General features: G+C 40.2%; 3 protein-coding genes and 3 pseudogenes across 6 annotated transcripts; 4 read left to right on the top strand and 2 right to left on the bottom strand.

Moving 5' to 3' along the window:
- The first annotated feature begins 42,854 nt into the window (after positions 1-42,854).
- ZNF800 (zinc finger protein 800) lies at positions 42,855-98,810 on the top strand. Of its 4 annotated transcripts, none has more exons than XM_059711704.1 (6): positions 42,859-43,492; positions 43,981-44,099; positions 50,808-50,903; positions 65,848-65,991; positions 68,428-70,123; positions 97,728-98,810. In XM_059711704.1, exons 2-6 carry the CDS (start codon positions 44,039-44,041, stop codon positions 97,906-97,908), a joined length of 2,178 nt encoding a protein of 725 aa, XP_059567687.1. In that variant the 5' UTR covers positions 42,859-43,492; positions 43,981-44,038; the 3' UTR covers positions 97,909-98,810. The 4 variants fall into 4 exon arrangements, with proteins under 4 accessions (XP_059567689.1, XP_059567688.1, XP_059567687.1 ...); XM_059711707.1 differs by lacking the exon at positions 97,728-98,810 and adding an exon at positions 71,331-73,087 and having other exon boundaries at positions 42,862-43,492; XM_059711706.1 differs by lacking the exon at positions 65,848-65,991 and having other exon boundaries at positions 42,855-43,492.
- Positions 98,811-157,118: 58,308 nt separating this feature from the next.
- GRM8 (glutamate metabotropic receptor 8) lies at positions 157,119-908,568 on the top strand. Its single transcript, XM_059711703.1, has 11 exons — positions 157,119-157,546; positions 167,245-168,066; positions 315,869-316,085; positions 513,337-513,472; positions 513,926-514,080; positions 515,272-515,409; positions 638,749-638,949; positions 783,817-783,953; positions 828,789-829,724; positions 900,491-900,737; positions 908,040-908,568. Exons 2-11 carry the CDS (start codon positions 167,557-167,559, stop codon positions 908,087-908,089), a joined length of 2,727 nt encoding a protein of 908 aa, XP_059567686.1. The 5' UTR covers positions 157,119-157,546; positions 167,245-167,556; the 3' UTR covers positions 908,090-908,568.
- LOC132211273 (integrator complex subunit 3-like) lies at positions 528,251-545,904 on the top strand (annotated as a pseudogene).
- Positions 908,569-984,229: 75,661 nt separating the features above from the next.
- LOC132211332 (fibroblast growth factor 12-like) lies at positions 984,230-992,805 on the bottom strand (annotated as a pseudogene).
- A 63,357-nt stretch (positions 992,806-1,056,162) lies between these two features.
- Positions 1,056,163-1,057,825, top strand: LOC132211419 (calmodulin-A-like). Its single transcript, XM_059656103.1, has 2 exons — positions 1,056,163-1,056,425; positions 1,057,617-1,057,825. The coding sequence occupies exons 1-2, from the start codon at positions 1,056,163-1,056,165 to the stop codon at positions 1,057,819-1,057,821; spliced, it is 468 nt and encodes a 155-aa protein (XP_059512086.1). The 3' UTR covers positions 1,057,822-1,057,825.
- Positions 1,057,826-1,110,896: 53,071 nt separating this feature from the next.
- Positions 1,110,897-1,111,908, bottom strand: LOC132211331 (acyl-CoA 6-desaturase-like; annotated as a pseudogene).
- Positions 1,111,909-1,131,681: the final 19,773 nt, after the last annotated feature.

Genomic DNA, 1,131,681 nt, shown 5'->3' with positions numbered 1-1,131,681 from the left:
AAACAAAAGAAACCAGTGGTACAATTTACCAGCTTCTATTCCTGACTGCCAACTCTCTTAGCTCTATACTCCCTGTCTGGATAGTGTCACAATTCTTGCATCGTCCTATGTATATGATACATGATTTGACTAAGCTGTGAACACTTGTGGGGTAGGTTTTGCCTAAAATATTTTAATCACGTGAATTCTGTAATCAGTACAGCGTCCAGCACGTCTTTGCGCACCATGCTAGTAGTTCCCGGATTTTGCTGCACATCGGACGCCGCTGACTGATGCTTAGCTCCACTTGCAGATATGTGGCTAAACAGGTATGAGATGCAGTGTGAATTCTGCAGACGGTCTTCATGTGCAGCAAACTGGGCGCCACTGCACTGGGTCAGTATTTCAGGACTCTTAGCTTAAGCCACTCCCTAATGAAAAGGGAAGTGTTAACCCAACCCATGCAAGTCACCCGTACAAGGAGACTAACTATTAAATTAAGCAGTAGCATGCAAGGGCAAGAAGTAAGAGATGTTCCAATGACATCATTTAAATAATTTTTACTAAATTTTTTTAGTTCTTAATTTTATTTAATGCCGTTATTCTTAGCTCTAGGCCAGTGATGGCGAACCTTTTGAGCTCGGCGTGTCAACATTTTGAAAAAACCTTATCTTAACTCTGGTGCTGTGTCACATATAGAAATTTTTTGATATTTGCAACCATAGTATAAAAAAGATTTATATTTTTAATATTTATTTTATATATTTAAATTCCATTTAACAAAGAAAAATCAACCCCAAAAAAATGAGTTCGCGTGTCACCTCTGACACGCGTGTCATAGGTTCGCCATCACTGCTCTAGGCTAAATGCTTTCTTTTTCGTTTTGGCATTAGTACCTTTTACATAGTTTTGTAACTTTATCTCTACATTCTGTCATCTCTTGGAAGGTTCTGCATATTTCATTTTTTTCTTTTATTTTTTTTTTGATGAATGAATCCCTGAAGGCTCCTACTTACATGCTTTGCTAGACCTACTGTTCACAGGTCTCTTGTGTCCCCAGTTGGAACGTTACGTGGGACTAGACAGTCCCGGCTGGGTAGGGAGGAAAGACAATCTTGCCTGGATGCCTCTTTCAAGTCAACACTGACCTGTTTTCACTTACGTCATTGGACACTAATCTCTAATTTGTTTCCCATTATCATTCCAAGATCTCTTCCCATTTCTCTGCTACTGTTCCTCCTTGCCATTTGTTTCTTTCCAGGCTTCTCTATTATTAAAGAACTATGCGGAAAAGAATTTCTCCAGAGGTACGGGGTTAAATATGTTCAAGATTTAAAAAATGTCCTCGTTTATTAATGAAGTGTGTGGGCAGTGTGATGAACTGGGTTGGCCTGTTTTTGTAACCCTCCCTATACTTTGCCAGGATACTATTTGAAATATGACTTAATATGCCTTGAACTCCTTTTGGAAACTATTAATAAATGAAATAACATCAGAACAACAATAGCCCACATCACAATGGCCTTAAATGGATAGGTTTACAACTTATTTTTTTTCACACACAATTCGATTTAATGCCTGCTTTTATTTTACTCACGTTTTCTGAGTATGAGAATAATATGTGATAATTAAGAGAAAATTTGAAATGACAGAATATCAATTTTTTTTAATTGATAGGGAAATCATCTATAATTATGCTGACACAACCACTGCCAATATTTTGTTATATTTCCTCTCAGTCTTTTTTCCTTTATATTGAGTGTAGTGTTTCTTCAAGCTTTTATGATACAGATTTCAAAACTATAGAAAAAAAATGCAAGACTAGCACAAGGAATACCCATATACTTACTCATCGTGCAAGAAATGCCTGTTGATAATGGTGATTTCATGATATTTTGACTTCTCGTGGCAAACGTAGTAGCCTTAAAGTGATTAGGCTTATGTCTAACGGAAGGCTCACTTACGTCTGTTCCTGCCTCTAGCAGTCTCCATCATTTTGGGTTTGAAATATGAGATTGAGGAGGGTGCTGTTAATGTGTTTCCTCAATTACTCCCAGGCCCCGGATAAGACACTGTTAGCTTGGTGCTGTGATTGTTTATTTTAGCACAAAATCTACCGCATGCCCTATGCTATGCTGCTGAGAGGTCTCAGGCCTGCGCCAGTCAGTGAGTAATATGGCTGGATGATCTCTCCGTAGTGTGGCAGTATCTTTTCTTGTGAAGATTCCCTTGACACACGAGTCCGCACCTGAGAAGTAAACATTTATCTTGGGACAGCCATGGTAGGGGACATAAAACCTTTATCACCTACAGTGATTATTATTTATTTGGAATTGCTAGATATCAGTAATGCCTCCAAAACAGCTGCTTGATAATGGCTTAGTTTCATAAAATGACAGCTTATCAATGACAAACTTGTTCTTCGAACATTCATTGGTTTTATTTCAGTTAAAGTTGATATTGAATTGAACATTAATACTTATAATCTATTCCAGAGTCTTTTTTATTGAATAGATTATAAGTATTAATGTTCACAGTAAAAAAATTTTTTCTTTTTTTAGTTTGAAACACTTTATATTCAGGAATTTTCAGACCTGGAAGTATGATTTGTTTTTTAAACAAACACTAGCATATGTACAGAATTATTCTTCTCTACAAGCAAACTATATCTCTTGTATAGACCACAGAATAAATTGTGAAATGTATATTTTTCTTTTTTACTGTTTTAAAATGGGAGAACGTTTCTTTAATAGAGTTTATCTACATTGAGGACAGGAATCATGTCTTATTAATGAAATTGAATCTCTAGAACCAATATAGTATATAATTGGTATTCAATAAATTTTTCTTGAGTCTAAGAATGAATTTTTCCCTGTTGCTATTGGTAGGGCCTAATCAAAGAACAAATAAAGTAGTTCTACTAGTCTGAATAACATCACACCCTTTGTTCTAGGAATAACTCCTTTAGCTAAAAATAAAGGAGTACTTTCATCTCTGTCTTTTGGGCCAACAAAGTGGATATTGTCGTTTTTCTTTTCAAGGTTTTTTTTTTTTTTTTTTTTTTTTTTTTTTTTTTTTACAAAAAACACAAGCACTAACCATGAAAAAACATATCAAAATTAATGAATTAAAGTACCTTCAGTGCTTTATAAATGTTAGTCCATTCACCATTATAACATCCTTATAAAATAAGTATTACTATCTTCTGCATAGAGTTGGGTAAATTGAGGGGCCATGTCTGCAGTGAATGTGTTGAGTCATTTAGTGTCATAAGAGTTTTCTCTTTTTAGACTGGACAAAAATCGTGCACCTATGGATGAGGACAGTGGGTGGGGAGTGAGGGCGGAGGGTAGGGTGGGAACTGGGAGGAGGGGAGTTATGGGGGGGGGAAAAAAGGAACAAATGTAATAATATGAACAATAAAGATTTAATTAAAAAAAAAAGAGTTTTCTCTTTTTAATTAATTAACTAATTAATTAATTAAGTTAGTTAATCCTCACCTGAGGATATTTTTTCCATTGATTTTTAGAGAGAATGGAAGGGAGGGAGAGAGACACAGAAAGAGAAACATCGTTGTGAGAAAGATACATTGGTTGGTTGCCCTTCCAATCCGCCCCCCACCCCCACTACCAGGCTGGGATCTGGCCTGCAACTGAGGTGCCCTTCATAAGAATCAAACCCATGACCTTCCGTCTGTGGGCCAGCGCTCTATCCACTGAGCCAAATGGGCTAGGACAAGAGTTTTCTCATTATTTTTTTAAAAATGTTTTAAAATTGATTTTTAGAAAGAGAGGAAGGGAGAGAAATAGTGAGACAGAAACATCGAAGAGCGTGGAGCAGCATGTGCCCTGACTGGGAATTGAATTGGGTCGACACTCAACTGCTGAGCCACACTAGCTAGGCAGTTTTTTTGTGTGTGTGTGTGTTTTTTTAATTCTTATGTTAGGTACACAGAATCCATCTGTCCTTTTGATGGAATGCTATTTTCCATCATTATTATTAATTGTGTTAGTACAAAGTAATTTCTTAATTCTTGGAAATATAATAAGATATTTAAAAAAGAGAATAAAGCATCCTCTAATGGACAGAGTTTTTTTAATTAGCAGAGCAAAAAACAGTGAAATAAGAGAGACTACAGTGAATGCAATCCTTCCTGTATTTGTATTTAACCCCCGATCCCCCCGTTACTTCAAATTCCCATCCTAGTGGCCTAGAGCTATTGCTGATGTTCCCTTGTCTAGTTATCCTAAGATTGACCTCCCTACACATATGTTCCTGTCGGCTTGTCTAACTCCTAGAAATTGTTCTGGAATTGCCTTTCATCCATTTCACAAACTCCATCTGTTGCTCACCCTTCCAGTACTCCATTTACCCTATGAACGTAAGTGACTCTCTGTATAGCTAACCGAACACCTGCATAGCCACCCCGCTATTTTATCCCTATGACAGAATCCCTCTCTGTCCCCAAACTGGCTTGAGGGGCTCATGCCCCTCATTTCTGGTGGGAAACTGTAAAGGTTGAACAAATAGTTGAAGTGCTAGGGGAATGTTTAGATTTTGTGTCCTTCTGGGTTTTTTATTTTTTTACCACCAGCCTCTAACCCAGCCGTGGGCAAACTACGGCCCGCAGGCCGGATCCGGCCCGTTTGAAATGAATAAAACTAAAAAAAAAAAAAAGAGACCGTACCCTTTTATGTAATGATGTTTACTTTGAATTTATATTAGTTCACACAAACACTCCCTCCATGCTTTTGTTCCGGCCCTCCGGTCCAGTTTAAGAACCCACTGTGGCCCTCGAGTCAAAAAGTTTGCCCACCCCTGCTCTAACCCCATCCTAGGAACTCTTTCAGTGGAGAAACTCCCCCCAGGCCTGGTTACAAACCTCCTGAACCAAACAGCTGAAAAAGGCATGCAGTGTGTAAGTGAAGGGTGTGTATGTAACAGAGAAAATGAGACAAGGACAAGCCCTAGGCTCAGTTCTGAAGACAGATTTTAATTCATTTGAATTATACTCTTTCTGTGCCCTTCTTTAGTTATTTCATACTACCTGGGGCAGTTGAGTCAGGACAGAAAACAATAAAAGTAATTATTATAAAATTTCATTGTCTCACTATTACACTATTTTATAACCCTGTGATGTAGCTGATACTCCCATTTTATAGCTGATAAAAGTGGAGTTCAACGAAGTTAAGTGATTCATAGGAGCAGGAAGTGGCAGAAATTAGACTTAATCCAGGCATTTTGACTCTAACTCTGTGCCTTCTTTACGAAACCATAATGCAAAGGCAATAGCACAGTATAAGGGAGATGACAAAAATGAACATAAAAAAAGACCTTATTTAGGATTTTAAAAAGTTAGTCTAACGGCATCACACACACTCATTATTTGGGTAGGAAATTGTAGAGAAATAGGATGTCAATTTTTCTTCTAGCTCAGTAGATTGGTACAAGTCAATCCTGCAAAAGGCTATGCTTCGTTGATTTCAGAAATGACAACTACAACAATAATAAGAATGGAGGCCCATAAAATTCACAGGAAGTACCTAAGGGGTATCTAAATGAAAAACATTTAACAATGAAAACAATAGATCGATGTTAAGGAAAACACATCTTAAGAATGAAAGTGGGGAAAATAAAAAATTTCAATCTCGGTTGCTGCAATATAAACTGAGCAGCTGAAATATGAATCCCTTTTCATTACGGCATAACTGCCCATCAACCAAAAGAGAGTAACAGCCCATGGATCTGAGGACCATTCAGCATGACAAGGGGTTTTATATAGTGACTCCATGTATTGTAAAAAGGATTTCTCTGTAGATTCCAAAGCATATTTTTTGTTTAGGAAACATTTGAACATTTAAAAAACTCTCTTACAATTAGACTAAACCTATTTGCACGTGTTTCCTAGAATAATTTCTGTCTAATTCTCATGTAACATAGTCAGTCCATTTATGACATGTAAGAAGAAAAGCAATGGGGAAAACGTCTCTGTTCAATCTTGTTTACTGAAAATGCATCCTATGTCAAATTATAAAAAATATTTCTTCACCTATCAGTAATGGATCTTGCTGTAGTCATTCTGAACAATAGATTTCTCCTGGGTTTAATGGAACCTTCTATGCTTATCTAACCTTACCTTAATATTTAAAAAAATTAATGCAAATAAGTAAAGAAAAGAATAGAAATTTGTCTATAATTCTTCTGCCCAGAGATAACCACTGATAACGTTTTGGTGTGTTTCTTATTTGGATCTTAAAATGCTAAATGGACTAGGTCATACCTCAGAAGGGTATTTTCATAGGAATGACATTTTTAAAAGAGAATAGAAAATCAATACTTTCAAAAAAATTAAAGTGCTAATTATCTGTAATTATATAATTATTTTTTTTGTACTCCCCCCCCCCTTTTTTATTGCTTAAAGTATTACAGAGGGTATTACATATGTGTCCTTCCCCCCCCCCCCGCACCCTTGACAGTCCCCTAGCCTCCCCTATCCCCCAGTGTCTTATGTCCATTGGTTATGCTTATATGCATGCATACAAGTCCTTTGGTTGATCTCTTACCCACCTCCCTCCTGCCCCCCAACCCTCCCCGGCCTTCCTGATGCAGTTTGACAATCTGTTGTAATTATATAATTATTTAATCAGGAAATTGTTCTTTCTCAATGCTCACAGACTCTAGGTGTTAATAGGTACCCAAGAGGCTAAATACAGGGATCACCTCAATAGGTGGTGTTGAATCTTTGACAGAACATCTATACTAATAAAACGGTAATATGCTAATTAGACCGGGAGACCTTCTGGACGTCCTTCTGGACAAAGCAATGGTGGCGGAGCTGAGGCAGAAGTGGTTAGGGGTGATCAGGCTGGCAGGGGGTGCAGTTGGGGGAGAGCAGGCCGGCAGGCAGAGTAGTTAGGGGCGATCAGGCAGGCAGGCAGGTGAGCGATTAGGAGCCAGCAGTCCCGGATTGCGAGAGGGATGTCCAATTGCTGGTTTAAACCAGCAGTCAGACATCCCCCAAGGGGTCCCAGATTGGAGAGGGTGCAGGCTGGGCTGAGGGACATCTCCCCCCCCATGAATTTCATGCTCCGGGCCACTAGTGACTTAATAATTGGCTTGAATCATTCTGACAACTTTCCCTTTTAAATCATTTCCTTATTAAAGATTTTGGAGTTCCATGTTTAAGGACTTTTTTAAAAATTAAAAGATATTTATTATAAAGCAGTGGTTCTAAAACATATGTATACATCAAAATCACCTGGAGGGCTTATTAAAACACACATTGCCAAGTTTCCTATTCAATACTGTGCCTGGGGTAAGTCTTCAGATTTTGCACCGTTAACAAGACTCACCCCAGATGACATTAGTGCTGCTGGCTTGGGTACCTCACTCTGAGAATCACTGATATAGGGTATACTTACAAGAACACAGCTGAGAAGAGGCCATTCCCCCTAACACTACAGAAATACTTCCATGCTTACAACTTAGCATCTTCTATTGGGGATATTTCACACTACAGTGATGGGCTCTGGGTTTTATTCAGGATTTTTAAAGTGCAATTTTGTAGTCTGATTTTAATGAGACTGTCAGGAACAGGCTTGAGTATAAACTATAGGACTTCAACCTAACAGCTCTATAAGCCTAAGAGAAGAAAATCAATTCCTTCACAAGAAAACCTCCTGAACGGCAGGAGGTTTTTATGTGAAGACGGTCTAGAAGAGTATTTAGACAGCGGTTCTCAACCTGTGGGTCGCGACCCCTTTGGCGGTCGAATGACCCTTTCACAGGGGTCGCCTAAGACCATCCTGCATATCAGATATTTACATTACGATTCATAACAGTAGCAACATTACAGTTATGAAGTAGCAACAAAAATAATTTTATGGTTGGGTCACAACATGAGGAACTGTATAAAAGGGCCAGAAGGTTGAGAACCACTGATTTAGGATGTGTGCCAGCTTATGAATTGGTATGTATGGTGAAAACGTCAGTTTCTCATGTTCCAAACCCCTGCTATTTGAGTTTTCCTCTTCAAACCCTAAACCTTATCAGCATAGCCTCTTGCCCTTCTCTGCCCCATGACCAATGTCCAGCTACTCTCACAGGTATTCCTGGTCTAGAAGCCTTGCACATTGCCTAAAGTACTCAAATCCTCTGACACTTTATAAAATATTTGCAGAGCATGAGACACAAATAAGAGTTCCAGTGGGTCTCAGAACTTTCCCAGCCAACCATGCACATGAACTCTACATAGCTTTGTATTTAAAAATGTTTTTGTAATAATTGAGGCAGGATAGTGGTTTGGGAGTCAGGTGACCTCTATTTCACCTCTAGTTCTGCTGTGACTCAGTTGTTCACTTCAGGCAAATGTCTTCCTGTGTAACGTTCAAGCGTTCAGGATCTTGAAATACATCAATTTATTAAAAACTACTTTTGTAAGAAAAAAAAACATTCAGGACTTTGGTGTCAAGCAGATCTGGGTTTGAGTCCTAGTTTCTGGTAATTACTGGCTCTGGGATCTGTAAAACTGAGGATGATAACAAATACACAGAGCAGGGTTGATATAAATATCAGGATATACGTGCGTGTGTGTGTGTGTGTGTGTGTATATATATATATATATATATATATATATATATATATATATATCCCACGTTCAAAGGCTGTTAAAATCGAGTTGTTTACCCATATCTTCAGGAAAAAGTCACTTCTACTGTCATGGTAAACAACCTGCTTCCCTATTTATAATGGTCTGGCCCTCTAGCAATTTCAGCGCGAAATTATAGCTAATTTGCCTACAATCGTCAGGTAGTCATAATAATCTGGCCACTCAGTGTATATGCCCCACACAGTAGGCATTCAATACTGCTAGTTGTTATTACTATACATAAAATGATAGGGTTGGACCGGATAGTTGGTGGGCGCTTTTCAGCTCTACATTGCTATGATTTTAAGTGAAATATATAGTTAAAAATAATGATAGCTGTATCAGGCTGCTAGGGCTGTCATAACAAAGTATTGCATGCTAGGTGACTTAAACAAAAGAAATTTATTTTCTCAGTTCTGGAGGCCACAAGTCCAAGATCCAGGTGTTGGCAGGATGGGTTTCTCCTGAGGCCGCTCTCTTGGTCTTGCAGATGGCTGTCTTCTCCCTGCGTCTTCACATGGTTTTTCACTGTGTGTGTTTGTACTCAATTTTTTTCTTGATTTAAGGAAACCAGTCACATTAGATTAGGGCCCACACTAATGATCACATTTTAACTTAATTGCTTCTAGAAAGACACCATCTCTAAATACAGTCACATTCTCAGGTACAAGGGGGTGAGGACTTTAACATAGGAATTTTGAGGGGACATAATTCAGCCCATAACAGTGGCTAAGCATGCTATTTGGGCCTTTTTACTTCTACTGATTTGATAAAGAATTATGATCATTTATCCTTAATTTTGGGTTTTCAGTTTCTGTTTCAGTGAGTCATTTCACGGTGAACCTTTGGCTAGCCAGAAACAAAAATCAAAAGAAACTAAAAGCACCACCACCATCCCCACCATCAAACCCAGGTGAAAAAGCAGTGGTATCAATAATATCAAACAAAATAATTCTAAAGCACCATTTGACATTAGAATGTATGTTTTAAATGCCAACAGATTTCCCTAATCATGTCTTGTTCTCTAAAAATTATTGGCATCATTCCATAAGATCTGGCTTTTTCATGAGTTAATAAAAGTTGTGACTTTGTTTTGGGTATTGATGTATGTCTCAGAACCGATGTCCTCACTTTCTGCAAATGAATATTGATCATCCACAAATTAAATACAAGGTGGCAAGAAACAGTTTTCACCTCCCATGTTTTCTGCTGTATGGCCATTCATTAATCAACAAGTTAAGGCCTTCATGGGCAGTTTCCTGGCACAGCTCTGAGAGCCACTGGACCTCTTTTTTCTGCCTCATGCTCCTAATTCATGACACACTAATGACTGCCTGGTCAGGGAGTGTACTTGTTAAGATGTATTTAAACATATTTGAAAGCTAAATTTTTGCCATTGGAGTTGGAAAGAATACACCAGCTTGCGTTGGCTAGGGAACTATTTCATCAAGGAAGCACTCCTAGGTGTGAAAGAGGTAACATTTAAGTAAGTGCTAAACTTAGTGCTTGGGAAGTACCTGGTGCTCAATGAATGTCAATTTATTTTTCATTCTACCAAAAAGTCTCAGTTCATTGTGGGTATAAGTATAAAATGATTTTACCATCTCAAGTTAAGCTCTGCTTCTGGGCAATGGGCTCCTTTGAGATACTGCAGTGCATTACCATGACTTTAAAGACATGTAGTTATTAAAATAGTTTCTTGGCCATGTTTTAAGACTCAGTACTATTCACTTCCAAATATTAAACTCATACTTAGCCCAAATCTCTACCCACACCCCTCACCATACAGGTAAGACCTTTGGTACAGGGAGTGATGGTGGTGGTGGTGGGGGTAAGTTTGGGGGTGGGGGGATGATAGTGGTGATGGTGGCTAAGATGGTGGTTAGAGGAATGATGGTAGTGGTTGTTATTGGTGGTGGTTATGGTAGAGGTGATGGTTGAGAGCTGCTTAGTGGCTCAGATGGGAGCACTGTGTCCTGGCTGCCTGGAGTGGGCGGAGGCCACACAGTGTACACTATCTGAGGCAACTTCTCTCGTACCTACCTTCTCACTGCTTCCGCCATGGTGCTGGGGTGGGAACCAAGTAGGAAAGGCAGAGGCCACAGTTTCCTTATAGGATGGCTCCTAGAGACACAATTACTATTCTGTTGATTGTGACTGGTGCTTATACATTTGCATTTTGCAGTAGTAACAAATGCTGATTCTCTCTGAGTGTAATTGTTGATTCTTTGAAGGATGATGATAGGGACATCCTCTTTGCAGAGTCCCTAGATGGGAGATCTGACTTGGATGTCACTGGTACCATGGCCAAAGCCCTGCCACAGGTAGTACACTTCACTTGGGGTCCCATCAACTGTTGGGTGATTCTTCAGTGCAGTCAAAGCAAGATGGCTCAGGCTCAGGCTCCTTCAGCAGTGTCACCTTGACCCACAGACATTCAAGAATCTTTCTTTCTCCAAACAGTAGAAATTCAGGTTGCCTCTCCCAGACAAACCCTCTCTCAGATCTGTCATGATTCTCTGAAGCAGTATCAGGCATGTGGCTAATCTAGTCCTTGATCTACTTTTAGACAAGATACTAATCTCTATTTCCCCCCACATCCACCCCCCACCCCCACCCCACCCTTCATGAGCTGAGGGAGAGCGTTTAGTAACCCTCTATCTTTCTGATTGCCCTCTTCCGGTTTTCAGGAGGTAAAGATAATCATCTCGTTTCAATAAACTTGTAGCCTCCCAAATTGTGACCTCTTCTTTTCCAGTTTTTCCCTACTTAGTTCTTCCATAATGGCAGCTCTACACAAGCTCTGTAATATGGTGGCTTGCCCTCAATACTAATACCTGTGGCTTTGAGCAAGAATGTGGGGATTTTCTGGACCTTTTCTTTCAGCTCTGGGAGTTAGTGGCCAATTCTGTCATTCAGAATCTGAAGACATACTATTGCTCTCACTTTGATCTTCTAAGCAGAAATAGAAAATAAACCAGTTAGATTAGATGGTCTTGAGCATCTCATATCTATGAGATAGGATAAAGAAGGGGACTACATTTCAAGAAATAGTTTTGCTAAGGAAAGTGTGATACTACATTTTATTTACTGCAAATGCATTAGGTAATGTTCCAAACATCAACAGAGTAGGTGACTACTTAAAGAACAGTTCTTCATTTACTGTGTACTCTAAGCTAATATTTACAGTCTCCTCTCTTCATATTGTATGGAGAGTATCATCAATTCTATACCTTCTATGGATGAAGAGATTGAAGTTTAGAGCAGTTAAGTGGTTGTGCAAATGATGAAACCTTACAAAGTAACAGTGTCAGAACTTGAACATGAGTATTCTAATTTCAACATTTGTATTATGTTTCATAGTTAACAAAATGCCTTTACTAAGTGTGTTAAAGTAGTCTTAGCTGTGGTAATAACAAATGGAACCAAGTCTGGACCCAACACAGAGTTTGTTTCTCTCTAAAATAACAGCGCTGGACAGTTGTTCAGGTCAGTGGGCAACTCTCCTCCATGTCTTCACGCAGGCCCCTTCCATTGGTGATTCTGTTATCCCCTAGTAGGGTCTTCTTTTAAAAGTCATGTTTATTTACACATAGTGGAATTCTCCCTTTTTAGGCGAACAGCCCAATGAGTTTGGCAATATATACAGTTGTGTGAACACCATCACGTTGGAGACATAGAACATTTCCTTTGCTCCAGAGAAGTACCCTGGTGCCCTTGGCAGTCAGTCTCCTTCCTTCCCCCACTGATTCCTGTCCTTATGATTTCTCTCTTCCAGGATGTCATATTGATGGGGTCACATAGTAAATAGCCTTATGTATCTAGATTTTTTTTCTTCTCCTTAACATAATCTTACCAGGGGCCCCAAACTTTTTGTGTCTGATTGAGTCTATAAACCTTTTTTTGAATAATGTTTATAAATGCATAAAGTTGAAATATAGACATAAAAGATTTGAAAGAGCTAATTTGTGATATAATAATATGTGTGCTTTTTATTAATACATTAAATAATAAGACCTAGCAGTGGTTCTAATAACTACTATAATATCAAAGTAGTAATGAGCATACATTGCATTTTGAGATGTCTTATAATAAAACATGACAATATTGGGATTTCTATTGATAAAAGAATCAATAATTGCTCATAGTACTGTGCTTTGTTGCCTACATTAATAATGAATGGAAAAGCAATGTTTCAAATAGAAGTTAATGAAAAGAAAAATTTAAAGGTTTTCCTCATCTAAGTCTCCCTAAATGATATCTACAGATCCTTGGGGCTTCGCGTACACCAGGTTAAGAATTCCCATTTCTAGGGCCGCATCATCATTCACAACCAGCCTGCAGAATGGGAAGGGAATGGAGAAGCAGCTGCGGGAGATTCTTCTGGGCCTGGTCTGGGAGGGGCACATGTCCCTTCTGCTCACATTCTGCTGCAGAGGACTTAGTCATATGGCTCCACCTATCTGTAAGAAAGACAAAGAAACATAGTCTGGCTCTGTACCCAAAGACGGAATGGGTGGATTTTAGCGGCTAGCTTGTAGTTTGTGCCACAGCTAGCCTTATTTAATATAACCCTTACAGAACACCACCTCATATGATACCACCACAAACAATAAGCATGGTTTAATCACTGTATAAAGTTTAATATCATTTAGCAAGTTAGAAACTCAGGACACAAACCTGGATCTTCTGGTTCCAAATCCTATCACTGCACGATGTCTTGGTGTCCTTATGATGCCATGTGATTGAAGGACCAATACAAAGATCTACTTGCATGAAAATATTGCTGCCTTTTGTATGGCTCGTCATTGCACTTGGGGTTTAATGCTCTTGTGGCTACTGTCTTGAAGTAACAATTTTATCTTTGAAGTTGTATTTTGTAAGTAAAGTCTGGTGAGACATTGGAGCATGCGCTGAAGATTTGTAGACCTGGCTCACATGCAGTACAATAAAACTCAATAGAAGGGACTAATTTGGGCAAGGGAGTATCCGTTAAAGTCGAAAGTTTGTTTTATAAAAAAGCAGGTTTCCCCAATGCGTATGTTAAAAAATTTACAAATTAGTTTACATGTTCTTACTTATGTAGACACATTTGTGTAGCTAAAATTAAGTATGTATGAGAAGTTTAACTTCACAGAAAAGTCTTCTATATGTATTATTGTAATTTTAAATTTATTCTAAATAGGTCTAGTAAATGCGTGCAATCACCAGTCACCTCACGTAAACACACACAGCTGGGGCGTGGCTTAGCAGAGATGGGAACATCAGCCAGTGAGTGTTAAAACTGCTGCAGAGCCCGGCTGGTGTGGCTCAGTGGTTGAGCATAGATGTATGAACCAGGAGGTCGTGGTTTGATTCCCCGTCAGGACACATGCCCAGGTTGCAGGCTGTTCCCCAGTAGGGGGCGTGCATGAGGCAGTCCATCCATGATGTTTCTCTCCTATCATTGATGTTTTTCTCTCTCTCCCTCTCCTTTCCTCTCTGAAGTAAATTTAAAAAAAAAACAAAAACTTAAAAAAACCATAAGCTGCTCCAGAAAGTCACGCCACTCGTTACTGCACATGATGCAGTGTGATCACGTGCTAATCAGTCCCGAGACATTGTTTGTGAGCGGCGACTCTGGATTTAAATATGTAGACTGTAGTTGTCCATATGTAATATTTACTTATGTAGGCAAAATTACCAGTGTTTTCTCTGACATATGGCCTATTCACTAAAATTTATTAAAAATAACAGTGAATTAATAACAAAAAATAACCTGTTATTTTAACTATTAGCAAATCTTGCTTAAAAGTATTTTAAAATTAACAGGGTGTTAATTTTCACATAGGACATACGGAACAGAAATTTTGTCATTGAATCTGAAGTCCGTTAAATCGAGGTCCACAACATCGAAGGTTTACTGTACTGCCTGCCGCTCCTTCCCTCCCCCTGCACCGCCAGACAGGTTCCGGGCTGCCTGCTCGCTGCCCCCACCAGCTTGCCTCCCCCTCCCCACTCCCATCCCATGACTACCTGGCCCAGCACCCAAGTCTCCTCAGCAGCAGAGGGGGGCTGGGGGGAGGCGTATGCATTCTGTTGTCCCCTCTGCCCTAGTGGCAGCCTGGGTTCAGGGGCAAGGAGGGTCCGAGTTAGCACCAGGCCCCTTTGTCAGGTGACTCGGAGGGGCCCGCTTGAGCATCCCTAATTCAAGCACTGAATGTGCATTGCTGTTGAGGTCGCAGTCCTCCAGGGGTTGCCTGTGCCTGTGGCTTGTGGCCTTGCACTTTCACTTGGTACTGTTATGTAGCTATCCCTGTCTGAGAATCCCAATGAGAGCCACCAAGCTGAATTACACAGCGGAGGCATCCACTGTTGTCTAAGAAGTTCTTTTTTTAAACACAGGTTTACCCAGAAGGGATGGAAAGTCCCTTTGTCTGTCTCCCACTACCACATTGTCATGGATAAAGCTTCTTAGTTTCGAAATTTGTGATACCAGATGGTGTCCTAGAGAGCCTGATGTGGAATAGCTCCAGAATAGCAGATTTCTGCAGGAAAATTCATACCAAACCCTGAACTGCGGTAGCAGAATGGGCCAAACAGCGAGGGTGGCAGGCCCAGGTAGAATGTCTGCAGGACCCCAGAGGATCCTGGCCAGGAAAGGCATTTGCACACAGTCAAGTGTCTGAGGGAAGCTGTGCAAAGGGAGGGAGCAAGGGAAGGAAGAGAAGAGAATAGCTAGAAGGGCAATACTCCTTTACTTAATATAATTTTGCTTGGGATGGGTTTGGCTTTGAAGATTTTCAAACTCGAAAGTGGCAGCAAGAAGCTGAGGGGCAGTGCATGTCATCATGTTTTATATGAGCAAATCTAAAAGTAGCAATTTATTGACATTTTGAAGCTTTGCTGACAATTTCGCATATTTTTCTATGACTGGTCGTTGTATCTCTATTGGTATTGTCTCCCTTGTAAAAACATTCAGAGTGACTCATGGATGCTTAGAATTGTCCAAGAGTTCTGATATCTTACTTCCTTAAAATCAAGAAGAAATATAAGTAGGAGGGCTTAGAAATTGAAACTAGAAGTCGTGGTTGCCATACCACTATTCAAAACCACTATTTTACTTCCTTTCCCACAGCTGTAATTTCATAGACAAAGCATATTGCTTTAAGCAAAAAGGTAAATGTTACAGGTTGAATTGTGTTCCCCCCACCAATTTATATGTTGAAATCCTAACCCCCCAGTACCTCTGAATGTGAACTTACTTGGAAAGAGGGTTGTTGTAGAGTAACTGGTTAAGATGAGGTCCTACTGGAATAGGGAGGATCCCTAATCAAACATGTCCCATAGAAAGAGGAAATTTGGACACAGAGACACGTACACAGGGAGAACACATAAGAAGATGGCTATGCTTCCATGAGCCGAAGAACTACCAGAAACTTGGAGAAAGGCCTGAAACAGACCCTTCATCCCTAGTCCCTTCAGAGGGTGCATGGGCCTGCTGGCACCTTCATCTTGTATTTCCAGCATCCAGAACGGAGACAATAAATTTCTGTGTGTTTTTTTAAAGCCACTCAGCTTGTGGTATTTGTATGGCAGAAATGAATACAGTAAGCAACAGGATTGCTGCATCTGTGTGATAAGGTCACATTTTATAAAGTTTCTCTATTTTATTCTAAATATATTTTTATTGATTTCAGAGAAGAAGAGAGAAGGAGAGAGAGAGAGATAGAAACATGAATGATGAGAGAGAATCATTGATTGGCTGCCTCATGCACGTCCCACACTCAGGATGGAGCCTGCAACCAGGGCATCTGCCCTGACTGGGAATCGAACTGTGACTTCCTGGTTCATAGGTCGATGCTCAATCAATGAGTCACACGGGCTGGGCCTCTGTTTTATTAATAAGTGATTGTTCAGGCCCTGGCCGGGTAGCTCAGTTGGTTAGAGCATCTTCCTGATAAGCCAAGGTTGCAGATTTGATCTCCAGTCAGGGCACAAGAATCAACCAGTGACTGCATGAATAAGTGGAACAACAAAACTCTTTCTCTCTCTCTCCCTCCCTCCCTCCTTCCCTATCCCCCCCCTCAAAAAAAAAAAAGTAAAAAAAATAAAGGTTACTAGTCAAAAAAGAGGAAAGATACAGAAAGCATGTGTTACTAAGGTACACTGAATAAACCAGCAATTTTAATCAAGGAGTTGGCCAGCAAATGACACCCCCCTTCAAAACCTCATTTGATTGTAGTTATAATTCTTTTTAAAAAAAACATATTTTATTGATTTTTTACAGAGAGGAAGGGAGAGGGATAGAGAGTTAGAAACGTCGATGAGAGAGAAACATCGATCAGCTGCCTCCTGCACACCCCCTACTGGGGATGTGCCTGCAACCAAGGTACATGCCCTTGAACGGAATCGAACCCGGGACCCTTCAGTCCACAGGCCGACGCTCTATCCACTGAGCCAAACCGGTTAGGGCGACTATAGTTATAATTCTTAATGAATCACAGAACCTTCTGTTTGAAAAGAACAAAGAAATCCAGTTCATCCAGTCTTCTCTCTCTAATTTCCAATAGATAGATATTTTTCTTAATGAATATTTCCCATAAAAAGAATCTATGATCCTGCTCAGGAATGTCTTGTTGGCCATCTTGGTTTAGGTATTCCATCCTATCCAATTTATGCCCACATCCTCCCCACAATAATTGGAGGCAGTTGATGACCCTTTCCTTCCATCCAGTCTGAAATGCCATGGCCATATTGGTGGCTGGCTCAATAATACAATATTCATTCAACAGTTCACATGGATCAATGTTACTCTTGCTGATATAATACCATGTGTTAATTATGGGCGATGTCTTGATATTGGACTTAATTCAACTTCCTCAAATAATATATTAAAACTAAAATATAATGGGAGGATTCAGATTGAGAAAGCAATGCATATCGCCTCCATATTTTCCTGTTCATGCAGACTCACATTCCAACACCTTATTAGCTAGAAGCTGTAGAGACCCAGACCACAGCTGAGCAACTATATTACTTAAAGAGAGTCAATACATAAAATTAGAATATAAAGGAATTAGATTCTTAAGATCATTAAGCCACTCCCCAATTATGTTTCATTTCTTCATAAATTATACTATTATGCTGTTAATCTCTTAAGATCCCAGGTGATTTTTAATGATAAAAGATTAATTTAATGATACTTGAAACCATAAGGGAGCATGGGGAAATACTGGCCACATTTGCACTAGATTTCAGAGAAAACCAGAAAGGCTGTTGTGTTTCCCTTGAGTCCATACATGAGCCTCTCACAGTCAGTTATCTACACAGTAGTTGGAGTTTGTAGCACCCAAATATGATTAAGTGACCCCTCCTCGATCCTTCTTAAAATATTTATAGTTATCAATAATTAAAATAACACATTTTTATTTGTCCTTTGAATTATGAGTTTTATCATCTACATTTGAAGCTGAGCCTTGAGGTTTACTGCTCTGGGGTTGAGAGGGAAGTTACCTAACTTCTTTCATCCTGAAACTAGGCTTGAGTTAGGGATGATTACCTAATTCCTTTGGTATATCAAGAACCAACCCTACTCACTTGAGATCATAGCACCTGCATTGTGTAGAAAAGATAGCCCTTCCTCCTGTAATCACCAGGCCATGACACTTGCTGTGCTGCAGGGAATAGGATATGACGTAGAGCCATGGTTCTCAATGGTCTGAGAGCCAATGTTCCATTTTCATAGCTAATGTTTTGTAATGCTTCTTTTATTATCCTGAAATGAAAGTCATAGATAATATAATTTATCTTCACATATAATTCCAGGAAATCAATATAATAGCCTAAGCCTAATATAATGGAAAAGTAATTTATTATAAAATAAGTTTTGCAATGTGTAAATGCCTGGACATGTCTAGACTAGAAGATATAATGATGGGGTCAGGTGCTTGAGTCTGGTTATAAAGAAAAAGTTTGAATTTAAGAGAAGTAACAAAGTGAGCTGTACAAGAAATACAGGAAAATGAAAGAGGAGAAGTGCAAGTGGAAATGAAAATATACACTAGAATTAGGATATATAATACCAGATCAGACTTATTTGTATATGATAAGAGAAAGAGAAAAACAACCATAATTGAAATGTGGGTAATAGCCAGGACAAATTACAGACAGTGTAATGAAGAAAGTGCGGAAGTATGACATTTGTACAAATGCATTGTATCTTATTTGTTAGTACAGTGTAGAATAATTCCCTTTATTATAACAGCAGACAGGCAGTGATAAGGTATCACACACACACACACACACACACACACACACACACACATCTCCTGTCTTAAAATCCCTATGTATCCAATCTTTGGTATTTATTTATATTTTTAAAAATATATTTTATTGATTTTTTACAGAGAGGAAGGGAGAGGGATAGAGAGCCAGAAACATCCACGAGGGAGAAACATCGATCAGCTGCCTCCTGCACACCCCCCACTGGGGTTGTGCCTTCAACCAAGGTACATGCCCTTGACCGGAATCGAACCTGGGACTCCCCAGTCCACAGGCCGACGCTCCAGCCACTGAGCCAAACTGGTTAGGGCCAATCTTTGGGATTTAAAAAGACCTTGAATACTGGTGTCTTTAGATAAAGAGGATGCAAGCAGATTGGAAAACAAAACTCTCAGAAGAGGCTACCAAGAGGGTTGTTTCACAGGCTTCTGGGAACAGAATCAAAGTAAGATTGAAAAACAACAGACCATTACAAATTATATAATTTTAATATTGTAATTTTTAAAAATTTTATCCTTATTGTTGAAAATACTACACGTCTCTTCCCCCCTCCATCATTGACCCTGTCCTCACCATTCCAGGCCTTTATCACACTATTGTCAGTGTCCATGGGTTATGCATATATGCATATAAGTTCTTTGGTTAGTCTCCCTAAGGATCATCAGTCTGTTGCATGCTTCCATGTCTCTGGATTTATTTTGCTTGTCAGTTTCTTTTGTTCATTAGATTCCACATATAAGTGCGATCATGTGATATTTGTCTTGCTCTGACTGGCCTACTTTGCTTAACATAATAATCTTTTTTAAAAAATTCTTTATTGTTTAAAGTATTATATATGTTTCCTTTACCCCCCATTGACCTCTCCCCAGCCCCTCCTACCCCCTAGCACATGCCCTCACCCCTCTATATGCATGCATACAAGTCCTTTGGTTGGTCTCTCCCCCCACCCCCTAACACCCCCCCCCCCGGCACCGTCTTCCCTTTGAGGTTTGACAGTCTGTTCGATGCTTCTCTGTCTCTGGATCTATTTTTGTTCATCAGTATATGTTGTTTGTTATATACTACAAATGAGTGAGATCATGTGATATTTATTTTTCTCCAACTGACTTATTTAGCTAGCATAATGCTCTCCATGTCCATATATACTGTTGCAAAATGGTAAGCGTTCTTTCTTTTTTACAGCATCATAGTATTGCATTGTGTAGATGTACCACAGTTTTTAAAAAAATATATTTTATTGATTTTTTACAGAGAGGAAGGGAGAAGGATAGAGAGTTAGAAACATCAATGAGAGAGAAACATTGATCAGCTGCCTCCTGCACACCCCCTACTGGGGATATGCCCACAACCAAGGTACGTGCCCTTGACCGGAATCGAACCTGGGACCCTTCAGTCCACAGGCCGACGATCTATCCACTGAGCCAAACTGGTTAGGGGTGTACCACAGTTTTTTCATCCATTCATCTGCTGATGGGCACTTGCACTGTTTCCAGATCTTAGCTATTGTAAATAACGTGGCTATGAACATAGGGGTGCATATTTTCTTTCTGGTTGGTGTTTCAGGCTGCTTAGGATATATTCCTAGCAGTGGGATGACTGGGTCAAATGGAAGTTCCATTTTTAATTTTTTTGAGGAAACTTCACACTGTTTTCCATAGTGGTTGTACCAGTCTTCATTCCCACCACTATAGCCATATTGGTGGCTATATCAATAATATAATGTTCATTGTATTATTGTTTAAAATATTTATAGTTATCAATAATTTAAAATAACATATAAATAATTCATGTTGTCCCAAAACTCCCTTACACTCTCCTCCTGCTTTTTAATTTTTTTCCCCCAATTGCTGCAAGGAATGAGTGGTTTTTTTTCCTATTTTGTCTTCTAATTTGCTGAGTTGGTCCTCTGCTTCTTCTGGTCTACTGTTTATTCCTCCCAGGATAGTCTTTATTTCAGTTGTCATTCTTCATTTCCAGTTGATTCTTATTCCTGGTTTCTACCTCTTTTTTTCATGTTGGTGTAGTTCTCATTAAGTTGTTTGTAGTTCTCACAAGGTTGTTTGAGCATCATTACTAGAATAACCATTACTTTGAATTCCTTATCTGACAAATTGCTTGCCTTCATTTCATTTAGTTCCTTTTCTGGTGATTCCTCCTTTTATTTCATTTGGGGGTTGTTTCTTTGTCTCCCCATTTTGGCTGTCCCTTTGTTTCTATGTATTAGATCAAACTGCTATGCATCCCAGTCTTCGTGGTGTGGCCTTATGTAGTAAGTGTTTTGTGGGACCCAGTGGTGCAATCTCTTAGATCTTCTGACTGGGTACTCTAGGAAAGTCCCTTGTATGAGTTATTTGTGCTCTCCTGTTATAATTGGGTCTTGAATGTTGTTGTCCCATTCATGGGTGGAATCTCTTCTCAGGCTGGCTGACTATAAGGCTCACCCCTGACCACATCATGCGAGCTCTTGTGCAGGTGCTGACAGAACAAAACAAAACTCAACAAAACCAAAAAAATAAAAATAAAATACATAAGACCCCCTACAACAACAACAAAGCAACCACAAAATAAGAGAGAATTAGTAAAAAGAAAAGAGAACAAGAATGATAGAAGAAAAGAAAGAAAAAATATAAGGAGAAAAAACAGGGGAAGAAAAGGGAATATGAAAAGGCAGAGATGAAATAAAGAAAATAAAAATATAGAAAAGGGGGAGAAAAAATATAAAAGAAAAGAGTTAGAAAAATTTGAAAAGGAAAATAGAGAGAAAGCAGATAGACCAAAAATAAGAAAAGGAAAAAAGATAAGGAAACAGGCAAAAGAAGAAAAAGAAAGAAAAAAAATAGAGTAAGCAAAGGGAAGAGAAAAATCCTATCTAATAAAAGAGAAAAATGGTAATTGGCGTACGACCGATACCTTTTTCATTGGCTAATCAGCGAGATATGCAAATTAACTGCTAACTAAGATGGCAGTTAACCGCCAAAAAAGATGGCGGCTAATTTGCATATTGCAGGCAGGATGGTACAGCGCCATCAGAGAGCGGGTTGGGGGTGTGAGTGCCAGCAGTCGCCCCAGACCCAATTCCGCCGGCAGACCCGGACGCGGCCGGCGGGGCGGCTGCGGTGTCCGCCCACACTCACGCCCTCAACCCGCGTTGGGGGCGTGCGTGCCGGCGGTCCCCCAGGACCCGATCCCGCCAGCTGACCTGGACACGGGCTGGCGGGGCAACTCGCCCCCAACCTGCTCTCCCGCCCAGCAGGGGACCCTCATTTCCCCCCATCACTGGTTCTGCCCCCAGCCCAGGCCTGATGCCTCTGTCAGAGGCATCAGGCCTGGGCAAGGGGCCGATCCTGCGATTGGAGGGTGATGGGGGTCAACGCCTGAGGGCTCCCAGTATGTGAGAGGGGGCAGGCTGGGCTGAAGGACACTCCCCTCCCCCCCCCCCCCACCACACCCAGTGCACGAATTTCGTGCACCGGGCCCCTAGTTAGATATATAAAAGAAAAATAGAGACTAAAATAATAACAGATCAATAAAGAAGATAATGAATATAAAGAAAAAAACAAAAACAAAGAAAAAGAGAGCCCAGCTGGCATGGCTCAGCGGTTGAGCATTGACCTATGAACCAGGAGGCCATCTTTTGATTCCCTGTCATAGCACATGCCCAGGTTGTGGGCTTGATCCCCAGGAGGCAGCTGATCAATGATTCTCTCTCATCATTGACGTTTCTATCTCTCTCTCGCCTTCCTCTCTGAAATGAATAAAATATTAAAAAGAAAAAGAGAAAAATAGTGGCGTTCTTCACTTCATAACTGTGATTTTGCTACTGTTATGAATCTTCATGTAAATATCTGATATGCAGGATGTATTTTCATTGTTACAAATTGAACATAAAGCATAGTGATTAATCACAAATTCAATATGTAATGATATATGTGTTTTCTGATGGTCTTAGGCAACCCCTGTGTAAGGGTCGTTCGACCCCCAAAGGGGTCGCGACCCACAGGCTGAGAACCCCTGCTCTAAGGCCAGTTGGCTAGGAGCCAGGGAGGGGTCAGCCAACTTCTCTAGGTTCCCCAGCCTCCTCCTCCTCCTGAGCCCCGCCTTTGCCTGCCAGCCAGCTGTCAATTTTAATCACTCAAAAGTCTGTTTCTGAAAGGCCTTCAGGCAGAATCAGGAGTATAGACCTCTGGGTCTCCCAGGAGGGGGAGGTACTGTTCAGATTTCAGGGAAAGTGGTGGGCATGTTTCCCTGTCCCAGAGCTACTCCTGAGAGCGTCTCAGAATATACTTACCTGCCATCAGCTGGATGGAGATCCTATATGCAGTTGAGTGGGATTAGTTGGATACCAGGAGTTTCTATCAGTTCTCCCGTGAGGGGGAGGCACCAGTCAGGTTCCTGGGATAGTGGGATGAACTGCCCACCCCCAAGCCAGTCACTTATGCTCCCTGAGACTGTGCAAACCCGTAAACTTGGCCTCTGCTGTAGTCTCCTCTGCAGTTTGAGATGCAGGGGGTGGCAGGCAGGGCTCCTGAGGGCGGGCTGTATCACCTGGGCTGGGGGGTGGGGGGGGGGGTGGGGGGCGTGGGCAGGATTTCCTTTTCCTGAGCTGCAGCTTCTGAGAGGGGCCAGCACCTCTCAGGAAAAATGGACCTTTTGATTTGGGGGATATGACTGCACGCAGGTCTCCTGGCCGCCTCTTTTCCATGTCTCCCCACCCCAGTCTCTCCTTAGGCACCTCGAATCGGCACCACCACCCCTCCACCAAAGCCTTGGGTAAGGAGCTGCAAATGAAAATCTTGTGCTCTCCTTTAAAACACAAACAAAAAACCCTGAGGCTAGGATCCAGCCTCTCTAGCGGCCAGAAGCCCTGCTGGTTTTCACAGTTGGGTGCTACATGGGCTGCTGGGCTTTGGTGCTCCAGGCTGTGCAGCCCAGCCTGGGTTCTGAGCCTGGATCTTGTCTGGGAAATAATCCTCCTGTAGCTGAGAGATCCCTCCTCACCTTCAGCCTGCTGGCCATGGGAGCTGGGTTAGCCCCTCTCTCGACCTCGCCCTTCCCACCAGTCTCTGGGGGGTTTCTGTTCTTCCTTGATATGTCTCCTCCTCAATTGGACCTCAGTTGGTAATTCCGGGTGAATGTTCCCCAGTTTAGTTTTATTTTTAGTCTGGCCCTGGGAAGAGGTGCATGAACGGTTTGCCTATTCAGCTGCCATCTTTCTCTCTCTCTTTTAAAAAATATATTTTTATTGATTCCAGAGAGGAAGGGAGACTTTAAGGGAGAAGCTGACAGCAATACAATCATAGTAGGGACTTTAACACCCCGCCCTGACTTCACTGGATAGATACTCCAGACAAACAATCAACAAGGAAATAGTGACTCTAAATGACACACTGGATCAGATGGATTTAATTGACATCTATAGAACATTTCACCCCAAAGTTGCAGAATATATATTCTTCTTTAGTGCAGATGGGTCATTCTCAAAGATAGACCACATGTTAGGACACAAAACAAGTCTCTACAAGTTCAAGAAGATTGAAATCATATCTTCTCAGATGACAATGGAATGTAATTAGAAATCAACTACAGTAAAAACACTCAAACACATTCAAACGCATGGAGGCTAAATAGCCTGTTATTAAAATATAAATGTATTACCAATGAGCTCAAGAAAGAAAGAAAAAACTTCCTGGAAACAAATAAAAATGAACACTCAAAAACCTCAACTCTCTGGGACTCAGAGGACACAGTCCTAAGAGGGAAGTTCCTAGCACTACAGGCCTAGCTCAAAAAACAAGAAAAATAAATAATGAACTATTTAACCCTACAACTTAAAAAATTGGAAAGAGAACAAGAAAAGCCCAGAGTAAGTAGAAGGAAGAAAAGACTAAAGATTAGGACAGAAATAAATGACATAAAGGCTAAAAATAATAATAATACAAAAAATCAATGAAGCCCAGATGGCGTGGCTCAATGGTTGAGTGTCAACCTGTGAACCAGGAGGTCATGGTTTGATTCCCGGTCAGGGAATATGCCTGAGTTGCAGTCTCAGTTCCCAGTGGGAGATATGCAGGAGGCAGCCAATCAATGATTTTCTCTCATCATTGATGTTTCTATCTCTCTCCCTCACCCTTCCTCTCTGAAATCAATAAAATGATATTTAAAAAAATAAATGAAACCAAGAGTAGGTTCTTTGAAAAGATAAGCAAGATTGATGAACCGTTAGCCAGACTCATCAAGAAACAAAGAGAGAGGACCTAAATAATAAAATCAGAAATGGCCAAAACCGATTTGGCTCAGTGGATAGAGCGTCGGCCTGCGGACTGAGGGGTCCCAGGTTCGACTCCGGTCAAGGGCATGTACCTGGGTTGCGGGCACATCCCCAGTGGGAGATGTGCAGGAGGCGGCTGATCGATGATTCTCTCCCATCGATGTTTCTAACTCTCTATCTCTCTCCCTTCCTCTCTGTAAAAAATCAATAAAATATATTTAAAAAAAAATAAAATCAGAAATGAAAGGGGTGACGTAATTACTGATATCACAGAAATCCAAAGGATTGTAAGAAAATACTATGAACAACTATATGCCAACAAGCTGGACAATGTGGATGAAATGGACAAATTCCTAGAAAAATACAATCTGCTGAAACTGAATCAGAAAACCTGAATAGGCCAATAGCAACTGATGAAATAGAAGCATTAATAATAATAAAAAAAACTCCAAGCAAACAAAAGCCCTTGTCCAGATGGCTTCACAGGGAGGTTTTATCAAACATTCAAAGAAGACTAACACCTATCCTCCTCAAACTATTCCAAAAAATCCAAGATGAAGGAACACTTTCAAGCTCTTTTTATGAGGCCAACATTATCCTAATTCCAAAACCAGATAAAGACACTATGAAGAAAGAGAATTACAGGCCAATATCCCTGATGAGCATAGGTGCTAAAATCCTCAACAAAATATTAGCAAATCAGATCCAGCAATATATTAAAAAGATCATACACCATGACCAAGTGAGATTTATTCCAGGGATGTAAGGTTGGTACAATATTTGCAAGTCAATAAACATAACTCATCACATAAACCAATTGAAAGACAAAAATCACATAATCATATCAATCAACACAGAAAAAGCATTTGACAAAATCCAACACCCATTTTTTTTTAGGGTGTTACTCTAGTAAATATCTCATTTATTTCCTAAACAATTGTTGTTGTTTTTTTATTGCTTAAAGTATTACAAAGGGTATTACATATGTGTCCATTTTTTCCCCCCGCCCTAGACAGTCCCCTAGCCTCCCCTATTCCCCAGTGTCTTATGTCCATTGGTTATGCTTATATGCATGCATACAAGTCCTTTAGTTGATCTCTTACCCCCCTACCTCCTGCCCCCCAACCCTCCCCGGCCTTCCCGCTGCAGTTTGACAATCTGTTTGAGGCAGCTCTGCCTCTGTATCTATTATTGTTCAAAAGTTTATAATGGTCTCTATTATCCATGAATGAGTGAGATCATGTGGTATTTTTCCTTCATTGACTGGCTTATTTCACTTAGCATAATGCTCTCCAGTTCCATCCATGCTGTTGCAAATGGTAAGAGTTCCTTCCTTTTTAGAGCAGCATAGTATTCCATCGTGTAGATGTACCACAGTTTTCTAATCCATTCATCTACTGATGGGCACTTAGGCTGTTTCCAGATCTTAGCTATGGTGAATTGTGCTGCTATGAACATAGGGGTGCATATATCCTTTCTGATTGGTGTTTCTGGTTTCTTGGGATATATTCCTAGAAGTGGGATCACAGGGTCAAATGGGAGTTCCATTTTCAGTTTTTTGAGGAAACTCCATACTGTCTTCCATAGTGGCTGCACCAGTCTGCATTCCCACCAGCAGTGCACAAGTGTTCCTTTTTCTCCACATCCTCTCCAGCACTTGTCGTTTGTTGATTTGTTGATGATAGCCAGTCTGACAGGTGTGAGATGGTACCTCATTGTTGTTTTGATTTGCATCTCTCGGATGATTAGTGACTTTGAGCATGTTTTCATATGTCTCTTGGCTTTCTGAATGTCCTCTTTTGAAAGGTGTCTATTTAGGTCCTTTGCCCAGTTTTTGATTGGATTGTTTATCTTCCTTTTGTTAAGTTGTATGAGTTCCCTATAAATTTTGGAGATTAGGCCCTTATCAGATATGACATTGGCAAATATGTTTTCCCACACAGTGGGTTTTCTCGTTGTTTTGTTGATGGTTTCTTTTGCTGTGCAGCAACACCCATTTTTGATGAAAACTCTCAGCAAAGTGGGAATAGAGAGATCATACCTCAACATAATAAAGGCCATATATGACAAACCTAAAGCCAACATCATACTCAATAGGCAAAAACTGAAACCATTTCCCCTAAGAATAGGAACAAGATAGGGATGTCTGCTTTCTTTACTGTTATTAAACACTAGAGGCCTCGTGCATGAATTCGTGCATGGGCGGGGTTCCTTGGCCTGGCTGGGGATCAGGGCCAATTGGGGCCATCTCACCCAGTCCCGATCAGGCCGATTGGGGCCGGCTAGCTGTGGAGGATGGGCGTGAGGGGGAAAGGGGCTGCGGGAGGTTGGCCGGCCAGGGGGAGGGGCCGTGGGAGGTTGGCTGTGGGAGCACACTGACCACCAGGGGGCAGCTCCTGTGTTGAGCATCTGCCCCCTGGTAGTCAGTGCGTTTCATAGCAACCAGTCAACCGGTCATAATGGTCGCATAGGCTTTTACATATATAGAGAGACAGTACTGGAAGTGCTAGCCACAGGGATCAGATAATAAGAAAACATGAAAGACAAATATCACATGATCTCACTTATTTGTGAAATCTAATTAACAAAAGGAATTGACAACAAAATAAGACCTGAAACAGAGAGGCATGGAAGAGATTGACATACTTCAATGTGGGATTGGGAGGAAAAGAAGAGATAAACCAAAGAACTTTTATGCTTATATGCATAGCCCATGGACACAGGCAATGGGGTGGTAAAGACCTAGGGGTGGGTTGGTAGAGCCTGGGAGGAGTGGGGTGGGGGGGGGAAGAGGCAGAAAATGGGATATATCTGTAATACTATCAACAATAAAAAATATATTTTAAAAAAATGAGCAAAGGACCTAAAAAGACACTTCTCCAAAGCAGACATACAAATGGCCAAGAGACATACGAAAAAATGCTTAATGTCACTGATCATCAGAGAGATGCAAATTACAATGACAATGAGGTAGCACCTTACAACTGTCAGAATAGCTACCATCAACAAATCAACAAATGACAAGTGCTGGAGAGGATGCAGAGAAAAGGGAACACTAATGCACTGCTGGTGGGATTGCAGACTGGTGTAGCCACTATGGGAAACAGTATGGAGTTTCCTCAAGAAATTAAAAATGGAACTCCCATTTGACCCAGTGATCCCACTTCTAGGAATATATCCTAAAAAACCTGAAATAGCAATCAGAAAAAAATGTGTGCCTCACTGTTGATAGCGGAACAATTTACAATAGCTACTAGTAAGATCTGGAAACAGCACAGTGCCCATCAGTAGAGGAGTGGATAAAAAAGCAGTGGTATGCCTTAGCCAACTTGGCTCAGTGGATAGAGTGTTGGCCTACAGACTGAAGGGTTCTGGGTTCAATTCCAGTCAAGGGCACATGCCCAGGTTGCAAGCTCCCTCCCCGCCCCCTGCCCCCGCCAGCCCGGGGCCTGGTGTGGGGAGGGTGTACAGAAGGCAAACAATCGATGTGTTTCTCTTACATTGTTATTTCTCTCTGTTTTTCCCTCTTTCTTCCACTCTCTCTAAAAATCAATGGAAAATTATTCTCAGGTGAGGATTAAAAAAAAAAAAAAAGCTGTGGTACATTTACACCATGGAATACCATGCAGCAGTAAAAAAGAAGGATCTTTTACCCTTTGAGACAGCATGGAGAGACTTGGAAAGTATTATGCTAAGCAAAATAAGCCATTCAGTTAAAGACAAGTATCACATGATCTCACTCATATGTGGAATCTAATGAACAAAATTAACTAATGCACAAAATAGATCCAGAGACATAGAAGCATGGAACAGACTGATGAATTTCAGAGGGAAGGTGGGGTGGGTGGGAAGAATTCAACCAGAACTTGTATGCATAAATGCATAACCCATGGGCACAGACAAAGGGTGGTGAAGGCCTGCGGCAGGGGCGGTGGCGGGCTAGAAGGGGTCAATGGGCTAGCAAGGGGACATATATAATACTTTCAAAAATAAAGATCAAAAAACACATGCCCACATGAAAACTTGTATATGAATGTTCTAGCAGCACTATTATGGAAACAACCCAAATATCCATCAACTGATGAATAGATAAATAAAATGTGGTATACCTGTACAATAGAATATTATTTGGCAATGAAAAGAAATGAAGTACTGATACATGGTACAACATGGATGAACCTTAAAAACATGCTGAGTGAAAGAAGTCAGACAAAGGACCACATATTGTACTCGTTTAGTGAGACAAAATGTTCAGAATAAGCAAATTCATAGAGACAGAAAGTAGTCTGTGGTTGCTTAGGGATAGGTAGTTGAGGTAAAATGGGGAGTGATTGCTAATGGGTATAGGATTTCTTTATGGGGTGATGAAATGCATTCTAAGATTGATTGTGTGATGGTTGCACAACTCAGAATATACTAGAAACCATTGAATACTACTTTAAATATGTGAATTTTATAGTATTGAATTTTATCTCAATAAAGATGTTATTTAAAAACATCAGGCAGAGTGTTGCATAGGGTGAGACATCTGGTATCCTCAATCCAGCTCAACTAAATGCTAGTTTTACCTCCTAATCATTGTGACAACCAATAATTCCTCCTCAGAGTTTCAAAATAACCCCTAGTGAGGATCACTGAAGTATGGAAGAAGTAAAATAATGTCCACCCATTTGGGTGGACTAGAAGGGTGAAGACAGAATTGAGGGTGGGAAGATTTTTGCACAAATTCTCATCTCTTTATTCTGAGGTCCTGAAACAGGAGAGGAGATGAGCTATGCTGGCCTTCTCCCAGCCTCAACAATTGTATATTTGATCAGTTGGGAGGAATACCAAGAGAAGATGAATTATTCCTCCACTCACTATTTTTGAACCTGGGAGTAAACTACAATTACGAAGGCAGTAGTCATTTCCCTACAAAAAATTCTAGAACAAATACTCCAAAAATTTATTTGGAACCAAGAAAAACCCCCGAATAGCTGCAGCAATACTAGGCCTGCACGAATATAGGAATTCATCTCCTCATAACGTAGCTGTGTATATGGCAGGGACTTGGGGCTTCATAGCCTTTCCCTTTGGGGTTTTCAAGCTATTCAGTCAACTATATCATGTAACTTAATCCTACTACCTACTACCTAATCCTACTACCAGACTTCCTGCTCACCTGTAAATTTAATTTTGTAGTAAATCTAACTATTTGGATATGTAAGAACTATACTTACCAAAAAGGTTTCATTCAAATACTGATCTAGTCTGCACTATCCACCTGAAAACTGCAAAAAAAATCAGCTAATTAATTTTCATAAATGATTTTAAATTATTCAAGTAATTGTTTTCTCTTAATGAATCATGCAAATTCATTTGTCCATATAAATTAATCATAGCAAAGAACATCCTTACATATTATCTGTATTTACTAACTCTATAAGTATAAGCACTTATACTTGTGTATTTTTGGTAGACATATGGTTTCTCAAATTATATAAATTGAGTCCTACGTTGATAATCATGATTTTTCTGCTGAATATTTAATAGAAGACATTTTTTTTTTATTTTGGCATTTTTAATCAGAAAGTAAATTAATGAAAGCATATGCATGAAAATGGTAAACTTCATATAATCTGTAGGGAGACAATTGTACTAGACTGTAAACTTCATGAGGATTTTTGTTCATCATTATATCTCCCATGCCAACTCCTAGCATATAGTAAGTGCTCAATATATACTGTTACTGGCATATAGTAAGTGCTCAATATATAATTGTTCCATTAATGAATCAAAATACTCTAATTCCAGTCTTGATATTTGTAGAGGGAAACTAACGATGCCTGACTAGTGTTGTCATTAAAAGATCAAGTTGTTGGTTCATGTCTCAGTTTAGGAAAGAAACCAATGAGTAAAATTGAATTAGGAGGGGCAAGAAAAGTCTAATTTCCTATTGCATGGTTCATATAAGAAAAGTGTGTTCTGATTTACTGACTTTCAGACTATATGAGTTCAGAGGTACATGAACATTGGTTCAATGACCAGTCATTCTTGCACGATGTCAAGGTTGGCAATAACTTCAAAGTCATCTTTTTCAAACCAACCTAACATCTAAAGCTTGATTCTCCTTTACAATATTTCTTCCAAGGGCCTGGCCAAAGAGGGAACTTACCACCTCCAGATCAGTCCCTTCCATGTAGGACAGTTTGGTTAGAAAAGTCTTCATTCTATTGCATCCAAATTGGCCTTCCTGAGCTTCTCACACCAAGCAAGGATGGGTAGAACACATATACTTCCTCTTCTATCAGCACCCCCTATGGATTTGAGGCCTTCGTTGGCTAGGTGTAATTTCCCGCTTTGTACAAACCCTCCAAACTAGGATATGATTCCTTTTTCTGGTCACTCTCCCAGTGAATGGGCCTCTGTTTATATCTCTTTTAAAGTGTAGTTCAGACAGAACCCAGTATTTTAGCTGTGTTTATGTGCAACAACTGTGTTCCTGCCAAATATTGGATTTGTAGATAGCCAGGAGCGTCCCAGACATGTTTTCCTGGGAGTGTAGTGGCAATTCCTATGACTCTGCAACAATCTCTCTGTGTCTCATATCAGAGGTAGAGCTTTAAGGTTGGAGAAAATGATTCTTTCCTAGGTCACAGAAAACAACAACAACAAAGAGAACATGCATTTCTTTCACGTCCATGGTCAGGAAACACATGAAGGCTAACAAAGCTGTTTAATGGTTTTGCTTTGCTAATAAGTTAGCTAATGACTGTAAGGTGTCTAGCCTGGTGTCTGGTTTAGAGTAGTGATTCAACAAATATTAGTTACTTTTTCCTTTCCTCTTGCCACCTTTTTGAATTTTTTTTTGGAATTTCCCCCACTTTTAAACACAAGGATGATGCAGGGATGAATGAACAGACTATAAAATATTTTAGTAGACTCTTTTTTAATTCCAAGAAGATGTGAGTTTTGTTTTCTTTAAGTAAATTCCGAAGTGACAGATAAGATACAAATATCTCAGATGTTTTCCAAATAAAATATAGCACGTAAGCTGAACATTCATTTTATTAATCTAGTTGACTTGTGCATTATTTTGCATCTTCATTCATCTAGCTGGGTTGTGTGTTTAAAACGATCTTCCTAAGACTAGAAATACAAGAATTTAAAAGTGAGAAGTTTCAATTAGATCCTCTCTCGCCTTATTGTATTATAGTTCTCAGTTTCACAAGTGATTAAGAAAAGAGAACTAACATTGATGGGGGAATTTTTGAATATCCTATAGCAACTGTTTCTTTAAAAACATTTTCTGAGAAATGTAAAGTAACCTTGTTCCCATAAACGAACCTGCTGTTCCTGACAGTGTGGGCACACCGTCTCTTCTAGCAATAAGAAACACACTGAACTTTGACTCGCTTTTTTACGAAGCCATTTGTTTTAGAAAAAAGAGTGACACTAGATGTAGGTATTCCTCCACAAGGTACTAAGAAGAAAGTGTCATACTATGGCATTCAAAACAGTGCGAGCGTCAAGGTGTCACTTGACGATTTACTACTGCCTAGCAAAACAGGTCTTGCCAAGAATGTCGACACTCTGGACTCTGTGGGGCTTTCTCTACTGATGTGCTTTTTCAAAAATGTTACCAAATCTAACTCTTTCCTTACTACATGACGATTACAACACTGAAATTGCTTTATAAACAGTCTGTTTAGGATTAATATCTGATGAAATACCCAGCAAGGTTCCTGAATTTATATAAAACCCATCCTAACTTTTATGTGCTCCAATTCTAGAGATTTCTCAGATTCAAGATATACAACTGCTATTTGAAAAATGTGGAAAGTTTGAATGGAAAAAAATGTATCTCTATATTCATTGCAGCATTATTTATTTATGTATCCATCTATTTATTTAAAATATCTGGTCTTAGGAGTCAAATTCTTGTGTTGGATAGGAACTTGGGAGGGGGATGTGGGGCGTGGGAATAAAAGAAGATGATGAGAGGCAAATGTAACCTGAAGAAAGGAAGTTGATCCATCATGAAGGCAATAGAGGTAAATAGAGATAAATGCCCCTGGCTCCTTATAGAGTAGGACTGGTCCCACCAACAGGCTAGAGATATCAAATAAGAAAAAGAGCGATCAGGACATGGATTTAAATAACTACCTTCTCACTCTACATTGCAGCATTATTTACAATAGCCAAGACACGGAAGCAACATAAGTGTCCATCAATGGATGACTGGATAATGTAATATATAGTGTGTCCCAAAAATGTATACACACACTTCAAATAATTATACAGGCAGTGTTTATTAAAATACATTTCATTGTCAAAATTGGGCTATCAGCTGTTAAAGTGTGTGTACATTTTTTGGGGGGGGGGACCCTGTATATAAAATACTAGTAAAATATTATTCATCCATTAAAAGAAGGATATCTTGCCATTTGAGACAACATGTATGGACCTGGAAGATATTACACTAAGTGAAATAAGTCAAAGACAAATACCATAGAATATTTTTGTCTCACTTATATGTGAAATCTAAAAAAAACCCCAAACCCCCAAATTAAACAAAACAGAGCTCATAGACACAGGCAGCAGATTGGTGGTTGCCACAGACAGGGGGTGAGATTGGGTGAAATGGGTGAATGAGGTAAAAATATACAAAATTCTGGCTATAAAATAAATCAATCCTGGGATATAATATACAACATGGTGACTACAGTTATTAATATTCGATAGTATATTTGGAAGTTGCTAAGTTTGTAATATACACAAATATTAAAACAGTATGTTTTGTATCTGAAAATAATATAATGTTATATGTCAATTATACCTCAATAAAATATTAATAACAAATATTACATGTTTCTTGATGTCATATCCTAAGAAAAACATCACATTACTTATGTTGCATTCCATTAAAAACATGTAAGCCCTAACTGGTTTGGCTCAGTGGGTAGAGCGTCGGCCTGCAGACTGAAGGGTCCAAGGTTCGATTCTGGTCAAGGGCATGTACCTTGGTTGCGGGCACAGCCCCAATAGAGGGTGTGCAGGAGGCAGCTGATCGATGTTTCTCTCTCATCGATGTTTCTAACTCTCTATCCCTCTCCCTTCCTCTCTGTAAAAAAAATCAATAAAATATATTTTTTAAAGAACCATGTAAAACATCAATGTAATCATGAAGAAACATTAGGCAAATCCAAATGAACTCATTCTACAAAACAACTGGCCTGTATTAATCAAAATGTCATTGTTAGCCCTGATCGGTTTGGCTCAGTGGATAGAGCCTTGGCCTGGGGACTGAAGGGTCCCAGGTTCGATTCCAGTCAAGGGCATGTGCCTTGGTTGCGGGCACATCCCCAGTGGGGGGTGTGCAGGAGGCAGCTGATCGGTGTTTCTCTCTTATCGATGTTTCTGACTCTCTGTCCCTCTCCCTTCCTCTCTGTGAAAAAATCAATAAAAAAATATTTTAAAAAATGTCATTGTCATGAAAGACAATGGAAGGCTAAAGAATGATTCCAGGTTAAGCAAAAGTAGAGAGACATGACAACTAAATGCAATATGTGGTACTGCATTGGGTCTTAAATTGGATAAAAAAAATTCATAACAGGCATTATCAGTATAACTGACAAAATTTTAATATAGACTGAAGGTTAAACAAAAATATTCTATCAATGTTAAATTTCTTTTTTTATTGTTAATCCTCACCTGAGGATATTTTTCCATTGCTTTTTAGAGAGAGTGGGAGGGGGAGAGACAGAGAAAAAGAAATATTGATGTGAGAGAAACACATCAGTTGGTTGCCTCCTGCATGCACCCCAACCAGGGCCTGGGATAGATCCTGCAACTGAGGTACCTGCTCTTGAACAGAATCTAACCCAGGATACTTAAGTCCATAGGTCACTACTCCATCCACTGAGCCAAATTGGCTAGGGCAAAGTTCTTGGATTTGATAACTATACTGTTCTTATGTAAGAACTAGAGGCCCAGTGCATGAAAATTCATGCACTGGAGTGGGGGGGGGGGTCCCTCAACCCGGTCTGCCCCTTCTCACAGTCTGGGAGCCCTCGGGGGCAGGAGGTGACCTGGCGATCAGGCGAAGGTGATGCCCCCATCACACCTCTGCTGCTGCCACTGCTGGCAGCACAAGCCTCGGGCGGCCCTGGTTACCTGAGCCTCGGCTGGCCCTGGGGCTTGCCTGTGCCTTGGGTGGCCCTGGGCGGCTGGGGGAGCTGAGGGGACTGGGGGACTCTGGAGGCAGACACCTTGGCGGGGCAGAGGGGACTAGGCGCCACCATCTTGTGGCTGTGGGCGCCGCCATCTTTGAGGGTGGGACAGTCAATTAGCATATTTCCTCCTTATTGGCTGTGGGCACTGCCATCTTTGAGGGCGTGGCAGTCAATTAGCATATTCCCTCCTTATTGGCTGTGGGCGCCACCATCTTTGCGACGGCATGAGGGTCAATTAGCCTGTTCCCTCTTTATTAGATAGGATAATGTCATTGCTTTCAGAAAATACACATTGAAGTAATTAGGGATAAAGGAGCATGATATATGCAACCCATTCTCAGATGGTTCAAAAAATCATAAACGTATTTGGACTTGGAGAAAGAAAGATGTGAGAGAGAGAAAGAGTGAGCGGGAACAGGTATGCAAATCTGACAAAATGTAAAAAAAAATTGGTGAATCTGGGTAGAGTATGGAAATTACTTGTATTCTTGAAAGTTGTTATTAAATTTGAAATTATTTCAGAATTGAAAGTTAAAGAAAACCAATCAAACAAAAAAACCAACTTCATACAAACAAAAACAAAATCATGATGAATAGTTTTACATGATGGATGATTAGTAGTTTTAACTGTCCATTTATAGTATATGGTGTATAGTATTAGCAATTCTATACAACAGTCATTCCTTTTATTGTCCTTGTTGGTTGTTCTCTACATAGAAAATGAATGTTTTAATTAGGCCAAGGGCCCAACTAAACCAAGCCACTAGAACTGACTTTTCCTACACATTTTCTTATTACGTTCATTGCAAGAATGAATGTTGTCAATATTTCTTCTAGCCCAATTTTTTAAAAAATATATTTTACTGATTTTTTAACAGAGAGGAAGGGAGAGGGATAGAGAGTTAGATACATCGATGAGAGAGAAACATCAATCAGCGGCCTCCTGCACACCCTCCACTGGGGATGTGCCCACAACCGAGGTACATGCCCTTGACCGGAATCGAACCTGGGACCCTTCAGTCCACAGGCTGACGCTCTATCCACTAAGCCAAACCGGCTAGGGCTCTTCTAGCCCAATTAAAATGAAAATGTATGCATTTAATCCCATCCAGTAACTTTTAATGGTTGCCTATTATGTGCCAGGTTGTGTGCTAGATGACGATAAAAGAAAGAGGAATAAATTATGGTCTGTTTCTTGATAACTTCACACTAATGGGAGAGTCAGACATTTAATCAGGATGATGTACAACAGGAGCAGGAAGATGGAGCAGTTATTTGTCTGTGGAAACTAGTTTCACAGAAGTGACTTCTGAAATGGGTCTTGAAGGATGAGTATGAGTTTTCCAGGTGGAGGGGCAGGATATTTCCAGGCATGAGGAGTAGCATATGCAAAGCCTTGAACAGTTCAGTAGTCATATCTAATTGTATGCTAGATTTAGTTCAGAGGCATTGAAGCCTAGGTTAGCTACTTTAAAAATATTTTTATTGTAAAATATACAGATTCATAAAAGTGCATACCTATCAGCATATTAAATTATTACAAAGCAAATAAATATGCAATGACAACTGATGTCAAGATCTATAAAATGGCCAGTAATCCAACGTTGGCACTCCTCTTCAGTACACTTCCCAACCCTCTCCTTCCTTCAAAGGTAGTCACTATTCTATTCTTTTAATAGTTGCTTTAACAAATGGACACACCCACATAACTAACACTCTATCATCTCTATTTAAAGCTCCCTTGTATCCCATACTCCCTTCCCATACAATGTAACTACTGTTTGCTTTGTGGATTTCTGCGAAGGATGAGAAATCAGGGTGTTTGGTGCATCAAGTTGTGAAGTGGTAGGAGGGCCGGATATCATAAGTGTTTATTATTATTCCCTATACTGTGCTCTAGGTTCTTTTGGATGCTTTATTCATTCATTGATTTCTCACGACACTGAAAGTAGCATGCAGCTGAAGCAATGCAGGCTCAGAAGGTTCTCACAGAACTCATGAGTGATGGAGATAGGACGAACACCCAAATTCTTTGGACTCACAACAAAACACATGCTCCTTTTACTAATGCTTCTTAAGATTTGACTTCTTCATGTAGAAAATTGGTCAACAAGGATTTTAAATTGGAGAGTAGTAGTATTTGATTTGTTTGGATTATTATTCTGTTGATAGTGTGGAATAATGGAGTGAAGAAGAGACTGGTCTTAGGGACACTATAGAAGTATTTATTGTAATGAGGTTTGGGACTAGAAGATTGATGGTGTATATGGAGAGAGGAAATTGTATTTCCTAGACTTTTCCGAGGTCTAACCAAATATTTATGGTGATAGGTTAGGCTGGGATAAGTGAGATGAGAAACCTTGTACACAGTAACTTGCATTACTTTGCATCTTTGCATATGCTCCTCTCTGACTCCTGAATAGACAGCAACAGTGTTGATTAGATTTTGGAAGAGGAAGAACAGGTTTGGTGAGAAGATAAGTCCAGTTTGGGTCCAGCTAATTATGTGATGCTGAAGAAATTCAGATGGTCTGTCTCATGGGTAGTTAGAAATAGAGCTTAGAGGCACCAGGGACAAGTCTGAGCTGGAGATAAAATTTTAGGAATAATCAGAATATATATAACTTAAGGCAAAAGATCTGCATTCAGACAGACCTGCATTTAAATTTTATCCCAGACACTAATGATCTGTTTTCCTATTTGTAAAATGGGATATCTAACACAGAATCTTTGTAAAGATTCAGTGAAAACTAGAAAGCACTTAGCACATTGTCTGAGTTCAACAACAAAATTATAATTAGCTATTATCAGATTATAATACAGATTTACTTACAAATTCTACAATAAAAAATCTTTTTCATTTATTTTATTATTTTTTCCATCACCATTTATCCCTATACCTTCTTCTAATTTCCCCACCCCCAAAGTCACCACGAGTTCTTTTTTTTTCTATTTTGCTCAATCCCTTCACCAGCCCCACCCCCACCCCCACCCGCACCAGAGCTGAAAAAGCATTTTTTTATGGAATTCATTTAAATGCTATCTGAAATGCATCTGAAAGGAAAATCTGTAAGGTTTGCTCACATGTCAGCATGGTGCATGCATTGTGTAACCTGGCTCGCAAGACCTAACTAAGTGTGTGTGTCTTTAGCACCAGGAATGGAAGACACAAGTCCATGTCAGGGTTTACTAGTAGGCAACATATCTCCAGGGGGCAACCCAGGGGCAACTACTCCCTACCCTCTTAAAAATAAGCATTTTAGGGAAAAATTCTCTTCTTTTTCTTATCATGTTATTTGCACACTGTTGGGTGTTAAGTTCTAAATAGTTGATAATAGATCAACAGTATAATTAATGTTTGTCCTTTTAAATAAAAATTTCTATGACTCCTTTTAAACTGTCAGTCTCGCCGAAACTGGTTTGGCTCAGTGGATAGAGCGTCGGCCTGCGGACTGGAAGGTCACAGGTTCGATTCCGGTCAAGGGCATGTACCTGGGTCCCCAGTGGTGGATGTGCAGGAGGCAGCTGGTCGATGTTTCTCTCTCATTGATGTTTCTGACTCTCTATCTCTCTCCCTTCCTCTCTGTAAAATATCAATAAAAATATATTTAAAAAAAAAATAAACTGTCAGTCTCTTGTGGCCCATAATTCAGTGATGGTGAACCTTTTGAGCTTGGCGTGTCAGCATTTTGAAAAACCCTCTCTTAACTCTGGTGCCGTGTCACATATAGAAATTTTTTGATATTTGCAACCATAGTAAAACAAAGATTTATATTTTTGATATTTATTTTATATATTTAAATGCCATTTAACAAAGAAAAATCAACCAAAAAAATGAGTTCGTGTGTCACCTCTGACACGCGTGTCATAGGTTCGCCATCACTGCCATAATTTAATTTGCACATAATTATGAATTTAATTGTGTTGTAAAATGCCACGTTATAATCAAAGGTAGCAAAATCTGAACCAAAGTATATATGTCCTTTAGGAACAATAATTGCTTCAACTTCATTTTTTTTATGCTGTTTTAGTGGAATCTGTTTAGAACAAGTAGGAAAAGCTTAAAGAAAGGGAAAAAAAATGATGATAAAAAGGAATCTAGTGATTAAAGTTAAGGAATCACAAAAGTTTATCCACACAAGGCTACCAAATTGAGCTTAGTTTAAAGAATAAGTTTGACTAGCATTTCCTTGTTTTGATGTTCCTAATGGCATAAGCAAACGTTAAAAAAAATCAGTAGCTTTAATTAGCTACTATTGTTCTTGAAGTAATTATATATTGTAATACGCTGTTGCAACAATTCTTCCCATTCTTATGTGCCCATATCCCTTTGAAATATGAGTTTTGCTGTTCTTCCTATCAAGAAGGGGAATCTGTCTCTCCCGTTCTTGAATCTGTGCTGGCCTTTTGATTTACTTTGACTAATAAAATGTGGTGGAAGTGATGCCACTCATGTAGCTCTGCCAGTCCAAATCATTGATCTAGAGCAGCGGTTCTCAACCCGTGGGTCGAGACCCCTTTGAAGTCGAACGACCCTTTCACAGGGGTTGCCTAAGACCATCAGAAAACACATATATAATTACACATTGTTTTTGTGATTAATCACTATGCTTTAATTATGTTCAGTTTGTAACAATGAAATTGGGGGTTACCACAACATGAGGAACTGTATTAAAGGGTTGTGGCATTAGGAAGGTTGAGAACCACTGATCTATAGAATTGGGAGCACATAAAATGGCTCTAAGACGCTAATTCTAGGGTAATTTGTTATGCAGTAATAGTGTGTTTGTTTTATAATTCTCTTATCTTGAAGATGAGAGGATAATTTTAAACTGTAAAAGAGTCTTAGGTTAATCAATCATTGGGATGTACTTCTAGACTATTAAGGATCAAAAAAGTTCCTCAGAGCTGCAATGTGTCCCAATGGTTGCTGCAGTGCATAATGAAAAGGAAGGGCAGATGATTTTTCTGGGATGGTTTGTGCTCAGTGTTTTCAGAGGTAGGGCAATATTCTAGATGATGGTCAAAGTCTCTGTAAACTCTAAAGTCCCGCAAAATTCCAATAAAATTCTTGTGATTTTAGCAACTCCATTTTCACATCATGAACTTGTACACAGCATTTTTAATGTTTTTGTAAAAATTGATGGAGAAACATCAGTGTGAGAGAAACATTAGGTATGTGCCCTGACAAAAACTGCACCTTTTAGTGCACTGGATGATAATCCTAAATCATTAAAGTCCAGGAACTAGAAACTAATATTATCCCCATTTTCCGGATGAGGACGCCATGGTCCAGAAAGAATAAGATCCCATCACCAATGAGAGGAGTTTGTATTTAACCCTACATCTATTTCATTCTAGAACCCGAGCATCTAACTGCTATGCTATACTGCCATAAAAGTGGGCTTTATCTTTGGATGACTTAGTGCTATTTGTGTCTAGCCAACAGCTCTAAATTTTTTTGCTCTAAATACTGTCCAAAATAAATAATCCCTCTAAAAAATAAAATTCTATGATTCAGCATTCAATATCTGTTTTACCCACATGCACATTCCAATCTTATCTAAATTTTCAAAGATTGTTGAAAACTTTATTAGCAAGCAATTTGGAGCACTCTTTCATCAGGTCTACTTAGAAAGTAAAAATAACACTGCATTTACTCAGGAAACAACATTTTTATTTCTAACTAGCAAACATTAATAAGTCACATATCTGAAGCAATGCCTTTTTAGGTTTATGGAAAGTTAAAACTGTACATTTTAACTTGTGATAAATATGCTTATTAAGGTAGGAAAAAAATCCTCCAAAAATGAAGAAAATAGTTCACTTCAAATTTTACCAAAGATCTCCAATGTTAAATAAAAATCACTTATAATTCCAGTTATCACATGAAACTTTTTCATTATTTTTTGCTTAAGCATATTGCATACAATTAAATATTACACAAAATGTGATTTTTACTGGCTGTATAACCAACATCTCCATATGGACATTTCATAATTTATTTTACATTAATTTATAGATTGACATTTCATTACATTCTAGTTTGATGTGTGATGTTTCTTGACAATGGAACAGAAAAAAACAATCGCCTTGGCCGCTGTGGCTGGTTGGTTGAGTGCCAACCCATGCACCGAGGGTCATGGGCTGGGTGGGTTCCATTGGGGCGGGCGTGCGCCAGGCTGCAGGCTCAATCCCCCAGTAGGGGGCACGCAGGAGGCAAACAGTCAATGGTGTTTCTCTCTTTCATGGATTTTCTCTCTCATGGATGTTTCTCTTACTCTCAAATCAATAAAAACATTTTAAAAAAAACACGAAAAAATCTAACATATTATCTACGTGACTGGTTAATGTGTGTAGAATGAACAGTATGTGGACTTCCTTTTAAAAAGTTAGATTTTCCTGTCCTTTTCCTGTCACCCCACAATCAAGCTGCGACAACCCCCCCCAAGGCGTATGCAAATGCTCCATTCAACATTTTTACAACAAATTTATCAATTACTGGGCCTGCTACAAGCTTTCCTTTGAATTTTGACAGCGGACTTTAGCCACGCGTTTACTCTTCCAGCACCCACAGCGGGCCTCCCTACTCAGCTTTGCTTTCTCCAGGACCCCGAGCGCTGCCGGATGAGACAGGTGTTAAGGTTTGCCGTGGGTCTCGAGGGCGGCGCATAAGCGAAGTGCACGGACTCGTTCGCCCTCCAGGTCTCCCGACACACATTTCCTGAAGATTTCCAGCCCAGGAGCTGGCGGACGGCGGAGGAGGGGGCTCTCCCGCTCCCAGGGAGCGGCACACGGGTTTGCGCCGTTTGACAGCCGGCGACAGCGACGGCGGTCGCGGTCTCCTCCGGGGCTTGTCCAGGCGGGATGCGGGCGCCGAGGAGGGAAGGGTGCGCGCTGCCCACGTGACCCGACTCCACTCTCAGGTTCCAGAGCGCAGCGCCGCCGGAATCCACACCCATCTCCCGCCACCGGCCTGCTCCCCACCCCAGGACCCGATAGAACCCCTAAGGCGTGAGAGGCACACGACGAAAACTACTGGCGGGGGCCGGTCTGCGCTGACCATCCCTCAAGGTACCGACCGCCTTCTCGGCGTCGGCGCCCCTCCCTCAGTTTCCGTTCCACTCCCGGGAGAACGGCGACAGCAACAGTTTGGTGGCTGCGCAGCCCATCTCCCGGGCGCCAAGGAGGCCTCGTCCTCTCCGCGCGCGCAGCCTCCGCGCGTTCGGCTCTCAGGCGGGGCCCGCGGGAGGACGCGCCGGCGAATGGCCGGTCCGAGTCCCCGGCCGCGACGCGGGCCCCGGCGCCCCCCGCCGCGGGTCCCTCCCCGGCCGGGCCCGGCCCAGCCACCTGGCTCCGCCGCCCCGCAGCCGGGGGGCCTCGGGCGGGCGCATGCGCGCGGCGCTCCCGGGCGTGCCGGCCACACTCCCCCCACCCACTCGGAGAGCTTGTCACTTCCTGCCCTCGCCCCATCTCCGTCCGGGGTCAGTCAGTCGCTCCCCGTCGCCGCCGGAGAGTCTCTGCTTCCCCTTCGGATCCGCGCCGCGGCGGTCGCCCGGGCTCTCCGGGGAGGGGGAGACGGAGACAGAGAGACCGACTCCATAAAGTTTCCAGAAACAACCGCTCAGAAAGGCCCACGGTGCGGGAGGCTCCCCGTCTTCCCCGCCCCTCTCCAAAGCCTGCGGGACCGTTGCAGGTGGAGCGGTGTCGGGGAGCCGGCTTCGCGGCAGCCGTTGCCCCGGTGAGGCGCTCCTCGGGTCCTGCCCGCTCCGGTTCCGGCTCCGGCTCCTTCGGTGGCGGCGGCTGCCGCTGCGGGGCGGTTCCTCCTGTCAACTGTCTGCGCCCGCGCGCCGCCCGCCAAGCCGCGCAGCGCGGAGGGACGCCGTGAGCCGCCGCCGCCGCCGCGGGCCGCGGAGGACGTGGTGAGCTGTGGCGCTTCCGCGTCGGCGCCGGCGGGGACTCTTTGGAAGCGCGTCGGGCCCGCACCGCGGGTCCCTTCGCGCGGTCCGCGGAGGCCGCGCCAGGTGGGGCCGAAGCCGCCTCCCACGCCGGGCTGTCCCCGCGGCCGCCCGGCCGGCCTGGCTTCCTTCCGCCTGCCCGCCGGCCCGCCCTCGGAGTTGAGTAAGTTGGGCGCACTGGGTGGTGGGGACGGGGGGCTCCGCCGGGGCGACCCCGAGGCACGTGCGAGGCGGGAGGCCGTGGGCCGGCCGCGGCGGAGCAGCCCCCGGGCCGCCCCTGCCGCCGCGCCCCCGGCCCGGCCGCCCGCGGGCCCCGGCGCCGGCCGTGCCACCGCGCTCCGCGCCTTGTCCCCGCGCGCGCCCGCCGGGGCCGGCGAGGCCGCCGCCGCCCGCGCAGCCTGAGTCCAGGCCCGAGTCCTGCGTCCTGCGTTGCGCGCCCGGGGCTGCGTTTCCGGGTCGGGCGAGGAACCTGTGCGGGGGTTCGGCCCCGGGAAGACCTTCGTGCGTTTTCCTTTTTTTTTTTTTTTTTCCGGTTCCAGGAGAAGGAGCGGGCCCGCGGAGGCTCCGCGGAGGGCGGGCGCAGGGGACGCGCCTGGAGAAGGCCCCCCAGGAAGTTCAGGGCCAGTGACTGGTTTGTGCTTCTTCCCGCAGCCAAGCCGCAATGAAGAGCTGCTCACAGTGAAAGGAAAGTAGGTCGCGCCCACTGAAAATGCCTTTAAGGGACAAATACTGTCAGACTGACCACCATCATCACGGATGCTGTGAACCAGGTACCTACCCCGTTCTCTTCTCCTCCCGTCACTTTGTCCTTCCCCCGGGCCGCTCCGCCTGCTGCTTGCTTCCAGCTCGCTTTTCCTCCTGCCCAAGCAGCCCTGCCCAAGGAAGCAGGCTATAATTTCCTCCCAGCCCAGCATAGAGCTAGTGGCGAAGCTAACTGCTTGCGCAAACAGGTCTCCCCTCCGATCCCCTGAAAAGGGCACTGCGGGTGTCACCTTAAATCTTTTCCACAAGATCGGTTACCCCCGTTTCTTTCAAGGCAGCCTCCAGTTAGTGTACCCTATGCTCTGCAAATGTTTAGGATGGAAGAGGAAGGGGGGGAAAAATAGTAGCACACTAGTATTTATCTTCATGAAGGTTGTTTTATTTCAACTTGAAAAAATTAAGTTTCGTAGGCATTTTTGATCAGGGGCTAGCGCTTTAAAGCCTACACATGATTCAGTTTGAGCGAGAAAAAGTTGGTTGAACTCAACTTATTGGGAGAACCAGGCTTTGCCAAACTCAACCTTTTAAAAATTTTCTTGGACAGAACATACTGTATTGCAAAAAAATAAAAATAAAAACCTGGTTATTTGCATAGGATGCATGAGTATTTTTAGGACATTTGATTCAGTGGAACTTTCACAAGTGGAATTTGTGAAATGAACACTTTGGTTTTTGTAGTCTCGTGAAGGATACTTAGAAAACTTGAATTTGACAAATGTGATCTGTAAACTATTGGTAGTTTTTCAACTTAGAAGTTTGATGTGCTTTGTCATAAACAGGTACGACTTAAAAGGAATCATTGAATACACACCACCTCCTCACCCAATAAATGCTAACTTATTCTAGTTAAAGACAGGTATTATTATTTTTGACCTAAAAGTTACTAGGACACTATACTTTTGCTTGCTTTTTGCTGGAGAATTTCAACTGTCTTAATGTACTCAGTTTTATCACAGTAGAGTTTAGAGTACTCTCTTGCTTAATGGGAAAAATTGGCCATGGTAAAGGGGAAGAACTTCCACTTTCAGAAAACCTTGGTACACTGGAGAATAAAATGTGTGCAGTGACGCTGTCCCCACTGATTTGCTGAAAATCAGTAACACCTCTGCTAATACAACAGTTAATCCCATGACGGGATCCAGTTTCTATTCGCCTGTCCCCTTACCTATCGTAACTCTCAGCACCCTTTCACACTGCATATTTTGTGTATTATTTGAAGTGAAGATATGTTTTAGCAAGTGTTGAATGGAATTTACTAGTTTTTTTTTAAAAATATATTTTATTGATTTTTTACAGAGAGGAAGGGAGAGAGATAGAGAGTTAGAAACATCGATGAGAGAGAAACATCGATCAGCTGCCTCCTGCACATCCCCCACTGGGAATGTGCCCGCAACCCAGGTACATGCCCTTGACCGGAATCGAACCTGGGACCTTTCAGCTCTATCCACTGAGCCAAACCGGTTTTGGCGAATTTACTAGTTTTGAGGTAGAAGGCTGTGAATGCCTTGTATCCCACTGACCTTTTGTTTATTTTTTTTAAGAGTACTTCAAGTCATTTAGGTTGAACTAATAAATGAAATAATCTTATTCAAGAAGAAGTTCATTGATTCATTTTCTTGACAGGTTGTTATTAAGCACCAGCTAGGTGGCTAGACACTTTCCAGGCAATGGGAATAGAAGTGATGAACAAAACAGATAAGGTCATTCCCTTATAGGACTTTTGAGTGGAAAGAGGTAGACAGATAAAAGATGACCACATCTTATTTAGTGTATTCTGGTAATTAGAGTTTTCTAGAGACCTTAATGTCATTTTAAAGATGCTTTCCAAAGTTGAACTTTTTTTGTTAATTGTCACCGAAAGTTATTTTTTTCTATTGTTTTTTTAGAGAGTGGAAGAGAGAGAGGGGACACACACACACACACACAGAGAGAGAGAGAGAGAGGGAGAGGGAGGGAGAGAGAGAAACAAACATCGATGTGAGAGAGAGACATTGATTGGTTGCCTCTGGCATGAGGCCTGACCTGGCCTGGGATCAAACCTGCAACCCAGGTATGTGCCATTGGGCGGGCAGACGCTCTAACCACTGTACTGTGCCAGCCAGGGCTCTAGAGTTGAACTTTTAAATCTGTATTAGAACTTTTGTGATTCTTTTTCCCCCCGTATTAACAAGAAATGAGACAAGTTGAGTTAATTAAAAAATTTCAACTTCCTTTTACCCTAAGCTTTCTATGCAGTTTTTGTTTCAGACTAGTAGGTCAAAAGTAGTTGGTGTTTCTTTGCTTTCTTAGTTATAGTAATTAAACACTTTTTGAACATTTAGTTCAGTGGAAGCTAGAAGTTTGTTAGCTTAGAGAGTAGTTAATTGACATTATTTCAGAGGAAAGTAGGTGCTGAGCGGGAGGATGTTTCCAGCACTGAGAGGAATATATTATGATAAAAGATGACATGATGTTTGAAACATTCTTTTAATTGGCTCTCCTGAGAAGTCTGTCCTGGTTTGGATTATGAATAGTGGGTAAGTTCCTTGGATGAGAGCAGGCCTTGATAGGATGGGTCAATTTGTAGTGAAAGGTGGTATTGTAAGCCTGTCAGTGTATGTATTTTCTTAGTTATTTAATATATATATATATATATATATATATATATATATATATATATATATATATATATATATGTATATTTCAGAGAGGAAGGGAGAAGGAGAGAGAGAAACATTTAGGATGAGAGAGAATCATTGATCAGCTGCCTCCTGCTTGTACCCCACTAGGAGACTGACTGGGAATTGAACTGTGACCTGGTTCATAGGTTGACGCTCAACCACTGAGTCACACCTACTGGGCAGTTGTTATTATTTTTTTAATTAAAATTTTTTTTAAATCCTCATTCGAGGATATGTTTATTGATTTTAGAGAGTTGAAAGGAGAGGGAGAGGGAGAGAGAGAGAGAAACAGATTGGTCATTTTCCGTATGCACAGGACCAGGGATGGAACCCACACCTGGTTATGTGCCCTGACTGGGAATCGAACTGCCACCTTGTGGTGTACAGGACTGTGCTCCAACCAACTGAGCCACACTGGCCAGGGCCTTAGTTATATTTTAACCATGTTTTTTTTTGCTATAGAAAATTTTAAACATTCAATTGTAGAGAGAATGGTATAAGGAACCTGATATAACCATTGCACAACTCCCATCAGTTATCAATATATGGGCAATCTCTTTTCATGTCTATTCTCCCCTCCCCATGATTTCCTTCTTTACCCTCCAACTGCTCCAACACCCTCTATTATTTGAAAGCAACTCCCAGACATGATTAGTAGAAGGATCTTTTAAGGGGCTTGTTTTAAGGTAGGAGACAATACTCTATTTTCATTTTTATTCTGAAAGTGTGTTCTTGGAAGGATGTAAAGAAAGATGATAACTTCTGAGGGTTTGGGTTTTTGATTGGAGGGAGATGTTGTTTGTTTTGTTTTTCCTAAATGGTTATATAACCTGATCTTGGGAGGGGATGGCAGGATATGTAAAAAATTTTATGAAAATATTAATAAAGTTTTTGTATTAATGAAGAACGACTAGTTTCTTAAATGGGAACTACACAGATGTATATACAAGTGGATGCGTCCTTGTGTAACTAAGCTAATCCTGGGGTTATTTTGAATGGTATCTTAAAAGGTATATGTGTTCTGGTGATAGCAGTGTTCGAAGGTGATGGGTAACAAAATTTAGTTTAGCTTTAAAGTCAGATGTTGTCACATGGAATGGAAGTTGATGTATTATAGAAAGTTTTCTGGAGCTTGTACCTAGATGAGAGGGGGCTCTAAGGAGAAGTTTCCATTTTTTTCTTTATCCTTCCCTTATTTATTGCTGTTTTTTCATTCTCCCTTTCTAGAATTCTTGCCACAGAGCCAGACCTTGAAGCTTTTGGTTCTTTACAATTGTACAATTTTTACCTTCTCTTGTGTCGTTATTACTCTTTTTAAAACAGTTATGAGTTATAAAGTACAAGTACTGGAAAGAGATCTATCTAATCCAAATAAATGGTATTACCAGTCTATTTACAAACTTCTGATATTGGTTCTCTAAGGGTTGAATTCTACTTCTCTTGGATTTTGGAAAAGATTTCAGTTTTTGGTGTCAGGAAAGCAATTGATTTTGCACATGGTGGTGGTGGTGGTGGTGGTGATGATGGGGATAGAACATTTATTGAGCACTAAGTATATTCCAGGCTCTTTTTTGATCAGTTTACCGCTATTAGCTAATTTGATTCTCATACAATCCCCATTTTAGAGATGAGAAAAGAGTGGTCAGAGATTTTCATTTTCCTTGGTTGTATCTAGTAAATGGCAGAAAGAGAATTTCAACACAGTCCAGGTCTGGAGTCTTAATCAGTGCAGTTAGTGACAGTGTCAGATGTTCTCAAGAGTTGTATTTGTGGCCCTAGCTGGTTTGGCTCAGCTGATAGAGCGGCCTGTGGACTGAAGGGTCCCAGGTTTGATTCCGGTCAAGGGCACATGCCCAGGTTGCAGGCTCCATCCTCAGTGGGGGATGTGCAGGAGGCAGCCAATCAATGATTCTCTCTCATCATTGTTTCTATCTCTCCCTCTTCCTTCCTTTCTGAAATCAATGAGAACAAAAAAGAGTTGTATTTGTGTATGTTCTGAATTCATTTAAAATACCCCTATACTGTCTCTTCAAACTAGGAAAATTTTGCTTAATGAAATGGCTTGGTTTTGAGACATCGTTCCTCCCATTTGTGTGCACTGAGCATAAGCCTAAAAGAGAATCTAAGGCTGCAGAGTCTATATACATAGGACTGCAGGCTTTAGCCCCTTATCAGAGAGCTAAATGCTGTCTGAGCCCAGGCCCTGAAGTAGTAGCAGCACACATGACTGAAGTAACCGTCCTTATCTCCCCACGCTGAGCAGATGATCCTGCGTGAACATGGTAATTAATAGTTGAGTAAAACATTATAACATTAAAAAAAGAGGTAATTAAAGTGGCTGGTTTTCTCCAACATAACCATCTCTCTTCATTGGATATCTGATAGAAAATTCAGTTTTCCTTTTCATTACCTTGTTTCATATTAACATCATCTAATTTATTGCATATTTATACAGCTGATCTGAGAATTTTGGAAAGCAGGGATCATCTAAACCTCTTTATATGAAAAAAAATTAATTTTTAAAATGGGCATATTCTTACAAAAAATGTATACTTTCTCAAATGCACACGTATAAAAGCCCAGACTCTGAAGTACTAGTGAAGTGTGAGGCAGAAAGTGAAAATTGCCACCTTAACAGAATCTTTAAGTTTTGTTGGTAACCCGTCAGACCTTTTGTGTTTATATATACATGTATATGTTAAATTTATTTCTTTGTGTATGTATTGAAATATATATTAATATAAATGAGATGTTCTATAACCTGTTTTTTGTTGCTTAATCTATTATTGACATCCTTTGTTGTCAGTATATGTAGATCTAGCTCATGCTTTCTAACAGTAATCAGATTCTGCTGTATGGATGTTTATTAGTTTACTTAGTCTGGTTCTTTTTGAGACTCTTAGGTTGTTTGAAATTTTTCTCAATTATTTACAGTGCTACAGAGTGCTGCAGTGAATTCTTTTTAAATATTTTTTTTAAAAAAATAATTGTTGGAAGTATTACATATGCCCCCCCCCCCCCCCATGATCCCCATACAAGGTTTTTGGTTGATTACCTCCTACCCACCCACCCTCCCCCGCCTTCCCTCTGAGATTCTGCACTCTGTTCCATGCTTCAGGTCTCTGGATCTACTCTGTGCATCAGTTTATTTTGTTAGATTCCACATGTGAGGGATCATGTGATACTTGCCTTTCTCTGACTGACTTATTTCACTTAGCATGATATTCTCCAGGTCCCTCCATACTGTCTCAGAGGGTAAGAGATTCTTCTTTTTTACTGCTGTATAGTATTCCATGGTATAAATGTACCACAGTTTTTTTTATCACTCATCTTGCAGTGAACATTCTTGTACATCTATCATTGTGACCAGTTCTTTCCTTAGGCCAGTGATGGCGAACCTATGACAGGTGTGTCAGAGGTGACACGCGAACTCATGTTTTTGGTTGATTTTTGTTAAATGGCATTTAAATATATAAAATAAATATCAAAAATATAAGTCTTTGTTTTACTATGGTTGCGAATATAAAAAAATTTCTGTATGTGACACGGCATCAGAGTTAAGTTAGGGTTTTTCAAAATGCTGACACGCCGAGCTCAAAAGGTTCGCCATCACTGCCTTAGGCAGTGGTCTTTGAATTTTGCTCTCACAGTTGCCCAGAGAGCTGTACTAAATTGTCCAGAGGGTTTTGGAATGGTTTATGAGGTGTGGTTAGGCCATCATTGTCCTAAAACTTTGGTTAAATATAGTGGTTCCTCTCAAGGACAATAAGAAGGCAAACATGCCAAATATGTATTAAATAATACCAGGATAGGACAATCTTTGCATTTAAACTTATTATCTAGCTTTAAGTAGTCTTATTTTAGCCTTGAATTGAGAATGATTTTAGTTATTTTCCCCCATTATTTCATTTTGTCTTACAAAGATGATGGTGAAATATATACAAGTGTGATTGTCTTTTACATGATTATAGCAAACCATTGTTTTTCTTCAATAGTAAATGATTTAAATAACCCTTTTTTTGTGGGGGTTGGGGTGGGTGTTTGTCTTCCATGTAGTTTATATCCTGGAACCTGGAGATGCTCCTTTGTTACAGCAACCACTACAGACATCCAAATCTGGTATTCAACAAATAATTGAGTGCTTTCGATCAGGTATGAATGATTTAGTATGTATTTTTTCAATCTTCACATAGTAGTTAAAAACTACCTAGAAATCTTTAGAAATAATTTTTTTAAATTAAAATGTACACACTGTTTTAAAATATATTTTCAATGTATTTTTAAAAAGTGGATGAATTAATATGTGATCTAGAGATTCTTTTTCAGTACTATATATTATATATTGGTTTTAAAAATAAACTTATTTACTATGGTTTAAAGAAATATATTATGTGGTATATCTGCTGATAAAGTGCCTCTTCCTCTTAAAGATTCATTGTTATTTTTTGACATGTTCTTTATAAACTCTCAAAGGGCAGTAGTAAATTATATTGGGTTTTTATAAGTTTTAGAAGAGTGGGTTATTTACTCACGATGTCTCAGATGTCACTTGTCCTAGATTAATTACTTTATCATCTCTGTGACTCACCTTCTTCTGCTTAACCCTGGAGTTTATAGAGTTTTAATATCTATAATAGAGCACAAGATGGCTAAAATAAGTCAGCCACATTTGTTTAGTGTTTCTTTCCATTAGATTATTATAATAATTAGATATATAAGTGTATTTGTGTAGTTGTAATTCATTGCTTTAAGGAGATGTTGCTTACTACATATAAATGATTAAGAGCTATTTATCAGTAAGATCTTAAGTTGCTGTGATTCTTATGATTCACTTGTTCACTTCAAGTGGATTTGGCTTCTCTGACATTTTAGACTATTGAGTCAAATATGAACAAGCAAACTGATGGACACCTAAAGGATTATCTTTTGTTATTTTATTTATCTTAATGAAATTATTAAGGTAAATACTAACTTATGTTAATATTTATCTTAATGAAAATATACTGAGATTCAAAAAAAAGATAATTTATGTGCAACCACATGTTCTGTATTGATGAGAACTTTTTTGATGTGCTTGTTTTTAAAACATTGTTAAGGAAAAACATTAATTTATTTTAGGATTCTAAGAAATAAATTGTTTCTTAATCTAAAAAGTTTTTTTCTTTGACTCTTTAAGATCCATTATACTTTTCATCTATAGTCCTCATGGTATTGCTTTTATGTATATTTAATTTAGTAAATATTGTGTATATACCATATATCTGTGCTCAGGTTGGCTAGTGGTATAACCTAGGTGTTTCTTGTTGTTTTTTACTTTTGATAATTACCCTTGGCTAACAGTAATAATTGATAGACTTAAATTCTCCTATGGTAAATACAATTAAAATTTTAGTTATTAGGGACTGTATTTAAATATATTTCTGGCATAACAGAATGGTTAATTTCTGTTTGTAGTAAGAGTTTCTGTTAGCTACTTTTAGTATAGCAATAAAATTTCTTTTTGTTCTTATATCATGGAAGTGAAGGTAATAGCTTTTCACACTCAGTAATATTCCTTGCTTTTTAAAAATTCATAATATGGGATTAATAAGGTTACTTTCTACTACTTCAGTTTTATAGTGTTATTTGATTAAGAAGTTAGAATTGGTTCATTCATAAATGCTTTGTCTTATAAAAAATACCTTTTCAGCAAGATCCTATACTCAAAAAGGATATATTTTTTAATTTTGAAAGATGAATATAAATGAAATTATTTGTTCCTTGTTGAACTGTGGTCATATCTGTTTTCTGTGTTTGGCATTTCTTTACTGTCTAAGCCAGTGGTTTCCAATGTGGGGCACATGACCCACTGGGGGCAATTTGATTTTTAAGGGGGGCAATTCGAGAATGAGTTATTAACAGTGAATTTTTTGCATTTCTTATGGTTCTAGGGGCCTCATAACACAGTATGTAAATATATATTGTGACATATTTATGCATTTCCATTCTCTATTATATGTTTTGAAACTTTATTTGCTATTTTTCATATCACTTCATGTTTTTACTATTTTTTTAAACAATTTCTTAGTGATTTCTTCCTCAGTACTTCAACTGTCCTTTCATTCTTTTATTTTTCTCTTTCATGGATGCCATGTTCTTTGGAAGCTTGTTTACATCAAGTTAATGGCCTTTTAGGCTTCTTTCACATGAATAGGAGTTTACTTTTTGAATAATAATTATGTGTCACAGAGGGGGCATCAGGATGTTAGAGATGCTTAGGTGGGGCGTGGCCAGAAAAAAAGGTTGGGAACCACTGGTTTAAGCTAAAGAAAAGTGACTGAAATTTGTAGTATGTTCCTTTTAAAATGTCCCCAGCAGCCTGGCTGGTGTGGCTCAGTGATTGAGCATCAACCTATGAAATAGGAGATCACAGTTTGATTCCTGGTCAGGGCACATGCCCCTGTTGGGGGCTCAAGCACCAGTGTGGGCATGCAGGAAGCAGCCGATCAATGATTTTTCTCTCATCATTGATGTTCTATTTCTCTCCCTCCCTCTCCCTTCCTCTCTGAAATCAATAAAAATATATATAAAAATAAAATATCCCCAACAGATTTGCCTTCTCAGTTATTTTTTATTTAGGCAAATTGTGAAAATACTATAATTTTAATTCTTTAAGTACCCAATAATTTAAATTAGAGATTATTTAGAAATATGCTGACTGATATAAGGAAACTAATTATGGATTTAAAAAGGAATTTTTTAGCCCTGGCTGGTTTGGCTCAGTGGATAGAGCGTCAGCCTGCAGACTGAAGGGTCCCAGGTTTGATTCTGGTCAAGGGCACATGCCTGGGCTGGGGGCTCGATCCCCAATAGGGGGCGTGCAGGAGGCAGCCAATCAATGATTCTCTTTCATCACTGATCTTTCTCTCTCTCTCTCTCCCTTCCTCTCTGAAATCAATAAAAACAAACTTTTTACTTTATTAATGTATCTCATAGCTAAGCATTTTTAATTTCTTCAAGATAACCTCTTACATATCTGGATAATCTAAAGTCTACGGAGGTAGCTCTTCTTTAGCATTGAGGTGTTCAAGCTGTGCCTGACTAAAACCTTGGGAGGGTAAGATGGAAGTTTGGAGGGATTGAGATCTCTTCCCAACCTGAGATTTGCAGGTTCCTCCCAGTTCCTCTACTCCCAAGCCCGCCTTGAGTAACTCATCTCTTTCTAGGTTCTTTCCAGTAAGCTGGGTCACACACATTGCATTTAAAGAACTATCATGGTGGTATTATATATCTGACAGATATTTGAAGGTAAAACTCTGAAGTCCTTGCTTTTGTTCTTGTTAACCCTAGAGGCTAAGTCAGGTTGGCAGTAGTCATATTAGGATATCTCCCTTTATCTTCAAGCTCAAGTAATTGTCTGCAGCTATGGTATCATCTCTATTTAAGTGACTCACCTTCTCCTGCCTACACTGGGCTGTCTGTGACCTGGTATTAATTCCTATCCAAGCTGGAAGTTCATAAAAGGCTGAAGGAGTTGACTCATTTTTAGGTCCACCCAACCCCATGTGTGCTATACTACTGACTGCATGACCAACTTTGACCCATTCTCTTTGCCTCACACTTCAGCTTTGCTTTAGCCTTTTTTTCTGGCTTTAAATTACAAATCTTTGTTTACCTTTGATAGCTTTTTATTTCAGTGTGCTTGACTTGTAAATTAATTTGAATAGATTTTTCTTTTTTGGAATTGTGCTTGTGGCTTAAAAAAAATAAAGAAGTACAAAACAATATATAAAAATAAGTTTTTTTTTCTCGGGCAACCACTGCTACATGGTTTGTGTCTTCTTCCAGAGACCTTCTATGCATATATAAACATAAATTCCTCATTTTCTTCATAATATAAATGGTAGCCAAGTGTGCATATTATATATCTTTGCTTTATTAATAATACAATCCACTATTGTTTGACATGTGTCCATAGATCTCTCTCTCTCTCTCTCTTTTTTTTTTTTTTAGAAAACTCTCTGTTTTGCTTCAACGTACAGATTTTCTACTCTGACATCCCTGATGGTTGGGTGATTGGAGACATGTCATTTGCTCTGAATCCCTGACTTGTGGTACCACCTTTACTGTACCCTGCTCTTTGCTGGAGCCTTGCCTTGGCTGTTATCCTCTAGGACAGGGGTGGGCAAACTTTTTGACTCTAGGGCCACAATGGGTTCTTAAACTGGACCGGAGGCCGGAACAAAAGCATGGATGGAGTGTTTGTGTGAACTAATATAAACGGCCCGCGGGACCGTAGTTTGCCCACGGCTGCTCTAGGATCACTTCTGTAACTTGCTGTCTTCAAATTTCCCTCCTTTCTATTCACACTTGTATTTTAGCTTCCTTCCTTCCTGAGCTTTCTCCCTAAACTGAAATAAATATTTAAATAAAAATATTTATACTTTCTTTTTTTTTATATTCTTTTTTTTAATTAAATCTTTATTGTTCAGATTACATTTGTTCCTCTTTTTTCCCCCCCATAACTCCCCTCCTCCCAGTTCCCTCCCCACCCTACGCCCTCACTCCCCACCCACTGTCCTCATCCATAGGTGCATGATTTTGTCCAGTCTCTTTCCCCATCTCCCACACCCCTTTCCCCCCCAAGAATAGTCAGTCCATTCCCTTTCTATGTCCCTGATTCTATTATGATCACCAGATTATTTATTCACTTGATTCTTAGATTCACTTGTTGATAGATGCATATTTGTTGTTCATAATTTGTATCTTTACCTTTTTCTTCTTCCTCTTCTTAAAGGATACCTTTCAGCATTTCATATAATACTGGTTTGGTGGTGATGAACTCCTTTAGCTTTTCCTTATCTGTGAAGCTCTTTATCTGACCTTCCGTTCTGAATGATAGCTTTGCTGGATAAAGTAATCTTGGTTGTAGGTTCTTGGTATTCATCACTTTGAATATTTCTTGCCACTCTCTTCTGGCCTGCATGGTTTCTGTTGAGAAATCAGCTGACAGTCGTATGGGTATTCCCTTGTAGGTAACTGAGTTTCTTTCTCTTGCTGCTTTTAAGATTCTCTCTTTGTCTTTTGCTCTTGGCATTTTAATTATGATGTGTCTTGGTGTGGTCCTCTTTGGATTCCTTTTGTTTGGGGTTCTCTGCGCTTCCTGGACCTGTAAGTCTATTTCTTTCACCAGGTAGGGGAAGTTTTCTGTCATTATTTCTTCAAAGAGGTTTTCAATATCTTGCTCTCTCTCATCTTCTGGCACCCCTATAATTCTGATGTTGGTACGCTTGAAGCTGTCCCAGAGGCTCCTTACACTATCTTCATATTTTCGGATTCTTTTTTCATTTCGCTTTTCCAGTTGGGTGTTTTTTGCTTCTTCGCGTTTTGAATCTTTGACTTGATTCTTGCGCTCCTCTGGTCTGCTGTTGGGTGTCTGTATAATATTCTTTATTTCAGTCAGTGTATGCTTAATTTCTAGTTGGTTCTTTATCACAACATCGAGGGTCTCATTAGATTTCTTGAGGATCTCACTACATTTATTGGCGGTCTCACCAGTCTTTTCGAGGGCCTTACTAAGTTTATCGGCAGCTTCTAGACAGTTCTTGAGAGACCTTAAAAGTGTGGTTTTGAGCTCTATATCTTCCATTTCTGACATTTGCGTCCTGTTTCTTTGTCTCCGCATTTTTTTTATCTTTTCTTGGTGCGCCCCCTAGTGGTCTTTGTGCACAGTCTTGTAGTTAAGCCTTGATTGTTGTCGGTAATACCAGGGGTGATTTGACCTCCAGGCTAACTGGCTATGAGAGTCAACTGTGTCTGTATTTGGGAGAGCTTCTGTGCTGGATCTCTAGGGCGGTGCTAATCTAGCCTTTGCCTGAGGCTATCCAGCAAATGGTTCTTCGCAGGGCTTGGGCGGGGCGGGTCCCAGGGGATCAACAGGGTGGGCCGGAGCGAGCAGTTATGGCTGCTCTCAGTTTCATCCCTAGGGGCTCTGCCTCTCAGAGTCCCAACCGAAGCCAGACAGTCCTGCTTCTCCCGTTTGAGTCTGGGTCCCCAGAGACTCGCCCGGATCTGGAGCTCAGAGTCTGAAACTCCCTCCTCGCCCTCCGCCGCCAGCCCGCTCCGCACCAGAGTATTTCACTTCAGCACTGCGCCTCCTCTGAGTCTGGGTATGATATTCTCTTTCCTCCTAGTTGTAGAATGTCCACTCAGCCAGCCTTCCTGTGGTTCTGGATGATGTCTGTTCTGTCCTTTAGTTATATCTCTGAAGTGGTTGTTCGAGGCAGCAATCTCCGGCGTTAACCTATGCTGCCATCTTGGTTCCTCCAAAAATATTTATACTTTCATGAGACATTTATTAAAATGGATTTAATTCAGTTTAATATTCTTTCTTAGTCTTTTAGTCTTATGGTAGAGGGAAAGCTATGGATTATCTTAAGGTTAGAAATAGAAAAATAGGGAGAAAGAGAAGGATAATAACTGTCCAGTATTTAAAACTGGTTTAATATGAAGTTGACAACTTTTTAAATTCTTGAAATATATAATACTGTAAAGAGATAATGTATAGTATAGGAAAAAGATTCTGCCTACAGAATATAATACAGCTATGTACAAGACCCAACATCTTTTTTGAATTTTAAGGAGGAATAAATTGTAGTGAAAATGAGAATTAGCTTTGTATATTTGCTATTGTCATTTTCCTTCTTTGAAGGTTTTTTTTTTCCTACTTAAAGCAACATTAATGTCAGTTTAGTATAAGATGTGACTGGATGATGACGCCTCAGTCCTGTCTCTGTAAGCAAAGGAATTGTGATTTATCAGAGATACCTAAGGGAGTGCCTTTTTTGTTTGTTGTTACATAGCAATTTTAGGAAATTTGCAATCTAGATATTTTAAAGATCAAATAGTTTTTGGATGAATAAAAAAATAGATTTGTCTGTCCTTGTGATTTATTAATAGTCATCACAAATGCTGGCATCACGGGTAACTGTCTTTGAATCAATTTAAATGGGAGGCTAGTGTCAGATGGGGACAAATTAATTCTTGGAATCAGAACAACCTCTCCCTCTGCAGATCCTGTTAATACTTCAGCTTCAATAATGCTAGATCGTAATCTTTTTTTTTTTTAATATATTTTATCGATTTTTTACAGAGAGGAAGGGAGAGAGATAGAGAGTTAGAAACATCGATGAGAGAGAAACACCAATCAGCTGCCTCCTGCACATCTCCCACTGGGGATGTGCCCGCAACCCAGGTACATGCCCTTGACCGGAATCGAACCTGGGACCCTTCAGTCCACAGGCCAACGCTCTATCCACTGAGCTAAACTGGTTTCAGTGGTCGTAATCTTTTGATAATAAATCTGGTACCATTACAAAGACCCCATTTACTATTGAGATTTCTCAATAGCATTATGATTGCACCCACTTTCAATTTTAATTTATGACATGGCATTCCCGAAGGAGTAATACTATTAAGAAATTCGATGGGAAAATTTTCCTTTTCAGCATCATCTGTTGAATCAATGGAATCATCACTCAAATATGTGTGAAAATGTCCATCGAGTATATCCAAAATTTCTTCATTTAATTTTTGAATATGCTCATTTTTTGGACAAAGAATTGCGTGTTTAGATGTATTTTTAATATTATCTATAGATACAGTATTTCCAAACGTAGCTTCAATAATAGATCCATTACAAATCATTTCACAGGGGATTTCAATAATATCCATTCCTAAATGAAAACTGTTATCAAGTTTGCCATCTCCAAGTTTTACTAACCATCCACTATAAGCAGACTCCTCTGATCTCATATTTGTTGTAAGAGACAACTTTCTGAAACATCCCCAAACATTGCAATACTTTAAACTCGTTTGTACTATGGCTGATTGCATATCATGCCGTACAATACTGAGACATTGTGGAAAATCCCCTCCTAGAAGGAGAACTTTCCCACCAAATACAACATTCAAATTCATAATTTCTCTTAGTAATCTGTCTATGGCGTTTATAGCATGACTTGATGCCATAGTGTATTCATCAATAATGAGAAGTTGGGCCTTTTAAATAGTTTTAGCAACTTCACTGTTTATATCGAGTCTAGAAATTGAAGTTTCATTTATGGAATGGGTAATTTATATTGGGAATGAGAGGTCCTTCCACCAAGAAGTAAATTTGCAGCAATTCCTGTAGATGCTGTGGGTAAAACAGTACCACCATGACCTCTAATATAATGTATTAAAACTTTATAAAGATATGCCTCCGCACTCCGAGGGCTGGTTCCTGCCTCAGACCTCACCCTCCTGGGAAACAGCCTTGGCAAGGCGACCCAGGACTCAGTGCGTCCATGCTCTGAGGGCCGGTTCCTGCCTCAAACCTCGCCCTTACCGGAAACAGCTCGGGGAGGGCACAGCTGTTGCTAAGAGGACCCAGGATTCAGTTGCGTCCACACGCTGAGGGCGGGTTCCTGCCTGAAACCTCGCCCTTGCGGGAAACAGCTCAGGGAGGGCACAGCTGTTTCCAAGATGACCCCTGCAGGACTGACTTCCTTCCGGTTGGTTGAGCTTCGGATGTGAGGCGTTACACCCAGGGTTTTTATATAAATAGATGGGTGGTTTTTTTTTTAATATTTTATTGATTTTTTTACAGAGAGGAAGGGAGAGAGATAGGGAGTTAGAAACATCGATGAGAGAGAAACATCGATCAGCCGCCTCCTGCACATCTCCTACAGGGGATGTGCCCGCAACTCAGGTACATGCCCTTGACCGGAATCGAACCTGGGACCTTTCAGTCCGCAGGCCGACGCTCTATCCACTGAGCCAAACCGGTTTCGGCAAGATGGTTTTCTTAAACATATAAAGAAAGCTCTTCAACTGGGAATATATTGGTGAGCATTAAAGATCTCTTTTCTCTTCTTTTAGAGCTTCCAGGTAAATGGGGATACAGAAAAGTAATTAATTATAAGGTAGGGGGGTAATAATATCGATGTATAGGATACTATGAGGGTATAGATAAAAAATTCTTCACAAAAATAATAGGAGGGGTCAAAGAGGTTTCCTGGAGAATGTGACATATAACCTAAGATCTGAAGGATTACAAGTGAGTCAGACCAGGGAAATGGAAGAATTCATAAGAGAGAGAGAAAAAAAGGTGAAGGCCTGAAAAGTAAGAGAGATAGAATTTGGTATATCCGTCAACCTGAAAGACATTTAGTATGCCTGGATCAACACAACTGTTTTGTATGTGTGAGTGTGCAGAGGTGGGGGGAGGTGAGAGTAGGGGAGCCTTTGTGATCAATAATTAAGGTTGATTAATTAGAGCCAAATACTTTTCTGGTTTTGGATGCTTATTGGGCACTCTAAACTGAATATTACTCTATAACTAGAAATATATGAGAAATTGGTATTGGTTTTTTTAATGGTCGATTGAGAGCCTGGTAGACAGTGATATGTCTGATTTAATAGTAGGAATGCAGTCTTATATTTTCACAAGTAGCTTTTTAAAAATGTATAACCTCATGCTGTACTTTTTATGTAACTCTTCAGTTGAATTCTTATGTTAACCTAGTTCAGGTTATTTTTGTGTTCCTCTTCAGTCCTTTTTGACTATCCTTAAAGGCAGAGTTGGATCTTTAGTGTAGGTCTTTTTTTCTTTCTTTCTTTTAAAAAAAATATTTTATTGATTTTTTTACAGAGAGGAAGGGAGAGAGATAGAGAGTTAGAAACATCGATGAGAGAGAAACATCAATCAGCTGCCTCCTGCACACCTCCCACTGGGGATGTGCCCGTAACCAAGGTACATGCCCTTGACCGGAATCGAACCCGGGACCCTTCAGTCCGCAGGCCGACACTCTTACTCACTGAGCCAAACCGGTTTTGGCTTTAGTGTAGGTCTTGAAGGTCTTTTAATTAGAATTAAACTGCAAAAAGTTTTTGTGTGTTCTTCCTACTGGTACTACACTCAGCAATACTTCCTGAGAACTTTATGTAGATTAGTAGAGAAGTTTATATAAAGTACTTTTTTAAATCTACCACTTATATTTTGTCAGCCACTTAGGAGTTTAAGTGTGAACTAGAAATAGAGTAGCAGTTTATTGCCAGTATATTTTGTAATGTGAAATGGACTATGCAAATGTGTGTGTATGTATGTACATACACACGCACACATATGAATTTATTTTTTTATAAAGAATAATACCCAGGCTATCTTCTGAATCTTTTTAAATTTATGTTTTCTGATTTTGTGATAATATGGTCTAGTACAGTGGTTCTCAACCTTCCTAATGCTGCAACCCTTTGATACAGTTCCTCATGTTGTGGTGACCCCCAATTTCATTGTTAAAAATTGACCATAATTAAAGCATAGTGATTAATCACCAAAACAATATGTAATTATATATGTGTTTTCCGATGGTCTTAGGTGACCCCTGTGGAAGGGTCATTCAACCCCCAAAGTGGTCACGACCCACAGGTTGAGAACCGCTGGTCCAGTAGAATAAACATTAATTTAGATTTGGGAAGGGGTGGAAATTATTTCATCTAATAACGAACTATAGAAATGATCCCTGAAAGTATAGTCTTATTATTTCATCTATAATAATAAAAGAATAATATGCTAATTAGACTGGATGTCCTTCCAGACGTCCTTCTGGACGACCTTTCAGACGAAGCTGGGACTTCGAGGGAAGCTTGGGTCCCGGGTGCCAGAGGGAAGCCAGTGCTGGCAGCTAGGGAAAGGAAGGCCTACTCATGCATGAATTTCGTGCATTGGGCCTCTAGTTATTTATATATATATATACACACACACACACACACACATATATATGTATATGTGTGTGTGTGTGTATGTGTGTATGTGTATGTGTGTGTGTGTGTATATATATATATATATATATATTTTTTTTTTTTTCCAATAGAAACCCAAATGTATAATTTGGGGTGGATTTAGGTTCATATCTGCTTTAATAATTTCTCCAAGATAGGTTTGGTTTGTTCATTTTAAATATGGATAAGTCAAAGTGCAAAGATTATACAGCTCTTTAAGGTCACATGACTATCAAAATTGGAACCTCTAAAGACAGTAAAGTTTTGATAATCTGCTAATCCAGTGGTTCTCAACCTTGGCTGCACATTAAAATCACCTGGGAATCTTTTTAAAATCCTGATTTCTCGGCCTTATCCTCCGGAAATTCTGTCTCTTTGTTACTAATGTTGTGGCCCCACCCCATAACAAAGAAACAGAATTTCCAGAGGATGAGGCCCAGAAATCAGGATTTTAAAAAGATTCCCAGGTGATTCTAATGTGCAGCCAAGGTTGAGAACCACTGTGCTAATCAATCTTTTTTCAGTAGAATTTTGACGGTTGGTCTATTTTCAAAATGATGATAAAATACAAAATGATGATTTGAAAATTAAATGTAAACAGATTGCAAAGGTTAAATCAGAAATATTTTTATGGACCCGCCAATATGAATTATATTAGTAAGATTGTGTTTACTCTTTAGTAGTTCCAGAGCTTACACAGAGAGTCAAATAGTTGTTGAATGAAAGAACACTTTACACCTAGATGGTCTTAAAGGTATTTCTCAGGACACTTTTGTTTTTAATTTAAATCAATATTATCATTTCCTTTTATTTGAGAAAACTGAAGGCTCGTTAATTAGTAAAGCATTGTAGGTCAATTTTTTTTTAAATATTTTTTATTGATTAAGATATTACATATGTGTACCCTCTACCCCCCCCCCCCCCCCCCCCCCCCCCCCGCCGCTCATCCCCTCACCCCCCCGTTGTCCGTGTCCATTGGTTAGGCCTATATGCTTGCATATAAGTCCTTTGGTTGATCTTTCCCCCTTGCCCCCACCCCCCCTACCTTCCCTCCAAGGCCCGACAGTCCAATCAATGCCTCTCCGCCTCTGGATCAGTCCTTGTTCATCAGTTTATGTTGTTCATTATATTCCACAAATGAGTGAGATCCTCTGGTATTTATCCGCTCTCCAGTTCCATCCATGCTGTGGCAAATGGTAAGAGTTCCTTTTTCTTCTTCCTCTTCTTAAAGAATACCTTTCAGCATTTCATATAATGCTGGTTTGGTGGTGATGAACTCCTTTAGCTTTTTCTTATCCGTGAAGCTCTTTATCTGACCTTCCATTCTGAATGATAGCTTTGCTGGATAAAGTAATCTTGGTTGCAGGTTCTTGCTATTCATCACTTTGAATATTTCTTGCCACTCTCTTCTGGCCTGCATGGTTTCTGTTGAGAAATCAGCTGACAGTCGAATGGGTACTCCCTTGTAGGTAACTGACTGTCTTTCTCTTGCTGCTTTTAAGATTCTCTCTTTGTCTTTTGCTCTTGGCATTTTAATTATGATGTGTCTTGGTGTGGTCCTCTTTGGATTCCTTTTGTTTGGGGTTCTCTGCGCTTCCTGGACTTGTAAGTCCATTTCTTTCACCAGGTAGGGGAAGTTTTCTGTCATTATTTCTTCAAAAAGGTTTTCAATATCTTGCCCTCTCTCTCCTTCTGGTACCCCTATAATTCTGATGTTGGTACGCTTGAAGTTGTCCCAGAGGTTCCTTACACTATCTTCATATTTTTTGAATCTCTTTTCTTTTTTCTTTTTCGGTTGGGTATTTTTTGTTTCTTTGTATTTCAAATCTTTGACTTGATTCTTGGGATCCTCTTGTCTGCTGTTGGATCTCTGTAAATTATTCTTTATTTCAGTCAGTGTATGCTTAATTTCTAGTTGGTCCTTTTTCATGTCCTCCATGGTCTCACTATACTCCTTGAGGGATTCATTAAATTTATCGGCGGTTTCCATAAAATTCTTGAAGAACCTTATAAACATGGCCTTGAACTCTATATCCAGTCGTTTGCTTTCCTCCGTTTCTGCCATTTGTGACCTTTTTCTTTGTCTCCGCATTTTGGCTACTTCCCTGTGTTGATAGAGTGGCCCTGCGCGCCAGGTGTCCTGTAGGGCCCAGTGGCTCAGCCTCCCCAGTTACCTGGGGTAGACACTCTTGGTGCACTCTTGGTGCCTTGGTTGTTGTACAATTTTTTCAATTTATCTATGGCAATGACCTGTAGGAAGTAGTGACAGAAGACCTTCCAGTTGTGTTTTATTCCTGGTGGATGTTTTTATTTTAAAGATTAGATGCTTGCTGCCATTTATTTTTTCTCTGCCTGTTGATCTTTTGTCACAATGCTTAGAATCCCTAGATCACTGCCACTTCTTTAACGAATATTTATTGAGCACTATTAGAGCTGAATACTTTGTAGTTATCGGTAAGACATACTTGGTCTTGGCTGATTTGGAGTTTATAATCTTAGTGGAGAAAGGCAGGCTTTAAACTAGTATGTCAATATTGAATTAATTGCAATTGGGGTAACTTTTTGAGGGGAAAAAGGTTTTGAGTAAATTTATAGTGGTGTCAAGAGGCTTAAACAAAATTCAAAATTATGGACAAGATCTACTCTCACATTAAATGGCCATAATCCTTTGTTGGCCCAGAATCTGAAGTAATTTGAGCTGATTTTAAAAAGAAAAGTCACAGACAATCCTGTGACACAGTTTTGACTTTTTTCTTTTCTTTTTTTTAAAAATTTTATTGATTTCAGAGAGGAAGGGAGAGGGAGTGAGAGATAGAAACAATGAGAGAGAATCATTGATCCGCTGCCTCCTGCAAGTCCCACATTGGGGATTGAGTCTGCAACCTGGGCATTTGCCCTGACTGGGAATCAGACCTGCGACCTTCTGGTTCATAGATCGATTCTCAACCACTGAGCCATGCTGGCTGGGCAGTTTTGACTTTCTTTAAGGAATTGGGAAAATGTGTTACAAAACTCCATGTTCACTTCCTAATGCCAAAGTAAGCTTGAAGAACCAGAGCAAAACTTTGGCAGAGAGTGAGAGGGGATGGGGACATTTAATTTTTATGTCCCACTCCAGATCTATAGAATCAGAATTTCTGAGGGTGGATCACATACATCTTTATTCCCAGGTCATTTTGCTGATCAAACAAATAGATGTTGGGACCACTGTTGGGATATCCCAAGAATTGATTGACTTCAGAATTAGAAAAATAGCATCAATTTTAGTTGTCCCTATATCCAAACTAGTGGCCCAGTGCATGAAATTTGTGCACATTAAAAGGGGATTAATTATAGGAAATATTTTAATATTGCTATTTGCCCTTTCTCTATAATAGAAGTGTCAGAAAAAGAAAATAAGTAAAATGTATATGAAAATCTTCCTCCTGTCAGAGTCTGGGGAGTGCTGCGGGACTCAGAGTTAAGTTCCCGCACACTCGTGGCGCCTCAAAATGGCACAAGACCCAGACCCAACTGGCCCCACCCTCACTGGGTGAGATCCAGACCCGGCTGGCCCCACCCTTGTCAAGCCCCGCTGGGTGGGGGACGCAGCCTCAGGTCCCCTGTCAAGCCCTGCTGGGCGGGGGGCGCAGGCTCAGGTCCCCCAGAGCACCCTCAGATCCCCTGGCCTGGTGCCGGGGCGAGTGGAGCGGCCTGAGGTCCCCTGTCAAGCCCCTCCAGGCGGGGGGTGCAGCCTCAGGTCACCCAGGCTAGCATGGGGGGTGTGCCTTGAAGTCCCTGTCAAGCCCCATGGGTAAGGGGTGCAGCCTGAGGTCCCCTGTCAAGCCCCGCCAGGCGGGGGGCACGGCCTCAGGTCCCACGGCCCCGCACTGGGGCATGGGGTGCGGCCTGAGGTCCCCATGCCCAGCACTGGGGTGGGGGGGCGCGGCCTGAGGTTCCCCAGCCTGGTGCCATTGCTCGTTAAGGCTCATTACGGGAACTTGGCCTCCGCTGTGAGCGCAGCTATCTTGTGTTATGGGATCTTTGCCTCTCTGGGTGCAGCCATCTTGACCGTTATGGCCTGATGGTCAATTTGAATATTCCCTCTTTATTAGAAAAGATAGAAGGATTTTTGCATAAAACTTAGTTTATAAATAAATTGTGAATAATACACTGTGGTAATAATTGGAAATGTCTATATAACATTTTTAACAAGTAAAACTACACTTTTGGATTCTCAACAATGGTTGTTCAGTTTAAAAGTACATATTGAAGTTACCTTTTGTGTAAAGTTTTCTTTTTTCCCCCTCCTTAGGAACTAAACAACTGAAACACATTTTATTAAAAGATGTGGACACTATCTTTGAATGTAAATTATGCCGAAGTCTCTTCAGAGGATTACCAAATTTAATTACCCACAAAAAATTCTACTGCCCACCAAGTCTCCAGATGGATGATAGTAAGTTTCAGTCATTTATTCACTTATGCATTTTACAATTAAGTATTCTTATATTACAACTACGTTTGTGTTAAATTATGGATATCCATTTATGGATAATTTAATGATAGAGAATAAAATTAAATACATGACTCAGTGTATATTCAGTTTCTTAGATATGGACTTTTATACTTGTGCTTTTCACTTGAATTTTCCTATAGATATATGAGGTTAGATTTATGAGTATATTTATTTGTATTAAAATAGTGAATATTGTTTCTGAATGTTCATATGGATCATACAGTTTATAGTTAGGATTTATGTAAGTTATAATACTAATTCTTGAAGGGAATATTGGTATTTTTCTTCTTTAACATCTTGTTACCAGATATGACTGATAATTTACTAAGATTCCTCTTAAGTAATGAGAAGGTTGGGAATAGAGCAAAGAAAGAATGAGTAAATGATTTCATGGGAGTGTTAATCTTTCTACTGTTTTCTGGGTCTTGATTTGAAGATCAATTTTGTTCTCCGTGAAATTTATTTAGATCAGTCATTTTACCAGAAATTAGATTGTATTATGGGCTAACTTGAGATCTGAAATAGCTTAATGTGAGGAATGCAGATAGTAGGCCAATAAAGTGTTTGTGGAACCAAATGTTTGTTGAATTAAGTGTATTGCCCCTGTATAATTAGGTTGCTGTAATGGTGTTGTTTTCTTGCTTTAAAGAACTCATGTAAATTCCTTAAAATATTTTAGTAATAGCTTACTTTCATAATTTTTTGTTCATGGATTTAACTCTTTGTGGGTTTACAAAATATAGAACTTGTTTTGCCAGTGTGATACTATATTGCATTATGGATTTTGTGCGTTTTTCAACTTAAACTTTTTGGGATGGGATTGAAATACAAACTTCAAATACCAGCATGAGACTGATTTAAAGCATTAGAAGACATAAGTGAAATAAAAATTTCATATTTGGATACTGCTGTTAGAGCTACATACTATTTTTTAATTGAGACATAAATGAAAAGATTATAAAAAGATATCACTGAGATATAAATGAAAAGTCTATAAACACTAGTTTCAAATCTAACTTTTTAATTAAAGTACCATTAAAAATAAATTAATCCCTAACTGGTTTGGCTCGGTGGATAGAGTATCGGCCTGCGGACTGAAGGGTCCCAGGTTTGATTCCAGTCAAGGGCATGTGCCTTGGTTGTGGGCATGTCCCCAGTGGGGAGTGTGCAGGAGGCAGCTGATTGATGTTTCTCTCATTGATGTTTCTGGCTCTCTATCCCTCTCCCTTCCTCTCTGTAGAAAATCAGTGAAATATATTTAAAAATATATTAATTTTCTGGTAGTTAATCCTTTTTATTTTTTAGTATGACTTAGAGAGGGAAATACAGGGTGTGGCAAAATTAGGTTTACAGTTGCGAGTATGTGAAACGAGTTTATTCTTATATTATTAATTAATTGTATTATTTCCATACAAACAACATTTGCCCAAATGCTGTAGGTAAATGGATTTACAGGATTATTGTGCTCTCTTCTTGGCAATACTCATTCTAGAGATACTGTTGTGAAAGTGTTACTCTTCTTGTAGACACTTCATCCATTTTATAAAGGAAGTACATGAGAAGAGCTATATTGAATCATATCTTGTTTTCTAAACCAATAATTTGATGCTATATTTAATAAGTAACAGCTAGAATTTAGAGTTGTATGTGGAAACCTAACTAGTGTTAAGACAACTCTGTTCCAATAGTAATATTTAGTTGCCTATAGAGGGTGTAATTATTGTACAAGTAAATAAAACTAACTGTTTTTGGAATAAATCTATAGTTTTTAATCATTTGTTTTAATAGAATTGTTTCATGTTAAGGAGGCACATAATAGGACTGGGTTTAGCAAATACTTCTATATATCATGTTACTCATGTTTATATATATTTTCCTACAAATTTTCTTTTTCCTTTCTATAAGTATGTCTCCATGCAATTAGAATAGTTAATTTATTATGGATAAGTTTAATAGGAATGCTGTTATATTTTCTAAAAAAATTATTTTTATATATAGTAACATACTTCATTATGTTTTATCCATTTTGGGTAATGAGAACTTTGATTGCCTAAAAATATGAAATATTTTATTGTTTAGGATGCCCATGTGCTTATATATTTTATATTAAGGGCACTTAAAAGTGGAAGTAGTTCTTCTGTTGCATCTATTTCTTATCATTTGCATACTATGTTGAGGTCTTAAAGCAAATTTTAGTTTAATACTAGTTTTTATCTTCATAAAATACTGAAAAGAGATATTGCTGTAATGAAAATGAACATGAACCAGAAATATAAATTTTAAGATAGCCATTCATAATACATTAAAAAATATTAGAAGGCTATATATAGCAGGCTAATTATTCCAGATTAAAATGTTGTTATTTTTTCTTAACAGACCTTCCTGATGTAAATGATAAACAAAGCCAAGCCATAAATGATCTCCTAGAAGCCATATATCCTAATGTGGACAAGCGAGAATATATTATTAAGCTAGAACCCATAGAAACTAATCAAAATGCAGTGTTTCAGTATATTTCAAGTACTGATAATCCTACTGAAGTCACAGAGTCAAGCAGTACTACTCCTGAACAAACTGAAGTTCAAATACCAGAAAGTGACACTGAACCTTCTAAAACAGTACCAGTTACAGTTACAGAGGTGGAAACTGTAGAGCCCCCTCCTGTTGAGATGGTTACAGATGAAGTTGCACCCACGTCTGATGAACAACCTCAGGAATCACAGGCTGACTTAGAAACTTCTGACAATTCTGATTTTGGTCACCAGTTGATATGTTGTCTTTGTAGAAAAGAATTTAATTCCAGACGAGGTGTTCGTCGTCACATTCGAAAAGTACATAAGAAAAAGATGGAAGAATTAAAAAAATACATTGAGACACGAAAGAATCCAAACCAAACCTCTAAAGGACGCAGTAAGAATGTTCTAGTTCCATTAAGTAGGAGTTGTCCAGTATGTTGTAAATCATTTGCTACAAAAGCGAATGTAAGGAGGCATTTTGATGAAGTTCATAGAGGACTAAGGAGGGATTCAATTACTCCTGATATAGCAACAAAGCCTGGGCAACCTTTGTTCCTGGATTCTGTTTCTCCTAAAAAATCTTTTAAGACTCGAAAACAAAAGTCGTCTTCAAAGGCTGAATACAATTTAACCGCATGCAAATGCCTCCTTTGCAAGAGGAAATATAGTTCACAAATAATGCTTAAAAGACATATGCAAATGGCCCACAAGATAACTCTTTCTGGGACAAACTCTAAAAGAGAGAAAGGCCCTAATAATACTGCCAACAGTTCAGAAATAAAAGTTAAAGTTGAACCAGCAGATTCTGTAGAATCTTCACCCCCTTCCATTACCCATTCTCCACAGAATGAATTAAAGGGAACAAATCATTCAAATGAAAAAAAGAACACACCGGCAGCACAGAAAAATACAGTTAAACAAGACTCTGAAAGCCCTAAATCAGCCAGTCCGTCTGCTGCAGGTGGCCAGCAAAAAACCAGGAAACCAAAACTTTCAGCTGGCTTTGACTTTAAGCAACTTTACTGTAAACTTTGTAAACGTCAGTTTACTTCCAAACAGAACTTGACTAAACACATTGAGTTGCACACAGATGGGAATAACATTTATGTTAAATTCTACAAGTGCCCTCTTTGCACTTATGAAACTCGTCGGAAGCGCGATGTGATACGACATATAACTGTGGTTCATAAAAAGTCATCCCGCTACCTTGGGAAAATAACAGCCAGTTTGGAGATCAGAGCTATAAAAAAGCCCATTGATTTTGTTCTAAATAAAGTGGCAAAAAGAGGCCCTTCGAGGGATGAAGCAAAACATAGCGATTCAAAACATGATGGCACTTCTAACTCTCCTAGTAAAAAGTATGAAGTAGCTGACGTTGGTATTGAAGTAAAAGTCACAAAAAACTTTTCTCTTCACAGATGCAATAAATGTGGAAAGGCATTTGCCAAAAAGACTTATCTTGAACATCATAAGAAAACTCATAAGGCAAATGCTTCCAATTCACCTGAAGGAAACAAAACCAAAGGCCGAAGTACAAGATCTAAGGCTCTTGTCTGGTGAGGAACAGTTAACAGAGTTTTGCTTTTTTCTCCCCATCGAACTAAAAAAATCATTTGACCATAATTTATAGCTGGTTCCATTTTAACACATTTGCTTCCATATATCTTATGGCAATGGGAACTGCAAGAGTGATGCACATATTGCATTTCCTCTTCAGTGACCTTTATTCCAGTGGCTTGGGAACAAAAGTTAACTTCAGAACTTACCTTCCACAGGACAATGCAATATAGTTAATAGGTAGATGGCACAGGGTCAGTGCTTTCCTCTCTATGTTGTAAAATAATACATTTATATTGGCTTATGTTTACAATAGAAGTCTTCTGTTTAACTTTGCACAGGTTTAATTTGATTCAGTGACTTAGTCTACTAATAAATGCATTGTAGAAAAGTTAAATATATTAGAATGAATTTGTGAAGGCGATAATTATAGGAAAAAAGTCCTTTGAGGCACTGTAATTATTGTAAAAATTAATCTGTGACAGCTAAATAAAGTGCTGCACTCAGAAAAAAACTCCCCAAATTGAATTTAAAATGATTAGCATTATTATTTACATTTAACATAGTGCTTCTAGGCAAAGGGGGAAACGATAAAAGTTTGGAATTTCTTTTTCCTTCTCCTTGGGAGTATGTGTCAGTTACCATTTTTAAGTTTGATCTATAAGAAGAATGATTACTTAGATCCCAAATCCTCTTATTTTTCCCTTTTTGCTTAAATAACCTTTTTGGTGATCAGTTTAAAAATATAGTTAATATTATTAAATAGGGATTAAAAAAATTTTTTTGTGTGTGTGGTTGTGCGTTGCAAGAAAAGTGAAATCCCTGTTGGGAAGAAAGAAAAAATAATACTTAGGAGGTTTTGGAACAAATGTAGATTTTTAAAATGGCAATATAAAATAAGGAGTAGATTCCCTATCCTTGTTTTTTCAAGTCTCTTTATAGTTTTAATTTAAAGTTTACCTTCAGTACCTGTGTCCCCCGAGTTAAGGCAATTAATATATTTAATTAGTATTAAATTAGTTTTGGATTCAGGTTATAAAGAGTGCTGAGTAGGTTAAATGTTGTGGTTTGATTATAACATTTTTCTATTTTTGTGGAAAACTTGTGATGAAACCATTCTTTAGAAGTCATTTACTATTGTATAATTTTAAAAGCAAGCTTTGATTGGTGAACTCAAAAGTGTTCATTTATTCCATTTCTCCTCAGATAACTTCAAGTGATGTACGAAAAGGTTTGGAGTTCATATTTGTGGAAAGACTTTAAATTGGTGTTAGAACCACTAAACGTCTTCAAATGGTACTATGAGAAAAAAAAAAGAAAAACATTTTCATAAATATTTGACTGTAACTGCTGTTTTCTCACTAAAAGGATAATTATCTAACCACTGTTTCAAAGGCACTGCCTTTCCCAGCACTTTCAAGTAGCTGTGATATTTACATATTGTCCTCACAGTACATCAGCTAACCAGTGTCTACAAAAATGTTGCAAATTTTGTTTTTCAAACAATTTGTTGATTAAAGCGATCAACAGCCTGAAGAAAATAATCACCACTGGTGATTTTTAATTGACAAAGACTTTATATCTTAGTGATTTTAGTTTTGTTCCACTTTATTTGGCAAAATTGTCATCTGGATTGTACAGATACCTGGTTTCCTAGTGAGTGGATGTTAAGACCAAAAGACAAATTAGTACCAACACATACATATTTAGCTTACTAATTATCGGTAATTATTTTTACGTTCATTTATTTCTAACTTGTTCTCCAGCACTTAAATGTTTGGAAGTTTCATTCGAAAATATATACTTACAGGAAAGTTCCAGTTCATTTTCACCCATGATCATTACATTTTTCATTTGTAAACATCTGAAGTTTTTATGAAAATTTAACATTCCCCTATTTTTCTTTAAATTTTATACAAAGCACTTTAATGATAGATGCAACTTAATTTTTCAGTTTCTATTTTTTTAAAAGACCACACATTTACTAATGTTAATATGAAGGTAGTAAATAGCTTACCGATATTTTATGGATGCAGACAATCCATGCACAACCACTTCTTATGATACTAGTTTATTTCTTTAAATATTGCTAAAAAAGGCAGGTGGGGGTGTAAACCCTGATTTTCTTCTCCCAAGTAAAATCTGAAATGACCACTTTAGATATTTGATTCCTACTGTAAAATTTGGAAAATAATGAATTCTTGTTCATTTTTATAATCAAGATTTTAGGAAAAACAGAAGTACACCTATCTTTATGAAATTTTGGACAGGTTTTGTGTATCAATCTTTTGTACTTTTTAGGGAATATTTTATTTTTTAGTAATTTTTGTCAAATTATAATTTTAAAAGGTACAGCAGAGAATATACCATGTTTTTATATAGGTTCATACCTGTACTTAGGAGGGACCCTGTCCATCTATATACTTTTTGTATAAAATTTAAAAATGTTGAAGATCCACAAGGTCGTAATAAAATACTTCTATAGCTAGAGAAACATTTACCCTTCCCAGTGCTTTGCACTAAAATATACTGTGAAAGGAAACTAGAAAGACTGTAACTGTTGCTGGAAATGTTCTATATTGAATGTACATGCTCTTGTTGGAAAAATGTACTATATGTGATGGAAATAAACCAGACTTGGAGTTATTTCAGCTAAATGTGCTTCAACAAAGGTGCATTGGTTGAAACTTAAATGTTCTATTATCAAATTTAAATTTATTCAGTGACTATGAGCAGCTACACTTGAATTATATCTTGATAGTTTTATTTTTAAAAATTAGAGTTATAATTTCTCTTTAATTTAAATACAGATTTACTTTTCCACATATGGAAAACTTGTACTTATAGGTCTAACTTTAATGATTAATAGTGTAATATATTTAGGGAACTAAATGTGTAGGTGGTATTTCATTTATAAACCATCTTCATTAGTTGCACATTATTAAACATGTATGTTTGACTTTTGCAAAGTGTTATCTTTTATGCATTCCTACACACAAGACATATTCCAAAGATATTTTCCAGACTTAAGTACCTATAATAATCAGTGAAAAGATAAGAGAATTCTTAAAAAGCTTGGGTTAGCTCTTTACTACAGCCTTTCATCTGTATGTCAGTCTTTTCTCTGCTTTTCTTCTTAAATAGTGTATGGAAGAAAGAGGGGAGCCCAATTGCTGGAATTTTCTTACTTCACTCACCTGTTTCCACATGTTTTCTCTGTCATAACTCTAGGGTTACACAGCAGGAATTTAAAAGGAAAGACAGAGGGTTCAAGGACTGTCAAAAATATGTGGGTCATTGAGAAAAAAATAGAACTTTGTCAGGACTGGTTTACATTAGAAGGGCCTAGAGAGATTAGGAATATTTGTCGTAATAGCCAAACTAACAGATCATGGCAAACATAGAAGTTAGTGGCTAAACTGGGACCAGTTTAAAAAGGTAGAATGAACAAGTAAGAAGTGATTTAAAACTCTTTGTTCTTCCTATTCCCTTCTGGTGTTCATTCTTCTTTTTTGGTTTTATTTTGACTCTTGAACTCTGTCATCTCAGAGGCTTAGGGTTGAGCCTCCTGAGAAGAAGCCTAGGAAATTGGTGCTGGAAGCCATTTTGCATGCATGCTATATAAACAAATATTGATAGCACTTTTTGTTCTTGGTGTAGGGAGGTAAAAGAACCATCAGAAACTGCTTATAATACATTAAGACGTATCTCTGGCTACAGATAATAACCACCTTTGCTGCTATTTGCTCAATTAAGAGTTTTTCTCTAGAATTTAACTCATCTTTCTTCCTGAAGATATGGTCCTCTCCTAAGTGTGATGAAAAGTAGAAACAAAAGATATGGCTTACACTTCAGTTTCCTAAGTTTGGATAGTACAAGTGAGGGCTGGATGAGGTATGGCCGACACTGGGCGGGTACTCATTACAGATGTACCTTGAATACACAATGACTTGGTTCATGTCTCTTATTTTTTCTTCTTTATTCCCTATTTCAAGAGAAAAACCTTCTTGAAGAATATATACATATTCTTGAAAAATATATAAATTACCCATATTTAATTTTTAGCTTGGTTTTGTATATATGAGTCAAGTTTTCTGTTGACACAGATTGCTTGCATTGTTTAAAAGTACCTTAACATTTTTTAGGAATATGTTTGTTATGTTGTTTTATGATCAGTAGGCTGTTCTCATTTTGGTTTAAAGAGCCTGTGGATGCAGTAGCTGGGGGAAGGGTTCGTTCCTTTGCTATGGCTTGAGGCTGTGAGTATAGAAAGAGGAGTTTCCCAGTAGGTGTTATGACAATTAGTTATGGAGATAGAGAGGCATAAGTGGATATCATTTACTGTTGTGAAGTTGTAAAAGATCTCTTCAAATAGCATGACCACTGAAGATGAGATAGAAATACTTCTAAAACTTTGGAAATGAGGTTTCCGGGTTTATTGCAGTGGCCTGTGGAAGTATTCCAGATCCTTAGGAGTTTTAGAAGTTACTTATCTAATAGACTCCATAGTTTACCAGAATTATGATTTAGCCATGGTTCTGTTAATTGATCTGAAACCATGCTGTAGGACAGCGGTTCTCAACCTGTGGGTCGCGACCCCTTTGGCAGTCGAACGACCCTTTCACAGGGGTCACCCAAGACCATCCTGCATATCAGATATTTACATTACGATTCATAACAGTAGCAACATTACAGTTATGAGGTAGCAATGAAAAGAATTTTATGGTTGGGTCACAACATGAGGAACTGTATTTAAAGGGCCAGAAGGTTGAGAGCCACTGCTCTAGGATATGTGTAGCGTGCTGTTGGCTGTGCTGTTAGACAAAATCCTCCAGTACTCTGTTATTCTTTTCCTCTTCTCTTACTTTAAGAGCTAATGGAAACCTCAGGATTGAAGAGGAGTAGGGATCAGCAGTCTAAGAACTATTATTAGTTGTTTGGTTTCTAAGTTATCAGGCACATGATAGAATGCAGAATAAAACATGTTTCACTTAAACTCACAATTATTTTGCCTTTTTAACTTTCCAGATTTATTTCTCCTCTCTTATAATATGTTTCTGTAGACTTTTCCTTTGACTCATGTTTTGAGATTCCACCTCTTATCTTTCCTATTTTCTCTTCTGGTTAACAAGAGATCTTAGAACCAAGATAGCTAAAATATGTTCTGAGAAGGTAAGAGGTGTGAAGTCAGCTCATTTCCTCCTGAATCTTAATGTTCTACATTCTATTTGTCAGGTTTATTATTTAATTTTAGACTTCTTCCTCTGCATATATTCACCACTAGTGCACCACAAACAGAGGGGAACACAGGTGCATCTGGTTGGGAAAATGCCCAAAGTTGGAGGTTTTGCTGTTGGTGCCCACTCAACAGGATTAATTTGATTGATTGTGTATTCTTGAAATCAGAGTCTATGCCTTGATAATTTTGTTTAGTGCGTAGCATATTTGATGTATACGAGGCTATTTAAATAAATGTTTGATAATGATATTAAAGTAAGCAGTAGCCTTTTCCATCTTAAAACCATGCTGTCATATACCAGTGATGACGAACCTTTTGAGCTCGGCATGTCAGCATTTTGAAAAACCCTATCTTAACTCTGGTGCCGTGTCACATATAGAAATTTTTTGATATTTGCAACCATAGTAAAACAAAGATTTATATTTTTGATAATTTATTTTATATATTTAAATGCTATTTAACAAAGAAAAACCAACCAAAAATATGAGTTTGCGTGTCACCTCTGACACACGTGTCATAGGTTCACCATCACTGTCATATACTTTGACACTTTGGGTCTTAAGTTCATAAATTTTTACTATCTCAATATTGATAGATTTCACTTATTTTAGAAAATATCACCAGTACTAAAATGAGAGTTTATGATAATAAAGAGAATTCTTAGCTAATAATAATGAATGCTCACGGAGTGCTTATTGTATACCAAGCACTCTGCTAATCCTTTACATGCATAGTGCCCCGAATTCACCAGCAGCCTCTGAAGAATGGTTACTTCATTTTCTCATTTTATAGAACAGAAAATTGAAACTTATAGAAGTTCAGTGACTTATTCAAGTTCACATTGGTAGTATATTACAGAATTGAGACTTGACACTAAGTCTGACTACAATGCATGTGCCCTTGATCAGTACACCTAACATTTGCACATTTTACCATTTGCAAAGCACATTCACGACATTACCTGATTGGCAGTTTAGTGTAATGCTTTGGAGCCAGATTAGTTGGTGAAATTTCTGGATCCACAAATTATTTTTTGTGTGACATTGTGCACACATTGTGCAAGTTACTTAACCATTTTGTGCCCTAATTACCTCACCTATAAAATAGGGGTCCCAGTACTTCTTAACCTCTTAAGTTGTGGTGAGGATAAAATGAAAAACACATTTAAAATACTTAGAACAGTGCGTGGCATGTTACAATAAATGTTAGGATTACTATAAGTGATCAAAATGTGGGAATTTTTTTATTACCTCTTAAGTTTAGAAAGTTGTTTTTTTTTTAAATATATTTTATTGATTTTTTTTTTACAGAGAGGAAGGGAGAGGGATAGAGAGTTAGAAACATCAATGAGAGAGAAACATCGATCAGCTGCCTCCTGCACACCCCCCACAGGGGATGTACCTGCAACCAAGGTACATGCCCTTGACCGGAATCGAACCTGGGACCTTTCAGTCCGCAGGCCAAGGCTCTATCCACTGAGCCAAACCGGTTAGGGCAAGTTTAGAAAGTTTTAGAGAAAACTTTATTGCTACACATCATATTTTAACTCCTGCTTTTATTTAATTGAAACAATGAAAATAACTATATAATTTTCTATCAGTTCTTTTCTAATCAGATATTACTAGTTTATTATTCTTACCCATAAGTGTTTGTCTTGCAAAAGGTTAAGCACATTCATTGTAAGTTGTAAGCACATTCATTGTAAGTTACACTTTATTTTTATGGTTACTCCCCAGAGTAACCTGTCTTAAAATTTTCATTATATGTTTTCTGTCACACAAATATTTTATTCTTGGTCATGTGTAAAATATTGATACGGAATACAAATTAACATAGCTGGAATATTTCTGTAAAACAAAAGTAGATATGTATTATTTGAGAGAAAGCATTCAATTATGGAAAGTATGGATTCTTCAGAAGAGCACGATTTAGGCTAAGTCAGGAATTTCTTTGGCGAATGTGTCATGAAAAGATAAGAAGAAATGACACTTTTCAACAGTCTTGCCAATGGTAGTCATTAGTGGCAGTACTCCAAATTTCAACTGAGGCCCAAGTACTGTTAAATTATCTGCTGAGAGAGTTTACCCACACACCTGACTGTTACTGATTTAGCTTTTTTTTTTTTTTTTTTTTTAATCCTCTCCTGAGGATAAGTTTTTTTAGGGAGAGGAATGGAGAGAGAGAGAGAGCACGCGATTGGTTGCCTTCCATACAAGCCCTCACTGGGGAGCGAACCTGTAATCTAGGTACATGCCCTGACTAGGAACCCACGACCCTTTGGTGCACAGAACAACACTCCAACCAACTGAACCACCCAGCCAGGGTTGATCTTGCCTTTTTAACAATAAGATGATGATTTTTAGAAATTTTAGTGTTAGGGACTGGTATAATTTGCAACACTGGAGAACCTTGTTTCTAGGTTTGGATGAACCTTCATATCCTGAACTTCAGATCAAGTGTGTGGCTTCTTAATAATTCTGATATTCAACTACTTGTGTCTGGTGTTTGGAGCATATTTCTGGCACACGGAATATTGTAATGTTTAAGCAATAGAATGGTGTGGTTGAAAAAATGGCCAGACCAAAATAAACAAAAAGTCCCCATTTGGAATACTTGAGCAATAATAACTTGCAATGTATTTGGGTGCCCTGCTCTACATAATCTGGTAACACTTTCACTACAAAAGTATGTAATGATGATATTCAGAGGAGAAATTACATCAAAATGAACCTTAAGTGCATATAACTCATATTACAACCCAGGTTTTTAATCCCTTCTATCTGTGGGATTATCCTAAAAGTAAATTAGTTCTGAGAAGTGGAACTGTGACTGTAGTCAAACTTTCTAAGCTGTACAAAATTTGTGTTTTTTTTTTAAACCTGAGGCTGTTTTGGGTGGTTTGGTAGATCTGAACCCCAAAGTACCTGCTAGTTGTGACTGGTAGCTTTTATTTTGGGTGGGAACAAAAAACTAGAAATACTTTTCTAAGAAAAAACAGGGAAGCACTAGGAATATTGTGTGCTCAAGTGACTGAATGATATGGAAAAAATAAACTTAGGGAAAGGATTTTTATGTAGTTTCTTTGGATTTTTGAGAGATAATTTGTTAGGGTTGTTTTATATAAGCTGTAGGAGAGTGTTTATGTCATTTTCATGCCTTTTGATCATTAGATGTTTATTGAGTTCCAACCAGTTAACTAGATCTAAGTAGCACAGTATCTTCAAACCACAGATGCTACAAGATGGAAGTACTAGTAAAACCCACAGTGGCTTGGATCACCAGCCACCAGACAATTTGCCAAGTCTTCTGATTGCAGGTGTGTGGCTGCATATGCATTCATGCATACAAATTCTGGGCTATGTTGTGGATGTGTTTTTTTGTTTTGTTTGTTTTTTGGGTTTTTTTTTGGTTGCAAATAACAGAGTTACTTGGTCTGTAGCTTGTAAGGAGGGATTTATTGGAAGGTTTTATGTGGGGAAATAAGGGAGATAGAAGTGGCCAGGCCTTCTAGGAATCTAGGAGTATTAGTTCAAACTGGCTTCACCATGTAGATTTCATAGACCGGGGGGAAAATGCAGTTCTAGTGATTGGATGTCGCCCTTTTAGCAGCAGTAGTAGTATTGCTTCTCTGCTGCTGTTGGCCCTTTTCAGACTCTGCTTTTACTTTTTAAAAAACAATTACCATATTCTATGCCTTCTCAATATGGTTATTACTGCCTCATTACTTCTGCTGCATATCTTCTCTGTGTCTTTCAGCTACTTTCCCTCCCCATAGAGCTTGAGTTCAGACTCCTGTAAGAGAAAGTATGATTGGTTCAGTTAGGTTGGGCAAAGCTCCTATGCCAGGCCTCTTTATCGACTGCTAGCCATAGGCTGTTTTTCATTGATTGGCTGCTCTTGGAACAGGTGCTCTTCGTTGGTTCTGTCATTGATCATGGTGGTAGAGTCAGTGGAGTAAAACATGGCCCTGGGCCCAATAAAAGGAGTCCTTTAAAAATATATATATTATTGATTTCAGAGAGGAAGGGAGAGGGAGAGATTGAAACATCAGTGAAGAGAGAGAATCATTGATTGGCTCCCTCCTGCACGTCCCCTACTGAGGACTGAACCCACAGCCCTGGCATGTACCTGACAGGGAATCTAACCGTGTCCTCCTGGTTCATAGGTTGAGCTCAGCCAGTAGCAACTGGCCGGGCAAAGGAACCTTTCAGTGGGACTCTTTTACAGAAGGACTCTGGATAGCCTTGTAATAATCTTTCTAGTACATGTCTTTCTTCCATTTTAAAGGTGATAGAATTAAAGGTAACCTGTGGGCTTAACTTTAATATCAATGCATCACCAACAATCCTTTCCGTGCTGAGAAAATGTGAGAAAAAGTTTGCTGATCAGCACCTGCAGCTCCTTTCCTGAACTGCCTGATGCTGTTTCCATCTTTGGCTTTGCAGATTCATGGACAGCCTGAAGTTTTCACTGAGAAAAAGCCATTACATTTCCTGTAACAACATATTAGGCCATTCTGTCAGTTGCTATTTTCCAGACATCCACAATGCACAGTTTGAGTTGGCAATTTAGTGAATCCTTAAAATATTGCTTCTGCTTTTCTACATGTACTTTCCACATTTAGGCTTACTCTGCAATAGCTACTTTATATCTCAATTCCTTCAACAGCAGACACTATTGAGTGTCCTTCATGTACCTGGCACTATTCCATTCTTTTGGGGATACAGAATCCTACTGTGGCTAAAGCGTGGTGTTTTAAGTATCGGACTCCTTTACTTACTGTCTGTGTAGTTTGGGCAAGTGAATTATTTTTTCTAAGCTTTACATTTCTTGTCTGTAAAATGATATTAGAAACTACCTTATAGGTATGTTTGTTGTGGGAATTTATAAAAGTTTAAGTATATATTGTGTATGATATACTTAGCACAATGCCTGGCTTAAATAAGAGCTCAATAAATATGTATTACAGTTGTAGTGATCACTAAAATTGTCACTTTGCTGCTGAAATACTTTTTAGAACTTAGTTTCTGGTTATCTTGCTTTGCCATTTAATGTTCGTTGCCTTTTTGTTGGCATTAATCCAAATGTTTAATGAAAAGTCAGATGTAACATCTGTGATAAAGCCAAGATATACACAGTTTATTAAGTTAAAACATTTTATGGGTCTTCAGTATGTTGCCATTTTTTTTTTTTTTGCAGCACCTTTGACTAATTACAGAAGGATTTGTTGAACTTTTTGATATAATTTTGCTTTTTTGTGGTTAATGTCTCATAGAACAATGCATAGTTTAGGTAGTGAAATTCAGAGCACTTTTTTTTTTTTTTTAATAAACATTAGGCTATGGGTACATGAACATATTCTGAGTTTACAAGCAAGAATCATGTCTTCTCATTGTCTCATCAGTGCCTTGCAGTATACCTGGCATATAACAGGTGCTAAGAGCATGTTGAAGGAAGGAAAGAAGGAAGACAGGAACATTAATATCAATTATCTTATTATTAAGGCTTATCATTAGTCCACAATATGTTTTTGCTTTTAAGCTTCTTTTCCCAGTACCTCATCATCTAATATACAGGGTATCCACCAAAAAAGTATACACACTTTAACAGCCAATAGCTCAAAAAATTTTAATATGTTTTTATTGATTTCAGAGGGAGGAAGGGAGAGGTAGAGGGAGATAGAAACATTAATGATGGGAATCACTGATAGGCTGCCTCCTGCACACCCCCTACTGGGGATCGAGCCCACAACCCGGGCATGTGCCCTGATCAGAATCGAACCGTGATCTTATGGTTCATGGGTTGACACTCATCCACTGAGCTATGCCGCCCAGGCTGATAGCTCAATTTTGAAAATGAAATGTACTTTAATAAACACTGCCTTTATAATTGTTCAAAGTGTGTGTACACACTTTTTTGGGGGATACTCTATATATTGCTTTTCTATCTGCAAGCTCCTCTTTGTTTCTGTTACTGATGGCTTCTGTTACCTGCCTTCATGGCTACTACTAAGCACCGGTGACAGATTCAAACTCATGGGAGTGCCGTATTGACTGTATCCCCTGATAACTAGTCCACAATCAATTATACACTATATGGGTATATACTTAGTGATTTTTTAATAATTATTTTAAAGATTTTTTTTTTTTTAGGAGATCTGTGTCTTGATCACTGTTGATTCCCCAGGGCCTAGGATAGTTCCCAGTTCATAGTTCATAGGCACTCAGTAAATATTCGTTGAATGAATGAACAATATAGGCCATGTTTATACCATTCACTTGTGAACCATCTGCAATTGTTTTCTATCTACATTTGTATTGAAAGTTCCTGTGAAGGGCATTGCTGACCATGTAAATGCTCAATCTGATGGCTTCTTGCTTTTCATCATGTTTGACCTTTCTACAACCATTAATGCTTGCAAATATTCCTTTCCCAGGTTTTCATGCTCACTTATAACTGGGTCATCTTGGGCCAGTCTCAACATGGTATTACATCCAAAAAAACCAGACAGGCTCAAAAATCTTTGGAAAATAATGAACGTTTTTACTGTTAACAGAAATCTTCTAAGGTGGTCCAAAAGTACAATTACATAAAACTTAAGCAAACTTCATATAAGTTCTCTTTATTCATCGCTCCTCCCAAATTCTCATATAGTTTGGCAGCTTCCTCCAATCTCTCTTCTGTAACCTTTTCCCCCAAACCTGTAAATTTTCTACAAAAAACCCCTTGTCCACTTTTCTCATCTTCTGGTCTCTTACTTTCTTCAAAAAGTAACTCACTCTTTGCAGTTTAAATCACTTTAGTTTCTTCCAGGTTTGTTCGTTTTGCTTCCCCACCTCCCATTCTCCTGCTCAGCATTCCAGAAGTCTGGGAATCTCCTCTTGATTCATCTGGTTTGCCTGTACCAACTTTCTTTGTATGACTTTAATCAATCTAAAAGCCTTATATGAGATACTATGTCCTTCAGTGTGTATTTCTTGAACTTTTGGGTTCAGCTGGGTTTCCCCCTGGTGTGTTTCTGGAGTGCCCCACCTATAGCAATATTGAAATGATCTATTTGTGTCCCTCCTCTAGGCTAGATGCATCTTAAGGGGTAGAGCTCCTGTTATTTACTTATATACCTAGTATCTAGCATCATATCTGGAATGTAGTGGATGTTGATAAATATTTATTGAACTCATGCTCCTGTGAACTCTGATTCTTCCTCTCTTGCCACTGGCTTTTATTTTGTTACTAGGTTTTTAAACATGGATCAAAGTTTTCTTAGCCCCTTTCTTATTTTATACTCTCTCAGTGATTCATCCACTCCCAGAACATCACTTACCACTTCTGTGAAGATACCCTAGACTTATTTTTCTGATTCTAAGACCTTTTTAAAAAAAAGAGCACTTGTTTTTAAAGTTGCATGTCAGGCATGGATATTTCTCCAATATCTTCAATGCAACAGAAACTCAATAAAACGACTAATTATCTTCCCTTTATGGTTGTTTCCTGTCTTGTTGTTGTTGTTGTTGTTGTTGTTGTTTCCTGTCTTAATTATTCACATTTCTACCCTCCTACATACCTAGGCTAATTAGAATCCTAGGAAATACTTTGACTTCTGTCTCTCTCTCTTACACTCTTACCTAGTCAGTGATCCGTGCCTGTCCATTTTACCTTTGGTTTTTCACATTTGGCTCCTCCCTTGGCATCTCCACTTTTAGTAGTTTAGTTTGGACTCTTATCTCTTTCCTACACCATTGCAATAGTCTCTTTACTGACCCTCTTTCTAATCTGGCTTCCAAGCTGCTGTCAGAACTGTCTTCCTAAAACAGATCTATCATTACTGTATGTTCATCGCTTTTGTTCATCACTTGACTAAGCTTACTCATTCTCAGGTCTCAGCTTAAATGTCACTTCTAAAGAAAGACAATTTAAACTACATCTCCCTTGTAGTTTTCATGTTTCTTTATTGTCATCCAACATAGTTTGTAATTATGCTTATATCTGCATTGTTTTGTTCAATGTCTCGTCCCACTGGAGAGATTTATGTAAGAGACTGGGAGGAGGAAAAAAAAAGACCAGGGAGAGTTATGTAGACCCTGTGTGTACCACAATGCTTGGGACATAGTAATGCTTAGAAAACATGTGCTGAATGAGTGGATAGATGATAGATAGCTTATCAGTATAGGCAAGCAGGAGATAGCAAAGGCAGAGAAGTTGCAGGGTCCTGGAATCTTCCTACATTCTCAGAGTCCTTGGTTTGTGTTCTAGCTATTCTGAAATAGTAATCAGCTCTCCCTTCTGCATTTTGCATTTATTTCCATGAGGATGGGAGTCAAAAACTATATTACCCACACTCATGCTTATGCTGATGTAACCAGCTGATTAGGGGGCCTTGGTGGTGGCAGCTAGCTTTGTTTATCTGTTAAATTAATGCATAGGTGGTACCATAGACATGCCACCAAACAGGTATTAGCTAGGTTGCATTAACCCAGATTCCTTTAGTCTCTTGAGTGATGCAAGCCTTTGTACTATATGCTAATTAAAGTGTTTATTACTTATAGGACAAGTTGTGTTTGAAATGAGGTATTTATTTGCCTTTTAAGGATTGAAGATTTCATTTTAACAAACTTTTATTGCCAGAAGATGAAATAAGTTAAAAATATCTAGAGACAGATTTATAATAATAAGCAAATTACCCCCCCTCCCCCATTGAGCCTGCTCAGGTGTCAAAAATCTAAGAATTTCATGAGTATTTTTTAGATTTCACTGTTTTAGGCTGACTTGCTTCATCCATTCAGTAGACATGTCGAGCTTCTAGTTTGTACAGGACAGAATTAGGAGCTAGGGTTACAGAGGTAAGACTTGCAGTTCCTCCTCTCAAGTTTGGTGGAAAAGATACATTATAAGATACACAGCAGTGGAATGTTAATTATGAAAAGCTTTCCCTGACACTGACGGAAGGCTTCTGGTGATTCCTAAATTCATTCTTGAGTCAAGTTTCACGTTAGCTGGGCAGAAAAACTTTCCAAGTAGGTTCAGAGACATGAGACCACATGTAGACCAAGGGGAGGAATATGAGGCAAGGCAAGGGCCAAATCAAGAAAGAGCTTACGTACCAAGTAGTAGTTTGAATTATATTTTCAAGATTAGGGGTAGCTGTTGTAGGGTTTTAAGCAGGGATATCAGATAGCATTGAGGAGACTGAATTGGAGTGGAGGCAGAGGGTGATATTTGTGGTGGGGAAATAAAATGGAAGCCAGTTTCAGAAATCTTAAGTGTTAGCAGCCTAAAAGTAGGTAATGCCAATGCGAATATGGAGATGGATACAGATACTGTACTATAATTATTTCAGAAGTGGAATTTCCCAGACTGGAGATGAAGAAGGAATTTAGTGTGATTCTCAGGGTTGGGCATTTTGTTTGGGCAGGTGAGTGGTACCATTCTTTAAGGTAGGAAACGGGAGGAGGAACACTCTCTAGGGGGAAATATTGAATTAAAGTTTGGGTGTGTTGAAGGTGAGGTGTTTGTGGGACATCTAATTGGAGATGCTTAGTAGGAGTAGGATGTACAGACTAGAGGTCAGGAGAGAGATTGCGTGGGGCTGGAGATTTAGGAGTCATTTTTGTCCATGTGGTTGTTGCAGCCATAGGTTTCGAAGACATTACCGGGAAGAATAAATAGAAACAACATAACCTAGCACTTCTCACATTCTTTTAGGTTATGTGATTTAGTTCAGTGTCTTCCTATTTTAGCTTTTCATTATGAAAATGGTGTTTGGCTAGCACTGGGTTTCTCTGTCTCCTTCCCCACTCTACCTCCCACCCTCTGCACCCACCACATGTATAAAATCTATAATATAACATATATTTGATAATAGTATAAGACAGTGGTTCTCAACCTTCCTAATGCCACGGCCCTTTAGTACAGTTCCTCATGTTGTGGTGACTCCCAACCATAAAATTATTTTCGTTGCTACTTAATAACTGTAATTTTGCTACTGTTATGAATCGTAATGTAAATATCTGATATGCTATATGTGTTTTCTGATGGTCGCGACCCACAGGTTGAGAACCACTGGTCTAAGAAGTCCTAGATAGTTAAGTTATAATAATGTGGGCCAATCTATGTGTTGATTTTAGAGGGCTTTTAAAAAGACTAAGACCTATTTTAAAAGATTATTTATTTAAAAAGGAAATATCTAATTTTCAAAGGTAAAACAATCTATTAGTTTTCTTGGATTGGCAAGATTTGTTGAATCCCATAGCTGTGATCTGTCCAGGAATTGTTTGTGACTTTTTCCCTATGCCTCTGACCAAGGCAGAAACTATTTCTGAAAAGTAGAAGAAAGCCATCTGGGTAAATTAACAGAATCTGACAATATATATGATAAATTTAAATAATTTAGTATCCATTGCCCGATTCTATAAGAAAAACAATATGCTATTAAACATTGAACAGATGATTGAAATATATTAATTTTACTTTGTCAAGCTGCACTTTTTGGACTAGTGCATATCTACACTAATAAAAGAGAAACATGGTAATTGGCGTACGACCGCTACCCTTTTCATTGGCTAATCAGCGAGATATGCAAATTAACTGTCAGCCAAGATGGCGGCCCCAGGCAGCTTGAAACTAACATGAGGCTTGCTTGCTTCAGTGACGGAGGAAACCAACATTCCCCGCCTGCCGCTGCAGGCCTCTGAGCCTGCAGTTTAAGAAACTCTGTAACAAATACCACCGGCCTTCAGCCAGCAGATTCGCAACATTGTAAGCAAAGGCCAGAAACCTAAGAGCTGGAGCCAAGCCTCAAAGCTAAAGCTGGCCCAGAATAAAAAAAGAAAAAAAAAAAGAAAAAAAGGAGCGGTTGGGAGCTTCAGTCACCCCAAGCCTGAAAACAGCCCTCAGCCCCTCACCCAGACTGGCCAGGCACCCCAGTGGAGACCCCTACCCCGAAGGGTGTGTGACCAGCTGCAAACAGCCATCATCCCCTCACCCAGGCTGGCCAGGCACCCCAGTGGGGACCCCCACCCTGGTCCAGGACACCCTACAGGGCAAACCAGCCGGCCCCCACCCATGCACCAGGCCTCTATTCTATATAGTAAAAGGGTAATATGCCTCCCGGCACCGGGATCAGCGGAGCCGAGAGGCCTCCCGGCACCGGGATCAGCGTGACGGGGCAGCGCCCAAACCCCCTGATCGCCCTGTGGCTCTGTGTGTGACGGGGCGAGGCCACAACCTCCCTATCCACCCTGCTCTGTTCTTGACAGGGGAAGGCGCCCCAACCCTCTGATCAGCCCTGCTCTGTGCCTGATAGGGGAGAGCACGGGCCCTGCTCTTTGTGTGACGGGGTAGAGCCATAACCTCCCCATCGGCCCTGCCCTGAGTGTGAGAGTGGCAGTGCCCCAACCCCCTGATCGGCCCTGCTCTGGGTGATAGAGGGCGGTGCCCCACCCCCTGATTGGCCCTGCTCTGTGCGTGACAGGGTACAGAGCCCCAACCCCCCTGATGGGCCCTGCTCTGTGTGTGACGGGGGCAGCACCCCAACCCCCTGATGGGCCCTGCTCTGTGAGTGACAGGGGGCAGTGCCCCAACCCCCTGATCGGCCCTGCTCTGTGCGTGACGGGGTGGCGCCACAACCTCCCCATGGACCCTGCCTTGAGTGTGACGGGACGGTGCCCCAACCCCCCAATTGGCCCTGCCCTGATCGTGACTGAGGGTGGCATCACAACCTCCCAATCTCCCTGCTCTGTGCATGACAGGGGGCGGCGCCCCAACTCCCCAATCGGCCCTGCTCTGAGCCCAACCAGGGGCTGCACCTAGGGATTGGGCCTGCCCTCTGTAACAGTAAATAAAAACTAGGTTCTGCATTGTCATACATGTTTCCGTGACCCTCCCAATTTCTTTTTATTGACTTTATTGGGGTGACACTGGTTAACAAAATTATACAGGTTGCAGGTGCACAATTCTACAACACACCATCTGTACACTGTATTGCGTGTTCCCCACCCCAGGTCAAGTATCCTTCCATCACCACTCACCCCCTGTACCTCCACTGACAGCTGCCAACCTGCTCTCTGTCTATGAATCTGTCTCTATTTTGCTTGTTTGTTCATTAGATTCTACATATGGGTGAAATAATATGGTATTTGTCTTTCTCTGACTGGGTTATTTCACTTAGTATAATGCTCTCCAGGTTTATCCATGCTGTTGCAAAGAGTAAGATTTTCCTTCTTTTTTATGGCCAAGTAGTTGTGTAAATGTACTACAGCTTTTTTATCCATCCATCTACTGATGGGCACTTGGGCTGCTTCCAAATCTTGGCTATTGTAAATAATGCTGCAGTGAACATAGGGGTGCATATATTCTTTTGAATTAGTGTTTTCGGGTTTCTTCGGATAAATTCCCAGAAATGAAATTGCGTTCTTTCACCTCCTTTTTGAAGGGAGAACCTAATAATAAAACTAGATTTTTGCCATCTAGATAACTACCAGAGTTCAAGTGGAGATTTTTGTCAACTTTGAAACTGAAATGAAGCAGCCTATCTACCCTGCCTGGGCCAAGGGATACTTACAAGGGTATGCAAAATGACTTCTAAGAAGGCAGCCCTGTTCAGGATACAAACCATTAATTTAATACTGAAAGCATAGGTCTGTATCCCATCCGAGCTATCCAACTTTTGATTAACTTAAAATATGCCTTTAAAGGGAAGATAATCCAAGGAGACTGTCAAATTTCTATAGAGCAAATTATATGGGTACCTTATGTCCCTTGAAAACTGAAGTCAATAGAAGTGCTGACAGACTTGAACTAGAAGAGAATAGCAATAATAAAACAACATTTTATTATAATCTACAGTAAAATGAGGAAAAACCTTTAAAGTTTTCTGTTTTGCTTTGAAAATGGTTTCCTTTTGTTTTTTTGAACTTCAAATTAATAATAGGCATTAGCATAAACCTCATATCTATGTCAAAATAACACAAGGCGCATTGCTGTAGCACAGAATCATTTTAAAAATATATTTTATTGATTTTCTACAGAGAAGAAGGGAGAGGGATAGAGGGTTAGAAACATCCATGAGAGAGAAACATCGACCAGCTGCCTCCTGCACGCCCCCCAGGGGGGATGTGCCGGCAACCAAGGTACATGCCCTTGACCGGAACCGAACCTGGGACACTTGAGTCCGCAGGCCGACACTCTATCCACTGAGCCAACCCGGTTCGGCGAGAATCATTTTAAATCAAAACTTAACTGATACCTGTATCAAATATTTCTTTTTAAATAATTTGTTTTTAAACATTGATTTTTTTTTCTAGCAAGCCTCTTTATACCCATTTTTACCTCAGTAAATCACTAAGAGGTTATTGAATAAAGGTAATATCTATATTTAGGTTTTTCAAGGATTGTAACATAAATGAACAGTGGAATGTGTTTAGAATATATACTTTCCACATTGAGGACTTCATTTGCTTAATAACTTCCTTTATATTTGTTAATATTCTTTCTCATCCTATGCCAACATTTTACAGGTAAATTTTATTTAGAAATCTCTCCCAAGATTTATCAGTGTTATAATTAAACACAAACACAATTTTTATAAGATAATGAATTCCTTTATATTGCATACAAGATTGCTAGATCACTGAGAGATAGAGGATAGTTTTCTTTGTTCTGATTTGACTTGTGTTTTTTTTTGTACAGCGCAATCCATAGCACTCTATTTCATTAACCAGACCCAATTCCAGACTTAATCAATGGAAAAGTAAAACTGGTACCTCTTGAATTAAAAATTACATCTAGATGCATATTGATCTTGTATTTGAGCCTGTTCAATCACTTTTGATATATTACTAGCATGTCATTGTCACTCCTTTGTATTCTATGAAGAACATTTGGCAACCCAGTATTTAAAAAATATTTCTAACATTTTTGCCAAGTTACTATTTAAAATCAAACTGTGTCTAAATTTATCATCCTGCTACCAGAACTGACTCCCTTGCTGACTTTGTTTTGTCCATGCTATCATTGTCATTTTGCTTATCACAGATTTTAAAGTTCTGTTTCTCCTATGAATATGTACTTGACTACTCCAAACCATGCTGACCCCTTCCTCTGATAAACTTAAAACACTTATCATTTATTTTTCGCTATCATTTTTTGTTATTATAGCATTATTGTGTAATCACAGTGTCCCCGTTTTTAGACTAAAGCCTTTTGAGACCCAAGACTGACAGTTTTACAGTGTAGCATTAGGTTATGAATGAGGGGGTCCCAGGCCTGTCTGTCCCCATTCTCTGTTCCTGAGGAGTCAGTCATTTGGTTTCTTCTCAGTGTCCTCCTCATGTCCTACTTTTATTGGTCTAAACTTCATATTGCTCAACTTTTGGCTACTGTGATTCTGTTAGTATCTTGTGTTTATGAAGATTATGGATGATTTTTGGAGATTCTTGGGATAATTTTATGGGGATACAGGGGAGATTTTTTTTTTTAGCTTTTTTCTACCTCGGGATTCATTTTTAAACTGTACCACAACATTTCTTACCTCTTTATAATTCCTTCTAATAATATTTATTCATTTGTCAAAATATGTTTTGACAGTCTATATATCTTAGAAGCAATAGTCTGGATATATAAAAAAGGAGGATTAACCAGACTTTTACTTTTGGTACAGAATAAAAAGAAGAAAAACTATCAATTTCATAAAAATACATTTTCTTCCCATACTCTCTTGCTTACTATGTTGCTTTTATAGCCTGATGGGAACAGAGCAGGCAGAAATGTAAATAATTATAATGTCATATTATATATGTCACTGCAAAGTAAAGCTTATTTTATTTAGCCACCTGGCACTTTGTACATACCTTCTTTTGAGCCATAATTCTGTTGAATTGTAGATGGGACTCTAGAGATTTAGTATAATCTCATTTTAAAACGGAGAAAATTGAGGTAAGTGATTGCACAAGGTCACACATGTAGTTAATGAAGAAGTCAGGAATAGAGGCCACCTATCTCTTAAAGATTACTTTAGTAGGTGATAACATGTACATGTAAAAAGATAAAACAGTACAAAAAGGTGTACTGTGAAAGGTAAGTCTTCATCCTACCCCATCTCCCACTTCTCTCATTCTCTTCCCCAGGGTCAAGAACTTACCAGTTTCTTGGGCTTTCTAGAGCTGTTTTATGTATATGTACCCATATAAATGTCATTCCTCGTCACGCAAATGCTGGCATATTGTACACACTTTTCTGTACCTCATTTTTTATCTTGTTTTAACAATATGTCTGAAAATTGTAGAAACCAGGTATTTTTATTCCTTGGTCCATGAACTTTCCATTTTTTACTGTATTGCCTATCATTCAGACATCCAGTTTTTGCTAGTGGAAATAAAGTGTTAAGTTGTTCTTTGTTTCCAGCATATCAATTTGAATACCACATGTGCAATATAATGTGTTCCACATTTTTATCAGAAAGAGATCATGGTCATTGATTTATTCTATGATAAAGGTTGAAGTTAAAAAATCGTAAGTGAAATATATATAATTACTGCTAGTTACAAAACATAGCTGATTGGAATATTTGCTATTCCATTAGATAAAGAAATGGCAGTGAAGTTTTTAGGGAAGTAATTTACCTTTGGACTTGTGTAAAAACCTGTGTGCTATGTGCAAAAACAGTTTAATATCTCAGTGCCAGTGAAAAGCAATGATTTTATAAATATCAAACCACAAATGTTTACCTTCTAAATTTTAAAATCTTCACCTTCATATAAAAAAATCACAGAAATAAATTATTTGTTAATTGAAACAGTTTTTAACTATTTTTTAATGTTCTTGGTAAGATTAATAATCTGTATAAAAATATATCCTCAATTTTGATCATTTTGGATTTATTTTGGCCAACTTACCTATCAATGCAATTACTTTATTTTTCAGAGTTATTGATAACTATTAGAACTCCTTGATTTTAGCACTTTTGCATCAAACTGTATAAAAAATGACAAATTCTTTTTTTAAAAGTGTCCCATGCCAAATGTCCATTATAGGATTCATAGAGTAGAGATTAAGTATTTATATTTGGGCTAAATAATTTAATTATTCAGTAACCCAACGTTCTCCCTAAAAATTTACTGAGTATTTCTCTCTGAAAAATAGTATCAATTATAACTTCATTACTGATTAGAAAAAGTTAATCAGATTAAAAGTGTTTTTTTTATTTTTTAAAAATATATTTTATTGATTTTTTACAGAGAGGAAGGGAGAGAGATAGAGAGTTAGAAACAATGATGCGAGAGAAACATCGATCAGCCGCCTCCTGCACACCTCCTACTGGGGATGTGCCCGCAACCCAGGTACATGCCCTTGACCGGAATCGAACCCGGGACCTTTCAGTCCACAGGCCGATGCTCTATCCACTGAGCCAAACCGGTTTCGGCAGTATTTTTTAATAATACTGTCACAATAGTTAAAATTTAGTAGTAGAACAAATAAAATTGTATCCTGGAGGTTTGTAGCATTAGTGCAGCTTTTGTGTGTGTTATCCTCAGCTCTTGACATGAGGTCCTATTGGTTCTTACTGTGCTCTGACTTTGGAATTCTTGGTGTAAGATTGTAAGATTGTGACCTAAAATCTTGTCAAGAATTGTGATAAGTTATGCTAGGACCTGGCTGTACTTATAGGTCTCTCTCCTATGGAGATATTATCAGAAAACAATGACAAGCAAAACACTCCAAATAGGATAAAACAAAACAAAACACCCTAAGTAACTGCATATTGTGTATATTTGTGGACATGGGAAATGTCTTGATATATATTTTTTTAAATATATTTTATTGATTTTTTTAAAAAAATGTTTTATTGATATTTTACAGAGAGGAAGGGAGAAGGAGAGGGATAGAGAGTTAGAAACAGCGAATCAGCTGCCTCCTGCACACTCCCTACTGGGGATGTGCCCGCAGCCAAGGCACATGCCCTTGACCAGAATCGAACCTGGGACCCTTCAGTCACAGGCCGATGCTCTATCCACTGAGCCAAACCGGTCAGGGCGGAAATGACTTGATATTTATTCTTTAGTAAAAGTTTATATGTCCAAGTTCTACTTGAACTTTTTGTTTAGGTGACTAATCCTTTTGATAAGTGAAACAATACTTATTTGTGCCATTAAAAAACATATTCAACTTCTCTGAACACTATGTTTTGTTCCTCCTTTTCCCATCATTTCCATTTCTAATTAAATGGTTCTACTGTGCATGTGTGTATGTGCACGTGAGTGGGTGTGCATATTTGAAGTCACATAACCATGTAGTTTGAGGATGGTGAGCAGGAAGACAGAGGGCAGGCTAGCCTCCCTGCCAGGCCTCACAGGTAACTTCGACATGGCTACTTTCTAAGGCTGGCCCTGATTATTCACCTGGCAAGGTGATTGGGTGGGAGAGGACTGTCACTCTAGCCTTGTAGATACTGGTGTATAAATACCACAATGCTAGTTTTTAAAATTTGCAATGAGAAGTATTAGGCACACTTACTTCTCATATTTATGGTTCAATGTATTTTCTTAGTGGACAAATCTACATGGAAAACTAAATTACATTCATAAGATTGCTTGATGAGCATTGGGTCAGCTCTCTGATCAATATCAGGAAGCTCTGGTAGTGTGATACGTTCATCTTTCCCATAGGAAGATAGAGGGTGGGGCAAAAGTAGGTTTGCAATTGTTAGTATAGACTATAATATAGTAAATAATATAAGAATAAACTCTGTTTTGCGTACTCACAACTATAAGCCTACTTTTGTCCCATCCTGTACTTGCCACTCAGACCAGATATTTTTCAATTTTTAGAATTATCCTTTCTATTAGACCAGGGCGCAGGCACATGGCCAGTTTTTACTTTTTTGGTTTCATTTCTTACAGAGTTACTGTAGACCAGGGGGTCCTCAAACTACGGCCCGCAGGCCACATGCAAATACAAATATTGTATTTGTTCCCGTTTTGTTTTTTTACTTCAAAATAAGATATGTGCAGTGTGCATAGGCATTTGTTCATAGTTTGTTTTTTTGTTTTTTTTTTAACTATAGTCAGGCCCTCCAACGGTCTGAGGGACACTGAACTGGCCCCCTGTTTAAAAAGTTTGAGGACCCCTGCTGTAGACTATCTCCTTTAGTACTTTTTCCTATTAGAGTTTATTAAAATTGCACTAATGTATGTAAAACACTTAATCTAATGCCTGGCATATCAGTAAATAAATGATAACTAATATTAATAAGTGTAACTGGTGTTGAATTCAGGTCATCTTGATACTTGTAATGTCAAAGACAGTCTTTTATGCCACTTATATAGATGATTGATCTATCTCATCTTTTACATTTTTTTATCCTTTAATTCTTTTTAACTCCTTAATGTCATTTACTCTTAATATTGAATCCATAAGCTAATTAGGACAGTCAGTTTTGGCTCTGCATGATTTTGCTACTATTTTGTTTTTGACATTTTGATTTTTTCAGAATTTTAGTTTCTTGTTTCAAAATACTCTATTCCCCATAGTTCCCCTATCTGTAATGTGAATTTAATGAAAGAGATGACCTTCAAGTTATTGCTCCGCCTTAGGGGGAAAAATATACCTTTATATCTTATTTGAGTAAGTGATGTCAGTTGTAGTCCTTTCCGTCTACTCATGCTTACCTCCATTCCAGGCTCTGCTTGCATTCTTTCCCACCGAGTGTGACGGTATTTAGAAAGTGGTGGCAGCAGCTGAGGCCTCAGCACAGGGGGGTGGCCATGGAACTGGGAGGCAATGGTTGAGAAACAGAGGTGGACGTTTGATGATGGCGAATTCAGCAGTCAACAATGACATTACAGATCTGACAAATACACAATTGACAAATAAAAACTTTTTGTGTGCGAATGAGAACAGAAAGGAATAATTGAGATGAGTCCGTGGATCACTCCAGCAACAATAAGCCTTGTCAGCCTTCCCCTCTCCATGATGTGGCGATTACTTATTCTAAGAGTGGCAAAGGAGATTTGTGAGAACAGTGGGAAAATTGCCAGAGCTCCTTCTGGCCTTTGTAAAAATACAGATTATAGTGCATTTTTGAAGCTGGTGGTCTCAGAACCACACTCTGAGAACAGTCTTAGCAAACATTGTGGACGTTCAGAAAATGGATACATCATTTCAGACTGCAGTATTCAGGGAAAGCTTATCAAAATGGCTTTGGTCTGGGTCTTGAGGGATGGACATCATTTGACTAGATGAGAGGAGGGAAAAGACATTTTGTTGATGGGTGAAATGCCAAGAACAAAGGATCAGGTGGGAAATAATAGTGTATGTAGGGAGAGGGGAGAGTCAAGTAATTTGGTGCAAAGGTTCTTAAATACAGTCCATGAAGGAGAATTACGGCAGTGCCTCTATTAAGTTATTTCACTCCAGAGTTGGAAAAAGTGGGCACTATGCCATTTTTGTTCAGCACATGACTGGATGAAACTAGTATTGATGCCTCTCAGTGCACCAAGCTTCATGTTTTCATGTGCTCTCTGATGTCATCAAAGAATTCCATTTTACGATGTTTTTTGGAAATGGGAAAGAGTGTCAGCATCTTTAAAATTCTCTTGTTTTTCTCTCAATAAATATTCAAACAGGAGAAAAAATGATGGCACTTTGGGGGCAGATGTATACCTGGTGATGTTCATTAAGGACACATCATGGTGTTCCTGCTTTGGTAAGGAAAGGATAGCCACTCGTCATTGTGTCTTTTTATTTTCCATATAAGCAGCTGTCACCAGAGGTATTACCAAGAGGTATTACCAAGAAATAGGAACAGAATATGATGTTTTTCTCTCCCAGACAGAAATTTGCTGCCTTTCCAGAAGGCAGAGGAAAAAAATGTGACTTTAACTTGAGAGTCTTGGGGGAATGTAGTGTTCCAGTATAGAGGCTACTGTAACCTGACAAAGCATGCTATGGAATTCTGCATTTGTTCTATGTACCTTTGAGTCAAGGATTTCAGCACTTGTTGCCACGGAAAAAAATGTTACACTTGATTATCAGAAATGATGTCTGTGTTGCTGTCTCAAAGACCATATCACAATTTCAACTCAGTGGGCCCAAATTCACTGGAATTTACTACTGGGCAGAAGTATTTTTAATTATTTTTTTCAGGAAGTCACCTCTATTTTTCATGGAAAATGTGAGGGAGGCATCATCCTTTGTAAATAATGTTTTTATTTATTTCTTATGTTCAGGAAGTCAGTTTCCAGTGCAGTAAAATAAAGTACGTTGTGGATGCATTTCTGTGCTCGGGATGAATTTGAGCAAAGGAATGACAGGAAATTAGCTCATCTGAAGAATATGGTGGAAAGGGAAGTTTTGGCAGGACTGGGTGGGATGGTTTAGGGAGTCAGGTTAGCCCCTGTATCTGAGTTATTCTAATAATCTGAAGGTAATTTTCTAGATTGAGCTCGTGTGTTTGTGTGTGTGTGTGTGTTTGTGTGTGTGTGTGTTTAAATGTCTGCGACAATAGGCACTCAAAATGTCAAACAAATTGCTGTATGGATAGAAAGTTGGGCGATAGCCCCCCAAATAAATACTCTTCTGTTTCAAACCTGTTATGATAAATCATTTGGTGATAAGGTTTTAGGGGAGAAAATGCTTTTAAAAAAAGTTCATACAGCTTTCTTTTTGTTCAGGAGCAGTTGGTTAACACAAACTTTTGGCTTCTTAGGATTTTATCTTCATAAATTATATTTCTGATCATTTTTTTTTTTTTTACTAAAGGTATGCCTTTAGACATGATAACTTTTATTCAGTACCTTCAGAGGGAAGGAAACTTGCAGGATGGTGAGGTTTAAGTCACATTCCAATCAACATCGGAGTTTAGATTTGTTCATCATTAAGTTAAACCAATCTGACAACTCTGAGGTCACTTTGGCTTGAAATGTCACTGGAACTTGTGATGGATCTTCTGTCAATTCAATAACAGCCCTGGAACCCTGCCCCCATGTCATATTAGTATAATTTTATTTTCAACCTGTGTATTTTCCTGGAATATAGGTTAGCTAAACAGATTCCCTGCCCCCAATTTTTAATCTGTTATGTTTGGAAGACCAAGATGTTTAAATTCAGGCCCTAGTTCATTGTAATATTTTAGTTTTGCTCCTACTAAGTTCTTTCAAGTTAAAGAGAAAAATTATTGAATACATTGTTAAAACATTGGTATTATCTAAATATTTCTAAAATATGGTAATGTTTTTGTTTTTAGCAAACGTTGTGTTCCCAGGTCTGTGGAGATAATCAAATTAAGTGTGTTAGAAACCCAGAAAGCATTCCCTCCCCTCTCCCCAAAGTAGAAATGTTTAATAAAGGTGAGGTAGAACTTCAAAAAAAGATGGTTTTGATAAACTGTAATGGTTAAGGGATAAGTTGCTCTGTAATATTGTGATTACTTAGTAGAACTTTGAGGAGATAAACTAGTTCTGTAGGCCATTCATTAATCCTTAAAATCTTTTTATTTCCATCACTTTGCTGCACAACATGAAATAATTATTTTAATAAATTTGAATTGGGAGAAAGAATGAGTATATAAGAATAGAGAAAAATTCCTTTGAATTATCCTGTTTTTAAAATTTATTTGTTACTTTAATATTTTTTTATTTTTCAGTTAGAGTTGAGGTACAGCATAAGCCTGTATTTTTATTATAAAAATAAAATATGCTTATTGTTTACAATTTGGGCAATAAAGGTTACCTGCGGCCTCATCACCGGAGATAAGCAGTTAACATCTTGGAGTCTTTCCATTATTTTATACAGGTGTGGTGTGTTGTGTATGTATACACGTGCACACACAAGCATACACACACCACAATTGGGGATGAAACTTTTTTTTTATTCCATGTGGTACACTTTCCCAGATGATTGGGTATCATTTTTCATCACTATAGATTCTGCACCGAATACCCCGGGTGAAAATTTTGTATGCATTCATTATTATTGAAGGGAAAATCCTGAATTGGAATTTCTAGGGCAAAGGGCACTAACAAATGCGAGGGCGCGGATACACGTTCCTAACCGGCTGGAACGCGCCGCCTGTGACGCGGTCCCGACGGCACAGGTGCACCTCCGGGGCCGGCACAGGTGCACCTCCGGGCCGGCACAGGTGCACCTCCGGGCCGGCACAGGTGCACCTCCGGGCCGGCACAGGTGCACCTCCGGGGCCGGCACAGGTGCACCTCCGGGCCGGAGTGGCAGCCGGACCGGACCGCCTGTTGGGCGCGAGTGGCGCGCGGAGCTGGGGTCGCGGCTCTGGTGGCGGGAGGCGCCGGCGTTGCCCGTTTCTAACCGGCGTGTCTTTGTCTCTCTCCCTGGGGACCGCTGCCGCCCGGCCGAAGCCTCGGGAAGCCGTCGCCCCGCAGCGCCGCCCCGCGCCCCGCCGCCCCGGGGAGCCGCTGCCCGTCGGCGGCCGTCACCACGCGCCAGGCCGCCGCCAGCTGCCGCGCGAAGCTCCGCGGGGGCGCCGCCCGGGAGCGCCAGCTCGCCGCCCGCGGCCTCCGCAAGCCCGCGCCCCCGTGAGCCAGCGCCGCCGCCGGCCGGCGGGACGACGCCAGCCCCGAGCACAGCTCCGATACCTCAGGCGCCTCGCCGCGTCCCGCCCTCCAGGCCCTCCTCCTCCTCGGCGAGCTCCGCGGCCGCGCTCGCAGACCCACCCCCGCCCCGACGGCCCGGGCTCCCCCGGAGCGGGGCCCGCAGCCCCGGGGGCACCTGTGCCTTAGGGCGGCGGGGGAGGAGGCCTCGCCGGTGCCGCTCGCCGAGCAGGACTTCCTCCTCCCGCCTGCCCACCCCTGGCTTTGAGAACCCTGCCCCGGGCGCTGCCCTCCTCCCCCTCCTCCACGTAATTTATCGACTCCAGCAGTTCTTCTCGTTCGTTCTTCAAAGCCTAGACCCCGCGTTAGTCCTCGCCACCGCCAGCCCTGCCCGGAGCCCGACGATGGTGTCCATGGTGTGCACCCCCCCAGGGCCCCGGCCGTCGGCACGGTCTGCAGCTGCGGATGCATCGCTGCGGCGGGCCTTGAACTCCTGCTGGGCACCTCCTCTCCGGTGGCCATTTCCCGCTCCGAGTCAGCCCTGGCTCCCTCCCGCACCTCCCCGCTGCCCTCGGGGAGTGCACTGCGCGGGGGTGGCCGCGGGTGCTGCCCGGCCCGGCCCCGCCGAGGCTGAGCGCGGCCAGGTGTCCAGGACGGCCCTTCGCCCTCCGGTGAGACGCGGGCCCTCCAGCAGCGACCTGGGCGGGGCCGCAGCAGCCTGGCCGGACTGGCTTGGAACCGCTGCGCGGAGGCTGAAGCCCTTCCTGCCCGCCCCTGTCTCCTTTCACGCGTCGGACTTGCATTCTGGTGTGAAGGCCGCCCCTCCCTGCTTCTAATTCCTTCCCCTTCCCCTTCACTGATGTTACCTCAATAAAACTCTTGCAAGCTGAACCCTGCCTTGGAGTCTGATTCTAGGAGGACCTGAGCGGACACCTTATCAGACATTCCACCCTGATCACCATTGTCCTATCCTGCCCGATCCTTGGTCCGCTGACAGCTAATTCACAGACTTCATCTTTCCTCTCCTTATGAGCCCTTCCTGGATTTCCTCCCTTCCTTCCTAGCCGAGATCCCACGGCCCACCACTGTAATCACCTCCTGGAACGACAATGGTTTCAGCAGTCTTGAACCTGAATTCCTTCCAATGCACTTTTCTGTAAGATCCCAACCCTGACTGGGACAATCGGACATTTTCTTCAAGAAACGCACACAACGCAGCCAGCCAGTACTGCTTTCAGTCGGTTACCTCAACCCTCAGATGGGTGCCACTGTTCCTACGGCAGTGTCAGTTTCCCCCAAACGGCTCTTTACACCTCTCATCTCCTCAACGTTTTCTGACCCCCTCCTCCCAGTTTACTCCAATTTCCCTTGGAAAATAGAAGACACTATATACGAACTTCCTCATCTTTCACCGCAAGACCCGCCTCCAACCCATCTACCTCGGTAACCATCCTCTTTCTGTGGCTCGGGAGGAGGCTTACCCCCTTTCTCTCTTCTGCATCATCAATCTCTGGTTCGAATGAATCCTTACCAGAGTGCAGAGATGCTCCAGCGACCCCCATCTTAACCAAACCTTCCCTTGTGCACATCTTCTCATCCATGAGCCATGTTCTCAGCTGTCCTTCATAACCAAATTCCTTGATGGAATTATCCTTCCACCTATATTGTTTTTACTTTCTAATCTTCTATTCACTTTAAAATCCACAATGTGACTTCCCCATCACCAGCACTGAAAGTGTCCATGTTAGGGTCACAGTCACTTCCATATTACCCTGCCCCCGAAAGAGTACTTTCCTGTCCTCGCCTTGATCACTCTCTGCTTCGTTAAATCTTCTCTCTATATCTAAGGCCCTATTCTCTCCTGGTTTTCTTCTTGCTTCACTGATCGCTCCTCAGTGTTATGCTACATCTCCTGACTAACTTTGAAAAGTTGAGGTTTCTCACGTCCATTTGGGCCCTTCTTTTCTTTCCATGTTCTTTCCCAGGGTGATCATATCAATTTCTAGAGATTTAAGTGTATGTTTTAAATGTATGTTTCCCACCTTGACCTTTCCTATAAATTCTAGACTCAAATGTCTAATTGCTTGCTCAATATCTTTCGTTGGATGATACAGATCTCTCAAACGTAACGTGTCCAAAATCTAATTCCTCATTCTCACCCCAAACTTATTTCCTTCATTTCCCCCTATTATAATAAACTAGAGGCTCAGTGAACAAAATTTGTGCATGGGTAGGGTCCCTAGGCCTGGCCAGCGATCAGGGCCGATTGGGCCTTCTGGCTGCTGGCCTGGGACTTCCTTCGTTCCATGCCACCCCTGGTGGTCAGCGCACGTCATAGCGAGCGATCGAACTCCCGGTCTCCTGGTCGAACTCCCAAGGGGTCACTTTGCATATTAGCCATATATCTATATAGATAGATAGATAGATAGATAGATAGATAGATAGATAGATAGCACCACCATCCGACTAATTGCTGAAGCTAGAAACCTAGGCATCATCTTTGATTCTTTTCATGACCTCTCTCTTACATCAAATAGACCATCATAAGCTATCAGTTTAATCCTCAAAAGATATCTTTAATCTGTCTGATTCTTTCCATTTTCAATGCCATCAGTTAATCCTGATGAATATTTTTTTCTTAACTGACAGCCAGTCCTTCCTGGTCTCTCTGCTTCCACTCTTGACCCAAGACCCACTTCTTAATAGAATGGCAACAATGACCTTACTCATAAATTGAGTAAAATGTTCTCATTAGATAACATCTAAACTCCTTCAGTGATCATAGAACCTGCACAATCTGGCCCTTACCTATATCTTGAACCCCATGTATGCTCTGTTTATTGCCCATGATGCAGCCACACTGGTTCCTCCAGCATGCCGAGACCTTTTCTGCACCTCAGGGGCTTAGTAAATGCTGTATCTCTGCTTAAGCTGCTCTCCTTGGCTATCCTCTTCCCCCATCACAACCTTGTCCTTTAGGTAGTTAAATACAACATCCTTTTGTTTGTTTGTTTGTTTGTTAATCTTCACATAAGAATATTTCCCCATTGATTTTTAGAGAGAGTGGAAGGAAGAGAGATTGAGACACATTAACTGGTTGCCTCCTGCAAGCACCCTGACCAGGGCTGGGGATCGAGCCTGCAACCGAGGTAGGTGCCCTTGACCGGAATCGAACCAGGGACTCTTCAATCCATGGGCTGACACTTTATCCATTGAGCCAAACTGGCTAGAGTTAAATACAACATCTTAAGAAAGGCCTGCCCAGAGCATTGATTGAAAGTAGTCTCTCTCCTGCCCTTCGTTCAGTTCTTTACTCAAATTCCTTATCTCAATTTGGAACATCATTTATTTTATTTACTCTGTGTGTGTGTGTGTGTGTGGTTAGCAGTTTGCCATACTGGAATGAATGAGGAAAGAGACTATGTCTGGATGTCTAGATTCTTCAGCAATGTTTTCCAGCCCCTAAAACAAAACTGGGCACATATTAGGTGCATAATAAGTAACTGTTGAAGGAATGAATAAACACATTTGCTAATTTTTCTTTTGGGAGTTCACTTTTTATTGATTTGTAAGAGCTCTTTATATATTAAAATCACTAACCATTTGTTCTCTATGCTACAGACATTTTGCCCCTATCATATGTGTACCAATTTAATTCATACTGTCTTTGATATACAGAAATATTACATTTTTAATTTAGATAAATTTATCTTTTCTTTCATGATTTCTGCTTTTGGTGATACGTTTTTAAAAGTCTTCTCCATCTCAATGTTATATAAATATTTGTCTATTTTCTTAAAAAATGTTTAAATTTAAATCTTTAAATGAAATTTATTTTTCATATAGATGTGACTAAGGCTCTAAATATTTATTTAGTTGTTGCATCATCAATTACTGAAAATTCTCTTTCACTGTTTTGAAAATTTCATGTTTATCAAATATTTGATTCTTATATATGCTTGGAGTGCTTCTGGATTTTATTTGTTTGTTTTTTTATATCCTTCTCTATTCCTGAACCATGCTGTCATTTTATACTGTGATTTTATAATTTGCTTTATTGTGTGATTACCTTTATAATGGGGTAAACATTATTCTTCTTTTTCAAAATATTTTTAGCTATATATATGTACATTTATATTTCAAGATAAACATTAGTTACATTTTCATCAAGTTTCAAAAGAAATTCTACTGACATTTTGTTTAGATTTGCTTTAATGTTATAGATTAATTGGGGGTAGAATTGCAATCTTTGTCATATTAATTTTTCCATTCAGGTAATTGTCACATGTCAAGGTTATTGAAGCCTTTTTTATATATTCCTCAGTAATTTGTAGACGCTGCATATTTCTTATTAATATTATTAGGTATTTCATATCTTTGTTGGGATTATTTTCTCATTATGTTTTATAACTGGTCACTCCTTACAGGGTCAACGTGTTGATTTCTGTATTTGGCAACTTTTGTGAACTCTTTCATTAATCTTGCTAGGTGACTCTCCTTTAGGTAGACTATCATTTGAAGTGTAACTAATGATAATTTTCTCTCTTCCTTTACAATATTTATACCGCATATATTAAATAAATGATGGTATTAATTTTCCTCTTTTCCTGACTTTTAAGAAATGCCATTAGTATTTCATCAGTTTCTAATGTTAGCTGTTGGAGTGAAATAGATGTCTTTACCAGGTGAAGGAGGTGGTTTCCTGGTTCAAGTATGCTAAACATTTATTGAACATTTTTGCTGAATTGTATTAAACATATTCTTGGAAACTAGAAATTATCGCGTGGTTTTATTCCCTATTATTACAATAAATTATTTTAATAGATTTTTCAATATTGGATTATTTCTCCATGAGATGCATCCTCTTTCATCAAGGCAAGTTTTTTTTTTTTTTTTCTCTCTTTCAGTATAATAATATTGAATTCAGCTTTTTACATTTAATTTAATTTAATTTATTTTAAATTTTATTTAGGGTAATTAGATTTATATTCATGAATAAGATTTGACTATAGTTTACATTTTTATATTCTTCTTTTATCAGATTCCAAAATATGTCCTATCCTCTAGATTGGTATAGAGTATAGAAATTGCCTATTATTTGAAAGTTTGGAGGAACTCACCCATAGTATTGTTTAGGGCCCAACCTATTTTTAAGGGCAGAAGATAAATTTCTGAAAACAGATTATATTGAAGATAAATTTCTAGACAGGTTAATTACTAATGCTTTATAAATTTAAAAAATAATGTTTAAAGAAAATTATGCATTTTTACAGCATTTGAAAGTTTATTAGTAGATTTCTATGTGTAATTAAAATATTTTGTCTATATTTGTAGTTATAAATTTTTTTTCATTTCTAATCTTTTTAGGTACATTTTTAAAAAAATTTAGTCTTGCCAGTCTTTTAAAGGAGCCAACACTTAGCTATTTTAGAAATTACATTTTTGTTTATATTTTCAACATCATTGATATAACTTTTACTCTTTATTAATTTCTTCTTTATTATTTTCTTAAGTTTATTTTGTTGTTTTCTGAATGTTTCTTTGTAATTAATGACTTAGTTCATTTATTTTAATTTTTTCTTTAGTAATAGGACACATAAGACTATAAATTTACCTCTCAACACAGCTTTGCATCTCAAAAGTTTTGGTATGTAGTCTCTTAATTGTTGCTATTTAAAACAATGGATTATAATTACTGTTTTTATTTCATTTTTGATCGGTTTTATTTAGGTAGTATTGGGAGGTTTTTGTTATTAATTCTGATTCCTTTTAATAAAGAATAAATTTATTAATATTTATGTTGCTATTTTAATAAAGAACTAATTATGTTTGGAAAAAGTGAAGTTATCTGTGAAGTGGTCTTCTCTGAACTTATATGCAAGCAGTACCTAGAGTTCCTTGTTACAAGAGCCAATTAAATGTGCCAACTAGTGGTGATCTACTAATTCCTGACAATTTACTGGAATTATAATTTACTGGAATTGTGATTTCTATATAATGTCCTAGTTACTTAAGTAAAAGACAAGAAAGAGCTTTAAAAATGTTTATTGCCCCCAGCCAGGATGGCTCAGTGGTTGAGCATTGACCTATGACCTGGGGAGGTCATGGTTTGATTCATGGTCAGGGCATATACCTGGAGTTGTGGCTCAATCCCCAGTGTGGGGCATGCAGGAGGCAGTCAATCGATGATTCTCTCTCATCATTGATGTTTCTCTCCCTCTCCCTTACTCTCTGAAATCAATAAAAATATTTTTTAAAATGTTTTTTGCATCAAACCCCCCGGTGATATAGAATTAAATAATCATCTAATAATTAGAAAAACTCATTATCAAAGTTTATTGACTCAGGCCGGTGTGACTCAGTGGTTGAGTGTTGACCCATGAACCAAGAGATCATAGTTCGATTCCCAGTCGGGACACATGCCAGAGTTGCAAGTTCCATCCCCAGTAGGGGGTGGGCAGGAGGTGGCTGATTAATGATTCTCTTTGATCATTGATGTTTCTATCCTCCTTTCCCTCTCTCTTCCTCTCCCTGAAGTCAATAAAAATATATTTTTAAAAAAGTTTACCAACTCAGGAAGTATTTGAAAATTGTGAACATGGACTTAATAAGAAAATTTTGGCATTAGAACACTTTTCTTTTAGACTTGACAAACGTAGTTTTAAAAATACGTAATTTTATAATTACAAATGTAATTCATGCACATAAATAAAAATTACTTATTACTATACCATCCAGAAAAACACATACTTAACATTTTGTTGTATTTCCTTCTAGAACTGTTTCTGTGGAATATTCTTTCTTTTTGATAAAATTGGGCTCATATTCTTTTGTACCATGGTTTTGTTTTGTTACAGACTATTTGCGAGTATTTCCCTATTATGTAAGGAAATAGAGATGTTTGGGAATTGGTTTATTTCAGTATTAGTAACATTAGCATTGGGCTGTTTGTGCTGTGGTTTCTATGCTGAGACTGCTTGCTTTTCAGGTTTGGTCCTTGAAGACTCCCCTGATAATCATCCATGTAACTCCTTTGTTCCTTAAACTAGATATAGTTTTTGTCACTTGTACTCAATTATGACTGCTATAGTAACTTTGTTTTATTTGATAGTATTTTCAGAATTCTTGTGCCAGGAGACATACTATGCATGTGTGTGCAGGCACATACCACACCCTCTCCCCCAGTACATGTTTGGGAAATATCACCTATTTTATTTGCCTATTTGGAGATTCATAGACCATACTCTTTTTTTCAAAGCATTTTATTTTTTTAAAAATATATATTTTATATTTTTATTGATGTCAGAGAGGAAGGGAGAGGGGGAGAGAGAGAGAGAAACATCAATGACGAGAGAGAATCATTGATCGACTGCCTCCTGCATGCCCCCAACTGGGGATCGATCCTGCAACCCATGGCCGGAATTGAATCCAGGACCCTTCAGTCTGCAGGCCAACACTCTATCCACTGAGCAAAACCGGCTAGGGCAACCATATCCTTATATTAAAGTCTCTGAGAAGTTCTCCATTAAAGAAAAAAGTTTGCCTTAAAATATGTGTTTGAAATATTTTATTAGAGAAAACTTTTCTTTTAATAGAGCCTGGTAATATTTTTTTTAAAATAAAACTTCAGGAAACATTGATTTGCTTATTAGCTTAGCAATATCCTACGGCCCTTTTGCTTGGCTCCCACGCCTCAGTATTATGTCATTGAATTGGTATTGATAGTATAACTTTGAATTGACTTAACATCTAGAATAAATTGGTGTTCTGGTGCCTCTTATCATTGTGTACTGAGAAGTTGGTCCCAGCATGGCCTGAGGATCTGATCTCAGATTACTCTCAGGCCAGTGAGGAGAGGCCCCTCCTTTGGCCACTCTTGCTCTGCCAGGGTGAAGAGTCAGAGGAGCCACGGGACTATGCCCACCTGGACCCTGCGTCCTGTTATGTAGTCTACACTCTGGGTGCCCGGGACCCAGAATTCTCAATCCAAACAGCGTTCTGGAGCCTCTTCAGGTCCATTTATTATGCCATCAGTTGAGCACTCCTAGGCCCTGAGGGTGGCCAAAGGGTGGCCCGGGGTGTGGACAGTCTTCCCCCTTCCCTGGCTTAGTGCTCCCACCCTTCCCCAGCTTGCCAAATCTGGGGCTGGAACATGAGGTAGAGGAGGGCGAGGGGTCCGGAAAGTTCTTACTGGACTGGTAGTGCCCAGCGTTGGTGAGGGGGTCACTGGCCGGGGAGGTGCTCACAGTTAGTGCCGGCTGCTGGGCGTTCCTGGCGGACCTTCCGCCTGGAATTCCGGTCTGTGAGCCATGCCTTCTCCCCTCGCTCGGGGTTTCTTGAAAAGCAGTCGTGGCGAAGAACGAGGGTTGTCTGCGTGGGCATTAAGGAAAGAGAAAGAGAAAGAAACAGTCATTTTCAGTGTTTTCCGATCTGCCATGGACCGATGGATAGTTTTGAAAATAGACAATAAAATGAATTTCTAGTAAAATGAAATAAAAGGAGGCAAACAAAATATAAACACCTTATAAATGATCACATGCCACAGACATAAAGTTACTCTGTCAAACTGCTATAAAATGTTCTGAACGCTTACTTTCGATAGCTGTTTACAGTTAAGAAACAGCCCGTGGAGCAGAGCCAGTCCTCACGCCAAGGAGCTCACTGCTGGCTCCTGCGGTGCCTGAAGAGGGCTCCGCATGGCCACCTCTGAGGCCTGTCTGCCCCTGGCACTGCCTGGGGCTCCCTTCTCTCTTACTCAGGTTGCCCACATCATTCGCTCCATTGAAAACACCAAGGCAGCCTTTGCTCTGACGTGGCTTGGAGCACTGATTGCCCAATGGGGCTGGTCTTCTGGCTCATCTCCCAGCTGCCAGCCAGCAGCTACCCCTCAGGTGTGTCTGGCAAAATAATGAGCCCTTGAACCTGACAGATGCCACACCCAATCCCTAGAACCTACCAACGTGTTACTTTACAAAAAGGACCGTGTAAAAGGGATCTTTTTTTAAAATATATTTTTTATTGATTAAGATATTACATATGTATCTTTATCCCCACGTTACTCTCTTCCCCCGCCCCGCACCCCCCTCATGCCCTCACCCACCTCCCCCCCCCTCACCCCCGTTGTCCGTGTCCATTGGTTAGGCCTATATGCTTGCATATAAGTCCTTTGGTTGATCTTTCCCCCTTACCCCACCCTCCCCTACCTTCCCTCCAAGGCCTGACAGTACAATCAATGCCTCTCCGTCTCTGGATCAGTCCTTGTTCATCAGTTTATGTTGTTCATTATATTCCACAAATGGGTGAGATCATGTGGTATTTATCTGCTCTCCAGTTCCATCCATGCTGTGACAAATGGTAAGAGTTCCTTTTTCTTCTTCCTCTTCTTAAAGAATATCTTTCAGCATTTCATATAATGCTGGTTTGGTGGTGATGAACTCCTTTAGCTTTTCCTTATCTGTGAAGCTCTTTATCTGACCTTCAGTTCTGAATGATAGCTTTGCTGGATAAAGTAATCTTGGTTGTAGGTTCTTGGTATTCATCACTTTGAATATTTCTTGCCACTCTCTTCTGGCCTGCATGGTTTCTGTTGAGAAATCAGCTGACAGTTGTATGGGTATTCCCTTGTAGGTAACTGACTGTCTTTCTCTTGCTGCTTTAAGGATTCTCTCTTTGTCTTTTGCTCTTGGCATTTTAATTATGATGTGTCTTGGTGTGGTCCTCTTTGGGTTCCTTTTGTTTGGGGTTCTCTGCGCTTCCTGGACTTGTAAGTCTATTTCTTTCACCAGGTAGGGGAAGTTTTCTGTCATTATTTCTTCAAATAGGTTTTCAATATCTTGCCCTCTCTCTTCTTCTGGTACTCCTATAATTCTGATGTTGTTACGCTTGAAGTTGTCCCAGAGGCTCCTTACACTATCTTCATATTTTTGGAATCTTTTTTCTTTTTTCTTTTTCGGTTGGGTCTTTTTTGTTTCTTCGTATTTCAAATCTTTGACTTGATTCTTGGGATCCTCTTGTCTGCTGTTGGATCTCTGTATATTATTCTTTATTTCAGTCGGTGTATGCTTAATTTCTAGTTGGTCCTTTTTCATATCCTCGAGAGTGTCACTAGATTTATCGAGGGTCTCACTAAATTTATCAGCAGTTTCCATAAAATTCTTGAAAAACCTTATAAACGTGGCCTTGAACTCTATATCCAGTCGTTTGCTTTCCTCCATTTCTGTCATTTGTGACCTGTTTCTTTGTCTCCACATTTTTTATGCTTCCCTGTGTTGGTAGAGTGGTTTTGTGTGCTAGGTGTCCTATAGGGCCCAGTGGCTCAGCCTCCCCAGTTACCTGAGGTGGACACTCTTGGTGTACCCCCTTGTGGGCTTTTTGCACAGTCTAGTTATGCCTTGATTGTTGTAGGATCACTGGGAGGAATTGACCTCCAGGCCAATTGGCAGTGAGAATCAGCTGTGTCTGCAGTGGGAGAACTGTGCTGAAGACACCCTTCTGGGGCAAGACTTGCTTCAGTGGGGTTTTGGTGCTCACTGAGTCTGCACCCTGAATGTGTCCCTTATGGATCTGAGGAGTTGTAATCTGGATGGTCCCCCTCTGACCACTGGGTACACTGGCTCTTGGATCTAAGGAGGTGCTAATTTAGCCTCTGCCTGAGGTTACACAGCAGGAGCTATGAAGAGAACTGCAGATTCCCCTTCCTTTTTTGGAGTTTGGAGGTACCCTGATGAGGCCCAGCTGTGAAGCAATGCAAGCCGCTGTGGGGCCTTGGGCCTTCTCTTGGAATTTCTGGTTCTGTCTGACCCAGCTGCAGTTAGGTAATTTTCAGGTTGCAAAGGGCCAGGGCATTCATATGCAAAAGCCTCTGCGCAGCCTGGGTGGGGTGGGGTCTCAGGGAATCAAAGGGCGGAGCAAACCGCTATGGTGGATTCTCAGCCCTGCCCTAAGGGGCCGAGTGTCTCAGTGTCCCGGTAATTGCTGCAAGCACCTCTGAGGGAAAGCCGACCTCAAGTTCTGAGTTCTGCCCGCTGCCAGACAGTCCAGTTTCTCCCTGTATGAGTCCTGTGTCCCCAGAGACTTCCTGGAACCGGAGTTCAGAGCAGTTGGGAACTTGTGACTCCCTCCGGATTCAAAAAGACAGCCATGTCCTCAGGTGCCAGTCCCTTTCTGCGCGCGCGAGCCCCTGTACCTCTGCACTTTACTTCCGCAGCTCCTCTGAGTCCAGTGTGCTTTTCTCTTTCCTTCTAGTTGTAGAATTTCCACTCAGCCAGCCTTCCTGTAGTTCTGGATGATGTCCGTTTTGTCTTTATGTTGTTTTTCTGAAGTTGTTGTGGGAGGCAGCAATTTCCCAGTATTTACCTATGCCACCATCTTAGTTTTTTTCTAAAAGGGATCTTAAATGGGGAGGTGATCTCGGATTATCCAGGCCCAATGTAATCAGAGAGACCCTTACAAATAGAAGAGGCAGGAGAGCTAGAGAAGATGTGATGATAGAAGCAGAGGTCGGAGTGATGCACCAAAGAATGTGGGCAGCCTAGACGCTGGAAAAGAAAAGAAAAGGACGTTGATTCTCCTTGACAGCCTCCAGAAGGAACACAGCCCTGCTGGTACCTAGAATTTAGACGATTGAGCCTTCTGACCTCCAGAACAGTAAGATAATCATTTGCATTGTTTTAAGCCACTAAGCTTGTGTTTTTTGTTGCAGTAGCAACGGGAAACTAAGGCAAGTAAGAGTCAGACCCCAGCTCACTGTAGCCCCAAATTTGTAGGGACACATAATAACTGGGTGGTCTCTTTAAAGTCCCTCTACTTTGACTTGTCACAAGTCAGATTTCACTTTTATTTATTATTATTCCATCCTCACCCGAGGATACATTTTTATTGATTTTAGAGAGAGAGGAGAAGGAGAAAGAGAGAGAGAAACGTCAAACGGTTGTCTTCTGTATGCACCCTGACCAGGGATTCAACCCAAAACCTAGGTATGTGCCCTGACCGGGAATCAAACCCTCAACCTTTTGTTATATGGGACAAAACTCCAACCAACGGAGCCGCCTGGCTAGGGCTCAGTTTTATTTTTACACAACATGGTGCTTAGATGCTTGACGTAACTCCCTTCGAAGCCGTTTCATTGCTTGTTTGGGGCCAGGGCGAGAAATGAAAGCCTTGATTTTAACTGGCAGTGCTTAATGACCGGTTTATCAATTTTGAGCTGAGTGAAAATTATTCCCCAAATTACAAACCTTAAATTTGCAATTTTACTTTTATGTCATTCTTTAACAGCATTCATTGTTTCTAAGTAAAAGGGATATGCAATCAGCAATTTATTTGATTGCTTTGATAATTTTCTCTGACACTTTCTTTCATCCAAATACTACAAAGTGCTTTGTAGAAATTAGATTTCATGCAAATAATATAATTAATCCTCCTTTGTAGGCTTTTGTTTTATCATTAGGAGAAATCTGAAAATGATATATGCAAAGTCAAGTTTCCTAGGATAAAACAACACTTAAAAGCAGTTGGCTATTGTTTTACTTACCTGACTTTCACTATTCTGTGGTATATGATTATTTATCGTTGTGCATAATGAATCAAACACAATGGCCTGATGCTAATTTTCTGGAAATACTTCAGCTGTTATATAGCTCTATTTAAGTCAATAGAAATTCTGTATTTAGTAAATGTAGGCTGAGTTTCAGGAAGAAAGAACAGTAAGGGCAAGAGAAAGTTCACAGCCCTCGGAAATGTTTCTGTTCATACTGCAGAATGTAGACATTCACTGACTATTTAAAATGTAAGACAGCACATTAAATTCAACAGGATGTCAGAAATTATTTCTCTTGCTTAATTGCCCAGGAAATATCTCTAAGTAATTGGGTGATCAGCCTCTGGAATATACTATTTCCAGTAGTTGCCCACATCAACACTATATCATCTACATAAAAATCAAAGGGATCGAATGAAGAACTAGAGATATGTACCTAGAGAAAATCCATTTTAAAAGGATTGATTTTCTGGCTGAAGCAGATGCTATAAAATAATTGAACTTCTAAAAATGTCATGCTTTCTTTAAATGTTTTTCTTTTCGTCCTCTGGGTTCTCATGTAAGTTGAAAAGATGATGATAAAGGCACTAAGAGGAGAAATGGTTTGCTTTTGAGCGGTCACTCTTCTGGGCCCCCCATCAAAGACACTCAGTTCACTTTGTTTGAATAAGTTAATAGAAGTGAATGAAGAGAATTGAATTGAAGGATAGCTGAAAAGAAAGTGTGGTTTAATAGGACATGCAAAAGACTGAGACATGAGTCTTGACATCTTATAGTTTGGGCCACAAACACTAATTTTGGCTTTTGGTGCAGACTTCTTGGTTATAAATAAAGTGGAATCTGTGGAACTCATTTAACTCTGTGTTCTTGGAAAACATGTTAATAAAAGTGAACACTCGGACAACATAACGAGGCATAGAAACTTCAACTACATTACATATTATTTTTAAAGTTGGAAAGAAGGCTCTTGACAATTGGGAAAAGCAAAATGAAACCTTGAATTCATCAGTTAGGGTACTGTTCATACTTCTAGTTTCAAGACTAATCTTTTAGTTATTTTAGGCAATATTTTTCGTTTTAATTACTTATAAACCTGGAGTAATTGATAATAAGTTTAAATATCTATAGCAGATTCAAATTTCTCATCTTTGTTTTGCAGAAATGCAAGTCATCAGCAGTTTTCCAGGCTGCCACCAGAAATCACATTTCAAGTAGTCCCTTAAGTTAACAAATGCATTCTCAACAGAAGAATAAAGTCTAAATAGGACTCTATTATTTCAAGCAATGTATATTGGTATTAGTCTTTCAGTGTCAATCTATAGGGTATCCCCCCCAAATGTATACACACTTTTTTCTGATAGGTCAATTGATGTTTCGTTCTTTTCAGATTTAACCCATTGGGATTAATAATTATTCAAAGCGTACATACATTTTTGGGACACCCTGTATATTAAATTTATTCCCATTTTAGCTGTAAAATAGGAAAAAGGGAATTTTAAAGATGATTTTCACTGATGGATAAAAATCCCTGAAATGATGGTTGACTGCACTCTTTTCAGAGAGTTTGTAGACTTGGAGGAGATAAGCTACTTCCTCAAATCAGGGCTGTTCCTGACCATGTTCATCCGTTTCTAGGCGAGGCTTTCGTTAACACCCTCACATTGGTGGCCATGGCGCTGCAGTGTCACTGGTGTTGCAGCACAAACATGACCATTGCTTTTCAAACAGTCCTGTCATCAGTCATGTGATGTACATCATTGGCTCTACACGTTGAGTTTACTTCAAACAAAAGACATTTCCCTTTGTAGCATTGTAAAGCCTGCATAGTATCAAGCCACGGAAATGGAAAGGTCTTTACAGCTGTCAAGAGATACCAGTTGAAGTTTAGAAGAAGGAGGAGGAGAAAGAATGGCCCCCATCCTTAGGGCACTTGTAATCCATGAAGGCGTACATGTCACCCAAATGCAGAAGGACAGTTTGTGGTTCCAGTGGAGGCCGACTTTCCAGTTTGCTTCTGCTCACAGACTCCCCAAGCAGGGGCAGCTGGCTTCTAAGCCAGGCTGCAGGAGAAGGCTGCAGGAGTGGGCGTGGCCTGTGAAGGCCAAGTGAAGCGCAGGTGCTGGAGAGGAATGCAGTGTGGAAAGGCCTGGTAGTCAGCTCTGCCTTCATGTGCTGGGCAGATGTGGGCCTTGCCAGACCACCGCTGAGAGCAAAATTTTTGAGACAGAGGCAGCTCAGGATGTGGGGTGTCCTATCCCTCACAGGTACCAAGTGATTTTCTGGTTACGATACAGAAGACAATAAATTCCACACGTGGAAGTACATGGTCAACATATTATGGGTGATGCTTTTATTTTAATACTAAAAGGAAAACATAACTGTGGGCCTGTTGGAAGAGGTGTATTAGAAAGTGTATGCTGCTACACGGGAGAACTCTAACAAAAAATCTAGATTTTAAAAGAAAAGGTGGAAGTGTCCTAAAATCTCTCTCAACTAACCAACACAATCTCAATTCTCCACAGCGATATTTTTTTAAGCCAAGAAATTTACTGATTAAAAATAGTCTTCAAAAACATTACTCTATGATTCAGCATTGAAAGTTACAATCTATAAAGAAAGGCATAGAAACAGAACAATATAGCATACGTTTTATATTAGTGAAGCAGATCGTCACTGTTGGAGGAATACTTGTAATTCTATACTTTCTTGTACAGCAAAACCAAGTGTGTTGTAAGGTACCCAACACAGGAAGTCCCCTCATGCAAATGAAACTATGGTATGTTTCTTTCTAAGATGTGTGCAAAAGCACTCCCCATCGCAGGCCATGCCAAAATCCTAACTGGTCACATCCCTCAGAAGAGGTGATAGAATTTTGTAAAAAATATATTTTATTGATTTTTTACAGAGAGGAAGGGGGAGGGATAGAGAGTTAGAAACATCGATGAGAGAGAAGCATCGATCAGCTGCCTCCTGCACGCCTCCTACTGGGGATGTGCCCGCAACCAAGGTACATGCCCTTGACTGGAATTGAACCTGGGACACTTATAGTCCGCAGGCCAACGCTCTATCCACTGAGCCAAACCGGTTAGGGAGAGGTGATAGAATTTTAAAGCAATGAGAGAGGCTGGTGGGGTCCGCCATGCCTAAGGCAGGTCTGTGGGTAAGGCATCAAATGTGTGTTTATGAGAAACTTTTTGCCGCCTTTGAGTAGAAACTCCTTAATTTCCAATAATGTGATTTTGTTGAGGGAGAAAAGTTAAACTATGAGTGGAGGGAGGCAAAGTGACAATTTGAATAAAACTTAGGCGTTCTTTGATGTGTCTTGAAATTATACTGTCAATGCAATGGAAAGGTCAAGATCAGGGGAGCAAAGGTTGTTGATGCCTTTAAGTACAAAAATAATTCTTTTAATAAGTATAAAATAAAAATTGCAAGTAATAAGAAAACAGTGCTATTTCTTAGTAGTACATGAAAGAGTGGCACCTTAGAGTTTGTGAAATTCGTTCATTTTTCTGGAACCCTGAGTCCAGCACAGCATCAGGCACCCTTGGGTGGAAGGGAACGGCCCACTAAAGAGTAATTGGCCGATTGGGTCAATGAATGGCACAGTGACCCCTGGAACTGGGTGCACTTCTCGTGGGCACTCGGGTGGGTGATCTGTGGCTCTGTGGGTTCCTACGAGGTTTGGAGTTTGCTCTAGTTATATCACACTATCCAAGGCCACTTTTCAATGAATGTGTGTCAATGTGTGCTTGATGGTGTTACACACGGTAGCCTCTGTTTTCTTCCTCTAGGAATTGGAATATGTGATCTATTCCACAAAGGACAGGGGCTGGTCCATTGGCTTTGTAGCGTGGAAAGGACGCCAGTCTGAAAGGGAGGAGGACTGATTTCTCCCGCTGCTTTTTCTTCCACTAACTCTAGCCCTACAACCCTAAATGAATCACTTGCACTTCAGATCTCAGCCCCATAATCGCTAAAATGAGGGGTTGGATTAGAGATCATGTACAATTGCTTCAATCCTAAAATTCTGAGTCCAGTTGTTTAGGTCTGGGTTCAAACCCTACTTTACCACGTATTCATCATGTGAACTTAGGCAAATTCTATTTTTTGAAGCCTTAGTTTTATTATCTGCAAAATGGGAATAATAATAATAACAATAATTATTTACCTCTTAGAGATTTCCCTAAGGATTAAATTAAATAGAGCAAGTACAGACCGCAAGGTCCCGACACCTAGTAAGCACTCCCATGCTAGCTGCCACCACTGTCACTACTATTGTTACTATTGTACTCTCCTTCTCCTTCCATTGGGGGAGACCGGAAAGCTACCATGAATACATTTAGCTGCAAAACTCCTCCAAAGTCTTCATGTTTCTTGTTCTCTTTTGTAGAGAATTTTTTGTTATAAACCTCAATAGTTTTTCTTTGATTTAGATTTGCTAGCTGTATTTGCAGTAAATTTAGGGGGAAGCTGCTCTTTTACATTTTTCGCCATACTAATTTTTCAGGAAGAATATCATATTAAAAATAAGGATTCATTTTAATTTCACATTCTCTTCATGATCTTCTAAAGGCAAAGATCTTCATATTCTTTCTTCTGTGAATCATGAGGACTAAACGGAAAAATCAATTCTTCCTAAGAAAGGAGAAAATGAACTATTATTAAGAAGTAACAAGGAGTCTGAGGATGGCGTGAACAGATCAATGGAACCATCGGAGATATTTTCTTACTTTAGTTTCTTACTAAAAACTGGACAATCACCTCAGGCTGTTGATGATGGATGTCCATCCCCATCGAATCAATCCACAGAAATGTAGGCAAGTCCCCATCAGCCTCAGCTCTCAGGATAGGATCTCTTTTAGTTTTCACTCTTTAAAAATATATATATATATATATATTTCAGAGAGGAAGGGAGAGGGAGAGATAGAAACATCAATGATGAGAGAGAATCATTGATCGGCTGCCTCCTGCACACACTCTACTGGGGATTGAGCCTGCAACCCAGGATCCTTCAGTCCACAGGCCGATGCTCTATCCACGAGCCAAACCAGCTAGGGCAAGTTTTCAGTCTTAATAAACAACAACTGAGAATATTAATCTAGTTAGAGAAATGCAATTAAAAATAAATCAGAACGTGTCCAGAGCTGTGCAAATATCAGCATTAGCTGCAACCCTTCTCTCGGTGCCGCATGAGATTGTCTCAGAATCTAGCAGCCTGGCATGAACTGCTTTCCAGCTACCCAATAGTCTATAATAATTAGACATATTTAACTAGGACTTTTAGAAGCCAGAGAGTACAATTTTATCCCAACGGATGAATTATATTTATAGCATAAATAATAACCAATTTTCCAGAATGCGAGGGACCTAAAACATGAGTGAAAATAAGATACTAGTAGTATTTGATCAGAATCCCTGATATAGATAAACTTTGTTTTGAAGCAATTCAAGGAACTTGTGGGAAACATGGGCACAGGGGGCAGAAGTCTGCCAGTGTGCACCCGTTATGACTCTGGTGCCCAGACCTCCCAGTGCAGGATTCCACCGGAGCCATAAGAGGCAGCTGTGCATCTAGTACCAGGACAGGCAGAAAGACAACTCTTTCTCTGAAGCTCACTTCCAAGTCTCAGGTCTCACCACCAAGGCCAAGGAACGCCACTTTAGAGCAGGCCCTTCGCGAGGTCCTGGGTCCTTCGCGAGGCCTGGTCAGGCTGGTGCGGAAGCTCCTTGGCCGGGAGGTAGGCTGTGTTTCACCTTGGGAGGCATGGGGACCCCAAGTCCCCCGGAACACTAGCTGTAGTTGGAAGAAAAGAGCATGGGGTTGGGGGTGGAGATGGGGATGGTTCCGCAAGAGCCCCGCAGCTGTAGCGAGGCTGCTGGATTCGGAGTGAGACAATCTCATGCCCCAGTGAGAGAGAGGGGTTGCAGCTAATGCTGATATTAACACAGCTCTGGACACGTTCTGAGTTTACAGCTGGAGGCTCTCGGTGGTGCAGCTGTGGGAACAGGCAGCAGAGAGCGTGAGGCAGGGGTCAATCCATCCCAACCACCTCTTTGCTTTCTAAAAACATTCTAATGCCTCGGCCAGGAACTTGAAAGTGACCCCATTTTGAAAGGGACCCCAACAAGAGCCTCATGGAAAACACTGTACAACTTCTCTGGTGATCAGTCTGAGGAGGCATTCATTCTTTTGTCAGCCAAAGACCGAACTGACATTACAAGGCTAAAACAAGGCCACCTTAGTTACATGACTACCATTGCTAGGGCGTCAGATTGGGAATATTAATTTGACACAGGTGCAATTTATATAGGTTTACAAAAGGAATATAATTTTTTTTTCATTTATAAAAGATTCAGTATAGAGTATCTTTCAGAAACAAACTACCAAAGTGCAGTTTAAAATTTGAGTCAGTTTACACTCAACTTTTCAGTAATAAATGTTTATCACATATGGCAAAAATTATCCCTAGGACATACTTGTTTTGCAAGCAGGCTTTAGGCCTTGGTTAAAACTACAACAACAAAAGCCCCCAAATCTACCAACAAATCAAAATTACCACCAGTTATAAATGAGAAGGTTTGTCTTAGCTCCAAAGACCGGTGACAGCACAATTCCCCTATTATTCCTAAAAGTCAAGTCAATAATTTTTTATTTGTTCCCTGCACTCTGCCTATTGTACTAGGGCAGTGGTTCTCAACCTTGGCTGCACATTAGAATCACCTGGGACTCTTTTTAAAATCCTAATTCCGGAGGATGATATGGGGACCCCAAGTCCCCCCAGAACACTAGCTGTAGTTGGAAGAAAAGAAAGCATGGGGCTGTGGGTGGAGACAAAATCCCAGAAATCAGGATTTAAAAAGATTCCCAGGTGATTCTAATGTGCAGCCAAGGTTGAGAACCACTGTGCTAGGGAGTAGGGATAAAAGACAATTCCTAAAACTTTATAGAGTATTAAAGACCAGCTTAAATATGAGACTAGTGTGATTTAGAGATGAGCTCTGAACTCACCAGCTGACTGGCCTTATTTAACCTGTCTATGCCTCAGTTGTCCCATCTATAAATTGGGGTTAATAATGGCAGTTGTCTCATAGAGTTGCCAGAATTAAATGAACTGATTTATATAGAGTCTACAGACTAGTTCCTGCCATAAGAAATGCTCAATAAGTGTTAGCAAATACTATTACTATTAAAACAACCCCACAGAGCATTGTGATGTCAGTGCCAGGTTATGTGAAAGGAGAAAGGTAATACAAAAGGCTCTGAATTTTGTTAAAGCCACTGCTCGGGTAGAGCAGGGAGCTAAACTACTAATTTGCAGGAAGAATCTACATTTTGAAGTGTTAAGATTAAATATCTATATACATAAAAGCCTAAGTGACCGAACAACCTGTTGGCTGGTCACTATAACATGCACTGACCACCAGGGGGCAGACACTCAATGCAGGAGCTGCCCCCTGGTGGTCAGTGTGCTCCCACAGCCGGAGCGCCGCTCAGCTGACCAACGGGTGCCAGATGCAGGGATCACGGGTGGCCACCGCAGCCCGGAGACTGCAGCAGAGTGGCAGTGAGCCTACAGAGCAGCGGTGGCAGGTGCAGCAGCAGCAGGGCCAGGATGAGCAGGAGTGGCAGGTGTCGTTGGACTGCCGGTTTCAGCCTGATCCCCGCAGGCTACGCCCGGGGACCCCTCCGTGCACAAATGCGTGCACCAGGCCTCTAGTAAACCCATAAAATGAAACATTTCTTATTTTGTTCCTTAAAGAACACACACTATGGACTCGATACTTTACCCAAATCACTCTCACCTTGGGAGAGGACATGTGGTCGAGGAGAACTTGGTCCTTCCATCACTAAGATCTCCAGGGTCAACCCTCCAGGACGATTGTGATGAAGTAGTCTTCTCTCCAACACTGGCCACGCCCTCACCATCACGCTGGACCTACGTGGCTGGTAACTGGTTCTCTGTCACCTGCTGCAGATCAGGAACACAACTTGGTAACTAATCCCTTTTATTTCCACTTCCTAAACAACCATGCGTGACTAGGTTTTTCTAAAAAAATATACTACTCGTTACTCTATGAGAACAGACTGAGTAAAAGAAATAGGAAACGTCCACAGTTAAAAAGCAAAAGTCTGAAGTCTTTCAAGGTTAAATGTCCCTGATTATGGAATTCCGAGCTTGCGGCTGAAAGAGAGGTGAGACGGGGAAGAGACACCTGAGAAATACATAATGAGCATTTGGTTTGTGGTAAGCATGATATTCATATGCTTACAGAATTGAAGTGTGAAAAGAAATCTAGTGGTTTTCAGAAAAGAAAAATCAACAAGGCAAAGGTAATCTTGCCAATTCAAGGTAATGTAATCAATAAATAGAGACCTCTTCCTCCGCTCCTCCCCTTCTCCCTGGCTGTGATCCCCAGGGGGCAATGGTCCTGGCATCCGAGGGTGGCATCTGGGTTGTCTTGCTCCTGTGTGGGCACGCACATTTTCATTGGCTTTTGCACGCAGTGTATGAGCTGCTGTGCAGGTGCTGCCCACATGAAGCGGACTTTGCCTCAGCAGGATCTGGTGCCTGCTGAGGTCTCCCTCTGGATATGCCCATTGTGAAGCTAATTGGATGCTGCTCTCCTGTCTGAAGCTGGCGAGTGGTTCTGGGGGTCTTGGGACAGACTCTAGTGCCAATGTCAAACACTACCTGTGACTTCCGGTAGGAAATCTGTTTGGAGCTACAAACTGATCCACAGTGTTGGGCCTGAGTGTGCTCTTTAAGGACTAAGCTGTACACCAAGGCCAGCTTTTACCAGCACCAGGCCCATGGGCAGGTTGGCAAAAGTCCTAAGGTGCCACACCAGCACGGACAAGGGTGGCCCTGAGTGGGGGTGGTGAAGGATTTAGAAAAGACAGACAAGAGAATAAAGCTGGGTCTGAGGGGAACGCTACCCTCGCTGATGAAAAGACAGCACCTTATTTTATAGCCAGATTCCACAAGGCAAAGTAAGGGCGTGGTCAAGATGTTTACAACATTCTCGTGGGTTTCAATCCTACTCTATTACATGCACCTGAACTCTATCAAGCCCACATCACTCAGGCACGTGGGGCCACGTGTTCCGACCATAGGTTCAAGCTTACAACTACAGCTGTTGGCTATAATTGTGCTGGGAGGGCCCTGCCCGCCTTGCCGGGACTTGCACGTGGCAATGAGAGAACTGTGCCCTCTCATTGGTCCGAGGCTTGAACCTGTCCGAACACTGTAGCCGCTCTCCACACTAAGGAACCCCAAGATCTGCCTCTGCCTGCCTGCTGCCTGCTAGACTCCGTCACTGAAGGGGCCCCTGGTGGTACTCAAGTTGTACGAGGTAGGTTCTCAGTGAGTCAACAGGTAGGGGGGAATGGTATTCACCAGGTTGATTCAGGTTTAAAGTCTTTGCCAGTGCCGGGTCTGAGGCCACTCAACAAATGTCCCAGGGTATTCCAGGACTAGCTGCCACCTGCCTGGTTCCCGCACACCTTTGTGGTGGGGCGGAGTCTCAGGGGTATCAGGGTGAGGCCAGCAGGGTTAATCAGGTGCCCAAACTGACCAAGATTTGGCCTTGTGAAGGGTGGGTTCTGCACTGTTTGGGTGTGAAAACAGAACTCAGTTTGTCTAAGATTCTGCCAGGAGCCTGAGCTCAACAGTGTGGGTTCACCAGGAGCCAGGAGTATTGGGCTAGTTTGCCGTGGTCGGCAAACTGCGGCTCGCGAGCCACATGCGGCTCTTTGGCCCCTTGAGTGTGGCTCTTCCTAAGCCTTAGGAGTACCCTAATTAAGGTAATAACAATGTACCTACCTATATAGTTTAAGTTTAAAAAATCTGGCTCTCAAAAGAAATTTCAATCGTTGTACTGTTGATATTTGGCTCTGTTGACTAATGAGTTTGCCGACCACTGGTCTATGCTCAACCACCGAGCCACACCAGCTGGGCCATTTTTGATTTTTTTTTTTTATATTTTTATTGATTTTTTACAGAGAGGAAAGGAGAGAGATAGAGAGCTAGAAACATCGATGAGAGAGAAACATCGATCAGCTGCCTCCTGCACATCTCCCACTGGGGATGTGCCCGCAACCCAGGTACATGCCCCTGACCGGAATCGAACCTGGGACCTTTCAGTCCGCAGGCCGACGCTCTATCCACTGAGCCAAACCGGTTTCGGCCATTTTTGATTTTTTGAGGAAACTCCATACTGTTTTCCACAGGCTGCACCAGGCTGCACCCACCAGCAGTGTACTAGGGTTCCCTTTCTCCACATCCTTGCCAACACTTGTCGTTTGTGGATTTGTTGATGATGGCCGTTCTGACAGGTATGAGGTGATACCTCATTGCCATTTTAATTTGAATCTTTCAGATGATTAGTGACTTTGAGCATTTTTTCATAGTCTCTTGGATTTCTGTATGTCCACTTTAGAGAAACGTCTATTTAGGTCCTTTGCTCATTTTTGTAATTGGATTGGTTGTCTTTTGTTGAGTTGTATGAATACTTTATATATTTTGGATATTAACCCCTTATCGGATGTATCATTGGCAAATATGTTCTCCCCTGTAGTGGGCTCTCTTTTTATTTTGCTGATGGATTCTTTTGCTGTGCAGAAGCTTTTTATTTTTATAGCGTCCCATCTGTTTATTTTCTCCTTAGTTTCCTCTGCCCTAGAAGATGTATCGGTAAAAATATTGTTAATGAGAGATGTCTGAGATTTTGCTGCCTATGGTTTCTTCTAAGATTTTTATGGTTTCATGTCTTACATTTAAATAAAAAAGGTAAGAATTACTATAGCATTATATGGCTATTCATACTTTGTAAAGACTTGCTTTAATTTTCCAAGTACCTTGTAGACCCTAATGGATATAAGTATTATGGTAGAGGCATTCTGTGATAAGGAGCTTGAGTCTTTTGGCATTTAAAAGGGGTCAGAGATTTCTTAAGGTGAAAGGAAGCAAAGAGATATGCTAAAAGGAGGGAAAGAAGAAAAGACATTTCAAAGAGGAAACTCTAACATCTATTCAGGGTCAAAAATCATATTTGGTTTTATCAGGGCTGAAAGTAGAGAACGCAGTCTCAATTTTTGATTAAAGTATGTAGTAAAGGCAGTGGTATGGCCTGGTGGGGGTTGAATTGGGCTCTGAAATTAGACAGACCTGAGTTTAGTTCTAGCTCCACATTCGTGAGCTGTGTGACCTTAGAAAAGTTCCCAAACTTTCACGAGGCTTAAGTAAAATGGCAATGTTTGTAGTACCAAATTGGATAATACTCTTAAATCAGTGGTTCTCAACCTTGGCTGCACATTAGAATCACCTGGGAATCTTTTTTAAAATACTGATTTCTGGGCCTCATCCTCCAGAAATTCTGTTTCTTTGTTACTAATATTGTTGCCCCACCCCATAACAAAGAAACAGAATTTCCGGAGGATGAGGCCCAGAAATCAGGATTTTAAAAAGATTCCCAGGTGATTCTAATGTGCAGCCAAGGTTGAGAACCACTGTCTTAAGTAGAGTAGGCCATAATACTTCCCCCTACCCCCACACACCCTGTACACATGAGTTATTACCATGACCTGAGACCAAACCACTGGGCAGTCATTTAATTACACATTTAATATCAGTCTGAGGCTCTTATAATGGAAGTGATGCCAATGAAAATGATCAATAGTTTTGCGGTTTCACAGAAACATGGACCAGGCTCCATTTACATACATAAATGAATCTGAGATTTTAAAAGCTGCCTGCCTGGGGCCTTCTAGGATCCTGCCTCTCATATATCAAAATTAATTCAGTTGTAACCACTGGGCTGAATCTGTGGGTTCATTAGTGTCTGAAAAGCTGACATTTAAAACACGTGTATGGAGAGGATCAGAAGGTGGAAGGACCCAGATTGCGGTCGAGTACAGCTGTCGAGGAAAAAGTGTTACCTTTTCTCACACAAAGTCTGATCACTTGAAGTTCAAATGAACGTGGGTTGATTTAAAATGCCTGGTGGTGTCCTTTAGCCGTTGCTTACAAAGGCTTTGAAGACTTGACTTGAAGCTGTAACGTTAGAGCCTGTGGAGCCAAACTGATGCTTTTGGGGACTCAGTGTGAGTAATATCCCCTGCAGCCTGGGTCATCACTCATCAAATATTGCTCTCGTGGCCTGGAAGAGGCAATCTATCTCTGCGAACGCACAGAGGATGTACTTAATGCCGGAGGATCTGGTTCAGTGACCAAAAACATATTTAGAGCTTAAGAGGAAAATCCCAATGGGAAAGCTTTGATTTAAATACATTTCTAGAGGCCTCTCCTCAGATCGGCGAACCACCAGCTCCCAAGGTGTGGATGCCATTTATACTCAGAACCAAGTTCTTGTGGGAACACACTGATCACTGATCTTAATTTTTCTGTGAAGCCATTACCATCATTGCTCTGATGGTAGCAGTAGCAGCTGACTCCTGTTGGTATGAGTCGTTTTTGTGCAGGTGCTTATAGCACACCTGTTTTAGTGTATTTTTGCATTTTTCCATGAGTTGCCTCAACTAATTAGTTTAGCAGGATATTGCCTTGGCTAAAGTTTAACGGCTCTCACGATTACCGGAAATATTTAAAGCATGGGACAGGCGTGGCCAGCCTAGTTACTGTTCTCCCCACAAAATGCTCAGACTAGTAGTTCAATTGAGAGAAATGCTAACTTAAAAAAAAATTTTTTTTTAAATTCTCACCCGAGGATATATTTTTTTACTGATTTAAAAATATATATTTGTATTGGTTTCAGAGAGGAAGGGAGAGAGAGAGAAACATCAATGATGAAGGAGAATCATTGATTGGCTTCCTCTTGCATGCCCCCCACTGGGCACTGAGCCCACAACCTTGGCATGTGCTCTGACTAGGAATCGAACCTGCAGTCTTTTGGTGTATGAGACACGGCTCCAGCCAACTGAGCTACCCAGCTAACTTTTTAACTCACAATTTTTCCACTATATATACCCAATAACAGGACTCAGGGTTACTACCTGAGGGGAAAGAACAAAGTGGGAGACTAATACTTGACTTTGAACTTCCAACACAGAAGATGTTCTGCTGGAACACAGCGGAGCAGGCCAGCAGAGAGCAGAGCTGTTTACTCAGAGAGGGGCCTGGCTCCAGGGCTGCTTCCCGCAAGCTATTCTGCACTGAATAGTTTGCTTCTTCACCGCACCCCACATTGGGGATTCATGTTGGCGTTGAATTGGCACCGATGACAGTGGTGGACAGTGGTATGATTCTAGGAGCAGGATATCCCATCCCAGCCCCCAGGAAGCACCAGCAACAGTAACACTATCCAACACGTCTAGGACTTTCTACTGCCAAGCATCATTCTAAGCGCATTACATATTTTAATTCACGGATCCTGCCAACAGCCTTATGAGATCCCATTTTGCAGATGAGAAGCCTGAAGCACAGAGGGGCAGGTGACGGGCCCAAAGTCACACAGTTAGTAAGTGGCAGAGCCGGTGTTTGAACACAGAGAGTTTGGCTCTAGAGCAGTGATGGCGAACCTATGACACGTGTGTCAGAGGTGACACGCGAACTCTTTTGGTTGATTTTTCTTTGTTAAATGGCATTTACATATATAAAATAAATATCAAAAATATAAGTCTTTGTTTTACTATGGTTGCAAATATCAAAAAATTTCTATATGTGACACGGCACCAGAGTTAAGTTAGGGTTTTTCAAAATGCTGACATGCCGAGCTCAAAAGGTTCGCCATCACTGCTCTAGAATCCTCCTGGGTTGGCAGTGCCCAAACCCCAGTGAGGAGGACAGGAAGCTCAGCTTGCTTTGGAGGTTCCAAGAGCAGGGAAGGTCTGTGCCTTGCCTCCTGGGTGAAGCCTGAGTGTGCAGCAAACCTCCCGGACACACTGGAGCCACAAAGCAGGGATGGCAGCTGGCCGGTCTAAGCAAGAAGGATCTGACCGTGTTGAGTCTCCTGCAGCCCAGACAAGAGCCCACAAGATCTTTCATTGTCCCTGAGAGGGTTGTGGACATGACTGAGAGGCTGTGATGAGGACTCACAGTTAGCAGGAGCAGCATGGAAAAGCCAGAGGCCATAGTGGACCCACACACAAGAGCAGGTGAAACACTGTGGACATGGAGACCAATGTCCAACAACCAGTTGGTGGAGGTGCCCTGATCAGATGCCTCCCTAGTGCTACGACACTGTCCCACCCCCACCACACCCCCTGCCCCACAGCATTTCGCTGCCATCTCAAGACAATACAAGGGGAATGGTGAGCCCTAATTTATCTGGTTTTATCCATGAAATGACTGAAGAATCACTAGTTTGAATTAAATTAGGAAGATTAACTTTCCTGCTACACAGAAGATTGAGAGCTTGAGATAGAAGTTAAGTTCACTTACAGGAAAGGTAAAGGTTATACTTTTGTAACCCTGACTATTGGTTTGTAAAAACTGTATTTAGTATGTAATTCCAGTGCAATTATATAAATTCAACACAAGGAGCTGCCTTAGGAGCTTTCTGTCATGTTTTCAAATAGAAAGAGCTCAGTCTTGGGCCTGGTTTGATGAGATGGGCTCTCAGTCCCTCACTTCACATTTCTAGTGTGGACACAACCCCTTGAAAAGCAATTTCCACTCAATTGCATTTGCTTTTCCGTGGGTCGGAAGCAGTTAAGGGAAATGAAGGACATTTCAGTGCCAATGTTGTGCTGGTTACTGACACCAAGTTGTTTCTGGAGTAGGAATGCTGTGGTTCATGATGTGGCAGTAAAAATACTTTACACCCCGTCTGTGGATGAGGCTAATGTGTCAGTTTATAGATCTCATATTCCCTAGAGAGCCTGGTAAGTCTGTGACTTGTTCCCAAGTGCTCTGTTTTGCATGTGGATCCCTGAGAGAGCTGGAAAATCAAATGGATGAACACACACATGCAAAGAAGTACCTGGTTAATTATGTGTCACAGAAACAAGACATGCTCCATTTCTTTTTTGTTTCTTTCATAAGTAGGTTTCTTTTTTGGTTGAATTTTTGTCAGAGAAACAACAGGGGCTTCTATTTTCTGACTAGAGGTAAACAAAATACTTTAATAAGAACTTATTGGCTTTGAGCCAGGCCAGTGTAGATCAGTGGTTGAGCATTGACCTATGAACCAGGAGGTCACGGTTTGATTCCTGGTCAGGGCACATGCCTGGGTTATGGGCTGGGTCACAGTAGGGGGCGTGTAGGAGGCAGCCAATCAATGGCTCTCTCTCATCATTGATGTTCCTATTTCTCTCTCCCTCTCTCTTCCTCTCGGAAATCAATTTTATATATATATACATCCTATCTAATAAAACAGAAACATGGTAATTGGCGTACGACCGCTACCCTTCCCATTGGCTAATCAGCAAGATATGCAAATTAACTGACAGCCAAGATGGCGGCCGGCAGCCAGGCAGCTGGAAGCTAACATGAGGCTTGCTTGCCTCAGTGACGGAGGAAGCCAAAGCTTCCCCGCCTGCCTTGCCGGGCTCTCAGCTGCACTCTAAGCAACTATGTTACAAGAATAGAAGCTAAACAAAACCCCGGGCTTCAGCCAGCAGGACCGCAACATTGTTTCAAATACAGAAGGGTAAACAAAGGCCAGAAACCTGCTTTCAGCAGTGGAAGTCTCATAGCTGGAGCCGAGCCTCAGAGCTAAAGCTGGCCCAGAATGAAAAAAAAAAAAAGGAAAAAAGGACAGGTTGGGAGCTTCAGTCACCCGTCAGCCTGAAAACGGCCCTCAGCCCCACACCCATGCTGGCCAGGCACCCCAGTGGGGACCCCACCCTGGTCCAGGACACCCTTCAGGGCAAACCAGCCAGCCCCACCCATGCACCAGGCCTCTATCCTATATAGTAAAAGGGTAATATGCCTCCCAGCACTGGGATCAGCGGAGCCGCGAGGCCTCCCAGCACTGGGATCAGCGTGACAGGGGGCAGCGACCAAACCCCCCTGATCGGCCCTGCTCTGTGTGTGACAAGGTGCGGTGCCCCAATTCCCCCTACCCCCCCGCCCCCCACGGGCCCTGCTCTGTGTGTGATGGGGTAGAGCCATAACCTCCCCATTGGCCCTGCCCTGAGTGTGACAGTGGCGGCACCCCAAACCCCTGATCAGCCCTGCTCTGTGCGTGACAGGGGGGAGCTCCCCAACCCCCTGATTGACCCTGCTCTGTGCGTGACAGGGGGCAGCGACCCAACCCCCTGATTGACCCTGCTCTGTGCGTGACAGGGGGCAGCGCCCCAACTCCCCAATCGGCCCTGCTCTGAGCCCGACCAGGGGCTGCACCTAGGGATTGGGCCTGCCCTCTGCCACCCGGGAGCAGGCCTAAGCCAGCAGGTTGTTATCTCCCGAGGGGTCCCAGACTGCGAGAGGGCACAGGCCGGGCTGAGGGACCCCCCCTCCCCCCCCCCGAGTGCACACATTTTTGTGCACTGGGCCTCTAGTGTGTGTGTGTGTGTGTGTGTGTGTGTGTGTGTGTGTGTGTGTGTGTGTATTTTTTTTTTTTAAATAAACTTAGAAGAAGAGTAAATGGCCAAAGGGGTTTTGGAATGGGCTCCTAAGCATAGAATAACCAGATTCTTGTTGTTGCTGCAATAATGTAATATTTATTGAGAATTACCAATACAAATTCTGTTATACATTTAACACAATTAATGATGTCTTTGTCTTCTTGCTGGTAAGTAAGCACGTTTGAGGTCTTTTCTGTCCAAATGCTCTTCACTAAACTTATATGCATGGTCCTTTGCCAAATCCACCTGCTACCTGGGAGCAAGGCTAGGCTCCAAGTTGCTCTATGACTCTATGCTTCCATTGCTTTCTCGTTGCTAAAATGGAGATATCTACAGCACACACATGTTGCAGAGGTGTTAGGGCAATTTGTGAGTTATTACCTGAAAAGGATCTTGAAAGATAGTAGGAGAAAAGAATCCTAAAATGTAGACCATCATTGCTTTCACACTGCCAACTAGGAGAGCTTTCACCTCCAAACAGGAATAGCCACTTAGCATAGGAAGTAAAGAGTCATAGATCTCTGAACATACCTCACAGCTTTCACTGTCTCTTCACCCTAAAGCATGGAGCTGCAGGACCCAGGAGGGGCAGGCCCTCAGCCTGTGACATAATCTCCGTGTTCTAGTTCTCTGGTCTGTCAATTTAGAAAATGCAATTCACAGAATTGCCATATGGAGTAAGTAACCAGGACAATTGTGAAGCCCTTTGCAAATAAAATAGTATTACATGTAAGTGAAGACTAGCATTCAAGCACATGCATTCTGAATGCAGAGATATGGGTATTTGTCTGTTCAGTCCTTTATTCGCAGGAAATGAGTATGCTGGCTGAACTAAAGCTGTCTGCAGCTTTTAAGATGACAGCTGTGAGATACTTGAAAGCATATGCTCCTCCACATTTTGCTGCTTGACACTGCTGCCAGATTGAAGATTTATACTGAGCTTCAAAGACTTCCCACGGTATTGCATGTTTGGAAGCCTTTTTCATGAAGGACACAATTATTAACAGTTTACTTTGCCAAGCCACCTCTAGGATATGCCTGCCATGGAAAATTCTACCAAAAGAACAGTAGTGACTAGAGGTTCCTGGACATGTAAGGACTCCTTCAGTCTATAGCAGTGTCCACTGTCATACCAGCTCAGCAACAGGCCCCAGCCAGTAGCACAAATATGAACATTGTTATTTGGTAGACCATGGCTCCTTTTACCCTTTATTGTGTTATAAAAACAATATTCTTACTCTAGCCAGTTTGGCTCAGTGGATAGAGCATTGGCCTTCAGTCCAAAGGATCCCGGGTTTGATTCCGGTCAAAGGCACGTACTTTGGTTGTAGGCTCCTCCCTGCCCCAGGCCCTGGTCAGGGCAACCAATCAATGTGTTTCTCTCACATAGATATTTCTCTGTCTTTCCCTCTCTCTTCCACTCTTCCTAAACAAAACTAAACAAACAAACAAAAAACCCAAATATTTTCTCATTGTTTTTCTGAAGAGTTGGGATCACACACTGACTGCATTCTGGAGAGCTAGTCAATGCTTAATGTTATGGTTGCCTAGTAAACTCCAAGGAGTACCCACCATGATAAAGAGCGGGCACAAACAGGCATTTCTTTCCTTTTGCACTTTCCAAATTCTCCTCAAGTAAAGCCTTATGTCATTGATGAAGATATTTTTATTCCCTAACTGAATTAGGAGTATGTGTTGAAAGGCGCACCACCCGCCTCTCCGGGCGGTGCGGGGGGAGGAGTCTGACCGCCTGGCTCTGAAATCCCTCCGCGCCCGCCGTAGGGCCTGGCCTCCCCGGAGCGGTCGAGTCTCCGGACCGGCTGCGCGGTGGCCGGCGGCGGGCCGAGGGGTGGGGGCCTGGCGGCGTCCGACCACGGGGGAGGTCATGGGGGCGGAAGGCCTCACCGCCTCACTCTTTCCTCCCTTCCCCCGTGGTCGGCTCCCCGCTTGCCCGCGCTGAGGCCGAGGGTCCATGCGGCCCTCGGGGCCCAGTCGGGGGGGACCGGGGCCTGCGTGGGCCGACCGCCGGGCCCCATGTGGGGGGCCATCCTGCCTTGTGGCGAGTTCGAGCGGCAGCAGCAGGAGCCAGACAAGGACTGCGCCCTCCATCTTGCCTTGGGGTCTCCATCTTGGGACAGGACCATGTGCACCCTCCATCTTGCCTTGGGTCCTCCATTTTGGGATGGGGCCACGTGCTTCCTCACGGGAAGAAGCCGCTGCTAGCCACACCCAGGATTTCTCTGAATTAACCAATGGTGATCAAGGGAAGTGCACGCCATCACTATGACCACATCCTGTACCGACTCGCGCCTGGCCAATCAGCCGGGCCCACAGTGCCCTCTCCTGCCCCCACTCAACCCCCCTTTAAAACCCCCTGTCCCATCAGGCCTCGCTCTCTCTGCCACTGGACTTTCCGCTGTGTCGGTGGGTCTGGTGAACGGGGAGCGCAGGCCGGCTTGCATAATAAAGGACTCTTTGCTTTTGCATCGGACTGACTGGCTCCCTGGGGGTCTTGGGAACTTTGAAATCTGGGCACAACATTTTGGGGGCTCGCCCGGGGTTCCCAGGACCATCGAGGGACCCGCAATCCGGAGAGTCTGACTGACCGTGGCAGGGGTAGGTGTGTTGTTTGTTTTGTTTGTTGTGTGTTTTGTTCAGTGTGAGCTCATTTCTGGAATCTGTAATTGCCTGAGAGGGTCTAGGTGGACGCACCCCAAAAGACCACAGGCGGGGGGGAGTTGGAAGACGTTCTGCCCCCCCAGGAGGGATGGATATGCCCCTCAGAGGGATGGATATGCCCCTCGCGGAAAGCAGGTCGCTCCTGCTAGCTAGTTTGGTATAAGGCCATTGTCTAGCGTTCGGGTTTGGCTTCCATGGAATTGGAAGCCTGTTTTGGTTCTGCTTCCATGGCGTTGGAAGACTGTATTTTCGGGCCCGTTTGTTGTTTGTGTTTGTGTCTTTTTGGTTTTATTTTGTGGACTCACTGGACGGACATTATGGGACAGACTCAAACTACCCCTTTAAGCATTATGGTCGATCATTTCAGAGAGGTAAGGGAAAGAGCCAGGGACCTCAGTGCAGAGGTTCGGAAAGACCGGTGGCAGACTTTTTGTTCCAGGGAGTGGCCAACTTTGGACGTTGGGTGGCCGCCGGAGGGGACTTTTGACCTCCCCACCATCCGCCGAGTCAGGGATGTCGTCTCCCGACTTAGGGGGGGACGTCCTGGTCAGCTTTCTTACATTGTTACTTGGCAGGACCTCGTGGAAGACCTGCCATCTTGGCTCAGGCCCTTCCTACCTCCACGTCCTCCCGGGCCGAAGCCCATTCTTGCTTTGCAGAGAACGGAAAAGGAGGAGAAAAGGAAGACTCTCACCCAGCCTTCGGCCCCTCCCCTCCCTATCCTGCAGGGGGGGACTGAAGAAGAACTAATCTTTCCTCCCCCATATAGCCCATGGAGGGACGATCCTTCCACGCCGGGAGTGGCTGGGGGCGGAGTTCTGGGAGTGGCTGGGGGCGGAGTTCCGGGAGTGGCTGGGGGCGGAGTTCTGGGAGTGGCTGGGGGCGGAGTTCTGGGAGTGGCTGGGGGCGGGGTTCCAGGAGTGGCCTCGGTAGGAGGCCCGCCTCTCACCCGGCAAAGGGCTCAGCGGGAACTGTCTGCTGCAGCACCTGACTCCACTATCAAGACCCTGCCCTTACGGGCCGCTGGACCCCCGGATGCGGATGGCAACCAACCGTATCATTATTGGCCTTTTTCAACATCCGATCTCTATAACTGGAAGGCACAAAACCCCAAGTTTTCTGAGAAACCAGGGGGACTTATTGACTTGCTAGATTCTGTTCTTTTCACCCATCAGCCCACATGGGACGACTGTCAGCAGCTTTTACAGGTTCTGTTCACGACGGAAGAGAGAGAAAGGATCCTCAATGAGGCCCGGAAAGTGGTTCCAGGCGTGGATGGAAACCCAACTGCCAACCAGGTCCAGATAGATGTCTCTTTTCCCTTAACTAGGCCTGAATGGGATTTCAACACGGCAGAAGGTAAGGAGAGGCTTTCGGTCTATCGTCAGACCCTAATGAGAGGTCTCAGAATGGCTGCTAGAAAGCCAACTAATTTGGCCAAGGTGGGGAATGTTCAGCAGGAAAGGGATGAGTCTCCAGCTGCCTTTTTAGAACGGATCATGGAGGCTTACCGTACCTACACCCCCATGAATCCAGAAGCTCCTGAAAACAAGGCAGCTGTGATCATAAGCTTTGTAAACCAGTCGGCCGCGGATATTAAAAGGAAACTACAAAAAGTAGATAGGTTGGGAGAGAAGAGTTTACAGGATTTACTGGCAGTGGCAGAGAAGGTGTACAATAACCGAGAGTCTCCAGAAGACAGGCAAGCTCGCGTCGTGGCTGCCTCTAGCAGTAGGCAAGCTCGGGACCTGGCTAGGGTCCTGCTGGCTACGACCATGGACTTCCCCAAGGAGCGAGACCGTCGCTTCCGACAGCTTGCAAGCAATAAAGGAAGAGGTAAGCAGACCACCCAAGAGGGGAGGCGGGGGCTACGGAAGAATCAATGTAAGTTTTGCATGGACATAGGGCACTGGGCTCGAGAGTGTCCGAAGAAGGCCGGTGAGAAGGGAGACAGGACTGACCGAGTCAAGGTCTTAGAGCTGGGTGAACTGAGTGATTAGGGGAGTCAGGGTTCGGACCCCCTCCCCGAGCCCAGGATAACTCTCAGAGTGGAGGGGACTCCTGTTAACTTCCTTGTTGACACCGGGGCACAACATTCGGTCCTCCGTACCCCGCAAGGAAAACTGGCGAATAAAAAGTCCTGGGTGCAAGGAGCAACTGGTATGAGCCAGTATTCATGGACTACCCGAAGGACAGTAGATTTAGGAACAGGCCAGGTATCCCACTCTTTCATGGTAATACCGGAATGCCCCTACCCACTATTAGGACGGGACCTACTGACCAAAATTGGAGCTCAAATAACTTTCAGACAAGGGGGGCCTCAGGTCACCGATGAGGAGGGCCGCCCCATTCAGGTCCTGACCATGAGGCTAGAGGATGAATATCGCCTCTACCAGAAGACTTCCCTGGTGGAGGGCAGTATGGACAAATGGCTACAAGAATTCCCAACAGCATGGGCAGAGACAGGAGGGGTGGGGCTGGCCGCCCACAGGGCCCCAGTCCTAGTAGAACTAAAACCAGGAGAAGGTCCGGTAAGAATCAAGCAGTACCCTATGCCTCAGGAGGCACGGAAGGGGATTCAGCCTCATATCAGGAGACTGAAGAGCTTGGGGGTGTTAGTTCCCTGCCAGTCTGCATGGAACACTCCCCTACTGCCGGTTAAAAAGCCCCAGACAAACGACTACAGGCCAGTACAGGACCTCCGAGAAGTAAATAAAAGAGTTATGGACATACACCCAACAGTCCCAAACCCGTACACTCTCTTGAGCTCCTTGGCACCCTCTAAAGTCTGGTACACGGTATTAGATCTGAAAGATGCCTTCTTCAGTCTACCCCTAGCACCTCAAAGTCAGTCCCTGTTCGCCTTTGAGTGGCATGACCCAGAGGAGGGCTTCAGTGGACAGCTGACTTGGACACGCCTACCCCAGGGGTTCAAAAACTCGCCCACCATCTTCGACGAGGCGCTGCACGAGGACCTGGGTGAGTACAGAAGGGAACACCCCAACCTCACCCTCCTCCAGTACGTAGATGACATCTTGATTGCTGCAGACACAGCCAAGGACTGTGAGCGGGGGACCCGAGATCTATTGGCCACCCTGGGGGCCTTAGGGTACCGGGCATCCGCGAGGAAGGCTCAGTTATGTCGAGAAAGGGTGAGTTACCTGGGATACATCCTGGAGGGCGGGCAGCGGCGGTTATCGGATGCCAGGAAAGAGACTGTTTTGAAAATCCCTACTCCCACCTCCCGAAGAGAAGTAAGGGAATTCCTAGGATCGGCCGGCTACTGCCGCCTCTGGATACCGGGTTTTGCCGAAATCGCCAGGCCCCTATATGAAGCTACCAAAGAGGGAAAGGCGTTTGACTGGACTGAGAAAGATGAAGCTGCCTTTAGGCAGTTAAAGAAGGCCCTTCTAGGTGCCCCAGCCCTGGGCCTGCCAGATATTACAAAGCCCTTTACGGACAATAAAAAATAAGCAAGAGATTCTCGATCTGCTTGCAGCCTTATGGCTTCCTGCCAAGTTAGCCATAATCCACTGCCAAGGGCACCAGAAAGCTGATGACCCGGTAGCAAGAGGTAACCAAAAGGCTGACCAGGCTGCGAAGGCAGTAGCCCTTACCTCGGTCCCTACCATGGCCTTACAACTCCCAGACCCAGGGGACCCAGTCTTACCAGACCAGCCCAAGTACTCCCAGGAAGAATTGCAACGCATCAGAAAGCTCCCCAGAGCCCATGAAATAAAGGGATGGTGGCATACACCAGAAGGGGAACTCATACTACCAGACCGGCTCGGGGACACGGTATTAGAACATATGCACCGGTCTACTCACCTGGGGACCCGGAAAATGAAGGACTTAATTCGACATGCTGGGATCAAGATTCACCAGCAGGATACCAAGATAGATCAGGTTGTATCTGCCTGCAAGACCTGTCAACTCACAAACACAAGAGCTGGATCAAATGAAAGAGGGCTCCAGAAGGCACATGAGGACATTTGGCCACGCCTCCGCGCCATCTACGAAGCCAGCCCAACCCCAACTCCTCATCAGCACAGACCAGGAGATTGGGTCTACGTCAGAAGGCACCGCCGGGAGACCCTAGAACCACGTTGGAAAGGTCCCTACACTGTGGTGCTGACCACCCCCACCGCTCTCAAGGTAGATGGCATCGCGACCTGGGTCCACCACACTCACGTGCGGTCAGCGGATCCATCCATGACCCGGAAAGACTTCATCACCAAATGGAGCATCGATCGAGATCAATGCAACCCGCTCAAGCTCAAGCTACGGCGTGCTCGACCTGCCTGATGCCGGTAACATGGCTCGCGATCACTCCTGTCACCAGGAGCCCCCACAATACTGTGTAATACACGTAGATAATGCCTGCATCTTCATGGACAAGGCTCCAAAGAGACAAGGACAATTTATGGGGTCACATGTTTAGTAGCAGAAGATTCGGCTGCCTAAAGCAGCCATGATGTTTCATTGTATTGATATGTTATATTAACCTTTGATTCTTTTGCAGGTTTCGAATGTATGTTGGCTGTCCTGGAAGGGAGCTGTGTGGGGTGGCCCCCAAAAGTAAAGGGTGTCTAGCTGGCAAGGGGGCAGGTGCCCAACTGGGCAGGAAAGGGTGCCCATCAGGTTTTGGACTCTGTTGAGAGACAGCTAACAGCTGGCAGCCTATATACTGCCTTGCAGGCCTGAGTCACCATGCCCATGTCAGGGGTAGTAAAGCTAAAAAAAAAAAAAAAAAAAAAGAAGCCTGTTTAGAATAGAAGGTTAGGGGGATAGTTATGCATAGGTAGAAGGTTTTATGCCAACAGTTACTGTTTTGTTTTAAATCTATGAAAAGGAAGTAGCAAGGAAAGTCAGAAAATCTTAGAGTAGATCAGTATGTTCTTCTCCTTATGTAATTCCTCCAGAATCTGGCGATATGTGAAGGGATTTATTCCCTCCTGAGAAGGCACTTAAGCATTCTGTATTGCCAAAAGGATCCCAATTGTCTACAGCTGTTGTCTGAGCTCTCCGTTCAAGCTGGGTTTATGAAAAGCTGGTACCGTGGATCTGTCTCTTGCCCAGTGGCGTAAGCTGGGGCCTCTCTGTAGACGAAACCTGGACTCCCCAAGAGATGTGATCAATGCCGGGACCCCGCCAGCAGGCGAGGGGAACCCAAGGCAGTTGCTGGGCATGGAGGCCAGAGGGACATAGGCTATCAAGGAGACAGAACTGAACCTCACATCACCCTACTTGGCCCAGAGATAGCTGGTAGTCAACGACGGGTAAGATCTCACAGGGTGGGATGACCTAAGACAGGCACAGCTGGGGGCCAGTAGGAGAAAACTTGGGGTGCAACAAAGGTGGGGCACAGATCCTCACCCCCCCCAATGGTGCACGGGCTTGAACACTCGCCCCTTCTGAGGAAGGTCTCCTGTCCCCGTGGCTGCTTCTTGCTTCCCATGCCCAGCCCAGACCAGGAACCAAATAACAGAAGAGACTTGGTCCAGCTGAAAATGGTGCCCAGAAAAACGGAGGCTTAGTTCAACAGACTCTAAATTTAAACCTAGCCTAACAAACAGGAATGCTTGAGCCTCTTCAAGGCAAATAATACTAAATCTTGATTTGTTTTTTTTATGATAACCATGGAGGAATTCTAAGAAGAAAGATCCTATTTCAATAGAAGTTATTAAATCTAAAATGGTTTCTTTCACTTCCACCGGACCATTTGTTAGCCTTATAGGGATAGTTCAGTTGATAGTTTTGGTGGAATAGAATTGCAGCCCGTCTCATGATTGAGCCGGAAGTTCCAAGACAAGGGGGGAATGAAAGGCGCACCGCCCGCCTCTCCGGGCGGTGCGGGGGGAGGAGTCTGACCGCCTGGCTCTGAAATCCCTCCGTGCCCGCCGTAGGGCCTGGCCTCCCCGGAGCGGTCGAGTCTCCGGACCGGCTGCGCGGTGGCCGGCGGCGGGCCGAGGGGTGGGGGCCTGGCGGCATCCGACCACGGGGGAGGTCATGGGGGCGGAAGGCCTCACCGCCTCACTCTTTCCTCCCTTCCCCCGTGGTCGGCTCCCCGCTTGCCCGCGCTGAGGCCGAGGGTCCGTGCGGCCCTCGGGGCCCAGTCGGGGGGGACCGGGGCCTGCGTGGGCCGACCGCCGGGCCCCATGTGGGGGGCCATCCTGCCTTGTGGCGAGTTCGAGCGGCAGCAGCAGGAGCCAGACAAGGACTGCGCCCTCCATCTTGCCTTGGGGTCTCCATCTTGGGACAGGACCATGTGCACCCTCCATCTTGCCTTGGGTCCTCCATTTTGGGATGGGGCCACGTGCTTCCTCACGGGAAGAAGCCGCTGCTAGCCACACCCAGGATTTCTCTGAATTAACCAATGGTGATCAAGGGAAGTGCACGCCATCACTATGACCACATCCTGTACCGACTCGCGCCTGGCCAATCAGCCGGGCCCACAGTGCCCTCTCCTGCCCCCACTCCACCCCCCTTTAAAACCCCCTGTCCCATCAGGCCTCGCTCTCTCTGCCACTGGACTTTCCGCTGTGTCGGTGGGTCTGGTGAACGGGGAGCGCAGGCCGGCTTGCATAATAAAGGACTCTTTGCTTTTGCATCGGACTGACTGGCTCCCTGGGGGTCTTGGGAACTTTGAAATCTGGGCACAACAGTGTGACACATCACCGGACTTCCAGAAGAGTTATTGTTATTATTTTGGTTAGCAGTAGGTGGAGATTCCCTGGTGGTAGATTCTGGGGAGTCAAAGGCCTTCCTGGAAGGCCCAGGCTATTCCTGCCAGGGTTGTCCTTGTTGGAGAGCTACAGCCCTGAGCCCAGGAGAAAAGTTACTAATCGTAGTCATGGCAACATTAAGCCAGCAGGGAATAAAGGGAATGAAGTGGTGAATGAGGAAACAGAGGGGCAGGTAAACTGGGGTGCCAGAACTGGCATCAAGGTGTGGTCAGATGGGAGGATGGGGAGAAGGCCCCGGGGACTGGGTGCTGATATCGGGAGGAGGTATGGACACAGAGTAGGAGTGGTCCCATTAAAGAAATAGATACAAAATACATTAGAAACATGGCCAGTGGTGGGAGAGGGAGATGGAAACAGGAATAGGGGATAGGGATTAAAGTCAAAAGTAAAATAAAGGCTAGGCCTTTCCTGGAGTCAAGGAAAACAATGTGCCATGAACTATGGGGTATGATGGACTCAGTCCTCTGCTCTGAGGTTCAACAAAGAAGAGCAATAAAACAACCCTGATAATATGAAAGCCTGGTCTCTGCATCCTTTGTATATGCAGCTACAGAATGGGGACTTAGTTCCCCACGAATGGGGACTTAGCATTCTAGATTCCCCTGATACACGCAAGGAGGAAGCAAGCTGTCTGGGATGGGGTCTTATGTGCCACTTCTAAGATAAGATGGCCTCAAAATAGTTATTTTCTTTTGTTCCATTAAATACTCTACACTTGATACTCAACAAAATGGCAAGACTTGTTCTACTAAATGCAACTCTATAACTGAACCAAATGAGTAAGATTTAGACAAAAAAGTGTAAGTTTTAAAGTAAATGATTAATTATTAGAGTAATATTTCTATTATTTTTGAACTTTGAAATGTTGTTCCCCCTCTTTTAAATCCTCAACCAAGGATATGGTTTTTCAAAAATTGATTTTTAGAGAGAGAGAAAGAAAGAGAGAGAGAGAGAGAGAATGAGTGTGAGAAGGAAAGCGAGAGAAACATTGATGTGCGAGAGATACATCGACCAGTTGCTTTCTGTACTCAGCCCAATTGGGGATGGAACATGCAACCTAGGTATGTGCCTTGACGGGGAATCAAATCCACAACCTTTTGGTGTATGGGATGACACTTCAACCAACTGAGCCCACCTGGCCAGAGCTTAAATGGTACCCATTTTGAAGCTGCCTCAGACACGGGAATGAAGGTGCAAACATTAATAAGTATATAAAACCAGAACGAGCAACGCTGTTAAGGGGGTTTCAAATGGCAGCCAAAGGCTCATTAAATAACATTAATAGGAGTGAGCACAGAGATAACGCCTGAATTGGAGCAGAAGCATGGGATTCCATCCTGCCATCTCATTTGAGGGTCAGAATCCTTTTCCTTAATATTTTGTGTCTCCCAAGATTCTTAAAGGACAGCTGTATCCACACCACCCCCTCTTTTTTTCTTTCACTGTTTTCTGTTGTCACTGAGAATAGTTTTCCCTAGAACAGTTTGGGTCATGGACAGAGGTGAATAGGAATCACCTAATTTGACTTTTTCCCCTCACCCCCTGCCCCCGCCCCCCTGCCCCATTTCTTTCCATTGCAAAAAATTTTTAAGAAGAAAAAAGAAAACAATGAAAATCATCGAAGTGGCACCTGTACAATTTTCTTTTCTTTTACTTGAGTGCTGGCCTTTCCATTTTCAGTTTTTATTCCATGAGCAATAGATATTTTAATACCAAGTGATATTTCCTCCCACTCTCTGTCTACAACTGGGAAAAAGGCACCTTTTTGCAAGTAGTTTGATATCCAAGATTTTTATGAAAAGATATTGTATCTAACACAGCCACAAATTTAGGGTATATATCCATGCTAAACGCAGCAATGTTTATGCTTTACTGTCATAAGAAATCAAACATTTAATTATAGAAACAGTGATTCATAATTTCAGTCCTAGGAAGATGGGATGAGATGTTTCAAGCTTGAGAAGACCACCAGAGCACCCAATGAGGCTCAGGGTGAGTCTGGACCTAACGCTGTCTTTCTGAAGGCAGGCTGCCTGGCAGTTTCAGATTGGCTGCTACAGAGCCCACCTTGGTGCCAGAGTGGGATGAGATAAGTTATTTGTGCCTAATTTCTATCATCTTTGTCTTATTAGATAGAAAACTTAACAAACTTGTCCCCCCGTTCTGAATTTCTGATGAAGATCCAAAGACATAGTTGAATTGGCTTTTTTTTTTTTTTAAAGTCATGGTGAGAGGGGTTTGTGGAGCCACAGTGAGTTTCCAGTGGGAGCAGAAGGCTTGCTCCCCTCAGTTCCATGAGAGGAAGGGAGCTGTGATGTGGGTCAGGGCTAAGACGCAGATATTGATTAGTGAGAGGAGTATGTCCTCAATGTAACCAAGATGTCCCAGGCTCGTTTGTCATGAGGGTCCGTCTATGATAGCTGAAGCCGCTCACCTGCCTGAACACGTGGCCACTCAAGGTTAGTTGTGTTATTTCTGGGCGCTGCCCTTACCATGGCTTTAGCCATACGTTCCGACTAGCCTGGTAGTCACCTCGCCTTCCATTTGGATCTTCGCTATTAGTTCCCCAGTAGGAACTCCCCTATGTTTCCCCTGCTTCTGGGGCTCAGGTGTTCCGATTTCCTAAAGCGGCTGGGATAATGGCCCCCATTACTCTGCACTTTGTCTCCTGGGCCATGGAAGCAGCTATGCTGGTCTGGGGCTGCACCACGCCTCTGTTGAACTCTCGCACCAGTTTCTGGCTTTATCTCCCTCTGAGCATGGAGGGGAGGAGTGAGAGGCAGAGACAGAATAAATACTTGATCCTTTGCTCCTTTCTCTTCTTTTTTTAAAAAATATATTTTTTATTGATTTCAAAGAGAGAGAGAGAGAAACATCAATGATGAGAGGGAATCATTGATCAGCTGCCTCCTGCATGTGCCCTGACCGGGAATCGAACTGTGACCTCCCGGCTCAACCACCGAGCCACGCTGTCTGGACCTTTCTCTTCTCTTCAATTTTTCTCCCCTTTCATCACTCCCATGCTGCCTTATCTGGATAGGAAACATTAATGCTATGCATAATGCACATTGAGTGGACAGAAGCAAGTATTGGGCTGGGTAGACAGTTTAGGAGGAGAGTGGAGGTGTTGCTGCACCCAGTATTGGAGGCTCCACTCAGCCAGGTGAGAATATTGTTGAAATTAATTGGCTTGTAGATGGAATATCGCTGGATTCCGTCATTCTTCCCTTTCTGCTTCTTCTGATTTTATCCTCTGCCCTCTGTGTTGCGATGGGCCTGCAGGTGCCCATGGCTTTGGGCGGGGGGGGGGGGGGGGGGGGGGACACCAGGGAAAAGTCTCTGGCTGACAGATGGCTCTATCTCCTCACTAGAGGTGATGAAAGAAGGCCCATCTGTGTCTGCTGCGCTTCGGCCCAGGTCTTGAGTAAGGAGAGAGTGTCTGAGGAGCTCACCCAGGCCAGGGCAGCCCAACAGGCAGATTCAGAACTTGGGCCTTTGAGAAGAACAGACGTTTGTCTTTGGGTCTTTCCAGCACCTCCCCCAGAGGCTGGTGACTGCCATCATGTCCAAAATACCTTGATGAGATCTGGCAGGCACAAGTAATACTTCAGAGAGGCTGTTGGAACTACTTAAATAAACTTCTCTGGCATCCAAGAAATGCTCATTTGCAGAAAGTCAATAGGCTAATTATTCTTGGCCATTTATAGAAAGACTCCCAAGGGCAGAGATCTACTTGACATCATTTTGTTTGATTATTGCATTTACTTAAATGGTAAGGAAACAACATTTCTTCTAAAATATCTTAGAATTTTAATCGTCCTTCCCTCAGTGAGAGAAAAACTGTCTGCAGAGCTGTATAGTTGGCAAAGCACTTTCCAATTTACCATCTAATTTAATTTTTACAACAGCCCTGTTTGATGATGAAACACAGGGCTGCTAGGGGTTTGCCCAGGGTCACACAGCCAGCAGGGAGCAGAGAAGGATCACCAGTTTTTAATATTTCATGGTTCTTTGGTGCAACTTAAACTTGGAGTGAACTTGAACAAGGTGAATGCAAAGTCCCTTAGCTCTTCCCAGCGTCCTTAAGCCATCTCAAATACAAACTATGGCAGCTTTAACCCCTTCAGAGGCCTTTTCCTTTTCTCTAGGAAACCCCCCAACATCTTCCCTCCCCATTTTTTCTATTTTTTTTTTCTGTGAGAATTTTGAGAGATTTCTATAATTTTGTTCTTGAGTTATTTGGCTATGAATAACTCATTTAACTTCAAAATTGGCAGTCATGTCTTAGCAAGCACAGTAAATATACACTCAGGTATTCCTACAAGTGAGAAAATTTTTTCCTACAAGTTGTTTTTAGATATAATTAAGATTTAGAAACATTAGATTCAATAATTAATAGAAACTATGGAATACTATATATGGTAGACATTTTATTAAGGATTTGTTTTTATTTTGCAGTTTTCTTTTCATATCTTTGAAGGAGTCACATATTTTTATAGGTCTTTATATGCACACTTTCAGTTTTCTCATCCATAAATTACATGTACTATTACCTGTCTCATAGGGTTGTTATGTAGATTAAATCCATGTCAATTAATAAACTTGAGGCTCTCAGAACAGTACCTCGCACATGATACTCAATAATGATTAGCTATTATTATTAATCCTATTAGACAAATGAGTTTTCATTATACTTTTCATAACAGAACGAATTTGTAGAGTGTCAGTAATTTGACAATTTACAAGCCATGACTACTAGTTTATGCTCAATACTCAAATAATTTTAGAATATAGCTCTTAAGAAATGACACAGTTTAAGAGAAGAGACCGTATAAGGTAATTACAGTAAAATATAGTGAGATGAATGTTTTGATGAGAGGTGAACATCAGCTCTTTCCAGTAGAGTAGACTAGAGTAAGATGATCAAGAGCATGAATGTCCCTTTTAAAAGCTTGGCTTTGAGTTTACTTTCTGTGTGATCTTGGGTAAGTTATTTGAGCCCTCAAAGCATCCATTCCTTCATTTATAAAATGGAGGTATAAATAGTGTGTACAATGACGGTCAGGGGAGGGTTAGATAAGATGGTGCCAGAGTGCTTAGCCTAGAGCCTAGCACAGAGTGATGGTCAAAATATTGGCTCTTAGAGCTATGATTATGAGCTCAGGGCAGGAGCCCAAACAGAGACTGACTGACTGACTGACTTACTTACTTACTTACTTACTTACTTACTTACTTACTTACTTATTTATTTATTTATTTATTTATTTATTTATTATAGAGCCTCACTTGAGGATATTTTTTTCCCATTGATTTTTAGAGAGAGTGGAAGGGACAGGGAGAGACACATAGAGAAACATTCATGTGAAAGAGACACATTGATTGGTTGCCTCCTGCACATTCCCTGACCAGGGCTGGGGATCCAGCCTGCAACTGAGGTACATGCCCTTGACTGGAATTGAACCTGGAACCCTTCAGTCCATAGGCCAATGCTCTATCCACTGAGCAAACTAGCTAGGGAAGAGACGGGTCACTTCTTTAGCCCAAACAGCCCCGATATTCATTCACACTCTTATTATCTCCCCTATGCCAATATTGCTCAGCCCTTTAAAATCCTCCTTCACCACAGTTGGTGATAAAAAATTCGCATATTTTTCTGCCTTTATTCTGAGATTCTGATACCCCTCCCAGGAGTGAACCTCCATTTGAAAAACAAGTGTATTTTGCATATTTATTCCATCTAAGAAAATGTTGTCAGGCATTGGTTTGCTTTCTATAGTTTCTACTTTGAAAAATATATGCACATATATTTATATATGAACTAGAGGCCCGGTGCACAAGATTTGTGCATTGGAGGGGGTTGTCCCTCAGCCCGGCCTGTGCCCTCTTGCAGTACAGGAGCCCTTGAGGGATGTTCAACTGCTGGCTTAGGCCTGCTTCCCGGCAGTCGGACATCCTTAGCGCTGCCTCTGAGGTGGGAGAGGCTCCTGCCACTGCTGCTGTGCTCCCCAGCTGTGAGCCCGGCTTCTGGCTGAGCAGTGCTCCCCCTGTGGGAGCCCACTGACCACCAGGGGGCAGCTCCTGCGTTGAGCGTCTGCCCCCTGGTGGTCAGTGCATGTCATAGCGACCAGTTGTTCCGTTGTTCAGTTGATTTGCATATTACCCTTTTATTATATAGGATGATATATATCTAGTTTCTGTAATATAAACATATAATATTGACTAGATTTTTAAAAATTACAGTTACATTTTCTGATATCTCTATCTAGTTTGTCTGAAAGAAGCCTACCTGTAGTTAGAGAAAAAGTGCAAAGGATATTCTTCATTTCAGTTGGCCATAGGTTGGGGAAAAAACCCTAAGTTTTCCAAGGCAATTTACTACTTGTGTGTGCAAAATTTTTTCATATTTAAATGCATAACTAATATTGTTATAATTCACTTTTTTGAATACTTTTGTCAAAAGTAATCTATTTTCCTTTTAAGAAAAATGTACCGGCCCTTGATCATTAAACTTCTATTAAGTACTTTTCTTTTTTCCTTGTGTAATAGTTTTCTATTTCATCCCCAACTTCTTTTATTTAAATGTAAAATTTGTGAGTCAAATATGGCAAGCACTATAAAATACAAAATTATCTCTAATCCATTACTCTATAGTTTTATTCATTTGCATAATAGGCTTCAAGGTGGGAAAGTATTGACTGTAAAAGTCAGTTAATTTAGAAATAATTCCTATTTCCAAGACAAAGCACTGGTCCTAACCTATTCTGTGGTTCATTACTTTTAAGCATGGGTGACCCTGAAAGAAATTTTGTAAAAGTTGAAAATCTGAAAATGGGGATGAAAGAAACAGGGAGAGCCCTGCCCGGGTGGCTCAGTTGGTTGGAGTAGCGTCCTGTACATCATAAGGTTTTGGGTTCAATTCCTGGTCGGGGCACATATCTGGTTGCATGTTCAATCTCTGGTTGGGGCATGTATGGGAGGCAACCAATTGATGTTTCTTTCTCACATCAAAGTTTCTCTTTCACTCTTTCTCTCGCCTCCTCTCTCTCTCTAATAATAATAATAATAATAATAATAATAATAATAATAAATCAATAAACATATCCTTGGGTGAGAATTGAAAAAAAAAATAGGTAGAGATCCGTAGTGGGTAGAGATTGATATGGCACACTGCCCCTCCCCCCGCCCCCCAAAAGGAGGATAAGACAAGTAAAAGAAAGTGTCCTGGAAAGGAAGAAAGGGGGCAGTCATGGCTTCATGCAGTTGTGTGGGTAGCCAATAAAGGAATGGGACATCAGAGTCCCAAACAGCGTAATTAGATCTGAATCACGTAGAACAACGAGATTTTTTATCCATGTCAGTAGTTTCAGGAAATGATCAAAGGTTAAAAGTGGTTCATTGGTTCTAAGAAGTCTTCTGTGCTCAAAATTCATTTTCACACTGATGTTAAATATAAAAATACCCACAGGTCAACACAGGCGTGTTTCCGAGTCTCTCCCCAATATGTCCTAAACCCTAGCAAGGTTATGTGCTCATGGGCTTATCTACAGATTTTATATTTAATTGCTTTGCACAGCAAACAGTTTTCTGAAAACGGAGTTGCAAAATAAATTCTTATAAACAAAAAGATGATAAAGACTGTCTTTTTAGCTTTATGCCTTTTTGGCTAGCACTGTTTGGCTTTGCGAAGAGAAAGTTCATTCATTCATCTATGTTTAGCTGTCTATCTTGTGCCAGCCTTTGTTCTGGGCATTAGGTTGACTATAGAAGACCTTTCTTTCTTTAAAAAATATATATGTTTTTATTGATTTTTAGAGAGAGAGAGGAAGGGAGAGGAATACAGAGATAGAAACACTGACGAAAAACATCATTGATCACGCCCCCACTGGGGATCATGCCCTGACTGAAATCGACCTGGTGACCTCTTGGCTCCTGTGTTGATGCTCAACCACTGAGCCACCCCAGCCAGGCAGAAGACCCTTCTGAGGAGGTAATGTGTGAGCTGGATTAGACTGTGCCAGATAGAGGAAGGGGGCCGAGAACCCCCAGGAGGGGAAGGACAAACCATTTTTCAGTGAGTGGCCACCATGTGTGTCCCTAGAGCACATGTGTACCTGCACATCCTTCTGACTTTGGTCCATTTCAACAGTGACCCACACCTCTGGGAATGGCAGGACTGACACTCTGCCAGGGTGCCAGAGAGTGGTGCCTGTAACGCCATTTCAGATATATATTTTATATTGATCTTTTACAGAGAGGAAGGGAGAGGGATAGAGAGTTAGAAACATTGATGAGAGAGAAACATCGATCAGCCGCCTCCTGCACACTCCCCACTGGGGATGTGCCTGCAACCAAGGTACATGCCCTTGACCAGAATCGAACCTGGGACCCTTCAGTCCACAGACCGATGCTCTATCCACTGAGCCAGACTGGTGAGGGCTGTAACGCCATTTCTAACTTCTATTTCTCAGACCCCCAGGGTCTGCCACTCTGCATAGCCTCCACAGACACCACAGATAACACCTGGGAAGGGGCATATTAAGTTTCCTTTCACCCCAATAAATTTAATAAATTTTTAAAAAAATCTTAAGTTTTTTTTTAAAACTTAAAGATCGGAAAGCAACTCACGGAAATGTAGCAATAAGACAGTTAGTTAGAAGTTTTAAGAGGTTATGTTGTAGTAAAAGTTTGGAGTACCTGAGAGATGGGTCAAACACAACAGGGTCTTCAAAGTGAGTACATATAACTTCAGCTCAGAAGAGAGTAACCTAAATAGAAATAATCAGGACAAAACTATTTCTAAGCTGGAGACACCTCACTCAGCAATTAATATTAACCTAAATCAAATGTCGTCTTAGCGTCAGCTTCTTTTCTCACTTTAAGTCTGTGCTCACCAACAGCATTCGCAGCAACAGCAGCCATAGCATCCGAGAACAGACTAGCCATCCAACGACCTGGACCAGGTGGCCCTTCCAGTGCAATGAAGTAAACTGGGATTCCCATTTATTAATAAAGCATCCTATGAATCCAGCTTGATTTAATCAGCCCAAGGCACATTAAGCTTCATGAAGTGACAAATTTAATTTCATAAATTTAAAAAAGTGAGGATGTCACCCTGGGATAAACTGACATAATTCCAAAGGTGCAACCCATGAAGTTCTACCTAAAGCCGCCAGCCAGCCACAGCCTAACCTGCCGCGCAAGTGCATGTGGGAGGATTTAACCAAAATTTACCTGTAAACAGGAAAATACTATGAACAAGCTCATTGTTGAGGCTTCTTTTAATGACGTGTTTGTTGAGGCACAGCTCCCAACTGTATGGTGACAACGAAAATATTTCAAGAAAAAAAAAAAAGGATTTTTCTATACAGCGAAAGGCACTGATTCAATGCTTCCACCCCTCTAGACCTCATAAGTTGCGGAACTTGGGAGAGCAGACTAGGGATAGGGACGCTTAAGACATTAACATTTAAACTTAACGACAGTAGTGAGAATAACTGCTGCATTTCATTTATAGAGAGCTCTTCAAGAGAGGTTGAAGAGCACTTGCATTTCAAGGTATGAATATTTTCAGAAGGTGCGTTGCACCCAAGAACTGCGCCTTTCAATCACCATCTCTGTCAGGAGGTTCCAGTCACTAACCAGCCAAATGGCAAAGGCTCCTTAGAGAGCAGTTAAGCCAATTTGAATGTCTTAATATGACAGAATCCTCCATTTTCTAGAGAAAGAGATGAAAATGGAAATATTGAATATTTTAGGGATTTGACAAGTGTCTACAGTCATTTTTTCACTTATAAACCTTAGGGACAGATTTCTGGCTGTGCTCTCTGGATCACCCACTTTGACACCACAGAGAGCTTGTTGAGAAGGCAGATTTTGGGTCAACAGGTTTCCTAGACGAGTGCTTCTGCAGTTGGGCTTGTGAATCTAAATTTTTAATACACTTCCCAGCAAGTTCTAAGCCTACTCAGGGTTGAGATATAGTATCATCAGACATGTTGGGTGAATAGGAACCTAAACATCAAAACCAAACTGAGCGCCGTATCATTCACTACAGATCCTTTCGACCTACATCTACTGACACGCTCTCCTTCTTTAAGTTAGTTTTTACATGTAAATTCAAGAATGCTGTAATTCAGTTTTTGGGGATCATCGTGTCCCTCTGATCCTCAAATTCACCCCTCAAGACCTTAAAACTGCATAAAAAAAATCATATTCAAGCTTAGAATCACAAACAACAACAACAACCCATAAGCCTCTCCCTATTTGTATAGGGTTCCCTTCATCATATCATGATAAACCATAACTCAGTCTGTTTTTATCAACTATAATCCCATGTCAGAGGATATAATGCTGGCACCGAAGAAAGCACAGTGGCTTTGGTGACCGACAGACCTGTCACTAATCCCGTCGCTGGCTCTTGGTAACTCCTTTTATTTGGACAAGATAATCTCTCTGAGCTCCAGTTTCCTCATCTAGAAAGTGTGAATCATGGTGCTTGGGACTGTTAAGAGGATAAAGATCATTTCAGTGATGTATTTGTTCAGTTAGTTCATTAATACATTCAACAAATATTTCCTGAGCACAAACTGTGCACCTAGCACTCCTTCTAGGCCAGGGGTCCTCAAACTACAGCCCGCGGGCCACATGCAAATACAAGTATTGTATTTGTTCCTGTTTTGTGTTTTTACTTCAAAATAAGATATGTGCAGTGTGCATAGGAATTTGTTCATAGTTTTTTTTAAACTGTAGTCCGGCTCTCCAACGGTCTGAGGGACAGTGAACTGGCCCCCTCTTTAAAAAGTTTGAGGATCCCTGGTCTAGGCCCTTGATGGGTCCTCATGGAACCTGCAATTTTAGAAAAAGGAGCTAAATAGTAAACAAATAAAATTAATAAGTAAATTATAGCATAGGGTAGAAATGCTAAATAAAATGTGTGTGTTTGGGGGGGGGGGGATGGTGGGGCGGGTAAAGGCAGGGTAAATAGGATCAGAATTGCAGGAGTGGGGAAGCAGGTCAAGGTAGGCTTCTTTGAGAAAGTGAGGTGTGAGCTGAATTGATGGAGGGAAGGGCGTGAGCCAGAGGAAGAACGTTCCAGGAGGAAATGGCTGGAGCAAAGTCTACTCAGGGAGAAAGGCGGAGTGGCCGCAGGGTGTTGAACAAAGGAATGACATGAGATCATATTCCTAACCGATCATTAGAGGTGATGCGCTTCAATTATACTAGCGCATCTAAGAGAATGTAACAGATGAGTCCTTTTCAATGGGGATAGATTCTGCTTGGGTTTATAGTGATTATTCTTTATAACAACTTTAAACACAGGACCAGATTTGCCAAAGGATTCTCCCACAGTTGCATAATAATGTTTAGACATGCTATCTCTGGAGATGAGTGTGTGTGTTGTGTGTATGTATGTGCATGGATATGTGCCTGTGTGCGCACATGCTAATACCTAAATCAGTGGTTTTCAATCTGTGGGTCACGACCCCTGAAAATACATCCTGCATATCAGATATTTACATTACGACTCATAACAGTAGTAAAATTACAGTTATGAAGTAGCAACAGAAAGAATTTTATGGTTGGGGGTCACCACAACATGAGGAACTGTATTAAAGGGTCACGGCATGAGGAAGGTTGAGAACCACTGACCTAAATGCTACTGCCAGCCCTACCTGGATCCCAGGCAAGTCCCACCCTCTGCTGGTATTTAGGTGCAAACCTATGTTCCTAGGTGTAGAGCGGGGGTCTGAAGAAAAAGCAGTGGTCCTAAACCTCTGGTCATGAGCCATTATACCTGTGCAAGACAGGAAAATTCAGCTCTAGACACACAGCTCAGGCCACTTGACATTCTAGTGAAAGATTTTATAAATTATGCATTTTCTCAATTCTGCATAGTTAAATGAGAGGTGATGCAATGTTAGATCTGTGCGTGAAGGAAATAGGCAGGCCTTTAGGAGGAACCACACAATCTTCAATCGATTCAAAAACAGCTAGCAAGGGCAAAAGGGTATCCTTTTTTTTTTTTTTTTTTTTTTTTTTTTACTTTTCCACAAAAGCCCTGTCACGCATTTCAAATAAATGTTACTACTAGGACTTTGTGATACATTATAGGGATCTTAGCAGCAAGAGTATTAACTTTCCATATTTTACCTCATTTCTGATCTCTTTATCGAAAGTTAATGTTTCTTTACAGCGCATTGTACTTGCTAATATTGCATGAATAAAGTGTAATGGTGCAATAAAATAACATTTGTCCCTTGGGACAGATAAATGCCAGGCTATTGAAGGGGGACCTTGAGCTATCCACCTTCGGTTTGCTGTTCCATTACAACTGCATGCTGATCTTCATAGGTGCTTTAACTATTAAAACTTCATGTCCCACAATGACAAAATTGCACGATTTTAACATGTCTTTCTAATAAGAGATGAGTTCACTATAATAGTTCCCTGTGTTAATTTCCTTTTTTTTATTTGTCTGGAAAATTGAATTAAGCCAGGTCAAATATTCTAATTGACTTCCCTTTCTATGTTCCTTCTAATTGTAATGTAATCTTCATTGGCACTCACTATTATTAAATTATTTGTATCAGTGTTCAAATAGGATGGAAATCCTTGAGATGACAGATGTGGAAGTTTAAATGTATTCTTTGCCGATATAGTCAATAAGGGCATGGACTCTGGGCCAATGTGCCTGCATTTGAAACCCAGCCCTGTGCTCACTAGCTGTGTGCTCAAGGGCAAGTTATCTAACCCCCGTGTGACTCAGTTTCACTGCTAGTGAAGGGAGAGGGATAGAGAGTTAGAAACATCGATCAGCTGCCTCCTGCACACCCACTGGGGATATGCCTGTAACCAAGATACATGCCCTTGACTGGAATTGAACCCAGGACCCCTCAGTCCACAAGCCAATGCTCTATCCACTGAGCTAAACCGGTTAGGGCTAGAAAATGATATTTTAGTGGGATTTTTTTTGCACTACCTGGGAAGGGAAGGCTGTGATTCCCACAAGCACTGGAACATAGTCATGATTTCTTCTCTACCCATTCTTCTTAGACCAGCTTGGCCGTATCTTCTCAAAACCTCCCAAAATTCCTACAGCACCTCATTCTGAACTATATATAATTTATCTGTCAGTGGTTTATTTCCTGCATTTTATCAATTTTATTACAAAGGCTGGACTGTATAATTGTCTGATGTAGTGGCTGTGCCTTTACTTCATTTCCTGGGTCAAGTAAGTAATCATGAGTTACTTGATTATTAATCTTGGAAAGAATCAAATAGCTTATCTGGACTCAATATTGATTTCATACGCATCTGTATACCTGGTCAGTTGATGACAAGTAGCAAAACGAACCAACGTAAATTGTCACTGGAAGTCTCATGAACTCATGCTCTTTTCTGTCAAGATTATCACAAGAAGCTTTTGTTATGAATTTAAGCCCATATGAAATGTAACACAAATTGTTTCCTGGACAATAGAAACTGTTAGGTTAGGTGGCTCAGGAGGCGGCGCAAGAAATAGAGTCCAGTGAATCAGAAAAGAAAGGAAAGGAAAAGGTTTATTTCTGCGTCCCCGGGAGACCCACGTACCCCCAGGACAGGGCACGTGGATTCACACCAACAGGGAGGGGGGCGCTTTTTTTATACTGCGGTTGGGTGAGGGGCGGGGACATGAGCTGAGGTATTCAGTTGAGGAAGTTTCAGCTGCAGGGGGTCATGGAGAAGCCGGTATCTGTGTCTGGCACGTTGATCTGTGAGAAATTCCAGGGGAAGTCCATTGTCTCATCACATGTCTGCATGTATCCGAACCTGGGCTCTCTCCGACCTAACAGAAACTAGTTGCTAACACATTCTTTCTACTTGCTAAACACTGTTTTAAGTATTTTTTTTCTATAAGAACACAGGTTTCTGAGATTTAGATTAAAAAATCTAACAAATAATTAAAGAGTAAGGTGTAAAAACTATTTAATATTAAAGAACTGAAATATATAAATCAAAGTCACATTAGGGCTTGAGTTGCACACAGCAATTTTTACAAAGTAATTAATAAATATATATATTAAGCTTTCTCTAGTGCAGCGGTTCTTAACCTGTGGGTCATGACCCCTTTGGGGGTCGAATGACCCTTTCACAGGGGTCGCCTAAGACCATCGGAAAACACATATATAATTACATATTGTTTTTGTGATTAATCACTATGCTTTAATTATGTTCAATTTGTAACAATGAAATTGGGGGTCACCACAACATGAGGAACTGTATTAAAGAGTCGCAGCATTAGGAAGGTTGAGAACCACTGCTCTAGTGTTATCTTTTAGCCTTGGAGGGAGCTAAGTTGTGTGTGTGAGGGTTGGTAATGGAGGTGGTGGCTATTTGATTCTTTCTAAGGTGAACAGTCAAGTCACTGAGGATTACTTACTATATATGCCCAGGAACCCAAATGAAGTCATTGCTACTAAAACATAAGACAGTACAGTCCAGCTTGATGGATGTGCAGTAAGAGAGAAGATGTAAGAATATAAACAACCAGTAGCTCAGTTGTGTAGGTCATGTTAGGGTGCTCTAAAGTTTGGGAAGGGTTTTGAGGAAAAGATGGGGCTGAGCTGGTCTAGGAAGGATGGGTAGAGAAGAAATAATGAGTATATTGCAGTGCGAGGAAGCATAATTTCTTCTTTCCAGGTAGCTAGTTCAAAAGAATATACATACATGTATATATGAACTTGAAATAGGTCATATAAAAAAAAGTGAAAAGCAAGTATTCTCTCATCAGTATAGTCTCCTGGGTTGAAGATGTCCCTGGTCCCAGCAAGTGGCTATCAGGGAGGAGGCAAACACCACAGGGATGTGGAGAACTGCATTATCTTTTCCTTCTCTTGGGCCAGGCTATGCCGGATATAGGGAGGGATGGGTTTCAGAAGGCATGGTCATGGCCCTGTGCCTCTGGGTGCATAAATGCTGCTAAGCACGGGTATGTATGTGCATATGGGAGGCTGGAATTGCTGGAAAATTAGCCACCTGGAAGCAGTTCTTACCAACTGAAAGCAGTGGGTGTCTAGATATCTCAGCTCCCTCACCCCTAGGTTGGGGCAACTCTGTGGTGTGTTCTACCCTGGCTTCCCGAGTGAGTTCTCTCCTGGGGTTAAGCTCTGGGTGCCCACAGTGGCAGCTGACTTGACAGTACACTCTTTATTGGCTCACTTCCCCATCCGACTACTGCGGCTTTCTTCACCTTTAAGATAAACTACCTGCTCTTGAATTCTTGTCTCAGGCTCTACTTCTGGGAGAACCCAAACAAAACTGAAACAGGAATTTTGGGGGGTGAAAAAGACAGGTTTTAGGAAATTTTAGAAATGAAGGGGACCATGGAGGAAGCACAGGGCTGCAGAGCAGCAGAAGGTATATTTCCATAGAATAGGGAAGCTGAAAAGCTGCAACAGGTACATTTCCATAGAATGAGGGAGCTGGGAACAGCAAAAGGTCTATTGTTACAAAATAAAGAGAAAGAAGTCCTTCATCTAGAATGAGAAAAAGAAAGCCCAAAGGGAATAGGAAAACAATAAGGAAGGAGGTGGGGAGAACCTCACATGTCCCATGTGAGGTCCGACCTTTGAGCCCAGGAGTTACTGTAGTAACCAGTCCAAGGGAATAGTGACCAATCAGAGGGGATATCAAGGCACCAGGATCTGCAGCCTTTATAAGCCACAGGGAAAAGGGAACTCAGTGGGACTCTTTTCCCCTCCCTACCTGGGAGTCCATTCTGTGGTGCCAGGAGCCAGTCCATCCTTGCTGTTTCAAGGGATCTGGTGTATATGGCATACTGTTCTTAATATGTTTGCTCACCTTCTTGGCACTATGTGTTTTAACCAAGGTCACCTCTCTGAGAAAGGTTGTTTCCCCAGGTAGGGATTTTCCCCTGAAGTTAGGGAGGGAATAAAACCTCTTAACTAAGTGCCAGGTGGGTAATTAATCACTTTAACTACGAACAATCATGCTTAAGCTACATAATCTTTACTCCCTGGAATGGAGATAAGAAACGCCCTAACCTTTGGAATAGAGATTGATAGGATTGGAATCAACTGGTATAAATACAGATGTAACAAGACAACAGAAACCACAAGAACCTAGACACAGAACCTACACAGAACCTAGAGACAGAAGAACTTCTCTGGAGAGAACATGGCAAAAGATCCTGGACAGAAACTGAAGACAGAACCTAGAGACAGAACCTAGCGAGAGAACATGGCAAAAGATCCTGGACAGAAACTGGCCACAGAACCTAGAGACAGAACCTGGCTACAGGACCTGGATAGAACATGGCAAGAGAACCTGACTAGAACCTGGTGACTGAACCTGGCTGGAGAACCTAGCGAGGGAACATGGCTATAGAACCTGGCTGGAGAACCTGGCTGGAGAACCTAGCAAGAGAACATGGACACAGAACCTGACTGGAGATCATAACCAGAACTTCGCTGGAGATCCTGACCAGAACTTGGCTGGAGATCCTGGCTAGGCTGCTGATCAACTGAACGCTGTCTCCGTGTCATTCCTTCTTCGCTGACTCCGTCCACACCTTTGGGGACCCCTGGACCTGTTGGGGTTGGACCCCAGCACTGTGGGACTCTTTCCCTCTCCCCATGTGGGAGTCTGTACTTGTTCTTCAATAAATCTCCACCTTTGCTATACCACTTTCTGTCCATGGATTCATTCTTCGATTCTGGTGGACAAAGAATACGGTTTCCAGTCCAAAAAGTCTGTATCAAAACCAGCGGGAATGCATGTATACTGTGCCATATGTTCCCTTTCAGGAAATCCTTCCCATGACTCCTGCATATAGAAGTGTGAGCTGGGGGTGAGTGGGGCAGTGCTGTCATGAACCCATTGGTCCTGTCTGTCAGTGTCATATGTCCACTCTTGCGTTCAGTAGTAGCCAGTGCCTTAATAAACTGAGCAAAACCCACATGGTACACTTACCACCACTTGCAGATGGCTTAGCAACAAAAATCTTGTCTTATTTTGCAAACGAAACAAATCCCATTCCCACTTTCCCCTGTCAGCTTTGCTCCATGTGGGAGCTTCATGCTGTCAGTATTCCCCGTGTGTGAGTAGCCTTCAAAAGTTCTGAGTCTTAACGATTACCCCAAAGCAGAAATTGTGGCATAAATTTCCATGTGTGAAATACATATAACAGCTTGAGTTAAACGGACCCTAAACATATGGCATTGTTTTCTGTATTTTCTAACACATGGGCAGCTTCTCACATTTCAAGTCAACTGAATATGAGAAGACTATAGGCAAATCTTCTTGGAGGATTAACCACCAGGAAATATATTTGGTTTGTATAAATATTTGGGGTGGGATGGATGATGAGGTTAGACACCTTTCAAAGCTACACTGCATATTGCGGTGTGGTAGGCGAAGGAGAGACCTGGTGGAGGATTCTGGGTTCACCTGTATCTGGACTGGCTGAGCTTCAGAACCTCTCCTCTGACACAGGCTGCAGCAGAGAGGGCAAGTAGAGCCGTAAGACTAGAGCTGGAGGAGTAGGTGTTGGCCAGCCTAGTGCCTTTTTCATGTGTGACTGACAGGGACCAACGAGACACGAAAACATCTCTCTTTCTATGCCCTGATGCTGCTATCATTCTGGATGGTTTGTATCCTGTGTATAAGCTTATGCCACTTGCTCAAGGGCCACCAGGTAAAGTCCTTGGAAACAGTCCAGAATATATCAAATATATCAAATGGATCTAGTCCCTAGTGACCAGATTCCATGTAGGAGTGGGGTGAGGCCCCATTCTGTGGTTCAGGAGTTAAAGATGATGCAAAACCAAACATCAGAATTATACTCTCCCTAGGAGAGATCAATTCTACTCACCTCTCAGGGAGCTGCACTGGAAGAGGCAGTGATGCGCCTGTAGTTCTCTTCAGGTGATGATTGACAGGGAAAGGAAAAACGCAGGCTCGATAGCCATCTTTCCCGTGAGCAGCTCACTTAGCTTTGTCAGGCCTCCCCAGCCACAAGCAGCTCTGCTGTCCTCATTACTGAAATGGGCCCACCAGAGTGCCAGGGTGCTGCCCTCCCTGCTCACCCTGGGGCAAGAACACTTAGTCGGCCCATAGCTGGCCTGTAGGAGACCTGAAGACCAGGGTGTTGTCAGCAGGTCTGTGGGCTCAGGACATTTTCAGGCTTGCTCTGCCTGTCCTCTCCTTCATTCCCTCCAGTGTATTAATGCACATATAGTGAAGCGTTTAGAGGGACTTACTCATATACCCGTGTTACCTATATTTCCTCTGAGATAGGCGTCACCAATCTGCAGTTTGGGGTGAGCTGTCTACCATTGGAACCAGGCTGTTGAACTTGCCCTCACACTTCTGGGGGACAGGGAGGAGCTCTTTCAGTTGGTAAGAAAGTCCCTGTCCCCAAGCTTCATGTGCAGACGTGTGACCAATGAGGCCACTAAGCCCTGTCTTTGCATCAGTTAGGGGTTCTTCTGTCTTTGCACCTTCCCTGCTCCAGGCTGGTCACCCCCATCAAGGCTGTGCTGTTCCTTCACAGTGAATGGAGATTCCCTCAGCAGGGACTTGAGGACAGGGGACCCAGCCTATTTTTCTCTCTCCAAACCCTTCTTCCGACCTCTAGGTGGTTGTGGCCATAAAATAATGATTCTACAATCAAAAAGCCCCTAACGTGGAGGAGAAGGGGATGAAAAAGGAAGAGGTTCCCTGGGCCGGAAACCTGTAGATGTTCCTGTGTCAAAGGGCGAGGGTGGCTTTATGAAGCTCGGAAAGTGAGGGCTGGCTCCTCAATGGCAGCCCGGGGAAAAGCTACAATCCCGGGGAGAAGGGTACACGGGGTTTGGAAGCCAGGCAGCTCTGATTTCTGGCACATTCCAGCTGTGTCTCAAACACAGCGTTGGTGTGAGAACAACCAAAAAGTTGGTCATCAGTGCATCCTTTGGATTCATTGATGACCCAAAGGGGGAAGTGTGGACAAAAAAAAAAAACAAAAAAAAGCCAAATGCTAACCTGACTAGCTCAGGGAAGGCCTGCATGGCACTTTTGCAAACTCAAAGATCTAAAGTAACCACAAAGGATGGTCTGAAATTAAAACTTGAACTAAAAGCAGTTTATAGTGGGTAGTCATGTCCTAGTCCAGTATCTTCCCTGACAAAGGTCAATCTTTACCTTAACTGAACCTATTGTCTTTTTGCATCCGAGATAACATACTTGTGAAACGTCAGGGTAACTTGTAACTTCCCTTTTTCCAGACCCTGCAGGGCACAGCCAAATGCATCTGGGCTCCTGGACAGAGACCATAAATTCCTTCATTGTTATCACGTTAAGTGTTGAGTTTTAACTATCCTGCCTCCGTCCACCTAGTCCACCTAAGTAAAAGAAGTATATGTCTATCATTTTACTTTTTATCCAATCCCAGAGGTTTCCCCTCTTTGCTTTCTCCCGCCTCCCTAATCTATCACCAATGGATTTCCTTTAACCCACTTAGGTCTCCTTCCTTGATTGTAATGTATAAAACAAGGTGAAGAACTGCCTTTCTCTGGAGCATTATCCCAGTCCGTTGAGATTCTGCTTCCTGGTAATTGTCAACAGTTAGGCTCGAATAAACTCACAAAAATTCTTTTCTTTAAAAAGCCCTAACAGGAGAAGCAGTGTACAGGATAGTGCAAGATACTGCTGTGAGGCTTTACGAAGTTCATGATGCTTAGGCAGTTGAAGTTCATTGCAGAGATGCCGAAAGGGGAAAGAGGACCTGCCTTGAGAGGGGTCTGTCTGTCTTCCCTTCTCCATCAGCTCTGTCTCCCCAGGGCTGTCCCTGTCTCCCCCCTGCTCCCACTCCATCTCCTCGGAGGGGAGAGGCATCGCCCTGCGCCGCTGCAGTTGCGCGCGGCCGCCTCTAGATGGAACTTTCTCACCAACACAAGGCCCGGCTGCGGCTGCCCCGGCGCCGGGAGGCGGGCGCTCTGGCTCTCTCCGGGGCAGGTGCGGGTTGCCTGGGCTGTAACTCGCGGGGAGGGCTGCGGAATGATTCTAGTCAAAAGCCCGAAGGGTTTCCATTAGCTAGAGGCGAAGGGAATCCCGAGGTTTCCCTCAGACTCGGAGCGGCGTAGCGCGAGTCCGCAGCAGGTCCTGCGCGCGCCTGGGGCTCCTTGATGAGCTCAGTGCAAGCCGGTCACCGCGAGCGACTGCGTGCCCCCTTGCGTGCCCTGCCCGAGCGGGACCGCCTCGGGTCCAGCGGGAGCTCGGTGAAAGGGGCCCCTCGAGTCTCGAGGTCGAGGGTGGGGAGACTCGGACCAATGGCCGAACCGTGGGCGCGGGGGGGGGGGGGGCAACTTTGCAGGGCACCGCGCGACCGGCGGGCTCTACTGGGAACATCCCCGGAAAGAAAACGGGTGGCGGACCCTTGCCCTCCGCTACGTCTTCTTCACGGGGACCCTTTCAGAGCTGGGCTCGCGGCCTCGACAGCGCGCTCCGGGTGGGTGGCCTCGCGCGGCGCCTGCCCGCGCGGGTCCCCGCTCGGGGGGCAGGCTGAGCGGCTCAGCTCCTTCCCAGCCACGCTGCTCCTGCCCGCCCCCTCCCCGCCACTCCTTCCCCTCCCGCCGCCTTTGGATCCTCCCTTTTCCGTAGGCGGGTGGGGTGATTTTAAAATCAGAACTGTTGACATTTCTGGTCCCCACGTCGCCCAGGGCTGAGTGATGTAGCGCGGAGGGGACTCCGCCGGGGCGAGTGTCCGCCTCCCTGCCGCGCCGGGGCAGCGCGGTGACCCCGAAATCCGGGGCCTCCCGCCCCTCGGGGTGCCTCCCTGCTCCCGAGGTGACTGGTTGGCGCGAAGGGATTGGCGACTCGGGGCGCGATCCTGGCCGCGGCTCCGCGCGCCGCACCGGGTGAATGGCCGCGGGCGGAGGACTGGAGGCGCCGCGCGCAGACCAATCGCGGCCGCGGGTGGGAGGATTTGTTATTCACATGGAAGAGACTTGGCGCCCGGCGGCCCGGCGCAGCCCCGCAGCCCCAGACCAGCCACAAGTGCGCCGCGGTGCTCGCCTCGCGCGGCGGTGGCGGCGCGGACATGGAGCTGCGGCCCCCCGCCCGCTTCCGCACCGCGCCCTCTGCGGGGAGCAGGGTAAGACTGGCCGAGCGGCAGAGCGAGGGAGAGAGGACAGCAAGTGCCGAACCACAGGGGGAAAGCTCCCACCCCAGCTGCCCCGCAACGCTGTGCTGGAGGAAAAAGGAGACCCCCTCCCCCCAATTCACCCCTCTCTCCGTTTTCCTCTCTCAAATCGCTCCGTGGACGGCCGGCCAGGCGCACGGTCCCCGCTCAGACCACTTTAGAGAGGCGCTTTCCTGGGCACAGCCCCCTGGCCTGCGCGCCCGGAGTCCGGGGGAGAGCTGGCGGGCAGAGGTGATGGAATGGGGGGCGCGGGGGCGGAGGCAGCGGGGGGCGAGGGCTGGCCGGGCATTGGAGCTTGATTGGGTGTCTGTTGATCCTACGTTGCGAAGAGCCAGGCAGCCACCCCTCTTGTCTTCGCGTGATGACATTCCAGTGGAGAGGTTCAGAAAAGGGGGAGGCTTAGCTTGGAACTCCCACGGCTTGGAGAGGTGATCCCCCAAAAGTTTCTCCGGCGACTGGGAGCCTAAAGGGCGAGGGGCGGGGGCCGCGCCCGGGCTGCTCATCCGGAGAGCCGGGCTGCGCGTTTCAGGCGCCCTTGCTCGGCGGGCGCGCCCGGCGACCTCCTGGACCGGCCCTGGCGGAACCGGACCTGCCCGCGGGGATGCTGAGGTACCTCCGTTCCGCGAATCTAGCGGGTGGTATTCCTAAAGTTAGAGGCTGCTGGGATGCGTGGGGGTAGCCCCGGTCTCCCGGAGTGTGGGGCTGGGCGATGAATGCCTCCCGGGACCCAGGGCAGGTGGGGGTCCCGGGGCGAGCCTGGCGGCTTGGGGGCCGTGGAGACCCCACGTCCCCGCACAGAGTCTGCCTGCCAGGAGTTTGCGTTCTCCGAGGGAGCGTGGCGGGGCTGGGATTTCCGCGCCCCCCTTTTGAAGCTTTGGGGAAAACACTGGAGTTCCCTGTTCTGTTGGGGGAGGGGAGGGGAGGGGAGGGATGGTTTTGAGGATCTCGAGTTTAAGAAACAAAGGCAGATGCTCGTGACAGCTCCCCGGGAGCACCTGCGGCCGGCGGGGCCCCGTGTCGGGCAGATGCGCGCGGGGCGTGGGCGCTCGGGGCGGCCAGGTGCCGGCTTCCGGGCGCGCCCGGGGACGGGCGGCGGCGTGGGAAAGGCAGGAGTCGCCCGGACTTCTCCCGAGACCCGGAGGGGCTGCCAAGAAGAAGGCAGGTGCAGCGGGGAGGAGGGGAGCCGGGCCGGGTGAGTGGCTGCGGGCTCAGAGGGAGGTAGAGGCAGGGAACCTTCGGAGCCTGCCCAGAGCCAGTCCATCTGCTCGGCCAAGACCCGAGATTCCCTCGAGGTTCGTACAGTTGTCGAAAATGTAACACCAGGGGCGAGGGTTGGCCCCTCCCCCCTTCTCTCTCTCTCTCTCTCTCTCTCTCTCTCTCTCTCTCTCTCTCTCTCTCCCTCCTCTCTCTCTACCTCTCTCCCTCCCTGCCTGCTTCCCTCCCTCCCCCTCGCCCTCCCTCCCTCTCACACTCACCCCAAAACCGTCTATCTGACAGGTCCCTTTAGTCCAAATGAAATACAGAGGGACCTGCGAGTCACCCAAGTGCACAAGGCGGCACCCCCACTCTTCATGGAATTGTTTTCCTCGGGGCCCAAACTGCAGAGCCGGGGTCAGAGGGTGCCTGCGCACCCAGGATGCGGGGTGAAAATAGACCCACCCGACAACCGCAGAAACCCAAACCTAGTCCTTGCAGCACAACCCGTCCGGGGTGGCGGGTGGGACTGGCCTGTTTGCTATTTGGGGGTGATCCTTTCCCATCGACTTGGCGGCGTGGGAGTCTCACCATTCCGAAGAATATGTTACGGTCTCCACCGCTTACCCGGGTCCAATACAAGTCCTGCCAACGAACAGAGTTGGAAAGCAGGGCTGGTGGTGGAAATACTGACAAGGAAAAATCATAAACCGGAGAACTACATTCCGATGATAGCTTGTATTTTGCTTGAAAGAAAAGAGAAAAAGAGCCACCAGCAGGTAGATCTTGGATAAACAGCTTATTGCACTTGACTGTGATTTCCATTTTCCGTTATGAAATTGTTTGTCAATAATTGCAAATGGCTACAGAAACCACTTCAGTTCCCCTCGGTCACTTGCTTGTGAGCAATGTCCTGGAATATCCCCAGAGGAGACTGAGCCAGCTGGGTGACGCTCATTGCCTGCTTTTTGAAAATAGGTGCTTTGATAATTTTGAAGAGAAAAGCCATCCCCATCGGGGAAAACGAGTTAAGGTTTTTAAATGTCACTTTCTCATTTCAGATTCAACTACCTGAGGTAGAGACAGAGGATTCTTGCCTTTAAACCAGGGAGCCGGGGAGGAACAGCCGAGGGAGGGGGGGCTCTCCGGGAGAGGATTGCCCAGAACAAGGAAAAAGATGCTGAGAACACAGTTGCATTGTTCTGTGTGGGCTTGATTTGGTCCATTTGGTTTGTTAGCTAGCTGGGCCCTTCCCTGCTTCCGCTGTAAATGATGAGGACTTGAGTAATTCCCAAAACTTCTGAATTTGAAAGGAACAGATAAAAGCATCGAGGAGGGCAGGAGAAAGTTAGAGGTCTGGAGCGGTGTGCTCTTTTCAGAGTTGGCTGCGCAGATTGGCACTGTTACAGAGCTGGTGTAATTGGTATTTATGCAGCAAACAACCAGCGGACGTTCATGTTGGCAGGATCACATGCCAGTCTTTGTGGGAAAATGTTCCATTGTCTCCAGGGCATGAGGCACAGAACACTGCACACACACACACACACACACACACACACACACACGCACACACTCCTGGCAGCAATGATGTTTCTCCTTCTGAGTTTCCTTCCCAACGTCTTCCTCCTGTAGCTAGAGGGCCCGACGCGAAGGGGACCTTGCTGTAGTCTGAGGAGTGGAGTTACTCTGTCCCAGTATCTTAAGAAGATGCTGCCTGGATTTGTCTCTTAACTGGACTCACAGCAAAGACCTGGCTATGTCTCCACCTTTTGAACAGGTTTCCCAAGGTTCAGGAAGCTGTTGCTGTTTTCCTGATAGAACCCGAGGAGTGTGTATCACCAGATGCACGCACGTAGTTTGCTCAGAGGGACAGCCACTCCATGTTGTTCCAGGAGAGGATGTGAACAGAGAGCCAGTTGGATCCTATTGTTTTTATCCCAAGAGGGGGTTTTCTGTCTGCTAGGAATTTAGATCCCTCCCTCCCTCCCTTCCTCCCTCCCTCCCTCCCTCCCTCCCTCCCTCCCTTTCTCCTTCCCCCCTTCTCCCTCCCTCCTTCCCTCCTTCCCTCTCTCCTTTCTTCTTTCCTTTTTACTTGGCTCTGAGAGGAGTTTTCTTTGATTTTCATTTCTACTTGCTGTTTTGACAACTTGTGACAAACTCATTCACTGACGAAGGACCTTGAGCATGATGCATTCTCATCCCAGGACCCGCTGATTTCCGGGCCGCTGTGAAGAGGCTCCTGACTCATGGTGATTCCCTGCTTTGGCTTGTTCCATTGCAAGTCTTTATCATTATTAGAGACTTTTCTTTGGTAAAGAAATGATGGATCTCCTGGAAAATATCTTACCAATGCAGATGTTCTAACTGGGGAAGATATTAATGCATCTGCAGGTTTTGATACCTGTTAGTGAATCTATTCACTCCCTAGGCAGGGCCAAGGGAATGAGAGAACCTGGTCTTCAGATCATGACTTGTAGGACACATTAGCACTGAGGGAGGGAGGAGATCCACCTGGGGGAGGAAGGAACAGGTGAGCAGAAGTGGACGATGTGGGACAGGCCAAGAAGAGTACGTGGAGATTATTGAGCACCTGCGTTGCCACTTGCATGCTTTTTCAGACAAGGTTATGCCTAAAGATAGAAATCTGCTGGCTGCTTATTGACTAACGCTTCCAGTGGTAATGACCCTTAGTGGTAGACGCCCTGCATTGTATTCTGCATATGACTTAGGAAGGTTTCTTGTTGTCTCTTCTCACTGTGGAAGAATATCTTGTCACCACCTCCTTCAGCATAGACATTGGATGCTCTAAGTGTCCATGACCCCAGCTGTCCAGGTCAGGTATTGCAATTCTATTGACTTTATTTTCTTGTGTCCTTTCCAGTTTTCCTTCAATTTCCTTTGATTTCTTGGACACATGACTTGTTAAGATCTCATTAGCCCTGAGTGTGATGGGAAAGTGACTTTTTTAGCTATTCCAAGCACAATGCACCTGCAAAATATGTGAGTTCTAGGAATGATTGTTTCAAAAAAATAGTACCCCAATACATTCTGAAAGTATCTACATACTTTTACATACATTTTATCATTTTATTTCGCAACCCTGGGAGGCGGCCAGAATTCATTCCTCAGTTCCGAGAAGAAGAAATTGATCTCAGTTGAAGTGACTTGCCCAGTGCCATGTAGTGAGTACTGGGGTGGGTGAGTTTGGAATTGGGGACTTCGCAGATCCCAGGGTGCCACACTCACAGTCCACATTATCAAATCAGGGTTGGCCCCATATCCGTCAATGCTGTCCTGCACACAGGGCATGAAGTAAAGACCCACTGATGAAGGGAAAGAACACAGCAGCACTTTTGCGTTTGAATTTTGGCTCAAGATTTGAGACAAATTCATATAACATTTCTGTTTTTAGGTTCCTTGTATCCCAAAATGAAGGCCCGATACCAACCTCATATGTGTATTTTGTGAAGGAAATGAGGTAATGTGTGTGAGGCTCCGGGCACACTGTGGGCATTCAATAGATGTTGGTTTTACCCCTTTTCCCTTTTCTGATACACACTATAAAAGTGGCTTCTCATTACTTTAAATATGGTCTTTTTAGGCAATAGCTGTAATATTGAAAAAAAGAAACCCCTGTGAAAATTGAATTCTACTAAATCAGATTATATTTTAAGTGCACAGGGGTTTTAGCTATTTATAGGGAATCTATGGTGAATTTCGTTGTAATGCACATAATCACTTTCTCCTTTATCTGTTTAGTAAGTTGAGCATCTCATGTATCAGATTTTCTTAATATGAGGCTTGCTTGTACAGAAGAGCTTTCCGAACCCCCTCTCACTGATGGAAAAGTCACTCAGGTTGCAAACAAAATCAGTCATTGTGTTCATTTGGCAAAGCCTTGCTGTAGTGTTTGAGCATAACCTCATATTCCTTTATTATTAAATAATAGATTTTCAGAATGGGAAACTGGAAGACACCTTAGAGATCACGTCACATGGTCCATCTCTCTCATTTCCCTGATGAGGAACTAGAAGCACACAGAGGTAAAGTGTCATGTCCAATGATGCCAGCCAGTGACTGTCAGACAAGGATGCACTTCCAGACCTCTGTTGCCAGTCCTCACGCTCTGTCTGGCCCGTCCTCACGCTGCCCCCTCCATGATCCCTGGGCCATGCACACACGTTTTGGTGTAGGAGATGATAGACGAATATGATGCATTTTCTAAAACAACCAAAGGAGCTGCAAATGTGGGCAGTTTCAAGGGAAACTGCTGGATTTGCAGTTTTGTGAGTTGATGACAATATACAGCTTAACCTTTTCGTTAAAGAGCTGAGTGGAATCCAGTATAGAGATGCTGCTTGGCCCATTATGAGAAAATAAATTACAATTCTTGGCTAATGTTATTCCTCAGTGAGGATTTTACCATATCATGTCTTAAAAGCAGGTGCCAAGTGCAACGACAGACCCTGATAGATCCTCCATGGTTTGAAGGCTTTCTTCTCACTGGCATTAGGCAGGTCAGGAAACTTGATTTGAACCAAGTTTAGACAAACTGTATTTGATAGTCTCAATTTTTTGAGAGATTCATAAATCACCCTGCCCTTGGGGGTGGGGGGGTGGGTGGGAGGTAATCAACCAAGGACCTTATATGCATATACTAGTATGCATGGCCCATGGACACAGACAATAGGGTGCTGAAGGCCTGCAGTGGGGGGCGGGGAGGGGCGATTTGGGGAGGCTCAATAGGGGAAAATAGGGGACATATGTAATACTTTTAACAATAAAGAATTATTTAATAAATAAATCACCCTGCCCTGGAAATGCCTTCTGCCCGCCCAGATTGTCTAGTGTACTCTTAATTAGTACATAATTATTCTTAAAGAGCTAACCATGGAAGATATACACATTTCTGGAAGATTTCAGTGGGCAGGCAGGGCCTTTATTCTCCGTGTGAACTGTCATAACCAGCCTCTGCAGCCCTGGGGACTTTCTCAGTCCTTGGGGCCTGAGGATTTGGACTGCAGTGCCACTTACTAGCTCAGGGCCTTGGGCTATATTCAACCTTTCTGAGCCTTCTTATTTATACAAAAGCTAATCTGTGAATGAAAATTCAATAAGATACTCTCTTAGGTAGTTGGGACCTTGGTACAGAGAAGGTACGTGGAAAACAAAAAGCAGAATTCAAGGCCCTGGCCCTTGAGAAGCTGTTCTTACCACTGGCCTTTCAGGGAAGTTGTTAGGGAGCCACAGAATCAAGTTCCAGTGTGTGTGTGGAGGGGGTGTGGGGGAGCTGCTCCCCAGCAGACCCAGGTCTGAGAGACTTGCTGGAAGTGCGAATGACATATGATGTACCTGTACTTAGGCTGGGGCGGGAGGGAGTGACCAGGAAGGGCTCCAGGGCGGAGTTAAGCCTCCTCCAGGGTTGGAAGCACCTCTTGTGAGCTCAGAAATAGTGCAGGGCATCTCCTCTCCCCACGGGTAGGCTTCTGGAGTGTAGACCTCACACCTTGAACGAGTCCATCAGCAAAGGTGAGGTTTATAGCAAACCCTAGAGGAAGGTCAGTTTGAGAGGAAAAACTCTTATTTTAAGCCAAGCACGGAACAGGAAGTAGAGCTATTTGCTTCTGTAGCACAAAATGGTCATTATTTCTTTAAAACTCACCAACTCCTTAACTAGGACGAGTTCAGATCGAAGCTCATGAGAATTGCCTAAGAGCAAGGTTAGGCAGCACAAGTTTATACAATGAAGCCGAATTTATGTAGGTTTTTTTTTTTGTTGTTGTTTTTTTTTTTTTTTACAAACTTTCAAATATATTTTTTTCTTAGAATTTAAAAGGGAAACTAAAGGTTCTAGCTGTCAAGAGTCTGTGATTTTTATAACAATGTATCAGATTTTGAAATAAGCTCGATATCTTACACGTAGCTCTGATTTTAATTTTAAAGTGAGCGAATTCAGGGAACACCTCACCGAATGGGCAAATATGGAAAGAGTCGCTCAGCTTCAGTGGGAAACGAGCTGCAGACTAGATTAGCGCTAGTCGCTCCTCTCACCCTGTGCCAGGTACTGTGCTTTCTGGCAGGTTCCCTCGACCCTTTGCGATAAGAAGACCGAGCTTTATTTAGAGAGAGTGTACCATTCGTTCCATGCTGCAGAGGAGGGAGCTTAGGCAAGACTTCAAGTGAGCTGTCCAATAAATAATAAGCAAAATGAACCTCTTGTTTTCCATTTAAGGGCATTCATCTAATATAACTCATTCCTCTCTCACTGCTATTTATCCTTCAACCTTTCCTTAAAGCTCTAAACAGACCTGTGAGAAGCTAGAGAGACTGAACATGATTGTAAAGACGAATACTTTGAAAAGAAACTCAATTTTATTTCTTCAGGACTGTATAGCAAAGGCACTAGGTTAATGCCATGTGCGTATGTAAGGATGATTTGTAATTAACAGATGGACTGTTTTTATGTTCGCCTATAATTGGAAATCGTTTATTCTCTGAAGTGGTTTAAGTACTTGGGAGGCAGCCCCATGAAATGAAGAAAGACTGGTCTTTGGAGAACAATAGGCCCACTTCCTTTCCCCCATAAAGATCCCTCCTTCACGTATTCTTTTATTCTGTGCTCTGTCAGAAAGGATATGCCAAGGGTCAGCCCAGCCATGTGGACTTGGTCTCAAGTTCTGAATTAGTGATCCGAGTTAATAAGGTTTTACTATCTTATAACTGATCTTCCTTGTGAAACTGTAAAACACAATTCTACTTCCCTGTGGTTGGTGCAATTTATGGTCCATCGCTTACATGGTTTCAGCCAGAAAGTCAAGTTGACTTTCTAAGTGTTTCCTTTTGTGGACTGCCTGAGGTCAAGCTGTTGTTGAATTACAGATTTTCTGAAGGAGAAGCAGCTGCCAGGAGAATTGCATGTGAGAAACATCAGGAAAGGACTAAGTAGATTGGGGTAGAATAGAGGAAATCTTGGGTTTAGCATATGCCAGGAGGCAGGGAATGCCTGTCGTAGGCAGAATAGAACTATCTCAGCTGAGTGGCTGCATGTCTGAATACCCTCCAGGTGTCCACTCGGAAATCCAGGCCAGTGGGCTGTGATGGGCCCCCTGTTCTAATCTGAAAGTGGAGAAAGTGCAGATTTCTCCGAAGGCTCTTGGACATATGTTCCATTGTCCTATAGGGAGGCACCATCCTTTCCTTTGGGACAGGAAGGATGGAATGAAAATTTTATGAACTGGAAATTGAACATATGAATGGAAAATACAAGCAGATGTTGGTTGTCTAGGGTAGAGGAAAATTGTCAAAATTTCAGGTTTCAAATCTCTCCTTGCAAGTAGGTTAGAAATGAGCATTAGCTTAACCATCCTGCCAAAATAAGTCGGTGCTGTTTATTCTCTCAATTGCGTGTGTTTCAAATACCTGATTCCCTTATGTTAGGTCAGTTCTAGTTTTCAGTTAAACCTCCTCAAAAGTCCTTTGAAAGAATCTCATGGAATTCTTTAAGAGCCAAGGTCCTAGAATAAACTTTGTTTTTAATTGATTTGATTGTAGACGTTTTCACTCCAGCTTATTTCTCAGTCTTGATGAAATAACTGTTTTCCCCACGGAGTCAGATGAAATTAAGAAGCTCTTCAATTGATTTCCAGCTCTGATTTGCTCCTAGTGATTCTAGGATCAAGGAATGTTTACTTTAGGACTGTAAACATGCCCATTGCTTCCACCCTGACACATTCTATTGGAAACTCCCACAGTGGTAATAGGAATATCTTCACCCATAACCCTCCCTATGTGCTTAATTTTCAAGTCTTTGTTTTGTTATCACAGAACAATAAGATAATTTATATGAAATAACTGACATTGTATGGGAAATATTTTCAAAAGCTATGAAACTTACACACTGTGGGTTTCTGGAGTAGATTTCTTCCGTGTGTGTGTGTGTGTGTGTGTGTGTGTGTGAGAGAGAGATTGAATAATCACTTTTTTTTCTACTGGGAAATCTGAGGCACCAAAAAAAAATGTCATTAACGGGCAACTGGCTTGTTGAATACATCACAGAAAAGAACCTTTCATGATGATTTTGTGGTCAAAATTTAAATGCTAAATTCAGACAGCTATGAAAACTACAAACAGATTTGAAAAGAAAGAATGTCATCAATCACAGGATTTTTACCTTCACGGAAATTAGATTTATTGAAATATACTGGTAAATAAAAATACTTTCTGGCTTGGGAGAATCAACCTAGTTTCTGATACTCCCCCCCCAAAAGTATCATCAATCTCTCTGTTTAGATGCTGTGCAGCCAGGTGTTCAGAATCATAGGGGGACAAAAAGAATTAGCTTCTTGCTGAATAGGGGAAGTTAAGCCCCCCCCCAAAGCTGGTGTAAAAGGGCTTAAAACTATGAAAAATGTAGACCTATTGAACTGAACCCCCTTTTCCCTTCTCCTGCCCCCCAGGAATAATTCTGCTGCAGGGCTGATTTCAAGGACATGGATTGTTGACCTCATCCCAACACCAGAACCTCAGCGGTTATTCTGATTTTTGCACCATTCCAGGCAAGTTGACTTTATGTGGAAATAAAATTGAACCTTAGAGGTCTGATGGAAATTCACTGTGACATTCCAATCAGGAAAACTTGCTGAAGCCCACAGAGCCTTTCTCAGGGGGCCTGATGGTAGCCTCCAGAAGGTGCGGTCTCAGGTGGTCCCCCTTCTTCTGTGGCAAGAATAAACTTTGGGTCTTGGATTGCAACACCACCCGTGGAGAAAATGGTATGCGAGGGAAAGCGCTCAGCCTCTTGCCCTTGTTTCTTCCTCCTGACCGCCAAGTTCTACTGGATCCTCACGATGATACAAAGAACTCACAGCCAGGAGTATGCCCACTCCATACGCGTGGATGGGGACATCATTTTGGGGGGTCTCTTCCCTGTCCATGCAAAGGGAGAGAGAGGGGTGCCTTGTGGGGAGCTGAAGAAGGAAAAGGGGATCCACAGACTGGAGGCCATGCTTTATGCCATCGACCAGATTAATAAGGACCCTGACCTCCTCTCGAATATCACTCTGGGTGTCCGGATCCTTGACACATGCTCCAGGGACACCTACGCTCTCGAGCAGTCCCTGACGTTTGTGCAGGCGCTGATAGAGAAAGACGCTTCGGATGTGAAGTGTGCGAATGGAGACCCACCCATTTTCACCAAGCCCGACAAGATATCTGGAGTCATAGGTGCTGCAGCCAGCTCCGTGTCCATCATGGTTGCTAACATTTTAAGACTTTTTAAGGTAGGTAAAGGCATTGTCTTTCTGACCATTCTGAAAGAATAATAAATTGTTCTGACACCAACGGCAGGTTTAAGAAGCAAGTGAAGATGATGAAGGTGCTCATTGATCCGCCTTCAGGGTCCCTGGGTTTCCCAAATAGAGGATTCTGTGTCTGGGTTTCTACACGTGTTAATGTAGTTCCATTGTTTAGAACTAATCGTGACTGTTCTTTTTCTGAACAAACAGAAAGATGATAATTTCTGTGACATGTTGAGTCTCCAACATCCTGGAATATCTTCTTTACTGAGGCTCATTTAAAATCAAAGCAAGTATTTTTAGAGAGTATAATGAACTCTTCACACATTTAGCATAGGAAACACTGCTATGGTATTTGAGATATTAGATCATTTACTTGGTGAAAGTTCTTTAACACTAGAAAGACTGAAACTTAGTATATACCTATATTGCCCAAAAGCAGTCAAAATGACTGCATTGTGAAAGAATAATATCGGAGCACTCTTCACTTATGTTCCTTAGCTTTTCCAATAACTCACTTCTATTCGACATTTCTTTCATGAATTTAGGGCGCAAAAGAAATAAAATAAACAACTTATTAGAACAAGTATCACTGCATAAAGATTCGAATAACAAGTACTAGTTTAGCTTATTGAGCAACTGCAACTTATCAAGTATCGACAATTTATCATGTACTTGTATGTTATCATGTGACGGTAATCGAAAAAAAATGAAAACTGTTATTTCAATACAGAGCCGAACTGGTCATATAAGAAATTTACTCGATTCAATAATAAGAGTCATTTGATTATTTAAAATTTCCCCAAGCAGTCAAAATGACTGCTTTTGGGCAATATAGGTATAATATATATATATATATATATATATATATACATATATATATATATATATATATATACTGGAAATGAAGGAGGAGGGGAGGTAACTACAATTATTAATAAATGCATTTATATGTTGTACAAAAAGCCACAAAATTCTAAGACATTGTGTCCTTATATACATAATTGTTTTTCTAATTGAAATTAAAAAGCAGTCAAAATGACTTCCTTGGGCAATCTAGTGTTAAAGTGGGATGCTCTGTTATGACAAAAGTTCCTGTGTGAAGAAACAGTATTTATTACTAATATGTAGATGGGAGTGACACTCTGGGCTAAGGTGGCCATAAAATTGTCAGGTTTATTATGGCTACAGAAGAGCAGAACCTCATTAATTCAGACTGCCCTGATGCAGCCTTGGGATAATTATATATAATTCTTATTGAGTTAAAAGTTCAAATTTAGCAAGATAATTCAATACTTTTTGACTTAGATTTCTATTCAGATGATCTATTACCTATAAATTACATTTACATATTGAATAAAATTGGCAAAATAAAATGATGTGTGTAACAACACCTTGAGAGTATAAAGTGCCAGAAAAATAGTTATTGTAACTCACCATCTTTCATTAACTTTCTCATTTTATTTGTTAATATCCATTATGTAGTCTTTTGTAATGACAATTTTTAAAATTGAAAATACTTTTCATTCTGATTTCCTACTCTGGAACATGCCTTTTTCAACTTACTCTGAACTAATGAGGCTTTGCTTGGTATTGAGAAACTGTTCCTATGCATATTACGCTTAAACATATTAAAAGAATATGGAGAATTAGGTGACAGATCTAGTGACAAAAGTGAGCAAAGTGATGGAAAACCTGCTTCACAATAAAGATAAAAGGAATTGAATCAAAGGCTTTCTGGTTGGGAAGATATCTTGGAGGACCATCTAGTGTGGTTCACTTCGTATGCTGTAATCTTCTCTGTAACACCCTTCACCCCCAAAGGGGCTGTCCAGCTTCTGAATGAATTCCCTTAGTTTGGAGAAGAGAATGCTAAGAGGCAGCTTAATGAGTCTTTTCAGGTGGATGACATTTTCTCAAATGAGGATGCTGCTGAGCAGAAGCAGCTCTGTGTCTGAGGAGGTGCAAACAGGCTTTAGGGAATTCTGACACATTTGAGCAGGACATTAGGAAGAGCCCCATGCCGGGAGGAGGACACCGATTAAAACAGGCTGCCAAGGGCTCTCTAATTCTTCATCTCTGGAAACTTTCAAGGCACACTGGCAAGTTGTTAATAACTTATCCTGGGCTTAGCTGACCCCTTGTCCAGAGGCAAGATGCAGAACCAGGACTCTGCAGGGTTTCCTCACATCCTGGGACCTAGGACTTCTCCCAGCAGTTCCCACTCCGAGCCACATGGCATTTTCTGCTCGGGGTGATGTCCCACTCCAGCCACCTTCCCACTTCTCTTCTCTGACTTGATCTCCTTCCCTGCTTTCTGCAGAGCATCTCTTTCTGTTCCCAACTCGGCAACTATGGCCCAACAACACTCACTTTTAGAGAAGAGGTAAACCGTCATGAAGGTTTTCTCCCTTCCTTCTGTTACCTTCCCCTAATGGGCCAATTCTGGTTCCCATCCATCCTACCAGAAATACTCTGAATCCTCCTTCTTCCTGTAGTCTTGTGCCCCGTTAGGCAAGGATTTGAGCATGGGGTGGAAGCGGTTAAGTGCTTATTTGAGATTCTCAAAGCAAGCCTGTTTACATCAATTGTGGCACAGAATCAGCTTATCTGTAAAATGGGAATATTAACATTGTCTTAGGTTTTTGGATGGATTTAATGAGAAAATGCAGGTGAAGGGTTCTACTAGGATCTGGCCATGTCCTTTGCCTCCTTGGACTGCCAAAGGGAACCTGGGCACCTCCTCCGGCCACCTGAAGGGCGGGTTTTGCTTTTATGCAGTCTGGACCTGGCTTCTTTTCTGCTCTGTTCTTCCCCTATGGACTGGCCGGTTCTCTCCTTACTCTTTTGGGTAACCCAGTGGGAGAATTCCCATGGACCCTTTGGGCAGAGCCCAATGCTCCAGCCAATTTCTGAGACATGGTCCGCGCATAAAGGGGCAAGAGCACAAGGAGTGAAGGACTTTTCGCCTGGAGGGGACATTGGTTATGGTGAATGTCATAACGAAGATTAGTACTCTGGCACCGAGTGACCATTTAATTTATAGAAGTGAATGTATTTATCAATCAAATTACCAGGCTTGAAAAATTTGTGTCTTTTAAAAGTAAGGGAGAGGATATAGGTGCTCAGCCCATCTTTCAGCCCAGCATGAAGCCACATGAATGTGAAAATTACAACTTGTTGTGTTACTTTGATTGACTTTGATGAATTCTATGAGACCTCCAGGCAGCACTTCACAATAATATCAATTATGAAATGATGATGATCACTTTTAGAATTAGAAAATGTTTCCATTAATGTATACATATGTCCTGTTTAAACACACAGATGCTGGGGCTGACATGAAATATTAGAATAGCTATTAAAGTTATAATTATAAAATTAACACTTTGGGATTGGCCTATAGCTCCATTTTAAAAATTAATAATTTTATTAAGTCAAGTGCTCTGACTTGAATACAGGTCAACATTTAGGACAGTTTTATGGAGCTTGGGCTCCTCCAGGACAGCGTAAGACCCACAGAATCTACAGTGATGAATGGGTATCAGTATATTGCCACTTATTCCTGGATTGATGAAGTTAAAGAAGGGAGAGCATCTTGGTTTGAAAATATACAAATATTTAACCCTGACGATAAGGGATGTGAGCAAGGTCTTGATTAATGTATCTACTCTCTATCATGCTCAACAATAAATGTTACTTGGGGGTTTTTAGAATGCAGCTGGGATCTGTTTAAAACTGTATAGAAAATATTTGGGCTAAAATTGTAAGTAATCTCCAGATTTCTCAGTTCCCCCCTTTTTTTTAGACAGTCCTGGTAAAGGCATGCAGTAATTTAGTGTGGGCTCACTTGTGAAGGAGTCAGTCTGCTGGCCTCTCCATCTTCCCGTCCTTCAGTCTTGCCCCTCCGGTGGCAGCCTGTCCTGGTATCCCTCTATGTTCTCTTAATTGAAGTCTGGTTTCCGGAAAGGTTATCAGTCATCTGCATATAGTATGTCTGTGTTGAAGTCAGAGGAGGATTCTATCTTCTGCAGGATCACTAAATATTGAATGAAATAATTTGTGTTTGTAAGGCGGATCCAGGCATCAGTGGGGGGAGGTTCATTTAGCTCCCAGGACTGCACCTGGAGGACAGTTGGGCAGGGGGTTAGAGCCGGACACCTCTGGGTGCAGAAGCTGCCCTGCAGTCTGCGCCCACAGGACTCTCCTCATGCCCCGGGGTGGTGTGTGTGGCGTAGCAAATGACAGGACCCAGTGAGTGAGTGCCTGCCTCTAAGGCCCTCTCTAGGAACCATTTTAATGATTGAAGTGTCTCACATTTCCCAGGTGAGTTGGGAGTGAAAACAAATTTGAGAGTTACAGAACAAGACTTTAATGAACTGAATCTTTTAGAAATACGACTGTGTCTCCACACACACACACACACACACACACACACACACTCACTCACTCACACACCCTTTATATATAGCTTAACATGGGGGCAGAGTGGTCACCTGGGCGATTGTTTAATCTCTATAGCAAGTTAATGGTTTTAGATAATAGTACTATCAATTATGATAATGTGACATGTAACTGCAGAACCGCAAAGCCAGAACTGCTCCATCCCACACAGAGGGGGAAATGCCAGTGTGGTGGCTCCTGGATTGCAGGGAGATGGAGGAAAAAAGGAAGCCGCTCTCAGAGCTGGTGCAGTTTGAAAAGAATTTAAAAAAAAATAATGAGAAGGCCTTTTGGAAATGTTGACGCGGAAGCCCATAATTTAAATTTGTTTCATTAAGTTGTTTGGAGGAATTTGCGTATGTTTTATAAGGAGCTCAGGTTTTTTTTCCCCATTTTCTAGAACATTTCCACCTCTCTCCTTCAAATTAGAGCAAATCTGTTCCTCAAAACACCTTTCTGACTTTGAGCAAAGATCGAACATTCCATGTTAAAAATGGCACATTGGTGCTTGGAGGTGATGCACATTCATGTCTACATAGATGCATTGGGGTTATAAAAAGCCAGTGTCAGGTTTAATTTCTCTCGCTCATGTTTTCCTAGTCAACTTTACCCAGGGAGTTAATTTTCTACTCTTGAAGGATAAGAGTTACATAGTCTGTAGTGTATACTTCGCAGAGCAATCAAGTGAGTCTTTCAAATAGAAGTCTGCCTGTGGGCGGGTTAGAAAATTTCTTCCTACGTGGCAGTGTCCTGGCTATAACTGGCTAACACTGACCTTTGTGTAAGTAAATGAGGCACTGAGGCACCCCGTTACCCTGGTGGAAGCCTTTGCCTGCCTGGCTATGTTTACAAAGATGTATTTTCTTCCAAGAGACTCTGCTAATTGTAGCAACCACTTCCATAAAGCAAAACGTTTTGTGAGTTATTTATTGCATACAATGGGCTTTATTAACTGTAAACCCTGAAAAGGTAAATCTTCCATAGCCAAGCTCACCTAGTGAGATGGACAGATGAATGAGCCCAGCCAATAAACTCAGCAGGAGGTAACATTTGATGTCAAATCCTACTTGATGGCACATAGATAAGTGGGAAATTGAAAGATAGACCCCTTCGGTCAATTCTTTGCTACTGTGGCAAGCTCTAAATTAACTTTGTAAAGCAGACTTGGTAAAGTCACTCCCCTTCTTAGAACTCTGATAATGGCTACCATTACCTCTAGAATGAAGGTCCATCTGTACTCTGGGAGGCCCTTTTTCACCTCTCTGGACAGATTAACTTTCTTTGTTAATGTAACAAAACTCAACAAGGGCAGCATGATTTCCAGGATCTCCATGAGGGCACGTATAGCTTGTTTGTTGTATTTCCAGCACTTAGTGCGAACCTGTCTGGGAACCTTCCAAAATGTCTGTTAAATGAATGAATGAAGAAATGAACGAATGAACCATATTTCTCCTATCCCAAGTACTGGAAATAATAGGCTTTGGGCAGGTAGGAAAGAAGTGGAATTTTGTGTATTTTACTTTTATACTCTGAGAAAAAGGAATACTAGTCGAAGGAGGGAGAAGGGGAAAAAGAAGACATATATTTTGGAAGTTCTCATTTTCATGTGTTTCCTCACTTTTAAAAAAACCAATTCACATTTTCTCTAAACAGATTTTTAACTTTATAAATTAAATAAGTTAAAAATAAGCACATTTTCATTTTTAAAATAAGCAATGAATAAGCAAATAGTGTAAAATGGGAAGAAACCACACATCTATTAATAAAATCACACACACACACACATACAAACAGAATTTTATTAATAGATATGTGTCTTATGATTTTCTTTTTCATGTAACAATATGTCTGGGAGAGATTTCCATGTTGGTTAATATAGATCTACCTCAGCAATTCTCAACCCTGGAGGCACATCAGCCTCATGTGGATAGTTTTTTTTGTTTTGTTTTGTTTTGTTTTGTTTTTTAAAGTGTGGATGCCCAAACCCTATCCAAGACCAACAAAATTGGGGTGGAGCCCTGAACTGGTATATTTTAAATAATCACCAGGTTATTCTGACATTTGTCCAGGATTGAGAACTATAAAGCTTAATTTTTAACAGCTGCTTGTTTTTTAATTATAAGAATAGACCAGTGATGGCGAACCTATGACACGCATGTCAGAGGTGACACGCGAACTCATTTTTTTTGGTTGATTTTTCTTTGTTAAATAGCATTTAAATATATAAAATAAATATCAAAAATATAAGTCTTTGTTTTACTATGGTTGCAAATATCAAAAAAGTTCTATACGTGACATGGCATCAGAGTTAAGTTAGGGTTTTTCAAAATGCTGACATGCTGAGCTCAAAAGGTTTGCCATCACTGGAATAGACCTTAATTTATTCAATAATTCCCTTACTGATAGCTTACTTCCCTTTCATTTCTTAAGATCATTTATCATTTGAAAAAAAGTGGAGACCTAACCGGTTTGGTTCAGTGGATAGAGCGTAGGCCTGCAGACTCAAAGGTCCTAGGTTCGATTCCAGTCAAGGGCATGTACCTTGGTTGCGGGCACATCCCCAGTAGGGGGTGTGCAGGAGGCAGCTGATCGATGTTTCTTTCTCATTGATGTTTCTAACTCTCTGTCCCTCTCCCTTCCTCTCTGTGAAAAAAAAAATCAATAAAATATATTTAAAAAAAGTGGAAACAATGTTAGAGGCTCATTCAAGCACTATTTGCTCTGAATTTTGTGATGGTAGAGCTCTTTCTTGGGCCAGCAAAGGGCCTGAATTAATGAATTACCACTAACACCTTGCTATAAGGCTGACTCACAACACAGGCGCACATCACAGGTTGTGGCTCCTCATGCCATGTATTAACTCGGAATCAGTGTAGTGATCATATGCTCAGACTGCTAAAGGAGCATCGCAACTCTCATTGGGTGGAGAAGGAACAAATTTTTAGCTAGGTGAATTGAAATTGAATCTTTCTTTTCCCTTGAAAGGTCTGAAATCCTACAGTGAATACTGGAGACATCTCAAGAGCTTACTTAGTGATTAATGCCTACCTTGTGGGTGTTTTAAGTAATGAGGTTGTTTAAATAATGAGGAGTCTTTCCAAGAGTGACTGGATGCTATATATATATTTTGTTTAAGAAGTTGTCTGAAAACCTTTCTAGAGGAAATCTGGGTGTAGGTAAATAAAGAAAGAAACAAATTCGCATCAGGAAAGTCATGTGCTCTTCTACTCATTCACCCTAAAGACTGCAGTGGTTTAAAAAAGATTTTATAGACTTAATTTTCTTAGAGAAAGTTTTAAGTCTACAAAAAATTGAAGATTGCAATGGCTTTATTTGGTTTCAGGACAGGTTTCCTCCCAGAGTCTTCTGAAGATAGTGTTTTGCAACCGAAGGTCGTACCTTCCTAGGAAGTCTTACAGTCTGAAGGTTGCCCCCGGGCTCCCGCCCAGCAGTTCTCAAACTTTAGCATGAATCAGAATCACCCAGAGGACTCGTGAAAACACAGATTGCTGAGCCCACCTTCAGAGTTTCTGAGTCAGTAGGTCTGGTTGGGGTCTGAGACTGCATTTCCATCAGTTCCCAGGTGGTGCCGACGCTGCTGTTTTGCAGACCACACTTTGAGAACCCCTGCTCCCTACAAATCGCTCGCTGGCTGACTTTGCAAGTCAAAGGACACAAAGCAAAAATGAGATTGAACCATGTTACGTCTGGCACAGTCGTTCTTCTTTTGACTCATGCCTGGTTGGATTTCTGTTTGTATTGGTCATAATCACAGCAGCTGCTGTATGGACCTATTTTTAACTGTGTGCCCTTTTGGAAGTTGTGTTTCTTACTAAATAATGCATGGCTCAGGAGTAATGGTCAGTGTGATGGTTACTTGAACACAATTTCTAAAGCAGAGTCACTCAGATGACCATTTTGACTACCTGTGACAGTAGAGCTGACTGATTTAAGAAACCTAGACTGTAAGGTCCACATTAGCTGGAAAGTGAGAACAGTCAGAGACGGAAGAGGCTATGATTTGTCTCAGCTACCAGCAATTTGTCTTCAGAAACCATGACAGCTACCTCCTGATTTCCATTATGCAAGGAGATTGCAAATGGCATTCCACAGCAGTCTTCATCAATAGAGGGTCACAAGAGGCGCTGCTTTCCCCACCGTGGGGAAAACGGCCTATTTACCCATTTAATTGAAGAAACACATTCTCTGGCAAAAGAGAGACATCTCTTTTAGCTGTAATTCGGCACTTTTCCTCTCTTTAAGCACTCTTAATAACCTAAAAATATACGTGTCATCTCTATGTATTTTAAATACATAATGAGCACAAGGCTGGTGGGGTGGGAAGGGGTCCAGGCACAGCATTGTTCAAAGCCACCGTCATCTGTTTCCAGAACGAGGCCAGTCTCTGCTGCTTTACTCCGTCAGGCCCAGCACGCTAACAGGCGTGTGTCCTCAATGTTGGCCATCCGTCTTCCAAAACTCCCCCAGTCTCCCTCTGAGCTTGGGGAGGCTGGGTTCCTTGGCATAATGTAGCCTCAGAGCTAGGACTTACTCCCCGCTTTGGAGAAGTCATGGATGTGTCTCTGTGTCCCACATAGTGACACTCTGGGCTCTCTAGGGATGTGAAGATGGTGACATATTCTTGCTCCAGCATCTCACCTTGCTTCCTTTCACGTGGATGGAGTGTGACCTCCAGCTTTGATTAGTGCTTGTACTGTTTCTTACCCTTTAAGGGTTGACATTGTAACAATTCTGTACATTAGAGTTCTCAAAATTATTTCTCATCTCAGTTCTGAGAATATTTGCATTTATATTGCTTATAGAACAAATGGCATGTCATCCTTATGCAGATGTGTTGCATAGACATTTGTGGCCTATCGATATTTATCATCAGGTGCTATCTATTCAAATTATTGATTATTATAATATACTTATCTGGTGGTGCTGGTTTTCTTTTGAATAAAACAGATGAATATGAGTTATATGAAGTAGGTCAGGCTCTGTAGTCAGACTGCCTACAGATTTTGATGTAATGCTTATTAGCTATATTACCTTAATCACACTAGTTCATCTGTCTCTATCTTAGCTTGCTTATCTGAAGAGTGGATGATAATAGCAACTCCTTCATAAGATTTTAAATATCTTTTTAAATAAAGATAAATAAGACAAATTGCACGGAGTCCTAAGCAAGGTCCCTGGCACATAGCCCCGTGTTTGTTCTGATGATGAGAACGAGGAGGAGGAGGTTGATGGTCACCATCAGTAGGATATTCATTTGGAGTTATACCTCTCCAGTTTCTCAACATCCTTAGCGAATTGCTTTATTTTATGGACAATGGCAGATTAGCATGAAAGGTGTAGTCATTGGCCAAGAAACAGCGCAACTGATAGGTCCAAATAGGCTCTGGCAGGGAGCAAGGGTATCTTGTTTGTCCGAAGGCCAGACATGAGCCTGGCACCTCACGAACTCCATGTTCCAGCCAACTGAGCTAAGAAAGTCATGTACCGCTGTTCTTTTGAAATCCCTGTTGTTCGGTGGTAAGAGTTTTCTGAAAGAACGGATGACCCAAAGATAAGCTGTGCTAAATTTCAGTGCTGTTCCAACACCCAAACAAAAGTGCCACTAGAATTCAGTTTTGAAACAACAAGAAAAAATTCTGGCTCCTGTGGATTCTTTCCCAGGACCCCAGTTTGATGGTAGAAGAGGTCGAGTTGTGAATGAGGATAAGCAGCCGCCTCACCCCAAGTGTGGATGGCAGCCTTTACGTTAGTCTTTTGGGTTGGCATTCCCTTTCTTCGCTGTGTTTGGTACAATGACCTAACACAGGCCCCCTCTGGACAAAGAAAACTATCCTTGTATTGAGGGAATAATTTTCCTCTCTCCCAGGGATCGACCACATAACACTTACACCTGTCACCTTCTGGTATAGATGTCAGAATGTAAGCTCTAAAATAATTCAGAAGTCACATTCATTTTCAGACAACTAGAAAAATATAGGGTGTCCCCCCAAAAGTATACACAATTTGATTAATGATAAAGGAAGTATTTATTAAAATACATTTCATTTTCAAAATTGAGCTGTCAGCTATTAAAATGTATACACATTTTTGGGGGATACCTAAATACTCAATTTTGACTCACACTGGGACTGATCTTGCTCTATCTGTTTGTAATTATGTCCCATTAAATTTTCACTGTAATCAACTGTGGATAATGTACTCAGTGTAAAAGGACTTCACAGGGAAAGAGAAATGATATTTTCACAACGTAGAATTCTGTGGTCTGGTTAGGAAGTGCAGAACCCTATCAGAGTGTTGTGAGATAATGCTAAACAATTCCTGAGATAGTCTTTAAGCTCAGTAAGTATTAAATCTCTTTTTTATTTTCCACCAAGAGAAGCAGAATAAGATGAAAAAATGCCAGCATACTATCCACTTACTCTCCTTCGTTACTTAGATAGGTAATAATCAATTCCCCAGTAGGTATGTAGTCAGCATCCATGAGCATATGCGTCGTGTTTGACACTCTAGGCAGCGGTTCTCAACCTGTGGGTCGCGACCCCTTTGGGGGGTCGAACGACCCTTTCACAGGGGTCGTCTAAATATATCCTGCATATCAGATATTTACATTACAATTCATAACAGTAGCAAAATTACAGTTATGAAGTAGCAACGAAAACAAATTTATGGTTGGGTCACAACATGAGGAACTGTATTTAAAGGGTGGCGGCATTAGGAAGATTGAGAACCACTGCAGGGGATAATTATGAAGGAAGTAGAAGATTCTAAGCCTTCACATCCAAGCTCAGAATCTAGTTGGGGAGAAACCATGAACACCTATACAATAACAATGAACAATATCAAAACCATGTAAGGCTACAGTGTGGTGCCAGGCTGTAGAAGACCAGCTTCACCTCCAGAAGCTGCAGTGATCAGGGAAGGCTTTGTGTGGTAATGTGGGATGGGGCTTGGCCTAGATGGGTAGCAGGGTATAAACCGAGAGGCCAGGATAGGAGAAGGGCTCTTCCAGGTGTAAGGAAATCCCTGCGTCCTGGACCTGAGGATGTGAAAATGGAAGTAAGTGGAAACCTCATTTCTCCCTCATGGCATCTCTCCTATGACAAAACTTGAAAGGATCACTTTCTGTGTCTCCTAGGAGAATTCAAAAGGAAGGTTGGAAGGCTCTGTCCCCAGCTGTCACTGAATACAAAACTCGAGGCCTCAGTTAAAATCCAAGCAAGTGGGTACAGAGCATCCAAAGGGCAGGATGCTACGCCCTCCCATTCAGGGGCAGGAATGGATAAAGGAGGTGAATTGCTGTGGGATTCAAGGAAGGAGCTAGGCAGCGGTTCTCAACCTGTGGGTCGCGACCCCTTTGGGGTCGAACGACCCTTTCACAGGGGTCGCCTAAGACCATCGAAAAACACATATATAAGTACATATTGTTTTTGTGATTAATCACTATGCTTTAATTATGTTCCATTTGTAACAATGAAATTGGGGGTCACCACAACATGAGGAACTGTGTTAAAGGGTGGCGGCATTAGGAAGGTTGAGAACCACTGCAGAGGCTCCAGGAGAAGCCCTCCAGCCCCCCATGCTTTGCACTTTGGAAATCGAGTAGCTTCAGATAAAAAAGAAACAGTTCTCATTTGCCACATGCATATCTTGCATATCCTGTTTTTTTTATTCTCTTCTCATTAAACATGGATACACAATTTAATTGCCGAGAGAGAAATTAAATGCACGATCAGTGAATTGATTTTATTTGCTTTATTCCAATAAGAAAAGCCACCGTCTTTGAGAGGCTCACACTTGCTTCCTTCTGTCTTCCTGACCTGGAGGAAACTGGGAGCAATCACATGTGTACTTTCTCTGTCTGACGAAATGGTCAGAGATCTAAGTAAGGGAAAGACTTGGAGGCTTTATCATATTCTAAATATGAAGTGTTTTGAGAGATTTGGAAATAGGTTCTGTATTGTAAATAGCATAAGTGATTATTTTTCTTAATGCTGTGGCTCTTGAACTTGGAATTTCTACTCTCATAACCCACAATTTAAGTGGGAGTTTGATGTGATGTATTTTCTTGTCTTTGAAACCACTGGGATGAAATTTTAAATCCTTGGAATTTTTTTCATTGTGCCTGAGGAAAGAAGATACTAGAAATCCCATTTTTTTTTGTTTGGATTACTTTATTTTGTTTTTATGCAGCTAAAGTACCTAGTTAAGTTTTGTGTATTTATACATTAATATTTACAGGTAACACCTTGCTGAAAATAAAATAGATTAAGTAGAGGATATTTCCCCCACAGCTTCCTTATCTAACAAAAATAAAATAACTCAGCATCACTCCTTAACTGAATGCCCCACCTGTCACCTCCATGCTGATTGTGCCAACACTGTCCGGGGGCCTGGGGGTAGCGTGGGGGTCAAGGGTCTGCATGTGAAACAGGGTGGGTTTAAGCACATGCGGGGAGACTTGGGATTTTAAGCGTCACACCTATATTAACCCTTAAGTATTTTTCTGAATTATGAGGAACTAAAATGAAAACCAGTATTTTTGGCCCATAATTACAGTTAAATTTCAGCCATAACATGTGATAAAAAAATAGATATTTAACCAAATGATTTAAAATATTGTAGTGTTCCAAGCTTGATGAATAAATATTATTTTAACATCATATTTTAAAAATTTCATGATGTTTAAACTACTAGCATTAGTATTTCATTCTAGTAAAGTGGTACAAATTTAGGATTTGAAGTATAATAAGTGTAAAACATATAAATAATGCTGACCACATCTACATGATAAGAATTACCCTTAAATAATCTATCTTCAGTTAGAAAATGGTTTTTTGTGAGGAAAAAAAAATGCTGTTTTCCATTGTACTTTGTTTTATATTAACTCAATTAAATTCAGTAGCAGAGTTCCACTGTTTTTACTATTTTTATTTATTTTTTTCCTTTGTGCTTTCTTTTATTTATTTTTAAATTACATTTTATTTTTTAAATAGTTCTTTATTGTTGAAAATATTACACATGTGCCCTTTTTTCCCCCATTGGCCCCCTCCAGCCCGCCTCCCCCACCCCCCTGGCCCTCACTGCCCCATTGTCTGTGGCCAGGGGCCATGCATATATGCATACAAGGTTCTTGGTTAATTACCCCCCTCCACCCTCCCCACCCAGGTTCCATACTCTGTTCCATACTCCCACGTCTCTGGATCCACTCCATTCATCAGTTTATTTTGTTAATTAGATTAAGCATGTGTGAGATCATGTGATACCTGTCCACTGTTTTTAAATATCATAAACACAAAATGTTTTAGGAAGTTTGGCACAAAGTAGTTACTTCTTTAAAAAGTTGTTTTTTCTAATTCTCCTAATACTGGGCATTATGGAAACTTAGAGAAGGAAAGAATTGTTGAGATCTTCTATGATAGCCTTTCATCCAAAGCAAAATCTAACCTATTAAAACCCTTGATCTATAGTGATTCAGGGCTGCCTTTGTTCCTCTTAGTTGTGTTAAACGTATGTCTTCACCCAACCCCAGCCTAGAGCACAATGCTCTTGAAGGCAAGAAACATGTCTTACTCATCGCCATGCCCCCGAGAGTCCCATAATTGGTACCAAATGAATGCATCCAGGACTGATTTCATTTAAACATTGTCAGAGATGGGGTGCCAGTAATCTCACAAACTGGCCTCTTCATTTTGTAATGGCATTCATTTTTCTTCTTCATTCTGACCTGAAATATTCATCCCCCTTGAAGTTTTAGGAATGTCTTTAATTCCAGAAAGGGTGGGGAAGCTCCCTCAGACAGCTGGACCCGAGGGAGCAATGCTGGTGCTCAAGAGGGGACCGGGTGCTGTGGTCAGTCGCTTCCACCCATTGGCCCTGCTCCTGTCTCTGATGCATCTCTTGTTCATGAGACTGTCCTTCACACGTTTGAAAGATCCCAGTTGTTGGTGAGTCTTGAGTGTTCCAGGCTAAAGGTTCTATTGGATTACCTTCTCCTAATAGTAATAGCACAAGAGCTAACATTTATTAAGCGCGTCCTATAGGCCAGGAGTTGTGCTAAGCACTTAGCATGTCTGCTCTGGTTTGATCCTCACAGTTTCACCAGATGGCTTTCAGATGAGGAAATGAGGCTTAACTAAAGTTTCTTAGAGAACTTAGTAAGTGGCCAAACCAGGTTCAAATCTTGGTCTGACAGATGCTAGAGCTTATGCTTATAGCGCCTGCTTTGTACAGCCTTTCATACAGTATGATTTCAAATCCTCTGTCTTATGGCGTCCGTCCCCTGAACACACTCCTGCTGTTAATTTAACTCTGTTCTAAGCAAATCCATTTTTCCTTGCCATTCTAAAAGATTGCCTTTGAGCAGCAAAGTTAACACCGAGGGCTTCAGCTCTGTAAGCCGCACACTCTCAGTGCCGAAGTGGCTGTAATGGCAAATGGCTAACCTGATACCAAGATCAAGTCTGTGTGCCCATGACCCCATGCACCGTCCCTGCCTGTGGAGTGGCCACATGTCTCCCTGGGAAATGTTGGGAAAATGTATATCCCTTTAGCAGAGTTGATGGGAGTTTCCTATCGTTTCAGATGTTTTTTTGAGGCGTATATTCGGTGGGAAGAATTTGTATGATTACAGATGGCCAGAGCAGTTTATGTATCAGGAAGTTTTCCATGGAAGGACTAATGTATCCAAAATTATCCTCTGAGGTTAATGGCAGGATGTGGTGAAATTACTCAGGAAAACACTGAGAACATCAAAATAAATATATGTGGTTTGCTGCTACTCCTTTCCCACACTGAAACATGATCCATGACAGCCTTTCCTCAACACATGGGATCAAGTTCTAGATCAAGTGGTGTTACGATAAAATGAACATATTTATAGTAAGGTTTTTTTTTCAAATTTGAAGAATGGTTGATATACAATATTATATTAGTTTCAGGTGTACAACATAGTGATTCAACATTTACATACCTTTTGACATGATCACCATGATAAGTCTAGTAACCATCTGTTCCCACACAAAGTTACACTGTTATTGACTGTATTCCCCGTGCTGTACATTACATCCCGGTGATTTATTTATCTTATAACTGGAAGCTTATACCTCTTAACCCTCTTCACCTATTTGCCTCCCCACCCCCACTCCCATCTCCCTTCCCTCTGGCAGCCATCAGTTTGTTCTCTATGTCTATTGGTCTGATTCAGTGTTGTTTTTTTCCTTTTTTTAAATTTTAGATTCCACATATAAGTGAAATTATACACTGTTAGCCAGATTATTCTGACCACCCCATCAGTACAATGAAGTGAATTAGTTATGCAAATTATAATAATAAAACCTTGAGAGTATTTGCTTGGGAAGTTTTCAATATTCAGTATTTTTTGAAGTGTCAATGAAGTACTGATAGGGTGGTCAGGATAATCTGGCCGGTCATAATAATCTGGCCACTCAGTGTATGTATTTGTCTTTCTCTGTCTGACTTATTTCAATAAGCATAAAACCTTCTAGAGCTGTCCAAGTTGTCGCAAATGACAAGATTTCATTCTTTTTTTATGACTGATTAGCATTCATTTTATATGTCACATCTTCTTTATCCATTCATCTATTCATAACACCTAGGTTGCTTCCATATTTTGGCTATTGTAAATCGTGCTGCAATGAACATAGGGGTGAATATATATTTTCAAATTAGTGTTTTTTTATTTCTTTGTATAAATACCCAGAAGTGGAATTGCTAGATTGTATGATAGTCCTATTCTTAATTTTTTGAGGAACCTTCATGCTGTTTTCCATGGTGGCCACTCCAATTTGCAATCACACCAGCAGTGCACAAGGGTTCCCTTTCCTCCATATTCTTGCCAGCACTTGTTTGTTGTCTTTTTGATAATAGCTAATCCAAGAGGTGTGAAGTAATATCTCATTGTGGTTTTGACTTGTATTTCCCTGATGATTACTGATGTTGAGCATCTTTTCATGTGTCTCTTGGCCATCTCTTTTTCTTCTTTGGAAAAATGTCTATTCAGGTCCTCTGCTTATTTTTTAATTGGATTGTTCATTTTTTTAATACTGAGTTGTATGAGGTTTTTATGTATTTGGATATTAGCCCTTATTAGATATGTCATTTGCTAGTATCTTCTTCCATTCAGTAGGTTGCTTTTTCATTTTGTTGATGGTTTCCTTTTCTGTGCAAAATCTTTTTAGTTTGATGTAGTCTCATTTGTTTAGTTTAGCTTTTGTTGCCCTTGCCCAAGGAGACTGATCCCACGGCCCCCCCTCCCCCCACACCCTCCAATATTGCTAAGACTGATGTCAAAGAGTTTACTGCCTATGTTTTCTTCTAGGAAGTTTATGGTTTTAGGTCTTACATTAAAGTCTTTAATCCATTTTGAGTTTATTTTTGTGTATGGTGAAAAAAAAGTGGTCCAGTTTTATTTTTTTTGCATGTAGCTGTCCCAATGCCATTTATTGAAAACAGTGTCTTTTTTCTATTGTATATTCTTGCCTCCTTTGCTGCAGATTGATCATTTAAGTGTGGGTTTATTTCTGGGCTCTGTATTCTGTTCCATTGATCTAGATGTCTGTTTCTGTACCAGTCCTATGCTGTTTTGATTACTATAGCTTTGCAGTATCGTTTGAAATCAGGAAGCATACTACATCCAGCCTTGCTTTTCTTTCTCAGTATTGCTTTGGCTATTTAGGGTCTTTTGTGGCTCTATACAAATTTTAGAAATATTTTTTTCTAGTTGTGTGAAAATTGCCTTAATATTTTGATAGGGATTTCATTGAATCTGCAGATTGCTTTGGGTAGTATGGACATTTTAACAATATTAATTCTTAGCATCTATACCATGGTATATGTTTCCATTTATTTGTGTGACCTTCAATATCTTTAATCAGTGTCTTATAGTTTTTGGAGTACAGGTCTTTTGCTTCCTTGGTTAAATTTATACTAGGTATTTCATTCTTTTTTTGCCACAATTTTAAATGGGGTTGTTTTCTTAATTTCTTTTTTTCTGGTAGTTTGTTATTAGTGGATAGACATGCAACAGATTCTGTATATTAATTTTGTATCCTACAACTTTAATGAATTCATTTATTAGTTCTAATAGTTTTTTGGTATAGTCTTTAAAGTTTTCTTGATGTAATATCTTCCTTTCCAATTTGGATGACTTTTATTTCTTTTTCTTGCCTGATTGCTGTGGCTATGGCTCTCAATACTATGTTGAATGGAAATGTTGATAGTGGGAATCCTTGTCTTGTTCCAGATCTTAGAGGAAAAGCTTTTAGCTTTTTACCATTGAGTATTATGTTAGCTGTGGATTCGTTGCATGTGGCCTTTATTATGTTGAAGTGTATGCCCTGTATACTCACTATGTTCAGTATTTTTCTTTTATAATAAACTAGAGGCCCGGTGCACAAAAATTTGTGCACTCGGGGGGGGGGAGGGGGGGTCCCTCAGCCTGGCCTGTGCCCTCTCTCAGTCTGGGACCCCTCGGGAGATAATGACCTGCTGGCTTAGGCCTGCTCCCGGGTGGCAGAGGGCAGGCCCAATCCCTAGGTACAGCCCCTTGTCGGGCTCAGAGCAGGGCCAATTGGGGAGTTGGGGCGCCGCCCCCTGTCATGTACAGAGCAGGGTGGATCGGGAGGTTGCGATGCCACCCTCAGTCACACTCAGGGTAGGGCCGATTGGGGGGTTGGGGCACCGCCCCCTGTCACACTCAAGGCAGGGTCGATGGGGAGGTTGCAGCGCCACCCCCTGTCACGCACAGAGCAGGGCCAATCAGGGGGTTGGGGCACTGCCCCCTGTCATGCACAGAGCAGGGCCGATCAGGGGGTTGAGGAGCTCCCCCCGTCACTCACAGAGTAGGGCCGATAGGGGAGTTGGGGCACCACCCTCTGTCACATAAAGAGCATGGTGGATCAGGGCGTTGGGGCGCCGCCCTCTATCACCCACAGAGTAGGGCCGATCAGGGGGTTGGGGTGCCGCCACTGTCACACTCAGGGCAGGGCCAATAGGGAGGTTATGGCTCTACCCCGTCACACACAGAGCAGGGCCCGTGGGGGTGGTGGGGGTTGGGGCGCCACACCCTGTCACACACAGAGCAGGGCCGATCAGGGGGTTGGGGCACCACACCCTGTCACAGAGCCGCAGGGTGATCAGGGGGTTGGGAAGCTCCCCCCTATCAGGCACAGAGCAGGGCTGATCAGGGGGTTGGGGCGCCTTCCCCTGTCACGAACAGAGTAGGGAGGATAGGGAGGTTGTGGCCCCGGCCACTGTCAAAGAGCCGCAGGGAGATCAGGGGGTTTGGGCACTGCTGCCCCTTGTCACGCTGATCCTGGTGCCAGGAGGCCTCGCGGCTCCGCTGATCCTGGTGCTGGGAGGCATATTACCTTTTACTATATAGGATAGAGGCCTGGTGCACGGGTGGGGGCTGGCTGGTTTGCCCTGAAGGGTGTCCTGGATCAGGGTGAGGGTCCCCACTGGGGTGCCTGGCCAGCCTGGGTGAGGGGATGATGGCTGTTTGTAGCTGGTCACACACCCTTCAGGGTGGGGGTCCCCAGTGGTGTGCCTGGCCAGTCTGGGTGAGGGGCTGAGGGCTGTTTTCAGGCTGGTGGGTGACTGAAGCTCCCAACTGCTCTTTTTTTTCTTATTTATTTATTTATTTTTTTTATTCTGGGCCAGCTTTAGCTCTGGCTCCAGCTCCGAGGCCTCTGCTGCTGAAAGCAGGTATCTGGTTTGTTTGGGTTCTATAATTGAAACACTGTATCAACTCCAGCTCTGAGATCCCGGCTGGCTGAAAGCAGGTTTCTGGGGTTTTGTTTAGCGTGTGTATTTGTAAGAATGTTTCAAACTGCAAGCTCAGAGGCCGGCAAGGCAGGCGGGGAACATTGGTTTCCTCCATCACTGAAACAAGCAAGCCTCATGTTAGCTTCAAGCTGCCTGGCTGCCGGCCGCCATCTTGGCTGGCAGTTAATTTGCATATTGCCCTGATTAGCCAATAGGAAGGGTAGTGGACGTACGGCTAATTACCATGTTTCTCTTTTATTAGATAGGATGGCTATTGAATTTTGTCAGATGCTATTTCTGCTTCTATTGAGATGATCATGTGATTTTTGTCTCTGGGTGTTTAATGTGGTGTATCATGTTGATGGATTTTCAGATATTGAACATCCTTTCACCCCTGGAATAAATCCCACTGATTTAATGTATATTTTAATTCAGCTTGCTAATATTTTTTTGAGGATTTTGCATCTTTGTTCATCAGGAATATTTTCTTTCTTTTTTTAAAAAGATATTTTATTGATTTTTTACAGAGAGGAAGGGAGAGGGATAGAGAGTTAGGAACATTGATGAGAGAGAAACATCGATCAGCTGCTTCCTGCACACTCCCTACTGGGGATGTGCCCACAACCAAGGTACAGACCCTTGACCGGAATTGAACCTGGGACCCTTGAGTCCTCAGGCCGATGCTCTATCCACTGAGCCAAACCAGTTAGGGCAGGAATATTTTCTTTTTTTATAGTGTCTTTGTCTGGTTTTATAGGTTAATACTAGCCTCATAGAATGAGCTTGGAAGCTTTCCCTTCTCTTCCCTTTTTTATGATAGTTTGTTTTAATGTTTGGTAGAATTTACCTGTGAATCAATTTTTTTGTATTTTCAAAGAGTCACCTCATCTGAGGATATGTTTATCAATTTTAGAGAGAAAGGGAGGGAGGAAAAGAGGAAGAGAGAGAGAGAGAGGGAGGGAGGGAGGGAGGGAGGGAGGGAGAGAGAGAGAGAGAGAAAGATACATCAATATGAGAGAAAATCGATCTGCTGCCTCCCTCACATGCCCTGACCTGGGATTGAACTGATAACCTAGGTAAGTACCCTGACTTGGAATCAAATTAAACCCGCAACCCTTTTGGGTGTACTGACAGCACATCAACCAATCGAGCCACCCAGGCTGGGTTCAAAGAATCAACTCTTAATTTCATTGATTTTTTTTTTTTTTAGTCTCTATTTCATTTATTTCACTCTGATCTTAATTATTTTCTTGTTTATACTGATTCTTGGCTTTGTTTGTTCTTCTTTTTCCAATTCCTTTAAGTGTAAGGTTAGATTATTTATTTGAAGTATTTTTGTTTCCTAAGGTAGGCCTGTATTGCTTATAAACATCCTTATTGTAGTTGCTATAGATTTTGGAACATTGTGTTTTCATTTTCATTTGTGATAAGGTTTTTCCTCTTTTATTTTTCTGATGACCCATTGATTGCTTAGTAGCATGTTGTTTAGCCTCCATGTATTGTGTTTTTTCCAGTTTTCTTCTGTAATTAATTTCTACTTTCATCCCATTGTGGTTAGAAAAGAAACTTGCTATGATTCCAGTCATTTTAAGTTTATTGAGGCTTATTTTGTGGACTAACAAATGATGTGTCCTGAAAAATGTCCCATGTGTACTTGAAGAATGTGTATTCTGCTGTTTATGGATGGTATGTTCTGCATACAGTCATGTGCCACATAATGACATGTTGGTCAATGACAGACCACATATGATGGTGGCCCCATAGGATTAAGATGGAGCTGAAAAATTCCTATCGCAAGTGATGTTGTAGCTGTTGTAAATGTGATAGCACATTGCTTTACTCTTGTGTTTATGATGATGCTGATGTAAACAACTTACTGTGCTGCCAGTCATATAAAAGTATAGTGAATATAATTATGTACAATACGTAATACTTGAAAATGATAATAAATAATGATGTTTCCACTTTATATAGTTACTAGAGGCCTGGTGCACAAAAATTTGTGCACTGGGGGTGGGGGGCGGGGTCCCTCAGCCCGGCCTGTGCCCTCTCGCAGTCTGGGACCCCTCAGGAGATGACCATATGCTGGCTTAGGCCTGCTCCCTGGGGGATTGGGCCTAAGATGGAAATCAGACATCCCTCTGGCAGCCCGGCAGCCCTCGGGGGATGTCCACTTGCCAGCGGGGAGCAGACCTAAGCTGCAGTAGGACATCCTTAGCACTGCTGAGGAGGCAGGAGAGGCTCCCACACCACCCCTGCACTGGCAGCCATCAGCCTGGCTTGTGGCTGAGCAGAGCTCCCCCATGTGAGAGTGCACTGACCACCAGAGGGCAGCTCCTGGATTGAGCGTCTGCCCTCTGGTGGTCAGTGTGTGTCATAGTGACCAGTCATTCCCAGTCTATCTGCTGTTAGGGTCAGTTTGCATATTACCCATTTACTATATAGGATAGAGGCCTGATGCATGAGTGGGGGCTGGCTGGTATTCCCTGAAGGGTGTCCCAGATCAGGGTGGGGGTCCGCTGGGGTGCCTGGCCAGCCTGGGTGAGGGGTTGATGGCTGTTTGCATCTGGTCACACCCCCTTCAGGGTGGGGTTCCCCACTGGGGTTCCTGGCCAGTCTGGGTGAGGGGATGAGGGTCGTTTTCAGGCTGGCCTGCGACTGAAGCTCCCAGCCTCTCCTTTTTTTCTTTTTCTGGGATTTATTTACCTTCTATAAGTGAAACTCTGTTGCCTTCACTGTTTGCTCCCAGCTCTGAGGCCGCGGCTAGCTGAAAGCAGGTATCTGGGGTTTGTTTGGGTTCTATAATTGAAACTTTGTTGCTTTCGGAGCTCAGAGCCAGGCCGCGGCAGGTGGGGAACCTTGGCTTCCTCCATCACTGGAGCAAGCAAGCCTCCTGCTCGCTTCAGCTGCGTGGCTGCCGGCCGCCATCTTTGTTGGCAGTTAATTTACATATCTCGCTGATTAGCCAATGGGAAGCATAGCGGAGGTATGGTTAATTACCCTTTTTGTCTTTTATTGGATAGGATTACATGCTATATTTTTTCTCATTTTAGAGTCTACTCTTTCTACACTTACAAAGTAAGTTTGCTGTAAAACAGTATGCTGTGTTATGCTGGCAGCAGTTTCATATATCGCGTGTTTACTGCATCTCTTGATTGTATCCTTTTCTCTTGTGCTTGATTTAATCTTGTTTTGTTCATCATGGCTCCATAAGCATAAAAAATCCAGTGCTAATGTTGCCAGTAAGAGGCCACATTGAGTGATAGACCTGGAAATGAAATTAAAATGATTAAGGACTACAAATGTGGAAAATTAGTGACGTTATTGCTTGCCAGTCAGGCATGTCCCATTCCACCATTGCTGCAGTCTTGAAGAACAAGAACCAAGAGATGGAAGCTGTTAAAGGACTTGCTTCATTGCAGGCAAAGAGACTAACCAAATCTGAGAAGGCCTATATCAGACCTGGGGAAACTTCTGATGACCTGGATTGAAGGCCAGACCAGAACTGTATCCCTCTCAGCACCATGACAATCATGGCCAAAACAAAAAGTTTGTTTTTTTTTGTCCATTCTTTCTCTGTTAACTTTCCTCGTTATTTCAGTCGAAGGCTTCTTTAACTTAAGCTGGAATGTATTTTGTTATATCTTTACTCTACAAACACTTCTGATCTTTTTAGAGTCCCTTTAGGTTTTCCTATTAGATAAAAGCAGCCTTTTATACCTTTGTTTCCATGGTAATGGATTCCAGGTCTACTTTAGAAAACCACTAGCTTTGTATACCAGTGAAAGTTGGAGCGTTATGAACTAACACAATAAACATCCTACCTGTTTGGGGAGAGCAAGCCTGATAGAAAAACTTCAGAACCATGGTCATGAAGTGATGAGAAGATATATAAAATTACATTTAGATTTATATATATATATAACTTATTGCAATCAGCAGAATTTAGAAAGTGAGTCCTGCAGGCAAATGGTTTGGGAACATTAGCATGAAATTTGGTGTTCACTAATCAGCTCAAGGCAGAGAGAGCCAAATTCACTTGAGGCATTAATTTCAAATTTAGTAGTATATAAAGAAGCCACGGATCCCTGTTTCTGAATTTCCAGCAATCTTCATGATTTTTTTTCAAGTGCCAAGAAATAAAAGATGGAGGAGAAAGGAGGTGGATGAGAGCCTTCCTTGGGCTATTTGCCTTTTGGTGGAAGAAAGGTTGTTTCCCAAAGCTCAAGGGAATCTACTCGGTATTGTCTGCAAATACACCTTTTCAGAATCTGGGGTACAGAACAGAACTCAATCAAGAAATCTATTAGAGTTGGCTAAAGACAGGGCAGACATAAAAGCAGAGATTTTCTGGGAGAAATAGAACTACTTTTATAAAAAGCCTTGGGTTTCTGAGTAAGTGGAAGGAGAGGGAGTAATCAGATTTTGGGGGCCAACCCTGACTCTGCCCCTACTACCCTGTCCTTTGTTATCTCATAAGGGAGCAGAGCAAGAGGAGAGAGAAGACAGAAGGAAGGGAACAGGACAGGGCACTGGGGAGGAAGCTTGCAGTCGTGTGCCTAGTGGATTGTGCTTATTTGGAAGCAGAGAATGAATCAAAATCTCCTTTTCCCAAATGTGGATGTTAATGCTTAAAATTACCAGTGCCGTTATTGAGGATATTAAGATGCTTTTATGTTGAACTGATTAAAATTACATTTAGAGTAATGAATGACGTGTAATGTATAAATACCCTACCTAGATAGCTTTTTTGCTCTTTTTAAGGCATAAAAATTATGAACAACTGTAATGGAAAGTTTTCAGAAGCATTCTTCTAAGAGACAGGGTTGGGGGCCAGAAACGCAGCGCCATCAGGTCCTATGAAATGGTTTAAGATATGACTAGGGCTTCCCCATATGCTTGGAAGTATTCAGGGCTCTTGCCTTCAATAAAATTAAAAGGAGGTGAAACTACTCTGGAAGCCAGCATTCGTTTCCTTCTTAATCTTTCTAAGACTGAAGACGCCTGCTAAAACAGGTTTCTATATCCGGTAGGGAGAGCTTACCAAGGCGGACTGACTGTGAACTCAGCTCATTTCTTGAAGCATCTGGGATCATGCTTGCTGCTTCCCCTTGACTGCATGGCATCAGACCTTCATCAAAGGCATCGTAGTTCTACTTTCCTGGAAGTAGAGAATGCACAGGCAGGGAGGCTTTGGACTCTTGCAATTGGAAAGTAAATGTACTGCCCCCGCTCTGGAGGCAGTCTCCACGGTGCTGGAGGTTAGCTGCGATCCAAGTCTTGGCAAGGAGCCCGTGGGGCATGCAGGCAGGTCAGGCCAGTGCAAACGTTCCTGTGGCAGAGCTCTCTGGAACTGCCTGGGGGTTCCTCCGCTGTCCCCTTCCCAACAGATAGATGGTGCTCCCTATGAAAAGGGTCTAGTTAGCTCTAGAGTGACTCTGGCATAGCGGTGGAGATGCCTCCACCCACCCCCACTCTCTTCTTTTCAGTCTCTCCTGTTTTCTGTGGGTTGCGCAAACATTTCATAGAATACCATTTTGATTTATCTATTGTGTTTTAGAGTGTATCTCTTTATACAGCGTTTTTACTGTTTTCTTTAGGTATTATATTTATACTAGAGGCCCAGTGCATGAAATATGTGTGCTCTTGGGGGCGTCCCTCAGCCTGGCCTGCGCCCTCTCACAGTCCGGGAGCCCTTGGGTGATGTCCGAGTGCTGTTAGGACCTGTGGGGAGCAGGTCTAAGCCAGCAATCAGACAATCATAGTGCTGCCATGGAGGTGGGAGAGGCTCCCGCCACCACTGCTACACTCGCTAGCTGTGAGCCCGGCTTCTGGCTGAGCGGCGCTTCCCCTATGGGAGCACACTGACCACCAGGGGGTAGCTTCTGCGTTGAGCCTCTGCCTCCTGGTGGTCAGTGCGCGCCATAGCGACCGGTCGTTCCGCTGTTTGGTCGATTTGCATATTAGCTTTTTATTATATAGAATATACACTAGAGGCCCAGTACATGAAATTTGTGCACTTGGGGGGGGGGGTTGCCTCAGCCCGGCCTGTGCCCTCTCGCAGTCCAGGACCCCTTGGGGGATGTCCACTTGTGGCAGACAGACATCCCCTGAGGGGTCCTTAACACTGCCCCAGAGGCGGGAGACCCGCCACCGCTGCTGTGCTTGCCAGCCATGAGTGGCGCTCCCCCTGTGGAAGCACACTGACCACCAGGGGGCAGCTCCTGAATTGAGCGTCTGCCCCCTGGTGGTCAGTGCATGTCATAGCGATCAGCTGTTTCCCCGTTTGGTTGATTTGCATATTAGCCTTTTATTATATAGGATAATGTATCATAGTCTACTGGTATTAACATTTTACCAGTTCCGTTGAAGAGTAGAAACCTCCCATTACCCCCTCCTTTTATGGTTGTTTTAAATATTTTCCCTACATACCTTGAGAGCCATAGTAGACAGTGTTATGGTTTTTGCTTTAATCACCAAACCTATTTAGAAAACTAAAGAGAGGAAGTAAAGTCTGTTGTACTTATTCATATTTTTGTTCTTTTCTGATGTTCCAAGGTTCCATCTTTTACTTTTTCCTTTCTGTTTAAAAAAACTTCCTTTAGCCATTCTTTTAGGGTAGGTCTGTTAGCAGCAATAGATTTTCTTAGTTTTCTTTCATCTGAGAATGTCATTTCTGAAGAATATTTTCTCTGGACATAGAATCCTGGGTTGACAGTTCTGTTCTTTCAGCACTTGAAAAATATTGTACCACTTCCTTCCGGCTTCCTTAATTTGTTATGAGAAATCTATCACCGAATTTGTCATTCCCTATAGTTAATGCATCATTTGTCTGGCTACTCTCAAGATTTTGTCTTCATCTTTTGTTTTCACAGGTGTGGCTATGATGTTTCTTGATGTGGATTTCTGGGTTTATCCTGTTTGGCATTTGCTGAGATTCTTAAAACTGTCTTTTGCCAAGTTTGGAAAGTTTTCAGCCATTATTTCTTTAAATACTTTTTTCAGCACCACCTTCTTTTCCCTCTTCTCCTGGGGGATCAGATGACTTAAGCTTTTATAATCTTTTGTTTAATCCCACAATTCCCTGCTGCTGAACCCATCCATTGAGTTGCCGTTGTTTTTTAAATTTCAGTAATGGTATACTTTAGTTCCAAAATTTTCACTTTTCTTTTTTAACATCTTCTCTTTCTTTGCTAAGAATTCCTACTTCTTTGCTAAATCTTCCTAGTTTTTCATTTGTTTTAAGAATGTTTGGAATTGCTCATTGAAGCTGGCACTACTCCGGCTATGAGAAGGAAGGGTGCCTTGGTGACGCTACCCTGTGGTCTCCACTGACTTTTGGGGATTGGCACTGCTGAGTGGTGATGGTGAGCTCTGGACTCTCCTAGGCTTGTCCAATACCAGAAACCCCACCTAGTCCTCTCAGAACCATCCTGGTGGGGGTGTTGGGAAACCTCATTACAGCCTAGGTTTTCCACCAGGCCTTTGCTGTTGAGCCGAGGGTGGGACTGCAGTCCCCCCACCCACCTGCAGTATTTCACTGGAATAGAATTGTTATTATGTAAAAATTTTCTATCTGAAAGGGGCTAGGCTGTCCCTTTCTTGGTTCTTTGGATAGAGAGTGGAGTTTTTATTTTTTGCCTATGCCTATTGTCTATTTCTTTAGTATTTAGTCTGGAATACATGAGGAGAAAAGAAAATCTAGGAACTCACCACCCTGTCATTTTTTGGGTCCTGAGGTCTATAATCTTCCTTACTTTTCTCTACCCTTCAGAGTTTTCTTGTGTTTGTTTTAGCTATCTTGTGGGGGGAATAGGAGCCAATATATTTACTGCATCTTTCTGTGAAAGCCTCTTTGATCCTTATCATTATCTACACTAGACACTGTTTATGTTGCTTCACTCTCTAAAGATCTGAGAACTGGAGAACAGGGTGCATCTTCAAGACCATCCAATGATTCTGAAAGAGGCTTAGCTTGGACCAGCAACCGCTGCAGGGTAGAGCCAGCCTTAAGCGCTGGAGCAATGGCAAGGAGAGTGGGAGGAAGTGGCCCAATGCTATGTTTTGTAGTTGGATGGACTTCGGTTCAAATCCTATTTCTACCACAAAATTGTTACAGAACATTGATGTCATCTCACCTCCCAGAGCTCGTCAGTCCTATCTGTTGTGAAGATTAGATGTGGCATATTTCTGGTAACTGGCACATAATCAAGTTCTATAAAAGAATAGCTGTTATTTTTATAAAGCAGATTACAGATTCTCTAGCTATGTTGTCAATAATATGACCTTTGCCAGGAAAGAAACAAAGTAAGGGGGCCTGTTTTATATAAGGAAGTTATAGTTAAATAATAAGCCCCAGAAATGATGTCTTTCTATCCCAAATACTACATCCCAATAAGAATATCATTTAGGACATGGAGCAAGCATAGAAATTCCACTAAGGAAGTGAGGCACAGTCAAGCAATGGGTGGCTTGCTGTTAATATTAATGCTGTGATGAGGCCCTATTCTTTCTTTTTTATTTTAATATATTTTATTGAATTTTTACAGAGAGGAAGGGAGAGGGATAGAGTTAGAAACACCAATGAGAGAGAAACATCCATCAGCTGCCTCCTGCACACTCCCTACTGGGGATGTGCCTGCAACCAAGGTATATGCCCTTGACCAGAATTGAACCTGGGACCCTTCAGTCCTCAGGCTGACGCTCTATCCACTGAGCCAAACAGGTTAGGGCCCTATTCTTTCTTTAAAATATTTCACACTGCACGAAGCAAATTAAGGGACCTGGGGGATTCTCTGCTCCCTAAAGAGAACAGGGAGAGTGAATCATTGACGGTGTTTTAGGCAATGCTCTGCTGCTCCTAACCTCAGCTTGATTGCTCACTGACTTCAAGATGTGTCTGTCAGCTCCTGACTACAAGTCAGGTGAAAGCTGCGAGGGCAGGAGGAGGGACTCTGTGCTTTTCCCAGAGGGAGGGTGGGCTTCTAAGCTGGAAGGGACCAGGGGCTATTCCTGGTTGTCTGAGTCGCTGGATCTGGATGGATCTGGATGAAGATAGTTCACAGAGGCCTTTTGACCACTGTGAGGGCTGAGCCATTATGTCAGTTTGGAACAGTTGTGGAGACGCACAGGATTAGGTCTGCTTCCCTGGACAGGGGACTCCTACACAAGCGATTAAAGAGTCCTCAGGGGAAATACTGTGGTTTCAGGTGAAGTCTAGTGTCAACCTGATCCTGTGAAATACCCTTTGGCACCCATTGCATCCGAGCCTGTTCTGTCTAGAACAGTAGTTCTCAACCTTCCTAATGCCGCGACCCTTTAATACAGTTCCTCATGTTGTGGTGACCTCCAATTTCGTTGTTACAAATTGAACATAATGAAAGCATAGTGATTAATCACAAAAACAATAAGTAATTATATATGTGTTTTCCGATAGTCTTAGGCGACCCCTGTGAAAGGGTCGTTCAACCCCCAAAGGGGTCGCGACCCACAGGTTGAGAACCGCTGGTCTAGCGGCAAAGAAGTGAAGGCTTTGGACCCTTGTATCAATCAGTCCTTAGCTAGGGATAGTCCGGCCCTAAATCAGGGGTAATTCCCAGGCACATTTGGGCAATATGGCTCTGTCACCCAAGGGCAATTCTTCAGACAAGGTTAGAGGTGGGAGGTTAGCAGTGACACTGTCAGTAGCTGGAAGAAGGATCCTTGGGAATATAGGCAGGGCTCCAGAGCCTCTATAGCTCCAGGCTTTATCATTAACGCCAAGTGAAAACCGTTGGCTTGGCTTCTCCCTAATTTGCTATGTGACCTTGAGCAAGTTATTCAACCTTTCTGCCTTACCTGTAAAAAAAAGAATTGGCACCCATGGACTCTTAGGCCTGGTTGACTCAGGTAAGTTAATTGAGAATGGTGGTTTTAGTGAGACCTGGCCTCCTGGTCTATGGACTATGGGGACTTTCAAGAACAGCAAAGGAGACAACGGCAAGGTTATTGCCCCCTGGCCTGAAGCCCAGGGAGGCATCTTAACTTTCGGGGCTGAGGACTAGAATTAGACCTGCAGAAGCCTAAGACCACGGACAGAAGGGCTGTGTGGCTTGGCGACCAAGGGGACAGCAAGAAAGTCCTTAACAGGGACTTAGTCTACAAAGCAGATTCTGGGAGGAACCAGGGTCCTTGTTCTTTGTCTGAGTAATTGCAATGGGATTCTGGTAAGTTTGGGTAAATGTGTTCAGCATCTGGACTTCAGCTCATTGAATTCTATAGACGTTTTCTTGCTTTTAATTTCATCCACCTAATAAGAGCCCTTTTTGTGCATTATTAGTAATTTTTTGCAACATTCTTTGGCTCATAACTGTAGCTTGTGCCTAGTCAGGGGAAAAGGCAGAAGTTTCTGCATTTTCATATGTGCTCAGATGCAGGAACTGGACAGCTGTTGGCAGTGGTAGAGCAGGTGAAATTAGGAGAATGAAGTGAAAACCTCAGTAATGTCAGCCCTTGGACTCTCTCAGGATAGTGGAGCTTGTCCCTCTAATGCAAACTGTGTCTTTCTCTAGAGTAGAAGTTCCTAATGAGAATATTTCGTGGTTGTATGACATAGTGGTTACTGTTTCGCTCAGTTACTCTGGCGGAAATAGTGGCATATTCACTTGATCTCCGAAACTTGTTTGGATGTTGACTTGTTTGAGCACAGGCTAACACCCATCAACATAAACTTCTGCGGAGGCTCCTTCTTTTATGCAGGCCTCTGATTGCAAACCTCTTACCCCTCAAACTTTAGCTCGTCCCGGAACCCTCCCAGGCTGGAAACAATGTCACAGGGCAGATGATTCTTAAGCCAAATGGCTTCCTAGTAGGTTAGGGAAGGAACCCTGAGCAGGCTTTTTCTTTGGTCACTGTTAACCTATGTTGTTGGCTTTTGGTGAAAGCCAAGCATTTACTTAGAGTTGGATGTTTTAAAGTTTTCCATCTTGATTAATTTCTTATTAAAATGACTGGGTTCTTATGGGACCAGTGTCTTTTTCTCATTTTTCTAAGGGCTCTTCAGTCCCTTTCAGAGGGAGGAAGGTCCCCGCTTGGTTTAACAAAAGGAAGTCCTGCCGAGAAGTGGGTTTGCCTCTTTGTGTGGGTCTTGCCCCATTTGGGTGTTGCTTAGTAGACTGACTTTTTCAAAGGAGGAGGAGTTAGTTTGCTGCGTGGTTGGCAGATTCGTGTTGTGCTGGGACTTTGTGCATCTCCCATGCCTTGTTTCCCTGGGTGGAGCTTTGGGGTGGACGTGGAAGCTTACAGGCACATCACTGGACCTATATGAGGATAGTGTGGTAAGGCTGCTTTTTCTGCTGACTCTGGGTGCCTGAAATACTTTCGGTCATAAATAGTGGCTTATTTGAAATTCCATGCATGACTGTAAAATATTTTCATTTAGAAAGGAAAATGAATAATTTAAAGTACCTTCGTGGGAGATTTAGTAAAAACATGACTTATGGGATAATTTTTCCCACGGAAGAAAAACGTCTTCACTCTATTCCGTATTTCAGTCTTGCTGTAGCTGACATTCTAAGGATGAAGCTTTCTTCCTTGACGGAGATGTCACCCGGACAGATACCACCATTTGCTACTAATGATGATTGATGGCAGTCAAAAAAGTTCTATGTCAACAGGGCACTTGGAAGGCAGGTTAGAAAGAGCACCTCTCGCCATCCGAAAGCATTTGTTATCACTCACGCTTTGATGCAGCAACACATTGCAGTTCTTGGCATAATGAAAGTCAGGCTTCATGGGTTACCACAGCCACCAACTCTTACTTGCCGAACTATAAAGACAAACTATTTTGAGGATTAAAGGATGGAATCCCTTTGTGCTTTGTGGAAGCAGAACTGAAGGGTTCATAATGACAGACAGAACCATTAGGAGGCATGAAAGAAAGACAAGCAGCAAGGCTGAAAGCGTTCTGTGCTAGCAAGGAATTGGCGCCCTTTGAACATTTAAGTTCAAATAATGCGAGGTCCTTTATCTCCAAAGATCACACTACTGACCCACTGTCGGTGGAGCGTGTGCTCCGATGGGTTGTTTTTCAGCAGATGGGATAGATTTTTTTCAGATCTGTCTCCCCAGGCTTGCCAGCGATCTCCTTTGGGACAGTGACAAGCACCGAGAAGCCTGCAGGCTGGAGAGAGCGGAGGCTGGATTGTAATGGCTAATGCCTACTGAGCGCTTGTGATACGCCAGGCTCCCTTCTAAACACTTCGTATCAATCACCTCTGTTCGTTTTCACAGCCAACCACCCGATGAGGTAGAACGGTGACTAGTCCCACCTTATTACAAAAAGAACTTGCCCAAGGGTACACAGCTATTAAATGGTGCAGCTGGGATTTGAACTCATCGAGGGTGATGCCAGGGTGGCAGCTCTTAAGCATCTTATCCAGCCATAGTTTAGTTAGCAGTTGAGAACCTGGACTGTGGAGTCAGGAAAGCAGGACTCAGGTCCCGACTTCCCCTCCAATTGTGTGAACTTGGGTAAGTTATGTATCACTGTTGGGGCAAGAAAGGAGGTCAGTCAGAGAAGCCTGCTACAGATCATGGCATAATACGCCCTCAATAGGTGCTAGTCGCTGTTATTGTTAATGTCTTGTTTTTGTCACAGAACAGAGTGAACCTAAGAGGGCTGGTGTTCTACCTGAGGGTGCATAAGAAGGAATTACCAGGGTTTTCCTTATTAACAGCGCCGAGTTCTGGGCCCCACTCAGATGCTAGTTCTGTTGGGCCTGGGGGCATGGTGGCTGGTTGCATTTTTAACAAGGACTGTAGGTGATAGAAAAGGGTGGTCTGCAGAGCCCACATTGAGAAGCTCTATGGTGTGGGAATCACGGGTCTGAGTCAGCCTCCTGGCCCTGTTCCCCTCCTGGCAAGGCTGGCAGGCCACAGGCGGTGTGCAAAAGCCTAGAATTTACCAAAATCCAGAGCTGCAGTTCGCAGTGTATTTATGCATTGAGCCATAATCAAGCAGTGGAGTGAAACCCATTCTGTAGACTCTCTCTCTTAATCATTAAACAACAACAACAACAACAAAACCCAGCAAAAAAACTAACCAGCGAAAGAAATTTATGTTTTACTTTAGTATCGGCAGTTTCAGAATGTGTTGGAGCAGACACAGGACTAAGAGACTTCTAGGGCGGGAAGGGATCTCAGAGATCCCCGAGTCACATGGTAGTTCTATAGATGCTGAAAGTGAGGACTGGAGGGGTGACATAACTGGCTTAAAAACCATGCAATTACTAGGCAGCAAAGTTCACAAAAGGGCTTTGATGGTGGGTACCCTGGCCCCCTCTGGACAAGGGGCCAAACCTGAACCCTCTGGGAAGGAGGACATTCTCTGGACTTAGGGTGACAGCATAAAGCAGCGGTTCTCAACCTGGGGGTCGCGACCCCTTTGGGGGTCGAACGACCCTTCACAGGGATCACCTAAGACCATCGGAAAACACATATATAATTACATATTGTTTTTGTGATTAATCACTATCCTTTAATTATGTTCAGTTTGTAACAATGAAAATACATCTTGCATATCAGATATTTACATTACGATTCATAACAGTAGCAAAATTACAGTTATGAAGTAGCAACGAAAATAGTTTTTTATGGTTGGGGGTCACCACAACATGAGGAACTGTATTAAAGGGTCGCGGCATTAGGAAGGTTGAGAACCACTGGCATAAAGGAAGCCGGAGTCTCTCATCACCCGCTCTGCACGTGCGCTTTCTCTGTCCTGTGGCTTTTCTCCGCCATGTCTGGCCACTCACTGCCACTCATTCTTCAGGGTCTTTTCTGGGACAGTTTCTCTGCCTGTTTTCCATAATTGCTCCCAACAGAGTTCATTATTTCCTCTTTAGCTACTACTGAGCCTTCTTGCATTTATTGCACTTAATTAAAACTTTCTGCTACTTATTTCCTGGGATGCAATCAGGTGACACAAGTTAACGCCACATTCTTATTTTTCACTCTTGTAGGGCATCATTGGCCATTCATTCATTTATTCTCCTATGTGAATGGAGCACCCATTATATATACCAGGTTCATTAAGAGGACACGGAGAAATGCAAAGTATGGCTTTAATAAATGAGAAAATACACAAAAACTAGGTCATGTAAAATACTGATATGCACTATGAAGAAAACTGAAAAAAAAGGGTGATATGATAGATAAATATGTTGGTGGGACTCCTTTCCTTTTGACTGGTGGTCAGGGGAGGATCTTCTCAAAGGGTTTCTTGTTTGAGCTGAGACCCAGATGATGAGACATAGGATCCATATAAAGATGTGAGAGAAGAGTATTCTAGATGAAAGGAAGAGTGTGTGCAAATGAGCTAAAATGAGCAGGTGAAGACTGGGAGACAGGCAGGATCGTATCTTGTGGGGCTTTGGAGACCACCAAGAGTTTGAATTATGGTTTAGGGGCAATGGGAAGCTGTGAGAGGTGCTGGAGCAGGAGCGTGGCCTGGTAAAACTCCCATTTTTAATCACTTTTATCTACTGAACTTTGCCTCGTCCTCATATTTTTAGCACAATACACCAGGCAATCTTTCCTTATTGATCAGTTTGTACTTAGGAAAATGAAATATTTTTTAGGCATTCTTGCTAAACTCCTTGAGGGACAAGTTCATGTTTTCATTACTCTTTTCTGCCGAGAACTTTGTACTGTGCCTGGTAAAGAGTAGTCTCTTGGTGAATATTTGTTTGATGAGTAAATGGCTTCTCAGTTATTTTGTCCTTTGGAATAAAGAAGTCGCATGGTTCTCTCTGTAAGGTGATTTTTTTTTTTTTTAGCAAGTCCCCTAAAAGGTAGGTGGTAGCACATCCTGGGAATTAATTGGTTGATATGCCAGCTTATCTCCGCTCACTTCAAACATTTTTTAGTTCCTTGAAATTCAGGCAGAGCCAAGCTGGGAGGTGACAGAGTGGAGCCCTTCCGAAGCCTCTGAAGTTAAGCTGTGTTGTCTCACTTGCCTTGCAGCCTCAGATAGGGAAGGCCTGGCGGACTTCTCCCTCTGGCATCATGAAAGGCTGAGTAATTTGAGAAACTCTTCTAATCACACACACTGAGAAATGCTGGATATCATACAAAAATGTGTAGCTTAGCTCGTTAAAATGGAAGGTATATCCACAGGGGCAGAAAATGAACAGAGAGCTGACATTAGGGTGTGAGTGGGCACCTAAGCTATGGGCTGCCTTGGGAGGGTGTCTGAAGGTAACAGAATCCTGGACCTTGGTATTTAACTGCCACACACCTGGAGGTGAGAGTGGGTTGGAGAGTGGGTTGTGAAATGGGAGAAAAGGTCTTGGGAACTACAAGGTGGGGAGTCAAGACTGATTAAGAGACCGCAAAAACCAGGAGTCTTGAAGATCTATACCCTTAGTGAAAAGATGGACTAGAAAAATCTATCTGGCAAAGTTGCTTTGAAAAGTTGTTAAGGGGAAATAAAAAAAATTCTCTTGAGAATTCTGACCTCATGAATATTTGGGGTTTGAATATACATTACCTACCTATGCTGTCCAGGATACATCAAGTGAAAGAATTACGTTAAGATGCGTCTAGTGTGAGGGAGACTCAGAGTGCATGGCAAAATCGATGAGAATCCTCTTTGGAGGATTGTACCCACAGCTGAGGCCCTTAGGATTCCCACGGACTGAGGTCAGCCCCATGAGCTCACAATAAAACCATTACCAATTACACACAGCACACAGCCAAAAATCAAAACAAAATCTAAAGTTAGACTTCCCTCAGACTTCAATATAAGAATTATCAGAGTATAATATAAATTATGTATCCTTAAATGTTTACTGAAATAAAAGATAGCATTTAAAACACGAGCAAGGAATAAGAGGCTATTAGAAATGACTAGGTAGAATTTGAAAAAGCATAAAATTGAAATCCTGGAAATAAAGACTATTATATTTGAAATTAGAAACTCAAAGAGAAAAAAATGTCTAACCATCAAATATATATTTTTGAAAATCTGATAAAGGTTTTGAATTTAGAATATTGTTAAAAGAGTCTTACATATAGAAAAGGGAAAAGTCATTAGTATATAACCCGATGAATTTTTCATAAATTAAATGTGCTATGTAACTAGTATTCAGTTTAAGAAACAGAACATTATTAGATCTCAGAAACCCCCTTCATGTGCTCTTCCAGATAATCTCCCCACTCCAAGAACAACCACTATCCTGAATTCTAATACTATAGTTAGCTTGCCTTTTTTAAAAAAAAAACTTATATACTATATTAATTAGCTTATATAGTATAATAAATTAGTTTATATAGTATATACTCTTGTATATGACCTTTATCTCAACATATGAAAATGATAAAAATATAAAATTCATTCATATATTTCTATATAGTTAGAATTTGTTTCTTATTACTTAATACTAGGGGCCTGGTGCATGAAATTCGTGCATTTGGGGTGGGTCCCTCAGCCCAGCCTGCCCCTTCTCACATACTGGGAGCCCTCAGGGGATGTCCTATTGATGGCTTAGGCCTGCTCCCAGCTCCCCTTGGAGCTGGCTCTGTCCCTGCACCATCCTATCGCTGACTCTGCCCCTTGGCCTCCCACCCCCCCCATCTGCCTGGCCAACAGGCCTGGACACTTCAGCGGGGGGCTTAGGGGACTGGGCTCCACCGTCTTGTGGCTATGGGTGCTGCCATCTTTGTGACCGAGTGACAGTTAATTTGCATATTACTATTTTATTAGATAGGACTAGAGGCCTGGTGCACAAAAATTAGTGCACTTGAGGGGGGAGGGAGGGTCCCTCAGCCCGGCTAGTGCCCTCTCATAGTCTGGGACCCCTCGGGAGATAATGACCTGCTGGCTTAGGCCTTCTCCCGGGTGGCAGAGGGCAGGCCCAATCCCTAGATGCAGCCCCTGGTTGGGCTCAGAGCAGGGCTGATTGGGGAGTTGGGGCGCCGCCCCCTGTCATGCACAGAGCAGGGCGGATCGGGAGGTTGCAATGCCACCCTCAGTCACGCTCAAGGTAGGGCCAATTTGGGGGTTGGGGCACTGCCCCCTGTCACACTCAAGGCAGGGCGATGGGGAGGTTGTGGTGCCACCCTGTCATGCACAGAGCAGGGCCGATCAGGGGTTGGGGCACTGCCCCCTGTCACTCACAGAGCAGGGCGCATCAGGGGGGCTGGGGCTCCGTACCCTGTCACGCACAGAGCAGGGTCAATCAGGGGGTTGGGGAGCTCCCCCCTGTCATGCACAGAGCAGGGCCCATCAGGGGGTTGGGGAGCTGCCCCCTGTCACTCACAGAGTAGGGCTGATAGGGGAGTTGGGGCACCGCACCCTATCATGCACAGAGTAGGGCGGATCAGGGGGTTGGGGTGCCACACCCTGTCACACTCAGGGCAGGGCCGATGGGGAGGTTATGGCTCTACCCCGTCACACACAGAGCAGGGCCCGTGGGGGGGGCAGGGTTTGGGAGCCGCCCTCTATCACTCACAGAGTAGGGCCGATCAGGGGGTTGGGGTGCCTTCCCCTGTCATGAACAGAGCAGGGTGGATAGGGAGGTTGTGGCCCCACCCCCTGTCACAGAGCCGCAGAGCGATCAGGGGGTTTGGGCGCTGCCCCCTGTCACGCTGATCCTGGTGCCGGGAGGCCTCGAGGCTCCGCTGATCCCGGTGCTGGGAGGCATGTTACCCTTTTACTATATAGGATAGAGGCCTGGTGCATGGGTGGGGGCTGGCTGGTTTGCCCTGAAGGGTGTTTTGGATCAGGGTGGGGGTCCCCACTGGGGTGCCTGGCCAGTCTGGGTGAGGGGCTGAGGGCTGTTTTCAGGCTGGCGGGTGACAGTGACTGAAGCTCCCAACCGCTCCTTTCTTTCTTTCTTTTTTTTTTTTTTTTAATTCTGGGCCAGCTTTAGCTCTGAGGCTTGGCTCCAGCTCTTAGGCCTCGGCTACTGAAAGCAGGTATCTGGTTTGTTTGGGTTCTATAATCGAAACACTGTTTCAACTCCAGCTCTGAGATCCTGACTGGCTGAAAGCAGGTTTCTGGGGTTTTGTTTAGCTTCTATATTTGTAAGAATGTTTCAAACTGCAAGCTCAGAGGCCGGCAGAGGCAGGCGGGGAACGTTGGAGTCCTCCATCACTGAAGCAAGCAAGCCTCATGTTCGCTTCAAGCTGCCTGGCTGCCAGCTGCCATCTTGGCTGGCAGTTAATTTGCATATCTCCCTGATTAGCCAATGGGAAGGGTAGCAGAGGTACGGCTAATTACCATGTTTCTCTTTTATTAGATAGGATAGTATGCCATTGTGTAAATACACCACAATATATTTATCCATCCCACTATTGATGGGCATTTGGGTAGTTTTTGGCTGTTATCTGTTTGTTTATACCTAGCAGGGGAATTTCTAGGTCATAGAATATGCATGTGCCTAACATTTGTAGAAACTATAACAGTTTCCAAAACTTTTCTAATCCAGGTGAAATCTTGAATGGAAATTCAACAGATAATACCACACCCAAAATAATGGTCAGAATAAACATACAAAAGCTAATGGAATATGAATGGATTAACAACAGGTTAGACCAGGGGTGGGCAAACTTTTTGACTCGAGGGCCACAATGGGTTCTTAAACTGGACCGGAGGGCCGGAACAAAAGCATGGATGGAGTGTTTGTGTGAACTAATATAAATTCAAAGTAAACATCATTACAAAAAAGGGTACGGTCTTTTTTTTTTTTTTTTTTAGTTTTATTCATTTCAAACGGGCCGGATCCGGCCCATGGGCCGTAGTTTGCCCACGGCTGGGTTAGACCCAACAAAGAAAAAAAAAAATCAGTGATTTGTAAGATAAAATGAGAAATTACCTATAATGCAGCACAGAAAGACAAAAGGATTGTAAAAAGAGATTAAGAGACAAAGGATAAAATTAGAAGACTCCACTTATGTCTAAGTGAAGGAGGCTCAGTGGAATTGAGTCAGAGAAAGATAGCCTAAAAGTATCTAACATTGTTCAGTAGAGAAATATCATGTGAGCCACACACACAGACATTTAAAATTTCCTGTCTATATGTTTTGTTTAACCCTATGTATATCCCAAACATCCTTATTTTGACAGATAATCAATATCAAATTATTGAGATTATAACATTATTTTTTCATACTAAGTCTTCAAATTCTGGTGTGTAATTTTACACTTAGTATCTCAATTTAGACTCGCCACATCTCAAGTGCTCACATATGACTATCACACTAGACAGTGAAGATTTAACTAATGAGGGTGTACAGGGAAGAGAAATTGACTGAAGGACCCTAGATCTCTGGAGAAGTGAGCTAGTTGAAGCAGAGGGCTGTGTTGTGAGGAGGAATGTGGGTTAGTGTAACACCACAGTGGTGGCATCAGCTTTGAATTTACACACATTCCTACCCCTCTGTATACTTTTATACCCTTCAACACCCACTGAATTGTAATAGGACAGCTGTTGAGTAGTTCAGAGCAATAGTAAACAATAGCTTAGTACAAGAAGAAAAATATATCTGTTAAATTTAGAGAGGGGATTTGGAAACTCAGAATTTAATTACCCTCATGCAAGTTTGACCAGATGCTTAAAGTGAGCATGTCTGACATTTACATCAAAGTTCACCGTGTGTATTAATAGCAGGCAGGTTGGAAGTGGTTTTCATTTCTTTGGCTGTAATGATATAAAAACTTGAAAATGAATACAAGTAGGTTGTTACCTTGATTTTTATGTCTCAGTTAAAAGATAGCACCATGTCCTCTTGTGCTCATACAACAAAAACGCTATATTAGCAGGCTCTGAATAAAAAACCTTATGCACTTGACCCAAATAACCTCAGACGTCCTGGGAAAGTCTGTGTTTGGGTAAGATACATGACTGTAGTCAGTTGGGTCACTATTGCAACAGCTTCAAAAGCAGTGAAGCAAGGTGCTTGGAAACTCTGTAGCCTCTGCTATTTGAAGAGCAGTAATGAAATTGAAAACATATTTTTATCCTTTAAAACACCTCTGAAGTGATGTATTTATTTGTGTAATGATAACACCTTTTATGCCAGCTCTGCTAGTCCAAAAATAGGGGGGGGGTGACTATTATGCAAGGAAGAGCATTATGTAAGGTTGTGATCTTTATGCTAAAAAAATTCTTGTTTTTCCCATAGTCAAAGTATGAGACTATGGGAAAAATAAATGCCGTCATTATGTTTGATTATAAAGCTAGCAGTGGAATTATTAGTTTAATCCAGTTATGCCAAATATTGGAATATAGTGTTCTAGAATGTATTAACTTTGAGATATTCTTTATATTGGCTTTCAGAAGTTTATGAAACAGTCTCAGTCTAATGTTGAATCTACACTAAACTGATCATCTTGCACAATATGTGGAAACATATCTATCAGATGCTGAGCCTCTTATTTGTGGCCATTATCTTTTTTTAGGGCAACGCCAGTTTCCTCCTGCAAACTCATGGGGTTGAGTTGACAGGTGATCATCTGGTAGAAAGCATGCTAGGAGCTGGAGTGTCTGTCTACTTGGGTGACGAGGGGAAAGTCACTAATCACTTTAGTTTTGGGTGCTTTTGCCATGAAAAAGATTCCTCATATACATTAGGATTGAAAGAAATCTTAGGGGTCCTTTATACTCACCTCATATCCAAATCACTAGACCTCCCTAAAGCAGCGGTTCTCAACCTGTGGGTCGCGACCCTTTTGGCGGTCGAACGACCCTTTCACAGGGATCGCCTAAGACCATCCTGCATATCAGATATTTACATTACGATTCATAACAGTGGCAACATTACAGTTATGAAGCAGCAATGAAAATAATTTTATGGTTGGGTCACAACATGAGGAACTGTATTTAAAGGGCCAGAAGGTTGAGAACCATTGCTCTAAAGCATCTATGACATATGACCAACCAGGTTTGGTTTGTGTGCTTGACCACAGGTTACTACACAGTTTGCCCCATTGCTTGGTATTTCACGGGGGTAGAGCATTCTCTTTTGGACTGAGGCAAACCTTTTCAGCCAATGCCAACTCCTAAGGGGCCAAGTCAAATATCATGAATATGAAAGTATTTTTAAAAAAATATATTTTATTGATTTTTTACAGAGAGGAAGGGAGAAGGAGGGGGAGAGGGATAGAGAGTTAGAAACTTAGATCAGCTGCCTCCTGCACACTCTCCACTGGGATGTGCCCACAACCAAGGTACATGCCCTTGACCGGAATCGAACCTGGGTCCCTTCAGTCCGCAGGCCGACACTCTAATCCACTGAGCCAAACCGGTTAGGGCTGAAAGTATTTTTTAAACAAAGCAGAAGGATAGTATGTAAATCCGTATCACTGTTTTACTGATGTTAAACTATATGGGTGGATCTACTCTAATTTGTAATGCCCAAATTATTGCTTTCCTTTCAGCACCTCCCCAAACTGAAAGAATCAACATCTTTGTGGTGTGGCTTCATAATCCAGGCACTGAGCTACGTGGCTTGGCCTTGAAAGTAGGAAAAAGAATTTTGCCTCTCTAGGTTGACCAGGAGCCCTCACATTTCTAAAAGCTGGTTCCATTCTAATCCTCAGAGTCTAACATTCAAACTCTGAACAGGGTTAGGAATGATCCTACTTTTAATGGGGTGCTTGCTTGCCTGGACTTGAGAGCCTTGTAGCTTTCTAGGGGGTGGAGATAGGGGGTGAATTACATGTGTGGGAATGCCACTGGCCAATGGGATCCTACAACCATAGTGTGTCCCTGACTTGCTGCCCTGTTTATATAGAATAGTCACTCATTATTCAGCTCGTATTTGTTGAGAGTTCAGGGTTAGTGCTTAGCACCATTTTTCTTAGGAAGCCCTTAATATCCTGTTCATTCTGATGTGTCATGGCAGAGGACCCTCAGTGAAGATGCAGCTATTCCAGGCTAGTTGCAGAGGTCCAGGTGACCTGGACCTGGACTTCAATGGGATTTCCCCTTGGGCCGATTAGAATTCCTAGAGGACTTCCTTCACCATCTTCCCTAATCCCCCACGCTGGTCATTGTCTCTACAAGAGCCATTATGCAGGATGCTGAAACCCCCTTGGCTCACCGTAACTGCTGCCACCCTGGAAGCTGAATCCAGCTCTCAAGGTTTGGAATTTAGACCTAGGCAGGGAGGAGTGTGGCAAATAGAGCAGAAGAGTCAGGCAGAGGCTGCAGAATTCTCAGGGTTTCTGGGGGGTGGGTTCCCTTCTGTTACCTCAGAGTTTCTCACTGAACACCCAACAGCTGAGAGCTTGGCTAAGTTTCATACTGGGCAGCATGTTGTTGACTTTGGCGGGGTTTTAATGAGCTTCCTTTCTGATTTAGCACTTGGCCTGTTTCTAGGGTAATTTCTCCCCAACAGCTGCTATGTGTCCCTGCTCCTTCTCTAGTGAAGTCTCCAGGTGAATTCACTCCCTCCATAGTATTGGAATGCAAACGGAAGGTGCAGTGTTTTGTTCTAGGCGCTAAATCTTTTGGGGGTAGAGCCAGGGGAGAAACCTGAGCTATATTTAAAAGAGCACACTAAGTCCCTGGGCCCATGGTTGGCTGGCTCTTGCTTTCTCCCAGCAGCATAGCAGCACCAAGCAGAACCTCTATTTTAAGTATTTGTATCCCTGATGTTGAAACAAACACACGCTAGTAGACCCTCCAGGGTAAAACTTCTGTGGGAAATAGAATTGGGAACTAGGAATCCCCCAGGCATTCAAGGCAAAAACTCAAGTAACAGGAAAAAGAAACAGAAATTCAGGCAAGCTGGAAAACTCAATGTCACTCTCTAATGAAATGACCGAAAACAAGTGATTGCTACAATTACAGGCGGAGAGAGGGGCGGAGAGGCCGGTAATCATAGGTCATGTCAGGTGCATAAATCAAGTGGTAGAGGCCTGGAGAATGGCAGGTCTGGGAGATGTAAGGTGAACAAGCATGGTGATCATTATAAAAGCTTTATGATTATTTACTTACACTCTGCCTCCGGAAGGGATCCTGGGTCCCTTGAGGGACATGGGCACAGCAGAGACTGGCTCTGGAGTCTCCGTATTGGGTACAAATCCTGGCTCCTGGCTCATTATCCAAGTTACACACAGGCTGCTGCCTCAGTTTCATCATCTAAATGACAGCCATTGCAGTAGCACCTTCCCCACAGGGTCATGGTAGGGATCACTAATGGCAGATCAGATGCTCAGCACGGTGGCTGGTACTTCTTACCTGTTAGATATTATGATTATTATCTGTTCCTATAGCCCAGAGTGGTACTTGGCTCTAGTTGACATTCAATAAATGTTTGTTGAATAAATAAGTGAGCATTTATGACTGGTGATTTAATGAAAGTTTTATTTTTATTTAATTCTTCCCTCCCTTCCTGGTTAATATAGTTGATGTCCTATTAAGACAAACAAGACTTTGGAGTTATGAAAATAGTGAAGGATCCAACGCATAGATAGTAAATACAAATATTTTTTCTTAATGAAGAATATAATAAGCATTTTATAAAAATATATTCCTTTCCATATGCTTCATTTTGCAAATACAATAGAGGAGTGTGCAATTAGTCATATTTCTCTCTAGCTCTGCTCCTCTTCCTGTGCGTAATGAAAAGTGGCAGCATTCTCTCCAACATCTGAGCCAGAAATTGGGGAGTCATCACTGCCTCCTCTCTTTCCCTCACTCCCCACACCCGTTCATGCTCATGGACACACAAGTCATGTCCATTTCTTTTACTGATTACCTTATGAATCTGTTCTCTGTGTCCATCTCTGCTATTATTGCCTTAGTCCAGCTACTGTCATCTCTTGTCTAAATTAATGTCATAGTGCCCTGACTGAAATTAAGGCAAAGTCTTTACGAATGTCCAAGGCAACCAACGTTTGAACTTCCTGCTGGCAATCTCTCCAGTGTCATGCAATAGGAGTTCTGAAAGATGTTTAAAAAAATATATTTTATTGATTTTTTACAGAGAGGAAGGGAGAGGGATAGTTAGAAACATTGGTGAGAGAGAAACATCGATCAGCTGCCTCCTGCACATCTCCCCACTGGGTATGTGCCCGCAACCAAGGTACATGCCCTTGACTGGAATTGAACCTGGGACCCTTGACTCTCTATCCACTGAGCCAAACCGGTTAGGGCTCTGAAAGATTTAAGCAGCTTGGATTTCTATGGGTTTGCAGAATGTTGGAGATGCGCTTTCTATTCTACTGAATTACATGCAAGAATACTGCTGCTGAAGCTAGTGGGACATGCATTTGAGGTGCAAATGTCTTAAAGTTTTTCTGAAGTTTGCTATTATGGAGGCATATTAATTCCAAGGCAATAAGATTTCTTAGGGTTACATGAGATTTACCTGTGGAAAAATTCACAAAGATGGAATATCATTTTTATATCTATTAAAGAAACATAACTTATTTAATCCAAATTTATTTAGCAAGCCCACATGCCCTCCCTTAGGCAGGAATAGTCACTTAGAACAATAGAACCAGTCCTTCAGAATTCAGAGGTTAAAAGTTTCTATATTGATTAGGAAAACCCATGTTAAATGGATTAATAGTCTCAACTCAGCTGTTCTAAGAGATGACTTAAGCACATTTGGCAAGATTATCGGCAGCCTTACTAGAATGGGAATCCAGCTTTGTAAGGAATTTTAAAGCACATTGGTGTAGCCAGGTGCCTGCACCTCACCCATGAGATCCAATTATTCTAAGTCTGCAGGTGGAGGTTGAGGAAGATGCTATATCCCAGTGGCTGGGTGGCAAAGTACATTTGTCAGGAAATTGAATTGAGTGGTTTAAAGACTGGTTCTGGTGCTGGTGCCCTTGATGCCATGGCTCTCAGTTTTCCTGTCCATCATATCTGGCAGGGCTTCCTAATGGGATCCAACATGGATTGTGGCTTTCTGAACATCACGACAGTCACTCTTGTGGGAATATAGTTGTGTGTGATGATTGTCGTAAACACTTCCGTCTGACAGAAAAGGAGGGACCTGTTTGTGCATAGTGCCTGGAGAGAGGTGGGGCTGGAGGTGCTAATTAAGGGGAATATATAGAGTCTAACTAGAGAGAGTTAAAGCTCAGAAGAGAAAGGAGTAGCGTTTGTGAAAGACCATGTGAAAGTTGGGCAGGAAAGAGCTGTTGGTGACCAACGGTAACATGAGCAAGAGGGTGAGCCTCTGTCTTTCTCTCCTCACCTGCCATAGACCCCAGGGAAGACTGACACCCTGGATGCTTCTGGTGCCCCTAGCTGAGCACACTGGAGAGATGGAGAGCAGCAGTGCAGAGGGTGACTCCTGAGAGGCAGTGAGCTCATGGCAGCTCTGGAGACATGGCCACCCACCGGATCTCTCACCTGGCTCAGGAGGACAAGAGTAGATAAAAGGCCAGAGTGGAGGGACATAAGTGTTTAGTTTGTGCTTATTGAATGTGAAGCCACATCTGGTAGTGCCCCCACATAATTGAGGGGGACTTCAAAGGAAGCCCGAAGCCAAGTAGTTTGGGCATTAATGAAAATGTGACTACATTTGTATTCAGGGGCTGGTGAAACTTGCAATATTTGGAATATATACGGTGCCTTAATTCTAAAATGCTATGGTAATATTCTATTTAATAGCATTCATACGTGAGACAAAAAATTACTTAGCACTTGTTTATGTACAAATGAATGACAGAATTGTTAGCCCAAGAAGGAACTTTAGGAATACTCTACGTCAACCCCCATGCTTTACAAATTAAAGTCAGAACAAAAGTCAGGAAATGACTAGGCTCTCTGATGCTGGGCCTGTTGGTGGCAGACTTTAGGCTGTATCTGGAACTCTTGGGCCCTAGACTTAACCACTCCAGAGCAAAAAGGAAGAGGAAGAGGTGAGATAGAAAAAAATAATTTGAGACTTGGTTTCATAGCAAGTTAAAATTGTACATAATTACATTTTAACTATAGTTATGCACCAAATACATTAGTACTTCTACTGGTATATAGTTATCTGAATAATCCTATATAATAAAAAACCTAATATGCTAAGTGTCCAACTGTTCATTCTACTGTTTGACCAGTCGCCATGACATGCACTGACCACCAGGGGGCAGACGCTCCAGTCGGTAGGTTAGCTTGCTGCTTGGGTTCAGCTGATCGGGACTGGGCGAGACAGGCCGGACATGCCCTGGAGCCCTCCTGCTGTCTCTCCCCGGCCCCAATCTTGCACCGGTGGGGTCCCTCAGCCTGGCCTGCACCCTCTGGCAATCTGGGACCCCTCGGGGGATGTCGGAGAGCCAGTTTTGGCCCGATCCCTGCAGGCCAGGCCAACAGACCCCACCAGTGCATGAATCCATGCACAGGGCCTCTAGTAGTGTATATTTAAAGAAAGTTTTGAAATGTCAGTTCTATGATTAGATATCAACGTAAATTGTGTCTTTGATTACTCCATCTTTGGCATTTCCTCTGATAACGAGAGGAATTGAGTGGCGGTTTTGTTGTGGGACTCAAACACAGGCCTCAGAGGAGCCAGCTCACTCTCATCTCAGAGCATTGCTCTGACTGGTGCCTGTACTGTAACCACCCTTCTTCCAAATCATCCTGAAACTGTCTTCTCATCTTTTATGTCTTAGCTCAAGTCACCTCTCCTGAAAGACTGTCACTCATCCCTCTTCCCTCCCCAGGCTGGTCTCTCCCACTGGCACTTAACCGAGGGTGATTTTACCGCCAGGGAACATTTGCCAATGTCTGGTGACATTTTGACTGTTACGACTGGGATGCCGGGGTGCTAGTGGACAGAGGCCAGTGATGATGCTAAATATCCTGTAGTGCACAAAACAGCTCCCCGCAACAAAGAATTACCTGGTCAAGCCTTAGCTATGTTTTTGCCAAGGTTGTACCACAGTCTTATTTATTTGTTTACATATTTTTTCGGTTTCCTGCCACCCCACCCCCTTGAATGAAAGCTCTACAAGGCCAGGAACTGGGTTTTGTTCATTGTTATATAAGTAACTAGGAAATTATGCAGCACATAGTAGATGCTCCATAAATATGAATGGAATTGATTAACTCTCTCTTCATGACTGAAAATGTAACATATAGGCCAGCTATACTGTGGTGCAGCATTTCCACTGATGAAATCCAATGGTAAAATCCAATGTTTTTTTGTTTGGTCTCATACAATCAGGATCAGCACAATTTTGTCTTTCACAAAACCAACAAGTGAAGAAAGGCGAAGGTTATTGACAGTGAGTGGGTACTGCCTGTGTGACAGCTGTCAGTGTGATCCTGTAGCTCCTGTAACAGTGGCTGTCCAGCCACAGACTGCAAAGAGGAATGGAAATGAAGCCATTTGTACATAAGCTACATTTGCCAAAGAATAACAACTTATTGATTCAGGCTGTCCAGGAAGGCCATGTTTCTTCTTCATGTCTTTTCATTCTTGGTGTGGGTTGAATTGAGAACACAAATTCTATTCAAATGGATGAACAGCCTTCTAGTGCAAGCCATTGGTCATGAAGAAATAAAAATAATTATTTGAAGCACCCCAGAAGGCCAGAGCTTCAAGCTGGTTTATTTTACCTGATATATTATTTTTAAAAAGGAAGAGCAGCCTGCATTAATGCCAAGTCAGAGATGCATCAGTACCGTTTTCTCAATAGAACGGAAAAATGTATTAGTGAGCACATCTACCTAGCAAATGTGATCAGGGGCATCAAGGAAATAAAGACTGAAAAGTGTCTTAACAGCTTTAAAACCCACAGATGGCAAATCAAGTAAAAGATCTGTTTATCACCTTCCAGACTCTCTAAAACGCACATCCGAGGGCTAGGAGGTTTCTAATGGCAACTGCTGCACTTTTGGAAACCTCAGTGGGGCCCCTGGCCCTTCTATGCCTTGCTGCAGAGCTGGGAAGCTGCTTTCCCGACCACGCTGCTTTGCATGATAAAACTGCAAAGCTATCGCGCTTTGTTGGGAGTGTCTGAGGCAGAGATGAGAGTCAGATATGTGTAATAATGCATTGGAGACTGTTATGCCATGTACTGCGTTTCATAAAGTCTTGCATAAACAGCTTGACAAAGAATATTACGAAATTGTAAAAGCTGCTTTATAGTGTTTATGCTCTTTCTGTTTACAATTCAGGGGATGTTACGTACATTAACTGCATGGCTTGGCTACCACATTCTCTTATGCCAGGAAAATGTCAATGAATGAATGAAGTGCACAGTCAGTTAGAACTCTAATACGTTCTTGACCACGACGCATATTTAGCGTGGTATATTTTAAAAAGCATTCCATTTAATCTCCCTCTATTTGAATTACATACATTTAAATAATTTTATAAAAAAACATTTAAAAATTATACAACTGGGACATTCCTTTTCTAGTTATGATTAGTTTCCTCATCCTCCTTCCTTCCTTCTTGCACTCTTCTGTTTCAACATCATGCACAGTTTCAGCCTTTAAAATTCCAAGCTTAATCACTTGCTTTCTTAAATATTCATTATTTAATACAAAAATGTAGAACTATACTTGATAATATTTACCTATCAATAGAATAATTTCAGTGGTAACATGAATCTCTATTAGATGTCCAGCTATAATATGGATTTGAAACCATGTCTCTGAAATGTAATTTATGGTGAAAATATGATATGTAACATTTGGCTTCTAAGACAAGTCTTAGATCTGTCTTCTGACTGGATGTGAGGAAATCGTCAAAATAGTATAGGCTCGAAAGCTCTGGCTTCAGTGAGCTAAAAAGAAAAATGTATTCTGAAGATGAGGATTCTTGACCCTCTGTGTGTTAATCACTGCTAGGTCAGAGGGAATCTCAAAAGAAGAGGATGGCTGATTAATTTTTAAGAAGGCAAGGATGAAACGGGGCATACTTGAAGAGGTTCACAAATTACATCAATGAATGAGTGAACGTCTTACTTGTGTGCAGGCAGGCTTCGGAGTTATGTGAACTTCAGTCCAAATGCTGGCTCATCCGATTTACTGGCCTTGGATGTCTAACTAGTTAAACTTCTCGGAGTCTATATTGGTAAAATGGGGGGACTAGTAACAAGTACCTTTTAGGATTATTGTAAGGAATAGGAATATATACGGTAAGTGCTTTTTTTTTTTTTTTTGGTACTCAGGAGGCATTAAAAGATGGTTGCTGTTAGCAACATTTATTTGTAAACAAGTAAATTGTGCATTAAGAACCTGGAGAATTCTGTTTCTGTAGTCATGTTTATAATATGTATGAGAGAGAAATGATGATTAAGTGTAATATACACACACAACACACACAGACACACATTTTCTCTGCCACTTTGTTCCTGAGACATCAGATTCAGGATGTCATCTTTTGACAATGGATTCTGGATATTGCTTTAGCTTGAAAAGAAAGACTTTTAAAATAAAGTAAGAGATCTTAGACTTTACTGTAATCCTGCTGCAAGTGGAAATTAAATCTGACATAGCTCACAAAATAGTGATTATTTTTGGAAATCCACCAAAGAAATTGGGATGAACTCTGAGTTGGGGCAAAGCTTTGAGCTTCCAGTGAGTCCGCCCTACCCAAGTGCTAAACAGGTAAACTTACACAGACGAGAAAGGGTGGGGGATCGGAGAGTGGGAGTCTAATGAAACTTGATAGGGAGACTCTCATAGTGAAATTATTCTTTTAAAAAAATTAAAATCATATTGGGTGTTCTGACGATGGCCACATAACTGATCTGAAGTTTTATTTTACCTCCCAAACAAGTTTGGGCTATCAGATAGGCTGCAGAAGGCAGGGAAATTGGGCAAGTTTAGCCTATGACTGTGTTAGCATTTATAGGGAGGGATTTTATTTTTTTCTTGGTGCACCCCCCTAAACCAAGTGTAGGGCCTCCCCCAGGCCTCTGGGCAACATTGGTTGAGTCGATGTGTGGTTGGATATAGGGGATTGTGTTGATATCTTCTGTGGGAATTACACCAGAACATCTCAATTACTGCTCAGTCTGAGTTCAATGTAGAAGACCAAAGAAATGCACAGGCGTTGGTGAGGTTTCAATCCGTGCAGTCTTCCCATGTTTCTCTGAGCTCAGGCTCGCAGGCTGTGGTTAGTTGGTAGCAAAGCTGTTTCTTTCTTTTCACTAAGAAAAATGGGCACATGATGGATATCACTTCCACATGTAACTTAAAGTACCCCTGGGTCATTGACCCACACCCACAAAAAAGCAAAGCTGACGTTAAATATTCTTAAAATCAATAGTAAAATAAACTGAATAGTATTATGTCTGAAGCCTGCCCCCCCCCCCCCCCCTCGATTTAGAGGATCTTTCAGCTTGACATAGGCACCCACCCCATCGTCATTGTGTTCCTCTGGCTACTTTAGATCTTGTGCAATGCTTGGACTTGGGAAAACAAGGGATAGTTTGTACTTTTCTAAATGGAGGCACAGTTTGCATCATCTTTAACAATAGGCAGCGTGGTTTCAGGCAAGGGTGCTGAATGAGGGAGGGATGGTTTGAGGACAGAGTGGGAAGCAGTCCTGTCCTCATGTGCCTCTTCTCTCATAATGTGGCAACATATTTTAAAACCCAAGGCCTGGAACTGCTGTGGCTGCAGCCTGAAGGGAGGATCGCCATCCAAACCAGCAGAATCGGACTTTTATCACATGTGACATCTGCTAGGATAGAGGAGGCCTTGCTTCTCATGTTCCATAGAGCTTTACACCTGTAAAAGAAGGGACCAGCTGCTAGCAGGGTTTTCACTGTTACTCTGTCATGTATGTAAACTTGGAATAGGCCTGACTTTCTTCATCTATTCTATGACATGTTTTCATTTTATTTGAAAGTAATTTTACTTTCTACTCGATTGAACATGTTATCCATTAACTATCTTTAATCAGGATTGAGTAGAAAATCCAGCAGAGAATATGAAATGAAAAATAGCATACTTCTTTAGTACCCGACAATATAAACAAAAGGTCAAATTCTAGAATAGGATAGTGGGCCAAAAAAATTCTATATAGTATCTCAGCGAGAAAAACAGTAATGGCTGCTAGCATTTATTTTTATTTTTTAAATATATTTTTATTGATTTCAGAGAGGAAAGGAGAGGGAGAGAGAAATAGAAACATCAATGATGGGAGAGAATCATTGATCGGCTGCTTCTTACATGCTCCCTACTGGGGATTGAGCCCGCAACCTGGGCATGTGCCCTTGACCGGAATCAAACCCAGGACCCTTCAGTCTGCAGGCTGATGCTCTATCCACTGAGCCAAACCAGGTAGGGCGCCAGCATTTATTACAGGCTTACTAGGCACCGGCTGCTTTACATGAATTAGCTCATTTAATCTTCTCAGAAGATACACAAAGACACATACCACAATTGCAACTTTCACTTTTTAGGAAATTGCTGCTCAAGTTGGTTCAGAGAAGATACAGGTTTCAAATTCAGCACCAACTGCACATACTTGTGCTCACTGTGACATAAAGACCTATTGATTTTTGTCCAGTTTGCATGCATCATGTTGTGATCTGTTTCTGAAATAGTATTAATGTTGCATAACCAAATGAACTATTTGTTAGTCAAGCATCAAGGAAAACCTCATGATGCCCAGATAAGCACAAACATCTCTTCTGGTGATTCTACATGTAGAAATCAAAACACATATAGTATGCATTGGATTTCAAATGTTTTCTGCTAAAGTAATGGTCCTGAGCCTACATGTATGATTGTCCAGAGGAAATAAATTTACTGAGTAAAAATGTTTAATTTGCCCACTTTCTGTGCCCCTAATCTTGAGTGGAAATTCAACAAATAAGGCCATATTGGTTGATGAGAGAGAGAGAGAGAGAGAGAGAGAGAGAGAGAGAGAGAGAAAAAGAAACATCAATTTGTTGTTCTACTTATTTATGCATTCATTGGTTGATTCTTGTATGTGTCCTGACTGGGTATTGAACCCACAACCTAGATGTATTGGGACAATACTCTAATCAACTGAGGTACCCTGCCAGGGCTATGCCCCAAATCTTTTGTGTGTGTGTGTGTGTGTGTGTGTGTGTGTGTGTTTTTTCCAATTCTCATCCCAAGGAAATGCTTGGAGAGTGGAAGGAAGAGAGATAGAGCGAGAGAAACATGGATGTGAGAGATAAACATCAAACATCGATCGGTTGCCTTTCATACCCTCCCTGACTGGGTATTGAACTGGCAACCTTTTGGTGCATGGAACAGTGCTCAACCAACTGAGCCACTCTGTCCACACACCCAAATCTTTTAATATTAGATGCCTCTAAATAAGAACAATGACAAATAATGTCCCTTTTAGTTATGCCAACTCATTCCATTCTGCCTTTCCACAAATAAATGGGCAGTATCAAGAAGTTCCTGGCATGTTTTCTTACTTCCCTTCCTATTTGCTCCTTTCTCTGAATGATGCTTTCCCTTTGCTATTTTCCCTTTTTTCTTTCTCTGGCAAACATCTTTCCTTTCTCATCGAGGAAATAAAGGAAACTTTTTGTTTAGTGACAGCAAAAAACAACAACAAAAACACCTAACAAAGCACAACAAATACATACATAAATTAACGATTTTGAGTTGTGAAGCATGTTAGGAGGTAAGTACTATAAATAAGTACTATTGTTTCTTTGGTTACAACTCTCTCTCTCTCTCTCTCTCTCTCTCTCTCTCTCTCTCTCTCTCTCTCTCTCTCTCTCTCTTCTCTCTCTCTTTCATGTCCATAGAGATGGTTGATTAATGATTCCTTTGAGACAAAAAGCTTAAAATAAAAACCAATGTTTTGGGTTCATCCAATTTCTATGACAATTGTCTGTCTGCACAGTTTTTTGAGGTTTTGAGAAAATACCTTCTTAAAGAGTGATTTATAAGTAAGTATATAAAATTAAGTAACTTTGCATTTGATTATTTGAAATTGAATTAGAAGCCCTTTTGGAAATGGGCTAGATATTCTGGGAATTTGTTCTAAGGAAGTAATCCTATTGAAGCAAAACCAACCAATGAATCAGATAAATATCCTCAAGTCCTTATGCTTCAAAGTGCTACTGTGAAATAGGTAAACTATCTAGAAGCCATCTAAATGACCAATAATAGTCATGAATCAGAATAATAATTATTATAAAGCAAATACTTAGAATGCTTACCATATAGCAAACACTGTTCTAATCACTTTACATGATCTCATTTACTCTTTACCCAAACCTTATAAAATGGGTACTATTGTTACCCTTCCTATGTTGCAGATGAGGAAGCTGAGGCACAAAGAAGTTAAGTGACTTGTCCAATGTCAAACAGCTACAAAATGATAGAATTAAGATTCCAAACCAGGCAGTCTTGCTTGAAGCTGTGCTCTTAAGTATTCACTTTACTGCTTTCCAATTACAATGAATTAGATTGGTTATTAGGTAACACTAAAGATGACAATTGTGAAGTAAGTGTGATAATGTGGATCATATACAACACATGTACTGTGTTAATAGCCAAACATACTTGGCTGTTAAGTACATACATAAGGTGTTGATACAGAATATTTGTAGGTACAGGGATTGAAAAGCATTATGCAATAACAAAGTGGTAGTATCAGGAGATGGGAATTCCCTCTCCCCCCAAAATTAAATGCCATGTTATTTCTTCATCAATAAATTAAAGCAGATTAAATTCTATTAAAGCACTCATTCTTTATATTTTTTATTTATTTTGCTGCTGGTACTGTAGGTGATGCCATTGCAAAGGTTAATTAAGAATTTATAATGTAAAGAGAGACTTAACAAATGCAGGTGTTTTTTAATTGAAAGGTATTTTTTGTTATTTATTTGCCATCCACTCATTTATTTATCCAACACTTATTGAATGTTGGGGTTTTTTGTACCATGTCCTATTTAGGTACTGGGGAAGACAGAGGTGTATAAAAAAAACCCAAATATCTTTTTGTCAGTTACTTTGTTAATTAGATTCCACATATAAGTGAGATCATATGGTATTTGTCTGTCTTTGACTAGCTTATTACGCTTAGCATAGTAATCCCCAGGTCCAACCATGCTGTGGTAAAGGGTAAGAGATCCTCCTTTAAAATAGAAGCAAAGGCTTGGATACATGGAACAGACTGACAGATGTCAGAGGGGAGGGGGTAAAAGGGGACAGGATGAAAGAAGGTGAAGAGATTAGCCAAAGAACATATATGCATAGCCTATGGTCACCGACAAGCAGTATGGTAGAGGCCAGGGCGGTGGTGGGGGCTGGGTGGAGGTGGGCAAAGGGGGGATGTTGGGGGACATCTGTAATAGTGTGGACAATAAAACATAAAGCAAACAGAGCTGGGGTAAAGCTCCGTTTTTTGACTGAGCGTTCTTGGAGGAACTTGGAGCTTGTGGGCCTGCTGGTGGTCAAAGCTGGTCTTGCTCCTCCCCGATGCTGTCACAACAGTGGGGGCTGCTCATCTTTGAGATGGGGGCTCACATGTCTTTCTCGTGCTTGATGTTCTGACAGGGATGGATGTTAATACTAACGGGATTTTAACTAAGTTGTATTCTTTCTCTGTTTGCTTTCTGATAACTTGCATCAGTGATGGAAATGTTTCCTGAAAACAGATATTGCAGAGCAAGCTTTTCAGATGGGTCAGGCTCTGGGCTTTTAGAGACACAGAAGCTTATAGAAGCAGCCCCCTAGACTACGTTACCCCCAGTCTTCTCTGCAGGGATGTAGTATTTGAGAAGGTGATGATGAGGGTAGGTTCTGTCACCACTGTTTCTTACCCAGGGTATGAAAAGCTACCCTTAGTTTTGAAGTCTCAGGAAGACGTGGAGCCTCTTGGAATGCCCTGGGAGCGTGGCTTCAAATACGGGGACTTATTTCATCTCACATTCGCTTTGAAGTTTTGTCCTGTGGAGTTAACCCTCTTAGGGATCCACTCCTTGAAGGGAAAGTAGGTTTTGGTTGAATTGGGCCTTTCAACAGATGAGATGAAAATTTCAAACCACTATAGCCTGAAACACCTGCCAGCATCCAGGGTATAAACTCTTCCTCTTCCACTAATTAACTTAAGGCTCTTGAATGGACATGGATGGAAGTTATGGCTTTTACATTCACATTTATAGTTGAAGTTGTATGTCCGGATGGCACTGTGTTATTTTTGTAAGAAGAAAAATATTAAAAAACAAAATATAAAAAATCTTAAAAGCATAAACAACAAATGCGTGTTATGCATTTACCTCGAAGAAGGCTCAACGTGCAACCTATGAGGGAAACTGCAAATATTTACGTAAGTCATAGGGTAGATATTTGGATGGAAGACAACATTAAAAGCTGGCATTTCTCTAAAGCAGTGGTTCTCAACCTTCCTAATGCCGCGACCCTTTAATACAGTTCCTCATGTTGTGGTGACCCCCAATTTCATTGTTACAAATTGAACATAATTAAAGCATAGTGATTAATCACAAAACAGTATGTAATTATATGTGTGTTTTCCGATGGTCTTAAGCGACCCGTGTGAAAGGGTTGTTCGACCCCCAGGTTGAGAACCGCTGCTCTAAAGGGAGAGTATTGACTTAGGATCAGAGTATTCAGGGAAGGTTAGAGGTGGGAAATGAGTTGGACCTTAAAATGTGGGTAAAGTTTAGGCGTGAGAGGCTTGAACGTAGGAAACCCAAGATACATTCAAGGACTGTGTGGGCCAGTATGGACAGAGTAGGTCAGAGTGGTGAGTGTTCCCAGGGGACGGGGGAGTGCGAGCAGGAGGTAAGTACATGCCTGTGTCCCAGCCTGATGCCTCGTCTCCAACACAGGCTTTGGGAAACTTCTCGTATGATTAGACATTGTTTTAACCACATGAAGAATGTGAGGACGACAACCCTGTCCCTGTCCCTATGCAGGCCATGACCTTCATTTTCAGGAGTTCCAGGGGTTCTTATGGCACATACACTAAATTGCTCCCTGGCTTGGTGTCAAGTATTTTTTTATGCCTCTCAGACTGCCTTTCCTTTGTAAGCCCTGCTGGGCTCTCTGAGACCAATGATAAAGTGCAGACCCAGTGGGTGAATGCAGGTATGTCACATTAGCGTGTAAGGAGTATGGAGCTTTGTTTAGAGCAGTCTGCAATCTGAGATCATGGTTTGCAGTGTCTCCCAGAAACAGATTGTCAAGTTCAGCTCCCTAAAGAGGCCATTCTCCTAAACCCGCACCTTGGGAATTTGAAAAAAACTACAAATGGCCTAAAATGTAAATGGAGCTTTAGTACCTACAACACACTCTGGTTAGCTACTCACAATAATGATGCATAATTTGGTAGCATAAAACATATGCTCCTCTTTTATGCATTTGACCTATTTACGTCCTTCATGTTTTTATCTGAAAACGCACTTCACGTATATTCTGTGCCCCAGGTAGCATTTCCCAATCAGAATCTTCTGCAGATATTTTCATGTTGAGTTTACTTGCGGTGTGGTAATTCATTAATGATAGCAGCAGTTGTTCAGCACTATTTTACAAGAGAGGAGAAACGTGTTTCATCACTTTGTTACCACAAATTGAAAAATACATGAAAACCCGTGACTTTTAATAAATGTGACATAAGTTAACAGAGCATGGAAGACAGAAGAATGAAAGATGGTGTCTCTAAATCAATTAATGTGGTAACAATCCCAAACAAACAAGAGATTGAGCTTCTTTACCAAAACACACTAGAAACACAAAGGTTGTAGAGAATTGTTACCACATATTCTTCATAAAATTGCAGAGGAGATAATGCAACAGAATTAAGTACAAAGTCAGTTATGAGAAATTTGTCCTCTTGGAAGCTAATGTTGAGAATATTATTTATATGAATAGGCAAAATAGGCTGGCAATCCACAAGCAATTATCTAAATTTAATGAATGTGGTTCTACCCATGAATCTGGGTAATGATGGCATATCTCTTATGGGACTACATTAATTTATGGGTTACCATAATTGTATTGAATCAAGGGAATGTCCACTTGAAGATTGAGGCATCAGAGTACAAGCTACCAGCTGATAGATAGACAGGTGAAAAGGCCCTTGTCTTCCACAGCAAAAGAAACTTTCCAATTAACTATAAACGAATGTGGTGTGAACACAGACTCCTTTTATATTCATTATATTCTCTAGAACTGCTTCATTGCTAGAAGGTTAAGGGATGTGAAATTAAAGTAGTCTCTTTTTCACATGATAAAAACAATGTAGGTAGTTAAACTGTCAAATGCAGTGAACCCAGAAATAGAGATTCTGATTTCTGCAGAGATGCAATTTCATTGTAACCTTCTTTTATCTGAAGCTTCTTCTGATATAGCAGAGTGACTTAGTCTTGGTCCTGATGTGAATGACTTGACATTTCCAAAATATAAACTTATCTAGTTGAATCAGATGAGAAATACAAATCTAAGAATCAGATTTTGCATTTGTTTTGTCAAACAGATGAAAGTATTTATTAAATTTAAATACTAAATGTCTTATTTATTCATAATCTTTGTTATATCAGATGAGATATTTCATTTCTCCTCTCTAAAAATTAGAAAAATTTGCCCTTCTCATAGACTTAAAAAAATGTTTAAAGCTTTTATTAGCTCATAAAAATGTTTGACCAGGCTACTGGAATAAAGAATACCCGTAGAAGAAAGAAATCAATTAATTCTCAGAATAAATGTTGCCTACCCCAAGCTAATATTTAACTGATTATAATTCAATAAGAATGGAGTTAAAAAATAATGTTTGAATTCTATATTTATTAGAAAAATTAAGCACCTTCTTTCAGGTAAGTTTCCTAGTTTAGTACTTGTAAATATGCCTGGGTTCCATTTCTGAATTAAAAGTACCATAGTTTTTATTTTTAGGTGAATATATTTATGGTCATCTGCATCATTGGCCTCAATTCTCCACCTCTCCCTAGATCACTCCCTTTGCCATTGAACCTTACAGTCCATTTCCACTGAGGCAGGACATACTTCCCTGTCTCTGGTTTCAGCCACAAACTTGCTTTGGCCAATAGAATTGAGGTAGAGGTGAGACCTGAGCTCTGAGCTTAGGTCTCGGTCCTTGTTATTCTGATGGCAAGCTCCCCTTCTATTGCCAGGAACCCACGCCTGGCAGAGTCTGCAGGAGGATCAGAGACCTAGGATCAGAGCTGAGTAATCCCAGTTGCCCAGGCCAAGGCCAGCTGGTTTCACCTACAGTCCGTGGCTCACATACATGTGAGCAACCTTGACCAAGACCAGCAGAGCCATCTAGTCAAGCCTCTGCTGACCCAGACATAAGCAGTACATACTTATTGCTGAATGCTACTGAGGTTTTTGAAGCTGTTTGGCTGCTATTATGTCAGTAGATAGTTGAGATATTATGAATGCTGATCTACCTTCAGAGATCAAAATATGTTGACTTGTATTTTTCCAGTGGAGACCAGTTGTTCTAAGCTGGTTGCTGTCTTTCTAAAAGTTTTCCTAGTAGTAAAATTCAAGTGGTGGAAGCCACGTTTAGCACTTGAAGTGACAGAAAGGTGTCAAACCTGTAAGGTTCAGTGGCTCATGAACCAGACAGAGATGTAGTTAATGACCTTGATTGTTTTTCATTTGCAATTACCAACTTTAATGTTATTTTTAAAAATTTAAATATATTTTAATTGATTTCAGAGAGGAAGGAAGAGGGTGAGAGAGATAGAAACATCAATGATGAGAGAGAATCATTGATCGGCTGCCTCCTGCATACCCCCCACTGGGAGTCGAGCCTGCAACCTGGGCACGTGCCCTTGACCAGAATCGAACCTGGGACCCTTAAGTTTGCAGGCCGACGCTCTATCCACTGCGCCAAACCGGCTAGGGCTGCGGTTACCAACTTTACCTACCTTCCTTCTTGCTTCTATTTTTCCTTTTGTCTTTATTGCTCAGTAAATATTAATGAAACATTTATTTACTGTCTCCTATATGTTGGTTATTGTGGGGTCACACAAACTAGACTGAGGGGGGATTTGCAAAGTGTACTTTGTTTGAACCAATTAAGAAGAAATAGTTCAGGTAACTCATCCATTTGGGGGTATTTGCTTAATATGTAGGATGCAAGTCTTATGGGAAAAGGAATAAACTAGACCTGCTAAACAAGGCAAAGCAGAGCATTCTGCAGATCCTCTATCAAATGGAATACAGGGATGGCCCTCCTCCCCTGGCCAGTTCTAAATAAAGCCACTTCTCTGCGCGGAGATGAATCACTGCATTCATGATAAGGCACTTGAGAATTACTGTTGTTTACAGAAAGCAGCACCAGCGGCAGGGCTGAAGAATCCTCCACAGTTAAAACACAACATTTACAATGATGAGTGATGAAAAGTAGTCTTCCTGACAAACCCCTGGCACTAGTGTTGGCTGGTAGGGGAGGAAATTCCACCACTGGAAAGAGAACATGGAGGGTAGACATTTGACCACAATCCAAATTCCCCTAAAGGTGCTTTTGAGGCTTCTAACTATTATGACAGTTTTGGATTTACAATATAATCTTAATGCCTGGGCAATGGAAACCATGAGAAAATAAAAGTTACTTTCACTGTTTTGGAGGCTCAGTGTTTATATTATCATTTAAGACAAGATAAAAGTCAACGGGCTAGGAGTGTGGCATACTGATTGGAGAAATGTTGTCAACTTTGTCCTCGTGGATTGATGGGAAGGCTTTGCCAGGTCAAGGTGAGCCAGCTTCCTCGGACGGGTCTGGATGGCTTCGGTTTGACTCCCTGGGTAAAATGAATTTTTTGATTTATTAACAAACTTTGCTTGCTATTTGATATGCACTGTACCAGGCTTGGCTGGAGGTGCCCTTGAAAGATTGGTTGGGGAGATTATACATGGCAATGAGAACAAGCTATAAAAAAATGATGTCAGATGTAGCATTTCTACAAACAATCTCATTATGTACAAAATAATAAAGCACAGATAGGAGTTAATTCATTGAAGATGGCTCTTCAGAGGTGAGTGCTGGGCCTTTGCACAGTGCTTGAGGTGGAAATGACTTGACTAAAAGTATGTGATGACGATTCCAGATGGGACCAAGACATTGACATGGGGTGGGGTGAAAAGCATCTTAGAACTCATGTAGTCCCTCATCTGGGAAATCTTAACAGAGCTAAGATCTTCCTGTTTGGTGTTTTATTCATATCTTTAAACTAGTAGCCCAGTACATGAAATTCATGCACATTAAAAGGGAATTAATTAGAAGAAATATTTTAATATTGCTATTTGCCCTTTATAATAGAAGTGTCAGAGATGAAAGAAAATTAGTAAAATGTATATGAAAATCTTCCTCCTGTCAGAGTCTGGGGCACACCACAGGACCCAGAGTTCAGTCCCCGCTCAAGCGCACATGCCTTGGAATCGCATGAGACCCAGACCTGGCTGGCCCCACCCACATTGGGCAAGATCCAGACCTGTCAAGTCCTGCCAGGTGTGGGGGGCGCAGCCTCAGGTCCCCGGGCGCACCCTCAGGTCCCCCAGCCCAGCGCTGGGGTTGGGGGCATGGCCTGAGGTCCCCTGTCAAGTCCTGCTGGGCGGGGGGAGGAGGGGTGCATCCTCAAGTCCCCTGCCGTGGCCCAGCACCATGCAGCCTTAGGTCCCTGCTGATTGCTCGTTAAGGCTCATTACGGGAACTCGGCCTCCAATGTGGGTGCAGCCATCGTTCTGACAGTGTGATGGTCAATTTGCATATTCTCTCTTTATTAGATAGTATAAGAACTACTCAGTATTACTACTTAAGCCCAACTACCTAGGTTTGATTCTTGGTTCTGCCACTTACTAGTTACACGACTTGGGCCATATTATTAACCGGTGTGTCTCAGTTTTTTCATCTGTAAAATGGGGTCAATCAATAGTGCCTTGTCATACTGTTGATATGAAGATACAGTGAGCCCTGTTTAAAGATCCCAGATATAAGTGCTCAGAAGTGGTAACTGCTTTACATATCAAGGGCAGGAATACTTTTTGTAGTCCTAGCACCTAGCACTCTGCTGTTCTCATTGCAGGCCCTCAGTAAGTGTTGCTAGATGACCGTGTGAAGAATGGCTGATACCAGGGGGCCAAACACGCAGAGGATTATCACATGAGATCAGAGGAGTGCAGGGAGGAATAATAAGATCAGGGCTAAAAGAGCCTATGGATATTGCTTAGTTTTAACCTATTATCATTTTGCAGATGAGACAACAGGTTGAAGTACCCATGTTGATCTGAGCCATCTGAACTTGGCAGACAGGGGAACGAGATGAACATGTTGCATTGTAGAAAAAGTGGGCTTGAGTGTGAATGTGAAAGGAGCCAGGAAACTGAGGGCAGAAGCTGTGGGCCGCAAGGCCTGTGGCAGGGAGACCTGACTGAAAGGGGCTGTGAAGGAGGGACATGTACAAGATCATGAAAAGGAAGGTCCAGGAGTTCAGGACTCAGAACAGAACACTGAATGCAGATTTATGACAAGGGCGTTGGTGCCAGTTCCGGTCCATTAGCTGATGGCTTCGGAGGTCATCTGGGTGCACTCCTGTTTGCTATTCATATAGAAAACCCTAAGTGTCATGTTCTGACTTCACAGGCTCTCAACTCACTTTGATTTTACAGATAGACTTGCAGTTCTTCTTTGATGAAAAAGAACCACTCCTGCTTGCTTTGACATGAACATTTTCTTAAAAAACAAAAACCAAAAACAAAAATCCTCTCTCAAAATAGTTTGTCTTGGCAATAAAAAAAAACCCACAAGTGTCTACATAACATCTCAAGGTACATTATGTTGGGGTTATTGTAAACTAGATATTTTGATATTAAATCTTTTAAACAACTTGTACTTGTCAGGAAATACAACTTGGCAGGTACTTTTGAGTTCATTAATAAATGCTGATGTGTCCTTATTGTGTAGTCACAACTAGAGTAGGAGACCAACAGATGCTTATTGAGCAGTGGGCTAGAACTGGGATTAAAAAAGATGATGCAGACTCTCCTCTTGATCGCCCTATCTGACTGACAATACAGGTGTACTGAAAGAGGCCTCACTGAAGTGTGCAATGCTTGATACCTCTCGGTTGTGTACAAATGTGGAAGCCAACTGTTGGACTTCAAGGGTTCCTGTACTTTTCAGATCCCTTACTTAATAAAGGTATCCCCATATGTGGCCCACTACAATTCCACAATAATTATACACTAAGTATAAAGAGCAAGGAGGCCCTAGCCAGCTTGGCTCAGTGGATGGAGCATCGGTCCTAGGACTGAAGGGTCCCAGGTTCGATTCTGGTCAAGGGCATGTACCTTGGTTGCAGGCTTGATCCCCAGCCCTGGTTGGGGCACCTGTGGGAGTCAACCAATTGATGTGTCTCTCTCACACCGACGTTTCTCTCTTTGTCTCTCCCCCTCCTTTCCACTCTCTAAAAATCAATGGCAAAATATCTTTCGGTGAGGATTAGCAAACAAAAAACAACAAAAACAACAAAGCAAGGAGAACATAGAGTCATAACCAACGCTTGGGATTGAGAGCTCCATAGAGGAGGCAAATCCTAGTTACACTACTTTTGTGTCAGTAATATCTATTTCATTAAAACTGAAAAGTCCTTGTCAGCAAGTCATTATATTTTATAGTATCTTTGTGTGTACATATTTTATACCTGTACCAATCAACCTAGGCAGGTAATAGACAGGGAGAAGTAAACAAAGGGACTGTTTCAAAGATGTGGACAGGGTAAGGGAAGCCAATAAGAAATGACTCAAAGCCATAGAATTGTACCACCTTGGGGCGGGGGACCGTAGGAGATGGTGGTCTGCCAGGAGCTGTGGCCTTTGGTAGAGGAATGTGGCCATTTCCCACCCACAGCATAGCAGAGAGGGAGCTAAGGAAAGAACTGTTTTTGTCTCACTCTCCTCCTGCCTTCTCTGAAGACATAGTGCAGGCACTTTTAGTGGAGACCATAAAGGTCAGCCAGCTGGGGCAGGGTGGAGAAGGTTGGAGAGTGTATTGAAAATATCTAGCATGACACCTGTTGCATTTCTTGGTTTGAACTTTCATCTGTGGCCTTGTGAATTGAAAATATAGGGCCATTCCCCCCCTCCCCCAAGATAATACTAACTCAGCATATTTCTGATTTACAGCTTATCTAATTACATTTTCTTGCCCAGATATGTCTCCCACTCATCTCTGTAGCCATTGTTTACATGATTTTGATGTCTCCGTTCCCCAGAGTACCCCCTTCACTTGTCCGGCCCAGAGCTCTGTTTGTTTTATGCTGCTACAGCACATCTATCATGATACTATATTCTCCATAATACAAATATATACACAAGGGATTTCTTTAGCTCTTTTCCCCTTAAGGCTCAAATCAGTACATATTATTAATTAAACCTCAAAATACGGCAGCGAGGTAGATAGTAATGCATACATAATGAGAAAGATGATAAGAGACAAATATTTATTAAGATGATTAAATGGATAAAAATTTTCATGTGTGGAAGAGTGAAAGATTAAAATACCCACACCTACAATCTCTGTGAATCATTAAGTGATATACTACATAAACAAAATAAAGGATAAAAACACATGATCATGTCAGTAGGGGCAGAAAAAGCATTTGATAAAATCCAGTACTCATTTATGATAAAAACTCTCAGCAAATTGGAAATAGAGGGAACATATCTCAACGTAATTAAGGCCATATATGGCAGACCCACAGCCAATATATACTCAACAGGCAAAACCTCCAAGTGTTTTCCTTAAGAACAGGACAAGACAGGGCTATCTGTTTTCATCACTCTTATTTAACACTAGAGGCCCCGTGCATGGAATTCGAGCATGGGTAGGATCCCTAGGCCTGGCGGGCACTCAGGGCCAATCTGTGGGGTGACCAGCGGGGCGATGGTGGGGAGGGGTCGCCCCCTGCTGACACCCACCTTGGCCAGCCTGGCGCTGCCTGCTGGCTGGCCCTGACCCCACCAACATCGCTGGGCGCCTCCCTCTGCAGAGTGACTGGTGGGGTAATCGGGGGGGCCCCCACTAGCACCCGCCTTGGCTGGCCTGGGGCCTGCCAGCTGGGGGAAGCTCCTGCATTGAGCATCTTCCCCCTGGTGGTCAGTGCATGTCATAGCGACCAGTAGTTCTGCCGGTGGTTCTACCATTCCATCTACAGTGGGGCCTTGACTTACGAGTTTAATTCGTTCCGAGACTGAGCTTGTTAAGGAGCTCGTTAACTCAAATTACTCTGTCAACTCAATGCAAAAAATCGGCAGAGAGACAGCTGGTATCTCAAAAAACTCGTTAGTCGGGACACTCATAAGTCAAGGCCCCACTGTATTTGCATATTAGGCTTTTATTACATAGGATAGTACTGGAAGTCCTAGACACAGCAATCAGACAAGAAGAAGAAATAAAAGGCATCCAAATTGGAAAGGAAGAAGTGGAGGTGGTTGGTTGGTCTGAAACTGGCCACTGGGTGTATTGGTTCTGGGGCTTTTGGGCGGGGGGGGGGGGGGGGGGGAGGGGGGGCGGTTCTGGTGCAGGCCAAAGCTCTGTGCCCTGGGGCCACCTGGCATGAGCTACAAAGTGATCTGCAGATGGCGCTGCTTGAGCTGGGCTTGGATGGACCTGGTAGGGCTAAGCTGTAATCCAAATTGGCTGCCGCTAGTGCCGTACTTGGGCCACTTAGTAAGATATTTGGGGCATGCCGAGGACAGAGTGCTTGTTTGGGGTATCTGAACTTTTAATAGATTTTAGTAAAGTCCACAGCAGGAGCCAAGACAGGCTGTTTGCATAGAAAAGCCACTGGCAGTGACTTAGGAGGGCCTGCGTGTTGGATGGGGTGGTTGGTTTCGGGAATCACCAGGGCAGGGGGAACTGTGTTAGCCAGGTTGATGGAGATGAAGACTTGGCGCCTGCCTGTGCCTGCAGGCTTGTTGTGGGAGGCCTCAACAAAGGAACCGTGGCCTCTGCCAGAACCTCTGTGTGGGAGGAAGCTGCCCCTCCAGCCCTCACCCTGAAGCCAGACCATTCAGGTCCTGCTCCATATGTCCCTGGCACGTCTTTTGCTTTTCCACCTGCCTCCCCAGCACTGGAGTTCAGCCTGAGTCTGTCAGAGTGCTTGGGCTTTTTAAGAGGAACACAGAGTCTCCAGCAGCCCTCTGTCTCGCTCAGCCATAATCCCCACTGGTTTTCACAGCTAGATTTGATGGGGACTTCTTTTCCTGGCACTGAAACCCTGGGCTGGGGGGCCTGGTGTGGGGCTAGGATTCCTCACTCCTCAGGGAGGACCCCTGCAGGGGAGATATTTCACATCTCTCCCCATGTTTTGTTGTTGTTATTGTTAATCTTCACTTGAAGATACTTTTTAAGAGAGAGTGAAAGGAAGGGAGGGCGGGAGTAGGGGGGGGGAGTGAGGGGGAGAGAGAGAGAAAGAAGAGAGAGAGAGAGAGAGAGAGAGAGAGAGAGAGAGAGAGAGAGAGAGAGAAATGTTACTGTCAGAGAGACACATTGACCGGTTGCCTCCCGCATGTGCCCTGACCTGGGGCAGGGAATGAAGTTGCAACTCAGATATGTGCCCTTGATCGGCAATTGAACCTGTGACCCTTTGGTGCGCAGGCGGACACTCTAACCACTGGACTACACCCACCAGGGCTCTCCTGATTTTTAATGGCCACATGTGGGTGTGGGGCCAGCCCTTTCCTTGTCTCTCTTCCTCCTACCGGTCTCCAAGTGGCTTGTTTATATCTTTAGTTATAGGGGCTCTGGTTAGCGAGCTTTCAAGTTGTTCTCTATGACAGTTGTTCTACAGTTTGGTTATAATTTTGTTCTATAGTTTGGGTCATGGGAGGAGGTGAGCAGGGTGCTGACCTACTTCACCATCTTGACCAGATGTCAGCAATCACTCTTGTGTGTATTGATTTTACATTTTAATAGTCAACTCTTTTTGCATAATGTTTGCCCCATGTTAATGATGTTACGTCACTGGTGTTTGGGTGGGGAAACTTTGTGGGTGGTGGCGTCAGGCAAGCTTTCTAGTGTCCTTAAATTACGTCAAGTGGGGAGTTGCCATTTCCTTCTCATGAGACTCGCTGGAGTAGAAGCCATCAAGAGGGAAAAAGAGGCTCATACATTACGCTCAGTACAGAGCTCCCTGGGTGTCCATAGCTGACTGTCCTAAGGGAAAGAAGGCGTTTGTAATGCAACCATTCCAATCTGGGTGTCTGTAGTACACACCAGCTCAGCGCTGTGAGCGCTGGCAAGACACTTGGTGTTAGCAAACATGAGAGAAAACTTTTAAACAGCCTTTTCTACAGTGTCAAGAAATAGTATTTTTTGGAATGTTTGTTCAATCTTGACCTCAAATTCAACTTCCAGTGGGAAGTGTGGGTAAAAAGTGGTACCCATCTTGATTCTTTCCATTTCGCTTCTGACAGTGCTACTACTGGAGGATACTTACAGAAAAGTAGTTGAGAAGTGAAAAGCCTTGCAGGGAGACAGAGAAATGCTAAGAAATTTTACTGAAAAGAAGATCTAAGCAGAATAAATGTAACAATAGTCTTTAAAAAACCGTGTTCAGGGACCAGGAGGCTCAATTAGCCTACAAAGAGGCATCCTTTATTCGCTTCTCTGCGGGTGAGTGTCAGGGGCAAGGAGGGGCACACCTAATTCTCACCTCCTTCAAGTCTTTGATCAAAAGGCATGTTACCAGTGACCCCCCCATTAAAACTACAACCTCTTGGCATTCCTGACCTCTTACATCATGCTGCCTTTATTCTTTCCTCCATAGCACTTCTCACCAAGGGACACATATGTAATACCCTTTGTAAGACTGTAAGCAATAAAATAAAATTAAAAAAAATACTATATAATTTATGTGTTCATTATGTTTGTTATTTGTCTGTGTTTTTTCATTATGATGTAAGTTCTCAGGGGCGTGTCTGATCCCAGCCTGTAGTCTTAGTGCCAAAACCATTGTTGGCACAGTGCTGGATGCTTACTCGCTCTTTACTGAATGCACAAAGGAGTAATCCATGAATGCATATCATCATTTTCTCTCTTTTCTATCCCTCCTTAGGAGTTATTTTCTTCTAACAATCTTAGAATCCAAAACCTCAGGCCAGTTCACAATTTTGATGCAAAATTGTGTTAGAACCTAGACTCAGATGAAAGTTAGAAAGTCATAAAGAATCTAAGAAAACCCCAGAAAGCCAACGCTGTGCACAGCATGCTTGCACTCAGAGCAGACCATTTTTTCTAACCCTCCTCTCCACTGTGTGACAAAACTATCTCCAAAATTACTTCATATGAAATTAAATGTGTGATAATAATTGCCATAAAAGAAATGCAGATGATAGAAATATTTTTATTGGACTTTATACATATAATTATGCCCATAAAAAGTGAACAATGGAATATAAAATAAGTGTTATTTACACAAAGGAGAAAAATAATACACTGTTACACCTTAAAATATTAATATAAATTTTTGAAAAAAGGGTAAAGACTTATTCATTGGTCTGTGGCAATAATGAATACGAATAGAGTTTAATATCAATCAAGTGACAAATAAGGATAATTGAAAATAATGTTTCAATTTTAAAGCTATTATTGCAATTCAGTAAAATAATTTGTCTGTAAATTAAAATTTGTACTTTCCAATTAAAAATACAACATCTCACATTAGCCCTCTTTCATGCTTTTATATTTTGACACAAATAAAAATTCAGTGATCACATGGGATGATGATTCAAATGAACACTTTTTATATAATTAATATCCTGTTACTGTTTATTTCAAGTCTATTGTTTAAATGTAAGAATAGAATATCAGCAGGGTTGGAGACACAAACTGTACCCAAAGTGAGCTGGAATGATTCCTGAGTCTTCATGAACTTACGGAATGAACATGTGTATTGAGACTGCATATGTGTGGTGTTAGCTCCATACTGCGGGTTCTCTGAATTAACTTACTTGTAGCCTATAGTATATATTAAAAAATTAGTAGTAAAATCTGCTTATTTCAAGTTTATGTACATATATTCAAATCCAACTATAACCATAGCAATTGTTAGGACATATACAACTATATATATTACCAGAGGCCTGGTGCATGAAGTTCGTGCAAGGGTCTCAGCCCTGTGGCCCCCGCCCACTGCCCACTGGTCATTCCGGAAGGTCGTTCTACTGTCCGGTCTAATTAGCATATTAGCTCTTTATTATCTAGGATTTTATTATTATTTTTTCTACGGAGTAGTATTTTGTCACTTACATTATTTTGAATTGCTGGCATGTGTGATAAGAAAAAAAGAAACCGTTTTTTAGTCAATTTAATTATTATTCTAAAATTTCCTACAGACACCTCTGTCAAACTGGCCCCTGATTCAGGATGCTGCTGGAAACACCAGAACTCTTTTTGAAAATTTCAGATTTTAAAAGGATGTTTCCAAGTAATGAGCTGCTTCTTTTAGTTAAACTCTCAGTGTTGTTCAACTCATACCTACAGATTATAGTTTTTAATCCAAACACACAAGGAGGAAAAAATTCTTTCCGTTGATCAGGGTCAAGCATTGTCGGAAAGATGAAAGTGGGTCACACCAGAGGCCGCTTGAAGGAGAAGCAACATACATTTTAACATGTCACTTAAGAAGAATTATAAAAATCCTTAAACCATTAAATTAGGACAATGCAGGATATTTTCATGAGGGAAATCTGCGTATAAGGATGTGAGAGAGCAAAAGGCTGGGCCTTCAGTATCTTTTCTTCTCTGTGAGTTTAACTTGAGAGATAATGAAACTGTATTTTGATTATCACTGAAAAGCAGGCCGTGTTTCCTGACATGATCATTGTTTTTCGTATGTAGGACAGTCAGTGCTGCCCGTGCTAGAGTGCTGCCCACACAGACAGTGCCAGTCTCCATCCCTGGTACCAGGAATGTTGTGGGCATGAGCCACTCTCCGCACAGTGGCCCCGATCCGATCCCAGCACTCACCGGGGGCATGCAACAGCATGGAAACCAGGCGGCTTTGTGTGGCTCATTTATCACAACTTCAGAGAGCTCCTGGAGAGGGAAGGCTCTACATTCTTGTGGTCTCCATGAATTCCTTAGAGGTCAATCTGAAGAGTTTAATTTTTTAGCTTCTTAAGCTTTCTGTTTTTGAATGACTTGGGGCCCTATGTAGGAAGGAGGGGCAAATCACAGCAAAGGAGCAGGAGGGAAAGAAGGATTTTCAGACAGTTATGTGCGTGCAATTATTGCTTCGGTGGGAAAAGCCCGGGACTCAGGCTTCCACTGTCCACTGTTACTTTGTGTAGCTAGAAATAGTTTAAAAAATAATTCCATTAACCCACTTCCAAAGATCTCATCAGGAGACGATTTTCATTTCACTTTTCCCCCCTTGGTGGGCATCAGCATCATATTTATCTACCTGAATCTCCTGACACTTTCTAATACAAATCCTTATTTTATTAATTCTCAGACCTGAAATTGTCAGGACAAGGATGATGGATCTCTCCAATGATGCTACCTCGTCCCACCCACATCTAATTTCTCTGAATCCTCTTCTTCCACCAGTGTAACCTTTCACCTCTCTCTCTCCAACACCCCCCACCCACACCTCTCCCTCCCTCCAACCCCTTCACCCATTCCCCTCTCTCCTTCCAGTACCCCCCACTCACACTCAGGGTTGGCAGCTTCTTTTGGAATCTCCTCTCCCTTTGGCTAAATATAGGAGTGAAGAGAATAAAGAAGAGAGAGTAAAAAAGTAGGAGAGGAAAGAATTTGTGACAGTGACTTTGATATAAAAGGAAAACAGATGAACGGTAGCATGAAAGCATTGGAAATTCCCAAATTTATCTGTTTATCTGTCTCTGCTGTAATTCAGATTAAAGGCCATTTCTTCGGCAACGATTAAAGGTGAAGAAATTAAAAGGCCAAGTCTGTGAAATAGCAGCAAGAGAAGAATCTGTCAACAGGGTGAAAAACTTGTGATGACAAAGCCCTGTGTTTGAAAAATTAGGTCAGTATAAAAAAGACAACACAGGAAGTTGACAACATTTAACAGCAATGAAATACAGCGTGGGAAATGGATACTAGGTCTATCTCATGAATTTGTCCATTGAAAAGTCTACCAATCCAGGTCGGGATTCTGGATTATCATTACTACTTAGTTGGGAAATATATAGTGCCAAAATATTTGCAGTTTTTTGATATTTTCCTAAGAGTTTTTCTTAGGCAGTGATACTGACTTAATAACTAATTTCCCTATGTGCCTTTTCATCAAACTATCCCCTGCTTAGAGAGGCCATTCCAGATCACCTCATCTATATATATAAAAGCCTCAGCGGCCATTCGACCGGTCCACCATTCGACTAGTAGCTATGATGTTCACTGACCACCAGGGTGCAGATACTCAATGCACAGGCATAGAAACATGGAACAGACTGATGAATCTCAGAGGGAAGGGGAGAGGGAGGAGGGTGGGAAGAGATTAACCAAAAATCTTATATGCATACTAGAGGCCCGGTGCACGGCACCTGTGGGATCCCTAGGCCTGGCCTGTGGGGATAGGGCCAAAACTGGCAGTCCAACATTCCCCAAGGGTCCCGGATTGCAAGAGGGCACAGGCCAGGCCGAGGGACCCCACCGGTACACAAATCCATGCACCGGGTCTCTAAATCTAATAATAATATCTTCTACCATTTTTACTCTGTTTTAGTTTCTTCATAGCACTTAGCATTATTGGAAACCCTAAAATTTATCTGTTTAGGTGCTTATTATCTGTTTCTGCTGTATAAAGGAAATTTCATGAGGGCAGGGGCTTAAGTTTGTTATTTGTATCCTCAGGACACAAATAACTCAGAAAAAAACATTAGGCACATAGTGGAAGCTCAATAGACATTTGTTGAATAAATGATAGGTAGTAGCTAACATTAACTGAATGCTTAGTATCAGCCAATCCCCAAAAGATGCCCTTAATATTCATATAAATCCTAGTAAGTGCAAACTGTTAGAGTTCCATTTTACAGATGACAAAACTGAGGCATGGAGAGGTTATGTACTTGCCCAAAGTCACTCAGTGACTGATGAAGCAGAAATAGTAATCCCTAAGAAGCAGAGTTCATTTTGGCCAATATGGTCAAGTCAGTCTTTAAAGACGTTAAAACAAGTTGAATTTTGAGAAGAATGAGCTATGAAGTAAAGAGGAGAGGATCAGGAACCCTATGTTAGTGTGAGGGAAGCATGTCTAATGTGGCTATAAAAGAACTTTCCCATAAAGATTTGCAGAAAGGTGCATTGTGAGATAAGATTGGAGAGTGCATGGAGGCCAGCCTGAGGTTGTAAGTAAATAAATTACTCAATTAGAAATAAAATTTCTTAATAGCTCTTTTCTGAGTTAGATGGAATAGTTCTCCTAATTAAGGTGGATTAGTGAGGCTTTACTGAATATTCCCAGTTTAGAAAGGACCACAAACACATTATTTGGAACCTTTACTTTTGGGGGATAGTTCCAGGCAAAATTGTATAATGAGCCATGTTTGACTTGCTAATGTTCTCTACTCCTTCCTCCTCTATTCCTGTATCAGTCCAGGTCCCCATGGGAAACTGGTACCATATGCAACAGGGGTGATTAAAAGGAGTTTATTTTCCATTAAAATATTTTTTCAATGGAAAAATTCAAACATCTGCAAAAATAGAAAATTTTAAATAAGTCCCATATATCCATCTGCCAGTCTCTTAGCTTCAAACGGTGATCAACTTGTGGCCAAAGATGCTTCATTGAAATATCTTTATCTCTAAGTTTTTTAGGATGTATGTCTCAAAGAGAAAAATACTTTAAAAAATAATTATAATATTATCATTACTTTCAAAGAAATGAATAGTTCTGAAGAAAGTTGTGATTGGAGGGCCTATGTGTAAAAGGTTATGGGTTGAGAGAATTCAACAAGGGCTGGTGAGGCAGCCGAAGGTTAACTACAGTAGGAAGCCACCACCACCTTTCTCTGGGCTTGAAGAGATCCCTGAAACCCACGGGGACTGGAGCTGCAGGCGAGTTCTATCTGACAGGAGCTGTGGCTGTGGGCAGGGAAACAGCCACCGCCAACCCAGCTTTACTCTGTGTCTACCATTTCATCCCCGGCAAGTCCTTGCTGTCCACTAAACTCAATAGGAAGCCAGAGGGCAAGGGCAGGCTGGTATGGTTCATAGAAGCCAACCTTCCAGGCACACAGCAGGATGGAGGAGGTCAGAGAATGGGGTCGGAACTGCAATTGATTCCGACTTAGCGATGCCTGTCTCCCTCTATGCCACACACCTTCCAGAGATGCTTTTGAGGCGTGCTGTACCCAGACCCTGGACCTGTTACCTTGGACCCTACCCACTGCCCAGACAACTAAGGAAAATCATCTGTGCTGTCAACACTGATGCGCCAGTGAGGTCTGATATTTTGGCAAAGAAAGTCCTTTCCCTTTTCCCTTCCAAAAGCTTTCCTATTTTCAGCCGATCTTGATGCGGTAAAACAGGAGCTATATTTCCACACAGCAGCCCCAGACGGTGATAGATCAAGGCCCAAGGAAGCTACTCTAACTGCTTTTTGAACTTGCTTTGCTTTGCTGTATTCCAATTAGGTTTAAAATATTTAGATGAGAAAAATAGTTCTGGTCCATTTAAGACAAGCCTCCAGTAAGAGACAGTTTGGAATTGGCTGTTGGAAACTGGCAGGGGTTATAAAACACAGAGTCTGGTTAAGGAAATCCTTTTTCTACTAACTCCCTAGTAAGACAGGAGGGAGGAATCAGAAGAATGGTTAGTCTAACACATAGTCTAACACACACACACACACACACACACAGACACACACACACAAACACAAACGAGAGAGAGAGAGAGAGAGAGAGAGAGAGAGAGAGAGAGAGAGAGAGAGAGACCTCTTGCGCGCAGGAATTACTTCCTGTTAATACTTGGTTACCAAGGCAACCATTCCCTGACTGGAAGAAAGCCATCCGGGAGTCCGGATTAGATGCAAGAAAGGGACCTTGAGAGTCCTCCTTTCTGCATCCCTCTCTTCTGGCCTGGGAGACAAGGGCCCAGGAAGTAGCTAACAGGCCAGAGCAGCTGGGGACCAGCCTGGAATGGAGGTGTGGCTGAAGGAGGGGCGGTGGCTGCCTTTTCCCTGCTGCCTCTTCCCTGCTGCCTCCCTGGAGGAGCTGACCTGAGGGAGCTCAAAAGTCTTGGAGACACCGGAGGCTCTCCGAGCAGCAAAACCCACCCAGAGCTCCTGCTCCTCACAGCCTGAAAGGCCTCAGGGCCCCAGAGAACCTTAATTTGGGGAGAAACTCGGATCCGGAACCATAGAATTTTTTTTTAATGTATTTTATTGATTTTTTTACAGAGAGGAAGGGAGAGGGATAGAGAGTTAGAAACATCAATGAGAGAGAAACATCGATTCAGCTGCCTCCTGCACACCTCCTACTGGGGATGTGCCCGCAACCAAGGTCCATGCCCTTGACCAGAATCGAACCTGGGACCCTTCAGTCCGCAGGCTGACGCTCTATCCACTGAGCCAAACTGGTTAGGGCAGGAACCATAGAATTTTTACAATGCAAAGGAATCTTACCAATGATACGAAGGATAAAAGTCCAACTCATTGCTGTAGCTGCAGAACAGACCAGGAGGGCCAAGAGCTCTGTCAAGATTCACGCAACTGATGCTGGTGTGTGAGGGCTGAGTGATACTGCATTTCGTCTACTCTAAGTTGCCCCTCTGAGCATCCCTGTGCTCAGAACCGTCCTGCAGTGGATGTGATAAGAAAGGATTGAGTTACAGTTTAGCGGATAACATTTTTTCTTACATCGTGGCACATAAAATAATGGCGCCTCATTTAATCAGCGATCCATTGGAAGATGATGACAAGCGGCCAACAGTGACAGAGAGAACATCGTTCTGCTGCACTCCCTTTAAATCTGCTCATCATCATGGTTCTTACCCCCCCCCACCCCCCCCGCCCCCCGCCCCCCATCATGGTTCTTGTTTGTTCACATCTCACAGATTAGTTTTTATTTTTTATTTATTTTTTATTTTTTTTCACTAGAAGACACTTGCTTTTATTACTAAGAACATGAAGAAAAGCACAATACAAACAGTTTAATGACAGATTCATTTCAGCCTCATTGACAGAAGTCTAATCACTGAATCTTAGACTCTCAGAGATAAGATTTCTTTTCAACTTCTCTCAAAACACAAGAAACCCTTTGACAAAAGCCTCACAGGTCATTCATCTTTTCGTGACAACTTCTGAATCTCTTTTGACAACTGCTGTAACTGCATATCTGGCAAATGCACTGATTAGCCTCCTTATTTGTTAAAATTAGCTAGAAAAGCAAAAATAAGCAACAGTTTTATGGTACCATAAATGCACGAACACAGATCATGTACCTGATAAACATTTCTCAAGAATGGCTTTCTCAAGCTGGGCTGCATGCTGGAACCCCCGGACCTCTGAGACAGACCCTTGGTCCCACTCTCAGAGATGCTCATTTAAATGCTCCGCCCTGTCGCCTGGGCAATGGGCCCTTTAACCCCCTAGAGTGCCAGGGAGCACAATCGCGCTCCTCCTGTCTTTTGCCAAAAGTGCTGGGAGCGCTATCGCACTCCTCCTGCAGTGTCACTATTAGATGCTAGTAGTTCACTCTTTATTGACAGATGGCACCTAAGTGCAGATTACTTATGATGCCGAATGTTTGTAGTTCAAAAATTGACCACTGGCATTTATCTGCCTAATTTTTTGGGTACTACGATTTTATGAAGTTTACTCAGATTTTATGTTTTGTTCAAATTTTTTTTCTACTAGTATTTTATTTTATTTTATTTTATTTTTTTAGACTTTTTTTTTATTGATTAAGATATTACATATGTGTCCTTGTCCCCACGTTACCCTCTACCCCCCCCCCCCTCATGCCCTCACCCCCCCCCCGCCCCCCCGTTGTCCCTGTCCATTGGTTAGGCCTATATGCTTGCATATAAGTCCTTTGGTTGATCTTTCCCCCTTACCCCTACCCTCCCCTACCTTCCCTCCAAGGCCCGACAATCCAATCAATGCCTCTCCGTCTCTGGATCAGCCCTTGTTCATCAGTTTATGTTGTTCATTATATTCCACAAATGAGTGAGATCCTGTGGTATTTATCCGCTCTCCAGTTCCATCCATGCTGTGGCAAATGGTAAGAGTTCCTTTTTCTCCTTCCTCTTCTTAAAGAATACCTTTCAGCATTTCATATAATGCTGGTTTGGTGGTGATGAACTCCTTTAGCTTTTTCTTATCCGTGAAGCTCTTTATCTGACCTTCTATTCTGAATGATAGCTTTGCTGGATAAAGTAATCTTGGTTGCAGGTTCTTGCTATTCATCACTTTGAATATTTCTTGCCACTCTCTTCTGGCCTGCATGGTTTCTGTTGAGAAATCAGCTAACAGTCGTATGGGTACTCCCTTGTAGGTAACTGACTGTCTTTCTCTTGCTGCTTTTAAGATTCTCTCTTTATCTTTTGCTCTTGGCATTTTAATTATGATGTGTCTTGGTGTGGTCCTCTTTGGATTCCTTTTGTTTGGGGTTCTCTGCGCTTCCTGGACTTGTAAGTCCATGTCTTTCACCAGGTAGGGGAAGTTTTCTGTCATTATTTCTTCAAAAAGTTTTTCAATATCTTCCCCTCTCTCTCCTTCTGGTACCCCTATAATTCTGATGTTGGTACGCTTGAAGTTGTCCCAGAGGTTCCTTACACTATCTTCATATTTTTGGAATCTCTTTTCTTTTTTCTTTTTCGGTTGGGTCTTTTTTGTTTCTTTGTATTTCAAATCTTTGACTTGATTCTTGGGATCCTCTTGTCTGCTGTTGGATCTCTGTAAATTATTCTTTATTTCAGTCAGTGTATGCTTAATTTCTAGTTGGTCCTTTTTCATGTCCTCCATGGTCTCACTATACTTATTGAGGGATTCATTAAATTTATCGGCGGTTTCCATAAAATTCTTGAAAAACCTTATAAACCTGGCCTTGAACTCTATATCCAGTCATTTGCTTTCCTCCATTTCTGCCATTTGTGACCTGTTTCTTTGTCTCCGCATTTTGGCTGCTTCCCTGTGTTGATAGAGTGGCCCTGCGCGCCAGGTGTCCTGTAGGGCCCAGTGGCTCAGCCTCCCCAGTTACCTGAGGTGGACACTCTTGGTGCACTCTTGGTGCCTTGGTTGTTGTAGGAGCACTGGGAGGAATTGACCTCCAGGCCAATTGGCTGTGAGAATCAGCTGGGTCTGAAGTGGGAGAACTTCTGTGCTGAAGACACCCTTCTGGGGCAAGACTTGCTTCAGTGGGGCTTTGGTGCTCACTGAGTCTGCTCCCTGAGTGTGTCCCTTATGGATCTGAGGAGTTGCAATCTGATGGTCCCCCTCTGACCACTGGGTACAGTGGCTCCTGGATCTAAGGAGGTGCTAATTCAGCCTCTGCCTGAGGCCACACAGCAGGAGCCACGAAGAGGCTCAGCTGTGAAGCAATGCAAGCCACTGCAGGGCCTTGGGCCTTCTCTTGGAAGTTCCGGGTCTGCCTGGCTGGGCTGCAGTTAGGTACATTCACATGCGAAAGCCTCTGCCGCAGCCTGGGTGGGGCGGGGTCTCAGGGAATCAAAGGGTGGAGCAAAGAGCTATGGCTGATTCTCCGCCCAGTCCTAAGGAATCCCGGGTCTCAGTGACCCGATAGTTGCTGCAAGCACCTCTGAGGGAAATCAGCCCTCAAGTTCGCCTGCTGCCCGACAGTCCAGCTTCCCGTATGAGTCCTGGGTCCCCAGAGACTTCCCGGAACCAGAGTTCAGAGCAGTCGGGAGCTTGTGATTCAAAAAGACAGCCGCGTCCTCAGGTGCCACCCCCCTTTTCGCGCCACTGTACCTCTGCACTTCACCTCTGCAGCTCCTCTGGCTCTCCGTGTGCTTTTCTTTCCTTCTAGTTGTAGAATTTACACGCAGCCAGCCTTCCTGTTTTTCTGGATGATGTCTGCTCTGTCCTTCGCGGTATTTTTCAATTGTTGTGGGAGGCGGCACTTTCCTGGTGTTTATCTATGCCGCCATCTTAGTTTCTCCTCTCCACAGATTAGTTTTTAAATTTGAATTATTAACATACATTTTTTTTGGGTCTAAAAAGTACACTCCAGTAAAGAACTGTATGTTTTCTTTCAGATAGTGGCCTTTCATGCTTAGAACAAGTCTGTCTGCTCACACACACACACACACACACACACACACACACACACGTTTCACAGAAACCTAATTCTCACTCAGCCCCCTTGCATTGCTGCCCAGGCCACAGGTGACTGGACCCGGATGTCAGGGCTTGGTGCTGACTGGGGTAATGGAAGAGTCACGTGGAGGCGTGTGGGCTGGGAGGGAAGAGCTACGACCCGCTGGCGGACCTCATCGCCCCCAGCTGCTCTAGGAAGGGCCTCCCTCTCCATGCCTCACAGATCAATTTCCTCCTTTGCTTTTCTCGTTTGTTCCTCCCCCCCCCCCCCCGAATCTTGATATTTGCCTCCTCTTTCCTCTTCTCTCAAAGATCAAAGTACCAAATGGGCTGGGTTTATTTGATAAAGATGGGAACATTATACGGTTTGTTATATCTCAGGTTCCTGGTTCTTAAAAATTTGTGGTGAGATAAATACCACAGTCACATTTCTTGCCTTCATTATTATTATTTTTTTTAAACCTGCTTCTGTCTTATACAAAAACTTCAAGTTCATTATAAAAACTAAGCAAATCAGAACAGTATAGAGAAGAAAGTAAAAACAACCACCCCGATCCCAGCATTCATGCATGAGACCTGCTTATTTCCACTAAGGAAAGACAGCTCAGGCTTTGTTTTTTTTGGGGTTGAATCCACTTTATTAATCCCTGAGAACGTGGCAGGGGGCAGGCAGGCTCAGCTGAGTGGGCTCAGTGGTTAGATTGTCTGGATTCCACTCTCGCTTCTGACCGAGGTGATGCTGAATGTCTACCTGGTTGAGGGGTGAGCTCCAATCCCAAGAGGGGTGTCTCCACGTGCTTAAGGTCCTTCCCTGGTTTAACTTGGGGTCCGGAGGCGTCCTTTTCCCTGAGAACTGCAGGTCCTCTCCCAACAGCCTTTCTCCAGCTCCCCAGAGGGGAAAAAGGGGCAGCCCACTCAGCTTGCCATTCCCCAGATTTGTTATCGATGCGAGGCCTCAGGATTTTGCAGCTCCCCAGTGTAACATGCGAGGGCCGTGTGGAAGTGTGCATGTGGGGTGTGTGTGTGTGTGTGTGTGTGTGTGTGTGTGTGTGTGTGTGTGTGAAGCTCCTTACACAGTGATACTTTGCTCCACCCCCGAAACTTCTTTCTTTCCTCACTATTTTCTGAAGTAACAACCTTAGGTTGTAGACTTTTCTTTGTTTGCCATGTGCTGATCAATTTCTGTTTTACTTTTTTTTTTTTAAATGAGTTTTTGTGTCATTAAGTTTGGGTAGAGGGAAATGACATGAGCCAGTTTATTCTGTTTTTCAAACTTGGACATTCCATTGGCAGGTTTCCATGCCAGGTTAGTGGGAGTTTGGAAAATTCACTACCCATCCTTTTCCTGCCAGAATGAGCTGCAAGTATCAGAGAGTGTACTGTGTTGGCTGGGGAAGGGTATATATGCTACTTCTTTGCTATAGTATTAGATTAGTGTTTTCTTGAAAGAGATCTATGTTAGTAGGCTTTAAAATACCATTTTCTAGTTTTCATATGCTTAGCCAATGCTTTTATAAAATCTCTCTATTACATATGCTGTTCTCTTATATTCCATTAGAGTATTTGTTCTTTAGTATAGCTTTGTTTTCCAGCTGTGGAAGTAAAATCAATGTTTCATAATCATCTTTTATTTGCCAAAATAATAAAGCCGTGTGCTTTAGCCTTTCAAGCATGTTTTAACGCACCGATGTGCAATACCAGTCCTTCAGGGGAATCCAGCATTTGGGTTATTTTGTTGAAGTTTTAGAATGCTCTAATTTAAGAAAAGGCAAGCCTTCTTTACCTTTGATCTATTTGCCATTCAATACCATTAACTCTCATTAACAAAACAAAATGAAACAAAAAAACAGTGGAAAGATCAGTGACTCCACACACAGGTACAGTGGGGGGAGGGGGAGGGAGACCCGTGGTAAAATGATTACAATCTGATTTACTAAAATGAGGGCTAGGGTGGGAGATACATACTACATACAGATTAATAATTACCGAAATAATTTTTTTTACAGTCACTTTTCAGTCCTATTCTCCCCCCACCCCAGTGACTTACATGGTCCTCTGTTCTCATGTATTCATCCTGACGTGTTTGACAACTGTGTTAAAATCATGCCATAAGCGTTTGTAGAATGGCTCCAGCAATGTCATACACTTAAAATTGTTGGTGGGTTTGTCTTAAAGCTATGCCTGGGTTTCTTTTCTCCCCATATTCTATGTAACAACTAATTAGGTCATCTTTAAAAATAGATTCTGGTGGCTAAACTCAGCATCCACTCAGATGGTGTTTCCTTCCCATTAATTTTCTGTGTTCACAAGTACTTTATTGTGCTTCTTATGATCAAACAGTGGCTCAAAGACTTAACGTAGATAAGTAATTTTAGACAAGGGAACCTGTATGCAGATCAGATCTGTTATTATTCGTTCACAAAAAATTGCCTTGAATGCCCAGGAGAGCCGGAGCACGGGCTCCCCTTCCCTTCTCGCCGGCGGTCTGCTCCAGCTAAGCAGCTCTTCGCGCTTGCCCACCGTCCCGTGTTTACTGCTGCCAAACCCGAGTGCACGAAAGCATGTGTCAGCATGATTTCCGTATGACCTTTCTACTGTGAGGCGTGCTTTATGGCGTGTTTGGGACCCAGAGGGCTTGGAGAGTTCGGATTGCTGTCACTCTAGTTTGGGTAAGGCCCTTCGGGGAGGGTGCAGCACAGGTACAGAAAGCAGCAGAAGGGAGGATGCCAACCAGCTGTTTATTACCACTGCCTACCGCTAGGGGGCAGTGAAAAGACTAGGAGAGTACAGTCCGCCTATTTGGGTATGGATGCGATGTCCTGTCTGTACCCAAACGTCTGGACAACCCCTGGATTCCTGAGTGTGCCCTGGGTTCCACCGGCAAGAAAATAAACAGCGAGGGTGTCATATATCTGAGCTGGAAAAGACAATCTGTAACTAGCCTTTCAGAGGCCAGTTCTGAGTACTGTCCCGTGTCCTTTACTCTGTCAGGCTATTTATTATCTCTGACCTGGCCTAAATGTTATACTCTATTGAGATGGGGTAAAACAGCAACCTTAGGACTATTCAACCTGACAAAAGGTCTGTGTTTATTTGTACAAGCTCTTTAGTTGCTTTCTTACTTTTTTTCTATTTATTCTAATACATGCCAATTACGTCTTACTTTCAGCCTCCGATCATCTGTAATGGTGTTTGTTTTAATCAGATTTCAGGTAAAGAGAAATAAGGTAAAATTTTCCCCCCTCAGGCATAGTGAGAAGCATTTATTCAGGAAAAAATAAAGGAGCTGAGTGAAACATTCCTGAACCATGAATAACTAAAAATATTATATCAGATTAAATGGTGAAATATGCATCTGAATAATAAAATGGTTTGTATTTAAAGGGTTAACACCACCTAAAACTACTGAAGCTGGTATCTAACTGATAAAATCTCAGGCTGTAGCATCTTAGCAGAAAAGTTAAGTAGTACAATGTACCACAAGGATCAGTCCTGTAATCTCCTGCTCCAAAGATTTATTTTTTTTAAATGTTACTGGATTTATTGGGGTGACTGACATTGGTTAATAAAATTATATAGGTTTCAGGTGTATAATTCTATAATACCTCATGTATATTGTATTGTGTGTTCACCACCCAAAGTCAGGTCTCCTTCCATCACCATTTATCCCTCCTTTACTCTCTTCTACCTTCCCCAAACCCCTTTCCCTCTAGTAATCACCATACTGTTGTCTGTGTCTAAGAGTGTTTTATTTTTTATGTTTGCTTAATCCCTTCACCATTTTCTCCCAATTCCCCAATCCCCCTTCCCTCCAATAACTGTCAGCCTGTTCTCTCTGTATCTATGAGTCTGTTTCTATTTTGTTTGTTTATTTTATTCGTTAGATTCCACTTATAAGTTAAATCATGTGGTCCTTGTCTTGTTATATGAAATCACTGGCTTCTTTTACTTAGCGCAATGCTCTCCATGTCCATCCATGCTGTTGCAAAGGGTAAGATTTCCTTCTTTTTTAATGCCTTAGTTCATCATGCATCATCATCAATGATTAGTGCAAAGACCTCTTGTTTTATTTTCTTTCTCTTTCATCTTTTCTGATCACTGCCCCAATTCCTTCCTCTCCCTTAGCATTCTCTCTGGTGTCTTTAATGTATGTCTTAAATGTATGGTGACTGAAATATGTGTGCATCCCTGTTCAGTCTGCGGTGTTGTTTTGCATGCGAATGTGTTTTTAATTTTCATCAGTGACATTGGACTATAACTCTTGCTCTGTTTTCTACTTTTATTATTCAGCTCCATCCATGTAGTTGTATGTATCATTAATGTTTGCTGAGGCTGCAGTTACAACCAATTCCTTAAGTTCCAGTGTCAGCGACAGCACAGGTTTTCTTATTCATGCTACAGGCTTGTTGTAGGTTGGCTGTGGCTCGGTTAGAAAACTACCGTAGTTATTAGATCTTCCACTAAATCTTGTTACAATCATCAATAAAGGAGAACATATTCCTAACCCATGTCAGTTCCTAGTTTGTGTCATCCTGGTGGGTTTAAGGAGGGAGGTTGTGCCCTGACTGGTTTGGCTCAGTGGATAGAGCGTCGGCCTGCGGACTGAAGGGTCCCAGGTCAAGGGCATGTACCTTGGTTGCGGGCACACCCCTAGTAGGGGGTGTGCAGAAGGCAGCTGATGTTTCTCTCTCATCAATGTTTCTAACTCTTTGTCCCTCTCCCTTCTTCTCTGTAAAAAATCAATAAAATATATTTTTTAAAAAAGGAGGGAGGTTGACAGGGTGCCTTAGAATAAGAGAGTTCATGGCAAAAGCTTGAACTTGCACTTCACATTTGCTCCACCTCACTAGGAAACTGCCTGGGTGAACTTCTCTGTGCGTCTGCTCCGAGCCCTCTCTCTTTCTACATCTTTTCTACCTTGGTTGTGCAGTCCTAGGCTGTACAGGGGCCAGGCAGGTGGAGGGGCCCGTCAGGAGCAGGCTGACTAGCTCCTTCCAACACCAGCCAGACTGTAGCTCTGCCCTGAAGTTACCCCATGACTGCGGCAGGGTGGGCGGGTGCAGCTGCTCTTCCATGAGTAATAACGAGTAGTAACGGGCAAGGAAGGTTCTACAGTGTGAAAAGAACACAACTCATAGGCATCCTCCCAGCCTGTCTGTCCACACATCGCCCTGCCCCTCCATACTGGCAGCCATTTTTCCTCCTCACGTGGTTACCACCCATCTTTTTCTCCCCAGAGTTTCTTCGTAATTTTTATAGTAGGTCTTTAGATTCACACACTTTACTTTTCCATTGTGACTTCTCGAGGGCTGGGCTAGGGGAAGAATTCAGTAACTCTTGCATGCTGAAAGGACCAGTCATTTCACAGAATTCCTAAAATGTGCCAATACAAGATTTTGCCTGTGAAAGGTGGAAAATCTTAGTAAATGGTTACCTTTTCGCAGACATTCCTGTTACAACATGGCAACCCTATAAACCAGGGGTCCTCAAATGACGGCCCGCGGGCCACATGCAAATACAAATATTGTATTTGTTCCTGTTTTTTTTTTTTTTTTTACTTCAAAATAAGATATGTGCAGTGTGCATAGGAATTTGTTCATTGTTTTTTTTTTTAAAACTATAGTCCGGCCCTCCAACGGTCTGAGGGACAGTGAACTGGCCCCCTGTTTAAAAAGTTTGAGGACCCCTGCTATAAACATTAGTCACCCTGCTAGAGTGAGCCACATCCTATAACAATGGGCACTGGTGGGCACTGACGTGTGTCAGTCATCAAGAGCGCCTCAGTGCCAGGTCACCTACCACCTCCACTCCCGGGCTGAGCCGTAAGCTCCTCCTATTGTTACCCATGTTATCAAGCCAAGAGATCCCTCTGTTTCCTCGGATTGCACAGACAGGACTGATTTCATTGTCTTTCTTGTTTTGTTAATCCTCACTCCATTGATTTTCAGAGAGTGGAAGGGAGGGAATGAGAAGGAGTAAGAGCAAGAAAGAAAGAGGAAAACATTAATGTGAGAGACATGTTGATTGGTTGCTTCCCACACTCACCCAGACCAGGGCTGGGGATCGAACCCGCAACGCAGGTACGTGCCCTTGATAGGGAATGGAGCCTGTGACCCGCTAACCACTGAGAAAACTGGCCAGGGTTTATTGTTTTTCTCTACCTCCTTAAATATTTCTGATATGTGATCCCAGCCATTTGTATAGAGTTTGATAAACATTATATTCATTGAGTAAAATTTTGGGGACAAAATTTGTGAATAAAACTTTTGTGAACCAAACTTGACATTTGGTTCTAGATAACATCTTCCTGCTTTTTCCTTTTACTTCCTACATGAGGCAATATGGCTGAGCATACCAAATACCTACTTCAGTGTATTTGGTAACTCAGTGTTTCCCTCCCCAAGTTCAGATGGTTTAGAACAGTGATGGCGAACCTATGACACGTGTGTCAGAGGTGACACGCGAACTCATTTTTTTGGTTGATTTTTCTTTGTTAAATGGCATTTAAATATATAAAATAAATATCAAAAATATAAATCTTTGTTTTACTATGTTTGCAAATATCAAAAAATTTCTGTATGTGACACGGCACCAGAGTTAAGTTAGGGTTTTTCAAAATGCTGACACGCCGAGCTCAAAAGGTTCGCCATCACTGGTTTAGAAAGACCAGCTCTTGGTTTGGGTACACCTTTTTTGACCGGTTTCATGTACTTGTTCAATGAAGTAACTATGTTGGAAGGCATTTATTTACTTTAATCCTCACCTGAGAATATGTTTTTATAAATTTATTTAGAGAAAGGAAGAGAGAGAGAAAGAGAGAGAGGTGAGAGAGAAATGTCGATTGGTTGCCTCCCATACACATACTGACTAGGATCAAACCTGAAACCTAGGTGTGTGCCCTGATGGGGAATTGGACCCACAGCCTTTTGGGGCATGGGACGATGCTTCCACCAACTGAGTCATCCAGCCAGGGCGAAGGTATTTTATTTTAAATGATTAATGGCAGTTAAGCTATATAGGGTGAATCAAAGAAAGAAATGCATCTTGTTCTAAGAAAGTAAATTTCCCCAAACAACAGAGTTGTGATTTGAGAGTGTGAAAGCACCAGAAATGCCAGGCTGGGTTAGATCAGCTCAAACTGGATGTATCCTGCTCAGTGGAACAGCTATGACAAGGATGCTCATGGCAATTGGTGGGTAAGCGAGGGGTGGGTGCATCCTGCTGACAAGGTAAATAGCTCTCATTTCTACTCAATGACATGTTGGAATCATCATCCTAGGTGATAGCTAAATCCTTCTTGGAACCTACTTATATTTTCAAGTCTCAGAATAAAGAGTTTCATGTTTGCCACATGCTGTGTAAAGTAGCACTCCTTTTATTTATTCTAAAGCTACCTTCTGGCTTCTAGGCCTGCCTCTAATTCTTATGTCTCCGAATTTGGAGAATGAGCAGATTCTTAATTCTGTAACCCTCTATGTTTTAGTAATATTCGAGGCATCTTTAAATCAATACCAACTTCCTGTCTCTAGACTGAGTTAAAAAACACACCACACACCTGATAGAACAAAGTAAATAAATCAGTGTTCATTTAAAATATTTTTCTCTTTCAGGAATTTATTCAAAACCCAATAGTATATAGTATGAGGTTCTCAAATGAGTTTAAGGAGAAAAAATGATTTAGTGCATGGATTGGAAAAAGGAAATGTCAAAATGAATACCTAAGAACTTGCCATTTGTTTGCAAGGTAGATGAATGCGAAAACTCAATTCCGCAAACACGCACTGAGCATCTTACTATGTGCCAGTCACTTTTCAAGTCACTGGGAGGAAAGGTTAAATCAACGTGGTTTCTTCCATGCCTAAAGGTATGCTCAAGGAATGAGATGGGAACCAGGGGTGGGGGGGGTGCAGGGGTGGGTGGGGGTGGGGAGGCTTTTCTACTATGGGAAAGGCAGCCTTTGCAGAGTTTGTAATAGATGAGATGGGAAGAAAAAGACCTAGTGAGAGGGGACATCCTGTACAAAGCTTGGAACTTAAAGCAGGAGGCATTTTAAACCAGGAAATAATTTGGAGTAGCTGGAGTGTAATGTGCTTGGCGAGAACAAGAGCTAGACATGCTCTATTATTTTTCTGAGTTCCAGGGAATAATGCTCTTTGTAAAACTCGAAAGCTGGACTGTTAGAATGATGGGTTTCCTTCAAAGCTTTTCTCCAAATCCCAGCATAAGTTTCCTAGAGAACCAGGGTCACGTGGAGCGGCTGCTGATCCCCTTGATCCTGTTTCTGGAACTCAGCTGCCCTTCAGGTGGCACTCAGAGGTGACTGGGCAGCCATGTACTGTTCACACTCCTGTTCCCCAGGCCCCTGGACTTGAACCTCTTCTCACCTGGCCTCCTCTGCACCACTGACTGACCTCAAATGCAAAGTCTGAAACTTGGATTTTTCTTCATGTGTATATTGGACTTCATTGACAAAGCAATTGTATTTTGTAAACTTAAAGAATTCTAGTATTTAAAGTTTGCTTGTGCCCTAGCTGGTTTGGCTCAGTGGATGGAGCATCGGCCTGCTAGCTGAAGGGTCCCAGGTTCAATTCCGGTCTAGGGCACATGCCTGGGTGGCGGGCTCGATCCCCAGTGGGGGCGTGCGGGAGGCAGCCAATCAATGATTCTCTCTCATCATTGACGTTGCTATCTCTCTCTCCATCTCCCTTCCTCTCTGAAATCAATAAAAATGTATTTTTTAAAAAAGTTTGCTTGTGCTCAGGCAATCAGTTATTTGTTACATCTAATTGAATTCACGTAACATTTCTGAGTAACTGCTTTGTGCCGGGAGCTGTGCTAGGTGCTGGTGACACTACACCAGGGAAGGCAGCCAGGAGTCCAGACTCACAGGAGAAAGGGACAGAAGTGGGCCGAGCCATCTTCCTAGTTCCGACTCACCAACTTCAGACTGCCTGACCGGACTCTGTGTCCCAATTAACTCGCTTTACCACATCCACAGTGACTGTTTCAAATCTCCACACTCCTTCCCACCCTCAACAGTAGTCTTTCTACTCTTCACAGAGAACGTCGAAGATAATCTGCCCAGAACCATCTCAAAGTCAACCAAACCCCAAACCAGCCTACAGCCAAATCCACCTTTACGCTTTCCCTCCTGTTGTGGTGGCAAAGGTGTTCCTACTCTGAAAGTTCCAGCGGTCATCTAGATTTGACCTTCTCCCCCATTCTCATAGTCCCTCTGCTATCAACTAAAAAAAAAAAAAAGAATTTCTCTTTCTTTTACTGTGGTTCTGACTGCCTGGGTCTCCAGACTGGACTCGCACTAGCTTTGCATGACACTTGGGTTAAGTGTGACTTCTTGGCTGAGGAAGTGCTTGGCTGATGGTCATGAAATGTGCCTTTCCCGTGGACTATAAATAAAATGAGCCTCACACTTCATTAATGAATGTTTCCTTCCAGTATCCCAGGAGATCCAAATGCCAAAGATGCAGTATTTCACAGCAGGTGGGGCAAACTTGTATGTGCTATACCCTCTAAGTAAGTGGGCTATGGTCTTGTGATTAATGTGACCTGATGTTCACATTGAGAAAATGGGAGGTGTTAAACGCCTTAAGAAACCCAAGATCGTTAAGAAGATTTTTGTGATTCATGTTAATAAGATTGACTAATTTGTTATTCTGCAAAGAGAATGCCTACAATTTTTAAAATCCTCACCCAAGGATATGTTTATTAATTTTAAAGAGAGGAAGAGAGAGAGAGAGAGAGAGAGAGAGAGAGAGAGAGAGAGAGAGAGAGAGAAAGACACACACACACACACACACACACACACACACACATACATACAGAAACATCGATTGGCTGCTTCCTGTATGTACTCCTATTGGGATTGAACCTGCAACCTAGGTATGTGCCCTGACCAGGAATTGAACCTGCAACCTTTTGGTGTATGGGATGACCCTCCAACCAACTGAGTCACCTGGCCAGGGCTGGAATGTGTACAATTTAATTTTTGACTGACAAATGGTTCCAAACTGTTAAGTATCACCCAGCATTTGAACTCTAGTTCTATAAAACATGTCTGAAAAACAATTTAACTCATCGTTTTCCTCTTTGGAAAATTTCTTCAGGGATCTTTTAATTGTTTTCTCCAAGTGTCATCAGCTGTGCTTCTAACTTCAAGAAATGATTTCTGCCTCATAATACCTGTGTTCCTTTAAAAAAAGAGCTCAGCAGCAAACTTGCAAAGGAAAAAGCCACCGAAGGACACGGTAGGGCCCACCTTCCCCTGGGATCAATGATTGATTGCTGTGAGTTTGAATGTGCAGATTAACTGCAGTCAGATTGGATCCCAATGGAATTTACAATTCAGTTGGTCTTTCAAAGCAGAATCAAGTTGTTAATCAGATTGGTAGAATACCTTGTTATAGGTATTCACTTTTGATCATTTCTATATTTTAGGATAAACTGTATCCAGTGTTGTTTTCCCACTTTACTACCTTTACCCACTCTGCTTTGTCTTATCACTTTTGCCCATTGTGGTCACCATCACCACCACCACCATCACCTTTGTTGTAATTTGAATTTCTATACTGTGCCAAGTGCTTTACCTCCATTGTCTCTTATTTATACTTACTTAACAAATGGAGAAAATGAAGTTTATAGAGGTTGATGAACTTATGCAATTTTACTCAGTAAGTGGTAAAACTTGCATGGCAACTTGGGCTTGAATGACTACCTTGTTCTCTCCTATTTCCTCTATGGGTCACGCCATTCTAACCTGTTCCTGTAGTTTCCATACTATATTTGTTCACTTTTCTCCTGAGGTGATGGAAGCGGAGGAGAGATAGCAGCTTCCCTATTTTCAAGATTAAAAATAAACATGAAAATCCAACAATTAGCAAGTGACGAATAGGGAGAGTAACTTAAAAGTGGCCTAGGAACATCCGATATTAGAACTTTTTTTCGAACTGTAGAATTAAAAGGCTTCCATGCAAACGAGGAACCGATTAACCTTCAGAATGTAAGATACAATCTACATTTCCTACTGCCAAGAGAAGAAAGGGTGGCATCTAGCGCTCTCAAGACCCCTCCGGGTTTGTTATCTGTAAACCACATGGAAGCAGCTTTTCCTCCAGGTGCGTCCTAGGCTCCTCATCACACTGAAGAGCCAGTTCCCCGAGAGTCTTTGTAAATACACAAGCTCAACTTTTGAAATTCTCTATGTATATTTCTTAAAAGTCCATTAGAGAGCTATAAACTCAGAGACCCAAGGAATATGGGCTGACGATGATGAAGGACAGAAGTTGCAAGGTGATTGAACACCTTTCAGAAGATTACCTGATGTGTTTTTTTGTTGAAAATGTTGTTGATGGCCCCTTAGTTTCATGTGGATTTTCACAACCTCCTGTAATTGTGTTTTAGGTGGTGTGCTTTTTTTTTCTTTTCTGACTCAAGTAGATCCTGGGAGGAGATGTTAGTTCTTACCAGGATGCTGGTCATGGGGCATTTTCTGAAGGTGAGTGGTCTGTATACACAGGAGTGACCAGAACCCTTGGGTGATTGAACTCACCGTAGAAGTGTGGAAGATACAATTTTCTTTAGGCAGGTCTGGGCTGGAGAAGAGTCTGGGGTAGCACATGCTCCAAGGACTTAAACAGACCCCCATCCAGGCAGAGAGACCTTCAGAGTATAATCTCTAGTGCTGCTGCAATGACATATGACCTCCCACAAAGGGACCAGGTGGCCACACACTTAGCCATGCCAGCATTTGTTATTCCCCAGGGAAGGAAAAGTGCTTTATTTTTGCTAAAACCTGATGTCCGTTGTAATATATAACAAATGCCAGTTGGGAAAGAGAAGAACCCACCCTGTGAAGGCAGCGTTTCATAATGCCAGGCTCCTTAAGCTCACTGAGATGCTGACCTTGTTTTGGAGGTAAGGTCTACCTATTTCAGACGTGAGTGTGTAGTAATATCTGGAGGGCTTTATCTTCATTTCTGGACTTTCTGAAGGCCACCAAAGGGTTAACTGGGCTGATTGAGTTCACCCTGTCATGAAAACCACAAGCACTTAACTCATCTGAACAGGAGGAGGCAGTAGAGCGTGGAGGGTCAAGTGCAGGTCTGGGAGCCAGGCTGGTTTTAAGTTCTTTGTATGTCTTGGATTGAGGTTCACAACTTCTCTGGCTTTCGGATACCCCAACCTGTGATATGGAATACCAGTACTTGTTGTCTATTATAGTGGTGGTCAAATGAGGTGACAAAGAATGGAGTGCTTAGTCTAGTTTCTGGCACACCAGCGCTAGGTACAGAAGAGCCAGTGGGCTGAGATTTAAATTTGCAGTTCTTCCCCATTAAGACCTGGGCAGTCTACACTTTTGTCTTCTTTTCTGGCCTCGTTATGGTGACTCCCAGCCCTGCTGGGCACTCCTGTGTACCTGTGTGCTCCCGTTCCACTAAGTACGCTCCCTGATTTCAGGGGCCTGCCCACCCCGTGGTCCCTGCTATAGCGAAGACTCCAACGTTAAGTACCAATTCCATATCAATTGTTTTCCAGGAGGTGAGTTGTCCTTTCTCATCTGAGCCCTCTGTTCTAGGTCTGTTTTCTTTCCTGTTTTACTGAGGCAACAAGAAGAGGATATTAAACTTCTTCCAAATTGATCGGTTTGATTGGACAAAAATAGAGACATCTGTGTTGACTGTTCTGTTACAGTCATTCAAGAGATATTCTTGGTAGATTTTTTTCATGTCTGGTATGGGAAAGTCAGTACTTCTCAAACTTACTGTGCATACAGATCGATGGAGGAGTCTTGTTGAAATGCAGATTCTGATTCAGTGTGTCTGGGGTGGGGCCTCCAGAAAGTTGCCAGGGTGCTGGTTCACAGACCATTGTCTGAGTAGCAAGTGGTGGGCCGCATTAATGTGTTGAACAGTTGAGTTCCAAGATAGGCAAGAGGAGACACATTATGTCTCAGAACAACAGAGCTGTCTGTGCTCCTCTGTATGAATTTTCATTTGCTTAGCCCCATTTATTTATTTATTTATTTATTTATTTTAAAAAATATATATTTTTTAAAATATATTTTATTGATTTTTTAGAGAGGAAGGTAGAGGGATAGAGAGTTAGAAACATCGATGAGAGAGAAACATCAACCAGCTGCCTCCTGCACACCCCCTACTGGGGATGTGCCTGCAACCAAGGTACATGCCCTTGACCGGAATCGAACCTGGGACCTTTCAGTCTGCAGGCCGACGCTCTATCCACTGAGCCAAACCGGTTACGGCTATATATATATATTTTTTACGTATTTATTTTTCTTTTTTTTTTAACTTATTGCTAAAAGTATTACAAAGGGTATTACATATGTGTCCTTCCCTCCCCCCCCCCGCCCTTAACAATCCCCTGGCCGCCCCTACCCCCCAGTGTCTTATGTCCATTGGTTATGCTTATATGCATGCATACAGTCCTTCGGTTGATTTCTTACCCCCCTCCCTCCTGCCCCCCAATGCTCCCCGGCCTTCCCGCTGCAGTTTGACAATCTGTTTGAGGCAGCTCTGCCTCTGTACCTATTGTTCAAAAGTTTATAATGGTCTCTATTATCCATGAATGAGTGAGATCATGTGGTATTTTTCCTTCATTGACTGGCTTATTTCTTTTTTTGTTTGTTTGTTTGTTTTTTTGTTGTTGTTTTGTTTTTAATCTTTTTATTTTTTTTAAATATATTTTTATTGATTAAGATATTACATATGTGTCCTTGTCCCCACGTTACCCTCTACCCCCCCCCCGCTCGTGCCCTCCCCCCCCTCCCCCATTGTCCGTGTCCATTGGTTAGGCCTATATGCCTGCATGTAAGTCCTTTGGTTGATCTTTCCCCCTTTCCCCCACCCTCCCCTACCCTCCCTCCAAAACCCGACAGTCCAATCAATGTCTCTCCGTCTCTGGATCAGTCCTTGTTCATCAGTTTATGTTGTTCATTATATTCCACAAATGAGTGAGATCATGTGGTATTTATCCGCTCTCCAGTTCCCTCCATGCTGTGGCAAATGGTAAGAGTTCCTTTTTCTCCTTCCTCTTCTTAAAGAATACCTTTCAGCATTTCATATAATGCTGGTTTGGTGGTGATGAACTCCTTTAGCTTTTTCTTATCCGTGAAGCTCTTTATCTGACTTTCTATTCTGAATGATAGCTTTGCTGGATAAAGTAATCTTGGTTGCAGGTTCTTGGTATTCATCACTTTGAATATTTCTTGCCACTCTCTTCTGGCCTGCATGGTTTCTGTTGAGAAATCAGCTGACAGTTGTATGGGTACTCCCTTGTAGGTAACTGACTGTCTTTCTCTTGCTGCTTTTAAGATTCTCTCTTTGTCTTTTGCTCTTGGCATTTTAATTATGATGTGTCTTGGTGTGGTCCTCTTTGGATTCCTTTTGTTTGGGGTTCTCTGCGCTTCCTGGACTTGTAAGTCTATTTCTTTCACCAGGTGGGGGAAGTTTTCTGTCATTATTTCTTCAAATAGGTTTTCAATATCTTGCCCTCTCTCTTCTTCTGGTACCCCTATAATTCTGATGTTGGTACGCTTGAAGTTGTCCCAGAGGCTCCTTACACTATCTTCATATTTTTGGAATCTCTTTTCTTTTTTCTTTTTCGGTTGGGTATTTTTTGTTTCTTTGTATTTCAAATCTTTGACTTGATTCTTGGGATCCTCTTGTCTGCTGTTGGATCTCTGTATATTATTCTTTATTTCAGTCAGTGTATGCTTAATTTCTAATTGGTCCTTTTTCATGTCCTCCATGGTCTCACTATACTTATTGAGGGACTCATTAAATTTATCGGCGGTTTCCATAAAATTCTTGAAAAACCTTATAAATGTGGCCTTGAACTCTATATCCAGTCGTTTGCTTTCCTCCGTTTCTGCCATTTGTGACCTGTTTCTTTGTCTCCGCATTTTGGCTGCTTCCCTGTGTTGATAGAATGGCTTTGTGTGCTAGGTGTCCTGTAGGGCCCAGTGGCTCAGCCTCTCCAGTTACCTGAGGTGGACACTCTTGGTGCACCCCCTTATGGGCTTTGTGCACAGTCTTGTTGTAGCTATGCCTTGGTTGTTGTAGGCGCACTGGGAGGAATTGACCTCCAGGCCAATTGGCAGTGAGAATCAGCTGTGTCTATGGTGGGAGAACTTCTGTGCTGAAGACACCCTTCTGGGGCAAGACTTGCTTCAGTGGGGCTTTGGTGCTCACTGAGACTGCACCCTGAGTGTGTCCCTTATGGATCTGAGGAGTTGTGATCTGGATGGTCCCCCTCTGACCACTGGGTACAGTGGCTCGTGGATCTAATGATGTGCTAATTTAGCCTCTGCCTGAGGTTACACAGCGGGAACTATGAAGAGAACTGCAGATTCCCCTTCCTTTTTTTGGAGTTTGGAAGTGCCCTGATGATGCTCAGCTGTGTAGCAATGCAAGCCGCTGTGGGGCCTTGGGCCTTCTCTTGGAAGCTCTGGGTCTATCTGGCCAGGCGGTGGTTAGGTAATTACAGGTTGCAAAGGGCCGGGGCATTCATATGCAAAAGCCTCTGCTGCAGCCTGGGTGGGGCGGGGTCTCAAGGAATCAAAGGGCGGAGGAAGCAGCTATGGCGGAGCCTCAGCCCCGCCCTAAGGAGTCGCGAGTCCCAGTGTCCCTGCAATGGCTGCAAGCACCTCTGAGGGAAAGCTGCCCTCAAGCTCGCCCGCTGCCAGAGAGACCAGTTTCTCCCCGTATGAGTCCTGGGTCCCCAGAGAGTTCCTGGAGCCGGATTTCAGAGCCGTGGGGAGCTTGTGTCTCCCTTGGGATTCAAAAAGACAGCCGCGTCCTCAGGTGCCAGACCATTTCCGCGCGGGCGAGCCCCCGTACCTCTGCACTCCACCTCCGCAGCTCCTCTGGCTCCCAGTGTGGTTTTCTTTCCTTCTAGTTGTAGAATTTACACTCAGCCAGCTCTCCTGTAGTTCTGGATGAGTCCGGCTTGTGTTTTTGATGCATTTATCAATTGTTGTGGGAAGCAGCAATTTCCCGGTGTTTATCTATGCCGCCATCTTAGTTTCTCCCTACTGGCTTATTTCACTTAGCATAATGCTCTCCAGCTCCATCCATGCTGTTGCAAATGTTAAGAGTTCCTTCTTTTTTACAGCAGCATAGTATTCCATCGTGTAGATGTACCACAGTTTTCTAATCCATTCATCTACTGATGGGCACTTAGGCTGTTTCCAGATCTTAGCTATGGTGAATTGTGCTGCTATGAACATAGGGGTGCATATATCCTTTCTGATTAGTGTTTCTGGTTTCTTGGGATATATTCCTAGAAGTGGGATCACAGGGTCAAATGGGAGTTCCATTTTCAGTTTTTTGAGGAAACTCCATACTGTCTTCCATAGTGGCTGCACCAGTCTGCATTCCCACCAGCAGTGCACAAGTGTTCCTTTTTCTCCACATCCTCTCCAGCACTTGTCGTTTGTTGATTTGTTGATGATAGCCAGTCTGACAGGTGTGAGATGGCACCTCATTGTTGTTTTGATTTGCATCTTTCGGATGATTAGTGACTTTGAGCATGTTTTCATATGTCTCTTGGCTTTCTGAATGTCCTCTTTTGAAAGATGTCTATTTAGGTCCTTTGCCCATTTTTTGATTGGATTGTTTATCTTCCTTTTGTTAAGTTGTATGAGTTCCCTATAAATTTTGGAGATTAGGCCCTCATCAGATATGACATTGGCAAATATGTTTTCCCACACAGTGGGTTTTCTCATTGTTTTGTTGATGGTTTCTTTTGCTGTGCAGAAGCTTTTTATTTTGATGTAGTCCCATTTGTTCATTTTCTCTTTAGTTTCAAGTGCCCTAGGAGCTGTATCAGTGAAGAAATTGCTTCGGCATATGTCTGAGATTTTGTTGCCTTTGGATTCTTCTAGAATTTTTATGGTTTCCTGTCATACATTTAAGTCCTTTATCCATTTTGAGTATTTTTGTGTATGGTGTAAGTTGGTGGTCTAGTTTCATTTTCTTGCATATATCTGTCCAATTTTCCCAACACCATTTATTGAAGAGACTATCTTGGCTCCATTGTATGTTCTTGCCTCCTTTGTCAAATATTAATTGAGCATATTGGTTCAGGCCGATTTCTGGGCTCTCTATTCTATTCCATTGATCTATATGCCTATTCTTGTGCCAGTACCAGGCAGTTTTGAGAACAGTGGCTTTGTAATACATCTTGGTATCTGGTATTGAGATCCCACCTATTTTGTTCTTTCTCAGGATCGCTGCAGCTATTCGGGGTCTTTTTTTATTCCAGATGAATTTTTGGAGAGTTCGTTCTAGATCTATGAAGTATGCTGTTGGTATTTTAATGGGAAGTGCGTTGAATTTATAGATTGCTTTGGGTAGTATGGACATTTTAATGATGTTGAGTCTACCAATCCATCAACACGGTATGTTCTTCCATCTGTTTATGTCTTCCTCTATATCTTTTTTCAACGTCCTGTAGTTTTCTGAATAGAGGTCTTTTACCTCATTATTAAGTTTATTCCTAGGTAGCTTACTTTTTTTGGTGTGATGGTAAATGGGATTGTTTTTATAATCTCTCTTTCTGAAAGTTCACTATTGGTGTATAGAAAGGGTCATGATTTTTTATCCATTCAGCCACTTGATGTCTTTTGGTTGGAGCATTTAGCCCGTTTACATTTAAAGTTATTATTAAAAGGTACTTGTTTGTAGCCATTTCTTTTTTTGTTTGGCTGTTTTCTTTCTGAGCTTTTTATTTCTTCTTTTTACAACAGTCCCTTTAGCATTTCTTGCATTGCTGGCTTGGTGGTGATAAACTCCCTTAGCCTTTTTTTTTTGTCTGTGAAGATTCTTATTTCCCCTTCAATTTTGAATGATAGCCTTGCTGGATAGAGTATTCTTGGATTCAGTCCTTTGCTTTGCATCATTTTGTAAATTTACGTCTATTCTTTTCTGGCCTGATGTGTTTCTGTTGAGAAATCATTTGATAATCTAATGGGAGATCCCTTTTATGTAACTTTCCGTCTCTCTCTTGAAGCCTGTAAGATTCTCTCTTTGTCCTGAACATTTGCCATGGTAATTATGATGTGTCTTGGTGTGGGTCTTTTCGGGTTCATCTTGCTTGGGACTCTCTGGGCTTGTGTGACTTTTTTCTTCCCCACCTCAGGGAAGTTTTCTGATATTATTTCTTCGAATAGGTTTTCTAATCCTTGTTCATCTTTCTGTTGTTCTGGCACCCCTATTATTCGTATTTTGTTTCATTTCATGTTGTCCCAAAGCTCCCTTAGACTCTCCTCCTGTCTTTTAATTTTTTTCTCCAATTGAAGTACAGTTTGGGTGTGTTTTACTTCCTTGTCTTCTAATTCACTAATTCGGTCTTCCACTTCTCCTAGTCTACTGTTGATACTTTCAATGGTGTTTTTCATTGCAGCTATATCGCTCTTCATTTCTTCTTGGGTCTTACTTAAGTTGTTGATTTTTTCATCTGTTTCTTCTAGCTTCTTGAATATATTATTGATTTTTTCATCTGCTTCTTTTTGCTTCTTACATAAGTTGTCGATTTTTCCCTCCATCCAGTTTATGCACTCTAGGACCCTTATTCTGAATTCTTTTTCTGTCATGTTGCATGCCTCTGTATCACTTAGCTGCTTTTCTGGCGAGTCCTCCTTTTCTTTCCTTTGGGGATTTCTTTGTCTACCCATGTTTGATCTCACTGACATATATAGATATTGAGATGTTCAGTGGCTGCTCCCTAGGTGGCATTGGCTCCTCGGGCTGTGGTTGCTCCTTGGGCGGTTGTGGTAGCTGCTGCTCCTCTGTTGGTAGCAGGTCCTCTGATGGGTGCTGTTCACAGCTGTTGTGGCTCTTCTGGCTGTTAGAGAGAGGCTTCACACACAGAAGCTGTTCCTCAGACAGAGTGTGTGGTGATCAGGAGGTGGCTGTTGCTTGGATCTGCTTTCTGTGGGGAGAAGCAGGGCTCCTCTGAGTTCACGTAGTCGCGCTGCTTGAGAGCCGTTGTTGCCGGGTTAGTAGCTGGTCTCTGGATGCAGGAACAGCCACTCAAGATGGCATGGTCTCCGCGGCTGAGCCGGCGCACATGGAGAGGTTTCAGCCTCAGCCTCTAACCGTTCCCTTTTTCTAGGAGTTCTCTGTCTTTCCTGGCTGCAGACTGTCTCTCAGCTGAATCTCCTCTACTTATTCGGGCTGTATGTTACCCGTTGCAGCTGCTCGCCCTTATCTGCTCTGGGACAAGGCACCGACACGTCCGTCTAAACCTCCGCCATTTTCTTCCACCCTAAAAAATATATTTTTATTCAGAGAGGAAGGAAGAGGGAGAGAGAGATGGAAACATCAATGATGAGAGAGAATCATTTATTGGTTGCCTCCTGCCCGCCCCCCTCCACCCCCCCCGCCCCCCCACTGGGGATCAAGCCCACAACCCAGGCATGTGCCCTTGACCGGAATCAAATCCGGGACCCTTCAGTCCACAGGCTGACACTCTATTCACTGAGCCAAACCAACTAGGGATGCTTAGCCACCTTTTAAAGCACCAGTAACATGCAAAGCTCTGACATTCTTTTTTGCACAAAAATATATGCTTGACATAAGTGAATAAGGGCTCAGGAATTACAGATAAAAGAAGAAAACAGCACAAGTAGATTGTGTGAGTTAATCTAGAAGAGGTGTTTTGAGCCCAGCTTGAAAGATCTGGCAAATGTAGATGAGAGGATATTGAAGATATGCTAAGTCAGTGCACTTGTGAGGGACAGAGGGTGGATTTTACCCCTAGAGACAGCCAACAAATGGTGGTGGGAGGGACTTGTCTAAAACTGAAACCAGGAGAGACTTGCTGCTGATTTGTAGTTAATAGAATTAGCCAGTCAATACATAGAACATTACGAGGAAGTTCGACAAGTGTATTAGGAAAAAGATCTCTTTATTATTTTTTTAAAAATATTTTTATTGATTTTTTACAGAGGGGAAGGGAGAGGGATAGAGAGTTAGAAACATCGATGAGAGAGAAACATCGATCAGCTGCCTCCTGCATCCCCCCCCCCCCCCACTGGGAATCTGCCCGCAACCAAGGTACATGCCCTTGATCGTAATCGAACCCGGGATCCTTCAGTCTGCAGGCCGACGCTCTGCCCACTGAGCCAAACCGGTTAGGGCAGGAAAAAGATCTCTTTAAAGTGTACCCTGTGGCAGAGGGCCTGTCTGAGGACCCTCATCCACAGCAGTAGGAAGGCAGCATCCTTACTTTCTGCACTTAACAAATAATCTTTGTTGATCTCAGAGAGGAAGGGAGAGGGAGAGAGAGATAGAAACATCAATGATGAGACAGAATTATTGATCAGCTGCCTCCTACACATCCCCCATTGGGTATTGAGCCCGAAACCAAGGCATGTATGTGCCCTGACTGGGAAACAAACCATGACCTTCTGGTTCATAGGTCGATGCTCAACCACTGAGCCACACTGGCCAGACTGCTCTCTGCATGTTTGCCAGGCACTTCAACTCCAGCTTTGCCTGGTAGGAAAGGGGGAGGCCTTTAGGCCTCTTGGGAAATGTTGATGAACTCTGAGGGTTTCTGTGCACTGCCTAACCTTGACTCATTGGTCCATTCATTCTGTTTTTTTTTTTTAAAATTTAAATTCTTTATTGTTTAAAGTATTACATAAGTCTTCTTTTCCCCCTATTGACCTCTCCTCTGGCTGCCCCCACTCCCCAACACATGCCCTAACCACCCCTCCCCTGTCTGTGTCCATTGGTTATGCTCATATGCATGCATACAAGTCCTTTGGTTGATCTCTTGCCCCCTCACCCCCCCACCTTCCCTCATAGGTTGGACAGTCTGTTAATGATTCTTTGACTCTGGTTCTATTTTTGTTCATCAGTTTATGTTGTTCATTATATTCCACAAATGATCCATTCATTCTTATATTCAGTATTGTTGAATTGAGTGCCTAGTATATTTGAACTTCATGCTAGTCGTGTCCTGATTGCATGTTCACAATTAAATAACAACAACACTAGCATATGACAAAGTAGCATCTAACATAGAGGCACATGCTTTCCCATGCCTGCCAAAGACGTTCTTACATTGCAGGTAGACAATGGTGTTAGGTGATTAGTTTCTGTTCCACTTTTATTTCTCCAAGCAACCCCCCCACCCTCCCCTCTTAAACTGGAGACCCTTTTAGGCCATGGAAGTTTTTCACAAGAGATGTAGGGATTGCAGAGGTGCAGTGGGGTAGAGAGTTACGGTGCAATGAGTGATTCCAAAATTATATAATTGGGTGTTGAATAACGAGAACAGAGGGATGTTTTTGAATGAGAGCGGATTACTAGCCCTCGTTATGTCCTATTGGAACTGATACTTCTCTCTGGTGAAATATCAGGAAAATATAATTAGAATATTCAGTTCTAATCCTCTTGTTGAAAAGGCAGGGATTTCCGGAGATGATCTTCATGTCCCTTCAGAATTCTCAGCTGGGAAGAAACACTTTCACTGCCAAAGCTAGAATTCATTCTCCTCCCTCTCCCCTCTCTGGTCTCAGATTGTGGATGTCTCTGTCTCCTTGTTCTCCTGTCTTCCTGCGCCAGGAGACCCCCACTCTTTTATCGGAGGCTCCCTTGGCACTCAGAACAGCTGTAAGTCTTGTCAAGCTGTTCCTCGGACACCTGCGTGCACGTCCAAGGATTGCCTCACAAGAAGCCTTCAGTGACAGAGCGCCCCCACACAGCTTGCTGTCCCCTCAGGCCCGTCTATTACTCACAGTTCAAAAGCAGTTAATGTAAAGCAGATTAAACAACAGGGAAGTAACTTCTTAATTTCAGGTATGACATTAAATAAAGTATTTGTCTCCCAGACACACTCTCTCTCTTATTTTTCTTTCTAAAACATATTTTATTGATTCTAGAGAGAAAGGGAGAGGGAGAGAGAGATAGACACATCAATGATGAGAGAGAATCATTGATTGGCTGCCTCCTGCACGCCCCCTACTGGGGATCGAGCCCACAACCCAGGCATGTGCCCTTGGCTGGAATTGAACCTGGGACCCTTCAGTCCGCAGGCTGACGCTCTATCCATTGAGCCAAACCAGCTAGGGCCAGACACGCTTTCTTGATGGTGCTTCAGGGCCCATCCTGGGACCCTCCCAGGCCCAGAGCACCATCTACCACCGAATGCCTCCTTTTTGTCAACAGCTCACTCTCTATCGGAGGCCGAAAATGTTTTTCAAGGTAAGTTTATCTTACAGACACTGCTCTTTTATAAGTAGGGTTGCCAGGTAAAATACAGAACACCAAGTTAAATTTAAATTTCAGATAAATAATGAACAATCATTCAGTAGATATACATGGCCCATGCAATCAATAGGAGACAAAAAAACAAAAAACTATCTATCTATCTATCTATCTATCTATCTATCTATCTATCTATCATCAACTTATCTATCATCTATCTATCTATCTATCTATCTATCTATCTATCTATCTATCTATCTATCTATCTATGCTAAATCTGGCAACCCTGAGAGCAAGGCTTATTTTGTTATATTGACAATTTAATGTTTGCTAATGTCTTAGGTAACATTTTTTTTATGTTACTATAATCTGCTGCAAAGTGTTGAATGGCTCATATTTATTGTCAAAAATAAAATGAATTAAGCCTTCTTATTTTGCTTTGAGAAATAAATGCCACTTGGCCCAATTAATTACTGCTGGTGTGTTGCAAAACCAGGGGCAGATCTCACTGACTGATGGCAATATGAAAATTGGGTATCATGGACTAGGGTTGCCAAGCTTGGCAAAATGGTTTATCTGGATTTAACGACCAAGCATGAATCTTTAACTATGGAATATAGCCTTTAACTACATCAGCTCTATGTTTTTGCATAAGACATAAACAAATGCTTTGCAACATGTGATGATTATGTGACTATGCTGTTGTTTGCATACCACATAGAGAATAAGACTCATAACACTGAGAAACTTTATTGGGAAACTTACTTAGGGGTATGACATTATGATTCCCTAAGTGCCATAAAAGGGAGATATTTCTGATCATGGGTAGTTTGAGGTCACTGTTTTTTTAAGGAGAAATATTTAAATTAGATTTAACAATAATTTCCATTAGGTTATTTACAGTTGAGAAAATTAATTATAATGTCATCTGTTTAATTATTGTTTATTTTCCTTAATTAAAATGTTAATTGAGTACATTAGTATGTGGAGCATATCTAACGTGTTGTTGAGTTTTTGACAAAGGAAATGGCAGTGTTTACTACTTTCTACAGTCAAATGCTCAATTGTTCACGTGAATATTTTGGAGAAAAGACTAATATATTTAAGCCATGTTAGGAGCATAGCTTGAAAGATCGGTTTTCTGCTAGGGCTGTAGGTAGCAGCAGATCTGCAGGAAATCATCGCTGTAATCAGCAGAAAGGTAATGTGCCAGAAGCATGCTTTTTGGTCTTGTATTTGAATATGAGAAAAAGGGACAAAAGTTAACCAGCAGTAAATGTCCATTTAGAATGACATTTTTAAATAGAGAAATTGATTATGAGGAGATGTACTTGCCTCACTAACAGAACAGGCTAAAGGATGATGAAAACCTTTACATTTTTTATATTGATGTACACTTGGCCTTTTCATAAAAACATAAAGGCTATGGTGTGAAATTGGTTTGAATTTTCTTTTAATAATAATGGCTATGATTTCTCTTTCCCATGCAAACCTATGGTCCAGACCTCTGCTCAGTAAATAAACATGCCCGTTGTATTTTGCAATGCAAAGATGTCATATATCAGCATAAAAACAAAATGGGTTCCTTTTCAAATAATTTATGAAGTGTAATGCTTTCCAAAAACAGTGCCATTTAGGCAATAGCATCCACTGCACACCAATCAGCAACCCAAGCAATTGGGGGAATGAGGGACAGTGATAGAATAGATACAATTCTCTGTCTTTACAGAGATTTGACTTTAAAGATGTTTTTATTCCCCCAGAACTTACTCTTTTGTCTTTTGATAAACTCCAAGACTTTCAGGCTTGGTGGAATGAGGTAAGCTAGTACTTTTTAGGAAGTAATAATCATGAGGATAACAAATACCTCATTTTTATTTAGTGACCACATTGTTCTAAGTGCATTACTTATAATATCTCATTTAATCTTCAAAACAATCCTCTAAGTGCTACCATTCCCATTTTACAGATGAGGAAACTGAGGCAAAGCTTTCCCAAGGCCATACAGTTGATAAGCAGTAGGGCTGGGAGTTGAGAGCAGGCATTCTTGGACCCAGAGTCTGTCCTCTTAGCCTCCTACTGTCCTTACCAATATTAAATAAAGGGCTTCATGCAAGAAATATAAAAATATTTTGAGTGACCAGATATTTAAACTTATTGCATCAAAGGTAGGAGAAAGTACTTGTGTTGGCACTTCAGTTCTAAGCCTAATGGTTTATTTATAATCTTCCTGAACGACCATTAAAATATTAAAGAGTGATTAAGAGCCAACTATGGGAAGCATAGGCTTGTAATGTAAGTTTTCTAAGAGTTAATAATTTTCATACGTAATAAATACTCTGCCCTTAATGGGATAGGATCAGTAATTTTGTGGAGCTACATGACATTTGCTAGAATTTCAACTCTGCTACTCACTAGTCAAATGATCATGGACAAATTATTTAACCTCTATAACAAAATGCAGCTAATAATTCCTCCTTCACAGGGTCGCTGTGAAGTTGAAAGACCAAGTACATAGCACAGTGTTGGGCTCATACTAGACATCCAGTGAATGTGAGCTACAGCTGCTACAAATTAAATATGCAGATCATTTTGTTGAGAAGTATTAAATTAAACATATTAGGATATCTCTGAAGAGATTTAGGAAGAATATATGTAGAATTGTTGTTTAACTGGTCTAAGAGAATAGGCTATTACAATTTCAATGATTTGCCTATTACTAGCAGTGAATATTTATTAAAAGTTAAAATGAAACTTCTCCATCTGTTATACTACCGGGGAATAACCACCAAGAGCTGGTTCACTTTGCTGTTTTCCTTCCCTGTCAACAACTTTATCTATTAGAACTGTAGGAAAGAGATACAATTAAAGGGGAAGATGCAAAATAGAGGAATGAGAAGATGGCTTCAAGAAGCCATGCTAGACTTTGAAGGCAGGCTTGGAAGGGGAGAGGGGAGTAACTGGGACTATTCTTTCCACTTCACCCCTGACCAGGGCTTCCCAGTGTGGCAGGGCAATTATTGGATGGGTCTGCCCTTGTTGGAGTAATGGAGAGAATGCTTGGGCATCTCTGTACTATAAACGGTGGCTTTCACGTTTAAAAGTTATCTCTAGCACACTGAAATACATTTTACATTTCTATTTAGTCTGCTAGTATGTAAGCATCATGAGTGCAGGGGTTTGTATGTGCTGTAGTCACTGATGTATCTTAAGTGTCTAGAAAAGTACCTGGTCCGTGGGAGGTGTTGACTATCTGTATCCATATCAATCAATAGATCTTCTATCTACCTAGGAAAAAAGTTTCTGGAACATTCTTACACTTACTATTTGCTTGCAGTGCATTCTGAAACTTTCTATTCCATTCCATAAAAAGAAGAAAAAATGTAGCCAAAGACCTACTAAATTAATTTCCGTACATTCACTGGAGAGAGAACTTTAATAGGTCATTCTTTCTAGTCTTTTGGATTATGATCTACAATTTGAAAAGCACTTCTTATTATTGGGAAAAATTGAGTTTGTGTGTAAATTGGCTTATGTCATTGAGAATTATCTTTCTTGCTGTCACAATGCCTTATTTGGAGTGTATTTCCCCATTCTGTGGCTTGGGTACTCACCCTAACCATGCTGTGGGCTGGTAGAATAGTCAGCTAGTATTGAGGGCTCTGGGAAGTTCTGAAAATATTTGCCACACTCTCCTGGGTCTTGTTTTGGTGAAGCCCCATGTAATTATTAATTGTTGGGTAGTGTGATCGCCTAACCAGGGTCTATATGCCTGTCTAGAACGGTTTGGATGCAGCTCTCCACAAAGGTAGAGGACTGGAAAGAGTGACCTGTAAAGGTTCCGTCTAAAATGAGCATCCATATCTTCCATGTAGATGCTGAAGATAAAATTAATTGCTTGGTGGATTTTGACACTTTTAAAATCTTTATCTTTGTTTCTGATTTCTTCCTGAGTTATTGTACTTAAATTTTATATTCACTGGAGTTATGAAGAACGAAGGAGGTGAGGTAAAGAGCTTAGATGCAATTAAGTGTTTTGATGGGAATGGGAAATGCAAAAGCCTTTCATTTCCTGAGAAAAATATGTGGGAGTAAAAAAGGATAATGTATTCAAATATTACATTCCTTGGGAAGGAGCACTGGAGAATCTGTTTCTAATGCTAGGTTTCTAATGTTCACCCCCTTTTGGATAATGCAATTAGAAAAACTATATTCTAGCTTAAGGTTTAAGTCACATTTAGGTAAGCTATCTTGAAGAGCTACTTGGATATTAATTCTAGTGCCCACTCTAGGTCTGAGTGCCACAGACTACCTAAGGTACCCACAATGTCATGAGCAAAAACCTGGAGTTGGAAACCCCCAGTTGTGTGGGTGGAATGGACACTGGGCAGTTGGCAGGGTTACAGAATGAAACTGACAGGCTGAGGATGGCATCCAAAGAGGTTGCTGAAATAGCAGGTGGTAGCAGCTAATGCAGTCTTTGGCATCTTGTAGGTATAATAATGGCTAATGAGCATGTGTTGGCTGGTCATTGAATTTCAGTCATGGCCAGCTCAGGAGGAGGTGATAGTTGGAATTGCAAGGAGCAGACAAAATAATATTGGGCTATTCCATCAGCCCTCAGTCACAAATTCTGTTAGGACTGGTCAGAAACTTTCAGAGTCCTGATCCTAGGGAATCATGGCTTCTGAAACTGCTTATTAAGTATAGCAACAAGACAGAACTTACATTGTCAACATCAAGTGGCAAGTGGGGAATTTTATTTCCTGTTCAAGGCACATGCCTGGGTCACAAGGATGTGTGTGGTTCAATGACAAACAGCTGGAGTAACCGAATATTGATAATGAGAACACTTGTATTGTCAAATCAAGATTGTTCCTTGAGAGATGAGGTTGGAGGTGAGTCTAAAGCTGGGTAGAGTTCAAGGGTTCCAGGTGTTTGGAAAAGGAAGATGGGAAGATGGAAACAAGGCAGGGCCTAGCATGTCATCCAAGTAACAACACTAGGATGTGAGGGCGATCTGGCTGCGACATCTGTCACCCCATTGATCGCCAGGGTTGATTCGGCTGATCTGGCTGGCTAGGCGGGTGTCCCCCTCCTCCCTCACCAATCCATGTGCTTCCCTCCCGAAGCTGCGCGCTGGGTCGAAGAGGACTACCTTCCCCCGCCCCCCCCCCCCCCCAGGAGAGGACCGGTCTTCGGTCAAGGGTATACGAGTAGCTGCGCTCCCCTGCTAGAACCTCCAAACAAGCTCCCAAGTAACAACACTAGTATAAGAAAGGCAGGACACTTGATGCCCAAATAAGTCAGAGTCACAGAGACTCATAGTATTGTGGGATATGAAATATCTTTTAAACAGTTGCATTATAGGACATAGAATTACATTTGCCTTTTAAAGACCATTGGTATGGGACGAATTGAGCCACTAGAGCAGTGATGGCGAACCTATGACACGCGTGTCAGAGGTGACACGCGAACTCATTTTTTTGGTTGATTTTTCTTTGTTAAATGGCATTTAAATAAATAAAATAAATATCAAAAATATAAATCTTCGTTTTACTAGATTTTCAAATATCAAAAAATTTCTATATGTGACACGGCACCAGAGTTAAGTTAGGGTTTTTCAAAATGCTGACACGCCGAGCTCAAAAGGTTCGCCATCACTAAACTAGAGCCTTGATTCTTAACTAGTAGTGCTTTGCTCTCCATGGACACTGGCAGTGTCTGGAGACATTTTTTTGGTTTTCATAACTTGGGAGGGGGTTTGCTATTGTTATCTAGTGATGCTACTAAACATCCTATTGTGCACAGGATTGCCCTTCACAACAAAGAATTATCCAGTCTAAAATGTCAATAGTGCCGAGACTGAGGAAACCTAAAATAAAGTAAGATCCTACTACATAGACTTGATTGAATATTGAATTTTTATGAACAATATAATATATTTCGGAGTGTTCCTAAATTAGTTCTAACTTTGTTTTTTGGCAAACCATGACTCTACTAGGGAGTAAGTATGAGTAGGAGTATGTCGCCCTTGAGGTGCAGAGCAGCCCACAGCTGGCGGGGTGGGGCCAGGGAGGTAGCATTTGAACATTAATTTATGTGCCTATGAGAGAACCTGTTTCCAGTATGAATGGCAAGCTGTCCCCCCTCCCCCCCCCCCGCCTTTGTGGCCTGGCATCTATGTGATTTTGTATCCTGTTTACTAGGGTTACTCAACCTTTCCAGCCACTCTGACTTTTGTCCTCTTTGTAACTGCTGATGATTAAGAATCTAAAGTTAGGCCCTGACCCGTTTGGCTCAGTGGATAGAGCGTCGGCCTGCGGGCTGAAAGATCCCAGGTTCGATTCTGGTCAAGGGCATGTACCTTGGTTACGGGCACATCCCCAGTGGGAGGTGTGCAGGAGGCAGCTGGTCGATGTTTCTCTCTCATAGATGTTTCTAACTCTGTATTCCTCTCCCTTCCTCTCTGTAAAAAATCAATAAAATATATTTAAAAAAAAAAGAATCTAAAGTTAGAACTGACTTTCCCTCCCTCCCCTCACCCTTTTCCGCCCCAGACACTTCTGCCCAGTGCGCCAACCTTGGTCTATTCTGACATGGACTTCCCATGAGCTACAGAGATTTAGTGCAGACAAGGGGAAAAATAGTAGTGATGAAGCTCTTGCAATGGAGGGTGCTGATGGGGTTGATAATTCTCTCCAGAGAGTCTGGCAACTTTTAAACAAACAGCTGATTCTAAAGCTGAAACCTACATTTGTTGTCCTGGAGTTAGTGAGTATTTTGAAGAATATACCCAGGATTATTTCTTAATCAATGAGTCTATTTAGACTTGATTATCAGGAGTTTGCTCACTACTATTTCCTTTCTGATATTGTTGCTTTCATGACTGCCTCCATTATTCAAGATGGTACCATATGGAAGTGACCATTGTGAGTTACAGCCATCTGATGGTCTCAGGTTACATTTTGCAATCTTTATCCTGAAGAAGGCAGAAAATGAGCCCCTCAATGAGCCAACAAACTTGGCATCCCAGCTGCAGAGTCCTGGTTCATGGGAGTGGTTTCTGGATAACTCACAATCGAGAAACTATGAGAACACATTCCTCTTCTACTTCCACCAAATCTGGGCTGATGGGCTGGAAACCAGCACAGAAACTTAATCGGTGTTTGTGGGCTCGGGACAGACATACCCAAGCTGGAGTCCTAGCCATTTCACTTAAGATCTCTTAGACCTTGGCCATGGCCTTACATCACGGTGACTCAGTTTCCCTATCTGTGAAATGGGGGAAATTGTTGTGAGGATTGAATAATATATGTGGTGGCTCATTTGACAGAGTGCCTGTGTCAGCAAGGACAAAATAAATGTTGATTATTTGTGATCACTGTTACTGTTAATTGTGTTGACCCATCCATACACTTGCTTCTGATTTTCTTATTGCTAAAGGTAGAGTGTGAGCGCTGAGGCTTGGCTTTTAGGTATGTGGGGCTGTTGGACACTCTTTAGTGCCTTTTCCACTAAAGATAGATAGACTTGATTGAATATTGAATTTTTATTTTTCCTTTGGGGTTTCCTTTAAATTGCCTTGGTATGTGTGGATGAGTTATACATAAAAATTGTAAATTTGTTTCAAAATCCAAGAGACAAATGCTTTATTCAGTTATTATGAAATGGAAATGTGACTCCATTCAGAGTTGTGCTTAAACACTAAGTCATTCCAATCTTGGCCCTGAGATCAGGGACTGGGAGGGAGTCTTTAGCATGTTTATAACAAGGAAGAGCCATGGAGAAAGAGTGCCTGGCTGTGCTCAAGGCGAACAGCTGGAGCTGAGGTTCTCAGCCTTGACTGTGCATCGGAATCACCTGGAGGGCATGTGAACTCAGGTTCCTGGGCTCAGGCGGGGGATATAGAGGCTCTGCAGGTTGCTAACTGATTGGACTCGAACAGATACAGGACATAGGAAATATTCAAGCCTCTGGGTATATGGGACTAATCATAGAAAATTTAAAAATATTTGCAAAATATTTCAAAAGGAGAGTGGGTGTGTATGGGGGTGAGCATTGGACTACAGGGTTTATTTGTTTGGAAAAGGTAAATTGAAGAAGGGGCCTGGCAGCTCTGCATTGAAGGGATCAGAAAGGTTTAAATTTGGGTTGTGGAACTTGTTTGGCGCTACCTGTTATTGGCACCTGTTATGGAGAGGAGACTGTAGTTGCTGCCTATATTTCTAACTGGGATTGGAGCACCAATTTGGAGGAGAAAGAGGGATGGTGGGGAGGGAGAGAGACATGGAAGAGAGAGAGAGAGACAGAGAGAGAGATATCTGACTTATGCCAAATGGACTGCTGCAATCTTGGCAAGTTGTTAGACATTAGTATCTCATCTTTAGAAAGGAAATGATCTTGAGTGAATAGTATAAACTTCAATCTGTAAATTTCCTCTGGGTTTTCAAAATGGCAAGAAGTTATTGTTATTATTGTTATTATTTTACTTTTTAACACATAATTATAAACAGGAATATTGCCACTAGTAGAAATCAGTTATTTAAAAATTTTACCCAGAAAATTTATTGCATTAAAATATATTTTTATTGATTTCAGAGAGGAAGGGAGAGGGAGAGATAGAAATATCATTGATGGGAGAATCATTGCACACCCCACACTGGGGATTGAGCCAGCAACCAGGCATGTGCCCTGACCGAGGATGTGGAGAAAGGAAAATGGACCATAGTGCACTGTTGGTGGGAATGTAGACTTGTACAGCCACTGTGGAAATAGTATGGATGGAGTTTCCTCAAAAAATTAAAAATAGAACTGCCTTTTGACCAGAAATCCTACTTCTGGGAATATATTCTAAGAATCCTGAAATACCAATCAGAAAGAATATATGAACCCCTATGTTCATAGCAGCATTATTTACAATAGCCAAGATTGGCAACAGCCCAAATGCCCATCTATAGATGAGTGGATAAAAAAGCTGTGGAATACTATGTGGCTGTAAAAAAGAAGGAAATCCTGTGACAGCATGGATGGACCTGGAGAGTATTATGCTCAGTGAAATAATCCAGTCAGCCAGAGAAAGACAAACACCATGTGATCTCATTTATATGTGGAATCTAATGAACAAAATAAACTGATGAACAAAAGAGAAACAGAGGCATGGACACATAGAACAGACTGACAGCTGTCAGAGGGGAGAGGCAAGGGAAGGACTGGATGAAAGAAGGCGAAGAGGTTAAGCCAAAGAACATATATACATAACCCATATACATAGATAGCAGTGTGGTGATGGCCAGAGGGAAGGGGGTACGAGAGCTGGGTGGAGGCGGGCAGAGCGGGGGAAAATGGGAACATCTGTAATAGTTTCAATAATAATAATAAAAAAATCAAGACCTTCCTACCAAAGATAGGGAGGGAGGAAGAGAGAGGGAGACTCACCTGATATTTAGGACCCACAATTCTGTTATTATTCTTTTTAATAGATCTCTTTATTGATTTCAGAGAGGAAGGGAGAGGGAGAGAGAGAGATAGAAACATCAGTGATGAGAGAGGAACATTCATTGGCTGCCTCCTGCACACCCCCTACTGGGGATCAAGCCTGCAACCCAGGCATGTGCCCTGACCAGGATTTGAACCATGACCTCCTGGTTCGTAGGTCGATGCTCAACCACTGAGCCATGCAGGCCAGACACTGTTATTATTATTTTTTTTAAATAACAAAGCACATTTAATTGTTGTAAAGGTACCCAGATGAACCCAAAGATACTAAAGCAATGCAGAAATTTAAAATGTCAAACTTTAAGTAGAAAAACAACAGCTGATTGTTTTCACCTACTTAAGTTTAACAAAATCAGAGGGAGAGAATCAATAGGTTAAGAATGAACACTCTGCATTTTCTGTTTGATTTACTTGATAAAATCTGTTAACATGTAGGAGAAACAAAATATAAGTAGCAGTTGATTGGTTTCTACTGTATGCGAGGCGTGTGTTACATACAGAATTGAATATGACACAGCTCCTGCCTGTAATGGCTCCTAATGTAGGGAGGAGGAGAGAACATGAGCAGATAATGCTTCTGTAATGTGGGAAATGGGGCTGTGGAGATGTCCACACGTTATTATGCATGTATAGCTATAATTTATAGAGTGCCTGATCTGTGGGATTATGCTGGAGAATGACCTATATGGGGTGTGTGTGTGTGTGTGTGTGTGTTTGTGTGTGCAAACTCCAACTTCCACAATAGTCCAAATTTTACCCCCATTTTCACAGGAAAGAATCAAGGCTTAGAATGATTAAGTTGTCTAAGATCATGTAGTTTTTATCTGAACTGAGATTTGAACTTGGAGTTCTGAATGACTTGGAAATCTCTGCCTTATAACGCTGATTTTTACCTGCTGATCGAATTCTTGTACACCTTCTGTCAAGGTAATATGAGATTATTCATTTTTCAGCTAGATCTGGAATCCTCTTTAGATTGCAGATATTTTAGAAATTGCTTACATACGATGGGGATTTTCCCAGGAGTGAAATATTAAAAAGGAGAGCTAGAATTCATGGCACTCTCAACTCGAGCTTTACTGCCTAGTACACATTTCTCTGGAGGAGGAAGTGTGACTGTCCATTACACTCTCAAATGCAGACACATCCTCCATGTTAAGTGAACAACAAATTTGTTCTTTGTAGAAATGTCCATTGTGTGTGCAGATATATGTTTACAGAAACAGTGCGTTGAGCCTCAGACGTATACTTCTGGGGTTGACACTTTCCCCCACAGTCCTGGGTAAGTTTTGTAGCTGATCTCAGTTACTAGGATTTGAAAGATGTGAGTCAAAAATACATCCCTTTAGTGGGAAGAGAGAAGTCTCTAATCTTCCACAACCCTACTAAATTTATGTTTTAAATATGTTCACACTTTTTGTTATAAAGGTTTTGCTGGGCTGTGCTTTATAGCACACGGTTGAATGCTACTATTATGGATGTTAGCTTTCTTCCTGGAGGTAGAATGAGTACAACATAATCCATTCTGCCATAACATGAGCTATTAGAAGTGATGCTTCTGGCTATTAGGGGGTAAATCATATCTGCAGAATGAATTAAGAGTTGGGCTGTTTGCAGCATATTGAATTTGCCCATTTCACAACTGCATTCATTAAATCCAAATTTGATGAAAGCTGTTCATATTAAATTTGATAACCCTAATCTAGCAACTTATACAAATTATAAAGCTCCTTTGGAAATTCTCTGACATGTGTGTTATTTTTGTCCTTTAATAATTAAGTCATTTTAAAATTAGGTACCTGTACTTAACCAGTATATTGGTGGAAGCACTTCATAATTTACGACTCTGATGGCATTAGTTCAGAATTCAGTGCTCTGGTCTAATTTTATCTCTATGCTTTGGCATTGAAGAATCTACTAGTAAGACGAGTGAATAATCTTAGTTTCAGTGGAATTCACTGAACTTTTGAGGGATTCCTATGATGTGCAGAGCACTGTGCAAAATGTAGTTAGAGTAGGAAAAAGAATGAATCCTCTCTCTCTAGAAATTACTGCCTCCTGAGATAATAAGAGGCAGGAGTGCTGTATGGGGTTCCTCCTGTCATTTGCTGGAGAGGGGCAACCTCCTTCAAGCTAGTCAGGTGGGGAAAATGACATATCTTGTCATACTTAAATTCTCCTTGGGAATAAGTACAACAATTCCAGATGAATGTAAATAGGATCTCTTTATCCAACTACTTTAAAAGTATTATGCCTGCTTCATTTAAAAAATAAATTACCATTCATTATTTTCCAGTTCTGACATTGGAAGTGAATTCTTCTCATCTATTCCCTGGCCCAGTCTCACCATGAACTGCAGAACAAAGCTGCCTCTGGAGAGAAGGGGGAGGAAAGCTCTGTTGGAATTAGTAAAAACCCTTTACTATGGATATTTTAGAAGTTAGTGTCATTATTTCATTATGTCTTTAATGAATAGCTAAACATTGATTTATAATTATTTTCAATAATAATCACATGTATTTATAAAGAAATTGACAAGCTTAGATTCCTCAAAATAGTTTTTTTTCTTTTGAATGGGTTAAATACTATTTCCTAAAAATGTTTCCACCTTATTAATGTACTGAGTAAATTTCCCTTTTAAAAATGGAGGCTAAAAACATACGCATCACCTCAACATACGCATCACCTCAACCCAACATTTTCTCTAATTGGAACCAGTGATTTTCTTTAATATAACAGGTAATACCATTGATGAGTCAAATATAAAAATCTCTGCTCTGGCTAGGTGGCTCGGTTGGTTGGATCATCATCCTATACACCAAAAGGTTGCAGGCTTGATCCCTGATCAGGATGCATGTAGGAGGCAACCGATTGATGTTTCTCTCTCTTTGCTTCTCTCTCTCTCTCTCTCTCTCCCTTTCTTCTTCTTCTCTCTCTCTCTCTCTCTCCCTTCCTCTCTCTAAAAATCAATAAAATCATATTCTCAGGTGAAGATTAAAAAATAATAAAAATAAAAAATTTCCCTTGCCTATTAAATTTTTATCACATTAAATTTCTCCATTAGTCATATGTTTAATATTAAAAATTATTTCTGAAGTTTGCAGAAATGTTGGACTATTATGAGATGTTTGTGAATTAAATGGAATTAAAATTTTGAAATCTATGTTTAACAGACCGGAGGAAAGCTCACTGAAATTTGGATAGTTTCTTCACTTAGCTGAAATATTTTATATGTCTAAAAAAATACATATCTTATCTACATTTTATAGCTAAGAGCATAATGGTGGTTTTTTCATATGTAAGAAAATGCTTATCAGTTAACAGACAAGAAAATGTCATGAACATTGTTCTGACAGTTACAGTGTTTCAAAATACTGTAGTAGGAAGCTGAACAATATTGCGTTTTATTTATTTTTTCCTCTTTAAAATTATTTTGACTTTCTTATAATTTCAAATTCTATTTTGACTATCTTTACATTTGGTAGCAAAATGTTATAGTTCCTTTTTGAAATAATCCCATTTGATTCTCACACTTCCTTCACTGAATTCATAGCAGGTTTTAAGGCTAAGTTGGGCCCATTGGAATTTATGTAATGGGTGGTTTATCAAGTGAGGTGGTATTTCATGGAGGTGAGATCTATAGTAAGATGTGACTGTGTTTTAAATTGATCTTTAAAGTATTGAACAACTTTATCTATTGTAACATTATTAATATTATCTCAGCCATTTTTTTTTCTCAGTAATTTCTGTCATTTTTTTTTTCCCTCAAGGAAAGAAACTTTCTGAGTACAAATGCACTAAGGGATGAGTTCTTGATTGCCTGCCAGTTAAATCATTACTAGAGTATCTGTATGCTAATAAAATGATATTATAATAACAGCAGCTAATACCCAGCCAGTACCTGGCTCTGTATTAAATGCTTTACATATTTAATTTCACTTATTGTTTATAGTTAAACCTCTTTTGGATGGGGAAGCTAAGGAAGGGGTAACCCTGTGAAGATGAATAGAGATAATAGCCAGGTCATATAAATAATATGAGGTAGAAGGAGGCCATAGCCCAGACTTCCTGATGCCCAAATCCATGTGCTTAACAGTCACATCTACTTCCTTCCTTAGCCAGCTAGAACTTTAGGATGTAACTATGTCCTAATAAGCAACCCAACATAAACTGAAAAATGGCTCCAATCTTTGCAGCATTAGAAAGTAACGCTTGCTTTTTGTCTGTATGGTTGTTCATTAGCATACACATAAAAAAGAGTAAAGGAAAAAGCAAAACAAAAGCAAAAACAAAATGTCAGTTTCTTTGATGATTTCAAAGTTGGCAGAGATGAATGGAATTCTGATTTTGCAATCTCTCGGCTACTCCAACAAGGTGTTCCTGGGGAATGTCAGGTCTGGGCATAAATCATGCTGTGTGTTCCGACTTCTGCAGTGAACCCCCAGGATTCAGCTGCCCATCTACCCCCTGCGGCCACAGAGGGCTCAGACCGATCCTTCCGCAGGGCCTTTGCACCAGCTCGTTCCTTCACTCAGAAACCCCTTCCTCTGGTGCTTGCAAAGCCAGGCTCCTCCTTGTCCTTCAAATTCCAGCTTAAGTGCCAACTCCTCAGAAATGCCCTGTCGGACACCTGCCCTGACTCAGGTGGCACTCTCCTCATGATCTCCCGCACACCCTCTTTATTTCCTGTGCCAGCCTTTCATCAGCTGTTCTCGGTTTGTTCCCTGTGTCTGCCGCTGGGTTCTAAGCTTCTCGAACTGAGTCTGTCCTTATATCATTGTGTCTCTAGCACTGGGAAGAATGGCATGTAAAAGGTGCTCACTGCATATGTTAGGACTGACTGAATGAATAGGAAATCTTTGAAGAAAAAAAGAGAAATACCGTAGTTGAAAAGAACAAAAATGCACTGAAAGTAACTTTTTAATTTAGAGCCTGAGCGGAGTGCATTGGGATGGGTAGCACCAGAGGGTGGTTGGGGCTAGGGGGATTTTTCCTCAGTATATCAAGTATACACTTTCCTTTCCCCTTGGAAACAAGGGAGTCATAACTTGTCCTCTGAGAAACAGCCATGTCCCTGGTCAATTCTTTTTTTTTTTTTTTAATATATTTTACTGATTTTTTACAGAGAGGAAGGGAGAGGGATAGAGAGTTAGAAACATCAATGAGAGCGAAACATTGATTAGCCGCCTCCTGCACACCCCCCACTTGGGATGTGCCCACAACCTGGGTACATGCCCTTGACTGGAATCAAACCCAGGACCCCTCAGTCCACAGGCTGACGCTCTAGCCACTGAGCCAAACCGGCGAGAGCCCTGGTCAATTCTTTTAACAAGGCAAGACGCTCACTCCACATTCAGGCCTCAGATGTGCTGTATCCCAGAGAAGGCTAAGTGTGCTCAGCACTAGATTATAGTTTGCCCTTATGTTGATTTTCCAAGACTAAAGAATTCAAAGTAAATAGCATGTTTTAAAATAGCTCTCTTCATTTACAAAAAAATGTTATTATTCAAGTTAAAAATTAAGTTCACACTGTTGAGATCACTCTTTTGCATTTAAGAGTTCAGAGCTGCATAGGTTTAGGGAGGAAAACATAATTACACATAAATAACAGGAAACAAGGGATACAGGAGGAAATGTTAAATTATAACAGTAACATGAAAAGAAATAGTAGACATTTGACAAATCTGCTTTCACCATAAAATCACTCTGAATGTGACTAATCAATTCCATTTTTAAATCCTGGATGAAAAGACACAAAAATGAGAATTATGGTAAATTGAGTGCCTAAAAATATGTAAATCATATAATTATTTTAAGAATCTGATATAAGAAGAAAATTAGGAATTTGGGTGGTGAGATGCCTTAAACTAGATTCCTTAAACCAGTGTCCCCCTGGGCAGGTAGGCATTGAGAAAATGACATGAAGCCCTCATTATCTGAAGGTCCCTGGTCTGAAAAGTGGTCCTACAGTGTGGATCTACTTATAATGGGAACCAACTTTTCAAGGTAAACAGTAAAACAGAGCCAAACAAAACACATGATTAGGGATTTATTTTAAAAATCAAAACAGAAATTATGAAGCAGATTTCTTCTGAAACCTAGATTTGTCTGCACTTGTTACTTGGTCTAACTCTCCCAAAGGTCAGAGGCCAATGGATTAGTGAATATTTTCATGTTATGAAACTTTGCTTTACTACACAATCCCTTTATCGCTCAGACAATTAAGAACTCTTATAATTCACCTCCCAGACCCAAACCTTCTATCCTGCCACCTAATCCTGTTGCTAAGAAGTGATTGGGAGATTGAAAATTATCCTGATTGGCTATCAAAGCATTTCAAATTCAGAGAACGGTTTGAGCCATGCATTAGTTTGCTAGGGCTGCCATACAAAGTACCTTAAACTAGGTGGTTTAAATAACAGTAATTAATTGCTTCACAGTTCTGGAGGCCAGAAGTCTGAGATCAAAGTGTCGGCAGGGCTGGTTCCTTCTGAGGGCTGTGAGGGAGAATCTGTCCCATCCTCTCTCCTTGGCTTGTGGTCATCTGTCCCTATGTGCACGTCTCTTCATATCAGCTTCCTTCTATGCATGTCTGTCTCTGTGTCTAAATTTCTCCTTTTTATAAGGACACCTGTCATGTTGGATTAGGGTTCACCCTAAGGACCTCATTTTAACTTGATTATCTTAATAAAGACCCTGTCTCCAAATACAATCACATGCTGAAGTCCTGGGGGTTGGGCCCTGGGAGTCAGGACACCAATATATCTTCTTTGGGAGGACACATTTCAAGCTATCATAATATAGTACTCTTTTTTTCACTATATAAAGGCTGTGTCTATAGAACTAAAAATCAACTTGAAAGGAGTTAAGTACAAAGGAACTCCTAATGTAATGATTCCTGAATAAAATTAATGTTATTGTTTTATACCACTCAGTTTTGGGGTGGTTTGTTATACAGCAATAGATAATTGATACCACGATCATGCTAAAGCTTGCTCCAGAGATTGCTCAGAGTTTAGAAGAAAGAGATCAATGTTTCTATGCTTACATATTACTAAGAAGGGGATTTTAAAAAGCAGTACTATTAAGGTACTAGAGACCCGGTGCACGAAACTTGTGTATGGGGGAGGGGAATCCCTCAGCCCATCCTGCACCCTCAATGGATGTCTGACTGTGTGATCAGGCCTAAACTGGCAGTTGGACATCCCTCTCACAGTCCTGGACCACTGGCTCCTAATTGCTCACCTGCCTGCCTGCCTGCCTGGTCACCCCTAACTGCCCCACCTGCTGGCCTGATTGCCCCTCACTGCCTCTATGCTGGCCTGATCATCCCTAAATGCCCCCCCCCCCCCCCCCCCGCCAGCCTGGTCACTCCTAACTGCACCCCCACTGCTGGCCAGGTCGCCCCCAACTGCCCTCCCTGCTGGACTGGTCACCCCTTAAAGCTCCCCCACTGGCCTGGTCGCCCCATGCAGCCTGCTTGTTCAGTCATTTGGTCATCCCTCACTAACCCCCCCTGCTGGCCTGGTTGTAGGCAGCCATCTTGTGAGGGTGGGAGGGTTAATTTGCATATTACCTCTTTATTATATAGGATAATTGATAGAACTACACATATGTGCAATTTGATGAGTCTGGACATAAATGAACACCATCACCATGATTAAGGGAATAGATATGTCCATTACACTTTCTTACAAAAACAAAGAGACATAAGCAAACATGGGAACTTTCACAGGCTGAGTGGTAGCTCAGATGTTAGTCTTGCAGTCTTCCTCTCAGGTCATTGCTACTCTTCACTATTTGGAGAAACCTTGTTTTGAATAAGGTAAAGGGGTCTGGTTAGGGGCTTTGGAGAAGGGGATACCCTAGATTTAATGATGGTGTAGCATGTTTTCTTCTGTTTCCGGTCCCTTGGGTTTGAGCTGACAGAATGCAAAGATTTGTGTAAAACTTTTAAAGATAAGATTCCAGCTTTTCTTCCTGGTACCCCAAATGACACAGTGGCATCCTGAGTTGGTGTGGAACCTTGGGGCAGTGGTTTGGTAATATTGGGAGAACAGAGTCATGGGTTTTCTTGAAGTGGGCACCACTCCAGGGGAAGGAGTGGCGAGCATCCTTTTAATGGTTTCATGGGCAGTGGTGGATGTTCACAAGTGGGAGCCAGTGCAGAAGGGAAGATAGGGCAGTTGCCTTGGACTTACTCCAAAGACCAAATGGGTTGTGGGCATGCCTGAGACATTTCTCTGGGGACGTCTCAGAGTGTGGTGCAGAACCAGCAACATCAGCATCGCCTGGGAACTTGTTAAAATATAAATTCTCAGGACTTTCTCTAAAGTGAGGAGTGCATGCTCTAGGATAGACAGAGTCTGGGAATGTGGGGGAGTCAGTGGCTTGGGGGCATTGACCTAACCAATGGGGTGAGAAATTGCCAAATAATTATCTCAGAGTCCTATCTTTTAGAAGGACAATTCCAAGGTACATCTTATATAGTTCCTGCAGATCACTTGCAGAGCCTCAGATTCTCACAGTGATAATCAGGTGATACATCCTTTAACGTCTCTGTCTCACCTTACCAACTCCCGCATTCCTGGAATCAGCTCTTGAAAAAACTATCTGCGCCCGAATCCTTGTGTCCAGCATGTTGGATAATAATAATAATCCAACAACAACAATAATAAGATACAAACACGCGCATTACTCTATGAGAATATTCTGATTTGTGCTAAGCATTCCAAAAAGTATTTTTAGGTTCTATGCCATACTGAGGAACTCTATGGGAGGGATGTCAATTTTATGTGACTTTGGGGGATGTCCAGAGTGTTTGCTTATTTTGAATATTTAATTGACATGGTGTTGGAGCACGTGACTGCTGGTTGATTGGCGAGCTGGGCCCAGGCAGTCAGAGGCTCCTCACCCTCTCCCCTGTCCTTGAAGGGTATATTCTGCCCACCATTCCCACAGTAGGAGCTGCTTCAAGGACATAGTTTTGAGAGAGTAAGGCATTGTTGAGGCCATCTGGATGGTGGCCTCTCTATATATAAAAGCTTTTAAGATTCTGATGTGGGTGCAGAGATCTACTCGTCTTGCAGACACCCCAGCCAGACAAGCCTCATATGTGAGTTCCCTTTCTTACTAACCCTACCATATACCAAGCTGGAGTGGACTGCATCTTTCTTCAGTCTTATCCCTCCATGTACTGGGGCCAGTTTCAGATTTCACCCAGGGTTGTAAACCAACAATGAGTACAGTGGGGCCTTGACTTACGAGTTTAATTCGTTTCGTGACGGAGCTCGTAACTCAAATTACTCGTATGTCAAATCAAAAAGTGAATGAGTGAGACATGTGATGCTGGGCTGATGTTGTGGCGTTCACTGTGATGTTCGCTGCGCCAACTAGTGGTGGGGTATCTGAAGCTGGCTTGTAACCCGAATTTTAGCTCACAACTCAAAGCAAAAAATCGGCCGAGAGACGGCTCGTATCTCGAAAAACTCGTAAGTCAAGGCTCCACTGTATATGTATGTTTCAGTGCTAAAATTGTACTAAAGAACAGGGAGTTTGGGTTGATGCCCAGCAGTTTAGTTTCTCAAAAATATTGACTACTTCTGTTTTGATATGGGGGAAAGCAGTTCAGAGGAAATGAGTATCTTTTTCATAAAGTAAGGTTATTCGCTAATTGCTGCAGCAGGGAATGGTCAATAAAAGTGTTGTCTTGTTTATGCTTCAACTGAAAGCATGATAATTTTTTGTTTATGCCTATGATTCTATAGATTTATTAAAGATGTCAGGACTTGAAAATGTTGCCTTTACATTTTTTCATTCAAGTACCTGTTATGAAATGCATCATGCATGAAATTCTGACATACTTCTGGACATTTACACATACCATTTATTTGTAGGAAGAAATAATTCCAATTAATTTGGTGAGATATGGTGAAAAAAGGAGTCATTTTGAAGTCATATGATTGATGTTGATAATACAGTTATTATAGGACCTTAATTCATGTGGGCTTTTTCTTTCATTTTTTTTCCTCCTTTCACTCAGACATGAGCTCTTGTTCAGTCCTTCCTGGGTCTTCTGCTGCGGCAGCTGCCATCCCCAAGCTGATCGGGAAGAACAAATTCTGAGTGTAAATATAAAGGAAGCAGCGCATATGGCAGGAAATCTATTTTCCTGCTTGTTCCTAGAGAAGTTATACTATAGTATCATGGAAATAATGTGGTCTTCAGAATCCAACTGACTCTAGCTTCAAATGTTATCCCTTTATTATCAGCTGTACATAGTCAAAGGACAGTTATTTAATTTTCTATGTCTCAGTTTTCTTATCTATAAAATAGAGATAATACCTGCCTTACAGCATTGTTTTAAAGTTTAGAGATAGTACAGAAAACTTAGGATAAATGGTAAATACTATTCCTGTTACTTTAATACACTGAAGAAAACTTTCAGCTAAAGACAGATCTCTTTGGTAAGAGTGAGTGAATAACCTTGTGCTTGGCGGGCCAGTGTCAGGGCGGTACAGAAACAGCGGGATGAATAAAATGGCTCAGCTTAAAGGGCTTGGCAATGGGACTTTTCTCCAACGAAGCCCATTGTCTTTACAGTATGACACCCCCAAACTGGATGACTTTTAGGATGGTGGGAGGAGCTGTTCAGTGTCCTCGCAGAACAGAGAGTGTGAATTGTTTAAAGTTGCTTGGGCGAGTCTGATAACCAGCAGTTTTAGGAACCACTTCTTAGAAGTCAGGTCCAGCCCTAACTGCTTTGGCTCAGTGGATAGAGCATTGGCCTGTGGACTGAAGGGTCATAGGTTCGATTCAGGTCAGCATGTACCTTGGTTGTGGGCACATCCCCAGTAGGGGGTGTGCAGGAAGCAGCTGATCAATGTTTCTTTCTCATCGATGTTTCTAACTATCCCTCTCCCTTCCTCTCTGTAAAAAAATCAATAAAATATATTTTAAAAAAAGTCAGGTCCAGCTCTGCCAGACCAACTTGGGGCATCATTGGGTGAGTAGCTACACATTATTATTAAAACGTTTTATCTTAAAAAAAAAACCCCCAAAACATTATGCCTTTCCACTCTGAACAAAATTAACATAATTCTTTTTATTTTTTTAAAAATATATTTTATTGATTTTTCTTACAGAGAGGAAGGGAGAAGGGTAGAGAGTTAGAAACATTGATCAGCTGCCTCCTGCATACCCCCTACTGGGGATATGCCCGCAACCAAGGTACATGCCCTTGACTGGAATCAAACCCGGGACCCTTGAGTCCGCAGGCTGACGCTCTATCCACTGAGCCAAACCGGTCAGGGCAACAAAATTCTTTAACATCATCTAAAACTCATTCATATACAAATTGCCCAAATTGTCTTAAAAATGTCTTTTTACAGTAGGTTTGTTTGAATCTGTATCCAAACAAGGTCTACATATTGCTTTTGTTTGCTATGCCCCTTAAATATCTTCTTTTTTATATCACTGATTTGTTGGAGACACTGCATCATTCATACTGTAAAGTATTCCACAGTTTGGATTTGACCGAATACTTTCTCCTGTGTCATTTAACTTGTTGCTCTATCTTTGCATTTAATATACACTGGCAATTTGATATAAATGCTAGATTCGATTCAGGTTAAACTTATTTTTGGATTATTGTATTTTGATGCGTTCTAATTCATTGCCGTTAGTATTCTTTGTGATGAAAATTGTCCCATTTCAGGTCAGTGGAAACCCTTTTTATATTGTCTCTGGTGTCCCTCTACACAAACCTATTAGTTATTGATAATGTCCTTGCTTTCTGGCACAAGATGTGCCAGGCTCATCTTGCTGTATGTCTAGAATCAGTGATTCCTAGAAGGAGCCTTGCTTTATGTCACTGGGGAAGGTGTTTAAAGGTGTTTAACGACCACAATCTCAGTGTCAGGGGAGCTCATTGCTACTGTGTTGTTATTGTGTTTTGCCTTTTCAGGAGATAGGGTTAGGAAATACAAATTTAAAAATCAGTCATGACTGTAGACTAATGTTTCTGATTCAAGTTTTTTTAAACTTACAGAATTTTTATTGAATTTGCTTGATTTTATACTTTAAAGAGATTTTTATCTTGTTTGTCTTATGCTGGACATTTGAAGGCTGGCACTGTCGTGTGCATAGTTGCGCTGGCCCTTGGTCTATCTGGTCTTACATGCATTCTTCACGCAGCCTCTGGTTTTCCGTGTATCAGGGGAGATTGACCCCAGCAGCCTGCATTTCCCTCGCTCCCCTGACAGTTAGCTTCCTGTTGATCTTTTTTTTTCGGGGGGTGTGGGGGGCCCTGGAAGGAGACCAACATATGGGAAGGAGAGAGATTTCAAATTATTTCTCCCCTTCTATATGCCTTGAGAAAATTCTGGCAGTAGCTGTCTCCTCTGAAGCCTCAGCTGCCATTGTAGGTCTTGCCATCCTTTCAGATTTCATTGGGTGCCCCTGGCCCCTGGCTCTAGTGCCCACTTTCTCTCTGGCTTAGGCCTGGTAGTAGCTTCCTCTTGGTGCTCATCTCTGGTTTGTCTCACTGTCCTCTGGGTTCTCATCTCTCCTATTACATGTGTAACTAATTTACTATGTTATAGTCTTTCTATTTTGAATGTTCAAGTAGTTTATATTACTTGGTTAGACTCTGATGTAATAGTGTTGCTTAATATTTAAAATTTTATTTTATCAACAGAATGCTGTGAATTTTGACAGCTTGGAGCTTGCAAACTGAGTACTGACAGCCATTATCATCATTATCACAAGTCATTTATTAATCATTTCATACATTTATGCTTTTCATTTTTAATCATGATTGTTAGCCTTTGTCTAATTATATTTCCCCTCTGGCTTCTGAATCCACCATTCCCACTTCAGGCCATTCTGATAGCTACATAGATTATGCAATAACTTCACAACTCTCTCACCACCTTCGGTCCCTCCATTTTCCAGTCTATTTTAATACATGCTGTCAGATTTATTTTTATAAAACAGCTCTGATAATGTCACACCATCACTGAGAAAGAAAATCTGTGGCTCCCATCACCTATGAATTAAGCACAAACTCTTTGTGCTGCCCTTCAATATTCTCCACAGAATATCCCAAACTTAACTTTGTGTTGAGTCTCTCATCATACAAACCATCCCTGACTTTGCCTTGAGGGATGGGCTATTTGAAATGTCTTGTGGTGAGACCAAGTTAAATTAGGCTTAAAGTAGTAAACAAAGTTGGGGTCACCATCATGGAAATGATTTCTTCTGTACTTATTAGATGGAATTCTATAAAGCCTTTATCCTTATTCACTAGTTAATTACTCTGAAGTACTGAAAAGGCAAATTAAATATTACATTTTCTCCCCTGTTTATTATCAGCTTTCAGTGTAATGATTTGGTGCCCAAGCCTCTTCTAATCGTGACCAATGTATGTTTGAATATTGTTATAAATTCATGCACTATTATATATTTACATTCATTTTAGTTATTATTCTTGATGCACATCGTCCCCTCTCAGGTGATGAGTCCATCGTTTTAGATTTTACATCATGGAGATTAAATGAATAATTAAATAAGCCCTTAAACATAAAATGATATGCACCTTTTATAGGCTTGTTTATTCTACTCTGAGTTCTAGGTTCCTCTGGACTCATTTTAATTAATTCATTAATTAATTATTGAATTTATTGGGGTGCCTTTGATTAATAACATTATGTAAGTTTCCTGGGTGCAATTCTGTAATACATCATCTGTATATTGTATTGTGTGTTCACTACCCCAAGTCCAGTTTCCTTTTGTCACCATTATCCCCCTTTACCTTCTTCCTGCCCCTACCCTTCTTTCTCTTTCTCTCTGGTAATCCCCATGCTGTTGACTGTCTATGAGGATTTTGTTTGTTTTTTATGGTCGGTGATTAAAGAAGGTACTTACTCTCAGAGAAAGTCATTGTTGCCACTTTGTCATCACTGTGGACCCACTTGGTTATACATTGTTCTTTGTTGTAGGCTATATTCATTCATTTATTCTTGTTGGTTGAACCTTTAAATACGAGGTACTGGGGATATGGTGGTGAATAAGTTGGACAGGGCTGCTATTCTTTTGAAGTGTAAATTCTACGGGAGATTTAAACACTAAATAATAAATTACACAAATAATAATGTAACTATTCCAATAGAAGTAGGTACTGTGGAGGAGCAATTCAGAGTGTCATGAGTGACTACGTCAGGGTGCTCTGACCTGCTGGGGAAGGGGGATGGGAAGGCTTCCCTGAGGAAGTGATGTTGGAGCAGAAGTCTGAAGGATAAGTAAGGATTTAGGTGATGGGGGTATATGAGCATAGAGCACAGTGAGTGAGAAGGCCTTACAGTGAGAAGAAACATGGTGACTTTGAGGACTGAAAGAAAGACCACTGTGGCTAACCTATAAGATGACTAAAATAAGAACTAGTCAATGTGGGCTGATGTAACAAAAATGCTAAAAACAGAGTGGTTTGTAAACAACAACCATCTATTTGGTGCTGGAGGCTGGGGATTTCAAGATCATGGCACTGGCAGAGTTAGTGTCTGTGAGGACCTGCTTTTTAGATGGCAACTTCATATGGTGGAAGTGATGAGCTAGCTCTCTGGGGTCTCTTTTAAAATCCCAATCATAATGGCTCTGTCTTTATGACCTAATTACCTTCCAATGGGCCCAGCTCCTAATATCATCACCTTGGAGTTAGGATTTCAACAAATGAAATTTGGGGAGACACAAACGTTCAGACCACAGCAAAGTCCAACTTATTAATTTTTGTAATGGAGTGTGCTTTTTATGTTCTATCTGAACATCTTTGCTTAAACAAATTTTGTGAAGATTTTCTCTTGTTTTCTTCTGGTAGTTTTATAGTTTTGTCCTTCACATTTGGGCCTATTATCCACTTTTAGTTAATTTTTATGGACAGTATGAGAGTCAAGATTCGTTTTCCCCCATATGGATATTCAGTTGTTCTACCACTATTTGTTGAGTAGATTGTTTTCTCTTTTGGGTCTCTGCACCTTTGTAGAAACTCAAACTACGATTTCTGGACTCTCTATTTAATTCCACTTATCTATATGTTTATCTTTATGCCAAGACTTCACTTTGTTGATTGCAGTTTTATAGTAAGTCTTGAAATCAGATAAGTTCTCCAAGTATGTTCTTATTTTTAAAAATTATTTTAACTATTGTTGATTTTTTGCATTTCCATATAAATTTTAGAAGCATCTTGTCAACTTCCCCTAGGATCTTAATTGAGATTGCATTGAATCTCTAGATCAATTTGGGAATAATTGATATTGCAAAAATATTGATTTACTGATCAATGAACATGTGTTTCTTCATTTACTTATATTTTCTCAGCAATATTTATAGTTTGCAGTATATATGTTTTGAATGTTATTTTGTTAATTTATCACTAAGTAATGTTTTCAATGCTGTCATAAATGATATTTAAACATTTCTTTTTTAATGTTTTTAAATTTACTCTTTTATTTTATTAGCTTTGTTGTAGATTCTTTAGGATTTCTTTGTGGATGATTATGTTGTCTGCAAGTAAACATAGGTTTTACTTCTTCCCTTCTAACCTGTTCTCTCTCTCTCTCTCTCTCTCTCTCTCTCTCTCTCTCTCTCTCTCCTGTCTCTCCCTCCTTTGCTTTCCCTGTTGTACTGGCTACATACACTCGCAGGGGTGGGCAAACTTTTTGACTCGAGGGCCACAATGGGTTCTTAAACTGGACCGGAGGGCCGGAACAAAAGCATGGATGGAGTGTTTGTGTGAACTAATATAAATTCAAAGTAAACACCATTACATAAAAGGGTACGGTCTTTTTATTTTTTAGTTTTATTCATTTCAAACGGGCCGGATCCGGCCCGCGGGCCGTAGTTTGCCCACGGCTGCGTCTAGCTGCGTCTAGCGTAATGTTGAATAGGAGTGGTGAAACAGACATCTTCGCCTTGTATATGCACTTGCAGAGGAAAAGCATTGAGCCTCTCAGCACTAGATATGATGTTAGATGTGTTTTTTTCCAATAGACATCCTTTATTATGTTGAGGAGCTTTCTATCTAGTCATAATTTGCTGAGAGTTTATTAATTATTTATTTAATAACATTTTTATATCATGAATCGGTGTTAAATTTTTTTAAATTTTTTTATTAAGTTATTACATATATGTCCTTATCCCCATGTTACCCCCTATCCTCCCACTCATGCCCTCACCCCCCTGTTGTCTGTGTCCATTGGTTAGGCCTATATGCTTGCATATAAGTCCTTTGTTTAATCTCTCCTTCTCACCCCCACCCTCCTCTACCTTCCCTCTGAGGTTTGATGGTCTGATCAATGGCTCTCTGTCTCTGGATCTATTTTTGTTCATCAGTTTATGTTGTTCATTATATTTCACAAATGAATGAGATCATGTGGTATTTATCTTTCTCTGACTGGCTTATTTCACTGAGCATAATGCTCTCCAGTTCCATCCATGCCGTTGCAAATGGTTAAGAGTTCCTTCCTTTTTAGAGCAGCATAGTATTCCATCGTGTAGATGTACCACAGTTTTCTAATCCATTCATCTACTGATGGGCACTTAGGCTGTTTCCAGATCTTAGCTATGGTGAATTGTGCTGCTATGAACATTGGGGTGCATATATCCTTTCTAATTGGTGTTTCTAGTTTCTTGGGATATATTCCTAGAATTGGGATCACTGGGTCAAATGGGAGTTCCATTTTTAGTTTTTTGAGGAAACTCCATACTGTTCTTCACAGTGGCTGCACCAGTCTGCATTCCCACCAGCAGTGCACGAGGGTTCCTTTTTCTCCACATCTTCTCCAGCATTTATCGTTTGTTGATTTGTTGATGATAGCCATTCTGACAGGTGTGAGATGGTACCTCATTGTTGTTTTGATTTGCATCTCTCGGATGATTAGTGACTTTGAACATGTTTTCATATGTCTTTTGGCCTTTCTTCTGTCTTCTTTTGAAAAGTACCTATTTAGGTCCATTGCCCATTTTTTGATTGGGTTGTTTATAGGTGTTAAATTTTAAGAATGCTTTTTCTACATCAATTAAGATGATCATATGGTTTTCTATTCATCTGTTAATATGGCGAATTGATTGTATTCCTGGGATAAACTTTGTTGGTCATTCTTTGTTGCTATTTTTATATATTTTTTGGATTTGATTTATTAATATTTTGTTAACGAATTTCTCACTGATATTTATAAAGACTATTAGTAGTTTTGGTTTTCTTGATGTCTTTGATTTGCTATCAAGATAATGCTGTCTCGTAAAATAAGTACCTTCTCCCTCCATTTTCTTTGAAAGAATTTGTGTAGAATTATTTTATTTATTTCTTAAATGCTTACAAAAATTTACCAATGAAGCATCTAGGTCTAAGTAGAAGTGGTGAGATAGACATATTTGCCTGTACACACTCTAGGGGAAAAGCTTTATTTATGGCAAAGTTTTAAATTACAACTTTAATTTCTTCAATATATGTTTTGCTATTCAAATTAAAAACAAATTTGTCTCCTCAATATTTATTTATTATTCATTTATAACTGTGGGGTCTGTAATGATGTTCTTAATTCATTCCTGCTATTGGTAATTGATGTTTTAGTTTTTTCTTCTTGATGAATATTGCTAGAGTTTATAAATTTTATTGGGTTTTAAAAAGGAATAGTTTTTGATTTTATTGATTGTCTTTATTGTTTGGTTTCTACGTTTCTACCCAAAGATATGATTTCTGCTCATATCTTTATTATTTATGTCTTCTTACTTTTCTATAGCAACATAAGGCCAAAACTTAATTGATTTGAGGTAGTTATTTTATTTTTTTCTAATGTAAGCATTTAAAGCTATAAATTCTTCTTAGCACTGCTATATCTGCACCCCCAAAATTATGATCTGTTGTGTTATTAGTTTTATTTAATTCAATTTTTTTTCTAATTTTCAATGATTTAGTCTTTGACCCATTGATTGTTTAAAGTGTGCATTTAAATATTGAATAATGTGAGGAATTTACCAGATATCTGCCATTATTAATTTCTAATTTAATATCATTGTGGTCAGACGACAGACTTGATATAGCATTAATTCTTTAAAACATTTTTAAACATATTTTATGGTCCAACATATGGTCTATCTTCGTCAATACTTTATATCCACTTCAAAAGAATGTGTATTCTGCTATTTTTGAGCAGAGCGTTTTAATAATGTGAATTAAGTCAACTTGGTTGATAGTCTTGTTCAAATCTTCCATGTTAGAACTGATTTTCTATGTCTGGTTCCATTAATTCCTGGAATAGGAGTGGTAAAATCTCCAATTATAAGTATAGATTTATATGCTTTTCCTTTGAAGTTTGTCTGGTTTTGCCTCATGTATTTTTATATGCTATACTTGGTTTCAGACAAATGTAGGATTATGTTTTCTTATTATGTTTCTATCAGTATGAAATGTCTGTCTTTATTTCAGAAAGTATTCTTTGTTCTGAAGTCTCCTTTGTTTAGCTATAGCTATTTTAGCTTCCTTAAGATTAGTGTTTCTGTGGTATATATTTTTATCTTTTTACTTTTCACCTCTCTGTATTTTTCTATTCAGGTGAATTTCTTTTTTCAGCTTTACTGAGGTATAATGGACAAACAAAATTGTAATAAATTTAAAGTGTACGATGTACTTAGAACTTAGCAACAGAGTCCAGGGGAAGCCTCTGCAGGATCTGGGGCCCTTTCTCTGCATATTTTCCTCTTCTCTGGTCCTTCAACAAAGTCCTGTCACTTTAGCTTCTTTAAATTCTGTCGTCTTCTCTGGGCTCACCTTGTTCTGCTTGAGATGACCCTTCCTACTCCACAGTCCAAAAGGTTCTTACATACAAAAAGCCAGGATATCATAAGGCTCAGCTCAGATATCACAGTCCTGAACTACCTATTGTTTAAAAATAGTTATTCCGTATGTTTTGTCCAGGTTTCTAGTTGTTTATTGAGTGTCGGAGAAGTGCATCTAGTCCCATTTATTCCATCATAGCCCGAAGCATGAGTCTGTGTACAGACAGTCCTTGGGTTATGGTGTACGTTGTACATCGTGTCATGGTTATGTCACCATCTCCCATCTACACTAATAAAAGACAAACATGCAAATTGACCGTACCTTCACTACATCTTAAGCCACGCCCACCAGTGAATCAGAGCGACTATATGCAAATTAACCCAACCAAGATGGGGGCCCGCAGCCATGGAGCTGGAGCAAGCAGGAAGTTTGGTTGCCTCAGTGATGGAGGAAGCCAAGCTTCCCGCCTGCCGCACGGCTGGCTCTGAGCTCCACCCAAGGCAACAAAGTTTCAATTATAGAAGATAAATAAACCCCAGATACCTGCTTTCAGCTGGCCGTAGCCACGGAGCTGGAGTGAGCAGGAGGCTTGGGTTGCCCCTGGTTGGCTCTGAGCTCCACTCAAGAGTACAAAGTTTCAATTATAGAAGGTAAATAAATCCCAGAATAAAAAAAGAAAAAAAAAAGAAAGAAGAGGCTGGGAGCTTCCATTGCCGGGGGGCTTGGCCATCCTTCAAACAGCCATCAGCCCCTCACCCAGGCTGGCCAGGCACCCCAGTGGGGACACCCACCCTGAAGGGGGTGTGACCAGCCTGCAAACTCCCATCAGCCCCTCACCCAGGCTGAAAAGGTACTCCAGCGGGACCCCCACCCTGATCTGGGACACCCTTCAGGGCAAACCAGCCAGCCCCCACCCATGCACCAGGCCTCTATCCTATATAATAAAAGGGTAATATGTAAATTGACCCTAACAGCAGAATGACTGGGAATGACTGGTCACTATGACACACACTGACCACTGGGGGCAGATGCTCAATGCAGGAGCTTCCCCCTGGTGGTCAGTGCACTCCCACAGGGGGAGCTCTGCTCAGCCACAAGCCAGGCTGATGGCTGCCAGCACAGCCTCTCCTGCCTCCTCAGCAGCACTAAGGATATCTGACTGCAGCTTAGGTCTGCTCCCTGCTGGTAAGTAGATATCCCCTGAGGGTTGCCGGGCTGCCAGAGGGATGTCTGAGTGCCAGCTTGGGCCTGATCCCCCAGGGAGCAGGCCTAAGCCAGCAGGAGAACATCCTACGAGGGGTCCTAGACTGGGAGAGGTCATAGGCCAGGCTGAGGGACCCCCCCCCCCTCAAGTGCACAAATTTTTGTTCACCGGGCCTCTAGTTTATTTATATATATAAAAAAAGTTCTGTCATTTCGACGTATGTACATATGTGCTTTATGGTTTTTATTATTTACTATATTTACCACTAGTAAAGGTCAGGAATTTTTATCTTTCTTTTAAATGTTTTTTACTGTTTCACTTCATTACTGCTGTGTATGTGCTCCATGTGAGTGACGTAGGTGCTTTTGTAGGTGGGTTCTTACTTAGGGTGAAAATCGCATTACGTGGCACCGTAGGAGCAGAGCTCTGACGCAACAGAGGACCTACTGTGTTTAGATTTGATCATATTGAGTTTAAGGTAAGTTTGAAATTCTAAATGGAGGTTCATTACCCTATTGGTGTTAGATTTGCATTTTAGAGAAGAATTATGGGTTGAAGAGATAAATTTGGGAATTTTAGTAATATCGATGGTAATCAAAAGTTTTAGGTGCTGGGAGCTGGTCCATCCTTGCTGTTTCAAGGGACCTGGCATATATGACATACTGTTCTTAATATGTTTGCTCACCTTCTTGGCACTATGTGTTTTAACCAAGGTCACCTCTCTGAGAAAGGTTGTTTCCCCAGGTAGGGATTTTCCCCTGAAGTTAGGGAGGGAATAAAACCCCTTAACTAAGTGCCAGGCGGGTAATTAATCACTTTAACTATGAACAGTCATGCTTAAGCTACATAATCTTTACTCCCTGGAATGGAGATAAGAAACACCCTAACCTTTGGAATAGAGATTGATAGGATTGGAATCAACTGGTATAAATACAGATGTAACAAGACAACAGGACACAGAACCTAGACACAGAACCCACACAGAACCTAGAGACAGAACCTAGCGAGAGAACATGGCAAAAGATCCTGGACAGAAACTGGCCACAGAACCTAGAGACAGAACCTAGTGAGAGAACATGGCAAAAGATCCTGGACAGAAACTGGCCACAGAACCTAGAGACAGAACCTAGTGAGAGAACCTGGCTGAAGAACCTAGAGACAGAACCTGGCTACAGAACCTGGATAGAACATGGCAAGAGAACCTGACTAGAACCTGGTGACTGAACTTGGCTGGAGAACTTAGACAGAACCTGGCTGAAGAACCCGGTTACCGAACCTGGCTGGAGAACCCAGCTGGAGATCCTAGACAGAACTTGGCTGGAGAACTGGCTACAGAACCTGGCTGGAGACCCTGACAGGAGAACCCGGCTATGATGATCACCTGAACGCTGCCTCTGTGTCGTTCCCTCTTCGCTGACTCTGTCCACACCTTTGGGGACCCCTGGACCTGCTGGGGTTGGACCCCAACATTTTAGGCATGATTGGATGCTATCACCTTGTGAGAATGAAAGTAGGTGAAGAAATTTGGGCTTGGGGCTACACTTTTAAATTCCAGGCAGAGAACAGTGAACCAGAGGAGATGACAAAGAAGAAACAGAGACAGGAAAAAAACAAAACAGAACAAAACCCAGAGATCACGTTGCAGGAGCCAGGGAAAGAATTGTCAAGATTTTAATGATGTTGGTGAAGTGAAATGAGGACTGAAATTTGACCATTGGATTTGTGACTTGAAAAGTTTTGGTGGCCTTGCCTGGGACAGTTTCAGGAGAGCGTTGGGCCAGGAGCCATATTTAATGCTGAGGAGAGAGTGGGAGGTTAGACATGGGAGAGGGTAGGTTTATATGATTTTTAAAAAGTTTAGCTGTGAACTGGAAGCTTGAGATCAGAAGCTGGATGAGAGCTTTAGAAATAGTCTCCTTTCTTTTCCTTTTAGAAGTATTTTCTTTTTAAATAAGAGAGGCTTGTATACATAGAAATGCTGGCAGGAAGGACCCGGCTGAGAGTATGAGCGTAATGATTTGAGAGAGAGGTGAACACCTTTAGAGTCAAGAGGAGACAGGCTGCTGTGTGTATAAGTTGAGGCTTGATCTTAGAAAAACGATATATTTTCTTACGACAGAAGGAGAGGGGAGAGAATGGGTGGCCAGGAAGTCAGGTTTGTCAGTTTGGTGGTGGGAAATTGAGAGCTTTCTTTAACTGATGGTGTCTATTTCTTAGGGGGAATAAAACGATGCTTCTTACAAAATGTTTGAAAAATACTTGACCCATCGCTGCAAGAGGTAATCGAGGTGTGAGTGACAGTTGACCGCAGAACCGGACTGGGCAGTGGGGGTCTCCTCACCCCAACCCCTGTGCTTGGAAGGTACCTTCTCCCCACCATTTCCACAAAGGGAGCCACTTTCAGGGACACAGCCTTGAGGAAGCAGTGTGTTGCTGAGACCATCTGGACAGTATATGTGACTCTGTAACTTTTAAGACTGGTGGGTGTGTGGGGAAAACTACTCGTTTCACGACTGCTCAAGACAAGCCTTATTACAAGTTCTCTTGTGTTTTAAAACTGCCACCTACCGATCTGGAGTGGTCTGCCTCTTTCTTTGGTTCCTCCACGCCCTTTGTGGATGGGGGACAGTTTCAGATTATACCCGGAAAACTCCCCAGTAGGGTGAGAACTAACACTATGTTGACGTAGATCTGAAGAATTTTTAAAGAGAATTTGGTAAAGTTTAATCAGAAACTATGGACAGAATAAAGCAGTGAAGTTCCTGTAAGCCCAGACATGATTGATTATAACAATCATGTTGATTAATCATGAAAGGACTCAGGGACCCAGGAGACTAGTAGGGGTGGGATGAGACCACCCTGAACAATGTCTACCCCAGGCCACAAAGATGGCTGGAGATGATTAGCAAGAGTGGAAAACTGGAGAGAAATCAGTAGTGTCTTGCCTGTTCTGTGCCCTGCTAAAGACTTTACTTCTCTCTCCTCTTTCCTGGTTTCTTTTCCTGTTTCTGATGTTCAATCCTCGAGCTCCAATCCTGTCTCCACTCATCGTCTTCTCAGTCTTTAGCCTTATCTCTTTCCCTGGTTTCTCACCCAGTATTTAACCTTCTTCTCACTCTTCTGGGCCCCTCTCCTGACAATGGTTTCTTCATTACTTGTTGAAAATCGCGCCCTTCCTGCCCCCTTGCCCTCCATTTTTCAGCATTTTCAATTCCTCCTATTATATGTTTGTTCTTAAAAAAGCCACCTTGAATCTCCCTGTTGTTCCATTCTCTATTTGTCTACTAAAGAAAAAAACCTACATTTTCAGTATTATTCACCCCAGTTTAAGGTAGATTCTATTAAATGCTATCTTGAGCTGCTTTAAACGGTCTCAAATTTTATTTCTTAGAATTAAAAAAAGTAAAGGGTATCTAAAGAGGGATGTCTCATCAAGTGGAAGTTTGAGATAGTATTTTTTGTTAAAGACAGGAGTGTGTGAAAGGGTTTTGCTTTGTTTTGTTTTTTTGCTGCTTTGTTTTCAAAGAGGGCCCAATGATATTTGCATAGTCTCTGGAAAACCATTATGCAAACATTTACATATTTAGACTATTTAGAAAATTAGAGAGGATTGGAAAGACAATAAATGTCTTCATATATCTAAGTTATGGCCTATGAAAGAGGAGTTAGCTCTTCATAAAAAAAGTAAAGTATATTTTCATTTAAGCACCAAAAATGTGGGAAGCATTTGAGAAGCAGTTTTACCTGGTAGTCTGCAGATATTATAAGTCAGAAATTCTGAGTTGTTTTACTGTCACTAGGAGGCAGTTAATCAATCACACATATGGTCATGTATTGTATACAAAGTGCTTTCCTGGCTTCTGCTAAAAAAGAGCAGTGTATCCCAGAGTCAGCTCTCAAGCCCACCCTCCGATAGGGAGTAGGTGTAAGGAATGAATTTGATCTTCAAAATTTGAGTGCAAGAAAATTTTTTCTTCTATATTAGATAACTGGCACTGAGCCACATTGACTAGAGCAGTGATGGCGAACCTATGACACACGTGTCAGAGGTGACACGCGAACTCATTTTTTTGGTTGATTTTTCTTTGTTAAATGGCATTTAAATATATAAAATAAATATCAAAAATATAAGTCTTTGTTTTACTATGGTTGCAAAGATCAAAAAATTTCTATATGTGACATGGCACCAGAGTTAAGTTAGGGTTTTTCAAAATGCTGACACACCGAGCTCAAAAGGTTCGCCATCACTGGACTAGAATGTCAAGAAAGTCAATCATTGTTTCCAATGCTACAGAGATGTGTGCTGTAGAGATGCCCACTATAGCCCCCAAGAGCTATTAAAGGAGGTGACTCCCCCCAATCCTTCAAAGGCAAGTGTAGGAAGAGGCTTATTTTTTTTTAATTTTTTAAAAAAATATATTTTATTGATTTTTTACAGAGAGGAAGGGAGAGGGATAGAGAGTTAGAAACATCGATGAGAGAGAAACATCGATCAGCTGCCTCCTGCACACTCCCCACTGGGGATGTGCCCGAAACCAAGGTACATGCCCTTGGCTGGAATCGAACCCGGAACCCTTGAGTCCGCAGGCCGAGGCTCTATCCACTGAGCCAAACCGGTTAGGGCGGAAGAGGCTTATTGATGAGGTTTCTGGATTCGTAGGCACCGGAAGGGAGCAAAATGAAGAGCTCCACCATTCCCAGTTTCTGATGGATCACCGTTCTCTCCCCACTTCCATTTACAAATCCTCCTCCTGAAACCTTGGGTGATCTTCCTTCTGAAGATAATTCAGCTGTAGAGTGTCTGCAGGCTTCGGCTTCGCAATATGAGGACTGTTCATTCTCTGGGGCACACACGCTTGATTGCTCTTGTGGAGGGTACACACACACACACACGCACATCTACGCACACACACACATACGCACACACACACACATACACATAAGAGAAAGAAGAAAAAAATATTTTTCACAGGTTGCCTACAGCAGTAAGAATCAGATAAAAATGAATATCTCACTAAATTATCTTGCATATGAATACTGTAGGAAATATATTAATGACAAGGTATATTGCATCTTATATTGATACTCAGTCATGCGGCCTTTGTCAAATTTTTATTTTCCAGAGAGTCATATATTATTTCCAAATAAGTAAGAAACATATTAAAAAACCTCTTACTGACTCAACACAGTATGTGATATATTCACTAGTCATTTGCCATGACACTAAAAATAAACTTCATGTCAGCATTGGATGCCAAGAATTGAAACATAATACACTTAAAGTATGATTATAATTTTTGAGTCGTGGAATATTTTTGAAAGGAAATTTCCAGCTATCAGGAGATGTTGTTCACCTTAGGGGAAGTGAACATCATGTTCAAGGCACCAACTTCGTCAGAAAGTGAACTTGAAACTTTTATATCTCCTCGTGAGGACAACATCTAGACCGGCCAAAATGATCCTTGCAATGAATGCACTGAAAGCCTTTGTGCATGATTTGGAAACTTTTCAAAAGAAAATACAGGGCTCCTGAGTATGCATTCAATGCTTTAAAGACTAGCGCAGTGCTTCTCCAACTTTATTGTGCCCATGAATCACCTGGAGAACTTGTTAAAATGCAGATTCTCATTCAGTACATCCGGGCTGAGGTCCTGCAGGTCTAACAGGCTCCCAGGCGATGCTGATAATGTGGTTTGCTGGCAACATTGAGCTGCAAGGTTGTAGAGAAAACTTCATTCCTAAAGAAACTGTAGTCAATGCTGGTAAACTGATCTTTTGCAATATGAACCTATCTTTCATACCAAAGCACATGGGTAATTATTTTCCTCTCAAGGAAACTTGGACCCAAATTTAATTTTTAGAAAGTCTTCATTTATTGTGGCTCACCTGGCCAATGAAAGATTAAGAAAGATGAGGACCAGACAAGGCAGACCAAAGTCATACAGCAGTGTATCACATAGGAGGAAAGCAAAGCACATTTTTTAATGCTTTAGTGCTGACATGCTTGGGGGAAAAATTGAACCACAGTTGTGATTGCACAGCAAGGAAATCAGCAGAAGAGAAAAATTAGATGCTAGGTGATAGTTTGAAGTCAGCAGTGATGGGACTGAGTGGGCGGGAGAGTTAATATGTTAAGTGGCTTATTTAGCAAATGATGCTAAGAATGTGCCCCAGCATCATTTTGGTTTTTTTTCTAATATAACAAATGGTAACTGATTATATTTTTGTACCCAAGTAAAAAAAAACCCACCAACACCTCTTCATAGAAAAATTTGACTGTCCTAAGCAAATCATTGCAAGCTTTTTCCTACCTTAGGAAATACTTAGAGATAGATTTTATTTTGAAATCCCAAGCTGCTTAAAAACTTTCTTCAGAAGGTATCAAAGAAGTATCTTTATTCCAGAATGCAGTAGAATCCTGGCAGTAGTAGTTAGAAATAATAAAATCAGCGAATGACGTGCCCCTTGTCCCTCTGGGTTGCTGGGCCACTGGGCAGGGTTTTTAGAGGTGGACAGATCCATTTATTTCCCTCTCTTCCTGAGAGGTGCCGGAAATGTATATTATCTCATAAAAAGGGGCCACATTATTCTTCTCCTGAGTTAATTCTAACCTGCTTCTCATGTCTTTTGAAATTGTATCTGAAGAAGCCTTCGCAGCCTGAGTAAAAATGGAGAGCTTCCTTCTACTTTTCGATCACTTTTTACTTTCCTAAGGAAACAACTGCCTTGTAAGTAATATAAAGTCTACATTTATTTTTTGCTGGGTTCTTGCCTTAAAAGTTGTTTCTCTTCTATAGGCTTAGTTTCTGCTGGATTCATTCATTTTCTCATCCCCCACCTGTCCATTCGTTTGTTCATGTTTCCTGACCCGTACGAACCTCAGGACCTATGAGAACACAATGCAATTTCCTGCTGATAATTACCCAGTTGTTTTCTGAAATAGTTCCAATATGAGAACCCACATTATGCATATACCACTTGAAAATGCTGTGGGTAAAAAGCGCACAGGGAATGGTGGTCTTTGCTTTAATATTATTCTGAGCTGGGGCAAGTTTTTAAAAGGAAGGGCCTGTCAGTCAATCACCCCTCCTCCTCACTTCTGCACTTTGGGCCGTTTACTCACCTGAAGGAAGTCTGAAGTGAGAGGCAGTGTGTGGCTGGTGTGGGGTGTTCGTTCCCTTTTCTCCGTTTTTCATGTGTTGGCTTAATGTTACTTCTCCAGGGAAGTCCCCCCCCCACACCCTCCCAGATCAGATGAGTTACCCGGTTACTGTCAGCCCACACTGCTCTTTCCCAGCAGTCATTACAACTGCTGTTACATGTTTATTTGGGTGATTGTGTACTGAATGCCTGTCTTTTCCATCTGACCATATGGATGGTGGGGGTGGGAGGACCATGTTTTACTGCCCTATCCTCAGCGCCTGTCATGGTGTCTGGCACATAGTGGGAGCTAATGTGTTGAATGAATAAATCGAAAATTAACCATTAAAAAGACATTACATTCAATTTAACCTACAATCAGAAAAAGTGCATGTATTGAATTAACCTTTTTAATTTGGTTGTAAGATTGCGTAGGTACTGGTTATCATTTTCTAGAAATCACAGGGTTCTGAAATGCAAGGAAAGTACAAACAATAGTGTTCACTTTTTTTTTTTTTTAAATAAGGAAAAATTGAAGATCAGGAGAAGCCATAAACTAAAGAAACTATAGAATTAGTTTAAATATTGAAGTCTCTTTCTTACAAACTAAAGGTTTTAAACCCAAGTTGCTATTAGAACTTTTTAAAAATATGTATATTTTATTGATTTTTTTACAGAGAGGAAGGGAGAGGGATAGAGAGCTAGAAACATCAATGAGAGAGAAACATTGATCAGCTGCCTCCTGCACACTCCCTACTGGGTATGTGCCCACAACCAAGGTACATGCCCTTGAGTGGAATCGAACCTGGGACCCTTGAGTCCGCAGGCTGACACTCTATCCACTGAGCCAAACCAGTTAGGGCTGCTATTAGAACTTTTGAATAAATATATGCCGGGTAGTTAGGCTTAAAAATTCCCTCACTACTAGCAACCTGATCAATTATACCAACTCTTTCCCTCAGGAGCTGCTGTGCTTTCTCATTGTAAAATGTAATTAGGAGATGTAAAAAAAAAAAGGTTTATTAATCTTCTTGGGTATAATTATGTTTGTTTACATGTAAATTCTTTCATGTTCACAGATTACTATTACTTGCCTTTCATTTTAAATAAACAGGTTAGAAGTCAAATATCATTACCAATTTGATTAAAATCATTACATTCTTCAAAAAGAAAGGATATTATTTTATTTTCCAAAGAAATTCTAGTCAGTTGACCTAGTTTTAGGGGGAATTCCCATAACCAAACCAAAATGTCTTAGTGTAGATATTCTGCCAAAAGTATTGAGATCAAGTTAGAAAAAAGCAACATAATGTAGGAAACTGGAGATCTGTGCAGCCATTCATCGATGTATTTAAAGTGTCTCATGGTCAATCATAAATGAGATGCCGGACAGATAGTGTCTGCCTGCCCTCAAATCTACCTTCTCTCTTTTGCCTTTTGTTTGTGGCCCTGGGGGACAACTATCCAGACAAAAACAGGTTCCCTTGCCCCTTGGTCTCCAGTGGGTTTGGTCATAGGGAGAGCCAGCAGGAGGTCAGGGAGGGAGGAGAAGTCAGGATACAGGTGTTTTTGATTCCTCCCTGTGGGGTTGGCTCTGTCCCTCCAGGGTGGTCACTTAAGAGAAAGATGACTTCTGTTCAAGACTCCTTCTCCCATCGCCTTAGCACCCCTCTTACTTTTATTGGACTGTGGCTTTCTGCTGCCATTCCCTGTACTGTAATACTGCCACAATTTGAAGGGAGTCCCTTTCTGAGCCCTCCTTGAGTCATCCCAATTTGAGTGTACCATTTCCCTGACTCATACAATACCCTTGAAAAAGTTGTGAGAAATATATCCTTTTACAATTCAGTAGAATATTTAAATGGACTATCTGAAACCAAGAAATGACTTCATAAATATAACATATTTATATACTGTACTTTCAGGCATACATATGTCCAAAGACACACTCTTTAAGCGTTAAAATGTGCCTTCTATGACTTGATTTTCTTCATATTTGATGCAGAAATTTCAGATTCACCATCAGTAGCAAGCCATCTTTGATTTATTTACCTAGTGATGAGAATGAATTAACCTTGATTCTCCTCTCTCTGGTTGGCTTTGTTACTAGCTGTGCATTTGTTAGGAGGAAGGTTCTAGTGAGGGGTATAGTCTGCATCTTGCCCATAATGGAATTAAACTTGTGACCTTAAACCTTCTAGCATTATGCTACACTCAGCTACAGCATAACCAACCACAGGCCCATTTAGTGTGGGTATGGAGAGTTAGCTTATTCTGGATGAGCTGATGTTGGGAAGAAGGATAACAACAAAGTACAAGGCTCAGTGGTTGAGCATTGACCTATGAACCAGGAGGTCATGGTTTGATTCCGGTTGGGGCACATGCCCAGTTTGTGGGCTTGATCCCCAGTGTGGGGCATGCAAGGGGCAGTGGATCAATGATTCTCTCTCATCATTGATCTCTCTCTCTCTCTCTCTCTCTCTCTCTCTCTCTCTCTCTCTCTGTCTCCCTTCCTCTCTGAAATAAAAATAATATATTAAAAAATACAGTAAAGGAAATCTCTGTGTCTTTCTCCATGGCCTGCATGATTTCAATAAGCTTGCTCCCTCCCTCCCTCCCTCCTCCCTCCCTCCCTCCCTTCCTCCCTTCCTCCCTCCCTCCCTCTCTCTCTCTTTGCTAAGTTCCACCATACATCAAAATACAAAAATCTGTGTTCTTCCCTGAATCAACTGTGGGAATTCAACTGAGAAGATGAGAGGACAGGGACTGAATGTCGCATTTGGAGCAGACAGGAAACCTACTACCTGTCCATTGTGCAGTTGGGATTGCTTTGAGCAGGTCTTGGTTCTGGAGGCAGGAGGTCCGACTCCTTATCCTTATCTAGTTTCTGATTATAACTCATGTTTTTCCACAAGCAACTAGTAGTTTTAATACCAGAGAGCAGTCAAGTCTGCAGGGACAAAGTTAGTGGCTGTAATCATTCTCTCTGGATGTAGCTCTAGTCGACAGCAACAACAAATCAATCGCAGGACCAGGTGGCAGGAAGCTATGGTAGTGATGGCTGCTGCTGCTAAGGCCAACAGCACTGAAGGAGTGCTCAGGCAAGCGCTACCCTCTGGGGAAAGAGCACAGCTTCCAGCTGATCTTTCGCTGGAGAAAACCAATGGTGTTATTGAGTAGCATGCCCATCCCACCCTGCCACCCTCCACCAGTAAGTTTTACAATCAATGGACAAGGTTGTTTGCAAAGATAAAGGAAGCACAAAAACCTTTTGGCAGGATTGATGTGTGTCACTCAGGTCTAAATTGTCTTCTGTCTGCAAACCTGTCTTCGGATGTGTGCAAGTTTCTTACAGGAAGTCTTACATTCACTCTGATTCTGAGGGGCTTCCTCTGAGATGTGCTTTAGGTGGTTCATTGATCATCAGGGGTGTCTTGACTTCTTAAAGATCATTGGCAAACCATCAACTGGGGGAAATGGATGGAAGATTGGCGCCATTTAGAGCAAACACAGAAAGTTTCAAACGTCCCACAATGTTTTAATACAAAACAGGAGGAAGCCTTAGAAAGGCAGTTGGAGTGGAACCGGGACCTTCTTGGACACTATTGAGTACTTATGGTGTCTTAAAGTCCCCCGCCTCCTCACATCTCAGTTACACTCCGTCTCATCCTCCCTGTCAAGTACAGTCACACTCTGGCAGCAAAAGAGAGAAACAGCCTGTGTGAGGGAGAGAGAACTTGCGGCCCTGTCTAGAATGTCCATTGCACAGATAAAGATGAAAGAATCTGTAACTTTGGTCTCCAGAGACAGACTGAAGGCCATGAGCTGTCACAGTGTTTGGCAAGGTCGTTATGAGGTTTTCCTGGGCATGCTCAGCATTTCAAAGAGCTCCGTGGCCGCTGTGTGCTTCCCTGCACTGTCTGCATGGATGTCACTGAGTGTCCCTCACTTGATTTGGCCTGGAATTCTGTCACCTCAGCTTGGCAACAACAGATATCTCATGCTGATCAGAAGCTTTAGCAAATGGATAGCTTTTTTAATAATGCAGAAATGAGAAATGTGTGACTTTTTGCTTAAATTGTTTTATAGAAAAATCTTTCCAAATTGCATTGCATGGAGGAAAATAATAAAAGGGGTCCTTGATTGATGGACCAATTTTTTTCAATGAATATTTATTGAATCCCTACTATGTGTTAGAAGCCCATGTTACATTTGTAAACAACACAAAGAAGATCCCTGTAGGATCTCCATTTTAGTAGGGGAAACATGAGACACAAATTAACACAGGTTGAGATCAATGTAATGAAGGAAATAAGTAGGGTGATGAGTTACTAATGTGGGTGGGGAGACCGTGTTAGGTGGGGTAGTCAGGGAAGACCTGTTTGAAGAGTAGACATTTGAGGTGAGGATGAAGGATGAGAAGCCTGGAAGGATTTGGGAAAAACATGCAACAATAGGCATGAGGTGTGGAGAAGAAAAGGGGTGTGGCTGGATCAGGAAACTGGAAGGAAGCCAGGTGGCTGGCCCCGGTGAGTGAGGGGAAAGGCAGCCAGATGCCAAATACAAGGGTCCCGTGGCAAGAGGTGTGGGCTGTATTTTAAGAGCCAATTTCTCCACGTCAAGAGCAATGGAGAAAAGAGTGAAATGCTTTCAGTAAGATTTTGATATGAACTGATTTTTCTTTTTTAAGATCAGTTCGGTTACTGGTGTAGAATGGATCTGAGAGGGGCAAGACTGGAAACAGGAAGAATGATTAGGTGGTTGTAGAAATTCAGATATCACAGTGCCTTCAACTGCAGTGCGGCGTTTTGGTCTGCCATCCCTGGGGCATGGCCTGTGATGGCTAACGAAACTATAGACATGTCCTAGTTCTTGCCAGTGGGAAAGAGGGAGGGACTTGAGAAAGGCATGTCCTTTCCTTTAAGGACACTTTTCAGAAGTTACACTCACCATGTTTATGACCATAGCTGCAAAGAAGGGCTGGGAAATGTAGTCTCCTCCTGCGTGGCCTAGCCCTAGATAAAAATCTAGGTTCTATCTAGAAGTAGAGAGCTCTAGAGGACAATAACTTCTATTAAAAATATATTTTATTGGCAAGTATATACATTTATATACACACAGTGTGTGTGTATATATATATATATATATATATATATATATATATATATATTTTTTTTTTTTTTTGGTAGAAACCTATATTTGTGTACACACACACACACATATTTATCAAAATAGTCAAGTGGCTATAAATGAGTTTCTTTCGTTTGAAATGGAACTTCTGCTTCCTTGAGCTCCAAGTCAGACTTTTGGATTTTCTCAGAGTTTTAAGTCCAAGATTCACAGAATAACTAACTAAATGTGGATCAAGGTATTTGTTTTACTAGCAGCTGAGCAAACACCAAATAACTCCCCAGACATGCGGCTGTCCGTTAAAGAATTCAGTGTGGACTTGAGGTAAAAAGGGTGCTTCCTACTCCCACACCACTACTCAACATCGGGGCCCGCTCTGCCTGCATGGAAAACTTGAAGTCCACTCATTCACCCCGTGACTAGGGCTTCAGGCCTCTCTCACACACCTGATTGTCAGTGGAATATGGAGAGGAGTGGGGTGGGGTACCTCCCTAACACGGAGGCCCTGCCTGGTCTTTCCCTGTAGAGAAAAGAAGCCTGGGGGGTGTGGTCAGCGCTCTTGCCCAATAAATATAGAGCTCTGATCTCCCCTAAGTAAAAGATGGAGATCTAGGTAGAAAATACGCATTCTGGAACTGCCCAAGAAGGCTGAGGAATCCCCTCTTCTGTGGGCTGAAGTAAAAATGTAGTAAGAGAAGGAGTTTTTCATAACTAAGATAATCAGAAAAGTAGAAGCTAAAGCAAAATTTTAAGGAGGGTATGGTGATGAGTATCTTGAGTTGGGCAATTAATTGCCTCAAAAATGCTTTATTTGGGTTATGGAAATATGGCTTTATTTTAAGCACACATCATATTATGAAACCTCAGCACAAGGAAGATAAGAAATTAAAAAAAAAGAAAAAGCAGCCCTGGCCAGTGTGGCTCAGTTGGTTGGGTGTCGCCCGGTGCACCTAGAGCAGTGATGGCGAACCTTTTGAGCTCGGCGTGTCAGCATTTTGAAAAACCCTAACTTAACTCTGATGTCGTGTCACATATAGAAATTTTTTGATATTTGCAACCATAGTAAAACAAAGACTTATATTTTTGATATTTATTTTATATATTTAAATGCCATTTAACAAAGAAAAATCAACCAAAAAAATGAGTTCGCGTGTCACCTCTGACACGCATGTCATCGGTTCACCATCACTGGCCTAGAGGCTGTCTGTTCAGTTCTCAGGCAGAGCACATGCCTGGGTTGTGGACTCCATCCCTGGTTGGGAATGGGCAGGAGGCAGCCGATTGATATTTCTCTCTCACTGATGTTTCTATCTCTCCCTTCCCCTCTTTCTAAAAAAATCAATAAAAATATCATTTAAAGAGAAAAAGAGCAAAATGTCAGGTGTTTTCAAATAATGCAAGTGTATGCCTTAATGCACTGAAAGAGAAAAGAAAGGAAAAACATCATGTAAGGACAGTGGCAGAGAAGGCTGGGTGGGACAGTGAATGCTAAGAGGTTAGGGCAAGTTTGAGGGTAGGGAAGGATGGCAACGATGTCCCTTCTACAGAAACCTGGAGGAGATGGCATATTTTTAGGCTTCTGGTACACTCAAGGGGTAATTCAAGGAACCTTAACAAAAGAACTATTTATGAGGTGTGGGCACAGTGCAAGGAACCAGCACAGGCCAGGAAGCACTCAGGCACTAGCAGCAACGGCAGGACCTGAAGGGACAGGGTAGAGAGTGGTCCCCAGAACCTGGCAAGAGCTTTAGCTGCCGATGAGGGTTCAGGCAGAGAAACGCTGGGTTAGTGGGGAAGGAGATGGGGAAATCAATGCTCTGAATCCTGTCTCCTCCTTCTCTCCAGTCTCTCATTGTCTCCCACTGGCTGGACTCACCGAAAACCTGAGGCAAGGGACGCAGGTGCTATAGTCATAGAGCACCTCCTAGCACACACAACAGGGCAAAGAAGGATCGAGAGGGACACAGAATACAGCCTGCGCAGTGTTTTGGTGGAATGCAGGGGAGGAGGTTGTGGGAAAGAGGCTGTACCAAAATTCCTGCCACACTTTAATTAATTAATTGCCTCCAAACAGTCATTGAGCATGTCCTCTGCCAGGTGCTGGGGATACCAAGGCAATTGACAGAGACTTTGTTCCTGAGAGGCTCATAAGCCATTGTGGTTCCTAATGTCACATGATGGAGGCTATGGGAGCCAGGGTGTCTGAGAGAGCTAGTGAAAGCTTCCCAGGGAGGTAGACGTTGCTTTGTGCAGAAGATCTCCAAGCGAGGGAGAGAAGACAGTCAACACAGGGACTCGCAGGGGCTGGGTGCTGTCAGGGTGTGGCAGGGAAGACGTGAGGTTGGAATGAGGATGGGACAGAGTCTGAAATCTGGACTCCATGAACCAGGCTGGAGTTTGGATATTATCCTTTGAGTGGGCAAGTGGGAGTTAACAGAGTTTTATGTAGGATGTTACTTCTTCCAAAGGATGGGAGTGCTGATGCAGAATGCTTCCCCTAACACCTCCTTTTCTTTTCCCAATCATTTCCCTCTCTACTTCTTTTCCCCACCCACCACCTTTTTAGTGTTGTTGTTTCTGGGAGAGGAAAGCTCCAGGGCGAAGGGATTAATTAGGATGGATTTAATGTATTGAAAAGAAAAAGAAACATTCTAGGTTTATAAAAAAATTCCACTTGGGTTGCCAGTAGGGCGTTAATTCGAGGGAGGTGGAAATACTGGGGCTGCTGGCACAGAGACTAAAGTGCATAAGGAGCCAATGCTTCGTGGTCAGCCACAATAAAATAAGAATGAGGTATGATTTCATGACAACTTGAAAAGTTGTCTTAAAATACTATCCACATACCCTGATGTCTATTATTGTAGATGGCAACACAGCAAATGTTGAACAAGTGGAAACACAGACACATACTCTCACACCACTTTTCCCACAAGATGATAGGCAAAGAGAAAACACTTCAAGAGTTTGGGGAGAAAGTCCTTTATCCAATTAGTCCAACAACCATCTTCTATCTGCACTTTTATTTTATACCTCCTTTACACCTGTTTAATTAATCCTAAACACGATGCTGACTGCTAATTAAACAGCCCTGAAAGTGACTGACTGAAGGTAGTAATTTGAGATAATTAGTTTTGGGTTCAAACACTCAATTTTCACACATTGTGCTCCTTTTTAGAAAGGGGTGGCTCATTATTATAGTCAGGGTGGGGGCTGTGTAAGGCGTTTCACTGATGGACTCTGAGTAGCTCCTTGGCTACTGGACTCTGACTAATCCTCTGTGAAAGGTAATTCAAGGAAGGTTAACAAAAGAACGATTCTTAAGGTGTGGGCACAGTGAAAGGAACCAACACAGGGCAAGGAAGCACTCAGGTACCAGCAGCAGTGGCAGGACCTGAAGGGACAGGGTAGAGAGTGGTCCCCGGAACCTGGCAAGAGCTTTAGCTGTGGATGAGGGTTTAGGTAGAGAAACACCAGGTTGGTGGGGAAAGAGATGTGGAAATCAGTGTTCTGACTCCTGTGGGACTCACTGAAAGCCTGAGGCAAGGGACCCAGGTGCTACAGTCCTAGAGCACTCCTAGGACATGCAGCAAGCAGGGCAGAAAAGGCATGGCAAGGAAAGATGCCATATCATTTGCTATAGAATGCTCCCCTATGCACACGTGCGCGTACACACACACACACACACACCACATTCATCTTCACAGAATTCCTCCAAAAGTGAAGGTCAAGCTGCTGAATACGTTTCATTGGAACACAGAAATGCACATGCTCTTGATCTTTGGGAAAGTTTTACCTAGTGAGGGGTAGCTCTCACTGAGTCATCTATTGTCTACTTCCAAGGTCCTCTAGAAGCAAGCAAAAAAGGTGAAAAAGGCCAAGATTTGGTGTGTGGTTAGACATGTGGGGGTGTGTCCTTGCTGAGTAGTCATGTATTACAAAGGCACAAAGACTAATCAAGGGAATAGCCTGCCGAGAGGTGGCCAATGTATCTGGCAGAGAAAGCAAAGGAGGCAGGTCAGACTCGTTTTTTTGTGGACCCACAGTGTTAACAAGCAAGTGAACTTGGTCCCACTAGGATATTAGGATCAGGAAGAATTTGGGTTACATAGGCTAACTCATTGTTATAGTCAATATAGAGACATACAGGTTGTACAGGAGCTGGATGGACCCTGCAGCACCCTGGAGAGCTCCAAGCACATTCTTTTACTGAGAAGTTCAGTGTCACTTCACTGGCCACCATTATGGAGCAGGACTCTCTACATCAGGGGTCCTCAAACTTTTTAAACAGGGGGCCAGTTCACTGTCCCTCAGACCGTTGGAGGGCTGGACTATAGTTTAAAAAAAAAAACTATGAACAAATTCCTATGCACACTGCACATATCTTATTTTGAAGTAAAAAAACAAAACAGGAACAAATACAATATTTGTATTTTCATGTGGCCCGCGGGCCGTAGTTTGAGGACCCCTGCTCTAGATCAAAGGAACCCAGATGTTGAGAGCTTTACACAGATGTGAGGAGGAGAATCAAAACGTTATATGGATTGGGAATCATTGGCCAGGGGGTGTTGGGTGAGGGTTGGATCCCAGAGTGTGCAGGCCTGTATGGGAAGATGGAACTGCAGGCTCTCTGACATCAGGGCACTGATATTGGCTGCAGGATCTGGTGGAGAGCAAAGTTAATTGTTTTATGTATGAGCCAAACTTGCATCTTCAGTTAAGCACCCTGAGTTAGGGCACTTGTAGTCATTTTGGCCTCTGAACTTTCACACCTCAGCATGGGGCAGAGGGGTGATGAGATACACAGTTGCATAGCTCACCCTCCCAAATTTCCTCTCTCCTTTTACTCTTTATAGTTTTCTTGGGTGAGCACACACGTTAACTACCACCTCCGCTGTGTTCCCACCTTTCTTCACCTTCAGTCCCAAAGACACTCAAACTGCAGATCCCACAATATTATTGCCCACTATTTAGAGGCTTTCATTCATCTCACAAGAGTCTCAAAAGAGGCAAATCAAAAGTTAAACTTATTTTTTTTGTCTGACAAATCTCCTTTTTAAAAAATATCTATCTTGGTAAACAGAAAATATCAGGGATCTTAGTGGCCAAAGTCATACAACTGAGAGTCATTCCACATTTATCCCCCCACCTGCACCTTTCCTTGTCTTTCAGATACATATAGGTTCTACACCTTTCCTTTCCCCCCTTCATCACCCAGCTTCTATCCAGCTTGGCAGTTTTATTTCAACAGTCCTGCCCTAGTGCCCTACTTTCCTGACATCTGAAAAGCTGCAGTCCCTGGGGTCTGCCATGCCTTAGCCCACTCTGTGCCTTTGAGATGCTGTTCCCGTGGCTGTGATGTCCTGTCCCGCCTTGTTGGCCAGATTCCCTGCATCTCCTGTACCCCGTCCGGACTTCATGTGCTTCCTTGTACTTCTTTAGCAACATGTTTTCTTCTGTGAGACTGAGAGTCCTCACTTGGATGTATGAATGGATGTTACATTTTAAAGTTTTTTAGGGGGAGATTTGTGGCATGTAGTTATTTGTTACTCGGTTTGAATATAGTGAGGAGAAATGACCTAGGATTTCTAGTTTTGAAAATCTTCTAGCAGTTCACCCCCTTTATATCAGGAAGTCTGTTTTCCCAAAGAAATTATTGTATGGGTTTCTGTTTTGTAATGTTCTTTGGAGAAGTTGGAAAATTTTTTTTATTAAAAGATACATGGTTGGCTATTCCAAAAACTTTTTGTGGTACTCAATCATTATATTAATAATCAGTGAATAGACTTGAAAAGCTATTTATTTAAAACTAGTGGCCCGGTGCACGAAATTCATGCGGGGGGGGGGGGGGGGCGGTTCCCTTAGCCCAGCCTGCACCCTCTCCAATCAGGGACCCCATGGGGGATGTCCGACTGCCAGCAGTCTCGCAATCTGGGACCTCTGGCTCCTAACCATTCATCTGCCTGCCTGCCTGATTGCCCCTAACCCCTCTACCTGCCTGCCTGATTGCCCCTAACTGCCTCTGCCTGCCTGCCTGATCACCCTAACTGCTCTCCCCTTCCAGCCTGATCTTGCCCCCAACTGCCATCCCCTGCTGGCCTGATCTCACCCCCAATGGCCCTCCCCTGCCAGCCTGATCTTGCCCCCAACTGCTATCCCCTGCCGGCCTGCTCACCCTCAACTGCCCTCCCCTGCTGGCCTGATATCGCCCCCAGCTGCCCTTCCCTGCCAGCCTGATCACCCTTAACTGTCTCTGTCTGCCTGATCACCCCTAATTGCCCTCCTCTGTTGGCCTGATGAGCCCCAACTGCCCTGTCTGCTGGCCTGATTTCACCCCCACTGCCCTCCTCTGCTGGCCAATTTGGTTCTGATTGGTTGGTTTCTATCCCAGTCAGTTTCAAAAGCTCCGCCTCCTAGGCAGACATTGGCTGCTCACAGTTGACCCAGATTTGGTTCTGATTGGTCGGTTTCTATGCCAGTCAGTGTCTCTGGGCCTATCAATGGGGCCTGATCAGAAAGGCAGCCCCAGTGGAGGCCTGGAGAGAAATGGAGGCTTGGCTGCTTGCCCAGCCTGGAGAGAAAGAGAGAGGCAAGTGCTAATCAACAGCTGCCACACAGGCTACAGATAAGACCCTGCTTCTCTCTTCAGGCCTCTCTCTGGGCCTGATTTGCAGCCCCCTCAGCAGTCAGTGCTGGGTCGGCACGGCAACCCAGTGCTGACTGCAGGACTGACTTCTGGTTGGTTGAGCCTCCGGTAGTGATGGACTCAGGGTTTTTATATATTAGGATAATTTACCAAAAATATAATCTTAAAACTGAAATACTGAGTGTACAAAAAATCTCATATTAAAGTCTCTGTTCGTCATTGTGTAGCCTTTCTGTTCTAAAGCTAAAACAATGTCAGAGGTTGACCTTTCTGATCCTTGTCTACACCTTCACTGCTGCCTCATTTCTGCACAGATCTTATCACAGACAGAACAAAAAAGCAACAACAACAACAATAACAAACATAAATATTTTGCCTTGCTTTCAGAAACAGTGGAATCTGAAGCAAAACTACATTTTTTCCTTGTTATTTAGAAATGTTCTTTGAAAGAAAGTGAGCCTACAGACCAATGTAAAAGACTTTCTAATTACATTGTTGCTCATAAAACCTTACTTCAGCTTCAGATTGCTGTATCTAGGTTTCTGATATAGTTTTGGCTGTTCAGTCAATTGTGACAATCCATCATTCCGCAGGATTCCTCACGGGTTGAAATGCCCTGTCCTTTGTTTTGCAGATACCTCAAATCAGCTATGCATCCACAGCCCCTGAGCTAAGTGACAACACCAGGTATGACTTCTTCTCTAGGGTGGTCCCGCCTGACTCCTACCAAGCACAAGCCATGGTGGACATTGTGACAGCCCTGGGGTGGAATTATGTGTCGACACTGGCTTCTGAGGGCAACTATGGAGAGAGCGGTGTGGAGGCATTCACTCAGATTTCGAGGGAGATTGGTAAGCATTTATTTATCGGGTGATTGTATTTGGAGGTGACAGGTTGTGGGAGTCCTATCACCTCCAAGCACTTTGTGATCTGTATGAAGTAATGAGAGCTCCTACAGAGGCGTGACCTGGGCTGTCCATTCGAGGGGGAAGCTGGGTTTATCATAAATGTTTGTGTTGTTCATGGCCCATCAAGGTGACACTTTGGTGCTAATTCAGGAAATAGAGCTTCTGACTCAGGCAGACATTTTTAAAAGTTGTCTGTTTTGACAAGGGAGTTTGCTGGCACATAAGAGACACTGTAAATTTGAATAAATGACATACTTTCTGATTGTTCTAGATGGAAGTTTACATTAGCAAGTCATTAAATTAAAAAAAAAGGCAGTGGAATTTACATCGAACTCTAGAGGGATTCAGACTGGTAATCATTTTAAAACAATACTGAAGGAGCCCCCAAGGCTATGCTTCAGCGATATTCTGATTGTCATATTTGACTTCTTGCATTTTCAGTCTTACCTTAAACACTGAAGCTTACAGTGGGATGAAGGGCAAACTGTGAAAACGTGGGTTAGAACAAGGTGCTGATGAACTCCATTCTGGGTTTTTTCAAGGTGCTTCTCCAAATCCCTACAGGCGTCTCACCAGGTGCATGTTTACTTATGAGGTTGTAAATCCATTCCACTGTGTAGGAAAGAAGCACAGCAACACAAAACACACTTAGAGGACAAACCTTATTGCTGGCTGGTCAACAACACACCTTCGTCAATGAAGGGAGATATAGTACTGTTACTTAACAAATACTCTTAAGAACTACTGAATAATATTTACCTATTTTTTCCTGTAAGCGGAATATTTTGTGGAAAAAGGAAAGTGCCTATTGGTGATTTTGACCTTGAGAGAAGAAACTATGTTGTTGATTTCTTGTCTTTCTTGGAGACTTCAACTCAGGAAAAGATCATGGGAGTGATTTGGACTTATCCATAATTAGCAAGGACAAAGGGTTATTGGAATAATTTATTGGAATAAGGCCTTCTCTTGAAAGATTTGCAGATGCCTGGGATCTGTTTTGCATAGACTAGGGCATGAAGATTTATTTTACACATTATTTGGTATGTTTATAATTTGTTCCAGTGCCGTGTTGCTGCATAAGAGCTAGAAGAGGCAAAAAGGCCTGGTGTTGCTGAACAGATTGGATTCACTGATTTAATCAGCCAGCTATTCACACCTGTTGTTAAGTGTCCACGATGCCGTAATGTTTGCTCTTTGGAATTTAAACTTATATCATTATTGCTATAAAAATGATTCAAAACACTTTAAGTGCTGGCAAGTTATATTACCTTCTTGGATAAGAATGCCAAGTTTGTCTTTAGAGGAAATGCTCACTAAAATGAAAATAATAGCTTCTGGAATTAGGATTAATGCATTATTTATGTAGCGGATGTCGGTTCTCACCAGAATGGTAATTCCACAAGAGAAAGGAAACTAATAGAGTATGTATTGAAATTCTAAGTCTTCTGTGGCGATCCTATGTACTCTTCAACTACAGGACACATTTTGTGTGCATGAAACAGATGACTATGAAAAATTAAGTACGGGACACAATCTCCCAATTGTTGGAGAATCTGATAGAATGCATTGTTCTAAAAGTTAAGTGAGATTGTAGTTTTATTCTTTTGACTAAAAAAAGCAATACTAGTTTCAGTTTTTATGGAGCATTGCTAACTTTGGTAACACTGTCACATCAAAGGACTCAGATGGTGCCATTCATTATTCGCATTTCTATCTTAGTCATTATTATAGGAGAAAACAATTTTTGTGCCTTGTGTATGCTCCTGATGAGTGCAATGTGTTTCTTCTATGTCGATCTTTTCAGTATTCTGAGACTTGATTGGCTGTCCATTCTATTTCCATTCTCACTTATCTGGGGATGGAGGAAGGCTGGATTGTCAATTAATATGCAGAATGCTGAAAAGGCCAAATTAGTATCACACTAGAGTATGTCATGGAATATATTAAATATCAAAATCATTCCTCATTTTAATGACAAAGATTTTATCTAGAACAGAAATAGCTGAAAATGAAACCTTTTACATGACAATGATATTAATGGGGTTGGCAAATGGTAGCAACTTAACCCATTCTGAAGTGAACTGATGGCTCTAATGAAAATTCATTAGTTCTGTAACATTTGCTTCTCTTACTATAATATCAGTGACATCTTTGTCACCATGTTAATAGTGTGTTTTCAAAAATTTTAGTATCTTGACTTAGGAGTCAAGTAATAAATTTATTTTCTGGAGCGTCTGCCTATTAATAAAATTATGTATTTTCCCAACTCTTATAAATTTTCCTGTACTCTGTTCTGAATTTCTCCCTTCAGCAACATTCATTACTAAGAAATTTCAATGTAAATTGAGGCTTCCTATGTTTTAGCTCTGATTAATTTAGACAAATCATGGAATATAGTGAAATGAAAATCTGTTTAGTGATAAATTGCTTGTATGGTGTGATTAGAACATTTTTCATTTTGACACAACCTGAGACTTGGGCAGGGCATGGGTCTTTCCTGAATCTTGAACGAAGTTATGAGTAAGTGATGGTCATGAACGGAGACGCCAGTGATGGTTTTCTCTAGTCAAGATCCTTCTGAGGGAGACAGGGACAGGAGCTATTTGACCAAATAAAGACAAATAGTTTCTTGGTACCCTAGCTGTTATAGTCTCCCTCCAATGCATCCTTTACTGTAGGATTTTCACTGAAGAAGGCAACAAAATATATTTGAGATCAGCAAATAGCACAATTTGACTGAAGCATAGTTTGTGTAGTGAGGTATGGGAGACACAATAAGAAGGCTTGACATGGACACCTAGTTGAGTATTTCATCCCATAGGGTGGTAATTTTATCTTTTATGTGCCAGACGATGGAGGAAAATGCTGAGGAGCAAGAGGTCTATCAGGATGTGTATTTAAGATTGTGCAAATGAGAAGTGGAAGATAAGGGGACCAGTTGAGAGACCACTGCAATATCAGTCTCAGTCTGCTAAGTAGGAGAAATGGGGAGATGCTGGGCAAAGCATATAAGCTTTCAGTTATGTAGGAGATGTAATGTACAGAATTGTAACTATAGTTAATTATTAAGAGAGTTGATTTAAGTGTTCTCACCATGCACACACAAAATAGTAACTATGTGAGGTGATGGATATGTTAACTAGTTTGATTGTGGTAATCACTTCACAATGTTTATGTATATCAAAATGTCATGTTGTACACCTTACATTTATGCAATATTTAGTTGTCAATTATACCTCAACAAAGCTGGAAAAAATAAAATTGGTATAAATGACAAAAAAAAAGGCATGGGAATAATGGCCAAGACTTAGCAATGGAAAGCTCAGAGGGTGGCAGAGCGTTCTCTTCTCTTTTTAAAAAATCCTCACCTGAGGATATTTTTTCCACTGATTTTTTTTTTTTTGAGAGAGAGTGTAAGGGAGGGAGGGTGGGAGAAAGGGTCAGAGAGAGAGCAAGAGAGTGAGAGAGTCATCATTGTAAGGGAGACACATCGATTGGTTGCCTTCCACATGAGCCCTGACAGAGGCTGGGGATCAAACCCTCAACTGAGGTACATGCCCTTGACCTGGAATTGAACCCTGGACACTCTACAGAATCACACTGGCTAAGGCAAGTGTTTTTTTCTCTTGATGAGTTTATGGCCATGGGAGGGCCCTCAGTCCCCTTGAAAAATATTTTCATGATGGGAGATGGTCGGAGTTCTTGTGGAAAAATTCAAGGATACCGAGCAGATTTTCATAAGAGAACAGGAACTTTTATGAGCGGAATAGCTGAATGTGTGTGTGGTACAGAGAATCAAGTAGTGTCCTTGTGAGGGGGTATATTCGTTCCCTAGTGCTGCCATAACAACATACCAAAACCCAACAGAAATGTATTGTCTTAGTGCTGGAGGCTAGAAATTTGAAGTCACAGTGTCAGCAAGGCCATGCTGCTTCTGAAAATTGTAGAGAATTCTTCTTTGCCTCTTTTAGCTTCTGGTGTTTGCTATTAATACTTGGTATTTATTGGCTTGTAGACACATCACTCCAACCTCTGCCTATGTCATCACATTTCTCCCTTCTCCATTCTTATGTATTCTCTTCTTGTAAGGATGCCGGTCATGTTGGATTAAAGACCCATTCTACTCTAGCATGACCTCATGTTAACTAATTACATCTGTGGTGAACCTCTTTCCATATAAGGTCACATGCTGAGATACTGGGGTTAAGATATCAGCATATCTTGTTGGGAGAAACACTTTAATACCCATTAACAGGGGGCAATAGTGAAGAAGGGTGTACTTAGGGAGATAATTTCCAGTGACAGGGGTGGGAGTTAGACCAGAAGGACAACAGACTAGCAATAAAGATGAGACCGAATTTTGTTAATGGAGAAGCCTGTAATATAACCAGTTCTGAAGTTCCTTTGGCGTGTTACAGAATTCTACTCTCCCAATCCTGACTATGTGGGTAGACTGGGTTATCTAATGGATAATTCAGGGTTCCAGGCTGGGGAAAGTGGTGGGATCCTAGTGTCTGACTTTCCCAGGATCCTAGGTAGTCAGGAGCATCCCAGTAGGACCACAGTGGGCACTTCCTGTATGGTGGTGCACTGGCTCTTCAAACCCCCTGTCTTGTGTAATTCCAAGATGCTGTGCTTTTTGATGACACTGGAAAATTATGGACATCCAGAGTTCTTTCTGGCCTAATTTATCTTTATGTGCCACTTGGTTTCTTTTGGCTTGAGGGAAGGATAGAGCTTAGTTGCTGAGGGTTGTTAAGACTTAGCTATCACCCATCTTACACACCCTCAGTTGTTAGGACCATAGTCCAATATTTATGTCTGATTTTAATGATCTGGTGTGATGTTTTCCTTGGCATTGTCATAAAGAGGTTGGTAATGTAGACTCCTGCTTTTCCATCCTAAGCTCTGGGGCTCGTAGTTTGTGACTCAGGCAATGACTTCCTTGAGTCTTTAGACAGGTTATTTCGCTTCTTTATCTTCCCTTATTATATTATTTTTTAAAAGAAGACAGGATAATAAATGTTCATACTACCACTGTCATTATAAGGGGCAAGGAAGCTAAAGCTTGAACTTTGAGGATAAAAGGAGTTTGTGAAAGCATTATATTTTTTTCAGTGTGGATTTGCACAGTGTGGCAACACCTCCTTTAATCAGTCATCACATTTATGAGAGATTTATTGAAGATGACAGGCCTGTAAGTCGTCATCACACTTTATGGGGGGCAGACTAGACCTGATTCTGTCAAATCTTCAACCATATGTGACTTTTTCTCCCTAATTTGCAAATGCTGGAAGCTTCTGACTATTGTCTGACACGTGTTCAGAATCTTAAAATCTCAGATTTGGAAGGGACCACAGAGGTCATGGAATTGGCATAGTCTGTTTGAAATGTTAATGCTATAGACCAATTTACTTAATTCATTTTTTTTGTATATAAAATTACACTTGCCAAAATGTTTAATAGTGAATTATTTTTGGTGAGGGTCAAACAATAACATTAGGAAAATTCATTCCTGTTATGCAACTGAAAAGTGCCTACTGATCATATTTTTAAACTACCTCAGTACTGTATTAAAAGAAAGCATTTTTCCCCTCTTGGGTTATAAACAAGAACTGCGTTTCTATGAACTGAAATGGATTCATTTCAAGATTAAAACAAAGTATTTTCAATGACACAGAGAAAGGAATACATAAAGAACAGCCTTTTCCTTCAGATGTGCAATGCTTTGGAAAAATGACTTCCAGCAGGCAAAAATCAATTTGACAGAAGTATTAATGTTGTAAAATACTGCGGATGAAAGGAAACATTTTAATTCAATTGAAAATTTTACTTTATATTTTTACAGCTGAGTTCCATTGATAACACCACATTTCAAGTTGCAAATTACATTTAATTAATATTAACACCAGGTAATTGGCAAGAAGAACTTCAAAGGAGGGCTGAGGAAGTTGCAAATTGGAACTGCGGGTGCCATGGTCATGCAGAAGCTTCACAGGGACCCAAAGAAAGTGTATATGATTTTAACAATTACTGCAGAACCTGATCAAATGGAGCCTCATTTCAAAGCTGTTCTTCACCCTCACCTTTCTCACTATTTAGGACTTAGCAACTGCTAAGTAGCAACAGCTGCTGTTCGTGTAAAACAGCAAACAGCATTCAATACATGCTTTCAAACCTACGATCCTGATGCTGTCATTTAGTGTTTAGTCAACAATCACAGTTTGATGCCGTGGAACGTACTTTGGAGTCAAGAACTTCTTTAAATTCTTCTTCTTCAAGCAGGAGACTTTGAGGATTAATTTCCTTGTCTGCTAAATGGAAGGCCTCTGCTCAGTGATCATCAACCGAAAGAATACGTGGAAATGCTCTTCGTAAACTGGAATGTGCCATGTGATATCAGGAATTGCGAGTGTGAATATGGACTTTTTTCGCCCTCAGTGTGTGGCCAAGCTGTATGTTATTATGCAGGTCCTGGAAGTACTGCCTGCTGCGTGGGATAAGTAGCCAGAGGGCTTTGCTTGATTTGTTAATACCTTCACTTTTGGTCATATTCTGTCTGAAAGGTCAGACTGGAGGATTGTGAGTGGCTCAACCACCTCTCTGTTCCCCTTACTAAGTTCTCCACAACCACTGTGGTAGGTCTCCCAGCCTGATTTATTCCTGTCATCCTTGCTCACCAAAATTACTTATCGTGTCACCTGACAGCTGTCCTTGCTCGGGTCTGATCATTCAGTGCCACGTGAAAGGGTTGAGATCAGGACAAGTGTGGGCTATCTTGACTTGTCCTTAGCGATGTGCTCCTGTAAGTCCCTGGGCTGTGGCACCACTTGTCACTATGATTGTAATGCCAATTTCTCTGTAGATGTCTTCCACTCAGAATTTGTTTTTTTCAGTGGAAGGACCACCAGTATACAGCAGTGTCCTCATGAACATCTGTTGAATGGCCATTGTCCCCAGATTCCTGGTTGTGCTGGTACCATGAGCTTGGAGGTCAGGCTTGCTCCGGCTCTGGGAACTGAAGGTCAGAGAGGTTTTCAACAATGGCTTTTGCATTTTCTTTGCTAATGTGTAGCCTATGTGGGAACTCAAGGGACATCCATACTGTTAAAACGCTTAGAATTCATTAAAAAAATTACTGGCAAACACCAAAGCCTGTAACCTGTAGGCTCATCCCACCCCTAATCCCTCAGGCCAGATAATGCTGTGGAATGGTTAAGAGCATCTTACCACTGAATTTGAGTTCTAGATATGTCATATACTAGCTATGAGACCTCAGGTGAACTACTTAATCTTCTGCCCCAATTTCCCTATCTGTAGGATGGGGATAATGACTGTATAAGAATTGAATGAGCCGAGGCCGGTTTGGCTCGGTGGATAGAGCGTCAGCCTGCGGACTGAAGGGTCCCAGGTTCGATTCCAGTCAAGGGCATGTACCTGGGTTGCGGGCATATCCCCAGTGGGAGATGTGCAGGAGGCAGCTGGTCGATGTTTCTCTCTCATCGATGTTTCTAACTCTCTGCCTCTCCCTTCCTCTCTGTAAAAGATCAATAAAATATATATATATATATATATATATATATATATATATATATATATATATATATAAAGAATTGAATGAAAGCATCATTACAAAGATGGCTCATGGCGAGTGCTCAACAACTTCTGACTCAGGTCTGTGTTAGAAGCCCATCTTCACCAATGGAGACTGGATAATGGCCCTGAGCCTGTATCCAGTTTGCTCAGTGAGCAAATAAGAAGGCAAAGTGAGGCCTAAATAAGTGCTTAATTAAAGACAGACAACATCTCCATTCCTGAAACTTGCTTTGCACCTCCTAGCAGTAACAAATCCTATGCTATTTTTTTTTCTTAGCATGACTAATATGCTACATGGAATAGTGTTGGCACCTAATTGAGTGCATGAATTAATTAAATACTAGTCAATGTTGGCTCACCAAATCTGCTTGCTCCTCTTCCTTTTTGAACCTTCTAAATATTAGCCAATTCAGCCATCATTTACTGTGTACCACCATGCATCAGGTCACACTGGGCTAGGTTTTCAGGATACTAGCTGGTCCGTGTGTATCAGAGGATGCAGAGATGCAAACAAATCATTACACATGGATGTGGCCCTTGCCTTAATGAAGGCATCATTGAGAGGCATTGCCCGAGAACACCATGCCTGAGACAGGACCTTCTGCAGTTCATGTAACAAAAAGACCTGGCATAAGGCAGTGCAAGGTGGCAGGTGGACTTCAAGCTCAAATGGAGTATACCATGTGATGTGAAAGCAATTAATTTTGGTAACTTCAACAGAAACATTGCTTTTTGAAAAAAGAGGCAGCACCAAAAACTGAGTATAGGCTATGATGTCAACTTTGTAGTGTTGTGTATATTTGAGAAATGTTTAATATGTGTAATATATATAGTTTTTGACAATTCTTTTTTCTCAGTCTACTGATGACCAGTCAGATGCGTCCACTTATAGACAGTGTGTGATGCCCTACAGTGTGTGACCCCTGTTCTCCCTGATCACTCCCACCCAGCATCACACTTGCCCCTTGAAGCAGTTTCAGTTTTGTTCAGTTTCTGAGTCAAGGCCAAGACCAATACTTTGTCCCCAACCTCCGCCCACACGTTTCTGAGCTCTGGTTTTTGCCATGATGGATCCTGTCTCTGGGGGTCCCGGAGTGATCCTTGAGCCCCTTTACAGGTTATTGCAAACTTACAGTGTTGTCCCACCCTTGACTCGCACTCTGGACCCCTGGGACTTTGGCCTCTGAGGTTTGGGCCATGACATACTGTCTCTTTCCGGTCAAGCCCTCAACTTGATGGGGGTCGGGGGGGGGGTGTCTGTCCTCTGCCGGTACCATCACCCAGCCGCTGAGGGCTGACTCTGCATGAAGCCACTGAGCAGAGCCCAGCCTATCTATGGGGCCCCTAGTGTGTGCTGGGGCCCAGCCTGTCTTTGTTGTCTTTACATTTCTCATGTCTTTCTAGTGTTATATCCCTAGAATAAGGGAGTTCAGTCTGTCTCAGGTGATGCTTTGAGTTTCTCTCTCAGGGATTCCCATGCAAATACTTAGTAAGGCTAGGATCTGTCATATAAACAGTGTGGGCCCTGTTCTGAGCTATTTTTTCCTGTTACCTAACTCTCATTGCCAAATGTATAAGTTTCTGAGGACTGCCATAACAAAGTACAACAAACTGGGTGCTTAAACAATATAGATCAGTTGTGTCATGATTCTGGAGGCTAGAAGTCCAATTTCAAGATGTCAGCAGGGTTGGTGCCTTCTGAGGGCGTGAAGGGGAATCTGGCCCGTGCCTCTGCTCTAGTCTTTGGTGTTCCCCGGCATGTAGGTGCCTCGTTCTGATCTCCACCTTTATCCTCACATGGCATTGTTACTGTCATGTGTGTGTTTGTGTGTGTGTGTGTGTGTGTGTGTGTCTGTCTGTCTATATCCAAATTTCTCCTTTTTATTAGGGCCCACTCTACCCCAACATCTCATATAAGATGAGTATGACCTCCTCTTAATTAATCACATCTGTAATAACCCTTAATTGATTGCATTTGCAATGAAAATAAGGTACCATTCTGCCTGGCTTGTGTGTCTTAGTGGTTGAGTGTCGATTTATGAACGGTCATGGTTCAATTCCCAGTCAGGGCACATGCCCAGTTGCAGGCTTGATCCCCAGTGTGGGGCATGCAGGAGGCAGCTTATCAATGATTCTCTCTCATCATTGATGTTTCTATCTCTCTCTCCCCATCTCTCCCTCTCTGAAATCAACAATAAAAATATATTTTAAAAAAATAGAAGAAAATAAGGTACCATTCTGAACTACTGGGAGTTAGGACCTCAGCATATGAAATTTCGAGGACAGAATTCAGCCTATAACACCAGCCATAACTGTTGATTGAGCCCCGATTTATGGAGTTCTGTCTAAACAAAACCCACATTTGTCTTGGTCCTGGAGATAGATGTTAGGTCTTGATTGCCCGGCTTGTCTGTGGGATCAGTTTCTGTAACCAGGTGAGCCAGCCCCGTGCCCCTTTGTCCTCGCCAGCTGCTCCGTGCACGCCTCCCCACTGAACACCTGAGTCATGACAAGCGTGTGCTGCGCCTGCTGTGCCAGCCCCAAGAAAGTGCCCTCTTTTATTTCCCTTCCCAAAGTCATTTCCTCGTTAAAGCCATTCTGTTTGGCAACTCCAGAACTAGATGCGAGCAATCTGTACTTTACTGTGTTGACAGAGAACATAATGTACAAGCACCTTCTGCAGAAAGGAAGCAACCTCAGAACCCATTTATGTCATTTCTGTGGGTCCTCAAAGAGTCCACCTGAGAATTCGTGTGTTTTCCTTCATAACTCAATCAACTAAAACCATAATTACAGTTTTCTTGAAAATATCGGGCTCAAAAAGAGTACAATCAGGAGGCTATCAGATGAACAGCTTATTGAAAGAGGTGCCGTTATTTCCAGGGTTATGTCCCGTGACAAAACCGGCTGCACAGTCTTTGTTCTCCAACATCTGCATGTTTGACAGATACTGGGCTTCTTTCGATGTTACCTGGAGAGAGCCATTTCGTGATTCATTGGGGGCCCCACAGGGAAGGCAGGGGAAAGGAGAGAAAGTGCAACCCAAGTCAGCACATTTTGTTTCTTGTTAACAGCTCTGGGAGGAGGTTTGCTCAGGAAAGAAATTTTAAGTAATGATTTAAACATATCTTCTGGCAGTTGTAGCAGTGAAAAAAAAATAGTGCCTCTTGCAGCAGCTCAGATGCACTTCGCAGGCAGTGGTACTCAGGGCCATGGGACTCTGGGGCCACATTTGCATCGGTATCATGGCTGGTATGCACATAAGAGGCTATTAAGGGAAAGAGGGATGTACTGAGGACATTGCTAGCCTTGTGTGTTTGATGTTATGGAGGGCAAGCCCTGTGTTCCCCTTCAAAAGGACGCTTGATGTTATTGCCAGAAGGAATCCGATGTTAGATGGAACTATTTGTGGGAGTTGATGTGACATTTCATTCAACAAAAATTTGAGCACCTACTGTGTGATGGGGCCCCATTGGAGGAGGTTAGGGATTAGGAACTGAATGAGTCCGACCTGATGCCTGCCCCTGTAAGGATTTCCAGTTACTCTTCTTTCCTTACATTTCTTGTGTCCTTTTAGTTTGCTATCTCCAGGCTATGAGAATTCAACCTAAACCCACATGGTGAGATGCCTTGGACCAGGAGTCCACAAATATGGTAAGAGAGGGCCTAGATCTGTCCCATCAACGACTTGACCCCGTGGGTGATGTGAAGATGCCAGAGTTCTATTGAGGTACCCATAGGGTACTGGGGAAGGGTCAGATATTTGAAGGACAAAGTACAGGATGTCCGCCAAAAATGTATAAACACTTCAATAGCTGAAAGCTCAATTTTGAAAATGAAGTATATTTTAATAAATACTGTTTTATAATTATTCAAAGTGTGCGTATACATCTTTTGGGACATCCTGGACTGAGGAAGCTCATCAGGTGCAGGTGTTTGGGAACACCCTTTCAGGTGGGTGAGGAGCTCCATTTAGCGATGCAGAGCATGGGTCAGAGATTATGGTAGTGGTGATAACCGGAATTGACTGCCATGTGGCAAGAGACTCACTCATCTTTCATCCTAGAATTCCTGCCCATCCCCCATGTTGGTGGGGTTAACATTTCCTTTGTTCTGAGATTATTTCCAGGAAGCCTTCTCATCTCCACCCGCTTCTCCTCCCAGAGAAACCTAAGTTAGTTTTCTCTTCTGTGAGTTCTCTCACATAAGAACAAATCCAGACTTAGAGAAAGAGAGACTACTCAGAAGAAAGACTATTGCAATAGAGAGAATACTGCCAACTCGGACATCGCAAGCATTGCACAATCAAAGAGAAAAATGCTTTTCTTTTATATCTTTGGGAGGAGTAAACAAAGCTTAAAAGAAACTTTTCAAGGGAAGTTTGGGTAGCCAAAGGGGAAAGGACCAGTGGGGTCTGGCATGAAGGTGTCCTGCTGTGGTCAGCGGATTCCCAAAGGGACACGGTCCATTTTTCAGTGTTGCTCAGATTTGGAGGCAGACAGTGTTCAGAGGCATCTAGGAAGGAGAGAAGCCTGGCTAAAAAGTTTTGTCAAGACAAAGTGGAAGGTGAGATGAGTGTTATGCCCAGATTTCAAGATTCCCAAGAGCCCACCAGGGAGCCAGCAAGTCCAATGCAAAAGCAAAGAGTCTTTTATTCAAACCCGGGTCTGGCTCCCGTACCCTCCTTACTGACACAGCAGCAGGTGGCAGAGAGAGACCTAGCTCAGTGTGAAGAGGAGTTTTATAGGGGGGTGGAGTAAGGGCAGGAGAGGGGACTGTGGGCCCTGCCAATTGGCCAGGTGCAAGTCAGTGTCTCGTTACACAGGATGTGGTCATATCGATGGCGTGCACTTCCCTTGATTGTCATTGGTTAGTTTAGAGAAATCCTGGGTGTGGCTAGCAGAGGCTTGGGCTTCCGGGAAGAAGCCTTGCCGAGCACATGGCTCTGCCCAAAAATGGAGGACCCAGGGTAAGGTGGAGGGCGTAGTCCTCGCCCTTTCAATGAGGGCAACTGTGAACACGTGATCAGTTTCTGTGGTACCATGCAGCTACTGCACCACGTTGTGTTTTAATTCTCTCTCTTCCTTCAGAAGTGGGACACATGCCTTGCTTTACTTTGTGACATTTGTGATTTATAGGAAGTAAACATCTGGAAATATATTTCTCATATGTCTTTAATCTTTGTCCACAGCTCCTGGTTCACAGCTTTTAAAACCTTGGAATTTCCTAAGGAATGAAAGCAGTAACTATGTCTTTTGTTATGTTAACAAGGTGACATTTGGAAAGCACCTAAGGATGTGGGCTGGTTGACAGCCAACCAAGATTAGAGGTTTCCAAATTTTAGTCCCATCCCCAACCTCCTGGGAGGGAAGAGGGACTGGAAATTGAACCAATTGCCAATGGCCAATGAGTTAATCAATCAAGCCTATGTAATGAAGCCTCCATAAAAAAGCGGGCTCAGAAAGCATCTGTGCTGTAAAAAAGAAGGAACTCTTACCATTTGCAACAGCATGGATGGAACTGGAGAGCATTATGCTAAGTGAAATAAGCCAGTCAATGAAGGAAAAATACCACATGATCTCACTCATTCATGGATAATAAAGACCATTATAAACTTTTGAACAATAATAGATACAGAGGAAGAGCTGCCTCAAACAAATTGTCAAACTGCAGCGGAAAGGCTGGGGAGGGTTGGGGGGCAGGAGAGAGGGGGGTAAGAGATCAACCACAGAACTTGTATGCATGCATATAAGCATAACCAATGGACATAAGACACTGGGGGGTAAGGGAGGCCAGGGGATTGTCAAGGGCGGGGAAAAAAAGGACACATATGTAATACTCTTTGTAATACTTTAAGCAATAAAAAAAGAGAAAGCATCTGGGTTGGTGAACACATGGAGGTTTGGGGAGAATGACATACCTGGAGAGGGCATGGAAGCCCTTTCCACATACCTTGCCCTATACATCTCTTCTATATGGCTGTTCCTGAGTTATATCCTTGTATAATAAACCAGGAATCTAGTAAATAAATTGTTTTTCTGAGCATTGCAAGCTGCTGTAACAAATTGATTGAACCAAAGGGGGGTTGTGGGAACCTCTGATCTATAGTCAGTCAGTCAGAAGTACAGATAACAACCTGGCCTTGCTACTGGTATCTGCATCCAGGGAGAGGACCATTGGGACCCTCAACCTATAGCCGGTCAATCAGCAGCACAGGGGATAATCAGGGCTTGCGATTGGCATCTGAAGTGTTGGGTAGGCATGCAGTCTTGTAGGACTGAGTCCTCAACCTGTGGAATCCGGTGTTAGCTCTGGGTAGCTAGTGTCAGAATTAGTTGAATTGTAGGATACCTGCTTGTGCCCCCAGAATCCCCTGTTGTGGAGACCACTCCCCATATACACACATTGGAATGGTACCAGAACCAATTTAACCTTTGTATAGTGTTATAGTTGTAAGGTCTAGAAAGTGCTCTAAAAATGCTTATTGAATGAGTGAATATATAAACACATGGCAGGTGAACATATCCTGGTGATGGGACATCAGGTAGTTCGCAGGAGGAGGTAGGTAGATGGACAGGCTAGCAATATACATGAAACTGTTCTGTGGATGGCGGTGGACGCAGCCCAGGGTAAGGATTCAACATCACAGACTACCCGCTGGCGCTTGGGGGACATGGGGTCTGGGAGCATGGCTGGGTCTGCAACAGGAAGTTACATGGGATAGAGGGGGAACCAAGAAATCAAAGTTCAGGGCCAGGTTTAAGTTGAAACAGAAGCAGTAGTATAAGTAGATGACACCAAGTAGGATGCCCAGATTGCTAAACTTGATTCTGAGAACCATAACCAGACAGTGGATCTGCATTTCTGGTGGGGCAGAGGTTAAGGCCCAGAGCTCCACCAGGTCTGACAAATAGGGTGGAAGCAAAATCAGAAGGTAGGTGAATATACTGAATGTATTATTCCTCTTTCAGCTGGTTTCCTGGGTTCCTGGAATAGAAGCTTGTGATGTCATTCATGACTGCAAGATGTCCTACAGGTGTAGGGCTTCTGATATGTAGACTTCTGACTTCAGGCTCTGGGCAGCTTGTTTATTCATGACTCATTTGACAAGTGATTAGAGCCCATACAAAGTTCCAAGAACTGTGTTAGATGCTGGGAACTCACAGATCTGGTCTCTGGCTTCAAGGGGCTTAGATTCTAGTGGGGAGATTGATTTGAAAAGAAAACAAACCAGCAAACTGATAATTATACATTTAAGCTAACAAGTATAAATCATTAGATATTAAGACAGAAACAAATACATGATTATGGTTTACTTGGGAGACAGCTGGGAAGCCAGTGTGGCTTGAAGCCAGCCAGGGAGAGGGTGGCAGCATATGAGATGAGGAGCAGGGACTGACTAGTTTCCTGGGCCATGGCAGGAAGCATGGATTTTATTCTCAAGCAATGGAAAGCCCATGGTACGATTGAGACTTTAAGGAGATCATGTTCAGAAACTGGATTATACTGGAAAGATGGTTTGGAAGTTTATTTCAGGGAAGGTGTGGGTGTAGTTTGGACCAAAGTGGTGTGTGATGTCAACGTCACACAAGGCACAGAGGTGTGTGATCTGGTGCAGGCACAAGTAGAATCAAAGCTCAGGCTTGAGGGAATGAAGTGACTTTACACTATGGGATCTAAGACATTGAAACAAAACTCCTTTAAGATTTGTTGGCCAATAGCCTTACATTGGGATGGCTGTGTCCAAAATGACTATGTGACTCCCCTAAAAGGAGATTCAGAGGTGGGAAATTAAATGAGTTATTTCCTAGCAAAATTCACTCCATCTAGTGCTTCAGTGAAAAAGAGCTAAAAAGGTAAGTATCCCCCAGTTTATTGTTACTTTTTTTTTCTTCAACGAAACCATTTAGAGATCGTATTGCTTGGGTTCTAGGAGTTCCTGAAATTTAGAGTTCTTGTTTATAGGTCTGAACATTTCCCTCTTAAGTCGTATTTCTTGCTTTTTCACTCTTGTGTTACTGATTCATTTTGAAGACTCAGTAAGCGTTATGCAGTTTTATGACCATTTGTGTGCTCTCACAATACAGTGGTGCTCCTGCAAACACTCTGGGTCCACATCCTTAAGGGTCATCGAAATGGGTGCTTTGCCACTTTGGTCTTTAAAAATTAGGTTTATTGCATCTTTCAGTTATAGTATGTAAAATTACAATCTGGCCCAACTACTTTTGATGTATAAATCCCAACATGTACCCTATTTTATTAAATGTGAATATTGGCTAACTTCAATAAAGCTTCAATTGAAGATGGAGGCTGTTTTCTCTCTCTCTCTCTCTCTCTCTCTCTCTCTCTCTCTCTCTCTCTCTCTCTCTCTCTCTCACTGTCCTCAAGTCCAAGATTCTCCTCGGATCATTCATTGAAAGGAGAGGACCCTAATATTTATTAGTGCACTTACTTTACAAGTACCTTCTAACTGAGTTTTCACTATACCATGAGGCATGCACTATCCTTTTATACAAATGGGAAAACCAAGACTCAAAGTACGGAACAGCCCCAGATAACCTGATTAGTAAGTGATACAAACCCAGGGTTCTCTGATCAAAAGTTCATGTTTTTTAGTACAACTTGCTATTTCTCTTTTGCGGTTGCAGACTTTGGTTTCTGCTGTCAGGATTCCCATTCTTGCCTTGCCAAGCTGCAGGGAGGACCAAGAGACAATGCTCTTTTAACAGCCTAATTTCTTAGCTTTCCATTCTCCTCTCACTCATTGTGATCAGTGCCACATATTATAACCTGAGCCTTTTCCACTGTGCCTGTGTGGATCCTCCTCCATCTCCTGGGAAGGCTGCATCCCTAGTGTCTGTCTGAAGCTCTTTTCATTCTTTAACACCCAGTATTAAAGATACCTCCCTAGAGAAGCTGTTCCGGGTTCCCTTGAGTAGCGTTAGTTGAGCTCTATTCTTGAATTGCAGTCCTTAGTACACATCTTTGGTTAAGAAAGCATTTATTTCTCTGGCTCAGGCCGGGCTTAAACTTAAGCCAATGAGGGAATTTGTGGTTCAGATATGTAAGAAGTTGAGCAGTGACTCTCACTTCAGTTGGGTTTAATTCCACATTTTAAAATGAAGTCAAGCACTGACCCGTTTGGCTCAATGGATAGAGCGTCGGCCTGCGGACTGAGGGGTCCCGGTTTCGATTCTTGTCAAGGGCATGTACCTTGGTTGCAGGCACATCCCCAGTCAGGGGTGTGCAGGAGGCAGCTGGTTGATGTTTCTCTCTCATTGATGTTTCTAGCTCTCTGTTCCTCTCCCTTCCTCTCTGTAAAAAATCAATAAAATATATTTTAAAAAGTACTTTTAAAATGAAGTCGATAGGATTGCATCTTGTTGCTGCTCTAGGCTTGGCTTTCCTGTGTATTGGCTTTATCCTTAGGTGTTTTCCACATGGTGGGAAGGTGGCCACCAGCAGCCATGGGTTTGCTTACTGCCAGTTTAGCGACTGTATTAGTTTCCCAGGGCTGCTTTAGCAAATTGCCACACACTGCGTGGCTTACAACAGCAGAAATGTATTCTTCCACAATTGTGGAGTCAGAAGTCCAAAATCAATGTGTTGGCAGTGTTGGCTCCTGGAGAATGGAGGGATGCCTTCCATTCTCTCCTCGCGTTTGGTGGCTGCCAGCAATTCTGGGCATTCCTTGGCTTATGGCTGCATAACTCTAACCTCTGTCTCCCTGTCACACCGCCTTCCTCTCTGGGTGTTTGTGTTTTCTCCTTTTCTGTCTTATAAAGACACTGGTCATTGGATTTAGGGCCCATGCTAATCTAGAATGATCTTATTTTGAGGTTCCCCCCCCTTAATTTTATTTGCAAAATCCCTTATTCTAAATAAGGTGACATTCTGAGGTTTCAGATGGACATGTCTCCTGGGGGATACCATCCGACCCACTACAGCAATGTTAGTGGAAAGGGGGTGCTTTATTCCCTTTAGTTCCAGCAGAGATTCAGGCGTGGCCCCCCCATCTTGGGTTACAGTCCACCACTCAAGCAACCACTGTGGTCTAGGGAAGGCACTGTCCACTTAGGCTGGGCCTGCGTCACACTGGAGCTGGGAGAGGAAGGTGGGATGAGCCCCACTTGAAACACATGGTCGAAGCCACAGGGAGGGGTCAATCCTTAAAGCTAAATTGGGATGCTCGTCTAGAACAAGAAGAAAAGGCTGCCGAGCAGATGAGCCACACAGGTGTCCACTGCACACACAGTGTGGTATCAGCCTGTTGACATCTCTGCCGCCCCCCTAGACCATGACCTTGTGAGGGGTAGCAGCAACTTGTTCTTATTTATCGGTGCCTGGAGCATGATAGAGCTCTACCAACATACATTAAATTAAGTTGCAGTAGTTAAAGTTTTCCCCCAAAATAAGATTTAAATGTTACTGTGAATTGTAATATTTGTCAAAAATATGAGGTTGGGTTTTTTTTCCCTTAACTTTGCAAAGGATCTGCATATTGTCCTGCCTCTGTTAGCCTCTGTGTATTGGAAACTACAGCAATGAGCCCAGGGGTTTCTTGCTTATTGACGGGAGCCATGTCTGTACCCCAGCAGTTGTCCTTGGCAAGATGTAGACTGCCCACCCCCACCACACAACAACCAAAGAGCTGCCCAAGAGGGCTTCTCCGCCATGGGCCAGTTCTGACCTTGAGCTAATTGGATAGCAATCAAAGGAGCCCAGGACAGAAGGCAAGAACTAGAACATTTTGTTTGGCTGTCATAAACATGGCTGAATCTTCTATTTTTAAAGAAGATATTTTAAATCTCTTTATGGTTTTCAAATCAATGACTTAAATTTCTTAATTAAAAAAATGGAATTCTGCCCTCACTGGTTTGGCTCAGTGGATAGAGCGTCGGCCTGTGGACTCAAGGGTCCCAGGTTCGATTCCGGTCAAGGGCATGTACCTTGGTTGTGGGCACATCCCCAGTGGGGAGTGTGCAGGAGGCAGCTTATCGATGTTTCTCTCTCATCGATGTTTCTAACTCTCTATCCCTCCCCCTTCCTCTCTGTAAAAAAAATCAATAAAATATATATATATTAAAAAAAATGGAATTCTTGCCCTAGCCGGTTTGGCTAAGTGGATTGAGCATTGGCTTGCTGACTGAAACATCCTGAGTTCAATTCTGGTCAAGGACTCATGCCTGGGTTTTGGGCTTGATCCCCAGTAGGGGGTGTGCAGGAGGCAGCCAATCAATGATTTTTTTCTCATCATTGCTGTTTCTATCTTTCTCTCTCTCTCCCTTCCTCTCTGAAATCAATAAAAATATATTTTAAAAAAATGGAATTCTCTATGGGACCGTCAGGAAGCGTGGAAGCTTTATGTGTTTTATGAAAGGCACTCTGGGAAAGCCCAGTTATTAAGCTGATTTAAAACACATAAATATAACTGGCATGTTGAATGTTCTCTATTGAATCACATTCTGACTTTAAAATTGCAAGTCCTTTATTTTAAGCAACTTCTTTGTTTTTCTTCTTTCTGCTGATTCTTCAGTGTGATGATCCATTCCCCCCACTGCCCGCTCTGAAGGATTTCTTGGCCTCACACTCTTAGTCCTCTAGTCACTTCTAAATATTTGAAAGTCTCATGTTAGTCATTAAGATCCCCGGTCCAATGGAATAAAACCTTTAAATTCAGACAAACTAAAAGATTCTTCCCTCCCGCCCCTTGGGCAGCTTGAGGCTGGAGGCCTGCAGTGGAGAAAGGGCTGGGCTATGGCTGGCTCTTCTCTCTGGCCCTCTGGCCCTGCCCCAGCCGCATGCTCTTGCTTTAACACCCTGCAGCAGTTATTGAAGCACTGGCCGAGGTATTCCTGGTGTGGCATGGCTACAGTACCTGTCCTCCATTGGGGTTTTTTCTCCTCTTCCCCTATTTATTTTTCCTTTGGAGAAACTTTGTTTTTTCTCCTTGGCTTTTGGCATTGGGCCCTCCGTGTGGGCTGACATATGCTTCAGGTCTTGATCTCAACAGCATGAACTTGTGAGTTCAGCTTTTCTCCCCCTTGCTTGTAAACAAAAAGTTGGAGGTAGGAATTGATTAATGAAGGTGGAACAGGAGCAGACTTTAAAAAAAAATTATTTATGCCACTACAGGAGATGTCTCTCGGTCATACTGGAGAAGATGTATTGCACACTGGCTATAGGCGCGGCACTGTGATAGGCACTGAGGAGGGACATAAAGATGGATGTGGAGCATTTGTGAGACTCTAAGAGCTTAGAGCCAAGATGAGAGAAAATATGCCGGAGAGAGGGACAGGTCATGAGCTGTGTGAGTGCAGAGGATGAGGTGACTGGTTGTAACCGGGGACTTGCAGGAGGGTTTTCTGGAGGAGCAGCACTGGCCTAGGTACTGAAGGAAGAGGAGATGCACACGGGTGGAGATCAGAAAAACAGATATTAGCATTTCAAACAATGTGTGCTTCCTAGAGTCAGACTTCCATTGCTAAATGCACAAAGTGCTTTGGAATGCTCAATCAGAAAAATTACTCTGCTTCTTCTGGCATACAGGCCTTTGTTTTTCTCCACCTCAATTTTATGGTCCAGAAGGACCAGCTCCATCCACAGGATTTACGTTTCTGAGTTTCTGACATTCTCGGCATGCACTGTTTTATCCCATGACTTTACCATGTTTACGGTGGTAAAGATTTACTACTCTCTTCTCAGCCCGAAACATTCAGTGGTTTGAATGCCACTGTCCTTGGAACTGTGGTGTTTCCTTCATTAGTCATCAGTAGTAGTGTTTCCTAAACAGGGACAAGGATGGGTGGATAAGTTAGCCAAGGGACCAAAATACTTTTTAATATCCTCAGGGTTGGCCCCAGTGATTGGGACCTGGAATCACTGTGTCCCTCAACAGTCACCTTCTGTAGACATGACACAATCATGTTATAGCTTTATTTTAATGACTTACAGGATCTAAGGATTATTACAACCTCATGTTCCCCAGATTATCGATGGATTGTGTTCATCAAGAACTGGAAAGCTAATCTCTTCTGTAATGGAGGTGGCTGTGGTTTCATGCATTGTTCGCTATGGCAAACATGGTTTCGAGTTGTCTGGTCCACTCCCACAGTTCCAGTACTCAGTGCATGGCTGATGGAGACAGCAAGAAGACTATAGGCTAGCCTATCTCCTTAAAAGAATCTGCTCCCTAGTTTGTTTTATATCTGAAGATTCTTGTGTTTGCAAGTTTGAAGAGCAGCCCACTCTGTCCTTTTTCACTGTTCTAGCAATTATTCCTTCCTCAGTTACCAATTCTCCTTAGAGTCTGGGAAATAATTTTCTAGACTTTGAAAGACAAAAAATATCTTATACTCCTTCTCAAGGAAAAGTGGGGCTATTTGCTATTTCTAGGTATCATCACTGATTTTTAAGCCCTGTATTATATTATGAGAATATAGGCACTTTTCCTTTACTAAGCAAAAGGGGAAACCACAAATGTGATCTCTAGAAGGTTGTATTTCTGCTAAGATCTCCAGTCTATACTAATAAAAGGGTAATATGCTAATTAGACTGGGAGACCTTTCAGGAGACCTTCCGGACATCCTTCCGGACAAAGCCATGGTGGCAGGGCTGAGTGGTTAGGAGCTATCAGGCAGGCAGGCAGGTGAGTGGTTAGGAGCTAGCGTTCGCTGTGGTATCGGTCCTAAACTGGCAGCTGGACATCCCCCGAAGGGTCCCAGATTGGAGAGGGTGCAGGCTGGGCTGAGGGACACCCCCTCCCCCATGCATGAATTTTGTGCACCGGGCCACTAGTACATTTATAAAATACCTGGTTTCATATATCCAGATATTATGCTGTTAGGAGTTTGGGTTACGCAAATGACCAGCACACAGCACTGTCTCCAGGGTCTTACATTCTAGAGGGGGAGTTCCTTACGATGGTTGTTTAAACAAGAGGCTCTGGGAGGGCAGGTATGAAAGTATTTTGCTCAGAAATCTTAGGAGACACTTTCACAAAATGTTTATGTTTGAACTGATTTGGATAGAAAGGGGGCTTGCATTTGAGGCAGAGGGGAACAACATTTGCAAAAGTTTAGAACTAAGGAAGGGCATGGCACTTTTAAAGGAGTGCTGATGTTTTTGTAAGGCAGGTACAAGGAGTATGGATTTTTTGGGGGGATGACAAGAGATGAAACTAAAATGAGGACAGGATTGTAAAGGACCTTTTCATCTAACTAAGGAGATATGGCTATTGAAGGATTTAAAACAGGGCAGCAGTATGACCAGATTTGTGTTTTAGCAAGGTCCCTCTGACAGTAGGTTGAAAGATGGACAGAGAGATTCAATCTATCTGTTGGCAGCAAGATGAGTTAGTAGGTTATTGCAGTAGTCCAGGCAACAAGTGACAAGGCCTTAAATAAAGCTGTGGTAGTGAGGATGGAGATGAGGTGACAAATGGGGACACTGTTAGGAAATGGAATCAATAGGTCTTTGCAAGCAACTGGATGTAGAGAGGGAGGGCGATGAGTCAGGGATAATTTTCAAACTTCTGGGTTGGACACCAATGTGGATAATTCTGTTATTACCCAAAATGAGAAAAATAAAAGGAAATGTTCTGGATTTCGCTAATAATTTAAAAATTATTATTGAATACTTCACTCTTAGTGTGCAGGTATGATAGTCAATTTTATGCGCTACCTTGGCTGGGTCACGGTGCCTCCATATAGAGTCAAACATTATTCTGAGTGTCTCTATGAGGGTTTTTGGAATGAAATTACCATTTAAATCAGTGAACTAGAGTAAAGCAGGTTGCTCACCGTAATGTGGGTGAACCTCATCCAATCAGCTGAAGGCCTAAATAGAACAAAAGATTGGCTTCCTCCAAACAAGAGGGGATTCTGTAGCAGAGAGTCTGTAGACCTGGACTGCACCATTAGCAGCTCTTCCATGGGTCTTCAGCCTACTGGTCTCCATGCAGATTTTGTTCCTGCCAACATGATTGAGGCAGAGCATGCATTCTCAATGTGGCAGAGTGGCTGCCAGCAGGGATTTAGGTCCTATCCTGCTGTTACAGTACCACAGACTTTGTGGCTTCACAACAACACAAACTTATTATCTTACAGTTCTGGAGGTCAGAAGCTCAACATGTGTCTCACTGGGCTATAGTGAAGCTGTTGGCAGGGCTGTGTTCCTGCTGGAGCCTCTAGGGAGGAATTCATTTTCTTGCCCTTTCCCTCCTCTAGAGGCTGCCTGAATTCCTTGGCTTGTGGCCCCCTTCCTCCATCTTCAAAGCCATCAGTGACCAGTTGAGTCCTTCATTACACCTTCTCTCCCTTTCTGATCTTCTGCCTCCCCTTTCCCCATGTAAGGCCCTTTGTGATTATGTTGGATCACCAGGATAATCTTCCTGCCTCAAATTCAGCAGAATAATAACCTTAATTCCATCTGCAACCGTGGTTCCCCTTTGCCACGTAACCTAACATGAGAAACTGAAGCGTCGCTGATGTGACTCCTGTTCTCCACTTGAGCAGGACATTTGTTTATATTGTCTGAGCCAGACCAGCTCCTTGAATGCCAAACCCAGGTTTGAGATGATGACTATGGCCAAGCATGTAGCAAAGGGTCCCATTTCAGCCTGAGGTTTCACTCAGCCACCAGGTCCCTGGAGACTCCTTAAAGGGCATTCTAATCTTGGTGTAGTCATAGGAGGGAGTAGGAGGAACAGAAGAAAAGAAGGTGAATACTTCTGCAGCACGTGCTAAACCACCTGAGCTGCTCCTGCCTCCTCTCAACCTTGTGGCATCTCTCTGTGATTTCTGCTTTCCTGGCCTTGAAGCTGCACCCCTTTTAGCATTTATTCCTTGTTAATAATGATGACTCACAGCTGACCTTCTCCTGATTCCCTGTTTGCTGTGCTTTCAAGATGGATCTAAGCGTGGAACTGAAGTAGAGGGTTCCTTTTCCTGTCGTGTATTAAAACATTGAAAATCTATTTGTGCTCAGAGCACAGAGGCTATTTAGGACCGTAAAACCACTCTGTATGATGTTTTAATGATGGGTTCATGTCGTTATCCATTTGTCTAGAACCATAGAAAATACAACACTAAGAGTGAACCCTAATTTAAAGTATGGGCTTTGGGTGATGATATGTTAGCATAGGTTCATCAGTAACAAATGAACATTATTAATGAACATTAATATCACATTTCTGCTTTTGATGCAGCTGTCAGATGCTCAAACTGTCTGTTAGCCAATCTGGCTTTCTCCCAACCACCTTTTCCAAGCTTTTGCCTCTTAAATACAATATTTTTGACTAGACCAAATGTATCAAACAGACTTTTAACATTTTAAAGCTTGGTATTTGCTGCCATACAATTCAGTTAAATAAATATCTTAGCACTTTCTCTGTGTAAGGTCTGCCAGGTGCTATTGGATTGTATAAGGAGGAATAGGTGTTCTGCTACTCTTTTCAACTTGACCTCCAGTGGGAGTTTGGGAGGTAGGGGTCTGTGAGTCGATTATTTTTCTCTCTGTTTTTCAGGATTATTTTTAAAAATTAAATTTATGGAAGTGACATTGGTTAATAAGACTATGTAGGTTTCAAGGGTACGTTTTTATGATACATGATCTGTATATTGCATCGTATGCCCGCCACTCAAAGTCAAATCATCTTCTTTCACAATATATTTGGTCTTCTTTACCCATCACTACCCTCCATCCCCTTCCCTTTGGTAACAGCCATACTGTTGTCTGTGGCTATGAGTTTTAGTTTTGTATTCCCCATATGAGTGAAATCATATGGTTCTTCTGACTGACATATTTCATTTAGCACAATATTCTCAAGGTTTATCCATGTTGCAAGTATTTTATTTTTTCTTATGGCTGAGTAGTATTCCATAATATAAATGTATCACATCTTCTTTATGAGCAATGACCCAACCAGTTAGCCAGCACTGGCCATTCACATGCCCTTGCCTCCCTCCGCTAATAATGGGAAGAGTCCTTTTGGCAACTGCCTCAGTAATAGGACAGGACTATGTTCATAAACTAGATTCAACAAAATCTTGGCAGACTCCATAGGTCACTGCTCCCATCCTCCAACTTACTCCATCCAAAAACCAAGAAGTTACATTTATCGCATAGATAATGAATGAGAAAAGTAACCCTGTTCATTTCTGACTTCTCTGTTTTTATCATAACATTTTTCATATTGCTTTCCAACAAAAACGATATGTGAATGCATTTATCAAATGAATATACTATTGTATTCTACCAATTTTATTTTAGTAAATTAATTTTATTTTATTAAACTGCGAACAACCACATTTTCTGCAGTGTAGCTATGCTATTGTGGGGGAATATCTAAATCTAATGGACTTAAGGCTTAACTTCAGGTAATGTTATGTTGTACTGTGGAAAACAGTGTTTGTTGCCCATGATTTACCATATTAGGGATCCACATCCTATAGATTGAGTTTAAAGCCTCACCTGGTATGATGCTGGCTGCCACCACTGTGTCTCTCACCTCCACACTTAGATCTTTACTAGGAACTTGACTTAGGGTGGCATTTCTTATCCCAGAAATCTTTGGGAAAATAAAATAAACCTTCATACAGAATGGGTAGGAATCACTACATTAGGTGTGGCTATCTGAGTGCAAGGAATATACCCATAATGCTGAGAGTGAAATGAATTTGAAAAAAGACACAAGGTGAGGCTAGCCTTCTGATGGAACAACTCACCTGGGAAAGTATTTACAAATTGAACACCCAAAGAAGATCTAAAATTTCAGAATTTCCAGTCAAGAGATCAGGGTATAACCCTACACAGAGCTTGACTCTACGGTGACCTAGACTGCCTGGCATAGACAATGTATTCAAAACTGTGGCAGAGTTGAAGGTACTAGCATTCAAGAGAATAAGGTGCCAACAGAAGATGGAATTAATGTAATGTTTAAAAGGAGGGAAGAGAGTGTGTAGGAGGCAGTTAGTGTATATTCAACACTATTAGGATAGAGGGCCAGTAATCTGGATGAATCTTATGATCCAATGGGCAAGGCCACTCGAACAATGGGAAAGGATGCTTTATGTTATTTCAAGAAGCACAACTCAAAATCATCTTATTTCCAATGATAGTGAAGTTTGTGAACTTCGGTTAGTGTGAATGAGCTCCCAGGTGTTTAACAAAGTTGCTGGATGTACAAAGCTGAGGATCGTCACCCAGAACAGGGCAAGTGGGGACATCCCAGAAGTTCTGTCCCCAGAGGTGGAGCAGCACTCTGCCTCGTTCCCTCCAATGCACACGTCTGTGACCGTCTGCTGTCCTTGTCCTTTGCCCGTATTACACAATTTCATGCTCAGAGGTGATGCGTGAATGAGAATTGGAAATGTAAAAAGTGGACTCTATGGAATTAAATTTTCATAAATGGCATAAAAGCTGAGTTTTACATTGAAATTTCAAAGCCTCCCCATCCCACTAATGCTGCCTGTATTCTGGATTATAATGAATCAGGACACTCTTTTATTGTTACCTTCTATTATTTAAAAAGTATGATATTGTTTGGCATATCAGATTAATTCAGCATACTATTGTATTGCCATCTGGGCTTATCAGTAGCAACTACTGCCATTTCCATGTCTTATTAAACCAGACACATTACAGCAATTTGTATGTGAAACATTCTGGCATTGCTAAAATTTCTCTGATATTGAAAACACAAGTTGAATTAAAGCATACGCCTTGGGTTTGCTCAGGTTTTATTCATGTTCCAGTCCCTATCTGCAGAGGAGTTTTCTTTTTAGGGACAAAAATGTGTAACAGAAACTTCACATTATTTAAGAGCTAGTGACTCATACTCAAGTGGATTTTCTGCCTAGTTAGAGGAGTGCAGCCTTATCATAGGCATAGAAATGTGTGGGGGAGACTTGGGCTGTGCTCACAAATGTAGGCTGGGTCTTTCCTTGGGTCCCCGATGGGCTGGCTTGCCCCTTCTCGTGACAGCTGAGAGCCTGGGTGGCTCATTAAGCTTGAACTCAAATGACTTCATGCTGTTTCTACAAAAACCAATTTTTGCTGGGTCAGCTTTAATTTCTTAGACTTTGGGAAAAGCAGGCTATTCAGCCCAAGCAATCTGACAAAATAAGGTTTCTTGGCCCAGACTTCTGCCTCTCCTGAACGAGTCTGAAAACTTCTAAGCTAACAGCAACCTTTGAACCCCTTTGAAAGTGTTCATCTTCTCAAAACCGGTTGCCATCATAAACATCCTGAACAGACGCCTACTGATGGGATGCAGACGTCTCTCTCTCTCTTTCTCTCTGCACTTGCTCATCTGCCCCCTTTGGAGTCATGGTCCATTACTGCTTTCTTCCTGTTCCTGTGGTCACACTGACCCAGAGGCATTTGGGATTTCACTATGAAGGCCTTTTTGTGTGGCTGACCCTCTTCAGCTGTTAAGTGATTCCTCCCCTAATAGGTCCCTCCAGTCCCTAGAAGTTTGAATCTTTGCAAAGGTCTGCTCAGTGGCCTGGAATGCAGTGATTTCTGTTCCTGCTTTCTGCACAGGAAAAGCTGCCTTCCTTCAGCTGTGGCAGTGATGAATGACTGACTTTTCTCTCCTTCTATTCCCCCTTCACCTTCCCTCCTCTCCTCTGGGAGCCGGCTCTGTAGAATACTACTTTTTGAAGCATGAAGAAAAAAAGAAAGGAAAAAGAGAAAGTATGGCTTATTTGCCAGTTATTGGTGGGGTAGTTTCACCTTCCCTGGTCCCCTGCCAGAATAAAAGAAGGGAACTAGAACAGCTTCTGACCTTATCTCACCCTTCCTCAAGATTGGCCTAAAAATACTGTTTAAGATTGATCATGTGAGCTGGAAAAACACTGGCAGCTCTCTACCCTAAATTGTACTTTTACGTAAAACTCTTTATGAACATTCTTTGTGTTTCTTTATGTTTGGAGGTAGCACATATATTCATTCATTCAATCTTGATGAATTAATAATTATTTGTTGGGTGCCTATGATATGTGTTGAGCCAGATGCCACAAAAGAAATACAAGGATTCAACATTTGGTTGTTGATAGCACAGGCAAGAAACACATATAAAATCCTTATGAGACAGTGCAAGGAAATAAATAATTCAATTCAAGAAGAAATAATACAGATATAAATGCTAAAAAGATTCAGAAAGAAGGAGATCAATGTTATCTCGAGTGAGTGGGGGAAAAATCCACACAGTGAGACTTTGGGAAGCCTCACATGCCAGGCTCAGGGGATTGCACTTTATTCTATAGATAATGGGAACCTGTTTGGAGATATGTGAGCACTCTCTAAGCATCCTGTTGGATGAAATGAGCACAAAAGAACTCTTCGTGGCTGTGAAGAAAGTGGCTCAGTAGAACGTGAGTTAAAAGCCTGTTCAAACAGACAGCTTTTTGAGACCTTCCAATGCAAGTGTGATGAAAATGAAGGAAGGAGAAATGCGTGCTTCGCTAAGACTAGAGCAGGGGTCCTCAAACTTTTTAAACAGGGGGCCAGTTCACTGTCCCTCAGACCATTGGAGGGCCGGGCTATGGTTTTTAAAAAAAAACTATGAAGAAATTCCTATGCACACTGCACATATCTTATTTTGAAGTAAAAAAACAAAATGGGAACAAATACAATATTTGTATTTGCATGTGGCCCGCGGGCCGTAGTTTGAGGACCCCTGGACTAGAGGGTCGATTGGGTAGATGCAGATTGTACAGGGCGATGTTTGACGGAACCAGGCATTGAGCAGGGGAGCATGGGCAGGGAGGCACCAATACAGTAGACAGAGTGGGAACAGCTGGGCAAAAGGCTGGAAACAGAGCATAATCCTCACTGAGTCTCAGTGGGTGGAGTGATCAAGTGGAATGCAGAGAAACCCGTACATAAGTCCAGGAGGTATTCATCAGCAGCATCAGTGGCTTTTCATTCATGGCAGAGCTGGGCATTTCGGGACAGAAAGGGGGAATCCTGATAGAGAAAGACAAGTATTTCTATTTTTATTACACTTATTTTCAGTTGGGAGGTGTGTCTGAAATTCTATTCGAAAGAACTTGAACAGAGAAGAGGCCAGTGTGATTTATTTCTGCCAAAGGAAGAAAAGTCTAGAAAAAGTCAACCATGAATTTCAACTGTCATTATATTTTTTAATTTAGGAATTTGATTTACATGCAGAGACAACATTTGCTTCTGAGTTACAATGTTTCCCATTATCTCTGAACTGACCTGCACAAATAAGAACAGGAGAGATATCTGAGTGGCCAGTCAAGGTTATTTCCACCTTGCTTTTGATCTGTTCCAACTAATGAAGGCCCCATCAGGGGCTAATAAAGGAAGTTTGTTGTGGGTGATGCAGGGAAAATAGCTCTAAATGGTCTTAAATTAATATCTGTTCACCTTCATGCTTGATTTTGAGTGAGCCTAATGACATCAACGGACAGAGAAGGCAGGATGAGATGGTTTTAAATTATTATTCGAAGACTGTAAGAAACAAGTCCAATTTTAATCTCATTAAGGGATATTTTGAATACTCTAGAACAAGTGGTTCTCAACCTGTGGGTCGCCATCCTGTGGGTCGAGACCCCTTTGGGGGTCGAACGACCCTTTCACAGGGGTCGCCTAAGACCATCGGAAAACACATATATAATTACATATTATTTTTGTGATTAATCACTATGCTTTAATTATGTTCAATTTGTAACAATGAAAATACTTCCTGCATATCAGATATTTACATTACGATTCATAACAGTAGCAAAATTACAGTTATGAAGTAGCAACGAAAATAATTTTATGGTTGGGCGTCACCACAACATGAGGAACTGTATTAAAGGGTCGTGGCATTAGGAAGGTTGAGAACCACTGCTCTAGGACATCAAATTAACCATCCACAAACCTTTGCAAGTTCAATTGAAAACAAGAACACTTTCCCAGGTCTTTGAGATTCCATTTTTGAAGTGAATAAAGCCCAGAGTTTTTTAGTTTCTTTCCTCAGCCATAAGGAAGAGAACATTAAAGGACATTTGCTTAATTTGCTTACATCAAATCCAAGAACTTATTTTGGAGAAGGAACTTCTTTGGCAGTGATGTTATTTTCTGTAGGACAATGAACACGATCCAGAGCCGGAAACTCTTTAGAAAACACAGTCTACATATCCTAATATATGGACAATTTGGAGTGTAAAACCAAGGTACCTAATAGGGTACATCATTTAATGCTAGTAGGACCTTAAAATGAAATTACCTGGTTCAATAACATTCTAGAATGTTAATGTTACGTAAAAGGAGAAAATTTTCCTTTATTCTCATATACAGTTTCATGGCTAACGGGTATGGGCTTTGAAGTCTGACACAGGTTCAAGCCCTACCTCTGCCGTCACCAGCTCTGAGACCTGGAACCATTTTTTTCATTTGTATCTTAGTCTCCACTGCGTAGAATTATTGTGAGTGTTGAACCAGTAATGCATATTATAAGTATATACATATAAAATAAGCATATATGGTAAATAGAAGAATATGATATTAACGTGCTTGGGTGAGTCCCTGGCATGTGGTAATAACTCTTAATTTTTAGTAGTAATAAACATCAACATTAAGGAAAATGATCCCTGTGCTAGCTCCCTTCTTCCAGCAAGCTCCTGTCATGCATCCTGGTTTATAGTGACTTGGAAAGTCTTGGCATGACAAGGTATGGAAAGAATTATTGACTGTATTGGCTTTTATACTTCATCACAGAAAGAACTCCTGAGTTTTGTTATTGTTCAAAAACGATGGTGAACTCTGTCATCTTCGACTTGATGCATGTGTTGGTGACATAGGAAACATCAACTTTAGAGGTTTATAAGTGTAATATTCACCATTTTGCCTAAAAATCTTAAGTTTACTTAGAGGACAATCAAATCCATTGAGGTGCTGAGAATGGAACTTATCTATAAGAACCCTTGTGTAGAAACAAGCTTACTTAAAGCTATAACACATACATAAGTGAGTAGATGAATTGATTGTCCAAGTGCATTATAGAACGTTTTAAGTGTAAATATTAGGTTGTCTCTACAAGATATCCATTTGTACTGACAAACAAGGTTTTAAGAAGACATTAAGATTTTGAAGTTTAAGATCAGTGTAAAAGACAAAGAAAATGAACTGAATTAGTGCCTATTATGCTTCGACTGAGATTGCTAATAAATGGTAATAATATTTCCCCCCCAAATTTGTGACCAATTTGTTCATTTGCAGACAGGCAAAAGGGAAAGGAGGATAATGACATTTGCTGATATCTACGAGTGTCAGAGGTAGCATTCTACATTTGTTATCTTGTTCTCACAAAAGCCCTGCAAATTGTGAGCTGTACTGCCCATATTTCAGACGAGGAGAGCTTGTGTAGGAGAAGTTAAAGACAAATCAAGAGCCTACATTTAACAATGGAATAAATGGGTGCTCCTCCTCATGACACTATAATGCTACTCAATGGTGCAGGAGTGTTGTCATTTCTTTCAGTGAAATAAATCAGTACATTGAGTATCGCTAATGTTTAGTTCTGAGAGAGGAACCTTCTAGGGGAAGAGGTGAATATTGACTGTTCTACTTGTCCCTTGGGGTTTTCTCATCTACTTATCTGACTGTACAACCACTGCCTGAGCAGCCAGTCATATTCTCAGGTTCCTGTCTTGACAACTTTCCTCTCCTTCCTCCCCCCAAAAGAGCATTTCCTAAACACAAGGGGAAGGTTGCTTAATATTGATTATAACAGATACAGCAATGTATACTGGATACCTGGGGAGAGAGTGGAAAAGAACGTTGGTAGCCTTCCAATGAAAAGTGCTTCAGTGTAACAGAAGCTCAAACTAAGCTCTACATTTGTGGTCTTTGTTTGTTTTTAAATATATTTTTATTGATTTCAGAGAAGGAAGAGGGAGAGAGCGATAGAAGCATCAATGATGAGACAGAATCATTAATTGGCTGCTTCCTGCATGCCCCACAGTGGGGATCAGCCCACAGTCCAGGCATGTGCCCAGACAAAGAACCGAACCTATGACCTCCTGGTTCATAGGTCGATGCTCATCCACTGAGCCACACTGGCTGGGCTAAGTTTGTGTTTTTAATAAAACACAAAAGCAGGGAAACCCTATAACTGTGGTGCAATCCTTACGTTAGTGTTGCCGGGGGAGCTCTAGTCTATCCACGTAAGTATAAACTGGTGCATCCTGATTTAAATGAAAGCAAGAGAACAGCTGGCCACCAGGCTAACCGAAGAGGCAAAGAAGCTAAGCTTCTGGATAGCTTCTTGCCACATTGCTCCAAGCTCCTTGTGTGGCCATCTGTGCCCAAATGCAGACTCAGCTGGTCTCCTGCTCTGGGGCTAATCTTGTGCTCGGTTGGGTGTCAATAAAAAGCTTTAGTTTATTGCTCCGGTGACATTGCATCGAGGCTTCTAGTCTAGCTCTGACCTTGTGTTCTGGCTCCTGCAATGCAGCTTTTGCCCTGTCCCTAGCAGCAAGTCCTCCTCTATATGTGCCCCTGTTCCGATTGGAGGTTTTTCCTTCAACCTGAATCTACGGAATAGAAACTGGTCTGTCTGGGACTGTCCCAGTTTTGGCCCCCAAAGTCCCATGTTCTGGAAAAATCTCATAGCCCCTGGGCTTCCCAGAATAATCCCTCAGCCTAAAGCCCCCATGTGGATGATGTCCCCGGAATCTCCTTGGCACTAGGCCTGGCGCTCTCATTGGCTTTGTCTAAGGTTGAATCCTCAGACTAAATTACTAAACTATTCTTCAGGTATTGCTGAGTGTGTTAATACATAGAATTTGGGATTTTGGCAGCAAGTTCCCCTAAAGAGTGTGATTTTGATGAGCAAACCACTCACATTTTGATGTAAACCAAAGCATAGGGAATATAGTCAATGATATTGTAATAAGTATGTATGGTGTCATGTGGGTACTAGACTTATCTGGGTAACAATTTGTAAGTTATATAAATATCTAATCACTGTGTTGTATACCTGAAACTAATACAATATTCTATGTCAACTATAATGGAAAAATTGGAAAAAATCACCTATGTCTTTTGAGCCTGAATTCTTGGTGGTTAAAATTTTAATTCAAGTCCTGGCCTGGTAGCTCAGTTGGAGTGTCCTCCCATGCACCAAAAGGTTGTGGGTCAGGGCGCATACCTAGGTTGCGGGTTTGATCGGGAAGCAACCTATCAATATCCTCTACCCCCATCCCCTCCACTTCCCTTCCCCTCTCTCTCTCTCTAAAAAAGAAATCAATGAAAATATATCCTTGGGTGAGGGTAATTTTTTTTTTAATTTATAAAAGAGTTTTGTTAATACCAGGTATTTTGAAAATTTGTCCTCGACCAATATGAGAAGGTGAAAGGGGTGGGGAAAACTCCAGGTGGGCCATACTAGAGTAAATGCTGTATTTAGTGGGGAAGCGTTCAGCTCTGTGTGTGCTTTCACTGGGATAATAGGATCAGGCACATATAGCTACTAAATATGCGCAATTATAGTCATATCTCCTCTTATTGTTGCTCCCCCAAATCACAAACCACTTTAGCTAGAGATTCGAAAAGCATGTTTTATGTGGTCCTCAGAGTGTTGTTATACAAATAACACAAAAGTAGAAAAAACACGATTGAGGTGAAAATAAAGATTCTTGTAACAAAATGATTTATGTTACTAGTTAAAGAAAGAAAGGGCTTGGCATATTACTCTAAGTTGGGTCGAGTTTACTTTTGCTATAAAAGAAATGCCAGTTTACCTAATGACACTTTTAATTGCTTACATCTATTGCAGGGTAATATTCTGTTAAGCAGTGGGGGGGCATTTCAGTATAATGAGGAACTCTCAAGAGCAGGTTGTAGAACTAAAGCATTGCTTTTCATCATAGGAAGGAGAGAGAGAGAGAGAGACAGACAGACAGACAGACACTGACTGACTTAATGAAGAATATCCCAGACAGTTTCTTACTTCAAGATAAATACTGAATGGGTAAAACAAATTCTCACAAAATTAGCTTATAGGAAGGCAAGTCTCCTTTAAGAATTTGAGTAATTCTTCATCTGGAAAAAAAAAGACCCTGAATAGCTGCAGCAATCTTGAGAAAGAAGAACAAAGTTGAAGGGATCACAATACCAGATATCAACCTATACTACAAAGCCACTGTTCTCAAAACTGCCTGGTACTGGTACAAGAACAGACATTTAGACCAGTGGAACAGAACAGAGAACCCAGAAATAGACCCAAGCCATTATGCCCAATTAATATTTGCCAGAGGAGGCAAGAGCATACAACGGAGTCAAGACAGTCTCTTCAATAAATGGTGTTGGGAAAATTGGACAGATACATGCAAAAAAATAAAACTAGATCACCAACTTACACCATACACAAAAATAAACTCAAAATGGATAAAGGACTTAAACGTAAGATGGGAAACCATAAAAATCTTAGAAGAAGCCATAGGCAGCAAAATAGCAGACATTTGTCATAGCAATATCTTTACCGATACAGCTCCAAAGGCAATTGAAACTAAGGAGAAGATACACAAATGGGACTACATCAAAATAAAAAGCTTCTGCACAGCAAAAGAAACCATCAACAAAACAACAAGAAAGCCATTGCATGGGAGAACATATTTGCCAATGTCATCTCTGATAAGGGTTTAATCTCCAAAATTTATAAGGAGCTCATACAACTTAACAAAAAGAAGATAAACAATTCAATAAAAAAATTGGCAGAGGACCAAATAGACACTTTTTGAAAGAGGACATACAGAAGGCGAGAGACCTATGAAAACATGCTCAATGTCACTAATCACCCGAGAGATGCAAATCAAAACGACAATGAGGTACCATCTCACACCTGTCAGAATGGCTGTCATCAACAAATGACAAGTGCTGGAGAGGATGTGGAGAAAAAGGAACCCTCTTGCATTACTGGTGGGAATACAGACTGGTGCAATACTGTGGAAAACAGTATGGCGTTTCCTCAAAAAGTTAAAAATGGAACTCCCATTTGACCCAGTGATCCCACGTCTAGGAATATATCCCAAGAAGCCAGAAGCACCAATCAATTCACCATAGCTAAGATTTGGAAACAGCCTAAGTGCCCATCAGCAGATGAGTGGATTAGAAAACTGTGGTACATCTACACAATGGAATACTACGCTGCTATAAAAAGGAAGGGATTCTTACCACTTGCAACAGCATGGATGGAACTGGAGAGCATTATGAGTGAAATAAGCCAGTCAGAGAAAGATACTAGTAAATATCACATGATCTCACTCATTTGTGGAATATAATGAACATCATAAACTGATGAACAAAAATAGATACAGAGACAAAGAAGCATCAAACAGACTGTCAAACTTCAGTGGGAAGGCAGGGGAGGGTTGGGTGGTTAAGAGTTCAACCAAAGGACTTGTATGCATGCATATAAGCATAACCAATAGACACAGACACTAGGGGGGGTGAGGGCATGTGCTGGAGTGGGGGAATGGGGGAGGCCGGGGGGAGGTCAATGGGGGAAAAAGGAGACATATGTAATACTATTTGTAATACTTTAAACAATTAAAAAAAGTAATTCTTGATTGAGTAGAATTCTGTTTGCTGTTTACATGAACTGTCACGTGGCAGGAGTCATTTTAAACAGAATAAATACAGCGCCTGGTACTATCAGATGTGTGACTTCCTTGGTTACAGAGAAGATGGGTATATATTGCAGAAATGCTTGCGTGTGACTTGATTCATGAGAAAATAAGTGGTTTTACCCTAGAAATGGTGGCATATGATGCTTCCCTAGCAGGAGCTCATGTGAGAGCCCTGATCACCAGCGGGAGGTGGCTAAGAAAGAGGGTAGCTCTGCCATAGCATGGGTGGGCTGCTGGAGCTGTGTGCAAAGGACAGAGCCTGCTTTAAAAAGACTGTTGGCATCAGTGCTTTCCACACCACAAGAGAATCTTGGGAAAGAAGACAGATCTTGGGGGGAGAATCTCAGCTCCACCACTCAATAGGTAGGCAGCCTTAGGCAAGTCACTAGCCTCTCTCTGTGCCTTGTCTTCGCCCCTAACTAGGTCCGGCTAGTCATATTCTCTCACAGGGTTGTTTTGAGCATCAGATGAGAGAATGTCTGAAAAAGTACTTTGTAAACTCTTAAATGCTACACAAAGGTTAACTATTTCCCCATAATGTGGTTTATAATTGCATGTGTTTAGGTATTCCATGAGTCACAGTATTACCTCCGAAAGCTAAGGCCTGATATAAGTAATTCTGTGACACAGATATTAGTCCTTTCCCTGGGTAGAAGCATTACAAAAGGTTAGCACTATATTAAGTATTAGTTCTATTGCTCTATTAAATTATTAATGATTATATGATCGGCAAATGATCAGTTTGATTGAAATCATTGTCAGGTGTTCTCAGGGCCCTAGAGAGGAAGCTGATGAATGACATAAGGTTTCTCCAATGTAGTGACTTTTCAATTATTAAATGTTAAAAAAATCCAATTAATGGAATCTCTGTGAAAAAAATGTCATCAAGTTACAGACTTGGAGTATTAAAGGAATTGTCCCTCTTTTGAAGTAATTTTTCTTTGAACAAATCAGAACTTTTCAGTAAAAGTTTCAGCCAGTGAATAATTTGAGCCATTTTTCAAAGAATAGTTTTGAGTAAGAAAGAGAAAAACCCATTTCTTTTTCACAAGGAAAGACTTGTTTTTAAATGAATGAGTGAATGGGTTTGGTTTGTTTCGGCCAGGAATTTTAATTGTTGTTGAAAAGGTTTCTGTTGAGCCTCTTCTTGGGAAATAGGTGCCTCCCCCCTCTCTATCCCTGATTTCTCCTGTGGGTTCTTGGAACCATGGAAGTGACAATCAACATGAGAATTCTACGTGGGTACCGTATCATCTCAGACTGATGACATCTATGAAACTAATTTCCTCCTCTCTATCTCCACGTCACAGCCCCTGACATCCCGTTTCTGTTAGTAGCCCAACATTCTTCCCCTTCTGCATGCCGAAATATCGGGGTTATACCTGTCTTTCAATATGTTCACACGTACTGACTGTTGTCCTGCTGAAGGTGTCCCTGATTGGACCCACACTCCCCCATGTCCCCTGCCACCAGCTAGGCCCAGTTTAAATGCTTATAGTATCAGGGCAACTCTGACTCCAATGACTGCTTCTTACACTTCCTTCTGGATCTTTCCATACACCACTGGGAACTTTCATTACACCACGACTTATCATGTTAAGTAGCAATTGGCTCTGTATTGGGTGTTACATCAAATCACTCCCCAATGGTGTAGTTTTTTTTTGGTCATGCATGTTTCACCAGATTCACTGGGGCTGGGCCCCTGCATACCTGAGCTTAGCAGATCAGCCACTGCCTGTTCCCCCTTGCAGCTCTGATTAGCTATGGTTACTTAAGCTTCTTGGGCTTGGCCTTCCCCTGCAGGGACCTTGGGAAAGGCCAGAATCAGGGGGGCAAGTAGGTGTTTCAAAACTGGAAGTTCACCAACCCCCAACTTCAATTTGTGCTTCTTCAGTTTGTCATAGTCTGGGACCCTCCCTCCCTATTGTGAAAAAGCAAGCACATCCTGTATGGCAGTGTAGGCTGTACCTCCATTCTGGTGGGGAAAGTGTTCTCCCCAACACTGGTGTCTGCGGCCCCAGATCTCTGGGGGTGAGCAGGTGGGAGCCAAGATAGCCCTGATAAGGTCCATGTCATTAGCAAGGGCAGCAGAGAAATGGCAGTGAACACCCAAATGGGGTAGGTTTGGGGACACCGCAGAACTTAAATGTCCACAGCTTTAGCAGGAGGAAGAAGGGTGTGGGGGGAGGAAGAGGGTGTGGGGGCTGAGCAGTCCACTAGAGGGGCTCCAAAGCCAGAGATTATTAATCAAATTGATAACTTAATCTGTGTCTACTCACTCAGAAATTTCAGGAAAATGATAATAAGTTGAGTTAATTTTTTAAAAAAAAATATATTTTATTGATTTTTTACAGAGAGGAAGGGAGAGAGATAGAGAGCTAGAAACATTGATGAGAGAGAAACATCGATCAGCTGCCTCCTGCACATCTCCCACTGGGGATGTGCACACAACCCAGGTACATGCCCTTGACCGGAATCGAACCTGGGACCTTTCAGTCCGCAGGCTGACGCTCTATCCACTGAGCCAAACCGGTTTCGGCGAGTTGAGTTAATTTTAAAATAACAGTGGCCAGGTCATAGAGGAGCTTAAAAATATTAACGTATCTATTGTTTAAAAATGATGAGCTATCAGTTTAATTCAAACAGCCGAATTTTGTAGTTTGTATTGGTTGATAAGCATGTTCCTCTTCAAGTTCATTAAAGATGTGGCTGAATTAAGTAACGCATGTAAAGCACTTAGCACAATTTCTAGTAGCTGGTAGGTCCTTAAAAAACAGGAGTACTTCTACCCTTCCCTTTCCCGTAATTCAACAATTTTTTTTTTTGGTTTTTATTTATTTATTTATTTATTTATTTAAATTAAATCTTTATTGTTCAGATTATTACATTTGTTCCTCTTTTTTCCCCCCATAACTCCCCTCCTCCCAGTTCCCGCCCCACCCTATGCCCTCACTCCCCACCCACTGTCCTCTTCCATAGGTGCACGATTTTTGTCCAGTCTCTTTCCGCATCTCCCACACCCCTTTCCCCCCCAAGAATAGTCAGTCCATTCCCTTTCTATGTCCCTGATTCTATTATGATCACCAGATTATTTATTCACTTGATTCTTAGATTCACTTGTTGATAGATGCATATTTGTTGTTCATAATTTGTATCTTTACCTTTTTCTTCCTCTTCCTCTTCTTAAAGGATACCTTTCAGCATTTCATATAATGCTGGTTTGGTGGTGATGAACTCCTTTAGCTTTTCCTTATCTGTGAAGCTCTTTATCTGACCTTCCGTTCTGAATGATAGCTTTGCTGGATAAAGTAATCTTGGTTGTAGGTTCTTGGTATTCATCACTTTGAATATTTCTTGCTACTCCCTTCTGGCCTGCAAAGTTTCTGTTGAGAAATCAGCTGACAGTCGTATGGGTATTCCCTTGTAGGTAACTGAGTTTCTTTCTCTTGCTGCTTTTAAGATTCTCTCTTTGTCTTTTGCTCTTGGCATTTTAATTATGATGTGTCTTGGTGTGGTCCTCTTTGGATTCCTTTTGTTTGGGGTTCTCTGCGCTTCCTGGACCTGTAAGTCTATTTCTTTCACCAGGTAGGGGAAGTTTTCTGTCATTATTTCTTCAAATAGGTTTTCAATATCTTGCTCTCTCTCATCTTCTGGCACCCCTATAATTCTGATGTTGGTACGCTTGAAGCTGTCCCAGAGGCTCCTTACACTATCTTCGTATTTTCGGATTCTTTTTTCATTTCGCTTTTCCAGTTGGGTGTTTTTTGCTTCTTCGCGTTTTGAATCTTTGACTTGATTTTTGCGCTCCTCTGGTCTGCTGTTGGGTGTCTGTATAATATTCTTTATTTCAGTCAGTGTATGCTTAATTTCTAGTTGGTTTTTTATCACAACATCGAGGGTCTCATTAGATTTCTTGAGGATCTCACTACATTTATCGGCGGTCTCACCAGTCTTTTCGAGGGCCTTACTAAGTTTATCGGCAGCTTCTAGACAGTTCTTGAGAGACCTTAAAAGTGTGGTCTCTTCCATTTCTGACATTTGCGTCCTGTTTCTTTGTCTCCGCATTTTTTATGCTTTCTTGGTACACCCCCTAGTGGTCTTTGTGCACAGTCTTGTAGTTAAGCCTTGATTGTTGTCGGTAATACCAGGGGTGATTTGACCTCCAGGCTAACTGGCTATGAGAGTCAGCTGTGTCTGCAGTGGGAGAGCTTCTGTGCTGGATCTCTAGGGCGGTGCTAATCTAGCCTTTGCCTGAGGCTATCCGGCAAATGGTTCTGGGCTGGGCTTGGGCAGGGCGGGTCCCCGGGGATCTACAGGGCGGGCGGAACGAGCAGTTATGGCTGCTCTCAGTTCCGTCCCTAGGGGCTCTGCCTCTCAAAGTCCCAGCAACTGCTGCAAACCTCGGAGAGAAAGCTGCCTTCGAGTTCCGACCAAAGCCAGACAGTCCCGCTTCTCCCGTTTGAGTCTGGGTCCCCAGAGATTCGCCCGGATCTGGAGCTCAGAGTCTGAAACTCCCTCCCGATTGAAAACAACAACCATGCCCTCCGCCGCCAGCCCGCTCCGCGTGCGCACTCCGCACCTGAGTATTTCACTTCAGCACTGCGCCTCCTCTGAGTCTGGGTATGATATTCTCTTTCCTCCTAGTTGTAGAATTTCCACTCAGCCAGCCTTCCTGTGGTTCTGGATGATGTCCGTTCTGTCCTTTAGTTATATCTCTGAAGTGGTTGTTCGAGGCAGCAATCTCCGGCGTTAACCTATGCCGCCATCTTGGTTTCCTCTGTAATTCAACAATTTAAAGAAAATTATTCACATAGGTAAATAAAATTTAAAATCTTCCTGTGAGCTGTTTTGATCTAGTTCATGGGAATCCGAAAAGTTTTTAAGAAGTGGAAGAAAAGGTCTGGGGATAGGAAGAATGAGGATAGGTGTTTGTTAGATCTGTCTCAGATGTAGGTATAGAATATACATCTCCACATAGGTGTGGACTGGAGGCAGAAAAGTCCACATGAACCTCCCAATCCCCACTCCCAGGCCCAATCCACCACTAAATGACCGAGACGGATTTGAACAAATGAGTGCCAATTTGGGAAAGCTTGCATGTGGAACTCTAAACGTGTAAAACAGGCAAGTTGGGCTAAGTTTGGGGTGAAATTCTACTACAAAAGATTATTTGCTTTAAGATATAAATCAAGTAAGAAAATTTGCCACATGTCTCTGTTGCATGAAATGAATTTTATTTAGATGAACAGTACATGAATAGCCATCTGAATAAATCTGCAAAATCAGAAATTTTTGATGTTGCTATTTTTGTTTTTTTTCTGGATTTGGAATTAAAAAATAAAGATGTACTTAAAATTCTTAAGGAAACAAGTCTTAAGAAGTTCACTAATGCCTACAGTTGTATGCCTTTGGGTTCCTATCTTCTTTTGATCTTTCCCCCATATTCTCTATATTTTGTTTTCTACAATGAATCAGGTATTCAAGTAAATCTCTTATTATAGCTTGTTTCTTTACTATCCAATTCATGATCGCATTTTGTATGTTTTATATGTAAGAGGGAATTGTTATTTGGAAATTTTCTTCTCACCAATTATTACTAAAAACATGTCTTTGGGAATCTAAATTCTAATTTTCTCCTTTTTGCCATATTATACTGTACACATTTGAATAGTTACTTCCAAAAGGACATGTGCCTATCTAGCTGGGAAATGATATTTTAGAAACTTGTTTAAAAACTTGCCTCTCCACATCATGTAATTCTCAGAAGAGGGAGCAAATCTTTTGGGGTTGAAATCCCCTAGAGTTTTATTCTTTTGTCCTGTATAGTTTTTAAACATCTCTTGATGATTATGGCAACAGCAGAAAATACTTACCAGTGGCTTTGATGTGTGAAAAACTGACAGTATATCATCACTTGCCATTGACTGGACTGTGGTGTTTCTTCCACAGTATATAGAAAACAAATACCCTTCAATGCCTATTTTAAAAAGATGAATCATCAGCAGGGAGTTTTCTAATCCATCTTTATGTACATCCCAGAAAAGAAGTTACCACGATTGTTGTGGCTAGTCAAATGCTTTTAAGAAAACACAAGTAACTTTGACTTCCAATTTTTATTTGGTTATGAAGAGAGCATATTTAACCTCATGGATAGAAAACTCTCCTGAAAGATAACTCTAGTGCATTGATGTGTTGTATTTAAGAGCCATTTAGAAGCTATCTGTAATTAAGACCAACGACAATGGCAATATTAGTGTGTGAGTCAGTACCCTTCAAAATAGCATTTACCTGAACAAATAATTTTGTGAAAACATCTACAAAAAGATGAATTAGTCTAATCCTTTGGAGTTTCCCAGATGTCCAGTTTTAAAAATTAGAATCTGGGATTTTTTTCTCTTCTGCCTATGCATTTTTCAAGATTCAGAACCTTGCAGGATCCTTGGGGCAACTCCAGATGCTCCTTTCCTTTCCTGAGTGTCCAGAATACTCTGTCTTAACATCAGTAGAGCCCTCCTCAGATTGTCTTGAAATCTGTTGCCTACCTGTCTCCCTTCCTGCTCTCAGTGAGCTCCTCAAAGTAACGCTCTATCTTCTGCTGAACCTGAGCCCTTGAACCTAGAACAGTGCCTGGTACATAGTGACGGACTTTATACAAGAAAGGCCATGTACTGACGTACGTACAAACAGCATGTTATATTTAGTTGACTGGGAACACCATCTTTTTGGAAGAATGTACAAGTAAGTTCAGATAACACTCAGATATCATTTGGATAACATTTGGATGAGATTTGTTTCATTGAAATGCCCATGTATATAATGGCTGCTAAGAGGGATCCTCTGTGTGACACCAAGGTGGTGATGGCGAAAGGTCCCTGTCACAGCTTTCATCATTCCCTCCGACCTTGCATACATGTTTCTAGTCAAAACTATTGACTGCATCTGCCTCCTGCCCTCTCATTACTTGCTATTTCAGAGTGTGGGGGAGAAAGAAAGAGGATTGGAGGGAGGTAAATGGTGAGGGCAAGAGATGAGGAGTCGAAGAACCAGGTTTCTTTTTTATGAGCCCAAACACTATCCTATAATCTGACCTGAAAAATAAAAAGGAGACCAGTGTGTGTGAATTTATCTCTAAAATGGGGCTCGGGGGTTATTAGTTGTGGGACAAAGCAAATAACAACCCATGAAAACTATCCCCATAAACTCTCCCTTGTACTTTTCAAATACCCCTAATTTGAGAGTCAGGAAATGATCTGTGAAGTCCTGATCTGTACCTACAGACCAGGAATGTTGACAAGAGCAAAGAAAGTCTTTAATCTCCCTCGCCCTGCTTGGGGCCAGGCTGAGGGAGAGCTGATGAATTTAATTTGATGCTATTATGCCATGATATTGTGTCAATATGCGATGATGTGTGTGATGGCACAGCGTCATCACATGGTGATGCAACATCATGACGTAAGATGTCACAACGCCAATTAAGGATGGGACTTCAGCAGGGTTTTTAAATTGAGCAAAAGATCTGCAATTATCTGACCAAGGGCTTCAAATGCAAGCTAGTGAGGTAACTGAACTGTGAATTATAGATTAGAAAATGTTTCTTTGCATGAATTATGGTTCTTTTTAAATTTGTATATGGGTCCTAACAGAAATTATAACCTCTGTCCTTGAAAGGCCCGTTTAGAAATCAAAGTATAATTTTATTAATTAGACTATTTCTATCACAGGTTGTCCATATATTAGTTTTCTTTTGTCTGTGAAATATGAGTCTGTGGTAAATTTAAATATAATTTCAGAATGAGTTTAAGAAAATGTAATCTTCTCTTAATTTACATATTTCTTAAAAATTATTTAGTATCTAATAATGCAGGTAAAATGATTTATAATTGAAATTACATTGTAACTAATATCTTTTGTAGGCAAACATTTCATAATAATAATCTCACCCTGTGATTCTAATAATATAAAAATATTAAAAAGTAGAAATAAATTATAAAATATGGTTTACTCTTTCCCTCTATGTGGGGTGTGTGTGTGTGTGTGTGTGTGGAGGAAGGTATTCTTAGGCAAGCTTTTATCATTTTGTGCCACAGTGATACCATTTAAAACTGAGGCTAATGCACTTTTTCTGATTTTTATAGGGATAGTGTGTGCACAAATTATATGCTGTTTGTGAATTTTCTTTGTGCTCTTTGGAATAAATGTTGTCATCTTAACTCTAGGGTACTATTAAATAACTTCTACAGAGCTATATAGACTCTATGAACTTGAAATCAAACAGGGAAGAATTTAAGTTAAAACTAAGATGGATTTTATGTTTGATACTTCATCTTGACTTTTTTTCCTGATGGTTTCATTTCTGGATTGATTTGTTCAGAAATGAACTAGATTCCGAAGTCAAGAAGGTAGTGATATATGCAGGATTTTGTTTGTTATATTTAATGTTTCAGAAATTCCTTCTGTCCTGCACATGTGGATTTAAAGGTGCATGCTTTTCACTGGTGAAAGGAGCTGTACAACTCACCTCAAGGAGAATATAGTTTGAACAAAGGTTCAAACTTCCCTCATTCACATGTGGCGTTGGTAGTTCACAATCCAGAGAATACTGTGAAAGACCAAAGTGCTACAAGGGTTCCTTGCTACTTATAGTTTTCCATAATGAAGAGAGGAAATTGTTTGTGGTCTTAAAATTCAGAGTTGTGCCCTGGCCAGTTGCCGGGGTCCAACCCCAGTGGGTCCAGGGGTCCCCAAAGGTGTGGACGGAGTCGGCGAAGAAGGAAGGGCACGGAGACAGCGTTCAGTTGATCAGCAGCCTAGCCAGGATCTCCAGCCAAGTTCTGGTCTGGATCTCCAGAGAGGTTCTGCCTCGGATCTCCAGCCAGGTTCTGTACAGGTTCTCCAGCCAGGTTCAGTCACTAGGTTCTCCAGTCAGGTTCAGTCACCAGGTTCTAGTCAGGCTCTCCTGCCAATCTCCACAGTCAGGTTCAGTCCAGGATCCCCTGCCATGCTCTCTCGCCAGGCTTTGCCTCCAAGCTCCGAGGCCAGTCCCTGTCCAGGATCCTCCGGCATGCTCTCGCCAGCGAAATTCTTCTGTCTCTAGAGAACGTTCTGTGTAGGTTCTGTGCCTAGGCTCTGTCTCTCTTGGTCCTGTCTTCCAAGCCCTGTGTTCTCAGTTCTGTCTCTTGCTGTCTTATTACATCTGTATTTATACCAGTTGATTCAATCCCATCAATCTCTATTACAAAGGTTAGGGCGTTTCTTATCTCCATTCAAGGGAGTAAAGATTATGTAGCTTAAGCATGATTGTTCATAGTTAAAGTGATTAATTACCCGCCTGGCACTTAGTTGAGGGGTTTTATTCCCTCCCTAACTTCAGGGGAAAATCCCTACTTGGGGATTCAACCTTTCTCGGAGAGGTGACCTTGGTTAAAACACAGCGCCAAGAAGGTGAGCAAACATATTAAGAACCGTATGCCATATATGCCAGGTCCCTTGAAACAGCAAGGATGGACCGGCTCCCGGCAGCCAGTGTGGCTCAGTTAGTTGGGCGCATCCTGTGCATCAAGAGGTCACTGGTTTGATTCCTGGTCAGGACACATGCCCGGGTTGGATTTCAGGTTCGATCCCCAGTAGGGAACATGCAGGAGGCAGCCAATTGTTATTTCTCTCTTTCCCTCTCTCTTTAAAATCAATTTAAAAAGTTAAAAAAATTCACACTCCTTCTGTAACTCCAGTAAAAATGTACCAAAATTTCGTGCCTTCTGAAAGTGGTACATGACTTTTTGATGGAGTTTGAAATGTGGCTGATTACTTTTGAATACTCAAGCTCCACTGGTTGGCTGCTCACATCTGCAGCAGTGAAAGACAATTAGCAAATTTGTTAATTAGCTTTGGTTTACACATTAAACAAGCAACATAATTCTATGTAACTTTAACCAACAGGCTGTGTCTTGATTACAGGATATTGTTGCTCATTAATAAATGAAGGTATTTTTAGATTTTGCCAATGTGTATGCATTTCATTTGCTTGCCTTTCGTAGCTCAGTCTCCAGGACCACCTACATAACCTGTAGGGCTCAGTGTTCAAACACTAAGGCATTCAAGACATTGAATTATGAGTATTAAACTGAGTGTGCAACCATTGTGAGTGCAGGGCCATTCTAAATGTAGGGCCCTGGGCGACTGCACGGGTGACATGTCCTCCTGGCCTTACCAGTGGTGCATCGACAGCATTGGGTCCTATGTGCTGAATCAGCGTTTCTATAATTTATGGTTAATTTGTATGATCTCCAGCTTTGGTTGGATCCTTTAATATGTTTTGAACTACTTAAAAAATACTTCTTTATTTCTGTGTAAATTATAATTGCTTTGTTTTAGTTAATAATGATCTATCATTATTTCTTGCTTATCTGTAATCAGGGAGAATGTAAAGCAATGTAGCATCAAAAAAGTCCCTTAAATAACTTGAATGGAGCCTAATTTAAACTTGCAAAATGCTCAGTTCACACAAAAGCTGAATTCCTTAACAATAAAAAAAATACTTTATTATTTCAAGTTTGTACAGTACTTAGAATAAGTGCTGCTAACAAGTACTTAAAACTGTTAAGTCCTACCTGACATAGGGTAAAGAATTGGAAAGATTTCTTTGCATAGAAACCATAAGCTAATTTAAAAAAAAACTTGATTGTTAACACTATGGGAGATGTCCCCCACTTTTGCCCCCTTTGTCCTTTTCCACCAAGGCCCTGTCCCTCCTTCCTGGGCCCTTACTACACTGTTGTCTGTGTCCATGGATATATGCATATATGTTCTTTACCTAATCCCTTCCCCTTCTTTCCTCCAGTCCCCCAACTCCCTCACCTTTGACAGCTGTCATTGTGTACCATGTATCCATGCCTCTGCTTCTATTTTGTCAGTTTATTTTGTTCATTAGATTCCACATATTAGTGAGATCTTACAGTATTTGTCTTTTCTTACTGGCCTATTTTACTTAGCATAATACTCTTCAGGACCATCCATGCTGTCACAAAGAGTAAGCTTTCCTTCTTTTTACAGCTGCGTAGAATTCCATTGTGTAAATCTACCACAGCTTTTTTTTTAAAAAAATATTTTTATTGATTTTTTTACAGAGAGGAAAGGAGAGGGATAGAGAGCTAGAAACATTGATGAGAGAGAAACATCGATCAGCTGCCTCCTGCACACCCCCTACTGGAGATGTGCCCGCAACCAAGGCACATGCCCTTGACCAGAATCGAACCTGGGACCCTTGAGTCTGCAGGTCGATGCTCTATCCACTGAGCCAAACCAGTCAGGGCTACCACAGCTTTTTTTTAGTGCACTCATCTACTGGTGGGCACTTGGGCTATTTTCAGATCCTGGCTATTGTAATTATTGCTGCTATGAACATAGTGGTGTACATATTCATTCTGATTCATATTTCGGGAATCGTAGGCTATATACCTACCTGGAAGTGGGATTGCTGGATCAAAAGACGGTTTCTAAATTTTTTTGAGGAAATTCCATACTGTTTTCACAGTGGCTGTACCAGTCTATATTCCTACCAACAGTGTACTAGGGTTCCCTTTTTTCCACATCCTTGCCAGTACTTGTTTGTTGGTTTGTTGATATTAGTAGCCATTCTGACAGGTGTGAGGTGGTACCTCATTGTTAATTTAATTTGCATCTCTCTGATGATTAGTGATTTTGAGCATCTATACTAATAAAAGGGTAATATGCTAATTAGACTGGATAGATGGGACGTCATTCCAGACATCCTTCAGGACAAAACCGCAGCAGCTGCGAGAGCTGAGGGCTGGCGGCACAAAAGAGGCCGTGGCATGGGCTGGTTCAGCGCCATGGCCCCATTTCGCAGAGGCAGCGTGGGAGAGGTGGAGCACGGGAGAGTCGGTGGTGTTGGAGAGGCCATGGTGCAGGAGAGGCAGCTGCACGGGCTGGCCCAGTGCCGCATGGCCCTTTCTGCAGGGGCAGCGGGAGAGGGGGCTGCACAGTCCCATTCCCAATGCTGCCCCTTCTGCAGAGGCAGCCACAGAGGCACTGGCACCGGCCTGGGCACTGTCCCGGTGCCATGCCTCCACAGAGTCTGGATGGGGTGCAACCTGCTGTGCCTCAACCTCCCCCTGCCCCTCCCCCAGCCGACCTGGCCCCAGATCGCCCCCAACCCCACCAGTGGGTGGGGGCCAGGACCAGAGCTAAGAAGCGAGGGCTGCGGCTGGCAGTGACAGCAGCAGCGGGGTGATGGGGGTGGCCCTTCCCCTGATCCTCCTGATCCCTCCCAAAGGGAGGGGGCCTAAGCCATCAGTAGGACATCCCCTGAGGGCTCCTGAACTGTGAGAGGGCTCAGGTCAGGCTGAAGGACCCTCCCCCCAGTGTACAAATTTTCATGCACTGGGCCTCTAGTTTTTTCATATGTCTGTTGGCCATTTGTATATCCTCTTTGGAGAAGTGTCTACTTAGGTCCTTAACCCATTTTTTAATTGAATTGTTTGTCTTCCTGGTATTTGCCGGGAGCCGGTCCATCCTTGCTGTTTCAAGGGACCTGGCATATATAGCATATGGTTCTTAATATGTTTGCTCACCTTCTTGGCGCTGTGTTTTAACCAAGGTCGCCTCTCCGAGAAAGGTTGAATCCCCAAGTAGGGATTTTCCCCTGAAGTTAGGGAGGGAATAAAACCTCTTAACTAAGTGCCAGGCGGGTAATTAATCATTTTAACTATGAACAATCATGCTTAAGCTACATAATCTTTACTTCCTGGAATGGAGATAAGAAACGCCCTAACCTTTGGAATAGAGATTGATAGGATTGGAATCAACTGGTATAAATACAGATGCAATAAGACAACAACACACAGAACTTAGAAGTCAGAACTCAGAAGACAGAACCTACACAGAACCTACAGACAGAAGAACTTCGCTGGAGAGAACATGGCATAAGATCCTGGACTGAACCTGACTATAGAACATGGCAAGAGAACCTGACTAGAACCTGGTGACCAAACCTGGCTGGAGAACCTGGACAGAACCTGGCTGGAGAACCGAGCAAGAGAACATGGACACAGAACCTGGTGACTGAACCTGACTGGAGAACCTGGACAGAACCTGGCTGGAGATCCTAACCAGAACTTCGCTGGAGAGCCTGAACAGAACTTGGCTGGAGATCCTGGCTCGAGATCCTGGTTAGGCTGTTGATCAACTGAATGCTGATCTCCGTGTCATTCCTTCTTCGCCGACTCCGTCCACACCTTTGGGGACCCCTGGACCTGCTGGGGTTGGACCCCAGCACGTATTGAGTTGTATGAGTTCTTTATGTGTTTTGGAGATTAGCCCCTTGTCAGATGAATCATTGATGAATATGTTCTCCCATACAGTGGGTTCCCTTTGCATTTTGTTTATGGTTTCCTTTGCTGTACAGAAGCTTTTTAGTTTGATGAAGTCCCATTTGTTCATTTTTTTCTGTGTTTCCCTTGCCCTTGGAGTCATATCAGCAAAAATATTGCTCCAAGAGATGTCTGATATTTTATTGCCTATGTTTTCTCCTAGGATTTTTATAGTTTTGCCACTTACACTTAAGTCTTTTATTCATTTTTTAGTTTATTCTTTTGTGTGGCATAAGTTGGTGGTCTAGTTTCATTCTTTTCCATATGTCTGTCCAATTTTCCCAACACTGAGGAGACTTTTTATGCTCCATTGTTTGCTCTTGTCTCTTTTGTCACATATTAATTGACCATAAAAGTGTGATTTGATTTCTGGGATTTTTGTTCTGTTCCATTGATCTATATACCTGTTCTTGTGCCAGTATCAGGCTTTTACAGTGGCTTTGTGGTAATATAGTTTGATATCTGGTATTGTGATCCTTCCAACTTGGTTCTTCTTTCTCAAGATTACTGAGGCTATTTGGGGTCTTTATGGTTCCATCAAACTTTTGGAATATTGTTCTAGATCTGTGAAATAAGCCATTGGTATTTTAATAGGAATTGCATTGAATCTATTGTGTTGAGTAGTATGGACATTTTAATGATGTTAATTCTTCCAATCCATGAACATGGTATATGCTTCTACCTGTTTGCATCATCCTCTATTTCTTTCTTCAGTGTCTCATAGTTTTCTGAATACAGGTCTTTCACCTCCTTGGTTAAGTTTATTCTAGGTACCTTATTTTGTTGCTGTTATTGTTGCAATAGTAAATGGGATTGTTTTCTTAGTTTCTTTTTCTGAGACTTCATTATTGGTGTATAAAAATGCCACAGATTTCAGATATTAATTTTATATCTTGCTACTTGGCCAAATTCATTTATTAAATCTAGTAGTTTTGGGGGGAGTCTTTTGAGTTTTCTACTAGTACATACAATATCATGTTATCTGTGAATAATGACAGTTTGGGTGCCTTTTATTTCTTCTTCTTTGATGACTGTGGCTAAGGCTCCCAGCTCTGGCTAGCCCCTCTTGTGACCCTGCCCTTCCTACCAGTCTGGAGGTGGTTTCTGCCCTTCCGTGTTTAAAAGTCTCCTCCTCAGCTAGACTTCAGTTGGTAATTCAGGGAGAATGTTCCCCAATTTAGTTTTATTTTCAGTTTGGTTCTAGGAGGAGCTGCAAGAAAGATTCACCTACACTACCACTAGCTTGAAAACCTACAAGCTAATTACTTTTAATGGTGTGTTTTCTTGACTTTAGATAGAAGGCCAGGCTTTCTGCCCAGAATCTTGTTTATACTAACAATTTGCTTCACAAACATTTTTGCCTTAGAGATGGCAAACTTTGATCCTGTTCCCCTTTGAATTATTAAAATGTCAAATAGTAGAATATGAACTTAATGAAGCTTTGCTGGTTAATTTACCTTGACAAGAATCATATTATTAATTATTATTATTATTATTATTATTATTATTATTATTATTTTAACATGTGTGTATGTATATGCATATTTAAGGAGTGGGTGAGTAACAGATTTAATTTTAACCATATCTTGCTTTGACAATTAGTAGCATGAGTAAGTCTTTTATGTTACCTTTCTTTTAGGAAATTTGTAGGTTGTGAATTCATTTTTCTTCAGGTTTTAAAGGGAACCCAAAGTTCATAGAGACAAAACTTCCACCGATGTGTTAATCCCTGAAGAGTATCCCTTCAACAGATTGTTCAAACTGTTATTTCTCTTTCTAATGAGGGAACTCACAATCTCATAATCTTATGTCATAAATTTCCTTGTTATGCTATATTGAAATCTGTTTTCTTTGAACCTATTGATTCTGATTTGACCTCTGTGGGTCCTTCACAGTAGTACTATTTTAATTCCACATAACCAATTTGAAAACATTTAAAGATAGTTATGATATCCTTCTTTAGTCTTCTTTCCTCCACACTAAACATACATTTTTCTTAAAATTTTATTATTTTTAATGTCTTTTCATATGACACGGGACCCTTCTGATGTGGGAAATTGAATGTCCAGTTTGTCTACATCTTTAAGTTTCAACACCACTTTGTGTTTGCCTTTCAGGTTCAACACTAAGAACAAAATACAATGTGGAAGTAAATTACCAGTGCCAAGTCAGGCCTATTGCCTCACTTCTATGAGATATTGCTTTTCGTTTTTGGAAAAGTTTTTTAATTTCGTTATTGCTAAAGATAGTACCTGCTTTCAGGTAATCATACTGTATTGTTGATTCATATTAAATTTGATACCAACCAAAGTTCCTATGTCTCTTTAAAAGTGGATGACAAACCATTTATTTTAAACATTTAGCACTTAGGAAGTTTCTTTTTGAATTGTAAACTTTGTTAAATTTCAATGTGTTTGACTTATCTCTTCACTTTGTTAAGTCTATTTTAATTTCTATAATTCATTATCCCACTCAATTTTGTAAAAAATATGTTTTATTGATTTTTTTAGAGAGAGAGAAAGGGAGAGAGATAGAGGTAGAAACATTGATGAGAGAGAATATCGTTTGGCTGCTTCCTGCATGCCCCTCAGCAGGGATTAAGGCTCACAGCCGGCCATGTGCCCTGACCAGAGATCTCTTAGTGCATGGATTGACACTCAGTCACTGAGCCATGCCAGCTGGGCCCACTCAATTGTTTTTGGTCATCTTCACAGTTTAGGACATTACCATTTGTTTTCTAAGCCATTGATAATATTTGGATAAGAGAAGGTCAAGAGCAGAACCCCATGGCACAATTCTTTATCCCTGTTGAGATTCTTTTCTTAATCAGTAGGCTTTTGAGTACAGCTGTTCAAGTAATTACTGGTTGTCCTAGTATCTGTTGACATTTCTCCATCTTTTGCATTTGGGTATGAAAGGCCCTGTTGTAATCCAATATTATTGACTGCACTTTCTGACCAGACTAATGGTCCCCTTAAAGGAAGTTATAAAGTTGATTTATGTAACATAATAATAGTTAAGAAGTTTGAAGATAAAATAAGTACCTCAGATAACTCACAAATAAATCATCCACAAGGTAGTAAAAGTCAACTGTATTTATCCAAGGGAGAATAAGGTCTGGTTGGAGCCCACTGACTAATTCTCATTCTGAGCCACATAATTTTAACTTTGTTTTCTAGTCACCAGAGACACATATTATCATGGCAATGGATAATAGGAAATGTCACAGGAGTACTTAAGAAGAATAAAGTTGTAGGAAATGTTGAATGGAGACTGACTATATGTTGCTGGAGTGATACACAAGGGTGAATCTCTTATAAAGTTCATGTGTCTATCTTTGGGGTATTAATGTTGTCACTGAGATGTGCCAAGACAGTCTTAGAAACCTGACTGGTATTTAATAATATTGTGATCATACCAGGTAGGAAGTATCTGCCTCTTAGAGTTGCTTGTAAAGATTAAATGAGAAGTTGTAATAAGTATCCAGCATAGTCCCTGACATAATATGAACTTAATAATCCTATTAATTAATTCAGCAAGCATTAACTGTATGCTAATATATACCAGATACAGGGCATTTATTTTGTATGATAACTGAGAAGCAATGTGTATTTTTCCTTCTGTTTTTATATATGTGTGTACATATATAACTTAAGTAAATATTACTAGCTGGAGTCCACATGACTCATTAATGAATTTATTATTTTTTCAACCAAAAATGTATAAATCTTAGACTGAAAGTACATATACAAGACCAGAACAATTTGTTTATTTGGCCATTCCATAGAACCAAAGGATTTCTGAGATTGGATGGATCTTCTAAATAAAATGCAATTTTTATTTATCATATTAGGAAGCTGACACTAAGAGAAGATTTTTTTAGTATGTCTTAGAGCTAAAACCAGATTTTCTTGTTTTGACTCATATTCCTTACTCAGTCAACATTATATTTTCTACCATATCAAACCGAACGAATTCCTCCAAAGGGGGATATCACCCTTAAACTTGTGATATGGTGCCACAAACCACAGGGTAGAAAATGCCATCCTAACTTGGCCTATTGATTTGAATATGCAAATTAGAAAAACTTAAAAAGATGTGATAACTCTTGGTGGTGGGTATACTTTCTGTGTGCAGTTGAAAAATTTGGTATGAAATAATAAACTTGTCAAAACTCGTCACCCTTTGTAGGCATAGTTCATCGATATGATGATGTTCATGTTCTTGAATGACTGATCTCATTCAAAGGATCAACAAACAAACCTATTGGAAGGGGAATTGCCATCTAAGGCATTACCTAAGGGAAGCTGAAAAGAATCAATGAAGAATAAGAAGCTAAACTTTTCTTCCTGGAAGGAATCAGCCACTTAGTTGTGTTGAATCCTATCTGATGTGTAGGGGATAAGGAGGTGGCGGTGATGTCTGAAGAATAGGGATAAAGTAGTCAAAGTTGCCGTAATGTTGATTCAAAATTTTCTCCCACTTGGTGAAATCCATTGCTTAGGGGTGATTCTCCTTCAAGGGAAGGTTGCTTACAAATTCAAGGCCACTTTCTAAATCTCACACAGCTTACCATTGTGCCAACTTTTCTGCTTTTATTTTTATTCTTTTCACCTTAGATATATCTTAGAACACAGGTTCTATAATTCCTGCTTTGTGATATGATATTAGACGTGGTCCCAGTTGCCCAGGCTACTGTAAACACAGGGCTATTTGTGCGGACAGCTGGACAAGGAGTAGGGCTGAGGAGGCTGCAGCCTGTGTATGGACAGGGAAAGGGAAGGGCCTGGGACTTCCTATTTGAGCACAAAATAGATCACAGATGATGAAAGAGGCAGCTGGACTTCAGAGGTCATTGAATTCAGCTTCTTCTATTTTGCAAGTGAGGAAACTGAGGCCCAGAGGGAGAAAATATTCTGCCTAACACCGAAGATCTATCGTCACAATTTGCCTTAAAACTCAGATAATTTGATAGCAGATTCCAACCAAAATACTTCAGTATACAAAAAAATATGAAACATAACAGAAACACCTGTATTCTGTCCCCCTATGTCAAATCTTAATTTATTTTCAATGTCTATATTTTCTTTAGACATTTTTAAGAATCTCCTTTCCTCTGACCATCTTTCTCCAGAGCTAATTACAGCTCCATCGCCTGTGCATGGCTGTATAATTTTACTACATGTAGACATGCCCAAAACAATACCCAATATTGTTCATCATAAACAATATCAAACTGTATGCATTTTTCAACAACTTTTTTTTAATATTTGCTCAACTTGTTTTTGAAATTTCTCTGTGTAGCTGCAATTAATTCATTTTAACTATGAATGGAATTCCAATGCAGAAGCATACCCCAATTTATCCATTCTTCTCTGTGGATAGATATTCAGGTGAATCCCGATCTTTTGTTATTAGAGACAAACCCACAGTGGACATTTATATGCATTTCCTTTGGCTCTGGTGTGAGGGTCTCCAGGTTAGAGTCCCCTGCTGGTGGGCTGTGAGAGGGTATAGTGAGCTGCGTGGGCCAGCACTACAGAACTGGGCCTAGGGTGGAGGAGCCCCTGGGATGGTGGCTTCAGGCCTCTGGCAGTCTCTTTCTCTCAATGTGAAGTGCTCCACAGATAACATCACTTTCTCTTTTTGCCAAGATGTGATTAGATTGGGAAGCATTGTTCTAAGGCAGTGGTTCTCACACATTATCATGCATCAGAATCACCTGGAGGGCTATTGAAAAGATTGCTGGCTCCCGTCTAGAATTCCTGATTTACTAGGTCCCAAGTATTTACATTCTAACGCATCCCCAGTGACGCTAAAGTTCTTGGTCTGGAGATCACATTTGAGAGCCACTAGGGTATGTATGTAGGAGTTGACAAGGAAGTCATAAGAAGTCCCAATTGATTATTCAAATGCCTTTGTATTATTGCAAAATATTTCCTCATAATTAGTATGTCATATAATCTATAATATAATTTTAAAGTAAAAATGATATGATTCTATAATTCAATAGCTTGTTATTTGAAGCTTTTGTGTGAAAGACAGAGAACATTTAATCATACTCAGAAACATCTGCATTCCCTTTTGAGCATTTGGACCCAGGAAGAGGGCTTTCTACCATGAAATAGTATGGGCTGTAAAAAAGAAGGAACTCTTACCATTTGCAACAACATGGATGGACCTGGAGATTATTATACTAAATAAAATAAGCCAGTAAGAAAAAGGCAAGTGTCACATGATCTCACTCATATGTGGAATTTAATGAACAAAATAAACTGATGAATAAAATAGATTAAGAGACATAGAAGCATGGAGCAGACTGTGGAATCTCAGAGGGAAGGAAGGGTGGGTGGATGAGAGGGGTGAGATTAACCAGGGAATTTATATGCATACTACAGGCCCTGTGCACAGATTCATGTACCGATGCGGGTTCCTCAGCTTGGCCTGTGCCCTCTCGCAATCCGGGACCCCTTGGGGGATGTAGTAGTGCGTGGTGAAGTGGCAGGCAGCTGGGGAGGAGCCGGAGCCTGAGCCCGAGCCCGGGTTGGGCGCCACCACTGCTGCTGTTCATCCCAGCCCCTCTGAGCCTGCCGCCATCGCCTTTCTGGTAGCGCTGCCGCAGAGGCAGGAGAGGCTTGTGGGAGTGCATTGACCACCAGGGGGCAGCACCGGTGTTGAGTGTCTGCCCCCTGGTGGTCAGTTTGTGTCATAGCGACCAGTCAAATGGTCAACTGTCACTTAGGGTTTTATATATATAGATAGATATGTATAACCCATGGACACCAGACAATAGTGTGGTGAAGGCCTGGGAGGGGAGGGTGCAGGGTGGAGGGTGTCAATAGGAAAAAACACACGAAGGGGACATCTGTAATACTTACAACAATAAAGATAAATAAATAAATAAATAAATAAATAAATAAATAAATAAATAACTAAATGACAATTGAATGAGAAAAGCAGTTCTTTCCTTGTCCTGTTATCTTTATGGTGTAATCAATAGGTACATCACCCGTTCACTAAGAAAGGAAAGCAAAAAGGGAAAGGTTATGATTAGAACATTATCAGCCCTCTGCAGAGTTGTAAAGTAATCAGAATGTTCCTCCCTGTGGGTCAGTGGTGTCTCCCATGATGTCTACTCTGGTTCCTGTTTTTCCCATTGCTTCCCATGCAGTGCTCAGTCTTCTCTGGAAAGCTCTTCCTTCAGAGCTTTCTCCCTCTTCCCCTGCCCTTCTCAAAAGGCATCTGTTTCTCTCCATTTGAAAAGACAACCCACTATTTATACCCTCAGTAAAAAAAGGACCAATGAAATAAAGTCCTTTGCAATCAACAGTTCAGTTTGGAGGGAGAAGGGGTGCTGAAATGGACCTTCACCCCAAACTCCACCTCTAACACCCTCTTGGTATGGGTTCATACCTGATGTGAAGTAGCACCTCCTTCACATTCCCCCCCGTCTTAGTGAATGACCCTAACATCCACCAGTCAGAAAACGAGAGCTCATCATTAACTCCAGGTTCTCATTCATGCCCACACCCAGTTCCTATTGAGTGGAATCTGTTCACCTTCCCAGCCTCCACCTTTGCCCACATCCCTGCCCTGTGTGTCTGGATGATGACATCCTCTCAAATGCTCTCCCTTTTTGGTCCCTTCTGCTCCATTCTTCACACAGAAGCCAGACTGACCTTTCAAAAATGGGAACTAGATATGTCACTCTACTGCTAAAAATCCACCTCACCCCCCTCAGTGGCTTCTCTTTGCTCTTAGAGCTAAAGCCAAACCTTCTAGTCCCACATGACCTGCTCTTCAATCAGACCTCTCTCCCTTTCCAACCCCAAGGCGTTGGACTCACTCCTGCCTCAAGCCCTCTGCACGGTTTCTTCTCTTTATTGAAAAGTTCTTTCTCTTCCTCCTTTTTGCTCTTCTCCTTGATACCTTGTACCTCCTTCAGTCACCTGGAACATGACTTCCACAGGCCAGGCTTCTTGACAGTCCTCTTTCTACAGACTGGGGTTGATCCCATGTCAGGAGCAGTCTTGTACCCTCTCTCCTCCTTCATGGCTCTCCTAATACTTCTAATCATGTGTTTATTGTCTGCTTTCCCTACTGGGCTGTAAGCTTAATGAGAGCAAGGTCCTGGCCCTTTTATTCTTAGCACTGAGTCCCCAGGGTTTGAGCTACTACTGCCTAGGGGCCACTCAAAAATACAATAAATGTCTGTGGCTCATTGATTTAAATTCTTGAATACATTTCAAGATATCGATTATATACACACATATATATTTAAACTTCTCAACATCATTTACCTATAAACCTGGGTCAATTTGTCTGGTTTAAAAATTTGACACCAATCCTAGAGATCAAATTTATATGACATGTTTATGTTGTTTGTGATTTATATTGACTAGCTGAAGCTACCCAACTTGTCCCCAAAGTGTAACTAGAAACCTTTCATTAGCAAATCCTTCTCTATTACTATCTTTCCCATCAGCAATATTACAGAAGACGGCCTGTGCAGTGTGCAAGATGGGACTTGAACTTGGGAATCTGCTATCAATCAGCAGATGTGGGGGAAAAAAAAAGACTCAGCACCCAAGTAATGAAGTGAATTTTTAAAAAAAATCTGATAGTCTATAGGAGAATAGGAACATAATTCTGAGCTCTTAATTTCTGGAGCTAGAGTAAGGAAACCTCTAGGTCCATAGGTTTATTTGAATCAAATGTAATATTTAAAAATCTAGGTTTAATTTTTTTTTTTTTTTGGTAAAGTGATTCAAGAACAAAATCCAGGAGCCTGGATCTATAGCATCCACATTGTTTTTATTAAAAAGCAATATGATTTATCAAAATATCGATGAAATACAAAATAGATATCTAAGTAATCTAAAATTGTGAAATTCTTAAAATTATTATAATACCATACATTAAGTAAAGGTTTTTAATGAAGCTCTTTGAACATAGCAAACTTCAAGTTGGTCTGACTCCAGATTCCACCCTTTGACCTTGGACGGATTCTGGGTTTGAACCAGCTCTGCTTTCTAGTAGCTGAGTGACCTGGCAAATTATTCTTCTGCAGTCTTAGTTTCCTCATCTATACAAAGGGCATTATGATAGTCTCTGTCTTATCCAGCTGTTGAGGATGAACTGACATAACTCTTCCCCAGAATGTCCTTGCAGCTTCTAAGACCTGTCCTCCCCACCAAAGGCAGAGCAATTCTTTTAAAATCTGCTCAAAACCCTTCAGTGGCTCCTCATTTTCCATCAGATTAAAGCCTATCAGGGCCTCCAAAATCTGACCCCTATAAACTCCCTAATCTTACCTCCTATTTTCTGAGAAACAGCATTTAAGATATAACTTTGGGTTATATCTCATGTTGAAATGTGTATATAATTGTTGTCTCAACCACTGAAGGCACAGGGCCCCTGTTACTTTTATTAGGCTGAATGACACTTTAAGAAAAAAAAATTTACACCATAAATGGAATGATACTGCCTGACAAAAGTTAAGTGCTGTATCTTGTGTGGCCACAAAAAGACCTGGATTATCAGATTTAAAGGAGGAAAGTCACACTACATATAGCAGATTGTCTCTCTTATTCCATTTTGCACAATTGGCATACATTTATTTTATCAGTCATTTTAATCTTTGCCTTAAAGAGTGTTAGGACATTAAAATGCTCAGTTTCATGGACCTCCATAGATATGTTTTTCTTGACCACATACTATATATTTCAGAGGTTTTGTAACCTTTTCATTTATTTCTGAGGTGTGTGTGTGTGTGTGTGTGTATGTGCGCCTGTGTGTTCTTCTAACCACCAAGTGTTGGCATTTATGTTACTATTCATCTAATTTTATTGAATCCCAAATCAATAAAGTTTTAAGCACCAAATGACTTGATCACAGAATTTGGGACAAGATAGCTTAGTGATGTTTTCTAAATAAACACAGAAAATACTGGACATATTTACCCCACTCATTCTCTAAGGACAAGCTGGATGGATGCCAATATTAAAGATTAGTTAGAATCACTAGAAGAGTAGAAATGTAAAATAGCAAAAACAAACAAAGAGGTTCTTAGAAATGAAGTAGTGTGCGGGAAGTCAGTAAATCACTAAACATAACAATGCAGGCAGGCGACAACAGAATTAATCAGCCAGAGCGCTGTAACATAGAGATTGATGAGCTATTCTAAGTACTCTTTATGGTACATTGTTGACCTTCTTTTTGCCAGCTATTATCTAAGAGTTCTAAGGCTTCCAAATTAAAAACACGACCCTGGAACTGTGAAATCTATATCCTCTATTATTTTCTATATTACGAAGCCTATATCTCTTAAACATGGCTCTGAACTTCGTTTTAGAATGTTAGAAATTTCTATGGTGGAAATTAGAAACATCTAGTGTACTTCAAGAACTCTTGTTCACAGTAGCATCTGAAAGTAGATAATCTTAGTATAGAATCACAGTGGCATCATCTGAAAGTAGATAATCTTAGTATAGAATCACAGTGGCATCATCTGAAAGTAGATAATCTTAGTATAGAATCACAGTGGCATCATGCAAAAATTTAATGTTATAAAGTTAGAAATAAAAAATGGTATTGAATCTAACCAAATAGAGAATCTGTAGTTTACTTCAGCAAGAGAGAGATTTAATTTTCCTACATTTATATGCTTCATTTTCTCTATATGCTTGTGCAGGATCAAACCTGTAAATTTTAAGTCAGGTGATTTATCAGTAGCAGTTGAAAATTTGAGATAAATAAAAGAACTATGCTGTTTGGTAGGGGAGCCATTACAAATTGCTTTGAGCATTTGTAGAATTAGTATGATATTTCAGATGTCCTATAAGTATAAAACACACACTGGATGTCATAACTTAGTACGAAAAGAAATTGAAAATGTCTCAATAATTTTATATTGAACACTTGGGAAAAAAGTACATGTTTAAATAAAATATATTTTTAAAGTTAATATTGCCTTATTTTTCCTGTTTCAATGTGTCCATTAGAAAATTTAAACCTGCATATGTGGTTCACTTTTGTGTCCTGCACTACATTTCTGTGGGGCAGGGCTGACCTACAGATCTGGGGAAGGCAGAGGTTTTAGGAGACTTACTCTCAGGTTTACTGGTTTGCAGTGGTGCCCAGAATGCATGTCTTCTTTGTCAGGAGTAGGTCAAACACAAAAGGAAAACATTACCCATATCAAGGAGATGCAAATTACTTCATTTAAAATCTCCATATATAGATGCAAATTAGGCCTGGACGCCGTAATGGGTCACCACTGGACAGGAGGAGGTTGTGCATGCAGGTGAGGCCCAGAGCGGAGATGGAGAGACAGGGGGGTCAGCGAGTCATCGCGCCCTGGCTCCGGCCGGCCCCCTGGAACCGAAGTGGACATGGACAAGGACAGGGACAGGGGTGGGGAGGGGGCTGGCCCGCAGCCTCCTTGGCCGAGCTCAGGCCCAGAGAGAAGAGGCAGGCCTGCCTCCCGTGGAAGCAGCAGCATGGCTCCCTCCTGCCTCCCGCGGAATCAGCGCGGGTCCCTCCCAGCTCCTGCAGAAGTGGCGTGGCTCCCATGGGCGCCGGAGGCTCGCTTCCACCTCCCACGGAAGCCGCATGGTTCCCGTGGAAGCAGCGCGGCTCCCGCAGTAGCTGCAGGCAGCCTACTGCGTGCGATATTGCGCGATGGGCTACTATTTTTAAATAAAATGTTCATTTGTTATTTTCCATCAACTTCCTCAGATAATTTTCAAGGTGTGATATATATACACACAAACTAGTCTTGTTTGTAAGTCAGTAGAAAAGTCATATCACTGAAAGAATGCAGGCTTTAAAAAAGTGTATTTTATCCATAGAAAATATTAGCATTGTATTTCTCTTTCCTTTTAGTAATATTTCTAAATGCTTTGAAAACTACATGAGTCTTCTCTTTATCTTCATTAAAAAATGAAATTTAAAGGAAAACAAAATTAATTTCTCCTTGGGGCAGTCTTGCTGCCTCTCACAGGGAATGTAATGAAGTGGCTAAGATAGTGCTGCACACTCACCAGCATGCGTGTATTTTACATGGAGCATTTTCCAAAAAACTCAAAGGAGGCATGTTTCTATCACTTCAGAATAAAATTGATTTTGTTTTTATTTAAAAATTTGTCTTTAAAATTTGGAAAAAGAGTAGAATATCTATCATTTTCTTTTTAAAGATGAGGAATGCTGTTACCTATATTGGCATCTCTAAGAGTATGGCTAAACAAACATGTTTACTTTGAAGGGATCCTTAAAAACATAATATTAAAATGGACACCCAATGGTGAAAACAGGGGGAGGAGAAGTTTGTAGCAGGTGCATGGATTTGAATAAAAGTGGGTAAGGGAGTGGGGCAAGGGAGGAGTTGGCTGTTGACCTCCGTAGCTAAGCTTTAGAAACGGAGCCACAGATGGTCTCTAAAATGCTTTCTGGTTGTTTTACAGATGCATTAGTTGCAGAGCCTGTGTCTGGTTTGGAGGAGGGTGGGATCACAATGCTTAACTAGTCAAGGGAGAAGTCAGGGAAGTGAGGGAAGGAGAGAGCTGCCAGAGACCTGAGCAGCAAGGCCTGCAGGGGGTTTTGGAGAAGAGGCTGTCTGGGGGGGTCTTACGGGGTGTGCTTGGGGTGCCGGGGGCACTAAACTTGTTTGGGGCTAGGAAAGAGCCCATCCTCAACTGCTGCTTCTCAGAATGTTTAATTTTCAAATAAATCATTTAAATGGAACATTAGCCGAAGCAAATTGAAAGTAAAAGCAAACTCTGCACATACTGAAAGAGTATAAATGCAAACTAACCTGACACATAACACAAAATTCTTTGAAGCTTTTGAAAACATCTGTCTCCTATTTTTTCTAGTTCAACGGTATTAATTGTATTCATATGATTTCACTTATATGTGGAATCTAATGAACAAAATAAACTAACAAACAAAGTAGAAACAGACTAATAGATACAGAGAACAGACTCACAACTATTGGAGGGGAAGAGGGTTGAAGAGGGCTGGATGAAAAGGTGAAGGGATTAAGTAAAACAAAACAAAACTCATAGATACAGACAATAGTATGGTGATTGCCAGATGGTAAGGGGGGAGGAGGGAGGTAGAAGAGGGTAAAGGAGTGTATAGATGGTGATTGATTGAAAGAGACTTGACTTTGGATGGTGAACATACAATACAATATACTGATTATGTAGTATAGAATTGCACATGTGAAACCTATGTAATTTTATTTATCAGCTAGAGGCCTGATGCACAAATTTTGTGCAAGAGGCTTGGCCCTCTCAGCCACAGCAGCTTGCCTCTGCCCTAGGCCCTAGCAGCCCCTGCTTTATCTGGAAGGATGTCCGGTCTAATTAGCGTATTATGCTTTTATTATTATAGATGTCACTTTAATAAATTCAATAACAATGAAAAAACAGAACAAAACAAAAAACTTACACCAAATCAAGAATGCAATGTGCCTTTCCTAATCCGATAATTATCTAACAACAAATTATGGAAACATAAATCTTGAAGGTGAATATATATTTTAAAGAGAGTAAGACAGGAATATTCCTTTTTCCTATTCCACTTATCGCGATATTCTGAGAGTTAGAGACTTTAGTAAGACAAGAAAGAGAAATATTTGTAGGTAAAAGGAGGAAGAAGGAAGAAACTAAGTTAGTTTTTACTTACAGATTATGTCATTATTAAAAAGAAAATTTAAAAGAATCTACAAACTATTTGAACTAACAAGAGGTTGCAAGGCTGCTAGCTAGAAAATTAATTTGTGCAAATTAATAATCTTATAATGATAAAAGCTAACATATTTGATTACTATGTACCAGGTACTTTGTGTATGTTAATTTATTCATGGCTCACAGCTACCTTATGAGGTGGCACTGTTATTATTCCCTTTGAAATTTGGGAGTCACAGAGATGAGAGAGAATTTGCCCTGGTGACAGTATGTGATGGAACTGGGGTCAACTTTCCCCAGAACTGGTGATTTGTTTCTCTTCCTCTAATGCACCAGAAATAGCCAATTACTGTGGAATAGCAAATAATGCTTTTTATGATGTCAATGAAAACTATATGGTCCTTAGGACTAATATTAAAAATAATCAGTGAAACCATTGAGGAGAAAATGTAAACATTATTGAAATATAGAGAAGAGGATCTGAATTATTAGTAAGATAATATCATTTTTATTTAAATTTACTAGAGGCCCGGTGCACAAAAATTTGTGCACTCGGCGGGGGGGGGGGGGGGAGGGGTGTCCCTCAGCCCAGCTTGTGCCCTCTCGCAGTCTGGGACCCCTCAGGAGATAACGACCTGCTGGCTTAGGCCTGCTCCCGGGTGGCAGAGGGCAGGCCCAATCCCTAGGTGCAGCCCCTGGTCGGACTCAGAGCAGGGCCGATTGGGGAGTTGGGGTGCCTCCCCCTGTCATGCACAGAGCAGGGAGATTGGGAGGTTGTGATGCCACCCTCAGTCACTATCAGGTTAGGGCCGATTGGGGGGTTGGGGCACCGCCCCCTGTCACACTCAAGCAGGGTCGATGGGGAGGTTGCGGCGCCACCCCCTGTCATTCACAGAGCAGGGCCAATCAGGGGGTTGGGGCACTGCCCCCGTCACTCACAGAGCAGGGACCATCAGGGGGGTTGGGGCACTGCCCCCGTCACTCACAGAGCAGGGCCAATCGGGGGGTTGGGGCGCTGCCCCTATCACACAGAGCAGGGCCCATCAGGGGGTGGGGCACCGCCCTCTATCACCCACAGAGCAGGGCCGATCAGGGGGTTGGGGTGCCGCCACTCTCACACTCAGGGCAGGGCCGATGGGGAGGTTATGGCTGTACCCTGTCACACACAGAGCAGGGCCCATGGGGGGGGGTTGGGGAGCTCCCCCCTATCACGCACAGAGCAGGGCTGATCAGGGGGTTGGGGTGCCTTCCCCTGTCACAAACAGAGCAGGGTGGATAGGGAGGTTGTGGCCCCGCCCCCTGTCACACACAGAGCCGCAGGGCGATCAGGGGGTTTGGGCGCTGCCCCCTGTCACGCTGATCCCGGTGCCGGGAGGCCTTCTGGCTCCGCTGATCCTGGTGCTGGGAGGCATATTACCCTTTTACTATATAGGGTAGAGGCCTGGTGCATGGGTGGGGCCGGCTGGTTTGCCCTGAAGGGTGTCCTGTATCAGGGTGGGGGTCCCCACTGGGGTGCCTGGCCAGCCTGGGTGAGGGGATGATGGCTGTTTGCAGCTGGTCACACACCCTTCAGGGTGGGGGTCCCCACTGGGGTCCGGGCCAGTCTGGGTGAGGGGCTGAGGGCTGTTTTCAGGCTGGGAGTGACTGAAGCTCCCAACTGCTCCTTTTTTTCTTCTTTTTTTTAAAATTCTGGGCCAGCTTTAGCTTTGAGGCTTGGCTCCAGCTCTTAGGCCTCCGCGGCTGAAAGTAGGTTTCTGGCCTTTGCTTACAATGTTGCTATCCTGCTGGCTGAAGTCCGGTGGTATTTGTTACAGAGTTTCTTAAACTTCAGGCTCAGAGGCCTGCAGCTGTAGGCAGGGAACGTTGGTTTCCTCCGTCACTGAGGCAAGCAAGCCTCATGTTAGTTTCAAGCTGCCTGGCTGCCGGCTGCCATCTTGGCTGACAGTTAATTTGTATATCTCGCTGATTAGCCAATGAAAAGGGTAGCGGTCGTACGCCAATTACCATGTTTCTCTTTTATTAGTGTAGATAATTTAAATGTTTCAATACTGCAATCTTGTGTTCATATGCTAATACAACATTGTAAGACTAGCCAGACAGTTCTTTTTTTTTTTTTAGTTTTGGTTAATCCTCAACCAAGGCTATTTTCCCATTGATTTTTTTTTTTTTTTTAAGAGCGAGTGGTGGGAATGGGGAGAGAAACATTGATTGGTTGCCTCCTGCATATGCCCTGACCAGGGCTGGGGATCCAGCCTGCAACTGAGGAACGTGCCCTTGACTGGAATCGAACCCAGGACCCTATGGTCCATGGGCCGTTGCTCTATCCACTGAGCCAAGCCAGCAAGGGTAACAGTTCTAAAATAAACAAGTGAAAAAAGCAAAAACCAAAGATTTGCCTGTATATTTATTAATTAATAAAACAATTTTTAGTACATGGCACAGTTGGGAATTTGGAATTAGCACAAGGATAGACAAATATAATCAAAGCAAACAGAATAAATGCTTGAGAAAGTGCTCACACAATATGGGACTTGGTATCTGCCATCAATACAGAAAGAATGGACTCTCATTGGATTTTTTTTTTTGTTATTAAAAAATAAATTTAAGGTGGATTAGAGACCAATTGTGAAAAAGAGTTTATAACTGTATGTAGGAAATGCAGTTACAAAATTGATAGGTAGATAGATAAATGATAGAGATATAGGAGGATAGCTTCATGACATCAGGTAGGGAAAAACATGGATCAGACTACATGAAATTAGAAATCTTCTGAATGACTAAAGACTCTAAAACCAAGCTAGACCACATCCTGATAGAAGATATTGGTATATATGACAGATCAAAGATTCCTATAAGTTATTTTTTTAAAAGGCAAATAATAGACAAATAGAAAAATGGGCAAAGAATATGAGTAGAGCCCACAGAGAGGGGAAAACTCAGAGGGCTAGGACAATGTCTGAAAAAACAACACACTCATCACACTAGTGAGCAATCAGGAAAATGTCAGTTACTAGAAAACTGACATGTCATTTTACTTTTATCTGATTGGAAAAAGAAAAAACCAAAAGCAAAAAAGACAGTGCCAGGTTTTAATGTCCCAGTAGAAACACAGTGAGAGTTAAAGAGGTTCAGCCTCTTTGGTGAGTAATTTGATGATATTCAGTAAAGTTTAAGTTACACATATCCCATGACCTACTTATTCTGCTCTAGGTAAGTGCCTCAGAGAGGCTTTTGTATGTGTGTACCAGGATTTCGTGCAATAGTGTCTGCAATATCAAAAATTAGGAATAATCCAAATAAACCTTAGTACAGAAATAGATAAATAAATTCTGAAAGATGCATAAAGTAGAATGTTCTAGCAGTCAAATAATTAACTCAATTTATATTGTTCATTCAACAAATATTTGTTAAACATCTATGTGATAGGCACTATTTATGTGCTCAGGATGCATTATTGAATAAAGCAGAAAAATTCCCTCTATTTCTTTTTTTTTAAAAAAATATATTTTGTTGATTTTTTACAGAGAGGAAGGGAGAAGGATAGAGAGTTAGAAACATCGATGAGAGAGAAACATCGATCAGCTGCCTCCTGCACACCTCCTCCTGGGGATGTGCCTGCGACCAAGGTACATGCCCTTGACCGGAATCGAACCTGGGACCTTTCAGTCCACAGGCCAACGCTCTATCCACTGAGCCAAACAAGTTAGGGCCCTTCTATTTCTTTTATAGTCTAATGATAAAAAGACAACATATTATAAACAAAACAAATAATAAATTTAAGAGCACGGTCAAAGTTGATAAGTGCCATGGAACAGATTAATTAGGTCATACATTTGAGTTGGAAAAAGAAAATTTCAGGAAATAAAATAAAAATCTAAAATAATGCTTTATGATCTATACAGATACATACAAATTTAGTAAAATATAAAAATATGACTGAATATGCACCAGATTTATAGCATAGTGGCTGACTGAGGAGAGAAAGAAATGGGAATTATATTTCCTCCTTTGTAAGTTTTTTGCAATAAAAAAGAAGCTAATATGACAAAACATCATTTGTTAATTTTGGATGGTGGGTGCATACGTGTTGCTATATGAATTTCTTTTGTAATTTTTGTAAAATTAAAATAAATGATTGAATAAGAAAATGCTTGACCCGCAGAAGCCATCAGTAAACATTGGTCATTGCTGCTATCATTGCAATATTGTTCCTGTTTCACTCTCGGCCCACAGCAGCCCTAAATAGCCCTTGACCTGCCTGACCCCAGTCCTGCTGGACTCCCCAATGGATTAGCTCTGCTGCCCTCCTGGACGTGGAGTGATGTGGAGTTTTGAGCCAAACATTGTTACCTAAATTAAACTCCATGGTGATCGCTTGATTTATAGCTAAACTCTAGTTCTAAAGAGTACCTGCGGAGAGACACTGTGTGCATAATTTAGGTAAATTGCCGGTAAAGATTTATTTTAATTACTTTTGATAGCTAAATTGTAGTAGGACTTTTAAATGTACTCCATTTAAAGTCTCTTTCTGAGTTTGATTGCTCCAGGGCCAGGCGTGTTAGCCATCCAGATTGATCTTCCTTCCACTGAGTGGGCAGGTGGGGGACAGAGGGTGGGCTGTCCACTGGACATTGAGGGATGGGAAATCTCTAGTTTTTGAACTTGCTTCTGCTTCAGAGGAGGGAGGGAGGGAGGGAGGGAGGGAGAGAGAGAGAGAGAGAGAGAGAGAGAGAGAGAGAGAGAGAGAGAGAGAGAGAATGAGAATGCTGAGAGCATGGCACCCCAGGGGGTGATTTCAGAAGAGAGCTAATGATTCTGGGGACAGCATCTCCTGTGCAGCTGCTACTGGCAGTGTAGGGGGAGTTCTGAGTTCTCCTCCCCACAGGTACCATCACAGAGCCCCTGCTGCCCCTCCACCCTGAGCAAGGGGGTAGGTCCTAAGAACTTAGAAATGTAAATTTTACATGACATGTGTGTGTGAGGACAATGAAAAATAATCAAGCTTGCTTTGGGTATTTTTCCAACTCCCTTTTCAGGATCCTGTGTCCCTCATCTCTTGCAACATCAGGGCCAATGGTCTTCCAAATGTCAGGTGCTTCACCCTGCCCCTGGCTACCCAGCATCTCTTCCAGGTGACTGGAGCCACCCATTTGTAAAGAATTTCATCTTTAACCTTGTTTCTTGTTTTCCGCCCACAGCCTTATTGTCCCTTATATCTTCCCACTTCATCTCAATCATAACTGTTCCTCTGTGTCCTTGCACCTCCATCTCCCTGCTGTTCTGGATAGAATACGCCTCCTTGCTTTTACGTGTTCCACTTGGCCAGGCTCAGATGTCAGCCTGTTGTGATTCCATTACTTACCCCGCAGCCACTTCTTCCCTGTCTTTGCTCAGGAATCTCTTTATACATAACCTCTATTACCGCATCTCACACATTGTGCTAACATTGTCTGTTGCTACATCTAACTTCCTCTTCAATGGTGGAAGATACATTTATTAATTTGTGTTTTCTCAGTGCATAGGATAGTTCCTGATCACTGGCACTAAATGAATGAACAAAAACTTTCATTTTATCAGTTTCAGGAAGACACTGAGATGGTGCTGGTTTGCGGGAGCCTGTCTATCATATATTGCAGCTCTCTCCCGAAATACTACGTTGCATTGGCATTATGTGGTGAAGTAAAATGAAACCCCTTAGCCTCCTCCCTCCTACAAATGCAACCTTGCTGATCCCAGGCCACAGCCTCATTTAGTTTCCCCACTTTTGGGTTTGATTCTGGATTCTGGGGACTTCAGCAGAGACTCAATGCCACTTTCTACTCTGGGTAATTTGCCCGCTACTTACCTCTCCACAGACATGCTAATTACATTCATTTATGGGAACTACTTCCATTTATTATTAATCACCATCAAACTCTATCATTCAATGTGTGAGCCATTTATTCCTCTAACATGAATTGAACATCTAATCCAAGCCACCTTGCTTGGTATTGGAGATGCAACGATGAATCTACATGTCAGATTAACTGCATTCTGATTTGCATCTGTCAAATTCTGTATTACTCCATGCCCGTTTTTATTCTGTTCCTCATATAGCATGTTAGACAGCTCATAGCTTAAAAAATACACCAGAAATTTTGATTCTCCATGCAAAGGAAAGAAGGCAGGCTCAAAAGGTGTAGGGCTGAGTCTGTGGGATCTTGGGGCCAAACTTCCCAAACCACCTTAGATCTCCCACTCCAGGGTCAGCCAACCTCAGTGTGGGACATGGACCAACACACTCAGCCTCCCTAATTGGTCTCTAAGTCGGGTTGCAATGCCCTGAGCTTGCTAAGCCGTGGGGCACTGGAGCCAGTGGAGTGTGAGTTCCTCACCCATTAGCCATGTTGGTGAGTTTCCAAACTCTGCAGCTTTAACTCAGACTTTCAAATATTTTACTTGCTTTTTTCACCTACAATATTGTACGTTTTGCTATGGTTATCAGGACTACATGAGTTTACTAACAATTGTCATTAGCTTGTGTTGTTACCTGATCAAGTACAGTCATTATTTTAGTTGGTTCAAACCAAGAAGTTGAATTCCTTTCCTCAACCTACTACTCCATTTAAGCAAGGGATATAAAGTTTGCTTGTGTTATCCACTGTTGATTTTATTATTCCAATTTTACAATAAATTATTTTTATTATTTAAGCTTCATAGGCAACTTTATGGCTTCTGGATTTTTCATTTGTTTTTCTTTTAAACTAACAGGCAATATATGAATATGTATTTCTGTAGGCAAATAAATAAAAATAATGTTTTAAAGTTCTTATTTGTAAGAGGGCATTCAAAGCTCATCTTATTTCATTATAATGTAATGGGTACATTAATATGAAATAAAGAGCTCTTTAAACTTTTGAATATCTTTTATATCATAGAAAACAATTTTCTATCTGGACTGCAGTGCCCTTCTACTAAATTCATATTGTAGATTTTCTTTAAAGCTCAGTTCAAAACCCACTTTCTTCACCTAGCTTTCTTACTTTGGCCCATTGTTGCGACCCCCAATTTCTGTAAATCAAATATTCTGTAACCTTCTTACATATGATCTTAGATTTTTCTCTAGTGGTTTCAGAAAGTTATGCAAAACCTGGTCTCCATAACACACGATCTGTGCTCAGGCCTCTCTTGCCGTGTTGTTTAGATGATAGGGGAAAAACAACAGGAGTACTCGACGTGGTTCCTGTCAATATCTCCCTTAACGCGGGAAATGGCGAGCAGCTGATCTGGAGATCCAACTGACAGGGCACGACTTTAGCCTGCAATGCAAATGCAATTTATAATAAAAGTAATGATATGTAAGTATCCTAGTACTGCCAGGCTAGTTATTTTCCATTTGGCAATTACTCATAAGTGGTAAATATATTTTATATAGCACTGTAACTGCCATTTCTTTTACACAGTCAAATCCTGTTTTCAGTTCTTCTCTTTGTAAATTCCTAGGTATATATTAAAATCATTAAAGTTTTCAGTTTTTTTGGTGATAATTATATGTAGTGTGATCTTAAACACACATGCACACACACACACACACACACATGCACAGAGCTGGGATTCAGCATCTATCTAGACATGTTTTCTTGGGAACTTTGTGCTCTGCAGGGCTATATCCTTGTGCTTTGGTCCCTGCTTGTGCCAGCTCCCTGTTCCGCCTCTCTTCCCACTCATGTTCAAGGTTCTGATAGCCTTTGCTTCTTTTTACTTCTGTCCACCAGTGAAGTTGTGAGCCAGCAAAACTTTGGTGCCTGAGGCTAGGGCTTGTGGACTCAGCAGAAAGTCATACTTTGAGAAAAAGTTATACTGGATGGGTTGTTGTGATGTCAGTTATGGCACAAAGTAGGCAAGGACATAGCAAGAGGTCTGACAGGCTATCATTTCAGTCTTTTGGCAGATAGAGAAGTGCGGGTGAGGGGTTGGGGGCCTGACTGGATGCCTTAGAGAAAATTCATTGAGTCCCCATTCTCCTGGGCCTCAGCAAGTCCTGGGGGTGGTTCCAGAGCCTTGTGCATTCACTAGAACCCTTGCAATCCATGGACCAGGGTTCAGTTTCAGATTAAAGAGCTCCCGGATATGTACGCCAAGATTTTGGGTTTGGGGGGTGTATTTTTCTGGAGAGATCTATCCCTTTAGTAAAAGGGGTATATGACTGAAAACAATGGATAAAAGCTATTATCAGTATCATGTAAAATGACTTTCTGAAATCCATTTTTGAGTTGATGGTGTTGGGGGAGGATATGAATACATTAGTATTTGGGCGGGGGAAGGTTGACAGAAGTGGAGGGAAAGGCAGTATTCCATCTTTTCTCTGACAGTTTATTTCTGTTGTTTATCTACTTTAAATTAAAAGCAGGGGAAAACTAAAAGGAAAAGTAAATGTGGGTCATTAAATAGAACCGGACACAAGATTAGGGTGACTATAAAACATGTTCACTTGCTTAGCGTAGGCCACAAATTCAGCTCTAACCACAAAAGGAAACCTGGTTAGTTAGAAATGCCAGAGGGTCCATGAGAAAAGACAGAACAATTGATTTGGCAAAGTTTTGTCTTTGATACCAGGACCAACAGGATGTTCTCTCTGGGATCTTAGTGAAAGGGACTTTGCAATGTAACAGGGTCCTCATAACCTCTTAACCATGGGCCCATTGTTGAATCCTACACCGTTAGCTACTTGGAACGTTGCCATTTGGTTCAGTTAGTAAAAGAGCCAATGCTGTAGCTCCATAAGGGACCAGTACTGTGGGGTTGCACTGCCCTGTTCTCATGTACAGTGGGCAGAAGATTGTCCAGCGTATGGAGAGTATATTTGCTTTGAGCAGTCCTGCCAGATAAAGGATTCTTCCCACCTCCTTGATGAGACATAGTTTGCATTAAGTTGGTAAAATCTATGTCAGACCTACACGCCTTAATAAGAATGCCTGGGAAAGGGCAAACACCTTCTTAGGAACATGGAAGAACTTTTGTTTGACTATGTGCCTGAACCGAGGCTACCCCACTGGGATCCAGGAGAGATTTGCTATTTGTGTCATCATAAACAAGTTCCTTCACTTCCCTAGGCTACCATGTTCCAATATGTTAGATGTAGGCATTAGAACTGCCCTTATAACAATTGAGTGAAGGTATAGAACGTTGAACAACTGTTAGTTATCCTTTATTATTTCATTGATCACAAAAAACCAGCTGGACAAGTGTACTGCTCCAAATCTCAAACTGCACAATAATCTTTGTGGTAGGTGATACAAGAATACACTGATGAGTGCAGAGCAAGCCAGCTGTTTGTCATCAAATGTTCAAATATCTGGGGTAAACAGGAGAAGTCAGCAGGGGAAAATATCTGTTAGCTTGTCAGGGAATGCTTCGTGGAAGGTGTGGCATGTGGAAATGGAAGAGGGAAAGGCTGGGGTGGAGAGAGCAGAGTGGAGAAGCCACCGGAGAGATGGGCAGGCATGACTGTGTACAGATGGGAAATGGCTGGCACCTTTGGGGAGACACTTAACTAACCTTTTTTAAAATCAGGCCCTCCCGACAGGACAAAACCAACACTTAGGGATTGATAGATGTGACATCCCCATCACCACAAAGGCAGCTTGCCAATAACCGTGCCGTTGGCCAAGTCTCCCTACTCTATAGGTCCCAACACGGAGTAGGCCGTGAAGGTCGAAGATGGACAGGAAGCTGCCTCTCCCTGGCAGGAGCTCAGTGTTTCGTGAGGGAGATGGACTTGTAAAGTGGTAGTTCCCCTGCAGAGTGTTCAAGTGGGAAATGATTGCTGTGTGTGACTGTTCCCCGTGGCCACAGGGCACATGGGAGAGCAGACAGGGTCCAGCGCAGCGACCAATCAAGCAAACCAGTCACTTGGTTAATGTGGGCAAACAACATGGGGTTGAGTAAATGTTTCGCCAAGTTGACTGGTTGATTGAATACATCAACCTAATCAAGGGTTTACCCGGCATCATATAGGTCAGTGATGGCAAACCTTTTGAGCTCGGCGTGTCAGCATTTTGAAAAACCCTAACTTAACTCTGGTGCCGTGTCACATATAGAAGTTTTTTGATATTTGCAACCACAGTAAAACAAAGATTTATAGTTTTTGATATTTATTTTATATATTTAAATGCCATTTAACAAAGAAAAATCAACCAAAAAAATGAGTTCATGTGTCACCTCTGACATGCGTGTCATAGGTTCGCCATCACTGATATAGACACAGCCTTCACAATACAAATATTACTATAATCTCTTGCCTTCGGAATGATTTGATGGGACTTTTCTGGGAATCTGGGCTCTAGTGTGCCTAGCCTTTTTTTTGACTGTCTGTCCCATGGTGAGAAGAGAAGTGTTGTTTTTTATGGAATATCATTCACTGTCAAAAATACAGCTCTGCAGATATTTCCAACATTAACATTACTTCTTTGGTTTAAAAAGGCATAATTGAGAACTCAATTTGTAGGCTAAAGTTCTTTGCCTGGCCATTCACTAGGAACTGATCTAAATAAACCAAGCTGCTTGAGTTATAACTATTACCACTTTCCTAGGTTCTGCTTTTAAAGCCCTGTGATGTTTTTCCACGCCTACCCTAACCAAGCACCTTTTATATGACTTGAGTAAAAGTTTAGAGTTTTATGGGCTTTCCTACAGTAGTGCTATTTTTAAGATGGAAAGTAGGATCTTTAGTTCTTAAAAAACACACCAAAAAACAGTTCCATCTCCATGATCCACTCTATAGCAGTGCTCAAGGTTATTCGAGGGGTAGAGTGAAGATAATTTGGATTTTATCCCCTGGAGCTAATACCCTGGATTTGTGGAAGGTCAGGGATGTACCTCCGTGGCGTAGATTGTGCTACCAATTTTGTCATCTGACTCTGCAGGGTCCTGGTCTGAACTTGAGTAACAACACGCACAACTATAAAACTCGCCATTTAGGGCTTGGTGGGGAGGGAAAGTGGGAGCCAGGAGGATAGGTTTAGGGTAGCAGAGCAGCTGTTGGTGATTGAACAGTGGGAGAATGACTTTATTCCATAAGCTTATTTGGGAAGCAATGTGCCTATAGAAGGCTCAGATTATAAGGTCTCTAATATGGGCTTCTTTGTCTCACTGTCTTGGCAATCACATGATCTATTCACGGGCCATAAACTCAAATGCTTATAGAGATGGGGCCAGGTTATAAAAATAAATCACACCAGGCCAGGTGTGATACAGTAGGGACTAGTAATGCCTGTGGCAAACTGGAGAAATGTACACTCATTTGTGTAGAACCATGAAGGTTTTTCTGCAGGCTGATTTTGGCCACGGAGCGTTATCAGTTTGCAACTTGTGAATTAAAGTGCATAAGAAAAAATCATATTTATATGTAACTGGTGAAGAGATGTACAAATTAATTATGCAGTGGTGTGCCTGTGTAGTTTGCCTCTGTGCCCATCTTCAATTTGATTATCGAAATGAGGAAATAGGAGCTAGGGACGTTTAATCTTGGAGATTTAGAATTTTCATTCTCTGAAAGCTATTCCATTAGACCATGGAAATGAATCTCCCAAGATTTAAGTTTTGTGGTATGTCTTATGGACAGCATACTTTGTGATGCACAGTTAGTGCTTATGGGGAAATAATTGAATAGATTAAATGCAATGTGTTTACACATGTGATTTTTGCTTTCATTATTAATGGAGTCTATTCTTTTTCATGTATGCATCCAGAATTTATATGGAGGAATGTCTCTGGGTCATCAGTACTATACCATACTGTGTGTGTTTGTGTACATACACTATATAGTATATATATTATATATCACTAGTATTATATATCATATATATTTTAAAACCTAGAAATTCTGGTTTAATTTTTAGGAAAGTTTCTTCTAGCTAGAGGATTGTTGGAGAAATGTGCATAATTATTTTCACAGTCAATAAAATGCCATGATTATGGGTTTCAGAGACAGAAAGCCCAAGTTCGCAGGTTTGAATTCTGGCTCTAGCATTTATGACTTGTACAACCTGGAGCAAACTACTTACCCTCTTTCATCTTAAGTTCCCTCATCTATATAGTGGGACTTTTGTTAAGCTCAAATGCAATGGTGCAAGTAAAATAAACAGGTAAGTCCATTGTTGATAATAGGTGTTCAATAAATTTTTAGATATTGCTATTTTTACCATTATAATTAATATTGGTAGAGGTATGGATATAAAATCTGATATAATGGCCACAAAATATATTTGGTGTAAGTCTCAAGGATAATGTAAGGCTTAAAATATAGAACTTGGGGGAAAAGGCTTAAGATTTTAGACCAGAGAGGATGAGACTGAAGAAAGAGAATATTGCTTTTCAATCTGACAAAAGCATATCTCACTCATTTCCATAGGTTAAAGCAATCAGAGTTGACATAGAAGAATATTTTTACAATTTTGGGGTGGGAAAGACATTGTACAAAATAACCCAAGCAAGCAACAAACTAGGAGAAGAAAATCATAACACATACATCAAACAGAAGTTTACCATTACGCAAATAACCTCTATACGCAATTATAAAGCATCAGACAGCCCTGGCCAGGTAGCTCAGTTGGTTAGAGCATTGTCTGATAGGCCAAGGTTGGGGGTTCAATCCCTGGTCATGGCACATATAAGAATTAACCAATGAATCATAAATAAGTTGAACAACAAATTGATGTCTCTGTTTCTCTGTCTCTCTCTAATCAATAAATAAAACTTAAAAATAAAAACATCTGACAGATAAAAGCACAAAAACATGGAGATAATTCACATGTGAAAATATGTGTAACCTCACTATGGTCAAGAAAATATAATTAAAGCAAGATAACATATTGGAAAAATCAAGAAAAGAATGCAATTTCTAGAGACTCACTGATTAAAGATATTTAGAATGGCCTTTGAGAAAAGTTTTAGGTAAGAGGCTTCCAGGTTGTACAGCAAAATATCTTTCCCAATTTAGCCTCCAGTGGAAATAAGCAAAACAGCAGCAACAAAAAAAGCAAAAGCAAAATTTAAAAATAGAAAACTCCCCCTTGCCTTATAGAAAAACAACACAACAAAAACTTTCTTTCTCATCCCCAATCTGGATACCCTCCAGGCTGGGAAAAGTGGAGTTCTGAGAAGGGAAAGGATGATTTGAAGGCTAAACAGTCTTTTTATTTTCTTCTTAAATTTCCTATGTTCATGCATAGTTAAAGATTTGGGCTCTTTATCTCCAGTGAGAATTAAGATTGGTATTGATTTTTTTAAGTACCCCAAACAGAGGCAGTAAATGGACCTTTAGAAAGTAGAGAGCTTTAATTTACTTTAAGGAGCATTGCTAGAAAGGTGGGGAGGAACAGTCTTCTTTGGCGATAGATTGCAGAACTCAGGTGCCGCAGAGTGCGTCCTGGGTGGGCAACGGGCAGAGGTGGAGCACCGCCCTTTCTGAAATGCTACTAGAGGCTAATCAGCCACTGATGAAAATGAGTTGAATGTGACAGGGTTGCAGGGCAGGAGCCCTGTGGAAAAACTGATGAAGGATTAGGGGAAATGACAAAGCAGGAAGTGTGGGATCTTTTGGAGCATGTCTGTGAGGATTTCGTTCCTGGGATGAGCACAGTGGTGTCAGGAGGGAGGCCTCACAAAGAGAATAAACTGTAGCTCTGAAAAATGCTGGCCCCTATATATCTTTTTAAAGATTTAACTTTAGAATAAGTAATAATGCAAGAATAGCCTCGCTGCTTGGAGATGATGGTATTATAGGATAGATTATGGAAAAAGGAAGAAAATAATAATGTTGTTCTGTTCATTATTTTCAGCAGAGCAAAAATCTTAAAGTTGGAAAAGGGCAGATAAATAATATAAATAATGTAAAAAATTTGTTAATTCCTGATATTGGCTGAATTGTGTACCTCCAAGATCCAAATTTGAAGCCCTAGCTCTTAGTATGATATTTGGAAATGGGGCCTTTGGGAGATACTTAGGTTTAGATGAGGTCACGAGGTTGGGGCCCTTATGATGGGATTAGTGCCCTTATAAGAAGAGAAGGTGGAGGGGTTGCTTTGGCTATTTCTCTCTGTGCCATTTGAGGACATAGCAAGAAGGTGGAAGTCTGCAAGTGAGGAAGAGAGCTCTCACCAGAATGTAATCATGCTGGCAACCTGATCTGGGACTTTATAAATGTCCGCTGTTTAAACTCCCCAATCTGTATTGTTTTTCATGGCCACTGGAGGTTACTAATGCAATTTCTAAGACAGATGTGGAGCTGGAAGATCTAGCCACTGTCAGTGCTCTAGGCTCAGATATAGAACTTCCCAAATACTAAAGGAATGTGAAGATTTGACGCTGGAAATAGTGGGGTTCTGTAGACATTTATGGAACTGAAGAGGAGCCTGGAGATGGACAGATATCCAGATCTTCAAAAAGGTATAATAAAGGCTTTGGAGGAACAGAACAGTATTGATGTTAATCAGGATAATTTGTGACAATTAGAAAATAAATTAATGTTTTTAAAATGAGGACAATAAGTTAACTGCATATACCATACTAACTTAAATATCTTTGAGGATAAGGTGATTTAATCAATAAATCATGGAAGTGTTGTAGATGTGCTTTTATTTCACCAGAGCATTTCTTAAAAGCTCCAGAGTTTGTAACACACACACACACACACACACACATGCACTTAGAATGTGGGTTGCCTGAGGGCAACCTTAGGTAGATTAGGTGGATTTGCAGTTGGGTGAGCAGCCATATTCAAAAAGTGCCAGTCAAAATAAAGGCCTCTAGAACGCCCCAGGGCTCTAACTTGGCTCAATTTTCTACAGATCATTGAACAAAAATTGTGGCTTAAATGAAGACATGGAAAATATGTTTGTCAAATTTTCAGATAATGATACATTTAATATATCACGATGATATCAAGATTTTAAAAACCTCTGGAGACTGGAACAAAAAGATAAAAACAAAGGGACGATATGTAATGGGGCTAAATATAAAATTCAACATTTATATTTGAAAAAGGCACTTAAGCCAGGGTGGGAAGTGAAGGTCTGACTTGGCAGTAGTTCATAGAAAGAAAATCTGAGGTTTGTTCACCACACATTTAATGTGAGGAGACTATGTGGTTCCTCTGCTGAAAAATGAACCCCACACAGCAAATAACCAAAGCCTAATGCAGGACCAAATAACCAAAGCCTAATGCATTAACAGAGAAGGAGTGCCCAGCTCAGGAAGTGATAGTCACTGCTCTTCACTGGTAGACCACATCTTAAACTTATATTAATGCTTCGGAGAAGGCAGCCACGATGGTCAGTGGGTCTGGAAACCATTTGACATAAGAAGAAAAGGAGGGTCATCATCTCTATGTGAGAAGGATGCCTTTAAAAGGGATGCCATGTAGGAAAAAAATGTGATTTCATTGTTGTGTTAGACAGAAATCCAATAAAATTGATGCACATTTTAGCTAATACTGTATAATAAAGAGGTAATATGCAAATTGACCGTCGAATCCTTGCACAAGATGGCTGCCACAAGATGGCTGACAGGGGAGGGAAGTTGTGGGCAATCAGGCCAGTAGAGGAGGGCAGTTAGGGATGACCAGGCCGGCTCGGGAGGGCAGTTGGGGGCAATTGGGCTGGCAGGGGAGCAGTTAGGTGTCAATCAGGCTGGCGGGGAAGTGATTAGGGGTGATCAGGCTGTCAGGCAGTAACGGTTAGGGGCAATCAGGCAGACAGGTAGGCGAGCAGTTGGGAGCCAACAGTCCCGGATTGTGAGAGGGATGTCTGAGGGGTCCCAGATTGGAGAGGGTGCAGGCTGGGCTGAGGGACACTCCCCCCTCCCCCCTCCCCACACAAATTTTATGCACCAGGCTTCTAGTTAAAAGTAAGTTTCTTTTGATTTTGAATCACTGGTACCATTTAGCATGGTATGAGCTTCATTATGATGCAGTTAACTCCATGTATTAGAAAAGTTCACAACAAGATTTTTCAGAAGTCTGTTGTTAAACACTTTTCTAGGTTCTGAGGGTAGACTGAGATGGTGGAGAGTAAGAAGAGAATGAGCTGAGATTGACAGAGAATAAGTCAAAACATGGCAATTCTGTTTCCCCCCCTTAGTCCTGAAATTGGGGCTTGGGCTCAAAACTAAGGACCCAAAGAAAACTGTCCACTTCTAAGTTCAAGGTGTTTCTGGACACGGGAACCACCCTCCTGTAGTGATTACTGAGAGGCCCTGAAACCCACTCTCACCTGTTAAAATAAGAAGACTAAGAGGGGTGGGAGTCAGCCTTTCAGGGAGTGTATATTCAGAGCCTGGATATTTCTTTCCCTCCCCAAGAGGAAGAGGAGGGAGGTCCTTTCTCCTTCTTGGAGCCAAGTAAGCAGGGCTGTGAGTGAACCAATATTGGGTGTTGCTGGAATGGTGGACTAGCATCTCATTCCCTGATGGAATCTGTAGGCCTTCTTGATGCTTCCATGGAGTAGAGTGGGAGAAGAGCTCATGAGAGTGTATTGGAGCCTAACAGTAAGGCTCCTCTTAGGAGTGGGTGTTTGGTGTGCACCGCTGAAGTTTAGAGATGTGTCTTGCGGTAGACCCGAGGTCCACTGGCAGAACCTAGACAGGGGTGTGCCAGGGGAGATAAACCATCCTGGTTACTGACAGCCCTCAAAAGGAAGGGGTGTGTGAGGACTCCAACTGGGTATGTGGCTCTACTTGCAGACATTTGGGGGGTAGCCGAGTGCAGGAACTGGACCAGTTGGGATTCTTGACTTGGGGAAAGGCAAAGTTATCATGGCTACTCCTCGGTAAAGTTAGAGGAGAGGGTGCTTCCCTCAGGAAACCTCACTCCTCATCTCAGCAGATCCCTTAGTCAGAACCATCTGGAATCAGAGTAAGATACACAAAGCCTTTTACCACCAGTGGGTGTCCAGGCACATCAAAAGGTTCTCTTTGCTGAGAGTGGGAAAGGCTGTAACTATGTGGGGGCAGAGGGTAGATGGTAGCTCTCTGTATTTTCTGCTCAATTTTGCTGTGAACCTAAAACTGCTCTAAAAAAATAAGTTCTATTAAAAATGATAGCTTATCTGACAAGGAGCCTCCCTGTCTCTCTGAGTCATCTAGAATTGATATGATTTTAATTGTTAAAATAAAGCAGTTCTAGCTATTTCTACTGAGAGCAAGGGTAGCTCCTTTATTTTTTTAGAATTATAAAGATATAGCTGAACTGAGATAATAGAATCTGCTTCTAGCCAGCTATCTTGTGGACCGTCTTTGGACAGGATATGGACTGCCAGTGAGTTGTATATGCCTTGTAAGAGAAGAGAGAAGTGATTGTTGAAGATACAGGAGAGTCCAAGAAATGTTTACACTTATGCTGACCAAAGCTCATATTAAACACATGATACATGGCTGCTCATCTGAATGAATGCACAAACAAACGAGTGAACTAAAAACGAGGTAGCTCTTGATCTCTACTAGTAGACTAGCAGCACATAGCAGAACTATGTGGGGAGGAGAATAGAGGGGAAAATACTGTTGTACCCCAGAAGTCAAACAATGAGAGAGAGAGAGAGAGAGAGAGAGAGAGAGCGAGCGCGAGAGAGCGCCTTTCTCTTCTTTATCTTCTTTGTGCAGCTTTTCTCCTGGGTGTGGTGGGTGAGGAGCTTCCTGGAGAGTCCAGCATCTGAGGGGAGAAGAGTAGGAAGTTCAAGAGTGGAATTCACCTCATTCTCTACCATAAATCCTAACATCGGCCTGTGATGGGAAGAGGAAGAGACTGTCTTTGAAATAACGTTGAGATGAGTGTTTGAAAATGAAGAGGGCCAGGTTTTAAATAGCAAAATGAGACTGCTCTCAGCCCTAAGTGGCTGTAAAGCTAGGGAGCTTGGCAAAGATGCCAACTGGAACCTGTTTCCTCTTGAGAAAGGAAGCTGGCATGGGACTTTTAGGGGTGGGGTTTCCTAATTATGTCCCATTAGTGGAGATTTCTCTAAAATGGGTTCCATAACAACAAATTATACACAGACGTGAAGGGAATGAAATAGAATGGGTAATAGTATTATGGTTGGGGGGGGGGGCAGTGTGATTGTGGGAGGGAGATGCTTTCTAGGTAAGGGAATGGTTGAGGTCACCCAGAAGAAGTCAGTTTTGAACTAAAATATTTGTGAAAGGAAGAAGCCAAGAGTGGTGAGCTCTGTAGGCAAAGACAATGGCAGATGCTAAGGCCCTGAGGAGGGAACAGGCTTGGCCAAGGCAAGGAACATAAAAAGGGCAGTGGTATCATGTGCAGTGAAATAAGTCAGTCAGAGAAAGATAAATACCATATGGTTTCAATTATATGTAAGATCTAAATAACAAAATTAATGGACCAACAAAATTGAAACTCATTGACACAGAGATTGGACTGGTGGTTGCCAGAAGACAGAAGGTTGGTGGGCTTGATAAAACGGTGAAGGAATTCAGAAGTCCAGATTGGTGTTTACAGAACAGTCACAGGGAAATGAAGTAGAGCATAGGGAATATAGTCAGTACTATTGTAATAACTATGAGTGGTGCCAGGCGAGTACAGGAAATATCGCGGGGATCACTGTGTAAAGTATATGATTGTCTAACCACTGTGCGGCACACCTGAAACCAATACAAGACAAAATTGAAAGTAAACTATAATTGAAAAAAAAGAGGATTGCTATCAGTGACTTTGAAAAATGGTGAACTCTTAGTAAAGTTTTAAATAAAACACAGCACAAACAAAAAAACAAAACAAAACAAAAAATAAGTCCGGTGTGTCTAGAAGAAGGGAAGATATGGCAGATATGGCAGATATGGCATGAGACCAGATCAGGGATTGGTTCCTGGGAGGCCTCCTTGATCATGGGACGAAGTTGGATTTTATTCTCAGTGTGAGGACAAGTCTTGGAGGGTTCAGCCAGGAGAGGGCCGTGGTCTGATGTATATACTAGATGACTGAATGACGTGTGGAGAATGGAGAGAATGAGGGCAAGAGTGAAAACAGAAACCAATTCAACAGCCACTAGCTCTATTTGCTCAACTAAAATAGGAAAAAGAATTAAAATCTCAATTACTGCTGTCATCATTAATGCTAAATTAAGAAATACCCAAGAAAACTCTATGCAGGTCATATTCTCTCTCCCTCAGTTTAATAGCAGCTGTAAAATAATTAAAATATCAACAGCTGCCTGGTGTTGTGTACTATGTCCATGCCCTGTGCTCGGCATGTTAATGAATGTTACCTTATTTAATCATGAGAATGTGCTCCAGAAAGGCTGTAGTAGAGGTGGCAGCCATTAATAACTAAATTGACAAGCAATCAATTTAGTCAAGCAAATGATTAGCCGTGCAATGATTTAAAACCAATTCCATATTTGACTAAATCCCATCTTTTCTAAAAACAACTTTATTTACAGGCTGGGCCTTGGAGACAAGACTTTCATATCAAAAGGAACACTTGAAATATTCTCTCGCTGCAGAGGTATTTTGAAGTCACAGGCATTGTCAGGAACACAACTCTGAAAAATGACCAAACCCTTTTCTAAAATGCCCTTCAGATGTCATGATTTTTGATATGCTGAAAATTTATAATGTATAGAAAAATCACATTGGAATCCGCTATTTAAGGAGGGTGTCACTTTAATAAACAAAGAAGATTCCATGGGGCCAGGCAAATATTAAATGAGGGGTGACCATGGCTTTAACATTGGAAATGTTCACCAGCCAAGGAGATTTTATTTGGCTTGTCCCCTTGAATTCAATTTTACAGTTTTTATTTGATGAAATGATCAAAGCCTTTTTCTCCTGAGGTAACATCCCTTTGAAATGTAAAATTAATAGCCCAGCCAGCATGGCTCAGGGGTTGAGCATCGACCTATGAACCAGGAGGTCTGGGTTTGATTCCTAGTCAGGGCACATGCCCGGGTTGTGGGCTTGATCCCCAGTATGGGGCATGCAGGGGCAGCCCATCCATGATTCTCATTCTCTCTCTTTCTCTCTCTCTCTCTCTCTCTCTCTCTCTCTCTCTCTCTCTCTCTCTCTCCTCTCTCTCTCTCTCTCTCTCTCTCTCTCTCTCTCTCTCTCTCTCTCCTGTCCTCTCTGAAATCAATTAAAAAGATAAAGTAGTTTAAAAAGAAATGTAAAATAGTTTAAACTTAAAGAAGAAATAATCATGGTTTAGGTTTCAGAATATCAGCTGTTGTGAATATTTAGAGAAATTTCTCTTTCCAGTTTTCAGGGGTGGAAATTAACCTCCCTGTTCTGTGTCCGCGTGGAAAGTATGTTCAGTGAAAGTATGTTCAGTGTTAGCACAGATACCATGTGGTGCCACTGACAGCAGCATGAGGGTTGTTGGCACCCATTGATAATGAAGACTTAAAAATGTTTTGCTATAATAAGAACAAACAGTGGATGAATAAATAAAGCTCATAAACATTTCAGCTTCATTCTAAATAAAGAAAAAAAAATCCAAGATAAAAACAGAGAAAACCTGTTAGGAAGAAAGTACATGGAAAGGTAAAGTGCTACTGAAAACATAAAGGAAGAAGTGTTCCTTCTGAGCATTAGCGAAAAAATGTGCATGTAAGTGGAAGTGTGTTGCTACTCACAAAAGTTAGCACATGCAGTAAAGGACACAGAGGGGTTTCTAAAAAGTCAATTAATATTTTCATATTTAATGCTTTATATTGCTAACCACGAATTGAGGGCCTACCTAATGGCAGGTTGTTTGCAAGTCACTTAAAAATGTGTTACCATGATTAGATATTATCATTCCCATTTTATAGATGGGGAAGTTGAGGTTTAGAGCAATTAAGTGAGAAAGTTAGGTTTTGAACTGAGATCAGCCTGTTTGGTTGCTATAAAATCTGTAAGATTTAGGTGATTGGTGAAATAAAATCTACAGAAAGGTATAATATTCTTGCATTAAAATCAATGGGATTTTATTGACTAGAAAAAAAGAAATTCTCAGTCACTGATATCTTTCTTTCCTGGTTCACATGTTTCTTCCTAGAAGAAATGATCGTAGAAATTGATCTATTCTTTGTTGCCTTTGCCAGGGCAAAATCCTTTGCTCTCTCTCTACCCCATCTGCCAAATGCCCAAATGCCTCATTTCTCTTCCCCTATCGATGGTGATGGAAGCAATCTGTGATGCTTTGGTTTGGATAGTCATTGCAGTCATTTAAATTCTTTTCTTTTTTTTTTTTGGTTTTATAGTAGACACTGACATTTATAGTAGAAACTTTGTTATATATTTTAATTACTTCTCCATTTAATTTTCCAAATATCTAGAAAATTCTTATAGGTTACAGTGAAATTGAAGAACTGCTCTTTAAAATTCACATATGTACTATGCCTTGATCAATGAAGCCACAATAAAATTTATGTTAAAAAAGAAAAAAGAAACAGCATTAATGTAGGAGAGGTAATAAGTGCTATGACTCTAACAGGATCCAAACACTGTACAGTTTTGATTATGAATTACTAATATGCTTGGGCTGTGAGCCAGCTAATTCCTAGACAGGGAAGGTAGAACTGATAAGTGCAATTTAACGTGGTTGCCAATTATTAATTTCCTAAAACATGGGACTTAGGTTTGGATGGCATAATGTTTTATCAGAATTCAACTCAATTGCATAGCCGGAATAGAAAGAAACAAATTAAAAAAAAACTTCGTTGAAAGCCAGAGAGATAAAAATTGCCCATATCTTTTCATTGTGTTTTGTAGTATTCTTTCTAAATCTGAATCTAATCTTATAATCTATTTGCCACCTTAAAATTGGTTGAATTTAGTTCACCAAGCTTAATAACTACAAGTTATTAACTATGTTGCTGAATTAATCTGTTTTGTAAGTAGACTAGAGAACGATGCACGAAATTTGTGCAAGAGTAGGCCTTCCTTCCCCTGGCTGCCAGCACCAGCTCCCCCCCGCCCCCTGATTGATTGCCCTGCCAGCAGGTAGCCTGGGCCTCCCTCTGTAGGGCCATCATGAGGTGATGGCCGGGCCCCCAACCAATCGCATCGCACCCACTTGGGCTGGCCTGGTGCCAGTGGTTGTCAGCATGGTCCTGGATGGTCGCCCGGATGGTCATTCCACTGTTCAGCTGTTCGGTCGATTTGCATATTACCCGTTGATTATATAGGATTAGATAGCACTGGTGGGGGAGTGTTGGGAAGGTGGAGGTATTAAGCAAAAAATAAAAAAAAAGAGAGAGAACTCATGGACATGGACAACAGTGTGGTGATAGTGGCGGGGGTGGAGGTGGAAGAGGGCATACAGGGGATAAATGGTGATAGAAAATAAAAAATAATAAAAGAGCTCTAAATGAGTAAAAACAAAACTTGGGGTTTGGTTTTTTTGTTTGTTTGTGTTTGTGAATAGCCCCCGTGTTAAAATATGATAGGCCGTAGATTTTCTCGTTACATTTTATTTGTCTAAATAAAACTTACTTAAGGATATTTGCTTTAGGTATAATTTCACAGGGTTAGAAAATCAACCACTTTGCCTCATTGATTGAACTGTCCAAACAACTGGATTGATTCACTTTTTCCTTTAATACCACCCTCAGCTGCTTAGCTAGTGACTAAATTGATCAGTATTATGTAATTGACTTTTTTGGAAGTTGGTATCACTTAGTTGCTACCTTTATTAGCAGAAAACTAAGATTACTAAGGAGAGAAAATAATTGAACAGTTTAGGCTTACATTTCTTAGAAGTTTGTACCTGTTGACAAAATCTCTCTAGGCAGGAATTCTTTGGCTTGAGATCCTAAAAGGGAGCAGATGTGGGGTCTCCCAGCCAAGAGTTGGGCCTCTCTTGGTCTCTGTCTCTCTTGGAATAATAACTGCTGCATTTGCAATACTTGTGAATGTAAGAGCTCGTAAGTGGCTTTCTCCTGCAGCAGCCTTTTAAAAATGTGAAGATATTATTCCTTGTAAGCATTTAGAACTGAAGTTGAAAGACTAGAAAGTGTTGGCAACCGTACATCACACAATTGCTTATCTCTTTTTCAATAATGTGCTGTTCAGCACAGTGTACACTCCCTTAGGAAGCTGTGGATTGCCCTTTCTTCCACTTAGAAAGAGAGCTTTAAATCCTTCCTGTATCCACCCTGAATGGTAATTGGACTGTGAGATTCTTGTTTCCTGATTTATGATGATGACTAGGGCAACAGAGGAATAATACAAATTTGGCCACTCTGAAATAAAATAAAATAAAATGAAACATCCCTGGATAATTACAAGGAAATTATGATGGTTGTCCTCTCCCTGCCCACCCCACTCCACCCCCTCCTGCCTATGAGAGAACCCAGGAGGCAGCCCATTTGTATTAACAAACGAATGAATTGACATCTTTGAGCCTGACTGAGGAAATGTTACCCTTCATCGTTTCTGCAAGGAAAATATTAATTCTCAGTATCTACAGATATGACTGCTGCTTTATCACTAGGGTCCCAGGTACAAGTGTTCAGCTGTCCCTTCCTTGCCTCTAGACTACCCTAAACAGAGCGAAGTAGTCAGAGAGATGACTCATGGAGGTGATGCTTGGTGATGGGCTCCCCCCTCCCTCTGCTCTCCTAGATATTGGCTATATCTCTGTGCTGGTTCAAGGTGATAGAGACCAAAGCTGTGAATGTGAGTCACAGGATCCTTAACCTCCTATGCTGAGGGCTGTGCCCAGGTACACTCCCCACCTCAAGTCTATAGAACAAGGAGAGTGAGTCTTTAGCATTCTTTTCTATGATTTGCGATTTATACTTTGTGATTACAGAATACTAATTTAGCCTTTTGAAAACAGAAACAGTCCTTATAATATTCTTTTTATGGTCTGCATGATGCTCTGATAATGGGCGCAATCGATTTTTACCACTCTCCATATGTTTTATAATCTTGGTTTCAGAGTTTAAGTCAAAACCCTTTCTTCATGCTGCATTCGATTAGGTTGGGACCTATTCTGTCGGAACAGATTTTACTAGCTCTTGCTCTGGTTCCTCTAATGAAAATTCCCCAAGTGCAGATCAGTGTAGGAATGGCCAAAAGAGAAAGGAGATAATGATGTTTGCCGAGCGCTTACAGTGGCGTAGGCCTGTGTGTTCACTGTGTTGTTTAGAAGGATCTCCTTTCATCCTCACAAACGTAGGCATTCAGAAAACCAGAGCTCAGACAGACCTTGCTTCCGGTGGCACCGTGAGCGTGTGATAGAGGCAGGATTCAAGTTCTAAGGTTTTTGACCTTCAGAGCTACATCAGACTGGACACACTTCACCGTGACATTCGTGCTGCAGTGGACAACACTGGGGAATGTGCCAGGATAACGGTTCTTGGTCAAGCCGCCCAGAGCTGACTTCACACACCCTTCAAAATGGGAGTGTCGTGACGAATCGATGTGTATAATTAGGCAAAGGAAAATGTTGGAAACTTATTTATGCTTTTAGAGCTAAACAGGCAGTGGTCTCCTGCCAAATTGACATCCATTTTTGGAATCCGAGAGTCGTAAGATACTCTCTTATAGGCTGCTTATGATAAATAATGCCATTTAAATGTCCACCACCTGCCACGGCACATGGCGGAATTTTCAGGATACTTCCATTACTTCCGCAGAGGCTCTTGATTAATGTACAACGACGGGAATGTTTTAGTTTTTTAAAGAAAATGTTATGATGTGGCAACTAGATGTCTTTAAATATACCAGTTCTCGGGGGTTTGAAGCTAAGCAGCTTCCGGGGATAACTTTCCCAGGCATTATCTTAAATGAGGGAGCACTTCTTTAAACGTCTAGCTTGAGTAGCCTGTGTATTTGAGGCAATAACAGTGTCTAGTTTGCAAAACGGGACAGCGAATGGCTTTCTAGTCCTGTCTATGTCAATGCCATCTTACTTTGATCACCTTTAACAATGACAACTCCTCCTCCCACTCCACTACCACCCTGTATCTGTGAGGGATTATACTTGACTGAAAGTAACAAAGATTGGTCTACAGTGGCTTCACCAAATAGGAGTTAGCTTTTAAAAAAATATATTTTATTGACTTTTTACAGAGAGGAAGGGAGAGGGATAGAGAGTTAGAAACATCAATGAGAGAGAAACATCAATCAGCTGCCCCCTGCACACTCCCCACTGGGTATGTGCCCGCAACCAAGGTACATGCCCTTGACTGGAATCGAACCTGGGACCCTTGAGTCTGCAGGCCGATGCTCTATCCACCGAGCCAAACCGGTCAGGGCAGGAGTTAGCTTTTGTCACATAACAAAAAAACCGAGAATCTGGAATTGGTACTGTGGCTCCAGGATGTCAAAATTCCAGGTGCTCTCTATTTTTCAGCCGGCCATCCTTACTGTGTGGCTTTTACTCTTAGGCTTGCCTCACATTACAAGATGGTGCCTCACTCCCAGCCTCCCAGCCTCACTCAAGGCAGGAACACCCCTGTGTCACGCAGGAAGGAGCTATGCCACTACCTGGAAAGCAAACTTTCCAGACATCCCGGCAGCATCCCACTTAGGTCTTAGTGGTCGGAATTGTCATACGGTCAACCCTAACTGCCAGGCAGGCTGGCAAAATTATGTTTTATCAGGGATCATTTCTACCCTAAAAAAACGCAGGTTTCTGTTTTCGTAAGGTAGAACTGGTGGGATAGATATTGGGGAAATAGCAGTGTGCAACACAACCCCAACCCTGAACTGCTTACTTATACTTGGCTTTGAGATTAGAATGCAAAGTGCAAAAGAAAAGAAGAAAAGGGGCCCTCCTTATTGTTGTGCATTGTCTTACTGTTCTGTTCCATAGTGTTGTGATGTCTTTGCTCCCTCTATAATGATCACTTCTCTCCCCTCCCTCCTTCCCTCCCTCCCTCCCTCCCTCCCTCCCTCCCTCCCTCCCTCCCTCCCTCCCTTCCACCCATTATTATTACTTACTAGAGGTCCTGTGCATGAAATTCATGCAAGAGTAGACCTTTGCAGCCCTGGCTACCTCGGTCCTTGCAGCCCTGGCTTTGTCTGAAACTTGTCCAGAAGGACACCTGGACTGTTGTTCCGCTGTTCGGCCGTTTGGTTGATTTGCATATTGCACTTTTATTATCATAGATTTACCAGGTCATGTCATTTTCTCAGGGTAACCTTTCCTAACACTTCCGATCAATTAGGCAGTTCCCTTTTGTATATATGCCCCCAGCACCCGAACCTTGTTTCTCTTCTTCCTTTTGGATTCATCACAATTGTACTTAGTTAAAGGGGGGGTGGGTAGTTTTGCTATTGGTCTGCTGTCTTGTTCTCTTCTCCACTAGACTCTATAAACTCCATGAGGCAGAGGCCATGCTTATGCACCAGGCTGTGCCCCTCCCTCCAGTGTCTAGTGCAGGGCCTAGGACAGAGCATATCCTCAATACATAGCTGTTGAATGAATTAGTAATGAATGAATATATGTTGAGGCTCTTCTCTCACCTGCCTTATTTCTTTTATTTTTTTATGCATCCATTTTCATCCTCATGTATTCTAACTTTTAGCATTCTTTCAGCACTCACATTCACCTTTAATTTGTTCATATTTCCTTTACTCTGTCTCTGACCCCCCCACCCCCGCCCCGGATTATTCTTCCTCTTCCTCAGATGGACGCTGTCTTTACTCACAACTCTACATTTCCACCCCAGTTCTCTTCCTCAGGTTTCAGTATCCTACAGCCAACTGCTCACTAGATTGTACCTGGAATGGCTCTCCATTACTCCACACTCAGCGCTTTTCAAATGACACTCATCAGCTCCCATCTCAATTTTTTAGTCTCGGAAAGGGATGACACCTTCTTCTCCTTACTTTAGCTTGAAATCTTGGCATCATTTATGGCATCATTTATTTATATCATGAAGTTGTTTTTCCTTTACTTTTGCAAATAGCTCTTGCTAGTCTTCGTTTTCATTGCTGCCACCCCAGTACACAAAGCGTAGGTTTGTGGGTGTTGGTATATGTGAATGGCAAGGCCAAAGGGAACAGTGGTCAATTGGCCAAGTGCATGGGCAGGACAGCAGCTTTGCCAGTTCACATCGCAGTGCACTCATTTGCACACCATGTCCTGGTGCTCACGACTCGTGGCACAATCAGTGTGATAACCTGGGATGCCAATGTGAGAGGATTAGCTACTTAAAACAGTATTGCCTTTCAGGAAGGTAGGCATACCTAACTTTTGCAGTATTAATAAAAAGGTCACAAAATGGTATTAAAAAAACCTGCATCAGTATAGTTGTAGTAATAAAGGTTTTTTTTAAAGACAGATTAAATGTTCCCACTCAATCAATTTCATAATGCAGAAATTAGTGGAAGCTTATTGAAATTAATAAGTCCGAAATTTAGAAAAGTTAGCACAATTGCTTCACAGATGATCTCATTAATCAAGATGTGCATTTTTATTTTAAAGAAAAATACTGAATCCTATGGATAGATTGGGTGAATAAATGAATATGGCAGTGTCCCCAGGATGCCACATGATTAGGTGAAAAAGTAGAAATTTTTGATAAACGCTCTATTTATCATTTGTGGTCTAAAATTCATTATTTGTCAGAATAAAACCTAGCATTTGAAAACACTGTGAACAAACAAAGCTACATTTTAACATGAAACTTTAAAAATCATTTTGTGCCAAGGTAATTTCTGTATGGTTTTAGATTGATTGCCCATAGAGTATTTCTGAAAGTCAGTAAAAACCTTCCCCATTAACTAGCTATTTTCTATAGAGAATGTAAGTTTCTTTGGGATTTTTTTCTCTCTGCTTGGATTGAGACAGAGCAATGGTTTATGATATAGCTCATTTTTTAGTTCATTGAATTTGTCAAAATGAAATTTATCTCTGTCATCAAGTTGTTCTTTAGGATATTTATTTGATAGATAGATGTTTAGATCTATAGGGCACAGAGGCAAAGTAGCACAGCTGGTATCAGTAACAGGCTTACATCATTCTCAATTTCCCTCTTTATACCTTCTCCCTTGCTTTGTCATTCAAGAAGCCATTTGATTATGGGGGTTACATACGGAGAAATGTGTCATGCATGGAATCCGTGAAGAATGTGCTTTCTTTCCAATTTATTTCAGCTAGTGCTGGTTTGTGTGTAGGTTGCTGCCACGGTCTGGTCTCACGCCCATTGGAGGAATAGCACTCCAAACGGAGACCAGGGACCGAGGTTCTGTTTCCCTTTATTGGAGGATGTATTTCATTTATTATTTTTAGAGATCTTTCTCCTCTGGACATTTTCATGTTCTTTTTTCCAACAGACTAGAGTAAACATTATTTGGGCTTTCATCCATCATCATAATAAAAAGCTTCTGTCATAAGGAGATGCGTGAGGTTTGAGAACTGGGACAGTGCTAAGTCAAAAATGGAAGCTTGTTTGTATGACAAAAACAGTGAGTAAAAGGCGTAAAAGAGATACAAAAAAATATGAGCCTTGTCTTTTTGGGAGGGAGGTTCATCTTCATGGACATCTAAAAATAAATGGTTATAATTCAGGAAGTCCGTTTGACTAAAATCATTCAAATTGGTTGTCATTATTCAGCAATAAAACTGTTTGAATAAATTCTTCCTTTATAGCTTGGTTGGGTTGGTGTATTTTTATGTATCTAACTAACTTTCTATACCCTGATATATGTAACTATAGTGAAATAGGAAAATTAGCTCTATCAGAAATACAGTGGGGCCTTGACTTACGGGTGTCCCGACTAACGAGATTTTTGAGATACCAGCTGTCTCTCAGCTGATTTTTTTGCATTGAGTTGACAGAATAATTTGAGTTAACGAGCTCCTTAACGAATTAAACTCGTAAGTCAAGGCCCCACTGTATAGTGAAAACTAATACTGAAGCTAGCAAGGTATTCCGTTTATAAAGAGAAAGAGTGGATGGCAGCCAGCATTGTGTTTTAATATGGTATTGACCAGAATTAAAAGCATCAAAGTTCAAATCATGTCTGTTGTTGAATGGTCTGTATCTTATGGTTTGAGGTCAACAGATGAGTAAAGAAAATGGTTTTGAAATTATAGGGGCCATTTTGGAGGTTGCCACCTAGTACACTTCCTTTTTTTCCTCTTGATACCTGGACCTCTAATTCCCCAAACATCTGGGCTTTAGCCAATCAGTGTATCCTAACCCTCTGGCCACAGGAATTGTCTCAGGATGATCATGTAACCTAATAGGAGGAGACATGTGTTGGAGGGTCTTTTTTTTTAAAGTATATTTTTATTGATTTCAGAGAAGAAGGGAGAGTGGGATAGAGATAGAAACATCAATGATGAGAGAGAATCATTGACCCTCTGCCTCTTGCACTGCCTACACTGGGGATCGAGCCTGCAACCCGGGCACGTGCCCCAACTGAGAATCGAACTGAGACCTCATAGGTCGATGCGCAACCACTGAGCCACGCCAGCCGTGAAAGACTATTCCTCTTTCTTCCTTGGGTCTCTCTCTCTCTCTCTCTCTCTCTCTCTCTCTCTCTCTCTCTCTCTCTCCCCCCCCCCGCCTCCCTCTCTCTCTCCTTCCCCCCTCCCATGTTGGATGTGCACAACGTATTAAGCCACTTGCTTTTTTTAAAAAATGTTTTTATTGTTTCCAGAGAAAGGGAGAGAGGGATAGAAACATCAACGATGAGAGAAAAATCATTGATCAGCTGCCTCCTACGTGCCCCCTATTGGGAAGTGAGCCTACAATCCAGGCATGTACCCTGACTGGGAATTGAACCATGACCTCCTGGTTCATGGGTTGACGTTCAACCACTGAGCCACACTGGCTGGGCTGGTCAGCTGACTTTTCTTCACAAGAAGGCCAATCATAGGGTGAAATTGACACCTGAAATGGTAGAAGGTAAGCTCCTAGCTGATTTAAAAGGTAGGTAGTGGCCCTGACCGGTTTGGCTCAGTGGATAGAGCGTCGGCCTGCAGACTCAAGGGTTCCAGGTTCGGTTCCGGTCAAGGGCATGTACCTTGGTTGCGGGCACATACCCAGTGGGGGGTGTGCAGGAGGCTGCTGATCGATGTTTCTTTCTCATCGATGTTTCTAACTCTCTATCCCTCTCCCTTCCTCTCTGTAAAAAATCAATAAAATATATATATTTTTAAAAAAAGGTAGTGAAACTAACTGCCTATAATTTCTTCACTATTTATTTAAGCAGTTTATAATCCAAATTTCTAATGTGATGCTTTAAAATAAATAACAACAACATCTATCAGTTATTGAAGTCTACTATGTGCTAGGTATTGTGCTAGATAATTTATATGCCTTAGTTCATTTAATCTGCAAAACCACATTATGAGTTAAAAACTATCATCTTCATTTATAAACGGGGAAACCAAGGCACGAAAAGTTTAAGTTACTTGTAAAAAGTTCACAGCTAGTAAGTGGCAGAGTCAGAATTTAGTCCCAAAGACAGTGTTTCTAATCTACGAAGGCATCCATACACAGTTCTCGAATTTGGGGAAACCTGTCCTGAGGATCATTCAGGTCTTTATCCTGAGCACTCTAAAAACAGCCGTTGAGGACAGTTTTGCAGATGCAGCTTTTGAGACAGTAGAGGAGTGAAAGCCTTGGTCATGGTTGTAGAACAAATGCATTGAGAAAGCAGTGGTGGCGGGGAAGAAAATAATTGGGCTCTGTGAACGCAATTCACTCCACTACCTTGGAGGTCAGTGGGCTCTTTCTGCTGCTCTGTCTTTCCAGTATCCGTAGGCATCCTGCCTTTCCATCTTCGACCTTGTCATCATCAATTCCCGTGTTCTGGGAACCCAGATGTTGCCTTGTTTGATTAGCCTCACTCCATTCATTGAGGAATGATCCTTTACATTTCTCTAGAGGCCTATAACTCACCAAGCGTCTTTTCATCTGTGATCTCATTTGGGCCTTCCCACCACCCTGAGATGGGCTGTTCTACTCATTTTCCTTATGTCTTAGGTGCTTAGATGTCACTTTGCTTTAAGTTAATTTTCACATGCAAGTACGTTGCCTTAGAAGTGATTTTTGGTTCTGTCTTATAAATGCTCCTGAACTCTTCAGCTAGGCTATAACAGAAGAATGTATTATAATTTTTATGTGCTTGATTTTCCTTCAACCATGCCTCCTATTGGTACACAATGGTTTCTCAGAGAGAGAGAAAAAAAGTAACTCATTAAATTAATATCTGGCACTGACTTTGCAGAATTGATTGTTAAATATTCAGGAATGTTGTTAGCTGCTATTCAACTGTTGGTAGTTTGAAATCTATGCTGGGATTATTTATACCATGAAAGCTGGCAAGGGGACACATCAAGGCTCCCCTCTATCCACTCCCACCCACAGAGAGCCAGTTTAGCAGGACACTCCTGTTTGCAACCTTTCCTTTGGTCCACAGGCAACTGCCCTTATCTCTGCTTTGTGGATTAGCTAATGGCCATGGCCAAGTGGCTACACCAGGGAGAAAGGTGCAAGTGAGGTCACTGTGTCAGTCTGCATGTCTTTGCTGTCCTGACATTCCGAGCAGAGGATGACAGTTTGTATTCACCATAGAAAACCAAGCTAAAGGAACTGTCAGGGAACACCTGGCTGGGAAGTCCAGAACAGACGTCACCAGAAGTCTGCCTCCTTCCTTGTTCCATCTCGTGACTCCCTCCCTCCATCCTTGATTGAGCCAGCAAACTGGCCAAGCCATGCTTATACAGATCTCTGAGACCGTAGCAGGATGCTTAGGGTTGCAGGGAAGAGAATTCCTGATTAAAAGTGGTGTAAACCCCTAGGATCTTTATTGTTTACTGCGCAAAAAGTGTGGAAATAAGAGGCCCTGAGTTAGTTCACTGTCTTATCAATGGCCTCAGTGATTCTCTTTCCTTTTCCTGCTCTGCCAGCCTCAGTGTGTGAGTAGCATTTCCCCTTCTGGCTGCAGGAAGGCTGTGCTAGATCTAAATAATAGGACACCAAGAATATCCTATGTTGGTGAGAGCCCCTTTTTTCTCTTTCCTAAAGTAAAAACATTTTTTTTAAAACCTTAAATACAGGATTAAGGAATAAGAGGGAAATGGCACATCTTGTGGAATATTAAACATAGCTTTATGGTAAAAAATAATTTTGAGGTATTTATTTCCAATTACCGGGTAACTCCAGCAATTCTATATGATGAGAAGTTAATTAAGGGAGCCATCAACCCAAGTCCCTCACAGAAGCTGTAGTAAGAACGAAAGGAAAAACAGTGCAGGAAGAAAAAGAAAAAGCTTTCATTATAACATCCGAGGCAGTAAAATGCTATTTAAATGGAATTGAAGACCCAAATGACTGCAATTATGGAATATTGCAAGGTTTTTTTTTCACATTAAGAAAAAAAGCCAATATTTTTACTTTTATGGGAAGCAAAATTAGATGAAGCTTTCACAGGAGAAGAATATATAAAATTATAGAAACTTATGAGTTCCCTGCTCTGGGAACTTGTTCTTTTCGGTTTCCCATTGCCTACACAGTACCTGGCACACCCGTCAGTGTTGAACGAGATGAAAAGACGGGAAAGGATTCAGAGGTGGTCCTGTGCCACCACGTGCAGACTGGCCATGGCAACAGGAGCCCAGGCATCAGTTACTGGAAGTGAGGTAGGTAGGCTTCCGATGGAGCTGGGGTTTGCTAATAATTGGACCTGTAGTTCCCTCCTTTGCTGCAGGGGGAACCAATTTGGCTCAGAATCTGGTGAAATGGCTGTGAAGGGGAGAGGACGGCAGGACTGGATCCCCGCACCCACACTTTCGTAGGGCCGGTGTTGGGGCTCCATCTCTTTGACACCAAATATTACCTCTCCTTACAAATTAAATAAAAACCCAATGAAATTAAGTAATGAAACAATGAAAGGTGATTCACTGGTTTCTGACATTTGTATTTACTAGCTTGATTAGCTATTTTATAAGCCTTTTGGGAGAGGTGGGCAGTCAATATAAATGTAAAGCCGGGTTAGAGAGCAGCCACACTATTTAGGCAAATTGCATCATCAGCTTAAAAAGCACTGGGAAGGCATTCCATGCCAAGGTGATACAGAGAAGACTGCCGCACAGAATTTAGGGTATGAAGAAAGTCTTGCTATATTTCTTGAAGATATTTTTTACTGATGTATGAATACATATGGTACAAAACTTTTTTTGGAAATCTGTCTTCAGTACCTCAGAAATGAAAATCTCCTTTAGGCACTAAACATCAAAATCCATTTTCATATTTAAAAACTGCCACCCTTCTTTAGGACAAAATAGATTTTGTCTTTTTCTGAAGGAGAAATTCTCATAAGGCTCCAGACACAGAGTAGAGAGGATGGAAAGAAAATATAAATGCAAGTAGTTTAATAAATATGTTATTACAGCATCACAGCTCCATTCATCCTAAGTGAGACATAAACATTTGGTAAAAATTGGAAGCACCACAAAGGATAGCAGCTTGGTCTCAAACATTTTTTTATTTACATAATTAAATCTCAAGTCATGCCTTGCATATGACTTTTCATGTAAAATGTATATGTTCAAGTTAGTACTGTGACTTTCCTTTTTTTTTTTTACTTTATGAATTATGTATTTACTGAATCTTTTCTTTCTGGGGCAACATCACCGCTTTCACAAAGAATATGTGAGAGGCCAAGTCTGCAGAATTCTATAAACCTTGTTGCAGGTTTAAGATTGTGCTGTTTTGTATTTTATGAATTTGTTATTGAATTTCATAGAATCTGACATTCAAAGGAAATGTCTCTTAAATATTACCTCCGACTGAATTTTTAAAAAAAGGCAACATGTGAGAGAATGAAATGGTATCTAGGACAATAAGAAAAACTCAAGGACTGTAATTAGTAATAATGAACTAGATGGTAACCTCCAAGCTCAGGATCCTTGCTTAATAATTATGTTCCTTCCAGTCTTCTTTCTTTTCCGTGTCCTCCCCTTGCTGCCTCCTCCTTCTCCTTCTTTTCCTCTCTCTTCCTTTAATGAAGTCCTATATAACATGTGGCTTTAAATTTTATAGCAACTAAAACAATAGCTTTTGAATAATGAGTGAATAAATAAATCTTTTTAAAAATATATATTTTATTTATTTTTTACAGAGAGGAAGGGAGAGGGATAGAGAGTTAGAAACATCGGTGAGAGAGAAACATCGATCAGCTGGCTCCTGCACACCCCCTACTGGGGATGTGCCAGCAACCCAGGTACATGTCCTTGACCGGAATCAAACCTGGGACCCTCCAGTCCGCAGGCCAATACTCTATCTACTGAGCCAAACCGGTTAGGGCTAAATAAATATTTTTGTCTCTCCCTCAGTCTGGCTCACCATGTCGGATGTATGAATGATTGATAAGCATCTTTTGAATGAAGTTTTGAATTAGACTTTTTTTCTAAGGGGTTTTATAACTTTCAAGCTTGCACTGTACTGAACAAAATGCTGTGAAAATATGCATAACCCATGGATACAGACAATAGTATGGTGAAAACCTGGGGTGGGGAGGAGGTGCGGCTAGAAGGGGTCCTGAAGTGACGGGAGAACATGATGCAGAACTTACAAGTTTCTCATCTCTGCACAGCCATGTTATGTAATACTTTTCGGTTTAGGGGGCCGGGGGGGGGGCGGGGGGGGGAGGGGACATCTATAATACTTTCAATAATAAAAAATAAAAAAGAAAAATAAATGAACACATTTTCATTTTAAAAAGCTATGAAAATGGTGTTGAATAAAAGTTTTGATGGACCCCACTTTAATAAATGAAGAGTCATTTAGAATTAACACAATTGTATGCAAGTAAATACTGGGAAAGGGATTGGAATTAATTTATTCACCCAAGTAGATGGGTTGCCTCTTACAGTTTCATACATAATTTTTTAATGTATGGTTTTATATATATTATTTACTTCCTAACACCTAGCCATTTTTACCACTTTCATGATTTTTAGATGTACTTGCTTACCACCTGTACGGTTATTACTCAATATTTTCTTTAAATTGATTCACTTTGCAATTTAAATTTATTTGAACAGAAAACTTTCTATTAGTACTGTGAATAGAAAATCATTATCCGCTGCTGAAAACAGAAGGCAACTATAAAAATAAATATAATGTAATGAAAATGTTGTTATTAAATTTTGGCCAGTTTCTGTTGCCTCAAGAAAGACTGAGCCTGAGATAAATTTTCTTAAAAGGAGATTTTATCAAAAGTTGAAAGTGTTAAACATAGACACTGAACTAAGCTTTTATCTCTGGCCATGTTTTCAGATTGAAAAGGAATCTAAAGAAGCATGACTTCTCTCTACACTGAGTCAAATGCAAACTTCAACAAGAAAAAAGATTCTAGATTTCTCACAATTCCAAATTGGTGGAGCTTTAATTTTGAAATTTTAGTGCTCTGTAATTTTTGTGATAAAGTAAAAGCATTCTCTTTATTTTTAATTTCATTAAAAGCATTTGAGTTAACACATACAACATTAAGAACGTGATTAGAGTGAAGCTTTCATTTTTCTTTCATGTATTTATTTCCTGCCCAATGGTTTATATAAGCAATGGTTAGGTTTTCTATGGAAGTACCACATGTTAAGTCATGTTATACTTTCGGTACCATTAATGATTCGTAAGGAATGTCATGCTAGGTGTTGCGGAGGAAGTTATGACATATGTGTGAGTAAAATTTTACTAACACTTTAGTGTCCTATGCAACTAAATCACGGAGATTAAGCATAAATGATTAAGATTCCAAATTAATGTCATAATAGAGAATGCATTAAAGAAGTGTTAGTGTTAATTTATAAATACTTTATTCTTTAGTGATCACTTTGTACTGCTTACCTCAACATTGTTAAAGATCATTTTAGGTCATATCTGAAACACAGTCCGATTTACCCTCTTGATTGAAAGAATTTATTTCTTAACAGGTAAAGTAATAGCCTGTCAATTCAGACCAACCCCTGGTGGTCAGTCACTTTAATCAGTCAAATGACTGTGCAGAGATGGGAAACTTGTAAGTTCTGCATCATCTTCTCTCCTGTCACTTCAGGAAAAGCTATGTGACTCTCAAACTCAGTCTGATAACTTTAAATGAGAAAAAAGATGAAAGATAAGATTTAGAAATTTCAGAGGTAGTGGTGACATGTTATGTGATGCTTTCCCATTAGAGTTTCATACATGATTTATCCCAGTGATGTAGGCAGAAGTATATTTGAAAGACTAAAAAGTCAAAGCAGTGACTTTTTGGATATACTTTTTACTTATGCTACATAGAAGGCAGCCTACAATGATCTGGACAATACTATCATGACGGATGATTGATGCTTTATAACAATTGGCCTTAGAATTTTTGAATATTGTTTTTATACTGCCGATTGATGTAAAAATAACAAATTTAAATTAAATCAAGCAGAAGTGGTATTATAAGACAAAAGAAGGCTTAAGTAAAGGTTTTACTTTTAATAGTTAATCTGAACAAACACTGAGGGATTAAATTTCAACATAAAATGCAAATAGTTTTAAGTAATTTAGAAAACAGCACATACTTTTTACAAACACATTGCAGACAACTTAGTAGTCAGGTCTTGAGGCATGAGGGAGAATTTTAATAGTACTATCTTTAGAAACAAATTTCTTTAAAATGTAGGCATTTGAAATTTTGGCTTCTTTATCTTCTTCCTCATCTCCTTATGGTCGAATGTTTTTAAGGTGTTCTAGAGGGAAGCTTATTATTTGAATCAGTAGATGCAAAGTGGGCCAAAATGAGAGTTATAGTTACAATTCTTTTTATCTATCATGTTAATATTAAAAGGTTATAGTCAACCCTACCTAGGTATTTGAACCTACATGAGGAATTCCAGAAAGAAGCAACTTATGCTTTGTATTATACAGTCAAATACACCTTTAAAGCCTCTGCCTGGAAGATAAAGTTGGAGAGGACTGACAGGGATTGTACCTCTTAGTTTGACTTTCTTTGCTTCATTGTCTTTATACTTTCAGATCAAATCCAGTGAAACAATTAATCCTGACAAGCAGTGTGGGTGATCTTCAAACACTGGGTGTCTGTTCTAAATTTAAAAGAATTTGGTGAAGTGACTCCTGTAGGTATAAAAACATGTTTGATGGTGAAGTAGAATCCTGGCGGGCTCTGAACTGTGTTAAATCTGCTGAAACTACTGGGAATTAGGGACTTTAACATTCCCCTTGTTACAGTGAATTTTAAATTGGGGCATCTTTGACATCTGAACCCTGTAATCTTGTCGGAGTTGCTTAAGTAATAGCTATGTGTATGGATTTATTTTCAGAAGACACTTGATAACATAGTTTAAGTCAGGGTCTTGTTTGGAGTCTTTATAAAAGCCATGAAAAAGTTTTTCTTTACGATGATCATGAGAAAATTATCTTGGTCTCAAACTTCCTAAGAATACCCAAAAGTTATTCTCCTTTATTAAGATGTTAATCCTTACCATATTACTCTAAGGTTGTCTGAAAGAATTCACAAGTGATAAAACATTGCTAGAAGCCAAAAGATAATAGTGAAATTAATTTAAAAAGTTATTAATATAAGTAAAGCAAAGTGATGGGGAGAATCAAGGATTCTTCCCTAAAGGATAAACATTTTTTAAGAAATAGAGCATAAAATGGTACTAGAAATTCTTCTATTTTTTACCACTGTATTGAGATATAACCCCTCCTGCAGTCATGAGTGATCAATGTATTCTCTATTTTGAAAAAGATGTGAGTGGTAATTAAACAAAAATGTCAACCCATTCTCATAAGTGAAAACAACTGCTATACCTACCACACAAACCCACAATTTATATTAACTTCATGTACACATAGTTGGAGATCATTTGTTGGGAAATGATGATTCTGAAAAAGAAGGGGATGAAGAGTGTGCAGCTCTCCACATTTGCTAGAGAGAGGAGCTGGAATTGTTTCTGAAATAGAATCTTATGCAAGGGTGGGATCAACCTACCCCAAGAATCCCAGTGTCTACTCTGGTTTACAGACAGGCTGGCTGAGTAAAATGAAGGTCTGTTACTTAGGAAGAAGGAAAGAACTGACACTGGTGAGGCATCTCCAAACTGGAGCTCTTTAGGAGGCAAAAAACAAAGGCTATTGTATTAGTTAGGATACTCCAGAGAAATAGAATAGGGTACCTGTAGCTATCTGTCATCTTCTATCACCTAGCTACCTACTTATCTTCTTTCTATCTATCTATCTATCTATCTATCTATCTATCTATCTATCTATCTATCTATCTATCATCTGTATTATTTATCTAAAGGGTTTTATTATGAAGAATTGGTTCACACAATTATTACAGAAGCTGATTTGTAGTCTGAAAGCCTGAGAAGCATGAGAGTTGATGGTATTAGTCAGTCTGGGTCTGAAGGCAAAAGACCAGTGTCCCAGCTCAAGATTGTCAGAGAGAGCTCAGTGTTTTGTTCTGTTCAGGTCTTCAATATGTTACTGGCAGAACCATGATAACTCAGTTGTCTTCTTGAAGGAAATATTTCAGTCAAGAGACAAAGTACAGCATAGCAAGCAAGGCCTTATTAACTGCAGCAAAAACACATTCAGGACAGTGAAACAAAGAAGGGCTTAGCTTATAAAAAGCAACAGGAGAGCCTAGGCTGGGCTGGTTTGGCTCACTAAGTCAGAAAAAGGGGGCCTTGGAGACGGGTTCAGGTGGTTAGCCCAGGATGAGCTGCCACTGCCCATTGCTCCCCTGGTTGCAAGTCTTGTTGGGCCCATTAGAGGGAAGAAGGGGGGAAGGGAATGACTGTGGGAGAGCGCACACTGGGTCCTTTGCCTTGAGGATATTTCTCTCACAGATGGAAATCTTAGGGGAAGTCTCAGGGGAGGGTCTCAACAGAATATTCATCAGCTTTCCAGGTGAACGCTTTCAAGGGTGTTGTCTCAGCTGATTGGTCAGCATCAGGGCAGGGGTCATAAGTCAATACCTGGTCCTGAGGGAGCCATGGAGTCACTTGTCTGGTTTTGCTGCTTTTCTGGGCCTGGAGCTGACATACAACTGAGGCCTAGATGTTATCCTTGGGGAGGAAAAGGTCAGGGGTCTAAACCACATAACCAGCCATATGAAAGGTCAGAGTCTAAACTGCATAACCAAGGATATGCCAGGGGGGGAAAGGCTACCCTGGGGGTGAGGGTTTTGTCTTCCCAGTATTGCCCCTTGCGTTCTACCCTAGTGACCTTCTGTACCTGGTCCATGGTCATTGCTCTGTTCATGTCTGTCTAACTGCCTTTAGCAAGGACATTGGAGGAGGCCCACCCACATCAAGGAGGGCAATCTGCTATACTCAGCCTATCAATTCAAATGTTAATCTAATTCAAGAACGCCTTTACAGTCATTCCCAGAATAATGTTTAACCAAATATCTGGGCACCCTGTGACCCAGTCAAGTTGACACATAAAATTAACCACCACCATGATGCTTTAACATTTATTAAAACTGTCATAAAGTTTTTTAGCACCCATATGTTGTTGGAGCTCTGTGTCAAAGTGGGGAAAGGGAGGAGTAGCCGGGGGGGGGGGGGGAGTGGCTACAATGATAGGAAATAGAAGCAGATGCATTTTGGTCACTGTGGCATCTTCCATGACATGATTGTAATATACTTGCTTTCCTGGAGGAGGTGCTCTAGAGGTAACAGAGGCCCTGCTGTGGGTCTTGTATACACAAAGCCATCTACCAGGCAGCATGCAAATGCTGAATGATGGTGGGCAAGGGCAAAGGGACATTAGAAAAATAGGAAAGTGGTTCAAAACTTGCCAGGTTGAGCATTGCAATTTCACCAAGTTCCTGCTGTCCCCACATAGCAGACAGGGTAATTGTCATTTAAAACTGTCCAGGCCAACAGTGAGCTGAATCAGCCAGGGTTTCCATCAGGTGAAGGAGAATCATTCATTCATTTATTTAGGAAATAACTCGTAAGCACTTTCTATGGAGCTGGTATTAGTTTCAGAGGGAGGATACAGCAGCAAATACAGCGGAGTTACCACCTGAAGGGGTTGCATCCTAGTGGAGAGGACAGCCAATAAACAGATAGAGACAAGTAAGTACATACGTGTCAGACATTGCCAAGTGTTATGGAGAAAAGAAAGCAGAATAAAGAAACAGAGTGACAAGAAGATGGGGTGAGGAATGTTTGCAAAGGCTGATCCGACAAAGCCTCTTGTAACAGTGATATTGAAGAAGATAATCAAATAATGCAAGAGGTCCATAGATGTGAAGATATTAGGGAGGAGGATTCCAGGAAACTGCATGTGTAAATGACCTAAGAGAGATGGAATTCTGTGTGTTTGTGGAGGCAAGAAGGCAGAGGTGGTTGGAACGGAATCAGCACATGAAGTCCAGGTGGAAGATAAAGGCCAGATATTGTGGAGCCCTGTGGACCATGGAAGCAGTTAAATTTCATCAATAATAAATGGATACATATTATAGTTTTCATCAGGGAAATGATACAATTTAATCCTGTTTTTTTTTGTTTTGCTTTTCATCATCCTGTATGTATTTATTGAACACCTTTTACACATATCGCAGTGTGGGGCATACAGATTTAGTGTGAAACATTGCCTCCATCTCAGTGAGCTTGTACTTTTAGCATTTTTTATTCTTATTTCATTTTCTTAATGAATTTATTGAGGCAACATTGGTTAATAAAATTACATAGATTTCAGGTGTGTAATTCTATGATGCATCATGTGTATATTGTATTGTATATTCACTACCCCCAGTCAAGTCTCCTCCCATCACCATTTATCACCCCTTTATCCTATTCTTTCTCCCCTCACCCTCCTTTACCTCTGGTAGTTACCATACTGTTGTCTGTGTCTATGAGGTGTTTTTGTTTTCTCTTAATCCCTTCACCTTTTTCATCCAGTTCCACAAACACCCACCTCTCTGATAGCTGTCAGTCTGTTCTCTGTATCTGTGAGTCTCTATTTTGTTTTTTAATTTATTTTGTTCATTAGATTCCACATATAAGTGAGCCTGACACCTATCAGAATGGCTATCACCAAAAAATCAACCAAGAAATGTTGGTAAGGATGTGAAGAAAAGGGGGCACTCATACATTGTTGGTAGCAATACAGATTGGTGCAGTCACTGTGGAAAACAGTATGGAGTTTTCTCAAAAACTTAAAAATGGAACTGCCTTTTGACCCAGCGATCCCACTCCTGGGAATAAATCCTAAGAATCCTGAAACACCAATCAGAAAGGATATATGCACCCCTATGTTCATTGCGGCAGTGTTAGCCAAGACTTGGAAGAAGCCCAAGGCCTACTGTAGATGAGTGGCTAAAGAAGCTTCAAACTCTTTATTCCGTTTCACACAATGAAATACTATTCTGCCACAGAAAAGAAGAAAATCTTACCTTCTGTGACATCACGGATGGACCCAGAGAGTGTTATACTAAGTGAGATAAGTCAGAGAGAGAAAGACCAGTACCATAATCCATGTTTTAAAAGTTCAATTTGAGTCCTGGCCAGTGTGGCTTGGTTGGATGTCATTCGTGCCTGGAAAGGTTGCCAATTTTATACCTGGTCAGGGTACATGCCAGGGTTTTGGGCTTGATCCACAGTAGGGGACAGCTGATCGATGTTTCGCTCTCACATAGATGTTTCTCTCTCTCTCTCTCTCTCTCTCTCTCCCCCCCCCATCTCCCCTCCTCTCTCTAAAGTTAAATTACAAAAGTCTTTTTTAAAAAAGTTCAATTTGATTATTTAATGGAAAAGAGATTACAGGGAAGCAAGAATAGAAGCAGGAAGACTACTTACTAGGCTAGTATAGTAGTCTAGATGAAAGAAGACATAGTTTGGACTAGGGTGATAGCTTTGGAAGTGATGATGAATGCTGGATTTGTGATATTATGAAGGTAAAGCACACAGAATTTTCTAATAGTTTAGATCAGGTTTGAGGAAAAGGGATATTTAAATTATTTTATTGTTAAAATTATAAATAATCAAAAGATGCACTGAGATGGGGTGACTGGGGAAGGTTCAAGTTTGTTAAAGATTGAAATAAAGATTTTTTTGTTGCTGTTCATTAGAGTAAGAGGTCTATTAGACATTCCAAGGGAAATTTTAAATAGACAGTAGTAGGATATCAAGAGTAGTGAGCTTAGGGCTCTGGTGGGAGCTTGGAAATAGAATACAAATATTAGAACGTGGAATATAGAGACTATATAATATGTATGTAGTTTGGGAATAATTAGTGTATTGGTTCCACCATGGAACTAGATGATATTATCTAGGAAGAAGTAAACATAAGGAAGGTAAGGCAGCCAAGGAGAATGCTAACATTGAGGGGAAGAAGAGCCAGCAATGGGATCTGAGAAAACGTACCAAAGAATTAAGAGGAAAACCAGTAAAGCGTTCTTCACCGGCAGCCAAGGGAAGCTTTGAAGAACAAAGCTATTATCCATGAAGTTAACACTTTTTTCAGAGGTTGAGTAATTTGGAGACAGCTGTGGCAAGATGGAGGTTGTTAATGACCTTGAATTGAGGAGCTCCATGGGACTGGTGGAGACAGAGCCCGATTGGAGTCGATTAAGGAGTGAATGTGAGCAAATGGAAACACTTTCCCAAAGGAGCAACAGAGAAATGGGCAGAATCTGAAGGGGAAATAGAATCAAGGAAGTTTGCTTTGCTTGTTTGCTTTTCAAGGTGAGCGACTTTTTATAGCATGTCTACATGCTAATGGAAATGACCCAGTTGAGAGGGAAAAACTGAAGAGGGAACAGAAAAGAAGGGAAAAATTCCAGTAGCAAAATTCTAAATAGGTGGGAAGGGACGGAATCCCATGAACTGTGGTGGGTTGATTTACATGGGCAAGGAGTGGTCACCCGTCACATCAGAGGAAACATAGAGTCCATGGGTCCGATGCAACTAGATTAGAAGATTTGGTGATGGGACATGAGGACTTTTTTTTCTAATGGCTTTAGTTTTTCAATGACAAAAGAAGTCATCCCAGAGTGAGAGGTAGAAGGAGAAAGGAGTATTGAGGGTTTGAGGTGGGAGGAAAATACATTTTTGGAAGAGTGAGAAATTGAATCTACTATGAGAACATAGAAGGATGCTGGATGGTGATATCTTGAGGTTGGTGGTCATTAATTTATATTAAGAAAATAAATAACTTTCTTAAACTTCTTTCTTAAAAGTTTATACAGGATTAGGTAACTCAAGTGAATGTTTTTCTCCAGCCACTTTCAGCTGTTGTGGTGCAAGTGGAGAGTAAATATGAAGTTGGATTTTAACAGAGTTCAGGGTTTGGAGGTGAGCACAATGGAAAAAAAAGAGAACATGGAATATCTGAGTTACTAAGGGTAGTGCCTGGCATAGTGGTGGAGAGGTTTACAGTGAGCTCATTGCTAAAAACCTAAATGAAATGCAAGTGAGTGATTAGGAAGATAGCAGATAATTGTAAGAGATTCATTGCAAATAGAATTGTGCTTGGCAAAGTCACTTAGAACTGCAATGTAGTGGAGATTACTTATGTCTGGTCAAGATAGTTCACAGGCAGCCTTAGAGGAGTTGAAACAATATCATCATCAGAACCATCAATTAACTTACAATTTTATTCTTTATTTGTAGTACTTCCACCATGTAAGGCCACGCATTATCTGGAACAGAGAAAGCACAGCCTAAGTCTTCAGGGAATTGACATTCTACTAGAGATCTGGTAGAAAAGATAATTAGGTGTAGAAAATGATCCACAATTGTTTTGTTGAGTAGAGTCTGTTTAAGTGAGAAAGCAACAGGCATACTAAGTTGTTTCTCTGCTCTTACAGAGCAGAATGTAAATATTTATGGAATACATACCTCTTTTCATCAGTAACACAGTTGGGTCTCTACAAACATGGAGTTCTCTTTTAGATACTCCAATTTAGAGACAAATATCAGGCAAAATCACTGACAGTAAAAATCTAATATATCAGGTATAAGCAGATATTCCCAAGAATTCACATGTATAATTTGTGATAAACACAAAATGAATTATTTCTCTCTTTTTTCTCCTCCTTCTCTTCCTCCTCCTTTTCCTTCTTCCTTTGTAATAAATAACTAGAGAAATGATAAATAGTATATTGGCAAATAAATATTCTCCTTTCCTTTTCTCATTCCTCCTTTCCTTTTTTATATTAATTATAATAACACATATTCATGGAAAATATACAATATAAATATCAAATTCCATGTTCTAGAAATAATGATAAATTTGATGGTTATCATTCTAGAAATCTCTCTATGCTTATATGTGTAGGTAGAGTAGACAGCAATAATTAAAAGCTACGTTGTTTTTCTTCATCTTTGAACTTGGGGAAATACTTAAAGCTTTTTTGTTTTTTTTGAAGATTTTCATTGCTTATCAGTTATCCTTGGAATTGCATGTGCTATTTCAATCCACAGATTTGTTTTTCCTTTAATATTATAGAAGCTTGGTTGTGCGATTTGTTTTGAATATATTGTTCTGTTGCATTTACTGTGTTCTCTATCTTTTGTGCCTTTTGTATATGTTACTCTGTTTATGCTTATTTTCATTTCTGTATTTTTTCTCCAAATTCACTGTGATTGTTCTCAAATGTTTCCTAGCAAGTACTTTGTCAACCTTGTCCATTCAGTTATTTAATATTACTAATTTATTGGTGTTCTCTCAACCCTCACTTTTTTCCTTACTTATGCAATCTTTCTTTTTGTCTCATTTGTTTCTCTATTATCTGGTGCTTGAGCTTGTTTAATAAAATTCATATTCATATAATTTATTTTATAGACTAAAGCACTCATGGTGAATTTTCTTAAAAATCTTTCTTAAAAGTTAAGAGTCACTATTAAAAAGAACCACTATTATCTGATCATAATTGCAGCTGTTGATTGGGTTCACTTAGTTTAAATACTTTTGCTTGATAATGTATCCTATCTAATAATAGACAAAGATTGAAATTAACCGTACCTCCGCTTCACTTCCCATTGGCTAATCAGTGAGATATGCAAATTAACTTCCAGAAAGATGGCGGCCGGCAGCCACGCAGCTGAAGCGAGCAGGAGGCTTGCTTGCTCCAGTGATGGAGGAAGCCAGGCTTCCTCCCTGCTGCGGCTGGGCTCTGAGCTCCACTCTAAGCAACAAAGTTGCAATTATAGAAGCTAAACAAACCCCAGATACCTGCTTTCAGCCAGCCATGGTCACGGGGCTGGAGCGGCAACAAAGTTTCAATTATAGAAAGTAAATAAATCCCAGAATAAAAGAAAAAAAGGAGAGGCTGGGAGCTTCAGTCGCCGGTGGGCTTGGCCAGCCTGAAAACCCTCAGCCCCTCATCCAGACTGGCCAGGTACCCCAGTGGGGACCCCCACCCTAAAGGGGGTGTGGCCAGCCTGAAAACAGCCATCAGCCCCTCATCCAGGCTGGCCAGGCACCCCAGTGGGGACCCCCACCCTGAAGGGGGTGTGACCAGCTGCAAACAGCCATCAGCCCCTCACCCAGGCTGGCCAGGCACCCAAGTGGGACCCCCACCCTGATCCGGGACACCCTTCAGGGCAAACCAGCCGGCCCCCACCTGTGCATTAGGCCTCTATCCTATATAGTAAAAGGGTAATATGCAAACTGACCCTAACAGCAGAAAGACTGGGAATGACTGGTCACTATGACACACACTGACCACCAGGGGGCAGATGCTCAATGCAGGAGCTACCCTCTGGTGGTCAGTGAGCTCCCACATGGGGGAGCTCTGCTCAGCCACAAGCCAGGCTGATGGCTGCCAGTACAGCGGTGGTGGTGGGAGCCTCTCCTGCCTCCTCAGCAGCACTAAGTATGTCTGACTGCAGCTTAGGTCTGCTCCCCATTGGCAAGTGGACATCCCCCGAGGGCTGCCGGGCTGCCAGAGGGATGTCTGATTTCCAGCTTAGGCCCAATCCCCTGGGGAGCAGGCCTAAGCCAGCAGGTGGTCATCCCCTGAGGGGTCCCAGACTGCAAGAGGGCACAGGCCGGGCTGAGGGGACCCCCCCTCCAAGTGCACAAATTTTTGTGCAACGGGCCTCTAGTATAGTTATAAAGTTCTTAAAAGGGTTTACTGAGAATGGAGGCCACACCCTGCAAAATAAACTATTTAAACTGAACTAAATAGATAATCAATTTAGGCATATATAATTAAAAATATAAAATAAATTACATACTGGTATAACTGTTGGGGCTGATTATCAAGAAGATGTGACCACTGGTGTGACCCTTGAGCCAGTCCAGGGCAATTGGGGGCTCCCCGTTCCCTCCCTGTGCTTGGACTGTGTGCTCTACTTGCTTCCCTATGCTGGAGGCTGCCCAGGGACACAGCCTTGAGCTAGTAATGTGATGAGACTACCTGGACTGGGTACAGAAACCCAGTTAAGGACCCCTGTGTGTGTAACTAAATCCAGTTAAGTCCTCTAAATAAACTTTCAAGATTCTGGTGAGCAGGTGCAGAAAACTATTCATCATGCAGCTGTCTCATGAGTAAGTTTCTGTGCTTATTAAACCTGCCACCTGGAGTGGTCTGCCATTTCTTCCACCACTCCCTGCCCTCTGTATATGGGCGACAGTTTCAGACAACACCTGGGAAGCTCCTGGGAGTTTGTAAACGAACAAAAGCTACATGTTCTGCGGTTAATGTCCAACTTCACTCATTAAATTGTTGGTGACACCCTTAACCATAAGCGGCTAAGAAGGCATCTCGCTGGCTGATTATGGGTGATCCTTTCTCTGTTATCGAACCAGTTTCCTTCCATTTATTGATCTTTGGCATCTCATGCTGGCTTTTGTTGAGTTAGTCATTTTTAACTCCAAAAACAGATATAGTTGTGGGAAATTGTCAGCCTGTCTGCCATTGTTCAAAATTTAGACTTTGACATATTCTCCATCAACTCAATTTCGGTAGTTTAGTGACCTGATTGACACTGCACAGCTATACACAATGTGGACCACTCCCAAGAGTTGCAGTCTCTTTTAATGCACAAGTTGCAAAATTTCTTGGCACAAATTGTCTTCCCTTTCTTCTACTATTATGGAAGAGGTTTTATAAATTTTCTCACATGGGTGGGAAGGGACTAATTTCCCATCTGGATGCCACCTGTAGGAGATCACACCTTTTCTCGGAAGAAATTTAATCTATGACAGCAAGCTATTTCATTACCCCCCCCCCCCTGTTTTTTTAAAGCAATCTGTGCTGCCATTCTCTAGAAGTTGAATGTAAAGTTTTTTCTATGGGTGGTTTTTCTAGGGTGTTGCTGTTTATAAAATCAATGCCACTGGTATTTAAAATTTGTTTGACAGAAGCAAGGTCAACAATGAGTTATATATTGCCCCATGCAGAAATAATTATGCTATATTTTGTTGAGGGACAGTTTGAGGAAAGTATATAGTGACAAAATTGACTTTGATTATGTATTGGTTTTTATCTAGCCTGTCTATCAACTCACTTCCAATGTCACTGGAAGACTAAAAAGTATGTGTGTCTGTAAGTCTCTCTGACAACGCACTTAAGCAGTGAACCCATCAGAGCAGGATTTCCCAAACTGTGTATGAAGTTTCTCTGCTGGAATCACCAGAGAGCTATTAAAATGTAGGTTCTTGGACCCTAATTCCAGGCCCATTATGGGCCTCTGAGGATTTGGATTAAGAACATGAACTATTTGGGAACTATAATATTAGTATTGATCTGAGTATTAGAAGTTGCCTGAACTTTGAGAAATCTAGAAAAGCTGCAGAATGAACTCTTATCTGCTCAAAGAAAAATATGTTAATTCACTACTTTAGCTATGCTTTCAATGTTTTAGAATTATTTCTGGTGGAAAACTAGGGTTTTTGATAAAAGTTCTAAGGGACTATCTTTGAGGTGGGAGACTGAGAATGATAGGGCTGTCCTGGTTAGAAAGGCAATGGAAATGACAAAAATGCTCCAATATCTCATCACTCAGATGAAATAGTTGACTCAAATATATAACTTATGAAGAGCTAGCCATGACGAAGGGCTGCTGAGTCCTGTCTCAAGTACCCGCTGCCAAGGCAGCTGCCTTCCTTTCGGAAGCACATGCTCTTGGTCTTTCTTCTGGCTCTTGAGCTGTTCACCCTGGATATGCACCCTGATGGTGGGAAAGAATGTGGACGCTTCCCAGGAGGGCATGAGGGAGAGATGGCCCATGGGCTGCCAGTGACTCTGAATTCTGTTTATCCTCAAACTCTTTTCTTGGTTCTGTGAGTAAATCTGCCATGGCTATTCTTGTAGGCATGTGATTTAATTACTCACAGGGTTGTTGGATTATGGCAGTTACGTGTTTAACTATCTAAGAATCTGACAAACTGCTCTACAAAATAGTGGCACCATTTCGCTGTTGACCAGCATTATAGGAGATTTCCACTTTCTCTAGTTTTTTTTTCTTTTATTTTTAGCCATTCTAATGGATTTGTAATGGTATCTTAATGTGGTTTAAATTTGCATTTTCCTGTTGACTAATGTAGTTGAGAATTTTTTGATGTACTTAGTGGCCATTTGTATCTTTTCTTTTATAGAGCATCTGTTCAAATCTTTAGACAAATTTTTAAATGGGTTTTTGTTGTTATTAAGTTGTAGGTTATTACGTTCTGGATGCAAGTTCTTGACACGTACCAATTCATATATATATATGAATTCATATATAAATACACATACATTTACATATATACACATATATATGCATACATGTGTGAATATATACATGTATATGTAATATGTGCATATATATAAACCTTTTTATTCCAGGTTCTCCCAGTTTGTGGCTTATCTTTTCATTTTCTTAATGCAAATTGTACAGATCACATTTTAATTTTGTTGAAGTTCAGTTGACCAATTTTGGGCCTTTGCAAAGTATTTTTTTAGGAGACTTATTGATTTAGTTTTTACATTTAAGTCTATGATTCATTTTGAGTTAATTTTATGTATGATGTGAAGAAAGGTCAAATTTTATTTATTCATGTGCATATGCAGATGTTTTACAGCATTCATCTAAAAGACTCCTCTTCCTGTGGAATGACCTTAGCACTTTGTCAAAAATTAATTGATCAAATATGAACCTAATTTTGGCTATTATTCTTTCCCATTTATCTATATATTTACACTTACACCAATACTAAAGTATCTTGATTATTGTAGCATTATAGTGAGTCTTCAGCTCAGGTATGTGAGTCTTCCAATGTAGTTCTTCTCAAAATAATTTTGGCTATTCTAGGTCCTTTATATTTTCATGTAATTTTACAATCAACATCTAGATTTTTATGAAAAAACTTTTTAGGAATATTTGTAAATAAAGTTTTTAATGGTGATAAAATATATACAGTATAAAGTTTGCCATTTTAACCATATTTAAGTATACAGTTCAGTGGCATTAATTAAATTCATAGTATTGTGCAACCATTACCACTATTTCCAAAATTTTCATCACCCAAACAGAAACTCTGTACCAATTAAGCAGTAACATTCAATACTTCCTAGCCCTTGATAATCTCAAATCTTTCTGTCTCTATGAATTTCATATAAGTGAAATAATACAATATTTATACTTTCATGCCTAGATTATTTCACTTAGCATACTTTATTCAAGATTCATTTATCCTGTTGCATGCATCAGAACTTTATTCCTTTTTAAGACTCAACTAGAGGCCCGGTGCCCGACATTCATGAATTCTGTGTGTGTGTGCGTGTGTGTGGCGGGGGGAGGGGGGCCCCTCAGCCCAGCCTGCGCCCTTTCTCAGTCCAGGACCCCTTGGGGGGAATGGGCCTAAGCTGGCAGTCGGACATCCCACGAGGTGTCCTTAGTGCTGCCATGGAGGCAGGAGAGGCTCCTGCCACTGCCGCTGCACTTGCAAGCTGTGAGCCTGGCTTCTGGCTGAGCAGTGCTCCCCCTGTGGGAGCATACTGACCACCGGCGGGGGGGCAGTTCCTATGTTGAGCATCTGCCACTTGGTGGTCAGTGCATGTCATGCCACTGGTCATTCTGCCATTTGGTCGATTTATATAGGATACACACACACACACACACACATACACATCTCTATATCTATATCTATATATCTATATCTATATCATCTATATCTATATCTATATATATCTATCTATACCTATATCATCATCTATGAGAGAGAGAGAGAGAGAGAGAGAGAGAGAGAGAGAGAGAGAGAGAGAAGCAAGCAGCAAGCTCTCTGTGTTTCTTTTAGGAGTACTACCCTCCAAATACCATCACATTGGGAGGCTTGGCTTCAATATACAGATTTTAGTGGGATATACATAATTCAATACCCTGCAATTTTCTTATCTAAGTCTACTTTAATTTTTCTCAGTAGTATTTTGATCTAAATGTTTTACCTGTGCACACATTTTGTTAAATTTATTTCCTAGTAGTTTGTTTTTTTGATGCTATTGTAAATGTACTTTTATTTAATTTCCAATTGTAGATAAAAATACAATGGATTTCTGTCTATTGATCTTGTATCTCTTAACCTTGCTTAATTAACTTATTAGTTCTAGTGCCTTTTAAAAAATAAATTCTTAAGATTTTCTACATACTCATCAAGTTGTCTGTGAAGAAAGACAGTTTTGCTTCCTCCTTTTTCTGTCTATATGTCTTCTATTTTCTTTTCCCCTGTTACTTTATTGTACTAGCTGGGACTTCCTGTATAATGTTCAAAGGAAGTGATATGAATAGATAGCCTTGCCTTGTCTCAGTCTTATGAAGAGAGCATGCAGTCTTTCACTCTAAAGTATGATATTAGCTATCAGACATCTTATTTACATTTTTATATTTGTAACTGATATGATTAGTTTATTGGCTACATAGGCCTTTTCCTTACCCAGACTCAGTAGTCAGTGATTATCAGAGCTTCAGGCCCTTTCCAACTTTTTTTTTAAATTTTTTTGTTATTTATTGTCTGAAGTTTTACATATGTCTCCTTTTTCCCTGATTGACCCCCCTCCCCCTCTCAGCCATTCCCACCCCCGGCAAGCCCCCACTGCCCCAGTGTCTGTGTCCATTGCTTATGCTAATATGCATGCATACAAGTCCTTTGGTTGCTCTCTAACTCCCCTGCCTCCCCTGCCATTTGTCTCTGGACCTGTTTTTGTTCATCAAATTATGTTGATCATTATATCCCACAAATGAGTGAGATCATGTAATATTTATCTTTCTCTGACTGGCTTATTTCGCTAAGCATAATGCTCTCTAGTTCCATCCATGCTGTTGCAAATGGTAAAAGTTCCTTCTTTTTTTATAGTGGCGTAGTATTCCATTGTGTAGATGTACCACAGTTTTTTAATCCACTCATCTGCTGATGGGCACTTAGGCTGTTTATAAATCTTAGCTATTGTAAATTGTGCTGCTATGAACATTGGGGTACATATATCCTTTCTGATTGGTGTTTCTGTTTTCTTGGGAATAGTCCTAGAACTGGAATTACTGGGTCAAATGGGAGTTCCATTTTTTACTTTTTGAGGAAATGCCATACTGTTCTCCACAGTGGCTGCACCAGTCTGCATTCCCACCAGCAGTGCAAGAGGGTTCATTTTTCTCCACATCCTCACCAGCACTTATCATTTGTTGATTTGTTGATGATAGCCATTCTGACAGGTGTGAGATGGTATCTCATTATTGTTTTGATTTGCATCTCTCGGATGATTAGTGGCTTTGAACATGTTTTCATATGTCTCTGGGCCTTCTGTATGTCCTCTTTTGAAAAGTGTCTATTTAGGTCCTTTGCCCATTTTTTGATTGGATTGTTGATCTTCCTTTTATTAAGTTGTATAAGTTCTCTGTAAATTTTGGAGATTAACCCTTATCTGAAATAGCATTGGCAAATATGTTCTCCCATGCAGTGGGCTTTCTTGTTGTTTTGTTGATGATTTCTTAGGAGGCAAGAGCATACAATGGAGTCTAGACAGTCTCTTCAATAAATGATGCTGGGAAATTTGGTCAGATACATACAAAAAAACCACAAAAACGAAACTAGATCACCAACTTACACCAAAAACAAACTCAAAATGGCTAAAGGACTTAAATGTAAGATAGGAAACCATAAAAATCCTACAAGACTCCATAGGCAGCAAAATAGCAGACATATGTCATAGCAATATCTTTACTGACACAGCTCCTAGGTCAATGGAGACTAAGGAGAAAATAAACAAATGGGACTACATCAAAATAAAAAGCTTCTGCACAGAAAAAGAAGCTATCTGTTTTCATTAGACAAGCTCTTTTTTTAATCTATTATGTATATCAAGCTGTTGCATAATATTTTATTTTCCAGGTTCCATAACTAAAAATAATTTAAAAATTACTGATATAAAGTATGCTATTGACTTTTATTGAAGCTCAAAGCAGCCATTGAGCCTCATTGATTAAAATACTTTGTATTCAATTGTCCTTGATGAAAGGTTCATAAGATAAATTCCTAGACAAATTTTTGTGCACCGGGCCTCTAGTTAGTTTATAAAAGTATTATAGATCTCCTCTGTAAAGCAATGAGAATTGCTTCATCAACTGTATTCCATTTTTGCCTTAGTTTCATGAATCTCAAAGCTAAATTTTGTCACAAGCACAAAAATGATCATTTTTTATGTTTGCAGCCTCATTTTCCAGTGCTTTGGTGTGTTTTTATTTTAACAATCTTAATCTATTTATGTCTTTTGTTGTAGGTCAACTCAAATCCTATTAGAAAGAATTTAGAAGTTTAAAAAATTATCTCTCTTTGAATTAATAAAAAGCCATTTCATAAAAGGACCTACCTTTTAAATATTTAATTGGAATAAATACCTACCTTTAAGAGGCTTAATGGAAAGCTATAAATGGAAAGAGAGTCTCTAGACTTGGGAACAGTCTTTATTGGCCTTGCAACATAAGCTTGGGATCATGATCTTGTTGAAGTGACGCTAAAATGCTTAAGACTAAAATAAAACAAAACAGAACCCAGAGACCTGCTGTTTTCTTCAGTGATCTAAAAGAAATGGTTGGCTATCCTGAAAATAACCTAATGATTGAAACAAAATATTCCCAATGCCTTCAGTTTCTGCCTGAGGTGGTGAGAGAACATGTGGGTTACTGCAGGCCATTTCAGTCTAGATTGGGGAAATAGTATATTCTTCCGTGACAATAACTAGAACAATATAAAAATTTAAATTATAGTAATTAGTTAATATTTGCATCACTTAATTTAATCACACATGAGTATATTGGTGAAATTTAATGCTAATTGTAGATGTTTTGATATGTTGAGTGAGAATTATTTTATAAAGAATCAAATTATTTAACTTTTACCCTAAATATTTAACTTTTCATTTGCATTTTTTGGGGAAAAGAAGTAACATTCACGTTATAAACATATCCCTAAGTGTTTATATTTATGTATGCCTTTAATGTTTGGGAGTAATACTATGTTCCAAATTCAATATCAATTACTTTACATGCATTTTCTCATATTTTCACAATAATTCATAGCAACCCTGTGGTAGTAATTGCACTTTTGCCCATTTTACATATGAGAAACTGCACTTTAGAGAAGTTTAGAAATTTGCCCGTGGTTATGCAGTTACTGAAGCCAGAATCTGGATGACTGTGTCCTTAACTGGTGTCTCAGTATTTGGCTGTAACAGTAGCTTCTACAAACAAAATTCTTTTTTTCTCACATCGAGCTATCTGAAGGCAAGGGATTGCTTGCATTGGTTTAGCTGCTCAATACTATTTTATCTACTGTTTCACTGTGCCCAGCAAGTTGGCTTTTTATTTTCATGTTTTTATTCTTCATGGTTGCAAGATGCACAGTACTGGTCCAGGCATCAAATATTCAGGGATGGAAGAAGAGGGGAGTGGCATAGCCAGCCAGACTATGTCACCTGGGCACCCTTGGCTGCAAGTGAAGCAGGGACAATAAGCATTAGTGTTCCCAACCACTGACAACGGTGGCTGGGCCAGGGAATGGCTCTTTGGTTGGCCAAGCAACAGTGTCTGACACAATGAATATTACATAATGCCACTGCTGTCAGTTGAGCACGAGTGGAATTTGATTACATATAGGTTTTAAAGGTGGTGATTAAGATATGAAGAATAAAGAAAGATATTTCACTTAGAAGCTCTAATCAGTTTTCCAGTGGAGGGCTTTAGGATGCTTTGTCCTGCCTCCTGTTCCCCTTTTTGCAGTATGCTATTATCTTTTCCCCACATGCCTTTGGAATGGATTCAGTAGTGGCAGGAATCCTGTCAGGCTGTGAGGATGGCAGGGAACCTGGACCCTGCTCTAATTTGCAATGCAGTTGGAAGATAAGGTAAACATGAATTTTCATTGAAAGGGTATAGGACGACATAATGGCAGTGCCAATTTCATATTACAGTACCACCAAAATTATAAAAAGGTGATAAGCTTGAATAATCATGGGTTGTTAGAATTTGAGCTGGTAACCAGGAAGCAGAGTTATAATTTATTATTTTGTTAACAATCAGAATAGTCTAAAAGATTACAAAACAGTAAAAAAACACACACACACAACCCCCCCCCCACACACACAGAAAACAATTAGTGATGAAAAGTTAAGAGAATGAAGGAAGTCCCAACTGAAGTAAACAGTTGCTAGTAAAATTATAGCTTGTCTTGGTTAAATGAGTTAGTTAGTTTCATATTATTTGGCCTTAAGAGCCTCACTATGAACTCTGAATTTAGGAAGGGTTAATATTATAAGGGTAATGACCAAATCGCCATCTTCATGTCTGGTACCTTTGGAATCGTTTTATAAATTGGATATAGTTACATGTGTTTGAGGGAGGTTACCTGGTGTCATTCCCTCGTTCAAATAATCATATAGTGATGCACATTCTGTGCAGGAAATACACCCAGTTTTGGATCTATGGAAGTCATGGTCCTCCTCCTCGGGAGCCGGTGGCTAGGAGGGAGTTGGTCTTCCAATGTCCATTCGGCTCTCTCATCTGTGGAGCTGTGGCTGGCCCTATCAAAAGGCCAAAGCCAATCCAACTATTTCAGTGAACTGACTGATCAAATCAGGCAAACATGCAAAATGAACAGTTAATCAGAACACTCTCTCCACACATCTAAGTTGACACATACCTATGTATATTCCTGCCACCCAAGATAAAATTACTTAGCCATGGTTGGCAAACTGCGGCTCGCGAGCCACATGCGGCTCTTTGGCCCCTTGAGTGTGGCTCTTCCACAAAACACCACGTGCGGGCGAACGCGTACTGTGCAATTGAAATTTCGTGGCCCCTGCACAAAAGTCAGTTTTCGGCCTGGGCGAGTCTATTTTGAAGAAGTACTATTGATATTTGGCTCTGTTGACTAATGAGTTTGCCGACCACTGACTTAGGTCAACTAAAATTCAGCTTTTCTTTGTTATATAGATAATGAAGTCACTATGTAATGCTGTTTTAACAAAAAAAAAATCTCAGGATTACTAACTCAATTAGAAAACCTGGTTTTATTGACAGAAAAAATGATTTATGTAAGCACGCCCAATAAAGTACCTAGCACATAATAGGTACATAATTAAAAATTTGACGATTGAATATTGTTGAATGAAAGCAAATTAATCACCATTTCTATGTGGAACTTTATTTTCCAAGTAGGACTTTCCTAACAGTTTTCCCTACTTAAAAGAAGTAGACATTTTAGAAAAGTTATAGTTTATGTTGGTTAATAAGTCTAGTTCATTTCAAATTATTGTGCCTTAAGAGATTCCATAGCAGTTTTCCTGGAAAGGCTTGAAGTGGTACATGAAAGGCTTCTCCTCTGTTAAACTGACACTTTGTTTTGATGTCCTTTTCACAAAATGATGTAATGTCATTTCTCCTGGAGAGCAATGTTTGCTGGCAACTGTTTGCTGCAAGGTTTTGGTGAAGGGGTGTCGTCACAGTAGCTCGGTGTATATTCCTTGACTTTTAGCTTGAAATGCTCAGTGCAGCTGTGCTAACACTTCTTCAAACAAGGACTTTAAGTTTGGACACCTTGCCCACACCTTTTGGAAGCCAAGGTGGGAGTGGACCATCCATTACCCTGTTTTTCTGCATTGCCCTGAGTTAGGAGAAGATACTTATTATGGGAGTCATAACTTGATAAGAAATCAATTTAACTCTTTGTCTGCTGAATGACTTATAATGACACTTTATCTGCACAGGTACAACATGTTGGAGATACAACTATGAAAAGACATACTCCCTGACCTTAAAGAACTTTGTATTTAATATGCAGGAATCATGGTAGGTGCTGCCATAGGACAAGGCCCATAGCTGGATGGTGCACAGCAGGAGGGCACCTGAGCCAGTGGGGTTGGGGAACATTCAGGGAGACTTTGAGTGTTTCTGTGGGAGCAGTCGCAAAATGATTTCAGGTATCAAAGGCAAACTTTTGTTGGTGTGTTTATTCTTACATTATAAGCTATAACATCCTTATATGAAAAGGAGATTGCAAATGTAGAAATAATTTTGAATACTGAGAGGCAGCCTAGCAGAGTGCTTAAGAGCTCACACTCTGGAGCCAGACTCCTGGGTTCAAATTCTACATTTGCCATTTACTAGCTCTAGTAACTTGAGCAAGACACAACCTCTCCTTTGCTGCAGTTTCCTCATTTGTAAAATGGGGATCACAATGCTGCATTACTCACAAGGCTGTTATGATGATTAACTGAATTAACATTTATAAGAGGCTTAGAACAGTGCCTGGCAGGTACAGAAGCATTTAAGCACAATTAAGTATTTACCAGTGACCTGTGATATAATGTGTGTCTTCTATATTTTTCTAAGTCAATGAAAGTAATTCTAATGATATGAAGCTTCTGTAAAATGGTACTGAAATGGGTAGGATCTATCTAGGGAAATTGTTTATGTAAATTAGGGTATATTATATATACATGTTTGTATATTAATAATTTTGAACATATTTCAAAGGATCTGAGTAAAAGTCTACATAGCTTCTCAGAGTTTATTCCATTTATGGTAATAGACATAGTAATTATTATGAAAAAATACAAAAAAATTTGGTTTTAGTAACTAAGCATCAGTTAACTTGTATAATTGTGTTAAGGACATATTATAACTGCAAGAACTAATTGAACTGCAATAAAATATGACAGGAAGATAAGAAAGTCTTTTCATTTGATTGCTAGAATAGGTTATGATAATAAATAAGACTTGAATTTTCTTTTATCTATTTAGCCCTCACGAAAAATGAATTAGGTTTTTTTTTAAAATATATTTTTATTGACTTTTTACAGAGAGAAAGGGAGAGAGATAGAGAGCCAGAAACATCGATGAGAGAGAAACATCGATCAGCTGCCTCCTGCACATCTCCCACTGGGGATATGCCCGCAACCCAGGTACATGCCCTTGACCGGAATCGAACCTGGGACCCTTCAGTCCGCAGGCTGACGCTCTATCCACTGAGCCAAACCGGTTTCGGTGAAATAGGTATTTTTGAAAAGTTAACTAAAACATTCCAATAAGGGTTCTTTCATTAGTTCTCATTTAACTACTAAGATGCTCAAAATTATATTTTTTCTCTTTGGACATTTAGAATACAAAGAAGATAAGTATTTAGTTGAAGATCACAAGTATGATATTTTTATTTTTTATCATCCTAGCTAGCCAGTGGTGAGATTACTAATCACTACCTGGCATTCTGGTCAAGCACTGAGCTGATTTTAGTTTGTGGATGTTGATCCAAAGTTGCTTATAGAAAGTCATTCTAACTCAAGCTGTTGAGCTTAGGCGTCTGTGGAAAAAGACATAGTGTAGGCTTCATGTGGGTGGCAATAAAATTGGAAAGGTACATAAAATTGGCCCAAACATGCTGAAATCATTTTTTGTACTTCTTAACACTCCAATTTGTGTCAGTGAACTTGGTAAATTATCTCTAAAAGCTTCCTCCCTTCTGTGTGTGTGGGTTCGTGTGTGTGTGTGTGTGTGTGTGTGTGTGTGTGTGTGTGTATGTGTGTTGTTGTGGAAGAAGAGTTTGGTGGAAACTGTGGGAGAGGAGGATAATTAGAAAAGTTTTAAATAGATAAAATGAGGGTGCATACTAGGTCATTGGAGTCAAGAGGTATATCAGACTGAAAAGTCTTTAAAATCATTTTCATAGACCAAATAGGCTATGATTCTTACTTCTAAATGAAACAGTCACTTTAATAACAGAATTGTTCAGCATTAGCCTTATCTTTCTAAAGCAATAAATTCATGAAAAAGAAACTTCGTTTTATAGCTAGTAGGGAGCTGTGGCAGAATCTCAGGTAGGGGAAAGATTGGCTACTTTCATTGTCTTTATTTGTTCCTTCTCTGTTGAACCCTGAGCCAATCACTTTTCCTCAGGCTACCTGGGAAGGTAGCGTGAAAGGAATACACAGGGCAGACGAGACATGGAGGAAAGAACTGTGAGAGGAGAGATGGCTCCTTCACATGACAAAGAGGATGAGAAAGGCCACCTCTTCTCCAGAGGGCAAAGCCCAGAATAGCATAGGAGAAGAGCTGTTCTTCAGGGGAGTTCCTGGCATAACCAATGAGGAGGCTCCCAAACACATTCCCAATCCCAGCCCCAGAGCCAACCACTTGGACTATGGCAGTCCCAGTCCCAATGAACTTGGCTATTGTGTCAATGTCCCTTGAAATGGCTCTGGTTTGGAAACTGCTGCTAGGATAGGTCAAGGGACATGGGGCTGCCAAGCTGGGAAGTGCTCATCGGTCAGTGTCTCTCGTCAGTCATCTCAGTCCCACTGCACCTTAAGGTTTCCTGAAGATTTGGTTCACTTCCCTGAGGTGAAACAGTTGTTTTCATTGTGTGTGTATTTTTTAATAAGAAAAAAAACTTTGCAAACACCGAAATTGCATCACAGAAAAATGTTGAATATTGGAGTCTTGAGGTTGAAAGGACCTTTTAAAGATTATCTAGTCCTACTACATATCTTATACTTGAATTAGTTTTGCACAAGTCTTGCCAAGAGCTCCAACATTTGAAGAGAGTGGTCAGTAGCTTCCAAGCTGAGCCTTTCCATCCTGGGAGAACGGTGACACTGGGATACTCTTACAGAATCTTCTGCTGGGTTGAGCCCTTTATTAATCTGTCCTTCTTATAACTATTGGAGTCAAACAACACCTCCAATTATTTTTCCCATTAAAGCCCTTATGATATTTGAACATGATTATCAGATTTCCTGATTCCTTCAAAAATGTCTTAGCTGTCAGTGATTTGAGTATTTGCACATCTCAGGTCACTCCTGACTGTACTCAGTTTGTCCATTCTTATCCTGCAGTAAATCAAGTGGCACTTTTGCTTCTTTTCATATAGATTCTCTTCTCCTCTCCATTCTCCCCTTCTTTGCCGGGGTCCAACCCCAGCAGGTCCAGGGGTCCCCAAAGGTGTGGACGGAGTCGGCAAAGAAGGAAGGACACGGAGACAGTGTTCAGTTGATCAGCAGCCTAGCCAGGATCTCCAGCCAGGATCTCCAGCCAAGTTCTGGTCTGGATCTCCAGAGAGGTTCTGCTCTGCATCTCCAGCGAAGTTCTGGTTAGGATCTCCAGCCAGGTTCTGTGTTCATGTTCTCTTGCTAGGTTCTCCAGGTTCTCCAGCCAGGTTCTGTAGCCATGTTCCCTTGCTAGGTTCTCCAGCCAGGTTCTGTCCAGGTTCTCCAGCCAGGTCAGTCACCAGGTTCTAGTCAGGTTCTCTTGCCAATTTCTGTAGTCAGGTTCAGTCCAGGATCTTTTGCCATGTTCTCTCGCTAGGTTCTGTCTCTAGGTTCTGAGGCCAGTTTCTGTCCAGGATCTTTTGCCATGTTCTCTACAGCGAAGTTCTTCTGTCTCTAGAGAACGTTCTGTGTAGGTTCTGTGCCTAGGTTCTGTCTCTCTTGGTTCTGTCTTCTAAGTTCTGTCTCTCGCTGTCTTGTTACATCTATATTTATACCAGTTGATTCAATCCTATCAATCTCTATTCCAAAGGTTAGGGCATTTCTTATCTCGATTCCAGGGAGTAAAGATTATGTAGCTTAAGCATGATTGTTCGTAGTTAAAGTGATTAATTACCTGCCTTGCACTTAGTTGAGGGGTTTTATTCCCTCCCTAACTTCAGGGGAAAATCCCTACCTGGGGAAACAACCTTTCTCAGAGAGGAGACCTTGGTTAAAACACATAGTGCCAAGAAGGTGAGCAAACATTTTAAGAACAGTATGCCATATATGCCAGGTCCCTTGAAACAGCAAGGATGGACCGGCTCCCGGCACTTCTTTCTTCTTTCCCCCCCTTCCCACTCTTTGTTTCCTGTCCCATTGATTCTACATTACCATTATTCATTCATTCATTCATTCATTCATTCATTCATTCATCAATAACCATTCCCTTTTCTGTTGGTTCATATTAACCTTTCTATAGACTAAAATCTCTAAGCTGTAGTTGCATGGATTACTACTAACCATTGCTACTATTCAATCTGTACAAAACAACCATCCTTTTGGATTTAATCATCTCATTTTAAATTTGTTTATATTACTTTTCTTCTTATTAGATATATCCATTGTTTCTAATGTGTCAGCTTCTTTTTCAACCCTGATTTAGTCAACCAATATGGTCACTCTCCCTCCTAAAAATTTTATAATGTCCTTTCTATATTTTCATTCAGGACATTGAGTAAAATGTTGAAGCAAATGGAACCTAGAAAAGAATATGATACTCTAAACCTAGAACTAGGTTGATGTTACTCCATTAATTAGCACCCTCTGGGTATAGCTGTTGAAACTGGTTGTTACTATTTTCCTTACTATTCATGCACTCAGCTCTGCTTACCTCATTTTCTCCACAGAGATAGGCTGAAAGATATGCTAAAGGTGTCTCTAAAGATGATGTGTGCTAGGCCTCCACATTTTCTATAATCCTAAGAATTCTACCAAAGAAGGAGGTGCAATTTGACTGTTATTCTTTCCTACTGAAATTTCTGTGTCATCCTCTCTTTAGTATATTTCTTCTAAAGTAAGCACCACCCTTTGATTCCCTAACAGACACTTAAGACTGAATGAAAAATATTTGGGAAAAAGCTGAACATTCAGATAATTATTAGTAATAATAATGGCATTTTATGGGAATATAAAACATAATATCAAAATGCTTTTACATATCAAGTGAAATCCAGTACTTTCTAATCAGTGAAGGACTTGAAATAATTGATGTTTTTGTTAAAACAAATCAGAATCTCCAAACTACTGCTAATGCTTATTTCTTAAGGTTTTTCTTTTGTCTTCCAAGGACTGAAAATATTTAAAGCCATCTGATATACCGATGTCATGAAACTTTAGGAAGTTTATACACATTTTGATCAAAATAGATAAGGTGCATAAATATTCTCTCAGCCTTAGCTCATGTGGCTCAGTTAGTTGGAGTGCACTGAAGGGCCATGAGTTTGATTTCTGGTCAGGGCACATACCCAGGTTTTAGGTTCCATCCCCTGAGGGGTGTGTGTGGGAGGCAACTGATTGATGTTTCCCTCTCACATTGATGTTTCTCTCTCCCTCTCCCTCTCCTTCCTGTCCCTCTAATATCAATAAAACATATCCTCAGGTGAAGAATTAAAAAAAAAGAATCTCTCAATAAATATAAACCCTTGTGGAAAGTGTATGCAAATGAGTCAGTTGGATATTACCGCGGTGGATGAAATTGAAGAATTATAAGATTAGTATTTGTCTTCTTATGTGGAAAATAGGGATTGCATTCATGGTGCAACTAAATTTTTTAAGACAGGTCAGTTAAAAAATACTGTTCTCTGTAGTAAAACAAGAATCAGTTTTCTTTTTTAAAAAAATATATTTTATTGATTTCTTACAGAGAGGAAGGGAGAGGGATAGAGAGTTAGAAACATCGATGAGAGAGAAACATCGATTAGCTGCCTCCTGCACACCCCCTACTGGGGATGTGCCCACAACCAAGGTACATGCCCTTGACTGGAATCAAACCTGGGACCCCTCAGTCCGCAGGGCCACGCTCCATCCACTGAGCCAAACCAGTCAGGGCAAGAATCAGTTTTCTTGAAAGATATTGCTACTTCCTCCTCACTTAAATGGACAAATATTCTCCATGGCCAGTGTGACTGTGTCTGAAATGTCCATATTCAACTGACTGAATTTTATATTAAATTATATTCTACATGTGTATTTAAATTATGTAGACATTTTTGTTGTGTTTCATGATATCCTGTACTTTCTATTCTATAATTAGAAACATGAAAATTTAAGAACATCACAGTTTTTAAAAATTATTGTGGTAAATATTGAATATAAAACTATTTAAAGGAATTTAATATGAGCCAGGATCAAAAGAGTTTTCCAAGGTACAAAACATATTTTTTGAAATATAAGTTTCATTGATTGTGGTGTGTGTGTGTGTATCCAATACAGTAAGAAAATGAGGAAATTATTCATGCTCATGTACTTTTCAATTTTAATTATGGTTACAATGGTTCATCACTATTTGGACCTTATGGAAACCCTTATAATCACTGACTTATACATCTTATCTTTGCCATTTTGATTGAGACCTAACTAGAAAATTGATAGCTGTTAGTGATCCTGTTCATTAAAGGAGGGACTTGGAAGTCTCAAGATAGAAACAAGTTAAAATGAATTTTTTATAGTTGAAAATTTGCAAATACAGCTATGATTTTACTTCAACATGTCCTTAGATATTTATGTTATTTGAAATTTCAGGTGCTAAAGTGAGTATTACTTTATTTTCTTGTTATAATCAATTCATGTGCATGGTGACTACCAGAGGCCATTTATTGAAGTGATTGAAAATTCTGAATTTCTAAATAAAAATGTCCTAAAATATTGCCATGTTCTATATTGCAGTAGAAAACATGTGCATTTGCTGTGTGTGTGAGAGCATTAGTAAAAGGTTGAGGGAAGTCATATGCTACTTTTGCCTTAACACAATTCCCAGAGTGAAGGGAAATTATAATTGCTATAAATTTATAGAATAATCAGATTATACAAAATCAGCTTTTTATGTTTTGCAATACTTTACAAACTACAATTTAACTATCAACATGGAAAATAAAAACCTACTATGCCCATGTCCTGGTAAGGAGTGTGACTTCTACTATTCTCTGTTCTCCCTCAAAAGTAAACCATGTTTTGCTTTCCTTAAAGGCATCCCCCGGTACTCCTCAGATCTTAGACTTGGAATTGATGTTAAATAGAAAAAACTATCTTGGTCTGACACCTTCCTGCTGACTGTACTACACTCCCTGTGATCTGATTGGCTCTAACAACAGACTGATTTGTTCTCATCATGTGGGTATCTGCATTCAGTAGGAAAGACCTTTTCCAAGTTTAGATGGTGAATGAGATAAAGTGGAAATACTTTTGTTTCATTAACAGCCTATGGAATTATATGGTGATTATGATATTGAACTCTGTTAATAGTTCTAAGGATGGGGCTTCCAACCTGGGGCTCTCTCAGCTTTGATACATTTGCACGTTGAGTCCCTCTTGCAGCTAGTGTTTTTCAACCAGAGCTGCTCTTCACAATAACCCGGGAAGAAAGGCCAAGTTCGCATCTCTACCTACTGTATTTTCCCAGTTCCAGAATGCAGATTTCTTTACACTTCCTCATTTCTGAAACCTGAATTACTTTCCATTACTTTAAGCATGGGATAGTTGCAGAATTTTCTTTCTTACGGGTACATAAAATAATGGTGCGTCTTATAACCGATGACATCTTAGAATCAATGAATTATGGACGGTATTGGAATCTCTGAGGGGGAGGGTGGCTTTTTGTATGAATTTTGCAAAAGCTGTCCAGGTGAGTCTGATGCACACTGCTGGTTACACACACTTTAAACTAGCTGTTGGCTTATGTCTCTAATTAACAGCAATAATAAACTGATCACTGCCATGCATTGACTTTTCTCCTGCCAGGAGCTGGGCTAAGCAGCTTTCCATATTTTTACCTCATTTAATACTTACAACAAGCCTATTGGTTAATTATTATTACCTCCACTATGTGGATTAAGAAATTGAGGCTTAGAAAGATGAAGTAACCTGCCCGAGGATACATAGATTTTTAACGGAAGAGCCAGGATATGAAGCCAGGTGGGTTTGACTCCAAAGCTCTAACCACTGCATTATATGGCAGTGGGTCTTCAAGTGTTGTCTGCAGACCAGCAGTATCAGTAACCCCTAGGGACATATTAGAAATGTATGTTTTAGGGCCCACCTCAGACCTATGGAAGGAGAACTGAGAGCAGTGCTTGGTAAGGTGTTTTATCAAGCACTCTAGATTATTCTGATGTAACCTAAAGTTTGACAACCACTGTTATATAGCATAGAAGTGTCCTTCGCTAGGTATAGGAGGTATTGCTAATAAAGGTAGGGCCTAATCAAGTTTATTGGATAGCTGGCTGGCTCATACTGTAATCCTGAAATAATGCCATATTTGCAAGGTTGACTAAGCTTTTAGTTGCTTAATAACAAATAAAATTGCATTTGCTCAAATGTGCTTTAATTATAGTTCCCAGTGGGCAGAACTATGGTAACAAAATACAGTAGGCTCTAACGTTATTTGCATAATGAGCATAGTCAAAGCATTTAATACAAATGAATTACAATTCCCCATGTAAAATGGTAAAGCTCTAGATGAAGCCTTTCTTTGGTCTGACATCCTCTTGTCCTCAATCTTAATCTAATCCTATTATTTCCTTTCTCCAAAAATACCAAATATAGTATCTTTATCCCTGGACCAAAGGACGAACAGACAAGATCCTGTCTTGTATTATTCTGGGTTGATAAATTGGTTAACTCAATCATTTGTAATGCAGATAGAAATAAACAGTTTCTGAACAAAAGCTGATTAAAGAATTTAGCTGGGAAAAAAATCCCCACAAAGAACTTGCTTGCTCAGTGAAAAAAAATTGATTGACGTTAAGGAATTAAGCATCCCAAAAGGATAAATAAATTTGATTCTAAGAAGAAAAGGCAGTTTAAAAAGCAATATACCAAAGCAACAAAGTACAGAGATGCCTGGTGAATATGATTATGTCTACCCAACATCAGTACAACTACTTGAAAAGCATGATATTCAAATAGTAATTTTTTTAGCTCCGCATGATGCAAAATAAGCAATTTTGATTTTTCTTTTACCACTCAATTGACTGATTCTTGAATGCATTATTTGACCCACACTACGGTATTTTTCCATTGCATTTTCCAGATGACTGAACTAAGTAGCTGTCTTATTGTTGTTATTGAATAGACATGTATGGGGATGAAGATAGTGATAATTGGAAAACAGGAACACATAGCCTTTGGGACATGGGAGTGGAGATTTCAGAAGCATGAGCAGTCCTCAGCCTAGAAGACCTGGTATTGGGCTGCAGTGATCTGCAGGCCCTGTCTCCACGTCTGTGGGCTTGTACTACACACTTATTAGCACAGATTGGGCAAAAGGGGGTAGGGCCTTGTTTCAAATCCTGAGATGCTCTCCTTTTTATATGTTTCTAACTTTTCTCTGACTTGTGACTTGAATCTCAAAATGGGCCCTGATTTATATCTAAGAGATGTTTCCTTTTGAGTCTTTCTGCCTTAAGTGAAATCTCTGGACTTCTGTTCTATATACCCTGATCCTGTGGCTGCCTGTGACCCTGCCTAGCTTGGACTTCAGTATTGGGTGCCCACACCACTTGTTCCAGCCTTGAACCTTGTCTACAACATACTCTTTGGACTGTCTCTTGGAAATTAGCTTCTTTACAGATGTATGGGGGGGGGGGACTGGTTAAATAGACTTGCCTGCTTGTTATGTTGGGCATCTCTACAGACATAATCATTGTTTTTGGTTTCAAAGTGTGGCTTTTGCATAGCCTTGCAATAGCAGTCAGCCAATCTGAGTAATTTGTCATTCTTATAATGAAGATACAGCATGGTAAATGGTTTTGGAAGTTATTGCAATAAACTTGATAGAGTTGGAAGAATAGATTATGACTGACATTATGCTTCATTGACTATGATTTAATGGCTTCACTTCTTTTTTTTCAGTTCTAGAGCATTTGCATACTTCTGAGTTGTCTAGTAGGTAAATCTTGTACAATGCATACCATGATGATAACATCAAAACAGGTAGCTTCTCCAAGACCAATATATGTCTACTACATAAGACATTTTAATAAACTAAAGCCATAAAACACATTTACATCTGTATATGTACCCCATGCATATATAGGCACACACTTAACTGTGCATGAATATTTATATAGTCACACACATGAATTGAGATTTATTATGAGTGCTGAATATGGAATTATAAAGTCATGGAAGCTTAAGGCAGTTTCCTGAAGACCTACATTTGCTTGATTATTATTTATTAGTTTAAACTTAACGAATTGCTAATTGTGAATAGTACTGTTCTCTTTGAAGAGATGACTATTATTTCAAAGATTATTTGAACTGTATATAAATTCTGGACCTACTTAAGACTTGCCGATTAGAATAAAGCAATAATATATGAAATAGTGTACCTGGGTAAACATGAAGGCTACTTTCTGTTTTAGTTGATTGGACATTTTAAAGATGCTTTTAGGCATTTTTAGGGATGCATTCATTTTTGGGAGCAAAAGGAGGAGCTGCTTTTCTAGAAAGACAAAAGTGAAGTGTCAAGGCCCATGTAATGCTCCTGATCTTGATGCATTTCCCCCCCAAGGAGGGTAGATTGAAGAAGTTGGCTGATAACCTTAGTTTGTGGAGTTCTTATTCTGTTACAAGTTACTCTTTCGTATATATGAAACCCACCTCCCTCATCATCCAATGTAAAATGTGTTTATGGCCCAAGCATTCTGTGTCTCAGGATGAATGACTCCAACAGCAGATGTAGTGTGAGGGAGTCTCATGGAGCAGGGCTTTCCTATCTAAGTTGCTATGTTTTATGCCCTGGGGAGACCAGGATGGTACATTTGGGCACAAAGAGTGTCATTAAAACATTACAATGCTGCCTTGGCTTGTGTGGCTCAGGTGGTTGAGCATCACCCCGTGAACCTAGAGGTTGCCTGTTCCATTTCAGATCAGGGTACATGCCGGGATGTGAGCTTGATCCCCAGTAAGTGGCATGCAAGAGGCAGCCAGTTGATGATTTGCTCTCTTGCCTTCTCCCTAAAATCAATAAAAAATATTTAAAACAACATAAAACATCAATAAACATTACAGTGCAAACCCAGCAGCTCTTGTCTGTGAACAATGGGTGCTTTTTCTTTCTCTCCCACCCTTGTCCCTGTCCTTCGTCTTTTAGAGCAGGTCAGAGCCACACTGGTTTCCCGAAGGCGATTCTATTTATCATTGACTTATTTGTTCTGACTAGCTGGGGAGAGAGGCTTGGACAGCCCATTATTTCTATTGGCTTCAATTATCTTTGTTTCACTTAGGAAGATACCTTTAGTAAATCATAAGTTTCCTGGCTGGGTCATCTGACCAGTACAACAGTATCTAAAATTATTTTGCTATTAGAACAAAACACTTCACTCCTCAAACCCTCAGTGTAGAAATCATGATATATATGTATATTTCTCTCTTTCAAGGGGAGGTGATCGTATTTTTTGATAGGAAAATTTCTAGTGCACAAGCAGACAACTTTCCTTGTTACCCTTTCCTTTTAAGGTGAACTAATCACAATTTTAAGAAATCTCTGTACACCCTTATTTAGTGCATAAATCTATAATTTTGTTCTTGTGGGAATGTATTTTGGTTCTTGCTTTGGCTCCAGGGAGTGCCATTTTCTCTGTTTTATTCTAACTTGAATAATTATTTTTGAGTACTTACTACATGCCACTCTTTGCCATGGAGACTTGAGATAGGAAGATGAAAAGACATGAAGCTCCCAATATTGCAAGAAAAAGTTCACTGTCTTGTGCCTCTTTGTGCATAGGAATAAGTATAAGAAGCTTGTCTACAGTGTACGAGGTGACACAGAGGGAGGAGTCCTGGGGAATAGTCAGGGAGTGCTTCATGAAGGGGGAACATTCTGAGCTCATTTCTTATCAAATAAGGGAATTAAGGATACGTTAGTCAGAAAAAAGAAACTTTAGGGAGGGCTTAGGAGGCATGTTCTTATTTTATAACTAATAAGATATATGGCAGAAAACTTTCTCAATAATTTATCAAACTAAAAAGCGTATTTGACAGTGGGAGGACAGATTTAAGAGAATTTTTGCTCATCTCACAAAAAGATATAAACTTGGAATACGTCTGAATTGCTATGCTTTTCTTTTAAAATATGATTGAATCACTTTGATAATGTTTTAATAATACAGTGCAGTAAACTTACTGAGATAAGGAAAGCTTCAGAAGAGGAGAGGGAAAATGGCAACTGAATAGGCAGACCCGTTGTGCACCTCCTGCCAGGGCCAGACTGAAAATACAACTAAATTGGAGAACATTCACCTGGAATTACCAACTGAGGCCCAACTGAGGAGGAGACATCTATCAAGGGAGGACAGAAAACCCCCGGAGACCAGTGGGAAGGGCGAGGTCATGAGAGGAGCTGTCCCAGCTCCCAGGGGCGGCAGGCAGGCAGACTGAGAGAGGGGCGAGCTCTGGGCTACAGAAGGGTCTGCTCCCTCCGAAAATAGAGGCCTGAAACCCTGGCTGGGCTCCACAGTCCTGAGCACCAGAGCCGAGACCCACAGTCCATGGAGAATTCAGCTGTGAAAGGTGATAGGGTTGCTGGCTGCAGTGGAGCCTGGAGCCTGTAGACCGGATCCAAGTGGAGAGAAAGCTGCAGTTGTGTGTGTGTGTGTGTGTGTGTCTGTGTGTGTGTGTGTGTGTGTGTGCGCGCGCGCGCGCTTGCAGTTTTTCTTCTAAACCAGAGCACAGATTTAATTTGTAGCTACTTACCTGAGGCTTTGGTGCAGAGAGGGAGGCATGTACCTGAGGTGCCTGATGAGAAGCTGGGATTGGAAGCATTGCAGGGAGACATGTATGCCCCCACACCTAAATGGCCATTTATCTGAACTCAAAACTACTTTATCCAGCAAGGCTATCATTCAAAATTGAAGGTGAAATAAAGAGCTTTGCAGACAAAAAAATGAAGGCTGAAAAAATTTATTACCACCAAACCAGTACTGCAAGAAATGCTAAAGGGACTAGTGTAAGAAGAAATAGAGAGAAAGAGAACACAGACATAAAGAGTAAGAATGGCAACAAATAAGTACCCGTCAATTATAACATCTATAATAATAAAAGTGTAATTTGCTAATTAGACCGGACAGCCAAATGACCTTCCAAAAATCATTCTGGATGTCCTTCCAGACAAAGCCGCAGTGGTGGAGGCTGAGGCAGAGCCAGTTAGGGGCGATCAGGCAGGCAGGCAGGCAGGCGAGTAGATAGGGGTGATCAGGCAGGCAGGCAAGTCATTAGGGGCAATGAGGCAGGCAGGCAAAAGGTTAGGAGCCAGTGGTCCCAGATTGTGAGAGGATGCAGGCCGGGCTGAGGGACACAGGCCCCCCCCCCACCCCCCCACATGAATTTTGTGCACCAAGCCTCTAGTGCAGTGATGGCAAACCTTTTGAGCTCAGTGTGTCAGCATTTTGAAAAACCCTAACTTTAACTCTGGTGCCGTGTCACATATAGAAATTTTTTGATATTTGCAACCATAGTAAAACAAAGACTTATATTTTTGATATTTATTTTAAATATTTCAATGCCATTTAACAAAGAAAAATCAACCAAAAAATGAGTTCTCGTGTCACCTCTGACACGCGTGTCATAGGTTCGCCATCACTGCTCTAATGAAATATAAATGGCTTGTGTTCCAATCAAACGACATAGAGTAGCTGAATGGATAAGAAAACATGACCCATATATATATATGCTGTTTATAAGATACTCACCTCAGAACAAAAGACACACAGAATAAAAGTAAAGGGATGGAAAAGTTTCCCAGGCAAATGGAAAAAAAAAGAGAAAAAGCTGGGTAGCAATACTCATATCTGAAAAAATAGACTTCATCGTGCAGGCCATAACCAGAGACAATGAATGCCACTTCATAACACTAAAAGAAATTGATACGATAAGAGGATATAACTCTGGTAAAGATATATGTACCCAGTACTGGAATATATATATATATATATATATATATATATATATATATATATATATATATATATATAACAAAACTTCTTGCCCTGACTGGTTTGGCTCAGTGGATAGAGCGTCAGCCTGTGGACTGAAGGGTCCCATGTTTGATTCCAGTCAAGGGCATGTGCCTTGGTTGCGGGCACATCCCCAGTAGGGAGTGTGCAGGAGGCAGCTGATTGATGTTTCTTTCTCACCAATGTTTCTGGCTCTCTATCCCTCTCCCTTCCTCTCTGTAGAAAAATCAATAAAATATATATTTTTTTAAAACAAAAAACCCCACAAAACTTCTTGAGGATTTTAAGGGAGAGATGGACAGTGATACAATAATAGTAGGGACGTTAACACCCAACTGACATCATGCGATAGATCTTCCGGACAAAAAATCAACAAGGAAACTGATCCTAAATGACACACTAGGTCAGATGGAATTAATTCACATTGACAAAACATCTTACCTCAGAGTTACAGAATATACATTCTTCTCAAGTGCACGTGGGATATTTTAAAAGATATACCACATGTTAGGACACAGACTAAATTTCTACAAGTTCAAGAGGATTGGAATCATATCTTCTCAGATTATAATGGCATGAAATTAGAAATAAACTACCATAAAAGCACTCAGAAACATTCAAATATATGGAGGCTAAATAGAATGTTATTAAACAATGAATGGGTTAGCAAGGAGATCAAGAAAGAAATAAAAAAATATCTTGGGAACAAATATAAATGAACACAAAACAACCCAAAATCTATGGTACACAACGAAAGCAGTCCTGAGAAGGAAGTTCATAGCACTACAAGCCTACCTCAAAATACAAGAAAAATTTTTAATAAACCATATAATCCTACAACTTAAAGTATTGGAAAGAGAACAATGAAAGCCCAGAGTAAGTAGAAGGAATAATAAAAATTAGAGTGGAAATAAATGACACAGAGACTAAAAAAATAGTAAAAAGATCTATAAAACCAAGAGCTAGTTCTTTGAAAAGACAAACAAGATTGATGAACCTCTAGCCAGACTCATCAAGACACAAAGAGAGAGGATCCAAATAAACAAAATCAGAAACAAAAGAGATGAAGTAACAGCTGACCCCACAGAAATACAAAAGATAGTAAAAAAAAAAAATACTATGAACAACTATATCCTAAGAAGCTGGACAACCTGGATGAAATGAATATTTCCTAGAAAAAATGCAACCATCCAAAACTCAATCGGGAAGAATCAGAAAACTTGAATAGGCCAATGCCAACTGATGAAACTGAAGCATAACAAAAAAACTCCCAGCAGACAAAAGCCCTGGTCTAGATGGCTTCACGGGGGAGTTTTACCAAACATTCAAAAATGAACTAATACCTATCCTCCACAAACCATTCAAAAAAATCCAAGAGGAAGGAACATGCACAGCTATTTCTATGAGGCCAGCATTAACCTTTTTCCAAAACCAGATAAAGACTTTACAAAGAAAGAGAATTACAGGACAATATCCCCTGATGAACATAGATGCTAAAGTCCTCAACAAAATATTAGCAAATTGAATCCAGCAATATATTTAAAAGATCATACAGCATGACCAAGTAGGATTTATTCCAGGGATACAAGGCTGGTACAATATTCATAAATCAATAGATGGGATACGTCACATAAATAAATTGGGAGACAACAATCACATGATCATATCAATTGGCATGGAAAAACCATTCTACAAAATCCAAAAACCTTTTTTGATAAAAACTCTTAGCAAAATGAGAATACAGGGATCATGCCTTAACATAATAAAAGCTATATATGACAGACCTACAGCCAACATCATATTCAATGGGCAAAAACTAAAACCATTTCTCTTAAGAACAGGAATGAGACAGGGATATCCACTTTAACCACTCTTATTCAACATAGTATTGGAAATCCTAGACACAACAATCAGACAAGAAGAAGAAATAAAAGGCATCCAAATTGGAAAGGAGGAAGTAAACCTCTAATTATTCTCAGGTGACATTTTATTGTACATAGGAAACCTTAAATACTCCACCAACCCCCCCCCCCCCGACTAGATTTAATAAATGAATTCGGCAATGTAGTAGGATACAAAATTAACTCCCAGAAATTAATGGCATTTTTATACACCAGTAATGAACTCTCAGAAAGAGAAACTAAACAAACAATCCCATGTGCAGTGAGGCTGTGAACGGGTGCTCTGCACCCTACTCTCCACACAGTAGCCACCAGGCACATGTGTCATGAGCACTTAAAGTGTGGCTGGTCTGAACTGAGTGTAAGTGTAAATATATACACTGGGATTTGAAGATTTAATAAAAAATCTAAAATATATCAATTTTTATGTAATTATGTATTAAGATGATAATATTTCAAATGTTGGGTTAAATACAATTTATTTAATTTATATTAAAACTTTAGCCCTGACCAGTTTGGCTCAGTGGATAGAGTGTTGGCCTGCAGACTGAAGGGTCCCAGGTTCGATTCCGGTCAGGGGCATGTACCTTGGTTGTGGGCACATCCCCAGTAGGAGGTGTGCAGGAGGCAGCTGATCGATGTTTCTCTCTCATCGATGTTTCTAACTCTCTATCCCTCTCCCTTCCTCTCTGTAAAAAAATCAATAAATATATATTTAAAAACAAAAACAAAACAACACAAAAAAAACTTTAATGACTTACAAAAATAAAATAAATTTAATTTCACCTGCTGGTTTTTACCCTTTTAGTGGGGCTACAAGAGAATTTAGAATTACATTGTGACTTGCATCTCACTGTCTAGAATGGAAGGGACAGCATATTTAATTCACAAAATAAATGCTCGATAAAAGCTTTGTAGCAAATGAATTGTTAGTGTTCATGTTTTGTGCAATATCCAGTACAAATGTTCCTCTTTATAGCTATCTATATTTATTTAAAATAATTCAGATTCAATTAATATTTATTGATTACATGAGTTGTGGAAATTACTATGCTCAGAAAAGAAATAATACTAGTGGTTTAAACAAGTAAAACAGGAACTCTTTGGTATCAGATGTGGAAAACTGAAATAGAACTATTTGAGATGAAATAGTCATCTGAACTTGCCCAAAATAAGGAGGAATTGAGAATATAGAGTGCTTTTTTTGTCATTACAATTGCATTAAAAGGCAAGTAAAAATATTCTTCCTAAAAGAAGTGCATATGGTCTTTAAGAAAAACAGCAAAACCCTATATTATTTACTTTGTTTGCATGCAGAAGAGATGAATAAATTATTTATATAAACATATATATGTTTACAAAGGTTGAAAAGTGATCTAAGAAGAGACATTGAGGTCAAAGATGGCTACTAAGGTTTTCATGAATAGAGAGATGACTATAGAATTGAACATAGCTGTCTTGATTGAATACTGAGCTCAAAACTCAGTTTTAGAGACGAGTACACAGGAACAATTTGGCCTGCAGGGCAAGCTGCTGGGCAGAGAAAATATGTGGGGGGTAGGAATAAAACATTTACTCTAGGCATAGCTGATTGGGTTATCATGGCGGGCAAAATTTGCACTAACCACAGGTATTCAAATAAAACGATATTAAGTTTTTGAGCAAGCCCTTATTGAAGGAGATTGATTAAAATTGGAAATTGCTAACTGTGAGTTATTAAGAGACACAGTATCCATAAATCAATTAAGGTGCATTATATTCTATTCCATTGCCAGCTTTCATTTAAACATAACCAATTATATGTTCTATGCACAGTAGTAGAAATCATGTTTAAACTATATTTACTTATTCTATAGTGTTTGTCTTTTGTTGAAATAGAATGAAATACTTTCTTTTTTTTCTGTTAAAAAAGTAACCTGAGCAAGCTTATCATGTTTCTGATAAGCCTGAAGAAAATAAATTTCTATTCAGCAAATTCCTGGTGCTATAATCTTGTTTTTGCTTTGCTTCTCAACATTTTGACCTTATGCAGTATGGGGGCATTTTGCAAAGCTGGGCTTTGGCACCCAAACAGACCTGTTTGACCTTAGCTAAGTCACTTAACCTATCCATGTCTTAATTTGCTAGTTCCTAATACCTACCTTGCAGGGATGTTTGGGGAAGAAATGTAAATTGGATTGCCTAGAACAGCCGTGGGCAAACTACGGCCTGCGGGCCAGATCCGGCCAGTTTGAAATGAATAAAACTAAAAAAAAAAAAAGACCGTACCCTTTTATGTAATGATGTTTACTTTGAATTTATATTAGTTCACACAAACACTCCATCCATGCTTTTGTTCTGGCCCTCCAGTCCAGTTTAAGAACCCATTGTGGCCCTCGAGTCAAAAAGTTTGCCCACCCCTGGCCTAGAACATAGTAAGTTTTTATATAATTACTAGAGGCCCGGTGCATGAATTTGTGCACGGGTGGGGTCTCTCAGGATGGCCTGTGGATATTGGGCCCCAGCTTGCACCCCCAGCCTTGCAGCTCTGCAGGCCTGCCTGGCACCACACCTTGGCCTTGCGCCGCCCCCTCTCCTGCTTCACCATCCTGCCTACAGGGTGATTGATTGGGGCCAGGTCCCCCACCGGCTCCCTCAGAGCCTGGGAGCTGGACGGCGGCCCCATCCGCTGCTGCTGGTTACTATCTGCAGCGCGATCAGACCCCCACTTGTACCCGCCTTGACCTGGTGCCTCCCGATCACCCGCTCCACCATCCTGCTGTGGTCCTGCTCTTGTCAGGACCCATCGGGGCCGGCAGCACCTCCACTGCTGCCTGCTGCCAGCACCATGTCGCCGGCGCCCGCCATGTTCCGCGCCACCCCTTTATATAAACATATATTAACCCAATCAGCTATGTCTACAGTAAATGCTTTACTCCTACGCCCCACCTATTTGCTCTGCCCAGCAGCTTGCCTTGCAGGTCAAATTGTTCCTGTGTACTCTTCTCTATAACTGAGTTTTGTGCTCAGTATTCAATCAAGACAGCTGTGTTCAATTTTTTTTTTTTTTTTACAGAGAGGAAGGGAGAGGGATAGAGAGTTAGAAACATCAATGAGAGAGAAACATCGATCAGCTGCCTCCTGCACACCCCTTACTGGGGATGTGCCCGCAACCAAAGTACATGCCCTTGACCAGAATCGAACCTGGGACCTTTGAGTCTGCAGGCCGACGCTCTATCCAATGAGCCAAACCGGTCAGGGCTATGTTCAATTCTATAGTCATCTCTCTATTCATGATGTGGTCAGCACACGTCATAGTGAGCAGTCAAACTCCTGGTTGAACTCCTGGTTAAATAACCACTGAAGGGGACAATTTGCATATTAGGCTTTTATAATATAGGATTATTATTATTAAAAGAGTTAAAAGCATTCTGAGCTGAACAATTTTTGTATAATCAAAAATTATAACTAAAATTAGTATTTTATATGTGAATAATATTACTAGTACTAGCCCTGGAATTTGGAAGGAGGAGAGAAGGGGAATAGAGGAGAAAGATTGATGAAGGGAGAAAGAGGGCATCAGCAAGAAAGCTTCCTCATTTATAGTTGGAGCCATTGGAGAGTTAAAACTCCTCTGTAATAGATTCACAGAGATATTTAAGACCTGATCAGATGAGTGTGGAGGTGGCAGAGCTGGATGAACCTCCTCCAATGGGGGAGCAGGGCTCACCTGTGCTTGATCAGCAGATGTCCAAGCAAGAAGGGCATGTTGACAGCAGCACTTCTCCTACCCCTCCTGCAGGCCCATGACAAGTGCCTTCCTTCAGGGTCCGGGGACTCTACTCATGTGCTGCCTGATCAGTAGTTGATGAGCAGAACATTACAAAGTGTCCCTCCTCGCGTTCTGCAGAGTTGGAGACATGTCAGAAACACCTGCTCTGTGGTGTTCAGAGGCAGGGCCAGAGTCAGCACCAGCCTGCTTAACCAGGCACATACATAGTAGGGATACCATAAGCATGATAGGATCCCAATGGACTCATGCATCCTACAGTGACAGCCCCCATAAGTATCTGGAGAGGCAACAATTCAAGCTTTATTCCAGACAAACAAGCATCTTGTTATATTCCCTTACACGTGGTGATGGTATAAGAGAGGAAGGGAGAATGGAAATCAATGATAAATTAAGCAAAGGGTATTAACTTCCAAAAGCCAAGCCTTTTAAATGCCTCTCAAAATTCTGCATTTGCTTGTTTTACAAAATGCTTTGATCAATGAAATGCAGTAAGTGAGGAGTCTCACACTTAGCTATTCTTTCTCCAAAGCCTATTTAGAATGAACCAGAAAATCTTTTCACTTTTTTAAGCTTAACTTTTCTACATAGAGAAAGGATTTCTGTTATCTTTATTTAAAGTAAGACTTAGATAACTAAGATCAATTGACTTTTGAGAGCTATATGCTTTGTCCTTTAGCTATGATAATATGGACAGAACTGTCTTCATGAAAATGAGGAAAGAGAATTGTTTGATGTGTGAATATCTGCAAGAGAAGAACTGACCCTGATTCTAGGCATCACATTTGTTGATGTGTCAGTCATCCATAATAATGAGGGAGACATATCTCCCTGAGGTGGGAAGGCTCTTTGCTGAATTTTAAGTATTGCTAAACCATTTAGCAGGGGGATTTGGAATATCACTCAACTCATATAGAAAGTGTGACTAGTAGGAAAAGAACAAAATTAAATGACACTGTTTTCAAAATAGGAATAGTTTAGATTTTGAAATGCATCTGCTTGAAGTGACATAGTCCAATGCCATTCACATATTTTAATTCAATTCCCTTTTTATATGTATCTGAGAAATATTGTGTACAAATAATTTTTCTGGGTCTAGAACAAAGTCAAATCTAGGTCCCAGTCTAAGGCTCAAATATTTCTCTGTACTGCCCCCCCCAAAAAAACATTTAAAAAATTGCCTCTGCTTTCCCCCTGATAACCATCTTCTTTGAATATTTAACTTATAAAACTATAAAATATTTTGTTTTCAATTCTAAACCAACATTCTAAGCATAGTTTTGCATTTGGGCCATAGTAATGTTCTTAATTAGCTTATTAATTTTTCATTTTTGTTCTAATACTTTTTTTTATAATTAAAGGTATGTTTTCTATTTTCTGCATTTCTTCAAATACCAAGACATCTCAACTTTTTTCTAGGGGAGTATTTTTCATTTATGTATTTTTTGCTTGAGCTTTTTAATAAGTGGAATAACAGAGCATAGTACTAGTGGATTTGTCTTCAGTTGTAAAGACTTCTTCTGATTCTGGCATCATCTGACTCTGTGTTGATAACAAAGATGACGCATCTCTCTAGCAGTTTTTTTTTCTTCTCCTCACTACCAGTTGCTAGGATCTTGTCAGAGTAGAAAAATTAGAAGATTGATTGGTGTCCTTTTCTTATTTATTGATTTTGTTGGGTTTCTGGCTGCGTGATGTATGTGTAGCATAAGATACCATGGGTTATGTGTGTGAGAAAAAAATTAAAAGCTCAATAATATAATTAATAAAGATTGCCATTTTAAAAATGCTTATAATTTGCTACATACTGTGGTAAGTACTTTATACACATTATCTCTTTTAATCTTTACAACAGTCAGATATTATAGATGATGAAACTGAATTTAGAGAGGATAATTAATATATTCAATGTCATATAACTCATAAGTGATGAAGTTGATTTCTACCTAAGTTTGTCTGACTTCAGAACTCAGACCAGATGGCTTCTGATCAAATTATGATTTATGATCATATTAAACTCAAGATATTTGAACTAGGCATTTTGTTAGGCATCATGGAAGATGTGGAGACTACAAGAAGTTTAGGGTCAGTGATTTTCAACTGGTGTTCCACAGCACATTGGTGTTTTGCAAGAATTTTAAAACATGCAATACCTGACTCTTTAGTCAGGGACACTGACCTCTTTTCCCTTTGATTGTCAAATTAAAAAATGCCAACAGCCAACACAACAATCAATAGCCATCCGGTGCGAATGCCCTGTCTTGCATCATAAATATATAGGTCATATAATAGAGTTGCATCATATTGGTCATGTTGCCTAATATGATTGGTTAATTCTTGATACCAGAAATCCTTATATATAAGCATAGGCAGCTGGTTTTGTAAAAAGTCACTTTGGAGCAAAAAAGGTAGGTAATTATATTATTTTTAAAAAATCGATAAAAATTATTCCTATTTTTGTCAGATCGGCAAAAGATATATTTTTTGGTGTGCCACAGAATTTTAGTAATTAGTTTACGTGTGGCCTGAGATGAAAAGGACTGAAAATTGCTGCCTTGGAGGAAAAAGACATGTACACAAATAATTAAGTAATAATTTTAAGCAAGTTTTACAGGTAAATGTTAGGTTTTTCCTTTCTGGATCTTTCAACCCCAGAAAGTATATCATTTCCCTCCAAAATGTGGGTCCCTTGCCCACTGGTTCAAAGCAGAATATAAAGAAGACATAACTTTCTAAGAATTTCCCCCAGTCCAGGACAATGTTGTCATCTCTCAAATGAGGAATCAAAAATAGTCTTCCACTAAATGATTTTCTTTTTCACTCAAGTTCACTTTTGCCAAATCTTGCCCTCAGCACTTTCCCTGTCTTCTAAGCCTCTGACGTGGCTTTGGTTTGGGGACTTGCCATCTCTGGCCTGGTCAGCTGTAGTTTTCCTTCTGGTAGCATTTGGCAGCACTCTCTGTAGTCGGTCCTGCTGCTGCTTATTGTGGTCTATAACCTTCAATTAAAGATCAATCGAGCTAGTCCTTAAAGCTCTGTAGATGGAAAAGACCCTCGGAATTAGAGCTAACAGCCTCCTCTCTCCTTCAAAGTCTTTTCCCAAAGTTACTCGTACAGGTTCACTGGCCTCATCTCCTTTTATCTTCCAATTTTCTCCTTCCATCTGCCCGCATTAAATTTCACTGTGTTTCTGAACTTGTTAAGGAGTCAATAAAGTAAATATCTAGTCTAAGTGTATTCTCCATGCTGGTCACTTCCTCACAGTTTTTTATGGCATGAGACAGCTTTACTGAATGTACTTTTTCAAGAAGTAAACCGGGCTGCATACTGACTATTTGGTATTTCAGGAGGTGGGGGGTTGGGAGTGAAAATAGAGAAAACCCTCTTTTCCATATAGATTTTTCTTTAAAGGAAGAGATCCCATGATTATCCGATTCATTCAGGGAAGTGGATTTATTACAGGTTTTCTACTTTTTTGTTCAGCTAGTATGTTTTAGTGCTTACTACTTTTGTTCAACTCCCTGAGCTCCTCCTTCCCTTCTAGGCACAAGCTCCCTCTACATCAGTGGTTCTCAATCTTCCTAATGCTGCGACCCTTTAGTACAGTTCCTCATGTTGTGGTGACCCCCAATTTCATTGTTACAAATTGAACATAATGAAAGCATAGTGATTAATCACAAAAACAATATGGAATTATATATGTGTTTTCCGATGGTCTTAGGCGACCCCTGTGAAAGGGTTGTTCAACCCCCAAAGGGGTCGTGACTGACAGGTTGAGAACCGCTATCTTAGAGAGCGACCCACAGGTTGAGAACCGCTTCTCTACATCAATGCAGTGTCTTACCCCTGTCAGGCACCAGAATCCTCCCTGGAACCTTTAAAAACTGTTCACACGATGGTCGCATTCCTGTGCCTCGGATTCTGTGACTTGTTACCCAGGGCGGAGAAAGATGCATGTGCTCATTAGCAGGGCTCCCATCGCATAGGTTGTTTTTCTTTACCAGATCCATCCTCATGACTCATTTTCACAGTAATAGTAGGCTCCGTCATGGGTGAGGAATTCTATTATGAGAGCGAAGAAAAGATAAACTTCACAAGTTTAATTAGGCCTAAGAATAAACTTTGCTCCTAGTATATTCCGTGGTGAATTCTGACAAGACTCATCTCTCCTCATCACAAGTTATCGACCCCTTCCTATCCACACTTGTTCTTTTCCCCAGTTCACGTCCCTTCCAGCTTAATAACAATGTGTGAGGAAGTAATAAAGAAATCAAGTGGTGGCCTCTGCAGTTATATTTTCATCTCCAGAAGGAATGCTGAAGAAGAGCATAATGGGAATTAGCAACTGTCAGACACTATTCTTAGCGGTTTTATATACAGAATAATTTTTAATCTAACAACAAACTCTGCAGTAGGCATTACTATTTGTCTTTTATACATGAAACCGAGGCTCAGCGAGATGAAATAACAGAAGTAATAGAGTGAGGTCCATCTCACTTCATAATCCATTGTCTTTTCTCTTGAGATATTTCCTGTTTAGAAACTTTCAAACCTCAAAGGTGAGTTTCTATGCATCTCTCTCCCCCTGGAGAAAACTAAACTAAACTAAACTAAACTAAACTAAACTAAACTAAACTAAACTAAACTAAACTAAAACATTTTAATTTTATAGTCAGAAACTTGGATTTTATAAAACATTTTAACCTGCACACTTTTGTTGGCATAGCATTAAAGTGTTATTTATTTAGGTAGTTGATAATATACTGACATGAACTGAATTTGGTCCTCTCTGCTGAGCATGTCACACATAGAAGTGCAAAAGCTGCCATTTAATTTACTCAGCTCTCAGCTTGGCCACCCCAAGTCCTGGAATGTGATGTGTATAACAGAGTTCCTATAATCATGAGGGAAATCTCCCACAGCAAATGTCAGTTAGTACCCATGAACTTGACCACATTCACAGATTGGTCTCTTATTAAGAATAGTAGGAAAAAAAATGAAAACCTTATAGAGATTCATTTATTCTTTAGAGGCTGTGCAATAATCAGCAATGCAATGCAGAAAAAATATTTTAAAATGTTGGAACTGGAATTTATCTGATTGAGGAGAAAAGAGACCAACTGGGATTTGTTAACAGGAAGACAGACTTGAATTGACACAAATAATTAATCTTTGGAGGCCAGGTAAAGAAAAAGAACTCATTTGGGGGTCTGTGGCACACCCTCAAATATCTATGAATACTGGTTACAAAGAAATGGAATCGTTGATGATCCTGGCTCTGGGAAAGAGGGACTGGTCTCTGGAAACTGCTGATGAAACTGGAGACTTTGGAACTCCTTTTATTTATTTACTAGAGGCCCGGTGCATGAAATTCGTGCACTGGCGGGAGGGGCGGGGGGAGATCCCCTCAGCCCAGCCTGCACCCTCTTCGCAATCCGGATCCCCTTAGGGGATGTCCAACTGCCAGGTTAGACCCGATCCCTGCAGTTGGACTTTCGCAATCTGGGACCGCTGGCTCCTAACCACTCGCCTGCCTGCCTGCCCACCCCTAACTGCCTCTGTCTGCCTGCCTGATTGCCCATAACCACTCGCCTGCCTGCCTAATCACCCCTAACCACCTCTGCCTCAGCCCCTGCTGCTGTGGCTTCATTTGGAAGGACGTCCAGAATGATGTCCGGAAGGTCATTTGGCTGTCCGGTCTAATTAGCATATTAAACTTTTATTATTATAGATTTTTTACCCCTCCAGTCAGGAAAAGAATGAGTAGATAGTAGTTTAAACAATTTTCATTGAGAACCTTTCTGCAGTTTTTGTGTGTTTTTTTGCATTCAGCCAAGAGGAAAATGTTATTTTACAACTTTTGTATTGGTGTTGATGGGTTCCTAGGAGACTTTTTCAGGAAATGAAGGTGGAAGAGGAAGATAGGACACTTCTAAGAGAAAGGCTTAGTATTAGCTGTTATCCAGGCACAGGTAATCATGGAAAGTGATTGTAAACCAGCCTCCAGACTGAAATATTTTACTAGAGGTCACCGTCAATTTTTGTATTTTAAAGAGCTAGTAATAAGCATGTTTTTGATTTACATATATACCTTCCCTTCATTTTTTTGTTTGGGCTTATCTCAGTTGTTTCACTTCAATTCTTTCCCCTTTCATTCTGAAGTAAAATGAAGAATAAAACATTTCAAGACAATTCTGTAAGCTTCCCTCATTCTGAAGCCTGATGGTAATTATTATTAAGGGATTACAAGAAAATCTTACAGTGTAATTTGGGGACTCACAATTTATTCATAGACTCTTCTTCTCTATCTTGCCTAGAAAAGACATTTTTCTATCTTCCCAATAAAATCTAAACTTTGCTTATTGACTTGTTTGCTCTTCTAGCACATATATTACAATGTACACAGTAATAATAAAAGCAAGCATTTATTGGATCCATAGTATATGTCAGATACGCGCTGTGTATTGTACAGGATATTTGATTTACTAGTACTCCTCACAAGCCTATAAGGAAGTTATTACCATTATTACTCCACTTTACAGATGAGGAAATAGAGACATATGAAAGAAACGGAGCACCACCATGAGAAAGTGGTGGATCTATAAACAAAAAATCCAGGCCTGGTTGTTAAATTATGACATGACTGATCCATTTCTCAGAAGGGGGAGGGAAGTTACCAGATAAAATACAGGACACCCACTTAAATTTGAATTCCAGATAAACAGTGACTAATTTTTAGAGTAAAAATGTCCCAAATATTGCACAGGACGTGGACGTCCAGTATTTTTATGTGCTAGATCTGGCAACACCAGGAACACTTGACCATTTGCAGAATCATTTTGGAGCTGGAAAGTTCATTTGAGGCCATCTCACTACACAGATGAGAAAAGGCTCAGGAGTCAACATTTTCATGTTTTCTTGACTGGCAACAAAGTGAGGGTTAGGCCTTTGCCAAGCTGTCTCTCTTAATTCCTCAGCAGGTTTTCATCTGACTACCAAGTGAGATTTCCCGTTGGGTGTTTATCTCCTGTTTAGTTTCTAAATTGTTGTCTGCAAAGCAAAGCTTTGCAAACACTCTTTTAATAATGACATGAGGAAAAGTGGAGGAGGAAAGGAGGAAGCAACAAGTCAAAGTTACTGGCTGCTCCTGTGTGCTGGCAACATCCAACATTCTTTGCAAATAGCATCTCCTTCGGTGGGAACAAGAGGCGTGAATATAAGGACATATATTAAATATTTACTTGACTTAGTCAAGTTTCTTTTAAGACCTTGGCCAGGGGGTCCAATTTGAATGACTACTGGTGTTACCAGAAAATGAATAAATAGGAATGCATTTTATAAAGCAGTCATCCTTTTAGCCTATGGAAAATGGAAATGTTGTGAAATCTACTGGAGTTCCATACTGGGCCGTTTTCTTCAAAGCAGAGAGAGGTACTCACTCATTAGTCTGTTGCTCAGAGGCTTATTATGGATGCTCCATTCCCTTTGCTGTTTTAACAGAAGTTCCTGGGCGCTAAGGCCCTGACTGATTCACTTGCAGAAGACAGACACTGTTACCTATGGGAGAACAGGACTGAAGAGTAGATAAAGAAAAAAAACAAAAACAAAATGGCCTCTCCTCATGATATGATAAAGCAAATAAATGTAAGCCCTGAGCAGACAAAAGTAAAATCGACTGCCTGGGTTGTCCACCTTAGCCATAGGTTCCTTTAGGGCAGTGGTTCTCAACCTTCCTAATGCCGTGACCCTTTAATACAGTTCCTCATGTTGTGGTGACCCCCAACCATAAAATGATTTTCCTTGCTACATAACTGTAATTTTGCTACTGTTATGAATCATAATGTAAATATCTGATATGCAGGATGTATTTTCATTGTTACAAATTGAACATAATTAATGCATAGTGATTAATCACAAAAACAATATGTAATTATGTATGTGTTTTCTGATGGTCTTAGACGACCCCTGTGAAAGGGTCGTTCGACCCCCAAAGGGGTCGCAACCCACAGGTTGAGAACTGCTGCTTTAGGATGAAGATTCAATGCACCAGGGGCCTTTCCCAGTTGGAATTGTAAACAGCTAAGTGATGACAAAAACCTTCTTTAGGTCCCTATTTTTTTGGTTTGTTTGTTTTGTTTTGTTTTTGGGAAAAGGAAAGATGCCTCTCTGCCGAAACTGGAAAATTAAGATAGATTACAGCTGAGGAATAAGAGCTTAAAATGTGCTGAATACAAGGGATAGAATTATTGATACAGATTCTTAAGTTGTGGCTGTCAAAAAGTGAATAGTTTTAACCAAATGTGTTTTATTTTTGTAATTTTCTTTTTTTTTTTTTTTTTTTACATTGGAGTGGTTTGTTTTGTTTGCTTTTGTCTGTTTTGCCAAATTTGGTCTTTCCTCTCAAAAGAGGGTTGCTTTTTCAAAAGCATTTCAATTCTGTTGGAGTAAAGATACTTTTTAAAACAATTTGACTTTAAACTGCTTTTAGACTTATAGAAAGGTTGCAAAATTAGTATAGTTTCCATATATTCCACCATAACCGCCTCCAGTTAAAATCTTACTTTACCATAGTGCAATGATCAGAACCAAAAAATTAACATTGGTATGATACCAATAGCTAAAGAGCTTTTCCAGTTTTTTTTTTTAATGTGTTATTGTTTTCCAGGAATTCTGTTCAGGATCCTATATTACATTTTGTTGTTATTTATCCTTAGTCTCCTGAAATCTATAACAGTTCCTCACCTTTCTTCAACCTTAACGACTTCACATTTTTGAGGAGTATAGGTTGGTTATTTTGCCAAATGTGCCTCAATTTGGGCATGTCTGGTGTTTTCCCATGATTGGATTGAGGTTATGTATAATGTGTCCTTCTCAGTGCATCATATCATGGAGTTCATGATGCCAGTTAAGATGTTTTCTCCTGGGTTTCTTCACTTGTCAGTTACTATATTTTCATTAACAGATATCTTGGGGAAAATGCTTTGAGACTATGCAGATCCTGGTTCTCTTCAAACCTTCACCCATGGATCCATCACACATCAGTGGATCTTGGTTCAGTAGCAATTGTTTCTGTGGTGTTCGCTTAATGGTGATGTTCTATTTCTCTCTTTTCTTTAACAATTGTTAATTAGAACTCTGTAGCAAGGAAGAGCTATCTTGCTCTCTCATCTATCTATATAATCAATTACTTATATCCATGAGTGCAGACTCATGGATATTCACTTTATTGCGTGAGTCATAATCCAATGTTGACATTATGTAATTCCTTGCTCAGTTGGTTCCAGGTTTGGTTACTAGGAACTTCAGATTGGTGCTTGTGTTCTCTTGATAAGCCCTGATCGATATTTTAGCACTTGTTTATTTTCCCTTCACATTATATTCCAGGAATATACTATACGTATTTTCCCTGTTCTACCCCCGGAATCAACCCCTTCTCCAAGTTTTCTTTTATTGGAGAGTGGTGTTTAGAAATTGAGATCTTGGTGCTGGGTGTGCGTATTGCTACTGAGGTGTCCTTGCACTAAGCCCTCTCAGAGCTAGGGAATAATAGGCATGTTTGCCAACCTACACATCCATGTATACCACCCTACACATTATGCACATCTGTATTTCGATATCTATCATTGCATATATTTAAAGCCACACATTTATACTGTCACTTCGGGGTTCATTCTTTTCTTCCTCCTCCCTTTATTTGTAACGTCTTTCTCCACTTGTGAGAAATTTGGTTTTTGTTTTCTACAACATATTTACTTATTTGTTTAATTCTAGTGTACACATAGTATAGTCAAAATTGCATACCCAAGTAGTTTCTGACTTCATTCGGAACCCATATCCCTTTAAGAAGCACATTTATTGACTAAATTATAGTATTTATATAGTTACTTTTGTCTTTAGCTTTACAACCTCCAGTCAAGATACCGTTTTCATATTTACTTAGGTTAGTTTTATTATACCCCACCCCTTCCGTGTGGCTTTGTGACTCATTTGTGATAGAATTAGATTCATTGGTTAATCGGTATTGTATATTGGTATACCTCCCTGCTCCTCATCCATGTTCGTTTTAATTGTTTATTGCTTGGGAGTATGTGAAAAATATGGTTCTAAGAACCAGAACTTTAAAAAACATACCTAGAGAAGTGTCACCTTTTCCTTGTCCATTCTATCCTTCTTTCTAACCTCTTCACACCCACCCTCTATACATAACCAATCTCTTTAGTTTCTGGTTAATCCTTCTCATATTTCCTTTGCCCAAATGGGCAGTTACACTGTTTTTTTTCTTTTAATCATTTCTTTTTCATGTAAAAAAATGGAGCAAACTGAGCAAAATTGATAAATGTATATGCTGCATTTATATCAGTCCAGATGGAACAAAGCAGAAGTAAATCGTAATAATTTGCTAGCTTAACCCTGTGGGAGATTCTTGTCTGCGACTCTTCACACATTAGCATGGTGATTAAGAGCAGTCTCTGTCATTCTTGGTTTGTACCATCAAATGTTTTGGACTTCTTGATGGCAACTTATTGATGGTAAGAATTGGGGCAAGTTATTTAAAATCCTGATGCCGCAGTTTCTCTTATCTGTAGGATGGTAATAAAAAGAATGTCTACCTCACAGGGTTAAAGATAAACAACGGGAAGCAATACACTGTATGGAATATGGCAAGCCCCAAACTGGAAATGATGATTATTATTATGTTGTCAATTGCTCTTACATGTTATACTAATGTATACTCTAAGCAAAAGTTTTTGATGGTTTGATTTATCTACACAACTGAAAACACTTGTATTTTTTAGTAATTAATAGCTCTTTTTATATCAAAGGAACTCTGAGAGAGAGAGAGCATGAGAGAGAGAGAGAGAGCACAAAGAGAGCGGGAGGGGAGAAGAGGGAAAGAAAGAGAGAGAATAAATAAAAAATGGATATTATTGCTAATTTTGCTCATTGGAGAAAATCACTTCTAATATCTTAGTAAAGGTTCTCCCAGGTAATTTTCCTTGGTTATATGCAAAGTGTATATCTTTTGACAAGCTATAGAAATGTTTTTAACAAAAGGCATTGTATTCCACATACCTGCATCATTCGTTTAAATTTTTATTTTGAATATTTTTCTAAGGTATTATTCTTCCTACCTGAAGGATTGGTTAGAATCTAATCGTTAGATCATTTGGTCATTTATATCATTTGGTCTAAGGTCTGATCAATCAAATGAGAAAGAAAATTGATGATCAGATGGACAAACTAACCGAAATAAAACATCAGTAAATCTGGGTGTTTGAATTACCTGGGTCCTTAACTCAGCCAGCCATACTTTTTTTTTTTTTTTTTTGTAAATGTATCATTTGCCAATGATAGAAAAGATATCATTAATATCAAGGAATGAGTTCCTTGCTTTTAAATTTTTTGCTTGTGATGTCCATTTTACAAAGTGAGGGGATTAACTTCAACTTCAGACCCACAAATCTGATCTAAACTGCTGGACAGAGGCCTCAGGCTGCCTCTGGGGCGCAGTTCTGAAGCGGGCACTTCCTCCATGACTGTGGTCTTTGAAAATCCCAAGTAAAGTTTCAGAGTTTTGAAGAAGAATTTAGATGTATGGTCTTTTAAGTGGCTCATTTCTCATCTTTCTAAACAAAAGTCAAAGTTTTTCCCCTTAGCATTACCTATTCTGGTCTATTTTTTCTTTCAGGTCTCCTGACATTCTCAACCTGCACCCTAGGTTAAAGCTTATCCAGCTGTTTACAGTCTCCCAAAGGTGTGTGTGTGTGTTTTAAATGCCTTGGTACTGCTATGTTCTCTGCTCTTTCCTCCCATGGCTTACGTGCCTTACAAACTCCTCATTTTTCAAAATTCAGCTATCCATGCCACAACCCACCGACCCCACTCCATGAAGCATTCAATGTCTCTTTAAGCAGAGTGATGCATTACCTCCTCTGGCTTCTCAAAGGATCCTACAGATACCTCTGAGGTGGCATAGGTGTTAGGATTTGATGACTGTCCCCTCCTTCTTCATTTCCACTGGACTAAGGGCTCCACGAGGGCAATGCATTTCTCTTGGTGCTCTTCCTATTCTCAGTGCCTAGCATAGTGTCTGTCTCGTAAGTGTTCCATAAATTAATGGATGGGCAAGAAGTTAAAAAACATAAAATTACAATTTACCCTGCCCATCACGAGCTGTTGACATTTGGTAAATTACAGGAACTTTCAGGGCCTTAGTTTCATCATCTGTGAGATGGAGATATTGACCATTATTTCCAATGTCTCTTCCTTGGTGGACATTTATGCTTAGCCAGTTTAACATGAGGAATTAAGAAGCTTCTGATGGCAACTACTTTTTAGCTCGCTTTAGGCAGAAATCTCCATTTCAGTCCAAATCTTTCAAATGAGTGATTTGGACTGAGAGAAAGGGCACCAAAGTCTTTTAGAGATTAAAGTGGAATGAAAAGGTTGCTTTTATGATTGGAAGGCCTTGAGGGTTGTTTCACTGTCATCGGATCAACATTTTTCAAATTGGGAGGAACCTAAAAGATAAGTCACTCAACCTCCTTATTTCATTAAAAAACTAAAATAAAAAGACCTGGAGAATTTAAGTAACTTGCTTAAAGTCACAACACTAGTTTTCAGCAGAATTCAGCCTGTGGATTGTCAGACTGTACCTTTCTGCCACACCACGTACTTGATCTATAACTAAATCAAGATGCAAAATAATATTGTCTGCTAGGGTGTGCGTCTGTGTCATGGTTGATTTAGTTCAGAGTAGGCTTCATGAAATAAATATGAGACATTCGGTTTCTTTCTATATTTATTTATTTTTTAAAAATATATTTTATTGATTTTTTTACAGAGAGGAAGGGAGAGAGATAGAGAGTTAGAAACATTGATCAGCTGCCTCCTGCACACCTCCTACTGGGGATGTGCCCGCAACCAAGGTACATGCCCTTGACCGGAATTGAACCTGGGACCTTTCAGTCCGCAGGCCGACGCTCTATCCACTGAGCCAAACCGGTTACGGCTCTTTCTATATTTATTTTGGTTTGGGCTCTACTGCCAAATGCAGCACATTTTTATCAACAATTTGTTGTTTATTATCTTTTGATTCTCATTGGTTAGAGAAGGATCATGAAGGGTACATGAAAGCACGGGACACACCATGTAGAAGACATGCTAAAAGGTTCCACTTGAGTGTAGGTTGGTGGGGCTCCAGCTTAGTGGAAGATGAAGTATAAATATCTTCTAAAAGAGAAACTGAACAGTGTGTGAAAAAAATAGAGCAAGTTCTGATGTCAAACCTTAATGATGATGTAATAATAATCCATTTAGTGCCTAGGTATGAAGCTCACCTTTTCTTAAATGCGTGGAACTTTTTCCACTCTTAAAAAAATGCATGTCTGGTGAATGCATGTATTAGCTCTTCAGGTATAACCAAGCTACTCCAAAACTCAGTGGCTGAAAACAAAGTATTTGTTATTGTTCACTAGCTTGTGGGTCAGCTGGACATTGCTTCTGGTCTCCGTTAGGCTTCCGCAGTCACTGAGAGGGAGGTAGGCAGATTGCTGGTTTTCCTGGGTCTTAGGTGTTTGGCAGTTACCTCTCTGTAGGCAGCTGTAGAATCACTTTGGCTGGAATAACTAGACTCTCCTCCACCTGGTTTTTCATCTACCAGCAGACAAGTCAAGGCTTTTTTCAAGAATGTAAACCCAACTATGCAGGATTAAGAAGAAGTACACCAGCCTCCTGAGGCTTGAGCTTGTACTTGACTCATTATCATTTTCTTTATATTCTATAGGCCAAAGCCAGTCATAAGGCTGGTCAAATTCAGATGGAAGGAGACTGCAAAGTTACAGGGCAAAGGCTGTGGACAGAGACAAGTCATTAATTGGGGTTCAACTTAATCAATATGCTACACCATATTCATAAAGATATGAATACACAGAATTAGGTAGAGTAACACGGAAAGATTCCGTCTTGACTCTCTTCTTCCCTAAGGTTAACACTATTAAAAATTCTCTGTATTCTTCCAAGCCCATATGCATATATTGCCGGGGCTGACCAGCAGACCCTGAGTGACAGATGAACGGATTGCTCTGACACACGTTCCTGTGAAAGAGAGGGCTGGGGCACTACTTGGCTATCGCCGCCAAGTAGCCCTGTTCGCCTGCCTCCTTTGACTTTTTTTGTAACAACAGCTTGAACTAAAATTAACCTCTAGATACAATCAGCAGGGTAAGTATCCTTGAGAAAGCACATGCTTCTACAAGGTCGGGTCTTAAAGACTAAACATAGAGATTCTAGCAAAACACCTGGGGGATCAGACTTGTTTGGAAATGTCAAGGTAGGGGCTGCCACCTTCGGCAAGGTCCCCTCAGAGGGCCCGACCTTTCAGAGAATCCTCGTTACAGACATTCCAATCAAGTGCTCTGCTTCCCCACAATATATAATGTATACATATACATAATATATACATACTAAATGTATACATTATACACATATATATTCTATCCCAGATAGTTAATAGCATAAACATTTTTTAAGTAACTAACATCATTGTATGCATAACTATGTCTTAGGGATATATATCCTTCTTTGATAATACATTAGCTTTGGATAGACTTTATAATAAACATTTATTTAAAAACAAATTATAACATACTCCAAAAATGTAGAAAACAGAAAAATTAAAGCCTACCCCTTTCCTGATTGAGCAATATAGTATTTATAATGTAATTGCATCAGATTTTTTTTCTGAGGGAAAAGAAATGAAAAACTACAAATAGAAAATACCAAAATTTATTTATTAATTATACTTTGTTTAAGAACATTTAGGTTTTCTTTCTTTTTCACTGTTACAAACACTTCTATAGGGAACATCCTACTTATGTCTCCCTGCACACGTGTTAGAGTTCCGCTAAGGTAAAGACCTAAATGTACAGTTGCTGGATGTTGGGACATGTGCATCTTCCCTGAGATAGTGCCAATTTGCTACCCAAAATGTTGGTACCAAGTTCCCCTTCCACCAGCAGTGCATGAAAGTTTCCTCATCTCTTAACCCATTTTTTAATATATTTCAATCTGATATATAAGGATTAGCATCATGTTATTAGTCATTTTATCTTTTCCTGATTATTATTTAAATTGAGGAACTTCTCATACACTTGTAGGAATTTGAGGTCATATTTTTGATGGAATGTCAAGATGTATGTTGTGTTCATTTGCCATGGGATTGTTTGGCTTTTTCTTATTGATTTTTACAAGTCCTTTATGTATTCTTCATACTAACTCTACATTTTATGTGTATTCACTTATCCTCGTTCGGTCTGTGGTTTGTCTTTTAACTTTGTTTATGTTATCCTTTGGGTATCAGGGCATACAAACTTAGACTAATTTTTTTTTTCCTGTTTCCTGGAACAATTTGAATTGAAGATGTCAATGGCAAGTATCACTTTTGAATTTTTTTTTTATTGTAAAGAGTAGTTTCTTGATTTTTAGAGAGAAAGAGAGGAGCAGAGAGGGAGAGAGAGAAATATTGATGTGAGAGCTCAACATTGTTAGGCTGCCCTCTGCATGTCCCCACGAGGGATCAAACCCACAGTCCGGGCATGTGCCATTGACCAGGAATCCAACCAGCAACCTCCCGGTGCATGAGGCGTCCCTCAACCAACTGAGCCACACTGGCCAGGGGCTGATTTCCTTTTTACTACTTTTTTAGCATCTTTAATAAATTGTCTATTCAGGAGAGAGACTAAGCTTTGTTTCAGCCTCCCTGAATGAGGTGGAGATTTTCCCATTCTCTTTCCAAGCCTGGGCAGCCCTTGTGGGCCAGATGCTGAGCTCTAGTACACCTTTGTGGTGTCACCGCTCCTCCAGCTCACATCCCTGACTTTGACTTCCCTGTTTGCTTATGACTCCTGAGAAACTGACACCTTTCCTTAAAGTTCAGATTACATTAGGATATTCATTTTGGTTATGTTTGGTCCAGCTTTCCTTGTGTCTGTGGTCAGAAGAAGTTTCATGTCATCTTAGTGTGTCATATTGGTGGCCGTTTCCTGGAGCGGTTCCATGACTCTGACGGGACAATTAGCGTCTCTTGGATCTAATACTAACCTCAGAACCTCAATGTTGTCTGCGTGCTATTAGCACTTAGCCCAGAAAGGGCTCAGCTGAGTTATTTGGAAAGGTACAGAAAGTGTTCATGTATATTTTCAGCTTGGGCATTTTCTATTTAAACTTCCATCAAACTGACTTATGAAATGAGCCCTTTAGAAAGCAAAAGTATATTAGAACTGCACCTTCCATAGACAAGGGAAAACCCTTTTGGCAAATATTTGACAAATGTCTAAATCAATCCATACATGAATGTAAGTTTCTCTATCTATTTACTCTCTATTGAGCTCTCACGGCTGACTCACCTCATTTGTAGCACTTCTGTGAATGTGTCTCTCTGAGCCTAATTTCAGCTGCCTTGCCACCTTTTACATAAGAGACCTCAACTAGAGAGGGAAAAATGGATAATACTTCACCTTGGATTGCCCCGGAGCTGTTCCACCCTGCTAAAGTCAAACGGAGCCTAGGGCCATCATTTAATGTATTCGAGATGGAGAAGACTGCCCACAAGGACCTAAATATTCACCAACTTTTGTGTAAAAGATTTGTAAACTGTGTGCCAAACTTAGGCCAATAGATATGTAATTCTGACTTAGCCTTTTAGCAGGGATCTGAGATCTGGGCACCTATTACTTTCTTGCCTCCCGTCACCTTCAGCCTTCTGTCAGGATCGCCACACAGGTCTAGCATTATCTGCAGTGCCTTCTCTCTGCCAGTGCCCACAAGGCCAGGTGCCTGCCCTGTGTCCCTCAGTCCCTGGCTGCCTGCTCTGGGAAATGGAGAGAGAGAGGAGCACCTGACTCAGAGCCCTTAGCACTCGTTGAAATTTACTTTTGACCCCTCCTTCTGACTACAGGCAGTCCTTGGGTTACGTTGGAATCTCCCATTTATTTATATATATAAAAAAAAGTTCCGTCATTTCGACGTATGTACATATGTGCTTTATGGGTATTTTTTTATTTACTGTATTTACCACAAGTAAAGGTCAGGAATTTTTATCTTTCTTTAAAATTATTTTACTGTTTCACTTCATTACTGCTGTGGATATGCTCCATGTGAGTGACGTAGGTGCTTATGTAAGTGGGTTCCGACTTACGGCGAAAAGTCTTAGGAACAGATCTCCGACATAACGAAGGACCTACTGTAATTGTGAGTGGATGTGGCCGCTGGATTCCTGAAAATGATAAGATCTTGCTACTATTTGTCAGTGTCTTTCAAATCTTTCCTGACCATCTGGACTCCTGAGGTCCATGGAGGATTTCTACACACACACAACCAGAGAAATGCTTGAATCTTGGTACTTAAAGTGAGGTCCAAGGACCCATCACCTTTGGCATCACTTGTGAGCTTATTAGAAATGTAGAATCTCTGGACCCACACCGGATCTACTGAATCAGAAACAAATGTAATAAGATCCCAAAGTGACTCACATGCTCTGCTTCACTTGACTACATTTCGGTTCAGTAGTGGGTGTCATTATCAACGAGGGTCCTTAATGTACCGTCAGTGACAGGGATAGCCCCCTTTCACCTGCCCAATGACAGTGTTTGATGATCAGTGCTCAGGAGTCTGTGTTCTTGGTGGAAGCATGCCTCCTACTTGCGTGTGTTAGAAAAAAAAACAGAGGTGAGAACCAATGACTACTCTCCTCACTGTGCCTGCTTTTGACCTTGACCACAACCTGGGTTGCGTTTGAACCACAGTGTTCATATACTCCTCATGATCCACACCACCCCTTCTCGCCCACAGTCTGGGTGAGCAACAGCACAGATTTGGCTTATTGTCAGGGAGCAGAGCAAGTGTCCACTCATGGTCCAAGGATCTTGGCCTTATTAGCACTGACCTATATATAAACTGAGCCTTTTATTGCCATGTTCCTCATCAGGTAATGAGCGCACCTACTGCTTCCAATCATAGTGAACTATTGACAATACAGTCTCAACCCTCAAGCGACTTTTGCAGTCTGAAATGGGGAAATGACATAAGGAAGAAAGGACAAAAGACATGAAGAATGAAAAAAAAAAATAGCATATAGGTCTACAAGGTGCTTATCTTGACCACATGATGACTATTTCATTACCAGGATATTTTGGATTTTTAAAAATAGGCCCATTCTCAGTAGAGCAATCATAGACCACCATATTGTTATTGTTAGTTGGCAATGTGGGTGTTTGGAGATTTGTTGATCCATGTAATCAAGACATCCAGAAAGTAATTTTCCAGCATAAATATTTTTTACAGTTTAGAGAAATCACCTTCTTGATTTCACTGCCCCCAAAACAATTCCTGAGTTTAACAGGCTTTACTAGTTCTGTCAAATATTTACTTGAATCCAGACAAGGAAAGTATTGGAGAAAGATATGTCAAAGTATATCTGAATTATAAATCAAATTTCAATTTTTAAAGAAGATGGACATTTTCATTTATTCTACATATTTAGAAAAAATATATTTGTGCCCTATCTGATGTAACAGTGGAGGGACATGCCAACAGATTTTTTGGTTGTTTTTTAAAAAAATAATGTGTCTAGGTAGATGCAATTTTTGTTTTTAACATTGATTATTTGTAAATCTAAGAAACTTTGGCGTTTATAGCTTCTGCTACCACTGTTGTATTTAAATATTATCTTGTTTACTATTTTTCTGGACATAAAAATTAACTATTTTAAAAGTTATATGAACTTCTCCTCTTAATAATTCAGATTCAAATAAGTACAAATTAGGCCATTCCTAGAAGGACTTTAATTTGTTTGCTTTGGTTGAGTAAGAGTCTGTTTCAGAAAGTGAAGCATTAGACTTGCTCCCACTCAGGTTGAAGAGATGCACGGGACACATTGTGTATCCTGTGGCCCAGGGTTTCCTGAGCAGGTGGTGAAGGCAGTGTGGGCCCCTGGGAGGCTCCAGGGGTTAAGCGGGCATGGAGACCGCTCTCAAACAGCTTTCTGAGGAGAGGAGGCAAACATGATGTGAACCATTTCCTCTGAGGTTGAAAACAACAACCATGGAGATGTAAGGAGAAGGCTGTGGCTGTTCAGAGAAGGAACAGGAGTAAGGGGGCAGAGGCTCTGAGGAGCAGGAACCAAGGACTTGGTTTGGATGTGGGTAGAATAGGAACATGGGTCATATGCCTGCATAAAAACCTGCTGTGGAGCCCTAACCGGTTTGGCCCAGCGGATAGAGCGTCGGCTTGCGGACTCTAGGGTCTCAGGTTCGATTCCAGTCAGGGGCATGTACCTTGGTTGCGGGCACATCCCCAGTGGGAAGTGTGCAGGAGGCAGCTGATCAATGTTTCTAACTCTCTACCCCTCTCCCTTCCTCTCTGTAAAAAAATCAATAAAAAAATATTAAAAACAACAACAACAAAAAAAACCTGCTGTGGAGACGATGAACTAAACCAGTGGTTCTCAACCTGTGGGTCGCGACCCCTTTGGCTGTCGAACGACCCTTTCACAGGGGTTGCCTAAGACCATCCTGCATATCAGATATTTACATTATGATTCATCACAGTAGCAACATTCAGTTATGAAGTAGCAACGAAAATAATTTTATGGTTGGGTCTCGATGTGAGGAATTGTATTTAAAGGGTCAGAAGGTTGAGAACCACTGAACTAAAATGTCTGTGCTTCATTATTGCCTTTGTTTCAAGATAAGTGCAGACGGCCTGAAGGCTGGCCAAGCCAGCAAATAATGATATACAAAGCCCTCTTTCAATCACATAATCTGCAGTGATTACACAGTGGGCATTGGCACTAGCCCGGACTCTTAGTTGGGACAGCCAGCCAAGCAACAAACAATCCCACAGGTCAAAGTCGAAAACATCCTCAAAGGAAAAGAAAAAAACAGCGACCTCAAAGGACAATCACAGAAGACAGCCAAGGCTTTACGGGGTGTTACATCACAGCCAGGAGTCCTGGATTGGACTGTGGATCACGAGGCTACCCAGTGGAACACTTCAATTGAGATCTTTTTAGAATTTTCTTTTAAAAAATGATTGAATTTATGGGGGTGACTGGTTAATAAAATTATATAGGTTTCAGGTGCACAGTTCTATAGCACAGCATCTCTCTATTGTGTTATGTGTTCGCCATCCAAAGTCCAGTCTCCTTCTCTCACCATTTGTTGCTCCTTTACCCTCTTCTACTTTCCCCATCCCTTTCCCGCTGGTCATCACCATACTATTGTCTGTGTCTATGAGGGTTTTTTTTTGTATGTTATTTTTGTTTTATTCCTTTACCCATTTCACTCAGCTCCAGCCTCCCCTCCCCTCTGACAGTTATCAATCTGTTCTTTGTATCTCTGAATATAATTTCTTTTTGGATTTATAGAGGTTCAAGGGCTCTTGTCGGCATGGTGACAACACAGATGATGGGTTCTGGTCTTAGTTCTGCCACCACTAAGCAGTGGGACCTGGTCCTGCACACTCTCCTGGGGCCCAAGTGAGGAAGGGGAACAGTACTGACCATTTCATGATGTGCCCACCAGATGCGGCGTAGATGGTTCTAGAAACTATGGTGTTAGGGAATGGAAGCAAACAAACTGTGAAGCCACTTAGCAAGAAGCTTGACAGCTGAGAAAATTCAGCTTAGAAAACTGGGTCAGACTTGGGTGGTGACTATAATTTGAAACCTGCTACAGGAAACACTATACACATGTTAGCCTGGGAAAAATTGATCGTTTCAAAAATAAAGATGAAACAATGGCTTAAAAGGAGCCATGCTAAACATCTTCTGCCCTGATAGAAATGGGATGAGGAACTGGAATTGCAGGTGGGAAAGGGAAATTTCTGTTTTAATCCAGAAAAGAAAAGGCTCACTTTCCCTTCAGTTTCAAGCATGGTTTTTAGTTTCAGGTTCATCTCCACATTATGGGTGAAAGACAAAAGGTGTCACTCCACCCCTGAAGTTGGGTTAGCTGATGACAATAATTGTCCAGTCTGCTCCCTGAAAGCTAAGAGGGCTTTTTTCTTTGCAAACTTAATTTCAGTTTTGTGAAATCATTAAGTCTTGGAGGGTGCTGGTGACACACACTGCTGTCAGTATTACTTAGCTAAGTCTGCAGTGCTCAGTTTAGTAGTTGCATAGACTGTGATGGATTTTTTTTATTCCTTATGTTATTTTTTTCCAGCTTTACTGAGGTATAATTGACAAATAAAAATTAAGTATAAAATTTAAAAAAATAATAAGAAATAAATAATAAGAAATAACATTAATAGGAAATAACATTGTAGCCTGGCTAGTTTGGCTCAGTGGATAGATCATCAGCCTGATGACTAAAGGGTCCTGGGTTCGATTCTGGTCAAGGGCACATGCCCAGGTTCCAGGCTCGGTCCCCAGTAGAGGACATGCGGGAGGCAACCAATCAATGATTCTCTCTCATCATTGATGTTTCTCTCTCTCCCTCTCCCTTTCTCTCTGAAATTAATAAAAATATTTTTTTAAAAAAAGAAATAACATTGTAGATACAATCTCCCGTGATGCATTTAGCTTCACAGGGGAGAAACTATGTTTCACAAAGCATCTCATCCTTGGAAAACAGGCTTGGCATCAATGAAGATTGCGAGAGAACTGCTTGATTGGTCACTGTGACCCATTAGTGTGACCGGGAAAATAGCACAAAGTGTGTGCCCTACAACCAGTGGGTCTCAAACTCATGTGAGGGTGTTGTTGTCTGATGATATGGACAGTGTTTTGCCATTTTGTTTAACAATAACTATACCAATTAGAGCATTTCCCTTGCTCTTTATCTGAATGCTTCCTGCATTCTAGGCATTGCGGTAAGCATGTTGTGTGTATTATCTCAGCAAATAGTCACAGCAATCCATGAGGTGGATGTTATTGTCTCCATTTTACAGATGAGGAAACCGAGTCTCCAAGGTGTCTGGGAACTTGTCTGATATCACACATTTCGGAAGGCAGTCCCGCGACCGGTTGTTCCTTATTGAAGTGGGCACTGCACGGGGAAATGGAAGTTGGCTTTTCAAATCTAGAAGCTGCTTTTCAGAAAATCTGTGAATCTGACTTTTTATCGGTATACTTATTTTATTACATGAATCAAGCACTTCATGGTGAGGTACAAACATACTGATTGGAATCCTGCCTCTCCTTGAAACCCAAGGCATTAACCATTCTGTGGCTTGCCGACCTTAGAAAGAGGTTAATCTCAAAGAAGACTGAAGGTTAAGATGCCCGGCTTCTAAAAGTGACCTTTTCACAATAAGGCGGAGATGATTTTAGACAGCACTCATTGGCATCTTACAATAAACTGGGTATTGCCCCCAGTGTGTTGTGCGTTGTCTCATTAAATCCACAGGAAACTGGGACAGGCCGTGGAGGCTTAGAGAGTCTAGGTAAGAGTTCAAGGTGAGACAGCTAGGACTTGGGGAGTTAGGCTGCATAATCAGTCCATCTGTCTTCAGGATCAAAGCTCTTAACCCCTAAGGCTTCCCGCCTCTGTACTATGATTTTCTTTGCTGATATTTGGCGCTAAGTATTTGAGCATGTGGTTTAGTAATTAACCAGTCACAGGTTTTGTCAGTTAGGCTTTTGTTTTCTTGGGCAGTTCAGTTTCCTCAAAAATTCCAGTCTATGTGCTTCCAGTTGTTGCATTTGAATAACCCTTGACTATTCCTCATTTTTACTTATTGCCTTCAGTGCACAACCACTCCTAACTCTCTCCCTCAGTTTAAGGGCTTCTGCCTTGAGGTCATCTGAAGCAATGGGCTTGGATGGGAAAGCTACACTTATACCATTAGAATCTTTGCAGCAGGGCTGGCTCCTGGAGAAGCGGTTGGCTTTACTAACAGGGGTCACTAGTTTTGCAGCCAGCAGTATCTGTGTCCTCACCGCCTGCCACCTGGTCACTAAGCTTCTGCCAGATAGTTTCAGTTTGGGTATGGTAAGACCCCATCATAAAGGTAGCAACTGTTCATTTTTTAAATTTAATATATTTCTATTGATTTCAGAGAGGAAGAGAGAGGGAGAGAGAGATAGAAACATTAATGATGAGAGAAAAATCATTGATTGGCTGCCTTCTGCACGCCCCCTACTGGGGATCGAGTCCACAACCTGGGCATGTGACCTGAGTGGAATCAAACCATGACCTCCTGGTTCATAGGCTGAAGCTCAACCAATTAGCCACACTGGCTGAATGCAACTGTTTATTAAGATGCAGGCTAAGCTGCTATAACAAAAATATACAAATGATAGGGGTTCACTTCTTTTCCATCTAATGGTCTTGAGGTAGGCAGGTGAACCAGGATGGGTCAGCACTTCTCTGAAACATCAACTGGAGACCAGCTTTCTTCTTTTTGAAACTCAGCCTGGTCTCGAGGTGCTGCCCCGTCTAGAGCGCTGAGACTGGCACACACCATCATGTCCGCAGTCCAGACTGCAGGAGGTGGGTGAGAGGGAGACAAAGTGGACGGTAAGCAATATCCTTCTGAAAACATGCGCTGGAAGTTACAAGCTTCCTTTCCAGTTACAGCTCATTGGCTAAAATATTGCCCGGCCAGTGTGGCTCAGTGGTTGAGCATTGACCTATGAACCAGGAGGTCACAGTTTGATTCCTGGTCAGGGCACATGCCCAGGTTGCTGGCACGATCCCCAGTAGAAGGCATGCTGGAAGCAGCTCATCAATGATTCTCTCTCATCATTGGTGTTTTTATTTCTCTCTCTCTCTCTCTCTCTCTCTCTCTCTCTCTCTCTCTCTCTCTTCCTCTCTGAAATCAATAAATATATACTTAAAAATATATATTAGTTGAAAGGACAGAGCAGCTCCAGTTACCTTGCCAACTCAGTATTTGGGAGACCCAGGATATGCCTAAGTTTAACCTAGGTTCTAGATAATGTGTTTACTTAAATATGTATCTTTGTTGTTTAAAATTGTTTAACTAGTGCTAATCACCTAAAAATTAAGGCTAAAAGTTCTAGCTACCTGGAAAGCATGGCCTTGGTGTGATAGGAGGAAAAAAGAAATGTTAAATGGATGGTAGACCAGTGAGCTGGGACTGGTCACTAATGGTGGATTGTGAGAAGGGCTGGTTGTGGCCTAACTTCTCCTTCCTTGGTACCCCTGAAACGTCAGAGGGTACTTCTGGCCTTGGTTTTCCAATGTGTTTAATCTGTCAATTTTGTTGTTTCGCCGAAATCCTCTTGAGTGACATTGAATGATTCTTTCCTTCCTCTTTAACTTTTGGGGGACTGTGTGAATGGATTAATAGCTTCTAGATGGTATTCACCATCTCTGAGACTTCCAGAGAGAAGTCAAAACTCAGACTGGCTACACAACTGAAACTGATTTGTTGGTATTTTGTGGTATAAATGTGGACCGTTTCTATCTGGATGAGACATAGGTCAAAAGTCCTGTCCTAGGATGTGAGAAAGGGAGGCCTCCACATCTGTTCCTGTCTGCTCAAGATCCCAAGACTGTAAAGGTAGACAGCGTCGCGACCTGGATCCATCACACTCACGTCCGGTCAGTGGATCCATCCATGACCCAGAAAGACTTCATCACCAAATGGAGCATCAATCGAGATCAACGCAACCCGCTCAAGCTCAAGCTACGGCGTGCTCGACCTGCCTGATGCCGGTAACATGACTCGCGATCGCTCCTGTCACCAGGAGCCCCCACAATACTGTGTAATACACCTAGATAATGCCTGCATCTTCATGGACATGGCTCCAAAGAGACAAGGACCATTTATAGGATCACATGTTTAGTGGTAGATTTGGCTACCTGAAGCGGCATGATGCCAATATTATGTTTATGTTATATTAACCTTTGATTCTTTTGCAGGTTTGAATGTATGTTGGCTGTTCTGGAAGGGAGCTGTGTGGGGTGACCCCCAAAAGTAAAGGGTGTCTAGCTGCCAAGAGGACAAGTGCCCAACTGGGCAGGGAAGGGTGCCCATCAGGTTTTGGTCTCTGTTGAGAGACAGCTAACAGTTGACAGCCTGTAATACTGTCTTGCAGGCCTGGGTCACCATGCCCATGTCATGGGTAGTGAAGCTGGAGGGAGGCTGTTTAGACTAGAAAGTCTGAGGCATGGTTATGCATAGAAAGAAGGTTTTATACCAACAATTACTGTTTTGTTTTAAATCCATGAAAAGGAATTAGCAAGGAAAGTCAGAAAATCTTAGAGTAGATCAATATGTTTTTCTCTTTATGTAATTCCTCCGAAATCTGGCAATGCTAAGTAAGTACATTTCTTTGCATAGATTCAGTAAGACTGGTTCCTAATAGTGGTTTTATTAACGGAAAACTTTGACTGGAGTATCATGTTTTGAAGAGCCCTATCTGAGCTCTAAAGACTTGAAGCCACTAAGAATGCCACGAAGAAAGCCTGGTATCCTGCCTGGGAGCCCTGAAGATGGCTGGCGCTGGAGCGTCAGGCCCATGCCCTACCATCACTGGCGGTTGGTAAGAGAAGAAGGGGAGCAGTAAAGATGCCTCTGCATCCCTGCGGAACCCCCACACACTCTGGGCCACAACGAGTAGGAGGGCTACTGAGATGGGCCTTAAAGCCTGGAGCGTGGGCTCAGGTGGAGTTGCTACAGGTGAGGGATTCACCTAACTCAGCAGATACTGCAGGCAGGCCTGATGGCATCTGGATGGCTTGTCTTCCTGGCCCTACGGGGCACATTAAGGTTCAACCATGAAATTCCAGCAAAGGTAGTCAGTTACCATTCTTGTTGTGTTTATGCAAACATCAGGACAGTAAATAAATTTATCTTGATTTGGCTTTTTAATAGCCATGGAGGAATTTTAAGAAGAAAAATCCTATTTCAATAGAAGTTGTTAAAGCTAAAATGATTTCTTTCTCTTCCACCGGACCATTTGTTAAGCTTAATAGTTCAATTGATAGTTCTGTATGCCCAGTACGGGCCTCTAGCAATGGTGGAATAGAAATGCAGTCCGTCTCATGATTGAGCCGGAAGTTCCAAGACAAGGGGGGAATGAAAGGACAGAGCAGGACTGATGGAAGCCGCAGGGTGTATAAGTTACTCAGCCTGCCCTTATCTCGGCCAATGGGAAAGCGGGGGAAACTAGCCCAAGGCCAAAAGTATGCTGGCCACCCCCCCTGTCTTTGTGTAACCAGACCCTAGCTGCACCCTGCCCCAACCCCCGACCTCAAGCCCTATAAATTCTTTGTTCTCTTGGAATTCGGGGCTCTCTCTTGCACCCAGTAATGGAGGCAAGGGGGGGACCAAGCGAGCTTGTATAGGAGACCCTCTGCTTTTGCATCAGACTGGCTGGTTCCCTGGTGTGGTTTCCTTGGGGATCTTGAAATCTGGGCATAACATTAGTCCTGTAGCCACACCTACATGCAAAGGAGCTGGGGTGGCAGGGAGGGGTGGGTAGTAGTCTCTAATGGGATGCCGGGGTCCAACCCCAGCGGGTCCAAGGGTCCCCATAGGTGTGGACGGAGTCGGCGAAGAAGGAATGACACAGGGACTTCTCCAGCCAGGTTTGGTCGCCATGTTCTAGTCAGGTTCTCTTGCCAATTTCTGTAGTCAGGTTCAGTCCAGGATCTATTGCCATGTTCTCTCCAGCGAAGTTCTTCTGTCTCCAAGCTCCCTGTAGGTTCTGTCTTCTGAATTCTGTCTCATGAGTTCTGTGTTCTGAGTTCTGTGTTCTTGATTCTATTCTAAGTTCTGAGTCTTTCTGTCTTGTTACAACTGTATTTATACCAGTTGATTTAATCCTATCAATCTCTATTACAAAGGTTAGGGCGTTTCTTATCTCCATTCCAGGGAGAAAAGATTATGTAGTTTAAGCATGATTGTTCGTAGTTAAAGGGATTAATTACCCGCCTGGCACTTAGTTGAGGGGTTTTATTCCCTCCCTAACTTCAGGGGAAAATCCCTACCTGGGGATTCAACCTTTCTCGGAGAGGTGACCTTGGTTAAAACGCAGCGCCAAGAAGGTGAGCAAACATATTAAGAACCGTATGCCATATATGCCAGGTCCCTTGAAACAGCAAGGATGGACCGGCTCCCGGCAATGGGACAGTCATTAACTAGTTTTGTTCTGGATTTTTAAAAAATACACATACATGGTGGGGCAAAAGTAGGGTTACAGTTGTGAGTACATGAAATCCAGAGTTAATAAAGCTGTTGTCATAATTAGAACTTGTGTCTTTTTCCAGGCAAACAATTATAAACCAACATACTTTTCCCCATCCTGTACATGCCATGTATAAAATCAAATATACTTTAAAACATTTTTAGTTTTAGTGTGGTATAATTGACATGTGTAATTGTAAGATATTTAAAGTATACATCATGGTGCTTTCTTTGATATTAGTATACATTGTGAAAAGATTCCTCTGATGTAGTTAATAATTATAATAATTAACACATCCATCACCTTACATATTCTCTCTCTATCTCTTCCTTTTTATTTTTTGGTGAGGACATTGAAGTTCTACTCTCTTAGCAAATTTCAATTATACAGTACAGTGCTATTAACTATATACAATGAAATATACTTTGAGCCCCTATTTTGGTGCCACTGGCCAGAATTAAAACTCCCCTCCTTTATGTGAGGTGATTGAGATTTCCTTTTTGTGTTAAACACCTGCCCCCGAGGTGTGTAAAAATGGGAGCAGAATTGGAAACCTGGGGCTAAGGGGGATGGGAATGAGATCCCTTAAACAAAATTCAGGGGGTTTTGCAGTTAGAAGGAGGAGGGAAGGGTGGATACCGGGGAGTCAGAGACTCCACCACAGTCCTGCTGATTGATTATAAAATGCGGTTGAAATGTGACTGATTTCTGGCATGCTCTTAGAAACGTTCTCCTTCCCAAGGAGACTTATCCATCATGGAAAATGATAGGAAAGAATAATGTCCCCCGGGATCTTGGGCTCTCTCCCTGTGTTCTTACAAATACAATGTGAATTGAATGATAAGAAAAAATACCAGAGGACCAGTGATCAGCTGTTTTAAGTTCAAATATTCATCATTTGTTGAGTTCCTTTTAGCCAACCACAGTGTAATTCCATCGTGGAAACGGATTCCTGTGTCTGGAAAGATGCGGTCATAACCAATTCAAGGCAGCATGATTTTGGCGGTTTTATCTTTTCTTTGTGCTGGCATTATTGCCAGGCCAGGTGGAGTATTTCAGGCTTGGTAGTAATCCTGTGTATATAAAAGCAAGTATGGTATATTTCCTTGCCTGGAAATGTAAAAATAATGAGCTGGGTGGCACTTACCCAAGTTGGAACTCCTGTTGCCTCAGAAAATACTGAACCAACCTGTAGATGAACTGCTTTCCAAGCTTATCTTGGGGAACAGGTTTATCTAAGATGTGAGGAAAAGGATAACGTAGGCATGGTACCTGGAAACGTTAGTAAGGTTGCAAAATACAGTTTGGGAGTTGTATGCATGCATTGTTTTTTGATGTGGAAAATTCATCAGGACACCTATAAGCAATTTCTTCTCTGCCCTGGTTGAACTCTGCTTTCATCCCCAACACACACAGTTGTCAAAATTCATTTGAGTGTGTGCATGTGTGCTTCCCTCTCCATTTGCAGAGTCAACAAGCAGCTGCAGTTCAGATGCTCTGGCCCTTGTCCACCCCGACCCTGACATGGTTCTCTGTCCACTCCCCACAGGCCTCTCCTTGGCACTGACGATACACTTTGCTCGTGTTTTGTTGGTTTTAGTTGCTTCCTTCCTGCTTGGGTGTTGGAGATTCCTAGTTCTGCTATGTCTGGGTTTCCCAGACTCCCTTGCTTCTGAGCAGCCTGGGGCTCAGCCAAATTGTGAACTTTGCCTCTGTGATCTGTCCTCTTTTTCCTCCTGGTTCTGAATCTTTTTCAGTGAAGCCTCCATCTTCAGCACAAACTCCTGGGCAGCTTAAAATGATCAACCACAAGCATGATGCTTCTCCGTGGTTTCCTGTTTTGTTTTAAAAATGAATGCAATCTCCCTGGCTGGTTTGCTCAGTGGTTAGAGTGTCAGCCCATGGACCAAAGGGTTGTGAGTTCGATTCCCAGTCAAGGGCATGTACCTCTGTTGTAACTTCCCCAGCCCTGGTAGGGGTGCATTTGGGAGGCAACCAGTCATTGTGTCTGTCTCACACAGGTATTTCTCTCTCTCTCCCCCTCCTCCCTCCCTTCCACTCTTTCTAGAAAGCAATGGAAAAAATATCCTTGGGTGAGGATTAAAAAAACCCCAAAAAACGAATGCAAGTCTCCAGTGTGATTTATCCATTTGTTTTAATAAGAAAATGATTTAAAGTATTGCCAGTTAAAACATTCATCTCTCTGTTTCAAATCTTCAAGTAAAACTTAATTTGCAGGAAAATGCCATGTTTATCCTCTGGCTTTGCACGCTCTTTGGCACATGGCTCCACCTTCCTGGAATAAAAAGTATTCTAGTTTAAAAAACACATATTTTCTTAGTCATAGAAATTGAGCTCTAATAGTGGGATTTGAGTTAATGGATTTTTTTATTCCTTATTTTATTTTTTTCCAGCTTTACTGAGGTATAATTGACAAATAAAAATTATAAAATTTAAAAAAATAAGAATTTTATATACTTAAAGTGTACAACTCAATGTTTTGATATACATATACATTGTGAAATAATTACCAAGATCAAACTAATTAACATATCCATCACCTCACTTAGTTACTATTTTCTGTTTTCCTTTTGTGTGTGTGTGTGGAGAGAAAACTCAAGTTCTACCTTTAGCAAATGTCAAGCATATGTACGAAATTATTAACTATTAGAGGCCTGGTGCACAAATTCGTGCATGGGTGGAGTCCGGCCAGCCCACCCCGATTGGGCGATGGGGCCTGGCTGGCAGCGGGGAGGGGCCATGGGCAGTTGGAGGGCCAGCCCTGCCCCGATGGGGGGGCAATCAGGAGCAGGTCCAGCGGGGGGGAGGGGCCATGGGCAGTTGGCCAGCTGGCCCCACCCCTGATCGAACTCCAGGTTGAACTCTTGGTCGAACTCCCAGTCGAAGGAACAATTACTCTTTTATTAGATAGGATAGTCACATTGCTGTACATTAGATCTACAGAAATTATTCCTATTGCAATAAATGGAACTTTGTACCCTTTGAACAACACTTCCCTCTTTCACCTTACTTCCTGCCCCTGGCAACCACCATTCTACTCTCTGTTTCTACGAGTTTGACTACTTTAGATCCCACATATATAGTAAGTGAGATCAGGTAGTACGGATTTATCTTTGTGTGACTGGCTTATTTCACTTAGCGTGAAGACCTCCAGGTCCGTTCATGTTGTTGCAAATGGCAGGATGAATTATACTCCATTGTGTGTATATGCATGTGTGTGTGTACCTTTATCCATTCATCCATTCACAGATATTGATATGTTTGCATATCTTGGCTATTGGGAAGGGGGAGGGTCTCTCAGAAGCATACGAATCATACCACAGAAAAGATGACTCATAGGTCCCATCCAATCAACTGTTCTAGTCTCTTCCCATGTCTTGTTTGATCCATGTGAGTATAGTTGCCCCCTCTTGACCCTAACTATGGGAACGAAGGCCTGGAATTTCTATCCTTGACCCTCAAGAGTAACCTCATACTATTTAGTTCTCTGTTGACTTTAATGTGTCCAGCCACCTGAGGATACATTTTATTTATTTACAATTCAATTTTTTTGTTTTGCATTGCTACTTTCTGTGGCCTATAATGACTTGTATGTTCACTTTAACTCTGTGGGTTAGCCTCCATGTATACCATTATTAAAATCAATTTTGAAAAATCACAAGCATGCTGTAGGGACTCATCATTAAGTATTTTTTACAAATGATTTAGAGCATGGCTAAATAATTACATCTTGTGGCTGAAAGTCTCTTAGTTGATATGTTAGAGGCATTAAACATCTCTTTGACTTTCCTAAATATATACAAGAATTACAAATTTTTATATGTATTTATAATGTTAAAAGGATTTTGATAGCATAGTTGACACCTCTGGGGGATTTTGCCTCTACCTACATTTCTCTAAATTTGGCTTCTTGAGTATTGGGAAGGTACCTGGTTCAGTTTAAGTATGACCATTAGGAACAGTTCTACAGGGCATACAAAAGGAATAATGTCTTTCCCTTAGTACGTTCAGAACAAGGAGACAAAATGAATGTCAAATATATTAATTGCTTAATGACTAACAGAGTATGAAGTGATTATTCCTTTACTCCACAAAAAGTGGTCAGTAAGCTCCTCCTATGTCCCAAGCACTAGTATGTCCCAGAGAAGTGGTGGTGGGTGAATTAGACAAGGTCCCTGCTCTCATGGATCAGTGACTCCATGTTTATTTTTTTAATTTGAATTTTATTTTTTAAATATACTTTTATTGATTTTAGAGAGGAAGGAGAGATAGATAGAGAGATAGAAACATCAATGATGAGAGAGAATCATTGATAGGCTGCCTCCTGCATGCCCGCAACCCAGACATATGCCCAGAATCGAACCTGCAACCATTTAGTCTGCAGGCCAACGCTCTATCCACTGAGCCAAACTGGCTAGGGCGACTCCATGTTTATTGAAGAGTTATTACATGCCAGACACTGTTCTGCCACCTTTACATGTACTAACTCTTAATCTTTGGAGTAACTCTTATGAGGCAGGGAATATATTTATTTACTGCTAATAAGTGCTGGAACCAAGATTAGAACCCTAGCCACTGTCTCCATACTGCTGAGTCTTGGCTTCCCCACTTGTCCTCTGTCATTGACATCCTATCTAATAAAAAGGTAATATGCAAATTGACCATCACTCCAACACACAAGATGGCTGCCCCCATGTGGTCAAAGATGGCCACCCCCATGTGGACACAAGATGGCCAGCAGGGGAGAGCAGTTGTGGGAAATCAGGCCAGCAGGGGAGGGCAGTTAGGGGTGACCAGGCCTGTAGGGGAGGGCAGTTAGGGGCAATTGGGCCGGCAGGGGAGCAGTTAGGCATCGATCAGGCTGGCAGGGGAGTGGTTAGGGATTGATCAGGCTGGCGGGCAGAAGTGGTTAGGGGCAATCAGGCAGGCAGGCAGTCAAGCGGTTGGGAGCCAGCAGTCCTTGATTATGAGAGAGATGTCCAATTGCCCATTTAGACCCGATCCTAATGGGTCTAAATGGGAGACGGTGCAGGCTAGGCTGAGGGACACCCCCACCCCCTGTTTACAAATTTCGTGCACTGGGCCTCTAGTGTTAACATAAAAATATTCAAACCTGTAAAGAATTTTTGTGAGTTTATTTGAGCTGAAGTGTCAGCAAATGCCGGGAAGCAGAACCTCAACAAATTGAGATAATGCTCTGGAGAATGGTGGGTTACATCTATATTTATGCTTTGCAATCAAAGGAAGGAACTTAGGTGGGTTACATGAAATCTACTGGTGATAGAATAGAAAGGCGGGAGAAAGCAAAGTGGGGAAACCCCTGAAAAAAGTAAAATGATAGACACATACTTAGGTGGGTACAGGAACAATTAACATGATAACAATGAAGGAATTTGTAGTATCTGTCCTGGTGCCCAGGCACATTAGACAGTGCTCCAAGAGGTCCAAAAAAGGGAAGTTACAAGTTATTCAGACATTTTAAGGGTATGTTATTATAGATGCAAAAAGACAGATAGGCTCAGTTAAGGTAAAGGTTGACCTTGTCAGTGAAGATACCAGCCTAGGACATAACTACCCACCATAACAGCTTTTAGTTCAAGTTTAATTTCAGACCATCCTTTGTGGTTACTTTAGGTCTCCGAGTTTGCGTCTCCGAGTTTGCAAGACCGTCATGTAGGCCTCCCCTGAGCTTGTCATGTTAGCATGTGGCCCCTTTTGTCCACAGACAACCAATATGTACAGGTTTTTCAACCTGTAAACTGTGACAAGTGCTAAGAAGAAAGAGTACAGGATGGTAATTGGAAGTAAGAGATGAGGGCTAAGAGAAGAACACATAAAATGGTTAAACATCACCAGTTCAGTGTGAACAGAAGAGAGACAGGGCCTCTTAAAAGAACTTGGTGTGTTCAGCTAAGATTTTATCTGGCTAGAATAATTTTCCAGGTGACCTGTGGCCAATCATTAATTTCTATGCTCTTAACTTTTTTCAGGATGCATGATTTGCCTGCATTGTGAACAATTTAATCGCACCCTCTAGTTTTTTCGTTTAAAAGCTTTTGAAGCTTGCCCCTTTTCCGAAGTTTTTTTGAGAAGAAGTAGGGAAGTATGTTCCCGTTAATTGCATCCTGCTGAGGGCTAACCCATGTTGCAACTGTACTTGGTGACCAGGAGTGATTCTGAGGTCCTCATCCTTGCACCCATGAGAGGACAATGGGCTTTTCTAAGAGATTGCAGGACATAGTTTTTTAGGGAAAGCATCTTGGGCTTTTCACAGTTAAAATCATCATCCTGTGTCTAGCCTTGTATAGATATACAAAGGAGTCCCCAGAACCCTGAAAGACCTTTTAACTGCTTACTTTTTGATATTGTACAACTGCAGAACTTACACTCTTTCTGTACTTTATTTCATAGCAAATCTAGTCATAGTCAAACATTTGAGACATTTATCTCTACCTCTCCCCAATTTAATCACAAATTCATTCCTTATAGTCTTTTGCATTTTTTTTCATTATGTGACCTGGTAATATTCACTTTTTCCTGGACAAAGGGCATTCCATATGTGTGTGTGTGTGTGTGTAAATTTGTCAGACCTCTACCTCTTCAAGAAAGTATTTTTTATTAACTCAATTCATTACATTTTATTCAGTCTCTAGGCATTTCAGTATGTTTTTTACATGATGTCCTTTGAATTTAATATTATACTTTTATGTACATGCCTGTTTATGCTCCCTAGAGAGATAATATAAGGGTGAGAACTATGCCTTTTCTTTATAATTCTTCCAGAGTCTCCTGTGTTGACCAACCGAATTCTAAAAAGAGATTTCCTAAAAAACAAATGCTGTGTCAATTCTTTATTAGTTGTCTGTGATTTGCCCTGTGTGTACCAGTTGAGGTACCAACCTCAACTTTAGTTTTGAAGTTAAAAATACCCCCTTTATTTGATATTAACTAAGTGTTGACACTGAGGAATGTTAGCCTTTACCTACTTTGAATTCCCACTGCCCTTAAAACAAAATCCAAATGCTGCCATAAGTGTGACCTAGTCTTAAAACCCACAACAAAGCAAAGCCAAACCAAAGTAATCAACCTACCAATGGACAAACAAAACAGTGCTTCCGAGATGCTGAGGGGAAAACAGTATCCATTTGTCGGGGTTGCTGGAGTGATTTCTACATTGAGAGTATTGATCTTAGATAACCCCGATGATTGTTTCTAAGATGCTATTTTGAAACTTGGAGGAGAAATTAATGAAGAGGATTAAAAGGAATGTTAGCAAAGTGAGTATAAAAATGAGGCCTTTGTAATTTGTTGTGAGGTCAATAGTGACTGTCTGTTGAGTTAGATGCTAAGTGCTGTGCAGTGCGTTCAGAGAAACCATGATAAATTATTAAGTATTTGTGATTTATTACACACGTCAGGGAATAACATATTGCAATGTGAGCTGATGCCACTAAGCAGCGCTGGCTGGAGCATTTGTCTAGATATTGTACAAGTGTGTCTGAAAAGCAATGGGCTCATTAGTAACTCAGATTGTTGCTGAAGACTGTTTTCCTTCTGATGAGTTTTTCAATTTCAAACTAGAAAATGAAGAATTGCAGAGATGTAGTTACATTATTCAAGTGTCCTGGTGAGATTTCTGCCCTCTGAAATTATTGGGGTAATCACCGGTGCTTTCCAAGTATAAAAAATGAAGGACAGAACTTGGTTCCTTCTCCTGCAAACAAATGTTTTATGAATTCTTGATAAATATATATTTGGGCTTTTGACTTTTCAGTTATCTATGGCTGACACGAAATGCTATTAGTCTATTATTTGTTAACCCAGTTGGAAGCTACATTTTCTATTATGCTCAGTATATTTTTATAAAGAAGAATTCATATTAAGGATTCAAATGCATGCCTCAGGTAAGGATTAATTTATAAAGCCCCTAAGGATGTTTTTTATAGCATCTTCGCAACCTGAGTGTTTTCTTCCACTGACTCAAAGCACATCATTGAATTTGTTATTTGGAGGAGGATAAAAAGTACTCTTGCATTTTTCTTCCTAGCAATTATAGGAACGCTTGTCATATGCTGTGGCTTGTTAGCTCTGTAACACCTGGAATATATTTTATATCACTCCTGAAAATTATTTTTTCTCATTCTCTATATTAACTAATGTGTTTCTTATTAGGTGTTCTAGATTTCACCTCCATTCCAATGTGTTTAACATCAGCTTTACTTACAGACAAATTATTTCACTTCTCTCAAGAGCTTTCCATAAAAATTTAAAATCTTCTATTCACCTGCACTAAGCAGCAAGCTGACTGGAGAGAGGAGGAAGAAGAGGTGAGGGGTGTCTGAGTGACAGATGGAAGGGGGACAATGGAAGCTTGGAAAAGCAGAGAAAGTTCAGAAACAGGCCAGGGTGTAACCAAGAGCAAGATCATGACTACAAAGTACACCACAACTGAAAGTTGAAAAGTAGGGGAACTTCAAGATCGGACTATGTCTGGCTTCAGTGGCTCATTGGTTGTGTCGACCTAAGAACCAGGAGATCATGGTTCGAAATCCAGTCAAGGTACATGCCTGGGTTGTGGACTCGATCCCCAATGGGGTTTGTGCAGGAGGCAGCCAATCAATGACTCTTCATCACTGATGTTTCTATTTCTCACTTCCTCTCCCAAATCAATTAAAATACTTCAAAAAATAAATTTAGAAAAGAATTTTGACTATGAAGATCATCTACAATGCTATGTTCATATGAAAACATTCAATAATTAGTGTTGATCAGATTATAATCTTAACATTAGTTGGTTAACTGTTAGAAGTTGAAAGGAAAAGTGACTATACACAAAAATAATAGAATACTGATTAGGCTGATAAGATGAAGGAATTGGGTTATTAGGAGGAAGGGAAAACATGGTTAAAGACCCTCTATTATCATCTGTTTAATATCGTCTAACCCTTGTCTGAGACCACATCTGACATTGACAAAGCAAAGACATCCCAGAAGAAAAACCAGTCAAGACCAGAGCAGTGTGTCCTTCCAAAAGAGGTTTCTCTGTGCATTTGAGGGACTGCTGATCCCGGGGTTAATTGCTGACCTATACTGTGCAACCACCAGGCACTGCTCTCAGTGTTTTGTGTGTGTTAAACTATATCAACCCTATGAGGTCAATATTACTACTGTGCCCATTGAGATGAGGAAGAAACTGAGGCACAAAAAAGTGAAGTGATTTGACTGAGGTCACACAGCTGGTAAATCAGAACTGGGTTTGGGCACAGGCAGTCTGGCTCCAGTTGGCATTCCCAGTCACTCCCGCCCCTGCCTACCAGCATGGCTCTGGAAGGTCCTCGCTCCACAGGAACCCATGCTAATCAGGCGAGGACACAGGGCCCTGAGATCTTTTTCTTATCGCCTCTGTGGATGGAGATTCTACATTCATCTTTAGCTTCTAGTCTTCTTAAATAAAACAGATGAAAGTATGTTATAAATTGTGAAGACTGATAAAAAATGTCATTTCATTATTTCCCAAACAGGCAAACTTGTCCTTTTCTTCCTTAAATGTAAACGTTTTCTTACTATTTAAAGCTTAGAGGGGTATAGAATTCTGCTCTGCCCAAGGGGGCTCTAGCTATATATGGCTATTAAATGTGTATTAAAATCAAATACAATGAAAAGTGCAGTTCCTCAGTCACACTAACCACATTTCTTGTGCTCAGTAGCCACATGTTGCTAATGGCTACTGGATATACAGTGCAGCAATAGAACATGCCATGATTGCAGAAAGTTCAATTGCGCAGCACTAGACAGAATACAGAAGGTAGTATTTCCTGGCCGGTTTGGCTCAGTGATTAGAGTGTCGACTCTTGAACTGAAGCATCCCAGGTTCAATTACAGTCAAGGGCACGTACCTTGGTTGCAGGCTCAATCCTGGGCCCTGGTCGGGGTTTCTCTCTCCCCCCCTCCCCCACTCCCTTTCGCTCTCTCTAAGAAAATCAATGGAAAAATATTCTCAGGTGAGGATTAGCAAAAATAAATAAATAAATAAAATAAAAACACACATGCCTTAAAAAAAAGGTAGTTTTCCCTTTCAAATGAGGCACCATCCTAATTAAATCACTTTGGTGTTGGGCAATCTTATTTTGAAATCATTGTCTTCATGCTCATAGAATAAATAGGATATGCCCCTTCCCCTCTCTTGTTTACTTCCTGTATTTTAAACAAATACATTTGGTCATGTTTCCTTTCTCCACCCCCTGGCCACTCCCTTTCACTTGCTTCAGTTCATTCTTCCAAACTGGGTATGTGTGAAAGCAGCTGCCAGAGCCCATTCAATGTGTCAGTCAACACCTTTCCTCATGCCACCCTTCCAGACTGCTTCCTTCAGGCAGCCTTTCCTGACCTGCCGAAAGACCCAGAGGCTCTGCATCATCCTTGAATTCAATTGTCCTTAAAGGCTCTCACACTTTATTGTGTGTGTGTGTGTGTGTGTGTGTGTGTGTGTGTGTTTTCCTAGTATGTATTTGTCTATTAGTAGGGTAGACCTCACATTTAATAAACATGTCAAAGATAGTATTCTGAATTCTACTCAGTAAATCATTCAAGATGACCAATTTCATATATTTTTCAGGCCACCAAATACTTTAACACTGCCTTGCACATTTCAACAGAACATTTGCCCAGTCATATGTAACAGAAATGTGATAGTGGTTCTCTAGTTTTTAAAGGTCACAACAAACGAGATGGACTATCACAGTTGGGTACTATCACTGAAAGTCACTGAGCAGAAACTGGGCCGTTCATTCATTTATTTATGCTCCAACAGACATTTGTCCACCACCACTGAGAGCTCACATTTTACAGAGCACAGAAGATTGAGTTAAAGGCACATCTTTAAGAAGCCAATAAGCTAGTTATGAAGATGAACAGCTAAGTAGGCACCACAATATAGTGGAATAAATGCTCTGATGAGAGGTTTTTAATCCCTGTTGATGGAATTGTGAATGAGCACCCAACACTGGAGAATGTAGAGTTAGGAAAGTCTTCTGAAGGAGTGGACCCTTGGGATGAGTCTTCAGGACAAGAGTTGTTTAGGTGAAGGCTTGTAAGAGCATGACTTTTGTGGGTGTTGAATAGGTGTTGGGTCAATGGTGAGTAATAAAACTGAAGACTGAGTTAGATTATGAAGAGCCTTGTATGCTATGCCATGAAGTCCCAATTTTGTCCTGGGGTGGGGGAGATACTCTTGAAATTTAAGCAGAGGAGTAGCAATCACCATCACATTAATATTTTAGACCACACACACTGTCAATCATTGAATTGGAGACAGAAATGCTACAGGAGAGGTTACTGTAATCCAGTGAGGGCTAAAGAGGGCTGGAAATGAGGCCATGCAGGGGAGACAGAAAAGAGTGGGCAGATTTAAGAGGGATTTTGGGTTTGAAACAATAGGACTTGGTAATACATTGAATGAGGGCAATTAAGCACAGTGAGAAGTCTAGGATAATTACCACGTTTCCATCAAAGATATTGTGCAAAAATTTCTCCATGGGTGAAAGACTAGGTTAAATGATATCCATAGTCCTTTATAGAACTATGGGTTAGAATATAAAATTTTATTAACTGTCAGAACTGACAGCTTCCTTTAATTATCATAAAATGTAATAAAGCTAACACCAAATATTGACAGAGTATGGTGGGATATCCTTTTTGGATATTACCTTAGAAAAACATTAAACATATAATGTTCAATGCTGGCAAGGCTGCTGCACAAACATATATTGTTGGTAACAGTATAAGTTGGTATAAATCTTTTGGCAAATAATTTTATGGTAGGTACCATAAGGTATGAAGCATATCTCTACATATAAAAGCAAAGGGACTGGAATGACCTGTCACTATGATATGCACTGCGGTGGCCAACCAGCCCAATCGGGCCCTGATCAGCCACCCACCCCCCCAACCTTCCAGGCCCCTTCTTCCAGCTGACTGGGTTCCCCATTGCCCCCCACCCCGATTGGGGGCGGGGCTGGCTGGCCAATCACCCATGGCCCTTCCTCCCAGCTGGCTCTGCCGGATGGCCGCCATGGGGGGCGTGGAGGGCTGGCCAGACCCCACCTGTGCATGAATTCGTGCACTGCACCTCCAGTATAAATATATTCACCTTGCCAAAAGGTTACACCAAGGATATTCTTTAAAAGAAGTAAAGAGCTATATCAAAGAAGTTTACATTATAGTGGATTTGAGACCTGTGAGATATTAGTCAATACCTAAATGTTCAAGAACAGGGGAAGAGTAAGTAGATCAGTTATATCAATTCTATGAAAGATGTGAACATAGTGACTAATAGGACTCTATAGGGAACTAATTTGTGCTAAGACTTACACCACACCTTTTTTTTCAAAACCCAGTGCTCTTTCAGTTGCTTCTCTTGAAATCACATGGAAGAACATTAATGAGAAAATGCTCAGTGCAAAAGTAAACACGAAGTATATGCACATGAGTAATAACTGGTAATTATGGATTAATGTGGATAAAGAATGAAATAAATCATAATTTTTTTAAATGCTAGGATGGCAAAACTATGGGCAATATTCTTTTCCATCTTTTTCTTCTGACGCTCTCTTTATGTTTTTGTGCTATGATGCCACAATGATATTTTACAAAAGTAAAAAATAACAAAACAGTCTTCTTTTGGTTTTAGAATTGTATTGTTTAGCTCTTCAGCTTTTGCACAAGATTGCTTGCTATTATCTTCCTAATTTAGAAGAGTTAGATATTTAATAATAGAACACACATGCAGCAGTTCTAATACGGCATTCTGCTTTCTAAAAATCTATTTAGCACACATTTCACAGAAGCCCACCCTCACTTTTTCGGCTATTTGAACTGTTTAATTTTTCACAGTTTTATGCCCATGTTGTGCTCTAGCACACCTGCAAAAATAAATTGAATACTAACCATTCTACAGAAAAACAGAAGACATGTAAGCTATGAGTTCTAAATATGATGAGCCCAGTATTATTTTGGAGGTTTTTCATGGTTAATAATCAATGGCAATCCAAGAGAAGACGTTCCTGTATTTGAGGTCTTGCAGCTGTCTGTCATCAATACCACTTGAAGTTACTAAGAAATGGCTCCTTTTCATCCAGATGCTGTGGCCCTTTTCTTCTCTCCTCTTTGCCCATGTTTCTCCTTTTCTCACATAAATTGTGACCTTGCCTACCCGAGCCCCACAGATTTTCGCTGGAGACTTATTTTCCTGGAGTACCATGAAGTTGCATTTTTTTTAGCCATAGATTTGGTCCTTATAAAAGGCTTTGACCCCTTTCTCCCTCTTTTTCCTCATTCTGCTTCTCACATCAATTGGAAGCTCCAAGAGGCTCCCATGTCCATTAATTTCCTTTGTACAATGCCATGTCCAATTAGGGCTCGAAAAGAACCATGCTCTTGTTGACACCATTGAAGTCTGCAAAGATTAGTAAATATTTTTTTCTAAAAGAATGAAAAAAGATGAATCACAGATGGCATTTTATAGGTGTGGGGGAGAAAAAGAGGCAGCAATATCACCCTTGTGAGTACTGTGGATATTGTTACAGAAAACTGGAGAAAAACCAAGCAACACTTAGAGAGATGGAGTTACGTTTATTATTATTATTACGCGCAGGCCCCAGGAAAAATGTCTCTAGAATTCTAGGCCAAGTCACACAGGAAGTTTCCTGTATTTATACCTTTTTACCCTCTTTGTCTCCCAAATATGGGGTTTCCTGATCCCCTTTGTAAGTTCTTAAAGAGCCCCTATGTGCTGGGACTTTGAGACCTCCACCAAAGGCTTGGCCTCGTGCCAGCCCTGATAACTTCATCTGGGGAAGGTTTAATGGCCTCTCTGAAATGGGAGTAGTTCTATTTTCCTTATTATTTAAGCAAGCAAGCATTTACAGAAGCCAAAATAGCAGGGTTAAAATTTCAAACAGCAGTTTTTATACAGGATGGATGCTTCAATATGAGTGGATGGAGGGTGAGAAATCTGTTACTAAAAATCTATGTAACAACCTGACTTCACATAAATCACCATCTCCGGCACACCCAGGAGAGGGGTTATGCGGTGTCATCCCTGTTTTACAGTGACATCATGCCGGAAAAGGCTTTAACACTATTTGAGTTACACTTTTGCGTTACACAGTTGTTCCCAATTTTATGCCCCAGTGGTGGTGTTATAAAACTCATGAGATTTCAATGAATATTTATTATTTGGTATTAAAATGACGGAGTGACTTATGAATCTAATACCGTTTATTTCTTTCACCACTCGAGTGCCAATTTCTTTGATAATCAGGGGTCAGGTCTCTCATCCCCTGTGCCTGGTGCAGTGCTTGGCGAGGCCTTTCTCCCCAATACCGATGCTTGATTCCCCTGTCTCCTGTTAAGTGCTGAGTGCAAGGGGCCTCTTCATTCACCACCTATTCCAGAGGTAGGCACCCATTTGTGGTTGGGAAAGAAATCACTGCAAACCTTTCCTGAAGAACCATGAGGTACAAATGAATTTCCAGTGTTTCAGAGTACAACATGTATTTAAATATACCTGTAGTTGTATTAGAATCACAGATTATTGAAATCACAGATTATTTTCCAAACAGGATCATCGTTTCAATTCTGGGAGAATTAGCTGAAATATTGCCAATAAGCTCCTTCATGAAACCTTCTTATATCTTGCTGAAAGCATCCTAGATGGGGCTTCAGGCCCGATCTGGAGGGGTTTGGATGCTATCACTTGTATATTTCCCACTCTCACCCTCTTCTCGTATGAAATACTATTGCACACCTACCAAAGTTAATTTAAACTCCTATACCTGATAGCTACGATACCAGACCCCAAACAGCGGACAGAGGCTCTAATACTCTTGTAAAAATTAGTTTTTAAATTTCCCTTCAAGCGCTGACTAATGAAGCCAGGTTTCATAATTTTGAATTGAACAGGTTTTCTTGTGTGTCTTCTAGGCTCTTAAAACTGATTTATTATATTTTACATGATGTTCTGTTCCCATATTAGAACTTACATAACTCACAGTGCTCATGGGAGGTAGTGTCTGTGGTATATTCATAGAAACACAAAATGTTGAAATTCGAAGGAATCTGAAGATCCTCCCGTCAAGAACACTTCTTCTTACAAACGAGGAAACATAGCCATCGAGGCTGTGTCTGCCCAAGGTCAGACAGGAAATGTGGGCGTTGATCCCATGCAGGGATGAGAAAATTATGTCATATCACAAGCAAACCTGTTAAAAGGATAGAACCAGTGCTCTGGCATACAATTCATATTTCAGGATTTTTTCACAAGCCATACTGCTTCTCATGTTGTAGCTATTCATGTGCTGTATATGTTAAGATATAATGCACTTGCAGAGAGGATGTGTTTTACCCAGAAGTCACAGCATGAATAGAAATTGTAGAAACCACATCACAGAAATTTATGAGGTAACACCTTGTTATCCTTTTGTCATTTGTGGTTCTGATCGGTTTTCATTTCTTGTGTTTGGATGACGTTGGGATTACTGAAAGCTTAATGTTCTTTCAAGAACCTCTTTTGATAAATGATATGATGTAATGAAGAATGTTATAACACACTGTCGAATTTCCTGTGCCACTGAAGATGTAGAAGTTCCTTGGTTTTAGGCGAGAGTGTTTGATAGTGAATACCAAAATGATATGATTTTGCCCTGGCTCAAACATTTTCACAGTTCGCAAGAATAGGAAGAACAAATTTTTAAAAATGTTTCCAAAAGTTCTGACATATTTTGGCGTGAAATAAATAATGCCATGTGTATAGCTGTTTGATTAGCTATGATTAAAATTTATTGAACCCAACTGAAATTTGATTAGCTATGATTAAAATTTATTGAACCCACTGAAATCCTTAGTTCTTAGAATTGATGCTTTGCTATTTCTCCTTCAACAGGCCATTTTAATGGGTACTTATATTTTTTTTTCTCTGTGTTCCCTCTACCCCAGGGTGAGTTGTTAGCTTCCTATTGTGGAAAAGTGAAATTAAATCCCCGTTAGCACATAAATGCTGGGTGTTGATTACATCGTATTTAAATTATTAATGGCAATCACATTTTCATGGGAAATACCGAACATGTCTGCTGACTTAGTGCCAATTAGAAATAGATTTTGCTGGTTTCTGGCTAGCGAAAGCAATCCTAGCTCACTTCGGCAGTGTCTTCTGACTTGTTGGTCCTGGTGTATATCAATGTGCCATTCAGTTACTTTTCACGATTCTCTGGCCATGTATTCCCACGGTGACTGGCAGGAGCCGGTGAATCTAATTCACGGTTAGACGACTCCATTCCCTTGCTCCCTCGTTCCTAGGCTTTCCTGCATTACGGCATCTCTCACATCAAATTGTAGTATTTGTTTACATATTGTGTGTTTTATTTTTGCATAAAAAATAGGCCTCAAGAGCAGGGAGCATGTCTTCTTATTCATCTTGCAACTCCAGATTCCTGCAGAGCACTCTGCATACAGTAAGAGCTCAGTTAATGCTCCGTGAGTAATGGCAGGCATGCCTGGGTTCATGGGGAATAGAAACCTGCAGGACACTCTTTGGAGAGGATGCTAATGAATGACACTTTTACCTAACCTCAACCAGAACGAAAAGCATTTTTCTAAATTATTTAGTCCTGATGGTATACAATATTTTGATTATACTAACTTACCTGTTGATGCTGTGTTGAATTATGTATATTCAGGAGATTTAATGACCATGGAGGCAGTTACTGAGAGACAATAAGAAAGTACAGTGAGTATACTTGGCTATTAGGGTTAGACTCAGGAGGTCTGTGCTTCATTTGCTCAGCATCACTAATCATCAGGGAAATGCAAATTAAAACTATAATGAGCTACCGCTTCACACCTGAAAGGATGGCAATTATAAAAAACAAACAAACAACCCTTCCCCCCAAAAAAAAATCCCAACTAAACAACAAAATATAATAAGTGTTGGTAAGGATGTGGAGAAATTGGAAACTTCGGACACTGTTAGTAGGAATGTAAAACTGTACAGCCTTTATGGAAAATAGTATGTAGGTTCCTCCAAAAATTAAAACCAGAACCAGCATATAATTCAGCAATCTCGCTTCTGGGTAGTTATCAAAAAGAATTGAAATCAGGATCTTGAAGAGATGTCTGTATTCTCATGTTTGTTGCAGCATTATTCACAAAAGGCAAGATACGTAAACAACCCAAATACCCATTTTTAAATGTGTGGATTAAAATGTGGACTCTATATACAATGGAATGATAGTTAGCTTTACAAAGAAGGAAATCCCACTGCTTGTGCCAACACAGATTAACCTGGAGAACATCACGTTAAACGAAATAAGCCAGTCTCACAAGGACAGTATTGTCTGATTCTACTTACATGAAATCTCTATAATAGTCAAACTCTTAGAAACAGGGTAGAATTGTGGTTGCCAGGGGCTGGGAGGAGGGGGATGAAAGATGAAGAAGAGCTAGATATCTGCTGTACAACATCTAGTTAACAGTGCCTATAGTAAACAGTACAGTATAATGCTATTAAACATTTGTTAAGAGGTTAGATCTCACGTTAGGTATTCTTAACGCGTGCACACACACACACACACACAGACGGGACACACGGAAACTTGTTGAGATGATAATAGATACATTTATTATCTTGATTTTGGTGATAGGGTCATGGGTGTATGTGCAGACTCATCATCAAATTGTATACGTTAAATATGTGCAGCTTTTATATGTCAATTTTATTTTAATAAAGTTGTTAAATTTTTTAAATAAGGGTCCTTTAAATAACTAAAATTTAAGATAGCTTGCGACAAAAAACTCTCTTCTCTTTTTAGTTCTATTTGAACCCAAGAAGTTAATATGTAACTATATTTTTAACCTTTTTGTATCTCAAACACATATATCAAACCCTGCTGTGGAAAATGATGCTGTATTACCTAGAAAAACACCACCAGTACTTGCATTTGCTTAAAGACTGAGATTTTTAAAAGGCTTTTGATGGTTATTTTTGTTCTCTAAAGTCTATTTCTTAGTTTAGTCACTACTGTACATTGGTTGTGGTGCAATTCTTGCTTGAAATAGTTATTTAGCTAAAATAATAATAATCTTTTTAGCTATTATTTTCTTCTCCCTTAAATCTAGAATGTCAGCCTACTGTTGAAAATGCTGCTTTGAGTAAAGACCACCGATTAAAAGCCAATATATGGACCACTTATAAGTAGAATAAGATATTACTTGCACACTGGATAGAAGAATGCATATGGTTTGCAAGCTCTGATGGCTGCTATTGATATGCTGTTGGAAATGGCTTTGCTATGTACAGGCATAACATAGAAGCTGAGATGCTTTGCCTTTTTCTGGATGATGGTATTTTTAATACATGGATGTGTGTATTACCTCTTTATTAGATCAACCCACAATATCATGAAATAGGAGCATCTTGTTTATTCACTTATCACACATCTAGTGAATGCCCACAGGTATGCTTCACTAGACCCTAGAGATAGATATGAGCTCTATGAAGATAGAGGCCTTCTCTGTATGGTTCCCTGTTCTATGCTCTGCCTAGAAAGTATCTGACCTGTAGTAGGTGCTCAATAAATATTTGTTGAAGAATTGAGAAATGGTAGATGCTACCAATGCCCTCCCTCCCCCTCACTAAATCAATGGGTGTAATTCTATAATGAATTCCTAATCTGTAACTGAATTACTAATTTCTGAATTCATTATAATGGGCTTAATTCAAAGTCCAATAATCATCATCATCATCATAATTATATATATTTGCTCACAGTAAGAAATTAAACAGTGCTCACTTTGATTTCAATAGCCTTGGGCAAAATAGTTTTTCCAGGCAATGGGCTGGCAAATATGAAATTTCTCTTCTCTCAGAGTGTCTGTTCATATTGGACATTTGAGCATTTACAGGGAATTAGTTTTATTTTTTGAAATCTTCCTGTCATTTTGTTGGCCCCAGTGTCTGGAAATCTACTTTGAAATGGCAAAACAAACAAATGAACAGACAACACAAAAGAAAAATCCCCAAACACTCCAAGAAGAGTACTGTTATCCGTGGGGTGTCCTGTGAGTCCCCACCTGGTGCTGGTGGAAGTGCAATTCTTGGAGCGCTGCAGGAACAAGAATTTCCTGAGGCCCCCGGGGGAAGATGAGCTATCATGGAAAGCTTTATTGTTGATGTAACATTAAGGGAGTTCCCCTCCAAGGTTCCATCGCCCCCAGTCTCCCCATGTAGAAAGTCCCATTTTGTCTTCGGCAGGGTTAAGATCAAAGCCACTGCCCGGAGTCTTTGCTTCATATTAAAGTCCAATCCAGCCCAGCATCTGGCTAGCATAGCTTGTGTTCCCAGCTGCAGTCCATTGTGTGTGGGTCTGCATGGCCATGGGCCACGTGGCTTCTATGGCCACATGGTCATGGAGGGAGGACAGACAAGTGCCCACCATGGACCAAGAGAATGTAAGGGCAAGCAAGCGAGAGAGAGAATTCCTTTGTCTCAGGGTTTTAACTGGGAACTTAATCAATTAAGCCTTTAGGATTTCGGGCTTGCAGTAGCTCTGCCCTTCTCGCTATGATCTTTGTTCTGCAGACTAGACTGGCAGGCAAGTACCTTCCCTACTTAACTGGACTTCACTGAGCATGCGCTCATCTTCCCTTTGTTGAACCATTTCCCCTAGTGATTTTCAGGGAATGGACCTGTGATTTCCTGGGGAGTGTAAAGGTGCTGTTTCCTGTTGAAGTTGCCCAGATGACCATGCTTGTAATGTCTGGCTTCCCCTTTGCTCTCTTCCTATTTTAATATTAGTTAGCTAATTATGGTGATGACAGTACTGAGAAACTAATCCAAATAAATACAAATACACACCACACATTAGTAAAACTTATTTAAAACTAGTCAAGTATTCCTTCTTCAACTGTTCCTAACCCCACATTTACTGTTTGATCCTATAGAGAATCCATGTTTTGCCCACCTCCAAAGATACTTCTGGTCTGGATGGTCTGCTTTCTAGTCTTTCCTTTCTCTTTTCTCTTCTCTTCCTTCACTCAGACCCAGGTCTTCTCAGAGATTTCCAGTTTTCAGGCTTGGGAAGAGGCAACACATGAGAAGTTTAGCTTTAGCTTCTAACTTTTGGCAGTTAACATCCCCATTGACTGGAATCTCTAGTGAGATTTATCATTCTACGAATTTGGGGAATGAAATTTGAGGTGTCTACAAATAATGATATAGATGGCTATTGCTGGGTGAAATTGAATTACTGTATCTATTTGAGGTTTGTGAATTCTTATTTTAATAATTTACAACTAATGTGTTTTCTAGGGGGAAAGTGATCTGTTAAGTACTTACTTAATCTTTATTCATCTACTTGGAAGATACCAGTATTTTTTCAATCTTCAGGTCAAGGACAGAAGCACAGAGAAGTCCCACAACTTACTCAGAGTCACAGAGCCAGCAGGTGAAGGGCCAGAATGTTGTGCCCCAGAGATGACATTTGTAACCACCATATCACTCTTCTGAGCAGACATTTGGATCTGTGACAAGCTATGGCTGAGTTAGAAAGCCTGGTATGCCTGGACACAGACCCTGGGAACCTATCCCAGTCCAATCTGTCTCCAGAGCATCATGCTCTCTCTGAGCATCCCCATGGAGATGGGCAGGGGAAGCGTTCTCTGTGCCAGTCTTTTCATAGTGGATTGTCGTCCATGTTGCTGCTCTTCATGGGATACAGAAGGAAGTAGTAGTATTTGGCTCATGCTTCTGTAGCAGAAGCTTCATTCCCTCATTTTATTTTATTGCTTTTAGGGTTCCTTTAAGAGTCCACATGACATTTGATAAGAGGAAAAAAGACATATAATGTGTGTGTGTGTGTGTGTGTGTGTGTGTGTGTGTGTGTGAGAGAGAGAGAGAGAGAGAGAGAGAGAGAGAGAGAGAGAGAGAATGAATGAGCACAGCTTTAAGTGTAATTTTGCTCTTTTTAGTCCATATTAGAACACTTTTTTTACTGTGATGCGTGAGATAAACCTCTTTCACAAAGTGCACTTTAAACTGATAAACACACACTTCCATCATGTTATGCACTTTTCTGCTAAGTCCCAGTTGTACACCACATAAGGAAGTGAAAATACTGTTACAAGAGGCGTGATTACACTTATTTGAACCTTAGAACAAATGTCATTCGACTATCAATAATAGGCCAATGACTTAAGGCCAAATTGTTATTTTACTTTTGCTTCCAGAAAGATGGAACGAAATTATGCCAAGCGTAATCAGGGTGGAGAATTTTGATTTGTAATAAGAAATATATATTTGGTCTTTATCCATGTTTCTGGCACAGAACTCTTAAAACCTTTGGAATTTCTGAAGTGATGAGTGTGATTGAGCTGTATTTTGTTATATTAATAAGGTGACTTTGGAAAAGCCCTTAGCTAACCTGAGAATGGGGCTTGTTGCCAGGAAAACCAGAGGTAACAAACTAGGGAGGAGGGTAGTCTTTCAGAGCCAAACCCCTCACATGTGGACTTCAATGCTATATCTTGGTAGATAGCGTCAGATTGAGGTGAATTGTAGGACAGTTGGTGTCCAGAGAATTTCTTGGTGAGGGGAAAAGCTCCTCACCCTTGGATTGGAATTGGGATTTGGACACTAAGAGTTTATGTGTTAACATTGTCTTTAAGAAAAAGGCAAAAACTTGTTCTTTCACTGCTATTATCTGAAGGTGCATTCATAACAAAAAAATACTAGTTGACTGTCTATATCACATTTTTATTAGTTCAAAATCAGTCCATTATAGACAATATTTTATGGTAAATAAAAATTTTGACCAATCATTTTTTTTACCAATAGTTTAGTTATTCTTTTTAACAATGGGTAAATAGTTAATTATGTTGAATTGTTTATGTCCGAAAATCAAAGTCTGTCATGCAGATCTATCAATTTATACAAGCGGAGACTTGATCTGATTTACTTAGACCTTAACTTGACCAAAACTCTGAAACAACTTGAGATACAGGTAATAATCATGCTGTTTAAAAGAGAATCACATTTAATATTCTATGCGTAGCTTTGTTAGTAATTTCATTCTAAGAATTGAATCCTTGATTTTCACCAGAGTTGGAACTTGGTGCTTTGACATTGTTTTTTTTTTTTTTTTTTCTCCTTGGACAAATATTAATAGATATTTTGTCCTTAAAAATAAGCAATAACTAAAAAAAATGATTTTTTTTCTCCTTTCACATTTCATTAAGAAACCTTCTCTAAATACCAGGGAGTTTATGGTCCTGTTTTCCTTCTCCAAGATGGCTACAATTCCAGTTTTGTACTACCGGTATTTTTATACATTGTTTTTCTCTGTGCAATTAAGTCCTCTTTGAAGAGGTGTTTTGCAATTAAACAATAAAATTTTATCAGTGATTTAACTTACATTGTTATTTCAGAGATGCATCTTCATTTCTCTATGAATCTTAATTTGTATACATGGCAAGTCTCCCTTCAGATCAGATCCCCACTCAGTGAAGGCCATGTTGCTCTTGCCTCAGGGACTGCTCTGTAGGCCCTTGAATGGTTACCTGGCTGCAGAGAGCTGCCTGGCCCAAAGTCTCTGCCCCCTTAGCCAGAACTGCCCACATCCAACAACGGATTGATGTGGAGGTATAATGGCCCTGCCTTCCTGGTCTAATTCCGGAACAACTCTGGAGGCCATCCTAGCCTCAGAGCCCCTGGTGGCCTTGGGTGTTTGTCTTTGGGCCACAATCAGCTGGACATCTCCTCACCCAGTCCTGCTTCATTCCTCAGCCCTCCATAACGTGGATGCCAAGGATAGTTATGCATTTCAAACTCCTTCTAAGGATCTGTTTCTGGGGAACTCAGTCTGCTACCATATTGTCTCAGATTTCAGATTCTAGCCCATTAATAATCTGTAGGTAAATGTCCAAGTGAAACAGAACCTGTGGCTATTTCCACAACAAATGTGCTCCTTAGTAGTTGGCACCATTAATAGTTTAATAGTATTTGCCATTCTTTTATTCTTTTAAAGAGTAAATTTGAATTTTCAACCTAGATTTTAGCAATACTTATGGACTTCCTTTGAAAGAAGACTTGGATCCTTTGGGTAGGAATTAGGGGGTTGGGAAAATGGATGTAACTAACTTTTAATATTCTCTCACATTGAGATTGCTTCTATCACATTGTGATAACCAATAAGAGGTGAAAAGTGAAATCTAGTCATTTGTAGACATGGATATATAATATAGTCATTACAGGCAATTGGCAGGCGTCACTTCTCAGAATTTAAGATAATTGATAATATTATACAAAAAATGGTGAAGGATTTAAGAATATGATCTGTTGACAATCCCATGTATTATGTCTGATTATCAATTATCTTCCATTTCAGGTTTGGTGTTGATGCTTATCTGGTCATGGTTATTATTACTACTACTACTAATAATATGCCACATTTGTGTAGAATTTTATATCATTTTACCCTTTGCAATTTTATTCTCTTGACGTCCTGGGTGATGGTTATTATGAACCTGTCACAGAGGTAAAGAAATTAAGGGATGAGAGACTAGCTCAAAGTCACACAGGACCCACCCTCAGATCTTTTGGCTCCAAGTCTGTTCTCTTTCTCATTCCAACATCTTTCTGCACTAGGAAACCAACACATAGAAATGAACCTTTCATCTCTCAGGCCAGAGACATTGGGCCACTCACACATGAGTCTCAGCTTTCTAAAGGGAAAAAATTATGAATGGAATTGTTTACACATTTGCTTTTGTATCAACAAGAGCAAATTATTGTGCCACCCTGTAGATGAGTAAACTAAAGCCAAGGTAACATTCTAATTCATAGCAGCCTGTTAAAAACTATTTTGGGAGATAGCGCCCATTTCAGTGGCAATTTCCTCTGAATTACCTGGTCCAATTTCTTTATGCCACTTATTTTTACATATGTATTTACATGCATCTTTTGCTTCCCTACTTGGCTAAAAGGAATTTGAAGGCAGGATTATTTCACCTCTATTTCTCTATATCAGAAGCATCTATAACAGGTCTTGTATTTATTAATTAACAAATATTTGTTGAAGTAGCAAACAGTGATAGGTGTCAGGGGGTTTGGTAGTAAATGTAAAAGACAGAGTTCAATAGTCATGGAGCTTATAGTCTAGGGCCGTGGTCGGCAAACTGCAGCTCGCGAGCCACATGCGGCTCTTTGGCCCCTTGAGTGTGGCTCTTCCTAAGCCTTAGGAGTACCCTAACTAAGTTAATAACAATGTACCTACCTATATATTTTAACTTTAAAAAATTTGGCTCTCAGCCCTAGCTGGTTTGGCTCAGTGGATAGAGCATCGGCCTGCGGACTGAAAGGTCCCAGGTTTGATTCCAGTCAAGGGCATGTACCTTGGTTGCGGGCACATCCCCAGTGGGAGGTGTGCAGGAGGAAGCTGATCGATGTTTCTCTCTCACTGATGTTTCTAACTCTCTCTCTTTCTTCCTTCCTCTCTGTAAAATATCAATAAAATAGATTTTTTAAAAATTTTGGCTCTCAAAAGAAATTTCAATCGTTGTACTGTTGATATTTGGCTCTGTTGACTAATGAGTTTGCTGACCACTGGTCTAGGGTGAAAACAAATAACAAAGTTTAAAAAATACAGTTATTGTGGTTGCTCCAGTGAAAAGATGAAGTGGAAGATAGAGACCATGGGAAAGTCTTCCTGAGAATACGTATTTACAGGGGCAATTAGAAAAGCTTTTTTGTTGATTTGTTTATATTCTTGTTTTTTAATAGAAAAATGTATTTTTAATTATTTGGCATTATAAATTTTAACAAACTTAAGGTATAATTTATTTTTATCAACAATAAACTGATTACATATATACTGAAGAATTTTAAGTCAATTATGTAATCTGCATGAGATCTAAGTATCTTAATTAAGTACTTAATACTCAACAAAAGTACTATATTTATATAGCTATCAATTAGATTTACAAGGGATGGCCTGCTGTTTTTTTAAATGAGTCTTTAAATTTGCTTTATCTTATTCATCAATTATTTGTATCCAGTAAACCATTAAGCAACAGGTATAGTCAATTATTGATGGGCAAAATGATGGAAAATTCTAGACTTGGTATCAAACGGCTCTGGTTTGAATCTGGGTCCCAGCCTGTTGCTAACTGTTGCTGTCCCTGTTCCTCAGTTTCCACATCAGAAATAAGATGATAATACCAAGCATAGACGTTGCTATTAGGAGTAGTGAGGTGTCATAGAGTGAATGAGACTGAAAGAAGTGATCACAGGTGTTATAAATGTGCCTACTCTCACAGTGTTCAGCTGAACAAATGGTCTTTTAATTGTCATTAAAGAATCAAAAGGAAAAGTCTTTATATAGGTCAGGAAGTCAGGAAATTCTAGAAAGCAGTCAGTTATAAATTCCTCCATACAACATTTTTTCCCCTATGTGTGAAGCTTTAAAAGTTATTTCTTGCAGAACTGAGCACACCTGCAGAATAGGAAAGTTAATGCCCCTAGAATTGGACCCAATCAGTACTCTTTCAGAATGAGATACGGAAAATAGATGCAGTAGACACGTTCTTTGATGGAGGGCAACTCCTCTTCCTCCTACCCACTCCAGGAGTCTAAATCAAGTCAGAGAGTCTCTTGAAAAATTGAAACAGTAGATAAAGAGCACTAGAGGAAAACACATTTTTTTATTAAGCCTGAATGTTCAAATAAATTTCGGTTTTTTAAAAAAAATCAGTATACAATGACATCTTATGAAGTCATAGGACATTGTTTATGACCGTATTTTTAATATTTCTTATGCTGTTATCTTTCATCATTAGAAAATTTTACATCTTTATCTGGCTTTTCTTATGTGTGCCTCTTGCCATCCTATCTAATAAAGAGGGAATATGCTAATTGACCCTCGCACCATCGCAAAAGATGGCTGCACCCACAGCCAATAAGGAGGGAATATGCTAATTGACTGCCCCACCTTCAAAGATGGTGGTGCCCAGAGCCAATAAGGAGGGAATATGTTAATTGACTGCCCTGCCCTAAAAGATGGTGGTGCCCACAGCCAATAGGGAGGGAATATGCTAATTGGCTGCCCCAACCTCAAAGATGGTGGTGCCCAGAGCCAATAAGGAGGGAATATGCTAATTGACTGCCCCACCCTCAAAGATGGTGGTGCCCACAGCCAATAGGGAGGGAATATGCTAATTGACTGCCACACCCTCAAAGATGGCAGTGCCCACAACCACAAGATGGTGGTGCTCCATCTCCTCAGCCCCCCAGCTGCCCATGGCCAGTCCAAGGCACAGGCAAGCCTTGGATGGCAGCTGCCCAACTGCCCAGGGCCGCCCAAGGCTCAGGTAACCAGGGCCAGCCAAGGCTTGCACTGTGGTAGTGGCAGTAGTAGAGGTGTGATGGGGCATCGCCTTCCCCTGATTGCCAGGTCGCCTCCCACCCCTGAGGGCTCCTGAACTGTGAGAGGGGGCAGGCTGGGCTGAGGGACCCCCCTCCAGGGCATGAATTTTCATTCACTGGGACTCTAACTTAATTATAAGACTGCTGAGGACAGGCAATCAATGAATGTCTGTAGCTCCTGAAACTAGGTAGACAATGCTCACTTATGAGTGGATTAATTGTCTGCCTTTTTGACAGATATGAAGACAGAAAGTGTGAATGAGTATCAGGGCCAAGAAAAGAATCCTAATCTTCTAACTCCAATCACTTGAGAGGCAACACAGTCCATGATTTAATAAAATATCCATCAAGCTCCAAACAGCAAAGTGCCATGTGGAGCAGGTTCTCCATAAGTATTTGTTCAGCCGAAGTGAATTAATTATGCAGTCCCCCTTTCCTGAAAAATACAAATTGGCCATGATGACAAATACTAGGTGAGGCAGAGGAATAAAAAAACTGTGAAATGGATTTAGACTGTGTAAATCTAACTTCACTAACAAAATGTTTAATAGATCCTGAATGAATAAATGAATAAATCATTGCATTCAGGCTGAAGTCTATGTCTGGATTGCCTGTTTGCCTCACATGAAATAGTCTTAATAAAAATTTTCCAGCCTTCATATCTGCTGGCTATGAAGTCAGTAGTAATCTCAGAATGATGCTTAGGATATGGCATCTTTAATGGGATGCTTAAGTAATCACAGCAATTTAATTAAAAGGGCAGTAATATTTTGAAGCAGCTATTGTTCCCTAGAGAGTGTTGTAGTTTTGGTCTTACATTTTTATAGTTACCTAATGCTTCGGCTCACCACAGTTTTGTGTCTATATGTTTATTTGATTTTTTAAAGACATTATAGTTTTCAACTTACTGCTAGACTTTTCCCAAATGTTTCCTCCTTCAAATATGTGATCACTCCTTTCCAGACTCATTCACTGGCCCCCTCTCCAAAGCTCGTGGGTTTTCCTAGCTCCATCGTTCACCTTTTCTTATTGTTGACGTCAATGTCAATGTTTCCTCTGAGTGATCTCTTCACTCCCAACACTTCAACTACCGACTGTGTCAGCATCTGACAAAATTGTAATTACATCTCCCTTCTCTCTCCTTAGCTCCAGGCCCACTTTTTCAGTTTGATGTTTCATGGGTTCTTCAAAGACAACCCGTCCTGAATCAAAATCGTGCTTTTCTCCTCCACCTACCTGCTCACTCTCCAACTTGAGTTTTTCCTACTTGCTTAATGGTGACACCGCATAAACCGGTCACAAAGGCCCAAACCTTGGAGTCATACTTAGTGGTTTCTCATTGCCTCCTACTTAGATCAAGTCAGCACAGCCTAAATGTATGCAATTCTCATTTGCCAATCATACTTCAATAGGCTGTAAAACCTAGTAAAGCACCACAGATTCTAACTCACATTCTGACAGCTCCATTTGATGCTCCTTAGCTTAGGTAGCACTGTGTTTCCCCTTTGCCTGTCCCCATAACCTCCCAGCTGGGCTCATTGCCGCCTATTCTTTCCACTCTAGGGTGCCTTCTACATCAAAAATCCTCATCCATTTTTCTTTCGTAAAATGCATAGATGACATATTTTTATGGGCTACTAAAACATTTAGGGAGGAATTTAAGCATTTTAATTATTCATAATCTCCCATAGGCCTGCACACCGTGCATAATCTGGCCTCTTGCCTCACACTCACCTCTCATCTTTGTCTTACATTTCTCTCCCCATCATTCATGAACTCCACTGGCTCTTCCCTGCCCTTTTCCATGCTCTTCTCTCCCATTTTCTCTCCTTTTTGACCTCAACTAAGTGACATCACTTTGGGGAGGCTTTTCCTGAATACTCCTCCCTCTAAATTAAATTCCCTCACTCTTCCCCACAGGACTTGCCATAATTTATAATTATGCGCTTTTTTGTGTTTTGTTTTGCATTAATCCTGGCTCATGCACATTTCTAAACACTGTGAAGTCAGAGACCATATCTATTATGTTCACCATGACATCCCATGGCCCCCACATAGAATCTAGCAGACGGTGGGTACTCAATACATATTTACTGAAAGAATGAATCCATCATCTCAACTATTAATGGCATATCAGTAGGCTAGTTAACTACATGCTCAGTCAATGGATTATGGGCAATTCCCACCCCTGAAGGCCATGCTGTAAGGTTAGTAAAGATATTGCAGGGATAATTTTGATTGCTTTAACGTAAAGGAAAATAAACCTCCAGTAATCTAGAATGTTAATCATTCATTATTGGCATGCATGTTAAGTCTGATCACAATACACTGGACATCTATTGTCTGGCTATTAGACATGTCCTCTTTATTTGGTTACCTGATGTTTTTTCCTAAAACATAAAGCCCATTCTGTAGTTCTCCTGCTTATGAATTTTTCAGTGGATTTCTTAGAACTAACTAAAATGTTCAATCGGTCCGGAATGAATGAATGTTTTCAAGATAAAGCCCTAATTACTTGCGATTCTCAAGCTAGGCCTGGCCATTCTGTCCAACTTCAACCTCAGCCAGTCTATCATAGGCCATGATCAAGCAAGGTTCTTTCATACTTGGCCTCTTTCAGAAATAGCCCACTTTTGTCCCTATATGGTTGTTGTATTTGTCTTTAAAATCCATCTCTCTCAGCCCTGGCCAGTGTGGCTCAGTTAGTTGAACATCCTCTCATGTACCAAGAAGTTGCCAATAGGATTCCTTGTCGGGGCACATGGCCAGGTTGCAGGCTTGATCCCCAGTAGGGGACGTGCAGGAGGCAGCCAAATGATGGTTCTCTCTCATTGATGTTTCTCCCTCTCCCTTCCTCTCTCTCTAAAACCAATAAAAACGTATTTTTTTAAAAGAAGAAACTCTTACCTTTAAAAAAATTTCACCTCTCTCAGACAGTTTTGTTACATATTCCTCTGTGCTCCCATTTATGGTGTATTCTCTTAATTTTGAAATTTATCCCATATTCCATGATAATTTATTGGAATGTCTATCTCCAAAACTGGATGATAACTCCTGGATTGGACTCTGTATTCCCAGTGTTCAGCCTAATGCATAGCATATAATGGCATCCAGTAACTTTTGGGTATCTGAATGCATTGCTAATTGTTTGGGAGTAAAAATGCCTTTTCCTACAAAACAATGGTATGAATGGTGATTTAATATTCAACTGACTCAAAAAGCCTGCTTAAAACATAATAGAACTGAAACATATTGCTAATATTGCTTTCCACACCCCTAATATTAGTGTGTTATTTCTCTGCTCTATTGCCACCAAGAAACCTTCCTTCTTCTTTTATCCTAGTCCAGTGGCAAAGATCTATCTTAAACTTTTCTTTTTGGTCTCTCTTTGCCTTACAAGGGAAGGCCAAGGAAGAGTTCTTTTCTGTAATAGTGGAATGAATTTCTACCATTTTGATTTTCATGATGGAGACACATGTCAACTGAGGGTTTGAATCTTTGGGATTTGTTCTTGTCTCAAATAGTCATGAAAACCACTTGTTTCATAACATGCCATTATGCTAATGCATAAGAATTTTGCTGCCATACTATGAGCTATAAAATGAAAATAACTTTAAAGGAGCTCTATTAATAAATAAAAGTATCAAAAGGACCTTCCTATTAGTGTTATCATGCATAAGAAAGTCTTACTCATGCTTTTCACTAATCCAGGAACTTGTCCTTTGACTTGTATCAAATGAATCAAAAGGGTCCTTCGTCCTTGACTCCTTAATTCTCGTCACACTTTCTGCATACTTTGGTTTTCTTATAGACAGCCACAAAAATAATGCTTAAATTTTGGAAAAACATGATGTATGATTAAGTAATTGATGTAACATATATGATACATACATTATAATGCAAACAAACATGACTGCTTTTAATAGGTGAGAAAGGCAGATGTTTTAAGAAACAATATTCTGTACCAAATCATGTGTTTTTATAAAGTAGCACTGTTGGTGGGAATGCAGATTGGTGCAGTCACTGTGGAAAGCAGTATGGAATTACTTCAAAAAATTAAAAATGGAACTATCTTATGACCCAGTGATTTCACTTTTGGGAATTTATCCAAGGAAACTTGAAACACTCATTCAAAATGAATATATGCACACCTATGTTCATTGCAGCGTTATTTACAATAGCCAAGAGTTGGAAGCAGCCAAGTGCCCACCAGTAGATGAGTGGATAAAAAAGCTGTGGTACATTTACATAATGGAACACTACTGGGCCATAAAAAAGAAAGATATCTTACCCTTTGTGACAACATGGATGGACCTGGAGAGTATTCTGCTAACTGAAATAAGCCAGTCAAACCCAGTCAGAGAAAAACGTGTACCAGATGATTTGATTCATTGTGGAATCTAATGAACAAAATGAACTAACAAGCAAAAGAGTGACAAACTCATAGATACAGAGCAGGCTGACAGCTGTTGGAGGGTGGGAGTTGGGTAGGGGTGTGGAAGGATTAAGCATAAAAGGAAAAAAAAGAGAAAAAACTCATGGACATGGGGCACAGTGTGGTGATTGCTGGGGGCAGGGGGCTGGAGGGAGGAAGCAGAGAGTATAGGTGGGATAAATGGTGATGGATAGAGACTTGACTTGGTGAACACACAATACAGTACATAGATGATGTGCTGTAGAATAGTGCACCTGAAACCTGTATAATTTTGTTAGCCAGTGTCACCCCAATAAATTCAAGAAAAAAGAAAAAGGGCAAGATATAAAATGTTGGTGATGATATGGAGAAAAGGGAACCGTTATGCACTATTGAATACTCAAGATATAAAAATCTAAATTGGTACAGTAACTACTGAAAACAGTATGAATGTTCCTCAAAAACTAAGACTAGAACTACCATATGATACATCAATCCCCTTCTGGTTATGTATCCAAAGGAAATATAAAGAGAATCTTGAAGAGATATCTGCATGCCCATTTTCTTTGTAACGTTATTCACCATACTTAAGATATAAAATACCCTAAGTATTCATCAACAGATAAATAAATAAAGAAGATGTGACCATATATGTGTGTGTGTATACATGTATATTTCAGTCTTGAGAAAGAAAGACATACCACCATTTGTGACCACATGAATGGAACTTGAGGGCAGTATGCTAAGTGAAGTATAATGGTGGTGACCAGGGGTAGAGAGCCAGGTTGAATAAGTTGTGGGGAGCTAACGTACAGTACAGTGATTATAGTTAATAATATTGTTTTATATACTTACAAGTTGCTTAGATAGTGTACCTTAAAAATTCTCATCACAAAAGAGAGAAGCAATATTCTGTACCAAAGCATGTGTTTTTATAAAGTAGCTAACCTCATTAAGTTGGTTAAATAAATGCCCTTTCTGAGTCACTGTCTTCTTTTTTAAAAAAATAGGTGGTGTTTGCATTGCTCAATCACAGAAAATCCCACGTGAACCAAGACCTGGAGAATTTGAAAAGATTATCAAACGCCTGCTAGAAACACCTAACGCCCGGGCAGTGATCATGTTTGCCAATGAAGATGACATCAGGTACTGATTAATTTTCTTCCTTATGCAGGATCAGATTTGTGGCCCACATCCTTTTTTTCTAACATATCTCATATTCAATATAAAGTCTTGTGAGATTTCACAGGAATTGAAACATTCGTATGCAATTTACAGATTGCCTTCTGGTGCACGGAGACACAACAGCCTTAGAGTTCCTAAGTCTGAAATGTCTACTGAGTAAAATCTGGGGATTGAAAGAAGTGAGACAAGTAAGGTTGATAGAATGAAGGGAATAAGGTTAAGGATAATTAACAGGTGCTGGAGTTAAAGTCACCAATATATCTCCTTTAGAAGATGATAAGACTCAGGCAGTTAGAATGATTGTCTCATGGTGCCCTACTGAATGTATATAACTTGATATAGCCATCTTGTAACATTCATAACTGTAGTGTTTCTTGATAAATGTGGTATGTTTATTTCTTTTTATTATGATAGGAGGATATTGGAAGCTGCAAAAAAATTAAACCAAAGTGGGCATTTTCTCTGGATCGGCTCGGATAGTTGGGGATCCAAAATAGCACCTGTTTATCAGCAGGAGGAAATTGCAGAAGGGGCTGTGACGATTTTGCCCAAAAGAGCATCAGTTGATGGTAAGGATGCATGGTAGAGAATTTGTTTTCATTCCAATTAAATCTAAACTCAAAGGTGAAACCAGAGGATCAGCATATGAATAAAACACACCCATTATTGATAACTCTGGAAAGAATTTTTTGTTCTGATGGCAACATTGCCAAGACAGTAACTATTTAACCTAACACATGTATTTTTATTAGAAGAGTACTTACTGGATTTTTTTTTAAGAAAGGCAATTACAGTTGACCTTACATATTTCCATGATGTTAGCCATTTTCATGATGTTACCCTCTAAGTTTTCGTATTTCCATGGGCATATCTGATGGTTATAGCACTGTTAGAGGGAGAGGGCTTGCTTCATAGAATATGAAGACGTGATGCTGGGCTGACCCTATGTATACAAACCCTACAGCAAAGATGTGGCGCATCCCTGAAAGGCAGCTTGTCTCCCACACGTCTTTGCCAATGGTGCTGACAGTGATTGCAATTTCTACCTTTGCCATTACCCTTTTGAGTAAGGCATTGTTTCCAGCTGGCCTCCCTTCAATGTGGTCATTACCCGAGCAGGCTGACACGACTCGGAAGATTATATTAGTACTGATTAGTTAATAAGCCATGAGTGGCTGCTCCCAGGCCATCCTGACACCACTCGTCTGTCCGACCTCTACACCATTGAGCTGTGCTCATTGTCAGCTAAATCCACAAGCCAGGGGAGCCCTGGAGCCCCGAGTCACTGTGTGCAGAGCATGAATTAGTTGAATTAGTTGAAAATGGAACATATAGGACATACATTTTGAGGTGGGTAAAAGCATAGAAGTCTTGAACATTAACATATTAACTCTTGAAAGGAGAGAGAGAGAGAGAGAGAGAGAGAGAGAGAGAGAGAGAGAGAGAGAGAGAGAGAGAATGAATGAGTGAATGTCTGAGTTGGTTCTGACTATTTAACATGAGGTCCCTGGTCACTGCCACTGGGAGACCTAGCAGAGGGAGAGGTTGAGATGACAACAGGCTTTCCTGTTACACTCATCCCTAGTGCCAGGTGCCTGAATGGTGACTGCTTGGTGTTTGCCATAAGGGAAGCCTTTGGTTCTCCATTTTTTTTTCATGGAATAATCACAGTATAACATAAAATTCATTTAAAAGCTCTGATAGTATTTGGTTTTGATTTTGAAAGAATATTAAAATCATACCTTTCTTCTTTAAAATAGGATTTGATCGATACTTTAGAAGCCGAACTCTTGCCAATAATCGAAGAAATGTGTGGTTTGCAGAATTTTGGGAGGAGAATTTTGGATGCAAGTTAGGATCACATGGAAAAAGGAACAGTCATATAAAGAAATGCACAGGTAGCCACTTAAATGTTTTCCTTGGCGCATTTGTTCTATCATTACCTGTGAAATGAAGTGTTTCTACATGGATAACTATGAGGGTATTTTCTGTTTTCTTCTGTCTCTTGTCATAATTTCCCGGAAGGGCTGAGCATACACTGCTCATTCAACAAACTTAGGTGTACTGTTTGGTTCTTACAGTTAAACAACAAGTGTTTATTGGGCATGTGCCAGGTGCTGGGGTATTTCAGTCCTATTTAAAAAAGCATTTATTGAGTTCCTACTTGAGGCAAAGCACTTTATTAAGATTGGGGGAGTGAGTATGGGCAACTAAGCAAGACATGATATTGCTCTCCAGTAAAGATGATGGATCAGCCCTAACCAGTTTGGCTCAGTGGATAGAGTGTCAGCCTGCAGACACAAGGGTCCCAGGTTCGATTCTGGTCAAGGGCATGTACCTTGGTTGAGGGCACAGCCCCAGTGGGGAGTGTGCAGGAGGCAGCTGATCGATGTTTCTCTCTCATTTATGTTTCTAACTCTCTATCCCTTTTCCTTCCTCTCTGTAAAAAATCAATAAAATATATTTTTTGAAAAGATGATGGATCATAATAATTTGCTATAAGACACTGATTAAAAAATTACTATTTCAATCCATGGCTCCTATAATACTATTGCTTCCCATATTCTGCATAGCACTAGCAGCTGTGACTTTTCATTTTATATACCTTATGCTTAAAAACAATAGCAATATTAAATGTTCATATTTTTTAAAAATATATTTTATTGATTTTTTACAGAGAGGAAGGGAGAGAGATAGAGAGTCAGAAACATTGATGAGAGAGAAACATTGATCAGCCGCCTCCTGCACATCTCCTACTGGGGATATGCCCGCAACCCAGGTACATGCCCTTGACCGGAATCGAACCTGGGACCTTTCAGTCCCCAGGCCGACGCTCTATCCACTGAGCCAAACCGGTTTCGGCAAATGTTCATATTTTAAATGTAAGAATTAAACATTTTCAGTTACCCATTTTTTGATCTTATGTATGGAATATTAAAAATGACTTAGAACTAAGTAGTACATTTGGCAAGGTCACAGGTATAAGGTCAGTATAAACTTTAAAAAATCCTTTTTACAATTATATCATATTATAAGAAATTAACACACGAAAAATGAAATTTAAAGGCTACTGTTTATAGCATGGTAATACAACCATAAAATATTATGGGTAATGGTAACAAAGATGCATAAATCCTCTATACCGAATACAAGAATCCTTTATACAAAACTTGAACAGGTATTTTATAACCAGACATGCCTCCCTCATGCCCATATTTTCATATATCCTCCTTTCCCTCTATTCACTTCTTTTGGAATGAGCTGTTCAAATAAAAGATGTGCTATGATAAGTGCTAGAGTGGACGTGTGAGCAGAGCAGGCATGGGGATGTGCACATGGGTGCCATGCTGTGGAGGGAGCTGGGTGAGGAGAGCTTGCATACGAGTGTGAGGAGACAGACACTAAATAAGTAAATGCATAAAGGAACAGGGACTTCCAGATGCTGAGACGTGCTTGCAGGAAACGCCAGAAGAGACTGTGCAAGGGTGACCAGGAGGCATGGCAGGGAGGGGAGTGATTAGATTGTGCGGTCACAGGAGGCTGCACCAAGTAGATGGCATTTGCAATGAGACCTGAAAAGCCAGAAGGTCTCAGCCATGTGAAGACATGAGGGCAGCCCGTTGCAGGGTCCAGGGCAAGTCTCTTTTGTTCAAGGTGCAGGGGAGGCTGGAGTGAGTGAGAGTGAGGATAGTTAGTGAGAGGGAGCATGAGGGCAGATGAAGCTAAAGAGACGGGCTGGGGCCCGGTCATGCAAGTTCTGGAAGTTCTTTCCAGAAGCTCCAGAGCTGAGGCCTTTGGGCTCTATCCTACCTGTAGGGTAGAATTACGTGAGGCTTTTAACCCAAGGCATTGCTCAAATGCCTATTTTAAGAAGATTCCTCTGGAGAAGTGTGAGGAGAATTGGAGATCAGGTATAAGAAAGGAAAAGGGTCAGTTAGGGCCCATCCAGTTCTGGCGATGGGCAGTTATGGCCTAAACAAAGACATGTGAGTTAGGGGCAGACCACAGAGAACAGAAGTCTAGTAGGTAGTATTTATACTACATGGGGAGTGACTAACAGTGGGGGCGGTAGTTAGTGATGGAATATTAAAACTCTACCAGCTAGGTCTAGGAAAATAGTTATGTACCTACCTAACAGAGAAGACAGAATGAATGGTGAATTTGGAGGCACCGACTTGAATTTGGTTTTGATGTAGCCCCATGGAACTGCCCAGCAGGTGGCAGCATAAGGTCTGGGACCCCACAGAGCTTTCTGCACTAAAAATACGTGTTAGGGAATGGCAGTTGGACACCTGGAAGTTAAATACCAGGGCAGAGATGCAGTTGCCCTTGGAGCTTGAGCAGAGATGAGGGATGGGAATTGAAAACTCTGGGGAAGGAGCTAGGAAAGGAAACAGCGGGTGAGTTTTGGAAGGAGATGAAGGAGGGCGGGGGCGCAGTCACTGTCTTCTCAGTCTCCAGGAAATAAGATGGGGTGCACACAGTGCTGCAGAGCGGTGTGGCTGAGGCATAGGAAGTGTAATAGAGAGACTCACATTGTGAAATGGAACTGGGCTTGAGGAAGTGGAGGAAAGAATGCTTGTTCAAGAAGTTTGGCAGAAAAAGGAAGTAGATACAGTAGGGGAACTTGAGGAAGAAGCAGGGGTACAGAAATGTTCTCTAGGATAGAGCATATGTAATCCTGATTTCAGATAGACTGAGCATTCAGAAGGAATAGCTAGAGAAAGAGAAATTAAATGTGGAGTAGGATATTGACAGGAATTTTAGGGAGTGGCATGAAGAGGAGGTATTATTTTAAATAACGTGACTAAGTTGAAAAAGAAGATGGAGACAAACATGCACATAAGCAGAGGGGGAAAATTCTGTAATTAAATGCTAAATTTGGGCATAGATATTAAGGAATTTCAGAAAATGTATAACTGTAAGTTCACATTTTAAATTTAAAACTTCATGGATGAGGTGCGCTTGATAATAAGAAAGATTTGAGAAAGAGCATCCAAGATGATGGACATGGTGGGTGAGCAGGGCAGAGACAGAGAGTAGGATGTGGAGAGGGGTGCGGAAGCGTGAAGAGGTCTGCCTTACTGGATAGGAGGGGGCATGGTAAGGAATAATGGGAAATAAAGAGGGGCCACTTTATAGAAGGAGTTGAGAGTTTATGCAGAGTCCTCTCTGTATTTCTCATTCAGATATATTTTCCACTGCGCTTAATTCTGAATTCTGACTGTGTTTGATCATCTGTACATTCATATCCTATTGTTTAGACCAGGGGTCCTCAAATTACGGCCCACAGGCCACATGCAAATACAAATATTGTATTTGTTCCCATTTTGTTTTTTTTTTTACTTCAAAATAAGATATGTGCAGTGTGCATAGGCATTTGTTCATAGTTTTTTTTTTAAACTATAGTCCGGCCCTCCAACCGTCTGAGGGACAGTGAACTGGCCCCCTGTTTAAAAAGTTTGAGGACCCCTGGTTTAGACTGTTTAATGAAAATCTACCAGTAACTGAAATGATGAATACACTTTTTTTATATATGTTACATAATAAAATTGGTAGGAAATTAGCTATTAACTAATTGCATAACTTGTAACAGACTGTTTTCAGAGTATACAGTTTCCCTAAATTCACATTTCCCCCCACATGTTGATGTATACAGATGTCCTTCTGGTAGCTGTAGATGGTGTGAATTGGGTACTTATTTCAGGCATAAACACTGACCTGGGTAGTAGTAGGATCCTGACCTGGTGCCATGTCTGCTTCAGATTCCTTTGATTTTCTTGGGTGTTGTTAAAATTGCAGCAATCTGTCCAATTAGAACTATTCCTGGTGCAATGGAAATAGTGCTTTACTCCAAGTGCTAGGGCAAATGCCCCCTTATGGAACAGGTTCAATACATTCCATTATTTCAGTATCATCCAAATTCCATTGTGGGTGATACTGAAATAACTTGTCCCCGGGGAGAAAATAAGTAAATAATGCAACATCCCAACTTCCATTTAAAAGCAAGCAAACCAACAAACAGCACCACATGAACATTTCCAAATGGTGAGAGAAAATACTTGTGTCCCACATGACCATCAACACCCAGTTTTCATCTCTGTTTTGGGGGAAGAGTGAAGATGATCTTGCACCTTAATGGTGAAATATACTTCAGAGGCAGGGTATTCATCAGTTAAGAAGTGCACAGGGTGTGAAAATTTATATTTCCAATTCCATATAATTCAGAAATGAATGTGGACAGATGTGCCAGTTGCAAAATTTGGCCTTACAAGGTTCGCGTTTTAACCATCCACAATGAGTCAAAAAATTAGGGAACTCTGTGAAAACAGGAAGCCTACAGGGTCCTTTTTCCTGTATTTGGAACATCAATGGTGAGTTAAGTTTTAAGCAAAATTTTACCTTGAGTGATGGTAATCTGTGAACGTAATTACTTTCTTCCATTGGGGGCGATATTCGAGATGTATTTATGTGGGTAAGAGAGTGCTTCACAGCAGGGCAGGGCTTCTTCATCTCAGCCTGCAGGAGACAGAGTGTCCTCAAGCAGTGGGGAGCGTCCTCTTCCTAAAATTAACGCAGCACCGTTTTCTGAGATGATCTTCCCTCTAGAATCTCAGGAAAACCTTCAGAAAGACGTGCTATTACTGTTAACTCTGATATCTGGCCAAGTTCCAAAGCAAAGTAATTCCCACCATCCATCTAGCTACTTATGTGGTTATTATTGCTTCTGAGAGAGCTGCTGAGTTCTGAAAGCCAGGACTACTTAATCCTACTTAAAATTCCCTTTGTCTTCTCAAGAAGAAGAAGGGATTCTTTTATACTTGTTATCATTGGGTGATGGGAGTTATTTTAGAGGCATTTATCTGACCTCTCCATTTTTCCCTCCCTTGTTCCACTTTCACACTTAATGCCTTCCCACTCCTCAAACAGACGCGCACACCCTCCCTGGAGAATTGTGGGTCCTCATCATCTCTCCCCGCCTTGGCACATTTTTCACACACCTATTTCCCCAGTTGGGCCTCTGCCAGAACTCTTCTTCCACTGTTCCCCTCGCCTTATTTTTTTCTTTTTCCCACCTTTTCTCTGGTCAGTTCCTTCCCTGATATTGTTTTGTTCAGCAAGACTCTCACTGGCAGTGAAGAGTTTGTTTGTGTGCTTTTTTGAGGTGTCACTTAACTGTTGTAATGGCTGTCATGCTGACTTTTTGTCTGTTAGAGAGGCCTACTAGTGAATATTGCAGGGACTTGAGTATGGTCAGCTAAGCTGCTCCTCAAAGGCGGACTCCCCCTTGGTCACACTGTTGTCCTCAACTTTCACTTCTCCCACACGAGTTGTGACTAGCTCTTTCTTTATTAAAACAACGCTCCCTCACCATCCCAATAAATCCAGTTGGTTCCGTATAGCATCTTAATGCCTTCCTTTTGCTATTTCCATCTATCCCTCCAATATTTATTCACTTGTTTATTCATTTAGAATAGCCTGCTTGTAGCAGACACTGTGCCGTAGATATAGAGACAAAGAGCAGACCACCCTTGTCCTCAAGTTGCTCACAGAGACACTGTCTTATTGAATTTGAAATGCTTTCCTTGTCTGGTGAGTTTCAGTCCTCAGCCAGGAGGTTGGGACACTGCTGCTTAGCCGGCATGTGCCTGACACTCAGATGCTAAATGATGGTGAGCAGATGCTACTTGAAATGGCCTATTGATTCTTATTTATGATGATAGAAATAATGGTAATGGAAAAAGCAATGTACAAATATGTTTCTTCTCACAAACAAGCAGTTCTGTCACTGAACCAAATAGGAGGCTCAATAATTAGCCCCCTGAAAGGTCTGCCAGTTACTGCCTAGTGCCAGAGTAACGAGGCATCTTTTCAGGTGTAACTACCTCTCAATAGACCTCTATACGCTTTGGGAGACTATGGAAGGTGGGAGCTTTCACCGGTTCACCCCGGACTCCTGGAGACCGTATGAGTGAATGGGGTCGTTAGGAGGGGGGTGGGATGTACACAGTTAGTGTTGGTGAGTCAGAATGAAAGGAAGCTAAGATAACTGTCCCTGTGTTAAAATGTGTTCCGTCATCCCCACTTGCCTATTGCCTAGAGTAAACTCTGTTGGGGACAGTGTCTTTACATTAGCACCATGAAGTGGCAGTTTGTCCACATGCTGCTGTTCTTAGCAAGTGAAATAGCAGAAATCCCAGAGTAACTTATTTATGCCACTTCTGATATTCCATATTGAATTCCAATAGACGCATATGAGATGACAAAATAGGCATTGATTTCAGACATAACTAGATTTCAAAATTTTACAGCTGGGATGTAAAATCAAAACCATCCTCTCATTTTCTACATGAAGAAACTGGTACCCAGAGAAATTCAGTGAATTGTTTAAAAATCACAGTGTCAGAGCTGCAATTAGAATCCTGGGCTGTTTTATTTGAATTTCTTTTACGCTTATATCCTCAAATTCTTTTATTATTTACTTATTTCAGAGTTTTTACCTTATAGTTGACAAGTATTTTTCTCTGTATATTTTATGTATGACAGCAATGCATTATGGAATTTTAAAATGGCCAGCTGTAATGTGAAATAAAAATAACATATTGGTTGTTACCGAAGCCTATGAAAAATAGGAAATACTTTAATATTCTTCACCTTGATTTTTAATGATATATTTAGTATTTGTAAGTGGGTCTGGAACAGAATAAACCATTTCATCCAGTTCCCTGGCCCCTTGCCATTTATAAAAGTATACCAAGGCCTATATTTTTAAAAAAAACCCACAAGAGAAACTTTCAAATGCAAGCTTCTAGAACTCCACAGCTAGTGGCACTGAGTTATAGCCATTCGTTTTGCTAAATTACAGTTAGTTTGCTCATTTTTTCACTCCTTTATAGAAAACAATTTCGCCTATTTGAAAGTAGTGTGGGAAGCACTATAATGTATAATAACATTCTAGAACTTGTATGCAGACAAATCACCTGAGCGCCTGGTTAAAATGCAAATTCTGATTGTGTAGTTATAAGGTGAGGCACTCTGAGCTTCCCACCAGTGGCAGGTGGTATGGATGGTGTAGGCTCTGGGCCACACTTTGAGTAACAGGGCGTATTAGAATTAGTTTATGGAGTTAGCAACAGCATCTGACATTTAATTAACAGAATAGATACTCAACTGTGCTGAAGATTACCAAAGGTGCCCTACAGTAGATCATCTAACTAGGACTAAATTGTCAAATGCAAAGCTTACAATCTAGAGCTTGTGTTGTCTGTATAACCTTCAGTAAATATTCAAATTGGTAAAGTGTAAAGATAAAGTAATGCGTGTGTGTGTGTGCGTGTGTGTGTGCTCCTCATTAGAAAAATTTGAAGTGGAGAGCTCAGTTAATAGTATACAGATGCACCTGTATCTCCAAAATTTGCAAAGTAGATTACAAAGTTTGCCATGTCAGGATTCAGGAATATTCTGAAAACTTTAAAAGGATCCTGCACTGTCAGTCATAAATGCACATAGAGTGATGGAATTGCAAAGGTCCATAGAGACCATTTTTTCTCAATTTTTTCATTTTGCAGAAAAGAAAATTGAGGTCCATCTGGCCTAAGTGAGTTGTCTAAAACCATAAAGCTAGTGGAAGGTGATGAAGGGACTGAAATCTGATTTGACACTTGATTCTTTCTTTAATCCTTTCCTGTTCTGAAGGCTTTTCCCAACACGGGACTGAATTTCACTAACCCATCCTACTATTTTGTCCTGTTCTGGGTGGCCTGGATGTTTTTCCAATGGCCATCTAAGGTTAAGTAACACCTCTTTGTGATGCTCCCTGGTTACTAAGGGCTCAGATCAATGCTCTTGGTCTGAGAAGCACTAACACTGCTTGAATTGTGGAAGCATAAAGAAGTACCTTTGATTAGATGGAGCTTTAAGGGTACATAAAGTTTTGCATTTTTTCAGGGAATAACTTAAAACAGAGGAAAAACCATTCTACATAGTTAAAATGAATTCAGGAGTTTAGGCATCCCTTTCTCTAAATCACACAGTGGACTCTGGCATTAGCTTGTTTGGGTGGAATTCACATGCATCTGGATGAACATGATCTCTGGAATATTATACTGAAGGACTCGGCAATGGAAAGGGAATATTGGCAATCACGTGACAGCAAACCATTTTGGATAATTTTAGTTGGAAATCAGCATTAAGACTTGGGTCAGTGAAGATGAAGCAGTGGGTAGAAAAGTATAGAAACATTAGAAAAATTTTTCTTTCCCTCAATGCTTATTAAACTTCATTGGAGGGAGTCAATTCATTAAAACAAAGAAAGAAAGAATATACAGATGGCTCAATATTAGGAAAATGCGGTATTCCTAACCCTAAAAAGAGTACAAAACAGTTACATATAAAGGGCTATTTATTTGCAGTATGAAAGGATTTAGACAAAATGAAGAGGTAATTAGTATGATTATTATTTAAGATAGAGGGAAGCACAAAGGCCAGTAGACTAGAGAAAGAATAATAGTTTGAGGAACTGAACAAGTTTAATATGGAATATGGCTAGAATAGAGAGCAGGTGGGAGAATAGTAAGAGAGAAGGATAGGGACCTAGCCAAAGGACAGATCATGTAAGATTTTATATGTTTCATGAGGCAGTTGAAATCTGTTATGATCAGTGACGTAATGGGGTTTCCATTTTAGTGGGATTATTCGGGCTGTAGCATAACATTGAGAAAGAGAGACTAGTTAGATATTATAGTAATTTCTCCAGAGGTGACAGTGGCCCAGGTGACAATGGAGAAAAGTGGATGGATATGAAAGGTATCTAATTAGTTGGCTACTGACTCTGAAGCTGAGAAAAGAGATCTTGCTGTAGAGATAAAGGTGGGGTACACTAGCCTGTAAATAAGGTCAGGTGAGCGAGACCCAAAACGCATGTGAAGAACAAATTGCACAGGGCCTGAGTCAGCGCTGAAGGGATTCAGACTTTGGGGAATGTGGTGAAGGAGAGGACCCTGAAATTCCTTTTTTTTCTTTTCTTTTTTTAAAAATATATTTTATTGATTTTTTACAGAGAGGAAGGTAGAGGGATAGAGAGTTAGAAACATCGATGAGAGAGAAACATCAATCAGCTGCCTCCTGCACATCCCCCACTGGGGATATGCCCGCAACCCAGGTACATGCCCTTGACCGGAATCAAATCTGGGACCCTTGAGCCCCCAGGCCGACGCTCTATCCACTGAGCCAAAGCAGCTAGGGCTCCTTTTTTTTTTTTCTTTTCCTGAGAATTTTCCTCAATACCCATTGGTATCCATTAGAGATATCCCCTAAGGACCTTTCTCTATTCCACAGCCCTAATTCCTGCCCCAGTGTGTCTGCAGCCAAACTGATTGGGTTGTAGGCTGGGTGCTTGACCCACGCGGGATCATCAGAGTCCTCCCAAGGCATATTTACAAAGGAAGCTGAAGGAGAAAGATTGGTTTCTCTTGGGAGTTTGGGGTGAGGCTGTGAGAGGGGAGGCTGAGAAGATTGTGGGGCTCTTCACCCTGAGGAGAAAGTTGGCCTAGAAGCATGATATTGACATGTAGACTGAACAGAGCTGACACATGGAAAGGCTTCTGATTGTGATCAATTTCTTAACTCTGCCCTTCCTGCAGGGATGTGGAATAGGTCCTGATACTTCAAATTAAGTTTTTCCATCCATAGCTAGCAACCAAGTGTCCAGACTAACCTATTGTAATCGTTCTGGGGAAGATTAGAGGAAATAATTTGCATGAAACTCATTGCCTGCTATATAGAGAGTGCAGCAGGTACTGCTGCCTACTTATCCAACAGAAGTTCCCGTTCTTTAGGTCCGCACCATCCAGTGGAACTGTCTACGATGAGGACAGTTTTCTATATCTATGTTGTCCAATGGAGTAGCCACTGGACACATGTAGCTATTGGTCACTTAAAATGTGGCTAGGGAACTGAGAACCTGAATTTTAAATTTTATTTAATTTTAATTAGTGTACATTTAAATATAAATACTCACATGTGGCTAGTGGCTATTGTGTTGGACAACACGATAGCCCCTAGCCACATGTAGTTCTAGGCTGACAGACCTACAGAACAACAATTTTGTTTTACTGTATACCCCATGGCAGTTAATTCTGATTGGTCTGATTCAGTTATGGTGGCCCTATCCTGCTTGCCAGTTTTCCTTGAAAGAGTACCTTTTAATGCAGTTCTGGTCAAGGAGATACATGGGAAAGTCCTACAGGACCCTTCACCGTGTGGAGGCTGGTTATTGTTATGTCTGCAATGAGTGGCTGGACTTGCAGCAGGGAAATCATGCTGATGATAGCACCACACAAAAGCAGAGGAAACCTCAGTCACTGCTGACATCTTTCAACTTCTGAATTAACCAGCCTGGAATGCCCTTCCATTCTTGAAATATGAGATAATAATAAATCCTCTCATTTAAAGCCATTTTGCATAGACTTTTCTGTTATTTGCAGCTGAAATAATCATCACTAATACAATGTATTATCAATAAATGGAAATGATTTATTTAACATGACATGAACATGTCTCATTTTAAGATATGGACAAATTAAAATTCTAAAATAAATCAGGAGGTTAATATTTGCAACACAGACACATTGTTTATATTAAATGGATTCACCACAGGTTTCTAAAATACTGACTTTCCAGTCAGTGAATATAAAATGAAACAACCATACGTCTTTTCAGAAATATTTCACTGAGACATATTTCTATGTAAGTTGCAGCATTATAAAACACACATATTAGAGTGTGAGCCTTAATTTATCAAAATAATTCATCTCTGGGTTCCTTTAAACAAAATACCCTCTAGTCTACAAAAATATTATTTTATAGATGAAGGTAGTATGCTACTTACCATCCAGACAGGCAATAATTTAAGCATTTTTCTTGACAGACTAAGTAAAAACCTGTTCAAAATGCATGCACTTTTATCAACTAAAATTATAAGACCTAAGAAGAACTACATGTTTCTATTATGTTTTCTGTGTCTCAGCTTCATTGCTTCGATACTCAAACACTGAATTTTAGCTGTGTGATCTTGGGCAAGTGAGTTAACTCTAAGAATTCTTGCTAAATTCAATTTTTCCTGTCTCTAGATTAATTTTTTTTCATTGACTTTTAGAGAGAGTGGAAGGGAGGGAGTGAAAGAGAGAGAAACATTGATGTGAGAGAGATACATAGATTGGTTGCCTCCTGCACATGCTCCAACTGGGCTGGGGATCCAACCTGCAACCCTAGGTATGTGCCCTTGATCAGGAATCGAACCCGTGACCAAAGCTTTCCCTGGTATTGCTGTGGGAGGTGGGAGCATGCTCTACCTCTGTCTCCTTCCCACATCTTTTTCAGGAAGAAGATAGACAATATTAGCTAAGCAGCTAGATCAGAGTAGTATTCAATGTTTTGCCCACAGAGACCCAACATTCCAAATATGCCAATTCAGCAGATCACAGTGGAGTTTTCAAAAACAAGAAGGGCTCCGGAATCCATAAGAATGTGTGGTGATTTAAATAGAGCTCAAATCCTATTAGCCAACAGAAAAGCAGAGGACCTTAGAGAAGAAGGAAACTTAGAGGTCATCATGTCCAACATTTTGCTGAGCTTCCCCTCACAGGCGGGTGGAAAATGAGGACAGGGAGGACACAGAAACATTTTGGTTTTACTGATTCAGTAGAACTCGTGAAGGCTTTTATTGGTGCAAAATGAGGCTTTCTCATGGACTCTAAGTAGGCTTATTAGCAGCATACAGAGGATTTCCACTGTGATGGTCTCTTTGTCCCCAGTCGGAGTGAAGGCAGAGGCCTGAAGCAGGCTGATAGCTGTGGAAGTGAAAAGTACCAGCAGACTGGAGCGCAGAGACCAGGCTGGCTGCCAGCTTTGGGTTCAGCACCCCGAGGAGTGTCGCTTGTCTGGGCTGCTTTTAGGAAATGGAAGCCCTCTTTTATGCATTTGTACCTGTGAAAGGGAGCAGTGGTGTCACTGATCCAAAGTAGCAGGAAAACAAACACTGGTAATTCATATTTGTTTAAGATGCCCGCCTACCCCCTCTTTTTTACCAGTGTTAGTTTACATTTCAATACATGGCCAGCATTCTGGCTTGAAGTTTCCCAGAGGGGTTTCATGAAATGGTTCGAAGCTTTAATTCAGTTGAGTCCAGAAAGCTGTTTAGCCTTTCTCCCCCTGCCTAATGACAGAAAATGTCCCTGTTAACCGATTTCTTGGTGGGATCAGTCTGCATCATCCTAGACCAGCTTTTCTCAACCTGTGGGTTTTGACCCCCTTGGGGGTCAAACAACCTTTTCACAGGGGTCGCCTAAGACCATCGGAAAACACATATATAATTACATATTGTTTTTGTGATCAATCACTATGCTTTAATTATGTTCAATTTGTAACAATGAAATTGGGGGTCACCACAACATGAGGAACTGTATTAAAGGGTCGCGGCATTAGGAAGGTTGAGAACCACTGGGCTAGACTGACAGGAAGCCCCACTTCAGCGTGCTGTGCTGGCTGCATGGCTCAGATTCTTCCTCCCAGGGCTGCAGGTTTGAGTACCTGTGCAAGTGACCTCTTAGGACAGGTGATCAGGTGATTATGGGGATGGGCAAACAATTTGGTTCTTCCAATTCTTAATAACTTTGGTGTGTATTGGAGGTAAGTGTAGACAGAGTTTGGAAGAGCATCAACAAGAGACTTGAGTAGTTAATGGATGATGATGATGATGATGAGGATGAGCAGTAAGTAATATTTGTCAAAGGACAGTCAACTCAGTACAATTCCACATCACAACCTCTCTTCTCTTCCTCTCAGAAACACACATAACATGTTCCATCACTGATGAGTTTTTAATCACACAAGAGTCCCAGTGTTCCTCAAGGACCATACCATCTGTGGCCAGGGACCTTTTCCTGGTTAATGGCTCTCTAGGCAGCTCAGTACTATTTTAACATGACAAGTATAATTTGAGAGTATATTTACTTCAAGGAAATCATCAGGAAAATACTGTGTGCCTTTGTAAACTACACACAATCTCGTTATTCAATCTGCCCTTATAAAATCGCATAAGTTGGTTACAGGTTTTACTTCCTAGATCAGTGATGGCGACCCTATGACACGCGTGTCAGTGGTGAACACAAACACATTTTTTTGGGTTGATTTTTCTTTGTTAAATGGCATTTAAATTATAAAATAAATATCAAAACTATAAGTCTCTGTTTTACTATGGTTGCAGATATCAAAAAATTTCTATATGTGACACGGCACCAGAGTTAAGTTAGGGTTTTTCAAAATGCTGACACGCTGAGCTCAAAAGGTTTGCCATCACTGTCCTAGATCTTAGGCAACTATCACCAACTGATCTTTTTCATCTAACTCTAATTCTTTAAAAAAGAGCCTCTCCTGGTTTGATTCTCAGGTGTATCCCATCCTCACTTCAGGTTCTAGATTGAACATTTCCTTCTTGAGACACTCTGATGGACCATATATATCTTAATCGACCTGGCTTTCATCACCCGGGTCTCTTGAATTAGTCTACCTTGTCTGGACACATTTTCAGAAGGATGCTTCTCTCCCTTTTCAAAATGCAGCCTTCCCTTCTTTTGGTCCTTTACTCTGCTGCTCTAGTGAGTTCATTCATTGCCACTCAGTGTGTCACTCTAAGAATATGCTGGAGGTGGGGCAATGGGTCCCGCTGAGGTCTCTGTAGAACCAACCATGTGCTGCAACCATCACTCATGAATAAGGACCAAGGCTGTGCTGCTTTGGTTTGAAGAAGATGTTGGATGTTGTGGGATTTGTGCCAAAGTGTTGATCCATCTCTCATGACATGAGAAGCTCACTGTCAGCAAGGCCAGTTGAAAAGTAGAGTCGAGTTTGGAGATAGAGGTATACAGTTAGTGGCTGCTCATAGGGCAGAACTTTGGGGTGTCCAGAAGGATATTATACACTTGGAAATACTTCCTTCACCTAAGTGAGACTCCAGGAATAGGAAACAAATCCTTTAATTGGTCTTACCTAACTAGGGTAAGATCTCCTTGCAATATCCCCATGGAGCACTATATTCACCTTTGTATAGTCAATCAATTGTACATTTATGTGTGGGATTGTTTCATTGATGTTTATCCGCTATTAAATTAAAAGCTCCATGAGGACTAGGAGTGTGTCTTTGTTGCTCACCTTTGTGTCCAGTGTGCCTGACATTTAGAAGACACTGGATAAATATTTGTTGAATAAATAACTGAATCTAAAATAATTCTGTGGTATGTGGTACATTCATTAAGTTTACACTGTAATGAAAGACAGTTCTCCCCAATAGAACACGATCTCCTTTTTTCTCCTATGTCATTTCTAGTTGCTAAATTGACTTTGAAGTTGAGAGATTGGGCTGTAACTCAATATGTGCCCAAACTCTTCAACAAATACTGTGCTCCAGTTTCTTATTTTAAAACTAGAGGATAAGGATGAAAAAACAAAAATAAAGTGAAAGGTTTATTACGCTACCAAACCCAGGTGTTGGTTGAAAAAGTGTTTGGGTTGTTTGCATTTTGTTTAGCCATGAAATTCCCATATCAGTATTTCTATCTTTGATGAAGGTTTATGCACTCAATCAGGCTGTTCAATTTTTTCTTTGATTTTCTTTATTTAATCCACTTGTGAATGGCATTCAATTTTTGGTTGTGCAAAATGTTCCCATGTCTCCATCTTTTAAGGAAAGGTTTCTATACAGCTCAGTCATTTTAAATACAGTTTTGGAGTGTATTTTGTTTTTAATTTATAGCACCAATAAATTATTTATATGATATTGTTAACTAGTACTCATGAGGCTAATGATTTTTAACTAAATTCTAGGAAGAAAAAAGAAAAAAATCACAACTCATTGTATTACTGTATAATTTCTTATGACAGATATACTTAAGTAATTTTATTCACCTTTAATCTTTTCTTGCTAAACTATATATGTAATTTCTAGTCTGATATTTATATTTTTGTTGGATGTAGAAATTTTTATGCAACTTTTTTAGAAAATATAGTTGAAAAATGTCATCTTTACATCTCTATTTATTATCTATATACCTATCTGCCTGTCATACATATCCCACAAATGGGTGTGAAATACATCAACAATATAATTTGTGATATGCACTCTTCTTGTTTAAAGGGTTTATTTTGTTTCTGTGACCTGGATTCTTTTTAATTGGCATGAATCTTGCTGATAGAGAGTATTATCTGGTATTAGAGAGTTTTTAATACAAAGATGGCTGCTTCAGGTCTACCTAACGTGCAGCCTCATTGGAACACAGGCCTACATTTTATAGAAGCATATTTTATCCTGTTTGGTACATAAAACAATAGCTTTTTTATATAGTTGGAAGAAATATTGGAGGTGACTTATGCCATACCCCCCTTTTTTTATACATTAGAAAACTGGAATTGATTGCAATAACTGTCTCAGGGTAAGAGAAAGGCACCAGGACCAAAAATTCCATAGATCTAGTTATTTCACAGTGAATTGCTGTTAATGTGATTTACTGGCCTGAATGATTATTGTAGACCATTCTATTTGTCTTTCTGGCATCAAAATAAAAAAGGCCCAGTTTGTTTTACTTTCTCCTTTTATCCATTACATAGTTGAAGAGAGGCTCAATATTCTGTTGTAAATTCAACTCGTTTATCTAGTCTAGAACGATGAAGCCTAAGAAGATGAAGGGGGCTTTGAATGATCTGTCTGATACTAACACCTAAATTAGCTGTGTAATCATTTGTGGGTGAAGCTTCTTGAGTGTTGCTGTGGTGTTTGGGTTCAGGCCAATCAGAAATGACCCTTGAGTTCTGATTTTATCCAGTCAGTGTCTCCTTGACCAAGGAGAACATTTGGGCATGAACTGTAGTTTTTATTGTCCTGTGACTGACTCCCATTAGAAATAGCTACCTGAGGCCAGCTCTCAGTTCTATTTTGATCTAATTGTCTTATACACATAGCCTTTAGTGTTCTCTTTGACCTTTGAGGACTGCCTGGGGCATAGGGAAATTACAAATACCACTGAGGTTGGATAGTTTCTCAGTAATGAGGGTACTATTGGGGTAGATGCTTTTTCTCTGTGGGATGCCTGATTTGGAAATTTTTATGACCCCAAATAAATGTATCCATAACATTCAGACATCAGGAGAGTTTCCTATTACAGAAATTCCTCTGAAATTGAACTCAGGAGGATCAAATTGTTCCCAGTGCAGACACTTGACCTCCTAAGAATAAAGCCTCTATCTATCTATCTATCTATCTATCTATCTATCTATCTATCTATATCTATCTATCTATCATCATCTATCTATCATCTATCTATCTATCTATCATCTATCCATCCATCTATCTATTCATTTATTTATTCTTACTGTCATAGAAGAGATGAGTGTAGAATTTCATTCCTTTCCAGTGAACACGACATACAATTTTTATAAATGTTCTCTCAGCTTTTAGGTTCCTTTTTCTACTTGAGTCAAATTGCCTACAGATTTTCAGAGGCTATCTTTAGTATTCTTGTTTCTTGTGGTTTAAAATATTCAAATGTTAGCATTTTCTAATGAGAGGAAGTTCAAAAAGAGCAGAATGCCCTCTTCCTAACATCCCAGTGATACAGAAATGGCAGCTTGAATACTTTTGCACATTTTCTTTCACCTTTTGTTAATCAAGGAGGTTGAACGAGAGGAATAAAGCAAAATAAGCAAAACCTGGAGCTATAAATTTCGGGGTTGATTTAAATACATAAAGCATTAAAAGCTGTCAGATACAAAGCTAGATGCAAACTGACGGGGAGAAAAAGAATAATCTGTTTGTGGACGTAAAGCCCCAAACCGAAAGCAAAATTAAAATTAGTGCTGACCCTTCTCCCTTGGGGCTGCAGATGTCACTGCTGGCCAGGGCACCGTCTGTTACTGAGTGGAAAGAAGAGAAATGACATCCGAGTCACTAGTGTAAAATGAAATAGCCTGCCTGCCAAGTCCGAAAGCTGTCCTGCCATATTTTTGAAGGCCAAGGGGATGGGGGCAGAGGTGAGCTACAAAGGTGACCACTAGCACTCCTCGATTCTTATCTTTGATGGTTCACATTTTTATTATAAGATCCTTTACTAGAGGATATTTTCATCTAGCCAGTGAGAATATTAACATTTACTGAGTGTTTATTGTGCTAGATGTTTAGAACAATTCTATAAACTGAGCACTGTATTATTCTTATATTAAAGGTAAAGACACTGGACCTCTAACTAAGGAAAATTGCTCAAAGTGACACCTAGCTGCGAGTTCAGTGAGGTCATACAGTTTTCTCACTCCAGATGCAGGTGACCTCAGGAATTGCCACCCCTCACCAGGCTGCAGCTTGCCTGAGGCCTGCACCAGGTGTTCTCCACTCGCCACACCCCATCCCTTCTCACCTTTCTGTGTCTTCCCTGTGCCTGGGGAAGCTGACCTTTGGAGACTGCACAACCAGACTCCCTCCCGCTCTGTCTTCATCCTGGGCGTGGCCAGGGGGCGGCAGTGAAGGTTTTGGAGTGTGAGGGGAGACCAGGTCTGGGCATTTCTCCTGCAGGTCCTGCTGATCCTGTGCCCTGGCGTTGCTGCTGTCCTTTCAGGCTGTCACTGCCTCCAGGCTGCCCTCTGCCATGCCTCCAGGTTTAATTAGGCTTCTGTGGAAATGCTAACCCTTCTCTTTGTCTCTTCATCCCTCCCAGTAGTAGTCTTGTCTTCTTATATTTGCTGATCTCTAGATGCTTCACCATCTTGTTTGTTCCTTAATGCTGTCTACAATTTGGTAGATAAATTCCTTCATTAAACTTTCTTCATTTGAACCATCTGGGGTGAAGTCTTGTTTCCTTCTGGGACTCTGACTGATACACAGATTGATATTACACCCATGTGAAAATATAGCAAAGATATTTTTCAAAGCATGTTCTAAAGCTCTAAATTAGGATCTAGCATGCTAAAAATCACAGATAAGAAAATAACTTTATTTCATACAGGGCATGGCAGAAAGTTAAAAAAAACGAGTGGAGAATCTCAGAGAGATAGGAGAGACTAGGATGGTGAGAAGGGTGAAGACTTTAAGAGTCTGTTGTACACCAGGCTTCAGAGAACTGTGATGGGTTTTGAGTTTGTGATAACAGCTGTTTGGGGAGAGATTATTCTAGTAGCCATTTTTAAGAAGCGTGGAAGTGGGAGAAAGAGTGGAAGTGGGAAGTGGCAAAGAGAAGAGTTACAAAGCTTTTCAAAAAAGTCTGTGATAAACTTATTGGAGACAAGTTCGCATGGTAGCTGCAGGCATGGAAAACAAGGAATGAAACATATCAAATAAAAACATCGCTGCTACTTGAGTTTGCAGTCTTGCTCCTGTGATGAATTTGTTTTAAACTGGTGTAAACTCTTCACAAGTGGAGGGCCCACATGCCTCGATGTAACATTAGATAAAATTGCAGAAGTTAAATTTGGAATTAAGGCAATATTTGGTTGTAGTTAAGATCGTTCCTATTTCTATCTCTTGGACTTTATGTGGAAGCACTTAAAGTCGTAAGAGGCTTATTTCAGTTCAATCTATTTATTTAACAGTAGTTCAGATCCTTGATTTTCTGTTTCCAGATGATCAGACTCCTCAACTTGAAATCCAAGGGCATTATAGACTTTAAGCAAATTGCTTGTGCATTAAGACTATTGAACTTGGGAAGAGTAATCCTATAAAAGTCCTATCAGTGTTGAAACATTTACTTGAAAATGCTTTCTTTTGGTGGGGACGTAAATGAGCTGATGTGTGTGGAGCTTCATCTAACTCATTTGTTTATTTATTTATTTATTTATTCATCTTATACACATTTTAGTGAGTAGGTATCAGGCACATTTGGTCTCTCCCAGAGGCCTGTTATTTACTAGTTAGCCATGCAACCATTTGGTCATTCCTATTGAAAATGTTGTGGGCTGTGAAATGAGGAAGGCATGGGTTTGAAACAGACCTTTGCCACTTTCTGGCAGGGTTGTCTTGGACAAATTACTTTTTAGACTTCTCTTCAGATTAGTAAAATAATTTTAATAAAGACTCTGCATCATGACTGAGAAATGTACTCAAATAGATTAGTTTAATACCGCCATTCTCACCCCTAACTAACCTTACATATATACAAAAACACAAGACTCCAAGATGGATATGAAATAAATGTAATACTCTTAAGTGCCATTGCTGATATAAGACAAAATACAAAACTGTTTTAATACATGAGAAAATTAATGTAATAAAGAAGAAAATACAATATACTTGATTTTTTTGGTTATTTATTTATTTATTTTTAATCCTCACCCAAGGATATTTTTCCATTGATTTTTATGGAGAGTGGGAGGGAGCGATAAAGACAGAGGAAAACATCAATCTCAGAGAAACACATTGATTGGTTGTCTCCTGCATGCACTCCAACCAGGGCCTGGGTCGGGGACAAGCCTGCAACCGACCTCGTGCCATTGACTGGACTCGAACTCAGGACCCTTTGGTCTGCAGGCCCACACTATATCCACTGAGAAAAACCAGCTAGGGCAATTTTTCTGTTATTTAATGGATATAAAATTACTTCCTTGAATCTCACATTTTGTCAACACACATGATAATGGATGTTGTGATATATTGCTTTGCCTTGAGAAGAAAATATAATTATAGCCATAAAACACTGGAAAATTCTGGAAAATAAGACTAATAGAATTAATTTTTTTCAGATATTTCCCAAATGCATTTTAAATGACTTTCCTGAAGGAAAAAGAGAGAAAAAAGAACATGCAGATATAATTACAGATAAGACCCATGCATATTTTTAGTAGACTTAAAATAATCAAGCATATTCATAGCTAAATTGGTAATTAACATTCCCAGAATTTTGTTTAATCTAAGCAAGTTATTTTAATGGGGTTAAGGAAAAAACAATATGATAAAGATCTAAATGTGTGGCTATTTAACCAGCACTGAAAAATAACTAAATTGCCTTTACCCCTCCCATAAACAATTAAACCTCATTATCATGTTTTTTTTAAAAGAATAAAATGGCCAAGTAGAAAAAAGTATATTGAGATAAAACACTTTGAGTCTTTATTGATTATCGATGAGTTTTGAACCTGACCGATGGAACTTAGATGCAGAAGGCATGAACTTAAAGTTCTATCTCGGTCACTACATAGCACTGTGAACTTCAGGAGGCCTTGAACTCTCTCAGCCTCTCTGAAATGGAGGGAAGCTTTCCTGCAGAGCTGCCTAGAGCTGTTGGGGAAATCATATGGAAATAAATTATTGCTGTTAAGTTTTATAAACTGTAAATTACCTAATACATATAAGGCTTTGCTCATCTATTCACTCATTCAACAATGGAGTTATGCCTAGTATTACAGGCACATGGGGTGGACATGAGATGGAGGAAGCAGTGTGTCCCTGTGATTAAGAGTATGGACTTTGAGCCCTAGCTGGTTTGGCTCAGTGGGTAGAGCATCGCCTGCGGACCAAAGGGTCCCAGGTTCCATTCCGGTCAAGGGCACATGCCTGGGTTGTGGGCTAGATCCCAGTAGGATCAATTCTCATCATTGATGTTTCTATCTCTCTCTCCTCTCCCTTTCCTCTCTGAAATCAATAAAAAAAACTTTGAAGTTATACCAACCTGGGCTGATTCAGGGCTTGCCACTATAACCCTAAAGAATCACTTCCCTTCTTGAAAGCTTCATTTGGCCAATCACTTCATCTTAAATCGCAGTTCTCTTAATGTTATTATGGTATAACACATGGGTAAGACTTGTACAAAGAACTTTGGGAGTTTATATTAGAGCTGTCACACTTTCAGCTACAGAGACCAATAAAGATTTTTAGAGAGAGGTAAATATTTAGACTGAATTTTGAATAAAGGGTCAAATTTCTATAGGAGGAGATATGGTTGGTGGACAACATTCCCGGTAGAGGTAGTTAAAGGGGCTAAGGTTTAGAGGTGAGAAAGTCAAGTCAGGAGGAGGATCTGAGAAACATCAAGCACTTAGCTTAGCATATTGCAAACATTCATTGACAGCAAATATCAGCTCTTCGGACACTTTAATCTCTAGCTAGGAAGAGCAGACATTCTTACTGGCAATGACAGAGCAAAGCAACATGGGTAAGACTTGTACAAAGAACTTTGGGAGTTTATATTAGAGCTGTCACACTTTCAGCTACAGAGACCAATAAAGATTTTTAGAGAGAGGTAAATATTTAGACTGAATTTTGAATAAAGGGTCAAATTTCTATAGGAGGAGATATGGTTGGTGGACAACATTCCAGGTAGAGGGAGTTAAAGGGGCTAAGGTTTAGAGGTGAGAAAGTCAAGTAGTCCAGCTGCCTAGATAGCACTGCCAAGCGGAACTTTTAGTCATGATGGAAATGCTCTATAAATGTGTTGTACAAGTGCTACCGAGCACTTGACATGTGGATAGTGTGACTAGGGAAATGAATTTTTAATTTCACTTAATGTTAGTTAATTTAAAAGCCACATGTGACTGGTGCTGGTCTAGACCATAGGACACAGGAGGAAGAGTTTTGTGTGATAAGACCTGAATGGTTTTACAAATTTAGAAGAACTCAACTGCTAGATCAACAAGTTTAGCTTCCAAAATGGAACCAAACATATTTAGTAGCAGAAGCAAAAGATAAAATTAGAAAAGGAGACCCAAAAATAGCAGGGAGAGAAGTAGAAAAACAAATAATCCAACAAGGAACAAGTGCTGAAGAAAGGGTTACTTTTCTTAGTACAGAGGCTACCAGGCACCCAACAGAGTATGTCAGATTTGGCAATTCAGAAATTATTAGTAATCGTTAAAAGAAAAGTTTCTATTGAGTGGCAGAGTCAAAAAGATTTTGGAAGAATTAAGGAGTGAGGTATGTTAAGTAGGTGGTGACATGGAGCACAATCTTCTCTTTGAACAAGTTTGTGTTCCTAGAGTTAAAGAATAAAACATTACACACTGTTAGTTTTAGGGGGTATTGTATAATCGCCCAGTAAGTGGAATTCTTTAGGCAAACCTGGTAGTTTCAATGCCAGGTGTGAAATTACAGTGGTTTAGATAATATTTTGAAGCAATTCTACAAATAACTACTCTGAGTCATGACATTTTTAGGCCACATTGAAAACACTGGCTGAAAAAATAAAAACAATGTTGAAGTAATAACCAAGCCCATTCCTAAATTTATATTCTGAGCTAAGGATAGATTATCTTCATACCCTCATTTATATATGATGAAAAACTGTAATTTTGTTTTGTTTTTACTTGCATAGCACAGATAGGTAACTTGTTAAGGGGGAGATAAAGGTCCCCATGGATACCTCAAAGAGAGGTAAACCAAGGACAGAGCTATTTTGTACAAAAACATAACTTTGTTATCTCTCATGATTAAATGACTACAGTAATTCTCCCATTTCCTTGTTCATCCTCAGGAAATCACTTGAAATATTTGATAAACATAGGAAATCTTTTGCCCCGATCCAAACTTGCCAATATGAATCTCCAGGAGATTAGCTTGGCATCTGCATTTTTTAATTAGCATCCAAGTGATTATTTTGATCAGGCACTTTGGGAAAACACCTTTCTATTTTATTTACTCACCTTTCAACAAAGTCATTTGAACATTTCACATGTTCCACTCAGCTAGATACTGGGACACAATGATGAGTTAGGTAGTCTCTGGTCTTAAGAGATTGTTCTGGGTGGGGAGATAGTAAATGCCGCTGTAGACTAAATGGTTTGCTAAATGTTGCAAAGAGAGCATAGAGGAGTAGCTCAGCTTGGGGAAGGTCAATGAAAGATTTACTTGGGGTAAAGAAAGTATGAGCAGGGTTTCAAAGGAGAAGTCAACCATATGATAAAAGGAAAGAGAAGCTATCTGTTGAGGGGAGATGCCACATTAAAAGGAAGGAGAGAGAGAAATGTTGGGTCTGGGAATAGCACTGAATTCAATATGGCTTGAAAGCAGGTTTCCCATGAGACAGTGAGCAGCATGGCTAAAGACAAAGGCATTGGTCAGAGCCCAAACTGTGGTTTCTCGTTATTCTCAAGGTGATGAGAAGTCATTCAAGGGTAATGGGGGACTGATGAGATTGGCCATAGGGAGACCCATTAAAATTGAAACAATAACAACAACAATAGCAGCTTAATACAATAATTCAGGTGAGAGGGAATGTTGCCTAACCTTAGGAAACCTACATAAAGAAAGTATGGAAAGGACATTTTTGAGAAATAGTTGGTGCTTTATTATGCATGGTATAACCATGTAAGAGTTTACCTGATTTTCAAATATGAAGGTTGTCTTAATGAGATGAATTGGATTACTGAAAAATTGCCCACATAATGTACTTTGGCCATAATGGGGAATATGTAATTGCTTATTCATAGCTATAGTAACTGCTTAAATTAGACTGCTATTGGACAAGATTTTTAATATTATCTCGTTGGTTCAGGGCTACATCAATCTAGGATTATATAGAGGTTTTCACAGCTGCCTCTGTAGTTATTTCAACTCTTTGATTTTATGTAAGTGAGGAACTGTATATTGCTTATTACTTATTTAAATTCTTCCTAGTATTTTGGCCCTTTAATATTTAATCCCGTCATTTCCCCTATCATTACTTAGAATTGTAATATAAGTTTAAAACTTATTTTATATTTCTTCTTGAGCCATTCCAAATTTAAATTAATATACAGAATATGCAGATTTCCAAAATGTAAGTGAACTAAGTGAATTATTTTTGAGATTTTTTTGACATTCACCAAAATATTTTAATATAGCTTGTGTTATCATGAAATTAAGTTTGAAAGGTGCTGATCTATAGTGATAATATCTGTGGTGACTTAGGAAAAGAAAGACTGGGTATCTTTAATGGAATCCAAACATATGGCATATAATTATTGACAAATAGAATGCAAAGCACAATGTAATTATTGGCTACCTTATGCTTTGCAGACTTTTTTTTTTTTTTTTACAAATTGGGACTACTTGGGATTCATAGCATTTGTATAACATGTATGGTTGTTAACACATTTTAATACATTGTTTCCAGTATGGGAAGCCCTACATGATGAAGTGTTTAATGGTTAAACTGGTCAAAGGAATTTCTGTATTTATGCAATTTGCATTGATAAGAGGGAAGTGGTTGTCACAGAAGAAGCGTTGGTCTACAGAAGCTGACTAAAGCCAGGGTATTTGGAATGAAACATACTTGGTTGCAAAATCTGGCTCTTCCAGCGCATACATCAGTCCTTGAGCTTTACCTGTCTCATTTGCAATGGGGGATAATTATACTTACATTGCAGGTAAGCATTAAAGGAAATAATGCAAGTAAAATAGTGACTGTGGCTGGCTCATAGTATATCTAGTACAAAGATAACAGCAATTACAAAAAATTAGGATTCAAGACTCTAGTTGCAGCTCAGCAACAAATTCATGATGATCTTGAACAAGTAATATTTTCTCTCAGGGTCTGAGTCTCCTTCCTTATCAGGAAAATGAAGCAGGTGGATTAAATGAGCTCTAAATTTAGTGATTTAGTATTTGATGACTAACACGATCACATCTAAATTTTTTTTTTCAGAAAATGTATCATTTTAACTTTTATCCTGAGTCATGCAGTCTTATATGAGCTTTGAGAATACATTTAATCTAAACAGACTTAGAAGCTTCAGTAATGGTGACATGTTAATTTTGAAAGCATGCTAGGTACCCAGATAAAGAATTCCATCAGGCAGTGAGAGATGAAACTCAAGGAAGAGGTTCCAGCTATAAAAAAGGGAATTTCATAATGCAAAAGATATTTAAGGAATGAAAGTGATTGTTACTTTCTTAGACACAAACAAAGAATGTATGCTGGAAAATTTCACTTTTTATTTATTTACTCATTTATTTTCTAATGACAATAGGGGCAAACCAGTAAGAAATTCATGCTCAAGTAAGATTTTTTTGTTAATTTCAACACTTTTACAACATACTGATTTAGAAGGAATATAAACATTTGAAAATAATACGAATTTACTCATATTTTTGTCGTGATAATTAGCAAATGCTTTTGACATATGGAGAATAGGTGAGGCCAATTTTTTTTGTTTGTTTTTTTTTGCGAGCATGGATACATTTTATATGTCTCAGCAACACAGGTTGCTGTATTGAGAGCCTGGACATAGACTACTGCTCAGGGCAAAACACAGCCCTGGAAAAGGAGGTCAGGAACTGCCAGGTTCACACTTTTGCCTTTATTTACCCTTAGTTGCATCTAGTTCATTGGAATTAATGCTAATTCTTTGCAATACCCCTATATATGCACTCAGTCCTGGAGAGGTTGAAATGTATAGCATAGTGATTGGACATTTGACTCGAGCTAGACTTTGTAGCTTCAAATCCTATTTATATAACTTTGGGGACATTATTTAATCTTAAAGGGTTTGTGAGAGTGAAATAATATATACTAAACAGGATAATTCTATATAATAAAAGCCTAATATGTTAAGTGTCCAGTCATCTGGTCGGCCATTCAACCAATCAAAGAGTAATATGCTAATGAATGCTAAGGCTGCTCAACTACTCGCTATGACATGCACTGACCACCAGGGAGCAGATAGCCGACCAGTTGACCAGTTGCTATGAGGTACACTGACCACCAGGAAGCAGATGCTCAGACTGATAGGTTAGCTTATTGCTGGGGTCTGGCCGATCGGGACTGAGTGAGATGGGCCGGACTCACCCTGGAGCCCCCCTGTGGATCTCTGCCTGGCTGGCCAACCTCCTGCATTCAACCCTGGCCCCAATTGTGCACCAGTGGGGTCCCTCAGCCTGGCCTGTGCCCTCTTGCAATCCGCCCCCCCCACAATGCACGAATTTTGTGCACCAGGCCTTTAGTATTTAATAACAGTTTATAAGCATCAGCTGTTTTCCTCCCTCAGTTATTAAAATATTTTGCATTTATCAAGTCAAAATAAAAGAAAAATGTTCTCTATCTTAAAAGGAAACTGATATGATTGGTAGATTTGTTCATATACAAAATAAAAAAAAATACAGTGAATGTGGTTGTTTTTAACCGAAGTGCCAATTTCATCAAACACCGAATTGAATGCAGACACAATCTGGGTTGAAAAGTTCTCAGTAAAAGTTATCAAAGGTGATACAATAATGGCATATGTCAGAAGAGGAAAAATACATCTATACAACTGTACGTGTATGCATGTGTCTCTTTTAATTGTAGCAAAGGGTTCTAAATATCTAGCATAATATTTAGGCACTTGGTAATTACTTGGTAGATTATGTTTTATTAATAATGAAATGAATTTTAAGATTTTTGTAATCTGATTGCTTTGTAATTGGTTTTTAAAAAAGTAAATTTGCAAAAGTTATCTTAGTTTTTCTCCCTCAGAAAACTCTAACGTATGCTTGATGGATATACATTTTCATTTTTAAAATTAAAGAGGGCCTCCTCCTCCCTGTCACCTTCAGCCTCCCCTCCCCTTTCCACCATGGTGCCTGTGTATGGTGTAGGGAGAAGCTGGTCATAGGTGCCCTCCTGTAGCATTTATTGCCTCGCCCTCACTCTGGGAGTGGGGTGCGGGTGGCGGAGGGGTGCGGATCTAAAGGAACCTCGCTGCCCAAACGTTGGGCCATCAGATAAGGCAGGAAGGTTTCTGATCCACTACTTCAAGCTAGAACTCCTCTTTTGCCCATCTCCTGAGGCAAAAATGTGGGGTTTTCCCTACTTCTCTTAGGGTCAGAAGCCAGAAGGGGCTCACTTTTCACTTCTTCAGGGCTGGGAGCCTCTCCTCCCCTCCCCATGGGGGCGCAGACCCTGACCCCGCATACTTAGGAGCTAAGGGCTTTTCCTCAGCGCTGCCCCTCCAGAGGCAGGACCTAGAGAGCCATCCACCTTCACCTTCTCCATAGAGTGGCCTTTCGGGCAGGAGCCAAGAATGGAGAGGTCAGGGACCCTGCCTCTCCTCTCCCACTAATCCCTGTTGCCCCCAGTCCCTGGTAACCCAGAGTTCCTCATTTCTAAGACTTGCCACCCATCCACTCCCTGGCCTTTTCCCATCTCCTGGCTGCAGCCATGGAGTTACAGAAGGGAAGGGGGCAGTGGTGACTGCTGCTTTGGGAGGTGGAGGAGGAGCAGGAGCAGGAGCAAGAGTCCCAGAAAGGGGAGGCGGCTACTTTCAATCAGTTTGGATGCCGAGGATGAGTTAGAGGAGAGGTTGGAGAGATACATGAGCACTTGTGATATCCACGACTACTGGTGTCTCACAGAGTGAGGCTAATGATGCCCTTAGTGCCTAGCATGCAAACCCCTGCCCCCATCTCAGCATGAGGAAATTTGTCTGGGCCTCTTCACCTGTGTCCTCATTGAACCTGCTCAAACCCAGAAATGTTACTGGGACTCGGCTCTGTGTAGTTGTGACAGCACAAATATTGTCCTGAATAAAATCAACCAGATGCTTACAGAGAAGCACTTGAAGTTGCAGGGCACCTGCCATACTCAGTTGGTGTGTTTGGTATGAGAACTAATGAAGAGTGGGGTTCTGGGAGCCAATGGTGTTTGCATGGCATTCCTGAAGCAGATTGCTGATGGGGATGTTATGGCAGAAGATATCTGGTCAGCAGAGTGTTCTGTACACCCTGATGGAGCAGAGAGGTTGGGTGTTGAAGAGCAGCACCCTCATTGCCGTGGCCCGTGGACCACTTTAGGACCCCCAGCTCCACACCCTGTAGAGGGAGGTGGATTTCTGCATCTCACTGCTTCGGAAGGGGTCATGGAATATTTGATGATTGGCTGGAACCTCCTAAGACTACTTCAGAGAATTGCCAGGATACCAAAATTTGAACTTTCTTTGGAAAGATATTATCCATAACCCTCCCTCAGGCCTGAGTCCTTAGTTCACAGGTATCCTGCAGCTTCTTCAGTCAAGAACATCCAGAAAATTCCTAACATGTCTTCTAAACCCAGACATAAAGCCTAAACTCTTCTTCATGACCCCTCGGTGTGGTTTGGTCATCAAAAATAACACCAGGATTGGTTCCAACACCAGTACCTCTTAACCCCAGACAGTCAGTCTCTGCACTCTGACCTCCTTCACTACATTGGTGGCGTTGTCCACCTTTCTCATGAAGTGCTGAGCTCAGGTATCTTGCCCCAAGGGCCATCACCGGTTGGCTGCTGACAACATGCATGTCAAGTGTCGCTGCCTCTGATGCTAAGGTGGCTTTGTTTTATGACTTTAACCCACACAAGGATAACGTTATGAACATAGAGCCAGCCTTCCTTGTCGTGCCTCACTCCATGAAGCCCCACCACCCATCACTGCCACACTCCTGGATTCCATGTGCTGCATCATTCCCAACTTCTATCCACCAGTGCAGGGCCATGTGGAGACAGGGTGTCTTTTCCTTCCTCAATCACATTGTGGAGAAACGGCTCTTGGTGCATTTGGCTCCCCAGTCTGACAGCCCTAAATTAGATAAGGAGCTGCGCTGATGCTGAGGGAGAAGCTTCCTGAGTTCTGCAGTTTACTCAGCGCACCTGTGGAAATCAAAAGTGAGGAGCCAGTTTCCATGGAGATGGACAACCATGTCTCAGACAAGGATGGGATTTACATTTGCAATGCAGAAGCAGCCTTCAGTGGTGAAGGGAAGGATCTCAAGAGCAAAAGAAAGAAGAGAGAGCTTCATTTCCACCCTGTCAAGGAGACAGTTGTAGAGGAGACAGTTGATATCACCCCTTTCCTTGACCAGTGGGATGAGTCCCTAAGGAAAAAGAAAAGTGCTCCAGCTAAAGAAGGCAGTGATACAGAGGCCCTGCGAGGCCCTGCAGGAATGGTGGACCAGGTCCTGGAGGGAGACTTGGACTCAGAGCAGCTGTCTGCCCTCGGGCACTTGTCTATAGAAGCTCCTCAAGGCCTACTTCTGAGGGGAGGTGCTGCCCGAGGAGGTCATGGAGGAGCCCTGGAAGAATCTGTGGGGAAGCCTCTCTGTGAAATATTTAGGAACCTATGCCCGATGCAGGAAGACAACAGCAGCTTTTCCCTGCCTCTGGACCTTCTCGCTGAGCTACATTAGAAGCAGTTCAAGATTGGCTACCACTTGCTCTACTACCGGAGGGCCAGACAACCTGTAGGGAAAATGAACCTGTAGAGGTCACTTCCCCAGGCCACTCAGGAGGGCAATCTGTACACCTTTTTTTAAAAAAAAATTATTAAATTTATGTTTCTTGATTTCAGAGAGGAAGGGAGATGAAACATTGAGAGAGAATCATTGATCGGCTGCCTCCCGCTGGGGATTGAGCCCACAACCTGGGCATGTGCCCTTGACCAGAATCGAACCTGGGGCCCTTCAGTCCACTGAGCCAAACTGGCTAGGGCTCACCTTTTTAATGATGGACATGAAGGCCTGTCAGGAGGACAAAATGTGGCTGCTGTGCTACCTCACACCCTTCATCTACACAGAGTTTCCGGGTGAGACCTTGAGACCTTCAGGCAGCTGCTGAGCATGAACGTGGCCATTGTTGACTCTGCATAGCTCCAGGAGCTGATCTGCCGTGTGATGATGGGGAACCTGGTCACGTTTCCAAAAGACTCAGCTCTTAACATACTCATCCAGAGCCTAGACTGGGAAACCTTTGAGCAGTACTGTGCCTGGCAGCTCTTCCCGGCCCACAACATAGCCCTAGAGACCAACTCGCAGCCCCTCAGCAGCACCTCAAATACAAAGGAGCACCCAGAGGCCCTGTCCTGCCTTCTGTTTCAGCTCCAGAGAGAGAAGCCCAGCGAGGAAACTGCAACGAATGCGCTGAGCCAGCCCTGCCGCCCCCACAACCGGTTCACTACCTGCATCCTGTGACATGGGCGCATGAAGCAGGAGAGCGGCTGGCCCATCACATCAAGCCCCTGCTCATCAAGATCAACGCCTCCCGCGCAAGAGGCGGGGTCCGAGGGGCTCCAGCAGCAGGCTGGGCCTGTGGCTCTGGAGCAGACCCAGGAGCACGTGGACAGCCTGCCTCTCGACCTGACCAACACCAAGTGGAACTTTCTTAGCCAGGCCCCAGTTCCCCAGGCTCTGCAGCAAGCCCAGGCGAGCTGTGACGAACCCACACAATGAAGGCCAGGGACCTCTTCTCCGGGGCCAAGGAACACAGGGTCTCTTTCTCCAAGCCACCCATGGGCCGGTGAGAAGCCGCTCGCTCCAGCCCCTGGACAGGCCCCGGTGCTGCAAGTCCGGCTCCAGCAGTGCCTTCGAGGACAAGGACACAAAACCCAAGCCTACCAAGCGGACATGGGAAGGGCCCTCTGCAGTGGGGTCTGATAGTGGCTGAGGCCCGTGCTGTGCTCCCCGTCCTACCCCTAGTTGGATTACCCTCCCGTCCTTGGTGAATCAAAGGTTGAATAGGGGCTGGGGAGGTGGGAGGGGAAACACCCTCTCTCCCCATCCCAGACACACTTGGTGGGGAGCCCGATAAACTGCCATGCAGCCCCCAGCCCCTTGTCCCCACTCCCTGGGCCCTCCAGCCCCGTCACACTGCTGCTCCACCAGCACTTGGATTCCCACTGAAGCCAGGGGCTGTGCAAAACCTGGGCTACGGTGGAAGCCCTCAGGTCCTCCGCCCACCCCCCCGCCCCCGCGCCTTACCCCCGGCCTCCCAAAGACCTATTAAACCAAGAGGAAAAATGGCAAAGGGGCTGCTGGCCAGAGAGGTGAGGACAAGAGGAAAGACCCAGGTGTGCGGGTGTCCCTTCTGACTTCCCCCTTCAGGTACGGATTTGCCCTGAACAAGTATTTTATAGTTGCTCTCCATTCACTGGTATGGCCTGGGCATTTAATCTGTAACAATGTCGGCCTGCCCGTTTCTTTCCACGGGGCAGATGCCACAAGTGTTCAGGAAAGCACCTGAGAGGAGGCCACAGCCTCACCTGGTGTGCTCTTAAGGCTTGTGTTGGGCTGAGGTTGGCACTTTAAACTGGGCCAGAGCTCCAGGGAGTCTGAGAGTCACATGCCACAGAACTGTCAAACGGTCCCATTTCCTTGGCTGTCTTCTCTGTGTTTTGTTTTCATTTTTTACAAAATAATTGTGTTTTAAATATTGTTTTTAAGTGACAATAAAACAAGCCAGAACATCAAAAATATAAACATTAAAGAGGGCTCAAGGGAGCGTAGCTATTTTGGATGATGAAAGGCTCCCCGGAGGTGGACCAAGGGGCGCGGAGACCGTTGATGCCCCTGTGTGATCCCCGCAGTGCGTTGCTGGGAACATCTGGTTTTCAGGTCTCGGTGGCAGCAAACCAGCCGCCGGGAATCTGGATATTCTCGTACAGTTCTGGCTTTCAATGTTTTATCCACAGAAAAGAATGATGCGCAGTTTCCAGAATGTCAACGTGGTGTTGAGAGAATGCGAAGATTTCTTTTCTTCTGTTCATACAACTTTAATTACACTGCCCTAAACAGATTAAACCACTAGTATCACCTTAATTTAAAAATCAAGGAATCTAGCTAGGGTCCTGCTGCTTGCGGTGACCTACACAGCATCGTCATAGTTAAGAGTTAAAAACTCCTAATATTCCTTTTGGTGCCGGCAAGTGGCCTCCGTGGAAGACAAAGCAGGTCTGGATTGAAGAAGCAATGGAATGAGAATGGCCGGCTTCCTCCAAGACCATGCGGTTTCCTTCTCAAACCTCCCTGGCATTTCAGAAGGAAGAGGAAAAAAGGTAAAGAGCCGGGGAGTAGGAATGAAGAGACAGGACAGAACAACCCTTAGAGGAGTTTGCTGATCTTCAAAACTAAAGAACATCCGAGCCCCTGCCCCCCACCCCACCCTCTCATCCTATGCAGGCACAAAGACCAGGATCAGAAGCAGGTTTCATGCCAAGCCACAGGCCACCACCCAGGTCACCTACACACGCACACACAAGAGTACTCTGTGAGTGGCCTTTGGTGTGAGCTGGCAATGCAGCAAAGGCTTCATGCAAAGGATAAAATATAGTTTCATTTGGATCCATGAGCATAAATCATGTTGTGAATCATAAGGATTAGAAATATTTTATTTTATTTTAAATATATTTTATTGATTTTTTACAGAGAGGAAGGGAGAGGGATAGAGAGTTAAAAACATCGATGAGAGAGAAACATCGATCAGCTGCCTCCTGCACACTTCCTACTGGGGATGTGCCGGCAACCAAGGTACATGCCCCTGACCGGAATCCAGCCTGGGACCATTCAGTCTGCAGGCCGACGCTCTATCCACTGAGCCAAACCGGTTAGGGCAGGATTAGAAATATTTTAGCCTATCATGATCAACCACACAATTTTCTCTTCTATTTAACACTTCCCCTTCAACATGTCTAATATTTCCTATGTGGACAAGTATAAGTATAATGCTTGCAGATTAGTTTAATTTCACCTCTCCAAGTCATTTTCAGAAGACAGTCTTTCCTATAAATTTTAACACAAAATGCACAATACAGTTTACTAACTCCATGGTTGTCCTACACTGGCAACCTCTTTAACATCTAGAAGTTGTAATATTAGGATGCATTCGTGTGTTATATGCACAGCAAAATAAAACAATATGCAGAGAACATACAGCACAGTGATTCATGCTGTGTTACTATAAAACCACTGGTGCCTGGCCAGTGTGGCTCAGTTGGTTGGGCATCTTCTGGTACACCAAAAGGTTGCCAGTTTGATTCCCAGTCAAGGCATATGCCAGGGTTGTGGGCTCTATCCTTTGTAGGGGAGCCGATTGATGTTTTGATCAATATTTTGCTCTCAAATCAATGGTTTTCTCTCTCCCTCCTTGCTTCTTTCTATAAAAATCAATAAAAAGTCTTTAAAAACACCCCAAAACAACCAAAAACCTCTGGTGTGCAGCCCTTTTTACTCCCTTCTCCCTCGTGGCCTGAGCCAGTGCACACACATTGTGCGCTTGCTCAAAGAGGTGGTTTGGTCACTCCATTTCCAAAAGACAAATCGCATGTGAATTTTAACAAAGGATATTTCTAAAATGTGTCATTTTACCGTCCCTCCTTGAAACATAAAACAGGCACTTCACAATATCTATAGATATGCTTAAAAAACTGCTTAGCATTGTTAACTAGCTATGGAGTTGTGAAGAATAACATGTACAACAGAGAAGACGGGCATGACATGAAAATGCCTCCGGAGCATGAGCAGTGTGCATAGCGAAGCACGCTTGGCTCCACCGCCTCTGACCTACTGCACAGGCGTGGGCCAGGTTGGGGGCACTAGAGCTGTGCTGAAAATTCAATTTCCAAGTCATTTTCAGAAGGCATTTATTTCCTATGACTTCTTTTTTCAAAAGGTATTTTCAAGACATGGGATTTTTCTATCACATGTCAGAATTTCTTTACATCTAGAAGGCCCAGATGTGACAAAATCAGACAAAAATTTTTCAGCTTTATGGAAGTGTGATTGACAATCAGAACTGTAAGATATTTAAGTGTACATCATGATGATTTGATATACCTATGGACTGTGAAAGGACCCACCCCATCAAGTTAATTAACACATCCCTCATACTATTTATTTACTCATTTACTTATTTGGTTGGATGAGAACATTTAAGTTGATTCTCTTAGCAAATTTCAATTATGTAATTCAGTGTTTTCCTTTAAAAAGATGGGGGAAACCTGAGAGCAGCTGTTCCATATTATACACACAGTTCTATATAAATGGGCAATAAATCTTCCCTAAGGTTGGGGCACTCCCTGTTGGCCAAACATGGGATGCTGTTCTCCCTTGTCTCTCTTCTCATGTCAAGGTCAGGAGGGGTGGAACGGGCTGGCGTCTGGTTCACTAGGGACCTAGGGGTCAGTCCAGGTCCTGGATCTGTGTGGCTCCGTGTCCTGAGGCTGCGGTGGCTGAGCTCCAGACACACTGAGCTGCCCCTTCCAGCATCAGTTTCTGAGGCACCTCACAGCCCGCCTGCCTTGGGGCCATTGCCATCCTCCTGGGCCCACCATCTCCTTGGTCCAATGACATCATATCCTTGGGGCCTGTGGTGCTCAGCAGCTGCCCACAGAGCTGGAGTAGGAGACAGAAGGGACCCTGGACTCTGTAAGGGTGAGGACACAGGCAGCATGGGGGCTGTAGCTGCCTCAGGGCCTGGCCACCCTGGCGCCCTCAGCTCACCCAAGGCCTAGAGGGCTGGACGCTGTGGGCCGCACTCCATTAATTACCCTGCTTCCTGCTGGAATGCCTTTGCTTTCAGATTTCATTTTTTCCTCTGATTAACATTTTAAGATGGATAAGTATTCTAAGGTCCTGATTATATAATTTTTCTGTTGCAAACTGTTACTAGGATTGAGACACTATAAATACTTTTACATATCTTTAGATTTATTTTTCTCTTAAATTTCATTTCAGCTCATGTTTTTGGTTACCAAACTAAATGCTTTTTAATACAGGTGGACGATAATATTTTGTGCCCCTCCGGTCTTGTCCTGATTCTCCTTTCACCTCGGTTTCCATGTCCTCCCATCTCTTCTCTGGAGTTCCTCTCTTCCTGTCACGCCTCTCATTTTCTCTCTCTCTCTCTTTATTCCTCCTGATATTGTAATGTATTGAGAAGTGCAGAGAAGAATACGTACTAGGATTTCCATATTATAAAGCATTTTTGTTCTTTCTCCTTTGCCAGGGGTTCATTATTTGAAAATATTGATATCAATTTCCAGTAATTCATAAACGTCCCCAGTCAATACATCTAAATTTCAAACAAACCTCCAATGATTTTTGGTAAGAAAGTGCCCAATTTATTACTTCCCTTCATTTCTTGCAAATCACAGCAGTGAGATTTGGAACAAGGCTGCATCAGGACACTGTAAGAAGTCAGCCCGTGTAAATGAGGTTTTACTCCTGCATCATTCTAGTGACTGAAGTTAGTTAAAGCTCACTGAGCTGTTCATTTCTGGGGCTTCAATTCTGCCTCCTTATTGTGAATCAAAGGTGCAACGTGAGGCTCCTTTTAGTTCTGTTATCCAGAGAAAAACTGGAAGTATGCGAAGGAATCACTATCTCTGAACTGAGCTTTTATAATTCCATGCTTTTTAGAGAGAGATCAAAACATCAAGGAGGGGCTGCCATCTCATTTCACCTAATATTGCTGTGATAACAATTTTGAATAGTGACTTCAAATCATGCCATTGTACTGGAAGATCTTTAATGCTTAGATAAGACCTTTCTGGGTGGTAGCCATCTTAAAAAATACCACTGTGCTTGCACCATATAAAAAAAGTAATTAAAAAATGATCAGGGACTTAATTGTTAGCTCGAAAGCTTTAAAACTCTAAAGCAGGAGTCCAGGAGAGAATAGAAAGGAGAGGTAATAGCCAAATAGATAACAATAGAAAATAATGCAGGTACATAGAACGAAATGGGGCCTCAGACTAAAGAAAGAGCCAGGCCCATGTATACACTTCACAGTGAAACAGAAATGCAAGCACAAAAGGAAATCTTTAAAGATGCCAAAGAGGAAAGACATATTATCCAAGCTGGTACAGCACTAAGACAAGTAGCAGAGTTCTAATTAGTCAAATAGATGCAAGAAGACAGAAGAAAAATATATTTAAATGTTGAGGGAAAAGTAAGAACAGTTATAAATCTATATGCAAACTATCATTTAAGAATAAAAGGAAATGAAGATATTTTATGTCACATGAAGAATTAGATAATTTGCCTCTTACTGTTTCTTTCTGAAGGAATTACTAACTTTAAAAAGAAGGAAATAGATTCTAGAAATAATCAATTAGCTGTAAGAAGCAATGATTTTCAAAAAGTGTCTTAGCATTGGTTTTAAAGTAGGTGGAAATAAAGTTCTAGACAACAATGATATGCTTGAGGGGCTGGAGTTAAGCCTTCCTAAACTCCTTGCAGTATTCAGAACAAAGGTAAAAATATTAATTATCTTAACACATTTTGATTGTTCATCTTAAAAATTTAAGGTTAATAATTAATAGAATAAAACTAGACTCTTTAGTTTAGAAATCACTAGGAACAGGAAAATATATGCTCCACTGAAAAGCTGATTAATGGAAGGGAGAAAAGGAGAAAAAATGGAAATGACCAAAAGGATGAAAAATATGTAATACAAAATAAATTGGGAGAAATAGTTATAAAATGTCACTTTTCTCGGTAAAACTCAATCATTAAAACTGAAAACTTCGGACTGAGTAAAATGTAAAATTCAGTTAAAAAGCAACCTACTACACATACACAGATGTTTAATGCTAACACATCTCTTAGAAATTAATAAATTAATTGAACCAACATATTTAGAAAGGTTATAAAAATTTAAGTAACTCAGTTAACAAGATTGATTTGGCAGATGTGGATACAGCTGCACACGGAACAAATATGAGCATCTATTCTTTTAAAGTGCACTGAATTCAAGGCATTGTGTTGTGGGGGTTATAAGTGCAGATTAGGGAGTTTCAGTGACTAAGTTTGAGTCTTAGCACCACAAGGTACTCACTGTGCTAATTGGTTAAGTTTCTTTCTCTTGCTATGTCTTAGGGACCTTATTCATGAGTTCTAACAACTTAAAACATGTAAACTGTGCAGAATAGTGCCTAACACATGGTAAATATTTGAACAATGTAAGTTGGTATTGTCATTATACATGGCTGCAAAAAAAAAAAAAAGTGGAACACTATTCTAAGAAATTTTGATCATATGGAAAGTCAAATGAATGCGATGGTATTAAAATTTTTTCCAGGGCAAAAGACTAAATAAAGAGGCGGACAACTTCAAAATTACATTAAGAGTTTATTAAGGGAACTTACACAGGAGGCTCACATGACGGGTTGGGATGGATAAGGTTACAGGAGTGTGACCAGTCCCAATAAGGGGAAAACATCTTATGTTTGTCCAGGACAATGACCTGTTCCAAAACCCAGCATAAAGCATCATGCTGTGGGGCATGGTGGAGGATTGATCACACAGTCTCTCAGGGGATTATGGTTGGGAAGCAATCTCTCTTCTGGCCAGGATCTAGGCAGGGGTCCTGTCTCTCAGGCTGTTGGAGGGCCGGACTATAGTTTAAAAAAAAAAACTATGAACAAATTCCTATGCAAACTGCACATATCTTATTTTGAAGTAAAAAAAACAAAACAGGAACAAATGCAATATTTGTATTTGCATGTGGCCCGCGGGCCGTAGTTTGAGGACCCCTGATAGCGGGAGGTCTCTCAGTGGCCGTACCATGGAACAATCTCTTTCCCACAGAAAGTAATTTAGGAACATACAGTGTTAAAATTTATGGAAAATTTCCATACATAAATTACTAGCATAGTGGAATTCTATGCTAGTAATTCCACTTCTAGGCATACACTATAGGAAAGTTCTCATATATGTGCCCTGGATATTCGTTTCTATATTGATATTAATAGTTGAAGTTTGGAAGCAATATAAATGACCATTTACAGGGAAAGGATAACTAAATTGCAGTATATTATGTAAGACTTAAGGCAAATGAGCTAGATCTTCATGCATCAGCATTGGCCAAATCTTGAAAGCATAGTGGTGATAGACCAAGAAAAGTACGGCATGATACAGACAGTCCCTGATTTACAATGGTTTGACATGATTTTTTGAATTTGTTTGAAAGTCATATACATTCAGTGGAAACCATACTGTGGATTTTGAAATTTGATCTTTTTCAAATTTGGCTAGGGATATATGACACAATACTCTCTTAACCCTACCAGACCGCTGTATCGATTTTTCGGTAATTTTCACTTAAAGATGGAATATTGGCGCTAGATGAAAGGTAGACCTATTTTCTATAATGTCTCCAAGTTCCATCTTATTCTAACCACTTCTTTGCATGTAACTAGCATTTTTCTATATCATGTTGGTTTTTTCTCTTTGATGCTCCGGAGCCCAGGTATAGGGGACAGTTAGGTTCAGGGCCTCAGGTCTGGTAGGATTAAGATGCTGGGCAGCTGCAGTGAGCTGTAGCTCTGTGTCAGCCACCTGATCACCACAGTAACCAACAGACACTTCTGTGTACTGTGTTGCCAGAGCTTTTTGGGTATTGTGTTCTGAGTAACCTTTAAGGTAGGCTAGGCTAAGTTATGATGGTCAGTGGGTTAGATGTATTAAATGCATTTTTGAGTTATGACATTTTCAATTTATGATGGGTTTATCAGGATGTAACCTCATCAAAAGGGTGAGGAACATCTGTACTTATATTCTTTATGAATAGATACATATGCATATGAGGAAAAATGAAAATATGGACAGGGAAGGATATGTAGCAACTTCAATATTGTGGTTATGCTGAGGAGGAAGGGAAGGGATTATAAATTCTTGGTAGCAGGTATGTGAGTATTTCATATAACCTCTATATATTTTTGTATGCTAGAAATATATCAGATTAACAAAGTCTCAGCTTGTATGGGATCCTTATGAGCTGCTGAGATCAAACAGCAGAATCACAGCTTGTATGAATGAGAAAGGCATGTCTGAGCATGGCTGACAGCCACAGAGGAAAATTCACCAATAAAAAATTTACAATAATTGCTGCAGTCACAAACCATAGAACCATGTTAGCATATTCACCACATCAAATGGATTCTTTATTATTTAGAAGTCTTTTCAGTTATCCTATCTAATAAAAGAGAAAAATGGTAATTGGCGTACGACGATACCCTTTTCATTGGCTAATCAGGGCTATATGCAAATTAACTGCCAACTATGATTGGCAGTTAACTGCCAACTATGATTGGCAGTTAACTGCCAACAAGATGGCGGTTAATTTGCATATGTAGGCACAATGCAGGGAGGCGAAAGGGAAAGCAGGAAGGAGCCCCCTGCCACTGACAGTGATCGGAAACCCAGGGGGGAGCTAAGAGCTGGGGGGCAGGGCAAAGGCGGCCCTGGGGCCGCCTTTGCCCTGCCCCCCAGCCATGATCGGAGAATCAGGCGCCTTTGCCGCCCTGGCCAGTGATAGCAGGAAGTAGGAGTGGAGCCAGCGACGGGAGCTGGGCACGGTCGAGGCTGGCAGTCCCGGGAGCTAGGGGTCCCTTGCCTGGGCCTAAAGCAGAGCCCACGATCGCAGGGCCGCTGCAGCTGCGGGTCCCCGCTGCCCGGGCCGGATGCCTCAGCCAGAGGCGTTAGGCCTGGGCAGGGGCGGAGCCTGCAACCGCGGGGAGCTGGGGGTCCCCCGCCCAGGCCTGATGCCTCTGCCCGAGGCCTCAGGCCTGGTCAAGGGGCCGATCCGGTGATTGGTGATCGGAGGGTGATGAGGGTCAACTCCTCTGGCCGAGGCATCAGGCCTGGGTGGGGGGCGGAGCCGGGGATTGGGGGGATATGATGGTCCCGTTGCCCAGGCCTGAAGCCTGGGTCAGAGGCGTCAGGCTTGGGCGGGGGGTGGAGCAAGCGATCAGAGGGAGATGGGGGTCCCCTGTCCAAGCCTGACACCTCTGGCGGAGGTGTCAGGCCTGGGCAAGGGGCCGATCCTGCGATTGGAGGGTGATGGGGGTCAACGCCTGAGGGCTCCCAGTATGTGAGAGGGAGCAGGCTGGGCTGAGGGACACTCCCCTCCCCACACACACCCAGTGCACGAATTTCGTGCACCGGGCCCCTAGTATACTAATATTCACAGGTCATGAGGATTTTATTTTTAGAAAAGTAAGAAGATATCAACATATAAAAATATATATTAAAAAGCAAAACTGCACAGATATATTTTCCCAGTGTTTCCAACTTAAGATATGTGTTTTGTCCAGTACATGTGTTATGGAGAATGGAATAGAACATTTGAACTCAGTACTGGAATGTTTGTAATTTCCATAAATAAATTCAGTTTAAAAAAATTGAAGTTAATATCTACAATCCGGGTAAAAATCAGCTCTTTTAAATGAAGTTATTTTTTATGCTTTTATTATTATACTTATTTTAATTTGTAATTATTTCTCCATATTGATAACACACTTTAATTTCACAAACACATCTGTACTTCAAATATGTTAGTTGAGCTAATCATCTTTTAAAAATAATTGTTACCAAAAATGTTTCTTAAGTAGGTATAGACTCTTATTTGTACATATAAGTAATTATATTTTACAGTAGTACTGTTACCGTGGAAATGTGTGGATGGTCTTTCTCCATTGCTAGTGCGAGTGGGGTATCCCCATTGAGTGCTGGGGGTTGGGTCCTTACGATATCTTGAGAAAAAGAATTTTCTGAGATACAGGAGAATGAGTGATTTTTATTTGCATGGAATTACATCCTTGGGTTTCCCAAGTCCCATTTCCTTTAACCCATTCATGGAAGATGTGTAGCTGGGGATTCAGCAGAGCTAAAAGCAAAGCCAGTGTCCCAAGTTTCTATTCCATGGTGGAGCTGGGTCTGGTTTAGCATTAAGTTAGTTGCAGTTTGTTAGTCCATTGTATGAGGGCTCATGTGGGCAAATGCAGGAGCATGAGAGCATCACAAGCCAGTAGTCAAGAAAGCAAGAGTCAAGTTGGCAAGACAGCAAACTCCTTTGTTTAGGAGCTTGAGGATCTCAAATCTTCCCACATTTGCAGTGGCCATGGCTACTATGGCCAAGGACCTGTTCCCAGGTGTGACTGACGCACAAGTACCTTCCCTATGCCACTCATACTTTACTGCGCATACGTCTGTTCTTCCCCTGTCCAGTCCCTTCCTCTCTGAGGAGTGTTGAACTGCAGCTTACTGGCAAAGCTGCACACATGGCATATAATATTTGGTCATCCCTTTGCTCCTTTCCTATTATTAATAACTAGGTCAAATTACAATAGTATCAGTGCTACTGAGTCTATTAATTGCCATAATAGCCTAATTGTGTTTAAGGAACTGCATTTAAGGAATAGCAAGGAAGTCTGTGTGGCTTGGATCAAGTGATCAAAGGTGAGCATAATAGAAGATGAAGTTAGAGAGTTAAGGGGAATGTCCAAATTATTAGTTAAATGAATAAGCCATTTTAAAAGTATGAATAAATGGTATAACATAGAGAACATGAATTTAAAATCTAGATATGAATCTAGGTTCTATCATGGATTTCTTACATGGAAGTTTCTTGACCTCATTTTGCTTCAGTTTTTCAGTCTGCAAAATGAGCTTATTGATCTCATAGGATTGTTTTTGAGAATTAAAGGTAGCAATCCATGGATTGTGTATTGCATAGTTCTGGACACATATTCATTTCCGGTAAATGTTAGTATATCTTTCCTTCATAATTTCCTGCAATTTACATATTCTTTCTCTTTAATTTGAAAGGGCAATGCGGAAGTTCAAGTTGCTTAAGAAAGAATTATAAGCAGAACCGACAATGAACCAAGATTTACAATGGGCGAACATGTAATTGTGTTATGCAGGTAGTAAAAAGAGGGTTGAATTATTTAGGACCCATAGTCTTCAGCAATGCATAATGGACAGATTTCAGGCAGCTCATGTATCACTCGGAGTGTATGCGAATTTCTTGTGTAAGTGTACTTTTTCCCAGATGTTTTCATACAAACTTATATCAGACTCTCAAAGTACCCACGGCCTCCTAAAATACTGTATGTACATGAATTGAATATCCTTTATAAAATAAAGACCTTGCTATTGAGGATAATCTGTGGTAACTTTCACACTGGGATAAACTAAGTGTTAATTGTACATACATTAAAAAAAACCTGTTTCTATCTTCCCCATTATTAAAGTGCAGATAGCTTTGGGAAAGTATGACTTACCTTGGTAAATCAATCTTTAGTATGAGATAGTTCACTGGGAGTGTGTGTTGGCTTGATAAAGGGCTTATGAGGTGGAGCTAGTCTCACTTTACTAAATTTAGTTGGTACAAGTCCAGCTTTTATTCATTCATTTAGTTAATTTTGAACCCACTATGTGGCAGAATCTGTGCTAGGCACTGGAGGTGCTATGGTGGTGAACCAGAGAGCGGAGTAAGCAAAAAAACCAATAAGAAGATTTTAAATGGTGGGAGTGGTGGGGGGTTGGTGGGAGGTGGAAGTATGTTGGGAGAGATTTGGGAGAGATATGTGTGTGTGTGTGTGTGTGTGTGTGTGTGTGTGTGTGAGAGAGAGAGAGAGAGAGAGAGAGGGAGGGAGAGAGAGAGAGAGAGAGAGAGAGAGAGAGAGAGAGAGAGAGAGAAACCAACTGAGCTTCCCTGGGAGAGGCTATTTTGGATGTGGTGGTCGGGAAAGGCCTCTTTCTAAGGATGGATATTGGCTACCTGCCATGCAAATGGGGAAGCATACTTGAGGCACAGGACCCGGCAGAGGCCTTGAGTAAGTGGGAAAGTGAATGGCATGTTCAGAGAACAGAAAGGAGCCAGTGTGGCTTAAGCATCTTCAGTGAGAAGGAGATAGGTAAGAGGTCAAGTTGAGGGGTAGATGAGAGTTAAAGCATTCAAATACTTATGGACCATAATTAGGAATTTGGGTTTTACTATAAGAGTAATAGGAATGAATTAAAGAATTCTGAGTAGAGGAGAGATCTGATTTAAATGTTGAAACTATGACTCCTAAATGCTCTGTGGGAACTGGGTTATAGCAACCAGCAGTAGATGCAGTGGGATCCCCATATCCAATCCACCAAGATATGAAGTTCTATCACTACCACATATATAACAGATCCAACCTCTTTAGCCATGTGGGCTAAGGAGAAGGTTAATTACCAAGTTTTTGCCTTTAATAACTTGGTGAGTAGGAGTATCACTTTCTTTAATGGAAATAACTTAGAAGTCTCGGATTTGGGTGTGTGTAGGGTAGAAAATTCTGTTCTGAACATGTTAAGTTGTAGTCACCTACTAAACATTCATGTAGTGATAGAGTTGTATATAGGAGTTGAAAGTGCAGAGGAAATGTGTGGCCTAAAGATAAAAATTGAGAATCAACAGTACACAGTGATATTTAAACCATGAGACTAATAAGGCAGAGAAGAAAAGAGGACCTGGTACTACCTCTTACCTGATGAGATCTGCTCTAAAGGAAAGCATAGAAATAATGTTGTAGAAGTGGGTGTAGAGTAAAGCCTGGGAGTTTAGTGTTTAGATACATTGTGTTAGAGCATTTCTGTATGTGAATGAAAATGATAGGTTTTTAGGGCATAAATGATGGTGCTGAGAGAAGATGGCTTATTGCAATGAGAAGAATTGAAGGTTACCCATTGGGTCACTTGTTACACTTTTTTTTCCCTGCTGACTATTTAAAAACCCAACATCTTCACTCCTTTTACCTGGGTAACTAAGTGGAAAATGGTTGCATATAAATGCAGCTGCCACCTCTGCTTGTAGAATCACAGGCAATAGCTCCATTTGGTTCTGATGTTATAAAACTTAGCCAGACTTCTCTAGGCAGCAGTCAGCACAAATATATCATCCCATGTAGTTGTGGTAATTCACAGGATTTTTCTACTATTTGTATCTTTTCTTGCCCCTTCTTCTAGAGAAGGTATTATTTCCCTTTGGTAAGTAATTATGTAAAGTTTCATGATCCTTTGAGTAAAGATCTCCCTGTTCACAGAAAGTTTATTTTCCTTTTCCTACAGAGTAAAAGGCACCTTGCATTTTTTAAGAACTTGTTTATCATTAAGATCTGTGCATCAGGAATGTGGTCAGACAGAACTTTTCTAAGGAGGGGATGCAAAACATGCTTATTCCCTAAATACCGTAGATGAGAGCTAATTAACCCAACTGAGAAGACCGCCTGTGACAGGGCAGAATAGGAGAATGCATGGATCTTATAGCAGATAATATGTTGCCTTTGAAGGATATCCCCCATAACAAGAATTATTCAGCCAGTGGAACTTGGCAACTTTCCCATGATCTAAGGGCTTTGGAATTTTATTATTGGCTGGTTTAGGTGGTAATTGTGCATTTTTCCATATATTTGCTTCCATTTCCAAACCCTTGCATAGAGAAGTCACCCCAAAATTAGATAGTTAAAATGTTTCCTGGTTCATTTACATCATTGGGCTGGGCATTATGAATATATTCACTGGTCTTACTGACTTCTAAAATTTATTGAATAAGAAGAGATATCACTATATAACAGAAGTGACCAATGAAAATACCCCAGACAAGATTAGGAGAATAACAAATAAACCAAATGTAAGGCAAATGGGAATAGCACTGGTTTCCCTATAAGTTCTAATCACTTGAGCTCCAAGTCCATGTTTCAGCTCATCTACACAGATCCTTCAGAATGAATTGCTAAAAACATTGTGGCAATGTTATTTTTGGTATTTGATTTTTCAATTTACAGGCATTCCCTGTAGATATAACCGTGACAGCAAATTTATGGAGCACTAATATAAAGGATGTACTGGCTAGAAATATTTTAAGATATGATATTTCTTAAAGTAATTACTCAAACTAGTGAAGTCCATAGATGTAACATTCTGTATATTTGCCTGATATTTCATTAATTATTTGAGTTCAGAAAAAGAATAAAATCTGAGAGGGAATTTACTTTTGAAAAAGAGATTTTAGTAGTACTTGGGAAAAAATTTAAAAAGCTGGAGAAAGTCCACGCTTCTGAATCATAATGACCATTTTTCTCCTTTATTTTTTAAATTTTTAATTGTAATTTAAATCTCCATGATTATTTTTAAAATATTTTTTTTATTTTTCAATTACAATTGACATACAATATTATATTAGTTTTAGGTGTACAGCATAGTGATTTGACATTTATATAACTTACAAAGTGATCACCCTGATATATCTAGTACCTATCTGACACTATATAGAATTATTAAAATATTATTGACTATATTCCCTTTGATACCCACTTTATATCCTAATGCCTACTTGTCACTATTGATTTATACTTTTTAATCTTTTCCCCCTTTTCACCTATGCCCCTAACCCCTCTTCTGTCTGGAAAAATGTTCTCTGTATCTACAAGTCTGTTTCTGTTCAGCTTGTTTATTTATTTCGTTTTTTAGATTCCACATATGAGTGAAATCATATGGCATTTGTCTTACTCTGACTAATTCACTCAGCACAATACCCTCTAGGTTCATCCATATTGTTACAGATGGCAAGATTTCATTCCTTTTCATGGTGAGTCATATCCAATTGTGTATATATATGTGCCACCTCTTCTATATCTATTTATTTACAGATGGAAACTCAAGTTGCTTCCCTATCTTGGCTCTTGTAAATAGTGCTGCAGTGAATAAGTATATGGATCCATATGTCTTTTTGAATTAGTGTTTTGGGTTTCTTCAAATAAATACCCAGAAGTGGAATTGCTGGGTCCTGCTTTGTCTATTGTTATAGGCTTTGTTATAAAGTTATTTTGTTTTGTATTAAATATTGCTACCCCAGGATTTATTTTTATTTTCATGCAATATCTTTTTTCATCCCTTTACTTTCAGTCTATGTGTGTTTTTCAGTTTTCAGTGAGTATCTTATAGATAGCATATGTAAGAGTATCATTTTCTTATCTGTTCAGCCACCCTATACCTTTTGATTGGAGCATTTAATCCATTTACATTTGAAGTAATTATTGATAGATATGTAGTTATTGCCATTTTATTGTTCTTATTTTTTTTTTTACCTTGTTTGCTTCTTTTTACTGTTTCTTGTAATGCTAGTTTGGTAGTAATCAACTCCTTTAGCTTTTTCTTGTTTAGAAATCTCATTATCTGTTCCTCAGTTGTAAATGCTAGCTTTGCTGGGTGGAGTAATCTTGGTTTTGGTCCTTACTTTTCATTACTTTGAATATTCCATGTCAATCCTTTATGGCCTTCAAAGTTCCTATTGAGAAATCAGTTGACAGTCTCCTGGAAGCACCCTTGTAGATAACTAACTGTCTTTCTTGTGTTGCTTTTAAGATTCTATCTTTGTTTTTAACTTTTGGCTTTTTAAGTATGATGTCTTGGTGTGGGCCTTTTTGGGTTCATCTTGTTTGGGACTCTCTGTGCTTCCTGGGCTTGTATTTCTATATTCTTCACTAAGTTAGTGAAGTTTTCAGTCATTAGTCATTATTTCTTCAAATACTAGTAGATGTTTTTTCTTCTTCTCTTTTTTTTCCTCTGGCACCCCTATTATGCAGATGTTGTTATGCTTGATGTTGTCCCAGAGGTCCCTTAATCCCTCCTTATTTCCTTGGATTCCTTTTTTTTAAGTTTTTATTGATTTTAGAGAGAGATGGAGGATAGAAAGAAACATGGATGAGAAAGAAACATCAATTGGCTTCACCCTACATACCCCTTACCAGGGACTGTGCCCACAACCTGGGAATGTGCCCTGATTGGAAATCGAACAGGTGACCTCCTGATTCATGGATTGATGCCCAACCACTGAGCAATACTGGCCGGGCTGGATTCTTTTTACTTTTGGCTGTTCTGATTGGATGTATTCTGTTACCTTATCTTCCAAATTTCTGATTTACTCCTCTACTTCCTCTGATCTACTGTTGATTCCTACTAATGTATTCTTCATTTCAGTTATTATATTTTTCATTTCTGACTGGTTTCTTATGATGTTTTCTATCTCCATTTTTATGTTAACTATCTTTTTGTTGAAGTTTCCACTGATATCATTGAGTATCTTTATAAACCAGTGTTTTGAACTTTGCATGTAGTAGATTGCTTGTCTCTATTTTGTTAAATTTTTTTGGAGTTTTGTTCCATTCTTCCATTTGGGACATGTTTCTTTGTGTTCCCATTTTGGCAGCTCCCTGTGTTTGTTACTATGTATTAGGTAGCGCTATTATGTCTCCTGGTCTTGGTAGAGTGGCCTTATGTAGTAGGTGTTTTGTAGGGTCCAGTGATGCAGTTTCCTTAGTCACCTGAGCCAGGTGCTCCAAGTATGTCCCATGTGGATTGTATGTTCCCTCCTATTGTAGTTGAACCCTGGTTGCTATTGGCACATAAATGGGAGGGATTGGCTCTCAGACTGATTTTTTGTGAGGACTGATCATGACTACAGTGGAGGAGCTGTTATGCAAAGGCTGACTCTACAGAGCAGGATTCACTCTAGCAAGGTTCCAGTGTCTGGCACGTTTGCCCTCTGAGTGTGTTGTTTGTAGAGGTGGTTGGGTGGTGCTCTGGTGTGGCTTGAAGCTGGCTACTAGATGTGTTAGCTTTGGGGCCTCTTGGGAGTTGCAGACCAAGTTCAGTCACTGCCAGTGTCATGTCTAGGGCCATCTGGTATGAGCTATAAAGTGATCTGCAGATGGTGGCCACTTTGCTGGGCTTGGAGGTGCCTGGAAGAAGCTAACCTACAAACGGAGGGTGGCTGTTGGTAGTGCCGGGCTTGAGGCTGTTTAACAAAATGTATGGGGCACTCTGAGGCCAGAAACTGCCTGTTTGTGGTTTGTGAACCTTTGAGAGATTTTAGGAAACTCTACCACGTGAGCCAACACAGGCCATTTGTATGAAAAATTCACTGGAAGCAACTTGTATGGGCCCATGGTTGATGGAGACTCTTGTCTGGCCCTGCTGGGAGATGGCTCAGCACAGGAACAGTGGCCTCTGCCAGCACCCTGCCCGGGAGAAGCTGCTCCTCCAGCCCTTGCCCTGAAGCCAGGCAATTCACTTCCTCCCCATGTGTGCCTGGAGCCTTGCGAGCTTCTGCACCAGCACTGACGCTCAGAACAAGTGTGTCTGTCAGTGAGTAAGTCCATATATCAGTCCTTTAAGAAGAATGCCTGGGGCTCCAGAAGCCCTCACTCAGCCACAGTCTCTGCTGGTTTTTACAGCCAGAAGTGATGGGAACTTCTCTTTCTGACACTGGAATTCTGGGCTGGAGTGTGACTCAGACTCCTGGCAACTCAGAGGGACCTCTGCAGCTGAGATGCTCATTCTCAATTTGTATGTTATTCTTGGAAATAATAATGTTTTAGATTTGTTGGGTTAAGTGAAATGTTATTAATTTTATCTTTTCACTGTTATCAGTGTGACTACTAGACAATGTAAAGTGACACATGTTCCTCTCATTATAATTCTATTGGGAAGTTAGTGAGAGGTTTCCGTGAGACAGTATGTATTTTCCCTGACTCCATAAAAGACTTGAAAGTATGGGGTTGGAGGATACCCCAAAGGAAGATAATTTAGAGAGAAAAGAAGGGAAGCCGGGGGAGAACCTTAGGGAACTCTCTCAATTAGGGTGGAGAGAAATAAGCAGCTGAGGGGCAAAGGAGTTCATAGCTTCATCTCCTGCATTTATTATTATGATTGTCTTAAGTAAACATTTGCTGAAATAATACATGGATAAGTGAATACTGTAATGAATGTGTACTTACCTCAAGTGGACTCGCCATTCTGCTCGATAATCAAACTTTATTTCCTTGTGCTTTCATTCTTCTAGACCACTATTTCCTTCTCCCTGGATTTAAACCTCTAATTCCAGTCTTTCTCTCCCAACCTCACTCTGAGCTGTCAGCTGATGATCTTTCTTCTGCTTTCACTGAGCACTAATCAGAAGAGAAGCAATCTCTTCCCAGGTCTGCGTACCACATAGACTCATAGCCACCTCCTCTCCCTTCTCCATGCTCCTGCTTAGCCAGCTCCTCCGCTTGTTCAGTAGACACCAGCCCATTTGCCCCAGGACGTGACTCCTGAAGTTCTTTCTTTTCTGGGTCATAAGTTTTCCTTCTCTATTTGATTATTGAAGTCAATATGGAAAAATCACTACTTCTCCCATCTTAAATTTTTCTTGATCCCACTTCACTCTCCAGTTATTACTCCTTTTTTCTTATTCTCTTTTCATCAAAATATCTTGAAAAATTTGACTATGCATGCTGTTTCCAATTTCATATGTTGAAGCCCTAACTCCCAACAAAACTTATTTGGAGACAGGCCTTTTAGGAAATAATTAAGATTAAATGAGATTATAAGAATGGGGTCCTAATCCAATAGGATTGGTGACCTTTTAAGAAAAGGAAGAAGTGACCATCTTTCTTTCCCTGAAGCCGCTTGAGAAAAGCCACATAAGCACACAGCAGGAAGGAGGCTATGTGCAAGCCGGGAAGACAGCTCCCACAGAACCTGACCCTGCAGACGCCCTGATCTCAGGCTTCCAGCCTCCAGGACTGTAGGGAAATAAATTTCTGTTGTTTGAGCTACCAGTTTATAGTCTTTTGTTAAGGCAGTCCGAGCAGACAAAGAAAACAAGTGAATTAAACCTTTGTCTCCTCATCAGAATCGGGATAATAATAATACCTAAATCACAGATTATTATGGAGCCCTAAGAGAGGGCATGTACAGGAAGGCTTGGTAATTTAAAGAAAGGAGTTTGAGCAATGATATCATTGTCCAGGTTTCTATTGATTGCAAAACTTCTGGTTACGTATTCCTGATCTTATACATCAGAGTCTCCCACAATGCTTGTTAGAAGTAGAGGTTCCCAGACCCCATATTAGACCTGGAGAATTAGAATCTCTCTGATGGGGCCCAGGAATCCAGAATTCCAGATCATCTGTACACTTAGGGGCACTACATCAAAGGAATGGCCTGCTAATCAGTGTTTCCAAATGTTGTTCTGCCAGGAACTCAGTTGAAAGGAATATATGTCAGTAGATGCCCGTTGACAAGGAGAAGATAAACAGATGTCCTGTTCTGAAAGCTATCAGAGTCTGCCTTGGCTATGTGAACCTGAATGTGCATACTTTAAATGTACCACAAAGGATGGTGGCTGAGTGCTGGTCCTAAAATTAATTAAAATAATATAACAAGATTACTGTGTAATTTTTACATTGCTACCTTATTTAAATATTGCTTTGTGATCAATAATATAAGAGAACATAGTGTGTTCCAGCAAATGAAATGAAGGAAGTTACTGCTTGTGATTCTTTATCTGTGCCATCTTAAGTAAATAGCTAGCAGGTGAAGTTGACTTTCCGTAGGCACGAGTAATAGCTGAACAGAAGGAAAAGACCGGTGCTGTTCCCTCCCTGCCTCACAGAAACACTGGCTTCTCTTTCAGTGCTACTGAGTCTCATCTTAATGATTAAATCTTTAAAAAGGATGCCGAATACCCAGCAATGGTAATTACAATGCCCAATCCACCTCCTCACAGCTTCGTGCAAGACAGTATTTACTCTGGGTTATGTGTTTGCCAGAATAATCATAGCCCAGCTTTAGCTGGTGGGTGTTCAGCTGTATCTGTGCCATGCATTTTTGCAAGATGTTATGAAGACCCAACTGAGACTCAAAAGCTTTGTCAATGGTTAAAAATGTCTCACAAGGAATGTATTAGCATATTCGCTTGGATCTCAGTTTAACTTCTATTTTTATTCCAATTAATTTTAGCTCCCTTCTCTCTTCCTTCCTTTACTAATGTACCCACTGTCACAAGCCATATGTGGTAGTGAGTTTTGTTGTTTTAGAGCCCCATTTAGTATATATAATGGATTTATTCCTTATTGAGCTTCTACTATGTACCAGGCACTGTGCTAGTTATTGAAATCCAGATCTGCCCAAATCGACATTGAACAAAATAGGAGGTCAGACATTCCAAACAATACAGGAAGCACATTTGTTGTGAATCTGATAGGGTTATGTCAAGTGTTATGTGTTATGGGCAGTTATCTTCTTTTATAATGTATCTGTAAGTCCTTGTACCATTTTGTCATCCTTAAACAACTGTTTGCAAATTAAATGCTTTTATTTTTCTCTTCCAAGTCCTCCATGCATACTATATAATAAAACCTAATATGCTAAGGGTCCAGTCGTCCAGTTGGCCGTTCAACCAATCAAAGCATAATATGCTAATGATATGCTAAGGTCGCTGAACTGCTCTCCATCACGTGCATGGACCACCAGGGGGGCAGACACTCAATGCAGGAGCACTCCCACAGGGGGAGCGTCGATCAGCCAGAAGCTGGGCTCACTGAGAGCCTCCCACCACCGTGGCAGTGCTAAGGATGTCTGACTGATAGCTTAGGCCTGCTCCCCGCTATTAGTCGGACATCCCCCTGAGGGCTTCCAGGCTGCTAAAGAGCATGAATTTTGTGCACCGGGCCTCTAGTTTTTCATAATTATATTAGTATTAGTTTCTATTGTTGCTGTAAGTATTAGCACAGACTTAGTGCCTTAAAACAACACAATGCATTATCACATGGTACTGGTGGTCAGCAGTCTGAAATGGGTCCAATTGGGCTAAAACCAAAGTTTCAGCAGGACTGCATTTCTCTGTGGAGGCTTCAAGGGAATTTTTTTTTAGCCTTTTTCAGCTTCTAGAGCAGCCGTGGGCAAACTATGGCCCGCAGGCCAGATTTGGCCCGTTTGAAATGAATAAAACTAAAAAAAAAAAAAAGACCGTACCCTTTTATGTAATGATGTTTACTTTGAATTTGTATTAGTTCACACAAACACTCCATCCATGCTTTTGTTCCAGCCCTCCGGTCCAGTTTAAGAACCTATTGTGGTCCTCGAGTCAAAAAGTTTGCCCACCCCTGTTCTAGAGGCTGTTAGCATTCCTTGGCTCATGTCCTCTTGCCTCTTCAAAGCCTATAATGACCATTCAAACTTAAGTCTTTCTTCTGATGCCCTCTGTTGTGGACTAAATGTTTGTGTCACCCCCAAATCCTTATATTGGAGCGCTAACCTCCAATGTGACTATATGTGAATTATTAAGGTGAAAGGTGGTCATAAGGGTAGGGCCTTGATTTTGTAGGATTAGTATCCTTACCAGAAAAGACCAAGAGAGCTTGCTCTGGCTCTGTCTCTCTCTGTCTCTTTTTACCTGTATGCATGAGGAAAGGCCATGTGAGCACGGGAGAGCTCTCACTGGATATACACCCCTTTGAAACCTTGATCTTGGACTTCCGTCCTCCAGAACTGAGAGAAATAAATGTCTGTTGTTCAAGCCACCCAGCCTGTGGTATTCTGTGAGTGGCAGCCTGAGCAGATGGATACTTTATCTTTTTGGGTCTGGCTCTTCTGCCTCTTTCTTTTCCACTTAAGGACACTTGTGATTATATCTGGTCCACCCAGGTAATCCGGGATAATCTCCTTTTTTAAAATTCAGCTGATGAACAGTTTTTATTCTGTTTGCAACCGTAATTCCCCGATGTAACATAATGTATTCACAGGTTGCAGGGATGAGGGCATCTTTGGGGACCATTATTTCATTCTCTCTCTTTGTTTTTAGAGGTTAGGTGTTATTTACCGGTTTTTTCCTTTTATTGAATTGTTTTGGGTAGAAGTGCCTCTTTTTTTTCTGGCAGTTTGTGATTTAGGAATCACTGCTTCAGTGGTCAGATTGACAGATATAAAGCCCTGTACCGGTTTTCAATAACCCGAATCCTCTAAAACATCTTTGGTTGACCCCCCACCCTCCGTGCTCATTTCTCCTTCTGGCCCTTGTCTGCAGAGGCCGCCCTGCCTTTGCTCGTGGTCTGCTGCTGTGCACCTGCAGTGTCCTCTTGCCATGTGGAACCTGTGGTTCTCCTCTGAGAGTGTCCTTCTCTCCATTCCAGGTCAACATAGACACATGAATCACATTATAGTGTTTCTTCAAATGATTGTATCTTTCGTTTAGGGAGAAATTAGAAAACTGTTTAATGGTTAAGCAATTGATTGGTCATATGTAACCTTTTTTTTTTTCTGTCACTGTAGGTATGTGAGCTTTCTTTTTATATCTTATTTTTCCTCCCAGCATCATTTTTCAAAATTTCATTCAAATTTCTTTGATTTTTTACCTACTGTTTTCTGTCCCAAAATTCACATTGCTTTTTGTTATCATGTCCCCTTCATTTCCATTGAAGGGTGATGGTTTCTCAGATTTTCCTTGTTTTCAATGGCCTTGACTAGTTGATGAGTACTGCCATTTTGCTGGGTGTTCTTTAATTTGGGTTTGCCCGATGTTGTCTCATTAGACCGGACTGCTGTGCTTTGCAAAGAGAGACCGTGGAGGTGAAGTGCCGTTCTCCCCACAGTGTATCAAGGATGCATGCTCTCAACATGACGGGTCCCTGTGAAGGTTCGCTTTGATGACATGGCTCAGGTGGTGTCTGTCAGATTTCTCCATAATAAAGTTACTCTTTTTTCCACTTTCCTCTTTGGAAGGAATCACTATGCACAGCTCATACTGAAGGAGTAAAAATTTGTACTCCGCCCCTTTGATAAGTATAAACTGAAATATCAATCTATTATGTATTTAATTATTAATTAAATATTAAGTATTGAATATTACATTAAATATAAATGAACACAATTTACTTGGGATTCTGTGCAGGATATTTCTATATCCCTGCGTTTATTTATTTATTCAATCATAAATTTTTATCAGTATTGACTCATGAACATTTATTTTATATTTTGTGTTATAACCCAATACTACATTCATGATTTTGTTGCTCAAGTTTTTCCATTTTTGGCCATGGCAGTTTTTTAAGTTGGCTCCTGTGTCTCTGACTTATCACCATCAACTTGTTTTTCGAACGCTTCCTCATTTTCTGGCATGACCAGACAGTCCAGGCTCATCTGATGTATTTGTTGCTCACCACTAGTATCAGTCATTTCTCCAAGCACCTTTAGTTCTGTTCACTGGAGAATAAAATTAGAAACCAAGGTTTCGGTCCTAGGGGTTCTCATTCCCACCAGGATATTGTTGCTTCTAAACCCTGTCAGTGGACAGAACTTGCAAATTTGTACCATAGGTATACACTAACCTATGTACACATGTATATCTATAATTATTCTCATTACTAATATTACACTAAACATGAGTTCATACTGATGCCTCACACTCTAATCTATCAGAACATGAACCATTCTAGCCTTCTCCTCTTGCTTATCTGTAACCTTTCACTCCAACAGTGAATTCTCATCATCTGCAATTCATGTATCGCACTTTCAGAATTGCTGACCTGTACCCCGTGAAAAACAACTTCACCAACTAGAATACAGTCGTTTGGTACAATTCCTTTTGTCTTTAGTCATTTCCAAAGTTACTTTGGTCAGCACCATTTATTCCCACCCGCTTCAAGGAGGTTGTATCACGCATTTGCCATATAATCGGGTTTCCTTGTCATGGTTTGCAGTTTTTGCTGGGTTCCTTTGGACTCGTAGTTGATTTTTTACAAATTCATACATTAAGGTTCACTCTCCACGCTATAAACTTTTATGGGTTTTGACGAGTGAATAGTGTTATGTTTCCACCACCTCAGTATCATATAGAATCATTTCTTAGAGCTGGGTTTTACCTCTTCAACTCGTCCTTTCTCTACACCACTAGCAACCACTGACTACCTTTTTCAGGTATCATGAAAATTGACTTATACGGTATGTAGCATTTTTAGACTTGTTTATTTCATTAACAATGTGCATTTAAGATTCATGTTGTTGTGTGGCTTGATAATTCATTCCTTTTTATCACTGAATAAGTAATCAGTTGAATGGACATGCTGCAGCTTGTTTATCCATTACCTTTTGAAAGACATTTTGGCTAATGCCAGTTTTTGATTATTATGAATAAAGTTGCCATAAACAGTTACATGTATGTTTTTGTGTATATAGCTTTTAGATCATCATGGTAAATTCAGCAATTACTGGATCATATGGTAAGACTCTTTATAGCCTTATAAAGAGTACAAAACTGCCTTCCAAACTGGCTATGCCATTTTGCATTTCCACCAGTAATGCATGAGAATGTCTGTTGCTCCACATATTTACCAGTGATTGATATTGTCAGGTGTTGTTTTTTTTTTTTTTTGGATTTTAGCTATTTTAACAGGTGTGCAATAGTACCTCATTGTTCTCATAGCATAATCTGAAAGATGTGCTAAGCAGCTATAAGTGGTCAAAAGTAGAAAAATTAAGAAAAAATGGATAGTCGTGGTGGAGTATATGCTTTTAATGTGGATGTTTAGCTTTGGAATAATCTAATTTTCTAGATTGTATTATTTATTAAACTTATTTTCCAGGCTTGGACTCAATGCGGAGTTATATTTAGGAAGTGGAGCCTCCTTTAAATCATACTAAGGTGGAGATTTGCTGTATTATACATTTTATACACATATCTTCATCTTTCTTTTTTATTTATCTCTACATCCAGCTCTACTTATTAGTACTAGGTAGGGTAAGAAAGGCTAAAACTCTAAGTGTTCAGCTGTTGTGCATTAAAGATGGCTGCACACATTTTGCTGTTCCTCTCATTGAGAAGTGGAGTCTAATTTTATTTCTCTCAACTTTGGTCTGGCTTTAGTACTTGTCTGACTAATAAATGCAGTGGAAGTGACATGCTGGGACTTCTGATGCTAAGTCAGAAGAAGACCACACCTCCTGTCTAGGACTCTTAGGACATTTTCTCTGGGAACCCTAGGCTGCTAAGTAAGATTCCCGACTACTCTGGGACCACCACATTGCAGAGGCCACATGCAGGTGCTGCAGCCCACTGTCCCCCTAAGCCTACTTTTCTGGCCACGCCCACCAAGACATCTAGGTGAAGCTGGCCTGAGCTCTCTAGAGCAGTCCATCCATCAACTGAATACAATCAAGTCATGTCTGTCAATGCCTCATGACACAGAAGAATTGCTCAGAGAGGCCCTTTCTGAATGCTTGACCCATAAAATTATAGTACATTATAAAATGGTGGCGGTTGTAAACCACAAAAATTTGGGGTAGATTGCCATGTGGCAAGAAGTGACCAGAATAGTACCCAATGGATTTCTGGGTCTGCAAGTGAATCACAGAGTATGGGTTATGCCTTATTCTATGAGGTTTTAAAGCAATCACAATGCCAATGCATGCATTACAGAAAATAAAGGCCTTCATTTCAGGCACTGCCAGTGCCTTTAAACTTCACACACATAGCTACTTACACACAATGAAATGTATCTTCTTTATTAAATTTTCAGATCTTCCTCTGATAGGAGCTAGGGTAATCTAACAAATATTGATCATAAAAACAGGAGCTCTAATCTCATCTGTGATGTAAAATTAGTGTATACTTTCCACTATTAAACTGAAAGTTTGATAAAAAATTATAATCTTCATTTCAAAAATGAGTTGTCCTGTATTCCCTTTCATTTATATTAAAAACACACAAAGCTCATTTTTTTCTCTCTCTGTGGAAATGTATTAGCTAGCCATGTTATGATATATAATTTAGAAAAGCTTTTATAATGAAAAACCATATAGCCAAAAATTCACTTTTAAATAAAAAATACTCAAAAGTATAGATATTGATGCCATATGGTTACAATAACACAATATAGTGGGATCAAGAAAAATATATACTTAAAAATAGCACTAGAGTCTCCTTAAAAAAAGATGAAAATGCAGCCTCATTGAAGTGCTAAAAAATTAGTGTAGACACTATGAAAGTCACTTACTAAAATGCTTTAGTACAAAAAGAAAAAAATAATAAGATCGATCCGGTTAGTTTTTAATGAAAAGGCAATAGAACTAAACCTAATTAATTATGATAACTTGAATTGTGGATGGCCTACATTTTGCCTTTCTATTCAGGAAAACAAAAATATTTGCTTGGGAAGTCAGATAGTGTAAATAAGACTGCAGCAGAAATGCTTAACCAACTTCAGATTTAAGAAAACTTTTCATGATCAGATGCTAATTTTCATAAAAATAATGTATTTTGATTACTTCTCAGGCTTGAGTTCCATCAAAGCAGATCCCAGATGGATGCTTGATTGGTCTAATATAGTTTTATTTCTTATATATGGTGCAAAGAACTAAAATTGCATTTAAAATTTTTCTCATATACATATTTCCATTCTTAGACTTAGTGAGGTAATGGGTATTTCTAGAGAGCTCGATATTGGTCTGATTGTCTGATGGAATGACATGAAAAAGTATATTCTATACATTCAGCAAAGGAATGTCTCTGGATCCTTATTCATAGGAGCTGGATTGCCTTGGTTCATGAGAAAGTGAGTCTGTGCACAATTCAATTAAGGACTGCTTCAGCGTCCTGATGAGGCTGTCAGGCTCCCAGATGTCAGAGATGGCTTTCGGTGAGCTGGAACAGTTTGATTAACAGAGTTAGCCCTTCATCCTTAGCCAAACCCTGAAATGGACAAAGTGTATTTTTGCCCAATTGGCTTTCCCAATGGTTCTCTCCTACGCCTCTACCAAGGGTATCTACTATCTCTATGATTGCCAGCTCATCCTTTTCTCCTCCAAAATTTATTATTCTCAGTATCAGGTTTTGTTAGCTAATGAAAAAACATGCCTTAATGTAAATGTACTCAATGCTTTTTACTCTTCAGATGTAATTGCAGCATCAAGAAGAACAGACAATTTTAATATCTGGATCTTTGAGCTAGATGCACCAAGTTTGAAATTCAGTGATTCTGTTTACCTCCAACAGTGTTTCCCAACATTTATGTGGATACGAGTCACCTGAAAATCTTTTTTTTTTTTTAAATATATTTTATTGATTTTTTACAGAGAGAAAGGGAGAGAGATAGAGAGTTAGAAACATCGATGAGAGAGAAACATCGATCAGCTGCCTCCTGCACATCTCCTACTGGGGATGTGCCCGCAACCCAGGTACATGCCCTTGACCGGAATCGAACCTGGGACCTCTCAGTTCGCAGGCCGACGCTCTATCCACTGAGCCAAACCGGTTTCGGCGGCTGAAAATCTTATTAAAATGCAGATCCTAAAAAAATGCAGATCTTTAGTCATCTGGGCTTGGGCCTGAGGCTCTACATTTCCAACAAGTTCCCAGGTGATGCTGTAGCTGCTATCCTATAGACCAGGCTTTAAGTAGCAAAAACCTGGATCATGTTACCTGCCTCTGCTTTCTCCAACCTGTCAGTTGAAAATAATGACCACCTCATACAATTATCACAGGTGTTATGTGAGTTGCTTTACGCAAAGTGCCTGTTCACTGGCCAATAACCATGCATTGTCTGGTGGGAGCAGTGGTGATATTATGAAAGTTTTAATGACATATTGGAGAATTTCATGCTGAAGGACTTGGAAATAATTTTTAGGTGTAGAAAATTACTTGGATACCAAATACTGTCCTCAGAGATAGCCCGCCAACCCGCTAGTACCTAGGGCATTCCCTGGGAGCCAGAACAACACCTGGATAGTTCCTCAGTTGTCCTCCGATAACTCTATTTTTTTTCTTTAGGTAAACTTTATTATTATTTTTTTTATTGTCTAAAGTTCTACATATGTCTCCTTTTCCCCCAATTGACTCCCTGCCCCCCAAGCCATTCCCACCCCGGGCAAGCCCCCACGCCCCAGTGTCTGTGTCCATTGGTTATGCTTATATGCATGCATACAACTCTTAAGACCAGAGGGACTTCTGAAAGTCCATGTCTCCCTGGACTTTGTGGTCCAGTTACTACAAGATACTAGATGTGAGTTAGCTTTTTCTCTCACAGCCTGACTTGGATGTTGTAAGTGGAGCTTTCGGGAAGGGGAGATATGGGACAGGGTTTCTGTTTTGCTGTATTTATTTGTTAGTATCTGCAGGTCAGAGGAACTTTGAGTATATCAGAAAAGGGAGAATTCAAATACAACATTACAATGCCTCATAGCAATAATAGAATCATATATGGGGAAAAGAGTTCAGCCTAATGTTCGTCTCACCTTCATTGCTAGCATGCGACATGGACCCGTTTCTTTCTCCTTAGTAAGGGATGGTGGCTGGGGAAGATTATGAAGCACTTCTTTAGTGTCTTGGATTGCTTACATTCCTAGGTAATTCCAGAAAACTCTGCAAAAACACTGGAGTTTCAGCACCTCAATGCTGAACAAGCAGAGCAGAGAAACAAAAGAAGAAAGGTGATATTACCAATACTTGGCTGTGTCACTGCAGTCTTATTGTCCATGTTTTTTTGGCTGATTTTTCAGGAAACACACTTTTCTCTTGGGGCTTTCCCTGCACCCTCTAAGATGCCATTTCTAAAAGGTCAGTTATTTGTCATATCACTACTTCATATTAAAATGGAGAATGGCCCTGGCCCGTGTGACTCAGTTGGTTAGAGCATTGTACCATGCACTGAAGGATTCCTGGTCAGGACACACACCCATGTTGTGGGTTCAATCCCCGATCAAAGTGTGTGCCCAACAGTTGATGTTTTTCTTTCTCCCTTCTCTTCCTCTCTTCTAAAATCAATAAAAACATACCCCCAAATGAGGATAAAAAAATTAACAACTAGCCCAACTGGCATGGCTCAGGAGGCAATGGTTTGATTCCTGTTCATAGTACATGTCAGGGCTGTGGGCTCAATCCCCAGTGTGGAGCATACAGGAGGCAGCCAATCAATGATTCTCCTCTCATCATTGATGTTTCTATCTTTGTCTTTCTCTCCCTTTCTCTCTGAAATCAATAAAATATATATTTTAAAAAACGATAAATTAAATGCAGAATGCATCAAGTTAGAATGAGCTAAAAATACTCCAGCAATTCACTCAGTATATATTTTTAATATTATTTATTTTTTATTGATATCAGGCGAATTCGGGTAGAGGGAGAGAGAGAAACATCAATGATGAAAGAGAATCATTGATGGGCTGCCTCCTGCACACCCCCTACTGGGGATTGAGCCTGCAATGTGGGAATTCAACCGTGACATCCTGATTCACAGGTTAATGCTCAACCACTGAGCCACACCAGTTCGGCAATAATATTATTTTTAAGATTAGTATGTTTAATGTCACAGGTAGTATTTATGATTGTTCATCTATCAATATTTTCACTTCTGTGGCAATGGTTATTTTTCATAATCCATTGGAAATAGCCTTCACAGTCCCTTTAACTTTAAGAGGTTCTGGCTCCCTTCTCAGATTTTTTAAGGGAAGTACTACAAGTCTTTGATTTTCTGCAGTACTGCTTGAAAGATGAAGATGTCAAGATGGATGACAGCTAATGAACTGAATGCTCAATAGTTCATCACCTTGGTTTTTCTGAAACCATCTCTTGTCCTTGCTTGGTAAATTGAAATCACTTGACTTTGTTGCAATACCTGACAGGAGTCAAATCTCAAAAATATCCAGACAGGAGTAAATTCTTTTAACATCACTAATGTTCCACTGCCTGAGGCCATTAGGCCAGTGGCTTAAGGTATAGAAAAGATGAGGCCATGGTTGTGTTCCATCTGGCACCTGTTGCCTCTGTTACACTGAGAAAAAAAAAGTGCTTTCAGACCAAGATCCTCTCATTGCCATTCGAAGAGAGAATGAGATGAGAGTTGTGCATAGATCAGCATAAATGAATCGCCCCTCTTAGAAAAATAGCTCAGACAATAAGTCCACTTATGATTCATCAGTCGTTTCTGGTTGTTGTTTTTTTTTTTGGTGTATAAAGTATTTCCAGTTTTCATATACATTTAAATAGTGGCCCATGTCAAGGCATATTTGAATTATAAACTGGCATGTACCCTCTATTGTTCTCTTAACTGCCTAAATAGTCAACATCAGTGATGGTGAACCTATGACACACGTGTCAGAGGTGACATGCAAACTCATTTTTTTTGGTTGATTTTTCTTTGTTAAATGGCATTTAAATATATAAAATAAATATCAAAAATATAAATCTTTGTTTTACTATGGTTGCAAATATCACAGAATTTATATATGTGACACGGCAGCAGAGTTAAGTTAGGGTTTTTCAAAATGCTGACACACCTAGCTCAAAAGATTCACCATCACTGGTCTACATAAATAGTAGTATCAATATGTAATATCAATCAATTTCTAGTATGTGACATCTTGGCCCAAACTGTATTAAGGAAGATATTCTTAATCAAAATTTTTATATACCTTATGCGGCATCAATTTCAGCTGTAAATTATAAAGAATCATGGTTTGCTATTTACAATATATAATATTCTTTAAATACTACCCTTTATTTGTGGGAAATGTGAGGCCTTTTTAATGTCTATATAGTGTTATAGCAACTAAATGATTCTGTACTGGTCAATTAGATTCATAATATTGATGACATAAAGATAATAAATAATATCTTGAATTTGAATAGCACTTTTCAATTTGCTAATGTTTTTGTAACTATAACTAAAACTATATAGAGATTACAGGGTTACAGATAAGAAAACTGAAGCTCAGAGCAGTTAGATGACTTGTCTAATGTAACACAATTAGTAAGTGTCAAAACTCCATTTCATTAATTTACCATCATTTGTTGGGTATTTACTACATTCTGGTCACCATACATAAGCTCTCAGAAATCTCACGGTCTAGTAAGGGAGAGAGAAATCAAATGAATAATTACACAACTGTACAATCACACACAGTGATAAATGTTTCCAAGGAAAAGTAAAGGGTGCTCTGAGAGAGAATGGGTGCCAGATTAAAAGTGTGAGTTGGGCAAAGATTAAATTTAAGGAGTGACTTGCTTACTCTGGGTGATGTGATTGAGGAGGAGAGAGTGGAGGCCGAGGCTGGGGAGAGGGCCGCAGATGTGAGCAATTGGAGAGAAAGACAGTGTGTAGCTCCTGCAACATTTTGTGGGCCATGTTACAGAATTTTAATTTCCTGTAAACTACATGGCAAGTGGGGGAATGCCATAATCCAACTCAAACCAGGTATTCTGTTTCCGAGTTTAGTGGCTGTTTCCATCTTTTTATTTTATTTTATTTTTTTCTGGTGGTGCCCACATAGAATTCTTGTTTATTTTTGTCTTTATTTATTTGCCTAATTTTTATTTTTGTCTTTGTTTATGTGCCTCAATTTTCTTTCTATAAAATCATAAATGACACTTGGATCTGTTGGTTGGCTCTTGCATTTATTTTTAACGTTTGCAAGAACGTAATTATGGAAGTCAGGGAATTATAACAAGGCTCTCTGGAGATTATGTTTCACTCTGTCAAATTCAGTAATGTGGAATTCAGCTTAGATTTTGACATTATTTATTGTATTAAACAAGTGGTTGCATATAATGCTTTGGATTAAAATGAAATGAGTTAACCAAAGATGGACTAACTTTACAGATCTGGGATGATGCCCTTGACTGTCAACTTTTTCTCTTGCCTCCACACTCCTTCATTGATCTTAGCAGACTGTTTCTAGAGGCTGAACAAGTATTCTGGCCTTGAAGATGGCCTAACCTTTTTAGATATGAATTTTTGTGCTTAAAAGCAGAGAAACAATTCACTTTAAAGTTGTTTCCTTTAAAACAGCGTACACTTCTGTTGTTTAAATTATTTTCCTAACGCTTTAGAGAGGCATTTAGGACACCGAAATGGAACCAACACGTACTTTTGTTTCCCTGAGGGAATCATTTTGAGAACATACTGGGACCAAATCCACACTAAAGCTGAATCTTAGGAAAATCTCACATTTTCAGAGAAATTAAGTCGGTTTTTAAAAGATGCAAATATTCCATTGAATTTAGACAATAATCATTTATCAGTGCATTTTTTTATGATCATAGAACTGCTCCACAATGTGCAGTGATATGATAACAAGCTCCTAGGCACTTGGAAGTTCGCTAATAGGTTTTAGTATAATTCCTCAGCCCTGCCCTCTACCTGAAAGTTTTGCTCATCACTGATAAAGGCAGTTTAAGTTGGTATCGAGGTCTTTACTTTTAAAGAGAAATGGCTTGTAAGAATTACATTTCATTTTTACTTGTTCTTTTACTAAAACATAGCTTGAGTAAATCCATGATATACATAATTTAATAACAAACAGCACCATGAAGGCATTCTTTTTCCTTTTATTTGAAACATCAATAGTTTCATATTTGAAGGACAACTTGAACTTTTGTAGGGAAATACGCTATACACAAAAAGTCGTTTTCATTTTCTCAGCATTATGATTATGTGTCTTTTTGTTTTCTCTCTTTTATGCTTATGAACTATAGTAGTTTAAAAAGTCATCATCATATGTGTGGCAAACTACTTCTAAGCTGTTAAACCTGGGATTTCTAGTGTTTGAAAAGGTAAGCCCCAGCAGTTAACTCCACTAGGGCCTTGTCCGTTCAGGGATTGTATCTGACCACATTACGTTACTTTAGGATGATTGAATGGTGAGTTCTGTTTGTGACTTCTGAATGTTTAAACATTTATGACCGTAGATTCCCCCTCATGTTTAGCCGAGAAGGCAAATTGAATCAATGCATTTAAACATCCTTAAGGTATTTGTTTCATTGTTTCTCTTTAAAGGACTTTTCCTTGGTGTCACACTGTCCAGGAGATGCCTCCTTGCTCAGGGTGGGCTCTATTTGGCCTCACTGATCCCCTTGGCCTACACACAGATGTGTTCCCCCAGTGGGCAGTCAGTTCCCTGCTACTGCCCCTCTCAAAGTCCATCTTAAAAACTCAGCTTTGGGTTAGTTATGAGTGCACTATCCAGGTTTTTCTTTTTAAAAATTTCTCTTCTGCTCAAATATAGTTTCCCGAAGGTCATGGACATGGCAGTGGGGGTGCGGATTGGACAGCACCTTTCTCAGATCAAGCACCTCTTTGCTGACATTTATGTAGACGCGGCTCTGTTGGCACTTCCTGGTTCTCGCTCTCCCCATCTGAAGGGCAGTCTGGTCTCTGAATACTTGTTTTCACTCCTCCAGGCATAGCACAGGGACTTGTGGGCAGTCCTTTCTGCCAAAGCTCATCGAGGGCAGATCTCTCACCGGGTGGCCAGTGGACTCTTACAGAATTCCCCGGGCTGCTTTGACAGTACAGTAAATCCTCGATTTTGTGGGCCTTGATTTAATGGACTTCAGATTTAATGGATAAAATTTCCGGTCCGTATGTCATATGTGAAAATTAACACACCTGTTATTTTTAAAGTGCTTTAATCCAAGATTTGCTTATAATGACTTTGACAGGTTATTTTTTGTTGTTCACTGTTATTTTTTTTTTTTTTAAATTTAGCAAATATGCCCTATCAAGTGGTTCTCAACCTTCCTAATGCTGCGACCCTTTAATACAGTTCCTCATGTTGTGGTGACCCCCAACCATAAAATTATTTCCGTTGCTACTTCATAACTGTAATTTTGCTACTGTTATGAATCGTAATGTAAATATCTGATATGCAGGATATATTTTCAGGGGTCGCGAACCACAGGTTGAGAACCACTGCCTGGTTTGGCTCAGTGGATAGAGCGTCAGCCTGCGGACTGAAGGGTCCTCGGTTTGATTCCGGTCAGGAGCTCATGCCTGAGTTTTGGGCTCGATCTCCAGTGGGGGGCATGCAGGAGGCAGCTGATCCATGATTCTCTCTCATCATGGATGTTTCTATCTCTCCCTCTTTCTTCCTCTCTGAAGTCAATAAAAATATTTTTTTAAACAATGGTATTAAAAAAATTAGCAAATAGGCTCTATGTTGGAAAATATACTGTAATAATTTCACCAAAAAATATAAATATTACATATTGACAACTATAGTCTACATATTTAAACCCAAGCATCACTGCTCATAAACCGTGTTGGGGAATGATTAGCACGTGATCACACCGCATCTCGCTGGTGATTGGTCCTGTTGTTCCCTCGGGTGACTTTCTGCAGTGGTTTTATGAACACATTTGGGCTGATGTTCCCACCTGCGCTAAGCCACGCCCCCACCGTGTGCACTTATTTACTCTCAGTGACTGGTGAATGCATGCATTTGCTAGACCTACTCAGTATAAAGTTAAAATGACTGTAATACATACAGACAACTCTTTTTGTGAAATTATTTTCATATGTACTTAATTTTAATTACACAAACATGCCTGCATAAGTAAAAACAGGTAAACTAACTAATTTGTCAATTTTTTAACATATGAATTCAGAAAACCTATTTTGTTATATGAGGGACTTTTGGCTTTAATGGACACTCCCTCGTCCTAATTAGTCTATTGGATTGATGCTTTACTGTATTCCCTGGCCACCTCTTAGGTGGAATCAATCAGAGTTTCCAGTGTTGCAGGACTGATGGTCTGCATTTTTCCTGTATCTCTCTAAGTGTTTCTTAGGCACACTAAAGTTTAATGACCAGTATTATGAACTGAACATTTGTTCCTGCTCAAATTCCCATGTTGTATCCAGAATCTCCAATGTGATGGTATTAAGAGGTGGGGTATTTGGGAAGTAATCACATTTAAATTTATTTCTTTATTGAATATTTTTATTGATTTAGAGAAAGAGGAAGTGACAGGAAGAGAGAAACATCAATCAGTTACCTCCTGTATGCACCCTAGTCAGGGATTGAACCTACAACCTGGTCATGTGCCCTGACCTGGAATTGAGCCAGCGGCCTTTCAGTGCATGGAACAACACTCAACCAACTGAGCCACATTGGCCAGGGTGGAAAGTAATTACATTTAGATGAGGTGATGAGTATAGAACCCCCATAATGGGATTAGTACCCTTATAAGAGGAATAGACACCAGAGCTTTCTCTCTCTGTCATGTGAGGTCACAGCAAGAAGGCAGCCATGACAAGCCTGGAAAAGGCCCCCACCAGAGCCCAGAACACACTGGAACACTGATCTCTGACTTCCTGTCTCTAGAACTGTAATAAACGTTTGTTTAAACCACCCAATCTATGATATTTTGTTATAGCAACCCAAGCCGACTAAGACAGCCAGTGTCCTAGGGGAAACTCCCCATATCTGGCCAAAGAGGTAGCTTTACCTTTAGAAGAAGAATGAGGCACAAAGAATGATTATTCGGAGATCAGTTTTTGCATATTGCGGTCCTCTCACTATTTCTACTGTGGTGACTATTGTCTATTATCAAGTGTCTTTGCATGCCTCCTTTGCCAATTCTCGAATTGCTCCTTCCATCAGCTGCATTTGGTGCAGAAAAAATTTCAAAGCACATCTCAGGTGTTGGATTTAAGCTCCTAATGTCCTGATTCCTAATCTGCCCTTGGCTAGCCAAGAGACTGTGCAAGACTCCTTATGTTTCTGCAGAGTTCATTGAATTTGCTTTAACATTAAATTTGAGAATATCATGTGACCTTTCAGTATACATTAAAATTAACAACATTCCTTTAGTCTTCAACATAAAATCATGGCCGTTAAGGCTTTTCTTTTGAGATTCTGAAAAATTCATGAACTGTCATCGAATTTTCTGAAATTAAAACAGTGAGTTAACAAATGGCAGTAAATATGATTTATGATGTGATACAGCAACTCAACATATGCTGCAGCTTTTAATTCTTGGTAATTACCATTAGCCAGGGAATCACTGAGAAATGCTTGAGAAGAGGACCTGATAGAAGAGAATTTTCTATCAAACGAAAGTCCCAAAAGTTCATATTTCTCCCAACGTTTTGTTGGGAAAAACAGTCCTGTGGTTTGCAAAATTGAAAATTCATAGCCTTTTTCACATCCCTTCTTATAATAAAGATTCCATATCGAATAGCTTTTCAGTTAATATCATGGCTATAACTGATTACAAAACACATGAATATAGGTTAAAAAGTGAAAAATGTAGACAATTTATTTAATTATAATTAAAGAAAAAATAAGTTGCTATTCTAACTCAGCTTTATAATATTTACTTGTATGCATTTTTTTTTCTTTAACCAAATGCAGATGAGTTCAGATATTGAGTATACAAATAGGTTCAAAAACAGCCTACATAAAGTCAGGGAAGATGTTTGGGCGCCTATTCTGTGCTTTCCAACAATCAACCTTTCCAATGTGCACCATTGTCATGATAGAGCACAGGCTTGAGTGGACCAGGGATCTACTCTGCTCACTGTAGCATATTTTATGGACACTCTGGGCAAAGGGAGGCAATGATCTGGCTTCTAGTCATGACTGAGCCAAGCGTGAGGCTCCCTGGACTTTTGGCACATAGGAGGGAGGGGACCAATGCTTGAACATGGATCTGTGTGGTTATGCAGATCCGTACTTGCCGCGATGGCTTTCTCCACTGCAAAGGAACTTAGGGTACCCATTTTACCAAACTTCAGGAGATGTAAACTCTTAAAATGAAACAGCAATGTTCAGTCACACAAATATAAAACACACAGGGGATGGATTCATCTATGGGCATTTTATTTGTGTGTAAAATTTCAAAGTTTTGTTTTTTTAAAGTAAATGTTTGGGTTTCCATTATAAGTTGTCAGTTAAAGGCACCCATTCAGAGTTTGTTTTTGGCGTGGTTGTCTTATTTTTACCGGGTCCTGGTACTTAATTATTTCCCAGAGCCTAGCCTTGTTTAGCATTTTTTTCAGTCTTCTGAGGCTATTTGTGGCAAGAGCATGAGACTTGAATGGATAAACCTGGTCATCTGCCACTCATTAGCTGTTTGACCCTGCACAAGTAGGTTAATGTCTCTAAATCTCAGGTTTCCTGTTTATTAGTCAGGCATAATAAAGGTAACATAGAAAATAATAATGCCTCATTGACTCGTTGTACGTATTAAAGAAGGTCATGTTTGTTTGGGTAATTCCTTTGTAAACTCTGATGCAGCAACAAACAAAACAGGCCTTCCCAAGTTCTGTTTTTTCACTATTTTCCTGGGGAAGAAGAGGTTCTTGAGAGACTCCTATAGTATAAAAGCTTTTGTGAATCTTTGTTCCTAATGCTCATTCAGCTGACTTTGTTGTCTTTAATTTTACTACCTACGGGTAGGGAGAAAGGATCCCAAATATAATGGGGCTGCTAAGAGTTCACTAACCAAGATGGTAAAGAAAATAATAAAAACATTTTATATTTCTATTTTTGCTTAAAAATACTCCTACTATTTCTCAAACTGTATTTCATAAAGAATCCTATATGTTTGGGACAAGTGCCACTAGTGTGTTTTATTTGTTGATTTGCAATTTGAAGTTGACTTTTTTCTTTTCTATGTGCACTTGTGGTGCACATACAATAATAATTTTTTATTCATGATACAATGCTCAGGCAGTGATTGAAATAAACGCTGCAACTTCCCCTTGCTGTTAGTTCACCCAGACTGTCTGCCTCTGGAGAACATGAAGTGAGTCACTGAAGGATGAGTGCTGGCTACCCCCTCCTAGCAAATAATAATAACAGAGATAATATCTTTAATATGAATACAATTTCTTCAGCTTATAAACTAAATAAAGGTATTTTTTTTGAATCCTATGTTTTGATTTGTAACATTGAGTCTAAACAAAACCTATTCTTTTTATGCAAATATAGTTAAGACAGGTTCCCTTGTGTATTTCCTATGCCTAGTTGTACACACAAACACACACACACACACACACACACACACACACACACGATATAAATACACTCTGCACAGAGATCCTAGAAATGAACCAACCACTAATGATGAAAAATCTGGCATTCTTGATTAATCTTCATCCCAGCAGTAAGTAGTCATGCCAGTGACCCAATAGTTTAGTCACTATTACATTTCTTTAGGTGAGAGTAGGGGATACAATGCGATATAGAAAACACCATTATGGAGTTTTTGTGGATTGCCTCCTTAACATGTTGCAGAATATGGCCAGAAATGCCTGGAGATATGCTTGAGAGGCTGTGGGGCCAAGCAAATGTCTCCTAATTCCTCAGCTATTATGACAGGACAGCCTGGAGAACTGTGGGTTGAATACAAAGACAATTCTCTTTAGTAACTGGTTGAATGACAATACAGAGGGCTGCTGACTAATGGATTGTTGCAGCCTATATATGCAAGCCTCCAGCTGTGTGTGTCAGAGCTCCATCCTGCCGCTTTTCCCCATTGTATTTGGTTTCCATGTTTTACATGAAGATTAAGAAGACATGCTTATTATTCTGCAGATGGAAGGGATGACAAACATAGGGGCTGGAATGTGGTTGCCAATTTAGGTTAAGGTTTAAGCTGTCTGCCAGAGACTCCAAAATATAAGTACTAGTTTCCTTTTAAGCAAATGAAGTGTGAATTGCAAGTGTACCTTCCGTTTGTATTCAATTGGCAAGAACATAGCTACATCTCTCTACCTCTAAACCGTAGCAATGACCATAGGAGGGTGATAAGCCCTTGAAATATGGCTGGTCTGAACTGAGGTGTGCTCTGAGTGTAACATACACATCAACCAAAAATTTAGAATAAAAAAGAATACACGATATCTATCTTGTTATGTTAACACTTTTTATATTAATTGCATGTTGAAATGACAATATTTTGGATATATTAGGCTAAATAAGGCGTGTTATTAAAATGAATTTTACCTCTTTCCTTTTACTTCATTTAATGTGGCCACTAAAAATCTGAAGTCACATATATAGCTCCCATTATATGTCTGTTGGACAGTGTTGCATCTAGCCAGTGGCCAGGAACCTGGATTAAACTACAGTCCTATGGAAGAAGAAAAGGATGGCTTGAGGTGATAAGTAGAGTATGTCCCGCTACTGTGCCTCAAGCATCTCACAAAATATTGAGCTTGCTCAGTGTATCTTGTTTTAATGAATGATTGAATTACTGTGTTTGGATCTCAGAATATATCAGAATTGACTGATAGGCCATATTCACTGAGTGACATAGTATGCCCTAAATTTTATCTGTATAACGGCAGGACTGAGGAAACAGCTACAGTAATGTATTTATTAAAATTGCAAGGATTTTTCTTTTGTAGCCAGCTCAATCAATATATTCAATGATGTTATGTGGCCAACATAACATCAAAAGCAATCTTAGACTGCATTAATAAAAATTATTTCTAAGAACAGACAAGATCCCTGACCTACTCTCTACTTTGTTGAGTTTACTATATCTATAGTGTTTTAGTAGGTTTTTGAGGTCCTCCTGAAATATAAAATAAATCATATTTCACAAGGCTAAACTTTAGGGCTACGGTAGGGTTGGTTGGGAGATATGTTCAGTTTATGATGCCTATACACTATCTTATGGAGATGTTGGGAATATAGGGGTATATATGGGCATGAAAATTAGAGAGAAATGAGGGAATTGTCTGTGTATGGCTGGTATATAACACCAGAGACACGGATGAATTCTTCCACAGGGAATACATGGCTAGAAATAAGCACGTGGCGATTAGAGGTGGGGTATTAGAAAAGGGGCAAAGACAGGGGACTGAGAAGAGCTTTCAGAAAGGTGAGTGATAAGCCAGGCAAGTGTGGCGTTGTTACAGGAGAGTGCATGTGTCGGGAAGGAATACTCACAGTGTTGAGGCTACCGTGTGGTCCAAGAGTAAAGGACCAAAAGTTTATATCACATTGAATAACTGGAGCGTTCTCGGTGTCAATAGACTAATGGGGACTGAACACTGGTTTGAGAAACAACAGAGAAGAGGTGAAGTAGGATTAGCGAGAGAAGACAATTTTTACAAAGGTGTTGCTCTGACATACTGATATTACCAATCTCTTGACATGATGTCTTGAGAAGGACACAATATCATTTCTGTGGCATTCTTGCTAAACATGCAAGAATTTCTCAAATTGCAACCATGAAAAAATGCCAGATGAACCCCAACTGAAGGACATTCTACAAAATAACTGATTTGTTCTCTTCAAAAATGTTCAAGTCATGACTAGGGAAGATGAAGATTACAGGAGACCAAGGAGAAATAACAATTAGTTGTAATGTGGGACCCAGAATTGGATCCTGGTACAGAAAAATGACATTCGTGGGAAAACTGGGGAAATGTATATAAGGTCTGTAGTTTGATAGTGTTGCAGCAGTGATAACTTCCCAGGTTTGATGACTGTACCATGGTCACCCAATGTGTTAACATTAGGGAAAGCTGGGTGAAGGGCATCCAGGAACTCTTTGTACCACTTTTGCAACTTTTCTGTAAGTCTATAACTAATTTAGAAAAAAAAGTATTATTCTGAAGAGAAGGAGAGGGGTAGGAGATGGCTGTAAGGAACATGAGGCAGAGGAGAGTTTGAAATTCGCAGTAGTAGTGAAAACGTTTAATACTATTTTCTAAGAGCTTACCATGTGGTAAGTGCTTTGTGAAAATGCTGTCATGCAGCATTCATAACTATACTGCAGAGAAAATGTTGCTGTTTTTGTTCTTGTTACTCTGCTTTTATAAGTGAGATAAAGGAGACATGAACGAGGTAGAACATCATCCACATACGGCAAGTGGCAGAGCTGGGATTTGAAGTTGATTTTTTAAGCCTCTGCCTTATATATTCTCTTCAAAATCAGAGAGAATTGAGTATGTTTAAATGCTTAAGGCATAGAGGCTGATAAATGGAGGGGAGGGAGAGGGATAGAAAAGACAAAGAAACTAGAAAATAGAGTGTGAAACCCAGAATATGGAGGGACTACAGACTTGGATCTGAGGAGGGACACTGTCCACAGTAGTAGGGGAAGCCTGGAGCGGAAGTAGAGAGGTCGTCCATGTGTAGGTTGTACTGGCTGGAGACTGATGAAGTTCTTAGGTGGCATTGACTATATATTTTTTCTTTTAATCCTTATTGTTGAAAGTATTACATAGGTCCTCCTTTTACCCCATTAACCTCCCCCAGCCCTCTCCTGCGCACCCCCTCCAGACCCTCTCATCACCCCATTGTCTGTGTCCACAGGTTATTCATATATTCAAACAAGTTCACTGGTTGATGTCTTCCCACCCACCATATGAAGGAGGAGCTGAGGCCTCCAGTACCTTAATGCTAGAGAAAAATTTACTTACTTTAATTCATCACAGTGCTAAGATTTATTCTGATGAGTCTGAAATTTATAGCTTTTTAAATTTTAAATGACTGAGAGCATCTTCGTTTTTACAGCATTTTTGTTTTTTTTTTGAGGCTGGCTAAGTAAGTCGAGAAGAATGGAATTATTATAGTTGAGTGATTTGGCATTTGATATTTTCCAGTGGCACTAAGGGTCTAAATGTTAGTTTAATAGCAACAAGCAAGAAAAGATTATTTTTCCATCCTTCAATTATATCTTCCGATATTTCTTCCTAAAAAATATTTAACAAAAAAGTTGATGTTATTCACTTAAAGAAGATAATCAAGCCCCAAACCAATGCCACAGAAAATTAAATTTAAATTTAACTGGTTTTAGGACATGCTTACACTAAGGATCTCAACTTGTGTCTCCTCAGATTTGTGGAAGAAAAATATCTCATTCAGAAGACAATTTTATTGTTTGACAACTGAAAATAAGACATTTCTGTTAATATTATATTTGACTAATATATTTTCTACTAAGAAGTAAAAAATGTCATAGTTTTCTTAGAACCTTCTGCTCTCTTTACCATACTTCTATCTGGTTGAAAAAATAGCTCTTAAGGGCTTTTTGTTTCATTTAATCATTGCCATTATTTCTCAAATGGAGTTGAAGACATGATCCACTATTTGAATTAGCTATGAGTCGAAGGTGGGTGTTTTTCACCCCATAAGGCCTGTGGAGATTATGGGATGCTGTGGTGTTTACTATAGTTTGGGGGAAAAGTATATCAAGAAGAATGGAAAGAAAAAGAGCATTTCATGAAATAACTATATAGAATGAATCTAAGATATTTTCTCTTTATCTTTTTAAAAGGACATTTTACTTACCTTGGTGAAATTAAATCTCTTTCATTGAAGTGAGTTATTAACTCATAAAAACAGAAACCCTCAAACAGCCTCCCTTTCATCCACTCCTCTCAAATGTTTGCTTCTGAAAATCAATTGCTCAAAACTGATGATGGCAAAAGTGGTCAGGATATGTTCAGAGGATGATAAATGATAGGCAAGGGCTTTGCTTAAATATGCAACCTACAGGATATTTTCTCAATTTACGGGTAACCGTGCATCGATAATCTTCAGTAAATAAACTGAACCTAATAAATGAACCAGACAGGCAAAAACTCATCATCCCTCAGGTAACTGATTTCTGAGGGCACTGGAAAATATTTTGAAAATATTTAAACAAATATTTATGGTTCTTATTAAGTGAATCCTCATACATATTCTCAATAGCATCATTTTGCCGTAATTCTTTTTACTGTATTAAAATGAACTAAATAGTAAATATTATACTCTGGGTGGCTTGAATATTAAAATACTAAGACATTATGAAGAAAACTCACATAAGGTACCGAGGATAGTATTAATAGAGACAAAATTCAGTTCTATTTCAAATCCTTCCTCTTGACAAAAATAATAGAAGTTATTCAATTACTAACCATTCATTTTTATGAACATCATTTTAAAGAAAAGTGAGAATGGAAATGGAGCCATAAATGTGTGGAAAGCATTGAAGTGTGTATAAATCAATATTAAATTCCTCACCATAATAGATTAAAAGTACAAGCAACTGGTGTCGGATAATATTAAGGAAGTTTAGGGGTGATAATGGTATTGTGTTTACATAAGGTGGGGCAAAAGTAGGTTTACAGTTGTTCATATGGCAAATAACAGAATAATTATTAAATATTAATACAAAAATAAACTGCATTTCACATACTCACAACTGCAAACCTACTTTTCCCCACCCTATATTTTATAAAAGAGTTCTTATTTTAGAAGATACATAATGGAATATTAAATATTAAATGATGATATTTGGGTTTTACATCAATTAAATGAAAATGTAAGGAAGAATTGGAGGACTGTGGATAAAAAAAGATGTCTATGTGTTGATAATTAGTGAGACTGGGTGAGTGAGTACATGGAGGTTTATCATATCCTCTGTGTACTTCTGTATAAGCTTGGTATTATATGTGTGTTTATATGTCTTTATATTTATATGTATATGTCACACATATAAGAAAGTGAGAACAATTAACAGTCCCATAAGATGCTTTGGAACCAGGAACCTTGATTATCCAACTCAGGCCATGAGAACATGAGGATTACATAAGAGATTCAGGCATGAGGATCACATAAGAGATCCAGGTAACTTTTCTTCAAGGCAAAGTACAGGCTGTTTTACTTTGCCTGTTTCATTGATACATGTACAGAAAGAAGTATTAGCAATGGCACAGAGACCATTTTGATGAGCAAACAAGAAATCTGAAGCAATGAGATTTTTCATTACTATTTCTTCCAATGAGTTGAAACTGATGTTTATTGCATGTAGGGCAAAGATGATATTGTTAATAAGTTCTGCTAGAGTTAATGCTAAGTTTCTTACAGTCTTTTCTATTTATATGATATATGATTCCCACTGTTGAGAGCACTTCTCTGATTATTCATATAAACAATGAGTCAGTTCTTTTAGGTAGCATGCCTAATTTTAATCAAGGGTGGCCTCATTTTCAAGCTTGTATTAGAGTAGGAATTTCAAGCCTTTGTGATTTTTAAAATTAGGATCTCCATGAACAGAAAAGTCTTGGAATATTACACTTAAAGTGTATGAGGTATTAGTATGAGGCAAACAGAATCAGCATCCTGGTCACAAATGGAACAATCACCAGTAGGGCACATGAAGAGCCATAAATAAAAGAAACTGTCATCACATGAGGTTGGGACCAAGGCCTTACATTAGCCGAAGTACATACTTGAATCCTTATTACTCTCTTCCGGGTAGCAAATAATTGGCTCATCATCCAGCGAAGATTATTGAATTTAAGTTTATAATTATCTAGGGTTTGACCAATACATAGTAACAATTGGTTCTTTTTATGGGATGGGGGGACAATAGCAAAGTCACAAGTTGATTTGTCTATGTGGGTGCAAATATATGGTGTCATTTGTTGAGATCAAAATTGCTCAGAGGTGTTTATCAGGGGATCTGGTATGGATAACCTATTCGTTCATCTATAATGTGGGCAGTGGCTACTGTTTGACTCTAAGAATGACATTGGAATGACTATGCTCTGATTTAAAAATTATAATAGGAAAAAAAGAGAAAAGGGTCACATGAAAAAATGCTCCACATCTCTAATCATCAAGGAATTGCAAATTAAAATCACATTGAGATATCACCTCATATGTGTGAGAATGACTATTATAAAAAAGTCAACAAATAACAAATGCTGGAAAAAATTTGGAGTAAAGGGAACTGCCCACACTGTTGGTGGGATTATACATTAGTACAGCCACTATTGAAAGCAGTATGGAGTTTCTTCAAAAAATTATAAATAGAACGGCCACACAATGCAGCAATTCCAATTGCAGGTATTTTTTTCCAAACAAAACTAAAATACTAGTTTTAAAAGATATATGCATCCCTATGCTTATTGCAGCATTATTTACAATAGCCAAGATATGGAAGCAATCTATGTGTTATTGATAGAGGAGTTAATAAAGAAGATGTGATAAAAATGGTATTGTGCTAAGTGAAATAAGTCAGACAGAAAGGCAAATTACCATATGATTTCACTTATATGTGGAATCTAAAAACACACACACAAAAGACAAGCAAGCAAAACAGAAACAGGCCCATGCTTTCCAGAGAAGTGGGAGTGGGGGAATAGGTGAAACAGGTGAAGGGGAATAAAACATATAAACCTCCAGTTATAAAATAATAAGTCATGGGGATGTAATGTATAGGATAGGGAAATTTGTCAATAATATCATAATAACTTTGCATGGTGACAGATGGTTGTCAGACTTATTGTGATGATCACATTGTAAAGTATATAAACATCTATGCTGTAAACCTAAACTTAATATAATATTGTATGTCAACTTTATTTTAACACATAAAAAAGAAAAATGGCCATTATGAGTGGATGGCAAACAAGGGTTTATAGAAAAGAAGAAAAATGGTTATAGACAGGATGGTAAAATAAAATATGAATTAGATAGAGGTCTTGGTGTGATGTCTTAGGCAGAAGCTGTCCTGCTATCTGAGGTCATATACTTTTTAAAAATTGTAAATGTTTAATTTTTTAAATTACAGTTTATATTCAATATTATTTTTATTAGTTTCATGTTTGCATCATAGTGGTTGGACAATAATATGCTTTACAAAGTGGTTCCCTCGATATTTCAAGTACTATCACACCTTATATAGTTATCACAATATTATTGCTTATATTCCCTATGCTGTACTTTACATTCCTATTACTATTTTTTAGCTACCAATGTGTACTTCTTAATCCCTTCACCTTTTTAACTCAGCCTCCCAAACTCCTTTCCTCTGGCAACCCTCAATCTGATCTCTGCATTTATGATTCTGTTTCAATTTTGTTTGTTTATTTTGTTCTTTAGATTCTACATATCTATACTAATAAAAGAGTAATATGCTAATTAGACCAGACATCTTCCGGACGTCCATCTGGACAAAGCCACAGTGGCTGCGAGGGCCGAGGGCTGGTGGCACAGGAGAGGCGCCGCCCTGGAAGAGGAGGTGGTGCCGCCACAGGAGCGGGAGCAGAGGTGGTGCCACCACCGCCACCACTACTGCCCCTTTCGCAGAGGCGGCAAGAGAGAGGCCTCTGCACAGGCCCTTCTGTAGAGGCAGCGGGAGAGGGGGCTGTAGGGTCCTCCTGGTCCCAGTGCTGCCCCTTCTATAGAGGTAGCCACAGAGGCAGGGGCGCGGGTCTGATCCCAGTGCCACACCTCCGCAGAAGCTGGACTGGGTGCGACCTGCTGTGCCTCAACCTCCCACAGCCCTTCTTCCAGCCAGCCTGGTCCCAGATCATCCCCTACCCACCAGTGGGCAGGGGGCGGGGCCAGCGCTAAGAAGCGAGGACCAAGATCTGGCAGCTATGGTGGCTGGCAGTGGCAGTAGCAGCAGCAGGGTGATGGGTGGGCGCCTTTTCATGATTGGCCCAGTCGCTTCCTGCAGAGGGAGGCCAGACTGTGGCTTAAGCCATCAATAGGATATCCCCTGAGGGCTCCCAGACTGTGAGAGGGGGCAGGCCGGGCTGAGGGACCCGCCCCCTCCCCAGTGCACGAATTTTCGTGCCCTGGGATTCTAATAAGTGTAATAATATAGTATTCATCTTTCTCTGACTTATTTCACTTAGCATAATACTTTTTAGATCCATTCATGCTGTCCTAAATTGTAAGATTTCATTCTATTTTATGGCTGTGTAATATTCCATTGTATATATGTACCACTACATTTTTATACACTCATCTCATGATGGGCACTTGGGTCGCTTCCATATCTTGGATACTGTAAGTAATGCTACAGTGAACATAGGGTTGGGGTATATTCTTTCAAATTTGTGTTTTGGGTTTCTTCAGATATACTATATCCAGAAGTGGAATCACTGGGTCATAAGGTAACTGCATTTTTAATTTTTTGAGGAATGAGGTCATGATCTTTTTCTGTTGATTTGGGTAAGCTGTTTTCATCTGAAGACCAGTTGTTTCTGTAAGATATCTGTGAATCTTTGGTTTAAGATCTCCTATTGAAGTAACCTTTCAATTGTGTTGCTTTAAAGCAATTAAGAATTGCCTTTTAGTTGAAAACATGAACCAAAGATTGACTCTCTAGAGTTTCACTGCTGTATGTTTTGTTAAGAGTATCTGAAAATGTCCCTTCTAATAAGGATCAAAGTACTATTTTCTTTTTAAAAAAATATATCTTTCTTGATTTCAGAGGAAGGAAGAGGGAGAGAGAGATAGAAACGTCAATGATGAGAGACTATCATTGATTAGCTGCCTCCTGCAAGCCCTCCACTGGAGATCGAGTCCAAAACCTGGGCATGTCCCCTGACCAGGAATTGAACGGACACCTCCTGGTTCATAGGGCTACATTCAACCACTGAGGCACAGCAGCCGGGCCAAAGTACTGGTTTCTCAAGCCTGTTTCAAAATCTCCTGGTTGAAGATCATGAAGGGGCTAGTTAGGAAGATGTTGTAGGGAGGTAGCCTTAAATTTTGGTGATAGATTGACTATATTTCATGAGTCCCTTTTGCAGTATGTTGTCATACTTTTGTACAACAGGTCAAAGTATAGTATCAGAGATCTCTAAATGAATGGATCTTCAAGTTATCAGTTCATAGGTGAAAATCTGACCTATATTTTTTTTTTTAAATAAAAGATGCCATTGATATTTCATCATGGCCTCTTTGAATCCCTTAAGGGATTTACTGGTTGAGGTTATAAGTAGATTATAACCTTGGTGAAGGCTGCCTGTTTGGCAGAATGATCTTCACAGCATTGTCTTTTGCTTCCATAGTATCTCTTTGCACACCAGCTTCAACAGTTATAATTTACACCTTTGTAGGAACATGTAAAAGTTCCTTAATTTGTCCATTTTTGATGAAGTTCCAGCAGAAGTGAGAAACTCTTTTAGCTCTAAAGCATTCAGGAATCATGGATTATGAAAAGCATACCTGCTCGCGCTCTCTATTTGTTTATTTTCTGGTGTTTTGCTAGATTAAAAACTCTATTAAGCATAATAACTTCTGCCACCTGAACTTGTTATATGTCCATTAGAGGAGTATATTCTAAAGGAGAACTGAAATTAATGATAGGAGCCTACGTGACAACCTCCAGTTTCCATTTTGAGATAAAATCCATCCACAACTAGTAACAGGACAGGGTTCTCAAGGGGAGTATCCACCAAATCTGAGAGCAGTACAGAAAATTCCTTAACTTAGATAAAATAATCATAAACTTTCCCTTCTTCTGGTGGGCAGGGGAGTGGCAGGGTTAGGATGTCACGGTGTGAATAGAAATGTGAGAAAGAGAGAGTAACCAAATCTCATGAGAAGTTAGTGGCTAAAAAAATGTTATCTCTAAGTTAGTAAGGTCTGTGCTATGTGAGGGACCATGAGATCAAGTTGGACACTGAGAACTAATTCAGCAGAAGCATTGACATGTTTTGCACCAGCTGTTCTTACCTTGAGACAAGAAGGTAAAGCCTTTGACAGTAATCAAGGGTGCAGTTCTAGTAAGCGATGGGGTTTACATGGTTCTCATGAAGTTGAGTTAAAATCTCAACTTGCCCTAGCTAGTTTGGCTTAGTGGATAGAGCGTCGGACTTTGAACTGAAAGGTCCCAGGTTCAATTCTGGTCAAGGGCACATGCCCGGGTTGTGGGCTCGATCCCCAGTGAGGGACTTGCAGGAGGTAGCCGATTCATGATTCTCTCTCATCATGGATGTTTCTATCTCTCTCTCCCTCTTCCTTCCTCTCTGAAATCAATAAAAATATATTTAAACAAATAAACAAACAAAAAACCTCAACTTGTCCAGATCTCTCATGAACAAATCAGTAAAAGGGGTTTTTGTAATGAAGGCTGCCTAGGGAAGGAAGATGTTAAAGAGTCTTTTTTAGGTCACAGCGGGCTTGTCATGTTTGGCTTCTCTGAGGAGAGTATCTCTGAGGCCTTAGTCCAGCGGTTCTCAACCTGTGGGTCGCGACCCCTTTGGCGGTTGAACGACTCTTTCACAGGGGTCGCCTAAGACCATCCTGCATATCAGATATTTACATTACGATTCATAACAGTAGCAACATTACAGTTATGAATTAGCAATGAAAATAATTTTATGGTTGGGAGGGTTCATACTGCCTCAGAGCTGGATCACAGAGAAATTTAGACCTTCTTGGTCTTAATTGAGAACATGGGGGGAATTGGAGAGGACTTTAGTGAACCCCTAAGGCATAACTGTGCAGGTATCTTGTCTTCCCCAGGAGAAGGAATAAAGGTACCGACTTCCCTGGTCTAGAGGGGCACTGCAAAAGGGACAGCGGGGACTCACAGCAGTGCAGTGAGTGACTGCACCTGAGTGGATGACAGCATGGTACTTGGGTTAGGTACCACTGGAAAAAAAGGATAAAATGCTGATGGCCCTGAGGTCTTGAAAAATCAATATCGCCTCTTGTTTTGTTTCTTTATTGGAAAGACAAGTGTTACAAGGACTGGTGCAGGCTACGAAACAGCCTGTGGATATAACACTTTTATCTGTGGGCTTAAGGCCTTTCTTTGCTTCTGGTTCAAGGGATATTAGGAAGTTTGAGTAACTGTTTGGTCAGATTTATCTCAACTTCCACAGAACTTCAAATCCAATGATGAGCCATGGAATTTAGGGGGCCTCTAAAAGATGAAAGATACAAAACCCTGATTCTCCCCTGAAACCTCTGGGAGGAATGCAGCTCTGCTGACACTGTGATTTTAACCCAGGAAGACACGTTTTCAATGCATGACCTCCAGAACTGTGAACTAATAGATGTCTGTTGTTTTAATACACTGTGTTTGTGTAATATGCTACAGCAGCAATTGGAATTTGAAATAATCCATGTGTCAAGACCTTTACCTGAGGTATGCATCGAATAGAAAGGAGGGGCACATATCTATCCGGGGCTGATACACTTGGTTATGAACAGAGGAGTCCTCTACAACCTCAAAAATAGTCCCTCTGGTTTACATTTCATATTACAATTTCATGAAGTCTCTCCTTTTGAGCAGGGAGAAATATTTTTCATTCAAGGGCCCGAGGGTTAGGTTCCAGTTAAAGACTGATAAATAGGGAAAAGCTGTGCATTATTTGAAACACCTACCACCTGGGTAGTATATTTACTCCGACCCAGAGCCTGTGCAGCGATGGAGGGTTTAATGAAGAAAGAGTAGCTCTCTGTCCATCAAGAGATTGACCGTCTGTGTTTACAGTTACTTCATCTTGAGTGTTTAAAGGGGAGGCAGGATATTGGGTGCTTTTTCCTTCCTCAGAGCATCCTTACTTTTCTGAACTGAGGGATTTTTCTTCAACTTGGTGATTCTTTTGTTAGATGAGGCAATCTTTTCTCCAGGGGCCTTTCTGTTACAGTATCTGCAAGTGCCCTGTCAGCAGGTGATCAGTCAGAAAGTGAGCCGCCTCGCTGTTTGATCTGTAGGACCATAAGTTTATGTTGGATCCTGCCTCATTTTTCCCCAAACCCTTTCAAAATGTCCTGTAGGATGTTGTAAGTCAGGGAGAGCGGTGTTTCCCATTCCAATTTCTGTCTATAAATTAGGTCTCCAAGTTCAGGTGTAATTCCTTGACAAAAGTAGATGGAAGGTTTGCTGTTACATCAGCACCGTTTAAACCCCCAGATGTTGCTGAAGGTATCCTGAAAATGTCCCACACTTGTATCTTTTCTGTTTGCATGATTGGATTATGGTCCAATCACTTTTATTGGAATGTTCAGGTGGTTTTTATGAGACCTTGCCCTACTTTTGCATTTGTTTTTGACTCAGGTTTATGGTCGAAAGAGAGATCCTGTCAGTCCCCTTTTGGGTCAGTCCAATAAGTTTTTGCCACTGAGATTTAGCATCTGAAGTTCTGATCAACATATGTTTCAGTTGATATAGGTCAAGTATCCATGTGTCATATGTACTCAAAAGAATTCTAAATTTTATGAATAATTGCTGGTTTTGTGTGGGTTTAGGGAAATTCTTAATTATTGCTTTTTAATTCAGCTTATAGATGAGGTTTAAATTCTAGAGTTCCCTTATTCTACCTGGCTCTGGAAGGGATAGATCTTTAGAAACAACTGGCATTTTAGCATCTTAGAAGGATCATTAGGAAGTGTAGGGAGTCTGTACAGAGGAGGAGGAGGAAGGATATGACAGAGGAGTGGAAGGCGGGAGAAGAATGGTAAGAGGGAAGAGGAAAACAGAATAGGGAGGCAAGTGGAGAACAAGAGGGACATAGATTTACCAGGGAAATGAGTCCAGCTTTTTGTTGCTTAAGTTTATCAAATTGTTCATTAGTCTTGGCCAAATAATCCTGGAAAGAAGCAATACTTGAATCAGAATATTATTTGGAGATGTCTACACACCACTTAAGAGATGCTGCCCACAATAGCTTGTTCCATTTTTCCCTAAGGCGCCTCTCAAATGAACATTTTAAATCCAAGACAGTGTTCCTTAGAGTGGACTCTGAAGGCTCAAATTATTCTTGGTGAAGTCATGACACATAGAGAGATATGCCCAAGAATTAGGATTGTACACAGAGTACCTAGAACAATCAGCAGTTTTCTTTGAGGAGTCGATTTAAACTTGCAACTTGACAATGGTTCGTCAAAGTGTTGCTTGTGTACTTCATGTCTCAGACCCCACCTTACTGGCTGCTTATAAAAGCCAAGCTGATAGTCTGTGACCCCTGGCAGGCAAAACACAAAGATAATACTCTCCCTAGATCAAAGCCAAGCTTCCAGAACAGAACACTGAAATGGAAGTAAGACCTCACCCCATTTTCTTGGTGACCCACAACAAAAGTTTGTCTGAATGGAAGCTGGTCTGATTAAAACACACGCACTCACTGGTCTGTGATGCTGGCTATAACAACAGGCTTACAGACCAATGACTGTGTTCTACCCTGTGTTTCTCCTTCGCAGCTTTATGTTGTTGAGTATTGTTATGAAAAATAATACTTTTAGATAGAACTACACAAAAAGAAGCACACAAGACAGGAAAAATGGACAAATAGAGATGGCGCTGAGGATGTCAAACAAATGGGAATGGATAACAAAATTTGGGTACCAAATACAATAAACAGGTGAGGAACTCAATCCACAGACAGAGGAGATCAAAGTCACAAGCAGCAAGGCACAAGGGATGCCCTGGGTACAGCAGCAATAAGCAGTCCAGGAGGCATCTCAGAGGATGTCCAGAAATACTGTGAAAATGACGTAAGACTACCCGGATGAGGACAAACAGGTATTTTATTGAGAGCTGGGGAGTCTGCCACATCACTTGCACTTGCCAGAGACTCAAAGACAGGTTGGCATGAGAAAGCTTTATACTAAAATTGGTTTCAGGCATGTTCTGATTGGACATATTTGGCAAGAAGGAGCTGAGGAGAGGCTAACAAGAGGTGGAGCATCTATGATTGGTTTAGGGCAGGGGTGGGCAAACTTTTTGACTCGAGGGCCACAATGGGTTCTTAAACTGGACCGGAGGGCCGGAACAAAAACATGGATGGAGTGTTTGTGTGAACTAATATAAATTCAAAGTAAACATCATTACATAAAAGGGTACGGTCTTTTTTTTGTTTGTTTTATTCATTTAAAACGGGCTGGATCCGGCCCGCGGGCCGTAGTTTGCCCACGGCTGGTTTAGGGAGTATTTTACACTTTTCTGATTGGTCCTGAGTAGGAAGCAGAGCAGGGACAAAAAAAAAAAAAATTGGAAACTGAACTGGCAGTTTCTGAGTTGGTCAAATTCTGAACTTTGTGCGCCAATTTCTGTAGAGGTTGGGTTTGGCTTCCAGGCTGATTTCTGGAGGAGTTGTGGCCCAGAGTTCCCTTGTTTATGGTCTGGCCATTGTCTGATTGTCTGCTCAGGCTCTCAGATGGCAGAGTATCAGAACAGGTTTATGGGGAATAACAGGTTGAGAGAGGACCACCGTCTGAACAAGGAATTTGCTCCCGCAATTGACTGACTGACTGATCAACTTCTGGGAGTGGAGGTTTTTGTAGAATACTCTCTGGCAGAGCAAGATAGAGCTGGTTAAGATTCTAAAAGACCTATTAACAGGTGGAGTATATCTTGATGGGAACTTGATTCAATCAATCCCATCTTCTCTACTTTGTTGTAAACACATAGACCAGGCAATTCACATACTACAACCAAGTGGCTATAATGCAGCCCTAAAGAGGGCCACTATGTCTAGTTCAGGCTGCAATGTTTTGGGGCGTGTAAAACAGAATATTAAATTCACAATGAGAATAAATGCAGGCCTATTTGTTGAATGGATTTTGACATGAAAATGGACTACAGCTAATTTTCTTTAAGCTGGGACTATTAGATAAAGGAGGGGGGGGGGGAAGTTCTGAGGTTAATGACATAATGTTTACTTCAACTGGCCCACTGACCTGGTCAACTAACCTAGCCAGCTATGGCAGGAGAAGAAACTGAGGAAAGAGACAATGAAATGGAATAGAATTGGAGGGGACTTGTAGAAAATAAAATGCTTGTGTACAGTCATTTCAGTATGTTTTGATCATGTTTGGAATATGTTTGGGAAGATAACTAAAAGAAGAAGTGACCTGCTAAGTAAGAATTTCATCCACGATTAGAAATGGAAGGGAGGAAACCCCCATTACCCCACTGCACAGTGACAGCAAAGCCACGGGCTGGTACACCAGGCCAATGGAAAACCACGTTGATAAGAGCTGTAATTGCAGAGTGCAGACTGAATAGAGTTAAGAGAGGAGATGGAAGTGAGTTGGACAAGGGAGAGCGAGCCCCCTTGCTAACATGGAAGCCTCCTCCTGCATCCTTTGTGATTAAGGTAGGCAGCTATGGTGGGTCAGCTGCTGCCATTTTTCTATCAGAATGTTCAGAAAAAAAGGTGCCCATTCAAAGACGTATCATGGGTAATGAAAACAGAGAGCATCAATGAGGGCTTATTATGTGGCAGGCATTGTGCTATAATTTAACACTTTAACCATGTGTTTTCTCATTGAATCCAATGAGTCAGGAAATGTTAACACGATTTGACAGATGAGGATGCTGAGGCTTAAGACAATTAAATAATCTGACCAATTAAATGATGAACAATTTAAACCCACGGCGCTGTGACACTAGGGCCATAGCTCTTCACCACAATGGTCAGCATCCTCATTTAGGAAATATTAAGGATATCAGTTTACTTGGTTGTGGGGGATCATAGAATGATGCTTAAATCTCACAATATTAGAGCATGCAGGGCTGGGAGAAAGGCAATGATGGCTATGTTTTAAGATGTGGAAGAATATAAACTCTGGTTATGTAACTTACAAATATTCATTGATAAGGTATCAGCTAACTGGGAGACTCTCAAAATACTGATAGGTTTTTTTGAAAAAGAACTTGATTTACAATTGAAAATGAAGACTTGCTTCATATAACCTTTCTATAGTACATATATACATTTATTATTATCTGTATTTTTTCCTCTAAGTGATGGAGTTTTATAAATAGTTTCTGTATTTAGAAATAATTAAAATAAATATCTTAGGGAGATTATCAATGGCACTACATATAGTCTGTGCTAGAGACTGTTACCTGCTACATTACTCAATTAACTAAGGATGCCATCTACTGGTAGCTTCCCTTAACTGCAGACACAAGGTTCCAGGGTCCTTAACTAGTTAGTGGGTGCTTCAGAGATGGCATCTAAAAGGGAAAGAAAATCATGACATCCAAAACATTCACAATGAAAAGCTAAAATAATTTGGGTTCCCCGCGGACACAAAGAGAATCACCAACGTATTTATCGAGGACTTTCATTGCGCAGCAGAGAATTGCCATTTGGAAACCTATCTCTTTAACCTGCCTCCATAAATATCTGCCTGGATCTCTCTTTCAAGGTCAGTTAATCCTGCCAAGGACTCCATGAGAATTTATGCCTGTTTACCAAGTTCATGGTCCACAGTCCGTGAATTTAATTCACATGATAGTTGGATTATGTGAGTGAGCACCGTTCTTCCTTGAACGCTTGCCTTGTATTCTAAAATGGCAAACGTTTTTCTTTTCTAATTTAAATTTTTAATTTTATGATTTTTATCCTAGTTTTCCACACGGCTTCTAGTGATAGTGTCATATCTGCTCCAGTTTTCAAGAAAAACAGGCCATGTGTAGGAGAGGCTGTAGTGGAAAGGGTTAGGATGGGAGTTCTGAAGAGGTGCCCTTGGAGGCCAAATGAGGAGGCTGGCCAGAGAAGTCACAGGGTGAGGCTCAGACAGGAGATTTTCTAACATAACCAGGGAAATCCAGAGCTATCACAGTCCTTTAAAATCTCAAATAAATAGTATATGGACATATATTGCTTAATATGTCATTAGGAAACTCCTTCTAGATGTCCATTATAACCCATGTCGACATTTAACTGTCTATACTTTCTCAAATAGTAGAGAAAGTAGGCAAGCAATAGAATATGACTCAGAGAGACGGAGACAACACCACTGCCTCTCTTCCCTCTAACTCGTCACGCTGAAGGAGGGCCTCTCTACATAGCACAAAGAAAGGGACCCCTATCTGCATATTTTGTTTCTGGCTTCTGCTCTTTCTCACTTCTAAAATTATAAGTATTCATTTAACATTTTTAATCAACATGCATTATAATAATTAACACATACATATTATTAAAAGATGCATAATATAGACAAGAAATAATTTAATTCATAACCCATGAAATACCACCCAAATATTAATGCTGAATATTTTGGTGTTCTATGCAAACCTATGCATACCATTATTTTCATTTTCCACAAAATAAGTTATAAGAAGAAAATGTCATTTATTAACATGTTTTTTTCTAAGATAGCAATATCTCATGAATAACCTTTAATAAGGTTGTTACTATAAGTTAATAAGTATTGACTTAGATCACAAATATTCATGGCCATAAAGGATTCACATTATGTATATCTCCCCTATTGTTGGTACTATAATGAACAACAGCTTTATTTTTAATAATAATATATTTGTCAAATGGCATTACATATACACATTTTTAAAGTTTAAAAATAATATTGGCACCCTGGCCGGGTGACTCAGTTGCTTTGAGCATCGTCCAGTACAGCAGAAGTATGCGGGTTCGATTCCTGGTCAGGACACATACCCAGGTTGTGGGTTCCATCCCTTGTCGGGGTGCATACAGGAGAAAACTGATCAATGTTTCTCTCACATATCAATGTTTTTCTCTCTCCCCCTTCTCTCTCTCTTAAAAAAAAGAAATCTATGAAAACATATCTTCAGGTGAGGATTAAAAATAATAACTAATATTGGCAAGTTGTCTTCTAAAAAATGTGAATCAACTTATGCTTACACCTAGCAGTCCATGAAATGGTAATAGATGAATAATATAGTGTTATAGTGTGGCTTTGCTTTGTATTTGTTTGACACATGAGGTTGAACACTTTTGTATGCATATTGGCTGATCGTATTTCTTCTTCTTTTTTTTTTGAATGTCCTTTTACTTTTAAGGCCTGTGCCTTTAATTTTTTAAAATTTGTTTCAGAACTTTTTCATTTTTACCATATAAAAGGATATATTTTTCCTTCATCATATATTACAAGCATTTACCCCAGATATTTATGTCCATCATTTCCTTGAAGGTCTGTGACTTTGCTATCATGCTTTGAAAAGTTTTTCCTTAAGTCAAGGTCATCCTAGTGCTCTGTTTCACTTACACACTTTTTTTTTTTCTCACACAAAGATCATTAATTCATCTAGAATTCGTTTGGTGTATATTTGAGAAAAGGATTTAACACTGTTTCTCCCTAAATCATTGGCTGGGACTCCATTTAAATGATCTCTGGCAGCTGGATAGTCTCTCAAGCTTCACATCCTCCAGGTACTGCCTACACTCCGGCAGCAGGTTAGGGAGGATGTGCACAGCGGCTCAGAGGCCAAAGAAACAAAGCGGCGTGCAGTTTGAGAGAAGCATTAACTCAGTATTTAATGGTTCACATTTCTCTGTCCTTAAACATAAGAGGAATTACTATTGATGAACTGGGACATGGCTACATTACACTTATAAATATTTAAAGAAGGAAAATAAAGGGAGATCTAAAGGCAGTGATTTTGTGGCCGTGGAGTGAGAAAGAGGCCTGCCTGGTGTGCAGATGAGGGGTTTCTAGGGGAACCCAGAATGCATTAGGAAAGACACTGTGATGAATGGTCAAGGCTGGTCCCCTTCCTGGGTCTGTACTAAACAACGCATTAGGATGTGATGAGATTTGTAGAGCTTATGGTTTTTGAGGTACCACAAAGTCATTTGGTAAGGTAGAATATTTTCAGCAACATTACTCATCATTATTGTCATCACTATCATCTACAAAAAAAAAAAAATCAGAAACAATTTGAATGCGAAAGCTCGTATTTGAGGATGATCATGTCATTGAACTTGAAATAAGAGGATGTCTTTACTTGCTGATTTTGTAACAAGAGAAGATTCTTCCAATTCTGGGTATGTCTTTTGAAGAGATGTTAGGGCTCATCTGTTCCTTTCTCTGGTTTCTATTTCTTTGGAATGGAAAGAAGATGACTGGATTCTTCAGCTTTGGGCTGGCTTACCTCAAATCCAGGTCTGCCTCACTTGGGTTCCTAAGTCTCAATGAACTAACACAAACCAACCTATAGGGAGGGGGGAGGCTAGGTAAGGAAGCACAACCATGTATTAGTAATAATTGTTATTATTATAACAACCACCACCACCCCATCATGGAACATCCACCACATGCCAAACAACGTTTCTTTTACTCGAATAAGCAGCGTTCTAGTTACCAGTAGTTGAGTCTCTGAGGAGGAAGAAGAGACAGCAGTGCTACCTATGGAATGAATTTGCTAAGATCTAGGCAGTCTCCTTGATATTTTCTCCATCCTATGCTTTTGTTTGCCATGCTGGGATTCAAAGAGGTAATTTTAACTGGGTGTGGCTGACCCTGCTGCACAAGGATAATCCTGTCTACATTATTGTTCCTGTCTTTTAAGTGACTCTGCTTGTCCCTTTGCCCTTACATCCGTCCTACTCATCTTCATCAGATTAATATCCCTGAACTGCTGCTTGGTGTTTTCCAAGCTCTTGCTTGTCTCATCTGGGATGTTTGTTGAAAATGGAGGTTTCTGAGCTCACCGTCAGCTTTAGTAAACCAGGTGACTAAGTTAAATGCTGGAGCAGTATTCTCCGAACATCAGTGTGTGCAGGAATTATGCCTGGATCTTGCCAAAACACAGATTCTGAATCGAGAATTCTGGGGGGGGTCCCCACACTGCATTTCTATGAGCTCCCATGCGCGTTGCTGCTCTGGCCCACAGATCACACCTCGGGTAGCAAAGGGCTAGTCATTCTGGCATTTCAGCCCTCCTGCACATTTCACTCCTTTTCAGCTCTCCAAATGACTTCTCTCCAAAAGACTCTCTACCCAGCATCTCTGGCACAGACATACAGTCTTTGAAATGTTTCCAATAGGGCTACCTAAACAGAACTGTCCTCCCAGTTACCATTACTGCTGTTCTTTCTTATCCCCATTTGTCAAAAACAGAGCCTTCTTGGAGGCCCTTCCCAGGTTCATCTCATGGGTAAGGCTCTTTCCAACAGCCCCAGCCCTCAAATTCTCCTTATCTTCATACACATGCTAATCGTCAGACCTTGGTAGCGAGTCTGGGCAACAAGACATCCAACTTCACCCTCAGATACGTGAGAGGTTCAGTTAAGTAGGACTAGTCTTGTTGGTGTGAACTGCTTTATCCCTTGTTCTCCACACATGTGTGCTACTAGGCAGGAGCCGGGATTGATATATAACCAGCACAGCCTCGTTTCAAAAGCCAGAGCTCTCTCTACCATCCCTGTTGCTGGTGCACACGATGCCCAGTCCTTGCAGTTACCTCTGACTTAACTGATCATTCGAATGAACTCTGTGAGTGGGCACAGGGGGACATATTGAAGTGACCCATCCCTGTGTGGTGGGCATAACCCTACCCCCAAAGTAGAGGAAAATGTTCCTGTTTTTACCCAGTTTTCCTTTGCCTTAGACCTCCAGACTAACTTGTCTGGATTGGCATTTTCCCCATGAGAACTTGCCCTGATGTCTTTGTTCTACCTTGATAAGATGCAAACACCTAAGCCTTTCTTCTTTAATCTTGAGTTATATGCGTTAAATCTGTCCTCGGTCATTCTCTTCGCATCCATGAAGGCAATGAACACTACACATGGGAGGAAATACTCTACAATATTAATCCCCAAATAACGCATGCCAGATTGAAGACAGTGGACGTGACACTGTGTAAATCTGGAAAATAGTTCTGAGATGTTCCGGAATGCAGAACTTAGAGGACCATGATGTCATTTGGCTCTTCTCATAGAGGTATTTTCCCCTGGCAGTTTTTCTGGAGATGTAAATTTATCCCCAACGAAGACAATCCTTTCTAATGAGGTTAGTGGTTAGATATACTTTTATGCATTAAATAGCCTTGCCCGATATTTGTTATCTTTTTATTCCTACCTTTAATGTAGGCATAAAAGTGTATCATGTAGTATCAGGCTCAAGCCAGACATGTCAGTGTTTAAGAGAGAAGGGGCAGAGAATTTTTAGCTCCTTTGTTGTTTTACACTATCTTAGTGTTAGTTATGGATTTTGGAATAATACTTCATGTCCTAGATGTAGTTTTTATCCAACGATTAGACCTTCAATTTTTCAGCACTTTTCCCCTAAATCTCTTAAGGTCAAAAATCACGAATAAATCTGTGCTTGATAGTCTGAAAGGTTTTAGCTTCAGAGAATTGTCAGGAGACTTCACATTGGAACAGTCTTTCAGTTCTGTTCCTTAGGAGTTATTGATAAATTTGCACACCACTGGCTGCAGACCTAATGAATATATTCATGGAGCATGGTGCATGGCTTGCTATTTAGAGGAATGCAAGATGTGATTAAAAAATGAAATTGAATTGGGAATGTTATTTAAGATTGATATTTAAAATAAATAATTAAGAATATGTGCCATTGTACTCTTAATTCCTGATTAGATGTAAAAAATGGAAATAATAAGTGACAAATCACAAATGATGTGCTCAGGTTTTTCAGTTAAGCCATTTTCACAAATGCTAATCACAACACAGAGAGGTATTTATAAAAATTACGAGCTTTAGTATAGTAACTCTGATTAAATTCTAACCTTTATACTGACAGAAAAGCTAGGAGAATTATAAACTGTGAATATCTGGAGAACTTATGATCTGCAATTTTGATAATAATTCATAGGGTGTGGGTTAGAAGCCATCAGAGTTAATGACCATTTCTATAATCTAGAGTTCAGTTTGAACTTTTTTTCTTATCCCTAAACAAAGTGTAACTTTAAAAGGTTCAATTTAACTGGCTCCCTTGAGGGAAGAGCACAGAACACTTGCTTCCCTGAAGGTGTGTCTTGACCAGAGGCAAGATGGTGAGCTCAGGGCTGGGCTGACTATAGAACTGAGCCCAAACTCAATGGGTCCTCCCAAAAACGGTACTTGGAATGATGAATTGAATGTTTATTTGCTGGGAATGAATATAATGTTCATGATAGGAAAGTTATTCTTTTTGAAGAGCATTTTCAAAGGGGAATCTTAGCCATCTGATTTTATGCCATGCACCCTCAGAGACCCACAATGGAGAAATAAGCCCACTTTGAACCTCAAACGAGGTGGCATCTTATTTATGGTTTATTTTTAACTCAAAGGACTTTGCTGTGTAAACATTAAGTCAGCAGTTTCCTATTAATTTGTTAGTTTTGGGAAATAATTTACCAGGAGCCTTAATACATGATCATTTTAAATGCTGCTGTTGTACTAGTACCACCACACCTGTGAGACATGTATGTAGGTCAGTGTGATGACTGGCTTACCCAGTGTATCATTATTGTCATAGCTTTGACTTCATGACTGTCACTTCAACCATCTCCTGGTCATTTATATTTTCTTCTTTGGTAAACACCACATTTGAAGATGTAGATAAATTACTAATAGGTATCAAGATAACCGGAAATTCCATTTTTGTTCTGGGATGTAAGATGATTGCTGAGAAGTGTTTACTGGGCCTATACCTTTTAAGGACAAGTCCATGAAATTAGAATGTGGACAAAGTCCTATAAATAACCAGAGGCCCAGTGCGTGAAATTCGTGCGTTTGCGGGGGGTGGGGGGGAGGGTGTCCCTCAGCCCTGATTGCGAGAGGGTGCAGGCCAGGCCTAGGGACCCTACCGGTGTATGATTGAGGCCGAGGAGGGACGCGGGAGGTTGGCCAGCCAGGGAGTGACTGCAGGAAGGCTCCAGGGCATGTCCGGCCTGTCTGGCTCAGTCCTGATTGGCCAGACCCCAGCAGCAAGCTAATCTACTGGTTGAAGTGTCTTCCCCCTGGTGGTCAGTGTATGACATAGCAACTGGTCAACCGGTTGACTGTCTGCCTCCTGTTGGTCAGTGCATGTCATAGCGAGTGGTTGAGCAGCCTTAGCATATCATTAGCACTTAGTATATTAGGCTTTTATTATATAGGATAAGGGGCATGCGCCTTTCCCACATTGATCCTTTTGTGCTCTTTTGTTTTTAATTTACAGAGGTATATAACAAAGGTACATTCTCTCTAGTCTGATTAGAATTCAGTTTTGTGTAAATTTCACAGAAATTTCATGAATTTCATGCTGCTTATAATCACTCCAAAGCAAAAAGTGAATTATCATTGAGCGAGGTGGCTGTTACTTAATTCTTTCCTACTGGCCATCTTGGGGATCCAGAGAGAGGGGGTTGTGCCTGTAGATGCCCACTTACTCTATGAAAGCTCTTAGCTGACCATGGAGGGCCCCGTTTTATTTATTATTTCCTAAGTGTTTCCTAAGAGGCTATTTTATTTTAAAAGGTAGATTGTTCCATAAATAAAACCTAAGTCTTATTTTGATGTCTTTCATTTATTAGGTACCTCACTTAAAAATAGTAAATCCTATGAAATGTTTGAGAAAATAAATAAGAGTATATGAAACAAGGATCCTAGTTAATTCTGTCACAGGTAGTTTGTTAACCACACATTGAAAAACACTGTTTTAGGGCATATTAACAAGCACTGATGTTTCTTCTTAAAACAAAAATTAGCATTATGGCCCGGCCAGCATGGCTCAGTGGTTGAACATCGTTATGAACCAGAGAGTCACAGTTTTGATTCCTGGTCAGGGCACATGCCCAGATTGTGGACTGGATCCCCAGTGTGGGGTGTGCAGGAGGCAGCCAATCAATGATTGTCTCTCATCATTGATGTCTCTATCTTTTTCTCTCTCTCCTTTCCTCTCTGAAATCAATACAAAATATATATTTTAAAAATTACCATTATGCTTTTATGTTATTTTTAAATCCCAGAATAACACAATTCTAGAGGGTAGCATAATACACTGGTTAAAAATGAGCACAATTGATTTTTATAGATTAGAATAAGTGATATAAATTTGATATTTTTCAGAAGAAAAATAAAAATTAATGTGAGTTGTATTCTGTTGTTTACTATCATTTCTTATGTAACTTTTGTATAAGAAACATTTATCTTCTGAATTGGAGAATAGGTCTTTGTGATGACAGCGTGTTGACTTTAAGGATCCTGTCTTGCTAACGGACTCTAGTCTTTGGTAACTAAAGAAAGTGACCTTAGGAGACACTAAACATGGGAAACTGACATGAACAATTTGGGACTGGTTGTAAGCTCATGCTGAGCCAAATGTCTATGAGAGTACACTCTACAAGGTTAATAGGCTGATTGTTTTCAAGATTATAAACAAGGAAAAATAATGTAGATAATTAAGAGTGCTGGTGCTGAGGGCTGTTTGTGTGTGTTTTTGTTTTGTTTTGTTTTTCATTTCTTAGGTGGCTTCAGTAATAAAGAGAGCCAAGGCATTCTGTCTTATTTCAGCCTCTTTGTTTTTGGTGATTTCTGAGTTTCTAATCGATATTTCCCCCCCTAAGATTTAAAGAAAAGGTAGGCAAGTAAAAATTATGCTTTACTTTAAAGGGCTATACTGCTGTTAATGATCCAAAGTAATTTCTTAAGGGTGTGATTTTTTTCTCCCATAATTTGTTAATGCATTATTGATTAAGCACTGAGCCTCTTTTATATTAGCAAACATTTTCATATGGGATCACTGACCCCAAGTCCCTTTCCATGGTTCTGGTGGGTCATGTAGTCTTTGGTAGGTTGACCTCTTTTGTTTAAAATTTCCTCCAAATTGGAACTATCTTAGACAATATTTTCTAAGTTTCTCTACTTAGAACTTTTTCAGCAAAACAATTACTATTTGTTTTTTATTACAAACATTTTACTAGCTAGTCAATTGGATCAACCTGTCTAAATGGTCTGTGGCATTGGTACTCTATAGACTCAAGACCACTTTATTCTAAGGAGACTTGTAATGGCTTTTCAGTCTAGTTTTATGTGTTTGCACGTTGAGTCTATAAGCTCTCTCACAGAGAGTAGTAACTCCACAGCTCTTTTTAGGGTGCATAATGACTTCACATACACTTTGAAAGTTGGTCTTCTCAAAAGTTGCGTGGACTATGCAGGGCAGGGGTAAATATCAACCCCGGTTTCCAGATCGGGAGACTGTGGCTCAGTTTTCAGTGGCGTGTGCTGATGGGTCTGCAAGTGCTGGAATGGTTTCTTGAACACAGATCTTTTGACCTGCAGCGACCTTTCCACTCTATCATGACCATCTCTTACGGAGCAGGCCAAACCAGGCAAAAGAATATAAAAGGGCAGCGGGAGGGCTGCTGTTACCAAGGAAACTCTTACCTGATTATTCAAGAATTGATCAGGAAGGAAGTAGAGAAGGAGGACACTTTTTAGCACAGGGAGAAAAAGAAAACAAATAATCAACTGAAGATTTGAAAACAAGCGGATAGGAAAACGGACATGAAAATCCTCACACCCAGCACGCTCTCCAGCGGCCCACTCCTCCCCACTTCCTTCTGCTTCTGGGAGGGAAGCTGGTGCAAGGGGATTGGTATGAACAGGAAGGAGTGTTCCGCAGTTCCAGTTCCATGGCAGGGAAGACGATGCTGTCCGTTCTGCAGAGTGGACCTCAGTAGGGAAGGAGATGAGAGAATGAGGGATGAGGAAAGAGCTTGTATCTTCTCTAGCCGACGGGCAGTGCGGAAGGGGCCAGAGAGAAAGTGGGCACAGGCTGCAGCTGGACGTTATGTTGACAGTTGACAAATACTGTTTACTTTCCCTCAGCCACTGAAGCAGCAGAGACAGAGTGAAAATACTATTTGTGGCTAGAATGGAAAAATTATCTAACTCACATAGAGGCTTAAAAAAATCAGAAAAAATGGCTATTTTTTTTAGCACTGTGGGTGTGTTTTATGTTCAAGCTGCTTGAAATTTAAAGGCTGGGATGTAAATGGAAAGTCAGGGAGAGAACCAGGTTCAGATTAATTAATGATTAAAGCTCAGGGTAACATCGAATAACTCTACCTAATTGCTTCCAGTTTCAACCAGTGGCTCTAACTTTGTGGTGAATCAGAATCCCGTTGTTCAAACAGATCTCGAGGCCCTAGTCCAGAGTTTCTGACTCAGTAGAACTGGGGTGGGGCCTGAGATTTCCTTGTCTAACAAGTTCCCTGCCAGTATTTCTAACAAGGTGCTGCTACCATTGCTGGTCCTGGGACCATGCATTGCAAACCACTGGCTGAAGCATTGCTCTGATGACTCCGGGTTTCCAGGGGATAATGGCTATTGCTTAAAAGAGAACACAAGCATTCACTGTGAGGTTCTTTTAAACTCCCATCGAGAAAAGAGACACTGGCCAGACACGGGGAGGCTAACCAGGATTGCAGCAACCTGGGTCTCTCTCAGGCTTCCCCCAGTCCCTTGCTCCTGAGGGGCACATCCTGGCCATGAACATGGCCCTTCTGAATATCACGCTGCCAGATACTGAAAATAATAGCAGCATTTTGCATGTTCCGCAAGTCTTTTAAATCATTTTACTTATTATCTCCAAGCTTCCTTTGCAGGGATATTAACACCAGGCTCTCCTGGTTCCTAAGGCACACAGCATCAGCAAGCCTACACCCACGTTGAGGAAGAATAAAAGCAACGCTCAGGTGCCTGTTCAGTATCTCTGTCTCCATCTCTCCATCTTTCAAAAAAGCCTGTTCCCTTGTAATTACATGTTCAGTTCAGCGTGGTGATTAATAGCCTGATTAAAATGGATGGTTAGCTGTTTTAGAGTTATAGTTTATGTTGTTTTGTTTTCCGCAGCCCTTTGGTGCATGGGCCCACGCTGTAATCACTGAGCAACACCAGCCAGGATTTAGAGTTGTAGTCTTTTATAGACTTCAGTCAACCACCACAATGGCTTTTTTTACCCACAGGCTATGCTCAAGAGGCTATTTTTCACCTAATGGCGACATATAATAATTATGAGAAAAATACTTTGAAAGATTATTTAAGGGCCATGCTTTTGAACAGTCCTGTGAACCGACAATAGACATTACAAGCCGGTTTCTCCTGCACGGAAACAAGCAGAAAAGAGAGTTCTTCTTCCTCCATTCTGTACTTATATCAAATGTCTGCAGAAAATGTGTGACTCACCACCTCGAGCTGGCTGCCTCCCTGGTTATAGCAGGCCTTTTAAAAAATAGTCTGGGAAAGCTATCTCATATGAAACAATAAAGCCGATATGAATGTTAAATTTTAAGTAAATATTAAATATTAATTAAAATAAATATTAAATATGAATATAGTGTAGAAGGTAGAAAGATAATAACTCTAGAAGAAGGTGTGTGATATGAATGCAAGTCAAAATAGATATAGATAAAGAAACCTGGTAGCTAGTGAAGATATTCAATTACCTAAACATGACCTCTCAAATCCTCTTTTCTTAAAGTAAGAATGCAGTAATACAGTATTTTTTTAAGAACTGTGTGCTTTGCCTGAATAGCTCTCTTTGTCTCTGTCTGTCTCTCTCTTTTCTTTTTTATGTTTTTGTTATTATTAATCCACACCTGAGGATATTTTTCTATTGATTTTTAGGGAGAGTAGATGAGAGAGGGAAAGACAGAGGGAAACACCGATGTGAGAGAAACACATTGATTGGTTGACTCCTGCATGAGTCCTGGCCAGGGCTGGGGAGGAGTCTGCAACCAAGGTACGTGCCCTTGACCGGAATCAAACCCTGGTTTGCAGGCCGACACTCTATCCACTGAGCCAAACTGGCTAGGGCTGTTTGTCTCTCTCTTTAGTGCAATAGCTGCATGTACGAGATGCACAAATTGTTATTACTCAGACACATATTTTGGGTCGGGGTAACACTCTACTTTCACAAGCTGGTAACTTTAGGACGTATCTTTGTCCTAGCAGATGCTTGGGCTCCATTTAGAACACTGGCACTGTCATTTGTCAGATGGTACCCAAGTGGTTTCAAGAGTCTAATGAGAATCACAAATTCCCTACTTACTCCCCCATAAGAACAGCATCTGACTCACATTGTGTAGTCTAGCTAAGTGGGTGGCACCCACTGACATTCATGTGCAGTCATTCTTCTCAGAGCCCCCCGATCCTCACCTGCCGAGTCACCAGCATCCCTGCCTTCCTGTCTGCATCTTCACTTTCTGGGCATCACTGCTGTCTTCCTCATTCACCTTCACCCGTTTGACTCTGGACTGTTCTTACCATATGTTCCTCCCACCATCAGTGCAGCCTGGCTCCAGAGGTGGTCTCCGACTGGGCCAATTTCTTTTTACCCTCTGATTGCCTTGGCAGACCATCTGAAAGCATAGCTGATTCACCTCTAAACTTATAACCATAATTTTAATGAGAAAATAAGCAATATTTTAAATAAAATACTGATACAAAGGCTGAATAGATTGGCTAATACAACCACATGAAAAAATACTAATGCAAAGCCAAATATAGAGCACCATAAAAAATGTTGGTCTGGCCCTGCTGGCGTGGCTCAGTGGTTGAGCATCAACCTATGAACCAGGACATCACAGTTCGATTCCTAGTCAGGGCATATGCCTGGGTTGTAGGTTTGATCCCCAGTGTGGGGTGTGCAGGAGGCAATGATTCTCTCTCATCATTGATGTTTCTATCTCTCTCTTCCTCTCCCTTCCTCTCTGAAATCAATATATATATATATATATATATATATATATATATATATATATATATATATATATAAATATTTTATTGATTTTTTACAGAGAGGAAGGGAGAGGAATAGAGAGTTAGAAACATCGATGAGAGAGAAACATCGATCACCTGCCTCCTGCACACCCCCAACTGGGGATGTGCCCGCAACCAAGGTACATGCCCTTGACCGGAATCAAACCCAGGACCTTTCAGTCCACAGGCCGACGCTCTCTCCACTGAGCCAAACAGGTCAGGGCAATAAAAATATATTTTAAAAAATGTTGGCCTGAATAGGCATATAATCTATCGATATCAATGGAGCCACATTAAGACAGATTTCACTCTATGAAGTATAGTATCTCCATATTTATTAAATGAACACAAATGTCGATACATATTTTGATTATGCCAGTAATATGCATTTTTTGGTTTGTTTTATAAAAAATTTGAGTATCATTACAACGTCTTTAAGGGAATGCTCTTACATGGACCAGTGTTAGAATTAACTAAATAAAACAATGGATTTCATACTTCAAACTGCCATTGGGAAAATGTGGCTAGTGATTCAACTCTGAATAAATTAAAATAGAGTCTTCATCTTCTCCCTTTCCCAGATAAGTTGATCTCTGAGTTTGTATGACATAACCTATAAGGCAAACCTTCTCTATAAGGTCACTGTATCGAAAACGCAAATAGCTGAGGTAACAGAAGGCACCTAACACTTTCTATTCCACTAAAATGAAATAATTTTAGCAAGTCATGATATCAGGTGATATCCACATATTTTCAGAGAAGCATTTCATCTTTCTTTAGGTCTGCTATTTGTCACAAGCCAAAAGCTACATTCTCCTGATTTTTTGTTTTAGTTATTTATGCTTTGAACCTGTGCTATTTGTCATGCTCTATGGGGTTTTAACATAAAAAAATAGCTTCTTCTGCAGAACATTAACCTGTACATCTGGTCTGGATGCTGGTTTCGATGAAGGGAGCAGGCGCCTAAGAACTGTAGAGTCCCCATTGCCTGTCGGGGCAGTGAAGATAAAAGCCTGAAGGTACCATAAATTTGTAACACGGGAGCTGACTAGGAGTTCCTTGCTGTTTCTTTATGTGTCTCCTTGTTTGCAGGGCCGTAATTATGAACTGATTACACCTAGAGAAAAAACACGCTTCCCTTGTTCTCCCCACTGAATAGTAATTACTCTGTTGTGGTTCATTGCTGTTTTTTTTGGTTATTGTTAGTCTTCTGGACATTATTAGGCTATCTTAGATTTCAGTATGGCTTCTGGCAACCAGAAAATGAAAGATAATTCTAATATATTCAAGATGTTTATAGTGATTATCTTATTGTATGCTATAAATCATATTGAAGAAAAGCTAAGTATATAGTAGAAACAAAATATTGTTTTCTTATTCGTGGTAATTCTTACCATATTTGATGCTGTTCTTCTGCTCTTTGTTCTATTTCTCCTCTCCCTTGATCACATAGGTAGCTCAGAAAAGCCTGTTTCAAAGTTACGAGAATTTAAATATGCACCGGACAGCATGCAATCTATTTCCACATAAAGAATGGCTCGTATTTCATTAAGGCTGCTTTCCATCAGCTGAAAAGCAAAACAATTGGTGGTTTGTGTGTTTTTGTCTCTGAGTTGATTTATTTTTTTGTTTTAAATGGACTCAATCGACCCGATTGCTGTCTCACAGGCATAATCTGTGAACTCATCTCTCAGAGTCAAGGCCTAATTAGGCTAAATGCTTTCTTGATCTGGTACTAATTGTATGTTTAACTGTATTGTTTTGATAAAGCTCATTTGAAGGGTAAAATAGAATTCATTCTTCGTGTCCTTTAATGAAATTGTTCTTTATTGCCATAGGTGGGGAAAATAAATTTTTCTTGCATTCTAGGGCATAAAGGATATTTGAGTGACTGAATAGGGGAAATATTCAGGAAGATATAGTATAAGAATGGAAAATGCTAAAAAGCATATACAGGCATCACACAAGGAATATTGTCGGTTGGGTTAAAAAACATCACAATAAAGCAAATATCACAATAAAGTGAGTTGTGTATTTTGGGGTTTCTCAGTGCACATATAAGTTATCTTTACACTATGCTGTAGTCTATTAAGTTTTTAATAGGATTATATCTAAAAAGATCAATGTGCATACCTTAATAAAAAATACTTTATTGCTAAAAAATGCTAACAAGCATCCGAACCCTCAGCAAGTCCCAATCATTTTGCTGGCGGAGGGTCTTGCCTCCATGTTGGTGGCTGTTGACAGGGTGGTGGTTGCTAAAGTTGAGGAGACTGTGGCAATTTCTTAAAATAGGACAATGTTGAAGTTTGCCACACTGATTGGCTTCCTTTCATAAACAGTTTTCTCTGAAGCATGCAATGCTATTTGATAGCATTTTACCACAGTAGAATTTCTTTTGAATTTGAAGTTAATCCTCTCAAACCCTGTCACTGCTAAATTTATGTAATATTCTAAATCCTTTGTTGTCATTTCAACAATTTTTCACAGTCTCTTCACCAGGAATAGATTCCATCTCAAGAAACCACTTTCTTTGCTCATCCATGACAAGCAACTCCTCATCCATTAAAGTTTTTCATGCAAGATGCAGCAATTCAGTCACATCTTCAGGTTCCACTTCTAACTCTAGTTCTCTTGCTGTTTTCACTACATCTGCAGTCAGTCCCTCCCCTGTAGTCTTGAGCTCCTCAAGGTCATCCATGAGAGTTAGAGTCAATTTCTTCCAAATTCCTGTTAATGTTGATATTTGACTTCTTCCATGAATCATGAATGTTTCTGATGGCATTGAGAATGGTGGAAAGCCTGGCTGGAAGATTAGTGGCTTAGTTGGTTGAGTGTCATCCTGTGTACTGAAACATTGCCAGTTCAATTCCAGGTCAGGGCATATACCTGGGTTGTGGGTTCAGTCCCTGGTTGGGGCATGTACTAAAGGCAACCAATTGATGTTTTTCTCTTCTCTCTCTCTCTCTCTATCTCCCCCCCCGCCCCCCCCGCCTCTTCCTATCTATAAGTATGTCCTCAGGTGAAGATTAAACAACAAAAAAGAATGGTTAATTCTTTCCAGAAGATTTTTAATTTTCCTTGCCCAGATCCATCACTGGAATCACTATCTATGGCAGCTATAGCCTTACAAAATGTATTTCTTTTTAAAAAATATATTTTTTATTGATTTTATAGAGGAAGCGGGAGAGATAGAAACATCCGCGATGAGAGAGAATCATTGGTACTCTGCCTCCTGCATGCCCCCCACTGAGGATTGATCCTGCAATTTGGGCATGTGCCCTGACTAGGAATCCAACTGTGACCACCTGGTTCATAGGTTGATGCTCAACCACTGAGCATGAACCAGACCAAAATGTATTTCTTAAATAATAAGATGTGAAAGTTGAAATTACTCCTTGATCCATGGGCTCCTGAATGGATATTGTGATGGCAGGCATAAAAACAACATTAATCTTGTTATATATCTCTATCAGAGCTCTTGGGTGACCAAGTGAGTTGTCAATGAGCAATGATATTTTGAAATCTTATTTACTGAGAAGTTGTGAGCTTAAAATATTTGATAAACCATGTTGTAAACAAATGTGCTGTCATCCATTTGTTGTTCCATTTATAGAGAGCAGGCATAGTAGATTTAGCATAATTCTTAATGGCCTTAGGATTTTCAGATCATTGGCCTCAATTTAAAGTCACCAGCTGCATTATCCCATAACAAAAGAGTCAGCCTGTCTTTTGAAGCTTTGAAACCAGGCAGTGAATTCTCTCTAGCTATGAAAGTCATAGATGGCAACGTCTTCTATTATGAGGCTGCTTCATCTACATTGAAAATCTGTTTTTTAGTATAGCCACCTTCATTAGTTATCTTAGCTAGATCTTCTGGATAACTTTCCTCAGCTTCCAAACCACCACTTGCTGCTTTACCTTGCACTTTTATGTTATGGAGACTGCCTCTCTCCTTAAGCCTCATAAGCAAACCTCTGCAAACTTCAAACTTTTCTTCTGCAACTTCCTCACTTCTCTCCATCTTCATAGAATTGGAGAGACGCAGGGCCTTGGTCTGGACTAGGTTTTGGCTTAAGGGAATGTGGTGACTGATTTGATCTTCTATCCAGACCACTAAAACTTTCTTCATATCAGCAATAACACTGCTTTGCTTTCTTATCGTGAGTGTGTTCACAGGGGTAGACGTTTTCATTCCATTCAAGAAATTTTTCTTTGCATTAACAACTTGGCTAAATATTTGGCACAAGAGGACTAACTTTTGGCCTACCTCAACTTTTGACATGCTCTCTTCACTAAACTTAATTATTTCTAGCTTTTGAGTTGAAGCGAGAGATGTGTGACTCTTCATTTCACATGAAACCTTAGAGAACATTGTGGGATTATTAATTGGCCTGATTTCAGTATTGTGTCTCTGGGAATAAGGAGGCCCAAATAGAGGGAGAAAGATGGGGGAATAATCAATTGGAGCACTCAGTACATATACATTTGTCAATTAAATTTATTGTCTTATCTGGGCATATTTTGTGGTGCCTCATAACTATTATAATAATAACATCAAGGATCACTGATCACAGATCATCGTAACAAATATAATAAAAAAGGAAAACATTTGAAATGTTGAGAGAATTACCAAAATGTGACACAGAGACAAGAAATAAGCAAATACTTTGGGAAAATGGTGCCAGTTGACTTGATTGACTTAGGATTGCCACAAACTTTCAACTTTTAAAAAACACAATATATGCAAAATGCAGTAGAGCAAAGCACAATATAATGAGGTATGCCTATCAATTTTGGAAACAAGGAAATGTAAAGGATATCTGAAAGAGATTTTTGAAGGATCACCCAGCTGGCATGGCTCAGCGCTTGAGCACCGAACTATGAACCAGGAGGTCATGGTTTGATTCCAAGTCAAGGGCACATGCCCTAGTTGCAGTCTGGATCCCCAGGGTGGGGCCTGGAGATAGCAGCCAATCAATGATTCTCTCTCATCATTGATGTTTCTGTCTCTCCCTCCCTCTTCCTTCCTCTCTAAAATCAATAAAAATATATTAAAAAAAGAAAGATAGGATAACTATACATATCTTAAATGACTTCTGTTTCTATTGGATTAAACCAAAGGTTCACAGAAGAAAGTAAACAGGGCAAGAGTATTTTCTAATCTAAACTTTCAAAAAGAAAGAATTAGGTGAAGATTCCCCCCTTATCTTTTGTCATTTGTATTTGATTTTCAGCTGTCATTTTTCATTCAAGAAAATGAAATTGATAACAAAAGCAAGTTTTAGGAATTTCTCTGAAAATCAGGGAAGCTACTAAAAATTATATTTCTGTAGAATTTACCATAGTTGGGTATGGTGATTTACAAATATGTAGAAAAAAAGAGATCAAATACCCAAAAATAGAACCAAAAAGTCTACTAAATTGTTAACGCACACACGTATATGCTACAGCAAATAAAAGCTAAGATGTTAAAAAAAGAGCATTTTCTTTGTTTATTTTATGAACAACAATTGATTTATTTGTAAGAAGCCAGAATGCCCATTAATTTGATACGTAGATAAAACTATAAAGGGGTACTTAGGCTGATAAAGGTGTAAAATCTGTAACCTCAAATGACTTGCATCCTGTCAAAGAGGGCACAAGACATAGTAGTTTTCATTTGATTAACAACACTTTGATTTAGTAGGTTCATTTTTCCCTCATTCACTGATGAATACCAAGAAAAGGTAAGTCATTTACCATAAATAACAGAACTAGTAAATAGAGTAGTTTCTATTATAAATTATATATATAATATATTATATATATATATATATATGTATATATATATATATATATGATGCTTTTATTGATTTTTAGAGGGAGAGAAAGGGTGAGGGATAGAGATAGGAACAATGATGAGAGAGAAACATCATAATTGGTTGCCTCCTGCACACCCCCTACTGGGGATCGAGCCCACAACCCGGGCATGTGGCCTGACCAGGAATCGAAGTGTAACCTCTTGGTTACTGGATCTACACTCAGCTACTGAGCCACATCAGTGAGGGCTAACTTTTATATTTTTCTACTGTTCTAGACTACCTCATAACAATTGGTACAATTGAAAGTCCAAATGTGGTGAGTGGGTTTGTCACAAAGTTCATGGTTGTATATCATTTAGGATCATGTCCAGCTATAAGTAACAGAAAGGGGAAATAAAACTCATTTAAATGAGAGACAGCTCTATTTTTCTGTCCGATAAACCCAGAGGAGGAGGTTCAGGAATGGTGCAATGGCTCTGCTTTACTGGGCTGCAGGGACCTGGGTTTCTAGTTTATTATTTTTCCATCTCTAGGGTCAATCCAATTCCTCCTGGTTCCACACGGTGGGTAGAACTCCAGTTATCACACTTGCCTTTTAGGTGGAGAAGAAAGGAAAAGATGAAACATGATAGAGGCAAAGGTCACATGCTCATGTTTTTTTTTGAAAGGTTCCCCAATGTTGCCTCCCTATGCATTTGTTTACATGTTATTAGTAGCTATATCCTATCTAATAAAAGAGAAAAATGGTAATTGGCGTACGATGATACCCTTTTCATTGGCTAATCAGGGCTATATGCAAATTAACTGCCAACTAAGATTGGCAGTTAACTGCCAACAAGATGGCGGTTAATTTGCATATGTAGGCACAATGCAGGGAGGCGAAAGGAAAGCAGGAAGAAGCCCCCTGCCACTGACAGTGATCGGAAACCCGGGGGGGGCTAAGAGCTGGGGGGCAGGGCAAAGGCGGCCCTGGGGCCGCCTTTGCCCTGCCCCCCAGCCATGATTGGAGAATCAGGTGCCTTTTCTGCCCTGGCCAGTGATAGCAGGAAGTAGGGGTGGAGCCAGCAATGGGAGCTGGGCATGGTCGAAACTGGCAGTCCCGGGAGCTAGGGGTCCCTTGCCTGGGCCTAAAGCGAAGCCCATGATCGTGGGGCCGCTGCAGCTGCAGGTCCCCGCTGCCCGGGACGGACTCCTCAGCCAGAGGCATTAGGCCTGGGCAGGGGCGGAGCCTGCAACCACGGGGAGCTGTGGGTCCCCTGCCCAGGCCTGACACCTCTGCCAGAGGCCTCAGGCCTGGTCAAGGGGCCGATCCGGTGATTGGTGATCGGAGGGTGATGAGGGTCAACTCCTCTGGCTGAGGCATCAGGCCTGGGTGGGGGGCGGAGCCGGGGATTGGGGGGATATGATGGTCCCCTTGCCCAGGCCTGAAGCCTGGGTCAGAGGTGTCAGGCTTGGGCGGGGGGTGGAGCAAGTGATCAGAGGGAGATGGGGGTCCCCTTCCCAGGCATGATTCCTGGGCCATAGGCCTCAGGCCTGGGCGGGGGCCAGAGCCAGTGATCGGGGGGAGATGGGGGTCCCCTGTCTAAGCCTGACACCTCTGGCGGAGGCGTCAGGCCTGGGCAAGGGGCCGATCAGGTGATCAGAGGGTGATGGGGGTCTACGCCTCTGGCCGAGGCATCAGGCCTGGGCTGGGGGCAGAACCAGTGATGGGGGGAAATGAGGGCCCCCTGCCCAGGCCTGATGCCTCTGTCAGAGGCGTCAGGCCTGGGAAAGGGGCCGATCCTGCGATTGGAGGGTGATGGGGGTCAACGCCTGAGGGCTCCCAGTATGTGAGAGGGGGCAGGCTGGGCTGAGGGACACTCCCCGCCCCCCCCCCCCCCCACACACACCCAGTGCACGAATTTCGTGCACCGGGCCTCTACTTTATATATAAAGGAGTTTGGAAAATCAAGTCTTTATTCTGGTCAGTCATGTGCCCTGCTAAAATCATGAGCTCTAATACTATGGAAAGGCAGTGAATTAGCACTGAGGTACAAATCATGGTCTCTGTCTAGATAGTCTTGATGTTGGTTGAGCTAGAAGTCAAACTGAGGGAGTCAAGATGTGAGTTGCAATGAGAAAGTGGAAGCATAAATGCTCTTTTAAAAAGCCTGGCTCTGAAAGAGAGGGTGGTTTACCAGAGGACCCCATACCTAAGTCTGTCTCATTCCTACAACCATTTTCTTTTTAAAAAAGACAATCAGAAACCTCACATATTAAAATTGCTACTTTATACAGAAGCTGAACACACAAGATTGTCATCAAAAGTAAATGACCAAATGTTTACCAGGCACTTAAAGTTGTGATGTTAGATGAGACAGGTCTACCCAAGGGCCTGGTAACAGTTTATACCTAATCTAGATCCATCGTGCTGTATCTGGGAACATTGTTTATGGAATAGACCTGAATTGTAATGGAAAAAGTAAGCCAGTCTGAATAGACAGATACAGTTTAGAGTATCTGCCTTGATTGATGCAGGGTTAGTATGTCTTAGTATGTCTTTGATAATGGGCAACCTATTTAACTTGCGACTCAGTTTTCTTATTTAAAAAATGGGAATAATAAAACTTGCCTCATAGAGTTATTGCAAGAATTATGTAAGGACATAGCCAACTTGTTTAGTATGGTAATTGCCTCATAACAGATCTCAATTAATGTTTAGTCTCTTCCTCTTAGCTTCTAAAAAGAATGCTGTTTATGAACATTTGTACACTTGAGCCATTATGTCTAAATGTTTCCTTTATTATATCTCCCTGTTTTCTATCTACATCCTTGATGTTAGTAACATAATCTGGTGAGTAAAAATAAACCACTGAGAACAGAATCCAAAGAGCAGATTTGTTAGAAATAAATTTAAAGTGCATCTCAGGCTATGATTTCACATTGGTTCTAAATATATTAAATTTCTATTTATAAATTTTCTCACAAAATGTGTTTTGATATTTAAAGCATGTGATGAAAGTTTAAATATGAAAATATTTTCAATTTTCTTGCATTTTCCTGCATTAAAAGTTTAAAGATGAAAATATTTTTACTTTTTTTCCATTTGCATACAGGAGCAATAGTTCCAATGGGTCACGCTCCATTGCTCAAGGCAAAACTGGGGCTTGTTGCCAGAACAGATCCTTGGGAGTTAAATCAGTTCGTCCAGGGCCGGAATTCCAATTTTGTCTTGGAAAGTTTTCTAGGTCCAGATAGGACTTGCACTAAATCATGAGCTGTAATTTCGTTTATATGTAATCTTGAAGGGCATCACAGCTTATATTAGTTAGATTTAAAAAAAAACAAAAAACCAACTTGTCAAACAAATCTGCTTTTCCATTGTAAAGTATGTTCCTAGTCAAAAGCTACAATTTTTAATCTTAGGCGACGGTGTGTACAAGTTCTGCCTAATGAATACGGATGTCTTATTGATTGTGGAGGAAGTGATGAAGTGCAGCCACAGGTACCTGATTGATGAGTGCTTTGAAATGAGCACTTCCCTCCTCTTGGATCTGCTGTTTCAACACTGTCTAGTACAGTTAGTCCTAGATGTTCTGTTTTTCTATTAAGAAAATTAGCCTACCAGTCCATGTGGAGAGAAACAAAACACTAACACCCCTTACCAACTCTGCCTTTTATGTTCATTTATTTAAAACCTAGAGGCCTGATGCACAAAATTTGTACATTTGAGGGGGTCCCTCAGCCTGGCTTGTGCCCTCTTGTAGTCCTGGAGCCCTCGGGGGATGTCTGACTGACGGCTTAGGCCCGCTCCTGGGAGTCAGACATCCTTAGCGTTGCTGCGTAGGTGGGAGAGGCTCCTGCCACCACCTCTGTGCTCTCCAGCCATAAGCCCAGCTCAGGGCTTCTGGCTGAGCAGTGCTCCCCCTGTGGGAGCACACTGACCACCGGGGGCAGCTCCTGCATTGGGCATCTGCCCCCTGGTGGTCAGTGCATGTCATAGCGACCGGTCAATTTGCATATTAACCTTTTATTATATAGGATGGCTTTAGTTTATTCGACAAAAGTTTTCCCAGCTGGGCTTTATTCTATCCTATAATAGTTTCCTAGAGTGGCATTTCATAAAATATTAAAGTAAAAGGGATGGAGGCTTTATGCACAGCCAGTTGGAACTATCATTGATATGCCCTTCTTTTGAAAGACATTCAGTTCTGGTTGGTTGAACACACATTGATATTGACCTACGGTGTATTTGGGTACCGGACTAGGCCCGATGGTTATTCAAAGGAAGCAGACCCAACCCTTGCCTTTTATGTGGCTGTAGATTATTGGGAGAGAAAATAATATTTAGAAACAAGCTGTAACTCAAGACTGAGAGATGAATCCTCCTTGTTCATTAAACACAGTCTGCAGCCTCTGTGTTTACTGATTCCTGGTGAGGACTTGGAATGAGCGGATGGCTTGCATCCCTGAAGATGTCTGATAGAAGCAGAGCTGATTGAATTAATTGGGAGACAACAAGAGAGGGCATCTCGTCTGGTCCCTGTCCCTTTGAAGGATGACATAGAAACTCTGCCAGACAGATTGCGGCCTGCTTTCATCAGCCACTGGCATTAGACTACGCCTGGGCTGTGACCCCTAAAATTGGGAGGAAAAGTGAAAGACCCAGTCAGTCACCCAGAGGATTGACCAGATTGTATGGAGGCAACAATTGTTTTCCTTTTTCATCTGGGTGGCCCAGTAGTACACACTGATACCCTAAATTTTTCATTTGGAAGGATATGCATCTTATACTTAAAGGTATTTCTGCTTTTCTCTTTAAAATGTAATTTTCTGTTATAAAATCATTTGCTTTTATATTTTTTGGCATTTTAAACCAAAAAGCAAGGTTCTTTGAATGTTGTTAGTTTCCACTGATACTCCTTTTTAAGTTGGCAGGAGAGAGTTACCATAACTCACGCTTTCGTGTTATTAATTTCTTCCCATACTTCATTTAATTAATTCTTTCAAGGCTTTTCATTCCTCATGGGCAAACTCACTTAGTGATTCCCTCGGGTTGTACTTAACCTCAGTGGAACTTAATTACCAAGAGAAAGAAAAGGCAGCTGAAAGGAAGGAGCATGATGCGAAGAGAGGAGTCCTGTGAGTAGGTCGTTAGGGTTCTAGTCCTAACTCTGCCTCTTCCTGAGCTGTCGCCCTGGAAAAATTACTCAATGTTCCTTTACCCAAGTTTCACCATTTGAAAAATAAGAAGAGTGAACTAGGTCCAGGAGTTTCAGTTTTTGACTACACTCTGGGTTAATAATTTATTGTATATGGCAACCCAGTACATACATGCCTCACAACTAAAAAGAAATAATACTTCCTGTTACTGTATGTGATGCACATAATTTCTATTTTCTTCATTTAAAAAATACAGAAATGTGACCCACCACATTGGTTTTAAGAACCACTATTAAGTTATGTCATGAAGTTTAAAAAACAGAAGATAGGATGCCCTTTAGGGTTGCTTTGGTATGAGCATTCCTATTATATTAAACACAAGTTCTAGAGTCTCATATTTGTGTTCTCATACTAACGTTACTTCATTGTTGACATAATCTCAATGAGAAAACAGGGGAGAAGGAAGGTGGAACTAAAGAGAGAGGAAAGGAGAAAAGTTTTATTTCCTATGTGTGTTTTTATGCGGACTGTCATATTTACTGTTCAGCTTTTTGTTCCGAAGAGAATACCTGAGAGAGTTCCATGAATGACTTGCCAATCGAATGGCTGAAGTCAGTTGCTGAGTGATAGCACAGTCTCAGAAACAATTCCTGTGCCATCTCCTTCTCCAGTTTCTGGGTTGTAATTTACATCCTAGGGAGTTTATAAGTAATAATAAAAATACAAACCCAGTGATGGAACCTTGACATGAACATGCAAATGCCACAAATCAGGTAGGATACATCCCCACCAAATGCCACAAATCAGGTAGGATACATCCCCACCATGCCATGGGTGCAGACAGTTTCCAGGAGGTTCAGGTCATTGGCATCTCCCTGGCCTGTTTTCACAGAAGCTAAGACATTCTGTTGATCACCCATTAGGCAGATATGCAGTTACCTGGTGGGACCGTGTATTCTGGCCTTGGCAGGGTCTGCCCAGATCTAGAAGCCGGAAACCTGGAAGTCACTCTTGACAGCACCCTTTGCTTCAGTTCCATCAAACCCTGTTAATCTTTGTCTCCTAACATGTCTCAAGTGCATTTACAGTTCTCCATATGCATTATCGCCTTAGCCCACACCACCATATGCCCGCACTCAAATTATAAAATGGCCTCCAATCCAGCCTACCCCATCCACGTTTTCCTTCTTCCTGTCTATTCCTCTGACCCAGCACTCCTTTCCAATGGGAAACCTATTTCACATTTCAATGGCTTCCCACTGCTCTTAGAAGAAGACAGATCGACTCCAGGTGGCCAGAAAGGTCCCCTAATCTAGCCCCACCCACCTCTCGGGCCTTACCTGAGCCTGCTGGACTTCAGCTTCCCTGGCTTTATTTCAGCCCCTCATATTCTTCTGCCTCTTCTGTCCCTGAGCCTTTGCCATTACTGTCACCCTGACTCTGTGCTCCCTCCCCTCCACTTCCCTGCCTTACCCTTTAGATCTTAGCTCAGGTCTCACTCCATGACATCAGGCACTAGGAAAGTATTAGTTTACCTAATGGTAATTATCCAGCAAAAAAGCTTAATGACTGGTGCTAATAAGTATCCCCTTTTATAATACGTACTATTTTCAACATACTCTTCAGACTGCCTTAATCATTTTAATTCATTTAATTATGACAACAACCCTTTGTGCAAATACTATTATTATCCCAATTTTACAGATAAGGAAACTGAGGGATGGAGATTTAAGGGACTTAGTCAAAGCCTTAAAACTAGTAAATGGTGGTGTTGAGATTTGAACCCAGGCAGACTGGCTGCAGGGTGGTTGTTCCTAATCATTGAGTGTAAATCGCCTTTATCATGTCTATTGAGTAAGTATACGCACATGTATGGCTTATATGTTTATTTAATTTGTACAGTTGAAAAAGTGTTGCACATTATAGAAGGTTAAGTATTTTGTAGCCCTTTATGACAAATAATGGTGTCCATTTAGTCACTATATAATGTGCCAGATGCCCTGTACTTCACCTTCTCAACAACCAAGCAACATAGATATAAATTCCCATTTTATGAGCAAGAATAAGAGATTCAGAGGCAGAGTCTCAAACCTTGATCTGTCTGATCTCAGAGCCCATGTTATTTTCCTTTTTTTTTGCATGCAGAAAACATAGGCTTAATCTGCAACTAATTTTAAAAATGGATGCATTTCTTTAAAAAGTTCCAGTTTTCAGGAGTAGTTTAAATAATTCTATAGTTTATTTGTAATGATAATCAATTATTAAGAAAATAAGAGTAATGCTAGAATTTTCATGAACAGATGGTACAATCCTATCTAATAAAGAGGGAATATGCTAATTGACCCTCATGCCATCGCAAAGATGGCAGCGTCCACAGCCAATAAGGAGGGAATATGCTAATTGACTGCTACACCCTCAAAGATAGAGGCACCCACAGCCACAAGATGGCTGGTGGGGAGGGCAGTTGTGGGCGATCAGGCCAGCAGGGGAGGACAGTTAGGGGTGACTAGGCAGGCAGGGGGGGCAGTAGGGGGCAACTGGGCTGGCAGGGGAGGGCAGTTGTGGGCAGCCGGGCCACAGGGGAGGGCAGTTGGGGGCGACTGGGCCATCAGGGGAGCAGTTAGGCATCAATCAGGTTGGCTGGGAGTGGTTAGGGGGTGATCAGGCTGGCAGGCAGAAGCGGTTAGGGGCAATCAGGCAGGCAGGCAGGTGAGTGGTTGGGAGCCAGCAGTCCTGGATTGTGAGAAGGATGTCTGACTGCCGGTTTAGACCCGCGCACACAGTGATCGGGCCTAAACCGGCAGTTGCACATCCCCCGAGGGGTCCCAGATTAGAGAATGTTCAGGCTGGGCTGAGTGGCAACCCCCCCCCCCCTGCCCCCAATACACAATTTTCTTGCACCGGGCCTCTAGTTTATTATAAAACTGCAATAATTACAAAAAATGTCATGTTAACATATTAAGAGACAAGTGGACTAGAGCAGAATTTCCAAATATATATAAGAATATATGAGTTTGATATGTTAAAAGTGATTTTATATAAATTAATGGGAAGAAAAATATTTATTCAATTAATAGTCTGGAAGAATTGTTTTACTGTTTGAAAACAATGTCAGATTCCTACCTTGCACCAAATATCACACTGAGTATCAGACAAGAATTAAATGCAAAAATCAGAATCCATTAATTGAACTACAGTTCCAGAAACCACACTTTCATAAAATATAGGAGAATTTTCATTACAGGTAAAGTGAATACAGCATATTTTTTAAAAAGCATACACAGAATCATCTTAATTTTTAAAAATAAAAACAGAAAGAGAAATGCTATAAGGCAATAAACCAAGAAGCAAATGATAGTTTACATGGTGGGCTAATAAATATTATTTATATTCTTCTTTATATCCCACACCCCAAACACATTTCTAAGACAATTAAGTCTGTAATTAGAAAAAATATATTTTTAAAAGGCAAATCCTAAGCCATGTAATAGCCATTGTTACTAGACTAAATCATGCCTCGTCCTCTCCTATTGCTAGTGGGGTTGGGGACCTTGGGATATCCCAAGAAAAGGAATTTTTTGAGACTCACAGGGGAATATGTGATATGGTAGAAAGCTTTATTATTGTAGAATTACATCCCTGGGTTTCCAAAGTCCTATTTCCCATAGGCCAGTCTAGTAGACGTGTAGCTGGGCTTTCAGTAAAGCTAAAATCAGACCTAATGTCCAGAGTTTCCATTTCGTGTTGCAGCCACATCCAGTCCTGCATCAAGCTAGCAGCACCCCATTAGTCCATTGTGTGTGGGGTTGGCAAAGCCATGGGCTACATGGGAAAATTCCAGGAATCCAAATGTAAGCCATGAGCCAAGCATGCCCAAAGGAATCAAGAGGGTGAATTTCTTTTTTCAGGGGATTATATATCCCAAATTTCCATGTCCTTGAAGTGGCCATGCCCATTCTGGCCAACCCTCTCTGTCACCAGGTGTGATTGACAAGCCAACACCTTCCCTATGTCATTCCAGCTTTTCTGGGGCATGTGTCTAATATTCCCCTTGTTGTATTCCTCCCCCAGGGAACATGGCTATAATACCTGGTGTTCCCTTTGCTCCTTTCCTGTTATTAATAACTAGTTAATTATAATGCTATCATGATTGCAATAACTAGAAAATGTGTCAGGGTGAGGACATTAGAAGTCTTATCTACTGAAGTGGGAATTATGAAGGGAAAATTGGGTTCTTTTATGGGAGAGCTTGAGTTTTCTATTTATAAACAGTTTTATACACTATTGTGAATCAACATTTGTCCCTAATATGTATGATCTAAGATAATTATGGGAAAAAATGTAACTGTTTGAATTTAATCAAGCCCTTTTTTTGTTTGTTTATTTGGGGACTGAGGGATATAGCTATGAAATAACTTCCTTTTCTGAATGTTTTTTGAACTGGTTATGTTGCTCAAGAATACATTCTTATACTTATTTGCCTCTCACCTTTGGATTCTTAGTGTTTTAAAAACCTTAGGGCATTGTATGGAAAATTTAACACCTAGAGGGGACACCTGGCACCTGCCTGAAGCATTTTCCATTTCCTGCCAGGCACAAAGGAGACACATCATTGTGGGCTGAGGTAGTAGCACTCTTTAGTGCTTGATTTACAAGTGTCTCCTGATGTGTCCTCAGGCAGCTAAGAGCCTTCAGTTCTTGGGACTACAGTTAAATTACAGAAGAAAATGTAGAGAAGGTAATTTTCATCAGAGGACCCTCATCTTCTCATTTTCTCTGTCCTTTGTAAATAGATAAGGCTGAGGCTGAAGTTAGTCCATTAGTTCAATACATCTGTTTATACATGTCCTTGACAAAACCTACTGTAGAATCCACAAAGCAGAACCTTATGTATTAATGGAGTTCTCTTTTTTACTTGATGATATTTGCCTCGAGAAATCTTATAGATTTATGAACACACACACACACACACACACACACACACACGCACACGCACACACACACTCTCACATTCCAAAGCTAAAATACTCTATTAACTTTTAATTTTTATAAATATAAATTTATAAGCCTTATTAGCTTTGGCTTTCACCACAAATATCTAATTATCAGTATGAGTCAGTGTTTCTGTAAAATATTATTTTATTTCCATTTCCACTACTCTTTATAAACACATACACACACACACACACACACACAGAATCTTCATTAACTACTTAATTTAGGAGACAAGCCAATCATGTCCAGAGGCTAAAAATTAAACAGGAGTTAAAAGAAGCAAAAATTAAACCTGAGGTGGAAGAATTAATTAAATAGAATTTCACAGAGGAGGGACAGAGTAGTCGCACTGGTAGAGGTTTTGCATCAGACCTGACAACAATTTATTGCCATATATGTGTGACCTTAGGTAAATTCTATTTTTTTGAATCTTAGTTGTTATTATTTTTTAAAATATATTTTTATTGATATCAGAAAGGAAGGGAGAGGGAGAGAGAGATAGAAACATCAATGATGAGAGAGAATCACTGATAGACTGCACCTGTTTGCCCATACTGGAATCAAGCCCACAACCGGGCATGTGCCCTCGACTGGAATCAAACCCAGGACCTTTGTCCATAGGCCAATGCTCTATCCACTGAACCAAACCGATTGTGGCAAGTCTTAGTTGTTTTATATGTGAAAAAGGGAGTAATAATAGTTTAGGAGTAAAGAGATACTATTTGTGAAGTGCCCTACCCATTTTAATTATTTGTGTCCTCCTTCCCTTTTACTTCTCTGATCTTATTTTCTATAATATTTTTTCTTTAACCATTATATAAAAATAAACAGAGAAGTGAAAACTTTTCTCTTTGGTGAGAAATCAGCCCCAATATATAGCTCAAGTCTAAGGATAATGAATATGTGGTCATTAGGCAAAGAAAACCTAGGCTGATATTTGACTTTTTTTGTGTGTGTGTGTGTAAAATTTCCAGATCCACAGCAGCTCAGTGACTGGATATTCTAAACTATTTTAGAGAATTGAACTTAGTGGTATTTGTTCAGTTACACCCTTATGTAATTTTCAAGTTAGAGAGTGAAAAGAGGAAACAAGAGAATATGCCTTAAAATTCAGAATTTTACACTGAAGGTGATACTGTGGTAATTAGCTAGTTAATAATAACTGGAGGCCCAGTGCAGAAATTTGTGCACAGTTGGGGTCCAGCCGCCCGACCCCAATCAGGGCGGATCAAGGCTGGACCTGTCGGGAGAAGACCACAGGAGGTTGGCTGGCCGGGCTGCCCGGATCAGGGCCCGATCAGGGCCGGACTGGCTGGGGGGAAGGGCCGAGGGCAATTGGCCAGTAGGCCCTGCCCCTGATTGGGGCAGGGAGGCCGACTGGGGCCAGAGGCCTGGGGGAGGGGCCATAGGTGGTTGGCCGGCCAGCCGGCCCCACCCCCGATTGGGTGGGTTTGCTGTCCGCAGTGGGAGTCATACCGATCGGTTGTTCCAGTCCTTACAGTGTTCTGGTCGCTGGCTTTTATATATATATAAATGCTAGGGGCCCAGTGCATGAAATTCGTGCACTGGGTGTGTGTGTGTGTGGGGGGGGGGTGTCCCTCAGCCCAGCCTGCCCCCTCTCACATACTGGGAGCCCTCAGGCGTTGACCCCCATCACCCTCCAATTGCAGGATCGGCCCCTTGCCCAGGCCTGACGCCTCTGAGAGAGGCGTCAGGCCTGGGCAGGGGACCCTCATTTCCCCCCATCACTGGTTCTGCCCCCAGCCCAGGCCTGATGCCTCTGGCCCAGGCATCAGGCCTGGGCAGGGGACCCCCAGACCCCTCCGATTGCTGGCTCTGCCCCTTGCCCAGGCCTGATGCCTCAGCCAGAGGCGTAGACCCCCATCACCCTCCGATCACCTGATCGGCCCCTTGCCCAGGCCTGACGCCTCCGCCAGAGGTGTCAGGCTTGGACAGGGGACCCCCATCTCCCCCCGATCACTGGCTCTGGCCCCGCCTAGGCCTGAGGCCTCTGGCCCAGGAATCATGCCTGGGCAGGGGACCCCCATCTCCCTCTGATCGCTGGCTCCACCCCCCGCCCAAGCCTGACACCTCTGACCCAGGCTTCAGGCCTGGGCAAGGGGACCATCATATCCCCCCAATCCCCGGCTCCGCCCCCCACCCAGGCCTGATGCCTTGGCCAGAGGAGTTGACCCTCATCACCCTCTGATCACCAATCACCAGATCGGCCCCTTGACCAGGCCTGAGGCCTCTGGCAGAGGTGTCAGGCCTGGGCAGGGGACCGCCAGCTCCCCGCAGTTGCAGGCTCCGCCCCTGCCCAGGCCTAACACCTCTGGCTGAGGCGTCCGGCTCAGGTAGCGGGAACCCGCAGCTGCAGCGGCCCCGCGATCGTGGGCTCCACTTTAGGCCCAGGCAAGGGACCCCTAGCTCCCGGGACTGCCAGCTTCGACCGTGTCCAGCTCCCATCGCTGGCTCCAACCCTACTTCCTGCTATCACTGGCCAGGGCGGAAAAGGCACCTGATTCTCCGATCATGGCTGGGGGGCAGGGCAAAGGCAGCCCCAGGGCTGCCTTTGCCCTGCCCCCCAGCTCTTAGCTCCCCCCTGGGTTTCTGATCACTGTCAGTGGCAGGGGGCTTCTTCCTGCTTTCTCTTTCGCCTCCCTGCATTGTGCCTACATATGCAAATTAACCGCCATCTTGTTGGCAGTTAACTGCCAATCTTAGTTGGCAGTTAATTTGCATATAGCCCTGATTAGCCAATGAAAAGGGTATCGTTGTACGCCAATTACCATTTTTCTCTTTTATTAGATAGGATGAAAGGAGCAAAAGGGAGGCCAGACATTATAACCCTGGCCATCTGGGCAGCTTCACCAGGAAGCTGCAACTTCACACTCACCAGGGAACCACGGGTCCATTCCCTGCAAATCCCTGGGGGGAGGGGTCCAACAAAGGGAACATGGATTCATGGGCAGTGAAGTCAGAGTGATCTAGGGAGCGTCAAACCTGGGAACAGAGGGGTGGGCCAACTGTGAGCCTGTGAACATTTGGAAAAACATAGCCCCCGGACAATGAAACCCTCTCTTGGCTCTCTTGTTTCTCTGGTTTTGCTCCTGCTTCCTTGTATTTGCCCATGTTCCTAGAAGCCACATGGCCAACGGGCATGTGGACCCTACACACAATGGACTGATGGACTACATCTGGGAACACAAGTTAATCTAACCTGATGCTGGATTGGACTCTGCAAATATGGAATGGAAACTTTGGGCAACGGCTTTACTCCTAGTCCTGCTGAAGACACAGCTGGACTTCTTCCTTGGCCCGAGGAAGGGAAGAGGGATGTTGGAAACTCAGGGATGTAATTTCATGCAAATAAATGCCACTCATTCTCACATGTGAGTCACAGAAAATCCCTTTTCTTGTGACATTGCAAGAACCCCACTTTCTCCTGGCTCCCCAGTGATAACAAAAATATCCTAATTGATCATCTTGTTGAATCCTCTAATTGCTTCTGAGAGGTAAACAGTTGCCAAAAGTATTATGAACTGAACAAAGACACCAAGTCAGTTCCTTGTAGCCTGAGAACTAGAGCACAGAGTTTTTACTTCTCAGGTCTTACAGCAGCCCTGCACAGAGTGGCTAACATTATTGCAATGTTATAAATAAGTAACCAGCTATATTACTATTACATGATTACTCTAAATATTTGGACTTATTATTTAAGTAAAATTCAACAAATTTAAATAAAGTCTATACTATGGTAGAGGAGGTAATAAATATTACAGAATATTATAATCAGTCATTTTAACAGGTGCTGACGGATTTGGGAGCTGTCATAAACTGAACCTTCTTATTGACCCGATTTCTCAAATTTTGTTAATGGTGTCACTATCCTACTACCTAGTCTCAAGAGTCCTTACTCCCCATATTTAATAATTACCTCTAACCCTTACGCTCAGGTTTAATCAGGTGTCCAAATACTGTCAATTTGACATCTGAAATGCATTTCCTCTCATTTTTCTTTCCCACTGTTTACTCTGCCTCCCAATTTGCATCTCTACAGCCAACCTATGTTTCCTTCAATTTACTTTTCACGTCATTCCCAGAAATAATTTTAAATACCAGTCTTGGCTTTGTTTCCAACTGAACAATATTCAGTATTTAAACCCGGCCTTTACAGTGCTCTTTAATCTGCTCTGGACTGCTAATTTGAAAATAAATCATTAAATATCACCGCTCCAGCCAACCTTGAGTTGACCTTTTACCCGATGCTTGGAGGCTAAAGAGGCATCTGGGAAGGAATGAGGAAACTTACAGAGTGAACATCTCAGTGAAGCCCTGCGGTTTGGGGATCTCATGTTGTACTCAAGGACCTGAAAGTGGAGCAGAGGGAAGTGGGAACCAGCAGATCTGGCTAGAGCAGTGGTTCTCAACCTTCTGGCCCTTTAAATACAGTTCCTCATGTTGTGACCCAACCATTAAATTATTTTCGTTGCTACTTCATAACTGTAATGTTGCTACTGTTGTGAATCGTCATGTAAATACCTGATATGCAGGATGGTCTTAGTCGACCCCTGTGAAAGGGTCGTTCGATCGCCAAAGGGGTCGCGACCCACAGGTTGAGAATCGCTGGGCTAGAGCAACGGGGACCCCGTTAAGAAGGTTCCTTTGGAAAACATTCCCAATTGAAGGCCAGGGTTCATTCAGGATAGTGTCCAAGGCCTTATGAGTGGGGCAGCTGGCACCTGACCCCAGGACTGCCTCACTGGTCCGTCCTCTGTCTCCTGCGGCAGCAGTGTCATCAGCCAGTCTGTCTTTCTGCCTCACCGCAGGGCCGGTGTCCTCATCCCTCTGCAGTTTGGGCGGGGTGCACATTTCACTTGGGGATCCTAGTGCTTCGGGGATGTTCCTGCGCCATTGGACATCTTTCCCATCCTCCCCCTATTGTTTCCTTGAAACCAAACCATTTAAATTCAGTAAAAGAGGATTTTGTATTTGCTAACTTGATGGCGATTACTTTTGAGTGTGCAATGCAGTTCTTGGCATGTTTCTCACTGATTTCAAAGTCACCCGCTATGCAGTTATAACATACATGTTATATTGGGAACAATTTGGTTCCATATGCATAACTGTATTTCTTCATAGCAACTCACAAATTCTCTTCTTCCCTCTTATCATTCTCTGCACAGCAACTGCAAGGAAATGATTTAATTATTTAAAACAGTAGCTGCATACTTAAAAAGTCAGGGAGGAACTAAATAAAGAAATACATTTAAGACACAAATTTACTAGTAGAGTGTGGGATTATTTCTACCACATGCTAAAACTGTATTAAAAATTCAATCAATTGGATGTTTGCTCTCCCAGGAATAAAAAGACTGGTGTGACTTTAATTCCCCCTCACCCCACTGATTTGACCAGCTGTTTAGTAGACCATCACTACATGAACATTAGAAGCTTTACGTGCGTAATTTCAGGAGAGGAAAATGCCCCTAACATCTCAACTGACAAAACTAAACTGTATCCTGAGAAATTATTAGAAAGCAAAGTTCAACAACTATATGTCAGTCAAAGAATTTAAAATTTATGTCAGGCTTATTTAGGAGCTCACATTGTGATGTATGCAGCACTTTGCAAAGATGAGCAAATTTGCCTCTATAGTAAGAGGAAGCAAAAACCGAGAAGATACCCAGGATGTGTGAAAGGCCTTCACTAAGGTACATGTGCCATTGGTTGGACCAGTAAGAGTTTTCTATGTGTCCAGCAACATGAGATACTGTTAGAAGTTTTAGATTTTATTAATGAACACATACTCTTGCAATTAAATTTATGTGCCTGACTTCATCTACCACCACACAAACACTTTGCTACATGCAGTTAATTTCAAGCTATACACTAAAAACACATTACAACTTTACAATCAGTATTTTAAATGGATGGCTGACATACAGCCTTTGACAATATTTAGCACTTTATAGCAATACGTTAACGCTAACTTTAGAAACTATAGCATAATGAAATTTTACAGCCAATTAAGTTGATGAGTCACTGTCAGCTTTCTAAGTTCCTCATTTAGATGAAAGAGGCAAATGGATATAGAAAGTGAGGCACAAACTAGTTCCTATAAAATTTTAAGTATCATCACGAGATTGCAATGTTAAGGAAGAGAAAAATACATTGTCTAAACAGAATGAAAAAAATCAAATAATTTCTTTTTAAATTTAGAAATAATATAGTGTTCAGTCTTTTAATTTGTCACCAGGTGCTTACATTGATTTAGAAAAAAGACTTATTATGTCCATCGACTCATGTGACAATAGTCACTGATCAGCCTTCTGACCTTTTTTCCCCCCCTTGTTTTCTTAGAGTTCTTATAAGAAATATTTGTCCCAAAGTTGAACCAGCTTGCTATTTTTGTTCAAACAAAGAAAATCAAGAGATTGTTCCTTACTGAATTTTCCTCAAATGATATCAAAGAATTATGGTTGAACGTCATAACTCTAAGTCATTTCTGCTCTAGAGGTTAGAAGGGACTTACAGAATTTTTTCCCCCCAAAACAGAATTTGGATCTGAGCAAAACCTTTTGTGTCCCACCAACTTTTAAAGTTTGTTAGAGACTTCCCAGGCCGGTGTGGCTCAGTGAGTAGAATGGCGGCCCACAGACTGAAGGGTCCTGGGTTCGAATCAGCTCAAGGGAAATCACCTTGGTTGCAGGCTCCAACCCTGGCCCCGGTCTTGGGTGCATGTGGGAGGATTGGGGTGCATGCGGGAGGCAGCCAATTCATGTATCTCTCTCAGATCGATGTTTGGATGTTTGTCTCTCCCCGCTCTCACTAAAATAAATAAATAAATAAATAATCAATGAGAAAACCTCCCCCTGTGAGGATTAACAAGAACAACAACAACAAGTTTGTTGGGGATGAAAGTCCAAATTTGATATACTATAAAAGCAATTTCATGAGCAGAGGGCTAAATCTAATTGTTTAATAGATGAATTATGTCCAATGCTATTTTAAATGGATTTCTAATCAAAAATATATATCCAAACTTTTACTGATCTATATGATTCTTGGTTCTGAAACTCATGCATGTCCTATGAGTGATACACAGCATGAGCCCCAGGAGAGAGAAAACACCCCTCCCCCCACTCCACTCTGCGTGGCCCCACCCCCTACCTTTCTCTGTTCCATCACTAGCGCCTGGCTTAGGTTGGGGGTTCAGTGCTTGCCAGACCCTGGTAGGAGTAGGAGGCAAATGAGAGGTTCTCCTGCTCCCTACATTTTCAAGGTCGCTTCACGGATAGCAGTCTCACTATGAGATACTTACTTTCCCAATTTCTTCCCCATTTCCACCAATGCCACCCCTTGCCTGGGGCCTGTCACCAGCTGTCCCCTCCAGCCCCCCCCCCCATGCCTGCCTGGCCAGAACCACCTTACCTCTTCCACAACGGCGGTCAGCCCTGGACTTCACCCGTGGATCGCCTTCTTCGCAGCGATAGTGTACCACTAGAAGTAGTTATTTGAGTCTTATCTCAGTAAATGTCCTGGCCATTTGCCTTTTGTTCATCAGCACCCATGCTGGTCTGCTCAGGACTGTCCAGGTTTTGGTTCTATATCCTGAGAAGCTCTTACAGTCCTGGACTAACCAGGGTGATTGGTTACCAGATAAGATCTTTAAAGAAATAATTGAATTATTTTGGCTTCTGTGACCATTCTTCAGTATGCATTTACGAATTGTCTATTTTGTAGTTAAAACTGCAAAACCAGGATGTCACCTGATGACATTCTGGACATGAGCAGACTGGCCTAGAACCCAGGAGACAAAGTGCCACCCGGAGGTAGGGAGAGGACAGTGTCCCCACACCTGCATGTATCGTAGCTTAGATCATGATGCTAAGGCAGGTTGAAGGAGATGATACACATTTTGGCATCTTGAAGATGTTCTCTGTTAGGCCTGCCCCCTCTCTTTGTGCTCCCCAAACTGCACAACCCCCAGTACAAAGTTTTAGGGAGATACTGATGTAAATTCTCTACAATGATAGCCTGGTTTTAAATTGACTGAGTTTGACATGGAAGCAGACTACCATGGTAGGCGACTGGAAATGTGGGCTAGACATTAGGTGATAAGAAAGTCCTAGAAAACTAATTTCCAGAAATCTAGATTTAAAAATGAGTTAAATTGACTTGGACCATGTAACTAACATTTTACATTACTATTTATATTTCTAGACCATAAAAATAATAATAAGTAAAGGTTTTGAGAATGAATGGATTCTGAGGTTGAAAGGGGGGAAAGAGGACTCAACATTGAGGAATGGAAAGTTGAGGCATAAAAAAAATATTCACAAAGGCATGTGGAAAAAGGAGGAGCAGAATTCAGCATCATGACACACTTACAGTAGTTTACTAAGAGCACCGACCAATAGCATTTATAGGATCGGTGGAGCAAGGGATTGAGACTGGAGGAAACTGTTCAATGATTGTACGAATAAAAATCAATGAAATGACCACTACCTTTGTGTAGAAGAAAGCCACTGGTTCTATTAGAGTGTAAAAAAACATTTTATCAGTATATAAAACAACCATTTCAATTCCACTCTCTAAGTTCAGAGGCTAGATGAGTTAGTGTGAAGAAAAGAAGTATTTGTTGCATTTCAAGACTATTTATTACAGGTTACTAACTGGCATCTATGGGAAGGTTTAAAGTGCTTGCTTTGGGTCTCTCTAAGTGTTGCAGGATGCGTAAAGTTAGGGAGGGGGTGTGGAAGTGAGAGGAGTTCCCTTTGTGACCCTCAGTAAACCCTCAGTGTTCTTTTATAATCTTTTTCTCATGTGCCCAATGTTCCTGTCATCTCTATTTTTCTGGGGGTTGAGAGAATTTTGGACTTTGAGTTTGAGACCTGGGAATGGTTCCCATATCTGCTCTATGTGTCCAGAGTGAATTTCACCCCCATGTGCCTCAGTTACCTCATCTTCAGAATGAGAATGTTGGACCGTAACTCATAATGCATCATTTAATTTTAACATTGAATTTATCTTCCATTTTTAATTCTATCCTTTAAATGATATCTATCACATTAAGTGATAATCCCCAATGTCAATTCTCAGCCTACTTATGCCTAAACATAGGAGCAATTATTCTGAATGATATTCATTTTGAGAGCTCTACATCTTTTTAATAGAAAATTAAACTAGACAATTTATGGGGATCTCATGTACAGCGTAGCACTTATAGTTAATACAGTATTGTATACTAGAAGTTTACTAAGAGATTCGATCTTAACAGTTCTTGCCACAAGAAAAGAAAAGGCAACTATTGAGGTGATAAATATGTTAATTAACCTTACTGTGGTAATTATTTCACATGGGATACATATATCTTAGCATTTGTATACCTTACGCTTCCACAATCTTATATGTCAATTATATCTCAATAAAGTTTTTTGAAAAAAAATGAGATCAAGAAGAAGATAAATTGAATGATTCTCCTAAAGGTAAACAGGAAACATTGTTATTTAATATTTATAAACAGGGCTCCTTAATAGAACTTACTCAAAACAAGAACAGACCTGGTTGGAGAAAGACCTGACTTTGGGGCACTAATTAAATGATGCCACGGGAGCTGGGATAGATGAAAGGAACAAGTCTGTACATTTTACTTAAAGATTAAGTCACTACCAAAATGACCTCTAATTCCCAGAACATACAATAGGATATGACTCAATAAAGTGGAAGTAAAAGATAATGAAACTATAGGTCTTTTATTTACTTTCTATGTTTTTGTTGCTAATGAACAGAAACTATTCTGTTCTTTCCAAATAAAAAATTCAATACCCAGTTTCAAAACTTTACTCAGTATAATCGGAAAGAAGATCAAATAGTTTTGTCTCATGGAATGTGCCTCAAATGATGGAAACGTTGGCCCTAATGCCTTATTTCCCTGAAGTCTAACAATGCCGATTGATGGTTTTCCTTTTTCTCGTGCAGGGCTGGAACGAATTGCGCGGGATTCATCTTACGAACAGGAAGGAAAGGTGCAGTTTGTCATCGATGCAGTGTATTCCATGGCTTATGCCCTGCACAACATGCACAGAGATCTCTGCCCGGGATACACTGGCCTTTGCCCACGAATGAGCACCGTTGATGGGAAAGAGCTGCTTGGTTATATTCGGGCTGTAAATTTTAATGGTAAGTTACAACTTTTGGGCGGGGGGTCTCTATTTTAGAAGAAACAGGGTGTGTTTTTCTCTTTATATTTAGAAAATACTCAAGCAGAATGGAAAGCAAAGGTATAGAAGTTCCCCATTTAATCAAGTCTGAAATTTTCCACCTGCTTTTAAATCCCAAACAGGTGTTTTTTTTGTGTGTGTTTTTTTTGAGGTGTTACCATTAATCTGCTCCTGGAAGAAGCAGAAGTTAAAAATAAGCCTCTATCAATAAAAATATTCTACTTAAACATCGCTATTTCAGAACTAACATAAGAGGTTCATTTGGATTCATTAACAACAGATTACATGTTTTGAAAATGCTTTGTTTGTGTCGTTATTAGCGAAGGCATTGTGGACATTTTATTTGGAAACCGATTTTAAGCTTTTAAACAGCACGTTGACTTGAGGAAAGTAAGTGATGTGGAGTTGCTGTGTATTTACATTTTAAGAGTTCTGTGTTAAGCTTCTGCATCTCCTTTTTCCTTGTATTTCTTTCAATGATTTGGCCAATTTGAAGCAATGAGCTGCATCATGTAAGATAGAATAGCATACAAGGCAGTATAGATGGGATTTGCTTCCTGCAGAAATGCTGCTTCTGTGAGTGTCATAAGAACCTGATTCAGAATAGGCTGGATCCACAGTGTTTGGCTGAGAATAGTCAAACAGCCTGTCTGAAGTGATGGAATTATGGAATGCTGTTCTCTTATGAATGCTGTAACGGTTGCTGCCCATGACTTTGACAATTATTTTCAAATGAAATGATAGAATGCTCCAAGCTGTCTAATTCTTTGTGTTTGGCTGCAGTCCACACAGTGGACATGCCTCTGAGCAACGCACAGCGCTGCACTGTCCATCATAATACACTCCAGTGACCTCAGCTGCCAGCCTTTCTCAAAACAGTGCAAGGTCACCCGCAATTTAGAATTCAAGTGGAAACTTCTTCTTTTGCTTTGTTCACACAACATGAGACAAAATTTGGTTTACATTCAATACAGGGTATTCTCCTTTTCAGCAGAATTTTTCCTGAAGCGTTACATAACATTGTTTCAGTCCTAAGGGGAATTTGAAAATAATTTTCTTGCGATTATCAAGTTGAGCAAAAGAGTAGTATTACAATATAAGGTTATTTATCCTAACGTGAGATTGGGGAACATTTCATTTATCCAAATTGTTAGAAAGTGGGAAGAAGAATGCAAATGATTATATTTTCTCAAGAACTGAAGCTCACCTGTAGAAAATAAGGAAATCTTTCAAAGAAACACTGGATTAAAGCATTTTAAAGATGAATTACCAATTTCTTTTTTATCTTAACTGTAGATAAAAAACCAACCTTTCCTTGATGACTTCAATTATTATATCACACTCTAATATAATGATGCTATTAAAGACTATTAAACATGCCTTAATGTCTAACCGTTATTAAGGCAATTTGCCTCTAGACTCCAATGATTTCTGAGTTCTGTCCACTTTTTATAGTTTTTGCCCTTCTACATGATCAAACTGATGTTGCTGTGAATTTTTTTAGAGCTGATCTCTTCCATAATTTGCTTCTTTCAATCCATTATGGATAGAGAAGCACACATAAAATTTCATTGATTTAGTCAAGAAATATTTATTGAACACATAGAATGAGTTAAGATTTGTGAAGGGAGAGAAACCAAGATGGCGGCATAGGTTAACGCTGGAGATTGCTGCCTCGAACAACCACTTCAGAGATATAACTAAAGGACAGAACAGACATCATCCAGAACCACAGGAAGGCTGGCTGAGTGGAAATTCTACAACTAGGAGGAAAGAGAATATCATACCCAGACTCAGAGGAGGCGCAGTGCTGAAGTGAAATATTCAGGTGCGGAGTGCACGCGCGGAGCGGGCTGGCGGTGGAGGGCGCGGGTGTTGTTTTCAATCGGGAGGGAGTTTCAGACTCTGAGCTCCAGATCCGGGCGAGTCTCTAGGGACCCAGACTCAAACGGGAGAAGCGGGACTGTCTGGCTTCGGTCAGAACTCGAAGGCAGCTTTCTCTCCGAGGTTTGCAGCAGTTGCTGGGACTCTGAGAGGCAGAGCCCCTAGGGACGGAACTGAGAGCAGCCGTTACTGCTCGCTCCGCCCACCCTGTAGATCCCTGGGTACCCGCCCCGCCCAAGCCCTGCGCAGCGCCATTTGCCGGATAGCCTCAGGCAAAGGCTAGATTAGCACCGCCCTAGAGATCCGGCACAGAAGCTCTCCCACTGCAGACACAGCTGACTCTCATAGCCAGTTAGCCTGGAGGTCAAATCACCCCTGGTATTACCGACAACAATCAAGGCTTAACTACAAGACTACGCACAAAGACCACTAGGAGGTGCACCAAGAAAAGATAAAAAAATGCGGAGACAAAGAAACAGGACGCAAATGTCAGAAATGGAAGATATAGAGCTCAAAACCACACTTTTAAGGTCTCTCAAGAACTGTCTAGAAGCTGCCGATAAACTTAGTAAGGCCCTCGAAAAGACTGGTGAGACCGCCGATAAATGTAATGAGATCCTCAAGAAATCTAATGAGACCCTCGATGTTGTGATAAAGAACCAACTAGAAATTAAGCATACACTGACTGAAATAAAGAATATTATACAGACACCCAACAGCAGACCAGAGGAGCGCAAGAATGAAGTCAAAGATTCAAAACACGAAAAAGCAAAAAACACCCAACTGGAAAAGCAAAATGAAAAAAGAATCTGAAAATACGAAGATAGTGTAAGGAGCCTCTGGGACAGCTTCAAGCGTACCAACATCAGAATTATAGGGGTGCCAAAAGATGAGAGAGACCAAGATATTGAAAACCTATTTGAAGAAATAATGACAGAAAACTTCCCCCACCTGGTGAAAGAAATAGACTTACAGGTCCAGGAAGCGCAGAGAACCCCAAACAAAAGGAATCCAAACAGGACCACACCAAGACACATCATAATTAAAATGCCAAGAGCAAAAGACAAAGAGAGAATCTTAAAAGCAGCAAGAGAAAGAAACTCAGTTACCTACAAGGGAATACCCATACGACTGTCAGCTGATTTCTCAACAGAAACTTTGCAGGCCAGAAGGGAGTGGCAAGAAATATTCAAAGTGATGAATACCAAGAACCTACAACCAAGATTACTTTATCCAGCAAAGCTATCATTCAGAACGGAAGGTCAGATAAAGAGCTTCACAGATAAGGAAAAGCTAAAGGAGTTCATCACCACCAAACCAGTATTATATGAAATGCTGAAAGGTATCCTTTAAGAACAGGAAGAAGGAAAAGGTAAAGATACAAATTATGAACAACAAATATGCATCTATCAACAAGTGAATCTAAGAATCAAGTGAATAAATAATCTGGTGATCATAATAGAATCAGGTACATAGAAAGGGAATGGACTGACTATTCTTGGGGGGGAAAGGGGTGTGGGAGATGTGGAAAGAGACTGGACAAAAATCGCGCACCTATGGAAGAGGACAGTGGGTGGGGAGTGAGGGCGGAGGGTGGGGCGGGAACTGGGAGGAGGGGAGTTATGGGGGGGGGGGGAAAGAGGAACAAATGTAATAATCTGAACAATAAAGATTAAAAAAAAAAAAAAAGATTTGTGATGGGTCCTAAAAATACATTACTGGTATAAGCAGTCACAGCAGACGTAAGATTTAGAGTTTCTCAGGGAACTGAGATATAAGGTATCTATACTAACAAAAGGAAAACATGTAAATTGACCTTCCCTCTGCTACGCCCACCAGCCACTCAGGGTAAGTATGCAAAATAACCCAACAAATATGGCGGTGGCGACAGAGCTGGAACGAGCAGGAGGCTTGGGTTTCCCCTGGCGACAGAGGAAGCCAAGCTTCCCGCCTGCCCTGGCCTCCACTCAAGGAGGGGATGGGGGACTGGGTCTCCCGGGGGCATGTCCAGCCTGAAAACAGCCATCAGCCCCTCACCCAGGCTGGACAGGCACCCGAGTGGGACCCCCACACTGAAGGGGGTGTGGCCAGCCTGAAAACAGCCCTCAGCTCCTCACCCAGGCTGGCCATGCCCCCATGGGTTGAGGGTGCCCACTGGGGGGCATGGCCAGCCTACAAACAGCCATCAGCCCTTCACCCAGGCTGGCCATGCCCCCCCCAGCGGGTACCATCACCCCATGGGGGTGTGGCTGGACTGCAAACTACCACAGGCCCCTCACCCAGGCTGCCCCATGCCCCAAAGGAACCCCCAACGCTGATCCAGGACACCCTTCAGGGCAAGGCAGCCCCCACCGGTGCACTAGGTCTCTATACTAATAAAAGGGTAATATGCTAATTGGACTGGGAGACCTTCCAGGAGACCTTCTGGCTGTTCTCTGGACAAAGCCATGGTGGTGGGGCTGAGGTAGAGGTGGTTAGAGGCCAAGAGCGGAGGGCAGTTGTGGGTGATCAGGCCTTTGGGGGAGGGGGCGTTGTGGGTGATCAGGCCAGTGGTGAGGGCAGGTGGGGGTAAGCAGGCCATCAGTGGGGGTCAGTTGGGGGTGATCAGGACTGAGGGGTGCAATTTGGAGTGAGCAGGCCAGCAATGGGCCAGTTGGGGGTGAGCAGGCCAGTGGGGAGGGGAGGTGGGGGCGAGCAGGCTGGCAATGGGGCAGTTGGGGGTGAGCAGGCCAGCATGGAGGGGGCAGTGGGGAGTGAGCACACTGGCATGGGGGGCATTTGGGGGTGAGCAGACCGGCAGTGGGGGACAGTTGCGGGCGATCAGGCCGGCAGGCAGAGTGGTTAGGGGCAATCAGGCAGGCAGGCAGCTGAGCAGTTAGGAGCCAGCAGTCCCGGATTGCGAGAGGGATGTCCGACTGCTGGTTTAGGCCTGATCCCTATAAACCGGCAGTAGGACATCCTTTGAGGTGTCCCAGATTGGAGAGGGTGCAGGCCAGGCTGAGCCCCCCCTCCCCCCTGCACTAATTTTGTGCACCAGGCCAGTAGTAATTATATAATCTACAATGAATGCTGCGTGGAGAGCTTGCGTGGAGAGGTGTGTTGGACTGGGAGTTCATAAGAGGGTAAACTTCCCTACTTTAAGGAGTTATGGACAGGTGAAATCTGAAGGAGATGAGTGCTAGGGATAAGGTTGAAGCAGAAGGCAGGGCCAGATAGATCATGAGAGGTCATGTAGGTCATTCTCAAGATTTGTTTTTCATCTTGAGAGCAACAGGAACTCACTGAAGCATGATAGAACTGTGTCTGATACAAGAGTAAGTATACTTCAAGGGAGGATCATGTAAAATGCATGAATTTTAGTGTGTGAACTAAAAAAAGGTATCTCTTTGAGCTTCTTGGGGCTTTATTGATAGTACCTTGAAACTTGGCTGTGTTCCAGTAGCTGATGATACAGGGTAAGAGACCTGAGCATAAGCAAACTGTTATAAAATATACAATTCTCTTGACTTTCAGTAATTCTTAGGATGATCATCAGTTTTTATTTCATTATTGACATATATATATATATATATATATATATATATATTATTGTTCATTTATCTTTAATATCTTGCCTGTCTATGATAAAAGGACACATGAAACTATTTAAATAGAGCTACACCATCAAAACCACTGAAGGAAGAAACATATGGTAGCTAGCATGAAGAACCACACTGACTTCTGAGATTCTAAAGCAGCCAAAAGGTAAAGGGACATTTAAAGGAATACATAAGTTTTATTATATGATAGGACCAAGTTTAACTCTTTTTTCAGGAGAGAATGAATTTTCTTGGGAATTATTTCTGAAAGAAATGTATCATCTGGGACTTTGACAGCTTACTAAGCAACACTACTTAACAAACTGTTACAGCAGAAGCCTTCTCCTGGGCTGTTTTGCACATGTACCCACAATCAAAGCTAAGACTGGGATGCTTGTAACACTGATGGATGTTCCATTAAAGAGTTTTCAAGGAGAGGGAGATAATCTTACTTGATCTAGATTTACAACTCTTTTGAGCTCTGATGATATAAGGATTACCATACTCTATTAAGAATAAATAAAGAGCATCTTCCATATACAGTACTCTGGTTTTCAAACTCTATCTTCAAAAGAGTCCTACTCAGACACCTAACTTTTCAGGCAGTTAAAATAAGAACTGCTGGGGATCCTTTCCCCCTCCCTATGTGGAGTCTGTACTTGTTCTTTAATAAATTTCCATCTTTGCTATACTAAAAAAAAAAAAATAAGAACTGCTGGGTTGAAGGTGTGGCCGTGGTCTTGGACACTCTACTTCCCCTATGCTACTTGCCGATCCTGGGAGTACCTTGGAAGGTCCCAGTAGCTCTATGGGGCACATCAAATCCACAGATTTAAATATGCTTGCTCTCGCAGGGCTTTCATAGATACTGAAAGTAGACATCGGGAATTTGTGTTCTCTGTTGGGAACCTAGCAAATTAATTAATTAGTTAATTGCATACCAGGTGAGCGGGTTGTGTTGGTGACGGGTCAGTGTTCTCACCTAGTGGGAAAGCCAGCCCACTTCCCAAAGACTGGAATGTGAGGGGGTCCTTGGCCAAAGTGCAGTCTCCTGGAGAGCAGAGACTGTGCTTGACAAAATCCTGAGCTGTTTATTCTACAGGACAACAACAATGTATAGTATACGGAAAGTTTCTTAGCCTATTACCAGTTGTCCATGGATGAGATATGTAAGGCAAACGTCAATTTTGTACAGTGTAGCCTTCAGATTTCCTGCCAGGACCAGTGAGTGACAAAATGCAGTCTCAAGTAATTAAAAAATTGACCCATTGGATGGAATTGTTTAGTAATGCCCCGTTTCAATATTGGATGTGTCTGCCCTAGAGTGTAATTTCTGTTTAGAAAAAATTGTTACGCTGTTTTTTTTCTAACATTAATGAGATATCTGAACAAATTGCTTTCTGTGGCCCTTTTCCGTTTGAGACAGTAAAGCCATGGTGTGGAAGGAGACCCTTCTTTGTAATAGCAGGTGAGGCAGCCAGAGCAGCTGGGTGCTGCACAGACCCCTGCTGAAAAATGAAAGAGAACTGTTTAAAGCTCAGTCTTGCTGAGATTGTAACCTTGTGTGGACATGACTACTTAGCAATGGTTTAAAGATACTTGCTATCAAAGGTCATGCTTCTTCAAGTTTATTGTTTAATTAACAACATAACAATCATATCAGAATTTATAATGATGAATGATTAGTATTTCAGGCCAGAATTATCCTCTGATAAAACAACTAGTTAAAGCTAAAAATAGCCAAACGATTAAACTATAGTGTATATTTGTCATCATAGATGTAAAGAACAATGGTGCTTTGATTAAATTTGATCACTCAAACTGATATTATCTCATTGGTGGGAGAATTTACCTGAAGCATAAGCACACTGTGAGTCAGAGGGTACCAGCATTCTTCATGTGTTTCTTAGAACTTTTCTCAACCACCCATCTCTACCCAGGGAGACAGAGAGAAGCAAAGGCCTGCCTTTTAGGATTAGTTTTATTGCTACCGTTGGAACAAAATGCTATTTCTATAGATTTTTTTTAAACCCAAAGATTTATCAAAAGAAAAACAAAATGAAGAAGAGGAGTTTAGATATTTCAGGAACGTAAGCAGCGATGTCAGTGTCTTACTCTGGTCTGGTCTATAGGCAATAAAATATTTATACTGTACATCTTGTATGAAATCAAAGATTTTTCTGTTGCCATGAGAACTTTATTTATCATAAAAAAGTGTTGAATAGGATTCTAGAGATCTCCCCCCACTCCTTCCCTCTGTAGTTGAGCTCGCGTCCGGGGCAGAGCAGGAGGCAGGGTGGCATACTAATCAGGAGTGTTTGATTGCAGGTAACAGAAACCAACTTCAGCTTGCTGAAGCTAAGAGGAAGAATTTATGAGGGTATGTCAAGAAACCCATGGCAGAATATAAAAGGGTCTAAGAAAAGAACTGGTTATAAGTACTAAAAACCTGTCAGAAGTCCAAATCTCTTTGTGTCTGTCTGTTTGGTTTGGTTTTCTTTATATTGTTTTTTCCTTACTTCTAGATCCACAGGGTAGGGTAGCAACAGGCCAGCTATAGTACTTAGGTGCTCTTTGTTCAGGACACCTGCTAAGCTTCACACACACACACACACACACACACACACACACACACACACACACACACACACATATCCCAATTCCAATTTCTTGGAAAGTTGAATCTCATTAGGCAAAATTTGGTTGGATGTCAGACCTCATCCAAAATATTAGTAGCGAGGAGCAAGTAGTACAAACTTAGCCGTAATGGGGCACTCCTTGTGGATGACAGGGACATTTTAGAAGTTTCTACAAGTGACTTAGGGGGAAAGTTTAAAAAAAATTTTTTTTAATTTATTTTGAGAGAGAAGAAGGGAAAGGGATAGAGAGATAGAAACATCATCCATAAGCAAGAAACATCATTGATCAGTTGCCTCCTGCATGCCCCCGACTGGGCATCCAGCAGGCAACCCAGGTATGTGGCCTGACCCAGAATGGAACCGTGACCTCTTGGTTGATAGGTCAATGCTCAACCACTGAGTCACACCGGCCTGGCCATGGGAAAGTGAGTAGAGAGGTAAACACCTGAGAGGGGGTAATACTGTGGTCTCTGAATCTCATTGCTTCGTTGAATGGGTGAGTTTTTTGCTCGGCCAGAGGAGACAGTTAAGAGTCACACAGAATCTTTGAGAATCTAGGAGAGGGATCAACTTGGGAATTACTTAATGAAGCCTTCATGTTGCGATTGGATTCTCTAACCTCAGGAGTGAGGTAGTGGTGATGAGTGGTCTAATCATCCCTGTGCTCAGTATTCCAAGGAAAATATAAATTTGCCTGACCATGGAGACTGGTATAGAGATGGAATTTATCAGCATCTTCTTTTCTTTAGAAACTATTGATTTCATGGACTTACTAGTGTCCTATTTGAAACTTTTTTTTTTAAGTTATCTAAAAGAAGTGTGACTTAATGTGTTATTAGGAAATGTACTACAAACACACTACTAGGTCAAATAAAACAATGATAAATATTTCATAAGATTCTGTAAAACCATTTGATTAAAATGCAACCCTCATGCTGCCCTGGCTGGTGTTGCTCAGTTGATTGGACATCGTCCCATACACCAAAAGGTAGCTGGTTTGATTCCCAGTCAGGGCATATGCCTGGGTTGTGGGCTTGATCCCCAGTAGGGGGCATGCAGGAGGCAGCCTATTCATGTTTTGATCAATGTTCCACTCTTACATCAATGTTTCTCTCTCACATTGATGTTTCTCTCCCTCTACCTTCCTTTATCTTCAAAAACAAACACAAAATCAATAAAATATTTATTGTCCTCCCCAAATTTATACACACTTTGAATAATTATTAATTCCAATGGATTAAATCTGAAAAGAAGGAAACATCAACTGAGCTATATCAGCAGTTAAAATAGGACAATCCGTATATATAACCCTCATTTCTGTTACAAGTACAAACACATACACAAGCTAGAAATGTGATAAATGTTTAACTTGATAAAGCACATCTCTCTCAGCCTATAACCAATTATATATTTATAGTTATTCCTATTAAAGAGATGGATTAATCCTGTTACTACTATTATTAATACTCTATAAATTTAACTAGTGTGATAAAACGTGAAAAAAGAAATTACTAGTAAAAATGAAGTAGCATTATGATTATTTTCAAATTATTTGATCTCAAGATAATTCATTGAAAAATATATTAGAAATAATTATTTTAGGAGATGGTCAAATATAAAATTAATATGAAAACATTAAGAGCTTTCCTACATACTAGTAAGAAATAATTAATAATGGATATATGGTAAATGAAACTCTGTTTTCTTCACAAAAATACTTAACAAATCTTGGAATAAATTGAACTAAAAATATGAAAGACCCATATGAAGGCAACTTTATCAAGAGGCATTCCTTGTTCATAGACAGAAAAACTAATTATAGGACAAATGTTAACCTTTTCTGAATTACTCTGTATTCATATTTAGTATAATTTAGCATAATTCCAAACAAAACAACAAAGGAATATTTTCTAGAATTTGAAATAATATTTAAAATTTTAATTGTGAGAGTAAATGATTAAAAGTAATTAAAATGATTTTGATGAAAAAAATTATTCCTACCAAATTTTTAACATTTAAACATAATGTCAAACTAAAATAATCAATACAATATGGAACTAGTACCATAATAGGCATATGGTCAATGGAACCAGATAGAAATAGCCAGAAATATACAATGGTAATAATTATGTTTATACATGTATATGTACATAAATACATATGAACTTATGATGTGATAATGTGAGAAGCCACGTCCCACGTGGCTTAGGTTTTGGGGTCTGGAGAAGGGCCATGGGCAAATGACGAGACAAGACAAGAAATAATAATTTGGAAATAATTGGGGGGCCAGGCGGAGAGTCCAATGCAAGGGGAAGGACTTCACTGGTGCCCAGACCCTGCCAACCTTTTATTCAATTTTAGGTACACATATTGCCCTTAATCAGGCAGGCAATTCCGGTAACACAAAGACTATCTTAAAGGTCATTAAATATTAATAAAGATTTACTTTGAGACTATTTGGTCAGGAAATTGCTTGAGCCACCATTGTCTCAACTAAACAATGGGTGCATAGCTCTGGCCCTTGCCAGAGCTCAAGGTTCACGAGCCTTCTGTGTTCCTTGTTTGCGCATTTCTGATAGTGAAGACAATGGGTAGCTTCCAACATGATAATGATGGAATTAGAACTCAGGGGAAAAGACATTTAATTAATTATTTATGTACAGTAAAATCAATGGAGATAATTTCTCCACATAAGGGTGTATTCTCCATTTGGACTTTATTTTGAAGTTAAGTGAAAATGAAGAAGCAAGGAAAAAATAGAAGAAAATATAGAAGATGGGAAAATAAACATGTTCAGTTTAGTAAAATTTAACACTTTTGAGTATTAGAAGTATCATAAACAGTTTTAAAACAGAATATAAAGAAGGGATAAATTTGGGTTGTTGTGTAAAAGGATAATACCTCAAATATAAAAAGAGTCAGCTAAATTATGACATCTCCAAGAGATCAACAAGCAAAACTTGTCAATGTGAATAAAAGTTGGAAAAAAAAAGGTTAAGCCTCATTAATAATCAAAGAAAGGCCATTTAATCCACAATGAAAGATTGTTTTTCACCTACCAATTTTACAAAATTTAAAATTATAGTAGTATTTTTTAATTGTATTAGTTCTCCCAAATATGCTTGTTAAGAGTGGATATTGGTGTAGTTTTTTTTTTTTTGAGGAGTATTTGCTCAGGATGTATATTCTAGGAATATAGTCTAAGGAAATTATTTGAAACGACTGCATGTACAAAAATTTATTGAAAAATACAACAAAGCAAAATCATAGTATGTTCTGTTTTTAATTAAAACCCATCAACCACATGTGGCAGGACTTGACTGTGTCTTGGAATCCTCAGCGTTTATCCCGGCTCTGGCACACTTTCCTCTGTGTTCGGAGTCCATCTCGACTTCGCAGCATCATCTTTTACTAATAAGTGGAAGGATTACATTAAAATGATCTAATCTCTGAGGCTTCTTCCAGCTCTATATTCTCTACAAAAATTTTTTAAAGGTAAAGATATATTTTAAAAACTTAAGTGCCAATCAGTTCTTACTGTTTTTGTTTAGTTGTTTATATTCATTTTTATCTTTTGTAAATCATTCATTGACCACATATACATTTTAATGGGAGTCATACAGAGTACCCAATAAAACAGCTCAGCGCTAGGCATCAGGATACACAGATCAATAAACTGTGGTTCTGCGAGTTGTCAGAGATCATAGCTTAACAGAGAAGGGGCATAAACATGTTACTGATTTGATAAGTGATGTGACAGAGGTGTGGGCATGTACAAATACGATATAAGGCTGAAAGAATACAACCGGGAATAGTAGGTGACATCTGATTTGTTACCATTAGAAAGTGACATTTCCTCAGGTGGACAAGATAAGAAAAATGGACTCATGGGAGACAAAGCAGTGTAATGGTAGCTGGAAGACAGGGGAAAGCATGCCTTATACAAAGCTGAGCAGCCACAGCGTAAGAATTTGAGTGGCCTGGGAACAGCCAGGAGATGAGAATGGCGAAAGGAGCTTGGGCCTGGTTAGAAATCTCTGCCAAACTCTGAGGTTTGAATGTGTCACACAGGCCACAGGGAACTGAAGCTTTCTGAGCAGAACAGTGAAGTGCTCGGATTAGTATTATGGAAAAATAATGATGGCAGCAGTGTGCAGACTGGAGGGAGGGAGATTACAGACAGGGATGACAAGGTAGGAGACAGCTCCAATAGTCCCTGGAGAGAATCGTCCTGAAATGGGAAAATGAAAGTACAAATGGAATGGAGACATGTTAAAGAGGGAGCAAGGGCACACAGAATCGTTTCAGTGCTGGCTCTGTTCTGATCGCGGTGCTTCGACTAGAAACCATGAGGTTTTGAGAAATAACTTTACTTCCCCTAATGATCTTTGTACTTTTGTGACAACTCCATTATTGGAGCTAATTCAGTATGTTAGCTCATATTCTATTGATTAAATTGGCTTGACACTATGTTTTTATCTGCTTGTATAAATAGAAGATGAGATATAAAATATTAAAATATGGAAAAACTCACATAAATGTCATCTCTAGGAGTTATGGTGCATAATTTCCTTGAGATAAAATATTACTTATTTAATAAATAGATATCAAGCAAAGGCAAATGTGATGATGGGATTATCTGTTAAATTAAAACATATTCTTTTTGATAGTTACCTCATTTGAAACAAAATTGAGAAAAACATTATTAATAATTCGGAAGTACATTATAGAATTTATTCTTGAAACTGTAGATCTGTAGATAGTAAAGTAATTCCTGTAAATAGTTATACCTTTTTAAAAAAGTGTATGGCATATATAATGATATTGAGTATGTACAGATAAACAGGCTGTTTGGAAATTAGGTGTTTTGTGTTTTTTTTTTTTAGTTTCTGACTAAGGAGACTTTATGCTGGTTATAAAATGTTGGTCTTACAATTAAATTGTCATGAATTTTAGCAGCATAATTGTACCTGCCCTTTTTCTCTACTGAATAAGGTGATAAACTGAGATTTTTTGAAGTCTAATTTCTTTTATAGTCATGGACAGAACTCCCCTTTCCTCCCACGATGGAGCCAGCGTCGAAGAAAAGCTTGAGGCAAATCAATGGAGTTAGTTGCTTTAGTTCTTCCTAGGGTCCTGCTCAATACACCTATTACATTGGGCTTCTTTTATTCTTAGAATTCCTGAATTCCTTCATCCTAGTGCCCAAAAGTTAGGAATAAATGTTAGGCAAATCCCAGAACCAGAGCGGGTGCTGTGGACTCAGTAACTGAGGGTTAAGGGCTGATTTCTGGTCTAAACAGGGATGCATCAATGAGCCGTGAATAAAGGACGAGGAAAACAGATGAAGGAGCAGAGAGGATCTGGGGTGAGATTCTGAAGGAATTTATATTTAATGGCTTGTTTTTATATAGTGATCAGAAGCACATGATTTAATTGTTTCACCACTCACGACTTTGTGGCCTTGGTCAAGTAACAAAACCTCATTAAATCCTTCTTTCTTCAGCTGTAAAATGAGGATGGTAATAGTATAAACACTTAAGGGTTCCTGTGAAATCTAAATGTAAGCTGATAATCTATAGAAAGTGCTTAATAAAGAGATAGGTATACTGTATCATGCCTACCTGGAGAATATTTTATTAAAAGAGAATAATGAAGTTTGTACTTGAATCATCTTAAAAGGTGATGAGATGGATAGGTTAGAGGACACGAGAATCTTTACAAAGACATGTGTTTAGCCCTAACCAGTTTGGCTCAGTGGATAGAGTGTTGGCCTGTGGACTCAAAGGTCCCAGGTTCAATTCCGGTCAAGGGCATGTACCTTGGTTGCGAGCACATCCCCAGTAGGAGGTGTGCAGGAGGCAGCTGATCGATGTTTCTCTCTCATCGATGTTTCTGGCTCTCTATCCCTCTCCCTTCCTCTCTGTAAATAATCAATAAAAATATATATTTTTTAAAAAGATGTGTTTAAAAGCACTGTGTAACCTGGCTGGTGTGGCTCAGTGGTTGAGCATCAACCTATAAACCAAAAGGTCAAAGTTGGATTCCCGGTCAGGGCACATGTCTGGGTTGTGGGCTCGATCCCCAGTAGGGGGCGTGCAGGAGACAGCCAATCAATGATTCTCTCATCATTGATGTTTCTATCTCTCTCCCCCACTCCCTTCCTCTCTGAAATCAATAAAAAAAATGTTGTTATTTTTTAAATCACTGTGTACAAGGTTCACTAGGAGGGAGGAAAACAAGGCGGAAGGGGGAGTGGGTGCTCTGCCTTGGCGCGAGCAGCAAGGTCTCCGGCAGTGTCAGTTTCTTAGAGAGACAGGAATATGCATGTTCCCCCAACATTCTCAAAGGAGATGGGAAGGACATTCCTAGTGGTAGTGGAGTCTGATGAGTCTTGAGGAGACCCAGTGAGGCTCATTCTCTCATTATTTCATCTATTTCCTTCAAAGTATGTACATTTTTTAAAAAGGAAGAAAAGCATTTAATGGAATATCTCCTATATTATTATGGGTAATTATTTCCTAGTGTTATTTTGTTCCAGAAAGAATCTACCTGAAAATTATAATGAAGACTTGATTATTTTTCTCTTTCAGGTTTTAACTCTTATAATTACATGAAAGTTTAATCAAGAAGTTAGTATGAAAGTGGGGAATATGAATGAGAAAATTCTTTTAATTCAGGTACCTAATAATTACACTTCTGGAATTTGGTTTTCTTAGTCTTTTGAATGTGTTCAAAAACCATGACTATAAAATAACTTTTCTTTTGAACCATATAAGCAAAGCTTCATCTATAGCTAAGTGAAGAGAACAATAATAGAATTTTAACTTTTTTTTTAAAAAGTGAGGGAGTGTGTATTATGACATCTATTTGTGTTATGTTATACACATTCGACATTTTATGACTATTACTAGTATGCTCTTAACTGTGCTATTTATATTTTGTCTCTCTTCCACTTCTTATGTCTTTTCTTTACTTCATCTTTCTTTATAGCTTAAATTTATTTTCCTCTTCTTTTGTCCTCTTTTCTTGCCAAGTTTTATCTGTTTGCTTTTGTGATTATTCAGGAATCAAGGTAGTAAATACTTAAGAGTATTAGCTTTTATGTTGAGACATAGGTGAACTAAAATCACTTAGGTTGGGAGGCCTTGGATAAGTCACTCAAATTTTATCACCCTCTATGTTTTTATCTTTAAATGGGAGTATTAAACATATCTACTTTGTATTGTTATTGTAAGCATGTAGTGAGATTATTCATGCTTAACGGCTTAGCACAACGCTTTGCACATTGTGAATAATCAATGAGTGGTAACTATTATTTTTTCCTTCTGCCCCCTGACAAGAATAAAGCCGCTGTATATACTTACTGAATTTCAAACATATACACATAAACACCCCCTGAATACATAGCCATTTCCGTACATTCCCCTATATACCTTAGATTTAAAAGCATCTGCTAAATCTCTTATTATCAGTAATACTGTCTTATTTGAAATTAATTTCTTATTTCTTCAAGGTTTAATTCATCTCTCAAAGTTGATTAGACTCTTTAAGGTTAGCTTTTCTCTTTTCTTTTACAGTCACTTTCTGAATCCTCCATTTCTTATTAGCATCTTGGGGTGAGATATGGAAGTAAGACGACATAAAGCCCATACTCATCTATTTTGTTCCCAGTAAAATGACCTGTGAGGTAGAGGTAGAGGCTGTTGCTGTAAATAGTGTTCAGAGAATGTGTGCGAGAATACATCTCCTAAATTAAGAAACTCTTTGGTACACTCACGTATACTCTGTGAAGAAGACATCTATGACCCGTGTAAAGAATTTAGCTGGAGGTCAAAAATCACATCCAACTCCAGGAGAGAAAACTGTTGTTCCAAAGCACAACCCATTCAGGAGTTTGTGCTCACAGAGCAGACAAGAGTGGGCTCCACATAATAGAATTAGTTAAATATCATGAGCCCTATTCACTTTTCAAAGTATAGTAATTCGATTAGAAATGAAAATATGCATTTTGCAGGTAAAAGGGATATAGAAAAAGTCTCTCAGAAAGATATTGATTTTTAATTTACTCTGAATCCTGGTTAAGATAGTTTTAACTTTCCCCATATCTTATGTTTTTCTTTGTTAGATATGCAGGCTATGCAGATGTATATTAGCTCATTGCTAACACCAAGAAATGCTACCTGTATGTTTAACAATACATGCTAAAGGCCATCTTCTCCTGTAGGCTCACTCTCTTAGCTTCCTTTTGTTCTTCTGTGTCCTTATAAAACTGTAGGCTTATATAAAAATTCAGATACCCTTGTCTTTATCCCTTCCTTGCTTCAATCAAATTTAATGAAGAACCATGCTTACTGCCTTTTATTGACCTTTAAAAAAAGTGTAACATACAAACAGAAAAGTACAAAAAATCTACAGCTCCATGAATTTTTATAAACTGAAACATCCAAACCAGTATCCAGAACACCCAACCAAATCCCCAAACCTCCCTATGCTCCCTTCCAATAAAATTAGGAAGTCACTCTCATGGCTTCTCACAGCAAAGAGAAGGGGTGCCCACTTTTGTACTCATATAAATGAAATGACACAATCAATACTCTTTTATGTCTGGCTTCATTTCACTGCAGTTTTTGATGAAGTCAAGCACATTCCCACCATTATCTCCTTCTATTAACATTAGATTCAATTATTTAAATTACTTTGTAAGATATTCAGTATTTAATTTTTAAATTAAGAATTACCTTAGGAAATAATAACATTTAATATCTTTTAATGAGGTTTAAAATATATGGAAATATTGAATTTTTAATACAATACCTCTAATTTCTTAGAAAGAAGTAAAGAAAATATTACCTTCAAGAATCTTCTTATCCTTGGACATGTTCTCATCATTTTAACAAAGAATGTACTTTACTTTTAGAGAACTTTCAGGTTCACAGCAAAATTAAGTTGAAAGCACAGAGACTTCCCATTTATCTACTGCCCTCACCTACACACAACCTCTCCCACCAACAACATCCAGTCCCAAAGGGGTGCATTTGTTACAATCGATGAACATTCATTGGCACATCATCACTGGAAATCCGTGGGCTTCACCCTTGGCGTGCATTCTATGGGTTTTGAGAAATGTATAACAATATGTACCCACCAACACAAAATCATACAGAATAGTTTCACTGCCCTAAAAATCCTCTATATTCTGCCTATTCATTCTTCCCAGACTCCTAATGCATGACAAGCAATGATATTTGCACTATCTCCATTGTTTTGCCTTCAATAGAATGTCATGTAGTTGAACTAATACAGTATGGAGCTTTTACAGATGGACTTTTTTCACTTGGTAAGATGCACTTACTCCCTGTCTTTTCATCGCTTGGTAGCCCATTTCTTTTAAGCACTGAATGATATTCCATCCTCTGGATGTATTTATCTATACACCTACTGAAAGGCCTCTTGGATGCTTCCAAGTTTTGCCAATTTTGAATAAAGCTGCCTTTCTACCAGGAATGAACGGGGGTTCCTGTTGCTCTACATTTTTGCCAGCATTTGGTGTTGTTGGTGTTTTGGATTCTGGCTATTCTAATATTATATTTAGAATATTTTTATTTTTTATGAAACTTAAAAAATTGTTATATGAAACAGTTTTAGGTAACTCCTTAAGGACTTTTGATAATACTCAATTGTTTAAATGTCATTAGAGTAAATTCAAACGTTCTTTGTATCCAGAATATCATTGTGGTGGTTATTTTTGTGATTGTTGAGGCTGAGGGGTATAAATATATTTAAAAATTATGAAGGAAATAAAATTAATAAGGTTGAATTGTTGAAAAAATATCCAGTGAAAGTATTGCTACATAGGACTTCTATACTGGCCAGATGTTGGCCACTTGATGCATGCAAACTAACATTGGGTATGACTGCTGTGGTATACTTTACCTTCCAGGAAACAGCATCTTCATGACTATTTCCATTGTCAACAGCACGTTGAAACAATGCTCCTTAATTGCCTAGTTCCATCCGTCTCTGTATTGAACACTGAAGAGAAGAAAATTGTACTCTTTCAGCTTGTTCTCTAGGATAATTCCAAAATGCCCAAAACAACAGAGTAGGTCTGAGAAAAAATCCTTTCTTTTCTCTCTAGCATGTAATCCTTTTGTTTTGCCAGGAAAGAGAACTCATTTGGCTTAGATGGTTTAGCTATTAATAATAACATATCAGAATAGTCACAGATTCCAGAGTCAGTCAGTGCTGGAGTAGTTACAGGCATCTGACAAAACTGATGGGGCTCTTGTTTGCACTGACTGACTCTTGTACCTGTTTCCAAAAAGCAGTGTGCTCTGATTTTTCTAGCCCCATGTTTATCTTCTGAAGTGACACTCAGGCCTCTGTAAAAAAGCTTCAGAATGACATTTCAGGAAATTTTCCCCTGGTAGTATTTAAATGAGAATTAGTTGGGTATATCTTTCTGAGTCTACTCAGTATACCTCAACCAAAACCAAAAAGAAATCTGACTTTTTTTTTAATACACAGAAACTAGTTTGGGATGGAGGGGAATGGCATTTTCCCACTGTTAAAGCCAGTGATTAACTAGTAGGTATGGGTGAGAAAGTTTTTCTTCTCAAACATGGTCTCTCTGCATAGGCATAAACTATAAGAAATTGATTTAAAATGATTTCATTGCAGTGTTTATGTAATTTTTTTATACCTTTACAGGTTGTGTACTTCATCAGTTTAAACCATCTGGGCTTTTAAACTGGGCTGCAGATGAGAAATTTAAATGATACCACTTTGGACAATAATATGCTAATATATGAATGAACAAATACCATTTCAAATTGGAATGTTTTTTCTCTTAGCAATACTTGAAGTCATCTTTTGGCTTTTAAGCATGATAGCAATGTGCTTCACTGGTACTGAAGCAGAAAATAACCAGTCCATAAAATTCTAGCAACCTCCACACACAAACTGTTTATGAAAATAAAATAACACATTTAGCCAAGTCAGTGATGATTTCAGCTGAGTAGCTTTAAATTCTGCAACAATTCTAGCTAGAGAGGGAATTTCTAACACCAAGAGCTTCTAAGTTTACCATGGAGTGTATGCATATCTGTAAGTACCCCCCCCTTTACACAGAAAAAGAGAAAGTGAATTAAAAATAATAAAATGATACTATGGAGAGAAAGGATGTGTTTCCTTCCCAATGTCAAGCTAAATTTTCTACCTTCCTAGAGACTGAGTAAGAGTAGGATATTTGAATTACTTCATAGATTTGAGCAGGGACTTGGGTAAACCAAATGACATTGCAGCTTGTGTTAACTGACTGGCATTGACAGAAAATGTTTCCAGAGCCAGTTCACTACCTATATTATTATTTTTTAATCTTAAGAATTGGCAGCAGCAAGAATCAGAAATGTTCTGAGTATTGTGATTCATATCCACATTCTTTCCTGAATTTTTAGGACATCCTAATTTAGACATGATATGGTTGAAGACTAGTGTATTGTGCTGTTTAAAAATTTTAGCAATCTACTGCAGATTTTAAATTCTTTCTTCTGAACCGCCCATATACAAGTTTAGGGGACCTGGGGTTACATTTGACAGCACAAAGGGCCATGCTAAGTGATTCAACCTAACATAACAAATGAACTCTGTGCATTTCCAGAGTTCTTTGAAATGATAATACCTGATTAGTTTACCTCTGTCTGACATTTGGTTTAAATTAGGAATAACATGTTAAATGCCATGTGATTACCCTGTGATAGTTCCCTAAGATTTTAAATACATCCCTTTGTGGATAAGGGAATATGAGTGCTTAATCACTGTGACTTAAAAGACTTTTCAGAGGTTCTTGGCAAAGACAGTGATGTCACAATACCAATAATTCTAGTGTGGGTTCAGATCACTTGCCAGGTAGAGTTAGAGGGGGCAAATAAAATGAGCTGTATGGTGTTTAGGAAAAAAGATTTTGATTGCTTAAAACTTTTGTGTATTGTTTTCTGTCCTCCCGTAGACTTTAAATTGTCAAAAGTAAATTAGTATTTGAGATGGAAAATAATCTTGTCATTTGGGATTTATAGTCAAACAAATGTATGTGTAAAAACTATAGGCCCCTGATAATCATTTGTCAGGTTTTCTTATTTTGTATCTCAGCTAAAGATTTCTTTTGATGACAAAATTTAAATTTAAGTCTTTTTAGCCCTAACTACCTAGAATTTCATCATTTATAATAATAATCCCAGACATCATAATGCTTTTCATTTGAAGTACTCTCATATATATATATAACTGTATTCTGTCATTAGCCCTCACAGTCCTCTGTGGGAGGGCAAGTAAGTGGGTATTATTATGCAATTTGACAATAGAGATGCATAAAGTTTAAGTATAGTATGATGTAACAACATGGATAAATTTAGAAAACATGAGTGACATAAAGTAGCTTCAGAATGGTATAAGATGATATAATAAAATAATATATGAACATTAATACATACTATATATTTTTATAGATACAAACATATATACAATGAATAAAATCATACATAGAAATGATAAATACCTAAAATACTGGCTGCCTCTGGGAAGCACAGTGGAGAGGAAAAGCAATTGGATTGGAAAAAATTCATAATTCAATTGTATTGGTATGGTTTTTTTTTTATAAAACAAAATGGAGGAAAGAGAAAAGAACAGGTAGTATTTACAAAAGTGGAAAAAAAATAGAAATAGCCAGTGTCAGGAGAAATACATGACATAAACATAAAGAAACTGAAATGAATACTCTAAATATTCTTGTTGGTGAGTAATGAGAAATAATGTTGCTTAATAAGTTGGCATCAGAATATTGATATTATCAAAAACCAACCACAGTAACTTAGATTTGATAGTGTAGGCCAAAGAAAGTCACTGTAGTTTCTTGCTGGGTTACTAGGCCTATGTTTCTTGTAATTTGCCATCAAGTGGATTATTTGGCCTTGATTATGAAATCTTTATCTGGTGGATTTGATCTTAGAGGGACTAGTCAAACAGGTGGCATAAATGTGTAAAATTGGCAGGATATAAGACCACTGACTAATCTGGGGGTAGGGGCTAGTAGCTAGGATGCAAGCCTTTCAATATTTTAAAATTCAAATTTAAATATTTTATTTGTCCCACCAAAACTTCCTGCAGATGCAGTTATAAGGAGTGAAAACAATGATAGCAAATTACAGATAATCTGTCTCTGCAAAAGTAACATTAATACATATGAGTCTCCTTGACACTTAATTGCATTGAATGTCCACGATGTGGAAAATAGAAAATCAGGTGTTAGGAGGTGCCAAAGATATAATTTGATGAACATATTGCCCTATAAAAATTTGTATTTTATATAGGAGTTAAGATACATGCATTCAAATATAATAAGGTGAACACAGTAGTATGGAAAGATTAACTCTGACACCCCACTGACTCCCCACTGCTTTACTCTGTGTTCGGTGTATCTTCTATAGCCTGTCAGTAAAGGCATGTAGAAATGAGGAACTGCAAAATAGAAGCATAGTTGAGATTGCATCTGCCTTGTATAAAAGGCAACTGTTTATCAGTATGTTTCATGCTTTATTGAGTCATTTTAGATGTGAAAAAATTAAATTTAGCTTTCTGTTACTAATTATAAAATGCTTAACTTTTAGGACAGTAGTTATGATAGAAATCCCAATAATAATATCTAAGTCAGAAAATTTTCTCTGTTCCAGACAATAGTGAACGAATTTCCTTGATATTGATTAATCTACAGCCCTACATTGTGAAAAATTTATAATCTTAGGCAGCACTCAATACCTCTAAATTTATTAATACAGTTTTAGTAATATGAATGCTATGCTATAACATGGAAGTATATCTATGGGTGTGGTCATACTTTGAAGGTTATTTGTTACTAGAGGCCCAGTGCATGAAATTTGTGCACTTGGTGGGGGGTGGGGAGTCCCCTCAGCCTGGCCTGCACCCTCTCGCAGCCTGGGAGCCCTCGGGGGATGGGATGTCCAACTGACAGCTTAGGCCCTCTCCCTGCCTAAGCCAGCAGTTGGACATCCTTCGCACTGCCACAGAGACAGGAGAGCCTCCCACCACTACCACTGTGCTTGCCAGCCGCAAGCTCGGCTTCTGGCTGACTGCACTGACCACCAGGGAGCAGGCTCCTGTGTTGAGGGTCTACTCCCTGATGGTCAGTGCACGTCGTAGTGACCAGTTGTTCCACCATTCAGTCAATTTACATATTAGCCTTTTATTATATAGGATTATTTATGTATAGTTCACAGGGAGTGTGATATTTAAAAAATCTGTCTCAATTCTTCTAAATTTTCCATTTGATATTTTCTTTGGTGATTTTAAAAATGTATGTACCTCATCTATGTTAGATAACCACAATAAAACCTCTGATTATAGTATTTTATAAAAGGGGTCTCTTTGCCACTTGAATAAGCAGTGCTCCCTTAGCTTTCTTTAGGGAAATTAATGTATGCAAATCAATAAGATAATTTTTAGAAGATGTATATTTACTATTTGTTTCTGAGTTGCTAATGAACTACAACAAAAATTTTAAATAAAATACATCCCAAATATGTAGGATATATTTTGCATTGCTATTTATTATGTAGATGACATTTAATTTAATATTTGGAAGGAGAGAAACAATAAATAAGAAGAACAATCTTGTAAAAATTCATTGTACAGAAAGAAATTTAATTCCCTAACTGAGTCAGGGAGAATAGGTTTACAAGCAGAGTTTGAACCATGGAATAGAATCAAAAGGAATGAAATTTCACAGCTATGATTTGCCATCACAAAAGTAAAAGGAAAGACAATTATAGTTTATGCCTAGTGTTAATATTAGAGAGGAAACAAAGCATAAGGAGATAATGACCATTAATTGAGCATATGTAACAATACATGTGAAACTCAGTTTTGAAACTATTAGAGCTAATGCTCTCTGTGGATCATCCAAATAAAGATATTTAGGAGGCACTTGGACCCCCACACACAGACACAAACCCAGGTTTCAATGCAGAAGAGAGATGGGAATACATATGTGGGCGCAATATAATGATGGAAACTGCAAATGCTCTAATGAGGGCACCCGTCTTATATTTTTGGTTCCCCGTTGTACCTGGCCTGTACCATGGACTGAGCAATGGCTGTTGAATAAGTGACATATAGGTTGTTGCGTTTGCATATCAGGATTCCAAACTCAACAGAATGCACAATAGCATTGGCAGATAATTTTTTTTCTATAAAATTATGTAGATTCTGAAGGTATATTTTCCAGTTTAGCAGTTCTCAAACACTTTGATGTCAGCACCCTTTTAACCTTAAAATTCTAGAGGAGTCAAAAGAGGTTCTGTTGATGGTCCGCATTAGAAATTAGCAGTGATAAAAATTTAAAATATTTATGTACTAACTCATTTAAAAAGGGGACCCCAGGGCTCTGTGGACTACTCTGAGAGCCACTCCTCTAAATAATCTCTCTCCATAAGTATTATTGTATGAAGGAGGAGAAAAAGCTATTGTAAAAAAATGTAGGCAAAATGTAGTGTTAGATGAGTAGCTCAAAATTTATTTCATTTGAAAATCTGATATAATTTCTTTAAGGAATACTGAAATAGAGAAAATGTTATGTTTCTCCATGGCTTGATTTCCTCTCCATTTTCACTTCAGCTACATATTGTTATTTTATATATTTTTTTATTTTTCTATAAGATTATGATTGCAATCTAATTTAGTATAGTTTCAAAAAACTTGTCAAAAGGGTCAGTATAGGGTATGATGTGAAAAGTAGATAATTTTACTAGCACATACACTAAAAATAAATGTCTGTTCCTGGGACATTACCCTGTGTGTCTTCAAATATTTAAAAATGCGAATGGTAGAGCTTTTATTGGATCTGCATTATAGTACATTAAACTACAATATTTTTATATTGAGAATGACTTTTCATACTGCCAATTAGTTGCATCTGTTCACTGAAATCTTGCTACATACGCTTCAGGCTGTTTTGCTCTATTCTATTTCCCAGATAAAGACTCTCAGCTTCATTATTCAGAGCACACTCTCATTTAGTGTCTGACATCCACTGAGTCAAAAGTATCAGGGTAGGTGCCACGTGACTGAGATGAGGTTTGCTTTGGGTTCTATCTGTGGCCATGGCAGTCTGCGGTGCACACATATTATTTCAGCAAATCTGAGCTTTTTTAATACCTACTATTATGCAAGACAGTAGTTCAGCCTCTGTGGAAAACAATGACGATATGTAACTTAAACTCCCTTCCAGCAGGAAAATTGAAATCTAGTGGAAAGCCAAGTCCTATGAGTTACCAATTACTAAGATACATCAGAATGAATTTGTAATTAGAATTAATATTAGGGCTATACACAGGTAATTCTTCCTCAGGAGCCCAGTGGAGAGAATGATGCATTCTGACTGGGAACTTAGGGAAAGGAGAAAAGGCACTGGTCAGGTCTTTGGGGAGTATATTAGATTTTGCTGTGTGGAGATGTGGTTTGTGGGTTGCATTCCAGACAGAAGGAAGGGTGGGAGTATAGGCACTGAGGGGCAAAATCGTCGGCATTTTTCATTAATGGCAAGTTGGCATAGGACACAGTGGGAGAGGTGGCTGGGAAGGGTGCCTTTTACTTAGTGTCATGGGTGGTTGTGGCAGGATTTGTGATAATGAGAAGAGGTGAATCTTTGGAATGCTCCCCCTAGGTCTTATTCCCCCCAGATTTATTGAGATATAATTATAACAGTTTAAGGTATACAATGTAATAATTTGATATATGTAAATGTTGTAAAATGATGTCCAAAATGAGGTCAGTTAACACATCTATCACTTCATATAGTTTTGCGTGTGTGTATATTGAGAACTTTTACTAGTAAGTTCTGTCTCAGCAACTTTCAAATATATAATAGAGTAACATTATCTATACTGACAATCCCCAGAACTTATTCATCTTATAAATGGGAATTTGAACCCTTTGACCCCCTTCACCCATTCCCCCCATTCCCTGCTGGCACCCACCAGTCTATTCTGTTTCTACGAGTGTTTTGTTTTGTTTTTTAATTCCACATAAAAGTAAGAACATACACTATGTGTCCTTCTCCCTCTGACTTATTTCATACACCATCAAGTTTCATTCATGTTGTCATGTATGGCATAATCTCCTTTTTTTAAGGCTAAGTAATATTTCACTATGTATATATGCTACATTTTCTCTGTTCTGACATTTAGGGTGTTTCCATGTCTTGGCTATTATCAATAATGCTGCAATGAACATGGGAGTGCAGGTATCTCTTCAAGATACTGATTTCATCTTCTTCAGATATATACCCGAAAGTGGAATTGCTGGACCCTATGACAGTTCTATTTTTAATTTTTTTGAGGAGCCATAATACTGTTTTCCACCAGGGCTTTTTAAAATCCCAAATCAAGGGGAACCAAATGATACAATTTCAGGCCTATTTCACAGTCCCGAGACACGTCTTTACACCGCTCTCTTTCCTTGCTTTCTGTCTCTTTGATGGTGTGCAGGATTCTGAGCACATACAGGGTGGATGGTCTCTGCTAACATTCTTCATGGAGAAAAGTGCTAAAAAATGAGAAAGTGACGTTAAAAATCCTTTATTGGGCCAGTTTCATTACAAAGGCATAATTTCTTCATCGTGACAATCCTAATGCTAATAGTAATAATCTCATTGACTCCTCCTCACACTCCCTGGGGTTGAAACTCTTGGAATCCGCATTTTACAGATGAGGAATTAGTCTTAGAGAAGCAGGTGGCCGAGCTGGGATTTGAATCCACGCTTAACCGTCACGTTATATTGACTCCCACAATCTTGTGGAAGTGGCTCCTGTCATTGTATCCCTTATTTATAAATAAGGAAACGAAGGCCCAGGGAGATTAAGTAATTGTCCTGTGTTTGCATATTTTCACAAATGGCAAAGCTAGGATGTGAGCTTGTATCTGCTGTGCCCCCAAAGCCTGCCTTCTTTTCATGACATCATGCTGGCAGCTTGCGTTAGCTAATCTTACTTCCTGAGGCCATTTCAGTTCTCCCGCCTTTAAGATTAGAATCTCAGGGGGAAATCTGGCACACAACTTTGTAGCAATTGACGTTACAAAAGTGGGTGCCCTGGCAGGCATAAGTGCATCTCTGAATTAAGCAAAGCTATTGCATGATGGTCCTATCAACAGAAGACCAGATTCCTGTACACTGATTTCTTCTATTTACAAATATTGAGGGTTTCTTCTTGTTGTTGCTGTTTGCAAGTGGTCTACTTTAGTAATTTCCATGCATCGGAAGCAACTCCATTAGAATCAACTTGGGAACATTGAACATAGACACACAGATATGTTCCTGGGATTCTGATTCAGGATTAGGTGGTGCTCAGTGACCTGCTTCCTAAAAGCTTCTTGGTTGAGGCAGTCCAGTGCAGTGGTAAAAAGCTGGGTCTCTGGAGCCAGATCTCATTGCCTTTCTCCCAAGACGTACAACTTTGGCAAGTTAGGTGGCCTCTCTGTGCCTCACTTAATCATCTACATTTGAATTCTCCATTTACTGTGATTATTATGTACAATCTGCTTTGAGAAACACTGGCCTAGAAAGAGTGATAACTTAAAGAGCTATCGAGAGATGGGTAAGAAAATTTTGTGAATCTGAGGCACTGTTACCTTAGTTATGTGAGAAAGATAACTATAATAAATAAAACCAGGGCAATTCTGTGGATCCAGCCATGAACAGTGAACAATGTGCATTGGGGGCCCGATTGGGCCGGGCCAGCAGGGGGAGGGGCAGCGGGCTGTTGGCTGGCCAGCCCCGCCCTTGATGGGGGTGGAGTGGGGGCTGATCGGGGCCAGGGCTGGCCAGGGAGAGGGGCTGCGGGCAGTTGGCCAGCTGGTTCTGCCTCCAATTGGGGTATTGGGGGAAATTGGGGGGTGGGCTGGCCTGGGGAGGGGGGGCGCACTGATTGGGGGCCCAGATCAGGCCTGTTGGCTGCCGCAGTGTGTGTCATAGCCACCGGTCGTTCTGATCGTTCCACTATTCCGGTCTCTGGGCTTTTATATATATAGATTGCATGAGGGCATCTGATCTAATAAAATGAAAAACAACAACTCTTAATTATCGTACAGGGTTGACTTGTACACGATTACCCATGCAACTTTCCAGGCAGTGAGTCTTTTAAGCAGTATTGTTACAGACTACTAGGAGCTTGGAGCTTGTGCAAACGTGACAAGTGGTTCATTTTTATAGATGAAGAAATTGAATGTCAGATAGGTTAAAGGGCCTATCTAAAAATCTTCTAGCTGGTTAGTTGCCAAATCAAAGCTAGGAGCCAGACTTTTAAATTTATTGTTCTAATCAAAACAATAATAAAACTAGTTTTTATTAGAGTAGTTCCAAGAATTCAGAGCATTAACTATGCCAGACTCGTTGGGAAATGCTGTTGTAAAAGAAAGGACAAAATAGTCTGGAATTTTTCAGACCTCGGTTGAAAGGCCCTCCTCACTGACTGGATATGTGGCTGGAGCACACTACTTAGCTTTACTGAGCCTCGGTTTTCTCTTCTCTGTAAATACAGATTATAATAAACTTGACTCTGTTATTCACGAGTCTAGCACTTGTGTTTCTATATTTAAGAGCAGCTTCCAAGTTCTGTGATATTTAGCAACCATGTGCTTCTGAGCAGTGAATTCCTCAGCTAATGAGTAAGCATAATTAACTATGAAGATTTTCTCCCGAAACTATAAAAATCTCTATTTCTTTATTTAAAAAAGAAAACTGAGCTTGAAAAGAAAGTCAACTACAGGTGATGATGATGGGAAAGAAAACAAATGAAAGGAAATCCAATAAAACGATGACTCTTAGCAGATGGAAGGTTGGGATATATTGAAAAGTAGAATGTCAATTTCTGTACTGGTTTAGCCCCAAGAAATGACTAGTTGTGTCACAATTTCTAGATGCAGAAACTAATGAAAGTAATTCCTAAAATTGTTTCAATAAATGTTATTATCTTTGCAAAACAACTGAAAGAAAATCAAGCTTAAGTACATATTGAAATGTAGATAAGACTGAGAAAATATGCCCAGGAAACATTTAACCTATACAAATCAAGGTTACCATATAGGCACATATGTGTTTTATACTTGCAGTCATTTTGTATATGGGGGATTAATCAGTTGCCCTTACTGGTTTTATTTATCACCAACTTCTAACTTCTTCACTTTCAACTTCTCAGTTGCACAGTAGAAGTTATTAAGGTCGTATGTGTTTAACTCCAGGAAGATGTTTATCAGGGTGATAAATGTTTAGCGTTAGTATTTTCTTGAAATTTGAAGTTATCACCTATTATGGCTGCTTTGCACATATACCTAAAATTACATGAGGCTTCAGGGCAAGACACCTCTGCAAAGCACACTTTCATGATCTTTCCAATCAAGAATGTTTAAGTACTCATTTCAAAATAATGTGAAATTATTAGATTTCAAATAATTCTTATATGCATGTATATTTACTGAGAAACATAAATAGTATGTTAACATACATACAGCATGTCAAAACTATACATTTTTAAATTTTCTTTGGTGATAAATCATTTTCTTTATTAGTTACCTGAGTAAGACTAATACATATCCATCACAGCAAATCAAATGGAGCAGAAGGTTAAGAAGGGCATGGGTAAAAATGAAAAGTAGGGTGACCCAGTGACCCTTTTACATGGGGCTGACCCAGTTAAAAGTCTCATGTCCTGATAACCCTTCAGTCTGGGTGAAACAAACCGGTTGGTCACCCAACCAGCTGTCAATTCTCCAATCCCTTTTCCCAGAGATGACCACTGTACTATTACAGAAATTTTCATTGCATATGTAAGAATGTTATGTAGATATACTCATTTATTTAAATAAATTTTAATTCCTTTTAAGGACAGGAAACGTACTATTAGAGGCTAATCCAGTTCTAAGAGACATGTAAAAATCATGAAATTAAAATATGCGTAGTGAAGAATTTAAACAGTATGGAAAAGTATAGAATAAAAAGTGTTCTCCATTCTCCCCATCCATCTTCCGAAAGGCATGTTATATCAACACCTTTTACACAAATGGAATAATAATATACATACTAGTATGCACCTTGTGTTTTTTTAAAATATGTTTTTATTGATTTCAGAGAGAGGAAGAGAGGGATAAAAACATCAGTGATGAGAGAGTATCATTGATTGGCTGCCTCCTGCACGCCCCCTAGTGGGGAGTGAGCCGGCAACTTGGGCATGTGCCTTGATCAGGAATGGAACATGACCTCATGGTTCATGGGTTGAGGCTCAACCACGAGCCACACTGGCTGAGCTGCACCTTGTTTTCTTAACCTAATTTCTTGAAATTTTCCATTTCAGCATATATTTATTGACCTCATTCTTTCAAACAACTGCACTCTTTCATCCACCGTCTGGATGTGCTATTATTTAATCAATACTCTTAAATGATGAACATCTATGTTGCTTATAACTTTTTGCTACTGCAAAATAGCTGGAGAGAATAACTTTGTGCATCTTAGTGCACCTGTAGAGGTATATCTGTAGGGTAGATTCCTACATGGAGTTGCAACATCAAAGAGCATGTGCATCTAACATTTGCCAGTTCTTGCCAAACTGCCTTCCCAAAGCATTGTACCAATCTCCTTTATCAATAATGAATGGAAATACCTGCTTTCTAATCTCAACAATAGTGGGCATTACCAACATTTTTACTATTTACTGTTTTGATTTGCAATTTCTTCAGAGTAAATCTGAGAACCCCTTGTGTTTTTGTTTTTCTGTGAACTATCTTTTCATACCCTTGTGACTTTCTGTTAAAAAAGTATGCTAGCTTTTTATAAATCAAGGGAATTCATGTCATAAGTATAGCAAATGCATTTTTCCAGTTTTTCTTTTTTAAGAAGTGCTGAGTGTAAGTGAGAATTAATAGTTTTCCTTCCAAACCTATGAAACTAAGATAGTACAAATGATATGTTCAAAGTCATGGAAGGAGTCCTTATTTGAATCTAGATTTGTGACTGGGAAGCCACCTTTTGTGTCAGTTAGAAGCACAGAGTTCCCTGGTTAACAGTAAAATCTTGGAAAGGATTTTTTTGTTTGTTTGTATGCATGAAGTACCTACATGTATTCAAGCATTTTTAAACAGCCATTGATCTTTTTGGCCAAACAAATTCAATTTCACTTGATAGGCGTTATATCCTAGTGAATTAAAAAATGGCCCGTGTCACTAGTCAGAGATGACATCAGCTTGTGGCTGGGTGCTCAGTGGAGCATCTCCTGTGATTGATATTGGCATCTCCATTGTTCTGGAGCTAGGTAAACAGCATGTTAATTGTTGATGGGTTGTTTTCATCCTCCTTAACGTTGCCTGGCATTTATTTATGTGAGCAGTCTACAGTTTGAAAAGTTGCTTTGAGAACTCTTAGAGTGAACAATGGTATATAAATGTAAGTCACCATGCTTATAAAAAATTTATAGCTGATATGAAATTAGAAACAAACATCAGTAAGAACTAAAAATAAGTATACAGAGGGGTGGTAGGAGAATTACCAGTCTGATAAAAGATTAGAGAGAAGAGATTTTCCCAGGAAAATTGATTTAAATCTCTTGGGAAGAATGAATCTAAAACAGTAGTGTTAAATATTAGGTGACTAAACAGAACACCATGATTTGAAGAGAAATATAAGTGCGATGAAGTGAATATTACATATTTATTTAGTTTGGTAGGATAACATTAGTTTCATGTGAATGGCATATATGTATACCACCACAATTTTGAGTAACTTTGGAAGGAAACTGACTCACTCTAATTCCCAACTACTGCTCCTGCTATTGTGTTTTTATTATAATTTTAGCATCAGTAAAAAAAGTTTATCTTCTATTCCATTAAAACTATATCCAAAAGATTTCATTTCTATTTGAAAAGGATGTTGCAAAAGTATGCATTGTGGAAGAATTAGATATGGTAATAATTAGTTCTTTAAAGTTAGTGGTTGGTGATATGTGTCTGTATACTCCTTTCCTTCCTTTGATAAACTATTTGGAAAATTGGTCTGCACTATGTTCACACCATCCATTTCTCTCTTTAGCCTCTGGAATCTGTTATTTCTTCTTTCCTTCCTCTTCCTACCAGTTTCCTTCAGATCTGATTTCCACATTGCTAAACATTTGTCCTGTTCATCCTAACTAACCTCTTTGAAATATCTGGAACACTTTACCTTCTTGGAGCTCTTTCTCATCAGCCTCTTTGGGTCTCTTCTCCTCCTCTTCCTCTTTCTCCTCATCTCTTCTAGCAATTAAGTATGTGTAGTTTTCAGATTTCTTTCTTTTTAAATTAAAATTTTTGGGGTGACATTGGTCAACATGAACATATAGGTTTCAAGTGTGGATTTCTGTGTTACAAGATCTGTATATTGCACTATGTGCTAACCACCCAAAGTCAAATCTTCTCCTGTCACCATGTATTAGGGTCCCCTTTTCCCCCCAACCCCTTACCTCTGGCAACCACCACACTGCTGTTTGTGTCCATGAGTTTCAGTTTTATATCCCACATATGAGTGAAATCATATGGTTCTTAGCTTTTTCTGACTGACTTATTTCACTTAGCACAATATTCTCAAGTTTTCAGGTTTCTAGGCTTGCACTTCTACTCCTTCTGCATAATATCCTCCACACCCCTTGTAACCTTGACCATCCCATGGCTCAATTACCTTGTCTATATCGTTAAGTCCCATATCTCTGATCTAGAATTTTCACTTATCCAACTCTTTTAGGCATTAATCTTCTTGGATCTTGAATGCATCAAGTTCAAAATTAAGTTTATTATCTCTCACTCCAAACCTATACCTTCTGTTGAATTTCTCATCTCAGTAAGTTAAACAGAATCACCTAGTCCTAAATCAGAAATCTAGAATCAGTTTAGACTCTTTTCCTTATATAGAGTATTTCACCAGTACTGAAATACATTCCAAATCTATTCTCTCCCCTAGATCTCTCCTACCTTAATTGAAGCTATAACATTTCTTGCTTGGATTATTGCAGCAGTGTCCCATTTCCCTCTCTCTAGTTGGCACTCCTTTCAGCGTATCCTACATAAAGCAGGCGGAGGGCTTGTTTTCCAAACATTTATCTCATCATAGAATGTCATGAAATGGCTCCCTGCAGCTTTCAGCATCATGCCCCACATTCTTGGCATAAAACATCACATTCTTCCTGAAAAGGCTCTTATTTTCTTTCTTTCTACCACATGTGCCCTTTACTCTGGCTATGCAGGGCTTGTGATTCTGTGGATGGACCGTGATATGTCACATCTTTGTGGTAACTCATCTGTTGTTCCCTTTCCCTGGAGAATTCTCCCTCCTGTCTTTGACATGTCACCTTTTTCTCCTTCATTTTTTCTAAACTCCATTCACCTCTGGAAAGCCTGTCCTGACTTGAGCCCACCCATCCTCATTAGCAATAGTCTGACTTCAATGCTCCTCCTCCATGCCCCCTAATCAGTAGGTAGCACTCACTATACTGTAATTGAATTGCTAATTTACTTGTCTGCCTCTGCCTCGGTTATAATTTTCTTGAGGGCAGAAGTCCTGACTTATTTGACTTTATAGTCTCATGTCTTGGTTCAGTTTTTAGCTAAGTGCCATTCAATAAATACTTGCTGAATGAATGAAGAAATTACTGGATACTTCTGTAAGTCTGGCCCTTCATCAAGAAGGGAATGAAAACATGAAATACTACTGAATATTTGGTTGAATGTTAAACTTGGTACCATGTGAGCAGTTATCTTTAGAGGGAAAATGAAAAAGACTAAATTTTATTGAAATGGTACTAAGTTGGGACATTCTCAGGAATCTCTAACAAAGTTGACAGCATTGCTCTGATGACAGTATTTTCCAATCAGACAAACTTGAATATTTAGAAATATGAGCATACTGGGTTCCTTGTAGAAAAGCTATTTAGAGTGGTGACAGACTGCACTTTTTGCATTTCTATTAAGATATTTTGGCATCATGTCGCCTCAGAGTATGTAGCAAAGGTTAGAAATATTTCAGGCACTTTTACCTCCTACACATAATGAAAGGGACACAAAAACACTCAGATTGCAATTACACAATCCTAGCACTGACACACGTAGTTAATGCATGACCTCATCCAAATTACTGCATGGACTGAATCTGTCAAATATGGCAAATGGAAGTGCTTTTGCTTGGTTCAACAGGTTATGTTTACAAAGTCTAGTACATTTTTGATCCTTGCTTGGGGAGTTTTGTTTACACATATATTGAGCAATTGAAAATGAGCTACCATTTCGATAGGTGCATAGTTTTAAAGGTGTTGCATATTTCCAGTTAGTGAGAAGAGACCATACCTGCACACCAGTCGGAAATTAGGTTAAATTTCTGATTTAACACACACATTTTGAGGAGCACTTTCTGGCCTCTGGTTCCCAAATAGATCACAGAATGGCTGTTGAAATTGCCCATACTAAGTAGAGTAGTGCTTGATGTGCGGAAATGCTCAATTTGTGCTGAGCCACAAGTCTTTTGTACCCAGAGCTTACATCAGCCTTCTGGAAGGTCTTAACATTAACAATCTGCACGCTTCTGTTTAAGATATAGCATATAAATATTGGGCTCTTCTGGTTCTTGAATCAAATTGAGCATTCGCAAGGCTTCATTCTCGTCCGGGGAATGAAAGATAGTTAGTGCCCAGGTGTCCTTGTTTCTGCCTCCAGCTTTTTAGTGTTCCAGAGAACCCATTTCCCTGCAGGTGCACAAATGGAACTCATTGTCTCCATCTGTCTGTTTTATTCTGGGTCTCTCTTTGTTCTTGTGATTGGAGCTTTTGCATTATGGGTGCCATCTAAAAGAGAATCTCTGTGTTTTCTTGATTTGAGTCCACTGTGAGGACAGGGTCTTTACAATACTGAACAGCTTTTCATTCTGAAAAATAAATAATTCATCAGAATCTTGGGTGATGTTATGATATCCTTTGTATATGAAGATGACAACAATCTGCTTACTTGTTTAATTATTTTCTGAGGAAAAATTCTTAGATGTGTAGATTGCTGCCTTTTATATTCTTGATAGCTATTATCAAATTGCCTTCATAGTTATACATACAGTAGTAGTGGGTAAGTTTATCTACCTTCTTACATCTTTTACAAAATCAGGTATTATTTTTCTTCTTTATAATTATCAAATGTAAAATTTATTTTAATGTATATATTTATATTCCTAATGAGCTTGAACGTTTTTATTCCTAATTAGCCAATTGTATTTATTCTTTTGCAAATTGCTTGTTCCCATTACTCTGCTTGTTTTTCTTCTGTGATAATCCTGTTTCCTATTGATTTGTAAAAATCTTTTTAGACTAAGTACATTAACCCTTCATCAGGCATAAATTTTACAACTTTATTTCAGCAGTTCTTTCTTTCATATATGGCTTTACTTGGCCTTCAGCAATTTAAACAAATTATGAGGTCACATCTATCAAGATTTTTCTTTATACTCCGTGTTATTGTGTTATGTCTAGAAACATGTGTTGACTTTCCCATGAAAAATCTCCTGTGAAAGGCCTGGGTTCTCCAAAAATATTACCATTTATTGGGACTTTCATTTTGCATGCCAAACTCTCAAGTAAATTATTTGGAATCTGAGCACCTCAAGTTATAGGTCAACTGATGCAAAGTTACTATAGGACAATAGTTTGAAGTAAGATGAATGTTTTATATGAATTACAAGAATGTAATTAGATTATAGTGAAGCAATTTCAGGGGACTACGAGTCACTATGCATGTGTGGGCTAATCTGTGAAAGAATATTTGATAACTTCTAAGAGGCATGGCTACTCTAAGTTAACTCCAGGAGCCAGAGCAACAGTCCTCTGCCCTTCTCTCTGGGACAAACAGAAAGATGCCAGCATGTGCACGTGGGTGTGCTCTGATCCCCTCCATTACTATTATGGGATGCTGTTTCTCCTCTGATCTAGCGAGATGGACCCAGCCTCTCTCTTTCATGTACTGCTACCTAGTGTTGCCTGCTTCCATGCCATTCCTGTTTTTCCCACATCCCCCAGCTAATATACAGCAATCACTGCCTGAAGGCTGAACTCCCCGAATCTTTCTCTTTGCTGGTGTTGGAGATCCTTCCCCTTTCTTACTAGTGCCTGTAAGGGTGTGGTTGTCAATCAACCTCTTTTTTTACTCATATCTGATGAGTATATGTTCTCTATCATCTTGTTCTCACTGAGGTCTTTCAACTAGGAAATGAGTTTTAAACTAGACCAAAAAGATACACTGTGCTTTCAGAATTATTAAAAATCCATTTTCTTGTAGCTTTACTATGCAATAAAATATTGAATTTACTTTCATTTTATATTGTAAGATATGAGGTAGACATCTAATTTTTAAATTTATGCATAGTCAGAATCCAACATTATTTATGGAGAAAGCCCTCATTTTTTCTTCAGTTATTCAGGATCCTCCATGATCTACCCAAAATTCACTTTTCCAAATTTATCTTCTAATATCCATAAAATGATTCTTACATTTCCAATCCAAGTGGTATATTTACTGTTGCACAAATTGACCTTATACATCCCATATCTTGGATCTTGACGAAGGCATTTTCCAACTTCAAAAACACTCTTACTTTGTATTTGCTAGCCAAGCCAATCTTCATTTTCTTCCTAAATCTCTTTTTCAGGTACATAGTATTTATCATCACCCCCAAATCTTTCTGCTTCTAAAAGTGCATTATTGCCATTACCATGTCTTTGACACATATATTTAGATCTATTGCTCTTCTCAAGTAGTTCCATAAGCCTTAAATCATGATCTGAACTGGATAGAAGAGACTCAAACATTACTTGTATACTGCTATTTCCTTATTTGTAAGTCTACTTTTGATTCAGCCATCACTTGGTCTATATATTTTGTTTTGTTTTTCCCATTAGAAAGATGGTCTTACATGTTTGAGACTGTCTTTCTGTTCCCTTAACTTAGCTGGGTATAAACCCTTGGGTCTTAGACTTTTGCTCCAGAACTGTTTAGATTTGTTATATTGCCTTCTTACATTTAATGTAGTAGAACTATCTTAGAAAAGTTTTATTTTCTTAACCTTAACTCTTTATTAAAAGTCTTTTGTTTTGCTACAAAACTTGAGAGACATTTACTTTCTTATCCTTGTAATTCCAAAAATAATTGTCTGAGTGTTTAGGTTAGGTGTGAATTCTTAGGGGTTCAGTGGGATTTCAGGGTTTGAATTCTTTTTCTCTTTGGTGTTGTTAATCCTCATCAGAGGATATTTTTCCCATTGATTTTTAGAGAGAGTGGAAGGGAGAGAAGAAAAGAGGGAGAGAGAGAAAGAGAGAGAGAGAGAGGAGAGAAGAGAGAGAGAGAGAGAGAGAGAGAGAGAGAGAGAGAGAGAGAGAGACAGACATGTGAGAGAGAGAGAAGGATTGGTTGACTCCTGCACACACCCAATCAGCGCTGGGGATAGAACCTGCAACCCAAGTATGTGCCCTCAACTGGAATCAAAACCCTGAGACTCTTCATTGAATGGGCTCAAATGCTAGTCTCAGCCTTTGCCTCTGAGAGAACACAACCTATAGTAACTACATTATGGCGTAACTGGATAGATTAAATGAGTTGATAGATTAAATGATACTCTAATCACTAGGCAACACCAACCAGGGGAGGACTTGAATTCTTTTCTCTGAAATCTTGGATGAGGAGCGATCACAGAAGAAACATTACTTTATTTAGGGCTGGTCCAGCACTCAGTCTCTTTCAAGTGGGGGCTCTCTAAACTGGAAAACACAACTTCTCTGGAGCTTAGTGAGGATCTGCTTATTAGAGCCCATATACCCAGCTGGCTGCACAGCTGATGGCAGCTTCCCCGAAGGTCCAGGCCCCAGGCCTCTCCTACCACATGGAAGTGGGAACTAAACATCTGGGCAGGCTTCCTTTCTTTTAAGGCACAGGAACCAACACCCTTCCCCCAATAGTAAACTGTGGCCAAAGATTATCTTGGGCTCCTTCCAAACAGATGAGCCCTTGCTTTGTTATGGGGAGCTATGAAGTGGATAAAGAAAGTGAAATGCCTTTCCCCTCTCAGGCTCCCTTCCTCAACCCCTTAAAAAAAAGTCAAGCCTGCTCTTTCACTGGTTATTATTGCCATTTCTAAGGAGAACTTTGGTTTCTTCCTTAGGAACTCCTATAATTTGTAGCTCTGATTTTTGCTCGTTGTCCTCCCTCTTCTTCATATTTATTCCAGTCTTTTTCACCTCTTTCTCTTTTCTACACATCTGAAATAGCTTCTCAAGTCTGCTTCTATATTCCTAGCATGATTGTTATTTAAGTCACTTCAGGCCCTTGTATCCTTTAATTTGAATTATAATCAAACTGCCACATATATTTTTCTTTACAGTTTCCTATTCCTTGCATCTCCCTTTTCTTTCAGACTATTCTCCTTTTATCCACTTTTTATTCATTTCTCAAACTATTCATTAAGCATGTACCTTTTACTAGGCATTGTTCTAGACACAAAGATAACAATGGATAATAAAATTAATACTTGATAGTTGTATGCCTATATCAACTCATTTAATCTATCCAGTTATGCCATAATGTAGTTACCATAGGTTGTGTTCTCTCAAAGGCAAAGGCTGAGACTAGCATTTGAGTGCCAACAGTTTACGTGGGAAGGGATCTTGGGAAGGACAGGTAAGGGAAGGGAAGGAAGAGAAAGCCATTATAGGGTGTATGGGCTGTGGGCTCCTGGGACTTAGTCCAGTTGCAGACCTCTGGTATAGAGGTGGCTTCTAGGAGTGAGGAAGCTGAGAAATGTGTGAGGTTTTTGTTCATCATAGTGTGGGACCCTTTCCCTGGAGTTTTAACCCTTTGGCGCTTTTGGCCTCCCCCACACATAGGCTGAGGATGCTCGCTGGGCCAGTGGATGCTTTCTGGATGAAGACTGTAGGTGCTTTACTGTGAAGCCATTCTGAGGGCATGAGTATGGTGAGTGCCAAGTGAGTGGGGCACCAATAAAGTCGGCCAGAGTTAGTACCAAATCTGAAAAATGAAGCAAAGGGAACGTATATAATGTGCTTAAAGTCACACAGTCACAAAATAGTAAATCTAGGACCTGAACTCGGGCTCTTAATCACAATGAAAGGCTGCCTTTGTGCTCAAGCGCTGGGAAGACTTTACTTTAAAGCACGGTGAGGCAATAAAGATGGGAGGACGCTCTGTCCAGCAGGAAAAGCCTGCCTGGAAAGGGCGCCTGTAAACAGAGACCTGAGTGAAGTGAGGAGGTGAGCCTAATGGATAACCTCACGCAGGAACCTTCCAGGTTGTGGATTGCCTGACCCGTTTAAGGTGCCACACGGAGACTGGGGTGGCTGGAGCAGGTGAGTTCAGGGGAGAGTGAATGACAGGCAGCCAAAGACCATCTCACTTAGGGTCCAGATGCCCACATAAGACTTCCCGTATTTTAGGCTCTGACACCTTGAATGCTGTCCCTTCGTCTTCTGTTGAGTATCTGCTTTCTAAGGTGTTCATCTAGTTCCTCTATTGAAATGTTTTCAAAGGTCTTCTCTTCCTGTGACTTTAGAATCCAGTTCTTTTTCCTGGTTTTGGAGTGTTTTCCCGAGACACCCTGTGTTTTTGTGTTCTTGTTCGTGCACCTGGGTGACAGGGGCAGCCTCTGCAGAGCCAGAGAGGGTGTGTTGCTTTTGTGATTCTTTCTCTGCTCCCTTGTTTGGTCTTTCATACACTGAGAAGAAAATAGGGGAATGCACAAAGCTCCCAGCCGAGTTCCTAATGTCCGGGGGGCTTTCTTTTCCTGCAACATTGCTGCTGCACAATGAGATCGTGCCTTCTCCCACTGTGAGCCAGCCAGCTGGGGGCTGTATTTCTTCAGGAAGTAGAGGGAAATGAGTGGATTTGCACAGACAGCATCCTGAGGCGTGCAGCAGGCCAGGGCACGGACAGGAGTTCTGTGCAGGGCCCTGGATCTGCAAAGAGGAGCACTGGGGCTGAGGGAGGGGATAGGAGACGGGGTGGGTGGGGGTGCAGGGTAGTAGTGGGGGACACTGATTACTCTTGCTGCCTCAAAAAGCAGGAGCTGTGCAAAGACAGCTTCTCAACAATTATTTTCTTCCTGGCAGCTTTTAAAATGTTACATATACAACCACTTCCCCATGTCTACAGGGGTTTCTGCAATACCTAATGTGCTAGGGATAACACCACCACTTTCCTTCCGGATTAGAAAATCACACCAGAATGTAAGCACTAATATAATCTATAATAATAAGAGCATAATATGCTAATTAGACCAGATGTCCTTCCGGACGACCTTCCAGATGAAGCCGGGACTGCGAGGGAAGCCAGTGCCGGCAGCCAGGGGAAGGAAAGCCTACTCTTGCACAAATTTCGTGCATCGGCCTCTAGTGTTAGATATAATTGTGTTCAAGTGTCTACATGATGATATGGTTTTTGGGCAACATTTCAGGTGAGTAGATATTCTCTTTCCTGGGCACTCCCCCAGTTAGACCTTCCATCCACTTGAAGCCATATAGCACTCTCTCCAGAGGCTGGAGTTAGATTTACTTTTAGAGCTTTCTTTCGGTGCTATATTTGGTTTTCATTTTGTCTTAGTGTTTATAGTTATTTTAGTGGGAAATTGGAAAAGTTTGTATCTGAGACATCTACCTAGACAACAATTTATTTTATTGAGTTTCTTAAGCTCATGCCAATTCAATAAAGCTAGATTTTTTCATTTAAATTGCTTTAGAATAAAAATACATACATTATTTCAAGACTAAAATTCTGAATCAGATATTATTTTTGCATTTATATATATAATTTATGAATATCAATGGTTATGTCAGAGTTTTTTAAAAAATATGTTCTTAATGTACCTCATACTGAAACCCAGAGAAATTTATGAATATTTTAGATACTGCCTATTGAACTTTTTTGTTGCTATTTATTAATATGTAAATATATATTTTACATAAATATTTAACTATTTAAATATTTTACTTGAGTGTATTTAGATGCTAGCTAAATTATTTGATTTTTTGTGATTCAGTAATTATATATGCATGTGCATATTTATATAGTTATATTATCAAATAAAATATTTAACATATATAAATGTTTGGATACATAATATTTGAAATATTGTTTTATAGATTTCATATCATACAGTAATTGGAACATAGCTAACTAAATGCTATACTTGGGGAAATCTTATTTTGTTAAAGAGGAAAAAAGATGTACAGAGGACATATAAATGTATATTTTTAAGTGCTTGACAACAGTTTTTATGAGAGATGACACATGACTCATTCAAACCAGAAACTAGTTATTTCTAAACTGCTTGGAGTAAATCTTGGGGGGTCAGTCTTGGTTTCATCAGAATTTTCTTCAGAGTGGGAAGTTTGCCTAGCATACAGTTAAGTATTTTTAAAACTTTTTCTTTTAATCTTTGTATAGCTCTGCAATGGCATTCTCAACCTTCATAAAAACCCAAGGATACTTCTGGGATGTGGGAGAGGATACTTTCTAACTCATCCTTCGTGTTCTGAATTAGAATGGGCCCAGACCCAGTGGCAGGGACGGGCAATCGATTTCTGAAAGAAGGTACAAAGGAAGGTCACAGCAATAGGACAAGGGGACCAGGGCCTGGTTAGGGCCAGAAGGGGAAGTAAGTAACAGAAAGAGCTGGTTGTGTTGGGGACTCTGATCACTCTGCCTGGGAAAAGCCCTGTAGCTCAAAGAGTAGTGGCCAGAGCAGGGAACTGCTCAGCTCCACAAGCTGAGAGATGCAAGGTGCCCTTCTCAGGAGCCTGGACCCAAATGCCTGGGAATGGGCCTGGGTGGGGGCGTCACAGCTCTGTGGACTGCGAGCATTCTGGCCACTCCACAGGCCAGCCACGGAAGGGGCTGACTGCCCTCCAATAGTCACAGAGCAAGAGCTGTGATTGCCAGTGAAATCAGGGCCTACCCTATGCCCTACTTTTTTTTTGACATGACCCACTAATGATGATGATGATAATAGCAGTTGATACAAATTACTGTCAGATGCTCTTTTAAAACTGTTCAATGTGCATTAATATTACATTACTTTCCATAAAAATGCTGTGAAAAAGTATTACAGGGTGGGGCAAAAGTAGGTTTATAGTTGTCAGTATGGAAAATAATACAATAACTAAGAAATAATAATACAAAAGTAAACTGCGTTTTGCACACTCACAACTGTAAACCTACTTTGGCCCCACCCTGTATTATTTCAGAGATGGAGAAACTGACATACAGAAGGAGGTAGATTTAAATACCCAGCATGGTAATCGGATGAGTCTGCCTCCTGACTCAATTCACCTCCCTGAAGTTCTAGGTCATTCCCTGTCTCCGTTCAGAAGCCAGCGTACCTCCCACTGCAGTCAGTGCATTAAACTAGGAGTAAGTCATATTGAATTCTTTTGTATTCTCCCTACTCCTAGACATATTGCTCACAACATAAGGAATGCAGGCCTTTACAGGGGTGGCAAGTCTCAGAAGAGACAGGCCTTCTGCTGCTGTGCTGAGGTCCTGAGCACCACACCCAATGGCCTGACTGTTGCATGTGCTTTGCACCCCAAACTGTAACCAGAACCCCTCTGGATTGAAATATGCACACACACACACACACACACACACACACACACACACACACACCTTATGTATTTATGCCTGAGTTTATTTACAATCTAAACTACAGGTGGCACAGACACAGAGACTTCCTTTCATCATTGAGTATGATGGAATTACTCTTGGAGAGGCCAACTTTGTTGAAGATGCAAATCTAAAGTGTGTGACTCGCTACAATCTGCCCTGCTGTCAATAACTTAAAGACTGTGTGCTTTGATGCTTTCAGAAAATCTCCAGTTGTCTTGAGCAACATCTGCTCTTGTTGTTCCCTTTGCAATTCTTTTTCACAGCATGTATCTCATCTGAGAGAAGCCACAGACTATAGAGGCTGACATGAGGTATGACCCATTTCAAACTCCATGTAAGAATGTGCATCAATTTAAGTAATTTGTGTATCTTTCTATTTTATTTCCTTCCTTTCCCCAATCTCTATTATACTAGTAAACTCCCAATGATTTTTCATTTCTTTTTAAAGTGCTGCTTAAAATCAGGTTTAGATATGATTACAGGAGACTTGTATTAAAATAATGAAAATCCAAAATATTTTTTTTTTCTAAAATAGAAAGTTATTATGTAAAAGTGTGTATTTCCCTCTTCCTCTTTTTGGGCACATATTTTAAAATGTGCTTTAAGCAAACATGTCTTTAAGTGATACATATTCATAACCACAAAGGGTGCAATCTAAGTATATCATCCTGATAGATACACATGTGTCAGGATAACCAATTGTGGTAATAAGCAATGCCAGAATCTCAGTGGATTAGCATGATAAAGGTGTATTTCTTCATCCATGTCATAGTCCAATGAAGGTTAGTGAGGCTGAAGGAGGGCACCTTACTCCGTGCTGTTTTCAAGGACTCAGATTCCTTTCACTCAATGACTTTGCCTCGTGGTTCTCTACCGGATCTTGCCCCTGGCCAGTCAGCAGGGAGGAGAGGAAGCCTGGGAGATCCAGCAGGATGTCTGAGAGGCAGGCCTGGAAGGGTCATGCAATACTTCTGTTCACATCCATTGACCAGAACTTAGTCATGGCCACACCTAACTGCAGTGGACGCTGGGGAATGGAGCTGCCCACTCAGGAGAAAAAGAGATCCAGTTAGGTGAATCATAAGCTAGTCTGATATGTATCATTAAAGAGAACTCATTCCAGTGACTGAGTTGGTTCCGTTCTCCAACTCCTGAAAGTAGGTCCGTATTGAATGAAAGCTATCTCCAAGCAGAGGAAACATAGAAGATATTTACTTAACCACCTTTCCTAAAACCTGTTTAAACGTATATTCCTGCCATGTAAATGTGAACTCCTGGACACCAAGGCAGTATCTAATCCAGTGATGGCATGTCAGCATTTTGAAAGACCCTAACTTAACTCTGGTGCTGTGTCACATATAGAAATTTTTTGATATTTGCAACCATAGTAAAACAAGGATTTATATTTTTGATATGTATTTTATATATTTAAATGCCATTTAACAAAGAAAAGTCAACCAAAAACATGAGTTCGCATGTCATAGGTTCGCCACCACTGATCTAATCCATAGGCCCTTCCTTTAATAAAATGAACATACGTTTGTTTTTTTTTCTTCTCATCAACATTTCCTGTCACTCTGTGTTCTACCCCAATTTATTCAGTGTTCCCACTTTTCACCTGCTGCTTAGGGTAGCTGAACTTAGGTAGATTTTAGGAGAAAATGAATTTGGTTAGATGAATCACACTAAGATATAGTTAATTGTAAAATTCTCGTAAACTCTCAAAAGTAAAATCCCCCTGCCATTGTCATTCTTTCTCCTCATTCAGATAGGATTAAAGGTCCCCCATAGACCACTGTTTTCATTTTAACTGCACTCCCAGTGGCCCACAACTATGAGCCCAAAGCTGCCCAAAGTGTGGCTGTTAACACAAACAAAACTAATTCCCTTGATTTTTTTTTTTTTTGATCTGTTGCTATCCTCTTGTCTAAAGTAAAACTTTTGGTTTACCTCTGAGCATTAATTACTACAAATTCCTGGGCCACTGCTCTGCTTCTGTGGCATTCTGATTTCTAGTATCCATGAGGCTCTTCAATGCTTGACTTAGTCTTCTTTAACTCAGTAGTGGGGGATTGTGGGTGCTCCGTTTCCCACCCCTGGCCTATTTTGCTGGTTGCCAGTCCAGATCTGCAGAAATTTTTCAGCTAAAGCCAACAGTTAACAGTAAAAGGGAATCATCATTTGACAGAATTTTTAAAAATACATGAAATGAACTGTAGGAGGTTTCATGAAGGCATAATTGTGATGATCTTTCCCACACTCCTTCCCACCACATTCTTGACTGCCACCAGCAGTTTTAGATCCTCTTTCATCTGTCATTTATCTAAGCCCTAGAAGGGATCCGGGAAAGAGCTCTTACAGCCAGCCCTTCAATCTACCTCTTACTAAGGAAAAAAGGTAAAAGTTATCTTAATAAGGGGTCAAGTGCTCTCAAAGGCGGGCCTGCAAGATGGGTCACCTAACCTAACTTCACTCATTCATATAGGATCCCAGTTTCAGTTTCCACACGAAGGGGAAGTATCCTTTTGCAGAAGAGATCTGACTCTTCACACAATTAGGTTACTAGGACCTTTTGCTGGAAAATGGAGAAAATCCTACCCCTCAATGCTCAAAGAATCTTCAGGTAGATGCCAGAGATTCTTCCTGAAACTAATTTCTTTAGTTTGTGTTCTCCTCCTTCCAATTTCTTTAGACCTCATTTCTCTGCACTAGTGTCAGTCATTAACCTATTTTTTTCATGCATTGGGCTGTGTCAGGGGCTATTAGCTGCCCACCAATTGATTTTCCCTTTTTTGTATGACACAGGCTACACTCTGTTTTCCAGACTCTCTTATAAGAAAGTGTGCGCCCATGACCCAAGTTCTCTTCTTTGGAAGTTGGTATATACCACTTGAAGTTCAGCATAAAAACCTCCCCTACATACTTCTTTATGCTTTTCCTCCCTCTGGCTGACTGACATTGAAAACAGGATGACCTTGGAGCCACATATTGAACAGGCGAAGAATCATTGTTTGGGTCCCTGATGACTGTGTGGAAGTGAGCAGCCCTATTGCCCTAAACACTGGCCCTAAATTATTACATGAGGAAAACTTTTTTTTTTTTGTAGTTCTTTAAGACAAAAGAATTTTGGGGTCTATTATTTCTTTAGTCTAGCTTATCTTAACTAATGCAGAGGGATTGAACTGGGCTTTATAAGGTGGTTTTGATACCAGTAAATATTAGTTATTGTTATATCTTATAGAACTAGCCAGTAAAGGCAACTTTGATTCAATCTTGTCTTCAGTGGGCTTCAGGTCTATAATGGATTTTCTTCTTAGGAATTGAAATGAATAAATGGACATATCTTGTGACCCATTTTCATGCCATTATTTATTCTTGTTGTGTGTTTGTTGCTGTGTATTATTTGTTGCTTATGTAGTATGGCTACTAGTATCTATTTAATGCTATAAAAAATCATTGGGGAATATATTCATAAACATTTCTACCCTTGCATTCTCTATACATCTTACCTCTCACGTCTAATGCCTTAAGTAAGCCTGAAATTTACAAAATGAACAAATTTAAAATAAAGAAAATGTTATCTATACAAAATGTATAGCAGTTGCATTTATTTATAATATATTAATATTATTTACTAATTAATAGTATTCAGAATATATATTATTTTCTGAATCAATGGGGTAGTTGAATAAAAACTATATTTGTTCACCATGGCTTCTGTAACAAATCACCACGCACTCAGTGGCTAAAACAACACAAATTTATTATTTAATAGTTCCTGAGATCTGAAGTCCAAAATGAGCCTCACTAAACTAATATCAAGATTTTGGTAGAGCTGCATTACTTTCAGGAGACTCTAGGAAAAATTCTGTCTTCTTGACTTTTATACAGTTCTTAGAAGCCATGCACATGCCCTGGCTCAAGACTCTCTACCTCAATCTCCAAAGACAGCAACAGTGGAGTGCCTTTCACATCTGATTACTCTGAGCTCTTCTTCTGCCTTCTTCCACATTTTCAGTACCCTGTGATTACATTGGGTTCACCTGGATAACCCAGGATAATCTCTCTATTCTAAGGTCAGCTGGTTAGCAACCTTAATTCCATCTGCTACCTTAATTGCCATTTGCCTTGTGATGTAATATTTCCACGGTATCCTGGGATTAGGACCCGGACATCTTCAGGAGTGGGCATTATTCTGCCTACCACAAACACTGTACCAAAAACTGGGTGATAGCCCTGTCCCTAAGGATTGTAAAATTCACTCAGGAGAACATTCATGAAGTGATAATACTGTGGTAGAAACAAACCACAAATTATTATTGTAATACATCAGAGGACTTCTCAAAACAGAATGAGGGCAAGAAGAGAGAAGCTATTATCTTGGATGCCTTCTCAGTTGAGCTTGGTTAAATTAGTGAGAACAGGGTAGGATTAGCTAAATATAAGCACTGGCAAAGAGTTTGAAAATTATCTTGAAGGCCATAAGGAGCAAAAAAAGACTTTTTAGACATTAAGTAACATGAATAGTTTGACTTTGAGAAAGATCATTCTCACAGCCCCATGGGGGATTGATTGGAGAGAGATAAGCCTGGAAAAAGAAGGACTAAAATGCTATGGCAAACATCCAGTGAGTGATGATGAGAACAGTAGCAGGAGAGACAGAGCCTGGGGCATGTTTAATAACTATATAGAAGATAGATTCTATGGCACTTGGTAATGCTCATCCAGAGGAAGAAGAATCAAAATAGAGTCTAGGATAGCTCATCTTTTTTAGTGATGGAAGTTTTATAATTAAACTAAGAGAAAGAACAGGTCTGTAGAGAGAAAATCTGTTTAATTTATATTATGTTGATCTGAATTCCTCATGGGGCATTCAGATAAAGGTCCAGTTGGAAATAACATAATAAGCATGGTACTCAGGAGTGAAGTTAAGGAAATACAGTATAATGTGGATTCGATGGTCCAGTGTCTTCTGATAGTTCATGATACCCACTCAGGGGCACAGTGTTGTCAGGTGTACAGGTGTCAGTTAGCCATGTCCTATAATGCTTCTCCTAAGGAGCCCATTGGTACCACTCAGCCTTTCAGATCTAGGATGATAGAGGTTTGGGCCCATTTCTCAAAAATGAAGAAAAGATCAAAGCAATAATAAGATCTACAAAATGAGGTAAAGCCTAGAAAAGAAGAGAGGCTCCATTACCAGTATTTTCTTTTTAAAAGTTAGAGAGTGGGGTGGAAGGAGAAAGAGGAACCTTTTGAAAGTGCAATTGAACACAGGTGTAGGGAAGCCCTACTCACAGACTTAGAGCTTATCTCTAAATGAATGTTCATTAAGTGAAAGTGAATCAATAGGCGAGGAGAGCCTGAGAGGACAAGTCCTAGTAGAGAGACACTGAAAAAGAAAATGAGAGGAAGAAATAATGTTAGGCCAACTGCATGACCCATGAAAATCAATTGACGATGCTGGTTTTCTGATGGACCTAAGAAACTATTTTTTAAGCCAGTGCCAAAGAAGAACTTTCATATAAATGCTTTGGGTAATGACAACAGCAAAGAACGGTTTAAAGTCCCAAGGGGTCACAAAAGGACACATTTCTTCACAGACATACATTATAGTACACTTGGCACAAGAAATCCGTCTCATTTCTTTATAATCTCATTATGTGCACTTTTAAAAAGCTTTAGTGGTGGTTGCACATTAAATATCATAAGACAAAGTGCAGAGTTTGAGTCAGAACTGAAAAGATTTTTCATTGAGTAGATTTAGGATCAGAACTCAAATTGTGTGCCTTTGAATTTGTTCATCATTCAAGCCAAGCTCTGAGGCTTTTGACATTGTGAAGAAATAGTAACAGATCAAAGGATAAAAAGAAAAATCACGGTGGATAAAATTTGGTCCGCATATTTTAAAGGCCGGTGTATCCCATATACCACTGGGGTTTAAGGTCAAGCTGTTAGTGCTGATGAGGGAGCAGAGAACAATTTATATTTTGATGACAGTGGAATGACCAGCACACTGATCTTTAATCCCTGTGTTTGCCAGAGGCAGCAAAACGAACACTCACAAAGCAGTTTACCCAAAAGCCACCTCTAAGCTCTGAGTCTCCCCAACTCTATCAGAGATGCCAATGAAAAAGCCACGCCCATCCAGGGAAAATGTTCTTTTCCCTCATTTGTAAAAGCAAGGCAAGCATGATAAGAATTACCTTTGTTCAAGGCAGTATTACTATATTATATTAAATTTAGTTTTATATAAGGGATCCATAATGATTCCCTAAATTTTATAACGATTAAAAGTTTTATATTTTATCAGTGTATTCCTTAAAGTTAGAATTGTGAAATCTGAGAGAACCAAGATGGCGGCATAGGTTAACGCCGGAGTTTGCTGCTTTGAACAACTACTTCAAAAGTGAAACTAAAACACGGAATGGACATCACCCAGAACCACAGGAACGCTGGCTGAGTGGAAGTCCTACAACTAGGAGGAAAGAGAAATGCATACGGACACTCAGAGGAGGCGCAGTGCTTAAGTCAAATTCTGAGGTGCGGAGTGCGAGGAGCGGGCTGGCGACGGAGGGCGCGGTTGGCGTTTTCAATAAGGAGGGAGTCGCAGACTCTGAGCTCCAGATACAGGCGAGTCTTTAGGGACCCAGGCTCAAACGGGAGAAGCGGACTGTCTGGCTTCGGTCAGAGCGAGTGCAGCTTTCTCTCCGAGCCTTGCAGCGGGTGCTGGGACTCAGAGAGGCAGAGCCCCTGGGGACAGGACTGAGAGCCGCCATAACTGCTCTCTCCGGCCCACCCTGTTGATCCTGTGCGACCCGCCCCGCCCAAGCCCTGCACAGAGGCATTTACCGGATAGCCTCAGGCAAAGGCTAGATTAGCACCTCCCTAGAGGACAGAAGTTCTCTCACTGCTGACACAGCTGATTCTCATAGCCACTTGGCCTGGAGGTCAAACCCTCCCTGGAATTAGCTACAACAATCAAGATTTACCTAGAAAATAGGAGGAGAACCAAGATGGCGGCATAGGTTAACGCCGGAGTTTGCTGCCTCGAACAACCACTTCAAAAGTGAAACCAAAAAACGGAAGGAACATCACCCAGAACCACAGGAACGCTGGCTGAGTGGAAGTCCTACAACTAGGAGGAAAGAGAAACGCACACGGACACTCAGAGGAGGCGCAGTGCTGAAGTCAAATTCTGAGGTGCGCGGAGCGGGCTGGCGGCGGAGGGCGCGGTTGTTTTTTTCAATCGGGAGGGAGTCGCAGACTCTGAGCACCAGATCCGGGCGAGTCTTTAGGGACCCAGACTCAAACGGGAGAAGCGGGACTGTCTGGCTTCGGTCAGAGCGAGTGCAGCTTTCTCTCCGAGGTGTGCAGCGGGTGCTGGGACTCAGAGAGGCAGAGCCCCTGGGGACAGGACTGAGAGCCGCCATAACTGCTCTCTCCGGCCCACCCTGTTGATCCTGTGCGACCCGACCCGCCCAAGCCCTGCACACAGGCATTTGCCAGATAGCCTCAGGCAAAGGCTAGATTAGCACCTCCCTAGAGGACAGAAGTTCTCTCACTGCTGACACAGCTGATTCTCATAGCCACTTGGCCTAGAGGTCAAACCCTCCCTGGAATTAGCTACAACAATCAAGATTTATCTATAAGACTGCGAACAAAGACCACTAGGGGGTGCACCAAGGAAGCATAACAAAATGCGGAGACAAAGAAACAGGACAAAATTGTCAATGGAAGAAATAGAGTTCAGAACCACACTTTTAAGGTCTCTCAAGAACTGTTTAGAAGCTGCCGATAAACTTAATGAGATCTACACGAAAACTAATAAGACCCTCGATCTTATATTGGGGAACCAACTAGAAATTAAGCACACACGGACTGAAATAACGAATATTATACAGACGCCCGACAGCAGACCAGAGGAGCGCAAGAATCAAGTCAATGATTTGAAATGCGAGGAAGCAAAAAACATCCAACGGGAAAAGCAAAATGAAAAAAGAATCCAAAAATGTGAGGATAGTGTAAGGAGCCTCTGGGACAGCTTCAAGCGTACCAACATCAGAATTATAGGGGTGCCAGAAGATGAGAGAGAGCAAGATATTGAAAACCTATTTGAAGAAATAATGACAGAAAACTTCCCCCACCTGGTGAAAGAAATGGACTTACAGGTCCAAGAAGCGCGGAGAACCCCAAACAAAAGGAATCCAAAGAGGACCACACCAAGACACATCATAATTAAAATGCCAAGAGCAAAAGATAAAGAGAGAATCTTAAAAACAGCAAGAGAAAGAAACTCAGTTACCTACAAGGGAATACCCATACGACTGTCAGCTGATTTCTCAACAGAAACTTTGCAGGCCAGAAGGGAGTGGCAAGAAATATTCAAAGTGATGAATACCAAGAACCTACAACCAAGATTACTTTATCCAGCAAAGCTATCATTCAGAATTGAAGGTCAGATAAAGAGCTTCACAGATAAGGAAAAGCTAAAGGAGTTCATCACCACCAAACCAGGATTATATGAAATGCTGAAAGGTATCCTTTAAGAAGAGGAAGAGGAAGAAAAAGGTAAAGATACAAATTATGAACAACAAATATGCATCTATCAACAAGTGAATCTAAGAATCAAGTGAATAAATAATCTGATGAACAGAATGAACTGGTGATTATAATAGAATCAGGGACATAGAAAGGGAATGGACTGACTATTCTTGGGGGGGAAAGGGGTGTGGGAGATGTGGGAAGAGACTGGACAAAAATCGTGCACCAATGGATGAGGACAGTGGGTGGGGAGTGAGGGCGGAGGGTGGGGCGGGAACTGGGAGGAGGGGAGTTATGGGGGGGAAAAAAAGGAACAAATGTAATAATCTGAACAATAAAGATTTAATTTAAAAAAAAAAAAAAAAGAATTGTGAAATCTTAGAATTTTAAAGATGGTAGGGGGTCTCAGAAGTCATTTAGTTATTCTTTCTATATTATCCCTTTCAAATAATTATATAATGACAGCTTTGCATAAAAATCAAATTTATGTTCACATATAGTAGTGCCCTTGTCAGGAAGGTAATTTATCATAAGAAATACAATTGCTCTAATATCCGCCTACTATTTCAGAAGTAGCTTTTGAGGATCCAATGGGGTAAATAGATGGGAGAAAAGAAAGGAAGAGAGAAAGAAAGAAGGGAGGGGTATAGGAAGGGAGGACAATATAAGGGAGGATATATTTATGATTTATAGATAAATTAGGGAGATGTAAAAGTTATGAATGTTGCTTTAAAAATATAACATTGGAATTTAAAGAGAAGAAGTAAAGGAAGAGAAAAATAGAACTTGCTACAGAAATCAGTAAACACCTTGTGTTTCTTCCTTTTTTTTTTTAAAGGCTCAAGATTGCCTTTTATCCTAACAGCTGCTGCTTTGAAGAAAAAAAAAAAATCCACCCACTCCTCAAGTCTCTGTCTATTTGTAACTTCTCAGCTCCCCAGAGGCCCGATGAATTGTGTGGCATTTTTCCAGAGAAAATTGCCCAGCTAAGACCTGTACTGGATCACAGCCTGGGTAAACTTCAGCTGTCACAAAGCTTCCTAAGAATACACCTCTCTGAGGTATCTCCGTGGTTCCAAGGCCCTGTATTGTCATCTTTCACACATGTTGATTGTCATAGGCCACAGTAATGTACTTTCATGGGAGTGGCCTGAAACTTTGACAAAATCAAACCACCTTTCTTTTTTTGTTTTTTTATTGCTTAAAGTATTACAAAGGGTATTACATATATCTCCTTTTTTCCCCAGCCCTTGACAATCCCCTGGCCTCCCCTACCCCCCAGTGTCTTATGTCCATTGGTTATGCTTATATGCATGCATATAAGTCCTTCGGTTGATCTCTTACCTCCCCCTACTGTCCCCCTACCCTCCCCGGCCTTCCGGCTGAAGTTTGACAGTCTATTTGAGGCAGCTCTGCCTCTGTATCTATTTTTGTTCATAAATTTATAATGGTCTTTATTGTCCATGAATGAGTGAGATCATGTGGTATTTTTCCTTCATTGACTGGCTTATTTCACTTAGAATAATGCTCTCCAGTTCCATCCATGCCGTTGCAAATGGTAAGAGTTCCTTCTTTTTTACAGCAGCATAGTATTCCATCGTGTAGATGTACCACAGTTTTCTAATCCATTCATCTACTGATGGGCACTTAGGCTGTTTCCAGATCTTAGCTATGGTGAATTGTGCTGCTATGAACATAGGGGTGCATATATCCTTTCTGATTGGTGTTTCTGGTTTCTTGGGATATATTCCTAGAAGTGGGATCACAAGGTCAAATGGGAGTTACATTTTTAGTTTTTTCAGGAAACTCCATACTGTCTTCCATAGTGGCTGCACCAGTCTGCATTCCCACCAGCAGTGCACGAGTGTTCCTTTTTCTCCACGTCCTCTCCAGCACTTGTCGTTTGTTGATTTGTTGATGATAGCCAGTCTGACAGGTGTGAGATGGTACCTCATTGTTGTTTTGATTTGCTTCTCTCAGATGATTAGTGACTTTGAGCATGTTTTCATATGTCTCTTGACTTTCTGAGTGTCCTCTTTTGAAAGGTGTCTATTTAGATCCTTTGCCCATTTTTTTATTGGATTGTTTATCTTCCTTTTGTTAAGTTGTATGAGTTCCCTATAAATTTTGGAGATTAGGCCCTTATTAGATATGACATTGGCAAATATGTTTCCCCATGCAATGGGTTTTCTTGTTGTTTTGTTGATGGTTTCTTTTGCTGTGCAGAAGCTTTTTATTTTGATGTAGTCCCATTTGTTCATTTTCTCTTTAGTTTCAAGTGCCCTAGGAGCTGTATCAGTGAAGAAATTGCTTCGGCATATATCTGAGATTTTGTTGCCTTTGGATTCTTCTAGAATTTTTATGGTTGCCTGTCGTACATTTAAGTCCTTTATCCATTTTGAGTTTATTTTTGTGTATGGTGTAAGTTGGTGGTCTAGTTTCATTTTCTTGCGTATATCTGTCCAATTTTCCCAACACCATTTATTGAAGAGACTATCTTGACTCCATTGTATGTTCTTGCCTCCTTTGTCAAATATTAATTGAGCATATTGGTTCGGGCCGATTTCTGGGCTCTCTATTCTATTCCATTGATCTGTATGTCTGTTCTTGTGCCAGTACCAGGAAACCACCTTTCTTATGACTCCTTTTAGTACAATACCTGAACTCCACCTTCTGGGTTACTGGTATTTGATGGCAGAAGAATTGCTACGGGTTTCAAACTGTTGATACTGATGAATACTTTATTGAGTAAACATTTCAACTTTGACCACTTAATAAAGTTGAGAAAATAAATATGTACTTATTTTATGTTAGGAATAATTGCTTTCAAAATATGCCTCTGTATTGCAAGGACTCGATAAATTAAAAATGAGTAATGAATACTGTGACAGTTTATAGATTGTATGTCAAGAATTACACAAAATGCTTAAGTATATTATCTCGTTTATTGATTTATTATTGACAATTACTTTGTAAAGTACATATTACCATTTTATAGGTAAAAAAAAAGTTCACAGATGTGAAAGAACTTTCCTAAAGCCTCCTAACCTCTTACGTGGCTAATCTAGATACTGAACTCACATCTGTTTGACTCCAAAAGCCAGGTATTGCCATTCTCTAACCATGTATAATATCTGTCATACATTCATTTTGTTTTTAGGTGGAGAAAAGCAACTACATGAAAGATGACCCCAGAGAGCCCAAACATTTCCTTTACAGAAGCAGAAAGTAAGATCATGTGCAGCAGATTATGAAAAAGACTTGAAGCTTCCTCCATGGGCAATGCCTTAGGGCATCTGTAAGAAGTTAATCACTGCAGTGAGGGCCTGAATGAAAGCGGATGGCACAAGTGTGTAACAGTGTAGAACTCTGAAGCGCTCAGGAAATTCTGGACAGGGAAAAAATAGGAAGCATGAGCGACAAAGCTGATCCCAGAGGCAAACAATTCTAGAGACTGGAAATGGAAAATCTGAAGGTGGTAGCCAGTGTGGACATTACCCTGACAGTCCTGGCCTCTGTCTCAAACCAGCAGAGGAACTCTCACCAGCACTGAGGTTAATTCTTTCCCCTGACTCAGCCTCGGCTGGGGAATTTCTGAACGAAAAACTACAATCTCTGTGAATCAAATCTTTTCTCCTGTTCCAGAACCTGATCTTGAACTAGTCAGGTATAAACACACTTGGTCTTTGAAGAATGCATTTTTTTTAAACTCCTCAATATGGGACAAGCTTAGTTTTCCTTTTGGAAAAATGAGAAAATAGAAATAACCCACTGAGATTTCGAAAGGCATCACTGTTTAAATTAAGGGATCACTCAACAAGGTTATGAAAAAGAGTAATTTCAAGAGGTTAGAAAATAGTTTAGATAATCTTACGTTTATATATCTTCAGTATGGTTTCTAAGAAAACAGATTTTTCATAAAATAATTCAGAATTAACCAAAGAACTGGTAACTTAAGCTCTATTAGTAGTTTGAATAAATGATTTGCCTTATAAGTTTTAATTTTTTACAAATATGTAAAGTGGTAATACATAAGACTAGAGGCCCAATGCACAAAATTCGTGCAAGGGCCTTGGCTCGGGCCTCTGCCCACCACCACCATGGCCGGAGGCCTCTGCTGCCTCTGCCGCGACCCGCGCCAGCCGCAGCTTTGTCTGGAAGGACGTCCAATCTAATTAGCATATTATGCTTTTATTATTATAGAGAGGGAAACATGCATTTCTGAATGCTGGCTGTCACAATCTTTCAAGTGGAAAGAAATGCTACATTGAAAAATATAAGTCCTGAATATGTGTGTAGAGAAAGCATGTCTATTGACCTGCTTCATTTTTCCTAATTGTCGTTTTTGGGGGAAGCTTGTCCATAGTTGTCTATCTCGGTGTGACCTGCTCTCCCAGCATAAAGGAGGACAGTGGGTGGCCGTGTCTGCTGGGCTCCATCACTCCCGTCACGCTTGTCCCTGGACGGCGCACGTGCGTTTCTGTGCAGACCCAGCAGGCTCCTGTTTTACCCCCATCTTACCAATCCTGGACCTCTCAGGAGCCTGCCAATGATTTCCGTGTCCAGTCTCTGCAATTACTTGCTTTCAAGATCAACTTCCCACCTCTTCCCTCTCCAGAATTGCCTGAGAGCTCCAGGGTGACTACACCTTTAAACACCTGTGCTTTGATCTGTCACTGCAATGATTATCTTTTTATAGGTGCTTGAAGACATTTCTCATGGGGGTGGCTTCATGTCTTATCATATCTGCTGCACTTCCCAAGCAGACAACCTTACTTTCTACTCCTTTAAGGGAAATGTTTAGACTCTCTAAGGATTCATGTGGTCACTTTTCTCCACCTCAAAATAATTTTAAAGAAACTCTTCACCTTTTGTTTTGTTTTATTTTGTTTTGTTTCTCTTGCTATGTTTATTACCCCTGTTCAGTGATGGAGGAACCAGCTTGCTGGCCTTATTTTAAGAACAATCCCTTCACTCATGTTCATGATTCTTCTTCTATTTCCTGCTTGCCTTTCTCAATCGCTCCCATTTCTTCAGTTTCTCCCTGTTCACTGATACATTATCTTCTGTCTAAAAAAATTCTCAAACATTCTCTCTGTGCCTGGGAGTAGGATGATGCTTAAAAACATCCTCAGGGAGAATGAAGGATCTTGGCTCTTGGAGTTTCTGGGCACAGGCACAGAGGGAATTGGAAATATAGGAGGAGATTTGGACAAAGGAGGGTGGGTGACTGGAGGGTGGAGGTGAGAGCTGACACACTACGGGGACATTTAGGAAAGGATTGCTGGAATATTGGACATGACGCATCATGAAGTCATACTTTAGCAGCACCCACCTTTGGCCCTCTTGGAGAATGACATATGTAGGTGCCAGGGGGGAGCAAATGGTGTCGTAGAAAAACAGTATATATTACCATCCTATCAGACCTCTTTTTAAATTTCAGTGCATTTTTGTAGAAAAATAACTTAACTGTCAAATACATTTTTATGGATAAATTCTTCATAACTCCAGATAGTTATGGAAAATGTTGCCGCCAACATGATTTTTAAGTCAGACCAGTTAGAAAAAAAGTCAGGGATGGGTATAAGACTGACTACAGATAAGGAAGGAGGAAGAAAAAACAAAACCTGTTTTGAAAAAGAAAGCAGGCTATGTTTTAGAAAAGAAAAACCAACTTTTTTTTCAACTTTCATGCTTAAATTCAAGTTTTACCTAACCCAATTCCATTGTATCAAATAAGTAATTATTAAACAACTACTATGTGTCTAGCTAGCCTAGAGAATGCAGATATATTCACGAAAAGTTATATAAAATCTGTTTCAGGTGATAGGATTTATACATGTAAAAAAAATTTAGAGAACAGAGTTGAAGTATAACCAACTTCATATGATCATATGTGGTCAGGTTAGTAACCTGTGAGTGTGATCAGAAAAGAGAAAATCAGTGTTGGCTGAAATTATCTGTAAAGGAATGGAATAGAAAAACCAACGGGTGGGCTAGAAAGAGTATAAGAAAAGAGACAAACTAGACTATCTCGGCCTGAGAGAGCAAGGTTTTAGCTGTGGGAATATGGACAGAAGCCTGGCCTAATTAAATGTGAATATTGGTTTGGGGTAGATAAGGGTGGAGACAAACAAATACTTAAAATTCAGGGAGTATCTTTTCCTTGAAGTCACTTCCGGGTTCACTGTTCATTTGGGCTCTCATACACTTCTGGGCAAACTTTCCTTTACTATATTTCATAGTAGAAGTTCATGGTCAAAAGCACAGGCTCTGTGGTCAAAGGATTTTCTGGAGTTGAAAGCATGGGTACCCCACTTAGTGAATGATTTAGAGAAAATTATTCAACTTTTCTGTTTCAGAGGTTTCTCGTGTGTAAAATGGAGATCATGAGAGAACCTACCTGATAGGACTGTTGGGAAAATGCAGTGACTTTATACATGTAAAATGCCGAGCACAATGTCTGACACAATGACAGTTTGTAGGTAGATGATGTTATTAGATTATCTTCCGTGAGTTCTGAGCTCCCTAAGGTTCAGGGCTGTATTAATGTAATGCCTAGCATAGACCTAGGGCAAAGGAGAAACTGAATGAGTGTTTGGTGATGGAAATAAAAATCACTTAAATGAAGTATTCCCTGATTCTACACTCCCCCACCACCACCCTGATGGCGGACAATTTGCTTTGAAGGCACACCCTATGGGCCATTAGATGACTCATCTTGTTGCCAGTTTGTGCATCTTTCTGACTGCTCTATGAAATTCTGAAAGTGAGTATAGGGACTTTAACTCTCAATTAAAATCATATGTCTAATATAGAATAATGGCCATTGCCTCTTTGTAGGGGTGAAAGTTAATCTGCCTTTGCTGCTCTGGTGAGCCATTGCCGGTTCTTGATTAAGGGAAGGTTATGAGGATAGCAGTGTTGGGGAAGATTGATGTGGCAATGTAGAGATTTTTGTTATGAAGAGAGATTGGCAGTAGGACTTCCAGGTAGGCATGAAGTAACAAGGACAAAGGTCATACTAAGCATTTTATCCACTACTGCAGTAGACATGGCAGACATTGGGTTTGAGCATCTTGAATAATGGGGGCCGCTGGAAATAAGAATATCAAGAAAATGCTACTTGTTAAACCAGAGTTAGAGTAGATTATACTCTCCATGGCAGTAACTCTTCATGTTCACTTTTTTTCCTTAAGTATGAATTTTGAGTAAGGACAAAAGACCCTTTATTCTGAGAGAGTACTGGCCTACTGTAATGACCAATTTTATGTGTTAACATAATTGGACCAAGAGGTGCACAAATATTTGGTCAAACATTATTCTGTTTCTGCGAGGATGTTTTTAGGTGGTATTAACATTTAAATCAGTAGACTGAGTAATGCAGATTGTCCTCCCCAATGTGTGTGGGCCTCACCCAGTCATTTAAAGGCCTAAATAGAACTAATTTTCCCCTGAGTAAGAGTATTTCTCCTGATTGACTGCTTTGAACTGGGACATTAATGTTTTTCTGCCTTCAGACTTGACCTGAAATGTTGGCTTCCTGTATCTGGAACCTGTCAGCCTCCGGCTCTCCAGCTTGCTGACTCACCCTGCAGATCTTGGGACTGGTCAGCCTCCATAATTGCATGATCTAATTCCTTATCATAACTCTGTGTATACAAATATATACGTCTTATTGGTTCTGCCTCTCTGGATAGCCCTGACTAAAACAGTTACTTTATAATTTTTCTCAGTGTAATAGGTAATTTCTGTCAGGTTCACATGGATATTGAAACAAAAAAAGAAAAAAACAACAACAGGTGTTATGCATGCATCTTCCAACTAAATATACTGTCAGCAGCATTAAACTTAGTATCAACACTTGCAATTATGTGTTCTCACCTATCTTAAAATAATGACACTTTTATTTCCTTATGATATATGCAATATTTATGTGGTCTTCTTTACTTGCATTGAGTTTTAACAAACCAGACAATCTGTAAAATAACAGTTTGAAGTTAATATAATGAAAATTTCTAAATAAAATAGTCCCTTGATTACTTGATTTACTACCTTTCCTGACTAGATAAGCCAAGATATTTATTTCTTTATGTTTTTATTTTTTAATGAAATAAGAAATCTTATTTTAGTGAATAATGTTATCTTAAAAGTTGAATGTTTAAGTATTTTGAGGATCTCCAGTATTTTCAGAGAGTAAAATCTTCAAAGTTTTACATATTTTAGTGGCTATAAAATCAAATAACACATTTATGACAAAATTTAGTTTAATTTTTAAATATATATATAATATATAGATATACACACATATTTGTTTGGGCATATGCACAATTATCTATATATGTACATATGAATATAGAAGTAGGTGTGTCAACACATGTATCCATGTATATTCTCTCCATAAAGATTTCAGCCACACAAATATATTTAGGTAGAGATAAAGTTCAAAGAATGACTGATGTAATCAGTTTCCAATCTATGACAATCATAAAAACAACCATTACCACAATGATGTTGATGATTCTGATGATTAAACTTATATATGGGATAGGCTTGTCAAGTTAACACACCAAGGAAATTGGCATTGTGGAACATGATGTCTAGTGATGCTCTCAATCTTATCTAATTAAGAGGGAATATGCAAATTGACTGTTGCACCATCACAAAGATGGCGGTGCCCATAGCCAGAAGATGGCTGTGTCAGTCCCCTCAGCCCTGCCAGAGTCCCCCAGTCCTTTCAGCCCCGCCAGGGATGGCAGGACTCCTTGCTTCTGCCACCGGAGTCCCACAGTCCTTTCAGCCCAGTGTGGGGAGGAGGTGGGGCAGGTGCATGGTGCAGTCGGATCCTCCCTCAGCCCTCCAGCCACCCAGGGCAGGCCCAAGGTGCAGGCAAGCCTCGGATGGTGGCTGCCCAGCCACCCAGGGCCACCCAAGGCTCAGGTAACCATGGCTGGGTCACCTCCCACCCCTGAGGGCTCCTGGACTGTGAGCAGGCCGGGCTGAGGGACCCCTCCCTCCCCCCACCTCCAGTGCATGACTTCTCATGCACTGGGCCTCTAGTGTGTTTATAAAGAAGAGCAAGTCTGCTTCTCTAGGTATAGCAAAGTGAGAAGACTGGAAGTTATGGTCTCAGACTATGGTCCTAGGTTAGAAGTAAACACATAATAAGAGGCTTGTAGATTATCATAAAGTCTTATTTAGTTACTTGCTGGTGGTAGCTAGTCAAGAGAATTCGGACCTGACTGGGTCTGAAGAAGTGTTCATGAATGTTGGGGAAAGCACAGGGGGGTGTGGTTGTAGGGTTAATAAAGAGGAATTACCAATGGTCTTTGATAATAACCACCATAAAAAATATGTGCTTTGGTGCAGTGTGCTCAGAGGGTTTTTTCCTGACTCTTGTGCTAAAACAACTTGACCTGGTTTAGATGAGGTCTCTAGATGGAAAACCACTCTTTTATAGACTTTTATTTACAACCTCTTCTAGACATACTCCCTTGTAGGTCCAGTTAGCATCTGTCTCCCACTATATCTCGTCCTTCCCATTTCTACCTATTCACTCTGCTCCAGCAACAATCACCTTTTTATTCCTTGAACAAGGCATACTCTTTTTCAACTCACTACCCTTTTGTAGCTGCTGATTTCTCTGCTTAAATTTTATTTTCCTGACTTGTTACCTGGCTTCTTTTCAATCTTTAGGTCTTTATCACTAAGTATTCTTTGACAGACAACAAAACCACTCCATTTATAACAGAAATTATTTTGATTTAATTAAAATTAGTGCTTACACTTTTTTGGAAGGGCTTGGGAATAGCCCTAATTTGGGCCTCCAAGAGTGACTCCAAGAACATCACCCGAAACCTGGTGCTCCAGATGAGCCTGACCAGGAAGCTGGGGAATCAGAAAGCCGGTGTCCCAGTTGCTGGCTTCAGGGTTGAACCACTGTAATCATGGGCAGGGAATGGGGAATGGAACTGTCTAAATCAAACCAGGGTGTACGGTCGGCCTAGTTACTATGATCACCCGTCTCTGACTGACTCATCCTCTTAGGTAGCCTCAGGGGAGTCCTAAGGCAAGACCCTGCCTGCTCTGTTTACTTCTGTCATCTTTCAATGGCTGGGCAATGGTGGTATTTCTAACACTGGTGGTATTTCTATGACTAATTTCTCACCAAACCTGACTCTTTGGACTTGATTCTGGATCTTGTAATAATAAAAATCAAAAGCAGGGTTACAGTCTGAGGTTTACCCAATACAATTTTAAAAGGCTACTCAGCAATCACTGAGAGAATTTATTATAAAAATACATTTTTTTAACTTCCTTCATAGAAATACTGATTTCTTTGGTGGAGCCCAATAATCTATTCCTTATAAAAACTACTAGTGCATGGTTAGATTTGAGAACCAGGAGGCTAGAAGTTTCGAGGGTCATTCCATATTTGGTAAAGGATTAATAAGTACTTTTACCTATATAATTACTAGCATCAGTGAAGGTAAAAGCTATAAATGATCCAGTGATGTGTATTGACTGGTCAATGTGCTCCTACATGTCTGCATGTGGTTGCAATACAAGGAGGCCCAGCCCAACATTCTGGGCCTGCAGCTGGGATCAACTGAGTCATTTAATTGCTTCCTATTTCTCTTACTGTATTTTAAAATGTTTGTAATGGAGAGCCTAGCACATTTCCCAGTGCATTGTAAATGTTTGTTAATTACTAGTTATATATACACTAGAGGCCCGATGCACGAAATTTGTGCAAGGGGCTTGGCCCTCATGGCCCCAGCTGCCTCATAGCCCTGCCCACTGATCGTTCCAGAAGGTTGTTCCAGAAGGTCATTCTGCCATCTGGTCTAATTAGCATATTAGCTCTTTATTATATAGGATGTTTATTAAAAGGGAAGAAGGAGGGAGGGGAGGAAGAAAGGAAGGAAAGGATAATGTGGGAACTATAGCATAGAAACACATTTTACTGTCCTTAGGTCAGGATGCAATTTTGACTTAGGAACATAAACATTTAAAGTCTCTTTGGAAAAATACAACGTCATGTCCTCCACTGTTTTATGATTGGCCAAAAAAAGTAAAATTTGCCAAATTGTTTTTTAGGCATCTGAGAGCTTAGGTAGCTGCTTTTTTGATTGAATATAACTTAGAAATAAATGTAGTAGACATTTAAATTTCATCAAATGATAAAGCTGATTGATGTGAGCACGGCCTTGGGCAGGGTGAACTCAATCAGGACTGGCATTCTAGAGGCCCCTTTACCAGAAATAAATGAATTCGGTAATTTATTTCCCCTCAGCTTTTTAAACTCTCTGAGGTCGATTATAACTATTTTGTGAGAAGGTTGTTAAGAGAATCGAGTAAACTAATGAATGAAAAAATGCTAAGAAATATTTAAAACTGTGATATAGAAAAGATCACCTGGATTTCTCTTAGAAACAGGTTTTCTTAAAAAGTAATCATTAATTGCTAGAATGTAGGGATATGCTGCATCCAATTTTGTTACAGCCATCCCTCAGCCCTATTTTCAATTAAGTTGAATTCTTAAATTCTTGATTCATTTAGGTCCATCATACTTTCTTTGAGGTACTAACACATGAAACAGTTTTTTATGTTCTGAGTGGTCTAGAAATTGTGAAATTCCAGTTTTTCTGTCTATTCTGTACAAACCTCCCACATACCACAATCCCGCAGAATGCAATCATTGTTTAAAGTTAATCGGATGATTAAAATAATGCTACTAGGGGTTCCAAGATGGCGGCAAATTAGTTGGAAGCTCCACTGACATTCTCCCAGGACCAAACTGGAATTACAACTAAAATACAGAAAGTTCTTCCTGAATAACCAGCTGAAGACTAGCTGGAGAGAACTCTGATAACCAAGGACTGAAAGAGGAGGCCACATTGAGACTGGAAGGAAGCTCAAGTGCGAGGCATGAGAGTGCTGGCTGCCCCACAGGCAGCCGCTGAAGTTACTGAAGGATATATCAGCTGTGGGGGGTTCCGCCTGAAAAGTCTGGGGGACAACAGTATGGTGATTGTGGGGTGGAAGGGGAGTGGGTGGAGGTAGAAGAGGAGCTAAATGGTGATGGAAAAAAGAAAATAAATAAAAATTAAATTTAAAAAAATGAAAATGAAATAACACTGTTAACTCTTTGAACAATGTGTGCATTCGTTGTCGGCCCAACACCAGCTCAGTTAACATCTTCAACGCCTCTGTACAATGATGCTTACTTACCCTGGACAGATGTTACAGTGCCCGGGGAAAGATAAGTTTTGAAGTACCTGGGTCTTATGTGTCTGGGAAACACTTTCCATCACTCTCCTTTGAGCCAGTGTTTATCATTGCCCTGAAAACTATGCATTGTATCTAGAAAGGTACAGCCAACTCCAGCAAGCAAGCCCCGGGAGTGAGCTTAGGGCATTTCTGGGGCACGCTGGCTCTTTATCTGGAGCCTATAAATAATTGTTTGATGCACACCAAAGGGAGAACCCCATCAGACACTGAAAATGGCACCTCAGAGCCTGCAAAAAGCCTTCCAATTGCTTCAGCAGTTGAAAACCACAAAGATGCAAAAACATAAAAGTCAAATTCAAAACGCAATAGAAAAATAAAAGAGGGAATAGAAGATGAAGAAGGTGATAAAAAGGAATGTATGGATTGCCTTTTTATTTAGCAGTCTTACCAGAATCATAAAGGTGTGTTTTGTCTATCAGAGTTCACAGTCCTTGGGCATCTAATGAAAACATCATGAATTTTGAAAGTGCTTTATATTTTACATTTTTGAAAGCAAGAGGATTTACATTTGGCATCAATAAAGCAGATACAAAATAGCACTACAGAGCTCTTATAAGCCTATTTTTATTGAATTCAATCCTCATAAAAGCAGTACAGTTACAATTGAGGGAAAGTATGGAAAATGGCTTTGCCATGAATTTTGATGGCATTGTTGAATCTTTAAATCTACCCTCATTCCAATCATTCTAGCATTAGTCTCTTTCTTTCAAGTCCTTTGATGGCAATCGTGTGTTACAGATGATTCCATTAATTCACTGGAAGTTAAGTGATTAGCTCTGCTTGACAGTCAGGTGCAGGGTTAAGATTAGATAAAAGTCCCTCAGGTTATAGTGATTACTAAACCTTGAGGACAGCGACCTGTCTTGTTATAAAACCATACATCAGAAATTATCTACCAGCTTCTCCTACCACATCCAAAAGAAAGTTAATTTACCTTTGTAGAAATAGTGCCAGATTGTAAAGATCAGGATGCTTAGAAATATATCTTTCCCTTCTCAAAAGTTAAATTTATAATGTAGGGAAAATTAAATATAAATAAATACTTTCTACAATAAAGATAATTTAAAAGAAAATAAAGTAAATATAGATCTAGCTCAATTTATGCAAAGCACATGTTATTAATAATTCAGGAAGTATTTATTTGAACTGCAAATATTTCAGGCACTATGATAGGCTCTACTGGGGCTACATAGAATCTGCCCACAATGATTGATTAATTTATTGCTTCATTGACTTGTAGCAATCAATAACTATTTGTTAATCCGGAAAGGTGTAAAGTAGGTAACATCAGATGGAGGAAGTGTTAAACAGCATAAAAGTCTGGGACATTCCAGGGACAGGAAATAACATGACACTCTCCCTCCCAAATACTTCCCAGAGGTGGGAAGGCTTAGAGTCTGTCTAGAGTAGCAAATACTGCACTGGATATGCCTGGTGTTGTTTTGTGATATGAATGCAACTAATAATAATCTTAATATAAGTTGAATATTGATAAAACACATTATATATAAAGGATAATCATCCCCTACATTAATTTTTCTATAAATTCATATTTGTTCATTTAGTTTTCCTTAATGGGGAGAAAATACAATTTTGTTTTCTTTCAACCATAATAAACTACTCTAAATAAAACTATAACAAAGAGTAAGGAACTACATGTACTTCTAAAATTCCCCGGTCATTTACTGTAGGAGAAAAACAACTCTTAAATTTAACTGCACGCGTTTCACCAGAGAATTGCCTAATTAAAGATGACCAGAGAAGTGCCAGCCTCAGAGACTCCTTTAATGTGGCAGCCTGGGTACTTAGCATGTTTCAGAAGGAGTTCTGGGCAGTTCTGCAATCTACTCCATTAGCATAAACCTCTGGAACTTAGCTCCAACAATAGGGGTAACTCCCTTCCCCAAATAACAAGCATTCACTGCATTTCCTTGCGTTGTTTTTTAACCTTTTTTTTTTTTTTTTTGTAGATATTTTATTCCTAAAATACAAGATCTGTTTTCTGGGAAAATTACCCTGGTGCAGACTGCGGTGAACCTGGGGATCTGGCCCTTGTAGCCTTGAGTATAATTTCCACCTAAAGGTTGAGGGGGAGCTTTTCTGAAGCTGTGTCGGCAGCATTTAAGCACCACTTCTATTATTTTCATCAAATCGTGATTTTAATGCTTCTTTATTTTTGCCTTGTTAAATCTTCCCATTAGTAACTGCTTATTGGTAGTCGTAAATCACGGGGATTATAGGAAAACTAGAGGTCTGGTGCATGACATTTGTGCACTGGTGGGTTGGGAGGGCTGGGTCCCCTCAGCCTGGCCTGCGCCCTTTAGCAGTCTGGGAGCCCTTGGGGGATGTCAGACTGACAGCTCAGGCCCGTTCCCTACCACCGCCACTATGCTCGCCAGCTGTGAGCTGGCTTGTGGCTGAGTGGTGCTCCCCTTGTGAGAATGCACTGACCATGACGGAGAAGCTCCTGCATTGAGCATCTGCCCCCTGGTGGTCAATGCATGTCATAACAACCGGTCGTTCCGCTGTTTGGTCAATTTGCATATTACCCTTTTATTATATAGGATAAGTACTGCATACTAATTACTCTACACTTGGATAAGGAGAAATGCAGAAAGATATTAGTAAATGTTAAAAAGGACATCTTAAAAGATAAATATGAATTACCTGCAGAGGGGACATGTGCTGATATATTATTCAGACAATAATACTTTACATTCAACTCCTACTAGGAAACTGCCTTAGTTCTGAGCCCTTACTCACTGATTTATGTACAGTAGCCCCCACCTCCACCTCCTTCTCTCTAGCCCCCTTCTCTCCTTGTGCTTCTTTGACTTCCTACTCCCAACACCCTTCCTCCAAAGCCGGCCCTTTTTAACCTCAGAAAATAAACATATTCAACTCGCTTCTCTCATAAAAGAAAAGTAAAAGGAAATAAATAAAAGTGCCTTTTGGAGTCAACTAGATGGGAGGAATCCTTTCATAATGCATGTGTATATCAAATCATCACGATGCACACTTTAACTATCTTACAATTTTATTTCTCATTATACCTCCGTAAACCTAAGAAAACCCCACAAAAACAACCTCCTTTAAACCTGCTGCCTAGCTGGCACTGTCTGATCTCTGGATCACAGGGCTCTTTAAGGCATGGGGGCTTCCAGTTGTCACCACTCTATTAGGTACCAGAATAGGTGTTCCCATCTTCCCTTCAGCTCCAATGTGAATTGGTATGGTGGCATAGCCTTTATTTAACATTCTGATATTTTGTTCATGGATTTTTGCCTTAATTCTTTTTCTTAATTTTTTTTTCCATTACAGTAATATTTACCCTGGTTAATGAGGGATTTTTGTACCTTAAAACTTGCATCCAATTGAGTGCCTTGCTCCTCTCACGCACCTCACCCCAGGCGACAAGTGGACCTGCATGCCCACCTGTGCATTCAGTCGGTAACTCAAGCTCATTGCACCTGTTGCAGGTGGTGGGGAAAGGCACCGGTGTTAGCCCGGGGGGGGGGGGGTCTGACCGGCCCTGGATTCACAGAAACCTCAGTACTTGAGTTCTGGCTACGAAAGAGTTCAGAGCCAAGGCTCAAACGATAGGGAGCATTTGTTTATAGCATCACAGAGGCAGAAGAAGTAATTCATAGAAGAAACGGGCTGAGGAAATGGGTTATAGAGGCTAAGGAAGAGCCTTTGGAGCTGGAGAGTGAGGAAGGTAATGGTAATGCTGGTGGGGAGAGGGAAGTGGGAAAGAGGGGGAGAGTCAGAGGAAAGGGAGAGAGAAAGGAAAAGGCACGGGAGTGCTCCCAGGAAGGAGAGCATGCTGGGTCTTCCATCCTAAGGGTTTTAGGGGAGGTCCCAGGGAAAGATCTCAATGGAATATTCAGCAGCTTTCCAGCTATGCCCTTTCAGGGTCTAGGTCTCCATTGACTGATTGGTGGGCAACAGAGCAGGGGGTCATTATTCAGTGCGGTTGGTCCTGAGGTCAGCCATGGTGACATTGCTTGTCTGGTTTTGCTGCTTTTCTGGGCTTGGGGCTGAAATACAACTGAGGCCTAAATGTGATCTCTAGGGAGGAAAGGTCATTGGGTCCAAAGCGCATGACCAGCGATGTGCTAGGGGAGGAAAGGCCACCCTGGGGATGTGATCCCACTCGGGGGACCCTCTGTGCCTGGCCCATCGTCCTCACTCTGCTCATGTCTGTCTAACTGCTTACTGCACATCTACCTCTAATCAAATCTCCTCACACTGTGACTCCCTATTTTTGTGAATGTTGTCACATTTTACCTGGCTGCCAACACCAGAAACCTGGAACATCCAAGACATGCTTTACCCATGTGTCCTCAACCGTATAGTCAACAATCATATTTTACCTCCCTTAGCTCTTTAATACCTTTCTTCAGAGTGAGATAACCCTTATCAGTTCTGTCCTGAATTGCAGAAACAGTCCTCTGTTCTTGTTAATGCCACTGTGTCCCCAACCTTCTGCGTTCACACAGCTGCAGCCAGAGACATTTTTCTAAAATGCAAATCTGATCATACCACTGGACTACTTACAATCCTTCAATATGTCCCACTGGCTTAGAATAGAATCCAAAATCTTTAGCAGGACCTAAGAACCTTAATCTTTTGGCTCTGTAAAGCCTTTCTTTCTCATCTCTTATCACTGATCAATTAAGACCTTTGCTGGAATACTTTCAGTGCCCTAAATGGGCTATTTTCTCACAGCTTTGAGCCTTCTAATATGCTATTTCATCTTCCTGATATTCTCTTGCTCTAACACTCAGTGTATAGGTTACATTCTCCAGGAATTCTTCCAGAAGTTCGTAGTGTGAGCTGGGCATTCATTCCATCTGCTCCCCATCATTCAGTGCTTCTCTCTCATTACTCTATTTCCTAGTCAGTCTGCTCACCATGCTCTGAGCTACTCCAGAACAGGGACTATATCTTTTAACCCTCTGTCTCTAGTGTATAATATACTTCTTAACACAAAGTAGGTATTTCCCAAATTGTAGAAGATATCATTCTGTTTATCATTTTTTCCCTGCATTCCATTTATAATAAAAAATAAAATTTCTTTTAAAATATTTTCATACATTACTAATCTAGTACTTTGATAGATCATGATGTGCCAATCTGCCTAGAAATTGTTGTTTTTTTGAATGTAGACATCTCGATCTTTCCCCTCCCACCCCATTCCTCTCACTCCTGAAAAAGTCCCCCCTTCAAAACTCCCCCCACCCCCCATCCAGGCAGTCCTGGTAGTAACAGAGACAGAACCTTAAATACCATGACATTTTTCATAGGAGATCCATTAAGCATGACCAGGGATGCGGGCAAAGGCTAGGGTTCAACATCTGTTTCTCCATTCTTAAGCTTACACTTACAAGTTACATGATACTATCAAGGCAAGAGATCATTGCTGGTCAGATTAAATGCCTCTGGCTGAACTTTGGAGCTGGACAAGAATTGCATGGGCATCTAGTCCAGTCAAGGGAACTAGAGGGCAAATATACCTCCTAGGTCTGACTGTCTCAGACTAATATAATTTAGTAGTAAATGCCTGAAAGCATCATTAACTCTAACTAGGTTTGCCTAAGCAGAACCCATATGAGATACAGATCTAAAATAAGACAGTATATTTCAACACTCAAGAGTTTTCTTGATCACTTTAAGTCATGCTAAGAATTGTCCATAGGTAGATGACAGTTATGAGGCAATTTAGTGGAATATTTTGCAAATCAATTGCAAAAAAAAAAAAGAATTAAAAAATGGAGATGAGGAACAGCTGAAGTGAAAAATGAAACTGCTATAAATATAGATAATAGCTTTCATTAAAAGTGTCTTCCAACATTGGAAAGTTTAATCACAGTTATACTCAAATCATTTAGTTACACTCTGTTTCACAGTTATCCAGCTTGGGAAAAATCTATGCACCATTAAACATGATAGGTTCAATGATTTTTTTTTTTATAGTATCTGGTCAGCAGTGGAAAATTTTGTTAGCTAATTTCATTAACAAGCTTCATTTTCATTTAACTTTAACAATTACAATTAAGAAGCAAGTACTTTTAAAAAATCTGTAGAACATATTAAAAATAAAATCAACCTGGTTTATTCAAAAGCAGGTCCTGAAATATACTAAAATTGAATTTCTGGGGGTGGGGAATGGTATTACTAATTAGTGGGGAAAATGCATTTTCTTATTTGAAAAAGACTCAAATTTAACTCTCACCTCAAACTATAAAACCAACGTAAGTCCAGTGGGATCAGATCAGGATATTATATGCAATGGAAATCATAAATCAATTATTTTAAAAATGTAGATAGTGCATATGTAATCTGTAGAAGGGAGGGTTTCTAAACTTAAAGAAACTGGAAAAAATTACATAGGAAAATAAAAATAAATTTAACTAACTAAAAAGCTTAAACACTATGAAAAAAATTAAGAAAAAAGCTGGGAGAAATATTTGCTTCAAATATAAGAGAAAAATTAACATATTGAATATGTACTAAGGTCATCCATATTTTAACAAACTCCCTCAAGATCCTAAAATATAAGTCAACAACAGATTGAAACATTTCACAAAAGAAACTATACTAGACTTTATGAAAACTATTAAGTTTTAGAAGTTAATCGATGAAACATTGTAGTTTGAAACATCATTTTTCACTTATTGAATTTTAAAATATATTCAAAAAAGTATTTTGGATTGATGAGAGTGCTCTTTTAACTGGCTGGCAAAAGATTAAATAAGTTATAAAATACAGCAAACTTTCTGGAAAATAACTTGTCCGTTACTCTCTTCTTACCCTTTGATTCAGAAATACTGCTTCCAGCAATTAAACTGTAACAGTAATCTGAAATGAAAAAATATCTGTGCATACAGGTTTCTATTAAAGCTTTTTATGTTTTTTAAAAAGATACAGAAATGTCAATAAAATAGAATTAATACAGCCACTAAGATTATAATTATTCAATAAAGAGAACATCCTTTTAAGTATAAATGCAAAGCGTACACATGGTGTGATACTTATGTAAATACCCAAAGACAGGAAGAAAAATGCTGATCCTTTATTATGAGTATGCATGGGTGGCAGCTTCATTGTTAATTATTATTGTTTTCCTGTATTTTTCTCTACCTCCTTTTTCTCTACCCTGAAGGTCATTTACTGATTTCAAAATCAGGAAAATACACTTTGCTAGTGAAAGGATTTGGTTGAAAATGGATCAGGAAGGCATGTTGTTAACATAACACTTCCTATATCTACCAACTGCCAATACATTAGCATACTCTTTTTACCAGTGTTGACATTTTGGTTTCCTGCCTCCTTGTTTGTTATTGTAGTAAACAACTACTGTGATCTTTAGTGGAGGTGGTGTGTCTAATTAAGGTTAGCGGACTTTGAGGCAATTATTAAGTTGTTTACTTTTCTAGCCAACTCTTGCCTGTTGAGGGTCAGGCAGGGAGAGGGAAGCACCATTCTTTTAGCTAAAATAATTTAATGAGGACCATAAACAAAGAATTAGCTGTGAAAATAATTTGCCCATAAAGTATGACCTACTAATTTTCTGATCTTACACCTGTTGTACAAGATTGATATTTGAAAGGTGATTATTTTAACTTTCTAAGACTTGACATTTGATAGAAATCAACTACTGAGGAAAAACTAAGATAAGATAACAATAAATAAATTCAAAGTTAGTGCTCTGGCCAGTTTGGCTCAGTTGGGTAGGGCTTCGGCCTGCAGACCAAAGGGTCCCAGGTGCAATTCTGGTCAAGGGCACATACCTTGGTTGCAGGCTCTTCCTGGGCTCGGGCTCTGGTCAGGTCTCATGCAGGAGGCAACAAATTGATGTGTTTCTTTCACATCGATGTTTCTCTCTGTCTTTCCCTCTCTCTTCCACTCTCCCTAAAAATCAATGAAAAAATATCCTTGGGAGAGGATTAATAATACATACATACATACATACATACATACATACATACATACATACATAAGTAAGGAACTCTTTTATGGTAGGGAAGACAGAAATTTCAAGTGTTTTTGTTTGTTTCTTTTTGTTTGTGTGTCGTGTCCCCCCCCCCCCCCAGTTAGAGCAGCATAAACAGGTCAACTATTATACTCTGCAGTTAGAAGAAGCAATGTTGGTTGTGGTCTCTGAGATCCTGAAATATTCTGTTTAATGCTCAGTGATAGAGTATTTTTCCGTTATGTGCTGCTGGAAGAGTTAAATCTTCCCAGGGTGGCATATTGAACACACCTTCCAGGTAGAGAGTAATGCTCTGTTCCAAAGATTGACACCTCCCCTTTCAACACCTGTAACACATGTCACCTGATGTTGACAGCGAGGACATGGAGAGTGGCCTTAGCAGTCACTATCCTTGGCAGGTGACAAACTGGAGGCCTTTGGGACCAACAGTAAGGCACTTCCTTGCCATTGTTTTTATAGCTCGTTCTACAATCTGTATATCTGTCACTATTCCAGAGTTTAACCCAGTTGTAGCCGAACTTTAAAGACGGCAACGTAAAAGTGAAAATTCTGGTGTTTGGGGTGTTTTAATGATTTTCATGACGCACGAGAGGGCTGGCTGCTCTTCTGAGAGTGTTTGTTAGGCCTCCCACTCCTGCAGCCGGGTCCTCTCACAGGAAAAGCCTGACTCCGCCTTGGGTTTGGGCAGCATTGTCTTTTCCATCCCCAGTTCCCTCTCCCCCAGCCGGTGTCTCTGTCCCTCGGAATTCCAGATCTCCGATCTCTCCATCTCCCCTCACAACTGCCAGGGAGAAAAAACTTTCCACACTTCTTCACACTCAGACCTAAATAGCAGTTGATTTTTAAAAAGATTTTCATTAATCTTGGATCCATTTCAAAGGCCCTACACATCTGAGTAGTGTACAGGGTTATATTCTGATTAAATAGAATTTCCTAAGTTGTCAAATCTGTAGGAAGTATTGCTTGGCTTCATGCTTCTTCTTTCTACCCAACCAACGCTCTTCTTGAAGAAGAAGCTGATCTGCTCCACTCTTAGTCTCCTGCTTGCATGCTCACCTTCTCTTTCCTGTTCCCCGGTTTCATCCTTTCAGACACACAGGTGGAATCTCAGTGGGCCCATGTGGAGTCTCATTGCTCCAAATTGTTTTAACTCAATACTTGCGGTCCTTCTGGCCTGGAGCAGGAGCACTGAGTTCAGAAGCAGCTCCAATACCAGACGTTGAGGCCTAGAATTCAATTTTGCTTTGGCTACTTTATTTACATAACTAGTAGCTCTGTGCACGAATCTGTGTGCCAGTAGCTCGCTAGTAGCTTGCTGCCGCCCTCCAGTAGCTCTCCGCCCACTGCCCCGCCTTCCTGTAGCTCCCCTCCGCCCCCCCCCCCGACCCCCGGCCCCCATAGCTTGCTGTGCTGACCCCTCCTGTAGCGCTCTGCTGCCCGCTTGTAGCTCGCTGCCCCACCCTTCCACTGATCCGTGATTGGGTCATTACGCTTTACAGTGGAATGGCCATTTGCATATTATATCTTTATTATTTAGGATTAGAGTTCATCTTTCATATTTTCCTCGGGCCATTGTCCTTATAATAACCTGCTCTATAGAGAATCTCCTACCTCACAGCTTCCATCCTCATCGCCTTAAACAAAGGAGAGCACCCACCCTAAATGGTGTTTAATCAATCCAACAACTGTTATAGACACATGCCTCCTCTCAGGGTTGTCATACAGCAACAGGTTTACCCATGATCATTTAAAGACTTCGACTTACATATTTGAAATATCCATAAGAAGTACGTATATGCACAAACATAAAGAAAGTAGATATTGGGTCATTATTACAAGTGAAAAAGCAATTTACAATTGTTATGGGATAAGTTTGCAAGAGTAGATCTACCTCTGTCCAGACCCTCTTTGTGTAAATATCCTTTCCATCCACCCTTCCCCCAGTCACCTCTCTTTTCCACACAGACACATACTCTCTATTCAACTAGAGAGTGATTTTGTTGAGGCCAGAACCATGGCATTATCATTTAATTGGCAAATTGAGGTTATTTGGTTTTAATTACTTTAGTCATAATGAAATTTTCTTCTATTAGCCTTATGAAATAGGCCCTGTGCTGAGCATCTTAAACACATTATCTTTCTCAGTCTTCACAACAACTCATTATTACAGTTGGCATCATTCCTATGTTAAAGATGAGGATACCAAAGCTAAGGATGGTGGTTACCTGTCTCAGCTCACAATTGTGCAACTGGGCTCAAGATAAATTCTATAGAGTCACATGGTCAAGGAACAGGTTTTATTGGGAAATCTTACAAGCTTATGTGAGTAAGAGAGGAACACATTCTTGGAGCCTCTCAACATCCCATAGAGATGGAACAGGGACAGACCCCTGCTGGGTATGTAGTGGGTTTATTTTCCAGTGGAGGGCATTGCTCTTAACTGCTCTCTCTTCTTAAGGGGCAAGGGGATGAGCAACAAGAAAAGCGAGAGCTCCAAACTCTAGAAATTTTATTGTTCAGGGGACTGAGAGAGCATTTAGGGCCACTTTTTGAAAATTCTGCTTCACATACCATAGTCACATAGGTTTTGTGTGTGTGTGTGTGTGTGTGTGTGTGCGCGCGCGCATGTGCATGCGTGTGTGTGTATGTATTATAGGGCAAGGAGAAAGGAGTACAGAATTTAAACCCAGATCTCTGTGACTCACTCCAAAGCTGATTGTCTATAATACTTGTCAAATTTATCTTTTATTCTTTTTATCCACAACTTGTAAACTCACTTTCATTGCTATCCAGCTGAGCTGTATTTCACCTCAAAACAACCACACTTCTGTACTTAAAACATGAGGAATATTTAAGTGAAAATATGCTTCAAAATCATAGACTTCTTTTACTCTATTACCTTATTAAAATTGTACCTGGGTCCTATAGATCACTGAATAGATGATAATTATACCTTTCTCAAAAACACCTTCAGCCAAGCATACTGTTCTCTCAGATGCATACAGGACAAGAAGGAGGAATCATAGTACTTGCTTGCATTGAGACTCCCATTCCACCATGGGACCAATTCTTCTTTAAAAGCCCATGCAATCTTTATGCACCACTCTCCCCCAATTCCTGTGGGGATCATTTTTCTCATTTAGAATACTTACTTTTCTCAATAACTTTAATGCTAAACACATGATTTCTCCTTATGGGTTTTGAAATGCAAGCTTCATAATTCCTCAATTTTCTTAATTCCCAAATGCTGTGCTCCTACACTTTTCAACCACATATTTGCATGAGTATATTTAGTATTTCTGGATTGTCTGTGTATTTTTCAGGGCTCTTCAGTAAAACTGAACCAATACAATGTGTACATTTGTAGAGAGAGATTTATTTGAAGGAATTGGCTTGCATGAATGTAGGGGCTGACAAATCCAAAATCTGCAGAGTAGGTCGCCCAGCAGGAGACCGGGTGGGCTGGGGAGAGGTACTATGATCTGGAGTCCAAAGCCATTCTGGAGGCAAAATTTCTTCCTTCTCTGAGGATCTCAGTTTTTCCTCTTAAGGACTTCAGCTGATTGGATGAGGTGCAACCATATGTGAAGCATATCTGCTTTACTCAAAATGTAATTTAGATGTTAATCACAACTAAAAAATGCCTCAGGGCAACATCTAGGCTGGTGTTTGACCAAATCACCGGATGCCATAGGTCACCCAAGTTGACACATGAAATTAAATGTCACATCTGGTATGGTTGAAATTATTAATGATACCCTTGTGACCTGAATTTCTACTTGCATCAAGGACCATGCTTCAAATTTCTTATCTCATTCTTACTTTTTTTTTTTTTTGACAGCTCCTCTAAGTTTGGCAATCAGATTTTAATCCTTTGCTTTTCTATGATCCATTCTGCCTTTATAAATTAATTTATTCCCAAAATATCATCTGTGAAGCTTTGTTTGTGTTCTCTTTAGCTCTGCCTTCATTTCTCTCTATTCAGAGAAGTTCCCTTAATTTCCTGGAAGCTATGAATGTATGCTTTCAAATTTTACCTTCATCTGAACTTTTCTGAGTTCCCATTTCTCCCAGATTTAATTGACACATCTTGTGTATTCAAACAATACTCTGAATATATATCTAGAGAAACTTCCACAAAAAACAATGTTTCCTATTGGATTTAGGGCATTCAGAAAATGAAAAGGCAAGCCAAGGGATGGGATGGAATCATATATATCTAGAAAATGAAAGTTAAAACCATAATAAGATAACAATATCCATTTATAAGAATGTCTATATTTAGATAATGGAGGATATCAAATACTAGCAAAGATCTGAAGCTATAAGGATTCTCATATATTGCTGGTGGGAGTGTAACTGGCACAACAACTCTGTAAACCAGATAGGCATACCAATCCCATTCTTAGTTACAGACACTATGGAAATACACAACCATTTGTAGCAGGACATATATAAAATAACCAGAGGCCTGGTACACGGATTCGTGCACTGGTGGGGTCCTTCATCCTAGCCTGCACCCTCTTGTAATCTGGGACCCCTTATGGGATGTCAGAGAGCCAGTTTTGGCCCAATCCCTGCAGACTATGCTGAGAGAACCCACTGGTGCACAAATCCATGCACTGGGCCTCCAGTATGCATATAAGCCCTTTGGTTAATCTCTTCCCCCCCTCTTTGCTCCTCCTTTCCCTCTGAGATTCATTAGTCTGTTCCATGTTTCCATGCCTGGGCATTGATCATCTGCCTCCTGATGGTCATGTGCATCATAACTACCGGTCGAACAGTCACTTAGGCTTTTATATATATAGACTAGAGGCCAGGTGCACAAAAATTTGTGCACTCGGTGGTGGTGGTGGGGGTCCCTCAGCCTGGCCTGTGCCTTCTCACAGGCTGGGACCCCTCGGGGGATGTCCACCTGCTGGCTTATGCCCACTCCTTGGGGAATCAGGCCTAAGCTGGCAGTCAGACATTCCTCTGGCAGCCTGGGAGCCCTTGGGCGAAGTCCACTTGCCAGTGGGGAGCAGGCCTAAGCTGCAGTCGGACATCCTTAGCGCTGCTGAGGAGGTGGGAGAGGGTCCCGCCACCACCGCTGTACTGGCAGCCATCAGCCTGGCTTGTGGCTGAGCAGAGCTCCCCGATGTGGGAGTGCACTGACCACCAGGGGGCATCTCCTCCATTGAGCGTCTGCCCCCTTGTGGTCAGTGTGTGTCATAGTGACCAGTCATTCCCAGTAGTTCTGCTGTTACAGTCAATTTGCATATTACCCCATCTACACTAATAAAAGAGAAAAATGGTAATTGGCGTACGATGATACCCTTTTCATTGGCTAATCAGGGCTATATGCAAATTAACTGCCAACTATGATTGGCAGTTAACTGCCAACTAAGATTGGCAGTTAACTGCCAACAAGATGGCGGTTAATTTGCATACATAGGCACAATGCAGGGAGGCGAAAGGGAAAGCAGGAAGAAGCCCCCTGCCACTGACAGTGATCGGAAACCCAGGGGGGAGCTAAGAGCTGGGGGCAGGGCAAAGGCAGCCCTGGGGCCACCTTTTCCCTGCCCCCAGCCATGATCGGAGAATCAGGCGCCTTTGCCGCCCTGGCCAGTGATAGCAGGAAGTAGGGGTGGAGCCAGCGATGGGAGCTGGACATGGTCGAAGCTGCAGTCCCAGGAGCTAAGGGTCCCTTGCCTGGGCCTAAAGTGGAGCCCATGATCGCGGGGCTGCTGCAGCTGCGGGTCCCCTCTGCCTGAGCCGGATGCCTCAGCCAAAGGCGTTAGTCCTGGGCAGGGACGGAGCCTGCAACCGTGGGGAGCTGGGGGTCCCCTGCCCAGGCCTGACACCTCTGCCGGAGGCCTCAGGCCTGGTCAAGGGGCTGATCCGGTGACTGGTGATCAGAGGGTGATGAGGGTCAACTCCTCTGGCCGAGGCATCAGGCCTGGGCGGGGGGCTGAGCCGGGGATTGGGGGGATATGATGGTCCCCTTGCCCAGGCCTAAAGCCTGGGTCAGAGGCATCAGGCTTGGGCGGGGGATGGAGCAAGCGATCAGAGGGAGATGGGGGTCCCCTGCCCAGGCATGATTCCTGGGCCAGAGGCCTCAGGCCTGGGCGGGGGCCAGAGCCAGTGATCGGGGGGAGATGGGGGTCCCCTGTCCAAGCCTGACACCTCTGGCGGAGGCGTCAGGCCTGGGCAAGGGGCCGATCAGGCGATCAGAGGGTGATGGGGGTCTACGCCTCTGGCTGAGGCATCAGGCCTGGGCAAGGGGCCGATCAGGCGATCAGAGGGTGATGGGGGTCTACGCCTCTGGCTGAGGCATCGGGCCTGGGCAAGGGGCAGAGCCATCAATCAGAGGGGTCTGGGGGTCCCCTGCCCAGGCCTGACACCTGGGCCAGAGGCATCAGGCCTGGGCTGGGGGCAGAACCAGTGATGGCGGGGAGATGGGGGTCCCCTGCCCAGGCCTGACACCTCTGTCAGAGGCGTCAGGCCTGGGCAAGGGGCCGATCCTGCGATTGGAGGGTGATGGGGGTCAACGCCTGAGGGCTCCCAGTATGTGAGAGGGGGCAGGCTGGGCTGACGGACACACCCCCCCCCCCCCACACACACACCCAGTGCACGAATTTCGTGCACCGGGCCCCTAGTTATTATATAAGATAGAGGCCTGGTGCACGGGTGGGGGCCGGCTGGTTTGCCCGGATCAGGGTGAGGGGGTCCCGCTGGGGTTCCTGGCCAGCCTGGGTGAGGGGCTGATGGCCGTTTCAGGCTAGCCATGACCCCTGGTGACCCAAGCTCCCAGCCCCTCCTTTTGGGCTGGAAGAAGGTATCTGGGATTTATTTATCTTCTATAATTGAAACCTTGTAGCCTTGAGTGGAGCCCAGGTCTGGCTGGAAGCCTGGGTTGCCTCCTGGAAACCCAAGCTCCCAGGCCCTCGAGTGGAGGCCATGGCAGGCTGGAAGCAGGTATCTGGAATTTATTTATCTTCTTTTTTTAAAAAATATATTTTATTGATTTTTTACAGAGAGGAAGGGAGAGGGATAGAGAGTTAGAAACACTGATGAGAGAGAAACATCAATCAGCTACCTCCTACACACCTCCCACTGGGGATGTGCCTCAACCAAGGTACATGCCCTTGACCAGAATCGAACCTGTGACCCTTCAGTCTGCAGGCCGACGCTCTATCCACTGAGCTAAACTGGCCAGGGCTATTTATCTTCTATAATTGAAACTTTGTAGCCTTCAGTGGAGCCCCGGGCCATCTAGGGCAGATGGGAAACTTGGCTTCTTCCATCACCCGGGGCAACCCAAGCCTCCTGCTTGCTCCAGCTCCGTGGCCTCCAACATCTTAGTTGGGTTAATTTGCATAGTCACTCCTGATTGGCTGGTGGGCATGGCTTGTGGGTGTAGCAGAGGGCGGAGTGATGGTTAATTTGCATGTTTCTCTTTTATTAGTGTAGATGTTTATAGTAGTAATCTCTATATATAGAAAGCCAGTGTCTGTTATGACCATGATGACCAAATGACCGGTCACCATGAGGTGCATTGAGCACCTCTTGGTCCCTCCCCATTGGCCCGCAAGTGGGATGGGGCAGGACTGGGGACTGGCAAGCAGGCTGAATGGCTGACCTCTTGGTCCCTGCCCCTGGCCCGCAGGCTCCGATGGATCAGCGATGGGGAACGGGAGAATTGGGGTGGGTGGCGGGAGGACCGGGCTGGCTGGCAGAGATCACCAGCTCATCCCCGGCTGCTCAGGGGCTCAGGCCTGCAGGAAAGCAGACGCCCGCAACTTCATCTTCATGTACGTGCGCCAGGCCAGCCACTGATGGAACGTGCTACCCACTCGGGGCCATTCACACTGGCGCCACCGCTGCCACTGCTGCAGCTGCTGCTGGGGCTTGAGGTGCTGACGGAAGCTGCAGGATGTGCCTGTGCCTGTGACCTACCTGCTCCAGTGTGAGCGGCCCTGAGCGGGCAACGCATTCCACCAGCACTGCGCATGCGCGTGGAGGTGAAATCACTGGTGCCTGCTTTCCCGCAGGCCTGAGCCCCAGAGCAGCCGGGGATGAGCTGGTGATCCCGACGGCCTGACAGCCTGGTGGTGGAGGCGGCATTCGGCCTGGGGACTGGCGAACGGGCAGACGATGGCCCTGATCACAGGAGGCTAGGCCCTAGGGACCCTACCCGCATGATTTCATGCACTGGGCCTCTAGTTTGCATAATAACCAAACTAGAAATAACACCTATGTTTTTCAATACTAGAATAGATACACAAATTACAGTATGTCTATAGAATGAAATACTATTCAGCAATGAAAACAATTGCGTTTTTGGCTGGTTTGTCACATACCTTGGGCCCTGTGGGCGCACTGTTTCCCACTGAGATCACAGCGCAGAAAGGCAGTCATGGGCGGCATGAAACTGCCACGCTTTTAGACTTAAGCAGCCTGTGACTAACAATAAGGCCAGCGACGTGCACAGAACACAAGGTTAGTGGGTTATCAGTTCTCAAAAGAGTAAAAGTGCAGGCTTTACCCAGACTTTCTTTACCCAAGTAATCCGGAGCATCTGCAGTATTCGTCACACTTTACCATGAACCCATCCTCTTGCCACGGACCTGTTTCCACGTGCTGGAAAGCAGCAGAACTCCCTGGGCCACACTCTTCAGACACTGCCCCTGGGCAGGCCACTTACTGATTTTTGCTGCCCCTGATGGAATCCCAGTGCTGTTAAATTCTGGCAGGCTCACAGCAGTGGGGGACAGCCAAGCCACCTTTTCCTGATAATTTCAGTGTTGCCTGAGTGCAAAATTCTGTGACGCTCGCTCCCTAACACCACGCCCATCAGAGTGTGAATGAGGATATTTTCTTCCAAAGGGTCATGTTGGAAAGAAACCAGTAATAGCAAAAGTCACTGGGAGCCAAATCTGATAATAAGCAAAGTGGGCCATTTCCTCAAGTCCGCGATGCCAGGAGGGGTTCCAGGTTTTCCCCTCCAAGAATCAGGTACTACGTCCAGAAGCTCTGCCTAGATCATCCACCCCCATTACGGAGCGTGTGGCCTGAAAACTCTCATTCGTTTTTCTCTCTGATCTCCTATTGCTCTTTCTTCCCACCATTTATTCTCCCACATTCCATGCTTTCTCTTTTTCTCCTTCCTGGTCACCTTCCCTTCATTCACAAATATTTACATGCCAGGCATTGTGGTAGGCAATGTAGAACACATCAGTGAAAAGTTCAACACACTCTTTCTTTCATGGGGATCACAATTTCCTGCCAGCTGGCCTTATTTTGGGTTACCTAGGAACCCCAGAAATGGTTTGATAACTATCTTACAGGAAAGGCCATCCAATCCAAATTTATTTTTCTCCCAGGAGGACTTTACTATCAACTCAGCATTCATGGACATAAGGAGGAATGGGAGAGAAGGATCTGCATGTCCATCATCCAAAGACTAAGTCCTTCCAACAAAAGTGGTTAGTTTCCAGGCCCTTACCTTGGCAAAAAGATCTTGTCTGTGTACCATATATCACATGTAACTGATTTAAATGCCTAGTTTAATATTAAGAAAGGAGCATCAGCTTTTATTTAATACAAGGAATGTTGACACTCAATAAGCTCTGTATAGTAACGGGTAAGTAGATACATGAAGGGAAGAATTGAAGATGTGGGTAAAGGGGAAAGAGATAGCCAGGGAGAGAGAAAAGGAGAGAAAGGCTCTCTCAGTTCTAAAATATTTTCACAGTTGACATTAATAGCTGAAGAATGTGATTACCGTATCTCTGCCCTTAGTTGTTTAACAAAAGTCTCAGCTGTCTAGCTGCTCTCATCGTGAAATACCAGAGGCTTCCCTGGGTAGGAGTTAACGATTACACCAAACAGGGATGGAAATGAGAGAAGGCAGCAGCACAGACAAGACCAACACTAACCTAATGCTGGTTGAATGCAATTAGGGCCTTGCCACGGTGTTTTCAATCCCACAATAACCCAGTTGGAGTGGAGAGAGCAGGAGAAAATTGTGGCGCTAGCAAATATGGAAACCAAGACTATCTCCTTGGCAGGATTCTTGGCTTTTCTTTCACACTCCTCTCAGCCCTGTGGTCTGCTTCTTCCGTATACCTTAGGGCAGGGATCACACAATTTTTCTGTAAAGAGCCAGATAATAACATATTCCAGTCTTTCATGCTAGATCATTTCCATTGCAATGACTCAACTTTCTCATTCCAGTCCCAAAGCACCCAGAGACAATATATAAACCAATGGGCCAGGCTGTTGCCACAAAACTTCATTTGCTAAAACAATGGTGGGCAAAAGGAGTGCAGGGCAAGACTTGCTGACCCCTGTTCTAGTGAATAAGAGTGCAGGCTTTCAAAGAGACAACCTTGAGTTCTAATTAAAACTGTCATGTATGAGATTTGTCACCTTTGCCAAGTAACTTAATATCTCTAAGCAATTGTTTTCTCAGCAGCAAATTGGGGATAATAATGCCTGCTTTATGGTATCATGAGAATTAAATTGGATATTTATAAAAATTGTCCAACACAGTGCCTGATTCGTATCCTGCCTTCAATAAATGAAGCTGTAGTTATTAGTCATTCATTCAAAGGTAGCTCTTTGACAGACACGTAGTTAGTGCCTATTATGAATCAGGTACTTGGTAGAATTGGAATTATAACAATACATGATGTCTAGCTCTGATTTAAGGGATCAGATAGTATAGGAGGGAAAATGAACAGATGTACAAGTATTTATAGGGTAAGAAGATCAGTTTTGAGAAAGATGCCATAATTCCAAGTTGCTTTGGGAACTAATAAGAGTGTATTGAGTTTAGTTTTAAAATGTCCTGGCTTTGAATAATGCTTTTTATGCTTAGAGTAGTTGTGAATTTATTTCTACAGTGGGAGCCCAGCATGCAATTCGAAATCGTGTGGCACCGCCCACCCTCTGGTCAGGCCCTGCCCCCCTCTCTGGCCCATGAAGCAGCTGTGGCTGCTGCTGATCAGGCCCTCCCCCAGTGCAGGAGCATGGAGGCCCCTGCTGCCCCACCCCTGCCGCTGGGCACACAACCTCCTGTCCAGTCGACCCATTATGGCATCCCGGTTAATTAGCATCTCTCTCTCTCTCTCTCTCTCTCTATATATATATATATATATATCTATATATATCTATATATATATCTATATATATATCTATATATATAGATATATATATATCTACACTAATAAAAGAGAAAAATGGTAATTGGCGTACGGCGATACCCTTTTCATTGGCTAATCAGGGCTATATGCAAATTAACTGCCAACTAAGATTGGCAGTTAACTGCCAACAAGATGGCGGTTAATTTGCATATGTAGGCACAATGTAGGGAGGCGAAAGGGAAAGCAGGAAGAAGCCCCCTGCCACTGACAGTGATCAGAAACCCAGGGGGGAGCTAAGAGCTGGGGGGCAGGGCAAAGGCGGCCCTGGGGCTGCCTTTGCCCTGCCCCCCAGCCATGATTGGAGAATCAGGTGCCTTTTCCGCCTGGCCAGTGATAGCAGGAAGTAGGGGTGGAGCCAGCAATGGGAGCTGGGCACGGTCGAAACTGGCAGTCCCGGGAGCCAGGGGTCCCTTGCCTGGGCCTAAAGTGAAGCCCACGATCGCGGGGCCGCTGCCGCTGCGGGTCCCCGCTGCCCGGGCCGGACGCCTCAGCCAGAGGCGTCAGGCCTGGGCAAGGGGCCGATCCTGCGATTGGAGGGTGATGGGGGTCAACGCCTGAGGGCTCCCAGTATGTGAGAGGGGCAAGGCTGGGCTGAGGGACACTCCCCCTCCCTCGCCCCACACCCAGTGCACGAATTTCGTGCACTGGGCCCCTAGTATGTATATATATATATATATATATATATATATATATATATATATATATGGATATTGGGTTGGGATAGCTCATAAAATTTAAGTAAAATGCGTTCATAAAGTGGGGGAGGATTATCCATGAGAATTTACTAAAAATAATGAATATAATGATTATAGGAGAAAGGAAAATTATAATCTCCAGAATTTTTGAAAATTAAGTGTGTCTCTGTGGCATACCTGCCTGGATACACAATCTTTTTCGATGAGAAATATGGATTTGGGGGAGGGGTAATCACTCAAGATAATGTGTCCCTGAACTTCCCATCTGAGAAGGTTCTTCCTATATTTGCTTCTAAATATATATATCCAGCAATTGAAAGTAAATGCTATTGTGTGAGGCCTGGAATTCTGTATACTTAGGAATGAGTATACATCCCTGCTCTTTCATAGGTGATGGGTTTAGTTTGGAGAAAATTCCTCAAATGTCCAAATCTTTGAGTTACATCCTACCTTTCTTTTCTCTGATAGGGAAGAGGTGCCAGGATAAAATGTATGTGTGGTACTTTCTCTGTAGTTGGCAATGTTATGTTAACATGTTATTGTCGGGCAGCACCTGTGGCTTTGGGATCATCAGGAGAGCAGGTGTGGTAGATTCGGCTCTCACAATAGGCGGGGTCACTGGAAGTGGGTAGAGAGCATGGACAGCTCTCTGAGGAAGAAGGCAAGGCAGCTGGCACTGGGCAGTAGAGAACAACTTTCATGAAATAATGAGACACTGGTCACCTGCCGGGGACTCCTAAAAGGATAAGGAGGGGGACTTGTTAGGGGCTGGCTGTTCTACACAAGAATCTGCTGAGGATAAGACATAATAAAGATAGGGATTCAGGAGTCAAGGACCTTTCTGTCTAACCTGCTCATTGTCCCTTCAAATAATTCTAAAGTATGTATTTCTAAGTTCCAGACTCACTTCTCATTAAATCCTAAAAATATGTTTCTTCTTATCTTAGGCAACTAGACAGGGAAAAGGGAAAGGATGGTAGTATAGCTGAGGTGCATGCATGCATGTGTGTTTCTGTGTCTGTGTCTCTCTGTGTGTTTTTCTAGGAAATAATAAAGGGAAATTGATCTTATAAAGAGGAACAAATATTCCAGGTGTCAGGTGGCTGGCCTCTTCTGAAAAAGCATTGAGGGATTGCTTATTACTACACGTGGTACCTGCATTTCACCAGAAAATTGGAGGCAACAGATATTTCTGGGCCAGCAGCACAAAATTGTTTTTCCTGGCAGCCTCTTAAGCAAAGCTACTGCTAATAATGTTAGTCAGTGGTACACCAGGGCAGATAGAGAATGATAAAATGGGATGATTGTGATAAATAGGTTATTTATAGGAATTATAACTCTAAACAACTCTTCTTCTTTTCTTTGCATCATTCAATGTATTGTATTATTTGGCACGGAGAGGCAACACCTCACTATTAGAAAGAAATAACTGGAAAAAAAACACACATACGCATATTTAATGTATGTGTATATGCTGCATTTCCTCAATTCTATGATCATTTATTACAAAATAAATTTGATTTAATAATTATTTTTTTCTGGACATAAAAGGAATGAAGGTTACATAACTCAAAAATGGGTTCCAATTATTTGGAAACTATAACATGTGTCAATAAGCGCTCCTTGATCAGAGAAGTGTGGGCCGTATGTATTGCCAACACTCTTGGTGAAGGGTGAGCAGGCTGGCCAGGCAGGACTAAAGGTGAGCGAATAAACTACGTAGACAACCCTCTAATGACAAACTCATTGTCAGTGCACAATAGATAACAACCGGTAGGGAACTTGGCAATTAATAGCAGAGGAGCCTGAAGAAATGTTGGTTCCATTTCCAGTTGTGCATCTTACTAGCTATGCAAGCTGGGGTGAGCCACAGCTTGCTCTTTAAGTCCCATCTTTAAGGAGAGCCTTTGAGAGAAATAACCCCTGAATGCACAGATGGAGTTTTTGTACTCTTTTGTACTCTTTCAGCATTTCTACCTCTCATGTACAGCAGCTATTACAATTATAGTGAAATTATTTGTGTAATTATTTATTGCACAGTCAAGCAGTGTGGGTCTCATTCATCACTGAGTTTATAGCTTGTACTTCAGAGCCTGGCATATGGGTGACGCCCCAATTATATTTTATTGAGTAAATAAAGTTGTTTCATTCTCCAGGGACCAGTGTTTCCATCAGTAAGACAAGAACATTACACTGAAAAACCTTTATAGAGCCCTCCTGCCCTAAATTCTGTGATTTTTATTCTAATGTATCCTCATTTTAAGTTTTACATCAGAGGAATTTCTAGATGTTAATTAAATTGTTTGTCCATGCATCCAAAAATAATAGTAGGTACAACATCAGTTTGGGAAAGATTTCCTGTGGAATGCACATTTTATATGGTAATTTTTATAAAATTAACAATTGAAGTAATTTTAAAGATGGGCTAGGAGAGTGTTCTCCGTTGGGCAATAAGCCCCTGTGAGGGGAGGAACTATGCTTTCCTCACCTTTTCAATTCTAGTTCCTACCATGGACCCTGGTGCATAATCTTTATTGAATTAAATATGTGTGATTTTTTTATTATTGATTTCAGAGAGAGGAAGGGAGAGGGAGATAGAAACATCAATGATGAGAGAGAGAATAACTGATCAGCTGCCTCCTGCATGCCCCCCACTGGGGATCAAGCCCGCAACCTGGGCATGTGCCCTGACTGGGAACTGAACCATGACCTCCTGGTTCATGGGTTGTTGCTCTACCACTGCACCACACCTGGCTGGCCTTTACTGAATGAATAAGAGAGGTCGAGTGAATAGAATGGTAGGGAAATAGGAAGAAACAAAGTAACAGAGAGCTTTGCAGGCACAAGCTTTAGAAATTTGAAGGAACAAAGATAAAGGTGCCCAGATGAGAGGCTTGAATAAGAGTGATTCACAGAGTTTCAGATAAAGACATTTCTAAATTTTTTTTTTAATATGTTTTATTGATTTTTTACAGAGAGGAAGGGAGAGAGATAGAGAGTTAGAAACATCGATGAGAGAGAAACATCGATCAGCTGCCTCCTGCACATCTCCTACTGGGGATGTGCCCGCAACCAAGGTACATGCCCTTGACCGGAATCGAACCTGGGACCTTTCAGTCCACAGGCCGACGCTCTATCCACTGAGCCAAACCGGTTTCGGCGACATTTCTAAATTTAAAAACAGTTTTCAAATTGTTAGTTACAATAGCATTTTTTTTTATCATCTAACTTTAAAACAGTGGAGGACACCTAGTGCTTAATGGGAAGCCTACCCTCTCCCGCTATGAGTCAATTTTGAAAAAAACTGTCTCTCTTCCTGAAGTTGAGATACTTTATCAGAGCCACAGTCTGGGTATCAGTCAGAAAGAAGGCAGCAGCAAGCACACCGAAGATGCTTCAAGTTTTCCAGGTAGCTGAGTACCTCTTAAAAGATTATTTACAAAATAAAAGGTTGTTTTTGTGTTTGTTTGAGTTGTTTTCTTGTAGAATATTTCTAAGGAGTGCTCTTGGTTTATCAGGGAGAGGAGAACCGCTTCTTAAAAGTGCTCTAAGAAACTCGGATAAAGATATTTTACTTTTAGCCGTAACCGGTTTGGCTCAGTGGATAGAGCATCAGCCTGTGGACTGAAGGGTCCCAGGTTCGATTTCAGTCAAGGGCATGTACCTTGGTTGTGGGCACATCCCCAGTGGGAGGTGTGCAGGAGGCAGCTGATCGATGTTTCTCTCACTCGCATTGATGTTTCTAACTCTCTATCCTCTCCCTTCGTCTCTGTAAAAAATCAAAATATATATTTTAAAAAAGATATTTTACTTTTACAATATTGTTATTTTCCTTTTTCTTTTTGCCCAGAGAATTTTTCAGGACCAATACATTTTTCTCCCAATTTCACACAAATATAACTTTCAATGGCTCTTTATGGATGGATGAGCTTGAGCTGCTCAGCAGTTGCAACAGGACCCAAGATACTTCAGTCAGATTCCTTCACAATATTGTTTGATTATTTTCTTTGAATTCAGGACACTGGTCTATATCTACCTATCAACTATTATCTTATAGCATATTAGAGGCCTGGTGCACGACATTCATGTACTTGCGGGGAGGGGGGGTTGGTGTCCCTCAGCCTGGCCTGTGCTCTCTCAGAGTCCAGGAGGTCTTGGGGGATATCCTACTGACTTGGAGGTGAGAGAGGCTCCCACCACCACTGCTGTGCTCACCAGCCATGAGCCTGGCTTCTGGCTGAGCGGCGCTCTGACCACCAGGGGGCAGCTCCTGTGTTGAGCGTCTGCCACCTGGTGGTCAGTGCGTGTCATAGCTACCAGTCATTCCGCCGTTTGGTCGATTTGCATATTACCCTTTTATTATATAGGATAAGTTGATATATTTTTTAGATCTATGCAAATCCTAAGCCCAGAAGCGGTTTTAAAAGAGCCATGATCAAATTCACAATGTTAAATGTCAAATCTTAGTGTTGCTCATGTTTGGATTTCATCACTGTTGCTAATTTATACCAATGACACCCACTGATATCTTTATTAAAGAAAAGATGAATCAGTGAATCAATGGACCAACTCAATGTTAATCATTCCTAAACTTCTATGGCTTTTCCTCTTCCCTCTGCCCACATTCATGTCATGGCTCACTGGGATTAAAAAGAAGAGACTGTTTGACCTTAGTGATTGGCCTGGAAGTTCTTTTCATCCCCCTGTCTCTCCACCCTGAAGCTGGACCCACATCCATCCAGGCATTGATGGCACACAGTAGAAAACGTTTGATCTCTGCTGAGAAATGGGACCAAAACTCTGATTCATTTATTTGTGTGTTTCAGTTATTTTTCCTGATCTAGGTTTTGTGCTCAGATATGTACAAATCTAATGGCAATTGCTAGACGGGTTTCACTGATGTAATTTGGCTAAACAGCAGCTGTTCTTGCTGCCATAGTAACTTGCTCAGAACAAATGATGTTTCCTCATGTTTGCCGGTCACATGACCTCTTCGCACTTCTCTTCTTTGTTATACTTATGATTAAATTACAGCTATTTTTAGTTTATATTTTTTGAGTTGTTATGGGGCATGGACTGTATTTATTCTCCCATTATCTAACACAGTGCATAATACCTCATCGATTTTCTAGAAATCTAAGATTGACCCTCTCAGCACCTGACTTAATATAGTTGATGTGAAGCTGGAACCATTAAGATGTTTTGAATATAGGTACAAACTTAGTGAACGCTTTTATAGATACAGATTTGTGGGCATGAGCACCCACTGAAGGAAGACAATGTACCCACTTATTTTAGGGAGAAAGAATGCCAAATAGGTCGCAGAAAACATGACCACCTGCACTTAAGGATTATGACTAGGGAGAAGTATTCTACCTTTTACAGTCGTCAGTAGTTATGACACAGACAGCTATAAATCTACTCTGTTGCTATTTGGGGATTATCGAATCTCTGGGAAGCAGTACAGCAGAGCAGGGATATGGATTTTGTGGATTCGGAAGCATGAGTAAGAGAAAAAAATAAATGGAAGAGGCTGTCGGGTTGAAAGATGGAATTAGAATCAGAGATTGAATTGTAGTGTTTGAGTTAGGTAGAAATGATGTTCAACTGAACAAGTTAATAGAATTGAGGACAAAGGTCTGTATTGATACATTTAAGTTTTCTATTTGCTGTGCACTATCAGTGAAGAAAGCTAATAGAATGCCAACTAAGATTAAGGGAAATATTAATAATACAAAATACTTCCCCAGAGCATCTCGTAAAACCAAAGACACACTGAGTTGGAAAGTATCTTAGAGGTCATATAGTCTACTTTTCCCACTCATGCACCTTAAAACTTTTATGTTCAAGACGCAATTCTGAAAGTAGGGATTTGGAGAAGTACATTTGGAGGGATTAAAGCACTCCAATTAACAACTAATCAGCAGTCATTAAAACTCAATATCTACCATGGCAAATTTGACAATCAAGAGCTTGCCCTTTAAAAGGAAAAGAGCCCTGGCCAGGTTGCTCAGTTGGTTGGAGGGATATCCCTACATTAGAAGGTTGCGGGTTCGATTCCTGGTCAGGGTACATATCTAGGTTGCAGGTTTGATCACCATTCAGGGCGTGTACAAGAAGCAACCAATCCATGTTTCTATCTCATATTGATGTTTTTTTGGGTGAGGTTTTTTTTTTTTTTTTTTTTTTTAAAAGGAAAAATAAATAGCAGGCCATACTGTGTATTTTGCAGCTCACTCAGGCCTCACCCACCCATCTGTGAGGATGGCAGGGCTGAATGTTATCTTTTTGCTAAGCTCATCTTTTGAAAGTTGCCCCTTTCCCTAGTACAGCTAACTCCTTGTGTGACATCATGGAACTTGTCCCAAACTCGGGTGCGTGTTATGACTATCTCAGTGGGACTCACATTGCAAGACACCCTTGTATGTCTTATAAACCCATTATTTCCCATTTGAGGCCCTTCCCCTAAATTGTCCAAGTATGTTGAGGGTGCACTTAATTCACAGGGGCCATGAACTCTGCTTCCAGCAGGTGAAGAAGAGACAGAAGTCTGAAAACCTACTGCTTTGCTTTTCATGGCCACATGTTGCTCTTGGGGCCTGACCTCTACCATGGTGATGCCCTTATTGGCCTGGATGCTGTGACCCCAGAGTTGCACATAATGCTGTTTATGTTAGGTATTATTATTATCATTATTATTTTAATGCTATTACATAATTATATATTCTATACTTTATATTATATATTACTATAACAATTATTATGTAATTATTATCATTATTGTTATTATTATTATTAGAGGCCCGGTGCACAAAATGCGTGCATGGGAGGGTGGTCCCTCATCCTGGCCTGCACCCTCTCGCAATCCGGGACTGCTAGCCCCTAACCGCTCATCTGTCTGCCTGCCTGATCACCCCTAACCACTCTGCCTGCCTGCCTGATCACCACCACCCCATCCCCCGCTGGCCTCGTCACCCCTAACTGCCCTCGCCTGCCAGCCTGGTCACCCCTAACTGCCCTCCCCTGCCGGCCTGGTTGCCCCTAACTGGCCTCCCCTGCCAGACTGGTTGCCCCTAACTGCTCTCCCCTGCCGACCTGATCACCCCTAACCGCCTCAGTGGCTTTGTCCGGAAGGACGTCCAGATGGATGTCTGGAAGATGTCCGGTCTAATTAGAATATTACCCCTTTTTTAGTATAAATTATTAATTCGCATTCCTTTAGCCCAAATAGTTGAGTCCAAGTGTATTTTAAATTTTTATTATTGGATTTTTATGATGATAAATGGATATATTAAGTAATATCTTCCGTGGGGCATAGGACAGAATCCCATAATCAAGTACACTCATATTTCTGCAAGTAAATATGTGGATATGCACACTATTGGTAAGTTGGGATAGACTATGAACATAATGCCTCTCCTATTTCAGTTGGCAACAGTTGAGCTAATTCGTTTTCCAACTTTTGGAATGTAGAACTGTAGATAAAGGATTGCAAATCTGTATTATTATTACTATTATTTTTAAAAAACTGTTACAATTTACTATCCTGACTATTCTCTGCATGGTTCCCAATTTGCTACTATACTGATTAAGCTTTAGGTTCTTGGAGTGGGACATGTTATTTTGGGTGTGACATGCTGGACTCAGAGTAGAATTGATACACCTCCCTCCTGTCCCTCTTGCTATTGATATTAATGCTTTAGTAGCCAACCACAACACTATGATTTTCAGCCAACAAAACCTTTATTCTGTTTCATATGTGCTACTATATAATATCATGTCCTGTTATTGTTTTTGTGCAATTAGTTCTTAGAAAATAAATTTCTCCCTATGAAATTGTTTCTCACCATGAAATTTAATTTTTAAGTCTTCGCTCCTTTTCCCAGTCCGATGAGATAATTTTGGATCCTGACTCTGTCGGCTCAGTATCTGCTATTGCCATGTGTCAGATATAACTTTGATCAGCATGTCCTGATCCAATTTGGTGAGAAAAATATTGAAAAGGACAGTGCCAAGGGCAGAGTTAATGTTGTTCATTAGTGAACATTAGTCGACACTATTTGGAATAGTCATTCAACCAATTAAAAACTATCCAACTGAGTGACAATCCATATTTCTTTCTATATTTGTCTCTAAGAACATCATGAGGATCTTTGTCTGAGGTCTTGTTAAAATCCACAATCCGTCTATAGAAAACCCATGCACTATAGTAGCCTGAATAAAAAATGAATTAACTGACCTCACCTAATTTAGTCTTTATAAAATCATGTTCCCTTTTAGTGGATGCTTTCTCTCTCTCTCTCTCTCTCTCTCTCTCATCACAAAAATCTGTATGATAATCTGCCCCTCAGATTATCAAGTCTATATTGTTTAGTCTAGATCAGCCGTGGGCAAACTACGGCCCGCGGGCCGGATCCGGCCCATTTGAAATGAATAAAACTATTGAAAAAAAAGACCGTACCCTTTTATGTAATGATGTTTACTTTGAATTTATATTAGTTCACACAAACACTCCATCCATGGTTTTGTTCCGGCCCTCCGGTCCAGTTTAAGAACCCATTGTGGCCCTCGAGTCAAAAACTTTGCCCACCCCTGGTAGATATTCCTTTTCACTATTGAAAATTAGAACATCTGCTTATCTCAACTTTCACAGTGCCACTTCTATTCTCACAGATGCTCAAAGGTTATTGAAAGCAACTAAATGTGAAATGACTATATAATTTATGGCACAAATAAAGATAATTTTAAAAGAGAAAGAAGGTCTATTAATAAGTAGGCCAGAAAAGCAGGGACTTTCTCAGGCAAACCTGGGCATATGGTCACCCATAAGTAAACATGAATAAGTCTTTAATTCATTCATAATTAGAAATTGCCTTTCACTATTTCCTCACCTGTTAGCTTCATGCCAATGTTTGTCCTACCAATCCTTAATGGACATTGTCCTCTACTACAGACGAGAATAAGTAGAGAAATACCCCATTTGCCACACTCCCAAAAACATTCATTGATTATTCCCCAAGGAACGAAACTCATTTGCCTTTCTGGTACTTCTTAAACTGAATGGCACTTTAAATTTTTTTTTTAAATCTTCACTCAAAGATATGTTTTTTTCATTGATTCTAGAGAGAAAGAAAGGGAGAGGGAGAGAGAGAAACATTGATGTGAGAGAGAATGGTTTCTGACTAAGGCTTGACCCAGAAGCTGGGTATGTGCCCTGACTGGGAATTGAACCTGTAACCTTTGGTGCAAGGGCTGACTATCCAACCAGCTGAGGCTCACTGGCCAGGGTGGACTGAATGGCAGCTGATCAATGATTCTTTCTCATCATTGATGTTTCTATCTCTCTCTCCCTCTCCCTTCCTCTCTAAAATCAATAAAAATATATTTCAAAAGAAAGGAGGAGGAGGGTGATAGGAGAATATATTTTCTTCCATATATATTTTTTCAAACCCTAACTTATTTTGTGCTTTCGTTTTTCTTATTCTAGATTTTACAAATATTCTCCTTTTTAATATTTGTCCTTCTATCATGAAATTTGAGGTCATTACAGATTCCTGTTGCTCTTTTTAGATGTAATTCCCACCCTTTTCTTTGCTTTCTGAATTATTTGCAGAAGAAAACCTGAAATATCTTTCTGAAGAGCCTAATAAACCTCTTGAGTTTTCCTCCATTCCAGAATCTCAGCTTTGGTTTTGTCCTTCCCTCTATCAGAACTTTTCAAAGGCTCCCTTCCTCACTCCCTTCCTCTCACTAGCTCGCTGAGCTTTAAAAGGTCATACTTTTTTTCCTATGGTTCTTGTCATTTTCACACTCCCAGTTTACTTGATGGTTGGACTTAATTTGAAAAGTAGCATTTTCCTCATTGCTTATTCTATCTTCAGCATAATTTACACATTTCTATTAAGAGATCCTTTTTCAGTTTAATTTTCCTTTAAGCCTCCCAATACCTGGAGGACGGAAAGGAACACAAAGAATCTATTACAAAATGTAAATTTAGAGTAATTTGGAAAGTCTTAAGGTGTATGTTGTGAAATAAACTCAAGTAGAGTAGAATGTAGACATGGTATTTTAATACTCAATGTCAAGGTCTTTCCAGTCATCTATCAAAACACATGCTTTGCACATAATGAGGGGATTTAAAATCTACTCTCTTGGAAGGAGTAGCATGACAGTAACACTTCTGACACCTCTTTCTTTCCACTATCATTAGCTTCCTACTCAACAGAATGAATGAGGCCGGTAAGAACCGCATAGCCCAGGGCAGAGATACCACAAGAAAGAGCTGGTACTTGGACTATCCATTCCTAGGCTCTGTTTGGTTTTTTACTCTTTGTCAAAATGCAGGGATGCTTGGGCTGGCTGACCATCATCCAACCATGAATCAGGGGCCTGTGGGCTCCTGGGCTAGGTTTAGGGAATATTCCATGTATTCTTCAATCTGGTCTTTACAAGGAAGCTTTAAAGACCTGATTTTTTTTTTTGACAGTTGGTATTGACCTTTGTACACTTATACTCTACTGGATAGAACAGAACCTAGGAAGTGATTAGGTAAGGTATGATTTAGACACAGAAGGTCACCTTGGACTTTCCCTACAAATTTTCAGAGGGAACATGTGAGATACTCTTTTGAAACATGACACTTTCTTATAGTTTTTTTCATTTTCTCTTGGAAATTGGGAGTTTTGGCAGCCTGATTGATTAATCAATGGCATTTTCTGGAAAAGGAATAATTTTGGAGGGATAATTGCATAATTGTAATTGTAATGAAAACATTATTCAGCCACACTGATTTTAATATTGTAGCAGTGCTGCATTACCAGCCAGGCAGATCAATGGACTTCAATAAAAAGTCTAGAAACATATCCAAACATCTGTAGTCATTTAGCGAATAATGGTGGTGGTATTTCAAATTAGTGGGACGCAGTATGTATTATTCAAAATATAGTGTCGCAAAAACTTTGAAAAGTTTAATATAGGTTCATTTTTATCATAATCTACAAAGTAATGTTCATTGGTAGTAGGGAGTTAAGTAATCTTTAGGATTTATTGACTATTTATTCTATTCCAGGCATGATGCCATGTACATAGATTATCCCATTTATTACCATTAGCTGTCCTAAAGGGTAAATACTGATATTAATCATGTTTTATGATGAGGAAATTAAAACACAGATCAGATTCACTCTCAGATAAGTGGAAACAAAATAGAGCCCAGGGTTAAGGTGAGGGTTAGGAATGGCTTCCGACCTCCAAGCTTCAAACTCATTATGCCTTTAGAGAACTAGCTAAAAGACTATTGGTAAGTACGTATGTGTTGTTGCAGTAAACAGATCATTCAAAAATTGATAATCAAGAACACAAAACCATGAAGGAAAATATTTAACTACATTTTAAAGTCTCCTATATGTACGGAAATACCATAAATGAAATGAGAAATCGATGATATTATACATATGTGCAACAGGTGATTGATTTAAATACTTCAAATATATAGAGAACTCTTTAAAAAAGCTTAATATTTCAGTAGAAAAATGACAGTAGACTTTCAGGCAATACACAAAAGAAATGCAAATAGCCCAAAACATGAAAAATGATCAATCTTGCCAGTAACCAAATAAATGCAAGTAAAACCAATGAAATTAATCCACAACTTTATTTTAAATAGTGGTAATTTGAAGACCTCACTTTTTAACTTTAGGGAAATTATTAAAAGTAATAGAATTCCACGTAGCCTGTGAAATAATGTTTTAAGATTATAATGAAGTGGCAATGTACACAATATATTGGCAAGTGAAAAGAAAGTATTAACATCTCAATTTTATTTATAACGTCTCAATTATATTTTATTAAGGCATAGGTGTAGATATGAAAAGAGCCTGGTATTCAATGCACCAAACTGTCAATAGTGGTCATCTCTAAATGGAAGGTTAAAAGTTAAATATTTATTTATTTATTTAAATCTTACCCTCTATTTTCCAAATATTCAACAATGTACATATGTCATGTTGGTATTCAGGGTAATATATATATATATATATATATATATATATATATATATATATATATATATATATATATATATACTTTCACATATACTTTCTAATTTAACCAAAATGCTACCCTAGGTATGTTCCCACTGCCATTATAATACCTTAATTTTCTATTCCACTATTTGGAGCATAAAAATACTCTTTCCCAAATAACCCATTGCAATTTCTTGTCTTCTTCCTTTATCTAAAGTGCATTCCTCTCTTCCAATTCTTTAAAGCACATCACACATGGCTTCCTTTATGCAAAAAAAACAACAACAAAATATTTTGTTAAGTTAATCTAAGTTGTTTTGTTGTCTCCAGCCATGGTATGTCTTTTGATTGGAGAATTTAATCCATTTGCATTTAAAGTAATTATTGATATGTATTAAGTGCCACATTAGTTTTTATTTTTATTTTTTGTAATTTTTTAAAAAAAATTCTTAAAGATTGTTTAACATTTCTTATAATACTGGCGTGGTGGTGATGATCTACTTCAGCTTTTTCTTGCCTGGGAAGCTCTTTATTTGTCCTTCAATTCTAAATGATAGCTTTCTGGATAGAGTAATCTTGTTTGTAGATTCCTCACATTTTATCATTTTGAGTGTTTTGTGTCAATTCTTTCTGATGGGCCTGCAAAATTTCTGTTGAGAAATCAGCTGACAGTCTTTTGGGAGCTCCCTTGTAGGTATCTAACTGATTCTTGGTCTTTAACCTCTATCATTTTAATAATGATGTGTCTTGGTGAGGGCCTCTTTGGGTTCATCTTCTTCGGGACTCTGTGCTTCCTGGACTTGTATGTTTATTTCCTTCACCAGGTTAGGGAAGTTTGTCATCATTTTTTAAAAATAGATTTTCAATTTTTAAAAAATACATTTTTATTGATTTCAAAGAGGAAGGGAGTAGGAGAGAGAGATAGAAACATCAATGATGAGAGAGAAAAATTGATTGGCTGCCTCCTGCACTCCTCCTACTGGGGATCCAGCCCACAATCTAGGCCTGAGCTCCGACTATGAATTGAACCCTGACCTGGTTCATATGTTGACGCTCAACCACTGATCCATGTCAGCTGGGCAGTTTTTCAATTTCTCGCTCTCTCTCTTTTTCCTGCATCCCCAGGATGTGAATACTGTACTCTTTTTATTTTATCTTTAAAATATGTTTTTATTGATTTCAGAGAGGAAGGGAGAGAGAGACAGAAATATCAATGATGAGAATCATTGATCAGCTGCCTTCTGCACACCCCCTACTGGTGATTGAGCCTGCAACCCAGGCATGTGCCCTTGACTAGAATCAAACCTGGGACCCTTCAGTCCGCAGGCCAGTGCTCTCTATCCACTGAACCAAACCAGCTAGAACCAAATGTTGTATTCTTGATGTTGTCCCAGAGGCTCCTTACACTATTCTAATATTTTTTTTTATTTTTTCTTCTTTTTGCTATTCTAATTGGGTGATTTTTGCTTCCATATATTCCAAATCACTGGTGGCTTCATCTGCTCTACTGATAGTTCCTTGTAAGTTATTTTTCATTTTATCTAGTGTATCTTTCATTTCTGTGGTTTTTTAATGGTTTACATATCCTTTTTATGCTCTAAAGTTTTCTCTAAGTTAATACTGTCTTTCTCTAAGTTCATTTAACATCCTTGTAACCAGTATTTTTAATTCCATGTCTAGTATAGTGCTTGTTTCCTTTTGTTTACTTCTTTTTCTGGAGTTTTGTTCTGTTCTTTGATTTGGAACATGTTTCTTTATCTTCTCATCTTGGAAGTCTCCTGATGTTTGTCCCTATATAGTAGATAAAGCTACTATGTCTCCTGGTCTTGGTAGAGTGGCCTTCTGTAGTAGGTGTCCTGTAGGGTTCAGTGGCACAGCCTCCCTGTTCATCTGAGCTGGGCACTCCAGGTGAATCCCCCCATTCCATCTGGGCTGTGTACATCAATCATCCTGTTGTAGTTGAGCCTTGATTGCTGTTGGCACATCATTGGGTGGGATTTATCCCAAGGCCAATCAGCTTTAAGAACTGGTTCGACCATTGGGGAGGATCAGCTGTGCGGGTGCCCACCCCATGGATCAGGACTTACTTCAGCTAGGCTCAGTTACCTGATGAGTCTACCCCTTGAATGTGGTGCTTGTGGACGTGGTTGGGTGGCACTTCAGCATGGTCTGAAACTGTCCATCAGGTGTGCTGGCTCTGGGGCCTCCTGGGGCTACATACAAATTATAGGTGCTTCCTGTGCCCTGATTGGGGCCACATGACATGAGCTACAAAGTGATCTGTGGATGGCTGCTACTTATGCTGGGCTTGGAGGTGCCCCAAACAGGCCAACCTGCAAACCAAGGCCAATTGCCCTTAGTGCAGGGCCTATGGTCACATAGTAAGAGGTACAAGATATAAAGAGGCCACATGCGGCTTGTTTGAGAGATTATAGGAGAATTGGCAGCATGACCCAAGGAAGGTTTGTTGTTGTTTTGTTTTATTTTTTTTTTGTGGAAAAGCCGCTGGAAATGGCTTGAGTGGGTCTGCAAGCTAGATGGGATAGTGTCTCAGGGAATCACCAGGCTGGGAAAACAGTGTTAGCCAGGCTTATGGAGATTCAGATATGGTACCCACCTGCCAAATCTGTGTGTGTGTAGAGGGGACATCTCAGAAAAGGAACATTGACCTCTGCTAGCACTTCTGTATATGGGAGAAAGCTACCCCTCCAGCTCTTGCACTAATGTCAAACAATTCAGTTCCTCTCCATATGTCCCAGGTGCCTTTCCAGCTGCTGCCCCTGTGCTGGAACTCAAAGCAAGTGAGTCTGAGTAAGTGTGGGTCTTTAAAAAAAAAACACCTGTAACTCCAGTAGCCCTCCTTCTTATCCAGTAGCCGCAATCTCTGCTGGATTTTATAGCCAGAAGTTATGGAGAACTTTTTTCCTGGCTCTGGAACCCTGGGATGAGGAAGTTGGTGTGAGGCTAGGACCACTTGCTTCTCAGGGGTGACCACCATAGCCAAAATATCCTTCCAGATTTTTATCTGCCACACGTGGGTGTGGGATCAACCTGTCCTACATCTCCACCCCTCCTATCAAGCTTCATATGGCTTCTTATTTATATCCTCAGTTATAGGACTTCTGTTCAGCTAAATTTCAGATGGTTCTGAATGGCAGTGTTTCTGTAGTTTAGTTGTAATTTTGATGTGGTTATGGGAGATCCCCAGTACTACAGTTATCTACACCACCTCTTGGCTAAAAGCTCCTCCGTTTCATGATTTTGATAACTGGTAGGCTATTTAATATATATTTGATTATTTATGTTACATTGCCAACCATGAAGAAATGCCTGAACACAATATTTATTTTCTACAAGTGAATTTGATGCTATATTTCTCCTATGTGTCATCCTTTGGAAATATATCTTCCTTGGGATTCAGTTAACTCACATATGGTTGGTTTGATAATTCTTATGATTGAGGGGGAAAAACACCCTTTTGTAGATTTGGACCAGCTACTTAGTTTCTATTATCTGTACATTTTGGATATTATTTGATAAATTAAGACAACACCACTGATTCAGATGCCAAATACATGTTTGCAATAAGATATTCCAGAAAAATATTATATGTTCCTATATCAATCAGGGATAAGCCTGCCCTAACCACTTTGGCTCAGTGGATAGAGCGTTGGCCTGCAGACTGAAGGGTCCCAGGTTCAATTCTGGTCAAGGGCATGTACCTTGGTTGCAGGCACATCGCCAGTAGGGGGTGTGCAGGAGGCAGCTGATCGATGTTTCTCTCTCATCAATGTTTCTAACTCTCTATCCTCTCCCTTTCTCTCTGTAAAAAATCATATATATATATAATCAGGGATAAGCCTGTTTCACAATGACTAACCAGTTACTGAGACCAAGAAGATGAGTTGTTTTGATTTTTACATTGTCTTTTATAGGATAACTAGAGGCCTAGTGCACAAAAATTTGTGTAGGGAGGGGTGTCCCTCAGCCCAGCCTGTGACCTCTCACAATCTGGGACCCCTCAGGGGATGACCACTTGCTGCTTTAGGCCCGCTCCCCAGGGGATTGGGCCTAAGCTGGCAATCAGACATCCCTCTGGCAGCCCAGGAGCCCTTGGGGGATGTCCATTTGCCAGTGGAGAGCAGTCCGACATCCTTAGCGCTGCTGAGGAGGCGGGAGAGGCTCCCACCACCACTGCTGTACTGGCAGCCGTCAGCCTGGCTTGTGGCTGAGCAGAGCTCCCCCTGTGGAAGCACACTGACCACCAGGGGGCAGCTCCTGCATTGAGCGTCTGCCCCTTGGTGGTCAGTGTGTGTCATAGTGACCAGTCATTCCCAGTGTTTCTGCTGTTAGGGTCAGTTTGCATATTACCCTTTTATTATATAGGATAGAGGCCTGGTGCATGGGTGGGGGCTGGCTGGTTTGCCCTTCAGGGTGGGGGGTCCCACTGGGGTGTTTATGAGGTCCCTGGCCAGTCTGGGTGAGGGGCTGGTGGCTGTTTTCAGGCTGGCCACACCACCTTTAGGGTGGGCAGTCCCCACTGGGGTAACTGGCCAGTCCGGGTGAAAGGCTGAGGGCTGTTTTCAGGCTGGCCAAGCCTCCTCAGCAACAGAAGCTCCCAGCCTCTCCTTTTTTTCTTTTTTTTTCTGGGATTTATTTACCTTCTATAATTGAGACTTTGTAGCCTGGAGTGGAGCTCAGTGCCAGCCAGGGCTTGGCTTCCAACATCTCCAGGGGCAACCCAAGGCTCCAGCTCCGTGGCCACGGCCGGCTGAAAGCAGGTATCTGGGGTTTATTTACCTTCTATAATTGAAACTTTGTTGCTTTGAGTGTAGCTTTGAGCAGGCTGCGGCAGGCGGGGAACCTTGGCTTCCTCCATCACTGGAGCAAGCAAGCCTCCTGCTCATTCCAGCTCCGTGGCTTCCGGACGCCATCTTTGTTGGCAGTTAATTTGCATATCTCGCTGATTAGCCAATGGGAGGTGTAGCGAAGGTATGGTCAATTACCATGTTTGTCTATTATTAGGTAAGATGGATTCAATCAGGATCTATTCTCATAGAATAGGTGGGTAGTGAGTTTAGTGGTGCAGAACTCAACCAGATGTTCAGATGGACTGAGGTTTGAATATAATGTTGAATGAATGAGTGAGTGAATGAATATGAAGAACAAAGGATATTCTGATTGTCTTTTTTTCGATAGTGTAAAATTTAGGAAAAGCACATTTCAGCAGAATCAATATTCTGCCTGGAAAATAAAATCTACGTTGCACTCTTCATTTCACTTATCTTTCTTACTTTTCTGCACACATTTCCTCTGCTCTGTTTCTTCAGGTCAATTCCTGCATGTGCCAAAGCCAGTTTTTCCAATCATTGACAATTAGCCTCAGTTCCCTGTGGCTCTTTCTGGAGTTTTTCAACTAACCAGTAATTTTTCTTTTAACAATTACTGTTGCTTTAATCTTCACTCCTGTTTTAAATTCTTCATTAACTTTAATTAAGTTATGCCAAGGTTTAAATACCTATAAAATGTAAAACTTAATCATTTGATTTGCCTGCTCAGCTTTCCTGGTCTTGCCTAGTTTTAAGACCTAAAATTAAAATTGTGCCCGGGAGATGGTGTGATCACAGGGGGAGGAAGAAATGATGGCATTGTTAGTGGAAGTTTAATGAAAAGGTTCACTGGAAAAATCTCACGCCTCATTGTTCTTTGTGTTAACTGCTGATAAGCAGCTAATAATTTTAAATGTCTTCATTTTAGGTTTAATTTATTAAAAACACTTATAGTTTTTAAGTCCACATAAATACTGGGTACAAGTTCACCCAATCCAGAAGAAAATGAGCCTTACATGGTCCTTTGCAAATTTTGTTGCTTACCTCAGCAAGTCTCTTTGATTTTAATTCTGTAGACCATTAAATATTTTTTTTAAAATCTGCCATAATTTTTTGGATTAAGAATTTGAAACTAGAGTTTGATTTTAAGGATGAAGTATTTTACTCTTTCTTCAATTTACAGAAATGTAATCGAGGAAAATTAAGTTTGCAGAACTTGATAGTAGCAAAGCCAGACCAGAACTCAGGGATGTGGTTGTTTTGGAGGATCTGTCCACATACTGGTCACCAGGTACATTAACTATACCCATAATATAGTCTTACACTTGATTTGAAAATCATTCTTGTCATTTCATAACTCAAGTCCAGATACAGAGGCCGTATTAAAATACACACGAACCTGCTTAGGGCTCTGGTTATTTTTATAAAATGGTTATAGAGCGAGTTCACTTTAATTCTAATGGTTGACATTTTCTCTTGACTCTAGGGAAAGTTGTAATCCTCTTAAAATCCTACTATATGAACTCTAGGGCTATGCCTCTGTGACTTTTAAATTTAGCAGTTTTTATAGTCTGTGTTATAAGATATACTGAGAATTAGATGTTTTGCATCATCTAAGATAGCCCTGGTTCCAATTATTTTCCCCTCATCCTCACCATGGATATTTCCAACATAAGCTGTGTTACTACTTCTGAGGAAGATAAATAGAAATGTAGATTGTTCTTTGATTATAAAGCAAACAACCCTATTAAACTGAACTACATTAAAATAAATGCCAAGAGTGTTACAAGGTATTCCATTATTTTCCCTAGGCAAATTTTTATTTGGCTTTGTGGTTTCCATATGTAACATAATCCATTTTTATTGTAAGTCATAGAGGCAGCTAATAAATAAACTACTTTGTACCGATATTTTATGGTAATATTTCATGCCTTTAGGTATTGTAATTCTTATCTATATGAGCATGCAATTATCTCTTTATTTCTGTTGGAGTTACATTATTTTTTATATAATTTGAGATAAAATTAGTTATGTCAATACAGTTGGAAAAGAGTTGGCCACTATTTGGCTATTTTAGTCTAATAGTGATTTGAATGACTTTCACCCTACTTGAATTACCTGTTTTGTTGGGGTTCACCTTCCATCATCCATACATAGACTCCTCGTGAGTAATTGTAGAGAGATATGCAATAAAACACATATCACTTATTTGTCTTGACCACTTTTGAACCCTTCAGATCCTTACACATTGTAGAGAATTCTCCCTAAAATGCACACCTCTCTATGCCTCAGAAAGACCTTATCATCCTTCAGGATATGAAGTGCATGAGGTAAAATCAATGTTCCTGTGACCAATCACTAACTGCTAAGTATGTGTCACCCAGGAAAACTGTTTTTCAGCTGAAGTGCTTCCTGACATTGGGAAGAGGGAGGTGCATAGAACTGATCTTGAACCTGTAGAATAAAGAATGCAAGCCCTCTCTTACATGGCTCTCCCTCCTTCGTCTCTGTCAGTGTATCTAGATGTTCACAGTTAGGATCCATTTTTATACATAGATGAACATAGCATGATTTACTTAAATAAAAATTTCATGAAGATAACATGGCTTCTAAAAGCCCAAGATTATCACCCTGAGGTTGTCTTCCCAAGACCATTTTGTGAGCAACTTGCAAATGGAGTCCCTGAACTATATTGTCAACATGGGCATAACATAGGAATAAAGATGACCACTCCAGCAATTACAGTGGGAGCAGTGTTTCTCTGTGTTTTCCTTTGAAGGGTTACTTCAGCCTAAGTATCAGGTTTCAAATATCTCATCCTTTGTTCAGAATTTTTTAAAGATATTGTTTAAATTATAGTATTTTTTTTTTCTATTTGAGACAGACATTACTTGTATTTTTGAGATACTGGAGTTTCAAAATACTCAACTTGCTGGTATCTACCCAACAAGTTCATCTCCGACCCAAAAGCATAATTGCATGTAGTCATCTGAGAAAATAGCCAAATTGGGATTTGGGTTTTGGGTATTTAACTATGGAATCTGTCCTGCCAACAGTCCCATCATTTCTAACCTTTGATTGAAAGCTGTGACAGAAACCCATAAAGGAAGCACCACCAGCTGCAGAGCAATTGAGGGCATGACTATTGGAAATGAGTCATTCAAACACTGGACAGATAATTGTGAGCAGCAACTCTGTGTGTCAGGCACTGCACTAGGCATGCAGTAGTCGAGGCAAACAAAACAGACCAGTTACAAGACACTGGGGGGTAGGGGAGGCGGGGGAATGTCAAGGGGGGGAAAAAGGAGACATATATAATACTCTTTGTAATACTTTAAGCAATAAAACAAAATTTTAAAAAAAATCCACATAAAAAATACAAAAACAGACCTGTTACTATCCTTATGAAAATCAGACAAACTAAGAAAGGAGTGAATGGACAAGTAAGTCAAGAAATAGCCCTAACCGGTTTGGCTCAGTGGATAGAGCGTCGGCCTGCGGACTGAAGGGTCCCGGGTTCGATTCCAGTCGAGGGCATGTACCTTGGCTGCGGGCACATCCCCAGTAGGGAGTGTGCAGGAGGCAGCCGATCGATGTTTTTCTCTCATCGATGTTTTTGGCTCTCTCTCCCTCTCCCTCCTTTCTGTAAAAAATCAATAAAATTTATTTTAAAAAATTAAAAAAGAAAAAGAGAAATAATTTCCAAGTATGATAGTGGTGTGAAGGAATAGCGGATCAGGATGTGAGCAAGGGTAGAAAGAAGACGTTGCTGACACTGCTGGGATAAGAAGGTCGCTCTGGAGTTTGGCTGATGTCAGAGCCTTCCCAGCAGAGGAAACAGCATGTGTAAAGGTCCTGACACAGAAAAGCCCATCTGTTTTGAAGAGACGAAATGAAGTCAGGAAGGTAGGATCTTGGTGAAATAAACGGCAGAGGGGGTATATGATGCAGCTAAAGAAGTAGCCACAACCCACACTGTTAAAGGCTTTGGAGGTGATAGTAAGAATTTTGAATTTTTTTCTCCATGTGCAAGCAATGAGACACCATTGAGAAATGTTCAGTAAAGGAGTGACATGACTTTTGTTTTGAGAAATTTACTTTGCTAGGAGATATGCATGGGAAGAGAGCAAAGTGGGAAAAGGGTGAGGGATTTTAGAATAAGAGGTTTTGGTTCATTTGTGAGGTAATGGTTTGATTTATGGAGGTAACAAATGGAAATAGAAATGACTGGAGAAATTCAGACGTAGTTTTTAGGCAAAACTGACCACTTGGAAAATGTGGAAGGTCAACAAAGTGAATGTGCAATGCTAGCTTCCAGGTTCTTGATGTAAGCAGCTGTGGATGGTGTTGCTATTTGCTAAAGTGCAGCATTTTGGGATGGGGAAGAGGGAGACCACTAGTTCAGTTCTGCGTGTGTTAAATTTGAGGTGGCTCTGAAATATTTGAGTGGGGACGTCAAAGGCATAGTTGAATATATGATTCTAAGATTTGAAGGGAAAATACGCTGAGCTAAAAATTTGGCTAGTTTATCAGGATTTGCAAGAATATAAGCCAAAATAGCTAATTTGCCCCAAAATAGATTTATTAAACATATGTGCAAGTTCAAAGACTTTACAGAATTAATCATTAAGAACAGGCCTCAAAATGACCCAAAAGAAGTCAGTAATGCTTCCTCTCATGAACAAAATCCTGGTGGCTTATAGCACAGGTAACACCAGCCCTGCATGTAAGGGACTGAGCACTCTCTTCCTCTGGAGAGTGTTGCTATAAGAGGTGTAAGGTGACAGAATCACTGAGCAAGATTTAGAACCAATAATACTACCAGCTATACAAACTTCAAACAGAATTCTTGCAGTGTGCCCAGTACAAGATCTAGCGCTTTACATGGATTGTCTAATGTAATCACCACACACACACACACATACACACGAAGAGGGAAATGATTGCTATCCTCATTTATCGATGAGGAAACATAAAACACATTCAGTATGGGATAGAACTGAGATTCCAACTTATTAAAACTCCACAACTCAATTTCTTAAGCATGGTACAGCAGACCGACCATGAAAATCCTCTGATAAGTGTCTCAAATGGTGACCTTTGAAAGGGAGTTCCAATCCTGATGCAAAGAGGAGACTACAGAGGACTGAAGAGTACAGGGAAATAGAGTAGTGAGTGGAGAGTGACTTAGGTAACTTTTAAGAACTTTGGCTGAGAAGAGAAGTGGAAAGATAAGGTAGAAGCTGAACAAAGATAAGTGTATTAAAGGAAGATTCCTTCCCTTCTTTCCTTCTTTCCTTCTTTCCTTCTTTCCTTCTTTCCTTCTTTCCTTCCTTCCTTCCTTCCTTCCTTCCTTCCTTCCTTCCTTCCTACCTTCCTACCTTCCACCCTTCCTTATGTTCTCCCTATCTTACTCCTCCCTCCCTCATCATCTCTTCTTTCCCCCAATCATGAAACAAAGTAATGCACATTTGAATACTGATAGGTTGGCCTTGGAAATGATTTCTATTTCTTTCCATTGAAATATTTGTCAGCTGAGGCAAGACTAAGGTAGGGATAGTTGGAGATTTAGTACAGGAGAACATATTTTTTAAGCACAATTAATAGAGAGCCAGTTGAAAGTGAAATATTGTGAGATTTCTAAGCATGGTTGCAGCAAAATAAGCCAAAATGTCTAATTTACCCCAAAAGAGAAGTTTTTCTAATGTTAATGGTCATGAAATTAAAGTCATACTAAGCAGAAGAGTTGCCTCATTCCTCCCACCCCCAAAAGATATTTTAAAACTACAGTGCTGGGTAGAGTGTGGAGTTTGGATTGGGGACTGAACAAGCCTCATGGAAGAGAGACATCAGGGTCCTCACAGAGAATAATTCTTCCCTGGGGGAAAATGGTTCTATTATGACATTGTCCCATGTGATCCTATGGACCCTAGTCATGACTATCCTTGTGCAGAACATATGGTTCAAACAATGAGGTAGATGTTCCCGGTTAAATGTCAAAAACAAAAATATGCACAGGTAGTTATAGTGCAATAAATGAAATTTGTTTCACTGGAGAGGGCCAGGCAAGCTTTCTTTCTGAAGTTTTCCTTCACTTATTTTATCATCTGTCTACTGACATACACCCATTAGCAAGTCATCCAGGCTTTTCCCTCATCACCATGAGGGATTTGTTTACTTTGAATATACTGAGGTACATTTTAAAGGTACATCAAGTACTTGGTATTCAATGTAATCTGGAAATATGTTTAAACAAATAGTGTCAGCTAATATCTTGAGAAGAAGAAAGAATAAGAAAAAAGGAAGATAAGTAAACATTTCCATTATCTTATTTTCTTTTTCCTGAGGATAATTAAGCAAGACATTTAGCCTTGATTTACATGTTTAGCATCAGAAGAGAGCACCTTTAAAATACCTGTGGAACTGAAAATATTTGTGAAATCTGTTCACATTTTCATTTACTAATGATCATCATCAGTGCATAATGCTTGCCTTTACCAACCAGAAGTTTGTCTTGAGAAATGAATGTTAAACTAAAATAATTCACTGTGTTAGCAATTTTTATTTCCCCATTCTTACAAGGCATTTGCAGATTTATGGTGCCATATAATGCATGTATTATATACAGTGTTGTAGAATAAGGAAGTTTCAGGTAACAATCTACTCCAAGTGAAGTGTAAGCCATACACAGGAAACCAATAATTGTTTCCATGAGACTTTGATCGAATAGACTAATTTGAAAAAGGAGAAAAAACATCTTCTGCAGAGTTGGTGCTGGGGGATATACATTTCTATCCATGGGAAATACTGCCATATGGCCATGGCACCAGACAGTTTTAATCTTTGAAAATTAGATCCTAAAGTAGAAAATCCAAGGGATGAAGTGAGTTCTCACACTCTGTCTACATTCATTTAAAAAACGTAACTAGATTATGATGAAGAAAATAAATCTCTTAGTGAAGAATGAGGCTGTTGTTTATATAATTAGAGTGATTTATGATTAAAATGTTTAAATTCACAACATAAAACACATCAATATTGAGTTTTATTCTAAAAATAAAGTTCAGACTGCTTTATTCACAGTTAACCCTTAAAGACAAACTGTGCAATTATAACATCTTTCCAAGATATCATCTAATGTAAGATTCATTGATTCAATAAGCATATTTCTGGAAGAGAAGAAGTGCTACATTGAATGTACAATATACTTTTTAACTAATCTCACTTTTCTATACAGTCATTAAAATAATTTCATTTGACTTGATTCTTCTATATTGCAACCAGCATTTGAGTCTAAGCCTTTATGGTACTCACAGCCTACATATTCTGCATGATCTTTGACCTTGGCAGCACAGACCTTTGCCCATACTTATCATCTTGACCTCTTACTTATCTTAGGATTGACAGAATCATTTTGAAGTCTATCTGAGAACACCAGGTCTTATGTGCATTGCCTATTTGGTTGAATTCATAGTTTTAACTTTTCTATAATAGAGGTATGCATTTCTGGATATTAAACAGATTCTCTTGCATATCAGCTGGAAGCTTTTGACAGTTACTGAGATTTAGTCCCTATTAAAACATGATGACTGTCAGGAACTTCTCATAGTTTTTTAAATCCTACAATATATTCCAAGATATTTGACAATTTCTGTCTATTGTCTTTATCCCTTCTTGTGTGTATTAAGTGACTTTTTAATTTTAATAACCATACACATATATACATAGACATATACATATATACACAGTTTTAATTACATGTGTATACCTTTTTCTTAGAAATTAGAAAGCACTTGATTTTGAACTTAAAAGATATTACAAGACTGCATTTATTGTCCTACAGTGATTCATTGTTTCAAACAATATTAGTAATAATGATAGCCAACATTTAAGGAGCCCTTCTCATGGACCAGACATAATTTAAGCAGTCTAATGAGCATTAACTTATTTAACCCTCACACTGAACTTTTTACTTCCCATTTTACTGATGAGCCACAGGAGATAAAGTTAAGTTCCTTGAAGTCACACAGCAAATAACTGGTAAAACCAGAACAAGCTTCTGATTCCAGCTCTTGTATTTTGACCGTCTGTAATTCTGCCTCTAAAAAAGTTACTCCCTTTCACTCTGTTGCTATCTTGTTCAGTATAACAGTCCTTTCCTTGAATGCTATGTCATCACATCATCTTTTTGTTGATATTTTAAATCACAATTAGGGATAAAAATTTTAAGTTCAGCCTGGCCGGCGTGACTCAGTGGTGGGGTGATGACCTGTGAACCAGGAGGTCATGGTTCGATTTCCATTGGGGGCAAATGCCTGGGTTGCAGGCTCACTCCCCAGTGGCGGGTATATGGGAGGCAGCCAATTGATGATTCTCTCTCATCATTGATGTTTCTCTCTCTCTCCCTCCCCCTTCCTCTGTAAAATCAATTAAAAAAAATTAAGTTCAATCACGTGTGGTTCTACCAGTGAAAATACCTTCACCATGGTGATACATGGATGAGCATCAAATATCTTCAACACAAACCCAAGCCACATATGTTTCTCCTAAGGTCTATTGTAGAAAATACACTGATGAAAGAAATGCTACTATGTAGGAAACGTGTTCCTTAGACGCCACAAAACAGTAATAATAATTGCGAGCTACCATTTATTCAGTGCTTTGTATGTGTGGCAGACAATGCTAGTGCCTACCCAGCACCAACTGTCCATCCATTTGTATGCAATTCAGTTCATCTTTGAGGCAGCAATGTGCTTACCCAACCTTTGGCTAAAGGTGCTCCTGTGACAGTTTTAGCCAATAAGTACAGTCAGAAGTAAGGACAGTAAGATCTGGGAAAATTTTTTTTCTCCATACAAAAAGGAACCATTTTGTCACAAGAGACATATATTTTAGTTTCTTGGACGTGGCTTGGATTCTCTTGCCTTTGTGCCTCAGCTCATGCTGTATACTTTGTTTATTTCACCTCCCCAAATCCCTCCTACCTTTCAGGCTCAGCTGCAAAGTTCAGGGGAGGTTATGTTAAAAATATGTCAGGTGAAGAAATGACTGGATGTTTTATTGTTTTTACCAAATCAGTTAATATTGCTCAGCTTTTTCCCCCCTCTTGCACTCTGGGAGCCCTCGGGGGATGTCTGACTGCCAACTTAGGCCTGCTAAGCCAGCAGTCGGACATCCTTAGCACTGCTGCAAGGCGGGAGAGGTTCCTGTCACTGCGGCTGCACTCGCCAGCTGTGAGCCTGGCTCTGGGCTTCTGGCTCAGTGATACTCCCCCTATGGGAGTGCACTGACCACCAGGAGGCAGCTCCTGCATTGAGCATCTGCCCCCCTGGTGGTCATTGTGTGTCATAGTGACCTACCATTCCACCGTTCGATCAATTTGCGTATTACTCTTTTATTATATAAGATTGGACTAAGTATAAAGGTTGTGAGACTTTCAATTTCTAGTTCCACGGAGAAGGCGCTTGGAAGTCAGCACTCTTCCCTCCCAACACATAAAAAGCTGAACAGATGAAAACTAGACAGTGCTTCTACAATTCATAAATAGAGAGGGGCAGATGGCAAACTGTGGCCTCCAAGCTTGGAGAGACACACGGGCAAATACTGAGTGTCATGGCTTACAGAAGCAGAGCCTGGGGAGTGGAAGCCATGGCGCATACCAGCATCAGGGAGGGAACCTGAAATGATGACTTGCTGGAGGCTCAGTGTGGAAAACTCGGGAGAGTTAAAATTCCAGGGGGAGCCAAACATGAGGGAATCCCACTATTTTGTGAGATTTATCTCCAGAAGCCTAGCCCGATCTCCATAGTAGATAACAGAGAATACTCCCCTGTGCAGTCAGTGTAGGGAGGAGGGAAAGGAACCATGTTGAAATACACTAGAGCAGTCTGTTCTTGACAAGGCTGCCCTCGGGGGAAAGTGCCTAACCTGCTGGCATTGCCAGAGCCTAACCGACTTGGGGAACACAGACCAGCCATTCAAGCTACCCTGTCCCACCTAAGGGAGGAAAAATGTGAGAAACATTTGGGAAGTTCACACTAAAACCTGAGATCTTATCATAGGACCATAAAACTCTTCCCTGACTCACATCTCACCATATATTGCTAAAGGCCTATTTACGGCAAGCTGCACCCCCTCTGCCCACCCCCCTCCCCAGGATGGTGTCCAGCTATCAAAGTATAGTGAAATACAAAAAACAATTTGAAGAGACAGAGCAAGTATCCAAACCAGACACGGCAGGGATGGTGAAATGATCAGACAGGGAATTTAAAATGACTCTGATTAATATGCTAAGGGCTCTACTGGGTAATGTGGACAACATGCAAGAACAGATGGGAAATGTGTAAGAAATCTTAATAAATAACCAAAAAAGAAAAAAACTAGAAATTAGAGAACACCGTAACAGAAATGAGTAATGCCTTTGATGGACTCGTGAGTAGACTGGAGATAGAAGGAAAGAATGTTTGAGTGGAGGATATGTCAATACCGCATAAACATCCCAAACTGAAAAGCAAAGAGAACGAACACTGACAAAACAGAATATTCAAGGACTCTGGGGCAACTACAAAAGGTGTAACATGATTACCATATTGAAAAATAAAAGGAACAGAAGAAATATTTGCAACAATAATGATGAAGACATTCCCTAAATTAATGTCAGAGTCTAAATCAAAGGTCCACAAAGCTCATAGAAAACCAAGCAGAGCAAATGCAAAAACCCCCACATAAAACAAAACAAAACACCAAGACACCCACTTTTAAGTCATATCATTTTCAAACTGCAGAAAATTAAAGATACATAAAAAATGCTAAAAGAGCCAGAAGAAAGAAATCTTACCTGTAGAGGAATATAGATAAAAATTATACCCAACTTCTCAGAAATGGTTCAAGCAAGAAGAGAGGGGGGTGCAATATTTTAAATATTGAGAGGATAACAAACTGCCCACCCTCCCTAACCTATAATTCTATACTCTGAGAAATGATCCATTAGCCTTCAAAAGTGAGTGGAAAATAAAGACTTTCTCAGATAAACAAATATTAAGGAAAGGTGTTGCCAGTAGAGCAGCCTTGCAAGGAATGTTAAAAAAAAAAACTTCTTTATCGAGAAGAAAAATAATATGGGTCAGAAACTACCTTCATAAAGAAAAGAAGAGCATTGAGGAAGGAGTAAATGATGGCCAAATAATAACTTGTCTTTTTCTTATTCCTAATTGATCTAAGTGATAAAATTTGTTCAAAGTAATAATAGTGGCAAATGTATTCAATTATGTGTGTGTGTTTATGATATATATATAATCACATATATATATCAATTAAAACATATATTATGAAATTTATATAGAGCTTAAGCCAAACTGAATTTATTTCACAGATTTGCAGACCTATTTTTTGGTTTAGGATTCTGAATGGCAGCCGGTCAGTTTTATTGAATAGTCACAGATCATTGCACTAGAGACAAAGAGAGCAAGCAGATAGATCTAGGCTAGACAAACTGATAAAATAAGGTTTCTTTCATTGCTAAGAAAGCACTGTAAAAGTATGATTCAAAATTAAATATAAATTGCTGTTGACTATGCAGTCTTTTTGAAGTGACAAAAGTAATAAGGAATAAAGCATTTGATAAGACATTTCATGGTGCATTTAGACCAATTTTCTTTCTAAATTGCTAAAAGTAATAATAATGGGATATACTGGCTCATAGCAGAGAATGAAACACCCTCTCAGTTAGAAGTAATGAAACTATGTGATGACACATTCCCCAGCAGTATATTCACCTAGTTATTATGAGGTTGATATGGTAAGAAGGGAGGGAAAATATAACTCAAGGCCTCTCTTTTCTCTACCTGTATACCCCTGAAATAAGGATGGTGGGAACAGGAGAGAGAAGGAAAAAAGGTGTGTAGGAAGGTTATTTTATAACAACTCCCAGTTTCAAAAGATGGCAGGGATGCTCAGGAGAGTGAAAAGAAGAGAGAGAAAGTCAATTCAGAGAGTTTATTAGGGATTTCCTCTAGGATCAAAAACTACAGAAAATACTTGTGTGCATATCTTAATACAAATTTTTATATGTCCACACTGATACAGACACGCCATATAAAAACACTGCTTCATGCATAAATCAATAAGCATTGATATTAGAATAGTTCATTTCCTCTCAGACAGCAGTCTGTTTTATTAATATGATTCTAGAAAACAGGCTACCTTGGTTTTATCTCAGTTTGAAATAATATTTTCTTTTTAGTTATCCTGGTTAAGTCTCACAAAACACCCTTTTCCTCAAGGCCGATGGAATCCAATGCCAATTATTAATATCTTTACCTCTCATCCTTATCATCCAGTAAAATAGAATCTCAGCCATTAGTGATGCCAAAGGTTGTCTTAGGTTCTGATAAACTTTACTGATATAGTTTTAAATTCTTTAAAAGTTTTTGTATGTCTGGGATGAACTCCTCTGATGAGTATCAGGTTCTGAGTCAGGCAGTTGGGAGGTTTCCCTGGCCACGTCCTTTCGGCTGCTCCCTTAGGGCGCCTGTGCTCTGGTTACATGTGAATAGTTTTCTGACATCTGAAAGCACAGCCCCTTTGAGCCACATGAGTGTGTTTCTCTCAAAGGGAGGACTCTGTCTTAAATACAGATGAGCTTGTCAGCATGGTCTAGATGACAGTTTTATAACCTGTAATGTTCTTCAGCAACATGTGGTTAATGATCCTTCACCTCATCCAACCAGAGAGCTCTGGTGGGCTCCTGCCAGCAGGTTGCATTCACAGCACAGCTTCTGAGCCTGCTCAGCACGAAGTTATTACTGTAGGAGCTGGCTTCTGAAAATCCAGATATGGCTACATTCTTCCTTTTACCATGATTGGTATTAATATCGTCTCCTATTTGTGCCCTTGTCATGCTACTGTCATTTAGGCTAGTTTTACCTTTTGCCTTTGGATTGCCATTCTTCCTAGGCTTGGAGGGGAAGGCATGCCCCCTGCCAGTGCCCCCTCTTGCTTGGCTATAACTCCAAAATGAGCAAGTCCTTCTGGAGACTGATTTCCAGAAGGTTTATGGACCCCCTACTCATGGAATGAGACTATTCAGAAAACTATCGCAGAAGGTACAATGCAGCAAAGAGATAAGCGGACAGAATACCTGTGACTTATTGTCTCTGAGTTCCTTCTATTTGCACCTTTCCTCATTTCAGATTGCTTTTCTCTGGGCCTTTGAACCCTACACCGCTGGGAATGAGTTCAATAAATGGCTATTAAGCATTTGTTTCGTGTAAGACACTCGGCCATGTAATGAGGGGATAGAGCCTTACTTCATACAGTTCATAGTGTGTGAGACAGGAGATGGACTACATGCTCAGGAGATGTACTTCAACATAAAATAAAATTAGTGCAACGAAGAACATGCAAACAAAGTGCTCATGTTACTTATTTCCAAATGGCAGCAAAAAAGAAAGCAACTGAGGATGTGGCCTTTGGACAAGAACTTGAAAGAAGATTAAGGGTCTGATAACAGAAAAAAAGACAGACATGCATTTCAGGCTATTTGAAGAATGCGGGCTATTTTAGGAGAGTGAATGCTGTGCCTGGGAGTCTATGTGTAGCTGGAGTGCACAGGGTGGCTGGAGTAGATTGTGCAGTGCGATTCCATGGTGAATTAGAAAAGTCAGAGAGGCCAGACTAGAGTACAAAGGAGGATGGAGGGTGCTTACAAGGCCAGCTAAACAAAACTGACCTTTATCCTATAGGCAGTAGGGAGGCATCAGAGATTTTTGAATGAAAATGATTCGACCTATGTTTCAGAACCACCACTCTGATCGATGGAGGACCAAAGAGACCAATTAGAAAGCCGATGTGCTAGGTCAGGTTTCAAGGGCTGCAATCATGGGATTGGAAAGAAGGAAAGATATATGTCAGAATTTTCAGAAGTCGAAGATCATACTTGGTAAAGAAACTCAGATGAGCCCTAGAGGGTTGAGCGTTGTCCTGTGCACCAAAAAGTTACCAGTTCTTTTCCCAGAGGGGCACATGTCCAGGTTGCGTTCTCCATTCCCCAGTCAAGGGCATGCAAGAGGCATCCAATGGATGTTTTGCTCACGTCTGTGTTTCTCTCTCCCTCTCCCTTTCTCTCTTTAAAAGAAATGAAAACAAAAAAACAAAACAAATAAACAACAACAACACACTCACATGAATATCCAGAGAAAGAATGAGAGCTCCAGAGTGTCTAGCTTGGGATGTTGCTGACTCATTCTGAAGTAGACTAGTATCTGCAAACACAGCAGTGAAGCAGGTTAGACTAAGTTACGAAGCAGGTAAATGTCATCATAGGCACATGGTAGTGCTCAGTGCTTAACAATTGTTCTTGCTCTCTGCTGGCGCTATTTGTGACTCTCCATTTGGTTCTGTGGTGCCTTCTTGCTGTTCATCTGTACTTGTCCACCCAGGCTTCCCTTCCAATTCTCTGAACTATCTTTTTTCTAAAGAAACCGACTTGTCCATATGCACCATGCCATCAGAATCCTGCACTGAGCTAATTAACAGATAAAATTGTCCGTGCACATATAGTAATGTTAGTGGGTTAACCTCCCAGAGCAATCCTGTTCATTTTACACATAACCTTCTGCTTAATCCAAATAGTTATGCTAATAGCGGTAATGCTCTGCCTTATGCTGGAGCAGTGGGAAGATACCTGGAGACATGTGGGTCAAACAAGGCACACCTCTTCTGCTTGTGTATGCAGTTGGCTCTTACCAGGGGAAGGGCAGGAAAGCATTAAAATCAAACAGTGAAATTTAGGCAATCCAGAGTTACAAAACAAAAATTGTGTTTTAGCACCTGATAAATGTGTTTTTTCAAAATACAAATGTATAATTTCTTTAAAATGTAATTTGTAACACACTTATGTTATGGAAATGTGTGCTATAAAATGCTTTAATTTTTTTTCCCAAAATATACTTCCATCATGAAAAGTGTTGATTAATCCAAACTTCAGGAGATATGAGGGACAGGGTATCTATACTAATAAAAGGGTAATATGCTAATTAGAACGGATAGACCAGATGTCTTCCGGATGTCATTCTGGACGTCTTTCCTGACAAAGCCAGGGCCCAGGTCCCTCAGGTGCCTGTGGCCAGCCCGAGGAGGGAAGCCTGGGTCCCAGGTGTCGGGGCCAAGGCAGGGGCAGTTAGGGACTATCAGGCAGGCAGGAAGAGTGGTTAGTGGCAATCAGTCAGGCAGGCAAGTGGTTAAGGGTAATCAGGCAGGCAGGCAGATCAGTTAGGGGAGATCAGGCAGGCAGGTGAGTGGTTAGGGGCGATCAGGCAGGCAGGAGAGCAGTTAAGGGAGATCAGGCAGGCAGCTAGAGGCAGTTAGGGGCATCAGGCAGGCAGGCAGGCCAGCGGTTAGGAGCCAGCAGTCCTGGATTGCGAGAGGGATGTCCAACTGCCAGTTGGACATCCCCCCCCAGGAGTTCTGGATTGTGAGAGGGTGCAGGCCGGGCTGAGGCCACTCCCCCACAAATTTCATGCACTGGGCCTCTAGTCTATAATAATAAAAGCATAATATGCTAATTAGACCAGACGTCATTCCAGACATCCTTCTGGACAACCTTCCTGATGAAGCCGGGGATGTGAGGGAAGCCAGGGCCCGGGTACCTGCCTGGGTGCCTGCTGGCAGCTGGAGCGAAGCCCATATCCCAGGTGCCAGAGGGAAGCCGGTGCCAGCAGTCGGGGGGTAGGAGGGGGGAGTCCTACTCCTGCATGATTTTCGTGCATTGGGCCTCTAGTAATATTATAACTGTCAATGACTTCTGTTAGAAGAGTTTAAATTTCTTCCACAGGTGCTCCCAGGTACATCTGCATTATCGACCTTCAGGGGAATAATTATTTATTCCTGTAATATGGGAATCATGTCCCTCCTGCAGAAATGCAGCCACCTCGGGGGCAGATGGTAATGCTCCTCAAAGAGCACACAGCCTGCTGAAAACAGACCGAGTGTGGAAGTGACAGGGGTTATGAGAGACTGCAGGGGACTTCCGGGCAGCGAGAACATCATTACCCAAATTAAATTTGGACTAAACAACAGATGAATGCTTCTTTCCTAGCCACATGTTTCAGGGAGCTATTAATGTCCTGCCTCCTAATTTTCTGTACAAGGAAAAACAGGCATTTTTGAGCAAAACAACTTTCTAAGACTTTACTGTATTTGGATTTTGGTTGTTGGCACCTGGAAATGTCCAGTGTCTGCCTTTCTTTCTTTCTTTCTTTCTTTCTTTCTTTCTTTCTTTCTTTCTTTCTTTCTTTCTTTCTTTCTTTCTTTCTTTCTTTCCTTGTTTAATTTATTTGTTTCTAATTGTGGTAAAATATATTTAACAAAATATACAATGTTAATCATTTTAAGAGAACAGTGGCATTAAGTACATTTGTATAGTGTGCAACCATCACCACCATCCATCTGTAGAGGAAGCGTCCTTATTTTTGTTCTATAGTTATATTGATGATTACAGTACTTAAAGAACAGTGTTTTTCTTTTTCTTTCTCTTTTATTTTTTCTGCCAAAGTTTATGAATGTTTCAAACATAGGCTTACAATTCAAAATGTGTGCTTCTCTCTAAGGTAGCGGTTCTCAACCTGTGGGTCACGACCCCTTTGGGGGTCGAACAACCCTTTCACAGGGGTCGCCTAAGACCATCGGAAAACACATATATAATTACATATTGTTTTTGTGATTAATCACTATGCTTCAATTATGTTCAATTTGTAACAATGGAATTGGGTGTCACCACAACATGAGGAACTGTATTAAAGGGTCATGGCATTAGGAAGGTTGAGAACCACTGCTCTAAGGTAAGTTGTGCATCCAACTATTATCAATAGAACTAACATCCCAATTTGAAAGGCACGGTAATGCTTGGCCTCTGAACGAGCGTGTTGCCAACTCTTTAACTATGAGTCAGTTAAATTATGGCAATTCCTGGTCAACAGTATTGAACCGACATCGACACGCATCACAGCAGCTTCAGAGGGGGATGCTTTAAGAGCAATTTTATTTCTTTCACATATTTTTTAAAAATTATTATTCCCTGGGCCAATAAATGATGATCTCTAGATTATCTGTGTTGTGCCACACGAATGCATTAGGAGAGAAGCTGCTCCATGGCAGCCACTAGCTACGATGTGTGTTTTTTGGAAGAGACTTTGGAGGAGGGATCTAGCATGTAGATGGAAAACTGAGCACAGTTTGGTCAGCCTTCATAGTCATCCCACACAGCACAATACAATATATTCAACAAGCATTCAGTGTCATGACCCCTTTGAGTTTGGGGGTAAAATGCTTTTTTTTCCAGAATGCATTTCCATATTCATGCTGTTTAGTAACCATTACAGGTGCTGTAAAATTTTCCTAAAGCTCATTTACAGAACCCTCAGGGATCCATGGTATGTAGGTTAGCTATCCATGACGCGCAAATGTGGAGGTTAAACTTTCCCTGTTGGCTGTATAGACCCACATGGTTAGACTTGCTGGCTTTTGTTCCGAAAAGCATGGTCTTCAGATCAGCAAAATTGTCATCACCTGGAGCTTATTACAACTGCAGACAGACTCCACCCCAGACCCACTGGGTTTCAATCTGTCTTTGAAAAATATCCCAAGTGCTATGTATGTACATGAAGCACTGCACACCAATAGGCCATAGGCCAGAGAACACAGTGTGTGTGTGTGTGTGTGTGTGTTTGCATCCCAGAATAATTCTTAAAGCTTTTTTTGTATTACATAAATATTACTATTTATTCATAGACACTGCTATTTAGATGTAAAATTCCTAAAAGGATGTTATTTGCATCAGAATTTGAAATATTTGTGTATTTTGCCACAGGAAATCCACATGAAGGCATTTAAAAAAATAGACTGTAAAACAAAGAAAAAAACGAGATTTTTTTGGCAATATTGTTATATGACCAAATAGTTGGCCACGAATAAGTATCCATTACTTGGTATTGATTAAGTAAATTAAGGAATATGTATAAACTATTAAATATATAGCCAGTAAAGTAATATTAGTGATATTTATTTATTGGTAGATAGTTTTCTGTAATTAGTATTGTTTGAAAAAAGGGATTTAAAATTGCATAGATAATCTGATTTCATTGTTTTCTAAATAGATAGTGGTAGGTGTAATGAGAAAGAATGTAGTTCAAACAGTAACCGTGGTTGTCACTAAATGGTGATAGGATGGTGGATGAATATTCTCCTTTCTCTTTCATTCTCCTCTCTTCCTTTCTTTTGCTTATCTCTACTTTCCAATTTCCTTAATAATACATATGAATATATCTATAATGAATATTTTAAGAGAAAAAAATCAGCGTTGTTCTCTAGGACTAACATTCAACTGCTTTCATCTGATATTTGATATTCTGCTTTCTCCTATTTTTTATGATAAATATGGATAATTACCCGAGTTTGATTTTTAAAGGCCAATAAATGGATGTGGTGTATCTTATTGAATATAGGCTTTTGTGCTATCCTTCTGTTGATATGTAACAGACTGGACTGTGGACCAAGAAAATGCGAGCTTTATTTTTCCCCTTCCACAATGAGATAATCTGATTATTGGTTGTTGCAAGGTAACAATGAAACCTATTCGTTAGATTGTTTCCATAACATTGTTGTCATTGAAATGGTGAGGAACCATGGAAATTAGTGTGACAAAAGTTAAATGTAATTGAAAATGGATGGAAAGATATGTAGTTATAAAAGTTACATATTGTTGAAAGATAAGCCATAAAGCACCCAATTTTAAAAGCTACTTTCACTTATTGTGATTTTGTTATTTTTTTTTCTAACTTCCCATTTTGTATTTGAATTGGAGTATAGGAATAAATTGATGAATTATGAGGTAGCTAACATATATAGACAGAATATCTACAAGCTCTCAAATGACATGAAAAACAGAAGGATAGCCTCCAACTTTGTTTTATAAAAGGGATCGCAGGCCAGGCCAGCAAGGCTCAGTAGATGAGCATCGACCTTCGAACCAGAAGGTCATGGTTCGATTCTTGTCAGAGCACATGCCTGGGCTGTGGGCTTGATCCCCAGTGTGGAGCATGGAGGAGGCAGCCAATCGATGATTCTCTCTCATTATTGATGTTTCTATCTGTCTCTTCCTCTCCCTTCCTCTCTGAAATAAAAAATAAGTAAATAAAATAAAATAAATGAAAATAATTTAAAAAGGGATCACAGGATCTTGCTTTCTAGTATATATGATACACACTATTCTAGGCTAGTCTCAGGATTTAAAAATACAAAATATCTGTTTTACATGAGTTACTGAGGGATTTGTAGTCACGAAGTTAAGTGCTTCTGTCAACTTCTGAGAACTCAATTTCAAAAGACACTTAAATCAGAAAGAATAAAGAACTTAACAATTTAGAAGGAAGAAAAACATAGCTTCATAAAAACTACAAAGAATATTTTTGTTATCGTTCTTATCAGGTATTTGTTTACAACATATAGAACTTAACTATATAGTTAAAAAAATTTTGGAGTGTCATCATAATCAACATTGAATATCAGCTTTCTGAATGAGAAATGTTTCTGGTTTCTATAGTGAGTTTTTAAAAACCACTTTATAAAAGCTGTACATATTTGGTGTATACAACTTGATGAGTTGGATAAGTACATACTAGTGAAACTGTCACCACAATTAAGACCCTCTTATTTTTTTTTTCTTTTCATAAAATATGCTTTTTATTTTGTGATAGGAGCACTTATGAGAGTTACCCTGTTCGCAGAATTTTAAAAATACAATGCAGTATTGTGAACTGATTTATTTTCTGTAATTGAAACTTTGTACTCTTTGACCAAGCCCTCTCCATTCCCCCTCCTTTCAACCCCTTATCACCATACTTCATTTCTCTGGTTTTATGAGTTTGTGATATGTATATGCTTGTATGTATTTAGGAAATCTAATATTATTGCAATAAAGCAGAAAATTAAACATGCCATCATATCATTACAACTAGAGGCCTGGTGCACAAAAATCTGTGCACTTGGGGGGGCTCCCTCAGCCTGGCCTGTGCCCTCTCGCAGTCTGGGACCCCTCAGGAATGACCACCTACTGGCTTAGGCCCACTCCCCGGGGGATTGGGCCTAAGCAGATAGTCAGACATCCCTCTGGCAGCCTGGGAGCCCTCTGGGGATGTCCACTTGCCAGCGGGGAGCAGGCCTAAGCTGCAGTCGGACATCCTTAGCACTGCTGAGGAGGTGGGAGAGGCTGCCACCACCACCGCTGTACTGGGAGCCGTCTGCCAGGCTTGTGGCTGAGCAGAGCTCCCCCTGTCGGAGCGCACTGACCACCAGGGGGCAGCTCCTGCATTGAGCGTTTGGCCCCTGGTGTTCAGTGTGTGTCATAGTGACCAATCATTCCCAGTCGCTCTGCTGTTAGGGTCAATTTGCATATTACCCTTTTATTATATAGAATAGAGGCCTGGTGCATGGGTGGGGGCCAGCTGTTTTGCCCTGAAGGGTGTCCCGGATCAGGGTGGGAGTCCTGCTGGGGTGCCTGGCCCGCCTGGGTGAGGGGCTGAGGGCCATTTTCAGGCTGGTCACACCCCCTCCAGGGTGGGGGGTCCTGCTGGGGTGATTGGCCAGCCTGGGTGAGGGGCTGCTGGTTTTTTGCAGGCTGGCCAAGGCCCCCAGTGGGGACCCTCACCCCATGAGGGTTTGGCCATCCTGGGTGAGGGGCTGATGGCTGTTTGCAGGCTGGCCACAGCCCCTTCAGGGTGGGGGTCTTCGCTGGGGTGCCTGGCCAGCCTGGGTGAGGGGCTGATGACTGTTTTCAGGCTGGCCACAGCCCCAGCCACCTAAGCTCCCAGTGGAGCCTGGCTGGAAGTAGGTATCTGGGATTTATTTAGCTTCTATAATTGAAACTTTGTTGCCTTTTGGGGAGGCCACAGCCGGCCAGAGCAGGCGGGAAACTTTGCTTCCTCCATCGATGGGGCAACCAAGCCTCCTGCTTGCTTCAGCTCCGTGGCTGCTGGCCGCCATCTTGGTTGGGTTAATTTGCATATAGTTGCTCTGATTGGCTGGTGGGCGTGGCTTGGGCATAGCGAAGGTATGGTCAATTAGCAATTTTGTCTTTTATTAGTGTAGATGAGTGAGTAACTCCTGCTTGAGCTGGATGACAGTCCTCTAACAGGTGCGTTGTGATCCCAGTGTCAACCAGTGCAATGCAAATGGCCTGGTTTCCTCTCTGTGCGTGAAATGATGAACAGACGCATCACACTTATTGTGCATTTGGAGATGCTACCTTACCTTCTGTGCTCATTCTACTTAACATGCCAGAGTTTTTAGGTGGAGGTGTTTTTAACATGTGGGGTGTATAACAGGAAATAAAAAAAGAGACTGCACAAAGTCTATCTGGTGTAAAAATCCTTTCTATTTTTAAAACAATATCTTCTGTAATGTGCTAAAATTTTAGTTTTATTCATAGGAATAAATAATTGCATTGAACATCTCTTAAAGTTGGGCCTCACAAGGCAATAAAGCTCCAAGTAAAAGGTCAGATGGGTTGAATGCTTCTGATGATTACATTTTCTTAAATTTGATGGGATTCAACAGATCAATTTATCAATTAGCTAAATATAGCATGAAATACAGAAATATGATATTAATCATCAATATTAATATAAATAGCTATAAGGCATTAACTCTTTTCAAATGGGAATTCATGTTGATGAAAATGAAATGTCAACTTGGCAATTTTTTTTTTACATTCTTGAGTAAATCAATTGGGGAAAAGGTTTTTCAGTTAATTAGTTATTTGACTAAGCAAAATTATTGATTTATTTTACATTTATAGACATGGCACTGAGAGATGCAGACTATACAATTATTGACAACATACTATGTTTTTCAAATGTCATGTGTTTTAATACTCTAGTCATCATGTGGGTGATATTCACCTCATTCAGAAGAGGGAACAAGGACAGATATCTCATAGCTATGGCAGATATAATTCTAAAAACTTTTCCTAGCTGGCATGGCTCAGTGTTTGAGCATCAACCTATAAACCAGGAGGTCATGATTTGATTCCTGGTCGGTGTACTCCATGCCTGAGTTGCAGGCTCAATCCCCAGTATGGGGCATGCAGGAGGCAGCTGATCAATGATTCTCTCTCATCATTGATGTTCTTATCTCTCTCTCTCCCTATCCCTTTCTCTTTGAAATCAATAAAAATATATTTTTAAAGAATAATAAAAACTAAAAACTTTGCTAATTCTACCACTAGACCAGGAGTGGGCAAACTTTTTGACTCGAGGGCCACAATGGGTTCTTAAACTGGACCGGAGGGCCGGAACAAAAGCATGGATGGAGTGTTTGTGTGAACTAATAAATGTTAACACTGCTGCTGGTGAAGGAGCGGAGGGGAGAGCAAGAGAACCTTCCGCTCTTTCGGCTCCACGGGCCGGATAGAACAGCCGAACGGGCCGGATCCGGTCCGCGGGCCGTAGTTTGCCCACGGCTGCACTAGACCCTTCTCTCTTTGAATAGCTGTCTGGTCATGATCCTCATGTTCATCACTTAACATGCCGTCATTGAAAATCAGTGTTAACACCACTGGTTTAAAGGCAAAATCACAAAGATCTCATGGATCATCTTCAGTAAAGGATAGACTAATGCTTGTGCATATCCAAAATGTCCAAATAAACTGGCTTGATTATGTCGGTGATGATGTGAGTGGAGATGATGATAATGTGCTATCTGCCTGCAGGGATACGAAGGGCAAGGATGACAGCAGCCTGCTTCACAGAGGTCTAGGTGAGGGGATAAAGCTATACGAATTTTTGTTTGTAGTCAGCAGCAAATATGAGAGGCAGATCCCTGTAGGGGTTTAGGTCAACACTGAGATTAAATAGTCTGGAGCTGAGTTTTGAAATGCAAAGGAAACAAGGAAAATGAGAAACCAAGATTCATAGCCTGTGGGATTAGGAAACCCATTCAGGTGATGAATGAGAAGGAGAAAATAGGCAAAACCTGGAGAAATTCCCAAGGTGGGGGTCACATATCCCTTATGACTTATTTTTTGTGCTGCTGTCGACTTGGATATGGGAATGCTAGGAGTAGCTAAAAAGAGAGACGGCTGAGGATGGCCTGGCCGTTGGACTGACCTTTTATTTGCACAGATATGTTAAGGACCACTTTAAAACACTTCTGCTTTTAATTTCTTAGTTAGTTTTGTAATCCAATGTATTTCCATAAAACAGAACTTGAAAATGGCAACAGGTTATTTCTCTCATGGTCATGAATAATACACCACTTCTCTTTTTAAATGAAAGTAATAAATTTATTTAAAATTAATTTCTATTTGGCATTTCAGTATAAAGCTATAATCAGTAATATACTGGGGGGGGGGAAACTATGTAAAAGTATATTAAAACATACATTTCCATCTTAAGATAAAAGAGTTATTCCTTTCTATACTTGTGATAAACATAATAGAAAAATATGAGGAATTGATTGTTCTTTTGTAGTTGACATAAAGGTAAACTGAACTAATTGTAAAGCGGAGACTGAAACTCCTGGCTAATATCAACACTTAATATTGTATTATATAGTTATTAAAGGACAGAGGCTATTTTAATATACATTATATTTTGATATAAAACATAACAATTCCTAATGCTTATAAAAAAAAAGACAGGTTTTAACAATTTAAAGGTCTTCAAGACTTAAGATAATGCAAGAATATTAGTGTTGGGAATACAACCTCAACCATTTGTTTTAGTACAGAAGTTTTTTCCTTTTAATAAAAAAATATTTTGCCATATACGTGTTCCAAGTAGCTTACATTTACAGACCCAGACCCAGAGCATATAGTATCATAACCTTCAGGAATGTCAGTGATAGGTATTAATTATTGAACATGTGTATCTTTTTTCCCCAGGTGCTAACATCTTTTAGATAAAAACACAGGAATACTAGTGAGGATCTGCTTAAAGGTCAACAAACCTATCTCACCTAAACTAAACTCATCGGTGATTTAGAATTTTTTAACTTTTAGTTAGAAACCTGTCCTTTTTTTCACAGGGAACCTCCAGTCTTGCAAACATCAGAGTAATTACACTAGATTGTCCCATATTTCTTCTCAACTGTGTAGGGGAGAACATTGCTGTTAGCAGGCTCTGAGAGCTGCTTCTCTCTATCTGCTAATGTATCTGTGCATACAGGGTGTCCCAAAAAGTGCATACACACTTTGAATGATTATAAAGTCAGTGTTGATTAATGTACAGTTCATTTTCAAACTTCTAAAGATTATACAGAGATAAATCCATTCTTTTCAATGCCTGTTTTCAAACTGATGACCATTCTGGTCCATGCACTGCTGATAATGTGAAGCAGTGGAATAGCAAACATCAAGAACCATTTTGCTCAGTATTTCTATGCCCCCAGTTCATCAACTGCTGCCAGTTTTGTACCTTAAACTTTATCTTTTATGTATCCGTTTAAGAAAAAGTCTAGGGGCACTTCAAGATAAATTTTCTTTATTCAACCATAGTCTAGCTTCATCCATTCTTTCAAATCAGTTAAACGTGAAAATTAAGTGAGTTATCAGCTGTTAAAGTATGTATACATTTTTTGCGACACCCTTTATTAGTCATTGATATGAAGTGTAGTATTTACCAAAACACACTTTTATTTATTTCCTTCCGGTCTTATCTTAACCTCATTTCACTAATTGAAGATAACCTCTTTTTGGTGCTTATCTTTCAAAACATGTTTAATATTCTTTTCTATCTATCATCTATCATCTGCTCATGATCTATCTATCCATCTACCCATATTACACCTATATAGCATACTACATATATATATATATATATATATATATATATATATATATATATATATAGTATAGTATAAAATGAGATAATGATTAATTTTTCATTAAGACATAATTCACATCCCATAAAATTCACCATTTTAAGCTATCACTGCAAAAGAAACTCCATGCCTGTTAATAGTGGGTGGGTGTAATTGTTTTCAAATTAAAAATATATCCTGAAATCTCTCCATATTAAAAAATATGTGTTTATATTACAGTTTGAATGGCAACATTGCATTCCGTTGTATAGATATGTCATTATTTATCCATGCACTGATTGATATGTTTGTACTAATTCTATTTTCCTTGTAGTAAAGAAAAACGAACTAAAGATTCATCTATCTGTATCTATTTAGATTGCCAACTTTTTACCCATTATCTTAATACAGAAACAATAGTACGGTTAACCTATTTATAAATATATCTTTATACAGTTACCTGTCCATTTTTACAGCATAAAATTATACTATTGGATCTAAGAATACAGGTGTTTTAAGCCTTGCAAATTTGCCACCAGAACGGTTGTACCAATTGAACTTTTTATCAGCCCAGTATAGAAGTGTTAATTTTACCCCACCTTAAACTATTATATTTATTCTTAGGTAAAATGTGAACATTCAGAATTTATGGTTGTTTTTTATTATTAGCTAGATGGAATATTGCATATTTGCTTACTGTAACAGTTTATATTTTATTTTCAGAAATTTCTGTTTATTTTTTGCAGATTTGCTAGAATATTATGTTTTTCTTATCATTTGCAGGAGCTCCTTGCATACTGAGAATATAAATTCCTTGTTACATAGCTATAGTTTGATTTTTTTAATTTTTAAAAATTGTCTTTGAAATTCAAAACTTTTAATTTTATGTTGTTAAAATCATCAATCATTTTTTTCTTTTTAGAAAATCTTTATTATTGAAAGTATTACATATGTCTCCCTTTTCTAGCCCACCTGCACTATTGCCCAGGCCTTCACCATTCTATTATTATGTCCATGGGTTATGCATATATGCATATGAGGTCTTTGATCGCTTCCTCCCACACACTCACCCACCCACACCGGCCTTCCCTCTGAGATTCCACAGTCTATTCCATGCTTCCACGTCTGTGGCTCTATTTTGCTCATCGGTTTATTTTGTTCCTTAGATTCCACATATGAGTGAGATCATGTGATACTTGTCTTGTTCTGACTGGCTGATTTAGCTTAGCGTAATACTATCCAGGTCCCTCCACACTGTCTCAAAGGGTAAGACATCATTCTTTTTACTGCTGCATAGCATTCCATGGTGTAAAAGTACCATATCTTTTTTATCCACTCATATACAGATGGGCATTTGGGCTGTTTCCAGATCTTAGCTATTGTAAATTGCCCTGTTATGAACATAGGGATGTATACGTTATTTCTGATTGGTTTTCAGGTCTCTTAGGATATATTCCTAGAAGTGGGATTACTGGGTCAAATGGCCGTTCCATATTTAGTTTTTCTGAGGTAACTCCATACTGTTTTCCAGTGGCTGCACCAGTCTGCATTCCCACCAGCAATGTACTAGGGTTCCCTTTTCTCCACATCCTTACCAGCACTTGTCATTTGTTGATTTGTTAATGGTAGCCATTCTAGCAGGTGTGAGGTGATACCTCATTGTTATTTTAATTTGTATCTCTCTGAGGATCAGTGACTCTGAGCATTTTTTTTCATATGTCTCTTGGCCATCTGTATGCTTACTTTGGAGAAGGGTCTATTTAGGTCCTTGCCCATTTTTTTTTTTATTGAATTGTTTGTCTTTTTTTTTAAGTTGTTTGAGTGCCTTATATATTTTGGACATTAACCCTTTATCAGATGTATCATTGCCAACTATGTTACCCCATACAGCGGGCTCCCTTTTCATTTTGCTGATGGTTTCTTTTGCTTGGCAGAAGCTTTATATTTTGATGTAGTCCCATTTGTTTCTTTTCTCTGTAGTTTCCTTTGCCCTAGGAGACGCATCCATAAACATATTGCTATGAAGGATGTCTGAGATTTTACTTCCTATGTTTTCTTCTAGGGTTTTTATGGTTTAATGACTTACATTTAAAACTTTTATCCATTTTGAGTTTATTCTTGTATATGGTATAAGTTAGTGGTCTAGTTTCGTTTTTTTGCATGTATCTGTCCATTTTTCCCTGCACCTTAAAGAGACTGTCTTGACTCTGTTGTATGTTCTTGCCTCCTTTGTCAAATATTAATTGAGTGTAATGGCTTGGGTCAATTTCTGGGGGTCTCTGTTCTGTTCTGTTCTATTGCTCTACATGTCTGTTTCTGTGCCAGTACCAGACTGTTTTTAATACAGTGGCTTTGTAGTATAACTTGATATCTGATATTGTGATCCCTCCAATTTTGTTCTTCTTTCTGAATATTGCTCAGGCTATTCAGGGTCTTTCTGGTTCCATATAAATTTTTGGAATATGCCATTGGTATTTTAGTAGGGATTGCATTGAATCCGTAGGTTGTTTTAGGTTGTATGGACATTTTAATGATGTTAATTCTTCCAATCTACAAACACGGTATATTCTTTCACTTGTTTATATCTTCCTCTATCCCCTTTTCAAGGTCCTCTAGTTTTCTGAGAGAGAGAGAGAGAGAGAGAGAGAGAGAGAGAGAGAGAGAGACATTGACGTGAGACACATTGATTGGTTGTCTCACTCTGGTGCCTGGACCAGGTTGGGAATCAAACCTGTAACCAAAGTATATGCTCTTGGCCAAGAATCAAACCCATGACCCTTTGGACTGAAGGCCAATGCTTCACTGAGCCAAACCAGTCAGGGCTAGAAGTATTTGATTTTTTAAATCTATGTTTGTGTTGTTTTAAATTTTAGAATGTTTCATTAAAAATTTTGTTTTATTAAATAATGGTCAAAACATATGAATCAAGATTTTTACTTTATGATAATTATTCATATTTTTAACAGAAAATATTTTTTTATTTTTTAAATTTATTTTTATTGTTTAAAATGTTATATATGTCCCCCATTTTCTCCCCTCTGCCCCCTCCACCCAGCCGCTACCCCACCCCAGGCCTTCACTGCACTTGTCTGTGTCCATGGGCTATGCAAATATGCATATAAGTTGTTTGATTAATCTCTTCCTACCTCCCATCTTCTCTTTACTCTGAGATCTGTCAGTCTGTTGCATGATTTTAGGGAGAGAGGAAGGGAGAGGGAGAGAGAAAAATAGAGACATCAATGTGATAGAAAGACATCTATCAGCTGTCTCCTGAAACCTGACTGGGAATTGAACTAGCAACCTTTTGGTGCATGGGATGATGGCCAATCATCTGGGTCATACCAGCCAGTGCTGTTTCTTTTAATTATACTCCGAATTGTTTTGCACTCAGCATAGAATGAAAACACCTCAAATCACCATGGTAACATAGACAATTCACATTTATCACAGTGAACTAATATACATTGACAGTTTGTGTAATTATAGAAAATCAGGTCCATTATAAATAAATGATTTGGTATCCTTTTCTAAATTAAGTACATCAATTATTGTAAAAATGAGTAGACCTCTCAATTTTATATTTTATCCATTTCTATACCTACTTTAGCATCTTTATCTATATTTGAATACTCACAATAATTTTGAAAATATTAATTCTGAAATACATTGAAAAAATGTACCTCAAGATATTTCAAAGAATGAATTATTACAAAGGCATGCATTCACAAGAAAAAAGAACAATTTGACATTCAGCAAGAAACAAAATGATGACTCAACTGGTAAGAAGTGAATTTTAGCCTTATTTTACTCTTCCGAAAATATTTTCATAATGAAAAAGTGAATTATTAAGCTTTTAGGCTTAAAAATATAATATGATTCTAATTCCAGAGAGTTATATTTTATAAACCAGAATTCTCATAGAAGGCTGACTAATATAAAACCTAAAGCTATACAGAAAAGCTGCTTTAGAGAATGGGTGAAGGCAATTCTGTATGTGACCTATTTTATTTGGGTTCATAGACCTACAGGGAGGATTCATACTCTCCAAGGGCATAATATCAAGGCTAAGTATAGCATTCAGTTAATTCACAGAATTACACAATAGTTCAAGTGCTGTCATCAATGTGCACATCCTTTTTATAACTTTTAATGTGGATCTCTCCCTTTTCTTTCATTCTTTTATTCATTAGCTCTCCCTTTCATTCTGCTCCCTTGCTCCATTTCTTCTTCTCTTCTGCCTTCTATCTGCATTTCTCTTTTTTTCTTTCTCCCTCTTGGCTATTTGGCTTATGACACATGCTTATAACTGATTTATTCAAGACCCACTTCTAGGTATTTAGTTATTTATTTATTTAGTCAATGCAAAGAGTGTAATAAGTACCTATGAAAATACTTTCTGCCCATTCCTCCTGAACAATCAATATTCCTACTTTCTAAAATACATTTTTGCATATTTTGAGTATTCTGAACACACACATAAATTAATTTTAATCACTTATACCTTTGTGAAATGTATTTTTTGCACTTTTTCTATTTAATATTATATTGCTACGATTCATCCATATTCATGGCTGTCTCTGTATTCATTCATTCTGACTGCAGTATTCCATATCCACAATAGACTTATTCACTCTCTTGAGGGTGTCGAGGGTGTCTGGGATCATTTCAGGTGAATTCTATAAATTTTCAAGGAAGATATTATCACAATTTTATACACACTCTTGCAGAGAATGGAAAAAGAGGGAACGTTTTCCAATTTATTCTCTGAGGCTAGTATCATTCTGAAACCTGCATGAAAACGATATTATAAGATAGAAAAATTATAGTTCTAACTCATTCATGAGTATGAATGTAAAGATTCTAAACAAAATTTTGCTGATCAAGTCCAACCATGCAAAAACAAAACAAAACAAACTAAAAAATTCGAGTCAAGTTGGATCCATCCCAAGCTTCCATGACATAATAGTTGAAAATGTATAAATAGCCCTAGCAGGTTTGGCTTAGTGGATAGAGCTTCAGCCTGAGGATTGAATGGTCCCAGGTCTGATTCCAGTCAAGGGCAGATGCCCGGGTTGCAGGCTTGATCCCTAGTGTGGGGCCTGCAGGAGGCAGACGGTCAATGATTCTCTCTCATCACTGATGTTTCTATCTCTCTTTCCCTCTCTGGAGTCGATAAAAATATTTTTTTAAAAAGAAAATGTATAAATATAACTCATTACAGTAACAGATTAAATAAGAAATTGTCTCAAAAGGTGCATGGAAGACATTGCTAATATTAAACATGTATTAGTGATAAAAATATTAGTGTATTTAAAATCAAAGGGCTTTCTTAAATTGTAAAAAGCACCAATGTGGAAAATACTTTTTCTTTTTAAAAAGTTTTTATTGATTTTGAGAGAGAGAGAGAGAGAGAGAGAGAGAGAGAGAGAGAGAGAGAGATTTATCGGCTGCCTCCTGCAGGATCGAGCCTGCAGCAACCTGGAATCGAACGAGCAACCTTTCGGTGCACAGGATGATGCCCCATCCTGTGCATCGAAATATTTCCACTCTGGCTGAGTCTCCCCAGCCAGAGGGGACGTATTCTTTTAAAGTTAGGAGAAGTGTAAGGATGCCCACTGTCATTAGTTCATTTAAAATTTTATTGAATGTCCTAATGCAGTAAGAAAAGGAGAAAAAAAGATTGGAGGCATAGGAATTGTTAGGGGGAAATGAAATTGTAATTTTTTTGCAGATAATATGATTCTTTACATAGAAATTTAAAAATGTAGAGGCAAATGCTTAAGTATAATAAGAGAGTTTTGCAAGGGTTTTTTAAACCTAAAAAAATATTGACATTTTAAACTGGATACTTCTTTTATTGTAAGTGGCTGTTCTGTGCATTGTAAAATGTTTAGTAGCACCCGTAGCCTCTTCCACCAGTCACAAGAGGTACATCACCCCCATTTGCAACAACCAAAAATGTCTCCAGATATTGCTAAATATACCTGGTTGGACAGTTGAGAACCCCCGGCTAGAGATAAGACTAATATAGGGGGAAAAGGCAGCTCCGTTCTATGTACTAGCAATAAAGTAGCAGATAATATGAGACACCATTTACAATAGCATCTGAGAATATTCATTACCTAGGAATAAATCTATAAAAATAGTCAAGTGCTGTGAAAAGAAAATTATAAGACTTTATTAAAACTTAGAAAAGAATATTTAAACAATTGAGAGACAACTCATGCTCATGGGTAGGAAGATATAGTAAAGATGTCAAATCTTTCCTGATAATTTATAGATGCCATATATTTTCCTATCATAATCTAATCAAGATTTTTCATGGAACTTAACAGGATGGTTGTAAAATTGAATATGGAAGAGTATAAAGCAAAGAGATATCAGAACACTTCTGAGAAAAAGGAGTAGGGAGTGGAGACTTGCCATGAAAGAATACCTTATTGTCAATAGTATTTGTATAGTATGACATTGGGTGAAAGAGAGACAAAGGAATTAATGGAAAGGGAGGGAAAGGCCAGAAAAAGACCGAAATCGCCACATAACTTACGTATAAAGGGGAGGCACCTGTCCAGTCAATTGGGAAAGGGAGAGGGGGTAGGTATTCCTGAAAAAATGATTTTCAATATAGGAAAATAGTGAAATTGTATCCCAGTCTCATATCAACTAAAGGTGGATTAAAAATGAAAATATAAAAAGCAAAATTTAAAAACTTCTAATAAGCATTCATTATAAAAATTGATGATTTTAAATCCAGATGACAAGAGCATTTTTTTCAGCAAGACATTGTACTAAACAGTCAGAGACTTCCTCCTAGTACAGAAAATTCAAAAAGGCAGGAATATATGAACACACACACACACACACCACTCTTTCATAAATGTGCTCATCACTGTTACATATACGATTATTAATAAAGCCCTACTAGATATATGATGATTAATTAATAACTTGCAATGGAAGTCATGTATATAAATAAATATATAAGATATTAAATACCCCCCAAAAAAGAATGATAAAGGACATAAGAAGGAGTTTTCCTGTTAGCCAATAACAGTGTACTGAGTTCAGAGTATTGCAACACTTTGGTTTTGTTACCAAATTCCTTTTAAGATGTAGTACTTAATCTTGTCTAATTATTACTTACTCTTTCCATTCTTTCCTTTTACCAAATCTTTGATATTTTATGAGTCTTACTGGTCACTCTTTTTATAAGAGATTTTATTTCAATTTCCTAGTTTACCTGCTATCCTGAGATGTGTATTACTAAGTAATGGACCTTTTCTTATTTTGAAAGTTCAATCAGCTTATCTGAGTACAGCAGCTTCCCCTTCTGTGTGGTTTCACTTTATGCAGTTTGAGTTACCTGTGTCAAATGGTTCTGAAAATGTTAAATGGAAAAATTCCAGAAATTAAGTTTTAAATGATGCACCATTCTGAGTACCACGATGAAATCTCATGTTGTCCTGCTCTGTCCCACCCACAATGCGAATCATTCCTTTGTCTAGAGTATTCATGCAGTGTATGCTACCTGCCCATTCGTCACTTAGTAGCCATTTGACTGTGGTGGTATGGCAGGGCTTATGTTCAAGTAACCTGTATTTTAGTAATAATGGCCCTAAAGCACAAGAGTAGTGACACTGCCTTGGCCAGTATGGCTCAGTTGGTTGGACGTCATCCTGTGCACCAAAGGGTTGTTGGTTTGATTCCAGGTCAGGGCACATGCCTGGTTTTGGGGCTTGATCCCAAGGAGGGGGAGTGCAGGAGGCAGTGGATCTCACATGGATAATTTTCTGTCTCCCCCTCTTCCTTCTTCTCTCTCTAAAAGTCAGTTTTAAAGAAGAGTAGTGATGCTAGTGATTCGGATATGCCAAAGAGAAGCCATACAGTGCTTTCTTTAAGTGCAAAGGTGAACGTTCTCAAGATAATAAGATAAAAATTGTATGCTGTGGCCCTAACTGGTTTGGCTCAGTGGATAGAGCGTCAGCCTGCGGACACAAGGGTCCCAGGTTCGATTCTGGTCAAGGGCATGTACCTTGGTTGTGGGCACATACCCAGTGGGGAGTGTGCAGGAGGCAGCTGATCGATGTGTCTCTCTCATCGATGTTTCTGACTCTCTATCCCGCTCCCTTCCTCTCTGTAAAAATCAATAAAATATATATATATTAAAAAAAATTGTATGCTGCAGTCGCTAAGATCTATGGTAAGAATGAACCTTTGATCTGTGAAATTGCAAAGAGGGAAAAATAACTTCGTGGTAGTTTTGCTGTTGCAACTCAAACTACAAAAGTGTGGCCACAGTGTGAGATAAGTGCTTAGTTAATATGGATACAGCTATGCTGTGCAGATGAAACTAATGTAAAATAATATTGAGTGTAAACTGTAATTGAAAAATACAATTAAGAAAAAGAAAATCAGAAGGAAGAGAAAAAAAAACATTTTTTAAAAGGATGGAAAAGGCATTAAATTTGTGGGTGGAAGACCTGAACAGAAAATGTGTTCTGATTGACAGCAACGTGTTTTACCAGAAAGTACGGAGCCCATAGGAAGACTACAGCAAGGGTCCCCCACAATGAGCGACACTCAGCCATTTAGTGCAAGTAATGGGTGGTTACACTGATCCAGGAATAATTTTGGACTGAAAAATATAAAAATTACTGAAAATGCTACATCTGCTGTGGAGGAAGTGGCCGCCACATTGATTCCGGAGAAAGGGTACCTTTCAAAGCAAGTCTTCAGTTGGGATGAGACCTGGATCTCCTGGAAGAAGATGCCCAATGGAACCTACATTTGTAAAAGTAGGAAGAAGGTACTGGGGCATGACACATGGAAGGGCAGATGAACTCTGGTACGATGTGGCAACATTGCAGAGCATCGGATAGAGCCAGACATGGAAAGAGTAACCCATGGGCTCTCAAACACAAAAGCTATCCTACCATTTGTTGGCACCACAGTCAGAAAGTGTGGGTGACGGCCAACTTGTTTATGGAATGGTTCCACCAATGCTTAATCCCAGAAGTGAAAAAATATGGGGAATAGAGAGGGCTGGGTTCAAAGCACTATTAATAATAGACAATGCATCTGGCAATCCTGAATCTGTTTGCTATGACGATGAAAATGTCCAGGTGTTATTTTTATCTCCAAATACCTCTCAATGCGTCAGCACCTTAACTGGGGCTTCATTTGTTTTGCCAAAGCCATATACATCCACCTGGTATCTGATCATGTTGATCAGTAATTGATGCAGACCTTAATCTGGACACAATGCAATGCTGGAAATCATTTACCATTGCTGACACAGTAACATTCATCACAGCTGCAGTGGATGAATTAAAACCAGAAACTGTAAATGCCTGTTGGAAAAACTTATGGAGGAAAGACATGAATGATTTTAAAGGCTTCCCAGAGATCAATGGAGAAGTTAGGAAGATCATCCATGCAGCAAGGAAAGTTGGTGGAGAAGAATTTGCTGATATACTTGATAAGGAAATTGAAGAGCATATCGAAATGAGGAATTGGAAGAACTTGTTGAGTCATCTATAAAGGAAGAGGAAGATGAAGAAGTAACCGAAGCAGAACCAGCAATGTGGACATTACTGAAATTTGCTCATGTTTAAAATTGATATTCAAATTGACAGACATTTAAGGAGAATTTTATAGAATATGATCCTCGAATGGAACATAGCATTAACCATATGGGTGTGTGATCACCAAAGGATTATACCTCTACAGCAATATTTTGATGAGTTAAAAGGAGACAACAACCTCCAATTACAATGTTCTTCCAAAATGTTTCAGCAAAAATACCTTGAACTATCGACAATCCCCAGCCATCAACATCCCCTACTCCTGAATCTAACCATTGACATCATCATGGCTCTCTGATTTAGGATCACCCAAAGCAGATGATCCTCCCTCTGAAATATCATCAATAGTAGCATAATGCTTTGCCACAATGCAAACATCATTCACCTCACTTCATCTCATCATGCAGGCATTTTATCATCTCACATTATCACAAGAATAAGGGTGAGTACAAGACAATAAGATATTTCGAGAGAAAGAGAGGAGAGAGAGAGGAGAGAGGCCACAGTAACATGACTTTTATTACAATATATCTTTTTAATTATTCTTTTTATTATTATTTATTGTTGTTAATCTCTTCCTGTGCCTAATTTATAAATTAAACTTTATCATAGGTATGTATAGGAATAAACACAGTATATATAGTGTTCATTACTATTCATGGTTTTAAGGATTCACTGGAGATGGTGGAATGTATTCCCCATGGATAAGGTGGGGCTACTGTACTATCAATTCAGTTATAGGTTGTATTTCTACTTCTCAATCAGTGTTGTTCGATAACGACAATCGCACTTTGCATTCTTAAAGAACCTTAAATGCAAGGATCATAAAGACATTTCTACAAGAGGAAATACTCTTGTTAGTTCAGTTTTGTGAAGGAAAATTGATAAGGAGGATTGCCTGAGAGAATTAGAAATACCATTTGACTATATTCCTTATCTTATTTATTTTATACACATACATAATCAGTTAAAGAAAAACATTTTTGACCTAACATTCTTAAAGGAGGACACATTTTTAATACTCATACTTAGTTTTTGAAAACATCCAATTGAGTGAGAACTTTAGCCAAGGTAAATGAGCATGGAGATTATACAGTGAAATTCTGGAGTGTGGCTACACATCTGGATTCTACCTTTATATTCTACTAGAGGCCTGGTGCATGGATTCGTGCACCAGTGGGGTCCCTCGGCCTGGACTGCAGGGATTGGGCTGAAACTGGCTCTCTGACATCCCTTGAGGGGTCCCAGATTGCAAGAGGGTGGTTTTTGGGTGACACACCCCTGAATTGGGTTCTCTTCTCTCTGGTTCTGGGTGTGTCACCCAAGAACCACAGCTGTCAAGTCACTGCAGCTCGACAGCTCCTGCATTGAGCATCTGCCCCCTGGTGGTCAGTGCACATCATAGCTACCAGTTGGAGTGTCTGCCCCCAGGTGGTCATTATGTGTCATAGCTACTGGTCAGACAGTCAGATGGTCACTTAGGCTTTTATATGTATAGAATGTTTCCACATTGCAATCATCAGCATTGACTTTAAAGGAGAATCTGAAAGCAGTTAATTGATCCATGCTAATGTCTTTCTTACTCAGTTCTAAACTGCATTATTCTTAAAGTTTTATAAGGTGATAGGAAGTGAAGCATACATTTCCACATCTAATACAATTTTAGTTATTAATTTAACTATTCATTGATAACCTACTTTTCTAGATACTGGTGTATTATGATTGTCTACTATAACCATTAGACTAATTGCCTATAATGACTTAACAATGAAAGAAGTTTGTTTTTTACTTAGATATTAGTACTCAATATATGAATGGATGAACAAATTACTAACGCAAATCTCCTCTGAGCACTCACACAGGAATCCAGGAGCATGCAAGCCCTCCTGTCTTTAACATGTAGCTTCCCCAGTTGCCCAGGATGTAATTTCCATTCTAGCAGCCAGAAGGAGGAAGAATCATAGAAGACCACTTGGGGAGCTTTAATGACTGAGGCCCAGAAGTAGTATCTATCTCTTCTTTTCATATTTCCTTGGCTAGAGCTAATCATTTGGCTGCACAACTAAGTACAGGAAAGACTAGAAATGTAGACTCTGTATGTGCCCAGGAAAAAGAGAATATGGATTTGAATGTTCAGACATGTTCTGTGCTACATATAGTAGTGAACATAATGGAAAAATGTTCCACAATCATGGGGCTGATAATATAACAATGTATAACAACTAGTTAAATAAATTACATATTTTTGATACTTGTAAGTACCATGAAGAATAATGTGTGTAAGAGCAACTGTTAGTGAGAGGAAATGGCTAATTTGGATGTGGTGATTTGATAGGACCTGTCTGTGAGAGTCAAACTGGGATATAAATGATAAGGCACCAGTCATGCAAAGAACTGCATGGGAAAACATTAGGGGTGGTGGGAGGGGAGGGAGAGAGGGAGAGAGAGAGAGAGAGAGAGAGAGAGAGAGAATGAATATCCTGAATGGAGCAAACTCATGTGGTTGAAGAACTGGAAGAAGCCAGAGTGGATAGAGTATAGAAATTAGAAATATTAAAGAAATAAAAAGATGTTAAAGGCCATGATAAACATTTTGTGTTATATTCTAAGTGAATGGGAAGCCGTTGCATGGTTTTAAGGAGAAGGGCCATATGGCTTGATTATGTTTTAAGGTATCACTCTGGTTGCAGAACAGAGAGTGGTGTGTCATTGCTCAGTGTGAACACAGGATACTGGCTAGGAATTCAGGGAGATATCACAGTAGCTTGGGCCAGCATAGATGAAGAGGAAATCGAGAGAATGGGAAAATCCAGGATATGTTTTGGAGATAGAATCTGTTATTGCCTAAGACGTGGGCTTTTGTTTGTTTCTACCACCGAGTTTAGATTTAATTTTAGGATCTTATCTCTTGATCTGACATCCACTGAGCCCCAGGTCAGACATCTCTTTAGGGGAGAAACTAGTGAAGGGGGTTCAGTCCAATTGAAGGGGAAGGGAGGCTGAATCAGAATGGCTCAGGAGTGGACTTCTTCCCAATGAACGGAGGGTTGGAGCAATGACCGCTGAAATGAAATCTTTCAGTCCTGTACTGATAAATACAGATGAAGGCTGAGCACTTGAAATATGGCTAGTCTGAACTGCAATGATCTGTAAGCATAAAGTATAACCGCATTTTGAAGACCTGGTATGTAAAAATAATTATAAAATATCTCATTAATATTTTCATACTGGTTACATTTTGACATCATAACATTTTGCATATAGTATTGGATTATATCATAACATTTTGCTTATAGTATTGGGTTACATCAAATGTATTACTGAAAATAATTTCATCTTTTTTCTTTATGTTTTTGGACTTCTTTAAAGAAAAACTTTGATTTTCAGAAAAATTGCTCAGCTAGTACAGGCAGTTCCCTTATTTCACCCACCCACACGCAGTTTCCCCAATTATTAACATTTCACATTAGTGTAGTACAATTTTGCAGTCATTAACCAATATTGATGCATTATTGTTAATTAAAGTTTATAGCTTACATTCACTCTTCGTGCTTCACAGTTAGATGTAGGGTTTGACTTAGGTTTTTCACTTGATTGGGTGGAGGGACAGCTCTCAGCTGCTCACTAAGGGGAAAAAGACTGTGAGAAATGTGTTTGAAAATCTAAAAAGAATCGAGTGTTAGGTCTCATGTATAAAGTTGAAGATACCAAATAACCAAGCAGAGATCCAAGTAATTGGATAAGTCTGTGCACTCATCAGTGGAGGGATGAGGTTACATTTCAAATTCAAATGGTGTGAAGCGTTAATGACAAGCAAATGGAAAGAGTGAGGATAGCTCACTCAAAAAAATGTTGCTTTGCCCTGGCTGGTGTGGCTCAGTTGGCTGTTGTATCACCCCGTATACCAAAAGGTTACAGGTGTGATTCCTGATCAGGTAATTTCAATCCCTGGTTGTGACATGTATGGAAGGCAACGAAATGATGTTCTCTCTCACATCAATGTTTCTCTCTCTCTAAAAAAATCAATAGGAAGTATATCCTTGGGTGAATATTTAAAAAAAATTAAAAGTTTTGAGAGTGTACAAATGACGCAGGGTGGTTAGTAAAAAGATTTTCTGACTTGATTTTCTATTCAAGATGAGAGCTATGAGAACTCTTTTTTAAACAGAGGAGAATACTGCAGACAGTCTAAGTTTGTTGATTTGAAACAAAGAAAAGTTAACTGTGGAACTGGAAGTGTATGGAAGGAGGTCTAGCACTAGGGAAGGGATCAGGGACATGTGTGCCAATAGGAGGAGGAGATAACATGACAGGGTAGATGCAGGGAAATTGTAGGTTTTGCGTGATGAGAGAGTTTTTTCTTATTGCTTTTCTTCCTCAGTGTGGAAAAGTATGGGACAAGCTGAAGCAACAGGAGAAGGAAGATGTTGGATATGTGAGGCATGGAACAGTGAGCCATCCAAAAGGGGGGAAAGTGGACTAATTGGGAAAGTTTGGTAGAATTCAGGAGCAATGTTGACTAAACATTTGACGTCTGAGGTCATGAATTTAAAGTAAGACCAGATAGCAAGGTCAGCACTCAATGAAGCCAGAGGGGCATCTAATGTGCAGAATTTAGGGAGGGGCTCACTCTGAGTTTTGCCTGAAGCAGCTCACATGCCCAAATCTAGGCCAGGCCTTGCCAGACAGTAAAGTTTTATGATTTTCTCAAATAATATTGAGCTACTTGAGTGTAGGCAAAAACATATGCACAACTCAGTTTAATCGTGATTGTGATTTGGCATTGAAATAAAATTTGACAGAGATGTACAAGAGAACAGATAATATTTGCAAGGAAGATCATAGAACCTATGCAAGAATAGGAGGGAAGAGAAACTACATAGGGGTGAAGTCTAATGACAAATTGGGCTGATAAGTTAATGAATACATTTAGGGGCTCATAGGATTGTTGCAGGGGTAAGGAATGAAAGTTGGTTTCCTACGAGGTAATATAGTTACTCAATAAGACCACTTTTAGAGTGTGGTTTTAATAGTGGGTGGTAAGAGGCATGAAAGGAATGATAACTGAAAGTGAGGAAGTCAGCTAACACAGAAGCCAGGCTGTTGGGTCATCCAAGTAGACAACGAGGTGGAGAGAAGTGATAACAGGTGTGTGGATAGAGATGCATACAGACCATCAAATGCTGAGTTCTTCACTGAACAAAGGCTGAGTAACTGATATGTAAGAGTAATCTGACTGATTCCTAAATAATTAAACTATGAGATGATTCTGATTCACATATATACTTCTGTTTATTGATTCTAATAAATACTTAATAAAATTAACTGGATAAGGAGAGGAAGAGCATGAATAATTGAGATTCTGTTGAAATTTGCTATTTCTTATGGCATTTTGGTCAATGGCATATCTCAGACACTCATTTTTCTTTTAATGGCCCCCCAAAATTACTATGTTAGCTTCATTTTTAGCTTCCTTAATTTTTTCCTGCTTACCCAATATGAGAGGTAGTTATGAAAAGGAAAGTAGATAATGTTTTGTAGCAAGAGGGAAGAAGGAAAGTAATAAACATGAAAATATACCGAGTGGCTTATACTTATAAATATATTTGTAATATTTGCATATAAAGGTGAATGAATTATTCTCCTTTTTTCATGTTGTGGAAACAAGAAAATGTAGATCAAAGAGCATAAGTGTAGGAAAGGAATGGATAACGATGATAACAGTTTCCATTCACTGCACAGCTCTCATGTGTCAGTCACCCACTAAGTGCCTTCCTTTTGTAAGAGCCCAGGCACGTTGGGGTTATTATGCTCTCTTGACAGTTGAGAAAACAGGTTTAGTGAGGGTAATGTGCCCAGATCATACAGGTAATTGGCAGAACCAGAAACCAAACTCCAGTCCCTGAGTCCCAAGGCCATACCTACTGTTCCCCAGAATAATATTGAACAGAGCCAACATTTTCACATACAATCTTCATTGGATGTATCATTTTTCCTACAAAAACACATTGAAGTATTTGATGTGCCTAGTAATAAAAATATTATTTTCCAAAAAATTTTCATTGAACAGAAAATATTCAAGATGTATAGACTCTGAGAGCAGTTCCTGACTGGTAACAGCTGCCATACAACTCCACGTTGTTTGTTTCCATTTCTCCTCTAGTGCACATCGAGTAAAAAGTGTTTAAAGGAATTAATTGCCTTCAAAGTTTCTGAAATAACTAAACTCTAGGATGGAAAAAAACAAAACAAAACAAGAAAATTTGATGGAGCATAAGTTATTATATATATTATGTAATATATATATAATATCAGGATGGCCTTTTAAATTTCTACTTGTAGAAATAAGTAAAAAGCATGGTCCCTCATGGCTACTCAAGGGTGTTCTTTGTGGTTCCAGATCATGGAACCACAGTGCAATCACTGAAGAAGAGCCAATATGCAAATGGAGTTCATTTTTCATGTGAAAGGTTTGAAGTACTCAACTGCAAGCCTATCTCCGGATCTGAAATCAGATTAGTAAACAAGTCACAAAAGTGGTTTCTAGCATCACACTGATAACAGTGTGAAAGGAACTGATTTGGCTCCTTCACTGGTGAATATAAAAGGTGAGAGGTGATATAAATGAAGTTATGAGGAGGGTATATATGGATTTTCTGTATATTATTAGTTGGTGTGTCTTTCATGCGTTACTGTAATTTATTGATTGCTCACTCAATATCAAGCACTGTCTTTGGTGCAGTGCCTACAAAGATAAGAGATACACTCTGCTTTTATTAAGGAGACCATAGTTTTGTGGGAGAGTTCAAGGGTCCACACAATGTTGAGCACATAATAGGTTCTCAGTAAATAGTTGCTGAATACATGTTTTGGTTAGGTATGGGGATGAATAGCAAAAGTGTGTGGAGTGTATGTAGCAAGTACTTTGATAGAGCAGGATAGGACATGCAGAGACCCTTGGACTTCTGCTGAAGGTTTCTGTAAGCGTGACCATCAAGTCACATTTGGGAGGCATTATATAGAGAAGAAAGGTTAGGAGGAAGGAGGATGGGAACTTACAGAAAATAACATGTGCAGAGACAGGAAGCTGAGAAAGAGCATGGTGAATTTACAGAATTGGATTTTCAGTATCCAGGGCATTGTGTTGAAAGAGGAGAACAAAGATTAGTAAGGGGACTTCAGGAAAGCCATATATGCTCACCAAGAAATGCTTATGTTCTTGTATAGACGCTGGATCTCAAACACAGCACTGTTATAACACAGTAGAGAAAATAATGGTTAATACTTATTAAATGCTTACTATATACTAAATGTTTTACATATATTAATTTTTTGAACCTCATCTGTCCTCCTGAGATGGGAATTACTATTAGCTCATTTTAAGGACTAGAAAGTGAAATACAGTGAAATCAAGTAACTGACTTGAGATAATAGAGCTGGGATTTAAACCCAATGATCTGGCTCCAAAACCCACACTCCTACCACTTTAGTATATTGCCTCTTAATGCAGTGTCAAATTTTGTGTAACGTGCTATTAATAATGATATTTGAAGTATCTAAGTTGAAAATTATTATTTTTGTGATAATACATCTCTCATTCACTTACTTTCCAATATAATTTCTCATGTTGGAGAAAAGAAGTGTAGGAATGGGGGGAGGGGGACTAGGAATTATATATAATTTTGAGACATTTATAAGAATGTGTTATACAAGTAGCAGTCTTCCATCCTGGGTAGCATTAGGGTGAAAACGTTTGGAAGACTAGAGACCCAGTGCATGAATTTCTGCACATTGAAAGGAAATTAATTAGAAGAAATGTTTTAATGTTGCTCTTCGCCCTTTCTCTATAATAGAAGTGTCAACCAAATTCACAATTGACAATGACAAATGGAAATACACGCCTGCGACTAGCATCAGCAAGAGCTTTATATATATATAGATAGATAAACTTGCTTAATTAGACCTGCTTTCTGATTCAGCTAAACTTTTTCCAGCCCAGTGAAGCACCCCAACTTATCTTTCAGGTAATTGTCAGCAACACAGCAGTAAATATCAACACAAAGCAGATTATATTGTAGATCACGCAGGGAGAACAAAGGATGAAATATTTAACTGCCGCAGTGTTTGACTATATTCTTCTCAGTGAGAAAACCTGAAGTCATTTTCAGGGTCCACCATTTCTTACTTCTTTTTAGTTGTGTCAAGTTTCTAAACTTTCTAAATCTCTGTTTTCTGGCTAATGAAAAGAAAATAGGATTCTACCGAGTCTCCTATGTACTTACTCCAGGACTTCTGTGAGGATCAAATGAGATGAGGCATGTGAAAACACTTCACAAACATTTGGTTAAAGTGTAAAATGTTTGCACTTGGCTATAAAGCAAGTTGTGTTCCTGGGCTAAAGAAACTGCAAGGAGGCTAGTCGCTAGGGAGAGGAAACCGGGTGTTGCTACATGACGTCATTACCCACACCCACAGTGACCATTTCTGGGCTGGGCTGGGCTGGGCTATGGGGCACATTTTGTGCCATGGAGCCTCGGCAGCATTGGCTGCGATTCGGTGAGCTGTCGCTCTGACGTGGTGGGGGGCATGTGTCCCAATTGGGGGAAGCTGAGTGTTGCTTTGTTGGCATCAGGTCCGCAGTGCAGTTCCTTTGTAAATGGCCAGTGCGTGTCATGGCAGATCCTGCATTGAGCATCTGCTCTCTGGTGGTCAGTGCGTGTCATAGTGACCAGTTGGATGGTCGGAGGGACACTTAGCATATTAGCCTTTTATATATATAGATAGTCATTCAGTGAAGGATGTGACAATATTGGGGATTTTAGTTAGAGAAAATAAAATGTTCTTTTATTCATGGAGAATATGATATCGATATTTTTGAAATAACATATAAGTGTCAGGAATTGTTAATGATGTGAATATAAAATTCACAACTGACATGTATTTTTCCATTCAGGAATGCCTTCCCATTTGAATTCCCATAATCCTTTGCCTAGATATCACTTAAAGAACTTTCAACATCCTGTCTATTTCTCTGCATTGGTGTGTACTGAAATACATATGGAATGAATAAGAATCACATCTAAATACCCAAAGTGTTGTTCATGGCACTTGACAAGCACTTGTTTATTTAAAGTGTCTTTATTACCCTAGTTTTACATATAAGGAAACTGAGGATTGAAAGGTTAACCTTCTTGAGGCCACTAGGAGTTAAAAAAGGTTTTAGTCAGTGGTGGCAAATGGGTTTCCCATGAGTATCTAAGGAGTAGCTAAGACAGCACCGATTGCTTGGAGAGATCCTATTTTACTTCCTAATCCCTCATTTCTTTCTTAATTTATATCAAGTAATTTCCAATATGAACTATCAATCATAATTTAAATGCATACAGCTCCTTTAGGATTTCAAAATATGTTCATATTCATTAAGTCCCTATGTGACAAGTGAAGAAAAAGAGATAAGCCCACATTGTGGAAATAAATGGGGAAACAGAGTTAGCATGGACACGACCCTCTTGACTCTCAGACCAGTGCTCTCTCTTCCATGCTGTGCCACTTTTTATGGCCAACACCAGGTACCTGTGGCCACATTAGAGACCTCACACTGTTTAAATTTTAGGAATATTCCAGACAACAAAGGGTGTTAGATATCTCTTTATTTAATACTAGGAACGTACCCTAATTGTTGCTGTGTGACTCTGATTGTGTTTATTTGAAAGTTCCTCTCTTTAGTCATCCTTTTAGTTTGACAAGTTAAAAGTAAAATTTTGTTATTATTGCTTTTAATTAAAAGCTCCACAGGTAGACTAAGAAACTCATTCTAAGATGGAAATATATGGAGTTGGCATATAGAACAATTAGTAGTATACATTTTTGGAGAATACAATATGGAAAAGAGATTGCAATAAGGGGACACTTCCTAGTACAGTATAGAAATTAAATTCAGTATGCTGTAAGAAGAAAGTCAGGGAAGGGGCCTGCAGAGAGAAGATAGACACAAAGAAACAAGGTTGGTGTCAGGTGAATTTGTCCGATAGCAAAGAGTAGTGCAAGAAGACGAGGCAGGGGAGGATCTCTGAAGACTGTTAGAGAAAAGAAAGGTTTGTATAGATACTGAGGCTCCATGGGACAGGAAAAGCATTGGGGATAGTGATCCCTTTCTACTCTTAAAACCTTTGATTATAAAAAAGTTAATCGGAGGGAAAGTAAAAGTGAGAAGCTTTTCAGAGAAAAGATGAAAGCTCCCGAGAGAAATGGGAGTTTAGAAAAGAAGGCATTTCGTGCACCCTGCTGCCCTCCCACTCTTACCCTTGTCGCAGTGGAACGAGGGGAACTTTCATGATCTGAGCAGGGTTGAGACTTCCCAGGGATCACTTCCTCACACACTGAAAGCTTCCCAACAGCAGTCCACGTGGCTATGCTCTTGGGCAAAGGTAGTGGAAGCAAAGGCTTGGAAGAGAAATTGCAGAGGGCAACTGCTTCAGAAGGGAGCTCAGATCAGAGTGAGGTAAAACTCCAGGGAATCTGGCTGGGTCGTCTTCCTGCCACATTTTGAGTTGCTGTTGGTAGTTCCTATTGTACAAGAGCTATTATCCTCCAAGACATGTACACTCTTCTCCATTAACTGTCATTCTCTGCAGCCAGTATTGACTATTCAGCCCATCCACTTTTATTTATGTAACTGTTAGCCTAACTTGGATACTCATCATTTACTTTCTCACATGCACGATAAAGCATGTCTTCTCCCTGTACCTACTTCTGGGCCTCTTTTCATGTAGAAGATATTATGCTATCAAGACTGACTTTATATGGATTGCAACTCTTCATACCTCTTACCATGCACAATATATATTTTATATACCTTCCTTTCTTAGAGAGAAATAAGCCCAGTGGGCTATCTTACTAAGACTTTATTAACATTGTTTTCTGAACATTTTAGGCAGTGCTGGGACACCCGTCACTTTTAATGAGAACGGAGATGCTCCTGGGCGCTACGATATCTTCCAGTATCAAATCACCAACAAGAGTACAGAGTACAAAGTCATTGGGCACTGGACCAATCAGCTCCACCTAAAAGCAAGTATCAACATAAATGTACACCAATGGATATTGTTCTCAAAGAAGAATGCTTTATTTTTAAGCATAGAACCTTTATTAGAATACATTTTCTCCTAAGTACATTTTTAGAAAATGTATGATTTGATTCTATCTTCAACTTTAAAATGTGATGGAAAGTCTTAAATGTCTGTAGAGATAGCTGATAATTGTAGGGATTTAATGAAATACTTCATTTTCTTTTCATTGACTATAGATACACTTAGGGCAATTTTGCCCTTTTCTGAAAGACTCACTTGGTCAAGTCTTTGTACACTGTGTGTGTGTGTGGGGGGGGGGGAGCGGGGAATTGGGGAGTGGATAATAGAGTATGCCATGAATGCTAAAGTTGGGGCTTAAAAATAAGTGTATTTCATCTTTATCACATCTAAGGGGAGACCTTTAGACTACATCTGATTGATGGAAGTGCATCGTGATCTGGATCTGCATTTCATCTTTCTTTTTATTTTCATCTTTCTTTTAAAAAAATTATTGATTTTTTACAGAGAGGAAGGGAGAGGGATAGAGAATTAGAAACATCGATGAGAGAGAAGTATCAATCAGCTGCCTCCTGCACACCCCCTACTGGGGATGTGCCCGCAACCAAGGTACATGCCTTTGACTGGAATCGAACCTGGGACCCTTCAGTCCACAGGCTGATGCTCTATCCACTGAGCCAAACCGGTTAGGGCTACATTTCATCTTTCAGTGGCAACACCAGAGAAAGTTAACATGCCCAACATGATGTCTATTGCTTAATAGCCCTTAGAGATGCCTGCTGCCCCTGTCTTACCTCAGGTGCTGTCAAGACACAATGTCATGTGAGGACAACTTGGATAGAGCAGGGAGAAGCAGGGCCTCAGGGCCTGAGGATGATGCAAAACACAGCTGAGCATTTGCCTGCCCGGGTGCCACACTGCCACAGAGCTCTGTCTTCTTCTGCTGAGGTGTGGTGGGGACAAGGCGGGGGTGGCATGCAGGATGGCGAAGGGCAGAGGAACTTCTTCAGATGTTGAACATCTCCAAGGGGCTCTCCTAGGGAAGGAGGCTTCAGGGACTTTGGGGAGAGCTGCCTCTGATTGACACCCACCAATCATAAGGGGCTCTGAGCAGGAAGCCAATCCTGAACTTGATGGATAAGGAAACCCAGGAAGTCACAGGGCACAGGGCTGGCGGTGGTGGCATGGCAGGGTGCAGGGGTGGTTGGAGCAGTTTGCCACTGGGTAGGGAATTATTTCACATTTGAACAGCTCCTGATGCCATAGCAGTGCCCACTGGCTTCTTTGGGTATTAAGTAGGGACTTCCTGTAGTCTCAGAAAAGGACGGGCATTCTTTCATTCAGCATCTCTTCTACATCTATAATATAGGACTATTTGCAGAAATTGAGGGCCAAGGAATTGCTACAGCAGCAGCGTTACCTCCGTAGGCAATAAGATGCGTTTAAAGTGCTTCAAACGAACGAGAAACATATTCTTCTTTCTATTGTCTTAATTTGTATTCCATTCTTTCCTCTAATGAAAGTATCTCCTCTTCTTGATTCTCAAAGCTACCATAACACTGTGAGAGTTGAGTTCATTTCCTAAATCAATAATGAAGTTCATTTCCTAGCTACAGCTTATCCTAGCTAAAAGGTAAAAGCTCATGCCATAGATGAGGGTAGGAGGGAGTTCACTCTTGTCTCTTTGTATAATGTACACATGGACTTTCATGTGTGTGAACCTACTCGGAAGACACCTATTTAGCATTTTAATACATGTTCACTTCCACATGTCCAAATATAGCCCTTCAGTGGTATGTTTATACAGCATCAGTCACCCATGTTCTCAGAAAAGAAGCAGATGATGAAAAATAACAAAACTAGGGTATTTAGGATCAGTTGTCTCTGAAATGGCTTCCTGATAATTAGCTCAGTTATGCATTGAATAGTGCACAAATACAACTTCTGTTTCAACTACTGCTGTACTATGCATGACCATGTATCTCCACTTCACTGCATGCAGTAGCCTCCTGAAATCTTACCCTTTGTTCTGCAACCCAGATTGACATTTATCCGAACAATCAACAACTCTGCAGGTTGTTGACACCAATCTGAAAACCAATAGCTTTTAAAATTTGTCTTTATTGTCGAAAGTATTACAGATATCCCCCTTTTATTCCCATTGACCTCCCCCCCGCCCCCCGCCCTGCACCGTGCTATTACTGTCTGTGTCCACGGGCTGTGCATATAAGTTCTCCAGTTAATCTCTCCTCACCCCACCTCCTCCCCCCACCCCCACCCCCGCCTTCCCTCTGAGAAGCAGTAGCTTCTTGGCAAAAGCCCTTTTGAAAGTGGACCTATGTTAAATAGAATAGATATGACAAAGAAAATTTGATAAGGGCTAAAATGAGAAGCTACTTTTTTATCTTTTATTAATGCCAAACTGCCTATTAGAGTCTTATGATTAGGTATTTGCATAACAAAATTACGTGGTTGACAATATGTGTACTAATATATAATACCATGATACCTAAAATAATTATACACACAAGTATATATACACACATCTCTCTATTTGTGAGTGATATATTTGTTATAAAACTTTATATCATGTTACTAGTATTGATCATAAAAGACAACAAAACCACTTATAAGAATTATCTCTCAAGCATGGTCATGATCATTTATAACTTGATAGAAGTCTTGTTTTACTGAAACAGGAAGAATGAAACTCTGAGAAGAAAAGAGAGTGAATTAGACTGTGGGGAGAGGTTATGTCAATTCTGTTGAATTCTGGAATTTATCAGAAAACTAAATTTTCTTGGGAGTTCGATCAGTCACCTGCTCGAAGGTGGAGTAGGGGGTGCTTGGAAAATGACCGATTTGTTAAAATTCTGCTTAGAACTGGGGCAAGGCAGCAAACAGGTCATTTGCCTCCCTTTCATCATATGTAAAATGGAAACATTATTAGCACCTACTTCTTTGGTGGTAATAAGAATTAAATGAAATAGTAAAATGAAGCATTTAGTCCAGGGCCTGGCACACATGAAATGCATAAATATTACCTGTTATTAACCCAGTGCCTCATGGTTCTGTGTGGTCAGTGGGAGGTCTGCTAATGCGTGCGGTGAGAAGTGAAGGTCCCTATTAGGAGAGGCTCTTGCTTTTAGAAAGTTCAGAGAGAATCTCTACATTTCAAATGCTGATTATTTGTCCCCACACTTCACTGTTTCTGCCTGCCTTTACTATTGCCCTTAATGATTTAGAAAATCTACCAGCACTTAAAAAGTAAACTTTATGGAAGATAAATACATAGGTATTTTTTATAGTAGTGTGCGGCTACTTATTGTCACCTAGGTGGTTAGTTTGGAATGGATTTGTTAAGTTCATCCTGTGCACAGATTCTGTGCTAAGTGTTGGGACTAGAGTGAATATGTGGTCCCTGTGCTCAGGGAGCTCACATCCTAGAAGGACAGACAGACACTCAAACCAATAATTCTAGCACAAAGAGGCAGGTGCACTGATGAGGGTGTGTGCATGTTTTTTGTTGTGTGTGTGTTTGTGGTTTTTTAATCCTCACCTGAGGATATGTTCATTGATTTTAAAAAGAGAGGAAGGGAGGGGGAGAGAGAGAGAGAGAGAGGGAGAGAGAGAGAGAGAGATTGGTCGGTTGCCTCCTGTATGCCCCCCAACCGGACATTGAACCCACAACTAGGAATGTGCCCTGACTGGGAATTGAACCTGCAATATTTTTGGTGTGTGGGGTGATGCTCCAACCAACTGAACCACCTGGCCAGGGAGGTGTGTGCATGATTTTGCAAGGGCAGGGTAGAGAGTGGTTGCTAATCAGGTGAGAGTTGTTGAGGGACAGGGAAGGGTACTACTCACGTTATACTCCACCTCTCCTTATTCTATTAAGCCAGATTGATAATATACTAGAGGCCCATTGCACGAAGAGATTCGTGCAATAGGCCTTCCTTTCCCCTGGCTGCCTGCGCTGGTTTTCCTTCAGCTCCCGGGACCCAGGCCTTTGCTCCGGATGGAGCCTTCAGTCTTCGCTCCGCCGCTTCGCCCCTATTTATGCAAATTAACTGCCATCTTGGTTGGGTTAATTTGCATATTCTCCTGATTGGCTGGTGAGTGTAGCAGAGGGACAGTTAATTTACATGTTTGTCTATTATTAGGTAAGACTAGAGGCCCGGTGCACAAAAATTTGTGCACTCGGGCGGGGGGGGCCCTCAGCACAGCCTGTGCCCTCTTGCAGTCTGGGACCCCTTGGGAGATAACGACCTGCTGGCTTAGGCCTGCTCCCGGGTGGCAGAGGGCAGGCCCAATCCCTAGGTGCAGCCCCTGGTTGGGCTCAGAGCAGGGCCAATTGGGGAGTTGGGGCACCGCCCCCTGTCATGCACAGAGCAGGGCCGATCAGGGGGTTGGGGCGCCAGCCCCTGTTACAAACAGAGCAGGGCCGATAGGGAGGTTGTGGCCCCACCCCCTGTCACACACAGAGCCTCAGGGAGATCAGGGGGTTTGGGCGCTGCCCCCTATCATGCTGATCCCGGTGCCAGGAGGCCTCCTGGCTCCGCTGATCCCAGTGCTGGGAGGCATATTACCCTTTTACTATATAGAATAGAGGCCTGGTGCACGGGTGGGGGCCACTGGTTTGCCCTGAAGGGTGTCCTGGATCAGCGTGGGGGTCCCCACTGGGGTGCCTGGCCAGCCTGGATGAAGGGATGATGGCTGTTTGCAGCTGGTCACACCCCCTTCAGGGCGGGGGTCCCCACTGGGATGCCTGGCCAGTCTGGGTTAGGGGCTGAGGGCTGTTTTCAGGCTGGGACTGAAGCTCCCAACTGCTCCTTTTTTTTCTTTTTTTTTTAATTCTGGGCCAGCTTTAGCTCTGAGGCTCCAGCTCTTAGGCCTCCGCTCCTGAAAGCAGGTATCTGGTTTGTTTCGGTTCTCGAAACTCTGTATCAACTCCAGTTCTGAGATCCCAGCTCTGAGATCCCAGCCGGCTGAAAGCTGGTTTCTGGGCGTCTGTATTTGTTACAATGTTTGAAACTGCAGGCTCAGAGGCCTGCAGCGCAGATGGGGAACATTGGAGTCCTCGGTCACTGAAGCAAGCAAGCCTCCTGTTAGTTTCAAGCTACCTGGCTGCCGGCCGCCATCTTGGCTGACAGTTAATTTGCATATCTCGCTGATTAGCCAATGGGAAGGGTAGTGGTCATATGCCAATTACCATGTTTCTCTTTTATTAGTGTAGATTTCACATTCTCAGTGATAAACAATTATCAGCCAATTATTGGACTAATGTGTACTTATTTTCAAAGATCCAGTTTTTCTGGCTGAATTCAGCCATAGAATGATTTTTTATACAGAGAGTGTATAATTAAGCATACATGAGCACAACAAACTTGCCCTGAATATACTGCATATAAGTGGAGTTAAAGAATTTTAAAATAAGTAAGTCATTCCTTTCTTTTTCTTGAAAATTATTAGGTGTTTCAGTTTATCAAAGACATTTTTTTATTGCAAATATTATTGTTTCTTTTTCTTTTTTTATGGAACTAACATATGTTCTCCACTTAGCGATTACAATCAGTTAATATAAATTATTTGTTTTAATTTAGGGCTTCTATTCAGTAATCTCAGTCCACTCATGAAAGTGAATTGGAACAATTGGGTCTTTCTATTTGTTAGGCTGATTTTCTCAAGAGACAGGTGGTGCTTATTAGTGATTACAAACATATTGTAACCTAGAGGTTCTGAGTAAGCATCAAAGCCAGAACTGAAAAGGAACAGCCATATGCTGCTTTGAGTCCACAGGGAGAGGGTGGATCAAGGTTACTGGACCGGCCTGAAATAACTCAGGGCTCACATTTTTATTCTTCCAAACACAGCCACTTTTGTGGTATTAGTGTAGGAATGCGATGGGTTTTTGCTTATTTGGTTTTCTTCTCTTTTTAGCCAAGTAAATAATTTGAAGATAAATAAACATAGTCAAGGACAGTGAGTTCACAGGTGCCTCAACCATAATTAGTGATATAGTGTCAATTGGAAAGGGTGATTGGAAGAAGAAGGGCTTCATTGAACCTGACTTAATTTTTGAGTGGGCCAAGTCATAGGTACTGAATTCTGAGCCTCAGTCTTCTCATCTGTTAAATGGGGATAATCAATGAAGATTAGATGCCTTGTGGTCAAGAACAAGACTCTCAAATCAGAAAGATGATGTCTGAATTCCAACTTCTCATTTATGAGTCTTACAGCCGTGGACACATTGTTTTTACCTCTCTTAGTCTCAGGTTCTTCACCTACCTGGAAACAATCATAACTACTTCATAGAGTTCTTGGGATAATTAAAGGAAATTGCATATACAAACAGGCTAGAACATTGTCTGACACACGTTCGCTGTTAAATAAATATGGTAATAATAGTTTTGTTTTGTTTTGTTTTGCCAGTATAAGTAGGCTACTAAGGAGCACCTATAATAGGTATTTCACCATATTCGCAAAATCTTTCCTGCCTTTATCTTGATGTTCTGGGTAGGTAGTAACTGCAAAAGGTGTGCATACACCATGAAAGCTTGTCTGTGCATATACTTGTGTCCTCAAATGTTTATTTTGGTATGACAAACCAATGGACTCCAGGATTCCAATTCATTGCCGACAACAAGCAAAATTTCTGATGGAATTTAACTGTCTTTCCTATGGACCTGTAGTATGGTATTTATAACATGATATTCTAATTGAATAGATTTGTTTACCTATTGATGGCCATTCAAATACATATTATACTGATGTTTCTTCAACTTGCTCAGAATATAGAAAGGCAGAATTTCTGAGTCTCCTCATTTGCCGCTCATATTTACTGTTTTGGATAAACATCAAAAGTTTTTAACCAAAATCATTAGATTTATTAATTTCATAGAGGAACAGTTTTTCTATAGTGAAGATTATTGAAATAGTCTTGAAGTAGGAATGAATTGAAAGGAGTTGAAACAGTGCTTGAGGGAGACTTGACATTTTATTTGCTTTGACTCTCAGAAACCATGCACTTTCTCTCTGCCTCTGTTTTCCCATTTACAAAGTTGCCTGCATTTGAAAATGTGCTTTTATAGTAACATCTGTGCATGTTGAGACAAGCATCATGTAAAGAGCGCCCTCTCCTACAAAGCATGAAGATAAAGTCAGCTCCCTGAGGTCTTTCACTACCTTCCAATAGAACATGAAACGCCATTATAAATGCCTTTATACACTATTCTGAAAATGTCTTGTTCTGCTCCCTTTCCTTGTTACAAGATGATTCATTGTTAAAACTATATATTTGTCTATTGGATACAAATTTATTGTTTTCAGGAATGTTATTTTTGCTATCAATGTTTATAAGAAAACAAGCATTTGGTAAATTCATGGTTTTGACACATTGAGCAAATGTCAAAATTATTAAATTTTTACTACATTCTTGCCAAGTCAGAGTAGTTTTCAATAAGTATTTGTTGAAAAGTTATTAATAATATGCCATTTTCTAAATGCTGACTGAATATGGTGCAATGATTCAAGATTATTGATTAGAAAGTGGACTACTTGTACACACATTACTTATTCAGTGACAGCTCCATGGCAGGCAGGATGCTAAACCTTTGAGGAATACAAGATTCAATAAGATATAAAGAATTTGCAATATATTAAAGTCAATGCTATACCTGAATTTAATTGCAATGAAAGCATAATTAGACAGGTACAGACTAAAGAAAATAAATTCGGAAGATACAATAGTTCCCTCCAACTTGGGGGACTGGACCAAGTTTCTTGACAGATGAACTTCAAGTTGGATTTTAAATGATTTCGGTGGCCAGAGATGGTTGGAAGAGTATATGAGCCATGGAAAAAGCATCCATTCATCCATCTATATATCCATTTATTCTGGAAAAAAGTGACTCCATTGTGCTATTGCTCTGGTAGGTGCTGGAATGGTTTAGAGGTATTTCAGATTCAATCCCAGGTGTCACTCCTGGATGAGCAGCAATATTCAGGAGCAGAATCCAAGGATATGCCTCTGTCATTAACTCCTAATGCATCCAACTGTGGTACTTTATTCTTGTCAATTTTAAATGCCCATTTTTATTAGCATTTATATTGCTAACTAGAGGCCCATTGCAGGAAGATTCCTGCAAGAATAGGGCTTCCTGCGGCTGGAGCGAGGCAGAGAAGGGAGCGAAACCCGCTGAGGCGGGCTTCCCTCCCACTCCGCCGCCCGGCTGCTTTCCCTCTCACTCCTCCGCCGCCGGGCTGTTTCCCTCCCGCTCTGCTGCTGCCACCCAGCTGGTTTCCCTCCTGCTCAGCCACCCGGCTTGTTTCCCTCCTGCCTCCTGCCTCCGTCGCCTTGGCTCTGTTCCTGTCTCCGCCGCCTCTACTTTGCTCCTCTCTGCAGTGCTTCGCTTCCATGTTGTCTTCAGTCTTTGCTCCCAGCCGGTATATGCAAATTAACTGCCATCTTGGTTGGGTTAATTTGCATATACTTGCTCTGATTGACTGGTGGGCATAGAGAAGGTATGGTCAATTAGCATCTTTGTCTTTTATTAGTGTAGATAGGATTGGTACTTCCAAGGAAACATTCTATCTTGGTTTGGAGCCTGGAGAACTGGGGAACTATTTTGATTTAACTGGTTTTCAATATCCCCAAGGAGATAGGTTGGGAAGATTCTAATATTTGGGTGGCCTTATAGGAGAAGTCCGACACTCAGAAGTTTCATACCATTCATATTCTTGCCTATGCTGTTGTAGAGCTTCCTATACTCTGTAGGATTTTGTAGTTGCCGAGCAGCTTCTGATGTCTACCTTTGAGAAGTAATATCCATTGGGTGGCAGGCCTACCCTGCTTACACAAGAACTTCATAATGCCAGTTGGAAGTGCATTGATTAAGATGAGAGTTGTTACCTATGCTGTTGTATGGAGGAAGGAAAGCACACAGTTTACTTAAGGAATGAGGGTGATCCTGAGTGGCCTGAACAGAGGACAGTCTGAGCAGAGGACATCACGGGAATGAAGAAAGATTGCTTGAAACTCAATTTTATAGGGTCTCAAATACTATGAGATCACACGTTGGTATTCTTTAGGGTACAGCGAGATTTCCAGTAGAGATATGCTCAGCTCTAAACTCCAGGGAACATCTTTGTCAAAAATGTAGATTGGCTGGAGAAGAGATTGTTTCATTACTTAGTCGAGACTGTGATTAAGAATGAATTTCTTGCCATAGCCTGTTTGGCTCAGTGGATAGAGCACTGGCCTGCAGACCAAAGGAAGGGTCAAGGGCATGTACCTTGGTTGCAGAATCCTCCCTGGCCTAGGCCCTGGTCGGGGCTCAGGCAGGAGGAAACCAATGGATATGTTTCTCTTATATCAGTGTTTCTCTCCATCTTTCCCTCTCTCTTCTACTCTCCCTAAAAAATAACCCAAAAATCAATGGAAAAATATCCTCAGGTGAGGATTAACAAAAACAGCAAGAACGAAGAAGAATGATTTTCTCTCTTATTTTACCTAATTGACAGATTCTCTCTGCCTAATATATTCATCTACTTGGTTTGTGCCTATTTCCCTAAGATATTTAAAAAGACTTATGTATATATATATTTATCATGGTAGGATAGCCAAACAAACAAACAAGTGATGGAATTAATAAGAAAGTTAATAAATTTTAGTTAATAAAGTATTATTTTATCAACAATAATTATATAGATACATCTATATATGTACATATAGATTCACCTAAGCCATTTAATACAATAAGAAAAAAATCATGCTACTATTTTAAGAACATCCAAAGTTATGCCATATAAAATATGATTTAATCTGATTAGGAACTAAGAAGCTGGGTTCAATTATCTGGATCTATTTCAGGCTCTTGGGGTAATTCAGTAGAGCATTTATATCAGGGAAATTATAAGTAGGGCATTAAAATAATCTATGGTTATTAATGAAAAATAGGAAAAGCCACAAGTCCTTCACAGTTATTTCAATAACTAATAATTAAAATGATACAGATGGAACTTAAAGAAGAACATAACACAAAGTAAAAGAATGCCTCTTTATACCAATGTTAAAGAATGGCAAAGGAAGATGGGGACTTTAGACTTTTGTGGGGAAAATAAATTTATAAGTGATAATAAATGATATATAAATCATTATTTTAACCTCGGGTGAAGTAAAGTAAGTCCAATTTTAGCATTATGAGCAGAATAAGTAAGATTAAAATAAGGTTAGAAACATGAGATTATAATCTCGAATAGAAGAATAACTGACAAAAAGTCATTTCCTTATGGTAAGTTTACTATAATATATGTGAAGCCTCTATCTTAGGGTATTTTTAAAAAGCTCAATAGACACATCAGCATTATGTAAAATCCACAATGGACAAAAGAATTACAAAGAAGATTAAAAAGTATTATATGTGAATTAAATATGTAGCCTCCAGCTATAGGTAGAGGTCAGTAGCTGATAAGAGCATGAAACTAAAGTGAATAAAGTTAACATGTCTGTTGATGGAATAAAAAATGTAACATGTCATCTTTCCTCAAAGCTCCCACTAGTTAAGAAAGGAAAATAGAGCTAGAAGCTGGAATTTTTCAAAGTCTTATACCATTTTACTGAGATTACAAATTCTTATCTACAAGTGAAGTTGCAGAAATGTGCAGTTTTGCAGGAGCTCAGCAGTTAAGACATAAAATAAAATTATTTCATTAAATCCATAAATAAATGACCTAGGAATATAACAAGAACACAAGGATACAACAAGGATACAGAAAAGTACTAAATTTTCCTACTATTTCATTCTTTTGTTATAAATCAGTTTTAATTTGCCGGGGTCCAACCCCAGCAGGTCCAGGGGTCCCCAAAGGTGTGGACGGAGTCGGCGAAGAAGGAAGGGCACGGAGACAGCGTTCAGTTGATCAGCATGGCGAGGTTCCTCTTGTCAGGGTCTCCAGGTAGGTCCAGTCACCAGGTTCTAGTCAGGCTCTCCTGCCAATCTCCGCAGTCAGGTTCAGTCCAGGATCCCCTGCCATGCTCTCTCGCCAGGCTCTGCCTCCAGGCTCTGAGGCCAGTCCCTGTCCAGGATCCTCCGGCATGCTCTCGCCAGCGAAGTTCTTCTGTCCCTAGAGAACGTTCTGTGTAGGTTCTGTGCCTAGGCTCTGTCTCTCTTGGTCCTGTCTTCCAAGCCCTGTGTGTTGCTGTCTTGTTACATCTGTATTTATTCCAGTTCATTTTAATCCTGTCAATCTCTATTACAAAGGTTAGGGCGTTTCTTATCTCCATTCCAGGGAGTAAAGATTATGTAGCTTAAGCATGATTGTTTGTAGTGATTAACTACCCGCCTGGCACTTAGTTAAGGAGTTTCATCCCTACCCTGACTTCAGGGAAAAATTCCTACCTGGGGAAACAACCTTTCTAGGAGAGGCATCCCCTCCCTGCCTTCAGGGAAAAATTCCTACCTGGGGAAACAACCTTTCTCGGAGAGGTGACCTTGGTTAAAACACACAGCGCTAAGGAGGTGAGCAAACACATTAAGAACCGTATGCCATATATGCCAGGTCCCTTGAAACAGCAAGGATGGACCGGCTCCCGGCATTAATTAAACTTACTATTTTGAGATAATGGTAGATTTACTTGCAGTTGTAAGAAGTAAGAAAGAAAGAACCCATGTTCTCTTTACCCACTTCCCCCCTAATGGTAACTTATTTAAAAACTAAATAGACACTTTTCCAAGGAAAACATACAGATTGTCAACAGATACATGAAAATATACTCAACATCACTAATTATAAGGGGAATTCCAATCACAATGTAATACCACATCACACCTGTTAGAGGGGCTATCATCAATTAGACAAGAAATAATAAGTGCTGGAGAGGTGGTGGAGAAAATGGAACCCTCACACACTGCTGGTGGGGATGCAAACTGGTGTAATCACTATGAAAAACAGCTTGGAGGTTACTAAAAAAAATTAAGAATAGAGCTACCATTGGACCTAGCAAGCCCTCTTCTGGGTATGTATATGAAAAATTTGAAAATATTTATTCACAAAGATATAGTCACCCCTATGTTCTTTGCAGCATTATTCACAATAACTAAGACATAGAAACATCCCAGGTGTCTTTCAACAGATGACTGGATAAAGAAGATATAGTACATATATAGAATGGAATACTTCTCAGCCACCAAAAAGATGAAATATTGCTATTTGTGACAACATGGATGCATCTTAAAAGTATTATGCTAAGTGAAATAAGTCAAAAGAAAAAGGACAAGAACTGTATGCTTTCATGTATATGTGGAATAGAAAATAAAAAGCAATAAATAAAACAAACTCATAAGGACAGACAACAGAATGGTGGTTATCTGAGGGGAAAGGGAAGGAGGGAGGATGAGAGGGCAAAGGGGGTCAGATATAAGGTGATGGGAGGATACTAGGCTTCGGGGGGTGTGCACACAGTAACGTGTACAGATGTTGTATTATAAAGTTGTGAACTTGAAATTAATATAATGCTATTAAACAAGGTTACCCCAATGCATTTAATTTTAAACATGACAAAAAAAGTAGGCAGAAAAAAATCTGCAGTGTACTATCACAGCCAGGAAATCGACATTCATGCAGCCCATCAATGTTCAGATCCCCCCAGTTTTACTTTGACTCATTTATGTGTGTGTGCTTGTGTGTACTTAGTTAAATGCAATTTTGTTACCTGTGTAGGTCCATGTGTTCTTGAGTGGAGTCAGAAAACAGAACATTCCCATCACCACGGGGACCCCTCCTGTGGCCCTTACATAGCCACACTCACTTCCCTCCCACATGCCTCCCCCAGTGTCTGGCAACAACGAATATGTTCTTTATTTCTATAAACTTGTCATTTCAAGAATATAATCAGACTATATGTAATCTTTTGGGTTTGGCTTTTTCAGTATTATTCCCTCAAAATTTATCCAAGTTATTGTCTTCCTTTTAATTGCTGAGTATTATTCTATTGTGTGGATGTACCAACGTTTGTTTAACCATTCACATTTTGAAAAACACCTATAAAGAAATTATGAAGAAACCTACTATGAGTGCATATATTTGTTGAATTACAAGAAACAGCAGGGAAGGGAAATGTCTTGTCTCAGAACTGAGCTAAATGATTTTTATAAGACAGTTTAGAGGTTAATTTAACCCTTTAATATAGCATATTGTCAAAATATAAGAAAGGAAGGCTTTATTGCTACACTAAGTATCTCGGATCCCTCAGAACATCATAGAGTGACACCTTGGCTCTGATACACTTAGTATAGATGCAGCAAAGGTGCCCAAAAGAAAAGGTTCTCATGTAAAAGTAATACCACCTGGGTCTATGAAAATAGACCTACATTCTTTCCTTTTGTGCTTAACCTTTTCATCTTTTCTATCACTACTACAATTGTCTGCAGCACTAAAACAAAACTCTCACTGCGCTTCCAAAACTTCCTCCAAGTTGTCCCTGCTCTATCCTTCTGAAGTTGTCTGAATGCTCTGCTAGGCTTTGCTATAATTAGTTTTCATCTGGCTTAGTTTTGTAGCTATCACTTCTGTTGGTACAGGCATATTTTGGCCATTTCTTTAGTTTCTAAAAATCAAATATGACTGCTAGGTTAAGCCATTATAAAATCTTTGGGGCTAATCTCTTTGTAACATTTTTCTAAGGGGAACCTCAAGGGACACTGAGATGGGCATATGTTTTATACATCTCCTATTTAAGAACATACTTTAAGCTTGGCAACTGTGAATTAAATTACTTAAACATGGGCAACTCATTATTTTATACTTAAAGTTAGTTTATCAAATAATCAACTAATTTTTAAAAAATAGTCTCCTTAAAATATTTGATAGGGTATGATTTCATGTTGCTAAGGAACAAATGGGCTTGAATGATGGACATAAGGAAGTTCTGTGGTGATTTGAATGCATAAGTTAAGAGAGGTCACCTTAACCTGAGCTCTCACTAATCCTCAGACTTGTGTTTTATCAATTAACTAGAGGCCCAGTGCAAGAAATTTGTGCACTGGAGGGGGGTGGGCCTCAGCCCAGCCTTCAGGTTCTCATCATGGGGGCAGGTCTAAGCCATCAGTTGGGCATCCTTAGCGCTGCCACAGAGGTGGGAGAGACTCCTGCCACATCAATTGTGCTCACCAGCCAGACGTGAGCCAGCCACAGCAAACAAGGCTCCTGCTTGCTCCAGTTCTGTGGCTGCTAGCTGCCATCTTGGTTGGGTTAATTTGCATATAGTCGCTCTGGTTGGCTGGTGGGCGTGGCTTGTGAGTGTAGCTAAGGTATGGTCAATTTGCATGTTTCTCTTTTATTATATAAGATAATAAAAGGGTAATGTGCAAATTGACTGAACAGCAGAACGACTGGTCACTGTGATGTGTACTGACCACCAGGGGCCAGATGCTCAATGCAGGAGCTGCTCCCTGGTGGTCAGTGCGCTCCCACAGGGGGAACTTTGCTCAGCCACAGGCCAGTCTGAAGGCTGCCAGTACAGCAGTGGTGGTGGGAGCCTCTCCCGCCTCCTCAGCAGCACTAAGGATGTCCAACTGCAGCTTAGGCCTGCTCCCTGCTGGTAAGTGGACATCCCCTGAGGGCTCCCGGGCTGCCAGAGGGATGTCTGACTGCCAGCTTAGGCCCAATCCCCCAGGGAGCAGGCCTAAGCCAGCAGGTGGACATCCCCCAATGGGTCCCAGACTGCGAGAGGGCACTGGCCGGGCTAAGGGACCCCTCCCTCCCCCCCGTGAGTGCACAATTTTTGTGAACCAGGTCTCTAGTATAGGATAGTTGTGGCTTCAATTTCCAGTACAGGTATCCACTAGAGTTTCTTTCAGATATCTTATTACCCTCTTGGATACTTCAGATAGTAAAAGTTATGTTAGAATGTGTTTTTCTATTTGTTCAGTTATTTTTTTAAATTTAGATTTAAAAAAGTAGTCTAATAAGTTTAAGGCCTCAACTATTCATCTATACAAAGGTGATGCTACAGGTAAATCTCACTGCTGTTTAAAAATTCAGAATTCTTTCTTATGTGATTGATAATGCATCTGATTTTTAATTTGGAGCATTTATTTTAAAGAAACATGACTGCTTATTTTTATAGCCTCTGGAAAAAATATCACTAAAAAGGAAGAGGTTAGTGAGGTCAGGTTATTTTACTTATGTTTATTTTAATAAAATACAAAAAAAAATTTAAAGATATATGACAGTAGTTTTCTTTTGTGCTCACAGCAGCATGTTTTTATAATATGTTTTTAAAAACAGGACTCTGGTAGGGAAGCTAAGCTTATTCTGTTACATAGACTGACTTCAAACAGGGCTAAGTAGAAATGACTAACATGATTTGAGAAGTGCTGGTTTATTTTAAAAGCACTTTTTGATGCTGATAGAGAGCTAAGTTCTGTGTTTATGGAGAATCAAGGGATGTCATGGTGGCGAACAGGCCACATCTCAGCAATAAATGCGAGCTAGTCTGACTTGTGCTCCCATTAAAGAGAAATGAAATTATTGCCCATTTCCCACTGTGCCATCTAAAATTTGGTGGCCTTCAGTTTGTGACACTGAGGCAATCACTTCACATGTCTTTATTGCCCTTTTACCTCGCATGCGGTAAACAGCGTGAAGTTTGGAGGTAGATGTATTGGAACTCCGGCAGCGATCGCGTCCATTTCCCGAGTCTCCCCCAAGTTCTTCCTACCCTTTATCAGATATTCACATATTTGTATGTTAAACTTTTTCTCCTGAAATGTAGTTTCACATCTGTTGCTGTCTGGATAAGCAATTACTGGGCATCACATGAAAGAAAGACATTTTTCATATATTTTAAGAGATTGTTAAATAATTGGCCTTGGAAAGTTAACACCATGCTACTACCCTTATGGCACCGCTGCCCACAGGACAATTTGGTTCATTTTTCTGAGAGTCTGTGATGGCTCTAAACATTAGGAGGTAGACTCTTTTACAAAAATATTGTTTTTGAAAACTGTTGGAAACCTGAGACTAAAATAACTTCTAAAATGATAACTGGTTCTTGTCCAAGTCAGCTTTTCCTCAAACGCCTTCCTCAGAACACTGGTTCTGCAGGATTTTAAAAAGCCCCCAGACATGCCCCCCAAAGGTACTATGGTCAAGTAAGTGTAGGAGTGCTAGGCCAACTTTACATAAATATATATTGATTTCAGAGAGGAAGGGAGAGGGAGAAAGAGATAAAAACATCAATGATGAGAGAGAATCATTGACTGGCTGCCTCCTGCATAGGCCCCACTGGGGATCAAGCCTACAACCCGGGCATGTGCCCTTGACTGCAATCAAACCTGGGAACCTTCAGTCCACAGGCTGATGCTCTATCCACTGAGCCAAACCAGCTAGGGCACTAGGCCAACTTTTTGGTTTGTTTTTTTTCTTACAAGACTTTGCAGAGCCTTAAAATATATTAGTGTACATCATGGATGACTGAGAAGTGAGCTTTAGATGTCCTGTTTGATAAACTGATATAACCATGAATCCCTTTTGATTGAATCACATTGCTGTGGAACTAATGTTTTTTGAAACTCTCTTTAATAAATGTTCCCTAAGTTGAATTTTTTTCCACCTAAATTAAATTTTACATTATTAACTCACTGAATCTTGATCATAATACTGTGAGTTAGACGTCTATAGAATGGCCATTTTATAGAAGAAAAAACAGATTAACAGTAAGTTTCTTATTTAAGTTCACTTAGCTGGTGGAAACAGATGAAATTCACCTGCATATGTATTCGACACCTGTGTGCATATTTTCAGGAACGCTGAAGAAACAGAATCAAGAGGATGTTGGTAAATGGTTATAAATGAAAAAGCAGGAGAGAGTAGAGCTTAAGTAGATGAGAAAGCAAGAGACTTTTTGGCATATTTAGAGATAAATATGAATTTAGTCAGAATTGAACTTGCATGCATTTCAACAGAACTAAACTAATACTCAATTGTTTTCTCTGATTTTTGTTTCTCTGTGTGTTTGTGTGTGTGAGAGGCAGAATATTTCCCCCTTACTTAGAATAAGGACTTTTTATACCTACCTCACATAAGATGATGCCCATGGAAAATGCTCGTATTATAATTGGCACACAGAGTAGGTGCTCAGTAAATATAGCTGAAGCTAAAATATTCCCTTGTAGGTTTGTCACGTGATCATTTCTTCTCTACTTCATAAGGGTAATGCCAGATGGGGAGAGAAAATATGTTTCTCAAAGCTCTTTTCTCTAAGTTTAATAGTTTTCCTGTATCTGATATCTATATAATAAAAAGCCAGAGTTGTAATGACCTTTACAATCAAAGGCTTGACCAGGCCAGAAGTCAGTGCTGGGGCCTCTGTGCCCCCGACCCAGCACTGACTGCCTAGGGGGCTGTGGATCAGGCCTGCTTTTCTGATCAGGTCCCATTGATAGGCCCAGAGACGTTGAGTGGCATAGAAATTGACCAATCAGAACCAAATTGGCCAGGAGAGGAGGGCAGTTGGGGGTGAGATCAGGTCTGCAGGGGAAGACAGTTGGGAGTGAGATCAGGCCGGCAGGGGAGGGCAGTTAGGGGAGATCAGGCAGGCAGAGGCAGTTAAGGTTGATCAGGCAGGCAGGCAGAGGGGTTGGGGCAATCAGGCAGGCAGGTAGGTGAGTGGTTTGGAGCCAGCGGTCCCAGATTGTGAGAGGGGTGTCCGACTGCCAGTTTAGACCTGATCATAGGGATTGGGCCTAAACCGGCAGTTGGACATCCCCCAAGGGGTCCCCAATTGGAGTGGGTGCAGGCTGGGCTGAGGGAACCCCCCTCTCCGTGCATGAATTTTGTGCACTAGGCCTCTAGTATAAAATAAAAGACTGCTAACATTAAAGAACTAAATTAAAGACCAAACTCAAAAATGCTAATTTTCCATGAATGTGCCATCTTGCAGCCTTTTAGTAGGTTATATTTATTGGCACATAAAAGATAGCTGCTTTTTTTGTGACTGGAGCCCTCACCATTCAAGAGTATGTACACCTCGGAGCATGGTTGCCATCTGCTGCTGCTCCCTGGTGGCTGCCCTAACTGCCCAGACTCCCCCAGGGTTGAGTGGAAGGAAGCCGAGCAGCTGGTGTGGAGCGCTGTGGCTGCCTCTGCCCTCCCCGCCACCTGGCAGAGGCGCAGCTCGGCTGATGAAGCAGCAGACACACTAAGCCACGCTGTGTTCCTCTCCACACCAGTTGCTCAGTTCTCAATCAAACCACTAATCATTTTTCTGACACTCTTTATCCTCTTTTCTCTATTTCCCTTCTTTCTTCAGGATGGTAAGTGGGGATGGGGAGGGAGACTGAGGGGCTGCTTCTGGAGGGATACAGGATTCTGGCCAAACTGCATCCTGCTTCCCATATTACTATTTTTCATTTCTTTAAACAACAATTCTTAAAAACCTATGTCAGGAGTTTGTGTAAATATGTCATTTCGTTTAGCTTCAAATCATCCCCCTAGGATGACATTGCTGTGTCTATAATAGGAACCATATGAATATAAGACTATTAAGAGTTTTTCACTCTCCCCTTTTTGAGGATAAAGATCTCTGCTGTCCGTAGTCAGGTCTATGCATGAGGGGTATTCAGGAATCACTGACATAGGCTTGGCTGATTTACACAAGAAGATCAGAGAAGGAAAAGAATATATCTAGTAGTTACAAGGGAGGAGAATAGAGAAAGGAATGGACTGGTTTGGTAAGAGCTTTTAAGAGTTAAGGAAGAAGAAAGAAAAAGCCTTCCAGGCAGATCTAAATGTGAAAGATACATATACACAGGGCAGCTGGGGGCGAGATCAGGTCTGCAGGGGAAGACAGAGAGAAAGAGAGACAGATAAACGGAGAAAGGGAGAATGCTTGAGATCGAGAGACCTTCCTTCCTTCCAGATCAGGGAGAAAGCATGCTGAGGAGAGATGCAAAAGGCCTATAAGACGCTGTGCTTGATTAGTTGGGTTACGTAGAGGTTCGTCTTTTGGAATTACAGGGAAACTGTAGTGAATATTTAAGTTGCTTCCACATTATTTTTGGGGGGTATGTAGACACGATGCTATAGTGCCTTGAGCCAGCTGAGTTTTCTGTGTTGGAATGTAAAGTGGCAGACCTAGGAGGGTTTTTTGTGTGTTTGGTGTAAAGCATTACCCTAGATCTTAGATTTAGAGTGAAATTACATTGTTTTACAGTGCTGAAAATTCACAGAAATTTCCAGATGACTAGCTGTCTGTGTTTATCCTGGGAACACTTCACCAAAGCTGGAAGAAAACTACTTCTCCGAGGTTAAAATAGTGTTCCAGGGTGATAATCTACTATCTGGCATTGCATTACTGTATGGATTACTTTTCTAAAAATTTAGTATTGAATGAATTAGGACAGCCCAGGGAGTTCTCTTAGATAACTGCAGATTGGAAATTAGCTTTTTAATCTTGTATCCTGAGATATAGGCTATCTCAAGAACCAAGAAACTAATCAGAATGGAGGAAAAAGGCGTGGCACCCAAGCCGGCATTGATTTATGGATTAAAGCCCTATTCCACTGAGGGAGACTCTACTCTAAGGAGATACACTTGGAAACCAACAGTGATACCAGGAATTTAAGACCAAGGACAGAAAGAAAATAGGCCTGGAGTTATGAAGATGGTTTCCTCCTGAAATAGAACAGTTATGATCAGCCTGGAGGCCATGGGTCAGTGACTGCAGGATTTGGCTTTAGGGTGTTTTTCTGGATTCAAAGACTGCACAACCTGTGCTTCTGAAGAAGATGCCTCAGGGGCCTAGAAAAAGAAGCCCGGTGGTGATGGAGGCTAGGAGTGCAAGTTTATCTGTAATTAGTCCTTGATACTAAGGAAAGAAATGTCTACTATGCATTTATATTGAAGGGAATTTCTACCCTGGTTCTGTGAGGTTAGAATCCTCACTGAGTTTTTGGAATAGAAAATGAAAATATCCAAAAGGTGAGAGGAGATAAAAAGAGACAAATAACAGTGTGGGCTGATTTTAGAGGCATTTCTGCAGAGTTTTAAAAGAAGGAAGACGATTGCAAGTATTAGAGACGTTAAACGACAGGGAAAGATGACTTTTCATAAATTTTGATCTGTCCTGTGAATTGAGTCTTCCCTTGGTATTTGTGAGTGACATCTATAAATAGTCGAACAAATTTTCAAAATTTAGTGGGAATTTCATTTTTAAATATTACATAACACTGGACCCAAATGGCTTTACAAACATTAAGCATATTTTCAATGAGGAAACCAAGGCTCAGAAAATAGAAATAGTTTACTCACGGCTATTCAGCCATAGCACTTGATCAATATTCAAGCTACTTATATGACACAGTGGCTGCCTCCACTGGCCTCCAACATGTTTCTTATAATTCATCACTCTGGGAGAAGAGTGCATGGAGGCCTGGGACTGGGGTGCTAATAATTGGGTGATAAAAGAAATATATTTGGGTACAAGACCTAAAATTCCACTTGGAAATTATATCTTTCCAGAGTAAGAGAGGCATAAAGACAAGGAAAGAAAGTAAAACTTATAATAGTACCTTAGGTCATAGAATGTTACCGTAAAAGGGTTGGTGCCTCATAAATGTGGGAGTATGATAGGCTTACAAAGTCAAAAAGTATGTTGTTTGTAAACCAATATAATGTTATTGAGTCCCACATTGACATCTGATTGTTCAATTATGAGAGTTCGGTTATTACTTTCTTTTTTAACTCAGGATTGAAGGCAACACTCATGGGTCGAGTAGCGGGTTTTATTTATAATGTATGGTAGCTCAAAGCTAACTGGGGGAAAAGAACCACCAGAGAATTTAAGTTGAAAGCAAGTGAGCCAGCTCTGAGACAGAGCTTGGAATTCAATAGGGTTGACAGAAGACTGAGTCATGTTATGCTCTCCTTGCCTAATAGAGTCCGTATTCATCAGGGACCCTCTGCACAGGAAGTGCCAATTCCATGTCTTAACAGCCAAGTCAATCAATAGCCTCAGACAATAGCTATAGTCTCAGGGACAGTCTACAAAGTAGTCCAAAAAAAGGAAGCCTGTTGTGTATGTGTGTGTGTGTGTTTTTTTTTAAATAGTGTACTTCACTTTGTGAGTTTCTAATTAAAGACAAATTAAAAAAGAAAATGAAAGAAATTGGAATCTAGTTGCCTTGGGGGGTTTCAGATGATAAAGCACTTAAAAACTCAACTTTGTAGAAAAATGGCAATGTGAAAACAGAGTTGAAAAAAACATCTGGAGATTCAGGCAGTTAAGATTTCAAACAAAGACCAGCCCTACAGTTATAGCTTTATTGTTACTAGAGGATAGGTGGGAAAGTCCTTAGTTCCTAAGAAAAGGCAGTTTGACATCCAACTTCAGAATATGTTCATGATGAACGTGAGGATCTTCAAACTCATTACCTCCTTTTCTAATATCCCTTCAGTCTATGCTCAGATTTACTTGACTGCTCAGTGTCTTCACTCAGTCATGATGAACTCTCTATGGATATCTGGTAAAGAGCTATTATGTTCCCGCTAACGTCAGGGAATTTGCTTATCTCCAGCGATGGTGTGGAATTTAATGTCCTGCCAGTAAGAATAGCAGTGTTTTTGATGTAATGGTCCATTTGTTAAACCAACAGCTGCCGTTCAGTGTTAGCACATTGGACAGTATCACGGAACCCAGAAATAATAGTTCAGTCCCCAGGTTAATTGGTGATGGTGGTGGTGTCATTTAAAATGGTGTTTTAAGTTTTACTTTTTAATTTGTTGTGAAGTTTTTACTTTAGAAAACTGCTTGAAAGGGAAAGAAAGAAGATCTGATCCTACCTCTCCAGACCCTTGGATGCAGTGTAGAAAGGCAATCTCTTTTGGTTGTTTGTATGAGGCTTGTTTTTGGTGTAAACTCCAGGCACTACTTTTTATATCTAGAATTCTTCATTTATCAAGCTATTTACTGATAGTATAATAAGAAAGATAAAGACTTAGTTCACCTTTGCTATCCTTAACTCTCTACTCCTCCCAGTGTTTATTTTCTATGGTATTGTTTTAAGATTCTATTTTTTCCTTCTGCTAAATTTTGTGACCATGATAAAAACATACTTAGGCCTTGATTTCTGCTTCTGACCTTTGAACATATATCTTAAGACATATATGTCAACTACCTGTTTTATAAGAAAAATATATTCAAACACATATACTTTGGTGTGCTCTTTCTTCCTATGTATGTAATATAATCCTTTTTTTTTGGAGTCAGACTTTCACTTTTACATGATTAAGTTTTTAACATGGGCATTCTGTCTATATCTTCCCTTTTATTGTCCCATAGTTGACTTTAAAAAATAGAAAACAAGCAAACTTCTAGTCTTTGACAGTGGGTGGGTTGTTTTTACATTATTATTAGTCTGTAAACATTATTTAAGTTCTGGGTTAAGACTTCCTCATTCTGAATATATGTTCTTAAGGCAAGATTTCATTGGGATATTTATGAATGAAGATGTGAATTATCTGGACACCTACTTTCCAGAAAGAGTTCTGGATTGCATTTTTGCTCTTTCACATGTCTGGTTTTCCTGGGATGGGGTAAGGAGAAGATGTGTTGTCATGGTGATTCTTATGGGCTATTGGAGTGAATGTCAGAGAATGCTCTTGAAGTTTTAGTAGTTTTATAATTTAGCTTCAGTGGCATTCACGTAAAGGAAGGTGTTTTTCAAGAGCTCTTCAATCTTCCAATAAATAGTAATAGTGTTAAACTAAATTATTCATTGTTACCACTTATAAAAATGTCTTTAGAGACTTCTAGTCCTTGACTAGAAGGGTGGGCTGCTTTCTAGGAGTATAGGAGATATTTTGAATGTCTAATTTCTAGTGTATTTTATATTTATACAATGAAGTTGGCTATTGCAGCTGAAGTGGCTTACTGCTTTATACCCTTAAGTTATAAGTTAAGAAAAATCCTTTCTGACAGATGTCTAGGATCCATATTTCACTCAGGGATGCAAGTATTTCTCATCCAACTCTATTCTATACTGTCCCCCAGTGGGGGAGTGCAGGTGAACCAAAATCAATTATAAAATGACCGAAGGTCAGAAAATATGAATATGTGATGTGGAAAGGAGGCATGTGCATGTGGCAAAGTCCTGATTGAGAAGAAATAAGATGAAAAACAGGTGGCTTGTGGGGAAACATACCAATAGAAACCAAAAGAAAATATCAAGTTAACTTTAGGAAACAAGGAGATTGGAAAAAGGTGATGGAACCCGGAGCCTGGGAAAGGTTATGAGGAAAGTCAGGATGTTCTGGTTATGAAATCCAAGTGAATAAGCAATAAACTCACATTTCATGTGACTGTAGAGAGAACGTTTTATCTTATGGAAGTAAGTTTTTCTTGGAACCCTGATGCAATTTTAAGCAATTTTAAGGATTGGAATTCAAAAACGTATCATTTCTAAGATTGATATAGTTTAGATATGAAAAGCTGGCGGATCTGGGGTTGACTTGGGTGGCTGTAATTTGCCTCTCTGCCTTCAGCATAGAGTCCTAACACTTTGCAGCTGATAATAGGATACATTTTCCTTTCTGAATGGATGGGGCTGCATTTTGGACAGTGCATGTTATCAGAGGGGGCAGGAAAAGATGCACTTTCCCTCACCTTCCTGGGAGCAGCCACCTGGCCTTGCTTCATCATCACAGCCAACCTGACAGACGCCAGCTAAGGAGAGCCTTCTCCTACAGAACTCTCACCTGGCTCCATTCAAATGCTAGTGACAACACATTAACACTGCCTGGGAAGTGCTGGTCTGTCAGTGTTTGACTGGCAGTTCTGATCGGAATGCAAAGTGTTTCTTCTGTTGGCAGAATAAAATTAAAAATAAAATTCTCAGCATTTTGGTCTCTTCTTGAGGAAGTTCAGTGTACCTTGGGAGAACAAAAATTTTGTTACGTGGAGCCTGTCCCCATTGTTAAATACCCAAGTTGGAAATCTTTGCAAACAATAGTTACTTGGCACATTTGCCAGCTTGATTGTAGGGAGCAAATTAGAGAAACATTGGCTACATTATGTAAAACACAAAACAAAACTAGATTATGAAACTACTCTGTATTTAGATGGCCCACTGCTTTGAGAAAAGAGACAATTTTCCTTATTGGATTCTTGTGAGTCTTTTGTGTGTTCATTTGGAGAAGTTAAACTTTGGGGCAGAAATTTAAAAAGAATAACTTGAAGAAGTATTGTACAGTGGAATTTTGAAGCATCATGACTATGGGGCTCAACCATTGCTGTTTAGCAGCTAATTTGCAGAGGTATTGTTCTTCTCTGGTTTATTTTCAGGGATTATATATCTTGTTTTGCTCTTACTGCTTTCTGTTATTATTTAAAAAGATATTTTTAGGGAGAGGGAGAGAGAGAAAAAACATTGATTTAAGAGAAGAATATGGATTGGCCGCCTTCTGCATGCCCTCTACCAAGGATCAATTTGTGCCCTGCCCAGGGATCAAACCAACAACCTTTCAGAGCACGGGACTACACCCAACCATCTGAGCCACACCAGCCAGGGCTGCTCTTACTTCTTGGGTTCCATTTTAATATTATCAACCTTGATAGTGATTTGCTTTGCTGTCTTATCCTAGCTAGATCCAAACCTCTTTGTCATGATTTCCCATTGATTAAAGAGCTACAAATAATTGCCATAATACTGAAGCCACAACATAGGGTCGAGCTTCACTCTTTTTAAAATTTAATTGTAATGTTATAAAAATTCTATGGACGAATTGTTTCATTTATATTTTTAACTTGATCGGCATTTTAAAACTTTATTGTAGATATTGTTAACTGAAATGAGGGAAAACATTGTACACTTTTATAATATTTTTCAACAGACAACACATTAATGATCAGGATCCCCTCCACCCCCCTCTTGTGCCTTCCTCAGGCCTTCACCACACTATTGCCTGTGACCACGGGTTATGCATACAAATTCTTTGGTTGATCTCTTCCTGCCTCCTTTTCCATCAGTCTGTTGCATGTTTCTATGTCTCTGGATCTATTTTGTTCATCAGCTTATTTTATTCATTATATTCCACATACAAGTGAGATCATGTGATATTTGTCTTTCTCTGACGGACTTATTTCAGTTAGCATAATACTCTCCAGGTCCCTTCATGCTGGGTAAGAGATCCTTCTTTACACACTGGAATACTATGCAGCTGTAAATAAGAAGGATCACACACTCACTTTAAAGAACAATGAAAGAAAATGCATGATTTGGTGAGGGAGACTCTATAGACTAGATGTTTAGTTGATCAGAACATATTATCATTTTGGCAATAATATGATATAGCATCCTGAATTAGTTTTTGTTTTGTAATTTTTTTTATAAGGAGGTACAAGATGGAAGGTGGCAATAATAGTTATTATGGTGGACCAGGTGAAATAATGAAATCTCTTCAAGTGTGTGGACAGCTGGTAGGGTCAGATCATGTAGTGAGTCTATCACAGGGAGGAAAAGTTGGCTAACATTAAGGAGAGAACATGGGGAAGCTCATATTATGTCATAGACCACTATAATAATTAGATTAAAAGAGGATTGTCAGTCATTGGTAAAGTTTATTAACATTCCTATTTAGCAAACTTGGTCAATATATATTTGATACATCTTCATTGACTAATAGTGCTATCCTCATCCTATTCTTAAATGTTGTCAATCCCAGAATTGTTAAGTCCTATCTTCAAAACTGAAAAACTAATACTTTAAAATGGTACTTATAGAATTTTTGCAATACTTCTTTTTTAAAAGTATTTTTATTGATTTCAGAGAGAAAGGAAGAGGGAGAGAGAGATAGAAACATCAATGATGAGAGAGAATCATTGATTGGCTGCCTCCTGCCCGCCCTGTACTGGGATCGAGCCCAGAACCCAGGCATGTTTGCCCCTGACCAGAATTGAACCCGGGACCCCTCAGTCCGCAGGCCGACGCTCTATCCACCGAACCAAACTGGCCAGGGCTGCAATACTTCTTGATACTGTTTTTGGTCTCCTTGAAGAAACCTGTTATATAAAGCAATCTATTTTTTATATAAGACTTAACTACTCATCATGCTGTGCTTCTTATCCAAAAATGACTTATTTTCACAAGGAAATCTTATCTGTGGTTTTATTTGTTTTAGCATTGTACTCTTTTCTATTTTGATAGACATATAACCTCTATGCAGAATTTCCACTTACTTATTGGCTCATTTATAAGTCACAATGGAAGGCTGACTAAAAGCACTTGCCAGCTGTTTGAAATCTCAAGATGTAAACATATTTCTAAAATTTCTAAAATTATGAAGCAAGAATACAATAATTTTTATATAATTTTTCTCTCTCTCTAGCATTCCATTAACTAGATCAATGTTATTTTGGGATTGTTTAACCCAGATTAAATATTAACAATTCATTATAATTAGAAGCCTTGCTACTAACTTGACTTCTTATTAAAAATTAATGACTTATATAATCACTAATGTAGAGCAAAACTTATATGGTTTTATATGCATAGCCCATGGACACAGACAATAGAGTGGTGAAGGCCTGGGAAGGTCAGGTTCAGGATGGAGGGGGTCCATGGAAAAAGACCAAAAAAAAAAAAGGGACATCTGAAATATTTTGCACAATAAAGAGAAATAAAGAAAATTGTGTTTGAAAACTTCACTGCCAAACCTTTTTATGTCCTCTCATCTGAAAAAGTTCAGTCATGCCTTTAAAAGTGAGGCAAAGGCGGCACAGGATGTAAATGTTGTACAGATTAGCCTTGCCCTCTGACAATGCAGCTCTCTATGTGTGGGTTAAATTTCAAGTGGCAATGCATTTGTCGCTCCAGCTTTCTCAGATCATAAAAGGATCATGTCTGTTGACACAATAAGGAGTGCTGCTATTCAAGGCTGGAGACTGATTGAAGAGAATTTCAAAGAGAAAATATAATATATCCAGTTGCAAATGGAGGCACATGTCACTTTCAGAAGCACTGAAGTCGTCCCTACTCTTACACTGAGCCTGCATAACAGAAAAAAATGTTGACATTTTCCGTTCCCAATTAAAATACTGCTTTACATTCATACCACATGGGGCCCTGAAAGTCCCAATTAATCCTCAAATATCCCTGTACAGTTGGAAGAATTCACCAAACCAATTGAGCTTTTATCTTTTCTTCTGATTCCAAACACATTTCCTCCCTCATTTGTCTCATTATAAGTTAAGACATTTAAGTAGCATTGTAGAAGGAACTCAAATGGTGTTGAGGCACAAGAGGATTTGATCCATTCAAGAGTTAGCCAGTATGACAGCAGCTGAGATGGGGTTTCGGTCTTGTTAAAGTTGAAACTCTTCAACTGGTGTTGAAATTCCTAGTAGCTGACATTTCCTTCAAGATCAGCGCTGGTCTCCTTTTGCCTTTCCAGGTGTCTGCAGCCCACTGCCTTGTGCTCATTACTCATGCCACTTACATGCCATGGTTTGCTCTGGCAAATGCATAGAACAGTGCCTTGCTTTAGCTCCAGGCCCTCTCCACAGAGGTGGCAACAGGACATCTGAGCCTGGGTTTGTCAGATGTGAGTGCTAGGTTTTCTATATATTTGTTATCCTTGTGGCACCAGATCCTGAGCACTGCCCAGTCTCACCCTAATGCGGCTGCCTTGGCTCTGAGTTAAGATTTCAGTTTTCTTTTTTAAAATGTCCTAATGAGGAGGACTGCTGAGACCTACTGTCTGTCAGGAAACAGCGCTCCAGTCAATGTCCCAGAAGATCCAGGTGCGGCCACCCAGGGCTCTATTATATCTTTTCCTTTATATTTCTTCTTCATGCTGTCCTCTAACCCCTCTCTTCAAAAATACGTATGGTTATAAGCATATTTGTTCACGTCTGTTCATGGATTCTAAGTAAACTAAAGATAGCAATGAAGAGCCTTGCCATTTATAGCTGATTAGAGCAAAACACCAAGGACAATGCAATGGAACGAACACTCTCTTTAGAGGCAAAATGAATTTTGGGAACAAAAAAACCCCCCACACATTATGTTTAGAGTCTTTTCTTTGTATCTCTTTTTTAATAGTCTCAACCATGATTGATGTTTCTAAGACTGGAGGTTCCTTCTGAAAGTGAGGAAAGGTTTCTAACTAAAAGTTATCAAAGCAGGTACTTTTTAAAAAAGAAGACTGCTTCTCCATTGTAACTCCAGTGCATTGTCATCCTGAGCCCCATTCTGCAGCTTTACAAAAGAGGTGCCAATCTGAAAGCCACAGAAAATACTTTGTTTTTAACCACTGCCCTCACTTTGAGAACTGAAATTATTCAAACATGCATCTGCTCTCATGAGGAGTTTTATTTCATGGATACCAAGTGCTTTATCTTGCACTCAAGTAATTTTAGCAAAGAGGGATATTTCTCTAATTCTATGTATCTAAGCCCCCAATAATCTATTATTTGTGGAACTAATGGAAAGAAAGCTGTTTTTTTAAAAAATATATTTTTATTGACTTCAGAGAGGAAGGAAGAGAGAGAGATGCATTAATGATGAGAGAGAATCATTAGCCTCTTACTGGAGATCGAGCCTGCAATCTGGGCACGTGCTGTGACTGGGAATCAAACTGACCTCCTGGTTTATAGGTTGACACTCAACCACTGAGCCACATTGGCTGAACAAAAGCTATTTGTTTCTCTGTGTTTTTTGTTCATGTGTTTGTTTGTTTTTAGCATTTTGGAGATGAGAGTATGTTTAATTTCCAACTGGATTAGTTTGGTTCTTTATAGTCAGAGCCATTGTATGTTATTTTAGCAATGTGAGATAAGACTTTTCCTTAGCATGTCCTTTTACAGCAAATCAAATTGCTTTTCATGGCATTAGCAAATTTTAAGCAGAGAATACTCAAACCTAGTGTTCAAAGTGGAATTCATTCTGAGAGCATTTACAGTTCACCCTTATTTTACTCCAGGAGGAATAAAGTATCTGGGCATTTGCAGCTATACAAATAAAGAAACACCAAATATAAAATCAAAACTATAAAAGCTGAAGAGCAGTAACAAAATGCTAGTAGGGTCTTCATTTAATGATTGAAAGTGTCAAATATCAGAAACTCTCAGAATAAATTATTTCCTTCAACATAATATAAAAATTAATTATAATTATAATAATTAGAAAAAATTATTATAAACAATAAATTGATCATTTGAACAATTGACAATAATATGAAATCAGCAAGTGTAGTCAATGTTGGTGTTTGTGATAATTATTCATTCCTCATAATTAATGGATATAATCCTATAGTGTATTCTATGTGTGACAGGGCGGGGATTCTGGCTCATACCTGTTTCCAGGCCTGCATAAACTGGTAGTAGTGAACTAAGGTAAACCTAGCCAGACCCCGCTGGATTCTGCCTTGATCTTAGTCCAGCTATGAAGATAGTCTCCTGGTCTTAGTAATTCATCTGAAGCTCCTTTCACTCTCTGAATATTTCACTTTTTCACATCTAGCTATGGATACCTGCTTGCAACTTGACACAGTGTCATGGGATTAGGTTATAAATTGTACCTTACTTGGCTCTATTCACATGGGCCAGGTTAAGCTTTCCATGATCTTTAAAAAGATAAATTGCATCTGTTTTGTTCTATTGGTGTTTCTGTTCTAAATAATTTAATGTTCTTTGTATTTGTTTAGTTTGTAGGTGTTTTCTTGAGTTGTGGGGTCATAATTTATTCTAATTGCTCTCACCCCTTCATTTTGAGTTATAGGAAAAGTATTCTTCATTTCTATGATGCTCTTCTAAAAATAAGTCATCTATGCCCACAAATATTTTTTTCTTGCATCTATTCTATTATTCCTTAAACAAGATATAAAGAATTCTTTAAGGATGTCAAATATTAACCACGTGATGTTCTTAAAGTTTTCAAACATAGTTATATAATATAGTACCTTAGAAAATAAGACATATAATAATAAAGAGGAAAAGGGAAAAAGCAGAAAAGAAACAAATAAAAGACTGCTTCTAAAGACTTATATAGTAAAATTAATTAATTATGCCTTCTATTCTGATTTCCTCTTAAAAGAAGAAAACTATTTCTTGCTTATATTATACTAATATGTTTTGTGTGTTGTTTTTTTGTTGTTGTTGTTCTTTTCTCCCATGCCGCTTTTTATTTGATTTATTTTTTGGTGGTTTCTCCAAAATTTAATTTTACATATTTTAATTTTAATCTACAAATTGTTTGATATTCTTATGTCTACACGCATACCTTCAGTGATTACAAGAATGCAACTTTCTATTTTCTCAAATTGAAACAAAAACTTAAACATTCTTAGAGAGCTCTATTTGTTTCAACTCATTTTAAATCTTATTCATTTGAGAGAATATTTGATCTATGATATGCTTCTAGAAGTATAAAACTGATAAATGATTATACATGTGCATGTGGAAGATAAGCTTTGAAATTGGGGGTGGGGTGGGAGGGCAATCAACTGACCTACCATTGGCAATTCGAAATGCACTCAGCTTTTATCTTGACGTTGTGTGTACTCTTATATTTTGATTGATAAACTGTCATTGATTTGCTTTCCAGCTATATCCATAGTTAAATGTGTGCAATTTCACTAACATTATCACCTAACAAACTTCTGGAGATAGTAAGACAAACTTGTGTGCTGGAATGTAATGGAGTCTTATTTCATATTCTAATCAATACAACTGGGTTAACCTCTAAGAGCTTAATATCTGAGCTGAATTCAGATTACCAGGCTGGACTGGATGTATTAGAGTTAATGTCATATTTTGGGAGACACATTCTAATCCATGTGAAAGCAAAATATTTCATTGAGATTCACTCATGATAAATTCACTTTTCAGAATTTCTTTTGGTCAAAGAAAATATTGTGTCAGGGAACACAAATTAATAAAGCTGACATTTTAATATTCTATATTTTGAAAGGACAAAAAAGATATTTTTAAAGCTGTGTCACCAACAGGTGTACAGATATCTCTGAATAACAGAAGTCATTTGACCTAAAGTAGAAGTATCATTGAACTTATTTAATTGATATCAACAAAAAGAAAACAGCACACAGAATATGTCAAACATACAATAATGACATTATAACCATAATATACCAAATCTATACATTTTCTGGAACACATTTTATACAGAGAATAGAGCTTTTGAGGTTTTATTTTTTTAAAAATTTGTTCATTATAGTTATTTTAGAGTAGAAAATAGAAAATAAATGATCTCACTCAAACAGGAAGTAAAGTAGATGTCAAACGTATTTTAGGAAGAGGAATAACAGCAGCCACCATGACCAACAGAGCAAGCAGGTGCCCGGTCAGAGGTGGGGGTGCAGGGTGGTGTTAGTTGATGATGTTGCTCACTGTGCCTATTAGACTTACCCTGTTCTAGGGCTTTTGTATGGATTTATCCATTCAGTCCTCAAAAGATCATTTGAAGTAAGATATCGGTGTTCTATTTTCAAAGATGGGGAAACTGAAGTTCAAAGAAATATATTTAGTAACTTAAAAACAGAGGTTTAAATCCTGGTCTGGTTCTAAACCCCAATGTTGATTTAAAGATAGAAATTTTAAAAATACTCAGTAAAAAGAGGGATTTAAGCTATGTAGGATGATTGGAAACTAGAAAATTATAATGACATAAAAACAGATACATTTTCATATTTAAATGTAAATTAAACCAACAGCAACTTTTGAATATATGCAAATCAGCTAAAATGCTTTGAACAAAAACTAACATATAGTAAGTACTCAGAAATGTGGTCATTATGCATTTTCTTTTACATTTAATGGTGAGGTTAACTGGATAGTTAAGCATGGAAAGTTTGTATGATGAAGAGTAAGTCCGTAGGCTTCAATATTTGAAGTATTGGTACACAAAGCATTTTTGCTTTATTAAATTACTAGGGGCCCAGTGCACGAATTCCTGCACCTTGCAAGTAACTGTGGGCTGTGAGGCTTGGTGGACATGGGGGCGGGTCTCACCCCATCCTCTGTGCGCCCACCCAGCCCCTCCTGCCACAGCCCCTGGTTCCCTGTCTGCTGGCAGCCCCACTCCCACTGTCATTCCCACATGCTGATGACACTGGCCCCGCTCGCACCCTCTGATGGCATGGAGCAATTGGGACTGGTGTTGTCAGTGGGTGGAAGCGGCAGCTGCTGCCCTGATCGCCCCTCAGGAGCAGGGGAAGGTGGGGAAGCCCTGAGGGACACCCACTGACAGCGCTGAATGATTGGGGCTGGCGCTGGGCACTGACAGAGGGTGCGAGCTGCACTATGGCTCCAGTGCCAGCAGCGGGTGTGAGCGGGGCTGTGAGCGCCCGGCAGGACCATGGCATGCGGGAGCAAAGAATTTTCTGTAATCACCAGAGGCTCACCCCAATGACAGCAACTGGCACCCTGCGTTGGTCTGGCACCTCCACTCACCTGCTCCACTATCCTGCCTCAGCCAATGCCCTTCATGTTCCACACTCTGCCGCCTGCTGCCGATGCTCTCCATGTTCTGCGCACCCACTGGTGGTCAGCACACGTTGTAGCGACCGATTGTTCAGTCGTTCCACCATTTGGTCTATTTGCATATTAGGGTTTTATATATATAGATACCTTTATTTCTTAATGCCAATAAAATTGGGAGATAAATAGATTTTTTTAATATTGTACATTTACAACTTCATTGGTGCTCATTTTTGTGTGGAATGGAAGGTTAAATAATACATAATGGATCCCAAATATAAGGCATATTTAAGGCACATATTTTTCTAGGTCCTGACATAGAGGATATTAAAAGCCACTGAAAGAGTTAACTGTAATTTATAAGCATAATGAAATTATCATAAACATTTATATAACATACATAAAATACATTATACAACATTGTATGAATAAACAAAATACGTAGAAATATAAACAGAATTTTATATGGTGAAAGAAGGGATGGACCACTTATAATTCAAGTGAATGGAAGAGGTATTTGAAATCAGTCTTAAAGGAATAATATTATTTTTTAAAGACTTTTTAGAGCAGTTTTAGGTTCACAGCATATTGAAAGGGTGACACAGAGATTTCCCTTTTACCCCCAGCCTCCACATGCGTAGCCTCTGCCATTATCAAAACCCCCACCGGCTGGAACACTTGTTACAACTCATAAACCTTACATTGACATGTCATAGTCACTCAAAGTCCATAGTTCACCTTAGACTGCACTCTTGGTGCGTATTCTATGAGTTTGAACAAATGTATAACATGTATTGACCGCTGTAATATTATGCAGAGTATTTTCACTGCCCTAAAAATCCTCTGTGCTCCTCCCAACCCCTGGCAACCACTGATCTTTGTGTTGTCTCCATAGTTTTGCCTTTTCCAGAATGCCATATAGTTGGAATTATGTCGCCTTTTCAGATCGCTTTCTTTCACTTAGTAATATTCATTTAAGTTCCCTCCATGTCTTTTTACAACTTCATAGTTCATTCCTTTTTCATGCCAAAAATATTCCATTGTCTGGATGTACAGCAGTTTGTTTAACTGAGGGATATCTTGGTTGTGGCTGCATTATGGCAGTTATGGAAAAGTAGTTATAAACATCCCTCTGCAGGTTTCTATGTGGACATAAGTTTTCAACTCCTTTGGGTAAATTCCAGGTAGTGCAATTGCTGGATCATATGGTGAGAATATACTTAGTTTTGTAAGAAATCTGCAAACTGTCTTCCAAAGTGGCTATACCATTTTGCAGTCCCACCCCTATTGAATAAGAGTTCCTATTGCTCTACATCCTCACCAGCATTTGCTGTCCTTAAAATTCCAGATTTTGGCCATTCTAATATGTGTATAGAGGTATCTCATTCATGTTTTAATTTGCATTAGCATGATGACTTGTGATATGGAGCATATTTCTCTTATACATATTTGCCCTGCCTATATCTTCTTTGATGAAATGTCCATTAAGTTTTCTGAGCCATTTCTTAATTTGGTTATTTGCTTACTTATTGAGTTTTAAGAGTTCTTTGCATATTTGGAGTAATAGTACTTTATTAGATGTAACATTTGCAAATATTTCCTCGCAGTCTATGGATTGTTTTTTATTCTATTGACATTGTCTTTCACAGTGCATAATTTTAAAAAAATTTTCATGAAATCTAGCTTATCCATTTTAGGAGTTTTGTAGTTTTGTATTTTACATCTAATCTATGACCCCTTCAAGTTAATGTTTTGTGAAGGGTATAAGCTCTATGTCTAGATTATTTTTTTGTGCTATTATTTTTTTTTTTTGCATGTGGATGTCCAATTGTTTAAACCCTATTTCTTGAAAATTACTATATTTGCTCCATTGTGTTGCCTTTGCTCCTTTGTTAACCATCAGCTGATTATATTTATGTGGGTCTATTTCTGAGCTCTTATTCTGTTCCATTAATCTTTGTCTGTTCTACACCATCTTGATTACTGCTGTAGCATTATATTAAGTCTTAAAGTCAGATAGTGTCAGTCCTCCAACTTTGTTCTTCTTTAATATTGTGTTGGTGATTTGGGAGCCTTTTGGTTGATATCGTATTGAGGATTTTTGCATATATGTTCAAGACAGATATTGATCTGTAGTTTTCTTGTAATGTGTTGTTTGGTTTTGGTATTAGAGTAATTGTGATTTCATAGAATGAGTTAAGAAGTATTCTCTCTGCTTCTGTACTCGAAAATAGATTATTCCTGAAATGTTTTGTAGAATTCATTGTAAAGCCATCTAGGATTGGTGCTTTCTGTTTTGGAAAGTTATCAATTATTGATTCAATTTCTATAATACATGTAGTCCTGTTCAGATTGTCTCTTTCTTTGAGTATGACTATTGTCACATTATGTCTTTTAGAGAATCAATCCATTTCATATAGGTTATCAAATGGGTGAGCCTAAAATTGTTCATAGTATCCCTTTATTATCCTTTCAATGTTCAGGGAATCTGTAGTGATGTCCCTCTTTCATTACTGATAGTCATTTATGTCCCCACTCTTTTTTTCCTTAATTATCCTGGCTAAAACCTTATAAATTTTAATTATCTTTTTAAAGAATCAACCTTTGATTTAATTGATTTTCTCTGTTGATTTCCTGTTTTCAACTTTATTAATTTCTATTTTAATTCTTACCATTGCTTTTCTTCTGCTTACTTTTAATTTAATCTGATCCTTTGAATTTGAATTTAATGTTAATTTTTGGTTATTTGAATTAAAATTATTGGGGTAACATTGGTTAGTAACCTTACATAAGCTTCATGTATACTCTCTAATGCAACATCTGTATAATTCATTGTGTGCTCACCACCCAAATTTTAGTCTCCTTCCATCACCATATATATGATTTCATTTATCCTCTTCATCTTTCCCAAACCAACCTTTCTCTCTAGTAATCACCACTCTGTTGTCTGTATCTGAGTTGGTTTATTTATTTGCTGCTTTTTGTTTTGTATACCACATAATTCCTTTTTTTTTCTAATTACCTAAGATGGAATCTAGATAGTTAATTTTAGCACTTTCTTCTTTTTAAATATGCTATAAATTTTCCTATAAGCACTGTTTTTGTTGCATGCCACCAATTTTGGTAACCTGTGTTTTCATTCATTTATTTCAAAATATTATTTAATTTTTCTTGAGATTTCTTTCTTTACCCATATGTTATTTAGAAGTCTGTTGCTTAATATTCATGCATTTTAGGATTTTCCAGTTGTCTCTCTGTTATTGATTTCTAGTTTAATTCCATTGTGATCTGATAGCAGACATTATATATTTTCTATTCTTTTAAAATTGTTAAAGTGTATTTGTGGCCCAGAAGTGGGGCACAAATGTTACATGTGACCTGAGAAAATTGTGTATTCTCCCAATGTTGCATAAAGGCTATAGATCTCCATTACATCCAGTCAATTTATGGTGTCATTGAGTTCAACGATGTCCTTACTGATTTTCTATCTGCTGGATCTGTCCATCTCCAATAGTGAGTTGTTGAAATCTCCAACTATGATGGTGGATTCACCTATTTCTCTTTGCAGTTCTATCAGTTTCTGCCTCACATAGTTTTACACTTTGTTGTTAGTTTCATACACCATTAAGAATCCTTGTCTTCTTGGAGAAATGGCCCCTTCATCCCTGAAAATTTTCTTTGCTTTGAAGTATGCTCTGTTTGAAATTAATATAGCTACTCCTGCTTTCTTTATATTTTTAATTAGTGTTAGTATGGCATATTTTTCTCCATCCTTTTACTTTTCATTTCATGTGTCTTTATATTTAAACTAGAGGCCCGGTGCACAAAAATCTGTGCACTCGGGGGGGGGGGGGGAGGGGGGGTCCCTCAGCCCGGCCTGTGCCCTCTCGCAGTCTGGGACCCCTCGGGAGATAACGACCTGCTGGCTTAGGCCTGCTCCCGGGTGGCAGAGGGCAGGCCCAATCCCTAGGTGCAGCCCCTGGTCGGGCTCAGAGCAGGGCTGATTGGGGAATTGGGGTGCGGCCCCCTGTCATGCACAGAGCAGGGCAGATCCGGAGGTTGCAATGCCATCCTCAGTCACGCTCAGGGTAGGGCCTATTTGGGGGTTGGGGCACCGCCCCCTGTCACACTCAAGGCAGGGTCGATGGGGAGGTTGCGGCGCCACCCCCTGTCACACACAGAGCAGGGCCCATCAGGGGAGTTAGGGCTCCGTACCCTGTCACGCACAGAGCAGGGTCTATCAGGGGGTTGGGGAGCTCCGCCCTGTCACTCACAGAGTAGGGCCCATAGGGGAGTTGGGGCACCGCCCTCTGTCACACACAGAGCAGGGCAGATCAGGGGGTTGGGGCGCCTCCCTCTATCACCCACAGAGCAGGGCCTATCAGGGGGTTGGGGTGCCACCACTCTCACACTCAGGGCAGGGCCGATGGGGAGGTTATGGCTCTACCCTGTCACACACAGAGCAGGGACCGTGGGGGGAGGGGTTGGGGCGCCACACCCTGTCACACACAGAGCAGGGCCCATCAGGGGGTTGGGGCGCTGCACGCTGTCACACACAGAGCCGCAGGGTGATCAGGGGGTTGGGGAGCTCCCCCCTATCAGGCACAGAGCAGGGCTGATCAGGGGGTTGGGGCGCCTTTCCCTGTCATGAACAGACCAGGGCAGATAGGGAGGTTGTGGCCCCGACCCCTGTAACACACAGAGCCACAGGGCGATCAGGGGTTTGGGGAGCTCCCCCATATCAGGCACAGAGCAGGGCTGATCAGGGGGTTGGGGCGCCTTCCCCTGTCACACAGAGAGCAGGGCCTGTGGGGTGGGGGGGCGGTTGGGACGCCGCACCCTGTCACACACAGAGCTGCAGGGTGATCAGGGGGTTGGGGAGCTCCCCCCTATCAGGCACAGAGCAGGGCTGATCAGGGGGTTGGGGCGCCTTTCCCTGTCATGAACAGAGCAGGGCAGATAGGGAAGTTGTGGCCCCGCCCATTGTCACACAGAGAGATGCACTGCGATCAGGGGGTTTGGGCGCTGCCCTCTGTCACACTGATCCAGGTGCCAGGAGGCCTCGCGGCTCTGCTGATCCTGGTGCTGAGAAGCATATTACCCTTTTACTATATAGGATAGAGGCCTGGTGCATGGGTGGGTGCCGGCTGGTTTGCCCTGAAGGGTGTCCTTTATCAGGTTGGGTGTCCCCACAGGGATGCCTGGCCAGCCTGGATGAGGGGATGATGGCTGTTTGCAGCTGGTCACACACCCTTCAGGGTTGGGGTCCCCACTGGGGTGCCTGGCCAGCCTGGGTGAGGGGATGATGGCTGTTTGCAACTGATCACACACTCTTCATGGTGGGTGTCCCCACTGGGGTGCCTGGCCCGTCTAGGTGAGGGGCTGAGGGTTGTTTTCAGGCTGGCGGATGACTGAAGCTCCCAACTGCTCCTTTTTTTCTTTTTTCTTTTTATTTTGGGCCAGCTTTAGCTCTGACTCCAGCTCTGAGGCCTCTGCTGCTAAAAGCAGGTTTCTGGGGTTTTGTTTAGCTTCTATATTTGTAACAATGTTTCAAACTGCAAGCTCAGAGGCCGGCAAAGCAGGCAGTGAACGTTAATTTCCTCCGTCACTGAAGCAAGCAAGCCTCATGTTAGTTTCAAGCTGCCTGGCTGCCTGCCGCCATCTTGGCTGGCAGTCAATTTGCATATCACCCTGATTAGCCAATGGGAAGGGTAGCAGACGTACGCTAATTACCATGTTTCTCTTTTATTAGATAGGATTAGGTTTCTGGTAGACAATACATAGTTGGCTCTTATTTTTTAATCCACTGACAATGGCTATCTTTTAATTGATGTATTTATAGCATTGATATTCAAAGTGATAATTGTTATAGTTGGATTAATATATAGCATATCTGTTACTGCTTTCTGTTAGTTGCCCTGTACTTCGTTCCTATTTTTGTCTTCCACTCTTTTCCTGCCTTTGTGGTTTCAATTGAGCATTTTATAATTCCATTTTCTCTCCTTTCTTGGCATATCATTATCATTCTATTTTTACTTTCTTCTGTGATTTCCCTAAGAGTTTGAAATGCACATTTACAACTAATCTAAGTCCATGTTCAAATAACACAAAGCCACTGCAAAGGTAGTATATCTTATTTTTTTAAAATTAAAGTACATTTTTTTATTCATTCTTTGATGGAATGTAATGACATTGTGTTTAGAGAACAGTGAAGAGGCTAAAAAAAAATGAGTATGAAAAAAAACCATCTTAAAAACTTATAATCAGGTGGAAAGCGTAAAACCAAAGCCTTTGCCCTAATGGAGTCAGGGGCTTCTGCCTCGCCCCAAAGACCTAACAGCCGAGAGAAAAGAGCTGAGGGAAAGCTGCAGTGATTAATGTCTCCAGAACACTGGGTGGCTGCTGTGTCTAAGCATTTGTGAAACCTTAACTTCCACTCTTTCTCCTCAAAGCCTTCAACAAAGGGAGTGATTTTAAGGCAGGAGGCTTTGCAGTTTTGCTACTTTGTTTTGTGACATGAAGCACACAAGTCTTTTTGAAAGCTTTATGTCAGCCATTAAAGACTCCTGGACTATGATCACATGTGCTGTGCACTTAATGCACTGGAATTTTTAAGACTTTTAAGGCCCTAACAGAAGCAGATTATCAGTTGTAAATGCCAAGGACCTTTGAATAGGCTACTACCCCTCAAAATTATAACATGCACCTATACTTACTCAGATTAAAACCAATCCCTCAGGAATGCCTCCTGACTCCAGGGCAATGCTGCTGCCCCTTCAGCATTCCAGGGGAGCAGCATATGGCAACCAGCTACTGCCAAACACTGAGCTATAATATGACATCTACAAACCTAAGAAGCGTGCTGAGCATTTAATAACAATGATACAAGGACCATTGTATCTAAATAAGTTAAACAACCTATTTAGAAAAAGCATAAATTATTTAAAAAACCAAACAACTCCTCATTAGCTTTTAAAATAAATGCTTCCAGAAAAAACAGTAAAACTCTGGTTACTACTAGAGATATGCTGCAACACATGTTAACTCTGTAAATAATTCAGTGTCCACCAGCTTTCTTCCATTTCCATTTGCATGAAATATCTTTATTCCATCTCTTTACTTTTAGTCTGTGTGGGTCTTTTGATTTAAAGTGGGTCTCTTGTAGGCAGCATATGTATGGGCCTTGTTTTTAGCCATTCAGACACTTCATGTCTTTTTATTGGAGCATTTAACCTACTTACATTTAAAATAATTATTGATATATATTTATTGAAATTTTATTATTTCTATTTTTCAATATGCTTCTACTGATTTCGGAGAGGAAAGGAGAGGGAAAGAGAAATAGAAACATTAATTATGAGAGAATCATTTATCAGCTGCCTATTGCATGCCCCACACTGGGGATCAAACCCACAACCTGGGCATATGCCCTGACATGGAATTAAACCATGACCTTCTGGTTCATAGGTTGATGCTCAACCACAGAGCCACACTGGCCAGGCAATTATTCCTATTTTTTATCTTTTATTCTTTCTTCTTAAAGAAGAGTTTTTGCCACTTCTTGTAATACTGGTTTGGTAGTGAAGAGCTGTAGCTTTTTCTTGTCTGAAAAGCTCTTTATCTCTCCTTTTATTTTAAATGATAGCCTTGCTAGATAGAATAAGCTTGGTTGTAAGTTCTTGTTTTTCATTACTTTGAATATTTCTTGCCAATCCCTCTGGCCTGCAAAGTTTCTGTTGAGACATCAGCTGACAGTCTTATGGGAGCTCCATTGCAGTTAACTATTTTTCTTTTGTTGCTTTTAAGATCTCCTCTTTGTCTTTAACCTTTGGCATTTTGGTTACAATGTGTCTTGGATTTGAGCCTCTTTGGGTTCATCTTGTTTTGGACTCTGTGCTTTCTGGACTTGTGTATCTATTTCCTTTACCAGGATAGGGAAATTTGCAGTCATTATTTCTTCAGATAGTTAGTTTCAAGTCCTTGCTCTCTTTCTTCTACTTCTGGTACTCCTATGATGTGCATGGTGTTATGCTTGATGTTCCAGAGGCCTCTTACACTATTCTCATATGCATATGGTACATTTTTTTATAGTTGTCCAAACATCCTTGGTTATTCTATTATGTTTTTATCAGTGTTTGTTGTCTTTGTTTTTCATATGCATAATGGTATCCTTAAACTCAGCAATTTTTTCTCAGTCATGTTCAGCCTTCGAGTCCATCAAATGTATTCTTCATTTCTGTTATACATTTTTTCATCTCTAGTATATTTAGTCCCTTCTTAAGATTTCCATCTCTATGCTTACATTGTCCATTTGTTGTTGCATACTGTCTTCTTTCATTATTAGAACACTCTTAGCATATTAATCACGGTTGTTTTAAATTCCCCGTCTGATCATTTCAACATCCCTGCCATGTCTGGTTCTGATGCTTGCTCTGTTTCTTTTAAGTTGTGTGTGTGTGTGAGTGTGTGTTTATTATTTGTTTGTTTGTTTTTGTATGCCTGGCAACTTTTTCCTGATAGCTTTACAAGATGTGCTGGGTTAGAGGAACTGCTGTAAATAGGCCTTTATATTGTGGTGGTAAAGTGTTGGAGGAGGAGAAATGTTGTATAGTTCTCGGTTAGGTCTCAGTCCTTTAATGAGCTGATGCCTCGGTCTGGACTATGAACTTTACAAGTGTTTCTGTTTTTTCTTTCCCCTCAGTTGGACAAAATGGCTAGAGTGGGCTGGGGTTGGGTATTTCCCTTCCCTAGGTCAGTTAAAGTCTGATAATACTCCAGCAGGTTCAGCTCGTTAACTAGTTTCCCTTTGGGCAGGCTTTTCAAAAAGAGTAGAGTGATCTCACATATTTCAAAATGGTTCCTTTTTCTCTCCCCCTGCTGGAAGCATGAGATTTTTCTCAAATTCACTGTGAGAACAACATTGAGCTCCTGCAAATCAATCTCACAAAATTATGGGATTACCTATGACTGAGTCCCACTGGAGTTTACCTCTTAAGAGTTGTCCACACTGAGCCTCTAGCAATTAGAGTTCAGGTTTTCTTACCCCAGCACTGGTTCACTAGGTCGTTCCTGCTGAAGAGTCTCTGGCCATTGTAAGTAGTGACTCATGCTATTCACCTTTTTGTCTCTCCAATCTTGGGGGCAGCAGTATGCACTGTGTTGTCACCTCTGATTGGGATCTTTGAAGCAGTGTTGATTTCTCAGTCTGTTCAGCTTGTAAATTAAGATGGAGTGGCAATGTCTAAGCTCCTTGCATAATAAACTGAATAGCACTGTTTTTATAGCCCAAAATGGAAATATGGTATTTTAGGCAGAGGCAAAACAGGAGTAAATAGAGAAAGAAAGCCAAAATATATATTTTAGAAATATGAATACAAAAACTGAGTGTGGCATATAATTCCTGAGTGAGCATTTTATATACAATTCAAGAGGCAGATTGAGACCGAGGGTTTGAGGGCTTAAAGTCAGGTTACCAATTTTTATTTTTCCTCTTTATCCGTGAGAAGTCTTTGCAATTTTTTATCATAGGAGGAAACAAATAAAATATATTTATAGTATTTTTATCTGGTCCTGATTTATATGTGCAAGATGAATTAGAAGAGAAAGAACAGCCAATTGCAAACCCTTGATGGTGGTCAAAAAATGGCATTATGAGAAATTACTTCAGTAAAGCTGGACAAAGCAATGGATGTATCAAAGTAAAAATATAATGACTGAGGCTAGTTATGAAACCCAATTGAACAAAATTAGAGATATCAATAAGAAAATTCCTTAGGCCAGATAATGAACATATATATATATATATAATGAGCTTTGTTGCTCATAATTTGGTTTTGTCTGATTAGCAGGTCATCAGAAATGTTGTACTGGTTGTCAAGTAATGAAAGCAGGATTGAAGTAGAGCAATGATGATTGAAGCCAGGGAATGGGAGATATGTGTGATAGAGAAAGAATTGTCAGAAAACATTATGGATAGAACCATTGTTAGAATTAAGGGAACCAAACAGAAGAGAGGGAACCAGCATTCATGACAGTTGGAGAGAAACGATAGTCATAGTGTTTCAAGATGTCAAGAAAGGAGTGTTTCAAAAAAAGGGATGAATTGAGAGGAGGTCATTGGATTTGAACACTGATGCTTTTCTTGCAGAATGTTTAAGATGAGTACATGGCAAAAACTATTTTGCATAAGAATGACAATGCAGAGGGCCTAAAACATTGTTTCTAAAGGACTGACCTTTAAGATTTTTACCAATCTTGAAGTTTAATATTTCTAACACATTTTTGCTGCCTTTTTTATAGTAACATTATAGATCTAAGAAGCCCCAAACAAAATACAATTTTGTTTTTCTAATAATTAGCTCTAAAACATAGTCTTCAGAAAAAAATTTCATTATCTTATATGAGTCCATTTACAGTATAAAACAGTGATGGCAAATCTATGACACGCGTGTCAGAGGTGACACGCGAACTCATTTTTTTGGTTGATTTTTCTTTGTTAAGTTGCATTTAAATATATAAAATAAATATCAAAAATATAAATCTTTGTTTTACTATGGTTGCAAATATCAAAAAATTTCTATATGTGACATGGCACCAGAGTTAAGTTAGAGTTTTTCAAAATGCTGACATGCCGAGCTCAAAAGGTTCGCCATCACTGGTATAAAATCAATTTGTTAGCCACTAAGTGGAGCATTTTATTTTTCTCAATATTTCTGAGAGAAGCTTCTAATTTAACTTTTTTCTTTCCTACTGGGATCCTATAAGGAAATTTAATTACTTTCTAAATCATTAAAAACCCACTAGTCAATTAGTAGGGTTGAGATAGATTGTTTTCCTCTGTGGTAACAGACAGGGTAGATAGAATGGTCTTGAGTGCCCTTATGACACATGAAGCAATGTCTACTTTCTCAAGAAAGGGTGTTGGACGAAACGGCCCCAGTGAGTTTGGGATGGCTCCAGTGAGGTTAGGACAGATAATGGGGACCAGTATAGACTGATAGATGCAGAGGCAGAGCAGCATTGAACAGACTGTCAAACTACAGTGGGAAGCCTGGAGAGGGTTTGGGGGGTGGGGGGTTAAGAGATCAACCGAAGAACTTATATGCATGCATATAAGAATAACCAATGGACACAAGACACTAGGGGGTAGGGGCCGGGGGAATGTCAAGTGGGGGGGGGGCTGAAAGGAGACATATGTAATACACTTTGTAATACTTCAAGAAATAAAAATTATTTAAAAAGAAAAAAGAAAGGGTGTTTGAAATTACACAGTTATGAATTCTCTACCCCACCTTGGGGAGATTTGGCACCCTCTGCAAGTACTGAGCTTGGGGACTGAGCCCTTAACCTGAGGGACCTGATGCTATTTCCAGGTAGATAATGTCAGAATTGAGCTGACTCAGAGGATACCAGGCTGGTGTCCCAGAATTGCTTGGTGGTGTGGGAGACTCCCGACTTCCGCCTCACACCTGTTGGAACTGGGTCCAGACCCTTTAATAAACAAATTCAAGGTAAGAGGTCACATGGTGGGGAATCACCTAAAAATAGCATTTTAATTTTAATAGAGATATTTTGTGATTTAATCCAAAAGAGCAAAGTGGAACTTTAAGTTCCTTAAGCAGATACTAAGCACAAATGTGGACTGCCTCATTTGTACCACTTTCACTGCTTTATGCCACCTTATAAGACTACTCTTGTTCAATGGAAAACATTACCACCCAGCTGTCTCATTCAGCATGGTGTTCTTCACAGTGTGGAAATGCAAGATTGGGAAAAATGTATTTCAAACTTAAATGGATGCAAAATATTAATAGAATTATCAGCATAAATGCAGGAGGAGTGTCAGAGATTAAAGTAGCTAGTTTTGCCATCTCTTTTCATACTTGACAGTGTGGTTGAAATTTCTGAAAATATCGTATAAAGACTTGGATCCTCATTTATATGTGTGTTTCTACCTTAAGCCAGTGTTTGAGGGGTTCTGGCATTTATACCTGTGATTAGAGCTAAAACATCTTTCCATGGGGCTGTTTTCGGAGCTTTAAAACTGTTTGGGTCAATCAATCTTTCTCTGAGTGTCAGATTGGTCAACATTGAGTAGGTAAATGGAAACTAATGACACTCATCAAGTTGATTATGTGAATGATTTATTGGACCCAATCATTTAACACTTTCCTCAAGTCAATATCAGGGAAAGAAACTGGGCTCTTAGGATGGTAAACTGTATTTGTACTGTCAACATTCAGTGATTTATTACAAACCTCTAGCTAGGATTAGGATATTATAAATGGTGGAGAATGGAAGCTCATTAATTTTTTATGCCCACAGGTGGAAGACATGCAGTGGGCTAGCAGGGAACACACGCACCCGGCGTCTGTCTGCAGCCTGCCCTGTAAGCCTGGGGAGAGGAAGAAGACGGTGAAAGGGGTCCCTTGCTGCTGGCACTGTGAGCGCTGTGAAGGCTACAACTACCAGGTGGATGAGCTCTCCTGCGAACTTTGCCCTTTGGACCAGAGACCAAACACCAACCACACAGCCTGCCAGCGTATCCCCATCATCAAACTCGAGTGGCATTCTCCCTGGGCTGTGGTGCCTGTGTTTGTTGCCATATTGGGAATCATCGCCACCACTTTTGTGATCGTGACCTTTGTCCGCTATAACGACACCCCGATTGTGAGGGCTTCAGGACGCGAACTGAGTTATGTGCTCCTGACAGGGATCTTCCTGTGTTACTCCATCACCTTCCTGATGATCGCAGCACCGGATACAATCATATGCTCCTTGCGACGGATCTTCCTAGGACTGGGCATGTGTTTCAGCTATGCAGCCCTTCTGACCAAAACAAACCGAATCCACCGGATATTTGAGCAGGGGAAGAAATCCGTCACAGCGCCCAAGTTCATTAGTCCAGCATCCCAGCTGGTGATCACCTTCAGCCTCATCTCCATCCAGCTCCTGGGGGTGTGTGTCTGGTTTGTGGCGGACCCCCCACACATCATCATTGACTATGGCGAACAGCGGACTCTAGACCCAGAGAATGCCAGAGGCGTGCTCAAGTGCGACATTTCTGACCTCTCGCTCATTTGTTCGCTGGGGTACAGCATCCTCTTGATGGTCACTTGTACTGTTTATGCCATTAAAACGAGAGGTGTTCCAGAGACTTTCAACGAAGCCAAACCTATCGGATTTACCATGTATACCACCTGCATCATTTGGTTAGCCTTCATCCCCATCTTTTTTGGTACAGCTCAGTCGGCAGAAAAGGTAAGTGCAAGGAATGTATTTGTCAAGTTTTCCTCGGATTTAACTTTTTCTTCAAGATCCTCTCCTGCCTTTCTTTTGGTTCATTTATATTCTCCCCAAATGATTCAGTCTGTGGTGTTCTTATTTAGAAATACACACACACACACACACACACACACACACACACACAATTCCCTCAAGGTCGCTTTACATTGAATATGTGATTGAGTATGTGTTGACTAAGGCTGATTTCCCATATTTAATGTGGGAATCTCCTGCTTGGCAAGGCTGGAGATTGACATAGTTCATGTCACTTTCTGTTTCTCTCTTTCCAGCTCTGTTATCTACTAACATAACTGTTCTTTTCCCAATGTTAATTAAGAGAGGAAGAGAGAAAAGGCAGACATGATTCACAGGGGTGAGTGTCCCAGAGATAACTACTGCCTAACAAATGCCTCTTTTTCTGGTTCTAATGTGACTCTGGGTTAAAGCTATTCTTTAATAAAGATGATAGTTATAGTCACAGAAGGAGGTTTTATCGTAAAACCACAGCAAAAAGAAATTGAAAGCATCTTACTGTTTTTCTTCAGCCTCAATTTTTATTGCTTTTCCACATGTGGAGGGTGATGGTGGGATTAAAGGCAACAATGGGAAGTTATACAAAGCGGTTTATAACTTTTCAGAAGGTGAATCTCTCCAAAGAATTTCCTTTTGCCACTACTGACCTCTTCCACATAAACCACTGCACGGAAAGAACATCTCCATGTGAAGGGAGTATGCACGGAAATGGGTGTATGTGGTTCTATGTACAGAAAAGCAGAGAACTAACGTTACCATGAAATCCAAGGTTTGGGTAGTATGCTAGAGACAAGCCAGCTTGCGAAGCAAGAGCAAAGCTATCTTTCTGTAGAGAGGTGACTGAATGTGGCTAGACAAAGTTCCCTTTTATTTATTAGCTTTTGAAATCAAAATATGTCAATGAAGCACATTGTAAGACAAAGGATAAAATAATGTTCATTGGAAATAACCCGTCAGTTCATTGTGCACATGAGGAAGTTCTTCTTTCAGAGTGAGGACTTAAATGTTGTTCCACCTTCCACCATCAAAAATCATGAGGCAATCAGACATCCCAGGGACAATCCCCTAGTCTCTACCATTCCAAGTGAGGTCGTGCATGACTCTTACAATTCCAAATATTTCAGAAGAAAAAGTTCTCTGTAGGGATTTGGAGAGCTCATTGGTATGAGCCCTCACCCTTTCCTAGATCAATGTGGCCTGCAATAATGTTTGGAAAGAAATGTACTTCAGCACACTGGTTGCTGAATAGAGCAAACTTCTGTGGGTTCCAGAACTGTCACCTTTCTTGACTTGCATGGCCAATGGAGGCCCATGAATATTTCATGTGGGACCAAGCATATAGCAGGAAAGAAAGACAGTTTGAGGCTCTAACCCTAATAACTGAAAATAATTATATTTTGGCATATGCAGATGGGACTACATTAGGATCAAACTTGTAAATTTAACTGAGGAAAGAATGTATGAGTTGGGAAATAAGTTTTGCAAAGTCTATTGGGTTTGTTTTGATATGGTTAATAGTTGTACCAGTCAGGGTAAAACAATGCTTTTGCAGATTCTGTAAATGTGTATTATGTGAATTAATAATAATAACAATTTAAGTGGTATTTATATTTGAACCTATGAATGCCTTTTTAAAATTTACTGTTTTATCTAAAGAGGGCCCTAAGTAGTTTACTTTGGTTTAACAAATATTTAACCAAACAAAATCTTCTGAGTTCTGACATCTAACTTTCCTTTCCCTTTTTTTTATCTCTTTCTTTACTTTTTATAAATTACAGCTCACTCTAATTTTTCAGATTGTGACTCCCAAGGTTGTGGGAGGTGCAAATACAATACCAATAAAACGTTATTTTTTAATTTAGATCATTCCTTCAGTGCCTAGATTTTTAGATTAAATAAAATCGTGGTTCTATATCAAGTTATTGGATATCATCATTGTAGTTAAAACATGCATTTTGCTAATTAGTTTTCTTAAGATAATTGGAAAAAATAACCATAGTCTCTCAGAACAAAAACTCGGCAGAGTTGCAGCTGCCCTTGAGGAGCAGTAATAGAAATAGCAAGAGTTTCAGGTGAAACGGGCATATGAACATGCCAGGGATGGAGGCTGCCTTGTGCTGCTGAGGATGCAGGAGCTGCACATCCATCTGTAAACCTGAGTGCAATGCGTATATTTATAAGTACAGATAAATCTGTGCCTGTAGAGATATGACTGAATGTGGCTAGACAAAATTCCCTTTTATTTATTAGCTTTCAGAATCAAAATAAGTCAACGAAGCATATTCTAAGACAAAGGATAAAATAATTGGAAATTATTTTGTATTATTCCAATGAACATGGCAAAGACTAAAGAAATCAATAAGAAACACCAACTTTAGGAATTTTCAGAACACCATATTCCTCAAATTATTTAGTTGGTTTTAGAGTTGATGAATTTATAACAACTCTACATCAAGAGCTATTATATAATAAGTAGCTAAGAATTTGCTATTGAAGTATCTATACTAATAAAAGGGTAGTATGCTAATTAGACTGGGTCAACCGGACATCTTCTGGTCATCTGGTCCTCCTTCCAGACAAAGCTGCAGTGGCGGGGGTTGAGGCAGAGGCAGTTAGGGGCCATCAGGCCTGCAGGGGGGGGCAGTTAGGGGCAATAAGGTAGCAGGGGAGGGTGGTTAGGGGTGATCATGCCAGCAGCCAGAGGGGTTAGGGGCGATCAGGCAGGTAGGTAGAGGCAGTTAGGGGTGATCAGGAAGGCAGGCAAAGACGGTTAGGGGCAATCAGGCAGGCAGGCAGGTAAGTGGTTAGGAGTCAGCGGTCCCAGATGGCGAGAGGGATGTCTTTTTGTTGGTTTAGGCCTGATCCTGCAGGGTGCAGACTGGGCTGAGGGACCCCTCCTCCAGTGCACAGATTTCATGCACCGGGCCTCTAGTATTATATAATACACTTATGTGTCATCCTAACACTTCACATTGAAATTGGCTAGCTGCTATTCTCTGTTAAAGTCTCTATTATTCAAAATAATGCACAAAATATTTGAGAATGATTATTTTTCACATTGCTAAAATTATTGACATATATTAAAAGTGAATAAAATTTTTATGTCTCTAAAAGAAGGCTTTAAATAAGATTTATTGACTTTGGAGGACCAAAGAGCTGGTCAGTCTTCCATTCGCATTTATAATGCTTAGCCCCACTGTTATCAACTTGAATTGTTTGCAACAGATAGGTAGCCCACGCATCCATTAATTCAGCAGATCCTTATTGAGCATTGTGTCTAGCATTGTTCTAATTATTGAGCTCATGTCAGTCTGCTTTCCTGTAAGGCTCGGTCTGGCTCCCAGCCAATGCTGCATGATGTCTGCCAGCACCAGGAAGGTGCCAGACTCAAGGGCAAGAGAAGATGGTGAGGGGTCAGATCTGAGATGAAAAAGCAAAGATGAGAGCTATGCATCCTATACATCAGTGACATCAAATGTATAGCACAGGAGACAATGGAAAAGCAAAGTTTCTTCTAGTATGTATTTAATTATACTTCTTAGAGTAATGCCTACAGAAGAAAACTTATCTAGCCCCATAGGGCTCTCTGAAATTACAAGAGAAGTAGGAATAAAGAGCAAATTAGTTGAATTATTTTGACAGATATTTCAGAAAAATCTCTGAGTAAAATCAAGTTAAAAGGGATCTTAGTAGCATTCACAAAGGCAGACAGCTCTCTCTGTCTTCATTCAATGATGAAACTCCTTTTAATTTTAGCACATTCCCCTTTTCCCAGAATTTGAAATCAAGATGAATCATGTTTATTCCAATAGAGCTTATGCCATAATTTATTAACTTTGTGCCTACTACTGCATTCTACTAGGTCATAATATAAATGCACTTTTTCTTATAGGAAAATGGTGTGAAGGAAGGGTGTACATTCTGAGGCATGAACATGGACTCACACAAACCCTCATAATTTTACTGAAAAGACAAAATATGCAAGTATAATTAATGTAACAGTCAGGAAAAGAATCTCAGGGATGGTTAGGGGCTATTAGGATGGAAAATATCTCTAAAATACATATTTTACCATCTCTAATTGGTCTCATAAAACCAAGCTTTTCAGACACGGGTTATGACATTGCCAAGCTCCAATGAGCACATTGCTTTAAACACAGTGTCAGATAGAAACAAAATAAAACACCCTCAAAATGAAAAAGGAAAGAAAACTCAATGTCAGAACCCCTGTATGTCCCCAACCAGCCTTTCTCCCTTCACCCTCTGATGGATTATGCAGCAGCTAGCTAGCAGCCCAAGTCAGAAACCTGGGTGTCATCTGCAACTCCTCCCTCTATTCACTCCCACCCCTTTATTTCCTCCTCTCATCTTTACATGTAATCTTTTGCAAAAATTTGTAGAGGGTAAGCAGTATCTGTCTGATATATACACTGAGTGGCCAGATTATTATGACCACCTGACGTTTGTAGGCAAATTAGCTATAATTTTGCGCTGAAGTTGCCAGAGGGCCAGACCATTATAAATAGGGAAGCAAGTTGTTTACCACGACAGTAGAAGTGATTTTTTTCTGAAGATATGGTTAAACAACATGATCTAACAGCCTTGGAACATGGGCCCTTTAATTCGTGTGGAACAATGTCTGAATAGCACAACATACCTAACTATCGTTGCTGATCAAGTTCATCCTATCAGGTTGATGGCGTATCCCAATGGAGATGGCTTCTTCCAACAAGACAATGCACCATGCCAAGGTGCTCGTATTGTGCAGGAGTGGTTTCAAGAACATGAGGGAGACTTTACCTTGCTTAGGTGTCCCCCACAATCACCAGATCTCAATCCAATTGAGCATTTGTGGGACGAAGTTAAAAGAGCCATCCGGCAGCTGGTTCCACAACCATCAAATCTCACAGAACTGGACAGTGCTATTCATCAGGCATGGTGTCAGATTCCTCGCATCACCTTTCAACATCTTGTGGAGTCAATGCCAAGATGAATCATCACAGTATTGAAGGCAAAAGGTGGCCCAACGAAGTACTGATGGGGTGGTCATAATAATCTAGCCACTCAGTGTATATCTGAATGAACATGTATTTTTATAGAGAGCCTTTTATGTCACCACATTCTGAATATACAGATGCCTATCCAATGAGTGAGTGGAGTGCCTTGCACAATAAGCATATAGTAGTATAAGTGCTTATTTATGATTTAAGTTAGACTGTGGCATTATGGGAATGTTATATATACATCTTATTGTGATCCGCATTACGGTATTTTTTTCTGAAAGATACGTTTTCTCATTTAAATGATGGGCCATATACACTTATTTTTAAAATTTCGTCAATCATTTCTTCTGAATAGGACTGCTAAATATTTAGGGAGAAATGCAAAAAGGAGTTATTATACTTGTCCTTAATTCTATCTAAGATACACAAAGCAAAGGAGAATTAATGTGATTATCCAGATATGTTTGCCATGTCATCCCTCCCTTGTTCTTTTACTGCATATGACTACTGGAGACCAGAAGAGTGTGGGAAAACAGATGGATGAGTGGAATTAGGAGGAGCATGATCCCTGGAGTGGGAGGGCTTGGGGTCAAATCCTGGCTCTGCTAAACCAGCTGAGAGAATGTAGACAGTGTAGAGCAATCACCCCACCTGCACTCAGCGCTATTCTCAAAATAGAGCAGATTTGAGTTCATATAGTGTAGTAAAGGGCAGGAAGATTAAATTAACAGACCAACAAACAAAACCCACCACCTCTTGTCTCATTATGCTGTATTTGCATAGTAGATCTCAAAGTAGTTTTACATGATATGAGCTATGAGACCGTTTAACACATAATGAGCAATTAATAAATGTTGGATATTATTCCTATTAGAGTACATTTCATGAGGGCAGAGACCTTATTTGGTTAGCTCACCATTTTATCTTGGGCATCTTGCGGAAATTTGGGCCAGAATAGGTTCTCAAAGACACATGTGTTTAACGGTAGAATACATTCACATTCATTCACATAATTGCCTCAGTTTCTCCAGTCATTTAGACCATTTTTGTGCAGCACCCCAACTGGAAGTGTTTTTTTGCAAACAGAGGGGCTCTCCTGAGGGTGTAGAGCAGTCAGAGAGGAAGACAGAATCTGTAAGAGGAGGAGGAGGAGGAGAAAGGAGAGATCTTCCCAGGGCAATGTGTAACTGCCTTTCTCTCTTTAGCGGAAAATATTGGAAGAAGCAACATGTCATCAGAAAGCAGCTGCTGAAATATTTAAGTTAAAATCGAGTAAGTCTAGTAAGAGTAGCAAGCATTGAAAATAATAACTAAAACTCCTACTTTAAGAAATAGTCCCGATAAGAAAAGAACAGCCTGAGAAACCTGGGGTAAGAGTGTCAACACGACCTAGACAACAATGGAAGTGATTTTCAGAACAGATCAGACTAGAGGTAGTTTCCAGCCACACCTGCCTCCTTACATTTAATTCCTTAGGATGTCGGGAGGTAGAAATGATGATCAATATCCACCTTGCGTGTTTGCAATTGTTGTGAACTGTATGGTGTTCCCTTTCCGTGGCAGCTTGCAGTCACGTGAAGCTGATCTTTTTGAAGGTCCATGATGCCCCACTATAGTAACAGAACAATCTTAGATATCGCGGTAGATTTTTGTTTGGCAAGATCCATTATACTGGACTGTTCCAATCGACTCTGGAAGGGAAAAACCAAATTTATAATAAGAAAAAGAAAAAAAAACAACAACTGGAAAAGAAAAACATCTCATGTGTGCACTCAGTTAAAATGATATGCTTGTGAAGATGTGGGAGGAAAGGGAAATAAGGAGATTCCAGGACATAGTGCAGGCCTGTTAAGCAGCTCTCCCGGGAATGTTGCCTTAGCTACACTTGTTACTTTGTTCCCGGTTGTGCTATAGGTATTACTGCTATAGAAAAATACCAACTTACACATGTAGGGCAGTTCTTTTGGGGGATGCCTATCTTATTTGAGAGCACAAAGAAATATTTGCTCAATGAACTTTGCTTAGACTCCCATGATTTGGGGGCTCTGAGGAGCCTGCGGAGCCTAGGACTACTTGAATCAAACATCTGGTTGTTGGTGAAAATGTGGTACTTTCACATTCATCTTTTTTAAGCTGAAATTGAGTTTGCAAGGTTTTAATTTTTTTGCCCAAATTAGAATAATTTAATCAACTAGACAATTAGTCAACCTGGGAACTTAGTCCTGGAAGTAATATATCTCATTGAAATGGCTTAACTTTCTTAATATGATTGAAAATGTTAAAGTACTAGATTTGATTAAGATTAAACCATGAATATTTTCAGAATCAGTAAGGACCATTACTTTATTTCAAAATGTGTAGGAGAATGTCATACAAATAGACTTACATTTTTTCTATATAGGCAGAGCTCTAATGACACCGCAGACTGTAGGTTGTACAGAATGCACTGACTAATTTCATTATATAACTTCAAATTGAATTTGCCATGATTCAATATATGCTTATATCTCACGCAGCGCACAGGGTGCCAACAAGAGCAGATTGCAAGGAAATCGTTTCTTTTGGCTATCACCAAAACACATTTTTATGTTGGAAAAAATTTAAAAAGTATCTACATGCAGTTTTACATGGGTTAGTGCTACTCACCCCAAATGTAGAAAATAGCTAATGAAAATTTAGTATAAATTCTAGGCTATTTAAAATAAATGTAAGGCATGTTTATTTGCCTCATTAAAAGAACTACATAAAAAACTCAATGTGGCTTTTGGTTCAAGATATGGGCTGGCATAAATATATATATCCCTTCCTTTTACGGTAACAATGAAATTGAAAAAAAAAGAAAGAAAAAGAGGAAAGAAAAGAAAAAAAGACAGGAAGGAAATGCGATGGAGAAATGTAGAGAAAGAAAAAGAGAGAGAGAGAGAGAGAGAGCTATAATGGTTTTAGAGCCAATATTAGGTAAAACAATTTGAGAAAACCCTGAAAAATAAGTTGAATCAGTCTGAGATTTGGAAAAATTCAAAGCAAGAAAGCACAGCCCAAGAGAGATCATTGGTTCTTACCATGGAAGTCCCAAGTCATTTCTAACCCTAAAGTCAACATGCAGACCTGAAGCAGGCATTGGAGTGACCATCAAGAAAATTACTTAAAGAGCTACATTTCAAAATAACTGGGCCAGTTGAGCACCTGACTTTCCCTTTCTGCTCTAACCTTACATGTAAAGAGAGTACAGGTTAAAATTACAGAATTCTACCCTAAAGAATGGGAATCATCTGATGGTCAAATTACCTCATACTTCACAGAGAGAGAAACAGAGCAGAATTTGAAGTAATTTTATTTCAGACAGACACGGACAAGTGGGAAATAGAAAAGATAGACTCTATCCAGGAGAGAAATATGATCAATTTCTCAACTCTGAGAATAAGTTCCCCCGGGGGTGGGCCCCAGTCACTTGGCTGCCTGCATCCCTGCATCTTTAAGAGCAGCCCGTCAGTTAAGACAACCACTGAGTTAATACAGGTCCTGCTGTCCAGAAAAATGGAGCCCGCAGTAATCCTTGTCAACAAACCGGCCCTTCAGTCATAATTATACGTGAACAGCCAAAGATGTCATGAGAACAAAAGAAAACCAATAGCATCATTTTTTTTTTTAAAAACACACAAAAATAGCAAAACAAAACAGAGGCAATTCAGAAAATATAAGATGATTTTTCAAAAAAATAGATGTTTTATTGCCATTCCAAGAGAATCAAGAAAATACTGAACATCCATGCATGAACTGATTATTATGGAAAAGATCAGTCAAAAAATAAGAAAAATAATACTGAAAATTAAACATATGAATGTTAAAATAAAAACCTGGACCGATGGACTGAGACATAGGGTGGCTAGGGTTAAAGAGCAGAGTAGAGATCTGAAGAGTAAAATAAAAGGTAGAACCACAAAGAAAAAGATTAAAATGATACAAAGAAAATAGGAGATATGGTAGAACATGTTGAGCACACATGCAGGGCCTGATAAACATCTGAGAAGAAGACACGGGAATAGATGGGGAAGAAATGCTTTGAAATAATAACATAGATTGCATTCATATTTGGGTCATTAGAAGAAAAGTTTCAAAACTGAAGAAAGACATTTCTGACAGGCTAAAAAGACACGCATCTCAGTAACATTTCACTAACTGAGATAAACTTCCAAGCCTTTTAGAGGGAAAGAGGAATGAAAAGCTGACTTCATCTGCTACCCTGGATTCTAGAAGGCAAGGAGCAAAGACTTTCTGAGGGAAAAGTATTTGAGACTTATAATTTTGTAGTCAGCCAAACTATCAGTCATTGTGAGACTAAAAATGTATATGACTCAGGAAATCTGGTGCCTACATAGCTTATGTATGAATTATTCTAGATGTAGTCCAATAAAATAAAAAAGTGCATCTGATTAAATGAATAACTGATTATATATGATTTAGAAAAAAAGTTTAAAAAAACTGTAAAAAGAATCTATTAAACCCTAGTGTCTAATTGCCCTTTAAAATGCAAAGTTTTATAATTATATTCATCTCTTCTCTGTGAGCCCAGTCATGCTACTTGAATGAATCTAAGGAAATAGCATTTAGTATCCAAATACAGGGATTGCTTGTGTCTTGATTTCACATTGTTAGAAGGGATTTAGAAACAAAACACAGAGATGTTAATTTACCTACTGAAATGAATGTAAATATTATAATTTGATATAACTTTAAGAAACTAGGAGGCACCTAAGTAGGATCAATGGAAAGAGAGTTGTGCAAACACAAGAAAGCATTCACCTTTCACTGTCCACAGATACAATCTAAAATTGCGAACTCAAGAGATATGTGTGTTATTTAAAGAACAACAAAACAAAACAAAACATAAAACCTGTTCAAGCATGTTAATTCTATAGAACAGCATCATGATATGGAGAAAGGGTGACAGAGGGTTTTAATTAATAAATGCTTAAACTTTATTTTCCTTAATTAATAAATCTATAGAATAAAAATAGAAATCATTGCATACAGAAAGGTTTAAGGTTCCAAGAAAATCTTTTTTCAGACAATATGACTGTACATTTTTATATTGGGGACTTTTGGTGTGTATATATATGTATACGGAGAACACCTTTTATATACAGAAATAGGTGAGTGATTTTATATTGTGAAAATGACTCAAAATCTTTGATTATCACAGTTTATGAATTTATTCCTTTTTATGGTTAATGTCATCTATACTAATAAAAAGTATAGATTCCAAGAGACTTTCTGGACATCCTTCTGAACAAAGCCATGGTGACGGGGCCGAGGCAGAGGTGGTTAGGGGTGATCAGGCCAGGAGGAGAGGGCAGTTGGGGGTGATCAGGATGGTGGGGAGATGGAAGTTGGGGGTGAGCAGGCTGGCAGTGGTAGGCAGCTGGCGGCGATCGGGCCAGAAGGGGTGGAGGAGTTGGGGGCAAGCAGGCCAGCAAAGGGAGAAGTTGGGGGCGAGCAGGCCAGCAGGCAGAATGGTTGGAGGCCATCAGGCAGGCAGGCAGGTGAGCAGTTAGGAGCCAGCAGTCCTGGATTGCAAGAGGGATGTCCAACTGCCAGTTTAGGCCCAATCCCACAGGGATCCCACAGGGATCCCACAGGGATTGGGTTTAAACCAGCAGTTGGACAACCCCCAAGGGGTCCCAGATTAGAGAGGGTGCATTTGTGCACCCCCCCCCCCCCGCACAAATTTCATGCACCGGGCCACTAGTTTCTAAATAAATATTTTTAAGGGCCAAAATTTAAGGATCAGCTTACAGCTGATGATAGCATTTCATCAAAACTATCAAATGTTTGCCATATGCAAGTACCTTTGCTTGATGCTTCGGAAAATGCAATTATGAGTAGGAAGCTTGCTGTCCAGTTGTTTAGGGTCAAGTAGGGTGGCGGCAAACCAAGCACACAGATGACTGTTACAGGGCAGAGTAACACTATGGAGCCCTATTGTGAGATCTTGGGATCAGTATTGGCAAAAAGAGGAAGGCAGCATATCCTTTGAGGGATCAAGAAAGTCTCCAGGAAGGAGGTGGGAATTAAATAGACCTTGAGCCCTGGCTGGTGTGGCTCAGTTGATTGGGCACCGTCCCTTGCACCAAAAGGTCACTGGTTAGATTCCTGGTCAGGGCAGGAGGCAAACTAATCGATGTTCCACTCTCATATAGATGTTTCTATTTCTCTCTCCCTCCCCCTTCCCCTCTCTTCAAAAGTCAATAAAAATATAAATAAATAAATAAATAAACCTCAAAGAGTGGAGAGAAACCGCAGAAAGCAGGTTTCTTCGAGGCACTGGGTATAAAACCTGTGTCCAAAGAATTGTTTTGAGTTTAGCATAGTCACAGGGAGAGCTGGGTGACAATATGTTCAATTTCTCCCATTCTTAATGGCACTCCTTTCACCCTGGAAAAGTATTTCCCCATGTGGGCAATAAATTATAGGGTTATCTACAAAATAAGTCTCATCTGATAATTGGCAGACATTTTGTGGTATTATGCCAAGTTTGTACTTCATTTGCTAGGGACATGAGCGCATTTGAATCTCTCTGAGCATGGCTCTATTCTCATTACACTGACGTTTTGTGAGATTTCTTTGTCAATGGTGAGTCATGAATTGTAGTGTGCGAGGATAAGAAAAGACAGTAACAAGATTATTGAAGAAATCCAGGCAGAAATATTGGGGGCTTGGCACGTGGCTGTGAAAGTGGAAAGAAGAAACTCAATTCCAGTTGAACCGGGAACAAGAGAAGGAGTGGGAGGTGAGGTGCTTGCACTGTCTGCTCTGTGGCTGTGCGTGTGCTTCTGAACCTCCTCTGTGGCTGCCACAAGGATTCCATCAAATCAGACTTCACAAAAAAGACTGTAGCTTTCCCTCTGGTGTGGGTGAAAGGAGAAAAGAGCAAAAAAATAGTTACTAATTACTGCAGCTAGCCGAGTATGGAGAAGGATTTGGGGGCCTAAAACAGTGAAGTTGGATGAAAATCAGATTGTGTAAATAAAAGCAAAGTTAAGGATCCAGGGACAAGAACACCTGGTGGATTGTAATTTTCAGAAAACGAATCTGCCAAATAATATTCAAATAAGTTTTGATCCCTGAAGTAAAAAGGCAAACTCTCTAGACATTAAGTCAAATTATTTTCAAGTGATTAAGAAAGCAATTTAAATATATAATTGTCATTGTCATTATGTAAATTTGGATGTTAAGTTGATTTTATATTCTATTAATTTGGACAAATTTTCAAGTAATCTTGATTTGCTCTGCTTGTCATGGTCATGAAAAGATGCATTTAATATCTTTTTCTTTACTATGTATCTCATTTTTGTATAACTTTGGACTCCTTGCATATACGAGTAATATATTAACCAATCAGTTTTCAATTGTGCTATTATTGTTGCTCTTTAAAATTATTTATAAAAAGTCATGTATTGAGTCCATAAGGTAATCTGCAGAGTTCTGCATCTTGGCAGTGCTCTAAATCTTGTTCACAGGAAGAACATTGGACCAATCAAAACTCACAGTGCAGCCCTGACCGGCTTGGCTCAGTGGATAGAGCGTCGGCCTGTGGACTAAAAGGTCCCAGGTTCGATTCCGGTCAAGGGCATGTACCTTGGTTGCGGGCACATCCCCACTAGGGGGCGTGCAGGAGGCAGCTGATCAATGTTTCTCTCTCATTGATGTTTCTATCCCTCTCCCTTCCTTTCTGTAAAAAATCAATAAAATATATTTAAGAAAAAAAAACTCACAGTGCTAATTGTAGGTTTTTGTTTGTTTGTTTAAGAATCACATAATTCTCATTTTGAAAAAAAATCTTTTTATGTCAAAAATGACAATAAGTCAAATGTTTTCATCAGAATTTTATGTTCACTATTTGTTCAGTCACCTGTCTCTCTGGGAAAAATATCAAGGAATGTAATATGTTTTGCTGTCTGTTGGCCCAAATTCTATAGCATACAGCTCTTTATATAACCTTTGTGAGTATATGCAAACACACACATGTACATATAGCTGCTGTTGAATTCATGTTCTAAGTAAAGGTTAAATGTTATGTTTCTCCTGCCAGCTGTTTTCTCTAAAACGCTCATCCACACAAAGCGAGTCGAAGTGAGACTAGTATTGGTAGATGGTGTGCCTGTTATAAAACCATCCGTGTTTGCACCAGCAGGCAGCTTATTACTGTAGCTCTGCACTTTCTTCCACAAAACACTGTTCCCATGCTAAAACATAGAATCAAACCATAACTTATGAAACAGTTGGCTGTTTTACCTGCTTGTTGTTAAGAACTGACAATAACAAACACAAAATAAATAATTATGCCTGCAATGAAACATTTGTAGAATGTGGCACATAAAACAGCGATGAGTAGGGACAGTGAGTACCATAGGATTATAAGACAGCCCTTGACTTACTTATTTCTACCTCACTTCGTATGTATAGTGTATTCCATAGAGAGAACATGCATGCATTTATGATTGTTAATGATAACCGCCATCTTCTATTTTCCCTTCCTGACATGCTGGGAAGCCATATTGCTATGAATCTCTTTTTGTTTCTGTCTCCTTGATCTCTTCCTTCTGCTCAACTTCTCACCATCTCCTGATGTTGGCTTTTCTCCCAGGCATCGCTCCCTTGAAGTCCTCATCACTCACATGGCTTTTGCTGTGAAAGGACGCTCATGCTTTCTTAATCTCTGCTCTTTCACACGTACAAAATATGAGCTTAAACAGTCCAGGACCTAAATATGAAAGGAATCCAAGGCCCAAATTGTAAAATTAAGATATCTGAAACCAAAATGTTTTATGTTTGAAATAGAAACTATTGAATGCCTCTTATGTCCCCCAAATCAGACTAAGCTCTTTGTGTATAAATAATCTTCTTTTATCTTGAAGAGATTAATTTTATAAATGCAGGGAAGTTAACTCAAGAATGTTTCCATTCCCACTGATGCTATAAGGTATACATGGGGCTGAACCTACTCATTTGACTGTAAGTCTCATGCTTTTAGCTGCTCTTTCATATATCTCCATTATGCTTAGTCTTTTTTAAAAGTCTTCTTTTCTACCAATGGCATCTCTATTTTTCAGAAAACCAAACTTGAGAGTTAATACAGACTTCCTTTTTCCTTTCACCCCTATTAATACTCTGTCAACAAATGTTATTATTCATCTGAAACTTTCCCTAGATCACACTTCCAAAGTGAACTCTCTTCTCACTCTCAAGGTCAAATTCCTAGTCTAAGTTGGGACTTCTGTGGTGACCTCCTAGACATGTTCCTTCACAGTGACTTCTAGATTTCTGCCATAAAGATATTCTATACACTTTTCTGCTTTATCACTTTTTAAATATATACTCAATCAACCAATATTTATTTACCACTTTCACTCTATGATGTTGACAGCATCCATTGAGCTAGAGGTGGCCTGCCTTTATAGAGCTTGAATTCTAGTAGAAGAGACTGATTTTAAACTGATAATTCCATAATAATTACTAATAAAATTGTTATAGTGATATGGTATGAAGGGTTCTGAAACTAAAATAATTTTTATTGACCATTAGGTCAAACCTACATTTTTCAACTTTTGTCTTTCCACAGCCCTTCATTTCAATGAACTCAGTTTTTTTTTTTTTGTATGTTTGTTTGTTTTAAACCAAATCAGCCAACCCATGAATTCTTCTCTAACTTACAAGACATTAAGGATTCTGAACAGATATGTACTCTATCTGGCTACCCATTATTTACAGTTCCAGATTTGTGTCCTGTGCTGTTTGTGGGGCATTTACGAGTCTATGCATCTATGGTTGTGTATATGGTAGAAATTATTCAAGAAGACATAATAATCACAATTCTCATGTGTTTTTCCTGAATCTCACTTCTTGCCAGTCCCATGATACCTGTCAAAGTACATTGCAAAGAGTTTTCACTATAAGGTTTTTGTTGAATTAGATGTACAGGAACATGGTAAACGTTTCAAGCCAAGTCTGAGTCACTCTGTGCCAGAAAGTGACTTAAAGACAACAGTAAAGAATATGTTTGGACTAAATGGTTCTTGTCTCATTATCTCTGTGGCATTGAGAAAGCAAGTTATCTCCTCTGATTCCCTGTCTCCTTATCTGTACACAAGCCTCTATGGTTGTCTGTCTTCCAGGTTCTCTTGGAATATTTGAGCCTAGGAAATGTAATGGCCCCCAGGATGTTTGATTTCCTTTCTACTTCGAAGATGCCCTTATTATAGAAAAAATTCACCAGTTACTTTGGAAATGGTCAACCACTCAGAGGCATGACCTAATTTTTAAGTAAATGCACATGAAGATTATTATGCCTGTGTAGTGAAGGATGCAAATGAATGTGCAATGCATTTTAGAAGATAAATGTGCTTGAGGCAGTCATTAGACTTATAAACCTTACTCAAGTGCATTCACATCCACACATTCCAGAGTCTGAATTATTTTTCCAAAAAGCCCTATGGGGCATGTACTCACGCCATATGTTTCCTTCAGTTTTACCGAGATATCTTAGGAAAATGAAAAAGGCACTCAATACTTCACATTAATTTCTAAATTTTTTGCTCTCTGGTTGAAAAAACAAAGGTGAGCTATAAAGTGTAGCTGATAGTAGACATCTCCTAGCTCATCAGATTGTGCTAATTTAGCATCACCTAGCTTTACTTTGGACATTCTACTCATCATTACTTCTTGTTATCATTCGAGTCATGTATCCCTGGTAGAAAGACACGAGCACTGGCTGGAAGACTTCAACATGACTCCAGAGAAGTTGATGTGGAATGTAATCTCTTATTAGAGATTGATTTTGATTTCACCTCACATTAGTGAGTTCCTTATCCCCTTCTACCACATTTCCCTTGTACTTCCAGTTAATGCAGCACCATAAATCGTTCTGCCACGTGCCTTAGGAAGACAGAAGGGACTGATGTCTACCCAGCAGCCCTTTCATGACAAATTAGAGAGAGCTGAGAGCAAGCGCCAGTTAAATTCCCTTGTATACCTTTGCATTTTCCTCTCATTTGACTTTTCCTTATTTCCCTCATCCTGTGAACCCTGGGAGAAAGCTTGTGTGTTTAAGTCCTTTTGTAATGGGAAAAAAAGGAAAGCTGTTATTTTCTTGAAAAGAAATTCATGATAGTTTAACTTAATTCAAGTATGGAAACTCTGTAGGTGACCTGAGTTTTCTTCCTGTTGGTTGTAAATCTTATAGGGCAAACAGAAATACATATTTATTTTGGTGAAAAATAAAGCACATATATCTAACGCAAAATTATTTAGGGCCCATTCTAACTGACCACAATTTGCAATAGTTATGAATTGTGCATTATTGTTCATAACACCCTGAGCAATTAAACTGCATTCCGGCTGGCTGCATGGGCAGCATAGCTACTTAGCAGTGGGTACAGCCAGGGTTACAAATGGGTATGGAGCCTGGCTGCCAGGGTACAAATCCTGGTTTGTCCATGGACTGTGTGCAGTGTGTGGCATATGTTACTGCTCTAAGCCTCAGCTCTCATCTGTAAAATGGGTATAACAGTATTTAGCAGACAAGATCAATTAAAATCTATATATATAAAAGCCAAGCAACCGGAATGACTGGAATGACTGGTGACTATGACACACACTGCAGCTGGCCAACTGGCCCAATCGGGGGCAGCCCCTCCCCCTTGTCAGCCCTGGCTGGATCGAGGGTGAGGCTGGCCAGCCAACTGCCTGCGGCCCCTCCCCCCTGCCCACCCTGCCCCATCAGGGCGGGCTGGCTGGACCCCACCCATACACAAATTTGTGCAGCAGGCCTCTAGTATTAAATAAAACCAGTCCTTCTTGTTATTCTGGTGTTGTTGATGGTGATGATGGTGAGATAAGGAGTCTTCATTTCCTGTGGCCAACCCCACTGAATCATTTTGAGATCTCCCACTTTTTTCCTTGTCTACTTTTTGTGCTGATGCATTTGAATGATTGGGACATTTTATGTCTATATTCATTTTACTTAAATCTGACCTAACTATTATTTTAGTATAGACTAGCCCCAAAGAGACACTAAGCGTTTCATACTTTTATCTGGTTAAATAGAGTCTACTTATTTAATATCAATTATTACATGATTTTGTACTTTAAAGTAAAATTATTTTGGCAGTTACTTAATGACTGTATATGACTCTAAATAGAAAAGGTGATGTTATAACACTATTTCCTTATAAGTGTTTTTTTTTCCTATTCCTCACACTCTAATAATACATTTTATCAGGAAATAATCTTCAACCTTGTGATTCTTAAAATATTGCTATGTTTGTAATATTTGATAAAAAGGCATGAACAATATATTTTCTGGGAAGAAAATGGCCTCCATCTAATGTCAATCAAATATATTTCTACATAACAAAATTTACTTTGATATAATTTCTGCAACGTATCTTAGCTAAAGTAGGTATATATAAGTCACAACATTTTTCAGTTAGAACCCCTCATGTAAATTCCTAAAACATGGCTTCTTTTCCAAATTGTTTCACATATTCTCTTTCTCAGATTATGATAATTTAAAGCTATTCTATGTGATCTGCTAATTTACCAAAGGATTTTTCTTTTTCTCCACTCCACTGCTGGTCTCACACTCTGTATGGTTAGTTTGGTTCCATGTGCGAAGCAGCATGCTTCCTTCTGAATCCTTTTAACCAAATATTTATTTTTAGGCATAAAAATCTGAACAAACTCCAATTTCTGTTTGAAACCATTCCTACATCAAAAATCGCATTCATATTTGGGTCATAGTTTTCCATGAGAGGTCTTAGCAGATAATCCCACACATTCTCTTTGAGCTCCCCAGAGGAACAATATTCAGGGTTTCCTCTAGTAGTGTCTTTGTGTGTGTGTACGTGTGTGTATGAGAAGCAGCTCACAAATGGACTCAATTTCACATTTTCTCAATAGCTTCAATCCCCTTTTTCATATCTTATTTCACAGTTTCAGTATCTTGCTTTTATTTTTGAATAATTGGTCTATTTCAAATCATCTCTCCCATTATTGAAATGAAGTACTATACATAGCATAATATCAAAAAAGAGCTAACTATTTCTCTAACAGGTCTGGCTCAATGGATAGAGTGTTGGCCTGCAGACTGAAAGGTCCCAGGTTCGATTGTGATCCAGTGCATTACCTTGGTTGTGGGCACATCCCCAGTAGGAGGTGTGCAGGAAGCAGCTGATTGATGCGTCTGTCTCATCGATGTTTCTAACTCTCTATCCCTCTCTATTCCTCTCTTTAAAAAATCAATAAAATACATATTTTTAAAAAAAGAGCTAACTATTTAAAATATAACTTTCTCATAGCTTCCTGAAATTTCAATGCCCTTGGATAGTATAGCAAATTTGGAATTGTTAATGTGTGTAAAAGGGAAATTATTATTTACAGTACTAAAGTATTCTATTTCTGTATGAAGCGCTGATAAGCAAAAAGTATTCCATTTTATATTTCTACTCAATATATATTGTCATTGTTTTCCAAAATTTAAATAATGATATTAGATTAGGATTCCCAGATTTAGTAAATAAAAATTCAAATGTTTAGCTAAATAGTAAATTTCAGATAAGCAATGAATAATTGTTTTGTATAAATATGCCCTGTATAATATTTATGACATCCCCAAATATTATTTGCTGTTTGTCTGAAATTAAAATTTAAATAGGTTTTTAAACATACTTTGTCAGGCAACTCTATACTAGGTTGATGAGAATAGACTTATAAGACAAATGTAAATAAACAAACAAAAAGTTAAAGCCTTCAAATTATTTGATACAATAATTCAATAAAACTTTATAAGGTAAAAAAAAAACACAAACATTAATTAACAATTCAAATAATTGAAATAGCAAGAAATGATATATCAAGATAGACCAGTGTGCCCTGGATAGATACATAAAAGTCCATGGATAATGGTTGGTGTAAGCAGAATAAAGCCCTCCGAAAGATGCGAACATTCCAATTATGGAAAACTGTGAGTATGGTATGTTATATGGCAAAGGGGAATTCAGGTAGCAACTGGAATTAAGGCTGCTATTCAACTGGCCTTAAAATGGATACAATATTCTGGATTATCTGAGTTGGTCCAATGTAACCATACGGACTGTAACAGTGGAAGAAGGCATTAGCATTGCAATGATGTGACCTGAGAAAGATTAACCTGGCCTCTGCCGTTGGGAAGGGGCCCTGAGCCAAGGAGTGCAGGCAGCTTCTAAAACAGCCGTGGGCAAACTACGGCCCATCGGCCGGATCCGGCCCATTTGAAATGAATAAAACTATTGAAAAAAAAGACCGTACCCTTTTATGTAACGATGTTTACTTTGAATTTATATTAGTTCACACAAACACTCCATCCAGGCTTTTGTTCCGGCCCTCCGGTCCAGTTTAAGAACCCATTGTGGCCCTCGAGTCAAAAAGTTTGCCCACCCCTGCTCTAAAAGCTGGAAAGGCAAGGAAAGCGATGCTCCCCCAGGGCCTCCAGAAGGAAGGCAACTCTGCCAACACCTTCATTTTGGGTCAATGAGACAGACTCGCTGCCAACTTTTGACCTCCAGAACTGCAACGTAAATTTGTGTTGTTTTATGCCACTGAGTTTGTGGTAATGTGTTATAATAGCAATAAGAAACTAATACAGTGGGTAAACCTGCATACATTGTTGCTTCGGGGGACTCCTTGTGTAATTTTCTGCTATTTTCAGACATGGCATAACATTCTTTAAGACCAATTATCTTAATAAAAATAATAATAATTGTATAAATATGTTTGATATTAAAAGCCTTTTAAAAATATATAAATGCATAATTTGAAAGTGTATGTTAAGATGATGTGCTATACATTTAATATCTTAATTTACATGTAATTACATATACATAGTGAATGAAGCTGCTTTATGGATTCTATCTTTTTATATTTAAACTAGAGGCCTGGTGCACAAAAATTTGTGCACTGGCGGGGTGGGGGGGTGTCCCTCAGCCCCACTTGTGCCCTCTCACAGTCTGGGACCCCTCTGGAGATAACGACCTGCTGGCTTAGGCCTGCTCCCGGGTGGCAGAGGGCAGGCCCAACCCCTAGGTGCCTGCCCCGCAGCTCCTGGTCGGGCTCAGAGCAGGGCCGATTGGGGAGTTGGGGCACCGCCCCCTGTCATGCACAGAGCAGGGCGGATCAGGAGGTTGCGATGCCACCCTCAGTCACGCTCAGGGTAGGGCCGATTGGGGGGTTGGGGCGCCACCCCCTGTCACCCACAGACCAGGGCAGATCAGGGGGTTGTGGTGCCACCCCTGTCACATACACAGCCAGCCGATCAAGGGGTTGGGGCACTGCCCCCTGTCACACACAGAGCAGGGCCCATCAGGGGGGTTGGGGCTCCGTACCCTGTCACACACAGAGCAGGCCCGATCAGGGGGTTGGGGAGCTCCCCCCTGTCATGCACAGAGCAGGGCCCATCAGGGGGTTGGGGTGCTGCACACTGTCATGAACAAAGCAGGGTGGATAGGGAGGTTGTGGCCCCGCCCCCTGTCACACACAGAGCCGCAGGGCAATCAGGGGGTTTGGGCGCTGCCCCCTGTCACGCTGATCCCTGTGCTGGAAGGACTCGTGGCTCCGCTGATCCCGGTGCTGGGAGGCATATTACCCTTTTACTATATAGGATAGAGGCCTGGTGCACGGGTGGGGCCGGCTGGTTTTCCCTGAAGGGTGTCCTGGATCAGGGTGGGGGTCCCCACTGGGGTGCCTGGCCAGTCTGGGTGATGGGCTGAGGACCGTTTTCAGGCTGGCGGGTGACTGAAGCTACCAACCTCTCCTTTTTTCCTTTTTTTTTTTTTTTTTTTAGTCTTGGATTTATGGCTGTCACTTGAGCTGAGAGCTGGTTTTAGCTGTGAGACCTCACTGCTGAAAGCAGGTTTCCTGTTTTGTTTACTTTCTGTATTTGAAACTTTGTTGCGACTCCAGCTCTGAGATCCCGGCTGGCTGAAAGCAGGTTTCTGGGGTTTTGTTTAGCTTCTATATTTGTAACAGTTTCTTAGCAGCTCAGAGACCAGCAGCAGCAGGCGGGGAACCTGGCTTCCTCTGTCACTGGAGCAAGCAAGCCTCCTGTTCGTGTCAGTAGTCTGGCTGCTGGACGACATCTTGGCTGGCAGTTAATTTGCATATCGCCCTGATTAGCCAATGGGAAGGGTAGCGGAGGTACGGCTAATTACCATGTTTCTCTATTATTAGATAGGATATTTACCCAATATATACAGGATTGGCTATATTCTTTCCTGAGTAGTGTTATTCAACACATTTATATAACAAAAAGAAAAGGAATTGCTTTCTGGAGTCTCTAAGTTCATTAGTGTAACAACCTCCTTTCTAAAGTATATTTTAATTACACTATAAAACACCTGCATTGTAGAAAAATTGGGAAATAGTAAAAGAAAAACAAAACCACTTATAACCTACTCATCTAAAGCATATGCTGTAGTTTAGGAGAATGGTTTTTTCCAAAAGTGGGTTTCAACCACTTTTAAAAAAGATTATGAAATATGTCGTTTAGTGGATGACAGTGATATACCAGGTGTACTTAAACATTATCTTGATTTCAAACATCCTTTGAATTTTTACTATTATAAATACATTGGAAATACAATCTCTATCCATATATCATTTTGCAGAATTTTTATTGTTATTTCAGGATAACTTTCCTATAATTCTTTGTAATTATAAAATCAAAAGTAGGACATTTTTGTAGATCATACTATTCACTCTCAGATTGGTATTAATGCAAATTAGCATCAACAGTATAGAAAGCTCCAGCTTTAGTACACTCCTATAAGCCTTTGGATATATATACCAATTTGTAGGTGAAAAATAAATACTACAAGTAGACTGACTTTGGGTACTGGGAAGATCTTTACAAATCTGATTTCAGTTATTAAGCTATATATATTTCGAAGAACAAATTTAAGCCCATTTCAGTTATGGTATATGGTAATATAAAACACAGTCATTGCAAAAGCAAAATCCAACATACAGGTGAAATAAAAGTTGTGTGTGATATATATACCACAGACACCTATGGTGAATAATTACCAATAAATTTTAGAGACTTTCATACAATGATCATAAAGAGGTGACTAAAATATTAAAAAGGTTGTAATATTTGTTGCTAATATAGAATAAATTAAATTTGCTTGCTGGTTTCTAAACTCTACTTTAAAAGAGACCCATTCTCAAATATTGCATTTCATATAAAAAAAAATCTGCACTATGACCAGGTGATTTCACTTCTAGAAATATATCCAAAGAAACCCTGGAGGACCCTGGCTATGTAAAGAGGTTCAGGTTTGGAGGATGTGGAGCTAATGAGTCCAAGAAATAGGCTCAGTCTCCATGTATACTCTATGGAAGTCTTCAAAGTAGTTATGTCTAAAGACTGCTTTCAAACTTTGGTAAAAATATTTCATATGTACGAAATGTAGCAAAAGGGACTATGAAGGAATATGTAAAAATCACAGTGTCAGCATCCAGAGATATTTTAAAGTTCACTGAGCCAATTGTCTGTCAAGAATTGATGCTAACTAGTGCATATCCACATGATGCCTGAACACCTCCTGTGACTGAAAGCTCGTTGTCTTTCCTTAGGTTGAGCTAAAATTTATCTCTATTGAAGTTATACTGATGGGACCATAAAAAAACAAATCAAGGCTAATCCTCCAACTGTCACATGGCAATCAATCAATCCTTTACACATTTGAAAATAGCCACCATGGCTTTTTGAACCTTGTCTCTACATTAAGCACTGTTTCCAAATTCCTTTAAGTATTGTTTCTTCCATTTCAAATGTTTCATAATAGAACGGAGCATGCCAAGAGCGGTTGGAATAGCATCGGTCGGTTCTATCAGGAAACTAGATTGGATGGATTGTTTTAAAAAATATCTATTATTGATTTTTTACAGAGAGGAAGGGAGAGGGATAGAGAGCTAGAAACATCGATCAGCTGCCACCCGCACACCCCCTACTGGGTATGTGCCCTCAACCGAGGTACATGCCCTTGATCCGAATTGAACCTGGGATCCTTCAGTCCACAGGTCAATGCTCTATCCACTGAGCCAAACCAGTCAGGGCTGGGTGGATTTTTAAATAAATACTAAAGTCACTTCACCTTTCATTTGGAAGCTGTGTCAACTCTGGAATCATATTGAGCTTATTTTCAACTAAATCTCATGTCTTTTTAAAATGTGTTGCTGCTGACCCATGGATAGTGCTCAGTGTTATCTGTTTAGTCCTTCACAGCTTTAGAACGCTGCTGTGTATCTTAGGATAGAACTTAAAGCCCCTGCTTTCAGCCCAATGAGTTGTGCAGCAGAAGCTACGTGTGCTGCCGTGGCAGCTTTGTGATTCTGACAGGAGCATTTTCTCTACTGCCTTCTTCTGGCCAGGGTAACCTCAATACTTCTACAGCTGAATACATCTGAATTTACAGGTGACTTCCCCTTTCCTTCCTGTAATGTACAGTGGTGTGTGTGTGTGTGTGTGTGTGTGTGTGTGTGTGTGTGTGTGTGAAAACTTTCTGTCTTGTCATTGACAAAATGACAAGAAGGGGAATAACTGTCCCATTTTTCCAATTTTATTTGCACTTACAAATTTCAAATTCTTATTTGTATTATCATGACAATTTTATTGTATTTTTTACCTATGCCCAATGTATAGATGTGTCTGAAGTCATTTAAGAAGGTTTTATCCTTCAGTGTCTAGGGACCATGGTGAGGCAGTGCAGTGTAATGGTTTATAGTATGAACTGTGGAGTTAGATGATCCTGATTTCAACTACTATTTGCACTGTTTGCTAGCTATAAGATTTTTAGCAAGTGACTTAAATCAATTAAGCTGTGTTTGTGTATTGCAAGCAATAATTACCCCAAAGGGACAATGGAACATTGAATTAGATATATTTCAAGTACTTGAGACATAGTAAGCACTCAATGAATGGCAATAATACTTATTATTATTACTTCATTACGTTTTGGTTTCTACACTACATTTATGTTCACAATGTGTTCAATTTGAAATTGATTTCACAACTTAATGTGGGCTTTTACTCATCTGCCCCGCCATGTTCCATTTAAGTTATTTATGATCATATTAGCTGTTCTCTGGACAAGTACATACTTTCTGAATCTCAACAAAATGATGTACTTGTCTTCTCAAGGGTCTATCTTTCTGGCACCATAAGCAACATTTCGGAAGGAAATATCCCATAATATTCCATTTCTTTTGCAGGTCACCATTTTTATTCAGGAGTCACATATCTATTTCAACATTTTAAACCATAAATTAGAAGAAATAATTATTAAAAACAACTTCTAACCTCAAATATTCACTTTCCTTCTCTATCTTCAGAGAGCCAATGTGCTTTCCAAATTTATTCTAGAATCTTCATTTGTTGTCCTACCCCCACCCCACCCCATGGTAATTAGGAATCATTAGCAATTAGTGGCTCTGTGAGGTTCCTTCATGAAGGTATGTGTTATGGGAAGACAACCATATGTAGATCAACGTGGGCAGGTCTGTGTGGTTCCACTTCCATAGATGCCCTCCATTCATTATGGTGTTGCTTCTTGCAAACACGATTATCACCTGATCATTATTCACTAATGTTCCTGATTTATTCAGTGGCACAGAATTCCATGTAGTTCATGTCATCGAGAATTGCAAAATTTCTTTAAACATTCTCTTATAAATGTCATCTATTCTTAAAAACACATATTAGGCTATTTATTTGAGAAGCAATTCATTTGACTTAACCAATTTATCTCTCAACTCTTATTTGATGGAAGTTTTAACAAGTCTCGTTCTCTTATAATACCATAAGATATATAATATATGAAGATACAATGAAACATGAAATTTAGGCAGGAAAGTTCCAGTTGGAAATGTAATTTTATTCCTCACTTATAGAAGATGGAAGTTTATTAAACATGCTCACATGTTGACACCCTCTCCCTATCACTGACTAAAACAATGACAACACAAGGGATTTCATATTCAGGAGTGAGGTTGGGAGAGGGAGAACCTAGAGCCCAGCTGAGATAGCTTTCTTAATTGATACAAATGGCTTATTGTTGAACAAGTTGAGACCATGGAAAACTTGGGGTGGGTCACAGAAGGCGAGTTTTAAGAAGAAGGAGGTTGTTATGCAGAGCAATATTTCTTGCAAAGAGTGGACATGCTCTCAGATGAAGGAATGGCTAAAAGGAACAGATGCTGCATTCAGGGGATGGCCATTACTCTAGACCAGTGATGGCGAACCTATGACACGCGTGTCAGAGGTGACACGCGAACTCATGTTTTTGGTTGATTTTTCTTTGTTAAATGGCATTTACATATATAAAATAAATATAAAAAATATGAGTTGTTGTTTTACTATGGTTGCAAATATCAAAATATTTCTATATGTGACACGGCACCAGAGTTAAGTTAGGGTTTTTCAAAATGCTGACACGCCAAGCTCAAAAGCTTCGCCATCACTGCTTTAGACCCCAGTCAAAGGGAAGCTGGCACTTTAAGACTGCTAAGAGTGAAGGCAAATTCAAACAAATTAGATTCCAGAAAAGAGAAGAATCCAGGAGTCTAGGCAGAGAAAGTACTGATTAAGAAGCAGTTATTGAGGCCCCACTGTTTGTATTTTGCCAACATAGAGAAGTTCTCCAAAGGAAATTACAGTTTGCTAAAGATTATAGTTATGCTAATAATCTCTGATTGGAAAAGAGGAAAATTTACATATTTGTAGCCCAATATTTATTGAATATTTATTAAATGTCAGGCATTGATCTCAGCAGGGGTGGAGGAAGTTCAGCCCATGAGCCTGATTAAGGCCCACAAAATCATTCAGTCTGGCCCTGCCAAGGCATTAGGGGTGAGTTAATTAAATGGTTAACCAAATATAGCAGGCTAACTTTTCAGGTGATAATTTTGTACGACCTGCAACTGATGTTATAAATATCCAACTGGCCATTGGCAGTAAAAAGTTTCCCCACCCCTGATCTCATAGGATGTTAAATTAATCTTCAACCTAATGTCATAAGTTATGTGCTATTATTATTCCACTAGAGACCAGGTGCACTGTGGGGGAGGGTCCCTTAGCCCGGCCTGTGCCCTTTAACTGACAGCTGCAGTAGGTCATCCTTAGCACTGCTGGGGAGGCGGGAGAGGCTCCTGCCACCACTGCTGCATTTGCCAGCCGCCAGCTGTAAGCCTGGCTTCTGGCTGAGCAACACTCCCTCTGTGGGAGCACACTGACCACTAGGAGCAGCTCGTGTGTTGAGTGTCTGCCCTCTGGTGGCCAGTGTGCATCATAGCGACTGGTTGTTCCACTGTTAGGGTCAATTTGCATATTATCCTTTTATTATATAGGATTTTATAAGTGAGATGGTTGGAGAAATTCATATATAAAAAGGCTTGAAGTCACAAAAGTAGGCAAGTTGTAGAGCTGGGATCTGAAGCCATGTTGTCTGGCTTCAGAATCAATTTCTTAATCATGATGCAGTGTCACAGAAAAATTATGTGGGCAAACTAGAAGAAGCGCTTATTTAACTGTTATTAATTTGGAAGACTTTGTTGAGAACCTCTTTAGGTTGAATTAGCCCCCTTTGTCCTAGTGTTTCTGTGATATCTTTTGTATGTCGTGCTCTTGTAATTTACTGCATATGCTGCATATCACTTTGCATCTGTCTTCACCACTGCCTTGCTATTTCCTTGAAGGGAGAACTGGCTTTCATTTATGCCTTTCTGTTGCTAAGCAGAGGCCACACAGAAAGGCACTGAGGAACGTTTCCTGAATAAATGGATTAGTGAGGCTTTAAATTATGACTATGGTTTCCAGAGGTGGAAATGGGCTGACTGAGAAAGAAGAGTCCCTTCTGAGAGTTCCTAGTCAAACAGGCAGAAGATCTGAAATCCACATTGCCAAGGCAAGAGTTCTGCAAGAGACATGTTTGAAAGAAGCATCAGAAAGTGGGCGGGGATACATAGAAAGAAGAGATTGAGACTGAAGCTCTCTTTACTTAATTTTTCCCGGTTTGGCTCTATTTTACCTTCAACTATAGATACCATTTGCAATGCTGAGCACTTGCTCCTTTCTTGGTTCATTTATTTTGAGGAACAATGGTTTTATCCCAGATATTGAGGGATTCCCAAGTGACCCCTAGTCTAGTGGTCTCTATCCACTGAGCCTTTCATTGAGCAGGAACCACTGGTAGATTGGAGGTGTGTGGACAAAATATATCAATATATAAATTCTATTAGGAATCTCATGGAAAGAACTGAAGTCTGAATGTCTATTCAAGAAGATACTGCAGGTATTGAATTGGGGCCACTCTAGTCAATATTTATATTAATTAGTGGTAAGATTAATTAATAAGCCTACACAATTAAGACACTGGAATAAATTGAGGTGAGGAGAGAAGGAAAGCCGAATGGTTGTGGGTTTTTGTACATCTATAAATCAGTTCATACAACTGATTGATTTTAGTGCTAGTAAAGGTTTGCTTGCATCCATCAGTCTGAAACCTAATTGGTGACACAAGAGTTGCTTTTAATGTTCATTATTCCACTTCAGAATCTTGAAACTGAAAAATTACTATACCTGCACAATTGAGCACCTTCATTTTATTCCTTCTTCCTAGGAAAGACCTCTATAATTTGGCTCCCTGCCCGTTATCATTATTTGCTAGCTGGTGAATTTGGTATTCTAGACTATGTTTAGTAACAAATACTTAGTTATTTGGAAATCGGAAGCTCTTTCCCAGCACACTTGTGTAAAATTTCAGGCACAAGATTATGTCTCTTTTATAAACACTGGTAAACATTTTAGTGAAAATAAAGTGGACTAGGGAAAATCAATTGATGCCATAGATTAGTTTATTTTTATTACATATATATGATTAGAAGAATAATTGGAAAATGATTGGCAAAATGATTGATAAAAAACAATGCTTTATGTCTATTGAGACATAAAAAATTAAAGCAGCCATTTGCTACAAAGCCATCACTGAATCTGTATATATAGACCATCACTATAGATATGGTGAACAGAAAAAATAAATCAATGGGGAAATCACTATAATAGAAAACAGTGAATGTTAAAATGTTTCATTTTTAATGTAATAAGTTTGCATTCTGCTGTTTTGTGACAGCTTTTATTGAATGTCACGCTCTCTGATAGCAACTTCCAGCCTGCTCGTACCTGCTTCCTGGCTTGGTATTTGGCTCTCCTGATGAATTTACCAAGTCTCTAGAGCTTGTCCAACCAAATATGACCTGGTCCAAAGCCATCCAAGCCCCACGATGACAGGGCTTACTCTTTTATTTTATCTGTACTTTACTCACTGTTGTTTCTAATATATATTGTCTCTGTCACTGCTGACCTGTCAGCCTTCCTTCCCTTCTTCCTTTTGCTTGCTTTTCTTTCTCTCTTCCTTCCTTCCTTCCTTCCTTCCTTCCTTCCTTCCTTCCTTCCTTCCTTCCTTCCTTCCTTCCTTCCTTCCTTCCTTCCTTCCTTCCTTCCTTTCTCTCTCTCTCTCTCTCTCTCCTCTCTTTCTTCCTTCTTTCTCTGACTACCACTTTCCCAATGCTTCTTAGGCTCTACATAGTTAACTAATTTGAGTGCTCCAACTGTTACTTTTGGGATCTCAGTTTTCAGCTATGATCATATAGGTCAGTGATGGCGAACCTTTTGAGCTTGGCGTGTCAGCATTTTGAAAAACCCTAACTTAACTCTGGTGCCGTGTCACATATAGAAATTTTTGATATTTGCAACCATAGTAAAACAAAGACTTATATTTTTGATATTTATTTTATATATTTATGTGTCTGCAACAAGCAGAATCCGAAGTAACCGCTTGAGCTAAAGCTGACCCTATTTTATATATTTAAATGCCATTTAACAAAGAAAAATAAACCAAATCATGAGTTCGCGTGTCACCTCTGACACGCGTGTCATAGGTTTGCCATCACTGATATAGGTGGTCCTATGTGTGATGGACACTTTTGTTCCCTGATCAACTATTTCTTTGACTGAAAATTCTGGATATTCTAGGGCTCTGGAAGGTTCATTTTTGGGTAGTGAACATTTCAGTGCGCCTCCATAATGAAGCCATGGTCTCTCAAATTTTCTGTGAGTCTCAAAACATTATTTTCCAGCTTCATAGTCATTTCTTTTTAAATGTAAAATTGAAATGCTAGCATTTACTTTTCTAAGTATCCTGCAGTTAAAAATAAATAATTCATGCAGGACTTATGGAGATCCTTTTATAAAGTATGTGAAGGGAATACAAAGTCTTTACCATTATTCAGTAAGTATATTATTACTAGTTGGATATAAGCAGAATATAGAGCATCCAGAAAAAAATCAGAATAAATGACAGTAGTAAAATGATTTATTTTTAAAAGGTCAAATTTAAATATGGTTTTATAAACAAAAACTAAGGAGAACATAACAGATAGCTTAATGGCCTACAAAATAAGCCAACATTCACACCATGTTACTTTGATAGAGCACAATTAAAATTAAGTCTACTCCCTTTTGGGCTAATTTAGATTACGCTGCATTAAAAGCTTTATAAGGAAGACCTCCTGAGATAACTAGCAAAAACTGAGCCTCTGGTATATCATCATCGCTAATTCTTATTCTCACTTACTACCCTGAGCCAAACACTGTTCTGAATATTTTTCATGCAGAACTTACTGAGTCCCCACAGTCTCACTAAGAAGTAGTTGTCATTAAGCCATTTTGTAGTGAGGAATCTGAGTGCAGCTGGTCCAGAGCCACAGAACAGAATCTTAGGTGATAAAGAATGAAGATAAACCTAGCTTGTCTGTTTCCAGGATCCACGCTCTTAACCATCCAACCTTTATGAATATTCCTTCTCTGTGACGTTTGCTGGCTCTTCTTTCTTTCCCTTAGTCTTAAATTCGGTGCTCTTATCCTTAGTTCTCTACTTTTGTAACTCAATATTTTTTATGGGGGAACTCCTTTATCCCCCTTCCAAATGTTGTTTTCCAAACATATTATTTTGTTCTTTGCCCTTTCCCCAAGCACCACGCCTGCATCTCCAATTGCTACTGAATATATCAACTAACATGTCTGAAACAAAACAAATCAAAAATGAAAATCATTGCTTTTCTTTCCGCTTCAGATCTCTGCTAAGGGTCCAGTCCCTGACCTCAGGAACCCTTGCCTCTTCTATCTCATTCATTCCACACATGGATTCTATCACCAAAATATCTGTATTCCAAAATTTTCCAGAAAGGTCCTAGATCTGGCCTCATTTCTTCATGATTGCTATCTCCAGAAAGTTCAAGTCTTCCTTATCTGGTACCTAAACTAACAAAAAACTATCAATCTTCTAGCCATTCACTTCCTCTGCCCTCTAAAGTTTCGCCTCCATTCTGCATCCAGTATTACTCTTCAGAAACTAAAATAAAAGAGAAAAATAATGAAAAGCCATATATAGTAAAAAACCCCCATGGATTTTTTTAGGTACAGACTTTCTAGTACCATCTCTCCTCAACCCATATCTCCTTACATCCAGCCGTATTAGATTTCCACTGTTGCTGAGCATGCTTTCTCTGACAACCATATTCTCTGTTTTTTGCCTGGAAAACACCAAACCTATTGCCCCATAACTCTCTAGTTTATTTCCTTCTTCTTATCTCTTGCAAACTTAATCTGAACCCCTATTTAGGTGTATACATTTGCTTCTTGAGTATAGATGTACTCAGTATAAGGACAATGTTAGAGTCATTGTGATATCCTTAAGAATTAACCTGATGCTTGGCCCAAAGAAGGAGTTTTAAAAGTCATTCTTTTTTTAAAAAAAATATATATATATTTTTATTGATTTCAGAGAGGGAGGGAGAGGGAGAGAAAAATGGAAACATCAATGACGAGAGAGAATCATTGATCAGCTGCTTCCTTCACACCCCCCACTGGGGACCAAGCCTGCAACCTGCGCATGTGCTTTTGACTGGAATCGAACTGGGGGCCCTTCAGTCTGCAGGCCAATGCTCTATCCACTGAGCCAAACCAGCTAGGGCTAAAAGTCATTCTTAAGTAAAAGAATGGATGCTATTTCAGATTTCTCTTGATAACACATTTTAGTGTACCTAAGCACTGTGGCTATAAAATGTCAGCGAAGTTGTTTGATTTATAGTGGAGAGGGAAGAATGGTCATATCAGTTATAATTTTTCTTTGAAATGGTCAAATTGCTTGCCGAGTATTAACCTCACTAAGTATTTTATGGTATATCTTGGGCGTTAACATGAGTTTGTTCTCCATTGTTCTCTCCTTGTAAAGAATCATCTGATGTTGAAAGTTTTTATGAAACATGAAGGCTCTGGTGCTGGGAATGAGCTATATCTTGATCTGGAGATACACACACACACACACACACACACGTGTGTGTGTGTGTATAAATTAATTGAACTGAAAATATAAGGTTAATGCTCTCTATATATGGTTTGGTCTGTACCTTTTACATCAGTTAAAAAGTGAAAAATAAAAGAAAGTTGAAGGCCCATTGAGTTCCCAGATATAAAGGAGGCAGCTATTAAAAATGCCAACCTTAGTCCTATGCCCAGTTCCAATTTAAGCAACAACAAAAGCAACAGCAATAATGCTGTTAAATATTGGATAGATCAAAGTTGGTAATTTTTGACATTGCTTATCTAATTATGTTACAGGGAGGCTTTCAATACTATGTTCAGTGTAGGTCTACACAAAGAAAACACAATTGATACTACATATTACAACAGAGACATTTTTTTTTAAAAAAAGAGTTTTGATTGGTTATAGTCCTGGCCAGTTTGGCTCAGTGAAGAGACAATCATCATGCAGATCAAAGGGTCCCATGTTGGATTCCAGTCAAGGGCACTTACCTTGTTTGCGGGCTCAATCCCTAGCCCTGGTTGGAGCATGTGCAGAAGGCAACCAATCCATGTATCTCTCTCACATCACTGTTTCTCTCTGTGTCTCTCCCCTTCCCTTCCACTCTCTCTAAAAATCAATAGAAAAATATCTTTGGGTGAGGATGAACAAAAAATTAATTAATTAATTAATTAATTAATTAAAGAGCATTGGTTACAAAGATGTTGGCCAATAAAAAGTTGAAGAAGTGCTGATATCACATAATAATAAGTTTAAATGCAGCTACTGCTTCTCCCTAGGGCTAGAGAAACAAAGGAAAAAAACTAGAATTATTACAACCTAGAAGTTGGGAGGAGTGACCCTGTGGATTTATGATTGACACTCTGGCCTGGGAGTGCTGAAAAGGTTTGTGGCAGAGCTGGTATCTCAGGACTCAGAGGTGGGATCCTTCAGAGAGCTGGGACTCAGACTTCTGAGGAGGGATCCTTGCCCAGCTCCTGCTGCTAACTCAGGAGCCAGGAACAGAGTTTCCTGGGCCTGGAGCCCATTTCTCTGAGGAGGAGCGCTGCTCAGCTGTGCTAGTTCTTACTAAGGGGAACATGAGGCTCCTCCAGATGTGATGACCAGAAATGAGGCCTCAGCCAACTGTTGCCTTTGGGGTCCAGTCATTGCTGAGCTCTCTCTGGAAGGAGAAAGTCCCCTCTCTCACCTGTCTTCCAGGCTCCCTCCTCTGTCTCCTACTGGCACAACAGAGCAGAAACCAGAAGAAACCGATTTCAAGAGCCCAACTTTACAAACCAGAGTACATAGGAGAGTGGATTTGGAGCTGGGAGACACCAACTACATAATCTGAAAAGATAATAAATTTGAATTCTGAATTAATTTTTCATAAACTCTTCTGAAAGAGAAAAGGTGTACATTTTTTCCTAGAGACTTTTGATAAAAGATATATGTCTAGGAACAACATAAGTATGCACTTGTATTTATGTCATGATATCCCATTTTATGCCAATAATAAATATAGAAGAGATTCACTATAAGTCAATAACTTTGATTTCTTCTAATTAGCAAGTTACTTGCATCACTTAATACAAAATAAACACATAATTTATTACCCACAATCGAATTCCATGTAAAAAAAAAAAAAAAAAAAAAAAAAAAAGGCCTGGTTTGCCACCTTGACTACATTATAGAGCTCTTCTTTTACAGGGACTGTCAAAGTGAAACTTGTATGAATTGCTATAGAAAAGGTCAGAAATAAGGTGGAAAAGTGAAGAACTAACTCATGCTATAAAATATTTAACATGCTCTGGCAGATGGCTCACTTGGTGAGACCATCATCCTGTGCACCAAAAGGTTGCAGGATTGATTCCCAGTCAGGGCACATACCTAGGTTATGGGTTCCATCCCAGGTCAGGGCTCACCTGGGAGGCAATGGGTCAACGCTTCTTTCTCACGTTGATGTTTCTCTCTCTCCTTTCCTCGCTCTCTAAATTAATAAAAACATATCATTGGGTGAGAATTAAAAATATATTTAATATTAGTTGACAACTTGTGAATCAGACAAATCGATAGTGCCATATTCCCCACGGTTCGGGTGGCTCTGTGTCTCCTCCGTGGGCCGGTGTTTTCTGCAGAGCAGTTGTCAGTGCCCATGGTGGTGTGCCAGGAAGGCGCTTCCCAAGGCGAGGTGCCCTTCTGCTGAAAGCTGAATCTCTTGAGGCTCACCAAAGCTCAGACGTCAAAGTGCTAACACCCTGCTTTTTTTAATATATGTTTTTATTGACTTCAGAGAGGAAGGGGGGGGGGGAGAGAGAGAGAGAGAGAGAGAGAGAGAGAGAGAGAGAGAGAGAAACATCAATGAGAATCATTGAACGGCTGCTTCCTGCATGCCCCCTACTGAGGATCAAGTTTGTAACCCGGGCATGTGCCCTTGACAGGAATCAAACCCGGGACCCTTCAGTCTGCAGGCTGACGCTCTGTCCATTGAGCCAAACCAGCTAGAGCAGTAACACCCTGCTTTTGTGGTCTTGACCAGGAGATTAGGGTTCTCTTTGGCCCTGGTCACCATCTTTTCCTTTTACTGAGTCCAACACAGTTCAGCATGCTTCTGTATAAAATCTGTTCCTCCCTATACGCACCTCTCCTGTGTCCTGTGGTAAATTCTGAAAATATTTATGACCTCAAAGTTTACTTCTTATCATGAAATCCTCTAACACTTGAGGACCTAAACTGACTTCTTTACATTCCCAGAATCTGTGACCTGTCTTCTCTAGGACACATTTCACGATCAAGGAATTTCTTCGTCTTAGCCTCGATTTCCTGGTCCTCATCTAGAAATCTATTGTTTTGCACTCTGGTCATTGCCTTGAACTTGTGTTCCATTCATGAAGCAAGAGGTCCCCACTTAAGCTCTACTGACAAATGTCCCCTTGAGGTTTCTCCTTCACGGCTGAACTGATTGCCCATTTCTCCCTCTCTTTTATGATAGGGAACTCTCAGTAACAGAGATTGCAATTGCCTATAATTTAAGTCTCACACTTACACTTCAGTACTTATAGCTTTAATCCCCATTCTGGTGGAAACTCAGAAGTGTCACATATACAAATTGTAGAAATTCTGTGATGTCTTTAGAGGTGATACAAAACATTCCACCCAGAAGAATTTTTAAGATGTTAAACAAGTTCCTGAGTTGTTACAATGATTGAAATGGGGCAAGAACATTAACAGACCAAGGAGACTGCTCAGGTAGGGCAATTCCAACTGGGCCTATCTAATGATAGGCTGCTTAATCTCTCTTCCTAAATCAATAAATTCAGACTGATGCAGCTTAAAGATGACACGGTATGTAGTAGTGTGCTGGTGAAAAGAGCCTGGGTTGGGGACAGTTTTACCTTAAGCAGCTCATTCATACTTGCTGCACCCAAATTTTCTCATCTCTAAAGATTTTTACGGAAAGACTTGAATGTAAGACATAAAACCATAAAACTCCGGGGGGGGGGGGGGACACACAGAGTAAGCCCCTTGGCATTGGTCTTGGCAATGATTTTTTTTGGATTTGACCTCAAAAGCAATGGCAACAAAAGTAGAAATAAACAAGTGGGATTACATCAAACCCAAAGTTCTGCACATCTAAGAAACCATCAACAAAATGAGAAGGCAACCTACAGATTGGGAGAAAATATTCACAAACCATAGTTCTTAGTATCCCAAAGACATAAAGAACTCTTACAATACAATAATAAAGAAAAATAAACAATCCAATTTAAAAGGGGCAGAGGAAATGAAAAGACATTTTTGAAACAAGACATACAAATGGCCAACAGGTTAATCAAAACATGCACAGTATCACCAATCATCAGGAAATGAAAATCAAAAGTGCTCAAGGTCACACTCCCTGACACCTGTTAGAATGGCTACTATCTATGTAGACAAGAGAATTACAAGTGTTGGTGAGGGTGTGAAGAAAAGGGAAACCCCATGCACTGTTGGTGGGCATGTAAATTAGTGCAAGCACTATGAAAAACACTATGGAGGTTCTTCAAAAAAATCAAAAGTAGAAATACCAGATGACCTAGCAATTCCTGTTCTGAGTATTTATCCACAGGAAATGAAAACACTAACTCAAAAAGATATATGTGCCCCATGTTCACTGCAGCATCCTATCTAATAAAAGAGAAACATGGTAATTGGCGTACAACTGCTACCCTTCCCATTGGCTGATCAGCGAGATATGCAAATTAACTGCCAGCCAAGATGGCAGCCTGCAGACAGGCAGCTTGAAACTAACAGGAGGCTTGCTTGCTTTAGTGACGGAGGACTCCAACATTCCTCGCCTGCCTTGCTGGCCTCTGAGCTTGCAGTTTAAGAAACATTGTAACAAATATAGAAGCTAAACAAAACCCCAGAAACCTGCTTTCAGCGAGCCCGGGATCTCAGAGCTGGAGTTATACATTGTTTCGATTATAGAACCCAAACAAACCAGATACCTGCTTTCAGCAGCAGAGGCCTCAGAGCTGGAGCCTCAGAGCTAAAGCTGGTCCAGAATAAAAAATAAAAATAAAAAAAGGAGCGGTTGGGAGCTTCCGTCACCCACCAGCCTGAAAACAGCCCTCAGCCCCTAACCCAGACTGGCCAGGCACCCCAGTGGGGACCCCCACCCTGATCCGGGACACCCTTCAGGGCAAACCAGCCAGCCCCCACCCATGCACCAGGCCTCTATCCTATATAGTAAAAGGGTAATATGCCTCCCGGCACCGGGATCAACGTGACAGGGGGCAGCATCCAAACCCCCTGATCTCCCTGTGGCTCTGTGTGTGACAGGGGGTGGGGCCACAACCTCCCTATCCGCCCTGCTCTGTTTGTGACAGGGGAAGGCGCCCCAACCCCCTGATCAGCCCTGCTCTGTGCCTGATAGGCTGAGCTCCCCAACCCCCTGATCGCCCTGCGGCTCTGTGTGTGCCAGGGTGCGGCGCCCCAACCCCGCCCCCCACGGGCCCTGCTCTGTGTGTGACGGGGTAGAGCTATAACCTCCCCATCGGCCCTGCCCTGAGTGTGACAGGGTGTGGCACCCCAACCCCCTGATCCGCCCTGCTCTGTGCGTGACAGGGGGAGCTCCCCAATCCCCTGATCGACCCTGCTCTGTGCGTGACAGGGGGCAGTGCCCCAACCCCCTGATTGGCCCTGCTCTGTTCGTGACAGGGGGTGGTGCCACAACCTCCCCATCGACCCTGCCTTGAGTGTGACAGGGGGCGGTGCCCCAACCCCCCAATCAGCCCTACCCTGAGCCTGACTGAGGGTGGCATCACAACCTCCTGATCCACCCTGCTCTGTGCATGACAGGGGCGGCGCCCCAACTCCCCAATCGGCCCTGCTCTGAGCCCGACCAGGGGCTGCACCTAAGGATTGGGCCTGCCCTCTGCCACCCGGGAGCAGGCCTAAGCCAGCAGTTTTTTATCTCCCAAGGGGTCCCAGACTGCGAGAGGGCACAGGCCGGGCTGAGGGACACCCCCTTCCCCCCGAGTGCACAAATTTTTGTGCACCAGGCCTCTAGTTATTTATAATAGTCAAAGTATAGGAACCACCAAAGTAGTGTCTATTGACACATGTGTGGATAAAGATGTGAAGATTGGTGTGTGTGTGAGTGTGTATGCAATAAAATACTATTTAACCATTTGTGACAATATGCACTGACTTAGATGTCATTATGCTGAGTAAGGAAGTCAGTCAGAGATAGACAGATACTGTGTGATCTCACTTATGTGTGAAATCTAAAAAAAAAAAAAAAAGCAAAAATCCCCACAGATTTATAGATAATAAAAGCAGATTGTTGGTTGCTTGATGTAGGAGTATTGAGTGGGCAAAATGAGATTTAAAAAAGAGTTTTATAAGGCTCTTATGAAAATAAATGAAATAGCAGGTGTTAAGTTCAAAGCACTGGCAGACAGTACACAGTCATGTAATAATTAGTAACATTTCCCACTTGGGCCTCTATCTTCTTTCCATATCCTGTGATATTTTTTGTTTGTTTCTTTGGTGAGAGACGTTGACATTAGGCTGCTCTTTATTTCATCCTCATGCTGAAACTGATCCATAATCACTATTGCCTTTACTTACTAAATCACTTCTGTGTACCTGGTATTTAATATTATCCTACTTAATTGCATTTTAGGGGGTGAAAGTTGTTTTTTGGTGCAGCAGAAAAAAATGGTACTCTATATATAAAGTACAAATATGAATTCAATACATAAGGAGATATACAGTATATCTGTGGTGTTAAAACTTTATTATGGGGAGAGTAGAAAAAAAAATGTCAGAAAAAGTTCCTTGGGGCTGGCCATATGAAAAAGCAGGTGAGAAATACTGTTCTACCTAATTGCAGTGCCCCAATTTCTCCCGCAACCATCCTCTCAGTCTGCAAGAAAAAGCTCAGAGGCAAAATGACTTATCCAAGATCATAGATTTTGTGAGGGAAATCACATAAATGAAACAGATCTCTGGGTGATTTCTTTCAGACATATTAGACTAAAAAAAATTGCAAGAAAATTGGCCCCACTAAACCTTCCTAATTCAAGAGAGTCTGCTAGCATCTGAATGGAAGTTACAGGAGTGCTTGGTTTCCTGATAATGGGACTGTTGAAACTTTTGGGTAAAAAAACTCAGAGAACTCTTCTCATAAAAATACAAATGAACCCCCCAATACTTCTTGTTACTGAAGAATCAGGAGTCCTGGGATTATCTGTGTCAGGAATGTGTGAAATGTCACTTATCCTTCCTAGACCTTCTCTCTCTCACTCTCTCTCTCTTTCCTTTTCCCTCCCTCTCTCCCTTCTTTCCTTCCTTTTACCTTCTTTTATTGAAATAATTAAATATAGATATGAAGAGGCAAGACTCTGGCTACTGTGTTACTCTAACTTGTTACCCTCACCGCCACCCCACCCGTGCAATATTTCAGGAGCTTAGAACTTTTGAGTTCCATGCCTGGTTAGAACAAGTCCCTTCCAATTGGCAGCACCACTTGCAAATGTTTTTATTAGTAATTGGCTGTATCCACTCAAAACAATAAACAGTTGTACAATGTATACAGGTTGCACTTCCCTGTTTATTTAATTGATTTTTAATTGTTGTTATTCTAAAATGTCCATTAGTAAATGCTCATAGGAAATTATTTATACTGTGAACTTAATTGAGCATATTTTCCATCAGCAGTCATCTATTTCAGTCAACTATATAGTATTTCCTAGCGTTCAGTTTTCTTTGAAGGGACTGCATGTTCTACATTTTTAAACATTGCATTTGGGGGGTTTTAGTAACCTAGGCCGCAGAATAGCAACATGTTTTAAAAGAAAAGCACAGTTCAAAATTGCATTTTCAATCAGTGGCAGCGACATTCAAATGTACAATTCTGTTTTGAAGAATTTTGTTGTTTGTTTTTCCTTTTTCTTTTGATGCATGAACAGTGCACTCAGAGCTTTTTGAAATAACAGAGACACAAGAAGAGTATGCATTTACCTGTCTTCCCAAGTGTTTTTCTTCAGGAGGGCTTATTCAAACATTTGCAAACAAATACTATGCTCCTTCCCTATACAACAGGTTTATATTTTGCTGATTTTATTTTGTTTAAAGAGATAAAATGTAAATTATGAACACAAAGACTTGAGTATTTAAGATGTGGTAGATGGATGGGGCTATTAAAAGTGCCCTAAAAATCATTAGAATCAAGTGTAGGACATTGACAATTAAGCTGCATGTGATGGCAAACACTCTCTAATATTCTTGGAAATGATGTTTAGTTTACATAATACTAAGTAGTGTGACCATCTATTTGAGCTAATGGTTACATTGCTTTTTTATACAAAAAATGATGATAACTTGCACTATTTTCCATCAAAAGACTTGTTTAGTGTATGATAATCACAACCATGCTCCTCTCTCTGGATTCTAAAGTAGTTGAAAGATTAATACAATTATCCTATCTAATAAAAGAGAAAAATGGTAATTGGCGTACGACGATACCCTTTTCATTGGCTAATCAGGGCTATATGCAAATTAACTGCCAACTATGATTGGCAGTTAACTGCCAACTAAGATTGGCAGTTAACTGCCAACAAGATGGCGGCTAATTTGCATATGTAGGCACAATGCAGGGAGGCGAAAGGGAAAGCAGGAAGAAGCCCCCTGCCACTGACAGTGATCGGAACCCAGGGGGGAGCTAAGAGCTGGGGGGCAGGGCAAAGGCGGCCCTGGGGCCACCTTTGCCCTGCCCCCCAGCCATGATCGGAGAATCAGGAGCCTTTGCCGCCCTGGCCAGTGATAGCAGGAAGTAGGGGTGGAGCCAGCGATGGGAGCTGGACACAGTCGAAGCTGGCAGTCCCAGGAGCTAGGGGTCCCTTGCCTGGGCCTAAAGCGGAGCCCACGATCGCGGGGCCGCTGCAGCTGCGGGTCCCCGCTGCCCGAGCCGGACGCCTCAGCCAGAGGCGTTAGGCCTGGGCAGGGGCGGAGCCTGCAACCGCGGGGAGCTGGGGGTCCCCTGCCCAGGCCTGACACTTCTGCCGGAGGCCTCAGGCCTGGTCAAGGGGCCGATCCAGTGATTGGTGATCAGAGGGTGATGGGGGTCTACGCCTCTGGCTGAGGCCTCAGGCCTGGGCTGGGGGCAGAACCAGTGATGGGGGGAAATGAGGGTCCCCTGCCCAGGCCTGACACCTCTGTCAGAGGAGTCAGGCCTGGGCAAGGGGCCGATCCTGCGATTGGAGGGTGATGGGGGTCAATGCCTGAGGGCTCCCAGTATGTGAGAGGGGGCAGGCTGGGCTGAGGGACACTCCCCCCCCCACACCCAGTGCACGAATTTCGTGTACCGGGCGCCTAGTCCTATATAATAAAAGCCTAATATGCAAATCAGCCGAAAGGCAGAACAATGGGTCAGTGAGGGACGGGGCTGGTGAGCAGGCAGTGCCAGGCCAGCCAAGGCAGGTGCCAGCAGGCAGAGGGAGGGGACAGCAATCGGGAGGTGGCAGTGACCGGGGGTGGTGGAGGGATGATCAGGGGGCAGGGCTGGCCACTCTACAGGAGGCAACCGGCGATGGTGGTGGGGCAATGGGGGGCCAGGCTGGCCACTCGCCGACTGGTGCTGTCCCCAGATCATCCCACTGGTCACCTCCCACAGAGGGAGGCCAGACTGTGCTTAGGCCCAGAATGGGCCTAAGCTGTCAGTTGGACATCCCCCAAAGACTCCCGAACTGCGAGAGGGTGCTGGCCAGGCTGAGGGACCTCTCCCCCACCTCCAAATGCCTGAATTTTTGTGCACCAGGCCTCTAGTAAATACATAAGAAAATGATCATGTTCTTTACTGGCAAATATTGGTTGGAAAATGTAGCTTGGATGTGAGAGCCGAATGCTGGCCATCGAGTCTGGTTCTTGAGTCTCATTATAAGAGAGTTGGAGCGTGCTGGCCAGCTAAGACTGCCTGTGTCTGTCACGCCCTGGGATGCCGTTCCTCAAGACAGCAATTGCAGAGAGAAGAATGAGCCTCCCACAGCCCGCCGATTCCAAAAAGACAGCCTGGAAGTAGCTCAGTTGTGCATTGTTAGTGCCTTTGCCTAATCTTCCAGTTCAGATAAATCACTCCTCCTTTCAGAGGGAATCAACCAGAGGGAGGTGTCTGGGCTAGAGATAGATTAGGGAGACCTCCGTAGAGTTGATAGTTGAAAACTCCAAGGTGGCCATTATTATTCCAACTTAGAAAATGAGAAAGCGTGATGGAGAGGAGATGAGGGACTCCGTCAAAGTCACGGATGTAGTAACGGATGGAGCAGAGCTTCAGTGTTCCACTCAGTGAGGCTGCCTTCGCCAAAAGCAGCACAGCTATAAGCCTAAGCTAATGTACATATCTGCTCATTTTTGTTTCACACAGAGGCTGCCATGGGATTTTTTACAACAGCTCAGACCCACCTTCTGCTAAAAAAAATCTGTTCTTTAGGGAAAGGTGATCATTGCTCTCAGCATATCGTTATTGATCGTATTACTCCTTTGGTGCATGCCACTCTCTTCCTGGTCTGGGAGAGCTCACACTTCAGTCTCAGCCAGGGTCGCCTTAGTCTATGGTCACTGTCCTCTGCTCGGTTCTTCCCTTTCTTGCCATGTGGCTGACATTCTGTGCTCTGTACCTGGGCATTGGCTCCTGTCTCTCCTGCTATTAGTCCTGCAGTTAACATTTTGTAGCATAGCCCCTGGTTTCTTAAAGTCAGATGCTTCTTCCTCAAGTATATGAAGATAATCAATTTTTAAAAAAGAACACACCACAAATCCTCAATAACCCTGTCCAGCAAAATCAATAAACAAACAGACTTCCCAGTGCTCCCCAATGCTCCCTCCCCCTCTCCATAAAGACTGCCTATTCTTTTTTTTTTTAAACATATTTTATTGATTTTTTACAGAGAGGAAGGGAGAGAGATAGAGAGTTAGAAACATCTATGAGAGAGAAACATCGATCAGCTGCCTCCTGCACATCTCCTACTGGGGATGTGCCCACAACCCAAGTACATGCCCCTGACCGGAATCGAACCTGGGACCCTTCAGTCCGCAAGCCGACGCTCTATCTACTGAGCCAAACCGGTTCTGGCAAGACTGCCTATTCTTATGTGTTTCACATTTATCCTAGCAAGAATATTTTCATGGAGTTAGAGAAACATTTCAGACAGTATTCAAATGGGTTTATCTCCAAAAAAAAGCTTGTGATTTCCACGAGGTGTTACTATTTTAATGAATGGGCATTCAGAATTCTAGTTTGCACATCAGGTTGTCCAAGGAAAACAGAACCACCTGACAGAATTACCCAATTTTGAGATATATGTGTAAGAAATACCTAAATCTAGCTACAACTCGATCTATAAAATTAATGATTGTCATTTAATAAAACTATCTAAGTTCAATAGATGGGTTAAATCTAATTTTTTATGAAAATAATTCTGTATAGTTGAGTTTTACCAAAAAGTTGCTAATACCCAACCATATTAATAAAAAACTGGCATGAGATGAAGTAGCAAAAACAAGGCTTCAGGAGATAGGAAATCTGGGATGGAGGAGGCTTTAAGCTTTTTTTTTTCTTATAAATTTACCCACTTTATTATTTGAAATATTTGGAATACTTTCAATCTTGACTTGTATACATGCTGTTAAGTATTTTTTAAAAATATTGAGCTATCATAACTATCAATAGAGTAAATGTTTCTTGGGGATTTTTCCTCCCCCAGGAATGTCTTCCTCCCTGCATTATAATTGTGAACTGGGCTTTCATGTTCTGTATGTTTAAAATCTGTTATAATTTTACATCAATATGGAAATAAAAAATAAGGTAAATATTTGATGCAAAACTTATTACCAATTTGTTTGAATAGTTTAATTCTTTTTTAATTTAAATTCTTTATTGTTTAAACTATTACATAAGTCTCTTTTTTCCCCATTGACCTCTCCCTGACTGCCCCCACCCCCCAGCACATGCCCTCCCTCACACCCCCCTTCCCTGCTCCTGTCTGTGTCCATTGGTTATGCTCATATGCATGCATATAAGTCATTTGGTTGTTGATCTCTTACTTCCTCACTTCCTGCCTTCCCTCATAGGTTGGACAGCGTGTTCAATGCTTCTATGATTCTGGTTCTATTTTTGTTCATCAGTTTATGTTGTTCATTATATTCCACAAATGAGTGAGATCATGGGATATTTATCTTTCTCTGACTGTAATACTTGCTTTTTGCAAGTCAGTTACACCTTTTGTATCTTGGATTTCTTCTTGTATAAAATGTGAATAATAAAACCTGAATCACTGGTTGTGTTAGGGTTAAATTAAAAGAAGATAACAAATGTAAAGTTATTAGCACAGTTCCTGGCACATAAAATGCTTTATAAATTCTAATTATGTAATTATTATATTTTAAGGCTTGTGGAGATTCAGCATAATTAATACGATGCAATGAAAGAAAAGATAACTTGTTTGATTATTCATCTCTGAAGTCAACTTCCCTATTAAGACATAATTCAAAAAGACAAATGAGAAAGTAGATCTTGTGGAAACACATAAACTCTGTATGAATGATTAAAATATTCTAAAATGTATGAAGGCTGCTCTGGAAACAGCAACAATCTTTCCACATCTACTGATGTATTACTTTCTTATATTTCTAAAGTTATTTCCAACCATTATCTTACTTTAGTCTTTGCAAAAAGTTGTTGCATTCTATACATGTACATTTTCATACTTACAGAATGCAAGCACTCTAAATTTGTGTGTAATCTTTTTCTTAAACTAAAGCTCCTTGGAGATGCATATAAAACATTTATGAAAACGTAAATGACAAACAACAGTATTCATTTCATTATATTTGCCTGTAAAATGAAGATAATAGCAGCACACTATTTTAAGGCCTGTTTTTTTTAAAACATTTATAATAGTCCTGAATTAAATTTCATTAAAATAAAATGAGAAGATAGGCTACATTGAGAAAATCATGTAGAGTTTATGAAGAGGGCAATTAAGTTTCTGTGAAAGGGTATATAATTTCATGAAGCCCATAACATGGTACTAGTACCTACAGAGCAATGCTTACTTTTGAAATCTCAAGCCAATCTGGTTAGGAACTTCCAACCTCAGACTTCACCATATATAGGTTAAATATAGATTAAACACACGTCCCTTATCATTTGCACTATTATTCCTATGGGTACTATGTTTCAATTCATGTTTGTGATTATTGGCAACATTGCCATAATACAGATGAAATAGTACAACTTTGGAGTTGAATAGTGTAAGGATACATCCTGGTTCTGTCCTATGTTAGCTATGTGGCCTTGGGCATGCTAGTCAATCTCTTTAAATCACCATTTCCCAAACCTATCAGCACTACTCCAAGACTATGGATCCTCTCATTCAGACTCTAGAATGTAGTGCATGTCCCATAAAAGATGGTGGGTGTCTGAGTGTGGGTCTCCCTGGAAGCAGAAGGCTGAGACACAGACTTGAGTGTAAGAAGTTTATTTGGGAGGAAGTACTAGGAAGTATAAGTGAGGGAGCATACCACGATGAGACAGGAAAGGAAGCCAAGGTAGAGAAGGGTGTGTCTGAAGTCCATGAAGACTCCGCTGCCACTAAGACCTCTGAAAATGTAGAACTACCTCCCCTCTGTATTCATCTGCATAACATGGGAATCAGCCTTTGACCTCTGGTGCAGTTCATAGTCCGTAAGGATTTCTTTTTCCCATCTTTATCTTATGAAATGTCATCTGCTTATACTTTTTTTTTTTCTCTCTCTCTCAAGAAGCTGTGATTCTTGACTACAAAAGCTCTCTAAGGCTTGACTTTCCACTGTTAAGTTTTCAGAAATTTATATACAAGACGGAAGGCTTTACTCAGTAGAATAGTGGTACCATTTTAAGAGACTAGTAATCAGAATGGGGAGAAGTGTTTTTACTGGGGCCTGTCTGAAGTGAGGGGGTGCTTACATTAGAGACTTGGGTAGAATGAGAAAGAGGAATAGAATTGGACACAGCATGCTGGTACGGATAACTTTCAGTGAAAGGCTTATAGAAGATGAGGGGACAATGTTAAAGGGAGAAAGAGAAGTATCCTATATAATAAAAGGGTAATATGCAAATTGACCCTAACATCAGAACTACCGGGAATGACCAGTTGCTATGACATGCACTGACCACTAGGGGGCAGAAGCTCAACACAGGAGCTTCCCCCTGGTGGACAGTGCACTTCCACAGGGGGAGCTCTGCTCACCCACAAGCTGGGCTGATGGCTGTGAGTGCAGGTGGCGGGAGCCTCTCCTACCTCCTTAGCAGTGCTAAGGATATCCTACTGTGGCTTAGGCCTGCTCCCCCAGACAGTGGGCCTAAGATGGCAGGTGGACATCCCCTGAGGACTCCCAGACTGTGAGAGGGTGCAGGCTGGGCTGAGGGAGGCCCCTGAGTGCACAAATTTTCATGCACCAGGCTTGTAGTATTTTTTATGAAATCTTTCTGTGTGGTGCTCTGTATAAATCTTTATCACCTCTTCAGAGCCTCGTTATTCTTTAAGGCTTTCAAAGTTAGACTGCTAATACTGGACCGTAAAACCTCTTAGCTTTATCTGGGTCACATGTGAGACATATACACACACAGTGCTTAACCAATATTCAAGGCAGCCTCTAAATGGAGTTTTGTATACCCCAGCTGTTTTCGGATTGAATGTTCAAAAATGTCTCATTTATGTGTCTTAAGTCCTCCTAATTGTTATGGTGTGCATCTTGTCATCTTATACCTGCTACTGCTTTACAATTAGTGTGCAAGCCTCAGTGTAATAGTTACATGAAATACTGCATTTGAATACTGCTTGGTTGGTTAAAAAAAAATTCATCATAAAATTCTCATTTAAATATCACAGTCAAGCGGAACATTTTACTGTTATAGACACTGGCACTCAAATAAGTTTTATGATGTCTATAGGTCCATATGATTTTCTAGGTTCAACACTTAAATATGGATTTTCTATCTCCTACTCCAGCTTGCATTCCATTCCACACAGCTACATTAATGTCTGTATGCTACACTTTGTACATCACTTTATAAATTGATATTCATATTAATTAAGTACATCATTGATGTTTATTAATTACCAAAGTGGACAATATTAGGAAAATAGTTTATACTACTACAGTGTTTTCTATATAAAGACATTTTCATACATGGAGGCACATATGTATTAGTGATTGACTCTAAAATTATTGATTTATAAATTTCAAGATATTAATAGCATCATTATTATATGCTGAACTCTGGGTTAAGTACTATAATGAAGTCAGAAGAAGTATAAGCTAGTTCTCACCTATGGAGATTTTATAATCTAGTTTGGGAGATATTTCTAATTTCCAAAGAAAAAATCATCAATAGCTTATGTATTAGTCAAGGTTATCCAGAGAAACAGAGCCAATAGGATAACTATATCTATACCTATATCTACATGTAAAGAAATTTATGAAGGGATTTATTATAGGAATTGGCTAACCTGATCACAGAGGCAGAGAAGTCCCATAATCTATCATCTACAAGCTGGAGAACTAGGAAGGTCAAAGGTCTGATTTAGTTCCAGTCTGATGGCCTAAGAACCAGGGGAGCCAATGGTGTAAGTCAGCATCCACAGCCCCAAAAGCCAGAAACATTGATGTTCAATTGGCAGGAAAAGATGGATGTCCCAGCTCAAGTGAAGAGAACAAATTTGTCCTTCCTTCCCCTTTTTGTTCTATTCAGACCCTAAACAGATTGGATAATGCCCACCAGCATTGGTGAGGGGACTCTTCTTTATTTGATCTACTGATTTAGATGCTAGTCTCTTCCAGAGACACACTCACCAACATACCTAGAAAGTCTTGTCACCAACTACATGGGCATCCCTTAACCAGCCAGGTCGACACGTAAAATTAACCATCACTGCATACAATCATGCACATTAAAAGGGGATTAATTAGAGGAAATATTTTAATATTGCTATTTGCCCTTTCTCTATAATAGAAGTGTCAGAGATGAAAGAAAATTAGTAAAATGTATATGAAAATCTCCCTCCTGTCAGAGTCTGGGGCATGCCAGAGTCAAGTCCCCACCCACCCGCACGAGCCTTGAAATTGCACGAGACCTAGACCTGGCCAGCCCCACTCCTGTCAAGCCCCTCAGGGTGGGAGGTGCAGCCTCAGTTTCCCCAGCCCAGCGTTGGGGGAGGGGGCAGCCTCAAGTCCCCTGTCAAGCCCCGCCAGGCAGGGGGCACGGCCTCAGGTCCCTCAGCCCGGCTCTGGGGTAGGGGGCACAACCTCAGGTCCCTGGGCCCGGGAGCAAGGGCATGAGGGCATGACAACCATTTACTTATTAGCTCTTTATTATATAGGACTGGAGGCTTGGTGCATGGGGGTGGGGGAGAGTCCCTCAGCCCGGCCTGCACCCTCTCCAATCTGGGACCTCTTGGGGGATGGGGCCTAAACCGGCAATCGGACATCCCTCTCTCAATCTGGGACCGATGGCTCCTAACCGCTCACCTGCCTGACTGCATGATTGCCCCTAACCACTCTACCTGCTTGCCTGATCGCCCCTAACTGCTTCTGCTTGCCTGCCTGATCACTCCTTAACTGCTCCCCTGCCGGCCTGGTCACCCCCTAACTGCCCCTCTGCCAGCCTGGTCCCTCCCTAACTACCCCCCTGCCAGCCTGGTCGCCCCCTAACTGTCCGGAAGGAAGTCAGATGTCCGGAAAATGTCCGGTCAACCTGGTCTAATTAGCATATTACCCTTTTATTAGTATAGATGGGGGCCAAGGTTACACCTTACCATGTTATTTCACACTCTCGTACCTTTGCTTCTGCTCTTTACCTGGCGTGGAAAACTCTTCATACCTCTTTTTTTTCCCTTTCTCCTGTATGACTTATTTATCAATATGTAGATTGGGCATATCTCCCTCAGGAAACATGCTGAACTCCCACTGTGGGTCACGCACCTGCTTCTTTGTTCTCCTAGATCTCCATTTTAGCACGTAGCATATCATTGTGACATTTCTTCTTCTGTCTCTGTTTTCTCTCCTGATTCATAAGCTTCTTGAGAACAGAGACCTTGTGACTAATTCATGGTTGTAACTTTAAAATGCTTGCTTTATTTAAAGTTGCCTTCTTGATAAATGAGAATAAGTTATTGCCAAATATTATATAATAAAAGACTAATTAGTAATGTTGATCTGATAACTGCCTTCAAAATAATTGCAAATCAAAATCTTGACAGTATGACTTGAGAGCAATTCTGATAAACAAATAAAACAAAGTACATACATTCAACTTACTTTTATATTGTTGACGTGTAGATCAAGTGACAATAATAAGTTCTGTAAAAACCATTTAACAGTAGATCCATGTAAACATAACTTTACTCAGCTTTCCAAAATGAGGGCAATTATTTACTATTTTTAATAGCACACTGGTTTTATGGAGGCCATCTCTGACATTTGAAGGTTATTATTGCAAATTTGATTTCATGGAAATCTGTTCAAGAGTTTTAAGGAAGTAAAAATCAGATTGGTTTGGAATACAGTTATCATAATCATATTTAAAATCACTATGCTAATATTAAAGTCATTAATAATTTAATTTCTTGTTTGCATTGAATATGGTCTTTAAGTAGTAATTACATTTAAAAAGAGGGGGATTTTTGCCTGGCTCAGCTGGTTGGAGCATGACCCCAAACACCAAGAAGATTGCCGGTTCAATCCCGGTCAGGGCACATATCTAGCTAGGTTGTCTATTCCATCCCTAGTCAGAGCACACACAGGACACAACCAATAGATGTTTCTTTCTCACACCAATGCTTCTCTCTCTCTCTCTCTCTCTCTCTCTCTCTCTCTCTCTCTCTCTCTCTCTCTCTCTCTTTCTCTCTCTCAAATCAATAAACATATCCTCAGGTAAGGATTAATTTTTAAAAATCTATTTAAAAATAAGGTCATTTCTAACAAAGGTGCTCATTGCCCTCCAATGACCAACTTCAAATTCATTTGGAAACAAGAAACAAATTTGACTACAGGAATGAGAGAGGAGTTTTTGCTATTCATATGTGTACACATTAAGACTATTGAAATATATGCTAAAAGCTACAGGCACTTGTTTGATTGCTTTTCCAAGTGTCCCTCCATTTCAGCTCGGTCCTCAGTCATAATGGAGGTCTGTTAGCATACTACATGGATGGAGTGTGCACAGATTTCTTGCCAAGGGCTGCCCTACAGTTGCTCCAAGATTGGGGTAACCAGCTGTTACTTATTTAAAGCCTCCATCCATTTGTATGACCCAGTAATTTAATTATGCACTGTTTTGGAGATGTTAAATGAATTATTTTCAAAACAAGTGCACCTTATTTAATATTTTTCTCCATCAAGTACTGGAACTGTGACATGTGCATCATAAACACTAAATGACTAAATGCTTGATAAATTGAGGCCTTCTGATAGGGTAATTATTGTAGAGGCCAAGCACTACTCTACCGTAAAGTCCCTGAGATCAAAATTGTGGTGGCTGATGCTCCCTGTAGAAAAGGGTTTTAGAAAAATGAAAATTTGGGAAAAGGATAATGAGTGTGGTTATGTATGCTGTGGACCAAATTTTATGTTTCAAATTTTGGATAGGTCACCTAGTGGATGCTGTAATCCTTTAATTGGTCACAAAATATCTTTCTTGATTCACGACCGGCATTGAGCGAGAGGATGAAAAAGAGTGTGTAGGGTACTAACGGTAAGGTTTATTTTATGACATCCTGGATCAAATATGTTTCTTAATGTGAGCCCATGTCAAATAATTTTGTAAAGCAAAGTCATGGGATTAATTGCTACATAAGCCTTTTTTATTGGACTTATCAAAACCCTCTACTTTGCAATTAAACTTGTAGACACAATTGTAATCTCACAAATATTTGTCTTGGTCATGTTTTTCCCTTATAACTTCAAAAATGTGTTTTTTATTATGATAAACTATATATAACATACAGTTTTTCATTTTAACCATTTAAGAGTACAGTTTAGTGATATTAAGTACATTCAGATAGTTGTGCTGGCATCACCACCATCCATCTTCAGCACTTTTGTCATCGTGACAAACAGAAACTCTACACCCATTAAACTCTAAATCCCCATTGACCCTTCCCCCTGGCAATCATCCTTTTACCTCTGTCTCTATGGTTTTGATTACTCTACCTCATATAAGTAGAATTATATTATTTATGTTTTTGCAACTGACTAATTTCAGTTAGCATAATGTTCAAACTTTCATTTATGTTGTAGCATATAATTTTCTTTCTATTTAAGGCTGAATAATATTCCATTGTATGATACACCACATTTTCCTATTCAATTCTCTGTTGATGGACCCTTCAGTGGTTTCCACAGTTTAGCTAATGTGAATGATGTTGCTATGAACATGAGTCTACAAATATCTCTTTGAGACCTGCTTTCAGTTCTTTGGGGAATATATACCCAGAAGTGGAATTGCGGATCATATTGTTAATGTAAGAAATGTTCAAACCTGTAGAGAATTTTTATGAGTTTATTTCAGCCAAACTGAGGACAATTGCTAGGAAGCAAAACCTTATAGATTGAGAAAATGCTCCAGAGAATGGCAGTTTTGCTCTTCATGTTATACATTACAATAAAAAGAGGAGGCTTAAGTAGGTTACAGGAAATCCATTGGTGATAGATTAGGGAGACAGGAGAAAGCCAAAAAAGGCAGGGTGGGGAGGGATCTTCTGGGATTGGATAAAAAGTAAAATGATGGACATATTTCTTTTACATAGGTGGGGACAGGAAAGTCAGCAATTAACATGATAACAGTAACAAAGAGGGGATTTGTGGTGAGGTGGTTGTGTTTTTTAGGGGTCTAGTAAAAAGGAAATTACATTGTTATTGCAAAGGCTGGTTTACCAGGTGTGTTATCCTAGATGAAAAGACAACAGATAGGCTCAGTTAAGGTGAAGATGGACCTTTGTTAGGGAAAAATACTGCCCTAGGACTTAACTACCTGCCATGACCTGCTTTTAGTTAGAAAGGCTCAATTTCACACCATCCTGTGTAGGTAGTTTAGGTCTCTGCGTTTGTAAGGACACCAACCAGGCTTCCCCTGGGCTGGTCAGGTGTAGTGTGTGGCCTCTTTTTGCCCACAATATGGTAATTCTATTCTTAACTTTTTGAGGAACTACCACACCATTTCCACAGCAGCTAAGTTACCAACATTAGTTAGTTAGTTAGTTAGTTAGTTAGTTGTTAGTTAGTTAGTTAGTTGTTAGTAGAAGGAAGCGAGCAGGGAAGTCAGACATTGTGGAGCATAGTCAGCTGGGAAGCAGAGGCCTGTTTGCTTCACCAGGAAGCTACTGCTTCACACCCCAAGGAATCTCAGCATTGTCCGTCCAAGGGAGTGACATCCCTTCTTCCCCACTCAGGTACTGGATTGCGGCGGGGAGTGGGCTGGGGGTAGGGGGGTGAGGGGATAAGGATATGCACAATAAAGTAACAAGGGCGCAGAGGAGGTGCTTGAACCTGGAGGCCTGTCAGTCTAGCCTGCGAAAGGGATCATGGGACCCATCAGAAGCCTGTGAAAGTTTGGGAAGCTAATTGGTTATTTTGAAAAAGCTTCTGGTTCCCTCAAGCCTGCAAATTCATAATTCTAGCCGAACAAAGAAGCTCACTCTCTCTCCTTTTCCTCTCTCTCCCGCTCTCTCTCAGTGACCTGCACTCCTCTCATGCATCCATGCATTTTCTCTCCGTGGCCTTGTGGCCTTAGCAGCCACAGGGCCATTGGCCCCCGACTCCAAACACAGGCTCCAGCAACGGATCGCCTTGGGGAACACAAGCCAAACTAGGCAGATGCTGGACTGGGACTGAGCTTTCATATGGCACAGGATCCTTGGGCATTGACTGTTCCTGGCCCCGCTTTTCCATGGTGAGACGAACAGAGATGAATTTTGCTTCCCCAATAAATCTTGCCACCCGACCTCTTCTTCTCTTGTGGGTCCCTGGAAATGCTTTTCCTCATGACACCACAAGAACCCCACATCCACCAGCAACAGCTATACCATTTTACATTCCCAACAACAGGGCACACGGTTTCAATTTTTCCACCACCCTCGCAAACAATTGCTATTTTCTTTTCTTTTTTTTTTTTTAGTTTAATTTTTGAAAATTTATCTTTATTGTTGAAAGTGTTACAACGTTCCCTTTTTTCGCCCATTGGCCCCCTCCCCTAGCACCCTCCCCCTCTCCTAGGCACCACTGTCTGTGTCCATGGACTATGCATATATGCCTATAAGAGTTATTTGGTTCATCTCTTCCCTACTCCCCTCTCCCTTCCCTCTGAGATGTCAGTCTGCTCTATGCTTCCAAGTCTCTGGATCTATTTTGTTTGTCAGTTTACTTTGTTCATTATATTCTACATTAGAGGCCCAGAGCACGAACTCGTGCACCAGTGCGGTCCCTCGGCCTGGCCTGCTGGATCGGGCCAAAACCAGCTCTCTCACATCCCCTGAGGGGTCCCTGATTGAGAGAGGGTGCAGGCCAGACTGAGGGACCCCACCAGTGCGTGATCAGGAGGGACGTGGGAGGTAGGCCAGCTGAGGAGGGACTGCAGGGGGCTCCAGGGTGTGTCTGGCCTGTCTCGCTCAGCCTCGATCTGATGGACCCCAGCAGCAAGCTAAGCTACCAGTCTGAGTGTCCTCCCCCTGGCGGTCAGTGCACGTCATAGTGAGCGGTTGAGTGGCCTTAGCGTATCATTAGCATATTATGCTTTGATTGGTTGAACAGCTGACCAGATGACCAGACACTTAGCATATTAGGCTTTTATTATGTAGAATATGAATGAGATGATGTGATACTTGTCTTTCTCTGACTGGCTTATTGCACTTAGCATAGTACTCTCCAGGTCCCGCCATGCTGTCTCAACGGGTAAGAGATCCTTCTTTTTTACAGCTGCATAGTGCACCACTCATTTACTGATGGGCATTTGGGCAGTTTCCAGATCTTCGCTATTGTAAATAATGCTGCTATGAACATAGGGGTGTATACATTCTTTCTGATTGGTGTTTTAGGTTTCTTAGGATATATTCATAGGATATATTCTTAGGATATATTCTAGGTCAAATGGCAGTTGTTGTTGTTTTTTTGTTTTGTTTTTTTAGGAAACTCCATACTGTATTCCATAGTAGCTGCACCAGTCTGCATTCCACCAGCAGTATAGTAGGGTTCCCTTTTCTCCACAACCTCCCCAGCACTTGTTTCTTGATTTTTTGATAGAAGTTATTCTGGGAGGTGAGAGGTGATACCCTATTGTTGTTTTGATTTGTACTAGTATCTCTCTGATGATTAGTGACTTTGAGCAATTTTTCATATGTCCCTTCAGGCCCTCTGCCCATTTTCTAATTGGATTGTTTTTCTTCGTTTTGTTGGGTTGTATGAGTACTTTATATATTTTGGATATTAACCCTTTATTGGATGAATCATTAGCAAATATGTTCTTCCATGTGGTGGGCTCTCTCCATAGATGTGAACTTGATAAAGAGCAATTTTTATAGAGCCTGATTGGAGTGGGTTCAGGAGAGAACAGAAGGAAAGCAAGTGGATTAAACAAATAGAGGCAACAATTTCACTCAATTTTACTGTAAAATGGTGCATATGGGTATTTTTTAATGTTTGAAAATTATGGAATGAGAAGTTTTCTTTATAAGATGGATATGATAGCCTGTTTCAATTACAATGCCAAAGAAATGGTAAAATTGGTAACGTAGGTGAGAGGGTAATTATCAGAAGTGCTGTCCTTTAACAGATGAAAGAGATGGAATTTTGTGCACCGGGGGTGAATTGGCTTTAGATAGTAATAGGAGAAAAGACAGAAATAATTATTACTGAAGCCAGTGGGTTCCTAAAAGTGGTATGAAAGTGTGTGGAAGTTCTCTAATTATCTTTTCTGTTTTCTCAATGAAATAAGAACTAGTTATCAGATAAAAGTGAGGAGAAGAGTAAGTATTTCAGTTTTAAAGAAAGAGATGTGAATTAGTCATGTTCTTGAAGAGTGGGGTAGTTAATTGAAGAGGACAATCTAATAGAATTGAGGGCTCACTGAGGCGCAGTTGAGGCTTATCATTAACAACTTATAATGAGGCTAATTTACAACAAGCTCACTTTTAGTTTTCCTGCAGGAAAACGGTATAGAAGTAGCAGTGAGTTATATATAAACTGTTGGAATTCTATTATCTGGACACAGCAATTATAAAAGAGAGGAATAGTGAAGGGGAGGAAATTTGCTTAACAGTGTTTTCAATGACAGACAATGAAATCTCAGACAGATAAGGAACAAATGCAGTAGTTCTCAACCTTCTGGCCCTTTAAATACAGTTCCTCATGTTGTGACCCAACCATAAAATCATTTTCGTTGCTACTTCATAACTGTAATGTTGCTACTGTTATGAATCATAATGTAAATATCTGATATGAAGGATGGTCTTAGGCGACCCTGTGAAAGGGTCGTTGACCACTAAAGGGGTCGCTGAAATAGAGGAACAGGAGAGGGCTTAATATGGGTGTATTGGAGGAAATTGTCAGGTCAAAGAATTATTAGCATCTGTACAGAAGGAATAGGCTTGCAACAGTAGAGTAGTGGTCAGAGCTTGGAATTTTTTTATTGTTATTATTATTTTTATTTCAGAGTGGAAGGGAGATGAAAGAGAGATAGAAACATCAATGATAAGAAAGATCATTGATCAGCTGCCTCCTGCATGCCCCACACTGGGGATGGAGCCCTCAACCTGATATGTGCCCTGACCAGGAATCAAACCGAATCTGATTCATGGGTTGATGCACAACCGCTGAGCCATACCAGCCGGGTCAGAGGGTGGGATTCTTGAAGAGACTTTGACATGTGTGCAGTTATTATTAAGACAAATGGGGTAAAGAACAAAATTATTGCAAGTGGGGATGACAAGAAATTGAGAAGCCATGGGACTGGGTCAATATAGATTTAGATAATGATAACAACACTACTGGAAGGGAGAAATAATTAGCCTGATATATCGCCAATCCTATCTAATAATAGACAGACATGGTAATTAACTGTACCTTTACTACGCCTCCCATTGGCTAATCAGCGCGATATGCAAATTAACCACCGACAAAGATGGCGGCTAATTTGCATACTGCAGGCAGGGTGGGACAGCATGAGCTGCCATCTCTGGCTGCAGGCCGGCCTCAGAAGCCCCAGAAGCCAGTAATCAGGGGGAGATGGGGGTCCCCTGCCCAGGCCTGACGCCTCTGCCAGAGACATCAGGCCTGGGCAAGGGGCCAATCTGGAGATCGGAGGGTGATGGAGGTCGACGCCTCTGGCTGAGGTGTCAGGCCTGGGCAAGGGCAGAGCCGGTGATGGGAGGGAAATGGGGGTCCCCTGCCCAGGCCTGACACCTCTGGAGGAGGCATCAGGCCTGGGCAAGGGGCTGATCTGGCGATTGGAGGGTGATGGGAGTCGACGCCTCTCGTCAAGGTGTCAGGCCTGGGAGAGGGTGGAGCTGGTGATCGGGGGGAGATGAGGGTCCCCCCTGCCCTGGCCTGAAGCCTGGGCCAGAGGCGTCAGGCCTGGGGCTGGGGGGGGGGGAGGGGGGGGCAAGCCGGCAATTGGTGTGAACTATAGAGGAAACACCTTTTCTGACCACTCTTTGGTTAAGCTCCCTGTATGCAACTGGTAATATTCTTAGTAACTTGGGTAATAAGAATCCAAAAAGGTGATCTAGGGTTTGTCACTACACTCCTGGCGAAAAAACAAAGGTCCGCTGCTGGAGAGCTAAGAAATGTCATATCCTGCCCTAGCCGGTTTGGCTCAGTGGATAATGCCTTGGCGTGCCGATGGCAGGGTCTGAGTTCAATTCTGACCAAGGGCATGTACCTAGGTTGCAGGCTCCTCCCTGGCCAGGGCCCAGGTCAGGGCTCATGCAGGAGGCAACCAATCAAGGTGTTCTTCTCACTTTGATGTTTCTCTCTGTCTTTCACTTTCTCTTCCACATTCTCTAAAAATCAATGGAAACATATCCTCAGGTGAGGATAAAAAAAAATAGTAAAGAAATTATTATTATATGACAGACACATCTTGAAAATGCCTAAAGAAAGTTGTCATTTTTTCATTGTGAAGGGACTGGAGTCCGTGTTGATGAAAAAACCTTGCTGGCTGCGGTGCCTGGCAGTGGTTGCAGCAGTGGGGTGATGGGGCTGGTGCCTTCCCCTGATCAGCCTGGTCACCTCCCACAAAGGTAGGCCAGACTGCGGCTTAGGCCCGCTCCCCAAGGGGAGCAGGGAGCAGGCCTAAGCCATCACTAGGACATCCCCTGAGGACTCCCAGTATGTGAGAGGGGGCAGGCTGGGCTGAGGGACAACCCCCCCCCCCCCCGCATGAATTTCGTGCACCGGGCCCCTAGTATTATATAAAAGATACAGTATCCTCTTTCTTGTTATTCAGCTTTTTAATTCTATTTGCAACAGTTGTCGCTCTTTGATTTTAGGCAAGTGATAAGGAAATACATTGAAATTTTATGGTCAACATCACATCTCCAAAATGTCCTATAGCACTTTATGGTCTTACTTTCCCCACCCTGACTAGGGCTTTTGAGTTCCTAACCGGATCATGGTTTCAGCCGGATGACCTAATCTAATGACCTCTCTGGCTTGGTTTGTTTCATTCCATCTTCTTGCCCCTGATCAACACTTCAGGAAAGCAAGATTTTTCTAAATCCCTTGTATTTGACAGAAAAGCTGGAGGCAGAAATACTTCAGGGAGGATATTGATACTGCATAATATTAACACCCAACAGTCCTGTGCTATTTCAGTACTTTCAAAACACTTTTTAAAAATACATTATTCATAATCAACCCTGTTACTTTATCAGGTCAGGAATAATTTTTCCTGTTTTACATATGAGAGAAAGAAACTCATAGAAATTAATTTATTGGTGCGGGATCACCACATTCAGGCATGCCAAAATCAAGCATTTAACTTTGGCTTTTGGACTCTCTGAATAGAAGTGCCTTTCAATTGCACCACATTGAGTCTCTAGACAGCCGTGGGCAAACTATGGCTCGCGGGACGGATCCAGCCCATTTGAAATGAATAAAACTAAAAAAACAAAAAGACCGCACCCTTTTATGTAATGATGTTTACTTTGAATTTATATTAGTTCACACAAACACTCCATCCATGCTTTTGTTCCAGCCCTCCGGTCCAGTTTAAGAACCCATTGTGGCCCTCGAGTCAAAAAGTTTGCCCACCCCTGCTCTAGAATATACTAGTATTAGTCAGCCTTTACTAGTGTATGCTGCTGTAATAAGCAGCAGTGGTTTAATTCTCCACTATAATATATGGCAGTGATTACAGTTGCTGTAGGTCAGCCGCCATCTGAAATATACCATTCTTTTGGCAGAGAGAAAAAGCAAGGGCCAATCACTGAATCCTGTAAAGCTTCTGCTTAGGCACGGTGTATAGAATACCTCTTCACAGCTCATTGTTTAAAACGTATCAATGATAGGGCCCTGGCCCCAGGTAGTTCAGTTGGTTGAAGCATCGTTCCAATACACCAAGGTTGCGGGCTCAATCTCCCATCGGGACACATACAGCAATCAACCAATGAATGATAAATAAGTAGAACAACAAATGATGTTTCTCTCTCTCTAAAATCAATAAATAAAAATTTTAAAATAAGTAAATAAGGATATCAGAGTTAAAGAAAAAGCGTGTCACATAATTAACCTTGACATGAATGGAATAGAGAAGAAAGGTATTCCCTAAAGAGTGAGTCTGAAAATTACAGGACCATGGGCAAAGATGTGTAAGTAATTGAGGGCAATAATATACAACAGAAATTCATGAAACAAAATAGACACCGGGGAAGGCTTTGCAGTAGAAACAAAGTATAAATATTCAAAGAAAATAAATAAACGATAGAACCTGGCAAAAGTTTGCTCTGTGGGAAAACTGCTCTCAATGGTAATTCTGTGGCTTAAATTTTTAAGAGTATTCAGAGATTGGTAATATTTGTTTCCAGTGTCAAAGACCTTGGTTAGATGCAATGTCAGATATGAACTAGCTGAGGGGAAAAGGTCAAAAGAGAAAGCAGTATATCAGTCACAATGCTAAGTTGCTGACTGTGGAATTTTAAACTATACATTGGCAGCCCAACTTTCTTTTGTAAGTGCTGTGTTATAGAGCCTCCTTTCTTATAGAATTCCTCCGGTACTGAAGTCTACACAAAGTGCCTGACATGATTTTTCTTGAAAGTTTAATAGAAAACTTAGCTTGGTTCTTTCTTTCCCTAACTAAAGACCAAGGTCACTGAACCTAGGAATAAATCGAATGGCTCGCGGTTATATTTGATAGACTAGACACTTTGTTAGAATGTGGTAATGACTTGAACAAGGTCAGTTGTTAGAATCCGTCTGAGAACATTATAGCTTCATTTTTGTGATTGCCATAGACATTATCCTTCACCCTTCCCAACCCTCGCAATTAGCCTGAGAGACTACAAATCCACCACCTATAGGAAAATAACTCAAAGTATGAGCTCTGAGTATACAATGTTATTTCTCACATCACAGCCTGAAGTGGTTTCTGGTGGACTGGCCCTCTCCTCCATAGAATCAGGAACCCCTGTTTCTTCCATCCTGTGGTTTGGACACCCTCCACTACCTCACTGTCATAAACACCCGTCAGCAGAAAGGCAAAGAGTTTGTGGAGAAATCACACACACTTCTTGGTTTCTTGCAATAAATTCTAGAAAACACTCTTATGCCACTTGTTATTTTTTTCGCTTGTATTGGTTGAAAACTAGTCAAATGGCTACACTAATTTTAGTCAGAGTTAGGCTCTCCCCAGAAACAAGTCCATAAGATGGAAAGAGGGGCACATGTTTTGAAACCTATGCACACCCATTTCCTCAGTTAAAAGTGTGTTTTCCACCCTGGCTGGCATGGCTCAATGGTTAGAGTGTTAGCCAGTGAACCCAGGGGTCACAGGTTCCATTCCAGTCAAAGACAATACCCAACCCACTTGAGACATGTGCAGGAGGCAACCGATTGATGTGGCTCTCTCTCTCTCTCTCTCTCTCTCTCTCTCTCTCTCTCTCTCTCTCCCCCTCTCCCTATCTCTATCTCTCTCTCTCCCTCCCTCCCTCCCTCCTATCTCCTCCTCCCTTCCACTCTCTCTAAAATCAATGGAAAAATATCCTCCAGTGAAGATTAACAACAACAACAAAAAGTATTTTGTTCTAATTTTCTCCTCGGTAAACTGCTTCATTTATGACTTGGCACCTAAAGTTGTTTGTTAGCAGTAATAAAAGAAAAAAAGTTTAGGACCATTTCTCCATAAGATTAAAGTAGAGAGTACTCAATGATAATGATATTTCTCTATGGCAATTAAATTTTTCACTTGGATGCAATTATTCTGAAGCATTGATAGTTTGAACATACTTAGAACTCAATGTATCAGATTTACCAATGGAATCATTTGTCTACATAATTTTCTACTTCTACTACTAGGAACACAGTTTTAATAATAGTATCCAGATGGTCCTCCAAATTTAGAATAATTTGTGTTCTAAAATCCTGTTTACTATTGATTTGTGGTCTTTGAGATATTATTTTACACATACAATAGTACATATGGCAATTGTCTTGATAGCATCCATAAAAGTCTATTTAACCCATCATCTAACTAAGATATAGGATTCTCGCAATAAAAATGTAATAAGTATTGTTGTTGTGATTTTGGTAATTCACATTAAAAACCTAGAAATAAAAAGTCATTTTCTGAATATAAAATATTTAATTAAACTGTTGATATATAATATATAAAGCAGTGATTATAACTACGCATACTTTATTTGATAGCAGCTGGATTTATTTTTTTATTACTTAGTAAAATGAAAGTTATACTATTTAATATTTGCTTTTTCACACTCGGAAAAGTCCACATTCTATCACAGTGAAGTATGGCCAAAGTTAGCCCCAATTTAAAATACTTGCAATAAGTCAGTTTTTTTTGCAAAAAGTCCCTGCACACATTTACATGAATTCTGGTATCTTATTAGGCTGCCTGGCGAGCCATTTCCACACAGAAATATGCAGTATAAGAAATGAGAGATAGCCATTCCTCTGGATATTAGCTACTTGTCACTCCTGAGCAATAATGCTTACATCACTGAAGCCTGCGGACGTAACTCCATATTTATTTTAGGTGTAAAATTCAACGACTTAAGGAAAAATACAAGATAATGTAAAATATATATTACTCAAAATCAGTATATTAAACCAAAGTCTTTTACAGAGTCTATTATAATAAGAAACTAAAAAGAGGATTCAAGATCCAAGCTATGGTCATGAATGTGAGTGCTTGAGGTGGAGTAAAGGACAAAGATCATTGGAAATGAGGAGGTTAAGGAAATGATGGGGGATAGAATAATCATGCACATGAATATAGAATTTATCAAAAATAACCACATTTTTGGGCTAGAGAGCCATACTGTGGGCCGGTGCTAGACAGCAAGGATGAGAGAGCGATCATTATTACAAAGGACTGAATCTTTCCATGAGGTACTTAGTGCCAATGCGAGATCAGTACACATGGCAGCAGATCACTGGTTTGACATTAGCAGCATGCCTTGGGTAGGCATGATGACTTGGGGAGGTCATCATATATGTGGGTAAAGTTTTAATTCTCCCGAATGCTTCCCTCATAGCTGGCATTCAGGCAGACTCATGTGTCTATATCAGACATGATAGGGGGCCTATATACAAAGTCCAAAACAATGTTAGCGCTGAGGTTTTTCCTCCACAGAAATCTGGCTACCTTGACCTTCATATGTAATTTTTTAGAATAAAATATCTAATACCCAAAGATATCCTTCTATAGCAGCGGTTCTCAACCTGTGGGTCGCGACCCCTTTGGCGGTCTAACGACCCTTTCACAGGAGTTGCCTAAGACCATCCTGCAGATCAGATATTTACATTACAATTCATAACAGTAGCAACATTACAGTTATGAAGTAGCAACGAAAATAATTTTATGGTTGGGTCACAACCTTAGGAACTGTAAGGGCCAGAAGGTTGAGAACCACTGTTCTATAGGTTGTCTCAGAAATGGTGATGTGAGGAGTCAGAATTGCCAGGATCTAGGCATGCATGTGACAAAAGTAGGTACAAATACAGCTGAGGGAGGAGAGTCATGATCCCGGAGTTATGGAACTCACCCTTTGAGACAGAGTTATATCATATCTCCCAACTCACCTTACTTTGGGGTTGACCTTAGTAAAGGGACCAGGGTTAACAGTCAGGCTCCCTGAGACAGTCCATGGATAAGGGGTGAATGGAGATCCTTCAGTGCAACTGAAATTAGTCTTTCCAGCACTTGGTATTTGTGGTCCTCAGTTTGCCTACCTACTGTGTTGTCAGTAGCCTCTTTCTGGTGGCTATGTGCTGACAATGTGTCTTCTGATTCAAGGGAACCCCTGTCCTCTTGATGGACAGTGGTTCCATCAGATACTTCTCTGATCTGGCCAGTGCAAACTCATTGTTAGTATCTTCATTTAAAACATTACTTTATTCAGCTCTTTAGGTTCATATTTCCAACTAGATGATTCCGGCAAGCTCAACAAGATATAGTTCTAAGAAAACCAGAGTGTCTTCAAGATCCACAGTGAGGATTTTTATGAGGAAGGTAGATGGTTGATAACAGCAGTTTTGAAGAGAACCCTCTGAATTCTCAATTAGATGTTAATTCAGGTGCTTTAACCGAGTCTTAAATTTTTAAGAAATGTAGCCAAACTCTATTAGAAAATGGATGATTTTCTGATTTGGTGAGGTTTCAAGTCATACTATTCCTATACTTTCACCTCTCAGTGTATCTACAGGAGCCACATGGTGCGTGGTAAGGATATGGACTTGCAAGTCAGACAGTCCTTAGTTAAAACCTCAGCTTTATCTTCATGAGCGTGTGACTTTGAAGATGTTATTTAAATTCTCCAAAATAGACCCATTTCTAAGATACAGGATTATTGTGAGGAAATATGTGCATAAAATATTTGGCATAGCACTGATATTTCATCCTCAATAACTGGTAAGAATTATGATTGTAATTATTGTACAATACCCAGTTACCTCTTTAATCAACATCAGAAAACTTTGAGATGCTATTAGTATGTTTAAGCACAAACCAACTGCAATCACAGTACTTTTAAAATGTTTTGAGTGATATTAACTCTATGTAATATATATCATATATAATTATATAGTTCACAAAGTTTGTTCTTATAGTAAGTATTTTCTCTCTCTGGCTTCGTTCAGAAAAAATTTAAACTTTTGTTATTCTCTTCATCTATATATTCCATTTATTATGTTTGGTACCCATTCAAATAGACACTATTTAAATCATCACAATTAAAATATCTCCATTACTCTTATTCTCAGTTCTGACCATGCTGTTGCAAAGTGATAAAGCGCTAAAAGGCAGCATTGAAGCAGGAGTCCACAGAAGGAAACATTAAGAAAATTATCTGTAAAAGAGAAACCAATGAACAGTTAGCAAGTAGAGGCCTCATATTCATTTGCATATGTCACAGTAGAAAAGGCAACATCATTGTTTGAGAAATTATTTTTCTTATGTTCCTATAAATAATACTTATGTAGACTAAATTTTATTTAATAATGCTCTACTTTAAAACATCTACTTCATAAAATGTCTACCAGGCTTTAATAAAAGAAATAAACTATTTATTAATGCAAATATTGAATATCGTGCATATTTCATTCTAAGCATGTATTATAAGTCCAATATGTATTCTTCCTTCTTTAGAGGATCTTGAATTTCCTTACCCTTCTCCTTTCCTATTCCCGGCAAAGCTGACGTTCTACTTGTTGGTTGATGCTTTATTACTCTCTGCCTCTGGTTCCCACCATTCCCGATAAGTCCCAGGTTAAGAATTCAAACCTCACTTGTGAACCTGCCCTGTTCTGCATCTCCCTTTGATTTGACCCTTTATTTTGCAAACATGTGCCCTGGGCAAAAGGTGACATGATGGGCGGCCCCAAACGGGTCAGAGCAAACCCACCTTCATCTCCAGTAATGGAAAGGCAATGCAAGGACTTGTGGATGGGTTAGCAACACTGATTTCTACCTGACAGGAGAAACACAACACTCATGATGCTGATTTTCCCCAGAATGAAATTAGACTGTGACTATTTGAATGTGCTGACTCTAGAGTTTCCCATAAGCATAAAGCATATTTACTTATGAATAAGTACTTTGTGCCTCTGTGTGTGTGTGTGTGTGTGTGTGTGCGCGCACGCACACACACGCACTCTCACACTCACTACTAAAACGGCTAAAATACTTGAGACTTATTTTGAGAGAGTGGAATTGTTAAATCTTTATTGTGTGAGGAATGGAGGAAGATGAATAGAGGAATATGATTAAGATTAATTAATGACTATAGGTATTATTGATTGATTGATATGTGTCAGGCACTGTGCCAATATATTACAAGCATTGTCTCTTTAAATCCTTTGAGCAAATCCATGGACGCTTATAAATAGTGTGAGTCCATTTCCCTCAGTTATACAGCTCTTGCATGGGGAAGCGATCCATGGCTGAGCCCAGAGCTCTTATATTACCAAAGTGGAGACCACTGACTTTTAATTTATATTGTCTTTTGCTAAGCTGAGAACAAAATGGCCCATTATTGACATATTTACAGTTTTAAAGAGCATCATATTTATCTATCAAAGAGTTTCTGTCTCCACCTAGATGTTGATTTGAGGTTTAATGGGGCCCTCAAATTTTCTAGTTTCTAGATTTAGAATCTGATTTATTGTCTTCCTCTTAAAACTACAAGGGTTATTTTCTTTAAGTACTAAATTCAAAAATAAGTACCTATACCACCTCAAAGAATATAGGAAATTTATATCATCCAGGCAGTATTATAGGTGTTAAGGTAATAGCAGTAAAACAGGTAAAAAATTCCCATACTCATGGAGTTTTTATTCTAGTTCAGGGAAATAGACAATACATAAATTAGTAAAATATATAGACTTTCATGATAAAAAATGTTAGATGCTAAGGAGTAAAATACAGCTGGGAATGCAACTTGAGGGATGGGGGTTACAATATTTAATGCTGTGCTTAGAAAGGGTCTCACTGAAAAAGAACAGTTCAGGAAAGACCTTAGGGAAGTGACAGAGTTAGCCTTTAATTAATATAAAGCTCCAAAGTAAAAGCATGTTTGGTATGTTCCAGGAGGCCAGTGTGAGGGCAAGAGTAAACCAGATCAGTTCAGAGGATCCTACGAGTCATTGTAGGGACATCATTGTAGGGAGTCATGGTAAAGCTTGAGAGTAGGGGTGACCCTTAAAAAGAATGATTATTCTGGTTGATATGTTAAGACCAATCAGATGATGAGACAGAGAACAATGGTGAAAGAAGAGAAATTAGTAGAACGTTATAGCAATAATCCAAATAAGGGATGATATTGGCAGGATTAATGTACCAGTAGGGGTGGTGGAAAATGACCTGTCTGAATAAATTTTGAAGGTAGAATCACCAGGATTTTTCATAGATCAAGATTGTAAGAAAGGAATTTTAAAGTCTTTTGTCTCAATAATCAGAAAGATGGAGTTAATAAGACATGACAGATCACTAGAAGAGCAGGTGTAGGAATGAAGATGGGATTCAGATGCTTGTTAGGCTTAGGTGTGTGCTAGACATCCAAGGGGAGCTACCAAGAAGGCGATGGAATTCCTGAGGGCAGCCTGGGATCTACGAGCAGGTAAATGGTTTCTAAGGCAGCGCTATCTACATCGCTTCTGGGGCCTAGTGAAATATAAAAATACAATCCTCTTTATTCAAAACATATTAAGAATTTCCTAACAGTGACAGTAGGTCACTATACTAAGTATGAGACTCTTCTCAGTGAAGGGACCACTGTACAGGTAGTACACACAGGAAACTGGTCCTAGTTTAAGGCCATAATTCCAAATGTGATGATTAAGAGAGTAATGTAGATGATAGATAGATAGATAGATAGATAGATAGATAGATAGATAGATAGATAGATGATAGATGATGGATGGACATTTAAAAACTAATGTCTGGAGGCTTCAATATAAAAATTTTAGAGATGAGAAGGATCCTTTAGAATTGATGAAAGGGAGAAACAATGGTAAAATATATGATTATGATATGGATTTGGTGATGGTTCATTAGAGCCCAGACTCAGCCAAACGAGTCGGGTTGCTGCATCTAAGGTTATGCCCAATTGGCAGGCATTTTATTAGAGTTTGAACTGTTGCATAGTGGATTGATTTGGGGCTTTTACCACCCATCAGGCAACTCCAGACTTTCTCTGTACACTTCTCTATCAATTTTTATAAAATCACTTCCAACAATTAGCGAGGTTTTGAAGTCCATTCACTGAAGCCCTGCTGAATAGCAGAGGAAAAATCATTTCTGGATGCAGGTGCCACTCTGGCCGACACACAGATGAGGGAATAGATAACAAAAGCAGCGAAAGTCAGCTTTAAGTACGAATGCTGCTTTCTAACTGGTTAAACTATGTGCAAAGCAGCCAAATGGAACCCGGCTTACTGTAGCAAAGAGGGAGGCTAAACCATCCAGGGCCAGGCAGAACTCGTCAAGACTAAATAATGAATTTGTTTCTTACTACATGGCACAAACCTGCCTTGGGTGTCAGGTGTAAGAATCGGTTACCTTAGTTAGTTACTAAAGCATTGGAAACCTAACAGCTTGAATATCAGAGTTATGGAATTCTGTGTGCAGGTGGCCGGTTGAAATAAAAGTCCGACCTTTCTCCTTTAGCAATATAATCTCCCTCTTCACTCTTCTTAGAGTCTCTAATAACCCAGGCCATGCCCTGCTTTCTGTAGACCCTGGATGTGCACAGATGACCCTTCGGAGAATGAAGAGGGAGCTATAAGAGGTCTCAGAAAAGATGGCATGTTTGTATGCTCCTTTGTGCCAGCTCCTCCCTGGCTAAACCCAAGATCGCTTCAATCTACTCAGTGCATCTGCCTGCTTCAGGATCAAAATTTCCATGGAGCTTGGAGGCAGAGAACGTGGCAGGCCATCAGTGTATGTAATAGAAAAGATACTCCGCGTCCTCCGGGTATTAATATTTTGGAGTGATGGGGCAGAAGGTGGGGCGTAAAAAAAAAAAAAAAAGATTGGAAGAAAGAAGGTTACAGTCACATATCCGATGCCATTGTCTGCATCTTTCAGTGGATTTATGTTGGTTACAGGGAGTTAATCTAGTTCCCTCCCACATTCCAGTGCGATATAATTTGATACAGAGAGCCAGTGTGTTATCCCAGGACTGTAGCACAGACCATGACTATAGCCTTGACATCAGCAAATAGAATTGACTTTGGGGCATGATTTTATTCTGCCTACTTGGAAGTAAGATCACAAAAGCCTTTTTCTTGACATCAGATAGTTAGATGATGGCTGTCAGCTATTCAGTAAACAGAACTGTCTGCTTTGGATACAAGCTCCTAAGCCCCTCTCTGGTCCTATATACCTGTTAGCATCCTTTCAGACTCAAAGCCGTAGGGCAAATACTTTTGTTGTGTTACTACTCTGTTGTGCCTTTGAGACATTTTATAAAGCTTGGCACTCCACCTTATAACCCTTCTATGAGAAAAGTATTGCTTCCCCCATTCCATAGGGATGAAATTAAAGGTCGGAGAGGAAAATAAAATCACACAGCTGTCCAGTGGCCAGGGAAGTTTTATTAGAGTTTGGATTGTCACCAGCGGGGTTGACATGGGGCTCTTACCACCCACACAGCAACTCCAAAGTGTCTCTGTAAACGTCTTTATCTCTAATATAAACAACCACCCTCCCCGCACCCCCCAAAACAACAAAAAACTATAAGTGGTGTCGTTTCTTTCTTATATGGCTCAAATAATTAAAATTTTTGGTAGGTATACAACAATCTATGAGTTTTTTTAAAAAATTAAGTGCTCGCCTTCAATCTTTTAATCTAATCTCTCCATTTCTTCATACATATGGGAGATAGAATCCTATAAGCCATGATATTTAACATTTAGTTCCCCTAGAATGAGAGGAGGTGGCATTTTTATTCTTTGCTTATTTTGTTGTTGTTGCTTTCATTGGGTTATGATATATATGACTTTTTCATTATATTAAGCATTCAAAAATGAAGTTCAAAAGCTCAATCTACTTTCGGTGCAAGGCCCTCTAACAAATGATAGGGCACTGTGAGATTTGGGAGTTCAGGGTATGATTTTGAATAGGTGCTTTTCCTGAATTAAATTCACATTACAATTTTTCAGAAGCTGTTTTAAAAGAGCATATCAGTAAGCTCAGCATTTTGGTGTAATTTGACAGTATCGTGTCTAATGGAGAGCTTGGAACACTGAGCACAGTACGGTTCAATCCTAATGTCTGTGTTTATTATGTCTTCCAATGAGTTGGTTTGCTGAAAAGAGAGACTGCAGTAATATATTTAATGTGGAATCTAGAATTCCAGAATTTTCTTCATGCCTAATATTTAGCAATATTAAATTTACCATATATTACCAACATGATTTTAAATCATTTCTGTGTTGAATAATGGAAGAAAATTATCCTTTATATTTAGGGCAGCAGAGAAAATTTACAAGATACCAAGGTGTTTATATATTACTTGAACTAGTAATTTACATTTTAGCAAGACCAACAGATTCAGACATAAAAATAATCCAGCTATTTGGTGTGGTGTTCCTGTTATTTCATGGCTGTTTGATGTCTGGAGATTGTTTTGCATGTTTGTTTTTAAGCTAAATTGACTTGCAGGGTCTTACTGGGACCAAGCTGATGGTTACCTATTTGAGCGGCTTTGGGACATTCACCAGTGTGGTTGATATTTGGCTATATCCTTTCCTTATCTTTATGTCCTTTACCTGCAGCCCTTTTGCTGCACAGCAGTGCTAGCTGGAGAATAGGTAGGAATTCAGAGAGGATTAATCAACCCAGGAGAAGTTTATGAGCATGCATATAAGTTGCTTAAAAGTAGGTGGCAAAACTCAGGGAGATTTACAAGGCTTAAAGCCACAGGTCCACAGTTTATCAGAACATTCTAAAAAAATTTTTAAGTGGGGCACTTGGTTTATTTCTGATGCAGTGACACTCAGTACAGTGGGCTGAGGGTGGGGGAGGAGGGCTAGTGGGAAGGCCTTGTCCTGCATGGACTAATGTCCAGGGCCTGGTGCGAGGCATACGTCTCCTAAAACCACTCTTGCATGGCCATTGAGTGAAGGTGGGGACCAGGGTCTCCTGAAGGTCATGCATGCCTCTTCCTTGAGTTGGTCCTGGCTGCTGCTGAGAATTCCTCACCCACCGGCAGACACTGCCTCCTGGGGCAGGTAAGCCAGATCAAGGTAGACAGGGGAGCCAGGGGAGGCCTCCAGCCCACCTGGCCGTTGCTGGCTGACTCGGATGGGTCCGGGGACTTTCTGGGCAGGGGTGCCAGATCTCTCTTGTTACTGGGATTGCTCTGAGAACTGAGTGGTAGACTGGCCCAGGTAGCCCCTTGGTCTTGGCAGTGATCAGTGGAGTGGGTTTGGGGTTGGCAGTGCTGGGGGTGGGGCGAGCCAGGGACTTGTGGGTACAGTCTAAGACAGAGGTGACACGCGAACTCATTGTTTTGGTTGATTTTTCTTTGTTAAATGGCATTTAAATATATAAAATAAATATCAAAAATATAAGTCTTTGTTTTACTATGGTTGCAAATATCAAAAAATTTATATATGTGACACGACACCAGAGTTAAGTTAGAGTTTTTCAAAATGCTGACACACCGAGCTCAAAAGGTTCACCATCACTGGTCTAGGCTCTCTGTCAGCTGGTCTGTTTGGGGGCAGCAGCTGGATGTCCACCATGCAGCTGGGGGACAAGGTGGGCAGTGGTTGGGGACCTTGAGTCAGGCAGCTCTCCATGTCCTCATCTGAGTCTGCAGTGCCAGGGGCAGCAGGCAGGGGGTCCAAGTCAGGCATTGTGGGCAGGAACTCGCTGATGGACGTGCTGCTGTCACTAGAGCTGCCAGGGCATGTGGGGACCGTCACCATAGGCACAGCCTCGCAGTGCTCAAACTCACAGGAAGACAGTAGGCACATGTCCACATTATGGGGGAGGCCAAGCACCCACTCGGGGGATGGGGGTGGGGCTGGAAGTGGTTGGCTCAACCCTGCCTCACTCATGGTGACGGGGCGGTGGTACCACCTGTTCGAAGGAGATGGACAGGGACTTGTCCATTCTGTGGAGCTCAGGAGCTCACTCAGGCAGGGAAGGCGTGGTCTCCATGGGGGAAGGCCTTAGTTCTTTCAAATTGAATGCGGGTTTCATTTATTGGCAGTTAGTATGAGGTCATGCCATGTAGTAATTTGTGGCTTTGCTGACAGATGCTTTGGGATCATGTCTCTATTAGGCAGGTATGCATGAGCTCAACTGAGGCTACGCATTGTACTACTGACTTGAAATGTCATCGGCCATGTGTTGTAGCCATTACTGGTGTTCGTTTGACAGAGTGGAATATTATGGGAAGGATTTTCTGTACACTTGTGTAAATCAAATCGAGTATAAATCATATCTTCTTGAAGATATTCACATACCAAAAAATGAGAAGCTTCTGAGTTATTACTTGTCTAGAGTCTTGGATAGTTTCTTCAATGTATATAAGAAAAAATATAAATTACTGGCTCTAACAGTTTATATTCTAGTTGTACATTTCATATAATTTACTGCAAAGTTCATATAAATGATTATAATCACATCGATACACATTAGTGAAGTACTCCATTGTTTTCATTTTTCATTGTATTAGGCATTAAGAGTAAAATTTAAAAAAAAAACATCATCATTACAATAAGATTTATCATTGATGACTTCCTGGAGGAAGAGAACTTTGAAACAAATCATATTTTCTATCACCTGTTGGAGGGTCTTCACATGCTCACGATGTGGTCTTGTGCAAAAAGACAGCCTTAATGGTAGATAAATTAAACAGCAAACTCAGTAACCTGGTGGTAGGATTTCACAAACAGGGACAGTCTCCATTCTAGTGTCTGAAGTTCTCCTCATGGTTTGGGTCTGTTATGAGAAACTGTTTCCCCTAGGACAAGGCAATCCTGAGGCTGGTTCAGGTATTTACCCTTGAGGTTGAATGTTTTATTTATTTATTTCAAAATATTAATACAGTGTATTTAGTTATTTTCCCCCATCACCTTTTATCCCCTCTATGCCTTCTTCCACCTCCACCCATCTTTACCACCCAAAGTTGATGTCTTTAGATCCTTTATTTAAAAGGACATGATTAGTTTGGGTCCTGGGCTTGCCAGATATAATTTGACGACTTTACATTTTCAGAGGTATTATTGGAGTGAACAGATATTAATGAGGATCCTAGATATGTTGTCTGTTTGTTTTAACAATTGGAATTCCTAAACAATACAACTTTACCCACATGTGCCGATGGGATAAAGAAATGCTTGACTCTAATTAAGGGCAATTTCCATAAGTCCCTTCTCATTCAAGTTTCGCAGAAAAGCTGGAATAATTTCAGAAAACGATGATGTTATTTGCTTTATCTTCGATCAGGTTTACCAACATTAATCTTTTTTTTCCTCCCTTCAGATGTACATCCAAACAACAACACTTACTGTCTCCATGAGCTTAAGTGCTTCGGTGTCTCTGGGCATGCTCTATATGCCCAAGGTTTATATTATAATTTTCCATCCAGAGCAGAACGTTCAAAAACGCAAAAGGAGCTTCAAGGCTGTGGTGACGGCGGCCACCATGCAAAGCAAACTGATCCAAAAAGGAAATGGTAGACCCAATGGCGAGGTGAAAAATGAACTCTGTGAGAGTCTTGAAACCAACAGTAAGTCATCCGTAGACTTTCCGATGGTCAAGAGCGGGAGCACTTCCTAATAGATGTACGTTGAACATTCTTCTACTAGTCTTGGGGGCTGTGCCACATGGCTCCAGGGGTATGACAGTACTTGCACACCATGAGACCATCATGGCTGTGAGACCCATTTGGTTCTAACCAAATGGCTTCAAGGTTTCTGGCTCTTCTGAAGAGCATACACGTGCACACATGGTCTCTTTTCAGCGGGTGACACTCAGGTCTCTTTTTGGAGGCATTACTGATCTTGGGACTATCTTCTAAATATAAAAATTATCTTTTAGCCCTAACCAGTTTGGCTCAGTGGATAGAGCGTTGGCCTGCGGACTGAAAGGTCCCAGGTTCGATTCCGGTCAAGGGCATGTACCTGGGTTGTGGGCACATCCCCAGTAGGAGGTGTGCAGGAGGCAGCTGATCAGTGTTTTTAACTATCTATCCCTCTCCCTTCCTCTCTGTAAAAATCAATAATATATATATATATTTTTAATTATCTTAATAATTAGGAACAAATCTTTAATCTTTGTTAGTTCATTATGGGTTGCTCTTTATAGAATTAATAGCTGCCTAATATTTATGGGACATACTATCAAAGATCTCACACAAACAAGTGTCATTTGGATATTTGGGGAAATATGAAAGCTGGTTAACAGACATGTGAGGTTAAATGATAGTTAATACTTGTTTCCCCCAAGTGGTCCCCTTCTTTGGCTTCCTTTGACTTTCCTCCTTGAATAAATTAAGATAATTAGAGCTCTCGCCTGAAAGCCTCATGACCCTGAAAATAGAATCTTTTCTACAACCACCACTGAGGTTTTCCCTTCCTCATCTACCTTCCACAGTCCAGCCCTAAAGAAGCACACGATAGTAATACACTTGTACCAAGGTAATCCAGGAGAGTTTAACTGATCTATGCAGTTCTTCTTGGTATCTATGGAAGAGTAGCAAATAGATTGAAGATTTGTATTATAAAAATACCAGAAAGCTGAGTATAGTTAAAACTAACAAACAAAAGTAACCAACATCACAGTACTAGTTCTGTGGATAGATAAAAAATAAATAAAAGCTAAGGCATTTGAATTAGAGTGGCTTCCTGTCTTTTGGGAAACAACATGTATATTTAATAATTCAGGCTAAAATCCTGTGCAAAATTACCGTCTTCCTCTCCGACTCCTCCAGCAGGCTGTCTCCCCTATTCTCTGTACTTCTGACATGAAATTCAGGGAAGATTAAGAGTTGATTTTTTTAAAATATATTTTTATTTGATTTTTTACAGGAGGAAGGGAGAGGGATAGAGAGTTAGAAACATCAATGAGAGAGAAACATCGATGAGCTGCCTCCTGTACAACCACTACTGGGGATGTGCCTGCAACCAAGGTACATGCCCTGACTGGAATCGAACCTGGGACCCTTCAGTCCGCAGGCCGATGCTCTATCCACTGAGCCAAACCGGTTAGGGCTTAAGATTGATTTTATCTGACTTAATTATTATAACAACTTCTAGTCTTGACTAGATTTATAAACATCAATATTTCCAGATAAAGATTGTATACTCTAAATGCCCCATATGCAGAAATATCCTTAGAAGATAAGTATTGATTAATTAAACTTATTGGCTTCAATTACTATCAGACTTCTTGGAATTATTAGCCACATCTAGTGAAGATTACCTCCACTAATACCAAATGTAGTCACTTGTAGAGAAATAAACTTTTTAATAAATCTACAGACACTCACCACATATTCACCTTTCTGCAAATATGCAACCTTGAGAAACTGCAAGAAAAGACATGACAAGGATGGGTTATGATAAAACATTATTACAATCATCACTGATTATAGGTAAGCAATTTACTAATAATGGGCCTATTTGGTCTCTTAGCCAAAGATGTCCTATAGCTACTCTCAACGCAATCAGAGTATAATATTTGTGATTTGAGGGCAGAATTTTATCTGTGTTTTCTGCCTTGAAAGCATCAGGGCAGGAAGTTAAAACCTATCATAGAATGCCAGAAAACTGCTGTTAGCCAATGATACATTTTGAACACTGACACTTCTCACTACAATCTATAATTGGGCTTGTTTTTTAGTCTTAATCCAGAAAGCTTTATATGATATGGTTGCAAATAGGAACAACCAAAGATACAGTGAAATAAAAGCCAGTGATCTCAGACTCATCTCTGGACGCTAGTGAGAAAAAAACAAACATTAGCTTTCCCCAACCTTTCAAAAAGGAAGTGGGTTTCTTGAAGAGGAAAATTCTGAGTATTGCTAAAGACTAATCCCATAGTATAGACATAAGTCTCATACATTTTCTTTTCCTTCCATTTTTTTCTGTTGATGATGAAATTATCAACAGAAATTATATAACATGTGTGCAGTTCCCTGTTTTCTCTGAAATAAGAAAGAACGCAATTGTGGGATGTGTATAGAAGGTAAGCCTATAATATTCTTGAGGAGTTGATACTCAGGTTTAGAATATAAAGAAAGTTTAAAGGGTGAATCAAGATCAAGTCAATTACTACCTAAATGAAGGTTAAATTATACTTTGGAGATTTGAGTGTATCCATCTTTTTTTTTTTATAGGAAAAGATGGAAATTTATTGAGAAACAAGCACAGACTCCCACGTGGGGAGGGGGAGAGAGTCCCCCCCCTCCAATTTTTTAAATATATTTTATTGATTTTTTACAGAGAGGAAGGGAGAGGGATAGAGAGTTAGAAACATCAATCAGCTGCCTCCTGCACACCTCCTACTGGGGATGTGCCCACAATCAAGGTCTCAAACCTGAGACCTTTCAGTCTGCAGTCCTCAGGCCGATACTCCATCCACTGAGCCAAACAGATTAGGGCAGAGTGTATCCATCTTTTATAGGAGTAGTGGGTTTGAATAAGTTGTGCCCAAAGTTTGCACATTCACACATCCTTGCACAGTCCCACTCCAGGTAACCTTTGTTCACTTACATGACTAATATTGTGAACCCCTGTGTCCCTGTTATCTTTACTATATGTACCAGTAGTTTTAATGGGGTCAAAAGTCTTCTAAAATCACAAACCCTCTAAAAGTCTCAATAACATGAATACGTAAATGCAATATGTCTTCTAAAAGTATGTCTTATGTCTTTAGAAGTGTAATTAAGTACTGGAAAGGCCTTTGCCATTTAACTAGTACCATCCCTCTTCAGACTGAAACACCTCCTCTTGAAATGGGTGGAGTCTATTCTCAATAAATCCAGGGCTGATTAATGCACTGATACAGCATCCGTATTGCTGCATTCTCATACTTTCTGCTACCAGACTTTTGATAAATCACCACAGTGAAGTGACAGTGACATTCATGACAGTGTTTTGTAAACTATAAATCACCATCTAAAGGTAAACATATCATTATTGCCATGAAAATATAGATTGGTGTGTGGTTAATAAAAAAGAGAAGACATAAAATTCAAAAACTGTTGTTTGAGCAACCCTCTTTCTTTTTATAAACATGTTGAGGATTTTGATGATTATGACTATGGTTCTATTCTTGGGATTTTTTTTCTGACAAATTAGCTGTGGATTTATGATATGCATGCAATCTTGTTTTTTCCTTCGTGGCCATGGAGCAGCTCTACCAGTCCATTATCTGTAGAAACGTCATCTTAATGATGACTTGTTAATGCCAGGAATTCTGGTCACATATTTAAGGTTTTAAAGCTTCACTATGCAGAAAAAATATAAGTAATGTGAGGCTGGAAAGGAGACCATCAGGTCCGTGTTACTAAATTTGCAGAATCCTACATGCCAAACAAAAGGGGTCCTGTTGTTTCCTAAAAGCTTGGGAAGGGAGTTAGAAACAAAGTTGATATATATGAATTTTATCAACTGTATCCAACTAACGAAGACTGTCACATGATATTCCTTAAGCTATGTTCATGCATAATTCATGAAAACAGCGACTGCTAAAGGTAGATCTGCTTTCTCTAGCTTATGAGCGCAGTGTGGTGTGCACAGGAAATTCATTATTGCTGTACTCTACAACTATTTTTTTTCACATAAGCATATTCATTACCTCTGTAAAAATTCTCTCTATTAACTCATCTGTACATCTTTGATCAATTTCACTTTGTAATACTTCTGGGATAAAGTTCCTTGCCATTTGAAAGCTTTGTGCTTATCACTGATTTCATGTTGACTAAGTCATTGGTTGTCAGAGCCCTGGACTCCCTTTTCTAAACATTAGAAAATTTAAGATTGCTTTCCCTTTGCAAATTATAGTCTCAATTCTCAATAGAATTCTATCTATCATCTTTTCCCCTGGAGATCACTTCTAGGAGTTCAAAAAATGGTGTATGGATCTTTAGCTATGGGCTTTAAGTTGGAATGATCCTTAAAGATGGTCTAATCTAAATCATTTTATGTTGAATTAAACATCTAAATATCATCTTCCCCAAGACCTTTCTGGGAATTGTTCTTATATTTCAACCATAATTTTTCTTTCTAGCTACCCATGAATTTGATATTCTATATATTTTTTTAGTTACTGCTGAATATATTGAGTAAGGCATGCAATTGAACAACCTTTTTAAGGGTTATTTTCTAACTCTTATGACAATTTTTCTTTATCTTGCCTACAAAGTTTTATGAAAGGCCTTCAAAAACATAGTTGAAGATTTTATTTTCTTTTAAGAAATTTAGAGGCATCTGAAAGCATTATATAAATTAGAAATTAAAATAATAAAGCAAACAAGCATAAAAATTATTATGTTTCACTTGGAAAGATAAGTAGAATAGGATTCTGTATTCAGTCCTTAAGACACCAGCTGGTCCTCCACAAACCTATTTCTGCTTCCATACTCACAAATCTGCTTCCATACTCACAAAAAACACACACAGTTTTTAATGTTTTTGACCAGTGATGAAACTGAGGACCAGTGAACTTTTTTTACTTATTGTGCAAGAAACAATATAATTTAAAACCACGTCTAAAATCTACTTCCTTTCCACTGTGCCACAAAAATCACCTGGAACAATATAGATAAGATAAGCAGATATGTCACCTATTTTTGGCACGAAGCTCATAATATTCAATGATATTAAACATAGCAAAAATATTAGCACTTCTTTGGGCTATCTATGCTAATCTTAGTGATGATGAACTTGGCATGATCTCAGGCTCTAGGAAGAGTTTATCTGGTCAATCACCAGAGTGATGTCCACTAAAATGGAATGAGCCCGATTGCCAATTATTTAAGAGGAAGAGCTTTACAACTTCCTTATTCAATGTTCAAAAACTAAATCATTCATTTTTTTTACTTTAAATATATTTTTTTATTTTTTATTCAGTTGGCATATCATATAATATTAGTGTCAGGTGTACTGCCCAGTGATTAGACATTACATAACTTACTAAGTGCTTATCCTAATAAATCTAATACCCATCTGACACCATATAGTTATTATAATACTAGAGGCCTATTGCATGAAATTCGTGCAAGAGTAGGCCATCCTTTCCCTGGCTGCTGGCACCAGCTTCACTCTGGCACCTGGGACCTGAGCTTCCCTCGCAGCCCTGGCTTCGTCCAGAAGGTCATTTGAAAGGACGTCTGGTCTAATTAGCATGTGGTGTTTTTATTATTATAGATTATTGACTATCCTCTCTATGCTGGGCTTTACATCCCTGTGACTATTCTGTAACTACCAATTTGCATTTCTTAATCCCTTCACTTTTTTCTCCCATCCACTCAACCCCTTTCCATTTGGCAACTATCAAAATGTTCTCTGTATCTATGAGTCTGTTTCTTTCCTGCTTGTTTGTTTATTTTGTTCTTTAGATTCCATATGTGAGTTAAATCATATGGCACTGTCTTCTTCTAAGTTATTTTACTCAGCACAATACCCTCGCGATCCACCCATGTTATTACAGATGCCAAGATTACATTCTTTTTTAGGGCTGTGTCATATATATATATTCATGTATCACCTCTTATTTATCTATTCATCTACTGATGGACACTTAGATCACTTCTCTATCTTTGCTATTGTAAATAATGCTGCAATGAGCATATAGATGTATACGTCTTTCAATTTTGAATACATACCCACAAGTGGAATTGTTGGGCCTTTCTTTGTCTATTACATAGCATTTGTTTTAAAGTCCATTTTGTCAGCTTTTGTTTTTTCATTTCCATTTTCAAGAAATATCTTTTCTAACCCTTTACTTTCAATATGTGTGTATCTTTTGATCTGAAGTGAGTCTCTTGTAGACAGCATATGTAAGGAAGAGTCTTGTTTTGTTATCCATTTAGCCTCCATATAACACTAAATTATTCTTTAAAAATCTGTTTCATCCTGAATTGGATCTATGTAGTGAAACACATACACATTTTGCATTCTTTCCATATATTTCTTCTTCAGATTATTCATTCCAGAATTCCATAGAAAAATAGGACATCACAATTGAATTTTAGAACAGAGATTTATTTATTCCATCACATCTTTCAAAAACCCAAAGGAATTCTTTGGATTTAGATTCTCTGGAAATGTAAGCATGAGTACAAATTGGACTTAGAATATTTTCTTATTCATATATTTGTAAAAGTCTTGCAATAATGAGTTTTACTTTATAGTAAGTTGGTACTAATATAATTAAATATTAATTTCCTTCTTTGAGTCTATTTATTTTTTAAACATCTCCATTTGTATCCATTGGAGGAAAGCAGATCATAAATATGTATTGGCAATACACATATTTACTTCAATACTTATAAATATTCTATGTACTTGATATTTTACTATGTTTCTTTTTAGAGTCTAAAAGCATTATTTTAAAATGGAAGATATATTCATTTTCAGAGTACAACTAATTATAATTAGTAACCCTTTTTGGTCATCAAAGCAGACTCAAAAAATTTCACTGAGACTGTAATGTTTTTTTTCATATTACAGGATAGATAATTTATCTGTTATTTCATTTTTCATATTGCAAATCTTTATTAATCAAAATACACATACAAATTAAGTTTTACCCAAGTTTATTAAAGAGCAGAACTGTTACATTTTTAATTTTCTGCTAAATACCTATACCATAAGTGAGGCTAGTTGTTTTAGAGATTAAAATTGCTGCAGCATTTTTATTCCTATAATCATTGATTTCCTCCTACATGGTTTAAAAATAATAAGTCACATAGTACAAATTGAATATTCCAACAATAGTCATTATGGAGTTTGAATTTTAAAAACATTTTATAATAATAATTTATTATTATATACTATTAATTTGTCTTAATTTATCTTAACAGCTTCCTCTACCAAGACAACATATATCAGCTACAGCGATCATTCAATCTGAAACAGGGAAATGACACAATATGAAGAAATCTGGTATGTGATCTCAAACAACGAACATGACACCACCAAGACTCACTCCTGGAGATCTCTTTGGACTACAGTCAATCAAATCAATAGTCAATCTTGTGAGGAACAAAAAGTAGCCATGAGCCCAAAATATCAACAACAGAGAGTGAAGAAACCCATTTTAGACAATCCAACCAATGAAGTCTCAAGCTAAAGTATTGCTTACTCATGAGCAGTTAAAAATAAATCACAAACGGAAAACTAATGTTAGCTTGTGAAAAAAAAAATGCTGTTGAAATAAACCATGTCTGATGTTACTCTGTAAGTATTTTTCTGTGATTGTGAGAACTCCTGTTCCTGTGCCACATTGTTCACTTGTATAAGACAATGAATCCGTTTCTTGTAATGGCTGATGGATTGAAGCCCTGGGCTGTGCTAAAAATAAATGCAATGGTTGACGCATGCAATTTTTTATACAAATAATTTATTTCTAATAATAAAGGAATGTTTTGCAAATGTTGAGAGTTGTTTCGTTGCAGTTTTAAAGCCAGGGAAAACTCCAGTTGGCACTTCGGCTGTCACCTACCTAAGCCCAAGGAAATATGGTTTTTTGTGAAGAATGTGTTTTTGTTCACTCATGTGTATATGAGGAAGACTGCCTTTTATTCCTACACGAAAGAGAATTATTTGTGGAAGATTTTGTGGATATATCAAGATTTATGTGGTCATTTTTCATAATAATTGTTTCTTTTATGAAGAATCAAGCAATAGCTTGAGGGGAATTGCTTCAGGTTTCAAAATTAACAAATGATGAAATGTGTTATGAAAATCACCATTTTAAAGTAGATCACAGTGTCACTGAAATTTTCTGTTTTCTAAGTCAGAACTTTTGCTTCATGAAGTATTCCAAGGTATGTATTATTAATCTTTTCTCACCTGGGCCCAGTACCCACTGAAATCGGTGAAGTAATGGGCCTTACCCAGTACATTCCTCAAAGCACAGAATTAGCATATTTAATCTCTTGGCATCACTACAGAAACCATAGTTCAGATAATATGTCAGTGCTTTCTTATTTTCCAAATGAAAACATTCATTGGTTCATAGAGCAGTGTCATTAAAGAGAGAGAGAGAGTACTGGGAGCGTGTGTCATGCTAATAAACCATGCTAGGATGGATAAAGGAGCCTGTTAAAGGCTTTCAAATCTGTTCCCATTTTCATAGAGGGCTCCTCTATTCTACACAATCCCAGAAATCCATCAAGTCAATGGGTCTCTACAATCATTTTGTTAGTAAATGTTCTCTCCACTGAGTTAGGTTGGATGGCTCATTGCTCTCCTTATAGATATAAAGAGCTGTAAGTGCTCTGTAGCTTCAACCCAGATATCGACATTCACTTTATTTAATAGAGAGTTGAAGTAGCACAGTACAGACTCCTTCACAATACAGTAACACTTCCTAGATGCCTACACAGACAGAAATCAGCAGACAAGGCTTTGGGGCCTTTTGTTGAATTTCTTCTAACGGTATTTGTTGTTTGTAGATAATATTTAAATCAAGGAATAAGGGCATTATTTTAAAATTTTCAGTAATCCAAATTACTGGTTAATAAACCCTATAATCAGGATCCTAAGCTCACCTGTAGGTGTGCCTTTTTAGATAAGAGCTTAAAAGAAAATAAACATAATTGCACGTTTAGCATATTTTATTGTGCCATTGTAGCTCAGAACCAATAGCCGTACCATGAAGTAATTGTAATCGTTCTTTGCATTGGAGATTATTAGTGGTTTTTAAGATTTTTATCTTAATTTTAACTAGTAAGTGTAATGTATACATGTTTGGTTGAGAAAATGCTTGAATTTTACAAGTCTTGCATAGTTTTTCAGAGAGCAAAATTCAAGTATATTTTCATGTTTTCATTTACTAATTGACTCTAATCAGGGTAAGGGGAGGTAACAGGGTGATTATGAGAGTAAAGCTGGCTCCCAGGCCAAAGGTGGGTTGTTGTTTTTTTTTCTTTTAAGGTTTTAGGAAAAAAATAAAATATTGAGCATAACTCATGGCATTTCAAAATTGTTCTTCCTATTACAAACTCACCAATGAGTTGTTTTTTCCTAAGTACTTTTATAAATAGTTGATTCCTGTTTTGTGTTCTTCAAAATCTTATTTTACTTATAATCGAGTTGAATAATAGTTGTGGTGGATTTACATATGCCAATCATCCTTTATAACATTATATCAGTGGGAAACTTTCTCTTTGATGTAACTATAATCCTCCCCAGGCAGTGGGAGGATAAACTCCCTCAGCCTCTTACTGTAGGAGCTGGAGAATTCTGACCTCCACTGTGGTTACTTTCTCAGGAATTTTGCTCTGGGCTCCAGGGGTGGTCATATAGGCTGTGACAATGTGGGGAGGCATCCTGTAAGAAGATGGATTTAGCATGTGCTAGTAGTGGTTCCTAAATCCCATACTTTAAAATAGACTGCCTGTGTACTCTAGATAAGCAAATAAAAATTGCATGGAAAATATAGTATTATATTTTTTAGAATTGACCTTGTGTTTTATTATGGCCAAGAAATGTCACATCTAATCTCAGCATGCCAGAGGAAATGCTAAAAATGTAGCCCAAGGTAATATTCAACAAATGTCACTAGTAGAAGATGAGCGATATATTAGTGTGACCTTGGGCCAAATCTGATCTCAATTTTTAAAAGTTTTTAGCATATACTAGTTAATATTTAAAGGTGTCTAAAGCAATGCTGGTTGATCTGTCACCAACCAATTTTCTTGTTAAGAAAAAAACACTCATAAATTTAAACTTGAGGGATGACCCATTGGAACATGAACCGGAACTGAATTGCTACCTTAATTTTTAGTATTTATAAAAAAAATTACCAAACCAATGTGGCATGTCAGATGAACGGGATTTTACATTTTTTATTTGAATTAAATATCATATTACAGGAACTCTCACTGGGAAGGGAAGTTTGTGTTATTTATATTTTCTTTCCTTTTACCTCTGTTTTCTCTATTATTTACCAATGATGGCATAGAAAAATATTAACAATTTTCTAAATTATATTAGTCAGCACTGATATTTATTAAGTAGAAAGTGAAAAATAATGGTATTCCTAAACTCTATTATGCAACCTTACCAACTTTTCTCATTTCATCTATTTAATTTCTTTTAATGCCAGTATTTCCATCCATCTTTTAGAATAAAATTGCTAAAAATAACAGTGAGCTTGCATGAAAGGATAATTAAGAAATAATAACAAATTGTAGAATACTCTAATCATATATAATAATCTTCAGATATAATTCATTTTGCTTTTATTATGGTTTCTCTTTGATGAGGATATGAGTAATAAAGAAAAAAATTGACCCTAACTAGAAGAAATGGTCTCCTGAAGAAGGAATTATATCTATGAATATTCAGAACCTTGCCAACTGTCACTCCTGGAAAGTACCATATTCTAGACATAGTAGCAAAGCTTGTATAATTGTTCTATTTCCATTTTTTTTAAGTTTTTTGTAGCATAACCTTTAATGATGTTAATGCTTTTGGGTACCATTATTTCATTTAATTTAACTCTTTGCTAGGACAGTCAGAATATTTTTCTCTTATGTTGAACTCAGTGTATTATCAATGTAAAGTTTCATACATTTTTGACTTCTATATCTGCTTTCAGAGTGATAAGTTTAGAAAAAAAAATTTTAACTATTAAATACATTTTTTCTAATTGCCTACTGCTTAATTCAGTAGCTTCAGGAAAACTAAATAGGACAAATAACTTGTTACAACATCAAGATAGCCAGCATCGATTGGGACGTATGAACATACAAGAATTGACCATATCATAATTTGGATGTATGGGTGATATGTTTATAGAAAACAGGAAAGACAAATGATCGGTGAAATATTTCAGTTTTTAAAATAAGCAAAAGAGAGATCATTTACCAATGAAGTTAGTCCCATTAGGGAAGTTCACTAGAATAAAGGATGCTGTTTGAATGTTAGCAAAAAGTATTACACTGTTAAACTATACTTTTATAGTTAAAAATATAACTCGTACAGAGGTAAAATGAACAAGTTAAGGATTTTGTTCAAGTCATTAACTAATGAGGGAATCGGTAAGATGTTAAACTTAGTATATGATTTATACTAAGGATACATATAAAACTAATTTGGTGTCTTATAGTATAATCTATATTATAAAAGGCCTGTGGCCATAACGCCGTAATGCTGTAATGACCAACAATCTGACAGGGAACCAGGTGGGTGGCAGCAGTGGCCGGAGCAAAGCAGCCCAGGTCCGGGTGCCAGAGGGAAGCTGGTGCCAGCAACTGTGAGAAGGAAGGCCTGCTCTTGCATGAATCTTCATGCATCAGGCCTCTAGTCTCTATATATATAAAAGCCTAAGTGACCATTACGACTGAATGACTGGAACAACCAGTTGACCAGTCGCTATGACGCTCACTGACCACCAGGGGGCAGATGCTCTATGCAGTAGCTGCTTCCCGGTGGTCAGTGCACTACCACAGACAACTTCCTGCAGTCCCTCCCTGCAGCCGGCCAACTTCCTGGGGTCCCTCCCCAAGATCTGGACTGGGCAAGATAGCCCTGATAGGCCCTGATTGCTTGCCAGGCCTAGGGACCCCACCTGTGCACGAATTCATGCACCAGGCTTCTAGTAAATCATAAACATTGAGGCTATTCCATTGGACAGACATTATTTGAATCTAGTGGATACAAATCAACAAATTACTCATTGTACTATAAAGTAGCCATGTTGATAGAAATTCAAATGCAAAACCATACTGAAAGAATAACCATTAATATATTTTTTTTCTATTTTCAAGTTTTGAATAATTTTTCTGAGGAGTGATAGGTCATTGTTTTGCTTCCCATAATTTCAAGCATTACATCATCAGTAGTTGAATAATAAAGATCACAAATACACCTAAAATCATATTAAAATAATCCAGTTAGTAATGGGAGGGCTCTGGAATAGGTCTGTGTTTTAATTATTCTTTTCTGTCTTTACTCTTTAATATATCTCCAGATCAGAGGCTGAATTGAATAAGTGATATGGAGGGTAAGTATTAATAAATGGGTAGCTAAGAGTTCCCTTTCTGGTAGTTTCACGAATAATCTATGAAAATGTAACTTCTTCCTCCCCACCCCTACCCCTGGTACTGTCATTCTAGTGGGTATTTTTTCTCCCTTTTTGTAGATTAACCCAAAAAGAAAAAAGAAAAAACTTTTTTAAGAGTATCCCCGAAGATGGCAAACCATAGATAATTTACCCTATCTCCATGAATATCTTCTATTATTTGTCACTGTCTATTAAGTCTGTCCCATCCAAAAACAAAAACAAAAAATAAAAAAAGGTTCTCAGATCCTGCCACTGGCATCTTCCAGGCAGAAGAAGCAAGAATGAAATCTTAATCAAAGGGCAGGAGAGGAGAGGGGACAGGTATGATGAATGGAGCTCTGCTTGTCTACAAATATCCTAGAATTTAAGAAACCCATCTGCCCCTCACTTCCCTCTGGCGCTGTAGCCTGCAGAGCAGGTTCATGGTGAGTGTAGGGCCATGGGACTCTCTTTCCATATGGAACCCATCTTCCGAATGAGTATTGGAAGCGCTGCAGCTTAATGGTCCCTTTTGAGAACGTTTACAGATTTGCAAAGAGGAAGAAGTGGTAGCCTGTATGAGGCAACATTATAAAATAGGTGAAATATGGTTTATTGATTTTTCTTTTCTTTCTTTCTCATTTTGTTCTCAATTTCTTTATGCCTCTTGATGATGTTGCCCAAGTGACCGATATCCTCAGCACACATTCTAGGCACTCTTTTCCCAATTTCCATTTTGGACGCATTAATACCTTCCTACCTTTTACTGAAGCCTGGACTCCAAATTGTTTTTCTATGTCAAAGTTGCCCCCCCCCCCCCAACACACACAGTTATCTAAGATGCATATCAAAAGCCCCTAAAGAAGCTCCTGCAGATGGATTTTAGACAATATACCACATAATTAAGATACTTTAACCATTAACTTCATTTAGAATCTATGAGGGCCTGCTATGTAGCAGATGTTATAGATGCTGAGAATATAATAGTAGACTAAACAGCAAAACAAAACCCTGGTTCTCACGGCATTTGTATTCCTGTAGGGGATAAAGAGTAAATAAGGTAAATATATAAATACAAGGTATGATAATAACTGTTGAGAAGAGAAAAAATAACTTAGACAAAGTGATTAGGAAATGGTTGAGAAGTAGCATTTATAAAGTAAAGTACAGGGTTCAAATTTTAGGAAAAGTGACTAGGGAAGGTGACATTTGATTAAAGGCCTACAGAAAATGAGGGATTGTTCTATGCAGTCTCCTGGAGAAGGGAATTCTAGGCAAAGGGAATAGCAGTGAGTCCCATGGCAGGAGCATGTCTAGACCAGGGTAAGGTGGAGGGTGGGGTAAAGTGTAAGATCTTATGAGGCCTTGTAGGTCATTGAAAGGAGTAAATTTTACCCTGAGTGATGGAAGACCATTACAGGATTTTGAGCAAAGGAGTTGCATAGTGATGCCTAATTTTAATTGAGCCTTTCTGAGTGCTACAATGAGATATTGGCCTAAAGGAGGCAATGGTAGCAGCATAGACACCAGTTATAAGGGTGATCCAGGGTAGAGATGATTAGGAATTGAGCTGAGTAAAGTAGTGGAAGTGGTTAAAAGTAGTTAAATGCTATGCATATTTTGAAAGGTTATCCTACTAACTGGCTGATAGATTACATGGACACTAGGAGAGAAGGATGGTTCCAAGGTTTTTGTCCTGAATAACTGAAAGGAAAGGGTGGTGTTGCTATTTACTGAGATGGGGAGAACTAAAAGAATGGGTGGAGGGGAATCTAGTTCATACTAATGTACGAATGTCCAAAATCTCTTCCCACTCAGGCTCATTAGTTTACATTTTTAAAGATACACAAATCATTAATTGGAATAACTCTATAAATCTTGAGATGAATTTGGGGATAAGAAATACGATGAGAATAAGCATTTGTTCCCTCTGAGATATGTTCAGCAGTCCTCAGATCATCTCCCAATGTCACCAAAACCTTCTCTCTTCTCTCAACTCCTTCCAGGCTAAATCTGGAGCTGATCTTTTTCTTCCTGGTTATCTCTACAGCACTTATCTACCTCCTGAACCCTATCTCAGTTATTCTGAGGTTATTTTTAAATTTGTCTGATTATTGCCCTGGACGGTTTGGCTCAGTGGATAGCAGTGATCGGCAAACTCATTAGTCAACAGAGCCAAATATCAATAGTACTTCTTCAAAATAGACTCGGCCAGGCCAAAAACCGACTTCTGCGCATGGGCCACAAAGTTTCAGTCGCATTGTACACGTGCCCGCATGTGGTATTTGGTGGAAGAGCTACACTCAAGGGGCCAAAGAGCCGCATGTGGCTCGCGAGCCGCAGTGTGCCGACCATGGGGATAGAGCGTCAGCCTGCCAACTGAAGGATCCGGGTTTGATTCCGGTCAAGGGCACATGCCCTGGTTGAGGGTTCGATCCCCAGTAGGGGGCGTGCAGGAGGCAGCTGATCAATGATTCTCTCTCATCATTGATGTTTCTCTCTCTCTTTCCCCCTCCCTATTTCTCTGAAATCAATAAAAAGTATTTTTTAAAAATTTGTCTGATTATTGTTTTAGTTGTTGATATTGTGTTGCTTTCCCCAAAGAACAGCTGTGAGTCTTTGGATCAACATTAATCCCTAACTCCCTTGGCTCCTTGAAATTTACCCAGGAACATTATCCTTTACCCCCCTCCCATTGTTTTGTCCCAATCAGACTCTCTTTTTGTCCAAGAAAGTCAGTTACATTCTCAAGAAGCATAACTATCTTTCTGCCTGAAATATAGAGTAAGTAAATAAAGAGGGTAGGGCCTGAAATCATAAACAATAAGGGGCTCCAGAAGCATACCGCTTCAGTTATGTTGTGTTCTAGGATAAAATCTCCCTTTATCTCAAGGGATTGCTTTTTTCCCTGTTCATTCATTTATTACTTCAATCATTCCTTTATTTATTCTTTCAATAAGAGCAATATGAAAAGTCATATATTGATTTTTGTGTGAAGATGCAAAGAGCTTACTAGCATGAAGGAATGATCAGATACCTAATTATAACAATTACAATAATTATAAAGTATATTATAATGTTAAAGATTTTGAAGGTCTTAATTTGTCAGCTTGCTAAGTATTATACTGAAATAATTCTTAAAACAGCCTTATGCAATAGGTATTATTATTATTATTATCCCTGCTTATAGATGATGAGATAAAGACAAAGATTGATTAGTTAACTTGCTGGCGCCATCTATCAGATAAGTGCAGAGCTTGTACAGAGCTGCGGTGTCAGACAGGGAGTCAGGACAGAATACTATAGCGGTGGCTGGGAAACCAGGCACAAGGCTATGAAAGAAGTTGCAATCCTTTGATTTGGTATTTTATATCAGTACGTCATGCATTATTTGCACTAGGAGAGCTATCCAACCTTCTGAGCTTTGGGAAACATATTTAGATGGAGAACTATTCTTTAGACAAATTCAAGTTAGTGTCAACTTTTTTATCTGATTGAAGTTTTTAAAAAATATATATTTTTATTCATTTCAGGGAGAGGGAAAATGATTGAAACATCAATGATGAGAGAGAATCATTGATTGGCTGCCTCCTGTATGCCCAACACTGGGGATTGAGGCCACAACCCAGGCATGTACCCTGACTGAGAATCAAACCATGACCTCCTGGTTTATAGGTCGATGCTCCATCACTAAGCCACGCTGGCTGGGCTGAAGTTTTTATTTTTATTCCGAATTGCCTCTAATGTGCAGTTTATCTGTTTTTCATGTACATCACAAGACCAGATACAGAATGTAGGATTTTTTACTTATGGTTCATGATTTACCTCATTTAAAAATATTAAAAAAATTAAATACTATGAAATAAATCAGAAAAAAAAAATGCCAAGATCACTTGAGGGACTTAATTAAAACTAAGTGATAAGTTCACATGTCCACTTAGCTTTATAATTTACTATATTTAAGGTAACTATTCTGAACTTCTGAGAGGTTTTTTTTATATTATTGCTTAAATTTTATCAATAGTTATCACCTTTTCAGGTTTTCTTATTCTTCCTGATTATGTATTGGAAGACTGTATTTTTCTAGGAATGTGTCCATTTCATCCAGGTTGTCCAGGTTGTTGGAATATAGTCATTCTTAGTATTTATTTTTTAATGATCCTTTGTATTTCTGTGAGGTAGTTGTTACTTCAGCTCTTTCATTTCTGATTTTGTTTATTTGGGTCTTCCCTCTTTGTTTTTTGATGAGTCTAGTTAAAGGTTAATCAATCTTGTTTATCTTTGCAAAGAACCAGCTCTTGATTTTATTGATCTTTCTCTTTTAGTTTCTATGCTATTTATTTCTACTCTGACCTTTATTATTTCTTTCCTCTACTTACTCTGAACTTTTCTTGATCTTCTCTTTCTAATTCTTTAAGTTGTAGAGTTAGATAACTTATTACAACTTTTTCTTATTTTTTGAGATAAGCCTGTACTGCTATAAACTTCCCTCTCAGGACTGCTTTGCACATGTCAAATAGATTTGGGGTTGTTGTATCTTCATTTTCATTTGTTTATAGGAAGTTATTATTTCTTCCTTAATTTTATTGGTAATCCATTCATTGTTTAATAACATGCTATTTAGCCTCCATGTGTTTGGATGTTTTTGAGTGTTTTTATTATAGTTGATTACTAATTTCATGCCATTTTGATCTGCGAAGATGCTTGATATGATTTCAATCTTCTTGAGCTTGTAGAGACTTAGTTTGTATCCTAACATGTGGTCTATCTTTGAAAATGTCATTGAGAAGAATGTCTATTCTGTAGCTTTGGGGTGAAATGTTCTGAAAATGTCAGTTAATTCTATCTGATCTAGTGTGTTGTTTCCTTGTTGTTTTTCATCTAAAAGATCTATCCAGTGATGTCAATGAGGTATTAAAATCTCCTACTATGATTGGATTGCTGTCAGTCTCTCCCTTGATATCCTCTATAGGTTTTTTTTTTTATATATATATTTGGGTTATCCTGTATTGGGTGCATATATGTTTACCAGAGTTATATCCTCTTGTTGTATTGATTTCTTTAGTATTTTGAAGTGGTTTCATAATCTCTTGTTATGACCTTCACTTTGAAGTCTATCTTGTCAGATGTGAGCATTGTTACCCAAGCCTTTTTTTTCATTTCCATTTGCCTGGAAAAAAATTTTTTTTCATCTTTTCATTTTCAGTCTGTGTGAGCCTTTTGTTTTGAGGTGGGTCTCTTGTAGACAATATATATATGGGTCATGTTTTCTTATCCATTCAGCTACTCTATGTCTTTTGATTGGAGCGTTTAAGCCATTTACATTTAAGGTTATTATTGGTAAGTACTAATTTATTGCCATTCGTATTCTTTATGCCTTTATTCTTTATCTCTTTCTATTTCTTCTTACATCAGTCCCTTTAGTATTTCTTACAGTGCTGGTTTGGTGGCACTAATTTCTTTTAGTATCTTTTGGTCTGCAAAGCTCTTTATTTCACCTTCAATTTTGAGGAATAGTCTTGCTGGATAGAGTAGTCTTGGGTTCAGTCTCTTGGTTTCCATTACCTTGTATACTTCATACCATTCCTTTCTGACCTGAAGTGTTTCTATCAAGAATTCAGCTGACAATCTAAAGGGATGCTTTTTAAGAAGCAAAAACTAGACCCAGTTTGAGTTTTGTAAACTGAAAATTTCAAATTCAAAAATCATTGTACCTATTCATGCATTGTAGCTGGGGTTTGAGAGCATGTGTCCTCTATCAGCAGGATCTGACATCTGAAATAGATTTCTAATGGAGCCCTGGGGCTTCTGGATGGGCAACATAGTCCATAATGACTTTATGGAGTAGATCAGTAAATCAGAACGCAGAAGGATTTATGTGATAGGTCTTAACTGTTATGAAAAAGCTGTAATAGCCTATTGTAAGAAAAACCTCACTTTTCACCTTTTAGAAAGTACCCAAATACCAATTTACACAGTAGGGACTTTTAACTAATGATGACAGCTGTCCTCAATAGAGAAAGTATTTTTTACTAGTAACCAATGAAAAGAATTGAGCACCTTCAATGTATTTAATTTCTAAGTATATTAACTACATAGTATTCAAACATAATTACCATAGTTATGGCTCTCATTCTGCCTTCAGAATGCAAAAGTGGCATACTTAATGTGAATAATAAAAGGGAAATGTCTTCTTAGTATGTTCCTTCTTGTTGTTAGGTTTAAAAATTCACAAGTGTGTTAAAATATAGTTTAACTTAATTTTCACCATTAATAAATATGGTGATTCCTTCTTTCAATCATTATATGTTCTAAGGTTAACATTAAAATCCAGCATGGCAGGACTCAAGCCCCATTAAGCTAAATAAATATTTAAAATCATTTTGAATATGCAGGAAGGAAAAATGTTAGCCACACTATGGAATGAAATATTTAATAGTGATATTTTATTTGGAGGTTGTGCACAGGTTGCTACCATACCTACAAGCTAATTTTTTTTTATCTTTTAATGACTGACTAAAATCCATTTATAATTGCATAGACTACAGATTTTTTTCTTTTCTTTTTTCCCCCCCTCTGTACCATTGAGTGAAAGCTACCCCAGGCACAGCCCCAGATCAAGGATGCAGTCAAGGGTTTTCCTTTAGGACCAACTACCAAATCCTGGCCCTGTGGCCTGGGGGGCAGAAGAGACAATTTTTTAAATGGAAGATGTAACGGTAAATATTCAGAGCATGTTCTAAGATTGCATAATTTTAAGGCTTAATTTAAATACTATAAGTATGATATGGCCCCTCCACCTACTAAGGTAACTGGCATCATATTTTAAAGAATAAAAATACTCCCCCCTCCAAAAGAGTATACACCAGCTGTCAATAAACAGTGATCATTTTCTAACTTAAGGTATGTAAAGCCTATATAAATGATGTGGGCATGCTAGTTGACAAGACAGGCAAAAAGCAAACAGAAAGCTCAGTTCTCATGTGCCTACCACACCCATATTACCATTTGACTATCTGCAGCATCATTGAAGGAGCATTTAAGTATTAGGTCTTTAAAAATAAGCTATAAATCTGTAAGCCTAAAATTAGGTTAAAATAAAGGTGTTTAAAAATCCCTAAATCTGCCTCACCTCTCTTATCTGATTAGTACCCATTAGCCCTAGAAGTTCACACTAAGGGTACATACAGGAGGACACAGATATTTTAGAACTAATTAAAATGAAAACACTTTAAGGATCATTTAATCCACCATTTCTCTAATATGGGGCTTAACACCACTTGCATAAGGGTCCATAGGGATGTGGTTTAAAATGTAGATGATGAAGCTCTCCTTGAGACCTGCTGAATTAGAATTTCGGGGTGTGGGGCTTTAGAACCTGCATTTTTAAATGCGTACCTGTGAGGATCTGGTGCTCAATAAGTTTGGGAACCACTGGGTTGGAGGGTAGAGTTGGAGAAACTCTCTAATGTAAATGGTCCATCATATACAATGCATTTCAAGTACAGTTGTTGTTTTTGTTAAATTGTAGTTTCAGCCCTATTTTTATAAGTTCTTTGTCAATATGATGACTTATAAGTATATGAAGGTTTTAACTTTGAAATTATAGTGAAGAGTTTTAAATGGCCATGACCATTTATCATTCCTATATGTATAAAGACTCTATCTTGGCCTTTTCTGAAGTCTATACTATACATGTGGTGATTTACTTCTATTTAATAAATTCTAGGGCTAATAACATCTACTTTTCAGTTTGGCAAACTACCCCTCTGATCTTACCCTACCTGTCCCCCAACCCAATTCAATCAGTAGAATTGCATTTAAACATGCACATGAATAATAGAGGTATTCCTCCCACCAAGATTTTTCCTTGTATGTCAAACAAGGAGTAAAAATTAAATAGATATAGTTTATCTTGTCATGGGTTCCCAGCGAGTAAACATGGCTTGCAAAATCTGCTAAATTCTCACTTTTGGCTATCATCTACACTAATAAAAGACAAACATGCAAATTGGCCATACCTTTGCTATGCCTTAAGCCATGCCCACCAGCCAATCAGAGTGACTATATGCAAATTAACCCAACCAAGATGGCGGTCGGCAGCCACAGAGCTGGAGCGAGCAGGAGGCTTGGTTGCCCCAGTGATGGAGGAAGCCAAGCTTCCCCGCCTGCTGCGGCTGGCTCTGAGCTCCACACAAGGCAACAAAGTTTCAATTATAGAAGATAAATAAATCACAGATACCTTATTTCAGCCGGCAGTGGCCACGGAGCTGGAGATAACAAGAGGCTTGGGTTGCCCCTGGCGATGGAGGAAGCCAAGCTTCCCACCCACCCTTCCTGATTCTGAGCTCCACTCAAGGCTACAAAGTTTCAATTATAGAAGGTAAATAAATCCCAGAATAAAAAAAGAAAAAAAGAGAGAGGCTAGAAGCTTCCGTCACCGGGGGGGCTTGGCCAGCTTGAAAACGGCCCTCAGCCCCTCACCCAGACTTGCCAGGCACCCCAGTGGGGACCCCCCCCCCAAAGAGGGTGTGGCGAGCCTGCATACAGCCATCAGCCCCTCACCCAGGCTGGCCAGGCATCCCAGTGGGGACCCCCACCCTGAAAGGGGTGTGACCAGCCTGCAAACAGCCATCAGCCTCTCATCCAGGCTGGCCAGGCATCCCAGTGGGGACTCCCACCCTGAAGGGGATGTGACCAGCTGAAAACTCCATTAGCCCCTCACCCAGGCTGGCCAGGCACCCCAGCGGGACCCCCACCCTGATCTGGGACACCCTTCAGGGCAAACCAGCCGCCCCCCACCCATGCACCAGGCCTCTATCCTATATAATAAAAGGTTGCTATGCACATTGACACTAACAGCAGAACAACTGGGAATGACTGGTCACTATGACACACACTAACCACCAGGGGGCAGACGATCAATGCAGGAGCTGCCCTCTGGTGGTCAGTGCACTCCCACAGGGGGAGCTCTGCTCAGCCACAAGCCAGGCTGATGGCTGCCAGCACAGTGGTGGTGGCAGGAGCCTCTCCCGTCTCCTCAGCAGCACTAAGGATGTCCGATTGCAGCTTAGGTCTGCTCCCTGCTGGTAAGTGTACATCCCCCGAGGGCTTCCGGGCTGCCAGAGGGATGTCTGACTGCCAGCTTGGGTCTGATCCCCCAGGGAGCAGGCCTAAGCCAGCAGGTGGACATCCTCCGCGGGGTCCCAGACTGCAAGAGGGTATAGGCCAGGCTAAGGGACCCCCCCCAAATGCACAAATTTTTGTGCACCTGGCCTCTAGTGGTAATATAAAGTGAGTCCACTTTATGGATATTATAAATTATACTTTAAGCATTCAAAAAATGTTGACCTGTATGCAAACCTAAATATATTATAATCTCTCCTCTTCATCCACATTACTTCCTTTTATTATCAAACTTTTTTTTAATGGTCTCTGGAATGCATTTTTGCACAGATAAAAAAAACAACAAACTTATATACTTATGATGCATTTTTTCCAGATAGCAAACTTGTCTCTATGACACAACAGAAGCTCTCTCTATTAAGAAGTCAGACCTCAATAAACCCTCTTAAAGAGGGCTCTCTTTTCTAGTTGGTATTTTGATAATGGTCTATGGCTTGGTATACCACTATCTTTCTATTCTCAAAAATGCTAAGAGTTGGCTTTTTATTTAGGTGACAATATGTAGTAACTCACTCTCTGAGGCAATGGAATCTCATTCAGCATTAAGATAATCATGGTATTCAGAGCATGTGAGAAAGAGTTTGTCATATCTTATACTAATCAGACCCAATATGTAGGTTTATATCTGGGGTCATAGTTAAAGAGAGATAATGAAAAATTGAAGTATAATCAAATGAAGATGGCCCTAGTTGGTGTGGCTCAGTTGGTTGAGCATTGTCCCATAGACCAAGAAGTTGCTATTTCAATTCCTGTTTAGGGCATATGCTCAAGTTATGGGACAGATCCCCAGTAGGGGGCTTGCAGAAGATAGCCAATCAATGTTTTTCCCTCTCTCTCATTGATGCTTCTTTCTCTCTTCTTCCTCTCTCTCTAAAATGAATAAAAACATACTTTTAAAAATGATCATGAATTGAAATCATTATACTCTAGGACATTTTGAAAAAAGAAAAGAATAACTACATATTTTAAGGTAGAAAAGAAGATTTAAATAAAAGGCAGGATAAATGATGCTAGATACACAGGCTGTCCTTAGAAGAAAGATAGAATTTTCTCAAATTATCAAGGCAGATATAAACTGCCTTGCAATATAACAAAGTTTCAGATGGAAGCTCTATGACCATCTTTAAAAAATTCTGTGCAGAAATTTCTTGCTTTAAATCATAAGGTGTGACTAGATGACCCCTTAGATTATTCCAGCAATTATGGGCTGAGTACCTACAATATGCCAGTCACCCTGCCAAAGGCTGCAAGAGGAATAAAGACACCATCTGTGTTCTCAACTGTAATAGATGTTAGAGAAAAGCTTAAAAAATATTGTGGGATTTCAAAGTTGGGCAGTATTTCATATCTAAGTATCTTTGATCTGTGAGTGTCTTTGAGACTTATCATACAGTTATTAATGTGACATTGAGTAAGATAAAACCAGTATTCAAAATTTTTCATCTCTAAATAACCTGAAATCTAATCATCTTACATAGCAAGAAGTCCCCTGTGCCTCTAACAGGTATACCCTGGCCACAGAGACTGGTACAGGTGACTAGGGGAGATTGTAGGAAGTTTCTAAAGAACAATTAAATATTTAATCTGCTCAGGATGACTAATCCAATCTCAGCCTGAAACAGGTCTTTTTCACCTTTGCATGTGTATACTTCACTGGTAAATAAAAATAAACTGTGAAAATGCCAACGTGAACACATTAGAACAAATAAAAAAGTCTCATCAATTTGTATTTTAACAGCAAACTATCAATTACTTTAAGTAGTTTTCTGACTCTCAGCTTAGTATAAATTTCAGGTTTCTAGAGCATATGACATGTAAATGGTTTGCCTTTTTGTTTTGTTCTCTCAGAAATGTCTTTGAACACAGTCATGTGGCTTTCAGTAGATGGAGAGCACTAACCCATGGAAACTCAGGAAAGAGGGAGATAAAAAGGAAGACCTACCTCAACCCCACTGTTCTTCTGCCCTAAATCTCCCATGAATGCCTCCTACTGGTTGATCTCAGGAGAGTTGCTTGATGGTTTCCATGTGGGTTAGCCTACCAGGCACAGAACAGTGTATAAACACAGAAAATGCATCTAGAGAGACAAATGGAATAGCTCAAGAACACAAATATATTACATACAAGGCTCTTTTCTGTGTATTTGGGGTAAAATGATAAAGGGAACAATTTCTGCTCTTGAAGAATTTAAACAAGTAAATAGGTACTTTCAGAGTGGTGGGGTGGGCACTCTGTTAGAAGCAAGCATGGGTGCTCTGGGAAAAAATTGGAGGGCCCTGACCTACAGTTGCTTCTTTCTCTTATGAACTGTCAGGGTTTACATACAACCACACGTGTCCCCCAGACAGGACAGAATAAAGAGGCAATACCTGGAGTTGCATAGTTCCTAGGTCCCATTTATGTATTCACAAAGCTCCAAATCCGAGGAGATTTTTCTGAATACAGCCGATTACTTATATCCTAGGAAAATATAAGTTAAATTTCTTTAAAAGTTGATATTTAATAGCTCATACCTAAAGCAACGTAAAAAAACACACAGCAAAAGGTGAGAGGAAAAAGAAAAATGTTTTGTCATTCTGTGAGTCAAGTATAAGTTGACAAATTTGCGAGAAAGAAAGTTTCACTATCTTTTAGGTTAAGAGATGACAAGACAGATATTTCATACAGCAGGGTTTTGTTTTTGTTTTTATCTCTAGATCTTAGATCCCTGACCCCAGAAGTACAGGGGCTCCGGATTCTGTGAGGTTACATTTAGCCTTTGGGCCTTGACTGCTTTATCTGTACAATGGAAGTAAGAAGACTTCCCGTCTCCTTCAGAAGACCTCAATTGTGATAACTAATAAGAAACTAATAACAAAATGTTTGTGCTCCCTGGAGGTCAGCCACTAGCTGGGATAAAGTGGGTTATTATAACAGCACTTCTTGAGCTATTGGTACTTACAGCAACCCAAAACAAAATATATCATATCTTGTTGAAACTGCCCTTGGATAGGAAGAGAGCAATTATCCAAGGTTGAAATTGATGGCAGAGTGTCTGTGAACATCTGGACTTTTATAAAGTGTGTCTTTGGAGCCCTAAGAGATGTGTACTGTTTTTGAAAGTGGACTGCTCTCATAGAAGAGGTAACCATAATACACTTCTCCAGTTTCCATAGTTTTTAAACATTGTGGTAGGGTCAGAAAGATAAAATTTCATTTCCCTTGCAATCTCAGCCACCAGAAATGTGGCCATTTTAAAGCGATGAAGATGAATTTTTCTCTTTTGGGGGAGGATTGTGAGTGGCATCTAATTGAAAAAGAGACAGAAGATGCGGAAATAGCACAGGTTATTGGAGGCAAGTACATTTTATTTTATTTTATTTTATTTTATTTTATTTTATATACTTTATTGATTTTTTACAGAGAGGAAGGGAGAAGGATAGAGAGTCAGAAACACTGATGAGAGAGAAACATCAATCAGCTGCCTCCTACACACCCACCACTGGGGATGTGCCTACAACCAAGGTACATGCCCTTGACCAGAATCAAACCTGGGACCCTTCAGTCTTCAGGCTGACGCTCTATCCACTGAGCCAAACCGGTCAGGGCGAGGCAAGTACATTTCAAACCCAGTTGCGCCAGTGCATGTGATATCAAAGACTTCTTCTGAGGTCCCTTAGTTATGAAATGAGACACAGGGAATCAGACCCTCTAGGATGAAGCGCAAGCTGCTGAAGTTTGAGAAAGCCCCACAAAGGACTCCAATGAGCAGCTCATCCACAGATGACCCCACAGGAGCAGGTGGTCGCTGAGTTCCCAATGTTAATTCTTCCTCTAGTTAGGAAGTTTTCTTGGGCAGCTTCACATCCTTTATAACATCTTAAGGCCTTCAATTCAACCTCAGCTCCTTCATGCTTAAGATGGAAGTTTGGTTGTGTAGATCACACCACCACCTCAGGTTCTGCCTCTCCCCAAGGCACAGAAAAAAATGGTGATGTCATGGGGAACAGTTCTATTTTCTTATCTCTTACAGACACATTAAAACAGAAGCCATTGTTTCTGTTTTAGCCAACATCCCTAACTCTGCAATACAGCTCAGAAAATGGAAAGTCATAGGATCACCAAGGCAGGGTTAATGAAAGGTGGCAACACAGAAAGAAGAGAGAATGGAAAATAGAAGCCGTATTTGTCTTCTGTTCTCGGGTACCATTGAAAAATTCTCTTAAAGACTGCATTTTGGTCAGGGGACCCAGAAATGCTGGCTATTGCCCTCAGCCACAGCGGCTCCAACTAAGAGTTCCCTGGGAATACAAACACACATACCACACACATACAACTAAGACAGTGTTGGCCAAGGAGCCCAGTCAACATCTCTTTAGCAGCTGGAGATTGGCAAATGCCAAAGCAAGGCCTAAAATGTGATCCTCAGGCTGACATTATAAGCATCACCTGAAAACTTGCTAGAAATGCAAATTCCCAGGCCCCACACCAGACCTACTGAGGCTGAGCTTCTGGGATGGGGCTTCGCATTCTGTATTTGAACAAGCTCTCCAGTTGATTCTGATGTGCTTCTCAAGTTTAAGGACCACTGGCTTAAAGGAACAACATAAACTATAGAGACTTGTTTTTCTTTTTTCCAAAGCTTATCCTTGGTCTTTGGTTTTTAATTCAGGGGGGATGACGCAGATTCAAGGTTAGAGACAAAAAGAGGGAGAGGTAGAATTAGAGAAAGCACTTACTTCACTGTCCTTGGAGGGTTGTTGGTTTGGGCTGCCTGCCCAAAAAAACCAAGGGGCCTTTCTAAAACAGGACAATAGCTTTAGAATTTACCAAAAGAAAAAATGCTTTGGATGGAGACTGAGACATCCCTTTAGGCAGACTCACCATTGTGCTAGTGCAACCGCATGTTTGAAAAAACTTTGCTCACCCTCTTTCATCTCTAATGTTTTTATTTATAACGATACATGAACGAACCACCATTGTCTTTCAGTGTTTAGAGCTTTTACATGTTTTAATCCTGTCCTAGAATAGAGGAGAGAGGGAAGAAAATACAGAGAGTGCCCTGGCGGTGGGAGGTGAGAGATAGCCAGCAAGGCTTCTCCCTCTGGGCATTGGACATGGATTGCCTCCTTACCAAGTTGGTTCTCTGGATATTAAGAAGTAAGTACATATGCTGTTACTATTATCTTTTTTTGCTCCAAATTCACTGGCTAGTGCTTTAATCTGTAGTCTCAACCCTGAGTAACACTTGATCTCCTTGGGTAGGGAGGGTCTCACCAGGAACTGGTTTTAAACTTGGGGAGAATTGAGAGGCATGAGAGAAGGTCTCGAGCTCCCCCTAGAGGTGGGATTTCTTACGCACTCAGGGAGTCAATTTTCACAGGTTGCCCTCTTGTCATTCCCGCACAGGCGAGGTTCAATGCGGCCTATACTCTGTTCAAAGTGATATAGCTTGTGACATTGCCAAACTAATACTATCTCCAGGCCAACCCCACAGCTAGCTATTCAATGTTAAATAAACTAAAGTGAAAGATTCAGTTTCCCAGAAGCACTAGCCTCACTGAAAGTTGCCACATGTACTCATGGCTGCCACATGGGACAGTGTGGATGGAGAACATCATCACATAACTGGAGGCGGCAAGGGAGCGTCAGAGGTGGGGAGGTGGCAGTAATCTAATGTTAACATGAATACGTCCCATATTAGTGAAGTGACACCATAACATATTGATGTCAACTAGCCGTATTCAGACACAGAACAAGTACTTCTGAGTCTAAGGTCAGTTAGAGGGAAAAGGCGTCCTGCATCCTAGGACTTTAGGTGCTTCAGAGACAGGGCTTTATAATCTCAGGATCCTCTGTGATCAACTGCTACTCTCTGCTAAAGGGGTCAGCCTTATCCGCACCCACGAGAGGCACCAACCCCATTCCCTATGCTACTCTCCATTGCCCTCCTTTGCTTTGTAATCCAAGACCCTGATCACAGGCAAACTCAATTAAACACACATACCTGGGTAACAGTCCTAAAGTTCTATTTACCTGAGCTCAGTGTACTTAGTATGCTCGCTCTTTTCCCCACTCATTGTTCCAATCCACTTTGTAGAGCAGGGCCCGTTTGCGTAGGAGATGGGGAGGGTCAGCACATCTTCGAAGCTCCTTCCCCACCCTTCTCTCCCTGAGCTTAGGGGAGAGTTGGCTGAATAAGGAAGGGGTCGATTTTGTATGTAGACTAGTAAGTGAAAATCACTTAGCAAATACCAGTCGCTGCCCTGGCAGCTTTTTTGTTGTTATTGTTTTTGGCTTAAAGCTCTTCCAGTTCAGTCCAACTTACCTGACCCGCTCCCGGAATAGGGTGATTCTGAAGCACTAGGCAGTGCTGTATTTCTGAACTTACCTAACAGCAATTCTGTTTCTGAGAAGATGAAAGGGCAGTTTTCCCTGTAAATATGAACTGCTCTGGGGGGAAATAAATCTATAATCATAGAGGGGTGGTTATAAAATTATAAAGTTGAATTCCCAAGTCACAAACGCAACCAAACTTATTAACTTATAGCTGTATCTTGTAAACATACAACATATTGTCCATGTCAGGTTTATGTTTCTTGTCATTCATATAAAGTACAATATAATTTAACAGCAAGGTCCAGAAGATTATTAGAGAAAAATGCCTTAATCATTTATGAAACAAAAACTACTTTTTAAATGTAATAGATATAATACAGCAACAATGACATATAAGTTAGCCTAATTCTGTACATAAGTACTGAGTGAAAGCAGGCACATACATAGTAAGACTTATCCAAATTCTACTAATTAGAAGAAAAGATAATCAAATCTGGGAGAAAAATCCTAATTATAGGATACTTTAAGAACACACACTTCTTACACTCAGAGAAATAATAACAACTATAATGACAACAAAATTAAATGTTCACAAGATATTTTCAGGTACTGGCTAGCCTTTTTTAATCAGCAGATTTTACTGCAAAATGAATAAAATAGTGTTTCACTGGTTAAGAGGCAGAGGGCTAAATCAGATGACCTTAGAGCATCTTTTCAGATCATGATTTCATGGTCTACATAAGCAGCAGCACATTTAATGTGATAAGATACTTAAAATAGTTCTTTCAAGTAGGTTGAACATATTTTCTGATATTCTTTTCATTTTGCTTTTTGAGAGGTAGCATAAAATGGAACTAAATAAAGACCAGGTCAAATGATAACAAAGATCACATCAATGGAGTCTCAATCAATACTATTCTTCTCTGATGAATATCTTTGGTATGCATCCTTGAGAGAGAAAAATGTGGTTGAGTCCCAGTTGTGCCTCAAGTGACTGTTTCACAACCTCCCCGACGCCCATAAAGAGTTTCAGACATATGGTCTCTGAGGGGCCTCTTTCTCTAATCTCTATGGTTATATGCACAGTTTTAGCTTCCTTGAAATCTCTACCCAACATGTGACATTAATGCAAAGAAATTTAGGGATTTAGAGTCCAGTTCTTATTGAATTGAGTTGTTATTTCTTCAAATCTAAAAGAGAACAGCCCTAGCTGGTTTGGCTCTGAGAATAGTGTTGGCCTATAGACTGAAGGCTCCCCGGTTCGATTCTGGTCAAGGGCACATGCCCAGCTTGCCAGCTCAATACCCAGTAGGGGGCATGCAGAAGGCAGCCGATCAATGATTCTCTCTCATCATTGATGTTTCTATCTCTCTCCCTCTCCCTTCCTCTCTGAAATCAGTAAAAATATATTTAAAATAAGAGAACAAAATTTTTATCTCATGTTCTATTACTGAGGTGACTGAAAATAATAATTATGTTTATGCCTAATCTGAAAAGTGCTTTCATATGGTATTTTAATCTTAAACTTCAAGAAAATAACACATAAACATTTTGTGATACTCTCCGTTGGTTTGCTGTTGACCCAGATATATTTTGTGGCAAAAGTAAGATGAGAAGCCAAGGACCTTTCAGCAGACATGCTAGCCAAGTTGAATGTTCCAAACGTGCATTCCCTGGGAAAATCTTAGTGATGAATGGCCTGGTGGAACTGGCCATGCCGCCACAATTGCGAGTTCCTTCGCTTCAGTGTGAGGTAGGTTTAGTTCGTGTGCTGCCCAGTTCCATGAGGGGGTTACAAACAGAAGCCAGAAAGCAGAAAGGCAGCATCCTGGTTACTTTCCAGATTCCACTGACTTCTCTGGAGCTTAGACCTGAAGCCAATTTTTATTTTGCTCCTTGTTATAAAGTAGGCAAGGAGTAAGAAACGGTTCTGAGAATGAGGCTGTGAACATTAAGATGGGAAAAGTTATATACTCCACAGATATACAGAGAGGCATGTGGACTGTTTTCATTTTGAGGAAAATGAAACAATAGGCAGAGAAAATACATTCATGTTAGGTAAAAATTGAAAGTGTCCCCACTGTCTATTAAATACTCTGCTTCCATGCGTCACTCAGTTGCCAGATTTCAGAGCTGGATCCAATTCGCAAAGGCTGACTTCTCCATCTCAGCTGTTCGTCGGACCACCACCGCTCAGCTCAGTCAAAAACTGCAGTTAATGAACATATTTAGGTCCAGAATACAACCTTCAAAACGCAAAGCGATATTTTCAGTGATTTTCTGGCCCTTTCTCCGACATCCATCATTCCAGGACACTTTAGTACAGTGGTTCTCAACCTTCCTAATGCCGCGACCCTTTAATGCAGTTCTTCATGTTGTGGTGACCCCCAACCATAAAATTATTTTCGTTGCTACTTCATAACTGTAATTTTGCTATTGTTATGAATCGTCATGTAACTATCTGATATACAGGATGTATTTTCATTGTTATAAATTGAACAGAATTAAAGCATAGTGATTAATCATAGAAACAATATGGAATTATATATGTGTTTCCCGATGGTCTTAGGCGACCCCTGTGAAAGGGTCATTCGACCCCCTAAGGGGTCGCGACCCACAGGTTGAGAACCGCTGCTTTAGTACGTTTTACGAAAATGGGTGCAAAACTGGTAATTTTGGTTTAACAATGCCAACTGACCAAGAGTAAAACTCCTTTACTTTGGAAGGTTTGGAAGTGCTCTCATGTGAATATGGGTGGTCTCTCCATGAGAGATGCTTGATTTCTCCAATGTCCTTCTTCTCTAACATGCGGGTGGGCTTGGGGGCAGCTCCGGCCCACACCTTGCCCTGGTCTGGAAGGGAAATGTGCCACGCTGAAGCACAGGGGAGAAAAAAACAACATGACTTTGGGGATGAACAAACACCCTATTGATATTCAGCTGCAGCTTCTGAAAACGCTCACAGGATGTTTGGAAATTGCATTTCTGAATGTTATGGGCTTCGGGTCTTTCAACCATGTAATGAATATATATTTTTTTCTCCATTTATTTATTATTGGTAGAAATTGAGTGATGGGCTTTTCCACTGATGCCCCTACCCCTGTTTATTTTTCCACGGCTCCAGCCGGCATTGTTATCTGACAACGCAAAACAAGAGGCGTTCGCTGATAGGCCGGGGCAATACTCCTCTCAAAGACTTCTCATCTGTCACCATCATCTCCACGAAGATGCAGAACAGGGAATGACAGAATGATTGCTTTTATCTACATTTTGGTATATTTTTTTCTTTGAATGGCAGCCCTGGCGAACACAATTTTCAAGATAAAATGCAAAACTGTGATGATTTCGAATGACAGGGTCTAATGGAGGATTATAAATTATTGCCTAAAGTGACAAATAGTTTGGACTGGTAGCTTGAAATTGTGTGCCGGGGATTGTTTGGAATGACTGCTTTTCAGAATCTCTCTCTTCATTTAAGAAATGAACTGTTTCTGGAAAATCACAGAAGACCAAAAAATAAAAATAAAAATAAAATCAAGAAACAGAACAGAACTAAACAAAAAACACTGCAATAGCAAGGTTAAATAGACTGTTAAGTAAAATAGACTGTGTATTTCTCTTCACATTAGTAGCACTTACCAATAGTACTTAACAAAGAAATGTGTCTTTGTTTTGTAAAAGGAAAAAGGTTTTTAAAGCCTAGTTTTGCTTAGCTTGTTTAAATGCTACAAAGTCAAATACCACTGTATAAATATAATAAACTTAAATTATATTATCATCTGCTCCTAACCTCAGGCTCATTACGATATTCAGAACCTGGTGTTCACGGAGAAGAGCTCTCTGAGAAATGCTAACAAAGTTGAGACCCAGCCTAACGTGCCTAAACTCCCCACAGATGACGCTTGTCTATTGGGCTGGGTTTGAACCGAGCAGCAGCAAGAGGAAACCGATTGGCCAAAGAGGGTCGTAGTCACTCAAATATTTGGGTCAAAACTCTTCTTTGGGTGTCACTCACAACAGATCAATCGCAATATTTTCAGACCTAAGGAGAACATTGCTGTGCAGAATCGTCTCAATGTTCAAACGCAGTGGTGGGTTACTGACCATTTTTCTCTGTAAGTGGGTTTCTAGATGAAGGAAGGAGCCTAAAGTGTTGGAGGCAGCTCTGTTTCCATAGCCAACAAAATCTGACCGAAGGAGCCAACTTATTCCCTGTTGCTCTACAACAGAGGAAAAAATATGTAGAGATAGTGATGTGATTGCTTTAAGACTAAGTTATCTGATTTCAGTGAAAATATTTTGGCAATCCAAATAAATATCAAATTACAGATTCCACTCATCCCCTAACCGTCCTGCCCCCTGCCAAAATAGAACATCTTGGTACTATTGATAATGCTAACACTGTCAATATTTATTCTGCTGAAACAGAGGGCTGCCCAATGTTCTAGGCACCCCTGAGCTGTAGATACAGCCAATCTATATGGGTCAGGCCAGGGGTGGGGAGGGGAGTCTTGGAACAGAAGTATCTAAGTTAGTAAATTGGATTATAGTGAATTCTGTAAATTCTGCCTTACTTTGCTAGTGAAAGGCAAAACATTGTATTGCTTCTGGGAACAGTAATATGATTCTTCAGGCTATCAGTGGAGAAATGGCTGTGCGAATTAATTATGAATGCATCATTATAGCAGGTAGCTTTTATGTTGGGTACCATAACAGTAAGATAAAAAATTAAATAGTTGAGTAGTTTACAAAGCAATTTTAAAACTGATGGACAGTCACATATATGTGTGCTTTGTGGGTCTGAGATAAGATGACAATAAAGCTTTCTCTTCTGATTACTGCCTAAATTACTGCCTGGATCTTCCTTTCATATTATATTTGGAAAGTGGGCAATGAGGAGTCAAAGGAAAGAGAACATTTTAGGGAGAAAAATAGATGTGGCAAGAGGACAAGCAGAAGTAAGGAGCATGTCTGAATGTTTTTCTTCTACCTGGAGAAATTGAAACATTACAGCAAGGCCCTAGAAGTAATTTATATATTTTTCACCCCATTTCAAAATATGTGAGCAGCTCAAGAACAATGGACAGAGAGGCATCACCTGGCAAATATTTTGATCATTTCAATGTGTCTTTACTTTCATGAAAAGGAACAGTGATTAAAGTGTGCTGGATCTTGTATGAATACATTAAAGCTATGTGGTGAACTCATTTTTTAATCCTTGTAAAATAAATAATGATTATTATATGTTAAAAAGAAAACTAAGATGTTACTAAAGAAATCAACGGCCTATAGAATTGCCAAATTTTGCCCGCACAATTAAATGGTTCTAGAAGAGACTCATTTATGCCAAAAATAAAACAATATATGGTTTTCTCTACAAATGGGTCTCTTGATCAGAATTGAGTTGGAAGTAGAGGTCATGAACCAAGAGTGAAAGAATCACGTAAAAGAAAGCGAGGCTGGTGTACCAGGCTACAGTCTAGAATACTGCCATCAGCTTATCACTGAGGAGGAACAGAGGCACAGGGTTGCTCTTAGACATGAAAGCTTGCACAGTGAGACAGGCCACAAAGAACAGGGGGACTTCAGCACCCAGAGGCCTCAGCCACGTCACTTCTCTGCCAGCCCTTGATGGGAAGGAAAAACGGCCAAACTGCTGACGTGCTTTTGTTTTTAAAGGTAGTTGCTCTGATAGAGATGTCTAGTTATCCCTGAATATGCATTATTCTCTTGTTATATAGTAACAGGCACCTCAATTTTCATCTGGACACATGCCCACCTGTAATAAAGACCACATGTCCAATCTCCCATGTCGCTGGGATGAGCATTAATCTTCTCTTTTCTTTTTTCACTTTTCTGCTGGTAAAATACAGACGTAAAAAATATGCCCAGTTGATTTCTGACAAGAAAGAAAAAACAATATAGTGAGAGAAAGAAAGAGAGTCTTCTTAACAAATGGTGCTGGAACAATTGGCATCAATTTCAAAAAAAAATAGTAATATAAAACCCACATGTTATACAAAATTTCACTTATAGTGGATCATGGATATAATTTTAAAACTATAAAACTTTTTTTAAAATATAGAAGGAAATATGCATGACCTATGGCTAGGCAACAAATTCTTAGACATGACACCAAAAGCATAATTCATTAAAAAAAAAAACACCTCGATTACCAGATCCCATCAAAATGAAATATTTTGTTCCATGAGAACTATGTTAAGAAAATGAAAAGTCAAGCCACTGACTTAGAGAAACATTTGCAAATCATATGTCAGACACAGGAGTCATATACAGAATATATAAAGATTTCTCTAAACCCAACAGTAAGAAATCAAACAACCTGATTAGAAAATAAACAGATTTCAATACACATATCATCAAAGAATAGATATGGATGGAAAACAAAGAAACATATATTCAACAACATTATTCATTAAGAAATGCAAATTAAAATCACCATGAGATACTACTACATTTCTATTAGAATGGTTAAAACAATATATATATATATATATATATATATATATATATATATATATATATATATATATATATATATATATATATATTGATAATGTCAAATGCTGGTGAGGTTAGAAAGTAACTGGGTCCCTCAAGCATTACTTGTAGAAATGTAAGTGATATAGCCACTCAAGAAATTAGTCCAGCAGTTTCTTTAAAGTTAAAAATATACTTAACATGAGACCCAGCCGGCACCTGCACTTCTGGGCATTTATCCTGGAAAAGGAGAACTTATTTGTTTGTACAAAAATCTGTCTATGAATATTCTTAACAGCTTTATTTGTAATAGCCCAAAATTGGAGAAGACCCAAACATTCCTCAATGTGAACTGTTCAACAAATCGTGGTGCATCCAAACAATGGAATACTACTTGGAAATAAAAGGGAGTCAACTATTGATCATGAGACAAATTGATTCAATCTTAAGGGTATTATTCTACCGGGAGGGGAAAAATCCATTCTCACAGTATACATTCTGTATGATTTCATTTATTCAGTATTCTTGAGATGGAAGATTATAGAGATGGGGAACTGATTAGTGTTGCCAGGCAGAGGATAGGGAAGAGGAGGTCTGATATGAATATATAGGGCAGCACTCCCTAGTGGCAGGACAATTTTGTATCTGCATTATAATGATGGCTATGCAATTCTATGTAATAAAGTGTCATAGAATTAATCACAAAGACATACAACACATTAGTGCATAAAATACCAAAACCTGAGTAAGGTCTGAAGTCCAGCTGATTATACTGTGTGATTAATGTCCTGGATTTGACAATGCTCTATACAGTATTTATGTAAGATGGCACCATTGGAGGGAGCTGAGTGTTGGGTACACAGAACCTCTCTCCACTGTTTTTGCAAATTCTTGTAGGTCTGAGTCTATAATTATTTCAAAATTTTAAAGGTTTAACTTAAACATCGCTGGTTGTGTAGTTATTAAAACAAATTATATAAAAAAATTAAATGCAGCTCTGGCAAAGGGTCAAGGGTTTGATTCCTGGTCAAGGGCACGTAATCCAGTTGTAGGTTTGATCCAGGCCAGTTGGGGCATGTGAGGAGGCAACCAATCAATGTACCTTTCTAACCTTGAAGTTTCTCTCTCTGTCCCCCGCTGCCTCCTTCCCTTCCATTCTGTTTAAAAATCAATGGAAAAAATATCCTGGGCCAGGTGTGGCTCAGAGGTTGAGTGCTGACCTATGAGCCGGGAGGTTGAAGTTCAATTCCCGGTGAGGGCACATTCCTGGGCGGAGGCGTGCAGGAGGCAGCCAATTGATGGTTCTCTCTCATCACTGATGTTTCTATCTCTCTCTCTCCCTCTCCCTTTCTCTCTGAAATCAATAAAAATATATTTAATAAAAAAGAAAAATATCCTCAGGTGAGGATTTTTAAAAAGTTAAATGCATAATTAAGCAAATTCCGTTATTCCATTAATACTTGTAATACTAATACATACTGGTATACTATGTTTTCTTATCTGTTACTTTAACATGAGAGTATAATGTGAGATAAGGAAATTAAATTTGCAGAACTCACGTATTCTTACCCAGATTATGGAAACCTGCACCACCCCTCCGACGCGCCTCCCCCCCGCCCCCCACTCCCAGCTGATCGAACACTCTGGCTCTGGACTAAGACCATAGCTTTGATAGCTAAGTGACATACATTGGATATTGCACTCATCTTTTTCCATACATTCAATTTTCCACGCTTAATATTTTATCACTTTATAACTGGTACTTCATCCTTAACTGACTTCATTCAAAAATCTGTCACATCAACATGGCAGCATTTAAGGTAAAATTCTTGGTGTCTACCTTTCAGCACAAAGTGGCTGACCCACAGTGGGTGCTGCCGGTCCCTGAAAAGCTGCTCCCAGCAGCCTCATCTCACTGACACTCTGAGATCATCTCCTTGGTAAGTGTCCCTGGTTGTGATTCTGATCATTTTACACTGAGAAGGTTTCATCCCTTTGACTGTGGCACATTTTATCCTTTTACTCAGAATTAGATATGACTCCCAGATTAAGGAGTTCATATTATTATCTTAACTATCTTTGAAGTATGTTTCACATAGTCCAGGGTACAGGCTAGTATACCTTCCTCGGAGTTCCAGCTTAATTCTGGATGTTTTGTTGACCTAATAGATAATTTTCATTAAAAAATCTGAAGATCACGGAAGATGTAAGCCATACCAATTAATGGGCTAATGTGATGTCTTCACAGCACGGGATGGTTTGATTATCCCAATTAAGTACTGGGTTCCTCACATGCCATGACAGAATACAGCCACCTAGCAGTCACATCTGTCTACTTTTTAAACCTATTTTACATTTGATGGAATACCAGAGAATAAATAATGTATAGAAAGAAAAAAAAAAGAGAAATGAATTAATTTATTCCATTAACGTGTTACATTATTATACCTTTAATAATAAGACATCAATAATCTAATTCATACCATTGGTAAATGATGTGTCCCACCTAACAAATATGGTCTTATATTTTTCATGTTTACTTTCTGGGTGCAGAAAATGAATCCCACAGTATGGTCATTCTCATTCATTAAACTTTTGTTTAGTGAATAAATAAATGTAAGGACGAAGAAAATGTATGGCAGTGGTGGAAGCTTGCTCGCTTGTCACTAAGCTAGCTACAATCCCAGCATGTCTTGTATAGGATAATAAACAATTCACAACAATACAAGATATGGACAAGGTTGGAAAATTATTTTCCGGGAAAATTTTGATATGGGGAGATGAAAGGCCTAGCCATGAATAAAAAGAATTGTAAAATCCATCATAACTCTACAACAGAAGAAATGCTTGAAGTGGACTATGTGCAAGCGTGAACTAGTTTGAGAGAACCAATCACAACAGATAACTTGATACTTGAGAAGTATATTTATATTTAGTAAACATTTTTGATTCTTCATTGTTAAAATAAATTGCTTTCTGTACCATTTTCCTTCTTGTTAATAATATCCTCATTTTTCTGATCTGATTCATAAAAATTTCTAATAAACATAGTTGAGAAAGCAAGTGCTCTATAAATACTTTCTTAATATCTTTGCACCTGATCTATTCAGGGTTCTCACAGATATTTCATTCAGGAGTGTTTTAGGGCTTGGCCATCATATTCTGTGATAACTGTATAAAAATTTCTAACCAAAAATTATTTTCAAATTTTGCATTGGGTCCCTATTAGATTCTGCCTTTGCCCACTGAATAATCCATACTTCATTTTCATCTACATTGGAAATTTTAATACTGTGTGGGATGGATGCTATTCCAGGAATCAAGACAACATATTTACCTCTTTTCCAAAAGCATCTAAGGTTTTAAAATAATTACAGTTCTCTATCTTACACAAAAGTTATGATTTTTTTTTACTTTTTTGTGTGGAAAGAAGATTAAACAAACAATTCATTGTCTTATGTGTATAGGGATTTTTCTGTTCTTTAAAACAATTAAGGTGCCCTGTACAATGCCCACATGATGCTTTAAATGTGATATTCAGTTAGATAATAAATGAACTCACTAATAGTTTCATATGTTCCAGCAATATTCAACTAAAGTCAATTTTTACATCCCATATATCTTAAATTTCCAACATATTGGGCTAAGCAAAGACACTTGCAAAACATCTATAAACTCAGGCATATTACTGAACTCTACATGAAAATTCATTTAACACTTTCTGCTGATTTTATTCATAAAACTATTAATTTTAAAAATAACTGATACTAACTAGCTAGTAAATAATTTCTAATGCTTTAAGAGTACGCTAGCTGGGATGGTTCTAAGTATTTATTGAAGTCTAAATGGATAGTTGTGGAAGAAAAAGAGAATCTTCAAAGCTGTTATTATTTTCCATATTCTCCAGAATATGAAATTTTGGATTCAATTTTGAGAGCAGCTTGCAGGAAAGAAGTGGATGGTTTCTGTGGATGTTTTGATTATCTCGCTAGAAACTCAGATAGAGTGGCCAGAAGGAAGGGGTCACTCCTATGTGGTTGGTGACCTGGCCTCTTGAAATGATAGTAGATTGGGGTTTGAGAGCCCACTATCTTGTAGGAGAATTTAGAGGTACTAGGAATATCCATTTTTAAAATTCTTAATAAATTCTTTGTATTTCTTTACACTTCTGTTATCCCAATAGTTTGGTAATTTTTTTCTAAAATTAGTAGCCTGGTGTCCTTTAGGATGACAAAGTATGAGAGAGAGACAGTATGACAGCAGAATAGAGAATTAGTAGGGTAGAGGGGGGATAGATAATCATCAGGCTGCATAAAATACAAATGCATTTGTTGGGGGTTTTCAAACACAGGCAGGGGCAAGGATTGGCTTTCTCTGATTAAATATAATAAAGGCAATTTGGGTATAGAAAATACATGGTCCCTAAAAGCTGTAAAAATGGGAAATGGGGGGCATATATGATTAAACAGACAAGTTATTTAAATTGAAGTGAACTTGTTTCAAAAAAAAAGGGTCATTACATAAGTGAATAAATAGCTAGTGTATAGTTACTTAACATTTAATAAATATGTCCTTTTTATTGAGCTTATTTATTTATTTATTTTCCCATCACCTTTTATTTCCTCTATGCCCTCTTCCGCCTCCCCTCAACTCCCTTCCCCACCCCAAAATAAATATCATGTTGAGTTTGGGTATATTCATTTACATGAAAAATACATCTTAATCACAAATAATATTATTCCCGAGACATAATTACATGCAGCACAATAAGTAAGCATTCTATGATTAATTGCTTAAAAGATTCAGTTTGAAGAGAATGAGACGAAAGTATACCCCTCAGGGCTTAAGGCTTTAGGACACCAAGGCTGTGCTGATAAAAACACAGCTAAGTGATTAATCAATACATTAATTAGATTAATGCAGCCAGTCAACCTGGATAATATGGGGAAAGCCTGTTAATTTTCTTCAACAGCAATTTTTTTTGTCTGTAATTGTTTTTTAATCATTCAAATAATTGAATTAGTTTTCATTTTGCTGATCTGAATGGCTTTTCTTGACTTATTTAATTTTTTTTCTGTAAGTAAAATATTTAATTTCTAGAGATTTTCTACCATGCCCTGTGTTTGTTGGTGATCATCCAAAAAAGGCAATTTTTCCCATTAGCTGTGTCTCTTTTAAATTATCTAATGTTTTTTCCTTTCTTTATCTTATTAGTATAAGTTCTATGATAACCAAGCATAGATTGTGACCTTGAATCCTACTTTATCTCCTCCATAAAATTTTTATTTAGTTTGCCTTCAGTTTCTTCAATTAAGTATATCTCTATCAACATTAGCTGTGACTAGGACAAATGGTGGATAACAGTGCTATTTTAACTAAGTATGAAACAGATAATGGCAACCCCGGGAAAGCTGTCTTTTCCTCTTCCTTGCAAGTCCAACAGAAGGACAAATGATGTTATTAGACTGAGAGTTATACCCATAGTAGAAGCAGCCCAGAGTTGTTCCCCAACTTCAGGTAAGTGGTCATTATGAGAGTCATTTGTTGCTGTAATGAAAATAAATCATGTGCTTAAATAACACTAAATGAAAATGAGACATTTATGTAGGAACCCTTTAGATTTTGGTGAAATATATCACTTACTGTGAAGAGATTATATATATTTCTGACAATTCAATCATACAGAAGTTTAAGAAAAAAAGAGTTGCTGTTCTAGCTGAGTAAATGTATTAGATTGGGGAAAATAACCCCACACCTAACAGTATTTGATTCTCATCTTTCTTTTATTTGCATGGAAATGGAGAGAGCAATATTAAGAAAAGGTGAGGCCAGATGGTGTTGCAGTGGTTGAGTGTTGACCCATGAACCAGGAGGTTGTGGTTTGATTCCTGCAGCCAATCAGTGATTCTCTCTCATCATTGATGTTTCTATCTTTCTCTCCCCTTCCCATCCTCTCTCTAAAATCAATAAAATTATGGGTTTTTTTAAAGGAAGAGGTGGGAACTCAACTTTCCCCCTATGTTCATAAAGCTCTTATAAGAGAAATTTCACCCAAATGGCAAAAAAAAGTGGCTTATAGAGGAAAACCATTTTTGATGGTAAGATATAGATTGTTTAGACATTCACATATATAACTGTTTTAATATATATAATTTTTGCTCAAATCCTATTTTCTCTGCAGTCTATATGATTTTAGACCTATCTCTATGTTTGTACTATATTAGATTCTTGAGGAAATGTTATTTTTTTTTTTACTAACAATTATGGTTTTCTAACTTCTATAATTTTCTTACAAAATCAAACTGTAGTTCAATACATCCATCTAACTCCCATTGTTTGTTGAAAGGTAAAAGGGGATACAAGGAATATATAGGCTTTGCAGAAACAGTTTGAATATCAAACTAAAGCCACAGAAAAAAAAATTAAGTGAATCCCTCAACAGATTTTAGATTGCGAGGGGTATGCAAAGGACTTTGCTCAGTCTCTTTTTTTACCAGTCCAGAAGCTCACAGATCTAAAATACTTGTTCTGGCTGTTGGATCAGAGCTACAGGATGATAGGAGAGGCTTAGCTGTGGAAGAGTGAAACATGACAGAACATATTATAGGTTAAACTTCAACCTGAACATGTGGTTAATGAGGAGAACCTCCTCCCCAGGTTTGAAATGGGGAGTGGGGTCACACCTCCTTTCCCTTCAGTTACTTCTATGTTCAGTTGTCCAAGCCGAAGCCAGTGGTGTGTGATCAGCCTACCCCTGGCCACCTGCCTCTTTAACCACCGCTGTACTACGCCTTATATAGCAGGGCCTGGACAAAGAGGCTGTTTTATCATTTTTCTTCTCTGCCTGTCACCTGTGCCTTAGCCTTTTCTTCCCTTTGATCAGCGGGCCTGGTGACCTCCTGGTCCCAGCCCACCACTTCATTACTAGAGAAGTCTCTAAGCTGAGTCCTACAGATTTAACCCTTCATGTATTAAACATAATGAAATAAACTATAAACTCTTCTCTTAAGGAAGTGTCCTTGTTTCCAGGACCATTGCTTCACAACAACATCGTACTTTGAATGCCAAACGTGAAATATAACTTCATTTCTTACTCTAAATGTTCCCCAGAAACCTAATGTAGCCCAGAAAGATGGATGCTTTAGATGGAACGTCAAGGATGCAGTACAGAAAGCACACTGACAATCTTCAAAATAGAATTCTGACTGCATTTATTCGGTAAGTAAACAAATAATCCAGGGGAAAAAATCACTAGGGAGAGATTTTTAACCTAATGCATTATTGCTGGTAGTTACTAAATTGGGACAAAAACCAAGCAGAATCTCAAAATACTGTCAATCAGGAGTTCCAGTATTCTCACTGAGGATACAGTTGAACAGCGATTACTTTGCTACTGGAGTTATATCTATGATATCCCAGAAAAATTCAGATTCTAATAGATTTGAAATGTGGATTGGGTATCTGGGGAGAATGAGAGTTGTCTTTCTACCACAGAAGCAGCAGAATCGTGTACAGACAGCCAAGACATTGCTAAAAGGGATCGGTCATCCGGAGGAGACGAATGATTTCCCCCAGGCTGTCATTCTGTGAGTCTATCATTTTTATGACACAGGATGGAAACAAATTGCAAGAGAAAATTCGCTTAGAATGAAAAGTCAAAGGCTAGCAACTACTCAAGGTAGTCCTAGTCTTGGCCTCATCCCTTCCCAGCCTTTTAGCAACTGTAAGTAATCAAAGGCATGTAAAGGCTTCTGTTATGCTGTAATTATTTTCCGAGACTGCGTGCTTTTCATTGTAGAAAGAAACTTTATTTGCTTGATCTTTGGACTGACACCTAGTAACCAATATCTGTATAAATGAATGTTAGGGAGAAAAAAAAAAAGGCTTACTATATGAGGATCAGGCAACTTGTAGAGGTTTATCTTTTAGTGTTTAAGTTCCTTGGACCCCCTAGGATGCCATAAAGTGTAATTGTGCTTTGAATAATTCTAGTGATTTTAAGACTAGAGCTTGTAGGTTTTTTTCTGTATATTTTTAAGTATTTCTAATCTTTATGAAAAAATTGCTTCTAACATTTTTTCATTTAGTACCCATTTATGCACTTGTTCCAAACTTTGAATGTGATCAAGGCTATTAAAGGTGTAAGTATTTCCACTGAAATCTCTTACCATTTTGTCCTGGTTATAGGTTTCAGTGTGAGACTGTAAAGGGAAAACGTTAATGTTTACCGGTGTATATGGCCCTGTGTTTTTATGTACTTTTAATAGACTGGGAATAATGGCTATAATCCTAATGCCACCTGGGTAAGAAAACATATCCATGTATAAGTTTTTTGTTTTTTCTTTTGAAAATATATGTTTATTGATTTCAGCAAGAAAGGGAGAGGCAGAGAGGGATAGAAACATCAATGGTAGGAGAGGATCATTGATTGGCTGCCTCCTGAACACACCCCACTGGGATAGAGCCCTGAACCCGGGCATGTGCCCTGACCTGGAATCAAACTAGTGACCTCTTGGTTCATTGATCCACAATCAACCACTGAGCCACACCAGCTGGGATATTTCTTCTATGTTTTAGAAAATAAAAAATAAAAACCTTAAAAGGTTACAAGTGATATGAAGCACCTACAATGTGGTGGCACAAAGCTAGGTGCTAAGCACACAAAGGCTTAGGGAGAACCTTGTTTCCTCATGGGCTGGGGGATTCAGGTTCGTCATCACTGGTGGACTTTCTGGAGCTGCTTCAAGTGATCAGATCGTGCAAAACGCCTGTCACACAGAGTACACAGGTAGGGTCACTCCCCACTGTGCTTTTTGTTGTGTCTCTTGAAATCATCTGAACGGGCGAATTCCCATGTGCATCCCTTCACACTGCATTTGTAGGGCCTCTCTCCTGTGTGTTTGCGATTATGGATTTGGAGAGAGGAATCCTTTGAATATGATTTCTTACAGTCCTGGTATGTGCAAATGTAGGGCATTAAAATGTCAAGATTCTTCTTGAACCGACGTCTCGGGGCTTTGAGTTTTGACTTGTGCTCTTCTAGGGATTGTCCTTGGGTCAAATGGGAACTTGAACAGTCCAGGAATCCGAGGTGTGGCAATGATGGCGATTGACATGGCATCATATGGCTTCCATAGAGAGTGTGGTCATCAGTGAAGCCTCTCATCTGCCCCCCCTTAAGCGTTCCCATCTGACCCCCATAGAGAGTCTTGTCACTGCTGTATGTTACCACCTGGCCCCCAGTGAAGGTATGGTTCCCAATGAAGGTCTCTGGATAGCCCTGTTTAAGAGCTGTCATCTCGCCTCCATAACGGGTCTGGTCCCCACCGAAGGTCATCTGGCCTCCATAACGGGTCTGGTCCCCACTGAAGGTCATCTGGCCTCCATAACGGGTCTGGTCCCCCCCGAAGGTCATCTGGCCTCCAAAAGGGGTCTGGTCCCCACTGAAGGTCATCTGGCCTCCATAACGGGTCTGGTCCCCACCAAAAGTCATCTGGCCTCCATAACGGGTCTGGTCCCCCCTGAAGGTCATCTGGCCTCCATAACGGGTCTGGCCCCCACCAAAGGTCATCTGGACTCCATCACGGGTCTGGCCCCCACCACAGGTCATCTGGCCTCCATAACGGGTCTGGCCCCCACCAAAAGTCACCTGGCCTCCATAATGGGTCTGGCCCCCACCAAAGGTCATCTGGCCTCCATAACGGGTCTGGTCCCCACCAAAGGTCATCTGGCCTCCATAACGGGTCTGGTCCCCCCCGAAGGTCATCTGGCCTCCATAGACAGTCTGTTCATCACTGAGGGTCTCCTTCTGGCTACCTTCTTTGGAGATTGTCATGTTTTTTGCAGTGATGGTTGTGTTTTGATAATCAGTGAACAATGTCTTTGAGTTGTCAGTCACACCTGTCATCCAGGAGGTTGCTGTGGGTTTTCTGTGATCAAAGGAGGTCACCTTCTGGTCCATGGAGACAATCTCGTTTAGTTCTCCAGGGGGCTTATCGAAGGCATTAACAGGGAGAGTTATTGAGTTCTGGTCAAGGACTGTCCCAGGGATATTGGAACATGCAGAAACCATCATTGTGGGCCTCAAAGGAGCCATCACCTGGTTCTGAATGGGCACATGTTGGCTCTCATCACCACGGGCAGTCAGAGGCATGCAGATCTGTGGCTCCGGTGCAACTGGAATTGTTGACTCAAGCGTCTCACAGAATTCCTGGAGGAACTCCTCAATTTCCTGATATAAAGGGTTAGTATCTTGGCAGTTGCCGGATAACTGAACTGGATCTTCAGCTGTGGGATCCATCAGTTCACTGAGCGCGCGGTCAGGAGCCACTGTGTCTGGAGGTAATAAGGTCAGCTGGCATGTGGTTGCTTGGTGCAGGGCCTGACACTTAGTTGTATAAGTTTTTTTATTACATTATATTGAAGATTGATTATCAAAAAAATCATTATTTTTTACAGTAAATCTTCCCATAATAGAACTGAAAAGAAATAAGACATTCCCCATTTTTTTAATTATATGATTACACACCATTGATCAATGTTGTTTCCTGACCCTATAATGTGTGTGTTTCCCAGGATTTTAGCTGTAATGTGTTTAGCTTAGAATCAAAGACATTTTGAAGCAGGATTCATTTGATGTACCTAAATTTTACAAAAACAACAATTAGTTCTTTTTTACTTACGTATGCAAAAGGTAATATAATAAAGATGATCTGAAAAATTTCCATAAAAGTAGGAACTGCACATACATGAAAGCATCTTCATGGGTATCTTATGATGAAGAGTTCAAATTACAAGGCTAGCCCCTCTCAATCTTTCAAAGAACAGTTTTTTCTCAGCTGGCATTCCATGAACATCTTTTAGATATAAAATTGTTAAGAGGAGTTAAAAACTTTGAACCTAGGTACTAATTAGTTGAATGCATATTTATTGAGCATCTACTATGTGCTAGTCTCTAGCCTAGAGAAACAGCAGGAAAACTGAAACAGGCAATCGATCTGGAAGTAAGAGCTCAGTTCTGGGCATCTGCATGGGACCATGTCACTCAGGACAGAAAAGTTAAGGATATTAAAATGCCTGTTTCCTGTGCTCTGTCTGGATCTATAGGGTCTCTCACTTTTTTTTTTTTATTTTTTACTTCTGAAATGTAAATAAGACACAGATACAGAAGAATAAATAAAACAAACATAAAGCTCCATGAATTATCATAAGACCAACATCCTCATATCTAACATCCATACCAAGAAACATAACTATGCCCCTAAAACATAACTAGACCCCAAAACTATGCCCAAACACCTCGCTTTCTCTTTTATTTCACTTACTCTTTTTGTTAGATATGGCAAAGATCTCAAGGTCTAGACCAGCGGTTCTCAACCTGTAGGTCGCGACCCCTTTGGGGGTCGAACGACCCTTTCACAGGGGGTCGCCTTAGACCAGCGGAAAACACATATATAATTACATATTGTTTTTGTGATTAATCACTATGCTTTAATTATGTTCAACTTGTAACAATGAAATTGGGGGTCACCACAACATGAGGAACTGTATTAAAGGGTCGAGGCATTAGGAAGGTTGAGAACCACCGGTAGGCAGTTCTTACTAAATGCATTCTTGCTAAATGTTAAAATTTAGCACAGTGTTTTGCAGATGCAGCTGTAAACAGGGTGAGCTTGACAGAGAGTCAACTGATAAGTGTAGCCAACAGCACAGAAGAAATCAATGAGCAATTAGCCCAATAGTATATATAAGCGATGGCTAAGCCTCCCTTCAGGGGTGACAGGGCTTGGGTGTGAATCCCCTGTCTCCTTTACTGGCTGCAAGAAAATAAAACTACCTTGCAACAATCATATGTCCTTCTTCTATAGAGCACCTCAAAGCAGCAAACCCCTTGAGTTTGGTAATATTTTTGCTTACATTACTAAAGTATTTATTTTGGTGTTTGTTTTTTTCCCCTCTAAAATCCAATAATTTTGCTAGTTATGTCTTGGTGTTAGTCGTTCTGAGTCAATATTAACCGGTATGAATAGAATATGTACTTTCAGTGTCTTTGTGCTAATTTCAGGGAAGTATTCTTCAATTATAATTTTGTATTTTTGCTCTTGCTTTAAGTTTCATCTTCAGGTACCTCTATTACCCATATTTTAAATCTTTGTGTGTATGTATCTTCAATGTTTTTTCTCATTTCCTTCATTTTCATCTATTTATTTCATTTTAACTATTAATAGTTTGTGACTTTTTATGGTTTTACTTCTCTGAAGTCATTGCCTATTGCAGTGATGGCGAACCTATGACATGCGTGTCAGAGGTGACACGCGAACTCATTATTTTGGTTGATTTTTCTTTGTTAAATGGCATTTAAATATATAAAATAAATATCAAAAATATGAGTTGTTGTTTTACCATGGTTGCAAATATCAAAAATTTTTTATATGTGACACGGCACCAGAGTTAAGTCAGGGTTTTTCAAAATGCTGACACGGCAAGCTCAAAAGGTTCCCATCACTGACCTATTGTGTTCATTTGCGTTTGCATTCTTCCTAATTTATTCTTCTTTTCTGTGTTGTTTCCTTCATTTGTAATTATTTTCTGAGTTTTGTCATCTTATTTCTGAGTTTTGAAATTTTGATTAATGAAATGCCCTTATGTCTTGTATCATTTGTTAAAGTCTTCCGGTTCATTTTAAAAAATATTTGCATTTTTTTAACAACTTTCTTATTTTTTTTCTTATAACAATTTTGCATGGGATTTGACTTCAGTCATTTTTGTTGCTTATTTTGTGTGTGTTTGTAAAATTAGTTCCCTCCAGTTTTAGAGAGAAGCATTATTTATAATAGCTTTCTGAGATTTCCTGGTTCTATGTAATTTTTACCTTTCTACTTTTATCTGTATCTTCTCTTCCTTCCTCTCTATTGTCTTCTTTTAAAATTTATCTTTGTTGTTGAAAGTATTACAGATGTTCCCATTTTCCCCAATTAACCCCATTTTCCACACCCCGTCCTCCTCACAGGCCTTCACCAAACTATTGTCAGTGTCCATGGGTTATGCATATATGCACACAAGTTATTTTGTTAATTCTGTTTTATAAATCATATTCCCAGAATTTTTGGTTGTTGTTAATTCTCACTCAAGGATGTTTTTTTCCATTGATATTTAGAGAGTCCAAGGGAGGGAGGCAGGTATTAGGTCTGCACGCCTAGAGGACTAGCCCAACAAACATTGTGAGAGTTTAAGAAATTTTATTACTTCCCTAACCAGTTTTTGCTCAACGGATAGAGTGTCGGCCTGCAGACTGAAGGGTCCCAGGTTTGATTCCGGTCAAGGGCATGTATCTTGGTTGCAGGCACATCCCAGTAGGGGGTGTGCAGGAGGCAGCTAATCGATGTTTCTCTCTCATCGATGTTTCTAATTCTCTATCCCTCTCCCTTTCTCTCTGTAAAAAATCAATACAATATATATTTTTAAAAAAGAAATATTATTAAATTCTCTCATAGTGAGCTGAGACCAGTGTGTCAGTGTCAGCCTAGGCGGTGGTTAGGTTCTCTTATATGGGGTAAAAGTATGCTATATAGGGTCAGGATGTGGGTGCAAGTGCCAATCAAAGAAGTCAAGAGAGGAGAGTGCAGATGTGGGTCAGACGGAGGGGAGTTCTTCTTATCCTGCTTCTGCAGGTGCCAGCCCTCTACCCCAAGCTATGGAAAAAAGCTTATCTATAATAATAAAAGCATAATATGCTAATTAGACTGGACATCTTTCCAGACTACCTTCTGGATGAAGCTGGGGCTGCAAGGGAAGCCCAGATCCCGGATGCCAGAGGGAAGCCGGTGATGGCAGCCAGGGGAAGGAAGGCATACTCTTTCACAAATTTCATGCAATGGGCCTCTAGTCCTATATACTAGAAGGCTAATGTGCAAATCGTCCGAATGGCAGAATGACTGGTCACTATGATGTGCACTGACCACCAGGGGACAGACCCTCAATGCAGGAGCTGCTCCCTGGTGGTCCATGCGCTCCCACAAGAGGAACGCCACTCAGCCAGAAGCCAGGCTCATGGCTGGCGAGCGCAGTGGCGGTGGCGGGAGCCTCTCCCACCTCTGCAGCAGTGCTAAGAATGTCTGACTGAGGGAACGGGCCTAAGCCATCAGTCAGACATCCCCCAAGGGTTTCCAGATTGTGAGAGGGTGCAGGCCGGTCTGAGGGACCCCCACCCCACCCCCAGAGTGCATGAATTTTGTACACTGGGCCTCTAGTAACAATATATATTTTACAAAACATGCGCAAGCAGGAGAGATTAAGGGTAGTTCACTGAAACAGAAGGGAGGGAAGAGAGAGAGAGAGAGAGAAAGAGATCAATTGGTTGCTTCCTGCATGTGCAAGGACTGGGTCTAAGGTTCGAACCTGTAACCTAGGTTACATGCCCTTGACAGGGAATCAAACCCGAGACCCTTTGGTGCATGGGCAGGGCCGATGCTTGAACCACTAAACAAAATTTCTTTCCATTGTCCATCCCTGTTCAGAAGGGGAGCTTTGCTGGTCAGTTTTGAGTTCATAGCATTCTAGACTGTTCTAGCTTTCCCACTTTGCAGAAAGCCCCTTATATAAGCTGTTGGACTTATCTAAGCCCCTGCCCATTAGCCTGTTCTGCTGAGCTTTCCAGGACCAGTCAGTGCCTGGGTATTATGAATGGAGTTCTCCTGGGCTTACATCCCTCACATACCTCTGCTTCTTTCCTCCTTCCCACACAGACGCTAATACAAATGGACGTCTTGATCCTGTTGGTGAATTTTTCTCTCCACTTGTATTTTGGAGTTCATGGAGGATATAATGTCACCTCGTTGACTGTAAATGTTGGACATTGTTTTTGGGGTTTTGCTAGTTGGTTACTCTTTACAGAGAATTTTAGAGAGGTTCATAAACAATGAAATACTGTTTCCATGATCTTTCCAGAGTCACTCATCTACCTTGTGTTTTTATTTTCCCAACTTCTTCATTCTCTTCTTTATGATAAGCCCAAAGTCATTTAAAACTCCCATTTTTATCCTTATAAATTAATTCTTCAATTCAGCATTGCAAACTATCCTTTGAGGTCATATTCTATTGTGTTTTAAAAAATGCATTCATGACTTAAAAAAAAATGAACGTATCAATTACAGATAATATTAATTCCAGATGCTTTCTTCCCACTCCCCTAAAGCATTGTGTACTAGATGCCCATATATAATTACTTTGGATGATTATTGATGCCGTGCATGTCCCTTGGCATTTGTAATTGTTATAAAATAGGATAAAAATTGGTCTGGATACCAGCATCTCAGGAAATTGTTGATACTATATTTCCCCAAAAGATAAAGTTGAAACTGGGACATGACTTTCTCCTACCTAGCTTCAAAGTGTTCATTCTGATTAAAGAACACATATGGAAGAAAAAGGCTCCTTTCACAGTGCAATATTTTGCAATGTTCTCTTTGTTAAAGTTTCATTCCAAAATATCATGAAAACTAAACTGTTTTATGACCCAGCAATTCTAGTTCTGGGACTATCTCCAAAGAAACCCAAAACAAGAGTTTGGAAGAATACATGCACCCCTATGTTGATTGCAGCATTATTTACAATAGCCTAGATTTGGAAGCAGCCTAAGTGCCCATCAGTAGATGAGTGGATAAAAACACTGTGGCACATTTACAGAATGGAATACTACTCAGCTGTAAAAAGAAGGAAATCTTACCATTTGCAACAGCATAGATGGACATGGAGAGTATTGTGCTAAGCGAAATAAGCCAGTCAGAGAAAGACAAGTACCATATGATTTCACTTATATGTGGAATCTATTGAAGAAAATAAACTAGCAAAGTGGAGACAGACTCATGCACACAGAGAACAGATTGACAGCTGTTAGAGGAGAGGGAGTTGGGGGCTGGGTGAGAAGGGTGAAGACATTAAGCAAAGACTCATGGACAAAGACAAAAGTATGGTGATTGCCAGAGGGAAGTGAGGGTGGGGAGAGGTAGAAGAGGGTATATGGTGATGGAAGGAAACTTGACTTGGGATGGTAAACACACAATACAATATACATACAATATGATGTATTGTAGAATTGTATATCTGAAACCTATATAATTTTATTAACCAGTGTCACTCCAATAAATTCAACAAAAACAAATTAATTAAAACACTGAACATGCAAAATATGACAGGGCAGTAGGAGAACATTATGTGGGTTAAGGACATAGATTGGTTTTTGTTAGTGAACTTTGCTCGCTTTTCACTTTCAAAAGGCTGAGTTTGCCCTAAAGGACATAAAGCTGTAGCCTGCTCCTTCTTGGGGCCAGACATAATTATTGTAATGACAAGCCATGCTTAGGCATGTCATCGGAAGCCATGGAGGAAAGCGAAAGTAAGGGGCCTATAGTAGGTGCCTGACCCTGAGGAATACCGTGATCTACACCTAATGAACTTATTGAAAAGCAAGAAAATTTTAAAAGAATAATCAGCATATTATCATTGATGCAAGAACTAAATTACTGAAGTCATGTTTATTCATTTAAAAGTAAGTGCTACATTTCAATATGCACCAGGAGAAAGGGATCCATGCTGAGTTCAAAGTACGTATTACAAGTCTCATGTTTATAGATATTGTCTTAATTACAAACATTTTCAGGAACCAGTCTTTGGTGTAAACCTGTCAGCATGCATTGAATTATAACACAATTGGTTTCCTCCATCCCAGAATGGCTAATTTGTGCTACAGCATCATCATTTAATCCTGTGATTTGAAGTAAATGACCACACAAAATTATGTTTGTTTGATGAACATATACAAAAATAGTGCAGTAATATTTTTTGCCTTGAAAAGAGACTTCAAATGACTTTCAGCTGATCATCCTGCCTTAGATATACCTACATTTCCAGTGTTCCAGCACTGAAGCAGTTGATGATAGTGAGAATTAAAGACCCAAAGAAAAAGTGTTGAATGGTAACAATTTTATTATTATAAGGAGTAAAACCAAGGCAAAGTCTATCACATCCTGTGGTTTTGAACTCCATTTGAAACAGGCATTGTTAAACTGTGTTTGGTTTTTTTTTAAGTCAGTATATGCAGATCCACATGTAGTATCATATCACTTCCTCTTTAATCTTCTTGAATATCATTATGTAAACAATTTGACTTCTTAGGCTAACTTTCAAGGTGTTCAGTCATGTGGTTTCATCCTTACTTTGAAGGTAAATAATTTTCTGGGAGGTTGGACAGCTGGGGAGTGGAGAAACAAAACAAGGGATGCCAAGCATCTGAAATTGCTTTTTCCCTAAAATAGAATATGATCTTGTCGATGTTGAGTTGAGCATAAGGTAAGAAAGCCCAGCTGCCTGTAATTTTTTCTATTGAAAACACAAAATGATTCAATACGTTTTTCCTAAAAACTGATGTGAATTTAAATTATAAAAGTCCTGGAATTCAGAAAAATTTAAGGTTCCCAGATCTAAAAAACAAAATCTTAGTTTTCTTGTACAGAGTCATCCCCCTCCGCACCCCAGAAAACATATATACGTAACATATAGACACAGACAACAATGTGGATAGCCAGAGGGAAAGGGGGCGGGGCTAGGTGGAGGTGGACCAGGTGGAGGGAATAGAAATGGAAAGAGACTTTGCTTTGGGATGATGGGCTCACAATGCAGTGGGCAGATTACGCTTTATTGAGTTGTACACATGAAATCTGTATGTTTTTGTCAACTAGTGCCACTCCAATAAATTCAGTTAAAATAATAATCATAAAATTAAATTTAAAAAAATATGGTGACATTCTGCAAGGAAAAAAGCTATTGTAAAAGTATTTGTATTATTTGCTTAAAATAATAATGATAGTAATAACACTGAAAACAATAATAATAATAGTAATGGAAACTTAATCTAAATTTATGGTTTGAGTGATGTTCCTACAAATTCATAGTCCATTTTGGAAGTTGTCATATCCTGCATCACCTCAGTCTATGTCCTTTGCATCATATCCTTTACTCATAGTTTCATTCTTTCAGATTTGTTCATGATGTTGCCTCCACTTTTAATTTCCTTCTTTCCTAGCTTCATAATTGCATTTTACTTCAATTTCAAGATTCCTTTAAGTGCTGCTTCTATTTAAAAACCCTCTTTCTCTAGCACCTTTCCTTTGCCTCTTATTGCATTTACCTTATTTTTCTGGTGCAAAGGTTAACTGATGTTCTATGTCTGGGAGTTGACCACATTGCTATTTCTCTATCCTCACAGCTGCTGTTTTAACATTGCCTTCCTCTGATAAGTTGATTCATTATATTTGCGATGGTGGGATTTAATGGTTCAGCAGCCATAGCAGCATCTTTCATTGCAACAGGATCCTCTGGACAGAGATATTTCCTGAAGTTAAGATTGTGAAAATGCATTACAAGGGATGAAGGATGGTAATCAAAGATATTTGTTTTAAAGTATACAATTCAGTGATTTTTAGTATATTCACAATACTGTAAAACCCTCACCACTGTCTAATTTCAGGCACTTTCCAACATCCTTAAAGAAAGTCTAAATCTCCCAATTTGCCCCTCACCTCTGGCAATCACTAATCTACTTTCTGTCTGTATCGATTTATCTATTCTGAACTTTTTATATAGAGGGGATCATATTTGGCCTTTGTGTCTAGCTTCTGTTTACTTATCATGATGTTATCAAGGTGCATCCATGTGGTAGCATGTATCAGTACTGTATTCCTTTTTATAGCTAAATAATATTTCATTGTGCAGATATGCCACATTATAAAAAATCCATTTATCTAACAGTTGAGTGTATTAGATTGATTACACTCTTTAGTTATTATGGATAATGCTTCAAGGAACACTTATGTACAAGGTTTTGTGTGATGTTTGCTTTCAACTTTCTTGAGTATGTACATAGGTGTGGTATTGCTGGGACATATGGTAATTCTGTGTTTAACTTATTGAACCTGCCAAATTGTTTTCCAGAGGTGCTCTTCATTTTACATTCCCACCAGCGACATATGATGGTTCACTTTCTCTACAGACTCACCAACACTAGTAAAAGTAATATGACCTTAAACTAAAATTAGTTTTTTTTAGCAGAAAATATTGTTATGGGACAGAAAATATTTCTGAAGATTTGAAAAAGCAACTAATAGATCAAATTATTTAGTAGGAGACTTTGCTCTTCAGTTGGGTGGAAGTGCATAGTTCTAACAATCTTTACCTTAGGAAATTTGATAAATAATAAAATATTCAAGTGATTTTTTTCTGTGAACCTCTCAAAAATGTCTGTATTGGGTAAATTTTCAACAGTAAATTATTCTTTGACTTACAAACAAAAGCTTTAAGAAAAATGTATGTAAATGCAACCACAGTAGGCCAATGGCCTGAGCTGTATTTTTAAAAATTTATCTTTATTGTTGAAAATATTACAGATGTACCCCCTTTTTTCCCCAGTGAGTGGAAGATAAGATTGGGAAATAACACCATACATGAAATGCATTTATTCTATTACTTTTAGGCAAGCTATCATAACAAGGAAAATAAAGACTGCAGTACACAAAATGCTTAACTATGTCAGTATTAGTACTTTAAAAAATCAAAATATTTATACAGAGTAAGATCTTTAAGATATCTTATAATGAGACCTGACCTTGAAGGCCTATTACTTAGAAATGTGCTGGCTGCTTTTTATTAAAATGCTCAAGAGTTGAACTCAGATAAGAGCCACAAAAAGTTTTCCATGTAGAAATCTGGTTGTATGGTTTCAGGCAAATGTTAAAGGTAAAACCTGACTCTTCAAAGAACAGCAGAAATTTAACAGTGAATGGGGAAATATTGAGTTTTTAAAATAAATTTGTGTTATGGAATAAAAATTATTGATATGGCTTCTTGGTGACGTTTCCATTACATGTTTTGTTTTGTTTCCTGAAAATAAACGTGTGCCACACATAGAAAAAAAAGAAAAGAAAAAAAAAGCATATTTTCAAGCTTACAAGTGGAATTTTAACATATTAAAAAATCTTCTAAATAAATGTTTTCATGGTTGTTCAGTTTACTTATTAAAAATATTAAAGACAGCATCTACTGATTAGCTTTAAACAAGTATTTGGTATTAGGGAAAGTAAAATTTAACCAGATTAACTTCAGTACAAACATTTACGGAAGTTGGGGGTGTGAATGGAATATTAGTATCATGATGGGGTAAGCAAAATTGACAATATTTCTTCAGTTTAAATATAACCTTCTCCTGATGATGTATTTTTCACCTGCAACAGCCATTAAAATCAGTTATTTATATAAATTGAATTAAGACCGAAACCTTTAATTTGTGGATACAAAGTGTTTTATTTGATTTTCAAAATTAAATTAAAGCACTTTCTTTCATAGTGTCTAACAGAGACATGTTTTTAAAAAAAATAATAATTAATCAATAAAATAATTTTATAATCCTAGCTTTAATTTTGATGTTAATATATTAAATCTTTAATACAATTGCACATTATTTATAAATAAATATACTACAGGTATATTTTCTACAATTATGCAAAACTATGTGTAAGCATTGATTTGACTTTTTTCTTTTTTTGGTGTTGGTACTGTATATCAGCAAATAAAATACTAAGCTTTTCTGCCCTTTATGTAAACTACATAAAAGCTCTTATGAGGAATATTTTCTATCTTATCTTTGTTTTAAAATATCCATTTCTGGGAAAACATTGGAACATTATTTAAAATTAGACCTTTTTTTTTGGACACATTCCTAACCTTTAGTTGGGTTAAGATATTGAAAGTTTTCTTATATCTTCCCAAATTAGTTCACGTCTGGTCCCCTTTTCTCATTTTAAGCTACCCTAAATTTGTTTCTTTGAAAATGGAGTTGAGGGCAAACTATGCTGGAAATACAGATAAAGCAGCCCAGAATGAGTTGCATGCATATGCAATAGAGAGACTTTTATGTACCACAGTTAAGAGGACAAAAACTGAGACATATTTTGCTATGGAAATTGAGTTGGAATGATAATTCCTTTTTAAAATGTAACTTTATTTGAATTTAAAAAGTCAGGGGCAAAATAGTTCATAAATACAATTTTGAGTCAGAGTGGGACACACAGCACATGCACCAACCTTAACAAAAGCTACTGGGATCATTCCCCAAATCTATAATGAGATAATGATCTCGCAGTGATAGCAGTTGTGGTAAATATAGTCGTACAAATGTTGGCCATGGTGGTTGTAATAAATAATAATAGTAGCTGTTTGAGCACAATTTAAAAATAATTATGTATTCATTAACAACTCTATGAGGTTGGTATTAAAATTGCATATGGATGAGGAAACCAAAGCTCAGAAATATTTAAAAAACAAACAAACTGGTTTCCAAACTCACATCTTGTAAGTGGAATAATAAGGATTCACACCAAAAATCATAGGAGGTGGCCGAGGTCTTAACACAGTACTATTTCCAGTGGTGCAGCAAGGACAGAGCATCTGTCACTCCGGGTGACATAAACATGGGACTCACAAGACTGTCAGGTGTACATATGTCAGGCTCTAGTATAACGGAAGGACGGGACTGAAGCGATGTTTTCCTTCTGGCGGCATGTTGGCCTGGCCCATGAGTAGGGGCGGCTGGATTAGAGCACCTGGAGGAGGGCATTGCTAAAGGGAGAAACAGAGCAGGTCCTGATAGCACTCTAAACTTCTTTGTTAGTTTAAGCCAGATAAATCCAAATTCAGTGTGTTTGTATTGGTGTGCACCTACCTATGTGCTGGTGTGGGAGAAAATAGGGCTAGAAAGTAAGGTTTGAGCTAAAAAATAAGTAATTTTGGATTTATTAAAAGTTTTTCTGGCCCTACCTGGTTTGGCTCAGTGGCTAGAGTGTTGGCCTGTGGACTGAAGGGTCCCGGGTTCAATTCCAGTCAAGGGCACACACCTGGGTTGCAGGTTTGATCCCCCGTGGGGGGCGTGCAAGAGGCAGCAGGTCATCATTGATGTTCCTATTTCTCTCTCCCTCTCCCTTCCTCTCTGAAATCAATAAAAATATATTTTAAAAAATTCTTCTGTAAGCATTGTGGAGACATTGTGTGTGTGTGTGTGTGTGTGTGTGTGTGTGTGTGTGTGTGTGTGTGTGTGTGTTTTATGTGAGGAACAAATAGTTCTGATGACAAGTGTCAAATTATATACCTTGGTAGTTAGAGATAAATGAGACCTAAATTTTGAGTAGCTAAGATCCTGGAAGTTTTAATATACAATAGAGTCTCTCAATAATCATAGTGAAAGTTGTCTTCAATTGAACATTGTCCAAGTTAATTTAACTCTGAATGGTCCAGGATGTCATACTTCATGTCATATTTAATGTGAATTGTTCTAAAAGGTAAGTCTGATTTTTGGTTGGTTTGAAGTCTTCTGCAAACCATGCCCTGCTGAAATCTTTGCATTGTGGACAGCGGCAACATGTGCTTGACACAGCCAGATGAAACACATCACTTTGCAACTTACGTCCAAGAAATTTAAACTGACAACAACCTCTTAACAGAATCATTAAAAAGTGGACTTTGAACTAAAATTATTACCAATAGACACTAGTGTGGCCTTGGGCACAATGGGGGAATTTTTCTTTTTTAAACATCTTTCTCATATGTCTAGTTAAGGAACTAGGTTTTTTTCCTCTTATTTATCTACAGTTTATTAGAGAGATTTGAGTACCCAAACTTCTAAAAGCAGATGCTTATCATTAAACTAAAAACAAGTATAGAGTTATACAATCCATTATTTTGGTTTCATTTTGTATAATTGAAGATGAATTTGGTCCCAATGAGAATAAAGAATAAAAAAAATAGATACAAGGTTATATACTATGTTATTTTAACCTTATTTTCTATAGATGAAGTTGAAGCTCCTGTTTCATTGAGAACAGAACTTTATTCTCTCTACTCTGCCACATCACTCCAATTGACACTGTCCTCATCTCAGCCGGCAAGCACTGGAGTCACCATGGTCATTATCTAATCACTCAGTAGGTTCTGTTGCTCGTATATGCGAATATATTAAAACTAGAGGTCCAATGCATGAAATTCATGCAAAGGGCACAGCCCTCGCAGCCCCGGCTGCCTCACGGTCCCACGGCCCTGCCCACTGGTCATTCTGTAAGGTCGTTCTGCAATCCGGTCTAATTAGCATATTAGCTCTTTATTATATAGGATGAACTCATTCATGGCCACCTTTGCCACTTCCTCAGTTCATATAATCATTATTTCTTAACTACTATGCTAATCATTAGTTATGTTGGCCAAGTATTTTGAAGTGTCTGCTTTCTGGGACACCTCAGGAATGTGTTTCCCTGCTTCATTTGAAGTTAGACATAGCTCTGCGACTTCCTTTGTCCAACAAAATGTGAGTAGAAATAATATGTGTTACTTCAAGGCGAAAGCTTTAAAAGTTGATATATAATTTTCCACCTTTCCTTTTATGCATTCACAATGAAAGATGCTCATCGAAGGGGCTTTCCTGTGCCTAGTCACCTAGTTGGTCCTCAGTGACCATATCACTCATTCTGGTCAATGAGATATGAGCAAAAATTGCATTATTCCTTTCCAGGCTGAAACTAATGAGCCTCATCTTTCCTTTTATACTATTCCTCTGAGAAATGACAAGGAAGCCATTTATTGAGGAATTGTTACTACCATAATATAACAATCTATATCTCCCAAGTCACAATACACTCAAGGGTGAAGGCTTTCTACAATGGACTGTGTATGAGTAAGAGACAAATCACATAACAATAAAATGGTCAACCAGTTATATTGATTTAAAAATTCTAAATTTAAATATATTTAAGAAAACCAAAATGTACAAAGCAAATAGTGGTAAAACTACATAGAGAAGTTGCCAACTTCATTATCATTGTCGTGCCAAGAATCACCTTAAAAACAATAGCACCTATTAGTAGGAAATTGAATATATGAACATCACAATCAGTAGGTTTGATTTAATGGACCCATACAGAACCCTGCATGCAACATTTAAAGAACTCATGTTCTTCTCAAGCATTCAAGAAACAATCATGAAAATTGAGCATGTGTGCGGTCATAAATCAAGCCTCCAGAAATGTCAGCTTAGTATTATATAGACACTTGCAGACTGCAAAAAATGAAGCTGGCTTAACCTAGAACTTTAATAATAGGCAAAGATGATAAATGAAAGAAAACAATACACACATTAAGTTATTTGTTAACTCCTTAGAACATATGAAGAAAAAAAATCTCGGAACTTACAGAAAATAAAATTAAATATCATGTCCAAGCCTGGTACATTACAGGAATACAAAGGTGGTTACTTAAAGGCTAAGTAAAATAAGTCAGTCAGAGAAAGGCAAGTACATATGATTTCTCTTATATGTGGAAATCTAATGAACAAAATAATTAACAAAGTAGAAACAGACTCATAGATACAGAGGACAGACTGACAGCTATCACAGGGGAGGGGAGTTGGATGAAAAAGATGAAGATATTAAGAAAAAAATAACAACTCATAGACAGTCAATAGCATGGCGATTGCCAGAGGGAATGGGTGGGGGTGGGTAGAAGAGGGTAAAGGAGGATAAATGATGATAAAAAGAGACTTGACTTGGGGTGGTGAACACACAATATAATATACTGATGATGTATTATAGAATCGTACACCTGAAACCTATATAATTTTATTAACCAATGTCATCCCAATAAATTCAATAAATATTTTTTTAAAAATCTATAATTGACAGCCATCATATTAACAGATGATGTAAAAATAATCTGCTACCTCAAAAAGTATAGAAAAAGTATTTGAAAAATTTCAGCACCCATTCATGATAAAAATGCTTAGTAATTTAGGAAGAAAAAGAATCTACTTAATCTGTTAAAATAAAGGAACAAAAGAAGACTGCCAAACTGTCATCAGCTGTGTTGGAATCCTTTTCATAGAAAAAAAAATGTCAGTTACAGAACATTATTAGAATTAGCATTTCAGGCAAGGTGGTTGGATATAAAATCAAAATACAAAAATAAATTATACTGATACTTACTAGTGGCACTGACCAATCTTGCATTCTCAGCCAAATCATGGCAATGCTACTCAGTGTTCTGTTGAAGAAGTCGATTCATTTTGTAATCCTCTATCAGATTACCTATTGCTTTCCCAATTCTGACATCATGGCATATATAGAAAACTAGAGGCCCAGTGTATGAAATTCAAGCATGGGTAGGGTCCCTAGGCCTGGCCAGCGATCAGGGCTAATGGGGGACTTCTTGCTGCCGGCTGGGGCCTCCCTTCCCTAGCTGCCAGCTGCCAGCTGGGGCCTTCCTTTCTTCTGCACCGCCCCCTGGTGGTCAGCACATGTCATAGCAAGCGATCAAACTCCATGTCTCCCAGTCCAACTCCCAAGGGGACACTTTGCATATTAGCCTTTTATATATATAGATAATAATATTTGTTCAGCAACCTAGGATAAGTGGACAATGCTCCTCTTGGTTCTGCAGGGAACCAGTCGGGAATCATTTGTGGCATAGGCCCTTTCATATTGAGAGAACGACTTTGAAACTTGTAAGTGCTGCCATAGACATTTGATGTAGCACATAAAAACATGTTGTTATCTCCAATGAAGTTATTTTTAATAGACCAGATTAAAATGCTTATTCTTCTCATGTATACCTGCCATCTGATGCACTCTCCTGAAAACACAGTCTATGTCAGTGGTTCTCAAACTTCTGGCCCTTTAAATACAGTTCCTCATGTTGTGACCCAACCATAAAATTATTTTCGTTGCTACTTCATAACTGTAATGTTGCTACTGTTATGAATCGTCATGTAAATATCTGATATGCAGGATGGTCGTAGGCGACCCCTGTGAAAGGGTCGATTGACTGCCAAAGGGGTCGCGACCCACAGGTTGAGAACCGCTGGTCTATGTGGACCAGACTGAAGAAGCATATAGCTAATCCCTGTTGTAATACTGAATTGATTCATGTAACCATTCATTTGCTCCCCTGAATATCTTTTGTGTTGCCATTTCTATGAAAGACAACGTTCATTTTAGGTATGTTAGTCATCTCAATATGAATCAAGCTTGGAATGCTCTTTTAATCTCAAGGCTTGTAAGATATGATTTCTAATTTTAGTGTTTGTTGATGTTAAGCAGTTTCAGGATGGAGTGCAACATAATATTAAAGTTTGCCAGTTATTTGGGAAGGTTTGCACTAAAACTTGTTTTAAAAAATATGACTGAACAATTTCCCTTTCAGACTAGTTTTGTCGACGAGTTTATAAATGTGAACACTTCTTTACCTAAAAAAATATGTATATGATTTAATGCCACTTCATCCATGCCTTGAGGGAGAGTAGATGGATAAAATATTAATGTGGAAAAGATATACAAACTCAGGATTTAAACTCATGAAATTTGCAAATCCGTTTCCTCCAGCCTTCCTCCTGCATTTCTTACTATTCAAAGGATTTCAACCTGGGTCAATGTTTTGTCATCTGTTAGGAGCTCAGGGTCTCCGGGTTTGCTTGCTTCATTTACCTGCTTATTTTTGGTCCTCATTTGTCATTATTTTTTAACAGCTGTCAGCATTAAACATCAGCCAACTTACACAGAGAATGAAAACCCTTCGGAGCTTCTCTTGCAATTTCTGGACGTCCCCAGTCATTTCAGTGTTACATTATTAGCATCATTTGATTTTTTACCAGTGGGGACAGTGCTCAGTGATTTTTTATTGTTTTAAAGGAAACAGGAACCAAAACAGGCATGTTCAATTAGACATGGTTCTTCAGTCACACAAACTAGAGCCCTCACTTAAATAGCAGCATTGCCAGATTGCTAATACGACTTCAGTATCCCGTAGCAATACAAAATAATTGCATTTTATCCAATTATTTTTGATCCAAATTTTGATCCAATTTTGGGATGACAATACACAAAGAGAGCATGTATCTGTATTCCCTTGAGGTTGTCTGCATACTGCTCTGTTACAGCGTTTAATTTTGTCTTTATCTTTTAGTTTACTATTATTTGATTTCATTCTGAAAATGACAATTCAAATCACATTTCTTTATGAATATACAAACACTATATTATTATTTAAAAATTTAGCTCTGTTTGGTATTTCAATTTTAGGGCCATCTTTAGAATTTTAGTAATATAAAAAAAATCTTTCAGTATCCAAACCAAATCTCTTTATCTCCTTTGTCATAGATCGTAGTTATATGTGTTCACATAGGCATATTTCCAAAGCTAGGTGAAGTGTAAAATTGCATAAATATACATATTTTTCCCTCAATATAAGCAGTGGAAAACATGTCCATTTAAAATCAAGGCAGAATATCCAAGCTAAAAGTGGAGGAGTAAAGCTAAGATCATATAATCTCTTAATTCCAATACTGAATAAAAATAATATAAATTAGAAACACAACCAAAAGAAATTACTGGCAGTAACTTGATCATACATCCCTAAAATTTAATTCAAAAGTGTTATCCAATGAAAAACAGCAATTGGATCAAAATGTTTGACTTGAAATCATGCCCCCTTTGCCTACCTCTTACCTCCCCCTACATCCATCTTCAGAGCTGACTTGCTTTTAGGAAAGCACAGTCCTTCCCTGGATGACTGTCGCAGACTTTCTTTACATCACTGCTCCCATGCGACTCATGAGGTCTGGGAAGGGGGCACGACCGCCCTGTGGCTGGCTTCCACATGCAGGAGGCTCTGTCTGACCAGGTGCATCATCTTCAGAGTCAAAGTGGGATTCTTTCAGCAAGGAAGTGGGGGTGTATGTCAGGTAGGTAGCTCTGCTGGGGAGAGATGGGGGAAATTGGAGAAATAAACTCTAAGATTCTATTACAGAATCATAGGGCTTATGGTTCCACATAGAATTGGGGAAATAATCTTAACAATATATATCTCTGTGGCAAGCTGAGAAATAAATCCCACCCCTCGCAATAAACAAACTAAACAAAATAAAATAAAATAAAATAAAATAAAAAAAATCCACATCCTCAACCTGGGGGAAAAAAAAAGAAAGAACAGGATCTTTGCCAAATTGACTAAGAATCTTAAGATGAGGGGATTATATTGTATCATGCAGATGGGCTTTAAATATCTTAAATCCTTATAACAGTGAGGTAGAGATAGAGGTTAGATCACACACACACACACACACACACACACACACACACACACGTGCAGAAAGCATTGTGACTGCCAAGGCAGAGATGTGGTCATAAACCAAGGAATGCTGGATTTGTCCTCCACACTCATGAAATCACTCTCACATGAGCGAACAGGATTTCCCCTGACACATATGAAATATAATGTGCTATACCAGTGAAGAAGCATACACTTATTAATTTATATTTTCATTTCATTATTTCCCATTTTCTTTTATAAGAAACTAGAGGCCCGGTGCACAAAAATTTGTGCACTTGGGGTGGGGGGGCGGTTCCTCAGTCCGGCCTGTGCCCTCTCGCAGTCTGAGACCCCTCGGGAGATAAAAAACTGCTGGTTTAGGCCTGCTCCCAGGTGGCAGAGGGCAGGCCTAATCCCTAGGTGCAGCCCCTGGAAGGGCTCAGAGCAGGGCCGACTGGGGAGTTGGGGCGCCACCCCCTGTCATGCACAGAGCAGGGTGGATCAGGAGGTTGCGATGCCACCCTCAGTCACGCTCAGGGTAGGGCCGATTGGGGGGTTGGGTCACCGGTCCCTGTCACACTCAAGGCAGGGTCGATGGGGAGGTTGCGGCGCCACCCCTGTCATGCACAGAGCAGGGCCAATCAGGGGGTTGGGGTGCTGCCCCCTGTCACGCACAGAGCAGGGCCCATCAGGGGGCTGGGGCGCCTCCACTCTCACACTCAGGGCAGGGCCGATGGGGAGGTTATGGCTCTACCCTGTCACACACAGAGCAGGGCCCATAGGGTGGGGGGGTTGGGGCGCCGCACCCTGTCACACACAGAGCTGCAGGGCGATCAGGAGGTTGGGGAGCTCCCCCCTATCAGGCACAGAGCAGGGCTGATCAGGGGGTTGGGATGCCTTCCCCTGTGAGGAACAGAGCAGGGCTGATAGGGAGGTTATGGCCCCACCCCCTGTCACACACAGAGCCACAGGGTGATCAGGGGGTTTGGGCAATGCCCCCTGTCATGCTGATCTGGTGCCGGGAGACCTCGCGGCTCCGCTGATCCCGGTGCTGGGAGGCATATTACCCGTTTACTATATAGAATAGAGGCCTGGTGCATGGGTGGGGGCCGGCTGGTTTGCCCTGAAGGGTGTCCCAGATCAGGGTGAGGGTCCCCACTGGGGTGTCTGGCCATCCTGGGTGAGGGGATGATGGCTGTTTGCAGCTGGTCACAAACCCTTCAGGGTGAGGGTCCCCACTGGGGTGCCTGGCCAGTCTGGGTGAGGGGCTGAGGGCTGTTTTCAGGCTGGGACTGAAGTTCCCAACTGCTCCTTTTTTTCTTTTTTCTTTTTTTTTATTCTGAGCCAGCTTTAGCTCTGAGGCTCCAGCTTTTAGGCCTCCGCTCCTGAAAGCAGGTATCTGGTTTGTTTAGGTTCTGCAATCGAAATTCTGTATCAACTCCAGGTCTGAGATCCCAGGTAGCTGAAAGCTGGTTTCTGGGGTTTTGTTTAGCTTCTATTTTTGTAACTATGTTCCAAACTGCCAGCTCAGAGGCCTGCAGCACAGGCGGGGAACGTTGGAGTCCTCTGTCACTGAAGCAAGCAAGCCTCATGTTAGTTTCAAGCTGCCTGGCTGCTGGCCACCATCTTGGCTGACAGTTAATTTGCATATTGCCCTGATTAGCTAATGGGAAGGGTAGCGGTCGTACGCCAATTACCATGTTTCTCTTTTATTAGATCGGATTTGTTTCCATTTTTCTGAGGACATTCCTTTACTTTATGAAAGTATGCTTGTAATAAGGCGGGGGGAGTGAAAAGTGAAAAAGAAAGCTTTAGAAAAGACAAATGCTTTCTTAAGCAAATACACTTTAAGTTACTCTGATGGTTTAGACAGATGAATCATGCCTTGCTGCCATTTGTGAAATATGACACTTTAAAGTCACTTATTAAATCTTTATAGACCAATTAGGGCCCAGTGCACAAATTTGTGCACCTTGAAAGGAACTGTGAGCCAAGAGGTTTCAGTGGGCACAGGGGTGGGTTTTGGCCTATCCTTCACACCCCTGCCTGACCCCTCCCACCACGGCCCCCGTTCCCCTGTCTTCTGGCAACCCCACTCCTGCCACTGCCACTACCAAGTGCTGACAGCACCAGCCTCACTCACACCCACTGATGGCGAGGAACAATTGGGGCTGGCACCAGCAGCAGGTGCAAGTGGGGGTGGCACCAACAGCAGGTGTGAGCAGTGGCTGCTGCCACGATCACCCCTCAAGAGCAGGGGGAGGTGCAGAAGCCCTCAGGGGCAATTGGGGCCAGCAGCCACTGCTCACATCTGCTGAGGGCATTGAGTGATCAGGACCAGCACTGGTACCGGCAGCAGGTGCAAGTGGCGGCTTCAGTGCCGGCTGCAGGTGTGAGTGCCAGGCAAGACCACAGCGTGCGGGAGCAAAGAATTTTCAGTAACCATCAGAGGCTCACCCCATTGACAGCAACCGGCACCTTGTCTTGGTCTGGCACCCCCGCTCACCTGCTCTGCCATCCTGCCACAGCTGATGCCCACCTTGTTCCGTGCACACCCCCTGGTGGTCAGCGCACGTCAGAGCAACCGGTTGTTCAGTTGTTCTGTTGTTCTGCCATTCTATTGGCATATTAGGGTTTTATATATATACTAGAGGCCCGGTGCACAAAAATTTGTGTACTCCGGGGGGGGGGAGGGAGGGTCCCTCAGCCCGGCCTATGCCCTTTCGCAGTCTGGGACCCCTCGGGAGATAATGACCTGCTGGCTTAGGCCTGCTCCCGGGTGGCAGAGGGCAGGCCTAATCCCTAGGTGCAGCCCCTGGTCGGGCTCAGAGCAGGGCTGATTGGGGAGTTGGGGCGCCGCCCCCTGTCATGCACAGAGCAGGGTGGATCAGGAGGTTGCGATGCCACCCTCAGTCATGCTCAGGGTAGGGCCAATTGGGGGGTTGGGGCGCTGCCCCCTGTCACACACAGAGGAGGGCTGATCAGGGGGTTGGGGCGCTGCACCCTGTCACACTCATGGCAGGGCTGATGGGGAGGTTATGGCTCTACCCCGTCACACACAGAGCAGGGCCTGTGAGGGAGCAGGGGTTGGGACGCCGCACTCTGTCACACACAGAGCTGCAGGGCGATCAGGGGGTTGGGGAGCTCCCCCCTATCAGGCACAGAGCAGGTCTGATCAGGGGGTTGGGGTGCCTTCCCCTGTCACGAAGAGAGCAGTGCGGATAGGGAGGTTGTGGCCCTGCCCCCTGTCACACACAGAGCCGCAGGGCGATCAAGGGGTTTGGGCGCTGCCCCCTGTCACGCTGATCCCGGTGCCAGGAGGCCTTGTGGCTCCGCTGATCCCGGTGCTGGGAGGCATATTACCCTTTTACTATATAGGATAGAGGCCTGGTGCACGGGTCGGGGCCGGCTGGTTTGCTCTGAAGGGTGTCCTGGATCAGAGTGGGGGTCCTGATTGGGTGCCTGGTCAACCTGGGTGAGGGGCTGATGGCTGTTTGCAGCTGGTCACCCCCCTTCAGGGTGGGGGTCCCCACTGGGGTGCCTGGCCAGTCTGGGTGAGGGGCTGAGGGCTGTTTTCAGGCTGGCGGGTGCTTGAAGCTCCCAACCGCTCCTTTTTTTCTTTTTCTTTTTAATCTGGGCCAGCTTTAGCTCTGAGGCTTGGCTCCAGCTCTGAGGCCTCTGCTGCTGAAAGCAGGTATCTGGTTTGTTTGGGTTCTATAATCGAAACACTGTTTCAAACTCCAGCTCTGAGATCCTGGCTGGCTGAAAGCAGGTTTCTGGGGTTTTGTTTAGCTTCTATATTTGTAACAATGTTTAAAACTGCAAGCTCAGCGGCTGGCAGCGGCAGTCGGGGAACATTAGCTTCCTCCATCACTGAAGCAACAAGCCTCCTGTTCGCTTCAAGCTGCCTGGCTGCCAGCTGCCACCTTGGCTGGCAGTTAATTTGCATATCGCCCTGATTAGCCAATGGGAAGGGTAGCGGAAGTACGGCTAATTACCATGTTTCCCTTTTATTTGATAGGATAGATAATAACTACTTTATGCCTGATGTTTGCCTTCATTTTACAAGTGAAAATTTGATCTATGAAGTTGAGATTCCTTGACATTGTTTAATGATCCATATCGTTTCATGAGATATGATAATGTGCTTGAAGTGAAATAATTGCCCTAAGGTATTTAATAAAAGTATTTTGTGTCCCAGGCTGTAGGGTTGAGATTGGCTTTGGCTACATTTATAGTAAAGTTTCTTGTTCTAAGGATGGAGGGATATACTTTAATTTCCTCCCCTACCCCCTAACCCCTTTATTAAGCCCTAAGGTTTCTCTATTAGAGCTACATTATTTTAGTTGAAGTCTCCCTCCATTTGTTAAATTCAATAGCCTATAGCAGAAGGTAACATAGTGACTATTTTTACTAAGTCAAAGAACATTTTAAGTTTCCCAATTATAGTTTCCAAATAAATAAATATGCACAAATCCCACTTCCTGAATGGACTGAGATGATTTGTAGAGGAAGGAATAAGGGAAGGAACTGATAGCAATTGCTCAGCATGAAGAGAGAAAAACATAGATTGTGAGGAATGGTAGTGCTAAAAATAAGCTTCAGCTCTTATGGAATTACCATGGAATTATTATGGAAGTTTGAATTATAACTATGTGCGGTTCTGTAGTGAGTAGATAAACATCTTTAAGGGTCAACTGAAGATATGAACTATGATTGAATTCTATTCAATAGCCAAACTGTGTAACATAAGCCTCATAAGTCTATGTGGCAAACAACCCAAAAATTAAGTTTATAATTTGTATTCTTTCCCATAATAAAGGAATCTGAAATTGGAGACTTTTTCTGCTTCTTCAACACATATTCTGGCAACAAATGCACCTGTAGCAAGCTTGGACTCAATCAGTTATATATATTTGGAGATTAGAAAATGGGTCAGAATACTGGAAAACAGGACAGGGAGCTTTTAAAAAATGCTTACATACTCAGAGAGATACCTCAATAATCAATCATATTTATTCCAGTATATATATGTGATATATGTATTGATTTACTTTTAAAACAAGCAAACATATTACCTGCCTTAAATGTAATATTGTTGTTTAGCAGATTCTTGCCTCTAAATATATGTATTTGACATTTTTAGTCAAAAAAACAAAATAGCTATGAAAGGGATTTTTAAGAGATTTTTATATTTTTATTTTTTAGAGAGAGGAAGAGAATGAGAGAAAAAAAAAAAATCAATGTGAGAGCATCTATACGCTGCCTCCTGCATGCCCCCTCCAGGGGATCCAGCCCGCAACCCAAACCTATGTGCTGTGACTGGGAATCAGGCATTCACCGCACAGGAGGATGCCCAACCAACTGAGCCACACTGGCCAGGGCACTATGAAAGGGGTTTAATACGTATGGGTAAATTTCTAGAATTATATCTTCTATACTTTTCATAAAGATAGAAGAAAGCATTTGGAATTTGATATTTCAAAGTGAACAAATTATATGCCTGGAATTTGAAGGTTGTATTACATTGCCAATTATCTGTAAACCAGTGAAGCAGTTTGGATGTTGTTAATTATGATTCCTTGGAAATTTGAACCTAAAAATCTGTTTAGAAAAACTATCGTCTGCCCTCGCCACTTTGGCTCAGTGGATAGAGCGGCAGTCTGCAGACTGAAAGATTCTGGATTTGATCCCGGGTCCCGGGTTCAATCTCGGTCAGGGGGGTCAAGGGCACATGCCCAGGTTGTGGGTAGCTGATCAATGATTCGCTCATCATTGATGTTTCTATCTCTCTCTTTCTCCCTTCTTCTCTGAAATCAATTAAAAATGTATTTAAAAAAGAAAACAAGAAAAACTATCATCTGACTGGAAGTCAGGACTTCAAGCATAAAACTGCTAAAGTGACCAATAATCATTAGAACATTCTGAATGGGTTTGTGTGCTGGTCCAATCACAAGAGGCTCTCAGCAGGAGTGGTGGAAGATATTGATAGAGTGCAGGCTGGAACCCATTGGGGGAATTGAGTAATGCAATAAAAATTATGCTCAGAAACATTTAGGAAGTAAATGAGAAACCTTATTAAATCTACTAGGAGTAGAATCTAATGAGGAAAATTTAAGAGGTGAGAGTGGAAGAATTTAAAGAGATTATTGATGATTTTGGCAGACTTAAAGCTGTTGAGTAGCTACAGAAGAACGATTCTTTTTATTCTACCTTTATTGAGATGTACTTGACATCTCAAGTACACTGTATAATGGTGTGCACTGCATAATGCTCTTTTAGTCAAGGATGGGCTGCATGCATGAAGATTATAATAGAGTTGAAAAATGCCCAGTGACATCGTAGCCATGATAAGCTTGTAGCATAAATCTTTACATATGTGTTTGTGGTGATTTGGTATAAGCAAACCTCTATACACTACCAATCGTATAAAAGTATATCACAGCCCTGACCGGTTTGGTTCAGTGGATAGAGTGTCGGCCTGTGAACTGAAAGGTCCCGGGTTCGATGCCGGTCAAGGGCATGTACCCTGGTTGCGGGCACATCCCCAGTGGCGGGTGTGCAGGAGGCAGCTGATCGATGTTTCTTTCTCATCGATGTTTCTGACTCTCTGTCCCACTCCCTTCCTCTCTGTAAAAACTCAATAAAATATATATTTAAAAAAAGTATATCACATACACTTACAGTAGTAGACTTGCCGGGAGCTGGTCCATCCTTGCTGTTTCAAGGGACCTGGCATATATAGCATACGGTTCTTAATATGTTTGCTCCCCTTAGCGCTGTGTGTTTTAACCAAGGTCACCTCTCTGAGAAAGGTTGTTTCCCCAGGTAGGAATTTTTCCCTGAAGTCAGGGAGGGGATGCCTCTCCTAGAAAGGTTGTTTCCCCAGGTAGGAATTTTTCCCTGAAGTCAGGGAGGGGATGAAACTCCTTAACTAAGTGCCAGGCGGGTAGTTAATCACTACAAACAATCATGCTTAAGCTACATAATCTTTACTCCCTGGAATGGAGATAAGAAACGCCCTAACCTTTGTAATAGAGATTGATAGGATTGAATCAACTGGTATAAATACAGATGTAACAAGACAGAAAGACACAGAACTTAGAACACAGGGCTTGGAAGACAGGACCAAGAGAGACAGAGCCTAGGCACAGAACCTACACAGAACGTTCTCTAGAGACAGAAGAACTTCGCTGGCGAGAGCATGCCTGAGGATCCTGGACCGGGACTGGCCTCGGAGCCTGGAGGCGGAGCCTGGCGAGAGAGCATGGCAGGGGATCCTGGACTGAACCTGACTGCGGAGATTGGCAGGAGAGCCTGACTAGAACCTGGTGACTGGACCTGCCTGGAGAACCTGGACAGAACCTGGCTGGAGATCCTAAGCAGAACCTCTCTGGAGATCGAGACCAGAACCTGGCTGGAGATCCTGGCTAGGCTGCTGATCAACTGAACGCTGTCTCCGTGTCTTTCCTTCTTCGCCGACTCCGTCCACACCTTTGGGGACCCCTGGACCTGCTGGGGTCGGACCCCGGCATAGACTATTCCATCTAGGTTTGTATAAGCACACTCTATGATGTTCATACAACAAAGAAATCGCCTAAGAACACATTTTTCAGGATGTATCCTTGTCATGAAGCAGCATGTGACTGTACAACAGTGTGTAAGTTTAAGGTGTACAATGTGTTGTACACCTTATGCATTGCCTTATTATCTCTGTCACATCCCACAGTTACCATTTCTTTTGTGATGAGAACATTTAAGACCTACTCTCTTAACAATTTTCAAGTACACATTATAGTACTGTCAACTATAAACCCAGAATTTATTCATCTCTAACTGAAATTTGTACCTGTGGCCAGTATCTCCCTAGTTCTCCCACCCCCAGCCCTGGAAACCACCATTCTACTTTCTATTTCTATCAGTTTGGCTTTTTCAGGTTCTACATATAATTGCTTCTTATATAAGAGGCACAGTCCTTTAATATACTGTATCTGAACTTCTTGGGGGGGGAAATAAAATATATACATTGATAAATAATATTTAATAAAAAGTTCATGTGAGAAAAAGTTGAGTAAAGTTAATCCTGAGAATATATCAGATATGCTTAAAATTAAAGCCCTAAATAAGATGCTTCTTAGCTAGAGAGAATATTTATATGACATAATTATATTGAGCAATTCAATTTGGATGATATTGGTTACTTCTGAGCCAGCTCTTTGCTGTTTTTCAATGAATATGAAATGCATTGTACTTCTTTACAAAGAGGATCTATATAATGTCCCTGATATTGCTGTGGATTTATTGTTATTAATGGACCAAACAGGAATAGAGTTCATTTGAACTCCCATTTGCTATTGAGTGAGACAGCCAATCTATTTAAAACTATATTATGATTGAGTGGTCATATCTGAGAGAACTGATTAGGAGCTACCTCAACATGGAAAATGAAGAACTAATTACTTTAATATTCTGCCCTTTTAACCAGCATTAAGTTGTCATGGTGATGGCAAAAGTTAAGGATGGATGAGGTGAGAATTCTGACCTGAGTTTCTGAAGCAACTAAAAAAGGTCATTCTGCCATAGAATTGATCCAGCATTTTGGAGCTTACAAGGGTAGTGATCATTTTTAATATTGGAGATTTAAAATGGGAACATCTACTTGGATTTTTGGAAGACTGACTTGTCTTTCAATGATCTTTGATGCTGAGTCTTCTGATCGAGGGATTCATGTTTTTTTTCCTTTATATTGTGCTTTAGATCATTCACTTTTTGAGAAAAATCATTTACTTTGATGCTTCATATGTCATAACAAAAACTACAGCAAACATTATTTCTTTTACATTTTTTAAAAAAATAGATTTTTATTGATTTCAGAGAGAAAGTGAGAGGAAGGGATAGATAGAAACATCAATGATGAGAGAGAATCACTGATCCTGCACGCCCCCTATGGGGATCAAGCTGGCAACCCAGGCGTGTGTCCTGACTGGGAATTGAACCGTGATCTTCTGGTGCATATGGTGACACTCAACAACTGGTCCACACCAGCCAGGCTATTTCTTTTATATTTTAAACTCCAAGTTTATTTGGCATTTTACATGGAAGTGACATAAACATATTTAAGATTAAAAGTCCTAATTCCGTCTTTTACTTTCTTCTTCTCTTTCCCTTTTCTGTCTCATAGAAAAATTGTAGGAATATTTCATGGAACAAGACTATAATTTAAACTATAAGCTCTTTTGATTAATCATTCTTGCTGATTCAACTGAAATCTATTGTATCACAATTAACCTTCAAAATAATTTAGTAAGTCGAGAGGTTTAAGATATGTTCTTAGTGTCACGTACACTTTCTGAATCTGGTTCTACACTAGTTTATATAACTCACTGGGAACAGTTCTAAGAGTGTGATTCTTCTCATAAGATCATTATGAGACTAAAGTAAAGGAGCTCAAGAGGGTTAAAGTAAATCCTTAAAGGATTTTCCCTACAAGATGGATATTAGTGTTTACCTAAGGAAAATCATGAAGATATAGCCTAATAGAAGCAATCTCACTGTTCTATTGTTTGGGTTAAGCTGAAGGTCAACTGAATAAGCTTTGTGGATACAAAAATGTATTTTTTATGGGAGGCTTATCATTGCATTTATGATCCTTGACCTACATAACCAGCACAATAGATCTTTACTGCAAATTTTTAAAATAGCACTTTATGTAACCCATGGCTTATCATATAATAAAATTGTTTGGTTTGTGAAGTTGGGTAGAGCAAGACAGTTTGCTCGGATCTGAAGCATGTTTGAAGCTTTATTTTTGTGATGTTTATTTTATGTATGATATATTTCCACATGTGAAATTTATTGATAAATAAGCTCATGTTATAGTTCTTGCTCTATATTCCCCAATATTCACTTCTTTATGATCTTTATCTGGCTTTATTTTTCTCCTAATACTAATTGCCTCCCGTTATTGACTCTCTTCCACACTATCTATAATAATAAAAGCATAACATGCTAATTAGACCGGACGTCCTTCCAGATGACCTTCTGGATGAATTTCGTGCTTTGGGCTTCTAGTGGGAATATAAGCACTATAAATGGAGGGACATATGCTCACTGTTTTATCCTCAGTGTCTGGCACAGAGTAGATGCTCAGATATTTGTTTAATTTGAAAGGCCATTTATAACTCCTAATATTATAGGTCATGGGTGTGCACATGTGCTACTGCACTTTTTCTCCCTCTCTCCCACTTTCTTCATCCTTTCCCTTTACTTTTCATTATGATCATCCAACATAAGAAGCCTACCTTATTTCTTATATGTACCCTTTTAGCTCTCCTACAAAATCCTAATTGCCATTGAGGGGTTAGTTGGAGAGAAATACTTCCCTTTCAAATATAGGCTATGTCAGCCTCAGGCCCTCACAAAAATATGCTTACGAATTCAAAATTTTTGGCAAGAGCTGTTTAGAACAAAGATTACAAAGTGGTATGGCCCACAGGTAAGTCCTATCATATAAATGATAATAAGTAATTCAAGACAATTTATTGTCTCTCATTTCTTCTGTTAGATAAAAATCAGTTATTCTCAAACTGGAGCATATTGATGATTCTGTAATATATAATAATTACAACCTCATGTACATATGTATATCAGCACTGTTAGCATAATGAATACTTGGCTCTAAAGAGATCATATCAACTTAGAAAAGTATATCAACAGTACAACATAAGAATCAAATCATCAATAGTTATATCAGCCATTTATGAATAAAAAGTTATATTATATTTATAAATATTATTATAAACACTGGCAATTGAATGTAATTCAAATTTTAATTGCAATAAAATAATCATAATTACAGAGAGAACAATAATCATTTACGTAGAGCACTTTTGTTTTACTATATCTCCTACAATCTTCCTGATGTTTTTTATAGATAATGCAGAAATCAATAGATTACTTTTTTACTAAACGAAACACATTTAAAAATATTTTTCATTCCTTCTTGTTCTCAGGGACTTGCACATGGAAGGCCATGGCTACAGGTACCAGATTGTAATTCTCCCCCCCCCACCACTATGAATAAATCTTTTTTGCTGCTGAAAATAAAAAAAAATCATTTTGAGGTAAGTTTGCATACTCCAATACCTCTTGTGATATTGCAGAATTATTGTGCTAGGAGATAATCTTGTATTTATCAATTTTCTTAATAGTATCTGCAGTCAGTGCACCAAGTTCTCACCAGGGTAATGTCTTCTTAGGGCTACTACTGCCATTGTTATTTCAGGATGAGTTTCTCTAATGCTTTCTAATTAAATCTCTATTTCAAGACTCTCGAGGGAGTCAGGTCATAAAACTGCTCATTTGTAGTGAAATGGAGCATATGGAATGTGAAATGTTGGTCTTGGTGTCCCTGGAATAACTCACTATTTGCTTTGAGTGTGAATTCCAGATCCAGCTAAACTCCACTTTAATATGGCTTATGAATAAACAGATTAAACAGAAAATTAAAATTGCATAGGGAATTGGTACCTTGCATTATGTTCCTTGGCAGTACCCAGTTAGTTTCTAAGGCATTCTTCCGATATTTCTCTACCTGGTAAGCTTCTGGTAACCCTTTGAGACCCAGGGCAATTTCTGTTTCCTCTGGGAAAATGGCTCCAATTTTCACAGGCAGTTCATTGTTTCTCACTCTGAGATACCACAGCCCTTGCTCATAGCTCTACCTATTGTCTTTTAGACACTTGTCATAACCTACTTATCCATTCCCACCAGCTACAAACCTGGGAATCACCCTTGACTCCTTGTACTCTTCCTATCTCACCTGATTAGTCACTAATGCTTTGCATTTCATCTTCAATACCTGTGGTAGACAGAACAACGCTGCCCTAAAGACGTGCACATCCTAACCTTACTATTTGGCCATGGACATACTCTGCAAGCCTTTGTGCTTCAAGCTCGTCGTGTGTAAACTGGGGATTACAGAAATAGTACTTACTTAAAAAAAATTGGTGTAAGGATTAAACACATGTCATATAGAAGAGTGCCTGACAGGAAGTAAGCACTCAAAAATGCCATCACGACGAGCTATAGTTCTTTACTTGAATTTTCTCATTTGAGTCTTGCAAAGCTCTGTTATTCCTAATTGCAGATAAGGAGAATGAGGTTTAGAGAGAATAAATAACTGTGTGAAGTGAGGTTCAGGGTTTGGAAACCCAGTAATCTGGCTCTAGGACATGTTGGTTTACATTATTTATTTGGATGATATGTGTCAATCTTATTTAATTAATGTAGAAATGATACTTTAAGTTTGAGAATAATTTTGTCATATCAAACTACTAAATCTTTATATATGCAACAACCTAATTTCCCTTAAAGAGCAGGTGGGATTTGGAGAAAGGGAAAGGACACTTGTAAACTTCCCAGCCTAATAATGACTCTGACCCATTTACACTTAAGGCAAGTTCGATTCAGATCAAAAGCATTCTCTCTGATATGGACTCAAAGTGAAATATTGTAAGAGTAAGTCTGATACTCATCTTCAAGCTTTTCTTAGATTTAAAGTGTTAACGTAAAAACCCATTGAAACCTGTAAAGAATTTTTGTGAGTTTATTTGAGCCAAATTGTCGACATATGCCTAGAAGCAGAACCTCAACGAACTGAGATAATGCTCCGGAGAATGGCGGGTTACATTTGTATGTATACATTTGCAATCAAAGGAGGGACATAGGTGGGTTGCATGAAATTCGTTGGTGTTAGATTAGGGAGGTGGGAGAAAGCAAAGTGGGGGAGAGGGGGGAACCCCTGGGATTGGATAAAAAGTAAAAGGATGGACACATACTTAGGTGGGTGCAGGAACAATTAACATGATAATGAAGGAATTCCTGGTATCTGTCCTGGCGCCCAGCACATTTGGTTGTACCACAGGGGCTCCAGAAAAAGGGAAGTTACAAGTTACCCAGACATTTCAAGGGTATGTTATCATAGATGCAAAAAGACAGACAGGCTGAGTTAAGGTAAAGGTTGACCTTGTCAGTGAAGATACTGGCCTAGGACGTAACTGCCCACCATAACTGCTTTAGTTAAAGTTTAATTTCAGACCATCCTTTGTGATTACTTTAGATCTCTGAGTTTGCAAGACCGCCATGCAGGCCTCCCCTGAGCTTGTCAGGTCAGCATGTGGTCCCTTTTGTTCAGAAAAGCATAAAAAACATTACGCACATTAAGAAGTCAGTAGCTTATATACGGGAAGTCAATTTTGCAAGAGTCAGGTAATATATATCTTTATTTTTTATTTTTTAAAATATTTATTATTGAAAGTATTAAATATGTCCCTCTTTTTCCCCATTGACCTCTTCTAGCCTGCCTTCACCTCCCACCCCAGGCCCTCACCACCCTATTGTCTGTGTTCATGTATGTATATATGCATACAAGATCTTTGATTGATCTCTTCCTTCCCACTCACTCACCCACCCACCCACCCACACCTGCCTTCCCTCTAAGATTCCACAGTCTGTTCCATGCTTTTATGTCTCTGGATCTATTGTGTTCATCAGTTTATTTTGTTCATTTGATTTCACATATGAGTGAGATCATGTGGTACTTGTCTTTCTCTGACTGGCTTATTTCACTGAGTATAATAATCTCCAGGTCCCTCCATGCTGTTGCAAAGGGTAAGAGATTCTTCTTTTTTGCTGCTGCATAGTATTCCACGGTATAAATTTACTACAGCTTTTTTATCCACTCATCTGCTGATGGGCACTTGGGCTGTTTCCAGATCTTAGCTATTATGACTTGGGGTCCTATGAACATAGGAGTGCATACATTTTTTCTGATTGGTGTTTTGGGTTTCTTAGAATATATTCCTAGAAGTGGGGTCGCTAGGTCAAATGGCAGTTCCATATTTAGTTTTTTAAGGAAACTCCATACTGTTTTCCATAATGGCTCTTCCAGTCTGCATTCCCACCAGCAGTGCATGAGGGTTCCCTTTCTCCACATCCTCGCCAGCACTTGTCCTTCATTGATTTGTTGATGGTAGCCATTCTGACAGGTGTGAGGTGATACCTCACTGTCATTTTAATTTGCATCTCTTAGGAGATAAGTGACTTTGAGCATTTTTTCATGTCCCTTGTCCATCTGTATGTCACTTTGGAGAAGGGTCTATTTAGGTCCTTTTCACTTTTTTAAGTTGGATTGTTTGTTCCTTTTGTTGAGTTGTATGAGTACTTATATATTTTGGAAATTAACTCCTTATCAGATGTATTATTGGCAAATATGTTCTACCATACAGTGGGTTCTCTTTATATTTTGTTGATGGTTTCTTTTGCTGTGCAGAAGTTTTTTTTATTTTGATGGAGTCCCATTTGTTTATTTGTTACTTTGTTTCCTTTGCCCTAGGAGATGTATCAGTAAACGTATTGTTATGAGAGATGTCTGAGATTTTGCTACCGATGGTTTCTTCTAAGATTTTTATTGCTTCACATCTTACATTTAAGTCTTTTTTTTTGTAATTTCATCTGTAATACACATACACATAGAATAATGACTATTTAAAGCAAAAACAGTAATATATGTGGGGTTTACAGCAAAATAGATGTAGAGTTTAAAATTATGAGAATACAAAGGGAGGGAAATGGAATTAAACTGTTATACGTTTTATACACTTAATTAGTATACTCATTTCAAGATTGGTTGTAACAACTTCAAGATTTGTTTTTAAAAAAATATTTTTATTGATTTTTAGAGAGAAAGGGAGAGGGCGAGATAGAAACATCAATGATAAGAGAGATTCATTGATCTGCTGCCTCCTTCATGCCCCCATGGGGATTGAGCCAGCAGTCTGGGCATGTGCCTTGACTGAGAATGGAACCATGACCTCTAACCACTGAGCAACCAGCTGGGCGAAGATGCATATTTTTCAAAAAAATTATTTTATTGTTGAAAGTATTAAGATGTCCCCAATTTTACTACCCCTGCTTGACCCCCTCTCCCCATCTCCCACCCCATCCCAGGCCTCCACCTGTCTATTATCTGTGTCCATGGACTATGACTAATTTGTACTTCTAAAAGTTGATGGAATAGTTTCATTTTTTTGCATCTATCTGTCCAATTTTCCCACCCCCATTTATTGAAGAGATTGTCTTGACTCCATGCTTTATTGTTGCCTCCTTTGTCAAAAGTTAATTGAGTGTAATGGCTTGGGTTGATTCTTGGGGTCTCTGTTCTGTTTCATTGATCTATATGCCTGTTCTTGTGCTACTACCAGGCTGTTTTGATTACAGTGGCTTTGTAGTATAACTTGATAGCTGGCTTTGCGATCCCTTCAATTTTTTTCTTTCTCAAGATTGCTGCGGCAATTCGGGGTCTTTTTGGTTTCATATAAAGTTTTGGAGTATTTGTTCTAGGTCTGTGAAATATGCCATTGGGTTTTTAAGGAGTAGTTGAGCAGATTTTTAAATTAGAAACTGAAATCAAAGTAAAATTAGTCCAAGAAAAAAAAAAAAGGACTTGACCTAAGTACCCTGAGTCTACTGTTTCTCAGAATTTGAATATGTTCTTAATGAGCACATATGACTCTATGTTTATGAATTTTCATTTGGACACATTTACAGGAAATGTTCTAAACTTACATTTCCTGAATTAAGGCTAATGTGAGGCTCAGCATGTCAAGGGATATAAACTATTTATGTTTATATAACCAGTCCCAGGCTGGCTCATTCATTTATTTTATTCAACACTTGGCGCCGCTACTGCACAGGAACTACCCTTATGCCTTGAGACCAAGACAGCAAAAAGTATCTTTATAGAGTGTAGATAAAAGAGATGGACATTGAACAAATAAATAATGAAATTGGTACATGATGTCACTTAGAGAAAACTGAAATAAATGATTATTGACTCAATACTTCCAGAAAGTAACCACATTTTATTTTCTCTATGATTTTAGGTTTAATGTGATCACAATTCTGGAAAATAATTTGGGGAAGTATTTTTATTTTCCAAAGGAGAGAAATTTATGAATCTATAGATTAAACAATATTCCCAAGATTCCACAGCTAGTTGCTGACAAAATCAAAATAAAAGCATTTATCTTCAGATTACTCAGTAGAAATCTCATGCAATTTAGTCCTCCTCTGTTTTATGGGGATTATTTCTATGTTGCCTTCCTTTCCACTTTTTTTGTAAATATATATTTTTATTGATATCAGAGAGAAAGGGAGAGAGAGGGAGAGAGAGAGACAGAAACATCAATGATGAGAGAGAATCATTGATTGCCTGCTTCCGACAAGCCCCACACTGGGGATCGAGCCTGCAACCCAGGTATAAGCCCTGACTGGGATTCAAACCGTGACCTCCTGGTTCACAGGTTGGTGCTCAACCACTGAGCCATGCCAGCTGGGCCTTCATTCCACTTTTACGTCACCCCCTCTCCATATGTGCTGCCAATGCCTGCCAAGCCTGTTTCCCCCGTTGCCTGGGTTGCCTGCATCTCGGTGGAGACTGCAGCTCAGAAAGACTCCATTATGGCCCAGCGGATCTGCAGGACATGCAAGCCGGCTGACTAAGGGAATAATACCTGTGTCCCAGCTGTGACTCTAAGAACAGGATTTAATCAACATCCCAGTGGAAAAGGAGTAGGGATGCAGGCACTCCAATTTTTCTCCCAGTTGGCAAATTCTGAGTAGAGTCAAATGACTTATCTCTTTTAAGAAAATTAAACAGAAAGAAAAATAAAAAGAGCAACAAAATGTGTGAAACTTTTGTGATAAACTTTCTAAAAGTTAATAGTAAATCAGTAATTAGAGGAGACTTTAAAAACGTAGCTGTAAGGCAATGAAGGTGAGGCATCTATGAAGTTGGAGCAGAAAGTCATAGAGAAAGAAAGACTGAGAGAAAATACAACAGGAGGAACTTTTTGAAAATCCACAAGAAGAGGCAATAAAACTGAGATAAATGGGGAATAAAATGAGAAGTGAGAAAGGGTTTAAAAGGAATTGAAAGCGTGGTTACAGAATTGAAATATTTATTGGCAGCTTTAAGCAACAGAATTTATCCTACAATTATATTACTCAAGAATGGAAAAGAGGCCCTGGCTGGGTAGCTTAGGTTGCAGGTTCAATCCCCAGTCAGGGCACATACAAGAAACAACCAATGAATGCATAGATAAAAGGAAGAAAAATTATGGGTTCTCTCTCTCTCTCTCTCTCTCTCTCTCTCTCTCTCTCTCTCTCTCTCTCTCTCTTTCTCTCTCTCTACCCCTCCCTCCCTCTCAATCTCTTTAACATCAATTTTTTTAAAAGAATGAAAAGAATAAAATAATGAGAGAGATCAGAGATAATGGAGGACAGAGATCAAAACTAACTATAATATACTTTCTAGAGCAGTGGTTCTCAACCTTCCTAATGCCGCGACCCTTTAATACAGTTCCTCATGTTGTGGTGACCCTCAATTTCATTGTTACAAATTGAACATAATTAAAGCAGAGTGATTAATCACAAAAACAATATGTAATCATATATGTGTTTTCTAATGGTCTTAGGTGACCTCTGTGAAAGGGTCGTTCGACCCCCAAAGGAGTCGCGACCCACAGGTTGAGAACCGCTGTTCTAGAGGAAGAAATCCAAAGATTTAGAGTGGAAGGAATAATCAAGTTCCATTTGGGAAAATCCTAATGTTATCTGTGGAAGTAGAGTTCCTGGGGTGCGGTGAGAAAAGTAATTTCCTGAGGCCGTCCTGGAGGATGGGGTTTTGTGGAAAGCTTTATCGGTGATGTAAAAGTCCCTCTAAGATCCCATCTCTGTATGTCCCGCCATGGAAGAAGTCCAATATTGTCCTCAGCATGGCCAGCATTAAGGCCACTGCCCAGAATTTCTGCCATGTTAAAGTCCAGTCTAGTCCAGCATCTGGTTAGCTTGGCTCGTGTTCCCAGCTGCAGTCCATTGCGTGTGGGGTCTTGTGGCTGCTTAAGGCCACAGGCTGTGGAGAGAGAATAGGCCTACGCACAGATGAGTGCCCGTCACTGAGCATGAGGGAGCAAGCTCCTTTGTCCTTTTGTCTTTTTTTCTTAACTTTCCAAGATTTCTTGGGCTTCTGATAGGGTCTAACCCATAGCCAATCCATTGTTCCCCAGGCTAGGCTGGCAGGAAGAACCTTCCCTAAGTCACCCAGGTGTCACTGTGCATATGAATCCATGGAGTATTCACATGTGATCACATTGAAAGCATGTGGATAATCCAAAATAATCTCCCCAAATCAAGGCACATACCTGTAAGCACATCTGTGAAGTCCCTTTTTTCATGTAAATTAACACAGTCCCAGATTCCTGGAATTATGAATGGACATCTTTGGAGGCCATTATTCTACCCACCACAATACATATCCATTTGAATAGAATGCTGATAATTATTTTTAAAAAAGTGAGAATATATATATATATATATATATATATATTAAAAATAGTGCTAAAATTATGTATAACATAATTAATATTGGTTGCCTGAAGGGAAGAGAGATGACATAGAAGTGAAAAGGGGAATTTTCCTTGAGTTTTCTTTTGTACCTTGAAATTAGCATCATGTAAATTGTTATCATACAAAACCTACACGTTTTTACAGAATAAAATCAAGCCTCTTTTACAAAATTTAAAATGAGGATGCATGTAGATTGATTTCATTTCAGTCGGGGACTGTGACCCCGAGATAGCTCATCCATATCAGCACATAAAGAGCTTACTCAGTTATTTAAAAATGTTTTTCACAACTGCTTCATATTCCACCATATCATTTGACTATCATTACATGTATTGAAGGCTAGTGAAATCTTTGCTTCTGCTCTTCAGCACAGAACTACAGTGCACACTCTTGCAAATGTGCCAGTTCTCATAATATCAGAAAATGCATAGGACACATCTCAAGAAATGGAGTTAATCAATCAATGGGAATGTGCATTTTATATTTTGACTAATATTTCTGAAGTAGACTCTCTAGGAGTTGTGTCCATTTATAGTCTATGTCTGAAAGTCCTGTTTCTATATACTTTTGCTAATATGTGTGGTATTAATATTACCTTTAGCTTCTTGATAGCAGATAAATTGAATCCTTGCTTGAGTTCACATAACTCTTGGGGTGAGTGAAATTGAGGATCTTTTCATGTGCTTAAAAATCATTTGTATTTTTTAGTCTGGGAATTTTCTTTTTTGTTTTCCCTTTCTTCCTCCCGCCCCCACACTCCTTCCTCTATCCCTCCCTTGTTTCTCCCTCCCTATCCATCTCCTTTCTTCCAACTGTTTGCCCATGTTTTTGTGGGGGTTTTTTTCTGTTAGATTGATGGACTCTTTCTTATTGATATGGCAATGCTCTTTATCTCCGAAAGAAACAAATTATTTTTTGGGAGGGCTTTGCTTTTAGCTTTGTTAAGCAGATTTTTAATTTTTTTCAACATTTTATTTTCGTTTTTAGATTTTGGGTGGTTGGTTTTACTTCACCATTATAATTTTTTTATACTTTCATAAATTATTTCATGTTTTTATGATTTCAACATTTATATCCTTGGTCCATTTTCTTATGCTGCAAGCTACACAAAATTTACTTTTATTTTTTCCAGAATGCTACACAGTTGTTCTAAAACCACTTATTAAATTTTTTACATCTGTTTTTAATACGCTTCTGAAAAAAATAATTTCCTTTAAAACCAAAATTTTCAAGTTTAAGAATGGACATTTACTGTATATGCCTATTAATATTTAGTCTCAATACATTAACTGTATTACTGTTTACTAAGCCCTTAGAAAGGACTAATATTTTCAGTGTTTTTATGAATAGACAGATAATTTAATATGTCTTGGCAAGAGCTGTGGTAGACCACAACTGGGTGGACTGTCCATCTAACACCAATTTATCCTGTGCCCATATCTGTCCTGCAGATCTTTCCTTGGGAAACCATTCCTCTTCTGTCTGACTGTGCTACTGGCCATCATGGTATCTGACCACTCCAGACAGAGTTGAAAATACGATTTAGCTTGGCCAGTCATTGAGGCTATTTCATCCCCTTGGCAAACTCTTCCTGGCCCCACTCTCAGTCTGAGCTACCATAAGAATAGAACCCAAGCATTTAAATTCTAGAACCCAACTTTCTTTTCCCTGTCACTTCTTCCTGTTGTATGATTCGAGCCAGGGAAGGGGGAGAAGAACCTCTGTTACATAATTCTGTTCCTTTCCTTTCCTTCTCTTGATTGGGCTTGATGATTCATCCAAAAAAGCTTGATCAACCATCATAAAGAAACTTTAGCTTTGGGAGAATATAACCTTAATCATCTAGTTTTGAGAAGCACAATATGTTCCTCCCTGTTGCATTACTTTATTACTTCCTTATATATTTTCTACCTCCAGGAATGGACAGCCTCTCTCTAAAGTAACAAAAAAACAAAATACAAGATGCATTATCCACAGTTTAAAATATGGCCACATCCATTTGTTTCAAGACCTTTTTTCCTTCCTGTTAACTAAGCCAATTAGTTAACTTTGCATCCTATGGACATAGTACAAGTATAGAGAAGATGCTTAGTAAATGTTTACTTACCAAATCAATGGCTGTGTAAGTCATCCCTAGTTAGAATTCTCTCCCCTGAGATAAGCTTCCAGAGGTGACTCCCTGCCTTCTGCTTAACTAATTTTCATACACTTCTTTTCTGTTAATAGTGCACCCTGGGAGATTTTTCCCCCTGCATGGCCATTTTATTTTTCTCTCCGTGGGTGGATTTATTGGAAGGAAATGGGAAAAGGGGAGGGAAGAAAAGGATGAGAGAGGGACGAAGGAAAGAGTTCTTAGCTATGTTGAATCTTGATTCATGACTTTGCCTCCATTCATGGTTGGTATTCCAGAACTTTCCTCGAATGCCCTTGTTTTTCTCCAGTTTCATGTAGTGATGGCTCAATAGGTTTTGGTACAAAATGTGATGAGGGTTTGTTTTTTGTCACTCTGTTCCCCTTCATAATTTGGCCTTCTTTATTTGGTCCCAGGCACCATGCTCGGCCTGATTCCTGCTGATGGTACAGAGTGAAAGAATAGATCATGTAGTAGTTTTCAAACACAGCTTCCTTAAATTTGCATTCAGGAGTGAGAACATCTGAGCTGCAGAGGGAGCTTTCACCCTTTGGATAGAGAGAGAGAGAGAGAGAGAGAGAGAGAGAGAGAGAGAGAGAGAGAGGAATTAGATTGAAGAGGATGAGTAGCTGTTTGTGTCCTTAGTCCCCTCAAAGGTACCATCTGGGTGCCTCTGCAGGAAACATCCCTGCTGGCTGAATAAATGTGTCACCGATCCCTCCAGCTGGGGTTCACTTGGGCTGTTGCTGGTCCTAGGGCTCCTTCCACAGAGACCCTGCCACACAGGCGCTCCTTTCTTCCAAGAAAGCTCAGCATCTTCAGGAGAAGCTTCTGTGTGGGGTTGTTCAAGTCCCCGCCCACCTTCGCTAATTGTGCCACCAAAAGGCGGCCTGTGCTGAAAAGCAGGCTCCAGACCCTATGGTGTGCACGTCCCAGATGTCCCAGGTGCCTAGCACTTCACACCCCCACGTGCAGGACCCTGGATACAGGACAGGAGCCCAACAGGCCGATGGCCACAGCAGGCAGGGGAGGGGGAAGTGCGGCTGGGCCGGGGCAGTCCCCCCGGGGAGCCACAGGCACTGCCACATCCCGGTGGGATGTGACACTTTAGGACTTTTCCCAGAGGCAGCTGGTCTGCAGGCGGGAGGGAGGGAGACTGGGTGGGTGTTCCTTTCCAGGTGCTGCCCCACTCCCAGGGTGGGGGGTGGGGGAGGTAGGGGAGAAGGCCCTGGCCTTCTAGACTCTTGACTCAGGGCACCCCTTCTGCTCCCGCCGTCAGCTGGGGCGGCGGATGCTGGGTGAGGAGCGTGACTGAGCGTGGGAATCCTGCTCAAAGGACACGCCTGCAGGAAGGTAGTACCTTCTTCTAACCATGGCCTCTCTCGGTCTGCTGCTCAGGCACCAGTGACTCTCCGGAACGGAAGGGAAGGGAAACCAGTCTAACATTTTTCAATTTCCCAGAACTTTATTCAAGAAAATGACCTAATGTCTCCTCAAAAAATAACCTTTTCAATCTCATTTGGGAGTCTTCTGTTGCCCAGCCGACTGGTTGTCAGCCACCTAGAGTAAAGAAAACGTGGTCCTAAGCCTTTGGCCCCGGCTACTCCTTAGTGGTAAGAAAAAGTTTCCGTTTATACCCCTTGCGTACTGAATAGCGACAGGACAACTAGAAGCCTAGCCCGGGGCCTGTGCCCTGGGTAAGTAATGCACGGCCAGGCCCGCTCCCTTCAGCAGTATTTGCGCACATGGGCATTTAAGGGGTGGGACTTGGATTCCTCCCAGACAGCAGCGGTCTGTAGCAACACAGGCAGCTTTTTCAGTGTCCTGAGCCCACGTAGTCTGTGATGGGCCCTGAACTATGCATTTCAGGAAGGCTCGCATGTGATTCTGATGTATATGCCTGGTTGCATCTTACTCCTGAGTACTGAGTACCACCAATCAAACAGTTCTGACATTGAGCATTAGCTTAGCCTCCAATAAGTTTTCTATCCAGATGCAAGTCATTTAACACCCCCCGCCCCCCAGATCTTCATGGATAAATTGCAGAAACTATTGTCTCTTTCCCAAATGTTAGTGAGGATCACATGATGTTATGATTATGTATCCACAGTGCATCACACATGGGCATTAAATAACTGCAATTATTATTATGATGTAGCTAAGCAGTGGGTCTCTGTTCCCAGGAAGTAGATGAAATATGTACCTATTCATTATGGTAATGAATAGGAATAAACATCTTTTAGAAGAAGGTCGGGCTGACTTTGAAATATTTTATATTGGACAAGCTCATTTGGTCAAAAGATGGTCTTAGAATGAAATTCAATAAAATATAGGCTAAGTCCATGGAAAGAGCTATCATGGAATCCAATGAAAACTCAATTTAATTCTTTAACTAACCTTATAAATAAGTGTTAAAGTTGCCTTTCTCCATTTAAAGTGCTTTCAGGTAAGACAAACAGCTCAAGTCTCTTTATTTTCCTCCAGTCGCCCTTAAATGAACACCTTAGTTATTTCTGACACCTCTAATCCAACCTGGAGTCCTCCACGCATTCTACAGCTGCTATTTATTTTCTCCAGCGTCTAATAGTCCCTGTCCTCCTAAAAGATGAATTCGGAAGTCCCTTCCAGATTTCTTGCTCAGGATTGCTTCAGGTGGGGGAATGTACTTCCAAGCCCATCATGATACCAAGCAGTAGACCCAAGCGCTTTCATTCATGAAAGGGAGATGGACTGGAAGAAAAGTAGCTTCACTGTTCTCCAGCTACACAGTCAAGCAACAATCGTGGGATCCATAGCTGGCGACGAATTGTAAAATCCTGGGCTGCATTTCAAGGTGTGACACTGGAAACGTAGGAGTAACTTCAAGGGGGATCCCGACTTAGAAATCTCTTAAAGCCACAAGCCAGGAATGCCTAACCTCATCCCATTGCAGTGGTTCAAGAGAAGCAAGTTGGTCAGGGATAATGTCCACAGACCAGAGCTGCAGCCCAGAAAGAGAGTCTCCTCCCTCTAACACAGCGGTTCTCAACCTGTGGGTCGCGACCCCTTTGGTGGTCGAAGGACCCTCTCACAGGGGTCGCGTCGCCTAAGACCATCCTGCATATCAGATATTTACATTACGATTCATAACAGTAGCAACATTACAGTTATGAAGTAGCAACGAAAATAATTTTATGGTTGGGTCACATGAGGAACTGTATTTAAAGGGCCAGAAGGTTGAGAACCACTGCACCTGTACCAAATCCTTTTTGAAAAATCATGACTTTTGTTTCTATTTTAAAAACTGGATGAATACATATTTTAATTTTAAAATAACTCAATAGTTACCTTGAACACACAAATCATATCGTGTCTATGGCAACACCATATTTAACGTTTTCATTGTTATTTCTTATTTTTATAACTTAAATCAAAGTGCCACATCACATGAATGCTGCTTACCATGTTAAATGTATTCAATCTTTGAATATGTATTTGAGTTCCCCTTTGAGTCAGATAATCTTTTCTAGGCACTGATAAATTCAATAATAAACAAAAACATAAAAGCTGCTGTCCGGATGGAGCTTATATTCTAGTTGGGGCTCTGACACTGTAATAATAAGATCTAGAGGGAAAAATGCATTGAAGGAGGAAGACAAGAACTATAGAGCCTGGGAGGAGGGGAGGGGATACAGTAACAGTTACTATCCAGTAATTGAATTGAATCTTTATTTAAAAGATCAAGCCCACAAGTATATTGGGTTTTGAGCTCAATTTGCTTGCAGGTTTTCTTCTCAATAAACCAATTACGTATATTTTGTTGTAATTTGATTTTGTGTCGCCTCTCTAAAAATGTGTCTGCAATATATGATGATGGCTTAGGAACTGTCTTTTAATGAAATTAACTTGTGCTTGCTCTGGATCATACCTGTCTTCTCATCTTTTTCATTAAGGTACCTCAACCAAAGGAGAAAATACTTCTTAAGGCTAATGGGTTTCTTTAATTCACAATATAACTGTCGAGACATTAGGCTAAGCTATGATGGGTAAGGCCATGAAAAACCTCCTGGCGTAGCTGGAAAGACAAGCTGGGTGACAGTGCAGTCTGATGAGAACCATAATAGAGAGCAGCATACAGTTCCATTAACGTAGAAAGGTAGGAGTGACTTAACAGAGACAACCAGGGAACTCATGCTTCAGAGGAAAAGGGGAATCTAAACTCTCTAGACCAGTGATGGTGAACCTTTTGAGCTCGGCGTGTCAGCATTTTGAAAAACCCTAACTTAACTCTGGTGCCGTGTCACATATAGAATTTTTTTTTTATATTTGCAACCATAGTAAAGCAAAGACTTATACTTTTGATATTTATTTTATATATTTAAATGCCATTTAACAAAGAAAAAGCAACCAAAAACATGAGTTTGCGTGTGACCTCTGACACGCGTGTCATAGGTTCGCCATCACTGCTCTAGACTGATGACTGCTAGGCCAGGCTCAAGTCAGAGGAGCACGGTCTACCATATGCCACCTGCAAAGTGCCCGTATAAGAAAGGCCCAGACCCGCAGAGAATTTTCATGAATTTATTTGCGCCAAACTGAAGACATGCTGAGATGTAAGATCTGAAATGCTCCCGAGAATAACAGTCCTGCAGTCTCTTTTGTGCATCGAAAGTTAAGAAGGGAAGGGAAGGAACATTACATGGAGGCGGGGAAAAGCGAAGGGGATTGAATGATAGGATAGTTAACAAGATGCTGTGCTCTTTTGAGGATGGTGATTATTTCCATGGAGTATTAACCTAGGAGCCCAGAAGCAATGTTCAGCTTGCAGAAGGCGCATATAAACCTTTTATGGAAAAGTTATATGCTTTGGGTGTGACTATCCAGCAAGACCTGTTGACCTGCCCAGCTAGGAATTTATGATCAGATCACCCTGTGAGGTTACTTGGCATAGGATGCCCCCCTTTTTTTGTCCATAGTAGGCATGAAGCAGTTAGTTTGATGGAGGTGATACTATGGTAACTAACCTAATTATTAATTAACAGGAAAGAAGAAAAGGGAAGGTCAAAGATGATAGTCATTTGATTGTTTTACAGAGAGGAAGGGAGAGGGATAGAAACATCAATGAGAGAGAAACATCAATCAGCTGCCTCCTGCATATCCCCAAGAGACCCCACCAGTGCACAATCAGGGCTGGGAAGTGACTAAGCGGGGGACTCCAGAGCATGTCTAGCCCATCTCATGCAGTCCCCATTGGCCGGACCCCAGCAGCAAGCTAACCTACCTGTTGGAGTGTCTACCCCCTGGTGGTCAGTGTGCATCATAGTGACTGGTCAAACGGTTGAATAAATGGTCCAACACTTAGTATATTAGGCTTTTATTATATAGGATGTGTGTGTGTGTGTGTGTGTGTGTGTGTGTGTAATATACTACATATAAAATATATGCAAAAGTTGAAGGATAAGTTAGCTAACTGTAACCAACAGGACAAAGGAGAAATTGCTGAGCTAAGGATGAGTCATTATCCCACTCCCAAGATTTGTCAGGACAGAGAATTTGAGTGTTACCTGTGGGCAATATGGGGACCACATGGAACAGAAAGTCAGTGTGAGGCTGCCTTGAGACATTACATATCCTTATATTTGAGAGGCTTGTGAGACTGTATTTAGATTAATGGGGGCAGATGAAATTAAGTGCATAAATTAAGTGTATGAATTTGGCATAAAATCAAAATAGGTGAAATCATGAAGAGTCTGCAAATAAAATATTAGAGAGTACTGACAATGAAATGTCAGCATTTAGCTAGGGTTTGGAGGACAACAAAGATCGCACTCTAGGGCAGGGGTGGGAAACCATTTTTCTGCCAACGGCTGTTTGGATATTTAGATCATTTGTGGGCCATATAAAATTATCAACTTAAAGATTAGCCTGTTACATTTGGTCAAACATTTAGTTATCGCACCTCTAATGCCTTGGCAGGGCCAGACCAAATGATTTCCATGGGCCAGTCGTTCCCCACCCTTGCTCTAGGGCAGTAGCTCTCAACTTTCTGGCCCTTTAAATGCCGTTCCCCATGTTGTGACCCAACCATAAAATTATTTTCGTTGCTACTTCATAACTGTAATGTTGCTACTGTTATGAATCGTAATGTAACTACCTGATATGCAGGATGGTCTTAGGCAACCCCTGTGAAAGCGTAGTTAGACTGCCAAAGGGGTTGAGACCCACAGGTTGAGAACCGCTGCTCTAGGGGGACACATTAACAATGATGTGTAGTTGCTACTCCCACTTATTTATTATTCTCTGCTGGGCCCACTCCAATCAGGCTTTCCCTTCACCACTTCCCTGAGAGTGCACTAATGGAGGCCATTACTGTGTGTGCGAATGAAGGTTACTGGAAATCTGGTCATTTTCCTGCTCTTGTTTGAACGTTCATTGGCCTTCAACATGCCTGATGGCTTCTTTTCTTCTCTTGGCTTCTGAGATCACACGTTCTTCTGTATCTTTCTCCTACCTCACCGGCTTCTTTGCAGGCCTCACCTTCTGTGCTTCAACTGTAAACGTAGAAATGTACCCAGGATTGGGTCTTGACCACTTTCCATTTCTGTTTGCAGGCATAACTCAGAGATATTGTGGGTTCAGTTCCAGAACCTTGTAATAAAGCAAGTTATACTTTTTTGGCTGATGGAGGTATGCCACAATAAAATGTGTTCTACTTATACTCTTTATTCTTAGAGATAATATTGTGTAGTATCTTGGGTCTAGGATATAAATTATGTGCTAATGACTTATAAACTGCATTTCTAACAGACAGCTATGAAATCACTAACTTGATAAAGCTAGCTGGGTGGCTAATAGGCATCTCAATATACAAAACAGAATTTTGATTTGTTTGTGCTCCATCTGCCACCCACAATATCTTTTCCCCCAAGACTCCTCTGTCTTAGTCAACATCCAGACAATGTCCACCCAGTTCCTCAAGCCAAAGTCCAGGAGTAATTTTGAATGCCCTCTCCCACATTATGGCATCTGATGGATCATATGTTAAGTCCTCAGGTTTTTATATCTGAAATATATCCTAAATTCTGCTTCTACTCACCATCCCAAGTGCTATTTTCCTTGTCCAAAAAACCCCCCACACTATCTTGCATGATGACTTCCATAGCCTTGTCCATGATTGCATAGCTTCCATGAGGCACTTCCCAACACTCACATACAACACACACAGCCTCTGAGTCATCAGATCATATGGACCTTTTCTGACCCCTCAGGCAGGGACTGCTCAGTTTTGTTTCTCAGTATAGACACTGAATTTTCTTTTTGAATATTAGCATCTTTTCTTTTGCTTATTTATTCTCTCCACCCAGAGTAACCTATAAAAAAGGAGTGATATGTGTCCCCAGCGTCTAGAACAATGTCTGAATCATAGTAAATACCCAGTAAATGCATCTTGAGCAAATGAAAGAATAGTAGGGATGAAACATAGTTTGTAGAGGATTAATGGTTATGTCACAAATATCGATTAATATTTCAAGACTTTGTACTTGAAGAAAAAAATAATAAAGTAGAAATTTAAAGAGGAGATAAGCTAAGAAAGGCTTTGTTTGCAAGACTGGGAAAGAACTGAATGCATGTAAAGTTTATAGGGAAGAAACCAATGAAGCAGGAAATTAAATATAATAAAAAGATAAAGTATGAGACATGATCCTAAAATAATCAGGAACTGTTGGATCAGAGCTGCCGATTCTTATTGGAGGATTAGCCTTAGAAATGGGAAAGCAGAAGATCCTGTTTTCCTTCCTCTCTCTCTTCCTTGTATTTTCTCCTCTCCCCTTTTATTCATCTCTCCCTTTTTATTCTTTTATTTCCTCTTGCTACAATTTCTATTTGAGTGCTTCTGTAGTAACAGGTGCTGTGAAATAGATAGGGAATTTAAGTAGAATAAAAACAAAAAGCATGCCTGGTCAATGTTGCTCAGTGGTTGAGCCTCTACCTATGAACCAGGAGGTCACAGTTTGATTCCCAGTCAGGGCATTTGCCCAGGTTGCAGGCTTGACCTCCAGTAAGGGGCGTGCAGGAGGCAGCCGATTAATGATTCTTTCTCATCATTGATATTTCTATTTCTCCCTTTCCCTTCCTCTCTCTGAAATCAATAAAAATGTATTTTAAAAGTGAGATCTGAAACCATCAAGGTGCCAAGGAAATTAGCAGCAGCATCCCTAATGGGTTTATCACAGCTACTCTATTAGTCACAGATAAGAAAACAAACTCCGGTCTACTTAAATGGAACATGAGTGTTGGAATTATGGGCATACCTCACAGAAACTACAGGAAGCCAGCGACAGGCTATGGCAAGAGCCAAGCCAGGCTGAGCCGAGACAACAGGGCGTCCCGACGACTGGTTGTGCAGCTGTAGCTGGCATCACCGCTAGTTATCCTGTTGTTGCTGGACTCTAGTCCTCTGAACCCTTGTCACCACACCACTGGGGACTTCCTATTCCACTGCAGGGGCCATAAAAGGCTTCACTGACCGACCGTGGATCTGCTTCTTTTCTTTCTTTGGATTCCCACACACGTGAGTATGAAACCTGGCCATCCCCAAAGTCTAATAATCACTAGAGGCAATTCCAGAGGATGGCGTGGAGGTGGAAGTGATTCTAGCTCTCTGGGCTCTGATGTACACCTCTACCTGGAATCACCCTGTGACTTTGTATCATTCATCCATGTGCTCCAGGCCATGTTTCACTTCCCTGTAAAATGGGTCTGTTGCTTCCATGCATTTGCTAGCCCTTTCCAACACTAAGAATCTCCAGGTTGCATCTCATATCTGAAGAAATATATCAGGAAACCAAATCATACCCCAGTTTGAGCATTCACACTTATGACCTTTCTTGGAAAGTCCTTAGTGGGTAACATAGATCAGAATATATTCACCATGTATTATAAAGGTAGGAGAATACAAATGAGAAATGGTAAAGGGCAGACATAGTCGCTGGACAAATGAACTGAAACTCAGAGAGACAAGGTGCCAACAGTGTGGTCATGTTTGCACTCCTGAAAAAAAGAGAAAATGGCAAGGGAGCCAGAGTTCCCTCTTAACAAACAGATCAAAAGAAATAGGGCAAAGAACACAATATAAAAGGCAGGGTATGTCAAGTCACAAACATCAGCTGGAAGTAACAGGCTAAATACAGTTCAGGTTTCTGCTCCACAGAGAGAGATGTCTCCACGACTGGTAAGTTCAGGAAAGACTGGCACAAACTTCAAATGACACAGGGCTCATCTTTGTGACATTGTCATCCAAGGTCATAGAGTAAAGCATCAGGGACAGACACTTAAAGGTCAGGTGATCAGGCTGTTCTTAATGTTTGGAAAGCAGAAGAAGAAATGCACTAGAATTATTTTTAGGTCTTTGGTGGTTTAATAAATGCACTAGAGAATAAAATTAAGTTAAACCTGAAAGGCAGAAGGATATTATTAAAAATTGTATTCATTCATCGTCTTCTGAGAATGTAATTACTCATCTGGCCAATAGACAAGTTAAATAAATTCAAATTGCAACTCTGAATTTATTTGAAATCTTATTGCTATTTCCCAGTATAATAGACGCTGATATCTAGAGGGGAATCTTTTTCTCCTTACACTAATTATTTGGGCTAAGGTGTTCAGTTTAGGAATTGATGAGCAGTAAGAGAGAAAATCAGTTAATGATGCACCGAGAGATAATCTTTTAGAGAAGCACCTACAACCTCATATTCTTACAAAATTCTTTTGATTTATAACTTGACAAGGCTGCTTTCCTTTATATATAAATAATACAAAATCTTATTAAAATCAAAGAGATAGGCATTTTAAGTAGTGTGCATTTTCTTGGCCTTTATTTACCCATACTATCTTTCTTTTCATGATTAAGGAATAGCTAATATATTGCATATTTTTACTTGTTAGTATTCTCCCTGACACCAAACTACAATAGCAAGAAAGGAAGATATTTTTTATAATAGTATTTTATGATTGGAGTAAGGCAACTAAGGCTTGGGAAATATCCTGGGACTCAAGGAAAGAGAGAGAAGAACAATGAAGAGATAGTGCTTTCTTGGCACTTTGGCCACCCTGCTGGGGGTCGAAAGATGAGCATGCCCACGTGTGACCTTCAGTCGAGTGGAAGAGAACTATTTATTTCCAAAAAATCACAAGAAGTATTAGGAAAGTATTTTCCTAAAGGAAGGTACCTGGAGACTGACAGGGAGGGGACCCACCAAGGATGCCAACAGCATGATATTCCTAGAGGGGTTACTTCTGTAGGGGAATTTGACTTCATCATAGCAATGCAATGGCATGGCTAATTTCAGGCATAAGCAGCTCTCAGAATTCTGGTTCCTGCCTATGTTTCCAGTCATATATCTTGTCACACCTCCCCTCACAGTCTACACTCCAGTCTCTCTCTACACTCTCACAGCTCCTTGCCTTTGGATATGCCAGTCTCTTAACCTTGAATACCTTCCTACTGCTGTGACCTGCCTGTGCCTCTCATGAGGCTATGAGATGCCCAGGACCAGGATCAGGGTATGATTAGCACATGCTGCAGCATCATACACACCGCAGGTTATCAGCATTTGAATAGATGAAAAAGGCAGCATGGATTGTGGGTAAGGTCAGGACCTCGGGGGCACACTGTTGGGTTTGACGCCTGTGTCTTCCACTTAGTCTCCAGATGATATTAAGCCAGTTTTGCAACATCACTGGGACTCCATCTTCAAATGTCTGACAGGATTTCCACGTGGGTTAAATTAGTAACACCCGCAAGCCTCCTAGAACAGCATCTGACACATGCTAGTCACAACTGTAAGGTATTCATAACTAAGGAATTCCTGGGTGGATGGATGTTTGTGGCTGAGACAGTAATTACTTTAAAGTAGTGTGCTTGCTTCTTGAATTCCCCAGGACATTTGCAGTTAAGCAGGGACATGTGATGGGTTCTAACCGATAGGCTCTAACTAAAGAGCGGTCATTTGTCTCTCATGCTCTCTGTTGCCCTGCCACAGAGGTCACAGGCATATGTAAGAGTGAGGAAACTCAAGCAGCCTGAATGGACTTATTTTCTAATAACTGAGACTTTGGGATTATTGTTACTGCAGCATCAACCCTCCTATCCTGAATAATTCAGATCTCCCTGAAGTCATACCGCAGAGATGACTGTCTACTTTATACACTTTCATAACCTTTGATGAAAAGAAGTGAGTAGGAGGAAACAGCAAACGCAGCCTCACCTACAAAGGTTGGAGGATAAAATGGGTGGTTGTGAAGGGAGACTGTAGCAGGGATGGAGGGAAAGAAGGAAGAGCATTGTTGGCATTTTCTAAGTTTTAACAAAAGCCTTAAATAATGATCAAAGTGGTGTCAGATTCTTTTACTTGAAATGTGCTTTTTTCATATCAGTAAGACTAAAAAAAATCAAGAATTTAGAAAAAATAAAAATTAATTCCTTTCACAATTAAATTAGCAAAAACATATAAATCATATTATTGTATTTCTTTTTCTTGCCCCCCCCCTAAAAATAGGTAAATTTTTATGAGTATAGGTGGGAGTGATTGCAAACTTTAAAAATCTGATAAAAACTATAGATTTTATCCCTAGGGAAAAATGAAGATGCCCACAAAAACATACAGTTTTAAGGAATTCTGGATCCAGAGTTATACAATCTTATAAGTTTCTCTATCAAATCCTGATTTGAACTATTTACAAATATTTTGAAAGATATTTCCTAACATTTTTAATTTATTACTTGGGCTACAGTTAATACCAGTATGAGCACTGTGGGGAGTATATATGCACCATGAACGCTTAGCACATTAATAAATTGTATGTAAATGTTGTGGAGGACAAATAGTCAATGTTCATCAACTTGAACAATGGTTACATGCTTTGAGCCAGCAATTCTATGCATAGGAATTATCTCTAAAGATACACGTGCAAAATCGTGCCATAATATATGTTCATGATGTTCATTATAGTGTTGTTTGTAATAGCAAAAATACCTGGGAATCATGACCATTGACAGGGAACTGGTTAAATAAATTATAATACATTGACATAATATTATGCTCTGAGCCATTAAATGAAATGAAGTGAATAGGCGCTGACATGGAAAAACAATATGTTTATTTAAAAAAAAACACATAACTGTGCATGTTAAAGGGTCTTGTTAGATAATTTTTTACAAGGATGTGTGTGTATTCTGGGAGAATATGAGTACACTATCACAAGCAGTTGTCTTTGGTGAAGCAAATGCACATACAGGACACATAAACACATTCAACATTTGCATTTACTTATCATTTATTGAGCTCATATTCCTCTGTGACCAACACATTTTTTAAAGCTTTGGGGATACAAAAGAATGTGGGAGACAGCCATTAACACTGATTGTTAATCTTAGAGTCAGTAAGAAAAACAGATATTTGTAATAATTAGAGAAAATGTAAAAGACAATGTATGAGCCAACATATGTGGAAATGGTAAAAACTGCATAGTAAATGTTGAACAATGTGTTATCAGCTTTGAGAGAAACTGCCCTACCAACCAAAACATTGAAGCTAGAACAAGCACTGAAAATACTTACAACTTATTTATCAGGCATTAAATGAGGAAACAGTTAATTCAAATAATATACTGAGTGGTATTTCTCTAATTGCTTCTAGTTGTGTAACAAAAGCCCATATGACGTTGACTTCTCAGAAACCACAAGGCTATATCTGGCAATGTTGGCAGCTTTATTACGGTAGCTGTTAGTAATGCTAAGAAAGTATGCTCTTTTTCAATTGGGCCTGACAACATTTGATACATAGGCCGTGTTGACAATTGCACCAGCTGGATCATTTTGAATTCTTACAGTAGACAAATCCATCAAAAAAGTCAACTAGTCTGTGTGTACCTACACAGTCGCAGGCGTGACTGACATTTTTTCAGTGATGCAAGAATTACATTTCCCTGGGAGAGAATACTAATATTCACGATCGACTTGAAAAGAAATGCTGGTCAAAACATTCCAAAACACAGTAATATTCCTATGGAAAACAATGTGCTACCAGTTAAATTATTGGAAACTCTACAATGAATGACTGTTTCCATTAAGATAATTTTGGTTCCAAAGAAAACACTCCCTTTTATATGCTGGGTATCTAATTGTGATAAATGTGGTGCTTATTATTGCAGGTTGTTCTAAAATGATTCCAAAATTTCCTTAGTAATTAAAATGTTCTATGTAGCATACATACAATGACAGTAACTTTTAGACCAGATTAACTTCCAGAATTCTCAGCCTTTGAAAAAAAAATGAAAAAAAAATGGGATGCTAGACTCTTGTTAAGGTGCAAACACAAAGCTCCCATTTGCATATGAAGAGTAGGCGAGGCCTCCTCTCTTGGCTATTACACCCACCTCTGTAAAATCCCTTTCCCTGGGTTTATTTGCTAGTTGGGTTTCAGTATAAATCTGGCTGGGAGGTGAGGGCAGGATAAAAGGCACTTCATCTTACATGTGAATGATTTGTTGGGCTGCTAACCCATGAATGAGCTGACAGCTCTCTCCATATTTCATCAGTTGCCCAGAAAATCTGAGAGAGAATTTGTGACAGTTAAGCCATTTGCTTTAGGATTGCCCTAATTACTCAATGAATCAAGACAATGTGAGCTCTGTCAGCCTAAATTCTAAAGTCTCTTATTTAATTATATTCATTTCTTCCATTTGTCTTTGGAAGGGAAGAAGTGTGATGTAGGTTATTAATTTTAGATGATGTGGGAGATCTCCGAGTTTACGGTAATTTATTGCTTATTTAGGAAAATGACCACTGTACTTACTAGGAACAGCAGTGACCAAATGTGATGAAATTTTAGAAAACAGAATATCATATCATCTAAAATACTGGGGGTCCCGTACGGCATTCCTCTCCTTGGATGAAGGGAGGCCCTTTGGGAAGCACCCAGATAAGCAGCTCTGTGAACTTCAGATTGCCCGCGGTGCGAGCACAAGTGTGCACTGGGCTACTCGGGAAGACAGTTCTTTGTTCCTGCACCTGGGGATGACTGCTAATCGAAGTCACCTAGAAGTTGGTTATAACAATTTTAAAATAAGAATACAAATTACTGGATTAGGTAGAATTCAGCAGGTGCTATAAGAGAAAAATAGTTTTATTAAATACAAGTTCTTAGTGCTTATCCAGTGGAGGATAAAATTGACATGATTCAGGGATTAATTAAGCCATTCCTGGAGTTCTTTTTCAGTTGCTCAATACAGGGGAAAAAATCAACCTAATCATAGGCAAACGCTTTAAGAAATAGAATTATCTCGTGCTAACTCACCTCTCTCACTTAACTTCCAGCTCCCACCTGGCATCTGCTAAACATGTCTTTTGTATGACAGGTTCTGCTGTCAGCAAAGATTGTGCTTTTCCTAAGCAACTCAAAGCAGACTAGCTATACCTTAGAAAATTATGGAATTTCTCAAATTCATTATGCAAGTGAAACGTGGGGTTCGGGGAGCAGATCTCCCCCTTGTACCTTCTTGCCTTGTGAAGTTTAAAGAATAAAATTCATGGCCTAAAAGGACTTGCTAGTAAAAGGATGGAAATTTATTGAAAGCAAATACAAACTCCCAGGTAGAGACAGGTCCCAAGGGAGTAAGCAACCAGGCCCCTTTTTTTCTGAGGTTTATAAAGGCTGCAGTTCTTTGTCTCTTCATGCTCCCTTCTAATTGGACCCCTTCCCCATTTTATGACCTTGTGCTTTTTCTGATTGGTACTCTTTTGCAGAATATCAGTTTCAAAGTTCAAAACCCACATGGTTCCTCTCTCTCTCTCTCTCTCTCTCTCTCTCTCTCTCTCTCTCTCTCTCTCCATTATCTTGCAACGTTCCTCTACCCTCTGTGAAAATATGCTTCCTTCTTCTCCATATCCTGTGACTTTTCTTTATCCTCCTTGAATGTATGTCTTCTTTCCCCACTATCTTGTGGCTTTTCTCTATCCTTCACGTATCCATCTTACTAGTATCTGTTCAGGTTGGGGTTGCTTTTAATTTCCCTTATGGCTCTCTCTCAGTTGTCCTGGCCATAGATGTTTTACTAACCCTTATGGCTCTCCAAGCTGCTCAGGTCAGGGCAGCTTTCCCTCCTCCCTGGACTGCCCCCCTTTCCTGTCTGCCTGATTGATCTAGCCAGCTAACCCTTATCACATGGATACCCTAAGCTTTTGAGTGGGACTAGAATGTCAAGGAGATTCTGAAGTTTGTTTCAAGTTTAACTGAGGTTGGAATTCACATATTGCTAAGAGGGAGTGACCTCTTTATTAATTACAGATACCACCACATAAGCCTTTTGTATAGCCTCATGAGGAACTAAAGCCTCATCTTAAGCCAAGGTGAGTTGGACAAGATGCCTCAGAATTCAGAAAAGTATTGAGGGGCAGATATGCTATTGATTTCATGAGATAAGGCAAAATCAGATAACAATATAAATAACAATAAAATGTATAATTATTGATACTTGGAATTTTATGTGCAGATTCTGATAACACTTCCAGGAATTATATTTTATAATTAATATTATCATTATTGTTCTTTCATCCACTGTATAACTGAGGAAAAGAAGACTTTACATTAATTCCGAAAATTGCCTAAGGTCACTTTGCATTTGAATGGCAGTGCCCAGATTCCTAACAACTGTGCTGCCCTGAGCCATCCGTCTGTTCAAAAAGAAACTTTTCAGAGACAAGAAACATAAAGAAACTGACTGAAAGGGGTGTGCAGCAGGGAATGCCAGCAGTAGTAGAACTTCCCTGGGGGGAGCAATTGCTTCAGTGAAACCTGTAGGAAGCATATACTGGGAGACGGTGCTAGTTACGAAGCATTAGGAAACATTTGCTACTTCAAAGTGTGGTCTCCATACTAACATCACCAACACTTATTATAAATGTAGATCTCAGGGCCCACCTCAATTCCACTGAATGTGCGTGATAACTGTTAGGTTAGGTGGCTCAGGAGGCGGCGCAAGAAATAGAGTCCAGTGAATCAGAAAAGAAAGGAAAGGAAAAGGTTTATTCTGCGTCCCCGGGAGACCCACGTACCCCCAGGACAGGGCACGTGGATTCACACCAACAGGGAGGGGGGCGCTTTTTTTATACTGCAGTTGGGTGAGGGGCGAGGACATGAGCTGAGGTATTCTCTGCCGCAGGGGATGGGCGGGGGTATTTAGAAGAAGTCCCTATCTGTGTGGGGGTATGTGGATTCAGGGAGAAGAAGCTGGTATCTGTGTCTGGCACGTTGATCTGTGAGAAATCCCAGGGGAAGTCCATTGTCTCATCACATGTCCCTGATCCTGGGCTCTCTCCGACCTAACAATAACACATCTTATGAGCTTGGAAAAGATTCCCAGCTACTTCACATACTACAGTTTGAGAAGCACTGCTACCACATCACCCATCAAGTACCATCAGAGAGATAGAATGCTAAAGTTTTATTTTCCATTTAACAAGATGAACTGGGGCAGGGATGGCATAGATAGGGATGTATTAATTACAGAAAGGCAATTACCTTGGTATTAAGATAGGACATTCAATTTGGGGCCAAGGCAGACAGGGCTCCTCTCTATGACAGAAATCTGTAAGACTGCTTACATACCGCTTGTGTGGATTAGCGGCCAATCTCTGCAACTCAAGTCTGTCTTTTGAAAAGCTTCTTAGAGGCAGCTGATACCACAGTGCCGTCTTAAGATAACTTAGAGGTAAGAGTAAGATGCATCCGAAAATGTAATCGATACAAAAATCATCAATTAACTTGGAAACTGTAAGTTGAAACATGAAATGGATAATGCTATGATAACAAATGCAAACTACAAGTCCCTAGTCCCCATGGAGTCTAGAAAAATTAAGTTAGAAAGTAAAAATCTGTCATTGTCTCAACACCATCCAGAGGACAGGATGTCATCACCAGTCCCCAGAAATATTCAGTCCATCAGACAGCTGCATCTATTAGCACAGACAATGTCTCACAAAGCCACCACTGCTTGATGGCCACCTGCCTAAGGCCACTCAGCTACCTATGTTCTAATCTCAAGCTCATCAAGCAAACTTTTCTTATTTTAACTCACCTTTTTGGGTCAGTTTCTCAAGTGGTAGGAAGATATATTTACCAGATGGCTCATAAATACAGTCCTTGTTATAAATTATTTAAATGGCTTCTGTTGCAAATCCCTTTAGCAAAATGTGGGTGGCGTGTATCTCTCTCATGCTGACCCAGTGATTTGGAAATTGTGAGACACTAGACCTTGGATGAGGGGTAGTTGTGAGCAAATTCAACATCCTAAAAGGGACTCACCTAAAATAGTCTGTCAACATTAATTGTTTAACCAATCAGCTATTTTTTGGTCAGTAATAGTGTAGGACTTTGATTGCTAACTACTGCACTTATGCTGTTATCTTTAGGGGAGAAAAGATGGTGTGCACGCCCTGGTAAAGTGCATGTCCCAGTGACCACCTGCAGAAGGGAAGTCCTTGTGCTCTGGGGCTAAAAAGGGAGCCACCTGATCTTCCAGTTGGGGATATCCCCACAACTGAATATCCCTCAATTAGAAGTTTGGAAGGTGATAACTGTGTTTTCTCCCTCCTAACTGGTACCATTGAGCAAGAAGGTGAAGTAGATGTTTTCTTTGCTTCTGTCCTGGTTTGCCTGTGAGGCCAGAATCGGTGAGCAGGAATTCTCACAGAATCAAAGCATGGAGCCGTGGACCAGAGGAGTTCAAACAAGGCAGGAGTTTATTGCAAGCAAACACCGGCTCCCTGCTCTGGGGACCCTGTGGGCTGCCCTGGAAGCATGCTGCTCTCTCCCCTTATGTCTGCTAAAGGTCCGCTCGTGGTCTCTCTGTGTTGCTCTCTGATTGGTTTCTGGCCTTTTGCAACATTTTATTTTGACTTGCGAGTAAAGCATCCTTGTCTCAAAGCATCCTGTTTTTCTGCACAACATTTTGTGGTTTCAGCTCGAACGGTCACATACACGCTTCCTCCTCCTTCCACCCCTTACCCTGTCTGCCTAATTCTGCTTCTAACTCCTCTCACCTGGGCCCTAGGAGATTCCTGGGACCTGAGTGCAGGTGCCCAAAACAGGAAATTTCCAGGCAAACTGAGATGAGTTGAGCACTTCACTGCCATGCTTGGGCCATTCCTTATTCTTTATATATAGAGCCTCAGCTTTCTGGAGTTATTCTAGAATCATTCCCATTGCTCCTTCTTATAGCCGTCAGCCATACCTGGGCTTATCAAACCATCTGGGGAAAGACTAGTTTTTTTTTTTTGTTTTTTTCTCCCTGAAATATTTTTGGCAATAAATACAATAAAAATAAATCACAGGTGATGAAAGATAAGGAGCATAAAACTTAAATTCAATTTTATATTATTATTAGAGTTAATTAATATTAAAAACAAAACTGTTTAATGGCCAGAAAAATGTGTAAAGGACTACTCTCAATTTCTGCAGCTCCTAAAACTTTCTAAAATTTATGTGCATAAGTAAATGTGTAAGAATAAGAAGAAAAAGCCAAAGAATATTTTTAATGGTAGAAAACTTCTCCTGTTAAATATATACTAAGCTGTACTAATTAAAAGCATATAATAATAGCTTAGAGGTTGACAAATCAATGGGATAAAATAGAGGGCAAAAATAGAACCATTTATATAGGATATTTAGTACATGATAAATATAGGTTTTCAAAACCCAGATGGAAAAACAAATTAATGTAACTAGGTATGTTTTGAGGAAAAAGAAATGGATTTTTTATCTTTCTTAACAAAATAAATTCCAAATGATTATCTGTCAATAAAATTTAAAAACACACACAATATATTCTGAAAAATGTTTACAAAATACATGGCAAAATTTTCTTAATCTATAAATAAGTATTAATGATTTATTTTAAAACATGAACTACTGCATAAAATGGGTAAAGGATCTGGAAATCCAGTTTATTTCTCTCTCTCTCATCCACACACACACACACTTACACACATCATATAAATGACTAATAATATACATAAAAACTCACTTCACTTAATTAAAATATGCCAAGTGAAATAAAATTTAGCTGCTTTTTCACCGACTAGACTGACAAATATTATAAACATTTATTAAATTTCATGGTAATTGCAACATGGGAAAATCACTACTATCATCTCCATTTGCCAGAAGTATACAAATGCTTCATACCAATTCTTGTATGGAGACTTTCAGATATTCAAAATCTAAAATATATATGTCACTTGGAATTTAATCTGTAATAAAATTTACTCAAACAATTGCTCATTCAATGTACAAGGATTTTCATTTTGATAGGGAGTGACAAACACAAGTACTCATTAAATATGCAAGGATTTTCATTGCAATAGGAATGATGTCGAGTTGGATGCATAAATTAGGCTACATACTTACAATGCAATACTATGGAGCCATTAATGAAGAGTGAGTTATAGCTATGGGTTTTGCCGTAGGAAGATTATGCATAATTATATTTTTAAGTGAAAGTTAAATTATATGTAGTTTAATTACATTAAAAATAGCATATGCACATGCTTTCTTTATTTGTGTATGCATGCAAAGAAGTCCTGGAAGAAAAAATACACCACAAACTGCCAACAATAGCTACAGCTGAGTAGGACAATTTAGGAAGCAGTGGGTAGAGGAAAGACATTTTCTTTTTTGAACACTTTAATATTTTCTGAAAACCTTTGTAATGACCATATATTACTTTTTAATAAAGACTACTTACTATTTAGTGGTGAATTAAATACTGTAATAATCTACAGTTCTAAATGGATTTCCTGGCAAAATCAAATTTGGAGTAAAATTAGACACATTTCCTCCCCCATAAAGAATTGCCCCAGCAGGCAGTTGAGCAGACCTGTGTGGAGGAATGGTAAATTGGACTGGTTAAGACAGATATGAACAACCCATCCATGTGATTGTATATTCAACTCGTTCATGGGACTGACCCACAGATTCAAAGGCTGGGGTAATTTTGTCAGGAATTTATTTATTCTGGAGATAGAGGAAAGTGAGTAATTTGATGCTGAATATTCATAACAAAACTAGAGGCCCAGTGCCCAAATCAGGCCAGGCCGGCCAGGGGGAGGGGCCGCCAACAGTTGGCCTGCTGGCCCGCCCCCTGGTCGAACTCCCGGTTGAACTCCCAGTGGAACTCCCGTCTTAAGAATAGCTTTTGTGTCAGTTTCCACCATTGTTTCACACACTTGGTATTTAGGGCACTCTCAACCATTTCATTTTTACCCTTCTCTGAAACACTATTTGTTCCTTATCTGTATGTCTTCGTGCATAATATTCTTTTTGTTCACAGCTCTTCTTTAGACATTTACTTCATGAAAGAAGTGGAGCACACTGCTTCCTCTACCACAGAGCTATTGAGTCTATTGTGATTTTTTGTTCATTATTTAGTCTTTGTGTGTCTAGGGCCTAGTAGACGTCTAAGATATATTTATTGAATGTGAAAAATGAATGAATCATGACACACGTCACAAAAGGTGCATTGGTGCATTCAAGCACTTGTTCAAGATTTAATTTGGGAGAGACACCCATTATCCCATTAGAAGAATTCTTCTCTCTCTTTTTTTTTTACTCTGGTATCCAGTTATTTAAATGATTGTTTTAAAGTGAGAAAGCAGACAGCTGAGACTTGAGGAAGTTGAGACTTAATATTTCAACCCTGATTTAGGCTGATAAATAAAAACTAAAGGTATTACCAACCCAGGTTGGAATAACATAGTCACTTTTTTTCCCCTCAGAAAATGGTGCTTATTGTGCTCACTTGCATATAAACATTTGAATTTGCATATCTTACTCAAAAAGCGCTGCTGTGGATTGTAGATGACTATTCAAACTACAACCTAATAATCTGGCTCTATAGGATGTAGAAGAATTTAGCAACTGCAGTGTTTTATCCTTAGATCTATATGTAATTTGACCAGTTAATCTCATAGACTCATTCTCCTTATGTGTAAACTAGTGATACTGGCATCAATATCAAAGTCAGTATGATGATGTTGATGATGTCACTTACTTAGCACGTATCTTCCAACTTCTATGACAATCACTTGGTATGCACTACTTAACACCCCCAAACACCTGAATGAATTATTGTCTTCCTTATGTAGGTGTAAAAAAATAATGGTCTAAGATTTTATAGCAAGTAAGTGATAGGATTAGAGTACAGTTTAGTCAGATTCCAAAGTTATGCACTAACTGTTACATGATGGCAAGACTTCCTAGGACAAAACCCTCCATGCACAACATACTAGTTTCTAGGCAATTGTGCAAATTTGGAAGAAAGTATTGATTTTTAAATAGAACTCCCTTCTGAGAAGCTAATAAAGACAATTCATTAATAGACTGCATTACTGCTCTTATCTCTTCTCTTTAAAGGGGGAAATTACACTGATTTCTTTTCTAATTTACCAAGGGGTATTAACATTTTATTATTTATTCAGTTCAATAAGTAATACTATGAAATAAATCGAAGTATTTTGTGTGGGAAGCAAGTAAGTCACATTGTTTTAGCGTGTTCTGCAGAGTGAAGGGATGTGTTTCATAACTTAAAAACTCTTTTGGGTTTTAAAATGCATTTATCTTCTAAAATGCAGTTGTATTATTAACAAATTTTCTCTGCTTTTGTTATTTCTTTAAGCACCTTTAAATTGGTTATTTTTCTAGCCACAATCAAGGAAATAGTTATGTAATATTCAAGAATAGGACTAATGCCTCCTTAGGGTGACAGTGAGGTACACACATTTTACCATTTGCAATTTCGTTTAGTTGCTGTTTGTGAATCATCATAATCATATAACTTGTCATAGGTTTTTATTTTTATTTTTCAAAACTGTGGATTCCAATTCAGTTCTCTACTCACAGACAGTCCTGTACAAGGAGCTTTGGACAGACGTGTTGCATCATGGTACAGAACATAGCTGATGCTGCATTTTTTTGAGCCTGTGAGATGCTGTGGGTAAGGAGGTCAAGAGACTGAATGAGAGAGAAAGGAACGTGAGATGGAAAACATAGGCTAAATTTCTCAAGTATGTCAGAAATGCTCATTCCAGGACCATGGGCATTCTCTCTATCACTGCATTCTATCTTTTAGAATCTGGAAATTGTGACGTTAACATCTCTATAATGACTTTATTTTCCTTATGAAGAATATCTTTACTATTTTTATTTTTGCTTATTTCAAGAAATTCAGTAATCATGTATTTTGCTTATCTTATAAGGCCAAGCACTTTATAAGATACTGCACTATATGGTCCTCTCATTTGAAATTTACTGCCACAGAGGTTCAGTTAGCATTGATTTTTGTCAAGTATCCTTATTTTTTTTTTTGCTCCCAATTGTAATTAACAGGCATTTTTGTCAGCTTGCTTTAAAAAAATTAAATCATCAAATATTAAAGTATCGAGCACCTGCTTTTCAATTTTCTGACTCTGTTTATACTTTATCTCTATTTGCATAAGTTCTAATATATTTAGATGCATATGTTTTTCCCTATCCAAACCTATAATTAGCCACCTTCACATCAGTTGCATGCAGGGCTAATTTTGTCAGACAATAAATTGTGCTAATTTTATCAGGAAATATATTTGCTCTTCATTTGGCTATAAAGTATTCACCCAAATGCAATGCAAACTGGCAGCCTTAGTGAAGGCTTCGGGACTTTGTACTGGTTTTGTGTCTGAGGTGCTGTACCCAAGTAGAGTGCAAGCTATACTTGCGCTCCATTTATGTAGTAAGACCTTCAAATAATTATTCAAAGAATGTTCCAAGTTTTCTTAGCTAATAATTATACCAATAGTGTGCAGGTATTTGAAAAGCAATTTTAGGGTGACAGAAAATCCATTGTAATATTCAAGTATTAAAGCCTACATATTTGTATAAAGCAAACTATGAGAATTACCGTAACAGCGAATGAGGAAAACTTTAGAATTATAGTAAATGTTAATAAATGCAGAGACATGCTCTTAAATAGTACAGTTTGATTTTATAAAGATGTCTATTTTTATGAAATTCATTGGTATATTTTTCAGTGGGACTGTTTTGTGAAAATTTATAAACTTCTGAAATATGCATAGGAGAAAAAAGGCACATGAACAGCTAAGTAAAAATTTAGCAGGAGAGTTTACTAGATGTTTATGGGGAACTGGGTCATTAAATATCACCAGCTTCCTACCTAACACTATAACATAAGTAGAGATTAGATGAAATATACTTTAAGATAAACTATAGGTAAACTTAAGGTAAGCTACTAAAGTAATATAAGAAAATGTAAAAGAAGGTGTTTGGGACGCTCATTTTTTCCGTCTCCTTCTCTCTCCTCCTCATTTTGATTCTAATCTTACTGTTTTCCTCCTCCTTCGGCAATTGATTTAAGCCATTTAAAAAGAACTGAAATACTTGCTAAATCCAGTTGTAGTGTCAATGTTGACTGGATTTTTGATGCATCAAATAAATGTGTTAAAGTGGTCCTGGAGTCAGAAGCAATTTTTTATGAATGCTTGTGCATTTGTTTAGTCTTACAAACTAGAATTAGATTTTTCTTTCTAATTATTGCCGATGGTTTACTTTATAAAACTAGGATGATTGTCTAAAACAAAGGAAAACTGACCCATCCTATTCACTTAACTTTGGGTATAAATTGAATGATTCATTCAGGAACAAAATGAACCCAGTATCAACCTGTAAGTGATCCTGTGTTTTCTGACAAGAGCACACAGCCTCCAGTTACCTTTCAGTCATAGAAAGCTCAGTCAAAGGGCACAAACAGAATGAAATTAAACTTCCCCTCAAAGGAATAAACTTATGACCTTGACCTCATTAGTTGTGTGGAATGCTCTGAGTTAACAAGTTGTAGCGTAGGTAATTCAGAATTGTATTCATATAATACACATACCCGGGGCATATTTTGCACATCAGGAAAGAAGCAACCCTGGCCTCTCATTGCTCACTGTTATGCTTAGGAAGGGGCTCATGGGCATTCTTTGTGCAGGAAAGTCGTAGGCCCTTGCTCCCAACACCAGCCTACCTTCAGTGTCTTCCTCACTTTTCAGGAACTTAACTTTGGTCTACATGCCTATACTGCTTGGACACTATGAGAGCTCAGGCTATTGACTGTTGAAAATTAAAAGTCTGGTTGAAATGCCGACCTTCTTGTGTAACTTAATGCAATGCTGAGTGATGGCAGCTGTCCACGGTCCAATCCAAGCCCCTGCAGAAGCTGTGGTCCATGGATAGCTGCCCAGCAGCACTTGTGAGAACTCGGAACATCCACTACTCCATTGGCAACTATGAGGAAGTGCTTGAAGCTCTGTATCTAAACCATGTTTCACATAGTTTTTACACCTGGAAAAAGCATGAAAGAGGGACTAAGAGTTGAAGAAGCAACTTATTAGGAAATTTGGGGGCCCCAGGTAAGTCATCTAACCTGTCTGGGCCTCAAGTTCTATAACTGTAAATAAAGGGCTAGACTAGGTCCGTGGTCGGCAAACTGCGGCTCGCGAGCCACATGCAGCTCTTTGGCCCCTTCAGTGTGGCCATAAAGTTTCAGTCGCACTGTACGTGTGCGCCTGCATGTGGTATTTTGTGGAAGAGCCACACTCAAGGGGCCGCAGTTTGCCGACCACTGGACTAGGTGATCTTGAAGGTGCCTTTAAGCTTTAAGATTTCTAATAAATTCAAGGGAAAATCTCACCAATGTCTTTATAAAAGCAAACTTTGTTCAAGGATGTCAAAGTTCAGACTGGGGGAAACACTTCAAGGAAGCACCACTGCACTAGTTGCCAAGGAAACCAGCTGCATAGTGATTCAGGTTATTAATCAGTAATATCTTCCCAAGTAGTCAGCCATGGTGGCAGGAATGCCACCATTAGAGCAAAATGCCTTTTCACTGAATTGTGTATATAGTGGTTTCTGATTAAAATGCCAATCTCCATAGCGGAATTCATCTAACGTTAGCTATTGAAAACTTATTACATTAATTTTCAAGTGTTAGGACAAGCCAGGTACATTTTAAAGAGAGCAAATATAGGAGGAAAGACCTAGAATACGGTAGATTTCACTGGGGAGAGAAAGATCTGGCTGGCATAGCTTCATAAGCAGGACTCTCAGATAGTTTAAGGGCAGCTTATAAAGATCTTAAGAAATCCAGGGAAAAGAGGTTCCATGGTGAGACAAGAGATAGACTAACCCTGGAAGGAGGATACTGAGGAGAGCATATGTGACAGTGGTGCCCAGAATCAATATGCAGCATAAGTGGGGTGGGCAGGAAGGAAGAATAATAAAGTTCATTGTTTAAGAACACAGAATATTTTTTTTTCACTCATTCAAGGTCTTACAAAGCATGCTCTACATATACTCTGATCTTAATATTAAGTTATTAAGATAAAAATAAGGTATATTTCTTAGTGTAAGAATAAAGCTACATTTTAATATTTAGTTCATAAAGAAATCATAAGAGCTTAATATCAGCATGAGCATGCCTAAAGGAACCGCACTTCCAATTTTTGAATCAGAGAATGTAAAGGGGAATTTTAAGTAGTCATGCTCACCAGACATTAAGGAAAAGGCATTTGCTTTATCTGGTTTTTCTCTTTCCCAAAAGCACTTATCAACCCTAGCATACTATAAATTTCCCTTTATGTTTTACTACCAGCGCCCCTAAACACCCCAAATAAAATAGAAGTTCCATAAGGACATATTTTTATTATTTTTGTTCATGTATTTCTAGAATCTTACAAAGTGCCAGTCACATATTTGATAGTCTAACATGTTGAGTAAATGAATGTAACAAACAATGTACAGAAATATATGGTGTCTCTATCCTATATAATAAAACCCTAATATGCAAATCGACTGAATGGCAGAACGACTGGTTGCAATGACGTGCACTGACCACCAGGGGGAAGATGCACAACACAGGAGCTGCCCCCTGGTGGTCAGTGTGCTCTCACAGGGGGAGCGCTGCTCAGCCAGAAACTGGGCTCACAGCTGGCAAGTGCAGCTGCAGTGGCAGGAGCCTCTCTAGCCTCTGTGGCAGTCGGACATCCCCTGAGGGCTCCCGGACTGTGAGAGGGTGCAAGCTGGGCTGAATACTCCCATCCCCCCGGTGCATGAATTTCATGCACCGAGCCTCTAGTATTCTTATAATACACATTCACTTATTTACATTTTGCTGTTAGAAGCTTATTGGTAAATTTGTCATATGGCATAATTTTAAAAAGTTAGGAGAGATAGAAAAGATGTTTTATAAGCTGCTATGCAAAACAGTATAGAGGTTCCTCAAAAATTAGAAATGGAGCTACTGTATGATCCAGCAATACCAATTCTGTATATTCATCCTATAGAAAAGAAATTAGAATATCAAAGACATGTAAGCACTCCCAAGTTCATTGAACTATTTATAACAGCCAAGGTGTGGTAACACCTAAAAGCTGTATTGAATGAATAAAAATATGTGAAGTATACAGTTCATGGAATATTATTCAGCCTGAAAAAAGAAAGAAATGTTGCACTGTGTAATAAGATGGACGGACCTTGAGAACATCATGCTAAGTTACAGAAGCCTGTCACAGAAGAACACATACTGCATGGTTCCATTTATATGAAGCATCTACAATAATCAAACTAATAAAGGCAGAAAATAAATGGTGGTTGCTGGGTGATGGGGGAGGGGAAGACAGGACGTTTCTAAGTAATGGGTAGAAAGTTTCAGTAATGCAAAGTGAAGAAGTTCTAGAGATCCACTGTAAAACGTTGTGTCTCTAGTTAACAATATCGTGTTGCACACTTCAAATCTGTTAAGAGGGTAAGTCTCACGGTAAGTGTTCTCACCGCCATAAAATAAAAATTTAAAAAACAAAGAATGCTGTGTACTCCAAGAGCATTTTTTCAGAAACTAGCTCAAGAGGTGTCCAGGGCAATGTTCTTAGGACTAGGAATACCATAGAAGTGGAGCCTATGAGGGATGTAGGTGGAGACAAGTGCTTTGATGGCAGGAGACTGCTTACTGCAAGAAAAACAGTTCTCTCAGGTGCCCAGGAGAGAACACTCCCCAGGAGCTAAGCATCAGGACTGTGCGCTTACCAAAGGTGCAGAGAAGGAGGGAGAGACAGTGGTGCTAAAAGCAGGGAGATCTTCCGATTAACAAGTAGCTACAATTAGTGGGAAACTTTTTGGAGAAGGGAGATACTTAGAGAGGAATTTTCAGAAGTTTTCTTGTCAAGTGCAGATGTTTAGCACTGAAAAATCTACATTAAAAATGTACGTTACTCTTCACAAATACTCTAAGATTCTGGAGGTGTCAATAACTCATTTTGCTGAAGCAAAACTGCAAAGTTGTAGGTCAAGAGGGAGCTGGAGAGTGCCTTTATTTTGTTTAGAATCACACAATCACAAGCTGTATTCAGAGCTTCCCTCTCTCCTTTCTGACCAGTATTTTCTCAATTGGATCCTGTATGAAGTGGGCAAACCAGACACAAATCCTAAGAGAAGTGAGAAGGAGGGAGTTAGCCAATGACTTCAGAAAAGTGTCCGACAAAATGATATTTTACATCATGGTGGGAGATACAAAAACTTGTAGGTATAAATAACATGACCTCTTTTATGTAAACCTTAATTGTATTATTCATGTGCCTGGGATCCCTGTTTTTTCTTGAGAATATCATTGACCGTCCGTAAGTAAGTCTGTGTTTCCATGACCTTTTTAGAGGCCTGTCCATTATGAGGAGAGGCTCAATTACAAACCAGCCACTGAGACTTCCAATTGGGAGCTTGTAGCTGAAATCACTGCTAGTTTTCTCTGTCCATGACGTCATGACTTGCATGGACGTCACTGTAGATCATGAGGCACACCTCAGAAGCATATTTTCCATCTTCTGAAAAATGACTGCTTGTTTCTCTGACGTGCCTACTAGGATAACCTAAAACAGAATCATGAGCACCTGTCATGTCCTATTCTATAAACACACCATGCAAATCTGGTCATCATCCATCTAGTTATTTCAAATTTATTTAACGGCCATAGCTGGTTTGGTTCAGTGGCTAGAGCAGTGGACTGGGGACTGGAAGGTCCCAGGTTCAATTCCAGTAGAGGGCACATGCTCGGGTAGTGGGCTCGATCCCCAGTGGGGGGTGTGCAGGAGGCAGCCGATCAATAATTCTCTCTCATCATTGATGTTTCTATCTCTCTTCCTCTCCCTCTCTGAAATCAATAAAAATATATTTAAAAATTTTATTTAACAATAAAAAAGCAGACAGAAATTTAATTTTAAATTTCTTTTTACATTTGGGAAATACTTCATTGTGCCTAAAACCCCAGACAGTGGACAAAAAAAATTGTCCGAATACCATTCCAGGGGGTAATGGTCAAAAAAAGAGTTTGGAATGACGTACTGATGTGATCTGTACAAATACATGCACGTGTGCACCTTATTTTGTGCGGTTAGTGCATGCCTGCGGGTGTGTGCACATTCACAGAGTACAATTATTTCACCCACTGTATTCAGCTAATCTGTATAAAGTGTTCAGTCCTGGCAGAGGGATGTGAGAACAGCAAGAACTGTCTGTCCATGTAGGACATCCAGATTACTACCAGGGCGTGGAGGATCCGATAAGCTTGTGATTTCCACCAAGGAGAGTCTGACTACACCAACTTGACTCTACTGCTTACCAAGCCTCCAGAAGATGGAGCAGTTTAATAAGCCATTTTCAACGGCAAATTCCCTAAGGAGGGTTCTAGCATCCAGTCCTCTTCCCCCAGCCCAGCATTGTCTGCTGTCCAGCCATCCCTTCTGAAGGCTGTCTTTCTTCAACACCAGCAGAGAGTGAGCTGCTGATCCTTTATTCTTCTTTACACCTCTTCCCTGTTCTTTTTTTTTCTTTTAATGTATTCTTCTAGGATGAAAAGGGTGAGAAGGGAAGAAATAATGACAGTAAAGAAGCCACACAACCTTTGTCTTGGATCTATGTTATGTCAGAGTTGACCCTTGTAAAACTCCATGGAGATGATATAAAAATATATTTATGACTTTGAAATTCACATCTAAGAAAATATGTCACTTAAATATTCTCAGTCTATGATAATTTTTATCCTGATCTTGAGCATAATTTGAAAAGCAATGTGAGATGGTATAAAAGACCTAAGCTTGAATCCTCATTGTTGTACCTTCTCTCTGATACTTTGGCAGATTACTGAGCCTTTAAAGTTATCAATTTCTTTATCTGTGTTAAGGAGCTAATGAGTCTTGTATATAGAAGAGGAAGGAATAGAGGTTAAATACTGAATTGCTTTTCAATAATTATTGGTTCTTTCCTATTGAACAGATATGAACACGGCTTTTAATTTTCAAATTCTTTAAGCTAAGTAATAAAAGATAATAACAATTATTGAAAACTTACTATGTTCCAGGAACTGGGCTAAGTGCTTTAATACATTATTCATTTAATTCTTATAATAACTTTATAAGTTAGGAACCAGTATTATCTCAATTTTGTAGTCAAAGAAAATGAGGCATGTAGAGCTGTAGAAATGTGCCTGAGGTTGAAAACTAGATAACTAGCAGGCTAGTTTTCCCATCTGTGTTATCTGTATTATCCACTAGGCTACAAATCTCTTCACTAAAGCATCATAGCCACACTTTTCTTTCAAGTTAGCATTTTGTGCAATTTCAGGGAAATATCTTCTTTTAAAGTAATGGGGCAGTTAACTAAAATATTCCTATGTGCACATTGTCTGAATAGACTATTATTTGTTTTAGTGTTTTCATTTCATTTTTTTTTATTTCAAAAAAGTGAAATCTTACCATTTGCCACAACATGGATGGACTTAGAGGGTACTATGCTAAGTGAAATAAGTTAGACAGAGAAAGACCAATACGTGCCATATGATTTCATTTTTATATGGAATCTAAAGAATAATATAAATGCACAAATATAACAGAAACAGACTCATAGCTACAGAGAACAAACTAATGGCTGCCAGATGGGAGGAGAGGTGGGAGGCTGGTGAAGGGAGTAAGAAGTACAAACTGGTAGTTATAAAATAGCCATAGGATATAAAGTACAGCATAGGGAATATAGACAATAATGTAATAACTATATACAGTGCCAGATGGGTACTAGACTAATTGGGGTGATCATTTTGTGAGTTATATAAATGTCTAACCACTGTGCTGTACACCTGAAACGTATAAAATAATATTGAATATCAAGTGTAATTGAGTTATAGGAGAAGGTTAATTCAAGAGAGACAAAAAAAATCAATCTTGAGTTCAGATAACAATACTGAAACTGAGCTGATCTCCAGACTACCAAATGTCAATGAACTGCGTTACGCTGATCTACTCTTCTCCAATTCCCTGCATCTCTTGTTTGGACATGCTTAATTATTAAAGCTAATTTCAATATTTCCAAATTATTTTGAATAAATAAGTGAGGACTTTATTTAGGAAGGTGCTAAACAAATATATATATCATTAAAATTTAAAGATAACTATATTTTCTTTTGGATAAGACATACTTCTCAAAATAAGAGATTTAAGGTATGAAAAATAAAAGACTAGGAGAGTTCTAATATATCAGGTCTTTGGCAATGGAGGACAGATAATTATTTACCTTCCTGTGGCTGGGGAAATGTGTGTGTGTGCGTGTGTGCGTGCGTGTGTGTGTGTGTGTGTGTGTGTGTGTGTGTGTGTTGGAGGTGAAGTGAGGTGGTTATGAAGCTCTTTTTATCTGGTGATTCTCACAAAGCCTCTTCAACCATTGGCTGGGGAAAAAATCGCACTTTGATCTAAGGCTCATGATTCTGATGACTGATTGTATTTGCTTCCAGTAAGCTGCTAGAGGTGAGAGACATGAGTTTTCTTGAATCTCATATCATCTTACACTCTAGCTTTCCTGTATGTTTGGTACCATCAATGGACTTTGGCCCTTCCATCATTACCTCTACTTTCACATTCAAAGCTCTTACTGAAGAGTTCCAAAATGCCACAAAGATAGGATGTGTGGAGAGTGACACATTACTTTCTGGATGGCAAAATACAAGAAAAGGGCCATTGGCACAGAAACAGTGCTTTTATTTTTCCCCCTGAAGAATAACTGATTTAATCTCTTGAGAACATGCCTGTGTGTATCAATGGTAAATCTTAATAAAAGATTGGTGTTGGTTAATTATATCACCTACAAAATGAGTCTTTGTTCTTTTTCTAATATATTTTGATTGATTTCAGAGAGGAAGGGAGATGCAGAGAGAAATAGAAACATCAATGATGAGAGAGAATCATTGATCGGCTGCCTCATACATGCCCCAAACTGGGGTCAAGCCTGCAACCCAGGCATATGCCCTGACCAGGAATGAAACCTGGTTCATAGGTTGACACTCTTCCACTGAGCAATACCAGCTGGGCTAAAAAAGGAGTCTTGATATATATTCTAACTACAAAGAAATATTATTTTTAAAGACAAAGGCTGATGTTGTTTCACTGTAACACCTGTATTTCTGTAAAAATTGTACTTTCTAACTTTATTATAAAGTAGATTCTCAATAACAATAGTTCATGTTGATATAAAATGCCTGCATTGGGAGGAGGTTGGACTAAATTATCTCCAAATTTTCTTTCCAGAATTCATGGCATCATTGTGCCCTTGAGCAACCAAAAGAAGAATAGTCAGAGATTGGTTTGTGTGAACATATGTATTGAGAACTTATGGTATAATTTGAGCATAGAGAAGTGTGTCAATTGAACAAATTTTCTCTATGGAAATGATAAGTATAGACAGGTTTTGGCTACTTGAGAGTGGCCTCAGTTAGAATCAAGGGAGTTCTTTTGTCCTCCCTAATTAACAGGCAGGAATCTTCAGTCAAGCACTTTGTGTGTGTTCCTATGTCGCTCTCATGTATCAGGTCATGCTATTTAGCAAATACTGCAGTCCCTTTCTTCCACAATTTTGGCCTCTCTCTTTTTCTATTTTGATTTGAATTTATGTAATTTTGATAGTCATCTGCCTTATAAATGCCAGACATGGGAAAAGTTCCAGTCATATCCCCATGGTGCCAAGAGATATTGCTGAGAGCTTAAAGAACAAAAGCTGGGAAAGAGAAGAACAATAAATGCTATGATTGAGTCACAAAGTCTCTGCCTCTCATATACTCAACACACAGACACACAATCATCTTCACCCATATATGCTTACTGATTAAAGATGAGCCTATTAGTTAGAACCTTAATTAATCTGAACATAATTAGCAATTGGAGATTTTTACTTGTGGATTTATTTGTTCTTTTGTTTCTAATTACTCATTTTAAAGTTGGCAAATTTAAGGGTTTATAATTATTTATCTGAAGTTGTTATTTATTAAGTCCTAGAATACAGTAGTAACAATGTTAGAATGTATATTTTTGGCTAAGGTAATGAATGAAGGTGATTGGTCTCATATACCTCAAATAAAATGATACTAAGTACGTTTTTGGCTATCACTTAAGATTCTTTTTTTTTAATTTCTAATTTTGAGCTACAAAACTTTAGATAGCTACAAGATTACAAAGAATGCCCATGGACCCTTCATTTCCCATATATTACCATTTTGGAATATTTGCCATCTCTCTCTCTCTCTCTCTCTCTCTCTCTCTCTCTCTCTCTCTCTTTCTCTTACATACATTGAATTTTTTCCCTAATTTTTTAGAGTAAATTACAAACATATGACCCCTCAACCTCTAATTATTTTAATATATCTTTCTATCAGCTAGTATATTCTTTCACATAACCACAGTATAATTATCAACGTTAGGAAATCAGCATGGATACAGGACTGCTATATAATGTATACAACTTGTCCAGATTTAACCAATTATCTTAATAACATCCTGTCAATATAAAATGATAGTTAAGCATAATTATAATAGCTTTTATATTCCTCAGAAAAAGAATAACATTTAGTTATAGGTTCTTAACACACAAAACCTCTGAAAATGTGCATAATATATTATATTTGTGTGTGAGTGTTCTTTACTCTGATAGAGGGTATATATACTTCACCAGATTTTCAACAAGGCCATGGACCTGCAAAATGTTGATGTGCCTGGGAAGTAAACAGTGGCAGTAGGGCCCGGAGGCAGGAGCACACACCATGTATCTGCTCAAACATGGTGGGGATCTAGGTAAAGAAAGAGGTGCTTAAGGTTCTCAAGGTTTGCACCTTGTTCTGTTCCACTCAGCAGGGCCTGAAGACAAATAGTATTTGGGAATATAAATCCAGTGTGTTTTCAGAGGTTTCTGAGATGAAAAAATGAAATTAGATGTTTAAGATATTTATTGGGAGAGGTGCCAATGAAGACAAAAGGGAGGAAGCAGGAGAAGATGGACAGAGCTTATAGGCAGTGATGAAGAGGGGAGGAGAGGAGATGAAGGAAGGGCCGTATATGAAGAGTGTAAGACTGCAGCAGAGTTCCAAGGAACTTCAGCCAGGATGGTGGGGAGCCCTCAACCCAAGTCCTCAGCAGGACGAGTCTCCACATGGGCATTTTGGACGTCCTTTTTGGAAATAGCCAATGTGAAGCATGGCCCTGGACAAATACAGTGATGGATCCACGGGACAGCAGCGGGTTCCATTAGTCCACTCTTCTCCTAGCAGATAAGTAGTACATTTTACACAGGTGAGTTTATTTGGTTCCCCTGTGTCATGATCTGAGATCGCTCCGGCATACTAGTAGTCAACATGATGGGGGGGGGGTACAATTAAGTAAATACAGGGTCTGAGTTCTCACTCAGCATATCTGACAAATTGCGAGTGCTCTATAAATTTTAGTTGAATAAATATCAGTATTGGAATCCATTTTTTACCTGGGTTTCTAAATGGTTACAGGAAATATCTAAATCTCAATTCTTACACCCCTATTTATGTTAAAACATTTTTAGTAACATGAGATTATAATTGCAGATATAAAATATCAAAGAAACATTATATAGTTGACCTCAACAGCTTTATACATATACTAGAGGCCTGATATACGAAATTCGTGCATGGGTGGGGTCCCTAGGCCTGGCCCGCGACCTGGGCCGATCAGGGACAGGCTGATCAGGGCCAGGCCAGAGAGGAGGCGATGGTTGCCAGGATGGGCACAGAATGAATGGACACCAACGCCACCATCATTGGCGCCCCGCCCCGGTGCGGTTCCCTGCCTGCCCTCCCCTCCTTCCCTCGCCGCCACGCTGCCACTGTGGCAGGAAGGCAATGGACTGATAGGGGCCTGCTGGTTGGGGGGAGGGATGAGGCACAGGAGGTTGGCTGCTGGCCCCAAGGAGGAAGCTGGACCACCACCCCGCCCCCCCCCCCAAAGGGTCCATGTCCACCCCCACCCACCCCGAGTTTCCTGTCCCAGCCCGGGGCCCTGCCCCGATCTGGCGATTAGGGCACCGGGGGAGGTTGGCTGTGGGAGTGCACTGACCACTAGGGGGCAGCTCCTGTGTTGAGCATCTGCCCCCTGGTGGTCAGTGCATGTCATAGTGACCAGTCGTTCCAGTAGTTCTAGTTTCTTAGGCTTTTATATGTATAGGTATATATATGTATCTTCATATATATGTATATATGTTTATATATGTGTGTGTGTGTATATAAGTATCTTCAAAAGTATTGTTTTTGTTAGTTTCCTTATAGTAAACAAAACTTTATTTTTGTCATAACTTACATTAAAGTGAAAATACACATGTAAGCCTATGATCTGCATGCAAATGCAGACTTCTTTCAGAATTGTGAATGTTTTCCAGCTGGTTTGTGATAGGAAACCAATTATGTACAACGCATCATAGAGAAGAAGCAATTACATTCATTTTCTTGGGCACTGAGAAATTTGATAAGGTTGACACTTGGCACATTGAGCTGTGATAGCAGCTAATTTTTTAAAAGGCATAAAATATAGGCCAGTTGAATTGAAACCATTTGTTTTTAAATTGTTGGAAATTGTGTTACCTTAGATGCTTTCAGATGACAAGAGGGAATGAAAAAATTAATTTAGAAATCTATTCTAAATGCAAAATGAGTGCTTGACTTATTCAATTAAAATAAAGCACTTCATTCTAAGAATAGACCAACTCCTGGAACCTAGCAAACAGCTTCGGATGGGTCCGGGCCCCTGCAGAAACTCGGAAGAAGGTAAAGTCTTCTCATGCTTAATGCTATTTTTCTGAACTCTTTTCCACTGAAAATGTTGCTCCTTTTTCTTTATTCTGCAAGGCACCTAAAACCCACATTTCTTTTCATTCTCTTTATTAAAATTCTTTCATGGAGGAGATCAATTTATCAAAACTCTGAGACAGGTGAGTCAGAATTCTAAATGCATGGAGTGTATTTCCGTATTTATTTATTGGGAATTTATAATGGGACAGATGCTGTACAACTTATTCCCACAGCATTTGTTCATTGAAAGGCCTTGTACTCGGCACAGTGGTGGAACAGAAAGGGCTTCCCTTGTACTAGAACTTGAGGCAAATTTGCTGTACGGGTGTGTTGAATCAAAGATGAGATTATGCAATTCAGTCCTAAGGAGTGGCATGATCAGCGATATGGCTGTGGGGACAGAGAGATGCATTAGGGAAATTATGAGTGATGCATGATGTCCAGAGCAAGAGACATGGTGACAATATCTCCTGAATTTTCTGGGATCATCCTAGTTCACACCTTTTGTCCTGGCATAATTAGTAACTAGTACTCTGTTTTGGTCATAAATGTCTGGGTTTGGATGTTATATGATTCCTTTGAGCATGGAAAAAATGTGAGAGAGATAGATGGATGAGGAGGTTAAAGAGACAGGCAGGGACTGCATCGTGGGTACATCATATGCCAATACAAGGCATTTGAACTTTATTTGATGGCAGTAGGAAACTTCTATTCCATCTAAACTAAAAAAGAAAAGCAATCAGAGGTCTAATGGTAAAGTGTCAGGCATTAATAAAATGGAGGAGGCATTATTGCAGGATCATTTCCTGATAACATCAATTCGTGGCACATAAATAACCTCTCATTTCAAACATTGGCTTTCCTATAGCCATATCTATCTCCTTATGTACGCATTAAGGCCTGGCAGCTTGGCTTTGGGTTCATTATTTAAACATCAAAGGAAACAACAATTTTTCTTGGAATACCTACTGAATTAAAGTTCTTGTATATTGCTTTCAGATATATTATGGAGAGAATGAAGTCTCAGTGACTTGTGAAAGAGCATGAGCAATTAATTGATTTAAAAACGATGGAGTGTGTTATACAATATGCTTCAGGAAAACGCAAATATATAAAATAAAGAGAAGAATTAGAACTCATTCTCAAATGTTTTTTCTTTCCTATAAGATGAAGGCCTGCAGGTAATCTGCTGTCCCCTGAGATCAGGTGTCCTCTGTTGCCTCGGTGGAGACCTATCTTTTCCTAAATTTCATTAAGGCCCGCTGCTGTGAAAAATGTCTCCTTCCTAGTGACTCCAGAGAGCACAGTGCAAGCTATGGAAAAATAATGGGATAAATACCAAGTAGCACGGACCATCAAAAACCTAAGCGATGGGTAGCTATGATGCACACTGACCACCAAGGGGTAGATGCTCAACGCAGGAGCTGCCCCCTGGTGGTCAGTGCACCAGTGTGAGCCTCTCCAGCTTCAGTGGCAGCGAGGCAGGCGCAGCAGGGTCAGGATGAGAGGGATCTAGCAGCCCAGGCTCCAGCTCCTCCCCAGTCTCCTGCCGCTTCAGGCACTACTACATTCCCCGAGGGATCCTGGATTGTGAGAAGGCGCAGGCCAGGTTGAGGGACCCCACCGGTGCACGAATCCGTGCACTGGGCCTCTAGTTTTATAATAATTCCAGTGATGTCTCACCTACTGCACATAGGGGTTTAGTAAACACAGCCTGCATCAACAACAAATGACACCTGTATGTACAGACAACCAAACACAAGAATAGAAAGTCACACCCATACTTACACATGGAGAAATTTAGAGATCATAATTAGGTGAAATAGAAGGACCGATCTGTATTTTATTGGTTTGAACATTATTATAGAACTCCATTTGTTCTCTCAGGTACAAGGAGTTTTCTTCCTTAAGAATCATAATTGTTTTTTTAAACATAAATTCCTTACAATAAGGACACATTATTTTGAGATAGTTTCTGATGATTCCTTGAATAGAAGAAACAGGGTGGATAGGTAACAGGATAATGGTGGTACAGTGTAAGTTGGAGCTCTGAGCTTATCCACAAAACATTTCTTCTTTTTATTAAACTTCTCAATTTTATTTTCATTTTATTATTTTTAATTTTTTAAAAATTGTATTTAAATATTTATTTTTATTTATTGTAGACAGTATTAGAAATGCTCTAATTTACCCCTGTTTGATCCCCTTCACCCAGCCCAGCCCCTCCTCAAGCCGATACCACACTATTGTCTGTGCCTATAAGTTATGCAAATATGTTCTTTGGTTAATCTCTTCCCTTCTCCATTCCTCCCTCCTCTCTGAGGTCTGTGGTACTGTACCATGTTTCCATGCCTCTGGGCCTATTTTATTTGTCAGTTTGTTTTTTTCATTAGATTCCACAAATAAGTGAAATCATGTGATATTTGTCTTTCTCTGTCTGGCTTATTTTGCTTAGCATAATACTCTCCAGGTCCATCTACACTGTCACTAAAGGTAAGAGAGCTCTCTTTTTTTTTTTTTTTTCCCACAGCCTCATTGTATTCCATTGTGTAAATGTACCACGGCTTTTTTATCCACTCATCTACTAATAGCCACTTGGGCTGTTTCCAGATCTTAGCTATTGTAAATAACATTGCTATGAACATTAAAAGTATTGGGATGACATTGGCTAATAAGATTATGCAGTTTTCAAGTGTATATTTCTATGATGCATGATCAGTATATTGTATTGTGTGCTTACCACCCAAAGTCAAATAATCTTCTGTTACCATATACTTTGTTCCCTTTTCCCTGTACTGCTCCTCCACACCCCTCCCCCCTTTTCCTCTGGTAACCACCATACTGTTTTCTTTGTCTATGACTTACAGTTTTATATCCCACATATGACTGACTTATTTCACTTAGCGTAATATTCTCAAGGTCTATTCATTTCGTGGCAAATGGCAGTATTTTATCTTTTCCTACAGGTGAGTAATATTCCATTGAATTTATGTACATCTTCCTTATCCAATCATCTATTGAGAAAGGACACTATGGTTGTGTCCATGTCTTGGCCACCATGAATAATGCTGCAGTGAACATAGGGGTGCGTATATATTTGCTAATATTTGTTTTAAAATTTTGCAGATAGATATGCAGAAGAGGGGTTGCTGGGTCATATGGTAACTCTATTTTGAATTTTTGAGGATCCTCCATACTGTTTCCCATAGTGGTTGTACCAGTTTACATTCCCACCAGCACTGAATGAGGGTTCCTTTTTCTCCACATCCTCTCCAACACATTATTACTTGCCTTGTTGATAATAGTCATTCTAAGTGAGTGAGGTACTATTTCATTGTAGTTTTGATTCACATTTCCCTAATGGCTATTGAAGTTGTGCATCTTCTCATATATCTGTTGGCCATTTTTATGTCTTCTTGGGAGAATTTGTTCAGGTCTTCCTCTGGCCATTTTTTAATTGAATTGTTTGTCTGTTTGGTGTTGAGTTGGGTAAGTTCTTTACATATTTTGGATATCAACCCCTTGCCAGAACTGCTGTTTGCAAATATCTTCTCCCGTTGAGTTGGTTGGCCTTTTATTGTGTTACCACTTTCTTTTGCTATGCAGAAGCTTTTTAGTTAAATGTAGGCCTGTTCATTTATTTTTGCCTTTACTTTTCTTAGAGGTAGGTTGAACTGCTATCAGATTAGTTAGTCTCTTGTCTAGCTTTCTTAGTCCACATCCATTCATGAGCATCCTTTTTAGTCAGCACATTTGAAAAAAATATATTTTATTGATTTCAGAAAGGAAGGGAGAGGCAGAGAGAGAGATAGAAACATCAATGATGAGAGAGAATCATTGATCTGTTGCCTCCTGCATGGCCCCTACTGGGAATCGAGCCCACAACCCAGGCATGTGCCCTGACTGAGAATCAGACAGCAAACTCCTGATTCATAGGTTGAACTTCAATCACTGAGCCACATGGCTGGACAATTCTGCACATTTTTTCTGTGAAAGTTTTATTTGCCTTTATTGACCATGTCCTCACTGAAAGTAGCTGGTGTGGCATGGATTCCATAGGCTATGAAGAGGGGGTTAAAAATAAAAAAGGACTCAATAAAAAATTTAGACAATGTCAACGAGTGTCACAAAATAACACTGAAGCTAACACAGATCCACACTCTATGAATATAATTAACTATTTTGACAACTTGCCAGACATTACACATTCTACAAAGTTTGGATAAAATGGAGATAATCTCCCTTGGGGGACTTCATGCTCAAAATATAGTCAATTAAAATTACACATAAAATTATTAAAAATGTTAAACAAATTAAAAGTAAAATTTAAACACATTTAACAAATTATATGTTACATTTCAGGTATAAAGAATAAATAGAAGCAGGATTCTAGCAACTCGACATAAAAAAGAGTCTAGGTTGAAATAAGAAGAGAAACAAATTGCCTCCATGTTCATATAAGCCAATTCCATATATATATATATAATCTAATAAAAGAGTAATATGCAAATTAACTGTCACTTCATGCTAAAGATGGTGGTGCCCACAGCCAATAAGGAGGGAATATGCAAATCGATGCAACAAAGATGGTGGTGCCAGCTGGAGCCACAGAGCCAGCCAGAGAGGGCAGGAGCCTTGGCTTCCTTGGTCGCCCCAGCTGGCTCCTTGGCCGCCACCCAGACAAAGGCAGGACTGAGGCAGAGGCAGTTAGAGGCGACCAGGCCAGGAGGGGAGGGCCGTTGGGGGCGAGCAGGCTGTTGGGGGTCAGTTGGGGGTGAGCAGGCCAGTAATGGGGGGCATTTGGGCGTGATCAGGCCAGCAGGAAGGGCAGTTTGGGGCAAGCATGCCAACAGGGGTGGCAGTTGGGGCTGAGCAGGCTGGCGGGGGGTGGGGGGCAGTAGGTGGTGAGCAGGCTGGCAGGGGTGTGCAGTTGGGGGCGATCTGGCAGGCCTGTGATCAGTTAGGAGCCAGTAGTCCCGGATTGCAAGGGGGATGTCCGGCTGCCAGTTTACTGTAATATATGAAGTATAAGCCAAGCATTTAAGTTAAATATAAAAGAAAGGAAATATATTAATACATTGAATTTGTTTTGTGTTGGTTAAAGAAATATGGCTGCTTTAAATTTCGAACTTTAACATTTTCCAAAGCTTTCAGTTTTATATAAATAATAGATATATTTTTTATGACATGAAAAAATATTGGTTAAAACAGAAAGTGCAACCCTGGCAATGATAACAAAATGTGTTAAAGTCAATGACTAGAAGCAATCATTGAGAGAACTGGTTAGGCAATAGCTAGAGTTATTAATAAGTGTTCCTGAAAGCCCATAGAGACTTCTGAAGAGTGTATCTAAATTTAGAAGGAAGAGAAATTAATGATAATCTCAACATTGTTACTGGCCCTTCTCTGGTTGTTGCTCCTATTCCTCGTGCTAGACCACATGCTCTCTATGTCAGAGGCGATTCTGAATTTAGCATGGAATTTTGAACTGTAATTAGCGCTTTACATTATTTGGTGATTTCCTACTAAATGGAATTGTTTACACTTCTGATTCATCTTGTAACTTTGCATTCCTATAATTTATGTTAATTAACTTTTGAGATAAGTTTGGAGACTAAGTCATTAATAAATGTTTGATAATTAATAGCTATTTAGTTTTGTATTTCAGAATAATTTTAATTCTATTTTTCATATTCAATATTTTCTGAATTTTATCCAGAATCTATAGAGTTATATTGACTTTCTAAGGTAGTAAGAAGCATAACTTGATTTTTTTGTTCTATGAAAATTAGAGTCAAGGACAATAATACTTAAAAATATTCTTAATAAAAATGATTCATAGATTCTGTTGCCAGAAGTGGAAAGTTACAAACAAGGAAATAAAAGAAAATCTCTAATTATTTATTTTAAAGAGATCAGAAGTGACAAATGCATAATTGTAAGGGGTGAACTATTATACTAGCTATAAAAAGATTATCAGATGAATTAAAAGATTAATTCATGAATAAAAAAAAGGTTAAAAGATGAATAGATGAACAGTACTATTTCTTTTAAAATACTCCAAGTGTAAAGGTCCTATTGATAATACTACTAAAACTTCATAGGCATAACCTTAATAATATTTCATCTGCCTTGTTCTGATTCTATGTTCAGAAAGCAATTAGGGTTCAACCTAATTTGATATTTTGTGTCCAATTCTTCAGAAAGAACCACATGTTGATCAAATTCCCACAGGTTCCTGACAAGTTTAATATGTTTTATTATCAAATAATGAATTACTGCCTGAATTACAAATCATTCTCTTATGAACTTGCCTGTAATAAGTTAACTTTTCATGGCCAAGTTGTTAAACATATCTACGCTGATACAATTACAGTGTAATGGTTAAAAGGGCAGGCTCTTGAGTCTGACCCTGGTTCACAGCCTACTTACAAACTCAGAGGCAAATTAGAAGACAGTTTCTTTATCTTGAAAAGAAGAAGAAGAATATAACCTTCAAGGAATTGTTGTGAGAGTAACATAACAGAAGAAATAAGTTAGTACCTATAAAATTCTTGGAAAAGTGTCATATGGTATATGTTAAATAAACCTTAACTTTTGCTGCTGCTGCTAATACTACTCTTATCATCTAAATTTGCTCATCTGCTTCCTCTAACCAGAAAAAAATAGCCTTGGTAATTCTCAGCTTAGATAGACTGTTAGTCTTACCAATACATGAGTAAGTGGAACTCAGGGTAGAATAAGATCTATACTTTAATGAAAATAATATATGAGAGGTTTTGCTGTTTAGAGTTAATCAGGACCATGTTCAGATCAAGTTTCCATTACATAGAAAGACACATTTATATCTAATTCTAGGACTCAGTTATTTAGTGATGTACATTTTTGATTCTATAACCTGAGATTTTACCAATACATTTTCTTTAGCCTCATCCACATGCATTATATTTCTTTCTTATAATTAGAATAGCAATTAAAGTTAAGCAAGCTACTATAAGCTCATTGTACTACAACCTGAGTTCACCTCCAGGAGATTGGCACTTGCTGAGTATTTTATCACAATAAAAATGCAGCCAACTTGCTTTAATTTATGGCAATTATGAATATTCTATATTCTAAGCTTTAATTAAGTGTGTTTATCTTACTAAGTGCCACAAAACGCATTCCAGTGCTTTGCAAAATTAACTTATTTCTACCCTTAAATGGGAAGTTTAAGTCAAAATGATTCTGTTCCAATGTTTTGGTGTCCTAATTATTCACAAATTTCCGCTCTAAAAACAGTGAAAAAAGTCACACAATGAAGTCCTTTGCAATGTGAGCTGGCAGCATCCCAGAGAAGGTTCATCACAGTCACAATCCCCGGAGACTCCTTCCATTCCACACTGCTGCCCAGTCAGACAGTTCCCTCTTTCTCTCACATTTCCTGATAATTGCGTTGAAATATCACTTCACAGTGTTGGCTGTGAAGAAGAAAGGTAATTGCATGGTGACATAATGAACTAGAATTGGTGTTTGCAATATTTATCTTAAAGGAAAAGAAGTGCAAGTTGTTTCATGCACAAGGAAATGGTTAATAAGCAAAATTCAAGATACAGGCATTTTAAAAACCTACAGAATGATCAGTTTTTTAAAAATAAAAAACAAAACAGAAAATTAAATTCTTACTACCTACCTCATGCATTCACTCATTCTACAAATATCTGTGGTAATTCCAGCAGAGAGATCACCAGTGGCGAGGACTAAAGAAGCCAGAGAGGTGAGCCCTGTCACAGGATGACCTCTGGGGCCAGATGAGGGGTAAAGGCATCAGGGAGCTATGAAACAGTCTGAAGTGGAGGGACAACAGGACCAAATAAGTTGGTGTCATAGTACATGTAGGAGGATAAAAAATAATTTCATCTACGAGCTTCATGCAAATTTTAACTTTATTAGTTAGACGTATTTCCAAAGATGAGTTAATTACAAAGTTAGCTTCTTATGTGAAAGAGTCAATGACACATTAACCTATTTTGGGAATGAGAATTGGAATGCATGTATCAATGTCAGAATTTATTCCTTTTTTTATTTGTTCATATTAATATTTGCCAAGCTCTTGTTAGGTGGCTGGAACTGTAGTAGGTGAAATAGAGAGAGTGAGGAAAGGATTTGAAGGTACCTGGCCCTCTGAATCTTCCGGGCTCAGCATATACATTGTGGTGGGAGGAAGAGCTGGGAGCCCAGAGAGACCTGCCCTTCCGGTTGATTTCTATGGTGATTATCGCCTCACTTTTCCCCACAAGGGTTTCCCTTGCAGAGCCCACACCACATGGACAAAGATGTAGAAGTCACTATCTTCTTCATAAACAGCAAATGCTTTGCTCAAGGTAGAGTTATTCTTCTTACTGAAACATGGAATTCATTATTTACTTTAAATTTAACATTTCTTTCCTCCTAGTGGAGGCTGGGTTAACTGTGAGAGATAAAAAGGTTAAAAATAAAATGTCTTTGCCCTCATGGAACTCAATATATAGGATCATATCTAAAATGATATAAAAATAAAATGTGATATGATAGGTATGTATAACTGAACAATGTTTGCATTGGATAATTAAAATGGAATGAAGGAGGAAAACGTAATGTACTGCCGACCACTTTGTTTTAGCCCACATGCTGTTGTTCAACAACAGGTCCCTCTGGGCTGCATTCTGTTTGGGGCACATTCAAGATTCTGGAAAAATTATCAAAGTACTTCTGATTCTTAGCAAGGATGGAAAGTTGAAACAAGAGTTGCCAATCAGAAATTGATATAAGATGGTCAACTTTCTCATAGTGAACATCATCTATATCATCAATTTATAATAAAAGTCAACACATATAGAACAATAACTAAATGATAGGTATTTTTGAGTGCTTGACCTATATTTCCTTATAGAAAATTCATAAACCCAACTAAGACGAAAAGTTTCTAAATATTTTGTAATTCCTAGTGTTTATCATCATCACCACCATCATCATCACTGCTATTCATTATTTTAAAATGGTAGGGTTTTCATGTTTGTTCATTTCTTTTGATCTGTAATTATGTTATTAGCTTCTTTTTTTTATATGATGAACACATAATGTCATCTATACTATTTCCTACATAAATTTTATAAACTGTTTTCTGTGTTTTGCTCTGAATTTGTACTTGGTATTGTACCAAAGTTTGTAGTATTTGACCTTGCCCAGTATTTATTCCTTGGGCCTATCCTTTGATTTTTAATGACTTTGAGTAATTTTTCTTTAGATACATTTAAGGGGAGACAGAACAAAATGCCCTGAAAGCTCATTCTCTTCCATGTTCAGATAATGAAGCAAAAATCTGGCTCAGCAGATCCGGATTACTTTAATCCGAATTAAAATATGTACTTACATTTCCTACTTAATTTACCTGATTGGATAAACAAGCTGGGGTCAGGGTAGAGGTATGCAGGTCCCCTTCAATAAAACCAATTCCTTGATTTTCCTTATATCAAATTCATAAACCCAACTAAGAAAAAAGTTTCTAAATACTTTAATAAACTAATTGATGACTTACTATACCTTAATAGGAGGTCAACTTTTGTGAATGTTTTCAAATATTTCTTTTGTTTTCTTTTTTCTTCTCCTTCTGATATTCTCATTACATGTGTGTTACACCTTTTGTAGTTGTCCCAGGTTTTTTTTTAGCCTTTGTTTGTTTATTTCTTCGCTTTTCAGTTTGGGAGTTATCTATTCAGATTCCTCAAACTCAGACATTATTTTCTCAGTTGCATACAGTCTAATAAGCTAATTAAAGTTATTCTTTATTTCTGTTACAAAATATTTTGTCTCTAGCCTTTCTTTTTGGTTCTTTCTTAGAATTTTCATCTTTGTGCTTAGATTACCTATCTGTTCTTGCATGCTGTTTTACTTTACCAATAGCATAATAATCATAGGGTTTTTTTAAAAAAAATTCCTGGTCTGATAATTCCAATATTCTAGTCATATCTGAGTTTGGTTCTGATAATTATTCTGTCTCTTCACACTTTATATTTTGCTTTTTAATGTGCCTTATAATGTTTGCTTGATAGATGGGTATAATGCACTGAATAAAAGGAGCAGCTGTAAGTAAATAGCTTTAATGATGTAGGGGAGGAAAATTATTCTGTAGTCCTGTAATTAGTCAGCCTGTGTTCAGGACTGTGAGCTTCACAGGTGCTTACCAGTCCACTGCCCCTTGGGTTTAGGTGGGATAAGAAGGCTAGAGCTGGGTGGAGTTGGATATTTACCTTCTCCCACCTTATTTAGGCTCTGATGATACTCCAGTAGCCTAGGCTCTGCTTAAATAGTTCTCCTGGGGTCAGACCTTGTTAAGAAGAACAGGGTGTTCTGGCAATTTGAGATGTTATTTTCCCCCTCTTCTTTCCAGAAGTACAAGGGGATTTTTCTCTATGTTCCTTGTGAAGACCTAGGAGAGATCCTGGAGATAAAACTAACAACTGTGTGGGCCTCCTATGTCTGGGTCCCCTAGTATTTTAAATATCAGCGATGTCTACACTGAACTGCCAGCAACTCATTAATTACAATGCAGGCTTCTCCACCCTGGTTTCTGCTCATAGGGTTCTGCTCTAGTTAAGTTGTGATTCTTTGTATTCACCTGTGAGTTGCTCCAATTTGGGGAGTAGAAGTTTTCCCTGTGATTTCACTTTTCTTACACATCTAAGAAAAATTGCTGGTTTTTTAATTTATTCCACTTTTTTTACTTGTTAGGATGGAGTGCTGATTTCCAAGATTCTTACATGTTGAACTAGAAACCTACTCATTTTTTCCCATTCAAAATAATTTTTGAGGCTATTCTGTTTTCATCCTTATTGGGAAAACATGTTGTGATGTCTTTATCCCTAAGAAACTTAATATATACTTCTTTTCAGACAGGAGTCACTGTTAGACATGTCTTTTGAGTCTATTATCAGATGAATAAATCATGTTCATATTCAGTAAGGATCTTAGACTATACTACACCAATATTCCAACTTTTTACTTGTTGATCCATCATGGGCTGGTACTCCAGAGGCAGCAAAGTGTGGCAATTTAGATAAAATAATCCTTGGTTCTTTACCCAGATTGATATTCTAAATATGTGTGACTTTAGCAAGATTATTCAGTCTGCTGTTCATCCTCCTCCACTATAAAATGAGCTTAGCAACTACACCTATCTAATAAGATTGTTGTGACAACCAAGTAATGGATGCAAACTCTTTAGAGCAAAACATTACATAGTAAATAAAAAATATTAACAATAAAATTTGTCACAGCATGGCTAAGCAGCCAGAAGAATGTCATAGAAAGAAAGACAAATGAGCAAAGACATTTATATTTGGATGGACTCATTAAATTGGGCTGACAACTTCATGTCTGGATGGAGTAGTAGAGTCTATGGGATCAGGTTTTGAGTCCAAGTGGCAGTATCTAAGAGGTTACAGTATCTTGAGAATTATACACATTTAATATGGTTTCCCAGAGCACATCTATATATATAAAAGCCTAAGTTACCTAACGACCTAATGACCCATCAACCAGTTACTATGATGCACACTGACCACCAGGGGGCAGATGCTCAACACAGGAGATGCCCCCTGGTGGTCGTGCACTCCCACAGGGCTCATGGCTGGGGAGCGCTGCTGTGGTGGCATGACAGGGTCCTCAAACTACGGCCCGCGGGCCACATGCAAATATAAATATTGTATTTGTTCCCGTTTTGTTTTTTTACTTCAAAATAAGATATGTGCAGTGTGCATAGGAATTTGTTGATAGTTTATTTTTAAACTATAGTCCGGCCCTCCAACGGTCTGAGGGACAGTGAACTGCCCCCCTGTTTAAAAAGTTTGAGGACCCCTGGCATGAGCCTCTCCCCATCGGGACTGACTGGGCCGGAGCCCGTGGCAGGCACAGCAGGGCCAGGATAAGTGGGAGTGGCAGGCAGCAGTGGCAGGCGGCGTTAGACTGCCGGTTTTGGCCAGATCCCGCAGGCCATACCCAGGAACCCGGCTAGTTTTCTAAATAAATATTCCTCAGCAGATCGCCCAGCAGCTTTATTGTTCTGAAGTTTTGCTTGTACAGCTGACAGCCTTTTGTTGTCCTTGTTGTTCTATGAATAACAATTTGTCTGTCACTTTAGGGCTCCACCCAGAAAGAGAACTCCCACTGATCCCGAAGTTTGCATACCCAGACTGAGCAGAGTGCATTTTAGGAATTTTTGTTTTAGGCTTGCAAACAACAGTAGCTTACACGAGTACTTTAGAATGTGTCTACAGATGAACAAAGTTCTTCCGAGTTATGCCTTTCTCTCCCAGTGATTCAGAGCATCCTGTTCTCTCCTATTCACTCTGCAGATAATAAGACTCTGCCTTCAGCAAAAGAAGATGGGAACATTCTTCTTTCACCTTCTGGCTATATGCTACAATTCAAATAGCAAAAAGCGTCATAGTTTACATGAACTCACAAGAATGACCAACATCATTATTGAATTCTACTAAGTCCTCTCTCCTCCAAAAAAGTCATGGCTTTATCGCCTTCCTGTGATGCTGGGAGAAAACTGGTCCTCACCCACCTCAGTACAACACGCAGTTTGAATGTGACAGTGACTTTAGCTGCTTTGCTTTTACTCTGCACTGAGGAGGGGTGGCCACGAGTGAGGGTTGAGCAGGCGGCTTGTGCATGTGAGTGTTTTTTATGAAATTATTGCGCCTGGGGCAGTCCTGGCAGAAGTTGCTATGGTTTCAATCCCTTCTTAGCCGCCCTGTGAGGAAGGAAATGAGACAGACATGGTAGCATCTCTTCGCCTTTCCTTTGAACCAACAGCCACATTTCAAACTTTCTGCAGAGCATGAAGGACAAAAAATTATTTGGTTGAAAAAAGTAAGTTATATTAAAGACAAATTTTGTACTCATTTGTCTCATTCTTCTTCATCCAGATACCGATACGGTGTATGTTTGCCATTGAGAAAGGGTATGTTCTATTCAGCAATAAACATCTGTGTTAACTGGCGTCAAGCACATAAGATACCTGTGTAATAGAAATAGATGGGTCAGGAGGCTCCTCTCTGCAGCAGAGTCTGGGCAGCCAGCCTGTTGGTAGGTAATAGCAAACTGCTATCTCTTCTGTGACCTGGCAATTTCATCAGCTCAAACATGGGATAAATACTAAATCAAATATGAGGTAAACATGTAAATGTTACATCAAACTGCTCAACTGTTATTGGCCCACATATACATAGACTGAATATCGGAATCCATAAACATTCCTAAAAAAGATTCTGTAATATCTTTGCAATGGCAAAATATGCCCCAGTTTTGAAGCATCGGACATTTACTTTGCAGTCCCTAAGTCATCCTTCTGTATCCTCTATTCTGTCCTTTCTGTCTGAGAGGCCTTCTATAGCTGCTCCTAAATGCTAAGCCTTTATGGCTACAGTGCCCAGAGATGCTTGTTCCACTAGACTCTGGACATCTATCCCTTTCAAAACTTACCCTGCTAAGAGCAAATCTCACAGGTCTTGAGGAGAGTTTAATTAACAATTTAAAAAGAAGTAGATGGTTATAAAAGGACTTAAGATGATAACTTCTCAGGTAACATTTACATCTCCCACAAAGGGCTTTTGTTCTTTAAGGGAATACAGGGACGGGTGGGGCAAAAGTAGGCTTGCAGTTGTGCCTATACAATAATTAAATAATGGTTTGCATACTCACAACTGTAAGCTCACTTTTGCCCCGCCCTGTATGTGAGTAGCACCTGGACTGCAGCTCTGCTGGTGGAGTCCGTGGGGGAGGGGTGTGCATGTGCTGCTCTGCACATTTCAAATCACACTAGATGGGAAGCTATTGCTTTTGTTCATGTGTGTCAGGCCTTGTCCCTTGATGACCATATAGAGCTGATGAAGCCTATTCAAAAAGCATTCTGTTATCACATCTTAATTAATCTTGCAAAAGAAATATATGCAACTGAGAACTGAATTTAATTACTTCTATAAAAGAGACCTTAATATCTCCTTAATGAAGTTGAACCATTGTAGAGTATGGCAGGCCTGAAAAACTGATGTGCTGCAAATATTTACAAGCAATTAGTTTTAGCAGGGCTTGACTTTTAACAAATTTTAAGAACAACTAGGCCTTTTGGAAGCTGTTAGTATGGTTTTAATATGATGTGAATTGAGTGATGTTTAAAAGCTAGTGCCTGTTGTATCCTACTGTAATTTTCACTGTGAGGTATAATTGTCCCTAATGGTAAACTCTGCAGTATAAGTCACAGTTCTTCTGTGATGGAAGTCTATGAAATTGATCCAATTATGAAGATGTAATGGTTTAAAAGTATATCGGGAAATCTATTTAAGTACCACATTTCAGGAAACTGGATAGGTAACAATATTGTATAGAATTATTTTGTTTTAGAGAAAATTAAATAAACATTTTTTCTAACTCCTTAATAAACATAGAAATATTTATGTGGACTAGATATGATTTACTCAGAATTGATCCCCATAATTCCTAGAAAGCCACCCACCCAGCATCAGGAGGAACAAGGTGGTGTCCCACTGAGTCGAGACACTCTGCAGGTCTGCCGCAGAAAATGATCGACAGACCACAGGCTGGGAGATAACATTTACACAATGACTATATCCCATTTGAATCCAGAATAGGTAAAGAATGTATAAAGAACATTAATGACTGAATAAGGCGAGCAATCTAATATAAAGTTTCAGCACGTACTTCCCAGAAGGTATACAAATGACCAGTAAGCACTTGAAGAGTCTTCTTTTGTCTTGAGGGAAATGTGCATTAAAGCTAGAGGAGATACCACTGCAAAGAAGTAAGTCTCAGCTATGGTTGTTGGAAATGAAGCTGATACAACCAGTTTTTAAAATAGCTTGGGATAGTCTTTAAAATTAAACATCCTGTAATCCTGAAATTCCACTCATGTGGAGAGCGGCTACACTGTTTGGACAGGTTCAAGCCTTGGACTAATGAGAGGGCACAGTCCTCTCATTGCCACATGCAAGTCCCAGCTTGGAGGGCAGGGCCCTCCCAGCACAATTATAGCCAACAGCTGTAGTTGTAAGCTTGAACCTATGGTCCGAACACGTGGCCCCATGTGCCTGAGTGATGTGGGCTTGATAGAGTTCTGGTGCATGTAAATGAGTAGGATCGAAACCCACGAGAATGTTGTAAACATCTTGACCACGCCCTTACTTTGCCTCGTGGAATCTGGCTATAAAATAAAGAGACAGCTTGTAGTCCGTGGTACTGTCTCTCCATCAGAGAGGGCAGCGTCCCACCCAGACCCAGCTTTATTCTCTTGTCTGTCTTTTCTAATTCTTCACTGCCCCCTCTCAGGTTTACCCTTGGCCATGCTGGTGTGGCACACACTCATAAATATTTACCCAAGAGTTCTGAAAACATATGCCCACTTAAAAACTTGTGTGCAGGCCTTGGCCTGGTAGCTCAGTTGGTTAGAATCTCGTCCCATAAGCCAAGGTTGTGGGTTTAATTCCTGGTCAGGGCACATACAAGAAACAACCAATGAAGGCATAAATAAGTGGAACAACAAATCAATGTCTCTCTCTTTCTCCCCCCTTCCTCTCTCTCTCTTTAAAAAATCAATATATTTTTTAAAAGTGTGTCTAAATGTTCATAACAGCTTTATTCATGAAGAGTTAGAAACTGAAAACACCCTGTCAATCATCTTCTCAATAGTTAAACGAAATTGTGGTATACAATGTAATGCCACTCAGGATAAAAAGCCATTACTTATTAATACATGAATAACATGGATTATTCTTTAAAACATGCTGCATGAAAGAAGCCATATGAAAAAGAGTACATACTTTATGATTTCATTTATATGAAACTTTAAATAAAACTAATTTCATCTACGGTGATATAAAGCAGAGCAATGGTCTTTAGGGATGGGTTTTGGTTGGGACTTGTCTACAAAGGGGATCATTGGAACTTTCAGGATGACAGGACTATTTTTTTTAAAATATATTTTATTTATTTTTTACAGAGAGGAAGGAAGAGAGATAGAGAGTTAGAAACATCGATCAGCTGCCTCCTGCACATCTCCTACTGGGGATGTGACCGCAACCCAGGTATATGCCCTTGACCGGAATCGAACCTGGGACCTTTCAGTCCGCAGGCCGATGCTCTATCCACTGAGCCAAACCGGTTTCGGCTGACAGGACTATTTTATAACCTGACTGTGTTATATGGTTACATAGCCAAACATTTGTCAAAAATTATCAAAATATTCACTTAAAATATGTACATATGTCAAACATAAAGTTTAATTTCTAAATAAAATAAATCTATATTATAATATAATAATCAATATATATGTATATATATAATTTAAAGCCTTAAAGTCAAAATTAACATTATTATTTATACAATGATCCATTCTAATTGCTTATTTTTCAATATTAGGGGAACACCTTTGTACAAATTACTTTTACATAATGAGATTGATTTTAAACATGACAGACCTGACATTTTCTTATTTGTAAAGGTGTAAATTGCTCAATTTAAGAAGTTTATTAACTGGCAGGCCCTGGGGTAGAATTACAAAATCCCATCTTTCCGTACATCACATTATATTCATGGATTTAAAAGATGTTACTAGTAATATCATTAGTACAAATTGTTTATTATTTCTATTAGGAAAGAATCATATACCGTTTATATTTCTCATACAATGTTTGTATCACAAAGAACCCAATGTCTGTTGCACAAAAATTAGAAACTGTCTTTCCACCTGTTTGATGGTTGCCTAATGCAGCTCTCCCGCTGTCAGGGACTTGTTCTACAGCCGCACTGACCACGCCCATTCCCACCAGCCAGGCGCAGCTATTATGTACCTGAAATGAGGTTAGTATGGCTAAAAAAGCTGAAAATTTTATTTTATTTACTGGAGCGGGCCTAAGCCTCAGTCTGGCCTCCCTCTGCTGGAGGCAACCGGCCAATCATGGGAAGGCATCGCCCCCTCACCCCCTCGCTGATGCTGCCTCTGGCCTCCCTCTGCGGGGGCAACTGGGCCCATCAGGGGTCAGGGGAAGGTGATGCCCCCATCACACCACTGCTACTGCCGCTGCCAGCTGCCATTGAGCGTCGGCCCAGCACTCCCAGCAGCCACCATGCCCACCGCAGCTGGCCAGGCCTGGGTCTTGGCCTCAGTCCCCAGGCCCAGCCGCACGTGGAACTGGGAGGAGGCGGACTCCTAGGCAGGCTCCGTGCTGCGCACACAGCGTCAAGCCCAGCCCGGCTCCCCTGCGTGCACCTGCTGTGTGCCGCAGCCATCTTGCGATGGCGTGATGGCATGACCACTGCTCAGCCTTTTATTAGTAAGGATACTATCCATCATGCTTTGAAAACACTCTCATTTCTTCTGTTGTCTCCATTTCCATCATAATCATATTCGCACTGTTTTCTCACATACTGGAAAGGGATGGGGTTAATGGTGCCTATTTAGTGATACCTTCTCAGAGCAGCCATAGGAAAGAGAGCAAGGTCAGTTAGAGACAAGTCTGCTTGCCTCCAAACTGGGGTTATCCTCTCATATTGCACAAAAGGTAGCCATGTCTCTCAAGGCACACAAAAATCTTAGCACTAAAGTGTTAGTTTCAAAAACTGAATGAGTCTAATGACCTGTAACAATCATGCTCCAAATCAGGTATTTTTACTGCATTATTTCCTACAGAATTAAAGGGGGGAACCAATCAAACTATCCACTAATAGATCATTAAAATAAAGTCTGATAAAAGGTATCTAGATGAAATTTGGAATATCATTCAGAGAATTCAGTTGCAATACTCTTTTCAGACCCATTAACTTATTTTTGCTAATAAGATTTCTCACAACTAAAGGCAATTATTAGGGAGGAATAAAATAGCTACTGAACTCTTTCATATTCTACCAATTTATACTATTAATTGATAGCACCTTCATTTCTTATAAAAAAGCGCAGTTATCTTAAAATTAATATACAATATAATTTTGTTTTATTTTATAATTAGTATACTATGTAATATAATTATGTTTTTATTAATCATGCACTAGTGATTGCTGTAATTATAACTCAACCTCTAAAGAATTTTTTGAAAATATTCGGGCCTTATGGTCATGGAAAATTGAAAAATTTAAAGCAAGTAAACTTCAAATAACATACTTTAATTTTAATAGAATTAAGAAAATACATATTATGTGACATATATATATTATGTAACTAGAGTTAGGTAACACATTGGCATGATTAAGTTGAACAAAAATATTTAAGAATGAAATGTATTACATTAATATATAGTGGAATGGAAATATGAGTTACAAAAAAAAGAAATGGTATAAAATTTGTAACCATCAAAAGGAAATTTAATCTTGTATATTTTAAAATGTTAGATGGTGGGTGTTAATTCTCTGTAGTAGATGGGGAGCATGTGACATATGTATGTATAAGTCCAAAGAAATTGAAGTTTTACAACTATTTAAACCTGTGATAAAACTTTGGGATTCTCCACAAAGCTTGAGAGACATTTTTTTGTATGAAATCAAAAGCTCAACAACAACAAAATTAGGATTCAAAATTGAATTTATTTGAGGACACATGGTTTTGAAAATCCTTTTAAGAAGGCATATGAATAAATTTTGTGAAGACCAATGGCCTAGATAAAAATGACTAGCAAGATATCAGGCTCTAGGTGGAATTTGAAAGTTGTGTTTACATGTAGAGAAGATTTGGTGTTCCTATTGGCACTTTAACTGGAGGATGACAGAGAAAGTTTCTAATCTGGGGAACCTGTTTCTAAAATCATTAAACTTTTATACCGATTGTAAATACTGAGCTGTAGCAATGACTGTGGATAAAAAGGTGCACATAGAGGTCTCCACAATCACAAGGCCAGGGCTCCTCAAACTTTTTAAACAGGGGGCCAGTTCACTGTCCCTCAGACCGGAGGGCCAGACTATAGTTTAAAAATAAACTATGAACAAATTCCTATGCACACTGCACATATCTTATTTTGAAGTAAAAAAACAAAACGGGAACAAATACAATATTTGTATTTGCATGTGGCCCGCGGGCCGTAGTTTGAGGACCCCTGCACAAGGCAATCCAGCCCTCTCTGATACCTGATTCACGACACTGACCCACAAATGAAATCCACTGCTGTATACCAGTGCTGAGTAACAGTGCTGCCGCAATGTGGACATCCAACAAACATTCTTTGAATGAATGAGTAATTCTGGACAAATGTAAGGTACAGAAAAAACGGAACCCCTCTTTTCTAACTTTTCTTCACCATAAGACATACACATAAGCATTTGTGCATGAGCACACAGACATGCTGTTGGACATAAGCTTATTTTGGAATCTGTGAAGACCCCACCAGAATTTCGGTTTTTAGTTTTTGAAATTAATGACATGTAACTTTTCTTCTCCAACCTTTAAACCTTCTTCCTATCATTCTTGTATCTACCTCGTAGGAGGAACTGGTTTTGAAAAGTATTTTTGCCTTGAGGTTTTCCTAACAGCTTATAGTCTAATCATGGGGAAATTCTGCTTCTTTGAATAATATAGTTTTAATAAAACTTGTCTGCCTCGAGATCACATTGCTTTTTCAAATTTAGTTCCAAAACTGCCCTAGCTGGTTTGGCTCAGTGGATAGAGCCGTTGACCTGCAGACCAAAGGGTCCCGCATTTGATTCCAGTCAAGGGCAAATACCTTGGTTGCAGGCTCCTCCCAGGCCCGGGCTCTGGTCAGGGCTCGTGCAGGAGACAACCAATCGATGTGTTTCTCTCACATTGATATTTCTCTCTGTCTTTCCCTCTCTCTTCCACTGTCTCTAAAAATTAATGAAAAGATATCCTCAGGTAAGGATTAAAAAAAAAGACTGAGAATTACTAAATTATACTTTTTGGTTACATCTGGAATGAATATTTAATTTTATTTGCTTATGACTTAATTTTGTTATACTATTTCCTAAATCTTAGTAACTAAAATTTTAATAGATGCTGTTTTAAAGTACTATAAGAACAAACATAAAGATACATTTAAAAAAATACTATAAGAATTCATTGATTTGCATGATAACAAGCATTTTTATTAGACAGAGCCCTCACTATGTAACAATTTATTTTTCTGTATTCTAAGCATTTTCCCATAGTTCACGCCATCTGTCCTTCCTAACTACCAAGATGCTATGGGCTGCTTCTTCCTCACTCTTTATTTACAACCCAGAATGAACATTTGTAAGTTTGTAAATTTTATAAACAGAAACAGGAATTTTTATGCAGGATGTGCAGAAAGGGAAATTTCTCTCTCGCTCTTTTGCTTTTATGCACAATCTGCCCGTCATGGGCATTCTGGAGACTGGGAACTCAGATAGGCTCTTTCACAATCCAGCAATAAGATGATAATGGAGCCCAACATAATAACCCTGAGCTATTTAGAGTTGTTGATTCAACAAAGAAAAATTATATTTTGTTTGATACAGGCTTAATGTTGAAAGTATTTACTTGAATTTTAATGGTTGAAGATTTAATTAGCTGTAAAATATGTACAGCTATGAGTAATCAGAATACCTGATTAAACAGAACACTGATTAGCCACCCTCTGATCACATCTGATGAAGGAAATAAGGCCAAAACGGGTATGTTAAAAGATTCACAGATGACTTCTATTCACCGAGCTGAATCCTAAGATCTGCATCTTGTAATAGTAAAATGAGAGTACTCAGCATGATCAGTGACATTCACATACAATGGTTTGTGTTTATAACTGCATCTATCTATTTACACTCTATTTACATAACAAATGTGTGTTCTTCTGCCGCATTTCCATATTTCTCAGGCAATCATCTGAGAGTTGTGTGCTGCCTTTGAATACCATTCATTACTTTCCTCCTTTCCCTGCTCTATTGCTCTTCTGCCTGCCTCAAAGTAGAGGAAGTTGGGGAATTTGGAAAAAAGAATCATTGCCCTAGTTTTGCCAACAATTACCTCTATTAGCTTCAGCAAGTGACCTAACGTATACTTCTGTTTAATATCCTCATGTAATAGTGTCTTGGACTAGACACTGTGTGATTTATTTTTTCAAAAGCATTTGTACTCTTAAAAAAACTTACCTAAAAATCCTACCCTAGACCCCTGTATGTCTGATGGGTAATGGGAGAACTGCTCCAGGTTCTAGAGCGAGTCCACAGTCCTGCCATCTCTGCAGCACATAGGGCATAGCTGTGAAGCCATAAAAACAGTTTTAAAACAACTGGACTAGATTTTTTCCTGTGGTTTCCTTCATTCTAAAATATTATAATTGAGGATAACAGGCAGATCAGTTATTAAAGACTTAAAAAGTTGAAGTTAATGAAGAAAATTAAATTTTATATTACCTGTAGACTCCTTTTAGTCACAACCTGACAATACTTCTAAGAACACATAATTGGAAACTACCTGGTCTCTACTACCACTGATTCTGGATTCTGCTGTGTTAAGCTCAATGCTCTTTATTTTTGGTTTAAAATAATACCAAGTCTATGTATTATTGAATTGTATATGCTATTTTTGCATCTGATAAGCAAGAAGATTGGATTAGAAGACCTTAAAGGCTTTTTCAAAGGCTGATATTCAGTGCTTCTCTAAATCCATGATAAAGTCAGCCAAATTTAAATATAGAGTAATTGACTAAGGAAGTTTCCAATTAAAATGGACTTTAATTAAATCTATATTTTAATAAAATTTAGTAAATTTCAACAAAATACAATAAATTTTAGTAAGCACTTTATTATTCTGAAAACCAAATATCTACCCAATTTTTTACATTTGTTTCTTCTTTTTTAAAATATGTTTTTATTTTTTATTTATTAGAGAGAGAGGAAGAGAGCGAGATAGAAACATTGCTCAGAGAAACATTAATTGGCTGCCTCCTGCACACACCCGACTGGGGATTGAGCCCACAACCCAGGCATGTGCACTCACCGGGAATGGAACCGTGACCACCTGGCTCATGGGTCAATGCTCAACCACTGAAACACACTGGCTGGGCACACTTGTTTCTTTTCTTGCCACTACTCTTTCTTTACTAAGTCTATTTTATCACACTAGGCCAACCAAACATCAACTATTTCAATAGTCTCCACACTCTACTCTCTTGCCACTAATACAACTTATTTTCTCTTGTTAGACAATTCTTTTTAAAGTGGTCCCATTCTAAAAATCTCAGAGAGGCCTTTTATATCACCACTGTGACTGACTGCACAAATTACCACAACTCTTTCCTTCTCTGTGTTCTTGCTTCTTGACATGTCACTTTGTCATAATTCTCATCAAGAGGTTAGAGTCTACATCCTGACCCCTCAATTCTGGGTTGGTCTTATGATGTACATGTGTTTATAGAATGTAGCAGGTGTGATGCAATAGCAGTTTCCAGATGCCATGTTTGTTACTGCTCCCTCTTGGAGCTCTGCCACCTCCATATGATCAAACCTGGACTAGCCCAATTAACCTCATCCTCATAATGGACAGGCAACCAGTAGCGGGAATGGGTCATCCTAGAACAGGGAGGCCAGACTACCTGCCAGCACATCGCAGATCCATGAGCGAGTCAAACCACAGTCAATATTGTCCACCTGGTATTTTTCCATTCCTTACATTGTCTCAAAGTCATGCCAACTTATATAACAAGATTTGAGAGTTAGTCCTGGTATTAAACCCTCTTTTGGAAAGTCTAAGAATTTTAAATGTCATCTACTTCAATCTTTCAATGTAGGAATTTCTTTTGGTTGATTAAGAGTCATTCATTCACAAAATTTACTGACAAAATGTCATTATCTCACAAAGCAGGTACTCTACCTCTGCACAGTTCTAATTAAAAAACATATGTCAGTATTACTTTCTAATTATATCACAAAGGCTTCTGACTAGAACCTTCTAGGTTGACAATTCTATGGGAAATTATGCAAAAATAATGTAGTTAAGCAATCCAGGCTTCTATTTTTGGAATAAAAGTAATATATTACCGGTTACTTGTTTTCCTAATTTAAGAGCATATGTAAAGCTTTTTTTTTTCTTTTTCAGGAAGCAACTGTGGATAAAAAACAACAACACTTTAAAATGTTTAAAATATTTGATTATCTCTCCCCCTATCCTCACCCCCTGCTTTGGATAGATAATATTTGAGCCCTGGACAATTAGCAGAGAAGTGTCAAAATACTTGATAAAAATATCAAGTCATCATAATCTTCAATAAAGTACTTGGTTGGCCCTTGTTACACTTTCCAATAAATTTCCTTCATATATTTTTATTTATTTATGCTTATGTTATATTTCTTAACATTGATTAATAATACGGGTTTCTATGCTACACAAGCTGTACACTGCATTGTGTGCTCACCACTCAAAGTCAAATCATCATCCACCACCATGCACTTGGCTCCCTCCCCACTCCCATTCCCCGTACCTCCACTCTCCCCTCTCCCATCTCCTGGCAACCACCACACTGCTGCCCGCATCTATGAGTTTTAGTTTTATATCCCACATATGAGTAAAATCATACATACAGCTCTTAGTTTTTTTCTTGACTTATTTCTCATAGCATAATATTCTCAAGGTCCATCCAGGTTGTCACAGATAGCAGATGAATGGTACATATATTCAATGGAATAATACTCAGCCATAAGAAAAAATGAAATATAGCCTTCATATATTTTTAAGCAAGAAGCAAAAGCATGTAGAGAAATGTATGATGCTGTATATTGTTGTTTTAATGTGGCTGAAACCTCTGTTTTAAATGCAACTAAATCTGCCTGTCTATGAAGAATTCCCGTCTGACTCTTTCCAAAAACTTACAATGGTTATACATATTAAGGCAACATCTCCCCCTTCTCTGTATCTAATTAGCTGGAGTCTCTAAGGCCAGATACCATGCCTGCTTCCTTCCTGGGTTTCCCTTGACCACAGGTGGCAGCACATTGAGGCCCAAGGCCACTGCTTTGGTGGAGTGAATGAGGTTCTATGGGTCAACATGCAAGGTGAAAATCACTAATAGGAAATTGGTCTTTGAAAATTCCCTAAACCTTCTAGGGTTTAAAAATATTTTTATTTCTTCATTTGAACATAATATGAATCAATTTATTTATGGTGGTACATCATAATTTAGAATTTAGGAAAAAATACTTTAAATATGTGAATCATATCTTCAGCATACAGTACTGAGATAATTGAAGGATCAGGATTATATTTTGTTTCTCAGTAACTTTCAGGAATAATTAGGGGAATGATGACTGCTCACATTCATTAAATTATAATTTCCAGCCTCTTCCTGAGGCGCTCTCTCTCTCTCTCCCTACACACACACACACACACACACACACACACACACACACACATACACACCCACGTTGGAATTCAATTCTTCTAGGCTATGGGAACTAAACTAAAGATAATTCCCTGTCCTTATGTTAAATTATGCTGGAACCAAGCACAATTAATTTAGCTGCTTGCTCAGGAAATACCTGCTTCTAGAAGATAAGAGTATGAACCAACTAAACAAATTACTTATCGAGGCTAACAGCTTCCTGATCATGACTTGCTTCAGGACCCTTGCCTCCATGTGTCCAAAGTTAGGGCGTCTTAACTGCTCCCAAATTTGGAGTGATTTCTAGTCTTTCTAAGACCACCTTAAAAAACACCCAGCTCAGTCCCTGAAATTCTACAAATACCTTGTCTTGACTTCCCATTTTGAGAACATTAAAACTCTCAATGTTGTGTTCGCCCTTACTATAGTAAATCTAATAAACTTAACTTTAATCAAGTTTTACTGATGTCCTTTTCAGAATTCAAAAATTAAGAAACAAATGTCTAAATGATGTGTCTTTGCCACATTGTTATATCTAAAATCCCATCCTCTCTCATTTCCCGACTATTCATACTGAAGCATGTGGAATACCTTCTCCTTCCCTAACTTTCTATGGCCAGCTTCCATACAAATTGACTTCTTTTTTTAATTATTATTAATATCATTTTAGGATGAAAACTCTCCTGAGCTTTAAAACCTCTGATGAGGTCCAGACTCTTAAAAATTCTCTCCACTCCTTCACAGTCGTCACCCTGCCCCAGGATGCTGCTCTCCACATTTCTCAACAATGCACCTTTCTTAGAAATGGGCCTATCTACCTGACCAGTTCCAGGAATTTAAATCCATTTGTCAGACCTGGACAGTGCAATTGTATGGACAGTTCTCTTAACTCCAAACCCACTGATTTTTGATATTTCCCTTTGCCAGCATCTTAACTACTGAAGACCTAGCTTTCAGCACTACTATTGTTAGCATAAGTAGCTATATATTAATAAAGGAAGGGAGCAAAGGAAATCAGGCATTATTACGCATAATCAACTAGAGAGCACAAGCCTGCTTGCTTCTCCAAGAAATGAAAGCTTCACACAATCTCTAGGGAGATACTGATACACTCCCAGATCCTTGGGGGAAGGGATAGAATAATCAAGGGGGTGGTAAATACATGTGCAATGGGAGTCAAGATGGCGAGAAAGCCTGTCAGTGTAACCTGGGGAAATAAAATAGATTGGTTGGGGGGTGGACCCATCATAAGCCTGTGAAAGCTTGGGAAGTTTATTGGTCATTTTGAAAAAGCTCCTGGTCCTACCCAAGCCTGAGATAATATAATCTCAGCTAACAAAGAGTTCACTCTCTCTCAACCCCCTCCCCTCTACACACACAAGTGCACCCAGAACACAAACTTGCCCTATTCCTTAACGTGTTCTCTCCATAGCAATCATGTGAGATGAACAGTCACCTACTGCCTCAGTAGCTGTGTGGACTCTGAATGTGGGCTCAGCCAAGGGGCAGTTGGGAAAACAAGCTAAGCTAGCGGGATGGTGAGAAAGGCTGGACTGGACTAGCCTAGTCATGGAGCAAAATGTCTGGACACTAGCCCTATTTCTGGGTCTGATGAAGGCAAGATTGGACTTTTTTCATGGCACGATGGATGGAGATGGGACATTGGAAACCCAGGGGAAATCCTTTGATTTTGCATCTGGCGCAACAAATAAATCTTACCTGGCCACAATTTCCCATACATGGGTCTCCTGGAATATTTTCCTTGTGACACTGCAAGAACCCCATTTCCTGCAGCAACATTATTATTTGAATATTATAGAGTTTGATTATATAAATAGTTATAAATACAGATTAAAAGCTTTTTTTAATTCATAGCCTGATACTTACTAGTTTTGTAAAAGTTAGAACTGTAGAATCTCTCTAAGCCTCACCTTTCTCCATTAAAAAGAAAAAAAATAATGTAAAGCAGATTGAATGACATCCCATATGTGATGTGTTTTACAAATATAAAGTATCAAAGACATACTATTTAGTTAGTAGTCTATAAGTGGGCTAAAATGCTTTGTTTACTTCAAAAGCACAAATAAGATTAATAACCTTGTGAATTTATATAAATAAACTACCTTGCTAACGTAAGCTACATTCTCTGTTGCAAACAGAATATGGGTATGCTCGTATACAACAACCTAAAGTAATAATGTGAGTGTCAAGAACCATTTACTCAACATTTTCCATCATCTAGTACACTCATTCCTTATTCTCCCAACTCCAGCTACTGACACTGGGCCACTGCAATGCTCATTAGCATCAGACTGAGTGTGAAGGAGGCTATGAGCTGAGATAGAACTCCACTGTGCACATGACATCTTGTTAGCAGACCTTAAAATATTTGTTAGGGAACAGGCTTTACTTTGCATTTATTCTCTCCTTGTTTAGAGAAGGCTGAGCAAGGCATAGTCTATAAATACTTAACTTAATTGTCTGTGTCCTAGGACTTCAGAGTTTCAATGGGATAGCTATACCAAAATGTGTTATGACCAACATCATTAATTTCTGCTTCTTGAGGCTATAATTTAGAGTGTTGAATATTTGTCATTTATGTGTACACTAGAAGCCTGGTGCATGAAATTTTTACACAGCTGTGGTCCCTAGGCCTGGCTGGTGATCGAAGTGCAAGCATCTGGTGTGGAAGGGCAGGTCCCAGCTGACCGCTGGGCCCTGGGCAGCACCTGGGCCCCTGAGCCCCCGTGTGCTCCCCCTCCTCCTGCGTCATGGTGTCTGAGTCCCCATGCGGAGATGCAGTGAGTGCAGCCAGACTCCATGGGCCAGGGTGCAATGTGGGCCTTGGGGCCGCCCAGTGATGCCGCATGGAAGCCAGGCGGCAACGCGTTCTCTACCAGCTCCCTCGCAGACCTGCTCCTGTGTGAACCCCTGGGGAGCCCCATCAGTCCCTGTGGTCCCGGCAGCTGCAGTCCGGCTCACCTGGAAGAGACCATGCAGGTGCGGGACGGGCTCCTTAGGGGCACCCAGTACCTGAGTGCAGGGGATTCCCTGGCTCGAGCCCTGGTGTCCTGGGGGAAGATAGTAGGGGGAATGAGAGTGAGCTCAGTGGACACCACGCATTCTCACTGCACCTCTGTCTCCATCACCCCCACCCCCAGGTAGCTGGTGAGAGGTCACAGTGCGTTGCAGATGCCGCCATGTTCTGCGCCGCCCCCTGGTGGTCAGTGGACATCATAATGGGTGGTCAAACTCCCAGTTGAACAACTGCCCAAGGGGACAATTTCATATTAGGCTTTTATTATATAGGATAAGATAATATATATTTATATGTTAAACATAGGTGCATATATACTTCACGTGTAGGTATGTCAAAGAGATGTCTATTTGAGTTTAATTGTTCTAATGGTATATTTGTTTGTTTGTTTTTAAGAGGAGAATAAATATGTAGCAGTCACTGCGGTTAGAGAGGGAAAGGAGAGAGAGAGAGAGAGAGAGAGAGAGAGAGAGAGAGAGAGAGAGAGAAATGTAAGCTTACCTTTTCAGGCTGACCTGATCCTGACTTTCAAATTGAAATGAATAAAAGATAGAAAATGGAAAAGCCCTAGGTGCCATAAGGGCTTCTTTGAAAGTTTCTAAATTCTCTGTCAGAGACTGGAAGGCTTGTCAGTAAATAAGAGTTTTGATTCGGCCATTAATATCAGATGAAGCACAGTGGGAAGTTTGCATAGCTGGGGGCATTGTTCAGAGGCAGCACTGCCTCCTGTTTCCAGGGCTCTCCCTGTGAGTATGAGAGGCCGGTAACAAGCTCTCTGCTGTGCGGGACTCTGGTTGCAACTCTGGGAAACCTGGGAGGAGCTCTGAAAGAAACCCTTAATTAGAATTCCTCACAGTAGTCCAGCCTGGAGGACACAAAGGGCAAATTCAGCTGTGGCCAGGGCGATACATGCGAGAAAGTCTTTCTATGGCTAAGGCTAATCCCAGAAAATCTATTGTTTACTACTAGTGTGTGCCTCACATTCTTTTATTCTCTGTGGTGACTTGAAAGAAAGAAATAAGCTTACTGAAAAACAAACTTCCATATCATTCTATTTATTTATAGTGTATGGTTACAAGAATCAGTTAATACTAAATATTGCCATTTCATTATCAGTGCTTTAGCACTAGTAAGCTTATTAGTAACGCAACAGTATCGGAAGGTATGCACATTTGTCTGCCACTCTGAGGGTCTCTTGGGTAGTCCTAGGAGGTCAGCACTGACTCAAGGCCATGGCAGCTTGAACGGAAGTGATTCCACATCTCCAGGATCAATCTGGAGCAAACCATCCTCCCTCAAGTTCCCCTCACCTGCCTTTCTTTTTCACAAGAAACTGCCAAGGCCTTTGCACTGTCTAATACTCTATGGCAAAAATCTAAACCAGGCTGTCAGAGACAAAGCAAGAAATTGAATTAAAACGCACCGTTAAGAAAATAGACAAGACACAGACTGAAAAAAAAAAAAGATACACATTACATTTTGCTGACAAATGATTTGTCTATATAAAGTATTTAATCTATATAATGAATTCTCACAGGTTGACATTAAAAAGAAAAGCCATTCCCACCCCCCATAAAAAGGCATAAGATTTGTATGGGTGCTTCAAAAAATAAGATATACAAAACCAATAGGCACATGACAGGATATTGATCATGATTAATTAGGGAAAACAAATGAAAAAACACAAATATGACTAAAATCAAAGACTGCCAATAGCAAATATTGGTAAAAAATGGAGCAGTTAGAACACCCACATACTGCCACTTATCCAAAAGGTACACAATTTTGGAAAACTGTCAATTTCTTGTAAGTGAAACACATTTCTACGAAATAACACTTACACATCCACTTCTGTATATTTACCCAGGAGAAATGATGATATATATGTTTTCAAAAAGTCTTGAAACAAAATGGTCATACTAGCTTTATTTGCGGTAGCCACAAATGGGGCACAACACAAATATCCATCATTTAGAAAACAAATAAACAATTGTGTTATATTTATACAATTAAGTGTTACTTAACAATGAAGAAGAATGTATTCTGATGTACATAGCAATATGGATGAATGACAATAGCACTATGTTGAATGAAAAACAATGGTATATGAATACACACGCATTAGCACAGCCGTATCTCAAAAACATTACCTTAACTGAAGTCTGAAAGTGGTTGCCTGTGGAAGGGGGTAAATTTCCCCGAATGAAATATGAGTGAAATCTCTAGAATATAGAAAAGTTCTATATTCTGTGCTAGATGATGGTATGCAAAATTTTTAAATAATTTAAGAGTTTTGCATTACTTTTTACAAGAAAAATAGATAAGAGAAAAAAGTGACAGAAAATCGAAACAATGGCAGGAAAAAATACACTTTGACACATGTACTGTGTACTAATTTGAGTCCTCCCCAAATTTATATGTTGAAACCCTCATGCCCACTGAGGCTGTATTTGGAGCCTTAAGCGGCTACATGGCCCATGGCCGGGTGGACTCCACACACAATGGACTGCAGCTGGGAGCACAAGCTAAGCTAGCCAGATGCTGGACTGGACTGGGCTTTAATATGGAGCGGAAACTCTGGGCAGTGGCTTTGTTTTTTTGTTTTGTTTTTTTTTAAAAAAATATATTTTTATTGATTTCAGAGAGGAAGGAAGAGGGAGAGATAGAAACATCAATGATGAGAGAGAATCATTGATTGGATGCCTCTTACACGCCCCCTACTGGGGATCCAGCCCATAACCGGAGCATGTGCCCTTGATTGGAATCTAACCTGGGACCATTCATTCCTATGGCCGAGGCTCTATCCACTGAGCAAACCGGCTAGGGCTGGGCAGTGGCTTTAATCCTGGGCCCGCTGAAGACAAGATCTGACTTTTTCCACAGCAGGATGGAGGGAGATGGAACCTTGGACACCCAGGGGTTTAATTCCACAGAAATTAGTATCACTCATCCTCCCATGTGAGTCTCAGAAAACTCCTTTCCTTCTGACGCCACAATTCCACCTCCACTGGCAACAGGTGGGGACCCAGCGGGCACCCCATTGATAACAATATGATGGGATTAGTATCCTCGTAAGAGGAGTCCACAGAGCTTTGATCTCTTACCACATTTTCACAAAGAAGAGGTCCTGTGAGTACCCGGAGAAAAGCTGGTCACCTGCAAGCCGAGAGGAGAGGACTCGGAATGAAAGCTACCTTGCTGACACCCTGCTCTCGGACCTCCCAGCCTCCAAAACTGTGAGAAATAAATTGCTGTTGATTAAGCCACTCAAACGGTTGGTGATAATTTATTACAGCAGCCTGAGAAGATTAAGACACCACCCATCCCACTTCATGCCCAATGCATGAATCTCCTAATAAAAGTAATTCGATCTTTAAATTTACTTCATTGAATGTTGTTCTTGAGCTATATCATATCTGTTTACCTTACTTATATTTTAATATCCATTTTGTCATTTTCAAATTAAAGTACTAAATATATTTACAATGAAATCCATTTATCTTAAGTGTGGTAATTTTATAGAATTGTACCGTAACCACCACAATCAAGGTCTCAATCAGACCCCTCATCTTAGTTCCTTCCAGGCCTTCTGCAGTTGATCTCTTTCCTCCATGCCTGGCCCCAGACCACCCACATGCACATGCACATGCACATAAATAACGTGGACCCTAGGAGAGAAACACGTGACTCATTAAAAAAAATACACCTACAGCATAACTAAGTGGTTAATTCTTGGAGAATACTTTTTAGGGTGTGCTGTCCCCGTTACATTAATAAAAAAACACACAAAAATGAAAGTTGTGATAAAATATATATTTTATTTTAGCCAGACATTGACTTTTGCTGTAAATATTGACGGTATTGGCACAATATAAAGGTCCCAACATGTGCTGTTGTTTGAAAGGGTTTCCAACACTAAAGGTGAGTGATACTATGGGAAGCACAAAATTAAGTTTTTCTCTTTGTATTGTCTGGTTCTTGTAGTGTATTCCCATTCCCATTCTCTCAGATGTAAATAACTAGGGAAGCACTTACACGGATTTGAAGTAATTGCTACTCTGTGAATAAATACGATAGGTGTCAAACAGCATAAAACAGGGGTAAAGTGGCCAGGCTTATTTAAAAAGGGGATAGGAGAGAGGAAGGAGCATGATCTTTGCAATCTGACCCAGTGACACGGGATAAGAAATTGATCTCTCTAATTTTATAGCTTCTCCATGTTATATCATGGCATTTAAAATAATTCTCTCTTAATGTTATGAAAATTAAATGACTATGGTATTACCAAGTTTATATTTAATAAATGATAGCTATTTTATGATTCTAATAATAAGCAATGTAGCATTTATACAAAACAATAAAATATATTAAATGAAATTAAAGATGATAGAAAGCAGATGCTTTTGAAGAGGACAAAATGGGATTTGTATCTAAAATAGGCTAGTAGATGGAGGCCTTGCTAAAAGCCCAGACTTAGTGTATAATAGACTTAAAGATTTAATTAATAAAACGTAAGATTAGCCATAATAATGTTGTTATGAAGGCAGAAGGAAAAATAGTAAACATCTTCATTATTAGTTGGAAATTTATCTATTCATTGCTTTATTAATATGCCTTTTGCAAGAATTAATTAAAAAATAATACAGTATAATATAAATACATGTGATTTCTGTTTAGCAAAATAGCACAATCTCTGGGCATAAAATATATGGTAAAACCATTAACTTCAAGTCCAGTCCCAATGTGTTATCCTTATGGTTCATGCCACCAGACAAGGGTAAGCATGAGGTGTGAAGGGAATTCATATCCGTGCAACTTAGCAGGAAGGGAAGATCAGAAACCAGGGTGGAAAACTGCCTCTAGGAACAGATCTAAAATAACTGACCTGAAATCAGAAGCAAAGCAAAAGAGGAGCAGAATTAGGCCATTCTGAACACAGGGAGCTGCGATATGCAACATGGATAATCAGGACTTGGTAGGCAATCTCTGTGACAGTTGAACGTTTGAGAGTTTTATAGGTGATGGTTGTCTTACACAGGCTTTCTCACCAGGATTTCTCTGCCAATAAAGAGTCAGAGTCAGGGATCGATAGAAAGCAAATTTAAATCCAAATCCAAATCGCGGAGAAGGAAATGGCAGCAGTCAGTGGCAATTCTGGGGTTCCAACCAAGTAGGGTATGGTAGACGCTAACAAAAATAAAACAGCCTTAGGTGCTTGAGGAGGGGATTTGGGGATTTCTAGAATTAGACATCCTGTAAAATGTGGTTAAAGACAGACACATTATTACCTACTAGAGGACTGGTGCATGGAATTCGTGCACGGAGGGAGGAGGGTCCCTCAGCCTGGCCTCCACCTGCTGGCTCCTAACCCCACCTTCTTCCTGCCTGATTGCCCCTAACCCCTCTGCCTGCCTGCCTGCCTGATAGCCCCTAACCACTCACCTGCCTGCCTGATTGCCCCTAACTGCCTCTGCCTGCCTGCCTGATCATCCCTAACCACTCACCTGCCTGCCTGATTGCCCTTAACTGCCTCTGCCTCAGCCTCTGCTGCGGTGGCTTCGTCCGGAATGATGTCTGGAAGGTTGTTTGGCTGTCTGGTCTAATTAGCATATTACTTTTTTATTATTATAGATGTGGTTGGGGCCAAAAGAAAATTGAGTGTAGGAAGTGCTAAAACTCAGCAATAGGCACACAACTTTATTTATGTAAAGATGTGGGTTATTCTTATAGGAGTGGATCTTGTATTCATAGTTAAGTGTGAATACTTTCAGAATAAATTTATGGTACTATCAATGCAGCAAGAACATTCTCTGTTGAAGTTATATACCCCCAAAACAAAGACTGGACATGGAATAGACACATTGCCTTTATTACCTTATTATATTTTTCAAAATGAAAAAAAGAGTAGTGTCCTCAACCCAACAGCAATATTTTATTTTTTCCAGTTTATGAGTGAAGAGTTAGAGAAAACCTAGTAGTTCTCTAGAAATGTTTTAAAAGCAAAACACATCACATTCTCATACTGATTCAAATTCATTAACCACAGAATATTGCCATAATCAATTTATTGGGATGACATTGGTTAATAAGTTTCAGGTATGAATTTCCATGTTACAAGATCTGTATATTGCACTGTGTGCCCACCACCCAAAGTCAAATCATTTTATGTCACCCTATATTATGCTCCATTCACCCCACCCCACCCGACTCCACACCCTTCCCTCTGGAAACCACCACCCTGTGGTTTTTTTGTCCATGAGTTTCAGTTTAATATCCCACATATGAATGAAATCATATGGTTTTTAGCTTTTTCTGCCTGATTTATTTCACTTAACATAATATTCTAAAGGTGTATCTTTTCTTATGGCTGGGTAGTATTCCAGATGTGTATATGTACCACATCTTCTTTATCCAGTCCTCTATCAAACGATACCTTGGTTGTCTGCATATCTAGGCCACCGTGAATAATGCTGCAATGAACATAGGGATGCAAATATGCTTTTGAGTTTTTCGGGCATATACCCAGGAGAAGCATTGCTGGGTCATATGGTAGCTCTATTCTTAATTTTTTGAGGAATTACCAGACTGTTTTTGCATAGTGGCTCTATCAGTCTACATTCTCCCCATCAGTGAAGGAGGGTTATCTTTTCTCCACAATCTCTCCAACTCTTTCTTTTACTTATCTACACTAATAAAAGAGAAACATGCAAATTGACCATCCCCCCACTATGCCCACCAGCTAATTAGAGTGAGTATGCAAATTAACCCAACAAAGATGGTGGTTAATTTGCATATGCAGGTGCAGAGCGAAGACTGAAGACAGCGTAGAAGGAAGCCAAGCTCTGCAGAAGGGAGTGAAGTGGAGGAGAAGGGAGGGAGCCGAGGCAATGGAGACTGGAATGGAGCTGAGGCAGCAGACACGGGAGCAGAGCCAAGGCAGCGGAGATGGGAGGGAAGCCCTATTCTTACAGGAATAGGCTCAAGAAAGCCCTAATCTTGCAGGAATCTTCCTGCAATAGACCTCTAGTCTTATTGATAAAAGCCATTCTAACAGATGTGAGCTGGTATCTCATTATAGTTTGGACTTGCATTTTCCTAATTGCTAATTAGGTTGAACATCTTTTCACATACTTATTGGATGTTCATACTAGTAAGTCTTCTTGGTAGAAGTGTCTGTTCAGGTCCTCAGCCCATTTTTTAATTGGGTTGTTTGTTTGGTGTTGAGTTTTATGAGTTCTTTATGTATTTTGGATATTAAATCTTTGTCAGAGCAATTGTTTGTGAATATCATCTCCCATTCAGCCAGCTGCCTCTTTGTTTTGTTGTCAGTTTCTTTGTTGTGCAGAAGCTTTTTAGTTTGATAGAGTCCCACTCATTTATTTTTGCGCTTACTTCTCTTGCCTTTGGGGTCAAGTTCACAACATGTTCTCTATGATCGAGGTCCATGTGTTTAGTACCTATGCTTTCTTCTATGTAATTAGTTGTTTCAGATCTTATTTTTATGTATTTGATCCATTTTGAATTAATTTTTGTACATGGGGACAAACTGTAATCCAATTTCATTCTTTTGCATGTGTCTTTCCAATTTTCCTAGCATCATTCATTGAAGAGGCTTTCTTTACTCCATGTGTGTTTCTGGCTACTCTGTGAACATATTCTGCCCATAAACATGTGGTTTTATATCTGGGCTCTTTGTTATGTTCCATTTCCATTTTTCTGCCAGTACCATGCTGTTTTGATTATCATAGCTCTGTAGTATAAATTGAAGTCAGGTAGTGTAATACCTCTGGCTTCATTCTTTTTTCTCAAGATTGCTTTGGCTATCAGGGTCTTTTGGAGTTTCATACAAATTTGATGATATTTTTTGTTCTATTTCTTTAAGGAATGACATTGGGATTTTGATGGGGATTAAATTAAATCGGTATAATGCTTTGGGTAATATGGCCATTTTAACTATGTTGATTCTTCCAATCCATGAACACGGGGAATTTTTCCATTTTGTTGTGTCTTTTTCAATCTCTTTTAATAATGCTTTGTAGTTTTCAGTGTATAGCTCTTTCATGTTCTTTGTTGAGTTTATTCCTAGGTATTTTAATCTTTTGTTTGCAATTGCAAAAGGAATTATTTTTTCATTTTTTTTCCTGAAGTTTCACTGCATACAAGAAGGCAGTGTATTTTTGTACATTGATTTTGTATCCTGCAACTTTGCTTTATTGTTTATTGTTTCTAATAATTTTCTTATGGAATCTTTAGGGTTTTCTATGTACAGAATCATGTCATCTGCAAAAAGTGACACTTTACCTCTTCCTTCCCAATTTGGATGCCTTTATTTCTTTCTCTTGCCTGATTGCTCTGGCTAGGCCTTCCAGAACTATGCTGAATAAGAGTGGTGAGAATGGGCATCCTTGTCTTATTCCTAATTTTAAAGGAAAAGCTTTCATTTTTGTGCCATTGAGCATAATATTGGCTGAATGTTTATCATATATGGCCTTTACTATGTTGTGGTACTTTCCTTCTAGAATCACTATACATTCTTTAAAAGCTGCAATGTCAATTCCATGTAGTTATAGCTTGTTACTGGGAAGAAATGCATCCACCGTGTGGATCATAGTGATTCAGGCTAGGCTTCAAGGGCAGAAGCTGCTTTACAATGATGAAGTGTATGGCATTGTTTTAGCCATTAAAAAGAGCATCAGATACGTTTTCATTCATCTGGTGACAAAATAAGACAAGTAAATATATTTGGGAACCCTAATTTTGCATAAAGTGTGTGATCAACCCCTTTAGGTAGAATACATCATTTAAAAATGATTGCAATCACAGCTGCTACCATGATGAAGGGGTTCCATAAGAATTCTTTTCCAGGTATACAACATGTCATGAGATTTTATGGAATAGGTTTTTACTTGCTTTTTCATCTTCAAAAATTTAGATTACCCATCTACATCCCATTATACCTCTGAAGATGAAGATTTATATCTCAGAGCAATGTACATGTTTAGTGGCAACAGACTAAAGAGTGACAGCAGGCTAGTACACACTTTTATGGAAATGGTAACAGGAAAGGATGGCAAAGCAATTCTCAATTGTATGCAAAAAGCAGTCTTGGTAAGCTTGCAGACAAGACAAAACCACTAACTCTGCCATTACATATAAAAATAACAGATCATGATAGAAAGCACAGCTATGCATGATGGTTCCATTTTTTTTTTCTTATGTCTAGATAAACATGAAAAATACCTCAACCTTGATTTCATCTTTTTTTTCTTATAAACAATCTTGTATAAGCAAAGAGAAAGGAGATGGTCAAGAGTAATATACCTTGGGCATTTGGGCTGGGAGTCTCCAGTAGGGTGGGAGTGCAGGAGGCATGGCGGAGGATGCACCACAACCCTTCCTTCCTCCCTCCCTCCATCCCTCCCTCCCTCCCTCCCTCCTTCCCTTCCTTCCTTCCTTCCTTCCTTCCTTCCTTCCTTCCTTCCTTCCTTCCTTCCTCCTTCCTTCCCACCATGGCTGACCATAGGACTGAAGAACAGATTGCTGAATTCAAGGAAGCCTTTTCCCTATTTTACAAAAGAAGTGATAGCACCATCACAGCAAAAGAACTTATCACTATCATGAGGTCCCTGGGTCAGAACCCAACAGAAACCGAATTGCAGGATATGATCCATGAAGTGGATGCTGATGGTAATGGTGCCATTGACTTCCCAGAATTTTTGGCTATGATGGCTAGAAAAAGGAAAGATACAGATGCTGAGGGAGAAATCAGTGGGTCCAATCAGTGGGTGGCTCTTGTGATATCTTCAGAAAATGAATTTTCAAAATCCACACAGAAGAGTGAATGGTTTTTATTGCCGTGGAATTACATTTCTGGGTTTGTAAAATCCCATTGTATTTAAACCAGTCCTGCAAAGGATGCAGCTGGGGGTTCAGCAGAGCCAAACACTGGGCCAGTGTCCAGAGCTGCCATTTGATGGTAGAGTTGAGTCGGCAGAGCATCCGGCTAGATTCATTCCATCAGTCCATTGTGTGGGTCCCATGTGGCCCTGAGCCACATGGGCGAATGCAAGGGAGTATGGCCCCTGCAATAGGAGTCCCAGGACCACAGGCAAGCAGGAAGGGCAAGAGGAAGAGAAGTCTCCTTTGTTCAGGAATTTAAATATCAAATCTTCCCCACGCTCTCAGTCACCACTCTATTCTGGCCACTGACTCATTCCCAGATATGACTGACAGGTAAGCATCTTCCCTTGTCATCCACATCTTACTGGGCATGTATCTATCATCAAGTCCTTTCCCCCAGTGATTCTGGGGGGACGGACTTAGAGAATCTTAACTGCAGTTTCCTGACAAAGCTGTATAAATGGTATGCCTACTAGTATATATGTATATTTTTAAATACATTTTTATTGATTTAAGGGAGGAAGGGAGAGGGAGAGATAGAAACATCAATGGTGAGAGAGAATCACTGACCGGCTGCCTCTTACATGCCCCCTACTGGGGATTGAGTCCACAACCCAGGCATTTGCCCTTGATTGGAATCCAACCTGGGACCCTTCAGTCCACAGGCTGATGCTCTATCCACTGAGCCAAACCAGCCAGGGCATGGCATGCCTATATTACCTAGTCTCATCTTTATTCACTTTCTGTTAATAATAACCAGGTTATTTTTTTAAATATATTTTTGTTGATTTCAGAGAGGAAGGGAAAGGGAGAGAGAGATAGAAACATCAATGATGAGAGAGAATCATTGATCGGCTGCCTCCTGCACACCCCCTAATGGGGAGCAAGCTCGCAACCCGGGCAGGTACCCTTGATCGGAATCCAACCTGAGACCCTTCAGTCCGTAGGCTGATGCTCTATTCACTGAGCAAAACCAGCCAGGACATGGCATGCCTATATTACTTAGTCTCCTCTTTATTCCTTTTCTGTTAATAATAACCAGGTTATTATAATGGTATCACAGTGTAGAAGAAATCCGCGAGGCATTTCAAGTTTTTGACAGGGATGGCAATGGTTGCATCAGTGCGGCACAAGTATGTCATGTTATGACAAACTTAGGAGAAAAACTAATAGATGATGAAGTAGATGAAATCATCAGAGAAGGAGATATTGATGGAGGTGGACAAATCAACTATAAAGAATTCATACATATGATGAGGACAAAATAAAGACCTACTTCATTTCCTCCCACACCCTCAGAAGAATCAAATTAAATATTTTACTTACCTTTTGCAAAAAAAATAAATAAATCATTTACTCATTCTGTTTCTCTATAGCAAAAGTGAATGTCCAGAGTACCTTCAGTCCACATGCAAAAAATCTGCATGAAATGCTTGGTGGTCCTTTCCCCTAAATATCAAACCACATATCAGTTTGACAGTATAAATCCTTGTACTACCTTAATGATAAGGAACTTAGTGGACTCCTTGCAGTTCCATTTGCTAATGTTTAGTGCATTGTTTGGCATGGACAGTTTTTCATGCATGTGGCTTCACAGTTGAACACAGTCAGGCATTTGTATTAAAAATGAAAAATGAAAAAACAAATTCAAAACCTATTCTAATGGGTTCTAGTTCAGTTTGTTAGTATAAACTGTCATAGCTGGTTTGTTGAAAGCAAACCCATTTAAAATTGGTTTACCTCAGGATGTGTGTAGAAAAATGGGTGAAGGATAAACTGTCTAGACGTAGCCCCACCAACAGGATAGTCCCTCTTGTACTTCCACGTGCCCCAAGCTGTGGTGACGGTGACACATCCTGGTGGCATCCCTACCAATGTTGGCTTAGCATTGTCTGCATTATACTAGAGCAAAATGGGTGTCAGGCTATCACCATTCACACCAATTTTTTAAAAGAAACTTTTACCAAGGGAGCATCTTAGACTCTGTTTATAAAACCTTCTAAACCATGAGTTGGGGCCAGAAGAGGTAGGCTGTGGCTGTGGGCTTCAGCACAACCATCAGCATTGCTGTTTAAAAAACTACAACTTATGTCCATTCCAAGTTGTACAAGTAAATGCTAATCTTTTTATTGTTTTTCCAATAAAAAAGACTATTAACTTGAAAAAGAGTAATATAGCTCAGTAGAAATTAAAATCAAAATAAACATTTCTTACCTACACATTGCTATGAATAATAATATTCAGATAAATGTATGGAAGTGACCATTTAAGTTCAATTCCCAATGTGATTTTGGAAAATAACACACACAGAAAATATATATTATGATTTATGTTTTTATACAGTTTAGATGCATTTTTGTAGCTACACACAAGAGAAATGAAATGATTATTTAGCAAAAATCCAAGTGTATGCAAGTTTATGACAACTATACTCTTCTTTGTTCTCACCACCCACTTGAAGCCTGGCCTCCTTCTGTAACCTTGAATTTGACCCCATTTATTCTCTTTGTCCCTGAACCTGTCTTGCCCTCTGGTAACCACCATTCTGTTGTCTGTATCTACAAGTTTGTTTTTATTTCTTCACTTGTTGGTTTTTGCTTCATGCCCTACATATGAGTGAAATAATACAATTCTTGTTCTTTTCCAACTGACATTTTACTTAGCATAACACTCTCAAGACCCATCAATGTTGTCCCTGACACCTGTTGACATACATTTAAGAAAATAAAGAAAACATTTTCTCAAAGGAAAAGAAATGCAAGTGTGGGAGAACGAGAGGTTCCTGATATCATGAATTAAGCCATGAATCATGTCTGCCAAGGCCAGTACTTCCTGGATGGAGTAACCTAGAAGCACTCTTCCATTATAAAAGCAAATCTGTATAAAATTCATCCATTTTCTCAGTAGTGTTTATAAGCCAGGACATAAAATGGAAATGGTGCACATAGCTAAAATTCAGTTCTAAAGTGGTAATAATAGTTGCTAATCATTGAGTACTTACAATGTTTGAGGAATTACTCTTTAACATAGCACTTTACTTTTAACTTATTATTTAACATTTGCATTTACCCCAGGAACTAGATAGTATTTTTTAAATTACTTTTATTGTGGTTAAAAACCAAATATCAAAATTTGCCATCTTAACTATTTCTATGTGTGCAGTTCAATAGTGTTACGTTACATGCATTCACATTGTGCAACCGATCTGCAAAAAATTATCAATTTGCCAAACTGAAATTCTATACCTATCTATATATATATAAGCCTAATATGCTAAGTACCCAATCAATCAGCAGACCGTTTGGTCTCTGCTCAACCAGTTGCTATGAAGCATACTGACCACCAGGGGGCATACTCTCCAACCCTTAGGTTAGCTTGCTGCTGGGGTCCTGCTGATGGGACTGGGCAAGACGACCTGATAGGCCCCACCCATTGCTGGCCAGGCCGAGGGACCCCACCCATGCACAAATCTGTGCACCATGTCTCTAGTTAAATAATAATCTTTCATTTCTTGTTTCCCTCAGCCCCTGGAAAACCACCATTCTACTTTCTGTGTCTTTGAATTTGGCTTCTCTATATACCTCATATAAGTGTAATCATATTGTCTTTTTGTGACTGGCTTATTTCACTTAGCATAATGCCCTCAAGATTCATCCAGGTTGTAACATGTGTCAGAATGTCTTTCCTTTTAAGGCTGGATAATATTCCATTGCATTTGGTTTATCCATTCATCAGTTGATGAACACCACGTTTGCTTTTACCTCTTGGCTATTGTGAATATGGATAGTCAAACATCTCTTTGAGATTCTACTTTCAATTCTTTTGGATATATATCCATGAATGGGATTGCTGGACCATATGGTAATTTTATTTTTAATTTGTTTTGGAGCAGAATACTGTTTTTCATAGCTGCTATACCATTTTACATTTTCACCAACAGAACACAGGGCTATCCTTGTTGGTATCTCATTTCTTGCTACTATTTTTATGCTGGTTTTTCAGATGTTGAAACTAAGCTACAGAGAGGTTATGTAACTTGTGAAAAGCCACACAGTTTAAAGTGGATCTTCAAATCCACACTCTGCCTCTTTTTCTTGAATTTCTCACCACTACTCTGCAGCCAGCAAATATATATATGATTCCTGTGTAAGAACAAATAGAATCAGAGTATCTAGTTGATGCACAGTCTGGACTGGAAATATGAAAATAGGGAAAAACAGAAAGACTGAGTTCCCCTTGATTGATATTAAAACTCTGATGAACAGTAATAATCATTTTGTCAGATTGTATGAGTCATAGCGATGAACAAAAAGAGTAATGAGCAATGAAGGAAGAAGTAGATAAAAACAAGAGCAGAAGAGAAACATTTTCCTTTCTCAGACTTTGGTAGATTTTATCTGGCTTATAAAGTGGAGTTGGCGATGTGGTAAATGCAGTAAATCATACTAGCATCACACCATGTATTATTCATGACTTGTTGCACAAAAATGATTGCTTAGATTAACTATTTAATTAATGTTATATTTAGTAACATCGATTTTAACACTCTGTATTAACCTCATTTGTTGTACTTTTTAAATCCCAGGTTAAAAAAATCAAAATACCTTACAGAATTATTTGACCAGGTGGATGACTCTCATCTGAAAAAATTCTGTCAAGATTCTAATGCATTTTAGTGAGTGGCACATATCTTGACAGTAAGAATGACTACCAAGCACCCTACGGGTTTGACTCAGTGGATGGAGCCTCGGCCTGCAGACTGAAGGGTCTCGGGTTCGATTCTGGTCAAGGGCATGTATCTTGGTTGCAGGCACATCCCCAGTAGGAGGTGTGCAGGAGGCAGCTGATCGATGTTTCTGACTCTCTATCCCTCTCCCTTCCTCTCTGTAAAAAATCAATAAAATATATTTTTTTAAAAAGAATGACTACCAAGTAATGAGCACCTATGATGTGCCAAGCTTTCTGCTAAATTTTTACCATGCAATATTCTCATTCAATCCACATAAGTCCTGCTTAAATGTATTAATAATACAGCAGAAAATTTTAAGGTTATATTAGTGTCCAAAGTCCAACCCTGCTTTTGGAGGATACAGAATTCAAATCAGTTCTATTCTGGAGTAAAATCGTGTTCTAAAGAAATAGGATGCCCATTTTGTTATTTGTTCATATAATTATTTATTAATTTATCAGATTTTAGTAAATGCCTTCTACATGCCAAACAAAAAAGACAAGACCTAGTCTCTGATTTCAATGATGATGAAGTCAGCATATCATGCTTTGATAGGATATATTCAAATATAAGATGATTTTAACTTCTGCTTCTGAGTAGGACAAAAGATGCCATGATACAAGACCCATACCCCCTGGAATACCTAGAACAAGCTTGATGAATTGTAGCTATCATATTTTTAAAGACAGCAAAGAGTTATGGAAACAATAACTACAAGAGGAGTTGAAATTCAAAGGAGGTGGATCTTTTTAAGCTGAGCTGACAACCACCAGCCTTTAGTTTTATTTAATCGTGAACTTGAGGCTTGATGCACATAGAGGGGTCTCTGTGAGAAAAAGCTCATCAAGGCTTTTGGTAGTTACACAGAAATGATATGATAGGTATGAAACTTCGAGAGCCCCAAACACAAAGCCACTTTTCCCGTGGGATATGTTTTCATGCTTGGGGTTACTTATGAGATGCAGGGATATGAGAGCCTATAGCTCTCAAAAGGCAGACTTAAGTCGCTTAAAGATAAGTTGTTCTTAAGAGACCAAGTTCTTCTAGACTAAGGGGAGCGCCTCAAATACACACAGGTACTGGCCAGATTTGCGTCTGGGGCTTAAGGGTTAAATAGCTGGGCTTTAAACCTCCGGGGAATAGGTAAGCAGTTAAAATCCAAGCTTTCTAATAAATTCCTTATCACCTGAGCCAATAGATAACACTTATTTAAAAAAATAAATATATATGTCACATTTAACATTTGCATTACATATTTAACACATAAATATATTTAATAAATTGTATATAAGTATGTACACACACATATATATTTCTGTACCACATTTTGCATTTCCAGTTTTCCTCTTTGGCACTCTTTCCTGATCCAGACCCATGTCTGTGAATGGCTAGCTGGGGATAGGCTACAAGGTGTAAGGAAGGAATCAGAGAATGAAGAGCAGCAGTAAGAGTTATTGGCAATTCCACTAAAAAAATGTGCAGACTAAATAAAGACTCACTATGTGTATGATCTTAAATAGGATTTATTTAAATACTTCTGACTTTATATAATGACTTTCATATTATCATTTGAACTAGGCAGTCTCATCCTAATGTATCCCCCAGGACCATAGAGATATTTCTTAAACCCAGCTTATGTAGCTCGGTCGAAGAAAAATTGATGCAGGCCACAAATGTGAGTAGCATATTTAATTTTAAATACTGGACACATTAAAAAGTAAAAAGAGATAGGTGAGATTAACTTTATCTTTTATTTAACCTTGCATATCCAAAATATTAACATTCAACATGTAATCAGTAGAAAATTATTAATGAAATTTTTTATTTTATATGTGAAGTGAATTTTAAAAACATGGTGTGCTTTTTGTACTTCCTGTGCATCTCAATTTAGGTTCTCCACCTAGGAATTTGTGGTGAGTATATAATCAAGAGGACATACTAGATTTCTGGTCATATATGTTCTGCCTATAGTATTTGGAATAGTCTTTGGTACCCACACTGCTTGTGTAAACAATATGTTTTTATACCTGAGAAAGAGAAAACTGTTTTCAAGCTAAAACATTGGAAGTCATCAATATGTACCAGGCACTCTGATCTTGGAACTATAACCTAACTATACAAATACTCTAAATATAAATCGCCATTGTCATGTCCTGTTTGGCCAACTTGAAATACACTGAGCAGGCAGTGTTAGTCAGATAAAACTCAGGATCTCCATCTATTATTCCAAGTCAGTCTATACGTTTACCCTCCTAGGAGTCATGTTACCACAATGACCAGCACTTATTAACTTTGGAGAAAATAAAAAGAAAATAAATTTGAAGATGTTGGTATTGTTGTGGAGATGAACTAAAACAAAAATGATAACACCTTAGTATGGTGCTAGCTCACTTGAAAATCAATACCTGGTAGCCCTTGTGATGAGTAGTTGGAAGAAGAAGAGGAAAATAATGATGATGATGATCTCTATTACAACACATGGTATTTCTGTTTTCTGAAAGAGGTATGCCTCTGATTACGTGCTCATTTGCAGGAACAGTTGTAGTTATACTGAAGCTAGTGAATAATTATCCTCTTCTATGATAGACGTCATCTCCAACCAGCACTCAGTGACCTTTAGATACACCTCTTCCAAAAAAATGGCTCATCAGGACCTTATTGCTTACCCATTTTCAGCAGGCATGCATATTATGACTCCAGTAACCTTATTAGACCATATTCACCCATTAATAAAGAAAGGTTGGCTGAGACCGGTTTGGCTCAGTGGATAGAGCGTCGGCTTGCGGACTGAAAGGTCCCGGGTTCGATTCCGGTCAAGGGCATGTACCTGGGTTGCGGGCACATCCCCGGTGGGAGATGTGCAGGAGGCAGCTGATCGATGTTTATCTCATCGATGTTTCTAGCTCTCTATCTCTCTCCCTTCCTCTCTGTAAAAAATCAATAAAATATATTTAAAATAAATAAATAAATAAATAAAGGTTGTCCTTTCAAAACGCCTCCCAAGTACTTATTATAAAAAGCGATATAAGCAACTGTTCTTTCTTATCCTTCCCTCCATGATACTCAAAAATTGTCACCAATTTCTCTTTTATAAATATACAAAGACAGTGGTTAAACAATGTCATCTCCTATATGCACAAATCCTCTTGTTTAAATTCAATGAAATACTCATACAAATCTTCAAGGGAGAACAGAATAAGGGAGGTTTTATCTGTGATTTATTTTTCCTCAAATAAATAAAGGCAAATTGCATTGATCTTTATTGGCTTTGTACTTCACTAGAACATTTTCTCTTTGTAACGTTGCTTCTAAAAGCATTATAATATTTTGCCAGGTGCTCTTTCCAATTGTCTTAAATAAATGTTGATCCTCTTTCTTCCTTGAGGAGAGATTATTTAAAAAACAAAGCAAGTATTTCTCAATAATTTTTATTTTTTCTGCCATAATATTTTCTTTTTTAAAAATATTTTTTATTGATTTCAGAGAGGAAGGGAGAAGGAGAGAGATATGGAAACATCAACAATGAGAGAGAATCATTGACTGGCTGCCTCCTGCATGCCCCCGACTCGGGATCAAGCCGCAACCCGGGCATGTGCCCTTGGCCAGAATCGAACCCGGGACCTTTCAGTCCACAGGCCGATGCTCTATCCACTGAGCCAAACTGGCAAGGGCCATAATATTTTTTTACTGCTCCAAAGATGCTCTGAGATAGCCATCTCCATAAGAAAAATATATTGGAGATTCCTTTCATGATGAAAGATAGGAGTAGAGGAGGTATTAATGAATCTTCAATACCAAAGATATAGAAGCTTTCTTATTGTGTCCCTTCTATCTTGCATCTCAGATGTGATATGCATAACATATTGATCACTTATTTAAAACAAAAGGGATTTTTGCCCTTTTCAAGACATGTCTATATGTATTTATTTCTCTCCTTTTTTAAGTTTTCATATATTGCATTTCTTTCTCAGTACACTTTTTCTCTAACTATGAGGAGATGAGTAGGAATGGCATACATCTTCTACCTTTTTTGTATTTTTTTCTCCAAGAATACCCTCTGGGTATAACTGTGAAATCAATACCTTAGAGCTAGAAAAGCTGAGTGGCTCTCCTGTGAATGGCTTGTCTGGCAGCATGCTGTCGCTGGTGGCCCTTGCTGTCTTTTGGGGGGAGCTGTTAAAAGGTGCTTTCAGGCTGCAGGTGGTGAAAAGGTAGAGAAGAGTGTGTGTGAGCTGATGCTATTACCTGAGCTGCTTTAAGGATCTGCTCACATAGGATAAGGGTCGCTCCTCTAAGCTGTCAAAGAGATGCTCACATGTCAGGATGTTCAGACTTGTGGCCTTGGATTCCTTGCAAATCTTTCTGCGCCTGTTGCTAATGTGATTGGCAAAACTTGCAGATGCCACACTGGGTATAGCTCGATGTCTGAGGATGACAACTGGGTTTTGTATTTGTCATCAGAAATATGCTACATCATAATTTGTCTTAATTCCCCCTTTACTACATATGTGATAACTTGAGTGCCATAAGGATACTTTGTGAGTTCTTATTAGTCCCCAAAAACATATATCCTGAGTAAAATAAAAACCTTTCAGGTTGTCCTAATTTGTAAAATATCCTTTATGACTCTGAAGTCTGTTTTAATAAAATGTCAAAAAGACAGTTTTAGTATGAAAATCTGATACTATTGGACCTAATATCTTGATTTAAAGAGAAATAAAAGAGATAAAAGTCCTTTTTAACTACAAAGTCAAGATCCACCTATTGAAGGAATTAGGGAAGTTTATTTGTGTGTGTGTGTGTGTGTGTGTGTGTGTGTGTGCACTCTTTAGCAAAGAGGGCAAACATTCATTTGCCAGGTACTTTATTGTTTCTTTGGCTGATACTCACATACATGCTTATTTCTGAAAAGCATTCTGTTTGCTGCTCCCCGGAGTGAATGAAATGAGACCACTTGTGCTCACTCCCTTTGGTATTCTGATATCATTTTCGCAACTGCATTTTTTCAGTCATCTAATTAAGTCCCTGGGCAAATTAATGAAAGAAATAAAGTTTTATCTGAATCTTTCTAAAGTAACTTTAATTTCCCCAGCTACCACTAGCTTACGGGTACAAATAAGGTTACATTTAACTTTGGCAATTATCTATTTGGCTCCTCCTCCTAAAACTCAACTCTCAGTCCTTAGCCACCAGGAAAATGCCCCCATTCCCGCTCACAGGTATGACTCGGTATTCTCACACCTTCTTTCCAACAAGGTCACTTTGTATAGAGACGTTTGATCTTCAATAGAAGATAGCTGCTGCTTTACAGTGGCATTCCTTCACCCCATCCTTCCACGGATGCATTCAGTTCTAGAGAGTTCTCTGTTCTGTATAGAAGGGGGGAAATTGTGCCCTAACTCCCTGTCTCCCAGCTACAAAGAGCAAACGTCCTTCCTGCCAGGGGCCCTTCCGACCATACAAAGAATCCCAGGCAAGTAGACATGTGTGAGGATAATTTCCCAATCTGTAGACAGGACTTACTTAAAATTTAGTCTCCAGGTAAACCCTGGTCTATTCATTTCCAAGTTCTTTACAAACTTTTCCAGAAAAGATTCAGAGAGAGCATGAACATTCTCAGGTTGGGAGTTAAGACCTCAACAACACTCTAGGTTAGTATTGACATGTTCTCATTGCATCGCACTAATTAGGATTATGGATTGCAGCACGACACTCTGCACCTCTTTGTTCAAGGTCTTACACATGCTCCAAGCTGACCAGCCTACACTTTCCTCTAGTCCTTGTCATCTAATGTTATGATATACTTGTTCTCTCCCACATGAGGCTGTTTGGGCTTCAGGCCTGCATTACATCCATTTTCATAATTCTAAAAAGTATATAACTTGTGACTTAATTGAGCTCTTAGTTAATTGAGATATAACTTTAATACTAAAAAGCATAACAAAAAAATCAAGAAGCTTGTTAGGCAGGGCATATGAGTGCTAATTTTCACCCATCTTTTTTTATCAGGAGTCATTCAATAATATCCATATTTTTTTAAAGTAAAGAAATAATTTTTTGCTTATGCTTAAGATTAGTTCAGCAAATATGATTTAAAAAATTAATCCAAAAATAATTTATCACATATTTACTAAGGGCCTCCTGTCTTCCAGGGTCTGTATTGTATGACTGAGGACTTTATAAATTGATGATGTAAGAGGCATTATGGGTAGAATGAGTGTAGTTTAACACAGATAACGACCATGTTTTTTCTGCTCAGTTTTAGTCATATATTTCGATTGTCATAAAAGAAAAGTGGAAAAAATCTCCTTGCAACTTGATTTTTGGTTCTATTGAGAATGACCTTGTGAGGACATCACATTATTCATATTTGGAAGAAAAGTGCTTCTTTTCTGTTTCAAAGGAGCTTAGAAAGCACAGAATTTTGTCTACACTTTAAAGGTCTGCCTTTGTCTGGCTCACCCCAGAGCTGCCCAGCTGTTTCAACTGAACCCAGATATAGAGTTTGCTGGAAAAAATTCCATTTGCTAAATCAAAGCAGAGTGATATTCCTCTACAATTATATAACAACTAGTGTTGGTGCATTAAATTCATGCACATTAAAAGGGAATTAGACAGAACCTGGAGAAACCAAGATGGCTGCGTAGGTAAACACCTGAAATTGCTGCCTCGCACAACCACTTCAAAAATACAACTAAAAGACAAAACAGACATCATCCAGAACCACAGGAAGGCTGGCTGAGTGGAAATTCTACAACTAGAAGGAAAGAAAAAGGCACACTGAGACTCAGAGGAGGTGCAGAAGTAAAGTGCAGAGGTATGGAGGCTCGAGCTCATGGAAAGAGGCTGGCAATGGAGGACGCCGGTGTCTTTTGCAATCAGGAGGGAGGCACAAGCTCCAGACGGCCCTGACTCCAGTTCTGGGTGAGTCTCTGGGGACCCAGACTCATACGGGGAGAAACTGGACTGTCTGGCAGCAGGTGGAAGTTTATAATTGTTTGTTTTGTCACTCAGCACGTATGGAAAGTTAGGGCAGAGAGGAAAAGTAAAGAATAAAAGAAGGCTATAATGAAGAAGTTAAAAATCCAGAAAAATGTCTTTCTTTTGCCTTTATTTTAAAGCTTTTTATTTTTCAACTAGACGCCAGGTGCATGAAAATTTGTACACTCGGGGGGGGGGGGGGGTCCCTCAGTCTGACCTGTGCCCTCCTCTCACAGTCTGGAACTCCTCAGAGGATGTCTACCTGCCAACTTAGGTCCAGGACCCCTGGGGGGAGCGGGCCTACACCATCAGTCAGACATCCTTAGCACTGCCGAGGAGGCAGGAGAGGCTCTCATCACTGCTGCTTGCTCTTGCAGCCGTCAGCCTGGCTTGTGGCTAAGTGGAGCTCCCCCTGTGGGAGTGCACTGACCACCAGGGGGCAGCTCCTGCATTGAGCATCTGCCCCCTGATGGTCAGTGCACATCATAGCAACTGGTTGTTCCACAGTTAGGGTCAATTTGCATATTACCTTTTTATTATATAGGATTGCACTCAGATAAAACCTTTGTAGTGGCATTATATGCACTAGCCTCTTATTTTATTCAAATTAGAAATACCAATTAGAAAAACGCACAACTACATTGTTCATTTTTAATTAGTTCATAATTGTTAGTAGATAAATCTTTACTTTTCAGATAATATTTTTGCAACACTAATGAGGAAATTATTAATTGTTTCACTTAAACCTAGAATGGAGTACATGATTATAACAAGCATAAATTTGAAATCACTGACTTCTCCAACCTTGTCTCCAACCTTATTCCATTTCAGTTTAGTTAATGTAACTTTGAGATACAGCTTCTGAAGTTTAATTTCCAAATTATTGTCTATGTGACTGGTGCCCACTAGTGATTGGATGAAAGCCAGAATTCCAACAAGCTCAGGGATGAAAATTCATACTTTAGGGCAGTGATGGCGAACCTATGACACGTGTGTCAGAGGTGACATGCGAACTCATTTTTTTGGTTGATTTTTCTTTGTTAAATGGCATTTAAATATATAAAATAAATATCAAATTTATAAATCTTTGTTTTACTATGGTTGCAAATATCAAAAAATTTCTATATGTGACACAGACCAGAGTTAAGGTAGGGTTTTTCAAAATGCTGACATGCCAAGCTCAAAAGGTTCACCATCACTGCTTTAGGGGAAACTGTAGGGACATTATGGAAGAACTGGGAAGCTTATAACAAGCATCCCTAACTTGAGAGACTGAGATTATTGGTTGTATTAGTAAGAAGTAGATCAATTATCCTTTAACATTTTAGAATTGTTAGCATCTAAGTCAGGGGTGGGCAAACTTTTTGACTCGAGGGCCACAATGGGTTCTTAAACTGGACCGGAGGGCCGGAACAAAAGCATGGATGGAGTGTTTGTGTGAACTAATATAAATTCAAAGTAAACATCATTACATAAAAAGGTACGGTCTTTTTTTTTTTTTAGTTTTATTCATTTCAAACGGGCCGGATCTGGCTCGCGGGCCGTAGTTTGCCCACGGCTGACTAAGTGTTAGCGTCTTATCATTCCTTATTTGAGGTAGCGGCAATAACTATGGATTGCGTTCTTTTTCTGATAACTTTTCCCCCTTGACTCAGAATTATATGATATATTAGTAGTCAGTCATTCTCGACCTTTAGGTCTCTGGTCTTCTAGTTTATGGCCAACATGTGTCAAGTCCAAAAGGGCCACAAGTTTAATACGTCTTAAATAATTAGTATTGGACATTTAATATATTTGGATAGTTATTTTGAGTATGGAGAACATAAAGGTAATTTATCATTTGTTATTACTATCTATAATCATCAAAGATAAAATATGTAGCTATCCTGTAATTAAGAATAATATTATTTGTAATGATATAATGTTTTAATTATAGTGTTTTGATATAAAATTGATATTTTAGATATATCTTCTTTGTTTTGGTTATAAAAATAATAAGCAATAACAGTAAATTTATTATAGGTAGCATGTTTATCCTATTGGTGGCAAAATATTATAATCTCTAATTATTTTGGCTTATTTTATTATTGAGACACAAGAAATAAAAGTTGTACTATCCATTAAAGAGCACATATTATTTTCATTTTAGAGCACTTTATATAAAACCACTGGTTCTTTATTGGCTTCCAAAAATGTTAGTTTATCAATGACAATTATCCTTGACATAACACAGCATATTATTACAATCAAAATGTATGACTCCTAGAGACACTTTTAAAATGAGGGTGGGGTGCATTAACTATTTTAAAAAGTTGTCTTAAGCATGAGACATTAACCCAACACAAAATAAAATTAAGGGATAAGGAATCAGAATAAAAAAAGAACATCATTAATGTTGCCCAAATAGCAATTGTGATCATTTCACAGAGGCTGTGTGAATATTATATAATATTCTTCTTTATCATTCTACAACCAACATGGATCTTATTAAATAAAATATATCTATGACAGTTCCCTATAAAGTCCTACATGTAATTTTTTCTGTATAACATCAAATATTCTATTACAGAACTATAAATATGCCATTTTCACGAGCTGTATATCTGACCTTGAAAATCAGGCTGGAATTCAAAGTTATTATATTTCAATGACCTGAAAGGATGCCATGAAAATATAGAGTCTCTTGTTACTGCCTGATTGCTACTTTCGATAGGCAGTCATGAAAATAAATGCTGCATTGTACTACCAGTACTTAAATGAACCTACAAGGCTCTAAAAAGAGCCACTTGGAAGAAAAAAAGAGAAGAATGTGAGTAGAATGAATAATTTTATTAGTTTGCTTCTGATTTTTATTTGTTTTCACAAGAATGAATTTTTGTGGTACAATTTCTGGGCATATTTCAAATAAGGCATGGCTTGTGTTTGCTTAGAATAGACATTAATGGAATGATAGAAAGAAAGAATGTGGAATCAATAATTCAGACAAGTGTATAGAGTCATTAAGAGGTCAATGGCGGAAAAAGGAGACATATGTAATACTTTAGTAAACAATAAAAACTTTACATTTAAAAAAGAAAAAAGATAATTAATTGCATGGAATACTATATATCTACATGTTGCATATTATGATTTTTGCAAAAAATTATCTACATGGTTTCAATATGGATTTTTCTCTGATCATACTGTTAGGAAAAGCTACTCATATGCTTTATGTTATGCCTTCTCCCCCCGCCCCACCCAAAACACTTTAAATAAGTATGATATATGAGGTCTCAGCAGGGTATAATATTCAAAGTGCTATGTTCAAAATCTTTGGAGAACATATCTTAACAGCAGTCAATGTGGTGCCTCAGGCCTAGGCCAAGATCAAATGATTCTATTAAAATAATAACACATGCTGGTCATATGTAAGTTGTTAATTATAATTATAATAATAAAACAAACACCAACCTTAGAATTAAACATTACCTTTTGTTAAAGAAATTATGTTCTCTTCCCTAGAGTCACTCATCATTTGTAATTGTTTTCCTACCATTTACCTGCCATAATTGTCAGTTGTCACATATGCATCTATCCCTAAACCATATTTTATTTAGTTTTGCCTGGCTTTAAACCTGATTTTAGCATGGCATTATACAATGTTTGTTCAATTAAGAAACTTATTTTTGTTTGTCAACAATACATTTCTAAAATATGAATATGCTGGTGATTGTAGCTTTTGTTCAATCTTTGTTAGTACTATATAATTATATTCCATTATGTGACTATGCTATACTTTATACATTATTCTTTTATGGGCATTTGAAAGGTGTTCAGTTTCTTGGTATTACAAACAATACTGCTGTGATTATCTTCATACCTGTGTTTGGGCATAGGTGTGGACATTTTTCTAAGTCCTATACATGTTCAGATTTAAAAGGTAATGTCTGTCCTGGCTGGGTCTCTCAGTTGGTTAGAGCGTCGTCCAGATCTGCAAGCTAAGGTTGCAGGTTCCATCCCTGGTCAGGACACATACAAGAAGCGACACATGAATGCATAAGAGAAACAAATCAATGTTTCTCTCTCTTTCTCTCAAATCAATAAATACAAATTTTTAAAAGAATAATGCCAAATTGTTTCCAGGGTGTGTGCATAATTTTATTTCTCCCACCAACAATGCTTACCAGTTCTTATTGCTTTATATCTTAGCCAGTATTTGATATTGTCTTCATGGGTAGTAGATCCATTTAAAAAGCAATGCGACCGTACAGAACGTTAATTTATAGGGTTTCATAATACACACTGACACTCACTTTAAAAAATTAGCACTTGGAAAAGCTGTGCAATATTACTTACTATTCAAATACATACGTGTGTGAGACTTAGATTTTCTTAATAAACATATTGCAACAAATTAAATACAGATGTAGATATGAGACTCCAGCTGTCTCCTGTTGAGACAGCCACTAAAGAGATTTGAAAAAAATGTAAAACGATGTTATTTTTACGGAATTAATTTTGTTTTGAAATATACAGTTTTTGCCATAAAACATATATTTATGGTAAAGCATAATAGTCTTATTATTAAAAGATAGCAAAATATGTTTTTTCTCTATTTTTGTGATATCTGTATATAACATACACTTTTAAACTAATATACTGTTAATTCTAGAGCATTTTTAAGTTTACAGAAAATTTGTTTTTAATAAATTAACATACATGTTTTTTAAAAGTTGGATATCAATAGCTCTAACTTACAAAAACAAAGCTATGTTGAGTCCTTATAATTTTATGGTTTTTGTCAGCTTTATTAAGGTGTAATTTACACAATTTATCAATGTTAACCATGTAATTCAATGATTTTGCAGAACATGTACTGCCGTGTGATCATGACCGCAAGGATGACAGAACATTTCCATTACCCTCAGAAGTTCCCTAGTGACTCTCCAGTGCTGCCTCGCCCCATCCAGCATGAACTTTACCGAACCCACCTTATCCAACCCTAATCTGCTCTGCATCGCTATCCTGTTGCCTTTTGTACCATTTCCTGTAAATGGAGTCATATAGCTTGCATCTGGCTCCTTTTTCAGAATGCTTTAAAAATTCATCCACGCCATTGCATCTATTAGTGGTCTGTTCTTTTTATGGCTGAGTAATGTTCTATTTTTTAGACATCCCCTAATTTGATTACACATATATCAGATGATGGGCATTTGATTCTTTCCAGTTTGGGGCTATTAAAGACTAATGTTTCTATAAGCATTTTACAGTGGGGCCTTGACTTACGAGTGTCCCGACTAACGAGTTTTTTGAGATACCAGCTGTCTCTCGGCCGATTTTTTGCATTGAGTTGACAGAGTAATTTGAGTTAACAAGCTCCTTAACGAGCTCGGTCTCGGGACGAATTAAACAGGTAAGTCAAGGCCCCACTGTATATTCTTTGTGTGAAAATATATTTTCCTTTTGCATTAAAAACCTAACAGTGGACTTTCTGGAGAACCTGGTGGGTTGCTGGGCTATGGGCCCTTGGGTTAGCTCTGATTCTTGATGACGCTATGAGTGAGTTGATGTCCACGATGTCCTATCCTCAACAGCTGCTGTAGACTCATGCCTATTGCTTCTTTTACACAGTCAGTGCATCTCATATGTGTCCTCCTCTTTTCCTGTTGTCTTCTATTTTTCTCAACATTTGTGTTTCTTTCATTTTTTAAAAAATTTTTTTCTTTATTGATTAAGGTATTACATATGTGTCCTTATCCCCCATCCCCCTCCCACTCATGCCCTCACCCCCCTGTTGTCTCTGTCCATTGGTTATGCTTATATGCATGCATACAAGTCCTTTGGTTAACCTCTCCCCCTCACTCCCACCCTCCCCTACTTTCCCTCTGAGGTCTCGATGATTCTCTGTCTCTGGATCTGTTTTTGTTCAATTCATGTTGTTCATTATATTCCATAAATGAGTGAGATCATGTGATATTTATCTTTCTCGGACTGGCTTATTTCGCTTAGCATAATGCTCTCCAGGTCCATCCGGGCTGTTGCAAATGGTAAGAATTCCTTCTTCATTTGTGTCTCTTTCAAAGAACCCTGCCTTCTCACAATTTGCCTGAAGGATAGCTTCAGTTTTGTCATTTTGCCTCCCACAATGTTTCAGGATTAATTTCTTCTAGGACCCCCTTGTCTTTCTGGCAATTCAGGGGATCCAAAGATCTGCCCTCCAACACCACATTCCCAATGAGTCCATTTTTTCCTCATCAGATCCCTTCACAGTCAGACTTTCGCATCCACACATAGTGATCGGGAACAGGAGGGTTTCCATGACTTTAGCCTTGGTCTCTAATGACACACCTTTCCTCCTGGGGATCTTTCCCAGTTCTTCCATCGCTGCCTTTCCGAGTCTCAGTCTTCTCTTGATTTCTTGGCTACACTGTCTGTTTGAATCGATAACTGAACCAAGGTAAGCACAACCTTTAACAATTTCAATGTCTTAGCTGTCTATATTAAAGTTGTGTATTACCTCTATCGCCATGATTTTTGTCTTCTTGATGTTAAAATGCAATCCACTTTGGCTCTTCTTTCATCGGAAGTTATTTCAAATCACTGCCACTTTCTGTTAATAAGATGGTCTTGTTTGAGTATTTTAAGTTCTTGATATTTCTTCCAATTTTCACCCCTCCTTCCTCTGAATCTAGCCCAGTGGTCGGCAAACTGCGGCTCGCGAGCCACATGCAGCTCTTTGGCCCCTTGAGTGTGGCTCTTCCACAGAATACCACATGCGGGCATGCACATACAGTGCGATTTCAGTGCGATTTAAACTTCGTGGCCCATGCGCAGAAGTCGGTTTTCGGCCTGGGCGAGTCTATTTTGAAGAAGTGGCGTTAGAAGAAGTGGGGGGTGACGGTCGGTCGGGCGACAGGAGACGCGGTGCAGGTGGGGCCGCGGATATGCAGCGCGGGGGAGGCGCGCGATTTATGCACGAGTTGAGTGAGCCGGTCAGTCAGCAGTCTCATGTGCAGTGGTTAGTGCTAGTCGAGTCCGCAAATCGCGCGAGGGTGACAAAAGTACCTACTCGAAGCATAAAGTTACCTGTATTTTTCCAACCAGCTGCAAATCTTAGAGGTATTTTTGACATCAATTTAAGAATTGTAATTCTTTTGTGTTGGTGGCTTCATTATTATAAAACGAAACATGCTTTTAGGTGTCCTGTTTGAGATGGCTACAAAGAAGAAGCAAAGAAAAATGGAAGACGAAAACCGTGCATTTAAAGTTGAATTTAAAGTTGAATGTACCTACCTATATAGTTTAAGTTTAAAAAAATTTGGCTCTCAAAAGGAATTTCAATCGTTGTACTGTTGATATTTGGCTCTGTTGACTAATGAGTTTGCCGACCACTGATCTATCCCATTACAAGAAACCCCCAAATGTTTTTGAAAATTACTGTACCATTTACCTCATAACCAGCAATGTGTAAGAGTTTTAATTGCACCACATCCTTCTCCAAAACTTGCCTTTGCCAATCTTTTTCATCTCAGCTATTCTAGTGTGTGGATGGTGGCATTTTTTAATTTTAAATTTGCATACCCTTGATAACTAAGGATGTTGAATATCTTTTTATGTGTTTATTTGCCATTTCTATATATTCTCTGGTAAAATATCTCTTTAAATCAATATTTTAAAAGTAAAATTCTTGAATTCTTATTATAGTTGTAAAGGTTATGCATTTTAGATACGTGTTCTTTACTGATATATAGTTTGCAATACGTCCTTTCATTCTGTGGTTTGCTGTTTCTCTTTCTTACCAGTGCCTTAGAGGAATACAGTTTCTAAATTTTGAAGAATTTCACTTTACACTTTGTATCCTACTTAAGAAATCTTTGCTCACCCAGAGCCACTTAACATTTACTCCAATATTCTCTTCTAGAAGATGTGTCGTTTTCCTAGTTACTTTTAGGTCCTTGATTTATTTGGAATTAATTTTTCAATATTATGTGATAAGAGTCAGTACTCTTATCTATATTTTTGCATATAGATAACCAGTTGTTTCATCATTGTCTTTTAAAAGACAATTCTTTCCGTAGTTAATTGCCTTGGTATATTTGTTGAAAATATTTTGGTCATATATATGTGGGGTCTATTTATGGGTTCTTTCTTCTGTTTAAATGACCTATATATGTTTTTTTATCAAACACATTGCATTGATTGCTATAATATTATAGTAAGTCTTAAAATTATATAGTATAAATTTTCTAATATATATTGTACGTCTTAAAATCATATGGTATAATTTTTTTGCTGTTTTTCATAATTATTTGGTTTATTTATATATAAAATCTTAATTCACTTGTGAATTTCCATAAAAATTATTTTAATTGCGATTTGTTAAATCTGTAGTTAATTTTGGCAAGGACTGTTCCATCTGAGTTTTTTACCTATGTTTTTATATGTATCTCCAATTACTTATGCTTTTTAAAATTTCTCTCAGAAATATATTTTGTATATTTTATTAAACATGTATGGCACATATTTTGTTAAAGTTATCCCCTTAAAGATTTTTAAAATTCTAATTACATAGTACTTTTTATTTTTTAACTTTTTAATTTATGAATTTTTGTTGCAGAATATAGAAATACAGTAGATTTTATACACTGAAATTTTATCTTCTGAAACTGCTAAATACATGTTTAGATGCAGGGCCATACTGGTTTGGAACAATAATGAAAAGCCTTGTAAAACTATCTCACTGGGGGTTTAAGCTAACTTTCAAAAATACTGAAAATCTGGATGTTGTGGTAGCTATATTAACTCACTTGATGTTTCAGCGATGAAATGTTGGACTTGCTGGATATGAAATTCAATGCCAGGATCACATGCTATTTATAAACCAGTGGAAGCCACGTGGTGTGCTGTGAAGTGCACGCTCCTGCTTCCCAGTCGCTGCTACTTGCTACAAGAAAACACAAAAAGTTTCATTGTGTCAAGTTCAGAACCGTGAACTCCAGGGCTGCTTTGCTTTCCTTTAAGCAAGGCAGGGTGAAATCAACGGCTTCACAAATGCAGACGTTGATGGAAAGAGGGAGACTTAAAGGTCACCACATGCTGCAATTAAAAATTTAAATTAATGCCCAGCTCATTTGTTTAATAGCAAATCACTTAGTATACAGATTTCCATGTGGCAGCTAAGAATACAGACATTTCTTTCTGAAAAAGATGATGAACATTCTAAAACATTATGCGTCAGATTCTGTGGACACATAAAGCATAACTGTTTTCTGCAATAAAATCCTGTAAGTTCTAGTCTAAGTATATATATATTCCACATTCAAAGACAGTTAAATCACGTTGTTTACCCATGTCCTCAGGAAAAAACATCACTTCTACTGTTGGGGTAAACAACCTGCTTCCCTATTTATAATGGTCTGGCCCTCTAGCAACTTCAGCGTGAAATTGTAACTAATTTGCCTGCAAACGTCAGATGGTCATAATAATCTGGCCACTCAGTGTATACTGTTATTTCTCATGTGCTGTTCTGGTTCTACTCAGTGTCCACATATTAGGTGCCCTTGAATAAAATGTAGGTGATTTCACCAAAACATTTTTTATATTTGCCATGTATTATGAGGCCATCATTTTTGTTTAAACACCGTAGTTCTTTGTATTGGATCTAGACAATGGTAGAGATTCTTCATCCTAATCTTATTTTAGGAAATCCGATGCATTGAGTACTCGTTTTATTGTAAACACTTTCGCATCTGTGATGTCATTTTTACCTTCATGATAAGCCTATGTGATAAACTTATGAAAAGTAATAAAACCTATCCTTATATAAATGAGAAAGTTGATCAAATACTTTAAGTAACTTGGTGGGGCCAAGCTGCTATCAAAGAGCCGAATTTGTGTCCAAACAGGAACTTACTTCAATTATGCTTACTCCACCACACCAATTCCAAGACTGCCTCAGAGAAATTTTTCCATATTTTTATTAAGTTATAATTTATATATGGTAGCATTCACCTTTATTTTAGTGTACAGTTCTGTAAGGTTTGACAAACCCATCCTTTCAAGTACCCAGCACCATAATCATCATATAGAACATTTTGATGTCCCCCAATTTCCCTCTGCCCTTTGTGTACAGTCTGGCAGAAACGAGGGCTTCTTCTCACGTAGGCAAACATGTAGGAATGGAATTTCTAAGTCATATGGTAAGCGTTTGTTTAACTTCACAAGGGACTGAAAAACTATGGCTCCAAGTGGCCGTACCACTTTGCATTCCCATCCATGACGTATGAATCTTCTCTCGGCATCTTTGCCAGCACTTGGTATGGTCACTCTAGTGTTAGAGCCATTCTAAAAGGTAGGGGGTAGCATCTGGTGCTTTTAATTAGTTAACATTTTAATTGGCCTCCTGAAAGAGACTGTGGATAGCCCATATATAGAAATCTTATATTGAAATCCTCCGTTTTAATTTTGGAAAGTTGAGTTAAATGCTATGTTAATCCGTAATCAAATAATATGATGAAAATGTTAGTCCATCTCCCTTCTCCTTTCTCATTGCTATGGGTGTGTAAGACATAAGATTATTACAATACTGAAGTAGGTGGGGAAACTAGTAGGGATTGCATAACGAACAATTTATAAAACTGGATTTGGAATATTTGGAGAATTGGCAAATAGGTTGCAGATTTTCTTTATATACCTGACACAGGTAAATATAACTTAATCAAATAAAACATATTTTTCCCTGACAAAGAGGGATCAGACTTAGGGAACAGATCTTAGAACAGATTTCATAGATAGACACATAAAACACCCATAAAAACTTTAGACTTTGGTGGACTTTAAAGAAGGGAATGTTTTATTTACATTAAAAATCTACCAAGTTCTACTGTATTGGAATGAATTATCTAAATTTATGATGATGTAAAAAGCGAGCACATCCTGAGAGACACCACAATGAAAGCATAGCTTATTGTAAATCCTGAAGGAGAGAACACAAAAATAAAATACTTTAAAATTAATATTGTTTTATAAAAATGTCTCTAGGATCCATGGGGAAAAGTTTTATAGAAAATGCAGGACAAATGCTATCAGCCACCTATTGAATTTTTAGTCTTGCATTTGTTTCAGAATGAGCACATATCAATAATATAAGCAGAACCAAAATCATTATGCTTAAGTAATGCATTTAAAGAAAACTGTAGTAAATTATGTTCAGATTGGCCATTTTTTGAAATATTTATGTTTTGAGTAGCAAAGAAAGGTATAGAACAAAAGAAGTAAAAAGATGGAAGGGAAGATTTTATTTATTTATTTATTAAATACCTTTTTATTGATTTCAGAGAGGTATGGAGAGGGGGAGAGAGAGGTAGAACCATTAATGATGAGAGAGAATCATTGATCGGTTGCCTCTTGCATGCCCCACACTGGGCATCGAACCCGCAACTCAGGCATGTGCCCTGATCAGGAGTTGAGCAGTGGCCTCCTGGTCATAGGTTGATGCTCAACCATCGAGCCATGCTGGCTGGGCTGGAAAGTCAGATTCTAAACAAATGCTTTATTTAAAGTATAATTTAGTAAGAAAATTAATGCAAGAACCAATTTACAAAATTTAGTAAAAAATGAGCACCTACTCTCATAATGAAAAACTACATAGGTTAAGACAACATACCACTTTTGTTTCTAGACAAGGGTCTGTATCTATAATTCTATGAGTAATTTTGCTTGTTTTGAGTTGAATGCTGTAAATAATGTCTAAAATTTTCTTTAAAATTTAATTACGTGAGTACTTAATTGTACTCTTATAACTTGTACACTCCATTCTATTCCAATCAGTGTAATTATGAAGGAGATAGTAGTGTGGAGGTGGTTTGTCCTCCCGTAGTTCAAGGTACTTATACTAGGAGGCAGGCATTCTGACTTGTTTTGTACTTGAGAGTTTTGTCATATTGTGCGAAACATTTGATCTCTCTGAACCTCAGTTTCTTTCCTAATAATGCAGAAGGAATTGTTCACATATCACCTTCAAGATTTTTATCATATCAATGTGCCACTTTTGCTGTTACTTAAGGAATATTATTTTGTCAACTCGGTTTCTAGAACTTACATTCTAACTTTATCCTCATCCCAAGTAACAGTAGCTATGAAATCATGTATATAAAATTTGACTCGGGTTTTTCTTCTAATTTGCATTCAAATAAACACATTTTGCTTATTAAAAACAAGTTTGCTAAGCAAACTAAAATAATAACCCAAGGTATTTTCCCAAGTTATGTTAAAGCCTAATTGGCAGTGTAAGATATTTAGGATATAATTATGTGCTCTGCTATTTCCAAGGAGAATGTTCTTTTTACATGCTCCAAGTTAAGAGTCAAAATAGAAAATTTAAGTTAACACAGGTTTTTCATTTTGTTGTTGTTGTTGCTAATCCTCACTCAAGGATATTTTTTCCATTGTTTTCCAGGGCGAGTGGAAGGGATGGAGAGAGAGAGAAAGACCAAAATATGTGAGACACATTTATAGGTTGCCTCCCACACTCAACTCAACTGGGGCTGGGGATCAAACCCTTGACCTTTTGGTGTACGGGCCAAGCCTCTAACCACTGAGCAAACCAGCCAGGGCAAGTTTTTCATTTTTTTATGTTCATGAATGGAAATCATATATGTGTAAAAAACTTATAGCATATTTTATAACCTAAATGATGCCTAGGTGAATAAAGGACAATTTCTTGAGCTGAAGGATGGTTTTACAGTGTAATATTTATTGGCATTGCATTTTATTAAGACAAAACTCATCTTTGACACATTCTTGAAAAACTAGGGAATACCAGCTTTGTGGAATTTTATTAATTAAATATGCTTTATGTATTGTGCATATTAAAATCATAATTATAGATATTTCTAAATTTGATCATGAGTATTTTTATTCACCACCTAGTTTTAATTACTTTAATTTAGATTGCTGTATTCTATAAATCTCATATTTTAATGAGAACTTGAAACTTTGTGAGAGCTTCAGTAAACATTTTTCCCCAACTTTCCACATGAAAGCTAGAACTGTCAAGGGGAGAAAATCATGAAAACATTCCAACATTACTGGGAAGACCTGATTTTAGTACCTTAAGAAATAGTTGAATATAACACAGTAGCCCTCCAATTTTACTTAGCACCACGCTTCTAGTGCCACAGCTACATTTGACCCTATAAAATGCCGTTAATGGCTCTGTTTACTAGAATTTGTTTCTACCAAGATAGAAAACCACAATCCTATGAAACTAGTAATGTAGCAATATGCAACCTCAACCCCTATAATGTGGCTATATTTTGAAATCATTAAAATGCAGATGAGGATTAAGCTAAAGACTGATTTTGTGATTGCTTTTAAGATATTGTGTAGTTCCTAAAATATATGTATGGGTGGTGTATATAAATAACTTGCATATTAGTGCATTTTAAAACTGCTCTGATAGGAAGGGTGTTTTCTTTGGCCGATGATTTCCCCTTTTATTTTTTTTTAAATGTTCTGTGATTCATCAAGTAATCAGATAGATAAATTCCTGGTTTTCACTATTATGGTTATAAATATATAACTTTCTACATTTTCCCCCAGTAATTTTCAGGTGTTACTTATATATATTATGTAAAATGTTTTGAAATGAGAAATAATTTCTTCATACCTTTTTGCATATATCTGCCTCAGATTATTGTAGGGCATTTCAAATCAGTACCTTTTATTATTCTAGGCAAATTTCTTTAATGGTATATATTCATATGCACATATATTAACACCTGTTTTACATATACTAGTATCTTTGATAGATAAAATTCTTGATTTATATTAACTGATACTATCAAAATATGAATTAAAATTTCTCCAAACCTATAGAACATGTGTTTATCTATAGGACAAAGTACAGACATTATCTAGTTTATCTACAGAAATATAAATCTCTTGAATCATATTCAAATAAAAAATTTCAGAAAGGAATTTATTTCTTTTAAGATAGATATGTCACACACTCCTCATATTTGGGTACTACCCTGTCTCTGTTTAAAAAGGTTAAGATTTTATCCACTTTCTCTGAGCTTCCTGCTTTTACTTAGTTCACTGCCCATTAGTGGCACTAGATGGACAAAAGAGAGCCCTTCACAGACCACTTAGCTCACCTCCATTGCTCTATGCCCATTGATTCACACAAGCTGTACTTTTACAAAATATTATGGAGAGGTTTATTACTTGATTTTCCTTACGCTAGTTAGAATTGATTATATAATTCTGGGGACATCTTGACATTATATTTCTTTTTTCACTCAAAATGGTCTCCACCACGCTCATGACTTTAACTATTATTTATCTTAAGCAAAGACTTTAAAATATAAATGTTCCCTTCTGACAACTCTGAAACTATAGACTCTTGCTCTGCAGAGCACCTTACATTCAGTTATTTTTCAAATCCATGGCCTTCTCTTTTCAACCTAACCTTCAATTGTGCACTGTTCCCTCCTGGGTTGTGGTCTCCTATAGCAGCGGAGTCCACTCTCTTTTCTGAACTATCACAGATGTCTTCCAGCTGCTGCCCTGGCTGTTTGTTCAATTCCTCTATCCACACTGCAACTGGAGTGTGATCTATCTAAAACACAAATCTCAACCTACTGCTCACTATTTTAAGAAAATGACTAATGCATTCTCAAACATCTCTGGATAAAGGCCAAGCTCCATGAAGAGGTGGGTGTAAGGGCAATCCTGCACACTTCTTTTCCTCACTTATGCTTCTGGCTAGGATCAGCCACCAGGAGTCACTGGTTGGGGACGGGGCAAAGATTGGAGGAAAGTTAGAAGAAGGGGAGAAGCCAAGAGAGAAATACCTACTCCTCTGTCTTTAAAAATGGCTGTAACTCCTTAGTGGTTCCAGCTACCAGTGAGCTAGCCCCGACTCAGCTGTGGCAAGGGTCCCTCCTCTCTTCCTAGTGCCTCCAGCCCTAGGGTTGGTAACAATTTCTTGTGAGGACTAATCTCCGGACTACTTCTCATTCATTGTCCATGTTCTCTGCTTCTCCTTTTGAACTAATTTGTTATCCCTCCATTGAACTGAAATGAATGCTCTTTTACTGGCTGAAACCTGCTTCACAAAACCTTTGTGTTGGCATCTTGTAAACGAATCTGAAGGAAAATATGGAATCTTGGAGCCACATGTATCTCCTCTCTATAATCATTAGTGATCTTGAACAGATCTCTTCTAGTTTGCTGAGCCTCTTTTAACTCATCTTAGTGTCTGGGAATTTTGATATCTTCCTCACAGTTGGTATGAGGATTAAATAAAAATAGATAATGTGTTATATGCCTTCAGCACAGTACCTGGCACCTGGCAGTGTTGCCCCATGGGAGAGCAAGAATGAGAACACTGAAACAGTGATATTCAGCACTGTAGCCCCAACACTTAGCCCAGGACACATAGCAAATGTTCCATAAATATTTTTTAATTATTTTATTGATTTTTTACAGGGAGAAAGGGAGAGGGAGAAGGATAGAGAGTTAGAAACATCCATTCAGCTGCCTCCTGCACACTCCCTACTGGGGATGTGCCCACAACCAAGGTACATGCCCTTGACCAGACTCAAACCCGGGACCCTTCAGTCCGCAGACCGATGCTCTATCCAGTGAGTCAAACCAGTCAGGGCTCCATAAATATTTGTTGAAGGAATTATCAACCTGTCTTTAGAAAGCATGTCTCTATCCCTCCATCCTCAAAGTCTTTTTCCTAACTGCACAGCTGCAGTAAGTAGTGTTTCCAGCTTCCCATCTTCGAGTGTCCATCCATCCAATTAATCTCCCAAACTAACAGATACCATCTTTACCATCTTTTCATATTTTCCTCTAGCTTCCAAGATGAAGGGTAAACTTCTTAGCGTGCTTTATGTTGCACATTTTCTTTCCAGATTCTTATTTTGATACTAGGCTCACTTTCTTTACCACCTTCTCTCTCTTGCTTTATGTCTTCCTCGCTATTTCCTGAGTGAACAGTATATCCTCTGTCCTGCTTTATTCGTACTGTCTAACTTCCCTCTCCATGGCTCTCTTCTTAGTGTCCAAGTCATCTAACTTTGCTTTCATTCAACAACTCAGTCCAGAAGCTGACTTTCTATAGTTCTTTCCTTGAATCTCCTCACTTTCATCTGTAGTCATTCCCAACACTGTAATTTCCTGAGTATGCTGTGAGTCTTCCTCAGTTCATGGTATGTCCCCATTTTCTAAGCGATTAGCATATTTCTTGGCATACAGCAGTCATGTGATACATGTTTGTTTGATAATGGATCAAGAAAAGGCTAAAAATGGGCCCTAACATAGTGCCCAAAATGCCTCTTTGCTAAGTAAATCAAGCTGCTGATCCACTTATTTGAAAGAGGTATTCAACCAAATCTTCACCCTTATTTAAAGAATCATGTGAAATCCTTTGCTAAAATTCAGAGAAATTGTTTTTACCACAGTTCTTTGATCCACTAATCTAGAAACCCTGGTGTGTGTGTGTGTGTGTGTGTCTGTGTGTGTGTGTGTTAATAAGCCTCTTCTGAAATTGCATGTTCTTAATGAATATGCTTTTGGTTTTCATAAATTCTACTGCTTTCAAAGTGCTCACAACCTATAATTTTACTAATTCATTTTAACAGCTTAGTTTCAGTTATACAAGATGAAAAGGTGCTAGAGATCTGCTGGGCCACACTGTCTGGTTAACAATACTGTTTTGTGCACTTAAAATTTTGTTAAGAGGGTAAAACATGTTAAGTGTTCTTAGCACACTAATAAATATAAGATCTTTAAAAAATAGCACTAAATCTCACAGGCTTGTGTTTTTGTTTGTTTTAGAAACCACCTTTTCATTTTTCCTGTAAATTAAAAATTTCTTTGCTTTACTTTTGTGAACATTTTTTATTTCTAACAACTCTTCATTTGTGTATTGCCACCATGCCCTGGAGTAGATTCTTTTGGCGGTGGAACTTAAACTCATTTAAGGCAGGGAAGTGATCTTGCAAAATTTCTTCACTCTTGGGATTTCAATTATTTTTTATCAATGTTGATTTACACTTAAGTCCAAGGTTCAAGTACTTCATAGAGAAGATTGGTTTTAATTCTTGTGTTGTGGAAATTATGCCTCCTGACTTCTTTTTTATTTTTTAAAATATATATTTTATTGATTTTTTTACAGAGAGGGCGGGAGAGGGATAGAAAGTTAGAAATATCTATGTGAGAGAAACATCGATCAGCTGCTTCCTGCACACCCCCCACTGGGGATGTGCCTGCAACCAAGGTACATGCCCTCGACTGGAATCAAACCTGGGACTCTTCAGTCTACAGGCTGATGCTCTATCCACTGAGCCAAATTGGTCAGGGCCTGAGTTCTTTCTTTTAAGGCAACACACACACACACACACACACACACACATGCACTGACTCACCCTTATAATGAAGAAGTGGAAGACAATGTTCTCAGATATCTTGCCCATTAATGGAAATTCTAGAAATTATCAGAGGAGCAGAGTGGCACTTTTCCCTTTGATTTTCCTTCAGTGTCAAGGCAGTGATGAAAGAGCTAACAGACTGCTGAGGTAAGAAGTACTCACTGATGAAGAATTTCAGTGCAAGTTCTTGATAATCTAAAATATGTAAGATATATGTTATGCCTGTTTGAAGGAATTGTATTTTTTTAATATGTTTTTATTGAGTTTTAGAGAGAGAGGGAGGGAGAGGGACAGAGAGATAGAAACATCACATTAATTGGCTATCTCCTGCAACTTGGGCATGTGCTCTGACTGGGAATGGAACCGGTGACCTCTGAGTTCATAGGTTGATGCTCAACCACTGAGCCACACAGGCCGGGTGAAAGAATTAAATTTTGCTCTAGATATCACATGTGTGAGTTGAATAGCTGTGAAAAATCTTGTGTCCTTCCTAGAGTGATTACATACATGCTTAAAAAAAAAGATGTGAAAGAATTACAGGAAAATAAATATAAACATTGCTATTGTCTATATACATCTAGAAACAGCAACATTTTGGGCACTCCATAAATAATGAAATTCTATCAATGACTGCCAACATAGTCCATCTCATTTGACTTACTGAGCTATATAAAAAGCCAGATTACATTTAAATCTTTTTTTATTATAGTTAATGTTTTGTTATTTGTATGTTGAAGCACCACAGAGTTGCTGTAAGTTTTCTTTTTCAGGGATAAAATAACCAGTTTTATTTAATGTCTACTAAAGATAAATATTAACACAAAGCTAATTAAAGTAAAACAGGCTGAAATTGGTTTTTAATGAGTTCAATCTTAGATAATATAAAAGTGAATGACTTTGTTTTTTTACACATAAAAACGTATGTGCTTAAATTTCTGTAATTATTAGCATAAATGTGCTTTATTGTCATGTGTACCTCATGGTTGTGTCATGTTTAAGTTGGCAACTTTATTCTATGTAATTAAAGCAGTGTTATAAATTGTAACTATCTGAAACCCATGGATTAATATTCTAAATTGGTTTCAAATTTTTTATTGTCCAGCCTGGCCTGTGTGGCCCAGTGGTCGAGCATTGACCCAGGAACCAGGAGGTCAAGGTTTGATTCTGGGTCAGGGCACATGCTTGGGTTGTGGACTCAGTCCCCAGGGTGGGGCATGTCGGAGGCAGCCTATCAATAATGTTTCTCTCTCATTGATGTTTCTACTTCTCTATCACTCTCCCTTCCTCTCTTTAAATTTCAATAAAAATATATTTAAAAAACAAACAAAAAGAAACCCAAAATTGTATATTGTCTGGAATGTGGGGACCATTAGAAAATTACTCATCTTTTAATATGGGTCATGGAATCATACATTTTTAATTATACATATACTAAATATTAATATAATTACTAGAGGCCTAGTGTACAAACATTTCTGCACTCAGGGGGATCCCTCAGCCCAGCCTGTGCCCTCTCGCAGTCTGGGACCCCTCAGGGGATGACCATCTGCTGGTTTAGACCCGCACTCTGGGAGATTGGGCCTAAGCTGCCAGTCAGAAATCCCTTTGGCAGCCCAGAAGCCCTCTGGGGATATCCATTTGCCAGCGGGGAGCAGGCCTAAGCTGCAGTCGGACATCCTTAGCGCTGCTGAGGAAGCGGGAGAGGCTCCCACCACCACCGCTGTACTGGCAGCCGTCAGCCTGGCTTGTGGCTGAGCAGAGCTCCCCCTGTGGGAGGTAACTGACCACCAGGGGGCAGCTCCTGCTTTGAGCGTCTGCCCCCTGGTGGTCAGTGTGTGTCATAGTGACCAGTCATTCCCAGTCGTTCTGCTATTAAGGTCAATTTGTATATTACCCTTTAATTATATAGGATAGAGGCCTGGTGCATGGGTGAGGGCCAGCTGGTTTGCCCTGAAGGGTGGCCCGGATCAGGGTGGGGATCCCTGCTGGGGTGCCTGGCCAGTCTGGGTGAGGGGCTGAAGGCTGTTTGCAGGCTGGCCACAGCCCTTTCAGGGTGGGGGTCCCCGCTGGGGTGTCTGGTCAACCTGGATGAGTGGCTAATGGCTGTTTGCAGGCTGGCCAAAGCACATTCAGGGTGGGGGTCTCCCCTGGGGGTGCCTGGCCAGTCTGGGTAAGGGGCTGAGGGCCGTTTTCAGGCTGGCCATACCCTTTCAGGGTTGGGAGTCCTGCTGAGTTGCCTGGACAGTCTGGGTGAGGGGCTGATGGCTGTTTGCAGGCTGGCCAAGACCTCTAGTGGGGACCCTCATCCCATCAGGGTGTGGCCATCCAGGGTGAGGGGCTGATGGCTGTTAGCAGGCTGGCCACAGCCCCCAGCCACCCTAGCTCCCAGTGGAGGCTGGCTGAAAGCAGGTATCTGGGATTTATTTATCATCTATAATTGAAACTTTGTTGCCTTGAGTGGAGGCCACAGCCAGCCAGGGCAGGCAGGAAGCTTGGCTTCCTCCATTGCCAGGGCAACCAAGCCTCCTGCTTGCTCCAGCTCCATGGCTGCCAGCCGCCATCTTGGTTGGGTTAATTTGCATATTGTTGCTCTGATTGACTGGTGGGTGTGGCTTGGGGGCATAGTGGAGGTGCGGTCAATTTGCATGTTTCTCTTTTATTAGATTAAATTATTCATTCACTTTATCTAACCACCTTCATAGTATCAATGTACGATACTTACTAAGATTGGTTATGCTCATATACATGCATACATGTCCTTTGGTTGATCTCTTACCCCCTCACCCCCGCCTTCCCTCATAGGATTGACAGTTGAATGCTTCTATGTCGCTGGTTCTATTTTTGTTCATCACTTTATGTTGTTCATTATACTCCACAAATGAGTGAGATCATGTGGTATTTATCTTTCTCTGACTGGCTTATTTTGCTTAGCATAATGCTCTCCAGTTCCATCCATGCTATTGCACATGGCAAGAGTTCCTTCTTTTTTACCGTAGCATAGTATTCCATTGTGTAGATGTACCACAGTTTTTTAATCCACTCATCTGCTGATGGGCACTTAGGCTGTTTCCAAATCTTAGCTATGGTGAATTGTGCTGCTATGAACATAGGGGTGCACATATCCTTTCTGATTGGTGTTTCTAGTTTATTGGGTTATATTCCTAGAAGTGGAATCACTGGGTCAAATGAGGGTTCCATTTTTAGTTTTGTGAGAAAACTCCATACTGTTCTCCACAGTGGCTGCACCAGTCTGCATTCCCACCAGCAGTGCATGAGGGTTCCTTTTCTCCACATCCTCGCCAGCACTTGTTTGTTGATTTGTTGACGATAACCATTCTCACAGATGTGAGATGGTACTTCATTGTTGTTTTGCATGTCTCGGATAATTAGTGACTTTGAGTATGTTTTCATGTGTCTCTTGGCCTTTCTTCTGTCTTCTTTAGAAAAGTATCTATTTAGGTCCATTGCTCATCTTTTGATTGGATTTTTAATCTTTCTTTTGTTAAGTTGTATGAGTTCCCTGTAAATGTTGGAGATTAAACCCTTATCAGTGATAACATTGGCAAGTATGTTCTCCCATGCAGTGGGTTTTCTTGTTGTTTTGTTGATGGTTTCTTTTGCTGTGCAGAAGCTTTTTGTTTTGAGGTAGTCCCATTTGTTTATTTTCTCTTTAGTTTCCATTGCCCTAGGAGCAGTATCAGTAAGGATATTGCTTCGGCATATGTCTGAGATTTTGCTGCCGTGGATTCCCCTAGTATTTTTATGGTATCCCGCCTTATGTTTAAGTCCTTAATCCATTTTGAGTTTATTTTTGTGTATGGTGTAAGTTGGTGGTCTAGTTTCATTTTTTTTGCATGTGTCTGTCCAGTTTTCCCAACACCATTTATTGAAGAGACTGTCTTGACTCCATTGTATGTTCATGCCTCCTCTGTCGAATATTAATTGAGCATAGTGGTTTGGGTCAATTTCTGGGTTTTCTATTTTATTCCATTGATCTATATGTCTGTTAAAAAGATTTTCAAAGTCAAATGTTTTTTTAATGGTATAGGGATAAATACAATTAAATAGTATTTTACTGAATAATTTCTCAGAGGTGTTAATAGGCTACTATGCTTTGTTACTGTCCAAATGAGATATAATACAGTGTTTCCCAGCTTATTTTATCAGGAAATCTTGCTCTTTTTTCTCTAGGAGCATCTTGCATGACTAGAGTTCATTCAAAAACAATTCAGTAAATGGAGACTCAGGCTTCTGGCCAGATCTTTAGAGAGGTTAGATCCTAAACGTGAATTCTTTATTGTTTAATTGATTTAAGCATTAGTGTGTTGTTCAGGCATTCTGAAATGTAGTCTATCTTTCCAGGATAGATTGATATTTTGCCTTGTGGTTGTAGATTTTCCTTTTGTATATAATTTTATTCACTATATCTTAATTACTCCTGATATCTATTAGAAAAAAATGCCTGTTGATTATATAAATAGGTAGAAATGTTTAGGATTATGATAAGAATATTGATGATAGGATGATGAGCTGGAGGTGGTTATCATTCATGTAGCTCACAAATACTACAGTAGGAATCATATATAATTTATTACTTAATCTTCTAAATCAGTACCCACTTAGTTTAGGTATACTTTCTCAACTTACATATACAAAAAAAAAAAAAAGCACCAAAATGCTTGAGTAAGTGACTCAACATTACATGAATAGTAACAAGATTTCATATATATATATGGCTGATTCTATAATTTGTGAATATTGTTAGCTGCTATTTATTCATTATTCAACATGTTAATAAATAAAATATATATTCATATATTCTCATATATGTCTATGTATATGGTCTTCAGCTATTTAGAATGAAGGAATTAGTCGAACTTTATAAATTGGATTATTAAAGAGTTCATGAACCTCATTAATAAAAATGGAGACTAAGTCATAGAAAATTTAAATGACTGAATTGCTCAAATTATGATTGATATCTCCAATTTAATCATTCACATATTTTCCTGTCCCCCCTGTCCCAGTAGGTAAGCTACTTTCTAATGCCTTTCCTCAGGAATTTGGCATGTTTCATATGTTTTATGAAAGTCAAACCCCAAAGATAAGAGCCTGTTACAGGTTCTGTAAACTGTGGCCCAGAGTGGTTTTATGAGAAGTAGCAGGAAAGGGAAAGGTGCTTTCCCTGGTCTCCTGAGGAAAAGTTAAACAGAAAATTCTGAGAATTTAGGCAGTAGGAAGTCAAGGATGTTAGTTACATGATGTATCTCAGGTGATTGAACCTCCACAAATATCCCCTTACCCTATGGAAGTGCAGGAAGTACACGACCATTGGATGTCAAGAGACCCCTGCAGGTAGGATGCTGTAATAGCAGTGGGGCCATATAATTCCATTTGAGCAACAATTTTCAAATTGTGGGCCAGGAATTTTTAGTAGGTCATATGCATTGCAAATGTGAGATATATGTATATTTTTATTAAATTAGAAAAAATAAATGTATTAATAGAGCTGAACAACTTTAGTAAGATAAATATCTCCAATAAAATTTTATTTAACTTTTGTTCAAAGGTTTGAAAAATATTGTATTACTTGCTTTCACAATTTTCTGAGACCATGTGATCTTCTCAATTGTCCACTAAAAAGTGCAAGATGGGGTTTCCTTTCACCTGAATGAGATTGAAGCTAAGGGTCAGAGTATTTCGTAAGTTGTATTTATGAACTGAGATCTACTGTGGTCATTTTAATGTGAATTGAAACAATAAATGGTTAATTATTTCTGGTATCATTGATTTGTTTATTCTAAGATTAATTAAAAAATGTAATTTATGCCCAATTTTTGTCTTAATAATAACCTATGGAGGTAAGACCAAAGTATAATTGCAAATAGGCAGTGCTTTTTTGTAACTCAGCTATTCACTTTTATTGGATATTTCTTTACATTATTTCCTACTAGAACTCTTTCAATTTTGTGTTTGATTATTATATTATGTTTTTACGTTAAATAATATATCTAGTAGAAACGCATAATTCAATAGTTTAACCCCTTAAGGTTCTTTAAGTAATGTAAGAAAAAATAAAAATGTTTTGATTACAGAAATTTTATCAGTTCATAAAAACATTCATATCATATTAAAATTAGTAAGCTAACTTAAACTATTTATATTATAAAACTTAAATGAATGTGTATTTGAAAATGTATATTTTCCCTCTTCCTAAAATTCTATCATTTTGGAGAATAATTATTTTATCATGTGCTATTTTTTTAACCTTTTAATGATCCCCAGAGCATGCAGTAATATTTCCCTAGAATGCTATTGGTATTTATGACAAAACTGAGAAAAAGATAATAAAGAGAAATCATTGCTAGTCTTATCCCAGTTGCCCTATTTACTCGTAAAAATGTGTAAGTCAAGGACAAGTGGCTAATGTGCTTTTATTTTTAAAAATTTTAATAAGTACAAGCCATTGTATTTTATAATAGTTTATACTTTAAAATGTCACCAGAAGCTATAAATATCAATATTATACTATGTTAATGTTACAGGCTTCCCATAAGATCAGTTTATTAGTTAACTATTATTAATTAATAGATACCTCCACTTATTCATTTAGCATTTAATCATTATTTGTCATTTATTATGATTTTAGTAATTATATATTTCAGGGAAATGGCCTTTAATTTTAAATGTATGTACAATTATTAAATGTAATTCTATATATTATTTAATTTCTATAGCTATTATTTATACTAAAAGCACTATATAGCAATATTAAAATATATATTTCAAGAAAGCTCCCTACTTACCATAAATAGACAGTTAAAGAGTATTAATTAGCAAAATATATTTGAAATGAGAAAAGGCTTTATGTTCAGTCAAAAAAATATCCTCTAAAGAAGAGTGAAACTAAAATACAGCTGCAAAACACTTGGTTGACACAGAAAAGCATAAAATAAAATAAAAATTACATGCTAGGATCTAGAGTCAAATAATAAAAACTTAAAAGTCAAATGCACTATTTATTTGTTCTTTAATTTTTTGATTCCTGGGTCAGGGCACATACCCAGGTTGCAGGTTCAATAAGGGGTCAGAGTGCATATGAGAGGCAGCCAATCGATATTTCTCTCACACAGATGTTTTTTTCCACTTAATTGGCAAGTTTTAAAATCTTTCTAGGCCTGCCCTGGTCGGTGTGGCTCAGTTGGCTGGCGTCCTCCTGCGCACTGAAAGGTAGCTGGTTTTATTCCCAGGCAGGGCACATTCCAGGGTTGAGGGCTCGGTCCCTGCTAGGGGGCGTCCAGGAGGCAGCTGATTGATGTTACACTCTCACAGGGATATATCACTCTCTCTCTCCCTCTCCATTCCTCTCTCTAAAAAACAATTAAAAACCTTTAGAAAAAGAAGTCTTTCTAGGCCTAAGATTCCTCATCTATAAAATAAGAATTTTCTTTATAATGTGATAAAATTAAATGAGTTAATATAAGTAAAATGGTTAGAACAGTGCCTAGTTAATAGTAAGACCACTTCAGCTATTAAAACGCACGATTATTACTATATCTTTAGAATATAACATAATCTTGATCCTTCCTTCCTGCCTTCTTTCCTTCCTTCCTTCCCTTTTTCTTTCCTCCCTCTCTCCCGCCCTTCACTCTCTCTCTCTCAATCTCTGTCTCTTTTATCTATAATGAAATTTTGCAGTTTGATTTTTAGACTGCTTATAAATTTTACGTTTGGCCTGGGCAGGGTTGCTCAGTTGGTTGTCATCCTATGAACCCAAATATTGCTGGTTTGATTCCTGGGTCAGGACACATACCCAGGTTGCAGGTTCAATACGGGGTCAGGGTACATATGGGAGGCAGCCAATCGATGTTTCTCACACAAATTTTTTTGTTCACTCTCTCTCCCTCTTCCTTTCTCTCTCTCTCCCTCTTCCTTTCTCTCTCTCTAATATCAATAAAGACATACTTTAAAAAATTTACATTAAAATTTTTCTTGTTAAATAATTTTATATAATAATAGTAAATGAATACTAATTTTGTTATTAATTAATAATTTATTCAACCCATCCTCCTACTTCCTTTATTATTGGACACTAGGGGCCCGGTGCACGAAATTCGTGCACTGGGTGTGTGTGGGGAGGGGAGTGTCCCTCAGCCCAGCCTGCCCCCTCTCACATACTGGGAGCCCTCAGGCGTTGACCCCCATCACCCTCCGATCGCCTGATCGGCCCCTTGCCCAGGCCTGACGCCTCCGCCAGAGGTGTCAGGCTTGGACAGGAGACCCCCATCTCCCCCTGATCACTGGCTCTGGCCCCCGCCCAGGCCTGAGGCCTCTGGCCCAGGAATCATGCCTGGGCAGGGGACCCCCATCTCCCTCTGATCGCTTGCTCCACCCCCCGCCCAAGCCTGACGCCTCTGACCCAGGCTTCAGGCCTGGGCAAGGGGACCATCATATCCCCCCAATCCCCGGCTCAGCCCCCCGCCCAGGCCTGATGCCTCGGCCAGAGGAGTTGACCCTCATCACCCTCCGATCACCAATCACCGGATCGGCCCCTTGACCAGGCCTGAGGCCTCTGGCTGAGGCGTCCGGCCCGGGCAGCGGGGACCCGCAGCTGCAGCGGCCCCGCGATCGTGAGCTCCGCTTTAGGCCCAGGCAAGGGACCCCTAGCTCCCGGGACTGCCAGCTTCGACCGTGCCCAGCTCCCATCACTGGCTCCACCCCTACTTCCTGCTATCACTGGCCAGGGTGGCAAAGGCGCCTGGTTCTCCGATCATGGCTGCCCCTCAGCTCTTAGCTCCCCCCTGGGTTTCCGATCACTGTCAGTGGCAGGGGGCTTCTTCCTGCTTTCCCTTTCGCCTCCCTGCATTGTGCCTACATATGCAAATTTAGCCGCCATCTTGTTGGCAGTTAACTGCCAATCTTAGTTGGCAGTTAACTGCCAATCATAGTTGGCAGTTAACTGCCAATCATAGTTGGCAGTTAATTTGCATATAGCCCTGATTAGCCAATGAAAAGGGTATCGTCGTATGCCAATTACCATTTTTCTCTTTTATTAGATAGGATTAGCTTTCTCTTCTTAATTTTAGTTACTTTAAACAATGCTGCAGTAAGTGTGCCTATATGTGCATCATAAATAATTTCTGTAGCATAACTTTGATGTGGAATTACCATTTCAAAAAGTATGCATGGATTTGAGGCTTTCAATGTAACATATCCAGTTTTCTTCCTTATTGATTTTCATGCCTGCTGACATGAGTGTTCTATTCCTAGTCAAATATTGTGGTACTGGTGACAGACTGGATATATAATCAGACAATGAACAGGCAACATATAAAAATTGACCTCTGACCCATAATCCCCAGGAACTATCCCAGGAAGCCACACCACTCTTTGTAAATCAGACATGTAGAAAGTCAGACGTCTAGGTCTGAAAAACAGCCTAGGAAGCCCAACATTAACCTTGTAGCAGCTGGCCCCAATGTTTAGGACTTCCTTAATACAGCTGAGAGCTTCCCTAATTGTTGCCCCTGCTGCCAACGCAGAATCAACTAGAGAAAGCCAAATATGCAGCCCTAGCCAATGGGATAGGAAACACCACTTCTCGTTAGTCTGCCTGCAACCTCCTCATGCCAACCATCTCCAACAGGGCGTGCTGAAGGCCTCCATTCTTTTCCACTAGAGAGCTTCCAGTTTCCCTGCCTGCCTTTGCGTCTCAGCCAAATTCAAGTGATAGCTGCTGACTTCATTTATTTGTTTATGTATTCACACTTTATTGGATTTCAAATTACACCTAGCAGCCAGATTGAAGGAGCATTTACTGAAATATACTGCCCTGTGTATATAGATAATATAAAGAGGACAAAACAAAAACCCACAATCCTACTCCAGGTAGAGATAGAAGAGCCTCCTAATTGAAATTCTACCAGGTTGCTCTGCCCAGACCAAAAACCATTCGCCTTTTATTAACCAGTTTTACCAGTGTTTCTATGATTATGCAAGTAATATATTTTCTTTGAAAGATACTTGTAGTTTCCTGGAAAGCACAAACTAAACCACTTTGTAATTCTATCATTCAGAGACAACAACTGGTAATATTTTGGTATAGATAGCCTTTTAGATTTTTTTCTATGCACAGATATACATATATGCATGTTAGAAAAAATAGAATCACACTGTAATAATGCTATTTTCACTTGATCATCTTTCTATATCAAAATTATCATCTTCATGAATGGTCCAATTGAATTCTATTTTATGGACATGGCCCCATATCATTAACTGTACCAATCAAGTGATGGTAGCTGACTTTCTTGTTATAGGAAGCTCTGCATACTGTAAACAGCCTTTGCTGTTGTCATTGGGCGATCTCTGTTTATTTCCACACTGGGTAGAATTACTTAAAAAAAACAATGATATTTCTTTGATTAAGCTGACACTTTTTTCTTTGGATGAGTATTTTCTCATGCCATCATACTCTTTCCTATTATACTCTTTTCTTATTGACTTATATTTCAATTGTGTTAAATTGTTATTATATTATAATTTTAACCTATATTTTGCAACTATTTTTTTCACTGATACAATGGAGAGCTATTACATTTTGCTTATCAATTTTAATATGTATTATATTTTTAGTAATATTCTTAGGATTCTGGGCAGAAAATTATTTTACTTGCAAATAGTTATGTTTATCATCTCCTTTAGGACACACTAATTTCTTGTTTTTATTAATTTAAAGTCATTGTCTAGGTCTTCTGAAAAAAAAGTTTTTAAAAGTTGTGCTATCAGCATTCTTATCTTGTCCCTAATTTATCAGAAACACCATCAGGAAATCATCAATAACTTTGGTGACATTTATCTCCAGTTGTTTTGAGGTAAATGCTAATAAAGTGGCCTTCTATTTATAATTTAGGAAAAGCTACTATCAGAATTTTAGGTTTATAAACTGTTTTAGTATGTCTAGACATAACTACATTATCTTTCGATCTATTGAAATGTTAAAATATAATAATGGCCTGGACAGATTGCTCGCTCAGTGGTGAGAGCAGCTCAGTCAAGGGCATGTACCTCTGTTGCAGATTAGATCTCTGCCCCAGTTGGGGCACATGTGGGAGGCAACCAATCGATGTGTCTCTCTCTCACATCAATGCTTCTCTGTCTTTCTCTCTCTTTCTCCCTCCCTTTCACTCTCTCTAAAAATCAGTGGGAAAAATATCCTTGGGTGAAGATTAAAAGGGTGGGTGGGTGGGGAGGTAATCAACCAAAAACCTTGTCTGCATATATGCATAACCCATGGACACAGACAATAGGATGGTAAAGGCCTGAGGTGGGTGAGGGCGGGGTATAGGGGGTCAATGGGTGAAAAAAAGGAACATATGTAATACTGTGAACAATAAAGATTTAATGAATGAATGAATGAATGAATGAATAAATAAATAAATAAATAAATAAATAAATAAATAAATAAATAAAATAGATTTCTTAATTTAAAAATTATTTGGTTCTTTTAAAATTTTATCTTTATTGTTGGCACCATTTTCTCCCCCATTGGCTCCCTATACCCTGCATCCTCCTCCCCCCCCTCCCATCACCACATTATTATCTGTGTCCAGGGGTTATGCTTATATGCATATAAGTTCTTTGGTTCTTAAAATAAACCCTATTTGGCCATTACTTGATTGAATGATCTATACCAGTGGTCGGCAAACTGCGGCTTGGAAAACTGCGGCTCGCGAGCCACATGCGGCTCTTTGGCCCCTTGAGTGTGGCTCTTCCACAAAATACCTACTTCTGCGCATGGGCCACGTGCCCACATGTGGTATTTTGTGGAAGAGCCACACTCAAGGGGCCAAAGAGCCGCATGTGGCTCGCGAGCCACGGTTTGCCAACGATGGATCTATACTAATAAATCTATACTAATAAAAGGGTAATATGCTAATTAGACCAGTCTCCTGGACATCTATCTGTCGTCCTGCCTTCCTTCTGGACAAAGCCATGGTGGCGGGGGCCGAGGCAGAGGCAGTTAAGGGTGATCAGGCCGGCAGGGGAGAGCAATTAGGGGCAATCAGGTTGGCAGGGGAGGCAGTTAGGGGAAATCAGTCAGGCAGGCAGAGGGGTTGGGGCAACCAGGCAGGCAGGCAGGTGAGTGGTTAGGAGCCAGTGGTCCCAGATTGCGAGAGGGATGTCCGACTGCCGGTTTAGCCCCAATCCCGCAGGACCTAAACCGGTAGTTGGACATCCCCCAAGGGTTCCCGGATTGGAGAGGGTGCAGGCCAGTCTGATGGACCCCTCCCATGCATGAATTTCATGCACTGGGCCTCTAGTGTTAAATAAAAGTGTAAAACCTTGGAAATTTTACTACTTGTAAAATTCCCATAGTTTATTTTCCTGTGAAATTTAAAAACAACAACACATAATATATAAGTCAAAGCTATAGCATTAAATATCCCCTACTTTTAGTAATTCTCTACCAAATCTAGTGTCTATTTGCTATTTCAACAGTACTTACAGAATGTCAAGGAATTATATCAAAACAGACACAATTTCACTGAAGTTGTGAGATTTATACTGGCTGCTCATTTCAATGATGGATATTCACAGAGAGAAGGGGAAGGAGATGGCACAAAATTCTGAAGAATAATTTAGGGTTTGGAAACAAGAAAGAATAAAAGCAAAGACAGAATTGTGTTACATGTGCCGTGAGCAATGATGAGACCTTTAGAAGAGGTCTGTCTACTGTAAGAGAAAAAGAAGGAGAGATACAATTTGAGGAATAGATTGGTATTGTCTTGAGTAGAGTATTAAATACTGAGCAGTCTAATTTTTATTCAATAAGTGATTTCTGAATCTGGCATCGATATGCAAAATAACATCTGAGGAATATGACTCCTGTGATTGTGTATGGGCTGAATTATAGGAATGTCATGTAAAGGAAGGGTGACAAGAAAGAAAGTCACAGTATTACTTTAAGAGTAGTTTTTGCATCTTGGTGTATATGAAAAATCAGATTAAAAAATGCTCTACCTCCCCAATAATATAGTTGTTTGTAATGATAAGTTGTGCGTTTTGGCCAGTAGTTTCCTAATTTTACCCTTGAGTTGATCAAAATTCTTGGGTAGATGTCAATTGGCCTGTCAACTTATCAACATGAACAGATGTTTCTAAGAGAAACCTTTAATTTTTTACTGGAATGTATGATGCCACAACAACAATTTAACTTGTTTGCTAGAGAGGGAATATTTGTTAGAAGTGTATTTCATTTAAAGGCATATTTCAAGTGTTAATACAGCCAGAATTTTCACATTATGGTCAAATTTTACAATAGTTTCTTTTGACAACACTATTTCATGCAAATATCTAAATAGAGGAAAGTCAATTGTGATTTTAGCTAACATTCTGTGAGTGCTTCTAATACATGTTTTTTGTTAGCATCGTGTGAAGCCATTCCTCTGAGAACAGGCTGAAGGGAAATTGTCTTGTCATTGGCATTTCTTTGTGATTTTTCTTCTATCAGAAATAGTTTGTTATTTTGAAGATACAATTTATTAAATTAAAATTTTCTATATAGAGCTTGTGATAAACCTGTAGGCAACATAGATCCGACTCTCTCCCCTACACTTAAGAATAAGCAATCAGCCCTAACCGGTTTGGCTCAGCGGATAGAGCGTCAGCCTGGGGACTCAAGGATCCTAAGTTCGATTCTGGTCAAGGGCATGTACCTTGGTTGCAGGCACATCCCCAGTAGGGGGCATGCAAGAGGCAGCTGATCAATGTTTCTCTCTCATCGATGTTTCTAACTCTCTATCCCTCTCCCTTTCTCTCTGTAAAAAAATCAATAAAATATATTTTTTTAAAAATTTTTTTAAAAAAGAATAAGCAATCAAAACAGAAGAGAATACTTCTGATATACTCAAGGAAAGGATGTGTTAGCCAAGCATTTTATATCAAGTCAATTAATGTTTGCATTATGGAAGCTACAACCATAAGAGTTTTGAACATGTAAGACCTCATGGAATGTTGCTTGCACTAGGTCTTCTTTAGAAAAGAAGATAAACTTGATGATAAACTTCAGCCAAACAAGAAGTCTCTAATGGTCCAAATATATTTCACTGCAAATCTAACACAAAACACTGGGGGAACTGAATATAATGCAGGTCCTATAAATCCAGCAAATATAGAAATAGTACAAATGATAATGGTGGATTATTCTGAAGGATAATATCCCTGATTGCCTCATAGGTGATAGCTCACAAATCTAGTTGTAGAGATATAAGCACATTAACAATACAAAGGTAAATATAAAGAAAAATAATACTATTGATTAAATGGGATGTGAAGGAGGGAGAATAGAGGGCAAAGACAGATTAATTCAACAATCTATAATAATAAAAGCATAATATGCTAGTTAGACTGGACACTCTAACGACCTTCTGGATGTCCTTCTGGACGACCTTCTGGATGAAACCAGGGCTGCAAGGACCAAGGCAAGCCACCGAGGCTGCGAGGGCAGAGCCCCTTGCATGGATTTCTTGCATCAGGCTTCTAGTTATTTATATAATAGATAAGACATAGATACTGTTTAATAAAAAAAACTCAAATGGCATATTAAAGAACCACTAAAACAAAATTACAAAATTTCTTGTATCTACACTAATAAAAGAGAAACATGGTAATTGGCGTACGACCGCTACCCTTTTCATAGGCTAATCAGCGAGATATGCAAATTTACTGTCAGCCAAGATGGCGGCCGGCAGCCAGGCAGCTTGAAACTAACATGAGGCTTGCTTGCCTCAGTGACGGAGGATCGTTGGAGGAAACCAATGTTTCCCGCCTGCGGCTGCAGGCCTCTGAGCGGGCAGTTTAAGAAACATTGTAACAAATACCGCCGGACTTCAGCCAGCAGATTCGCAACATTGTAAGCAAAGGCCAGAAACCTACTTTCAGCCGCGGAGGCCTAAGAGCTAGAGCCAAGCCTCAAGGTAAAGCTGGCTCAGAATAAAAAAAAAAGAAAAAAAGGAGCGGTTGGGAACTTCAGTCACTCCCAGCCTGAAAACAGCCCTCAGCCCCTCACCCAGACTGGCCAGGCACCCCAGTGGGGACCCCCACCCTGATCCAGGACACCCTTCAGGGCAAACCAGCCGGCCCCACCCATGCACCAGGCCTCTACCCTATATAGATAGTAAAAGGGTAATATGCCTCCTGGCACCGGGATCAGCATGACAGGGGGCAGCGCCCAAACCCCCTGATCGCCCTGCGGCTCTGTGTGTGACAAGGGGCAGGGCCCCAACCCCCTGAGCAGCCCTGCTCTGTGCCTGATAGGGGGGAGCTCCCCAAACCCCCCCCCCCCACGGGCCCTGCTCTGTGTGTGATGGGGTAGAGCCATAACCACCCCATCGGCCCTGCCCTGAGTGTGAGAGTGGTGGTGCCCCAACCCCCTGATGGGCCCTGCTCTATGGGTGATAGAGGGTGGTGCCCCAACCCCCTGATGGGCCCTGCTCTGTGTGTGACGGGGGCAGCGCCCCAACCCCCTGATTGGCCCTGCTCTGTGCGTGACAGGGGGTGGCGCTGCAACCTCCCCATCGACCCTGCCTTGAGTGTGACAGGGGACGGTGCCCCAACCCCCCAATTGGCCCTACCCTGAGCGTGACTGAGGGTGGCATCGCAACCTCCCAATCCACCCTGCTCTGTGCATGACAGGGGGCAGCGCCTCAACTCCCCAATTGGCCCTGCTCTGAGCCCGACCAGGGGCTGCACCTAGGGTTTGGGCCTGCCCTCTGCCACCCAGGAGCAGGCCTAAGCCAGTAGGTCGTGATCTCCCGAGGGGTCCCAGACTGCGAGAGGGCACAGGCCGGGCTGAGGGACCCCCTCTCCCCCCAAGTGCACAAATTTTTGTGCACCGGGCCTCTAGTATATTAAGATTTGTTCAAAACCAACACTTAAAAAAAGCATAATATTAAATAATATTAGTGATAAGAAAATTACCAGTAATGTTAATAAATGTATATGTGAAAATTCCCTATCAAAATAAAAATAATTTTCAAGGTTGATTATGAAGCAAAAGCAATTCTATGTGGCATATATACCTAAATTAAAGTGCTTCCCAAATATTGAAAAGGGAAAGATGGACAGAAGCAAGCACAACAACAACAGTAATAACAGATTATCAATAGGGAATTTTACCCGAAATACTTAAATGGGAAGAATAATGTCGATACCACCACGTATGCTTTTCAGTTCTTAGAAAATGCAAAACCTGATAAACTCAGAGTGATAGCTCACTCTCTAAGTGCCACAGGAGTTTAATGAAGCTTCAGATTGATGTTCTGACAAGTGACTCTTCGGCTTATTAAGGACTGAATAGGTCTATGGAATGTCTTTCAAAATGTATGCATACTGAAGAAAAATTAGAAAATGCAGACATTTAAAAATAATAGAAAATCACTCATAGTCACTTTAACTAGTCATAAATAACATTATTTTTTTAAAGCATCATTATTTGTGATATTTTCTTTTCTTAGGTTATATATAAAACATGTAACTTGTATTACATGTATATTTTTAGAAAATTAGATATATTGAATATAGTCTGTAATTTGCTTTTTTACTAAAATGATAAAATGGACATGTTCTATTGATCTCTAAAATTTATAATGTATAGATGTACCATACCGTCCTATTGTGAACCATTTATTTAAGTTGCAATTTTATTTTGATAAATATTGCTGGAATTAAAGAAGCCTATATTAGTCTGCATCGTTGATTACATCTTTAGACCATATCATGGAGCATAGAGATTTTAAGCTCATCATTTTAATTTACTATTTTATTTATTTATTTTATTGTTGACACTATTACAGATGTATCCCATTTTTTTTCCTTTTTTGCTCCCCCCCCCCCCGCCACCCAACCCACACCCCAGACCCTCCCCATGCTATTGTGTGTGTCCATGGGTTATGCATATATACATATATGTTCTTTGGTTAATCTCTTCCTGTCCCTTCCACCCCCACACACAGACATGTTATTCTATTGCATACATCCATACCTCTGGACCTATTTTGTTTATCAGTTTATTTTGTTCATTAAATTCCACATAAGGAGATCATGTGATATTTGCCTTTCTCTAAATGGCTTATTTCCCTTAGCACAATAGTCTCCAGGTCCCTCCATGCCATCTTAAAGGGTAAGAGTTCCTTCTTTCTGACAGCTGTATAGTAATCCATTGTGTAAATGTACCGCAGCTTTTTTATTCATTCATCTAAGGATGGGCACCTGGGCTATTTCCAGATTTTAGCTACTGTAAATAAGTAATCATTTTAATGGAATTATTTTGCCAGTTTCCACTGTCACACAGTATATATCTGCATAACTTATCTACCAGTTTTTACATAAGTTTAAATATTTAAGAAAATAATTTTATTTCGAAAATTTAAAATTTTTTTTACTTGTGCTAATTGCATTTTGATTTACTAGTGAGAGTGGATATTTTCCTTAGTGTTTATTACAGTCAATTCTCATTGTTCTTGGTAATTGATTCTATAAAATTGTTACAAACACTGAACTAGGGGACACTGCTCTGAGGGGGAAGCACAAAATTCATTTTCTGCAAGCCTGTGCTCACAACATTTTTATCAACTGGTCATTAAATAATCTTTTATCTTTAAATATGTTTTTATTATGTCCATTGGTTATGCTTATATGCATGCATACAAGTCCTTCAGTTGATCTCTTACCCGCCCCCCCCCCCAGCCCCTGCATCACTCCCCAGCCTTCCCGTTATAATTTGACAGTCTGTTCAATGACACTGGGGGGGTGGGGTAAAGTCATGTGCCGGTGGGGTAGGGGAGTCTGGGGGAAGATCAATGGGGGAAAAAATGAGACATAATGCTTTAAACAATAAAATAAAATTTAAAAAATAAATATGTTTTTATTGATTTTTAGACACAGAGGAAGGGAATGGGAGAGAGAGAGAAACATCAATAATGAGAGAGAACCATTGATCAGCTGCCTCCCGCACATCCACTACAGAGGATCCAGCCCCAAACCCAAACATGTGCCCTGACCGGGAATTGACCTCTTGGTTTCCAGGTTGATGCTCAACCCATGAGCCACACTGGCCAGGCTACATAATCTTTTTATTATATGATTTTGTTCAAAGTCATCTTTTAAAATATATATTGCAGATTCATTGACACTGAAATCAAATTGCCAGCAGCACTATACCTGACCTTCCCGAATGAAGCTTGTTTATCGCACATATTTTCCCTGTGTAAAGCTCATAATCCCTGTACTTAGGAACCCTAGACGGTAGTTCAGCAGTTGGGGGCCATGTTATGCTTGCAGGGCCATGTTAAATAGGGAAATCACCAACAGAAAGCCCCCAAATGTGAAAAATGTGGCACTAAACGGGCCACGCTTGTCTACAGTATGAGAGCTGCCCCCCAGAAGGCAGAGCTTCACTCAGTTTACCTTCAGCTGTAAATGGGCACCTGGTGACTTAAAATGTTCGCTGCTCTACACATGGCCACACATGACTGCAAGGGTGTCACACGGGTGGGTTTTACGGCTACAAATACATGTTAGGAAGTAGGTGAGTTCACAAACATAGAATTGATAATTAATCAAGATTAACTCTTTTTCACAGTGTTTTTCTTTTTCAAATGAATTACTTATGACTCTGACTATGTTAAATTAGGAATATTGATGTTACTCATCTATATAAGATCCTTGCCTATTAAGAAAGCTAACCCTTTGTTATATATTTTTAAAATTTATCCCCCAGTGTTTCCTTAGCTTTTGGTATTCCTCACAGTGTTTCTTGATGCCCAGTCTTTACAAATTTCATGGACTGTTGTTTTATTTTTTTTATGATTTTTAAAATTACTGTTGTGCTTTAAAAGAACCCATCCATCCTAAGAGAAAAACAAATGGGTCTTTACATCTATCTTCGAATTTGTACGGTTTCTTTTGTTGTTGTTGTTGTATTTCATAATTGATATGGATTTTGTCATTGTAAGGCATGACACGGAAATCTATAATTTTGCCTCTTGTTAAATGATTTAACCTGTTGTCTCAGTGCCACTGATCGAATAACACTTTTGCCATATGGATTTATAGGCTGCAATATCTCCTACGCATTAATTTTCCTTTTGCTGCTATAGGAAATTACCACAACCTTAGTGAGTTATTAACACACATTTATTATCTTACAGTTCTGCAAGTCCAGCCTAGGCCTCATTGGGCTAACAGCGAGGTATCTGCTAGGCGACAGTCTTTCCTGGATTCTCTAGGCAGCAATCTGTTTCCCGGCCTTTCCAGCTTCTAGAACATGCTCTAGGCCAGGGGTGGGCAAACTTTTTGACTCGAGGGCCACAATGGGTTCTTAAACTGGACCTGAGGGCTGGAACAAAAGCATGGATGGAGTGTTTGTGTGAACTAATATAAATTCAAAGTAAACATCATTACATAAAAGGGTACAGTCTTTTTTTTTTTTTTTAGTTTTATTCATTTCAAACGGGCCGGATCCGGCCCGCGGGCCATAGTTTGCCCACAGCTGCTCTAGGCCCTCTCCTGCATCTTGAAAGCCAGCAACAGTGAGTCAAGTCCTCTTCATGTTGCACTAATTTGACCCTTGCATCACTGCATCTCTATCCACAGCTAGGAAAAGTTCTTTGCTTCTAAGGACTCATGATTCTATTGGACCCATCTTGTAGAATTCAGCTTTAAAAGGAATGAATCTCCTCTTAACTTCAGCAGAAACAAGTCACAAGAATTCTACATAATTAAAATAGCCACTTTGTTTTTGAGGCATTTTTTTTCTTTTTAATTAAAAAAAAAAAGCATCAGCTGTAGAAAAACTTACACTTGCCTCAACCAAGTAACATTTTATTTCCTGGGATAAAAACAAAGAGAATGAATTATCAGAAGTCTTCCTCCAACATCATTAACATGCTTTTTGAAGAGAGTTATAAGAATTGTTTAAGGCACACAGAAAAAAAGTCAGGCTTGCCTTTCTTCCAGAACATTCCCTGCCCCAGAGGCAAATCATCGATAGCACATCCCAGAAAAGAGAGAGGCTTACAGACACTGAAACCAGACCGTGTACCCAGTCTCCTGCTCTAATATAACTTTCACAGGAAAACATCACAGTAACGCTCTCTTCCATAAAGACGACATATGTCCATGAAATATATCCAAAATATCTTTATCTGAACTACAGTACAAAAATCCACTCACCAGCCAAAAAAATAGTTCCCCCCCCCCCCCACACACAAATATAATCACATGTAAAGCAAATTTGGAACACATGATGGGAGTGGTTGTAAAGTCTCTTGGGATCTGGCCTATTTAAAGTCATTTTTGTTTGGGTTAATTGATTTAAAATGAAAAACTGCTCTAGCTAAATAAAATACAATGATATTTACTAAATTATTAGAATTGGTAAGTATAGTCCACTGGGATTAAATAGTCATTTGGAGATTTCCTGGGACAAAAAAAAAAAAAAAATTAACTACCTGTTCTTAGATTTTGACAAATATTAAAGATACTATGGCAATATGTGTTCTAAGTGGGTTGGTATTTGTGTTTAATGATACATAAAAAAATTTTTTTTCTGCTGTTACTCTGATGAAGAAACTTGCTCAAGGGTCACATATAATATAAGACATTAGATCTAAATGAATTTTTAATTTTAATGATCAACTCTGCTGGGGATTTATATGAAAAATAATACTCTTAAAACTTTAGGACCTCTAAAGAATGTCTTTCTACCGGTAATTGATTGTATTTATATTCTGAGTGCTGTGGACAGTGACAAGCTCAAATAAAAAAGAAATAAAAGGTTGGATGAAAATTCACAAAGGGAGGATTTTCCAGCTGAGAAATTTTAACCTTATAGCAGTTCTTTTTGCCTCTGTTTTTGTTTGGTAGGCAATATACTTCTTGACAAACAAGTAGACAGGAGATATTACCACAGAATTAGTAGTATTTTGCCCAGCCGGCATGGCACAGTGGTTGAGCGTCAGCCTATGAACCAGGAGGTCACAGTTTGGTTCCCAGTCACGGCACAAGCCAGGTTTGCAGGCTTGATCCCCCGTCGGGGGCATGCAGGAGGATTCTCTCTCATCATTGATATTGTTATCTCTCTCCCTCTCCCTTCCTTTCTGAAATCAATAAAATTATTTTTTTAAAGAATTGGCAGTATTTTACACTAATAAAGTATACTTCAAAATGTTCATGTTAAACATAGGAGACACAGGAGAAAACAAAAACAATAAACTTACCACATATATACTGGATTTTGTGTGGGGGGGGTTTTTCCTCCATTTGAGTGAAGTTACTAAACATTAGAAGGATAATGACTGTTTCACTTTTTAGGTTGCAAGTCCAGCAATGTCCTTGTGATATTGTTTGCTCTTCTCTATTCTCTTCTATATCTATGTTTATTCACCACTGGTCGTTTGGTATAGACTTAGCAAACTGGACTAGATTTATTATCTTTGGTGTTCTTTCCTGTTAATTTTTTTAAAATTGTTTTTCTTGTTGACAGTATTACAGATGTCCCCCATTTCCTCCCCTTTTCCTTTCCAACTAATTTCTTTTCTTCTCACATTGATATACATTTATTTAGAAGTCAGGACATGTATTATGTATACTTATTTCTTATACTGCATATATAAAAAACAAATTTGTATGATTTCTGGTTGTTATTTGAATATGACTAAACTGATCCTAAGCAAAATTTTTTTTTAAATTTTTATTAAAAGGACTAGAGGCCTGGTGCACGAAATTCTTATCAAACTTCCAGTCATATTCCCGAGGGGACAATTTGCATGTTAGGCTTTTACATCTATAGATGTCTTAAGATTTTTGGACTTATGTTTATAAGTTATTTATTCATTTAATTCACCAGAATAAAAAAAAAACAATAACACATTCCTTAAAGGTTTCTCCTCACTGTTACCTAGGAAATGCTTCCTATAAAGAATTAGGCACAATCCATTAAATAAAACCTTAACAGAGGTTTATGTTGCTAATTAGAGTTGGACTGGCTCCATCACAATTATTTTAAGTATGTAAACTTGCTCAAGGGAAATGTTATCTTTAGAACAAGGGCTCAAAATGTGAAATATTTTAATCTTCTTTGAGCTTTCATTATGTTCTTGCTCAGAACATATAGGCTTTTTATGCATGGTGGAATAACTAAAAAGCTAAGGTTCCCCAGCGGGTATGTGACAAGTTCTACCAGCAGCCAGATCTCGTGTTCTCCTCTTCAAATAGACAAAGGGGGCTCAGTGTGCTGCCCTGTGATGTCTTGGGGAGCTATGGTAGCAGTCAAGCATGGAAAGTTAAGTCATCTTTCTAAAATAACTATTGAAACTATAGTCCTATTAGCTTCATGCAGGTTTACTTGAAACAATTGTTGTCTCTTTAGTTTTGAGATCAACAATCCATGCATAATAATTAACACAAAAATCCACTTAATTGCCTACCTTTCCTTCTCAGAATCTCTCCTCTCCCTCCTGCCAGAAATCTCCCCATCTCCTACCTGTGTGGATTTTGGTAGGTAGGAAGTAACATAATTAAAATAAACAGTCCTTTGTTTAGAAGAGAAATAGTAGAGTTGGGGGTGTGGGGGGAGGGAGAGAATGCTTCCTCATAAAATCCCAGAAACATCAATTTTAGAATTAAACCTATATTCCATTAAATTTATTTTGAGGGAATGAATCATTTGCTCACCTAACATTTCAAAAAAGAAAAAGAAAATGTTAGTTCTGTTCCCTTTGGTTGTAGACAGGAGTGGGCATTGTGTGGTAACAGCTGGCAGTGTATAGAGATTAAACGCAATTTTATAATTAGTATGCAAATTTTTAGAGAGCCCAAATAAAGATTTAATGTTTCAATATCAAAATCTCAAATATATTGCAATTTATTCTTTGACTACTTTTCTAAGCATCTTAAAGCATGCTTTAATATACATGATTAGAGTGATTATTCAGCTCTGATTACCTCTTAACTCATTTGTATATTTATATATTTATGTAGTTAATTTTCAAGGTATCTTCAGGTAATCTTTTCCCCCCCTTTAAATTGTGTGATGTACAGTTGCCTGGCAGTTTTTAATTTCAGTTTTGTGTTTGTTTTTTTCATTTGTTGTAATGTTTAACAACTGTTCTAGCATCATCATAATATTATTGTCATTAATATGAGTAGTGATAGTGATATAAAATTAGCATTGTTAGAATAGTTGTGGTTTACAAAATGTTCACAGTTGCCTTGTGAAAAATATAAAATTCAATATTTGTTAACATTTATTTTTAAAAGTTTTACTCAATTTCTTTTAGCTGAAAATCTTATATGAATGGAATATTTAGTTTAAGGGAGCTTTAATAACAGCAATTTAAGAGAAAAACAAACAAAACCCAATTCTGTTTGCTTCTAGCCTTTTTTTTGTGTGTGTGATCATGCTGTGCTTTCCATAGTTGCAATTATATGATGTACTTTTTTATTTTACCTTTTAATTTACCATAATATAAAAATCCTAGTCTAAAATCTGGAAAAGACCTTTTATAAGAAAAGAAGAAAGGCATGATTGTTAGGCATCTTAAGAATTTTTTAACTAATCAGTACTTAAGGAATTTTAGGCTAATATATGATTCAGACTATTTCTTGCCTAGCAATTTTTTAAAAAAATGTTTTTATCAATTTTAGAGAGAGAGAAAGGGAGAGAGAGAAACATCAATGAAAGAGAAACATTGATGAAAGAGAAACATTGATCAGCTGCCTCCTGCACATCTCCTTCTGAGATTGAGCTTGAAATCCGGGCATGTGCCCAGACCAGGAATCAAACCCATGACCTCTTGGTGCATGGGACAAAGCCCAACCAACTGAGCCACACCTGCTAGGGCTTCCTATTAATTTTTTAAAACAATTTATAATGATAATTCTTAAATATGGACAAAATGCAGAGAAAGAAGCTTTCACACACATTCATAAAAAGAAGGGGCATAAATGGTTAAACAGTTTTGGGAAGCACCATGCAAATATGTTACAAGACTGTAAACACATTCATATTTTTTGGTTCAATAATTCTACTCCAGGGAAACAATCTCAAGGAAACAATAAGAAAGAATAGAGGCAAAACCATGCACTTCAAAATCTTTTTTAAGCGTAAAAATTAGAAAATAGTGTAACTGCTGAATAACATAAATATGTTAAACAACTTGAGGTCTATTGCCGTGATTCAATTATATGCATTGACTTAAAATGTTTACCAACAATATTTTAAAATGTATTTCTCTATGCCCCTCTTGCATAGGTCCTTTTCTATGTTTTTGCTTTGTCCCTGGTTTGGTTCATGTTAACAACATATCAGAAGTAGTGAGACACTTCTCTACGACACTTGTTTCTGAATTTGTCTGCTGTGTCAGGGAGGGGTGCGGTCAGTGCCGGAGGCCAAAGCATAACAGTATTAGCATAAAAGACATTGGAAGGCCAATGGACCTTGCTATTCAGGAGGGGTGAAATCAGCACAAGTTTGCTCCTGCTGTGATTGAGATGGCCCGAGGCCATTTCCTGACCCGATAATCCTTACATTGTTTGCCAAACTTTACCTTTGATGTGCCTGTATGCATTGCTAAAGGGCAAATGTGTATTCAAAGTGAATAAAAGGCAGACAGGACCCGGACTCTTGGTTCCTGTTCATGAAAGAGGTTTCTACCTGGTTCCCATGCCTGAAAAATTTATATTTATTGTATAGTGTATTCATTGTGTCTTAGGCCCTCCTGCAAGTCATCCTGAATTCTCCATGCAGGTCGAGGCAGGTCAGAATCTCAGGAGCTGAACAGATCGATACCTCTGCAGTGTAAAGCTGCTGTGTAACAGGGACAGTATGACAGACGCTGGGGATGCAAGCAACTACGGTGTGAAAAGAGAGCTGGTGTGACATAGGAGTGTGATTGTCATGTAGTTGATTGTACATAAAGAAAAAAGAAATAAAACCTCAATAGCATTTATTAAACTTTTTTCTAAGAATAAAACTATCTCTTTAATTTCCAAAAAATCTAGGGCCAGGAGAACAACATGATAAAAATTAAGGTTCTTTCTCTGTGGATCCATTGGCCTCTGGAGGGACAGTAGCTCCTTGGGCCTCTGTATTGTCTGCTGCAGGGCTTCAGGGGCCTAGTTGTCACGACAAACCGAAGGCCTGTCACACTAGATACTGCTCCCTCCTGGCTGGCCACAGCTGGGGGACAAGACACCCTCCCCCAAAGGCCCCCACTCTGAGCTTGTTCCTGCCCTGTGCTGCCCCAAAGCTAAATATTGGTGGGCTAGGTTTCCAAATGCGGTAGCTCTGGATCCGCCCCAGGGTGGCAGGCTCCCAGTCAATCTCTATGACGATGTGATTCATCTGTGTAACCCACACAAACCAGTGGCTCTCCAGGAAACTAATAAAGTTGAGGAAAAAGATGGCTCCCAGGATGCCACAGAAGGAATGAAGGTGATGGCCCAGGCCAAGTCCACCAGTCTTTGCAATGATCATGGTCATGATGATCTGGTACTGGAAGTACATGGGGATGAGCAGCGGTGGCCCAATCAGGAAGAAATACTCTTGCTGGTGGTTGTAGGGCAGGCATTTCAGCTTCTCATCGTCTTCAATGGGTAGCCATTTGCCCAGGATGAACACGTGCAGCATGTTCACGTCCTGATCCTTCTGGAAGATATTGATCTTGGCGTGATGCTGAAAGTGGCGATGGTTCCACCAGTTGGGGGAGGCAACCTTTAAGGGCCAGTGATGGACTTGTAGACACTGTGGCAACATGCAGACTTCTCGTAGACAGAGAGGTGGCCGGCATCATGGTGCAGCCAGCCTGGGCCTGAGAGGTAGAAAGGACAAAGGCCATGATATCAGTTGGAATCCGGCCATTGCCAAAATAAAAGATGGTGAACCATGCGATGGTCTCCGTGATCATGATGGGAGGCACGGAAGGCAACTGTAGCATCTTCCTCCTTGTAGTGCCTGATGACCTGGTGCCCTCCTCACCCCCCTCTCCCGCCCCAGGATGGCGGTTGGGCCATTTAGTGATGTTGTAGACCTTGTGGTCGACAAGGAGCCACTTGTTAGTATGCAGGTTGTGCTTCTGAATTTCCTCCCAGGCGAAGGTGGGCATTGTCACCTCACGCTTGGTGTCCCCCTTGCCCTGGTTCCCCCACTTCTCCATGTTGCCTACTGACTGGGATCCCCTGTGTATTGTGGCCTCCTGGTACGAGTTAAATGAATCCATTAAATGAATCCATTTTTTTTTTTTTAAATCGTATCAGCAACCTAGCAATACTGGCACTTTTATCAATATTTTACAATTGGGAATACTGAGGCTTATCGAGTAGAATTAATTTGCTCAACGTTCAAGTCATTGGCATATTCAACCAGTTTTAAACTTTAAGACCTATCCTTATTCTGTGAATCGTTTTATTTTATCATTGGTAGCAACAAGCAATCACAAGATGTTTTCTTTTCAGCAAACTTCTTAAATAAGCAACCTGTGTTTAATTTTTATATGAAGGCATTTATCTAGATTTACCTAGATTTTAGCAATGTGGGAAAAAAATATAAAATACACAATTTAAAATGATAAAACTTTTGTGAAAATAATTGATAGTGGAGGTGATGTTACAGTCCCTGGAGGATATGACAATGGGGACTTTATATAATAAAATCACCTGCATGGACCCTTGGCTGTGTAGAGTGGGATCTCATGCACAAGCATGTAGCAGGGGCATGGCTGGAAATTGTTTCCTGTCATCTGGAACAGGAGCAATCAACAGGAGAGCACAGGTATGACATAACTAAACAACACTTCAGAAAATCTCTGAAACGTTCTTACCAACAAGACATTTTGTGTCAAAAAATATTTTTTCAAAATTGATGTAGATAAACTCTAATAGTTTAAACCTAATACATAGACTAACAGTGTAAAATAGTTTATTAAAATGGAGCAAACCCAAATAAAAGTCATATGGTAATGTATGTGCATATTTCAATGTATTGCACATATGTAAAGTGTCTGACTTTTATATTATCCATCAAAAGCCATTAAGTTCAAGATACAAGCACATGGCTGTTAAAAAAAATAGCTTATTTTTATAAGTTATACCACAAACTCCAGCTCTATAGCTATGTCAGGGCTGTGATCTAGCTTTGCTATAGAAATATTTGTGACTTTGGCAGTTGATTTATTTCATTATGATTCCATTTCCTTTAGGTAAACTGATATAGCTGCACTGGATTATATCTCAATTTTTCTCTGGTTCTGAATGACTACTGTTCAATAATTCTACCTAAACAAAATGGTTCTTCCAGCAGAGTGTGCACATTTTATTCTGAAATATACTCATAAATAAGTGATAATTGATTGAACAAATATTGAGTTTCTACTCAGTGGGGGCACTAGGGATGCAGCGGTCAACAAGAAATACGGATTCTATTTCTTTATTAATGCACTCCTTCAGGTATATGAAGTAGTAAATTTGTTTTTTCTTCAATCTCTATTTTTAATCCGAGAAAAACAACATCTGCTTCCTACTCCTAGCGTAGGTGTATGTATGTACATGTATAATTCCAGGCTTTTTATTCATGTTACCTTTGTTTTCACATTTACAAAAAAACGTTTAGTATGACCCATACTTTCCACTTTGATGTGAAAACAATAAAATGTCATTTAAATCAGAATTATAGTTTGTCTTCCGATATAATGCTAATCCTGCCCCACCTTCCCCTCCTGTGTCTGGTTCTTTGGCTTCCACTGCCTGCTACCAGTTGATGGAGTGGTGGTTGGAAAATAATTCCTAGAGAGGGGGTCCTGTCAGCTGAACATCACAGAAAAGGGGAACAGCATGAGAACCGTTTTAGGTTCATAAATTGAAAGCCCACAAACCCCGCTCAGAATATCTATAATAATAAAAGTATAACATGCTAATTAGACCGGACGTCCTTCTAGATGTCCTTCTGGATGACCTTCCAGATGGAGCCAGGGTTGCAAGGGAACCCTGGGTCCTGGGTGCCTGCCAGCAGCCGGAGGGAAGTCCAGGTCCCAGATGCCAGAGGGAAGCTGGTGCCAGCAGCCTGGGGAAGGAAGGCCTACTCTTGCACGAATTTCATGCACGGGGCCTCTAGTATAGATATGTTTTCTTGAATCCTACCATGATTTAAAGCATTTTTATTAATTGCCAATATTGATAGAGTTGGAAGATTTTAATAAATAAAATGTATGTCCAGTTTCTTTCATAAATTAAAAGACTGAGTACCCCAGAGCCAGTGTATCAGTGTGACCCAATAGTTAGAGCTGGATATAGCTAGAGGGGGTAGAGCAAATCCCCATCATTAAATTCCCTGCCACTCACTAATGGATTATACTGGGCTCACTTTGCTAAAAAGAATTCTCTCAATGGCATTTGAGATTTGAATGCTAGCCTGCAGGCATGAGAAACTGCAAGTTCCTTAATATGTATTTCAGTCAGGCTTCTTATAAACATCGGAACTCAGTCTAACAAAGTTACCAAAAGCAATTTGCTAAAGGTAGTAGAAAGCTTGCATAAAATGTAGGGGGAGCAGAAAATCTGGCTGGGAAGTTATGCCACCAAGAACCACAGCCAAATCTCAGCCACGTGGCGTGCTGATCCTGGGAGCTGCTGTCCACGGGCTGCAGGGCAGGCACTGTGTCAGGAGGCCATACCCCCACCCTCTCCAGCAACCTGGAATCTGTTCAATGCCATGGTCTTCCAATTCTTCTTCTTCTTCTTTTTATTTTTTATTTTTTGAGTGATTCTTTCAAGCTTTCTAAATCACAAACTCATATGGTATTTTTAAGCAAACTCTGGCTTCTGTCTTGGTGGGGTCAGACTCACAAAATATTGAAAGTGTGTTCAAAAGATACTTGCCATTGGCATGGCTGAGTGTTTAAGTGGTTTACCTAAAGGCATTTAAAAATTAAAGTGAGCTTCCCCAGTAAAGATGATATTTGAAGCCATTCCTATGCCCCAAGCCATTATTGTATCCATGTTTTTAGGTCTATATTTATAGAAAGCTCTGATCCCAAGGAAAGGATCTGATATGGTAGAACTTCCAGAAACGGTAGGGAGACCTTCATTTTTAAGTTTTTTTAAATCCCCATTTAAAAACCAGTATTTATCAAAACACACATTCAATGCTTTCTGCACATAAACTTGAATATCACCAGGAGACATCTGATGTTGATAAATTCCCATTAGGTGAGGAAAAAAAAACACATCATAAAGTTAACAAGTAATGCAGATGCCTTCCTCTCTGTACCATAAACTAGAGGCCCGGTGCACAAAAATTTGTGCACTGGTCGGCGGGGGGGGGGGGGGGGGTGCCTCAGCCCGGCCTGTGCCCTTTCGCAGTCTGGGACCCCTCAGAGGATGTCCACCTGCTGGCTTAGGCCTGCTCCCCGGGGGATTGGGCCTAAGCTGGCAGTCAGACATACGTCTGGCAGCTTGGGAGCCCTCAGGGGATGTCCACTTGCTAGTGGGGAGCAGGCCTAAGCTGAAGTCGGACATCCTTAGTGCTGCTGAGGAGGCAGGAGAGGCTCCCACCACCACCGCTGTACTGGCAGCCGTCAGCCTGGCTTGTGGCTGAGCAGACCTCCCCCTGTGGGAGCGCACTAACCACCAGGGGGCAGCTCCTGCATTGAGCGTCTGCCCCCTGGTGGTCAGTGTTTGTCATAGTGACCAGTCATTCCCAGTCTTTCTGCTGTTAGGGTCAATTTGCATATTATCCTTTTATTATATAGGATAGAGGCCTGGTTCATGGGTGAGGGCCAGCTGGTTTTCCCTGAAGGGTATCCTGGATCAGGGTGGGGGTCAGGCTGAGGTGCCTGGCCAGCCTGGGTGAGGGGCTGAGGGCCGTTTTCAGATTGGCCACACCCCCTTCAGGGTTGGGGGTCCCCGCTGGGTTGCCTGGCCAGTCTGGGTGAGGGGCTGATGGCTGTTTTAGGCTGGCCATGGCCACCAGTGACCCAAGCTCCCAGTGGAGGCTAGGTGGAAGCAGGTATGTGGGATTTATTTATCTTCTATAATTGAAACTTTGTTGCCTTGAGTGGAGGCCACAGCTGGCCAGGGCAGGCGGGAAGCTTGGCTTCCTCCATTGCTGGTTCAACCAAGCCTCCTGCTTCCTCCAGCTCCGTGACTGCTGGCCACCATCTTCGTTGGGTTAATTTGCATATAGTCACTCTGATTGGCTGGTGGGTGTGGCTTTGGGCATAGCAGAGGTGCGGTCAATTTGCATGTTTCACTTTTATTAGATTAGATATCTTATCTGGGATTTATATTTCACAAAACCCCAACATCTGTCCCCTAAGTACTACATAGCACTGAGGTCTTCTATTAGAAAACTCTATTAGTTTTCTATTAGAGACTGAAATATTCTGATAATCACAAAATATATTTGTGTGCATGTGTGTATTTTGGATGTGTAAAAAATTTAATAACAGGCTTTCCGACCATCAGAATAGTTACAGAAAGCCCAGATGAGATAGTTTCTACCTCCTCAATCATAGTACCTTTTTTTCACATTGTAATGAGATACATAAAATGTCCTCCTTCTTTTGCCAAGATAAGTAGAGGTATCAATTATCTGAAGTGTAATTTAATTTCTTTTGTGTGTCAGGCCAATAGAGAAGGAGGGATACAGATGGGAAAAGAACAGCCATAATCAAGAAATCATAAGTAATTACATTCAGAGGTCTAGTCTAAGCAGCATGTTCAGACTTCTGTTTGTCCTCATCTAATTATATGACTTACAAAGTAGTGATTACATGAATAAATAAATGATCTTTTCAAAGCCAGGCGAAATGTGGCTTATTATTTGATCACTGCTCAGTGAGGGCCAAGGACACAGAGGAGGAGGGAGAGCATTGACTCAGGGCGATGGATCTGAAAATACAAGTGAGACAGAAAGAACCTCCAGGAGGGCAAATTGAATGTCAGAGTTCAGCCACTTCCTTTGCCTTATTTTGTTACAAAATGTACATAAGGAAAAATAAATGATTGAAAATGAGTAGCGTCCTTCTTGTGAGTTTGGGGGACAACCAGCCTCTGTTAGAAGCAGTCTTCTCACTCGGTCCAATGCTTAGTTAGGCTCTTTTAGACCTCTCTGATTTCTCTCCCTCATTCTTACTTCCCAAGCGATTGCTGTTGTTTTCCCACTTGCTGTGCACATTGTATTGTTGTAACTGCAGCTGGATTGGCTTAGTAACCATTACTTTAAATTCCTAAATCAGTGCTTTCACTGCCAACCTCCCTCCTAGGGTGAGGCCACACATTTCAAACTTCCTACTGAATATTGACGACTGCTACTTAGATTTTAGTTGTAAAGTAACTCCCGTGGCTTCTACATTTCAATATCATTATTATTGCTGTTGAAAACTCACATAATTCATTGATTACTCCTTTGCACTTAGCACTAGCCCCTAAAACCTGTTTTGCAAGACCTGTTTTGTTTATTAGTTTTTAATATTTATGCCAGATTTACCTCTCTGCTTTGCATTAGTCCCCCTGATTTGTGATTCCTGTTGTTATCACTCTAGTGTAGTCGCTCATTTCCCAACACCTGGATTATTCTTGCAGGGTTTTATAACAAATGCTATCTAGAGTCATTCGTAGCTCTCGAAAAATCTGGTGCTAATTTGTCTCACCTTGTTACAGAATTTACCAGGTGACTGAAAAATACGCAGGAGTACCGGAGGCACAGGAAAAACACACATTTATTTTCAGATGTTTCACACGTACTAGTACAGGACCTAGGGGAGGCTGTTTCTCTCCAAATCCCGAGCAAACCAATATGGAGGACGCTTTCCCTTTATACCCTTTGGCTTCTTTGTCCCCCAAATATGGATCATACTTCCGGACCTTTCGTGGGCTTTGCAAAAAGCCCCATGTGCTGGGATGGGGGCAGTGAGACCACATCTCAAGTCCTGGCCTGGCGCCAGCACTGATAACTCCGTCTGGGGGCTGTGTTTCATGGTTCATGGCCTCTCTAAAATCGGAGTAGTACTCTAGGTAAACAGGTCTTGCAGGACGAGAAAATTAAAGAAGGGGCAGTGACTAGGCTATAGGCTAACAAGAACGTGCATTAGGTTACTGGCATAGATTCAGATTGCTAGCCCCCGGAAATGTCTCATTTTCCCCATCAACCTCATAATGTGAATAGCCGGTTAGACAGACATGAGCAGAGCAAGGACAATGGGCCAGGTACGAAATTCCTCGGGGCGGAAAGCCTCTGGCGCCTAGCAAGAGGCAAAACTGGGAAAACGAGGACCTAGCCCCCAGAGTAACCTTTCCTCCCCCAGCATAGCCTTGGTCATGGGTTTGGACCCCCTGACCTTTTCCTCACCATAAAGCAGAGTGACTATATGATCATGTCTAATCCTCTTCCGAGTAACTTTCAGTATGTGATGAATGGATTAATGATGCTTAAAGACATCTTCAGACATCCTAGTATAAATAACCTAGTGTATTTCCTTTATTTTTCTTAATAGCAGTTGCATTACAAGATAGAATTCTTATAATTCATTTGAAATAATGTTGCAAAGTTGAATCCTGTCACATTAGTTGGCAATATCACAGAGGTGTCCACAGCTATCCCGACAGGCAAACTTGCTTACCTCTATTGCTGCATTCCATTTTTAACTACTTTCTTTCTTGGCACTGGGTGCTGTTAGAATCTCTTTAGTTTTCTCAATTGAAGGCATAAATGAGCCAATCTCAACTTTATCTTGTTATAAAATTGCACCCATATTATCCATTTACCATAGCCCAGGCTTGTTTGTGTTGGCAGCCTAGCCTGTGAGCCTCGTTGGAAATGTTTCATTGTTCGGGAAATGCTCTAAGATTGTAAAAGTATCCATTATCTAGTATTCTTTAAGGGCATGCCTTGTAGGGATTAGGTGAGGGTGAGGAAATATACAACACTAGGACAATTAAAGCACTTATGCAGTGAAATTGTCAGTTGCATCAGTGTTTTCAAAAGCAAGCCAGCAGATGCTGGGGGGAGGGGCGAGCATGGGCTGTTCACAGGACAGCACTACAATTTATTAGCAGCTAAACCTTGACTGCATTGTCAAAACTCTCAGAGCCTGGGGGGTTTTGTCTTGTTTTGTTTCAACGTTTTGTTTCAATGTGAGAAATGAGGATAATAACACCAACCTTTTAATATTGTTATGATGAATACAAGAGATAATATTAGTCAAGTACTTAAAACTTAATAGAGGTTCAATCATTATGGTTACATTTCATTAATGCATGCAATCTGTCAACATAAAAAACATTCAAACCTGTGAAGAATTTTTTTGTGAGTTTATTTGAGCCAAAAGCTGTGACAAATGCTGGGAAGTAGAATCTTGATGGCTTGAGGATTGAGATAATGCTCCGGAGAATGGGAGTTTTGCACCTTATTTTATACATTACAATCAAAAGAGGAGATGTAAGTGGGTTACATGAAATCCATTGGCGATGGATAAGGAGTTAGGAGAAAGCAAAGTGGGGGTGGGGTGTTGAAGGAGGAAGGAGGGGGAATCTCTGGGGTTGGAGAAAATGTAAAATGATAGGCACATACTTCTTCTACTTGGGTGCAGGTAGTTAACAGTCAAGAATTAACTCAATAACCATGGTGGGATTTGTGGTCTGAGAAGACCAGTGCCTTGCTTTGAGAGCTACAGAGAGATATAAGCTCAAAATTATTTTCAATGATTTTATTAAAACGATATGATTGGAGCAGAGCCAGCTTCCTTTACAATTTCACATGGGTAAGCAATACTGAGGAGTCTGAGAACTAGCTTTTTCAATAATAAAATGTGATTAGAACTAGAAGTAAGAGGTGTATCTGACCAAGAGATCCTGGCAATGCTTTATACAAATTGAGGAAACGATAATAATTTAAATCCTGTGTTGCCTTTGGCTCCTTTCTTTCTTGAATCAAGACTAGTTTCTATCATTTAAAACTACAGTTGCTGTTGTTACCGATTGGGGTTACCGGCGGGGTCCTTGATTCTTGTCATCCACACAGAAAATACTTTAAGGTCAACAAAAATGAAAGTAAAACAAAGTGGGGCTTATGGAAGATACACTGCAAGCAGGAGCAGGCCAGTGGAGAGAGATAATGGCCCCGAACTCCTGAGTTATATGGTTTAAATGAGGGATTTTTTAGGTGGAGACTTCCATTTGCATTCAGGGATGATTGACAGAAAAGGGTTATATGGGGGGGGGGGTCAAAACCACAATGCAAACTTTATTATAATCAGTCCAGGGCCCTAGTAAGATCGCACTGAGATCATGTTGTCCTCTTCTGAGCTTGCACCAAGAACCAACTGGCTCAGAACCTTCCCCTTCTGGCGGCTGGGCAGCCCATGGAAAGGCAGTCTGAATACAGTTGGTCCCACCACTGTCAGAACCCCCATCCCAGCTGCTCATGTCTAACTTCCTACCTAACACTATGATTAGAGTATTTCTTGGCAAGGACTAGAGAATTTGCTTAAATAACTAACATTTAGAGCATGGGTGGGCAACCTTCTTTGTGAGTGCGTGCCAAAACCAGCAAAATCCCTGACTCAAAATTCTTCTGCGTGCCAACCCTAATTTTTTGAGAACATGTTACGCCTACTTGATATCTCTTAAGGTGTACGTCTGTGAAGAACCTTGAAGAAATAATAAAATTCATTGGAGCGACAAAAACACAGTATATGATGATGAAAAATACATTTATTTTTTAATGTATACGTTATGTAAAATTATTTATTTATCTAAGATGCACCTACACTGAATTTATCTGAAAAATAAAAAGTCGATATTAAGAAAAAAATTGTAAATGGAAGATTATGAGAGAGGGTTTCACGTGTCAGCAAAAGTTACTGGTGTGACATGTTTGGCACGCGTGCCAGGGGTTGCCCACCCCTGATTTAGAGACTACTCTCCAATCACCTTCCCAATCCTTCACTGGCTTGTGTTGGGTCCTCCCGCTAACCATTCCATTTCCTAGATCTTCTGGGGTCCTGTGTCCCTTATCCAATCTGATTCTTTTCTCAGGCTAGACCGTCAGGCCTCTATGGTCACCATCTTAGCTCCTACTGGGCATGTGCCCAGCTGTGGAATTTCTCCTGCTGTTTTTATCTTTCCCTCTGAAATCCTGGCTAATGACCTGTAATGATCCTTCCTGCCTCTCAAGGGTTGGGTCCCTATGCAGGGGTCCCCGGGGAGCCTAGGAAAGCTACAACTTCCTAGGGAAGCAGGCTCAGTGTCCAATTCAACTCCCCAGTTGATTAGGCTTCTTAATGTCTGATATCCTTTGCTCCCTTTCTTTATTAACATGTAGCTACCCGCACTGACAACTTCACATAATATTTTATCTTAAATTCCCACTGCTTTGCTATTATTCTAAGAGGACATAATAAAAAGATGTCTCCAAAGTGCATCTTGATTTTTTTTTTGGAAAAATCTTTTAATGTTGTGTTATTCCAAGACAGCTTACTGTGAATATGGCTTCCCAAGTTGCTTGTCCTTGAGCAATTGAGAAAGATACAGTTGACTAAGGTGTTATCCAACAAGATTAGTTGTGTTAATGAATTTATTTTAAATCAGTAAGTTGATGTGCTCTATAAATCTAATCATGGGTGTTCAATTAAGCTGGAATATGATACAAGGAATCCAAAAGCAAACTTGAAGCTACATGCCTGATTTTTTTAAAAAACATTATTTATGCTGAAAAATTCTTTTTGTGCAGATATAAGAACATCATTGAATGCTCTTAATGCAATAATTCAGGACTGTGCGATTCTGAAAGGCACAGTTCATAAGTGAGGAGTCTGCTTTGAAGAGGCATCATGTAGTCTCTGAATCTAAAAGGAAACTACCTACAGCAAAGCCTTTAGGAGCAGACTGAATCAGTAAGGCGGGTTTGTGCTCCGCATGGAGAGAGCTTTAGGTCACCGACTGTTACTTTCGACCATCCTCATTATACTCAGAAGTCAGTAATACCATCCATAGCACCATCTTTAAAGAGGAAAAATAGGATTTCCCCACATCATTCATCACCAGCTTCATCATCATTTCTAGCTCATTCCACAACAAATCATCTCTCTGTCCAAACACTCTGAATGTTACAACAATAATTTCATGTCACCTGGAGGGATTCTCAATCTTGTATATTAATTCTGATTGCCATTTCTCTGAATAATTTAGTGTTTTTCTGTCTAAATCAATTCCCTTATTAGGAAGTGTGTTTATTAGGTTTTATACTTTTTCTAAATCTCCCTCTAGTTCTGATGCTACTTTAGTTATCAAGTAATACTTCAATATAATAATTAAGTTATATACAAGAAATTCTATTATGTTTGTAGATCTTAGTTCTTATTTTCATGCTATATAAATTACCCAACACATATTATTCTGCCTCTTTTTTTATGGTTTACTTAGCTTGACATTTTACATTTCAAAATATGCCCATGTGTGAAGGAAAACCCCTATTCTGTAAAACTACTGTTTGGAATTCTCTGCTATTCTTTGGACGGCCTCTTATTCTGAAAAAAAATAACTTTGCTTTCTAGCCTGCTTGAATAATGGGGGAGGTAAACTTAGCTTTATGACCTTGTAGGCCAGAGTCTAGATACACCTAATGCCATGCCAGGTGCATTTTTTAATTGATAGAACTGTATAGTTTTCAAGGCCGCAGCCAGCAAGCGCACAAAGGGCTGGCTCTTCCATAAAAAGGGAAGTTCTGCTTGTAGCTTTGCTGAGAATTTGGATTCATTTCCCTGAGCCCGCCGCGGTGAATAAAGTGTAACTCCAAGCTCTCAGAGCGCTGTTTGGTTCTTGTCCGGTTTTTCTGTAACACATGTACAGGCAAATGTAACAGCAACATTCCTGAACTTTGGGAACAATGTGAAGAGAGACATGCTATCACTTAGGCTGGAATTGAAGTTTAGTCTCAGAATAATCACCTACAATTTAGGTAAATATGCTGACAACACTATGGCAGCTCTACCATGAGAACATTAACATGAAAGTCCATGGAGCATATACTTCCCAGGTATCTGGTATGGACATTTTTTAGATGCTTTGGATTCCATGTTAAACTAGGAAAGAAGCATGATCAAAGTCCAACCAGGAGAACTCAGACTTGGAATCATGAATGAAAATATTCAGTATGGATATCGGGGTTTTAAAAATAGCAGTACTGAGATAACTAAAGCTTTTCTGAACTTCCCTGATCTCAACACACCATTTTAATATCCCAAATAAACAAGGTAAGTGCAATAAAGTGTTAACAGTGCTGTGGAAGTCAGATAATACAATAAGCATGTCAAGGAGAAGGAAATAAGTAATGCCATGGAGTGGAAGGTGTGGGGATAAACATCATAAGAAAGAATTCTATCACAGTGATTAATTACACTGGGTGTGGTTATTCTGTGGGTTGTCAATTGTTACATAAGAAAATTGAAGGCAATTCCTGATTCTTACGTAGTTGAAATAGAGAAAAGTTGTAGTGAACTACAGTCTTGGGATCTTTTCTTAAGAGGGCAAAATGAACTGCCTCTGGTATTCCACTCTAACTGATTACATGCAAACAATTCCTTTACAGGGAAGCAGACCCATTAAGAATGCAAAGAATTCCAGTTCTACTCATAGGTAGTAATACTTACTGCCACTTTTCTATTACTGATTTTGTGTTACAGATTTTGACCATTTCCCGATTATTGATCTAAAGCTAAGTGCAACCATTATAGACAGGCAGACAAGACAATGTGAGTAAGAACTAGGGAAAAACTGCATAAATGCAATTGGGTTGAAGAATTACAAAAAAGAATTCTGAGTGATAGAAATGTAATCTACCTAACATGGCCTGTGGACTCTTTATTTTCTTAAATGATTGGATAGAGGTGGACTATGGGTGGAGTACATATTTAGTGCAATGAATATTTGATATGCTGGGTGATTCTGTGTGAATACTAATATTATGAACCCTACCTAAACTGGGATTTCAATGGATGCAGAAGAGGCTATTAATTCATGCAATCATTAAAAGTATCTATTATGCATCTCTATGCCAAATTCTGTGTTCGACATTAAAGACACAATGCCACTCTGGCTTAGCTGGTTGGGTATTGTCCTCTGCACCGAAAGGTTGCTAGTTGGATTCTTGGTCAGGGTTGTGGGCTTAATCCCCAGTAGGGAATGTGCAGTAGGCAGCGGATTGATGTATTGCTTCACATCAATGTTTCTCCCTCTCTCTCCCTCTCCCTCTCAAAATCAACTTAAAAAATCTTAAAAAAAAGAAAAAGAGAGATACAATGCCTGTTCTCAGAGAACATACATTGTGGTAAGTAAAGAGGAATAATAACATTTGCCAATTTAGTATTTAACCTCTTATGATAGCATCTTATAAAGGAGCCTGAGGAGAATAACTCAATTTTCCTGGAGAGGTTATGAAAGATCATAAAGAGAAAAAAAATATTTGGTTGAAACCTATGATGACAGTGATAAGTATATATTAGTTAACATGGGAGGTAACTCTTTTTCTGAGAGAGTTTTTCTATTTGGGTTTTCTGTAAAGCCAACTCTAAAACAAAGAGTAGCTTGTAAAATGTTTATTAAGGGGGTGTTGTTGTGGTCAAACCCCATGGAAGCAAAAACAATGGAGCAAAATGGAGTAGAGGGTGAAGTCCAAGATGGAGGTGCAAATATAGCCTTGGCCTGCTCCACGGGGAGCTCTGGAACTAGGATGAACGTTCAGGATTGCTGAGTTAAGCGGAGATGACCAAGCCTTTATACCCCTCATGCCAATCAGTCATTTGCATAAGTGCAGGAGGTGAATTAGGGACTGACAACTAAATGGTGGTGGCTGACCGTACTCTCAGCAGCTGAGCTACAGGTCCTACAATGAAAAGGAATTGAGGCACATTACAGTGACCTTGACAGAGGTGACATGAACAGAGGTTTGATCTTGATGGAGAAGTTTTGGAATATGATAATGAGAAAACTTGTTGATTGTAATACACGTTATCGAGGTGTCCAAGGAATGGAGGTGCAGCAAGATTGCTTCCCGTGCTGGAGGATCTTCAGTGCTGTTACCCCTCTGGGACAGCTTCTGTGATTTGAGGACTTCTAAACAGCAGACCTTGGGAAGTGGCTCAGGCTGGTGAACAAGGAAATTCAGCAGAAAACACAAGAGACATTGCTATGAGAATGTGTCTTCAGCTGAGAAGGGGCAATGACCTATATCAGTTCTCATGGAAGGCAAGACAGGATACAGTTTCCACAGCAACTATATTGCTTGAAATATACAGTAGAGGTGTGGTAGGCATAATAATGACTCCTAAAGAGACCAATATCCTAATTCCCAGACCTGGGAATATGTTACCTTAGATGGCAAAGTGGGCTCTGCAGATATCATTATGGGACTGGACCTTGAGATGAGGAGGTGATCATTCATTACATGGGTGAGTCCAGTATAATTAAAATGGGTCTTAAAAGTAGAAGAGGGATAGAAGAGTAGGTCAGAGTGATGCAATGGGAGAAAGACTGTCATTGCTGGCTCTGAAGATATTAGGAAGCTGTTAACTAAAGAATGTGGGCAACCACTAATAGAAGCTGGAATAAGCAGAGAAACAGACCCAACTCAGAATGTAGTGAAAGGAATGCAGCCTGCAAACATTTTTCTTTTAGCCTAATGAGGTCCTTGTCATACTTTGACCCACAGAATTGTAAAATATAAAATATGCACTGTTTTATGCCAGTACACTTGTGGTCATTCATTATAGCAACAATAGAAAATTCATACAGAAGATATGTTACAAGTTAGGTTCTAAATTCAGCACACTAGGCAAAAATTCAATTAGTCAACATTGATTTTGACAATATCTTATACAACTCATAAAATACAGTGAACATGAACTGACTTGTATGACCTTATACATTGATTTTTATCTATAAACTAGAGGCCCGGTGCATGAAATTCTTGCACTTGGGTGAGGGTTGCGGGGGAGGTCCCCTCAGCCTGGCCTGCACCCTCTCACAGTCTGGGAGTCCTTGAGGGATGTCTGACTGCCACGGACAAGGGAGAGGCTTCCGCCACTGCTGCTGCACTCACCAGCCACGAGCCCGACTTCTGGCTGAGCGGCGCTCCCCCTGTAGGAGCGCACTAACCACCAGGGGACAGCTCCTGTGTTGAGGGTCTGCCCCCTGATGGTCAGTGCATGTCATAGCGACTGGTCGTTCCACTGCCGGGCTGAAACTGGCTCTCTGACATCCCTTGTGGAGTCCTGGACTGCTAGAGGGTTCAGGTCAGGCTGAGGGACCCCACCAATGCAGGATTGGGGCTGGGGAGGGACGAGGGAGGTTGGCCAGCAGGGAAGGGAACATGGGAGGGCTCCAGGGCATGTCTGGCCTATCTCGTTCAGTCCTGATCGGCCAGACCTCAGCAGCCAGCTAACCTACCGGTCGGTGCATCTGATCCCTGCTGGTCAGTGCAGGTCATAGCGAGCAGTTGAGTGGCCTTAGCATATCATTAGCATATTATGCTTTGATTGGTTGAATGGCCGACTGGACGACTGGACACTTAGCATATCAGTCTTTTATTACATAGGATAATATGTAAAATAATGTATAGCATATGCATTATATGTAATATATACATGGAAAGTACATATGTAAAAAAGTTAGGGTACTTTTTAAAATCACACACATAATCAAAATTACATGAACTAATTGAATATATGATGTTCCACTTTATTTAGATAAAAGGAGAAAAGAAAGACAAGCATATTATTGGAAATGAGGTTTAAATAACTCCCTTTGATACAGGTGAATGAAGCAAGAGATCATTTACTAGAAAGAAGTTAGAACATCAGAGCAGGAGAAGCAGCTCAGATCTCATGGATTACTGATGAAAGGCCTTTATTATCTTCCTGTCCAGGAACAGGATTGCTTCCAGCATTGGGGGCCAGGCCAAAATTCTGGGAGAGATTAACTACTCCACGGGATTCAGCGGCATGAGCTAAGTAGATCAATATGGAGCCTGCCAATTCACAAATAATTTCTCTTTTGCAGAATCCCAGGAAAGCCTTAAACTACTTTCAGTACTTTAGGAAGTAATGTAGCAATAAAACTTCAATATAGTAGTACTTTTTAGCTAAAAATAATGAACTTAAAATTTGGAATTATTGCTATTACAAATCTAATTTCAGCCTGTAAGGACAATGAATACAGTGGCTAAAAACCAAATCACCAATGTAGGTAAGAGTTAGCATGTTTCTCCTCCTGTTCTGTATCTCAGAGGCCGGAATAAACCCAGAGCCGCTGTTTCAATGAAGGATGCACCGTCAATAGGAGCCTCATGCTTGAGCAGCTTCAAAGTGGAGGGAAACAAAGGGCTCTGATTTTCCTCTTCTGGAAAACAGATCCATTTCATTCCATGAACTTGTCAGTGATGCAGAAAAATGATAAAAAGGCCTTACTTGCTTATCCTTGCAAATCCAATGCCAGACTAATAAGGTAGGAGTCAGGGAAGGAAGGAAGAAAAAGAATTTAACACTAGTATCTTTGGCTTGCTTTGGATTTTCATGTCACTCTAGAGGCAAAGTAAATATTCCTGGAGCTTAGCAATATAGTCCTACTTGTGGTATATAAGTAAGTATCTGGATTTTTGCATTAGGACTGAGTAGTGCTTCGTTGTTGTTGTTTTGTTTTGTTGCTTTATAAAAAAGATGCCATTGAATAGCCAAGATGATACAAACACAATGAAACTAAAGTCCTTGGAAAGAGATTGTGGATCATTAATCAAGATTGGTGTGAATCCATGACTGCAAATAGTAGTTTGGATCTTACAGTTCCCACTGCTGCAGAAAATACCCATCCATCTCCTGGTTTCTCCTCCTCCTCATGCCTGGCCCACACGATAAAGTGTGTGTATTGGTGATTGCAGACAGACTTTTTATCGGTCGTATTAGGCACTCAATAAATATTTACACAGTGACTAAAGAAATAAGTAAATGAATGTATGGTGTGACTGATAAATAATCTGTGTTTGGCATGATAAGGATGCTGAGCTACTCCAACAGCCATCCTCCTGTAAAAATACTCCACTGCACTGTTTCTCTCTGGTGATTAAGTCTGTGTCTGGGGTTCGTGTCCAGTACTAATTAAGTGTTCTCTCCTTTTAAATGCTAATTTTTCAAAAAGTGATTCTTCCTTGGCTTGTGAAACAGCTCGCTTAAATCTTCTAAATTGGTTTGCTGAGGAGATGGCACTGACCTCCTTCCCCTTTTGATACAGGCTCATGTCCTGTGTTTCTTAAACGAAGGCTATGCTCACCACAGAGACATTAACTGAATAATTGCCCCAATGGAATTTAACCTTACTCTCAGTCTTAATTGGACGATTGCGCCAGTGTGAACATGCTCTAAGATCCCTAAGAAGAATTTAGCTTTCACCTTCTAAAACCAAAATCTACCGCGCTTTCCCTTTGTTGAATTTTCCTCATGCAATAAATGCTAAAAATAAAACGCTCAAAATAAAAATATATATACTGGAAACAAAAGTTCCACTGATGGCACCTTGCAGAGGTATTTATAATTAAAAGTTTACAAAACTTTCCAGAGTTTCATCTCTATCGATCTATGTGTGCATATATGTGTGTGTGTGTGTGTGTGTATGTATGTATTAATCTCTATATATACACACACACAAACTCACATCATATGTAAAGATATATACACATTTAAATATAAATATATTCAAGTATATGTATATGCATACATGCACACATACTGGTAATAGAGGTATCTCTAAGTACTATTAAGTGCCATGTGAGATGGTCAAGTATTAGCATAAATATTTAGCCAAAACCAAGGTCAAAGCCAAATATCTGCACTGTAGAATGAACTTCCATAAGGATAAATCTGATATTTTTACTTAAAATCATTATTTTACTTCATTATTAAAATCTTCAGATATTCACATTTAAACATTTGAAATTATAATTCTGGAAAAACACTAGTAAATTCTCTGCACTATTCTATGCAAGTTGTCTTGTTGTGTTTACTGAAAGGATTAAAGAGAATAGAACAGGGCAGAGAAAAACGTATTGTGCTTAGCAGATATCTTGCAGAAAGCTTGCAGCCTTGAGCACTGCATAGTCCAGATAACCACTAGCCATTTGACACTGGGAGGAACCAAGAACGGACTGAACCCTTTCATTAGCAAAGCGGTTTGCAGCCAGTGAAAGTTAATAAAAACCTCTCTCTCCCTGCTCGCTTTGCTGATGCCTTTCTCGGTTTCAGCCCACCTGCACCCAGGTGTCTGGAATAAAATCTCTTTTGATACATTATGACAGTGGTTCTCAACCTTGGCTGCACATTAGAATCACCTACGAATCTTTTTAAAATCCTGACTTCTGGGCCTCATTCCGAAATGAGGATTTGAAGAAGATTCTCAAGTGATTCTACTGTGCAGCCAAGGTTGAGAACCACTGCATTATGGCCTCATGCCACAGGTGCGCAACCCCAGCCCACTCTGAACCTTTCATTTACATCTTGCATTTATAAAACTAAATAAAGGTTCATTTAACCAGCTGTTAGTACAAGTGAAAGATTAAATAAGGGTGAGATCAATCCAGTTCTTTTCTGATGCTTGTTTTCTTCAAAGTGTTGTTATTATGATTATTTATTATAATGTTATTCATGCTTTTGGAGATTTTGTTCCTTATAGCTAACATCTTAAATGGAATTAGCTACATATTAAATTATTGTGTTATGTTTAATAATATAATATTCATACAAGCATGTAACATTTTAACAAAATATAAGGATATCTACCTATGTTCCACTATTATATTATTATTTAAATAATTTAAATAGATTTATTGACTTGAAGGGGATATTTTGTTCTTTCTAAAGTTATTCAATAAAGGTGCAGGTTCGATCCCTGGTCAAGGCACATAGAAGAAGCAACAAATTAATGCATTCTTTCTCTAAATAGTGTCATAAAATTGTTGATCTTTAGTTAGCCATTGGTGTTTCCTTTAGATCCCCAGAGTTGGAGATACAAATGAGATTCTTCACAGTTATTTTGGCTTTATGTTCACTGTTCCTATACCCTATACTATACTATACTATACGTTTCTTCTATTCTGGAAAATATTTGATTAGATTATTTGCCCTGGCTGCTAACTTCTACAGCCAACATTACAGCTATTAACAGTTCGGGATGTATTTTTCCACATTTAACCTCTTTTATATTGGAGTGCTTATTACAATTTATGATGAGTGATAATTTAATCGATAGTGTTTTTACTCTTATAGTGGCTCCCCAATGATTCCAAAGGGCAACAGCTATATCTGAGAACTAATGTTTAACATACCTTTACCTTTGCCTGTGAAGGTGAAGTCCTTTACTCAAATTTAATTAAACATTCCAAAGATCTTTATTTAATCTCAACTTAATGTAATACAAAAATAACTAGCTTCCAAAATAAACATTCTTATAATCAAAACTGTATCTAAATCCATAACAGACATTTCCATCTTCCCTTGCTAATTTAAATAAATTTGTATCACTCTTTGATACATTGCATACATATTAAACATAACCTTTGTTTCTTTGTTTGAAATAACATAGGGGCTATATGTTTGAAATTATAACAATTTTTTTTCTAAATTGTGGATTATAAGGCAATTTTACTTATAATTCTCTCACATTAAAAAATAAAAATAATAAAAACCGCTTCTCTGGTATCTTGCCTTGCCTTCCAGCAGTCATCGTAATTGGTTCTTCCTGTCTAAACTTTGGTTTTGATCAGCTCTGACCTGTCCTGTCCTCCTCAGTTAAGCACTTTTCCTGAATCGGGAAGGGCAAATGAGCCCATCCTATGAGCCTTGGGAAGACTTCAAATAATTGGTTGTATGTTTTTAAATTTCTTGTTTCTGGGTGATAAAATGGGGGCACAGCCCTTTTCTCAGAGTTGATCTGACATAGCAGGAGCCTAGGTAACCGAGAATGACAGCCGCTGTGCTAACTGCCTGAACGGTGTGGATGCAAGCACAGCGCTAACAAGATGCAGGCAACAGGGGAAAATAGCCACCGAAGAATGCAGAGGTTTGCAAATGCTGCTCCAGCTGTGCTCAGATCTTGTCATTTAAAAGTGGAGGCGCCCACAGTGTGTCCCGGGAAGAGCACACTGAGTTCAGAATGTTGGAAAACTCCGGGTACACTTGAGTGATGGTGATGGTGGCTCTAAGCTGGCAATTCTCAATAATTCATTGCTTGAGTGATAGGGTTCAGAAGTGAATCACAAGGCAATGTGGACAGCTTAAAATTGTAAAAACATATATTTAGTAGAATATATTAAATATATGTATATGGAAATACAGAAATTGTGCATATAACACTGTGCAAGTGATGATTCCACCACTAGAAAGTGAAGAGACAGGCATTGTTGCAGTGGTGCGATCCCACTGGAGACACACCCGTGCCACAGGACACTTACACGAACCACATTTGGGTCTGTAATGCAGTTATTAATTTTAAATTTCGATTTGTAGTTTCTGACCATCTTTGTCCTTCCCACCTTCCTTATCATTTATATTTAATTATGAAAAATATTCTAAAAATATTCAAGAAACTCAAACTATGTTTAATTTAAAATTCTATCTTGGCCCTTCTCCCTGCATGCAATCACAGTTATTGTTGGAGTCTCTGTTCACTGACAGACTTATCATTGTCTTTTTTTTATTTTTCAGGAAGCAACCTATTCAGCAACCTGTTTTTCTATCCTGTCCTAGTAGGAGGCTTAAAGAGAATCTGGTTTCTCAAAAATTAGGTTTTAATTTGGTCATTATTTGGTCATTATGAGGGCACTAGAGTGAGATAGAATGTGTGTTCTTCAATGAATGTACCTTATAGACATTACTACTCTTCTACATATGAATGAA

The sequence above is a fragment of the Myotis daubentonii genome, chromosome 10 (genome assembly GCF_963259705.1).
Source record: "Myotis daubentonii chromosome 10, mMyoDau2.1, whole genome shotgun sequence".
Taxonomy (NCBI): Eukaryota; Metazoa; Chordata; class Mammalia; order Chiroptera; family Vespertilionidae; genus Myotis; species Myotis daubentonii.
Note: the sequence above shows the minus strand (reverse complement) of the source record. Positions and strands in the feature narration are given on the sequence as shown.

What these genes read in the sequence shown, in the direction of transcription:
- ZNF800 (XM_059711704.1), top strand. Translation starts at nt 44,039, where the DNA reads ATGCCTTTAAGGGACAAATACTGTCAGACTGACCACCATCATCACGGA. An exon ending in TCACGGATGCTGTGAACCAG is followed by an intron (nt 44,100 to 50,807) that starts GTACCTACCCCG and finishes TCTTCCATGTAG; the next exon opens with TTTATATCCTGGAACCTGGA. An exon ending in AATTGAGTGCTTTCGATCAG is followed by an intron (nt 50,904 to 65,847) that starts GTATGAATGATT and finishes CCCCCTCCTTAG; the next exon opens with GAACTAAACAACTGAAACAC.
- GRM8 (XM_059711703.1), top strand. Translation starts at nt 167,557, where the DNA reads ATGGTATGCGAGGGAAAGCGCTCAGCCTCTTGCCCTTGTTTCTTCCTC. An exon ending in CCAATCAGCTCCACCTAAAA is followed by an intron (nt 783,954 to 828,788) that starts GCAAGTATCAAC and finishes TTATGCCCACAG; the next exon opens with GTGGAAGACATGCAGTGGGC. An exon ending in TGAGAGTCTTGAAACCAACA is followed by an intron (nt 900,738 to 908,039) that starts GTAAGTCATCCG and finishes TTATCTTAACAG; the next exon opens with CTTCCTCTACCAAGACAACA.
- LOC132211419 (XM_059656103.1), top strand. Translation starts at nt 1,056,163, where the DNA reads ATGGCTGACCATAGGACTGAAGAACAGATTGCTGAATTCAAGGAAGCC. An exon ending in GCTGAGGGAGAAATCAGTGG is followed by an intron (nt 1,056,426 to 1,057,616) that starts GTCCAATCAGTG and finishes ATGGTATCACAG; the next exon opens with TGTAGAAGAAATCCGCGAGG.